Source organism: Scyliorhinus torazame, chromosome 7, assembly GCF_047496885.1.
Source record: "Scyliorhinus torazame isolate Kashiwa2021f chromosome 7, sScyTor2.1, whole genome shotgun sequence".
Taxonomy (NCBI): domain Eukaryota; kingdom Metazoa; phylum Chordata; class Chondrichthyes; order Carcharhiniformes; family Scyliorhinidae; genus Scyliorhinus; species Scyliorhinus torazame.
Genome location: NC_092713.1, coordinates 242,618,493 through 243,628,049, shown reverse-complemented (window position 1 = coordinate 243,628,049; position 1,009,557 = coordinate 242,618,493). Strand labels below are relative to the sequence as shown.

Sequence of the window (1,009,557 nt, the reverse complement as noted above, 5' to 3'; positions counted from 1 at the left end):
GTCTCACACTATTGTTTTATGTGTCCCCACCTCCCGGGAGGGCAACACACAACCGCTGGGGGCTTGAGAAGATGGGAGGGAGAACACCGGACCTGCGGCATAGCAGAGGGCCCTGGACGTGGTTGGCAGCCTGGAGGAAAGGGAGGTCGCCGAGGTGGAGTTCGACCGCGGGCACGGAAGTGAGACCCTGCTGAGTTGCGTTTCCCCATGGCACATGTGTCCATCCTCTCAACACCACCACACCACCCTCGCCCCCACACCACCCTCACCCCCACACCACCCTCACCCCCACACCATCCTCACCCCCGCACCACGCCCACCCCCACCCAATACCAGCCCCACACCACCGCCCCCACCCCCATGTCCACCACGTCTGGCCCGTGTCCTAATCATGCATCTTGTCCTGTGTCTTGTAGGACCTGCTGGAGATGGGGTGGGTCGATCTGGCATCCACCAACCCCAGCCAGTGCCACAGCCCACAGTTGAGACCCTCCCCCCCCCCCCCCCCCCCCCCCCCCCCACCCCCACACACAGTTCGGAGACCAGTCCTCCACCCGAGACTCAGGACAGCCCAGAGCACGGGTCGGTGGATGACACAGATTTTGCATCACAGCTATCACCAACATTATCCACCACCCCAGAGACACTCACCTAGGTTTGGCATGTTAGAGAAGAGGCTCATGGGACACTCTCTGATGCGCACCACACAGCTATTACGGTAAATCAGCTGCAGGTAGGAACACTTGGGGGGGGGGGGGGCGCGGGGGGGACAATCGGAGGCAGGCCGATTCCAGGGACTAGCTGCCGTCCAGATGGTCTCGGGCTTCTGGAACGGACAGTCCCATCTATAGTGGAGATGCAGCGCAGAGCCAGGGACTGCATGAGGGGTTGTCAGCGAGCATCCAGCACCTGCGGTGCAGTTGGAGGAGTCCAACCACGTGCAGGAGCAGGAGGTGGTGCCGACAATGCATGCCACCCAGGCCAACACTGCATGGGTGGCGTCAGCGGTGGAGGCATTGGAGTGACGATTTCGGCTATGGATCAGTATGTCCAAGGCCTGGGCATTCTGTGCAGGTGCTGGCTGACACCCAGGACAGGGTTGCCGTCTCACGGGCAACCATGTCCCAGAACCACCTGGAAATTGCAGCGGCGCTCCTAAGTGTGGCCCAGTCACAGCAGGCCATTGTAGGAATGTCGGCGGCATTGCCAGGCATTGGCCAACGTGGTGCAGACACAGAGGGAGGTGGCCCAGTCCCAGAGGGAAATAGCGCAGTCACTGGCTGATGTGACACCACCCCAGAAGGTGGTGGCACAGTCGCAGCATGATGTGACGCAGTCCCAGACATAGATGATCCACTCCCTGTGCTTCATGCCCGCGAGCGTGTGGACCCTGGTCAAGACCGGAGCGGGCCTTCAGGACTGGCAGCTGCAGGCGTGAGGGAACCTCAGGGGATAGGTCCACGTGCATGCCCATCCCATGGAGTAGCCCGGGGATGACCGGGCACCCCGAGGGAGGAGGAAGTGACGGGGCCCGTGCCGGCAACTCCCGCAGCGGAGGTGCCGAACACCTCATCACCTCGGACTCCCCACGCCCCTCCCTCCCTTGTCTCTGGCTCATCTGGTGGGAAGTGATGTGTTAGGCAGGTTGGTTCAATGTGGACTGCACTCGATGCAGGGAATCTAGAAACAGGTGTCTAACACTGGAGAAAACCCAATACTGTTTTATTCAACGATAGAATTGATATACATATTCAGCTGTGGGTCGACACTATACTGAACTGATTGGAGACCTTTAAGTAGCCTGACCAGACTTACTAGCTACCGCATGGTGTTTGCTCTTACTAGCACGTGGACTCTGACTGTCTCAGTGGCTGGGTCCCGAGAGAGCGGGAAACCTAGTGCCCTCTGGCTTTATAGTGGTAGTGTCCTGTCTGGTGATTGGCTGCACTGTGTTGTGTGCTTACTGGTCATCCTGTGTGTCAATCACTGCCTGTCTGCATCTCATTATATACATGAGTGGATATTATGACAGGAAGTGGGCAGAACAGGGCGGCACTGCGCCACCTGGGACACCTGAGCAGCAGTGGGCCCATCCAGGCCCGGTCGCCCCAGAAGGTGCCCGCCAATGGGTCCCATGTCACAGGGTGGGAATCACAGCAACCCGCCTCCACTCCTGCTGTACCATCTGGAGATCCACCGAGATGTAGCATTCGGGCCCATAAGGCCAGGAAGTTAGACACCAGTTAAGTTGGCACAGATACAGGTCACAGTTTAGTTATAGGGCTAGGGCACAACTGTATATATTTGTTCACAATAAACACATGTTACCGCTGTTACCACCTGCCTCAGTGCTCTGTCTGATGTGTGTGAGCAGTGGGCTGGTTTGGGCTGGCTGGGGAGGCGGGGGGGATGGGCGGATATTGGGGGGGGAGGAATGGGCAGACCCTATGGGTGGCCTGTGCTCCGCATGCTCCTCCCCCCTCCCGACCGTCCCCCCACCACCATCACCCCAGGGATCCGTTGGGACCGTGTGATGGAATGGCCAGTTCCCAGGCGGAAGGTGGAAAGTGCTACCCTGGGCAGGGGTCGGACTTTGTTGTATGATGCGGAACACCAGAGGTCATCACAGAGCGGGCTGTCATCATCCTCCATCCCTTGGACCAGACCTGGTGTTACTGCCAACCCAGGGCCCCCATCCCATGCTGCGACAGTTATGTATCACGGTGGGGGTTGCAGCCGGGGGGTTGGGGGGGGGGGGGGGAGAGGGGGGGGGGGGAAGTGAGTGGTTGGGACGCGGTGTACGTGCCCCTGGCCGTTCCCCCCCCCCCCCCACTCTACCCCTCCTCCTAGTCGGTGTATCTGGAAGCGATCAGAGCATCCCATGCACGTTGGCCCTGGCGCATACGTCGTGCGGCCTCCCGCGCATGCCTGGGCTCCATGTTCTGCCCACCCTCTCCCTCCTCTGCATCCTCCTCGTCGGACTAGGCCTGGCCTTCATCCTCCTCCTCCAGCACGTCACCCCTCTGTTCCGCAATGTTGTGGAGGACGCAGCAGGCCACCACAATGTAGGTGACCCTCTCAGCATCATACTAGAGGGCACCTCCAGAGCAGTCCAGGCACCCTGCCCCGCCTCTTCAGGAGGCCAACGCACTGCTCAATCACGCTCCTGGTTGCTGTATGGGTATCATTGTAGCGGTCTGTGGCCTCCTGAAAGGCGTCATCAACCACGACCGCAGTGGATAGCCCCTGTCACCCAGGAGCCAACCCCGCAGCTGGGGAGGTGTCTCGAACATGTCAGGAATCGTTGAGTGTGCCAGGATGAAGACGTTGTGCACACTGCCCGGATACCAGGCACAGACGTGTATGACGCGCAGCTGATCATAGAATTCACAGTGCAGTAGAATGCCATTCAACCCATCAAGTCTGCACCAGCCCTTGGAAAGAGCACCCCACTTAAGCCCATGCCTCCACCCTATCCCCGTAACCCCACCCAATCTTTTTGGATACTAAGGGCAATTTACCCTGGCCAATCCACCTAAACTGCACATTTTTGGACTGTGGGAGGAAACCGGAGCACCAGGAGGAAACCCACTCAGACACGGTGAGAACTGTGCAGACTCCACACAGACACTGATCCAAGCCAGGAATCAAACTGTTCCTGCAGAGTCATTCATTCCTGCAGGGTCCCTGCAGGTTAACAAATACAGTACACCTCACTTCTTATCAAGCTAGGCCTTCAACTCAACTTCCACATTCAGGCCTATATCTTTCTCACATCAGGCCTTTGCAATGTCAAGAGAAGGACACCCAGATTTGTTTGAGAGAGAAAGTCAGCCCTCACAGGGGCCTTATGAAGAGAATTAGTTAGATCTCTGTGGAGAGAGTTAGTTGGATTCCTCCATCCAGGCTGCAGAATCAAAAGTGAAACCAAAAGAGAACCTCGTGGCTCTGAAAACATTCCAGTAGGATAATACCCAATCACCACCCGTTACTAGTTAGAGCACAGCCTTTTGGGTCCATTCACTGGCCACCAGCCAAATCAATCAAACCAAATCATCTCTGACACTGGCCAGTTTGCAATCACCAGTCCAAAACAGCACAGCCCTCTGGAATTTGCCGGGGCAGCACGGTAGCATTGTGGATAGCACAATTGCTTCACAGCTCCAGGGTCCCAGGTTCGATTCTGGCTTGGGTCACTGTCTGTGCGGAGTCTGCACATCCTCCCCGTGTGTCCGTGGGTTTCCTCCGGGTGCTCCGGTTTCCTCCCACAGTCCAAAGATGTACAGGTTAGGTGGATTGGCCATGATAAATTGCCCTTCGTGTCCAAAATTGTCCTTAGTGTTGGGTGGGGTTACTGGGTTATGGGGATAGGGTGGAGGTGTTGACCTTGGGTCGGGTGCTCTTTCCAAGAGCCGGTGCAGACTCAATGGGCCGAATGGCCTCCTTCTGCACTGTAAATTCTATGATAATCTATGATAAAGACACAGGCCACTGCATCCTTCTGCTTGAATTAAAGATACAGACTGTCTTAAAGACACATGTCCATAAATCATTCCTGGATCAAAATTGTAATGACAAAAATAAAAGGGGAAATACGGGAATAAACAGGAACAAACAGGAAGTACACTTATAGTAGTATAACCTCACTAATTATCCTTATTCTGTCTTTCTGAACCTCTATTGTTGCACAGCATATATATTTTCCTTCAACAATATTATTATTGCAACTTTCCTACCTATTCTGTCTCTCCTAAAAACGTCAGTTTGTAGCAAATCTTCCATTAAATGTGACGTAATCTGTATCCTCCTGGTATATAATTAAATACCCCAGTTTATTTCACCCAACCAGAACATTTAAGTACATGCATTTGATTTTTTTCCCTCATATGTTTAAAGCTACCTTTCTGCCCTTGATTATTTTGACCAAGCTTACACCTTGGGCGGAATTCTCCGTTGCCCGATGCCAATATCGTAATCGGCGGAGAATCGACTCTGATGCCCAAATCGGGGCTGGCGGCGGTTTAATGCCAGTCAGCCATGCTCTGCCCCCTCCGAAAGGGCATCATCGCATCACGTGCCGTGCGCCATTGCAACAGCGTTGGCACGTCATCGGCCGGCCTTCCCATGATGCTCCGCCCAGGATGAGCCGAGTTCTCGAGGCGCGGGACTAGTGTGGTCTCAGCCATGCAGGAACCCAGCGTGGCGGCTGCGAACTTTATCCAGCGCCGCCACACTTGGCCGGGATCCGTGGGTGGCCATGGGGTGGCCAGGGGATGGGCTGTTAGGTCGCGGATGGCGGGTTAGGTCCACACACGGCCGGCATCATGTTGTACGACACGACAGCTGCAGGTCGTCAGCCGTGCGCATGCACGGCCAGAGACCCGGCAACTCTCCAGCCGTTTTCGATGCGGGAGCCAGGTGTTTCACCTGGCACCAGTGCTGGCCCTTCACAGGTCCCGGAATAGGTGAGGATTTCACGCAGAATATTTGGTCATAAAAGACCACACATGCTCTGTTGGCGTCAACACTTAGTTGCTGAAACGGAGAATCACGCCCTTATTTCTTTGTAGAAACATGATGCCGCTATTCAAGAAAAGACCATTCAACCTATCAAGTCGATGCCTGGTCTAATGTTGGATGTTCTTTCCCTTTATTTCATAGGTATGCAAAGCTTTCTGCTACGTTTTTATTTTGTGCAATTGTGTCATCTATTTCTCACTTCCGTTCTTACTCTTTCTGATTGCTTTTATGTTTCCTGACCACTTTCTTCTCCTGGCTTAGATGACATTCCCTCCCTTTTTATTTCCTCCCTTCATGCTTATCCTTGCAGAATACATAGGATATATGGCCTATTCAGCCTAATCAGTCCATGCTGGAGTTGTACTTGAGCCTCCTCCCATCTTTCCTTATATAAATTTATCATCATAAACCTCTCAATCCTTTACCTTCATAAGCTTGTCTAGATTCCCCTTAAATGCATATACTGGATGAGCATTCCTTATCCGAAATTCTGAAAATCAAAAAATTCTTAAATCCGCATTTTTCTTTTGAGTGCCGATGTGACGCCACGAGTGGGAAATCCCACAAGCCTCTGCGAAGGTTTGCGGGCAATGCACAGGTTCCAACATGCCACACATGCGCAGTTCCCAATGCGCTGCACATGCGCAAATCCCAATGTGCCGCACATGCACATTATATTCCGAAAAACTCCAAAATCCGGCACACACTCGGCCCCAAGCATTTCGGATAAGACATGCTGAACCTGTATCTTTCATTTTCTCCAGACCTGATGCTAATGACACAGCTCTGTGAATTTGTGGCTGATCAAAAGCAGGCTCCATATTGGCAGTGGAAAAGCATGTAAGAAGCACACTGATCGAAGATACGGAGTTACAATTTCAATGGAATTGGAGAAGTATACAGATGCCTTGCCTTCTAGAAATACCCGCAATCGGCGAAAAATGTTGGCCAGGAAGTAACACACAGTAAATAAATAGCATTTTTTATAATAAATAATTGTTCATTACAACCAAGTTTCTTAATGCTCCATTCCCACTCACCACCAAGTATGGACAAAATAATCCAAATGCATTCCAGTCAAGGACCTGTATGAAGGCGGATTGTGTCCTGTATTGAATGTCTCTGCTCTTTTCTGCTGAAAACAGCTGTTAATGATTTTCTACTGAATATCACATGCTACTGGAAATGGGTTGCCCTGTACTGCCTCTTCTTTCTCCTGGTCACCATCTTTATGATCAAGAAACTGATGGCATTTCCTTTTTTCTGCAGATGGAATATCCATTATCTTCCGAACTCCAACATTTTGTCACATGGCACTGCAATTTGTCACCAATTTTGGGCTGGTCTCAGGCCCGAATAATATTTCATATATGAACTATTGGCATCTGTCACACCTCCAAAGGAGGTTCGCGCATTGAAGATGATGAATATTGAGTCGCTTGCGTACCTGATGTTGGTAAGTCCCTGGAGGGGATTGGAGCAGGTAGTAGACAGGACCTGTTCCAACTGGTTGCACAGTCAGGTTTTATTTTTGTTGACTACAGAGAATTATTAGTTGGGCAGGCTCAGCACTTGCTCCACTCATTGGAAATAAAATTCCTGAATGTTCTTTAAACAGGCATGATGTCACAAAGTAACTTATGGTATTAAGCACCAAACCGAGATGCCTAAAATATGGGCCTAACATACTAAGCAGTAATTTGAAAATATATACAGTTTGACCACAGGCTGCTATACTTCTAAATGTTGTCAGCATTTCACCAATTTTATGCCCCAAAATTGGCACAACATCACGTCTTCTCTATTCTTCAACAAACATTGATATTTTCAACTTGCAGAACTTTTCATGAACCTTGTCACAACACCCTGGGATAGGGTGTGGTCAATCTCAGTCCTCCATGACCCAGAGTTGCAACACAATTGAATTAACCAATAATTCTCAGAAAAACACATTGAGGTGTATGGCCCTTGGCTGCCCAATAATTACAGTCACCAGGTTTGTAAGTTTAAACACAAATACTTCATATTTATAACAAGAACTACAATGAAATGTGCAGCAAATACAACTGGTTAATGGTTACCTAATTCCTGATACCCCACTTTAACTTGCCCCCACCCTCTATACATACACACATGACAGGCAGACACAGAGGAGAGGAGTAAAAGGAAAACAATGGTTGACGTCCCTCAAAGTAAGCTTTCAGATCCAGGTCTCTGTTTACAGCCTGTAATAGTTTCACTGTAGACTCATTAATTCAGGTCCTCTAGGTTCAGGAATACTTCAATTCACAACAGAGAGGAAGTAGGTCCTTGTCCCTTGTTGTTATTGCACTCCTGGTAGTATGCTATGTTATACTACTGAATGTAATATACATTACTCAATGCTGTTGTTGATGAGGTTTTCTGAATTTGATGAGAAAGACTCAAAGTCATCCAGTAAAAACAAAAGATTTATTGAGTAACTAAAACAATATTTTTTTGAGTTCTTTACTTTAGTATTAATACTAGCAATACGGTTAACAAGATCTCAATACAGTAACTATGTTTATCTACACTGACACTTTGAGCTAATCTACACTCCTGTTCACTCATCACAGTACACCCAAAAAAGAGAGAGGAACAGCATGAGCTTGCTTTTATACCCCTGTTGGTACTGCCCTCTAGTGATCATCTGATTCTACTGATTACAAATTAACCCCTTATGTACATGCACATAAAGCAAGCACTACATCCCCCTTCTTTTTCAGTGTTACATATTTTTTGTATGTTGTAAAGAAATTTGAACAAACATAATTGATGCAGTTTGCAAAAGCATTACATAAAATCAATGAGTTAATCAGTCCAATGGTCACAAGTTCAAATGATTGGGTTTGCGTCTTCTTCTAGTCTTCAAAGTGGACATGGAGTCACTCAAGTTTTTATGTCCTTCTGTTCACTGACAGATGGTTTAAAGCATTGTCGAGTGAGCGAATCATGTAAATGCAATGTTAGAAAGACAGGTTTAGGAAGTTGAACCTTTAGTAAGTCTCGCCGATTACGTCTAAACAGCACACCCTCATCAGACTTTACAATACAGGAGCGTGGAGCTGCTTGTTGTATTACTGTTGCAGTGTTCGTTGTCTGACCTGGTCTATTTCTTGTGTTTGTGGTATTGATTCTGTATGTCATCGGCCTTGAAAACTGTTTTGCATCTTTGTCTTGGAGCAAATACAAATTTGTGAATTTAATTGGCATGACATTTGGTTTGTCTGAACAATGTACATGTTATGTTTCAACTTTTGCCATTGTTTTGGACTGTGCTGTTACATTGTCCTTTATTTGCAGAGTTGTACCATGTTGTTGTTTTGTTGTTTCTGTTGTTGTCTTTGTTGTTGTTTTCATTGTCGTTCTTGTTGTTGTTTTTGTTATGCTGAATGACTGTTCCTGGCTGATAATTTGAGTCATTCTCAAATTTCTCGTGTCAGTGGCCTTTGTGGTATCTGATATTTAATTGAGCTTTTTGATTTGAGGTTTGTGTGAATGATCTGATGTTGCATTGATCTTGGTGACGTCAGTCATTTCTGGTTGATTTGATTCCTCTTTGATTCCTTGGTGCTCCCCTTCTGGAGTCGTTTCTGGTTGATCTGCTTCATCTTTGATCTCTTGGTGCTCCTCTTCTGGGGTCACGTCTTCAAGATTTCAGTTTCTTCTAGTTTGTCAAGAGTAGATGAGGTTTTAATTGATGGGGTCTCACTGGACTCATGAGTAGTTTTACTTTGATTGTTGAGTGTTTCTGTACAATCGAGCTGAGATCTGTCAGTCTCGCTGTGATCTTGACATCTTGTATGTTGATTGTGATCACATTGTCACTATTCTCACATACAGTGTGAAGACTTTCATTGTCTTCTTGTAGTTGTTTTAATGAGCTGGGTAGACTTTCGTAGTCTTCTTATTGTTACTCAAATAAGGTGGATAGACCTTCATAGTCTTCATCATGCATAGTTGTCGCTCTGGAGTCTTTAAGTGCTTCCATTCTGGAGTCTGTCAACAATCTCTCTGTGAAGGCTTCCATCGCTCTCTCTGTGGAGTCTTACATCGCTCTCTATGTGGAGTCATGCAGTGTTCTCTCAGTGGAGACGATCAGCGCTCGATCAACGGAGTAGGTCAGTACTTTCTGTGTGGCATCGTTTTCTTCTTGGATATTTGACAGGTTACTGTCACCCAATGTATCAACAATCTGCCATTGCATCATGGTATTGGATTCATCTACCATGAGTTGAGTCATGTTGAGCTTTTCAACCGTATTGCTGATGCTATGATCATTATATCTGAATAACTCAGCCATGTCTGATAATATTCTTCAATGTAAAAATCATCTTCTTTGGTTTCAGATTTGTTATTGTGCTCTTCATGTTGGATGTTGCAAACTGCTTGTTCCAGGGTGCTGCAAAAGTCATTTTCAACTGTTTGTTGAAATTCAGGCAATGTTCTGCCTTGCGAGGTAAAAAGTTTTGGTTTGTGGCTTTAAAACATTTATTTTTAATTTTCGGGTAGTTTCCCTTTAAGTGGGCGTGATCTGGATCTTCTGATGTCATGATACTGCATGTCATCTGCCTTGTATGTCTTATAAGGCAGATGACATACAGTAATCATCGATTGCACATGCACAAATCAATTTTCACCAGAGTGCACTTTTCATTCAACTGCGCATGCGCAGCCTCTCGCGCATGCGCAGAACGGAACTTTGACGGTTTGCGTCTTTCCTGAATGTACGCATGTGCGTACTGCTCTCGCTCAGGATGGAAGCCGTTCAAAATGTGCTGCGACACCATTTTAATAGACTCGACCTCGTGGTAGACTTTTGGTATCTTAAAACTCGTTAGACTGTTCTTTACTTTGTTCGTAAGCTAAACATTTTTAAATTGCGATTCCCAGCATTAAAGCTTTCTGTTTTACGAATGATTCTCTTAAACCTTCATCACTTAGTCCATCAACTAATTGATCCCTGATTATTGAGTCTTGTAAAGCAGCAAAATTGCAGGCTTGTGCAAGTAACTTGAGGTCTGTAACAAAATTAGTGATTGGCGCATCATTTCTCTGGAACCTACTACGAAATTTAAATCTTTCCAGGATCTCAATAGTCTGCATTTTGCAGAGGTCTTCAAATTTTGTGAGTATCACATTACATTTAGTTTTGTCTTCACATTCCAAGTAATTAAAGGAGTTATAGATTTCTATAGCTTGAAGTCCTGCTTTTGCTGGTAGCAGTGCTATTCTTCTTTCTTCAGAGGCTGTGTTTAAATCATTAGCTTCCATATAGAATCATAGAATCATAGAAGTTTACAGCATGGAAACAGGCCCTTCGGCCCAACCAGTCCATGCCGCCCAGCTTTTACCATTAAGCTAGTCCCAGTTGCCCGCACTTGGCCCATAACCCTCTATACCCATCTTGCCCATGTAACTATCTAAATGCTTTTTAATGCTTATATATTTGGAACTGCTGTTTAAATGTTCTCCAGTTACTACTTAAGTTTTACCGGTAGTTTTCAGCTGCTGTAGAGCTTGAACGTGGTCCATCAAAACAGTTGGTCATCGAGGATCTGAATGCTGCGAAGTCTTCCACAGTCAAACAGTCGGTACTTTCTTTTCTTTCTTTTTTCTAACCTAATCTAACCAGTACTGTTTTTCTATGGGCCAAATATCCTTGTACCATGTTTAATCACACTTCAGGTAGTATGCTATGTTATACCACTGAATGTAATATACATTACTCAATGCTGTTGTTGATGAGGTTTTCTGAATCTTGATGAGAAAGACTCAAAGTCATCCAGTAATAGCAAAAGATTTATTGAGTAACTAAAACAATAATTTTGTGAGTTCTTTACTTTAATATTAATACTAGCAATAAAGTTAACAAGATCTAAATACAGTAACTATGTTTATCTGCATGAACACTCTGAGCTAATCTACACTCCTGTTCTCGCGTCACAGTACACCCAAAAAAGAGAGAGAGGAACAGCATGAGCTTGCTTTTATACCCCTGTTGATACTGCCCTCTAGTGATCATCTGATTCTACTGATTACACATTAACCCCTTATGTACATGCACATAGAGAGATCATTACATCCCTGTCTATCCAGGTCTCAACTGTGGTTTCTTTGGGTGTCTGGAAATCATCCCACTCAGGTAGGATCGAATCACCACCTGTTGCCGGGCAGAATAGGCCGTTTTGTCCAATTTATTGGCTACCAGCCTACCAAGCGAACCGAGTCCCACCCCATCTCTCGAGTGCTGCAGAGTCACGGTTCCGCTGTCCAAAGCTCACATACTATGTTACAACTTCTTGAATTCCTTATATTCGCTACTGCTTGACTTAAATTTTCATGTCCATTAAGCATCCATGGATCAACAGTAATAGCGGTAAAAATAAAGAGAAGGGAAATAAGAGAATTATCAGGAAGGGCCCTTACAACCTTGTGCAAGTTCCATTTCGTGAGAAAAGAAAATAGTGTTTCTTAAATTATTCCAAAAAGCGTGTGCTGCTGGCTAGGCCTGTATTTGTTGTTGTTTCCTTATTATCCTTGAGAAAGTAGCAGTGAGACACTTTCTTGAACCTTTACAGTCCATGTGGTGTCAGTTCACCTACAGTGCTGTTAGCAAGGAAGGTCGAGGCTTTTTAAAATAAATATTTTTATTCGCCTCCTTTTGCACATTTTCTCCCAAATTTACACCCACCAACAATAAACAATAATCAGTAACAAATATGTCAATCCCCATATCAATAACAAGGATTCCATCCTCCCACCAAACATTAGCCCGCATGTTCACATGAGCAAATGACAAAAAGGAATCAGGAATCACCCATAGTCACCATTAACACATACAGCCCTCCCCCCCAACCCTCCTCCCCACCCCCCCAACTAATGTTCGATGTTATCCAGTTCTTGAAAGTGCATAATGAATAATGCCCATGAATTGTAGAACCCCTCCATCCTTCCCCTCAGTTCAAACTTAGCCTTCTCAAGAGTCAAGAATTCCAACAGGTCCCACCGCCACGCCAGGGCACAGGGTGGAGAGGTTGCTCTCCAACCCATCAGGATCCACATTTAGGCGATCAACGAGGCGAAGTCTACAACATCTGCCTCCGCACCCGTTTCCAACCCTGGCTGGTCCGACACCCCGAATATGGCCTCCCGGGGCCCCTGGTCCAGTTTCACGTGCACCACTTTAGAAATTACCCGAAATACCTCCTTCCAGTAATCCTCCAGCTTTGGACAGGACCAAAACATATGAACGTGATTAGTGGGCCCCCACCCGCAACGTTCACACACATCTTCTATTCCTTCAAAGAATCGGCTCATCCCCGCCCTCGTGAGGTGTGCTCTGTATACCACCTTCAGCTGTACCAGCCCCAACCTCGCGCACGAGGTGGAGGCGTTCACTCTTCGGAGCACCTCACACCAGAACTCCTCCTCCATATCCTCTCCCAACTCTTCCTCCCACTTTGCTTTGATCCCTTCCAGTGGTGCCTTCTCCTCTTCCAAAATAACTCCGTAAACCACCGACTCTACCCCCTTCTCCAGTCCCCCTGTCATCAACACCTCCTCCAGCAATGTGGAGGCCGGCTCCACCTGGAAGCTCCATAGCAAAATCTGGAACCTGCATGTATTAAACATTTCCCCCTGCTCCAGCCCATACTTTGCTTCCAGCTCCTTCAATCCTGCAAACCGACCCCTAAGAAACAAATCTTTTAGTGTCTTAACCCCCCTTCTCCTCCCATTTCTGAAAATTTCCATCCCACTTCCCTGGCTCAAATCTGTGGTTCCCCGGAATTGGCATTTCCCTTGACCCTGTCCCCAACCCGAAATGCTGGCGAAACTGCCTTCAAATTCTCAATGAAGCTATAATTACCGGACTCCCTGAGTATTTCCCCGGGGCCATCAGGAGCGGCGCTGTTGCTAGTGCTTTCAATCCTGACACCCTGCACAAACTCCCCTCCATTCTGACCCATTGGGAATCAACCCCTCTGACCCAGCTCCGCACCTTCTCCACATTTGCCGCCCAGTAGCAATACATCAGGTTCGGAAGACCTAAATCCCCTACCTGCCTTCCCCTCTGTAGCAGCACCTTTCTAACTCTGGGCACCTTCCCTCCCCATATGAACAAAGTAATAATTTCCTCAATCTCTCTGAAAAAAGCCTTTGGCAGGAAAATCGGCAGGTATTGGAAAATTAACAGAAATCGTGGCAACACGTTCATTTTAACCCGCCAGTACCTTCGCCAATACTTTTGCATCCACATTCAAAAGTGATATGGGCCTATTCAACCCACACTTTGTCAGGTCCTCATCTTTTTTTAGCAACAGGGAAATCAATGCCTGCATCAAAGTTTGTGGCAACACCCCCTTCCCGATCGCCTCTTCAAACATCAGGGGTGCCAGCTTATCCTTGTATTTTTTATAACATTCTACTGGAAACCCATCCGGCCCTGCCAGCTTCCCCGACTGCATCCTCCCAATCGCATCTTTTATCTCCTGCTCCACTATCGCTCCTTCTAATGTAGCCATGTCCCCCTCCCCTAACCTCGGGTACTCCAACCCATCTAGAAATTCCTGCATCTCCCGGTCTCCCCCAGATGGCTCTGACCTGTACAACCTCTCATAAAATTCCTCAAAGACCTTGTTAATCAGATCCGGAGTCTCCACCAACTTCCCTACTCTGTTCCTCACCTGAACAATTTCCCTTACCGCTGTCTCCCTCCAGAGCTGACCAGCCTTAACTCCATGCTCGTAAACTGCACCCCTTGCTCGCTTCAGTTGGCGCACGGCCTTCCTGGTAGATAGTCGGTCAAAGCTCGCCTGTAGTTCATTCCTCTATTCCAACTTCGCTGGGTCTCCATCTTCTGCATAACTCCTATCTACCTCCAACATCTCGTCTATTACTCTCTGCCGCTCCAACCTCTCCTATTTGTCCACCCTGGCCTTAAACGAGATCACCTCACCGCTCACCACCGCCTTTAGAGCGGTGAAGTGAAGTAAATGTGAAGTGAAGTAAATTACAATACACGTCAATGAAAAGAAAGTTATAGCATTTATACATTTTCCAGCTCCCCAATCACAGTCCACAGTCTCTCTTCCAGCTCCGCTCCTCACGTCTGTCCCAAGGGTTCTGCCCTCACGAACGCCTCAAAGAACAAAGAAATGTACAGCACAGGAACAGGCCCTTCGGCCCTCCAAGCCCGTGCCGACCATACTGCCCGACTAAACTACAATCTTCTACACTTCCTGGGTCCGTATCCTTCTATTCCCATCCTATTCATATATTTGTCAAGATGCCCCTTAAATGTCCCTATCGTCCCTGCCTCCACTACCTCCTCCGGTAGTGAGTTCCAGGCACCCACTACCCTCTGCGTAAAAAACTTGCCTCGTACATCTACTCTAAACTTTGCCCCTCTCACCTTAAACCTATGCCCCCTAGTAATTGACCCCTCTACCCTGGGGAAAAGCCTCTGACTATCCACTCTGTCTATGCCCCTCATAATTTTGTATACCTCTATCAGGTCGCCCCTCAACCTCCTTCGTTCCAGTGAGAACAAACCGAGTTTATTCAATCGCTCCTCATAGCTTATGCCCTCCATACCAGGCAACATTCTGGTAAATCTCTTCTGCACCCTCTCTAAAGCCTCCACATCCTTCTGGTAGTGTGGCGACCAGAATTGAACACTAAAGAGCCGCCGCCACTGTCTCGAAATAAAAATCTTTGCGTTATACGTCACCCTCAGCTTCGCCGGGTATACCATACCAAATCGCACCCCCTTGTTGTACACTGCCGCCTTCACTCACCCGAACGCCGCTCGGCTTTTTGCCAACCCCACCGTCAAGTCCTGGTAAATCCGAACTCCAGCACCATCCCACTGCACCTTGCGCTTCTGTTTCACCCAGCTTAACACCTTCTCCTTCATGCAATACTTACGGAAGCAGATAATTACTGCTCTTGGCAGCTCATTCACTTTGGGTTTCGGCCTTAATGACCGATGAGCTCGGTCCAGCTCGTACCGGGAGGGGTTCTCACCCTCCCCCATCAACTCCGCCAACCTCTGAGCGAAGTACTCTGTTGGCCTTGGGCCCTCTGTCCCTTCGGGCAAGCCCACAATTCTCAGATTGTGCCGCCTCGAGCGGTTCTCCAAGACCGCGAGCTTTGCTCGGAGTCCTCTGTTGACCTCCACCACCCTCCGCAGCTCGTCCCCCATCGAGGTGAGCTGGTTGCTGTGCTGCGACACGGCCTCCTCAACTTCCTTCATCTTCTCGCCCAGCTCTCTCACCTCGGTCGATGTCTTTGCCACAGCTACCCTCACCGGGGTGATTGCCTCCTCCACCAATGACTTCAATGCGATCGCCATCTCCTTCCTCAAAGCCTCCACGTGCCTCGCAAACTGCTTTTCCAACTCCACAGCCATCACCTCAGTCATCTTTTACACCGTAAGCAGTGCGGCCCCAGCATGCGGTCCGGCATCCGGCATCTTGTCAGTGCTTTTGCTGGTCCTCGTTTCCTCCCTTTTCGACGCTGCTTTTCGCATCCTTTAACGACTTATTATTTTTCCTTTTTTGTCCCCCTTCTTTCCTTCTTCTATCTTTTTTTTTTAAATTCTTCCTTCATGAAAATGAAGAAAATAAAAAAAAAAGTCTTTAAAACTTTCTTTTTTGTATTCCTCAAGAGTTCCCCTGGGACCGGACTTCAGTATTCTTAAAACATTCTAGGCAGGAGCCACCGATGTGGAACATCTCCACTACATTGCGCCCTGCCTTCAGGCCTGCCACCTCGTCCTCCGTTTGGCTTCGCACCCGCTGCTCCGACCAAAACGCGCGCTGTGCCCGACGCCTCAGCTCCAGCCGCCCGACACCCGCGCTCCAGCCGCCCGACACCCACGCAGAGTTCCTCAAACTGGCCCCACTTGATGCCTGGGATGGTCCCAAAGGCCGACAACAATCGGGAGGGAGAGCGAAGAATCGAGGAAACTCCCGAAAGCGCAGCAAATAGTGGCCATTGGCGGGAGCGCCTCTAGATGCCGCCGACTCGCTCGCAAACGCCACCGGAAGTCCCAAGATCTAGGCTTTTAATCAAATGTTGAAATAAACCTTTATGTCAAATTAACCTTTATATCCAAGTATATATTTTTTAACATTTTAAAACATTTGTGTTTTATGTATTATGTTCACTAAGCTAATTCTGGTTTCTATTTGATACCCATATTTTGGTGTTTGTAAACTATTGTCATGACTGCTGGATGAAATTTTTGTAATGGCTTAAACTCCATTCGCATTGTGCACTTGCTGGATAAGCGGTTGTCATAGAAACATTTGTGCACTTCTTTTAATTCATGAGGTGCATTTGAACTGAAATAGTGAAGTGAATTTCGAGCATAATTTATGTAGATAAAAAGCCGGAAATGTTAGTTATTGTGTTGGATAATATAACACATAGTACAGTACTTTAAAATGTTTTCAAAGATTATATGTTCCACCACCAGACAAGTATGGGAAGATAACACAATTTAGTTTTAAAACCATCACTGCACCTGTGCTGAAAACAAAGAGTTTTTGCCTTCTCCCATCTTTCCTCATCCATCATCCACCAAATAACCTACAGCAGTAAAAGCAAGGAAACTTAATATTCATTACAGTCAATCCTTTAGAGGTAGAGTCATTTTAAGCAGAATAAGTGAGAACAGAATTTGAATGGGTATAAAAGTGTAAATTGCAGATGAGAATGTGACATTTTTGAAGGTAAACGTGAGTTACTATAGATACGAAGAAAGCTGCTGAAGAAAAATGAACACAGAGCTCATGAGATAAGGAAGCAAGGGAAGGCGAGGGGATCAAGCAGAAAAACACATAGTTAGTGGCCTACTTAACGTTGACTGACTTGCCTGCAGTCATTCAAGAATGTTTAACTTTCATTTTAGTACTTTTATACTTCTTACCCATAGCTTATCTTTATTATACATGGCAAAAGTAACTTTTAACTCTACTAGAACAAAGAACAAAGAAAGGTACAGCACAGGAACAAGCCCTTCGGCTCTCCAAGCCTGCGTCGACCATACTATTCATCGAAACTATAATCTTCTACACTTCCGGGGTCCATATCCCTCTATTCCCATCCTATTCATGTATTTGTCAAGATGCCCCATAAACGTCACTATCGTCCCTGCTTCCACCACCTCCTCCGGTAGCGAGTTCCAGGCATCCACTGCCCTCTGTGTAAAAAACTTGCCTCGTACATCTCCTCTAAACCTTGCCCCTCGCACCTTAAACCTATGCCCCCTAGTAATTGACCCCTCTATCCTGGGAAAAAGTCTCTGGCTATCCACCCTGTCAATGCCCCTCATAATTTTGTAGACCTCTATCAGGTTGCCCCACAACCTCCGTCGTTCCAGTGAGAACAAACCAAGTTTATTCAACCTCTCCTCATAGCTAATGCCCTCCATACAGGGCAACATCCTGGTAAATCTCTTTTGCATCCTCTCGAAAGCCTCCACATCGTTCTGGTAGTGTGGTGACCAGAATTGAACACTATACTCCAAGTGTGGCCTAACTAAGGTTCGACACAGCTGCAACATGACTTGCCAATTTTTATACTAATTTGTATTACTTGAAATAAGATAGCAAAACTACATATTGGAGTTAAATTAAATAGCATTAATTTCCTTTAGCAAATGGTATAACCCCAGCAGAGGTCACTGGATAGGAACCATCAGGTTTCCCATACCCTCCAGGGAAAAATAACTTCCTCGGTGATGGGGTAGGCCTTCCCTTGAACATGAGTAGCTCCCCTGGTACAAAATGAGTGCAGGTCAGGGAAGGCGACCCTCCAGGGAATGGTGGTGTTTGGCTGTAACTAGTAATAAACCTCTTTGTGCTTTTCCAAACTACCGTTTATTACCTCGGATCTAACAAGAAAGGAAACCTGCTGTCTTTATCCAGACCAGCCACTATGAAGAGTGACTGGGCAGGAGTTTCCAAAAGGTGGGATCGGTAATAGTGCAGATTTAAATAGTTTCACAGATTTAAACAAATAACCAAACCTATGTTCACTTTTAAATAATCATCTTTAATCGTAAAAAATTAAAAATTACTATAAAAGAATCAACAACAGTAATGCCCATTTAAAAGAGCACACAAAACTGTTAAAAATACTTCTCCATACTTCAATTTGTTTGTTTATTGTCATGTGTACCGAGGTACAATGAAAAGTATTTTTCTGCGAGCAGCTCAACAGATCATTAAGTTAATGAAAAGAAAAGGAATTCTGAAACAGGAAACAGGACAGCAGATGGTGGCTGCTGATTGAGATCGATCATTATCAACAAAAGGTGCCAGAGGTGAAAGGTGGAAACAAGGGGCGGGATTCTCTCCTACCCGGTGGGGCGGGGGGATCCGGCACCGTGGGGTGGCATGAAACACTCCGGCGCCGGGCCGCCCCAAAGGTCCGGAATCCTCCGCACCTTCCGGGGCTAGGCCGGCCCCGGAGTGGTTTGCGCCACGCCGGCTGGCAGGGAAAGGGCTTGGCGCCATGCCAACCGGCGCCGAACGGCCTCCGCCGGCCGGCGCGAGTTGGCACATGCGCGGGAACGCCAGCATATGCTGGCGTCATCCCAGCAAATGCACCAAGGGCTTCATCTCCGCACCGGCCATGGCAGACTGGTACAGCCGCCGGTGCGGAAGAATAGAGTGCCCCCACGGCACAGGCCCACCCGCGGATCGGTGGACCCTGATCGTGGGCCAGGCCACCGTGGGGGGACCTCCCGGGGCCAGACCCCCCCTGCACCCCCCCCCCCCGAGGACCCCGGAGGCCGCCCGCGCAGCCAGGTCCCGCCGTCAAATACCTGGTGTAACATACGCCGGCGGGACCCACAGGTAACGGGCGGCCACTCGGCCCATCGTGAGCTGGAGAATCGCCGGGGGGGAGGGGGCACTGTCAGTGGCCGCCGACCGGCACGCCGCGATTCCCACCCCCGCCAAATCTCCGGCGCCGGAGAATTCAGCAGCCGGCGGGGGCGGGATTCACACCGCTCCCCGGCGATTCTCCGATCCGGCGGGGGTCAGAGAATCCCGCCCAAGGTCTGGGAAGGATCATCCAAGAAGAGGAAAGATGAGGGACAAGCGGCTGTGAACCACAGTGGGCCATAAACGTTAGCATTTGCTGTGGTCTGTCTGATGAAAGGATTGGATTGGATTTGTTTATTGTCGCGTGTACCGAGGTACAGTGAAAAGTATTTTTCTGCAAGCAGCTCAACAGAAAAGAAAAAAAAAGTATATAATAGGGCAACACAAGGTACACAATGTAACTACACAAACATCGGCATCAGGTGAAGCATACATGGATGTAGTGTTAATCAGGTCAGTCCATAAGAGGGTCGTTTGGAAGTCTGGTGACAGCGGGGAAGAAGCTGTTTTTGAGTCTGTTCGTGCGTGTTCTCAGACTTTTGTATTTCCTGCCCGATGGAAGAAGTTGGAAGAGTGAGTAAGCCGGGTGGGAGGGATCTTTGATTATACTGCCCGCATTCCCCAGGCAGCGGGAGGTGTAGATGGAGTCAATGGATGGGAGGCAGGTTCGTGTGATGGACTGGGCTGTGTTCACGACTCTCAGAAGTTTCATGCGGTCTTGGGCTGAGCAGTTGCCATCCCAGGCTGTGATGCAGCCAGATAGGATGCTTTCTATGGTGCATCTGTAAAAGTTGGTAAGAGTTAATGAGGATATGCCGAATTTCCTTAGTTTCCTGAGGAAGTATAGGCGCTGTTGTGCTTTCCTGGTGGTGGCATCGACGTGGACAGATTTTTGGTGATGTGTACTCCTAGGAATTTGAAGCTGCTAACCATCTCCACCTCAGCAACGTTGATGCTGACAGGGGTGTGTGTACAGTACTTTGCTTCCTGAAGTCAATGACCAGCTTTTTAGTTTTGCTGGCATTGAGGGATAGATTGTTGTCGCTGCACCACTGATGCACTATTACGACGAGACGAGAGTAGAATATAATCGAGGCTTTATTACACAGAGATATGTGACCTCCTACAGCAGCTTACGAAATGGCTGCTGTTCGGAGAGCACACAGATTTATACTCCGCCTCCTGGGCAGAGCCAGGAGGCAGGGATCTACCCCCGTACCTGTAGTACAGGGGCCATATATACAATGTCATACAACAGTGGTGACTACCACATTCACCCCCTGTTAAAAATGAGTCCAGCGGGGGTGGTGAAAAACTATATACATACAGATTGGTTTTAAAATTACAGAGAAGGTTACAAAATTTAGACGATCGGGTGCCTTGATCTGTCGTTGAGAGCGCCGCAGTGCTGGTGGCGACTCAAACATTGGCTTGGTCTTCGGTGTCTCCGGGAGCGTGTCAAAATCCTCTTCATCCCCAGGTGGGAGCAAGGGGAGGATGGATTGTCCTGGAGCGGGGTCTGCGGTGGGGTGTGCTGGAGGAGGGGAGGGTGGCGCCGGGGCAGGGGGGGTGGTGTGTGGGGACCCAGCTGGTGCCAGATCCCTGAGGGAGACTGTGTCTTGGCGGCCATCGGGGTACGCTACGTAAGCGTACTGCGAGTTCGCATGGAGTAGCTGTACACTCTCAACGAATGGGTCCGCACGTGCTTGCGGAGGAGAACGGGTCCTGGAGGAGAACTGGAGCTGCCAGCCATGTTGGGAGCGAAACCCCAGAGGTGGACTTCCTGGGGAAGGCAAAGAGACGTTCATGTCGGTTTCGTTGGTCGCGGTGCACAGGAGTGACCGAATGGAGTGAAGTGCGTCAGGAAGGACCTCCTGCCAGCGGGAGGCTGGGAGATTTCTGGACCGTAGGGCCAGCTGGACGGCCCTCCAGACCGTCCCATTCTCACACTCCACCTGCCCGTTTCCCCTGGGGTTGTGGCTGGTCGTCCTGCTCGAGGCAATGCCCCTGTTGAGCAGGTACTGGCGCAACTCCTCGCTCATAAATGAGGATCCCCAGTCGTTGTGGACGTAGGCGGGGAAACCGAACAGAGCGAAGATGGTGTTGAGGGCTTTGATGATGGTGGCAGACGTCATATCGGGGCATGGGACGGCGAAGGGGAATCGGGAATACGCGTTGACCACATTAAGAAAGTACGTGTTGCGGTCGGTGGAGGGGAGGGGCCCTTTGAAGTCCACGCTGAGGGCTTCAAAGGGGCGGGAGGCCTTCACCAGCCGTGCACGGTCTGGCCGGTAGAAGTGCGGTTTGCACTCCGCGCAGACCTGGCAGTCTCTGGTGATAGCCCTGACTTCCTCGATGGAGTAGGGCAGATTGCGGGCCTGAATGAAATGGTGAAAGCGGGTGACTCCCGGGTGACAGAGATCGTCGTTCAGGGTCCGGAGTCGGTCCACTTGTGCGCTGGCACGTGTACCTCGGGACAGGGCATCGGGGGGCTCGTTGAGCTTATCGGGGCGATACAAAATCTCGTAATTTTAGGTGGAGAGCTCGATCCTCCACCTCAAGATTTTATCATTTTTGATCTTACCCCGCTGTGTGTTGTTAAATATAAAGGTAACCGACCGTTGATCAGTGAGGAGAATGAATCTCCGGCCGGCCAGGCAATGCCTCCAATGTCGCACAGCTTCAACGATCGCTTGGGCCTCCTTTTCAACGGAGGAGTGCCGAATTTCGGAGGCATGGAGGGTGCGGGAAAAGAATGCCACGGGCCTGCCTGTCTGGTTGAGGGTGGCGGCCAGAACGACGTCTGATGCATCGCTCTCGACTTGGAAGGGAGCATCTCATCGACCGCGTGCATCGCGGCCTTGGCGATGTCGGCCTTGATACGGTTGAAGGCCTGGTGAGCGTCGGCCGTCAGTGGGAAAGCGGTGGATTGAATGAGTGGGCGAGCCTTGTCCGCATAGTTTGGGACCCACTGGGCGTAATACGAAAAGAACCCCAGGCATCGTTTGAGGGCCTCTGGTGAACCACTGTATGAAGGGATGTAAAGTAGGACCTGCACTACAGGTTCGCCGGTAGCTCCTGCTGGCTGACTCCGCCCACGGAGAACTGTACAAATATGCATGACCTCCAGTGCCCTGCCATTTCGCCAGCTGCACCAGGAGTTTCACGAGGGGGCGCATGCGATCAGGGTCGGGCCCTAGAACTCCGTTCTGAACCACATAGCCGAAGATGGCTAATCGGTTCGTGCTGAACACACACCTCTCCTTGTTGTAAGTTAGGTTGAGGAGTGTGGTGGTGTAGAGAAATTTGGAAAGGTTAGCGTTGTGGTCCTGCTGGCCGTGGCCGCAGACGGTGACGTTGTCCAGGTATGGGAAAGTGGCCCGCAGCCCATACCGGTCAACCATTCGGCCCATCTCCCGTTGGAAGACCGAGACCCCATTGGTGACGCCAAAGGGAACCCTAAGGAAATGGTATAGGCGGCCGTCTGCTTCAAACGCAGTTCATGGTCGGTCCGCCTTACGGATGGGGAGCTGGTGGTAGCCAGATTTCAGGTCCACTGTCGAGAAGACCTGGTACTGTGCAATCTGATTGACCATATCACATATGCGTGGGAGGGGGTACGCGTCGAGCTGTGTGTACCGATTGATGGTCTGACTGTAGTCAACGCCCATCCTGTTTTTCTCCCCGGTTTTCACCACTACCACTTGGGCTCTCCGGGGGCTGTTGCTGGCATCGATGACACCTTCCCACAGCAGCCGCTGGACCTCAGACCTGATGAAGGTCCTGTCCTGGACGCTGTACCGTCTGCTCCTGGTGGCGATGTGATTGCAATCCGGGGTGAGGTTTGCAAACAGGGGAGGCGGGTCGACCTTAAGGGTCGCAAGGCCGCAAACAGGTGGTAGGGGCCCGCCAAATTTCAGGGTTAGGCTCTGGAGGTTGCACTGGATGTCCAGGCCGTGTAGCAAGGCAGCGCAGAGGTTGGGAAGGATGTAGAGCCGGAAGCCACTGAACTCTATGCCCTGGACAGTGAGGGTGGCGATGCAGTACCCCCGGATCGCCACGTAGTTGGATCCTGAGGCCAGGGAGATCCTTTGGTTTGCGGGGTGTACCACTAGGGAGCAGCGCCTTACCAATTCAGGGTGGATGAAGCTCTCAGTGCTGCCGGAGTGCAGAAGGCAGGATATCTCATGCCCGTCGACCATCACCTTTGTCGAAGCGGTCGCGAGGTTGTGCGGTCGAGACTGGTCGATCGTGACAGTGGCAAGACGCGGCTGGTCGTCGGCGGTTGCAGGCGATGAGCGGCCCAATGAGGTGCCTGACGGGCAGGGGTCCTGAAGCGGTTAAGATGGCGGTGCCCACGAGCCGCAGGTGTCTTGGGGCAGGCGGGATGGCGGTGCCCTCGGGCCGCACGTATCCTGGGGCAGGCAAGATGGCGGTGCCCATTGGTTCTGAGACAAGCAAGATGGTGTCGCCCACGGGCCGCACGTGTTGTGAATGGAGCAAGATGGCGGCGCCCACGGGCCGCATGTGGTCTGAGGAGAGGAAGATGGCGGCACCCACTGGCCGCACATGCGGGGTGCAGGGACAATAGCGGCGATTGAGTGGGCCTGCCACACTGCAGCGAAATGTCCCTTCTTGCTACAGGCCTTGCACAGTGCGCTCCGCGCCGGTCTGCGATGCCGGGGGTGTTTTGTCTGTCCGCAGAAGTAGCACTTGGGTCCCCCGGGGTTGGTTGGCTGCCGTGCGGCGCAGACGTGGGGTTGGCTGAGGGCGGTCGCTGATGGGGTCCACGATGGGGTGGCCGCTGGCGGGATCCATGATGCACAGGGGGGGGGGGGGAGTCGTGCGGTCGGGGGCATAAGCCTGTACGCTGCGTGAGGCGACCGTGAGCGAGAGCACTAGTTTTTTGGTCGCCGCGAGGTCAAGCGTGGTCCCTTCTAAGAGGCGCTGGCGGATGTAGTCAGACCCTATGCCCGTAATGAACGCGTCTCTCATTAGCAGGTTCGAATGTTCAGTGGCCGAAACGGCCTGGCAGTCACAGTCTCTAACCAGGGCGAGCAGGGCACTCCAGAAATCTTCCACAGACTCACCGGGAAGTTGGTGCCGCATGGATAGGAGGTGCCTGGCATAGATCTTGTTGGTCTGCTGAGCGTAATTCTCCTTCAGTAGTGTCATGGCCTCTGTGTAGGTAGGTGCCATGATATTCAGATAAACATCATGGTGCAAACACACATACACACTGTTGGACAGATCAACGGACCAATCAACACACACGCAACATCACAGCCAATCACAAGCAAGGGCACACGCACTTTCAAACGGGGAACACCACAGTTCCCGCTCATTCCAGCAGGAGACAGCTCAGGGCACAGAGCTCACAGCAAGCCACTCAGACATTCACCATGTGCTGAGTGCTTCTCCAAGATAGTGTCAGGGCTAGGTCCACAGGTTAGAGGGTAATGAACGAACCACAGTAACCAGTTTACAGATGTTGTTATTGATAGTAATAAAACAAAGTTGTACCATCTGCAACTGTGTTGGTTCGTCTGTGTAGCAGAGCACCCAACACGGCAGTAGGCACGTCCTGGACGAGGGGAAAAACGTTGGAGCTCAGCCACGTGTACAGAATCTGGAGCTTCTGTGCTTCTGAGATTGGGTCTGGTGCAGATCCGATGTATGCTTCAAAGCAAGCTAGCCAATGTTGGAAGTCCTTTTGGCCATTATCTGCTTGAGGATGCAGCTGCAGGCGATCCGGCTTGATGCGGAGGTCCATCTCGGAAAAATCTCTGTGTAATAAATTGATACACTATCAATTACGACGAGACGAGAGTAGAATGTAATTGAGGCTTTATTACACAGTGATGTGTGGCCTCCGACAGCAGCTTACGAAATGGCGCTGTGCGGAGAGCACACACATTTATATTCCGCCCCCTGAGCGGAGCCAGCAGGCAGTGATCTACCCCCGTACCCGTAATACCCATATACACAATATCATACAACAGTGGTGACTACCACAACCACTCCACTAGGTTATCTATCTCTCTCCTGTATTCGGACTCGTCGTTATTCGAGATTTGGCCCCCTATGGTCGTATCATCAGCAAACTTGTAGATGGAGTTGGAACCAAATTTTACCACGCAGTCATGTGTGTACAGGGAGTATAGTAGGGGGCTAAGTACGCAGCCTTGCAAGCCCCGATATTGAAAACTATTGTGGAGTAAGTGTTGTTTATTCTTTCTGATTGTGGTCTGTGGGGCAGAAAGTCGAGGATCCAGTTGCAGAGTGAGGAGCCAAATCCTAGGTTTTGGAGCTTTGATATGAGCTTGGCTGGGATTATGGTGTTGAAGGCGGAGCTGTAGTCAATAAATAGGAGTCTGATGTAGGAATCCTTGTTATCGAGATGCTCTAGGGATGAGTGTAGGGTCAGGGAGATGGCATCTGCTGTGGACCGATTGCAGCGGTGTTCGAATTGCAGTGGCTCAGTGTGTTCTGGGAGTATGGAGGTGATGTGCTTCGTGATCAACCTCTCGAAGCACTTCATTCCCACTGAAACCAGGGCCACCGGATGGTAGTCATTGAGGCACGTTGTCTGGTTCTGTTTTGGCACCAGTACGATGGTGGTCTTCTTGAAGCAAGTGGGGAAACCGGAGTGGAGTAGGGACAGGTTAAAGATGTCCGGGAACACATCTGCCAGCTGGTTGGCACAGGCTCTTAGTGCACGACCGGGGATCCCGTCCGGAACCGTCGCCTTCCGAGGGTTCACTTTCATGAAAGCCAATCTGACTTCGGAAGTTGTGATGGTGGGGATGTGTGTGTTATGGGCTGCTGGGGCACTCGACAGGAAACTTTGGCTTCCTACTCGAACTGAGCATAGGATTCATTGAGTTCTTTAGGGAGGGATGCGCTGCTGTTGGAGATGCTGCTCGGTTTCTCTCTTGGCATCTCGGATGGCTTTGCGGAGGTCGTACCTGGATTTTTTGTATAGGTCAGGGTCGCCTGAATTGAATGCCTCAGACCTGTCCTTCAGTAGGGAGTCAATCTCCCGTTTGAGCCATGGTTTCCGGTTGGGGAATGTACGTACTACTTTCTTTGGCATGCAGTCGTCCACACATTTGCTGGTGAAGTCTGTGACGGTTGTTCGCTGAGTTCTTAAATATGGACCAGTCCACTGTCTCTGAGCAGTCACGTAGAAGTTCCTCCCCATATTTAGAACTTGAAGTCTCATTGATTCCCTGTCTCGCTGTTATATCATTGCAAACAACTCCAACTGCATAGAATAACGCAGTGGGCCTGATCCTTTTGTCCCTTCTTGAGCAAATAAGGAACAATTCTTTTTCTAGAAAAAATCTTTCCCAGTTGTCCCAGTGCTGAGCTTGTTATGAGCCTCAGTGCTTCAGAAAGGTTCTGGGAGTGGCATTGTAGGTTCCATGTTTGTACCAGGCTCTGGATTTGTTGCTGCTTCACTTGTATTGCTTGTTGATTCAGGTCTGTGCTCACTGCTGTTTGGACTCTGGGTTGTGTCTCAGCTTGCATCTGCAACATCTGCATTGTTCCATCTCTTTAGTTAAATCTTTCATTCATTCCTTGCATCCTTCTTCAAGGATCTGTCGGTTTGTTGCGTCTATAACGTTTTTCTCTCTGTCCGCTGTCACCATGTTTTGTCCTGTTTTTTGGGGTCAAGGTGTCAATCAGAACGAGGTTGTTTAGAAACATTGCAGTTAGGGTGGGAGGGTACATCAAATGAATTCAAGCTAGAAGGGAAAGATACATAATCAAATCTCCAACCTGCTGTGTTTAAACCATTAAGCTATCAATCAAAGGCAAGTCAAAGGTACTGCACTGTGAAATTGAATGAATGCTTAGCATTCCAAAATATCTCACTGGATTTCAAGGCTATTCGAGTGTGGTGGGCTTTCTAGGAAGGCTCAGACTCTTCAAAAAGGAGCAGTTTTAAAAGCGTAGCACTGAGGGAGAAGATGTGCGGAAAGGGAAAACCTTCCTGGTTTGCATTTTCAATGAACTGTCTGATCTGCTCGTCAGCTGTCAGGCAGGACAGTTCAAAGTGAGAAGGCAGTTCCAAGTTTAAACAGGTTAGACATTTATTTTGAACAGAGGGCTGCCTGAAATCACTTTGCCAAGAGTGCCCAGGGCTGGAAAGGGCACTTCAGACATGGGACCCCCATCCTGGGAGAGGGCCCTCGGCAGGGTCAACCCATTACCCATAGCTGGAGCCCACCCAACACCCAGTACCCTTACGGCACCCTCCCTCAGCAGCCTGGCAGTGGTAGAGGGGCACACGAACGATAGGCCAACCTCTTTGAACACCCCCCCCCTTCTTGGCATCCAGTGTGCCAGGCTAGAGTCTCAATGCCAGGGTTTCAGTGCCATGGTTCCAGATGACAGTGCATCATTGGCCTGAAGGGGGGAGCTGAGGGTCTACAAACTCTGAGAAAATTCATGAAATGTGTCTCAAACACAGGTACTTACACTTCCAGGTTCTCACCCTCACTCGTGCTCGGTGGCAAGAAAGTAGATATTCGATGTTAACAGGCCAAATTTGTAAATCATGCAAAAATTTGGATGGGGATTGAATGCTCGAGTCAGTCCAAAAACCTTAAAATGGCTCTTCTTCTTGGGCAGTCCCTCGTATTCACAGTTGGACAGATAGTGGTTGGAGGAGAGGGTGGGTCGGGTGCCCAGGCAGCCACATGCTCCTTTCTCTGTTTATTGCTTGGCTTCAGCTTGCTCTCGGCGATGAAAATCGAGGTGTTCAGCCCCTCCTCGATGCTTTTCCTCCACTTCAGGTGATCTTGGGCTGGAACATGTATCGGTGAAATCAGCAAGTGGGTGGTTCAGTTAAAATGGTGACCAGTGTTTTTCCAGCAGCTCTAACAACACTCAAGAAGCTCAACACTATCCAGGACAATGGAGCCCTCATGATTGGCATCCCACCCACAAACATGCACTCCCTCCACCACCACCACACAAACATACCAAGGCTCCTTCGACAGCACCTTCTGAACCCATGACTGCAACCATTTAGAAGGACAAGGGAAGCAGATGCACGGGAACACCACAACTTGGAAGTTCCCGTCCGAGCCACTCACCATTCGGACTTGGAAACATACCATCATTCCTTCTCTGTCCCTGGGTCAAAATCCTGGAATCCCTCCCGAACAGCGTTTCAAGAAGGCAGCTCAGCACCACCTGTTCAAGGTCAGTGAGGGATGGTCTATAAATGCTGGCCTCACCAGCGACGCCCACATCCACGAATGAATTTTTTAAAGTTTTGGTGATAAAGCTGAAATCTCAATTTTTATAGGGTGTGTCCCATTTCTCCTTTTCTAATTGCTTTCAATGGTTTAGAAATTAATAGTGAAATCTATTTCCTTAGTGGTCGGTGCTCCACCTTGTGCCTCAGTGGAGAAGTAACTTTAAGCAGGAGGCAATGTTTTCACCACCTTTAATTTAATTGTCTCAGAAATGTGAAGCTAATTGTAGTACTGCCACACAGTTAGAGATGATTTGGCTAATCACTGGCATTTAAAAGAAACAGACGTTTACTCATTTTGGATAAACTAGCCATGATTATGATGTTTTAAATATGAAAGTCTGAAGAGCTACCATTAACATTTCTGAGCCGTAACCAATGGTCAGGTGAATACTTAGCTTAACCACAGGAGTTAGCTGTTTAATATTAAGGAGGTCTATACTTTTACAAAAGATATAAATCCAAACTGAGCGTGTAAAGCATAGTTCAGGCCCGTGTAACCAATTCATGAAATATACCGGTAAAGGACAGAGACTAGTGCAAGCAAACAGTTGTGAATAGATTTATACCTCTGAGTTGTAAAATGTCTCAATTTTACGTTGTCTAAAGTCAACCAAAATTCTACCAAGAATGCAGTCCTGAAGAACTGCTGTCAGTTTCCCTAATTTGTTCCTCATTCATAATGCACAAGGTCAAAATTCCATTAGTCTTTAGATTGCTTTAGAACTTACAAGAGAAGGAAACCATCTTGTGTGAATTATATCTGAGGAAAATTCATAAATGTTAACGATTAACATTGACATTTCCCATGTTATTGTATTTGCTTTTGGGTCTTATTCGTGTAAATCAGTGATCTCTTCCTTTGCGAATGTAATTCTTGTATTGTTATCCTGTACAGATTTTATCATTTGAAATGTAATAAAAACTAGAATTATCTGTGAAGAATCACCATGCCAAATGCGTTGAATTTGGAAACAGATTTTATTAGCATATTAACCGTAGAGTGATTTAATCCATTTGAAGTTTTACTTGTGTTTGCATTGCACATAAGCAGTACTCCGGCAGCAGCCCAAACGTCCCCATGGAGGCTGCACACATTACCTTGCAATTACCATGCATAAACAAAATATTTTGAGGGGCTGTGCGCACAAACTAAAATCAGAGAGTATTGCATATTACACACACTCCTGTAAACCGTGGTTTCAGATTTATGCCTGAACAGGCAAACAAGTTTCGGAAAGGCACACTGCATTGCAGCTGTATCACCTATAGGTTATTATTTTAATATATGCATGTCAATGATCTTGTTATCTTAATATTTTTATTGAGTTGTAAGTAACATTGCACCAGTATATTCAAGTTGTGAATTCTGTACTTTTTTTAAAATGTGTTCAGGATGCGGGTATCATGAGCAAGGGCAGCATTTATTGCCTCTCCCTGGATATTCAGGATATTTCATGTCTGTAATTAATCGCTTTTATTTCTAACATCTTTTAAAGTGGTTGAAGCTCATGCATGAGGTTATACATTACTTCAAATTTAAAACAAATATACAAAAGGCTTTAATCTTAGGAATATCATTCCATTTAAAAACGGAAATATACATTTCATATTCAAATCCTAATGCAAGGTAGGCGTTATTATATGTGTGAAATCTAAAGCATGGAGCTGCTACTTTGATAGTTTCATGGATCCTGACCCTGTGCCATCTCTGCATCAACTCACAAAATGCAATCTTCTAATATTAATGCTCTAATTGCGCTGGAGGTGAACTTGGCACACAATTAATGGTGTTAAGCTCTGAAATGAGACACAAGATAGCAGGAGCATCAAAGGCAGACAACATCCTGATAGGGCCTGCCAATGCTTTGCACAAAAGAGGCAGGAATATGGAGAACCATTTCTTGCATATCTCTAAGTCTGGATTTGCCATTCAGGCCTCTGCTCCTCCTTCCGCTCCTCCACTAAAATAGCCCAATCTAAAGTCATGAACAACATCCTCATAACTGTGGCCATGTGCATTATCTGTCCTCACCCTCTTGGATCATTCTGTAACCTTTGAAACATACAATTCTCCTTCAAAATCATTGCTCTATTGTCAAGCTCAGTAGGGATCTCTCACTTGATTCCACAGTTTACCTAGTTAATTGTAACCAATGACAGCTCTCCAATGATTTTCCAATAATGGCTCCCTGTCCTGATACACCATGTAATAAGCTCTGTAAATTGTTTGCTTCTGTCCCTGCCTCAGTCTATCTGACCCTCATTCATGTATTTGTTACCTCCAGGCTGAACTATTTCAAATCTCACTTGGTCAAACTCCATCCCTGCACTCTCCATAAATGTAATTTCAAAAACTCAGCTACTCTTATCCTGTCCCACCCCGCCCAAGCTCTGTTAACCATCGCCCGATGGTTTCTGATCTTCTAATGTCACTCATTTAAAATTCTTGGTGACTCGTTTAACTTCTTTCAAGACCTTACCTTGTCTGTCCCTATCTTTGTAATATCTGGAAATCTTTTGAACTTTGGAATTATGTGCATCACTTCCTTTGTCCTCCACTGACAGCCAGAAAATCTTTGATCAGGAATTGGTGACTCTACTCATTTTTCCTTCTTTTGTTTGGTGTTCACTGTGCATCTGTAAATACTCAGATCATTTTTCTACAAATATTGTGCAAGTTGTCATTATTTTGGGAACAGCAGGCAACTTATTGTTGATTATAGTTGGAGTCCTCAAATCATTTACTTATCCTTCCTGAGTTGGATTGTCTGATATATAATTACAAAGATATGTAGGTTAGATTCACCCCCACTGTTCTCTCTTTCTCTCGCACAGTAAGAAAAAGATGCACACTATACTGACAGAGATCAAGCGTATCTAGCCAATATACTGCTTTATTAAGTAAATATATTAAAGAAAATCAAGAGGAAACCAAAGCAAACAAAAGTACGCTAGACCAACACTGGTGTCGCTCGGAAAATTATATCTGCTTTAGGAAACTACGAATTGGGACAGACTGATGTTCACTTGTAATCAATGGTTAGAAAATCTAGCTGGAAATGCCATGAGCTAACAATTTATTTTTAAAGTAGGCATTTGTCTTTGTAATCCTGACTTAAACTAATAGCTTCTCAACTACTAACCACCAGAAAATTATAACCAAATACTACTATGTAAAGGAGCGTTTCATGGCTTACTGGAGGATCATAAAAGATAGATCATTTTAAGACGACAATTGTCAGATTTAAGCAAATTGTTAATATATGGTAAAGAACATGAAGGGCCCATTCCATGTCACTTCATAATTGTAATTTTTTTGTGATCTTTTCCTGGTACATTTCAGAAAGAAGACTTTGTTATATTCTTTTTAAGTCCAGAAAATGGTTACATAGATTTGCTGGGGTTATGGCTATTACAAATGTATCTGTTACTTTGCTTTAGTGTGGAGGAGATGGTTATAAACAGGAATTTGTTCTTACTAGGAATTTGTTCTTACCAGTAAAGAAACGGCTCCACTGTTCAGCTTAATGACAACTTTTGCTTTTTATTCAAGGGCCTGTCAGTGAAAATTTCCATGAACCCACTGTCCGCTCCAGTTTGATGCCCTCTACAGGGGGTTCTGTGATGTTTATGAATGGAGCAAGCAACAGCGAGGCTCTTTGAGTAGTCAGATTGAAGTATCCTCTCTGAGGCACGTTGGACCTGAACTAGGAAGTATAAAGCAGGAAATATAAATTAGACTTAAATGTTATAGAGAAAGCAAAATAAAGATTTGGAACTACCAATGAGTTGGGGGAAGAAAGATACGAGAGACAAACAGAAAAAGCAAAACAAAGTTTTTTTAAAAATCTGCAGCCATTAATTTGCTTCTGAATGAAACTTGTAAATTGAATTTTCAGTGATAGATAGTCTGTTCATAAGCAATTATGATTTCTGAACTTTTAAAAACTAATTTATTCCAAAATGCACCACCCAATGTTTTCAGTTATCTTGAATGAGGATTATATTGGTAAGTATCCCAAGTTCAAGCCTTTACAGGGATTCCATTGTCGAGTCTGTTGTCAAGTCCTGCAACAGCGCACCTTGTGAAGAAACAGAATGTCTCTGACAGTAACCCCTATATTTCCGCATGGACCTGTGCAGCTGGAGACAGGTGAAATGGCCGCCAGTTTTACCATGCAACAACACAAAGTGTCGTAGACTCCATTACTAAGCAAAGTCTAGGGCATTTTAAGTTAAATAAGCATATAAAAATAAAACACTCTCTAATGTCACCAAAATAAATGTGAGACAGTTAAAGGAACCTCGCATTATAATGTTCAGGACAATCTTAATTTTAGGCACACACCATGGGAAATTAGTAGATTAATGTGACTGCCACCTGTCCACTGTTAGTGCCAGGTGGCCCAAGCTACTTTGAGGACCAGGACCTCACTTACATGCTGCTGCTAAGCTGCAGGCAGCAAGCTGGTACTCTTGAGGCAGTTTGTCAGTTAGGCAGGGAGGGAAATCGGGCATTTTTTTCAATCTGACCAACATTTGTTACTTCTGGGTGAGTTTAGAGATCCTGGGGAGAACACTCACTGGTTAGGCGATTCAATGCTAATACAAATCGAAAGACCATCATAGAACATAGATCATACAGTGCAGAAGGAGGCCATTCGGCCAATCGAGTCTGCACCAACCCACTTAAGCCCTCATTTCCACCCTATCCCCGTAACCCCTCCTAACCTTTTTGATCACTAAGGGCAATTTAGCATGGCCAATTCACCTAACCTGCATACCTTTGGACTGTGGGAGGAAACCGGCGCACCCGGAGGAAACCCACGCAGACACAGGGAGAACGTGCAGACTCCGCACAAACAGTGACCCAGCGGGGAATTGAACCTGGGACCCTGGTGCTGTGAAGCCACAGTGCTATCCACTTGTGCTACCGTGCTGCCCAGCGGGGCATATTCTGCCCAATTGTTCCTGGACATTACAATTGGACATTTGTCATAGCGTGTCACTTGGCATGTTACAAATGATCTCTTGCCTGAAACAGGCGGCACCTTCTCAGGATCGAGATGATGGAAGCTGGGCAGGAAGTTACACCTAAAGCCATTTTCAAACTGCTGCTTCCCATTTACACCAGTTATTGCATTTTGATACCAATATTGGATGAACATTGAATATTTGAGCAAGTTAGAATATTGCTTTTTCAAGTTTGTGATCTAGGTTCCAAACTTCTCTCCACGTTGCCTCTATTTTGGTATTTTACCAAGAAAACCCCCAATTATGGTCAGTGCTTCTCTAAAATGTCCCCTTTTCTTCATACTACATTACCCCCATGTTAGTAAATGTTCCTCCGCCTCCCTCTGTTGTTGGAGTTACTCTTCTATTCTAATTAATTATTTACATTGACCTAAGGATGGAATTTCTTACTTGGCCAGTTCCTCTTGCTGCCATTTTTAAGAAGCATGTCATCCCTTACTCTTTTCAACTGTGGCATTGCCCTAAATAGTGTATATATTGCTGTTCTCCTTAATTTCCTAATATGTTTCACATTGGTGCATTTCAGTGTGAAGTACAAGAGAGTGGTTGTTGTGTATTGGGTTATACATTTACACTTCTAAATCTGACTCTTAACTGGGCAGCAGAATCCAAGATTCCAATTCTGCTGTAACTTTCAGTTTGCGACCTATAGGAGAGTTGACGTGAGCAGTGTGAGTTCAGAAGCCAGCGTGTGGATGTGCGTTTCCTGTGACTGGAACTAAACAAGTGACAATATAAAAATGTTTCAACCATATATAAAAGAAATACACAGGCCCGGATAAATGACGAGGAGTCGTTCTCTCTGATCCCTCCCTCATTCCCAAAAGGTCCTCTGTGAAATAAATTCGGTCAGATTGAAAGCAGTTCCCAGATGAGTGGACATGAACAACTTGCTGGACATGATGCTCTGCCAGAGATGGAACCAGAGTTGGCTTTAACATTTTGGAGCTTTCGTGGGTGGGCTTCCTTGTGTGTTGCCTGCCCCTCCCCTCTCCGTTTGACCAAAATTAAGCATTGGTTGACCTGCCAAATTCGACATTCTTTGCTGAGTAACCGGGTCCATCTACCGTTGGAATGATGTCTGTTGAATGAATTAGCAGGGATTTCAAATGACGTCATGGGAAAGAAGCACTAACTGGCGGATTGCTCCTCTCCCCATGACTTTAATGCAACAGACAATATTCATTAGTTAGCAGGGTTGTTTACTTTAATAGACTGCGTTCTCTTGCCGACGGGATTACGATAGTTCTCTCTCTCACTGTCTTCCGCCACCCCCCCCTCTCCCCCTCTCCCCAGTTTGAACTGCAACTCCTCCAAGTACAAGGGATTAGCGCTCGCAAACGCAGTGGCCCTTTCAGATTTTCAGCGTGTCCGCTTTGAATGCTGCTAACAATCCGTGACGAGTTTTCGATGAACACGAGGATATTTCTGCATGTCTCTGTTCCCTCTGTTCGGGGGAGAATTGCTGCAGAACGTCGGTGTTGCTACTTACGCAAATTGAACGCGTTGCCAGTTGTTGCCGCTAGTGGCTGTGTGGACCCCGGTGTCTCTGGCGTCTCCTGCTTTGACCGCTTCCCGAGCTTTGTTCCAATCCAATTCTTACAGGAGACAGGCAGCGGAGGTGCGGACCACCTCCACCGGGGAAACATTGACTGAAACCAGAGGGCAACGCAAGAAAATCTTACAAGAAGGTCTCGGCAGCGGTTCTGCGGTTGAAGATTTGCACTATTCCACTGATTTGAATCCTCTTTTTTTCTGGGACCGGGGGTGGGGGTTATTCCAGTGGGTTTTCTGCTCCTGACCGACACGGAATCGGGAACGGCCACTTCTGGTGAAAACCTTTGCAACATCATGAACGGCGGCGGCTGGGGGAGTAGAACCTCGAGCTCTTCCTGTTGAATGCCGCATCTTCTCGCTCTAGTTTACCTTTGTAGTCACTTTGTATCTCCAACCAAATCTTTGGAAGAGTGGAATTGAGGGGCAGGTGGTGTTCGCTTTTCTTTTTAAAAAAAAAACATGTTCGTAAAGTTTAGAAGCGGATTTTCTACCACTAGCAGAAAATCAATAGTTTCAATAGAGATGGTTTAAATAGTCGTGGAGAAAAATTGGATCTCAAGGTTTTTGTGTTTTTTGTTAACGTTTAGTGCAGCGGATATTGAATGTGACTGCTATCACCAACTGACTGATTCAAGGAAATGGAAGTTTTCGCTGCTCTGATTGCGTCCATCTCTTGGATCTTATGTACCGACACTGTAGCCAGTGATTCCATCATTCACATAGGTAAGACAACACCCGTTTGTTCGCTTAAAAAAAAGATATATAGGGGCACTGAAATATTGGTGAGCGCGCCGGAGTAGGTGTCAAACCCAAACAGAATGAGGGTTTTTTCCACAAATGTCAATGATATCTGGTCACCCGGGATCTATATTCGCTGTTGCATTCTCAGAAAACACTGACGCTGCAACGATTGCCATTTGACTTTTCATTAAATACACTGTGTCGAATTTTTAATGCTTATCGCGTGGAGTTGTTTGAAGAATGTAGCAATTTTACCTCAAAAGTTACCTCTGACCCTTGTAAAATAACGCCACAGCGCTGATAGGATTACCATAATTAAGATTCGACTGTGCAAATGTTAAATCACACATTAACTGCATAAGTAATAACTAGATAAAAGAGTTACAAAGCAATGAGATTGTGTGCAAGAGTAATTGAACTGGAGATTCTGTAGATTTGCATAACTTACATTTAAAGGGGTATAATTGATGTATTGAAAGCCTGGACCAATTATATTACGAATTGTGTTAGCAAGTCCCCTATATTACTGTAATAACATGCATTAGATGTATGAATTGTTAACTTGCTCCTGAACATCTACAACAAAATACAATAAAGGTCCAATATAAACTTGTCCAAATAATTCTGGCCGCACAAGCAATGGGTGAACGGGCCCTGAAGCTGGTCGAAGTGGTGTTGATGGCAATTTGTTCATTGCCTGAAGAGTGAGAACGCGGGCCTCATCAGTTCCATCCTAACTGTCAATCTGGACAGCACGATGACTGCCCCGGCAGAGGAATGCCGGAGCGGGGAGATAGAGTGAGGAACGATTGGTGAGAAGTGCCGCAGTTCCATTCTGCAGAGGCCGTCAAACTGTATATGTACAAGGGGAAAGGTCGGTCGAGTTGAATCAAATGAAGACGAGTGGCTGAAACATTTGTGTTCGAGGTTTAATGTCTTCATACGTGCAGAGTGGACACGCGATGTTCAGTTCGTGCAACGCGGAGCGTCCTTGGGATGAGTGAATGATGCCTTCAACCCCAGTGCAACGCCAGACTTGTGCCAGTGTCTGGGAAGGAGCTGGGGAGGGGTAACACGTGTCTAGGGTTGAGGGAGGGGAAGTCAAGGGATTGGAGTGGGGCTGAGTGGGTAGGTAGAAGATGGGGGGGAGGAATCGGAGTGGACTGAGTAGGTAGGTAGAAGGGGGGGAGGGATTGGAGTGGTAGAGGAGTGGGTGACCACAGTGAGTATGTGTGTGTGTGGGGCACAGCCAACTCATTGGCGGGCAGCTCCAGCAGTCCGAGCAGCGCAGAACTCACTCCTGGGTGTTGCTGGGACTATGAGCAGGCCCCTGGGTGAATAAGACATGGACACTACCAGAGAAGGAGCTCTGGAGGGATTGGGGCAACCTAGGGGGTGGATTTGGAAGCCAGGTGGGTGGGGTGAGGGAGTGAGGTGGGTGCACTGTGTGGTTCAGGGACATCCCCCAAATTATCTTGCCCCCACCCTCATATCAAACTTTTAAAAACATTTGTTAAACAGAGTTATGACTCTCACCTGCCTGCCACTTCCCAGCACATTACGGCAGTGAAGGTGGGTCAAAAGCCTTAGCTGGGCAATAATTGGCCAATTAAAGGCTTTGACAGTTCAAAGGATTGGTGGGCTAGTGGGCACTTTACCCTGCTCCACATTTTGGGACCATGTGGTCGGGAAGGCAGTTGGCTAGCTATCTGTCATATTTTAGCTCCCCTTGCTGAAAACATGCCAGCTGGCGCTGTAACATCCAGTCTGGTGCATCTCTTGCTCCTTTTTGTTATCTGCTCTTTTCCTCTGTTTATCTCTCATACGTGGTTTTGCTGTCTCACTTTAATGTGTTACACTCAATCCTTTTCTTTCACCTTTTGCTTTCCTTGCAGATCTTTCATCATTTCCTATGAACTTAAGTTCTCACACCCGCACTAATTATTTTCCCCTGTGTATCTTTCCCCTCCATTTATGCTTTTACATCTTTCACATGTGCTTGCTCTCTCATTCGTTCTTTCCCCCTCCCCCTCCCATGCAATAAGAAATGCTGAACATATTTTGCAGCAACTATAGAGAGGAATAGAGCTACAATTTCAGATCAGTTCCTACTTTTTGGTTTATATCCTGTCTCGTGCATGCACTTTATGCCTTTGCTGTCTCATCATCTTGCTTTCTCATCTGCAATTAATCCTTTTTTTTTGTGGAGTCAAAGGATTTTTCAGAATATCCGTGCTGATGCAGATTTCCTCTGTATACTCTTCAAGGATGCTTGAGGGGCTCTCTGAAAGTGTTATTGTTAATGGACTTTTTATGCCTGCAACCCCTCCCCTTATCCTGCAAAGAATCCAGCCTTCAAGGGCCCTCAGCAAAATGGTATTATGGCATTTTCCAACACCTATTCCACATTTGAATGGCCGTTCATGTAGGAAGAGGGCTTCCATCCTGTATTACTGAAAATTCACACCATTTACATCTTACATCACTGAAGTAGCGTAGTTGCAGCCTAGCAATTAATCTTGATTGGGGTAAATTGCTCACTGATAAATCTATCGGGTGCCGGCTACATAGATTGGATAATAGAAAGCATCACACTGTCAGTTCACTTCACTAGCAACTATTGAAGATTTATTTACAAACAAATGATACACAGATACTACTTGGGCAGAATGCCAATAAAGCAAAATTAATATGAAAGAACTGGAATCCATCCACAAAAATAAACCTTTTCAAAACTCTGCTTTTTGGAACAAGATAAATGACACCTACAAAACCTAATGCATCCTTGACAGAACTAAAGATTGGCATCCAGAATTAAGATATTAGTCACATGGAACCTGTCTGTTTTGAGGCAATTCTCTTCAAAGGTCTGCCAAACAAATTTTAAGTTTCCACCTTTGTGTGGTATGGAATTGTGCCCCTTAACTGAAATTGTCTTTTGCTTTTCTTGCATCATACTGTAACTAAAATGTTAACAGGACCAAATTTCTGTTAGGGATCATCTTGTATTCCCTTCAAAGTGAGGATGACTAAGTTCTTCATCAGCAGTGTTTGCTAGGGTTCCGTTGGGTTTGTAGGTGAATGCTAAAGCTGATCTGTGCCTAGAAGGTTCTGCTGTGAACAGGACAGGATAATGCAGATGACTGAGCTTTGGATGAGTTTTCAGAGGATTTCGTCTACTTGCATTTTCTCTCTGCTTTTGATATGTGTTTGCTTTTCAAGGAAGCCACACTTTTTATTTGGTTGCATCAGGTACAGCAGTACTGGATCAGCATCTCCAAAACTCAAAGTTATTATCAAAACTCCTCAGTAAAACCTTCACAGTGTTGTTGTAGAACTTCCTCTGAGCACCATGTAAGTGCACCACAGACTTTAGCTCTCCACATGAAGGTTTTCTTTGGTAAGTGAATGCCAGGCATTCTGACCAGCCTAACCCAGTTGTGACTATCTGAATATGTTACGGATGCTTGGTATTCCACCTTGGGTGAGTACCTCGGTGCCTGGTATTTTATCCTACCATCTGACCTTCAGAAGCTGCCTAAAGCAGATTAAGTGCAGCAATGGCAGGCTCCTTCCACATTGTGGGCATGGGGAGAGGACCTCCTGGGGATTTCTGATATGTTATGCACTTACAGGTTTTAAGTCCAGCAAAGATTGCAACATGTGCTGTGAGAGTGAAGACAAAATGGCGGGACTGAGAAGGTTCCAGTGGAGCTCGTTTTGATAGGTATTTGGAGGACGTTTTGTTTTGTCAATGAGCCATCAGCCTCAAGTGCTCTTGAATGAGAGATGAGTGCTTCATTTTAGAGGTGGCATTGGAGGTAATGCTTTGGTGATGTGAAGGAAGATTGCAATTTTTAACTCCAAAGGAACCTCCTCTGTTGGAGCTTTGTAGGACGATTTACTGAAGCAGGAGAAAGCAATGTCAATAGTTAATTCTTGCTTACAAATGGTCTGTTGAGATCCTATGACATTATTGTATTTTTTCATTTTTTAAGTCTGCTCTGTTTTCATTATGGAACCAGATGGTATCCCATGTTGCTCAGAAACCATCAACCTTGTGTGGGACTACCTTGAAATAATGAAACCAAAGACTGGCACAATAAATAAATACTGGCAACATCTTGACGATCTATTATCTACCACATGGTTATGTAAAAATTGCACATTGATGGAGTAGAATCCCTTTGTGCTTGTAAATATTATTGCATTGTACAACAAATCCATATGGCCAAATGCGCAACAGTGAAATTTTGCATTTTTGGGTAGCTGGACATTCTGGTAAGGTAATAGTCTTTGACTATTGATTTTGGCCATCCATAGGAAAAATGATAAATCCTTGTCCCTGGCAAACAATGAATGATTTATTTGACGTATGCAGCACTGCACTCTGTATTGAATGCTCTGCATGTCACCTGACCTGAAAATACTCTGGCATAGAAATCAAGATAGATGCTATTGACCGACAGAGCTACAGTCATTCCAAGTTGTTTAAGAAGTTTGGAGATCTGGGGCGTCATTCTCCGACCCCCCGCCGGGTCGGAGAATGGCCGTTGGCCGCCGTGAATCCCGCCCCCTCACCCGCCGAAGTCTCCGCTCCCGGAGATTGGGCGGGGGCGGGAATCCGGCCGCGCCGGTTGGCGGGACCCCCCCCGCTGGATTCTCCGGCCCGGATGGGCCGGAGTCCCGCCCAGGAATTGCCTGTCCCGCCGACGTAAATCAAACCTGGTATTTACCGGCGGGACCAGGCGGCGTGGGTGGGCTCCGGGGTCCTGGGGGGGGGCGGGGGGCGATCTGACCCCGGGGGGTGCCCCCACGGTGGCCTGGCCCGCGATCGGGGCCCACCGATCCGCGGGCGGGCCTGTGCCGTGGGGGCACTCTTTCCCTTCCGCCTCCGCTACGGCCTCCACTATGGCGGAGGCGGAAGAGACTCTCCCCACTGCGCGTGCGCGGGAAACTGACAGCGGCCGCTGACGCTCCCGTGCATGCGCCGCATTTCCGCGCCAGCTGGCGGGGAAACAAACGCCATTTCCGCCAGCTGGCGGGGCGGAAATCCCTCCGGCGTCGGCCTAGCCCCTCAATGTTGGGGCTAGGCCGCCAAAGATGCGGAGCCTTCCGCACCTTTGGGCCGGCGCGATGCCCGTCTGATTGGCGCCGGCTTTGGCGCCAGTCGGCAGACATCCCGCCGTTGGGGGAGAATTTCGCCCCTGGTTACAGATGGTGATAACGTTTTGTAATTTCTTAGCTTCATAAACACAGAAAAACGATTAATACACTGCTCCACGTACAAGTCTAAATAACTGGCATAATCTATACACATCACTTTAGATATGCACAGGTCAGCTATGCTCTTCTCTATTGCACGTGCACCTGTCTCAGCTGATAGCTCTAGAAACCATCATCCTCCAGCTTCCTAAAGGATTTAAGGAATGCATTAAAGAGATCCTTTTAATGCTTGCTTAACAGTATATAACCACTTTGAATTGACAAAAAAAATAAAGAGCAAAAAAAGCCCTTGAAATTTAGGATACATGCTGGAAATGAAAAGCTGACACCAGTGAATATGACCAAGCTGTCATATCGTCATTGAAAAAAAAAACTGGTTCATTAATCCTGCCATTGTTGATCACCCCATAGGATTTACGGACAACAAGCTTCCCAGACCGGGGGGGGGGGGGGGGGGAAGGGTGCGGAGGCTACCCAGCTGGAGGTCATTACAATCAAACATAAAAGCCAGCCCAAAGCAGGGCCTGATGTGGTTAGTTCTCCCAAGTGGAAGTGAGTTGCTGCCTTGAGCAGAATATTGTAAATAGTTAAATAACCCTCTGTTTTCTTACCGCTGGCTTCCACAAGTTACTAAACTGGCGATGAGGAATAAAGGAAACTTTGGACTCATTCGTGGAATTGTCTAGCCACCTGGTAATTTACTATCATGAGACGCCAGTTCAAAATGAAACTATTTAGGAAATTGGAAGTCTTTGATTCAGGCATGGAAGACGAGAACCAGTTTGCGGAGCGCATGAGGTACTATTTCCAGGCGAACGGGACTTTGGGAGAAGATTGTCAAAATGTCCTGCTCCTGACTGCCTGCGGGGCCCAGACAAATTTTGATGATAAGAAGTCTGGCTTACCCAGGCTGCACAAGACTCCAAATTATTTGATGAGCTGGTCACTTTGGTTTCTGAACACTATGACCCCAAACCTTCTGTTATTATGCAGAGGTAATATTTTACTACGGTGATGCGATCTCCCAGTGAATCAGTCATTGACATCTTGACCCGCTTAAGACGTCTAGCTGAGCATTGCGAGTTCGGGCAGGCCCTCTCCGAAATGCTGAGGGACAGATTAGTGTGTGCCATAAATAACACAGCCAGTCAGAGGCAGCAATTGGCGGAGCCCACCTTGGATTTGAAATGGGCCGTCGAGCTTTCGCTGTCCTAAGAATAGGCGGAGAAATTAGTTCAGAAGCTGCAAGGGTCTATGGACTATGATGTTTATTGTTTGGTTAGCTCTTTGTTTCAAACTCTTTCTGCATCATGGGGCAATGCCAGTCTGATCAGACGTCCTGCAGGAGGGCCGCCCCAAAGGCAATTCCGCAAACGAGTCAGGAAATCCAGAGCTACCTCAGACCGGTGGGATACCTCCCCTGAGGGTGAAGGGGACAGCCATCCACATTTTCAAATGCATGGCCAGAAAATCCATGATGGTCAGGGCCACCAATTTTCGTGCAGAAAACGTCCACAACAGCCACTGAGAACCAAGGCCTGGCACGTGGGCCCCCTGGAGGAGGACTGTTTAATGCAGCTTAACTGAACCTTGGCCCAGAAGGTAATTCACATGACAGGTCAACGGTCATCCCATGATAATGGAAATGGACACGGGAGTGCTGTCTCCATCGTGGACCATCGCACATTTCGGTAACTCCACGTGGAGATCATGCCGCTAATATTATGTAGTGAACCATGGAACATCTTGGGAGCCACCATGAGTCCGATAATGCACGGTCTGTCGGTTCGTCTTCCCTTTGTTGTGGTGCAGGGAACGGGACCCAAGGGAACAAGACTGTTTGCGAGTCTTTGGTTTCAATCAGCAACAGTTTATTGAATGGGCACCAGAAATCTGTACGATGTGCTGGGCAAATACCCTAAAATGTTGCAAGAGATTCTGGGCAGGGTAAAGAGGGCCAAGGTCCATATCTACATGGATCTTGATGCTCAACCCTGGTATTTTAGGGCGAGGCCTGTCACGTGATGCTGGCCAAGTTTGATGGGGAACTTTGGCGCTTGCAGTATCTCGGAGTCATACGCATGGTGCAGTTTGTGGAATGGGCTGTACCTGTGATGCCGGCAATGAAGCCCGATTCTGTGGAGATTTCAAGCTCACTGTGAACAGAACTTCACGCCTGGACTGGTACCTGATGCCGAGGGTGGAGGATTTGTACGCAAGAGTGGCTGAAGGATGCTCCTTCATGAAGCTTGACATGAGCCACTCTTACTTACAGGTGGAGCTGGATCCGGAGTCCAGGAAATTTGCAACCATAAACATTCAGTGGGGATTGTTTGAATGCAGCTGCCTCCCATTTGGGGCTTTATCACCCCCGGCGATTTTCCAGCAGGTGATGGAGAATATCTTGCAGGACCTACCAAAGGTAGCCATCTATCTGGACGATGTGTTCATCACAGGCACCACGAAGAAAAAGCATATGGACAACTGGCAGCAAGTACTCTGGCGGTTTTCCCAAGTAGGCACCTGGCAAAAGAGGAGACTGTGTGTGTTCTGCACTAGACTGGTGACTTATCTATTTTACAGGGTGGACAGGGACGGTCTACACCCGGTAGAATCTAAGGTTCGGGCTATAAAAGGGACCCGACCCCAAAGAATGCCACTGACCTCCAGTTGTTCCTAAGCCTGGTTAACTGCTGTGGGAAATTCATTGTGAACCTGGCCACTTTGTTGGCTTCACTCCACCTTTTATTGAGGAAGGACGAGGAGTGGTTCTGGGGTGCTTCACAGGATAAAGCATTTGTAGAGTAAAGAGGCGTCTGTCATCCCTGCAACTCCTCACGCATTATGATCTGGCTTCGCCTCCAATCTTGACTTGCAATGCCTTATCCTATGGCCTTGGCCCATGGATGGGGCAACATCATGGAACCCCCATTGCGTTCGCTTCAAGGACACTGGCAGACGAAGGTCCGCTCAAATCGAGAAAGAGGGCTTGGCGATAATTTGTGGTGTCAAGAAGTTCCACCAGTACATTTATGGGTGGCATTTCTCCATAGTGACAGACCACAAGCCGCTGCTCGGCCTTTTCAGGGAGGATAAGGGACTCTCTCCCATTGGATCGGCTAGAATTCAGTGTTGGGAGCTTCTGCTCACCGCAAATGAATATTCGTTTGAACACCGCCCTGGTCCTCAGAATGCCCATGTCGACATCCTCAGCTGTCTCCCGTTGCCCATGAGTGCCCCATCCCCACCAGTGGCAGATGAGGTGGTTGCAACTCTCAATTTTATGGACACCTTGCCAGTAAAGGCTACTCGGGTGCGTGCATGAATGCAGTGAGATCCGGAATTAGCGAAGCTTTGCCTCATGCTGTTGAGCAGTGGAGAGATGGGGCCCTTCGTGTATCTCCATGGCCTTTTTCCCAGACGTTCTTGGAATTCAGTGTAGAAGACAGCACTTTGTGTTATCCCACCACAGGGTCAGGAATCCCTGCTGCAGGACCTTCACAATGGTCACCCAGGTGCCTTTAAGGTGTAGATGTTGGCCCGTAGTTACATCTGGTGGTCCGGCATCAATAAGGATATCAAGAGGGTGGTGCGCAGCTGCCCGGCATGCAAGGAGCATCAGAAGCTCCCACCGGCTGCCTCCCTTCATTCCTGGGAATGGCCAGGACATCTGTGGATACATCTACATGCAGATTCCGTGGGACCATTCATGGGGTCCGTGTTCCTCATTATCGTGGAAGCACACTCAAAGTGGCTAGAGGTGTACAGGATGGCCTCAACAACGTCCAGAGCCATGATAGAATAGCTCCGGGCTCATTTAGCACCCATGGTATCCCTGAGGTCCTTGTAACAGATAATGAGACGCAATTCACTAGCAAGGAATTTGTCACATTTACAAAGCAAAATGGCATTTGGCATATTCAAACCTCCCATATCACCCCCACCCCCCCCCCCCCCCAAGAATGACCTGGCAGAAAGGTTGAGAACTTCAAAAGAGGCAAAAAAACAATCCATGGGTTCTGTGGACATATAGCTGGCGCAGTTCCTTTTTAATTACCGCTCAATGCAACATGTGACAATAGGAATCGTTCCTGTGGAACTGTTGAGGGGCTACCGACTGAGAACGCAATACAGTCTCATGTTTCTGAGCCTTGGCAGGAATGTGGAGGTGCAACAGGAGATGCAGAAGAGGCACCCTGACTTCAGGATGCCAGGGTGGGCATTTTACTCCGGGGACGCTGTCTGTGCCCTCCATTTTGATGATGGGGCATTGTGATTTCCAGTTATAGAGCCGGAGAGAATGTGTCCTATCTCATATAAAGCCCAGGTTCAGGGGAGAATTCAGCAAGAGCACTTAGATGCCCTGTAGAAGCGAGAACTAGCACTTTACAACACCCAACCGGCAGTATTAATGTTGCCTTCATGCCAGGAACCGCCCCTCAGCCTGGGGACCCAGCCGTTTGGGCCACAGTGACAGGTCCAGCAGGAGGTGGATGACTCCATATCAGAGATGGATGCCGAAGCGTCTTTACCAGCGGACAAAGCCGCGTTCGGGACAGATGTCCAGGCAATAAGCCTTCGAAGGTCGGCCAGGAAACGGCAGTTGGCAAACCGGTACATTCCGTCTGACTCGGAGCCACCACAGGCAGAAGCACAGCCGCGGGCAAAGCAACGCAGAAGACCCCAACTGTTGGCGGCTGAAAGGGGACTTTCAGGCTTGGGAGGGAGGGGTGTTATAACCCCCACAAGGACCACGGGGAAATCATTGTTGATCTCCCTGGAGGATATGTGGTGCACAAACCTCCCAAATAGGGGTGGAGGTCACACAGCTGGAGCTTGTTACAAATGAACATAAAAGCTGACCCAAACCAGTGTCTGATGTGGCTAGTTCTCCCAACAAGGACTGTACTGGGAGTGAGTTGCTGCCTAGAGTAGAATATTGTAAATAGTTAAATAGTTCTCTCACAGCTGGCTTCCTCAAGTTACTAAAAACATCTTTCAGGGAGGGAAACTGTTCCTGAACAGTCTGGAATACTTGGGATTCCTGTAATTGACTGTCAAATGCCCTCTAACCTTGTCTAATCGGACATTCTAAGAAGGACAGTGAGGGACAGTAATAAATATCAGCCTTGTCTGTGACATCTCCATCCCAACCATGAATTTATAAACAATAATCCAGGGTGTAATAAAATTATAAAACGTAATGCAAGACGAGCGATACAAAAATAGCTGAAGAAAATTATATCTGACAGAAGTTTCAAAACTACCGTATGGTTCAACGTTAGCAATGCAAGGAAAAGTCTTCTGCCAGCTATGATTCATTCTTAAATTTGTCCAGATTGCACGACAGAATACGGAACTCGGCACAAATTTTATAGTGTTTATTTCCTTGCAACTTTGACATAACAGAAGTGATTCATAAATTGTCTTGGATTTTTTCTTGTGCCCAAAATCTGCAAACTGAAAAATCATAAGATCTCTAAATAGAAAGAGAAATTACTTGTTGGTCATTTTTGAAGGTTAAACTTCTATTGATTACAAATATGGTTTATGGTGATTTATAAATATTAGTTAGGCCTCCACTGGAGTTTTGTATTCTATTATGGGTATTGCGTTTTAGGAAGGAGGTTGAGGCTTGAGTGGTGGCGCTGAAGCGCTTTGCCAGGATGGTATCTGGATGAGGAACTTCAGTTGCATGAAGAGACTGGAGAGATTGTTCCCCATTAGAGCAAAAAAAGTTACTGAAAATTGATAGAGGTGTTGAACATTCGGGATGGTTTCATATATGAAAGAAGGAGGAAATATTTGTAATGACAGAAAAGCCAATAGCCAGAGAACAGATATAAGGTGATGGGCAACACAAGAAAATGTTTACCGTGATTCTCCATCTGCGGGATCCTCTGCCCCGCCAGTCACGCACCCACACTTGCGCGTTTCCCGACGGTATGGGGTGGCCCCCAATAGGAAACACGATTGGCAGACTGTGGGAATGGAGAATCTCGCTACCGGCAGGGGCACGCCACGCTGGAAAATGGGGCCGGCGGGACGGAGAATCCCGCTCATTGTTTTCTGCTGTTGATTGTTGTGATCTGAATGCCATTGCCTGAAACACTGGTGGATCCAGAGTCTAGAGTAACTTATAAAGGGAATTGGATACGCATTGTGATGTGAAGTGGAGGGGGAATACGAAACTATGGGGGACAGAAGCAGAGCATGCCACTTATTGGATAGCTCTTTCAAAGAGGCAATGCAGGCAGGGTGGGCTGAACAGCCATTTTTACTGTATCATTTGATGCTTATAGATTGCTGCAGTTTGTGTACTGGTATTTACAGCACTTTTAAAATTAATAGACCTGTATTTATGTATGCTGTTACTGAAAATTGTATGTCAGACAATAAACAATGACCCCTTATGTTACACTCGATGTTTGGTCCAATTTTCCACGAAGAAAATAGCATAAGATATAGGAGGAGGCTATTTGGCCCTTGAGCCTGCTCTATAATTCAATAAGATCATTCCACTTTCCAATTTGCCATCCATGATCCTTAACTCCCCTGTCAATCAAAAATCTATCTAACTTAGCTTCGAATACATTTAAGAGAATCCCAAACACTAACAACACTCTGAGAGACTAAATTCCTCTTCATCTCTGCATTAAATAAATGACTGCTCATTTCTAAACTGTGTCCTCTAGTTCCAGCTTCCCCCAGGAGAGGAAACATCCTCTCAGCATTTAACCTGTCAAGCCCTCTCAGAATTTTATTTGTCAGTATGATCTCCTCTTATTCTTCTAAACGCGAATGAATATAGACGCATCCTGCTCAATCTCACCTCATAATCTCCTGATCCCAGGAATGAGCCTAGTGAACCTTCTCTAAACTGCTTCCAATGCAAATATGTCCTTCGTTAAGTATGTGTTCTATTCTACTCTGATAGACGCAAGGCACTATCTTATCAAAAATGTACCTTATAAACTGTGTGGCCTTGCAGCAACCCAAAATTCCAGTGCAGGTTGAGCACAAGTTGGCTCCTTTAATGGAAATGCAAAAAGAAAATTGTGAGGCGGCACGGTGGCACAATGGTTAGCACTGCTGCCTCACTGCGCCGAGGATCCGAGTTCGATCCCGGCCCTGGGTCACTGTCCGTGCGGAGTTTAAACATTCTCTCCGTATCTGCATGGGTGTCACCCACACAACCCAAAAGGATGTGCAAGGTGGGTGGATTGGCCACGCTAAATTGCCCTTTAATTGGGAAAAAGAAAATTGGATACTCTAAATCTATGAGAAAACAAAGAAAATTGAGAGCTGCATACTTAAATGAATAGGCTGCCACAACAAAATAGGATGAACTGTAGTTGTAAGTCCAAGTGACTAATTCTAAAATTATAGAAGTTATTTATTCACAGCATTTATAATTCTATAGAAATCAAAAAAATGCTGATAGCGTAAAAGAGCTGTTGTAAATTCATTAAATTTATCCGTTCTTTGAATGCATTTCTTAAATCTGATAAGCAAGATTTATGTTGGATAGAATCCCTTTGTGAATGGGTGAGACAATGTTCCCTCTGACTGGGTGAAACCTGATTGCCAAGTCCAGAAACGGAAAGAGTTGAATGCTAAAATCTGAATCCGGGGAAACCTCACATCTATTCAATCATCCTTCTGGGTACCCAAGGTAATATACAACACACAAGATCAAAAGAAATATCACCACTAGGTAAGTAATTATGTTATTCAAGTATATTATTCAGTCTGAAGAATGTCAACAGAAGCCCCTTGGCTCTTGGCATTGTCTAATTTTGACACTTAACTTGCATAGTAAATAGTTTATTTTATATAAGAACACTATGGTGCCTGACATTTATCTGCAAATTCCATATGCATTTAAATCTGAATGAATTGCTGATGCAATTAACTTGGAAATATAGGCAAACAGCAGTGCAGTAGGAAATTACTGACTGTCCTAATATCTTTCCCCAAATGCATTTGAGTATTATTTTGCCTCCTAATAAAGCTGAAATAATATAACTTTTCAAAGCAATTTTGCATCTATACATGACCTATCACATGCTGGTGTAACTAAATTATTATAATACTGGTTTTATATCTGATAATTAGAGATAACTTATAATATCCTCATGATTATGATCCAAGAGCAGATATTGAGAGCTCAACCCAACTATGTTAAGTAGCAACTTGATTGTTTGATTGCTGCAGAAGATTCACCCCTACGATCTTGGGACAATGAAGAATTGCAATAAATACAGCCAGGTACCCATATCCCAAGAACAAATTTTAAAATGTCAGAAATATGTTGCATATTGCCTGGACTGTAAGCTGTTGGGAAATTAAAATGATCTTATGGATCATCCTTCAGAATGTGAGCCAGAGACAAATTAAGGAACTGCATTAGGGCAGTGGGCCAATGCATTGTCTTTTCATCTCTGGCACTGAAATTCAAATCCAACCCAAGCGAAGTGGTATAGGGGAGACAGTGACAGTGATATTGTCACTGAATTGGTAACCCAGAGGTCCAAGGTTGTTGTAAGCTTGCATGGGACTCATCCAGCTGGGGATGATTGTTCCCTAGTGCTGATTAGGTTATGAGTTAACCAGCATTAGTATAACAGGTCAGCTGCTGTAGCAGTTGACAGGAAAGAGTGAGAATCCTGACCTGTGTGACTGGGTCCTGTGTAACTACTGCTTTAATTCTGAATAAATGTCTTACTTAGGAACTCCTTGGACTCCCCTTTACCATTTACTTCAAAGGCAATTGTCTGGTTTTTAAAAAAAATTTAGTGTACCCAATTAATTAATTTTTTTCAATTAAGGAGCAATTTAGCATGTTCAATCCACTTACCTTGCACTTCTTTGGGTTGTGGGGGCGAAACCCACGCAAACACGGGGAGAATGTGCAAACTCCACACAGACAGTGACCCAGAGCCGGGATCGAACCTGGGACCTCGGCACCATGAGGCAACAGAGCTAACCCACTGCGCCACCATGCTGCCCCCAATTCTCTGGGTTTGATGGTAAAATTTAAACTCAATAAAAATCTGGAATTAAAAGTTTAATGATGACCATGGAACGATTGTCGATCGTCATTAAAAAAAAAAGACCCATCCTAGTGTATCAATATCCTTTTGGGACGGAAGTCTGCTGTTGTTACCTGGTCTGGCCTACATGTGATTCCAGATCCATAGCAATGTGGTTGACTCTTAAATGCTTTCTGAAAAATGCCACCATGTTCAAGGGTAATTAGGAATGGGCAATAAATGCTGGCCCAGCCTGCAACGCCCATATACCTACAGCTACATATATCTACAGTCCAGAAGGAGGCCATTCCACCCATTGAGTCTGCACCAAGCCTCTGAAAGAGCACCCTTCTAAGATACACACCCCACCCTATCTCTTTAACCCCACATAACTGTAGGACACTTGGGGGCAATTTAATATGGACAAGTCACCTAACCCACACATCTTTGGAATATGGGAGGAAATTGAGCACCCAGAGGAAACAAATGGACCACAGGTAAACGTGCAAACTCCACAGAGTCACCCTAGGTCAGAATCGAACCCGGGTCCTGGGTGCTGTTAGGCAGCAGTGCTAGCCACTATGCTGCCCCCAAAAATATACAAATATAATACAAAATATCATACAAAATAGGCTGATGGGTTGAAAACTTCTGTCTACAATCATGTAAAATTAATTTGTGCACTTTACCTTGGTTGCTAATGAGTGTGGACTGATGACACAAAATTCCTTTCAATGACACTAATTTCTTAAATTTCAGGTAACTTAGAATGTGGCTGAGTTGTGAAGTAAAATAGTTTTGAAAATGTGATGCACCATTGAGATAGTATGGAGAATTTTGCTTTGCATTTGTGAATGATTGTTGGTAATGACAAAAGTGTGAGGACTCTTCTATTTCGTAGCACTGATATCGTTCTCATTGTTGAACACACACATATGTTTAATGTCTGTAGATTTGCCTTTATATTTATTATTCTGGTGTTGATAGACGCCTGGCTTCTGTGTTCAAATTACATGATTTAAAAACCTGTAATAATGTGATGCATTTCAATGCATCTTGGAGAAGTACATGATAATAGATGCTAATGGATCTGTGGATTCAAATGAACTTTTATCATTGGAGTTAATGTTGGATGTCGAGTAGTTAAAGATGGGATGCGGGAGCAATAATCAAATTTCACAATATTTATGTGTGATAACGTGTCATATTACAATACTTTCATTACAGGGCAATTGGTTTAAAATGAGAAATTTCAACACACCGCAAACCTGGGAATAATTTTACGGTAACCAAAGAAAGGATCAATTTAAAAAGCCATTTTGGCCAAGCAGGATATCTCTCCCAGAAGGCCTCAAATGCTACCCTAATGAGGGTAATAGAAAGTGAATGAACATGACCGGGGGGGTTGAATTTTTTCCAACCAGTTTACTTTTATTATGTGCTACTTTTTCATTCCCGCTATTTAGTGCCTGCACACTCCACGATTCAGCATCTTGATCCTTTTCTATATCTTTTTTAAGAAGTAAAGTCATTTAAGAAAGAAAAATGCCTCCGATATGCCGGCTCAATTGTTCTGTTACAACAGGTAACACAGTTGAGCCAATTATGTTTTTTAAATTTCCAATGGTCTTCTGTCCATTTGGCAGTGATCATTAAAAAATAATTCAGCCAAGTTTGTCCTCAGTCATACCATTTATTGTGCATCAATCATGTTTGTGTTTCAAAATTAATGTGACTCTTATCTTTATGAATATTAGCTCATAAAGTGTTATCGTTACAGACAGGGGGGGGTTAATTAAAACACCCCTGATTTCTCCCCTCATCACTTGTCCAGAAACAGAAAGGTGTTCTTGTTTTGATTTCCCCCATTTATAATTTCCCAGTCCCTCAGTTTTGGTGTGATCCAAATTCTGTTTAAAAATCCCACAGCAATTTCAAGATAGGGTGAATTCCGAGCGTTGGTTAATTCACACATACCCAAAACGCAGGAGGGTGTGTCGCTGTGTAGCTCTCCTGTACACTCATATGAGAAAGAGAATCAAAGATTTACAGGGCTAAGCCTGCAGAGCAAAGAACTGGGGCGGGATTCTCCGACCCTCCGCCGGGTCGGAGAATCCCCAGGGGGCGGCGTGAATCCCGCCCCGCTGCTCCGATGCCGGCTGCCGTATTCTCTGGCGCCTGTTGGCAGTGCACCCCCCGGCAATTCTCCGGGCTCCGATGGGCTGAGTGGCCGCTCAATTTTGGCCAGTCCCGCCGGCGTGGATTGGACATGGTCCCACACAGCTCGACCTGGGCCTGCGATCGGGGCCCACCTGTGCCATGCGGGCGGGCCTGTGCCTTGGGGGCATTTCTTCCTTCTGCAACAGCCCCTGTAGGGCTCCGCCATGTCCGGCGCGGAGAAGACACCCCCTGCGCATGCGCCAAAATACACTGGCCGGTTTGTGCATGCGCTGAACCACGCCGGCAGTTCTGCACATGCGCTAACCCACGCAGTCCCTTAGGCACTGGCTGGCACGGCGCCAACCCCTCCGGCGTCGGCCTAGCCCCCGGAAGAGCGGAGAATTCCGCAACTTCCGGTCGGTCCAACGCCGAAGTGGTCCGTGCCATTTTTTACGCCGGCGTCGGGCCATCGCGCGGATTCGGGAGAATCCCGCCTCAGGTGTTTCACATGGATCCAGAGTTCCAGAAACACAGTCCAATGGTGTATTCTTTCACAGAGGAATTACTTCACTGATGCTGGATAATTGTCCTTTCCAGTAGAGATGACTTCTACAATGAGATAGGCACGCAGAGATGAATTAGTCTTGTAAGAAATTGTATAGAAGTTCCAGTAGAAACAGTGTGGATGGGGACCAGGCTTTCAAAACTGGACAGAGCTCCTGTTCTGTGCTGCAGCTTGGTAGGTGGAAGATGGCAGACTGATTTGCAGGACAGCAAGACCGTATAACTGGTTCTCCCAGCTAGGTGGGGTCATGTCACATGACTTTTAGCTCCATCTTTGGCAAAAGGTGTATATTCCTTTGTCTAGGTTCCTGAGATTGTTAATGTTCCAACAGTTAAGAATTTGAAAGGAAGGTGGCAGGGTCCTTTGTTCTAGCAGATAACTTTTTCCCGATTGGCCTGGCTTGCCGAGGTAATTCCCTTTGAATCTGCAGTCCACAGGGATCATTAGTGTATCTTCAGAGATAATGAGGCACAAGTTTCTGCATTGTTGTCATATGTTAATGTTTGTGGGTAACAGACAGACATGACTCACTGTCCAGTTAAAACATTTTAGGAATTAGCCATGATACATGTCATAAAACGTCTGTGTGACATCGGAGCCCTATTACAGCTGTTGGGTAGATGTCAACTCCTGCGTCAGTGAGATTTTGAGCCATATACCTTGGGTTGGATTCTCCACTGTCGGGATTCCCTGTTCTGCTGGCAGTGCACCCACACCCGGGGATTTCCCGATGGCGTGGAGCTGCCCACAATGGGAAACCCAATTGGCCGGTTGGCGAGACGAAGAATGATGCCCTTGACTTCAATTCAAAATCTAGGATGACTCACTGTTAGTGCTGATTTGTTAAAGGTGCTGTCCTTTAAATGAACTGTTAAACCAAGGTCTTTCCTGCCTCTCTCTGCATCAAATGGTGGTACAATCTTTTATTCCCCATTTTAAAATTCAGGGGCGTCATTCTCCGACCCCCCCGCTGGGTCGGAGAATGGCCGTTGGCCGCCATGAATCCTGCCCCCGCCCCCGCCGAAGTCTCCGGTACCGGAGATTGGGCGGGGGCGGGAATCGGGCTGCACCGGTTGGCGGGACCCCCCGCTCAATTCTCCGGCCCGGATGGGCCGAAGTCCCGCCCAGAAATTGCCTGTCCCGCCGGCAGAAATCAAACCTGGTATTTAACGGCGGGACCAGGCGGCGTGGGCGGGCTCCGGGGTCCTGGGGGGGGGGGGCGCGGGGTGATCTGACACCGGGGGGTGCCCCCACAGTGGCCTGGCCCGCGATCGGGGCCCACCGATCCGTAGGCGGGCCTGTGCCGTAAGGGCACTCTTTCCCTTCCGCCTCCGCTACGGCCTCCACCATGGCGGAGGCGGAAGAGACTCTCCCCACTGCGCATGCGCGGGAAACTGTCGGCGCCCGCTGACGCTCCCGCGCATGCGCCGCATTTCCGCGCCAGCTGGCGGGGCAACAAACGCCATTTCAGCCAGCTGGCGGGGCGGAAATCCCTCCGGCGTCGGCCTAGCCCCTCAATGTTGGGGCTAGGCCGCCAAAGATGCGGAGCATTCCGCACCTTTGGGCCGGTGCAATGCGCGTCTGATTGGCGCCGTTTTTGGCGCCAGTTGGCGGACATCGCGCCGTTGGTGGAGAATTTCGCCCCAGGTTTGTCCACCAACCACCCTTCCTACTTCACAGTTTTTTTTTTTTAGTTTAACCTTTACTTATCCAAATAATTTCCCAATATTTATTTCACAAGAGACAACATACAGTCACACAGTTTCAAGTTTGAAGTTGGGAAAAGTATTTCATTCAGAAAACTATTCTTTATTCAGTATAATGAACTTTCTAAGAAACATTTCCATTACTCAGACCATTTTCGTAATGTTTATCGTGTTTTTCACATTTTTCTTTTAGGAAGTGGTGGGGGTTGTGTGTGAGAGTGACACATATCTGGGCATAGGACAGACTACTGAGACTAGGGCCAGAATCGTATTGAGGCGAAGCAGGTCACAGCCACCGGCTGAAGAACTTGTGAGAATCCCACTTAGCCTTTCTTGGGGAAGGCCTGCCGCATTGTGAGTCACTCGGGCACTTGACAAGACAGTAGCGGATCTTCCCCCGGGATCCAGGATACCGTGAGCTGAAGTACCAATTGCTGGGAGCTTCTAGCCAATCAGGAACTGGTGAGTCTGTTTAATGGCAGTGCCACCAGGGAGACAGTGGCCTGGAGCACTGAGAAACCCAGGCGACATGAGTGATGCCCCGACCCCACTTTCTTGATGCCATGGCTCTTCATCTAACACTAAGTACATTCAAACGAGGGACCCCCTGGAAGCCTGCAAGCAAACCCAATAGTGTTTGCTTTGTATGCTCTCTGCATGGCAAGCCCCCCACTTGCCACTTAGTGAATGCCAGTGGCAGTGGAACAAAGCGTTCAAGGGGGCATTGATTGCCCACTTAAGGGCTTCAATTCGCAGAGGGACGGGAAGGCCATCCATGAGCTTAACCAGATTTAATCGGGGTGGATGCGGGAAGTTGGTGCAGTTCCCACCTGCCATTCTCCCTCCTGATTAATTATCACCATGATCTATCCCCTCACAATAACCAGGTTCAACAGAGTATGGCAGGAGATTCTAGTCCAGGGTTTATTTTGTGAAAGCAATGGACAATATATTGCAAGAAATTGCAGATATAAGATCAGCATTTTTCTGCTATTGAAAATTAAGCTTTCAATAGAGAGGCACTTCCCTACTGCAATTAGAGAATTAGCTTAATATGTATAACCTAAACGTCTACATGGAGGTCTTCAAAATCATGAGGAGTCTGGATGAAACAAATTGGGAAAATCTGTTCCTATTGTTTGGATGATCGAGAACTAGAGGACACAAATTTAAAGTGATTATTAAAAGAAGCAACAGCGACATGAAGAAAAACTGTTTTCAGAGTGACTGGTTGCATTGCATGAGAATGTAGTTGAGGTAAATTCAATTGTAGCTTTCAAAAGAGAATTGGATCATTTAACAGAAGAGAGAATTTTCAGTGTTGCAGGGGAGTAGAACTTGGTGAGTTGTTGTTGCGTGTGCTGGCAGAGACGCAATAGGCTGAATGTCTGTGCTGTAGTCTTTCTATGATTCTATCTGACTGTATTCCTGTCACTGTTGTGGTGATCCACTGTAATAGGAGATGTAAGGTAGGACCTGCACTACAGGTTCGCCGGTAGCTCCTGCTGGCTGGTTCCGCCCAGGGAGAACTGTATAAATATGCATGACCTCCAGTGCCCTGCCATTTCACCAGCTGCAGCAGGAGGCCACGCATCTGACTGTAATAAAGCCACAGTTGTACCCAACTTTAGTCTTTGTGCAATTGATTGTGCATCAATTTATTACAGTCAGATTTTCCACAGAATGGATATCAGAATTAAGCCCGATCGCCTGCAGCTGGATCCGTACTCGCCCGACACCAGAAGAGACTTTACTCACTGGCTAGCATGTTTTGAGGTCTACATCAAGGCTGCAAACCCGAGCCAACGGAGGCTCAGCAGATAAACGTCCTGTACTCCAGAATGAGCTCCAGTGTGTTCCCGTTGATCCAAGACGCCACGAATTACACAAAAGCAATGGAACTCCTTAAGGAACACTACGTGCAGAAGAACACGCTCTTCGCCAGGCATGTACTCGCCACCCGCTCGCAACTACCTGGTGAGTCCATCGAAGACTTCTGGCGGGCCCTATTTCCACTCGTCCGGGACTGTGACTGTCAGGCCGTTACGGCCGTCGAACACGCGAATCTCCTCAAGCGCGATGCCTTCGTGACGGGGATTGCGTCGGACCGCATCCGAGAACGATTACTGGAAGGGGCCACGCTCGAACTGGCGGAGACGAAAACCTTGGTGCTCTCCATGACGGTCGCATCCCGTAACGTACAATCGTACCCCTCCCACCGCACTGCCCACTCTTCTACTCCTTCCTACCCCTCCTGGACCCCGCCGCCGACCTCCTCAGCTGGGGCCCTGCCTTCCCAAAACGCCTGCACCGCACGCCGATCCCTGCACCCTGGGGGTCCCCGCTGCTACTTCTGCGGTCAGCAGAAGCATCCCCGCCAACACTGCCCAGCCCGCACTGCAGTTTGTAAAGCCTGCAGTAAAAAGGGTCACTTCGCGGCGGTGTGCCAGGCCCGCGCAGTCGCTGCGATCGTGCCCGCTATTGTCCCATCCCCCACGCCAGACGCACAATGGGAGCCGCCATCTTCTCCTGCCGGGTCCATGTGCGACCAATGGGCGCCGCCATCGAGTCCCCCTTCGGCCACGTGCGCCCCATGGGCGCTGCCATCTTGTCCTGACCCTACAATGTGCGCACCATGGGCGCCGCCATCTTGTCCCCCACAGGGTCTCCGGACATCCCGACATCGGAACCGCACACGCTCGCCACCCGAAGCATCCGATGGCTACCCGCAGCTCACTTCGATGACGCTGGACCAATCTCGCCCGCACAACCTGGCCACCGCGTCGACGATGATTAAAATCAACGGCCACGCGACCTCGTGCCTGCTCGACTCCGGGAGCACCGAAAGCTTCGTTCACCCAGATACGGTAAGGCGCTGCTGCCTCGCGGTCCACCCTGCCAAGAAAGGATCTCCCTAGTCTCCGGATCCCACTCCGCCCCGATCCGAGGCTTTTGTACAGTCACCCTCACGGTCCAGGGCTTTGAATTTAGTAACTTCCGCCTCTATGTCCTTCCTAATCTCTGCGCTGCACTCCTGTTGGGCCTGGACTTCCAGTGCAACCTCCAGAGCCTCACCCTCAAATTCCTTATCCTTACCCCAGACCTTACCCCCCTTTACCGTTTGCGGCCTCGCGACCCTCAAGGTCGATTCTCCCCTCCATTTTTGCCAATCTAACTGTGGATTGCAAGCCCGTTGCCACTAGGAGCAGATGGTACAGCACCCAGTGTCATGATATTCAAACACACACATCATGATAGACACACCAACAGACAAATCAGAACACACAACACCACAACCAATCACAGAAAGATATAAAAGCACAAACACGACACCTGGTGGTCAGTATTAGCTGGAGACACGGACAAGGACAGACCTGCTACACGACACACTCAGGGAGACAGCACGTGCAGAGTATCCAGAACGAACTGTATACAAGAGTTAAAATAAAATAGAGTTGTACCACATACAACTGTGTTGGCTCATCTGTGCACCAGAGCACCCAACACCACATGGTACAGGAGTGGATCGATACCTGCCGGCATACCTCAGTGTACACAGACAACCAGCAGTGCCCAGGCAAAATGATAGAGCCCCCGGTTCCGCAGCCGCTCCAGTGCTACGGCGATCTTCGCGAAAACTGGCGGCGATTCCGGCAAGTGTTCGAATTGTTCCTGGTGGCAGCTGAACTCCAAGACCTGGATGATAGCGAAAAAATTGAATTTCTCCTCACCATCGCCGGTGCAAGGGCAAGAGAAATATTCACAAGGTTCAGGTTCTTCAGGAGGCAGCAAAGGTACGATTACCAGGCAGTCCTGGACAAATTCTCCAAGTACTGTGAAGAAAACGCAATCCAATCGGCAAGTAAAGGTAAGAAAAGCGGCAGTACTCACCTCGTGGCTGGGATCCCGGAGCCCGAATTCCCAGAGGCCGAAATCCCGGGCCTGAGAGAGGGCTGGGTCGAGGTCGGTGGCCATCTTGCTAAAGGTATCACGCTAGCACAGTTGCGCAAGCAGTGCGCAGAACCGGAAGTTTCGTTCGCGCATGCGCAGTCGCTTCCTACGTGCTACATACCGAGCGTCAGGATGTCAGAGGCCCCAGACCGCACCAATTTAAAGGGGAAACGTCCCAAATCCAATTTAAAAGGGAAACGTCCCAAATCAAAAAAACAAAAATCTGTTAAAGCTGTAAAACAACCTTCCCTCACCTGGAATGACAGCACATTGCCGCAAATTGACCCAGGAGATGAATTTGACCTCCGAAGAACCCTCCGACAAGCAGTTACCTACGCACAAGCCGATGATTCCGACATCGAATACTTCGATGACGATCTTTACAGTGTTTCCGGACCTCGCGAGCCCAATGATAGCTCCGTGGTCCTATACGATATGACTCGGACGAACCTTTCGTGTTGCGCATTGGCGGCCCCCACATTGAATCCGACGCAGATGCGAATTCATTTTTCGGATTTGAAGATCTACAACCCAGCAGATATGACGTCCCAACTCACCAGTGCCGGATGATGCTGCAGCCTGACATTAACAGGCAGGGAGCGGTGCAAGCCCACAGAGAGCGGCCTGCTGCCACACAGAGCATGGTCCACGTCCCGCTCAGCGTTCCCGACTCTATGAAAGAAGACATGCAAGACTCGAGAGCGCAGTCCTTGCATGAACAAGAAGTGACTCCAGAGTCACAAGCCTCCACAGCGAGCTTGTGGACAGACTCCACGATAGAAGGAACGCAAGACTCCAGAGCGCAGTCCTTGCGCGAACAAGAAGTGACTCCAGAGTCACAAGCCTCCACAGCAAGCTCGTGGAAAGACTCCACAATTGCAGAAACGCAAGACTCCAGCACGCAGTCCTTGCATGAACAAGAAGTGACTCCACAGTCACAAGCCTCCACAGCAAGCTCGTGGACAGAATCCACAATTGCAGAAACGCAAGACTCCAGAGCGCAGTCCTTGCACGAACAAGAAGTGACTCCAGTGTCACAAGCCTCCACAGAGAGCTCGTGGACAGCCTCCACGATAGAAAAAACGCTTGACTCCGATGCGCAGTCCTTGCAGGAACAAGACCATGAGGGTCTAGCAACCTCTCCTGACCAACCAGCGGCAGACGATGCAAGTCTGCCATGCTCACGTGAACAGCGCGAAGGCTATGACAGCCTACCATGCTCCACTGCACAGCAGCATGACCATGACGGTCTCTCATGCTACAATGAAGGGCACAGCGCTGATGACTGTTCAAGCCCAACTGAAGACAAGCCAAAGGAATCTCCTCTTCCAAGCCCAAAGGAAAAAGGTTCATGCGCTGACCTTCAGAATCATTGTAGGCAGAGATTAATAATGCTGCACGGTCACAGAAGGATACTGAGGATTTGCTAAAGAAATTACCTGTATGTTTAACCACACTAACCCCAGTGATTAAGCAGTTATGTATGGGGAGTATAATGTGGGCAATTGAGAACAGTAAAAGAGAGACTGTGACCATGCCAGTCCCAGCAAAATCAGACCCAGAGACCATGAAGGCATGTACATTAGACAAAGATACATATGAGATACCTGAGAAGAAAAGTGAAACGGAATGTTCTTTGAAAAATAGTACAATGTCGATAGAAACATTGGATCCTATATTTGAGACCATACATAAGGGAGAATTTGGGGGTAATAAACAAGGTTCTGCAATGTCTGGGGGAAGATTTAAAATTCCAAAGAAGAAAAGCCCAAATGAAGGACAACGGCAAGACAATGACAGTCCACCGACATGGTGTGCACCACCAGATGAAAACTCTGACAATTTACCCAACCCTAGTGAACAGCAAGCTGCTAATGAGGATCTATCCACGGGATGTGAGACGAGTGACGACAGCATCCCACTTCCCATGCAAAAGGTGCAAGGTGACAGACCTCGCCTAGTGCGTACCGAGGCACTCGACGATCACGGTGGGACCACTGATGACTGCGGTGGCGGCGCACCGCTTCCACCCTCGATGGCTCGAGCCTCTCCACTGGTCGGTGCATTCCTGCATGTTCCGACTCCAGAAGTGCAGCTTCAGGGAATCTCGGCTGCCTCCAGTGAACCTGTTGGGACTCCGGACGGGGAAAATCGACGGAAGGCAGACCGGACTCCAGATGGGGAGCAGCCAAGCGCCGACTCTGATTCGCGCACGCCAGACCTTGCTCCGGACGGGCGGTGTCGCGGCCTCGGTGATGGCACGCTCAGGGTGACGGCGGATGCCACGGCGACAGAGAATGGATCGCGTGGCAGTCCCACTGGGTCGGCAGTGGCGACCAGCACCGGCGGTCCAAGACGGACACACCAATTTGCGCCATCGCCAGACGTTGATGCGAGCAACAATTCTCTCTCCAAGGCGATATGCTTCGACGTTTCTCTGCGGAGTCGCCCTTCCGGCACAGCAGGTGGCCGGAACCAGCGTGCATGGTCTCGGCCAACTTCCACATCTGGCACAGTCATCGCCTTGCATGATATTAGTGATGGTGCTTCTTCGATGGCAACGACCCATCGGCTACAAGATGCCGTCCACCACAAACATAAAAAGAAAAAAGACTCCACCTTGTTCCTGGCATGCAGAGCGGATGGATTGGGGCGTAGGCGCAATCAGCGAGCTTTGCGCCGCCTTCCACGCTCTCAACTGAACCGTACGCACACGCCGGATCCTCCACTGGTTCCCAAGGATGACTTCGTGGAGATGCCACGGATCATGCCCCTTCCGTCGCCACCCGTGACCAGGCCACAGCAGCTAAAATCCTCCCCATGCAGAAGCTAAGGCTGTTTCTGGGACCTTGCCACCTGTCAAATCCAGGGCAAACTTTATTGAAGCAGACAAGTATTTTCTCCCTTTTGAGTTGGCATGCCAGTCGAAATGTCCCCGCATAGTCAGCACATCATCTGACTGTTTACAGAAATTAATTGATAGAATTATAGAGACAATATGTGGTTGTTCTCAAGGACCACAAACCGACGAAGGTGTTCAGTTGCAGATAATTAAGGCCTTACTAACTACAGTAACATCTCAGCACATAGAAATACACGAAGGAACTGTGTTACAGGCTGTTACAGGCTGTTAGAACGCGCTACAATATACACCTGGCCAGCAAAAAAACTTAGTAAACCAAACCACAGCCAAGGCAACACTAACAAAGATGTTGAATGTTATATTTGCACGAATGAAAAACCAAGCACTGCACGAAGTACAACAAATGGAAAAGTAGAGACTTCGGCAACAGCATCACCTCCAACAGTCCAAGGTGAACCAGTGTGAACCCAAATCTCCACAGCTGAATCGGCTTGAGGACCAGCTTATTCTTGAGGCGGTCACCCATTAGACTGGACTTATAATGCTGTTCATACGTTCAAAAAAGTCAAACACTTCTGTATTATAACCTGTTGTTGTTTATCGTTCCAGATATCGTCTGACCGGACCACTGTTCAAGTTGTTTTTTTTCTCGCATTCATGTTTTGTTATGGTACAACCTTGTTAGTGTGACGCACCCGACATCGCCCCATGTAAATAGTTACGTCATATACACACGCTGTACACAACACACACACACACTCTTAGATGCACTCACGACACGATCATATTTATAACCATGTTGGCACATATCTTTGTAAAAAGGGGGGATGTCATGATATTCAAACACACACATCATGATAGACACACCAACAGACAAATCAGAACACACAACACCACAACCAATCACAGAAAGATATAAAAGCACAAACACGAAACCTGGTGGTCAGTATTAGCTGGAGACACGGACAAGGACAGACCTGCTACACGACACACTCAGGGAGACAGCACGTGCAGAGTAACCAGAACGAACTGTATACAAGAGTTAAAATAAAATAGAGTTGTACCACATACAACTGTGTTGGCTCATCTGTGCACCAGAGCACCCAACACCACACCCAGGACCAGACCTTCATCAGGTCCGAAGTCCAGCGGCTGCTTAAGGAGGGTATTATCGAGGCCAGTAACAGCCCCTGGAGAGCCCAAGTGGTAGTGGTTAAAACTGGGGAGAAACACAGAATGGTCGTGGACTACAGCCAGACCAGCCATACACTGCCTTTGAGGCGGACGGTCGCCTCTACCACGTCCTTAGGGTCCCTTTCGGTGTCACAAATGGGGTTTCGGTCTTCCAAAGGGAGATGCACCGAATGGTCAACCAGTACGGTTTGCGGGCCACCCTTCCGTACTTAGATAATGTCACCATCTGCGGCCATGACCAGCAGGACCATGATGCCAACCTCGATAAATTCCTCTGCACTGCCACTCTTCTCAACCTGACCTACACCAAAGAGAAGTGGGTGTTCAGCACGACCCGGTTAGCCATTCTCGGCAATGTAATCCAAAACCGACTTCTCGGGCCCGACCCCGACCTCATGGAACTTCCCCTCCCCCACTGCCCCAATGCCCTCAAACGCTGCCTGGGGTTCTTTTCCTACTACGCTCAGTGGGTCCCAAACTATGCGGACAAGGCCCGCCCACTCATTCAGTCCACCCAATTCCCCCTTGCGGCCGAGGCACAACATGCTTTCACCCGCATCAGAGCAGACATTGCCGAGGCCGGGTGCGCGCAATGGACGAGTCACTGCCTTTTCAAGTAGAAAGCTACGCTTTAGATGTCGCCCTTGCCGCCACTCTAAACCAGGCAGGCAGACCCGTGGCGTTCTTTTCCCACACCCTCCATGCCTCGGAAATTCGACACTCATCCATCGAAAAGGAGGCCCAACCTATCGTTGAAGCTGTGCGGCATTGGAGGCATGACCTGGCCGGTAAGAGATACACTCTCCTTATGGACCAACAGTCGGTAGCCTTCATGTTCGATAACACACAGCGGGGCAAGATGAAAAATGATAAAATCTTGCGGTGGAGAATCGAGCTCTCCACCTATAATTACGAGATCTTGTATTGCCCCGATAAACTCAATGAGCCCCCAGACACCCTCTCCCGAGGTACATGTGCCAGCGCACAAGTGGACCAACTCCGGGCCCTACACGACAGCCTTTGTCACCCGGTGGTCACTCGATTGTATCATCTGGTCAAAGCTCGCAATCTGCCCTACTCCGTCGAGGAAATACGGACAGTCACCAGGGACTGCCAGGTCTGTTCGGAGTGCAAGCCTCACTTCTACCGGCCAGTCTGTGCGCGCCTGGTGAAGGCTTCCCACCCCTTTGAACGCCTCCGCGTGGATTTCAAAGGGCCCCTCCCCTCCACCGACCGTAACGCGTATATTCTCAGTGTGGTCGATGAGTACTCCAGATTCCGCTTCGCCATCCCACGTGCCGATATGACGTCTGCCACCGTCATCAAGGCCCTCAGCACCATCTTCGCCCTGTTCGGTTTCCCCGCCTACATCCACAGTGACAGGGGATCCTCATTCATGAGCGATGAGCTGCGTCAGTTCCTGCTCAGCAGGGGTATAGCCTCCAGCAGGACGACCAGCTACAACCACCAGGGAAACAGACAAGTAGAATGGGAGAATGGGACGGTTTGGAGGGCCGTCCAGCTGGCCCTACGGTCCACGAACCTCCCAGCCTCTCGCTGGCAGGCAGTCCTCCCTGATGCTCTGCACTCCATCCGGTCACTATTGTGCACCGCCACTAACAACACACCCCATGAACGTGTTTTTACCTTCCCCAGGAAGTCCACATCCGAGGTGTCGCTCCCAACTTGGCTCGCTGCTCCAGGACTGGTCCTTCTCCATAGGCACGTCCGACTCCACAAGGCGGACCCCTTGGTGGACAGGGTTCACCTGCTCCACGCCAACCCTCAATATGCCTATGTTGAGTTCCCCGACGGCCGCCAAGATACTGTCTCACTCAGGGACCTGGCACCGTCAGGTTCCATCCCAACACACACCGCCACCAATGCGCCCCCCCCCCCACCTCCCATCGCGCCGCCAATATTGACCCCACCAGACCACCTCCCCTTTTCTGCACAAGAGGACGAAGAGGACTTCTGAACGCTCCCGGAGTTCCCCGATGACTGGCCAGCATCAGAACCGCCACTCACAGCCATTGGTGCCACCTCCACCACCGCCAGCACCGACTTCGCCGTCACTGTTACGCCGCTCCCAACGAAGCGCCAAAGCACTGGACCGGCTGAAACCTTGACGGACTCTGGACCGTCAACATGGACTTTTCTTTCCCCAACACTGTACATAATTGCACTAATTGTATATAGTTTCACGTCACCCCCGCCGGACTCATTTTTAACAGGGGGTGAATGTGGTGAACCACTGTAATAGGAGATGTGAGGTAGGACCTGCACTACAGGTTCGCCGGTAGCTCCTGCCGGCTGGCTCTGCCCACAGAGAACTGTATAAATATGCATGACCTCCAGTGCCCTGCCATTTTGTCACTGCAACAGAAGGCCACGCATCTGACTGTAATAAAGCCACAATTGTACCCAACTTTAGTCTTTGTGCAATTGATCGTGCATCAACTGTGCAAAACATTGACCGACATTCAGAAAAAATGTCCTACGTACCTTATATACAAATGCTCGTGTGGCTTGTCACGCTCAAAGTTAACTTTGACTACTCTTTTTCTCTATTAAATTGCTTGTTTGTGAAATTGGGCTTTCATAGCACTGCTGTGATGCCGAACTGCTAGCATGATCCACATGGCAACTCAAGCATGTGCATGTGCCAGAGGCTTCAGGAGAGGCCTGATGGTAACATGAATCAGCAGTTCTGGCTGATTTGATTCATGTTTTCACAACTTTGATTATACAGGTTCAGTGAACATCTGTGTGAATCACTGACTGCTTAACATGTGTTCAACTGCACAAGGAGACCCATTACTAATGCTGTTAAAAGAGCCAGCCATCTAACGAGCAGGCAAAGTGCTTTTGACTTACTTCTGCACTGACATAAATTGTACCAGTTGTACCATGACTTGATTTTGGAGGTTTGTTTAGGTTTAGGAGGTTTGTTGAGGGCAGCACGGTAGCACAAGTGGATAGAACAGTGGCTTCACAGCGCCAGGGTCCCAGGTTCGATTCCCCGCTGGGCCACTGTCTGTGCGGAGTCTGCACATTCTCCCCGTGTCTGCTTCGGTTTCCTCCGGGTGCTCCGGTTTCCTCCCACAGTCCAAAGACGTGCAGGTTAGGTGGATTGGCCATGATAAATTGGCCTTAGTGACCAAAAGGATTAGAAGGGGTTATTGGATTATGGGGATAGGGTGGAAGTGGTCTTAAGTCGGTCGGTGCAGACTCGATGGGCCAAATGGCTTCCTTCTGCACTGTATGTTCTATATTCTATGTTCTTTAATGAGTTGATGCATCCATTTATTAATGGAAGAGTATTTAGTCACCTTTTGACATCACGTCTGAGGCTGATATGAAGGCTATACTTTGTGTCTCTGCAACACGACTGAGAAATGGAGCAGGAGGGGGAAGCTCTGCAAAGAGGGAGAAGCTGGAGGGTTCTCCACCAAAACTTCTATGCATCATGGGTTTTTAGAGAGCAATATTCATACAGGCGCATCACCCAGGAGCAAGGCCTGGGCGGCATGGTGCCAGTGGTTAGCATTGCTGCCTCACAGCGCGAGGGATCTGAGTTCAATTCCAGCCTGGGTGACTGTCTGTGGAGTTTGCATGTTCTCCCTGTCTGTGTGGGTTTCCATCGGTGCTCTGGTTTCCTCCTACAGTCCATAGATGTGCAGGTCAGGTGGATTGGCCATGTTAAATTGCAGCTTAGTGTTCAATTATATGCAGGTTAGTTGAGTTTTGGAGATAGGGCAGGTGAGTGGGCTTAGGTAGGGTGTTCTTTAAAAGGGTCGGTGCAGACTTGATGGGCCGAAGGGCCACCTCCTGCACTGTAGGAATTGATGTTCAATTCAGATTCAACAAGAATGTGGGCATCTACTGTGCCACCTCCTTCAGCAGGACCTGCAGACTCTCACCAGGGTGAGGTCAGTGCTGCCAGTAAATGTAATAGTGGAAAGTATTTCCATCAAAATGTTAGCCTTCGTTCAATATAATGAAGGGAAGCTTTTTGGGAAACATTTCCATTACCCAAACCACTTTCCTATTGTTTCTGGTGTTTTTTTACACTTTTAAAGAAGGTGTGGGGAGAGTGTGTGAGAAGGGCAGACATCACAGCATGGAACAGCTCTGATGGTATGTGGTTGCTGCATTTGAAAGGTGAAAATGCCCAACATGCAAAGAGAGGCAAGTTCACATTGTCCTGTTGAAATGAGGAGAAAGAGGATGAGAGCATGTGCCTTTGTCAGAACCTAGATTCCTATGGTGCAGGGACTATCCCCTGGATGCACATGGTTCTCCAGGACCCCACATGTTAAAGGGGAGAGGTTTGGCAACTGCAGGGGCGGCCAGCCCATCAAATGTGCAGCTGGTGTGTGACCATGCACAAATCATAAAGGTGAGGAATGCCCACTATTCCGGTGACAGTCATGACACCCACATTCTGAGGCAGTCTGCCATTCCCAACTACAAGAAGAACTAAAAGATGGCTGAAGTACTCCAAATACACCTGGCTGATGACTACATGCCCCCACCACCTAATAATTCGAGGACAACAGAAGCCATCAGAAACTCTAGGGAGCAGGAAATTGCAAGAGCAACACCTCATGTCAATGGGAAACACCCCAGTACATACCGGAGCATGTCTATAGGTTCTTGGTGATCTGACTCATCATGCAAAACATCACCATAAGGACAAAGTCGTTGCCACCTGGTTGGGATTCCATTGCCCCAGATGAGCTGTCCAAAAATACTCAGACTCTGCTTTTGCTCAGGAAAATATCCATCCACCACGGAAGCCACACCATTCCCTAGCTTGCCATCCATATGGGACATCCCATCACTGTGGTTTCCATCGATTCCATAGAATTTACTAGTGCAGAAGGAGACCATTTGGCCCACCGAGTCTGCACCGGCCCTTGGAAAGAGCATCCCATTTAACCCCACACTTCCACTCTACCCCTGTAACCCAGTAACCCCATCTAACTTAAGGCAATTTATCATGGCCAATTCACCTAACCTGCACATCTTTGGACTGTGGGAGGAAACCGGAGCACCCGGAGGAAACCCACGCAGACACGGGGAGGATGTGCAGACTCCGCACAGTGGTTCCTCTGACATTTCTGGCTTCTTTACACAAACGCACACCAATCACAAAGGATTGGGGAACTATAAGTAAGTTTGAATGTATTTGAAGACTACAGCTAACATATACATGTTACAGGATAGCACAATAAATCATGGTTACTCAGAGCAACAGCTTCAACTCCAGCAACACTAACTGATTGACGACATGCTGCTTTACATCCTAGTTCCGTGATGACACACACATCATTTGCATATTTGTAAAAAATAATTTAGCAGCACACACTTTGCCACATTTCTGCAATAAATGCTAACACTAATAATCTTTCCCTAACATCTCCATCCAATAGTACACCACTTACACAAACAAAAATGAAGCATTCAATGGTGCATAATCTCTTAGTGCCTGCCTTGTGTGTGTCTTTACCTCTCTAGTACTCCTACTCAATGGCTGGTGAAGATTTCAGCTTCTTACTGCGAGAGATGGCTGTGGATGACATTTGAGAAGCTCTGGGCTCAGAAGGCTCGGCTTCAGACTGCACCACCTCAGCATTATGGCAGCAGTGTGAGCTGGTTGACTTGAGAAGCAACAGCAAGTGATGTGTTGGGTACTCTGCTACACAGACGAACCAACACGGTTACGAATGGTACAACTCAGTTTTAGTACTAACATTTATTTACAGTGGTAAACTGGTTACTGAGGTTCGATCATAACCCTAGAATCTGTGGACCTATTCCTAATACTATCTTGGAGTGGCTCTCAGCACATGGTGGATGTCTGAGTGGCTTGCTGTGAGCTCTGTGCCCAGAGCTGTCTCCTGCTGGAATGCCCGGGAAGAGTCGTGTTCCCTGTTTTGTAGTGTGTATGCTCTTGCCTGTGACTGACTGTGGTGTTGTGTGTGTGTTGATTGGTCCATTGATCTGTCCATCAGTATGTATGTATGTTTGTACCATGATGTTTACCTGAATATCATGACATCCCCCCTTTTTTACAAGAACATGTGCCTATGTGGTTATAAATAGAGATGTGTACTGAGTGCAGCTGGATGTGTGTGTGTGCAATATCTACAGCATGTACATGGGGCTAAACTATATACAAGGGGCGATGTCGGGTGCAACATAGCAACAAGGTTGTACCATAAACAAAGAACGGGGAAATGTTGAACGACAAAACAAACTCCTGTAACGACAAGGAAGAACAGAAACATATTAACACAGTGGTACTATGTGTTCAATGTACAAACAGGCTCATAAGTCCAGTCTAGTAGGTATGTGACGAATTTGGGTTGACCGCCTCAAGGGTGGGTCTGGATCCACCGGCTGAGGAATGGGCCTGGCCTCGGGCGACGACGGAAGGGGCATGGTGGCAGGAAGCTCCACAAAGTCGATATCAGGAACAACAGGAGGGCTGGTGCCGGTGTAAGTTCCCGTAGCGAGCGTGGAAGTAGGCGAAGAGCCCGGCGATTGCGCCTACGAATGGATCCATCAGGCATGTGAATCAGGAACGAGCGGGGAGCCACGTGTCGGAGAACTTCGGCAGGTGCTGACCAGCCACCTTCTGGTAGGTGGATGCGGACGTCGTCTCCAGGCGCCAGGACGGGAAGATCAGTTGCCCGTGTGTCATATGCCATCTTCTGGCGAACGCGCTGCTGTTGCATTCTGTGTAGTACCGGAGCATGGTGGTTGTGGGTACCAGAATGGATGGCACAGTTGTCCTGAGGGCACAACCCATCAACAGCTGGGCTGGTGAGAGGCCAGTGGCTAGTGGGGCCGAGCGATAGGCCAGCAGGGCTAGGCAGAAATCACATCCGGCAGCAGCAGCCTTGCAGAGGAGCCGCTTGACGATGTGAACGCCCTTCTCCGCCTTTCCATTGGACTGGGGATACAGAGGGCTGGACGTCACGTGTGTGAAGCCATACGAAGCAGCAAAGGCCGACCATTCCTGGCTGGCAAAACAGGGCCCATTGTCCGACATGACAGTAATCGGAATGCCGTGGCGAGCGAAGGTGTCTTTGCAGGCCCTTATGACAGTGGACGATGTCAAATCGTGCAGGCGTATGACCTCTGGATAGTTTGAAAAGTAATCAATGACAATTACATTTTCACATGCTCGGCAGGGACTAAGGTCAACACTCACCTTCGCCCAGGGGGACGTCACCAGCTCATGGGGCTGGAGCGTCTCAGGAGGTTGCGCCGGTTGAAACCTTTGGCAGGTGGGGCAGTTGAGCACCATATTGGCAATGTCATCACTAATGCCCGGCCAGTATACCGCCTCTCTGGCCCTCCGTCTGCACTTCTCGACCCCCAGATGGCCTTCGTGTAGTTGGTCGAGGACCAGCTTGTGCATGCTGTACGGAATCACAATCCAGTCCAGCTTTAGGAGGACACCATCAATGACGGCCAAGTAGTCTCGGACATTGTAGAACTGTGGGCACTGTCCTTTGAGCCACCCTCCCATCATGTGGCGCATCACCCGTTGTACAAGGGGGTCAGCCGCAGTCTCCCGGCGAATACGGGGCAGACTGGAGTCGTCAGCTGGCAGACTTGCCGATGGGAAGGCCACCTGCGCTTCGACCTGACAGAAGAACCCCTCCGAATCGGGCAGTGTGCTCACTGCTTTAGATAGGGCATCCGCAATGATAAGGTCCTTACCCAGGGTGTAGACCAGTTGGAAGTCATACCTCCTGAGTTTAAGTAGGATGCGCTGGAGGCGAGGGGTCATTTCGTTCAGGTCCTTATGTATGATGCTGACCAGGGGCCGATGGTCAGTCTCAACGGTAAACTGGGGGAGACTATACACATAGTCATGGAACTTGTCTATTCCGGTCAGCAAACCCAGGCACTCCTTTTTGATCTGCGCGTAGCGCTGTTCTTTTTCACATGCTCGGCAGGGACTATGTAATTGTCATTGATTACTTTTCTGTGACCTCGGGGTCATGGCCCGCGAGGCATAGGCGACCGGGGCCCATGACACAGTGTCATCCCGCTGTAGGAGTACCGCCCCAATGCCGGACTGGCTGGCATCAGTCGAAATGTTATTGTCACGAGATGTGTCGAAAAACGCCAATACCTGGGCTGTGGTGAGCTTAATTTTGAGCTCCTCACATTCCTTCTGGTGTGTGGGCAGCCACTGGAACTCCGTGGACTTCTTGACTAGGTGACGCAGAGCCGTCGTGTGGGAGGTAAGGTTGGGAATGAACTTCCCCAGGAAGTTGACCATGCCTAGGAAGCGTAGCACTGCTTTCTTGTCTGCCGGCTGCGGCATGGCTGTAATGGCGCTCACCTTGTCTGCATCCGGACGGACCCCTGACCGGGATATTGGTCCCCCAGAAACTTCAGCTCGGTTTGGCCGAAAGAACACCTGGCTCGGTTGAGGCGCAGGCCGTTTTCCCGTATGCGCGCAAAGACGCACTGGAGACGATTGATGTGCTCCTGTGGTGTGGTGGACCAGATGATGACGTCGTCCACGTAGACGCGCACCCCTTCGATGCCCTCCATCATCTGCTCCATGATCCTGTGAAAGACCTCGGATGCCGAGATGATGCCAAATGGCATTCGGTTGTAGCAGAACCTGCCGAAAGGGGTGTTGAAGGTGCACAACTTTCGGCTGGACTGATCCAGTTGGATCTGCCAAAAACCCTTTGAGGCATCCAGTTTTGTGAAGATTTTAGCACGGGCCATTTTGCTCGTGATCTCTTCCCGTTTGGGTATGGTGTAGTGTAGTGTTCCCTCATTATGTTGTTGTTGAGGTCTTTTGGATCAATGCAGATCCTGAGCTCGCCGGGGGGCTTCTTAACACACACCATGGAGCTGACCCATGGCGTGGGCTCCGTGACCCGGGACAGCACCCCTTGGTCCTGGAGATCCTGCAGCTGCTGCTTGAGGCGGTCTTTGAGTGAAGCTGGGACCCTGCGAGGTGCGTGAATGACTGGGGTGGAGTCCGGTTTGAGCCATATTCTGTAGGTGTAGGGCAGTGTTCCCATGCCCTCGAATGCCTCCTGGTTGTGGGTGAGGAGCGATTGGAGCAGTGCCCTGAATTCTGCATCCGGGAAGTCAGATGTACCTGCTGGAGACGGAGCTTGGACACGCTGCACGAGGTGGAGAACCTTGCACGCCTGTGCGCCTAGCAGGGAGTCCTTTGATGATCCGACTATTTCGAATGAGAGTGTGGCCATGTGTGTTGTGTGTTACCTGGAGCTGGCAGGTCCCATAGCCGGGATAACGTTCCCATTGTAGTCGACCATCTTGCAACGGGATGGCCGAATTGGTGGTCTGACCTTCATGGCGTAGAAAGCTGACCATGCTATGAGGTTGGCGGAGGCGCCAGTGTCCAGACGGAATGTTATCGGTGATCGGTTGACCGTTAGGGTGGCACACCATTCATCACCCGGATTGACAGTGTTCATTTGCAACGGCTGGTGGGTCCTGGCTTGAGACATCCGGTTCCCATCAATGACCGCAACACGGAAGGCGTACCGGTCGTCTGTGTCACTGGTCTGGCTATCGTCTGGGCACGACTCGTAGTAAGGAGGCTGAATGGTCCGCACGTCCCTGCGAGGTTGTCGGAATTGGGGAACATTGGCAGGTTGAGCTGCTCGACAGCAGGCAGCGTAGTGGCCCATCTTGCCACAGCGGAGGCATTGTCGGTTTCTTGCCGGACATTGCCGCTTTAAATGTGCGGCTCCGCAGTTGCCACACGTCGTGACGTCATGGCGTTCGTTGCGCCACCGCGCATGCGCAGTTCGGTCTTGCGTCGAGCACGCCTGCGCATCACGTCCCACTGTGTCGACGTCTTTTTTGGTGCGCACAAACGCGGGAGGCCCCAGAAAGCGCGCAAAATGGCCGCTCTCGTCCGGGCCGCGGGCCGGGAAGAACTCGATGGCCTGGACCTGTTCGGCCTCGTAGGACGCCTGCCTCACCGATCCGGCCGCGTAGGACCCCTGCCGCGCCGATTCGGCCGCTTGAAATTGGGAGTAGCGGCTTGTCGCGTTTTCATGCAGGACACAGGCTTCGATTGCGGAGGTTAGAGTGAGGCCTTTAATTTTTAGGAGCTGCTGGCGTAGGGTGCCCGAGGTGACCCCAAAAACAATCTGGTCCCGAATCATTGAATCGGAGGTGGTGTCGTAACCGCAGGACTGCGCGAGGATACGGAGGTTAGTAAGGAAGGATTGAACGGGCTCATCCTTACCCTGCAGGTGCTGTTGGAAGAGATACCTCTCGAAACTTTTGTTGACCTCGACGTTGAAGTGTTGGTCGAGTTTGAGCAGGACCGTCTTGTACTTGGTCTTGTCCTCACTTTCCGCGAACACCAGGGAGTTGTAGACATGGATGTCGTGTTGACCTACCGTGGAGAGGAGGATGGCGATCTTTTTGGTGTCCGAAGCGCTCTCCATTTTGTTGGCTTCCAGGAAGAGCTGGCTGCGCTGTTTGAACAGCTTCCAATTGACCCCAAGGTTTCCAGCGACTTGTAGCGGCTGCGGCGTGCTGACGGTGTCCATGGCGCAGGATGGCATATTCCGGAGGATTCGTAGGTAGGTCCCACAGTTACTCCTGGTACTATGATGTGTTGGGTACTGTGCTACACAGACGAACCAACACGGTTGCGAATGGTACAACTCAGTTTTATTACTAACATTTATTTACAGTGGTAAACTGGTTACTGAGGTTGGATCATAACCCTAGAATCTGTGGACCTATTCCTAACACTATCTTGGAGTGGCACTCAGCATATGGTGGATGTCTGAGTGGCTTGCTGTGAGCTCGGTGCCCTGACCTGTCTCCTGCTGGAATGCCCGGGAAGTGTCGTGTTCCCCGTTTTGTAGTGTGTATGCTCTTGCCTGTGATTGGCTGTGGAGTTGTGTGTGTGTTGATTGGTCCGTTGATCTGTCCATCAGTATGTATGTATGTTTGTACCATGATGTTTACCTGAATATCATGACAGCAAGGGCACTGGCAGACTCACAGTGCTCGGGGCATGAAGTCACTCTGAGAGAGCTTCAGCCTTATGCTTGGTGCCATAGGTCATTCCCACAAGGCAAAATTCTACCATCCTTAATAATCTGTTGGAGAATGGATTTTAGGAATGCTGTTATCCTGCATGACCATTTGAGCATTAAGTTCCAAAGCCATGAAGACAGCTGTCTGAGCCTGCATAGCAGCAAGCATTGATCTTATGATCTTCATTTTAATTTTCACTGCAGTACCATTTGTGTTAGTTCCATCTGTGCTATATAGGGAGTGGACTGAACTGCCTCTTCAAATCTTGGCTCCTTCCAGCAGAAATTGTCCAATACTTGTAAATTTGGGGTGTTGTCACACATGTTACCCTGTGCCCCAGCATTGCTGCAGCCCACTCTATGGTGTGATTCACTACCTGCTGATTTTAATAGTGCCAGTATCTGAGCTGGTGGTTGAGAGTCCCCACTCAAATAACCATGATTCTTCATCAGTGATGTGATGTTTCTCACTCTCTTTCTCCTGAGGCTGCATTGATGGGGCGGGAAGTAGTTCTTGGATATTTAAAATCAGATAGGGAATGCTGGGATGAGGGAAGATGGAGTGGGGTGGGATGGAAAACAAACAGTCCTTGGTCACACCTCTGCGGCTGGCATGACATGCCAGATAGTCGGATGAGGGTGAAATAGGAGTTTGGATGGGGCATAAAGCAGGAACATTCCATCATCTTTTTTGTTCTCAGTGATGCCAGTCACAGTTGGATGCGTGATTTGGGGCACCATCTTCTCCATAGGGCTCAGGTTTTGCAGGCATGCCAAGCCCTGGCTGCTTCTGCTCTGCTCCCTTCTATTTTGTGCCAGAGAGAAAAGAATGCCAATGTGTTTTGAAGGAAGTATGTCATATCAAGGCAGCCTGATATGGGAGTGAGGCGGGCATTAATGATGTGTGTGACATGGATTGACCAATGTAAGGAGTGAATCTTGAATGTTAGGGATGGATTCGTCTTGGAGGGTCATGCATTGAGCAGCGTGAGTGGTTGGTGATATGGTGTGGTGGGTAGAAGATGTCATACAAAGATGCACTCACTCACCTTCAACACCCATGACGGCTCTTTTTAACTTTTTCTGAGAGTGCTGTTTTCTGCGCCAGATTCTTTACATTGATCTTCCTGGCTCGTTGGTCCATTCAGTTTAGAGGTGTTCCTTTATGGCTCCTGCACCTCTCCCCCACAATATGGAAATATGGGTGAGCTGCTTCCATTATTAAGGCCTCCAGCGTTGCCTCTGTGAACCTCGGAGCATTCTCTCTCCCTTTTGTGAGGGCCACGAAGAATCCAGCACGATTCTCAAGGATACAAACAAATAACATTTATTTACAACAACATATATATACACAACAGCAGCAACCTCACTTACTGCTTACTCCTTCCTGCTGGTTCCAAACTGGCCAGCTTTATTTATACAGGGAGTCTGCTAATGATTTCTCCGCCCCCCTCATTGGGGAAGCTCATACTCCCACAGGATTGTGGGATTGTCATTAGTCCCCAGCCAATGGTAAGCAGGCAGGTTATAACGGCCCCTCTCCCCCCCCACCCCCCCTCCCCAAAAGTCCAAGGAATCCACCGAAGACCCTGGCGAAGGAGGGCGTCGGACTCGTTTTGCTGCAGGCCAGACATCATTTGCATGAGGCGCTGGATCGGGCGGCGTGTAACGAGACGGAGACCGGCGCTTCCGTGATGAACGGCGTAACGGTTGTACATCCACGGCCCGTGGGCCCGAGGATTCCCCCCCCCCTGATGCGTCCTGTGTCTCCATCTCGGAGTCAGAGTCTGCTGCCTCTGTCATCTCAGCGTCTCTATCTCCACGCGGTTCTGTAATGACCTGCGCAGGCTATGAGTGAGGCACCAGAGGAAGATTGTGAGGACTACTTTCCATTGTCTCTGGTCTCTGCGGCTGTAGAAATGAGCTCCGGGGGTGGGGAATCTTTGGAAGTGACAGTCTTCTGGACCGAACGTGGTCTACATGTTTGCGCTGGAGACGACCCTGGGCTTGCACCTGGTAAGATATAGGGCCCATTTGGCGAGAGATTACGCCAGGGACACACTGGGCACCACCAGTAAAATTGTGAACGAACACTGGGTCACCGGGCTCAAACTGCCAAATCCGCCTATGCCGAGAAAAACCATGTCCCTGCCGTTCTTGTGTGCGGCGTACTTTTGCGCCAATGTCCAGGAAAACCATACTAAGGCGGGTGCGAAGTCTCCGGCCATTAGGAGTTCTCCCAGTCACCGCATGGGGGGTGGTCCTATACGAAAACAAAAATCGAGGCAGTCTCGTGTCCATTGACCCGGAAGACTGCTTTTTTAGGCCTTGTTTGAATGCCTGCACTGCGCGCTCCGCCAACCCATTTGAAGCCAAGTGGTAAAGGGGCAGTGCGGATATGGCGTATGCCGTTCATCTTCATGAACCTCGCAAATTCCTCACTGGTGAATGGAGTGCCGTTATCCGTGACCAGCACCTCGGGGAGGCCATGTGTACCAAAAGACAAACGCATCTTCTCAATTGTTGCGCAATACGTAGTGCCTAGCATCTTATGCTGTTTAGCACAGGGCTAAATCGCTGGCTTTGAAAGCAGACCAAGGCAGGCCAGCAGCACGGTTCAATTCCCGTAACAGCCTCCCCGAACAGGCGCCGGAATGTGGCGACTAGGGGCTTTTCACAGTAACTTCATTGAAGCCTACTTGTGACAATAAGCGATTTTCATTTCATTTCATTTCATGCACCTCTAGCCATTTCGACTGGGCGTTGATTAATCAAAGGAACATGGATCCTTGAAAAGGGCCGGCAAAATCCGCATGCAAGCATGCCCAAGGCCGCCCTGGCCATTCCCAGTGATGTAGGGGCGCGGCCGGTGGAAGCTTTTGATGCTCCTGACAAATGGAGCAGTTTTGGGCCACCTTCTCAATGTCGGCGTCGAGGCCTGGCCACCAAACATAGCTCCGGTCCAACATTTTCATTTTGGTCACACCTGGATGCCCATTGTGCAAGTCTCTTAGTATCAGCTCCTGTCCTTTTTCCGGGATAATCACACGCGTCCCCCACAAGAGGATGCCGTCTTCCACGCTGAATTCTGACAGCTTGGAGGAAAATACCCGCAACACGCCTGGGAGCTGTCTATGCTGCCCACCATACAGGACTATGTGTCGAACCTTTGACAGGACTGGCTCCGTCTGGGTCCACTCACGGATCTGTGATGCCGTGACAGGCAAGGTGTCCATAAAATTTAGGGTTGCAACCACCTCACCGGTCGTGGGGATCGACATGGGGCCGGTCGATAAAGGCAATCGGCTCAGTGCGTCGGCATTCGCTATCTGCGTTCCTGGTTTGTGCTCCAGAGAATACTCATAGGCAGCGAGCAACAAATCCCAGCGCTGGATCCGTGCGGAAGCAATGGGCGGTTTTGGCTTATTCTCTCTGAAAAGTCCCAGCAGAGGCTTATGATCAGTCACGATAGTGAAGTGGCGGCCATACACGTACTGGTGGAAACGTTTCACTGCAAAGACCACTGCCAAGCCCCCTTCCTCGATCTGCGCGTACTTTTTTTCCGCTGCAGTCAATGTGCGGGAGGCGAAAGCTATCGGCCGCTCAGCCCCGTTCTCCATCTTGTGGGACAGGACGGCCCGAATACCATACGGGGATGCATCACATGTGATGAGCAAAGGCTTTCCAGGATCATAGTGGGTTAGTAACCCAGACGATGACAATTGTTTTACCGCCGGAAAGCGGTTTCTTGCGGCTGACCCCAAACCCAGGTGTGATTTTTTCTTTAGCAGAAGATGCAACGGGGCCAGCGTAGTTGCCAGATTGGGGAGGAACTTCCCGTAATAGTTTACGAGGCCGAGAAAAGAACAAAGATGCAAAGTGTCAGTCGGGGCGGGGGCCTGTTGAATCGCGCGCACCTTCTCTGCAACGGGGTGCAAACCTTCGCGGTCCACCCAATAACCCAGGTAGACTACTCCCTTCGCCTGAAAGACCCACTTTGTGCGACGTAAACGGACTCCAGCCTCCGAAAAGCATCTAAGGACATCCTCCAGATTTTCCAAATGTTCCTGCTCCGACGTCCCTGTGATCAAAACGTCATCTAAGTAGACAGCGACACGCGGTAAACCTCTCAATGCCCTCCATAACACGTTCAAAAATAGCACAGGCAGAGGATACGCCAAAGGGCAAACGTGTATATTCGTACAGGCCCCGGTGCATATTAATCGTTACATATGGTCGGGAGGCAGGGTCCAGCTCAAACTGTAGGTAGGCGTGACTCATATCTAATTTTGTGAACGAGAGTTCACCTGCAATTTTTGCGTAGAGATCCTCAATGCGAGGCATTGGATATCGGTCGAGTCGGGAAGCCATATTCACTATAAGTTTATAGTCGCCGCACAAGCGAACTGTGGCATCTGGCTTCATTACAGGTACAATTGGTGCTGCCCAGTCAGCGAAACGGACGGGCCTGATAATACCCAAAGTTTCCAAACGAGTGAGCTCCCCTTCTACCTTCTCGAGCAAGACATTAGGCACCGGGCGCGCTCGAAAATAGCGCGGCGTGGCTCCTGGTTCGACTTGGATACGGGCTACGGCCCCTTTTATTTTCCCGAAACCGGGCTGGAATATATCTGGGTATCGTCCTAGCACCTCAGTCAACCCTCCAGAAACTGTTTGGAGGATGTGCTGCCACTGCAAGCGCAAATGGCGCAACCAGTCCCGACCCAACAGGCTGGGCCCATGGCCGCGCACCACGATAAGTGGGAAACGCCCCTCCTGGCGTCCATAAACAACAGGGGTCATCGTAGTTCCTGCGATGTCCAATGGTTCTCCCGTGTAGGTGGCCAACCTGGCCTGTGTGTCGGCTAATGTAAGGGTCTGTATACCCTGCTTGATGCGGTCGAATGTCCTCTGGGCGATCACGGAGACCGCTGCGCCAGTGTCCAACTCCATCTCAAGCGGGTGACCATTGACCCATACTGTCACCTTAATGGGGGCCACACGGGGAGCTGCCACACAATGCAGCTGCAGGCAGTCGTCCTCCGTCTCCACGTCCTCAGGAGTAGTCGCCGCAGGTTCATCCACATGGAAGGTACGGCCCCTGGGCTGGTCCCAGTTCCGGTTGGAACGACGGCGCCTCTGGCGCCCCCAGGACCGGCGTCCGCGATGGGGTCGGCGCCTACAATTCTGACATGGACATGGCTCCTCATCCATTGGTTCTGGAGAAGGCTCCCTTCGGGGAGGAATGTCCGACAGCCACTGGCATCGATCCGAACGTCATCCCGCCCAAGGTACCGCAGGAGTGCGGGGGGATGTTTTCGGACGGAAGGGGTTGCGCCCCAAGGCATGCACTTCCATTCCCTGTATCTCCTGCACTCCTCGTTCTGCGCTCTCTCGGGACAATACTATTTGAATGGCCTGTTGAAAAGTCAATGTCGGCTCAGCTAACAACTTTCTCTGGGTGGCCGCATTGTTAATACCGAAAACCAAACCGTTGCGTTACATTTCTTTTTTTTTTTTATTAAATATTTTATTGAAAACTTTTGGTCAACCAACACAGTACACTGTGCATCCTTTACACAATACTATAACAACACAAATAACAATGACCCATTTTATAAACAAAAAATGAATAAATAATAAATAACAAAAATGAAAACTAGCCCTAATTGGCAACTGCCTTGTCACAAGTAACACTCTCCAAAAATATAATTTAACAGTCCAATATATAATTATCTGTAGCAACGACCTATACATACTATACAGTATATATTAACAACCCTGAGAGTCCTTCTGGTTCCTCCTCCTCCCCCCCCCCCCCCCCCCGATCCTGGGCTGCTGCTGCTGCCTTTTTCCCATTCCGTCTATCTTTCTGCGAGGTATTCGACGAACGGTTGCCACCGCCTGGTGAACCCTTGAGCCGACCCCCTTAGGACGAACTTAATCCGCTCTAGCTTTATAAACCCCGCCATGTCATTTATCCAGGTCTCCACCCCCGGGGGCTTGGCTTCTTTCCACATTAGCAATATCCTGCGCCGGGCTACTAGGGACGCAAAGGCCAAAACATCGGCCTCTCTCGCCTCTGGCACTCCCGGCTCTTGTGCAACCCCAAATATAGCTAACCCCCAGCTTGGTTCGACCCGGACTCCTACTACTTTTGAAAGCACCTTTGTCACCCCCATCCAAAACCCCTGTAGTGCCGGGCATGACCAAAACATATGGGTATGATTCGCTGGGCTTCTCGAGCACCTCGCACACCTATCCTCCACCCCAAAAAATTTACTGAGCCGTGCTCCAGTCATATGTGCCCTGTGTAATATCTTAAACTGAATCAGGCTTAGCCTGGCACATGAGGACGACGAGTTTACCCTGCTTAGGGCATCTGCCCACAGCCCCTCCTCGATCTCCTCCCCCAGCTCTTCTTCCCATTTCCCTTTTAGTTCATCTACCATAGTCTCCCCTTCGTCCCTCATTTCCCTATATATATCTGACACCTTACCATCCCCCACCCATGTCTTTGAGATCACTCTGTCCTGCACCTCTTGTGTCGGGAGCTGCGGGAATTCCCTCACCTGTTGCCTCGCAAAAGCCCTCAGTTGCATATACCTGAATGCATTCCCTTGGGGCAACCCATATTTCTCGGTCAGCGCTCCCAGACTCGCGAACTTCCCATCCACAAACAGATCTTTCAGTTGCGTTATTCCTGCTCTTTGCCACATTCCATATCCCCCATCCATTCCCCCCGGGGCAAACCTATGGTTGTTTCTTATCGGGGACCCCCCCAAGGCTCCAGTCTTTCCCCTATGCCGTCTCCACTGTCCCCAAATCTTCAGTGTAGCCACCACCACCGGGCTTGTGGTGTAGTTCCTCGGTGAGAACGGCAATGGGGCTGTCACCATAGCCTGTAGGCTAGTCCCCCTACAGGACGCCCTCTCTAATCTCTTCCACGCCGCTCCCTCCTCCTCTCCCATCCGCTTACTCACCACTGAAATATTAGCGGCCCAATAATACTCACTTAGGCTCGGTAGTGCCAGCCCCCCCCTATCCCTGCTACGCTGTAAGAATCCCTTCCTCACTCTCGGGGTCTTCCCGGCCCACACAAAACCCATGATGCTCTTTTCAATCCTTTTAAAAAAGCCTTCGTGATCACCACCGGGAGGCACTGAAACACAAAGAGGAATCTCGGGAGGACCACCATCTTAACCGCCTGCACCCTCCCTGCCATTGACAGGGATACCATATCCCATCTCTTGAAATCCTCCTCCATCTGTTCCACCAACCGCGTTAAATTTAACCTATGCAATGTGCCCCAATTCTTAGCTATCTGGATCCCCAGGTAACGAAAGTCCCTTGTTACCTTCCTCAACGGTAGGTCCTCTATTTCTCTACTCTGCTCCCCTGGATGCACCACAAACAACTCACTTTTCCCCATGTTCAATTTATACCCTGAAAAATCCCCAAACTCCCCAAGTATCCGCATTATTTCTGGCATTCCCTCCGCCGGGTCCGCCACGTATAGTAGCAAATCGTCCGCATACAAAGATACCCGGTGCTCTTCTCCTCCCCTAAGTACTCCCCTCCACTTCTTGGAACCCCTCAACGCTATCGCCAGGGGCTCAATTGCCAGTGCAAACAATAATGGGGACAGAGGGCATCCCTGCCTTGTCCCTCTATGGAGCCGAAAATATGCAGATCCCCGTCCATTCGTGACCACGCTCGCCACTGGGGCCCTATACAACAGCTGCACCCATCTAACATACCCCTCTCCGAAACCAAATCTCCTCAACACCTCCCACAAATAATCCCACTCCACTCTATCAAATGCTTTCTCGGCATCCATCGCCACTACTATCTCCGTTTCTCCCTCTGGTGGGGCCATCATCATTACCCCTAACAACCTCCGTATATTCGTGTTCAGCTGTCTCCCCTTCACAAACCCAGTTTGGTCCTCGTGGACCACCCCCGGGACACATTCCTCTATTCTCATTGCCATTACCTTGGCCAGGACCTTGGCATCTACATTTAGGAGGGAAATAGGTCTATAGGACCCGCATTGTAGTGGGTCCTTTTCCTTCTTTAAGAGAAGCGATATCGTTGCTTCAGACATAGTCGGGGGCAGTTGTCCCCTTTCCTTTGCCTCATTAAAGGTCCTCGTCAGTACCGGGGCGAGCAAGTCCACATATTTTCTATAGAATTCGACTGGGAATCCATCCGGTCCCGGGGCGTTTCCCGCCTGCATGCTCCTAATTCCTTTCACCACTTCTTCTACCTCGATCTGTGCTCCCAGTCCCACCCTTTCCTGCTCTTCCACCGTGGGAAATTCCAGCCGATCCAAGAAGCCCATCATTCTCTCCCTCCCATCCGGGGGTTGAGCTTCATATAATTTTTTATAAAATGTCTTGAACACTCCATTCACTCTCTCCGCTCCCCGCTCCATCTCTCCTTCCTCATCCCTCACTCCCCCTATTTCCCTCGCTGCTCCCCTTTTCCTCAATTGGTGTGCCAGCAACCTGCTCGCCTTCTCCCCATATTCGTACTGTACACCCTGTGCCTTCCTCCATTGTGCCTCTGCAGTGCCTGTAGTCAGCAAGTCATATTCTACATGTAGCCTTTGCCTTTCCCTGTACAGTCCCTCCTCCGGTGCTTCCGCATATTGTCTGTCCACCCTCAAAAGTTCTTGCAGCAACCGCTCCCGTTCCTTACTCTCCTGCTTCCCTTTATGTGCCCTTATTGATATCAGCTCCCCTCTAACCACCGCCTTCAACGCCTCCCAGACCACTCCCACCTGGACCTCCCCATTATCATTGAGTTCCAAGTACTTTTCAATGCACCCCCTCACCCTTAGACACACACCCTCATCTGCCATTAGTCCCATGTCCATTCTCCAGGGTGGGCGCCCTCCTGTTTCCTCCCCTATCTCCAAGTCCACCCAGTGTGGAGCGTGATCCGAAATGGCTATAGCCATATACTCCGTTCCCCTCACCTTCGGGATCAATGCCCTACCCAGCACAAAAAAGTCTATTCGCGAGTAGACTTTATGGACATAGGAGAAAAACGAGAACTCCTTACTCCTAGGTCTGCTAAATCTCCACGGGTCTACACCTCCCATCTGCTCCATAAAATCTTTAAGTACCTTGGCTGCTGCCGGCCTCCTTCCAGTCCTGGACTTCGACCTATCCAGCCCTGGTTCCAACACCGTATTAAAATCTCCCCCCATTATCAGCTTTCCCATCTCTAGGTCCGGAATGCGTCCTAGCATCCGCCTCATAAAATTGGCATCATCCCAGTTCGGGGCATATACGTTTACCAAAACCACCGTCTCCCCCTGTAGTTTGCCACTCACCATCACGTATCTGCCCCCGTTATCCGCCACTATGGTCTTTGCCTCGAACATTACCCGCTTCCCCACTAATATAGCCACCCCCCTGTTTTTCGCATCTAGCCCCGAATGGAACACCTGCCCCACCCATCCTTTGCGTAGCCTAACCTGGTCTATCAGTTTCAGGTGCGTTTCCTGTAACATAACCACATCTGCCTTAAGTTTCTTAAGGTGTGCGAGTACCCATGCCCTCTTTATCGGCCCGTTCAGCCCTCTCACGTTCCACGTGATCAGCCGAGTTGGGGGGCTTCCTACCCCCCCCCCCCTTGTCGATTAGCCATCACCTTTTTCCAGCTCCTCACCCGGTTCCCACGCAGCTGTATCTCCCCCAGGCGGTGCCCCCCCGCCCATCCTATCCCATACCAGCTCCCCCCTCTCCCCAGCAGCAGCAACCCAGTAATTCCCCCCTCCCACCCCCCCCCCCCCCCGCTAGATCCCCCGCTAGCGTAATTACTCCCCCCATGTTGCTCCCAGAAGTCAGCAAACTCTGGCTGACCTCGGCTTCCCCCCGTGACCTCGGCTCGCACCGTGCGACGCCCCCTCCTTCCTGCTTCTCTATTCCCGCCATGATTATCATAGCGCGGGAACCAAGCCCGCGCTTCTCCCTTGGCCCCGCCCCCAATGGCCAACGCCCCATCTCCTCCACCTCCCCTCCTCCCCCCATCACCACCTGTGGGAGAGAGAAAAGTTACCACATCGCAGGATTAGTACATAAAACCCCTCTTTGCCCCCCACATTCGCCCCACCACTTTGTTCGAACGTTCTTTTTAATAACCCGCTCATTCCAGTTTTTCTTCCACAATAAAAGTCCACGCTTCATCCGCCGTCTCAAAGTAGTGGTGCCTCCCTCGATATGTGACCCACAGTCTTGCCGGTTGCAGCATTCCAAATTTTATCTTCTTTTTATGAAGCACCGCCTTGGCCCGATTAAAGCTCGCCCTCCTTCTCGCCACCTCCGCACTCCAGTCTTGATAAACGCGGATCACCGCGTTCTCCCATTTACTGCTCCGAGTTTTCTTCGCCCATCTAAGGACCATTTCTCTATCCTTAAAACGGAGGAATCTCACCACTATGGCTCTGGGAATTTCTCCTGCTCTCGGTCCTCGCGCCATCACTCGGTATGCTCCCTCCACCTCCAACGGACCCGCCGGGGCCTCCGCTCCCATTAACGAGTGCAGCATCGTGCTCACATATGCCCCGACGTCCGCTCCCTCCACACCTTCAGGAAGACCAAGAATCCTCAGGTTGTTCCTCCTTGCGTTGTTTTCCAGTGCCTCCAACCTTTCCACACATCGTTTCTGATGTGCCTCCTGCGTCTCCGTCTTCACCACCAGGCCCTGTATATCGTCCTCATTCTCGGCTGCCTTTGCCTTCACGACCCGAAGCTCCCGCTCCTGGTCTTTTGTTCCTCCTTTAGCCCTTCGATCGCCTGTAGTATCGGGGCCAACAGCTCTTTCTTCATTTCCTTTTTGATCTCTTCCACACAGCATTTCAAGAACTCTTGTTGTTCAGGGCCCCATGTTAAACTGCCACCTTCCGACGCCATCTTGGTTTTTGCTTGCCTTCCTTGCCGCTGTTCTAAAGGATCCACTGCAATCTGGCCACTCTCTCCTCCTTTTTCCATCCGTATCCAGGGGGGATTCCCTTCTGGTTTACCGCACAGTGTTTTTAGCCGTCAAAATTGTCGTTGGGGCTCCTATCAAGAGCCCAAAAGTCCGTTTCACAGGGAGCTGCCGAAGCGTGCGACTCAGCTGGTCATCGCCGCACCCGGAAGTCGTTGCGTAACATTTCTGACAAGGTCTCACCATAGTCACAGTTCTCCGCAATCCTGCGTAGCCTGGACAGAAAGTCGGCAAGGGATTCTCCTGGGGTCCTCTCAGTGGTATTAAACCGGTAACGCTGGACTTTCGTGGACAGGGTTGGGTTAAAATGCTGCCCCACTAAATTCACAAGTTCGTCAAACGTTTTGGTGTCCGGCGCAGCTGGGTACGTAAGGCTCCTAACCACCCCAAACATATGCGGGCCGCAGGCGGTGAGCAATATGACCACCTGGCGCTCGTTTTCGGTGATATTGTTTGCCCGGAAATAGTAACGCATCCGTTGTGCATACTGGTTCCAGCTTTCCAGCGCAGCATCAAAAACACCCAAACGTCCGTACAGAGGCATGGTGTAATAGAAAACAACTTCCAACCTGTATCCAACAAAAATCCAGGGAGGTGGCTTCAGCAGTGTAGACAGCTATTCACTTTAACCCTCGTCGCCAGTTTTGTGAGGGCCACGAAGAATCCAGCACAAGTTTCAAGGATACAAAGAAATAACATTTATTTACAATAACATATATACACACACAAACAGCAGTTTACACTTGCTGCTTACTACTTCCTGCTGGTTCCAAACTGGCCAGCTTTATTTATACAGGGAGTCTGCTAATGATTTCTCCGCCCCCCCCCTCATTGGGGACGCTCATACTCCCACAGGATTGTGGGAGTGTCATTAGTCCCCAGCCAATGGCAAGCAGGCAGGTTATAACACTCCCCTTAAGCACCGTTCTCTTTGCCTATTGCAGTCGTGGAAGTCAGCAACAGCTTCCTTTCATTCAATGAATCCCCTCTTTAAAAGGGGCAGCCTGCCTTTTAGAGCTAAAGCTAATCTGGAAAACTCACTAGCCACAGACTTTGTTGAGCACTCACTGAGCATTCAGCCAGCCAATAGCTCGAGCCATGCTTGGCTGCGTGCTGCAATTAGTCAAATAAGGAGGCTGCACAGTTATTTAGCTGTCTGCCTGAATGGGACCAATCACTGGTGGATATTGAGATCTGTGTCCAGAAAAAGGTGTACAGCAATTCTTGGTCCTTTGGTTTTGAATTTTCTTTTCTTTTTACCCACCTTTAGATATTTTTTGTGGGAGTATTTTTACAGGCTCAAGTGTTTCCAATCACTGTTCTAAATATGTCTGCAATCCCAGTAGTTCCTCAGTGTCTCTGTTAGCCTTGCAACCTAGAAGAGGTGATGTACTCAAATGAAAACTCTGTTCTGTCAGTTATTTTTCAACCAATCGAATTATGTACCTGTTTCCACAACATCTCCCTCCTGTCTTCAATAGTTTAATTTACTAAACAAGAAAATGAACAAACATTGAGTAGAAATTGTGTCAATTCCATTAAAAGGAAATGTCTAAATGCTAACCCGTTACTATAAAACAACTATGATATAGATATCCTTTTTTCGAAATTGTGAAAGCTAATCAAAATCTTTTGAGTTAAAGCAATTGAGATTTTGTCTACACGCAAGACTTTTCTGGCACCCTACACAGAAAAGTTAATAACAGATTCTTTCGTGTCTCTCAGGTTTTTTTGTCTCTTATTGTAAAACAATTTTGAGGAAAATAATTGCCTTAAAATGTTATGTTGTAAAACATGTAGTTATGAGTTTAAGAAGAATGCATGGGTGACTAAGCTGCAAGGGAGTTTAGCTTTGATATTGCTTTTCCATGAGCTAAATAGTAAGCAATGGTGAAATCATGGAGTACTCCATAGCCACTGTGTTAGGAAGGCCCTAATCTAATTGAACTTTGGAACAATAAAATAAACATCACAAGTCACACAGGCAGGTCAAGCAAAAGTTTCAAGGTTTAAAGGAAGACTATAGCGGAATGCAAGGAATTATGGCCAGGATTCTCTGATCCTCCTCCGGGGGGGACGCGAGAATTGCGCCACGCCGCTCCGACCCCGGGCCACCGATTCTCCAATGACCGGAGAATCAGCGGCAATCGCGCCCGCGCGGTCGCTGCCGTGCCGGTCGGGGGCCGTTGAAAGCGCCCCCCCCCGTTCTCCGCTCTCGACGGCCGAGTGCCCGCCAAGTTCCATCGCAGAAAGAACTCCGAGGTCCCGCCGGGTGGGACCATATGTAACCCACGCCGGTGGGACTTCAGAGTTCTGGCTGCGGGGTTCATCCTGGTGGGGGGCCGGGCAGATCTGACTCCGGGTGGGCCTCCACGGTGGCCAGGCCCGTGATCGGGGCCTACCAATCAGTGGGCAGACTAATTCCGGGGAGGGGGGGGGGAGGGCGGAGAAGGCCTATGTTACTCCGGTCCGGGCCTCTGTAGGGCTCCGCCATATTGCCCCAAGGGCGGCACGGGGATGGAAACCCACGCGCAAGCGTGGACCCGCGCCGGCCATGGCTTGGGTGGGTGGACCCGTGCCGGCTGTGTCGTGTCGTCTTTCGAGCGCACAGCACTCAGCACCATACTAGCTCCTGAAGAAGGGGTGAATGCCTGGGTCTGGAGGCCCTTTGATGCCAGCGTCGCTGGCCAGGATTTCGGAGAATACCGGCCCATATTTATTCGGAGTACTGCAAGCCATTGATAAGGCAATGCAGCATGTTCATTATAATGCAGAGATGTTTCATTGATTGAACTAATTTAATCTGATCATAACCTTTTCCTTATGCTCACCCATTATTAAATAAAATAATTTGGCAATTCTTATTTGGCCTTGTTTCATTGGATATGATTCAACGGAACTGAAAGAGTCCCGTGCCGCATGTGTTTAGCTGAGTGGTGCTTGCAGTGCCGATAAAGACCACGGCTGGATTCTCCATCTGGGAGACTAAGTGCTGACACCATGTGTGGAGCATGTGTGGACATCCACAACCGAAAAATCGGCGTGAAACACTCATTGGTACCGCACTGAAAATGGCCAGAGAACGGCCAGGTCCCGGGTCGCACGTGAACCCAACCCGCGAAACGTGACCCCACAGCCCACCCTCTGGCAAACCCTCATCCGTACTCCCAGACCTAGTAGATGCCCCGCCGACCAGCAGGATGGAACCCGGCTGAGTGTGGCGGTGCTGGACACAGTCTGCAGCTGGCACGTCGGGTCTCCGCATGCTCGGGACCACACTTGGTCCGCGCCATCGGGAACTCGGCCCATCGAGGGCGGAGCAGCGTGGGTGGGCCGGCCGATGATGCCAGTTTGGAGAGGGCGGATCATGGCAGATATGCGTCAAACCGGCGCAAGCCCATTTCAGGCGTTGGAATCCATTCTCTGCCCGATTGCTGATCATGATTTCGGCATCGGGCTAGAGAATCCCGCTGCATGCTCTTAAATGGAACGCTGCTTCATTCTGGGGCATCGGTGTGGAATGCTCTGCCGAGGCTCCAAGCAGTCCAATTTCCTGCACTAATGAGCTCTGCCTGTCCGTGCAGGAGGAAGGCTGGCACCCTTACAGTGCCCCCACCAGCTTCGCAGTGCCAGATTGGCACTCTGGCAGTGCCATGGTGGCACACAGGTAGCCCTGCCAGGGTGCCTGGGTGGTATTGGGGTGCTAGGGTACCACCCTGCCCATAGCCCAAGCACCCAAGGGCTCGTGATCACCTGGGAGACTCCCCCCCCCCCGCTCCCCCCCCCCCCCTCCCAAGTGCCGGTACTCCTGGTCCCTGTTTGTGGAGGCCAGTGCTAACCGGCATTCGCTCGGGGCACAGGAGTCAGATCCCGCTCCTTGGTAACTCCGGTGAGTGCATATTAAAAGTGATACTTACTGCAATACTTTAGTATGCATATTTACCTGATCTGGATCCCACCCATTGTAGGCGGGATCCAGATTGCGACACCTCACAAGATCGCGGTAGATCTCGCGAGGTATGCCGAGCTGTGTAAACTTCGCAAAGTGCCTCTCACGAGATTTACTGACCACATCGCGCCCCAAGTTGGGCACGATGTGGCCGTTAAGTCACGCCCAACGTGTTTGGGTGGTCTGCCTTCAAAAGAGTTAAAGATGCACATACGAGCATTCAAGTATGAATATCAAATTTGTTGATTTAGATAAGGCTTATGACTGGGTGCATTGGAAGACAGTCTGGAGATATACTAGAATTCATGGAATTCTTGAGAACATATGTGACCGTATAGGATGTGTCCATGGAGTGCCAAATAGGAGGAAGAAGCAGGAAATAGGAGGTGAGAATTTCAAACTCAAAGTTGGATTGCACCAAGGATGGATTCCTGACTGTCATGGATGTTCCAACTGAGCAAGTGATACAGGAAGTGACATATTCAATTATGTTTGCAGATGATATTAAGCCACCAGCTGGTGATGATGAGAACAAAACTGATTATCTGGAGAAAAGCACTGGAAGGCAGGAAAGAAGATAAACAGACTAAAGACCAAATAGATGTACTATTAATTTCAGCCATGGTGAAGAGGATCAGAATGAAGCTGCAGAGCTTATGGATGAAAACCTGCAGAAAATGTGCAGGATCAAGGACCTGGGGTCATGATCCTTCTGACCATTTCAGTTTAAAGCAGGACATGTGGTGGCAGAAGATGGAAGTATGGGAATGGGTATTAATCAATGGTTTAGCTCTAGTTGGACCAATTGGAAGAAGTGATTTGGCATATTATATGGTGGAAATTCTTCCTTTCAGATCCAGGAAAACTTTTCTATGACAGTTATGAGACTGGCCTTATTAGATAGGGCAGAAACTAGAGCAACGTGAATACAAGAGAAACAAAAATTCAGCACTATTGAAATGCGGTTGCTGAGATGGATCTGGAGAGAGATGAGATAGAAGATCAGAAACCAATACATCAGGGGGTCAGTGAAGAATCAAAATCATCAAGGAGCAAGCCAAGAAGAGATTGAAATGGCGTGGAAAGGACCTGTGGTGGAACTGTCAGGAAAAAGGAGCAGAGGAGGGCCTAAGACCAGATGGAAGGATGTGGGGGTGAGAGATAAAAATGTAGTGAGACTGAAAGAATTAAATGACTGACAGGAAGAGGTGGAGAAGGGTAGGCTGGACAAATGTTTTTTTTTATCGTGACTTCTGGTCCTTTCTCTAACTAAAATGATTCTATAATTTCAAATTGCCATCAATATAGTTGTCGAAGGAAAAATCTGATTTTGTCTAATTCATCAGAAATACAAAAAAAAATGTTGTTTTTCACTGAATGAATTCTCTTGGTAAGACACTCAAATAACTGAAGTCTGACTTAAAGACCCTTCCCTTTTAAATTATGCACCCTTGAAAAACAAATTATGACAATTATTAACAAGATCTATTCCTCTTTGCACAATTACCTCAGTAAATTGAAGCCAAGGTTCACTTTTTTCTTTCCTTTTTGGTATGCTATCACTGAAAGGATGTATGTATTTACTCCTTTATATTATCCTGGAGCTATTTTTCACATGGTGAATTGTTTCCGCGTGTATGTCTGTTCAAGTTGTACGATATTAAAAGGGCCTCCTCGGTTTTTCTTTGTGACTGTATGTTATTATGATCCTGTTGGCGACCGTTAAGATTTAAAGAAGATATCCATACAACCAGCAATTAACTGACAGAACAATACCACAAGATTTCACCTTTTAACAAAGCCAAATGTATTGTTTACAAAGAGAAATTAAACAAAGCAAGTACCATTAACTTATAGAGATTTGCGCTATAAACTCCATTCAACTTTTTACTTCTCGCACCACCCCACTTCTCAAAAGTTCCCTTATTTTACAAAATCTTTATGGTTCATTCAGTTTTCCTGGGACCAGCCCAAAGGTATACTTGCGATTAATGGAGGAATTTCAGGCGGGTTTTTTCTGGGAGTTCCTCCCTCGCTCTTGTCGGCGAGTTCCTCACCGCTATCCAACCACACTCTAGTCATTTTTGGGGGCCCAGGGGAGTTTCTCCCCGGTCAAGCCCACACTTTGAATTAATGGCATCACTGGGGAGCTGAACTCGCTGGCCAGATTGGCTCCTCAGAGATTGGGGTGGAATTTACTGACCAAACCGGCAGTCATTTTCGGCAGCAGAGGCAGCCCACCAATGAGATTTACCAACCCCACCATTGTCAACGGTGAAGGGACCCCTCATCGCCGGGAAGACTGTGTGCCAGCGTGGGACCAGAAAATACCCCTGGGGCTGTGAGGCAGCAGTGCTAACCACCTTGTCACCCACGGAATGACGACAACAACTGCACGTACAACCACCGAATGACTCCGGTAGACATTTGGCATTCGCAGACTCCCGGGGGTCCTTTTGTCGGACAATGGCACGACATTCACTAGTTCGGAATTTGTGGATTTTATGAAGCAAAATGGAGTCCGCTCCACACCTTATTACCTATCCTCAAATGGGTTGGCAGTACGTGCTGTACAGACTTTCAAACTGCAGATGAGAAAACAGATCACCGGCTCACCAGAAACCCGCTTTCTAATCCACTTTAGGACCCCGCCACATGCTACCACCGGGGTGACGCCAGCAGAGCTCTTGATGGGTCGTCGCTTGCTAACACGGTTGAGCCTCGTTTCAGCGGACATCGGAGATAAGAGGCGAAATTCTCCCGAAACGGCGCGATGTCCGCCGACTGGCGCCCAAAACGGCGCCAATCAGACGGGCATCGCGCCGCCCCAAAGGTGCGGAATGCTCCGCATCTTTGGGGGCCGAGCCCCAACATTGAGGGGCTAGGCCGGCGCCGGAGGAATTTCCGCCCCGCCAGCTGGCGGGAACGGCCTTTGTTGCCCCGCAAGTTGGCGCGGAAATGACATCTCCGGGTGGCGCATGCGTGGGAACGTCTGCGGCCGCTGACAGTTTCCCACGCATGCGCAGTGGAGGGAGTCTCTTCCGCCTCCGCCATGGTGGAGACCGTGGCGGAGGCGGAAGGGAAAGAGTGCCCCCATGGCACAGGCCCGCTAGCGGATCGGTGGGCCCCGATTGCGGGCCAGGCCACCGTGGGGGCAACCCCTGGGGCCAGATCGCCCCGCACCCCCCCCCAGGACCCTGGAGCCTGCCCATGCCGCCTTGTCCCGCCGTTCAAAAGGTGGTTTAATCCACGCCAGCGGGACAGGCAATTTATCGGCGGGACTTCGGCCCATCCGGGCCGGAGAATCGCGCGGGGGGGGGTCCGCCAACCGGCGCGTCGCGATTCCCGCCCCCGCCGAATCTCCGGTGCCGGAGACTTCGGCAACCTGCGGGGGCGGGATTCACGCCAGCCCCCGGCGGGGGGTCGGAGAATCACGCCCCAGGTCTGTGACCAGGAGGAATGGACTGGAGTGCAGTGAGCCAGACCCATGAGAGAATTTGCCGCTGGTGACTCCATTTACATCCGGAATCTTACTGACGGGGAATTATAGATTCCGGGAACAGTTGTACAGCGCACCCGGCCAGTCTTGTCTATGGTGCGGGTGCAAGGGAAAGTCTCCGTGGTCGGTTCTTAAGTACCTGTTGCACCATCCCCGGAGCCGGGTTGAACAGGTTCTCAAGAACCGACCATGGATCCTGAGACCGGTGTTGTGCCTCCCTCCGGAGGTGTTGCCAGTGGTACCCAGTGAAGTGGCTGGGCCCGGTGAGTTGGAAATGCGGGAGATCAACCAGTCCAACCAGTAGTCTGACATGGAGTTTCTGCCAGCGAACATCAGCACAGCTCCAGGGTGACCACCGCGTGACAGGTATCAGAACTTCCCAGGCAATCAACCAAGAAGCAACGTTTCCGGGTCCGTTGTGTCTCTCCAGACCCGGAGCAGCGGGTACCGGATAATCAGCCTTTAGTGATGAGGGCAAATGATTTCTCATCATCATGGACGACGTTTCGAACTTGGAATGGAAGGGGAGGGCAGGGGCGGAGGGTGGTATCACCCCACAGTAGGCCAGGAATCTGCGACCTCACTTCAATATGATCTATCCAGATGAGGTGGGGGGGTGGGGGCAACCCCTCTGTTCAGTGGACTGCTGGGATATAAATACCCCGGCCCAAGTGAGGACCGGATGTGGGAGACCCTTCGGGGAGTTGGAGGAGTGTTTAGTAACCTGAATACATTGGAATTTTCGGAGTGGTCGCTTACCTGAGACATTTGTTACCCCACCAGTACAATTCCCCAGAGATCAGAAGTTATAGTTCATTAATTATACTGTGTAGCTATTCACAGCGCTATGCATCCAATTATTTGTGTGGAACTACAGTGTTTCAGTGAAGGTTGAAAGTTCACTTCAGTTGCGGTTTGATAACTATTTCCTAATTTCTGCGTCGGACAAAGTTATCATGACAGAATCTAAAATTGTGACTATTTTCTATTTATTTTCCATCCCCATTATCAAAATGGCTGAGCCTTTCTTCAACTGTGTAACGGTTTATCAGGTTTTACAGATCTCATTTCTTATGCTAATTTGTCCGACCCCCACTGTTTGAAGATTTGAATTGGATTTTAAAAGGTATTGTTCGACATTTATGACAAGTTAAGATATGAGTTTTGATCTTACACCAATGGTGTCCTGCAGTGCTGGTGAAGTCTGCTGTTGCACTTGTCTTCTAGGCTTTAGATCTCTTGTCATAGCAACTCCATGCAACTATCAGCTAGTAGTGTACAAAGTCATGACTCGATACACAGGTGTTTCCTGCAGAAGGAGACTTTTACTTTCCCTAAATCCCTCCAGTAAAACAAAATATAAGGTGTTCAGTGCCTTCTGCCTTGTCCAAACTTCTGGGTTCTATTAACTGCACTCATATTTGCCTGTGTGTCTGCTGAGAATACTTCAAATAAGAATTGTAACAAGACAGGTTTCTAATGCGCAAGAGACTTGAGTTGCTAAGTATATCACAAATGTCTGTGCTAATTGACTCGTTATTTTTTTTCAATCTTTGCAAGGTCTGGTCCAGGAAGAATTAATTGGTGGAGCATATCAGAATAAAACGCAACTTAATAGGGCCTTCTATCTGGCCCAACAACGGTGTTTATTTCGCATCTTTAAATGGGAAAAGAAATGTGCTAATGCTTTTCACAAAGGCATAATTTATGTATGATATCCCAAAGAAAAAGCTATCAGGAGGGGTAACCAAATTCTTCAACAAAGGGTGATTTTAAGCAGTATCCAAAAAGAGTTAGAGGGGAGTGGCAAGGCAGAAGAGCTAAAGGAGGGATTTTATTTTTATTTATTCATGCGATGTGAGCATGGCGAGCAAGGTCAGCATTTATTGACCATCATAATTGCCTTGAGAAAGTGATTGTTAAGCACCTTGTTGAGTGCTCTGGTCCATGAGGCGTTGGTACATCCACAGTGCTATTTGGGAAGGAGTTCCAGGATGTTAACCCAGCAACCGTGAAGGAACAGTAATGTATTTCTAGATAAGGATGGTTTGTGGCTTGGATGGTGTTGTGTTCTCTAATTTGTTTCACCTGGATGGCTTGGATACGGAGTGTTGAATAAAGCTTTGTTAATGAACAAAACTATAAATTTATTACACTACTAACTAAGATTCATTTACATTCCTAAAGTAGAAGGTTTTTATATTAAACTATGCTACCTTTAACTGCAGAACTCTCAAGTACACAACTCTCCCTCATGCCTCACTAATTTCTGTCTATCTGTTCTTCTTCATCATCATCTGTCTGACCCACAAGGCTTAGCCCCATCCCTTATATACTTATGGGACTAGCTCCCTCTAGTGGCTGTCTGCATACATTTCATTAACTTTTGCATTGCCTTCATTTATGATAATATCACAGTGGGGAAATTGCAGTTTGTGGTATTCATGTAAGTCTACTGCCCTTGTCCTTCTAGGTGGTAGAAGTTGTGGGTTTAGAAGGTTATGTTGAAGGAGGACCGAATTGAATTTCCACCAGCTGCTGTGGTGGGATTTGAACTTGTGTCTATGATATACTATTCTGGGCCTCTACATTACTAGTCCAGTAAAGTAAAAGTCACCACAGTCCCAGATGAACATAGGTTGCTTTCCCCATTTGAGGGGGAGGGCTGACCCAGTGGTGATTTAACCTCAGGCACACCGCACCCAAGTCTAAGGGCAAGGTTGAGAAGGTGGGGCCTTCATGAATAACCTCAGCTGGTATGGGAATTGAACCTGCATGGTTGACCTCGCTCTGCATCACAAATCAGCTGCCCAGCCAACTGAGATAGAAATATTGCAACAGTAGGACATGTTGCATGATAATATATATGAATTATTGATCAGCTGTAATTAATGAAAGACAGGAGACTAGGCAGGAGAGCATTGGAATTGTTGGGGCAGATGATTGCAAAGGCATTAATGAGAGTTTAAGTAGCAGATGGGACAGAGCAGGGCAATGTTAGTGATAGAAGCAAGCTGCTATATTTTTAAAATCGTTCATGGTACAATGTTGCGTTCAAGAGTGGCATTTATTGCCCATAGCTAATTGCCCTTGAGAAGTTAATAACTCACTTTCTTAAATTGCTGAATTCCATGAGTTGTAGGTACAGTCACCATGCTATTAGGAAAGGTGTTCCAGGATTTTGACCCACAGACAATGAAGGAATAGTGATAAAGGGCACGAATCAGCAGATTCAAGTTAAAGTCTGCTGAACGGTGCATTTAGCAGGGTGTTTCGCAGCTGCTGCAGCTTTGAGTATCACCCGTCTATCCAATGGCACTTTGCCTTTTTTTTGGCCTGAAGAAGTTTGAAGAAGTTTCTCTCCGCCGCAATTTGGCTGAAGCTGGCCAGCAGAAAGGCCCCTAGCTGATCAGGGTGCCATTTTGTCCAGCAACCCTGATCTCCCTCACCCACCTTTCAGGCACCCCACGCTCTTTTGATACCCCCTCATCCCCATAATCTTGGGAGACTCTCAGGAATGCTCCTTGTGGTGATCTTTCTGTTGCTAATTTTAGGATGGTTGGCGTGGTGATCACAAAGATGACAAATAACTTTAAATTGAACAAAGCTATAAATTTAGTATCACTACTTATTTGGAGGGCAGCATGGTGGCGCAATGGTTAGCACTGCTGTCTCACAGCACCGAGGTCCCAGGTTCGATCCCGGCTCTGGGTCACAGTCCATGTGGAGTTTGCACATTCTCCCCGTGTATGCATGGGTTTTGCCTCCACAACCCAATGATGTGCATGGTAGGTGGATTGGCCATGCTAAATTGTCCTTTAATTGGAAAAAATGAATTGGCACTCGAAATTTATAAAAGCAAACACTACTTATTTGGATTCGACACATACTCCTATATAATTCACAATTGATAATAAAAACATAATCTACATTCATCTACTAATCTCTACACTATTACATTAACTATAATCTGCTCTCACTCACACTATCTTTCCTTCAGTCTGTTCTCTAGTTTTTTCCTCAACCTCTCACCCACAAGGCTTAGCATCAATGTCATACATACTTGTACATCTAGTTCCCTCTGGTAGTTGATCTGGACATTTCAGTAACCCTTGCAGTTCTTACAATTATGATAATGTCACGTCCTCCTTTCTTTGGAAAAAAGGTTAGAAACTTTGTAACATTTTTTCTCTGAACATTACAGTACTGAGCATGAATCATTAACTTGTGTTTTTACATTCATTTGCAAAACAAACACCTGTTAAGTCACATTGGTGATGACAGATGAATAGTTATTACAGTCATTACAAATTTAATTTATTGGTGGTCTCCTGGTTCTAGTTGATCTCAGTGGTTTTGTCAAAGTCTGCAAGTGATCTTTCAATTGGTGATAATTATGGATTAGGAAAGTCAATGTCTTTGAAGATGTCATCCTAAGCAATAATGTTCTGAGTTTGAGATGGAACATGATTTTTTTATTTGCAGTAACGCTCTTTTATTTCTTCTGAACATTGAACCTTGTTCTGGCTGAACCAAGTAGGATCTGCATGCAACTTGTCTTAAAAGTTTAGCTACGTGTTGCCATCCACTATCAAAATTTTGTATACATACGTAGTCTCCTTGTTTTAATTTTGATAAAGGTTTTGTGTGCTTGTCGCAGTTTCTGTTTCCGTAACCTTAGGCGGTTATGTATGTCTAAATGATCCATATTTTGAACAGTGACCTCTGGTAACGTGGTGCGAATTTTTCTTTCCATTAACATCTGACCAGGCGATAAACCTGATGACAATGGGATAGCTCTGTATGTCAACAGTGCCAAAGATAATTCTTTGTTGTCATCGACAGCTTTATTGAATAGTTCTTTTGACTATTCCTACGCCTTTCTCTGCTTTGCCATTTGATTGAGGATAGAATGGGCTTGATGTGACACAAATCATTCCTTTCTTCAAATTGTGTTCCCTCCCAGCTGGTGAAGAAAGGACCATTGTGAGAGACTCGATATAATGGTATTCCATGGCAAGCAAAAATGGATTTTGCTGCCCATATTACAGATCTTATCATTGAATCATTCAGCGTGATGACCTTGGGATAGTTGGAATAATAGTCGATTATGTCTAGATAGTCAAGACCTTTGAAGTAGAACAGATCCATACCAACTTCGATCCATGAATTTGTGATGAGTTCATTTTCTTCCAAACTCTCTTTGCATTGCACAGATTGGTACATTTGACAAATGCTGCATTCCTGCACATGATTGTCCACATCCTTGTTGATCCCAGACCAGTGCACAGATTGTTTTGCTCCTCTACGACATTTTTCAATACCTTGGTGACCCTTGTGTATCTGTTCCAAGATACCCTTTTGGAGGCATGAAGGAATAACTATTGTGTCTCCTTTGCGTAGGAATCCCATAATTACAGCGAGGTCGTCTTTGATACTGCGAAAAGCTGAGCAATATCCATTGGGCTACCCTCCTTTGAGGTATTTGATTACCCTTTGGAGTGTCAGGTCTTTTACCATTTCTTCTTTGATGATTTGTAGCTTTCTGTCAGATACCAGTAGCATCTAAGCAACAAATGAAGCTTGTGCTTCCACAATATGTACTATATCTGAAACCGTGGTATCAGTATAATTTGTAGCTCTGGATGGGGTATCTGCAACACCTAAGTATTTTCCTGGTGTGTAGACTGGTGTGAAATCATAGCGCCTTAGCTTCATCATCATTCTCTGAAGACGTGAAGATATCTTGTTAAGGTCTTTTTTGATGATAACTAACGTTCTGTGATCATTCTCAACGATAAAATGTGGCCACCCATAAACATAGTTATGGAATTTGGTGATGCCTGTTAAGAGACCAACGCACTCTTTTTGAGTTTGCGCTTTTCTCTGCTCTGTAGGAGTCATCGATCGAGATGCATACGCAATAGTTTTCCACATATCCTGATCACCTTTCTGAAGGAGGACAGCGCCAATGCCCTGTTTGCTGGCATCAGTGGAGATTTTAATTTCTTTTGTCGAGTCATGGAACATTGACGCTGGAGCGGTGGTCAGAGCTGTTTTCATGTCCTGCCACTCAGCTGCATGTTCAGGTGTCCAATTAATGTCAACATTCTTTTTATGAGGTTACGTAGAGCCATTGTACGATTGGATAAGGTGGGAATGAACTTCCCGATGAGGTTTACCACACTTGAGCATTCACAGAATCACTTTCTTGTCCGTTGGGACCGGCATTTCCCCTATGTCATTGGTCTTGACTGGATCCGGTCGAATTCCTTCCTGTGATATGATATTGTCTAAAAATTTCAATTTGTGGATCCCAAACTGACATTTGTCATGATTCAATATCAACCCATAGTGATGAACTCTGTCAAGCACCTTCTTGAGCCTATCACGATGTTCTTCTGGAGTATTGGACCAGATGATGAAGTCATCAACATGGACTCTTACACCTGGAATCCCTTCGATTACAGTCTCCATAGCCCTATGAAAGATTTCAGATGCCGATGTTATTCCAAACGGTAGCGATTGAAGCAATATCTTCCAAAAGGCCTGTTGAATGTGCAGAGCTTTCGGCTTTGAATGTCGAGTTTGAGTTGCCAAAAGCCTTTAGAGGCATCCAACTTGGTGAATAGCTTGGCATTAGCCATTTTGGATGTGATTTCTTCCCTCATAGGTATTTGGTAGTGTTCCCTCATAACGTTGTTGTTCATGTCTTTTGGATCCATTAGGTTGCGTATGCTTACCATCGAACGATCCCAGTACGTCGGTTGGGTGACCTTGGAGATTACATTTTGTTGTTGCATGCAGTCAAGCTCGGTCTTGAGACAATCCCTCAATGGAGCTGGCACTCTCCTTGGCGCATGTATCACCAGTTTGGCATCCTTTTTTAGTTTGATTGAGTATGTAAAGGGTAGGGTGCCCATTCCTGAGAAAACATGTGCATATTTGTCCAAAAGATGCCCAATTTCATTCTGTAGCGTGTCTTTCACCTTTTTGCTTGTGTGTTTCCGCTTTACTAGTAGCAATGACTTGCCATCTTCCATCATCTCAAAGTCGATTGGTATTTTAATGTCACCATTTCTAACCATGAGACAACAAGAATCTCTCGTGACTATGGTACTCCCATTATAGTCGGTCAACCAGCAGGTAGATTTCTGTATTTGCGGTGTACTGTATGCTTGTCTTAAATTTTTCTCGGATATTAAATTTGCATGTGCTCCTGTATCTAAATTAAATGGAATTTCTGAGCCATTGATTTCAAGTAGTCCAATCCCCTCTTTGATAATCTTTGAGAGCTGTTGTACTGGTTTGTTATTACAATCCAGTGCATTAATCCTAGTAATTGTATCAACCATAAAAGTATCCTTTAGCGTGTTTCAGGAGGAATCTTCATCATCAGTTCAGATGTTTGTTTTATTTCTTCACCTTGGATCTTTCTGTCGTCATGGTGGATTTTAAAAATTGTTGCTGGAGAAGCTGTTGAGAAACGACACTGTGCTGCAAAGTGATTGAATTTGCAACAATTGGGACATTGTTTGCCTTTTGCCGGACAATTTTTTTGTACTGTGGGCATGGCCAAAGTGCGTGCAGGTCATCGCGCTCGTGACATCACTCTCAAAATGGCCACCAGCCGTTGTACACAGTTTTCTGTGCTGTGACACAGCATTAATGGCATCAGCCACGTTTCCCGACTTTGCACCTTTTTCGTTTACCCCTATTCCGAGGATGCTTATTCACTGGCTTTGCACATATTAATCGCTTCATCTAGCATCAAAATCAGTCACCTTAGCATTATTTGTCGCAAACGTTCATCATTAATCCCAAATACAACTCGGTAGCATTGAATCAGCAACGGAGGACAAGTTACGTGACTGCGCTCTTAACTTTAAAGCAGTGATGACAGAATCTAGCGATCCTCCTTTCAGCTGCAGCCTTTTTCTGAACATGTAACCCTCATAGGTCTCGTTCACCCGCTCTTTGCAGTGAGAATTGAATTTCTGTAGCACTATGTTATACTTTGTTTTATCCTCATCTGCAGCAAATTCAAAGCAGTTATACAGCTCTAATGCTTTTGTTCCAGCCAAATTAAGAAGACGCACTGTTTTTCTCTGATCAGAGGCATTTTCTAGCACGGTGGCAGATAGGAACACTTCAAACTGCTGTTTGAAGAAAGCCCAGTTTTGACACAGTTTACCATTCTGAAATAGTCAGGCTTCTTGAGACTCCATTCATCTGACAATTTTTCTTCTATGTAGATTTTTGGATCATTGTAGTGGCATGATTGTTTTCTTAAATCTTCTTAAAGCTAACCTGTCTAATCTAACTGGTCATTATTTGTAGAACCATTACACCTGGTACCATGTGGTGTTCTTTGTGTTGCTAATTATAGGATGATTGGAGTAGTGTTCACAAAGACCACAAATAGCTTTAAATTGAACAAAGATATAAATTTATTGACACTACTTATTTGGATTCAACACTTACTCCTATATAACACACAGTTGAGAATAAACATATAATCTACACTCATCTACTACTAATCTCTACAGTATTACATTAACTATAACCTGCTCTCACTCACGCTATATCTTTCCTTCAGTCTGTTCTCCAGCTTTCTCCTCAACCTTTCACCCACAAGGCTTAGCATCAATGTCTTATATACTTGTACATCTAGCGCTCTCTAATGATTGACATAGACATTTCATTAACCCTTGCAGTCCTTACAATTATGATAAAGTCACACCTCTCACTCCTCCTCGACCTGGCAAGGTGCACACCAATGCCAGGGTGACACCATCAGGTTGGTTTCTGGATATTTAAATGAGCTGTAAGGCTCAATTAAATATGCAGATATGGACCTTACCCAACAAGGGTGAGATGCAGATCTCGCCGGGCAAAGCGAGTCAAGTGACCCGTGATTGGCCCAGGGCAGAGACCAATTTGGAGCTTGCATGCGATTCACCCATTGCACCTTGATCTGCGCTAGGCGCAACTGGGTCACTGAATTGAGCCCATAGTTCCAAGTCAGAATGGTGTGAATGTTGGCCAAAAATTTGCAAATGGTAGTATTCTCATGAATTTCCTGCCCTTGTTCTTCTCTACCTGGTAGAGGTCATGGGGTAGAAGGTGCTGTCGTATGGACCTGGGAAAATTTGTACAATGAATGGGACCCCTGGTTGCCACTCTGCGGCAGTGGTTAAGGAAATTAATGCTTAAATTGGGGGGTCGGTCAAGTGGCCTGCTTTGTCCTGGATGGTGCTGAGTTTCTTGTGTTGTTGGAGCTGCACTCACTCTTCCAGTCAAGCGGAAAATATTCCATCACACTCCTGACTCATGTATTGTAAATTATGGTGGACTGGCTTTGGGGAGTCAGGAGGTGAGTTACTTGTTGCAGAATTCCAAGCTTCTGTAGTCACAGTATTTATATAGCTGGCCCAGTTAAATGAGTGTAGATGTCGGTCCAATACAACATAGTGTTCGCAAACAGTCCACTTCCGATTGACACAGAGGGTGATAGAGTAATTGGCAAGTATATAAAGTTTGTGGCGGAGAGTAAAGATAATCAGTCTCCTTTGAGAGTAGATATTACAGATGTGGTAAAGGTTGGTTTCTTAAAGACATGGCAAATAAAGGGATTTGGGAATTGGTGCGTTGTTTGCATGGATTGAATGTGGATTGTTTGGCAAGGGATTGATCACTGTAACAAACAGCTCATTTGATTTTAAGATTTAGGTAAGGCTGATTTGAGTGCAATGAGCCAGAGCCTATACATGGTAAACTGGGCAAATCTGTTATGGGGAAAACAACAGAAGGCAGGTGTTCCAAAGGAAACTTTTTAAGTTGATACACCAGTTTGTACATCAAAGGTAAAAGTTCTTCTTGCCATAAAAACATATCAATGACAAAGGGACAACATAAAACTAAAAGAAATAAACAGCAAAAAGTGCAACAAAAAAACCCAAACAAATCCTGGCAACAAAGTTCAGCAAAGTTGACAGGTGTAAGAACTCCAAAAAGGGAGCATGAAAGGAAACTTGAAAGGAATATCAAAGTCAAACACATTTTTATAAGAATATTAGGAAAAGTAGGGTGGTCAGGATAAGGTGGACACCTTGAAAGCTGATATTGTCAAAGAAAATAAGTGCCAGGTGGCACTTCCAGGATCCAGGATGGCAGTGTCAGGGTGCCCAGGTGATACCAGCAATGCCAGGATATCACCCTGCCCAAAGGGCATGCACTTGGGAGCCTCACATCCCCTGGGAGACCCCCACAAGTGGCTTTCCGTCTGGTCCCTATTTGTGGAGACCACTACAAAATGGCGCTTGCCCGAGATCTCTGAGGCGAAGGGGATAGATCCGAATGCCTCGGGTATCTTGGGAAACTGCACATTAATGTGAAACTAGCTGTCTTGCTTTAACATGCAGATTTGCCCAAAAGTGATTCCGCCCACAACAGGCTGGATTTACATTGCAATGTCTCCTAGCTTCTATCGGCCATGCTGCACTGCAGCAAGCTGCTTTTTGGGCATAGTGTGCCGTTCGATTGCCTCCTGGATTGGGGATGGGGATTTGCAAAAAATAGCAGTAACGGAGAAAATGTTAGCACTGGGGACTGACAAATCTTCAGGACCAGGTGGCTTCCATCCCTAGGTGCACTTGGTGAGGTCATTGCAGATGCCCCAAAGTTCTCTCATTTGGGAACCAATCTCTTAGGCTGTGCATGTCAGTTATGTCAGAAAGGTGAGAGAATCAATCCAAGAAATTATAGAACAATTGAGCGAACATCTATTTTTGATAAATTACTGAAGTGTACGCTTTTGGATACAGGGACTGAATATATTGAAAATATTAACCTGATTGGAGTCAACAGGTATGAATTTGCAAAGGTGTAGGTTATAAGGAAAAGATCCTGAAAAGAAATGTACGTGGTAACTTATGGCTTGATTCAGAAGATATGGGCGGAGTTCTCAATGATTACTTTGGTTCAGTCTTCACTAAGGAGAGGTATAATTCAGATATTCTAGTTACGGAGGAGTAGTGTGAAATATTAGTTATGAAAAGCATAATGAGAGAGGAAGTACTGGGGGGGGTCTGGAATCCTTAAAGGTGGATGTATCACCTGGGCCAGATGATTTGTATCCCAAGCTGTTGGAAGAAGCCAGGGAGGAAATAATGGATGCTTTGAGGACTATTTTCCAATATTCGTTGGATACAAGTAAAGTTCCAGCGGATTAGAGGTCTGCAAACATTGTACCATTATTCAAAAAGGGTGTGCGGAATGGGCCAGAAAACTGGTCTGGCTAATCTGACTTCAGTGGTGGGTTCATTATTGAAAACAATTATGAGATATAGGATAAACTGGCATTTAGAAAGGCATGGAATGATTAAGGATAGTCAGCAGCATTTTGTCAGGGGAAGATCATGTCTTCCCAACTCAATAGAGTTTTTTGAGGAATTAACAAGGAGGATTGATGAGGGTAGTGCAGTGGATGTTTTCTGCATGGATTTCAATCAGACATTTGAAAAGATCCCACATGGCAGATGGGTCAGAAAAGTGAGATCTCATGGGATACAGGGGAAGGTGGCAAATTGGATCCAAAATTGGCTCAGTGACAGGAAACAAAGGGTAATGGTCAATGAATGTTTTTGCGAATGGAAAGCGGTTTCCAGTGGTGTTCCACTGGTCTCAGTGTTGGGGCCTTGTTGTATATAATAATTATTTAGACTTAACTGCGGGTGGAATGATTGGGAAATTTGCAGATACACAAAAATTGGCCCTGTAGTTGGTAGTGAAGAGGATAGCTGTCAACTCCAGAATGATATCGATGGTTTAGTTGAATGGGTAGGGAAGTGACAAATGGAGTTCAATTCAGAAATGTGTGAAGAAATGCATATTGGGAGGGCAAACAACGCAAGGAAACACTATAAATGGGAAGATATTGAGAGGGGTTGAGAAAGTGAGAGACCTTGGAATTTTTGTCCACAGGTCATTGGAGGTAGCAGGACAGATGGGCAAGGTGGCCAAGAAAGCATATGGAATGCTTTCCTTTATTGGGCGAGGTACTGAATACAAAAGCAGAATGTAATGGTGGAACTGTAAAAAATGTTGGTTAGGCCACAATTAGCTTTGCGTAAAGTTCTGGGCACCTTATTACAGGAAGGATATAATTTTTCTGGACAGAGTGCAGAGGAGATTTAGAAGAATGTTGTAAGGGCTCGAATTGCAGTTTTGAGGACAGATTGGATAGACTGTTGTTTTCCTTAAAACAGATGAGGCTAAGGACTGACCTAATTGAGGTGTACAAAAATGTGAAGGGCCTAGACAGTGTCTACAGGAAAGGCTTGTTTCCTCTAGCTGAGGGGTCAATTACCAGGGGCCAAAGATTTAAGGTGATTGGTAGAAGGATTCGACAGGACACGAGGAAACACTTTTTCACCCAATGGGTTCTGGGCATTTGGAATTCATTGCCTATTTTGGTTGAGGCTGAAATGCTCAACTCATTTAAAAGGTATCTGCATCTGAAATGTTGTAAACTGCAAGGCTATGAACCAGGTGCTGGAAAATGGAATTGAAATTAACGGCTAGTTACTTTTTTTCTTTTTGTTGGCCAGCGCTGATATGATGGGCAGAATGGTCTGTTTCCACACCGTAACTTTTCTATAGTTCTAAGCCTTGTGATCTTTCAAGAGGTGACTAAAATGGCAGATAGGCATTATCTATGGATGTTATTCATATGGACTCCCAGAAGTCATTTAAAAACAATTCCTCATGAAGTTGAGGCAAATTACTGACCTCTTTAGGAAATTATAATTTGATCAACTTTTCTGAGTTATTAATGGAACTGAAGGGGTAGGCGCACCATCATTTTTAACGCGCATGACTTTGTGTCCTCATCATAGCTTGCTTTCCCACCTATTTTTGTCTCATCAGTAGGGATTGGCTATAATTCACTTGATACCTTTACCCAAGTCATGAATAGAGTGTTGATAACGAAAAATGAAATTAAAATCGCTTATTGTCACAAGTAGGCTTCAAATGAAGTTACTGTAAAAAGCCCCTAGTCGCCACATTCCAGCGCCTGTTCAGCGAGGCCTGTACGGGAATTGAACCGTGCTGCTGGCCTGCCTTGGCGTGCTTTCAAAGCCAGCGATTTAGCCCTGTGCTAAACCAGCCCAGCACTGATCCCTGTGGCACCCTCTACGTTTGTCAACCTGCAAACGATGCATTTATCCTCGTGCTCTGTTTCACGTATTAGCCAATCCTCTACCCATGTACCATGAGCTATTATCTTGTCCAGCGACCTTTAATGTGGCACCTGTGTTGAATGCCTTTTGGAAATCCAAATACATTGATTCCCCATTATCCCCCCTGCCTATTGCATCCTCAAAGAACATGATTTCCCTTTGTTAAACCATGTTGACTGCTTGTTTGTATTATTATTTTCTATATGTCTTGATAATACTTCCTTCGTAACAGATTCTGGCAATTTTTCCAATAATAGACGATAGGCTAGCTGGATGAGAGTTTTCTGTTCCTGTCTCCCTCCTCTCTTGAATAGGAGTGTTAACTTGCAGTTTTCAATCTGCTGGGACCTTTCCACAATCTAGGAAATTTTGGAGGATTACAATTAACACATCCACTTTCTGCAGCCATTTGTTTTACGATCCTTGAATGCAGGTCTTGCTTGTTAGCCTTTAGTCCCATTAGTTTTTCTAGTACTTTTTAATTACTGAAAGTGATTGTTTTAAGTTCCTCCCTCCCTTTTGTCCCTTGATTTTCTATTATTATATGTTGTTTGTGCCATCTATCATGATTCAAAATATTGGTTCGAAGTCACTGCCATTTTCTTATTTCCAATCCCTTAATGCTACATTGCGAACATTCCATAAACATACTATCTCCCCTGCTAGTGGGATGTGTAAATGCCTGTAGCTTCCATTATTTGTTTAATCCCCAGCCCTGATACTTAATTATGTCTCTCGTTTCTGTTATTTAATTTCTGACCTCCCATTCCATTTATTTAATTCCGGTCACCTTTATTTCTTTTTTGGCTCCACTATTTATTTAATTCATAAAATGCCAAGGGTACCTGATGGCTCACCTGCTCAACTCTAATATCACTATTTAATTACAGTATTCCCATGACTCACTTTAACAATGGCAAGGGAGATTTATATAACAATAAAACTCTTTCCTATAGCATGCAAATGCTGCAGTTCTCCCACTCACACTTCAGATTTCATAATTTCATAATTTAGCATATCTTATGACTCATATATGTAAAGTCCCAGAGGAATTAACTATGGAGAACAAAACTGATCATATTAATGATTTCTCAGGCCGCTTCCCAGGTACCACAGTCTGAGAAACATCTGTTTACTAGTTGATCTCACTGTCTGCCTTTCAGTCATCTCTATCCATATTGCTGTGTTCTCTTTTATGTTAGTTGTCCTCTTAATGCCTTCTGTGACACATTATAGATCCTTCTGTGACATGTTATAGGTCCTTCTGTGACACTTTATAGGTCCATGTAAACCCAACTTTATTGCCTATCAATTTTCCATTATTCTTTCTCAGAAAATTATGCTGATGAGTCAGAGATGGGGGTGCCTTTTAAGTAGTGGTGTCTTTAAAATGGTGCCCCAATGATCAAACACCCCAACACACTTGTTGAAGGGACCTCGAGCCCCCTACACCCCACCTCATGGGCAGGGCACCCCAGGGCCCAATGCCCAGCATGGGAAAAATAGCCTGGCTCCCTGGCAGTGCCCCTGCCAGATAGAGTGAATATTCTACTTCTCCTTATCCAAATCAAGGGACCAAGCATGTGGAGGGATCCTTGATTTTTTAAACATTCAGTAGAACTCTCTGATTTGGCTGCCAGCACACTAAGATGGTCACCATTATTGCACCTCTATAGGCATGGATCTCTTACCTCAAGCAGAGAAATAAACATATCTTCTCAAGTTGTACTGGGACCTTGTTGTTACAATAGGGGAGCCACTGTAGGCAGATAAGTAGGAGGTAAAATAAATTAATACTGAGGAGGATTTCAACATGATTGTGTGATGGCGAAGTCATAGAATCCCTGCAGTGCAGAAGGAGCCCATTTAACCCATCAAGTCTGCACCAACCCCTCGAAAGAGCACTCTACACAGGTCAACTCCCCCGCACTATCCCATAATTCAATGCATTGATCATGGCCAATCCACCTAACCTGTACATCTTTGGACTGTGGGAGGAAACCAGAGCACCCGGAGGAAACCCACACACACACTCGGAGACCGTGCAAACTCCACATAGTCACCTAAGGCCAGAATTGAACCCGATCCCTGGAGCTGTGAGGCAGCAGTACTAATCTCTGTGCCACCATGCTGCCCAACTGCGACTGAATGCCACCTCGGTGGGTCGTTCTCTGCTGAGGCCTAGTAAAAAAGAGTGCTGTTGGGTTGTGCCGCGAATGTCCTGCTAATCCCACCCAGAACGGACTCTGTTTTTTTTGGTTAGATCCTGCCCTACATGTTCCCAATCCTAGCTGAAATTTCAGGTCTATCCTCCTTATTACTATTTCTACTACTAATATAATATCTGTTGTTGATAATTGGTAGGCCTCACTTATTTCCTCTTTGAACAAAGGTATACAGTTTGTCATTCACCTGCTGTTTGGAATAGTTTCTATCACTTAACACATTTTTAAATAGCATGTTTAATCCCTTTGCTACTTTAATTCCTTTGCTACTTTATCACTTCTTGGGGTGTGCACTACTTTCTGCTGCTCTGGCAGCTGTGACTTAGTCAGTCAACCAAAGCGGTTGGTAATGGGCTAGAATGGGCATTGGAATGGGTCGAGGCGCAATAGTTGGCATGGAAGGTATGAGGGCCCATTGGGGGTAGGTAAGGGGCAAGAGTTGGCATGGATGGGGCATTGAGAATGGGTGAGTAAATGTAAGGGCTACAGGATCTAATGGAACTGGGTCAAATTCGAGAGCACTAAGGCAGGCCTTTTCACCAGATGGACCTGGAAGCTCCTTGGTAGCTGCCTCTGAACTCCCCTTTTCAGAGGGCGGTGGACCCAACTCCTACATGCAACTGCACCCACATCGCCATCACCACCACTCACCCACACTCTCCCCACCATCACCGGATTGAAAAGTGCACCTTTCATAAGGCACTTTCTCCTGATGTGGGAACGCTGAGTTGGGAAATGTTCTAATGCCTGTCACCCATCTCTGTGGTGAAAATCCAGCCAAGAGGGCATTTCAGAATTAATTAGGACCTGAAACACTGTTCGCAGGGTACTTCGAGGAGAAGAGGCAAACTTTAACTTTTCTTGATGGTTTTGTGTATGTAGATAGATATAGTACATAAAAGGGAAGTATACAGTAACCTCACACCATCCAGCTTTTTGAACAAGATGTTGTTTTCTGTAAGATTTGGAAGAAGCAAGGTATTTTGGACAGAAACTTCCAGATTCCCATATTTAACTGTGTGTGTGGTCACCAGATGTTACTGTCAAATTTCTGCATACTCAATGCAAATACTGTTACCCTCATTGCTGTTCCTGGAGCAAAATCTGCTCCATTAACCTGTTTGAAAAATGGTCTAAAAGTATGCTGTGATAAATACTTAAAACACATTTTTTCTGATGGGTAAACATGCATCCCAGGCTAACTTTGGGTCGAATATCCTACCAAGAAGAATTTGGCAGTGCTGATCTGGACTGGAAACAGAAACAGTGAGAAAGGACGAAGAAATGGTAAAAGGAAGGAATTTAAATAGCGTCAACTACAGCATGAAAATTCAAATTTCCATTTGAGTATCAAAAGATTGAACCTTTGCACACTTCTGATGTACCTACTGTGCTAATCAAGTAATGCAAGTGTATTGTTTGTACGTTATTAGTGTTGAATATCTTGCAAAAATATTGATCACTGAAATACTTCCTTCAAATTTAGTAATGCAACAGAAAGGAATAGAGTCTAGGTGACTTCAATGAAAATAATTTATAATTGTATAGTGCTGGAAATCACCCCTGTGCTGGATTTTACAGAGGGAGACTGTATTGTTTACCACCCTCCCCCCACACCCTCTGAATCAATTGACAGCCAACACATCTGCTAGAAACCTAACCCAAAGCCATAATGCTCCGAGTGTATCAAAAAAGCTCACAGTGGGACTTGCGCCCCTCAGTGTCCAGGACGTCCCACCTAGTCTCGGCAGTGCCAAAGCTCAGTAGTGGGCACTGCCAGAACTGCAAGGAGGAGCAGGAAGAAGAGCAATAGCTGCCGGAGACCCAGGTGTTTAGAGCACGGAGAGATCCAAGAGCCCAGGGAGACAGAAGAGAGTGATGAAGAGTTTGGTTTTGAAGGGTACGTGGTGAGGAACAGAGTGGGGGTGGGGCTTTCACATCTTGTTTGGGGAAAGGGGGGCACTCGTTGAATTATGTGACCTCTCCCCCAACCTCAAAAAATGAACTGCCCACACCAAATATGTTATGGTGGGGACAGCATAATATTCTGGTCAGTTGACTTGGTATCAAGCTAAATATCATTAAGGTATTTACTGATGAAGGAACTGCGCTCCGAAAGCTAGTGATACCAAATAAACGTGTTGGACATTAACCTGGTGTTGTAAGCCTTCTTACTGTGCCCCCCCCCCCCCCCCCGCCCCCCGCCAGTCCAACACCGGCATCTCCACAAACACCGGCATCTCCACATCATAGCTAAATATCAGTACCCTCCCATCTACAGGATGATCAGGGGCAGCTCGGGTGTGGGTGGAAAGATGTTGGGCAAGACAGTTCTTGTATTTTATATGCTACACCCCCTCCCCATTCAGAATGATGCCCACTGGGGGGCAGAAAACCCTGTCTTAGCAGAGTACAGCAAATAGCCTTATGCCAATATGTTTTCTTTCTCAGGTGCAATTTTTGAGGAGACTGCCAGAAAGGATGACAAAATGTTTCGATTAGCTGTGGCTGAAATGAACATGAATGAAGAAATATTGCAAAATGAAAAGATAACTTTCTCTGTCAGATTTGTTGATGCCAACAATCCATTTCAAGCTGTTCAAGAGGGTAAGGCATCAGTTTTTCAACTATTTATCTCATTTACCTTTAGCATGGGGAGATTGTCGCAGTTTTTGTCATCTCTCTTATTGTACATGTATTAAGATTTCCTATCTTGTGAGTTTCATTTTTGATTATGGAAATCTATTCTGCTAAGGCTAAAAGGTTAATTTTATGCTGAAAATGTATTCATTTTTATAATATCAATGGGGCTTTATATGCTGATTTTTATAGTCAGTTAGAACTGTTTAAAATTACTACAATTGTGGTTCAGTGATAGGTCCTTTCTAAATTGAATCAGTAAAGGTTTGAAAGTGAACAAATGAAGTGAGCAATTAATCACCAGTAATAACCTCAAAGTAATGTCTAGTCTTCAAAATCTTAAGTTAAAAGTAAGTTTTGTTCTTATTTCTGAATGCTACCTATTTATATTTATTCATTACTGTCATGAAGAGTAGAAATGGTTAATTGTATACAATGGTACTTCACATATAAGCTACAATGAAACTCTTTACAACATTTTGACATAGTTGACTACACCATCCACCTCTAATAACTTTCTTCCATTGCCTGGTATGTCCTTGCCTGTTTACACTCTTACTTGTTGAGACATAGCAAGAGAATTTTGTGCAATGACTCCCCATCCTGTCATTGTATTTTTACCTCTCCAGTTTCAAAGCAGACTTCAGTATGTCTATCCTTCGATCTCTCCTATTTCCCACCTGATTGCTCCCCCTTCCGATTTGAAGACGAGACATTGGGTTTGATTTACCTGTATGGGGGCAGAATTCCGTAGCGTGCAAGATTAGCTGGGTGTTTCCTGGTGCTCGGAGTGCCGAGAAACACCCCGCTATCTATCGTCCATCCGGGTAGACTGGGAGCCTCAGCGGGGAACACACGTCCAAGGCTGCACTTAGCTCCATTTTCTGCACTGAGGAGCTCCCCTCACCGGAACTCCTCCGTGCAGTGAGAGATCGGGGCACCATTTCAAAATGGTATCCTGATCTCTCAAATCCCTGAACCCCACCTCCCAAGGCCCAACCCCCTCTATGGGGAGTCCATGGCCCCCTGCACATCCACACACCTGCACAGAGCACCCCCTGGCCCAATCACCGCCTTGAAAAAAATGCCACATTGGCACCTTGGCAGTGCTCTCCTGGCAGTGTCACCTGTACACCTGGACAATGGCAGGCTGACACCCAGGTGGCACTGCTAGTGTACCAGGCTGGCACTGCAGTGCCAGGCTGCCACCCTGCCCAGAGGGCAACCATCTGGGGGCCTCAGGAGTCTCCCACAAGTGCCGTTCCAGCTGGATGCCACTCGGCCGACATCTCCAAGACGAAGGTGATAGATACGAATGCCTCCGTTACCTCAAGGAACTGTATATTAGAGTGAGACTAGCTGAATCAATTTAATATGCAGATTTGCCAAAAGGTGATCCCGCCCACAATGGACGAGATTCACATCACAACATTTTGTGAGATTGTGTTAGATCTCGCAAGACATAGAAAGCTGGGGAAATTCCGGGAGTGGGTCCTCCCGGCATTTACCAGCCATGATGTGCAACGGAACACTGACTTTCAGGTGCAACGTGTCCAGTAGATGGCGCCGATTAGATTTCATTTTCAGCGATGACCATTGCTCTACCTCACCACCACGTTTCTTGATCCCTCCATTGAATCTGATGTTGCCGTGCTTGTTCGACAGCTAGTCTTTGCCTCAATTTCCTCCGTTAGGAGGTTAGGAAGATGGAAACCATCATCTTTGCACTCCATAAGAAACTCTATATACCCTTACCATTAATTTCATTCCCCCTCCCTGGCCACTGTCTCAGACATAACAAGGTTGTATGCAGTAAAACAGAAAATGTTGGAAAAATCGGCAGGTCAGGCAGAAAAGAACTAACATTTCAGAATGTGAAAGAATACATTCCCATTGGCATGTGTGATGAATGTAAGAAATTGATATATATATTATATTTCATATCTGTGGCAGCAATGTTCTTAAAATCCTTGGTTTGAAATATATACAGGCAGTATGTCTGCTAAAGCTGTAATTAAAGAATCATAAAATATGAGATCATGATTCATTCTAAGCACTTACTTGATTACAGGTAAAGATCTAATGGGATATTGTTGATACTGCTTGTGATTTCCTGGAGAGTAGATAATTTATGAGGGGTTGCATTTCATCCAAGCTAAGTAGGTCATGTGGCATCTTAGTGAGATATTGATGATGTAATTAATGGGAGGAGCCAGGTCTGTCTGTAGATTTGCAGTTTGACATTGGATTTTGAGTTGAACAGCAGTTTTGGCAAATGCTGCTAGGTTGAGCTGAAATATACTGGTTCTGTGCCTGAAAGGTTTCTTCTCTCCAGTGGTCTACACAACTAAGCAAGTAATCTGTTTTTTAAACTTTATTTATAAGTTGCATTTGAACTGTATTGGGTTGATTAATTGGAGTTAGTCGCAGGTATAGATAGTAAGTTTAAGATTTTTCTTCTGTTTAAGAGATGTTTAACTGATAGTTGTAAAGTTATTTTCTCTGCTGTTAATGTTGCTAATTATGTGACTGAGTTAAAGTTTGTTTTAACATAAAAGATACATATTGGTCAGAGTTATCATTCCTGGGGTGGAATATCCTTTCCTCCTGGGGTGAAATATCTTTTCCTCATAGTTTTACAAATTTTTAAAAAATGTTTGCCGTTCTTTTCTTGCATCTTAACAAATCTTGGGGTCTGGACCGGTATCCTAACCCATTTACAACAATGCTGTCTGCCTCAATGTGAGCTTCTATTAGCAGGTTGTGAATAGCAACGGCTCAACCCAAAAATATTTACACACCAATTGTACCCCTCATGGTCTGTTTGCCAAAACAATAGGCCTCAAGCTTAAAAGGTGTGATGATTGTAATGTACCTCAACAATTTTATACATTGTAATTTGGAATATTTGTTTTAAGCAAAGCAAGAAAAGAGATTAAGTAATTGAGCCATAGAGAAAGAGGCCCTTCAGCCACTCATGTCTGTTCCGGCCATCAAATACCTATTTGTTTTAATCCCACTTCCCAGCACTTGCCGCATAGCCTAGTATGCAGTAGCATTCCAAATGCTCTTCCAAGGGAAAGGTTTCTTACTATCTACAAAATCCCTCATAATTTTGTACAACTCGATGCGGTTCCCCCTCAGCCATCACTGCTCTGATGAAAACAACCTCAGCCTATCCAGCCTTTCTCCATAGCTGAAACACTGCAGCCCAAGCAACATCCTGGTGAATCTACTCTCCACATCTTTTAGTGCAATCACACCCTATAGGCTGGAGACCAGAACTGCACACAGTAATCTAGTTATGGCCGAATGAGCATTTTATACAGCTCCATCATAGCCTCCTTGCTCTTATATTATATACCTCGGTTAATGAAGGCAGGCATCCTATATGCCTTCTTAATCACCTTATCTACCTGTCCTGCTGCCTTCAGGGATCTTCAGACATGCAATCCAAAGTCTCCCTGATGCTCTGTACTTCCTAGCATCCTACCATTCATTGTATACTCTCTTGCCTTGTTAGTACTCTTTGAATGTATCACCTCACATTTTTCAGCGTTAAATTCAATTTGCCACAGTTCTGTCCATCAGATCCACCCATCTATACCGCCCTGTAATCTAAGGCTTTCTTCCTCGCAATTTACCACACCACCAATTATTGTGTCATCTGAGAACCTGCTGATCATACTCTCCATATTCACATCTAGATGATTAATGTACACTACAAACAGCAAGAGATCCAGCACCGACCATTGGATACAGGCTTCCAGGCACAAAAACAACCTTCTAACGTTATCCTCTTCCTCCATCCAGTAAGCCAGTTTTGAATCAAATTTGCAAAAGTGCCTTGGATCCCATGGGCTCTTACTTTCTTGATCACTCCTCTGTTTGGACCTTGTTAAAAGCCTTACTGAAGTCCAGATAGACTACATCAACTGCATTGCCCTCATCTACACACGTGGTCACCTCCTCGAAAAATTATTTAAATTTGTTAGATCTGATCTCCCCCTGATAAAGCTACGTCAACTATTTTTGATTAATCCTCGCCTCTCCAAGTGGAGATTAATTCTGTCCCTCAGAATTCTTTTGAGTAATTTCCCTACCCCTGATATTATACTCACTGGCCGGTAATTACCTGGTTTTCCCTACTTCCCTTCTTGAATAATCTCATCTGGGCCTGGGGATTTATCCACTTTTAAGTTGGCGAGAACCGCTAACGCCTCCTCCCTCTCAAAACTAATCTCTTCAAGTAAATCACAGTCGTCCTCCCAGCGTTCTATACCTACATCAACCTTCTCCATAGTGAACACAGAGCCAAAATACTCATGTAATATCTCACCTACATCTTTAGGCTCTACACAGAGGTTGCAACTATGGCCCCTATTGGGCTCTACTCTTCCCCTGGTTACCCTCTTAGCCTTAAATGCTTAGAAAACACCTTTCAATTTTCCTTTATTTTGCCCACCAGTCTTTTGTCATCTACCACTTCACTCTCCTGATTTCTATTTTAAGTACACCGACCCCCCCCCCCCCGCCGGCACATTGTGTGGACCTCTATGGCATCCACTGTTTTGAGCCCCCTGAATCTGCCATTAGCTTCCATTTTATACATCTCCATTACTGTATATCCCTTGACACCAAGATTCTCCGGACTTGTTGGTCCCACCCTTTACTTTTACGGGTATATGTTGGCATTGTACTCCTCTCTTTTCCTTTTTGAATGACTCCCACTGCTCAGATGGGCATCTTCCTACAAGTAGCTGCACCAAGTCCACTTTAGCCAGATCCTGTTTTATTGTATTAAAATCAGCCTTCCCCCAGTTCAGAAGCCTTCTTTCTGGTCCGTCTTTGCCCTTTCCCACAATGTCATAATCCCCACGATGCCCATGGGGAAAACATCATTAGTGATCTCCCTATGGTGCTCGTACTCCCTATGGAGTATGAGCTTCCCAGGTAGGGAGGCTGGAGGTCCACTCAGCTGGGGCCCATTAAACCGAGCATAAAAGTCGACCCGAGCAGGGATCGGGATGTTGCTTGTCCCAACGGGAACTGGGGTTGCATATAGTTATTTCCGTGGGCAGACATGATGTTTAAAGTAAAACAAATCTTTATCCTTCCTCACACTGGTTTCTGTGGTCATGAAACTGGCTACAAGGAAAAAGAAAACCCCAAACTCAGTTTTCAAGATGCAAAGCCCCTCCAGTCGCCTAACGTGCAGCAAAAGAGGAGTTACGGTTGAAAAATGCCACTATTTGGTAAGATAGAGTCCTTCGACATGAGCCTGGAAGATTGGGCCAGTATACATGGATCATGTGCTTATCACGGGTACTACTGACAAGAAGCACATGGAAAATCTGAAGGAAGTGCTGAGATGGATTTCCCAAGTTGGTGCCCAGCTGAAGAGGAGGAAATGTGTGTTCAGAGCAAAGGCGATAATGTATTTGAGAGATAGAGTGCACAGAGATGGCCTGCACCCTATGGAGGACCCTGCACGCTACACCCTTACGTGAATCTGATTGATCTTCTAAATTTACTGCAGTAATTAACAGATTAAATTGTTGTTCAAGCACACGCCAGTTGCTGTCCACTTTACCATGAACTCTGAAACTGATCGGTGGCTTCAAGGACTCCATGTGGTGCATTCTTGCAGTCTGAAAAATCTTCAAATCTCTGTTCACCTCGTGACAGATTGATAGTTTTTTTCTCTGTTTAATACCATCCAGGCCTAGTACCATGTCATGTTCTTGTCGGATGGCCTGATTCATATTACAACAACACTTGTAGCTAAAGCTATAAATGATTTATTAACATTAATTGTGGGTAATCTATTCCTCCAGCCAATCTCAGTGGTCATCTGACTCTAACATTCATTTATATACTAGTAAGACTCCTAATGGTCAGTCGGTGATTTCCAACACGACCATGATATCACTACAACTAGTAAAGCCAGAATTTGTCGCCCATTCCGATTTGCTCTTGAATTGAATGTCTTGCGAGGCCATTTCAGAGGACAGTTAACAGTCAACTCCATTGCTGTGGTATGGAGTCACATATTGGCTAGATCAGGTAAGGATGGCAAATATCCTTCCCGAAAGGGCATTAGTGAACTAGATAGGTTTGTATACACCGTTACTGATGTCATAATATGCATCAGTACATTATGGTGCAATCACATACACACACTGATGGACATGCAGTAGGACCAACCAGCATACATAACACCGCAGCCAATCACCAGTGAGAGCACAAGCACTATAAAGACAGGGGACAGGAGAGTTCCCATTCATTCTAACAGCAGCCAGCTCAGAGCACAGAGCTCACAGCCTGCATCACAGACATTCACCATGTGCTGAGTGCCTCACCATAGCTAGTGATAGGAAAGGGTCCACAGTTAAGCTGGTATTGCTTATACCCACGTTTACAGTATCTAAACATAGTTGAACAGTTAATAAAATAGCGTTACACCACTTCCAGCATTGTTGGGTTGTTTGTAAACCAGAACACCCAACACGACAACTGAGACTACATTTAAATTTCAGATTTTATTAATTTAATTTAAATTCCACCAGCTGTCATGTTGGGATTTGAACCCAGTTCCAAAGAACATTAATCTGGCCTCCTTGATTACCATCCTCATGACATTACCACTATGCCACCATCTCATGTTCTAAGAAATCATACTGAACCCCTGACATGGGCAGCACGGTAGCACAGTGGTTATCATTGTTGTTTCACAGCGCCAGGGTCCCAGGTTTATTTCCCACTTGGGTTACTGTCTCTGTGGAGACTGCACATTCTCTCTGTATCTGCGTTGGTTTCCTCTGGGTGCTCCGGTTTCCTCCCACAGTAGAAAGGGTCGAGAGTTTCCAGTTTTTAGGTGTCCAGATCACCACAACCTGTCCTGGTTACCCCCCCCCCCCCCCCCCCCACCCATGCCGACACTATAGTTAAGAAAGCCCACCAATGACTACTTTCTCAGAAGACGAAGGAAATTTGGCATGTCAGCTACGACTCTTGCCAACTTTTACAGATGCACCATAGATAGCGTTCTTTCTGGTTGTATCACAGCTTGGTTTGGAGCCTGCTCTGCCCAAGACTGCAGGAAACTACAAAAAGTTGTCAATGTAGCGCAATCCATCATGCAAACCAGCCTACCATCCATTGACTCTGTCTACACTTCCCGCTGCCTCGGGAAGACAGCCAGCATAATTAAGGACCACCCGGGCAGCACGGTGGCGCAGTGGTTAGCACTGCCACCTCACGGCGCCGAGGTCCCAGCTTCGATCCCGGCTCTGGGTCACTGTCCATGTGGAGTTTCCACATTCTCCCAATGTTTGCGTGGGTTTCGCCCACACAACCCAAAAGGCAGGATAGGTGGATTGGCCACGCTAAATTGCCCGTCAATTGGAAAAAAAAATGAATTGGGTACTCTAAATTTATATTTAAAAGAAAAATAAAATAATTAAGCACCCCCTGCACCCTGGACATAGTCTCTTCCACCTTCTTCCGTCAGGAAAAAGGTACAAAAGTTTGAGGTCACGTACCAACCGACTCAAGAACAGCTTCTTCCCTTCTGCCATCAGACTTTTGAATGGACCTACCTCGTATAAAGTTGATCTTTTCTCTACACCCTGGCTATGACTGTAACATTACATTCTGAAGTCTCTCCTTCTATCCCTACGTACGGTATGCGTTGTCTGTATAGCATGCAAGAAACAATAATTTTCACTGTACACTAATACATGTGACAATAATAAAACAAATCAAACAAGTCCCAAAAGATGTGACGTTACATAATTTGGACATTCTGAAACTCTCCCTCCGTGTACCCAAACAGGCGTTGGAATGTGGCGACGAGGGGCTATTCACAGTAACTTCATTGCAGTATTAATGTAAGCCTACTTGTGACAATTGATATGGGCCAGGGTTTAGAGAACCCCAGAGTGTATCATGGAGTTCACCTTCCCACAACTTTTAATAGATTGTGGTATGGGGAGCACACGGCCCACTCTACAAGTGTGGTACAGCAGAAATGGAAAAGTATTTTTTTAAGCAAAACAATGTTTATTCTATGAACTCAAGTTAACCTTTTTAAAACATACAGTGAACATCTTAGCAACCATTAATTCAAATACAACCTCCAAAGAATACAACTCTAAGTAATCCTTACTTTCCTTTTAACATCCATAAGACTTTAAAAAAACACCTTTTAACAGAGAGATTGTGTTTAAATTCTCTAATGAGAGCAGTTGTCCCTTTGAAATCACCCAAATGAACACTCTTTAGCTTGTAGAGAGATCCATGCACATCTGCTAGCTGACTGCAGCTCCAACAATGAAACAAAACCAAAAAAACCCACAGACACACCCAAGCTTTTCTCAAAGTGAAACTAAAAGCTGACAGACAGCCCAGCTCCACCCACACTCTGACATCACTGCAATAATAAACACCCATTTCTTAAAGCTACACCCACTACAGTTATTCTAAAAAAAAACACACCCATTTCTTAAAGGTACTCTCACATGACACCTCCCCCCAAGAAAAAAAAAACCATCAACTTTAAGATGGTTTCACTTTTCATCTTTTCACTATCCTTTAAGAAATGCACACAGTAAATATACTTTTTCGTTTCAAAAAACAACACACGCAAACAGGTACAATAATATAGTCCATTTTTATTTTCTTCTTCCTCCAACTGGAATCCCTCTTGATTGACAGTCTCTTTGAACAACAAGGTCTCTGCACGATCCATCCATTTTTCTACGCCTCGGCATGTCTCTTTAATGTCAGATACTTTAGTTTAATCTGATCACAGAGTCCCTTGTAATTCTCCAGCACAGGAGCATTGGTTATCACCACTTTCAGGCAGTCAAATGTTGATCGAAACTCCGCTGTCCACTGACATTTTTGATGTTTCTTCAGCAAGTCTATCAGTGGAGCAACAACGCTACAACAATTTTTCACAAATGTTCGATCAAATCCACGCATGCCAAGAAATCACATTATTTCCCTTCGTCTTGAGGGTATCTGAAACACCTCAATAACTGTTGGCTTCACATCCCATGCGACCATTCGACCCTGTCCGATTGTATGGGCAAGGAAAATGACGTGGGCCTTTCCAAATTCACTTTTGGCTAGGATTATCACCAAACCCACCTCCTGAAATCGATCGAATAACTCCATCAGATGCTTTAAATGTTCTTTCCAAGTCTGGCTAACAATTACCAGATTGTTGATGTATATCGCACAATTGGGTGATCCTGAAACAACTTTGTTAGTTAACCATTGAAATGTGGCTGGGGCGTTTTTCATGCAAAATGGCATAACTTTGAATTGGTATATACCATCTGGAGTCACAGAAGCTGAAATCTCCAGTATGTAATATTATGCCATTTTTAAGCATAATCTCAATCTCTTTGTTCACCTGTGCCAATTTTAAAGGGTTAAGTCTATATGGATGTTGTTTAATTGGAACAGCATTTCCCATATCTACATCATGTATAGCCATTTTAGTACTTCCCAATTTATCTCTACAAACTTGTCCATGTGATATCAATAACTCTTTCAGGTCAGTCCATTACCAGAAGGTAACTCAACAATTTATCTCAATTTTTAAGGACATCCTCGTTTTCCAATTTAATTTGAGGTATGTCAAATTCAAAATCATCTGGATTTGGTTCATCACTTTGAGTTAGAATCATTAGAACCTCCTCCTTTTTCTCTCCTTCCCTTTCAAAGTACCTTTTAAGCATATTCACATGACACACTTGGTGAGTCTTCCTTCTATCTGGTGTTTTTACCACATAATTCACCTCACTTAATTTCCTTTCAATCTGATACGGTCCACATAATCTTGCTTTTAACGGTTCACCTACCACTGGTAACAACTCTAAAATTCTATCTCCACTGGCAAAACTACGAACTTTGGATTTCTTGTCCGCTACCTGTTTCATCACATTTTGTGCAACTTTTAAATGTTGTCCAGCCAATCACCTGCTCTATTTAATCGTTCCCTAAAATTTGACACGTAATCCAATAATGTACGTTCTGATTTCTCACTCACCAATTTTTCCTTAATCAGTTTAAGTGGTCCTCTTACCTCATGACCAAAAATTAGTTCAAAAGGACTAAATATGGTTGATCATTAGGTGCATCCCTAATTGCAAACAGTATGAATGGAATTCCTTTCTCCCAATCCTATGGATAATCGTGACAATAAGCCCTCAACATTGTCGTTAATGTCTGATGCCACCTTTCTAACGCTCCCTGCGATTCTGGATGGTACGTAGTTGATTTAAATTGTTTTATTCCTAAGCTATCCATAACTTCTTTGAATAACCTTGAGGTAAAATTCGATCCTTGATCCGATTGTATTTCTGTGGATAGTCCATATATAGTAAAGAATTTAAGTAACTCCTCCACAATCTTTTTAGCTGTAATATTACATACTGGAATGGCCTCTGGAAACCTAGTAGACACATCCATTATAGTCAAAAGATATTGATTCGCACTTTTCGTTTTAGGAAACGGTCCTATGCAATCAATTAGGAACCTGGTAAAAAGGTTCCTCAAATGCTGGAATGGGTATTAAGGGCTCTGGTTTCATCACTGCTTGAGGTTTCCCCATCACTTGACATGTGTGACATGATTGACAAAAGTTAACTACATCTTTATGTAGTCCAGGCCAATAAAAATGTTTTTGGATTTTAGCTTGAGTTTTCCTTATTCCCAAATGACCTCCCATTGGTACCTCATGTGCAATTCCCAACACCTCCTTTCTATACCCTACCGGCAATACTACTTGATGAACTTCTGCCCACTTTTCATCCGCCTGCACATGTAAAGGTCTCCAACTTCTCATCAAGACATCACTTTCTGGTATGCCCTCAGATTCCTCTTCCATATATGCTTTCTGATACATCAGTTTTATTTCTATATCTTTTTGTTGTAACTCTGCCAATTTTCCTGAACTAAAAATATCCGCCTCATCCTCCACCTGTTCTTGTTCTTTTTCAACCATCTGATCAAAAATCGTTTCTGATAATTGCACTTCAACTTCATCTTCACTCTTTGATTTCTCCTCTTGTCTTAACCTACGACTTTTCGACCTTGTTGCTACACTATCTGGAAAAATCCCAGGATACTCGACCGTCAACACTTCAGTTGTCTGAATTTCCACTGGCTTATCAATCACAGTAGGCATCGCTCCCACCTGTGATCCAGCTATATCATTACCCAAGATAAACTGTATTCCTGGACAACATAGTTTCTCTATTACTTCTGCTACCACTTCACACTCTTCACTGTCCAACCTTATATAATGGAACACTACTCCCCTCACCCTGAATTCCACATATTATCACCTTTTCTGGCAATATTCTTCCTAAACTACATAACTCCTCATCTCTTATCATTAAAGATTGACTAGCTCCCGTATCTCTTAAAATTGTGACTTCTTTACCTGCTCCTCCTGATACACATGAGTAAACTTTACCCACACAAGTAAATTCTTTAAAGACATCTGGCACCTTCTTATCAATCACCTCTTGATCAGGCTGCACAATATTTTGCACCTCTTTCACTTCACTTGGGCTTTCCTTTCCCACTTCAACAAACCCCGCTGTCTTATCCTGTTTTACCACATCAGCCTTCCCAGTGCTTTTCTTCAACCACCAACTGTGACTTTACATGGCCTAGTTTATTACAGTGAAAACATTTGAAACTTTTCATTTCTCTTCCACCCTCCTGGATTTCATTTTTAGTCTGAGGTACCCCTATAATCCACTTATAATCTCCCATCAAATCACCTTTACCTATACCACTTGAGTATTTCTCATGTGCCCAGCTTCTATCCTTCACAGGTTGAAACTGATGTCAGAAACCAAGCTTTGATTTATGAAGTAATTCATTAACATCTGCCATTTCTGCTGCTAATCTCGCAGTTTAACCCTCTGCTCTTCCACATGAGTTCTCACTACATCAGGAATTTAATTTTTAAACTCCTTCTAAAGCATTATTTCTCTGAGAGCTTCATACGTTTGGTCTATTTTCAAAGCCCTTATCCACCTATCAAAATTACTCTATTTGATCCTTTCAAACTCCATGTATGTTTGATCAAATTCTTTCCTTAAATTTCTAAACCTTTGTCTGTACGCTTCAGGCACTAGTTCATATGCACCTAAGATGGATTTTTTCACCTCCTCATACGTCCCAGATACCTCCTCCGGTAGTGATGCAAACACTTCACTCGCCCTACCTACCAGCTTTGTTTGAATCCGTAATACCCACATGTCCTGCGGCCACTTCATTTGTTTAGCCACCTTCTCAAATGAAATGAAAAAGGCTTCTACCTCCTTCTCATCAAATCTTGGCAATGCTTGGACATATTTAAATAGATCCCCACCAAGCCTTCGATTATGATGCTCTTTCTCAATATCCTCATCACTATCATCCAACTGTGCATTTCCCTTTATGTCTGCCAATTATAACTGACTGTCATGTTTCATGGCCATTTTCTGAAGTTCAAACTCTCTCTCTCTTTACCTTTTTCCCTGATCTGTATCTCCCTTTCTCTTTCTTTTTCTTCTGCGAGGGCTATTCTTTCCTTTCTCCATTTTTCTCTCTCATTTTCTTTGTCCTCTTGATCTCTTTCATATTCAAGCTGCTTTAATTCTTTCTCGTGTTCCATTTGTTTAATTTGTAACTGAACTTTTGCCATTTCCAATCAGTCAAACTGTATCTCAGGCAACTTTAAATGCTTAGCCACCGCCATAATTATCTCATCTTTTTGCATTTTGTCAGGTAATGTTAACTGCAATGTTTTTTCCAAATTTAACAGTCTGCTTTTAGTCTCTGTCCGTAAGGTGCTGCGTATGACCGTCTCCACCCCCAAAAACTTCAGAGCCTCTGAAAGAGCCATTGTCCACAACACACTCCCCACTTCAACTGGAATACCACACTTGAAAAGCAACCACAATGTGCTCACTACTCACTGTCTTTAAGTTCACTCAGCCAATCCAAGAGAAAGACTTTTATCCCCCTCGAGCCACCAATTTGTTATGGGCCAGGGTTTAGAGAACCCCAATGTGTATCATGGAGTTCACCTGACCCACAACCTTCAATAGATTGTGGTATGGGGAGCACACGGCCCACTCTACAGGTGTGGTACAGCAGAAATGGAAAAGTATTTTTTAAGCAAAACAACGTTTTTTTCTATGAACTCAAGTTAACCTTTTTGAAACATACAGTGTACATCTTAGCAACCATTAATTCAAATACAACCCCCAAAGAATACAACACTAAGTAACCCTTACTTTCCTTTTAACATCCATAAGACTTTAAAAAAAAACTTTTAACAGAGAGATCTGCTTTAAATTCTCTAATGAGAGCAGTTGTCCCTTTGAAATCACCCAAATGAACACTCTTTAGCTTGTAGAGAGATCCATGCACATCTGCTGGTTGACTGCAGCTCCAACACTGAAACAAAACCAAAAAAAACCCACAGACACACCCAAATTTTTCTCAAAGTGAAACTAAAAGCTGACAGACAGCCCAGCTCCACCCACACTCTGACATCACTGCAGTAATTGACACCCATTTCTTAAAGGTACACCCACTACAGTTAGTCCAAAAAAAACCAACCGTTTCTTAAAGATACTCTCACATGACATAATAAAGATTATTATTATTATTATCAACAACCTTCTGGGTGACCATTGACCAGAGACCTAACGTGACCAGTTACAGAAATACTTTGGCTACTGGAATAATGTCAGACTTTGGGTTTTCTGAAGTAAGTAACTGTCTTCTGACTCACCAAAGCTTCTCCACTATCTACAAGGCACCAAGTAAGAGTGTGATAAAATACTATCCGCTTCCCTAAATGGTGCAGCTTCAAATAAACAAGAAGTTCACCACCATCGAGGACAAAACATTCCATTTGATTGGAACCCTAATTACCACCTTTAATACTCACGCTAGCCATCATTGGTGCGCGATGGCTACGGTGTGCATCATCTAAAAGAGGCAATGCAGCAACTCGCCAAGGCTTCTTCACAGCATTTTCTAAACCTGCAACCTCTATCACCCAAAACAACATGGGGAATGTTTGTTGCGGCCTCGACTGACTTCAACTGATGAAACAGACAAATCCGTACTCCATACAAACTTGACTTAATACAACTTTATTTAACTCACTAAGACTTTAGGTGTGTGGTTATGTGAACAGTTACATAAGTTTCAAGACTCACAATCTGAACGCAAAATACTACCTGATAGAGAGAACTGGCCAGGCCCATCCTGGAGGGTGCGTGCTGCTCTGAGTTTCCAAACTCAGGGTCTTGCCTTGCGAAAGCTAATTCCAAGGTTATCACTGCTAAATTTCAGACATCCTGCTTTTTATAGGGTTTTAGTTCTTAGTTTATAGTTCAATACTTATAAAAATCCTTCAGCACATAGGCATCATTCGTCCTTGAGAAAGCTTGTCTTTGCTGTTATTAATGAAAAGTCCAGTTGCAAAATATTGTTCTTTGTCCCACAAAACTAACTTTTGCTGAGCTGCAGTCTTCATACACATCAGTCTCTTTTACCATCATGCCTCATGGCACAACGTTAGCCATTTTTCCTCTCATCACCTCCACGTTCTCCTCCAAGTTGCACATACTGAGAAGTATATTGCCATAAGTTCATTGTCGCTGGGCCAAAACCCCCAAAACCTCGACCTACACAGCACAGACTGCAGTGATTTAAGAAGGTAGCTTACTACATTCTCAATGGCAAATATGGATGGGCAATAAATGTTGGCACTGTCAGCGAAACCTACATCCCACGATAGAAGTCCCCAGCGCATGCGCAGGTTGGCGCGGCCCAACTGCGCATGCGCGGGTTGGCACGGCCCAACTGCGCATGCACGGGTTGGCACAGCGCCCATTTGGCGTTGGGAAAAGAGGCTGGAGTGGCGTGAACCGCTCCAGCGCCATTCTGGCCCCTGTGGTGGACACAGTATGTCGTACCCAGGCCCGGTTCGCGCCGTCGTGAAACGCGATGGCGTTCACGACTGCGCGAACACTTGAGCTCCATTTGGGAGAATTGCCCTCCATATCTTTTCTGCATTATGCTTCCGGCTACTGTATCACTACTGCTGGATGCAAGTTTCCCTGGAGCTCTGGCTTGCACCGAAACATTTCAATATTTGGAAGATCTGGATTATTATGCTTCCCTACAGTGCAGTTTTCTGACTCTAGTTTTTATTTGGAAAAATTCCAAAGGAAGTGAAAATGTTTGTTTCAGATTTTTGTTTCCTGCCTTCATTCCATTTGAGATAAATATGTTACAATATATATACTCTCTCTGTGATTTTGATGATGCAGACCTGGAAAATAAAATCATAGACCAGTATAGTTTGCAATGTTCTCAGAATTTGACAATAAGGTTTAGCTTGTCTGGTTTCCAAGCTGATCTTGCATTAACTGTATTTCAAATGGGTAAAGTGGCTGGCAAAGAAAACGCCTACTTAGAACTGATTCAATCTTCCTGGATTATAATTCCTGGCACCTAGAACTTCAGTCTGAAACAAGTAGGGACCTCATGAATATATTCACGCAGGCAGCATGGTGGTGCAGTGGATAGCACTGCTGCCTCACAGCACCGAGGTACCAGGTTCGATTCCGCCTCTGGGTCACGGTCTGTGTGGAGTTTGCACATTCTCCCCGTGTTTGCGTGGGCTTCGCACCCACAACCCAAAGATGAGCAGAGTAGGTGGATTGGCCACTCTAAATTCCCCAAATTGGAAAAAGTGAATTTTTTTTTAAATGAATATATTCAAACTATGCTCAAGTGACACAATTACCAGTTGCCAATGTTACCACTTGACTATCACCACTTCCAGCTCTTGCCTGTCAACCATGGGTGGTAAAAGCCCTGAAGCAACCATTTTGAACACTATTTAAAGAGATCCTTCCACAGGTAAAGCTATTGCAGACTTCTGTGTGCAGTCACTTGGGTATTGTGTTATTTTCTGACAGGCTGAACCAAACTGTTTGCAATTTTAGCATCTTATTCAACCTTGAGCTGAGCTTTTTTGCATCATGTGCTCATCATTTAATAATTGCCTCTGTACACCTCATCACACATCCCCACTCTATCTCAGCCCATCTGTGATAGATACCCTCATCAACGTCATGACTATTCCAGTGCTTTCTTGGCTAGGTTTCCATCTTCTACCCACCAGAAACTTCACTCATCCAACATTCTTGTTCATATCCTACTCCCTCACAAAGTATGAAAATTGTAGAAATCTATCCACGTCGTGCACTGCAATCATGCTTTTGTAGCTTGAGTTTCCCCATGTCCATTTTTGAGCATGTTGTAGCAACCTTCGGAACTCAACACTGTGTTCAAAACTTTCAGATCACAATCTCTGCCCCCATTTGTTTTTGTATTTCTTTGCTGGTTTATTTTCTCATTCTCGCTTATTACCTTCTCTTTACATTCGAAGGTTCCGGATCCGACCATTCACACCTTTCATTGGCACGTCTTTTGTTTCTTGTCCCATAATTGCTCCTGTTGACCTTGTACCATGAAACCTTTTGTTATTTAGCCTTTTCTGCTCTCTGCCCTATCACGGTTATTCCCTTTTGTTGTTCTTCGCACCTTCGCCTTTAACTACCTCAAAGCCCATTATGTTTCTAACTTTTCCTAGCCTTGATGAACGATCCCAGACCTGAAACATTAATTCTATGCCTTTCTCCATTGAAAAGGCCATCGCTGCTAACTTCCTTGTTTCACAGCTCTTCACACCTCCCTCCCCCTCCTAATCCCACGTCCTTCTTTGCCCACCTCTGTAGTGATATGTATAATAAGTATATATGCTGGTATATAAAGTGTTAACAACTACATCATAGTGCAAGACAACCACTAGCTGGCAGCACTAGATTCATGTATAAATATAGGGGGCGGGATTCTCTGACCCCCTCCCCCCACCCGGGCCGGGTCGGAGAATTGCCGGGAGGTGGCGTGAATCCCGCCCCCACCGGCTGCCGCATTCTCCGGCGCCGGGGATTTGGCAGTGGCCCCCCCCAGCGATTCTCCGGCCCGCGATGGGCTCAGTGGCCGCCCGTTTTTGGCCGGTCCCGCCAGCGTAAATTACAGTAGGTCCTTACCAGCATTAACTGGCAGCGCGGGCGGCCTCCGAGGTCCACAGGGAGGCGCGAGGGGATCTGGCCCCGGGAGGTGCCCCCACGGTGGCTTGGCCTGCGATCGGGGCCCACCGATCCGCGGGCAGGCCTGTGCCGTGGGGGCACTCTATTCCTCCGCGTTGGCTGCTGTGGTCCTCCGCCATGGCCGACGTGGAAAAGATCCCTCCCCCTGCGCATGCGCTGGGATGACGCCAGCACATGCTGGCGCTCCCGCGCATGCGCCAACTCACGCCGGCCGGCGGAGGCCATTTGACGGCGGGTGGTGTGGCGCCAAGCACCTTCCCCGCCGGCCGGGGCGGCGCAAACCACTCCGGGGCCGGCCTAGCCCCTGAAGGTGCGGAGGATTCTGCACCTTTGGGGCGGCCCGATGCCGGAGTGGTTCACGCCACTCCCCGGTGCCGGGACCCGCCGCCCCACCGGGTAGGGGAGAATCCCGCCCAGGATCTCAAAGGATCTTGGTCTCTTCGAACCAGGAGTGATTAGGCAGCAGGCAGAGAGAGAGAGCGTTATAGCATAGTTAATACTTCTTATCATCAGTGATAGTTGTGTAAGAGTGAAGAAACTAATTTCATCATTAATATTTGAATAGTTATTCATTACATCTATTTTGCTTTGAATTGAAGTTTGGTAGTTTCATTGAAATCTAACCATCAGACTATTCTGGAAGTTGGAAGTAAAGCAAAGAGTAACAACATATTACAAACAAGTAATATAACATGGTACCAGGTTTTGGCTTCAGTAAACTAGCTAGAGTGATATAGTTAGATCAGAAAAAGAAGAATACGTTATCAGCTATTCGACTCAACGAATCATCGCAGCAAACAAATCTTTGAAGCTAAGCGCCTCGATGGACAAAGCTCAAGCTCCTCCTCACCTAAGGATAACCGGTAATTTGAATGCAAACTGGAAGTTGTTTAAACAGCAATTTCAAATTTATCTGGAAACATCAGATTTAACTAACGCTACAGATGCTCGCAAAATTGCATTACTTTGAACGATGGCTGGTCAACACGCGATAGAAATTTACATCTCCTTTCAATATTTTGCTGGTCAGGACAAAGCTAAATTTGATGTTATTTTAAACAAATGCAATGACCACTGTAAGATTCAAACAAATGAGACATTTGAACGTTTCATCTTTCACAAAAGATTGCAAAATACAGGGGAATCGTTCAACAGCTTTGTCACAGACTTAAAACTTCGAGCACAATCCTGTAATTTTTCAGCACTGCATGATTCTTTAATTCAGGACCAAATCGTTTTTGGTATCAATGATGAGCACCTCAGGGATACAAAAGGACTTAACATTACAAATAGCGATTGAAAAGCCTTGCACATCAGCAATGTAAGAATCAGTACAAGATTATTATATCCAAGAAAAAGGTGCTAAAATCCACCACGAGGTTGAGAGTGTAAAAGCGGTGTCACAGTTGAAGAGTATGCACGTTTCGGACGACAGCCATCTTGTGCATGCGTACACAAACCCTGCACATGCGTACCTCATGAAAAAATGCGAGACTGATGATAGCCGATCTGCGCATGCACGAAGGAGTGTCATCCGTCACAACATCAACGTCATGACGTGTTCTAGGTGTGGAACCTCCCATTTAAGAAACAAATGCTCTGCAAATGGAAAACAATGCTCCAAATGTGGCAAATCAAACCATTTTGCTGCACAGTGCAGCTCTTCACTCGCATTTAAACCTGCTAAACAAGAATATAGACAGATTAATGTTCGCAGTGTCGAATCTAAAGAAAAAGAAGAAGAGGAGAATTTTTCATCCGGTACAGAACCATACTCACTGGAAGATACGTTTTGTGTTGGGATAATAGAAAAATGTGAAGAATCCAATGAAGTGACAAAAAAATCCTAAACAAATTAATTATGTAGATTCTAATAATGAATGGAATACAGTTGTCAAAGTTAACGATTGTCCAATTCTATTTAAGTTGGAGACCGGCGCTTCACTAACCTGCTATCGAAGCTGGACATGCACCTGAGATACTTCCAGCTGCCTGCAGAGTGAAGGACGACAACAGAAATTTAATTTCTTCAATAGGGTCCTGCTACTTAAAACTCACTAATAAGAAAATTGTCAAAAAGCTAAGATTTGAAATTGTCAAGACAGATAAATTCTCCCTCTCAGGTGCACACGTCTGTATGGAGTTACACCTAATACAGCGCATTTATACTGCAACTTTGTCTCAACCGATATTGAATGATGATATCCTGAGCATTTTGAATCCATATCCAGATGTTTTCAAAGGCATGGGTACATTGCCATTCCAATATAAAATCCTATTAAGGAAAGATGCCAAGCCAGTGGTACATCCACCTAGGAGAATTCCTGCTCCCTTACGAGAAACGTTGAAGCAAGAATTAAAGCGACTTCAGAACCAATGGATAATCACACAAGTCCCTAAACTGATTGACTGGGTCAGTTCGATGGTTTGCATGAAGAAGCCATCAGGTGATCTACGCATCTGTATTGATCCCAAGGATCTCAATAAAAAGGGAGGGAACACTATCCCATTCCGAAACGAGAGGAGATCACCAGCAAGATGGCAAATGCACACACATTCACAAAGTTAGATGCATCGCAAGGATTTTGGCAAATGTAACTTGATGACTCGAGTAGACAACTCTGCACATTTAATACACCTTTTGGAAGATTTTGTTTCAATCGTATGCCTTTCAGTATCCTATCTGCATCTGCGATATTCCGCAGGATCATGGACAAATGACAGAAGGAATAGAAGTTATTAGGGTATACGTTGATTACATCATTACAAGGGCAATTTATCATGGCCAATCCACCTAACCTGCATGCCTTTGGACTGTGGGGGGAAACCGGAGGAAACCCAAGCAGACTCCTCACAGACAGTGACCCAGCACTGTGAAGCTACAGTGCTAATCACTTGTGCTACCGTGCTGCCCACATATAATGGTGTTGGCTATTAATGGCCAGGTGCAAACAGCTCAGCCTCTTATCCTGCATTCTGACTTTTTTTGCGGTCAGTTTATATGAAAGCCTTGCAATTCCCCCTATCCATTATTATTTTTTTACTTCATTGCAGGCTGTGCCAGCATTTACTGCCCATCCCTTGGGGGCAGTTAAGAGTCAACCATATTGCTGTGGGTCTGGAGTCACATGTAGGCCAGACCAGGTAAGAATTTTCTTCCCTACAGATAGACGTTTTCATGGTCATCATGAGACGTTTAACTCCAGATATTTTATTAAATTCCATGGTGGGATTCGAACCCAGGTCCCCAGATCATTATCCTGGGTCTCGGGATTACTAGGCCAGTGACAATATCACTATGCCACCTTTACAAATATAATTTTTTCCTGATTTAAATTTGAATGAATCAATATTTCATGATACTTTGACTCATACCAGAAGTCATGATGACATGCTCAAAACAGTCAAGACATCATCATCACCTCCTCGCCAACTCAGAAGATTGATGAGACATAGGAAGAAATCAACAGACTGAACTTGTAAAATAGTCACTGTTATTTGTATGGCCATTACTCATTTTGTTTTGTATGGATATACATATCATGTTTATTGTATTATAGTTATACATTTTTGCTTTGCTACACCTCAGAAAAATGTAAAAAAAAAAGGGGGGGAATGTAGTGATTTGTTGGTACATAAAGTGTGAATAACTACATCATAGTGTAAGACAAACACTAGATGGAAGTGCTAGATTCATGTATAAATATAGGATCTCAAAGAATCTTGGTCTCTTTGAACCAGGAGTGACTAGACAGCAGTTAGAGAGAGAGATATATAGCATAGTTAACACTTATTCTGATTTACTTTATCATAATTTATAGTTCTGTGAGAGGGAACAAATGCATTTTGTCATTAATATTTAAATCGTTATTCATTAAATCTATTTTGCTTTGAATTGAAGATTGGTAGTTTCATTGAAATCTAACCATCAGGCCATTCTGGAAGTAAAGCAAAGAGTAACGACATATTACAAACAAGTAAAAAACAACCTCCAGAAAAAAACTCTCAACATTAATTTGCAACAGCACATTCAAATTGCCAATGAGCTACCCTTTGGCTCTCTCATTCACACTATTTTTTGTAATTGCTGATCTGCTCAAAAACACCCCCACTTCTATCATTGATAGCCATGTCCCTATTAAAACCATTCTGCTCTCTCACACTGGTTATTACCCCTTCGACATATTTGCTACCTTCTAAAGAAACAAATGACAGACTTGCATTACTTGTGTGCCTTGTGGAACTCAAAGTGTTTCATAGCCAGTGAAGTACTTTTCTTGCATTGCAGTGGCGACATTTAAAAGGTGAATGGATAGAGAATTCATAGTCTATGGACAGCAGCTTTAGCCAGTGATTGCCAGATCCTAACCAAATTCACAAAGTACAACCCGTGTGATTCTAGCCATGATAAATTCACTTTTCTTGATACATCTTCAGTCTTTAGTTAGTTGACCACATCCTCCTGGAAACTGCTCCTTGATTGGTCAACTGGGTGGGACTGCCCTCTTCTGGTTCCATTCTTATGAATCCCTTACCATTACATCTGGTGTCCCCCGAATATCTATGCTCAGCCTCGTATTTCCCATCCAGATGCTCCGGAACATCATCTCAAAATGCTTTCAACATGTGCTGATGATATTCAGCTCTATGTTGTCATCCCCTCTCAACCCATTCTACTTTAATTTGTCAAAACTGTGTGACCAAACTCGAATACCTGTCCTCCAATTATATACTGGGAAACCAAAGCTACTCTCTTCAGTCCCCAACACAAACTCTGTTCCCTAGCTACCCAGGATATCCCACCACCATTGGTTATAATTATATAGCTCTTTCCTCAAACCCACCCCTGCCATTTCCAAATCAGCCTTTTGTGCATCCCTTCTTTATTTTGCACCTGAATTGGCATTTATGCCTTTTTTTTAGGCTCTATGCTCTGTTCTCACCATACCCGCTCTTCAGTTAAGATGTTCCTTAATTAGCAAAGGCCACTTCTCCTGCTATCCCCATGTTAAAAGTGATGTTGGATTTGAATCTCTTTGCAGCTGCTATTATAGGTGTTGAACTGTAGAACCATAGAATTCCTACAGTGCTGGAGGAGGCCATTCGGTCCATCGAGTCCACCCGATCCTCTGAAACAGCACCTTACCCCTGCACAACCCCCGTAACTTCATAACCCCACCTAGCCTGTACATCCCTGGACACTAAGGGTAATTTTATCATGACCAATCTACCTAACCTGTACGTCTTTGGACCATTGAGGCATTCGATATTGCAGCTGCTTATGGGTTTCCTTCTATAAGAATTTCACTCAAGAAACAGAGGAGCAAACCAAGCTGCAAGTGAAACAAAAGGACATCAATGAAGGCTGCTTTCTCAAAAGAGATCCTTACGCTTCCACAGGGGTTCATAGGACCAGAAAAAAGGACCTGCAGTTATTTTGGGGGCAGCTGAGCAAAGGGAGGCCTTGTTTCACTCTGAGCTGTGTTGAATCCTGCAGCAAAACCTGTAACCACTTGCTAATTAATCAAAACTGCCTGTTTCGGTCAATTTCCCTGCAGCCCTGAATGACTGACTGTGCCTTTCGCTTCTTCCAGACAGGATACAAGAAATATCAGTCATTGTTCAGTTCATGTTTGTATTAAACCAGTGACTGCTGCCATGTATGTGAGAGGAAACACATTCATCACTTTCCCCCATGAATATCTGGGAAAAATCAGGTAGGGCTGTGGGAATTGCACAATTTGCAGGGTTCCTCCAAGTATTGGATGCCATTGACTACATTGACCTACCCTGTAGGTTTCTTCTCCACAATGTAACTGTCTTTTTGAATCAGTATGATTTTTGTTCCCTTAACATGCAACTGGAGTGTGATTACCAGCAACTAATCGCATAGTTTCCAGATTAATGGTTCAGACCGACCGTGATTTTAGATTGTATCAATTTCTTTTTTCTTCCGCCCCCCCACACAGCCCCCATCCTTCTCCACTATCACATTCTCACCCACCGAAGAGGCAATTAAAGGCCAGCTATGTGGAGATGAGGACACATGTCTGCAATTTTGCTTTCTGTCTCCAACTTGGGAGCTCACATTCTTTGGCTGAAGTTTTGTTATAATCAGATCCATGGGGAAGAGAACGGCCTTTCTATTGTGAACTTGTTTAAGTCACAGTCCAGGGCTGCCGCTAAAAACCTCTTTGTCACTGTTTTCTGTAGCCGCATGGTGTTGCTTTCAAGTTTTGGCAATAGGAAATAAAACCGTCCCTTTTAAGCTACTGCAAACACTTCAGAATCTGCAGCTGCATCTGCTTTCACATCTTCTAATCACCTGTGGGAAACACTTCACACTGACAGATAAATGAGAGATGAAAGAAATTACGATGGGTCTCCGACTACCTTCTTCAGGCAGTCATCCCTCTCGCCTTGCACATATTCTGCAGATTTCAAGATGGAAATTGACCCATAACTAAAATATTGAAGTGAAAGAAATAAATGGAATATTTTCTGAAACATTTTGAGTTGCTTTGTTTTTTTTTATTATGGAATTTTCAGAAGTGTCATAACAATTTGGAAAGGCCATTGTTTAAAATGTGTTTGCTCCATCAGACACACACCATCGGGCACACACACATACAGACACATGTGTGACTCATGTTATTTTGTGGGGTTGTTGAACCATGTTCAGTTTGAGATTTGATGGAAGAGATGTTCAATATTTTTCAATGGCTTTTGCAAATTCTGTTTTCCAGCATTTTGGAGATTTTGAGAATTGGCTATTTTAGAAACTGTAGATATTAGTACGACATGCTTCAAGTCAAGATAGAATCAGAAAGTGAAGCATTTATCTCCCTTTTTATACATCTAAACCGTTCTGGAGCTATGCATTTCCACATGTGCAGAGTCTTTGTTTGTATTTGCTATATAAATGTTTAATTTGAATTGTAAGATTGTAATGGCTGCATGGTGGCACAGCGCTGAGCACTGCTGCCTCACAGCACCAAGGACCCAAGTTCAATTCCGACCTGGGGTGACTGTGTGGAGCTTGCACGTTCTCCCTGTCTGCGTGTGTTTCCTCTAGATGCTCCGGTTTACTCCCACAGTCCAAAGGTTTGCAGGTTAGGTGAATTGGCCATGCTAAATTTCCCCTTAGTGTCCAAAGATATGTAGTTTAGGTTATGGGAATGGGATGGGGTTTGTGAAGGTCGAGTGCTCTTTCAGAGGGTTGGTGAAGACTCGATTTCAGATTTCTGGATAATTGGGGCTCATTCTGGGGTCGGTGGGATCTCTACAAATGGGATGGTCTACACCTGGACCAGAGCGGTACCAATATCCTGAGGGGGAAATTTGCTAATGCTCTTCGGGAGGGTTTAAACTAGTTCAGCAGGGGATTGGGTACCTGAATTGTAGCTACAGTATACAGGAGGTTGAGAGTTGTGAGGTCATGAGTAAGGTTTCAAAGTTGCAGGAGTGTACCGGCAGGCAGGAAGGTGGTTCAAGTTGTGTCTTCTTCAATGCCAGGAGCATCCGGAATAAGGTGGGTGAACTTGCGGCATGGGTTGGTACCTGGGACTTCGATGTTGTGGCCATTTCGGAGACACGGATAAAGCAGGGACAGGAATGGTTGTTGCAGGTGCCGGGGTTTAGATATTTCAGTAAGCTCAGGGAAGGTGGTAAAAGAGGAGGAGGGGTGGCATTGTTAGTCAAGGACAGTATTACGGTGGCAGAAAGGACATTTGATGAGGACTCGTCTATTGAGGCAGTATGGGCTGAGGTTAGAAACCGGAAAGGAGCGGTCACCCTGTTAGGGGTTTTCTATAGGCCTCCGAAAAGTTCCAGAGACATAGAGGAAAGGATTGCAAAGATGATTCTGGATAGGAGCGAAAGCAACTGGGTAGTTGTTATGGAGGACTTTAACTTTCCAAATATTGACTGGAAACGCTATAGTTCGAGTACTTTAGATGGTTCCGTCTTTGTCCAATGTGTGCAGGAGGGTTTCCTGACACAGTGCGTAGATAGGCCAACGAGAGGCGAGACAATATTGTATTTGGTACTGGTTAATGAACCAGGACAGGTGTTAGATTTGGAGGTAGGTGAGCACTTTGGTGATAGTGACCACAATTCGATTATGTTTACTTTAGTGATGGAAAGGGATAGGTATATACCGCAGGGCAAGAGTTATATCTGGGGGAAAGGCAATTATGATGCGATGAGGCAAGACTTAGGATGCATCAGATGGAGAGGAAAACTGCAGGGGATGGGCATAATGGAACTTGAACAAGTGGAGCCTGTTCAAGGAACAGCTACTGCGTGTCCTTGATGTACCTGTCAGGCAGGGAGGAAGTGGTCGAGCGAGGGAACCATGGTTTACTAAAACAGTCGAAACACTTGTCAAGAGGAAGAAGGAGGCTTATGTAAAGTTGAGACATGAAGGTTCAGTTAGGGCGCTCGAGAGTTACAAGTTAGGCAGGATGGACCTAAAGAGAGAGCTAAGAAGAGCCAGGAGGGGACATGAGAAGTCTTTGGCAGGTAGGATCAAGGATAACCCTAAAGCTGTCTGTAGATATGTCAGGAATAAAAGAATGACTAGGGTAAGAGTAGGGCCAGTCAAGGACAGTAGTGGGAAGTTGTGCGTGGAGTCCAAGGAGATAGGAGAGGTGCTAAATGAATATTTTTTGTCTGTATTCACACAGGAAAAAGACAATGTTGTCGAGGAGAATACTGAGATACAGGCGGCTAGACTAGAAGAACTTGAGGTTCATAGGGAGGAGGTGTTAGCAATTCTGGAAAGTGTAAAAATAGATAAGTCCCCTGGGCTGGATGGGATTTATCCTAGGATTCTCTGGGAAGCTTGGGAGGAGATTGCTGAGCCTTTGGCTTTGATCTTTAAGTCCTCTTTGTCTACAGGAATAGTGCCAGGAGACTGGAGGATAGCAAATGTTGTCCACTTGTTCAAGAAGGGGAGTAGAGACAAGCCCGGTAACTATAGACCAGTGAGCCTTACTTCTGTTGTGGGCAAAGTCTTGGAAAGGTTTATAAGAGATAGGATGTATAATCATCTGGAAAGGAATAATTTGATTAGAGATAGTCAACACGGTTTTGTGAAGGATAGGTCGTGCCTCACAAACCTTATTGAGTTCTTTGAGAAGGTGACCAAACAGGTGGATGAGGGTAAAGCAGTTGATGAGGTGTATATGGATTTCAGTAAAGCGGTTGACAAGGTTCCCCATGGTAGGCTACTGCAGAAAATACGGAGGCATGGGATTCAGGGTGATTTAGCAGTTTGGATCACAAATTGGCTAGCTGGAAGAAGACAAAGGGTGGTGGTTGATGGGAAATGTTCAGACTGGAGTCCAGTTACTAGTGGTGTACCACAAGGATCTGTTATGGGGCCACTGCTGTTTGTCATTTTTATAAATGACCTGGAGGAGGGCGTAGAAGGATGGGTGAGTAAATTTGCAGATGACACTAAAGTAGGTGGAGTTGTGGACAGTGCGGAAGGATGTTATAAGTTACAGAGGGACATAGATAAGCTGCAGCGCTGGGCTGAGTGGTGGCAAATGGAGTTTAATGCAGAAAAGTGTGAGGTGATTCATTTTGGAAGGAATAACAGGAAGACAGAGTACTGGGCAAATGGTAAGATTCTTGGTAGTGTGGATGAGCAGAGAGATCTCGGTGTCCATGTACATGGATTCCTGAAAGTTGCCACCCAGGTTGAGAGGGTTGTTAAGAAAGCGTACAGTGTGTTAGTTTTTATTGGTAGAGGGATTGAGTTTCGGAGCCATGAGGTCATGTTGCAGCTGTACAAAATTCTGGTGCGGCCGCATTTGGAGTATTGCGTTCAATTCAGGTCGCCGCATTATAGGAAGGATGTGGAAGCATTGGAAAGGGTGCAGAGGAGATTTACCAGAATGTTGCCTGGTATGGAGGGAAGATCTTATCAGGGAAGGCTGAGGGACTTGAGGCTGTTTTCGTTAGAGAGAAGAAGGTTAAGAGGTGACTTAATTGAGGCATACAAGATGATCAGAGGATTAGATAGGGTGGACAGTGAGAGCCTTTTTCCTCGGATGCTGATGTCTAGCACGAGGGGACATAGCTTTAAATTGAGGGGAGATAGATATAGGACAGATGTCAGAGGTAGGTTCTTTACTCAGAGAGTAGTAAGGGCGTGGAATGCCCTGCCTGCAACAGTAGTGGACTCGCCAACACTAAGGGCATTCAAATGGTCATTGGATAGACATATGGACGATAAGGGAATAGTGTAGATGGGCTTTAGAGTGGTTTCACAGGTCGGCGCAACATCGAGGGCTGAAGGTCCTGTACTGTGCTGTAATGTTCTATGTTCTTATGTTCTAATAAGCGATTTTCATTTCATTTCATTTTCAATTATTCGCTCATCCTAGATTCCCAATCTACTCTATTATTTTAAATATCTCAAATACTCATCTGAATTCCCAGTGGTACAACACAATAGCATTCAAGATCTCAACATAACTCATCATTCCTTCATTTTAATTAGCCTCACGGTGAATTATCAGTAGGTTTTCCCCAATACCAGTACATGTTGGTTAAGGTAGGATGTTTAAATCTACAAAATATCCCAGATTTTCTGGTGGTAAGAACAATGAAATTCTCCACATCATGAAATTGTTAGCATTTGCTGACATCAACCCAACACAATTCGGAGAACATGCTGAGTTACGCACACACGCTGAACTGGATTATTTCAGGGGTGGCAGATCATTGGCAGAAAGGGATGGCAGCTGTGCCCCAGCAGCACATCCATCCAGCCATTGGGATAGCAGGCCAGGGCTGAGCAATCAGGACAGGGGGCTGAAGGATACATGCATTTACTCGGTCCCCTCAGCCAGATGCACTGTCTGCTAGCCAGGTCCAAGCAAGAACAGCTGCCCCTGCAGAGATGCAGCTATTGCAGTCACAGGGATGGCCCCAAAGGGTCCCTGCACTATGGGGCTGATCACTGTAATCCTCCCAGCCACGTAGCCAGGGAAATGAGCAGCCTCCATCCACCTTCTCCGAGGCAATAAGGGGTGTACTGAATAGGAGTGACTGAGTGGAGGAAACTGTGTCAGCTGCAGCACGAAATGCATCACAGTCGTGTTGCATTGTGTAGTGCACAATAACATACATACGTAAAAGTTAACAGAAATCTGTGCAATATGTTAAATATTTACAATATATTTGATACGAATTGGCTGTAAACAGGACAAACATAGGCTGGCAGAGTGGTAGACAAGTGGCAGATGGAATTTAATCGACAAAAGCATAAGTTCATGCATTTTGGCAGTATTGACTTAATTATAGACAGTGTAGACAATTCTAAAGAGTTGCAGGAACAGCAGAACCTGGGATGCATGTGCATTGATCTTTGAATGTGGCGGGGCATACTGAGAGATTGGTCAGTGATGCAGACAGGTCTCAGGGCTTGAAAATTAGAGGCATTGAGTATAAAAGCAGGAAAGTTATACTGAACCTATCTAAATCTCTGGTTAGGTCTCAACGAGAGTATTGCGTCCTGTTCTGATCACCAGACGTTTGGAAGGAAGTGATGGTCCTTGAGAGGGTGCAGAAGAGATTTACCAGAGTGGTTCCAAGGATGAGTGTTTTTAACTTCAAGGTTAGGCAGGAGAAGCTGGGATTCTCCTTGAAGCAAATTGAGGGGTGATTAGATAGAGGTAGACAAGATTATTATGGGTTTAGACAAGGTAGACAAGAAAAACTTGATTGTACAGGGACTAGGAAGCACAGATTTAAGATTTTGGACATGAGATTGGAGAGGAATGTGAGGATAGGGTGAGTGAAAATGACTGCCCAAAAGGATGGTGGAAATCAATGATTTGAAAAATAATTTGTATGGGTACTTGACTTGAATAAACCCGCAGGGCTACAGGGATCACCAGGGGAGTGGGACTGCTGGATTGCTCCAAAGGGATCCGGCTTGGACTTGATGGGCCAAATAACTGATAGGATTTTGATTTGATTTGATTTATTATTGTCACATCTATTAATATACAGTGAAAATATTTTTTTTTTGCATGCTGTACGAACAATGCATACCGTACATAAGGAAGGCAGGAGAGACTGCAGAATATAATGTTACAGTTATAGCAAGGTGTAGAGAAAGGATCAACTTAATACGAGGTAGGTCCATTCAAAAGTCTGATGGCAGTCGGGAAGAAGCTGTTCTTGAGTCGGTTGGTACGTGACCTCAAACTTTGGTATCTTTTTCCTGACAGAAGGAGGTGGAAGAGAGTATGTCCGGGGTGAGTGGGATCCTTAATTATGCTGGCTGCCTTTCAGAGGCAGTAGGAATATAGATAGAGTCAATGGATGGGAGGCTGGTTTGAGTTATGGACTGGGCTACATTCACAACCTTTTGTAGTTTCCTGCGGTCTTGGGTAGAGCAGGCTCCATACCAAGCTGTGATACAACCAGAAAGAATGCTTTCTGGGGCTATTTAGCACAGGGCTAAATCGCTGGCTTTGAAAGCAGACCAAGGCAGGCCAGCAGCACGGTTCGATTCCCGTAACAGCCTCCCCGAACAGGCGCTGGAATGTGGCGACTGGGGGCTTTTCACAGTAACTTCATTTGAAGCCTACTTGTGACAATAAGCGATTTTCATTTCATTTCATTCATTTTCTATGGTGCATCTGTAGAAGTTGGTGAGGGTCGTAGCTGACATGCCAAATTTCCTCAGTCTTCTGCGAAAGTAGAGTCGTTGGTGGGCTTTCTTGACGATAGTGTCGGCATGGGGGGACCAGGACAGGCTGTTGGTGACCTGTACACCGAAAAACTTGAAGCTCTCGACCCTTTCTATTTCGTTCTCATTGATGTAGACAGGGGCATGTTCTCCACTACGCTTCTTTTAAAATTTAACCTCCTTTTATACCATAAATGACTCTATTTACAGTATATAGGAATTTTAATGCGGTCAAGAACATTTTAATTTCTCACCCGCCACCTGAGCACTACATCCATTTGGCTTTCATCAGTCTCAAATGCAGTGATGCTCTGAAGACTGATAGAGGTCTACAAGATTATGAGGGGCACGGATAGAGTGTATGGGCAGGCACTCTTTCCCAGGTGGAGGGGTCATCACCAGGGGGCATAGGTTTAAGGTCCGTGGGGCAAAGTTTAGAGGAGATGTGCAAGGCATTTTTTTACGCAGAGGGTGATGAGTGCCTGGAAAGCGTTGGCAGGGGTGTTTGTGGAAGCAGATACATTAATAGCATTCAAAAGGCATCTTGACAAACACATGGATAGGATAGGTATGGAGGGATACGGCACAAGGAAGTGCTGAGGGTTTTGGCAAAGGTTGAAATCATGATTGGTCCAGGCTTGGAGGACCGAGGGGTCTGTTCCTGGGTGTATTGTTCTATGTTCTTCTTTGTACTCTTCCCTTGGTGTCTTAGACATCTTCCTCTACCTTTCAAGTCGGCCTTTGCACTCATGGAGGGTTCCCATCATGTGAAGTGCCATGGTATCAGATGCCTCTGATAATGACGGCATCCTGGTTACACCTGCCCTTGGCTGGGTGCATGTTTCAGGTTGCTCCTGCTGCATCAAAATGAAGATTTATAAAGGAGGGACCTGACTGCTGAAGACTCTGAGGTGGCAGTGGAGCTCTGTTTATGGCAGGTATACAGTTGTGCTGGATGTGACCTGTATAGAGACTCTCTTCCGTGCAGTCCACCTACCCTTCTCTGTCTCTCCATGTCACCCCCCACACCCACCCCTGGCAGAGAACCTTCGGCTGGTAGGCAGTTTTATAAGTTGAGAAAAATGCGGTAAAGGATGGCTCCACTCCAATGCCTAGCAGAAGTGATCACACCTCGAATGAAGAGTTGTGTTTAAAGGTTGCAAAAAGAACCATATAAGTACCCAAAATGATGTGCAAAAGGAATTACAATTTACTTGTGCTTCTCGCAATGGGCACCCTAACCTCAGAAGAGGTATGACTGCATTTTACACCCAAAGTTTTCCAAACCCGCCAAAATGCCACACAAATGGTGTGGGCTCGGGAAGGGCGAGGAAAATGGTATTGGCAGCAAGACAAAACACAGTTCAATATTCTGTGACCTGAGTCACAGCTCCACTGGGAGACAAAGATCTGACCCCAGTTGTTTGTTACTGGGTGTATTCTGGTTTGCTTTCAGAAACTACATTGAAGTAATTCAATATTTTATTTTATCCATTTGTGTGATGTGGGCATTGCTGGCTAAGCCAGCATTTATTACCATCTCTAACTGACCTTGAGAAAGTGATGGTGAGTTGTCTTATTGAACTGGTGCTGTCTGTGTGGTGTAGGTGTGCCCACAGTGTTGTTGGAGAGGGAGATTTGGGACTTTGACCCAGCAACAGTGAAGGAATGGCAATATAGTTTTAAGTCAAGGTGGTGAGTGGTTTGGAGGTGAACTTCAATGTGGTGATGCTTCCGTGCACTTCTCATTATAGATGATAGTGGCCGTGGATTTGGAACTTGCTGTCTAAGGAGCTTTGGTAAATTCCTGCAGTGCATCTTATAGATGGTACACACTGTGCCAGTGTGCGTCGTTGCTGGAGGGAGTGAATGTTTGTGGAAGGGTGTCAATCAAGTGGGATGCTTTGCCTGAATGGTGCTGAGATTCTTGAATGTTGGTGCTGCACTCATCCAGGCAAGTAGGGAGAATTCAATCACACTGCCTTGTGAGAGGTTTTGGGAAGTCAGGAGGTGAGTTACTTGACATATGGTTTCTATCCTTTCACCTGCTCTTACAGCTACTATATTTATCTGACCAGGTCAGTTCAATGGTAACCCCCAGGATGTTGATATTGGGGGATTCAGGGATGGTAATGCCATTGTACATTAAGGGCGATTGGTAGATTATCTCCTGTTGGAGATGGTCATTGCCTGGCACTTGCGTGGTGTGAATGTTATTAGGCACTTGTCAACTCAAGCCCAGATATTGTCTTGGTCTTGCTGCATTTGGACATGGATTACTTCAGTATCTGAAGAGTTGCAAATACCTCCAACAACCACAACCATCTTCCTTTGTGACAGCTATGGCTCCAACCAGTAGAGAGTTTTACCCCTGATTCCTATTGACTCCAGTTTCTCTAGGAGTTCCTATTGCCACAGTAAGTCAAATGCTGCCTTGATGTCACTCTTCCTTCATTATAGCTAACTAATTGTTAGTTACTATGCTTTTTCTATGTCATTTTATCTTTTAATTGACGCACTGGAAAAATCTCTGTCATCAATTATGTTAACATACACTATTGCATCGGAGACTAAACAGATGTTGTGTTAACACTTGCAAAATTATTATTGGTAGCAGGAGACACTAATTAATTTTTACCACAATGCTAAATTTTCCAGAGTACAAGAACTAATTGACCGAATGCTTGTACCTATATCAGCAATAGTTCATGGTATACACAAAGAGGAAGGATTTCTGCTGAATAAATGTGACAAACCACCATCGAATATATGTGAATATAAGGTTTTGTTGATCACTCATGTTCTAGTGGAGTCAGACCTTTCACAATTGTTTTAACGGAATGAAAGATCAAATAGCTATTTCACAGGACTTCTGTATATCCCATATATCATTTGCTAATTACATCCCAGTGACAAGGACAGCAAAGCTGAGCATGGACAGTAATCAAGCAGATTTTTATCATCCTGAATAGATGCTTAGAATGGTTCAGCGTGAAAGAGTGGTGGTGGGAATAAAGCATGAAAGTGTTTTGATATGTCATACACAATGCCTTGGAAATAATTTGATGAGTTCCATGGTTCATGGATTGTCCATGCTAAATTGCCCTTAGTGTCCAAAAAGGTGGGGTTACTGGGTTACGGGGATAGGGTGGAGGTGTGGGCTTGGGTAGGGTGCTCTTTCCAAGGGCCGGTGCAGACTCGATGGGCCGAATGGCCTCCTTCTGCACTGTAAATTCTATAATGTTGCAGCAGTCATTGGGAAATGCTGGGGAGCTAGCCAAACACTGGTAGAAGAAGAAGAGGTGGAGATAGGTGTGCTTTGTGTGATAGCAGGAACAAAATCTGGAGTTCAGCAAACAAGATTAATGTATGAAACTTTACGTATCAGCAGCTATAGCGGTGAGGCATATATTTCACGTTTGTAGCCAACACTTTTGATGACAAGACTGCAGACAGTTAGTTAGTTCTCTTTGCTGATGAGACTAATTGGTGTATCATTGTCGTGTTCTTCATTGTGATCATGGGAAATATTAGCTTCCTGTCTTAAAGACAAAACTAAAATGAAGTTTTGGAGCTTGAACAGTTAAATTTTGAAATAGTTCATCAATATCTGGAGGAAAGAGGTACAGGAAAATTAGATAGTGGGCAGATGCCTTTATGCAAAATGCTAAGGGGAGACCTACAAAGGAAGTCTGTAAATATGTTAGTAGATTGTGTTATGGGCCAGGGTTTAGAAAACTCCAAAGTATAGCATGGAGTTCACCTGACCTAAAACTGTTTATCGATTTAGTTATGATGAACACAAGGGCCTGCCTTTCAAGTGTTATTCAACAGAGGCCTTAAGCACTATTAACCAAAAACAAGCTTTATTCTACAAATTTAGTTAACATTTTTATAAACACACACATGAAGCATTTTTATCCAACTACCAACATAAATACCCCACACAGCTACAGTAATCTATGTATCACCCTTAATAAATTCCCCCCTTTAATTGTTCCAATTTAATAACAAAATCCCATAAACCAGGAACCCCCTTTTCAAAAGGTGTGGCCCAGCACACAACTCAAGACCTGGTATGAATGCTCTTGTTTCCTTTCCAAAACAGCAGGTTTGAATACCTTCCAGAAAGGAATTATTTCTTTTCATGTTATCAAGCAGTCTAGAAACAGTTTTGAAGATGGAGAGGCGGGCTAAGATACTTCTCTTTCTGAGTCGAGCAGCCAAATATGAAAACGAAAGCAAAACTCAGAGCCACCAGAGCCACTGTTACCAGACTCCTAAATTACCCTCTTATGGACTGACCTCATTAACACTACACCATGTATGCTTCATCCGATGCCGGTGCTTATGTAGTTACATTGTATATCTTGCGTTGCCCTATTATGTATTTTCTTTTATTCCCTTTTCTTCTCATGTATTTAATGATCTGTTGAGCTACTCACAGAAAAATACTTTTCACTGTACCTTGGTACACGTGACAATGCACAAATCCTATCCAATCCAATCCACCAAAACAAGCCCCAATCCAAAGCAAAAGTAAACCCAACTCACAGAGCCACAGCCCAGCTCCATCCACACAATGATATCACTGAAGCCTTGTGATAAGGCAGAAACATTTCTTAAAGTGGCACTCCCATGACATTGACTCTTAGAGTTGAATTTCCTTCGGAATGGGAATGAATATGTTCAGCAAAGTCAGGGAGCTGCAACAAATCCTCCAGAAAGGAGTCCATGCTGGTAAAGCACCTAGAAAATCACTTGCATCAATTTTGAGGTCAGTGACAAAGGAACACTGCCCACAAGGATCTAGCGATCTCTGTGTTGCAGGTTTCCCCTTTCCCACCAGCAGTTTAAATCTCCAACTATCCAACAGCAGTAATGTCAGAAAGCAGGCAGGCTCACATTGAAGTATTTTCAAAGACAGCAAAGCAGATGTTAACAGCACTGAATGCTTTCATCTTTTAATTATAATGTTCAGGTGGTGAAACCAATGATTACCATTGGATTAAGGTAGGAGCCAAAATATCGAACAAACTTTTTAAAAAATGAAAGTATAAAATATTTTCATCATAAGTAAGAAATTTGATATTCTCTGATTATGGAATTAGCTTTTTGTGCTTGGTGAGTGTTTGGCAATATTTCTATAAAGTTAGTATGTCATTCAAAAGCAGTATTCAATGAGGCATAACTTTTTTGAGTTTGTAAAAAATCGCTGGACTAGCAGCAGAAAAGTGGTAGTTATTGTGAATTAGCTGGTTGCTTAGCGATTTCACTCAGACTCCTCAATAGCGCACCCTCTGAAGGAGCCCTGAATCACTGACAGTAACTTCTGGATTTCCACTTTATTCTACAGATGTGTAGACTCCTGACATTGCTGTCGGTTTCAGTGGAATAATGGTGTCAGTGAATGGTGACAGTTCCACCCTCATTAGTACCACAACATTTGGACCAGTGTGTTTGAATAAAATCACTTCACAGCAGAAATGTAATGCAATGTCCTCTCAACTGTGATAGGCATATTTCTGTTTCACTGGTATCTGTCAGTCATAAATATAGAATAAATTGATCTTGTAAATATTTGTGTGGTTACATCTGATTTGATATATTCACTTTGCATACTTTGATCCAACATCCATGATATCACTATTTTTAGTGTGTCTATCTATATTGATGTCTGCTTCAAGCAGCGATACTGATGACTTGCTACATGGATGTTTATAGTTTCCACTTGTATTCTGAAGTGAAAAGATGGAATGTCATGGGAACTATGTTCATGTCTCGACAGCTGCTTTTGAACTTAAAAATGAATATGAAGACCAAAATAGCACATGAAATGGAAGTGGAATCCATTCATGCAGATTTTCAACGAACCTCATTCTGATCATGTAGAGCTCCTGGCAAAACAGGTGGGAGTCTGAATTAATATATGGTAATTAAGATTAGATGATGCTTGGTTCTCCAACATCTGCCTTAATTCTACTTGTGTTGCTCCTGCCAGTTCCTCAACCTGCCCGCAAGCTGTGGGTAGTACAATTCAAGAGGTGGCCATTTCCAGCAATATTTAAAGGGATCTTCAATTGCTCTTCTGTAAAACCATAGAACGTTTTGGAAAATAATTTTCTTGTACAAAGTTGATTTCTTCAGAGCTCCTTATGGGCGGCATGATAGCACAGTGGCTAGCACTATTGCTTCACAGCACCAGGGTCCCAGGTTCGATTCCCGGCTTAGGTCAGTCTGTGCGGAGCCTGCACGGTTTTCCCTGTGTCTGGCTGCTCTGGTTTCCCCCCACATGTCCTGAAAGACGTGCTTATCAGGTAATTTGGACATTCTGAAATCTCCTTCCGTGTACCCGAACAGGTGCCGGAATGTGGCGGCTCGGGGCTTTTCACAGTAACTTCATTGCAGTGTGAATGTGAGCCTACCTGTGACAATAAAGGTTATTCGAAGACTTCTGAGAATTGTAGTTCCTGGTGATGGTACTGAGCTCTTAAATAGTTGCTGGCATCGCACTTATAACTTCACGTGGGCCCTTTTGAGGACTTCCATCCTGACAAGAGGAAGAGCATGAATACAACAGAAGAGAAGAGCAAGTAGAGCCTAAGCTGCAGTGCACCAGGAGATGTGCACACACAAATCCTTATCCCAACAGGGCTCATGACAAAATTGCTGTAGTGATCCAAGAGGGTACAACAAAACCTGCAGCCATTTGCAACATATGATATAGGAACAGAATTAGGCCATTCGGCTCATTGAGTCTGATCTGCCATTCTATCATGGCTCATATGTTCCTCATCTGCTACCGACAATGCTACAGACCAAGTGTTGGATTGTGAAATCAGTCAGTGCAGCTCCTCCGTGGAACACATGACCGAGAAGCAAGAGGCAATTTAGCCCCCCGAGCTTAAACACCTTCAATTGACAGTGAGAGCCTCCTCCCGCGGATGGAAATGGCTGGCACGAGGGGACATAACTTTAAACTGAGGAGTAATAGATATAGGACAGAGGTCAGAGGTAGGTTCTTTACGCAAAGAGTAGTGAGGCCGTGGAATGCCCTACCTGCTACAGTAGTGAACTCGCCAACATTGAGGGCATTTAAAAGTTTATTGGATAAACATATGGATGATAATGGCATAGTGTAGGTTAGATGGCTTTTGTTTCGGTGCAACATCTTGGGCCGAAGGGCCTGTACTGCGCTGTATTGTTCTATGTAATGTGATCCTGGCTAATCCCATCCTGGCATCAACCCCACCGTCCTGCCCGTGCTCCATGACCCTTCAACCCATTACCAACTAAAAATCTGTCTAACTTCTACTTAAATTTACTCACTGTCCCTGCATCCACCGCACTCTGGGGTAGCGAATTCTACAGATTCACAACCCTTTGGGGGAAGTAGTTTTTCCTCAAATCTGGTTTAAATTTGCTACCTCTTATCCTAAGATTATGACCTCTCGTTTTAGAATGCCCCACAAGAGGAAGCATCAACTCCACATCTACTTTATCTATACCTCTTAGCATCTTGTGTACCTCAATTTGATCTCCCCTCATTCTTCTAAACTCTAGAGAGTATAGGCCTAATCTGTTCAATCTCTCTTCATACAACAAACCCCTGGGGCGGATTTCTCCGATCCCCCGCCGGGTCAGAGAATCGCTGGGGGTCAGCATGAATCCCGCCCCCGCCGGCCTCCGAATTCTCCCATCCCCCAAAAACCGGCGTGGCTTGGTGCCGCCCACCTCGGAGAATGGTGGGGTCCGGCGCATCTCAATGGGCCCTGGGGCCGCCCAAATTCTCTGGCCCGCAATGGGCTGAAGTCCCACCCGCCTGTAGCCAGTCCCGCCGACATAAATTGGAGTTGGTCCCTTACCGGCGGGACCTGGCGGCGCGGGCGGCCTCTGGGGTTATTGGGGGGTCGTGGGGGGATCTGGCCCATGCCCCCACGGTGGCCTGGCCCGCGGTCGGGGCCCATCGATCTGCGGGCGGGCTTGTGCCGTGGGGGCACTCTATTCCTTCCGCACCAGAGGCCGTCGTCATCCACCATTCCCGGTGCGGAAGTGACTCCATGTGTGCAAACGCGGGGATGGGGTCAGCAGGCGCTGACACTCCCGTGCATGCGCGGACCCGCGCAGGCCCACGGAGTCCCTTCGGCCCCAGCTGGCGCGGCGCCAAAGGCCTTCCACATCGGCCGGCGGGGCGCAAACTGCTCCGGCGCCAGCCTAGCCCTTGAAGGTGCGAAGGATTCCGCAGCTTTGGGGCGGCCTGACGCCAGAGTGGTTCCTGCCTCTCCACTGCGCCATTCCTGCCCGCCCCGCCGATTCCCAGAAAATCCCGCCCCTCATCTCTGGAATTAACCTAGTAAACCTCCTTTGAACTGCCTCCAATGTTATCTCAGCTGGCAGTTAAGATCACTGAATTGCTTTATCTCTGGCTCCTTCCAGATGGCTCAGGGATATCAGTAATCCCAATCAGGGAGTTGATGACTTGTCCGCTGGAGTACTTTTTATCACTTTCCCCACAAAAGAAAAACCACGTTTGGCTAATCAGTTTGAGTCTTTTGAGGTTGTAACTAGCAGAATAGATAAATAAAGGGGAACAAAAATGTATATGGTATACTTGGAGTTTCCAAAAGCATACACTAAGGTGCCACATGTGTGGTGCGGTTTAGTGGCCTCATCACGCTTGACTTGGTGTCGGGGCAAGGCCGTTTAATCTCATGTGACGTTTCTCACAAGTTTTGCGACACTTGAAACGTCTCTCAAGATTCAATTAAATCTCACAAGGCACCACGATCTGGATCCTGCTCTCACTGGGCAAGGTCCAGGCGCACATATTTAAATGAGTCATTAGGTTCATTTAAATATGCATTTGCTCAATTCACCCAGTGCCCGGGATTCACCACCTCGGCAGCGGGGCCTCAACCTGTGCCGTTTGGTACTCGTTCACAAAGTAGTGAACCAGGCATGGTGGCACCTAGAGGGGGTCTCCTTGGGGAATTGAGCCCCTGGGTGGTCGGTCACAGGACAGGGTGGCACACTGGCACTCCCCATGGCACCTGCGCCCCTTGGCACTGCCAGCTGGCATGCTGCCACTGCACTGGTAGATTGGGTGAAGTAGGGGAGGGGGTCCGGAGTCTGCGGTGGAGGCACTGAGGGTGGTCGAAAGATCGGGGCTTCCTTTAAAAATGGCACCCCGATCTGTGAGTAGTCTTCCTGCACTGGTGAGCTGAGCTCATAAGTGCAGGAAATGGAATGACTTTGTGACCTCAATGGGGTAATTACTTGCCATTGAATAGCGGGGTCTTTCCCGGTGTTGCAGGCGATGAGAAATATCCGCTAAACGCACCATTCAGCGGACTTTAACTCGAGTCCGCTGAATCATGCCCAAGGTTATCACAGTTACACAAAAGTTGGGCTCGTATTTGGGGGTAATATACTAACATGCATTGAGGATGGGTGAGGCAGAATTTGGCATGAAGAAGAAAAAACAGATGGGTGGGATTCTTCGTCCCGCCGCACCAGATTTCTGATGCGGCGCACCCCCGGGATTCTCCGTCTCGCCAGCCGGCCAATGGGGTTTCCGATTGCTGGCAGTCCCATGCCATCGGGAAACCCCCGGGCTGCCGGCGCAATGGTGAACCCCAAGAGTGGAGAATCCAGCCCAATATTTTTTGAAAGATGAGAGGGTTAGCGAATGCTGGTAATCAGGGGTTCTGGGTATCTTTGTGTACAAATTACAGAAAGTTAATGAACAATTATTAAGGAAAATAGACTTCCATTGTTGCAAAGGAATTGGAGTATAGGAACATGGAAGTCTTGCTGAAATTATATAGTTCTGTAAGACCAGACCTGGAGTACTGTGCACAGTTTTGGTCTCCTTACCGAAGGAAATATATACTTGCCTTGGCGGAAGTACAATGAAAGTTCACTGGATTGATTCCTGGGATGAGGGAATTGTTTCTATGAGGGGCAATTGAGGAAACAAGGCCTGCATTTCTTAGAATTTCAAAGAATGAGAAGTGACTTCATTGAAACAGATAAAATTCTTAATGATCTTGACAGGGTAGATGCTGAGGTATTCAGAACACAGATCCTCAGGTTAAGGGTTAGCCAATTAGAATTGAGGTGAGGAGTTTCTTTGGTCAATGGATTGTGAACAATGTAAATTTTCTACCCTCGAGGTGATGGATACTCAGTGGTTAAGTTCATTCAAATGAGAGATTTTTGAGCACTATGGGATTCAAGGGATTTCGGGATATGGCAGGCAAGTGGATCTAAGGTGCAATATTAGCCAAGAATGGCAGAGCAGGCCTGAAGGATGAAATGGCCTACCCTTTTCCTATGTTTAATTCTGTTATCCACCGGAAATAACAGGACAGGTTGCAAGATTTCAATATTGAATGTCCTTTCTCTACCAGTGATGTTAACTTTTTATGAATGGCTGGAGAGTGGCAAGATGTTCTATTGCTCTCATGATTTCCCTTCTGTTGCAGCATCCCCTTCAAGAGAAGTTGAAGTGGATTAATGTTAAACCTGTTTGTGTTTCCAAGTTATTTAAGGTATCTGAACATAGTGTTAAAAACCTGTTGGGGACCGATAAAGCATAAAGAAGAAATTCAATCACCCAGCAATTAACCAACAGAATTACACCACAATAATTAATGCTTAAAAAAATACAAACTTTATTCCTTCTACAAAGAGAAATTAAACAAAACAAGCACCACTAACTTAATAGTGTAGCTTTTAAAGCCGCATGCTACAAACTCAGTTCTTTTTTCCACACCACACCCCCATTATCTTAGCAAAAATTCCCTTATCTTACAAAATCTTGAAGGTTCGTTCACTCTTCCTGGGAAAAATCCAAAATCCATAACTCACTTTAAATCTCCTCGGTTTTCTAGCTGCCCTCATGATTGTGGATGCCTTAGCTCCTTGTTAAGAATACTGGCAGATATCCCACAGTTTTGCAAGCTTACTCTGTTGATTGCATTCTGTCACAAAGCTCAATGAGCACAGTAGATTTCTTCCGCTAGCCGCAAGCTAGTGTAAATCTTCCAGCCGTTTTCACTCCTGAAACTAAACTGACAGTGCACCCACAAACTGAACTGCCTGAAAATCAAACAAAATAACTGTTTAAGCAAGGCTCCATATTGAACGACCATCTCTATGGCAGTGTGGCACTCTTTGGACTGATTCTGCCAAAATTACAAACAAATTATTTTCCCTTCAACATGACTCTTAGATTATGAATAATTTCTATCCCTAATAGAGTTTCACCTCCCTCTTTAAAATTGCTAGTTTTTAACTTTTCGTAATGGCGATAACAATAGACACCCTGGCTCTACTGAGAGCTCCATGAATGGGTCACCCATTGTTTTAAAGGTTTCACACTATGTTAAAGTTTAGAACCAATAACATTTTGTTGAATGTAGACAAAGATTGAGAAGTGAATAAAACCACCAGATTCACAGGCTTGGATCGAACAAAAATAAACTTTACTGTAATATTTCAGAATTATAAAACGATTTACAATATCTGTCGTGTACTCTAACATTCAGGGTAAGTATGACGTGCAAATGAATAAACAGACAAATTGTGGTTGTGCAGTATAAATTGCAGATGTGACCAAACCCAATTGCATGGATTTCTCAACAACCCACCCAGACATTTGTCACATTATAAGCCAACCAATCTCACTGAAACCTTCTCTTTCTTATGAGGTTTTTAAAAATTTGCTCATGGGATGTGGGCGTCCCTGGCTGTGCCAGCATTTATTGCCCATCCCTAATTACCCTTGAGGGGGCTGTTAAGAGTGAACCACATTGCTGTGGGTCTGGAGTCACATGTAGGCCAGACCAGGTAAGGGTGGCAGATTTCCTTCCCTGAGGGACATTAGTGAACAAGACTGGTTTTTCTGACAATCGACAAGGGTTTTATGGTCATCATTAGACATTTAATTCCAGATATTTTATTGAGTTTAAATTTCCATCGTCTGCCGTGGTGGTTTTCGAACCTGGGTCCCCAGATCATTATCCTGGGTGTCTGGAATACTAGTCCGGTGACAATATCACAATGCCACCACGTGCCCCTAATCTCTACCTGCGAAGATCTCGCTTTGGAATTTTCTCCAAAAGTTGCTCCCACCCAGCCAGCTTCAGCAAGAACCCACCTTGCAGGGTTTCAATTTTGTCTTCTGAGATTTCTTTCCCCCTGGATTTTGGAGTATCCTCTTTCAAGGCACAATTTAATTCCCAGTTATAATAATAAGAATCTTTGTTGTCACAAATAGGTTTACATTATTACATAGGCTCCCGTAACAGCCTCCCCGAACAGGCGCCGGAATGTGGCGACTAGGGGCTTTTCACAGTAACTTCATTGAAGCCTACTTGTGACAATAAGCGATTTTCATTTCATTTCATTTCATTTCATTCATTAACACTTCAATGAAGTTACTGTGAAAAGCCTCCAGTCGCCACATTCCGACGCCTGTTCGGATACACTGAGAGAGAATTCAGAACGTCCAATTCACCTAACAGCATGACTTTGGGGACTTGTGGGAGGAAACCAGAGCACCTGGAGGAAACCCACACAGACACAGGGAGAACGTGCAGATTCCGTATAGACCGTGACACAAGCCGGAAATCGATCTTGGGACCCTGGCGCTGTGAGGCAATAGTGCTAACCACTATGCTACCGTGAGCCCAATAGTTATTCCAAGCAGAGCACCTCTGCTCCTAAGAGGTACCCCTGCCCCATCGGTCCACAGCATGGAGTCACTAACCTTCAGCTGCCTTCTCAGATCTTCAGAGCTTCTCTTATGCCCACTTCACTAAACACCTGCGGCTTTTTATTTAATTTGGAGCCTTTTTTTTTCTCCTTTTAATTGAACTTCACAGGACCTATTTCTGTCCACTGTATTTATCCTTTCCCTGCACATCTCCCCATCCCCCTCCTTGGTTTCTGACCTCTTCATGTCCCCCCTCCCATATCCCACTTCCTGGGACACTCCTTCAATAATGGAACTCACGTAACAGGCCAATTGTCCTGCCTCTTCACGCCATTCTTCCATCTGCACAGGCAGTACATGCGCAAAAGATCCAATGTTCGTTGGGAATCTGATTTCCTGATCTCTGAACCCAGCACAGTAAGCACAGATTTCATCACAACTATCAACTCTGACATTATACAATAAATATATGTTAGCTTGTAACTGGAATTAACTCCAAGCTTGAATTAATTGAACATACTTCAGGGTTGCTTGTCACTTTCTCAATCACATACCTCAATTTTCTAGTTAAACGTTTAATTCCTGAAATTAAAAGTTAGATTCAAAAACATATGGGCCGGTTTTTTCCATACCGCGGCTAAGTTCTGACTCCAGCGTGAAAAGCGGGGCGGGGAACAGAGGGAAGTAGATCCTTGGAAAATAGGCGACAGGTTTAGATAAAGGATCTGGATCGGCGCAGGCTGGGAGGGCCGAAGGGCCTGTTCCTGTGCTGTAATTTTCTTTGTTCTTTGTAACCACTCCGGTGTCAACGGTCCCCGCTAATCAGCAATGCTCCCCTTCCTGGGGGGATGGTTCGACGCCGGAGTGGTCCCCGCAGTTGCAGCCGGCGCAGAACGGCCAGCGCGAATTCACGCATGCGAACTGCGGCCGGCGTGATTCCGCGCATGCGCGTGGGTTCCCGTCTCCGCGCCGGCCCCCGGGCAATATGGCGGAGCCCTACAGGTGCCCAGCGCGGAGGAACGTAGGCCCCCATGGTTTCAGCCCGCCCGCCAATCGGTAGGCCCCGATCGCGAGCCAGGCCACATTGGAGGCCCCCCCCAGCGTCGGATCCCCCCCGCCCCCCCTTCAGGACAGCCCCAGCAGACACACCTTGCAGGTCCCGCCGTGTGGGATCTGAGTAACCCACGCTGGCGGGACTCGACAGAACCCGGCGGTCGCTCGGCCCGTCGGGGCCCGGAGAATTGCCGGGGGCCCCCCTACCGGCGCGGCGGTGATCCCGCGGGCACCCGTGAATTGCCGCCGGAGAATCGGTAAGCCGGCTTCGGGGCAGCGGGCCGCGATTCTCGCGTCTACCCGGGGATTCTCCGACCCCGCGTGGGGTCGGAGAATCCCGGCCTAAATAAATTCCGAATGAGCTGTTACAATAGTGTGAATGATGACGGAAATAGGTCAATACAGCTGTACTTGGATTTGCGGGTGTGGATGCAGGCAGAAGGAATTGCAGTACAACTTGAGGAGTGGTGGGGGAAACAGGAAAGGAAGGCTTGTTGCTGTTCAAGTTAAAATATGGAGCTTTGAGACAATGCAGGGAATTAGTAGAAGAGGGTCTTGTCAATCTTGAATTGCAGCCAGGCTCGAGGTAGCAAACATTTTTAACCAATGGTTTCCATACACCTTGTCTGGCTTACCTGAGCACCAATCACTCTTCATGTTGCTCACTTGTTTAATTAGCACCGATGGTACTGCATCAGAAAATCTGAAGGCAGTGTTTAAAGTTTGCATCTTCAGTTCTGGCTGGTTGCGCTTCACCACTGAAGCACCTCCTTTAGGGCTCAATGGAATGCTTTAAGTCATGACCAAACAAGCGATACTTCCTTTCACTTGGCCTAAACATGGCATGTTTAATGCTGCAAGCTCACTGAATTATTATAAATGATACTCAGTCACAAAAATGGAATCGGTGCCATCCTGATTCCTTTCAGTATTTGGAAAATTCAGATGATATCAATATTATGGTACGTGACTTCAATCCTCACCGTTGCTATGGGCATGCTTCATGATGGAGGTAATGGTGTTTTCAGTGAATGTTGGGTGAGAATGTTGGAAAAATGATGTTGGGTCATGATCCTTATCTTGCCCTCATTCAGTTTTCCCCAGTTTATGTTGCAAGTCCAGTCGGGAACCTCAATGTGTCTTGTAGGAAAGCAATTGAGGTATGTAAAAAGGCAGTGCAGAGCCTCTTTGAAAACGGGTTCCTTCTTACCCAACAGTGCACAGGTTAAATGCTGTGTCTGCCACTTATCAAGGTGGAGAAGGTGAGTTCAACAGGAACTCATCGTAAAGGGAAGGCCCAGACTTTCATCCCTCGGTCGAGTTTGTTGAGTTGGGAGATTTCCCCAAATTGGTGATCTTTAAAAATGGCCGCCGTGGGTCAGATTTCTGGTCCGGGGGTGGGCTGAAACAGGAGGCAAGTGGCCCCAGAACAAATGCACCAGAAGTAGAAATAGGCTGGCTGCATGGCCTGCCTCTGTGTCCTGGCACTGTTTAAATAAAATAAAAGTAATAATCTTAAAAAACATTCCTCTGGCAGTCTCTCCTTTTAATGATCCCAAAGGATGCCTTAACTCTCCTAAAGGTATCCGAGGACCATACCCAAAGTGATGCCTTACCTCTTCAAAAGGGTACCTTGCTGATCCAAATGAATACCCCAGGTTCAGACCACCTCTGATCGCCTCTATTTTACACACTCCAGGTTCCACACTCCCGTACTTCCAAACCTTAGTTTAGTGGAGGCAGCTGGTGATTTAAATGGCCAACTGCCTCTACAAGTCACGTATGCGCAATCACCAATTTTAGTCCCTCCCTTCCAAAGGTGGGAAATGCTGGGTTGGGGTGCAGGATTTAGAATTTTCGGCCATTTCCAAGATTTTCACCATGATAGAGAGTCTCTCCATTGTGGCAAAAGCCCAGGCCTGAAACTAATCTGATATGAACAGTATTAAGGCAGAAACCCACACACCAGTTAAAGTCACTGATTTGTTGGGAACAACAACTTTGTGCAAATTCGGAACAAGAGATACCCATGGAAAAGTTGGATGATTATCCCATTCAGGACCCCAGCACAGAAGAGATACAACAGGAGCTATATTACCACCAGTGCACAATAGAGCAATTGACTTGCTCAAAATGAGATTTTGCTGCCTTAGCCAATCTGGAAGTGCCCTTCAGTATGCCCCAACAAATGTCTCCAGTATTGCTGTGGTTCGCAGCACCCTACAACATAGTACTGCTGGGTGAACTGGCGTTGGCAGCAGAGGAACTGCAGGTCAGCATGTGAGAACATAGAGGTTAATAGGATGAACACGCAGGTCCAGTCTGATAACTACGGAGGGGACGGGAAATGTAAAAAATCAAATTGTAAGGTGACAGTAGAAGTTTAAGTTGGGGAGGAGACTGAGTGTTATCAGAGATTAATAAAGGAGGTCAGAATGTGTGGAAGTCAGAGTGCACAAGAAAATCCTGCAAGGGAAAGACAAATCAGGAGGACATATTTTAAAACCTTGTACCTAAATGCACATAGTATTATGAATAAGGCCAATGAGCTGACGGCACAAATAGAGACAAATGGGTGTGTTTTGGTGGGGATTGCTGAGACATTTGCAGGAGTACAGTGACTGGGGGCTGAAAATCCAAGGGTACTCAGTATTCCGAAACGATAGGATGGAACAGGAGGTGGAGTTGTTTTATTGGTTAAAGGTGACATCAAGGCTGTATTAAGAAATGATATTGGCACTAAGTGCCAAAATGTTGAATCGATCTGGGTGGAAATAAAAAACAAAGGAAAAACTCCTTGGTAGGAGTAATTTATAGGCCCCCGAACAGTACTTCCAAAGTGGAGCATAGCATAATCCAAGAAATAATGAGTGCTTATGAGAAGGGCACAACAGTAATCATGGGTGATTTTAATATGCATATTGACTGGATGAATCAAATTTGCAAGGGTAGCCTCAAGGGAGCTTTCATAGAGTGTATGAGGGATTGTTTCTCAGAGCAATATGTTATGGAACCAACCAGGAAGCAGGGTATTTTAGATTTAATATTATGTAACAAAGGAGGATTGATAAATAGTCTTGTCATTAAGGATCCTCTTGGAAGGAGTGATCACAACATGTGGAATTTCAAATTCAGATTAAGCAAGAGAAGACAGAATGCCACACTAGAGTTTTAGCTTTGGGCAGAGATAATTTTACAGGCCTGAGGAAATAGTTGGCCCAAGTAGATTGGGCATAAATACTTGAGGTAAATACCTCTCAATTAAAGTATATTCCTGAGAGGAAGAGGAATTGTAAAAGGGAAAAACATATTCCATGGCTGAACAAGGAAGTCAAAGAAGACATAAGAACATAAGAACTAGGAGCAGGAGTAGGCCATCTGGCCCCTCGAGCCTGCTCCACCATTCAATGAGATCATGGCTGATCTTTTGTGGACTCAGCTCCACTTTCCGGCCCGAACACCATAACCCTTAATCCCTTTATTCTTCAAAAAACTATCTATCTTTATCTTAAAAACATTTAATGAAGGAGCCTCTACTGCTTCACTGGGCAAGGAATTCCATAGATTCACAACCCTTTGGGTGAAGAAGTTCCTTCTAAACTCAGTCCTAAATCTACTTTCCCTTATTTTGAGGCTATGCCCCCTAGTTCTGCTTTCACCCGCCAGTGGAAACAACCTGCCCGCATCTATCCTATCTATTCCCTTCATAATCAAGATCCCCCCTCATCCTTCTAAATTCCAACGAGTACAGTCCCAGTCTACTCAACCTCTCCTCGTAATCGAACCCCTTCAGCTGTGGGATTAACCTAGTGAATCTCCTCTGCACACCCTCCAGTGCCAGTACGTCCTTTCTCAAGTAAGGAGACCAAAACTGAACACAATACTCCAGGTGTGGCCTCACTAACACCTTATACAATTGCAGCAGTACCTCCATAGTCTTAAATTCCATCCCTCTAGCAATGAAGGACAAAATTCCATTTGCCTTCTTAATCACCTGTTGCACCTGTAAACCAACTTTTTGCGACTCATGCACTAGCACACCCAGGTCTCTCTGCACAACAGCATGTTTTAATAGTTTATCATTTAAATAATAATCCCTTTTGCTGTTATTCCTACCAAAATGGATAACCTCACATTTGTCAACATTGTATTCCATCTGCCAGACCCTAGCCCATTCACTTAGCCTATCCAAATCCCTCTGCAGACATCCAGTATCCTCTGCACTTTTTGCTTTACCACTTATCTTAATGTCGTCTGCAAACTTGGACACATTGCCCTTGGTCCCCAACTCCAAATCATCTATGTAAATTGTGAACAGTTGTGGGCCCAACACTGATCCCTGAGGGACACCACTAGCTACTGATTGCCAACCAGAGAAACACCCATTAATCCCCACTCTTTGCTTCCTATTAATTAACCAATCCTCTATCCATGCTACTACTTTCCCCTTAATGCCATGCATCTTTATCTTATGCAACAACCTTTTGTGTGGCACCTTGTCAAAGGCTTTCTGGAAATCCAAATATACCACATCCATTGGCTCCCCGTTATCTACCGCACTGTTAATGTCCTCAAACAATTCCACTAAATTAGTTAGGCACGACCTGCCCTTTATGAACCCATGCTGCGTCTGCCCAATGGGACAATTTCCATCCAGACGCCTCACTATTTCTTCCTTGATGATAGATTCCAGCATCTTCCCTACTACCGAGGTTAAGTTCACTGGCCTATAATTACCCGCTTTCTGCCTATCTCCTTTTATAAACAGTGGTGTCACGTTTGCTAATTTCCAATCCGCCGGGACCACCCCAGAGTCTAGTGAATTTTGGTAAATTATCACTAGTGCATTTGCAATTTCCCTAGCCATCTCTTTTAGCACTCTGGGATGCATTCCATCAGGTCCAGGAGACTTGTCTACCTTTAGCCCCATTAGCTTGCCCGTCACTATCTCCTTGGTGATAACAATCCTCTCAAGGTCCTCACCTGTCATAGCCTCATTTCTATCAGTCACTGGCATGTTATTTGTGTCTTCCACTGTGAAGACCGACCCAAAAAACCTGTTCAGTTCCTCAGCCATTTCCTCATCTCCCATTATTAAATCTCCCTTCTCATCCTCTAAAGGACCAATATTTACCTTAGCCACTCTTTTTTGTTTTATGTATTTGTAGAAAGTTTTACTATCTGTTTTTATATTCTGAACAAGTTTACTCTCATAATCTATCTTACTCTTCTTTATAGCTTTTTTAGTAGCTTTCTGTTGCCCCCTAAAGATTTCCCAGTCCTCTAGTCTCCCACTGATCTTTGCTACTTTGTATGTTTTTTCCTTCAATTTGATACTCTCCCTTATTTCCTTAGATATCCACGGTCAATTTTCCCTCTTTTTACCGTCCTTCCTTTTTGTTGGTCAAAAATAAAGGCAAAAACTAGGGATACCATACTACAAAAGCTAGTGGGAAACTGTAGGATTGTGGGAACTTTAAATTTAGTAAAAGTCTACTAAAAATAAAATCAAAAGAGCTAAGATGAATGACGAAAGGAAACCAGCAGTAAACATAAACACTGATACCAAAAGCTTCTATAAGTATATAAAGAGAAAGAGAATAGCTAAAGTAAATGTTGGCCCTTTAGAGCAGTGTCCTTTCCGGGGAACCATTTTTACCAACCAGCCAACCTTCGGGAACCAACCCAGCCGACCTTCGCGACCCACACCGGCCGACCTGCGCGACCCACCATTTTCTCTCACCTTGTTTGCTGCTGACAAAAATGGAGGAAATGGTTTTGGATCCCTTTGGCCCTCGTACACGCTCCTCCAATGGAACCTGTTTGGATGAAGGTGAAGTCTTCCGGTGTTGGAAACTATGGAGTCTCCATCTGGCCAAAGTTCTGCATTTTTTTCCTGGAAAGTTTTATCAAATACAACCTCCCCCCGAACTTGTAAAAAAAAAATAATAAAATGAATAAAATAAATGAAAAATATAAAAATTAAATGAATAAAATAAATGAATAAAACCACCCCGAACTTGTAAAACAAAAAGCTGGGACCGTTTTTAAAAAAAAGGCGGCCGCACTGAGCATGCGTGCCCGATCATCGGTGTACATGCGCATAGTTTTGCGCATGAGCCCTGATGATCAGGCACGCATGCGCAGTGCGGCCGCATTTTTTTACATGTACGTGGCCATTTTGAAGGCTGCTTTCAGCCGGCATTATTAACACCATAGGTCGCACCCCCGGGTTTGACAATGCCTGCTTTAGAGGACGATACTGGTGAGGTAATAATGGGGAACAAAGGTGGAGGAGGCACTGAACCAATATTTTGCCTCTGGCTTCACGGTAGAAGATAATAAAAAATTTCCAAAAACTACAGTTAATGCAGAGGAACTTGCTGCAGTAACCATTACTATGGAGGCAGTATTGAACAAACAAATGGGATTAAAGGCAGATAAGTCTCCGGGATCTGACAGCCCATACCCTCAGGTATTAAGGGAGATGGCAGCAAAGATAATGGATGCATTGGTTCTGATATTTCATAAGTCACTGGATTCTGGAAGGGTCCTGGTGGATTGGAAACGCGCTAATGTGATGTCCCTATTCGAAAAGCGAGAAAGGCAAAAAGTAGGAAACTATAGACTGGCGACCTCTGTGGTGGGGAAGTTGCTGAAATCAATCAATAAAGAGGAGATAACTGAAAATTTGGACGGACAAAGCTCAATCCGCCATTGTCAATATGGTTTTATGAAGGGTAAGTCATGCTTGACAAACTTGCTTGAGTTCTTTGAGGTCGTAACATACAAGATGGATAATGGGGAACCTGTGTATGTGGTATATCTAGCCTTTCAGAAAGCATTTGACAAGGTGCCGCATAAAAGACTGATCCAGAAGGTGAAATCGCAGGGGATTGAAGTTAGAGTATTAGATTGGATTGAGGATTGGTTGACTGACAGAAAGCAAGGGCTCTGGATAAATGGGTCTTTCTCTGGATAGTGAACTGTCACGGGGTGCCGCAGAGGTCAGTTCTCAGACCGCAATTGTTTATAAATGATCGGCAAGCAGTGACAGAATGTAACATAGCAAAATCTGCAGATGATACTAAAATGGGTGGGAAAGTAGGCAGTGAACAGGGGATAAAGACTTTACAGATGGATAGAGGTAGGCTAGGAGATTGGGCCAAAATTTGGCAGATGGAGTTTAATGTGGATAAGTGTGAGGTTATCCAATTTGGCCAAAAAAATAGAAAAGCAAATTATTATGTAAATAGAAAGCAGATTCAAAATGTGAGTGGACAGAAGGATCTGGGTTTCTTTGTTCATGAGTCGCGGAAAGTCGGTATGCAGGTACAGCATCTAATTAAAAAGGCAAATGGAATTTTAGCTTTATTGCAAAAGGACTGGAGAATAAAAGCGGAGAAGTGTTGGCAATTCTCAGGAGGCTCACCAGATTGATTCAAGAGATGAAAGTGTTGACATATTCGGAGAGATTTGAGAGTTTGAGTTTGAGCTCATACTTGCTGGAGTTTAGAAGGATGAGGGGGGATCTGATCGAGGTACAAACAATACTAAAAGGGATTGATAAAGTACATGTAGACCAAATGTTCCTCCTTGTAGAGCAATCTAGAATGAGAGGTAATGGATATCGGTTGAGAGGCGGTAGATTCAGAAATGAGATGAGGAGAAACTACTTCTCACAGCGGGTGGGGAATTTGTGGATCACACTGCCTCAGAGTGCAATGGAATCAGAGTTATTAAATGGTTTCAAGAAGGAGATAGATATATTTCTGCTGAAAGAAATGGGTTAAAAGGATATGGAAAACAGGTAGGGAGGTGGATTTGAGACCAAAGAATAAAGAAAATTACAGCACAGGAACAGGCCCTTCGGCCCTCCCAGCCTGCGCCGATCCAGATCCTTTATCTAAACCTGTCGCCAATTTTCCAAGGATCTACTTCCCTCTGTTCCCCAGCCATTCATATATCTGTCTAGAAGCATCTTGAATCATGCTGTTGTGCCCGCCTCTACCACCTCTGCTGGCAAAGCGTTCCTGGCACCCAGCACCCTCTGCATAAAAAAGCTTTCCACGCACGTCTCCCTAAACTTTCCCCCTCTCACCTTGAAATCGTGACCCCTTGTAATGACACCCCCACTCTTGGAAAAAGCTTGTTGCTATCCACCCTGTCCATACCTCTCATAATTTTGTAGACCTCAATCAGGTCCCCCCTCAACCTCCGTCTTTCCAACTAACACAATCCTAATCTACTCGACCTTTCTTCATAGCTAGCACCCTCCATACCAGGCAACATCCTGGTGAACCTCCTCTGCACCTTCTCTAAAGCATCCACATCCTTCTGGTACTGTGGCGACCAGAACTGCACGCAGTATTCCAAATGTGACCAAACCAAAGTCCTATACAACTGTAATATGACTTGCCGACTCTTGTACTCAATACCCTGTCTGATGAAGGCAAGCATGCTGTATGCCTTCTTGACCACTCTATCGACCTACGTTGCCACCTTCAGGGTACAATGGACCTGAACTCCCAGATCTCTCTGTACATCAATTTTCCCCAGGTCTCTTCCATTGACCGTATAGTCCACTCTTGAATTAGATCTTCCAAAATGCATCACCTCGCATTTGCCTGGATTGAACTCCATCTGCCATTTCTCTGCCCAACTCTCCAATCTATCTATATTTTGCTGTATTCTCTGACAGTCCTCCTCGCTATCTGCAACTCCACCAATCTTAGTATCATCTGCAAACTTGCTAATCAGACCACCTATACCTTCATCCAGATCATTTATGTATATCACAAACAACAGTGGTCCGAGCACGGAACCCTGTAGAACACATTAGTCACCTTTCTCCATTTTGAGACACTCCCTTCCACCACTACTCTCTGTCTCCTGTTGCCCAGCCAGTTCTTTATCCATCTAGTTAGTACACCCTGAACCCCATGCGACTTCACTTTTTCCATCAACCTGCCATGGGAAACTTTATCAAACGCCTTACTGAAGTCCATGTATATGACATCTACAGCCCTTCCCTCATCAATTCACTTTGTCACTTCCTCAATGAATTCTATTAGGTTTGTAAGACATGACCTTCCCTGCACAAAACGATGCTGCCTATCACTGATAAGTCTATTTTCTTCCAAATGTGAATAGATCCTATCCCTCAGTATCTTCTCCAACAGTTTGCCTACCACTGACATCAAGCTCACAGGTCTATAATTCCCTGGATTATCCCTGCTACGCTTCTTAAACAAAGGGACAACATTAGCAATTCTCCAGTCCTCCGGGACCTCACCCGTGCTCAAGGATGCTGCAAAGATATCTGTTGAAGGCCCCAGCTATTTCGGCCCTCAGTAACCTGGGATAGATCCCATCCGGACCTGGGGACTTGTCCACCTTAATGCCTTTTAGAATACCCAAAACTTCCCCCTTCCTTATGCCGACTTGACCTAGAGTATTTAAACATCCATCCCTAGCCTCAACATCCGTCATGTCCCTCTCCTTGGTGAATACCGATGCAAAGTACTCATTAAGAATCTCACCCATTTCCTCTGACTCCATGCATAAATTCCCTCATTTGTCTTTGAATGGGCCAATACTTTCTCTAGTTACCCTCTTGCTCCTTATATACACGAATAAAAGGCTTTGGGATTTTCCTTAACCCTGTTAGCCAAAGATATTTCATGACCCCTTTTAGCCCTCTTTATTGTGCGTTTGATATTTGTCCTACTTTCCTGATATTCCTCCAAAGCTTCATCAGTTTTCAGTCACCTTTTTCATCTTGCTGGTCTCACAATTCCACCCGTCATCCATGGTTCCCTAATCTTGCCATTTCTATCCCTCATTTTCACAGGGTCATGTCTGTCCTGTACTCTAATCAACCTTTCCATAAAAGACTCCCACATTTCAAATGTGGATTTACCCTTAAACAGATGCTCCCAATTCACATTCCCTAGCTCCTGCCGAATTTTGTTAATCTTGGCCTTTCCCCAATTTAGCACTCTTCCTTTAGGACCACTCTCGTCTGTGTCCATGAGTATTCTAAAACTTACGGAATTGTGATCGCTATTCCCAAAGTAATCACCAACTGAAACTTCAACCACCTGGCCGGGATCATTCCCCACTACCAGGTCCAGTGTGGCCCCTTCCCGAGTTGGACTATTTACATTCTGCTCTAAAAAACTCTCCTGGATGCTCCTTACAAATTCTGCTCCATCTACGCCTCCAACACTACATGAGTCCCATTCAATGTTGGGGAAGTTAAAATCTCCCATCACGACCACCCTATTGCTCCTACATTTTTCTATAATCTGTCTACATATTTGTACCTCTACTTCATGCTCGCTTTTGGGAGGCCTGTGGTAAAGTCCCAACAATGTTACTGCACCCTTCCTATTTCTTAGCTCTACCCATATTGCCTCAGTGCTCGAATCCTCCATTGTGCCCTCCTTAATCACAGCGGTGATATCATCTCTGACCAATGCAACTCTTCCACCCCTTTTACTTCCCTCTCTATCCCTCCTGAAGCATCTATACCCTGGGATATTTAGTTGCCAGTCTTGCCCTTCCCTCAACCAAGTCTCAGTAATACCAATAACATCATATTCCCAGGTACTAATCCAAGCCCTAAGTTCATCTGCCTTACCTGCTACACTTCTCGCATTAAAACAAATGCACCTCAGACTACCAACACCAGGAAGAGATCAGTCATGATATGATTGAATGGCGGAGCAGGCCCGAAGGGCTGAATTGCCTACTTCTGCTTTTAATTCCTATGTTCCTGAAGACTGTTTTGTGATTGTTTTTTCTGTCTTGGACTCCAGGCATGAGATTTGGTTCTTAGGCAGACTATAGACATACTCTGGTATCTGCTTTATAGTTGGTTTTTCGTACTAAATTTAAACAGGTTATAGAGTAGAGAGAGAGAGAGAGACACATGATTAACTACTGTCAGTGGTACATCATTATCTATGTCATACATTAGGATATTCCATCCATTAATCCTTGATACTACACTTCCAAAATATACCATCATATTTTTTTAACAAATGTTGTCTTTATCTATTCATATTACGTTTCTATAACTCCCTCTTTCAACAACTACCTATGCTAGCCAACTCCGGTTCCCACCCTTCCCCTTTTCAAGTCACAGTATTAGGGGTTTCAATCTCACTCAGTACTCCCCGCTCTTATGGAAGAGGTTTTGGAGAATTGCAAGCATTCTTCTCCATCTGGTAGGACATCATCAGCTGCAAATGGGGCAACACTTTATCATTATATCTGGGAGCTTGAGTGCAGGCTGCAGCATGACTGACAAGGACACCGAAGAGTTCGCAATGAAAGACTGATCCAGAAGTGAAGATTGAAGTGATTTGACCTTCGGGCCCTCTTGCACTGGAAGAAAATAACTTGGATACTCTGAAGAACAGGTTGCACCCTCAAATAACTGGGAGTAAGCTTCACAAGAGGAATGATCTTCAACTTCAAGGAAGACTGTCTCGGCTGTATCATCAGATGCTGTGTCAAAGACTGAAAAGACATGAAAGATCTAGGGCGTCATTCTCTGACCCCCCGCCGGGTCGGAGAATGGCCGTTGGCCGCCGTGAATCCCGCCCCCGCCCCCGCCGAAGTCTCCGAAGGGAGAAAAGTCGGCGGGGCGTTAATGGCGCCGCTGCCGCGGAGAATGTCACGGGTCTGCGCAAGGCAGCCGATTTTCGGCCTGCCGATATTCTCCCTTCCGGATGGGCCGAAGTCCCGTCGACGTGATGACCGTTCACGTCGACGTCAATCAAACCTCCTTTTCATCGGCGTGACCCGGTGCTCCAGGCTCACGCCGACCAGCGAGGAGGTGAGTGACGGCCTGGGGGGTTGGCTCTGGGCAGGAAATGGCGTGGCCGCAGACTGATTGCGTGAGGAGAGGTGTGTCTCGGCTTGTGTGTGTGTGTGTGCGGCGGGGGGGGGGGGGGGGGGTGGTTAGAGTAGGCTGGGCTCCGGGGGAGTGCCGGGAGGGGGTCCGTGCCGGGGTGGAGGTTGGGGGGGGGTCCGTGCCGGGGTGGAGGTTGGGGGGGGGGGGGGTCCGTGCCGGGGTGGAGGTTGGGGGTTGGGGAGGGGGTCCGTGCCGGGGTGGAGGTTGGGGAGGGGGTCCGTGCCGGGGTGGAGGTTGGGGAGGGGGTCCGTGCCGGGGTGGAGGTTGGGTGGGGGGTCCGTGCCGGGGTGGAGGTTGGGGGGGGGGGGTCCGTGCCGGGGTGGAGGTTGGGGGGGGGTCCGTGCCGGGGTGGAGGTTGGGGGGGGGGGGTCCGTGCCGGGGTGGGTGATGGGAGGGCAAATGAGTTGGTCCACCTGGCCAGGTACCAGCCTCCAACAGTTGGACCCATGCGGTCCATGCCACCTGGCTGGGGGGAGGAGGGGATATGGGCAATAATGACATGTCGTCGTTCCCCTCCCCCCCACCAGGCCGTCATGTTTTCAGACCATCCAGCGATGTTGGCCGCCGTGGTGGCAGCCGCTCATGTCTATGTTGCCCTGGATGAGGAGGAGGAGGAGGAGGAGGAGGAGGAGCGTGCCAGAGAGGCGGCGCAGGCTGCCGCAGAGGGGCAGGCGGCAGCCGCCCAGGCTGGAGGGACACCTGACCGACAGGACGAGGAGGGGGAGGAGGACGTCGCGGCCCCACGGCAACGGAGGCACCCGAGGGCGCCCCGTGTGTACCGGCCCCGGCAGTCATACCAGGACCTCACGGACCGGGAATGCAGGAGGAGACTCCGGATGAGCCGGGAAACCGTGGCACACATCTGCCACCTGCTGGCACACCTGTCACCGCGTGGCACTGGCGGGGGACACCCTCTCCCCGTGTCCGTCAAGGTTACGGTGGCCCTGAACTTTTATGCAACGGGGTCATTCCAGGCACCGAGTGGAGACCTGTCCGGCATATCACAGACATCGGTGCATCGGTGCATCCGGGCAGTGACAGATGCCCTTTATGCCATGGCGCACCGCTACATCCGCTTCCCCGTGGACCGGGCCAGCCAAGATGCCCGGGCCGTGGGCTTCTCTGCCGTTGCCGGGTTCCCCATGGTCCAGGGCGCGATCGATGGGATGCACGTCGCCGTGCGGCCACCTGCAGAGAACAGGGCCGTGTTCACTAATAGGAAGGGGACCTATTCAATGAACGTACAGGTGGTCTGCGACCACCGCATGATGATCCTGCACGTCTGCGCCCGTCACCCAGGCAGTGTACACGACTCATTCGTGTTGTCGCGGTCATCCATCCCCGGCATGTACGAGGGACGCCATCCCCGGCTGAGGGGCTGGTTGCTGGGCGACAGGGGCTACCCATTGCGATCGTGGCTGATGACGCCTATATGGAGGCCACGCAATGAGGCGGAGAACCGCTACAATGATGCCCATGTAGCGACAAGGAGAGTGATCGAGAGGTGCTTTGGCGTGCTGAAGATGCGTTTCAGGTGCCTGGACCTCTCTGGGGGCGCCCTCCAGTATCGGTCAGATAGGGTCGGCCGCATCATTGTGGTGTGCTGCGTCCTGCACAACATAGCCCAGCAGAGGGGCGATGTGCCGCAGGCAGAGGAGGGCGGAGTGGAGGAGCAGCAGGAAGAGGCCCAGTCCTCCCCAGATGAGGGGGATGGGGGCAATGGTCAGGGCAGACGGGGTAGACACAGGCGGGTGGCTGTCCACCGTTACCGGCTGGCCCAGCGGGCACGGGACAGACTGATAGACGCCCGCTTCACTGACTAGATGGGCGTGGGAATCGGGTAGTATGGCCACAGACCGCACACCATGACAACAGCCGACCACCCACACCCCCCACCCATCCACCCACCCAGCACCCTCACCCCCCTCCCCAACCCCACACACCCCACCCGCATGCACACCACCCCCCCCACCCCCAATTGCCGATCCACCGGCGGCACAACGGGCCGGGCTCACCCAGTTGCGGGTGGACGCGTGTCTATCGCAGGCCATGGAGAATGATGACAACCCGCCTCCGATGGGCTCCTGGCTCTACATCGTTGGACTATGTCTGACCCATGGCCACAGTACCACCATCCACCCGGACCATCCCTGCATGCGGCTGTGACACTGCAGCGCACGGTCCCGTCCTCTGCCCGGGGGATGTTGATGGCGGCCCAGGGGGAAGGGGGCAGACTCACCTGGGGCTGAGGTAAGACCACCCGTCACACACACACTTGCGCTCAACGTACATGACACGCCCGCACACTTTGGACAGAGCACAAAGGCAGCTTCGGTAGGTGTAACATTGACTTTAATAACCAAAGGAGTTCATGCACGTGCCCTAGCCCCTAAAACTCATCTGTGCCCTGCACCCGTGCCAACTTACTCAGTGTCTAATTGTTTGGCCTTACGGGCCCTTTGACTACGTCTACGTGGTTCCCCAGACGGTACAGCAGAACTGGAGGTGGACTCCTGTGATTCCTGCCCTCTGACACTGGATCCCTTTGGCGGCCGTTTCCTGGGGCGTCCTGGCCTAGATGGGCCAGGCTGCGGCCCGGGCGACTGGGATGGCGAGCTGCCAGCCTGTCCTGCCCGTTGCCCACCCGATGCACCTGGGACGGAAGGGGGGGAGTCCGAGGTGTTGCGGTGTACCGGGACCTCCCCTACAGAGGGAGCCGGGACGGACCACACCACCTCCTCCTCCCTCGGGGTGCCCGATGGCCCCCAGGCCTCTACATGGGTGGGGGATGCAAACGGACTGGCCATCCGACGCGCCCCCGACATCTGGCGCTGCCAGTCCTGGAGGCCCGTGCTGGTATCGACAGGGGTCTGCAGGTTTGCAGCCATGGAGCCCAGGGGGTTGTCGAACTCTGTCTGCGACAGTGCGACGCCAGCTCGCACATGGCCACTGGCGCCGATGCCCTCAGCGATGGCCTGCTGAGACTGGGCCATGGCCTGCTGAGACTGGGCCATGGCCTGCAGAGACTGGGCCATGGCCTGCAGAGACTGGGCCATGGCCTGCAGAGACTGGGCTATGGCCTGCTGAGACTGGGCCATGGCCTGCTGAGACTGGGCCATGGCCTGCTGAGACTGGGCCATGGCCTGCTGAGACTGGGCTATGGCCTGCTGAGACTGGGCTATGGCGTTGAGCGCCTCTGCCATCTGGCGCTGGCACTGGCTCATGGCCTCCTGTGAGAGGGCAGCCATTTCCTGGGCCACAGACGCCGCCTGCACGGAAGGCCCCAGGCCTCACAAACCGTTCCCCATGTCTGACACCGTCGCACCCATTGCCTCCACCGCGGACACCACCCGTGCGGTGTCAGCCTGGGTGGCACGCATGATCGGGACCACTCCCAGCTCCTGGACGCGGGTGGACTCCTCCACCTGCGACCGCAGCCGCCGCAAGCCACCCGTCACCCTATTCGCTCGTCTCCGTGTCGGTGGTTGCATCGGATCTATGTGTGGGTGTGGTAACTGCAGGAACCCGGGATCCATCTGGGCGGCAGATGTTCGCTTGGCCTGGGCTGCCCTCCGACCGCCCAGTCCCTCTGCTGCTCCTACCTCCACCTGCTGTACCGGGACGGCTGTGTTGTGCGCACCAGTGAGTGTACCAGACGCCTCATCACTAAAGTGCCCAACCGTGGTGAGTGTTTCTGCGATGGTGGAGGGTGTTGGTGACAGCAGTGGCGTTGTGTCGTGCTCTTCGTCCCACTCTGAGTCCATGGCACTTTGGGGTGGGGGTTCGTCTCCACCCATCCACTCTGAGTCACTGTCCGGTATTTCGTCTTCCCGGGTAGGGGTGTCCTGGGTAGTGCTGTCCCGGGTAGTGCTGTCCCGGGTAGTGCTGTCCCGGGTAGTGCTGTCCCGGGTAGTGGTGTCCCGGGTAGGGGTGTCCTGGGTAGTGGTGTCCCGGGTAGGGGTGTCCTGGATAGTGGTGTCCTGGGTAGTGGTGTCCTGGCTCGGATGTGACGGGGGCCTGTGGCTGCCCCCCTCATCGCTGGGTGGTCGCTCCCGCACGTGACGGGGGTGTCGTCTCCCTGTTGCTCCAGGTCTCTCCGTCTCCCGTGGTGTGCGAGGGGCATCCTGCGGGCGTCGCATGCTGGAGGGTGCGGGTCTCTCCGTCTCCTGTGGTCTCCGAGGGGCATCCTGCGGGCGGTCTGCATCTGCGGGGATGGGTGCCTGGACGTTTGGTCCTGCGATACACAATGAAGCATGCATGGTTAGACATCAGGCAGTGATCAGGTGATACGGGGGAGGGGGATATAGGGGAGGGGGGATATGGGGACGGGCTGTTGGTGGCTCACTTGCTCGTGGGGCCCCGACCTCTGCATCAGCAACCTCCCGGTCCTCAGGTCCGCCAGCCAGTTCCAGGGCCCTTTCCTCGTGTACGGTCAGTGGCCTCTCATCAGCGGGCCCTCCTCCAGTCCTCACATGCTCCCTATTGTTGTGTGCACGCTTCTCCTGGGGGGGGGGCGGGGTGGTGGCAGGGGTAAAAGGCAACAGTGTTAGGCAGGTATATGAATGCACGCCATCGGTTGCGCGTGCATTGCAGAGGTTAAGGTTAGGGCTGGATTCACTTGGGGATATGGGGGATATGGGGGAGGGGGGGATATGGGGGAGGGGGGATATGGGGGAGGGGGGAATATGGGGGATATGGGGAGGGGGGATATGGGGGAGGGGGGAATATGGGGGATATGGGGGAGGGGGGGATATGGGGGAGGGGGGATATGGGGGAGGGGGGATATGGGGGATATGGGGGAGGGGGGGATTTGGGGGAGGGGGGATATGGGGGATATGGGGGAGGCTCACCCTGCCTGCTCTGACGAGGTCGTTCACCTTCTTGTGGCACTGGGTGCCTGTCCGTGGTGTTAGGGCCACAGCGGTGACGGCCTCTGCCACCTCCCTCCACAGACGCCGGCTGTGGCGTGGGGCAACTCTGCGGCCGTGCCCGGGATACAGGGCGTCCCTCCTCTGCTGCACCGCGTCCAGGAGCGCCTCCACATCGCGTGACTCGAACCTCGGGGCTGAGCGACGGCCAGCCATCAAGTCGGGTGTTGCGGTCGGCTGTTCCGGTCGGGTGGGGGGGAGCTGTGCGGCCTTATGAGCCGTCACGCCGTGCAGCGCGTATGACGCTGCACGGCGTGAACCACTGCGCAAGCGCGGATCCCGTTACGTCGCTGCTAGCCCATTTCGGGCCGCAGACTATCGGCCCATTTTTATGACGTGACACAAGTGGGATTTACGCCGTTTTTTGCGCCGATCGGCGGACTTTCCGCCGATAATGGAGAATTTCGCCCCTAGGGTGGGATTCTCTGTCCCGCCAGCCCCATCTTCCGGGACGTCGCGCCCCCGCCGGCAGCGGGATTCTCCGCTCCTGCAGCCGGCCAATGGGTTTTCCCATTGTGGCCACCCCATGCCATCGGGAAACCCGCAAAGCAGAGGATCCCACTGACAGAGAATCCCGCTGCTAAGATTTAAATGAAATGAGATGACATTGAAAAAATGACCAAATTCCTGTAAGGCTGATTGGGAAATAGTCTCTTCTTTTCCCATGACATTTTGGGAAGACTGTCTACTTTCTGTAGGCAGTGACACGAGAGCCATACTTCTCTCCATAAAGGTTGCTCCACTATGAGAAATGGGAAGAATTACTGAGAATATGGAGACAAGACAGCCACATCTTCTGTAATGAAATGCATTTCCTGTAGCTAACTAACTCTGGGAGCAGATTGCAGGTCAGGATTCTGGAGCTTCAGAAGTGCTAAAGGTTCTGCTGCAGATTCTCAACTATGAAGATAAGACTTTCAACTGGAACTAAAGTATGGGTGTTAATTGATATTCACCCTGGAAAGGTACCAGATCTTTAACAAAGACAAGGACAAAGAACAGGCCCTTCAGCCCTCCAAGCCTGCTCTGATCACGTGTCCTATCTAAACCAACCGCCTGTATCCTTCTATACCCCGTCTATTTATGTGCCTATCCAGATAAGTTTTAAAAGTCGCTAACGTATCTGCTTCAATCACCTCACTTGGCAGTGCATTCCAGACCATCACCACCCTCTGCTTAAAAAGCTTTCCACGCACATCTCCTCTGAACTTGTCCCCCCTCACCTTGAACTTGTGCCCCCTTGTAATTTTAAATTCCGCCCTGGGAAAAAGCCTCCAGCTGTTCACCCTATCTATACCCCTAATAATTTTCTAAACCTCTTTCAGGTCGCCTCTCAGCCTCTGTCTCTCCAGGGAGAACAATCTCAGTTTGTTCAATCTCTCCTCATAACAAATACCCTCTTGAGCAGGCAACAGCCTGGTCAACTTTTTCTTTACTCTTTCCAAAGCCTCCACGTCATTCTGGCAGTGTGGTGACTAGAATTGGAACAGTGTTCCAAATGTGGCCTCACCAACGTTCTATATAACTGCAGCATAATTTTCGAGTTTTTATACTCGACACTCCATCCTATGAAGGCAAGCGTGCCATATGCTTTCTTTACCACCATTTCCACCTGTGCTGCCACTTTTAAGGATCTGTGGACTTGCACTTCCAGATGTCTCTGTGTCTCTATGCTCCTGATGGTTTTGCCATTTATTTTATAGCTCCCACCTGAATTGGATCTACCAAAATGCATCACCTCGCATTTGTCTGGGTTAAATTTCATCTGCCATTACTCTGCCCAATTTTGCAGCCTATCTATATCCTGTTGTATTCTCTGACAATCTTCATCACTAGCCACAAGTCCTGCAATCTTAGTATCATCCGCAAACTTGCTAATCAGACCAACTATGTTTTCTTCCAAGTCATTTATATATATTACAAAGAGCAGAGGTCCCGGTACTGATCCCTGTGGAACATCTCAAGTTACAGATCTCCTTTCAGAAAAACACCCTTCAACTGCTACCCTCTGTCTTCTATGGCCAAGCCAGTTCTGAATCCATCCAGCTAGTTCACCCCTGACCCCCATGTGATTTAATATTTTGCACCAGCCTGCCATGAGGGACCTTATCAAATGCTTCACTAAAGTCCATGTAGACAACATCCACAGCCTTTCTCTCGTCAACCATTTTTGTCATCTCCTCAAAAAACGCAATTAAATTAGTGAGACATGTCCTCCCTCACACAAAACCATGCCGTCTGTCGCTAATAAGACCATTCGCTTCCAAATGTGCACGGGGCTGGATTCTCCGCAGCCCCACGGCAAAATCGCGTTCGGCGCGGGGCGGAGAATCCACTTTCACGCCAAAAACAGGCACGACGCCAGTCCGGCGATTCTCTGTGTCCTGAGAATCGGCGTGATTGCGGAGTACGCCGCATGGCTGGGGGCCCATTGACAGAGGCCAGCCCAGTGATCCTCCGCTCCAGACTGGCCAAGTTACCGACGGCGTGGAACCAACCTGCTATTGTCGTTCGGGATGTTGGCCGCCCTGGTGGGGGCCGGGAGGATCGGACACTGGGGGCGAGGTGGGGGGGGGAGCTTCGGCTTCTAGGGGGCTGGGGGTTAGATCCGAGCGGTTAGATGCTCAGGCGCACGGCCGATCGGTGGGGGGGTCTAATTTTTGTGTGTGGCATGGAGCTCAGCGCGGCCGCTGGAGGCCGACGCCATGCGCGTGCACGGACTCAAACCCGGAAGTGCGGGGGCCCGTATCCGCAGCTAAAGCTGCATGAATTACTCCGGGTCCCTGCTAGCCCCCTGCAGGGAATAGAATTAGCTAATCTTTTTTCCAGTAATCTCTAGAGTAAAACTCCAGCGTTTTAAAAAAATATATATTTATTAAAGTTTTTTAACACAATTTTTCTCCCTTACAAACAATAACCCCCCCCCCCTCGTAACAAAAAAAAACGAGAAATCGCGCAGAGCAAGATATATACATGGCAAAATGATATATTTACACAGCTTTGTACACTGGCCCTCACCTGTACGTGCCAGTTTCCCCAACCCTTCATGTTATCTCTTGCTCATCCACCCTCCCAGGCAGTCCACCCTTCCCCCCCCACCACCAGGACGTCCCCTCTCCCCCCCCCCCCCTCCCCCCCCCAAGGTTGCTGCTGCTGCTGACCGACCTTCCTCTAACGCTCCGCGAGATAGTCTAGGAACGGTTGCCACCGCCTGTAGAACCCCTGCGCAGACCCTCTCAAGGCGAACTTAATCCTCTCCAACTTTATGAACCCAGCCATATCATTTATCCAGGCCTCCAGGCTGGGGGGCTTCGCCTCCTTCCACATTAGCAAGATCCTTCGCTGGGCTACTAGGGACGCAAAGGCCAGAATGCCGGCCTCTTTCACCTCCTGCACTCCCGGTTCGTCCACTACTCCAAATATTGCTAGCCCCCAGCCTGGCTTGACCCTGACTTTCACCACCTGAGATATTGCTCCCGCCACTCCTCTCCAGAACCCCTCCAGTGCCGGGCATGACCAAAACATATGGACATGGTTCGCCGGGCTCCCTGAGCACCTTCCACATCTGTCCTCTACCCCAAAGAACCTACTCAACCTCGCCCCCGTCAAGTGCGCTCTGTGGACCACCTTAAATTGTATCAGGCTGAGCCTGGCACATGAGAGGAGGAATTAACCCTACCTAGGGCATCAGCCCACAGACCTTCCTCGATCTCCTCCCCCAGCTCCTCCTCCCATTTACCCATCAACTCTTCTACCAGCGCTTCCCCCTCTTTCAATTCCTGGTGTATTTCCGACACCTTGCCCTCCCCGACCCATACACCCGAGATCACCCTATCTGGAACTTCTTGTGCCGGGAGCAACGGGAATTCCCTCACCTGTCGCCTCACAAAAGCCCTCACCTGCATATATCTAAAGGCATTTCCCGGGGGTAACTCGAACTTCTCCTCCAGTGCCCCTAGGCTCGCAAACGTCCCGTCGATGAACAGGTCCCCCATTCTTCCAATCCCCGCCCGATGCCAGCTCTGGAACCCCCCGTCCATCTCCCCGGGACAAACCGGTGGTTACCCCTGATCGGGGACCACACCGATGCTCCCATTGTACCCCGGTGCCGTCTCCACTGGCCCCAGATCCTTAGCGTTGCCGCCACCACCGGGCTCGTGGTATACTTTGTCGGCGAGAGTGGCAGCGGTGCCGTCACCAACGCCCCCAGGCTCGTTCCTTTACAGGACGCCATCTCCATCCTCTTCCATGCCGCCCCCTCTCCCTCCATAACCCACTTGCGGATCATTGCACATTTGCTGCCCAGTAGTAGCTCCCCAGGTTTGGCAGCGCCAACCCTCCTCGGTCCCTACTGCGTTCCAGGAACCCTCTCCTTACTCTCGGGGTCTTATTCGCCCACACAAATCCCATAATACTCCTGCCTACTCTCTTAAAAAAGGCCTTAGTGATCACGATGGGAAGGCACTGAAACACAAACAGAAACCTCGGAAGGACCACCATTTTGACCGACTGCACTCTACCCGCCAGCGAGAGCGGTAACATGTCCCATCTTTTGAAATCCTCCTCCATTTGCTCCACCAACCTCGTCAGATTCAGTTTATGTAGGGTCCCCCAACTCCTGGCTATCTGGATCCCCAGATACCGAAAGCTCCCCTCCGCCCTCCTCAGCAGTAGGTCCCCTATCCCTCTTTCTTGGTCCCCCGCCTGTAATACAAAGAGCTCACTCTCCCCTACATTGAGCTTATAGCCCGAAAACTCCCCAAACTCCCTTAGAGTCTGCATGACCTCCACCATCCCCTCCATTGGATCCGCCACGTACAGCAACAGGTCATCCGCATATAGCGACACCCGATGCTGTTCTCCCCCTCGGACCACCCCCCTCCATTTATTAGACTCCCTCAATGACATGGCCAATGGTTCGATCGCCAATGCACTCCAGCGTTTTTAAGCCGGTGTGTGGACATTGTCCTATTTTGGGAGAATCCAGCCCCCTATCTCTGAGAATCTTTTCCAACAATTTCACTATCACTGACGTCAAGCTCACTGGCCTATAATTACGCGGGTTATCCTTGCAACCCTTCTTAAATAATGGTACAACATTGGCTACCCTCTAATCCTCTGGGATCTCACTTGTGGCCAACGAGGACACAAAAATTTCTGTTAGAGGCCCAGTGATTTCATCTTTTGTCTCCCTCAATAAATCTGGGATAGATGCGATCTGGCCCTGGGATTTGTCTTTTTATGCTTTTTAGTACACTTAAAACTTCCTCCCTCATAATAATGACCTGTTCTAAAGTGTTTACACATCACTCTGAGATACCACCAATCAACGTGTCCTTCTCCTTTGTGAATACTGATGCAAAATACTCATTAAGGATCTCACCGACTTCCTTTGGTTCTATGCATAATTTCCCTCCTTTGTCCTTGAGTGGGCCAACTCTTTCTCGAGCTACCCTCTTGTCCCTAATGTACATATAAAATGCTTTGGAATTCTTCTTAATCCTGTCTGCCAAGGCCATTTCATGACTCATTTTTGCCCTCCTAACTCCCTGCTTGAGCTTTTTTCTACTTTCCTGTATGCCTCAAGTGTTTTATCTGTTTTAGTTGCCTGTACCTCATATATGCATATTTTTTCTTTTTGACAATATTCTCAATTTCCATGGTCATCCATGGTTCCATAATCCTGCCTTTGCTGTCCTTCATTTTTACCGGCACATGCCTGCCCTGCTCTCCCATCAACTGCTCCTTAAAAGACTCCCACATGCCAAATATGGATTTACGCTCAAACAGCCTCTCCCAAACAACAGCCCCCAAATCCTGCCAAATCTGGTGTAGTTAGCCTTCCCCCAATTTAGCACCTTAACCCTAGGACAACACTCGTCCTTTTCCATGAGTATCCAAAGCTTACAGAATTGTGGTCACTGTTCGCCACATGTTCTCCACTGCAATTTTGATGACCTGGCCAGGCTCGTTCCCTAGTACTAGGTCCAATATAACCCCCTCGCTAGTCGGAATATCGACTTTTTGTTCCAAAAAACCTTCTTGGAGACACTTAACAAATTCCTCACCATCCAGATGCCTAGCCCTGAGGGATTTCCAGTCAATATGAGGAAAATTAAAGTCTCTCACTACAACAACCCTATTATTTCTACATCTATCCAGAATCTGCTTACATATCTGTTCTTCAACTTCCCGTGGACTGTTGGGAGGCCTGTAGTACACAAAGTGATTCTCTCTGAATTCTGACCTAAACCCAGGCAAAGCATTCTCTCTGGAAGACTTTGTGGATGACAGGAGGTAAAGTAAGCAATACAATGGTAGATCAATGGAGCTAAAATCGAAATGCTGTTCAGCCACTAAAAGCACAGCTGATTCTTCCAAAAAGACAACAGAGACTTCATAATGTGCATCAAAATATGGGGAAAAATGAATCATTCTCTGGGACCTCAACCTCCCAAGATGTCACGCAGAACTGCAAGGCATTTATTGCTCAGCACTCTCAGGGAAGAACCAATTCAGGTCCAGCAGGTATTCATGGGGACAGTCACTGTCTGCTACAGTGCCTTCTATATCCGCCACCTCTGACATTACTACATGGGAGATTTATAACTTCCTTGCTTGCCCTGAGTCTCTGTGAAAGAAAGGAACTTACTGCCAAGTGTGGAAACTTCCTCAGCTTCTTGTGGCTGAATTTCCACTGCTTCTGAATAAAAAGATGAAGATTATTGCATGAAAGACAATGAGTCATTCAAACAATAAGCAACAACTAATTTTTTGAAGATTCCTAGAATTATGCCAACATCGCTTATAAATAGGGTCGATATGTTGACTGTCAAGAACATATGATCAACAATCTGTCACCTCTTGTATCTAAGAGGAGCAATAATCCTGCCTTTGATTGGAAGGTCTATGGCACCTGGACCTTGTAACTTGACGTCTAATGGAAGAAGTCTCATTGGCTGAAGCCAATCGAGGTTATCTGCTAATATATTAACAGAAGTTCCAGTATCGATTTTTTAAAGTGCAAAGGAACATAGGAAAATAGAAACAGGAGTAGGCCATTCAGTCCCTTAAAGCTTTCCTAGTATTCAATGAGATCAAAGCTGATCTGTGACCTAGCTCCATATTCCTGCCCTTGGCCCATATCCCGTAATATTTCTGCTTAACAAAAATCTATCCATCTCCGATTTAAAATTAACTACTGATCCAGCTTCAACTGCTGTTTGTGGGAGAGAAAAGGGGCTTTTGTATGATTGGGGCCATTGCCCGTGGGCCTACCCATTCTACTGAGACATGTGTAGCCTCAGAGCTGCCATGAATTATAGCCTGATAAAATGCTTTTAGCTTGGCTCCCTTACATACTTGATCCAATTTAAGATTCTCTTTGGTCTGAAAAAGGTTGGTGAGTTTTAAATCCCGAATATTCATGACTATGTGATTATCTCATCCTTCAGATCCCCATATCCACTAGATGATACAGGTCAGTTTGGACTAATTCAATCAATTCCCCAGGTCATTGTGAGTTCTGGTTAAAACATGCTAGTTCTATTAGTAAGTTTTGCCTTGGGCTAAAATTAAGTGTCAAAGGCCTTAATAATGGAGCCAAAGTCCACGCTGGAATCCTGCGCACCCTGTCTTAGGAGAATGCCATCTGCTACTAGATCTATTGCATAAAGAAAGGAACTAATTTGAAACTTTGGTTCTTTCTCGTGAAGATGTGATGCTGCTCGGTACCAGAGATGTTTCCATAACTCCCACTGCTAACATCTCTGTGGGGTATCAAGGTAAATCGAACAGGCAGAGGAAAAGCAGGGCCTGCTCACTAGGTACAGTCATTGTTACCTCTCTCCTGTGTGCCCCCTTCCCCTGCCAAATATTCTCAAGCTGTTTTTAAATGTTTCTTCACGCTGGTTCCTTCGATAATACTGATGTGTCATTTACATTGATGCCTCTGTCACTGTCACCATGTTCTGAGATTGGATCTTCGACCTTGGACTCCAGGCATAGGTCTTTGTTCTTTGACAGACTGTAGGCACCCTCTGGTATCTGCTTAACACTTGTTTATTAGTCCTACATCTAATCAGGTTATTCCATAGAAACATAGCTCCTGGGTATGATTCTAATCTTTCATTCTGTGTTGATAGTCTAACACATGAATGATTAATGTCAGTGGTGAAAGTCGCCATAGTCTCAGAGGACCAAAGGCTGCTCTCACCTTTTGAGAGAGAGAGATGACTGGTGGTGATTTAACCTGAGGGTCACCACACCTCAGGCAAGGAGCAAGGTTGAGAAAGAAAGGCCTTCATGAATAACCTCAGCCAATACGGCAATTCAACCCGCGCTGTTGGCGTCCTCCACATCATGAACTAGCTGTCCACCTAACTGAACTAACCGACCCTTCAATTGTAATCAACAGCAAAGGGCTTGCCTGGGATTACGTCATTATCTAGATCATACATTAGCATTTCCCATCTGTTAACACTTTATACTCATGCTGTTACAGCAAGTAATTAGGAAAGCTAACAGAACATTATCATTTATTACAAAGGGAATTGACTTCAGCGGTATTCAATTATATAGGGCATTGGTGGGATCACATCTGTGGTACTGTGTACAGTATTGGTCTCCTTATTTAAGTAAGGATGCAAATGCATTGGAAGCAGTTCAGAGAAGAATTCAAAAAGACTAATACCTGGAAAGGGCAGTGTTTCTTATGAGAAAAGGTTGGTTAGACTAGGCTTGCATCCGCTTGACTGAAACATATAAGATCCTGAAGGGTCTTGACAGGGTGGATATGGAAAGGATGTTTCTTCTTAAGGGGAATCTAGAAATAGGGGTCACTGTTTAAAAATAAGGGGCCACCCATTTAAGATGGAGATGAAGAGAAAATTTTCTCTCAGAGGATTGAGCGTCTTTGAAACTTTTTCTCAAAAGACAATGGAAGCAGCAGTCTTTTAATATTTTTATGATAGAGCTCAATAGATTCTTGATAAGAAAAGAGGTGAAAATTTATATTGGGTTGATGGGAATGTGGAGTTGAGATTAGAATCAGATCAGCTACGTTAAACAGTAGAGCAGAATCAAGTGGCCGAATGGCCTATTCTTGCTCCTAATTTGTATGTTTGCATTCTACAAAGAATGCCCAGGTCCCTTTGAAAAATACTTTCCTATTGTGCCATTGGTGCCCACAGCTGCACACCTGTCTGACAGAGGAACTCACAAAGGCCTTATGCAATCATGCTTCACATGAGATATGTGGCTGCAGCATGAAAGTCTTCCCATCAAGCCCTCTGTGAAAATCCACAACGCTGCCAATAAAAAAAACGGCAAAAATCTTCTACCTCCCCATCACATTCAAAGCCTTACTTCCTCATCAAGGTGGCTCATGCCATTTGCCAGAATGGGCAGAGTCCAAGCGGGAATCCAACAACCCAGAAGCCCTGACAATCTGAGTTCATGTAAAACTACTTTCATTCAAACACAGAGCATCGGTGGAAGACAAGCAATGGAATAAGTACTCCAGTGATTACCTTTGAGCAGCTTAGAGCTTTCCCTTGTGGGCATTCTATTATTTCCACATGAGATACCCCTGTGGCTTCAGCAGAACAAGAGATTGGCTGATTTGGGTTTTGGAGCCCGAGAAGGCCCTGCCAGAGATAGCCCCACCTGCAGCTATGCAGGGAGAGATCCAGTCATCGGAGCAGGTTGCAATGTGAACAGCTCTGTCAGAGGAGGGAAAGGCAAGTATCTTCATGTGGAGCCCCTTGAGAAGGGCCCACCGTGCCGTCAGCTTGAAAATAGTTATTCCATTCTCTCAGGGGCTAAGGTGAAAAGATTCCACCCAATGTCTTTCAAAGTTTCTTTGCAAGTAAACTAATTATTGTTTTCTGACATACTCTGTGCATCTGCCTATTCCATACCTTTAAACATAAGGCCAATTGTGGAATAGAAGAGACAGGTTGATTTAATTATTTCCTACAATACATTCTTTTACATGTTAGCAGGTATAGTACATCAACAAGCACATAAAAATATATATTTTAATCACATTTGCATTTACTGGTAAATTAATTAATAAAAACATCTAAAAGAAACCGGCGTCTTTGAAAGATAAGAAGAAATAACTCTGGAAATCTTTTACGCAACATAGAAACTATTTTAGAATGTGCAATTATCCAAAACACTGCATTGCTTACTCACCAGATTTCAACCCTCGCATTGCAATTCTACCTATATAAATCAAGACATTATTGACTCTTTCGCTCGATGCATTACACCAAAACTAAACCTATAAGCAAAGAGCTGTCTTGCTTAATATTCTTGCAATATAAGCAAGCAACAAGATATCAGATAGTTCTGAGCTGAATTTTGAAAAGTAATTTATTTTTCCTCTACAGGAATATTTTCATAACGTTTGCATTATCTATAATCCCAAGTTTGGTGATGGTAAATGTAATCAGATGGGGTAGTCTTTTTAACAAAAATCTTGAAATCATAAGAAATATTATTCAATTTTCCTTGCTCATATTCATGTACAAAAGTTTGAAAATACAATGCCAATCACAAATGCAGGAGTTACAGATATAGATGGGCTGCAAAATTGAGCAGAGAAATGGCATATGGAATTCAACTCAGACAAATGCGAGGTGATGCATTTTGGTAAATCCAATTCAGGTGGGAGCTTTAACATAAATGGCAGAACCATCAGGTAGCATGGAAACACACAGAGGCCTGTTCCTGTGCTGTATTGTTCTTTGTTCTTTAACTTTAAACTTCCAATTTTGGGTATTACTGCAGGATTATAAATACTACAACTTGTAGTAGAGTATGGTTCATAATTCAGCATGATAGCTTCAAGTGTCTTGGAAAGTTTTGTTTTTACTGTCTTGCCTAGTTACTTCTATGCTTTTGATTACTGTAAGAAACAAAGGTGTGATTATGAATCCTAAAATGGCTATGAATTGTAGTTCTGCATATGAACAATTTTGATATTATGAGCTGGCCTTGTGTTGGATATCATGGGCGTCATTCTCCGACCCCCCCGCCGGGTCGGAGAATGGCCGCTGGCCGCCGTGAATCCCGCCCCCGCCACCGCCGAAGTCTCCGGTACCGGAGATTGGGCAGGGGCGGGAATCGGGCTGCGCCGGTTGGCAGGACCCCCCCCCCGCTCAATTCTCCGGCCCGGATGTGCCGAAGTCCCGCCCAGAAATTGCCTGTCCCGCCGGCGTAAATCAAAGCTGGTATTTACCGGTGGGACCAGGCGGCGTGGGCGGGCTCCGGGGTCCTGGGGGGGGGCGCGGGACGGTCTGACCCCGGGGGGTGCCCCCACGGTGGCCTGGCCCGCGATCGGGGCCCACCGATCCGCTGGCGGGCCTGTGCCGTGGGGGCACTCTTTCCCTTCCACCTCCACCATGGCGGAGGCGGAAGAGACTCTCCCCACTGCGCATGCGCGGGAAATTGTCGGCGGCCGCTGACGCTCCCGCGCATGCGCCGCATTTCCGCGCCAGCTGGCGGGGCACCAAACGCCATTTCCGCCAGCTGGCGGGGCAACAAACGCCATTTCCGCCAGCTGGCGGGGCGGAAATCCCTCCGGCGCCGGCCTAGCCCCTCAATGTTGGGGCTCGGCCCCCAAAGATGCGGAGCATTCCGTACCTTTGGGCCAGCACGATGCCCGTCTGATTGGCGCCGTTTTTGGCTCCAGTCGGCGGACATCGCGCCGTTGGGGGAGAATTTCGCCCCATATTGTGTATTTTCATATGTAATTCCTCTGCCTATCAACTGTAATAATAGAAAGTGTACAGAATTCTGTACTAAAGGCCTTAGAGTGAACAGGAGCGGTACTTTTTCTGTTGGATAATTGTTTTAGTTCCATTTACAATTGACTATGTCACATGTTCTACAGAGTTAACAGAAATAAAGAAAGACTTGGCTTTCACTGGTGCTTTTCATGACCATTGGATGTCCAAAAGAGCTTTATAGTGAATCAAGTACTTTTAAAGTGTGTGCAGGCACTGTTGAAACATAGAAAACAGGTTGCACATCGCAAGCACTTACAAAGAATAATGTAGCAATGACCAGATAATCTGTTTTTGATGTTGATTAAGGAAGTGATATTGGCTAGGACACCAGCGATGATATCCTTGCTCTTTTTGAAATAGTGACATGGACTATTTTGAATCCACCTGAGAGAGCAAACGCGGTTATGAGTTAAGGTCTTATCCAAAAATGGTGTCTTCGACAGTGCAGCATTCCACAGCAAAGCACCATGTGTGGGCAGCACGGTAGCACAAGTGACTAGCACTATGGCTTCACAGCGCCAAAGTCCCAGGTTTGATTTCCCGCTGGGTCACTGTCTGAGCGGAGTCTGCACGTTCTCCCCGTGTCTGCGTGGGTTTCCTCCGGGTGCTCCGGTTTCCTCCCACTGTCCAAAGACGTGCAGGTTAGGTGGATTGGCCATGATCAATTGCCCTTAGTGTAAAAAAAAAGGTTAGGAGTGGTTATTGGGTTACGGGGATAGGGTGGAATTGAGGGCTTAAGTGGGTCAGTGCTGACTCGATGGGCCGAATGGCCTCCTTCTGCACTGTATGTTCTAAGTTCACTGGAGTGTCAGCCTTGATTTTTTTCTGCTCGAATCTTGACTAGGATTTGAGAATGCTACTTAGTGAGCCATGACAATGAGAGTTCTGACTGCAATGTAATTACACAAACAGTTTCAAATTGTCTATCACTTTGTAAATGCACTCATCTTGAGTTTATTATACTTTTTAAAAAATGAAAATGGGTTGTGACTCTGTAGATTCTGTACCCCTGGGAAGTGTTTTTATCTCTGATCTCATCCACAGCTCTATTATTTGTGCCTATTATTCTTTTCCTATCTTTAAAAAAAATGTTTTTTTTTTATTTAGAGTACCCAATTCATTTTTTCCAATTGAGGGGCAATTTACTGTGTCCAATTGACCTATCCTGCACATCTTTGGGTTGTGGGCGAAACCCACGCAAACACGGGGAGAATGTACAAACTCCACACAGACAGTGACCCAGAGCCAGGATCGAACCTGGGACCTTGGCGCCGTGAGGCAACAATGCTAACCATTGTGCCACCATGCTGCCCGCCTTTTCCTATCTTTTGAAAGCTAATTGTGCCAATCATAATGGCATAAAAATTCACTTACTACTTAAAACACTTTTTGTGGGAAAAACATCTTAAGTATTAATTATTTTGAGACTGAATGATATTTTGCACCTTTCTTTAAAATTACAGATTCCTTTCCTGACTGAGTTGTTCAAAAATGTATTTTCATATTGTTTCCCAAAATACTTAGTCGCAATTTTAGAGATATGTAGTCACTTTACCAAAATTATGAGGAAAAACATCCTGTTGCCTGCCAGGTTCATGTATCTCACTGTAAACTACAGTGTATTCTGCACAGGCACAGAACTATTATTGTGGAATATGTTTTTCACAGCTGAATTAAATTAATGTATAAAAAATTATAATAAGAAATATGAGCAGGTAGACAATTCAGCCCTGTTTAACAGTTATGAATTAAGATCAAGGCTGATTTCTGACTGTAATGATATGTATATAGGCACGCCAGTGAAGGGTTAATTATTACATCTCAGTGTAATTCAAACACTAGAGGGCACCACCAGTTCTCAGTATAAATGTCAGACCTCAGGGAATGCTGGTGTAGCCACCTAAATAGGCCGATTCCCGATTAATTTGGCCAAAACCCGATATAAAATGGCTAACCGAAAAGGCTGATGGGAAAAACAGCCAACAGGGCACAAACGGACAGCTGCAGACAGAATAGCGTATTCGGCTCTGGGGAAATCGGCCCAGATCGATACCTGCGACCATTAGCAGCATATCAACCCAGACATCTGCATTTTAATTGGCTATCCCTGGGAACAATTGCAATGTATTAGCAATTGAATGCCGGGCCAGACCTCTCGGCGCCAGCAGTGGCCGAGACAAAGACAGGTGAACGACCACCCCCCGATCAAGGAATCGCCCCATTATTGGAGCATATCGAACCCAGTGATTGGGAACAAGTCCAATCACTTGGGACTCAGGGTCAAGGTCCACCCCGAGGGCGGGAAGCCCCTGGGCCCTATAAAAATAAGGGCCAAGTTCAGATCGAGCCTTCTCTCCCTTCTCCTGCTCGCAACCTTCGCAAGAACCATCGACAAGAAACCGTAAGTTTGACTCCAGCGATCGTTACCCGATAGAGACTCCTAGCCATCGACCCGTATCAGCCTTTTGAATCCCGCAGGCCAGACCCAATTCGATAAACCATTCATTTCCCTGACCTGGTGGGCCATTCCCAAAAGTTAAGTATTGGCCAGTAGTGGTAGGTAGTGATATAGAAAGTAGGATTATTGTGTAAGTATTTATTGCTGTACATAATAAATGACCGTTGATTTTAATCTTACTAAGCGGTGTGCTGTCTTATTAATCATAACTTGAGCTTGAACCATGTGGCGGTATCAGAAAGATACCTGGCGACTCGTGAGCAAAGGTTGCATAATCAGAACTAATAAAACTAAGGCTAATAAGAGCAACACTGGGTCGTTAGCAAAGGAGAAAGACTGAGTACAGCACAAAGAGTAGAATAGATTAGAAAGATTTAACATGAGGATATCATTCGTGACTACTGGATTATTGAATACTGCTAGACAGATTCAATATTACTTTATTATTAGTTAAAGTTCAGTAGCGTGTGTGAACTTCATTTAATTCATCGTTATCCAATAAATTTGTTTTGATTCAATCTAATGATTGGTGGTTTCTTTGTCATCAACTCATCGGACCATGCTGGATCAAAAGGCAAAGAACAATGACATATTACCACCAAAGGTAACATAGCACCTACCTCAACTGCACCTTGCCATACTATTTCCATATTCCTGGATCCCTTCAGTATCCAAAAATCTATCCATCTCTCTATTGAGTATACTTAACATCTGAGCACTCACAGACCTCTGGATTGGAGGATTTAAAAGATTCACAACCCTTGATTAAAGACGTTTCTAATTTCAGTCACTATTGGGTGACCCATTAAAGTGAGGCTGTATCAGCACATTATAGACTTCCCAGCCAGGGGAAGCATCCTTACAGCATCTATCCTGCCAAGGCATTTATGAATGTTATACATTTCAATGAAGTCACTTCTTTCTTCTAAATTGTAGGGAATATAGACTTAGTCTACTCAATTTCTCCTCACAAGAAAAAACCCTCATCCCAAGGGTGGCACCGTGGCACAGTGGTTAGCACTGCTGCCTCACGGCGCCACGGACTCTGGTTCTGTTCCGGCCCTGGGTCACTGTCCGTGTGGAGTTTACACATTCTCCCCGTATCTGCGTGGGTCTCAACCCCACAACGCAAAAGATGTGCAGACTAGGTGGATTGGCCACTCTAAATTGCCCTTAATTGGAAAAAAATAATTGGGTACTCTAAATTTATATTAAAAAAAAGAGAAAACCCTCAATCCAGAACTCAGTCTAGTGAGACATTTCATTGTCTCTAAGGCATTTAGATAGCCCCTTAGGAGAGCAGATCAAAACCGTGCATGATACTTCAGGTGGAGTCTCATCAAGGCCTTATATAATTGTAATGTGAATTCTTCACTCTTGTACCCCAATCCCTTTGTAATAAAGACTAACATGCCATTTGTTTTCCTGATTGTTTGCTGTCCCTGTATATTGCTCTGATTTGTGTACAAGATTATCCAGGTTACTCTTAAGTTCTAGCATTCTCGAGTCTTTAACCACATAAAAAGAATTCTGCTTCAGTATTTTTCCTTCCATAGAGAACGACATCACACTTATCCACATTAATAATAATCGCTTATTGTCACAAGTAGGCTTCAATGAAGTTACTGTGAAAAGCCCCTAGTCACCACACTCCGGCGCCTGTTCGGGGAGGCCAGTAAGGGAATTGAACCCGCGCTGCTGCCTTGTTCTGCATTACAAGCCAGCTGTTTAGCTCTGCTAAACATTACATTGCATTTATAATACTCTTGCCTATTCACTTAACCTGTCTATATTGTTATGACCTGCTGAGGAGGGATGAACTGGTCCCCTTCTATTCAGCTTCCTTGGTTGATCGCAACAAAGGTTTTTCAATTTATTTTCCCCATGGACGCCGTTTCCGAATCTAAATGTATTTCCTTATCAATAAGAAACCAATCAAACCAGGTTCTCTTCAGTCAAAGAAGGAGCAACAATATTAACTACTAAACCCGAGGGGAAAAGAATATTAATATGCAACGTTATACACAGACAGCAGCAGTAAGGAAAGGTAGACGTCCTTTGTTTGTCTATGAGGTATAGATTGTTAAACGTTGTGAGCATTTTAAGCTTGCGTGTTCCTTTAAAATCCTGGAGTTGAATTGAAGTCCATGCAATTGCGCTTGCTCAGGACAATGTTCTTTTTAATCTGTAAGCTGTCTTTTACAGAAATTGAAGAGTTTCTCCTGAGGCTCTTTCACTATCTCTATGAATAATTTTTAGACTATTTGCTTGACTTAGGAGAGAGAGAGATTCTTTGCTGCTCTATTACCAGCTTCTCAAGAATCCGCTGATGACTTTTTCTCTCTAACTCTGGCTTGGCAAAACTAGTTCTTAAAACTGAACATTAGATATATACTCCAAAGGGATTTAATTTCCATGTTTGTGACAATCATTGCTGCAGAACAAGTAATCACATTTTGATATTTCATCCCAGGAATATTGGGACAGGACAAACCAACAGATTTAATCCTCCACAGGGGCTTTGAGTGTCTGTTGGGTGTATAGCCTGGCTAGCTAACAGATCCCCATTGAGAGAATTACATTGATGAAAGTCCAGACTTTGCATTTTTAATGCCTCCCTTTGAATGGTCCTTTTTTTGAAGTGGACCTTGACCACCACCAGGTATAAAATTACATGTAACATGCCAGGGCATGTCTAAGTGTAATCACATCTCCCTCACCTTCATTCCTTACCAGCTCCCTCCCTTAAACTTATCTCTACCCTACCCAAACGCTCCTAGCCCAAGACCTCAGATTTACCTGCTCTCGTGATCCATGGTCCTTGATGATCACCTTCTCCTGCAGTCCCAGACAGCTGCCACTATTATGATCCCAGACCAGACCCCAACAGTGGCTAGGATACTGGACCGAAACCCCAATATTTTGTTTATTTTGTAAGACTGTGCAGAAAGAATCATTAGTTCCAGGAGTACATGCATGAAAATATAGGGCTTTGGTATTTTAAAACAAAGCTTTATAATGAATACAATATTAAACCCGTTAACTTCACACCCGAAAAGAACAGCTCACAATTACTCCTTAACACTACTACTCAATTCCCCATTAAACATCAAGGAAAGAAACTTACAGCTCTCAATCCAGCTTAAAATCAGCAGGGAATAGAGTAATAGTTGCTTTGCAGGACAGATTTGTGTTTCAGTTAGAACCACTTCAGACTCTGGCTGAATATTTTCAAAACGCTGCTTCAACTGGGTTGTTTCAGCCTCTTCCTTGTCTTCAGACAAGACTGCTCTGCTTTAAAATATTATTACCCTTTTTTAAACTATCCTACTGGGAAAGAAATCTGCCTTTACGTGTGGCCTAAAAAATACAAGGGTTGCCAGATCAGACTTCAGCGCTTCTTTCCAAAAGCTTATATTTAAAAAAATGTCTCTGTGAATGTATTGGCTCCAACCAGCAATGACATCATCTCCCCCAGCTGAAAAACGATTACCTTTCCAGGGACTGAAAGCACATTAACTCCCCAGGGACTGTCCCCAGTCAAACCACAGTGCATTAGCCCAGACTAAAAAACACATTCCTCTGTCCATTTCACCTTCCGGCTGTCAAAAGCTCCCAGAACTGCAAAACAGAATCTTTTCTTTTAAAAAAAAAGGACAACTGCAGTCAATCACATTCTAACCCCAGGCTTATAACACATAAATTGCTCAGCACATTTATAATCCAATCTGCCTAAAATCCTCCATTCGTCACACCACTGGTGCCTTCCTAGTGCTGCCAGGACTGATGGAGCTACTGGTAGGGAGTTTCAGATGGTGGGACTGCCTCCCCAGTGTGGAAGTCGCATTTGGCACTCGTTAGTCCCCCCTGTAGCACATTATGCCTGAGGGATTGGTCAGTGTGGAGCATCTCAGTTCCACACCAACATGGTTTCCTAAGTGCCATCACCCACCCTAGCACGCACCATATTGTATGTCCCTAGATATGTCAGGTGACTAATGTCCTGAGCAATGTGGAAAGCCTTGTGATGAAACCTCCAGGAAGCCTCCACTTGGTGACAGTTGGCAACCTGTGAGTGGGCACGAAAGGTCCAGGAGCATTTTAGGTTGAAGAAGGGCAGAAGAGATCTCGATATCCTGGATAATATCATCCCTCAATTAACATCACCAAACAGATTATTTAAATCATTGCTGTTTGTAGAACTTTGTGTATTCAAATTGGCTGCCATGTTTGCCTTTGTAACAGTGGCTATGCTTCAAAAGTAAATTAATGGTTAGAAAGTGCTTTGTGATGTCCTGAAGTGACACAAGCTGATTTTAGATATGTGGGACCTCAAAATGCATGTTTCTGCTTTCCCTAGTATAACAATGTGAAATAAAAAGTATTTTTCACTTATAGTGAAGTTTTCAGCTAAAGAGGGATATTTTATATACACTATTTGTCATGTGTGGATTTCTAATTCACGTGCTGAAGATCTTCAATGGAGCGTTAGGTAGTGGGACAGTTCAATTTTACTTTGAGAGAATATAAATGTACAAAATGAGTTACAGTTGGATGAACTTTTCTTTTACTTTGTCATGTTTTTCAAATTGTTAAAATAACTCCTGAAACTTAACTATTAAATTCAATGCATATTTTCGAGTTCTTGATCCTTCAGCCTTCACAGCCTTCCTAAAATGTGTTGCAGAGAGCTGGACACAATGCCCCAGTTAAAGTCAAATCAGTGTTTTACATAGTCTTATTGTAAGTTCCTTGCCCTTTTTACCCTATCCTCGTTAGGGTTGAGGCAGGTTCAATAAGTCTCTATACTGTGACTTGTAGTACACTGGGCGGTGGCTGTGAGGTGAGAGGGGGTTTCAGTTTGACTGCTTTGGACTGCAGAAGGAGAAAGAAGCGTTTTCTCTGTTTTTCTCTATTTAATTTTAAAAGCTGTTCCAGTAAAAAGCCCATTGGTTGTGGCTAACTGCCTTGGTAACTTTAAAGATATAGTTGCTTTCCGGAAGGAGTTTGAATCTACTGGTTGGAACTGGATCAAATTTTCAGGAAAAGGACCAGTCCTATTCAAGTGAGAATACAGTATGCTGGGCCACGCCCTTAAACAGAGGTTTTGGTTTAATTGGATTTGGTTATTGAATTGGAACAGCTAAGGGGGAATTCATTACGTGTTATGTACATAGATTACTGTAGCTGTGTGGTGTCTTTATGTTTGTAATTGATAACAATTCTTGCTGTGTTTTTATATATATAAAATATATATATACATATATATATATATATATATATATATGTGTGTGTGTGTGTGTTAACTACATTCTTGGAATAAACCTTGAATTGATTAAAGTGTCTAGGAAGTCTGATGAATCACACCTGCAGTGAAGGCTTCTGTACTCATCCTAGCCAAATTCAACATAAAGGTTGTAGGTTAGATGAACTTCAAAATACACTTTGTAGTTTCTAAGCCCTTGACCATAACACAATGCATTCCAGACTTAACCAGTCATAGTATGTGTAAAAGGTCTCCCTCATATTCCTTTACTTCTTTCATCAATTACTTACATTTCTGCCCTCTCTTTCTCGATTCTTTCATGAGTTGGAACAGTTTCTCATGATCTATTTCGTCTGGACCCCTCATGATTTTGAATAACTCTTATCAAACCTCCTCTCAGCTTTCAATCTATCTTCCAATCTATCTTCAAAACTGAAGTTCCTCATCATCCCAGGAACCATTCCCATGAACTTTTTCTGCACTCTCTCCAATGCATTCACATCCTCCAGGCGCTCCGGTTTCCTCCCACAAGTCCTGAAAGACGTGCGTGTTAGGTGAATTGGACATTCCGAGTTCTCCCTCAGTCTACCCGACCAGGCACTGGAGTGTGGCAACTAGGGGATTTTCACAGTAACTCCATTGCAGTGTTAATGTAAGCCTACTTGTGACACTAATAAAGATTAGTATTATTTTAAAAGTTCAGTACCCAGAACTGGATGCAATACTACAGCTGAGGCCAAACTAGTTTCGTATACAAGTTCAATAAAACCTCCTTGCTTTTATACACTATTCCCTTATTCATAATGATGTGGAGATGCCGGTATTGGATTGGGGCGGGCATAGTAAGAAGTCTTACAACACCAGGTTAAAGTCCAACAGGTTTGTTTGGAATCACTAGCTTCCAGAGAGCAGCTCCTTCATCAGATGAGTTATTAATAATGCCTAGGATGCTGTAAGCTTTATTAACTGCTCCCTTGACATGTATTTCCATCTTTAATTACTTATGCACATATACACCCAGGTCTCTTAGCTCCTGCGCCTCCTTTGGAGTTGTACCCATGTTCTTCATAGCAAAAGTAATAAATTCACATTTTTTCCATATTGAACTTCATCTGCCACAAGTCTGCCCATTGCACCAACTTGACCATGTCATTTTGAAGTTCTAATCTATCATCCTCCAGTTCACAGGTCTCTGTTATCGCCACATCACCGTGTTTCCACGTGTCAATCTGTGCCTGTAACTCACCAATCTTATTTACCACACTCCATACATTCACACACATTCACTGTACTCTTAATTTTGACTTTGTTACTTTCTCCCTTATTCTTAACCTTCCTATTAACTTGTCATCTAGCTCTCCCAATATTCAGTGAACCTTGGTATTCCTCTCTGATAATTTCTCCTGGTTACCACACCACTATCAAGTTGGTTTAAACTCTTGCCAAGAGCACCAGCAAAACACGCTAAAAGGAACTTGGTCCTGGCTCTATTTGGGTTTTGTCATCAGGAAAGTACATGAGCCATTTCCCCGAGTCAGTCTGAAAGTCGCAAAACTCTAATGCCATCCCTATTGCACCATCTTGCCAACCACACATATATCTGCTTTATAAGACCACAAGACCATAAGACATAGGAGCGGAAGTAAGGCCATTCGGCCCATCGAGTCCACTCCACCATTCAATCATGGCTGATTTCAACTCCATTTACCCGCTCTCTCTCCATAGCCCTTAATTCCTCGAGAAATCAAGAATTTATCAACTTCTGTCTTAAAGACACAACGTCCCGGCCTCCACCGCCCTCTGTGGCAATGAATTCCACAGACCCACCACTCTCTGGCTGAAGAAATTTCTCCTCATCTCTGTTCTAAAGTGACTCCCTTTTATTCGAAGGCTGTGCCCCCGGGTCCTAGTCTCCCCTGCTAATGGAAACAACTTCCCTACATCCACCCTATCTAAGCCATTCATTATCTTGTAAGTTTCTATTAGATCTCCCCTCAATCTCCTAAACTCCAATGAATATAATCCCAGGATCCTCAGACGTTCATCGTATGTTAGGCCTACCATTCCTGGGATCATCCGTGTGAATCTCCGCTGGACCCGCTCCTCCTACTTCTGTACTCAATTGCACATTTTACGGGGAGTAACCCAAATATTACTACATTAGCGGTCCTGCATGCTAACTTCCTACTTAGCTTCTAAAGTTCTGACTGTAGGTCCACATTTTTCTTTCCACCACTGTTTTCTGAAACAATGTGGACAATTGGTGCTGCCCATAAGGTGTAAGATGCAGGGGCAGAAGTAGGCCATTCAGCCCATTGAGTCTGCTCTGACAGTCTGATCACCATCCCCACTCAGGATGCTCTGCAGCCACTCGGTTTGATTCTTGGCTGTGGTTTCTTTCCCTGACATTAATTTACCCATTACAGATAGTATTTTATATATGAAAATGGCAGACTTAAAGCCTATCTCGTATCGTCGTGTTGCAACTGAGAATCACGGTCCTCAAAACTGTCCAAATATCAGCAGCAATGTAATATCAAGAGTAAGGCCATTTTTAAAAAAAACAAATTCCAGAAGACTTCGCTCCAACCTTTAGACATTCAAAATGGATTCCAGGATTCAAAGAGACCAAATGCAGACCATTCAGTTATCTTTTAGCAAGCCAAAAGCTATCTTTCCCACACCATGATAATTGCCACAGCATTCAACTTCAACAAATCCACATACTGCATGAGTGAACAACTTTTTCCGAAGGTCAAATCAGGTCCTTCGTACCACATGAAGGGACGATTACTGTGTTCTAGATTGAGCTAACCAACGCGCTGTAAAAAGCTGTATTAGTGTTGTTTTTTTTAAATCTTATATTTTATCATTCAAGCAGTACAACCCAAAACCCAATTTACTCTTACTTTTGTCTCCTGGAACTTTCCATAAACTTTAAATTCGGCTTTTCCAAGGTACGACCCCCAGACCGGATGTGGTCCGCAAAGCTCCTCTATGTGGCCTCCAGAGGCAGTTTTGAGTTTCAATGGAAAATTCTGTTTGGAACTGCTCCTCCAATCAGCAGATGTTTCTCTCCCATGTTTGCTGCTGATAGGCTGACTTGTGAGTGTAGCAAAATGAGAGCATGCAACAGTCTCTGTCTGGTGGGGCGGTGAACAATGTGTGGGAGAGAAGCAAATGTATGTCACATCTGGAACCCTGGGAGCCAAACTATATTAGGGCTGGGGCAAATGGGACCTGGCATGGCAGGGCTGGAGCCTGGGGAGGTAGGCGCAGTAGGGTTGGAGCCCAGGGAGGGAGACAAAACTGAGCTGGAGCTCAGGAGGGGTGGGCAGCAGGCCTGGAGCCTGCAGAGTTAGGCACAGCAGGGCTGGAGCCCACGAGGCATTAGGCACGGCAGGGCTGGGGCCCATGGAGTTAGGCGCGCAGGTGTTGGTGCTAGAGGAGCCAGGTGCGGTGGAACCAGGTGCGGAGGTGTTGGTGCTAAAGGACCCAGATGCAGTGGGACCAGAGTCCAGGCATCCATACATAGCAGGGCTGGATCCCGGAAAGGTAGACATGGCAGGGTTGGAGCCAGTGGAGTCATGCTTGGCAGAGCCAGAGCCGGGAGGGGCTGGGCAAGGTAGGGCCCAAGCCCAGGAGGGGACGAAGGCAGAGAGTATAGGCCTAAACTGCTCAAGCTCTCTTCATAAGACAAACCTCTCAAATCTGGAATCAATCTATTAAACATCCTCTGAACTGCCTCCAATGCAACTACATCCCTGCTCAAGTAAAGGGGTGAAAACTGTCCAGTCGTCCGGGTGCGGTATCACCAATACCTTGTACAGTTGCAGCAACATGTCCTATTTATTGCTAAAGGAATAGAGTATAAATGCCAAAATTCCATTTGCCTTCCTTATTACCTGCTGTACCTGCACACTAGTTTTCTGCAATTCATGCACAAGAATACCCAGTTCCGTCTGCACCAAAACACTTTGAAGTTTTTCCCATTTACATAAGGGGCATCTTAACAAATGCATGAATAGGATGGGAATCGAGGGATACGGACCGCGGAAGTGTAGAAGGTTTTAATTTAGACAGGCAGCATGGTCGGCGCAGGTTTGGAGGGCCGAAGGGCCTGTTCCTGTGCTGTACTTTTCTTTGTTCTGTGTTCTATAATAAGTTGCCTTTCTATTTTTCTGACCCAAAAGGATAACTTGACACTTATCCACGCTACATTCCATCTGCCCATTTGGCCCACTCACCTAACCTATCCACATCCATTTGTAAATTTCTTATTTCTTCATTGCAACTTACTGCCCCACCTATTTTAGTGTAATCTGCAAATTACACATAGTACCTTCTATCCCTGCATCCAAGTCATTGATATAGATTATAAATAGGTGTGGTCCGAGGACTGAACTCTCTGGCCCTCCCACGAGTTGTATCTTGCCAACCAGAAAAAGACCCATTTGTCCCGACTGTCTGATTTCTGTTTGTTAGCCAGTCCTCTGTCCAAGCTAATAAATTACCCCTAATCCCATATAATCTTACCTTGAAGGTGGGGCACCTTATCAAATGCCTTCTGGAAATCCAGACATTCTACATCTTTAGAATCCCCATTATCTACTTTGATTGTTACATCTTCAAAAAACCCTAACAAATTAGTCAAACACGATTTACCCTTCATAAAATCATGCTGACTCTGATGGATTGCATTTTGACTTTCTAAATGTCCTGTTATTACTTCCTTAATAATGGATTCTAACAATTTCCGAATGACAGATGTTAAACTCATTGGTCTAGTTTCCTACTTTCTGCCTCCTTCCCTTTTTTGGATAAAATGTTGGAATTTTTCTAATCCACTGGAACCTTTCCTGCATCCAGGGAATTTTGGAATATTATAAACAATAGATCCACTATTTCTGCTATTGTTTCCTAATGTAGGCCATCAGGCACTGGGGACTTGTCTGCCTTCAATCCCAGTAGTTTGCTCAGTACTTTTTTCTATTGATGATGATTGTTCTAAATTCTCCCCTTTCTATAACCTCTGTATGATCTGTTACTATTGGGGTGGAGCTAGTGTCCTCCACCATAACACTGAGGCAAAATATTGATTTCTGTGTTCCCCACTATTAACTCTCTGGTTGCACCCTCCATGTGACCAACATTCACTTTCACTACTCTCTTCCCTTTTATATACTTAGAGAAGTTTTAGCCATCTTGTTGTTTGCGCTAGTTTCCTTCCAGAATTTACCTTTGCTCTTTTTAGTAACAATTTGTTGATCTTTAAAAATGTCCTAATCTTCCAGCCAGCCCTTTATTGCTATGGCATTGCTCTACATTCATTCAGCAATTGTTTCTTTCCTGGAAATCACATCTTTTTTTAGAAATTCAGTTTATTGTTATGCCAAATGTTCTTTTTCCAAAACTAACTTATCAGTCTCGTGAGTAAGAAAAATATGCAAACGCATCCCCAAACTGTTATGTCCTCCCTCACCCCAACCCCCAGCAAAACAGTTGGACAAGTCTTCTTTAAATATTTGATGTACTATAATGATTTCATCTTCTTTCCCACTCAATAGACTTCCGTTTGGAACTCTGCATGGTTTGCACATGCTTGTGCCCTGTAAACACATCTATCAACCTTAAATGTTATTTGTTAGATTTGGGCCCGTTCCCCTATCGCACCAGTTCTGATTTAAATATTTTTGCTCATTCAAACTCCTGACCCTCAATCACAACTTGTGGACAGTTTTCCCAATACCTGATCATCAATATAAATTGTGAAGAACAATGGCCCTAAATCAATGCTTGTAAAACTCCATGAGTAACCTATTTTCACATGCCATCGTTAATAAGAGCTCTAATAAGAGTCTGTGAGGATGAAATCAATTCCTCATCCACTTGGGAGCTGCTACCCAATCCCATTGTCTTATTAGGTAGCTTACTGTATGGGATTGTGTTGAAAATCCAAATACATGATATGTTTTGTGCATTTTCCTGAGTCTGGTTTGAGATAGGAATGGGTGATATATTCTTCATCTTTATCAGTATCACGCATCTTGTTCATGTGGGAGTCTGCAAAACCAAAGATTCCAGGCTCTTCATAGAAGTGCCCCAATTCATTATGCATATGTGAGATGCTTCAGCCACAAACACTTGCATTTCTGTAGTGCCTTTAACTTAGTAAAATGACCCAAGGCATCTACAAAATGACTGCAGTGAGCCTGAATCGACTGACATTCAGGCCCCAGCCGATCTGATCGTCAAAAGATATGTTTCTATAGGAAAATATTCAGCTATCGGGCACCAAGCTAGAAAGAAAAAAAAATGGACAGAATTGTAAATAATTAAAATTATAAAATATTAAAGTCAATAAAGTTGAGAACAGGATAAACAAACAATACAATTTGCATCACATCACAGATTTGTGACAGAAATGTGCTATTCTGTGTTTAGAATAAAGGTAAGAGCGCACTTGGAAAAAAAATACTAATTCATTTTGTACTAAATAAGTTCAAGGAATATGAATAAACTCATTTAAATAATGGAGTTGGGGGTGGTGGACATTGTTAATATACTAGCAGTGAAATAACTAATCTGTACAATGGGCCCTTGATATACCACAGCAAATTGCTCAGGATAGTTTTTTGTTCCCAAAAGTGCCCTGAAGTAGGCATTCACTTTTCACTCTGTTTCATATGTGATTATGCAATAATAGAAGCACAAGCCTTCAGTAGGTTGCAGCATCACTATGGCAAAGAGATTGCAGGCTGATTATGTCAATAACGCAGCTGCCCTTAGTACACATCCCATTTGTACAAATACATTACTGCACTGATTATACTTAATTAAACAAATGACAATGTTGTCAGACAAATTACTCCATACATCACTGGGCTCCAGTGGGGTCAAAGATTGCAGTGCAATACTGCGGGGCGTATTTTCTAACCACCCGGCAGATGTGCAGCTAAAATGATCCAAATTACTTAACTGCCTTGGAGAGGCTAAAAGTTGAGGATTTTGATTTCATCTTACTTAACCTCTCTCTATCAAATGCCAGAGAAGTTCTTCTTCATGATGCACATCAGATCTAAATCACAACACCCACTGACAGTTGTTTAACTCCACGGCTTATTAAACGAGAAGCTAACAGCCACCTAGTGGGAAAGGTACTAATTAAGAAGGTCAAAAGAGGTCAGACTTTAAAGATTTTTAAGGATTTTTTGACTTGTGAGGAGAAGAGGACATGCAACGATTCGGACGCATAAAGGAAGCCTCACATTCTCCTGCTGCAGACCTGGCCCCTTGCCCAATGTCACAGCTGCTTTCACTCATCTGTCATCTGGGTCGCTCACTGATCCAGGTGCGCTGGTGGGTGTATTGACGGACGCGATCACCTCTCCCCCAATGACGCTGATGACAATGCAGAGCTGTTGCCTGTATTTGGCCAGCAACTCTGGAGAGTGGGGGAGGAATATTTATCCCCAGGGTCCTTGTTCCTTGGATAGGCCAGCTGCTGGCTTCTTAAGTGCTTGACTAGAACTTAATATGGTGGGCCTTCCCCACACATTGTAATGTGGGGCACCTGCTGGCTTCCCAGCTGGTGGGCAAGACTCTTGCTGCCTGGATTAAATTCCACCCTGTGTTTTGAATAGGTTATGCAAAATTATTTAAGCATTTTACTAAACATGACTTTATTGAATATTTTGCCTCAGCTTTTGTATGTTGTATGTATTTGTCCCTTCGTCGAAGTAAATCAAGTCAAAAAGATTCAATTGGTCAGATGTTGTATTTTCTGTCCTTTGGAAGTGACACGGGAAAGTGATATCATTTGTTGTCTTCAGTTCTTCTACAATTAGGAATTAATTCTGAAAGCTAAGTACACTAGTGTTTACAACAGAATTTTTCAAAGTGCAGGTTCCGGCCCATGGGGGTGTCGAGGGGAAGGGGTTGGCAGGGTTGCAGAGCGATCGGTCATGGCATTCCCACAGAGATCCTGCTCAGGGAGGAAGTGCCCAATGGCCACTACCAGTACTTTTATTGAGAATGACGGCTGTCGTGTTGGGTGCTCTGCTACACAGACGAACCAACACGGTTGAAGAAGGTACAATTCAGTTTTATTACTGACAATATTAACATTTGTAAACTGGTTGCTGTGGTTCGTTCATTACCCTCTAACCTGTGGACCCAGTCCTAACACTATCTTGGAGAGGCACTCAGCACATGGTGAATGTCTGAGTGGCTTGCTGTGAGCTCTGTGCCCTGAGCTGTCTCCTGCTGGAATGAATCGGAAGTGTCGTGTTCCCCGTTTTATAGTGTGTCTGCTCTTTCTTGTGATTGGCTGTGATGTTGCGTGTGTATTGATTGGTCCATTGATCTGTCCATAAGTGTGTATGCACCATGATGTTTATCTCAATATCATGACATCCCCCCTTTTTTTTACAAGAATATGTGCCTATGTGGTAATAAATATCGATGTGTACTGAGTGCAGCTGAATGTGTGTGTGTGCAATATCTACAACATGTACATGAGGCTAAACTATATACATAGGAAGGTGTCAGGTGCAACATAGCAACAAGGTTGTACGATCAATAAAACAAGTGTAAACATCAAGCATCAAAACGAACTCCTGTAACGACAAAAGAGAAACTTATTAACATAGTGGCATAAAACTTTTAGTGAGTCCAATGTTCAAACAGGCTCATAAGTCCAGCCTAGTAGGTGGGCGATGAATTCGGGTTGACTGCCTCAAGGGTGGGACAGGAGCCACCGGCTGAGGAATGGGCCTGGCCACAGGCAGCAGAGGAATGGGCATGGTGGCAGGAAGCTCCACGAATTCGACATCAGGAACAACAGGAGGGCGTGGCACCGACGTATGATCATATAGCGAGCACAGAAGCAGGCGAAGAACCCGGCGATTGCGCCGGCGAATGGAGCCATCAGGCATGCGAACCAGGAACGAGCGGGGAGCCACGCGTCGGAGAACTTCGGCAGTTGCCGACCAGCCACCCTCTGGTAGGTGGATGTGGACGGCGTCTCCAGGCGCCAAGGCAAGAAGATCAGTTGCCCGAGTGTCGTGTGCCACCTTCTGCTGAGCACGCTGCTGTCGCATCCTTTGCAGTACTGGAATGTGGTCGAGAGTAGGGACAAGAATGGATGGCACAGTCGTCCTGAGGGCGCAACCCATCAACAGCTGGGCTGGTGAGAGGCCAGTGGCTAGTGGGGCCGAGCGATAGGCCAGCAGGGCTAAGCAGAAATCCGATCCGGCATCAGCAGCCTTGCAGAGGAGCCGCTTGACGATATGAACGCCCTTTTCCGCCTTGCCATTTGACTGGGGATGCAGAAGGCTGGACGTCACGTGTGTGAAGCCATACGAAGCAGCAAAAGACCATTCTTGGCTTGCAAAACAGGGCCCATTGTCCAACATGACAGTAATCGGAATGCCATGTCGAGCGAAGGTGTCTTTGCAGGCACTTATGACAGCGGACGATGTTAAATCGTGCAGGCGTATGACCTCTGGATAATTTGAAAAGTAATCTATGATGATTACGTAGTCCCTGCCAAGCGCATGAAAGAGGTCCACACCCACCTTCGCCCAGGGGGACGTCACCAACTCATGGGGCTGAAGCGTCTCGGGGGGTTGTGCTGGCTGAAACCTTTGGCAGGTGGGGCAGTTGAGCACCATGTTGGCAATGTCATCGCTGATGCCCGGCCAGTATACAGCTTCTCGGACCCTCCGTCTGCACTTCTCAACCCCGAGATGGCCTTCGTACAGTTGGTCGAGGACCAGCTTGTGCATGCTGTGTGGAATCACAATCCGGTCCAGCTTTAGGAGGACACCGTCAATGACAGCCAAGTTGTCCCGGACATTGTAGAATTGTGGGCACTGTCCTTTGAGCCACCCTCCCATCATGTGGCGCATCACACGTTGTAGAAGGGGGTCAGCCGCAGTCCTCCGGCGAATACGGGCCAGACTTGAATCGTCAGCTGGCAGATTGGCCGATGTGAAGGCCACATGTGCTTCGACTTGACAGATGAACCCCTCCGAATCGGGTGGTGTGCTTACTGCTCTGGATAGGGCATCTGCAATGATGAGGTCCTTACCCGGGGTGTAGACCAGTTGGAAGTCGTACCTCTGGAGCTTGAGCAGGATGCGCTGGAGGCGAGGGGTCATCTCGTTGAGGTCTTTATGTATGATGCTGACCAGGGGACGATGGTCGGTTTCCACGGTAAACTGGGGGAGACCATACACGTAATCGTGGAACTTATCTATTCCGTTCAACAAACCCAGGCACTCCTTGTCGATCTGCACATAGCGCTGTTCTGTGGGGGTCATGGCCCACGAGGCATAGGCGACCGGAGCCCATGATGCAGTGTCGTCCCGTTGCAGGAGTACCGCCCCAATGCCTGACTGGCTGGCATTAGTCGAGATCTTCGTATCCCGAGAGGTGTCGAAGAACGCCAATACCGGGGCTGTGGTGAGCTTAAGTTTGAGCTCCTCCCATTCCTTCTGGTGTGCGGGCAGCACACCAGAACTCCGTGGACTTCTTAATTAGGTGGCGAAGAGCCGTTGTGTGGGAGGCAAGGTTGGGAATGAACTTCCCCAGGAAGTTGACCATGCCGAGAAAGCGTAGCACTGCTTTCTTGTCTGGGGCTGCGGCATGGCTGTAATGGCGCTCACCTTATCTGCATCCGGACGCACTCCCGACCGGGATATATGGTCCCCCAGAAACTTTAGCTCAGTTTGGCCAAAGGAGCACTTTGCTCGGTTGAGGCGCAGGCCAACTTCCCGTATCCACGCGAAGACATGCTGGAGACGACTGATGTGCTCCTGTGGTGTGGTGGACCAGATGGTGACGTCGTCAACATAGACGCGCACCCCTTCGATGCCCTCCATCATCTGTTCCATGATTCTGTGAAATACCTCGGATGCCGAGATGATGCCAAATGGCATTCTGTTATAGCAAAACCTGTCGAAAGGAGTGTTGAAGGTGCACAGCTTCCTGCTGGACTGATCCATTTGGATCTGCCAAAAACCCTTCGTGGCATCAAGCTTTGAGAAAATTTTAGCCCGGGCCATTTCGCTCGTGATCTCCTCCCGTTTGGGTATGGGGTAGTGTTCCCTCATGATGTTGTTGTTCAGGTCATTCGGGGCGATGCAGATCCGGAGTTGGCCAGAGGGCTTTTTAACGCACACCATGGAGCAGACCCATGGCGTGGGCTCTGTGACCCGGGACAGCACCCCTTGGTCCTGGAGATCCTGCAGCTGCTGCTTGAGGTGGTCTTTGAGTGGTGCTGGGACTCTACAAGGGGCGTGAAAGACCGGGGTGGCATCCGGTTTGAGCCGTATAGGGCAGTGTGCCCATGCCTTCGAATGCCTCCTGGTTGTGGGCGAGGAGCGATTGGAGCTGTGCCCTAAATTCTGCATCCGGGAAGTCTGACATGCCTTCTGGAGACAGAGCGTGTACCCGCTGAACGAGGTGGAGAACCTTGCTCGCCTGTGCGCGTAGCAGGGAGTCCTTTGATGAACCAACAATCTCGAAGGACAGTGTGGCCTTATACACATTGTGCATCACCTGGAGTTGGCAGGATCCCATGGCTGGGATAACGTTTCCGTTATAGTCGACCATCTTACAACGGGATGTCTGAATTGGTGGTCTGACCTTCAAGGCGTAGAAGGCTGACCATGCTATCAGGTTGGCAGAGGCACCAGTGTCCAGACGGAATGTGATTGGTGATCGGTTGACTGTTAGGGTGGCACACCATTCATCACCCGGATTGACACTGTTCACTGGCATCGGCTGGTGGGTCCTGCTTGGAGACATCCGGTTCCTGTCGATGACCGGAACGCGGAAGTCTTCCCGATCATCTGTATAGCCGGTCTGTATATCGTCCGGGTATGATTCGGAGTATGGAGGCTGAATGGTCCGCACGTCCCTGCGAGGCTGTCGGAATTGGGGAGCGTTGGCAGGTTGAGCTGCTCGGCAGCAGGCAGCGTAGTGGCCCATCTTGCCACAGTGGAAGCATTGTCGGTTCTTTGCTGGACATTGCCTCTTTAAATGTGTGGATCCACGGTTGTCGCACGTCATGACGTCATGGCGTTCGTTGAACCATCGTGCATGCGCAGTTCGGTCCTGCGTAGAACGCGCCTGCGCATCACGTCCCTCTGCGTCAACGTCTCTTTTGGTGCGAAAAAGCACGGGAGGCCACGAAAAGCGCGCAAAATGGCCGCCCTCGTCCGGGCCTCGGGCCGGGAGGAACTCAATAGACTGGACCCGCTCGGCCTCGTAGGACCCCTGCCCTGCCGATTCGACCGCGTAGACCCCTGCCGTGCCGATTCGGCCGCTTGGAATTGGGAGTAGCGGCTGGTCGCGTTTTCATGGAGGATGCAGGCTTCGATGGCGGTGGCTAGGGTGAGACTTTTTTTCTTGAGGAGCTGCTGGCGTAGGGTGCCCGAGGTGACATCAAAAACTATCTGGTCCCGAATCATGGATTCGGAGGTGGCCTCGGAACCGCAGGACTGCGCAAGGATACGGAGGTGTGTAAGGAAAGATTGAAAAGGCTCATCCTTACCCTGCAGGCGCTGCTGGAAGAGGTACCTCTCGAAACTCTCATTTACCTCGACGCTGAAGTGTTGCTCGAGTTTGAGAAGGACCGTCTTGTACTTTGTCTTGTTGTCACCTTCCGCGAACACCAGGGAGTTGTAGATGTGGATGGCGTGTTGCCCTGCCGTGGAGAGGAGGAGGGCGATTTTCCTGGTGTCCGAAGCATTCTCCCTTTCTGTGGTTTCTAGGAAGAACTGGAAGCGCTGTTTGAACAACTTCCAGTTAATGCCGAGGTTTCCAGCGATTTGGAGCGGCTGCGGCGGGCTGATGGTGTCCATGGCGTAGGATGGCCGATTCCTGAGGATGCGTAGTTAGGTCTCACAGGTACTGGGTTCCAACCCTGGTACTGTGTCGTGTTGAGTGCTCTGCTACACAGACGAACCAACACGGTTGCGGAAGGTACAACTCAGTTTTATTACTAATATTTATTAACATCTGTAAACTGGTTGCTGTGGTTCGTTCATTACCCTCTAACCTGTGGACCCAGCCCTAACACTATCTTGGAGAGGCACTCAGCACATGGTGAATGTCTGGGTGGCTTGCTGTGAGCTCTGTGCCCTGAGCTGTCTCCTGCTGGAATGAATCGGAAGTGTCATGTTCCCCGTTTTATAGTGTGTCTGTTCTTGCTTGTGATTGGCTGTGATGTTGCGTGTGTTTGATTGGTCCGTTGATCTGTCCATCAGTGTGTATGTGTGTTTGCACCATGATGTTTATCTGAATATCATGACAACGGCCACTGCCATCTTTTAAATAAGAAGGGAATGTGGTTGTACGTAGTCTTTCACCCAGAAGATCACACGCCCTGCACGCACACTTGATGTTAAGTGCCGTTTAGGTGCGTGCTTTTGGCATAAAACCATGGAGGAGAGCTTGTTCCATTATTTAGTTTCTGGCAAGCAAGGCAATAAGACTGTGCATATTAATAATTTTCTTCAAAGTAAGAGATGGACAGAGACCCAAATAAGCAGTGTACCTGCTGGTAAGCATCTCACATTTGAATCTGCTAGAGAGAGAGCTGCACAGGAGAGTCCAGGGTTGGAAAGAGCAGTGCTAGAGTAAGTTCTGTACAGATCTCCAGAGCCTCTGGTTAACAGCCTTCAAAAAAGAAACTTATCTTGGGAACCAAACAGTATAAAGATAATTTCTTGAGGTATGGTTTTGTCAATTGTGCCAATGCAAATAAGGATGAAAAGCCCATGTATGTTACATGCAGCAAAGTACTTGCAAATGAGAGCAGAAGTTTCAGATTTTGTAAAAGAAGTGGTGGGTGAAAAATTCCTTTTGAGATTGAGACCCCAGAGTCCGTTGTTAACAGCTGACTCCAAATGAAAAGACTCTTCTGCTATCCTAAACTGTGATACCACATTAAAAACACACCAAAAGTCCATTAGGCTGTCGGCATTCTGAAGTGGCATCTCCCAGAAGTGTACAGTGCTGAGTAAAATAAGCACTGTGTTGTTATTGCCCTTCATGATGACCTACGAGTGCAAGTTTGGATTTTCTTCTCACAAAGATGAACACGGCACAAAAGAACTGGATGAAAACTGCACCTGATATGTGCATTGCCCACTCCTCCTTTGAACCTAATTGGCGATAGATAGTGAGGACCAAGCAGGCTACCCTTTTGCATTAAAGGTAAGCAAATGTGGCGTGGGTTGCAAAGGTCAGCCGGTGTGGGTCGCGAAGGTCGGCCAGCGTGGGTCACGAAGATCGACAGGCAAGGTCCCGAAGGCCAGCCGGCGTAGGTCCCAAAGGTTGGCAAGTGTAGTTCCTGAAGGTTAGCCTGTTGGCAAAAGTGCGTCCCACGTAGAAAAAGCTTGAAAAACACTGCTTTACACTCTAGTGAATAGAAGACTCTTTGGGGGTGATTGTCCGAGCCCCACGCCGGGCTCCCACGCCGGAGAATCGCTGCAACCGTGCCTCGACTCCCTGACGCCGACGCGCGATTTTCCGAGGTGCGGAGAATCGGCGTCATTTGCGCCGGCGCATTTGACGCAACGCCGGCTTCGGGTCGCTGGAATCGGAGGGGACCGCCGATTCTCCGGCCCAGATGGGCCGAGCGGCCGCACGGATACGACAGAGTCCCGCCGGCGCCGTTCACCCCTGGTCGCTACGCGAAGGGTTGGGGCGTCAGCCTGTGGGGCGGGGCAAAGTGCTCCTTCACTGGGGGAGGGGGCCTCCGATGGGGTCTGGCCTGCGATCGGTGCCCACCGATCGCAGGGCCGGCCTCTTCCCCCCCCCCCACCCCCCAGGGCCTACTTTGTTGCGCGGCCAGCCCTTAAACACCGATGCCATGTTGAGTCGGGGCCAGCACGCTGAAGAAGTCCCCCGCGCATGCGCAGGCTGGCGTGGCCCAACTGCGCTTGCGTGGGTTGGCGCGGCGCCCATTTGGCGCCAGGAAGGCATGAACCGCTCCAGCACCGTGGTGACCCCCTGTGGGGGACAGAATCGGTCATCCCCGTGCCCGTTTCGCGCCATCGTGAAACCCGACGGCATTCACGGCGGCGCGAACACTTGGTCTCCATTTTGGAGAATCGCCCCCACTAATTTATCAGACACTTGACATGCCACTTGAACAGGCAAAGTTTTACAGCCTGAGCTCCAGCAATGGCCTCCAAATTAGGTGTAAAATCATGGTGTAATATCCTGGTGCAGATTAGGTCCCGGGCCTTCTTCCAGAACTTTAAGATCCTTATCTGTTTCACTTGGATCATGACATAAAAATTCTCTTTTGATTTCTGATTTATCATGTTCAGTCATTAACGAAAAACTTTCACAACAAATACCATTTCCAACAAACCAAACTGACATGAGGGACGGGATTCTCCGATATCGGCGCGATGCCCTCCGAACGGCGCCAAAAACGGCGCGAATCAGTCCGGCATCGCGCTGCCCCAAAGGTGCGGAAGTCTCCGCATCTTGAGCGGCCGAGCCCTCACCTTGAGGGGCTGGGCCCGAGCCGGATGGATTTCCACCCTGCCAGCTGGCGTGAAACTGACCTTGCCGGGCGGCGCATGCGCGGGAGCGTCAGCGGCCTCTCACGGCATCCCCGCGCATGCGCAGTGGAGGGGGTCTCTTCCGCCTCCGCCATGGTGGAGACCATGGCGAAGGCGGAAGGAAAAGAGTGCCCCCATGGCACAGGCCCGCCCGCAGATCGGTGGGCCCCGATCGCGGGCCAGGCCACCGTGAGGGCACCCCTGGGGCCAGATTGCCCCGCCCACCCCCCAGGACCCCGGAGCCCCCCTGCGCCGCCGTACCCGCCGTCCCAAAGGTGGTTCAATCCACGCCGGCTGGCGTGGGTTGACAGTGGCGGGGCCTCGGCCCATCGCGGACCGGAGAATCGCTGGGGTATTCCCGCGGCAGCCCGATTCCCGCCCCCGGCGAATCTCCGGTGGCGGAGAATTCGGGACACGGCGGAGGCGGGATTCACGCCGGCCCCCGGCGATTCTCCGACCCGGTGGGGGGTCGGAGAATCGCGCCCAATATGTCTGAGAGATAATATGAATAGTAGTGGAACCAGGCGAATTTAAACCATATCGTTGACTTTGACAAACCTCCACATGCTTATGTGAATATGATTACCTAGAGTGCAAGAGCCTGCAAAATTTAAATGATACTCCTCTGTTGATAAATTCATAGTCTATCCCTTTGTCAGAGGCTTTTACAGCAGTGATCCGTTCTGCTCACACAGTAAGTGCCGTCAAGTTAGGACAATAGCTAATGGAGAAGGCAACAACATTCCTAGCATCACATCAAAATCAAAAATGGCACAGAACGTTGTCTGCTTGGGTGGAACTGAGTTATAATGTCTCCAATCCTATTCATGAACTTATCAGATTTCTCAGTGTAAAACATAGATTTTAATACTGAAAGCGTAGAAGAGAATTGGGTAATGAATGTGTTGTAACACGAGGTAATACGAGCACTGCTACTCTGCAACCAGTTTCTCCATGCTTGAGGCATCAGAGTCCACATCAGTGGTGGGCAAACTCCTTCTGCTGACACACATGATTTCCCTTTAGAAACCCTTGGTTTAGAAACCATTGCCAACTCTGTGACTGATAACTACTATTGGGTCCACACGCCTTGCTGTGGAGGATGGCAGCTTCTTACCTTCTCATATGATCCACATGCTTCCACACTTTGTGACCCTGTAGGTCAATGATATACGACACTGGGCCACAGTCCTTGCAATAACCTTCCTGGGTACCCAAGCTGGTCCCCCACTGAAATTCTGGACAAAAACAAAATGTTCCATGCTGTCACAGAATGCTATGAACATAGACAGCTAATTAAACATTTTATGTTTGAATCTGTTGATCTCTGAGATGGTAAAGTGCCTGGAGACTGTGTGAGGGGAATAAATCATGACATGGTCAATGGTATCCCAACTTTTCTATAATTTATATAGAGGTTACATCCTTAGAGGAAATTAACTTCTGCCCAATCTTACCAAGTAAATGTTTCATACATTTGCCACAAGAGATGTATGCTTTTTTTGTCAATGACGAAAATAACTGCTATTGTGGAATCCTCTGTATTTATTGAAAATAGAACGATCTTTCTTAATAACACAATATTTCACTTTTTCTATCCTATTCAATCTGTGATTTGTTGCAATATACCTTTAAGGGATAGCAGCATATCATCACTGGAAGGAAGCATGTCATGTGATCCATTCTCAGTTTCACTTTCACCTGTGAGCAAAACCCAGTATGCACAACTCTCTACTGCTGATCTCTTCAAGCTATATACTCATGTATATTTGTTTTCATGTGCCTCTTAATAAATGAACCCATAGCTTGTTTGCACAATCCCTTATGAGTGATTAGTGCCTTTATATCATAAAAACACAATATGGTGATCAGCGGTGGTTAAACAGCCAGGTAGCAAGATTGAGTATAGGTATGGAATAGATGAACAAACTTAGATCATGCAACATGGAATGAACAACCCTCAATGTTTTGGTCAGACTGCACTGAAATCGCAGTACTGGTGAGCGACTGCACAGAAAAGCTTTGAAGACACAGTGCAAAGATAGTGCTCAAATAAAGAATTGGTAAACAACCGATCTCTTGTGGTGAAATTGCTGTGCACGGACTGTCAGCTCCGTGAATGGGACAGAGTTGTGGCAGGGCCGGAACTAGGTTACTTCAGATGGAAACTACAAGTGGCTACGGTGTGGGCCAAATTGACTGAGTGAGGGAGAGTCCAGCCAAACAAAAAAAACAACAATAAGGGCAAAGAGAAAATCAGGTCAGAGAAGATTAATGGGCAAAGCTTCAGAAAAGTGAGCGTAAACGATGACCGTGAGAATCATCACAGGTATTGTAATTGATGTTGAGTTGATGATCGTATCCACTCCCATGGAAAGATCAGCTGGACAAAGCCAAATCGCATAGCATCGATGAAGGACTCGAGGATGGATGTAAATATGAAGTGATCCTTGCAGGTCAACAAAGTTTACAGATCCTAAACATAACCCCGATTGTTGATGCACCCACTCGCACACCTAAATCTAGCAAGACATGTGGAAGGTGAGACCACCTGCATACTCCAAGGAAATGCCCAACTTTCCATCAATTATGCAAAGCATGTGACAGCCATTGGCAGCAGCCATGCTCTCGGGCAAAGGCTGATGTAGCTATAAAGAGCCGTGTACTGATCTAAACAGACTATACACAACGGCTACCTTCAAGCAATAGGAATCACCTTCCGGTATCCCATCAGAAACATACACATGAGATGATTGACAAACCAGAAAATTACAATGAGGTGCACGATCAAAAGAGCTGGGAACATCACAAATCTCATGGAAATCTCAGATACCATCACCCTGTCCAAAATGTTTGCCCCAAGATTGGCACGGGGAAAATGCCAATGTTCACCCTTAGACCATAAGACCATAAGACATAGGAGCGGAAGTAAGGCCATTCGGCCCATCGAGTCCACTCCACCATTCAATCATGGCTGATTTCAACTCCATTTACCCGCTCTCTCTCCCTAACCCTTAATTCCTCGAGAAATCAAGAATTTATCAACTTCTGTCTTAAAGACACTCAACGTCCCGGCCTCCACCGCCCTCTATGGCAATGAATTCCACAGATCCACCATTCTCTGGCTGAAGAAATTTCTCCTCATCTCTGTTCTAAAGTGACTCCCTTTTATTCTAAGGCTGTGCCCCCGGGTCCTAGTCTCCCCTGCTAATGGAAACAACTTCCCTACGTCCACCCTATCTAAGCCATTCATTATCTTGTAAGTTTCTATTAGATCTCCCCTCAACCTCCTGAACTCCAATGAATATAATCCCAGGATCCTCAGACGTTCATCGTATGTTAGGCCTACCATTCCTGGGATCATCCGTGTGAATCACCGCTGGATCTGCTCCAGTGCCAGTATGTCCTTCTTGAGGTGTGGGGCCCAAAATTGCTCACAGTATCCTAAATGGAGCCTAACTAGTGCTTTATAAAGCTTCAAAAGTACATTCCTGCTTTTATATTCCAAGCCTCTTGAGATAAATGACAACATTGCATTTGCTTTCTTAATTACGGACTCAACCTGCAAGTTTACCTTCAGAGAATCCTGGAGTAGGACTCCCAAGTCCCTTTGCACATCAGCATTATGAATTTTGTCACCGTTTAGAAAATAGTCCATGCCTCTATTCTTTTTTCCAAAGTGCAAGACCTCGCACTTGCCCACGTTGAATTTCATCAGCCATTTCTTGGACCACTCTCCTAAACTGTCTAAAGCTTTCTGCAGCCTCCCCACCTCCTCAATACTACCTGCCCCTCCACCTATCTTTGTATCATCGGCAAACTTAGCCAGAATGCCCTCAGTCCCGTCATCTAGATCGTTAATATATAAAGAGAACAGCTGTGGCCCCAACACTGAACCCTGCGCGACACCACTCGTCACCGGTTGCCATTCCGAAAAAGAACCTTTTATCCCAACTCTCTGCCTTCTGCCTGACAGCCAATCGTCAATCCATGTTAGTACCTTGCCTCGAATACCATGGACCCTTATTTACTCAGCAGTCTCCCGTGAGGCACCTTATCAAAGGCCTTTTGGAAGTCAAGATAGATTACATCCATTGGCTCTGCTTGGTCTAACCTATTTGTTATCTCTTCAAAGAACTCTTGCAGATTCTGAGGGACGTGTAACCGCAGACATGGAAAGCCATGACGAGTGCATGTACAATCAATCCTCATGGCTTTAAAAAATGTTCTACTTGTGTACACTAGTGGCACTGTGATTGCAGGTCTACCGGCATGCCATGACAGTGCATGGAATAAGTCAGCCCTCACATGGCAGATAAACCTCATGACCTAATATTGAAATATCTAGAATGTTTCAATAAAATTGGCACTTTCAAGGAAGCTGTATCGTTACGCTTACAGGAGAATGAAAGTCCAACAATTGATTTGGTACCATTTGAGCAATGAAAACCAGCAGCTGGGTAGCACAGTGGTGCGGTGGTTAGCACTGCAGCCTCATGGCACCGAAGACTCGGGTTCGATCCCGACCCTCGCTAAATTGCACCTCAATTTTTAAAAAAGGAAAACGCCAGTAGCTACAGAAAAGATGATGAAACATTTTACTACAGAAACTGTAGAAAACAATCACTGAAGGATTTAATTTAGTGTATCCACGGTCATATGAGACCATTTTGACCTTATCAGGATGAGTTAGGCGTTTCCCAGATACTTATTTTTTAAGGGCAGACAGGTTATCACCCTGGAAACTTTGCAATCTGATATGCTTCAACAACTTTATCACTCGCACATGGGCATTGATTGGTGAGAAGACCCACAGGAGAGATTGTCTATTAGTCAGATATGAACAATGACATTGAAGTTATCTTTAATAAATGCAAGGCAGGTCAAGAACATATGCAAAGTCGACACAAATAACCATTTATTACCCATGAAGTTCCTACCCATCCTTTGTCCATCATTGCATGGCACTGACTTCATTGGCATCATTGATTATTTTACCAAGTACCCCATAATTCACATATTTGCACAATATGGTGGGTTCAACTGTTGCGCAAACTCTTAAGTGCTATTTTCAGTTTTTTTGATGTGCCGAGAGAGATGATTATGGATAATGGTCTGAAATTTATTGATAAGCCATTTCAGGATATGTGAGAAGTGAAAAATTGATCACACTACTCCTTCTCCTCCTTATCTTCGATCTAACAGCCGAGCTAAATGAGTGATTCGCACAGTGAAATCCTTAATTCTCAAATGTAGATGTACCAAGCAAGTTCTACGCATTGCAATGTTACACCTGAGAGCGACACCTTTTAAGTGCAATTATTTCACCACCAGCAGTGCTCAAATTGGCAGATTAGTGCATGCCAAATTACCTACTTTTACCCATTTTGCCCTCTCTGAAACTAGAGGAGAACTTTTAAAACTGCAAGAGAGGATAACCGACATGCACAATGAAAACGCAGTTACAGAATTACCAAGTTTACAGTTGGGACAACAAATTCACATCCAGAATCCCATAGAAGGTACGTTAAGATGACAAGGGTTTGGAACCAAGATCCTGTGAAGTCATTGTACGCGAAGGCACAATAGTCAGACTTAACCAAGGACAAATCAGATCCATTCCAGATTTTCAACCACCATTCAGTCCTACTGATCAAAGACCAGGTTGCAAATGCAACCAAGAAGAACTTCCAAGAATGACAATCCCACATATCACTGTGAAAAATTAAAGAACACTCCAGGCACTGTTACCATTCCAATATCTGATCATACCAGCAGATTACCCCCCGCGCCCCTTCAGAGACACATAGATTAATCAGTTCTATAAACATAGATCAATCAGTTCTATAAACATAGATCATGGTAACTAAATGTGAATATGTATTGTAAATGATCATACTTCTTTAGAAGGAGGAAAGTATCTTTAAAAAGAAAGGGGGTTGTTGTAATATACTTTTAAAGGACCACAGAATGCCACTGTTAGGGAAGTGTATCATATTCCTGGCCCGCGATCAGGGCCCACTGATTTGCGGGCGGGCCTGTGCCGTGGGGGCATTCCTTCCTTCCGTGCCGACCTCTGTTGGGCTCCGCCATGGCATGCGCGAGATCACGCCGGCCCTTTGGCACATGCGCAAACTCACGCAGTCCCTTCGGCGCCGGCTGGTGCGGCGCCAACCCCTCCAGCGTCCACCTAGCCCCCAAACGTGCGGAATTCTCTGCACTTTTGTTGACTCCGGAGTGGTGGACGCTGGTTTTCCCGCCGGCGTGGGGACCTAGTCCATGGAAAGGAGAATCCTGGCCTACATATGTGTTCTCATGTGCCTTGCCTTAATAAATGAACCCGCAATGTGTTACCCAATCCCGAATGGGTGACTGGTGTCTTTATACCATTAGAAAAACACAACATGATTGATGTGAACACTTGCTGAACATACAATGAGTGTTATTAAAATGAAACAATATTACTGAGGAAAGGAATTTTGTGCTTGTAGCATTTGACATTTTTCTCACAATTTTCTTGATTTCCTGAATACACTATGAAGCCTTATTTTTCACTTGCCATTTGCCTAGCAGCAGAGTTTTGAGTATTGTTGCTTTACTGCCCTTGCTCATTCAAGTCACTAATGGTGACAACTTTATTCTGAAACTGTTTTAAAACACTGCAGACCTCATGCAGGACAATTATAAATTCTATCTGAGCTGTGTTGCCACTTTCCCTGACCTTTTTACTTCTTCGTGATAACTCTACCTGCCCAGTTGAGACTGGGAGTCACATAGACACCACAGTACATACATATGAAATGCAAAGCCGCACTGGAGCTCTTGAAAAGTTGGAATAGAGATCGTTTCTGATGCTGATTTTCAATGGAATGCCCATTCTATAATACACAACATTTGTACTCTGTCGGAAACCACACACTCTCCTTATAATTAACAACATTGTAAATTACATACTCCAGATAATTTTGTTAATGAATAAATTACATTAAACAGCTCTAACAAGCAAATATCAAACTTGTTCAATTGAACACAGCGGGAGCACTTAAAATTAAATTACAAGGACAAGCTGGTCCTGGACTTAATACACTTTAACAAGGAGGGCAATTATGAGGACAGTCTTCAGCTATTATGGTATACAATCTGTTAATGAGACAATGATATACACTGTCAGGTAATGAAAAATCAATGCATGGCCGAGGTTAGCTGCATGTTGGTACCTGAAAGCATTGAAGCCACATTGAGTAGGAACAGTGTTCTGAATAGGAGCATCTGACAATTTCTCATCATTGTCCTTATTGCAAAGCTGGTACAAATATACAGGATTCTGGAGCTGCAGCCAGCTTGGTATTTATATTCATTGGGCACTTAGCTATAAATTTCAGGGCTCTGAATCTAAACTCTGAGACTTCTTATTTTACTCCCTTGTGGCTATTTTCATGTTACTGAACGTATCAGATGAAGCATGGGTCATTTTCTATTAAAGGCAAATTAAGTTTTTAATATTTTAGGCTTTGCTTGAGGATTGCTGTTTGATATGGAAATGTACCAAAAGTAACATGATTTGCAATAAATAAACTTGTTAGCAAAATGAACGATGAAGCAATCAATGGCAACACGCATGCAAAATGAGTTAAGGGACAGAAAGTAGAGAATAGTAGGGAACAGACGTTTTACGGAGCTGGGGAAGAATACAGTGGATTTATCCAGGGACCGATGTGAGGGCCACTGCACATTTTGATATATATTAGTGACCTGGACATGCCTGAGAGGGCATAATTCCAACGTTTGTAGATGACCTAAAACTTGGAAATGTGAAAAAGCAGTGAAGAGGGATGAAACCATGGACGGGCATGTACAACACTTCGCTTCCTGAGTCGATGACCAACTCGTTAGCTTTGGTGACATTGAGGGAGTGATTGTTGTCATTGCACCATGCCACTAAATTACTCTAGCTCCGTTCTGTACTCTGACTCATCATTGTTTGAGATCCGACCCACTACGGTCGTGTCATCAGCAAGCTTGTAGATGGAGTTGGAACTGAATTTTGCCACAGTTGTGTGTGCTCTGGGACATCAGCCATCTACAGCACAGGTTGAGCAGGTGGAATTTTTTTTCTATCTGGAGACATAAAATTGCAGGGGCCGGGTTGGGATGAGGGAAGGGGGTAATCGGAAAACAAGTTGGGCATGGTTAAACTATCTGTATCATAGAACATTGGGTCTTTGGCCCTCTGGTCTTTGTTGTGCCATTTTTCAAAGTTCTTCCTGTTCGTTCAACTCCTCTTTCACCACTTCCAGCCCTAGCTACAGGTTGAATGTACCTTGCCTTTAAGAGGTGGATGCTGGCTTTAAGCAGTGCAGCGTAGCCTAAAGTAACGCTGGCCTCACATGAACCTTGATGTCCTTTGGAGGCACAGTTTGAGTGCAGCTGTATTGCTCTGAACAGGCATTGTGATCCTCAGGCCCAATTTTGCGGTCTATTACATTTTGTCCCCAATATCTTTGCATTGCAATCTCTGAATCCTTTTTTTACTTTGTCGCCAGAAATGTTAAGTTCTCAATCCTCCCCTTATTTAAGCCAGGTCTGTGTCATTATCACTATATCATGATCTCATCTGTCAATTTGTGCTTGGAATTCATCTTCCTTATTTACGACATCCATGCCTTTACATGTCTTCCCATCCTACTTTGCCTTTCATTTCCTACCTGTCAGATTCCTCCTTTTCTGAACTAGTCTTTTTAAAATAAATTTAGAGTACCCAATTCATTTTTTTTCCAATTAAGGGGCAATTTAGTGTGTTCAATCCACAAACCTTGCACATCTTTGGGTTGTGGGGGTGAAACCCACGCAAACACGGGGAGAACGTGCAAACTCCACACGAACAGTGACCCAGAGCCGGGATCGAACCTGGGACCTCGGTGCCGTGAGACTGCAGTGCTACCACTGCGCCACTCTGCTGCCCTTTTCTGAACTCATCTTTATTCAAATGCGATGTGTCTCTCCAAACCCTCTGGGCACCTTGTTTCTCCTCTATAGTGATTTATCCTGGTTCCCCTCCGCCTGCCCACTAGGTTCATATCATCCGTACAGCACTAGTTAACTTCAACTCAGGGACATTGGTCCCAACTATCTGAGGTGAAAGGCAGCCTCCTTGTCCAGGCTCCTCCTGCTCCAGAACTAGTCCCAGTGCTGGAGGAACCTGGATCCTCCCTCCTGCCACCCATTAGCCCACCTTATATAGTCTTTCTTGCAAAGAGGAGCATATAGTATTGGGATTAATTCTGCGGTAACCATATTTGAGTCCTCTTGAGCTCCTAAAATTCTGACTGCAGCACCTGAACCCTTTTCCTTACTATACCATTGTACCAGTTGTTCCAATGTGGCCAATGGCTTCTGGCTATGCTCCCCTTCCCCCAGCTGAATGTTCGAGACCTGTTCGATGTTATTCTTGGCAATATGTGAGCACCTCATTCCTGGAGGACTCCAATACTACACGTTCTTCTACTTCCTACCTTGCTGATGGCCACGCAACGTATTAGTCTCCTTAACTGTCTTTCCTTGTGGGTGACCACCTTTTGCAATGTTAAATCTAGGAAATTCTTAGCCTCCCATATAGTCTGTAATGGCACCAGTTGCTGCCCCAAACTCAGAAACCCTTAGCTTGATCTCAAGCAGCCAGTGGCACTTCCTACGTATCTGGTTATCCAGGGCATCATTCCCAGGTGGCAGGCAACAGGTCTCAGCTCTTGTATCATTCACTTAAAAGCCTATGTATTTATGCTATATGGAAATTTTAGTTTAGTATCCCCTTAATTTCTATTTATTATTTATGTATGTCAGATTATTTTTTCATGCAGTTCAAATTCTTTTAATCTTGACATTCTTGTCTTGGCTAATCTTTCCCCCTTAGATTTGATTAAGTACTCTGAATATTTATTGATATCATTTATTTATTTATTGTTGTCCGTTGGCTTAAATTACTTTGTACTATGCCCCTCTCTGCATCTCATTTCCATTCTCACTGACTTCCCATTTTAAAACCCTCATGTTGTTTCCCAGGTCAATCCAGTTTTTAAACAGTTCACCCTTGGGCACAATTCAGCAACCCAGTTGTGCCTGGCACGGATTCGGGCACAACGGGTAAATCACACGAGAGCTCCAAATCAGCTTCTGCACTGGCCGCCGGGCCAATCGCAAGTCACCCAACTCACTTTGCTGGGCGAGATCCAGATCTGCATATTTAAAATAGTCTAATGGCTCATTTAAATACCCAGATACCAAATTCACCCAGGACACAACGGCCGCACCTGCGAGGCCTTGCCAAGGCATCTTTTAGTACTGGTCCACACAAACATGTACCAGACGTAATGGTACAGCGGGGGAAGGGGTGTGTCTTGTAGGCTATTGGAGATCCTGATTTTGGCAGTGCCACAGTGCCTGGGGGCCAGGCTGACACCTCCAGGGGTCAGGCCCGGGGGGCCTTATTCATTGGCGATGGGGGTGTGATGGATGTTCCCATGAGCTTCGGGAAGGTTGGTGTGAGGGGGGGACTGCAGAAAGCAGAAGTGGGCGGCCTGAAAGTGGGGGGTAGGGGGGTGGGGGGGGGAGATCAGGGCTGCCAATCAAAATGGCATCCCGACCGGAGAGCAGCCATTGTTGCTGGCGAGATCAGATGACCTGCAGGAAATCCCTCTAAGTGCAAACTCAGTGAGGAGAGACTCACCGTGACCAAAAATAGTGCAATGGGAAAGTGCCATTGAATACCAAATAATTCTCATGCTGCAGTCATCAAGAATCACTCCACCAAACAAACCCGAAAGTGGACTTAGTTTTAAGTCCACTGCATTGCGCCCTTGGTTTTTGTTTAGCTTTTCCCCGGCTGTGCGTCTGACCTCTTTCTCCCTCGCCATTACCACAGTGCTATGATGGCTGAACGTTCCCCATTACCATGCTGCACGTTGCTCCCAAGGGCTTGTTTTCCCTCTTAGATGTTAGTTTTGATGTCAACACATCCAGCTACCTGGCTGGATCCTTGAGCCATTTTCAGCCTCCCTGCGCCTTTCCTGCTCACCTGTTTATGCCAGGGGCAACATTTTCTGTTTGGAAGACAAAGTGTTGATGTCAGGACTGAATTGCATGCAGTTCATGTTCCCAGTGGGGGTGCTATTCGGGGAGCAATTCAGGACACGCTAAAGGGCCAGCACTCTGCTGGCATGAATTCTGAGCAATTCCCGGCCCAGCGGGTATTCTAACCACTGGGGCCAGAGTTAACGACAAGGAGCCTGGCAGCTGGAGCTCTTTTTAAGCATTCCACCCACCACACATTCACTGCCGCTACCAAGGTGGCTCACACAGAAGACCTGACCCCCGAGGTCGTAAATAAGGTCGACTCACAGCTCTAAGCCAGTGAGGAGAGGAGGAACAACCTCTTCCTCAAGCCTGCCTGACTGAACACTGCCTGGGAGGTGTGGCAGAGGCAGTCAGTGCTGCCAGTCTCACCAGGAGGAGATAGCGGGTGAGTCGGAGGGATGGGGGTCACTGGTGTCCAATACCCTGAGAGGGTAGAGTTCCAAAGGTTGTGCAGGTGTCCTCTGGTTGGGGTGAGCTTTGCTGATCCCCTGCTTCCTCTACAATGAACATAGAACATAGAACGATACAGCGCAGTACAGGCCCTTCGGCCCACGATGTTGCACCGAAACAAAAGCCATCTAACCGACACTATGCCATTATCATCCATATGTTTATCCAATAAACTTTTAAATGCCCTCAATGTTGGCGAGTTCACTACTGTAGCAGGTAGGGCATTCCACGGCCTCACTACTCTTTGCGTAAAGAACCTACCTCTGACCCCTGTCCTATATCTATTACCCCTCAGTTTAAAGCTATGTCCCCTCGTGCCAGCCATTTCCATCCATTTCCATGAGGCAGCGTTTCTGAGGAGTGCCAACACGTCGTCGACTCCTGATTGAATTTGGCCCTTGATGACACAGCTGTGCATGAGGGTGTCCAGAGGGATGGCCTGGGTGGAATCTGAGATCACCACATGCCTTCTGAGCATTTAAAGCACATAGGGAGCACTCAGTAATGTGAGCAGCCAAGAGCCTGGGAGTAGCACCAAAGCGGGGTGCATTTAAAAGACGGACTGCAGTAATGGCGGTCTCAGCCAAGCTGAGGGAAACACCCCAAGTCCACAGACCTGGCACCAAGTCACCACCCACTACCTCCCCCAGGCCCAGGCAGCCATCCCCCAGCAAACCCAACTGTTTTCAACGGTTTTTCAATCGTTTTTTAGCATCCCCCTCCTCCATGGCATCCAATCTAGATTTGTCAATAGTTGTAGTAATTCACATCAGTGAGACTTCTGTCTGAGTGGAGCAGGGTATCGCGGAAGTGTGGAGCATACTGGGCGGCTTTCTCCATCCCGCCGCGCCAGATTTCTGGTTCAGTACTCCATCGGGCTTCTCCGTTTCGCCGGCTGGTCAATGGGGTTTCCCATTTTGGGGAGCTGCATGCCGGCGGGAACCCCCCGGGCTGCCGGCAAAATGGAGCATCTCGGGGTGGAGAATTCAGCCCACTGTGTCCAACCCGCTAATCATATTTAAGTGAATGCAAATGCCGGTTTTGCATGCTGGCGCGGGGCGCAAACCTTACCATCGCCAGAAGTGAGGGACCAGAGCTTGCCACCTGAATCGTCTCCAGGCACAGACCACGTTTTTGTCCGGATGCACAATTCTCCACCCAAGTGCAGTTCGCACTTGTAGCATCAGGAGGTGGAGAGGTTTGACACAGAGCTGTAAAGTATAAAAGCAATAAAGTTATGATATACCTCATTTTGGGTGGAATTCGATACTCTCCCTCAAAGTGAATTCTGAGGGGGTTGGGTGGTTAATGGGTAGGTACAGTGTGGTGGGGTTGGGTGTAATCGGGACTGTAGGGTATAGTCGGGGAGGGATGCAGTCAAAGGACTGGGGAGAGTAGTTGAGTGGTTGGGGAAGTAGTCGGGTTGGGAGGTTCAGGAATGTAATGGGGGGAGTAGGGGGACAATCAGAGGTCAAGAGGGTAGTCGGGGATGAGGAAAGTAGACAGGGGGACCAGGCAGGTGGTGGGAGTTGTCAGAGGTCGGGAGGGCATCCCAGAGGCGGGATTCTCCCATTCTGGCACGGTGGCCTGACGCCGGTGTAAAAAACGGTCTGAACCACTCCGACGTCGGGCCGACCGGAAGTTGCGGAATTCTCCACACTTCCGGGGCTAGGCCGGCGCCGGAGGGGTTGGTCCGCGCCAGCCGGCGCCGAAGGGACTGCGTGAGTTAGCGCATGCGCAGAACCACCGGCGTGGATCAGCGCATGTGCAGACCGGCTGGCATATTCTGGCGCATGCGCAGGGGGGTGTCTTCTCCGCGCCGGCCATGGTAGAGCCCCACAGGGGCAGGCACGGAAGGAAGGAGTGCCCACAGGGCACATGCCCGCCCGCAGAACAGTGGGCCCTGGTCACGGGCCAGGCCACCGTGGGGGCCCCCACCCCGGGGTCGGATCTTCCCGCGACCCCCGAGGACCACATCAGCCAACTTACCTGCCAGGTCTCGCCGTGTGGGACCATATCCAATCCATGCCGGCGGGACTGGCCTGAAACCGACGGGCGCTCGGCCCATCGGGGCTCTGAGAATTGCCGGGGGGGAGCTGCCAACAGCCCCCGACCGGCATGGCATGATCCTCGCCCCTGCCCGAAAACCGGCGCCGGAAAATACGGCAGCTGGCGCCGAAGCGGCGGGGCGGGATTCGCGCCGGCCCCCAGGGATTTTCCGACCCGGCAGGGGGGGGGTCTGAGAATCCCACCCCAGCAGTTTGCAGGGTGCAACAGGGAGGTGATCAGAGGCTAGGAGCATATTTGGGGGTGGGTTGGTGGGAGTGTGTAGTCGGGGAAGGGGTCCCATGAGAATCCGTGAGGTTGGCACCATAGTTACCCTGAAGTTATAAGTGGGTTCAATTCTTCAAATGTTTCATTGGTAATTAAAGCTCTAGCATGGTCGGAACTATCCGAAGACTGTGATTTAAATCAGAGTCTTAGTTGTTTTCCAGTGCAGTGTAAATACCCACCAGACATTAAATTGCCTGAGCAGTTGCTGGGTAATCTTTACGTAGGGAATGATGGGGATCTCGCAGTGGATCTTGTGGGGTACGATGTCCTGGAAATCAGCAGTTATGGCCGAAATCATCTTCCCTGGATCCCAAGACGACAAGGAAATACCTCTGTGACCTATAAATTAATCTCTCTTGCTAATTTGAAAGAGTTTCTGCATTATTTTGCAAATTACACAGCTTAGTCACCTCAGGATATATTTATATAGTGGTTGTATTACTGGATGAGTAAACATTAATCCAGACCATGTGAATATAAATTCTAACATGGCTATTACAGTCCCAGGCCAGACCCCAACAGTGGCTAGGATCCTGGACCAAACTCCAATATTTAAGTTTATTTTAAGCTCGTGCAGAAGAACGATTCGCTCCAGGAGTGATTGCATGAAAACATAGGGCTTTGGTATTTCTAAAAGAAAACTTTTATTATAAATACAATATTAAACTTTAAACTTCACAACTGAAAAATGAACAGCTTACAATTATCACTCATCGCAACTTTTAAAAATTCTTTTACGGGATGTGGGCGTCGCTGATTAGGCCAGCATTTATTGCCCATCCCTAGTTGCCCTTCAGAAGGTGATGGTGAGTTGCCTTCTTGAACCGTTGCAATCCTTCAGGTGTAGGTACACCCACTGTGCTATTAGGGAGGGAGTTCCAGGATTTTGTCCCAGCGACCGTGAAGGAACGGCAATATATTTTCCAAGTCAGAGCGGTGAGTGACTTTAAGGGAAACTTCCAGGTGGTGGGGTTCCCAGGTATCTGCTGCTCTTGTCCTTCTAGATGGTAGTGGTCATGGGTTTGGAAGGTGCTGACTAAGGAACCTTGGTGAGTTACTGCAGTGCGTCTTGTAAATGGTACACCAGGCTGCTCGTTGGTGGTGGAGGATTTGAATGTTTGTGGAAGAAGGAGCAATCAAGCGGGTTGCTTTATCCTGGATGGTGTCAAGCTTCTTGAGTGTTTATGGAACTGCACTCATCTAGGCAAGTGGAAAGTATTCAATTATACTCCTGACTTGTGACTTATAGATGGTTGACAGACTTTGGGGGTTCAGGAGGTGAGTGACGCGATGTAGGATTCCTAGCCCACCTGCCCTGGTCGCCACAGTATTAATGTGGCTAGTCCAGTTCATTTTCCCAGGATGTTGATTGTCGGGGATTCAGTGACGGTAATGCTGTTGAAAGTCATGGGGCGATGGTTAGATTCTCTCTTGTAGGAGATGGTCATTGCCTGACACTTGTGTGGCACGAATGTAACTTGCTTGTCAGCCCAAGCCTGGATAATGTCCAGCTCTTGCTGTATCTGGATCTGGACTGCTTCATTATCTGAGGAGTCGCGAATAGTGCTGAACATTGTACAGTCATCCGCAAACATCCCCACCCCTGACCTTATTTTGGAAGGCAGGTCATTGATGAAGCAGCTGAAGATGGTTGAGCCCAGGACATTACCCTGAGGAACTCCTGCACCGATGACCTGGAGCTGAGAGGATTGACCTCCAACTCCCTCAGTTTTTCAGTTTTTCCCCTGATTCCCATTGACTCCAGTTTAGCTAGGGCTCCTTAATGCCATACTTGGTGAAATGCTGCCTTGATGTCAAGGGCAGTCACTCTCACCTCACCTCTGACATCCTGCGCTTTTGTCCATTTTTAAACCAAGACTGTAATGGAGTCAGGAACTGAGTCACCCTGGCGGAACCCAAAATGAGAGTCCATGATCAGGTTATTGCCGAGTAAGTGCCGCTTTATAGCACTGTTGATGGCACCTTCCATCACTTTGCTGATGATGGAGAATAGACTTATAGGGCAGTAATTGGGTGGGTTGGATTTGTCCTGTTTCTTGTGTACAGGACACATCTGAGCAATTTTCCACATTATCGGGTGCAAATTTACATTGAATAAAAAGAAAAGAAACATAATGCTCTTAATCCACCTTAAAATTAGCAGGGCATAGAGTAATACTTGTGTTACAGAACAGATTATGGCTCTTGTTAGAATCCCTTCAGACTCTGGCTGAATATCTTCAAAAAGCTGCTTCAAATCGGTTGTCTTCAGATAGGAAATACTTTTAAAATATTACTTTTTTCCCCTATCCTACTGGGAAAGAAAACTGACTGCCTTTATCTGTAGCAAAAAAAACACAACGGTTGCCAGATCAGACTTTACTTCCAAAAACCTTTCATCCAAAACCACGTCTCTCTAAAAAGCTTTCTCTGAAACTGCCTCTCTCTGCATCTTCTCAAAAAATGTCTCCCTCTGTGCTCCACCCAGCACTGACATCATTTCTCGAAGCTAAAAAATCAAATTATCTTTCTCAGGGACTGCAAGCACATTAAATCCCCAGGGACTTACCCAGGCAAACACTATGCATTAGCCAAGACTGAAAAACAGATCCTTGGTCAATTTCGCCCGCTCCATGCCAGCCCTCCGGGCAGTCCTAATAAGTGGGCTAAACAAGGGCCAAGTTGGATCTGTTCCTCATTGGGGAGGAAGTCCCACCTTCGAGAGTGGCGAGACAATCAGATTGGCCAGCAGCTTGATCAGTCTCAGCAGCACCAAGACTATGTTAGTGGACACTGCCGGGACTGCAAGAGAAGGAGGAAGAAGGCCCATGGATTGTGGGAAACAGGTAAGTCTGGGGTGTTGGGCAGGTCAGGGAGGGGGATGGGGTGGGTTTAAGGCTGCCGGTGGGTAGGAATAAAGGGGGAAGTTCTATCTTCACGGGATCATCCCCAGTCGGCAAAGGGCAGCCCCTGAAGATAGAAACCCCATTCCTTCTTGACTTTTGAAGGGATTATTTTCGAAATAGTGCTGTCCGCCCCCCCCCCCCCCCCGCGCTTACCTACGTCAAACGTTTTATAGCGTATGCAGCATATTATCAGCATAATTGGCTTGATCACACCAGTCACAGCACTCACATCTCACACCCGCCACAACATTCACATCTCACACCCGCCACAGCATTCACATCTCACACCAGTCACAGCACTCACATCTCACACCCACCACAGCACTCACATCTCTTACCCACAACAGCACTCGCATCTCACATCTACATCAGCACTCACATCTCACACCCTCCACAGCACTCACATCACACACCCACTTCAGCACTCGCATCTCACACACACCACAGCACTCACATCTCACACCCGCCACAGCACTCACATCTCACACCCACCACAGCACTCGCATCTCACACCCACCACAGCACTCACATCTCACACCCACCACAGCACTCGCATCTCACACCCTCCACAGCACTCACATCTCACACCAGCCACAGCACTCACATCTCACACCAGTCACAGCACTCACATCTCACAACCGCCACAGCATTCACATCTCACACCCGCCACAGCATTCACATCTCACACCCTCCACAGCACTCCATCTCACACCCACCACAGCACTCGCATTTCATGCACGCCACAGCACTCACATCTCACACCCGCCACAGCACTCACATCTCACACCCACCACAGCACTCGCATCTCACACCCGCCACAGCACTCACATCTCACACCCGCCACAGCATTCACATCTCACACCCACCACTGCTCTCACATCTCACACCCGCCACAGCACTCACATCTCAAACCCTCCACAGCACTCACATCTCACACCAGCCACAGCACTCACATCTCACACCCGTCACAGCACTCACATCTCACACCCGCCACCACACTCGCATCTCACACCCACCAAAGCACTCACATCTCACACCCACCACAGCACTCGCATCTCACACCCACCACAGCACTCGCATCTCACACCCTCCACAGCACTCGCATCTCACACCTTCCACAGCACTCACATCTCACACCCACCACAGCACTCGCATCTCACACCCTCCACAGCACTCACATCTCACACCCGCCACAGCACTCCCATCTCACACCCGCCACAGCACTCCCATCTCACACCCGCCACAGCACTCACATCTCACACCCGCCACAGCACTCGCATCTCACACACTTCACAGCACTCACATCTCACACCCACCACAGCACTCGCATTTCATGCCCGCCAGAGCACTCGCATTTCACACCCACCACAGCACTCACATCTCACACCCGCCACAGCACTCACATCTCACACCTTCCACAGTACTCGCATCTCACACCCACCACAGCACTCGCATCTCTCACCCTCCACAGCACTCACATCTCACACCCGCCACAGCATTCACATCTCACACCCGCCACAGCGCTCACATCTCACACCCGCCACAGCACTCGCATCTCACACCCGTCACAGCACTCACATCTCACACCCACCACAGCACTCGCATTTCATGCCCGCCACAGCATTCGCATTTCACACCCGCACAGCACTCGCATCTCACATCTACATCAGCACTCACATCTCACACCCATCACAGCACTCACATCTCACACCCACCACAGCACTCGCATTTCATGCCCGCCACAGCATTCGCATTTCACACCCGCACAGCACTCGCATCTCACATCTACATCAGCACTCACATCTCACACCCGCCACAGCACTCACATCTCATACCCGCCACAGCACTCACATCTCACACCCACCATAGCACTCACACCTCGCACCCGCCACAGCACTCACATCTCACACCCGCCACAGCACTCACATCTCACACCCGCCACAGCACTCGCATTTCACGCCCGCCACAGCACTCACATCTCACACCCGCCACAGCTCCCACATCTCACACCCGCCACAGCATTCACATCTCACACCCACCACAGCTCTCACATCTCACACCCACCACAGCACTCGCATCTCACACCTACATCAGCACTCACATCTCACACCCGTCACAGCACTCACACCTCGCACCCGCCACAGCACTCGCATTTCATGACCGCCACAGCATTCACATCTCACACCCGTCACAGCACTCACATCTCACACCCGTTACAGCACTCACATCTCACACCCACCACAGCACTCGCATCTCACACCCGCCACCACACTCGCATCTCACACCCACCACAGCACTCACATCTCACACCCACCACAGCACTCGCATCTCACACCCACCACAGCACTCGCATCTCACACCCTCCACAGCACTCGCATCTCACACCTTCCACAGCACTCACATCTCACACCCACCACAGCACTCGCATCTCACACCCTCCACAGCACTCACATCTCACACCCGCCACAGCACTCCCATCTCACACCCGCCACAGCACTCACATCTCACACCCGCCACAGCACTCGCATCTCACACCCTTCACAGCACTCACATCTCACACACACCACAGCACTCGCATTTCATGCCCGCCAGAGCACTCGCATTTCACACCCACCACAGCACTCACATCTCACACCCGCCACAGCACTCACATCTCACACCCTCCAGAGTACTCGCATCTCACACCCACCACAGCACTCGCATCTCTCACCCTCCACAGCACTCACATCTCACACCCGCCACAGCATTCACATCTCACACCCGCCACAGCACTCACATCTCACACCCGCCACAGCACTCGCATCTCACACCCGTCACAGCACTCACATCTCACACCCACCACAGCACTCGCATTTCAAGCCCGCCACAGCATTCGCATTTCACACCTGCACAGCACTCGCATCTCACACCCGCCACAGCACTCGCATCTCACAACCACCACAGCACTCACATCTCACACCCACCACAGCACTCGCATCTCACACCCACCACAGCACTCGCATCTCACACCCTCCACAGCACTCACATCTCACACCCGCCACAGCACTCGCATCTCACACCCGTCACAGCACTCACATCTCACACCCACCACAGCACTCGCATTTCATGCCCACCAGAGCACTCGCATTTCACACCCGCCACAGCACTCACATCTCACACCCGCCACAGCACTCACATCTCACACCCTCCACAGTACTCGCATCTCACACCCACCTCAGCACTCGCATCTCTCACCCTCCACAGCACTCACATCTCACACCCGCCACAGCACTCACATCTCACACCCGCCACAGCACTCGCTTCTCACACCCGTCACAGCACTCAATCTCACACCCACCACAGCATTCGCATTTCATGCCCGCCACAGCACGCGCATTTCACACCCGCACAGCACTCGCATCTCACATCTACATCAGCACTCACATCTCACACCCACCACAGCACTCACATCTCACACCCACCACAGCTCTCACATCTCACACCCACCACAGCACTCGCATCTCACACCCACAACAGCACTCACATCTCACATCTACATCAGCACTCACATCACACACCCACCACAGCACTCGCATCTCACACCCGCCACAGAACTCACATCTCACACCTGCCACAGCACTCGCATTTCACGCCCGCCACAGCACTCACATCTCACACCCGCCACAGCTCCCACATCTCACGCCCGCCACAGCATTCACATCTCACACCCACCACAGCTCTCACATCTCACACCCACCACAGCACTCGCTTCTCACACCTCCATCAGCACTCGCATATCACACCCGTCACAGCACTCACACCTCGCACCCGTCACAGCACTCGCATTTCATGACCGCCACAGCATTCACATCTCACACCCGTCACAGCACTCACATCTCACACCCGTCACAGCACTCACATCTCACACCCACCACAGCACTCGCATCTCACACCCGCCACCACACTCGCATCTCACACCCGCCACAGCACTCGCATCTCACACCCACCACAGCACTCACATCTCACACCCACCACAGCACTCGCATCTCACACCCATCACAGCACTCGCATCTCACACCCTCCACAGCACTCGCATCTCACACCCTCCACAGCACTCACATCTCACACCCACCACAGCACTCGCATCTCACACCCTCCACAGCACTCACATCTCACACCCGCCACAGCACTCCCATCTCACACCCGCCACAGCACTCACATCTCACACCCGCCACAGCACTCACATCTCACACCCACCACAGCACTCGCATCTCACACCCGCCACAGCACTCGCATCTCACACCCGCCACAGCACTCGCATCTCACACCCGTCACAGCACTCACATCTCACACCCACCACAGCACTCGCATTTCATGCCCGCCACAGCACTCGCATTTCACACCCGCACAGCACTCGCATCTCACATCTACATCAGCACTCACATCTCACACCCGCCACAGCACTCACATCTCATACCCGCCACAGCACTCACACCTCACACCCACCATAGCACTCACACCTCGCACCCGCCACAGCAGTCACATCTCACACCCGCCACAGCACTCACACATCACACCCGCCACAGCACTCGCATTTCACGCCCGCCACAGCACTCACATCTCACACACGCCACAGCTCCCACATCTCACACCCGCCACAGCATTCACATCTCACACCCACCACAGCTCTCACATCTCACACCCACCACAGCACTCGCATCTCACACCTACATCAGCACTCACATCTCACACCCGTCACAGCACTCACACCTCGCACCCGCCACAGCACTCGCATTTCATGACCGCCACAGCATTCGCATCTCACACCCGTCACAGCACTCACATCTCACACCCGTCACAGCACTCACATCTCACACCCACCACAGCACTCGCATCTCACACCCGCCACCACACTCGCATCTCACACCTGCCACAGCACTCGCATCTCACACCCACCACAGCACTCACATCTCACACCCACCACAGCACTCGCATCTCACACCCACCACAGCACTCGCATCTCACACCCTCCACAGCACTCACATCTCACACCCACCACAGCACTCGCATCTCACACCCTCCAGAGCACTCACATCTCACACCCGCCACAGCACTCCCATCTCACACCCGCCACAGCACTCACATCTCACACCCACCACAGCACTCGCATCTCACACCCGTCACGGCACTCGCATCTCACACCCACCACAGCACTTGCATTTCATGCCCGCCAGAGCACTCGCATTTCACACCCGCCACAGCACTCACATCTCACACCCGCCACAGCACTCACATCTCACACCCTCCACAGTACTCGCGTCTCACACCCACCTCAGCACTCGCATCTCTCACCCTCCACAGCACTCACATCTCACACCCGCCACAGCACTCACATCTCACACCCGCCACAGCACTCACATCTCACACCCGCCACAGCACTCGCTTCTCACACCCGTCACAGCACTCACATCTCACACCCACCACAGCACTCGCATTTCATGCCCGCCACAGCACTCGCATTTCACACCAGCACAGCACTCTCATCTCACATCCTCCACAGCACTCACATCTCACACCCACCACAGCACTCACATCTCACACCCACAACAGCACTCGCATCTCACATCTACATCAGCACTCACATCACACACCCACCACAGCACTCGCATCTCACACCCGCCACAGCACTCACATCTCACACCCGCCACAGCACTCGCATTTCACGCCCGCCACAGCACTCGCATCTCACACCCACCACAGCACTCGCATCTCACACCCGCCACAGCACTCACATCTCACACCCACAACAGCACTCGCATCTCACATCTACATCAGCACTCACATCACACACCCACCACAGCACTCACATCACACACCCACCACAGCACTCGCATCTCACACCCGGCACAGCACTCACATCTCACACCCGCCACAGCTCCCACATCTCACACCCACCACAGCACTCGCATCTCACACCCGCCACAGCACTCGCATCTCACACCCGCCACAGCACTCGCATCTCACACCCGTCACAGCACTCACATCTCACACACACCACAGCACTCGCATTTCATGCCCGCCACAGCACTCGCATTTCACACCCGCACAGCACTCGCATCTCACATCTACATCAGCACTCACATCTCACACCCGCCACAGCACTCACATCTCATACCCGCCACAGCACTCACACCTCACACCCACCATAGCACTCACACCTCGCACCCGCCACAGCAGTCACATCTCACACCCGCCACAGCACTCACACATCACACCCGCCACAGCACTCGCATTTCACGCCCGCCACAGCACTCACATCTCACACACGCCACAGCTCCCACATCTCACACCCGCCACAGCATTCACATCTCACACCCACCACAGCTCTCACATCTCACACCCACCACAGCACTCGCATCTCACACCTACATCAGCACTCACATCTCACACCCGTCACAGCACTCACACCTCGCACCCGCCACAGCACTCGCATTTCATGACCGCCACAGCATTCGCATCTCACACCCGTCACAGCACTCACATCTCACACCCGTCACAGCACTCACATCTCACACCCACCACAGCACTCGCATCTCACACCCGCCACCACACTCGCATCTCACACCCACCACAGCACTCGCATCTCACACCCTCCACAGCACTCACATCTCACACCCACCACAGCACTCACATCTCACACCCTCCAGAGCACTCACATCTCACACCCGCCACAACACTCCCATCTCACACCCGCCACAGCACTCACATCTCACACCCACCACAGCACTCGCATCTCACACCCGTCACGGCACTCGCATCTCACACCCACCACAGCACTTGCATTTCATGCCCGCCAGAGCACTCGCATTTCACACCCGCCACAGCACTCACATCTCACACCCGCCACAGCACTCACATCTCACACCCTCCACAGTACTCGCGTCTCACACCCACCTCAGCACTCGCATCTCTCACCCTCCACAGCACTCACATCTCACACCCGCCACAGCACTCACATCTCACACCCGCCACAGCACTCACATCTCACACCCGCCACAGCACTCGCTTCTCACACCCGTCACAGCACTCACATCTCACACCCACCACAGCACTCGCATTTCATGCCCGCCACAGCACTCGCATTTCACACCAGCACAGCACTCTCATCTCACATCCTCCACAGCACTCACATCTCACACCCACCACAGCACTCACATCTCACACCCACAACAGCACTCGCATCTCACATCTACATCAGCACTCACATCACACACCCACCACAGCACTCGCATCTCACACCCGCCACAGCACTCACATCTCACACCCGCCACAGCACTCGCATTTCACGCCCGCCACAGCACTCGCATCTCACACCCACCACAGCACTCGCATCTCACACCCGCCACAGCACTCACATCTCACACCCACAACAGCACTCGCATCTCACATCTACATCAGCACTCACATCACACACCCACCACAGCACTCACATCACACACCCACCACAGCACTCGCATCTCACACCCGCCACAGCACTCACATCTCACACCCGCCACAGCTCCCACATCTCACACACGCCACAGCATTCACACCTCACACCCACCACAGCTCTCACATCTCACACCCACCACAGCACTCGCTTCTTACACCTACATCAGCACTCACATATCACACCCGTCACAGCACTCACACCTCGCACCCGTCACAGCACTCGCATTTCATGACCGCCACAGCATTCACATCTCACACCCGTCACAGCACTCGCATCTCACACCCGTCACAGCACTCACATCTCACACCCACCACAGCACTCGCACCTCACACCCGCCACCACACTCGCATCTCACACCCGCCACAGCACTCGCATCTCACACCCACCACAGCACTCGCATCTCACACCCACCACAGCACTCACATCTCACACCCACCACAGCACTCGCATCTCACACCCACCACAGCACTCGCATCTCACACCCTCCACAGCACTCGCATCTCACATCCTCCACAGCACTCACATCTCACACCCACCACAGCACTCGCATCTCACACCCTCCACAGCACTCACATCTCAAACCCGCCACAGCACTCCCATCTCACACCCGCCACAGCACTCACATCTCACACCCGCCACAGCACTCACATCTCACACCCACAACAGCACTCGCATCTCACATCTACATCAGCACTCACATCACACACCCACCACAGCACTCGCATCTCACACCCGCCACAGCACTCACATCTCACACCCACCACAGCACTCGCTTCTCACACCCTCCACAGCACTCCCATCTCACACCCGCCACAGCACTCACATCTCACACCCGCCACAGCACTCACATCTCACACCCACAACAGCACTCGCATCTCACATCTACATCAGCACTCACATCACACACCCACCACAGCACTCGCATCTCACACCCGCCACAGCACTCACATCTCACACCCACCACAGCACTCGCTTCTCACAACCACCACAGCACTCGCATCTCACACCCACCACAGCACTCGCATCTCACACCCTCCACAGCACTCGCATCTCACATCCTCCACAGCACTCACATCTCACACCCACCACAGCACTCGCATCTCACACCCTCCACAGCACTCACATCTCAAACCCGCCACAGCACTCACATCTCACACCCGCCACAGCACTCACATCTCACACCCACAACAGCACTCGCATCTCACATCTACATCAGCACTCACATCACACACCCACAACAGCACTCACATCTCACAGCCGCCACAGCACTCGCATCTCACACCCCCCACAGCACTCGCATCTCACACCCGCCACAGCACTCACATCTCACACCCACCACAGCACTCGCTTCTCACACCCTCCACAGCACTCCCATCTCACACCCGCCACAGCACTCGCTTCTCACACCCTCCACAGCACTCCCATCTCACACCCGCCACAGCACTCACATCTCACACCCACCACAGCACTCGCATCTCACACCCACCACAGCACTCGCATCTCACACCCACCACAGCACTCACTTCTCACACCCTCCACAGCACTCACATCTCACACCAGCCACAGCACTCACATCTCACACCAGTCGCAGCACTCACATCTCACACCCGCCACAGCATTCACATCTCACACCCACCACAGCATTCACATCTCACACCCACCACAGCACTCACATCTCACACCCACCACTGAACTCGCATCTCACACCCGCCACATCACTCACATCTCACACCCGCCACAGCATTCACATCTCACACCCACCACTGCTCTCACATCTCACACCCGCCACAGCACTCACATCTCACACCCTCCACAGCACTCACATCTCACACCAGCCACAGCACTCACATCTCACACCCGTCACAGCACTCACATCTCACACCCGCCACAGCATTCACATCTCACACCCGTCACAGCACTCACATCTCACACCCACCACAGCACTCGCATTTCATGCCCGCCAGAGCACTCGCATTTCACACCCGCCACAGCACTCACATCTCACACCCGCCACAGCACTCGCATCTCACACCCACCACAGCACTCGCATCTCTCACCCTCCACAGCACTCACATCTCACACCCGCCACAGCATTCACATCTCACACCCGCCACAGCACTCACATCTCACACCCGCCACAGCACTCGCATCTCACACCCGTCACAGCACTCACATCTCACACCCACCACAGCACTCGCATTTCATGCCCGCCACAGCACTCGCATTTCACACCCGCACAGCACTCGCATCTCACATCTACATCAGCACTCACATCTCACACCCGCCACAGCACTCACATCTCATACCCGCCACAGCACTCACATCTGACACCCACCATAGCACTCACACCTCGCACCCGCCACAGCACTCACATCTCACACCCGCCACAGCACTCACATCTCACACCCGCCACAGCACTCACATCTCACACCCGCCACAGCACTCGCATTTCACGCCCGCCACAGCACTCACATCTCACACCCGCCACAGCTCCCACATCTCACACCCGCCACAGCATTCACATCTCACACCCACCACAGCTCTCACATCTCACACCCACCACAGCACTCGCATCTCACACCTACATCAGCACTCACATCTCACACCCGTCACAGCACTCACACCTCGCACCCGCCACAGCACTCGCATTTCATGACCGCCAGAGCATTCACATCTCACACCCGTCACAGCACTCACATCTCACACCCGTCACAGCACTCACATCTCACACCCACCACAGCACTCGCATCTCACACCCGCCACCACACTCGCATCTCACACCCGCCACAGCACTCGCATCTCACACCCACCACAGCACTCACATCTCACACCCACCACAGCACTCGCATCACACACCCACCACAGCACTCACATCTCACACCGACCACAGCACTCGCATCTCACACCCTCCACAGCACTCACATCTCACACCCGCCACAGCACTCCCATCTCACACCCGCCACAGCACTCACATCTCACACCCGCCGCAGCACTTCCATCTCACACCCGCCACAGCATTCACATCTCACACCCACCACTGCTCTCACATCTCACACCCGCCACAGCACTCACATCTCACACCCTCCACAGCACTCACATCTCACACCAGCCACAGCACTCACATCTCACACCCGTCACAGCACTCACATCTCACACCCGTCACAGCACTCACAACTCACACCCGTCACAGCACTCACATCTCACACCCACCACAGCACTCGCATCTCACACCCGCCACAGCACTCGCATCTCACACCCGCCACAGCACTCGCATCTCACACCCACCACAGCACTCACATCTCACACCCACCACAGCACTCGCATCTCACACCCACCACAGTACTCACATCTCACACCCGCCACAGCACTCGCATCTCACACCCACCACAGCACTCACATCTCACACCCACCACAGCACTCGCATCTCACACCCTCCACAGCAATCACATCTCACACCCGCCACAGCATTCACATCTCACACCCACCACAGCACTGGCATCTCACACCCGCCACAGCACTCACATCTCACACCCGCCACAGCATTTATATCTCACACCCATCACTGCTCTCACATCTCACACCCATCACTGCTCTCACATCTCACACCCACCACAGCACTCACATCTCACACCCACCACAGCACTCGCATCTCACACCTACATCAGCACTCACATCTCACACCCGTCACAGCACTCACACCTCGCACCCGCCACAGCACTCGCATTTCATGACCGCCACAGCATTCACATCTCACACCCGTCACAGGACTCACATCTCACACCCGTCACAGCACTCACATCTCACACCCACCACAGCACTCACATCTCACACCCGCCACCACACTCGCATCTCACACCCGCCACAGCACTCGCATCTCACACCCACCACAGCACTCACATCTCACACCCACCACAGCACTCGCATCTCACACCCACCACAGCACTCGCATCTCACACCCTCCACAGCACTCACACCTCACACCCACCACAGCACTCGCATCTCACACCCTCCACAGCACTCACATCTCACACCCGCCACAGCACTCCCATCTCACACCCGCCACAGCACTCACATCTCACACCCGCCACAGCACTCGCATCTCACACCCGTCACAGCACTCACATCTCACACCCGCCACAGCACTCACATCTCACACCCTCCACAGTACTCGCATCTCACACCCACCTCAGCACTCGCAACTCTCACCCTCCACAGCACTCACATCTCACACCCGCCACAGCACTCACATCTCACACCCGCCACAGCACTCACATCTCACACCCACCACAGCACTCGCATTTCATGCCCGCCACAGCACTCGCATTTCACACCCGCACAGCACTCGCATCTCACATCTACATCAGCACTCACATCACACACCCACCACGGCACTCGCATCTCACAACCACCACAGCACTCACATCTCACACCCGCCACAGCACTCACATCTCACACCCACCACAGCACTCGCATCTCACACCCACCACAGCACTCGCATCTCACACCCACCACAGCACTCACATCTCACAACCACCACAGCACTCACATCTCACACCCGCCACAGCACTCACATCTCACACCCGCCACAGCACTCACATCTCACACCCACCACAGCACTCGCATCTCACACCCACCACAGCACTCACATCTCACACCCACCACAGCACTCGCATCTCACACCCTCCACAGCACTCACATCTCACACCAGCCACAGCACTCACATCTCACACCAGTCACAGCACTCACATCTCACACTCGCCACAGCATTCACATCTCACACCCGCCACAGCATTCACATCTCACACCCTCCACAGCACTCACATCTCACACCCATCACAGCACTCGCATCTCACACCCACCACAGCATTCACATCTCACACCCTCCACAGCACTCACATCTCACACCCAACACTGAACTCGCATCTCACACCTGCCACAGCACTCACATCTCACACCCGCCACAGCATTCACATCTCACACCCACCACTGCTCTCACATCTCACACCCGCCACAGCACTCACATCTCACACCCTCCACAGCACTCACATCTCACACCAGCCACAGCACTCACATCTCACACCCGTCACAGCACTCATATCTCACACCCGTCACAGCACTCACATCTCACACCCACCACAGCACTCGCATCTCACACCCGCCACAGCACTCGCATCTCACACCCGCCACAGCACTCGCATCTCACACCCACCACAGCACTCACATCTCACACCCACCACAGCACTCGCATCTCACACCCACCACAGCACTCGCATCTCACACCCGCCACAGCACTCACATCTCACACGCACCACAGCACTCACATCTCACACCCACCACAGCACTCGCATCTCACACCCGCCACAGCACTCGCATCTCACACGCGCCACAGCACTCACATCTCACACCCGCCACAGCACTCACATCTCACACCCACCACTGCTCTCACATCTCACACCCGCCACAGCACTCACATCTCACACCCACCACAGCACTCACATCTCACACCCACCACTGCTCTCACATCTCACACCCACCACAGCACTCGCATCTCACACCTACATCAGCACTCACATCTCACACCCGCCACAGCATTCACATCTCACACCCACCACAGCTCTCACATCTCACACCCACCACAGCACTCGCATCTCACACCTACATCAGCACTCACATCTCACACCCGCCACAGCACTCACATCTCACACCCACCACTGCTCTCACATCTCACACCCGCCACAGCACTCACATCTCACACCCACCACAGCACTCACATCTCACACCCACCACTGCTCTCACATCTCACACCCACCACAGCACTCGCATCTCACACCTACATCAGCACTCACATCTCACACCCGCCACAGCATTCACATCTCACACCCACCACAGCTCTCACATCTCACACCCGCCACAGCACTCGCATCTCACACCCGTCACAGCATTCACATCTCACACCCACCACAGCACTCGCATTTCACACCCGCCACAGCACTCGCATCTCACATCTACATCAGCACTCACATCTCACATCTACATCAGCACTCACATCTCACACCCGCCACAGCACTCACATCTCACATCTACATCAGCACTCACATCTCACACCCTCCACAGCACCCACTTCTCACACCCGTCACAACAATCACACCTCGCACCCGCCACAGCACTCACATTTCATGCCCGCCACAGCACTCGCATCTCACAGTCGCCACAGCACTCACAGCTCACACCCACCACAGCACTCACATCTCACACCCGCCACAGCACTCGCATCTCACACCCACCACAGCACTCGCATCTCACACCCACCACAGCACTTACATCTCACACCCACCACAGCACTCGCATCTCACATCCTCCACAGCAATCACATCTCACACCCGCCACAGCACTCACAGCTCACACCCACCACAGCACTCACATCTCACACCCGCCACAGCACTCACATCTCACACCCACCACAGCACTCGCATCTCACACCCACCACAGCACTCGCATCTCACACCTACCACAGCACTTACATCTCACACCCACCACAGCACTCGCATCTCACATCCTCCACAGCACTCACATCTCACACCCACCACAGCACTCGCATCTCACACCCTCCACAGCACTCACATCTCAAACCCGCCACAGCACTCACATCTCACACCCGCCACAGCACTCACATCTCACACCCACAACAGCACTCGCATCTCACATCTACATCAGCACTCACATCACACACCCACCACAGCACTCACATCTCACAGCCGCCACAGCACTCGCATCTCACACCCCCCACAGCACTCGCATCTCACACCCGCCACAGCACTCACATCTCACACCCACCACAGCACTCGCTTCTCACACCCTCCACAGCACTCCCATCTCACACCCGCCACAGCACTCGCTTCTCACACCCTCCACAGCACTCCCATCTCACACCCGCCACAGCACTCACATCTCACACCCACCACAGCACTCGCATCTCACACCCACCACAGCACTCGCATCTCACACCCACCACAGCACTCACTTCTCACACCCTCCACAGCACTCACATCTCACACCAGCCACAGCACTCACATCTCACACCAGTCACAGCACTCACATCTCACACCCGCCACAGCATTCACATCTCACACCCACCACAGCATTCACATCTCACACCCACCACAGCACTCACATCTCACACCCACCACTGAACTCGCATCTCACACCCGCCACATCACTCACATCTCACACCCGCCACAGCATTCACATCTCACACCCACCACTGCTCTCACATCTCACACCCGCCACAGCACTCACATCTCACACCCTCCACAGCACTCACATCTCACACCAGCCACAGCACTCACATCTCACACCCGTCACAGCACTCACATCTCACACCAGCCACAGCATTCACATCTCACACCCGTCACAGCACTCACATCTCACACCCACCACAGCACTCGCATTTCATGCCCGCCAGAGCACTCGCATTTCACACCCGCCACAGCACTCACATCTCACACCCGCCACAGCACTCGCATCTCACACCCACCACAGCACTCGCATCTCTCACCCTCCACAGCACTCACATCTCACACCCGCCACAGCATTCACATCTCACACCCGCCACAGCACTCACATCTCACACCCGCCACAGCACTCGCATCTCACACCCGTCACAGCACTCACATCTCACACCCACCACAGCACTCGCATTTCATGCCCGCCACAGCACTCGCATTTCACACCCGCACAGCACTCGCATCTCACATCTACATCAGCACTCACATCTCACACCCGCCACAGCACTCACATCTCATACCCGCCACAGCACTCACATCTGACACCCACCATAGCACTCACACCTCGCACCCGCCACAGCACTCACATCTCACACCCGCCACAGCACTCACATCTCACACCCGCCACAGCACTCACATCTCACACCCGCCACAGCACTCGCATTTCACGCCCGCCACAGCACTCACATCTCACACCCGCCACAGCTCCCACATCTCACACCCGCCACAGCATTCACATCTCACACCCACCACAGCTCTCACATCTCACACCCACCACAGCACTCGCATCTCACACCTACATCAGCACTCACATCTCACACCCGTCACAGCACTCACACCTCGCACCCGCCACAGCACTCGCATTTCATGACCGCCAGAGCATTCACATCTCACACCCGTCACAGCACTCACATCTCACACCCGTCACAGCACTCACATCTCACACCCACCACAGCACTCGCATCTCACACCCGCCACCACACTCGCATCTCACACCCGCCACAGCACTCGCATCTCACACCCACCACAGCACTCACATCTCACACCCACCACAGCACTCGCATCACACACCCACCACAGCACTCACATCTCACACCGACCACAGCACTCGCATCTCACACCCTCCACAGCACTCACATCTCACACCCGCCACAGCACTCCCATCTCACACCCGCCACAGCACTCACATCTCACACCCGCCGCAGCACTTCCATCTCACACCCTCCACAGCATTCACATCTCACACCCACCACTGCTCTCACATCTCACACCCGCCACAGCACTCACATCTCACACCCTCCACAGCACTCACATCTCACACCAGCCACAGCACTCACATCTCACACCCGTCACAGCACTCACATCTCACACCAGTCACAGCACTCACAACTCACACCCGTCACAGCACTCACATCTCACACCCACCACAGCACTCGCATCTCACACCCGCCACAGCACTCGCATCTCACACCCGCCACAGCACTCGCATCTCACACCCACCACAGCACTCACATCTCACACCCACCACAGCACTCGCATCTCACACCCACCACAGTACTCACATCTCACACCCGCCACAGCACTCGCATCTCACACCCACCACAGCACTCACATCTCACACCCACCACAGCACTCGCATCTCACACCCTCCACAGCAATCACATCTCACACCCGCCACAGCATTCACATCTCACACCCACCACAGCACTGGCATCTCACACCCGCCACAGCACTCACATCTCACACCCGCCACAGCATTTATATCTCACACCCATCACTGCTCTCACATCTCACACCCATCACTGCTCTCACATCTCACACCCACCACAGCACTCACATCTCACACCCACCACAGCACTCGCATCTCACACCTACATCAGCACTCACATCTCACACCCGTCACAGCACTCACACCTCGCACCCGCCACAGCACTCGCATTTCATGACCGCCACAGCATTCACATCTCACACCCGTCACAGGACTCACATCTCACACCCGTCACAGCACTCACATCTCACACCCACCACAGCACTCACATCTCACACCCGCCACCACACTCGCATCTCACACCCGCCACAGCACTCGCATCTCACACCCACCACAGCACTCACATCTCACACCCACCACAGCACTCGCATCTCACACCCACCACAGCACTCGCATCTCACACCCTCCACAGCACTCACACCTCACACCCACCACAGCACTCGCATCTCACACCCTCCACAGCACTCACATCTCACACCCGCCAGAGCACTCCCATCTCACACCCGCCACAGCACTCACATCTCACACCCGCCACAGCACTCGCATCTCACACCCGTCACAGCACTCACATCTCACACCCGCCACAGCACTCACATCTCACACCCTCCACAGTACTCGCATCTCACACCCACCTCAGCACTCGCAACTCTCACCCTCCACAGCACTCACATCTCACACCCGCCACAGCACTCACATCTCACACCCGCCACAGCACTCACATCTCACACCCACCACAGCACTCGCATTTCATGCCCGCCACAGCACTCGCATTTCACACCCGCACAGCACTCGCATCTCACATCTACATCAGCACTCACATCACACACCCACCACGGCACTCGCATCTCACAACCACCACAGCACTCACATCTCACACCCGCCACAGCACTCACATCTCACACCCACCACAGCACTCGCATCTCACACCCACCACAGCACTCGCATCTCACACCCACCACAGCACTCACATCTCACAACCACCACAGCACTCACATCTCACACCCGCCACAGCACTCACATCTCACACCCGCCACAGCACTCACATCTCACACCCACCACAGCACTCGCATCTCACACCCACCACAGCACTCGCATCTCACACCCACCACAGCACTCACATCTCACACCCACCACAGCACTCGCATCTCACACCCTCCACAGCACTCACATCTCACACCAGCCACAGCACTCACATCTCACACCAGTCACAGCACTCACATCTCACACTCGCCACAGCATTCACATCTCACACCCGCCACAGCATTCACATCTCACACCCTCCACAGCACTCACATCTCACACCCATCACAGCACTCGCATCTCACACCCACCACAGCATTCACATCTCACACCCTCCACAGCACTCACATCTCACACCCAACACTGAACTCGCATCTCACACCTGCCACAGCACTCACATCTCACACCCGCCACAGCATTCACATCTCACACCCACCACTGCTCTCACATCTCACACCCGCCACAGCACTCACATCTCACACCCTCCACAGCACTCACATCTCACACCAGCCACAGCACTCACATCTCACACCCGTCACAGCACTCATATCTCACACCCGTCACAGCACTCACATCTCACACCCACCACAGCACTCGCATCTCACACCCGCCACAGCACTCGCATCTCACACCCGCCACAGCACTCGCATCTCACACCCACCACAGCACTCACATCTCACACCCACCACAGCACTCGCATCTCACACCCACCACAGCACTCGCATCTCACACCCGCCACAGCACTCACATCTCACACGCACCACAGCACTCACATCTCACACCCACCACAGCACTCGCATCTCACACCCGCCACAGCACTCGCATCTCACACGCGCCACAGCACTCACATCTCACACCCGCCACAGCACTCACATCTCACACCCACCACTGCTCTCACATCTCACACCCGCCACAGCACTCACATCTCACACCCACCACAGCACTCACATCTCACACCCACCACTGCTCTCACATCTCACACCCACCACAGCACTCGCATCTCACACCTACATCAGCACTCACATCTCACACCCGCCACAGCATTCACATCTCACACCCACCACAGCTCTCACATCTCACACCCACCACAGCACTCGCATCTCACACCTACATCAGCACTCACATCTCACACCCGCCACAGCACTCACATCTCACACCCACCACTGCTCTCACATCTCACACCCGCCACAGCACTCACATCTCACACCCACCACAGCACTCACATCTCACACCCACCACTGCTCTCACATCTCACACCCACCACAGCACTCGCATCTCACACCTACATCAGCACTCACATCTCACACCCGCCACAGCATTCACATCTCACACCCACCACAGCTCTCACATCTCACACCCGCCACAGCACTCGCATCTCACACCCGTCACAGCATTCACATCTCACACCCACCACAGCACTCGCATTTCACACCCGCCACAGCACTCGCATCTCACATCTACATCAGCACTCACATCTCACATCTACATCAGCACTCACATCTCACACCCGCCACAGCACTCACATCTCACATCTACATCAGCACTCACATCTCACACCCTCCACAGCACCCACTTCTCACACCCGTCACAACAATCACACCTCGCACCCGCCACAGCACTCACATTTCATGCCCGCCACAGCACTCGCATCTCACAGTCGCCACAGCACTCACAGCTCACACCCACCACAGCACTCACATCTCACACCCGCCACAGCACTCGCATCTCACACCCACCACAGCACTCGCATCTCACACCCACCACAGCACTTACATCTCACACCCACCACAGCACTCGCATCTCACATCCTCCACAGCAATCACATCTCACACCCGCCACAGCACTCACAGCTCACACCCACCACAGCACTCACATCTCACACCCGCCACAGCACTCACATCTCACACCCACCACAGCACTCGCATCTCACACCCACCACAGCACTCGCATCTCACACCTACCACAGCACTTACATCTCACACCCACCACAGCACTCGCATCTCACATCCTCCACAGCAATCACATCTCACACCCGCCACAGCACTCACATCTCACACCCGCCACAGCATTCATATCTCACACCCATCACTGCTCTCACATCTCACACCCGCCACAGCACTCACATCTCACACCCGCCACAGCACTCACATCTCACACCCACCACAGCACTCACATCTCACACCCGTCACAGCACTCACAGCTCACACCCGTCAGAGCACTCGCATATCATGCCCACCACCGCACTCTCATCACAAGCTGCACGACGCTCCTGTTGCATCCCCAGCATAACATCCTGACACCAAGGACTTAACTCTAACACCTTTTTTTAGTTTTCTATTTTTAATTTTACTTATTTTTTCTTTATAAATTTAGAATACCCAATTCATTTTTTCCAATTAAGGGGCAATTTAACATGGCCAATTGACCTACCCTGCACACATTTGTGTTGTGGGGGTGAAATCCACGCAGACACAGAGAGAATGTGCAAACTCCACACGGACAGTGACCCAGAGCTGGGATCGAACCTGGGACCTCGCCGCCGTGAGGCAGCAGGGCTAACCCACTGCGCCACCGTGCTGCCCTTACTCTAACATCTTTAACCCTTAACATCACCCAAACACTTTTGATGCATACCAGCCACACACACACACACCCGCCTCTCTCTCTACCAGATTCCAGCTTTTCAACTATGGTGCGCATCGTCCAAAAAACACTGACACACTGGGCGTCATTCTCCGACCCCCCGCCGGGTTGGAGAATCGCAGGGGGCTGCCGTGAATCCCGCCGGTTGCCGAAGTCTCCGGCACCGGATATTCGGCGGGGACGGGAATCGATACGCGCCGGTTGGCGGGGCCCCCCGCTGGATTCTCCGGCCCGGACGGGCCGAAGTCCCGCCGATAAATTGCCTGTCCCGCCGGCGTGGATTAAACCACCTTTTGAACGGCGGGACAAGGCGGCGTGGGCGGGCTACGGGGTCCTGGGGGGGGCGCGGGCCGATCTGGCCCCAGGGGGTGCCCCCACGGTGGCCTGGCCCGCGATCGGGGCCCACCAATCCGCGGGCGGGCCTGTGCCGTGGGGGCACGCTTTCCCTTCCGCCTCCGCCACGGTCTCCACCATGGCGGAGGCGGGAGAGACCCCCTCCACTGCGCATGCGTGGGAAACTGTCAGCGGCCGCTGACGCTCCCGCGCATGCGCCGCCCGGGGATGTAATTTCCACGCCAGCTGGCGGGGCAACAAAGGCCGTTTCCGCCAGCTGGCGGGGCGGAAATTCCTCCGGTGTCGGCCTAGCCCCTCAATGTTGGGGCTCGGCCCCCAAAGATGCGGAGCATTCCGCACCTTTGGGGCGGCGCGATGCCCGTCTGATTGGCGCCGTTTTGGGCGCCAGTCGGCAGACATCGCGCCGTTTCGGGAGAATTTCGCCCACTGTCACTGACATTCTGTCCTCTTTTTTGCATGAAATGGTTTCACATCTCAAATGCGGTAGTCAGTGGTGGAGATGGACAGTTACATCCCTTCAGTGACCCCGATGTCCAACACATCATAGGCAATGTGGAGCCAATGGCATCCACTCCACTGATGATCACAGCAAGGTTCTAAACACCTCATCTATTCATTCCTCACCTGGGGCAAAATTCTCCGGTATCGGCGCGATGTCCGCCGACTGGCACCCAAAACGGCGCAAATCAGTCAGGCATCGCGCCGCCCCAAAGGTGTGGAATGCTCCGCATCTTGGGTGGCCGAGCCCCAACCTTAAGGGGCTAGGCCCGCGCCGGACTAATTTCCGCCCCACCTGCTGGCGGAAAAGGCCTTTCGCCCCGCCAGCTGGCGCGGAACTGACATCTCCGGGCGGCGCTTGCGCGGGAGCGTTAGCGGCCGCTGATGGCATTCCCGCGCATCTCTTCCGCCTCCACCATGGTGGAGACCGTAGCGAAGGCGGAAGGAAAAGAGTGCCCCCACGGCACAGGCCCGCCCGCGGATCGGTGGGCCCCGATCGCGAGCCAGGCCACCGTGGGGGCAACCCCCGGGGCCAGATCGCCCGCGCCCCCCCCAGGACCCCGGAGCCCGCCCACGCCGCCTTGTCCCGCCGGTAAGGTAGGTGGTTTAATCTACGCCGGCGGGATAGGCATTTTAGCAGCGGGACTTCGGCCCATCCGGGCCGGAGAATCATGGGGGGGGGGGGCCCCGCCATCCGGCGCGGCCCGATTCCCGCCCCCACCGAATATCCGGTGCCGGAGAATTCGGCAACTGGCTGGGGCGGGATTCACGCCAGCCCCCGGTGATTCTCCGACCCGGCGGGGGTAGGAGAATCTCGGCCCGATCTCCACAGCTTGTAATTGTGCTCGGCAAGCCCTTAGCTGCGCGTTAGCATAAATGTTCTTCATTTGATAAGAGGATTATTGTGACATGCATTAGGCTGTGGAAAAATTCAGCTTTTCATATCAACTGCTGTATTTCCAACTCTTTCTGCATTCTCTCCAGTCACCAACATCAAATTCATGAGATTTCTATGTATTTCACTGTGGGTTGTAACTGGAACTTTCTGTCCAATTAAAGGACAGAAAGTGCCTGCAGCCTACATACATACCAAATATCAAGTTTTGAAGCTGACAGTGTTCTAACCCATGTGTCAGTTTGTTAGTTTTTTTCACTGGGATTAAAGGTTTGCCAATATAAGCAATCAAATCATTTGGAAGGCACAATTGGAGTCTGTCAGCACCATTTGGATCTGTTATTGGGTGTGGTTTAAAGGGTAACCAATGAATCAAAAGTTATATTCTCCCACGGTTGTTTCCACAGCAACTGGGAGAATGAGGTTATCTCATAGATGTTGGAAATTAAAATCGATCTCACAGCAGGTATTGGCAATCACTTTCTATTGTTTCTATCCGATGAAAATCGAATCAGTTTACGTTAAAATTTAACTTGAGCTCTTCTTGGAATATTTAAATAATATTAACAGACCGAACGAATATCTGTGAGCATATAAAGGAATGGTAGATACACTTGAGTTAAGGTGCAGAAATTGCCCTGGCAGTCCCCCACAAAAATTTGATGGTACATTGGCCATGGTTCCATGATTTTGGAAACCAGGTTTAAGAATCAAAGAATCACTCGGCACGGTGGTGCAGTGGTTAGCACTGCTGCCTCACAGCTCCGAGGACCCAGGTTCGATCCTGGCCCTGGGTCACTGTCCGTGTGGAGTTTGCACATTCTCTCCATGCCTGCGTGGGTCTCACCCCCACAACCCAAAAATGAGCAGAGTAGATGAATTGGCCACGCTAAATTGCCCCTTAATTGGAAGAAAATAATTGGGTACTCTAAATTTATAGAAACAAAAGAATCATTAAATCTCTACAGTGCAGAAGGAGTCCATTCGGCCCATCGCGTCTGCACCGACCCTCTGAAAGAGCACCCTATCCCCATAACCCCACCTAGCATGTACATCCTTGGACACTAAGGGGCAATTTTATCATGGCCAATCCACCCAACCTGCACATCTTTCGACTGTGGGAGGAAACTGGAGCACCTGGAGGGAACCTACGCAGACACGGGGAGACAGTGCAAACTCCACACAGACATGTACCCAAGGCTGGAATTGAACCTGGGTCCCTGGAGATGTGAGTTGGCAATGCTAACCACTGTGTCATCGTGCTGCTCCAAGGGGCAACCTGGCCTAGCCCCCATTCCAATGTTGCTGGATTGTGAGGGTGAAAGATGATTTAAGACTAAAATTCTGTGACAGCGTTTAATTCTCAGTATGTTAAACCTTTGACCATATATTTATGAAACCTGCTGAGAAATAAAAATGACTCCATCTTTTGAAATAATAGATTTTGCTCTGGTGACTTCTGTACCATGAGGACCAGGAGGAGGATGATAAGATCCATGGAGAAATGTCAAGGGAGGGAACAGGAAACCTATTTGCTGCCAGTTAATGGCGCACTAAGTGCCATAAGGAGCTTGTTAAGCGGCCTGTCTGGAATTTGAAAACTTTATTTTGGCCAACTGAAAACACTGGTACACGTTAGTGAACAGCTGCTGGGTACGCCACTGCAAACAGAAAACTTGTTGTTGTAAAGCAAAGATTTATTGGCCCATTGGGTAACTTGTGTCATAACGTGCACAATACCTCTCTCTGATCTGTTCACCGTCCTTCTCCAGTCTTTGTTCTCATGCCTGTCTGCTGAACTGTGTGCTCTAATCAACAAGGCAGCAACAACCTTCAAGATGTCTGCCACCTGGTTTTGCTGCTGGTGTCAGGCAGGCAGCCGCTGTCTCCTTGAGGTGATTGCCTCCTGCTCAATTAGGGCATTAACATTTGAACACAGCTTTGAAGAGTTACACAATTCAGGTGCAGGATCAGAACCAAAGTTCCAAAACCTAATTTGAAAATCTGGCCCTTTCTTACACTAATGCAACCCAGGATGCCTACACTAGTCAGCCATCGCAATGTGGTGTGGGGCTGATAGGAAAGAATTGATAACGGCTTCAGCTTTGGCAGTGTTATGATCCCGTTAATGTTATAACTGGGCAGGAAGATCACAGAATAGAACCCTGACTCAAAAGACCGTAACTTTATTAAAAAAAACAAAATGCGGAGAAACAGAGTAATAGGACTGCTAATTAGTTTTAGCAACAAGAAAAAACCCATTAATTAAAAATGAAAAATTTGAATTATGATACAATACACCTTTACTACCCCCTTAGCTGAACAATTACACACAGGTTTTAGGATTAGCATGGATTACAAGTACATCTTAATTTACAATGGTCTCATGAACACAAAGTCTCTTTTAAGCACACAAGATGACTTGAGCAAATACGATCTCCACTCAAGTGAATGGTTTTGGGTGGCTTCTCAGAATTTCCCCTGATGATTGTCACGTGAGTTTCCAAACTCTACTCTTAAAAAAACATGCTTTAAAATCTTCTCTCATAATTCTGCTTACCCTTAGCTATTTGCATTCCGAAATCCAGACCACGTTTTCCAAATGACACTTTTAAACAAAGCTTCTGCTCCACTTTTAACAGCAAATCCATTCCAGGATTTTACACCAACCTCCTTTCGGATTTATTTGCCTTGATTGCTGTGCAAACTGCTCACAATTGCTTTAACTTCTGATTCTTTGATAATATTAAAATGATAGCAAATGTTTCATTTACCTCTGAAGTCCCACTTTAAATCTAGGTACTGCAATTGTCTCTTTAACGCAGAACATTTTGTTTGATCTTCCTTGAATTTTTCTGAACAATACCTTGGTCTCTGTTCCCTTAACTCCAAGTGTCTTAAACACTCTTTCTGTCCCAATACCATGGTTATCTGGACTGGAACTTGTACTTTAGGAAGCCTACCTCTTTGCAGCTCCCAGGCAGTCCGGTCTTCCTTCTGGCAGAGATGTTTGCACCCCAAAGTCTTGTCTCCAACTGCCCTGGCTTCCAGTTAAAGAAAGAAGAAAGGTAAGACCTTACCTCTGGAAAGTGGCCTCCTGTTGTTGAGCAATGACTTACTTCTACTATTTATTCTTCATGCAATAGCCTTCTCTAAGCACAATAGAGACACAGTTGGAACTGAACCAACCCCCACACATAAACATACTTTTGTTCAGCATGAATCGAACTATAGGTTTTACCCTTCCGGACACAGAAACATTAAATTAAACCGATTTAAAACTATGCCTTATTTCTAATGTTTACCAATACAAATATAAATTCCTTAAAACTACCTTTATTTTTCTAACAGCAGATAAGATGTGCCAGAATGATAATGAAATAGATTATTGGAAATCTTGTCGAGCTTCCAGTGCCTGGATAACTGGGGGAGTTTAAAAGTATCATCCATTATGGATTTCCAGAATTGTCATGGCATGCTGCATCCTGCATGAGCGGCAGAGCAGCACAGTGGTTAGCACGGTTGCTTCACAGCACCAGGCACCCAGGTTCGATTCCCGGCTTGGGTCACTGTCTGTGCAGAGTCTTTATGTTCTCCACGTGTCTGCGTGGGTTTCCTCCAGTTGCTCCGGTTTCCACACACAAGTTCCAAAAGATGTGCTTGTTAGGTGAATTGGACATTCTGAATTCTCCCTCAGTGTACCCGAACAGGTGCTGTCATGTGACGACTAGGGGATTTTCACAGTAGCTTCATTGCAGTGTAAATGTCAGCCTACTTGGGACACGAATAAAGATTATTATTACCCTCATAGTTTGGATTTTGGGGGCTTTTGAGAAGCTGAAGTGAAAGAAAGAACTGGAGATCAACACTCATTACAGAGGTCAAAGTCTGGCTGGTTCCAGATAGCCTGGGTGGGGTTGCCCATCCCGGGGCCGGGCCGGAGAATCCACTCAACCGGGCCACGCCGCCCCGACGCCGGCACGCGATTCGCCGCGATTCTGGCGTGGCGCCGGTCGCGGGCCGCTGTAGGCGGCAGGTCCACCGATTCTCCGGCCTGAATGGGCCGAGCAGCCGATCTAAAAAGGCAGAGTCCCGCCGGCGCCGTCCACACCTGGTCACAGCCGGCGGGAACTCTGCGCGCAGGGTCGGGGGGTGGATGAGGGGGGAGGGGGGGTACCGACCCCAGGGGGGCCTCCGATGGGGCCTGGCCCGCAATCAGGGCCCACCGATCATCGGGCCGGCCACTCACTCTCCGGGCCTATTTACTTCCGCACCAGCCCCTGAACTCTCGCACCATGTTGCGTCAGGGCCGGCGCGCTGAGGGAGGCCACCGCACATGCGCGGGCTGGCACCACTGCGCATGCATGAATCCCGCGGCGCACAGGTTGCGCCAGGATGGGAGGCCGGAACGGCGTGAACCGCTCCAGCACCATGCTGGCCTCCTGTAGGGGGCAGAATCGGTACTCCCAGCGGCCCGTTCACGCTGTCGTGAAACGCGATGGCGTTTCCGACGGCGTGGACACTCTGCCGCCGAATTGGAGAATCCCACCCCCTGTATCAAGCAGGAGGCTATCACCAACTTCCAATAAAGAGGGACCCCTCCATCTGCATTATGAAATATTACTCATTCTTGTCCGAGCTCTTGGTTAACCATTGACTGATATTGTGTAAATAAATAACTTCTTTGGGGAGAGGACATTAAATCAGTATGCTAGAGGGATAATGATCCCTCCCTGGATAAATATACAGGTGCTACAAATTGACAGAAATATACATGTTTTACAACATTTTATCCCTTCATTGTGCCCTTCTTCTCCTGTGACCTGTTATCGTTGTGACCGTCAACTCTTATTGTCTTAATGTCTTATTCTGATATGGTTTTGCCTCAATAGTAGGAAGTTGTGAGGCTTGTGCCTGTGATTAAAATAATGTGGGTTTTTGAAAATTGAGGTGCTACTTATCTGTCTGAAGCCAATGCCCTTGAGAATCGCACTGCTGTTGTTATTTCACTCTCTGTTCAGTGCCTTCTGGGGCTCTCTTGCCATTGGAATCTTTGCAGTACGTTTTTTTTTGGAACATACGTCTGAATAGACTTGGGTTCAGAAAAGATTGGGCTCAGTTTTGAAATCCTAACTGTCAAAAAATCTGCGGCATTTATTGTCTCGTCTGTTTGGACAAGGCATTTCAAAGCTGCCAGCATGTCTGAGACTGTTAGATTTTTTGATTTTCATAAGAGTCGTTTCACTGTTTACAACAACTCCCAAAAGCAGGATGAGCCATTTACAAACCATATGCTGTACCTTTTTCATAACATGCTCATAGAACATATTATTGCACTTTGAAAATGATGAGTATTATGATCAGGAAGACTATCATAACAGACATGTTTGTAAGTTAAATAGAGTGATATGTTTAGAAGTTTTTGCTTTCATCTACTTAATTCCCTTCAGGTACAGTATCTGACAAAGGTTTATGCCAAAGTATTCTTGCCAACAGCTTCAGATTAAATGAAACAATCTTTCCAGCCCATTTCCTCCTCTGCAGCTTTTAGTCGAGATGTTATCCCCGAGCAGTGAGTGCTGGTAATATTCATAAACTAATGTGATGATGGGAGAAAAATAATAAATATCCAATTAACTAATGCCATTCTATTGTAAAATTCAGCCCTATATGTTTATATTGTGCGGAATCTTGTGCATCTCCCAGGAACAGGAAACGAGGAGAAGGCCACAAGTCAGCCTCCCAATGACAGAATGAAACTAAGGAATTAAGTTGGTGGTAGATTGAAGGTAGATCGAGTTTCCTGATGGCAAGTGTCGGGAACCGCTTTTTAATGCAGTTGCATGTCATGCATGCCCATTGAAAGCCTTGCTATATTTAAGTGTTCCTTTCCGATTAAGTGATTAAGTGACTGAGAACTACATGTCTTCAGATTCATGACAGCTTCAACACGACATGCAACAGGAGCTGCTTTTTCTTCTATGGTGAGCTTTGTTCAGTTATTGGAGAGCAGGCATTTATAGTTGAGATCGGGTGACAGCAGTCAAAGGGGAGGGAGAGAGGTGGCAGCCTTGTGGAGGACAGTGGGAGGAAGCTGTACTGTACAGGGAAGGTCAGTGTCCAAAGAAGGTTGGTCAGGCATAATTGTGGGGAGATCAAGAGTTATACAGCGAAGGTTAATGTTGAAGCACTGAGAGTCGAGGGCAACAGGGAAGGTTAAGGGTGATAGAGTTATGGTCAATAACGATGGATGCAGGTCAAGAGTAATGGGGGGGCTGTTGAATTATGCTGGGTGGGGGAATTTGAGGATCAGTGATAGCTGGTCAAAGGTCATGGGGTTGGGTTGAAAGTCAGCAAAGGCAAGGCATGAATGATGGAATAATGGTGTTGGAGAGAAGGTCACAGGTGATTGAGGGAGGTTGCCAGGTAATGGCTTGTCCAAGCTCACTGTGTAAGTTTCCATGGACATAGCTTCAGCAACAAGAAAAGTTATTTTCATTGAACCGTGAGAATAGAGTTGATCACAGTGGGGTGGATAGAGACCAGAGTGAAGCCGCTGCCAAGTATAGGTCCTTCCATCAGACAAACGTACTATGAACAGGAGAGAGGGCCTCCTACTGCCATCTCTGGGACACAGAACCTCCCACCATTCCAGATGTCCTGGAGGTGAATCTGAAGAGAGGCATCACTGAACCATGGAGATTATCCTCGCCTGCGCTCGGACATTTGCCACTTTGGGGTGACAGCAACTCCAGGGAAAAGGGGTGGCAGCAGCTATAGTCCCCAAAACCTCAATGCAGGCAGCAAGTATAATGGTCCTGGCTTTCAGGGAATTAATGCCTGTTTAGGTGGCGTTATATATGGCACTTGGACATTCGACACCATGAGGTAACAGCAGAGGCACTGATTTCCTCTCTGCTCCCACAGCATGATTCACCCTGCTTCTCCATGCATGAATACCTAATTGGCTAGCTGCCACATGATCACGCATTGCCAGCCATCCCACCTCCAAGCGACAATGTCATGCACTCCGGTTTCACCACTGATAACCTTTTTAAAGAATAAATTTAGAGCACCCAATTCATTTTTTTCAATTAAGGGGCAATTTAGCGTGGCCAACCCACCTCGCCTGCACATCTTTGGGTTGTGGGGGCAGAACCCACGCAAACACGGGGAGAATGTGCAAACTCCAGACAGACAGTGACCCGGGGCCGGGATCGAACCTGGGGCGTCCGTGCCGTGAGGCAGCAGGGCTAACCCACTGTGCCACCGTGCTGCCCCTACCACTGATAACCTGACTGCTACTGGAATATTCCGTTGACTGTTAAGTAAAGGCATTGCAGCTTTCCTCATGTATTTCCATAACATAACAACACATTTACCACACACAAAATTAACTCTCTTGAAATGCTGTAACTTTTGCTGTTTCCATTGGATGCAGCCAATATGATCTTAGCCACATGGTTCCTGCTAGAATTGAACAAGCCCACTACTATTCATTGCGAACGAATAACTCCTTTCCAAGCCATGAATGAAATTCATTTTAGCTCTCAAGGCTTAAGGGTCAGGATTTTATTCACTGTGGTAAACCACTGTTACACATGGATTAGGTGATGTAAGGTAGGGCCTGTACTACAGGTTCGCAGGTAGCCCCTGCCTGCTGGCTCCACCCAGTAGGAGGAGTATAAATATGTGTGTCCTCTATTCAGCAGCCATTTCGCCAGCTGCTGTGGGAGGCCAGACATCTTACTGCAATAAAGCCACAGTTGTATCCAACCTGAGTCTTTGTACAATTGATTGTGCATCAATTTATTGCAGTAAGATTTTCTATAAGATGGACCTCCGAATCAAACCAGATTGCTTGCAGCTAGATCCGCAATCGAGCGACACCATAAAGGACTTTAATCACTGGCTAGCCTGCTTTGAGGCCTATATCAACTCAGCGACCACCCCTCTGACAGAGGCTCAGAAGATACAGGTCCTGTACTCAAGATTGAGCTCCAGCGTGTTTCCTCTGATCCAGGACGCCCCGAACTATGCGGACGCCATGGCGCTCCTCAAAGAAAACTGCGCACAGAAAGCGAACACACTCTTCGCCAGGCACGTACTCGCCACTCGCTCTCAACTCCCTGGTGAGTCCATAGAAAACTTCTGACGGGCCCTAATCCCACTCGTCCGGGACTGTGACTGTCAGGCCGTTACGGCCACCGGATATTCTAACCTTCTTATGCGTGATGCTTTTGTAACGGGGATTGGGTCGGACCTCATTCGCCAAAGGCTGCTTGAAGGGGCCACGCTCGACCTAACGGGGACTAAGAAGCTAGCACTCTCCATGGCGGTCGCCTCACGTAATGCTCAGGCCTACCCCTCCGGCGTTGCGGCCCACCTCTCCTATCCCTCGTGGACCCCACAAACGGCTGCCCCAGCCGGGGCTTTACCCAGCCAATACGCCTGCGCCACACGCCAATCCGCGCACCCCGGGGGTCCCTGATGTTACTTCTGCGGCCAGCAGAAGCACCCTCACCAATGATGCCCGGCCCGCGCTGCCATTTGGAAGGCTTGCAGCAAAGAGGGCCACTTCGCCGCAGTGTGCTTGGCCCGCGCAGTCACCGCTATCGCCCTCTCCCCCCTGACCCACACACAATGGGCGCCGCCATCTTCGTCCCGGACCACGCGCGGCCAGTGGGCGCCGCCATCTTCACCTCCCGGGGCCGCGTGCGGTCAGTGGGCTCTGCCACCTCCCCCCCCCCCCGCAGTCCACGTGCAGCCCATGGGTGCCGCCATCTTATCCAGCCCCCGCAACGTGCGGCCCATGGGTGCCGCCATTTTGTTCCCCACAGGTTCTTCAGGTGCTGCCATCTTGTCTTCCCCACGGGGCATGGACGCCGACAACATTCCATGACCTGGGCCCCCCACGCTCTCCATCTTCGGACGTCAGCGACGGCCCACCGCAGCTCGCCTCAATGACGCTCGACCAGTCTCGTCCACACAATCTGGCCACCGCCTCGATGACGGTGAAAAACAACAGCCAGGTGACCTCTTGCCTGCTGGACTCCAGGAGCACCGAAAACTTCAACCCCGCCAATCAAAGAATCTCCCTGGCCTCCGGATCCCATTCCGTCATGATCCGGGGGTTCTGCACGGTCACTCCCACGGTCCAGGGTGTAGAATTCAGCGGGTTCCGCCTCTACGTCCTTCCTAATCTCTGCGCTGCACTACTATTAGGTCTGGACTTCCAGTGCAATCTCCAGAGCCTCACCCTCAAATTCGGCGGGCCCTGACCATCCCTCACTGTGTGCGGCCTCGCGACCCTAAAGGTCGACCCATCCTCCCTCTTTGCCAATCTAACTTCGGATTGCAAACCCATTGCCACCAGGAGCAGACGGTACAGCACCCAGGACAAGACCTTCAGCAGGTCCAAGGTCCAGCGGCTGCTTCGGGAGGGCATAATCGAGGCCAGCAACAGCCTCTGGAGAGCTCAAGTGGTAGTCGTTAAAACTGGGGAGAAGCACAGAATGGTCGTGGACTACAGCCAGACCATCAATCGGTGCACGCAGCTCGACGCGTACCCCCTCCCACGCATATCTGATATGGTCAATCAGATTGCGCAGTACCGGGTCTTCTCAACGATAGATCAAACATCTGCCTACCACCAGCTCCCCATTCGTAAATCGGACCATCCATACGCTGCTTTCGAGGCGGACGGTCGTCTCTATCCCTTCGGCGTCACTAATGGGGTCTCAGTCTTCCAAAGGGAAATGGACCGAATGGTCGACCGGTACGGTTTGCGGGCCACCTTTCTGTACCTAGGCAACGTTACCATCTGTGGCCATGATCAGTAGGACCACGATGCCAACCTTACTAAATTCCTCCGCACACCCACTCTCCTCAACCTCACCTACAACAAGGAGAAGTGCGTGTTCAGCACAACCCGCCACGCCATCCTCGGCTATGTGGTCCAGAACGGAGCTCTGGGCCTGATCCCGACCGCATGCGCCGTCTCATGGAGCTTCCCCTCCCCCACTGCCCTCAAACGCTGCCTGGGGTTCTTCTCCTACTATGCCCAGTGGGTCCCAAACTACGCGGACAAGACCCGCCCACTCATTCAGTCCACCCACTTTCCGCTTACGGCTGAGGCACAACAGGCCTTCGCCAGTATCAGAGCTGATATAGCCAAGGCCAGGATGCACGCAGTAGACAAGACACTGCCCTTCCAAGTAGAAAGCAACGTATCAGACGTTGCACTTCCCGCCACCCTCAACCAGGCAGACAGACCTGTGGCATTCTTTTCCCGCACCCTTCATGCCTCAGAAATTCGGCACTCGTCCGTCGAAAAAGAGGCCCAAGCTATCATTGAAGCTGTGCGGCATTGGAGTCATTACCTGGCCGGCAGGAGATTCACTCTCCTCACTGACCAACGGTCGGTAGCCTTCATGTTCAACAACACGCAGTGGGCCAAGATCAAAAATGATAAAATCTTGCGGTGGAGAATCGAGCTCTCCACCTATAATTACGAGATTCTGTATCGCCCCGGCAAACTCAACGAGCCCCCAGATGCCCTATCCCGAGGTACATGTGCCAGCGCACAAGTAGACCGACTCCGAGCCCTACACGACAGCCTTTGTCACCCGGGGGTCACACGGTTGTACCATCTTGTCAAGGCTCGCAATCTGCCCTACTCCGTCGAGGAAGTACGGACAGTCACCAGGGACTGCCAGGTCTGTGCGGAGTGCAAGCCGCACTTCTACCAGCCGGACTGTGCGCGCCTGGTGAAAGCCTCCTGCCCGTTTAAACGCCTCAGCGTGGATTTCATAGGGCCCCTCCCCTCCACCGACCATAACACATATATCCTCAGTGTGGTCGATGAGTACTCCAGGCTCCCCTTCGCCATCCCATGCCCCGACATGATGTCTGCCACCGTCATCAAAGCCCTAAACACTATCTTCGCTCTGTTCGGCTTCCCCGCCAACATCCACAGTGACAGGGGATCCTCATTCATGAGTGATGAGCTGCGTCAATTCCTGCTCAGCAGGGGTATCGCCTCCAGCAGGACGACCAGCTATAACCCCCGGGGAAACGGGCAGGTAGAGAGGGTGAACGGGACGGTTTAGAGGGCCGTCCAACTGGCCCTACGGTCCAGGAATCTCCCAGCCTCTCGCTGGCAGGAGGTCCTCCCTGAAGCACTGCACTCCATTCGGTCGCTACTGTGCACCTCTACGAATAACACACCCCATGAACTTCTTTTTGCCTTCCCCAGGAAGTCCACTTCCGGGGTGTCGCTCCCGACTTGGCTCACAGCTCCAGGACCGGTCCTGCTCCGTAGGCACGTCCAAATCCACAAGGCGGACCCGTTGGTGGATAGGGTGCACTTGCTACATGCCAACCCCCAGTATGCCTATGTGACGTACCCTGACGACCGCCAAGATACTGTCTCCCTCAGGTACCTGGCACCAGCAGGTTCCACACATACACACTTCCCCGGCCTGGTGCCACCCTCCCCTCCCCCAGCGCTCCCAACATTATGCCCACCAGGACCATCCCTCCTTCCCCTGCCCATACAAGAGGATGAAGAGGATTTTGGCACGCTCCCGGGGTCACCCAACATCAGGCCAGCACCGACGTCGCCAGTATCGACATCGCCACCACCGTTACGTCGCTCCCAGCGGAACGTTAAGGCACCAGATTGGTTGAATCTCTAACTGGCACCGGACTTTCAAAAGACATTTTTTTTCTCTCCTAATAAAACACTGTACATAAATTCACTACTGTATATAGTTCTCCACCACCCCCGCCGGACTCATTTTTAACAGGATGTGAATGTGGTAAACCACTGTTACACCTGTGTTAGGTGATGTAAGGTAGGACCTGTACTACAGGTTCGCCGGTAGCCCCTGCCTGCTGGCTCCGCCCAGTAGGAGGAGTATAAATATGCGTGTCCTCTATTCAGCAGCAATTTCGCCAGCTGCTGTGGGAGGCCACACAACTTACTGCAATAAAGCCACAGTTGTATCCAACCTGGGTCTTTGTACAATTGATTGTGCATCATTCACCACCTTCAAAAAGTAAGCCCACCATCAGATTGGTGGGGAATAGTGTACATTGTTCCCACTCAACTGCCAAAAATAAGGATGCTTAACTAACATCATGGTATAAATAAAAGTAAGCTAATCAGATATGAAGTACATTGAATGAATCATTTTTACAATCCTTTTTTAAATTGTCTTTCCTCGAAACAGACTAAGAACAGTGGGCGAGATTCTCCGATCCCGCACTGGGTCGGAGAATCGGCTGGGGTGTGCGCGAAACCCACAACGCCGCTTCGACGTCGGGCCGCCAATTCTCCGGCAACCGGAGAATCGGCAGCAATGGCGCCGGCCAAATGCCCACCGAGTACCGCTGCCGTTGTTCGCGTGTGGTCCTACCTGGCCGGACCTCGGCGTTCTGGCTGCGGGTCCGTCCTGGTGGGGGGAGGGGGGATCTGACTCTAGGGGGGAGGGGCCTCCACAGTGGTCAGGCCCGCGATCGGGGCCAACCGATCTGCGGGCGGGCTAATTGCGGGAGCGGGGGCCTATGTTCCTCCACTCCGGGCCGCTGTAGAGCTTCGCCATATTACCCGGGGGCCGGCGCAGAGACGGCAACCCACGCGCATGCGCGGACCCGCGCCGGCCGTGGCGCACATGCGCGGACCCACGCCACCCGTGCTGCCGCCCGTATCGGCAGCTGGAGTTGCGTGAGGCACTCCAGTGCCATGCTGGCCCCCTATGCGGCGCAAGATCGGTGCTCCTAGGGTCCAGATGACGCCTCGTAAAAAATCCGGCTTTTACGACGGCGTCAACACTTAGCCCCATTCTCGGAGAATCCCGCCCAGTGTTTTTGGATATATTTGGCTGGATTCTCCGGTTCCACAGCCGTGAGTCTCTCGACGCCCACCGTTCGCTGGTGATGAGATTCACCACTCCCGCTGCTTGTCAACAGAATTTGAAGTGTATCCGGCACCCTCCCATCTTCTCCCTCTCCAATTGTGCCTTAACTTCTCCGGCGCAAAGAGAGACAACGGAGTCGAGAGGAGTTGGGTTTTAGGTATCTTTCTCATGCATCAAATAATCCACTTTATTGTGAGGCATGTGATTGATGCACTGCAGGTTCTCCACAAGGATTCTGGGGCAGCATCCTCCAGAGCAGTGAGTGTATGCAGGTAAAAGAATAATGCTCACAGAGGCATGTCATTAGTGGTGCTTGCTGGTGCCCTCATCACCTAACACCACTGACCCCCACCCCGTCGTCCCCCAGCATGTGAGCTACCTGTGTGGAAGAATCAGGTGCCTACAGTAGCCACTGCACCTGCAGAGCAAATGGATTTCAATGGGGCTATGATGCATCACCTTATCACATTGGCACTGAGGCCCAATTCCCCTGTACCATTCAATGAGGTGAGTGTGAGCATTTGGCCCTGGCAGTACAGATGAGGCCATTAAGGGGTTCATGCACTGCAGGGTAGTCCTCCGGTGCTCACCTTTGTCATTGGCTGCCCTGGAGACTTGCTCCCATGCCAGGTTTCTCTCCCAATGGGCCTCATCCTCCTTCCAATCTTCTGTATAGAGGATGTCCCTCCTGGTCTTCACTTCCTCAAGCAGAACACAAGCAGGGAGGCATAGCTGAATTTGGGCACCAGTGCTCCCTGTCCTTTTTGGGCGACATCCTCCCTCATGACTTATTCCCAATGTCAAGAGCATCAATTATGAAAAGATACTCCCAACTCTTCAGTACCGAGAGCAGAATGTGAGGAGACCTTGTATTGACGTGTTATTAAAGGGAACAGTAAAATTTCATCTAGTGCACAATTTCAAGCTGTGCAGGCATGAGTGTACACTGGTAAAGGCAAGTTCACCTTCAATGTGAAAGACACTTATTCATACTGTAGCGATTGGAAGATGCTAGGTAAATTGTATTATAAATGTAATGGGCAACTTAAAGGTTAAAAGTCTGGGGTCCAAATGTGTTTGTGTAAAAAGTATTATGTTCTACAGGACCTGGGTGATTTTAGCAGCCAGCAGGTGAAATTGATGAAGGAATGTGTTTTTCAGTCTGGGCTAATGTATGGTGGTTTGCCTGGGGAAGTCCTTGGGGAGTTAATGTGCTTTTCAGCCTGCAGAGATAATTTGTTTTTTTAGTTTGGGGAGATGAGGACATTGCTGGGTGGAACTCATAAAGGCAGAGAGGCAGTGAGTTTGGAGAAACTTTGAGAGAGAGGACCTGAGTTACATAGATACATAGTTCTGATCTGCCTGACTCGAGTCCACAATTCTTTCCAAGTAGGATAGTTAAATGAAAAGAGTAATAATATTTTAAAGCAGAGCAGTCCTGTCTGAAGACAAGGAAGAGCTTGAAACATCCCAGTTGAAGCAACTATTTGAAGTTAGTCAGCCAGAGTCTGAAGGAGTTCCAACCAGAACCAAATCTGTTTTCTACAGCCAGTATTACTCTGTGCCTTGCTAATTTTAAGATAGATTAAGAGCTGTATGTTTATTTTCTTGTTTACTGGGAAATTGTATAGTGATGTTTTTTTTTTTTTTTAAATACATTTAGAGTATCTCATTATTTTTTTTCCAATTCAGGGGCAATTTAGCATGGCCAATTCATACACGCAGACACTGTGAGAATGAGCAAACTCCACACAGACAGTGATCTGGGGCAGGGATTAAACCCGCATCCTCGGTGCTGTGTGGCAACAGTGTTAACCACTGCACCACCATGTTGCCCACATATAGTTGTGATAACGGGTACTGTAAGGTGTTCTTTTCGGGTGTGAAATAACAATTTTAATATTGTATTCAGAATAATGTTTTGTTTTAGAAATACCAAAGCCCTATTTGTTCAGGCAATCACTCCTGAAACAAATCATTCATTCCAAACAGTCTTAAAATATGAAAATCATGGGGTTTCAGTCAAGTATCCTGGCCACTGCTGGGGTCTGGCCTGGGATCGTAATAATACCAACAGTGGTTAATCATTCAAAATAGTCTTTTGGGACAGGCAGCAAAGCACAATAATGTACAGGCAAATAGTAAGGCGATGGGAAGGGATGGGATCTATGTTTTGTGGAGGAATGATCTGCATAGGCCAAATGGTCTCCCTCATCTGTAGGGTTGACCTGTACCTGTCAGATGACCTGTGATCCTTGTGACATGACCTAGCCAGAGCCAGTTTTATAAGTTGACTTTGCGTACTGCCAATGGGAATCTGCCCGTATAATTTGGTACCCCACTCCCCTTTAATTATGATTGCATTCTGATTACATTTAACCCGGAAGTGAATTGGATTGGTTAAATTGTGCAAATGTTCACAATATTGTAACCTTGAAATTATCTGCATTTTAGTGGTGCCAAATCGTTTTACGAATGGCTGCAGGATAAAAATTACAACTGTGATTAATTTGTAGCATACAAATTGGCGGTAGTTAAACTGTTAGCTTATTACAATTCTGCATTCAGGCAATTGAATGCCACATTTGGCAAGTTAGCTCCTCACACTCTAAGTGGCTTTAATGCTTTTTTTAAAATGTAGAAGTTCTGATGTGGTGCTGCAATGTGTCAAGCTGTGAATTGAGTTTGAGCTGGTAATTAGTGAAACAATTTTGTTCTGGTCTTATTGATGCCATCAGAGAACCACTGACTATATTAAAAAGAAATCACTATGAAGAATAACAATTTGGGAGGGAATTCGATCTCCTAGTGTATACTGCAAACAGCTGCCTCAATAGCGGTGTCAGACAGAGCGCTTTGTACCATGGAGGATGCTTACAGGAGTGGGAAATAAATCAAAACAGAAAATGTTGGAAATAGTATGCAGGTCTGACAGCAGCTGTGGGGAGCGTTAATGACCAAGATTTTCTGGAGGCAGCAGGGCACCCAACCCCAGGCCAGGAAGCAGGGGATCCCAAGAGCTGCTGGTCCAGTCAGAGTGTGAACAGCTCAGCAGCAGCACTGGAAATGGTGGCCTTTACTGGAGCTGGTTCTGGAGGAAGACAACATAGGCCCTGATCACCAGGTAAGTGGGGTCTGAGTTGCCAGGTCCAGCCATACACGATCCAGGAGCTGGGGTGTTCGAGGGATGGGGGTGGGGGCAGGGGGTTGGGCACAGAACAGCCATTGGTGCCAGGGGACCCCTTTATGTGTCCAAGTGCCAAAATGGGGATTCCATAGAATCTCTGGAAGGTTGTCAGAGTTTACCTGACAACCTTTCCAGATGCTTGTAAAAGGCAGCATTTGTGGGAAGAGGTAATTAATTGGCCTTTTAAGTGGTTCAATTAGACTCCGGGAGAGTGGCCCATCTGCCACCCCTCCTGCCACTGGAAATTTGGCATGGTCAAAACGAAGCCGTCAGACACCCCTGTTTCCCGCCAAAGCTTTACAACATCATTTTGCCAGCCTTCCTACCTTCCAGCCGATCTGCACGGACCCCGTAAAATGCAACCATTGCTTTAGGTTCTTGACCTTTCAACAGCACAAATCTTTCTGATCAAAGATCATTGACCTGAAACGTTAACTCCATGTCTCTCCCTAAAGATGCTGTTAGACCTGCTGAGTACTTCCAGAATTTTCTTTTTTTATTTCAGATTTCCAGAATTCCACAGTATTTTGCTTTTGTGCAGTGAAAATCAGACAGGACAAACGCGCTCCGATGAAATGATTTGTAATCACACTTCAAATTTTCTCTCGAGTGACCACATCAACTTTGAATCACAGAGAATATGTAAAAGGACACCTGCAAAATCCTAATCACATATTAGTACTTTCAATGAGAGTTCAAATTGTATGTAAGTTATAACTTTGTCATCTCATTGAATCGAATGTTGATTCACTTATTGGGGTTAATTTTAAGTGTGGATTCATGCTCACTGCCTGTAATGTTCTTGCTGATGTTTTACTGCTCGAGTTTCATTGGAAAATACATGGTGAACTGTGAACACTGAACATTAATAATATTCTGGGGGAAATCTGCTTCACCAGCTAATGTGGTGAAAAATAAAGTTTACTCCATAAGGCTCTAAATTGTGTCATTTCTGGAGTCTTTATGGAATATTTATTGTGTGTGGTGCCATGGGCATGGCAGTGAGGATTCTGCTAATGTAAATGGGAAGAAATTCTCTGGACCACAACAATGTTTTGGGTTAAAAGTCAAGTCATTAGCTTTTGTTGGTTCAATCATTCGCGCAGGCACCCGCAAATTTATCCCAATTGGATCTGCAATGAGAGGCCATTTATGACAGCTTCAATAACATGCTCATCAAATGGGCATCTGATGCAGTGAACTGCATTGGACACACTGTCTCCACATCATCAGACATGGAGGTCCTAGATCCACACCACACCTGCAAGACCCACATGTCCCACTACTAGAAAACTGCCTGTTAGAACCAAAACATCACTTGAAACTGGGGTGGGTGAGAGGGAGGGAAGGGGGGGGGGTTTGATTGGCTGTCCCATTGCGCAGAATTATTTAAATGGGCATTGATAATGAAACAGATTTTTTTTTAAAGAAAGCTTTATGACAAAATGGCCAGAAATGTAGGGCGGGATTCTCTCAGCCCGGGGCCGAGCCAGAGAATCCCCGTGACCGGGCCACGCCACCCCGACGTCGGCACACAATTCTCCGCAGAGAAGTCGCGGGCCGCTCTGTGCGGCTGTCCCGCCTATTCTTGGCCCGGGATGGGCCGAGCGGCCGTAGGTAAAACGTTGAATCCCGCCGCCGACGTCCACACCTGCTCGCAGCCGGTGGGAACTCTGTGTGCAAGGATCGGGTAGCAGCCTGTTGGGGGGGGTCTGACCCCGGGGGGGGGCCTCCGATGCGGCCTGCCCCGCGATCGGGGCCCACCGATCGGCGGGCCGGCCTCCCTGTCCCCCGGCCTCTTTTCCTACGCACCAGCCCCTGTAACCCTGCGCCATATTGCGCCGGGGCTGGCATGTTGAAGGAGGCCACCGTGCATGCGCGCGTTGGCGTGGCACCACTGCGTATGTGCGCATTGGCGCCGGCGCCACTGCGCATGCACGGATATCGTGGCGCGCAGTTCACGCCGGGATTGGCCGCTGGAGCAGCATGAACCGCTCCAGCGCCATGCTGGCCCCCTGTAGGGGCCAGAATTAGTCCTGGCAGTGGCAGACAGCGTTTACGGCGGCGTGGACACTCTGCCGCGGGTAAGGAGAATCCCGCCCGTAAAATATTAATTACATTTAACATTCATAGTTACAGAAAAGCTTCAGCAGAAATAGGGCCATTTGTGCACCCCAAGGAACCTTGCAAGTTATGTTGTGTTATTTCTTCTCATACTTTTTTTCTGCAGCGAGTCTAACTTTGTTGATTTAGCATTCACCATAATAACATGCCATTAAGGAAGGGACAGGTTCTTTTAGTTGCAGGCAAGACAGCATTAGTACTGAGACAAAAAAGGGCTACATGTCATTTTTCATCATCCACTTTGGCAAGATTTTTTTAAAAAACCCTGCAAAAACAGAAGCTCGGTGTGACACCTAATAAGAATGCAGCTGCAACAACTGACAATTATTACCTTAATTATCAGGTGTAAGCCACTTGACCTATACAAATGAATTTTTCCAACTCCCTGGAGGAGCTGAGAAGTAGATAATGGCATTCACATCAGACACATGGCAGAAATTGAAATTCCGTACACTAGATTTATCCTTGCCTGTGAAACAAAGCACAGACTTGCACATTAAATTCCCGACAGGAAGAATTTCAAACAGTGCTTCGCTGGGCACTAAAACAAAAAGTACTGAAGACCATTAACACAAAATTGGTCACAAAGAAGATGCTAAAGCCACCTTTTATACCGTTTTGTTTTTTTTTCTTCCCCTGATTGGATTCCAGGAGAATTGCATTTTCGAAGCAGCTCCTGGGATTTACATGATTAAATTGATTTCTTATTCTTGGGGCTGGCTCTCAGACCCTGTTTTACAAATAAAACTGGCTGCCACGATTTTGCTTCCCCAATAAGGGAGCTGGATTTTAATAATGTAAATGCTAGAAATTGAATTTCTAGAATCGAGGCAAAATCACTAAAGGATGTTGAAAACACATCAATGATAGATGGCTCAGCAAAGAAAAAGTTTTCACCTCAAAGGGAACAAAGAACTCAGTCTTCTGTTTAAATTCATCTGAATGAATAAGAAATCTTTGTCATGCTCCTACAAAGATAATAGCGCCATGTTTTAACATTGTGTGCCACTATTCTATCACCGGGAAGAGCTTCAAAACCTCAGGCGCTATTCTCCCCCCCCCCTCCCCCACGCCAGGCCACCCCGACCCCCGCACACAATTCTCCCCCCCCCCCCCCCCGGAAACCAGCGGCGTGCGATTCGCACCAGGCCACTCCACTCAGAGAACCGGCGAGCGGCGATTCTCCAGCCGGATGGGCCGAGCAGCCGCTATGATACGCCAAGTTCCTGCCGGTGCCGTCCACCCCTGGTCGCTGCCGGCGGGAACTCTGCAGGAACGCTGGGGGGGGGGGGGCGGCCTGTTGGGGGTGGGAGGGGGGCTCCTTCACCGGGGTGGCCTCCGATGGGGTATGGCTCGCGATCGGGGCCCACCGATCGGCGGGCCAGCCTCTCCCACTCCGGGCCTACCACCTTCCGCGCGCAGCCCCAGAAAGCCGGCCCCATGATGCTGAGGGGCCGGCGTGTGTAAGACATTCCCTGCGCATGCGCAGGATGGTGCGGCCCAACTGCACATGCGCAGAATTGGGCTGCCCCCAACTGCGCATGCGCGGGTTGGCGCAATGCCCATTTGACACCGCATAAGGACCAGAATAGGTCGTGCCCGGGCCCTGTTCGCGCCGTCGTGTACGCGACGGCGTTCACGACGGCGCGAACACTTGGCCTCCATAACGAAGAATCGCCCCCCCCTCATTTCTCAGGTATTTTGAAAATATTCAACTGCTCTATGTCCTGTCTTGTTTTCTGCCGGTAACTTTCAGTTTATTGTTAACTCTGTAACAGTTTTTCTTTCACACTTCACTTCTAATTCTTTATCCATGTATTAAATCTTTTTCTCATTTCAACCTCTTGCCTTCCCCCTAAAATACGGAAGAAATAAAAGCATAAAGTGGTGGAAATACGATGGTCAGGCAACATCTGTGGAGAGAGAAAAATAATGCTAACCTTTTAGCCTGATGCCTTTCATCTGACTGAAAAAGTTAGAAATTTAATGGCCCAAATCCAGACAAAGAAAATATCCACTTACCTTGCTCTGATTTCTCTGGGCAATTGTCCTTCCAAATTCACTTGACACAGGTAAACCTTGAGCAAGCAGCATAGGGGTTAACGGTAGACGTTGGGGGGTGGGAGGGGAGGGGGGGGGGGAAATCGGGGAGACTCAAGTGGTGAGGGCTAGTCATATTGGATTGGGGGGGATAAGGGGTTCATTGGGGGGGGGGGGGGGGGAGTGTTATGAGGTGGAAACAGTTGTGTAGTTACCTGGGTGTTAAGACTGAATTTTTTGTGATTAACATTTCATAAAATCCATCCGCTGCCCCAGTTTTTATGGGATTAGCAGCCGTATCGGGTAACTAAAGAGTTTGTGGCCCAAAGCTCCTTTGCAAAGCTAGAGAGAGAAGGTAAGTGGGTCAGGGATTAGGACTGGTGAGGTAAGGTGGGAAGGGGATAGGGTAGGTGAGCTAAGGGGGTAAGGTGGCAGACGTATTTGACGAACATTTCCTCAGTAAAACTTCAAGTAAGGAAATCACACCCGTCAAAAGTCTCCGCCTCTAACTCAAAGGGTCTTGAAAAGCAGAGGAATTGTCCATCAAATATTCAAACTTTCCAAGCAATTTGTGTTGGGACTTGCAAGGGACCAAATAACGGGGGGGCGGGGGAGATTACGTCAGTCGGTGCAGTGACAGTCTGTGCCAGAGGTAGTGCCAGCATGTACCTCATCCCCCGGGGCTATACTTGCCCTTGTGCCTCTGGCGAGATCGCCCTGACTGGATCTCATTTTAAAAAAGATGTTGTCAACCTTGCTGCCGTGACATGAATAGTTAATGAGGGGGGATCATGTGGCAGGGGGAGCTGACTAATTATATTCAAGTTTATCCAAATCCATTCAAATGAGGTTGTCGCCCTTTGTGGATGTGGGCCTCATGACATTGAAGGCAAGGGGCGTTAAAAATCAAGAAACATGATCCTTCTGGAGACGATCGCGTTTGCCAATTATCTCCAGATTTTCCGGCGAATCACCGATCTCTGATGGCCGATGCGGACTTAAAATCACCCTTATGTCTTTGAAGGTTCGAAGAATGAGAAGTCATCTCATTGAAATGTACAAGATTCTGAAGGATATTAACTGTTCCCCTGGCTGCAGAATCTAGAATACTGGGGCAAGCTTAGGATAAGTAGTCGACCATTTAGGACTAATGTTACAACCAGGTGAGAAGGGGCGAACGGACTCTTGTCTAAACCTTCTCGCTTGATCACAACAAAGTTTTAACAACAATTGGTGGCCTGGCGGCATAGTGGTTAGCACTGCTGCTTCACAGCATCAGGGATCCAGCTTCAAATCTGACCTCGGGTGACTGTGTGGAGTTTGCGCGTTCTCCCCGTATCTGCATGAGTTTCCTCCGGGTGCTCCGGTTTCCTCCCACAGTCCAAGGGTGTGCAAGTATGATTCTCTGATTCTATGATTAAGTTTCTTTTTCACAAGGATATGCCTTTTCGAAGTCAGAATGTATTTAACTATTTAAGCTGTGAGCAATAAGGAGCCATTCAAACTAGGCTTTCTTGGGTTAAAGATAAAGCAAATTTATTAACTGCGAAACCCAAGAGTAACAGGAAAAACATGGTGGCAAGAATTGAGGCCTCAGGTCGGCAGGCACCACATCAGAAATAAGGGGAGTTGGAGTCCAATTTAAAAAAAAATGAAGTATCCTTTGATCATCGTTGAGGCATTTTGCTGCAGCCAATTTATGTTAGCTGGTTTCTTTGATGCGGACTCACATAGAAGATGTTGCAATTATTACAAGATCTGAGTTTACTGTAGGTTTCTGCGAGAGTTGGCTTCTCGAACTCGGCGACACTCTTATTCCAAAAGCAGGAGAGAGAACACCTTTCAGCCTGTTTCCTCTATTTTTTTACGCTGTCCGTGTGACTTGCAATCTCTCTCTCATGCCTGGGCAGCCTTGCCTTGAAATATGTCACTCATTGTGTATTTCCAAGAGTTTTGTGTGTGTCTGCCTGTGGGAGCCATTGTTTCAATATCCAATCCTTTGCATTTTAATGACTCTCAGACAGTTACAAGTTTCAATGGATCTCTGAATTAGAGGAAATGTCTCTCTTCACATACCTTTGAGGCGATTTGTTTGTCTCCTGCCTTCACTTTAGAATGTGGTCTTGTTTTGTTGTTAATGCAGTTTGCTCTGCCTCAGTCCAAATTGCAAAATTCCCAGTCAGTTGAAAGTTGAGGATTCATGTTTTCAAAATGAAAGGGGTATATAGCCTCATAACATGGAGATGGGGAGACATTTCTTCACTTAGAGGGTTGATCATTCTGCACATTTATGGCCGGGATAGATGGACTTTGGTCTTTTGGGCAATCAAGAGGTATGGGGAACTTCCGTTTCAGTCGAGGCAGATGATCAGCAATGATCATAGTGAATGGTGGCAAACGTCAGAGGGGCTGAAGGGGGAGGAAGATGAAAAAAAACACGAAGCCAATTCAATGAATGTTTAACAGTTTAAATGCTGTGGCTGTAAAAGAAACACAGACAGGTTTCCTTGTAACTTTTTTTAGGAAGGGAGAAGAGAATTTATTGTACTTAACTGATGTAAATAAAGTTAATAAAAAATGCTTTGATGCTCAGGGTACGATTCAGTGGACTTGAGTTAAAATCCGCTGAACAGCACGTTTAGCAGGTGTTTCTCAATGCCAGCAGTGTTGAGAAAGAGCTCACTATTCAATGGCACTGCTATGACTCCCTTGGGGGCGAAGGACTGTGCTCCATTCGATTTACCCTTACACAGCTGAGTGTGAACTCCCCTGGTAATTACGGGCAGGGCTTCCCCTCAGCAAGGGGCAACTACTCTGGATAAAAACCCTGACCTTTAAGTCAGGGAGGGTGGCCCTTCAGAGAGAGGAGTAGTAGTTTTTGTGATTCTATATAGGCCGGAATAAACCGGTTCATTTCTACCCTACCGTGTGTTCCTGTTGTCTTTCCCATTCGGGTTCTACATCAACATTGCCTTTTTTTTGGCCTCGGGGAGATTCTCTCCACCAAGGTCACAATTAAGAGTGATTTTCTGCTGCAAGCTGAAACTCGCCAGCAAGAATGCTCCTTGCAGATCGGGGCGCCCCTCCTCCCATTCAGGCTCCCCTCATTTTTGTAACCCCCCCTTCCACCCTCAAAAATGACCCCCTCTCTACTTGCAAGCCCCACCGGCCCAACCCTTGGCAGTGCTAAACTGGCAACTGGGCAGGCACCTTAGCACTGCCAACCAGGTGCCCTGGCAGTGATCCAGTAGCCTGGCAGTACCAGGGTGGCAGTGCCAGACTTCCCGGGTCACACTACCAAGGTGCCAGGCTGGCAGTGCCAGTGCTCCACCCTGCCCTGTCCCCAACCATCCAAGGGTCTCCAATGGCCTGGAACACCACTCCCCTCCCATGAGCTGTTACGACTGGTTCATGTTTGTCTGGACCAGTACTAAATGGCGCCTTGGCGAGGTTTCCCAGCTGTGGAAGGTGAATCCCGGTCCAGGATGAATCTGGTGAACTTATATTTCAATGTATCTAATGGAGAGAGCGAGACTGAGATCGCAACACATTGCAAGATTCGATGGAATCTTGCGAGAAGTTTTGAGCATCACAAAGTTTGCGAGAGGCCTCTTGCGTGATTCATAGGCCTTATCCTGATACCTGAATTGCACTCTCAGACACACATGCCTTCAAGAATTCACATAAATTACAAGGTGGAAGGATTGATTAAATATTTTAACAATCCAAAAACATCATTGTATATGGATTATGTAGATTGGATGGTTTCAATCTGGGCTCAATGGTCTTTCCGAATTTAGCGTTGATACGATTTAAAGATTTGACAGATTTGTTCTCCCTGAGTCAGCAGCTGCTGGGTTGGTTTTGAGGTGCTGTCTGTGGTGTATGGCTTGTCAAACAACAGGCAGGGATCAAGGTTACTCTATTTATTTGGAGAAAGAGAACGAGTGATTGCCCACTCAGTGTCCTTCACCTTCTGCATCTATTTTTATTCTCGACTCTACATCTGTTCTGACGAGCCTGGAGAAAACCAGTTTTGTCAAAACACAAAAGAGGGTTAATTAGTTCACCACAGAACCTCCTCTCATCAACTGACCAGTAACTCAAACATGGTCATAGCAAGTAGATTGCAGGTCCATAGTTTAAACATGATTAGATTATGTTTGGAGGAATGTCCTTCTCAGCCAGGGCCTATTGTCCAAAGCGAATCTGTCTCATGGATTGCTCCACATTCAGTTGAATATACAGGTGCTGTCTGAATGTTTTGTGAATGGTTCAGGAGATTGCTCATTTATACCCCTCTGAAATTTCTCCAGTTGGTTATTTATAGGTAATTTGATTCAATTCCAAAACGGTACAGTTATGCAAATATTCATCAATCTTAGAAGCTGGTGTTTCAGTCAATTTTTAGGAAGTGCTGCTATTCAGTCTTTTAAAACACAACCAATGAGGAGACCAATAAAATAAAGGTATTTTTGATATAAGGCATGGATTTATAACACCCATCGTAAACCTCTTATGCTTATCCACTATTCTCAAACTACAGGCTAACATTTTTTAATTATGACCTGGATAGAGTTTATGTGTTTTCTTACTGCCTGTGTATTTTGTATGTGAGGGTGTGATTTTTCTTTTACCCTCAAGAGTGTTTGTCCCAATTTAATTAATTCCAGCAGTAGGTTCTTGGTGAATTTAAAAATAAGGAAGGTTATTCATCTCACAGTTGCCCAGGAGGTTTAAAAATGTGGTGCAGGATTCTCCGACCCCCTGCCGGGTCAGAGAATCGCCGGGGGCGGCGTGAAGCCCTCCCCGCCACTGCGACGCCGGCTGCCGGATTCTCTGGCGCCAGTTTTTCGGCGGGGGCAGGAATCGCGTCGCGCCAGTCAGGGGCCGTTGGCAGCGGCCCCCCCTGGCAATTCTCTGCCCCGCGATGGGCCGAGTGGCCGCCCGTTTTTGGCCAATCCCGCCGGCGTATATTACACCAGGTCTGTACCGGCGGGACCTGGCTCTGCGGGCGGCCTGCGGAGTCCTCGGGGGGGGGGGGATCTGGCCTTGGGGTGGGCCCCCACGGTGGCCTGGCCCGCGATCGGGGCCCACCGATCCACGGGCGGGCCTGTGCCGTAGGGGCACTCTTTCTCTCCGCGCCAGCCGGTGTAACGGTCCGCCATGGTCGGTGGGGGGAAGAACCCCCTGCGCAAGTGCTGGGATGACGCCAGTACATGCTGGCGCCCCGCGCATGCGCCAACTCGTGCTGGCTGGGGAAGGCCGTTCGGCGCCGGTTGGCACGTGCCAAGCCCTTCAGCGCCGGCTGGCATGGCACCAACCCCGCCGGCGCCAGCCTAGCCCCTGACGTTGTGGAGGATTCCGCACCTTCCGAGCGGTCCGACGCCGGCGTGGTTCACACCACTCCTCGGCGCCGGTACGGCTCACCCTGCCGGATAGCGGAGAATTCCACTCATGATGTCTCACTCATTTGGCTCACCCACACTACCTATGCACAAAGATTATTTAGAGATGAGGGACTAAACATTGCAAGTACAATTCATGATTGCATTCAGTCTCTTTTATGGCAAGTCAATAGTTTCTTAGATGAGTTGGTTGAAGTAAAGATCTTATAAAGCGGAGGGTTTTCAATCAGCTGTAATGCCTCCAGTAGTTGAGGTGCCAGCAGGTTGATTCACAAGTGAACCTGAAGTTGGAACAGGTCGGGGGAACCCTTGTTCCGCTTTTAAGTCATTGCTGTTTATTTATTTGACTGCTTTGATCATTCTGCAGCTGGCTGATGGCTTATCGTGAAATCTGTCTGCAAAAGAGGTTCTTGATGTTTTAAAGGGGGCAAGAAAGATGGCGGTCTCACCTTGTGACTTTTTAGAAGTCCAAAGTCTTTTCCAAATAAGTGAATGGTCAAGCTGATTACACATCCCGTGTGAGTGATGCTTTTAACACTTGGGGAGTTTGAGACAGATCGTGTAATCTGAATGAACCATTCAATGTAAAATACCCTTTTGAATTATCTTCAGAAAAGACAGTGAGTGGAATTCGCCCACACCTTCGGCGCAAATCCGACTTGCGTCACGTCGGAAAAATGGGTCGAAGGTCTCCGGCTCGAAATGGGCTAGCAGCGACGTAACGGGATCCGCGCTTGCGCAGTGGTTCACGTCGTGCAGCGTCATACGCGCCGCACGGCGTGACGGCTCATGGCCGCGCTGCTCCACCCCACCCGACCGGAACACCCGACCGCAACACCCGACTGGATGGCTGGCCGCCGCTCAGCCCCGAGGTTCGAGTCACGGGATGTGGAGGCGCTCCTGGACGCGGTGGAGCAGAGGAGGGACGCCCTGTATCCCGGGCACGGCCGCAGAGTTGCCCCACGCCACAGCCGGCGTCTGTGGAGGGAAGTGGCAGAGGCCGTCACCGCTGCGGCCCTGACACCACGGACAGGCACCCAGTGCCACAAGAAGGAGAACGACCTCGTCAGAGCAGGCAGGGTGAGCCTCCCCCATATCCCCCCCTCCCCCACATCCCCCCCTCCCCCACATCCCCCCCTCCCCCACATCCCCCCCTCCCCCACATCCCCCCCTCCCCCACATCCCCCCCTCCCCCACATCCCCCCCTCCCCCCCTCGCCCACCTCCCCCCCTCGCCCACCTCCCCCCCTCGCCCACCTCCCCCCCTCGCCCACCTCCCCCCCTCGCCCACCTCCCCCCCTCGCCCACCTCCCCCTCTCGCCCACCTCCCCCCCTCGCCCACCTCCCCCCCTCGCCCACCTCCCCCCCTCGCCCACCTCCCCCCCTCGCCCACCTCCCCCCCTCGCCCACCTCCCCCCCTCGCCCACCTCCCCCCCTCGCCCACCTCCCCCCCTCGCCCACCTCCCCCCCTCGCCCACCTCCCCCCCTCGCCCACCTCCCCCCCTCGCCCACCTCCCCCCCTCGCCCACCTCCCCCCCTCGCCCACCTCCCCCCCTCGCCCACGTCCCCCCCTCGCCCACGTCCCCCCTCGCCCACGTCCCCCCCTCGCCCACATCCCCCCCTCGCCCACATCCCCCCCTCGCCCACATCTCCCCCTCGCCCACATCCCCCCCTCGCCCACATCCCCCCCCCTCGCCCACATCCCCCCCCTCGCCCACATCCCCCCCCTCGCCCACATCCCCCCCCTGGCCCACATCCCCCCCCTCGCCCACATCCCCCCCTCGCCCACATCCCCCCCTCGCCCACATCCCCCCCTCGCCCACATCCCCCCCTCGCCCACATCCCCCCCTCGCCCACATCCCCCCCTCGCCCACATCCCCCCCTCGCCCACATCCCCCCCTCGGCCACATCCCCCCCTCGCCCACATCCCCCCCTCGCCCACATCCCCCCCTCGCCCACATCCCCCCCTCGCCCACATCCCCCCCTCGCCCACATCCCCCCCTCGCCCACATCCCCCCCTCGCCCACATCCCCCCCTCGCCCACATCCCCCCCTCGCCCACATCCCCCCCTCGCCCACATCCCCCCCTCGCCCACATCCCCCCCTCGCCCACATCCCCCCCTCGCCCACATCCCCCCCTCGCCCACATCCCCCCCTCGCCCACATCCCCCCTCGCCCACATCCCCCCTCGCCCACATTCCCCCCTCGCCCACATTCCCCCCTCGCCCACATTCCCCCCTCGCCCACATTCCCCCCTCGCCCACATCCCCCCTCGCCCACAACCCCCCCTCGCCCACATCCCCCCCTCGCCCACATCCCCCCTCGCCCACATCCCCCCTCGCCCACATCCCCCCCTCCCCCATATCCCCCCCTCCCCCATATCCCCCACTCCCCCATATCCCCCCCTCCCCCATATCCCCCCCTCCCCCATATCCCCCCCTCCCCCATATCCCCCCCTCCCCCATATCCCCCCCTCCCCCATATCCCCCCCCTCCCCCATATCCCCCCCCTCCCCCATATCCCCCCTCCCCCATATCCCCCCTCCCCCATATCCCCCCCTCGCCCATTTCCCCCCCTGCCCCATATTCCCCCCTGCCCCATATTCCCCCCCTGCCCCATATTCCCCCCCTGCCCCATATTCCCCCCCTCCCCCATATCCCCAAGTGAATCCAGCCCTAACCTTAACCTCTGCAATGCACGCGCAACCGATGGCGTACATTCATATACCTGCCTAACAGTGTTGCCTTTTACCCCTGCCACCCCCCCCCTCCCCCACAGGATAAGTGCGCACACAACAGTAGGGAGCATGTGAGGACTGGAGGAGGCCCCGCTGATGAGAGGCCACTGACCGAACACGAGGAAAGGGCCCTGGAACTGGCTGGCGGACCTGACGACCGGGAGGTTGCTGATGCAGAGGTCGGGGGCGTAGTAGCAAGTGAGCCACCGACAGCCCGTCCCCATATCCCCCCTCCCCTATATCCCCCTCCCCCATATCACCTGATCACTGCCTGATGTCTAACCATGCATGCTTCATTGTGTATCGCAGGACCAACCGTCCAGGCACCCATCCCCGCAGATGCAGACCGCCCGCAGGATGCCCCTCGGAGGCCACCGGAGACAGAGAGACCCGGACCCTCCAGCATGCGACGCCCGCAGGATGCCCCTCGGAGGCCACGGGAGACGGAGAGACCCGGACCCTCCAGTATGCGACGCCTGCAGGATGCCCCTCGGAGGCCACGGGAGATGGAGAGACCCGGACCCTCCAGCATGCGACGCCCGCAGGATGCCCCTCGCACACCACGGGAAACGGAGAGACCCGCACCCTCCAGCGTGCGACGCCCGCAGGATGTCCCTCGCACACCACGGGAAGACCTGGAGCAACAGGGAGACGACACCCCCGTCACGTGCGGGAGCGACCACCCAGCGACGAGGGGGGCAGCCACAGGCCCCCATCACATCCGAGCCAGGACACCACTACCCAGGACACCACTACCCAGGACACCACTACCCGGGACACCACTACCCGGGACACCACTACCCGGGACACCCCTACCCGGGACACCCCTACCCGGGACAGCACTGCCCAGGACACCCCTACCCGGGACACCACTACCCGGGACAGCACTGCCCGGGACACCCCTACCCGGGACACCACTACCCAGGAAGACGAAATACCGGACAGTGACTCAGAGTGGATGGGTGGAGACGAACCCCCACCACAAAGTGCCATGGACTCAGAGTGGGACGAAGAGCATGACACAACGCCACTGCTGTCACCAACACCCTCCACCATCGCAGAAACACTCACCTCGGTTGGGCACTTTAGTGATGAGGCGTCTGGTACACTCACTGGTGCGCACAACACAGCCGTCCCGGTGCAGCAGGTGGAGGTAGGAGCAGCAGAGGGGCCGGGCGGTCGGAGGGCAGCCCAGCCCAAACGAACATCTGCCGCCCAGATGGATCCCGGGTTCCTGGAGTTACCACACCCACACATAGATCCGATGCAACCACCGACCCGGAGACGAGCGAAGAGGGTGACGGGCGGCTTGCGGCGGCTGCAGTCGCAGGTGGAGGAGTCCATCCGCGTCCAGGAGCTGGGAGTGGTGCCGGTCATGCGTGCCACCCAAGCTGACACCGCACAGGTGGCGTCCGCGGTGGAGGCAATGGTTGCGACGGTGTCAGACATGGGGAACGGTTTGCGAGGGCTGGGGCTTTCCGTGCAGGCGGCGTCTGTGGCCCAGGAAATGGCTTTCCTCTCACAGGAGGCCATGAGCCAGTGCCAGCGCCAGATGGCAGAGGCGCTCAACGCCATAGCCCAGTCTCTGCAGGCCATGGCCCAGTCTCAGCAGGCCATGGCCCAGTCTCTGCAGGCCATCGCTGAGGGCATCGGCGCCAGTGGCCATGTGCGAGCCGGCGTCGCACTGTCACAGGCAGGGTTTGCCAACCCCCTGGGCTCCATGGCTGCAAATCTGCAGACCCCTGTTGATACCAGCACGGGCCTCCAGGACTGGCAGCGCCAGATGTCGGGGGGGCGTCGGATGGCCAGTCCATTCGCATCCCCCACCCATGTAGAGGCCTGGGGGCCATCAGGCACCCCGAGGGAGGAGGAGGTGGTGTGGTCCGTCCCGGTTCCCCCTGTAGGGGAGGTCCCGGTACACCGCGACACCTCGGACTCTCCCCCTTCCGTCCCAGGTGCATCGGGTGGGCAACGGGCAGGACAGTCTGGCAGCTCGCTATCCCAGTCGCCCGGGCCGCAGCCTGGCCCATCTAGGCCAGGACGCCCCAGGAAACGGCCGCCAAAGGGATCCAGTGTCAGAGGGCAGGAATCACAGGAGTCCACCTCCAGTTCTGCTGTACCGTCTGGGGAACCACGTAGACGTAGTCAAAGGGCCCGTAAGGCCAAACAATTAGACACTGAGTGAGTTGGCACGGGTGAAGGGCACAGATGAGTTTTAGGGGCTAGGGCACGTGCATGAACTCGTTTGGTTATTAAAGTCAATGTTACACCTACAGAAGCTGCCTTTGTGCTCTGTCCAAAGTGTGCGGGGGTGACATGTACGTTGAGCGCATGTGTGTGTGTGAGGGCTGGTCTTACCTCAGCCCCAGGTGAGTCTGCCCCCTTCCCCCTGGGCCGCCATCAACATCCCCCGGGCAGAGGACGGGACCGTGCGCTGCAGTGTCACAGCCGCATGCAGGGATGATCCGGGTGGATGGTGGTACTGTGGCCATGGGTCAGACATAGTCCAACGATGTAGAGCCAGGAGCTCACCGCAGGGCGGGTTGTCATCATCCTCCATGGCCTGCAATAGACACGCGTCCACCCGCAACTTTGTGAGCCCGGCCCGTTGTGCCACAGGTGGATCGGCAATGGGGGGGGGGGTGGTGTGCATGCGGGTGGGGTGGGTGGGATTGGGGAGGGGGGTGAGGGTGCTGGGTGGGTGGATGGGTGGGGGGGTGTGGGTGGTCGGCTGTTGCCATGGTGTGCGGTCTGTGGCCATACTACCCGATTCCCACACGCATCTAGTCAGTGAAGCGGGCGGCTATCAGTCTGTCCCGTGCCCGCTGGGCCAGCCGGTAATGGTGGACAGCCACCCGCCTGTGTCTACCCCGTCTGCCCTGACCATTACCCCCATCCCCCTCATCTGGGGAGGACTGCGCCTCTTCCTGCTGCTCCTCCACTCCGCCCTCCTCTGCCTGCGGCACATCGCCCCTCTGCTGGGCTATGTTGTGCAGGACGCAGCACACCACAATGATGCGGCCGACCCTATCTGACCGATACTGGAGGGCGCCCCCAGAGAGATCCAGGCACCTGAAACGCATCTTCAGCACGCCAAAGCACCTCTCTATCACTCCCCTTGTCGCTACATGGGCATCATTGTAGCGGTTCTCCGCCTCATTGCGTGGCCTCCGCATAGGCGTCATCAGCCACGATCGCAATGGGTAGCCCCTGTCGCCCAGCAACCAGCCCCTCAGCCGGGGATGGCGTCCCTCGTACATGCCGGGGATGGATGACCGCGACAACACGTATGAGTCGTGTACACTGCCTGGGTAACGGGCGCAGACGTGCAGGATCATCATGCGGTGGTCGCAGACCACCTGAATGTTCATCGAATAGGTCCCCTTCCTATTAGTGAACACGGCCCTGTTATCTGCAGGTGGCCGCACGGCGACGTGCATCCCATCGATCGCGCCCTGGACCATGGGGAACCCGGCCATGGCAGAGAAGCCCACGGCCCGGGCATCTTGGCTGGCCCGGTCCACGGGGAAGCGGATGTAGCGGTGCGCCATGGCATATAGGGCATCTGTCACTGCCTGGATGCACCGATGTCTGCGATATGCCGGTCAGGTCCCCACTCGGTGCCTGGAATTACCCCGTTGCATAAAAGTTCAGGGCCACCGTAACCTTGACGGACATGGGGAGAGGGTGTCCCCCACCAGTGCCATGTGGTGACAGGTGTGCCAGCAGGTGGCAGATGTGTGCCACGGTTTCCCGCCTCATCCGGAGTCTCCTCCTGCATTCCCGGTCCGTGAGGTCCTGGTATGACTGCCGGGGCCGGTACACACGGGGCGCCCTCGGGTGCCTCCGATGCCGTGGGGCCGCGACGTCCTCTTCCCCCTCCTCGTCCTGTCGGTCAGGAGTCCCTCCAGCCTGGGCGGCTGCCACCTGTCCCTCTGCGGCAGCCTGCGCCGCCTCTCTGGCACGCTCCTCCTCCTCCTCCTCCTCCTCATCCAGGGCAACATAGACATGAGCGGCTGCCGCCACAGCGGCCAACATCGCTGGATGATCGGAAAACATGACGGCCTGGTGGGGGGGGGGGGGAGGGGAACGACGACATGTCATCATTGCCCATATCTCCTCCTCCCCCCCCAGCCAGGTGGCATGGACCGCATGGGTCCAACTGTTGGAGGCTGGCACCTGGCCAGGTGGACCAACACACTTGCCCTCGCATCCCCCTCCCCAGCACTGACGCCCCCCCCATCCCCCTCCCCGGCACGGACCCCCCCCCCAACCTCCACCCCGGCACGGACCCCCCCCCCCAACCTCCACCCCGGCACGGACCCCCCATCCCCCTCCCAGGCACGGACCCCCCCCCCCAACCTCCACCCTGGCACGGACCCCCCCCCCCCCAACCTCCACCCCGGCACGGACCCCCCATCCCCCTCCCCGGCACGGCACGGACCCCCCATCCCCCTCCCCGGCACGGACCCCCCCCCCAACCTCCACCCCGGCACGGACCCCCCCATCCCCCTCCCCGGTACGGACTCCCCCCCCCCAACCTCCACCCCGGCACGGACCCCCCCCCAACCTCCACCCCGGCACGGACCCCCCATCCCCCTCCCCGGCACGGACCCCCCCCCCCAACCTCCACCCCGGCACGGACCCCCCATTCCCCTCCCCGGCACGGACCCCCCCCATCCCCCTCCCCGGCATGGACCCCCCCATCCCCCTCCCCCTCCCTGGCACGGACCCCCCCCAACCTCCACCCCGGCACGGACCCCCCATCCCCCTCCCCGACACGGACCCCCCCCCCAACCTCCACCCCGGCATGGACCCCCCCCAACCTCCACCCCGGCACGGACCCCCCCCCCAACCTCCACCCCGGCACGGACCCCCCATCCCCCTCCCCGGCACGGACCCCCCCTCAACCTCCACCCCGGCACGGACCCCCTCCTGGCACTCCCCTGGAGCCCAGCCTACTCTAACCACCCCCCCCCCCCCCGCCGCACACACACACACACAACCCGAGACACACCTCTCCTCACGCATTCAGACTGCGGCCACGCCATCGCCTGCCCAGAACCAACTCCCCAGGCCGTCACTCACCTCCACACTGGTCGGCGTGAACCTGGAGCACCGGGTCACGCCGATGAAAAGGAGGTTTAATTTACATCGACGGGAACGGTCATCACGTCGACGGGACTTCGGCCCATCCGGAAGGGAGAATATCGGCAGGCCGAAAATCGGCTGCCTTGCGCAGACCCGTGACATTCTCCGACGGCAGCGGCGACATTAACGCTCCGCCGACTTTTCTCCCTTCGGAGACTTCGGCAACCGGCGGGGGTGGGATTCACGGCGGCCAACGGCCATTCTCCGACCCTCTGGGGGGTCGGAGAATGACGCCCCTTGTCTGGTGGGATCAATGGTGGTGGGGGAGAATTTAGTGTAATGTCCTAAAATTGATTTCATGATGGAGTGAATTTACAGCGGGATCTTCTGATGGTGCCTGGCATGGCATATTGGGAAATCAGCTAGATGCCGGAAAAAATCCGATTTGCATCCCACTGATGGGGTGTAGATGAAGGCCTGACAAGAATCATCCTCCCAAGCCTGTGACACCAGCAGCAAACCAGGTTGGTCCAGAACAAACCTGGACCAACGTAGAATGGAAAAGTCAGGGCTTAACTAAAGGAGGCCACTGGCTTCTATTATGACACCCTGGGGCTAAGGCGCGATAAATTCCAGCCCCCCTTGACCCGGTATCATAACACAATTGAATTAACCAATAAATCTTAGAACAGTACCCAAAGTCCTTGGCCCTTGGCTGCCCAATAATTACAGTTACGAGGTTTGTAAATTTAAACACAATTACTTATTATTTATAACAAGAACTACAATGAAATATGCAGCAAATACAATTGGTTAACTAATTCTTAATCCCCCCACTTTAACTTTCTCCCACCTTACACACATACGCACACAACAAACAAACACAGAGGGGAAGAGAGGGGTGAAAATAATCAGTAAAAGATAAGAGTCTTTGTTTCAGATGGTTGTTTCTAGCACGTTTTCCTTCAATCCAGATATTTAGGTCATGATTTCTGCTTGACAGTCTGTAATGGTTTTCACTGTGGACTCATTCAGGTCTCTACAGTATCAGAACTACAATTCTTTTTCTGGAGAAAACACAAGAGAGAGAGAGCAGGCCCTTTCCCCTGAGAGTCCAAGGACCCGACTCTACGTTCCTTGAGCCTCTGGAAATCATCCCACTCAGGCGGGATCCAATCATCACCGGTTACAGGGCAGAATACTGCCTTTTGGCCAATTCAGTGGCTACCAGCAAACCAATCGAACTCAGTCCCACCCCATATCTCGGGAGCCACAATGTCTGAGTTCTCCTGTAGAAAATCAGAACCATATACTATGTTGCAACATTTTGAATTCCTTATTCTCTCTGCTGCTTAACTTAAAGATACTTGTCCATTAAGCATCCATGGATCAAAATGATAATGGCAAAAAAAGAAAGAGGAAATAGGGATATCGTCAAGAAAGATCCTTACATTGTCTCTGGAGCTGAGATGGAGCTGAATGGTGCTGGACCATGGAATACCACAGTAGTGGATGTAGGGAACATCTATCAGGTGTATCTTCCAGCTTCAGTGTCTTCAAGAAGGTCCAGCCTCCAGCTTTAAAATGTTCCGAGAGGGCTATCTTCTTTCTTTAGGAGATCCACCTTCTTTCTTCAATATGGGATGTCAAGAAGCTTGGATAAGATAAAGATTAAAGGATAGATAAAAGGGAATTGATAAGGGTTCAGCTGTTCGGAGAGGCTTTTGATATGCAAATTAGCTCATCAGCAGGGTAAATAGAGATTTGCTTAACTGAAGTGGAGAACACTAGAGGAAAATTGTAAGATTTAAAACTACAGAAGGTGAAGTTCAAAGTGGAGACATAAGAATGCATGCTGTACTTACATGCTAAAAGCATGACTTTTGCAATGAATTGTTTGGGTATGGTGAGATCAAGAGTGATAAATGAAATATCAGTGGCAGGGTTAGTTCAGTACTGTGGAGAGAAGCACAGATGATGATCACCTAATGTCACAAGCATGCCCAGCTGGAAACTGAACCTGTCCCAAATTGGCCAGCAAGTGGTTAGCACTGCTGCCTCACAGTGCCAGCAACCCGGCTTCAATTTCAGCCTTGGTGACTGTCTGTATGGAGTTTGTACTTTCTCCCAGTGTCTGCTTGGATTTCCTCCGGGTGCTCCGGTTTCCTCACACAGTCCAATATGTTCAGGTTAAGTGGGTTGGTCTTGCCCCTTCATGTCTAAAAATATGCAGGTTAGGTGGGGTTACAGGAATAGAGTCTGAGAGTGGACCAAGGATTGGTGCAGACCTGATGGGCTTAATGACCTCCTTCTGCACTGTCAGAATTGTATGTTCTATGAAATTAAGCTTCTAGGCTGAGAAGTTGCTGTTCAAAAACCTCTTCTGGTTGAAAAGTAAGCTTTCTAAAATAAAGATTCAGATTTTGTGTGTAGTAACCATTGGCTGGATCTGGTTCATAAGGTTAAATCTTATGGGTGTTGCTTTGGGAAAAGAAACATGCTCAGAGTTTTAAAACATTGATAGATGTGGAGCGGGGTTAATTCAAGTGTACATTGTGCATGGAGCCATTACTGTACTTAATAGTGTTTTGTCTTGTAGCCTTTGTTGTGTGTTTTTCAGTTTAATAAACATTATTTTCTTTGAATGATGACAACAATACTTGGCCATTCCTCATCGATTTACATATCTTTACTTGCATTATTCCAATTTGCAAAATAAACAATTAAGAACTGGCGTTACAAGTTACCCTTCTGGGTTTTGGGATACCCTCTCATCTAACAGCAAAGGGATACTTAACAGGCATCAGTGATGTTGGACATGTTTTAAATATGACACCCAGAGATGATGACAGGACGTGTACCATCAAGCCCACTTCACCATGGAAGATGGCGCACGACCCCCGGGTACATAATTAATTGTGCTAGTCTGGAAGGTATGGCATGGTTTCCCATTCGCTTCCACAACAGAAAATGCTCGGCTTGGGACTTAATTGTCAGCACGGTAGCACAAGTGATTAGCACTGTGGCTTCACAGTGCCAGGGTCCCAGGTTCGATTCCCTGCTGGGTCACTGTGCGGAGTCTGCACATTCTCCCCGTGTCTGCGTGGGTTTCCTCCGGGTGCTCCGGTTTCCTCCCACAGTCCAAAGATGTGCAGATTAGGTGGATTGGCCATGATAAATTGCCCTTAGTGACCAAAAAAGGTTAGGAGGGGTAGTGGTTTACCGGGATAGGGTGGGTGAGGGCTTAAGTGGGTCGGTGCAGACTCGATGGGCCGAATTACCTCCTTCTGCACTGTATCTTCTATGTTCTAATCCCAGATGTATTCCAATAATTCCGCCCATCGAGTCAACGTCAGTCCGGAAAGGTCCTTTTTTGCCCTCTTGTAACACAGGAGTGTTTTAATCCAAAAGAGAAATCAGATGATCCTCATCAGTTATATCTTTGTAGTATTGTGTGGGTTTCAAAAATATAAGGCATTGACTGAAAGTTGTTAATATACTAAAGCACGACATCAGATTTTAAATATACTGCCAGGTTTTAGCTTGAGTTAAATGGAGAGTTAGAAATACTTTGTATTTAGTTTGTTGACAGGTCCAGATTCAGTTTTGGAAATGGTAATCAAATACACTTTATTCCTCATTAAGCTTTTTTAAAGGAGGCATTCCACAAGCCAACTTGAGCCTCAGACCAACGCAGTTTCCTTTATTTAGATTCAGGACCCGAATCTCAGAATCAACTATGTCACTCTCCATTTTGATGAAAAATTCTATCATATAATGGTCACTCATCCCAAAGGGGTTTGCACAACTAGATTACCAATTATTCCTTTCTCATTACACAATACCCAGTCACAGATGGCCTTTTCTCAAGTTGGTTCCTCAACATATTGCTCCAGAAAGCCATCTCGTATAGATTCTAGGTAGTCCTCCTCTACAGTATTGTGACTAATTGGATTTACCCAATCTATATGCAGATTAAAGTCACCCATAATTACATCTGCTCCTTTATCACATGCATCTCTAATTTCCTGTTTAATGCCATTCCCAACATCAGCACTATGGTTTGAGGGTCTACATACAATCCCACTAATGTTTTAGCCCTTTGGTGTTTCTCAGTTCTACCCATACAGATTTCAAGTGATACTCTGTATAAAATTAGATAGATGATAATGGAACCAGGAGAGTGCAGTCCCACCCAGCTGGACGACAGTGCAGAGGTTTTGGTGGCAGATGGCGTGGTCAGTCAATGTCAAAGGCTGCAGACAAGTAAAGAGGTACCAGCAGTGAATGTTTACATTTGTTGCAGGCTATATGATGTCATTTGTGACTGATTAGTGCTGGTTTCCATTCTGCAAGGAAAATTCGTGCCATTGTTTCACTGTAAATAGTAACTGACAGGATTTATCAAGGTTCAAAATCCCAAAGATGTTATTTTTTCAGTTCTTGTAAAAACAATTCCCCCGATGACCGTCAAAATCAGCACTACTTTAAGATCTGTCTTACTGATTATTTCAGGGGTCTTTCCACTAAGCCTGCCACTTGTGACCACTGTGCAATTTGATATTTCAGATCAGATAGTTTAGATTTTGTTCATGACCTGGCCAAAAATCATGCTCTATCATCACTGTTTAATACTGAGATGTCCACAGCTCAACAGAAGCAAGTTGGATTGGATTTGTTTGTTTATTGTCACATGTACCAAGGTACAGTGAAAAGTATTTTTCTGCGAGCAGCTCAACAGATCATTAAGTATATGAGAAGAAAAGGGAATAAAAGAAAATACATAATAGGGCAACACAACATATACAATGTAACTACATAAGCACTGGCATCGGATGAAGCATACAGGGTGTAGTGTTAATGAAGTCAGTCCATAAGAGGGTCATATAGGAGTCTGGTGACAGTGGGGAAGAAGCTGTTTTTGAGTCTGTTCGTGCGTGTTCTCAGACTTCTGTATCTCCTGCCCGATGGAAGAAGTTGGAAGAGAGAGTCAGCCGGGTGGGAGGGATCTTTGATTATACTGCCCGCTTTCCCCAGGCAGCGGGAGGTGTAGATGGAGTCAATGGATGGGAGGCAGGTTCGTGTGATGGACTGGGCGGTGTTCACGACTCTCTGAAGTTTCTTGCGGTTCTGGGCCGAGCAGTTGACATACCAGGCTGTGATGCAGTCAGATAGGATGATTTCTATGGTGCATCTGTAAAAGTTGGTCAGGGTTAATGTGGACATGCCGAATTTCCTTAGTTTCCTGAAGAAGTATAGGCGCTGTTGTGCTTTCTTGGTGGTAGCATCGACGTGGGTGGACCAGGACAGATTTATGGAGATGTGCACCCCTAGGAATTTGAAACTGCTAACCATCTCCACCTCGGCCCCGTTGATGCTGACAGGGGTGTGTACAGTACTTTGCTTCCTGAAGTCAATTACCAGCTCTTTAGTTTTGCTGGCATTGAGGGAGAGATTGTTGTTTTGTTACAGTGCGCACAACCATCTTCAAGATGGTCGTTTAAAAAAAAAGTACAAATCTTATGCAATACTATCTGTGCATTAACTAACATGAGCTATCTTCTGTTTAAATTGACTTCAATACCAACCATGCCTAACACAAAAATAGGGCCACTTTATTCCTAATAATTGGATTATTTAAGTCTCCAATGCTTCAGCAGGTACCAGTACTGCTCGAAGCAACAATGTTTTGAAAAAAAGTATTCACATTTAAAATATTTGCAGAGTTTATCTTTTTCATTAAGTCCAAATTATTATTATTTGATTGCTTAATCCGTTCCTTTCATTTTTAAAGATATTATGCAAGTTTCACAAAAACACATTTCAGAAGAGGAAAATCCTGGAAACACACAGGAAATACCTTAATATTCCTGCCAATGCATTTGTGAACCAATCAAAAAGGCGTGTGACGAACGGGGGATTTTTAGAATATTGGATTCTAAATATTGGGGCCATTTAAGGGTCAAAGGCCTGGGGTTATAATGTGTTTGACTGCAGTGGTCATGTTTTTAATGAGGATTTTGTTCTGCAGGGCCGGGGAGCTTTTAAGAGTCAGAGGGTGAAATTGACAAGAGGAATGCGGTTTAGTCTGGGCTAATGCACTGTGGTTTGACTGGGGACAGTTCCGAGGGAGTTGATATGCTTTCAGCCTGGAGAGTTAAATTGTCTTGCAGCTTGGGGAGATGATGTCATTGCTGGGTGAAGTCAAGGGAAGCAGAGACATCTTGGAAAAGGTTTGGAGAGGAGCTGAAGTCTGACCTGACACTGAGCCCACAATTCTCACACAGTAGGATAGTTAGAAAAAGAGTATTGAAATATTTAAAGCAGAGCAGTCTTGTCTGAAGACCAGGAAGAAGGTGAACCAGCGTTTTGAAGATATTCAGCCAGAGTCTGAAAGGGTTCTAACAGGGGCTAAATCTGTTCTGTAGATAATATATTTCTCTATGCCATGTGATTTTAAAATGGATTGTGAGCTGTATGTTTATTTTCTTGTTGTGTAATGGGGAATTGAGTAGCAGTGATTAAGAGGTAATTATAAGCTGTTCCTTTTGTGTGTGAAGTTAAAGAGTTTAATATTGTATTCCTTATAAAATAAATACCAAATCCCTATTTCTTCATGCAATCACTCCTGGAGTGAACTGTTCTTTCTGCACAGTCTTACAAATCAACGAACATATTGGGGTTTTGGTCCATTGTTGAGGTCTGATCTTGGATCTTAAGAAGTGTCAATGAGAGGCACACTGGATGATTCACCTTCCGATTTTTCCTACCTCTGGGAAAGCAATTGGCTTCAGCTTATCACTTGCAAAACCCCAACTCCACCCCACACCTCCCAGACAACAGCTGATAAAATAGACGTAGAATGAAACGATAGTGTATCATAGAAAAACAATCAAGTCAGAGAGAATGCAGCAGTAGTAAGTTTCAGGAGAGTTAGACATGGCTGAATGGCCTCTACTTTAATGCCCAGAGAATTACAGGTCTAGAACATAGAACATAGAAAAATACAGCACAGAACAGGCCCTTCGGCCCACGATGTTGTGCCGAACCTTTGTCCTAGATTAATCATAGATTATCATTGAATTTACAGTGCAGAAGGAGGCCATTCGGCCCATTGAGTCTGCACCGGCTCTTGGAAAGAGCACCCCACCCAAGGTCAACACCTCCACCCAACACTAAGGGCAATTTTGGACACTAAGGGAAATTTATCATGGTCAATCCACCTAACCTGCACATCTTTGGACTGTGGGAGGAAACCGGAGCACCCGGAGGAAACCCACGCACACACGGGGAGGATGTGCAGACTCCGCACAGACAGTGACCCAAGCCGGAATCGAATCTGGGACCCTGGAGCTGTGAAGCAATTGTGCTATCCACAATGCTGCCGTGCTGCCCTTAAGAACAAATTAATCTACACTATATCATTCTACCATAATCCATGTACCTATCCAATAGCTGCTTGAAGGTCCCTAATGTTTCCGACTCAACTACTTCCACAGGCAGTGCATTCCATGCCCCCACTACTCTCTGGGTAAAGAACCTACCTCTGACATCCCCCCTATATCTTCCACCATTCACCTTAAATTTATGTCCCCTTGTAATGGTTTGTTCCACCTGGGGAAAAAGTCCCTGACTGTCTACTCTATCTATTCCCCTGATCATTTTATAAACCTCTATCAAGTCACCCCTCATCCTTCTCCGTTCTAATGAGAAAAGGCCTAGCACCCTCAACCTTTCTTCGTAAGACCTACTCTCCATTCCAGGCAACATCCTGGTAAATCTCCTTTGCACCTTTTCCAAAGCTTCCACATCCTTTCTAAAATGAGGCGACCAAAACTGTACACAGTACTCCAAATGTGGCCTTACCAAAGTTTTGTACAGCTGCATCATCATCTCACGGCTCTTAAATTCAATCCCTCTGTTAATGAACACTAGCACACCACAGGGCTTCTTCATAGCTCTATCCACTTGAGTGGCAACTTTTAAAGATGTATGAACATAGATCCCAAAATCTCTCTGCTCCTCCACATTGCCAAGAACTCTACCGTTAACCCTGTATTCCGCATTTATATTTGTCCTTCCAAAATGGACAACCTCACACTTTTCAGGGTTAAACTCCACCTGCCACTTCTCAGCCCAGCTCTGCATCCTATCTATGTCTCTTTGCAGCCGACAACAGCCCTCCTCACGATCCACAACTCCACCAATCTTCGTATCGTCTGCAAATTTACTGACTCACCTGATATAGTAGCAATCACTTTACTGATATAGTAGCAATCATGGTGACGTGTTTGAGGGAGGGACAGGATTGGCGGCTTAACATCCCGGGATACTGAATCTTCAGGAGGGACAGGGGAGGGAGCATTGCACAATCAGTTAAGGAGTCAATTACTGCAATAAGGAGAGATGATATCTTGGTGGTGGTGTTAAATGAAGCCTTGTGGATAGAGCTTAGGAATAACAAAGGTTCAGCCACATTGCTAGGTGTTTATTATAGACCCGCCAGATAGTCAGCGGGAAATTGAGGTGCAAATATGTGCGCAATTTGCAGAAGTGTGTAAAAATAATATTAGGGTAATTATAGTGGGTGATTTCAACTTTCCTGACATTAACTGTGATAGTCATTGTATTAAGGACTTAGATGGAGCAGAGTTTATAAAATTTATACAAGAGAATCTTATAGCTCAACATGTGGAGGGTCCAATAAGAGATGGTGCAGTGCTGGACCTAATGCTGGGGAATGAAGCCAGACAGGTGGTTGATATGATGGTTGGGGAGCATTTTAGTGATAGTGACCACAACATGGTGCAATTTAAGTTTGTTATGGACAAGGAAAGAGACAAATTGCAGAAAAAGGTCTTGGATTGGGGGAGCGCTCTCGCGTAAAATAAGGTGAGATCTGGCCAAGAAAGATTGGAACAAGTTACTGGCAGGTGATCTACAGAAGAGCAGTGGAGATGTTCAAAGAGGAAATGGGAAGGGTACAGGCCCAACATGTTCCCTCTAGGGTAATACATTTTTAAAATAAATAATCTTTATTGTCATAAGCAGGCTTACATTAACACTGCAGTGACGTTACTGTGAAACGATTCAGATCGCCACATTCCGCGTGTTTGGGTACACGGAGAGAGAATTCAGAATGTCCAACTTACCTAACAGCACGTCTTTCGGGACTTGTGGGAGGAAACTGGAGCACCCGGAAGAAACCCACGCAGGCACAGGGAGAACGTGCAGACTCTGCGCAGACGGTGACCCAAGCCGGGAAACCAATCTGGGATCCTAGCACAGTGAAGCAACAGTGCTCACCATTGTGCTACCGTGCTGCCCAAGAAGGAGTAACAAGCCCAGAGAACCATGGGATATTCAGGATACAATGAGAAGGAAGAGTGAGGCTTTTAATAAATATAAGGGGAGCAAATCAACAGAGGCATTAGTGGAGTACAGAAAGTACAGGATGGAGCGTAGGAAAGCAATTAGGAGAGCAAAGAGGGGATATGAGAAATCTCTAGCTGGTAAAAGTAGGGAAAATCCCAAGATATTCTGTAAGTATATCAATGGGAAAAGGATAACTAGGGAAAAAGTGAGCCCATTAGGGGCCAAGGGGGGAATCTGTGGGTGGAGCCAGAGGACATTGGTAGGGTGTTAAATGAATATTTCACACCTGTCTTCACCCAAGAGAATGAGGAGGCAGATATGGAACTCACAAAGAGAGACTGTGAGGTTATTGAGCAAGTTGTCATAGGGAAGGACAAGGTATTGGAGGTGTTGGCAGGCTTAAAAGTGAAGAAATCACCACGTCCTGATGAATTGTGTCCCAGGTTGCTGTGGGAGGTGAGGGAGGAGATCGCAGGGGCCCTGATCCAAATTTTTTATTCTTCTCTGGCCACGAGAGTGGTTTCAGAGGACTGGAGAACCGCAAATGTGGTCCCGCTATGAAAGAAAGGTTGTAGGGATAAGCCTGGGAACTACAGGCAAGTGAGTCTCACGTCAGTTGTGGAGAATCTAATGGAGAAAATTCTGAAGAATAGAATCTATCTCCACTTGGAGAGGCAAAGTTTGACCAGGAATAGTCAGCATGGCTTTGTCAGAGAGAGGTCATGCCGAACAAATTTGACTGGATTTTTTGAGCACGTGACTAAATGTGCAGATGAGGGTAGTGCAGTTGATGTAGTTCACATGAATTTTAGCAAAGCATTTGACAAGGTCCCACACAGGAGACGTATAAAGAAGGCAAATGCACATGGTATTCAGGGGAACTTGATAAGGTGGATTCAAAGCTGGCTGAGCTGCAGAAACAGTGGGTGAAGACAGATGGTTGCTTTAGTGACTGGAAGCCAGTGCCCAGTGACGTACCACAGGGATCTATCCCCTATTATTCATCATTCATAGAAATGACTGAAATGACTATGTGGGGATAGGATTAGTAAGTTTGCGGACGATACAAAGACAGACCGGGTAGTTAACAGTGAGTCTGAGAGCCTTGGGTTGCAGGAAGATATCGACAAGATGGTCAAATGGGCAGAAAATGGCAGATGGAATTTAATCCTGGAAAGTGTGAGGTGTTACACTTTCGAAGGAGCAATTTGACAAAGAAATATTCAATGAATGGCACCACACTGGGAAGTCCTGAGGAACAAATAGACCGTGGCATATTTGTGAATAGATCTCTGAAAGCAGACGGTTAATAGGGTGGTGAAAAAAGCATATGGTACACTGGCCTTTATCAATCGTGGCATAAATTACAAAAGAAGGAAGTCATGTTGGAGTTAAAAAGAATATTGGTGAGGCTACAGCTGCAGAGGCGTTCACCAGGATGTTGCCTGGGATGGAACATTTTAGTTATGAAGCGAGGTTGGATAGACTTGGGTTGTTTTCACTGGAGCAGAGAAACAGAGGACGACCTGATCGTGATGTACAAGATTGAGGGGCATGGACAGGGTGGATAGGGACCATCTGTTCCCCTTAGCTGAAGGTTTGGTTATGAGGTGACACAAGTTCAAGGGGTGGGAGTCCCTGGGGGGATTTGAGGAAAATCATTTTTACCCAGAGGGTGGTGACGGTCTGGAATGTACTGCCTGGGATGGTAGGAGAGGTGGGTTGCCTCACATCATTTAAAAATACCTGGATAAGTACTTGGCACGTCTTAGCATTCGTGGCTTTGGGCCAAGTGCTGGCAAACAAAATTAGGATTGGCAGATCAGGTGCCTTTCATGCAGCGGTGCAGACCCGTTGGGCCGGAGGGCCTTTCTGCACTGTATTTTTCTGTGTTTCTGTGATATTGTCAGGGCCCATAGCCTTTGCAGTATCCAGTGCCTTCAGCCGTTTCTTGATATCACGTGGAGTGAATCGTATTAGCTGAAGACTGACATATGTGATACTGGGGACCTCCGGAGGAGACTGAGATAGATATCTGCATAGATAAACTAAATTGATTGTCTGCTCTGCCATTTAAAAAGTAAGTAAAATTGCTGCAATTGCTAATTAATCCTGTTATTTGTATGCTTTGTAGTTTATAATGGAAATACAAAACCCCTCAGATTTTGCAAACATTTTACTGGAGTTTGTTCCTACTGAGTGTGCTCGCACCTCTGTGGCAACTCCGAAGAAACCAATTATTCCACAATTAAATGAAAAGGTTCTGTGCGCAGTAAGATATAAACCAAGTGTTAATGTGTTCTTTCAGCATAACAGTTACGTTGATTAAAATAATTTCAATTTAAGACCATAAACGTTTGTCGGTATAAATCAAACATTCACAAATAATTCATATTCATAACCTTCCGGCGTAATAATGTTATTCATCACCCTTGAAACAACTCATAATCTAGGCATACTCTCTCAATTACGATACTGATAATTTTTATGGTCTCTTGGAGAAACATTAGGCAAATATCTGAGATAGTGACAGAAGATTGTTACCTTGAGCTAAGTGTTGTTTGATAGTATTTTATCTTTTTAGTCAGCAGTTATGTACTGAATGTGAATAGGAAAGTACAATAATTCACTGCAAACCACAAATTAGACTGATTGTTTTAGTATCACATTATTTGAAGGAGCCTCAGAGTTTTCTGCCTTTTGGTTTCCATCTGCAGACTGGGATATTATATATTACTTTTACTGGGCTGGTTTAGCACAGGGCTAAATAGCTGGCTTTTAAAGCAGACCATGGCAGGCCAGAAGCGCAGGTTCAATTCCCATACCAGCCTCCCCCAACAGGTGCCAGATTGTGGCAACTAGGGGCTTTTCACAGTAACTTCATTGAAGCCTACTTTTCATTTCAGATGCTGATGGACCTGCAATGTATTTTCAACCACTCTGCTTTTGCTTAGAAAAAAGAATAACGTTTTGAGACTCAATTTTTTTTTTTTGATACAGCAGTATACTTTTCATTTGCCTCGTATTCATATTAAACAATTTAGAATTTCTACAACAAAGGTCCCAAGCTCAGGAGATGGGTCAGGTTTGTGTTTTAGCATAGCAGCTATCGCTTCAAGGCCTATCAACATACGCAGCGGATATTCCATGCAAAAGTTGAAGCTGACATTCTGGAGGATATAGTAAATTGCGACAGAGAACTGAATTGTATATTACAGCTGAGGAAGCAATTTAAGCTGAAGAAATGCTAGCAGTTACAGTCCAGAGGTTGCAAAGTTGCTTTGTGCCCATTGGGTCTAGTTAGTAGTACGTTTGCGTCTCTATGTCAGAGAATTGTTCCAGAATCCACTCAAAATCTAGACTGGCACTTTATTACAGCACTGAAGGAGTGCTGCACTATTTGATAAGATATCGACTGAGGCCACGTCCGCGTCATAGAGATTTAACAGATGCCACCGTGCTACTTCAAAGAATAATGGCCGTGTTCTTGTCGGAGTCCTGCTCAAATAATTATCCCTAAATTAAAATCATGAAAAAAATAACCTGTTAATGATCACATTGCCCTTTATCGGTGCTATGTTTCTTACATTACACCCCAAAAATACTTCATTAGGTGTAAGCCACTTTGGGACAATGTGTGCTTGTGAAAGGTGCTATATAATTCCATATTCTGTTATTTCTCATCTGATTATACCTGACCATAGATGGAAAGCAGAAGCTTTCTCCAACAGGAGAAAAGAAGGAACAAGTAATTTCCCTCAATGCAGAGAAATAATCAACCTCCTAACTACTGCCAGACAGCAAGTATGCACGCGTCTTCATGTCGGCACTGGTCACTAAACAACTGCACTTGCAACTGCAGTGGATAGGACCAGGGAGTGTGTAACACAGTTTCAGAATTTCTCAGGAGTATTATGGTGCTGGAGTTTAGAATCTAGGATCTTGTAAAGATTTGAATTTGAACATCAATTGGAGCTAAGATAAGTGGGTGATAGTAGAACTCATGGTTTCTATTGACAGGGGGATTAAGTTACCCTCAGGATTCAGCCTCGAAGAACAGGGTGTACGTGATTGTCAGGAGCAGCCAGGGAGCTCTCAATACATCGTTTGTGTTTTGCCGCACCTGCCAGTAGGCAATTGACAATGTGAAACCTCTAGATCCTAGCAACATGAAGGAAATACTGTTCTTGTAGAGTTAAGTAGCTAATAAAATCACAAATCGGGTAATCCGGAGATCTCTGGTGAAGCCTCCATTCCTACTCTCATCAAATGTCTTCAATTTAAGGGAGCAAAATAATACTGTGACACTTGGGGTGGCGGGGGGGTGGGGGGGGGCGGGGCGGAAACATGATGGCATATCAAAGCAAACACACAAGTCTCACTACTTATCATAGTTGCTCCTAAATATATGAATAACATTAAAGTAGTCACCAAATTAAATTTGTCGTTGCTGTTAGTTTTTAAAGCAAAACACCTGTTTATGTTGCCATGCCCAGTACTAACATGTCATATTCTGAACATCAAACTAATTTTATGTATTTTTTAAAAACTGGACAAAATGGCTGGAAAAGATGGCCAAGGTCATCTAGTATTGGTTTAGAACCACTCCTCTGTCTTAAGAGGAAGCCAAAGAACATTCCAGATTGATGGGAGTTGGTGCTATTCGTTGAAACCAATCCAAAGGGTATTTTGAATGGTCTTTCTAAAACAAAGACACTATCAAATCCTCAGGAGCTGTAAACAACCCATAACACAGGATGTGAAACTAATGTGAACACCACACCCTAGTTGTAAAATACATTGAACTTGTGAAAAGCCACAAAAAGACAGATATGTCTCTTTGTCTGTTTAAATAATCAGCCAAGAGCTGTGTGCAGGCAGCTTCAGCAAAGCCATCAGAAGGTCGTTCAGCCAGTCTGAATCAGACTCGGAAACAGGCTATAAGGTATCAGGAAGCCAGAATACACAACCTGTTCCAGTTCAAAGTTTACCTGAGAGCCAACCTCCGAGCTATTTGAATTCAGAGAAACCTCACACCCTTCGCTTTTCAAGATCTTCACTTCAGAAGACCACAAGCCTGCTGTCAGGTATTGTGAAGCAGAACCTGAAGTAAGTTTAACCTTGAAAAGCATATGACCTTATCCAATCCTTGCGTATGTGGATGTATGAGTGGGACTGAGTGCAAGTGACATTGTGTTTAATTCAGAGTAAGCATGTGTTTTAAGCTCATAAAAAGCTTGCTGCTTAATTATCCAATTGAAATACACACTCCAATGGTGAGCCAAGACACCCCCCTTTCCATACAAAACATACCAATCATGAGTTGAAAGAGAACTCCTGCATTCTGTCCGTGACAATGTGAGGATGAAAGAAGAAATGCTAATTTGCTTACATAATTTGGAGCTAAATAAATAAGGGTTGCACAGTGGTTAGCTCTGTCGCCTCACAGCGTCAGGGGTCTGGGTTCGATTCCAGCCTTGGGTGACAGTCTGTGTGGAGTTTGTGCATTCTCTCATTTCTGCGTGGGTTTCCTCCGGGTGTGCGAGTTCCCACCCACAGTCCTAGGATGTGCAGGTTAGGTAGATTGGCCATGATCAATGTGTGGGGTTACAGGGATAGGGTGGTAGAATGGGCTCAGGTAGAGTCCTCTCCCAAGAGGTTTGGTGCAGACTCGACTGGCTGAATGGCCTCCTTCTGCACTGTGAGGTTCCATGGATTCTTCTGTGCATATTAATTCAAGTAAGTATTTAGGCCACCTTGTTGCCAGGAGTATCCTGTGCAATCTTTGGGAGAACCAGTATGCTAACTTACAGAAGCAAACTGCAGAGAGTAATCTAGTGGGTCAAAATACTGAAACTCCCTCCCTAACACCTACACCATAGAGACTGCAGTGGTTCAAGGAGGTAGCTCACCACCATCACCTTCTTGATGGAAATTAGAGATGGGCAATAAATGTTGGGCCAGCCTGCAGTGCCCACTGACAAAAATCAGTTTAAAAAAAAACACCATTAATTCCAGCTCACTAATGTTGTATCTGTCCAATTCAGATACTTCAACCATCTCCTTAATTAAAGTTTACCCAGGTGCCTTTATATATGAGTGGAACATTGTATGGACACAGATATAATGCAACACACTTTATTAAATATAATTAACCCATAAATTACCTTATACATACAAGAAACACCCAGGATTCGACTATACTACCCACAAAGGTGATTTGGTAAGCTGCAGATCCGATTCCTGAGTCCCTCTGGTTCCTCTTTGTAAAGATGATTCTCACTGGCTGTTCCTTGCTTGCTTGCTTGCTTCCTTCTGGTCTGGTCAGGGTCACCTCACACACCAAGTCTTTGCCTCCTCGATGTCCAGAATGCCTATTTTTATCCCCCTGTTGCCACACACCTCCTTTTCCACCTGCCCTTGGCCTTCGGCCAATGGAGTCTCAGGCGGCAGGGTCTCAGCGCCCAATGGTCTGGTTGATGACCTATTCACAGCGCACCTCAGCCTGCCCTGGGAGGAGCGATGATTACTTGATGGGTTATCAGGAACTGTGGACAATAAGCCAATGCATCTAAAGTAGGAGCGATAATCGCTTGATGGGTTAACAGGGGCTGCCCTCGACAACAAGAAGTCTGCAGAATCTGAATATGCAGACTTCTTGTTGGAGCAGACTGTGGTTTTAATTAAGTGTCCAATTCTTTAATTTAAGATATCCAATTTAATCGGCCTTAAAACTAGGTCCTGATTATATTACCACACTAATCTATTGCACAATAACACATGATTTTCAGCCATGTTAGCAGTTGCACTTGAAGATAATTAATTTCATGAGCGTGTAAAGCTCCATTAGATGATGCTCTGAAACAAATAGCTCAAAAATTCAAATAATGACAATATAGAAACATGTTAACCTAATCTAACTAATTGCACATGTGAGCAATGACAAGCTATTATGATTCAGATAAATTATACTTTTGATATTAGATATACCATATATATATATGATTCAGCAACCCTGTTACACCTGGTAGTGTTCAAATGAGCCATTAAATACCCGGATGCTGGTATCACCCAGCTTCCGGGACTCACCTGCCGTGCCTGGGAGACTTTGCCAGGGCGTCATTTAGTATTGGTCCACACCAATGTGGACCAGCCATGGTGGCACCTGGGAGGTCTTACAGGCCTTTAGAGACCCCGGGTGCTTGGGGTCAGGGAAGGCTGGCACCCTGCACCTTGGCACTTCCAGCCTGGCACTGCCAGGGACACTGCAAGAGTTCCAGGCTGGCAGGGGCCAGAGGTTGGGCCCGGGGGGGCTTTGCCAGGTAGGGGAAGGATGAGGGGAAGTTTCCAGGGGCCACCCCCAGGTTGGGGGAGGGGGGATCATGAAAACAAGATAAGCCTGAAAGGGTGGGAGAAGAATGGGGCAGCCTTGAGAAATGGCACCTTGATCTGCGAGGAGCCTTTGAAGCTCACCAGCAGGAAATTTCTCTAATTGCGGCCTCGACAGAGAGAATCTTCCCAAGGCCAAATCAAAACCGGCAAAGTGCCATTGGATAAAAGGGATGGTTCTCAGTGTTGCAGCTGCTGAGAAACACCCCGCTAAACGTGCAGTTCAGCAGACTTCAACATGAGTCCACTGAATTGCGCCAAAAATCTCTAATAATCTTCAAAGGACTATAAGGCCTGAATGTTTAAAATCAGTGAAAATATCAGACGTGAAAGAATGATTTGTGCTCTGAAGTTGAAAATACGAACATTTATAAAACAAACATAACGGATGAAAATGAAGGTAGTGAGGAGTGAAAAACACATTCCAAGACTCAAGTTGAAAAAGCAATTTTTCATTATATTTTTGTCCCTAGGAGTAAATAATCAATGATCATTTATATATATATATATTTATTCTTTGATACTGAACTGAAGAAAACATTTTTTTCAATAACTTAAAGGATTTTATTTTCTTTATAGAAGGCATTCAAATATACTACATAATCATGTATCAAAATATTACTCCAAATTATTGCATGAGGCTTTGTTTCGGCTTCCCAGGAATACTTTGCCCCAGATCTCTACGCCTGAAAAAACAGATAGAAACATCTTGCATGATGAAAGGCCAAAGCTCATTTATAATGCACAGATCCAATCAAGCAATTTTCAAACAATTATTCCCAGCTTCTTTATCTTGTGCTTTGCAAACTGCGAAAGCAAAGGATGATTTTGCAGTGTTAACTCCAGTTAATTCATTAATTTTCTTTCCAAAGCACGGGAATTTGATTAAGATTGAAAGAAAACAATCTAATTTATTAGTTTGATTAGCCTTACTCTACTTAAACTAATTAAGTGTGGTCAACTCAGATGAATTGATCATTAGCACAATGTAGTAACGAAAACAGTGAGTGACCACCAATGGATATAGGCAATAATTTATTTACAAGCAGAAAAACTATTTACAAGACACAGCAACAGCAAACTGTAACACCTCCAATCTCCCAGTCCAGGCTTTGACTGCAGATTTTGAAGCCCGCGCACTGCTTTGGTCCATGTACACTCCCATTCCATTGGAAGTGTGGCCTCCAAGATTTGCCGATACCTTGGATGAGAAAGTCACGTGGTCTCTGAGGTTCACGGTGACACACAAACTATTTTCTGCCTCTTAATAAGAATATCCAAAATGAAATTGGAGATTTTCATACCTGGTTGATACTCTTTCTTGCTGCAATATCTTTTATTATTACACCTTCAATAATTCCTTGGCTCTAACATGTTATGGCTCTCCATTTCCTGTGTGTGGAGGCTCACTCATCCATGTTATCTCCATCAGTGGTAACCAGTTTCAACATTAACAGCAATGGCAAAAAATATTAGTCTTCCCAATCAAGAATCAACCAAAAAATGTCATTTGTACAACAAATCAAATTCTCATTATAGGGGGACATTCAAATTTATCATATAATAATTTCTCAAGATATTCCCCATAATTGTTATGTTAGACTTTATCCGGGTTCCCCAGGAATACTCCCTTCCTGAGTTCTACCTCTGGAAAGTCAGATAGAAACATTTTGCAAGATGAAAGGCCAAAGCTAGTTTGTAATGCACACTTTTCACAAATCCAAATTTTCAGATAATCATCCCCAGTTCCTTCACTTTGTGTTAATGAAATTAGTACATGAACCAAACCGATCAGGAATGCCCCATTGGTAAATCCCAAAATTAAATGCTCTCAGTTGGTGTGGTGACAGTCTACAGTTGTCCTCAATCCCCTGGAACTCATTTCACTTATCTGATGCTCTTAATGCTGTATTAGAATACTGATACCCACTATCATTATCGCACAATCAATGACGAGTGAAGCTGCAGAGTGCTGGGCACCCATGTTATGGGTCCGGGTTTACAGAACCCCAAAGTGTTTCATGGAGTTCAACCGACCCACAACTTTTAATCGATTGTGGTGTGGGAAGCACACGGCGTACTCTTCAGGTGTGATACAGCAGAAATGGACAAGTGGTTTTTAAAACAAAACAATGTTTATTCTATGAACTCAAGTTAACCTTTTAAAAACAAACATTGAATATCTTAACACCCATTAATTCAAAGATAACCCCAAAAGACTACATAGAACATAGAATCGTACAGCACAGAACAGGCCCTCGATGTTGTGCCGAGCATTGTCCGAAACCAAGATCAAACTATCCCACTCCCTGTCATTCTGGTGTGCTCCATGTGCCTATCCAATAACCGCTTGAAAGTTCCTAAAGTGTCCGACTCCACTATCACAGCAGGCAGTCCATTCCACACCCTAACCACTTTCTGAGTACAGAACCTACCTCGGACATCCCTCCTATATCTCCCACCCTGAATCTTATAGTTATGCCCCCTTGTAACAGCTACATCCACCCGAGGAAATATCCACTGAATGTCCACTCTATCTATCCCCCTCATTATCATATAAATCTCTATTAAGCCGCCTATCATCCTCCTCTGCTCCAAAGAGAAAAGCCCTCGCTCCCTCAACCTTTCCTCATAAGACCTATCCTGCAAACCAGGCAGCATCCTGGTAAATCTCCTTTGCACCCTTTCCAATGCTTCCACATCCTTCCTTTAATGAGGTGGCCAGAACTGCACACAATACTCCAAATGTGGTCTCACCAGGGTCATGTATAGTTGCAGCATAACTCTGCGGCTCTTAAGCTCAAGCCCCCTGTTAACAAATACTAACACACTATAAGCCTTCTTCACGGCTCTATCCACTTGAGTGGCAACCTTCAGAGATCTGTGGACATGAACCCCAAGATCTCCCTGTTCCTCCACATTCCTCAGAACCCTGCCATTGACCCTGTAATCCGCATTCAAATTTTTTCTACCAAAATGAATCATCTCGCACTTATCAGGGTTAAACACCATCTGCCATTTTTCGGCCCAGCTCTGCATCCTATCAATATCTCTTTGCAGCCTACAACAGCCCTCCACCTCCTCCACTACTCCACCAATTTTGATGTCATCAGCAAATTTACTGACCCACCCTTCAGCCCCCTCCTCCAAGTCATTGATAAAAATCACAAATAGCAGAGGACCCAGCACTGATCCCTGTGGTACACCGCTGGTAACTGGTCTCCAGTCTGAAAAAATTCCATCCACCATCACCCTCTGTCTTCTATGTGATAGCCAGTTACTTATCCAATTGGCCAAATTTCCCTCGATCCCACACCTCCTTACTTTCTTCATGAGCCGACCATGGGGGACCTTATAAAATGCCTTACTAAAATCCATGTTTACGACATCAACTGCTCTACCTTCATCTACACACTTAGTTACCTCCTCAAAGAATTCAGTCAAATTTGTGAGGCAAGACCTACCCTTCACTAATCCGTGTTGACTACAATACTAAATAATCCTTCAAACTAAACATCCAATAGACTTCAAACCTTCAAAAATACGAGCACATTAGGTTACATTCAATATATTTATAATCTTTGGATTGCAGAAATCAACAGACCAGCTCTATGTTTCTTCCTGCAGCTCACAGCAAAACACACAGACTCTTCCAGCTGCATTCTCAAACTGAAACTCAAAAAGCAGAATGAGCACAGCTCCCCCCCACCCTCTGACATCACTTCAGTTATATGATCAGCTCCATTTCTTAAAGGTACATTGCTTAAACATCCATTTCTTAAAGGTACTCTCACATGACACCTCCCCCCAAGAGAAAAAACTAAATTATCAACTTCAAGATGGTTTCATTTTTCACCTTTGCACCATCAATTAAGAAATGCACACAATAAAAACACTTTACCGGTTCAAAATAAAACAACACACGCAAACAAGTATAATAATATAGTCCATTTTTTTTTCAATTCTTCTTCTTCCAACCAAAATCCTTCTCGATTGACAGTCTCTTTGAACAAGAAAGTCTCTGCACAATCCATCCATTCCTCTACGCCTCGGCATTTCTCTTTAAAGTTAGATACTTCAGTTCAATCTGATCACAGAGTCCCTTGCAATTCTCCAATACTGAAGCATCGGTTACCACAGCTTTCAGGCAGTCAAATGCCTGTTGAAACTCCGCTGTACATTGAAATGTTTTTACATTTCTTCAGCAAGTCCATCAGTGGAGCAATCCCGCTACAAAACTCTTGCACAAATTTTGATCCAATTCACTCATGCCAAGAAATCAAATTATTTCCCGTTGTGTCGAAGGTATTGGAAACTCCCCAATAACTTTCATTTTCACATCCCGTGGGACCAATCGACCCTGTCCGATTGTATGGCCAAGGAAAGTGACTTGGGCTTTTCCAAATTCACTTTTGGCTAGGTTTATCACCAAACCCGCCTCCTGAAGTCGATTGAATAACTCCATAAGATGTTTTAAATGTTCTTTCCATGTCTGGCTGAAAACTACCAGATCGTCGATATATACCGCACAATTGGGTAATCCTGAAATGACTGTATTAGTTAACCGTTGAAATGTGGCTGGGGCGTTTTTCATGCCAAATGGCATAACTTTGAATTGGTATCTACCATCTGGAGTCACAAAAGCTGAAATCTCCTTCGCCCTTTCGGATAAAGGTACCTGCCAGCAACCTTTAAGTAAATCCAATTTGGAAATAAAAGCGGATTGTCCCACTTTCTCAATGCAATCCTCCAAACATGGGATAGGATAAGAGTCCGTTCTTGTAACTGCATTCGCCTTTCTATAGTCCACACACAATCATTGGGTACCACCTGGTTTAGGTACCATCACTATGGGTGAGCTCCATTGGCTGCAACCCACTTCAATTATGCCATTTTTCAGCATATTCTCAATCTCTTTGTTAACCTGTGCCAATTTTAAAGGATTAAGTCGATATGGATGTTGTGTGATAGGAACAGCATTTCCCACATCAACATCATGTATAGCCATTTTAGTACTTCCCAACTTATCTCTACAAACTTGCCATGTCTGCAGAGGGATTTGGATAGGCTAAGTGAATGGGCTAGGGTCTGGCAGATGGAATACAATGTTGACAAATGTGAGGTTATCCATTTTGGTAGGAATAACAGCAAAAGGGATTATTATTTAAATGATAAAATTTTAAAACATGCTGCTGTGCAGAGAGACCTGGGTGTGCTAGTGCATGAGTCGCAAAAAGTTGGTTTACAGGTGCAACAGGTGATTAAGAAGGCAGATGGAATTTTGTCCTTCATTGCTAGAGGGTTGGAGTTTAAGACTAGGGAGGGTCTGCTGCAATTGTATAAGGTGTTAGTGAGGCCACACCTGGAGTATTGTGTTCAGTTTTGGTCTCCTTACTTGAGAAAGGACGTACTGGCACTGGAGGGTGTGCAGAGGAGATTCACTAGGTTAATCCCAGAACTGAAGGGGTTGGATTACAAGGAGAGGTTGAGTAGACTGGGACTGTACTCGTTGGAATTTAGAAGGATGAGGGGGGATCTTATAGAAACATATAAGATTATGAGGGGAATAGACAGGATAGAAGCGGGCAGGTTGTTTCCACTGGCGGGTGAAAGCAGAACTAGGGGGCATAGCCTCAAAATAAGGGGAAGTAGATTTAGGACTGAGTTTAGGAGGAACTTCTTCACCCAAAGGGTTGTAAATCTATGGAATTCCTTGCCCAGTGAAGCAGTAGAGGCTCCTTCATTAAATGTTTTTAAGATAAAGATAGATAGTTTTTTGAAGAATAAAGGGATTAAGGGTTATGGTGTTCGGGCTGGAAAGTGGAGCTGAGTCCACAAAAGATCAGCCATGATCTCATTGAATGATGGAGCAGGCTCGAGGGGCCAGATGGCCTACTCCTGCTCCTAGTTCTTATGTTCTTATGTGATATCAATAACTCTTTCAGGTCAGTTCGTTTTTCCTCTGGAACGTAACTTAACAATTCATCCCAATTTTTAAGAACATCCTCATTTTCCAATTTAATTTGAGGTATGTCAAATTCACAGTCATCTGGATTTGATTCGTCACTTTGAGTTAGAATCATTAAAACCTCCTTTTTCTCTCCTTCCCTTTCAAAGTACCTTTTAAGCATATTCACATGACACACTCGGTGAGTCTTCCCTCTATCTGGTGTTTTTACCACATACTTCACCTCACTTAATTTCCTTTCAATCTGATAGGGTCTTTTAAAGTCTCACCGACCACTGGTAACAACACTAGAACTTTATCTCCACTGGTAAAACTGCGAACTTTGGATTTCTTGTCCGCTATCCGTTTCATCACATTTTGTGCAACTTTCAAATGTTGTCTAGCCAATTCACCAGCTCTATTTAATCATTCCCTAAAATTTGACACGTAATCCAATAGTGTAATTTCCAATTTCTCACCCACCAATTTTTCTTTAATTAATTTAAGTGGTCCTCTTACCTCATGACCAAAAATTAGTTCAAAAGGACTAAATTTGGTTGACTCATTATGTGCATCCCTAATTGCAAACAGTACGAATGGAATTCCTTTAACCCAATCCTCTGGATAATCTTGACAATAAGCCCTCAACATTGTCTTTAATGTCTGATGCCACCTTTCTAACGCTCCCTGCGATTCTGGATGGTACGTAGTTGATTTAAATTGTTTTATTCCTAAGCTATCCATAACTTCTTTGAATAACCTTGAGGTAAAATTCGATCCTTGATCCAATTGAATTTCTGTGGGTGTCCAGAGTAATAAAATTTACATCCATATCTAGTAAAGAATTTAAGTAACTCCTCGACAATCTTTTTAGCTGTAATATTACGTACTGGAATGGCCTCTGGAAACCTAGTAGACACATCCATTATAGTCAAAAGATATTGATTCCCACTTTTTGTTTGAGGAAGCGGTTCTACACAATCAATTTGGACCCTTGTAAAAGGTTCCTCAAATGCTGGAATGGGTATTAAGGGCGCTGGTTTTATCACTGCTTGAGATTTCCCTATCACTTGACATATGTGACATGATTGACAAAATTTAACAACATCTTTATGTAGTCCAGACCAATAAAAATGTTTCTGGAGTAGCTTGAGTTTTCCTTATCCCCAAATGACCTCCCACTGGTATCTCATATGCCACTCGCAACACTTCCTTTCTATACCCTACCGGAAATACTACTTGATGAACTACTGCCCACTTTTCATCCGCCTGCATATGTACAGGTCTCCATTTTCTCATCAAGACATCACTTTTACGGTAATAACACTCTGGTATACTCTCAAATTCCTCTTCCGTATATGCTTTCTGTTATATCCATTTTATTTCTACATCTTTCTGTTGTAACTCCGCCAATTTTCCTGAACTAAAAATATCCGCCTCATCCTCCACCTGTTCTTGTTCTTTTTCAACTATTTGATCAAAAATCGTTTCTGATAATTACACTTCCACTTCATCTTCACTCTTTGACTTCTCCTCTTGTCTTAACCTGTGACTTTGCGACTTTGTTACTATACAATCTGGAAAAATCCCAGGATATTCATCCTTCAACACTTCAGTTGTCTGATTTTCCACTGGCTTATCAACCACAGTAGGCATCACTCCCACCTGAGATCCAACTATATCATTACCCAAGATACACTGTATTTCTGGACAAGATAGTTTCTCTATTACTCCGACTACCACTTCACCACTCTTCACTGGACTTTCCAACCTTATCTTATATAATGGAACACTACTCCTCTCACCCTGAATTCCACATATTACCACCTTTTCTGGCAACATTCTTCCCAAACTACATAATTCCTCATCTCTTGCCATTGAAGATTGACCAGCTCCTGTATCTCTTAAAATTGTAAAATTGTGACTTCTTTACCTGCTCCTCCTGATACACATGAGTAAATTGTACCCACACAAGTAAATTATTTAAAGACATCTGGCACCTTCTTATCAATTACTTCTTGAACAGGTTGAACAATCATTTGCACCTCCTTCACTTCCCTTGGGCTTTCCATTACCACTCTAACAAACCCCACTGTCTTATCCTGTTTTACCACATCAGCCTTCCCAGTGCTTTTCTTCAACCACCAACTGTGACTTTACATGGCCTAGTTTATTACAGTGAAAACATTTGAAACTTTTCATTCCTCTTCCACCCTCCTGGATTTCTTTTTCGATCTGAGGTACACTCTCCTTATTATCTCCCATCAGATCACCGTTACCTTTACCACTTGAGTATTTCTCATGTCCCCAGTTTCTATCCCTCACTGGCTGAAACTGATGTCGGAAACCAAGCCTTGATTTATGAACTAATTTATAATCATCTGCTATTTCTGCTGCTCTTCTCACAGTTTTAACCCTCTGCTCTTCCACATGAGTTCTCACTACATCAGGAATTGAATTTTTAAACTCCTCCAATCGTATAATTTCTCTGGGAGCTTCATACGGTTGGTCTATTTTCAAAACCCTTATCCACCGATCAAAATTACTCTGTTTGAGCCTTTCAAACTCCATTTATGTTTGACCAAATTCTTTCCTTAAATTTCTAAACCTTTGTCTGTAAGCTTCAGGCACTAGCTCATATGCACCTTAGATGGATTTTTTTCACCTCCTCCTACGTTCCAGATACCTCCTCCGGTAGTGATGCAAACACTTCACTAGCTCTACCTACCAGCTTTGTTTGAATCAGTAATCTCCACATGTCCTGTGGCCATTTCATTTGTTTAGCTACCTTCTCAAATGAAATGAAAAAAGCTTTTACCTCCTTCTCATCAAACCTTGGCAATGCTTGGACATATTTAAATAGATCCCCACCACGTCTTTGACTATGACGCTCTGTCTCACTATCCTCATCAATCTCATCCAACTGTATGTTTCCCTTTGCGTCTGCCAATTTTAACTGATTTTCATGTTTCATAACCATTCTATGAAGTTCAAACTTTCTCTCTTTGTCCCTTTCCTTTCTATCTCTTTCTTTGTTTCTTTCTTCTCTCTCCTTTTCTTTTTCCTCTCTATCTCTATCTCTTTATTTGTTTCTTTCTTCTCTCTCTTTTTCTTTTTCTCTCATTGCATATTCAAGCTGCTTTAATTCTTTTTCATGGTCAAATTGCTGAATCTGCAACTGGAGCTTTGCCATTTCTAATGCGTCAGAATGTATCTCAGGCAATTTTAAATGCTCTTCTACCGCGGTAAGTACCTCATCTTTTCTCATTTTGCCAGGCAATGTTCACTGCAATGCTTTTGCCAAATCTAACAGTCTGCTTTTAGTCTCTGCCCGTAATGTATTGCGTGTTACCGTGTCCACCCCCAAAAACTTCTGAGCCTCTGAAAGAGCCATTGTCCACAGCACACTCCCCACTTAAACTAAAATACCACACCTGAAAAGCAACCACAATATGCTCACCCCTCACTGTCTTTAAGTTCGTTAAGCAATCCAATCGATAGACTTTTATCCCACTCGAGTCCCCAATTGTTATGGGTCCGGGTTTACAGAACCCCAAAGTGTTTCATGGAGTTCAACCGACCCACAACTTTTAATAGATTGTGGTGTGGGAAGCAGAGGGCGTACTCTCTAGGTGTGATACAGCAGAAATGGACAAGTAGTTTAAAAAACAAAACAATGTTTATTCTATGAACTCAAGTTAACCTTTTAAAAAACAAACATTGGATATCTTAACACCATTACTTCAAAGATAACCCCAAAAGACTACAACACTAAATAATCCTTCAAACTGTTCCTTTAAACATCCAAAGGACTTCAAACCTTCAAAAATAGGAGCATATTAGGTTACATTCAATATATTTATAGTCTTTGGATTGCAGAAATCAACAGACCAGCTCTGTGTTTTTTCCTGCAGCTCACAGCAAAACACACAGACACTCCCAGCTGCGTTCTCAAACTGAAACTCAAAAAGCAGAAGTGAGCTCAGCTCCCCCCCCCCCCCCAACCCTCTGACATCACTTCAGTAATATGATCAGCTCCATTTCTTAAAAGTACATTGCTTAAACATTCATTTCTTAAAGGTACTCTCACATGACACCCATTAAATCTAATTGACGGCATTAATGTACAAATATCTTTAGAAGAAGCGAGGAAGGAAAAATCCCCGAATCTGTCGCCAGCCCTTCTCAGAAAAATGGTGAGATAAATGTCTGTTTGAGTTCGAGTCAAGTATACAAGTCCTATTGTGATTTATCCCCTGAGTTTAATGTTAATTGGCTATCAATTGGTTAGCCCTTGAAAACGGGCAGGGGTTTCACTGTGGTCAATTAATCCATGCCTGCTGAGTGGAATGTAGGCAACATGTTATTACTATGCTTCCTGCTAATTTTAATGATTTCTGCTCACAACTAACACTCCCCAACTTGTTTATTGGCTACATGCATCATCAGGAGACCAAGCAGAGTTAGTAACTTGCACTTCTTAAAGCAAGCCTACACCGCTTAATGGAGAGGTGTGTCTGTGGCCGGTACAGACGCTGAGAATCATTCTGAAACTGAATCTGAGATGAAAAAGAAAGACGAATTGCTGATAGAGGGCGAGAATGCACCCGCAGGTTTTCAGATGCTGCATTAGTGGTTTTGATGGAAGAGGTGGGTCGTAAGTAAGTACTCCTGTATCCTCCACATACACAATGAAAAGGTATCTACAGAGATCAGTGTCAGGCGTGTAGGTCCAAGGATTTGGATGCAGAGTCGGAAGAAGTTTAAGGATCATACTCAAGCGGCCAGGGACAGTGGATGCATCTTCAAATGTCCATATCCCTCTTTAACCCCAATCACTACTCAATTCACTCCATCATTCATCATCTCTCAGTTTCCAGGAATTTCTGTCACTCAGGGCTATTACCTAACATTGTGTGTTTTACCTCATTTTCACACCCTTAGCACTGCTGTATATCCTAGCTTGCACTCTCTGTTTACTGCCCCACTCAAACAGATTGCACCACGCTCACTGATTCATGTCCCACTCTCTCGCAGAAGAAACGGGCACACTACCAGAGGTGGCATGAGCTTCTTGGAAGGGGAGAGATGCAGCTGAATGTTCTTACCCCAATGGAGACATTGGAGATGACGTTAGATTCATCCTTAATCCCATTTACCACTTCTTTCTGAACCTTAACTATTCTATTTTTAAAGCTGCTGGTCACATGAGCACACACTTCATACCTTCTTCTGCCACCCTCCCCCCCCCCCCCCCCCCCCCACCCCATCCCCTCCCCGCCACCTCAGCAGAGCCTTACCCACATTCATTCTTTTCTCATTTCAAATATCCAAGAACTGCAGTGAAGGAAAAGTGAGAAGACAGTGAAGGTGTCACCGTTGCGAGCTCCAGCTCAAATACTCGTTCTGCGCTGCAGCCAATGCAGGGCTGAAGGGAAGCACAGATGCCAACTGAGGTAGAGTTCACACGCTAGTTCTGTGTCAGCATACTTGGAGGAGGACTTCAGGAGGCTAGACAGTGCAAAAGAAAAAAGATGATGGTGTACACACAGATTTGTGTGGTACACTTGGAAATCATACATGCAATATTGAGGAGCATGGGCGAATCCAGCATTAACTTAGCACAAAGATTTGCAGAAAGCTTGGAACTCATCCAGCATGGAGTGACTGGTGAAAAGCATCAGAATGCTTGATGCAGCATCTGATATTTATTTCACCAGCTTCCATTGTAGAACAAGCAGCAGTTCAATAAGGCAGAGTTCTCTCATCCCATCCATTGGAGCTGAGAATCCAGTGGAAGTCGAAAAGTCAGAAGCCAACCAGCATAAAAACTGTTTGAAATTCTCCCAATGGTGGGCGAATGACGGGTGAGTTTTCCCGCTCTCTGGTGGCGTGAGCGTCATTTGCATTCTGTATAGTCTCACAAATGCTCCTTAAAATAGCTGCTCACCGGAATCTCGTCAGGCCTTACAATCTCATGTCAAGCCAACGGGCAATCACATCGGCCTCAAAACCATTTGAAAAAGAATGTTGTTTAAAAGGCAGACCACAGTTCTCAAGGCACTTGGAGGTGGTGCAACATACGTTGCCTACCTGCCACAGCACTGCTCTGATCATGTTGCACTGAACACCTCAATGCTGGGACAGATCAGTTTGTGTCATCCAGTCCTATGCCAAGCTGGTCTTTATGGACAGCATTGTGTTGTCAGATTAATGGACCATAATACGATCCAAGACCAGACTCCAACAGTGGCTCTACTGGGAAAAAAAACACTCTTTTATTTTAGTTTTGTAAGACTGTGAGGAAAGGATACCTCGCTCCAGGAATGATTTCATGAAAAATAGGGATATGGTGGTTTATAACAAACTTCATTACTTATATATAATGAAAGTACTTTTAACATCACACAAGAAAAATAATTTATAATTACTCCTTTAACAATGCTAATTAATATAGTGGTACAGTAACCCTTAGCTGCTATCTTTATTCCCACTCAAACAACAAGAAAAACCATGTCAGCTATCAATCCATTTTAGACACCCATTAGCACTCAGGAAACCTGTTTTACAGAGATGTCTGAATGCTCTACTTTGAGAAAGAAAGATCTTTTGACACTGATTTAAAGAAAAGATCTGGAACCATGGCTGTATCTTTACAGAAGCTGCTGCAGCTAGTTTGTACTCCTTTCCAGCCACACTGCTAATCTGTCTGGTCATATCTTTTAACTGGACTGCAGTGAGAGCACAATCTTGACTTCTGCTCACAGCTCCATCTAACTTTCTACTGACCTGCTTTTTCTGAAAACTGCCTGACACCTTAGCTCCACCCAATAACTACATCATCTTACCAAACTGAAATCCAATTAACTCCACAGGGAACCTCCCTTAATCCAAACAAAACTGCATTAGCCTGAGTTTTTTTACAATGCCTTAATTGCACCATTAAATCCCTAAACCCTTTAAACCAGGATTCTTTTGAAACATGACTGCTGCAGTCACAGGCACACTAATCCAGGCTTTTAACCCTTACTGCACCAAATAATTATAATACAATATGTCTGAAATTCTTATGTTCATCACCACCATCTACTCCCAAAAGTTCGATATTTGAACAGGGATGGGATGTGAGGTGAGGGGTGGTGGCTGAGGAAGACAAGGAGGGGGGGGGGGGGGTGCAATGTGGTATAAAAGCTGTGTAAGTGTGGGAGGGGAGGTGGAAGGACCAGGGGCAGATGGCAGGCAGAGGGGAAAAGAAGTGAATGGGGATGATGAACAATGTAAGGTACAAGGGAGGGAAGCTGGACATGGCTGCATGAAATGCTCACAAACAAGAGGATGAAAGGGATACCTCATTGTTTACTGGAAGGGGTGCAGCCAGAATCCAGTTAGGGTGGGTAGGGGTCCACATGGAGTGTAGCCATCTGGGATGGCCACGTCCCGATTTCAAAATGGACACTTGCAAAGAATGCAGGGAAAATTGGACAATACTAAGAAACAAGCAAGTGCAAGCTCTGTCTGTTGATTAGAACCTTAAACTCTCAGACAGGACAGAAATTGCCAAGCAATCTACATACTAATGAGCCATCTCCAGGGACAAAAGGGAAACATTTAGATATACAATGTTAAGGCAGACACCCCGGTGCCAGAAGAGGCTAAAACAAAGCAGACCAACGGTCACTAGTACACGCCCAGGAATCAGGGAACCACCACTCTATTGGAGGAAGATCGATACGGATGATTGGGAAAGACCCAATTAGTTGAGGCCAAGTTCAAGGCCCGACCAAAAGCGCGCGAAGCCCTTTTTAGTATAAAAGGTATTCCCCAAGGGAGAATCTTTCTCCTTTGGCTTTGGCTATCAGAGAAGAGAGAGACCAGCCTAGCAGCTGCATTAAATCAAGTAAGTTCCAAGTCAACGCACGCTACGAGATAGGACACTCCTAGTTGCTACCCTGTAAACAGCTCAACCCAGCAGCCTCAGAACCGAGCAACGGCCATTGTTCCTCTGACTGAGTGGGCACCCGAAGCTACGTATAGGCTTCAGTAATAGTGGTAGTTTAGTTTGTAGAGTTTATGCATGAGTAGATTTAACTGTGTGTAAATAAATGAGCATTGCTTTTGAACTTACGAACTGGTGTATTGAGTCATTGATCAGTATTCGGTTCTGAACCTTGTGACTGTGTCGAAAGATACCTGACGACTCTTGAGCAAACGTAATTAAACAGAGCCAAATTAAGAGCCATCCAAAGAGAGCAACAGGAGCATGGGAACCACACAGATGATGAGCTCTATGGGAAGGTGGGAATGTTCACCATGTAATGGCCAGGGTTTAGAGAACCCCAAAGTGTATCATGGAGCTCACTTGACCCACAACTTTTAATAGATTGTGGTATGGGGAGCACACGGCCCACTCTACAGGTGTGGTACAGCAGAAATGGAAAAGTATTTTTGAAAGCAAAACAATGTTTATTCTATGAACTCAAGTTAACCTTTTTAAAACATACAGTGAACATCTTAGCAACCATTAATTCAAATACAACCCCCAAAGACCACAACACTAAGTAATCCTTTAAGCTTTCCTTTTAACATCCACACGATTTAAAACACCTTTAACCAGAAGCACTACTTTTATTAGTTTTAAATCACCAGGATCGATTTATAGTCTTTAGATTACAGAGACACCTTCTGGCTGTGACTGCAGCTATCCAGCTCTGAAAATGAAACAAAAACACACCCTGCAGCAAACAGCCTAAAACAAAAGTAAAAAGCTGACAGACAGCCCAGCTCCACCCACTCTCTGACATCACTGCAGTCATAAACACCCATTTTTTAAAGGTACTCTCACATGATAACCACAACAAAAACTGGATCCAGACAGTACGCAGGGATGTGTTCTGGGGAATACAGGCTACCCATTTAAACAGTGGTTGATGTCTCCTCAGACCTGTATAGTGGAGAGTCACAACTCACAACTCCACATGCTTCCTCACAGAGCAGACCATAGGGCTTCTGAATATGCGATTCAGCTGCCTGGACCACTCAGGTGGGTCTATGTAATAGGCACCAGAGAGGGTTTCCCACATGATAACAGTTTGCTGTGTCTTTCACAATCTGGTGAGCCCGCCTCAGAAGGACCAGAGGATGGAATGAGAGCAACATCACTGATGGGATGGTGCTGATGTAAAAATGAGGTGCCCGTGAGAGAATGAGGATTGATATGTGTTCCCCAATAACGGATGCCTGTGAAGAGAGTCACCATTTAAGTCCATGGTGCCATGATAAATGTTTTATAGTGCAGGGAGCTGAGAGAGGACTTAACCTGGTGGAGTGGATGAGATCAGGGGAGTGGATGAGATCATTCATCTGCTTCCTGCAGCCCGTGTTGCTTCGGGCGTAGGTGTCAGCCTTGGCTGACCTCCTGGGCAAAGGCCTCCTACGCCGGAGAGGTGAGGTTGGTGTTCTTCCTGGAGCCATCCCTTGACCCTTCCTGCCCCTGTCTTAATTGAGGAAAGTCAGGAAGGTGATGGGTTCTCCATCCCATACCTTTCTAAAAGTCTAATAGAATACAGGGAATGGTTTGGATTGTGGTGAAGTTCTTCTTTGGTAACTTAAAGGCTTGTGAACAAATTAGTTGCTCCCATAACTGGCCTAGTAGACTTTCCTCTTGGAATTGTGTATTACAGGGAGAATGAACTGAGGTCACACAGAGCAGGATGAACTGTTAGAAGAGGGAGGAGGAGCAAAGTACTTTCAGCAAATGGCCATATCAAAAGACGGTCAGGGTGCAACTCTAGATGAACTTAAGTGATAACCAATGTTTGAGACCTTTGTGCTTCACTAAAGGAGGTCATTACTATAATCTGTGAATCACTGTATGCACAACTTCAATGTCAAAGTAGGTAAAGGGCTGTACTATCTGTGACTATAAACTTTTAAGCATCTGGCTTCCAGGATGCTATTGGAGAACATTAACAACATCCCACAGTTTAAAGTGTGTTGCTGTGCAGGGGAAATCACTTAGACTTTCTGTGCAAAGAAAGATCATTTTATTTCATCCCTCTTGCCAGAGAGAAGCAGGTGGAGTGAACAACAGGGGTGGCAAGGACAACAGGCTTCCCTATGGTGCAAGATACCATTGAGACTACATACACATTAATTTGTATGGAGCTCATGCCTAATCTGCCACATCTCTGAACAGAACCAGCTTTCACAACCTCATTGTGCAGCTGCTGTGCTAGCACTGGCAGCAAACTATGCAGATCAAAGATCAGTATTCTGCCAGTCATCATGATGCGTTCATTCTGAAGCAGTCTATTCTGCAGCAGTCCATCCTGCCAACTGTATTTCAGCCACCATAGCAAACTAAACCCAGGCAACAAATGAAAGTTTTACTCTGATTTGCAACCTGTACTGCAGGCAGACAACACAAACCAGGGGCATCATTCTCCGACCCCCCAGCGGGTCAGAGAATGGCCGTTGGCCGCCGTGAATCCCGCCCCCGCCGGTTGCCGAAGTCTCCGGTACCGGAGATTGGGCGGGGGCGGGAATCGGGCCGCGCCGGTTGGCCGGCCCACCCCGCTCAATTCTCCGGCCCGGATGGGCCGAAGTCCCGCCGAGAAATTGCCTGTCCCGCCGGCGTAAATTAAAGTAGGTATTTACCGACGGGACAAGGCGGCGTGGGCGGGCTCCGGGGTCCTGGGGGGGGGGGCGCGGGGCGATCTGACCCCGGGGGGTGCCCCCAAGGTGGCCTGGCCCGCGATCGGGGCCCACCGATCCGCGGGCGGGCCTGTGCCATGGGGGCACTCTTTCCCTTCCGCCTCCGCCACGGTCTCCACCATGGCGGAGGTGGAAGAGACTCCCTCCACTGCGCATGCGCGGGAAACTGTCAGCGGCCGCTGACAATCCCGCGCATGCGCCGCCCGGGGATGTCATTTCCGCGCCAGCTGGCGGGGCAACAAAGGCCGTTTCCGCCAGCTGGCGGGGCGGAAATCCCTCCGGCGCCGGCCTAGCCCCTCAATGTTGGGGCTCGGTCCCCAAAGATGTGGAGCATTCTGCACCTTTGGGGCGGCGCGATGCCCATCTGATTGGCGCCGTTTTGGGCGCCAGTCGGCGGACATCGCGCCGTTGGGGGAGAATTTTGCCCCGTATCACAAGAAATCCAATAGAATAGAGGACTAGTATCTTGAAGCAATGCTCCTCTGTCTGGAGCACTCTGGTGGAACTCTGCAGTACTCGTCAAAGTGTGTTTCAGGATTTGCTAAGGATGCTGCACGTTGCACAACCTCGCCATCATGGCGATCAGCCTCTGCCACCACCAATCAGGCAAGAAGCAAAGCAACAGATACCAGGAGAAGAAAGAGGAAGAGGCATAAGAGGAATAGTAATGAAGTCTTCAATCTAGACACCGTTTTTCTGCCTGAGTTGTAGACAAACAATTGATTCAACAGCTATACCAGTTTCCGCAACCCCATTTCCCCATTGACTAACAATTCCATATTCCTGACAATCTGTCACTGACCATCATAGTGTCCTCTTGACAACAATAAAAGCAAACAAAAATACATATTCCAATGCAAATTAATAAATTAAACCACATCATATGGCAAACCTAGTCATGCCGACCAGCCTTTGTCTGTTCTCGGTGCTACCCCAGGGTCTGCAACATAAATTGGGGAAAGCAACTGATTTTCGGAGGTGGAGACTACAGATTGCCTTGGAAGATTACCTTCACCAATGCTGGGTGCAAAATACTCGGCTTTGGACTGCACTATTTCTGCAGTGGCAGCAGCAGTCTAGTCTAACTGGTGTTTGTGATGCATTATCACTCCTCGCAATAAGCGGGTTGTAACTATAAAATTCAGGTCAATAGGGCAAAAGGCAACACACTATTAGACAATAGGCTAACTGTCCCACACTACAATAAGGACTTAGAACTATCTGCTCTTGTTAAGTTCTTTGTTGTAGCCACAAAGAGAAAGAATCAGAGTTGCCGCATGCCGGGTTTGTATAACATAGTGCAAGGGGTTTATTTACAAGATGCTGCTCAAATGGGGTACAGTGGTGAACTCCACAAAAATCCCCCAGAAATGTACCAGCCAATGGTGCTACTCTGATACATAACACCTCTCCCTTTTTACTCCTTTAGTGTCCCCAGTATTTTTACTTTGTGAAATGCTTTAACGCAGCTCCAAATACATTATACCAAACTAACATTGTTATGTTACAGATACATATTTACATTAGCAAGATGGACATCTGTCTAATTTTGGCAGGGCACGATGTTCAGGAACTCATCTCTTAGGCGTACTAGGAGTGTCTTCCTATATACTGGTTGGTGTTACATCTGGCGACACGAACTCATGAACTGTCCCCGGTTGTGTGGATGATTCTGTCATAACAGATTCCATAATTTCAGCAGTTATAATCCTCAAGCCGGGCATGTCACTGTCAATACTCTGTGTGGTGAAAATATCTGGTACAGATTCTGGGGTGAAATTCTCCCCCAACGGCGCGATATCCGCCGACTGGTGCCAAACACGGCGCCAATCAGACGGGCATCGCGCCGGCCCAAAGGTGCGGAATGCTCCGCATCTTTGGCGGCCTAGCCCCAACATTGAGGGGCTAGGCCGATGCCGGAGGGATTTCCGCCCCGCCAGCTGGCGGAAATGGCGTTTGTTGCCCCGCCAGCTGGCACGGAAATGCGGCGCATGCGCGGGAGCGTCAGCGGCCGCTGTCAGTTTCCCGCGCATGCGCAGTGGGGAGAGTCTCTTCCGCCTCCGCCATGGTGGAGGCCGTAGCGGAGGCGGAAGGGAAAGAGTGCCCCCACGGCACAAGCCCGCCCGCGGATCGGTGGGCCCCGATCGCGGGCCAGGCCACCGTGGGGGCACCCCCCGGGGTCAGATCGCCCCGCGCCCCCCCCCAGGACCCCGGAGCCCGCCCACGCCGCCTGGTCCCGCCGGTAAATACCAGGTTTGATTTACGCCGGCGGGACAGGCAATTTCTGGGCGGGACTTCGGCCCATCCGGGCCGGAGAATCCAGCGGGGGGTCCCGCCAACCGGCGCGGCCCGATTCCCGCCCCCGCCCAATCTCCAGTACCGGAGACTTCGGCGGGGGCGGGGGCGGGATTCACGGCGGCCTACGGCCATTCTCCGACCCGGCGGGGGGTCGGAGAATGACGCCCCTGTTCTCTCACTACGTGCGGACAAGAATTGGTCAGCGTGCCGACGCCAAATTCGTTCATCGTCAGATTGTACAGTTTATGAAATCAGACCCATTTTGGCTAATACAATTACTGGAGTGCAGTTTTCACCTGAGATGTGATTTCTCACAAGAACGCATTCTCCTTGGTCAAAGACTCTGCTTTTGGAATGTTGATCCCTTTCTAACCACTTGTGTCTGATGCTGTTGCCTGACTATCTCTGAAGTTGAAGGTGGAGTCAAAAGGTTGAACTGTGTGCATAGTTTCCTTTTGAGTATCAGTATGGCGGGTGAGCCTTGTGTTGTTGAAGGTGCTGCGTTTCTGCATTTCATTTAGAAAGCTATTGACGTGTTTAGGTCAAGAGCCTTCATCCCTCAAAACATTCACTGCATGCTTGGTCATTGTACAAACTGTTCAGTGAAGCTGCTGGGAGCTGGATGGTAGGGGGCAAATTTGACATGGTGGATGCCACATCCCTTCAGGTCGTCCTCGAATTGGGTTGATATTGGACTGAGCACCATTATCACTCACGAGCTGTTCAGGTTGCTCGTATCTTGCAAACACCCCTTCAAGCCGTTATATGGTCTGTTCCATAGTTGTCAATTTATGATGGCAACCTCCAGCCAATTCGAATGCGTGTCAACCATGACCAAAAACAAGTGTCGTTCGACTGGTGCCGTGTAATCGACATGGATTCTTTTCCATAGCCTGATAGGCTATTCCCATGGATGCAAAGAGGGTAGTGGAGGTACATTTCTCAATGCAGTGCAGGATTGGCATAACCCCACCTTCTCTTTTATTTGGGCATCTAAAGCAAGCCACCAGTATTAGCTTCTCGCCAACTCCTTCATTCTAACTACACTGGATGACCCTCTTACAGCTGTTCCAGGATCCTACTTCATAGTCCTGCCACATCCAGCCGTGAATGGTGGTGGACTATTGGACAACTCACTGGAGGAGGAGGATCCACAAATATCCCCATCCTCAATGATGGAGGAGCCCAACACATATGTGCAAAAAACGAGGTTGAGGCACTCACAACAATCTTCAGCCAGACGTGCCCAGTGGATGATCCACCTTGGTCTCTTCTGGATTATCCCCAGCATCACAGATGTCAGTCTTCAGTCAATACAATTCACTCCACGTGATATCAAGAAACGGCTGAAGGCACTGGATATTGCAAAGGCTATGGGTCCTGATAATATTATTGGCAATAGTATTGAAGACTTATGCTCCAGAACTTGCTGCACCCCTAGCCAAGCTGTTCCATAACTTCTACAACACTGGCATCTACCTGGCAATATGGAAAATTGCCCAGGTGTATCCTGCACACAAGAAACAGAACAAATCCAACCCAGCCAATTACCACCCTATCAGTCTACTCTCCATCATCAGCAAAGTGATGGAAGGAGTCATCAACAGTGTTGTCAAGTGGCACTTACTCGGCAATAACCTACCCACAGACGCTCAGTTTGGGCTCCGCCAGGGTCACTCAGTTCCTGACCTCCTTACAGCCTTGGTTCACACTTGGACAAAAGAGCTGAATGCCAGAGGTGAGGTGAGAGTGACTGCTCTTGACACCAAGGTAGCATTTGACCGAGTATGGCAGCAAGGAGCCCTAGCTAAACTGGACTAAATGGGAATCGGGGGAAAACGTTCTGCTGGTTGGAGTCATACCTGGCACAAAGGAAGATGGTTGTGGTAGTTGGGGGTCAATCATCTAAGCTCCTGGACATCACTGCAGAGTTCCTCAAGGTAGTGCCCTAGGTCCAACCATCTTCAACTGCTTCATCAATGACCTGCCTTCCATTATAAGGTCAGAAGTGGGGATGTTTGCGGATGACTGCACAATGTTCAGCACCATTCACGACTCCTCAGATAATGAAGCAGTCCATTTCCAAATGCAGCAAAAGGTGGACAATATCCAGGCTGGGCTGATAAGTGCCAAGTGACATTCGTGGCACACAAGTGTCAGGCAATGACTATCTCTTGCAAGAGAAGATCTAACCAACCCCCTATTGACATTCAATGGCATTTTCATTGCTGAATCCCCCACAATCAAAATCCTGGGGGTTACCATTGATCAGAAACTGAACTGGACTAGCCACATTAATACTGTGGCTACCAGGGCAGGTCAAAGCCTTGGAATCCTACGGCAAGTAACTCACCTCCTGACTCCCCAATCTACAAGACCATCTACAAGACACAAGTCAGGAGAGCAATGGGATACTTTCCACTTGCCTGGATGAGTGTAGCTCCAACACTCAAGAAGCTCAACACCATCCAGGACAAAGCAGACCGCTTGATTTGCCCACCTTTCACAAACATTCAAACCCTCCACCACCGATGAACAGCCTTGTGTACCACCTGCAAGATGCACTGCAGTAACTCACCAAGCACCTTCCAAAACCATGTCCACTACCATCTAGAAGGACAAGAGCAGCAGATACCTAGGAACCCCACCACCTGAAGGTTCCCCTCCACGTCACCCACCACATGAATTGGAAATATATCACCGTTCCTTCGCTGTCGCTGGGACAAATTCCTGGAACTCCCTCCCTAACAGCACAATGGGTGCTACACCTGAAGGACCGCAGCGGTTCAAGAAGGCAACTCACCACCACCTTCTGAGGGGCAACTAGGAATGGGCAATAAAAGCTGGCCTGACCAGCGACACGCACATCCCATAAACGAATAAAAGAAACATAGCAGAATAATTATTCTAATACCACACAACAATATTCTATTTTGTACTGTCAACCCAAGATACCTGATATGATAGGATTTAAGATCTGGATTATTTTTGTGCTCTTGCGTTAGACTGCCTTTTTGAATCATGTCCAACACCTTCCCCATCACTGCATCTGTTCAGGTAAATTTTGACACCTGAGAAAACGTTACCGGAACATTTTCCACATGAGACAGATAGAGGCCGAAATTCTACCCCTCGTTACGCTCCAAACATGAACCGCAATCAGGTGGAGAATCGGGTGTCTGGCCAAAATCAAGCCCCGTGCCTGGCGATCAGGAGTTTTTCGCCCTGAGCTGGCAGCGGCATGCAATACATGCATCTAGATGTATTTAAGTGTGATTGGCTACAGTATGCTCCTCTCTTCCGGAATTCTCTGCTCCTCTCAGGTGGAGGAATCACGGGTGTGCGTTACTCCAAGTATTGGTAAACATTGACTGGGCGCCATATGACTGCAGAGGGAGAGCGTGAGACTAAAAACGCACTTAAAAACCATTCAAAACTGTCAGGCTTGCTGGGGGATGGCTGCCTGGGCCAGGAGTTGTAGCGGGTAGTACCTTGTTGCCATGTCTATGGATTTAAAGTGTCCCCCTTAGGATCGGGGTGGCCTGGCTCAGACAGCCATGACTGCAGTCTGTCGTTTAAATGCACCTGTTTGCTGCTATTTCCAGGCTCCTGGCTGCTCACACGGTTGAGTTCTGCCTGCGTCCTTTAAATTCTCAGAAGGCCTTGGGTCATCTGGAAGCCCACCCAGGCCCCTCGGGACACCCTCATACCCCGGTGTATCATCAGGAGCCAAGCTCAACCAGGAGTCCACCCGGTTTTGGCATTCCTCAGAAGCGCTGCCCCATTGCAGACGAAGCAGGGGATCAGCAGAGCTCACCCTAACCACAGGGCACCTACACTGCTGTCTTCGGAACCCTCCCTAGTTCTCTTCCCCTCTCAGGGCAGTGGACTCACCAGTGTCCCCCACCCCTCCGCAATACCAGCTGTTAACTGCTGGTGAGACTGGCAGTTCTGACTTGCCTCTGCATCCACCTCTCAGGCAATGTTCAGGAGGAGAGGCTTGAGTCCGCAGGCCTACTCATGGCAAGAGGGCATTCCTCCGCTCCTCACTGACATTGAGCTGTGTGGGTCCACCTCGGACTCCTGACCTCGGGGGGGGGGGGGGGGGGATAGGTCGTCTGTGAGTCATCTTGGTGGCTGCGTGTGTGGCAAATGGAGCGCTTAAAAACAGCTCCAACTGTCAGCCTCTTTGACATTAACTCCAGCCCCAGCGGTTAGAATGCACGCTGGGCAGGGAGTTGCTCGGAATTCGCGCCAGCAGACTGCTAGCCCAATAGCATGTCCTGAATTGCTCCCTGATTAACGCTCCCAATGAACCGCATGCAATTCAGTCCCGGCATCAACTCTCAGTCTCCAGAACAGAGAATTTCACCCAGAATATGTGGTCGAAGTGTTCATCAAATTTGTGCTTATCTTTTTGGTCTTGTTAATCTTGCAGCGGCAGTGAAGACAAAGCGCCCGCTTTCATGTGCTGCTCAGACCTACGATATTCGATGGCAAAGTCATGTGGCAACAATATTAAGGTGCAACATTGTAATTGGCCAGCAGCGAGTGAATGTATGCGGCCCAAAAATTGTTAAGGGCCGGTAGTCGGCCAATAGAGTAAATTGATGGCTAAATAAATAATGGTGGAACCTTTGAATACCAAAAATAATGCTGACAGCTTCTTTCTCAAGTTGAGCATATTTGGACTCAGTGCTATCAATAACCTGGAAGCAAATATTGTTGGTTGCTCTTCGCCTGAAGATATTATATGTGAGACAATTGCTCTAACCCGATAGTGCGATGCATCGCAAGCACGATGCAACCTCTGCTTTGGGTTGTTTTGAACCAATAGCTTAGATTTCTGTAATTTATTTTGACATTTTGTAAGCATCCTCACAATCTTTCGTCCAGATCCAAGCTTGTTTGTTATAAAGCAACCTGTAAAGGCTTCAGTCTTGTTGGTAAGTGCGGCACTAACTTTCCATAGTCATTTAATAATCCTAGAAACACTTAACTTGAGACAATATCGGTTTCCAAGATGATATCATTGTCATAGCAAGAAAAAGTAACTCTCAGGTACATCCTTTTCTTCCTGTCATTTTTGGATTGCAGCTTCCTGATCTGTGCTACTCAGCCTTCAGCCTGTCTTCCCTGCCATTTATTTTTTCTCTGTCTAAAGCAGACAAACTTCCAGCGCACAAGCAGACTAGGTGTTTCTGTGCCTCACTATCAATTTCCGGGCAGTAGGCTGCGGAGTCGGCAACCCTGTAGATTTGCATTCCCACAGCTCGTTTCAGTGCCTTGCGTGTGGCCTCCGCAGATCTATCCACTGCAATGGTAAGCGTACTGAAAGCTTCATTTGAAGTAAACCCTCAGTAATTCGCAGTTGTCCGATAGCTTTTGTTTAAAAAAACTTTTACTTGCACTAGCAGCTGTCGCGATGGACCAGGTGATTTGGCGACACCCCGCTACGAAGATGTACTTAAGAGTGTTTTTTTGCTATGACAATTATATAATCTTGGAAACCGATGCTATTTCTCCCAACCTCACACATTTGATGGCGTATGGGCCTGGATTGCCATCGATGATTCCATCCTCTGGCTCACAAAATCGTTGTCAAAAGCTGATTTTCTCCCTTTTTATTTATGGCCCAGATCCCGTCGCCAGTTTCTTTTTTGTTATGTTCATTGCTGTAGCCGTAAAGAGAAGGAATCAGAGGTGGCACACATCAAGTTCGTATAGCATAGTGCAAGATGTTTATTTACAAGATGCTGCTCAAACAGGATACAATTGTGAACTCCACAATGCTCCAATGATGTAATTGCATACCACATGACACTACACTGACCAATGGTGTTACACTGATACATAGCAGCTATAATTTGTAACATAAATCCATAAGAACACGAGAACATCTTATTCTGAAATGTTAAGACTGCAGATTTTATTTAATATGCCTCTCACTGTGCTCATGGAAATGGTTGGAGGATATCTCTTAGTGCTTCTGTCTCATCTACAATTTCCGTGCAAGATGCGATTGGTGACCAATGATACCTTCAGACTTGATATTTCAAATATCAATCCAAATGCTTACCCTCAACCACATAACATCACCAGCACCAGCAATGCACCTCATGACTACAATGGAATCTTTATTCCCTTTGAAATTTGAATACAATTCCTTCATGATTTTGTGTGTATGTTTGTAATCATTTCTGAGCCATGGGTATGTTGATGTATTCTTTCATAAATTTATTAAGCTTTCTTAATGTAGCTAATACATAGCAATTGTTATGCTCGGATAACACATGAAAGCCATATTTCCCTAATGATTGCTTATGGCTTTTGTAAATTAGGGATCATGGACGAAATTCTCCGGTATCGGCGCGATGTCCGCCGACCGGCGCCAAAAACCGCGCAAATCAGTCGGGCATCGCGCCGCCCCAAAGGTACGGAATCCTCCGCATCTTGGGGGGGCCGAGCCCCAACCTTGAGGGGCTAGGCCCGCGCCGGACTGATTTCTGCCCCGCCGGCTGGCGGGAAAAGCCTTTGGTGCCCTGCCAGCTGGCGCGGAAATGACATCTCCGGGCGGCGCATGCGCGGGAGCGTTAGCGGCTGCTCACGGCATCCCCGCACATGCGCTGTGGAGGGAGTCTCTTCCGCCTCTGCCATGGTGGGGACCGCGGCAAAGGCAGAAGGAAAAGAGTGCCCCCACGGCACAGGCCCGCCCGTGGTTCGGTGGGCTCCGATCGTGGGCCAAGCCACCGTGGGGGCACCCCCCGGGGCCAGATCACCCCGCGTCGCCCCCAGGTTCCCGGAGCCCGCCTGCGCCGCCTTGTCCCACCGGTAAGGTAGGTGGTTCAATCCACGTCGGCGGGACAGGTATTCTAGCAGCGGGACTTCGGGCCGGAGAATCACGCGGGGTGGGGGGGGGGGTCCTGCCAACCGGCGCAGCGCGATTCCCGCCCCCGCCGAATCTCCGGTGCTGGAGAATTAGGCAACCGGCGGGGGCGGGATTCACGCCAGCCCCCGCCGATTCTCCGACCCGGCGGGGGGGGGTCGGAGAACTGGGGCGAAATTCTCCCCCAACGGCGCGATGTCCGCCGACTGGCGCCAAAAACGGCGCCAATCAGACGGGCATCGCGCCGGCCCAAAGGTGCGGAACGCTCCGCATCTTTGGGGGCCGAGCCCCAACATTGAGGGGCTAGGCCGGCGCCGGCGGGATTTCCGCCCCGCCAGCTGGCGGAAATGGCGTTTGTTGCCCCGCCAGCTGGCGTGGAAATGCGGCGCATGCGCGGGAGCGTCAGCGGCCGCCAACAGTTTCCCGCGCATGCGCAGTGGGGAGAGTCTCTTCCGCCTCCGCCATGGTGGAGGCCGTGGGGGAGGCGGAAGGGAAAGAGTGCCCCCACGGCACAGGCCCGCCCGCGGATCGGTGGACCCCGATCGCGGGCCAGGCCACCGTGGGGGCACCCCCTGAGGTGTGATCGCCCCGCGCCCCCCCCAGGACCCCGGAGCCCACCCACGCCGCCTGGTCCCACCGGTAAATACCAGCTTTGATTTACGCCGGCGGGACAGGCAATTTCTGGGCGGGACTTCGGCCCATCCGGGCCGGAGAATTGAGCGGGGGGGCCCGCCAACCGGCGCCGCCCAATCCCCGGTACCGGAGACTTCAGCGGGTGCGGGATACACGGCGGCTAACGGCCATTCTCCGTCCCGGCGGGGGGGTCGGAGAATGACGCCCCTGATTACTAATATTTTTGTTGGTCACTGGTCATACAAATAATCATACGGAAGAAAATAAATCTCCGGGATGGTTAATGAATGGTTACTATTTGGAGCAAAAACATACAATGATACTTCTCTCAATCTTATTTTTTGTTTTTACTTTGAGATACATTCCCAGCAGTTAAGATTTCCATTGTTAATTTTTAATTAAGCAACCGTAATTCTTCGCAATTCTGATCTTAAAAAAAGGATATGTGCAAAAATAACATTGAAAGACTATAAAACAAGGGTCAAAGAGCTGCATTATTAGAAAAAAATCCTGTCAATTTAATTTGGTCTAATCCTGGTGAGCCACTTTGTTATATTTTTAGTTGTGTATATTCAAATAATTTGACAATTCGTTCTGGTACTGTTTCCATCTAGATAAACTGGAAGTTCAGACACAATTTTGTACCAATTTTAAACTGCAATTCCTTTCTTCTTAGGATTTGTGGGTGACTGTAAACTGCTCAACATAACTACCGAAAGAATAATGGTTGTGACAGGGAGGCAAGAGTACGATTGTGCTTCTGTTTTAAATTTATAAAGAAAATATTGATTTAATAGTTTTCTGAGCTGTACATCAATGACAGAATAATAAAATTATTTTAAACAGATTAGGTCTTGTTGGAAATATAGTACTCCTGTATGATGTGAAATTGATATTGCTGTAAATCGTATCCTGAATGTCTCTGGTCATCCATGGTTCTCTGGGTTTGTTACTCGTTCCTATTACCCTGGAGGGAACATGTTGGGCCTATACCCTCCCCATTTCATTTTTGAATGTCCCCCAACTACTTTTCTGTACGTTTCCCAAAAGTAACTCTTTCCAGTCTACATTGGGCAGATTGAGTCTTATTTTACTAAAATCCGCTCCCCCCACAATCCAAAACGTTTTTTTGCAACGCGTCTATTTCTTTGACCACAACAAACTTAAATTGTACCTTCTGGTGGTCGCTATTACCAAAGTGCTTCCTCACCAACCAACTGTCTGCCTTCAGAATTAGGTCCAGCACTGCACCGTCCCTTGTTTGACCCTCTACATATTGAGCTAAAAACTTCTCGTGCATTCATTTGGAGAGCTCCACTCCATTAACACGATGACTATCCCAATTAATGTTGGTAAAGTTTAAATCACCTAATGTAATTACCCTATTATTATTTCTACACTCCTCTGCAAATTCCGCATATATTTGCTCCTCAATTTCCCACTGACTATCTGAGGGTCTATAATAAACACCTAGCAATGTGGCTGTCCACTTGTTATTCCTAAATTCTATTATGAAGGGAGGCAGTGGTGTAGTTGTATTGTCGCTGGATTAGCAATCCGGAGACCCAGAGTCAAATTCTGGGGACCAAGGTTCGAATCCTGCCATGGCAGATGGTGAAAGCTGAATTCAATAAAAGAAATCTGGAATTAAAAATCTAAAGATGACCATGAAACCATTGTTGATTGTCGTAAAAACCCGCATGGTTCACTAATATCGTTTAAAGGTCTGCCCGGTAGCATAGTGGTTAGCACAATTGCTTCACAGCTCCAGGGTCCTAGGTTCGATTCCTGGCTTGGGTCACTGTCTGTGCGGAGTCTGCACGTTCTCCCCGTGTATGCGTGGGTTTCCTCTGGGTGCTCCAGTTTCCTCCCACAGTCCAAAGATGTGTAGGTTATGTGGATTGGCCATGCTAAATTGCCCTTGGTGTCCAAAATTTCCCTCAGTGTTGGGTGGGGTTACTGGGATAGGGTGGAGGTGTGGGCTTGGGTAGGGTGCTCTTTCCAAGAGCCGGTGCAGACTCGATGGGCCGAATGGCTTCCTTCTGCACTGTAAATTCTATGATTCTATGATCCACAAAGTTTCATTTGATGCCTCCTTCAAGATATCATCTCTCCTCATTGCAATTAATGACTCCTTAACTAATAATGCAATGCCTCTTCCTCTCTTACCTCCTCCTCTGTCTCGCCTGAAGATTTTATATCCTGGGATGTTGAGATGCCAATCCTGTCCCTCTCTCAACCATGCCTCTGTGACGGCTACTATATTACAATTCCACATGTCAATTCTCTCCCTTAACTCATCCGTTTTACCTGCAATACTCATGGCATTAAAGTAGAGGCCATCCAGCCTTGTCTTACTCCCTTGACACTTACTACTGCTCTTTCCCTCTGACTTGATTGTTTTTCTGTGTTATGCTTTGTTTCTATTCTGCTAACATTCTGCGTCCCCTCCCCCTGCTGAATTTAAACTTCTCACAACTGCACTAGCAAACCCACCGGCGAGGATGTTAGTCCTGCTCTGCTTCAGATGTAGTCCATCCCGTTTGTACAGGTCCCATTTTCCCCAGAGACGGTCCCAGTGGTCCAGGAATCTAAAATCCTCCCTCCTGCACCAACTCTTAAGCCACGCATTCATCGACACTATTCTCCTATTTCTGTACTCACTAGCAAATGGCACTGGGAACAATCCAGAGATTACAACCCGAGAGATCCTGCTTTTTAGTCTACTGCCTACCTTCTGAATTCCTGATGCAAGGTCTCATCCCCCTTTCTACCTATGTATTGGTAGCAACATGTACCATGACCTCTGCCTTATCACTCTCCCCCTTCAGGATGCCCTGCAGCCACTTGGTGGCATTACGGGCCCTACCACCAGGGAGGCAACAGACCACCCTGGAGTCACGTTGACAGCCACAGTAGTGCCTATCTGTTCCCCTGACTAGAATCCACAATTACTATTGCTCATCCTCTCTTTCCCCCCTCCTGCACTGACAGGCTGCTTGTGGTGACAGAAGCTTGGCTCAGTCTGCACACCCTGCAGGAACCAGCCTGATCAGCCTGCAAAATGGAATACTGATTTGCGAGCAAGATCCCAGGGGACGGCCTGCCTGCTTTTCTTGGACTGCCTGGTGGACACCCAAGCAGTGAAGAGGTCAGCTAGCAGCCCTTCCAGTGTAGGTGTGAAAAGGAAAGTAGAAGCTGGGATAGAGATACAGAGGAAGTCTTTGCCAGCTGATTTTCACATTTTCTGATAGTATCTCATATGATTTGGGCAGGGATAGTGAAGGAAAATGCCAGTACTATCTCTGGCATTACATGGTTACAGCTGAATGGTGTATTAGTGCTTAATGCTTTGGTTGCATTCATCCAGGAGCTCTGGGAGAATGAGTCAATTTTCTGTGCAGAAAGGTCCATATTGTCAGCCTTAGAGCAATGGATTTGCTGTGCAAATAAAATCAACTGTTTATAAAAATAAACACATAATATAGTTGTTGCAATGAAGATCATTCAAGGATGTTAATATGAATTTTGCGGATGGTTCAGGAGCAATGAATTTGATCAGTTGACTGCTCTATGTTACAAATGCATCACTTAACTATAGACCTAACCACGTCTGGAATGAATAATAAATCTACACCGCAATCTAATGGAAATGTTTCTAAGTGTGGTAGTGAGCGAGATACGCCGGGGGCGGGATTCTCTTTGGGCCAACGCCGAATCAGGATCGGCGATCGGGCGGAGAATGGACTCCGACGCCGGACCCACGACAGACGCCGGTTTGATGCCGGTGTAATGCTCCGCAATCTCCACACCTGAATCATCGGGACACGTGCCACGCGCAGTTGAAAGGCCGTTGCCGCGTCATCGGCCAGCCCACCCGCGATGCTCTGCTTCTGATGGGCCGAGTTCCCGATGGCGCGGGCCATGTGTGGTCTCAACGGTTGCGTGCCCGGCATGCTGGCTGCAGACGGTGTCCTGCGCTGCACACACGTCCAGGATCCGTGCCGCTGGGCAGGGGGCTTCTGCTAGGGTTGGGGAACTGGTGGGGGGTGGCCAAGGGGTGGGCTGTGGGGTCAGGGTGGACGGGTTAGGGTTTGGGCATGGCCAGCGCCATGTATTTTGGTGCGACCAGTGCAGGCCGTCAGCCCTACGCATGCGCGGCCTGGGACCTGGCCATTCTCCGGCCGTTTTCCGTGCGATCGTGGATGGTTCACGTGGCGCTGGCGCTAGCCCTTCGCCGTAATTGGCGGGTGGTTCACGCCGATTGTTCTGTCATGAACCACCCGTGGATGCTCTGTTGGCGCCGGCACATGTCCGCTGGAACGGAGAATTCTGCCCAGGGTATTTCCCGAGAGCTGACTCGAGAACGAGTATCGTCCTCCTCCACGTGGTGCCAAGTCCACAAGGACATGGTACAGGTACCGTACTGTCTTCTTGTTGAGGCGGAGCCTCCTGCAGCATCTGTCATCTGTTCTATGGACCAACAACACCTGGATCTCTTGGGCCATCTGGGGCCCCTTGGGCCCCCTCTGGTACCCTCCCTGGCTTGATGGGCAGCTGGGTCCTCAGAGTGTGGGGCAGGGCACTGCACATGGACTGGCACCGCAAGCCTGGTTTGCCGCTGCTGCCACCACCTTCTCAGCCATCCAGTCGCCTGGCCTGCCAACAGCACCACAAGGGCAGCTTCCGCGGGATCCGAGATACAGGGCTGGATTCTCCGCTGTCGGGATTCTCCTTTGCACCAGTAGCCTGGAATTTCCTGACGGCATGGGGCTGCCCACAATGGGAAACCGCATTGGCCGGCTGGCGAGATGGAGAATCCCCGGGGGAACGCCGCATCAGAAATCAGGTGCGACAAGACGGAGAATCCCGCCCATCATCTATAATGTAATATTTGGAAGGAATCGCAGAGGGGGTGAGACCGATGAACACCTATGGCTTCCACCCCGGTACCCTTGAATCCCCCAAGCGTCCCACACCCTCACATTCCCTTCCATCCCTCAGGGTGCCATCGAACACGACCTGCACACGCACCCCTGATCGCAGCAGTGTCCCCCGGGCACCAAACCTTAGACCCTGTACCCCAGACACCCACTGGAAATGTGACCTGGACCTGGTGCTATTTCTCTCCCTGGTCCACACACTCACCTTCTGGCACCACTGCTGGGGCCCAGCTCTTGGATATTCAAATGTTGGCTGCTGCCTCTATGGTGTTGATGCATCTGGTATTCAGGACAAATGTCCAGGCATCATGGCCTGATTGGAATGCTGGGCAGAAACAACTGCCTGAGTCATGGCATGTATACCCATGGGAATCCACTTGGAGGCTGAGAGGTGCTCACATCACTTGAATTGCCAATTCAAACATTAGCAATAGTCTTCAGCTGTGCAGCCAGAGGCCATCATGGTCAGCGGGGGTTAAAATCACCTTCACCATATTACCTTGGATGGGCCTCTGTCATGGGGGTGTTTGGGGGCACGGACTGGCAGCGGCAGGAGCTGCCCTGTTATGGCTATACACAATCCGAGGGATGGCATGGTGGACCAGTGGGCTCTGACCCCTCTTGGCCTCCCAGCCCCAAGGTGATCCCTCCCATGATGGTGGCCCAACCCCCCTGACTGAGCCCATTTCTCTCCCTCCCTCTGCCGGGGCTTCCCCGCCTACCCTCCCAACTGGGACAGTAGCCCCGGTGTCCCTGGACTGACTTTCCGATTTCAAAGATGGCCACGCACCTCCTCGGATCGCCACAGCAGCCATTGCGTTAGCTTCACATTTTTAAGTAAATGTGGTGAACAGCACCACGCGACCTCTCACTGGGGAGTTGGATCATGGGAGGCCGTTAGATAGGGGGTCCTATCCAGGATCGAGCGAGTTGAGCAGAAGCTGGTGTCTCAGGGCTGGGAGATTCAGAAAGTGGAGGGGATGGTGGGAGAGCATGAGGAGCAATTGGCCCCGCCTTCTTAACCTTGCCCCTCGCCTGGGTTGTGGTGATCCTCTGATTAAATCGCCACCAGTCAGCTCTCTCCTTCAAAGGGGAAAGCAGCCTACAGTCATCTGGGACTATGTTGACTTTATCTTACCTTACCGGTTGAACAAAAACGATGTGGGTGGAAACCAGTGTAATGTGGCAACCCTGCATGTGGGCAATGGTCAACAAAATGGCTTGTGTGTTGAACCCAGATGTGCCGCATGCGGCTCCCAGGCCACATGCTGCCCACCATTACTCTAAGGGACAGTTTTCATGTTTTGGGGCCAGAGGGATCAAGGGATATAGGGGAAAGACGGGATCAGGGTACTGAACTTGATGATCAGCCTTGATCAGAAGGAATGGTGTAACAGGCTTAAAGGGCCGAATGGCCTCCTCCTGCTTCTGTTTTCTATGTTTCCCATTAATGGGGTGGAGTTTTGTCTTAATTGGTGATTATTGTTTTTGCCACATCGCAGCGGGATCCGGATCTCACCAGGAGCGGGCCGGTTAGCTTGGAAACCGTTTAGCGCCTGGCGTCGTTCCCAATTTTGGCCTCTCCCGCTATCTAACCAGCCCACTCGTTTTCGCGCCCAACGCGATGTGGCCAGTGGATCCTGCCCCTAGTCCATGTGTTTGATTAGCAATACAATCTTGTTACTAATATGGATTCAGGATCATTTCGTAAATTCCCCTTTCAAATTTTGAATGACTTTGACCCATTCAAGATAGGAAAAATGCGTTAAAGAATTAGCATGCTCTCTGATGGATTTTGACATTAAATGAAAGGTCTTTGCATCACATGGAAAACATTTGAAGATATACCTGATGTTGCCTGAGACTGGAAATGATGCTGCTAAGGTAATCTTAACTGATCATTTAATTCCCAAGTGATATAAAACATACAAGTCAATTATTTTAAGAGAGACTGCACAACTCAAATTATTCTGGACATCTATTTTGAACATCTCATTTTGGCAAGCTGCGAACTGTAATTTTACCAATGCAGGTTAGGAAAGGCAAACACTTCGCAAGAGGATGTCTGCAGAATTTGGAAAGCTTTAAATGCATTGTTGGAACTGGTTATGGTACTTGATCCAGCTGAACATTATGAGTAGTTGGTGAAATAAAGAACAACTAGGATGGCGTCAAGCACACATCAAGCCTTGGCAAGTCCAGTCAAGCAAGAGCAACTCTAATGGCATGTGTTTTTACTGGAGTGGGAATTACCCTACTCGGAGTGTAAATGACCCTACTCTGAGTGGTACAACAAAGAGCAAAGCATATCCTGCTTATGGGAAACAAAATCACCTCAACTGGTGCTGTCAGTCATCTAATAGACTGATAAAAATATCGACTAATACAAGTGGGTAAAAATATTGCTGGTCAGAACCATATGATGTGTGACAAATCACTGAAAAAAACATACAGGATGCAACTTTGGAGTTTATAATCTGCAATTAGTCAAAAGAAAACAAAATAGCAACTGTTAGCCAACCTAATTAAAAATGGAATAGGAATCTAGGGTCTCCTAACATCTGAAATTAAGGTCTGTAGTATCAGATTAAAAGGCAATGTTTATAAAGCAAATTTTCTATTTCTCATTTATTAGGCTATCAATTTTAGGTAGATTACATATCATAGTAAAAGCTACAATTAATGACAAGGATGTCAAAATTGGGTTCAAAACAGAACAAAGTTGCAGTTTAATTTTAAATTTTAAATTTAAAAATAATAATTATTGTCACAAGTAGGCAACAGTGCTATCCACTGTGCTACCGTGCCACCCAATTGTGTTAGGTTAGGGTATGGATTTGATGTCCTGCTTATTTATGGAAATATGGGAGTAATTTCATATTAGCCAGTTTCAGACCAACCTGTATAATTTTATATCGATCCAGTATTGGAGGGATAAAACAGTATCAGGAAGAGAATATAACTTTACCTTGGTACTTTTCTTATGTTTATTGTAAAAATGCACTATATACAGGTATGATAGCAACAGAAGTGCGGCTAAGTCATGGTCCTCCCATAGAAGATAACACAAAATATTATCTATGTTGAGTGGCTGCGAACTGAGATTCCATACATGATAAATCGAGGTACAGCTGTGAAAATCTATGAATTTGCACATTGATATGACTATTTATATCCTCTATACTAACTGAAACCCTGGGCCATAGCCAAACAAATAAATGCAGACATATTCTTTCCAAGTTAACGATGAACTTATGAAAAATGCTGCATGAAGATAGTTAGAAATTAGGAAGTCATAGAACAGAGAACATAGGACATACAGTGCAGAAGGAGGCCATTTGGCCCATCAAGTCTGCACCGACCCATTAAGCCCTTACATCCACCCTATCCCCATAACCCAATAACCCCTCCTAACCTTTTTTCTTTTGGTCACAAAGGGCAATTTATCATGGCCAATCCACCTAACCTGCACGTCTTTGGACTGTGGGAGGAAACCGGAGCACCCGGAGGAAACCCATGCAGACATGGGGAGAATGTGCAGACTCCGCACAGACAGTGACCCAGCGGGGAATTGAACCTGGGACTCTGGCGCTATGAAGCCACAGTGCTAGTTCATGTGGTACGTTATACTATGTTATGGGGTGACAATATTCCAGCAATAGAACAAAGACTTGTGCTCCAGAACTAGCCATATTCCTAGCCAATCTGTTCCCGTACAGCTTGTGACAGTTGAGGAGTATTCTATCTAAGATCTTCCCGATTAGCCAAGGTTGTAAGCTACCAGACAAGGTCTTGTGAATATTTAAAGTTAGGCTCGCTATTTGGGAGTTCTAATTATAGTATCCACAATGTGCCTTGCTTTCACTACCTTCAGTGTACAGGATAGACTGTGACTTAGATTGCTATCTTTTTCTTAACTTCAACTAAATATTTCTAATTCTTGAGAGCCAGGCATGGGCAAGTGACCCTTCAGATAGCCTCAAAGGGTGAGAATCTGATGAGTCTTTTAGTTAAATGTCACTCTTATTTATTAAAATAGACACGGATCTGTATGGTAAAATATATACGCAATTTATTTAAAGAAAAAAGGTAACACAAGTATTTTTGATAAATGATACAGTTTGACAAATACAGGATATGTGATGAGTTAGCCTGTGACCTCCCTAACTACATAACTGCTTAAGCTTTAAACATCTCATACTTACATCGACTAGTAGTCTCGGAGCTCGATACTCAATCAAGAGCAGAACTCTACGAGTCGAGATAGCAGCTTGGTCAAATAAACACCAGTAATCTCCTAAACAGCTCTCCAAGCAAAATTCCAATATTCGCAGCTTGTTCTTAAACATTTATTTCTTTTTTGTAGTTCGGGAGTTCTAGCGAGTTTTTGCAGAGCATTTGCTTCTGAAAAATAGATTGACTCCCCAGTTATTTCGAGACAAAGAACAGTCTCTCTCTTGGTCGGCAAGACTTTGGTTTCTAGGGAGGTCCAGCGGGGCACTTATTCCTAAAGATACAAGGTTGATACCTCCGGTAACTATCTCCAGAAAAACACCAGCCTCCCTTCTTGGCAAGGTCTCTTGCCAAGCAGTAGCCCCCATAGTGGCAAGGCCACTATACAAGTGATATCCTCCCTTAGTTGGCAGAGCTTATTTCCAGACAAGGTCACAATACTTAATGAATACACTGCATCTGGGCTCTTACAAAGATAATGTCTGTAATACATATTAAAAAACATTATTGCGATAAGTAGTGGTTTACAAGAGATAATCACCTTCATCAGTCATCAGTTTTTAATATAAGGTTAAATACATGAGTTAATATAAAATCAGCACTGATCAGCTTTTAATATAGAGTGAATATATGATTTACTATAAAATCAACTCTGATCAGCCTTTAATATAAGTGGATACCACCACAAGCTGCAACACTAGCATCCACACAGAAATATGGAAAATTGCCAAAGTATGTCCTGTACACACAAAGCATGGCAACTACAACCCAGACAATTACTACCCCATCCGTCTCCTCTCAAACATCAGTAAGGTGATGGAAGGGGTCGTCAACCATGCTATCATGTGGCACTTGCTTAGCGACAACCTTTTCACTGGCATTTAGTTTGGGTTCTGCAAGGGCCACTCAGAACCTGACCTCAATACAGCCTTTGTTTAAATATGGAAAAACAGCTGAACTCCAGAGGTGAAATGGGAGTGACAGCCCTTGATATCAAGGCAGCACTTCACCAAGTGTGGATATTCACTCAATTAGTATATTTGAGTCTGAAATCAGTAGATTTTTCTGCGGGGAAGGGGCGTAAGGGAATCGAGAAATATGGGGCTAGGGCAGGGAAGTGGAGTTGATTGAAGTATTTGTCCTGATTTAATTGAATGGTAGAGATGTGGTGGCTATATGGCTTACTTCTACTATTTCCTATGCTATTGCAAATGCAGAAACTCTTCTGTTCAGTTTTTAATTGTTGTAGATTTTAACAATATTATTTCAAATACAAAACATTAGTTTTCAGTCTGCTCATACCAAATTCACTCTAATTCTCTTTGGAACCAAAGGTAATATTGAATTCATCCACTCTATTTCATACACTCTTTTCAATCCTTCTGCTTCTCATGCCTTCAATCTTATTACTGCAGGAAATAGACGTGCCCTGTTCCCAGATTCCCCCTTTGCCTGGCTTTGATTCTGTGGTCACCAGAAAAGGAGGACCCTTGCCAGTGACCTCAAGGGAAGTTGAGCTGAGAAATTGTAATCATGTACTTTCAGAGACGTCATTAGTGAGCAACAAAAGATTTATTTACAAGGACCTACAAGAGCAGCAGCATGTTGTAGATCTGGAATGCCTCTTGTCCAAGAGAACTCCACCCCCTGAGGTGATTCCCCTCTCTGATTCCCAATTGGTCATCCAGGCCAGGTGACCCTTACTCTGCTGTGTTACCCTTAAAGGGATAATCATCACAGAAATCTAGAAATCTCCGTGGTGAGAACTTTCAACTATGCTACAATTAGCTGCATGTTCAGAGAGTTAATGAATATCCCACTGCCATTGATGTCATAAAACTGTCCATACAGCCAATCACATTAAAGAATTCAAACGAGTAACCAACACCAGACCCATTCACGTATTGCCCTCTGTAATTGTTTCTCCGTCACCTAAATGTATATCTACCTCCACAGTTCTCCCCCCCCCCCCATAACCAGATGCCTATTTATGTGTTATAAATAATATTGCCAATTGTACAGAGTTGCTGCTGTTGAACTGGTGCATAATACCCTACCAATTATTTTATTTTATTTTTTATTTCTTTTTTATTATTTTTTTATGGTATGTTGTGTGTGCCCTTCTCTTCTATATATATCATTCTGTGTACATAACAGTAAATATACTTTGTTCAAAAACCCAATAAAAAACATTTATAAAAGAAAAAGAATTCAAACGAGTAAATGAAAGGCACAGAAAATCCATTAAAAAACCCATTTACATAGTGCAATTTAATGATTGAGAAATACACATGGGACTGAAAGTAGAAACTGAAATATCATAAACAAACCTAAAAATAATCTTCGAGATTTTCTGTCTGCGGGATCCTCCACTTCGTCCGCGGGTTTCCCGATGGCTGGGGTGGCCACAATGGGAAACCCTTTTGGCTGGCTGCAGAGCTGAGAATCTCGCTGCCGGCGGCGGCGTGCCGTGTCAGAAAACAGAGCTGGCAGGATGGAGAATCCTGCCCAATATTTTTTTTTAATCTCGTAATCATAATAGTGGCATTTGACAACGATGCAAACATATAAAATTATCCTTTTCAGAGCCAGCTCAGTTGTTTAACAGCAATTACTACTCAGATCACTCTGTAAAAAAAAAAAACAGTTACGCCTCACTGAAAAAGATTTAATTCCATTTGGGGTTTTGAACAGCGGTGTAAGAGTGGAAAATACGTTTTCTCAGCGTAGCGCACAAAGGCTCACGAGAGACGAATAGAGATGAAGTCGATGAGGCTTTATTAAGCGTGACTTGTTCCCTGCAGTTCAGTAGCAGACTGGCCTGCGGGGGAGAACTCCTGGTTCTTATACTCCGCCTTCAGGGCGGAGCTAGAGGTCAACAGCCAACCAGGACCCGGGATCTGTCAGCCAATGACATCACGGCTTCACAGTCCCACATGACCCCTAATGCATACTACCACATTCACCCCTTGTTAAAAATGAACCCGGCGGGGTGATGCTTCGCATGGTGGTAAGGGTTTACAAGGCTGGTCCTGGGAGGAAAACTTTTGCATGTCATCACAGTATGTACAGAGGTTTTTTTTTGTTTTGAACTATTTACAGTAAAAAGGGGGAAAAAGAAAGAGTTCTCGTTAAAGTCCACAACATTGTAGTGTTACATCGATGCCACGAGTCGGTCGGGCGGTCTGGTCGTCCTCGTCGATCGCCTCGGCCCCGGTGGTGGTGCTTGTTCCAGTGTTGTCGTCTCCGGGAGCCTTACGGTTTCTGCTTCAGCTTCACTTCTGCTCGGACCTGGGAGGAGGACCGATCCTCCCGGGAAGGGGGCGCTCGCGGGGTGCGCCGGTGGCAGTGAGGGGGTGATTGGTGTCAGGGGGGTGTGCGTGTTGCCGGCGGGCGCAAGATCTCGCAGGGAAACCGTGTCCTGTCGGCCGTCGGGGTACTCCACGTAAGCGTACTGCGGGTTCGCGTGGAGGAGGCGAACCCTCTCGACCAACGGGTCCGACTTGTGCGCCCGCACATGTTTTCGGAGCAAGATGGGTTCTGGGACCGCTAGCCAGGTCTGCAGCGACGTTCCAGAGGAGGACTTCCTGGGGAAGACAAGGAGGCGCTCATGAGGCGTTTGGTTAGTGCTAGTACACAGTAGCGACCGGATGGAGTGGAGAGCGTCCGGGAGGACCTCCTGCCACCGTGAAACTGGGAGGTCCCTGGACCGTAGGGCCAGTAGGACGGTCTTCCAGACCGTGCCGTTCTCCCTCTCTACTTGCCCGTTCCCCCGGGGGTTGTAGCTGGTCGTCCTGCTCGAGGCTATACCGTTGCTGAGCAGGAACTGGCGCAGCTCGTCACTCATGAAGGAGGACCCCCTGTCGCTGTGGACGTATGCGGGGCAACCGAACAGTGTGAATATGGTGTTAAGGGCTTTAATTACTGTGGCCGCTGTCATGTCAGGGCAGGGGATGGCGAAGGGGAAACGGGAGTACTCATCCACCACATTCAGGAAGTATGTGTTGCGGTCGGTGGAGGGGAGGGGCCCTTTGAAATCCAGACTAAGGCGTTCAAAGGGACGGGAAGTCTTGATCAGGTGCGCACCATCCGGCCTGAAAAAGTGCGGTTTGCACTCTGCGCAGATGTGGCAGTTCCTTGTGACTGTACGGACCTCCTCCACAGAGTAGGGGAGGTTGCGGGACTTTATAAAGTGGTAGAACCGAGTGACCCCCGGGTGGCAGAGGTCCTCGTGGAGGGTTTGGAGGCGGTTAATTTGTGCATTGGCACATGTGCCGCGGGATAGGGCATCGGACGGCTCGTTCAGCTTTCCGGGACGGTACAGGATCTCATAGTTGAAGGTGGAGAGCTCGATCCTCCACCTTAAGATCTTGTCGTTTTTAATTTTGCCCCGCTGTGCATTATCGAACATGAAGGCTACCGACCGTTGGTCCGTGAGGAGAGTGAATCTCCTGCCGGCCAGGTAATGCCTCTAATGTCGCACAGCTTCCACTATGGCTTGGGCTTCCTTTTCCACTGAGGAGTGGCGGATTTCTGAAGCGTGGAGGGTTCGGGAGAAAAAGGCCACGGGCCTGCCCGCTTGGTTAAGGGTGGCCGCTAGAGCTACATCGGAGGCGTCGCTCTCGACCTGGAAGGGGAGGGACTCGTCGATGGCGCGCATCGTGGCCTTTGCGATATCCGCTTTGATGCGGCTGTAGGCCTGGCAAGCCTCTGTCGACAGAGGGAAGGTCGTGGTCTGTATTAGGGGGCGGGCCTTGTCTGCGTACTGGGGGACCCACTGGGCGTAATATGAAAAGAACCCCAGGCAGCGTTTTAGGGCTTTTGAGCAGTGCGGGAGGGGAAATTCCATGAGGGGGCGCATGCGTTCGGGGTCGGGGCCTATTATCCCATTGCGCACTACGTATCCCAAGATGGCTAGCCGGTTTGTGCTAAAAACGCACTTGTCCTCGTTGTATGTGAGGTTCAAGGCTTTAGCGGTCTGGAGGAATTTTTGGAGGTTGGCGTCGTGGTCCTGCTGATCGTGGCCGCAGATGGTTACGTTGTCGAGGTACAGGAACGTGGCCTGCAACCCGTGTTGATCAACCATTCGGTCCATCTCTCGTTGGAAGACCGAGACCCCGTTTGTGACGCCAAATGGGACCCTTAGGAAGTGGTATAATCGCCCATCTGCCTCGAAGGCTGTGTACTTGCGGTCACTTGGGCGGATGGGGAGCTGATGGTAGGCGGACTTGAGGTCCACGGTGGAGAAGACCTTATATTGGGCAATCCGATTGACCATGTCGGATATGCGGGACAGAGGGTACGCATCTAGTTGTGTGTACCTGTTGATGGTCTGGCTATAGTCTATGACCATCCTTTGCTTCTCCCCTGTCTTTACTACTACCACCTGTACTCTCCAGGGACTGTTGCTGGCCTGGATTATGCCTTCCTTGAGTAGCCGCTGGACTTCGGACCGAATGAATGTCCGGTCCTGGGCGCTGTACCGTCTGCTCCTAGTGGCGACGGGTTTGCAATCTGGGGTGAGGTTTGCAAACAAGGATGGGGGCTCAACCTTGAGGGTTGCGAGGCCGCAGATAGTGAGTGGGGGTATTGGGTCACCGAATTGGAAGGTCAGGCTCTGCAGATTGCACTGGAAGTCTAATCCCAGTAATGTGGGCGCGCAGAGTTGGGGAAGGACGTAGAGCCTGTAGTTTTTAAACTCCCTCCCTTGCACCGTTAGGGTCACTATGCAGAAGCCTTTAATCTGTACGGAGTGGGAACCTGCAGCTAGGGAAATCTTTTGCGCACTGGGACGGATGGTCAAAAAACAGCGTCTCACCGTGTCGGGGTGGATGAAGCTTTCCGTGCTCCCGGAGTCGACCAGGCATGGTGTCTCATGCCCGTTTATCAGCACCGTTGTTGTCGTCGTCTGGAGCGTCCGGGGCCGTGCTTGGTCCAGCGTCATTGAGGCCAGACGTGATCGTAGTGCTTGAGCGTCTTCCTCGAACCCCGTGGAGCCGTCGACACTGGGGTCCGTTGTTGCCGTCCAAGATGGCGGCGGGGGTGAACAAGATGGCGGCGGGGGTGAACAAAATGGCCGCCCCATGCATCGCCCCTCCTCCCCTCGTGGTGAACAAGATGGCGGCGGGGGTGAACAAAATGGCAGCCCCATGCATCGCCCCTCCTCCCCTCGTGGTGGCCGGGACCCAAAATGGCGGCGCCTGCGGGTCGCACATGGGGCGCTGGGGGGGTTGGGGAGCGTTAGAAACGCGCAGGTCACCTTGTTCTCCGGGGACAGCGGTGGCCGGGACCCAAACTGGTTGCGCCTGCGGGTCGTACATGGGGCGCTGGACAGCGGTGGCCGGGACCCAAACGGGTTGCGCCTGCGGGTCGTACATGGGGCGCTGGGGGGGTTGGGGAGCGTTAGAAGCGCGCAGGACTCCTTGTTCTCCGGGGACAGCGGCGACCTCCCGGGACCGGCACACAGCCGTGAAATGGCCCTTTTTCCCGCAGCTCTTACAAATCGCTGCGCGGGCCGGGCAGCGCTGCCGGGGGTGTTTCGCCTGGCCGCAGAAATAGCAGCGGGCTCCCCCGGGACGACTTGGCGTCTGAACCGCGCAAGCCTGTGGGGTGGGGGGGATGGGGGGGGTTGTCGCGACGGGGGTCCACGGAGCCCAAGGGGCTGCCGCCCGGTCGGGGCCGTAGGCGCGAGCGTTTCACGCGGCCACATCCAGGGAGGCTGCAAGGGCCCGTGCCTCTGAGAGTCCCAGCGACTCTTTTTCTAAAAGTCGTTGGCGGATTTGGGAAGAGTTCATACCAGGCACAAAAGCATCACGCATTAACATGTCCGTGTGTTCCATCGCGTTTACCGGCGGGCAGCTGCAGGCCCTTCCCAAAATTAGTAGCGCGGCGTAGAATTCATCTATCGATTCTCCGGGACTTTGCCGTCTCGTTGGGAGTTGGTAGCGTGCGTAGATCTGGTTCACTGGGCGAACATAGATGCTCTTTAGTGCTGCGAACGCCGTCTGGAAATCCTCTGCGTCTTCGATGAGAGGGAAAATTTCCGGGCTTACCCTCGAGTGCAGGACCTGTAGTTTCTGGTCTTCTGTGACCCGGCCGGGGGCCGTTCTGAGGTAGGCCTCGAGACAAGTCTGCCAGTGTTTGAAAACTGCTGCTGAGTTCACTGCGTGGGGGCTGATCCTCAGGCATTCCGGGATGATCCTGAGCTCCATAGTCCTTTAAGCACGCTTAATAAATTGTAACGCACAAAGACTCACGAGAGACGAATAGAGATGAAGTCGATGCGGCTTTATTAAGCGTGACTTGTTCCCCGCAGTTCAGTAGCAGACTGGCCTGCGGGGGAGAACTCCTGGTTCTTATACTCCGCCTTCAGGGCGGAGCTAGAGGTCAACAGCCAACCAGGACCCGGGACCTGTCAGCCAATGACATCACGGCTTCACAGTCCCACATGACCCCTAATGCATACTACCACACTCAGGTCAACTGATGTAATTGTTTGCTGGTTCCGGGGGCCATGGGGAACAGGAACTACAGCACAGCCTGTACTGGAGCAGTGAATGACAGACTGAAACTTCAGGATTTCCACATCAATCTATGCTTGCGCTAAAAGGTACCTTCAGTTTCAGAGGGGTAATGAATGTAGTGTTGGTGCTTTACCTCAGAAACCTTGCTAATTTCAGGCCATTAGCTCACACATTCAGCAACTTGATGTGCAAAATATTGGAAAACCCGTACGTGCAAGGATAAGTCTAAACGGCAGTTGGGACTGGATTCATTCCTACAGCAAATCAAGGCTCATTGTACCTTAGTATTATCTTGTTTCAGATCTGGGCCAGTCTGAAGAGTAGTCTCAAATACACTTTGTTAGTTGAGAAGGAAGGAAAATACTGGCAAATTGCATCTTGCTACATTTAACAGGCAGTCTTGACCAAGTGTTAGCAATTCAGACAGACTGTTATTTGATCAAATCTACTTGCATGTAATTGAAATGTACGGAAATCTTACTTTAACACAAGCTTGCCTTTGAGAGTTGGCAATTCAAACTAGATAACCTGAACCATATAAATAAATTGCATAATGAATCATTAACTATATTGCTGACAATAATAATGGTAAAATCATAGCAGTTGTTTCACTGTTGCCAGTAAATTAGAGGTTATGAGAAAAAAAGAATTGTTTATTAAATGATTTGTCAAAGTGGAATGCAACTTAGAAACCTTGAAGGAATGAGCGGATAATGGAGTCAAATTATGGCATTTTCTCCTAATTTGAAACAATGTTGATGTTTCAATGAGGATTTTGCATCGTCAGTGACTAGGCTTGTAATGCTTCGGAGGAAGAGTGTGCAGGTAGAAAAGCAACTGATCAGAAAATCAATAGTTCATCGGATCCAACGGAAAGTGGCAAGTTGCATCCAAAATTGGTTCAACGGCTTCTGGTTAATGATCGATGGGTGTTTTTATAACTGGAAAACTGTTCCAAAGGGGCTTCTGCAGGGCCCAATATTGGGTCCCTTTCTGTTTGTGGTGTTTATCAATGTTTTAATTTACAGGCTGTGATTAAGAAATTTGCAGATGATATGAAAATTGTATGTGGAAAATATCAATGACTGGGGAGCAGAAAAGAGGCAACTGAAATTCAATCCAAAGAGGTGTGAGGTAGTTTATTTGGAGAGGGTGCACAGGCTAAGTTAATACACAAAAATGGTATGATACTGAGAATTATAGAGGAACAGAAGTACTTGGGATGCAGGAGTATAAATCCCTGCAGGTAGCAGGACATGCAGTCAAGGTATGCTGTAGACCTAAGCAGGTCTACAGCATACTCCCCATTATAAGTCAAGCTATACAGTATAAAAGCAGTGAGGCTATGCTAGAATTGTATAAAACACTAATTAGACAACAGCTACTGTAGTGTCTACAGTTCTGATCACCGCATTACTGGAAGCATGTGATTGTGCTGGAGATATTTCAGAGGATATTTTAAAGACTGTTGCCAGGAAAATAGAATTTTAGCTTTGAGGAAAGATATGATGGGCTGAGGGAATTTTGTTTGGAATAGAGGAAACTGAAGGGAGATTCAGTTGATTATATGTGTAGGCCAACGTGAACTGGATAGGAAGGGAAGATGATTGTTGGCAAACAGGTTGATAACCAGAGGGTAAATTTAAACTATTTAGTAGAGGATTGGAGGGTGCTGAAGGGTAATATTTCACTAGAGGGTGATGGATGCCTAGAACACACTGTCTGAAAAGGTGGAAAGCATTACTACATTTAAAAAAAACTTGGATATGCACTTGAAATGCCATAACCTTCAGAGCTACAGCCAAACAACTGTAAGTAATTTGGATTAGACTGGACAGCTCTTTTTCAGCTTGTGCAGACAAGGTGGGCCAGATGGCCTGCTCCTGTGCTGTAAGCATGTCTATGTTTCTGCTCTTTCTTCAGACTTAGGTTAATAATTCTGTCTCATAATTTTGTCGATGGTCACACATCAGGTGGCTCTCCTCCTACGAACCCAAAAATAGGCCATGAAAATAGGGGAAAAAGTGAAAATAGGGAAAAAAGTATCCCCGCACCCTAACAACAATACGAATGATGATGCCGAGCAGCAGCACTCCGGGAAAAGCCAGGAGAAGCAAGTGACTGGACAGTGGAGGCATGAACCAACAAAGCGCTGGCCACGTCAGAACGGGAAGGACCGGCTCTCCGCACACGGAGCCCCCTGTTATGGGCCAGGGTTTTGAAAACTCCAAAGTGTATCATGGAGTTCACCTGACCCACAACTTTTAATAGATTGTGGTATGGGGAGCACACGGCCCACTCTACAGGTGTGGTACAACAGAAATGGAAAAGTATTTTTTAAAGCAAATGTTTATTTTTAAAGCAATGTTTATTCTATGAGCTCAAATTAACCTTTTAAAACATACAGTGAACATCTTAGCAACCATTAATTCAAATACAACCCCCAAAGACTACAACACGAAGTAATTCTTTAAGCTTTCCTTTTAACATCCATACGACTTAAAAACAAAACTTTTAACAGAAGCACATCAGGTTAAAGTCACTACTGAAAACATTTATAATTCTGAATTCACCAAATGATCAAGAGATAGTCTTTTGATGGCAGAGAACAGCAGTACACCTGCTTGGTCTGGCTTCAGCTCTAACACTGAAAATGAAACTAAAATACACCCTGCAGCAAACAGCCTAAAACAAAAGTAAAAAGCTGACAGAAAGCCCAGCTCCACCCACTCTCTGACATCACTGCAGTAATAAACACCCATTTCTTAAAGGTACTCTCACTACAGATATTTATATACACACCCATTTATAAACACCCATTTCTTAAAGGTACTCTCACATGACCCCCCCCCCCCCCGCCAGAGGGCGGATGGAGGATGTTCCTCTCCAGGCAACTGAGAGAACGTAAAGAGGAGATGCAGACTGATATCCAGGCTGCAGTCAGGGTGGTGGTCACAGAGGCTCTGGTGACCATGCAGGTGGCCCTGTACAAGGCAGAGATTTGATTTGAGGCCTAGGGGAACACCATCAAAGAATTGGAAAAGGCCTCAACAGACCAGAGTGACCAGATTGCCACCCTGGAGAAGGAAATAACGAGGATGCTCATCGCGCAGGGGAGCCTGAACAGGAAGATAGAGGATCAGGAGAACTGGTCATGGCACCAGAACTTAAGTATAGTGGGCCTGCTGGAAGGGATCGAAGGCAGAGACCCCATGCATTATGTGGCCCAGATGCTGGGCAATCTGATGGGAAGGGATAGCTTCCCCAACCCACCAAAAATAGACAGAGCACATCAGTCGCTCCGCTGGAGAGTAGCCAAAGGTGATAATCATTAAAATGCATTGGTACCAAGACCGGGGAAGAATCCTGCGTTGGGCAAGACAGACTAGAAACTGTACCTGGGAAGGTCACTGGATCAGGAGGTTAGCACTGTTGCTTCTCAGCACCAGGGCCCCAGGTTCGATTCCCGGCTTGGGTCACTGTCTGAGCCGAGTTTGCACATTCTCCCCGTGTCTGCGTGGGTTTCCTCTGGGTGCTCCGGTTTCCTCCCACATTTCTCGAAAGACGTGCTCTTAGGTAATTTGAACATTCTGATTTCTCCCTCCGTGTACCCCAACAGGTGCCGGAATGCGGCATCTCAGGGCTTTTCACAGTAACTTCATTGCAGTGTTAATATCAGCCTACTTGTGACAATAAAGATTATTATTATTATCTACCATGCCATTAGGGCTGACCTGGCCAAGCGCTGGGCAGAGTTCAACAGGGCAAAGGCAGACCTGTACAAAAACAATGTAAAATTTGGGATGCTGTACCCGGCCCAAATCAGGGTCACATTTCAGGGCAAGGAGCACTTCTTCACGGCCCCTCCAGACCGGACAAATCTGTTCCAGAGGACGGGCTGGAAAAACAGCAGCAGGAACAGCGACGAAAAGAGCACCCAAAGATACTTCATTTACTTAGCCAACCACTTTGTGCGGGACTGCATTGCCTTGCTTTGAGGAAAGGGTGAGGGCAGCAGAGCACAGGAAAGGATCTGGAGAACGGCAGGAGGAGAAACAGATAGCAGGCGAATGGTAGATCTATAGCTGACCCTGGGATGGAGGCCACCATACTCGAGGGAAAGCTAGCACCAGGAAGCATGTGTGAAAGGGGGGCCACGCCGCATCGCCCACAAAAAAGAAAGTGCCTGGCAAAGTGGGGAGGAGGGGTACGCATCACTAGCGGGGGACAACTAGGGGAAGAAACAGGGGGAAGGGAATACAGGGGGAGACAGCAACAGGAAGGGGGGGGGGGGGGTAAAGAGGGTGGGGGGGGGAGAAAGAGCCTTAGGGGAAACATAGGAACAAGAGTAGCAAGGGCATTAGGCTGGCTACAACAGGTCCTTGAACAAAGGGAAACCCCGGAGTGCAGGGGCTCATCCACATGGCGTATACACAGTTGCCAGACATGTTGGGTGTCCCCTGGACAACGGGAAACCCTGGAATGCAGGGGCCCAGCCTCATGGTGAGAGTAGTGCGATCTTCCAAGGAAAGGTGGGAGGAAGACCTAGGGTTTGAAATAGAATGGGGACTCTGCAGCACGGTACCATAGTGGTTAGCACAATTGCTTCACAGCTCCAGGGTCCCAGGTTCGATTCCCGGCTTGGGTCACTGTCTGTGCGGAGTCTGTACATCCTCCCCGTGTGTGCGTGTGTTTCCTCCGGGTGCTCCGGTTTTCTCCCACAATCCAAAGATGTGCAGGTTAGGTGGATTGGCCATGCTAAATTGCCTTTAGTGTCCAAAATTGCCCTTGGGGTTGGGTGGGGTTACTGGGTTATGGGGATAGGGTGGAGGTGTGGCTTGGGTAGGGTGCTCTTTCCAAGAGCCGATGCAGACTCGATGGGCCGAATGGCCTCCTTCTTCACTGTAAATTCTATGATTCTATGAAACACTGCATAAGACCAACTCCACCTCCACTTGTGCAAGGGTAAGCCTAATGCAGCTGTAAATGGCACACAGAGCTCACTTAACCAGAACCCGAAAGAGGTTCTTCCCAGAGGTGGAAGACAAATGTTAACGGTACTAAGGAGGCCCGGCCAATGACACCCACATGTTCTGGTCTTGACCCAGTCTAGTCGGGTTCTCGACAGTCTTCTTTGAGGCAAAGTCTAAGGTGGTGGGGATGACGGTAGAGCCATGCCCGAGAGTGGCAGTCTTCGGGGTATCAGAACAGCCCAACCTCTTCATGGGGAGGAGGGCCGATGCCCTTACCTTAGTCTCCCTTATCACCCGCCGGAGAATCCTGCTCAGCTGGCAATCAGCAACAGCACCCAAAGCTGCACACTGGCTGTCCGACCTGTCAGAATTTCTCCAGATGGAGAAAATTAAATTCCCCATCCTGGGGTCGGAAGAGGGCTTTCCCAAAATGTGGGAGCCAGTCACCCAGTTGTTCCAAGACCTGTTTGTAGACAATAGCTAATACGCCAGAGAGAAGGAGGGGGAAGCCACAGTAACACTATGGACACAAACGAAAAGAGCGGGGGGAGGGAGAAAGAGAGGGGGGAGGGGAGGTTAAAGAGGCCCAACCATGTCCCACACATAACAAGATAAACGTCGCCAGGCCACCCCGACAGACCCGAACAGGGCAAGAGGGCACGCCAGATGACTAGATGCGGAGGAGGGGTCAGGAAGAAAGAGGGGAGAGGGAAACAGCGATGCAACTAAAATTTACTGCCTATTGAAAAGCAAAAAATGATAACCAATTTAAATAATGAAAGACAACCGCTGTATACATTTTTTCTGTATATGTTCATGCTCATCTTTGCTTTGTATAATATGAAAAACCCTGAATAAAAACATTTTTTTTTAAATCATAATTTTGTCTACTTTTCATAGTTTTCCTTATCTTGGTTTTATTTGGGTCATAATTTGCTTTCAGAGTGTATTGAACACTGCTGTTAAAGTAGACTTGCTCTTGCAGTTTCTTTGCATGGCAAGTTGCTGAAAGTGTAAGCTGCTAATATTGCAGTGGGCGAAACTGGACATCTAGCATTTGTGTGTCCAGTGTAGCCAACTGTCTATCTCCTTTAGCAAATCTGATTTGAAGGAATATGAAAGTAAGAGCGCAAGAATTGAGAAGGTAATTATACATTAGTGGCTAAATCAATGTCAAATCAGGTACTGAAAGAGAAATAAAGAGTGAGATATAGATTGTAACTATTGTATGATTCAATTGCTTTTTAAAAGCCTCAATTTACCCTGCCTCCACCACACGCTCAGGCAGTGTATTCCACGTGCTGCTGAGGAAAGATTTTCCTCATGACATTACTGCTATTTAGCTTAAATCTGTATGTACCCTTTGGTAATGGATCCTTCCACCAGCGAAAACAATTTCTCCCTTTCTTCTCTGGCCAGATCCCTTGTGATTGTGAATAGCTCGATCAAATCTCCTCCCAATCTACTTTTCCCAAGAACAGTCCAAAGTTAACGAATCTTCCTTTCCAAATGAAGTTCCTCATCCCCAGAACCATTCAAATGAATCTTTTCTTCACCCGCTCTAATGCCTTCCAATCTTTCCTAAAGTGTAATGCCCTAAACTGGGTGTGGTACCTCAGTTGTGGCCTAAACAATGTTTCCGACGGTCATAGAAACCCTACAGTGCAGAAGGAGGCTATGTAGCCCATCAGGCCTGCAGTGGCCCTGCGAAAGACCACTCTATCGAAGCCCAATCCCTGCCCTTTCCCCATAACTCCACCTAACCTGCATATATTTAGACACTTAGGGGCAACATAGCTTGGCCAATCCACTAAACCTGCACATCTTTGAACTGTATGAGGAAACCGGAGCACCCAGAGGAAACCCACGCAGACACAAGGAGAATGTGCAAACTTTACACAGACAGTCACCAGAGGTCGGAATCAAAGCTGGGTCCCTGGTGCCGTGAGGTAGCAGTGCTAATCATTGTGGCACCGTGCTGCCCAGGTTTAACATAATGTCCTTGCTTTTGTACTCTATGCCATTATTTTTTAAATAAATTTAGAGTACCCAATTGTTTTTTCTCCAATTAATGGACAATTTAGCGTGGCCAATCCACCTAACCTGCAATCTTTGGGTTGAGGGGGTGAAATCCATGCAGACATGGGGAGAATGTGCAAACTCCACACGGTCAGTGACTCAGGACCGGGATTCGAACCCGGGTCTTCAGCGCCACAGTCCCAGTGCTATTCACTGTGCCACATGCCGCCCTACTCTATGCCATATTGATAAAGCCCAAGATGCCATATGCTTTATTTTCGACTTTCTCAATTTGTTCTGCCACCTTCATTGATTTATCCACATATACAGTCAGGTTCCTTTGCTCCTGCACCCTGAAATTGTATCGTTTACTTGATACTGTCTCTTTGCGTTCTTCCTATCAAAATGAATCACTTCATACTTCTCTGCATTAAATTTCATTACCGACTTGTCCACCCATCCCAGCAACCTGTGTAAGTTCTTTTGAAGCTCAACATTATCCTCCTCGTGACACAATATTTCCATGTTATTTTTATCATCCACAAACTTTGAAATTGTGCCCTGTACACAAAGGGTTTGATCATGAATATGTTTGAGGGGAAGCACGGTCTGAACACCAATCTCTCGGGAACTCCATTAACCTTCGACCAGAATGAGAAATGGCTGTTCACCAATACTCTTTGTTTTCTGTCACTCTGCCAATTTTGTATTCATGTTGCTTCTGCCCTTTTTATTTCATGAGCTCTAACTTTGCTCACAAAGTATGTCTTTTGGAAATCCATGTACATCACTTCAAAAACATTACCCTCATCAACCAGTACTCCAATTGGGGCCCAAACAATGTTTCCTCCAGATCATAGAATCCTTACAGTGCAGTAGGAGGTCATTCGGCCCATCGAGTCTGCACTGACCCTGTGAAAGACCACCCTATCTAAGACCAATCCCTGCCCTTTCCTCGCAACCCCACCTAGCCTGCATATATTTAGACACTTAGGGGCAATTTAGCGTGGCCAATCCACCTAACCGCCCGGTTTCCTCATACAGTCCAAAGATGTGCAGATTAGCCAAGCTAAATTGTCCCTAAGTGTCTAAATATATGCAGGTTAGGTGGGGTTACGATGAAAGGGCAGGGATTAGGCTTAGATAGGGTGGTCTTTCACAGGATCGATGCAGACTCAATGGGCCGAATGGCCTAATCCTGCTACTGTATCTTATAAACCCTATTTGTTACCTCAAAGAAATCCAGCAAATTAGTTTGCTCTTAAATTAATTCTGGCTTTCCTCAATTAACCTACATTTGTCCATGTGACTATTAATTTTGTCCCAAATTATTGTTTTTAGAAGTTTCTACTTCTCCGAGGTTAAACTAATGGGTTTGAAGTTGCTAAACATATCTTTAAACCTTTTTTTGAACACAGGTGTGACATTTGCATTGATCCAGTCCACAGCACCACCCCGAGTCCAAGGAAGTTTGGAAAATTATGGCCAGTGGCAACTTTCACTCTCATTTCCCTCAGTATCTTTGAATTCATCTCATCTGGTCCTGGTGTCTATCAACAACTTTAAATACTTTAACTTAACCAATACCTCCTTGTCAATTTTCCATCTTTCAAGGATATTAATGACCTTCTATTTCACTATGACCTGGGCAGCTTCTTCTTGCTTGATAAAGACAGCTACAAGGTTTTTATTTGGTACCTCAACCATACTCACATGGCTAAATCCCTTCTGGCCACAAATCGGACCCATTTCTTCTCACATTTTTACTATTGTATTAAGAAAAAGAGGAAAAGGGACTCCAGGGAAAGTGAAAAAAAAGGCAATTTTAAACGTGACGGGCTGAAATCTCCATTTGGGAGGTAATGGGCGGGATTCACTCAGCCCAGGCCAGGCCAGAGGGTCGCTTTGCCGGGCGCAAATCGTGCGACACCACCCCGACGCTCGTCCGCCGATTCTCCGGAGAGCGGAGAATCGGCGCCATTGGCGCTGACGCGGTCGGTGTGGCGCGGTCAGGGCCCCCGCCCACCGGCGATTCTCCGCCCGGGATGGACCAAGCGGCCGCACAAAAATTCCGAGCCCCGCCGCCGCCGTCCACGTGTGGTCTTACCCAGTGGGACCTCGGCATGGATGCATCCGGGGCGGCCTGTCGGGGGGAGGGGGGTCCGACCCCGGGGGGAGCCTCCGCTGTGGCCTGGCCCGCGATTGGGGCCTAGCGATCGGTGGGCTGGCCTCTCGGGCTGGGGGCCTATTTTGCTCCGCGCTGGCCCCTGTAGCCCAACGCCATGTTGCGTCGGGGCCGGCGCGGAGAAGGGAGCCACTGCACATGCGCAAGTGCCGCCGGTCGCACTGCGCATGCATGCATTGGTGCTCCTGGCACCCTGTCTGGGTCAGAATTGCTGCTCCTGAGGGCATGTTGATGCTGTCGTGAAACGCGATGGCATTTACGACGGCGTCGACACTTAGCCTCAGGATCAGAGAATCCCGCCCCATGTTCTCCCGCCCGAGTAGAATTGCACTAATTTTAGGATCCCTTTGAGCTCATAAAGCAACAATTCAGTGGTCCACACCATGCAAATTTATGCTTGGCATGGAATACCATAAGACCATAAGACATAGGAGCAGAATTAGGCCACTTGGCCCATCGAGTCTGCTCCGCCATTCAATCATGGCTGATATTGTTTCATCCCCATTCTCCTGCCTTCTCCACATAACCCCTGATCCCCTTAGTAATCAAGAACCTATCTATCTCTGTCTGAAAGACACTCAGTGAATTGGCGTCCACAGCCTTCTGTGGCAAAGAGTTCCACAGATTCACCACCCTCTGGCTGAAGTAATTCCTCCTCACCTCTGTTTTAAAGGATCGTCCCTTTAATCTGAGATGGTGGCCTCTGGTTCTAGTTTTTCCTACAAGTGGAAAAATCCTCTCCACGTCCACTCTATCCAGGCCTCGCAGTATCTTGTAAGTTTCAATAAGATCCCCTCTCATCCTTCCAAACTCCAATGAGTACAGACCCACAGTCCTCAAACGTTCCTCATACGACAAGTTCTTCATTCCAGGGATCATTCTTGTGAACCTTCTCTGGACCCTTTCCAAGGCCAGCACATCCTTCTTAGATACGGGTCCCAAAACTGCTCACAATACTCCAAATGGAGTCTGACCAGAGCCTTATATAGCCTCAGAAGTACATCCCTGGTCTTGTATTGTAGCCATCTTGACATGAATGTTAACATTGCACTTGCCTTCTTAACTGCCGACTGAACCTGCACATTAACCTTAAGAGAACAAGGACTCCCAAGTCGCTTTGTGCTTTTGCTTTCCGAAGCATTTCCCCATTTAGAAAATAGTTTATGCCTAAATTCCTCCTTCCAAAGTGTATAACCTCACACTTTTCCACATTGTATTTCATTTGCCACTTCATTGCCCACTCTCCTAGCTTGTCCAAGTCCGTTTGCAGCCCCCTTGCTTCCTCAATATTACCTGTCCCTCTCCAGATCTTTGTATCATCTGCAAACTTAGCAACAGTGCCTTCAGTATCTTCTTCCAGATCATTAATGTATATTGTAATACGAGGGATTCTCGGGGGAATACCGATATCGGGCTGCCATCTTGCCTGCGTGCCCCCACCCCCAGAGACGGGGTGAACCTAACCACCCCCCAGGGACCCCTGCAATAAGGTGACCCCCCAGGGACCCCTGTAATAGGGGGCATCTACAGGGACTCCTGTAATAGGGAGACCCCCACAGTGATTCCCTGCCTAAACAACCCCCCCCCCTATACACAGGCACCCCCCCCCCCCATACACACACAGACATTTCCCCTCAGAAAAGGAACCCCTGTCTGGCAGCTAGACAGCAGTCCAGACAGGAGTTGTGGAAAACATTGTAACTGTAATTTTACCATGCTGCTCCATGTGCCCATTCCTCAAAGGAGAGCATCTGTGTTAGAGTCTGGTTCAAACAGATACACTGTCAGCAATCCATTCATGGCTTTCCATTGACAGCTCGTTAAAGCCATCTGCAGCTTGGATCCATTCATATCCCTTCACGCTTCAGTGGCCGAAGTGGTGAAATATCAATGTTTGCAAACATTGCCCAGATCAAAGAGATGAAAGTGCACTAAGTGCATTCCAATCACTTAAGCATGTGATTTAATTGCACTGACCTCTCTTTGATGTGGCCAATGTTTACAAATGTATTAAAAATTATATTAATTTAATTTTAATATGTTTTAATCGACATGTCAGGGGCACTGCAGAGTGTGGCCCAGTCATTGAGGAGCATTGCAGAGGGCATTGGCACCATGGGCAGACACTGGGAAGGCACCAGAACTGGCAGAGCCAGTTGACTCAGAGGCCTTTGGTTCTCATTCCATCCCATGGAGAACCCCAGGGCTCGACAGGCATTGTCAGGAAGGAGGAAGCACTGGATGCCAACCTGGGGCTTCCCAACAAGGAAACAATGGTGATCTCCAGTTCTTCCGAACCCCCCCTATTCCTGACACCAGCGCAACTCAGGGGCAGCAGGCAAAGCAGGGTGCCACGGCGAAACCCAGTAACACTGGTAAGTTGGGTGGGGCCCTCCAACTCCTTGCCCTTCAGAAGATGTCCACCGAGGGCATCTAAGGTCACAGGGCGAGGAAAGCAACAGGCTGCCTCCACCTCTGATGTGCATCCTGGGGACACACCTAGACATAGCACGAGACTGGGGGGCACTGTGGGGCAGTCGGGGGTGGGGGGTCATGATGTATAACTAGGGGAAATGAAAATGTCCAATGTTCACTATTAAACCTGATACATGTGCAGCCTTTCTCACGTTAATCTTCATAGCAGGTCTGCATGCACCTCACCCCCTGTCACCCTCCGTTCCTGTGCCCCCACCCCCTGTTGTCCTCTGCTCCCCCCAGTCCCCGCACCCCCAGCACAGTGGTCCAAGATAAAATGTCCCTGTCAGCCTCAGGTGGTCCTCGAAGATGCCAGTGATCTCCAAGCATCCCAGGATGTAACTGTCATGCACCCTCCCTGGGAAGCATGCACACACGTGCATGATCGGGAGGCGGTGGTCGCACATGAGTTGAACATTCAGGGAGTGGAACTTCTTCCTGTTAAAGAAGGGCACTCCCTGATGTCCCGGTGAGCGCAAGGCGGCAGACGTGTCATTAATTTCCCCTGGACCTCAAGCATCCTGGAGATGGTGGCGAATCCTGTTGCCGGGCATCTTGGTGGGTTTGGTCCAGCTCAATGTTGAGATATGTTGTGTTATGCTTCTTCGTGTAGCATAAGCTGCTTCCTTGATGTATGCTTTGACAAAGGAAGGTCCAGACTTTGTAATGAGTTCAATATGTTTATTGAACTATTAACACAGTTCTTAAATGAGTTCGACTCTCCTGCTAATCCAACTGTAGTAACTCAGTCTAACTAAACCAGTCTGCTCTAAGCCACGTGCTGGGTGTGATGCTTTGGATCAACCCTGATGTACTCTCTAGTTGTGGGTCTGCGGAAAGAGGCAGAGCATGTGAGCCCTGTCCTTTTATATGGGTTGTGTAATGCCCCCTTGTGGTAATGCCACCTCTGGGTGTCTTGACTGCTCATTGGTTGTGTCCTATTCTAAGTGTTCATTGCTGCATGTTTGCACATCATGACATCTCCAGTGCTCCCTCTAGAGTTTACTTAGTTGTAGTGTATTTACATTAACCCCTTGTCTATATACGGTGATGCATATCACCACAGATACTCTGCTGCCCGGGCATACAGGGTATCCATGACCTCACAGGTGCACTTGTGGGCTGTTGCTACCACAAAAGACCCTGCTTGAGCCCGGAAATGAACTGATGGCATAAAGTTCAAGGCTGCGGAGACCTTCACAGCCACCGGGAGCAGGTGTCCTCCTTCTCCACGGGGTGCCAAGTCTGCGAGGACTCTTCGTTGAGACAGAGGGTGAGATTCTCCATTTGGGAGACTATGTCCTCCCACCAGAGGTGGAGCGTAGAGCAGGAAGCAATTCATTATCCTTCGCCATGCAAATTTATGCATGCCAAGGATTATGAGTGATTCCCGAGGGAATCCTGATATCGGGCCGCCATTTTGCATGGAGATTCCGAGAGGGCCAGCGGATGGACACCACCCCCCCCCCATCGCAAATCAGCCCCCTACCCTGCTCCCCCCCCACATCGTAATTCAGCACCCCCCCCATCCCTGGATTTTCCAGGCCCCTTCTTACCCCATGTACAGGTGGGGTGACCCGACACAACCCTCCCCTCAAGGCCTCCTAAATAAAGGGACCCCCCAGAGACTCCCTAAATAATGGGACCCCCCCCCCCCCCCACAGACCCCCAAAATAAAGTCCCCCCCCACAGAGACCCTCGAAATAAGGAGACCACCCACAGAGATCCACTAAATAAAGGGACGCCCACAGAGATGCCCTAAATAAGGATATCCCCCCCCCACCCCCCCACAGAGACCCCCAAAATAAGGAGACCTCCCCAAGACCCCCAGAAAAGATAAACTTGTCAGGAAACCGCGCTGAAAAGAGATCCCTGTCAGGAAGCCCACCAGAAAAGTGACCACTGTCTAGAAGTAGAGAGCAGTCCAGACAGGGGCAGCGAAAAATATCACGGGTTACCTTCTTGTCGCACCCCGAGGTCCACCACGACAAGGCCACACTGGTAAATACCAGTAGTAATTCTCACCCACGTGATTCCCGGCCCAGAGGACCGGAAAATATGGTGCCCCGTCTTCTAAGAGGATGTAAATGGGCCATTAACACTCATTTGCATCCTCCCGCTGGTGGGCAGGCATGAACCCTGATTCTGCCTCGCAGAAGGGGGCCAGAGCGCCAACCCCATTTTTACCCCAGACTCCCGATTCTCCGCCACATCGGGTACCCAGCTACCAGCAGCAGGCAGCAGAGAATTTTGCCCTTGATTCAGGAAAGTCAGCAAAAATGGGAGTGTATACCCCTTTCAAAAGAAAGGTATTTGCAAAGCTATTTTCTGTCAACACATTTAGACATCTCGGTTAAACAAAGCACATGGTATATAAGGAATTCTGTTTTCCGAAAGAAAGGTGGATAGAAATATGCAAAATAGATGAATGCAAGAGTGACTCTTTCAAACAGTTAAGGGTACGGATATATATTGTGTGTGATCTTTACATAGAATTTTACAATTCAGAAACAAGCCCTTCAGCCCAACATGTCTATGTCAATGTCTGTGCTCCACAGGAGGCTGTTCCCACTTTACTTTATATCTCACTATCAACATTTCTTGAATTAACTCCCCTGCATGTTGTTGAATGTGACAGTATTGACGTTTTGTCTCGATATATCCATATTCCGCCTTCATTTGTTTCAACCAGACTCCATTCAGACTTCCTTTGTTGTGTTTTGCCATGGAGAGGAACTTGAGGCGTAAGTTATGTGGCTGCTGGAATCTGTCAGAAAGTGGAGGACGAATCACATGAGGGTTGGCTCTTTCTGGAATCTGAGGTAGTGCTGGATTTTGCACGTAGTGTCTTACCTTGAAGCGGTAGTTTTTTTGTGCTGGATGATATCTAATTCATGGTGAATGAGCAGAAGCGCACAAAACTGATTTTATAAAGAAATTAACTTAATATGACTGTTTCTCTCTTGTGCCTGCCTATGATCAAGTGCACTTGGATTTCTCCATGCATTGTATTGGAGAGAGAGTTGGTAAATCAGCGGTGATCTTCTGCAGGATGAGAAACTTAGTGTGACAAAAGGGCTCCTGGATCACAGTTGTTGAATTCTGGGCCAAAGGGGATGGTAGAAATCTCAATTCCCAGACATAGGCTTTTCTGGTTAATAAATCATAGTCCTTGATCTTCATAACGATATTACTTCCTGTTTAGGTGGCATGTATTCTCTTATTTTGTGAGATAAAAGGGCTTCCAGCATATTCTTATCCTTTAATCCTAGATGCTGAACTCTGATATGCCATTTTCAGACCTGGGATGTATTTAGCCAGGGAATTATTCACCTGCAAATTTGCTATTGTATCTGGAATGTGTAGATCAGTCTTGAAGGGGTATTCAATGTTATCTACTTAACCGATCTATATGAGTATGATTTCATTTAATTAGGCTGGTACATTAGGTTAGTATCATGAGTTAGGTCATTCCGCAGCAGCCGTGGAAAAAAGTATAAAGTTATTTGCTTGCTAGTTTGTATTTAGCAGTCCTAAAATGAAGGGATAATCTCCATCAGTGAAATCACCAGAGAGGCCTACTGGGATGGACGAGTAGATTCAGGCTTTCCTATGGCTATTATAAATTTTGAATTTTCATTAGTATGGCAAATAATTTTTTACAAAGGATATTTTTATATAATAAAGGATAATTTTAGATAATATACATATCAAAGGAAGGAACAAAAGTGTCCCCCCTTCACTTCCCAGCATTTAATTGTCAATGGGTGTTGGTGTACAAAATGTAAATGTCATTGTCAGCTCCAGTGTTATTAATCCCACTCGTCAAAAATTGCTTTAGAAGCTGAATTAGTTTCTTTTTCAACAGACTGTAAACCTGCTGAACACACTTAATTAAAAATATGTAATATTCTTGATCAATTGACTCATCCTTTCCCACAAACCAGAATGGAGTTCACCAGCTGCTACTTTGACCACTCCAGTTTAGCTCTAAAGTACACATAACATTTGAGTCATTTTGAGATAACTATAAACAATCTGTGCACTTGATGTTAACAGAGTAGATAAAAAGTGTGCTGGAGTACTCAAACTTTGCAAGTGTGAATTACCGTAAGAGTTTTCATGCTCACCCACTCCAGAAAAGTAAGGCAAAAGGAGTCTTCTGCAGGAGGTATAGCAGGAATCGTTGCGGACGGGACGGAAAATTTGATGCACCATTTAAAGGCCTGTTGACCTCGGGCGGGAATTTCCAGTCTCTGGGCAGGTGACTGGAAAATCCTGTCCTCAATTTGTTATTCATGTACCCGTACACCCAGGCATCTCTGTACCACTGACTACTACAATCTTTCTCCATGTAAATAATTTGCTGCTTTTCTATTCTTGGACAAGTTCACATTTTCCCACATCATACATCATCTGCCAAATTTTTGCCCACTCAGATTATCTATATCCCTTTGCAGACTGCCCATGCCCTGGTCACAACCTACTCTCCTACCTATCTTGGCGTCATCAGCAAATTTAGTCACCATACATTCAGTCCCTGCCTCTAAGTCATTGATATAATTTGTAAATATTTGTGGCCCTGGCACTGATCCCTGTGGAGTTCCACTTGTTGCATCCTCTCAAGCCAAAAATTATTGATTTATCCCTACTTTATATCCTGTTAGCTAACCAATCCTGAATCCATGCTGATGTGTTATCCTCCCTAAAACATGAGCTCCTTTTTGTATAGCAACCTTTGATGTAGCACCTTATCAAATGCCTTCTGGAAATTCAAGTGCAAGATTCGACTTTATGTTGCTTGTTACCTTCCCAAAGAACTCGAATAAATTGGCCAAACACCATTTTCCTTTCATGAACGATGTTGATTCTGCCTGATTGCATTCATATTTTCTAAGTGCTTTGCTCTGATCTCCTTATCAATAGATTCTAGCATTTCCCTATGACAGATGTTAAGCTAGTCTGTAGTTTTCTGCTTTTTCTCCTTTCTTGGATAAAGGAGTTGCATTCACTATTTTCCAATCTGATGGAACCTTTCCAGAACCTAGGAAATTTAGAAAATTTAAAACCAATGCATCTACTATCTCAGCAGCCACTTCTTTTAAGACCCTAGGATAAAGTTCATCAAGCCCTGGGGACTTCATAGAATTATAGAATACTACAGTGCAGAAGGAGGTAATTTGACTCATCGTGACTGCACCGACCCTCTGAAAGAGCACCATACCCAGGCCCACTCCCCTGCCACATCCCTGTAACCCCACCAAACCTTTGGACACTAAAGGGTAATTTAGAATGGTCAACCCACCTAACCTATACATTTTTGGATTGTAGAAGGAAACCAAAGCAGCCACGGGGAGAAAGTGCAGATTCCACACAGACAGTTACCCAAGACCGGAATTGAATCCAAGTCCCTGGAGCTGTGAGGCAGCAGTGCTCACCACTTATCGGCTGGCTTGTCAGCCTTTAGTTCTAATAATTGTCTCAATACCCTTTACCAGGTGGTTGCATTTGTTTTACGTTCTCCCTCCCTTTCACCATTTGATTTACAATTATTTTTGGGATGTTATTTGGATCTACTAAAGACAGACAAAAAATATCTGTTCACTGCATTGGCCACTTACTTATTTCCTATTATTAATTCCCCAGACTGATTCTCTGAAGGACTAATGCTCACTTTAGTTACTCTTTTCCTTTTTGAATACCTGTAAAAACTTTTAATCTGTTTTTATATTTCTAGCTGGCTTTCTCTCATACTCTAATTTTCCCTCCTTATTACTTTTCTCGTCATTCTTTTCTTTTTTAAATATTGCATAAATGCCATCCTGCATTAACAAAGCTACTTTACCACCTTTCCCAGCTTCCTTTACTTTTGAGATTTCACATACTCTTAAATATTCAGGTCCCAAACTTTGTCATCTTACAGCCATGTCCCTGTGGATGGCTATCAGATCATACATATTTATTTCTATTTGAGCTGGCATTTCATCCGTTTTGTTATGAATGCTATGGGCATTCGGATGCCTTTACGTCAGTCTTTCTGTAACCTCTAGTCTTATCTGCTGTGCACTCTTAGGTTTGTATACTCTGTCCCTTCCTGCCATGTTTTGATTATCATTGCACTTGTTGCTATCTTGCTCTCTTGTCGGTCCTCTCCCTTTATCACATCTTCCCTTGCTTGATCCATTTCCCACAATATTTAGTTCAAAACCCCCCTCCACTGCCCTGGTTTCATGGCTCACCAAAACACTGGTCTCCACATGGTTCAGTTGAAGACTTTCCCAATGAGACAGCTTCCGCTTTTCCAAGTACCAGTGCCCATGAATCAAATTCCATTTCTCCCACGTTGTCCTGAATATAATTACAAGATAATTGAAAGTATGTAAGCTTGTGTGACTTAATTTTAAGATGTATATCTAGATTAATATGAAGTGTCTTTATTAATGTTCACATGACACAATGCATTGAAACAGCCAAAAAATAATTCAACAAGAATTGTTTATGAAAAGGTAACACACCAAATATTTAAAATAATTACTCCTTCAGATGATTACAATTTAGGAAATCGTTCATAGTTTAATTTAATGAAATGCAATCTTAAATAAATAAGATATGTTGTTATTTAATTCATTCTGGATACCTTGCAGACAAAATACAGCAATAATACGTTCAAATCTAAAATCAGGTTTTAATTCTTACTGAATTAAAGTTTTGATGAGGAAATTCAAAATGTGATTGTGAAGGAAATAACAATGAATCCAAATTATAAAAAACATAATTAACACCAAAAGAGAGACAAAATTTTCTCAATTAAAATAAATTATAATTATAATGTCAAGTTTAGCATATAGTAATTGGCCTCTTGCAGCATTATGTGTGGCATGATGGTTTTATCAACAGAACATAAGCACTGGAAGTGTATGATCGTGGAACAATAAGTTATGAAATCGCTTTTCAAGATATTAATAGTTCATTAGATTAAACACATACGCTATGGTACCATAGGTACCTTAACATATGGATAATAAAGTTGTGGGGCTGGATTCTGTGCACCCCAATGGCAAAATTGCCTTCGGCGATGGGGTGGAGAATCCATTTTCCCGCACAAAATCGTGACCCCTGCCAGTTCCGCGATACTCCCCCCTGCCACCCACCCCCCCTCCCCCCGACGAGTACGCCGCGCTGAGTATCCACTGCCTCAGGCCATTGCCTGAGGCCCGCCCCGCTATTCTCCATCCCGATCGGCTGAATTCCCGACGGTGTGTTTCTAATGTGGTCCTGTCATTTGGGAAATTCGCGAGGCAGCTGAGGTCTCAGTCCGCAGCCGCCACAGTCGGGGGCGGGCAATCGGATGGCAGGGCGGGCCTTATTCGGGACTGGGGGCTATGTGTGCGGGCAATCCGGGTCAGACGAGCGGCCGATGCGGGGCACTATTTCAGCGATCCAGTTCCGCAGGCTGAGTCTGCCATGGAGCACGGCCCGGCCGCTGGAGACTGCCTCCCTGCACATGCGTGTCCTCTGACCCGGGAGTGTGGGGGGGCATATCGGCAGCTGGAGCTGCGAGCTCCATGACAGCTACCTGCGAGCCTCCTGCAAGACGGTGAATCTGTGGCCTGTGGTATCTTTTGGAGCAGAAGCCCAAATCGAAATTCCAAGCAACAACCTTCGTAATGCAACATTGAAGAAAGTGAGAGCAGGCAAATGAACTCAATGTACTGATGAAAGGGATGTATTAACAGTTATGGGATTAATTGAGTAATAAGGAGATTTTCAACTGCTGGCCATCCTTTTTTCAACTGAAAACAGGTGACTGGTAGCTGAAAGTCTGAGCGGAATCATGAGCACCCATTGGCTGGCTTGAATCAACTTTGTGTTCAGTACTCTCATCTAAAACAGGCTAATTGCTTTTTATTGTAGGATTTTAATTTACATTGAAAAATTGGAAGTGTATCATGGCATCTATCAATTCCATTTCTCTGTCTGTTGCGGCCTCCCAATATCTAATCTTTGGGGGCTGATGGATCCTTCATAAAAATACTTAAGTCTTTGATAAAAAGTTTTTTGAGGCAGGAGGAGGTGCAGCAGTGCTCATCGTGGCCTTGCACAAAATGTTCTTCCCTAGCTCTCACTTGTTATCCCCACCACCCCCTCAGCCTCCTTCACCACAAACATTTCTTAACCTCCCAATGTGGAATAACCAACTGAGTTTATGCTGCATAAATAGGTGCGCTTTTAGATCGAGAAGAGAATATGAATATAGGACACGATCTACCAGCGGCACCCCCAGTTGGGGGCCCAACACAGCCTGTTGATGCCGGGAGATCCCTCTTCCAATGGGATCTCATGAGATGTCACATTCTGAATCCCACCCATTGTGGGCGGGATCGGTGCTTGCCACATTTGCGTATTAGAGTGATTAGCTAGTCTCACTCTAATATGCACTCAACTGATCTACCGAGATCTTGGGATCTAAATTCTTCGCCTCGGAAACTTTAGGTGAGTGCAGTTTAGTACTGCTCCCCACAAATGGGCACCAAATGGTACGGCACTTGGAGTGGACTCCCAGGAGAGCCAGAGAGAAGACAGCCAGAGTGAGGCAGCAAAGAGTGAGTTTGGGAATTTGAATCTAGGTAGGAATTCGAAGCTTGAGGGGGAGGAGGTGCTTTTTATCCCTGATAAGTGACTGGTAAGTAGTGTTTCTGTTTTTCTGTTTCTTTTCATTGGTATATTTATTTATTTTTTCTTTGTTTTTTTTTTGTTGAAATTGTAGTTGTTGAAGTTAACCGAAGGTTTAAGACATGGCAGGAGATATCAGACCCGTGTCATGCTCCTCGTGTGCGATGTGGGAGCTCAGGGACACGTCCACTGTCCCTGGCTCCTTCACGTGCAAGAAGTGTGTCCAGTTGCAGCTCCTGTTAGACCACTGGACGGCTCTGGCGCTGCGGATGGACTCACTTTGGAGCATCCGCGATGCTGAGGAAGTCGTGGATAGCATGTTTAGTGAGTTGGTCACACCGCTGGTGAAAGGTACTGAGGGAGATAGAAAATAGGTGACCAAAAGACAGAGCAAGATTAGGAAGGCAGTGCAGGTGTCCTCTGCGGTCATCTCCCTGCAAAACAGATATACCGCTTTGGATACTGTTGAGGGAGATGGCTCACCAGGGGAAGGCATCAGCAGCCAGGTTCATGGCACCGTGGCTGGCTCTGCTGCGCAGCTGGGCAGGAAGAAGAATGGCAGGGCTATAGTGATAGGGGACGCAATTGTAAGGGGAATAGACAGGCGGTTCTGCGGACGCAATCGAGACTCCAGGATGGTATGTTGCCTCCCTGGTGCAAGGGTAAAGGATGTCTCGGAGCGGCTGCAGGACATTCTGGGGGGGGGGGGGGGGGGGAGGGTGAACAGCCAGCTGTCGTGGTGCACATAGGCACCAACGATATAGGTAAAAAACGGGACGAGGTCCTACAAGCTGAATTTAGGGAGCTAGGAGTTAAACTAAAAAGTAGGACCTCAAAGGTAGTAATCTCAGGATTGCTACCAGTGCCATGAGCTAGTCAGAGTAGGAATGTCAGGATAGAGAGGATGAATATGTGGCTCGAGAGATGGTGCAAGAGGGAGGGATTCAAATTCCTGGGACATTGGAACTGGTTCTGGGGGAGGTGGGACCAGTACAAACCGGACGGTCTGCACGTGGGCAGGACTGGAACCGATGACCTAGGGGGGGTGTTTGCTAGAGCTGTTGGAGAGAGTTTAAACTAATGTGGCAGGGGGATGGGAACCGATGCAGGAAGTTGGAAGGTAGTAAAAAAGGGATAGAAATAAAAGGCAGTAAGGGGGAAAGTGTAAGGCAGAGAAGCCATTGTCAAAAATCAAAAAGGGCGACAGTACAAGGCACAGTGACTGAGGGGAGCTCAGTGAATAGGACCAGGAATACTAAAAGAAATAAAATGGGAAGTGAAAACATTAATGGTAAGCGACGCGGCAGGTTGTTACATGAAGATATGGGTTCGACGACAAGGAAAATTAGGAGAAAGGCTAAGAGGAAATATAACTTAGGAGAGGTTACTGATCGAGGTGTTAAGATTCAGAACAGAGGTAAAAAAGCCAACATAAGTGTACTTTACCTGAATGCTCGTAGTATTCGGAATAAGGTAAATGGGTTGATGGCGCAAATCATCGTGAATTACTATGATTTAGTGGCCATTACTGAAACATGGTTAAAGGATGGTCACGATTGGGAGTTAAATATCCGAGGGTATCAAACTATTCGGAAGGACAGAGTGGATGGTAAGGGAGGTGGTGTAGCTCTGTTATTTAAGGATGACATCCAGGCAACAGTAAGGGATGACATCGGTGCTATGGAGGATAAGGTTGAATCCATTTGGGTGGAAATCAGGAATAGTAAGGCGAAAAAGTAACTGATAGGAGTAATCTATAGGCCACCAAATAGTAACATTATGGTTGGGCAGGCAATAAACAAAGAAATAACAGATGCATGTAGAAATGGTACAGCAGTTATCATGGGGGATTTGAATCTACATGTTGATTGGTTTAACCAGGTCGGTCAAGGCAGCCTTGAGGAGGAGTTTATAGAATGTATCCGCGATAGTTTCCTAGAACAGTATGTAATGGAACCTACGAGGGAACAAGCGGTCCTAGATCTGGTCCTGTGTAATGAGACAGGATTGATTTAGGATCTCATAGTTAGGGATCCTGTCGGAAGGAGCGATCACAATATGGTGGAATTTAAAATACAGATAGAGGGTGAGAAGGTAAAGTCAAGCCCTAGTGTTTTGTGCTTAAACAAAGGAGATTACAATGGGATGAGAGAAGAACTAGCTAAGGTAGACTGGGAGCAAAGACTTTATAGTGAAACAGTTGAGGAACAGTAGAGAACCTTCCAAGTGATTTTCCACAGTGCTCAGCAAAAGGTTTATATGAACAAAAAGGAAGGACGGTAAAAAGAGGGAAAATCGACCGTGGATATCTAAGGAAATAAGGGAGAGTATCAAATTGAAGGAAAAAACATACAAAGTAGCAAAGATCAGTGGGAGACTAGAGGACTGGGAAATCTTTAGGGAAGAACAGAAAGCTACTATAAAAGCTATAAAGAAGAGTAAGATAGATTATGAGAGTAAATTTGCTCAGAATATAAAAACAGATAGTAAAAGTTTCTACAAATACATAAAACAAAAAAGAGTGGCTAAGGTAAATATTGGTCCTTTAGAGGATGAGAAGGGAGATTTAATAATGGGAGATGAGGAAATGGCTGAGGAACTGAACAGGTTTTTTGGGTCGGTCTTCACAGTGGAAGACACAAATAACATGCCAGTGACTGATGGAAATGAGGCTATGACAGGTGAGGACCTGGAGAGGATTGTTATCACCAAGGAGGTAGTGATGGGCAAGCTAATGGGGCTAAAGGTAGACAAGTCTCCTGGACCTGATGGAATACATCCCAGAGTGCTAAAAGAGATGGCTAGGGAAATTGCAAATGCACTAGTGATAATTTACCAAAATTCACTAGACTCTGGGGTGGTCCCGGCGGAGTGGAAATTAGCAAATGTGACACCAATGTTTAAAAAAGGAGGAGGTAGGCAGAAAGCGGGTAATTATAGGCCAGTGAGCTTAACTTCGGTAGTAGGGAAGATGCTGGAATCTATCATCAAGGAAGAAATAGCGAGGCATCTGGATGGAAATTGTCCCATTGGGCAGACGCAGCATGGATTCATAAAGGGCAGGTCGTGCCTAACTAATTTAGTGGAATTTTTTGAGGACATTAAGAGTGCGGTAGATAACGGGGAGCCAATGGATGTGGTATATCTGGATTTCCAGAAAGCCTTTGACAAGGTGCCACACAAAAGGGTGTTGCATAAGTTAACGATGCATTGCATTAAGGGGAAAGTAGTAGCATGGATAGAGGATTGGTTAATTAATAGAAAGCAAAGAGTGGGGATTAATGGGTGTTTATCAGGTTGGCAATCAGTAGCTAGTGGGGTCCCTCAGGGATCAGTGTTGGGCCCACAACTGTTCACAATTTACATAGATGATTTGGAGTTGGGGACCAAGGGCAATGTGTCCAAGTTTGCAGACGACACTGAGATAAGTGGTAAAGCAAAAAGTGCAGTGGATACTGGAAGTCTGCAGAGGGATTTGGATAGGCTAAGTGAATGGGCTATGGTCTGGCAGATGGAATACAATGTTGACAAATGTGAGGTTATCCATTTTGGTAGGAATAACAGCAAAAGGGATTATTATTTCAATGATAAAATATTAAAACATGCTGCTGTGCAGAGAGACCTGGGTGTGCTAGTGCATGAGTCGCAAAAAGTTGGTTTTCAGGTGCAACAGGTAATTAAGAAGGCAGATGGAATTTTGTCCTTCATTGCTAGAGGGATGGAGTTTAAGACTAGGGAGGTTCTGCTGCAATTGTATAAGGTATTAGTGAGGCCACAACTGGAGTATTGTGTTCAGTTTTGGTCTCCTTACTTGAGAAAGGACGTACTGGCACTGGAGGGTGTGCAGAGGAGATTCACTAGGTTAATCCCAGAGCTGAAGGGGTTGGATTACGAGGAGAGGTTGAGTAGACTGGGACTGTACTCGTTGGAATTTAGAAGGTTGAGGGGGGATCTTATAGAAACATATAAGATTATGAAGGGAATAGATAGGATAGATGCGGGCAGGTTGTTTCCACTGGCGGGTGAAAGCAGAATTAGGGGGCATAGCCTCAAAATAAGGGGAAGTAGATTTAGGACTGAGTTTAGGAGGAACTTCTTCACCCAAGGGTTGTGGATCTATGGAATTCCTTGCCCAGTGAAGCAGTAGAGGCTCCTTCATTAAATGTTTTTAAGATAAAGATAGATAGTTTTTTGAAGAATAAAGGGATTAAGGGTTATGGTGTTCGGGCCGGAAAGTGGAGCTGAGTCCACAAAAGATCAGCCATGATCTCATTGAATGGCGGAGCAGGCTCGAGGGGCCAGATGGCCTACTCCTGCTCCTAGTTCTTATGTTCTTCTGGCAGGATCCCAGGTGTTTGTCCTCTGGACAGGGTGCACACTGGCACTGCTGATGCCATCTGGGCACCTTGGCATTGCCAGCCTGGCACACTGGTCGTGCCACCTGGGCACCATCCTGGCACTGCCAGGTTGGCAGTGGTGGTGCCAGACTGGCAGTGTTAAGATGCTGGGCTGGCATTTTTCCTGTGCCGGGGATCGGGCCTGGGGGAGCCCTGCCCGTTTGATGTGTCATGGGAGTGCGGGGGGGGGGTGGAGGCTCAAGGACCTCCTTATAGGTGAGTGCGGCCTCGGTGGGACGTTCCATGCTGAGGCCCCAGATTGCCACAAAGTGTGGTGTTTCTCATTGTTGCGAGCACTGGGCAACACCTGGCTAAATATGCTCGACAAGGGACTCCATTGCAATTCGGTTAGATCTGGTCGACAGATTCTTGTATCTGAACATGATCTGGGTCGTCTGTCTGTCATTTGGGAAAGCACTGCAGGAAAATTGCTAACATTGTGCATGTTTGGTTCCTAACCACAAAATTCACATTTTTGTCATGTTCAAAACAATAGGAAATAAAAACAGTGAGTAAGCATCAGGAATAAGATTATTGCAAAAAAATGTATTATTGAAGTTTTCAAGTTTTTTTTTACGGTGGTCGCATCAAAACAAAAGAGAAAGAGAAAAATCCATTCTATCAAAGCAAAACAGGTGCAGCACAGAACAAGAGTTATTGCCAACATAGGAACAAATAAGATTGGATGAGTGGGGGCAACGTGTATCCCCCACGAATACAAGATCTGCCTGCACCAAAGCAGAATATAGGCAACAGCACGGAATTAGATCATACCTACAGCTTCAAAACAAAAATATCAGAGATATTTAAAAAAAATCTGAGAACCCTAAAGTTAAGGGGGAATTACATTGACACTCACAATGCAATCAAAGTCCCTTCCTGGCCAAGGACAGAGCAGACAACCATCATATGACTGCAAGACTAAATGCAGAGGACCGGATACTACAAACCCAAGAAAATCGCAGGCCTCAGACTACAAACCACAAACTCAGGGCCTCTCCCGGAAAATTATTAAAGGAATAAAGAATAAGAAACAGGCAGCAGGCAAGATCCTAAATACCAAACCCCACCCACCATATATCAGGTCCAAGGGAGGAATAGGCTGCTGGACCATCAGACTGCGACACATCCCCTGGGGCGGGGGGCGCACCAAAATAACCAACATGCTCGAGGCCAACAGACCCAGGCCGGAAAGGTGGAACCCCGCTCCAGCGAGGAGAGGGCTGTGAGGGGGAAGAGAGGGCCAGTCCCAACCCCCCCCCCCCAGTACCAGGGAACCCACCTCGACAACCAGGACCACTCAGGAAAAAGGGGCAGGGCTACCACAAGACCACTTATCAAAAAGATCCGCTCATTTAACCATACCACTGTGTCTCGCTATCTTAACAACCCCATAAGGATGTCACGTGGCACAGTGGCTAGCACTATTACCTCACAGCACGAGGTGCCCAGATTCGATTGCGGCTTTGCATGACTGTGTAGAGTTTGTACCTTCTCCCCATGTCGCATGAGTTTCCTCCAGGTGCTCTGGTTTCCTCCCACAGTCCTACGTGCAGGCTAGGTGGATTAGCAGTGCTAATGTGCCCCTTCGTGTCGAAAGATGTACGGGGGTGGCGTGGGCGGGGGAGTGGACCTGGGTAGATAGCTCTTTCAGAGGGTCGGTGCAGGATCGATGGGCTGAATGGCCTCCATCTGCACTGTCGTGATTCTATGGATTCTGTGGACAAGTGCTCAGGAGAAAACCATGAACAAACTGAGGGACTCAGCAGAAGCCACGCCTCCAGGATCTCTCAGAAGGAATAAAAAGACAAAGAGCAAAGAGCTACTGCCCAAGGCATTCAAAAATGGATGAGAGCCAACCAACTGAACCATAGGGACTTTCACTTCCACTCTGGGGAGAAAGAAAAAATAGGATAACTCTTAAGTACAATACTTGGTCTGTCCCAAAGTCATCGTCATCCAGGTGCCAGACCCAGCCACAACGGGCCCCCAGTGTGAGCGCCCTGAAACAGGATGCCCCTGCTCCTTGGGGACAACAGGATATTGACCACAATGTCGGGCCAAGTGTAGCCCAGAGCTGTCACGATGGACTCAGGAGAACCTGACTCCCAGGAACATCCACCTAACTCTAACCGTTATACACCATTGAGATTGCCCAACCCGTCCTGATCAGGGCAAGACACTTCTCCCCTCCCAACAAGAAGGGACATACAAATTGGCCCTAACTAATGGGGTACGCCAGCACCGAGGAAGAATTGTCAAGACACCCACATCACAGGCACCCTTGGAAGGGAGTCTGGTTCCCTCCCTCCCAACACCCTGGGGCCCCCACCAAGCCAAACCAACACCAGAACCAACACCACCCTCCCAACCCCCATAGGGGGACAAGAAAAGAAAACCCGGGGTGGGACACCTAGGCGGACCATAACGCATACGAGCAGAATTAGGCCATTCGGTCCATCGAGTCTGCTCCTCCATTCAATCATGGCTAATATGTTTCCCATCCCCATTCTCCTGCCTTTTCCCCATAACCCCTGATCCCGTTATTGATCAAGAACCTATCTATCTCTGTCTTAAAGACACTCAGTCTTTAGCCTCCACGGCCTTCTGCGGCAAAGAATTCCACAGATTTACCACCCATTGGCTGAAGAAATTCTTCCTCACCTCCGTTTTAAAGGATCACCGCTTCTGTTTGAGGCTATGTCCTCAGGTTCTAGTTTTTCCGCCTCATGGAAACATCCTCTCCACGTCTACTCCATCTCGGCCTCTCAGTATCCTGTAACTGCCATCCCATAAAGGATACTCAGGCCACTCTCATCCTCAGTAAAGTTCCAACAGCAACAAAAACATTCAGAGAGGGAGATCCATCTCAGGAGTTCAAACTGACTCACTCCGAAGGAAGAGACAAATATAGTCCAGTCCTCATCAGGATAACAAGCATTCTGCCTGGGCCTAAAAAGATAAAAGCATGGGTGCTCTGAATTGGAATTAAAACAATAGGATTATTAATCAGGACATTATGCTTAAAATTTGATATTAACATTTTCTATTCCCCTCAACTGAAGAGTGTTGACATCCTCAGAGTAATTTAACAGATTAGATCAGTAATGTTAATGTTATTTCATTAATGGAGCACTAAATATAATGTATCTTGGGTCACAGTTAAGCAACATCTTGGAGATGAAGGATGGCAGAGAAAGAAAGAGATGGAATACAGGCCAGAGGTCGGTTCTATGTCAGGGTTCCTTCAAAAGGAGTTATAGGGTTGATGTGACAGATATTGAACTTTGATTTGTGTTACCAATGGATATTAATGTTAAGACATGTGATAATAGATATTTTACCATTCAAATCATGGTCAGAAACTAATTGGCAATTATTTATGAAAATATAATTTCAAAACATAGGAAGGAGAAGGGAACACAGGTCAACTATCCTTTTACCATACATCCGAAAACAAAACACATCCAAACTTTTTGAAGAGCTACACATATAATTTGTATGTAAATAAAACAATGTAATGTTATATTACAAGTATCAGGTATGAAGTAAGTTACGTGAGAGTTGACAAATGAGAATCAACCTAGGGTAGGATTTAGACGGCCCCTTAGCCATGGGCACAAATCCCATAATGGCTGCTAAATATCACGAGTGAGATTTGCCAGATTTGCGCTGGAGAGATTTCACGATCTTCCCATGGCCACCCAATGACACCTAAAAATCTGGAGTGGCTATCCAAGATTCTTTTTTTTTCAATTAAGGAGCAATTTAGCATAGCCAATCGACCTACTCTGCACATCTTTGGGTTGTGGGGTTGAGACCCATGCAGACATGAGGGTTGAGTGACCATATAAACCTCCTGTCAGAACCCCCAGTGATAGTGAGGAAAAGGGAGAGAAGAACCATACAGGCCCCTCCAAAACAGCGTACACACACCATCCGGGTGGCCTCAGGATGTTATCCGAGGCCCTCCGCCACCCCGATGATCCACCCCCGATGGACTGAATTCCCGATGATGTTGATCGCGTGCGGTATTGTTTTTTGGGAACTCGGCGTGGCGACTGCTACAGTCGGGGGGGGGGGTGCAATCCACGGGCATGGGGGGCCTTTGGCGGAGTCTGGGGGCATTGGTGCGGGGTCGTCTGGGGTGGCGAGCCTGGCCAAAGGGGGTCACTATTTGGCAAGCCGGGTCCACGCGTGGCTGGCGCCATGTTGCACGGTGCAGCCGCTGCTGGCCGCCGCCATGTGCAAGCGCGGCCATGGACCCGGCAATTCTCTGGCCATTTCCGCAGTTAAAGCCGGGGACTCTCCGCTGCGCGCCTGCTAGCCCCCCACCAGACGGAGGATCAGTTTTGCGCTGTTTTGTCGGTCATAAAATTCCATCGTTTCCACGCTGGCGTCAGCACTTAGTCTCAAAACCGTAGTATCCAGCCCCCTAACTCTCACTGTGAAGGTCACCACAGCCCTCAACTTTATATGTAACAGAGTATTTCCATGGCTTAACGGGTGATCTATGTGGCATTTCGCAGGCATCCATCGTATGTTCATTCGTGAGGTGGTGAGTGCTCTCTATGCAAGGGCCTCGGACTTCATTCATTTTGACCTGCACTAGGCCCAGCAGGATGAGAGGACAATGGGGTTTGGCACCATAACTGGTCTGTCACAGGTGCAGGGGGTGATCGCTTTCACTCATTTCACTGTACGCGGCCCATGGCATCACGAGTCCCGTTCATCAACAGGAAGGGGTCCCACTCCCTCAATGTCCAGCTGGTGTGACCACCAGATGAGGTTCATGCACATGTGTGCCTGTTTTCCAGTGAGCGTGCTGGGGAATCCTTGGGTGCCTGCTGCCCAGTTAATGTTGGAGGGTGATCATGACTCACAGTGAGGTATGGTCTGTGATTCTCCTGAGCTATTGCGTATGGCTGACTCTTGTCTGCCTGCTGCCAGCACGCTGACTCCCCGGCTCATGAGCAAGTGAGGTTTGGCCCTAGATCCCTTTGTCCCTTAGCACCAGAGGAGTATTAAGAGCGAGGGTCAAGGGTTCACTCATTCATTCTTGAGTTCTTTCACAATTAATGAAACATTCATTAGGAGAGTCCCTCACCATCTGCCTGACATTGAGGGCTTGTGAGAAGATCTTTTTCCCGATGGGGACAAGGGCTATGCCACTGGGAAGAGGGTTAACAACAGTGAGGCCTTAAAGTTGTGAAGACCAATAGAATTTAGTACAGTGACATGTGCAAATGTTACAACTATCTGTGCGTAACTTCACTGACACCACACTGTTTTTCTACAATTCATTACACTTGCCTACCCTCCCACTATGTCTATTCCCAGGATGCACATCAGGGGCGTCATTCTCCGACCCAGCGGGTCGGAGAATGGCCGTTGGCCGCCGTGAATCCCGCCCCCTCCGGTTGCCGAAGTCTCCGGTACCGGAGATTGGGCGGGGGCGGGAATCGGGCCGCGCCGGTTGGCGGGCCCCCCCGTTCAATTCTCCGGCCCGGATGGGCCGAAGTCCCGCCGAGAAATTGCCTGTCCCGCCGGCGTAAATTAAAGTAGGTATTTACCGGCGGGACAAGGCGGCATGGGCGGGCTCCGGGGTCCTGGGGGGGGCGGGGGATCTGGCCCTGGGGGGTGCCCCCACGGTGGCCTGGCCCGCGATCGGGGCCCACTGATCCGCGGGCGGGCCTGTGCCGTGGGGGCACTCTTTCCCTTCCGCCTCCGCCACGGTCTCCACCATGGCGGAGGCGGAAGAGACTCTCCCCACTGCGCATGCGTGGGAAACTGTCAGCGGCCGCTGACATTCCCGCGCATGCGCCGCCCGGGGATGTAATTTCCGCGCCAGCTGGCGGGGCAACAAACGCCGTTTCCGCCAGCTGGCGGGGCGGAAATCCCTCCGGCGCTGGCCTAGCCCCTCAATGTTGGGGCTCGGCCCCCAAAGATGCGGAGCATTCCGCACCTTTGGGGCGGCGCGATGCCCGTCTGATTGGCGCCGTTTTGGGCGCCAGTCGGCGGACATCGCGCCGTTGGGGGAGAATTTCGCCCCAGAAGTGGAGACGGCCTGCTGCCTTCCATGACCTGTAGCCTCTGATGCTCTTGGCTGGCAACCTCTGGAGGGCTGGTACCTGTAGGGCACCAGCCTACTTTCGGGTGACACTGCTGTTGCCGCATCAACCTGCTCTTCACAGTGCGCCTGAGCTGCGCTGGTATCAGGAAAGGGGTTTCAGGGCAGCACAGTGGTGCACTGGTTAGCATTGCTGCCTCATGGCGCAAAGGTCCCAGGTTCGATCCCGGCTTTGGGCCACTGTGTGGAGTTTGCACATTTTCCCCGTGTTTGCATGGGTTTCGTCCTCACAACCCAAAAGATGTGCAGGGTGGGTGGATTGACCACGCTAAATTGCCCCTTAATTGGAAAAAATGAATTGTGTCTACTAAATTTTTTTTAAAAGGAAGGGGGGGAGTCAGATAGGCTGGTCATTCCCAGGGTCTCCTGGGTGGAAGGTCCTGGATGTGCTCCAGTGGAACCTTCTCCCTCCGAGTGCTCTTAGGCCCCTGGGCTACTCCATAGGATGGAAGAGCAGCTTGAGTGAGTTCCAAAAGTCTCAATGCCATCTGGCACTGCCAGTCCTGGAGACCCACCATTGTCAACACCATAGCATTTAACCCGTCAGCCACGGTCCTCAGGGACTGAACCATGCTTCAGAGTTCTCCTGTCATGGATCTGATGCCTTGCCCCAGGATTTCAACTGCAGACATAACCCTTGCAGTTTTGTCCTGAGTGCCACGCACCACTGACAACAGAAAGCTTTGTGTCTTCTCCATTTGGCCTTGTAGTCGCAGGAATGTCGCTGGCACTCCCTCCTGGTCTTCCCAACTCTGCCATTGCATCTCCTTGAGCTGGGGAACGAACATGTCCCGAGACATGGTGCATGCCTGGAGTCCTGGGATCCAGCAGACTACTGACTGTCCAATCCCTGGGACATTTTTGCCTCCACCTGATGTTCATCAGAAGCTGTGCAGTGCTCACCAGAAAGTGACCCATATGTCTGCCTGCTATGTACGCTAATCAAGTTGTGTGTGTCTCTGCGATGGTGCGGGTGAAAGCTGTGGCTCTTCATCCATGTCCTCCTCCGATGTCACCTCTTGAGGTGGTGCCAAGGGTGGGTGTTGCGACATTGCTGGCAGCCGGACATAGCTCTTCATAGATTTCATAGAATTTCATAGAATTTACAGTGCAGAAGGAGGCCATTCGGCCCATCGGGTCTGCACCGGCTCTTGGAAAGAGCACCCTACCCAAGGTCCACACCTCCACCCTATCCCCACAACCCAGTAACCCCACCCAACACTAAGGGCACTTTTGGACACTAACGGCAATTTATCATGGCCAATCCACCTAACCTGCACATCTTTGGACTGTGGGAGGAAACCGGAGCACCTGGAGGAAACCCACGCAGACACGGGGAGGACGTGCAGACTCCTCACAGACAGTGACCCAAGCCGGAATCGAACCTGGGACCCTGGAGCTGTGAAGCAATTGTGCTATCCACAATGCTATCGTGCTGCCCACTTCGGTTGATGTTGATGCAAGGCAAGGGTTTGGACTACAAAGAACTCACTTGAGACTAGTCATCTTGATGAAGGTGCCGTGGCTCCTCACTTTCTGTCACAGGCGAACCTCGCTCTCAGTGCAAGCCCACCTCTTCTCCCCTGCAAGCTCAATTGCTCTGCTCGTACAGAGTCATGATCCTCAGCTCGGGCATCCCTCCCCCCGATTTTCACTCGCTCATGGCGGTTATGGGCAGGTTTATCCTGCAGGAACACAAATGGTGATTATATGAGCCGAATGCCTGGTGAGTCATAGGTCAATAACACATGACATGTGTGGGCACTGTGCCTAAGCAGGGAGTGCTCTGATGAGGAGTGCCGGGGAGGTTTGAGCATGCTGGTGGGAGGTCGGTCGCTTCGGGCCCTGCGAAGTACCGCCATGTGGGACCCTGGTGACTCTCTAGGAAGTGACAGAAGGGTGGAATGCAGAGAAGAGACTGGGAAAACATACCTTGCTGATCGTAGTAAGTCATTCTTTTCCTACATTGCACACCTCTTCTCTTGGTCAGGCTGCTGGCACTGACCAGTGCTGTGACTGTCTCCCAAGCGGGATTCTTTACCTTGCTGGAGGGCTTCCTGCCAGCCTACGGGTATATTGTAGCCCGCCTCTCCTCCACGGCATCCAGAAGCAGCTGAGGCCCCCAACCACAAATCCAGGAGCTGGTTTCCTAGCTGCCATCTTGAATGAGAGCAGGTGCTGTGGAGCCATTCCCCCCCACCCCCAGTGGGGAAATTCTTCTTCAAAATGCCTGAAAATTGCTGTCCTGATTGCGGCGGGAATAACTTTGCCACTTTTTGGAAAAATTCCACCCCTAATATTTATAGATGAAAGTTACTCTTGGCTTAGGCTAAAGTAATGTAAATAGACCTACCGTATCTATGGTCGATCTGAAAATATCTGAATACTAAATTGCAAACAGCCCAAGGGTTTTGGATGATGGACACTTGGCGGCCTGATAAGTATGAGCTGATGAGAGGAGAATCATGTGGAGCATAAAAACTGATATGGAACTCTTAGGACAAATGGCCGATTTCTTGTGTTCTAATTTTTGAAATACTTCCTGACACAATAAGTTTTAGTGTAAATCATTAATGACAGCAGTGACATTGCTGTGTTAAAAAGAGTAAATTATTCCAATTCCATTTGATCAACATTGATACTCTGAAAAAGGCAGCTATCAGTGGGCATTATTAGAAATGTGCATTTAGAATATGAAGTTACTGCTATCAGCAAGAAATATGTCTCAGCAGCGTAACAGATTAAAACAGTCTTTGTAAAGATCCTCTCTGCTCTTTGATGAGTATTCCAGCCACATACAGTTTAGCTAACGCAATGCATACACCAATAATTAAAACATAATTCTCACTATTTTGTATGTATAATACAGTTTATAAAAGCAGCAAAGTGACGTTCACTAAATATGAGAGAAGGCCAGCAGAATTATATGAAAGATGGGATGGAATGACTGAGAATATTAACAAAAAGTAACAGATTTGTTAATATGCTGTATAGTTGATATTTGACAGGTATTTGACTAGGTTATCCAAATACTTCTTCACAGAATATTGCTGAAAATATTTGGGAAAAACAAATGATCCAATATTTGTGGATTTTTGTTTGTAAATTAAACAAATGGCCTTACAATATCATCAATACTAATGACCACTAAGTACTCTTTAGACATAGTTTCAGGCCACACTGGGCTTTACTTTGTCTCAACGCCAAACCTTCGTAACTTGGGACAGGGATTGCCTGCAACAACTTAGTGCAGTCCAGAGAAAGATTTGGAACTGACCTTCAAGCCAGTTACCACTGTCAGATTTATGTACACCTAAAGGTGCTATGTATCGAAGCTGAATTGACAGTATAACTGCAGGCTAAGGTTGCATTGTAAGTGGTTAAGATGTCTGGTGTATTGAAGGGCATTTGAAAATAGAAAGCCATTTTAAATGGTTGTTTAAATACTTTGTGTCAGTCTTCACTTTAGAGGAAGATAATAATATAACTGACACTCTTGAGAAACTAACAATGAATCAAGACCTGAAACTCTCTCCTTATATTGGGAAGAAATGGCCAGTGGACCTGAATATTAACAGGGACAAGTTACTTGTGCAGGTCACCGACATCTGGGTTTCCTCACATGTTCACAACATTCCTCTTTTGGTTAACTGGCTGCCCACTGCTTACCCCATCTCCATTACATCCAGAAATGGTAGGTTGGAACTAGGCCACAACTTCGAAAGAAATTAACCTCTGACCTATCACCAACCAGCCTGTTGTGGGCTGGAATTCAGCATGCAAAAAATAACGTTTGCTTGGCCTCCACTGTTTAATAATTTTATTAATGACACAGGTAACAGACTATTAAAAGATAGGAGGGGCATTTTGTCTGAATGGGAACAGAGTCCAGGTACACATGTGAATCATCAGGTGTTTCCCGCCCCCAGAGTGCCGAGAAACACTATGCTATTTTTTTGTTTGAAATATTTTTATTGGTATTTTCCAGAGTAACAGTTCAAGTGTGTCTGTATTTACAAACAAATTTGTTTCTTATTTACAATGATTTTTACGTGAGGTCACCCCCTCCCTTTCCCTCGTTGGTAGTTTAGTTTCCCTTTTAGTGTTGCCATCTGCCCTGGGCGCCACGTACTGTGAAACACCGCACTATTGAACGGCCATTCGGGTCGATTGAGGATCTCAGAGGGGAACAGTCCCATTTCCTGCACTGTGGAGCTCGACTTGCCGAAACTCCTCAGTGCAGGATGAGATCGGGAAGCCATTTATAAATGACATCCCGATCTCACCACGGCCCCAACATTATTCCTGAATCCCACCCAGGTACCCGCAGGGTCGATCCCCGTTGTTGAAAAAATGTCAGCCTGGCACTTAGGCACTGCCAGTCTGGCAGTGCCCCTGCTAACTGGCAGTGCCACCTGGGCACCTTGGCAGTGCAGGACTGGCAGTGCCAGGTTGGCAGTACCAGCGTGTCAGGCTGGCAGAGCCTCAGTGCCTAGGTGGCACCAGCAGTGCTAGGGTGCCACACTTTCCAGAGGGCAAGCACCTTGGGGCACTCTGATTCCCTGGGATACTCCCACAAAAGTGACCCATCTGGTCCCCGTTTGTTGACACCAGCACTGAATGGCGCTCTGAGACTATCTGTCTCATTCTAATATGCAGATTTCCTAAAACGCGATCCTGCCCACAATGGGCAGGATTCACATCGCGACATCTCACGAGATCGCATTAGATCTCGCGAGGTATGGCGAACTGGGTTAATCCCAGAAGAGGGATCACCCGGAAAGTACCTGTCATCCTGCATTGCCTTTCAGGCATAACATAGCCGGTAGATCTCACCCATAGAATTGAGGAACAACTATGGTCTTGATTTATGATGGAACAGGGTTGTGGGGCTGAATAGTCTATTTCTGCACCCAAGTCCTGAATAGAAATGGCAACATGTATTGTAGATGATAATTAGAACTCAGTTGGCAGCTCTCTTGCCACTGATTCAGAGGGTTGTGTGTTCAGATTCCTCTCTAGGGCCTGAAAGTGTCGGTGGGGAACACATGCCCACTGACTCCAGCAGTCCCAATGCCATATTACACTCCAATGAGCATTGATTGACATAAGACAGGATTGCCACCCCTCTGACTGGCCTGCAGCTCTCCAGTCCCTCTAGCAATAGTGCTGCAGTGACTAGAAGAGGCACTATGGAAAACTGCCTGGCACTGAGTTCAGAAACCGGAGGACAGTAAACTGTAGGGGTCACATGGCTGAGAGGGTAGAGAACACCTGAAGCGTCATGAGTACACCAATCGAGGGTTACCAGGCCTTAAGGGGTGGACTTCCTCAGTCAGAAGGAGGCTTCTGATACAGGTGCCCTTGAACTCCCCACCTCATTTCCCATCCATGATCCAGCTATGTTAATTTATTTACTGCCCCCACAAGCTGTCATCTGCCTACCAGCCTAACAATTGAGTTATCGGAGTTGGGGGTAGGTAGGTAGTGTGGTTGTGAGGAAGCTAAAATTCTGACCTCACACGTGATCACAAAATTCCAAGGGGTGGCACAGTGGCCCAGTGGCTAGCACTGCTGCCTCATGGCACTGAGGACTCGGGTTCGATCCCAGGCCCGAATCACTGTCAGAGTGGACTTTGCACATTCTCCCCGTGTCTGCGTGGGTCTCACCCCACAACCCTAAAAATGTGCAGGGTAAGTGGATTGGCCACGCAAAATTGGCCCTTAATTGGGAAAAAAATTGGGTGCTCTAAATTTATAAAACAAAATTGCAGTGTAGTACTGAGGTGCTACACTAGTCAGAGAAGTTGGATGGTTATCTCCATTCTGGCTGTTATCTCTGTTCCCATAGTGCATTCCCCGGTGGGACAGAGAATTGGGCATCGCGGAAGATTGGGATCTGCGCCCGAACGCAATGCTCCAACCCCCTGCTGGCATGGTGAACGAGGTCCATGATGTTCGCCAGCAGGGGGATACAAATGGGTCTAAATGACCCATTTGTATCTATTTAATGGGACCGGCGCCCCATGGTCTTGCCTACCGTGTTTCTCCGGTTCCCGTGCCCAGGAATCACATGAGCGTGGATCACTTGAGGTGTCAGCAATCGTGAAACTGGCATGGTGGACATTGTAGTGGGTCAAGTGGACAACGTTGGCCCACTGCAAAGTCCACTAGGCCAGGCCACACTGGTAGAGACCATCCCCCCCACCATGCACTGCCTGCCCACGCCACCTCTAGCAGATCCCCCTATGACTCCCCCCCCCCCCCCCTACAGATACCTCTAAATAGGGAGACCTCCTGGACCCTTGTAATAGGAGGACACCCTAAGGACCCCTGTAATAAGAGGACCCCCAAGAACCCCTGTAATAGGGGGACCACAGACAGTGTCACCTGTAATATGGGGCCCATCCACAGGGATCCGTGTAATCAAGAAACATTCCACAGGGATCGCCTGCCTAAAAGAACCACATCACTGACACTGAAATGGTGACACCCCAATGTGTGTCAACATTGACCACATCAAAGGGATATGAATACATTCCAAGAACTAAGTGCATTCCAATCACTCAAGCGTGTGATTTGCTGCACTTACTCTCTTTGATGGGGTCGATGTTTACAAACATTGAGGTTTCATCTCTTAGGCCACTGAAATGTGAAAGGATAAGGATGGATCAAAGCTGCAGATGGTTTTTACAAGCTGTCAGTCACAGACTGGCTTGTAGATAGTGAATCTGTGTGAACCAGAACCAGGCACAGGGGGCGGGATTCTCCGATAATGGGGCTTCGTGTTCACACCGTCGTAAACGCCGGAGCATTTTACGATGGCATCATCTGGCCCCTAGGAGCAGCGATCCTGCGCCACACAGGGGGCCAGCATAGCACTGGAGCGCTTCACTCAGCTCCAGCTGCCGATTCGGGCGCCAGCACGGGAGGCGTGGGTCCACGCAAGCGCGCCACGGCCGGCGCAGGTCCGCGCAAGCGCGCCACGGCTTGCGCGGGTCCGCGCCGGCCCCCGGACAACATGGCGGAGCCCCACAGGGGCCCGGCGCGGAGGAACATAGACCCTCTCCTGGATTAGCCCGCCGGCCGATCGGTAGGCCCCGATCGCGTGCCTGGCCACTGTGGAGGCCCCCCCCGGAGTCTGATCCCCCTCTCCCCCACACCAGGACGGCCCCCACAGCATGAGAATCCCAGTTTATGCCAGAATCTGGGGCGGCACCATTTTTGCGATGCTCCATCCCCTCAAAAACGGCATCCTCACAAGTATGCCATATGGACATCCTCAGGACGTCACCTGAGGCCCACCCCCGATGCTCCAATCCCAATGGGCCGAGTCCCCGATAGCGTGGGACACTTGTGAAGGCTACGGACTGAGGCCAGCACTGCCACAGTCGGTGGGGGGCGGGGGGGGGGGGGGGGTGGAGTCGTTCCGCTGGCAGGGGGGCCTTCATCAGGGACTGGGGGGACTGGTGGAGGGTGACAAGGCTGGTCACAGGGCAATTTTTGGCAGGCCGGGTCCGTGTGTGGACACCGCATTTTGCACGGTGCGGCTGCCGCAGGCCACCGCCGTGCACATGCGCGGCTGAGAATGTGGCCATTCTCCGGCCATATCCGCAGGTAAAGCTGGGGGCTTTACTCTGCGTGGCTGCTAGCCCCCCACCGGATGGAGAATCGGTGCGGGAGCGGCGCCAACTTTCTGGTCATAAGACCAGAAGGATCCTGCGGGCATAGCCGCAGGATCAGGGAATCCAGCCCATAGTCTGCCAAACAGAAAATCCCGTCTTTCGGTTGAGATGTTAAACCAAGTTTTGCGGATGGACAGAGGATGATCCGACAATATTATTTTGAAAAAGTGCAGGAGAGTTATCCCCAGTGTCCTATCATTGTCATTCAATCATCACAAATAGCTTTCTCTTGTCTTCTCCGCATGATTGTTTGTGGGAGCTTTGTGTGCTCAGATTAGCTGTCTCATTTCTGACATCGCAACAGTGATTAGACTTCAAAAGGAGCTAATTGGCTGCACTGCATCTTGGGATGTTCTGACATCATGAAAGGCACTACGTAAATGAAAGTTTTTTTCTATGGTACAGTTGTAATGCATTAGCAACAATAGTGAAAAGTTAGCTTTCAAGTAAATACAGGTCTCACAAATGATTAGCCACCCAGCTACTACCCCCCTTTTTATGTTCACTCCTGGGTTGTAAGCGCCTCTGGTAAGGCCCATCCCTAATTACCCCATGAAGTTGGTGGAGAGCTGCCTTCTTGAACTATTGCAATCCATCTGATGTAGGTACACCCAAGAGCGTTCCAGGATTTTTATGCAAAGTCAGTGGAGGAACAGGAATATAGTTCTAAGTCAAGATGGTGTGTGACTTGAAAGGGAAATTGCAGGCGGAGGTATTCCAGTCATCCCCTGCCCTTAACCTTCTTGACATTAGGGGTCATTGGTTTTGAAGGTTCGGTTGAAGGAAGCTTTTTGTTGCAGTGCATATTGTACATGGTACACACCGCTGCCAGTATGCACTGATGGTAGAGGGATAGATGGGGTGCTGATCGAACAAGCTGCTTTGTCCTAGATATTGTCGAGTTTCTTGGGTATTGTTGGAGATGCACACATCCTGGAGAGGTATTCCATTACACTTCTTACTTGTGCCTTGTAGATGATGAAGGGGAATTACTCTTCATAGATTCCCAGCCCCTGACTTGCTCTTGCACTCAGTATTTATATGGCTCCTCCATTTTGCATCCTGGTGTCCAGCAAAAAGCCATCAGGATGTTGATAACAGGAGGTACAGCTGTTGACTGTCAAGGGGAGATGGTGAGATTGCCTCCTGGTGGTCATGATCATTGTGTGGCAGGTGTGGCATGAATGGTAATTTGCCAATTTGCAGCCCAAGGGTGAATGTTGTCCAGATCTTGCTGCATGCAGGCATGGACTGCCTTAATAACGGAGGAGTTGCAGATGGTACTGAATACTGAATCTCCGCTTCTGACCTTATCATAGATTGATGAAGCATTGATGAAGCAGCTGAAGGTGGCTTGGCCTAAGATTACATCTTGAGAAACTCCTGCAATGGTGTCCTAGAGCTGAGATGACTGGCTTTCAACAAGTTCAACTACCTTCCTTTATGCTAGATATGTCTCCCAAGTAGTGGAGAATCCGCCCCCCCCTCCTCAAACCCTGTCCCCCTCTATGCCCTCACCCAATTCTCATTGTCTTCAATTGTGCTCGGGCTCCTTGATTCCACACTCAGTCAAATGCTGCCTTAATGTCAAGGGCTTGTCGTGTTGGGTGCTCTGCTACACAGACGAACCAACACGGTTGCGGATGGTACAACTCAGTTTTATTACTAACAATATTTACAATGGTAAACTGGTTACTGTAGTTCGTTCATTACCCTTGAATCTGTGGACCTATCCCTAACACTATCTTGTAGTGGCACTCAGCACATGGTGGATGTCTGAGTGGCTTGCTGTGAGCTCTGTGCTCTGAGCTGTCTCCTGCTGGAATGAGCGGGAAGTGTCGTGTTCCCCGTTTTATAGTGTGTATGCTCTTGCCTGTGATTGGCTGTGGTGTTGTGTGTGTATTGATTGGTCCGTTGATCTGTCCATCAGTATGTATGTATGTTTGCACCATGATGTTTACCTGAATATCATGACAGGGCTGTCACTCGATTTTGCCTCGGGTGTCCAGTTCTTTGGATCAAGGCATTAATAAGGCCAGGGACTGAGTGGCAGTCCGAACTGAGTATTGGTGAGCAGGTTTGTTGCTAAGCAAATGCCTTTGAATAGCACTGAGAGTGACACGTTCCATTACTTTCTTGATAAATTAAATGAGCTATCCACCCCAAATGGCATCGAGACTCAGCTCATCATGGTCAGCAATGTATTATAGGGTGTCCCAGAGGACATCCAGCTCATACAAAGGTGCATCTCCAGGATAAGACAATGGTGTTGGTGGTGGTGATCGGTGCAAAGTTGTGGGAAATCTCACCAATGCCTTGTACAGTTGTATAAACACTTCCCTACTTTAAAACTCTATTCCTTTAGCTATGAAGAACAAAATTGCATTTGACTTCCCTGTTACCTACTGTACCTGCATGCTAGTTTTCTGTGATTCATGCTTGGGACACCCAAATCCCTCTGCACCAAAGCACTCAGATGTTTCTCTCCATTTAAATACTAAATTGCCTTTCCATTTTTCTGACCAAAATGGATAACTTCACACTTATCCATGTTAAACTCCACCTTTTGGTCCACTCACCTAATCTATATGTATGCCCATTTGTAAATTTCTTATTTCCTCATTGCAAGTCACACCTTGGTGTATTCCCCTATTTCTCCAGCAGCTTTGCCTTATTCAAGGATCTTACACTGTACCAATTCTCTCTGATCTTCAGAGTCCATCCTCTTCTGTCCCCTCCTTCCCTTCTTTCCACCATTGGCAGTTGTGCTCTCAACAGTTGCGATCCCATCGTCTGGAATTCAGTTTGTAAGCCCCCATGTTCTCCCACTTCCCTTCCCTGATACAAGATTCTCCCCCCCACCCCGCCCCCCCCTCCCAATTGCTCCTTCTCCTATGTCCCATCATCCTTTTTTTTCAACCTTTGTGAAATACATTGATATGTCAGCTGTTGTTAACGCCAGTAAATAAGTGATTGCTGCTGTTTGTTATTGATTAATATAAAATGTCTTTATTTTTCAGCCTGTGACCTTGTGGCACAAGGGATTTTGGCTCTTGTTAGCTCCACTAGCTGTGCACCATCAGCTTCACTGCAGTCCTTTGCAGATGGAATGAATATTCCTCACCTCTACATTCAGCGCACACCAGCTGGAACTCCACGTTCTCAGTGTTCTATAGCAAGGAATGCTCGAAACAGTGATTACACGCTTTCTCTCCGTCCTCCTGATTACTTCAATGAAGTCATTCTTAAAGTAATCACAGAATTTTCCTGGCAGAAGTTCATGATCTTCTACGATGATGCATATGGTAATAACAAAGCCTGGTTTTCCTTTTAATTGTCAAGTACAAATAACTGTCCCAGATTGTATGGCTTCAATACTATGTAAAACAAATAGTTTTTTACTGAAAAATATATGACCAATATGAACAAAATCAAAATGGCCATGTTTTGCATGGGATGAAAACAGTATTCATGTGTTTTTACCATTCTACCCAAAGAGAAGCTAAACACATCAGTTCACATAATTGGTGCAAAAGGATATTTAGAACATGGCTGTGCCTAAGACAAAGGGGAAAATAAATGAAACGTACAGCCTGTCAGATTGAAAGATTTCACATTGTTTTTATGGTAAGAACTTGCATTGATCTGTGAATTTGAAGGGACATGGTCTTATTCATTTCCAGCATCTGCGGCACAGAAATTTTGATTTGTCTAAGCAATCAAGGAAATCATTAGATCGAGAGTCGTATGATGGATAGAGGTGGGAGTAGCAATAACTGGTAATACAACACTAAAGGTGCATAACATGCCAATACAGGCTTTATCATGCTTAAACTTCCCACAGCTTCATTTATATCAGATTGTACCATTGCATTCAGCATCTGTCGTAATCATTTGCTGCATTCAGTATGGGCAGATTAAACACAGGGTGAAGAGTATTATTCTACAATAATGTGAGGTAGCCAACATTTTATAAAAGTCAAGAGATGAAGGAAGCTTACCTGATTTACTGTGATGATCCTTTGCCTATCCTTAAAGTAGCTTTCTCTCCTGGTAGCTGAAAATAAGATTTTAGCAAGTGGTCATTTTGCGATGACAATTACCCAGCTGATTATCTCTTCCCAAGTTTATTTCTGTGACTTTTATTTCTTTTGGGTGCTCCCTTAAGCATCTGGCTGATACGTTGACATAAAATTTTTGTCTGTGCTATTTTAATGCACTTGCTAGCTAATTTGTTTTAAATGCGTTAACAACTGCAATTACATGACAGAGGCTGCAATTTAGCACAAACATGTTAAGCAATGCACTAAGTGGCTTACAGAGAAAACAAAATCCCCCATTGTGCAGATTCTTGAGTGGAGAATGCAATTGTGAGTTGATATTTGCTGCCAGTAACTGCTGCATGTGATGTTTACCATCATTTTGTTTGTAGTCATAGCTTTCAAATTCCCAGTCAACACATCTGGATATCCAATTGGTTTCTTACTGGGGGCATTGCTGTTTGTTAAAGCACCAAGTTGTGATTATCACCGCTGAGCTCTGATTTGTTGGCTTACATTTCTGGTATCATAATATTGCAAAGCTTTGACAAAGAGTCATCCAGACTCGAAATGTCAGCTTCCTTCTCTCTCCTCAGATGCTGTCCGACCTGCTGAAATTGTCCAGTATTTTCTGTTTTTGTCTTTTATTTTGAGATTTGAACAATGGATATTTGAAATCATTATGTGCATCATGGACTTAAAGCAGTTAATAGGGCAACTGTATATTTCTTTCCTCTGGTATACAATAATCAAAGTGCTAAATTCTCATACTTAATGTTTTGAACATTTGAACAGATATTCGTGGGATTCAAGAATTTTTGAGCCAAGCTGGTCAACAGGGAATAGAGGTTTCACTCCAAAAGGTTGAGGCCAGCATAAGCAGCATGTTCACGGGCCTTTTCTCCACTCTTGGGTTCGATGAGCTGAGCCGTTTCCGAGACATGCTTCGAAGAGCCTTACTTTTCCTTAATCCACGTACAGCAAAGACCTTCATTAGTGAGGTAATGAATTTCATATATTTGATGATTATACACACTAAAATCTGAAACAGAAGTAGCAAAGTCTGGTTTAAAAAAAACACACACACAAACAAGCAGGCCCATGAGCATCAGTATACCCAGAGTGGAAAATAAAACCCAGGAAAACTTTGGAAGTGACGGGTACTGGTCCAAACTGATCCTTTGCACGTGGAATTCCAATTTGGACAAGTGCTGGTAATTTTCCAAGTTTTACTGTTTTTCTTCCTGCAACTTATAATTACTTGCCACCTTTAATGTAATGAGCATTCCAACGGGCATCACTGGAGTATTAGAAGACAAAGTGTGACACCGAGCCACATGAGGAGTTATTCTGTCAGATGGCCAAACTTGGTCCAAGAGGTAGATTTTAAGGAGTGTCTTAAAGGTGGAAAGCAAGTTAGAGAGTCAGAATGGTACAGGGAGGACATTCCAGTGATTTAAGGCCTAGACAAGTGAAAGCACGTCCCCTCGCCCCCAGAGGTGGAACAACTAAAATCAGGGAAGTGCAAGAAATTAAAGGAGCGTCGATGTCTTGGAAGGTTGGAGGGCTGGTGGAGGTTACGGCGATAGGGAGGGATGAGGCCACAGAGATGTATGAAAACAAGGATGAACATTTGAAAATCAAGATGTTGTTTGACCAGGGGCCAGTGTATGTCAGCAAGCACTGGGATGACATTGGAAAGAGACTTACTGTGAGTTAAGGCACTGACCAATGGCCTCCGAAAAGTTCCAGAGATGAAGAGGAGAGGATTGCAAAGATGATTCTGGATAGGAGCGAAAGCAACAGGGTAGTTGTTATGGGGGACTTTAACTTTCCAAATATTGAGTGGAAACGCTATAGTTCGAGTACATTAGATGGGTCCCTTTTTGTCCAATGTGTGCAGGAGGGTTTCCTGACACAGTATGTAGATAGGCCAATGAGAGGCGAGGCCATATTGGATTTGGTACTGGGTAATGAACCAGGACAGGTGTTAGATTTGGAGGTAGGAGAGCCCTTTGGTGATAGTGACCACAATTCGATTACGTTTACTTTAGTGATGGAAAGGGATAGGTATATACCGCAGGGCATGAATTATATCTGGGGGAAAGGCAATTATAATGCGATGAGGCAAGACTTAGGATACATCGGATGGAGAGGAAAACTGCAGGGGATGGGCACAATGGAAATGCGGAGCTTGTTCAAGAAACAGCTACTGCGTGTCCTCGATAAGTATGTACCTGTCAGGCAGGGAGGAAGTGGTCGAGTGAGGGAACGGTGGTTTACTAAAGCATTCGAAACACTTGTCAAGAGGAAGAAGGAGACTTATGTAAAGATGAGACATGAAGGTTCAGTTCGGGCGCTCGAGAGTTACAAGTTAGCTAGGAAGGACCTAAAGAGAGAGCTAAGAAGAGCCAGGAGGGGACATGAGAAGTCTTTGGCAGGTAGGATCAAGGATAATCCTAAAGCTTTCTATAGATATGTCAGGAATAAAAGAATGACTAGGGTAAGAGTAGGGCCAGTCAAGGACAGTAGTGGGAAGTTGTGCTTGGAGTCCGAGGAGATAGGAGAGGTGCTAAATGAATATTTTTTGTCAGTATTCACACAGGAAAAAGACAATGTTGTCGAGGAGAATACTGAGATTCAGGCTACTAGACTAGAAGGGCTTGAGGTTCATAAGGAGGAGGTGTTAGCAATTCTGGAAAGTGTGAAAATAGATAAGTCCCCTGGGCCGGATGGAATTTATCCTAGGATTCTCTGGGAAGCTAGGGAGGAGATTGCTGAGCCTTTGGCCTTGATCTTTAAGTCATCTTTGTCTACAGGAATAGTGCCAGAAGACTGGAGGATAGCAAATGTTGTCCCCTTGTTCAAGAAGGGGAGTAGAGATAACCCCGGTAACTATAGACCACTGAGCCTTACTTCTGTTGTGGGAAAAATCGTGGAAAGGTTTAGAAGAGATAGGATGTATAATCACCTGGAAAGGAATAATTTGATTAGAGATAGTCAACAAGGTTTTGTGAAGGGTAGGTCGTGCCTCCCAAACCTTATAGAGTTCTTTGAGAAGGTGACCAAACAGGTGGATGAGGGTAAAGCAGTTGATGTGGTGTATATGGATTTCAGTAAAGCGTTTGATAAGGTTCCCCATGGTAGGCTACTGCAGAAAATACGGAGGCATGGGATTCAGGGTGATTTTGCAGTTTGGATCAGAAATTGGCTAGCTGGAAGAAGACAAAGGGTGGTGGTTGATGGGAAATGTTCAGACTGGAGTCCAGTTACTAGTGGTGTACCACAAGGATCTGTTTTGGGGCCACTGCTGTTTGTCATTTTTATAAATGACCTGGAGGAGGGCGTAGAAGGATGGGTGAGTAAATTTGCAGCGACACTAAAGTCGGTGGAGTTGTGGACAGTGCGGAAGGCTGTTACAAGTTCCAGAGGGAGATAGATAAGCTGCAGCGCTGGGCTGAGAGGTGGCAAATGGAGTTTAATGCAGAAAAGTGTGAGGTGATTCATTTTGGAAGGAATAACAGGAAGACAGAGTACTGGGCTAATGGTAAGATTCTTGGCAGTGTGGATGAGCAGAGAGATCTCGGTGTCCATGTACATAGATCCCTGAAAGTTGCCACCCAGGTTGAGAGGGTTGTTAAGAAGGCGTACGGTGTGTTAGCTTTTATTGGTAGAGGGATTGAGTTTAGGAGCCATGAGGTCATGTTGCAGCTATACAACACTCTGGTGCGGCTGCATTTGGAGTATTGCGTGCAATTCTGGTCGCCGCATTATAGGAAGGATGTGGAAGCATTGGAAAGGGTGCAAAGGAGATTTACCAGAATGTTGCCTGGTATGGAGGGAAAATCTTATGAGGAAAGGCTGAGGGACTTGAGGCTGTTTTCGTTAGAGAGAAGAAGGTTAAGAGGTGACTTAATTGAGGCATACAAGATGATCAGAGGATTGGATAGGGTGGACAGTGAGAGCCTTTTTCCTTGGATGGTGATGTCTAGCACGAGGGGACATACCTTTAAATTGAGGGGAGATAGATATAAGACAGATGTCAGAGGTAGGTTCTTTACTCAGAGAGTAGTAAGGGCGTGGTATGCCCAACACTAAGGATATTCAAATGGTCATTGGATAGACATATGGACAATAAGGGAATAGTGTAGATGGGCTTTAGAGTGGTTTCACAGGTCGGCACAACATCGAGGGCCGAAGAGCCTGTACTGCGCTGTAATGTTCTATGTTCTATGCTCTATGTTCTATGACCATGGAGTTTTGGAAAGCCTCAAGTTTAGGGAGGGTGGAATGTGGATGATCAGTTAGAAGTGCATTTGACTTGTCAAATCTAGAGGTATCAAAGGCATGAATGGGGATTTGAGCAGCAGGTGAGCTGAAACAGGCTAAGTCAGGAACTGTTTCGCAAATAGGTGGTTTTAGTGATGACACAGATATGAGGACAGAAGCTCATTGTAAAATTATATTTAGCCTGATCAAGTGGAAACACACTGGTAAGCCCCACTCTCCGTTTTAACTGCCCTCTACCCAAGGCAAGCCAACTGCAAAATGTTAACACATTAAATTTACTGACGTTGAAGTTCATGTTGACCATTTAAATAAGGATGTATGCAGAAAGAGTTATGTAAGGTGCTGAGGACAGCAGGAAATGATAGATTGTGAATGCAGCATTCTTGTGGTTATCAGGACAAAATATGACAAGCATAGTTTTGTAATAAGATTCGCCATTCCCTATACTCAGCAGGTCAGAAAATAAGACTCATCATTTTGTCAGGATAATTAAATTAGCCATAATAAATATTTTCAGTGATTACAGCCTCACCAGAAACATAATGGTCAGGCACTGACTGAAACATGAAAGAATGATATCATTCCTGTCCTTAATGTTTCAGTAACTGGCCTAATTTTTCCAGGTGGTCAATAATAATAATTTTATTTACATATGATACAAGAGAAACCTGCACTTGTATTAACAGATCTGGTTTGCATTAGTTCCACAAATAGTGACATATTTGCAGTGCTTGCAAGTAAGCAGTGGAAATATTACAATAATGTATGTTAAGGTAATGGCAACTGTAAATTCAGATTTGTTTGTTTACTGCACAAAGTTTTCCCACAATGTGAAGGTAAATTATAATTGACATTTGCTTCAAATTTTATGTCAAGCTTATCTGCTGCATGTGGCTGTTTTTCATGCCATACATATGCCATTAATGGCTACAGTGAATCAACTCATCATTGCAGTGCATTCTATCTTCAAGCATGTGAACAGAATGAGAAACACATTTTATGATGTCTCCAAAGGAACCCATGTCAATCGCAGCCAACTTCATGAGATTGCTTAGTGTGTCTTTTAAAAAAGTGATCAGTCAATCCACATGAGATATGGACACCCTTTGATTGCTCAGAGTTTAGCAGCAAAAACATCCCAGCCTTTGAATATGTTAGCCAATACTCAAGAATTCAGACAAATTCTATGAACATTATTCAGACAGTTGCTTGGGGCTATGAAAAATTTGATGTATTCTTGTCAATATTTTATTTTGTTGTCTATCCCTTCAAAATTCAGTCATTGTATGTAATCGGTTAGAGTTTCTGCTTTGGGTGCCATGACAAATTGCAACTGAAATTGCACCCAGCTTGAAAAGTGTATTTTTTTCCCTCTGCATTTCGCTCAATCTCAGCTGCATATCTTCAGATATAAAATCTGCCAGGAACCAGCGCAATTGAACATGATATTAAAACTTACTTTGTTAAATATTGCTTTAAAAAAAATCATTCATACATCTAAGAGTTGGTTTAAGGAAGTTGGATTAAAAGGTAATAATAATAATAATCTTTATTATTGTCACAGGTAGGCTTACATTAAAACTGCAATGAAGTTACTGTGAAAATCCCCTAGTCACCACACTCCGGCGCCTGTTCAGGTACACTGAGGGAGAATTCAGAATGTTCAATTCACCTAACAAGCATGTCTTTCGGGACTTTTGGGAGGAAACCGGAGCACCCAGAGGAAACCCATGCAGACATAGGGAGAACGTGCAGACTCCGCACAGACAGTGACCCAAGCCCGGAATTGAACCTGGGTCCCTGGCGCTGTGAAGCGACAGTGCTAACCACAGTGCTACTCTGCCACCCTTCCCTATCCTTTCCTCTCCAAAATAAGTAGTTTGATCTGTATCTCTCTGTCATCTGAGTAACCTAAAATTAAATTCATTTATAAGAAAACATATCAATCTATTTTCTAATTATGTTAGAATGCATTAGTTACTTTCTTACGAAATGAAAATTAACCTCAGATTTAAAAGCTTTTACAACATGTGTCCTTGAACTCCTGCAAATGAACTCAATTAGCAGAAATTTCAAGTGATGTTCAATTAACCTTATGGATGAGGCCAACTTTGTGGGCAGAATCTGCTTCCGATGCAATGTTTTTAAAACAAATGCAAAAGATCAACGGGATGCGAGTTGCACCAAATGCATATTGTACTTAAAATACCATGATCTCTTGAGCAGGTTCTTCCAATTTTGCCCAAATTGTGTCGAAGAGACCATCACAATTGAATGGAAAGTCCAGGTGATTGAGCTTAAAAGCTAGCTTTTGCCAAAGTCTTGATACAAGCCGATTCTGATAATAGAGCTGCAGAATTACCTTCCTTCAGCTTAAGACAGAATCAAACACACATAGACCTTGCGATGGATACAGGTTGTACGTAGTCAAAATGGCTTACTCCTGCACCTAATTTGTATGTCCATATGAAATTTCAGATCAACAAAGAGGCTCTTTGAAGACCTTAAAGTAAAAGGTTGATTTTCCTGAAAGAGATGGAAAAGAATGGGGGTGGAATTTTCCCCAAATTGCACAGTGTTGGAGCAGGCGAGAAAAGCTGTGTGAAACACGTCGGCATCGCAGATGTCTTATTTCGCCTGATTAAACAGCAATCTGTTAGTGGTCTGTTTGAAGTTAGATAAAAGATTTCAATTCTAAGTATAATACTATTCTATCACAACTTGATTATTTTCCTGTTAATTTTTTTAATAAGTCATATTTTAAACTTTGGATTTGGGTTTATTGTCACGTGTATCGAGGTAACACAGATACAGACATCGGGTAAAGCATATGAGTGTAGTACTACTCAGCAGAGTAGGTGTGTGGAGAGATCAGTTCATTCCATAAGAGGGTCATTCAGGAGAATGGTAACAGCGGGGAAGAAGCTGTTTTTGAATCTGTTAGCGTGTGTTCGCAGACTTTTGTATCTCCTGCCCGATGGAAGAGGTTGGAAAAGAGAATAACTCGGGTGAGAGGGGTCTTTGATTATGCTGCCCGCTTTCCCAAGATAGCTGGAGGTGTAGACAGAGTCAATGGATGGGAGGCGAGTTCATGTAATGGACTGGGCTATGTTCACAACCCTCTGTAGTTCCTTACGGTCTTGGGCCACACAGTTGCCATACCAGGCTGTGATGCAGCCAGATAGGATGCTTTCTATGGTGCATCTGTAAAAATTGATGAGTCAATGTGGACATGCTGGAATTAAGAACATAAGAACTAGGAGCAGGAGTAGGCCATCTGGCCCTTCGAGCCTGCTCCGCCATTCAATGAGACGATGGCTGATCTTTTGTGGACTCAGCTCTATATTCCTACCCGAACACCATAACCCTTTATTCCTTTATTCGTCAAAAAACTATCTATCTTTCTTCCTTAGTTTCCCGAGGAAGTATAGGCGCTGTTGTGCTTTCTTGTTCGAAGCAGTGACATGGGTGGACCAGGACAGATTTTGATAATGTGCACACCTAGGAATTTGAAACTCTCAACCATTTCCACCTTGATGCCATTGATGCAGACAGGGGTGTGTAAGACACTTTGCTTCCTGAAATCAATGACCAGCTTATTTGTTTTGCTGACATTGAGGGAGAGATTTATTCTCATAGAATTTACAATGCAGAAGGAGGCCATTCGGCCCATCGAGTCTGCACCAGCTCTTGGAAAGAGCACCCTCCCCAAGGTCAATGCCTCCACCCCATCCCCATAACCCAGTAACCCCACCCAACACTAAGGGCAATTTTGGACACTAAGGGCAATTTATCATGGCCAATCCACCTAACCTGCACATCTTTGGACTGTGGGAGGGAACCGGAGCACCCGGAGGAAACCCACGCCACACAGGGAGGATGTGCAGACTCCACACAGACAGTGACCCAAGCCGGAATCGAACCTGGGACCCTGGAGCTGTGAAGCAGTTGTGCTATCCACAATGCTACCGTGCTGCCCCGTTTCTGTCATTACACCATTCCACTAGGTTCTCTATCTACCTCCTGTACTCTGAATCATCGTTGTTCGAGATCCGACCCACTACGTTCGTGTCATCAGAAAACTCGTCGATGGATTTGGAGCCAGATTATGCCACACAGTCGTGTGTGTATAGGGAATAAAGCAGGGGGCTAGGTATGCAATCTTGCGGAGACCCGTATTGAGGACTATCGTGAAGGAGATGTTTTTGTTTATCCTTATTGATAGTGGTCTATGGGTCAGGAAGCTGAGGATCCAATTGCAGAGGGAGGAGCTAAGTCCGATGTTTTGGAGTTTTGACATGAGCTTGACTGGGATTATGATGTTGAAGGCGGAACTGTAGTCCATGATTAGGGCTCTGACATAGGAGACCTTGATGTCGAGATGCTCCAGGGAGAAGTGTAGGGCCAGGGAGATAGCGTCAGCTGTGAACTGGGATGTAGTGGTATGCGAATTGCAGTGGATCAAGGCATTCTGGGAGAATGGAGTTGATGTGTCTCAAGATCAACCTCTTGAAGCACTTCGGAATGATAGACGTCAAGGCCATCGGACGGTGGTCATTGAGGCATGTTGCCTGGTTCTTCTTTGGTACCAGTATGATGGTGGTCTTCTTGAAGCCGTGGGAACCTCGGAACGGAGAAGGGAGCAGTTGAAGAGATCCGAGAATCCATCCTCCAGTTCGTCCACGCAGGATCTGAGTGCACAACCAGGGACTCCGTCAGAACCCGTTACTTTCCGAGGATTCACTTTCAAGAAGGCCGATCTGACTTCGGAGGATGTGACAGTAGGTAGTGTGTGTCCGAGGCTGTTGGGGCAGTTGAAAATGGTTTGTTAATTTCCTGCTTGAAATGAACATAGAATGCAGTGAGTTCATTGACGAAGGATGCGCTGTTGCCAGAGATTCTACTCGGCTTTGATTGTAGCCCGTTATATTGTTTAAGTCTTGCTGCAACCAAAGAGAGCTCATGTTGTTAGCCTGTGGCTCTAGCTTAGTCTGGTATTTTCTCTTGGAATCCCTGATGGGTTTGCAGAGGTTGTACCTAGGTTTCCTGTATAGGTCAGGGTCGCTTGTCTTGAACCCCTCAGACCTGACCTTCAGTAGGGAGTGAATCTCCTGGTTAAACCCATGATTTCTGGTTGGAGAATGTACGTACTACCTTCTTTGGCATGCAATCTTCTACATACTTGCTGATGAAGTCTGTGACGAAGGTGGCATACTCAGTTACATTGGCCACTGAGTTCTTGAATATGGACTAATCCACTGACTCCAAACATTCGTGTAGGAGTGACGATGGGTCACTAATTTCAAAAACTGAATGTATGATCTTGAGGAGGAACACAATTTTCCAGTGTCTACAATTAAATACTAAATAGGGTTTGTTATTCATTCTCCTGAGCAGGTTATCGAGAGTTGTCTAGTGAATCATGCTTTGAGCATGATGTCCTGATTTGGTCATTGCGACATTAAAATGCTGGAGCCAGTTGTTACAATCCCAATTGATGTTTTAACTGGACAGGATGATTCCAGAATGCAACACTGGCTCAAAAGGCGATAACTTTTACTTTTTAAAAATAAAACATGGAGGAACAGAGTCACAGGCTGCAAATTAGTTGGAACAACAAGCTAAAAAATGATTAAACATGAAAAGTTGGACTATTGTACAATACTCCTTTATTCCCCCATTAGCTTAACAAATACACACATATTTTAAGATGAACACAGATTATGATGTATATCTTGAGCTACAATGGTCTCATTAACACACAAAGTCCCTTTTAAGCACACAAGGTGACTGTGGTAAGAGACACTCCTCTCTGAATCAAAGTGAATGTCTGTGGATTTCTTCTCAAAATCCCACCAAACGATTCTTATACTATGAACCACCTTGTCTCACTGAACTCCAGCTTCCACATGAGTGATTTCAAATCCTGCTTTCAAAAGTCACTTTCAAATCTTCTTTTAAATTATGCTTTCCCTCTTCTGATTCCATTAAGGTTTCACTTTCAGCTTTTACACTTCTCCCTTCAGGTTTCCTTTGTCTTAGCCTTTCACACAAACTTTAAGGTCCAGTTACCGATTTTCACAATTATTTCAAACAATGTCTCCCAAACTGTAGTAATTTCTCACAAACCTGAGCACTACTGGAGATATCTTTCAGGCCTCTCACGATGCAATGCCTTTTCAACTCTCTGTGACTTTATTGGAGAGTAATCAGTTCTGGTTCCTAGTTTCCTCTGTTCCATTAACTCCAGACTTCTTGGAAACTTCTCTTCATTTCTCTCGATTCCTTAACTAGCTGGACTTTAGATTTCCAGCATTTGTTTTCTTAACCATTACTCCATATGGGTTTTCTTCTAGCAAGGCTGAGAGATGTTCTCTCTTCAGCTTTCCAAAACCAACTGCTTCTAACAGAGCTGTGAGAGCCACCTTATCTCTCACTACCTATCTCCAACTGCAATTAAATTAGCCAAACAAAAACTTCAAAGCTTCTCTACCTTACAAGGCCCTAGTTGCTAAGCAACACTCACATGCTTATGCCTTTTATTTATTTTTCATGCTAACCCCTTTTTAAGCATAATAGAAACACAGTTGGAACTGAACCAACCCCCACACATTCATCAGCTATAGGATTTGCCCTTCCAGGTACAGAAGCATTAAATTAAACCCACTTAAAACTTTACATTATTTCTAATGTTTACCAATACATATATAAAGCCCTTAAAATGACCTTTACTTTCCTAACACAGTTCAGAAAAAATCTACAATGTAGATTCCTAATTTCAGCGATCTAAGTTGAGGAAACATGCAAGAAACATTTAATCGTGGAAAGGCGTGCTGACAGCATGATTGTATAAAAGATAGTTAAGTTCCTGAAAAAGGTAAAACTCAAATATTAATAATAATCGCTTATTGGCACAAGTAGGCTTTAATGAAGTTACTGTGAAAAGCCCCTAGTCGCCACACTCCAGCGCCTGTTCGGGGAGGCCGGTACGAGAATTGAACCCGCGCTGCTGGCCTTGTTGTGCATGCCAGCTGTTTAGCCCACTGTGCTAAACCAACCCCTGACTTTAATTAAGAGTACTTTCAGTGAGAGTAGCAAAATGGACATAATTTACATTTTCCTAATGTGAATCTGAGGATGATATCATAGAATTCTTTACACAATCTGGGCTTGAGATATTGATTAGGCTTCCAGAAAGACAAGTGGATGTGAAAACCTGAAATTTTAAAGAAAGAATTGGATCCAGAAATGGAGTGTGGAACGATAGGATCTTTCTGGATTGGTGAATTATAAGGGACAAATGGTCTTTGTCATCAGTGACTACTTTGGTTTCAAGGAAGTTTAGTAAGTTTGCAGACGACACAAAGGTTGGTGGAATTGCGGATAGCGATGAGGACTGTCAGAGGATACAGCAGGATTTAGATTGTCTGGAGACTTGGGCGGAGAGATGGCAGATGGAGTTTAATCCGGACAAATGTGAGGTAATGCATTTTGGAAGGGCTAATGCAGGTAGGGAATATACAGTGAATGGTAGAACCCTCAAGAGTATTGAAAGTCAAAGAGATCTAGGAGTACAGGTCCACAGGTCATTGAAAGGGGCAACACAGGTGGAGAAGGTAGTCAAGAAGGCATACGGCATGCTTGCCTTCATTGGCTGGGGCATTGAGTATAAGAATTGGCAAGTCATGTTGCAGCTGTATAGAACCTTAGTTAGGCCACACTTGGAGTATAGTGTTCAATTCTGGTCGCCACACTACCAGAAGGATGTGGAGGCTTTAGAGAGGGTGCAGAAGAGATTTACCAGAATGTTGCCTGGTATGGAGGGCATAAGCTATGAGGAGCGATTGAATAAACTCGGTTTGTTCTCACTGGAACGAAGGAGGTTGAGGGGCGACCTGATAGAGGTATACAAAATTATGAGGGGCAAGAGACAGAGTGGATAGTCAGAGGCTTTTCCCCAGGGTAGAGGGGTCAATTACTAGGGGGCATAGGTTTAAGGTGAGAGGGGCAAAGTTTAGAGTAGATGTACGAGGCAAGTTTTTTACGCAGAGGGTAGTGGGTGCCTGGAACTCACTACCGGAGGAGGTAGTGGAAGCAGGGACGATAGGGACATTTAAGGGGCATCTTGACAAATATATGAATAGGATGGGAATAGAAGGATACGGACCCAGGAAGTGTAGAAGATTGTAGTTTAGTCGGGCAGTATGGTCGGCACGGGCTTGGAGGGAAGAAGGGCCTGTTCCTGTGCTGTACATTTCTTTGTTCTTTGTTCTTTGAAGAAGTTGACAATCATGTGAAAGTTGGGATTCAATCATGAGTGTCATCAAAAAACATGAGAGCCACAATGATCCAAGATAATAGAGAGGGGCCATCTTCGATGAGAGTGTAAAATTGGCATTAGTGAATTGGTAACCAGTTTATTTGCAAACCAAAGCAAAATACTGTGGATACTAGAAATCTGGGCCGGGATTCTCCCCTACCCTGCGGGGCGGGGGGTCCCGGCGGGATGGAGTGGCGGGAACCACTGCGGCGTTGGGCCGTCCCAAAGGTGCGGATTTCTCCGCAGCTTTAGGGGCCAAGCCCTCACCTTGAGGGGCTAGCCCCGCGCCGGAGTGGTTAGCGTGTCGCCGGCCGGCGGGAAACGCCTTTGGTGCCACACCAGCCGGGACTCCGCCAGCCAACGGAAGTCCGCGCGTGTGCGGGAGTGTCAGCGACTGCTGACGTCATCCCTGGGCGGAGGGGGGGGGTCACTTCCGCATCGGCCATGGCCGAAGCTATGGCCGAGGCGGACGGAAAAGAGTGCCCCCACGGCACAGGCCCGCCCGCAGATCGGTGGGCCCCGATCGCGGGCCAGGCCACCGTGGGGGCACCCCCCCGGGGCCAGATAGCCCCACGCCCCCTCCAGGACCCCGGAGCCCGCCCGCGCCGTCTGTTCCGCCGGTAAGAAAGGTGATTTAATTCCTGGCGGCGGGACTGGCATGACAGCAGCGGGACTTCGGCCCATTGCGTGCCGGGGAATCGCCGGGGGGGGGGGGGGCGCCAACCGGCGCGGGACGACTCCCGCCCCCGCTGAATCTCTGGCGCCGGAGAATTCGGCGGCCGCTGGGGACGGGATTCACGCCGCCCCCCCCGCGATTCTCCGACCCGGCAGGTGGTCGGAGAATCCCCCCCCCTGAAATCTGGGGCGTCATTCTCCGCCGGCGGGAGTCTCCGTTTTGCCGTGCCCGGGGGTTTCCCGACGGCGTGGGGCTGCCCCACAATGGGAAACCCCATTGACTGGCCGGTGTTACGGAGACTCCCGCCAGCCGGTCGGGGCAGAAATGTGGCGGGGCGGGTCGGAGAATTTCGCCCCTGAAAAGAAAACATTGGACAAACTCAGCTAGTCTGGCAGCATGTGTGGGGAGAAATAGATTTAATGTTTCAAGTCCCTTTGACCCTTCTACAGAACTGAAGAGGGGCAGAAATATGACAAATGATAAACTTGGAGAGGAGGGTCAGGCAGAATGAAAAGTCAGTGATAGGTTGGAGATAAAGAGAGATTGACAAACATAATATTGCAGAATGTGTGAATAGGAGAACAGAGGGTAATGCTCAGTAGGAGCAAAACTGAACAACAAGGGGCAGTGGCTATGTGGGGTTGTGTTGGGACAAGTCAAGGAACTGTACAGGAAACAAAAGAGGGGGGGTGTCAAGATGGTGGGGCAAATTCATAGTCTATAGTTGTTGTCCTGAAGGCTGTAGCGTACCTAATTGGAAGATGAGGTGCTGTTCCTCTAGTTTGCTTTGGGCTTCACTGGAGCACTGGGCAGCACGGTAGCACAGGGTCGCAGGTTTGATTCCCCGCTGGGCCACTGTCTGTGTGGAGTCTGTACGATCTCCCCTTGTCTGCGTGGGTTTCCTCCGGGTGCTCTGCTTTCCTGCCAGCGTCCAAAGACGTGCAAAGTTAGGTGGATTGGCTGTGCTAAATTGCCCTTAGGGGCCAAAAAGGTTAGGAGGGGTTCGTGGGTTATGGGGATAGGGTGGAAGTGAGGGCTTAAGTGGGTCGGTGCGGACTTGATGGGCCGAGTGGCCTCCTTCTGCACTGTAGGCTCTATGTATCTATGTATGTATTACAGCAGGCCGAGGATGGACATGTGAGCATGAGAGCAAGATGCTGAGTTCAAATGGCAAGCGACCAGGCAGTTGGGGCCATCCTTGTGAACAGAGCAAAGGTGTTCCGCAAAGCAGTCACCCAATCTGCGTTTAGTCTCCCCAATGTAGTGGAGACTGCATTGGAAGCAGCAAATACAGCGGACCAAATTGTAGAAGGTGCAAATGAAATGTTGCTCCATCTGAAAGGAGTGTTTGGACCCTTGGACAGTGAGGAGGGAGGAGGTCAGGGGGCAGGTGAGGAGGGAGGAGGTAATGGGGCAGGTGTTATACCTTCTGCAATTGTATGGGAAGATGCCGTGGGAAAGAATGATTGAGGAGTGGACCATGGTGTCACAGAGGGAGTGGCCCCTGTGGAATGTTGAGGGGGGAAGGGGGAGTGAGAAGATTATGTGTTTAGTGGTGACATCATGCTGGAGTTGGCAGAAATGGGGGAGGATGATCCTCTGAATGCCCTCAACCCTCCCTCTCAGGACCAACCGGGACCTGGGATTCATGTTGCATTACATTCATCCCCCACCATCTGGCCTGCGAAATCCTACCAACTGTCCTGGCTTGATACAATTCACACCTCTTTAACCTGGGGTTACCCCATCTCTGGATCTGTAAAGATTTAATCACCTGCTAATGCTCGCATTCCTAGCATTGTTTGGCATCTTTGAATTTGTCTATATATGTGTTTCTGGAACAGACCTCTTCATTCACCTGAGGAAGGAGCAGCGCTCCGAAAGCTAGTGACATCGAAACAAACCTGTTGGACTTTAACCTGGTGTTGTAAGACTTCGTACTGTGCTCACCCCAGTCCAACGCCAGCATCTCCACATCTCAGGACCATGACATGGTCCCTCTTGTTCTCACTTTTCACCGCACCAGCCTCCGCAATCAAAGGATCAATGCAGTATCCTCTGCAATGGGGAGCTTTGTGGAACACCTTCACTCAGTCCACAAGCATGACCCGAACCTCCAAGTTGCTTGCCATTTCAACTCAGCATCTTGCTTTCATGTCCACATGTCCAGTCTCGACCAGCTGCAATGTCCCAGTGATGCCCAACACAAACTGGAAGAGCTGCGCCTCATCTTCTGATTAGGCCCATTACAGTCTCCTACATTCAACATTGAGTTCAACAACTTTAGACTTTCCCCTCCATCTTGACTCACTCCCCACCCCTCCCCCTTTTGTTTTCTGTTGTTCGGTTTCCCTGCCTTGTCCCAACACAACCCCACCCCTCCCCCACATGACCACTGTCCCTTGTTGTTCAGATTTGCTCCCACTGAACACTGACCTCTGTTCTCCTGTTAACACATCCTGTCAACAGTGACACTCTTCAGTCTCTAATGGCACCACTTGTTTTATGCCCAAAGAAATATTTGTCAATCTCTCCTTAGCTCGAGCTATGACTGACTTTCCATTCTGCCCTACCCCTCTCTCCAAGTATATAATTCATCACAGAAGGATCATATGGACTCAAAATGTTAATTATAGTTCTCTCTCCACAGATGCTGCCAGATCTGCTGAGGTTAGCCAGCATTTTCTGATTTTACACCAGTTTATATATCATCTCATTTTCTTTTCCATTAAAGTCAGTTAATCTCAGCACTCCTGGATCAGCAGAGAAAGAACTGTTGTAGTGCTCCTTGCTGGAAAGTGCATGTGTATTGAGGTTGGATGAGGACAGAGTGGGGACTTTGGTGTGAATCCTCTTTGTTAGCTTTCACAGTCTTGGCTTATCATGTGAAAAATATTCAGTGGAGTGAGGTACAAGAGGTTGGAACTATGCCTCAGCAATAGGCAATGTCTTCAGGGAGAAGGAAAAACAATTAAGGCGAGAAACAGCTCATGTTGAGAAACATCCATCTAATTTTGTGTGAAATATCAACAAACGAAATCTAAGCCACCTTTTGAAATATAACAGACAAAAGAGAAATAAAGTTCAGCATGTTTTCATTTTCTTCCCCTGATCTCGAGATCTGTTCGCCTTTATGAAGAGAGGAATCAAACAGATGCCTATCTGGGAAAATTTCCAATCGTAACAATAATTATCCTCAATTGACCATCAGGAACACTTGGCCAAAGGGAATCCCTGATAAAGGATAATTAGGATTTCAATTGAGGTAATCCAGTCAGAATTTCTGAACAGAATTTAGGATCAGTCACACTATTACATAAAAAGCTGAGTGATGAAAATGAAATTGTAAAACAAATTTGAGATGTATATTGATGGTAGTTATGATTGCAACAGATCACAATTATCTTTAACAGATTAAGGGGCGTCATTCTCCGACCCCCCGCCGGGTCGGAGAATGGCCGTAGGCCGCCGTGAATGCCGCCCCCGCCGAAGTCTCCGCTCCCGGAGATTGGGCGGGGGCGGGAATTGGGCCGCGCCGGTTGGCGGGACCCCCCGCTGGATTCTCCGGCCCGGATGGGCCAAAGTCCCGCCCAGAAATTGCCTGTCCCGCCGGCGTAAATCAAACCTGGTATTTACCGGCAGGACCAGGCGGCGTGGGCGGGCTCCGGGGTCCTGGGGGGGGGGGGGGGGCGCGGGGCGATCTGACCCCGGGGGGTGCCCCCACGGTGGCCTGGCCCGCGATCGGGGCCCACCGATCCGCGGGCAGGCCTGTGCCCTGGGGGCACTCTTTCCCTTCCGCCTCCGCTACGGCCTCCACCATGGCGGAGGCGGAAGAGACTCTCCCCACTGCGCATGCGCGGGAAACTGTCAGCGGCCGCTGACGCTCCCGCGCATGCGCCACATTTCCGCGCCAGCTGGCGGGGCAACAAACGCCATTTCCGCCAGCTGGTGGGGCGGAAATCCCTCCGGCGTCGGCCTAGCCCCTCAATGTTGGGGCTAGGCCGCCAAAGATGCGGAGCATTCAGCACCTTTGGGCCGGCGCGATGCCCGTCTGATTGGCGCCGTGTTTGACGCCAGTCGGCGGACATCGCGCCGTTGGGGGAGAATTTCGCCCCAGGTTTATAAAATGTTTGCAGGAAAAACAGTTGGTTTTTTTTGGGCCGTGTTCAGTCAGAATTTTGCTACTTCACCAATGGCAGAAGTATTTCTTGAGCTTGTTCTGGACAAAGAAGAAATGTGTGTAAGTAAATTAATCTAACCTATGGAGATGTTTAGAAAGGACAGTTGGTGTAAGAATAGAAAAGGAATAAGAAAATCCAAAAGCAAAAATATTTCTCCGAGTTAAAAAAGCAGATTGCAGTAAGGTAAAAAAAAAGAATAGAGGCAGAATTCTCCATCGGTCAACGTCGGAATCGAGAAACGCGATTGGGCGGAGAATATGCCAAAATCGTGGCGGATGCCGGTTTCATGCCAAATCGCAATTCTCCGGTGCCTCGATAGCAGCTTCAATGCGTTCCAGAACACATGTACAGTAAACACCGTTGGCATATCATTAATGGGCCTGACCTGGTATTTTTCGGAACATCCGCATTACTCCGCCTCCACTGGGGCAAATTCCTGATGGCGAGGTTCACTTGTGCTTTTAAAAATTGTGAAACAGGCAACGTGGCTGAGGGGGAGAGAGGGGGTACGGAAAGTTTCCAACATCCCCATAGTTTTCTGAAAGCCGTGCCGCTGGTTGGGGGGCATTACCAGGGGGTGGGCTGTGGCGTTGGGGTGGACTGGCATGGAGCACATTGCCGCAGCCTACAAGGCAGTCATGCAGTTGAGATTGCCACAGGCAACAAGGCTGACTGTCCACTGTGAACCTAAGGCCACAGGTCATTAGGGTATTCCCCCCAAGGCATCCACCTAGATGCCCTCTGGCCCAAGCCGACCCATAAGCTGGATGCATGACTGCCTTGTAGGCTGCGGCAATGTGCTCCAGTGTAACCAGTGCCATCTTGTTGGCTGGGACAAGTGTGTGAGGAGATTGTAATTTGTATATGTGGCTGCAGCTTGTCAATCTCTCAAATGTTAATCATGGACCCGATGAATCTCGCACCGTTTCTCATTGGAATCAATTATGATCCACGTGGCAGCAGTGCCAGGGCACCACCCAACCCAAAGGTCACGAGGCTAGCCCCTCCACGGTCGCGGAATCGGACCAGGTGCGGCGCCAGTCTTGCTGTCGTGGAGATCCACGAATCCTGGCCTGGCGTCAACACTTGGGGCGCGATCCTCCAGCCAAATTCGCCATGGTGCAGCGTGGCCAGTGAAAGCCGGGAGACCCTGCTCCCGGGATCTACCTGGCTCGCAACCCCTCATGAGATTTAACACAATCTCGCGAGCCGTTGCAAGGGGTATCCCGCCCACAATGGGCGGGATCAGTTTTTAGCAAATCTGCATATTAGAGCAAGGCAATGAGCCTTACTCTCATGTGCAGATTCCTGATGTGCCTGAGGCTTCGGGATTCAATTCCTTTGCCTCGGGGACATTGGGCAAGTGCCGTTTGGTACTGGTCCCCACAAACAGGGACCAGATGGAATGGCACTCGTTTGGGTTTCCAAGGGGATCGAATACCCCCCCAGCCTCATGATCTTTGGGTAGGGTGGTGCCCTGGCACTGCTGGTGCCAGCCTGGCACTATGGCAGTGCCACCTGGGTGCCAGCCTGGCACTGCCAAGGTGCCCAGGTGGCACTGCCAGCTTGTAGGGGCACTACCAAGGTATTAGGTGCCCAGCTGGGTTTTTTTGCGCGCTCGCAATCGGGCTGGGGTTGCCCAGTGTGGGTGAAGGGGGATGCCGGGGGACTCTCCCATGTTGAGTTTGGGCTGGTGGGGATGTCGGGGATTCTTTTTGGGGACTCGGAGCTCTGCGAACGGAGCTCCCCATTGAAAAAAAACAGGGCTCTGTGTGTTTTCCGTTCAGGCCCCTTATTCAAAGCGAGTCGCATGTGTTTCTTGACACTGCGAGTGCTGGGAAACACGTGGCTAAATGCACTCACTTGGGGACTTTGTTCCCTTTTGCGAAGATCGTGCCTTTATTCTCAGGAACAGAGAATCCTGCCAGAGACCTTTTGCCTGGTTTAATTGGCAGACAAACCATCAAACAAAGCCATTGATTAGTGTAAGGAGTCAGAATTTTACAGCGTAGAAAGAGGCCCTTCAGCCTGCCATGTCTGCGTCGCCATCAAGCATCTATCTATTCTAATTCCATTTTCCACCACATGGCCCGTAGCCGATGTGAAATGAGTGACCAGAATTTGAAAAGTGTGCTAAAAGTGTGGTCTGGCAAGGGAAATAAAAGTGCAATTAAGATTGTGTTTCATTGACGAGACTTCACCAAACTCAAAACCTGAAAGAAATCTTGGGCGCGATCTAACAAAAAATGCCCGTTCTGTGTGGGATTTGAGGGGTCATTCCCAGTGCTTGTAGCATCAGCAACAATTCCGCTATCTAACGCCACCTTTTCTTCTGGTTTCAGCAGGGAACGTCCCGCCGAGGCTGCACTCAATCGCATTTCCTGCACTGAGGAGTCCCGCTCGTCAGTGCAGGAAGAGATCGGGGTGCCATTTTTAAATGTCCTCCCGATCACTCGATGCCACCTACTCGACGAAACCCCCTGACCTCCCAACACCCAACTCGCCTGTTAAGAGGTCCTCAACCACCCCCCTGCACCTCACTTCATATGGGCAGGGCACTCCTGCCTGGAGCCCCCCCCCCCCCCCCAACCAAGGTGATATTCCGCCTGGACCCCGTTTGTGGCAACCAGTGCTAAACGACGCCCGGCTGGGGTCTCCTTGGCGAGGCCGGTAGATACCGAGTGGCGGTTAGATCTGCTTCTGGCTGACATAACTCTGCAGATCATGACGTTTTGTGTGGCGTAATGACCACCAGGAACCCAGAAGAAGCCTCTTGCAGGATCTATCGGCCATGTCCCGTCCCGATTCCGGTGGGACATGGCCAGTAAATTGCTCCCCTTGTTTTTCCAACAGGTCAGATATTTTAAGAAATGTATGCTGGAACAAATGGCAAAGAATAGAGAAAGCTATTAAATGGAAATGAGAGACAAAGAACTTGAGATAAAATTAGCAAAATATATAAAGGGCAAGAAAAATTTGAGAGAGTAATCGAGATTTGAGTAATGTTTATGTTGCAAATTCGGGTTGCTGTGGATTTAATCTTCGTTTCATTGATGTCAGTCAAGCTCCTAGTCTATCCTATTTAATTTGCATGTCAGAGTTGGCTCATTCACTTCACCTAATATCTGCTTACACAATAGTGTAACCTAAGGATGTAACAATAGTACCCCCTTGTGGAACAGTGGTAAATCTGGAGAGAAATCGTGTGACAATAAGAAGCAACAGTCCAGAGAAAAATCAAAGTTAGATCTGGGAAGACAGGAAGACATATGGAGAAATGGAAAAATTAACTAGAGAATAATATAATAAAACTGCATATTGAAACATATATCATTTCTGGTAATACTCTTATGCGCTCATTGGTGCTGATAAAAATATTGATGGGCGGCCCGGTAGCACAGTGGTTAGCGCTGTTGCTTCACAGTGCCAGGGTCCCAGGTTCGATTCCTGGCTTGGGTCAGTGCGGAATCTGCACGTTCTCCCCGTGTCTACGTGGGTTTCCTTCGGGTGCTCTGGTTACCTCTCACAAGTCCCAAAAGACGTGCTGTTAGGTCAATTGGACATTCTGAATTCTTCCTCAGTGTACCCGAACAAGTGTCAGAATGTGGAGACTAGGGGCTTTTCACAATATCTTCATTGCAGTGTTAATGTAAGCCTACTTGTGAGAATAATAAAGATTATATTAGGGGGTTTACGAACAAGCAAATCAGCTGTAAATGCCACAACAAAACCGTCCCTCGCATTGACCATGATTATGGGTGCAATTTAATGAAAACGTTTTTTCGTGTGGGAGCGAGCGGAGACTGCAGTGAACATCGCAACACTCGACCCAGCGAGACCGTCACTGGTATCAAACATTAATTGGTCCACTTAACGAGTACCCAAGGGCTTAGAACATGGAACATTACAGCGCAGTACAGGCCCTTTGGCCCTCGATGTTGCGCCGACATGTGAAACCACTCTAAAGCCCATCGATACTATTCCCTTATCGTCCATATGTCTATCCAATGGCCATTTGAATGCCCTTAGTGTTGGCAAGTCCACTACCGTTGCAGGCAGGGCATTCCACGGCCTTACTACTCTCTGAGTAAAGAACCTACCTCTGACATCTGTCCTATATCTAATTCCCCTCAATTTAAAGCTATGTCCCCTCGTGCTAGACATCCCCATCCGAGGAAAAAGGCTCTCACTGTCTACCCTATCCAATCCTCTGATCATCTTGTATGCCTCAATTAAGTCACCTCTTAACCTTCTTCTCTCTAACGATAGCAGCCTCAAGTCCCTCAGCCTTTCATCATAAGATCTTCCCTCCATACCAGGCAACATTCTGGTAAGTCTCCTCTGCACCCTTTCCAATGCTTCCACATCCTTCCTATAATGCGGCGACCAGAATTGCACGCAATACTCCAAATGCGGCCGCACCAGAGTTTTGTACAGCTGCAACATGACTTCATGGCTCCGAAACTCAATCGCTCTACCAATAAAAGCTAACACACCGTACGCCTTCTTAACAACTCTCTCAAACTGAGTGGCAACTTTCAGGGATCTATGTACATGGACACCGAGATCTCTCTGCTCATCCACACTGCCAAGAATCTTACCATTATCCCAATACTCTGTCTCCCTGATATTCCTTCCAAAATGAATCACCTCACACTTTTCTGCATTTAACTCCATTTGCCACCTCTCAGCCCAGCGCTGCAGCTTATCTATGTCCCTCTGTAACTTGTAACATCCTTCCGCATTGACCACAACTCCACCGACTTTAGTGTCGCTGCAAATTTACTCACCCATCCTTCTACGCCCTCCTCCAGATCATTTATAAACATGACAAACAGCAGTGGCCCCAAAACAGATCCTTGTGGTACACCACTAGTAACTGGACTCCAGTCTGAACATTTCCCATCAACCACCACCCTTTGTCTTCTTCCAGCTAGCCAATTTCTGATCCAAACTGCTAAATCACCCTGAATCCCATGCCTCCGTATTTTCTGCAGTAGCCTACCGTGGGGAACCTTATCAAATGCTTTACTCCACTTCCTCCCTGCCTGACAGATACATACTTATCAAGGACACGCAGTAGCTGTTCCTTGAACAAGCTCCACATTTCCACTGTGCGCTGCAAATGATGGTCCCATCGGCTGATTCGCATTTCCATTCCAGATCTTAGATTAATTGTTACAGTAGCTGTGTTCTCAAAATTGTCCTCTTAATAATCTCCTTTTAAAGCTGAAGTTAACGCCAAAATGGTATATTACTGTTGTCAGGCTGGAGCAGGCACTTGGCAGCATGAGGAAGTGATCATGGATGGAATTAAGCATTTGTAACATGGAGAAAAGTTGAGCATTGGTTTTGATAAATCTATGAGGATACTGTAATCTGGGAAACAAAAAAAAAATCATTATTTTGCACCACGAGGATATATGCCCTTCCTTTTGCAGTGAAAAGTCTAATGACACATGGGAAATCGCACACATTGCAAATTCGTCAGATACTTTCAGTGCACAGAATGAGTAGTCTTCATAAGAAACATAAACTTCAAAGCTTTTGACAGAACTTGCAAATTTCAAGCAAAGCATTCTTGAGGGTACTCTGAGACAAAAAGGTAGGTTATTGTTCAGAGTATGGGTGTTGTTGTGAAATGTCATTTTTACTATTTCTTACGTTGTACTTTTTATTTCAAACCTCTTTCTGAAGAAAACATTCAAGCAAGTTTTTTTTTTAATGAGTTCTTTGAAATATGTGACTCACTTGTAATATTCTAATTGCAGTTGCTGAATTTAAGCCCTCGTTCAGCTGGAACTAATTGAATTGGGAAAGATTTGGTCATTTGTGACATGGAAATCTGCATGTGTTGAAGTGTGTTTTTGGTGCAAAGATTATTAACCCAGAAGTTCTTAGCTCAAGATATATATGACAATTATACAACTGAATTAAACAAATCTGGTTGTTATGTGCAAACACTTAGAAATTGACCATTAAGGTTGCTGGATCAGCAAAGCCTTTGCTGGTTCACTAATGCCCTTGGGGAAGAGAACCCACTACCCTTATTTAGTCTGAATGACATATGTCAGAGCATATTAAGAGTCACAGCCTAACAAGCCACTCCGTTGTAAAAGGTTGACTCCAAACTCATAATATCTGATTGCTTCAGGTCATAGGAGCTAAAGAACCTCCTCTTGATCACTATCTACTGCTCCCTCAGCTGAATCAGGACTCCACGGTGTTGAACAGAAAGGAAGCAAGGCTATGAAAGTTACTGCAGGTGGAACTGTCTGGAGTTTACCACCAGGAGCTGCATGCATATTAACCACTGTGGTCCAATGCCCTCATCAACCACATGTCACAGCACATTTGTTCCAATAACTTAGAATGAGGTGTTAACCTAATTCAACTACAGCACAGGTAGTTTGTCAAAGCTTTGACAAAGAGTCATCGGACTCGAAACGTTAGCTCTTTTCTCTCCCTACAGATGCTGCCAAACTTGCTGAGATTTTTCAGCATTTTCTCTTTCGTTACAGCACAGGAATGTCTGTGTAAGGTTGAGGGTTATGAGGGAGAAAACCCTTCTAATTTAAAAAACTTCTTATTTCCTTAATTTTTAACACTAGGGCCCTCCGTTGTGTTTAGCCTGCAAGGTACGATTAGCTAGTATTAATGAACCCAGTCCAATTTATTCAGTAAGATTTTACATACATTTAAGAAGCAGTGAAGGCAACATCGAAGATTCTCATTTCTCAAGATCCTAGGAGTTCATGGTTTTGCCAGCGCAGCTGATGTCTTTCTCTCCTCTGTCTTTGAAGTGATGTTGAATGTGCCCAGAAGAGTCATATCCCGGGAGCTATGCTGTCACTTTGCCAACAAAGACTACGATTTCCCAACTTTTATCCCTTGGTCTCTCATACCTCCTTTTTTTGGCGATGGTCCTAATTCACATCTAAATCCCAGTCTTCCATTGGCTATCAGGTGCCAATCAGCTTGTCACCCCACCCCTGTAACTGGAGCTATATAGACGAATGACAAGTATTCATCCCTTTCCCCTGGGCCTCTCAAGAGTTTACATGCCATGAGAACAAATAATCCACGTTTCCAGATTTTAACCCAAGCCCCACAGATATCAAAAAATAAAAGTTTCCCTGTAGTACCGATTAATTAAAGCAATAAATGTTTTTTTTTAAAACATGTAGCGTCTTCCTAAGTTCACTTCACACTATAGAACTCAATGCTGTTAATTTCCCCTAAAAACTGAACAATTGCCGAATTCAGACTTGGTGGCACCATTGATGCCATAAATTCATCAAGTATACTTTCTGACAAGCGACTTGCATTGCTGTAAATCATTCCAACTAACAGAAATTCAAACGGAACCATTTAGTTTTAACTGTGCTAACAAACTCCCTAAAATTTAGATGCTAAAATTTAGAATTGTAAAAATCTCTCACTGCACACTAAACAGCAACAGTAGAAAACTTACAGCCAGTGCGACAGAATATAAAATTGATGGATCATGGGAAATCCCTCTACCTCTACTTCATCCAGAGTTAAATGATGATGAGCAGCCGAGCCAAAACACAAAATGCAATGGATAAGGCTGACCTGTTCACAATAACGTCACCAAGAAGTCCTGAGTGGATGATTCTACCCAGCTTCCTTTCACAGCCTCCACTATTATAATTGCTAGTGTCCATCCAATTTAGTTTGCTGCAGATGGAGTTAAAGAGCAGCTGAGTACACTGGTCATAGGTTTTTAGGGTTCACTGTTTTTCCTATCTGCTGTAGTCCTGAAAACCGAAATGTTAGAATGAGCTGCCTCCCTAATTGTCTGTGATACTGCCATCATCCAGCAATGTGGAATGTTTTCCATCTGAGTCCTATCCATTAAAATAGACAAATGTCACTTGGCCAATTACTGCCCCATCGGTTTTCTCCAAATTTATTTAACTAGTAGTGAAAGGAGTCATTTGTGCCGCCATCGAGTGACAGTAACTCTGCTCATTTATAATTCAGTTTGGGTTCCACCAGTACCACATCACATCAGTAATGGATGTAAGAGCTGAATGCCAGAGTTGTGAGAGTAGCTGTATTCAACATCAAGCTAGCAGAGAATGGTAACAAGGAGCCCGAGCAAAACTAAAATCTAATGGGTGTCAAGAGAGTGCCTGGGATCATACTTGATGGCAATTATCTCTACCAGATTCCTCAAAGCAGCATCTTTGGCTCAGCCATCTTGCCAATGATCTTCACTCTCATAATTTTTTTCTTTATTTGTTCATGGGACGTGGGCATTTATTGCCCATCCCTAATTGCCTTTGAGGGGGAAGTTAAGAGTCAACCCATATTGCTCTGTAGGCCAGACCAGGTAAGGATGGCATATTTCTTTCCCTAAAGGACATTAGTGAACCAGATGGGTTTTTATGACAATCAGCAATGGTTTCATGGTCATCATTAGACTTTGAACTCCAGAGTTTTTGTTGAATTCAAGTTTCACCATATGCAGTGGCGGGATTCGAACCTGGGTCCCCAGAGAATTAGCCTGGGTTTCTGGTTTATTAGTCCAGTGACAATACCACTATGTCACCGCCTCCCTCCATAATTTCATAACAAATTATACTGTATTAAACTCACTCACAACTCTTCCAATAATAAGGCAGATAATACGAGTGGAGGTATGTCCTTGAACAAACAAGTGATTGTTGAGGTTTCCACAATATAAACCATTGTCAGTAAAAATCTCCGGCAAGAGAAAGCTTAACCACTGCTGACCTTTAACTGCACTATTCAATCAAGTGCCCTCATGTTCACATTCCATTTCACCCTTTAAGTTTAACTAGCTTTCTCAACACAAAGACTATAGGATTGGATTAGAGGCTACATCCTCTGTAAAATGAGAGCTGTGACTTTTCAAAATATTCCACTGTCTTTGTCAGAAGTGTGATGAAGTACTCCACAAGGGCTTGATTCCAGAATTGATCAGCACCCATTTCCATTGTGCTCAGTATTAATACACTCTGTCACCGTTGTATTGTGACTGCAGAAAATACTATCCATAGAATGTTCAGCAACTCCACAGAGGCTACTTCTGTAGTATCTTGTGACCTCGTGACTTCTGTGTCTGAAAATGACCAGCAGAAATGTCATTGAGGTATGATCAAAGTGCAACAACAATTTATTCATCATACTGACTTGATTGTAATTGACCCTTTAAAAACCTTGGAATTTCTTATCAGAAAAACTGCAGCAATTCAAGAAACTTCATTACCACCTTTTCATGGTATTAGCGATGAGCAATGCACTTCAGCATTGTCAGCGTGGCTCATATCCCGAAAGATGTGCTGTTAGGTGAATTGGACATTCTAAATTCTCCCTCCGTATACCTGAACAGGCGGCGTAGTAACTTCATTGTGGTGTTAATGTGAGCCTACTTGTGACACTGATAAAGATTATTATTATCCTGAGGATGCAGAAAATTTGTACAGTTTACCATTATTGTCAAGTTGGTGCTTACATCAAATCAGACAGCATTGCAAAAACCTTGGTCAATGTAAACATGTCACTTTTGTGGGTACTAACTTGGGTTGCCAACCCTCCAGGATTGGTCTGGAGTCCCCAGGAATTGAAGATCAATGTCAAGGGCACTGCTCTGTGCAGTGAATGGAGAAAGTTGGAGAAAATTGCTGGGACATGACAGAAATATATTTATTTTGTCACTTTCTTTGAACATTTCTCTTTATCAGGCAGAAAAATATTAAAAATGGGAGGGGAGGTGGGGGGATGTTGTGAGGATGCTGTTCGGCTGACAGTAAAACATCATCCAATTGGGTAATTAGTCTTTTTGCGTTCCAATTGATTTAAGAAGGCAGTGCACCGTAAGGATGGATGCAACTAATGACAAGTCACGTAATGAAACCTCCATGAATACATTTAATTACAATTGGCAATCCCACTACTCACTTGAACTGTTGTTATAATAGGGCTTATATTGGATAATTAAGTGGCTGCTGTTGTAATGTCAGAAGGAAAAAAATATTCCAGTTAGGATCTCTGCACTTTCCAGTAGGGAGAATTGACATTTGGGTTGAGGACCTGAACCTCAGTTGGGAGATTGCAGGGCAGGCAGTGGGCCAAGGTGGGTGAGGGCAGCTGATCACAGGCAAGCTTCAGTTCAGCTCTGCATGGGAAATAGGTCACCAATCATGATGGGGAGAGAGTGAGGCCACAATTGTCAAGGGGGAAACCAAAAGCTTATTTGAGGGGACGGGGAGTATTCCGATTTATCCTGGCAACGTGTGTTATTAAAAAAACACTTGCCGTCTGAAGCCAGCTTCCATTTTTACTGCCAAATTTCCAGAGACTGGAGAAGCCCGTTAGGTTACAGTTCCAATGAAATGAAGTTCCTGATTGCAGCACTCCAAGATACGGCTACCTCACACCTCACAGGCCATTGCTGTTAAAATAGCAACAGGTGTGCACATGACAGGTTGGGGCTTATTTCTGCAAACCTCCATTGCCCCACACCCTCCAACATCCCCCATTGAGGGCTGGTTAAGATCAAGGCCTCTTTTCTTTTGAGGTGTGATGTGTAATCCGCAAAATTGAAGTTGACGCTTAGTAGTGTGCTGATGTTGGATAGGGGGGGAAAAAGGACAATCTTTTTTACAATTTGAGGCAGAATCACCTGGAATGTGTTACGGATAAGAGGGGGGGGGTAAATTTAAACTACCCTGATTTGTCCTCTGGCTATCTCCCATGTGTGTTTTTTCATTTTTATCTTCACCTTTATATAGGGCAGCACGGTAGCATTGTGGATAGCACAATTGCTTCACAGCTCCAGGGTCCCAGGTTCGATTCCGGCTTGGGTCACTGTCTGTGCGGAGTCTGCACATCCTCCCCATGTGTGCGTGGGTTTCCTCCGGGTGCTCCGGTTTCCTCCCACAGTCCAAAGATGTGCGGGTTAGGTGGATTGGCCATGATAAATTGCTCTTAGTGTCCAAAATTGCCCTTAGTGTTGGGTGGGGTTACTGGGTTATGGGGATAGGGTGGAGGTATGGACCTTGGGTAGGGTGCTCTTTCCAAGAGCCGGGCAGACTCTTTTTCATAGAATTTACAGTGCAGAAGGAGGCCATTCGGCCCATCAAGTCTGCACCGACTCGATGGGCCGAATGGCCTCCTTCTGCACTGTAAATTCTATGATAATCTATGATATGGTGGCGTGTTTATCCCAACCCTTAGGTTCGGAGTGTTCCAATTCTGTATGAATAACTTGCACAGAAAACTCGGTTAGATAAAATTAAGGGTTGGTTTATTTATGCATACGCGTGAGAGCGATTTCGTAACTCTGCCCAATTTGCACTCGCGCAATAAATAGGGGATGCATGCCAGGGGCATCGAAGGCCACAGAATGCAACAGGCAGTAGATTGCCTCCACCTCTGATGTGCATCCGGGGGACACACCTAAACGCAGCAATAGAGCATGGAAAGCTAAGCAGGTCAAGGATCACTGATAGGGCATGGGGGGGGGGAGGAGTTTGGGGGTAAATGGGGGAGGGTGCGATGAGCGAGGTGTGGGGAGGAGTTGGGAGGGGTGGGGAAGGTGGGGCAGCACCATCGTGGGATTGGGCAGTTGGGGACACACATATACAACATTTTAAAAAGTTGCACTCAAGAAATATGACACCTCTGGTACTTTCTTCCACAATACAGGCCGAGCGCAAAACCCCTGCCCCAGCTCCCTGGGCATGGAGGTCCTGGATGCCTCTTTCCCTCCCCCGTTCAGGCATAAATGTGAGCGAGCACTCAGTGGACAGGCAGGGGTTGACAGGAAGGGGTAAGACTATGGCGTAGATTGAGGAGCACCAGTGCCCAGCTCTGTCCGGGTTATCATCACCTCCCCCCTGCCCTCCACAGTGACCCGCGGACAGCGCCGACACAGTCCCATCACCCTGGAGTGTTGTAACACAGACCCTGGAAGTGTGAATCAGGTTGTGGGTGAAGGAAGGTTGGTGGTGGAATTGGGGAAAGGAGGGAGGGAGGAAGGCGGGGAAAGGGAGGAGGAAGGCTAAAGGATGAGGAGGGGGGGAATGACGGACGAGGTCATGTTCTATGTGAAGCGGGAAAGGATGAAGGCCTCCCTGGTCCTCCTGGCCTTCCGGACCCTTGCCACAGCTGCCTATCCTCCATCCTCCAGCTGGTCCTGCAGGTACTCCCTTGGCTCATCCTCCAGCCCTTCCTGGTCCGGCGCCTCCTCTTCCTCCTCCTCAGTGGCCACATGTTTCTCCCCCTCCAGCTCCAGCACATTGCCCCACCCCTGTATCACGTTGTGGAGGACACAGCAGACCACCACACAGCCTCCCATTCTGTTGAACAGCACCCCTTAGGACTGAAACCCCGGAAGCCCTCCCTGGCCTGAAAATCGTCGGGACAAGGCCCATTGGCCAAGGGCCGCTACAGCCAGGCAGGGCACTCCTCAGAATCGATGGAGGATGATCCAAGTCAGTATGACACTTGGAGCCATCAAAACCACAGGGATAGGATACCACAGGTCAGCCAGCAAACACGCCGGCCTACCTGAGAGAAACGCAAGCCCAGAGTCAGGCTTAGAACAATCTGCTGACGAGGAGTGTATGCAATTGCATTTCATTGACACACCATAAGTTGCCTCCATCAGGATTACTGTCCAGGTGAATATCTACCTGTTAGAAATGGAATTAGACACAGGAGCCACAGTTTCTGCAATAGGGAGACAGACCTTTGAGAGAATCAGGACTGGAGTTGGGCTTGCGGGAGACCGAGGCGAGAATAGCGCTGTATGGGTGAACCTCTAGCCATAGCGGGCACGTTGACGACCCTGGTTACTTAGGGGTAGCGGTCCATTAGGCTGATGTTCATAGTAGTGCGGGGTCTCACACCGCATCTGCTGGACCGTGACTGGCTATAAAACCTCCAGCTGGACTGGCAACAGATCTCCCGGATGGACAACTGAGGACATTTTCAAAGTCTTGGAAGTACATAGAGGTTTACCAGGGGGCCATGGCCAAGATATATGTGGATCCTGAGGCCCAACCAAATTACATCTGGACCTGCCTTGGCCCCTATGCACTGCCGGGGAAAGTCAACGACAAATTCAACCGATTGCAAGACTTCAGTATTATTCAACTGATGTAGTTTTCTGATTGAGCAGCGCCGGTAGACCCGGTACTAAAACCTGAGAAAAACCATAAACCTGTGCGGAGATTATAAATTCACCATAAACAAGGCCTCCCATCTGGGCAGATACCCAATGCTGTGGATAGAAGACCTATACATGAAGTTAGCTGGGGGTCATTCCTTTTCCACGCTTGACGTGAGCCATGCCTATCTCCAGCTGGAGCTGGATGCTGATTCCAGGTGTGACATAATCATTAATACCTACAGGGGCCTACGCTGTCGTTTGGAGTATCATTGGCTTGCGCAATTTTTCAGCACGATATGGAAAACATCCTGATTGAAAATGAAAATCGCTTATTGTCACAAATAGGCTTCAAATGAAGGTACTGTGAAAAGCCCCTAGTCGCCACATTCCGGCGCCTGTTCGGGGAGGCTGTTACGGGAATTGAACCGTGCTGCTGGCCTGCCTTGGTCTGCTTTCAAAGCCAGCGATTTAGCCCTGTGCTAAACAGCCCCTGCAAGGGCCCTCCTGAGAGGGCTAACGTGTGTGGTGATCTATCTGGTCGATGTTCAGATCACCAAAGCCATGGAAAGAGAGCACCTGAACAGCCTGGAAGAAGTGCTCTGCCGGTTTTCTGAGATGGGTGTTCACCTCAAGAGGGCAAAGTGCGTTTTTTAATGGCAAGAATGTTACATATTTGGGTATCACGTTGATCGGGATGGACTACACCCAATTGAGGAGAAGGTGCGGGCATTAAAGCAATCCCCCACTCCGGAAAACAAGGGCTATGGTCATTCTTGGGTCTCGTATGCTACAACATGAAATTTATTCCTGGTCTAGGGACTGTGGTGATCTCTGTATGTGCATGTACACAAGGGGTTAATGTGTAATCAGTAGTACCACATGATCACTAGAGGGTCGGACCAACAGGGGTATAAAAAGCAACCTCATTGTGTCCCTCAGTCTCTATCTCTCTCAGGTGCATTGTGACCAGGACAATATCAGAATAGTTCAGATGGCTATTGGAGTTACAAATACTTATTGTAGTTAGATCTTGTTAACCTTATCACTAGTATCAAAGTTAAAGTAAAGAACACATGCACTTGGTGTTATAGTTACTCAATAAACCTTTATTGTTGCTGGACGAGTTTGAGTCTTCATCGAGATTCAGAAGACCTCACCATCAACCAAGGATTGAGTAGCACGAGTTACCTACCAGGTAACAAAACAGGGACTACCCTCACCCACCTACACGCATTGCTGAAGAAGCACTAAGAATGGGCGTGGAGGCTGTTTCCAGAGTGACACAGTAGCTGACGTCGTCGGGGTTATTGAAACATTACGACCCCTCCAAGTTCCTTTTGGTGACATGCGATGCCTCTTTTTAGTGAATCGGAGCAGAGTTGTCCCATCGCATAGCTGATGCTAAGGACAGGCCTATTGCATACGCATCAAGGTCTTTGGCCACTGCGGAGAGCGATTATGCCCTCATCGAATAAAAGGTTTGCCCATCATATTTGCGGTGAAGAAATTTCACCAATATGTACATGGGCGTCGATTCACCATTGTGACAAACCATGAGTCATTGCTAGGGCTTTTTAAAGAGGACAAGGCGATCCTGCCAATGATGTCCGCCTGGATTCGGCAATGGGCCCTGTTGCTAGCAGCATACAAGTGCGCTTTTAAGCATCACCCAGGTTTACAGATTACAAATGTGGACGCGCTGAGCAGGCTCCTGTTGCCAGCATGCACCACCAGCCCCATCCCCACCGAGGGCGGACCAAATCGTTTTGACGCTAACTTAATGGACATCTTGTCAGTCACCGCAGCACAGATATGCAACTGAACGCAAAAGGACTCGGTCCTGGCGAAAGTACGCCACATCTTTTTCACGGGAGCCAGCAAGGGAAGCCGCCAGAGGACCTGTCAAGATGCTGGAGCTCAGTGTGGAAGACGACATTCTCCTGTGGGGGGCTTGCGTCATGATCCCAAGCCAGTGCAGAAAGGCGATTTTCCAGGATCTACACAATGGATACCCAGAGGTATCAAAAAATGAAGATGCTGGCCAGAGGTTATGTGCTATGCCCAGGCTTGGATGGCCTAATCAAACGACTGGCCCAACAATGCACCATATGCTAGGAACAGCAGAAACTCCCCCAGCTGCTCCCCTACATCCATGGGAATGGTCAGGCCGACCTTGTGTGCATTTGCATGCCGATTTTGCCAGATCTTTCCAAGGGTCAATGGTTTTACTCATGGTAGGCACCCAGTGCAAGTGGCTGAAAGTCCATCGGATATCGTCCACCATGTCGAAGGCCACGGCTGGGAATCTAGGGCTCTCCTTCAGCACGCATGGCATCCCGGAGGTGCTAGTCACAGACAACAGCACCCCGTTCACCAGTGACTTGGTTGAATGTTTTATGAAGGCAGACTGGGTGCGGCATGTCCGCACGGCCCTGTATCACCATTTCTTGAATTGGCTGACCGAGCGAGCATTGCAGACCTTCAAGAGAGGAAACAGACCACTGGGTCCGTGGATATGCATTAGCACAGTTTTTCATTAGCTACCGGAGCATGTCGCATGCTATAACCAGCTTAGCACCGGCGAAAATGTTGATGGACCAGAGGCTCAGGACCTCCCTCAGTCTCACGTACACGAATATTGGTGGGAGAGTACAATGTGGTCAGGATCTGCAGAGGCCAAGCCAAGGCAGGCAGACATGGACCAGTAGTTTCAAACCACAGGATGGGGTGTCCGTCCGTAATTTTGGGAACGGTGCCCTTTGGATTCCAGGGACAGTGGTACAACAAACCGGATCGGCTTCATACCAGGTGATGACAGGCGAACAGACAGTGCAGAAGCGCCTTGACCAGCTGAGGAGCAGGGGGCCAGAGCGAGACCATACCCTACCAGAAGAACCGTCTTCCAACCACACCGCCCCAGCACATCGCCCCCTGGGGCCCCATGAAATGAAATGAAATGAAAATCGCTTATTGTCACAAGTAGGCTTCAAATGAAGTTACTGTGAAAAGCTGTGAAAAGCCCCTAGTCGCCACATTCCGGCGCCTGTCGGGGAGGCTGGTACGGGAATTGAACTGTGCTGCTGGCCTGCCTTGGTCTGCTTTCAAAGCCAGCGATTTAGCCCTGTGCTAAACCCCCATCATCGAGATGCGAGAGGCACTGGAGTCCAACTCTGAGATGGAGATCCAAGACTTCCGGCAACTTTGCCATGCTGCCCCCCCCCACCCCCCACGCTATATCCCCCACAGGTGATGTAGCCATGGGTAAGGAGGAGAAGATGTCCTCCTGCACTGCCTTCTTCAGAGGGACGTACGGATTTTGTGGGGAGGGATGTTATAACCCCCATGACACCTACGGGAATGACCCGATTAATCTCCCCATCAGCCTTGTGGAGTAGGAGCTTCCACACTGAGGGGCGGAGGTCCATCAGTGGGATAGTTAACTCAGTACCGTAAAAATCGGCCCAGGTAGGAGCCGAACTGCAGAGTGATCCGACTGGGACTGTTATTTGTAAGTACTTTCCTTTTGGAAACAAACCATCTTTTTGACTCTCCTTTCCAGACTCCTCCAAGACTACTAAACCTATTTAGTGTGAAAGTTCTGACTTCACGTCCCTCTTTTGCCTTTCGGACTTTCTACCCTCCAGATTAAGTAACTTCGAACAGGTGTGGGCGTTTTACACTCTGGTGTCGAGGGTTCGTTAAGCTGTTCTGCGTGATGCATGGGGAATGGTGGACATCTCACTCTGAGAATGCAAGGCCCTGGGATCATGGCACTGAGCTGATTCCAGAAGGGAACAAGTGACCAGATGGAGCTACCTTTGCCAGCTCAGCAATTGTCCATTTTGAAAAGCATTAAAAAAGCACTTTGTAAAATAGTCCAACTGTCGTGACATATGATATATATATATTCCTTCACGTCTCGACTGTGTCAATTGGTACAATTGAAAGTAACTTAATTTACATTGATTTCTCCATTGATCTTGTCAACATGTACAATATCTTGCCACTCTTATCAGCATACCCAAAAGAGCTGATAAAAACATTTTCTACATTAAAACAGTGATTACACTTCAAAATTGCTTCACTCACTGTAAAACACTTTAAAATGTCCTAAAGTTGTGAAAGATACTATATAAGTGCAATTGTTTCTTTTTTTTAAAAGACTTCTAAATTCACCATAAAACATTGACACCCAAAGTGCCGACTCAATGTAACGTTCCTCTGGATAAAAAAAAAAAAAAAAAAAATCTGTCAGTTACATCAGGAAATCAGACAGAGCATGTTCAAGGAAATGGAACCAAGGAATATTTTTGCTTTTTAATGTCATGTTTGGGTTCCATAAGAGGCATTCGAAGGAATATAAATTGCATGCAGTCTTCAGAGGAATTCATTTTATTTAACTTGCCAATGCAAGTCACTATTAAAGTTTTGAAGTGCAGATTTTGATCATTGTTGTGCCTATAATTTTTAGTTTGATTCTCAAATGCAGGAAATTTGTGTTAGCTGCTCTTTTATTTGAGCACAGAGATATGAGTAAAATAAATTGAAATCAAATATGGTTGTAACAACATCCTTTTATTGTATCTGACCAAGTCTTCCACACACACTTGGGTTTGAGCAGCGGAGACAAATCAGCAAAATTTCCACCTTCCACAATTGCACCTTCCAAACCCTCAATCTCTACTCTCGAAGAGCAAGGGCTGCACATACATGGGAATGCTACCACCTGACAGTTACTCTCCGAGCCCCATGCCACCCTGACTTGGAACTATATCGCTGCTCCTTCACTGTCGCTGGGTTAAAATGCTAGACAACACCCTCCCTAACACACCCGTGGGTGTACCTACACCACTTGGGCTACAATGGTTCATCACCACCTTCTCACGGGCAATTAGGGATCAGCAATAAATGTTGGTCAAGCCAGCAGTGTCCACAACTTGTGAAAGAATTTTTGAAAACATTATTTTTCCTGGGATAAAACACACTCTTCATTTGTCCTTTCAATATTTGCTAAGAAAGCTCAACATCTTTATAGACCCTGCAATTGTGCACACTGTCCTGGATGACTCATTAAGCATGTTGAGTGTTATTGTAAACAAGGCTCCTAAGACATGGGACAGTTCCTGGAAATTACCAGATGCCAATTTGTTTACAATTTTGAATGAAATAACTCAATCTGAATTCCAATGTTCCACTTCCATCCTCGGGATAGCCCTGGTTATATTTTATAGTGTATCCACAAGAATAAGTTAATTGGCACAACTGAAACATCTTGCAAACCTACTTGCTATTTCTCAGCAAAGCTTAACCAGCACAGTCCTCTAAATGATATCTTGACATGTTAAACCTCAAAGCACCCTGCTAATGAGCAACTTTAATCATTTCATTATTTCTGGTACTGTAGAAATACTATTTGAATAAAACAAAAATGTTTATATTATGAGATTAAACTAAATCCTAATCATTTGTATGTAGCTATACTGTCAACCTCTGCTTCTATAGCCCCTTTAATGTAATAAAAGGGAGGCAGTGGCACAGTGGTACTTTCACCTAGACTTGTAATCCACAGACCCAAGGTAATGCTCTGGGGATCACGGTTTGATTTCTGGCATGGCAGATGGTGAAATTTGAATTCAATAAAAAAATCTGGAAATGTCCAATGATGACTATGAAGGCATTGTCGTTAAAAACCCATTTGGTTTGCTAATGTCTTTTTAGGAAAGAAAAACTGTCGTCCTTACCTGGCCTAGCCTACACCCAGCAATATGGTTGACTCTTAACTGCCCTCTGAAATTGCCTAATAAACCACTCAGCTCAAGGGCAATAAATGTTGGCCCAGTCAGCAACCCTCATATCTAATAATTTAAAAAACGGTGCATGTAAAACAACATTTGACAGCAGATCCTATTTTAAAAAAAATTAAGGCACATAATCAAAAGGTTGGTCAAGGATCCATCTTAAAGAAGAAAAAGAGTCTAAAAGGTGGCATCATTTGGGGAGGGAATCCTAGAGCTTTGGGCAGCTTTAGGGCGCAATCACCATTGGTGAAGCAATTACAATTTGGGATGCTCAAGAGGCCGCAATATCTCGGAGGTTATGGGTTTGTGGAGATTGCAGAGTTGAGAAGGAGAGAAGTGATGGAGGGACTTCAAAACAATACAGGTAAACAGACATTAGTGGCTGGTGGGCAGGACTTGATGTAAGTAAGGACACAAGCAGCAGAGCTTTGAATGGGTGGCACGGTGGCAGTGTTTAGCATTGCTGCCTCACAGTGCCAGAGAACCGGGTTCAATTCTGACCTTGAGTGACTGTCTGCATGGACACTTTTGCGTGGGTTTCCTCCAGGTGCTCTGGTTTCCTCCTACAGACCAAACATATGCAGGTTAGGTGGATTGGCCATGCTAAATTGCCCCTTAGTGTCTAAAACTGTACAGTTTGGGTGGAGTTACAGGGATAGGCGAGGGAGAGGGCCTGGGTCGGGTGATCTTTCAGAGGGTCAGTGCAGACTCAATGGGCTGAATGGCCTCCTTCTGCACTTTTGGAATTCTATGATTTTATGAATTCCAGGGATGAAAATAAGTTTTAAGGAGGGTGGAATTTAGGATTAGAACTAAGGAGGCTTGCCACATTGGAATAAGCAAATCTGAAGGTAGGAATGGATGAAGATTCCAGCAACATATGAGCAGAGGCAGGGATGGAGTTGGATGATGTCATGGAAATAGACTGTCCTGGTGATGGTATGGATATGTGGTCAGAAGCTCGTATCTGGATCAAAATATGATGCCAAGGCTACAAACAATCTGATTTGACCTCAGATATTTGAGGAAAGGGATGGAGTTGGTGGTGAGAGAGCAACACTTTACAAATGTTAAACAGTGGCCGTGACTGAGCTTTTGTGGCATCAATGCAAGTGACGAGGAAACAGAGGACATTCTATAAAAAACTAGTGAAAACCATTGTATCTGAATTTCTTCAGTCTTTGCACTGGAAATTGGCATTACTCTGCATTTTCACTGTGGATTTGGCACAAGTTTCTTCGAAACTCCAAGGCATTATTTCTGGCAAAGGACGCAGAGCCAAACATGCTAGCATCTTATTTCTTTATTCATTCACATGATATGGGTGTCACTCAAGCCAACATTTGTTGTACATCCAAAATTGCCCTTCAGAAAATGTTAGTGAATCGTTGTCTTAAGTCGCTTCAATCTATATAGTAAAAGTAGTCCCATAGTGCAAATGGGAAGGAATTCCAGAATTTTGACCCGACAATGATGAAGGAATAGTGATATAGCTCCAAGTCAGGATGAGGGCAGTTTTCAGGTGATGTGATTCCCATGAGTTTGCTGTCCTTGTTCTTCTCAATGGTAGAGGTTATGGATTTGGCAGGCACTGCCAAAACACTTTGCAATGCAACTAGTGGTGACGGAGGGAATGAAAGCTCAAGATGGTAGGTGAGATGTTGTTTGTGTGGGGTGCTTTACCCTGGATGATGTCAAGCTTGAGTGTTATTGGAGCTGCATTTATCCAGGCAAATGGTGTTGTATTCCACGACACCCCTGGCTGCCTTGCAGATGGTGAAAAAGCTTTACGAAGCAGGTGGCAGATAGTATTTGTATGGCTAGTCCAGTTACGTTTCTGGATAATGTTAGCCCCCAAGGATGTTGGTGGTGGTGCCACTTTAACGATGATAATGACATTGAATGTTAAGGGGAGTTGGTTAAACTATCTGGGCTACAAATTGGTACACATCATTCACAACTTACCCATGACCATTGAGATGAAGGTGGGAGTACCCAATTTTAGTTTTGCTGTCTCATTTTATAATTGTAGTATTGATTCAAATGGGGCCAATGTGGCTGGCTGCTTGACCACTCACCAGGGACCAAGTAGCATGTACTAATAGCAAGTGATGAAGTCATCCTCCTTAAAGGCAGTCTATTCCTCTTAAAGCGAAGGTACACTGAATGAAAATAGGTATGTAGCTGAATACCATGGCTGTAATTGCAAAGAAGAAAAATGGAACGGGGCAGAGAGAAGCGAGCTCCATGTTCACAGATGCTACCTTGTCCTCCGCCGGCACCTAATCACAATATTAATCTTGCCCCTTTCTCAATTCAGATACCCAAGATTTGCCATTTGGCATGTATGTGGGGAATTCACAAGAGGTGGAAGAGCAGGAAGAGAATAATGAATAGAACCTCTAGCTCACTTTCACACTCGCAATCAGCAGCTCAGAAACTGAAACTAAAGGATAGCTTGAAGGCATTGTCTGCACTTGGTTTGATACTGGACGCCAGTGTCCTATAACTAGGGCAGTAGACAAAGATATAACAGGGGAAAGAGCGAAATACTGTGCACGCTGGATATTTGAAATCAAAACAATAAAATCGAAAAAATCTTGGGTCTGGCAGCAGCTACGGAAGGTGAAACAGAGGTCAATAACCTGTCATCAAGATAACATGGGTGCCAGCGCCCTGGTGAATATGGTTGCAGATGGGCTTATTTTGATGAGGCAGTCTACAGATAAAGGTTGATGGGTATGCACACTGAAAGCCTTAGTGCACCGAACACAGGTTTCATGGCAAACCTGTCAATGTTGAGGATCATGGAGGAGTTCAGCGCAAACTTGACACAGGACTTAACACAGAACTTGGAGCCCATGCATTTCAGTATGGAAATGATGACCAAGTCAACATTTGTTGACCAAACTATAATGCAGTACCCAACTACAATGCAGTAATCTGATGGTTGATGTCTTGGCTTCAGGTGCAGCAGAAATAGCCAAATGACTGGTGCTGCAGTGGAAGCTCTGTCTGAAGTCATACAGGTTCAACGAGCTACCATGTAAACTGGCTGTTGCTGTTATAGTTGCGGAAATTGTTCAAAAATGTTTTCAGGATGTCATAGTGGTTTAACAGCTTATCCCTCAACACATCTGCCGGAAATCTCCTCTCCCATTCACATTGGACGAATTCAGCGACGAGAGCGGAATATATTACGTTTCACGATGACGTCAAATCAAGAAGCGATTGTTCCCTTCCCCCATGAATGACAAGCCTCATTTAGCCTCACTATAATAAATTAACATACAATTGTCAGGTCCTGCGCCAGAATCATTCCCCACTGTCAAAAAATCTATCCACAGCAGCAAGTCCGACTGGTCTCATAAGGCGTGTACCTGGTGAGCGAGGAGGTGAATGCAGTGCTCAGGGCGGGGCGAAGAGGGGTGTGTCTTGGTTGGGTGCTAGGGTGCCGGCTTGATGCTAGAGTAGTGTCAGATTGATGACAGGGTAGTGCCAGGCATTGGCAGCTTGATGTCAGGGGGGCTCCAGAGGTGTACCTGGGGGAAGATTGTTTTCTGGTTTGCTAGCTGTGTGCTGGGGCACCTTCTAAAAATGGTGCCCAGATAGAATCATAGAAATTACAGTGCAGAAGGATGCCATTCGGCCCATCGAGTCTTGGAAAGACCACACTACTTAAGCCCACAACTCTACCCTGTCCCCATAACCTATTAACCCCAGCTAACCTTTTTGGAACACTAAGGGTAATTTATCATGGCCAATCCACCTAACCAGCACATCTTTGGACTGTCGGAGGAAACCGGAGCACCCAGACGAAACCCATGCAGGCAAGGGGAGAACGTGCAGACTCTGCACAGACAGTGACCCAAGCCAGGAATCAAACCTGGAACCCTGGAGCTGTGAAGCAACTGTGCTAACCACTGTGCTACAGTACTGCCCCATCGAGTATCTGACATTTGGGCAGCACTGTAGCACAAGTGGATAGCACTGTGGCTTCACAGCGCCAGGGTCCCAGGTTCGATACCCCGCTGGGTCACTGTCTGTGTGGAGTCTGCACGTTCTCCCCATGTCTGCGTGAGTTTCCTCCGAATGCTCTGGTTTCCTCCCACAGTCCAAAGACGTGCAGGTTAGGTGAATAGCCCATGCTAAATTGCCCTTAGTGTACAAAAAAAATGGTTGGGAGGGGTTATTGGGTTATGGGGATAGGGTGGAAGTGAGGGTGTCAGTGGCCCATGTCAGTAGTTCTATGATGGCAGGTGGTAAATAGGGTGTCAACCACCAGTGATACATCATGGAACCTGTGACTTCAAGTTTATTTTTCTCTATGTGTCGCACTAACTGGTGCAGAAAGCCACCATTGCTGTCAGCGGGTTCAATACTGCTTTTCCCGTCCGACATGGGCCTTTACCGATTTCAGAGAAAATCCCAGCCATCATTAGGATTGCTGAGACATTTGACACCATGGTGCACAAATCTTCTGCCTTCACTCAGGATGACAGCATTTGGCCTTCCACCACTTTGATTGCCACTCCACCAGCACCCTTGGTTTTTCTGTCAGCCAATGTGCCTCAACAGTTGTTTCCCATATGTTGTCTGAAGTCAGATTTTCTAGTGCCAGAACTGTTTAAGGTCATCCTGCTCAGTGATCTCAGCCTCCCTCGATGAAATTCCAGAGCCATCCACTAGCCAGCAACCATTAGGGTAACACTGTGTAGGGCCACTAGACCAAAGTCTCATGAAAGACAGGCAGTAAAGGAATGCAGCAGACAATTTGTTGACCTATAAATGCACAATAGCCGGACTTGGTTCATGAATTTACTTTGGAATGCTTATTTTCTGATGACTTTTATTTTTGCATTGTGGCCCATCAGATGGTCAGTGACAGAGGGAGAGAGGGTGAGGTGTGGATTTTTGGGAGAATTGGGGTTTTCTTTGCTGGAATTGTGGTCAGATGAAGCGGTCACAAATACCCACTTTCTGTTTTGGCTTTGCTGGTTGCTGCCTGCTCCCTTCTTCGTTCAGCTGGCCACCATTTTAATCAGTGGCTGGTAGAATCCTCATGAAAATGAGGTTGTGGCAGCATGCAGGAAACCATGACAGATTTGCTGAGAACCGCAGAGTTCTTTCAGATTGGTCCAAGCAGCAACATAGTGGTTAGCACTGTTGCTTCAGAGCGCCAGGGACCCGGGTTCGACTCCCAGTTAGAGCACTCTCTGTGCGGAGTCTGCACGTTCTCCCCGTGTCTGTGTGGGTTTCCTCCGGGTGCTCCGGTTTCCTCCCACAAATCCCAAAGATGTGCTTGTTAGGTGAATTGGATATTCTGAATTCTCTCTGTGTACCCGAGTGTGGCGATTAGGGGATTTTCACAGTAACATCATTGCAATGTTAATGTAAGCCTAATTGTGACACTGATAAAGATTATTAATAGAAGAATTTTTTAAGCAGCTCAATGTTCTAATCTATCACATTTTGTGTGCCAACATGCCTTTCGTTTTATGTATGCTGTCCATGTGCATGGCTGTACACTGGAGTCATGAGCTGTGATGTCAAAAATGATCTCTCATCACCCAGTGCCTACCATCTGGTTTCTCTTGGTGGCTTAAATACAGATGGCACAGTGAACTGCCATACGCTAAAGGCATCATGATTACTGTTGGGGTATCAAGAATTGACCTGCACGATGCACTGTGCTTGGTTGCACACAATTTGGACTTTGAGTGAATGGGTGTGATACATCTCTGAATTGACATGTAGCTTTCACAAAGCAAAAATGTCACCCCGAACCATGCTGAAGCCCACAATCCTGGCGAAGCTGCACGTTTTCTATTCTTCTGTCTGACAAGGAAAGACAAAATACATTCAGCTCTCTGCATGCAGAGTGCCAATGAGCTTTCCTTGTTCAATACCAGATGGGAAACTGAATGATATTGCAAATATCACCTACTCAACTTGGAAGTAGCTAGACAGTTAAAAGTTATTGGTCAGAGTCAGTGGCCATGATGTCTTCGTCCTCCTCTGAGGCTGCTATTGTGGTTACACAAATGACAGATTTTTGTGAGGTCTGACACCCTCTTCCTCACCCAGAGGAAAATTACTTCCATGACACCTTGGGTGAATATGGCCTCTTGCCGAGAGCCCTCTTCCTTCCTTTTCCAGTAGTTTTGCCTATTGTGTGCCACCTCTGTTTATTCTCCCTATTTATTTGTAGTGTAGATGGGGAAACAAGTGTTTTTTTGCAGAGTCCTTTAAATCAAGTTAAAATCCCATAGCAAGAAATCAGTCAGCAGCTAACCTGAAAATAGTTGATGATTCTTGTAAGTAGCACTGGTGGAGAGGTCCTTTTAAAAACTTCCTCTTCCTTGATGAATGTTCAACTATGTGTGTTAAAGGTGCAGCATTAGCCGGAGTGTTGAGCTCCAAATTACACTGTTGACATCAAACCAGTGTAATGCCAAGCTCATTAGAGTCATGATCTGCATACTTTCTGGCGGAGGTTCCCTGTGTATGTGCTAACACCCTCAGAAAAAATGAGTTCTGCATCATGGCTGGTGCAAGAAGTGTGTGGTTGTGTGGCTGACGCCATTTTGGTGCCAAAAGTGGCTTGTGCTGCCAGCATTTTTATATCACGTGTATAGGCACTGAACTTTGAGTTAGAATACAGTGCTACAGAGGCAGCTTTAGTTTACCAAAATTGTGAATATTAGCCTTTTATGTGGCAATTTAAAATATATTGACATTCGACTGATGTAAAAATAAATTCTCTGCACCAAACTGCAAATGTGAAAGTAGTAACTGTAGCTCACAGCTAAAAACACCATCTAGAAAATCTGATAATGCACCTAGTGGGAGGTGGGTGGTTTGTTAATGTGGTTTGTGAAGTTTGTAACAGTTTGTATCAAAGGACTTTGCAAATAACTTGATAGATTATTTTCACTCCGCATTATCACACACACTGTTGCTGTTCCTGATAAGAAAATAGAAATCAATTTGACTACCAGGTACGTCGTAGAGCTGGAAAACTATTTCAACAGCCCTGGAGTGTTTACAGAAGCGACACTAAATTGCTTTGTTGCATGTCAAAATTGAATCACACAACCTAGAGAGCAGAGACTTTGCTCCCTGTCACTTCTGAAGCAGCCAATTTATGGGCATGACCATCTGTCAGTGAAAAACAAATTAGCATCTGTTGTGGTAATGAGGTGCCATCTCCACTCTAAAAACATAACCCACTTAATGATTGGAAAGATATATATATATAGTAATATACATATTATCTAATGGAGCTGAAATTTCTCTCGCTAATTGATCCATGTTCTTCATTATGCTTTATTTTGGCGTTAACTCTAATTAATGAAATATATTTTTGAGCAACAAATTTAGTACTCTGTATGATGTGGTTTGCATTCAATTAACTTGTTCAGTAATTGGAAAGTGAATTAATTAAAAAAGTTATGCTTAAGTGAACACTCACTTGTGTACAGTTACAGGTTCTTTGCTTTGCCATTTGATGTGAAATAAGATTTTCCAGTGATAAATTGAATGAAGCATAGAAAATATAGTCAGTGACTATCTAACAAAGGGAACACTTGATCTTAAGCAAAGCACACTAACATCTTTTAGTGTAATTCACATTTGTGGGCAGAGGGAAATCTAAAATTTTTGGTTCCGATTAATGTTGATATGCAGGTAAACCATTCAACAGGGACCAACTGAGGCCCTGAACTCAACAAACACCAAGCATTAAACCTGAAACACTTTGGACTGGATTATTCCACAGGTTTCAGGACCTCCAGGATGAAATGACTATCATGTACCTACACTTGCCAGCAGAGAAAGCGGCAGCACATTTTTCTGGGAGATGACATCCCAATTGATGGCCCAGCTCCTTGCCATCTATCCTGGCACTACAGGCCAGGGGCATGAGCTCTGGTGCCTCAGCATTCTCACCAGGAGAGGTGAGAGCTGCTAAGGTAGGACAGGGACTGTGAGAGCACCAAAACATGGAGTTGTCCTTAGTGGTCAATGTAGAAGGACTGCACTGAAGAGTCCTGAGGCTAGTGGAGCCATTGGGTTGAAGGAGAAGCCCCTTCACAGGCATATTCATGGACAGCCCCATAGTATATGGTTATGGAGCCTATGACTCTGTTGGCCTCAGCCTGGAGTCCACCTCTACTTGACTGGTGGCTTCTGCACATAGCTTGGGGGAGGCACTCTATAATATTGACAATGATAGAAAATGGGGACTTGATTGGGTCCAATTCCACAGGTAGTGGACAGCCAATCGGTGTTCCAGTCTGTCCTTGGGAAAGTAGGCATTGTGAAATTGCTTCAACATGGCCGCCACTCATTTTCTCAGTCGCACCTACCACAGCCACCAAGTCTGTCTCCAAAGGGTCACAAAAATCCAGCCCTATTAGTGAAGAAAATTTACCACCTCACTGCCTTAGCTATCTGAGTAATCAGGGGAGTTTAACATAGACATAGAATTTGCAGTGCAGAAGGAGGCCATTCGGCCCATCGAGTCTGCACCGGCCCTTGGAAAGAGCACCCTACCCAATGTCAACACCTCCACCCTATCCCCATAACCCCACCCAACACTAAGGGCAATATTGGACACTAAGGGCAATTTATCATGGCCAATCCACCTAACCAGCACATCTTTGGACTGTGGGAGGAAACCGGAGCACCCGGAGGAAACCCACGCACACACGGGGAGGATGTGCAGACTCCGCACAGACAGTGACCCAAGCCGGAATCAAACCTGGGACCCTGGAGCTGTGAAGCAATTGTGCTATCCACAATGCTACCGTGCTGCCCTTCTACATTTCTGAGATCTTCCTCCAAAGAAGAACAATATTTATGCTAGCAATCAAAATGGTGCAGTTGGCACTGTAATAAAGATGATGCTGAAAGTAATTAAACTATATATTGAGTGATGTAATTGGTTCACCACTTCCTTGCAAATTATGTCTTGGGCATTATCTGATGATTCTTCATTAAGGAACATCCTGACAGTAAAGTCATTAAACATGTGAGAATTCACTTTGCTTTAAAAGCTCATCTCTCTCAGGATTTCCCGTGGAAAAATCGTGAAAAGATTCCAAAATGTTACAAGAGTAAAGGGCCAATGAGCTAATTAAAAATAGACTGCAACGAACAGTAGAACACCCATTTTGTTCTATGAAGAAGCCCACTGGAATTATTTTAACATAATATGCCAGATGGGGAAACATTAATTTCCTAATTCATAGAATCCCAACAGTGCAGAAGGAGGCCATTCAGCCCATCAAGTCTGCACCGATCCTCTGAAAAAGCACCCTACCTAAGCCCATGCCCTTCCCTTTCCCCATGATGCCAACTAACCTTTTGAACACTAAGCAGCAATTTAGCACAGCCAATCCACCTAACCGGCATATCTTTGTGACTGTGGGGTGATACCGGAGCACCCATAGGAAACCCACGCAGACACAGGGAAAGTGTGCAAACTCCAGACAGATAGTCACCCAAGGTCAGAATCGAACCCGGGTCTCTGATGCAATTGTTTCATAATTTTTGATACAATCAGCATTGTTCAGTTAAACTGAAAGTTGTTGCTTTTTCAGGAATTATGGGGAGGATTCTCTCAGCCCGGGGCTGGGCCGGAGAATCCCCGCGACCGGCGCGAATCGTGACACGCCGCCCCAACGCCGGCACACGATTCTTTGCAGAGCAGAGAATCGGCGCCATTGGAGCCGGCGTGGTTGGCAGGGCCCCGGTCGGGGGCTGCTCGATGCGACCGGCCGGCCAATTCTCGGCCCAAGATGGGCCGAGCGGCCGCAGTTAAAACGCTGAGTCCCGCCGGCACCGTCCACACCTGCTCTCAGCCGACAGGACCGCGGCGTTGAAGGGTCCGGGGGCGGCCTGCGGGGGGGGCGGTCCGACCCCGGGGGGGCCCTCCAATGTGGCCTGGCCCGTGATCGGGGCCCGCCGATCGGCGGGCCAGCCTCTCTGGCTGGCGGCCTCCTTTTTACCATGCCGGCCCCTGTAGTCCTGCGCTATGTTGCGTCGGGGCCGGCGCATTGAAGGAAGCCACTGCGCATGCGCACGTTGGTGCCGGTGCCACTGCGCATGCGCGGATCCCGCGGCGACCAGTTGATGCCGGGATCAGCAGCTGGAACGGCGTGAACCGCTCCAGTGCCGTGCTGGCCCCCTGTAGGGGCCAGAATTCCTGATCCTGAGGCCGTGTTGACACCGTCGAGAAATGCGACGGCGTTTCCGACGGCGCCAACACCTAGCCTCAGGATCACAGAATCCCGCCCTATATTTTAGCCAACCAAGTAAGTAAGTAAACGCTTTTTGTAAATATGATTGGATATTTGACATATTGCTGATAACAACAGATCTTCAATAACCATATGACTATTTGTTAATAGAGGTGCACCTTAACACAACACTAAATTAAGTTTTTAAATAGTATATCCTGTCTTGGTATTTTTAAGCAATGTATGCTTAATATGTGTGTTGTAAGGTATTAATTTGCTCTTGAAATATATAAGCTGTACAATAAATGAAGCTGATACTTAAGCTTTTGAAATAGTGAAAGCCTTTTCTTTCCTAAATGCAGTGATTTTATATTTAATTGCAAGTTAGCAATGTTATAGAAAAAAGTTGAAATAAGATAAAAATGCATTAAAACAGGTTCAGTTTTGCTTAAATTGATGCCATTAATTCCATTACATTTGGGGAGGCAGTGGCATTACTGTGATTGAGAGGTCCAGGCGAATACTCTGGGGACACTAGTTCAAATCCCACCAAAGAAGCTGTTGAAACTGAATTTCAATAAAAATCTGGAATTAAAAGCTAGTAGAGTGGATGATCCATCTCTGCTTCCTCCTCAGGTCCCCAGTATGACAGATTCCAGTCTTCAGCCAGATCAATTCACTCCATGGGATATCAAGAATTGGCTGAAAGCACTGAATACTGCAAAAGCGATGAGCCCTGAGAATATTCCATCAATAGTATTCAGGCAACAGATTGCCTTGCCCCTGGCCACGCTGTTCCAGTACAAATGCAACACTGCAATCTACCCAGCAATATTGAAAATTGCCCAGGTGTGTTCTGTTCAGGATAAATGCAACCTGGCTAATTCCACCACCCACCACCCCCAAACACCGCGGGCACGATTGTCTCAGCCCGGGGCCGGGCCTGAGAATCACCACGACTGGTTTGAATTGCGTCACGCCGTCCCGACGCCGGGACGCGATTCTCCGCCATTGGCGCCGGCATGGTCGGCGCGACCCCAGTGCAGCCCCCCCCGGCGATTCTCGGCCCGGGATGGGTTGAGCGGCAGTAACAGAAAACCGGAGTCCCGCTGGCGCTGTTCTAATCTGCTCTCAGCCGGTGGGACCTTGGCGTGGAAGGGTCTGGGGGCGGCCTGTGGGGGGGGGGGGGGGGGGGCGGATAGGGGGGGATCGACACCGGGGAGGGACCTCCGTTGTGGCCTGACCTCCTTTCTTCCACGCCGGCCCCTTTAGCCCTACGCCATGTTGCGTCAGGGCCGGCGCGGAGAAGGGAGCCACTGTGCATGCGCGCGTTGGTGCCGGTGCCACTGCGCATGAGCAGACCCCGCGACACCCAGTTGACGCTGGGTTCAGCAGCTGGAGCGGCATGGGCCGCTCCAGTGCCGTGCTGGCCCCCTGTAGGGGCCAGAATCTCTGATCCTGAGACCGTGTTGACGCCGTCGAGAAATCCAACGGCGTTTCCGACGGCGTCAACACTTTGCCTCAGGATCATAGAATTCCGCCCCACAAGTCTATTGTTTATCAGTAAAATGTTGGAAGGGGTCATCAACAGTGCTATCAAATAGTATTTACTCAGCAATAACTAGTTCATTGATGCTTTGTTTGGGTTCTATCAGGGTGACTCAGCTCCTGACCTCAAGACAGCCTTGGTTGAAACATGGACAAAAGAGCTGAACTCAAGCGGTGATGTGAGAGTGACTGCCCTTCACATTATGGTAGCAATTGTCCAAGTGTGGCAGCAATAGGAATCAGGAGTCCTGCCCAGCACAAAGGAAGATGGTTGTGGTTTTTGGAGGTTAATAAGTTCAGTCCCAGGGCACCATTGCAAAGGTTCTTCAAGGCAGTCGGTCCCAGGCCCAACCAACTTCAGTTGCTTCATCAGTAATCTTCCTGCCATCATAAGGTCAGAATTAAGGATATTTGCTGATGTTCAGCACATTTCACAACTCCTCAGATTCTGAAACAGTCTGTGTCCAATTGTAGCAAGACTTGGACAGCATGAAGGCTTGAGCTAATAAGTGGCACTCGTGTCCATCAATTAGCATCTCTTAGCATCTCTAACAAGAGAGAATTTGAACATACCTCCTTGACATTCAATGGTATTACCATTACTAAGTCCTCCATTATCAATATCTGACCCTATATTTGATATCTGCTGGAATATCTACTTAGTTTCCCTGCCCCTTCCAATATTGTTCCCATTTTTGCTTTCTTTTTCCAATATTTATCCAGTTTACCTTTAATATTGCTTCCACCACGATGCTCTGGTGGGGAATTCAATGTTTGAACAATAATTTTTATGAAATGAACTTCTTGACTTCACTCTTTTTTTTTCTTTTGATAAATTTACGATCTTTAGTTACCAGCTCATTATGCAGTAGAAATGGTTCCGTCAATTTTGTGCATCATTACAACATTATGCAGATGATCATATTGAGTGATTGTGCCAATATGGTGGTGCCAAAATGATGGTGCCAGTGGGGCAATGTCATTTCCAAAAGGGAAACGAAGATTTGAAAGTGACTGATTTTCAGTTATTACAGAGAAAACAGGCTGTACAAGTGGCAGTATGCTTGGGTATATTGTATGGAAGGACATTATCCACCAAATATTGTCCACTGAATAAATTTCTTAATCCTCTGTGGTAGTTTCTTTGTGTTTGGGCAGAAAAGAAAATTGAGCATCCGTGGCAGTCCAGTGGCTCTGGGCCAGCTTTGTGATGGCTGAAGGTAGATCAGGGGTTTTGTCTTGAAGGTTGGGGGACACATATAGCGGTAGCAATTCTGCTTGGTTCTGTGGAGCCTGGGGGAGCATGCTTGATCCCCTCAGCCCCACAAATATGTACACAGACTTATCTGTCAGATCCTTGTCAACCAGTCTTAATGGGCAGCCGATCTGGAATTCGTGAGCATTGGGCCCAGTGCTCACTTGAGATGGCAATGGGGGTCCTTTGATGCTGGTGGAGGGGGAGTGGATTCCATGTAGATCATAGTACTCCCAAGTTGCTTTTTAAATGCACCTACTTAATGACTCGACAGAGCTCCAGTTACCCAACGATAGGCACAGGGATAGCTTGCTGCAGCCACAGTGACTGACTTGTGGGGGTGCAGCATTAAGTTATTCCCCATCATTTTTTGGGCGCTATTGACCCATTTGTTTTGCAGGAGAGGGACTTCAAAATCTTCCCCAGTAATTTCTGCACCTATTGATTTATACAATCTCAATTACCAAATTTTCCCCAGTATAAACATTAGTGATTGTCATCCTAGTCATTTGGCCTTGCAGTCCCGATTTCTTTGTTCCCTGAAATCTTAAAGACACAAGTGATATGACCACATAAGCTTACTCTCCCCATTCAAAACTGTACACTATGAAAATGACTTATTTTCACAACTGTCCACTACTTTCTTAAATCCGTCTTTCCTGCCGCTTCCCCACTCTCACCTCCAACTAAATGAGGAGCTTGTGCTTTGATTTCGCACCCACATCTAATCAGCTGCTATTGCTGTCTCCCCATTTTTGTTTTGCATTGCTCAGTAACTAACCCCTGTCCCAGCTGTGTCTCCGGTTTCTGTCCCATCATCTGTATCCCCTTCCAAACTTATTTCATCCAGCAACCCCATCTTCTACTTTCTTGACCCCATTCCTACAAAATTATTGAGAATCTAACCTCCTTTCTTGGCCTCCATGCTAGCTTCACTATGGGCAGTGTTCTCCATTCCAAATGTCGTTACCCAGCTCCAATTTTGCTTCAACCTATGTTTTTTTTAAGAGAAAGCTGCTCCCCTATTTTTATACTTTCAGAGCAGCCCAAAGTCTCTGAATGTGTTGATGCCTCTCATCATAGAATTATAGAATTTACAGTGCAGAAGGAGGCCATTCGGCCCATCGTGTCTGCACCAGGTCTTGGAAAGAGCACCCCATTTAAGCCCACACTTCCAACCTATCCCTGTAACGCAGTAACCCCACCTAAACTTATTGGGCTCTAAGGGCAATTTAGAATGGCCAATCCATCTAACCTGCACATCTTTGGACTGTGGGAGGAAACCGGAGCACCCGGAGGAAACCCACGCAGACACGAGGAGAACGTGCAGACTCTGCACAGTCACCCAAGCCGGGAATCGAACCTGGGATCCTGGAGCTGTGAAGCAATTGTGCTAACCACTGTGCTACCGTGCTGCCCCTCATATTTCTAATCATTTCTCTTCTAACCCATTCTGCTATTTGAATTCCTTCAATCGGGTTCCTTCCTTTCCTGCAACATTGAAATGACTCTTACCAAAGTCATTGAACAACATTTTCTGTGACTGTCATTCTTCATGACACCTCTACAGCTTTTTTACATGAATGACCACAGAATACCCTTCCATGCTGCAATTTGGCAGTGTTATACTGACTTTTACCAAGAACATTTAGGGTGGCACAGTGGTTAGCACTGCTGCCTCACAGCACCAGGGACCTAGGTTCGATTCCAACCTTGGGTGACTGTCTGTGTGGAGTTCTCTCGTGTCTATCTGGGTTTCCTCTGCGTACTCTGGTTTCTTCCCACAGTCCAAAGATATGCAGGTTAGATGGATTGGCCATGCTAAATTGCCCCTTAATGTCCAAATGTGGTTAGCACAGTGGTTAGCACTGTTGCTTCACAGCACCAGGGTCCCAGGTTTGATTCCCGGCTTGAGTCACTGTCTGTGCGCAGTCTGCATGTTCTCCCTATGTCTGTGTGGGTGTCCTCCGGGTGCTGTGGTTTCCTCGCACAAGTCCCGAAAGACGTGCTGTTAGGTATTTGGACATTCTGAATTGTCCCCCCCTGTTACCGAACTGGTGCCAGAATGTGGCTACCAGGGGCTTTTCACAGTAACTTCATTGCAGTGTTAATGAAAGCCTACTTGTGACAGTAAAGATTATTATTATTAAAAGATTAGGTGGGGGGGCAGCACGGTGGCTCAATGGTTAGCTCTGCTGCCTCACGGCGCCAAGGTCCCAGGTTCGATCCTGGCTCTGGGTCACCGTCCGTGTGGAGTTTGTACATTCTCCCTGTGTTTGCGTGGGTTTCGCCCCCACAACCTAAAGATGTACAGGGTAGCTGGATTGGCCACGCTAAATTGCCCCTTAATTGGAAAAAATGAATTGGGTACTCTAAATGTAAAAAAAAAATTTTAATTAAAAAGGTTAGGTAGGGTTATGGGGATAGGGTGGGGGCGTGGGCCTAGGTAGGGTGCTCTTTCAGAGCGTCGGTACACACTTGATGGGCTTAATGACCTCCTGCCCTGTAGGGATTCTATGATTTCTATGATAACACTACCCCTTGTATTGCATTATTATAATGATATAATATCTTGGAGTTATTTACTGTACAAGACAAAAGGCACCAATCGCTCACAAGGGATTGAGTAAACACATTATGGGTTCATTTATTAAGGCTAGGCACATGAGAACAGTGCTTACATTGTTGTAAAACTTGGAGCATGAGGGGCTGTTCTTTGCTCTGCTGCTCAATGCAAAAGAGAAACTAAGATTGGATCACATGATACATTTCCCCTTCTAGTGATGTGATGGTGCTATTCTTTAAAGTCATTTTACAACATTTCCTTTCAGATACTTGCCTCCCTTCCAAAGAAGTATAACTGTTTACAATACATGCTTTTGTTTAGTTAAGTGCAAAGATAAATCTATATGAGTCTTAAAGCATGAAGGTGAACTACTGGAATGCCCACATCTTATTATGGTAATCTTGTATGCAGGTTTCGTTATTTGCATGCTGTTCTTGAATGTTGTTGCTCGTTGCATTTGGGTTCTTTTCCTAGACTCAATAGGACTGTATAATGGTTGAGGAGCTGGAGTCGATCTGATTTCTCCCGGTTATGCCTCACACAATGGCTTCATCGGACCTTGGTTCCAAAAAAGTGATGACCTGCCTGCCTGTAAAAATGACTCTCTGGGAGATACCTAGCCCTTCAGGATGAAAGCAAAATGGACACTTGTGTTCATGGAGATGCTGATTTGAATCAGACAAGCCTTCAATATTGATTTTCCACAGTTTCTGTCGTGTGGAATCTTTTCGCTGTTTCTCCTTGTAGCTGATGGCATTTGCTATGTGCAAATTGTACCAGATCAATTGAGGGACTTGCATTTCGCTCCCTTGAAACTGTCAGTTTTGTTGTAATATTCTGGATGTTTTGATGTTAGGTCATGAACTGAGTGATAGTTTCTGAAGTTTGTTTGTCTTGAGCCATCTGAATGATTCCATAGAGCGTTACTAGTGTGAGGACTCAACATGATGTAGAGCATCTGCGTCACCCTGGAGGATTAATTGTACTTGCATCCCCAGAACTATGGATCCTACACATGGAATACGTGAACCATTGTACATTGAAATTAGTTTTTTCCATGTCCTTCCACATCAGTGGATTCATATATTTTAGAATTTGCAGCGATAATATTTTGCCACTTGCCCCTAAATCTTCGTCAGTAACGAATAGTTGCCAACTTTCTCAGGACTGATCATTTGAATCTTCACAGGCACTTTGTATGGTTTTCTACGAGATTGATTGCATGAAACATGTGAGGTGGGGTTTCTGTTTGGGAGACTATGGGCGGGATTCTCCGATCCTGGGGCTAGTGTTGATGCTGTCGTAAATGCCGGGACGTCTTACAACGGCATCATCTGGCCCCGAGGATCAGTGGTCCTGCACCGCACAGCAGCCACAGCGGGCGTGCGTTTCCGCATGCACGTGGGTTGCCTTCTCCGCACCGGCCCCCGGGCAACATGGCGGAGCACTACAGGGGCCTGGCACGGAGGAACACAGGCCCCCCTCGGGATAGGCCCGCCCGCCGATCGGTAGGCCCCGATCCCAGGCCAGGCCACCGTGGAGCCCCCCCCCCGCCCCCGAGTTGGATCCCCCCTCCCCCACACCAGGATGGCCCCCGCAGCATGAACGCCGAGGACCCGCCAGGTAGGACCACACGCGAATGGCGCCGGCGGGACTCGGCTGAACTCAGCGGGCATTCGGCCCGTCAAGCGCGGAGAATTGCCGGGGGGACCGGCGTCGCGTGATTCGCGCCCCCCCGGCGATTCTCCGACCACGCGCGGGGTCGGAGAATCCCGCCCTATTTTCTCCCGCCGGAAGTGAATTGCAATCAGTTTACAATCCCCGTGGGTGTTTAAAGTGGCAAGCAATTCAGTATTACTTTGCGTACCATGCAAATGTATGCATGGCGTGGAATATGGGGGATTCCCTGGGGAATCCTGCTATCAGGTTGCAATTTTGAGCGGGCGGCTGGATAGCGTGGTCCCCCCGGCAATTCTCCGCGCTTGACGACACCACCGGACCTCAAATCAGCCCCGAACCCACCCCTCCACACTGCACAGTAGCTTCCCACCCCCAGATTACCTGGATGCCTTCCCGCCTACCCCCAAGTACAGTGGTCACCCGACCCTTATAATAGGGAACTCCCCCCCCCCATCCCCACCCCCCGGGACCCCTGTAATATGGAGACCCCCACAAGGACCCCTGTAAGAGGAAGACCCTACCAAAGGGAGCCCCTGCCTGGAATGACTCTCCTCCACCCCCCCCCCCCCGCCCCCCCACCCCCCCACCTACACACACAGACACCCCCCCTTCCCAGAAAATAGATCCCTGTCTGGAAGCTAGAAGGCAGTCCAGACAGGGGCACTAAGAAGCGTTACAGCCGTAACACTTACTTGAAACTCCACATGTCCATTCCTCGAAGGAGAACAACTGTAACATGGATCTGGTTCATACAGATCCATTATCTGCATGCCAGTCATAGCTTTCTAGTAGTGGTCTGTGAGTGACAGCTTCTACAAACCATTTGTAGCTTGATTCTTTCACCTCCCTTCATGGTTCAGTGGCCTAAGTGGTGAAACCCCAATGTTTACAAACATTGACCACATTAAAGAGCGGTAAGTGCATTTCAATCCCTCAAGCTAGCGACTGCTCCCCCCCTCCTCCCCGAAGCCAAGAGCCCCAAACAAGGCCAAGCCCAAGCCAGTACGAAAACCGTACCCTCCCAGATGGGAGAAGAGAAGAAAAGTAGTTCCTCAGGGAGGGAACACCCATCCAGATTGTGAAAACTGCATTATATAAAGGATACTTAGGCCGCCCTTGTCTTGAATGAAGTACCAGAGAGGGAGACCCATATCAGGAGAAAAGATTGACTCGGCCGAAGGGAGGAGTCACGTATAATCCAGTCCTCATCAGGATAATATACGGTCTGCCTGGGCCTAAAAAGAAGTAAGCATGGATGCTGTGAAGTCGGTTTAAAAGAAAAGCAGGAAAAAGCTCTAACTGGGGGAACGTTTCTCGATTACAGCAAGGACAAACTAGCATTACCAACTCCTACCCTCCGCCCCTCACCCGCTCTTGCTCCGCTCATCTTCCTTTGAAGCGAGACAAGGGAGAGACAGCAAAAAGCACCCCCTCCCTCCACCACAAGGATTGTCAGACAATATAAGTCCCAAATATATTTAGGATAAAGACTGTGCACAAATCCCATTCAACTAGTTTAAACCCGCCCGAAGAGCTCTAACTCTTAAGGGGGGGCAACCAGAATTCGTGGTGCACACAGGCACCAACGACATAGCTAAGAAAAGGGATGAGGATCTAAAACGTGATTTTAGGGAGTTAGGTTGGAAGCTAAAGAGCAGGACAAGCAGAGTAGTAATCTTAGGATTGCTACCGGTGCCACATGCAAGTGAGGCAAGGAACAGAGAGCGAGTGCAGCTGAACACGTGACTACAGGGCTGGTGCAGGAGGGAAGGCTTCAGATATATGGATCATTGGGATGTCTTCTGGGGAAGGTGGGACCTGTACATGAAGGACAGATTGCACCTAAACTGGAGGGGCACCAATATCCTGGGTGGGAGGTTTGCTAGAGCTCTTCGGGAGGGTTTAAACTAGTTTAGCAGGGGGATGGGAAGCAGAGCTATGGATCCGGGGATAGGGGAACTTTTGTACAGGCAGAAATAGTATGCAGCGAATCTGAGAGGAAGGATAGACAGTTGATAGGGCCCAGTTGCACTCAGTGGACTGGGTTAAAGTGTGTCTGTTTCATTGCAAGGAGTGTCAAGAATTAGGGAGATGAACTTCGAGCATGGATCAGTACTTGGAACTACGATTTTATGGCCATTACGGAGACATGGATTTCACAGGAATGGTCATTAGATGTTCTGGGGTTGATATGTTTTAAGATGAATAGGGAGGGAGGTAAAAGAGGAGAGGGAGTGGCACTGTTAATTAGGGAGTGCATCACAGCTGCAGAAAAGGAGGAGTCAAGGACGATTTGGCTACTGAGTCAGTATGGGTGGAAGTCAGAATCAAGAAAGGAGCAGTCACTTTATTGGGAGTTTTCTATAGACCCCCCAATAGCAGCAGAGAGATGGAGGAACAGATTGGGCGGCAGATCTTGGAAAGATGCGGAAGTAACAGAGCTGTTGTCATGGGTGACTTCAATTTCCCTAATATTGACTGGAACCTCCTTACTGCAAATGGTTTGGATGGAGCAGATTTTGTCAGGATTCCTGACTCAATATGCAGATAGATCGACTGGGGGGAGGCCATATTGGATTTGGTGCTCGGCAACGAACCAGGCCAGGTGTCAGATGTCTCGGTGGGAGAGCATTTTGGTGACAGTGACCACAACTCCTTGACCTTTACCATAGTCATGGAGAGGGATAGGAACAGACAGTATGTGAAGCTATTTAATTGGGGGAGGGAACTGCTATTAGACAGGAGCTGAGGAGCATAAAGTGGTAACAGTTGTTCTTGGGGAAATGCACAACAGTAATGTGGGGGTTGTTTAAGGAGCACTTGCTGCGAGTGCTGGATTGTTTTGTCCCACTGAGACGAGGAAGGAATGGTAAGGTGAAGCAGCCTTGGATGACAAGATAAGTGGAGTTTCTAGCCAAGAGGAAGAAGGAAGCTTACATAAGGTTGAGGAAGCAAGGATCTGGCATGGCTCTAGAGTATTACAAGGTAGCCAGGAAGGAACTCAAAAATGGACTTAGGAGAGCTAGAAGGGGGCATGAAAAAGCCCTGGTGGGAAGGATTAGGAAAAACACCAAGGTGTTCTACACTTATGTAAGAAATAAGAGGATGATCAGAGTGAGAGTAGGGCCGATCAGGGATAGTGGAGGGAACTTGTGCATGGAGTCCGAGGAGATAGGGGACGCCCTAAATGAATATTTTGCTGCAGTATTCACGAGAAAGAGGGGGCGAAATTCTCCGAAAACGGCGCGATGTCCGCCGACTGGCACCCAAAACGGCGCAAATCAGACGGGCATCGCGCCGCCCCAAAGGTGCGGAATTCTCCGCATCCTTGGGGGCCGAGCCCCAACATTGAGGGGCTAGGCCGACGCCGGACAAATTTACGCCCTGTCAGCTGGCGGAAAAGGCCTTTGGTGCCCCACCAGCTGGCGCGGAAATGACATCTCCGGGCGGCGCATGCGCGGGAGCGTCAGCGGCTGCTGACAGCTTCCCACGCATGCGCAGTGGAGGGAGTCTCTTCTGCCTCCGTTCACGACGGCAGCGACCAGGTGTGGATGGCGCCGGGGGGAACCCGCCGTTTTGGCCTGGCCGCTCGGCCCATCCGGGCCTGAGAATAGCGGGGGTGCCGGAGAATCGGCATTTTGGGTGTCTCCGGCGATTCTCCGGCCTGCGGCCCGCGGAACTCGAATGGGCCGTTCCTGCCGCTTGGGAGAATCACGGGAGGGCGTCGGACCAGCGTCCCGGGAAATTTTGGCAGCCCAGGCGATTCTCCCAACCGGCACGGGAGTGGAGAATCTCGCCCAGGATTTATGATTACTTAGAAAAACATAGTTTGATCAAAAATAGTCAGCATGGCTTTGTGAGGGGAAGGTCATGCCTCACAAGCCTCATTGAATTCTTTGAGGATGTGACGAGACACATTGATGAAGGTCGGGCAGTGGATGTGGTGTATATGGGTTTCAGTAAGGCATTTGATAAGGTTCCCCATGGTAGGCTCATTCCGAAAGTTAGGGGTCTTGGGATACAGGAAAATTTGGCTGTCTGGATACAGAATTGGCTGGCCGAATGAAGACAGCGAGTGGTAGTGGATGGAATGTATTCCGCCTGGAGGTCGGTGACCAGTGGTGTCCCACAGAGATCTGGGGCGTCATTCTCTGCCGGCGGGAGTCTCCGTTCTGCCGGCACCGGGGGGTTTCCCGACGGCGTGGGGCTGCCCCACAATGGGAAACCCCATTGACCGGCCGGTGTTACGGAGACTCCCGCTGGCCGGTCGACGCAGAAATGTGGCGGGGCGGGTAGGAGAATTTCGCCCCTGTTCTGGGACCTCTGCCATTTGTGGATTTTGTAAATGGCTTGGATGAGGAAGTGGAAGGGTGGGTTAGTAAGTATGCCGATGACACGAAGATTGGTGGAGTTGTAGATAGTGTCGAGGGCTGTTGCAGGTTACAACAGGACATTGTCAGGATGCAGAGCTTGGCTGAGAAGTGGCAGGTGGAGTTCAACCTAGGTAAATGTGAAGTGATTCATTTTGGAAGGTCGAATTTGAATGCTAAATACAGGGTTAAAGGTAGGATTCTTGGAAGTGTGGAGGAACAGAGGGATCTTGGGATCCACGTACATAGATCCCTCAAGGTTGCCACCCAGGTCGATAGGGTTGTTAAGAAGGCGTATGGTGTGTTGGCTTTCATTAACAGAGGGATTGAGTTTAAGAGCTGTGGAGCTTTGCTGCAGCTTTATAAAACCCTGGTTCAGTTCTGGTCCAGTTCTGGTCGCCTCATTATAGGAAGGATGTGGATGCTTTGGAGAGGGTGCAGAGGAGATTTACCAGGATGCTGCCTGGACTTGAGGGCATGTCTTATGAAGAAAGGTTGAGAGAGCTAGGGCTTTTCTCACTAGAGTGAAGTAGGAAGAGAGGTGACTTGATAGAGGTGTACATGGTGATGAGAGGCATGGATAGAGTGGATAGCCAGAGACTTTCCCCCAGGGCGGAAATGGCTGTCACGACGGGACATAATTTTATGATGATTGGTGGAAGGTAAAGGGCAGATGTTAGTGTTAGGTTCTTTACACAGAGAGTGGTGGGTGTGTGGAATGCACTGCCAGCAAAGGCGGAGGAGTCAGAGCCATTAGGGATATTTAAGCGACTCTTGGACAGGCACATGGACAGCAGTAAATTGAACGGGTGTAGGTTAGGTTGATCTTAGATTAGGATAAATAGTCAGCACAACATCATGGGCCGAAGGGCCTGTACTGTGCTGTACTGTTCTATGTTCTAACATTCAGTTTAACATGATATGAATTTGTTAAATCAGGATAATCATAATCAACGGTACAGGATATCACATCCACATTCTTCATTTCCCTGTAAATGAAAAGAATTGACAACATCAAGCAGACAACAACATGATAAACAGGGAGATTAGTCCAGGTTAATAACTTAAATGCAGAAATGCAAGGCAGTCCTCAGGATAAAGACTTCTTCACTGGAGCACAAAGAAAGCCAATGACAGGATGAGGCAGGATGAAGATCAATGAGCACGCTTCAGGATCTCTCAACGATTCCATTGATCGAAGCATGAGGCACCATTACTTCAAGCATGCCATCTCACCAGAACCCAAACGGTCAACAACCTAGGCTCAGGCCGGGATGGGGGATGAATCAACCAATTCAGGCATCTCCAATCCCTCACGGCCGCTATCTGGAACACGATTACATGGGACCAGTGGCTGGAAGGCCACATCAACCCCAGGCCTTGAAGACAGGATTAGATGTGCTCCATCGGTAGCATAGTGGTTACCACTATGGCTTCGCAGCGCCAGGGTCCCAAGTTCAATTCCCGCTTGGGTCACTGTCTGTGCGGAGTCTGCACGTTCTCCCCGTATCTGCGTGGGTTTCCTCCGGGTGCTCCGGTTTCCTCCCACAGTGCTGGTTAGGTGGATTGGCCATGATAAATTTCCCTTAGGTTAGATGGGGTTGCTGGGTTATGGGGATAGGATGGAGGAGTGGGCTTAAGTAGGGTGCTCTTTCCAAGAGCCAGTGTAAACTCGATGGGCTGAATGGCCTCCTTCTGCGCTGTACATTCTATGATCTAATTTGATTTGCCTAGCCTTCAGATCGAGGGGCGAGATTCTCCAACCCCCCCGCCGGGTTGGAGAATCGCCGGGGGCTGGCGAGAATCCCGCCCACGCCGGTTGCCGAATTCTCCGGCACCGGATATTCGGCGGGGGCGGGAATCGCGCCGTGCCAGTTGGTGGGCCCCCCCCCGGTGATTTTCCGGCCCGCATGGGCCGAAGTCCAGCTGCTAGAATGCTTGTCCCGCCGGCGTTGATTAAACCACCTCTCTTACCGGCGGGACAAGGCGGCGCGTGCGGGCTCCGGGGTCCTGGGGGGGGCGCGGGCGATCTGGCCCCGGGGGGGGGCCCCCACAGTGGCCTGGCCCGCGATCAGGGCCCACCAATCCGCGGGCGGGCCTGTGCCGTGGGGGCACTCTTTTCCTTCCACCATGGCGGAGGCGGAAGAAACTCCCTCCACTGCGCATGAGTGGGGATGCCGTGAGCGGCCGCTGATGCTCCCGCGCATGCGCTGCCCGGCAATGTCATTTCCGCGCCAGCTGGCGGGGCACCAAAGGCCTTTCCCGCCAACTGGCGGAGCGGAAATCAGTCCGGCGCGTTCCTAGCCCCTCAAGGTGAGGGCTCGGCCGCTCAAGATGCGGAGACTTCCGCAACTTTGGGGCGGCGCGATGCCGGTCTGATTCGCGCCGTTTTTGGCGCCGGTCGGCGGACATCGCGCTGATTGCGGAGAATTCCGCCCGAGATTCCCGAAACATGCACTCAATTCTTGAGCTCAACAGTCAAATTATCCACCGCCTTACCTCAGGAGCCAGGCTCAGTAGCACTCCTCTCCTGTTCCCTCTCTTTCAGTCCCGACTCCTTCAGCATGGACGACAGGCTAAGCAGTACGAACTCGGCCTTACGGAAGTGGACCCCCAGCGAGGACAGTGCTCTCTCTGTTGCAAGAATCTCCTCATGCGTCTCCATTGCTCCATATAAAAAACATCCTGCAACTCTTGGTATGGTGCTATGGTGACTTACACCTTAAGAGTCATAATTTCCAGTCAGGACAGCATCTTCATTCGCAGCCATTGTCCGTCAAAGCTCACCGCACCGTCGAGGGGCAAGAGCCCACTCAAAAGTAACTGCGCCACTGAAAGCAGGACCCCAGCCCAACAACTAGCCGCCACGAACATGCGAGGATTCAAACATTCTAACTCCACTTTATCATGCAGAAACACCGATCAACAATTCTGGGGACATAGTTTACTATGTAAACCACGAAAAAACACAGAAAAGTGCACAAGGGTGAAAAGACGGATTGAAAGATGAACAGAGCTAAAGCTCGCGAAAAGGCAACTGCTCCCGCCCTCATGTTGAGGAGTTGGTGGGGATTTTAATTATATTTCTTCTTCCCCCCCCCCCCCCCACCTGTGCCTTCATCCTGTTACAACCTCAATTATCCTTCTCAGCTGCAGTCTGTTACCATGCCGACAGCTATGCCTGAACCTTGCCCTCCACCTCGGACATAGCCTCAAGGTGTAATTAATTATTTTTTCACCTCCAAACATTTGCCTTCGGCCCCAATTTCCTCACTGTCACTTTCCCCATTTCATTATCATCGAGCAACAGCTTCTTTTAACCCTGCATTATCAGAACAAAGTGTAACCAAAAGCAGCATAAAGGAGAGGAAAAACATCAAACATATATTAACGGTTGAAGGCAATTAGTCAAATGGTTCCTCAAGCACAGTAAAAGCATGTAAACAGTTGACAGAAGCTTAAAATTGTCAACGAAATGTTTTTTTTAAAAGAAGCTGAATAATTTTAAAATATAAATGCAAATATGCAGCAATTAATTGTTTCGCTGCAACAGATTGTAAATCTTCCACAATGTATTATTTAACTGTGAAGAACCTGTGTGTGTGAGGTAATTAATTATTGGAAAGTGAAGTGTAAATATTATTACTACGCTGTAAACGTGGAAGGAATAATTAGAAGACTGCAAAAGGTACAGAATGGAAAACACATGAAGAAAGAGAAAGGTGTGCACGCTTAATTCAAGATGTGCAAGCTTAATTCAGCAAGAGTCAATGTAAAGATAGAGAAGAGGAAAGCAGACGTTTATAGAGAGAGGAAACACAACGTCAGATATGCTGAATGGAAATGTGGGTGTTGAAATTGGATCTCACTTCACCCATTTAACATACTCTCCCAATAAACTTTTGTACTGCAGGCTGCTGCAATCAAAACACATTGGAGATGTACTCGTTAGCCGATCACTGTTGATGCCCAGCAAACTGAGTATGAAGCTGGTTAAAATATTAGAATAAGGGTAATTGTACATATTTTAGGGCCTGTTTGGGAAGGTATTATGTGCCAGCACCTGAGTCATTTCTTATGCTTTTAAATAAATCATTGGGAAGCAGCCTTCTGAAATGTGGAGTAAAGGGCACCTTAATTTCTATCAAAATCTTAATTTTCTTAAGTGGCGTTTTGAAATGCCTTAGTCTTTTGAATGTGCAGCAGCACCATTACTTTCACAGCTCTGCACAATTGCTTTGTCCTGGGCATCCTGCTGGGTCTGCTTTGGGAATTGCTAGATGAGGAGCACCAGAACCAAAAAAAAACATTCCACAGACCTACAGATGCTACAGGGAGAAGGAGGGAATTTGCAAAATGCCTACGGCACATAAGTCTTCAGGGCCGCACGGTGGTACAGTGGTTAGCACTGCTGCCTCACAGCGCCAGGGACCCAGGTTCGATTCCGGCCTCGGGTGACTGTGTGGAGATGGACGTTCTCCCGCGCCTGCGTGGGTTTCGTTGGGTGTTCAAGGATGTGCAGGTTAGATGGATTGGCCATTCTAAATTGCCCCTTGGTCTCCAAAGGTGTGCAGCTTAGATGGAAAGGCCATGATCAATGATCCGGATTACGGGGATAGGGCAGGGGAGTAGACCTAGTTTGGGTACTCTTTTGGAGGGTCGGTGCAGACTCGATGGGTGAATGGCCTGTAGGGATTCTATGGTTATGGATACTATGGAAATGGATTCTGGGAATTGGTACAAGAGGCACTCGTTGCAGTATGAGCTTAGCTTGTGCCCTATTGTATTTCAAAGGCATAGACAGAATTTCTTGCACCTGTCAATGTCATTTTTTGGCTCTGAATTTCTATGCCACAGGATCATTCCGGGTTGCAACACGTGACATTGATGGCATCTGTATGATGTGCAGTGCTGCATCAGTGCTGCCATTGGGCTCATTTAAATATGTCGGTGCCTGATTCTCCCAAGGGCCTGGGAACGAACTCCTGCACCTGGGAGACCTCACCATTGGCGCCGGTTAGCACTGCTGCACAGAATCGTGGAACGAGCATAATGGCACCTGGGGGGGGGGCCTTCCAAACTATTGGAGGCCCCCGGGTGGTCACATTCTGGGAAGTTTGGTACCCTGGCACTCTCACATGCATCGAGCACCTTGACACTGCCAGCGTGACACCTTAGCACGGCCATCATGGCACCCATAGCAGTGCCACCCTGACTGCCAAGGTGCCTAGGCTGGCAGGGACACTGCCAGGCTGGCAGTACTAAGGTCTGGATTGCCCATACCAGGGATTAGGCCCGGGGTGAGGTGGGGTGAGGAGGGCTCGAGGACCCCCTAAGAGGTAAGTTGGGGCAGTGGGGGGAACCTGGGGCGTCATTCTCCGACCCCCCGCCGGGTCGGAGAATGGCCGTTGGCCGCCGTGAATCCCGCCCCCGCCGAAGTCTCCGCTCCCGGAGATTGGGCGGGGGCGGGAATCCGGCCGCGCCTGTTGGCGGGACCCCCTGCTGGATTCTCCGGCCCGGATGGGCCGAAGTCCCGCCCAGGAATTGCCTGTCCCGCCGACGTAAATCAAACCTGGTATTTACTGGCGGGACCAGGCAGCGTGGGCGGGCTCCGGGGTCCTGGGGGGGGGCGCGGGGCGATCTGACCCCGGGGGGTGCCCCCACGGTGGCCTGGCCCTAGATCGGGGCCCACCGATCCGCGGGCGGGCCTGTGCCGTGGGGGCACTCTTTCCCTTCCGCCTCCGCCACGGTCTCCACCATGGCGGAGGCGGAAGAGACTCTCCCCACTGCGCATGCGCGGGAAACTGACAGCGGCCGCTGACGCTCCCGCGCATGCGCTGGGAAACTGACAGCGGCCGCTGACGCTCCCGCGCATGCGCCGCATTTCCGCGCCAGCTGGCGGGGCAACAAACGCCATTTCCGCCAGCTGGCGGGGCGGAAATCCCTCCGGCGTCGGCCTAGCCCCTCAATGTTGGGGCTAGGCCGCCAAAGATGCGGAGACTTCCGCACCTTTGGGCCGGCGCGATGCCCGTCTGATTGGCGCCGGCTTTGGCGCCAGTCGGCGGGCATCCCGCCGTTGGGGGAGAATTTCGCCCCAGATCTGATCAGTGCCAGAAGTGAGATAAGCACAGCCTTGGCGGTGCATTCCCAACTGAGGCCAGATAAAACTGTGAAAGACCCTGCTAAATCCATGTCTACAATTTCATATGTATTTGCTGCATGCTCCACAATTTTGAAGTCACCTCAGCTGGAAGAAGTACAGGAGCCTGTAAATGATGGGAACAATGGAGCCAAGAAGCGAGAGAGGCTGCCGGAACTATCAGCAGCACTTAATCATAAGAGGTAAACTTGAACAGCCCTTGTTCTGAAGAAAAGTCATATTCCACTCAATGTTAACACCATGCTTCTCTCTCCACAGATTCTGCCAGGCCTACTAAGTATTGCCAATACTTTCTACTTTTATTTCAGATTTCCAGTAGCCCCAATGCATCAACATCCCCTGCTCCCATCTCACCAAGGTTCTGACACACTCAATGTTAATGCCTTCCAGTTGAATGATTTTTCACCTCACTCTGAAAGTGAAAGTTAAACCAGGCAGGCCAATTAACAGACAAAAAACAGAAAAAAGAGTAATTATTTCATTCTGCAACAAAATGAGCAATAAATCACCCTTATTGGTCCTGAAATTGATGAGAAGGGCAGCTTATGCCAAGCATAAACAGAGAGAGAATAATCGCTGCTGATAAAGATTCACTTGGTTATGTAGAGTTAGCAGGGTGAAATTGGATGGAAGGGACAAGACTATTACATAGGATTGAATAAGATATATGACACAGGAGCAGGCCATTCAGCCCAACCAGTCCATGCTCCACTCCAACCTCTTCCCATCTTTCCTCATCTAAATCCATCCTCAAAATTTCTATTCTTTTCCCCCCTCAATAAGTGATAAATAGTGCATGCATATTGCAGAATTGACACGAAAAATGGACACAAACCAGTCCGTACCACATTCTGCCTCAAGTCATGCGGAGAGAAACAGAGGGAGAGTAAAAAGTCAAAAAGGCAAGAAAAGTCTGCAGTACGTTGTAAAAGTTCCTGGTATGCATCCACCACCACTTTCTACAGACTGAGCATTTAAGGTCACCATCTATGTCCTCCAGAGCAAGGCTCAGATACAAACTTTCCATATATATATCTATATATATATGTTATATCTTTTTCAGCTAGTTTATCTTACTGTGTAACACACGGTCATTACATCGTTTTCTTGCATTTTGCAGCATATAGACAGTTGGGATGAAATCATGATGTAATGTACAAGCGTCCAAATGTTTAACGTTTTTCTATGAAATTTCCCCTTCCACAATTTCAGCAGAGGAGATAATCAATTTAAAATCGATACACAATTGCCACGCATGATAACTGTCCTATTTGTGTTTCCAAGGTGATGTGTGTGTTAACCTGAGTTAGACAGATCTTCCCCGCACCCCCTCCCATTTAATTCCCTTTATAGTTGCCGATTGCAGGTAGCAAAGATTTGGAAGTATGACAAAAGATCAACTATTGATTAAAAATGTAATTTTAATTTTTCAAAAGACTACCTTCTCCACCATCATCAATCCCATTATTCTCCGTTCTTGGTTCTCTTAATGTAAATGTACTGTGTTTAATAATTAGCTTCCAGAAATGGGAGTGGGTGTAAATCAGTTCTTATTGGTTAATCATGCCAAAACAGTTATGTGCTAAAACTTCCTTGGTCGGGCTATTTACATAATTATTCACAGATGCAAATTTGTCAGATACAATAATAGGAGTACGAGAAAAATTCAGTGGCGTAGAAATAATGAAAGGGAGACAAACATTCTGAAGCCCTTGGACAGAAGCCTATTAGCCACCTTTGCTGAAGAAGCAGTTGATTAAGAAATGACAGATGAACATGAACAGAAAAGAACCAATGAGGGGTGAAAATGAATAGCCCCCGATAATAGAGCTTTTGGGAAATGCGGTATGAAATTTTCCGACGCCATTCATCAAAATTGCAGGCAGCATTTCAAATGTGTGCTGCCCGCTGCTTTATAAGATTCTAGAATACAGCTAGAACTACCTGTGCTATTTATTGGCTGCATCATGAGTGGCCAGTGCTACCTACAGATGGCTTACACCTCTTACCATTATAGTTGCACAAATTGGTGGGAATCATTTGAAAGCTGAATCTATACTGTGATATTTTGAGGAATGGCAGAACATGAGAGTGAGTGTGCACCAATGTTTACAGATACTTCCCTGGAAAATTTGCTGGAAGATGTGGAAGGGAGATACTTCCACTGTTTACAAAGGGTGCAAGAGGCCCTGTAGACAGATGCTCAAGAGGCAGCTGAAACAAGTAGTGGTGGAAGTTAATATCAGGAATGTTGCTCCAAGAAAATGGATGCAGTTCAGGAAGGAAGTTTAACAATTTCACAAGAGTTGCCAAGTTACCAAGGTGAGTCCATCTTCATATAGCATACCCGACCATCTGCACTTGTAAGATTTTGATAATTCTATTAAATTAGAAGGGTTTTGTACCTCAAAACCCTAAACCTGACAGCACACTAGCCTCATCCATTGCTCATTTTACTACACCATCATCACTGATCAACAAATAATCTCTTATCAATTGGTCTCAACCTTAAAATTCAATTGTTTTACTTCACGTTTGCAGGGCTGACCATCATGGAAGGGGCGTCACTGAGGCCATGGCCAGTGGGGTGATGTGCGCTGGAGTGATTGATCATAAAGGTATCCTCCAAATGTACTCCCACTTCTCCATGTCCCTTGTCCCACAGTCTCGTCTGAAGTAGATTCTGTAAGCTGGCAATTACCTTCTCCTCTCCCTTTACCACCGCCCTACCCCTGTCCCTTTTTTGTTTCAGATACCAAAAACTGCAGCCTTCTCAGTAAATGGCGGAAGAAGGAGGTGAAGATGATGAGAATTTATTACTCGATTTTGCAAACTTAGAGAAAGTCATCATGGGTATTTTAGAGTCCAAGATAGAGGAAGATTCTGCACATGGTGAGACACTGGGCACACATGTGGAGGAACCAGGATGTGAGAAAGGGTGGAGTAGTTGCCAGTTTGACAGAGTGCAAGGTTGCACATTAGATCTGCTACAGAGGAGTCGGATGAAACTTTGGGCCAGGCTGCAGCAGAACTCTAATGCAGCAGTACATGTACTGGAAAACCTGTGCTTTATAACATGGAGCATGGAGGGATACAGCACCCATTTGACACAGGGCTTTGCACAGACATTGGAATCCATCCTCTAATGTATATCAGCAAACTTGTGGAACCCAGCATGAAGACAGTCACAACATCCATTACAACACCAACAGTTTCTGTCGAAGGGCTGAAGGCTGCAATGGAATTTCAGGCTGCTACCCTGCAAGCTCAGTCTCTGGACACCAGTGTTCAAAGAGGCTTCCAGAGCATCACAACAGTTCCAAAATCTGTCCAATAGATCAGCAGGATTGCTGAGGGGCCACCTCAGGAGAATAACAGTGGCTCCTGGGAGCACAAGTCTGCTTACCTCTCTCAGGGTGATAGCATTCCTACTCCCACCACTGCTCCTTTGCCGTTGCCTGTCGGTTGACCAGCCCTGATAGCACCTCAAGCCAAAGTAGGTGCAGTCTGAAGGCAAGATTCCTTGGTCCTGAGGAATTTGAATTTTCCCTCCGAGGCCATCTGCCTAGCACCTCTGTCTGAGATCAGCAATCTTCCACCATGCACACTGCAGACACTCTAGGGGCATCGCATAGCAGCACATGGAGCTGCAAAGGCAAACGGAAAACAGAAAATAAATTAATGTGAGGACGATTTATTTATTTTATATTTGTACTATGTAATTGAATTTATAAATTTGAATTGGAATGTGCATTTTTTGTGGGCTTTCGTTAATTTGTAAGTGGATAGCATGGTGATCAGTGATCGCGAAAAAGTAAGAAGTATAAAACTTCTGAAGCGGGATTCTCCATTCCTGAGTCTAAGTGTTGACGCCCAGGCAGGATTCATGGACTTCTACGACAGCAAAACTGGCACCGCACCTGGACCGATTCAGGAACCATTGAGGGGGAAGCACCAGCGCAACGTGGAACACAGTCAATTCCAATGGAAAACGGTATCAGATTCATCGGGATTGATTGCAGTTGTATATTGCAGTTGTATAGTTGTCGGGCAGTATGGTCGGCACGGGCTTGGAGGGCCGAAGGGCCTGTTCCTGTGCTGTACATTTCTTTGTTCTTTGTTCTTTGTATTAGCACTCCACTCCACGCACACATACATCCCAGTCAACAAGATGGCACTGATTGCGCTGCAGCATGGCCATCCCGCTGATGGGTTGGCTGGGGCCAGAGGACACTGAGGGGGTGGCCTGGAGGACACCCATATGACCTGTGATCCTAAGTTCACAGTGGGCAATCAGTGATGTGCGTAGCTGCTTGGTTGCCTTGCAGGCTGCGGCAATGGTATTCATGCCCACCTCCTGGCCACCCGCATGACTCCCCCACCTCCCAGCCCTGGCAGAAGTCTCCCGGCCAGCATCATAACTTTCAACAAACTATGGCAATGTTGGACACTTTCCGTAGCCCCCCTCTCTCCCTCATCAGCCATGGCGCCTGTTTCACGATTTTTTAAAAACACAAGCGAATTTCACCACCGGGAATTCCCCCCCAGTGGAGGTGGAGAATCGCGGAGGTCCCGGAGAATACCGGGTCAGGCCCAGTAATTATATGCCAAGGGCGGTTACTATAATGTGTGGAGTGGAACGCGTTGACGCTGCTGTCGAGGAACCGGAGAATTGTGATTTGGATTGAAACTGGCGCCCGGCACATTTTCAGCGTCAAAACCAATTCTCTGCCCAATTGTGTTTCCCGATTTCGGCATCGGCCAATGGAGAATCCTGCGTCTGATATATGTGAAGACATGTTTAAGGTTATTGGGACCAAAGAGAAAGTGCTGGAAAATCTCAGCATGTCTGGCAGCATCTCTAGGGAGAGAAAAGAGACAGGAGGAGGGATTCTCCGACACCCCGTCGGTTCGGAGAATCGCCGGGGGGGCGGCGTGAATCCCGGCCCGCTGCTCGGACGCCAGCTGGCGAATTCTCCGGCGTTGGTTTTCGGGTGGGGACGGGGACCGCAACGCGCCGGTCGGGGCCGTTGGCAGCGCCCCCCCCCCCGGCAATTCTCCGGTCCCCGATGGGCCGAGCGGCCACCCCTTTTCGGCCAGTCCCACCGGCGTGAAATGGACATGGTCCAACCCCGCGGGACCTGGCTTGGAGGGCAGATAGCGGGGTCCTCAGGGGGGGGGTATAGCCCCGGGGGGGGGGGGGGCACGGTGGCCTGGCCTGGGGAGGGGGCCCCCACAGTGGCCTGGCCCGAAATCGAGGCCTAATGATCTGCGGGCGGGCCTGTGCCGTGGGGGCACTCTTTCCCTCCGCGCCGGCCTCTGTAAGGCTCCGCCATGGCCGGCGCAGAGAAGAAACCCCCTGTGCATGCGCAGGAAACACACCGGAGGTCCTGCGCATGCGCTAGAACACGCTGGCAGTCCTGCGCATGCGCCAACTCGTGCCGGCCGGCGGCGGCCCCTCGGCACCAGTTGGCACGGCGCCAACCCCTCCAGCGCCGGCCTAGTCCCTGGAAGTGCGGAGGATTCTACAACTTCCGGGCGGTCCGACGCCGGAGTGGTTCACGCCGTTCTTGCCGCTGGTACGGGCTGCCCCGCCAATTCCAGGAGAATCCCAGCCCTAAAGTTTTGAGTCCTGATGACCCATTGTCAAAGCTAAAAGACATAGAAAGTGGGAAATATTTATACTGCGGGGTGAGAGGATGAAAGATGAGTCTTAGCCACAGAAACCAAGGGAACAGAGTGCTAATAGCCACAGAAGCTAAGGGAACAGAGTGCTCTAATAATCACAGAATCTAAGGATATTGGAAGCCTTGTTCTAGTACATCATGTTCTTGTTGTTTCCGTACTGATATCTTGATTGTGCAGTAAGCATTAAACACTTTGGAGTCAATTTGTAGTTGTACAAATATTATTAACATCAAATAATTAATCTTCAATTTGAAAAGTGTTTATTGTAAATTAATGTTCATATTATTTCTCACCAGCGAACTTTCAAAATGTTGTCCTTCATTGTACAATATGCAGCTTTTAATAATTTCAAGCAAAGTAAAGATCATAAAACTTATTGACATATTGATAAACAAATAAGTGAAGATCGACAAATGATGTGGATATAATTTTCATATTTTTATTTTACTTTTTATTAAGTTATATTTGCAAGTTTGTATGTACATTTTCAATTCCACTGTAGCTACGTAACTACAGTTTGATTCAAATGTAGATGTAAATTCCCATGCACAATGAGGAATGGCCACAATATAATTATTTTTATTGTGTAAAAATACGAGGGCTGAGGCCTCAGCACCTTAGTCGTATGGCTTACAGCTATCAAAGTAACAACTTTTAGCTTCCCTGTTTGGGGGCATTCTGGGAATCTTGCAGAAGGACAAAATCACAGTCCTCCCAAAGGCAAAATTCTCAAGTATGTTGGCACTCATCAAGCAGAGGCAACTTTGCTAGCTTGGGCATGTTCACAAGGTGGGAGATGGATGTATACCCAAGACTTTCTGAATGGCAAGGTAATTCGAGCCAGAGGACCAGTAGGATGTCTAACACTCCGCTTCCAGGATCCCTGCAAGCATGACATGAAGAACCTAAACACCATTTTTTTTTGTTTGGATCTGGAAGACATTAATCAACACAGAGTATATTGGTGATAACACCTGTGGGCCAGCATGTGCCACCATGACAATTGGTGACTACAGCCATTTGGCAAAGGGCGCCAACTTCAAAATCAACAATCTATGATGACCCCTAATAACCATTTCATGTGCGACTCTTGCAGAAGAACCTGCCTATCATGTGCCCTCTTCAGCCATCAGCAAAATTGCACGATATGAAGCTATCTCATCCCCAACACATTTGATTTGCTGCATGTCCATCATCTCACAATGTCATTGGTGTCCTTTTATCTATGGAAGATGTATTGGCTAGTTTGGCCTGTCATTATCAGGTGACTCTTATGCTAACTTGTAAGTTCAAAATTAATATACTGCAATTTGTGGTCGATTACTCGAAATATATATTAGCTTTTTTTTCAAACGCCTTCCCACTAAAATTATTGTGCAAGCATCTTTCATTTCTTATATGCATGCTGAGACAAAGCTGAATTACTTAGCTACAAAGTTACAACTGATATTACATGATGTACTTATAACTTCCCCATGTTTATATATAAATGCCAATGGTTGGGTACTTTAGAGCTTATAGTGGGAAATAAAAGTAGAAATTGTCTCCTGCTGGTATTAAATAACAGTTTTCCACAGACCAATGTTTGTGAATATATTTGATGTTCAAAAAGAGTTCCTTGTTGATTAATTTGGATATGTAAGTTTCTTTGATGGAAAAAGTAAACCAGATAATATATAGCAAAACTACTGTGGAAAAATTAAATTACTTATGAATTATTGCTTTCCCTTCACAGGCAGTTGACACCAATCTGGCAGCTGTTGATAGTCACTGGATCTTCATAAATGAGGTAATTGAAATTCAGTGGAACAAGATGTACTCTACCACAGAGATTTGCCAAACATTAGTGGTTTTACATTTGTTCTTCACACTGTATGCAGATAACTCGTCGTATTTAGAAGCCAATATCATATATCCAGGATTGAAGTGAATTTGGTGTGTCATGTAGACTTATCTTCTTGAATCCATTGTGTTCAGCATTACATGAAATTGTGTCAGTAGCACAGCGGTTAGGACTGTTGCTTCAGAGCTCCAGGGACCCAGGTTCAATACCCAGCTTGGGTCTCTATCTGTGCGGAGTCTGCACATTCTCCCAATGTCTGCGTGGGTTTCGTTTGTGGGTGCTCCGGTTTCCTCCCACAAGTCCCGAACGACACACTGTTAGGTGAATTGGACATTCTGAATTCTCCCTCCGTGTACCCAAACAGGCACCGGAGTGTGTGGCAACTGGGGTATTTTCACATAACTTCATTGCAGTGTTAATGCTTGCCTACTTGTGACACTAATAAAGATTTATTTATTTATTACTGAATACAAAGGGCAGGATTTTCCACGGAACGCCTCGCGTGTTTCGCAAAGGTGGGGCATTGGCTGGCGGCGGGACTTCTGGTCCCACCGTTGACAACGGAGTTTCCCATTGAATGCACCCATCGCTGCCTGGAACCCAGTGGGGATGTGCCCTCAGCAGGACCAGAAGATCTCACCGGTGTGAATGGCCAGAAAGTTCTGGCTAAAGACCTTTTTTAAAATAAAAAACTGTTAACTGCAGGCATTGATTAATTCACAGAAAAACATTGAAAAAAAACAGTTGTTAACTACACAGAAAATGTGTGATTATTACCTTGTATGCTATCCTGCAGACAGGCTTTCATACTTGTATATGGGAAAATCAGAGCATGAGTAGGCCTTAGGCACTCATGTATGTCCTGCAGTTCACTTAGATCATGGCTGACCACCATGGGTAAAGGTATCCAGGGAAACAAACCAACAGAAATATATCAACCTCAGTCTTGAAAGTTTCAAATTACCCAACTATCATGGGCCAGAGTTTAGAGAACCTCAAAGTATACCATGGAGTTCACCTGACCCACAACCTTTAATAGATTTTGGTTGTGGGGAGCACAAGGGCCCACTTTACAGGTGTGATGCAACAGAGATCTACAAGTATTTTTAAAACAAAAACAATGTTTATTCTATGAATCCAGTTAATATTTTATAAACACACAGTAAACAGTTTATCAACTACCAACCCTGACAACGCCCCCAAAAGATACAGTACTCTATAGATAATCCTTAATAACTTCCCAAACAACATCCATAAGTTAAAACATTTTTAAACAAAGACAGCAGGTTTCAATTCTCTACAGAAACAGGTATTACTTTGAAATCATCAATGAGCAGAAGACATTCTTTCGCTTGTAGAGAGAGAGAGATCATTACACAGCTGCTTGGGGCAGCAAGGTGGTGCAGTGGGTTAGCCCTGTTGCCTCACGGCACCGAGGTCCCAGGTTCGATCCCGGCTCTGGGTCACTGTCCGTGTGGAGTTTGCACATTCTCCCCGTGTTTGCGTGGGTTTTGTCCCCACAACCCAAAATGATGTGCAGGCTAGGTGGATTGGCCATGCTAAATTGCCCCTTAATTGGAAAAAATGAATTGGGCACTCTAAATTTATTCCCCCCAAAAATTACACAGCTGCTTGCTTTGAATGCAGCTCTCCAACTCTTAAAAGAAAACCAAAAACACACTGCAGCTCCCAGCTCAAAACGAAAGTGAAAGACAGATGCCCAGCTCCACCCCACACAGACATCACTGCAGCTATTTGATAAACACCCAGTTCTTAAAGATACACTCCCATGACACAACATTCACAGCTTTCTGGGAAGGAAAATTCCAAATTTCTATTGCTCTCTGGGCTGAAATATTGCTCCTTGATTTCACTTTTTATGGCCTGCTAATTTTAAGATTGTGGCTCCTGCTCTGGATTTCCCCAGCAGAAGAAATAGTTTCACTTTAATGATGCTGTTGCCAAATTAAATAAATGCTCAATATTTTTGCCAAAAAGGGAATGCATACTACATACCATTGCAATTGCGAAAGAGTTAAAGAAATTTGCATGTTGTATAAAAATTTATTACACTGAAGAGTTAAAATGTACTATATAACAAAGTCAAAGCATTAATAGCCAATGTAGATAATGTAGCCATCTGGGATGGCCACTTCCAACAAGGTACAGAAAAACTCGCAAAGCCTGGCGGGTAAAATGGACAAGCCAAGACTCAGGCAGGCTCAGAGCCTGAAATGCATATTCATAAGCAAGAAGTCCAGACGGCATTGAAACTCCATACAATTAGCAATGTGATCGGGCCGATTAGAATTTGATGGCCCATCTTCACCAAAACAAAAGACTGGTACTCCAGCAACCGGGACAGTCCCAGACATTTTGGCTCCACTCCCTGTTCAAGGGAAACGCAAACAACAGGGTCAGTGACCGCTTGGGACACACACGGCCATCCAGATCCCCGCCCACTTATTGGCTAAGGAATCGAACAGAGTGATCAGGGATCACCCAATTAGTAAGGCCCAAATCGAAGGACCGCCCAAAAGAGCGCAAAAAAACCCCGAGTATAAGAAGAAGAGTTCGCCATATGTTCGCTCTCTCTTGGCCTTGATACCCCGGTCACGGCCATCGCCAAGTGCAGCAACACCAGAAGTAAGTCCAAGTTCAACGCTCGCTACCAGACGGATGAGCCTAGCTGAGCAGCAGTTACTCCTTCGAACCCGATAGGTCCAGAAGCGAACAGCAGCCACTGTTTTCTGACCTAAGCCGGGTGCCCGAAGTTAAGTACAGGTTGTCTTAGTTGATAGGTGTAGTTAACTGGTAGTGTTTATGTTGCATGACTAATTGTGTATAAATAAAGTACCCTTGACCTTGAACTAACTAACTGGTGTTTGGCTCTTTGATCGATAGCCAGCTGAAACCTGTGGTGGTATCACTTGATACCTGGCAACTCTAAGCATTAAGACATAGATAACACAGAAAGAAGGGCAAACTCACTGATTGCCATAATTGGATCAGAGCCACAGAAAAGACAAAGTAAAAGAAACGCGCAACAGTCATTGGCGACATAGACGGGACTCGACCCAGAAGTGAACTGTCACTCCGAGAGAACCCACAAAAGCATTTGAATTAGAATCCAAATTGGCAAAGTAAAAGAAACCACAAGCGAAACCAGTATCGATCAAACCTCCAGAATTCGGAAGTGTGTAATTTGCATGCGTACTAACAAAGTATATAAGGTAAACTCGATAGATTTTGTTGCGTGAGACTTTCGGGAGTTGCATAAACCGGAAAATAGTTTGAGCCGTACCCGTGTTTGCACCACCACTTTATATTCCGGGAGCCAGAAGTAATTGTACGGATGGCCAAAATGACAATGGAATGCCTTATGCATCCACAAGAGCCCGAGGTCGCAGTGACCAATAGATCAGAACAGTGTCCCGTATGGGAAGAAGAGATTAGGAGATACCTAAAGGGGAAAGGATGGCCTCTATGGTCTGCATTTTGCGCAAATGAAGAGACAGGTTCTGGCAGCATCGGACAGACTTGGTGGGACAGCCTGACCGAGATCCATATAAAGAGTTTGACTAAGGTTCGTAAGCCGATGGCATTCGTGTCCTGTCTGGCACAATTGCGAGGCACAGAGGAGATCGTGAGGACGCTCCGCAAGCAGCTTGAGGAGAAAGAGAGAAGTAGAGAGGGAGATATCAGTGAAAGCGAGAGATTAAATGTGCAGCTCTGGGAGCAGTTAGCGGCTAAGGACAAGGAAATGGATGATGTCAAGAGGGCACATCAATCCTGTCTCGCCCACCTTAGCAACGTCCAAATCCAGTACGATAAGGCCTACCAGGACACACAATGTGCTGTAATGGTAAGAGAAGAGACAGAGAATCAGGTACAGCAGCCAAAGAAACAGTGCGATGATCTAAAGGCAGCCCTCCGAGCACTCCACAGTTCCACCACGGAACAGAGACAGAGTTCGGTGGACCATGCCAAATACAGGCAGCAAATTGCAAGATTGCAATCCCTGCTATCAGTTCAAAATGGGTTTAGAGACACCTTTGGCCCACAGCTAGACCAGTAAGACAGCCCCGATTGGCAGGAACTCAGTGAAACGGCCCAACAGTACGTAAGCAAGACCGAGAATCAAGATAGAGCCCCCCAGGCCCCGGAAAGAAAAGCACCCGTACCACCGACTGCACCCAACCCAATGAACCCCATTATCACACAGCGCAGGGTTACCATGGAAGGCCAACCCGATTTTGTGTACACCACGCCATTAACGATCACCCAGTTACGAGATGCTCGCGAGAAGATAGATACTTTCCATCCCACATCGGATCCACATCACTTTTTCGAGTTAGTGAAACAACAAGCATGGTTTAAATGAACCAGAGCAAGTAAAGCTCATACTTATGTGCTTAGAATCGTTTTAAAAGATAGAATTTATGTATTCCCAACCCAGGACAGGAATGAGATAATTTGCAAGTTCCATGACGGACATGTACACAAAGGGATTGAATCCACCTTTGTCCACCTCAGACCCCTCTGCTGGTGGCCTGATTTGAAAACCGACGTGTCCCATTACGTCGTAAACTGTTTAATTTGTGCTCAAAACAACCCCGATAGGTATGCGACAAAAGCCCAGCTACGACACACCCATGGACAAACCTTAAATTGGATTATATTGGTCCCCTCCCCCACTGCAGAAATGGATACAAGTATGTGTTAGAGGTGACAGACACATTTCCGAAATGTGTCAAAGCGTTCCCCTCGAGAACAAATACAGCTAAGTCTACGGCGAAGATCTTAACAGAGCAAATTTTTACGAGATGGGAACTCCCCCAAATATCGGAATCATATTTTTCATGATCCTTCCCGTAAAGTATTGACCAAGGTTCCCACTTTACGGGAAGGGTCATGAAAAATGTGATGACGATATTTGGTATCAGGCAAAAGTTCCACATTGCCTATCACCAGCAGTCCAGCGGCATTGTGGAGCGCATGAATCGGACACTAAAGGCCACACTTAGAAAAATGGTGCAGCAGCACAACACAACATGGGACACAGTGCTCCCATTCGCACTGATGTTTATTAGGAACACAGTGTCGAGCTCAACAGGATACACCCCCCATACCCTCATGACCGGACGACCCATGAAGGGTACCGAATACTTATTCGGACTTGATTTGGCCAGCCCCGCAGTCACCGCCCTGACCCATGAGAAAGCAATCCAGCACATACTGGAGAATATTAAAGCAGCACAGCTCGCTGCAGCTGTTCGACTAGGCGCTAAACAAAAGCAGAGTAAGGCCTGCCTTGATAAGACATTACACCCGACAGAGTATACAGTCGGACAGCAAGTAATGATCACCTTAACAATCCCAGCTCATTTCTCTCCCCTAAATTTGAAGGACCCTATTCAATCTCGGACAAAGTAAGCCCCTCAGTTGAAAAAATCACGTATCCAAACAGAAAATCAGGATGGTTCCATGTTAATCAGCTTAAGGTTTATGGAACGCAGTGCAGCCACTCGCCCAACCTCTGATTGGTGATGGCAGACAATGAAGACCCACCCAGTGACAACCCGAGTTCCCCCTCCCCGAGCAGCAGCAGCACCTCCACAGATACGACCTTGACCACGCCCCAGAATCAAATTTCACCCTGACGCTTGATTCGGCTGCTAGCGACAGCGACAGCACAACTGAAGCCCCTGAGAGACCCGAACAAAGCTCCCACGAACCAGGCCCCAGTCACCACAGGCCTAGAATGCTTTTTGCCACAACTTTTGCCCTTTCCGGCAACCCATCGGTTGCTATCCCCCACATACTGTTTACATGTCAGAAACACTTGGTTGGAAAAACAAGTTTGCAGAAGACGGAGAAATTGTCCGCCCACTCAGCCCATCGACCACAGGCTGCGAAAGTGCTCGCACTGTGACACAGAATTTTTTCGGATGTCTTGTCTCCTCAAATGGTTGGTTTAAAAAAAAAATGAGGGAGTCACATATGGTGACGATTATAATGGGACATTGACGTTAAGGAGAGACAGACAGACATACGAGATGTTAAACAACACGATTATAACAGAGACTATGCTTGTTCTCTTAGAAAGATACGAAGATACTCGAAGGCGAAGGAAAACCTGAACAAAATGAAGACGACCCTGATGATCGGCATCATGATCGTCGCTGGAACAGTACAGTTGCATGCGTTACCCACCTCTACCCCGAACATGACCACCCAACACAACACCCCCAGCCCGGACACTACACCACATACACACCCAGCCATCGATACCCCCACATGGTGTGAGAATTTCGTTAAGTGGTATTCACTGTCCTACACAGTGGAAGCCTTACTTGTGATAGCCATATTGTACAGTATCGTCCAGACAGTCAGATTGCGAAAATGGAGGAGGAGAGCCTCCCGCCCTCCAGTATACACATTGAGAGCCCCTTTCCTCGGACTCCAGCAAACCCCACACTCTTTCTGAACCTTCCTCTTTAATGAATTCCGCGGTTGTTGGTTTGTTAATAAAGTTTATTTTTCTGTCTGTGAATATTAGTGATAGGAAGAAATGTGATGCTGCTATCGGATATTTTTTGTATTGTAAGATAAGTTCTTTGATTGATAAATAGCAGCATGAGTGTAGTCTAGTTAGAGACAATTAGAGGCTCCCCTTTTACTGAACGTTAAATAGCCCCTCAGAAATTCTTAGACATGTGTTGTTTAGGGACAATTAGGTAAATGTTTTTGACCCATAGGACAGAGTAGAGTAGAACCTGTCCTTGGTTAAGGGTACCCGGTATTTAAGAGAACAAAGAAGACCCAGTATTGTGATCGTTCACGCTTCGCGTTGAAGATCAAGAGGACGGAGTGCAGCCATCTGGGATGGCCACTTCCAACAAGGTAGAGAGAAACTCGCAAAGCCTGGCGGGTAAAATGGACAAGCCAAGACTCAGGCAGGCTCAGAGCCTGAAATGCATATTCGTAAGCAAGAAGTCCAGACGGTATTGGAACTCCATCCAATTAGCATTGCAATGGGGCCGATTAGCATTTGATGGCCCATCTTCACCAAAACAATGGACTGGTACTCAAGCAACCGGGACAGTCCCAGACATTTTGGCGCCACTCCCTGTTCAAGGGAAACACAAACAACAGGGTCAGTGACCGCTTGGGACATGCCCGGCCATCCAGATCCCCGCCCACTTATTGGCTAAGGAATCAAACGGAGTGATCAGGTATCACCCAATTAGTAAGGCCCAAATCGAAGGACCGCCCAAAAGAGCGCAAAAACCCCCTGAGTATAAGAAGAAGAGTTTGCCATATGTTCGCTCTCTCTTGATCTTGGTACCCCAGTCACGGCCATCGCCAAGTGCAGTAACATCAGAAGCAAGTCCAAGTTCAACGCTCGCTACCAGGTGGATGAGCCTAGATGAGCAGCAGTTACTCCTTCAAACCCGATAGATCCAGTAGCAAACAGCAGCCACTGTTTTCTGACCTAAACCGGGTGCCCGAAGTTAAGTACAGGTTGTCTTAGTCGATAGGTGTAGTTAGCTGGTAGTGTTTATGTTGCATGACTAATTGTGTGTAAATAAAGTACCCTTGACCTTGAACTAACTAACTGGTGTTTGGCTCTTTGATCGATAGCCGGTTGAAACTTATGGTGGTATCACTTGATACCTGGCGACTCTAAGCATTAAGACACAGATAACACAGAAAGAAGGGCAAACTCACTGATTGCCATAATTGGAACAGAGCCACAGAAAAGACAAAGTAAAAGAAACGCGCAACAATAAGTATGTAGGGGCTGATTTAGCACAAGGCGAAATCGCTGGCTTTGAAAGCAGACCAAGGCGGGCCAGCAGCACGGTTCAATTCCTGTACCAGCCTCCCCGAACAGGCGCTGGAATGTGGCGACTAGGGGCTTTTCACAGTAACTTCATTTGAAGCCTACTTGTGACAATAAGCGATTTTCATTCATTTTCATGTATTAGATGCCGAGAGAATATAGAACAGATTTTCAGCTGAAATATGGCTATTAATAGACCTGAAGCTATCAACCAATGCAAAGAGCTGTTAGACGTCCTTATCATTAAAATTGCCAATAGTTGTCACAAGCTTCTTTCCTCTTGCCCGCCAATAAAAACCTTCCCCAAGGATCCCAGCATCCCGAGACCTGGACATGTTATTTTCTTAATCCTATGGTACACAGTATAAGGACTTGATTGGAGCAGGGATGGGGAGTCTGGCAATCAGAAGCAAGTGTGGGTGAGATTGGAATTGAGCATGGGAGTGGGTGTGTGCAACAGATCACGAGGCAAGCTAGAGAATGAGGGTTGGAGGAGACAAGTTAATTGATGGAATGCTGCCATTACCAAATGGTTTGTTTGAGAGGGTGGTGCGGGTGGCACTTCTGCTCCTAACTCACAAAACAAGGAGTTCTTTAAAAAGAACATTTAGCTTCAGCAACAGACTGCTCCCAAACTAGTTTAGTTACTCGGTTTTCTGGGAAACCAGGGTCCCAACTATATTGTCATTACCTATTATGGTATCTTGTCTCTCCAAGCTGGAGGCACAAACATCTCACAATGTGTCAGCATAAAAGCACTCATGTACACTGTAATGATCTCTGTATATGTATATACATAAATGGATAATGTGTAGTCAGTACAGTCAGATGATCACTAGAGGGCAACACTAACGGGGTATACATACAAGCTCAATCTGTTTTCCCGCTCTCTTCGGGTGTGTTGTGATGAGAGAACAGGGGCGGGATTCTCCGCGAACCGGCGGGGCGGGCCACTCTGGCGCCGAGGAGTGGCGTGAACCACTCCGGCGTCGGGCCACCCCGAAGGTGCGGAATCCTCCGCACCTTCAGAGGCTAGGCTGGCGCCGGAGTGTTTGGTGCTGCGCCAACTAGCGCGGAATGGTTTGGCGCCACGCCAACTGGCGCCGAAGGGCCTCCGTCGGCCGGCGCGAGTTGGCGCATGCGTGGGAGCGCCAGCGTGTGCCAGCCGGTGCGGAGGGAAAGAGTGCCCCCACGGCACAGGCCCGCCCGCGGATCGGTCGGCCCCGATCGCGGGCCAGGCCACTTTGGGGGCACCCCCTGGGGCCAGATCCCCCCGTGCCCCCCCGAGGACTCTGCAGCCCGCATGTGGAGCCAGGTACCGCCGGTAAGGACCTGTTGTGATTTACGCCAGCGGACCTGCCGAAAAAGGGCGGCCACTCGGCCCATCGCGGGCCGGAGAATCGCTGGGGGGGCCGCTGCCAGCATCCGCCGACCCGCGTGCCGCGATTCCCGCCCCCGCCAAAACCCCGGCGCCGGAGAATTCGGCAGCTGGCAGGGGCGGGATTCACGCCGCCCCCTGCCGATTCTCCGACCCGGCGGGCGGTCGGAGAATCCCGCCCCAGAAGTGTGGAGTTAGCTCAGAGTGCAAGTATAATATTCATAGTTTAATCTAATTCCATCTTGTTTCATTTAATAGCTAGTAAAAGTATTAAAGAATTGAACTCGCAAGTTTCTTGATTAGTTACTCAATAAATTATTTGTTATCACTGGACGACTTTGAGTATTCATCATCATCAGAGTTAAGAACTTCTCGGCATAAGCAAATGAGTAACACATATTACTTCAAGTAATATAACATACACTATTGTTTTTTTTCCTTATTTGTTCATGTGCAGTTAGCATCATTGAAAGTCAAGCATTTGATGGCCAAATGTTTGTGCTGAGGAAGGTGTTGGTGAGTTGTGTCCGTGAACTGCTGCAGTCCACTTGATGGAGTTACACCAGCAGTGCTGTACAGGAATGAGTTTCAGGATTTTGACCCATCTACAGTGAAGGAACATCAATATTATTCCCAGTCTAGATGGTGTGAGGCTGGGAGGGGAACCTGCAGATTGTGATGTTTCCATGTGGCTGCTCTCCTTGTTTTTCTAGGTGGTAGGGATGGCACATTTGTTCCACGAACTTCGGTGAGTAGCTGCGGTGAATCTTATAGATGGTACACACTGCTACCGCTTTTTACAAATGATGGAAGGAATGAATGTTTAAGATGGTGGATCCGGCCGTAAAAATCCTGGATTTTGTTGAGCTTCTTGAGTGTTGTTAGTGTCGCATTCATCCAGCAAGTGGAGAGCACTTGATGGCACTCCTCACTTGTACCTTCTACACAGTGTACATACGTGTCAGGGGTGGAAGGAATGAATGTCTGAAGGTGGTATCACACTTCTGACTTGTTCCTTGTAGATCCTGGACAGCCTTTGGGAAGTCAGAAGGTGATTTACACAGTGCAAATTTCGCAACCTCTTGGTTTGCAAATACTTGTAGCCACAGTATTTATTTGGCTGGTCCAGGTCCATCTCTAGCCAATGGTAACCCTCAGAGATGTTGATGGTCAGGCTATTAAGTGATGGTAATGCCTTTGAATATCAAAGGGAGATGGTTAGATTCTCTCTTGTTGCAGATGGTCATCACCTGGCACTTGAGTAGCCTGAATGTTACTGACCACTTAGCAGCCCAAGCGTGAATGTTGCCCAGGTCTTCCTGCATATGGGCAAAGACTGCTTCAGTATTTGGGGGTTCGGGACTGACTCTTGACACATGCAATCATCAACAAATATCCCTTTTGGAATGGTGTTGGTTACAGCAGATATCTGTTAAAGAAGGCTTTGCAGTCTTCTGTATGTTAACAGCAGGTTATTATTAATGGTATGTAACTATATACAACTATATAATAAAGGGTACAGGTATGGAGCAGTCTCCTTCTTGGTTTTTTTTCACACCAATGGCCAATACCACATTGACCCTAAGTCTACATCATGTGCTTTCTTACATCACTGTGGGTGGTGCCTTACTCAATCCCACATTACCCCTGTATGTACCAGATTCTTCATTTACAATCCCCTCTTGACCTTATAATGAGAAAGTCATTGAATAAACAGATGAAGGCGTTTAGGCCGAGGATTGCACTAAAGAACACCTCTGCCGATCTCCTGGGACTAAAATGGTTGACTTTCAACAACCTTTGTACTAGGAGTGACTCCAGATAGTGGAGAGAGTTCCCTCTGATTATCTTTGACTTCAATTTTGCTATCGTTCCTTGATGTAATAGTCAGTCAAATGATGTCAAGTTTACTTGTTGCATTGGGACATAAATGGGCCTGCAAGAAATTTCCAGATAGCAGCAGGGCATTGATTGTTTTGGCTTCAACAGCCTGTTCTCCATGCATATGGCATTATTTAACCCAGGCAATGGGGATATCTCACTTGTCAACCAGCGAGAGTCACACTGCCTTTTGTTTTGTGGAAGGCCTGCTATCTTAAGTGCCTCTTGGGCAATTGAATGGTTAGCTGCAGGCTTTTAAGTTTGAGGACCCTCTCCCCCTGAGAACTTCCTGCCAATCAGAGTCAATTGCAGGCAGCGACAATGAGATTGGTCATAGCTACTGGCATTGCACGCATCAGAAACCCAGGATTAGCTAGGCATCCCAGGCCACAGGTGAGTGAGGGAGGAGTTTTGGCAATGATGGCAGGTGCTTGTTTTCAGTGCCTCAACCACCACTTCCCAATGTCAAATCTCTTGATCATGCACTGAGTGCCTGACACTGTTGGGCACCCTTCAGGTTCTCTGTGTGGCACTCCCTCTATCCAGGAGTGGCAGGATGATTCACTGAAGTAGGCATCAATTCCTTCATTCTTTAGTTGGCAGCTGGAAGGGATGGCCATCCATGAGCCTTCCTACCCCAGACTTGAGCAAGGAAGAGATGGGAAGATGGCATGGTCCCTGCCAGGCACCTTTCCGCCTAGTGGCCAGCCACCTCCAAACTTGCCTGGCAGAAAGGCATTAAATTCTGCCCAAAGTGCCCTTCTGGTAGTCCTGTCCTGCTATGTCACTGATGTCAAAAAGCCCCAAAAATGACTAGGAGCTACACTTTTTATGGAAATGATGCAAAAGATTTTGGATGGGCTCATCCCCAGTGTGGTGAGCGCAACACCTGGCCTGGAGTGTGGGGAATCAGCCCAGTGGGAGGAGTTCGCTGAGGCAAGAGGAATTGCAAAACCAGCAGAGATAGATCCTTGCAATTAAGTCCTTTGCTGTTGACTAATGACATCTCCGAAAATGCATCATCACATCCAGTTTAAACTGGTGCTCACCATTCCTGCACAGTAACCCATCAGAAATTTTCGGGTTCTGATATATTAAAATATTATTTGAATTTTAGTCGAATTCAACAATTGAACTTGCATTGCCAGGAAGAGGGGAGTGGGTGGAAATGGGCTTATTTACAAATGTAAAGAGCATTTATGCATTTTACAGAATTTAGGATTGATTTGCATTGACTGAGGGACATGGTTCCTTGAGCGCTATACGTACCTGCATCATTGAAAGCCTCAACCTCACTAGAGCCAGCAAGTTTGAGTGTTATTGCAGTGCTTCGTCAACAATGGATAATGCATTGGGAGGGCAGCAGGCTCAGTGTCCAGGATATTCCATCTATAGGTCTTAAGGGGCAACTAATCAGTTTTAAAGTTGCCCTGCTACTGAGGAGGGAGAATTGTCACCCCAACCTCAATGAAGCTGAGCTGCTGCTTCTGTAAGTGAAGCCTTACAGACTGCTGCAGAAGGTCGCCTGCAGATAAAGAATCCTTTTTGGAGCAGGTGGATATGCTCGTTTAAAGAAGTCCAGGTGGAATTATTGTGCAAAAAGGCATGGGAGCACAAACGGGAGTAATTAGCCGATAGTCTGAATGTTGCCATAGTAACTGTGTTCCCATGCACAGTTAACTGATTATTATGATGTTGTTGTAGAATACATATTTTACAGCATTTAACTGTCAGCGTGCTGCAGCATCGCAGAGGAAGCATGCACACTCCATTCCAAATGTGACGGCACATTTATGTTTCTCTAGCTTGCTGGTATTGCTGCAATAAATATGTGCTTACATTTATGTCTTGCAAGCTCAGAAAAATAAGCAGACCGCCATCACAAGTGACAAGTATGCAGTATATTTATAGACTCAAGACGGTGGCTAGCTGGCTGTGTACTAGGATGAAATTAAGCTTCTTTTATCTTTGTCTTTCTGACGTATGCCCCTTTCTATCTCACGAGTCACATTTTTATTGATGGCAGTGGATTACAGTTAAGAGCTCTGATACTTTGGACCGTAACCAGCCTCCAAGGTCTTTGAATTAATGCAATAAAGAGAGTATTGGAGGTTGGAGTGCCTCTCCCTATCTTTTTTTTCATAATAACCTTTATTGATGTCACAAATAGGCTTACATTAACACTGCAATGAAGTTACTGTGAAAATCCCCTAGTCGCCACGCTGCGGTGCCTGCCCGCACTTGTATGATATTTAAATCTCCTCCATGCTCACTCTTGCACCCTCATTTTAACCTAGCCCTCCTGGTAGGAATGGGGTCGGCTTAGGTTAACCACGTGTTTTCCAGTCCACCCAACTTTGTGCAACATCAAACAAAATTGCATTGAATTTACAGCATAGAAGTAGGCCGTTGAGTCTTTGGTGGTCCTCCACACACATCTCCTCACATCCTCCACAAGCCTCCTCACATCCTCATTCATACAATCTTATCAGCATATCCTTTGAACTTACCCCATTGCTGCCAGAGACGTAACTTTAAAATCGGAGCTAATAAGTTCATAAGATCATAAGAAAGAGGAGCAGGAATAGACCTTTTGGCCAATGAAAGTCCTCCGTAATTCAACAAGATCATGGCTGATTTGATAGTAGCCTTAACTTCACTTTCCTGCTTATCCCCCGCAACTCTCGATTCCCTGACAGATCAAAAATCTGTCTTACTCAGCTTTGAATTTGATGATCCAGGGCACGAACTAATGATCTCGTCCCACCCAACTCGGTGAGGCGACAAGGCGTTAAATCTTGCGAGAGGCCTCTCGCGAGATTTGTGATGCTCTGAATGCCTGGCACGATCTATTGAGGTTTCATGAGACATTGCAATCTATATCTCGCCCTCGCTGAGCTATTAGGCTCATTTAAATATGTCAACGGCAGATACTCCCGAGGCCCGGAAACTAATGGTCTCACCTGGGAGACCTCGCCAGGGCTCCAGTTAGCACCCAAACGTGGACCAGGCGTAATGGCACCTGGGGGGGGGGGTCTCCTAGGCTATTAGAGGCCCCCAGATGGTCAGGCTCTTGGCAGGGTGGTACCTTGACTCTCCCACTGGCATCCACGCACCTTGGCACTGCCAGCCTGGCAGCTAAGCACTGGCACCTGGATACCCTGGCAGTGCCACCTCTGAAAATGATCCATTTCATAGAATTTACAGTGCAGAAGGAGGCCATTCAGCCCATCGAGGCTGCACCGGCTCTTGGAAAGAGCACCCTACCCAAGGTCAACACCTCCACCCTATCCCCATAACCCAGTAACCCCACCCAACACTAAGGGCAATTTTGGACATTAAGGGCAATTTATCATGGCCAATCCACCTAACCTGCATATCTTTGGACTGTGGGAGGAAACCGGAGCACCCGGAGGAAACCCACGCACACACGGGTAGGATGTGCAGACTCCGCACAGACAGTGACCCAAGCCGGGAATCGAACCTGGGACCCTGGAGCTGTGAAGCAGTTGTGCTATCCACAATGCTACCGTGTTGCCCTACACGGAGATTTGACCCAACTTTGTTTCCTGTACAGCCACTCCTCTATCATTGTCAACACAATTAACTCTTTTATGTGCAACTTATTGAATGCCATCTTAGTAATGGCACAGATATGGTGTGCACACTATTTCCAGCAAAATACGGCATGAGTAACTCCATGACAAGTAATTATTTATTAAGCCACACCAAAATTCCCTGAGACTGCTGCCTCCTCTCCTATTCCCACAGCAGTTGACAGCTAATTATAATAGTTCCTAGGCCAGTAACTCAATAGCAAGATCAAGTTTAACTCAATATCAAGGGCTAATATATTAGGATGATTTAAAGCCCCTGACATTACCACTGTGACTTGGGTTATTGCAGATTTGTGCTGGTGGGACATGTATACAGGAATCAAAGCAGGTCACTTTCAAATGGAACATCATTGCTCTGGGCTCTACAATATAATTGCTATCTCAATTCTATTTTTTTGTTTGATTAGATTGATATTGATCAAAGTGGAGCATACATTTTTGAAAGTTTAATGTACTACAATTGTGAATGATTACAGTATTTAGCACTGAGAACTAAACATAATCGTAAAAAGTAGAGTAATGCTGTTAAATTGTCTTTTGGAGTGATTGTTTTCTATATTGCTTCTGAAATTTCATTGTGATATCAAGATTGTAACCCAGGAGACTTTTAAAATCCACAGCCTGCAACCATAACCCTACGAGACAGTGTGAGATTTACAGAAGAGCGATTAGTTCTTTTCCATTGTTTATTCAATATGTGTCTCTGTTTATATATTTTATTAATTGGCTATTGGACATAAATAAATGTTGACCAAAGCAATAAATTAAATTGAAGTAGGCACTGCTGTATTTCATAAATTATTTTAATGAGTAAAAAAATTAGATTCAATGAATGTAGAAGTGCCTGCCAGGAGTAGTAACAGTCATACCTAAAATTAAATGTCAATCTGGTGAAGTTGCAACACAGGTCTATCTGCATGTTAAAAGTGACAGCAGCATGTTATAGGCAGAACTAAATTATCCCACAACCAACAAATCAGATCAAAGCTCTGCAGTCAGACAACATCCAGTCATGAATGGTGGTGGGCAATTAAACAACTAACACTCTGTGAACAGAAGGAGCAGGCTCCATAAACATCTTCATCATCAATAATAGCAGAACTGAGCACATCACTGCAAAAGACAAGGCTGAAGCATTGCTAACCATCTTCAGCCAGAAGTGCCGTGTGGGTGATTCATCTTGGCCTCCTCCTGAACTCCCCATCGTCACAAATGTTAGTCTTAAACCAATGAAACTCATTCCACAAGCCATCAAGAAATGGTTTACTGCATCGTGTTGTAGACGGAGGCAAAGACTCCATGAGAGGCCAGGCTGACAGGGTACAACTCACTTTATTCCACACTAGTCACAATAATTACTCCTCTCCACACTCCACTCCCTGCAGCGTCTCCTTCCCCAAACTGCTTCAAGGTCGGGTTTATATTCTGTGGACAGCTCCTCCAATTAGGAAGAAGCTCTGCCCCCTAGTCTCCTGAGGGCTCATACCCGGAAGCATGTGAAGGCTGTGTTTCTCTGAGCTCCAGCTGCTTCTAGCTGTAACCCTGCTTCCAGGTCTGGTCTGTTATTCTGTATGCTGGCTGCCTTTTCCAGATTTTGAAACCTGGACTATGGCAAGGGAGAACGGTGCTACGACCAGTTGGATGGAGGTGCCTGTTGCTGCTGCCAGTTGCTTGCAAGGAGAGAGAAAGAGGAGAGAACATCTCTCCCTGCATTTGCCGTGCCTGGGATTCATGCGCTGTTCACCAAATGTCCAGGAGTTCTCACCAGCACTGCTGGCAACTACAAAGTGGAGCAATCTCTCTTGCGCCCAGAACACGTGACGTCAGAGCACGGGGCGCATGACCTGCTCTCTGCTGCTGCTCTCAATGGGAGGATTCCTCATTTACTGAAATAAAACTGGCCCTGGACAGCTCGCTGACATCAGGTGGAGGCAGTCCACCTTGCTGGGCTCCAGGCATGCACATTGCTTGATCCACACACATACGCCGGATGCCCAGCAATCTGAAAAGTCCATCCCGGCATTTTTAAAGACCAGTTGCGGCGGTTGAGCATTCCTCCTGTTATTGGGAATGCCGAGACCGAGCTCCGTGACTCTCCCGAAACCTGCGTCGCGACCCTGAGTTTGAAAACCCCTGGCAGAGGGTAAGGAGGTATTATTGAGAGTGCTGTCAGAGCCCAGTATGATGGGCTTTGGTTCTGTTCAGGACACTGAACACCCGAGCCTTGTTACAGCCTTGATCCAAGCAATGACAAAATAGCTCACTTCCAGGGTTGAGGTGAAACTGAATTCTTTTGACATCAAGAGAGTATTTGATCAAATTTAGCATCTGGAAGCTGAAATTAAATTGAAGTCACTGTGAATAAGGGAAACATCTTGCCCCCTGGTTGGAGTCATAGCTTGCACAAGGCAAAATGGTCGTGGCTGTTGGAGAGCAATCATTTCAGCCTCGGCATCACAGCAGGAGTTCCTCAGGATAGTGTTCTCGGCCCGACCATCTCCTGCTGCTTCATCAATGACCTGTCCAACATAAGGTCAGACAGGGAAATGTTTGCTGATGATTGTGCCAGTCACGACTCCTCATATGCTGAATAAGCCCGGTCCATATGCAGTAAGACCTTGGCAACATTCAGGCCTGGGCTGATAAGTGGCAAGTAACTTTCCCACCGCAAAAGTATAGGGAATGATGATCTCCAGTGACCAACCCTCTCCCCTGGACATTTAATAGCACTGTTAATGCTGAATCTCCCATCATCAGTATCTAATGGTCACCATGGACCCAAAACTGGACTGGACTAGCCATTATAAATACTGTTGCTACAAAAACAGGTTAGAAGCTGGGAATTTTGTGGAGAGTAACTCACCCTCCTGACCCCCAAAGTCTGCTAACTCTCTGCAAAGCGCAAGTCAGTTGTTTGATGGAATACTCTCCGCCTGCCTGGATGAGTGTAGCACCAACAACACTGAAGACGCTCGACACCTTTCAGTATAAAGCAGGACACTTGACTGCACCCTAATTGCATCGTGGCCATGCATTCACACCTTCCACCATGATTGCAACATATAACATCAACAAGATGCACTGCAGCAACTGACCAAGGCTTCTTTGGCAGCACCTTCTAAACTCACAATCACAAATTTCCTCAGAAAAACAAGGGTGTCAGATTAAAATTCCCTTTCAAGCCACACATCACTCTGACTTGGAATTATATCATGGTTCCTTCACTGTCATTGCTTATAAGTAAGAAAGCATGAGTGTCAGTGCTATTGGTGATCCCACAACATGCTGTGTCTGAGGACTGAGCAGGGCTCATTTAGCTGCTGATTTTATAAGTTCAAACCACACTGGGTTTTCCTGTGAACACAGTTAATTGTGCTGAATAAGGGCAGCACGGTGGCACAGTGGTAGCACTGCACTCTCATGGCGCCGAGGTCCCAGGTTCGATCCCAGCTCTGGGTCACTGTCCGTGTGGTTTGCACATTCTCCCCGTGTTTGCGTGGGTTTCACACCCACAGCCCAAAGATGTGTAAGGTAGCTGGATTGAACACGCTAAATTGCCCCATAATTGGAAAAAATGAGTGGGTACTCAAAAATAAAAAATAAAAACATTTAAAAATTGTGCTGAATAATATTTAAATTATGTTAACCGAGGCTGCGTTAACCTGCCTGCAAAACATGGAAGTCGCTATGGAAGATTGCACAGTCTACATTTGCCAGATGATCACATGGAAATTGTGGTCTGATTCCAGTGGAGTACATTCTGTCCTAATATACACCAGTATATCATGGTGCAGACACACACACACTGATGGACATGCAGTGGGACCAATCAGCATACACAACACCACAGCCAATCACCAGTGAGAGCACACGAACTATAAAGACAGGGGACAGGAGAGTTCCCGCTCATTCTAGCAGCAGCCAGCTCAGAGGACAGAGCTCACAGCCTGCATCACAGACATTCACCATGTGCTGAGTGCCTCACCTGGTTAGGACTAGGCAAGGGTCAACAGTTAAAGCTGATATTGCATTTACCCACAGTTCAAGTATGTTAATATAGTTAACCTTATAATAAAATAGAGTTGCACCACTTCCAGTGTTGGTGACCTGTTTGTGATCCAGAACACCCAACACATCACATTCTATAGCCAATATCCTAAATTCAGGCAGAGGTACCCAAATAAATGCTCTAACTGGCATTCTGGTAATGATGTATGCCATAATGTCCCGTTGAAACAGCTGCAACATGGTAGTTTCAGCAGTTTTATTATTGCTTAATGTGTGCATTTCTGGCTTGCTGTGAGTGTGCACAGCAGCACGATACACCTCAGGACAATGCACCATCCTACCACTCAGCTGTTTGGTTTAGATGGCTACAGATGCACTATTAATATACAGGCCCAGACAGCTACTGCAGCTGTATACTATATCTTGTTCTTGCAGTTGATAGGCCATCTGTTGACAAAGCACAAGCTGTACTGTCTATCTCTCGAGGCAAGTGCTCAAAGCAAAGCAGATTCCTACCATGCCTTGTGCTACACTGAGAACAGTTGAAAGTTGGACGTGGTTTTGAGGTGGGTGACACACATCATACTGGATCACAAAGGAAAACCATCAGTGTTTCAGGCAGTAAATATGTATTTCACCGAACACACTTTAAAAAGAAAAAAAAAAATTTTATTAAACTTTTCACAAAATATCAACAACAAAATGTAAAAAGGAACCCAATAGAATTAAATACAAAACAAAACAAAACAACCCAGTGCCCCCCTCTCCCCTATACATAAATAATATATTAACACCCGTCGAAACACAGCTAACATAGCAAATATATACACCCCTCAGATCCTCCAGTACAGACAAACAAAAATAAAATAGAACCCCCCCCCCCACCTCCCCCCCGGGTTGCTGCTGTTGCTGACCATTGTCTACCGTTCTGCCAGAAAGCCCAAGAACGGTTGCCACCGCCTGAAGAACCCTTGCACCGATCCCCTTAAGACAAATTTCACCCTCTGCAATATAATAAACCCCGCCATATCGTTGACCCAGGATTCCACGCTTGGGGGCCTCGCATCCTTCCACTGAAGAAGAATCCTTCGCCGGGCTACCAGGGACGCAAAGGCCAGAATACCGGCCTCTTTCGCCTCCTGCACTCCCGGCTCCCCTGCAACCCCAAATATTGCGAGCCCCCAGCCCGGTTTGATCCTGGATCCTACCACCCTCGACACCGTCCTCGCTACGCCCTTCCAAAATTCCTCCAGTGCTGGGCATGCCCAGAACATATGGGTGTGGTTTGCTGGGCTCCCTGAGCACCTAACACACCTGTCCTCACCCCCCAAAAAAGCGGTTCATCCTTGTGCCGGTCATGTGTGCCCTGTGCAGCACCTTAAACTGTATGAGGCTGAACCTCGCGCACGAAGAGGAAGAGTTCACCCTAGGACATTTGCCCACGTCCCCTCCTCGATCTCCTCCCCCAACTCCTCCTCCCATTTACCTTTCAGCACCTCCAGCGAGGCCTCCTCCTCCTCCTGCATCACCTGGTATGTTGCCGAGATGTTCCCCTCTCCAACCCACGCCCCGGACAGCACTCTGTCCTGTACTGTGCGTGGCGGCAGCAGCGGGAATTCCACCACTTGCGCCTGGCAAACGCCTTTACCTGTAGATACTTAAAGGCATTTCCTGGGGGGAACCCATACTTCTCCTCCAGACAGTCAGGCTCGCGAACTTCCCATCCACAAACAGGACCCCCAACCTTCTTATTCCTGCCCTGTGCCACACCGAAAACCCTCCATCTATTATCCTTGGGACAAACCGGTGGTTCCCCTGTATCGGGGTCCACACCGAGGCCCCCACTTCCCCCCTGTGCTGCCTCCATTGCCCCCAAATTTTGAGGGCAGCTGCCACCACCGGGCTCGTGGTATACCTCATAGGAGGGAGCGGCAGCGGCCCTGTTGCCAGTGCCTCCAGTCTCGTACCCTCACAAGACACCGTCTCCAGCCTCTTCCATGCCGCCCCCTCCCCTCCATCATCCACTTGCGCACCATCGCCGCATTGGCGGCCCAGTAGTACCCACAGAGGTTGGGCAGCGCCAGTCACCCCCATCCCTACTCCACTCCAGGAACACCCTTGTCACCCTCGGAGTCCCTCGCGCCCACACAACCCCCGTTATACTCCTGTTGACCCGCCTAAAGAAGGCCTTCGGGATAAGGATGGGAAGGTACTGGAACAGGAATAAAAACTTTCGGAGTACCCTCATCTTGACTGACTGCTCCCTACCCGCCAGGGACAGCGGCAACGCGTCCCATCTCTTAAACTCCTCCTCCATTTGCTCCACCAGCCTCGTGAAATTAAGTCTATGCAGGGCCCCCCAGCTCCTGGCCACCTGGACTCCCAAGTACCTAAAGATCCTCTCCGCCCTTTTTAGTTAGAGCTTGCCAATCCCCCTCTCCTGGTCCCCTGGGTGAACCACAAACAACTCGCTCTTCCCCATGTTGAGCTTGTACCCTGAGAAATCCCCGAACTCCTTGAGGATCCTCATTATCTCCGGCATTCCCCCCACCGGGTCTGCCACATATAGCAGCAAGTCGTCCGCATAGAGCGACACCCTATGCTCCTCCCCACCCAGCACCAGCCCCCTCCTTTGCCTCATTGAAGGTCCTAACCAGCAACGGGCCCAACAGGTCCGCATATTTTTTGTAAAATTCGACCGGGAAACCGTCCGGCTCCGGTGCCTTTCCCGCCTGCATGCTCCCTATCCCTTTGGCCAGCTCCTCCAACCCAACCAGGGCCCCTAATCCCGCCACCAGTCCCTCCGCCACCTTCGGGAACTTCAGTTAGTCCAGAAAGCGGCCCATCCCTCCCTCCTCCAGTGGGGGCTCGGACCAATACAGTTCCTCATAAAAGTCCCTGAAGACCCCATTGATGCCAACCCCACTCCGCACCACACTCCCCCCCCCCCCCCCCCCCCCCACCTATCCTTAACTCTCCTAATCTCCCTAGCTGCGTCCCGCTTCCGAAGCTGATGCGGCAGCATCCGACTTGCCTTTTCCCCGTATTCATAAATCGCCCCCTGGGCCTTCCTTCACTGCGCGTCCGCCTTCCTGGTGGTCAACAGGTCGAATTTGGCCTGGGGGCTACGCCTCTCCCTCAAAAGTCCCTCCTCCAGCACCTCCGCATACCTCCTGTCTACCCTCACCATCTCCCCCACCAGCCTCTCCCTCTCCCTCTTCTCTCTCCTCTCCCTCTCCCTCTGCTCTCTCCTCTCCTTGTGGGCCCTAATGGAGATCAGCTCTCCCCGAACCAGATCATCGCCACTCAGACCTCCCGTTATCGTTGGCCTCCAGGTATCTCGCTATGCTTCTTCGGACCCACTCGCTCACCTCCTCGTCCGCTAACAGCCCACCTCCAAACGCCACAACGGGCGCTGGTCCCTCTCCTCCCCCAGCTCTAGGTCTACCCAATGCGGGGCGTGATCTGAAATGGCTATCGCCGAGTACTCGGTATCCTCTACTCTCGCAATCAGCGTCCTGCTCATAACAAAAAAGTCAATCCGGGAGTAGGCCTTATGAACGTGCGAGGAGAATGAAAATTCCCTAGCCCCGGCCTTGCAAATCTCCAAGGGTCCACCCCTCCATCTGGTCCATAAACCCCCTCAGCACTTTAGCCGCCGCCGGCCTCCAACCCGTCCTAGACCTGGAGCGATCCAGTGCCGGATCCAACACCGTGTTAAAGTCCCCCCCCCCCCATTATCAGGCCCCCCACTTCCAAGTCCGGGATCCGACCTAACATGCGCCGCATAAAACCCGCATCATCCCAGTTCGGGGCGTACACGTTGACCAGTACCACCCTTTCCCCTTGCAGCTTATTGCTCACCATTACGTAACTGCCGCCATTGTCTGTCACAATGCTCGATGCCTCGAACGACACCCTCTTTCCCTCCAAGATCTCCACCCCCTGATTTTTGGCATCCAGCCCCGAATGAAACACCTGGCCTACCCACACCTTCCTCAATCTTACCTGGTCTGCCACCTTCAGGTGTGTCTCCTGGAGCATGACCACATCCGCCTTCAGCCCCTTCAAGTGTGCGAACACCCGGGCCCGCTTAACCGGCACGTTCAGCCCCCTTACGTTCCAGGTTATCAGCCGGATCAGGGGGTTAACCTCCCCCTCCCCCGCTGACGAGCCATAACCCCTCCTCGGCCAGCCACGCGCCCACGCCCCACGCCCGGCCCGTTCTCCACGGCGGCGGACCACCCGTCTCAACCCCCTCTGTGTTATGGGGATACGGTGGAGGTGTGGACTTTGGGTTTGGTGCTCTTTCCAAGAGCCGGTGCAGACTCGATGGGCCGAATGGCCTCCTTCTGCACGGTAAATTTTATGATCTATGATCTACTCGCTCCAGCTCCCCCTTGGCCATACCAACAGCAACCCGGTCCCCCCCCACCAACCCCCCAGCTAGGACCCCTCCCAGCTGCATTCCTCCCCCCATTGCACTCCCGCAAATCAGCTGACTCCTGCTGACCCCGGCCGCTCCAGCCTCTCCTTCGACTCCTCCCATTGTGGGACTCCTCCGCCCCCTCCATTACCCACTAGCAGGCTCTTCGTCCCCCCCTTCCATCCTAAGCGTGGGAAAAAGCCGCTTCCCCACCCCGGCCCCGCCCCCTCCAGTCTTCAGCGCTGGAAAAAGCCCACGCTTTCCACCTGCCCGGCCCCGCCTCCTCTGTCGCATCTCCTTTTACAGGCCCAGTCCCCTCACAACCGACTCGGGCCTCCCCGTCCCCCGCGGGGCCCCATCCCCCCTACCGGCCATCCACCCCCTACTCCGGTTACTTGCCCCCCTCCAAGAGCCCACCCGACAGACCCAACCAAAACAGTGCCCAACCCACCCTAACCACCCACGCCGAACCAAAACTAAACAAGAACAAAGAACCCCCCCTCAAAATGTAACACAACAACAATCCCCGACCATCCCCACGTCCGACCCCCCATTCTGACCCTCAGTTTGTGTCCAGTTTCTCGGCCTGAACAAAGGCCCATGCCTCCTCCGGGGACTCACAATAATGGTGCCAGTCCTTGTAGGTGACCCACAGACGCACCGGCTGCAGCATGCCAAGCTTCACCCCTTCCTGTGCAACACTGCCTTCGCCCGATTGTACCCGGCCCTCTTCTTCGCCACCTCCACGCACCAATCCTGCTATACTCGAACCTCCGCATTCTCCCACCTGCTGCTCCTCTCTTTTGTGGCCCACTTGAGTAAGGACTCCTGATCAGTGAACCGATAAAATCGCACCAACACCGCCCGCGGCGGCTCGTTAGCCTTGGGCCTCCTCGCCAGCACTCTATGGGCCCCTTCCATTTCCGGGGGCCCCTGGAAGGATCCCGCTCCCATCGGCGACTTTAACATGGTGACCATATAGGCCCCCACGTCCAACCCCTCTAGCCCCTCCGGGAGGCCCAGGATCTGCAGATTCTTCCGCCTCGACCGATTCTCCATCTCCTTGAACCGTTCCTGCCATTTCTTGTGGAGCGCCTTGTGCGCCTCCACCTTTACCACTAGGCCCAAGATCTCGTCCTCGTTATCTGAGATCTTTTGCCGGACCTCGCGGATCGCCACCCCCTGGGCTGTCTGGGTCTCCAGCAGCTTAGCAATAGAAGCCTTCATCAGCTCCAGCAGGTCCGCTTTGAGCTCCCTGAAGCAGCACTGGATAACCTCCTGCTACTCCTGCGCCCACTGCATCCATGCTGCCATCTTGCTCTTCTTCCCTCGCACTTTCTTTGGCTTCACCACCACTTTTTTAGTCGCCCCGCTCCTGGCCCAAGCCATACACTGTCGGGGGAAATGTTGCAGTCTTCTTCCCACACCGGGAAATGTCGAAAAAATGCCTTTGGGGGCCCTGAAAAGAGCCCAAAAGTCCGTTCCAAGCGGGAGCTGCCGAATGTGCGACTTAGCTCTGCATAGCCGCAACCGGAAGTCCCACCGAACACACTATTAAGGTTAATAAATGTGTCTAAACTAATATTCTCATGTCATAAGATCAGTTAGGATGAGATAGAATAAGGTGATTCTGCAGTGATATTTATACTGTGAAGAGATGACTTGAGGTGATCTTATTTATGTATTCAGGATTATAAAAATATAGGAGAACATCAATATTTTAATTGTTTTTAATTCAACAGGGCATAACTTCAAATTTAACAAGGAGCATTAAAAACTGTTTGGATTTAATTAAATTTCACTGGGTGTGTTGAATATTTGTAATAAACTGCAAAGGGAGATTATTGAAGGTTGCAAATGCGGGAGCTACTTCAACGATGTAAAGCTGGAGTATACAAGCCTGAGACTGTCCTCCCTCAGGATACAGCATTCTTCCATACCACCTCTCCCTTCTATAGCATTGATCTGTAATGCACTGCCTAGAATGGTGGATGAAGGAGATTTGATGATTGTTTCAAGAATGTTGTTAAGATGCTCTTATGTTCACCCAGAATAGTATCGCACTCTTGCTTTGTTTGTTCTTTGACCTTTTTGTGATCCTGTTGTTTTTCCCAATCCCATTTCAAACGAGTTCTATTCAATTCTGTTTGAACCATGTCCATCACTTCCTCTCTCTGAAGTTTCATTGTGTGTTCTAATCTTTCAAGTTCTGAACTATCTCAATCCAGTTCTCAGTAGAATTTGAATGTTCTTTGGCAAGCTGTTCACTGGCCTTTCTTCCAATTGCTACAATCTGTGTAGTATCACTGACCAGCATTTTTAAAGCAGAATCTCTGGTCATTGACTCAGAAAGACCACTTTGCAATGCCAGCACATCCGGTGCCAATTCGTGCTTTCCAATTTTGCAAGTCCTTTAGTTGTTTTCTTATTGTCCATCACTGACTCTGATATTGTTTGGATCAGTTCTTTGCTCAACTGTATCAATATTCAACAATGAGTTTTTATTCACAGGAACAACTTTTGAATTGCGACACTCCATACCATCCATCTTCTCCTCAGTTCCTCTATTTTACTTTGAAGTTCAGTGTCATAATATGCACCAGTATATCATGGCGCTGACACACACTGATGGACACACAGCGGAACCAATCAACATACACAACACCGCAGCCAATCGCCAGTGAGAGCACACGCACTATAAAGACAGGGGACATCAGAGTTCCCGCTCATTCGAGTAGCAGCTAGCTAGGAGCACAGAGCTCACAACCTGCAACACAGACATTCACCATGTGCTGAGTGCATCAACTGGTTCGGACAAGGCAAAGGTCTTTAGTTAAAGCTGGTATCGTATTTACCCACAGTTCACGTATGTTTAAATAGTTAACCTTTTAATAAAATAGTGTTGCACTACTTCAAGTGTTGGTGACCTGTATGTGATCCAGAACACCCAACACATCATTCAGAATCCTCATTGTTCTTTTCACACCAAAGTTCCAACAGTTTGTTAGTTTAGCTCTATAATTCTGCATTCAACTAATTATTCAGATTTACCAGAATCTCCTTTTCTTGCTCAATGCATTTCCCGCAATGCTTCATAAATACTGCTGATGCTTGACGTTCACCAATTTTAACTGAAGATCAACCTTTACCAAGTTTTCTTTTTCAAATTTATCTTTAAGACAGTTCAAATCCTCAATAAAATGTTTCACTTTTCCTGACTGATTCTCAATTGTTTCATCAGTTCTCTTTTCTTATTCGTAAAATATTTTCTGTTAATCAGGTTTTATTTCAATTGCTTGTTATCTGCAATAAGTGTCTCATTTTTCTCCACAGTAGTTTATAAAAGTTTGTTAAGATCACCCTGATCAACTGCCTATTGCAATGTGGTTGTCATCACATTACTGTCTCCACAAGTCAATTCACGACCTAGGATAAAATCTATTCCTCTAATAGGTAATTTAGGAATTATTCCCACTGTAACAAAGTTACTTCTTAAATTAATTCATACAAAGAAACAGGTTCATCCCTTTCTTTAATATCCCATATTAATACTTTATCCTTCATAAAACTTCCTGGAATACAAATTAGATCATCAGCTGCTATCGATGATTGATCTGCTCCTGTATCTCTCAAAATTTTAATTTGTTTACTTACTTTGGTAGATGAATAAGGGCAAAGGTCTCCCTTTAAAACAAATCATCTAGAACCTCCAATTGCCTAAACTCCTTCACCAGTACCCAAATAATCTTCTGAACTAATTTGAGACCTGTTACCCTTTCTCATTCACCTGCCTCACTGCTTCAGTTCTAACGGCCATTTCTTTTTCAGATGCTTCATTTCTTATTATTACAACAGGTGTTTCATTTCATTTCCAACAATCCCCCCTAATGTCTCCTACTTTGTTACAATGAAAATACTTAGGTCTCCAAATGTCACTTCCACCCTCCGCAGCTTCTCTTTTGATCTGAGGTGAAATTTTCTGACCATTCCCAGTGGTTCCATTCCTTTGACTATTTGTTTTCTTTTCTCCTTCCCACTTTCTATTCTTCTCATGTTTAAAAGGATGATGGAGAAAGGTTTGGTTCTGTGGGCCAATTTATTTATTTATTTTATAAACTTAGAGTACCCAGTTCTTTTTTTCCCAATTAAGGGACAATTTAGAGTGACCAATCTAGCTACCATTCACATGTTTGGGTTTTGTGCGGATGAGACACACACAGATACGGTGAGAATGTGCTAAATTCCACACAGACAGTGGCCGGGGGGCTGGGATCGAACCCAGGTCCTTGCCACCATGAGGCAGCAGTGCTAACCACTGGGTCACCATTCAACCCTCCTGTGGGCCAACTTATAATCATCAGCTGACTCTGCTGCCTATATAGCAGTTTTTAACTTTGTTTCCTCAACAAGCATCCTAATAAACAAAGGAAGTGAATCTTTAAATTCTTCTAAAATAATCACCCCTCTAAGAGCTTCATATATTTTCTCTATGTTTAGCACCTGTATCCAACAGTCAGAATTATGTTGCTTCACCTTCTCAAATTCAGTAAGAGTTTGTCCAGGCTTTTTTCTTACATTTCAGAATTTTTTTATGCACATCGGGAATCAACTCATATGCATTAATGACAGATTTCTTTGCTACATCATAATCTGCAAATAACTCTTCCGACAATGAAGCATACACACTGCTTGCTCTATCTACCAGTCGACTTTGTAAAAGTAATGTTCAAATTAATTTTGGCCATTTCATCTGGTTAACTATCCTTTCAAAAGAAAGAAAGAAAGCTCCCACATCCCTTTCCTCAAACTTGGAAGCGCTTGTATAAATTTAAACATTTCCCCCTTGGTTCATGTCTAGGACTACTCCCTTCCTCAACTTGCTCTTGTGTCTCTACTTCAATACTTTAAATTGAAATTCTCTCTGTCGCCTTTTCTCTTTCAGTCAATGCTAAATTCTCCATTTCCAATTCCCTTTGAAAAGCTCTCTTGTTCCTGCATTTCAAATTTATTCAGTTCAATTTCTTTCTCTTTTTTCTTTTTCTCGAACGACTTGGTTCCCCCAGACAAACTTTCCCATTTTAAATGTTTCGCTATGCTTTCAATAATGTCAACATTCCTTGCCCCTGCAGGTAATTCTAACTCAACTGTCAATTCTTCGTTACCTTCTATATACCAGTCAAAGTTTCCATTTTTCAGAAAGTCTTAGCAATTTCCAATGCCATTTGGATTCTAACCTGTACAATATACCTCACAGGAACTCCAATTCTTTGTCCTGTACCTCAATACCACACTTAGTACTTTTAAGGACTCACAGATCCCATCACTTAACACACTTAACAACTATCTCAGGACATGCTTTACTATTCAGCATCCAGTAACTTTCTTTCCATATTTCAAAATATCTCAACAAAGTACTACTGGTCAGCATCCAATACCCCTTTCTCCATGTTTTGAAATCCCGCAAAAGCTCCACACTTTGTTATGATCCCAGTTAATGTTATAACAGGCCAGAAAGATCCCAGAATGGAAACCTGGCTCAAAAGACCTCGGGCTGGATTCTCCGTTCCCCGATGCCAAAATCGCGTTCGGCAACGGGGCGGAGATGCGGGGCACTATTTTGCCGGTCCAGGTCCGCGGGCTGAGTCCGCCATGGAGCATGCCGCGAGCACTCCAAGCCGCCGCCATTCGCATGCACAGCCTCTGACTCGGAAGTGGTGAGGGCCGTGTCGGCAGCTGGAGCTGCGAGCTCTATGGCAGCTCCCTGCTACCCCCCAGCAAAACGGGGAATCTGTGGCTTTTTGACGCCACAAAGCCTTTGCCAACGGCGTGGGGACTTAGTCCCAAAAGCGGGGAATCCAGCCCCACAACTATTACTTTCTTCTATAAAATGTGGAGGAACAGAGTCACAGGACCATTCATTAGTTTTAACAACAAGAAAACATTTATTAAACATGAAAATTGGATTCTAATACAGTATTCCTTTGCTCCCCTTAGCCTAATAGATACACACAGATTTTAATATTCGCATGGATTACAAAGCACAATTTAAGATACAATGATCTCATTAGCACAAACATTCCCTTTTAAGCACACAAGATGACAGTGGTCAAATACACATTCTGCTTTGAATCCTTTGGGTGTCTGTAGCTTTCTCCATAGAATCCCTACATATGATTGTCACATGAGAGTTTACACTCCTCCGAAAAACATGCTTTAAAATCTTCTTTCATAATAATGCTTTCTATTGGCGGTTTGCATTCCAAAATTTAATCCAGATTTTACAAATGACACTGTCAAACAAAGCTTTTGCCCCACTTTTAACAGCAAATCCAGTCCAGGATTTCCTAGTCTTGAAGGTTGTGCCAACTGGGGAACAGTTGCTTCAACTCATAATTCCCAGAATGTATTAAAATGACATCAAATGTTTCATCTACCTCTGAAGTCTGCTGTTTCATCTAGTTTCTGCGATTGTCTCTTTAACTCCAAACACTTTGTTTACTCTTCCTTGAATTCTTCGGAAGAATATCTTGGTCTCTGTTCACTTAATTCCAGACTTAGACTTTCTGTCCCAATTCCCTGGTTATCTGGACTGTAACTTGTACTTTAGACAGCCTGTCTCTTTGCAGCTCCTGTCCTGTCCAGTCTTTCTTCTGGTCGAGTTGAGAGTTGTTCACTTCCAGAGATCCTGGGCGAAATTCTCCCCCAACGGCGGGATGTCCGCCGACTGGCGCCAAAGACGGCGCCAATCAGACGGGCATCGTGCCGGCCCAAAGGTGCGGAATGCTCCGCATCTTTGGCGGCCTAGCCCCAACATTGAGGGGCTAGGCCGACGCCGGAGGGATTTCCGCCCCGCCAGCTGGCGGAAATAGCGTTTGTTGCCCCGCCAGCTGGCGCGGAAATACGGCGCATGCGCGGGAGCGTCAGCGGCCACTGTCAGTTTCCCGGCGCATGCGCGGGAGCGTCAGCGGCCGCTGTCAGTTTCCCGCACATGCGCAGTGGCGAGAGTCTCTTCCGCCTCCGCCATGGTGGAGGCCGTAGCGGAGGCGGAAGGGAAAGAGTGCCCCCACGGCACAGGCCCGCCCGCGGATCGGTGGGCCCCGATCGCGGGCAAGGCCACCGTGGGGGCACCCCCCGGGGTCAGATCGCCCCGTGCCCCCCCCCAGGACCCCGGAGCCCGCCCACGCCGCCTGGTCCCGCCGGTAAATGCCAGGTTTGATTTACGTCGGCGGGACAGGCAATTCCTGGGCGGGACTTCGGCCCATCCGGGCCGGAGAATCCAGCGGGGGGTCCCACCAACCGGCGCGGCCCGATTCCCGCCCCCGCCCAATCTCCGGTACCGGAGACTTCAGCGGGGGCGGGGGCGGGATTCACGGCGGCCAACGGCCATTCTCCGACCCGGCGGGGGGTCGGAGAATGACGCCCCTTGTCTCCAACTGCTCTCAAATTACCTAAACTAAAACTTAAAAGCTTTAAAAAAAAATGTTTAAATACCCAATTCATTTTTTTCCAATTCAGGGGCAATTTAGCATGGCCAATCCACCTACTCTGCACATCTTTGGGTTGTGAGGGCGAAACCCTCGCAAACACGGGAAGAATGTGCAAACTCCACAGGGACAACTTAAAAGCTTTTAACCTTACAAGGACCTCAGTTCCCTAGCAACGCCCAAATGCTTCTGTCTTTTATTTATTTTTCACGCCGTAGCCCTTTCTAAGCACAGTAGAAAGCCAGTTGGAACTTAACCAACTCCCACACATACAAACTTCTTTGTCCAGCATGAAACTAATTGTAAGTTTTACTCTTTCAGACACAGAACATGAAACTCATTTAAAACTATACCTTATTTCTAACATGGTGGACAATTAAACAACTCACTGGAGGAGGTGGCCTCACAAATATCCCATCACCAATGATGGAGGAACCCAGCATACATGTGCAAAAGACAAGGCTGAGGGATTCACAACAATTTTTAGCCAGAAATGCCGAGTGGATGATCCATCTCGGTCTCTTCTGGAGGTCAACAGCATCACAGATGTCAGTCCCTCCTGGCTGGGATTCACGCCAGCCCCCGGCGATTCTCCGACCCGGTGGGGGGTCGGAGAATCGAGCCCATTATCCTTGCCGTTCTTGAGTGTGGCGTACTTTTGCGCCAATTGCCGGGAAACCACGCTAAGGCTCCATCTCAAGCGGATGACCATTGACCCGTACTGTCACCTTAATGGGGGCCACACGGGGATCTGCCACACAATGCTGCTGCAGGCAGTTGTCCTCCGTCTCCACGTCCTTAGGAGTAGTCGCCGCAAGTTCATCCACATGGAAGGAACGGCCCCTGGCCTGGCCCCAGTTTCGGTCGGAACGACAGCGCTTCTGGCGCCCCCAGGACCGTCGTCCGCAGTGGGGTCGGCACCTACAAGTCTGACACGGACATGGCTCCTCATCCATTGGTTCTGGAGAAGGCTCCCTTCGGGGAGGAATGTCCGACGGCCACTGGCGTCGATCCGGACATCGTCTCGCCCAAGGTTCCGTAGGAGTGCGGGGGAACGTTTTCGGATGGAAGGGGTTGCTCCCAAGGCATGCACCTCCATTCTCTGTAGCTCCTGCACTCCTCGTTCTGCGCTCTCTCGGGACAATACTATTTGAATGGCCTGTTGAAAAGTCAATGTTGGCTCAGCTAACAACTTTCTCTGGGTGGCTGCATTGTTAATACCGCAACCCAAACGGTCACGTAACTTTTCTGACAAGGTCTCACCATAGTCACAGTACTCCGCAATCCTGCGTAGCCTGGATAGAAAGTCGGCAAGGGATACTCCTGGGGTCCTCTCAACGGTATTAAACCGGTAATGTTGGACTATCGTGGACGGGGTTGGATTAAAATGTTGCCCCACTAAGTTCACAAGTTCATCAAACATATTTTGGTGTCTGGCGCAGCTGGGTACGTAAGGCTCCTAATCACCCCAAACGTATGCGAACCGCAGGCGGTGAGCAATATGACCACCTGGAGCTTGGTTTCGGTGATGTTGTTTGCCCGGAAATAGGAATGCATCCATTGTGCGTCCTGGTTTCAGCTTTCCAGCGCAGCATCAAAAACATCCAAACGTCCATACAGAGGCATGGTGTAATGGAAAACAACTTCCAACCTTTATCCAACAAAAATCCAGGGAGGTGGCTTCAGCAGTGTAGACAGCTATTCACTTTAACCCTCGTCGCCAGTTTTGTGAGGGCCACGAAGAATCCAGCACGAGTTTTAAGGATACAAGAAATAACATTTATTTACAATAACGTATATATACAACAGCAGCAGCAACTTTGCTTGCTGCTCACCCCTTCCTCGCTGGTTCCAAACTGGCCAGCTTTATTGAACAGGGAGTCTGCTAATGATTTCTCCACCCCCCCTTATTGGGGAAGCTCATACTCCCACAGGATTGTGGGATTATCATTGGTCCCCAGCCAGTGGTAAGCAGGCAGGTTATAACACCGCCTATCAGCCTACTCTCGATTATCAGCAAAATGATGGAAGGAGTAATCAACAGTGTTGTCAAGCGGCACTTACTCGGCAATAACCTGCTCACGGACATTAAGTTTGGGTTCCATCTGGGTCACTCAGCTCCTGACCTCATTACAGCCTTGGTTCAAACATGAACAAATGAGCTGAATGTCAGACGTGAGGTGAGAGTGACTGCCCGTGAATTCAAGGCAGCATTTGACTGAGTATGGCATCAAGGAGCCCTAGCTAAAATTGAGTCAATGGGACTCAAAGGGAAAACTCTCCGCTGCTTGGAGTCATACCTGGCACAAAGAAATATAATTGTGGTTACACGCAAATTACTGCGGATGTTGGAATCTGAAACCAAAAGAGAAAATGCTGGAAAATCTCAGCAGGTCTGGCAGCATCTGTACCGAGAGAAAAGAGCAAACGTTTCGAGTCCAGATGACTCTTTGTCAAAGATGGTTGTGGTGGTTGGAGGTCAATCATCTCGGCTCCAGGACATCACTGCAGGAGTTCCTCGGGGTAGTGTCCTAGGTCAACCATCGTCAGCTGCTTCGTTAATGACCTCCCTTCCATCATAAGGTCAGAAGTGGGGGTGTTCGTAGATGACGACACAATGTTCACCATTTGCCACTCCTCGTCGGATAATGAAACAGTTTATCTCCAAATGCATCAAGACCTCAAGACTTGGACAATAACCAGGCTTGGGCTGACAAATGGCAAGTTATAATCACGCCACACAAATGCCAGGCAATGACGATCTCCTACAAGAGAGGACCTAACCATCATCCCTTGATATTCAATGATATTACAATTGCTGAATCCCCCACAATCAACATCCTGAGGATTACTATTGATAAGAAACTGAACTGGACTAGCTGTATTAATGCTGTGGCTACCAGGGCAGGCCAAAGGCTAGGAATTTTATGGAGAGTAACTCACCTCCTAACCCATAATACCATAAGACATAGGAGCAGAATTAGGACATTCGGCCCATTGTGTCTGCTCCACCATTCAATCATGGTTGATATGTTTCTCACCCCCATTCTCCTGCCTTCTCCCCATAACCCTGATCCGCTTATTTTTAATCAAGAACCTATCTATCTCTGTCTTAAAGGCACTCGGCGACTTGGCTTCCACTGCCTTCTGCGGCAAAGAGTTCCACAGCTTCACCCCCAAAGTCTGTCCACCATCTACAAGGCTCAAGTCAGGAATGTAATGGAATACTCTCCAATTGCTTGGATGAGTGCAGCTCCAATAACACTCAAGAAGCTCGGCACCATCCAGGACAAAGCAGCCCGCTTGATTGCTCCCCTTCCACAAACATTCAAAACCTCCACCACTGACGAACAGTGGCAACCGTGTGTACAATCTACAAGATGCACTGCAGCACTTTCCAAACCCATGATTGCTACCATTGAGGAGGACAAGAGCAGCAGATACCAGGGAACCCCACCCAACTAGAGGTTTCCCTCCAAGTCACTCACCAACCTGACTTGGAAATATATCGCTGTTGCCATGTGAACAAAACCTTTCTTAAAGGGACACTCACTTGACACTGTTCCTTCACTGTCTCTGGGGCAAAACCCTGGAACTTCATCCTGAACAGCATTCTGGGTGTACCTACACTTCGATTCAAGCAGGCACCTCACCACCACCTTCTGAAGGGCAACTAGGGATGGGCAATAAATGATGGCCTAACCAGTGACACCCAGATCTGTAAAGTAATTTGTTTTAATTTAAAAATTACAAAAAGCCAACATTAGAAAGATGAATGCATTGTGATCATTTTCAGCACATGAATTTTAATATGCAGGATCCTTTGTATATAATCTTTCTACTGACAAAGTTGAGCCAATTGTCTGCAGATGCTGTCAAAGCAATGTGTATCCCATCTATTGATTTGCTAACCTTGGTAATATCAGGAACCCTGTTAAATTGAATGACCCTATCGCATTTCTGCCCTGGGATGATGCCAAAGTCAGCAAATTCCTTATCTTGCAATGAAATACATCAGTAACCTGAGAAAATGTATGCCTGCAGTGTATCCTGGCTGATCAGACAGAAATCCCATGAGGCTGCCTAAAATTATCCTGTTGCATATAAATAGAATGCATCCTTCACCTTCTTTGTTAAAGACAGTGCAGATTGGGGAGATCAGAGTGGCTTCAGGTAGTCAGCAAGCTTCTTTGATGGAATGAATTCTTACTGAGGATTAAAGTTTCATGAAGCCTGTGTTACCCATATATTCCTTGAGGGATTTAATGATTGGTCCAATACAACCTCTGTAAACACTATCTCATTCTCCTTCTCTACATTCTCTGCTGCTATTTCTCCTGCTAATCTTCTTTCTTCATAATAATGCAATTAAAAAAACTATTTTTAACTGAATGGAATTGCAGCGGAGTGCTGTATTTTATCTCGAAGATTCTGCAGGGGGAGAGTGGGACAGTGGGGATGGGTGGGCAGGGAGGGGGCGGGGGGGGGGGGGGGTGCGTGCAGACTTCCAGAAGCGGTTCCTAGGTTATGTCTCTAGAATGTCAATTATAATTGCTTCAAAATAACATTCTTAGTTGGAGGAAATGAAGGGTTTGACAGACACAATCTTCAGGCTCCGAAGTTCCGCAGTTCTGCTTGTTTCACCTGATCCCACAAACAAGTGTGCCTCACTTCCCAATATAATTGATCCAAATGCATTGGAATTATAAAACAGAAAATGCGGGGTCATAGCTGGCTGTGGGACTCTATGGGCAGATTACAGGAAATGTTGAAAATGGAACTTTGAGCGGGCGTAATTGTGAGATGAAAAAATTGTGGCGAATGGCACACGGCTCAATTTGGTTCAAGTACAAAAAGATGTCTGACTTTACACTAAAAAAAATACCAAAAATGGAATGGAATGTTCGAGCCTGTAGTTTCAAGGATTTTTATACTCTGACAATCAAGTTTAATAAATTTAATGCTGTGGCTGGATAAAGTAGTTGGAATATAGTACGTACTTTTGTTCCTGAATAATTAGCAGAGATTCTAAGACACTATTTTGTTGGTGTTTCAAGATGGTGTACAGAGAAGAACGAAAACTCTTTCTCCCCAGCATGCCTGAACCTCAAAGGGTCTGCCCCCCGTTTCCTCCATAAATGCAAATAATGCCTCGCCATCCCCCCACCCCGGCACCAACGACCTTGGCTTAAAGCGGTCCACCCTCGGATCGAGCATACATTTCATATCCCCGCCCATAATAAGTTGGTGGGTATCTTTATCTGGTATTGTTGCCAACAACCGCTTCATGAGAATTGTATTGTCCCAATTCAGGGCGTATACATTCACTAACACTACCTGTTTCCCTTCTAATACCCCCATTATTGAAATATACTCTGGCCAGCATCTGCTATTCCCATCTCCGAACAAAACTGGACCCTTTTATTAATGACAATTGTCACCCCTCGGGCTCTGATATCGAACCCTGAGTGGAAGACGTGGCTCACCCAAGCCTTCCAAAGACGCACCTGATCCCACTCGCGCATGTGGGTCTCCAGGAGAAACAACATGTCAACCCCCAGATTCTTTAAATGAGCAGAACCCCGTGCTCTTTTGTCTGGGCTCCTCAGGTCCCGCATATTCCAGTTGACCACCCTCATCAGGGGTTTGTCACCCCTACTCCCCCTCAACCTCGAGTCAGCCATTACACCGCAATAGGCCATAGCATCACTGATGATTCACAGGCCCACCTAAGATGGTGATCTGCCTCACCCGAATGATGGAAGAAAAATTCCCGGTCACCGTCAGTTCCACCCCCCAAGTTAGCAGACATCCTGCCACCTCCACTAACTCCACCCCCACCCTCAACCTTCAAGACTCATCGAGCCTAACCTAACTGGCCCAACAAGTCGCAGCTCTACCCCCCACTTGACTTCCATTAAGTAGCCTAATTCCTAGTGCTAGCAAGGTGTCCATCACCCCCAGGCCCCACCTATTCCTTAACCAATGCCTTTGCTCTTGCCCCAGGCTCGCTCCTCCCCATGGTCCTCATTCCCAACCACATTGCATAAAAAAACGACACCAGGGGAAGAAAAAACCCCATCCCGAAACTACTGAGCCCGAAAAAGAGAATTAACATGAAAACAGAACAGAGGAAATACCCCCTATCTAACCATCTCTACCATTACCTCAACCCAACTCGAATCAACATGAACACAAACAGTAAAACACCAACCACCACACAGCCCATCCATACTTCTCAAACTGCGCCCAGTCCATGATCTCTGATGAAGATCTCCACCGGCTCCGGAGTTTCGAAATAAAAGTCCTTTGAGTCAAACGGGACTCTCAGCTTTGCTGGGTACACCACTCCAAACTGCACTCCTTGATTGTACAGGAAAACTTCACAGAGAAACATTCAGTTAGCCTTGCACCTTGACTCCCTCTGGCAGACCCATCAGCCGCAGGTTCATGCATCTGGACCGGTTTTCCATGTCATCTAGTTTTGCTTTGAGGCCCTTATTTCTGTTGTTGACAAGCACCATTTCAGCTTCCAACGATGCTTGTCAGTCAGCATGCTGAGTCAAGATCCCCTCCATGCCTTTCAATTTCTCAGCCTGCTCACCATCACCTTAGCTGTCTTGCCAAGCTAATCGGACCCAAATTCTCCTCCATCATAGCTTTAAAAGACACCCTCATTCCTTAGCCATGCCTCTTAAATCGTTTGTCCATCTCGCCACCAAACATCTCCAGTCCGTTAACCATCATCCCCTCATTATTTTCAGGGGGATGCGCATGGCCCAATCCCCTGCATTTTGCCGACTCTTTAGTTGGGCTTGGTGCCTGTGATTTTGTCTCCTCCACCTCCCTTTGACATTGGCCTTGACATCCCGCAGTTAAACTTCACTTGCTCTGCCAGGCCGTCGGGTTATAGCCCGGAGATTCTTCGAGAAAAAGGGCAAAAAAGCCGGAAGTACCGGGACCTGCACGGGAGCTACCTAAAGTGTGACTGTCTGTTACATGCACGTGCCACCACCCCGGAAGTCCCAAGTTCATTCATCTTCTGAGGACATTGCAGTTGTGTCCATTTTTGGAGTGAGTTGCTGCTGACAATCACAGCCACAGCCAGGTGGTGGCTGGTCACTTTGCTGAATGTCTGCCTGATTGTGGGGAGAGGACTTCTTGCCTCTGCTTGACCACATCAAGAAGTTTGCTGAGGGCTCCCTCTGTAAAACATGGTGCAGTCTTTATGACAGTCATTGCCCCCTATTGGACTTGGGCTGGGGACTGCTGAGCAGGCATTTGAAAGGAGAGCCACACTGATTACAGAAATAAAGTTTTCCCAGGGTGATCGTATCAGAGGCAAGCTGCCACGAGCATGGTGTGAATCACGTGGAAAATAATTTAGTCAAAGAGGCTGAATATATGGTGTGTTTTCCCACTGATAGTGCCGATGGGATTCTCCACGGTTTTCTCACTGGAACCGATTCTGAAAAGTATGGTCAGATTCCACCCCAATTTCATTTTGGGTTCAAACTAAGTAGTACAGCGTGCACTTTGTTTCCTCCTGCCTGTCAGAACTGAAGTAGTTTTGGCCACCAGAAAATTGGTCAGCTGCCTGGGTCCAGTTATAGGCAAGACTCTCCAGCAGCTAGAAATGTAAATTTGTAGAAGGTCTGGAGGAGGGGTGGGTGGGTGTAGAATGTCAACTTGGAAACAATTAGGAATATACAAAAACAAATGTTGGTTCACTTAGTCTACCACTGAGGTTTAGTGAAGTTCCTCAAGGATTTAAATGCCTTAAAACACTTTATGGACAGAATTCTCCGGCTGTTGGGATTCTCTGTTCCCATTGGCAGCACACCTCCACCCTTGGGTATGCCGGCGGAGTGGGGCGACTTCAATGGGAAATCCCGTTGACAAGTGGCTGGAGTATAGAATCCCACTGCCAGCGAACAGTGCACCACCAAGAAACACACAGCTAGGTGGCGCAGTGATTAGTGCTGCTGCCTCATGGCGCCGAGGTCCCAGGTTCGATCCCGGCTCTGGGTCACTGTCCATATGGAGTTTGCACATTCGCCCCGTGTTTGCGTGGGTTTCTGCCCCACAACCCAAAGACGTGCAGGGTAGGTGAATTGGCTACGCTAAATTGCCCCTTAATTGGGAAAAAATAATGAATTGGGTACTCGAAAATTAAAAAAGAAAGAAACACACAGCTGGGGGACCGGAGAATCCAGCCCTATATGTCTCGGGTTAAACATTCAGTGACAAACCAAAATTATATGAGACGACCCACTCCACGGTGTCTCACTCCAAAGTATGTTTCGATCTCAAGAATACATTGTCACTTCATTGTTGGTGCAAGTCAAAAGTGCATTACACCTATCCAAAGCTTGCAGTACAAATGCACTGTAAATATTGAATGATTAAGCAACAGTTGTGCAGATCGAAAGATCAGGATTAGTTTGTAGTTGGTAATAGATCAGAAATTGTATTTAGTGGCTATAATTGTGCTGCCTGAATTTACAAAAGGAAAACATTTTTGTATTTAATAACATAAACCAATAAAAATGTTTGTCTTTGATTATGATTCCTACAGATGCAGATTAACATTCCTAACTTATTTTGAGTCTGACTTATGTTTGCCTTTGCGTGAACAATCTAGGAAGTGAACTTAGAAGGCTATTCCTTTAACTAATCAATAATCTATTTTATTTTATCTCTTATTAAACTAAGGAAATAAATGACGCAGATATTCGGGAGCTCGCAAAGAGATTGACTGGCAGGCTGACTGTCATTCGGCAAATTTTCCCAATGTCAGAAAGCAAGAGCCAGTACTGTTTGAGAAACACTCACCGGTTTTCTTCTGTGATGTGCAATCCGAAAGATCCCTTCACACAGCATATGGAGGTAGGGAATGTGACAATAATCGCTTGCTAATGATTTTGCTCTTCATGTACAAATAATATTATTTCTCTGTGATGTTTCGATTAAAAGATAAGTATGCATCTGAGTAGAGCTGTGATAATTAATGTTGTATAAAAGCAATCCAATATTGTGAGCAATTTTAAAGCTATCCTGGGTGTTTTTTGCATACGCACACACAAAATATGTTCAGATTTTGACATTTTTAGGAGCCATGTCTCACTGATAAATAATTGGCCTTTGAAAATATGTGCAAAGATTTTGTATTCATACATTGCTTTTTAAAAAAAATATTTTTATTCTCCTTTTTCACATTTTCTCCCAAATTTACACCCACCAACAATAAACAATAAGCAGTAACAAATATAATGTCAATCCCCATATCAACAACAACAATCCCACCCTCCCACCAACCCCCAAACAACTGCCCGCATGTTAACATAAACAAATAACAAAAAAGAATCAGGAAGCACCCACAGTCGCCATTAACACATACAGTCCCCTCCCCCCAACCCTCCCATCCACTAATGTTCGATGTAATCCAATCCTTGAAAGTGCATAATGAATAACACCCATGAATTGTTGAACCCCTCCATCCTACCCCTCAGTTCTTTTAAAGGTGAAGGTTAGAGCAGTATCACACTACCTAAGCGTAGAATTGTTAAAGTTGCGAAGGCGCAAAGGGGTCCGAAATTGTACAGTTCATCATTCGCCAATGATTTTCCAGCCATTTACATTTTGCATTAGGAATGCTTGGGCATGTGTTATATATTAATTAAAGCCTCAGATGTTCGCAAAAATATTTAGATGAATATGTTGCACTATTTTGTTTTAAATGGATGTCAGTGAAATTCCTCAGAATTTACAATCACATTGGTTGAGTGGATCAGAAAATTGCATATCATGCATATCATCTAGCCCATAATTTTCTAGCTGGTGCATTTTATACCCTCTACTAGTGTACATAAGGCTATGGTACAAAATTCATATAAAAGTATTTAGTTGAATGTATGGCACAATATTGCGACGTTTAAATTCAGCTTCTCGTCTTTAAAGCTGATCTAGAAATGACACAAAGAAGATTCCATGCATTATGGCGCTTCAAGAAACACCAGTCGGAATTCGGTCAAACCGACAGGGATCTCACCCACTGGGTGGAGAATCAGCGGGTAAATCCTGCCAGGTCCTTGGAAGAGGCCCGACAGAAACAAGGGGCAAAATTCTCCGTTATCGGCGGAAAGTCCTCCGATCGGCGCAAAAAACGGCGCAAATCCGACTTGCGTCACGTCGGAAAAATGGGTCGATAGTCTCCGGCCCGAAATGGGCTAGCAGCGACGTAACGGGATTCGCGCTTGCGCAGTGGTTCACGCCGTGCAGCGTCATACGCGCTGCACGGCGTGACGGCTCATAAGGCCGCGCTGCTCCCCCCCACCCGACCGGAACACCAGACAGCAACACCCGACTGCATGGCTGGCCATCGCTCAGCCCCGAGGTTCGAGTCACGCGATGTGGAGGCGCTCCTGGACGCGGTGGAGCAGAGGAGGGACGCCCTGTATCCCGGGCACGGCCGCAGAGTTGCCCCACGCCACAGCCGGCGTCTGTGGAGGGAAGTGGCAGAGGCCGTCACCGCTGTGGCCCTGACACCACGGACAGGCACCCAGTGCCACAAGAAGGTGAACGACCTCGTCAGAGCAGGCAGGGTGAGCCTCCCCCATATCCCCCCTCCCCCATATCCCCCATATCCCCCCCTCCCCCATATCCCCCCTCCCCCATATCCCCCATATCCCCCCTCCCCCATATCCCCCCTCCCCCATATCCCCAAGTGAATCCAGCCCTAACCTTAACCTCTGCAATGCACGCGCAACCGATGGCGTGCATTCGTATACCTGCCTAACACTGTTGCCTTTTATCCCTGCCCCCCCCCCCCACAGGAGAAGCGCGCACACAACAATAGGGAGCATGTGAGGACTGCAGGAGGGCCCGCTGATGAGAGGCCACTGACCGTACACGAGGAAAGGGCCCTGGAACTGGCTGGCGGACCTGAGGACCGGGAGGTTGCTGATGCAGAGGTCGGGGGCGTACTAGCGAGTGAGCCACCGACAGCCCGTCCCCATATCCCCCCTCCCCTATATCCCCCTCCCCCGTATCACCTGATCACTGCCTGATGTCTAACCATGCATGCTTCATTGTGTATCGCAGGACCAAACGTCCAGGCACCCATCCCCGCAGATGCAGACCGCCTGCAGGATGCCCCTCGGAGACCACGGGAGACTGAGAGACCCGGACCCTCCAGCATGCGACGCCCGCAGGATGCCCCTCGGAGACCACGGGAGACGGAGAGACCCGGACCCTCCAGCATGCGACGCCCGCAGGATGCCCCTCGCACACCACGGGAGACGGAGAGACCCGGACCCTCCAGCATGCGACGCCCGCAGGATGCCCCTCGCACATCACGGGAGACGGAGAGACCTGGAGCAACAGGGAGACGACACCCTCGTCACGTGCGGGAGCGACCACCCAGCGACGAGGGGGGCAGCCACAGGCCCCCGTCACATCCGAGCCAGGACACCCCTACCCGGGACAGCACTACCCAGGACACCCCTACCCGGGACAGCACTACCCAGGACACCCCTACCCGGGATAGCACTACCCAGGAAGACGAAATACCGGACAGTGACTCAGAGTGGATGGGTGGAGACGAACCCCCACCCCAAAGTGCCATGGACTCAGAGTGGGACGAAGAGCACGACACAACGCCACTGCTGTCACCAACACCCTCCACCATCGCAGAAACACTCACCACGGTTGGGCACTTTAGTGATGAGGCGTCTGGTACACTCACTGGTGGAGGTAGGAGCAGCAGAGGGACCGGGCGGTCGGAGGGCAGCCCAGCCCAAGCGAACATCTGCCGCCCAGATGGATCCCGGGTTCCTGCAGTTACCACACCCACACATAGATCCGATGCAACCACCGACCCGGAGACGAGCGAAGAGGGTGACGGGCGGCTTGCGGCGGCTGCGGTCGCAGGCGGAGGAGTCCACCCGCGTCCAGGAGCTGGGAGTGGTGCCGGTCATGCGTGCCACCCAGGCTGACACCGCACGGGTGGCGTCCGCGGTGGAGGCAATGGGTGCAACGGTGTCAGACATGGGGAACGGTTTGCGAGGCCTGGGGCCTTCCGTGCAGGCGGCGTCTGTGGCCCAGGAAATGGCTGCCCTCTCACAGGAGGCCATGAGCCAGTGCCAGCGCCAGATGGCAGAGGCGCTCAACGCCATAGCCCAGTCTCAGCAGGCCATGGCCCAGTCTCAGCAGGCCATGGCCCAGTCTCTGCAGGCCATCGCTGAGGGCAACGGCACCAGTGGCCATGTGCGAGCCGACGTCGCACTGTCACAGACAGGGTTTGCCAACCCCTTGAGCTCCATGGCTGCAAACCTGCAGACCCCTGTCGATACCAGCACGGGCCTCCAGGACTGGCAGCGCCAGATGTCGGGGGGGCGTCGGATGGCCAGTCCGTTCGCATCCCCCACCCATGTATAGGCCTGGGGGCCATCGGGCACCCCGAGGGAGGAGGAGGTGGTGTGGTCCGTCCCGGCTCCCTCTGTAGGGGAGGTCCCGGTACACCGCGACACCGCGGACTCCCCCCCTTCCGTCCCAGGTGCATCGGGTGGGCAACGGGCAGGACAGGCTGGCAGCTCGCCATCCCAGTCGCCCGGGCCGCAGCTTGGCCCATCTAGGCCAGGACGCCCAGGAAACGGCCGCCGAAGGGATCCAGTGTCAGAGGGCAGGAATCACAGGAGTCCACCTCCAGTTCTGCTGTACCGTCTGGGGAACCACGTAGACGTAGTCAAAGGGCCCGTAAGGCCAAACAATTAGACACTGAGTAAGTTGGCACGGGTGCAGGGCACAGATGAGTTTTAGACGCTCGGGCACGTGCATGAACTCCTTTGGTTATTAAAGTCAATGTTACACCTACCGAAGCTGCCTTTGTGCTCTGTCCAAAGTGTGCGGGGGTGTCATGTACGTTGAGCGCAAGTGTGTGTGTGAGGGGTGGTCTTACCTCAGCCCCAGGTGAGTCTGCCCCCTTCCCCCTGGGCCGCCATCAACATCCCCCGGGCAGAGGACGGGACCGTGCGCTGCAGTGTCACAGCCGCATGCAGGGATGGTCCGGGTGGATGGTGGTACTGTGGCCATGGGTCAGACATAGTCCAACGATGTAGAGCCAGGAGCTCACCGCAGGGCGGGTTGTCATCATCCTCCATGGCCTGCGATAGACACGCGTCCACCCGCAACTGTGTGAGCCCGGCCCGTTGTGCCGCAGGTGGATCGGCAATGGGGGGGGGGGGGGGGTGGTGTGCATGCGGGTGTGGTGGGTGGGGTTGGGAGGGGGGTGAGGGTGCTGGGTGGGTGGATGGGTGGGGGGTGTGGGTGGTTGGCTGTTGCCATGGTGTGCGGTCTGTGGCCATACTACCCGATTCCCACGCCCATCTAGTCAGTGAAGCGGGCGTCTATCAGTCTGTCCCGTGCCCGCTGGGCCAGCCGGTAACGGTGGACAGCCACCCGCCTGTGTCTACCCCGTCTGCCCTGACCATTGCCCCCATCCCCCTCATCTGGGAGGACTGGGCCTCTTCCTGCTGCTCCTCCACTTCGCCCTCCTCTGCCTGCGGCACATCGCCCCTCTGCTGGGCTATGTTGTGCAGGACGCAGCACACCACAATGATGCGGCCAACCCTATCTGACCGATACTGGAGGGTGCCCCCAGAGAGGTCCAGGCACCTGAAACGCATCTTCAGCACACCAAAGCACCTCTCGATCACTCCCCTTGTCGTTACATGGGCATCATTGTAGCGGTTCTCCGCCTCATTGCGTGGCCTCCGTATAGGCGTCATCAGCCACGATCGCAATGGGTAGCCCCTGTCGCCCAGCAACCAGCCCCTCAGCCGGGGATGGCGTTCCTCGTACATGCCGGGGATGGATGACCGCGACAACACGAATGACTCGTGTACACTGCCTGGGTGACGGGCGCAGACGTGCAGGATCATCATGCGGTGGTCGCAGACCACCTGTACGTTCATGGAATAGGTCCCCTTCCTATTAGTGAACACGGCCCTGTTATCTGCAGGTGGCCGCACGGCGACATGCATCCCATCGATCGCGCCCTGGACCATGGGGAACCCGGCCACGGCAGAGAAGCCCACGGCCCGGGCATCTTGGCTGGCCCGGTCCACGGGGAAGCGGATGTAGCGGTGCGCCATGGCATATAGGGCATCTGTCACTGCCCAGATGCACCGGTGCACCGATGTCTGCGATATGCCGGACAGGTCCCCACTCGGTGCCTGGAATGACCCCGTTGCATAAAAGTTCAGGGCCACCGTAACCTTGACGGACACGGGGAGAGGGTGTCCCCCGCCAGTGCCGCGCGGTGACAGGTGTGCCAGCAGGTGGCAGATGTGTGCCACGGTTTCCCGGCTCATCCAGAGTCTCCTCCTGCATTCCCGGTCCGTGAGGTCCTGGTATGACTGCCGGGGCCGGTACACACGGGGCGCCCTCGGGTGCCTCCGTTGCCGTGGGGCCGCGATGTCCTCCTCCCCCTCCTCGTCCTGTCGGTCAGGTGTCCCTCCAGCCTGGGCGGCTGCCGCCTGCCCCTCTGCGGCAGCCTGCGCCGCCTCTCTGGCACGCTCCTCCTCCTCCTCCTCCTCCTCATCCAGGGCAACATAGACATGAGCGGCTGCCACCACGGCGGCCAACATCGCTGGATGATCTGAAAACATGACGGCCTGGTGGGGGGGGATGGAAACGACGACATGTCATCATTGCCCATATCCCCTCTTCCCCCCAGCCAGGTGGCATGGACCGCATGGGTCCAACTGTTGGACGCAGGCACCTGGCCAGGTGGACCAACTCATTTGCCCTCCCATCCCCCTCCTCGGCACAGACCCCCCCCCCAACCTCCACCCCGGTACGGACCCCCCCCAAGCTCCACCTCGGCACGGCACGGACCCCCCCCCAACCTCCACCCCAGCACGGACCCCCCCCAACCTCCACCCCGGCACGGACCCCCCCCCAACCTGCACCCCAGCACGGACCCCCCCCCCCAACCTCCACCCCGGCACGGCACGGACCCCCCCCCCCCCAACCTCCACCCCAGCACGGACCCCCCCCAACCTCCACCCCAGCACGGACCCCCCCCCCCAACCTCCACCCCGGCACGGCATGGACCCCCCCCCCAACCTCCACCCCGCACGGACCCCCCCCAACCTCCACCCCGGCACGGCACGGACCCCCCCCAACCTCCACCCCAGCACGGACCCTCCCCCCCAACCTCCACCCCGGCACTGCACGGACTCCCCCCCAACGTCCACCCCAACACGGACCCCCCCCCAACCTCCACCCCGGCACGGACCCCCCCCCAACCTCCACCCCAGCACGGACCCCCCCCAACCTCCACCCCGGCACGGCACGGACCCCCCCCAACCTCCACCCCAGCACGGACCCCCCCCAACTCCACCCCAGCGCGGCACGGACCCCCCCCCCAACCTCCACCCCAGCACGGACACCCCCCCAACCTCCACCCCGGCACGGATCCCCCCCCCCAACCTCCACCCCAGCACGGACACCCCCCCCAACCTCCACCCCAGCACGGACCCCCCCCCCAACCTCCACCCCAGCACGGACCCCCCCAACCTCCACCCCAGCACGGACCCCCCCCCATCCTCAACCCCGGCACGGCACGGACCCCCCCCAACCTCCACCCCGCACGGACCCCCCCTCCAACCTCCACCCCGGCACGGCACGGACCCCCCCCCAATCTCCACCCCAGCACGGACCCCCCCCCAACCTCCACCCCGGCACGGCACGGACCCCCCCCCCAACCTCCACCCCAGCACGGACCCCCCCCCAACCTCCACCCCGGCACGGACGCCCACCCGGCACTCCCCCGGAGCCCAGCCTACTCTAACCACACCCCCCCCCCACCCCCCACCCCCCCCGCCGCACACACACACACACAACCCGAGACACACCTCTCCTCACGCATTCAGACGGTGGCCACGCCATTGCCTGCCCAGAGCCAACCTCCCAGGCCGTCACTCACCTCCACGCTGGTCGGCGTGAGCCTGGAGCACCGGGTCACGCCGATGAAAAGGAGGTTTGATTCACGTCGACGTGAACGGTCATCACGTCGACGGGACTTCGGCCCATCCGGAAGGGAGAATATCGGCAGGCCGAAAATCGGCTGCCTTGCGCAGACCCGTGACATTCTCCGCGGCAGCGGCGCCATTAACGCCCCGCCGACTTTTCTCCCTTCGGAGACTTCGGCGGGGGCGGGGGCGGGATTCACGGCGGCCAACGGCCATTCTCCGACCCTCTGGGGGGGTCGGAGAATGACGCCTAAGTTTCCCCAGGCAATTGAGTGATCACCATCGGGCCTTCCTTACATTGGGGTCCCCAATGATGAAAGTCTTACCTGCTGAGTGCTACCACTCAATGAGAGACTAGCAGTTGCGCAGCTGTACTATCACACAGAACCTGCTGCTGTTGTCCTTTTGTTTTAAATGAATGAATGAATAAAATGAATGAAAATCGCTTATTGTCACAAGTAGGCTTCAAATGAAGTTACTGTGAAAAGCCCCTAGTCACCACATTCCGGCGCCTGTTCGGGGAGGCTGGTACGGGAATTGAACCGTGCTGCTGGCCTGCCTTGGTCTGCTTTAAAAGCCAGCGATTTAGCCCAGTGTGCTAAACCAGCAGAAAGAAACTATTTCAGAGATTGAAGTCCCCCCTTTGCTTCCAATTTATGTTTTTAATGTCACGTTTGTCTTGATTTAGTCCAGTTGGTTCAAATCCTAGATACCGCACCCAATTCTGTTAAGAATAGGATCAACAGAAAGCTGAATCTCTTGCCATTGGTTTGAATAAATGTATCCGCATATCCGGGATTATTGTAAGGTTCCCTCAAAGAGATGGATGTCTCCACTTCTAGTGGCGGGGATGTGCTGACTGGACACACGGAAGGTGGCTCTCCTGCTAGGAAATCGAATTTAGACACTTCTAACTGAAAGTAACCCACCAGGACTGAGGAAAAAAGCATCACCCACTTCAACCTACAAATGAAATATAGACCAAAATGTCAAGCAACAGCTGCACCAGAGGCCACAAGAAAACGGGATGCAACAGGAGCCCGGAGAAACTGGCGAGTGAGACGGCGGACCCTGGCCGCACCTGAAAGAGAGGGGCCAACAAGCTGTGCATGGAGCTCCCCCTCACCGGTGGGTGGCTGGAGGAAGTTCCTCACCAGAGCATTAAAGGAGCTCAAGGAGGACATAAGACTTGGAATCCAGGCAGCGGTCAAGGTGACGGGTCACAGACATGTTGGCTGCCACGCAGATGGCCCTCGACAAAGCAGAGAGATGACTCGAGGCCCAGGGGAGCACAAGGAGCTAGAAAAGGCCTTCATGGACCAGAGCAACTGGATTGCCGCCATAGAGACAGAGATAGCAAGGTTGGCGGCGGCCCAGGGGAACTTTAAAGGGAAGGTAGAAGATCAAGGGAACCGGTCGAGGCACCAAAACCTAAGGATAGTGGGACTGCCGGAGGGAACTAAAGGCAGGAATCCCATGGACTATGTGGCCCAGATGCTGAAAAGCCTGATGGCAAGGGACAGCTTCCCCAGCCTACTAGAGATAGACAGGGCTCACAGGTCGCTCTGGCCGAAACCCAGGGCCGAGGAACAGCTGAAGGCAATAATTGCAAAAATGCACCAGTACCAAGACGGGAAAGAAGGGCCAGGCAGATGAGAACCTGCAAGTGGGAGGGATACCAGATACGAATCTATCAGGATATTGGGGCAGAACTGGCCAAGCGCTAGTCCAAATTCAACAGAGCAAAGGCGGCCCTGTTCAAACATGGGGTGAGATTTGTGATGCTCTACACAGCCAAACTATTGTAATATTCCAGGGCAAGGAGCACTATTTTATGGCCCCTGCAGACGCAGACGGGTCCGTCCAAAAGACCGGACTGGGAATGCAGCATCAGAAACAGAGGTGAAGTTACCATCCTGAAAGACTGAGAGGCTAAAAGACAACTTGCTCGGGACTGTACCGCCTCGTTCTAAAACTGAAAATTAAGACACAGAAAGAAGGGGACGAGGGCAGCAGAGCGCAGGAAAAAGGGTGAAACAGGAAGAGGGAAAAGGAAAGAAAAACAATGGGTGAAGGAGGGACTCAAACCACCCCCGGGAGGAGGGCCAGCACACTAGCGGGAAATATAGTGCCAGGAAGCACTGGTGGGGTGGGTGGGGCCGCGGAGCATCTTCCACGGGAGAGAGAACGCCTGACAACGTGGTGGTAAACATCTCAAGAGGGGGTACAGGCAAAGGGATAGAGGGGGGGGGGAATGGTGGGGGCAATGGTGGCAGTTGGGGGAGGGAAGGGGGGGGAAGGTGCAGAACCATTGGCAGAACTAAGGGATGGGGGGGTGCAGGATTCTACTCTGGCTATAGCAGGCCACACATAGCAACAGGGAACATGATGGTACCACAAACAGCCACTTTGGAGGGTCTCTAAACAAAGGGAAGCCCCAGAGATCAAGGGCTCACCTCCATGGCATACACACAGTTGGTGGCCATGTTTGCTGACCCTTGGAAACCTCTCAGCACAGGGGCCCGATCTCATGGTGAGTACAATGATTGGGGCCATTTTGGATGGCCCTCTAACAAAGGGAAACCCCAGAGTCCAGGGACACATCCTCAAGGTAAGTATGGTTGATCCCGCAGGAGGGGGGCGGGGTGGCAGCGCAATAACCCCCCATCAGAATATTCACCTGGAACATCAGGGGTCTTAACGGCCCAGTGAAAAGACCAAGAGTCTTCACCCACCTGAAAAGTATGAAAGGCGACACTGTTTCCCTCCAAGAAACACACCTGTGGGAGAAGGACCAACTGCGGTAAGAAAGGGCTGGGTGGTACAATTCTTGCCACGGGACGAGAGCTGGGAGGGTCGTATTGCTTAGTAAGGGGATGGTGTTTATGGTGACGAGGATGGTTATGGACCCAGGGGACAGTATGTTATGGTCAGCAGGGTCCTGGAAGGGGCAACAATGATCCTGGGTAACATGTACACGCCCAACTGGGATGACATGGAGTTTATAAAGAAGACCATGGCGGAAATTCCCAACTTAGACACACACCGACTCATCATGGGGCAGACAAGTTGAACACCAAAATGGTGAGACCTCTAACATGGCGAAAGAACTCAGCATATTTATGGAGCAGATAGGGGCAGTGGACCCATGGAGGTTCACACACTCCGGGGAGAAGGAGTTCTCATGCAAACGATGCTTCCAGGGAAGTAAGAGTGGAATACTCCCACGATCCTGGGGCGAAATTCTCCCCCAACGGCGCGATGTCCGCCGACTGGCGCCAAAATTGAGGGGCTAGGCCGGCGCCGGAGGGATTTGCGCCCCGCCAGCTGGCGGAAATGGCGTTTGTTGCCCCGCCAGCTGCGGAAATGGCGTTTGGTGCCCCGCCAGCTGGCGCAGAAATGCGGCGCATGCGCGGGAGCGTCAGCAGCCGCTGACAGTTTCCCGCGCATGCGCAGTGGGGAGAGTCTCTTCCGCCTCTGCCATGGTGGAGGCCATGGCGGAGGCGGAAGGGAAAGAGTGCCCCCACGGCACAGGCCCACCCGCGGATCGGTGGGCCCCGATCGCGGGCCAGGCCACCGTGGGGGCACCCCCTGGGGTCAGATCGCCCCGCGCCCCCCCCAGGACCCCGGAGCCCGCCCACGCAGCCTGGTCCCGCCGGTAAATACCAGCTTTGATTTACGCCGGCGGGACGGGCAATTTCTGGGCGGGACTTCGGCCCATCCGGGCCAGAGAATTGAGCGGGGGGTCCCGCCAACCGGCGCGGCCCGATTCCCGCCCCGCCCAATCTCCGGTACCGGAGACTTGGGCGGGGGCGGGATTCACAGCGGCCAACGGCCATTCTCCGACCCGGCGGGGGGTCGGAGAATGACGCCCATGATCTCCGACCACGCTGCACACTGCATGGATATGAGGTTGGAGATGGGCCATGCCCCTAAACCCCCATGGAGATTGAGCATGACCTTCCTTGCTGACGAGGTTTTTTGCAAGACAATATCACAAGCCATAGAACATAAGAACATAAGAACTAGGAGCAGGAGTAGGCCATCTGACCCCTCGAGCCTGCTCCACCATTCAATGAGATAATGGCTGATCTTTTGTGGACTCAGCTCCACTTTCCAGCCCGAACACCATAACCCTTAATCCCTTTATTCTTTAAAAAACTATCTATCTTTATCTTAAAAACATTTAATGAAGGAGCCTCTGCTGCTTCACTGGGCAAGGAATTCCATAGATTCACAACCCTTTGGGTGAAGAAGTTCCTCCTAAACTCAGTCCTAAATCTACTTCCCCTTATTTTGAGGCTATGCCCCCTAGTTCTGCTTTCACCTGCCAGTGGAAACAACCTGCCCACATCTATCCTATCTATTCCCTTCATAATTTTATGTGTTTCTATGAGATCCCCCCTCATCCTTCTAAATTCCAATGAGTACAGTCCCAGTCTACTCAACCTCTCCTCGTAATCCAACCCCTTCAACTCTGGGTTAACCTAGTCAATCTCCTCTGCACACCCTCCAGTGCCAGTACGTCCTTTCTCAAGTAAGGAGACCAAAACTGAATGCAATACTCCAGGTGTGGCCTCACTAACACCTTATACAATTGCAGCATAGCCTCCATAGTCTTAAACTCCATCCCTCTAGCAATGAAGGACAAAATTCCATTTGTCTTCTTAATCACCTGTTGCACCTGTAAACCAACTTTTTGCGACTCATGCACTAGCACACCCAGGTATATTACCGGGTATATTACCAATAACCAGAAAGGGGAGATCTCACTCTCCACATTCTGGGAGGCACTGAAGACTGTGATCAAGGGTGAGATTATCACCTATAAAGGAAAGAGAGGGCGGCTAGGCAACAGCCAGTCAACTCCATACTGGAGAAAGACCCATATTCCGCAGCCCCGACCATAGAGCTTCAGGTGGAGAAGAAAAAGCTACAAATGGACTTTGACTTGCTCTCCAGGAGGAAAGCAGTGCATCAACTCCGCCAGACACAGGAGACCTTCTACGAACAGGGAGACAAAGCCAGTCGCCTGCTGGCTCACCAGCTGAGGAAGCAGGCAGCCGAGGAAAATAGCACAGATCAGGGTCAACAACGGCAGACAGGTAGCAGGTTCGAAAAAGGTCAAAGCCTTCTACCAAGGGCTGTACATGTCCCCCGCCACCCCCCCCCCCCCCCCCCCCCCCCGAAGGGGACCTGAGGATGAGGCGGTTGCTCAATGGACTTGACATGCCAGTCGTGGGGGAGGATAGGAAACGGGGACTGGAAGCACCATTAGAACTCTGAGAAGTCATGGAGAGTGTAGTGATCTCTGTATATGTATATACATAAAGGGTTAATGTGTAGTCAGTACCGTAAGATGATTACTAGGGGGCAACACTAACAGGGGGTATAAATGCGAGCTCAGTTTGTGTTCCCGCTCTCTTCGGGTGTGTTGTGACTAAAGAACAGAAGTGTGTAGTTAGCTCAGAGCGCAAGTATAATATTCATAGTTTAATCTAATTCTATCTTGTTTAATTTAACTGCTAGCAAAAGTATTAAATCAAGTTAATTGATTAGTTACTCAATAAATTATTTGTTATCACTGGACGACTTTGAGTATTCATCATCATAAAAGTTAAGAACTTCTCGGCATAAACAATTAAATAACACATATTATTTCAAGTAATATAACAGAGAGCAGGCAGGAAAGGCGCCGGGACCGGATGGATTTCTGACAGACATCTATAAAAGATTTGCGATGGTACTGGCCCCACACCTGCGATGTTCACAGACTCGCTGGCGAGTGACACGCTGCCACCAACGCTAGCAGTTTGCTAAGTCCATCACTTGCAGTTTCTCCTTTCCTAGAAGTCAACATTCTTCACAAGTCGGATTGGATACAAATTCAGCTGGGAGACCTTGGTGGTGATAGTCTCCCGGTTTAAAAAGGCGTGGGTCCACTTTCCTTTCTGCAGCTGATGCTTTGCAGCTGGCGATCAGTGCAATACACTTTGTCTTCAGATAGGCGGCACAGTGGAACAGTGGTTACACAGCGCCAGGGACCCGGGTTCGATCCCGGTCTGGATGATTGTGGGAGTTTGCACCTTCTCTGCCGTGTCTGTGTGGATTTCATGCAGATGCTCCCGTTTCCTCCTACAGTCTAAATATGTGAAGGATAGGTGGATCGAGATGATTAGCAATAGGGTGAGGGAGTGAGCTCAGGTAGAGTGCTCTTTCGGAGGGTCAGTGCAAACTTGATGGGCCGAATAGCCTCCTTCTGCACTTAAGGGGTTCTATAAGTACAATGTGTTATCTGAAGACAATTCCAGACATATGATCAGCTTCTATTGTCCATCAAGAATGATCTAGAAGTCCAAAACCATGGGGTAATAGCTGAGCTCTTCACAATTACCCAGGATTAAATGGTTTCTGGACAGCTCAGCACTCATTGTTAATGTTCAAATTAAGATACCAGAAAACTGGACTTACATTTTTGGGTAAAGCAACAAACAAGTGTAAATCCCACAGATAGTATTCACCTGTGTATGTTCATTTACAGGGGAGAACCCCACTCATCACACATTGCACTCTCCACATAATTATAGTCCAGAGTTGCTCTCAGCTTCCCATGGATTCTTATTTCCTCATTTCACTGAGTAATCATAGAATTTACAGTGCAGAAGGAGACCATTCGGCCCATCGTGTCTGCACCGGCCCTTGGAAATAGCACCCCACTTAAGCCCACATCCGTAACCCAGTAACCCCACCTCACCTTTTTGGACACTAAGAGCAATTTAGCATGGCCAATCCACCTAACCTGCACATCTTTGGACTATGGGAGGAAACCGGAGCACCCGGAGAAAACCCACGCAGACACGGGGAGAACGTGCAGACTCCGCACAGACAGTGACTCAAGCCGGGAATCGAACCTGGGACTCTGGAACTGTGAAGCAACTGTGCTACCCACTGTGCTACCGTGCTGCCGTAATGCTTTCACTCACCCAGCACCCAAAACAGATTAAATCCACGCCCCCCGGCAGACCAAATCAGTGAGCATAACATTCAGGCTACTCGCACCACCGAAAGCCGGGAAACCGACAGCGTGTGAAGGCACCAGGGTCATATTGCACAAACTGCTACCAGTCACGATTCAACAGCGAGCCAAAGTGCAGGGGCCAGCTGGACACCAATGAATTGTCAATTATCAACAGCAACACTGGTGGGAAGGGAGATTGTTCCCGATTGCAGATTCCTTGCGAACTGGATACAAAGTCAATATGAACCGGCTTGCGAATTTAAATTCCTGTTGAATTGGGATATGAATTGAATGTGAACTGAAGTTCATTTACAAACTGGCCGCGAACTCAAATGGGAATGGGATGTGTAAATTCATCAAGAATTGTGGTGTTCCATGCCAACTGGGTGCGAATCCATCAGTACTCACTGGTGGCGTGTGCACACACGGAATTTCCAAGGTGCCTCATCTCCTGGCATGCTACAAGAGGGTTGTGTTTGAGCTACCTGGCCTGACAATGGGGCACCTGGCACCTTATAATTTGGAGTGACCATCTCCAACCACTTACCTCAGTTTTCAGGGAGTTTCTTAAATTCACCGAAGTGGGTTTGATGATTATTGTTCCCCCTGGTAATTCCAGAACAATCTCCCAGAGTCCGTAGAAGGCTGCAGATGACTCTTCAGATACAGGTTATGGCACCCCACATCTGGCTGTAGTAGCTTGTAAAGCCAAGTGTCCTATACTCGCTGCTGCCCACTCAGAATCTCTGTTATCTATCTGTCTATTCATTTATTTGTAGGGAAGCCTGTAACATGATCTCAAAAATGGTTTCTTCTTCCCTCTTCTCCACGGCAACATGAATCATATTGATGTTATAATCAGGTGGAACTTCAAATTAGCTATCCTTTCATCTGGGAAGCAAATGGACGGTTTACAACACAACTATTTAAAACCAATACCTCCAATACCTCTCTGGGATTTTGGAGACTCTCAGTCTCCACTGTTAGCCTCTAGTCTCCAAGCATAAAGAATTAGCACCTTTTCCCCAGTAAAACAATTCAAGCTCTCCTTTGACCTCTAACAATCAAGCCATTCTTGCTTACTGTTTGGAAGGCTTTGGAACAGGTTACGTGACCACTTTCATTTGCCAACATTTAAGGCTACAGACACAGTAATCTTATCAACGTTTTAATTGTGGGGCGCAGTGGATAGCACTGCGACTAAGGCGCTGAGGATCCGGGTTCGAATCCCGGCCCTGGGTCACTGTCCGTGTGGAGTTTGCACATTCTCCCCTTATCTGCGTGGGTTTCACCCCCACAACCCAAAGATGTGCACATTAGGTGGATTGGCCATGCTAAGTTGCCCCTTAATTGGAAAAAAATACCAATAATAATTGGGTACTCTAAATTTTTAAAAATAAATAACTAAACGTCTTAATTGTAACACAGACATTTACATGGCAAATCTGACAGCACTTTACATGTGCAGTGTGTCGCAACCCAGCAGTTTACTACCCCAGGCAATAAGGTGTCCATTGGAATGGCTTGGTAAATTTAAAATTGCATGCCCTGCATGCCTCCAGTTTTGCCCTCTGATGGGAGCTTGCTCAGCTTCAGGAAGGTAAATTCCAACCCCTTATACCTGTTTAATGTTATTTCCATGGCTTCACGTGCTGCATTTGCAATCCCAAAAAACTTCTGAAATTTCTACAGAACCATTGGAAATACCACTGGAAGTCTGCCATGCAAAGCCAGGAAATTGAGCTTGTGGCAAACCAAAGCCCTGCTTTGGCATATTTGTTGGAGACTGTGGAAAATCCATTTGACTTAGCTTGTGGCATTTTCATTTTTTAAAGAATAATATCCTGACGTCTCTGGGTGTGTCTGGCCAATCCTCGTGATGCCATCCTTGATGTAGGGGTACCAGAAGACATTTTGACACGAGGGGATTCTCATTGAGATTAAGTCCATGTGGTGTCTTTTTGGGAGAGAAACAATCTCAATGTGCCTCCATCCTCTGATATAGAACTAACCTGTTTTTAGAAAGATTTATATATGCTCTCTTTGAATTGCAGAATAAAGATGTCTCTTCAGTAATGCTGTGTTTTAAGTTTATTTATATTTCCACAAGTTGGCTGTAATTCAAATGCTACCTTGATCAAAAAGCAGATCTGGTTATACTTTTACCATTAAATTGCATAAAATACTGATTAATAAGTTAACTAATTGCAAAATGTATTTAACGGAGTTCAGTTGTTTTAATTAGGACATTCAATTGAGTCCTCTGGTGAAATTATAAGATATTATCCATGCACATGGTGTGGACTCCTCAGAAACCTTTTATCCTCCCATCAAAGTGCTATCTCAGGGGACTGGTAAATCCTCATATTCCAATGTTATAGAATGTGGGTGGAAGAATTAATTACAGAAATGACATGCTTGTCTTCGGCTGAAGCATTGCATTAATCTATCGTTCGCTTTGCCAGGGAATAATCATTTCAGTATTCAACTTTTGCTGAATGCTGCTTTTGTGCCTAATCATTACAGATCTCCAATCTCTATGTATATGACAGTGTGTTGCTGCTGGCTGATGCGTTCCATAAAAAACTGGAAGATCGAAAATGGCACAGCATGGCTAGTCTGACATGTATAAGAAAAAATTCCAAACCGTGGCAAGGTGGGAAGTCTACATTTGATGCAATCAAAAAGGTACTGTATATTTCACTGTACAATTCAAATGGTATTGCACCTGCATAAGTACAAGAAGCTTATAATAGTAGAACTTAAGTAAAATAATTCTTCAAATTTCCCGAGAGAAGATGACCTGGTGAAATGTTTGTAGAAAAGGAACTGCATATTTCTGTCCAAACATTTTGTTGGGTAACTGAAGAATCACATTTGGTGCGCTAACGTCCTTTTGGGAAGGAAACCTGCCACTCTTGACTGGTCTGGCCGACCTGTGACGCCAGATTCGCAGCATTGTGGTTGACTCTTGAATGCTCTCTGAAATGCCTAGCAGGTAACTCAGGTGTATCAAAGCATTACAGAGAAGCCAAAAAGGAATGGAGCAGGATGGACCACTCGGCATTAGCCTAGACATCGGAAATGTCAATGATACACTGAGCCTTGTCGAATATGGAGAGTTCTTCTTACTAACATCTGGGAAATTGTGCCTAAATTTGGAAATCTCCTGACCTCACAGCGCCAGTGACCTATGTTGAATTCCGTCCCTGGGTGACTGTGTAGAGTTTGCATGTTCCCCCTCTGTCTGCGTGGGTTTCCTCCAGGTGATCCGGTTTCCTCCCACAGACCAAAGATGTGCAAGTTAAGTGAATTGGCCACACTAAAATTTCCCCTTATTATGTTCAAAGAACTGTAGGTTAGTCGGGGTTATGCGGTTGAGGGGATAGGGTGGAGGAGTGGGCCTAGGCAGGGTGCAGTTTCAGACGGTCGGTGCAGACTTGATGGGCCAAATGGCCTCCTTCTGCACTATTCTTCTATGAGTGTTTGAAAATGATTTGACTGTGAAGCCTTTGGGAAAGCAGAGATAAGAGCTTCACCTATTTTCAAGAAGAATTTGTGGAAAAACCAATTAACACTTAATGGACAATGAAACTTCAGTAGTATAATGCCTGGTCTATTTAACAATGCAGGCTTCCAGAGAACTAACAAATAAAACTACAAAAAAATACAAGGAAACAGTCATTAAAATTCACCAAGGAGTGCAATATTTTATGAAGTGATGACAAAGTATGCAACCAATATATTTTTAAAAAGTAGAATAAATCCTCTTTTTGGTATTCTTATGGAGATTGTTTGATACCCTGTTAATCTAACAACAGACGAACATTTACCTTCTCAAGGCAGTAAGGCAGTTAGGTATGAGCAATACATATTGGTCTTGCCAGTGATGTTCACATCCACGCACAAATCGTAAAACAGAAGCAGCGAATTATTTATTTTTCTCTGTCTGCATTCCCATTTGAGCTATTCAGTTTAGGGTTGTTTATGCCTGATTCTTGGTATCGTATTGAATATATCTGATTCTGTTGCTCTCGAGGTTCATCTGCCACCACATTACGAAATATAAGTAATGTAGGGCCGGATTTTCAGCCCTGTTTCGGGGCGAGTCTGGAGGTAGGAGGACATAAAGATTGAAAGGATAGCTGGCATCCCAATGCCATCTCACCCCGAGCTGTTTTTCCAGAGGTGGGATTAGCAATGGAAGGGCTAATTAATATAGGTTAGTGGTGCTCCTTAAGGCCAATCAACAAAGGCAGATTGGTTTCCCCACCGAACCCCCATCCCCACACCCCAAAATGGTGGTCTGGATGATGCTGTAATCATTTTTTTCTCATATTTTAGAAGTTGTCAAGATGAAAGCTTTCTTTCTCTCTCTTTCCTTCAATGCAGGTTGTATTTCCTTTGCAGCTAGCTGGTCACTTATTGGAAAGTGAACCAGCCCTCTGGCAACTAACTGGCAAACTCGGGGAAAATCGATGGACAAGTGACTCTTTCACACACAGTGCAGAATTGTGACCCTCATTTGACCAGTGATTTTATTAATTTTAGTTTGATGTGGGCTCAATAATGACAGCTTTTCTACGACTGTTATGGCAAACTCCTCTGGAAATATAATAAGTTCATAAAAGGCTTGCAAACATTTCTATAAGTACCTCTTATTTCAAGGATAATGACATACTTATAAAAACCTCATTTTATTCAGTGTGGAATGGTCAGCTTCTCTCAGGATGCAATTTTTGTGCAATTCAATTATATACTTGTTGAAACCTTGAAAGATACCCAGAGGGCTTAAGAAGCTGCTTGAGTGTCAAGACAGATTTGTCGCAGAAAATCCAAGATTCCACAAACTGTGTACAAGCAGCAAAAAGGCTTATCCTACTAGCTGAGGGTGAGTCAGAAAGTGGTCCCTTATGCTGGAGTGGTACACTGCTTTTTATATTACTTTCTCCCTTAAACAGTTTATGGTGTTAACTGAAAAAATAAAATCCTCTTATCTCGGAAATGGTAATATATACTGGACTTGCAACCCAGATGTCTTAAATTCAAACCCACCGTGACACCTTGGTGAATTAAATTTAATAGATCTGATAATTTGTGGAACAACACTGTTTAGTTCCTTAGAATCCTATCTGGCTGACCTACATGTATTTAGAGTTCGCCTGCAGAGTTGTCTCTTAATGATGGTTTAACATTGCATCCAAATTGTATGTAAGAACCACCAAATTCAGCAGATGAGTTCAGAAATTTTGACAAAAAGCCCAGATGAGTCATTCTCAATCCAATCAACTCTGTAAAGTCCCTCACACTGGCATCAGAAAGTTAGGGCTCAAGTTGTTTCACAGGTCAGTTAGGCAATGGCCTGACATAATTGTACTCCCAGAATTATATCAATCACCCTACAATCCAGATTGCTCTATAATTATTATAATATACAACATGTTCTCAATATTGAGTCTAAATTCCATGCTATGAAGGAAGGGGAGGGGAATGCCTTGCTGATCACCTATTGTCAACTTCCCCACCCCCACTATTATATCCCTTTTCACCTCTCCACATAAATGAAACATTACTTGGAGGAGGTACTGTGTAAATCACAATGAGTTCGGGATTTCAGCGTCTGCATTTGGAGTTTCCCCATTCACAGCCCTGCCAAATCCTGGGCGAGATTCTCCACTCCCGCGCTGGTTGGGAGAATCGTCTGGGCCGCCAAAATTTCCCGCGACACCGGTCCGGTGCCCTCCCGCGATTCTCCCAAGCGGCGGGAACGGCCCCGTCGGGTTCCGCGGGCCGCAGGCCGGAGAATCGCCGGAATCACCCAAAATGGCGATTCTCCGGCACCCCTGCTATGCTCAGGCCCGGATGGGCCGAGCGGCCAGGCCAAAAGTGCGGGTTCCCCCGGTGCCATCCACACCTGGTCGCTGCTGTCGGGAACAGCGCGGGAAGGCTGGGGGGGCGGTCTGCGGGGCGGGATGGGGGATCCTGCACCGGGGGGTACCTCAAATGTGGGGTGGCCCCCGATCGGTGCCCACCGATCGCCGGGCCGTCCTCTCTGAAGGAGGACCTCCTTCCTTCCACAGCTCCGCAAGATCCATCCGCCATCTTCTTGCAGGGTTGACTCGGGGAGGACGGCAACCGCGCATGCGTGGGTGATGCCACTTATGCAACGCCGGCCGCATCATGTATGCGGCGCCGCCTTTACGCGGCGACAAGGCCTGGCGCGTGTAGATGACGCGGCCCCGCTCCTAGCCATTATCGGGCCCTGAATCGGTCGGGATGGGGGCCGTTTCACGACGGCGTTCACGACGGCGTGGGCACTTTGGCGCGGGAGTGGAGAATCGCACCCCCTGTTTCACATTTGTTGCTAACTCCACAATTCTGAACCCCAATTGTCTTGAAGTCCAGATTATCCAAGAATTACCACATTCCTTTTGCAATCACCATCCTGAACTGTTAAATATGAGATCAGCCAAATCAATGTGTTTTGCTACATATCCTCAATTTCCAAAAAAGGGAGAGGACAAAAAAATAAACTAATTGTTAAAGAAGTCCTGCATTTATAGTTTAACGAATAATTGGCAGAATTTCAGAATTCGATTCCTAAAAGTGCCAATAAAATTCACAGAATATACGACAGAAACTGAAATTGAGTTATCCAGAAAGCATAAATCAGTGGACCTGAAATTATGTTCAAAATAAAAAAGCATTATATTTACTGACTTGCCATTTTAATGATTTGCCATTCATTTCAAAATTGCAAATCATATGAGCAATGCAATGGGATATCTGTTAGTTGCTCGATAAATTGAATTCTATGGAAAAATATATGAAAAGATCTGTTAACTTTTTGCTGTATCTGCCTCATTTTTCAGATTTGCTGTATATGGGGACTTTTAAGTGTAAAATCCATAAGCGTATTTTTGCTTTTATTTATAGGGAAAAGTGAGTGGATTAACGGGAATGCTCAATTTTAGGAATGATGGTACAAATGCCAATGTTCTGTTTGAAATTCTTGGTACCAGTTACAGTGAGGAAAAGGATAGAGGGATTCAACGTGTAAGTAATATTTTGTGTTCCCGAATTGATATGAGATGTTAAACTGTGCTTGTTTTATTCATGCATTTTCTCCATGTGTTTTGATTGTTAGGGTTCTGTTTTGTTTTTGATTAAGTTTGATTACATTTTGTTAGGCCCATTCCATCAGCTGCACCTTCACGTTGTGGTTATCACAAAATTCAAAGACAATGCAGCAATAGTTTCTAATATGTATTTGCTAAATTTTGATTGTGTCCTGAGCAAAACGAGAGTGGGTCATCCCATCAGGAATAAAAATATTGGGATGGAACTCACCTCTACTGGGATCATGCTCATGTTGCCCATTCTGCTGTTTTCAAATGGTGAAAACATGATTGTTGATTTTCCGCCTGCCCTTTCCAAATGTCAAGGGGCATGCCTGGAGTATCTGCTGAGATAGGTCAGCAATTCCACCCTGATAGTTCTTAGCCAAATTCTGGTCAGCCGAGTGCTGACATGAATGATTCTGATGCAGCAGACAAGGTCAGAACATGAGTCAGTATCAACAATGCCCAAGCTATCCCCATATCTCAAATTGCTTCAAAGAACAAATCACCTTGAGCACCGTTGGATCTTCTCTGGAACTCTTCACCACCATGAAAAGGATGTCATTCTATTCCAATATTCATGGCAGCTCATTGCAGCTGATGTGTCTGCTTCAGGTGTGGTAATGATAGTCGCTCTGTAATTTGAAGACAGTTTTGGGCCCGTCCGCTCAGTAATTTTCTGCTTGCAGAGTGGCCCTGTCAACGGTTCGCAAGCCTCAATGTCCAATGATATCGAATGGTAGAAGTGAAACACTTCAATGTCTAATTCAAATTCAGTAGCAAGTACAAAGGTACATGGCAGAAATGTATAAACATTATCTTAAGTTCCAACAATAAATTTGATTTTGCTACATTAAACTAGAAAATTCTGCAAATCCTCTTCACCTCTGTCAGCATCTGTACAGAGTGCTAATGTTTCAGGTCAGACCTTGGGCGCAATGTAACGGAAATGAAACAGATTGCTGTGTTTTAAGCCAGTGTTTCCCGGCACTGGCAGCACCGAGAAAGACCCTGCTATCAAATGGGACTCTGCTTCATTCAGGGCCTTGGCGAGGAAAGCCCTGCTGAGGCCGCACTCAGTTTATTTTCCTGCTCCGCTTACCACTGCAGGAAGAGATTGTGTCTCCATTTTCAAATGGCGCCCCAAACTGTAGACCCCGCAACCCCCACAACTCACTTCATGAGGGCACCCCCAGGCTCAATCCTGGCATGAGCAAACGTTCACCGAGGCACCATGAGCCAGGTGCCAAGCCAGCAGTGCCATTGTGACTGGGTGGCATCAGAGCTGCCAGACTAGCAGTACCAGGGTGCCTGGATTTCATCAGGATGCCAGGGTCCCACCCTGCCCACAGCTCAACCACCCGATGATCTCCGATCGCCTGGGAGATCCCCCAAGTGCCAGTACACCTGGTTCACGTTTGTGGAGACCAATGCTAACTGGTGCTCTCTCGGGGTCTCCGAGGCATGGGGCAATGTGAGGGGGGCTGGTTAGATCTTGTGCCTTGGGTAACCTGGTCAGTGCATATTCAAATGTGCCTTACTGCACACTTGCACACTTTAATATGCAAATTTAGGTCCCGCCATTGTGGGCAGGATCCATATTACGTCGTTTCGTGCGACACCGTTAGATCTCGTGAGGTATATCGAGCCAGGTAAATCTCATGAGAGGCCTCTCGCGAGATTGACCACCCTTGCCGTGTCCCAGTTGAGTGCAGCTCAGCCATTAGATTGTATCCCTTGTGTCAGAAATGGGAAGAGCTATAATTGTGATGGGGCGCCTCTGTTAGCTCAGTTGGCTGGACTGCTGGTTCATGATGCGGAGCGATGCCGAGAGTGTACTGGCTGACGTTACTCTTGAAGGCCCCATCTTCTTAACCCCACCTCTTGCCTGAGGTATGGTGACCCTCAGGTTAAATCTCCACTCATCGGGACTCAAAGAGGAGAACAGCCTATAGTCCTCTGGGACTGTGGCGACATTTACATTTACATTTTATAGGCTTTCAGCAAGTGAAAGGGGAGAAGGTGGGAAGAGGAACACTCCCACGCTTGTCAGCTGGGTTTGGATCAATGGACCCAACTGGTACTGCTTCCACACACATCCGAACATATGAAATAGAAGCAGGAGTAGGGCACTGAGCCCCTGGAAACTGCTCCACCATTCAGCAAGATCATAGCTGATCTGATTGTGGCCACAAATTCACGTCCCCCCATATCCTTTGGCTCCCTTGTTAATCAAGAATCTATCTCCTTTGCCTTAAAAATATTCAATTATCCTGCCTCCACTGCTTTCTGTGGAAGAGATTTAAAATACACTCACCCCTCTGAGAGAAGAAAATTCTCCTATTCTCTATCTTAAATAGGAGCCATGATGTGGAGATGCCGGCGTTGGACTGGGGTGAGCACAGTAAGAAGTCTTACAACACCAGGTTAAAGTCCAACAGGTTTGTTTCAAACACTAGCTTTTGGAGCACTGCTCCGAAGGCTAGTGTTTGAAACAAACCTGTTGGACTTTAACCTGGTGTTAAATAAGAGCAACGTTGGTAAACTGTGTCCCTGAGTTGTAGTGTCTCCCACAAGGGGAAACATCTTTTCAGCATCCACCTTACCAAGTCTCCCACCAACCCCGACATTAAATGTTTCAATAAGGTTGCCATTTTCTAAACTTCAATGGATACAGGCCCGGTCTTCCAAACCCCAGGTATCAGTCGAGAAAATCTTCTCTGAACTGGTCCGAATGCATATATATCCTTTCTTAAATCAGGAAACTAAAACTTAACACGTACTCCAGATGTGGTCTCACCAATGCCATGTCAAGACAACATTCCTCCTTTTATATTTGTTATGCTCTTTTTTGGAGCCACAAAGAGAAAGAATCAGAGGTGCCACATATCGAGTTCATATAGCATAGTGCAAGGGGATTATTTAAAGATGCTGCTCAGACAGGGTATAATGGTGTTATGGGCCAGGGTTTAGAGAACCCCAAAGTGTATCATGGAGTTCACCTGACCCACAACTTTTACTAGATTGTGGTATGAGGAGCATACAACCCACTCTACAGATGTGGTACAGCAGACATGGAAAAAGTATTTTTTAAGGCAAAACAATGTTTATTCTATGAACTCAAGTTAACCTTTTTAAAACAAACAGTGAACATCTTAGCAACCATTAATTCAAGGACAACCCGCAAAGAATACAACACGAAGTATTCCGTAAGCTGTCCTTTTAACATCCAGAAGACTTTAAAAAAAACTTTTAAGCAAAAGCACATCAGGTTAAAGTCACTACTGAGAACAGTTATTAGTTTTAAATCACCAAAGGATCGATTTACAGTTTTTAGATTACAGAGAGAGAGACTCATACACCTTCTGGCTGTGACTGCAGCTATCCAGCTCTGAAAACAAAACTAAAACACGCCCTGCAGCAAACAGCCTAAAACGAAAGCAAAAAGCTGACTGACAGCCCAGCTCCACCCACTCTCTGACATCACTGCAGTAAAAAACACCCATTTCTTAAAGGTACTCTCACTGCAGATATTTATATGCACACCCATTTATAAACACCCATTTCTTAAAGGTACTCTCACATGACAATGGTGATCTCCATAAAAGCCTACTAGACGCTCTGATGATGTCATTGCATAACACATGACATTACATCAGCCAGTAGTGTTACTCTGATACATAACATCTCTCCCTCTTTACTTTATTTGTGTCCGCAGCATTTTTACTGAATTAATACTTTGAAATGAAAATGAAAATCGCTTATTGTCACAAGTAGGCTTCAAATGAAGTTACTGTGAAACGCCCCTAGTCGCCACATTCCGGCGCCTGTTCGGGGAGGCTGATACAGGAATTGAACCGTGCTGCTGGCCTGCTTGGTCTGCTTTAAAAGCCAGCGGTTTAGCCCAATGTGCTAAACCAGCCCCTTTAGCACAGATCCAACACATTATGTCATAACTAACATTGTTATATTACGGATAGATATGTACATTAGTCAGACAGTCTCTTGGATAGATGCCTGACTCGTTTTGAAAGAACACGAGGTTCAGGAACTCGGCGCTTAGCCGGTACTAAGAGTGTGTTCCTATACTCTGGCCAGTGTCACATCTGGTGAAACTAACTCAGGAACTGTCTCTGGCTGTGTGGATGATTCTGTTGCAATAGATTCCGGAATGTTGGCAGTTGTTGTAGGCAAGTCGGGCATGTTGTGAAAGTCAATATTTTTGCTTCTGTGAGAGAAAAATTCAACACACTCGTTAAGACAGAATAACAAGCTTTCTTTTCGAAAACAACTGCTTGCAGTAATGGCTGAAACTTGAAGTAAGAGGGCAGTCAACAAAACTGCTCAGTCTTTCACAAGTTCCGCGCTTTTCGTGGAGAATTAGCTTAATATTTATACGTTAACTTTATCAAGATTATGTGACAACAGTATGGTCAGGAGTTTAATCGGAAATACAAACGGAAGCAAAGACCAGACCATGTTTGGTCATATCACTCATACCATTATTTAGTCCTCGGAGGGAACATTGAAAGGTCAGAATAGATTTGTTTCTTCCTGAACCTATCTTTGTTTTAAATTCCTACGGCCCTGGGTTATGACGAGTTAGTTTTATCAGGAGTTGCCGAGGTCCGGTGTTTTGGAATGGCTAGACCTTCTCTGATCTTTTCAGACTTCAAGTTATGCAGAGTTGGCCTATGGCTATGCAGCTCTGAAAATGGTTAGGGCAGCATTCTTTACCTGGGCCTGGGGAGCTGGAATGAGTGGTTTCAGTCTATTTGCTATTGTCTCAAACTTTTTGACCAGTCTTCCCAGAGACCAGTTTTCCCATCATTCCATTACTTAATTCGTACCATATCACAATGTCACTGTCCATACTCTCTCTGGTGAAAACATCTGGTACAGATTCTGTACTCTCACTACGTGTAGACAATAATTGGTCAGCATGCCGACACCAAGTTTGTTCATTGTCAGATTGTACAGTATATGAAATCAGATCCGTTTTGAAACCATTTTTTGTCTGAGGTGTAATTTCTCGCAAGAACACATTCCCCATGGTCAATGACTCGTGCATTTGGAATGTTATTCCGTTCTTGACACTTATGCCTGATGTTGTTGCCTGACTATCTCTGAATTTTGAAGAGAGACTCAAAAGGTCGAACTGTGTGCATAATTTCCTTTTCGACATCAGTATAGCTGGTGACATTGTGCTGTTGAATGCTCAGTGTTTCTGTGTGTCATTAGAAAACTTGATAAGTTTAGGTAGTGAGCCTTTATCCCTTCAATGTGGCGACTCAGGGCTTTTCACAGCAACTTCATTTCCCTGTTAATGTAAGCCTACTTGTTACAATAAAGATTATTATTATTGTACAAAACGTTCAGCTAATCCGTTGATAGCTGGGTGGTAGGAGGCAGATTTGATGTGGCAGATGCCACTGCCCTTCAGGTAGTCCTCAAATGTGAACTGAGTACCATTATCGCTCGCAAAATGCTCAGGTCTTGAAAATACCTTGTCAAGCCTTTCTATGGTCTGTTCCGTAGTTGTTGATTTCATGATGGCAACCTCTGGTCACAGTGAATGCACATCAGACATGACCAAAAGCATGTGTTATTTGACTGATCCCACATAATCGACATGGATTCTTTGCCATGGCCTAGTAGGCTATTCCCATGGATGCAGAGGTGGTGGTGGAGGTACATTTCTCGCTATAGTGCAGGATTGACGTCGCCCCACCTTGTCCTCTATTTGGGCATCCAACCCGGACCAGCAAAATTAGCCTCTTACCAACTCCTTCATTCTAACTACACCGGGGTGGCCCTCGTACAGCTGATCAAGGATTCAAATTCTTTTTTAAAAATAAATTTAGAGTACCCATTCATTTTTTTCCTATTAAGGGGCAATTTAGCGTGACCAATCCACCTACCCTGCTCATCTTTGGATTGTGGGGGCGAAGCCCACGCAGACACGGGGAGAATGCAAACTCCACATGGACAGTGGCCCAGAGCTGGGGTCGAACCTGGGACCTCGATGCTGTGAGGCAGCAGTGCTAACCACTGCACTGCCGTGCTGCCCTCAGGATTCTAATTCATTGACACGGGGAATGACTGCACTAATACTCCACAACAATACTCCATTTTGTGCTGTCAACTAAAGATGCATGATAAAATAGAGTTTAAGGTATGGATTATTTTTGTGCTCTTGAGGTAGAATGCCTTTGTGAACCCTGGACAACACCTGTTAAATCCACAAAATGTGAGCCCTGAAACAGTTAATTCCACACACACTGAGCTCTGAGACAGTGAATTCCACTCACACTCAGCCCTGAGACAGTTAATTCTACAGAATCTGTACCCTGAGACTGTGAAGTCCACACGCACTCAGCCCTGAAACAGTTAATTCCACACTCACTCAGAGCTCTGAGACTGTTAATTCTACAGAATCTGAACCCTGAGACGGTGAATTCCACACACACTCAGCCCTGAGACTGTTAATTCCACACACACTGTGCCCTGAGACTGTTAATTCCAGACACACTCAGCCCTGAGACTGTTAATTCCACACACACTGAAATCTGAGACTGTTAATTCCACACACTCAGGCCTGAGACGATTAATTCCGCACACACTGAAACCTGAGACTGTTAATTCCAGACACTCTCAGCCCTGAGACTATTAATTCCACACACACACTGAAACCTGAGACTGTTAATTCTACACATTGAAACCTGAGACTGTTAATTCCACACACTCTGAGCCCTGAGACTGTTAATTCTACATACTCTCAACCCTGAGACTGTTAATTCCACACACACTGTGCCCTGAGACTGTTAATTCCACACACTGAAACCTGAGACTGATAATTCCACACACACTGAAACCTGAGACTGTTAATTCCACACACTGAAACCTGAGACTGTTAATTCCACACACTCTGAGCCCTGAGACTGTTAATTGCAGACACCGAAACCTGAGACTGTTAATTCCACGCACTGAAACCTGAGACTGTTAATTCCACACTCACTGAAACCTGAGACTGTTAATTCCACACACTGAAACCTGAGACTGTTAATTCCACACACACTGAGCCCCGAGACTATTAATTCCGCACACACTGACACCTGAGACTGTAAATTTCACACACTCTGAGCCCTGAGACTGTTAATTGCAGACACACTGAGCCCTGAGACTGTTAATTCAACACACATTGAAAACTGAACTGTTAATTCCACACACTCAGCCCTGAGACTGTTAATTCCAGAAACACAGAAACCTGAGACTGTTAATTCCAGACACACAGAACCCTGAGACTGTTAATTCCAGACACGCAGAACCCTGACACTGTTAATTCCACACACTCTGAGCCCTGAGACTGTTAATGGCACACACACTGAAACCTGAGACTGTAAATTCCACACACACTGAAACCTGAGACTGTTAATTCCACACACACTGAAAGATGAGACTGTTAATTCCATACACACTGATAACTGAGACTGCTAATTCCACACACACTGAAACCTGAGACTGTTAATTCCACACACACTGAAACCTGAGACTGTTAATTCCAGACACACTGAAACCTGAGACTGTTAATCCCACACACACTCAACTCTGAGACTGTTAATCCACACACACTGAAACCTGATACTGTTAATTACACACACACTGAAAACTGAGACTGTTAATTCCACACACACTGAAGCCTGAGACTGTTAATTCCACACATATTGAAACCTGAGACTGTTAATCCCAGACACACTCAGCCCTGAGACTGTTAATGTCACACACACTGAAACCTGAGACTGTTAATCCCACACACACTCAGCCCTGAGACTGTTAATTCCACACACACTGAAACCTGAGACTGTTTAAACCCACACACACTGAAACCTGTGACTGTTAAACCCACACACACTCAGCCCTGAGACTGTTAATGCCATACACATTGAAACCTGAGTCTGTTAATTCCACACATACTCAGCCCTGAGACTGTTAATTCCACACACACTGAAACCTGAGACCGTTAATCCCACACACACTGAAACCTGAGACTGTTAATCCCGCACACAGAGAAACCTGAGACTGTTAATTCCAGACACACTGAAACCTGAGACTGTTAATTCCACTCACACTGAGGCCCGGGACTGTTAGTCCCTCACACTGAAACCTGAGACTGTTAATTCCACACACTCTGAGCCCTGAGAATGTTAATTGCAGAGACACTCAGCCCCGATACTGTTAATTCAACACACATTGAAAACTGAACTGTTAATTCCACACACTCAGCCCTGAGACTGTTAATCCCAGACACACAGAACCCTGACACTGTTAATTCCACACTCTCTGAGCCCTGGGACTGTTAATTCCCGACACACAGAACGCTGAGACAGTTAATTCCAGACACACAGAACCCTGAGACTGTTAATTCACACACTCTCAGCCCTGAGACTGTTAATTCCACACACACTGAAAGATGAGACTGTTAATTCCACACACACTGAAACCTGAGACTGATAATCCCACACACGCTGAACACCTGAGACTGTTACTTCCACACATATTGAAACCTGAGACTGTTAGTTCCACACACACTGAACACCTGAGACTGTGAATTCCAGACACACTGAAACCTGAGACTGTTAATCCCACACACACTGAAACCTGAGACTGTTAATTCCACACACACTGAAACGTGAGACTGTTAATTCCCGACACACTGAACCCTGAGACTGTTAATCCCACACACACTCAACCCTCAGACTGTTAATCCACACACACTCAGCCCTGAGACTGTTAATCCCACACACACTGAAACCTGAGACTGTTAATTCCACACACACTGAAAGATGAGACTGTTAATTCCACACACACTGAAACCTGAGACTGATAATCCCACACACACTGAACACCTGAGACTGTTAATTCCACACATACTGAAGCGTGAGACTGTAATTCCACACATATTGAAATCTGAGACTGATAATCCCACACACACTGAACACCTGAGACTGTTAATTCCACACATACTGAAGCGTGAGACTGTAATTCCACACATATTGAAATCTGAGACTGTTAATTCTACACACACTGAACACCTGAGACTGTGAATTCCAGACACACTGAAACCTGAGACTGTTAATCCCACACACACTGAAAGCTGAGACTGTTAATTCCACACACACTGAAACGTGAGACTGTTAATTCCAGACACACTGAACCCTGAGACTGTTAATCCCACACACACTCAACCCTGAGACTGTTAATCCACACACACTCAACCCTGAGACTGTTAATCCCACACACACTGAAACCTGATACTGTTAATACACACACTGAAAACTGAGACTGTTAATTCCACACACACTGAAGCCTGAGACTGTTAATTCCACACATATTGACACCTGAGACTGTTAATTCCACACACACTGAACCCTGAGACTGTTAATTTCTTATACACTGAAACCTGCAACTGTTAATTCCATATATACTGAAATCTGAGACTGTGAATTCAACACACACACTGAAACGTGAGACTGTTAATCCCACACACACTGAAACCTGAGACTGTTAATTCCACACACACTGAAACCTGTGACTGTTAATTCCACACACACTGAACCCAAGACTGTTAATTCCACACACACTGAAACCCAAGACTGTTAATTCCATATTCACTAAACCTTGAGACTGTTAATTCCATATACACTGAAACCCGAGACTGTTAATTCCACACACACTGAAACCTGAGACTGTTAATTCCACACACACTGAAGCCTGCAACTGTTAATTCCACACACACTGAAGCCTGAAACTGTTAATTCCACACAAACTGAAACCTGAGACCCGTACCAGCCTCCCCGAACAGGCGCCGGAATGTGCCGACTAGGGGCTTTTCACAGTAACGTCATTTGAAGCCTACTTGTGACAAGCGATTTTTATTTTATTTTATTCCACACACACTGAAACCTCAGACTGTTAATCCCACACACATTGAGCCCTGAGACAGTTAATTCCACACACACTGAAACCTGAGACTGTTAATTCCACACACTGAAACTTCAGACTGTTAATCCCACACACATTGAGCCCTGAGACTGTTAATTCCATACACACTGAAACCTGAGACTGTTAATCCCACACACTGAAACCTGAGATTGTTAATTCCACACACTGAAACCTGAGACTGTTAATTCCACACACACTGAAACCTGAGACTGTTAATCCCTCATACATTGAAACCTGAGACTGTTAATTCCACACACACTGAAACCTGAGACTGTTAATCCCACACACACTGAAACCTTTGACTGTTAATCCCACACACACTGAGCCCTGTGACAGTTAATGCCACACTCACTGAAACCTGAGACTGTTAATCCCACACACACTCAGCCCTGAGCCTGTTAGTTTCACACACACTGAAACCTGAGACTGTTAATCCCACACACACTGACACCTGAGACTGTTAATCCCACACACACTCAGCCCTGAGACTGTTAATGCCATACACATTGAAACCTGAGACTGTAAATTCCACATGCACTCAGCCGTGAGACTGTTAATGCCATGCACACTGAAACCTGAGACTGTTAATCCCACACACACTGAAACCTGAGACTGTTAATCCTGCACACAGAAACCTGAGACTGTTAATTCCACACACACTGAAACCTGAGACTGTTAATTCCACACACACTGAAACCTGAGACTGTTAATCCCACACACACTCAGCCCTGAGACTGTTAATGCCATACACATTGAAACCTGAGACTGTAAATTCCACAGGCACTCAGCCGTGAGACTGCTAATGCCATACACACTGAAACCTGAGACTGTTAATCCCACACACACTGAAACCTGAGACTGCTAATTCCAGGCACACTGAAACCTGAGACTGTTAATCCCACACACACTGAAACCTGAGACTGTTAATCCCTCATACACTGAAACCTGAGACTGTTAATTCCACACACACTGAAACCTGAGACTGTTAATCCCACACACACTGAAACCTATGACTGTTAATCCCACACACACTCAGCCCTGTGACAGTTAATGCCACACTCACTGAAACCTGAGACTGTTAATCCCACACACACTCAGCCCTGAGCCTGTTAGTTTCACACACACTGAAACCTGAGACTGTTAATCCCACACACACTGACACCTGAGACTGTTAATCCCACACACACTCAGCCCTGAGACTGTTAATGCCATACACATTGAAACCTGAGACTGTAAATTCCACACGCACTCAGCCGTGAGAGTGTTAATGCCATGCACACTGAAACCTGAGACTGTTAATCCCACACACACTGAAACCTGAGACTGTTAATCCTGCACACAGAAACCTGAGACTGTTAATTCCACACACACTGAAACCTGAGACTGTTAATTCCACACACACTGAAACCTGAGACTGTTAATCCCACACACACTCAGCCCTGAGACTGTTAATGCCATACACATTGAAACCTGAGACTGTAAATTCCACACGCACTCAGCCGTGAGACTGTTAATGCCATGCACACTGAAACCTGAGACTGTTAATCCCACACACTGAAACCTGAGATTGTTAATTCCACACACTGAAACCTGAGACTGTTAATTCCACACACACTGAAACCTGAGACTGTTAATCCCTCATACACTGAAACCTGAGACTGTTAATTCCACACACACTGAAACCTGAGACTGTTAATTCCACACACACTGAAACCTTTGACTGTTAATCCCACACACACTGAGCCCTGTGACACTTAATGCCACACTCACTGAAACCTGAGACTGTTAATCCCACACACACTCAGCCCTGAGCCTGTTAGTTTCACACACACTGAAACCTGAGACTGTTAATCCCACACACACTGACACCTGAGACTGTTAATCCCACACACACTCAGCCCTGAGACTGTTAATGCCATACACATTGAAACCTGAGACTGTAAATTCCACACGCACTCAGCCGTGAGACTGTTAATGCCATGCACACTGAAACCTGAGACTGTTAATCCCACACACACTGAAACCTGAGACTGTTAATCCTGCACACAGAAACCTGAGACTGTTAATTCCACACACACTGAAACCTGAGACTGTTAATTCCACACACACTGAAACCTGAGACTGTTAATCCCACACACACTCAGCCCTGAGACTGTTAATGCCATACACATTGAAACCTGAGACTGTAAATTCCACAGGCACTCAGCCGTGAGACTGCTAATGCCATACACACTGAAACCTGAGACTGTTAAACCCACACACACTGAAACCTGAGACTGTTATTTCCAGGCACGCTGAAACCTGAGACTGTTAATCCCACACACACTGAAACCCGAGACTGTTAATTCCACACACACTGAAACCTGAGACTGTTAATGCCACACACTGAAACCTGAGACTGTTAATCCCACACACACTCAGCCCTGAGACTGTTAATTCCACACACACTGAAACCTGAGACTGTTAATCCCACACACACTCAGCCCTGAGACTGTTAATTCCACACACACTCAGCCCTGAGACTGTTAATTCCACACACACTGAGCTCTGAGACTGTTAATTCCACACACTGAACCCTGAGGCTGTTAATTCCATACATTCTGAACCCTGAAGCTGTTAATTCCATACATCCACTGAAACCTGAGACAGTTAATTCCATACACACTGAAACCTGACACTGTTAATTCCACACACACTGTAACCTGAGACTGTTAATTCCACACACTGAAACCTGAGACTGTTAATCCCACATACACTCAGCCCTGAGACTGTTAATCCACACACACTCAACCCTGAGACTGTTAATCCCACACACACTGAAACCTGATACTATTAATACACACACTGAAAACTGAGACTGTTAATTCCACACACACTGAAGCCTGAGACTGTTAATTCCACACATATTGACACCTGAGACTGTTAATTCCACACACACTGAACCCTGAGACTGTTAATTTCTTATACACTGAAACCTGCAACTGTTAATTCCATATATACTGAAATCTGAGACTGTGAATTCAACACACACACTGAAACGTGAGACTGTTAATCCCACACACACTGAAACCTGAGACTGTTAATTCCACACACACTGAAACCTGTGACTGTTAATTCCACACACTAAACCTTGAGAAAGTTAATTCCACACACACTGAAACCTGAGACTGTTAATTCCACACACACTGAAGCCTGCAACTGTTAATTCCACACACACTGAACCTAAGACTGTTAATTCCACACACGCTGAAACCCAAGACTGTTAATTCCATATTCACTAAACCTTGAGACTGTTAATTCCATATACACTGAAACCCGAGACTGTTAATTCTACACACACTGAAACCTGAGACTGTTAATTCCACACACACTGAAACCTGAGACTGTTAATTCCACACACACTGAAGCCTGCAACTGTTAATTCCACACACACTGAAGCCTGAAACTGTTAATTCCACACACACTGAAACCTGAGACCCGTACCAGCCTCCCCGAACAGGCGCCGGAATGTGCCGACTAGGGGCTTTTCACAGTAACGTCATTTGAAGCCTACTTGTGACAAGTGATTTTTATTTTATTTTATCCCACACACACTGAAACCTTAGACTGTTAATCCCACACACATTGAGCCCTGAGACAGTTAATTCCACACACACTGAAACCTGAGACTGTTAGTTCCACACACACTGAAACCTGAGACTGTTTATTCCACACACTGAAACCTGAGACTGTTAATCCCACACACATTGAGCCCTGAGACTGTTAATTCCATACACACTGAAACCTGAGACTGTTAATCCCACACACTGAAACCTGAGATTGTTAATTCCACACACTGAAACCTGAGACTGTTAATTCCACACACACTGAAACCTGAGACTGTTAATCCCTCATACACTGAAACCTGAGACTGTTAATTCCACACACACTGAAACCTGAGACTGTTAATCCCACACACACTGAAACCTGTGACTGTTAATCCCACACACACTCAGCCCTGTGACAGTTAATGCCACACTCACTGAAACCTTAGACTGTTAATCCCACACACACTCAGCCCTGTGACAGTTAATGCCACACTCACTGAAACCTGAGACTGTTAATCCCACACACACTCAGCCCTGAGCCTGTTAATTTCACACACACTGAAACCTGAGACTGTTAATCCCACACACACTGACACCTGAGACTGTTAATCCCACACACACTCAGCCCTGAGACTGTTAATGCCATACACATTGAAACCTGAGACTGTAAATTCCACACGCACTCAGCTGTGAGACTGTTAATGCCATGCACACTGAAACCTGAGACTGTTAATCCCACACACACTGAAACCTGAGACTGTTAATCCTGCACACAGAAACCTGAGACTGTTAATTCCACACACACTGAAACCTGAGACTGTTAATTCCACACACACTGAAACCTGAGACTGTTAATCCCACACACACTCAGCCCTGAGACTGTTAATGCCATACACATTGAAACCTGAGACTGTAAATTCCACAGGCACTCAGCCGTGAGACTGTTAATGCCATACACACTGAAACCTGAGACTGTTAATCCCACACACACTGAAACCTGAGACTGTTAATTCCAGGCACACTGAAACCTGAAACTGTTAATCCCACACACACTGAAACCCGAGACTGTTCATTCCACACACACTGAAACCTGAGACTGTTAATGCCACACACTGAAACCTGAGACTGTTAATCCCACACACACTCAGCCCTGAGACTGTTAATTCCACACACACTGAAACCTGAGACTGTTAATCCCACACACACTCAGACCTGAGACTGTTAATTCCACACACACTCAGCCCTGAGACTGTTAATTCCACACACACTGAGCTCTGAGACTGTTAATTCCACACACTGAACCCTGAGACTGTAAATTCCATACATTCTGAACCCTGAGGCTGTTAATTCCATACATCCACTGAAACCTGAGACAGTTAATTCCATACACACTGAAACCTGAGACTGTTAATTCCACACACACTGAAACCTGAGACTGTTTATTCCAGACACACTGAAATCTGAGACTGTTAATTCCACACACACTGAAACCTGAGACTGTTAATTCCACACACATTGAGCCCTGAGACTGTTAATTCCACACACTATAACCCCTCCACAGTTCCTGGCTGCGTCTTCTACTCTCACGGCCCTAAAGCTCTGATTTCCCCAAAAACCCCTCTGGCTATCTAACTCTTCTTTCTTCAAGAGGCTCCTTATAACTTACCTTCCACTTTGGACATGCTTTTGCTTATGCATTCTACAGTCACCACATTCCGGCGCCTGTTCGAGTACACTGAGGGAGAAATCAGACTGTCCAATTCACCGAAAAATACGTCTTTCGGGACTTGTGGGAAGAAACTGGGCCACCTGGGGCAAACGCATGCAGACACAGGAAGAACGTGCAGACTCTGCACAGACAGTGACCCAGTGACCCAAGCCGGGATACAAACCTGGGACCCTGGCACTATGAAGCAACATTGCTATCATGCTGCCCAATTAAAACATGTTATACCTGATACATGCCTTTGTCACGTTACTCTTCATGGCCTGACTGTACAGTAACCCCCGATTACCCTCCACTCCCACCAGTTCACGGGCACAGTGGTCCGAAATCAGGAGCTCCTTGGGAAGCATACACACATGTGCATGATCCAGAGGTGATCATACAATCCATGGTGCTGAAGGAGGCCATTCAGCCCGTCGTGTCTGCACCGATCCTCTGAAAGAGCACTCTATCTGGGCCCACTCCCCCATCCTATCCCCGTAACACAGTAACCCCAGCTAACCTTTTTGGACGCAAAGGGGCAATTTAGCATGGCCCATCCATCTAACTAGCACATCTTTGGACTGTGGGAGGAAACCGGAGCAACTGAAGGAAACCCATGCAGCCACAGGGAGAACATGCAAACTCCACACAGATAGTCACCTGAGGCTGGAATTGAGTCCGGGTCCCGAGAGCTGTGAGGCAGCAGTGTTAACCACTGTGCCTCCGTGTTACCCCTTCTCCTGGGGGGGTGGGGATAGGGTGGGGGGGGGGGCAGAAAGTGTATAACATTAGGCAGCCAGATGCGTGCAACACAGGGGATTGGATAGTCGGTGGCATTTGTGGCCAGGGCACCCGGCCATGATGGGCGGTATGTGGTGCATGGTGGGGTGCGAGCAGACTGCCAGTGGGTGAGGTTTGGTCACCCTCCACGTGGAGGGTTATGGGTGTGAGTGGGATGGGGTTTGGTGCCAGGGGCATGGTGCTGCCTACTCACCCTGGCCATCCTGAGGAGGTTGTGCAGCCTCTTCTTGCACTGCTGTCCGGTCCTAGCAGTGAGGCCCATGACGCTCATGGCCTCTTCCACCGGCGCCCAGGCCTGGTGTACGGTGGAGGGTGGAAGTCTCCTTCCCACCCCGGGGAACAGAGTGGCCCACCTCCCCTCCGCAGTGTTCAGCAGGGTCTTGAGCTCTGCATCCACAAACCGGGGTGTCGCTCTCTGTGCTGCTATCTTGTTGGCTGGGATGAGTGTGTGTGGGGAGTGAGTGCTAATATGTGGCTGCTAATATGTCAGCCTCTCGAGTGGCATTCCCAACTCCGTCTAACCGGACACCGTTTTTCATTGGAATCGATCGAGTTCCACATGGCACTGGTGCTAGCCCATTACCGGATCATGAATTGCTCTGGATCCGGTGCCAATTTAGTTGTCGTAGAAGTCCATCAATTCAGTCCCGACGTTAACACTTAGTTTCTGAAACGCAGAATCGCTCCCCATGACTTCAATCTATGATCATTATTTTTGAATCCAAGTGACAATGATGACAACCTAAAGAATGGCAGCTGGAAAATATTAATAACTGCTTGGATCTGAGCTGAATACTAATACAGTGTGAGCTATGCACCCATTTCCGTTTACCATTTGTGTGTTGAATTTCTGAGGATCAATCTGGCAGTACCCTGCAATTATAGTTGGGCTTTTAACTCAGGATTGGAATTGTTTCTCGCCTTCTGCAATTTTGCTTTCCAAAGAAGCCTAGTGCCAAAGAATTTAGAGGAGGGAGGCATCAAGGACACCAGGGCAAACGCTCAGAAGATACAGAAGAGAACCCATTACCAGCGAGGAGACATTCTTGCCATTTTTAAGCTTTCTCCTGACTTCCACCACTTGCCATTCAGCATTAACAATTCCATCTTTATCATCTTTCTTCTCTCCACAAAGATATCATCATGTGCAGATCCTTAACTGTGCAAATAGCTCACTATCATTCATTTCATCTATCCCCAAACAACTTCCAGCAAAGTTATTGAGACATAACTCATTGAGTATACGTGTCTTGTACTTCTTGCCAGCTTTGGTGTGAGTATGTGAACTCTTAACTTAGTGTTTTTCTTAACTGATACCTGAATGGCAGGGATGCATGAGATAGATGGCTGACGTCTTTATATGAGCCTCTTCAGAGCAGATATGCCTGCTTGCTACACCTCTTATGATACTGCATGGACAACCTGGCTGCATCTGCTTGTTGTTACATGTGCAGGTATAGGATGTGGCTGGTTGGGAAGCACAAATCTGCTTACGGTGTCTGGCCTTTTAGCCTTAAGTCTTGCATCAGAATGCTATTCAACCACAACCTGCACACTGCTTGCAATCAGAGGCATTTGCATCTCCTGGGATCTCATATAAATCATTCAAGTAAGATTGACTGCAGAAATTACATCATATCATGCCTAGTGAAGACATAACATGTCCATAACTATTAAGATAAGAACTAATGTGAACTTCAGACATTTTTAAAAGGAAAAGGAAGAAACATGGAATCTTGCAGGCATTGTCCAACACAGGGGCGTGACCCGCGGGTGGGTCACGGGCGGGTGTCGGGAGGGTCAGCGCGCAACAGCCGTAGCAGCCGGCTTTTAATAATGGCAGCTGAAAGCAGCCTTCAAAATGGCCAGGAACAGATGAAAAAAATTCAGCCGCACTGCGCATGCGGGCATGCACAGTGCGGACACATTTTTTAAAATGTGGTCGCAGCCTTTTTTTTTCAAGTTCGGGGGGCCAAAGGGACCCAAAACCATTTTCTCCATGTTTGTCAGCAACAAACAAGGTCAGAGAAAATGGTGAGTCGCGCAGGTCGGCCAGCGTGGGTCACGAAGGTCACCCAGAGTGGGTCGCGAAGGTCAGCCGGTTGGTAAAAATGGGTCCCCAGAAAAAAAGTTTGAAAAACACTGGAATAATGGACACTGCTTCTCCCAAAATGGCTACCAGAAAGTCAGGTGACTACTATTTGCAGTTTCTAGAGAGGCAATGATTACCTCATGCCTGAACATGCTTCTGGACAGTCATGAAAACATAAATGTCTGCAGGTGGAGTCCCCTTCTTTAAAAGAGCATTATGGAAGCAAAATCACTTGTGGAATGTCCAACTTCCATTTTCTGAAGGATCACTGAAACTCAAATCTACTCGCTCTCCAGATTCGGTGGTCGGGTTTCTGCATTCCAGAGGTGTAAGTGCTTCCGCCAGCTAGGGATTGGGATTGGTCTCTGCTGGTGCTTTGACCGGCACCCAGGTGCGAGTCTGACTCCTTAACCATGCAAATCTATTCATGGTGGAGAACTCGCTGCATTCCATCTGAATGCCAGTATCTGTCGAACACAAAGTCCGCCAGCAGGTCCCCATCTCTTCCCACCCCCCACCCCCCCCCCACCCCCACCCCCCCCCCACCCCCCCCACCCACCACAATGTAAATTCTTCCCCATCACTCCCCCCTCCCCCCCAGCTGACAAGGAAGGATGTCTTTCAGCTGTCCGGGCAGTCTAGTCAAGAATTAATACAGGACCACTTTCCCTTTCCGAACAGCGGTTCCCTCACACAAAAACCTTTAAAACAACAACTGCTACAAATGTCAGAGGCTTCTTTGAAATCCCACAATACATGAAAAAGCTTCATATTTCCTGACACCCTTTGAAATGCAAAACGTCGATTCAATATCACCGAGCAACACCTTTCACTATCCTGTAATTGACAGTTTAATGCTTCAGACAAGGCTGCTTGGTGGATTGTTTATTTATCTTTCCTTTCATGCATGAATGCATCTCAAGTATCCTGCTATGATGCTAATCACAATGTTTATAAACACTCTTGCTATGATTGACAGCTCCACACCACATCAAAGGAGCTGGTGTCACTTCCTCTTTTCTCATAGCAGAAAGCCCAGAGCTGGAAAGGGCAGACCAGACACGGGACCCCCAACCCTGGGTGGACGGGGCTTCTGGAGGAGCCTTCCTGTGGTGAACCCTTCACTTACAACCCAAGCCCAACCCAACCCCCAGGGCCCTTTGCCCCCCTGTTGCTAACGTTTGGTTGGCTCTTAGTAAATGTTGCTCATTGTGTCTTTACTTAATTTGCTCTGTTTTATCATCTTTGCTCTAGAGTCGCCAGGTACCTTTATGATACCACCACGAGGTTCAAGTTCAAGTGCTGATCAATAACTTAGGATCAATAATGTACCAGTTAGTACGTTTCAAATCAAAACACATTTATTATACACAGTCAATCACTACTCATGCATAAAACTCTACTTACTAGACTATCTCTAACACTAAAAGGCCTATACTTAGCTTTGGAACTGGCCCACCAGGTCAGGGGAACAAATGGCCTTCCGTTCGATTCTAAGTCTGCAGGCTTCAAAGCTGGTGTAGACTGGTAGCTAGGAGCGCCTATCTCGTAGCGTGCGTTGACTGGAGACTTACTTGGTTGGTGCAGCTACTAGGCGGGTCACGGTCAAGGGTTGTTTTGAGCTGCTGAGAGACACTGCCAAGAAGGATGAATTGAACTTGGGGACTCTATTTTATAGTCCCCAGGGGCTTTGCGCCATTCGGGGCGGACCCCGTACCTGGTTCCAAGTGATTGGACTAAGTTCTGAACACTTGGATCGATTTCTCCAATACTGGTGCTGTTCCCTGATCGCTGGGCGGTTCCTAAGTGTCCGTTGGCCTTCCTTTGTCTTGGCTCCTGCTGGCGCCGAGAAGTCTGGCTTGGCCTTGTTTACCTCAATTGTTTCCAATTGTTCCCGGGGATCGCTCATTAATATGTAGATGGTTGTTAGTTTCAGTGCTGTCTGGGTTCTTGCAAGTTCTGATTACAGGAAACTTTGCACCTGCTTGTTTTTCCTGCGTTGGCTGAATTTCTCTGCATTCTTAGCGGATCTCCATTTTAAAGTCGGGAAGTGGCCAACCCAGGGGGCTACACCCCCCCCCCCCCGTCCAGGGGGCTACACCCCCCCCCCCCCCCCGTGCAGACAGTAGGCCCTTGGCACTGCCACCTTTGCAGTGCCACCCTGCCAATTTCAGGTTGGCAATGATAGGGGCAGTGCCAGGGTTCATGTGGCAGTGCCAAGGCACTGCCCGGTCATGACACACCCCACCCAGGGATTATACCTAACTGTGCGTCCCAGCATGGTCAGCATAACTGGTTTTCACTGGGTGGGTGAAAACATAGGATGGGGCTATGCCCATCAGACTCGCACCCATCATCGCGCTTGGGGTTCTCGCTGGCACAAATCTCGTTTTCGGTCTCATGAGATTTAGTGATTTTTATGCGATTTGCGCCCACGGCTAGCACTGCCGCTAAATTTGGGCCTCTACCTCTTTTTCCACAGGAGCCTCCAACCTCATTTCACCTTCAAAAACTATGCGAGATAGAAAGCCATCCAGGCCTGCAACAAGTTCACCTTGAAGGAATAATTTAAACATACGGGACCGGAAATCTCCAGCTGTTCGCTGGTAGCGGGATTCTCTGGTTCTGCTGGCAATGCAACATCCGGTGTTCCTCCTCATACCGGGAAACATGTGGCTGGGACGTCGGAAAATCCCACCAATGATTTTTTTTCCTTGAAAATACATTAATAAGTGCATGCATTATCTGTAAAACTCATCTCTTGTGTGTATGTGACTGTGTGTTTGAAGGAGAGGGTGTTTCATTGTGTTCACATTGCCGGTGTTGTGTGAATAAACCTTAGTTAAGGAACACGTTGTTACCCCACCACCTCTTCCCCCTGCCATTACAGTGAGCCATGTGCAAAATCTTGGCTTTCATGTTTAGAATGACAAATGAGGAAAGGTGATTTTTATGAGGTATAGTTGATCTGTTGCGCTTGAGAATCCACACTGCAAAGTCGCACACCAACTACTTTAAGCACTTGGACATCTTTACTCTTTGAAATATTTTGGTCATTCTTGGATTTGAAAGTTCACACTTGTACTGATCAGCTCAAATATCATTTTCATAAATCTGCAGTAGATCTAATTGGACAACCAAAGGTCCTGACAATTAACGAGTGGTTTTCCAAAATTACTTTGAAAAGGGGAAGAAAGCAATTAACCTCTCACAATGTGTCAGGTTACAGCAACAATAATTAAAAGCATAGGCCTGGAAGTAAACATAACATTATTTTAGCAGCAGAATAATTGTGTGCTGCATGGCATTGTGCTTCTGTCTTTATAAAATCCAGTGTGCTCTCCAATTTATTGTGAGCAACACCGCTAAGATTGGCTCCAATTTTATATTTTTAATGTATAATTATATTAATCACATTTTAATTTCACTATCTTCACTATCTTCATGCTGGTATAATGAGCTGTGACAAACATAAATCTTTAGGAAAGTAAAACAGTATAATTATGTGATAATTAAAGTTAATGACATTGCTTTAATAATTCTTGTTTGTGTTCTCCATATAGCTAGGACTTTGGAATCCAACCACTGGATTGAATGGTTCCCTAATAGATCAAAAACTGGAAAATAGTATGGAAGGAGTGACGCTGCGAGTTGTGACAGTCCTGGTAAAACCACATTCTTTGCTGTTTTACATAGTGGAATGTTTTGCAATCTACAATCATACTTCGATACTTGCACCAATAAAAATAACAAGTTGAACTATTATAACTAGATATATCAATAATATTGTACCCTAACAACGGCTGTCAGATTTAAATGCACAAATGTAATATGTAACTTCCTCACATCGGATATTTTCTTTAAAACTGACTAAGAACAACATGACAAAAACTGCATACTTTCTTTCAGACTAATGTGTCAGTAAAGCGAATTAATGTTCTTTACCGTATTTAGGAGTTTGTCTTCGACTGCTTCAACACCTCTTCTGGTATGCTTCTCAAGCAGTAATATAACAGTAACCATGATGATGTTTGCAGCCCGAAACATTTCATGTTCAAGAATGAAGCAGATAGTAGATACAGTAAGAAAGTAGAGAATATGAAAAGGCACGTTGGTGCATCAAGCCTATTCCTTCCACAAACCTTGTAAAATCCAATCTATTATGAACTCTACTCCCAACAATTTTATATCCAGATGCAGTTTCTGTATTAACAATTTTTTAAAGGCAGGACATTGAACGCCAATCCTGTTTATCTCCTCTGCAGTTTGATGGATCACTGGCCCAGACCCAGCGGCCCATCATGTTCCATGGAATATTTGACCATTTCAGCCCATACTGATTCCTGTAACCTTCATTTCTGTTCCCAGCTAGATACTTATCAAGATTTTTTTGATTTTTTTTTGAAGGAGTTAATCAACACAGCATCAGGTGATTATGCTCTAAGTTCTGGAATCATCCTTGTTGCTCTTCTCTGAATCCTCTCAATGCAGCTCTTTTTTTGAAGGTAGGGTGTCCAGGATTGCACAGTATTTGACTATGGCATCACCAATGATCTGTACAAGGTTAGGCAACTTGTTTCACTTTCTAGTCAAATGCCCTTGAGGTCCATCCGGTATAGTATCAGCTTTGCTAAATACAGCTGCATATTTGGAAATGTTGTGATTGATCAGTAGTAATAGTAAAACAAAATTCTGTGGACCATCTTTGTATATATATAAAATGCTTCATATTTTACACATTTCATGCATCCTATTCAAATGTGCATTGCATTAACTTACAATGAAATCAATCCTCAATTTTCTGAACCAATCTGCTCAATTTCTCTAGATACCTCTGACTTCTGTTTATCTTCCTCTTTTTACCAGTTCAAATAGTTTGGTGTCATCAGTAAATGAATACGGTAAAATACAGTTATATGTGATCAGTTTAGGCAGTGTTTGTTCAGGACTAAATTAATGTATCTTTTTAAAACCCTGTTCTGTTCAAGTCAGTGAAAAATGGAAGTGCTGATATTAAAATGAGAAGCCATCAGGAAATGCTCTTTAATCTGCCCATTAGTGCTGAGCAACCCCACAGCCTCATATATGTTCAATACAAAATGATTCGTATTGATCAGAACAGTCAATAAAAATCCAAAATTATCTGATTTGAACTAACTAGGAGTGAGCTTTGTATCCACCATTGCAAATACTGCAGTTTGAAAGGCATCAGAAGAACAGAGCTTTGTGGACACTTGGCTTTACTTCCCAGGTCGTGCTTTCTTAAAAAAGGTTATCATCACATTTTACTACATATCGTTAAGTTGATTATCAATATCACTGCCTAATTTGGCTTTAATTATTTGAACATTAACTTTTTCAAAGTTTAATGTTGAACTTTATTCAGTAAGAAGTCTCACAACGCCAGGTTAAAGTCCAACAGGTTTATTTGAAATCACAAGCTTTCGACCTTGCAATTGTGTCTCTCTTATATATGCTGTGATTGTGAACCTGCCTCCACTTCACCTGACGAAGCAGCAGCGCTTCAAAAGCTTGTGATTTCAAATAAACCTGTTGTACTTTAACCCGGTGTTGTGAGACTTCTTACTGTGCCCACCCCAGTCCAGCGCCGACATCTCCACATCACAAACTTTATTCAGTGCTTTTTCAAACACTGATTGAATATATTTAATTCATGGCTCTCAAACTCTTTTCTCTCTCACTACCTGTGGTCAGTTTGCTTTGTACATAAAGAAGTGTATAATCTATTGCCCTTAGAATGTGTATTCCAATTAAATAATTCAGCAACAAGCTTTTGTGAGTTTAAAGTAAATAAAAACAATAATATATGAAATAAAGAAATAAAATAATAACTCTTACCCCAAATTAATGCAACAGCATCCATTCAGTCTCATGTATGCACACACACACTCAAAGATAGGCTCACCCAGGGTCGCATAAGCTGAGTCACCTTATGGAAATGTCCTTCATGCCATTTATCATGGCACAGAGGAGTTTCCTGTGTGGGATGCTGCTGCACACCTTTCACCTCCTTGCCTTCACCTGCTATGCAGACAAGTCCCGATATGCCTTGTTGACGTTCGGCAGTATGGGTCACCTATGGAGAAATCTCTACAAGGGAGCCCTCACATTTAATATCGGGAACTTGAGGTTGAGGGTGTTGCGCGGTTTGGATCATGGACTTCCAACATGCTGCAGTTTTGCAGCTTTGTGGAATCCGTGGACCGTGTATATGTAAGTTGTCTGAGGCTTCATCCCCTTTTTAGTTTTCTGAGAAATCTGTTAATTTATTTGTGGTTGCCTGCCAGCCCCCATTCCTGATCATCAGGCATCCAGTGTGGAGGGGGGATGGGAGAGTGGTGGGCCTCATCTTGGGCCTGCTCCTGGGATTAGCCAAGCTGGCCTTTAATAGGTCCAGGTAGCGGGCAGTCAAAGGGGGGCGTCTGTCCAATTGTCTGACCCTTTTTCCTGGAAATGGAACAGCTGGCATCTGTCAGCATCAACAAGGCCTTCCGTGTTCGGTGGGCACCACAGGGACTGGGGAACATTATCGACCCCTTTACTTACATTTTGTTTTGATGTTTTTATTATGTTAAAATTATGTTTACTTTGATTCGGTATCCCTTTGAAGAACAATCTTTTTAATTTTTCCCATAGTTTGTTGATCTAATTTATTTGGTTAACGTAAAGAAGCACACTCAAAGGTTGGATACAAATCTGGGGCGTCATTCTCCGCCGGCGGGAGTCTCCGTTTTGCCGGCGCCCGGGGGTTTCCCGACGGCGTGGGGCTGCCCCACAATGGGAAACCCCATTGACCGGCCGGTGTTACGGAGACTCCCGCCGGCCGGTCGGGGCAGAAATGTGGCGGGGCGGGTAGGAGAATTTCGCCCAAAGATAGTGGCTGGATTCTCCCAAAATGATGCTAAGTGTTGACGCCGGCGTAAAAAGGGTGGAGTTTTACTCCCGAAGTTCCAATAAAAAAGTTGACCTAATTCAATGCCCTGCAGGGACTTGGAGTAAATCACGTAGCTTTAGCTGCAGATACTGGCCCCCGCACGTCCGGTTCAGAGTCCGCGCATGCGCACGGCGGCGGCCTCCAGCGGCTGCGCAGAGCTCCATGGTGGACTCGGACCACGGACCCACACCGAGAAATGAGATCCCCCCCCCGATCGACCGCGCGCCCAATCATCTAATCCTGCACAAGCACTCACCGGCCGCCTATAAGTTCCCCCTGGCCTCCGATCCCCCCGCCCCTGACCAGGGCGGCCGCGGACTGAGTCGGAAGCCACCATGCCAGCATCCCGACCGGCAATAGGTGGTTAGTTCCATGGCGTCGGGAACTCCGCTTGTCGGGAGCGGAGGTTTGCTGGGCGGGCCTCTGGCAATGGGCCCCTAGCCGCGCGGCGTACTCCGCGGTCATGCCCATTTTTGGGGCCCGTAGAATCGTCGAGCTGGCACCGTGCCCAATTTCGGCGTGAAACTGGATTCTCCGCCCTGGCACCAGCTGCGATTTCACCGCGGGGCTGCGGAGAATCCAGCCCAGTATACCTTTTCAGGTTACAGTTAATCATTCTCTGATTTATGATTTTTGGTCTCCCTGGTGGCAGCCCTATGCTTTCTTGAACGGGATTGATGATTTAAATTGAAGTGACAACCCTGTAAAGCAAAAGATTCACAATAGGTTACAAGGTTTCTTGTCGGCATTTATCTAAAAGGTTGGTTCTCAGGTGAACTTTGAAACTGGAACAATTTAAGCACTTTGGCTGTTTAATGGCTCACAGCTACTTTCAGAGTCTGGTTCTCAGACTGACTGACATTTGATGCCTTTTAAAAGGAAAGTCTTTCCCTGCAGCTGTTATAGTGTTGGTGTTCTTCTGTCAGCTAGGTCTCCTCTGAGTTTTGGGATGATCGAGAATCTCAGTATCAGAAGCCAATTTCAGTCATAATCTATCCAGAATGGCTAAAAGGCCATTGATATATGTTAGGAGATAGATGGTGGTCTTTCACACTCTTGCAGCTTCCCTTTGTTGAATTGCAAACCTGAAGACAGTGGAATTCTCCCATCTCGGACTAATTCCTGCGGGGAAGACACATGGGGTGGGACTCTCCGGGAATTGGTGGGACGGGCAGAAACGGTGCAGTGGAGTGGCGGGAACCACTCCGGCGTCGGGCCGCCCCAAAGGTGTGGAATCCTCCACACCTTCAGGGGCTAGACCGGCACCGGAGTGGTTTGTGCCCCGCCGGCTGGCGTGGAAGGCCTTTGGCACCGCGCCATCCGGGGCCGAAGGGTCTCCACCGGCCAGCGCAGGTCCGCACATGCGCGGGAGCATCAGCGTTTCCTGACGTCATCCCCACGCATGCGCACATGGAGTTACTTCCGCACGGGAATGGCAGATGACCACGGCCTCCGGTGCGGAAGGAATAGAGTGCCCCCACGGCACAGGCCCGCCTGCAGATCGGTAGGCCCCGACCGCGGGCCATGCCACCGTGGGGGCACATCCTGGGTCCAGATCCCCCCGCAAACCCCCAATAACCCCAGAGGCTGCCAGCGCCGCCAGATCCCGCAGGTAAGGGACCAACTCCAATTTACGCCTGCGGGACTGGCTACAGGCGGGCAGGACTTCGACCCATCGCGGGCCGGAGAATTCGGGTGGCCCCGGGGCCCATTGAGTCGCGCTGGACCCCGCCATTCTTGAGGCGGGCGGCGCGACTCACGCCTCGCCGGTTTTTTGGGGGGTGGGAGAATTCGGAGGCCGGCGGGGGCGGATTTACGCCGACCCCCAGCGATTCTCCAATCCGGTGGGGGGGTCGGAGAATCGCCGGTGGCTGGTGTGAATCCCGCCCCCGCCGGTTGCCGAATTCTCCGGCACCGGAGATTCGGCGGGGGCGGGAATCGCGCCGCGCCGGTTGGCGGGCCCCACCCGGCGATTCTCTGGCCCGGATGGGCCGAAGTCCCGCTGCTGGAATGCCTGTCCCGCCGGCATGGATTAAACCACCTCTCTTACCGGCGGGACAAGGCGGCGCGGGCAGGCTCCAGGGTCCTGGGGGGGCGCGGGGCGATCTGGCCCCAGGGGGTTCCCCCACGGAGGCCTGGCCCGCGATCAGGGCCCACCGATCCGCGGGCAGGCCTGTGCCATGGGGGCACTCTTTTCCTTCCGCCTTCGCCATGGTCTCTACCATGGCGGAGGCGGAAGAGAGTCCCTCCACTGCGCATGCGGGGGGATGCCGTGAGCGGCCGCTAACGCTCCCGCGCATGCGCCGCCCGGCAATGTCATTTCCGCGCCAGCTGGCGGGGCACCAAAGTCCTTTCCCGCCAGCTGGCGGGGCAGAAATCAGTCAGGCGCGGGCCTAGCCCCTCAAGGTTAGGGCTCGGCCGCTCAAGATGCGGAGGATTCTGCACCTTTGGGGCGGCGCGATGCCGGACTGATTTGCGCCGTTTTTTGCGCCAGTCAGCGGACATCACGCCGAGTACGGAGAATTTCGCCCCTGGGGTGGGATTATCCGACCCCCCGCCGGGTCGGAGAATCGCCGGGGTCTGGCGTGAATCCCGCCCCCGCTGGTTGCCAAATTCTCTGGCACCAGATATTCGGCGGGGGCGGGAATCGCGCCGTGCCGGTCGGCAGGCCCCACCCGGCGATTCTCCGGCCCGCGATGGGCCGAAGTCCCGCTGCTGGAATGCCTGTCCCACCAGCGAGAATCAAACCATCTCTCTTCCCGGAGGGACTAGGCGGCGCGGTCGGGCTCCGGAGTCCTGGGGGGGCGTGGGGCGATCTGGCTTCGGGGGGTGCCCCCACGGTGGCCTGGCCCGCGATCAAGGCCCCCCAATCCGCGGGCGGGCCTGTGCCATGGGGGCACTCTTTTCCTTCCACCTCGGCCACAGTCTTCACCATGGCCGACGCTTAAGTGACACCCCCCCTGCGCATGCGCGGGGTTGACGTCAGCAGCCGCTGACGCTCCCGCGCATGCACAGACTTCCGCCGCCCGGCGAAGTCCTTTCGCCCCTGTCTGGCATGGCGCCAAAGGCCTTTCCTGCCAGTCGGTGGCGCGCACCTTTGGGGCAGCCCCACGCCGGAGTGGTTCACGCCACTCCATCCCGCCATGACCCCCCCCGCCCCACTGGGTAGGGGAGAATCCTGCCCATGTACTGGACCGGCATCATGGAGAATCTGGCACGGTGGAAGATTCCAGTTTGGTCTTCATCTGTATCCCATTAGTGGGATGCAAATCAGTTTCGCGTGGCCTCCAGCATATTTCCCGATCTGCCATGACAGGCACCAATGGAAGATCCCGTGGGAAATTCATGCCAGCGTGAAACTGATTTTTGGACTCCAGCCAAATTCTTACCCCACCCCCAACCACCACCACCACCACCCGTCATTGAACCTGCCAGCAGGGGCATTGGAGAATTTCATCTATAGCGTCCAGGGGTGAGATTATCCTGGAAATTGGCAATGGCCGTTTGCGGGCAGGAAAATCAGCGTCAAGCCCCCCCAATGGCAATGGTGGCTTTTCCTTTGAATACTGTCAGTACTTAATGCCAAAAATGCTAATTCACAGGTTCCACACCATATCGCTGGCAGGGCGATCTCTGATACACCCGCTCCACCATCACCACAATGTTGCAATGATTGGGGCACCACATTGAAAAGCTGCCCCAGTGCCTAGGAGCCACACTTTGTCGGTCACCAGGAAGTGATGGCCTCCCCAAAAAACACCCCCAGCTTTCGGACGACTCCCTGGAGAATCTCCTGGATGCAGTGGAAGCCCGATGTGATGTCCTCTATGGGAAGAGAAGCAGCCAGCAAAGTCACCAACCTAGCATGGTAGTTGGTGGCAGCGGTGATCAGCACTAATGCCCTGCCGAACACGACAGCAGGAAAAGGATGAATGATCTCTTCCGTTCTGCCAGGCTAAGTCACGCTTCTTTTCTGTATCAACTCTCACACTCACTCCCATCATTCATCCACAGGGATCTGACTCACTGGCAGCTCAATGGACACTACTCTCGCTCTCCCACCCACATACTCATTTTCCCTGAGGGTCATGTCCTTAACATCTCACTGGTCCCACTCACCATCAGCACATGCCAGACATCCTTACGATCTGCTTTGGCAACCATCCTGCCTACACTCTCTCCATCTGTTTTCATGCCTGAAAAGTTGGCAATCAACAAAAAGGAGAGGTCCCAGATGGGTGGAGTGATGCCAGCACTGAAGGTCCTCATAGACTTTGAGGAGAGAGCAACTCAGCTGACATGGGAGTATGTTGACCGCTCCTGTGCTGTGGGAGGATGTTGACCGCTCCTGTGCTGTGGGAGTATGTTGACCTCTCCTGTGCTGTGGGAGGATGTTGACCGCTCCTGTGCTGTGGGAGGATGTTGACCGCTCCTGTGCTGTGGGAGGATGTTGACCTTTCCTGTGCTGTGGGAGGATGTTGACCGCTCCTGTGCTGTGGGAGGATGTTGACCGCTCCTGTGCTGTGGGAGGAAGTTGACCGCTCCTGTGCTGTGGGAGGATGTTGACCGCTCCTGTGCTGTGGGAGGATGTTGACCGCTCCTGTGCTGTGGGAGGATGTTGACCGCTCCTGTGCTGTGGGAGGATGTTGACCTCTCCTGTGCTGTGGGAGGATGTTGACTGCTCCTGTGCTGTGGGAGGATGTTGACCGCTCCTGTGCTGTGGGAGGATGTTGACCACTCCTGTGCTGTGGAAGGATGTTGACCGCTCCTGTGCTGTGGGAGGATGTTGACCGCTCCTGTGCTGTGGGAGGATGTTGACCGCTCCTGTGCTGTGGAAGGATGTTGACCGCTCCTGTGCTGTGGGAGGATGTTGACCGCTCCTCTGCTGTGGGAGGATGTTGACCGCTCCTCTGCTGTGGGAGGATGTTGACCGCTCCTGTGCTGTGGAAGGATGTTGACCGCTCCTGTGCTGTGGGAGGATGTTGACCGCTCCTGTGCTGTGGGAGGATGTTGACCGCTCCTGTGCTGTGGGAGGATGTTGACCGCTCCTGTGCTGTGGGAGGATGTTGACCGCTCCTCTGCTGTGGGAGGATGTTGACCGCTCCTCTGCTGTGGGAGGATGTTGACCGCTCCTCTGCTGTGGGATGATGTTGACCGCTCCTCTGCTGTGGGAGGATGTTGACCGCTCCTGTGCTGTGGGAGGATGTTGACCGCTCCTGTGCTGTGGGAGGATGTTGACCGCTCCTGTGCTGTGGGAGGATGTTGACCGCTCCTGTGCTGTGGGAGGATGTTGACCGCTCCTCTGCTGTGGGAGGATGTTGACCGCTCCTGTGCTGTGGGAGGATGTTGGCCGCTCCTGTGCTGTGGGAGGATGTTGACCGCTCCTGTGCTGTGGGAGGATGTTGACCGCTCCTGTGCTGTGGGAGGATGTTGCCCTCTCCTGTGCTGTGGGAGGATGTTGACCGCTCCTGTGCTGTGGGAGGATGTTGACCGCTCCTCTGCTGTGGGAGGATGTTGACCGCTCCTGTGCTGTGGGAGGATGTTAACCGCTCCTGTGCTGTGGGAGGATGTTGACCACTCATCTGCTGTGGGAGGATGTTGACCGCTCCTGTGCTGTGGGAGGATGTTGACCACTCCTCTGCTGTGGGAGGATGTTGACCTCTCCTGTGCTGTGGGAGGATGTTGACCGCTCCTGTGCTGTGGGAGGATGTTGACCGCTCCTGTGCTGTGGGAGGATGTTGACCGCTCCTGTGCTGTGGGAGGATGTTAACCGCACCTGTGCTGTGGGAGGATGTTGACCACTCATCCGCTGTGGGAGGATGTTGACCGCTCCTGTGCTGTGGGAGGATGTTGACCACTCCTGTGCTGTGGGAGGATGTTGACCGCTCCTGTGCTGTGGGATGATGTTGACCGCTCCTGTGCTGTGGGAGGATGTTGACCTCTCCTGTGCTGTGGGAGGATGTTGACCGCTCCTGTGCTGTGGGAGGATGTTGACCGCTCCTGTGCTGTGGGAGGATGTTGACCGCTCCTGTGCTGTGGGAGGATGTTGACCATTCCTGTGCTGTGGGAGGATGTTGACCGCTCCTGTGCTGTGGGAGGATGTTGACCGCTCCTGTGCTGTGGGAGGATGTTCACCGCTCCTGTGCTGTGGGAGGATGTTGACCGCTCCTGTGCTGTGGGAGGATGTTGACCGCTCCTGTGCTGTGGGAGGATGTTGACCGCTCCTGTGCTGTGGGAGGATGTTGACCGTTCCTGTGCTGTGGGAGGATGTTGACCGCTCCTGTGCTGTGGGAGGATGTTGACCACTCCTGTGCTGTGGGAGGATGTTGACCTCTCCTGTGCTGTGGGAGGATGTTGACCACTCCTGTGCTGTGGGAGGATGTTGACCTCTCCTGTGCTGTGGGAGGATGTTGACCGCTCCTGTGCTGTGGGAGGATGTTGACCGCTCCTCTGCTGATGGTGGGATTGGCGGCAATAAAACAAGTGAAAGTCCAGCACTGCAACATCTAGTGGACAACAATGCTGTGAGTCATATCTCCTGTTTCTCAGGCCCCTGCCATGCACTAATGACCACTCCTTTCTGTCACAGGCACATCTGGGGATCAGCTCAGGGAATCCACCCAGCATGTCCTTGACTCCAGCCTCAAGAGCAGTGCAGAAGCGGAATTCCCGGCACGGGTATTGAAGACCCATCACAGCGCTCACTCACACCCTCCACTAGCGCAGAGACACACACCTCATTGGGGCCTAATTTTAGAGCAGCTTCAACGTCACAATCTGGTGAGCACATCACACTTCCAGATCCACAGCAGGCAAATGCTGGGGCATCCCAGGTGTCGGCACTCAGGGGGGCCAGGAATCTGCTGAGTCCCAGCCAGATGACGTGCCTCTGGACTCGGTCATGCCACTGTTGCAGGATTTAAAGACTGCATGGAGGAGTCCATCCACCTTCTGTCTCAGATAATTGTGTTGATACTCCAACTCAACGTGGTCAACACACCCACCATGTGCAGGATATGCACTCCATGGTGCAGACACTCATAAATACCAATGGCAGAAGATGGTGGTGCTTCTCAAGCTCACTCCAGCTGCCCCTCTATCCCAAGGAGGTAGCCAGGGGCCCTCGGGCCCCCAGAGGGAGGTGCATCAGCTGTGTGAAAACCCCAGGGCCATCCACCCTGGGACTCCGGGCATGTCCCGTCCATCCTAAACCCCTCTTTCTGTGACTGCCCCAGACCCGCAGACCGAGGAGAGTGGCACTGCTACAGAGAAGGACCCCAAAAGCGGGCAGGGGTCCTGCAGGTCTCGACCCGCCAGAGGACGCCCACCAAACTAATCACAGATAAGAGGGCGTGACAGACAGCAGGCTGCATCCACCTTCGCTGTGAATATTGGGGCTGCACCAAGACGTAGCGGGAAAGTGAGAAAGGTCAAGATGTTATAGTTGCACAGTACAGGCACGGGTGTTAAGTATTTGTACAGAACGCTCACCTCTGAAAATTAACTCTAACCAATTGAACCCTTTCTTTGCTTCCTTGTTCTGAGGAGCTGTGTTCTTTTAGTCCGGATCTAAAAAATGGACTCATGAACCGGATAAAGGCAGTGTGCTCAATTCAGGGCTTCCTCCATGTGCTTTGTGCAGGGTTTCCAGCACACTTCTGGCGTTTCTTCACATTTCCTGAACATATCAGTCATGCCTGTTTCTCGGAGGGAATGATGATTTTGTAAAGGACTGGCATCACTCATTCCAGTCATTGTTAATGTCTGCTCTCCCACCTTTGAGCTGTGGCTGACCCCACTATCTCATCTGCCTTAGCCTCCGGTGACATTGAACCTCAGGGGTACAGCTCATGAAGGATGATGTTAGAATAGGAGAGGTGAAACTTTCCCAGCTGCATCACCATAATATGACCAGAATCAATGAGTGCAAGCGAATTGCCATCAACCAGGCAGGAGTCGGACATTCACAGAAGCTCTGTGAGAATCTATACACACTCCTTACTGCAAGTCGTCATCATCCTCTTGCAATGCAGGATCTATAGACAACCGCTGCATCCTCTTGACTGGAGCCTTTTCACAGAATGTGTGCGCTGCCATCAGTCAGAAGGGAAAACAATACTCACAGTAGACATGTGGAGATAATGGGATGCCCTCACTGGATTGCTGAGGCAGTGAAATGGCTAGCATTGTGCTGTGAGGCATGATGGTAAAAGAGGCTAACAGACTTGTGTGTGAAAAGCTACAGCTCAGAAAAGACAGTTTTGTGGGAAAAGGAGGAACAACAACTTGCACATCCAGACTCTTCACTGGTAACACTTTGTGTTGAAACAGCAAAAACACGATTCTCCAAGGGCACCTGATGCCTGCATGGTAAAGGATTGGTCACAAGAAAGATTAAACCTTATAAAAGAAGGAAATTCCGAGATTTCAACAGTGATAACCCTGGGGATCAACAACCCTGCGGAGAAGAGACCCTGAGTTTGGAGCTCCGAGAAGAATAACAAATCCTCCAGAGCAGACCTGGCCAGCTCTCTCCATCGTGTCGTATTTTGAAACTGTTCAAATATGTGCACCGACTGAAATATTATTGAGTTAGACAAAGTTGTATAAAATAAAGTTTGTATTGAGTCTAATCCAAATTACAACTGATTTGTCTGTGTCATCTGTTGAAGGAGTAGAGGTGACAACAGGATTTCCCCATCTTCCTCCATGAATCTAGCAGTAATGAGCTTGTCCTGAGCTCAGCTTCCTCATCTGGACATCACCATTGTCTGAAGGTCGACATGCTCTCCCTCGAGGGCCTCCTCAGCTTCATCCTCTTCGAGGTCTTCCTCATCAGAGGAGGCATGCCGCTGCTCCATCTCCTCCACCTGCAGTTCCTTCCCTCATTGCAACACCTGGTTGTGTAGGGTGCAGCAAGCAACCATGATGCGTGACACCCCTGAAGATTGTATTTCAGGGCTCCACCAGATCGGTCCAGGCGCCAGAACCTCATCTTCAGCATCCCTATGGTCTGCTCCTCCAGAGTATGAGCTGCAGTTTGAGCCTCCTTGTACCATGTCTCAGTTGCACTCTGTGGCTGCCGCACAGACGTCATGAGATCAGCCACATCCTCAGTGGGTGGCCCTTGTCCATGAGGAGCCAACTCTGCAGCTGCTGTGAACCCTGAAACATGTCAGGGATCTGTCAGTGGCTGAGAATGTAGGAGTCATGCACATTCCCTGGGAATTGAGCACACGCCTATAGGATGCATTTTGTATGGTCACAGACCGGGTGAACATTCAATGAGTGAAAGTCCTTGAGGTTCATATAGTTCACTGTTTGATGCACCGGAGATCTGAGAGTCACGTGAATGCTGTTGATGGCACACTGCATCTGTGGAAAGCCAGTGATTAGCGCAAAGTCCATTGCTCTTGCATCCTGGCTTGCCTAATCCCGGCTGAAATGGATGAACATGTGTGCCCTCACGAAGATTGCATCTGTAACCTCCTGAATGCACTTATGTGTGGAGGTTTGCGAGATCGCACAGAGGTCACCTCTGGAACCCTGGAAGGAGCCACTGGCATAAAGTTGAGAACCACTGTAACTTTCAGCGACACTGGCTCAACCTGGTCTATGGGGGGCACTTGTCAATACGCACAATAGCACGCAGCCAAGAGTTGTTAGGAGCACTCTCCTCAGGCAACCACACCTGTCTAAGGGAGGTATTTGCTTTCACAGTCAGCCTATAGTGCAGTCACATCATGACAGTTAGGAATTTTGAAAGTTAGTGCACCAAAGCTAAACTGCTGAGCAGCAATCAGTGGCACTCAAACATGAATGGTGCTTGAGAGGGCATGATTGCATAACTAGTTAGATTCCAGGCATGTCAATTGAGTTACAGCTGAATGGTCCCAGCTGTGACGGGGTAATGATCACTGATATATCTTTCCATTAGCCTTGCCCTTGTCACCAGCCCACCTACAACCCCCTACACAACATCCCCCACCTCCCCAGATTTGAAGATTTGAGTAGAGCCATCAGTCCATGATGACTGCCACCCACCCATCGCACAACTCCAGGCTTCCCTTCCCTGTGAGAGGTCCTTCCAAGAAGCCTGAGGTCCAGCAGCAGAAAACAAATGCATGAACAGTGCTTTTCACACTTGACATTCTTCTGCCCACCCCATTCGGATCCCCCGTCCCCGTCCCCCCCAACCCACCAGTATCCTGGAGTCTTCCCCTCGGCCTCCCTGACTAGGCACCCCGTACCCTTCTGGTGTTAGCCACATGCTCCCCAGTACTCTCTGACTAGGCCCCCGGTACCCATTCAGTGTTACTCCAGTCTTGCTGGAGTCAAAGGCTGGTCACCCCCAGTTAAAGCCAGTAGCCCCTGAGTCAACCCTCTTAATACGCAAAGTCACTCCGCGATCCTTCGTAGGGGTGCTCGCCAAGCGCACACCTTTTAAAGCCAGTCATATTTTGCATTGTTATGGCATCATGCCGCTGTGGATGGATTATTTGGCATGAAGGTATGATTCCAATGTATGGGCTCGATAATGAAATGCAAATGTTGATAATGAAGTTCCCAACGTTGAATGGTGGGAAACAGCCTACTGACGAGGGAAGGGGTCAATTGCAATAACCTTTCACATCAAATTAATACACGACTTTAGACTTCTCGTGATACTTTCCGCTCCCATTACCGAACCTGTTCAACACTAATGGGAGTAGAAAATCTCCGTCTAGGAGTCTATTAACTCCGGGATTTGAGTAAACTTCGAACAATGCCAGGTGTGAATTCATCATTTTATGTCCATGACAGCCATTCGCTCCTTCATTCCTCAGGGCAATGCCTTGGCCAAACAGATTCAGGCTGTCGGGTTTAAATTTCAAACGGCATGGTGACACAATGGTTAGCACTGCTGCCTCACAGCTCCAGGGACACGGGTTCAATTCCGGCCTTGGGTGACTGTATGTTTGGCGTTTGCACTTTCCCCCTGTGTCTGCGTGGGTTTCCTCCCACAGTCCAAAGATGTGCAGGTTAGGTGGATTGGCCATGCTAAATTGCCCATAGTGTCCAAAAGGTTAGGTTGGGTTACTGGGTTATGGGGATAGGGTGGGGTGGGCAGGTTAGTGGGCATGGGTAGAGTGCTCATTCAATGGATTGCCGCAGACTCGATGGATCGAATGGCCCCTTCTACACTGTAGAAATTCTACTCTATTCTAATGTTTGGCAGTTAACAGCTGGTTCATTCTCCATGGCAATGCCTTGAACAATCAGAGTCCATTTTCCAACCAATTAGCCTTCTTTTCTCATATCTTATAAATTTGGTGATTTCCCATTCATTGTATTCTTGCGAACGTCCTGATGGGTGCAAGACAAAAGCTTGTCCAGAAATGTCTCTCTCTTTCAGCAACCATTAATGTTATTAATAAAAGACTCAAGGGGAGGAAGTGTCTGCTCTCGTTTTGGCAGGCAGCATATCACGCGAGTGTCCCAAAACGCGTTTTACGGCAGTGGGATTTCCTCTTGTGATTTTCCTCACAGGTGACATAACAGGTATTTCGACATTCAATGTTAGGATCTCCATTTGCATATATTTAAATATAATTATCCGGCCTTTACCAGATAGTGTGTGCCCCCCCCCGCTCCCCCGTTAAATTGTCCATCCACATCGGCAGAAGGACACACTGACGCAAATCATGACAGGTCCCCCAAAATGCATCCTGGCAAGCAGAACCCACCGGATGCACACAGGTGAACACAGCCCTCGGGGGAGAGGGTCATGCTTGGGCAGTGCCAGGGTCAGTACCGGGGTGATATGATTTCTTGGGGGGGGGGGGGTGCGGAGGGGTGAGGTGTGATATTAGGTTGGGGGGTCGGGTTTATATGGGTGGGTGTTGTTGGGGAGGGAGATCTGGGGGGTGCGTTCCTGGGTGCGGGGGATTGGGGGGGGGGGCGCGTGTGCGGTTATTTTTATTACTTTAAATCAGGGCACCCTTTAAAACCGATGCCCCAATCTTTCAAAAACCTGTTTCTCAATTAGAGCCTGTCTCACCAGTATGATGATGTGGGGCCCGCCCCATAACATTTTTGCTAAGAGCTTAAAGATACAGCGGAGGAACCAACCCTTGGGGCCAGTCGGTTACACCCCGTTTTTCACACCCACTGCAGCACTCTGCAAAAATATCAGAAGATTCCACCCTACGTGTACACTCACAGTAACACAGTGGTTAGCACTGTTGTGTTATGCTGCTTCGGATAACACAGGCTGCTACTTGATGCAGTCTTAACTAAAGGATGCTCCAGACTCTGAAATGAGTTCAACATGTTTATTGAACTATTAACACAGTTCTCAAATGAGTTCGACTCTCTGCTAATCTAACTGTAGTAACTCAGTCTAACTGTACCAGCTTGGTCAAAACCACGTGCTGGGGTGTGATGTTGCTGATCAACCCTGTCTAACTCCCTAGATGTCTGTCTGTGGAAAGGGGCAGGGTGTGAGTGCCACATTCCTTTTATAGTGTTTATGTCATGCCCCCCTTGTGGTGATGACACCTCTGAGTGACCTGACTGCCCATTGGTTGTGTCCTATTCTGAGTGTTCATTGGTTGCATGTTTGCATATCATGACATCTACCCCTTTTTAAAAAGTTTTTTTTTAGATGTATATACATGTGAATGTGTCCGTCGAATGTGACTGACTGAGGAATACAGAACAGAACACACAAAACAAATGCTCATAAGTCCAGTCTCTGAGGCTTGCCTCTGATCCTCGTCGTCCGCCGGAGAGGTGGTGGAGGGGATGACGGTGTCTTGACAGGCGAGTGGGAGGCACGACTGGTGGCCTCGTGGTTCGAGGTGTCTGGAGGTGGCAATTCGACATGTGGAAATGGAGGGGAAAGTGGTTGTGGGCAAGCAACCTTTTGCAGTGCCCTTCGATTCCTTCGCACAATGGAACCATCAGCCATATGTATGACATAGGCTCTGTGCGCGGCCTGTCGAACAACCACAGCCGGAGCAGACCACCCACCATCCAGTATCTTGATCCTGACCGTGTCTGCCGGGGATAGCATGTCCAGATCGGTGGCATGTGCGTCATAGCCCTGCTTCTGGCTGTCGCTAAGCTGCTGCTTCTTCTGCAGCACCGGGAGGTGATCAAGGTTGGGCAGGTGTATGGCTGGATGCGTCGTCCGCAGGTCCCTGTTCATCAGGAGTTGAGCTGGCGACATGCCAGTGGACAAGGGAGTCGCCCGGTACGCAAGTAGTGCAAGGTGTATGTCGGAAGCGGAGTCCGAGGCCTTGCGGATGAGCTGCTTAACGATGTGCACCCCTTTTTCGACTTTGCCATTGGACTGTGGATAGTGCGGAATGGAGGTGACATGCCTAAAATTGTAGCTCTTGGCAAACGTGGACCATTCTCGACTGTGGAAGCACGGGCCATTGTCGCTCATGACGGTGTTCGAGATGCCATGCCGTGAGAATGTCTCTTTACACGCTTTGATGACCGTCCATGAGGTGAGGTCTGGCAGCTTCAGCACCTCAGGATAGTTCGAAAAGTAATCGATGATTAAGATATAGTCGCGACCATTCGCGTGGAATAGGTCAATGCCAACCTTGGACCATGGAGAGGTCTCTAGGTCATGTGGTTGGAGTGTCTCCTTGCTCTGCGCTGATTGGAAGCTCTGACAGGTTTCGCAGTTCCGGACCATGTCCGTGATGTCCTGGTTGATGCCGGGCCAGTAGACAGCTTGCGGGCCCTGCGTCATCACTTTTCTATGCCCAGGTGGCCCTCATGAATCTGCCGCAGCACAATGCTCTGGAGATGTAGCGGGATGACTGTCCTGTCCAACTTGAGCAGGATGCCGTTGATCAGCGTCAGGCCATCCTTGATGTAGAATTGAGAGCATTGCCCTTTTTGCCAGCCATTGCTGAGGTTGTGGATGACTCGCTGCAACAGGGGGTCTTTGGTCGTCTCTTCTCGGATGAGAACGATCTTCTCATCTGTTGCCGGGAGAGTGCTTGCACACAGTTGTACCTGCAATTCAATGTGCTGGATGATCTCCAGTGGTTCACTGGGTGAGTTGACGGACCGGGACAATGCATCGCTGATGATGAGTTCCTTGCCAGGTGTGTACACCAAATTGAAATCATACCTCCGGAGTTTGAGCTCCAGAATTCTCTGCAAACGAGGCGTCATATCGTTCAGGTCCTTTTGGATGATGTGGACCAGAGGCCTATGAACCGTCTCCACAGTAAATGGTGGCAAGCAGCAGACATTATCATGAAATTTGAGGATGCCGGTGAGAAGACCGAAATACTTCTTCTCAATCTGCGCATATCTGGTCTCAGTGGGTGTCATTGCCCGTGACGTGTATGCTACTGGTACCCAGGATGACGTGTCATCTCTTTGAAGCAATACCACCCCAATGCCTTCCTGACTCACATCTGTGGATATCTTAGTCTCTCGGTCTGGGTCAAAGAATGCAAGGATGGGTGCAGTGGTGAGCTTGGCTTTCAGCGCCAGCTCGGTGCTCCACCTTCCACTCAAAGGCGGTTGAATTTTTCACCAGGTTGCGTAGGGCAGTTGTGTGTTTGGCCAAATTCGGGATGAACTTGTCAAGGAAAATGACCATTCCCAGGAAGCGCAGTACTGCCTTCTTGTCCTCGGGGACTTTCATTGCCTCGATGGCTTTAATTTTGTCTGTGTCCGGGCGCACACCGTGTCACAAAATCTGATCACCCAAGAACTTCAGCGTGGATGCCCCAAAACAGCACTTGGACCTGTTTAGCTTGAGGCCATGTTCATGTATGCGTCGGAATACTTTCTTGAGTCGCGACACATGTTCCTCTGGGGCTGTGGACCAGATTATAATCTCGTCAACGTAGACATGAACCCCTTCTATTCCCTCCATCATCTGTTCCATGATGCGTTGGAAAATCTCTGATGCCGAGATGATGCCAAATGGCATTCGGTTGTAGCAGAACCTGCCAAAAGGCATGTTGAAGGTCCAGAGCCTTCTGCTGGATTCTTCATGTTAGATTTGCCAAAATCCTTGGGTTGCGTCCAATTTTGTGAAGAAGTGTGCCATCTCAGTCGTGATTTTTTCCCTCTTCGGGAAGGGGGTAATGTTCCCGCATAATGTTTTTGTTTAGGTCCTTGGGGTCAATGCAGATGCGTAGGTCCCCCGAAGGCTTCTTTACGCACACCATCGAGCTGACCCAGTCAGCCGGTTCAATGATCTTGGAATGATGCCTTTTTGTTGTAGACTCGTGAGCTCTGCCTTCAGGCGCTCTCTCAGTGGAGCAGGGACTCATCGTGGTGCGTGGACCACTGGCTTGGCATCAGGCTGCAATAGAATCTTGTACTCGGACGGCAGCGTATCCATCCCGCTAAATACTTCTGAGTACTGGGTTAGGATGTCGTCAATGATGGCCTGAAGATCCGAATGAGACGGCGTCGTGGTGTAGCCCCTTTGAATGAGGTTCAGTTGCTTGCAGGCGTGCACACCTAGCAGGGACGCCCTGTCTGGTTTAACAATCTCAAAGCGTAAGCTTGCTTGTGTGTGTCGGCTGGACACCTGCAGATGGCAGGACCCCAGTGCCTTGATTGCGTTTCCATTGTAGTCCAGGAGTTTGCAGGCAGCTGGAAGGATTGTGGGGGGCTTCTTGATTCTCTTGAAGGCCACCTACGAAATCAGGTTGGCGGAGGGGGCAGTGGTTGACTGCATGCCATTCGCCCTCGGAATCCACGGCCAGGATTGACTGGACTTGCAATGTGTCCGGTGTGGTGTATTCGCACTTCGTAATAATGCCTACTCGGTAAGTGTTGTCCAGGTATTCATTATCTAGAACCATCTCACTGCCTGGATCAGAGTCATGCATTCGGTGTTGCACACTTCTGATGCGCCGCTGTTGGAATTGGGAGCGCTGGCTCCTGACTGGTGGTGCAGATCTGCACAGGGCTGCATAGTGGTTTGGTTTCCCACAGTTTAAACAGCGTTTGCCTCTTGCAAGGGAGTTTTTTAAAAAATGGGTGGTGCCGCAGTTCTCACACGTCATCGGCGTCATGACGCTCAGTGTGTCGTTGCGCATTCGCGGTGCGGTTCTCGGACGTCTGCACCTGCGCAGTGCGGTTTCCGTCTGTTTCGTGTTCCCGATCGCATTGCGCATGCGTCGGGCCCTGGGGAGAGCGCGCAAAATGGCCGCTTTCATCAATGTAGTGGCGCTGCATCCGGGAGATGGCCTGAACACTCTCCACCTCGTGGGAGGCTTGTTTTTCACTTTCGGCCGTTTTGTACTGTGAATAACAATTTTTAGAGTGTTCATGCACAGTCCACGTTTCAATCGTGACTGGCAGGGTCATGTGCTTGATTTTCAACAATTGCTCCCGCAGAGGATCAGAGTGGACTCCAAAAATGATTTGGTCTCTGATCATGGAGTCAGTGATATCACCGAAGTTGCAGTATTGCGATAGCAGTCTAAGGTTAGTTAGATAGGAGGTGAAGGATTTGTCTTTACCTTACATCCTCTGCTTGAAGATGTAGCGCTTAAAGATTTTGTTGGTGTCCACCTCGCAGTGGCTGTCGAATTTGTCCAGGATGGTTTGGTAATTCTTTTTGCCCTGCCCTTCGGAAAAGTGAATGGAGTTGAAGATCTCTATTGCATGGTCACCCGCAGTGGTGAGTAGAAGAGCTATATTCCGCGCATCGGTCGCGCCATTGAGGTTGGATGCTTCCACGTATAGTTGAAATTTCTGCTTGAATGATCGCCAGTTGGCACTAAAATTGCCGGTGGTCCTGAGCTGATGAGGAGCCTGAATCTTGTTCATTGTGCCTGTATGCAGTAGCTGGTTGTCACGGATCTTGCTGAGTTGAACTAAATAGATTGAACAGTCACTCCTGGTATCATGTTGTGTTATGCTGTTTCGGATAACACAGGCTGCTACTTGATGCAGTCTTAACTAAAGGATGCTCCAGACTCTTAAATGAGTCAAATGTGTTTATTGAACTATTAACACAGTTCTCAAATGAGTTTGACTCTGCTAATCTAATTGTAGTAACTCAGTCTAACTGTACCAGCTTGCTCTAAGCCATGTGCTGGGGTGTGATGCTGCTGATCAACCCTGTCTAACTCTCTAGATGTCTGTCTGTGGAAAGAGGCAGGGTGTGAGTGCCTCATCCCTTTTATAGTGTATGTGTCATGCCCCCTTGTGGTGATGCCACCTCTGAATGTCCTGACTGCCCATTGATTGTGTCCTATTCTGAGTGTTCATTGGCTGCCTGTTTGCATATCATGACAAGCACTATTGCTTCACAGTGACAGGGACCTGGATTTGATACCCAGCTTGGGTAGCTGTCTGTGTGGAGTCTGTATGTTCTCCCTGTGTCTGTGTGAATTTTCACCAGGTGCCCTGGTTTCCTCCCACAAGTCCCGAAAGAAGTGCCTGTTCGGTGAATTGGACATTCTGAATTCTCCATCTATAAACCTGGACAGGCTCCATAGTGTGGCAACTGGGGTTTTTCCACAGTAACTTCATTGCAGTGCTAATGATAAACTTACTTGTGACACTTCTAAAGATATAGGAGGGATATCAGAGGTAGGTTCTTTACCCAGAGAGTAGTGGGGGCATGGAATGCACTGCCTGTGGAAGTAGTTGAGTCGGAAACATTAGGGACCTTCAAGCAGCTATTGGATAGGTACATGGATTACGGTAAAATGATATAGTGTAGATTTATTTGTTCTTAAGGGCAGCACGGTAGCATTGTGCATAGCACAATTGCTTCACAGCTCCATGGTCCCAGGTTCGATTCCGGATTGGGTCATTGTCTGTGCGGAGTCTGCACGTCCTCCCCGTGTCTGCGTGGGTTTCCTCCGGGTGCTCCGGTTTCCTCCCACAGTCCAAAGATGTGCGGGTTAGGTGAATTGGCCAATGATAAATTGCCCTTAATGTCCAAATTGCCCTTGGTGTTGGGTGGAGGTGTTGAGTTTGGGTAGGGTGCTCTTTCCAAGAGCCGGTGCAGACTCAAAGGGCCGAATGGCCTCCTTCTGCACTGTAAATTCAATGATAATCTATGATTAATCTAGGACAAAGGTTCGGCACAACATCGTGAGCCGAAGGGCCTGTTCTGTGCTGTATTTTCTATGTTCTATGTTCTAAAGATTATTATTAGATTATTAATCCCAGTGACCCATTCAGTGTTCCGCCTGACATAATGACCTCCATTCTACAATGTTGCCCACCCCCCGACTTTATCCTTCTGGATGAGGTGAAAACACTTGTCTCTGCTTGCAGCTGAGATGGCTAAGATGGTCATCCTTGTGGTGGAGGTGCCAGTGATGTAAAACATTCAAAGAATCACTCAGGAAATCTTGCGACCTGCCTATGTGTGCCGAATATCCTCCCAATGTCAGGGAATCCAACCAATTGGTAAAATGAAGGCAATGTTCCTCGTAGTCGTGCCTCAGACTCTGGTTCATAAGGGATATTGAGGCTGAGATTTGCTATCTGATTCGCAGAACATTCAATCATCAACCATGCACAGTCACTGGTGCTTTCAATATTTATACTGCAGGGAGCTATTATAGACTGCAACCTGCTGTAACTGCAAGCTGCTGGTTAGCATTGTACTGCTTCATTAAGGATGTAAACTGAAGTATGGTACTGCCATGCATTGGTGACCGCGAAAAAGAAGTTGGTGTAAGTGGGAAAATGGGTGTTTAAGGGGATCATTATGATACCAATATTTGGAAAGTATCATTCTCTTTTGACATGATTCTGGCGCAGGATGTTTTTGTTTGTAATTGTCCAATCGATGGCAATTTTGGCACGTTAAAATTGACCTCTTAAAGTTTAGTTTGCATCTGGTACCTATTGCTAATTGTAATAACAAAGAATTCAACAAAAAACATGAAATGAAATGAAATGAAAATCGCTTATTGTCAAATGAAGTTACTGTGAAAAGCCCCTAGTCGCCACATTCCGGCGCCTGTTCGGGGAGGCTGTTACGGGAGGCATTACATCACGGGAGGACATTACAGCACAGGAACAGTCCCTTCGGCCAATCCAGATTCCTTATTTAGACCTGGCACTTATTGCCAAACGATCTGTCATCCTCCATTCCCTGCCTGTTCAGGTGTCTATCAGGATACATCTTAAACTTTGCTATTGTGCTTGCCTCCACCACCTCCACTGGTAATGAATTCCAGGCAGCCACCACCCTCTGTATGAAAAACATTCCCCGCACATCTCCCCTAAACTTTCCCCCGCTCACTTTGAGCCTGTGCCCTCGTGTAATTGAATCTTACACCCTGATTATATATGATTTGATTTTGCAAAGTGAAAACCAAAATCTGTAATGTAGTGACACAGTGCTTTGAGAAAGTATGGGCGCGATTCTCCAATCCCACGCTGGTTGGGAGAATCGCCTGGGCCGCCAGAATTTCCGGGAACGCCGGTCCGACGCCCTCCCGCGATTCTCCCAAGCGGCGGGAACGGCCCGGTCGAGTTTCACGGGCCGCAGGCCGGAGAATCGCCGGAGATACCAAAAAATGGCGATTCTCCGGCACCCCCGCTATTCTGAGGCCCAGATGGGCCAAGCGGCCAGGCCAAAACGGTGGGTTCCCCCCCGGCGCCGTCCACACCTGGTCGCTGCAGTCGTGGGCGGTGCGTGAACGCTGGGGGGGGCAGCCTGTGGGGGGGGCGAGGGGGAATCCTGCACCGGGTTCCACCTGGAATGTGGGGTGGCCCGCGATCGGTGCCCACCGATCGTCGGGCCGTCCTCTCTGAAGGAGGACCTCCTTCCTTCCGCGGTCCCGCAAGATCCGTCCCCCATCTTCTTGCGGGGCGGACTTAGAGAGGACGGCAACCACGCATGCGCGGATGACGTCCGTTATGCGGCGCCGGCCGCGTCAACTATGCGCCGCCGTTTTACGCGGGCGTCAAGGCCTGGCGCGTGTAGATGACGCGGCCCCGATACTGGCCCATTGTCAGGGCCTGAATCGGTCAGGACCGGGGCCGTTCCGCGCCGTCGTGAACCTCAACGGCGTTCACGACGGCGCGGCCACTTCGGCGTGGGAGTGGAGAATCCCGCCCTATATTTCTGAGCTATGAGTGATGCCTTAGGTCATATTAATTGTTGAAAGTCATAATTATAAATGAAACAAAAACATTGATGGAGCACTAAAAAAGCATAGTGTTATGGGCCAGGGTTTAAAAACTGCAAAGTTTATTATGGAGTTCACCTGACCTCTAACCTTTTGTTGAATTTGGCTAGGATAAGCACAAGAGCCTTCCCTTGATGTGTGATTCAACAGTCTTCCTCGACATTTTAATCAAAATAAGCTTAGTTAACATTAATATATAAACAAACAGCAAGAGTTTTTTAATCAATTACAAACATAAAGATACCTCACAGCTACAGTAATTTATGGATAACACTTAATGAATTCCCCCTTTTACTGTTCCAATTCAAAATCAAAATCCACTGCACCAAAAACCCCTTTTTCACTGACACACTGTATTCTCACTTGTCCACAACCAAGGTACTTCTACTGGAACAGCTTTTAAAACTAAAAACAAAGGAAATCAGAGAAAATACTGAAACACTTCTTTCTTCTGTCCCCAAGCAGTCAGAACTGAAGGCGAAACTAAGAAAAACTCACAGCCACAACTCAGCTCCATCCACAAAATAACATCACTGAAGCCATGTGATAAGGCAAAAACCTTTCTTAAGGGACACTCCCATGACAATAGCAAGATTCAAATGACAGCTGTTGAATAAGTTTAGAAAATATGCAAAAAATAAACTTGAAACGTGCAAGGATGCAAATATAGCAAGCATGGAATCTGGCAAAGGATAACTTAGAAAAAGAAAATGGCGAAAAAGAGAAGGAAGTAGAGTTAAATTGGAGAAAACAACAAATGGCATTTAAAAAGATGATGGGCATGAATTATAATAATAATAATCTTTATTATTGTCAGAAGTAGACTTACATTAATACTGCTCTGAAGTTACTGTGAAAATTCCCTAGTCGCCACACTCTGACGCCTTCTCACAGGACGAGGCTTTCTCCGTCAGCTCACCCCCTTCCCCCCCACTCTCCTCCTTCCCCCATTCCCCTCCTTCCCCCATTCCCCCCTCCCCCCATTCCCCTCCTTCCCCCATTTCCCTCCTTCCCCATTCACGTCCTTCCCCCATTCTCCTCCCATCCCTGTTCACTATTCTCCCACTTCCTCTATTCCATCTGGTGTCCATCTGCGTCTGGGACACTTGCTTCATCGACTGGGACTCTGATCTCTGGTACTCTTCTGCCTTTTCTTGGCCCTGTCACGCCTATTATGGGCCAACGTATCCTGCGCGGACAAAGAGAGAGGGCATTGTGAGCCGCACACTTGAATGATCAGGGGGTATACGGCTGGTGCTATGTGTGGGCACAACAACTGGACATGGAGGGGTTGTGCTTATGGGTGCTAGGGGCTGGTGAGGAACAAGCATGAAGACCGGATGTGGGAAAGTGCGATGTTTCAGCCAGTGAATTGTGGGGTTGGTGGGGAGTTGGGAATTTGAGGGGAGCAGGTGGAACTGATGCCAGGAGAGAGGTAATAACTTACTTTTGCAGCTTAGTATGGCGGTCCTCCTGGTCCTGCTGCCGCCCTGATGGCCGCTGCCTCCCAGGCATATTGGTAGGACTGCTGCTGGCCCTATGACCCCCTTGGAGGAACAGGATGTCCCGACTCGCATCCACTGTGTCCATAAGCCTGGCCAGGTCAGCATCACCAAAGCAAGGAGCAGGTCTGCACTGACATGCTTATATGTTGATTGGGAGTGAGTGGTGAGGGAGCGCTTAAAAGCAGCTCTGCCTTGTTAGCGGCAAAATACTGAGGCGTGGGTCTGGCCAATCAGACAGTGAGACAGCCAGTAATGGTGAGAGGCTCATGGGACTCATTTCCGGCACTGAGTGCCGTTAAATAGGGGACGCGATCTCACCAACGCGGCCGCCAGGAAACAACCGCCAATCACACCCGAAATGCCACTTCGAGCTTTTTCCGTTAAATCGCGGCCCATGTTAATACAAGAAGGAAAGTCAAAGAGAAGGTGAATTTGCTCAAACATAAATTGAGTAAAACCACTGCAGGTGTTTGTGCAGATAAAGAAACAGAATACATTCCTCATGTTGGTTTTCAAAAAGGAAAACTATGAACAAATTCCAGTCTAGATAAAAGACAGGAAAATTAGAAGATAGTGTTCCGCAGCAAATGGGAAAGTTTAACTATCCACAAGTTCTTATAGATATAGCCTCAAAACATAATGGAACTAAAAGAGGAAAATAGTAGAAGCTCCAGAAATTAGAAACCAAAGGATTGAAGGATATCAAGTACAGTCCTCCTATTCAAGAATGGAATAAGTCATGCCCGGTAATTATTGGCAAATAAATCTTTACCATTCTGGCCAAAAAGGACATACTTCCTGATGCTATGAGTGAGCATCTGAAGAGCACAGTTGTGAATTAAAAAAAAGAGGTATCTGAGTGGGTAAACGTGCCCATAGGCAAGATATAACCAGTAGATAAAACTTAGATAAACTGGGTTTAATGAAGTTCCTCATGAGATGAGTAAGTCGGGTTGAAGGCTCATGGAACAGAACAATGGAATAGGGTATAGATAGCTAGCTTCTTTAGAGATTGGACATGGGAATGATAAGAAAAATGCTCCTCTCTGTGTTATACAATTATGCAAATCTGTGAGTCGATCAATTGTCTAGTTAGACTGCCAAATTCTAGTTGCCATGTAGAACAGTGGCTGGTGATAAATGGCTGGTAAGAAAGGTAAAATCCAGTGTAGCACAACAATGATCTGTTCTGAAATTGTTGTAATTTATGTTATTTGTGAATGCTGTGGAACATGTCTGCATGAGGGGAAGAGATAGGGTGGACAGGATAAAATTGTTTCCCTTGGTGGAAATTCTAGAACCAGGGGTCATAGATTCAAGATAAGTGGTAGAAGGTGTCAGGGGGACATGAGGAAGAACTTTTTTATGCAGAAGGTAGTGGGAGTCTGGAATTCGCTGCCTGAGTTGGTGGTGGAGGCAGAGACCCTGAACTCTTTTAAAAGGCACCTGGATCTGCAACTTAAATGCTTGAAGCTATAGGGCTATGGACTGGGTGCAGGAAGGTGGGATTGGAAAGGGCACCTGGGTGTCCTTGGGCTGGCATAGACAAGGTGAGGTGAATGGCCTCCTTCTGTGCTGTAGCCTTTCTATGATTCTATGATTATGCTGCAACCTTTCTATGATTCTATGATTATTAAAGTTACTTATTACCATGATATGTAGACAAGTATGAGGGGATAATGATTCACTGTCTTTAGCGAGACGTGGATCAGTTGTGCAATTAGGCTGTGACATGCCAGATGCGCAAAAATATGAAGTAAAATGAAGTAATATCAATAGGAGCAGGTAACATTTGGCGTGAAACAGACTTATTTTTAAGAAAACGTGTAAGGGTTCTTTGAGAAGGAAACTTTTGGGAGTGGTCACTGATCATATTTTGAAATCTTTTGGTCAAGATGAACGTTCTGAACCATTAATCGGGTAAATTGCATTCTTGGGCGTCTCTACAGGGCATCAAATTATAATTCAGGACAAATTATATTATTGTACAGATTAGCGGTGATGCCAATTCTAAAGTATGGTGTGCAATTTTGGTGACAATGCTTGAGGTGGCTTGAAAACAAATTAACCTGAGCGAACGATAAAAATGGCCCACAAAATGTTTTGAAATATCCAAAATAATGGAAACAAAATATAAGAAAAACACTGCACTTGAAAAAACGTTTCCTGCATGATTACAAAGAAATGCAAAAAAGAGTGTCTTCACAAATAATGCTACCTTTGCTTCCATTCCAATTAAACCTGGAGTAAAAAAGAGAAAAGCTAGTGAATTTATTGATTGAAATATTTTGACATCAATTCGGAGGTTTTCAAAAATAGCGTACTGGAAATGGACTCGAGGATTTCAGTTCACTAAACACAGAACATTGAACTGCAAGCCTGAAAGGATTGCCACGGAGGCTGCGTTCCCAATTCCATGTCAGTGTGTGTGTCTGCTGAATTGGTGCACAGGACAGGAAGAGACAGAAAGATTGACATTGTTGGCCCTCGTTTAAAAGGTGAAGAATAAGCAACCCTCGCTTGAGGGACTGGAAAGGCAGAAATAGACCCGAAAGAGAGAGTTGAATGGAGAGCACATTAGTTGTTCGTAAAGAAGGAATGAAATGTCTGCATGGCAACACAGTTGGAAAGAACACAAAACAGATGATTACCCGAGAGTTCAACTATTGCTTTTCACTGTTTAGTATTCCTGATCACTAATGCGGACTATTATACTGTATCCACATTGCCTTGTGTGAACCCTGGATTTGGGGGAGTTAGACAGTGTGGCGAAATTAGTTAACCGTATTCTGTTTATGTTGCTATTCAGTAAGGGTTTAAAAAAACTGTCAAATGTTTTCCCTCCTGAGAAACGTTAGTTGTTCAGTTTTATACACATGTCTCTGGGCAGTAAACTGTCTGCAATTTCAGATAAGAAAAGCACACACAAACAATCATTTATGTGGCATTTTAACATGTCCCCAAAATGTGTTCCCAAGGAGTTCAGATGCAATGTATTGCTTTAAAGTACAGACAATTATTATAAAAGCAAACACAGCAGGGATTTTCACACTGGCCCCACAAAAGCAATGAATTGAAAAAAAACTATTACTCTTGTCAGTCGAGGACATGTTTGTTGGTTAGGATAACATTGTGGTCACCTGTGACAGTTTCCATAAAATCCACGAGAACAGATAGACAAATCCTCAGTTTAATCTCTTGCTGCAATTATACAGGGCCTTGGTGAGACCACAGCTGGAATATTGTGTGCAGTTTTGGTCTCCTTTTCTGAGGAAGAATGCCCCTGCTATAGAGGGTGTGCAGCAAAGGTTTAACCAGACTGATTCCATGGCCAGCAGGACTGATGTATGCGGACAGATTAGGATTATATTCGCTCGAGTTTAGAAGAATGAGGGGAGATACTCATAGAAACCTATAAAATTCTAACAAGACTAGACAGGACCAGAAAGGATGTTCCCGATGGCAGGGGAGTCCAGAACCAGGGGTCACAGCCTAAGAATATGGGGTAAACCATTTATGGGAGATGGGGAGCGATTTCTTCACCCAGGAACTGCAGAGCCACTGGAACTTGTTACCACAGAAAGCAGTTGAGGTTGAAACATTGTCTGTTTTCAAGAAGGAGTTATAGCTCTTGGACCTAAAGGGATCAAGCGATATAGAGGGAAAGCAGGAACAGGTTACCGAGTTGGATGATCAGCCATGATCACAATGAAAGGCAGAGCAGGCTCGAAGGGCTGAATGGCCTTCTCCTGCTCCTATTTTCTACCTTTCTAGTCCTCAGTTGAAAGATGAATCTCTGAAAATGTAGCTTTCATTGAAGTGTAACCCTAAATGATATATTCAATTGTTGGAGTTGGGCTTAAAGACACAACCTGGACCCAGAGGTTACCACTTGAATTCTCCGTCTTGGTAATTAACACTGGAAAAAGGCAGAGGCATTTCATTTGAGGACACTGGCAAAGCCCCTCCCACAGTTGCCATTTTCTACAGGTGTCTAATCAGCAGGTTCTCAACCCACCTGCCTGCTGATTTTATTTCATTTAATTCATAGGCCCACTTGAACTGTGTAATACTTGTCATCCTTATCATGCAAATAAATGATTAGCTGATAGGATTATTTAAAAACAACTCATTAGAAAGAAAAAAACACATATTCTAATACAAATGCGAACTCCTTTTATTATGAGCCATTATCTGAGTTTGAATTGTACCATTTTGAAAATGATTTGGTTTCATTTGAATTTGTTCTCTTTGGACCAATCCACCAGTAATGAATGTTGCAACACAACCTATAATTTTAATTACTTTGTTGGGAAGTCTGCACCTGAATGCAGAATGTAATTACTGAAATGTGGAGATACAAGAATCGGTATTCAAAACTGACTTTAACTGATTTGTAATGCTATGAACATTCTCATTACTTTAATTCTTTTCAATAATAATGCCAAAAGCAGTTGAAAAGATAGTAGAAATTATTACCTTGGAATTTTGATTATAACTGGCTACTACTTCGCCATATACTCATGTAAGCTCTTATGAAATGACCAATCAAATAGTACAACGTGTATTTTTAAGCGTGAAGCTCCAATTTTTTAGTTGTCAATTTTCTTCCGTGGTTTCTTCTCACAAAGAATGTTGATTCCTAGCTAGAGTACAGTCCCAGTGGTTGCTGGCTGCCGTCCAGCATATTGCACAAGTAGCCAGAAATCATCTATAAAGTTTGGCAGTGACAACAGTTTATTCACCCATTGAGGCATCATAGTCAAGCTCAATTCTTTATTTACTTGACACGGCACTAGGGAGCTACCAGGAGCCAGAAATTTGCAATTGACTGACACCATTTTCTCCCTAAGTCCAGGAACACCAAAGCCAAGAATAGTTCAACCCAACCTCTTTGATTTAGATCAGCCTAACTCGGTACAGATTCGAGATTAATTTATTAAGTCTGTACTGCCCAGCCACCAGGATAGCCAGTGTTAAACTATTAAAATTATATTATTTATGTACAACATTAAGAATCAACATTTGAATTTTTGTGTTGCCCATTGTGGAGATGCTAACTTTCTTTTCTTCCAGGAAACTTTCCTAAGTAGTGAAAGAATTATCCTAAAGTGAAAGTAAATTAAGTCCTGTTTAGTCTATGATCCAAACGAACGTGTAGAATCCGATACAGAAACTATATCACCCAACTCCATTGCAGATCTGCCGCCTGTGTGTTAGAATAAACAAGATGCATTTAGGACAATTATTCCGTTTTCAAGTTTAAAATTTAATCTGGCATTTTGAAGATAGTCTCCTTCGAAAATCTGTAATGTATATTTATTTTGTGCAGATTTTATAGATGTACATTAGAAAAGCAAAATTCATATACTTTAAATATTGCTGAGCGAATTGCGATTCACTTTGGAAAATTATTTATTTATATTGATGGTTTTGCTGCAAAACTATTGTTAAACTTTCATGTCCCAAAAAGCTACGATTTACAGGCTCATGATATGATCTGATGTTTTTTCTTAATCTTTCCAGGTTCCTCCATTTGTTATGGTGTCAGAGAACATATTTGGCCAACCCAAAGAATTTTGTGGTTTTTCTATAGATGTTCTGAATGCCTTATCAGAGCATCTTGGCTTCAAGTACCAAATTTATCAAACTTCTGATAATCAATATGGTAAATTACAAAATAATGGAAAATGGAATGGAATGATAGGAGAACTTGTGAACAAAGTAAGTAGTTCATGATGGAAATAGTCAATTGGTACATTTGTTCTTCTACTTCCGCTCTTTTAAAATTATGTTTCATTCGTGCTCATGGCTCAGTGACCCGGAGTTGATTTCTCAACATGCACTTTTCTAATTTTCAACTTTACTCAAAACATTTGCAGATGGAATTCAACATACTTTGGATTTCCTTTAAAAATATCTCTTTAATTGCAAAGATATGGGACTGGATTCTCCGGTCCCCCAGCCCTGCGTGACGTTTGTTGGTTGCGGAATTCTATCTTCTTGCCATTTATCAATGGGATTTCCCATTGAAGTCACCCCATGCCACCGGGAAACCCACGGACGGGGATGTGCTGCTGCGGGAATGGTGAATCCCAATGGCCGGAGAATTCGGACCATGGTTACCAACATAAAGCATTAAAGATTATTTAGCAGTTTAGTTTTCTGCTTTTATGAAGTTTCAATTAGAAATCATCTCAGTGAGTGTTCAGTTGGCACTTAATATTATACCCGGCCCCTTGCATGCATTTAGTCATAGAAATTTGGCCGAGATTCTCCACCCGTTCGATGACAGTGGGAATCCATGATCCCGCCAGCAGCGCAACTCCATCTGCGAGTTGCCCAGAGCCGTGGAGTGACTTCAATAGGAATTCTCATTGACAGCGATGGGAACAGAGAATCTCACCACCGGTGAATGGTGTGCCATCTCCTGCCGCCAAGGACTACGTGGCTAGGAGGCTGGACAATTCCGCCCGTTATATTTACTGCACCATCTATAAGTACAGCACTATTGGAATGTCAAACTCCTCACTATTTTTAATACATGGTAAATTAACAATATGCCATCAAAATTCATTATAATCATGCAGTCAAATACATTTATTTTTATCTGTACATTTTCTTTAATATGTTGTGAAATGAAAAGCAGTAATTTATACAACTTAGCTACAGAAAATGAGTACTCGGAATATCACCTTTTTTCATCAATAGAATTTCAAAGGTTCTAAGATGCAAACCAGATATTTTTTAAAATCCAAACTTTATGGGTTTAAAATCAACTTATCCATGAGGAAAATCATTCTGAATAAAATTGAATAAAATCAAATTTTGCTTGAGGAAACAGTTTTGAAACATTCTCTTCAGCCACCCAAATGTACAATAATTGTGAAAAGTATCTACATGGATTAGGATATCAGAATGGAAGTAGGCCATTTAGCACCTTGAGCCTGAACGAATAACAAAATCAAAGCTGATTTACAAATCCATATCCTCTCCTTTGCCCCCTATCTCTCAATATGTCCAGTTAACAAAAATCTATCAACCTCAGATTTAATATGAACAAATGATCCAGCACCAGCTGCTGTTCACGGAAGAGATATCGAAACGTCTTTACACAAAGAGTGGTAAGATTGTGGAACTCGCTACCGCAGGGAGTGTTGAAGCAAATAATATAGATGCATTTAAGAGGTGGTGTGTAGAAGTGTTTCCTAATTTCACTTCTGAAGGACCTGCTTCTATTTGTTAGGTTATGTCCCCTAGTCCTAGATGCCCTGACGAGCAAAATAGTGGATCTCAATTTGCTGTATTGGTTGCTCCTCATAATTGTGAGATACCACTCGTCACATCCCACCAAGAGATTATCCCTACTTCCTGTCTTCTACAACTCAAACAATTTCCTGACCAGTTCTATTATCAGCCATCAATTCCATGAGTTTCAACTTTGATGAACAGACTCTCCTGAGGGAGTTTATTAAGTGTCTCCTGGAAGTACAATAAGTGACATCTATAGATATTTACTTGACCACGACTTTAATTATTTCAAATAATTGAATTAGGTTCTTCAGACATGATAAATCCTTCCAGAAATCCACCCTGATCAGCAGAAAATGTAAGGTCTTCAGTCACTCTCTCACCTTGATTATAGGCTGATAATTTCCAGATAATAGATATTAGACAAACTGATCTATCATTCTCTGATATTATCAACTGTTTCTTTGGAAATTTAGCATTTTTGCAACTTTCCTGAGGAGTGTGTTGCCAATTCGCACCGGAGACGCCAATAATGTTGCTCTTTTTAACTGGATACTGATATGACAGTTATTAATGATGATATTGCTTTTCAGAGTCGCCAGGTATCAAATGATACCACCACAAGGTTTTACCGGATATCGATCAAAGACCAAACAACCAGTTAGTTAGTTCAAGTTCAATGATAGTTTATTTACACACAAGAATTACTTTGACATGCAACATAAAACACTACAAGCTAAATTACACATAACACTACAACAACCTGTATTTAACTTCAGGCACCCGGCTTTATGCAGAGGAACAAGGCCTTTGTTCGGATCTTGCGTGGCTGGGTCTGGAGAAGTGACTTCGCTTCTGTTGGGCTCATCCGTCTGGCAGCTATCGTTGGTCTTGAACTTGTCTTCTGGTCAGGATGCTGCACTTGGTTTTAGGCGTAGGTCGGGGCCAAGAGAGACTGAGCGCAGGGGCCAAGAGAGACTGAACACATGGCAGTGTCTCTCTTTATCCTTCTGGGGTTTTGCACTCTTTTGGGCGGTCCTTAGCTTTGGACCCAATAATTCGGCAGGCTTCGATTACTGCCTTCGATTTTGGCCAATAAAGGGGCGGGTGCCTTGATGATGGGGCGTGTCCTGAGCGGCCATTGACCTTGGCTTTTTGGGCTCCCTGAGCAAGGGAGTATGTTTCTGCATCTGTTACCTGAGTGCAAGTCTTTTGTTCTGGGGAAATGGGCCATTAGAATGCAAAGTAGCTGGGGGTTTCGATAGCGTCTAGTTATCTGAGTTACCAATATACATAAGCTCTGAGCGTCTGAGTCCTGGGTTGGCCATATTTCCCATGGTTCTTTGAGGTGGCCATATTTCCCAGGATCCTTTGTAAGTGGCCATCCCAGATGGCTACATCCCGTCCTTTTGATCCTGAACGCGAAGCGTGGCGGATCATACTGTTGATCCTCATCCGTCCTTGGTGTGCCGGTTACCCTTGGTCAAGGACAGGTTCTACACTACTCTGTCCTGTGTTTTTGGAGCGTTTACCTAATTTTATCAACACATCATAAAGTCATAAACTCTAAGGGGCTACTATAAAACATTTAATCATGACACATTTAACTTATTTACACAAGGGAACCTCTAACTATCATTACCTAAGCTACTCTCATTCTGTTGGCAAATATCAAAAAGGAACTTATGTACAATACAAAAATTTTAAAGAAATAAACAACAGCATCACATCTCTACTTAATCTATTACAGTCATAGAAGAAGTACAATCTTTTTATTTTGTCAGTGAAAAAGGTTTAAAAGGTTTGTGGGGTTTGTTGGATTCCAAGGAAAGGGGCTTGGAGTGTGTATATCGGGGAGCAGGAGGCTCTCCTTCGCCATTTGCGGAGTCTAAGTGTCTGAACGACACTGCCAAGTATTGCTCTTACCAAAAGGGCTTCTACTGTACAGGAAAGGGAATACAATTTTACAATGTTTCCGCACCATGTGGGGGTATCAGTGTTTATTTTCATGTGAGGTGTGGTGTCCGGGCTAGGGTTCTCATATTGTATGGTCATGTCCGGGGCCGGTGTGGTGTGGGGTACAAAGGCTGTCAATGCGTGCAGTAGTAGGAGTCCAGCGATGATCACAATGGAGGTCGTCAGTCCTGTCTTCATCTTGTCTTTTTGTTCTTCGTTCTTCATATATTCCTGAGGGTGCAAGCATAATATGTTATTATTGTTGGTTAACATCTCGTCTTGTTTGTCTTTCTCTCTTCAACTTCAGTTACCCTTTAGAATGGTCACCATGTGTGACTCCCTCATTTCTTTTTGTTGTAATAACCATTTTAGAGACAAGACATCCAGGAAAACAAATTCTGTTTAAGTGCAAGGAATCCCGCAGCTTGTGGTCGATGCGCTGAGTAGGCGGACAATTTCTCCGTCCAGGGTCCAGAGGTAGTTCACGTGTGGCAGCAAATGTGTAACAACCAAGTGTGTCAAACATGTAAATAGCAGTTGGGGTAGCAACCAAAGAGTCGCGGAACATAAAGAGTCGAGTGTACAGGCTGTGGCAAAAGGCATTTTTTAAACCACACTAAAGCGAAGATAAGGGGAAACAAAGACCTGCCAAGGACAGTAAGGAGTGTAAAAAACCATTCCAGATTACTTGAAGTGATCGAAGCATGTGGGCCGCGGCAGGCAAGAATGGGTGGGATTCCCCGTGTAGGGCGGTGATCAGTGCCGTTGCTCCACTACCCGAGCTTGGCTGACCGGATGCATTGGGGGTCCTTAGGCGGGGCGGGGATTAGTGCCATTACTTCCTACCTGTGTGACCGAATGATCGGAAAGAATTTTTAACATTTGTGATCCAACAATTTATTCCTTTAACGGTCATTGGGCAGCAAATGGCGTCAGAAGAGTAACCATGACTGTATCAAGAAATTTTGGAACTGGCCGACATTAATTAAAACCATGTAGCAATAAGAAAGAAAAAAAGAAAGCGGGCAGGTTCCATCAGGAAATAGGACACCGTAATTCACATGCAGTTCCTTTTTCTCATTATCTGGACACCTCAGGGTTCCGTATCAAAAAATGTCGCGAAAGGGTTACCGTAACGAGAGTCAGACTCTGAGTCATCAACATCTCCCGGTTGCCAAACTTGTGTCTGTCGTTTCTGTGCCGTGGCCGCATGGGCCGTCGTGGGATCCGAATCGTGATTCCTTACTAATCGACAAGAGTTGTCGCGGTGCCAATGGGGGGTTCGTTTGTCATGAGCGCAGTAGCTGCAAAGGGCAAATTTCCATTGTCGGGTGGTGGCAGTGAAAGGGGGTACAGGGGGCCAAACATGTCCTGGTCATGGTTCCAGGGGCTGTCGCTGTCATCCGAATCAAGTTCAAGGTGGAAAGGCGTACCTGTGGGTGGAGACAAAGTTGGGTCTGTGGGCATGGACGTGCTATCCTGGCTAGGAGGGTGGGGGCTGGCCTAAGTTGTCGATAGCGGGGTGGAATCGTCTGCCATTGCTAGGGAGACATGGTGGCAGTGGCTACATTGGGTTCCATAAACTTTAAGCTGTTTGATCTGGAACCAACCTGTTTTTCCATTGGGGTAAGTTATTTTGTACACAGAGGGGCTCACTTTATCCGAAATGAAGCAGGGTCCTGCAAATTTAGGGGTGAGGAACGAACTGGGATTATACAGGGAAATCATCACTTGCTGACCGACTGTTATTCTACTGGGTGGACTGTTTTATCAAAGCAGGCTTTACTCTGCTTTTTCCGAGCGCCTAGTCGGACAGCTGCAGCGAGCTGGGCTGCTTTAATATTTTCCATGAGTTGTTGGACTGCTTTTTGTGGGTGAGGGCGGTGACTGTGGGACTGGCCAAATCAAGTCCTAATAAATATTCAGTTCCTTTCATGGGTTGCCCGGTCATGAGGGTGTGGGGGCTGAATCCTGTGGAACTTGATACTGTGTTCCTAATAAACATCAGGGCGAATGGGAGAACTGTGTCCCATGTGGTGTTATGCTGTTGCACCATTTTCCTAATAGTCGCTTTCAGGGTCCGGTTCATACCGCTGGATTGGGGGTGATAAGCAATGTGGAATTTTTGTTTTATTCCAAAAATCATTAGGATATTCTGCACCACTCTGCCGGTGAAATGGGAACCTTGGTCTGATTCAATGCTGCGGGGGAATCCCCAGCATGGAAATATCTGCTGTGTTAAGATCTTGGCTGTTGCCTTAGCCATGTTTGTCCTGGAGGGAAATGCTTCCATCCATTTTGTGAAGGTGTTGATTACTACCAACACATATTTAAAACCATTTCTGCAGGGGGGGAGGGGACCAATGTAATCGAGCTGTAAATTCGTCCATGGGCCATTACCAGGTCGGGTGTGTCTTAATTGTCCTTGCCTGGAGTACCTTTCAAGATTATTCTGTGCGCAGATTATACAATTCTCAAGATAATGCGTGACGTCTGCTTTTAAATCGGGCCACCAGCACAAAGGTCTTAAGTGGACAATGGAGGTTTCTATCCCCTGATGTCTGTGTCCGTCATGAAACTGGCAAATTATCTGGTTTCTGTCCTGGGTGGGGACCACATATATTCGATTCTTTAAAATTATATTGTCCTGTACCATCAGTGAGTCCTTGAATTTGTCGTAGGGGGCTGGGTAGTTTCAGTCTAAAATTTGCTTCACAGTGTCGTCTGCCTTTTGGGCCTGGGCCAAATCTTCGATATTGGTCTGTGTAACCTGGACTGCGTGTATCAGTTCACTCTCGGGGGATTGCCAAAAGTGACCGTGTCGTGTTCCTGACTTGGCCTTTACGTTACCAGGTGGGGAGGAATGATGATGGCTTCTGACTTTGATTATGCAATATGTGCGGTCTTTTGCTGTCTCAAGAATAGGCTTCAATAATGGGGCTGAGGGTAGGGGTTTACCATCAGCGGATATGAATCCTCTAGATTCCCACAGGGGCAGGAATTCTGTCAAACTATTACAGACATATAAACTGTCCGAATATATATCTGCGGGGGTCGGGAAAGAATCTGGGTGCTGCACTACATATGCTATTGCTGCCAATTCGGCTGCTTGTGATCAGAAGTGGCCTGGCAATTTAAAAAATATTTCCTCTCATGCGCGTCCCTGCGCGTCTTCCACATAAATACCGCATCCTGTTATTCTTTATCCATTGTCAATGGTGGAGGAACTCTCCGTGGTCGGGGGATTCTGTGTTCTGATGCCTGCTCGTGTGGGTAGTGATTTTGGAATAAGGGGTCCTGTGTGGTGTTTGGCTGCAATGATCTGGCACTCATGTGGGGTTCCTTCATACTGTATGTTGTCCGCTAAAAATGTATGGGTCTTTGTCCGTTTAACTGTGATGTCCCTTCCTTGTAATAACAGTGTCCAGCGAGCTGCTCTTATCTGGCGAATTGAAGCGTCCTTGAACCTACCATCTAACAGTAGCTGCTTTGGGGTGTGCTCGGTTAAAATCATTACAGGGTTGAGGCCTGTGATATATGCAAAATATTGAACTGCCCAAAAGACTGTGAGCAAGTGCCGTTCGCAGGCTGAAAATCCTTGCTCTCCGGGATCCAAAACTCGTGAGGCATAGGCTACGGGTCCTAAACGGTCATGTCTTTCCTGTAGTAGTACTGCAGAGAGGGTTCGGTCGGCGGTCGCTACTTCTATGGCATAGGGAGAGTGTGGGTCTGGTACCTGCAAAGCAGGGGCTGTGCCTAGGGCACGTTTTAATTCATCGATGGCGTCCGTGTGCTGATGAAGCCATTCCCATGGGGTGATCTTTTTAAGGAGGTCTGAAAGTGGGGCTGCTTTTGTGGCAAAATCATCTATATGGTTCCTACAATACCCAACCAATCCTAAGAATAATTGGAGTGCAGTGATATTGTGGGGCAGGGGCAATTTAACTATCGATTCAATCAGTTTCTGTTCGGTCTCTCTTTTCCCGTATGTGATAATGGTACCTAAGTAAAGGACCTTTTCTTTCAGGACCTGGGCTTTTGTTGGGTTGACTTTGCATCCAATTGATTGTAAGAGATCTAGCAATTTGGAAAGAAGCTTAACATGCTCTTCCTTTGTGGCCGTCTGTAGGAGTAAGTCGTCCACATGCTGAATAAGGCATTCGGATCGGGAAAATTTAGAAAGTCCGTTGGCCAATTGTCGGTGAAAGATGGAGGGGGAGTTGTGGAAACCTTGCGGGAGGCATGTCCACGTATACTGCTGTCCTTGAAATGTGAACGCAAACTTGTATTGACAGGCCTTATCTCAGGGAATGGACCAAAAGCCATTGCTGATGTCCAGCACAGTAAAGTACTTAGCATGTACTCCCTGCTTCAGCATGGTTTCGGGACTCATGGCAACGGTGGGGGCTGCTAATGGGGTGACCTTGTTGAGCTCTCGGTAGTCAATGGTCAATGTCCATGAGCCATCGGGCTTCTTTACGTGCCAAATTGGGGCATTGTTTGTTGAGGCTACGGGCCGAATTACTCCTTGATCTAGTAAGCTATTGATTACTTTTGCAATCTCACCCTCGGCTTGCTGTGGGAAACCGTATTGCTTCTGGGGCTTGGGATCGGGACCTGTATTTGTGACTGTTCCCAGAAGTTTTCCACAATCGTGCTTGTGCTTGGTGAAGGATGCTTTATGGTTTCTTCGGACCTCTCTAATCATCTTATCTGTACTAATGGATTGCGTTCAAACCAATAGTCGCCTACTGAGCAGATTCTATGTTCGTAGTCTCCTACTGTGAGCATGGCGGGGGCTCTTGCTGTACTGGCCATTTTCCATACACACTTATTCACGGGGTCAAAGGAAAGGTTCTGTGCGCTCATGAAGTCGATTCCTAAAATTGTGCTCTGCTGTTTGGGCCAAGTCCACTAAAACAACGGGGTGCTTGGTGTTCATGGTGCCGATTTGAATATCTACAGGGGCCGTAATGTATCCCTGCTGTACATGTCCACTAAGAGTGATGGTGTCTGTGGTGGGCCATTTGTCGTGCTGCAACATTGTGGAGGAATTTAAAGAGGTGCGGGACCCTCCTGTGTCCCAAAGGAACTCTACTGGGTGTCCCCGGACTGTGCCTGTGACTACTGGTCTGCCTGATTTGTCCCAGAGTGTGTCGCAGACTCAGGTTGGGGAGTCCGAACACCGTCAATCTGTGTTATTAATCACTGCATTATCTAATCGGGCGCTAATGTTATGTATGGGCCTAACATTGTTCCTAGGTGGGGCGTTCGATTGCTGGTTACGTTGCTGGTTTGGGGGTGGGTGTTGCATTCGCGTGCATAATGTCCCTTTTGTCCACAATTATAGCAACCTCGTGGTGCCGTTGCTCTGAGGTGATGACCTCTTTTCTGCCCTCATTTACCCATGCAGGATCCTCAGTAGTCCTGACTGGGTTCATATTCGCTTCTGCCTTCTCCTGATCTGCCTTTCTATGTTGGGATTGTTCCCAAGCTCTGGAGAGTCTCTTTAAAACCCAAACTTCATTATGTTTGGCATCTACGGGGTTGTAATTTACACAGGCTTTTTGACCTGCTTCTGTGGCGTGGGAGACTAAAGTACAAGCCCATTTAGTTGTGTTGTCGTTATCTAAGTTTGTGCGGTTCAATTCCCCAAATACCGCTTTTAAATTGATCCAAAGGCGACCTGCGTATGCAGTTGGATGCTCTCCCTTCTTTTGTCTACATCGGTTCAAACCTTCTACGGGATCTCCTCTGTTGTATCCAATCGCGTCTAAAATAGCTGCCTTCATCTCCTGGAGGCTTCCTCATCCTGCATTCTGGGGTTCTGGTAAAGCTGAGCTAACGGAGGGTCAAGGCTCATGACATGAGCTTAACTTCCTCCGGTTCGTCCAGACCGTACATAACTGTTTGCTGTCATACTCTCTCAAAGAAATTATGCGGGTCTGCTGTGGGTTTGAATGGTTCAATTTTGGCGCAGGCATCTCTCAATTGGGTGATGGTTAGTGGGGTGGTGTGAACGAAATTGAGCTTCTCACGATCCTGTGATGTGTGGTGACTGGGTTCATGGGGGTGTGTGCTGCCTGTGCAGTCGGTGGTGCGGGTGCTTTCCTTTTCGGGGCCTGGGGGGCTCTATTCTGATTTTCTGTATCCTCCACATATCTATGGGCGGTTTCATTTAGTTCTTGCCGACTGGGGCCATTCTCCTGATCGAAATTCGGTCCAAAGGTAACTCTGAATCCGTTGTGCACTGAAAGCAGTGACTGTAACTTTGCTATTTGTTGCCTACATTTGGCGTGATCTACTGTGCTCTGTCTTTGTTCTGTTGTGGAACTATGGAGCGCTCGTAAAGCTGCCTTTAAATCTGCGCATTGATTGTTAACTATGCTACCTGCTGTTCTGTCTCTTCTTGTACCAAAATTGCACGCTGTGTATCTTGGTAGGCTTTATCGTACTGGGTCTGAAAGCTGCTAAGGTGAACTAAACAAGATTGGTGTGCCCGTTTGACATCAGCCATCTCTTTATCTTTAGCTGCCAACTGTTCCCGGAGTTGCCCATCAATCTTCTCACATTCACTAAAGTTTCCCTCATTCTTGTCCTCTTTCTCAATTAGCTGTCTGCGGAGCGTCCTCACGACCTCCTCTGTGCCTCGCAATTGTGCCAAGCAGGACACGATTGCCATCGGCTTATGAACTTTCACTGCGTTCTTTTTATGTACCTCAGTTAGGTTGTCCCACCAGGTTTGTTCTATGCTTCCTGGACCTGACTCTTCATTTGAACAAAACTTGGACCAAAGGGGCCATCCTTCCCCTTCAAATACTTTCTCAATTCCTCTTCCCATATGGGGCATTGCTCTGCTCTACTGGTCGCTGCGACGTCGGGATCCTTCGGGTTCATTGCCTTTGCTGCCATTGCTTCTATTATCTCTTTTCTTACCGTTAACTTGGGACAAGGGGAATAAGGCGGTGATTCGAACAGCGGGTATGGCCTAGGCTATTTTCCGGTTCACAACACTCCCAATAGTTTCACGCAACAAAATCTAACGGGTTTACCTTATATCCCTGTTAGTACGCATGCAAGTTAATACACACTTCCGAATCTTGGAGATTTGATCGATACGGGCCTTACACTTGTGATTTCTTTCACTTTTCTCAATTGGGTTTCTAATGCAAGGTTTTGTGGGTTCTCTTGGAGTGACAAAATCATTTCTAGATCGAGACCCATCAGATGTCGCCAATAATGTTGCCAATTCGCACCGGAGACGCCAATAATGTTGCTCTTTTCAACTGGATACTGATATGACAGTTATTAATGATGATATTGCTTTTCAGAGTCGCCAGGTATCAAATGACACCACCACAAGGTTTTACCGGATATCGATCAAAGACCAAACAATCAGTTAGTTAGTTCAATGGTAGTTTATTTACACACAAAAATTACTTCGACATGCAACATAAAACACTACAAGCTAAATTACACCTAACACTGCAACAACCTGTACTTAAGTTCAGGCACCCGGCTTTATGCAGAGGAACAAGGCCTTTGTTCGGATCTTAAGTGGCTGGGTCTGGAGAAGTGACTTCGTTTCTGCTGGGCTCATCTGTCTGGTAGCGATTGTTGGTCTTGAACTTGTCTTCTGGTCGTGATGCTGCACTTGGTTTTAGGCGTAGCTCAAGGCCAAGAGAGACCGAGCGCCAGGGCCAAGAGAGACTGAACACATGGCAGTGTCTCTCGTTATTCTTCTGGGGTTTTGCATTCTTTTAGGCGGTCCTTAGCTTTGGACCCAATAATTCAGCAGGTTTCGATTACTGCCTTCGATTTTAGCCAATAAAGGGGCGGGTGCCTTGATGGTGAGGCGTGTCCTGAGCGGTCATTGACCTTGGCCTTTTGGGCTCCCTGAGCAAGGGAGTGGCGCCGATGAGTCTGTTTCTGCATCTGTTACCTGAGTACAGGTCTTTTGTTCTGGGGAAATGGGCCATTAGAATGCAAAGTAGCTGGGGGTTTCGATAGCGTCTAGCTATCTGAGTTGCCAACGTACATAAGCTCTGAGTGTCTGAGTCCTGGGTTGACCATATTTCCCATGGTCCTTTGCAGGGGCCATATTTCCCTGGATCCTTTGTAAGTGGCCATCCCAGATGGCTACAAGTGTAGGATGAAAAGCTTTGAAAGCAAGTCTCTTTTATCAACCATTGTCTCATTAATGTTTAATTTTATCTTTCCTTTCAGTTGAATACATTTTTCTGCACTCTGAACACAACTTAATTTTTTCCAACTATGGTTCTATATTGTTATTGCTGATATTGTTGACGATTTTACTTTTTCAAGTTCTATTCTTAGCCCTTCAACATCAACTTTTCTCCAATCTATTGACCTAGTTTTCCCCATCCTTATGTCCTTCTCTGTTATTAACTAGAAGTGTATTAAATTATGGTCACTGCTGCCTAGGTGCTCCCTAATCTTTTCTTCTCTTATTTGATCTGGTACGTTCTGCAGTACCGGTACCAACAGCAGATCTTCACTTGTCTCGCTCTTTAAATGCTCCAGCTGCAGAGAAGACAAATAAAGTTACATTCTCTTGTCAGCATGTTTCAACCCAAGCCCACACTAAAGCTATTAAAATTAACATTTAAGAACACCTCTTTATATCATAATATCCGCTCTGGTACTGATCAATTAAAGCAACGCATGGTTTCTTTAACATAAGGTGTCATCCTAAGTTCACACTGTTTTAGCCATTCCTTCAAACTAATTTAGAAACATGATGTGGAGATGCCGGCATTGGACTGGGGTGAGCACAGTAAGAAGTCTTACAACACCAGGTTAAAGTCCAACAGGTTTGTTTGAAATCACTAGCTTTCGAAGCACTGCTTCTTTCCTCAGGTAATTTAAAAACAGACAACTAAGCATATTTTGGCCATCAAGACAGCTTCAGTTTCACTCAAATGAACTCCGTCATAAAACAATATAACATGTTTGTTTCTTCACAAACACTTGTTTTTCAAAACTGAACTATAATTTTAAACTGTGGTTACAGAATAAATGTATAGTTATTATAGGTAAATTGATAGAATTGTCATAATCTTACAGCCCACACTAATGGCCTGCACACAATGGCTGCCAGTTTATAAATTAGATCTGATTCCATTGTTACTGTTCCATTGATGATTTTATTGGATGAGTTTTTGTGAACTATTTGTTGTCATTGCCTTTACATTGCATCCTCCCATTGACCCAGTTCCATTCTGCTAAATGACATGATCATCCTTGACAAGAAGGAAATGCTGTGAATATGATGTGTGCCTGGTGTCTGTAGGGAGGAGGTTTCCTGGTGTTTTGGAGGGGTTGGATGAGATGGAGCTTGGGGGTGGGGGGCGTGGTTTTCACAGGGGAATGATGGGAAGCAACAATGCTGCTGCAAGCAAACGTCTCAAGTGAGCTATGTGTGGATGAGGCTGTTACAGGCTTTTCTGCCAGACAGATCTATGTTTGCAACTACCAACACACAGTCAGCATGCTCCTCCTCTGAAGAAACTGGGTACTCTCTTCAGCTTCCACTGGCAACAGATCCAAACCTCTCCTCAGCAGATCATTGCAATCCTGGAGATCCCTGCTCGGTCACATTGATGGAGATCTTCCAGATGGGCCAAACCAGCAGTACCTCATTTGGAAAAAGGCAGTGGCGTACTCTATTGTGGCCCAGGTGTTGTGATGGCTCCTGTTCTTCCATGGTGGAGTTCCACACTGAAATCATGAGCTAGGTCTTTAATGTCATCCCTTGTCCCCTTGGAGTCAACCTCTTCAGCTGTCAAACAGGGTCAAAACCTGTGGATAAAAGCAAATTAATGCGGATGCTGGAATCTGAAACAAAAACAGAAAATACTGGACAATTTCAGCAGGCCTGACAGCAACTGTGGGGAGAGAAGGGAGCTCACATTTTGAGTCTGGATGACTCCTTGACAAAGAGTCATCCAGACTCGAAACAAAACCTGTGGAACTTGATAAAGCGAAAGAATGAAGGAATCATTGCAGCTTCCTGGATACTTAGCAGACACTTGCATAATCTGCTCACATACCAGCTACACATTAAGGAAGCAGAATCCATTCCAAATAACAAAAGTGCCTGAATGTTCTGATGATGCCTTAATTGACATATGGGTGGAGTTAATGAACCCCTGTGGAAATCCTGCAATGGAAACAAAGCTAAAAGCTCTCTGGATTTGACAGACTTCATTCGTCTCAAAGTCAATATAGTTGGAAGACCTAGCAAACAAAACATTGGTAACCTGGCTGACACAGCTGCAAAATCCTACACGTGTCTTCAGCGGATTCCAGAAAACTACAAAAATGGATGTGATCACTTTCACAGCCACGGACAATCAGCTGCCACCGAAAGGTTCCAGATGTCTGCGACTACGGGGGAGTCTGAGCTTTCAGAGGCATTGCTGTTCAGAGGGGTGAAAGAAGCTGACCCCTGGGAGAGGACGTTTTGGATGGCAGTGTTCCCCATCCCAGGGCCCAAAGACACGGCAATCCCACACCATTTAACCTTCTGAGAAATAGTTATTAGCTGGGGACGGGACTTTCTGCTGCCCAGTCGAATTGGCCAATAGCTCTGTAGTCCCAGTGCCAATAGTGACTGGGATTACAAACAAACAATAAAATCTCCAGATTTTAATCCCGGTATGTGCGGATGTCTCACAGTGGGAGGTGAGGCCCAAGGGGTTAGGATGAAGGGGGTTAGGGGAGGATTTGATAGAGAGGCTGGCGGGTGAGGGAACACCAGCAGAATTAGAACTTAGTGAGTGCAGTAAGGTCCTTGAAGCGGCAAGGGAGCCACCTGTGGTATTATAGGTATTATGGTACCTGATAGGCTGGAGCACCATTGGTGGAAACTGTATGCTTTCTATTGGTTAGGATGTATGGTAGCTCTGCCCTGCTAGGCGGGGTATAAGAACCCGTGCCGCCCCAGCAGCCTTCATTCTGTACCTGAGCTGCTGGAGGAAACATCTAGCTTATTAAAGCCTTCAGTTGGACTACAACTTTGGTTTAGTGGTCATTGATCATGCATCAATTTAATAAGCTAGTTTTTTTAAGAAGAAAGGATGGAGCTCCGAATCAAGCCGGAGCCCCCATGCAGCGAACTCAGCGGCAATCTTCAAGCACTGGCTGGCGTGCTTTAAAGGGCATCTCGGGACGGCCGAAATCACACCCACGGGAGAGCAGAAACTGCAAGTCCTGCCCGGAGATTTACACCCTCATCGAGGAAGCGGAAGACTTCGATGCAGCAATAGAGCTGCTGAGAGGACACTATATTCGCCCGGTAAACCAGGTCTACACCCGGCACCTGCTTGCAACAAGGCGACAAACCCCTGGGGAATCGCTGGAAGAATTCTACCATGCACTCCTGGTGTTGGGGAGAAGCTGCAGCTGCACGCAGGTTTCGGCGAGCGAACACACTGAACTCTTAGTCCGGGACGCTTTCGTGGCAGGTATACTATCCTCACAAATCCGCCAGCGACAGTTAGAAAAAGACACTCTGGGTCTCAGGGAGGCACGGGCCCTTGCAGGCTCCCTGGACGTGGCCTCCAGGAACGCCTGCGCTTTCGTTCCCGACCAAGCGGCAGCCCCCAGGGCAGCGTGTAACCCCTCCGCGGCCGGCCCCGAGACTTCCCCCATCCCCCTGCACTGCTAGGCGGCATGGCAACCCCGGGGGGGCCCACTGCTACTTTTGCGGGCAGGCCAAGCACCCCGCCAGCGCTGCTCAGCCCGCGCTTCCACCTGCAAGGGATGCGGCAAAAGGGCCATTTCGTGGGGGTATGACAGGCCCGTGCAGTTGCCGCGGTCTCTGGCGGCGAATACGGACCGCAACCACAAACTTCTCCATGGTCCCCGTGCAGCCAGCGGTCGCCGCCATCTTCTTATTCCAGGGCCATGTGCGGACCCCGCCATCTTGTTCCGCGGATGCCACATTGGAGGGATGGGCGCCGCCATTTTGTGCACCCCGGCCATGTGCGACCAATGGGAGCCGCCATCTTGGATGAACCCCCAGGACCGCAGCTTGGCTGACCACGCACTGTCCGAAGGGAACTCTCAACTGCTGCGATTAGCCTCGGTGACCCTAGATGAGTCCGGGCCTCGAACACTCTCAACTGCTACTACGACCGTATTCATCAACGGGCACGAGACGTCCTGCCTAATCGACTCTGGGAGCATGGAGAGCTTCATACACACCGACACAGTAAGGCGCTGTTCCCTCCTCATCCATCCCGTCAATCAAAAAATCTCCCTGGCCTCCGGTTCACACTCAGTGGAGATAAAGGGTTTCTGTGTAGCAAACCTCACAGTCCAGGGAAGGGAGTTCAAAAATTTCCGTCTCTACGTCCTTCCCCACCTCTGCGCGGCCACACTCCTCGGTTTAGACTTCCAGTGTAACCTCCAAAGCCTAACTTTCAAATTTGGCGGCCCAATACCCCCCCTTACTGTCTACGGCCTCGCGACCCTTAAGGACGACCTGCCTTCCCTGTTTGCGAACCTCACCCCGGATTGCAGACCCGTCGCCACCAGGAGCAGACGGTACAGTGCCCAGGACCGGATCTTTATTAGGTCAGAGATCCAAAGGCTACTGAGGGAAGGGGTCATTGAAGCCAGTAACAGCCCCTGGAGAGCTCAAGTAGTGGTGGTAAAGACCGGGGAGAAGCATAGGATGGTCATCGACTACAGTCAGACCATCAACAGGTTTACTCAGCTGGACGCGTATCCTCTCCCCCGCATATCCGACCTGGTAATCAGGATTGCGCATTATAAGATCTTCTCCACAGTGGATCTCAGGTCCGCCTACCACCAGCTCCCCATCCGCACTAGTGACCACAAATACACTGCCTTCGAGGCAGATGGGCGGCTCTATCACTTCTTAAGGGTTTCCTTCGGTGTCACCAACGGGGTCTCGGTCTTCCAGTGTGAGATGGACCGAATGGTTGACCGGTTTACGGGCAACATTCCCGTATCTCGATAATGTCACCATCTGCGGCCACAACCAGCAGGATCACGACACCAACCTCCGAAAACTCCTCCAGACCGCAAAAGTCCTTAACCTTACATACAACAAGGATAAATGCGTGTTTAGCACCGACCGCCTAGCCATCCTCGGCTACGTAGTGCGAAATGGAGTTATACGCCCTGACCCTGAACGCATGCACCCCCTTATGGAGTTCCCCCTCCCTCACTGCTCCAAGGCCCTGAAGCGCTGCCTAGGGTTCTTCAGTTACTACGCCCAGTGGGTCCCCAACTATGCGGACAAGGCACGTCCCCGGATCCAATCCACAGCTTTTCCACTGTCGATAGAGGCCTGCCAGGCCTTCAGCCACATCAAAGCAGACATTGCAAAGGCCACGATGCACGCCATCGACGAGTCCCCCCCCCTTCCAGGTCGAGAGCGATGCGTCCGACTTAGCTCTGGCGGCCACCCTCAACCAAGCGGGCAGATCTCTCGTACCCTCCATGCTTCCGAAACCCGCCACTCCTCAGTCGAAAAGGAGGCTCAGGCCATAGTAGAAGCTGTGCGACATTGGAGGCAATACCTGGCCGGCAGGAGATTCATTCTCCTCACGGACCAACAGTCGATTTCTTTCATGTTTGATAATGCACAGCGGGGCAAGATAAAAAACGACAAGATCTTGCGGTGGAGGATCGAACTCTCCACCTACAACTATGAGATCTTGTATCGTCCCGGGAAACTAAATGAGCCTCCTGATGCCCTGTCCCGCAGCACATGTGCCACCGCACAAGTGGACCGCCTCCGAGCCCTCCACGACGACCTCTGCCACCCGGGGGTCACCCGCTTTTTCCATTTTGTCAAGACCCGCAACCTGCCCTACTCCATCAAGGAGGTCAGGACAGTCACCAGGGACTGCCAAATCTGCGCGGAGAGCAAACCGCACTTCTACCGACCAGAAAAAGCGCATCTGATAAAGGCTTCCCGTCCCTTTGAACGCCTCAGCATGGACTTCAAAGGCCCCCTCCCCTCCACCGACCGCAACACGTACTTCCTGAACGTGATTGACGAGTACTCCCGGTTCCCATTCGCTATCCCCTGCCCCGACATGACCGCAGCCACCGTCACCAAGGCCCTCCATAGCATCTTTGCACTATTCGGGTTCCCCGCTTACATACACAGTGATAGGGGGTCCTCATTTATGAGCGATGAACTACGTCAATTCCTGCTCAGCAAGGACATCGTCTCGAGCAGGACGACCAGTTACAACCCCCGGGGTAACGGATAGGTAGAGAGGGAGAACGGGATGGTCTGGAAGACCGTTCTACTGGCCCTACGTTCCAGGAACCTCCCAGTCTCCCGCTGGCAGGAAGTCCTCCTGGATGCCCTCCACTCCATCTGGTCACTTCTTTGGACGACCACCACCCAGACACCTCTCAAAAGTCTCCTTGACTTCCCCAGGAAGTTCTCCTCTGGGACTTCGCTCCCAACCTGGCTGGCAGTACCCGGACCCATCCTGCTCCGAAAACACATGCGAGCGCACAAGTCGGATCCGTTGGTCGAGAGGGTCCATCTGCTCCATGCTAACCCCCAGTACATCTACGTGGCGTACCCCGACGGCCGACAAGATATGGTCTCCCTATGAGACCTGGCGCCCGCAAGAACCCCACGCACATCCCAGCCACCAGTCCCCCCCTCCCCACCACCGGGGTATCTTAAAGGAGGATCGGTCCTTCTGACGGCCCCATCTAGGCCCCCCCACCCACCGGCGCTCCCCGCAGGCGCTCCCTTCCCAGGTCAACCGTTTTCCCCACCTGCACAGTCTAGGGGTGCCGAAGCTGCCATGGAGATCGAAGCCACGCTCCCGGAGTCACAGACGCCCGCGCCGCCAGCGGAGTCACCACCGAAGCTCCGACGATCACAGAGGACAACCAGGGCCCCCGATCGACTGATTGCTTCATTTTAAATTGTAAACTGTAAATGTAAACCATCAAATGTACATAGCTATCAGAATTGTAAATAGTTACTAAACACTGTACGGAGGTATTATGGTACCTCCATAACTAATTATACCATGTTGCCATGTTTGTAGTATCAGGCCACCACCTCCGCCGGACTCCTTTTTAACAGGGGGTGAATGTGGTATCATAGGTATTACGGTACCTGATAGGCTGGAGCACCATTGGTGGAAACTGTATGCTTTCTATTGGTTCATATGTATGGTAGCCCGCCCTGCTAGGCGGGGTATAAGAACCCGTGCCGCCCCAGCAGCCTTCATTCTGAGCTGCAGGGGGAAACATCTAGCTTATCAAAGCCTTCAGTTGGACTACAACCTCGCTTTAGTGGTCTTTGATCGTGCATCACCACCCACCTGAGGCATGAGCAGAGTGAAATTTCGGCCATCCCCACCTGACCCCACCCCTGAATTCCTCCTTGTGATGCCAAAATTGAGGCCAGGGAGGAAACAGCCCTTAAAGCCTTTAATTGAGGTCAGGATCGGCACCTAGGCACTGGCACCTTCCCCCCCCCCCCCCCCCCTCACCTCACCATAAAACTGCAGAGAAATGTGCAAATCAGGAGCCTACAAACCTGCCAGAAGGGACACATAAAATTCCACCCTTTGGCCTCTCGAACCTCAGCTGAAGGTATTACTTCTTCAAGTTTCACCCTGTGTGGTCCTTTGTTCCGTGAAGCTGTATGTGTGTGTTGAGTAAGCAATAGCTGCTGCTGGAGTTGCTGATCCTGCTGCTGTGACTGCAGAGCTGGAGGAGTATATAGACCCCAAAGTTACAGGCAATAATGTGATTTAACCTCAGTATCCAAGCAAATTAATATAACGGGCACAAAATTGCTAATCCCAGTCAAATCAGTGAGCTTAGTTTGAAAGAACTGCTTCTGTCAGTGTAAGTCTTTCACTGTCGGTTTACACTGACAGATCAACCTTTATGTTGTTTGTGTCACATTGGTTCACAGTAAGTTCCAACTTGGCACCCACCTTATCCAACCTGTCGAGGTGCAGACACAACATGCAACCCGTAAACTATTGGGAATGAAGGAATCCATGGTTTAAAAAAAAAGGCTTTTAATTGCCTTTTTAATTGGTTCAGTTGGAGTCCTGCCAAATCCATGGCTGTTCCAGTTGGCCTTGAAACCCATCCAGGGGAAAGCAAGAAGACAGATGATGCCAGGATGCAAACTCAACATTAATTTCAGGGATTTACTTACATTGTATGTATTGGAAGCTACCTCTGTTTGGCTGGGAAAATTCTCCTCTAATAGTCAGCTGTGTCCAGTTAGAAGCACTCCTAGCTTTGCACCAGAAGGTTCTAAGTTCATTTTTCACTCCTGGACTGGTGCACAAGAATCAAGTTTAACACTCCAGTGCAGTTCTGAGAGAATGTTGCACCATCAGAGGTACTGTCATTTGATAAGCTGTCAAACTGAGGTCCTGTATGCCCGATCAAGAGGATGTGAGAAATACCATGGCACTATTACAAAGAAGAGCAACAGAGTTCATAGAATTTTATCATAGAATTTACAGTGCAGAAGGAGGCCATTTGGCCCATCAAGTCTGCACTGGCTCTTGGAAAGAGCACCCTACCCAAGGTCAACACCTCCACCCTATCCCCATAACCCAGTAACCCCACCCAACACTAAGGGAAATTTTGGACACTAAGGGCAATTTATCATGGCCAATCCACCTAACCTGCACAACTTTGGACTGTGGGAGGAAACCGGAGCACCCGAAGGAAACCCACGCACACATGGGGAGGATGTGCAGACTCCGCACAGACAGTGACCCAAGCCGGAATCGAACCTGGGACCCTGGAGCTGTGAAGCAATTGTGCTATTCACAATGCTACCGTGCTGCCGTATTCCCCAGTGTCCTGGCCAATATTAATTCCTCAATCAACATCACAAAAGCAGATTCATTGGTCATTATCACATTGCTATTTGAGGGAGTTTGCTGTGCGCTAGCTGGTCATCATGTTCCCTACATTAATACAATGACTACATTACAGAAGTACTTAATTGGCATTTTGGGACGTCAGGTAGTTGTGAAAAGCACCACATGAAATAAAGTATTTTTCTTTTAGATGTAAGTTAGCCTGCATAGCCCAACCTATACGAAGGTAAAAATCCCCATAAAAGTGAACCAGCCATGTTATATGTTTGCCTAATCTCTGCATTTATACATTTTGTCACTTCCTAGCTGCTACCAGGGTGAATGTGGTGCCTAGAGACAACTCCCACTATTACCTTAAATGCTTTTCTTTACTTTCTGAAAATGTTTTATGAGGGTTTATTAGGGTTTTGCAGATACACAGGTCTCCTGAAGGCTTTCTAACACATACCATCGAGCTGACCCAGTCAGTCGGTTCGGTTACCTTGGAAATGATGCCCTGTTGCTGAAGATCCTTGAGCTGTGCCTTCAGGCGATCCCTCAGCGGAGCCGGGACCCGGCATGGTGCATGGACCCCTGGCTTGGCATCAGGTCGTAGCAGAATCTTGTATCGATATGGCAGCGTGCCCATCCCGTCGAACACATCCGGATACTGAGCGAGGATGTCGTCAATGCCGGTCTGAAGATCCACATTGGAGGATGTCGTTGTGTAAACCCGCTGCGCGAGGTTCAGCTGCTTGCAGGCATGCGCGCCAAGTAGGGATGCCCTGTCTGGCTTGACAATTTCAAAACGTAACCGTGCATGGGTGCTCCGGTTGGAGACGAGTAGATGGCAGGATCCCAGTGCCGTGATGGCATTTCCGTTGCAGTCCAGGAGCCTGCAGGCTGCTGGAAGGACCTTGGGGGGCTTCTTGATGCGTTTGAAATCTGCCTGTGAGAGGAGGTTGGCAGAAGCACCTGTGTCCAGCTTAAACTGGATGGAGCAGTGGTTGGCCTGCATCACCACATGCCATTCGTCTGCAGAATCCACAGCGAGGATGGATTGAATTTGTGATGAGTTGGATGTGGCATATTCACATATGGTAATGATGCCCACACAGTAGGCGGAGTCAGGCATTCTTCCTCGGGATCTATTGTGCTGCCAGGATCAGAATCCTGTAATCGTTGTTGCACACTCTGAATGTGCCAACGTCGGAATTGGGAGCGCTGGCCCCTGACTGGTGGTGCAGACCTGCACAAGGCTGCATAGTGTCCCGGCTTCCCACAGTTTAAACATCGCCTGCCTCTTGCAGGGCAGTGTTTCTTTAAGTGGGCGTTGCCGCAGTTCGAGCACGTCATGATGTTTGCGTTCTGACGCTCCGCACGTCGTCGCACATGCGCAGTGCGAGTGTCGACCGCTTTGTTATCCCATTCGCATCGCGCATGCGTGGGGCCCCGGGGAAAGCACGCAAAATGGCCGCTTCATCAATGCTGAGGCGCTGCATCCGGGAGATAGCCTGCACACTCTCTGCCTCGTGGGAGACAAGTTTCTCATTTTCAGCCGATTTGTACTGGGCATAGCGATTTTTGGCATGCTCATGCACTGTGCATGTTTCAATCGCGACTGGCAGGATCATATGCTTGATTTTCAGTAGCTGCTCGCTCAGAGGATCAGAGTGAACTCCAAAAAGAATTTGGTCTCTGATCATGGAGTCAGCATGGAGGCTAGATAAGAAGGAGTTGAAAGATGCATCTTTACCTTGTAGACGCTGTTTGAATATGTAGCGCTCAAAGATTTCATTGGTGCCCACTTCACAGTGACTGTCAAACTTGTCCAGGATGGTCTGAAACTTTGTCTTGTCCTGGCCTTCGGTGAAGTGAAAAGAGTTGAAGAGTTTGATGGCTTGATCACCCGCTGTTGAGAGGAGAAGCGCGATCTTCCTTGCATCTGACGCACCCACGAGGTCTGAAGCTTCGACGTAGATGTACAGCAGAAACCTTTGCTTGAATGTCCGCCAGTTGGCACTGAGATTGCTGGAGGTCCTGAGCTGGTGAGGAGCCTGAATCTTCTCCATGGTGCCGGGATACATTCTGTGGTCGTCACGGAACGGACTTAGGTAAACCACCTAGATTAAGCAGTCTCCTGGTAGCATGTTGTGTTATGTACTCTGGGATAACACAGGTTGCAACTGGATGCAGCTTTAAGCAAAAGATACTCCAGACCTTGAAGTTAGTTCAATCTGATTTATTGAACCAGTAGCACAGTTAGCACAGTTCTCTATGAGTTCAACTCTCTGCTAACCTAAGTGTGGTTACTCTGTCTGACTGAACCAGACTAGCTCTTAGCCACGTGCTGGAGGTGTGATACTGTACATACACCCTGACTCACTCTGTAGATGTTCATCAGTGGAAAGAGGTGGTGTATGAGTGCCTCGTGCCTTTTATAGTGAGAAACCACCCCTGAGTGTCCTGCCTGCTCATTGGTCATGTCCTATTCTCTGTGTTCATTAGCTGCCTGTCTGTGCCTGTCTGTATATCATTATCTGTATGTCTGCATATCATGACAGGTGAGACCTTCCTGTTCTGGTTGTTAGTAATATACTGGTCTATGTGGGAAAATGTATGGACAGCTACTGGACAGAGCCTGAAAGCCACTGGACAAGACCATATGGAACTAGGAGGATGAACTAGCGACAGAAGTAGAGTGGGGATTCTGGAGCGAAGCACTGAGCAGGGCCAACTCCACCTCCTCCTGTGCAAGGCTTACCCTCATGCAGTTCAAAGTGGTGCACAGAGCACACCTGACCAGAACCCAAATGAGCAGGTTCTTCCTGGAGGTGGAGGACAAATGTGAACAGTGTCAGAGGGGCCCGGCCAACCATACCCACATGTTCTGGGCTTGTCCCAAACTTGCTGGGTTCTGGGCAGCCTTCTCCGAGGCAGCCTTCTCCAAGGCAATGTCCAAGGTTGTGGTGGTGAGGATGAAGCCATGCGCAAATTCAATGCAAAAAACCCCAAACGATATGAAAGACATAGGCCCAAATTTTCACTCCTGGATCAGATGCGCAGAGGCGTGAGAATTTCCCAGCTCTGTAAACCCAAAGTGTGAAAAATGGAAACCAGCTGTTCTAATTTTCCTTCTGAGGTGGCAGGCTAGATTAGAGGTCAGGAACATTGACCCCTGAATGAGTACACAGGTTTCCAGGTATGAAGGTGAGCTATGTGGAATGCCTGCCTCTGTGCTTCAGCACTTTGTTGAATTCAATTTAAAAAATGATTAAAACAAAAAGATTCCTTCCAGCACTCACTCGTGACGCTCCCACACATTCCCCATTCCCCATCCATGTCAATCTATACTACTGCATGCCCCCACCTAGCCTCATGGCTTTCATACCCCCTGTGTTACCCATACCCCTCTATCTCTTATGCCTACCTATTCCCCATCCACCACCCTTTTCTCTTACCCCCTCCATGTCAACTTACCTGGTATCCTCTAGTTCCAATGAGTTTGACAGTTCTTTGACAGCTTTGACAGTTCCAGTGCATTTACCCACATTTTACACACAATTATGTTTACTTTTAAAGGTCCCAAAGGGCACTTTATCTCTCAAAAAGGGAATACCCTAACTATCCAAATGAATCCACCAAGTTGAAACCAGCTCTTATCTAGTCTAATGCTCATATGCTGAGTGTGACATTCCTAGCCTACCAAATTTCCACTTTAGTGGAGGAAGGTGATAATTTAACTACCAGCTGTGTTTGTTATGTTTTCCGTTCTTATTACTATGCTTGCTGTTTTTATTTTTGCTGAATTAATTTTTTGCTGGGGTGGTAAAGATGAATTTGTCCTTTATTTGGGCGGGTGAGGTTGCTGGGATTCATCAAACGGTCCTGCAAAGGGACCAGCAGTCAGAGGGCTTGGTGTTGCCAAGCTTGATCTACTACTATTGGGCGGCGATCGTGGAGAAGATGTTGGGTTGGTGTGGGGATCAGGAGGCAATGTGGGTGCAGTTGGAGTCGGTCTCATGGAAGGGGATGGGGCTGTGGGTGCTGGTGATGGCCTCACTGCCATTCTCCCTGGGGAAGTACTTCGACAGTCTGGTAGTGGTGATATTGAAATTCTGGCGTCAATTTTGGAAGCATTTTAAATTAGGTAGGATGTTGAAGTGAGCGCCAATTTGTAGTAATCATATGTTTGAGCTGGCAAGACTGGATGTCAGATTTCAGGGCTGGGTGAATAAGATGGTGGATGGCATGGGGAGCTTGATTTTGGAGGGGTGGTTCATGAGCCTGGAGGAGCATCAGCGAAGTTTGAGTTTTTGCAGAAGGAAAGCTTTACATATCTGCAGGTGAGGAACTTTGGGAGGACGATTTTCCCATTGTTACAGCCATCCTCATTGTTGGAAAGGGTTTTGACGCTCAAGAATTTATGGGAGGATAATGGCAGAGGATACTGGGTCCTTGGTGGGGATTAAGACCAAGTGGGAGGAGGAGTTGGGGGTGGCATTAGAGGAGGGGGTGTGGTGTCAATGCCTTGCATAGAGTGAATGCCAATTTGTCGTGCACGAGACTGGGGTTGATACAGTTGGAGGTGGTGCACCGGCACACTTAACTAGGGCTAGGTTGAGTTGGTTGGGAGAAAAGTGTGAGCACTGTGGCGGGTCCAGTAAGCCATGTGCATATGTTCTGGGCTTGTCCTGAGCTGGTGACATTTTGGGTCTCCTTCGTCATCACCATGTCAGAGATTTTACAGATGGTGTGGAGCCCAATCCCCTAGTGGCCATATTTGGGGTGCCAGAGTTGCAGGCAGGTGCGGGGGCGAATGATTTGGTCTCCGCCTCATTGATCGCTTGAAGGTGGGTTCTGTTGGAGTGGAGGTCAACTTCTCCACCCAGTACCTCGGTGTAGCTGGGGAATCTCATGGGGTTTTTGCATCTTGAGAAAGTCAAATACAGGTTAAGTGGCGCAATTGAGGGGTTCTACAAAAGATGGCAACCTTTTATTGAGTCCTTTAAGAAGCTCGTCACCGTCAGCTGCTAAAGGGGGGGCGATTGATGTAGCTGTGTTTGGTTGTCTGGTTTGTTTTATGGTTTTGTATTTATGTAAAAATGTTTAATAAAAATGTTTTTTTTAAAATACAATCTGCTTCTGTAAACAGCAGATGCATGAACCATGGCCCAACCCCAGTTCAGCCCCCATGGAAATATGAAGTGCTGTGTTTGGGGGCAGTAATGAGGATTTCTGGGTTCATCCACCATTTTTTATCATGGTGAAAACTTGGACCACAATCTGTTATTGTAGCTTCTTGAAACTGTCATCCATTTTCAGTTGAATGGAACATCTACTGTTCTGAAACCCATCTGCACTTAAATCTCAGTCAAGCATTGAAAATGGCCACAACGTAAGAGCTAAGATGATCTGAGAGGATCTAAATATCTAAGATGATTAGATATTTATCAAGTGTTAAAATATTTTTTGCAAATCAGCCAGAGCTATATAAATCACAGCAGAAAAGATGACAGGACATTTTGGTACATTTTTCACCACATTAGGGTGCTTTTTCACCATTGGGCAATAACTGTGACGCCTGGGAACAAATTCACAAGGCTGGTCAACGTAAGGTTCAACTTATCTTTGAAGGACAGACCCCAAATGATGTATCACTGGATTCAAAAATGCATCTACATTGCAATGCAGCACCTATTGGTGACATTTGAAGATGCGTTAACATTTTAAAGTTACCTTTCAGAATGCTCCAGAATCCTCAGCAGGCATTTCATTTCTTCATGAATTATCCAGCCTGGCATGCTTTTAATTGGTTATTAAAATTCTGTAGTTGGACATAAAAAATGGGGTGCAGGAGGGAATCCTGTTGTGGGCCCTCTTTTTAAAATGGACAACACAACCTCAGTGAGTGTGGCAGTGCATTTTGCATACTTGCATCCCTTGCCGCACAAAAACACCAGAGGAAAATGATGTAAGGTCGGGAATTTGAAGGAAAATCAGATTTCCTCCAAATAAAAAAGCTAAACGTGGTCATTTGTGTACTCAATCCCCCCCTCCGCATCCTGAATGAAATTTGTCCCACCGTGCCAAGTCTTTACTATATTCTATTTTGGATTCTATTTGCCCAGAACAAATTATCACATACACATGACAATCGGAAAATCAGTTGTAAAGGCAGGAAGCATGTGCGATTGTATAATTTTTCATAAAACATAGACAAATTGTTTTGTAGGCTATATGAATGAGGAATTAGGTCCATGTTTAGAATGTTGGATTCAAGCATTGATGCAGCATAAAATTCTTGGTAATAAGCTGGAAATGATAATTAAATTAGAATTCTAACAGTGCAAGCTGCATGTCTTTTAAATTACCTTTGTAATGATTCTTCATATTTTAAAATGTCATATATTATGGATGCTGATGGAATATCTCATTTCAGAGGAACTACAGCATAAATATGTTCTGTCGTTGAAGTACTTTGATAGAGATTCATCTGGCACTTTTCTAACTGTCATTAAACACAAAATATCACACAGGATATGACTGATGACTCTCAAACTTTTACTCCATAAACCCTGTGTTTTCTTTTTAAAAATATTCATGCTGTGATTATCTGATTTTTGTAATTTAGAAGGATAATTATTTTTGGTTCCAGTACATGTGCAATCAACAATTGTATAAATGGCACGTGAACAAGCTAGTCACAGTGTATTAAAATGGTAGAATATTCAAGCAAACAAGACAGATTTCTGTTCGGTTAAAGAAATATAACTGACATTAGTGGCAACATGAACATGGTAATTTATAACATTTTTGCTACTACTTGGCTCAAAGTGTTTTTTTATAGTTATTTTCACTATAACTGTAATGATGCACTGAGAATTTTCTTTACCGAACAAAATCTCCTAAAAGTGATTATTTGTGCTCTCTGAATATAATGCTGAAATCTACATCAATATTTGAGTGCCATTGCTGCATTTATTCTTGGCAACTCTTGTTCGGAGCAGCAGCGTTCTTTAATTTACGTTGGAGCGAAATAAATAAATGGTAAGAATTTTATGGTCTCCCGCTGGCATGTTTGAAAGTCGAGGACTCATAAAATGCAGTATGTCGCCTGCCTGCGAACCACTGCCTGCTGTAAACCTGTGTCCCATTTTATGGGCAGTGGTGGACGCATCAGGCAACCTGCCTGCCCTTGGGCCTATTGGGGCTTTTAGTGGCAAATTAATGGCCACTTAACTGGATCACCTCCACCACTATTTTACCCATGGCAAGGGGAGGTCCACATCAAGTGGGCAGGCTGGCAGCTTTAGCTGCAAAGGCCAGTATCAAGCAAAGGGAGTTACTTCTGTTGGGGGTCCCTGTGTCTATCAGAGGCACCTCCCCCCACCCCCCCCCCCCCCCTTGGTCATATCCTTTTTAACCTTTCCCTCTGGTCACTCAAATCTGACGTTTGTCCCCCTAACCCTCACTCCAATTTTAGGCCCTGCCAAGTGGTCCTCGCCAATACCCTCGAATTACTTTCAGTCTGGCCTCTTTTAGTTATTCTTTTTCGGGGACTGACTGTAGTCCGAGTAGTGGGCACTGCTCAAACCTGGCATTGTTGGGACTACAGAACTGTTGACCTTCCAATTGGCTGTTAGCTTTCCATGGCAATACATCACCCCAGAGGCGGTAAAAGACTTGCAGCTAAATGTTAAATAGCTGTGGGGCAACTGGTATCGGTGGGGGCTGCTTTCTCTGCTGGATCTTCGGGTGGATAGTCAGGAAATCCTGTCATCTGACATCCTGCCCAATGTTGTGACTCAAATATTATATTGAGAAACTTCTAGCTGAGTAAGCGTTCCTGTTATTCCGTCTTTTAAATTGCGTGTGGGTTTAACAAACCACAACTACATACTTTGCTGACCTGAAGTGCCTATTTAGGATATTCTGCATTTTTGGAGGTGGTGAAGTTATTATTGTCCGTCAGTGAAATAGGAATAGGACGAATTCTGCAATTCAATTTAAAAATTCTGAGAAAACATTTAATAATCATACATTGGCCGGGATTTACTCTTCTATGCACAGAGTTCTGGCTGAGGCGAGAAAAGTATTGTGCGGCTCACTGGCTGCGCAGCTGGCCTTTCTCACCACATTGTGCAGCACACTGCAAACAATGAACTGAGCCATTGCCCTCTCCACCAGGCGAGCGGAGCAGAGCTGGAAAATGTCAGAAACACGAGGAATCCTGAGACCAACCTCCGAATTTAAAATAAAGGAAACCCCCTCACATGCAGATGAGCAACCCCTCCCCACGCACACAGAGACCACTGCCAATGAATAAGGGACTCAGAGTGGACTCCCTCGGCACTGCTCCCCGGCACTGTTAGAGGGCCGTGTCCTTGCATCCCCCCGGGAACTGTACAACGGCTTCCCTCTGCCCAGTTCACATTTTTCTAAACAAGGTGTAAACCTCACCGATGTGCTGTCACACCAGCGGGGAGCGGAGGGAAGAGTTCCTCATATGAGGGGATGATCTGACGGACAAGCCCACTAACTATATTTAAAGTTATGAAAATGATGGTCCCGAGCTTCTGGGGTGGGAAGCTCGTTAGGTCACTGGCAGGGGCGGGGTGGGGGGTTGGTGGACTTGCAGGTCGGATGGGGCAGGGAAACGAGGTCTCGCTGGCAAGAGTCTCGTTTTACAGCTCTTGCGGGATTTTGCACCACGTTACCATTTGCGCTCGGGGCAAACTCAAGGGCAAAATCCCCTCCCCCATTGTCTTTAGGAAATATATCTATCTTTGCAGTAAACGCAACTCTTTGTCTTGTACAAACTGCAATGTTGAGATATAGAATGCGATTTAATGACCGCATTGCACTTAAGCGAGAGCGCGACAAGGCCGTTAAATCGCAGAAGAGGCCAGAATGGAGAACCGCGCCGGGCGCCGATCTGGTTGCAATCTAACCAGCCTGCTCTCATTGGTGTAATCAGGATCTCACCTTAGACTGGCGAGAAACTAGTAATCACAATTTCAGCCGAATTTCCATACACTTAGCAGGAGCGACCCCCTATCTAACGTCCTCCAGTGATCTAACGACCTCCCCAGCAATTGGTAACATGGGCACCGATTAGTACTCCTTTTTAAAAATGTGAAGTTGGCAGAGGGCAGCAGTGGGGACACAAAGAGGTGAGTAACCATCTTTGCTCACAGGCATAGAAGCTGGGGGCAATGGGGCTGCCGCTCCGGTGCTCGATGGGGGGTGGCGGAGCCAGCGGGGGCGCCTTGATTAGGGGGCCACCATTGGCGGCGTGGGTTGTGGAGCAGGTGGGAAGAGGGGGTGGCCTTTCATGGTTGGAGCTATGCTTGACTGGGCTAGGGGGTGCGGGTGGGGGGAGATGATTGTCGCAGCACTCGCGGGTCAACCATGCCAACCCCTAGGCCATGTGGTCCGTTCCGGGGGCAACACGAGTCCCTGCCCACCTGCCTCACCGACCACCCATGGCTCCCACTGATCATGGAGGTGTGTGGCTGCGCGGCTGAAGGCTATAACTAATTGGGAATTGGTAATCATAGTTAAGGGAGCACTTCACACATCCCAAATGGATCCCTGTGCATAGGCGTGCCATGTAGCATGTGGGCGTTATTGCCCAGCATCCCAATCAGACCATGAGGCCTGGACACTTTGCCTGAGCCCTGTGGGAGGCAACACCACGGACGCAGCAGCCAACATCCGAACACCCAGGGGCTGGGCCCCAGCACCACGGACATTCCGGCAACCAGAGGGTGGGTGTGTGCACTGAGGAGGGGACCAGTGCCAGTCCAAGTAATGTTACATGTGGGTGTCTGGGGTACAGGGTCTCGAGTCCAATGAGCAGGGCCCCCCGCTGGAGCGTGTCAGATGGTAGTGGGTGTGGGGGGGGGGGGGGAGAGGGGGGGAAGAGCAATGGGGAAATGGAGGGTACTGGGGTGGAAGACACTCTCCAATTCCTTACAGATCTTACACAAAATGGATGATATCTTGGACCCCGTGGAAGATGCCCTCACCGTGCTGCTGGCAGGTGAGGCAGCCAAATTCCGGAGAAGGCAGCGGCGACAGCCGCATCGACAGAGGCTCGAGATGGCCCACATGCAGGACCTACACCGTGACAACCCGGCTGCCCATCAGGCCAGGGGGGCATCCAGAGAGGAGTATGCAGGGAATGGGGAGTATGGGGGGAGGGAGTGGATGGGGTGTATTGAGGGGGAGCTGGCATGGGCGGTACTGCTGGACCTGGGTGGGCCAGGACACGGAATGGTGCTGGGCAGTGCCAGGCACATGCTCATTGGAGGCGGGGCACTGGGGGCGGCGCCAGGGGGCCGATGCCAACCAACCCTTGCGGCCCAGTGGAGATCTTGTGGCACTGGGTTCTAGTCCTCCTGATGACGCTCCCTGAGCTAACGGCCACTGCCACTTCCTCTCAGATGGCACTGGCTGCTCTGTGCTGACCTCTGAGACACACTGGGGAACAGGGCATCCCGTCTGATTTTGATTGCGCCAAACAGTCTTGCCTGGTCGGCATGCCCAAATCGTGGGCCTGGCCTCCTCAGTGGCATCGCTGCGAGCTGTGTGTGGTTGGCTGTGCAAGATCAGAGCGTACTGTATTATAATTTTAATTGTTAATTTAATCTAAGCTTACTTGTTTTACTAGTTTAGTATTGAAGTAAAAAAAACTCACTAGTTTATTATATATTACTCAATAAACATTTTGTCATCATCTGGAATACTTTGACTATTTCTCATCAGAATTCAATACAACTCGCAAGACTAAAGAGTAATATTTATATTACAATTTAGTAATATGACAACGGTCTCATCGGCCGAGCGTCGGGAAGTTCGCGGCAGTTCCCGCTTGCAACCACACTGAGAACCTTTTCATTAAATCGCGCCGTTTATTCATTTCTTGACCTAATCTAATCCTCTGACTCTCCCCTGCAAAATACATAACTTAAAGAAAAAACACCCCTCTTTATATTTTTGTCCTGACTCCCACCACCCACTTTAAAGCAAATTCTGAAAAAAATAGATTTCAGGAGTTTCTCGTTCATTCACAAGATGTTATGTGCAAAATGACATAGCAAGACAGAGAGTACTGCAATCCGATGATAGAATTCACAAAGTCAATTCCATCCATAATGAATAAATTCATCTGCAATGCAGTTAAAGATTGAAATTATACATCAGACTTAATTTGAAAGAAGCAATGGAGGGAAGGTTATGAATTTTATTTTCACATGTGAGTCCAGGTCTGCCTGATTAATGGTGGTGGACTATTTTACAGGTCTACATATTCTATTTAAATGTTTGAGATGCATATGACCTTATTAAAGATAAATTCACATAGCAACATTTTCTTGCAGTCAAACAATTTCATTATTTTATTTTTTTATGTTGCGTTTGTCACCTTTAAGAAAAGATAAAATGGGAATTATGTTTTCTGATATATCAGTGTGAATCCAGTGAAATTCCCTTCTGCTCAGGTTACTGCAGCCTGCACCCTGCTTACTTATCAATCTTTTCTCCCATTTGTTTCATTATTTTTACCTCTTTATTCTCCAGTTATATTCAGGCAAATAATTACAGCAAGCAATGCATAAGTGAAAAAATATATAAATAATTATTCAAGTTAATTGGATATATTTTTAATGTGAGCATGAGCATGTGATCTAAATACAGATAAATTAACGAGGTATGTATGGGAATTATTTTCTAAAGTATGCATTTTCTGAAAGATCTGCGCACAAGAAAGATAAATGCAGTTTCACACCGATGAAAAACAACTCTTAAAAGGACAAGTTCAAAAATGCCATCTTGCAAATCTTGCATTCAAAGCCAAACAGAATGGGGGCATTCATCTAGATGCTGTCAAATTAGGGGAGGTTATCTACTGTTGAGGGAATTTAATAAAGGAAATAATCAGTGCTCTATGTCTATGTCATTCAGCTTCATAAGACAGCTGTGACTTATGAGTAATGTACCATGTGACCAGGTACAGAACCAAGCAGAGCAAACAGTTCCAGGTTTGATTCCTATTCTATGATGAGTGAGCTAATCTCAGCTGGATAATTGTCAAAGTTTTACTGTTTCCCACCTCTGATACCATGTTATATGTCAGGTGCGATTGGCTAAGAAATAATAGCATGAACGATGATAGGTTTATTGGATGATCATAATTATATACTGTTATATAAGATTAGGGGCAAAATTCACAGGCGCCTCCCTCGAGCGCCTGCTAGACACCACGGAGGCCCGTCATGATGTGCCCCAGCTCTGGGTGAAAAGCCTCATCGAAGATGAGCAATTCAGTAGCAGTGGTCAGTGCCAACGCCTTCCAAAAGAGGTCAGCCATTCAGTGCCGCAAGAGGATGAATAATCTCCGTTCTGCCAGGGTAAGTCACTCTTCTCATCACTTACAACTCACACACTCTCAGGCCCATCACACACCTACAGGGATCTCACTCAATGCCAGCTCAAGGGACACCACCACACACTCTCCCACACGCACCTTCAGCTCTTGTGGGTCGTGACCTCATCACATCCAATACCCCACTCACCATTCCACATGCCAGGCATTCTTGTTATCTGCCCTGGCATTAGTCCTGCTTACACGCTATCTGTCTTCATGCAAGACAAACTGGCACACAGCAAATGGGAAGATCCTAAACTGGTAGAGGGATTCCCGAACTGAAGGTCCCACAAGCTTTGAGAAGCAAGCCATTCAGCTGACTGGTGAGGATGTGGACCTTTCGTGTGCTGAGACTGAGATCAGTGGCGCTGATCCTAGTGAGGATCGAGCAGTACAACATCCATCAGACAACTATGCTGTGAGTGATGTCTCCTGTTTCTCAGGCCCCAGCCATGCACTAATGGCCTTTCTTTCACCGGCACATCTGGAAAGCAGCTGAGGGGGTCCACAACTCCAACCCCGAGAACAGCACTGATGAGCAATCTACAGCCACCAAAATTGTTGGCCTGTCACAGTGCTCATCTGCAGCATGTACCAGAGCAAAGACACACACCTCGGTGGGACCTAGTTGTAGGGTGGCCTCAGGGGTCACAAATTGGTGAACACATCACTCTGTCTGATCAGGTGGAGTTAAGGACATCACAGCAAAGATAAGTTTGGGAAAATCAGTGAGGGATGTTTGCTGCACTCCTCAGATTGCAAAGCACAATAGAGGAGTCCATCCACATTTAGACTGAGGTGATTGCGCCAACACACCAATGTCAACACTGGCAGGTTGGCAGCCACCGTAGAGACCATGGTCCAAACCTGTGTCCTGCACTGTTGCAGGAGCTGCACTCCATGGCAAAGGTACTTGCTGACATCAGCAGTGACGACGTCAGAGGGGGGCGGAGATTCTAAAATTCACTCCTGATGCCGCTCCCTCTCAAAGAGACAGCTAGGAACCGTCGCGCGCACGCAAGGAGGAGGATCAGCTGGTGCACGCCCAGAACCATCCTCCCAGGTATCTAGGGAAATGTCCCGCTCCTCCATAGCCCCTCTTACTGTGATGGCTCTGCTCCAACCCCTCAGGACGTGGAAGGTCACATAATAGGACCCCAGAAGCAGGCAGGGTTTCCCCATGATTTGAACCCTCCAAAGGGCACACACCAAGACCAGCACAGATAACAGGGCATAGCAGCCTGTAGGCTGCCTCCACCTCGGCTGTGGTTATTGGGGATGCAACAAGTCATCGTGGCAGGGTTAGAAATGTCAAGAACTGTAATTGCCCATTGTGGGCATGGGTATTAATCACTTGTACATTAATGTTCATTAGTGTAAATAAATTCCCACTAATTTTACCTTTTCTGGGCAGCACGGTGGCACAGTGGCTAACACTGCTACCTCACAGAGCCGAGTTCCCAGGTTCGATCCCGGCTCTGGGTCACTGTCCGCGTGGTGTTTGCACATTGTCCCCGTGTTTGCGTGGATTTCGCCCCCACAACCCAAAGATGGGCAGGGTAGGTGGATTGGCCACTAATTAGGCCATTAATTGGAAAAAATGAATTGGGTACTCTAAATTTATAAAAATTTTTAAAAATAAAAACTTTTACCCTTTACATGGCTCATAGTTATGATGAACAATGTTCCTGTCAGACTGACACAAAAATCTGATTCTTGCACAAAATTAAAGCAGGGTTCTCAATCTAGGACCCCATCCCTGTGCTGTGTGAAACCTTCCCAGCACATTAGTGATGTGCCTTCATAGCCACTGGACACATCAGTCATCCACCACCTCCTTGTCTGTGGAGGCTTGCGATATCCTGCAGAGATCACCTATGGTGCTCTGGAAGCAGCAACTGCTGTAACAATTGAGCACTGTAGTAAGTTTCAGCAACACTGGCAGTGGATGCCCTCCAAGCCCCTTGGGCACCAAATCCAGCAGCAGGTAGCAGGTGCCAATGACCAGGTCCCTGGGACATGCCTAGTACTCTGCTAAACTGGTTCTCGGTCATTTGTAGGAATGACAAATGCTGTTTGGTGACCTTTGGTCCAGCGAGGCACCTACTCGCGACGGTTCTCTCGGGTTCATCCTCTCGTGTGGAAGAGGCCCTGTCGCCCCTTGCTCTTAAGGGTTCAGCTCCTGCTTTCGGTGAGCCAAGTGCCATTGCATTTCTCTTTGTTTCCCTCCTGCCTATAAGCAATGAGGCAGCCAGCTAGACAGAGTGGTTAGCACTGCTGCCTCAAAACACCAGGGACCTGGGTTCAATTCCAGCCTTGGGTCACTGTGTGTGTAGAGTTCGCCCTTCCTCCCCGTGTGTGCGTGGGTTTCCTCCGGGTGCTTCGGTTTCCTCCCACAGTCCAAAGATGTGCAGGTTAGCTGGATTGACCATGATCAATTACCCCTTGGTTTCAAAAAGGTTAGCTGGGTGACTTGGTTACGAGGCTAGGGTGGGGCATGGACCTGGGTAGGGTGCTTCTTCAGAAGGTCGGTGCAGACTCAGTGGGCTGAATGGCCTCCTTCTGTACTGTAGGGATTCTATGGTCACCAGCTCCAATATCCTGAAAGCCCCCTCACTGCAGTATTAAAGAGAATGATTTGACGATCAGCATTTGGCTGCTCTTTGTCCATTCATCATCTGCAACTGCCTCTCGAACCTTATGGGCTCATGTTCTGGCCACAACTTTGAAGCCCAGTGTTCTGTGTGCAGGTTAGTTCAGCAAAGCCGTGACTGAATGGTGACTACTTCAGCCACTCGACTGCATCCCGAACTCTCATCTTATGTGCAGCATTATCCTCACATGAATTCCAAGACCTTGTGCTCTGCTTGGACCATGAGGGGCACTTGTCAATAGGCAGTTCTGCATAGAGCAAAGGATTAGGAGCGCTATCATTTGGCAGTGTACCATGTCCACCTTTCTAAGGGGATATTTTAGCTTGGGCCAGTTTCCCAATGATACAGCTAAACCATAGCACTCATTGTATTTGGAAGTCTGAGCATTATAAGAGCCATTTCTGTTGATTCCCTTAGTTCCTATTTTCTTTATTTTGTCTCTTTCATTCTTGGCCCATGGCTTGTGAATGGAAACATACCTTTAAGTCGAGCAGAGGAAATAAGGATTTCAAAGTGTCAAGATAGTACACTGTGTTGTAGTTTGGGGAGAAGAACCCAGACTTTATGGCACTCAAGAAATTGGAGAGGTCTGTTTTGATTGGTTAGCTGGTGGCCAATGGATTGGCCAGGGACAATATTCTTCCTGGCAACTGACAGTGATTGGTTCCTGTCAGGTAGGGTTTTTTGAGAGAACCCAGGAGATGCCACTGGACCTTTAAGGTTGACGCAGCTCTCTCTCTCTCTCTCTGCTGTCTGAAGGCAGAAGCTTCTAGACACTGAAAGAAGAAGCTGTTTTTCACACTCTCTCCCTCTCGAATGATGACTGCCTGCTATTTCTGTGAATCTACAGTAAAAATCAGTACACGCTGAAAGAAAAGATAACATCCACCTGAAAGCCTAGACTAAAGAAGAAACTAATTGGAGGATGTCCTTCTGAAACAAATACATTTATCCTTTAAATTTTGTTTTGTCGTTGTTTTTTACCCCATTTTCACCTCTGTGTTTGTTTATCTGTGTCTGTGTGTGTAGAGGGTGTGACGAGTTAAAATGTGTGTTGGGGGGGTGGGGGGGGGGGTGGGGGGAGTTGAGACTAGATAGTAGTTATCCGGTTGTATTTGTTGCCTATTTGATTATATTTAATGTTAATAATGAAAAGTTAATCGTCTTTACATTTACAAACCTGGTGACTGTAGTTATTGGGCAGCCGGAGACCTCGGGTATTTTAAAATAACATCTAATTTCACTTGTGTTATGACTCGGGGTCAATTGAGACTGGGATTAACTGCCCAGTGACCCAGGATGTCGGAACAGTGCCAAGGGTTAAATATTGAACAGCAATCATTGGCACTCTCACACATTAGTGCTGCCTGAGTGGGCACAATTGCGTAAATAGCCTGAATCCAAACATGTCAATTTAGCTCAAGCTAAATATTAATAATAATAATCTTTTTATTGTCACAAGTAGGCTTACATTAACATTGCAATGAAATTACTGTGAAAAGCCCCTAGCTGCCACATTCCGACGCCTGTTTGGTTCGCAGAGGAAGAATTCAGAATGTCCAAATTATCTAACAGCACGTCTTTCAGGACTTGTGGGAGGAAACCGGAGCACCCGGAGGAAACCCACGCAGACACAGGGAGAACGCGCAGACTCCACGCAGGCAGTGACCCAGCGGGGAATCGAACCTCAGACCCTGGAGCTGTGAAGTAATAGTGCTACCCACTTTGCTACCGTGCCGCCCTAAATACTGTGGCTACAAGGACAGGTCAGAGGCTGAGAATTTTGTGGCAAATAACTCACCTCCTGGCTCCCCAAAGTCTGTCCACCACAGTCCAAAGATGTACAGGTTAGGTGGATTGGCCATATTAAATTGCCCCCTAGTGTCCAGGTCTCAACTGTGAGAGTTCTAAACTTTCACACAGTTATCCATTTGCCTAAGACCATAAGAAATACGAAGAGGAGTAGGACATCCAGCCCCTCGAGACTGCACCACCATTCAATAGGATCATGGGTGATCCGACATTCTCATGTCCACTTTCCTGCCCTTTCCCCATACCCTTGATTCCCTTACTGGTCAAGAATCTATCTGTTTCAGCCTCAAACATGCATTAACATTCTGCCTCCATAGCTCTCTGTGGCAGGGAGTTCCAAAATCTCACAACCCTCTGAGAGAAGAAATTCCTCCTCATCTCAATCTTAAATTGGCACCCCTTTATTCTGAAACTATACCCTCTGGTCCTCTCAGTATCTACACACCTCCCTCTCCACACACACACCATCCCAACCAACAAGATGGCACTGGCTGTGCTGGAGCACACCCATAAGGCTGATTGGTCAGCTAGGGCCAGAGGGCACCTAGGGGGGATGGCCTGGAGAGACAACAATATGACCCTTGGCCCTAGGTTCACAGTGGGCAGTCAGTGGTGTGCGCAGCTGCATGGCTATCTTGCAGGCAGCGGCAATGGTGGTCCTTGCCCATCCACCCTGACCCGACAGCCCACCTCCTGGCAACCACCGCTACTCCCCCCAGTCCTGGCAGAAGCCCCCCAGCCAGCGGCTCCACTGTCAGCAAGTTATGGCGATAACTTTCCATGCCCCCTCTCGCTCCCTCAGCAGCCTGTTTCATGATTTCTAAACGCACAAGTGAACCTCACCACCAGAGAATCACGGAGGCTCCGGAGAAAACCAGATCAGGCCCCCTATTGATGTGCCAATTGCGTTTACTGTACGTGCATTCTGGAAAGCATTGATGGTGTGGAGAATTGCGATTTGGCGTGAAATCGGCACCTGCCACGATTTCGGCATTGGAATCGATTCTCCGCCCAATCGCGTTTCCCGATTCCAGCATTGGCCTACTGAGAATCCCGCCCCAAACATTTCTCTCATTCTTCTAAAAACCCTTGTCTTCATCTCACCTCCCTACCACTCCCCCTCTTTTGTAAGTGTGTCTTTTGTAAGACATTCAGTCCATGCTGACCAAACCTTCACCCACCCACACAGCTCTGAAGCCTGTGCCCTTGGCTTTCCTTCCTTTTCCTTTGCTCCCTTCAGCCCTGAGCTGAAACCCATTCCCCAGCACCACGAGGCAGCGAAGAAGAAGCTGCTGTGCAAACCTGCACCTGATGCCCCCGTGAACACACAGAGCTGCTCCATGAGCGCTGTGCCAGATTGAGTACACTCACCTTCTAGTTCCCCTCGGAGTTTTGTTGGCCAGGGCCACACCTTTTGAATCCAGTTGTACATTGTGCCATTCTGATTTAAATTTGATGTGGGGAAATGATTTTGGTGTGTGGGGACCATAATGATATTTAAATGAATTATATTGACATTCCTGACATTGGACGACGGGAAAGTAGACCCCCACTGATGGGGCAGGGGCAATTGTGTCCTGCATTTACACTGTCAAGAAACACGGCTGGGGCCTTCTCGCATTATTTTACAATCATGCCTCCAAATGCACCCACCGTAAAGGGGAGTGGAAAATCCCGGCCTGGGTGTTATTCAAGGCATCAACATTCACTTTTACAACTAGTGGTCATGTATCTCTTATATCATCCTGTTCTCGGTACTGTCTTTCCACCCCTTCACATTAACCTTTAAATCTGGACACTAATTTTCTACAGTTTATTTTAAGTGTTCTACGGTATCATTTCTCCGTGATAGAGAACAAATGAGCCACAGTTCCTAATCTTCATTGCTTTCAGTTGAAAATGTTACTGTGTAGACATCACATAAAGATAGCATTGGGCTCAAATGTGTTCAGTTCATTGTCAAATAAACCAACGACATTTATTGTATCTTCTCAGTCATTAGGTCAAGCTGCCAGATGTGTCTGTAGACCAGTTTCCCACCAAAAGCCAACCTTAACTTTTGTGACTATTTGCTTCTTTGGGAGATAGCATTGCAATGATGTTGCAAAAAACAGCAGCTGATATTATGCTTTTTAATAGAATTTCCTTTCTGAGACACGTTTGTGTTATACTTCTGGAATATGGACCCTAATTTGTATTTTTGATTTAACTTGGTGCTTTTGCATTATTGGTTACTCTACTTGGTCCATTTAATCTGCAGTAGCATTTGTGTGCTTAATTTTCTTAACATGAGTCGAAATAGTTTGGTGCAGAACTTGAATATATCTGAAATGAAACATGTTGCCAAAGCTTTTCATCTTGCACTCATCAGGACAAATAAAAGAATGCCAAATTTCAAATGATCAACAACAATTTATGCTACAAGAGCTTTATAGACAATGAGCCAGTTGAAAGTGGAATTACTTCTGTCGTTTAGACAAATAGGTATAACGAATTCCCACATCGCATGGCCTGACAATCAGATGTAGACCAGGTAATTTATTTTGCATAGTTGGTTGAGTGATATGTGTTGGCCAAACACAAGGAAAACTCCCCTGATAAAGAACACGTTATAATATTTAAATTTACAAATATTTGAAAATATTTATAAAATGCATGGCAGTCAGAAATCCAGTATTAGTGTTTTTAATTAATTTATGGGTGTCGGCATTCCTGGCTAGGCCAGTCCTCATTGCCCATTCTGAATTGCACTTGAGAAGATAGTGATGAGCTGCCTTCTTGAATCGCTGTTGGCCCTGAGGAGCAGATACACCCACAGTCCTGTTTGGGAGGAGGTTCTAGGGAGGGAGTACCAGAATTTTCACCCAGTGACATTGAAGAAACAACAATATATTTCCAAGTCAGGATGGTGAGGAACTTCCAGGTTGTGGTGTTCCCATGAATCTGATACCCTTGCCCTTCTAGATCAGGCATTGTCAAACTCGGGGGCATGACCCGCGGGTGGGTCGCGGGCGGGTGTCGGGAGGGTTGCGGAGCCATCCATCGCGGCACTCCTGATCGCGCAAATCCCCGCGCAACAGCCGGAGCAGCCGGCTTTTAATAATGCCGGCTGCGAGCGGCCTTCAAAGTGGCCAGGAACAAATAAAAACAAATGCGGCCGCACTGCGCATGTGTACCCGATCATCGGTGGGCATGTGCAAAACATGCGATGATCGGTCACACATGCGCAGTGCGGCCGCATTTGTTTTTATATGGTCGCAGCCTTTTTTTTTCAAGTTCGGGGGGCCAAAGGGACCAAAGGGATCCAACAGAGGGCAGTTGAGCGGAGCTGCTAATTGGCTGTTGCCGAGGAAATTTGCATCCGTCCGTGTGCTCACCCTAACTTGAAGGTGGTTTGTGGAGGAGCTGTTGTCAAGTGACACTTAAACCCGAAACACTTCTTCAGTGTTTCCCTCCAGACCACCTCCTCTAACCAAAAAAAAAACAACTGCTGTAAGGATCCCAGCCGAGAGGAAGGCTCGAGGGCAGGTAGAAGTCGAAAGAAGTTGAACCGTGATGTCACAGCCTGCAGGTAAGGGACTGGCTGGTGACTGGTAAGTAGTTTTTCTTTTATTTTCCCTCAGGTGTTATTGTGCGGGGTGCAGAGGTTGCTGAGTAAGTGCTTGCTGAGAAGGGGAGTGAATAACAGGTAAGCTCTTTTTCTTTTTTTATCTAGAGGGGATGGCAGGGAAGGTAGTGCAATGTTCCTCCTGCAGAATGTTTGAGGCGAGGGATGCCATCAGTGTCCCTGCTGATTTCATCTGTGGGAAGTGCACCCATCTCCAGCTCCTCAGAAACCGCGTTAGGGAACTGGAGCTGGAGCTGGATGAACTTCGGATCATTCGGGAGGTAGAGGTGGTCATAGATAGAAGCTTCAGGGATGTAGTTACTCCGAAGAATCAAGATAGATGGGTGACGGTGAGAGGGGCTGGGAGGAAGCAGTCAGTACAGGGATCTCCCGTGGTCGTTCCCCTTAGTAACAAGCATACCGCTTTGGATACTGTTGGGGGGGAGGGGAGTTACAGGGGATAAGCCATGGGGTACAGGTCTCTGGCACAGAGTCTGTCCCTGTTGCTCAGAAGGGAAGGGGGGAGAGGAGTAGAGCATTAGTCATTGGAGACTCCATAGTTAGGGGGATAGATAGGAGATTCTGTGGGAACGAGAGAGACTCGCGGTTGGTGTGTTGCCTCGCAGGTGCCAGGGTGCGCGATGTCTCGGATCATATTTTCGGGATCCTTAAGGGGACGGGGAGCAGCCCCAAGTCGTGGTCCACATAGGTACCAACGACATAGGTAGGGTTAGGGATGTAAGGCAGGAATTCAGGGAGCAAGGGTGGAAACTTAGATCTAGGACAAACAGAGTTATTATCTCTGGGTTGTTACCCGTGCCACGTGATAGCGAGACGAGGAATAGGGAGAGAGAGGAGTTGAACATGTGGCTACAGGGATGGTGCAGGAGGGATGGTTTCAGATATCTGGATAATTGGGGCTCGTTCTGGGGTCGGTGGGACCTCTACAAACGGGATGGTCTACACCTGGACCAGAGGGGTACCAATATCCTGGGGGGGGAAATTTGCTAATGCTCTTCGGGAGGGTTTAAACTAGTTCAGCAGGGGCTTGGGAACCTGAATTGTAGCTCCAGTATACAGGAGGTTGAGAGTAGTGAGGTTATGAGTAAGGCTTCAAAGTTACAGGAGTGTACCGGCAGGCAGGAAGCTGGTTTAAAGTGTGTCTTCAATGCCAGGAGCATCCGGAATAAGGTGGGTGAACTTGCGACATGGGTAGGTACCTGGGCCTTTGATGTTGTGGCCATTTCGGAGATATGGATAGAGCAGGGACAGGAATGGTTGTTGCAGGTGCCGGGGTTTAGATATTTCAGTAAGCTCAGGGAAGGTGGTAAAAGAGAGGGAGGGGTGGCATTGTTAGTCAAGGACAGTATTAGGGTGGCAGAAAGGACATTTGATGAGGACTCGTCTACTGAGGTAGTATGGGCTGAGGTTAGAAACAGGAAAGGAGAGGTCACCCTGTTAGGGGTTTTCTATAGGCCTCCGAAAAGTTCCAGAGATGTAGAGGAAAGGATTGCAAAGATGATTCAGGATAGGAGCGAAAGCAACAGGGTAGTTGTTATGGGGGACTTTAACTTTCAAAATATTGACTGGAAACGCTATAGTTCGAGTACTTTAGATGGGTCTGTTTTTGTCCAATGTGTGCAGGAGGGTTTCCTGACACAGTATGTAGATAGGCCACCGAGAGGCGAGACCATATTGGATTTGGTACTGGGTAATGAACCAGGACAGGTGTTAGATTTGGAAGTAGGTGAGCACTTTGGTGATAGTGACCACAATTCGATTAGGTTTGCTTTAGTGATGGAAAAGGATAGGTATATATCGCAGGGCAAGAGTTATATCTGGGGGAAAGGCAATTATGATGCGATGAGGCAAGACTTAGGATGCATTGGATGGAGAGGAAAACTGCAGAGGATGGGCACAATGGAAATGTGGAGCTTGTTCAAGTAACAGCTACTGCGTGTCCCTGATAAGTATGTACCTGTCAGGCAGGGAGGAAGTGGTCGAGCAAGGGAACCGTGGTTTACTAAAGCAGTCGAAACACTTGTCAAGAGGAAGAAGGAGGCTTATGTAAAGATGAGACATGAAGGTTCAGTTAGGGCGCTCGAGCGTTACAAGTTAGCTAGGTAGGACCTAAAGAGAGAGCTAAGAAGAGCCAAGAGGGGACATGAGATGTCTTTGGCAGGGAGGATCAAGGATAACCCTAAAGCTTTCTATAGATATGTCAGGAATAAACGAATGACTAGGGTAAGAGTAGGGCCAGTCAAGGACAGTAGTGGGAAGTTGTGCGTGGAGTCCGAGGAGATTGGAGGGGTGCTAAATGAATATTTTTTGTCAGTATTCACACAGGAAAAAGACAATGTTGTCGAGGAGAATACTGAGATTCAGGCTACTAGACTAGAAGGGCTTGAGGTTCATAAGGAGGAGGTGTTAGCAATTCTGGAAAGTGTGAAAATAGATAAGTCCCCTGGGCCGGATGGGATTTATCCTAGGATTCTCTGGGAAGCTAGGGAGGAGATTGCTGCGCCTTTGGCTTTGATCTTTAAGTCATCTTTGTCTACAGGAATAGCGCCAGAAGACTGGAGGATAGCAAATGTTGTCCCCTTGTTCAAGAAGGGGAGTAGAGACAACCTCGGTAACTATAGACCAGTGAGCCTTACTTCTGTTGTGGGCAAAATCTTGGAAAGGTTTATAAGAGATAGGATGTACAATCATCTGGAAAGGAATAATTTGATTAGAGATAGTCAACACGGTTTTGTGAAGGGTAGGTCGTGCCTCACAAACCTTATTGAGTTCTTTGGGAAGGTGACCAAACAGGTGGATGAGGGTAAAACAGTTGGTGTGGTGTATATGGATTTCAGTAAAGCGTTTGATAAGGTTCCCCACGGTAGGCTACTGAAGAAAATACGGAGGCATGGGATTCAGGGTGATTTTGCAGTTTGTATCAGAAATTGGCTAGCTGGAAGAAGACAAAGGGTGGTACCGCAAGGATCTGTTTTGGGGCCACTGCTGTTTGTCATTTTTATAAATGACCTGGAGGAGGGCGTAGAAGGATGGGTGAGTAAATTTGCAGATGACACTAAAGTCGGTGGAGTTGTGGACAGTGCGGAAGGATGTTACAAGTTACAGAGGGACATAGATAAGCTGCAGCGCTGGGCTGAGAGATGGCATGTGGAGTTTAAGGCAGAAAAGTGTGAGGTGTTTCATTTTGGAAGGAATAACAGGAAGACAGAGTACTGGGCTAATGGTAAGATTCTTGGCAGTGTGGATGAGCAGAGAGATCTCGGTGTCCATGTACATAGATCCCTGAAAGTTGCCACCCAGGTTGAGAGGGTTGTTAAGAAGGCGTACGGTGTGTTAGCTTTTATTGGTAGAGGGATTGAGTTTCAGAGCCATGAGGTCATGTTGCAGCTGCACAAAACTCTGGAGCGGCCACAGTTGGAGTATTGCATGCAATTCCGGTCGCCGCATTATAGGAAGGATGTGGAAGCATTGGAAAGAGTGCAGAGGAGATTTACCAGAATGTTGCCTGGTATGGAGGGAAGATCTTATGAGGAACAGCTGAGGGACTTGAGGCTGTTTTTGTTAGAGCGAAGAAGGTTAAGAGGTGACTTAATTGAGGCATACAAGATGATCAGAGGATTGGATAGGGTGGACAGTGAGAGCCTTTTTCCTCGGATGGTGATGTCTAGTACGAGGGGACAAAGCTTTAAATTGAGGGGAGATAGATATAGGACAGATGTCAGAGGTAGGTTCTTTACTCAGAGAGTAGTAAGGGCGTGGAATGCCCTGCCTGCAACAGTAGTGGACTCGCCAACACTCAGGGAATTCAAATGGTCATTGGATAGACATATGGACGATAAGGGAAGAGTGTAGATGGGCTTTAGAGTGGTTTCACAGGTCGGCGCAACATCGAGGGCCGAAGGGCCTGCACTGCGCTGTAATGTTCTATGTTCTAAAGGGACAAAGGGACCATTGGGGCCAAAGGGACCCAAAACCATTGACTCCATTTTTGTCAGCAACAAACAAGGTAAGAGAAAATGGTGGGTCGCGCAGGTCAGCCGGCATGGGTCGCGCAGGTCGGCCGACGTGGGTCGAGAAGGTCGGCCGGGTTGGGTCCCGAAGGTTGGCTGGTTGGTAAAAATGGGTCCCCGGAAAAAAAGTTTGAAAAACACTGTTCTAGATGATAGTGATCATGGTTTCTTTTTTTTTAGAAAATATTTATTGAACATTTGTAATTTTCACAGTTTAACAAATTAACATTCTAAACAGCCTATCAGCCCGACACACGCAACAATATTATAATACCATAACCAACTACCCCCCCCGCCCTAGCTCCTAACTACCCGTATATTAGATTCCGTCTATTATTTCACACTGCCATGCCTCTCATTTTCCTCCCCCCCCCCCCCCACTTCCCCCCCCCTCCCCTCTTTCTGCTGGCGTTCAGTTTTCCTGAAAGAAGTCGATGAACGGCTGCCACCTCTGAGCAAACCCCTGAATTGAACCTCTCACGGCAATCTTAATCTTTTCCAGCCTGAGAAACCCTGCCATGTCACTAACCCACACTCCTGACTTTGGAGGCTCCGAGTCCCTCCATCCCAGCAAAATCCATCTCCAGGCCACCGGGGAGGCAAAGGCCAAAACATTGGCTTCTCTCCCCCCGCCCTGGGCCCCCAGATCCTCCGATACCCCAAATATTGCCATTTCTGGACTCAGAGTCACCCTCCCTTCCAGGACCGCTGACATGACGTCCGCAATTCCCTGCCAGAATCCCCTCAACTTCGGACATGCCCAGAACATGTGTACGTGGTTCGTCGGGGTACCCCCACACCGCCCGCATCTATCGTCCACTTCCTCAAAAAACCTACTCATTCGGGCCACAGTCAAATGAACCCTATGAACCACCTTGAACTGGATCAGGCTAAGACTGACACACGATGAGGATGAATTGACCCTCTTCAAGTCCTTTTCCCAGTCTGACTTCCAACTCCCCTCCCAACTCCTCCTCCCACTTCCTCTTCACCTTCCCGATAAGGAACCCTTCACACTCCATCAGCTCCTTGTATATCTCCAAAACCCTCCCCTCCCCAACCCCATTTTTGACATCACCTTATCCTGTAGTTCCCTTAGGGGGAGGTGAGGAAAGCTTGGAACCTGCCTCTGGACAAAATCGCCACCGGTGCCTAGTCTAGCAACCAAAACCTGTTCCCACCCGGTAACTCAAACTCCTCCTCTAATGCCTCCAGGCTCGGGAAGCCCTCCTCAATGAAGAGATCCCCAAATCTCTCAATCCCAGGTCGCTGCCACCTCCACAAGCCCCTCTCCAGTCACCCAGAACAAACCGGTGATTATCACAGATCGGTGACCACACTGACGCCCCCTCCAATCTAATGTGCTGTCTCCATTGTCCCCACACCCTCATGGCTGTCACCACCACCGGGCTTGTGGAGTACAGAGCCGGTGTGAATGGCAGCGGCACCGTTAGTAAAGCCTCCAAACCCATACCCTTGCAAGATGCCGCCTCCACTTGCTCCCACACTGATCCCTCCCCCACTACCCACTTCCTTCCCATCGATATGTTGGTGGCCCAGTAATAGTTAATAATATTCAGAAGGGCCAAGCCCCCCTCCCTGCGCCCTCGTCCCAAAAGTACCTTCTTCACCCTCGGGGCTCATACAGCCCATACAAAACCTGAGATCGCCGCGTTCATCTTCCTGAAAAAAGTCTTAGGGATAAAAATTGGAAGACATTGATAAACAAACAGCAACCTCGGGAGGACTGTCATCTCCACAGTCTGTACCCTCCCTGCCAATGACAGCGGGAGCATGCCCCATCTACGGAAGTCTCTTTTCATTTGCTCGACCACCTGCCCAGATTTAACTTATGGAGCTGACCCCAGTCCCTAGCCACCTGGATCCCCAGGTACCTAAAACTCTTCCCCACCACTTTAAACAGTAACTCCCTCAGTCTCCTCTCCTGCCCCTTGTCTGGATCGCAAACACCTCGCTCTTACCCATATTTAACTTGTAGCCTGAGAACCGACTAAATTCTTCCAATATCTCCATAATTCCAGGCATCCCCCAACGGGTCTATTATGTAAAGGAGAAAAATGTCCATGTAGAGCGAGACCCTATGCTCCACCACCCCTCTCACTATCCCCTGCCAGACATTCGATGACCTAAGGGCCATTGTCAAAGGCTCTGTGGCCAGGGCAAACTGTAGTGGGGAGAGCAGACATCCCTGTCTTGTCCCCCTACACAAACTAAAGTATTCTGACTGGACCCGGTTGTCCTTACATTCACCACCGGTGCCTGGTATAGCAACCGGACCCAATCCACAAAACCCTGCCCGAACCCAAACCGTCCTAGGATATCCCACAAGTACTTCCACTCCACCCGATCAAAGGCCTTTACTGCATCCATGGCTACTACCACCTCGACCTCACACCCCTCCACTGGCATCATTATAACATTTAGGAGCCGTCTAATGTTGGTTGTCAAGTGCCATCCCTTCACAAATCCCGTCTGGTCCTCCCCTATTACCCCCGGGACACAGTCCTCTATACGTGCGGCCAAGATCTTTGCCAGCAACTTCGCATCGACATTCAAAAGAGAGATCGGCCTATACGATCCACAGCTCTCTGGATCCTTATTCCGTTTTAAAATAAGGGAAATCGAAGCCTGCGATCCTGTTGGGGGGAGCACCCCCAGCTCCTTGGACTCATTAAAAACCTTTACCAGGAGCGGCCTCAGCAATCCAGAGAACATTTTGTAAAACTTGACCGGGTATTCATCAGGTCCAGGGGCCTTACCCGATTGCATCGCTCCCTGACCGTCTATCACCTCCCCAAGCCCGATTGGGCCTCCCAGGCCTTCCACCAGCTCCTCGTCTACCCTCGGGAACTCCAGCCCCCCCACAAATCACTTCATACCCTCCTCCTCGGCTGGGGGTTCTGATTTATAAAGTCAGTTATAAAATTACCAAAACACATAATTCACCCCCTCCGGGTCCACAACCACCATCTCCCTTATATCCTTTAATTTCCCAATTTCTCTTGCCGCCTCCTATTTCCCCACCTGATGCGCCAACATCCTGCTGGCTTTTTCCCCATATTCCTACACCGCCCCCTTTATCCTCCTCAGCTGTCCCTCTGCCTTACCTGTGGACAGGAGCCCAAATTCCATTTGCAGTCTCTGCCGCTCCTTCAGGAGCCACTCGTCCGGAGGCTCCGCATATCTCCTGTCCACCTGTAAAATTTCACCTACCAGCCTGTCCAATTCCGCCCGTTTCGTCATCTCCCTATGGGCCCGAATCAAGATGAATTCCTCCCTAATAACCGCCTTCAGTGCCTCCCATACCACCCCTGCCGAGATCTCACCCATATCATTAATCTTTATCTATCTCCGAGTGGCCTCCCTCACCCGCTAACACACCTCATCCTCCGCTAGCAGCCCTACATCTAATGTTCCTTGCGGCCGCTGGGCCTTTTCTTTGCTCACTTGCAGGTCTACCCAATGTGGGCCGTGGTCTGACACCACAATTGCTGAGTATTCAGTGTCCACCACCTCCGCCAATAGCGTTTTGTCCAGCACGAAGAAGTCTATCCTGGAATACACCTTGTGCACATGGGAGTAGAATGAAAACTTCTTACTTCTTGGCCTCCCAAATCGCCACAGATCCACCCCTCCCAAGCGCTCCATAACCCCCCCGCAGCTCTTTTGTCATTACTGACACCTGCAGGACCATGTTGAAATCCCCCCCCCTCCCCCCCCATAATCAGTCGGTGCATGTCCAGGTCCAGAAATTTCCCTAGCACCCTCCTAACGAACTCGACATCATCCCAGTTTGGGCCATATGTTCACCAGCACCTCAACCATTCCCTCCAGCTTCCCGCTAACCATAATAAATCTACCCCCATGTCTGCCTCTATCATCCCCACCTCGAATGCCACCTTGTTGTTGACCAGAATTGCCACCCCCCTCGTTTAAAGTCCAATCCCGAATGGAACACCTGTCCGACCCATCCATTCCTCAGTCGAACCTGGTCTCCCAACTTCAAGTGCATCTCCTGCAACATGGCCACATCCGCCTTCAGTTGCCTCAAGTGTTCGAACACACGGGCTCTTTTGACCGGCCCATTCAGTCCATGAACGTTCCACGTGACCAACCTGGTCTGGGGGCACCCTACCCACCTCCCCTGTCGATCAGCCACAGCCTCTCCTTTGCCCGCCCTCCGGCAGCTACCGTCATTAACTCTTCTCCTCCACCACCTTAAAAGTCCTCTCCCCATCAGCAGTCTAACGCCCCCCCCCACCCGAACATCCCCCTCCTACCCCCCACCCCCTTACATTGGTCTTCAGCCCACCCCCCACTTTGCTTCCATGAACTAGCCCTCCCAGCTAGCCTGGCAGCCCCCTCCCTTGGCACCTAGCATCCTACCCCCCACTGGCACCCCTCCCCCTTCTCTTAACGCAAACTCTCAAAACAATGGCAAGAAGCAAGAACAAACAAACAACCTGCCGAGGTCCGAGCACAAAGGCCCAGCTCTCCTGCCTTAACAAAGTATTATCTATTCAGCTAACCCCACACAGAACCGAATGAAAACGTAAAAAGAAAATATATATACAAATCCTCAAACGTCATTCCGAACATCGCAAATTGAACGTTGAAAGTTTAAAGTTTTGCAAAACATAGCTCATAGCTCAGTTCCCCACAGTCAAAGCTCAAGGTCTTCATTCTCCCATCAGCTTATTGTCTTTCATAAAGTCCACCACGTCCTCCGGCGAGCCAAAGTACAATTCCCGACCCTCATCGGTCACCCATAGACGGGCCGGGTAAAACAGTCCAAACTTTATTCCTTTTGCATACAGGGCCGACGTGACCTTGTTGAAACTCGCCCTCCTCTTTGCGAGTTCTGCTCCCAAGTCCTGGTACACCCAGATCTCAGCATCTTCCCACATCCACCACCTCGTCTGCCTGGCCCATCTCATTATACGTTCCTTGAATAGGAACCGATGCAGTCGTACCACCATCGCCCTTTGGGGCTCATGCCCCTGGGGCTTACGCATAAGTGCCCTCTGGGCCCGGTCCACCTCCAACGGCTTGCTGAACGAACCTTCCCCCATCAGCTTCTCAAGCATCTTCCCCACATGCGCACCAGCATCCGATCCTTCTATCCCCTCCGGCAGACCCACAATCTGGATGTTCTGCCTCCAAGAATGGTTCGGCAGGTCCTCCACCTTCTCCAACAATCGCTTCTGCTGGTCCTGCAGCATCCCGATCTCCGCTGCCATCGAGGTGGACTGCTCCTCATGCTCCTCCGCCTGCTCCTCCAACCTCTGGAACGCCTGTCCCTGGGTCGTCAGTCTCGGCTCCATGCAGTCAACCACTGGCAGAATCGAGCCCACAGCGCGGACCAGGTCCTCCGCACACTCCTTACGATGTTGGGAGAACTTCTCATTCAAGAATCTCACCAACTGGTCCGTCGACCACTGAGCTGGCGGGGCCAAACCCTGCGCATCCGCCATTGCCACACTCGAAATCTGGTCCTCACTCGCCACCAACTTCTGGGGCGAAATTCGGCAACACCCGACTGGATGGCTGGCCGTCGCTCAGCCCCGAGGTTCGAGTCACGCGATGTGGAGGCGCTCCTGGACGCGGTGGAGCAGAGGAGGGACGCCCTGTATCCCGGGCACGGCTGCAGAGTTGCCCCACGCCACAGCCGGCGTCTGTGGAGGGAAGTGGCAGAGGCCGTCACCGCTGTGGCCCTGACACCACGGACAGGCACCCAGTGCCACAAGAAAGTGAACGACCTCGTCAGAGCAGGCAGGGTGAGCCTCCCCATATCCCCCCTCCCCATATCCCCCCCTCCCCCATATCCCCCTCCTCCATATCCCCCCTCCCCATATCCACACCTCCCCCATATCCCCCATATCCCCCATTTCCCCCCCTCCCCCATATCCCCCCTCCCCCATATCCCCCATATCCCCCATACCCCCCTCCCCATATGCCCCCTCCCCCATATCCCCCCCTCCCCCATATCCCCCCTCCCCCATATCCCCCATATCCCCCCTCCCCCATATCCTCCCTCCCCCATATCCCCCTCCCCATATCCCCCCTCCCCCATATGCCCCCTCCCCCATATCCCCCCTCCCCATATCCCCCCTCCCCATATCCCCATATCCCCCCTCCCCCATATCCCCCCTCCCCCATATCCCCCTCCCCCATATCCCCCTCCCCCATATCCCCCATATCCCCCCTCCCCATATCCCCCTCCCCATATCCCCCCTCCTCATATCCCACATATCCCCCCTCCCCATATCCCCCCTCCCCCTTATCCCCCCTCCCCCATATCCCCCCCACCCCCATATCCCCCCTCCCCCATATCCCCCCTCCCCAATATCCCCCATATCCCCCCTCCCCCATATCCCCCCTCCCACATATCCCGCCCTCCCCCATATCCCCCCTCCCCCATATCCCCCTCCCCATATCCCCCCTCCCCCATATCCCCCCTCCCCCATATCCCCCCTCCCCCATATCCCCCCTCCCCCATATCCCCCCTCCCCCATATCCCCCCTCCCCATATCCCCCCTCCCCCATATCCCCCCTCCCCCATATCCCCCATATCCCCCCTCCCCCATATCCCCCCTCCCCCATATCCCCCTCCCCCATATCCCCCCTCCCCATACCCCCCTCCCCCATATCCCCCTTCCCCCATATCCCCCATATCCCCCTCCCCCATATCCCCCCTCCCCCATATCCCCCATATCCCCAAGTGAATCCAGATCTAACCTTAACCTCTGCAATGCACGCGCAACCGATGGCGTGCATTCATATACCTGCCTAACACTGTTGCCTTTTACCCCTGCCCCCCCCCCACAGGAGAAGCGCGCACACAACAATAGGGAGCATGTGAGGACTGGAGGAGGGCCCGCTGATGAGAGGCCACTGACCGTACACGAGGAAAGGGCCCTGGAACTGGCTGGCGGACCTGAGGACCGGGAGGTTGCTGATGCAGAGGTCGGGGGCGTACTAGCGAGTGAGCCACCGACAGCCCGTCCCCTTATCCCCCCTCCCCTATATCCCCGTCCCCCGTATCACCTGATCACTGCCTGATGTCTAACCATGCATGCTTCATTGTGTATCGCAGGACCAAACGTCCAGGCACCCATCCCCGCAGATGCAGACCGCCCGCAGGATGCCCCTCGGAGACCACAGGAGACGGAGAGACCCGCACCCTCCAGCATGCGACGCCCGCAGGATGCCCCTCGGAGACCACGGGAGACGGAGAGACCCGCACCCTCCAGCATGCGACGCCCGCAGGATGCCCCTCGGAGACCACAGGAGACGGAGAGACCCGCACCCTCCAGCATGCAACGCCCGCAGGATGCCCCTCGGAGACCACAGGAGACGGAGAGACCCGCACCCTCCAGCATGCGACGCCCGCAGGATGCCCCTCGGAGACCACGGGAGACGGAGAGACCCGGACCCTCCAGCATGCGACACCCGCAGGATGCCCCTCGCACACCACGGGAGACGGCGAGACCTGGAGCAACAGGGAGACGACACCCCCGTCACGTGCGGGAGCGACCACCCAGCGATGAGGGGGGCAGCCACAGGCCCCCGTCACATCCGAGCCAGGACACCACTACCCAGGACACCACTACCCAGGACACCACTACCCAGGACACCACTACCCAGGACACCCCTACCCGGGACAGCACTACCCAGGACACCCCTACCCGGGACAGCACTACCCAGGAAGACGAAATACCGGACAGTGACTCAGAGTGGATGGGTGGAGCCGAACCCCCACCCCAAAGTGCCATGGACTCAGAGTGGGACGAAGAGCACGACACAACGCCACTGCTGTCACCAACACCCTCCACCATCGCAGAAACACTCACCACGGTTGGGCACTTTAGTGATGAGGCGTCTGGTACACTCACTGGTGCGCACAACACAGCCGTCCCGGTACAGCAGGTGGAGGTAGGAGCAGCAGAGGGACCGGGCGGTCGGAGGGCAGCCCAGCCCAAGCGAACATCTGCCGCCCAGATGGATCCCGGGTTCCTGCAGTTACCACACCCACACATAGATCCGATGCAACCACCGACCCGGAGACGAGCGAAGAGGGTGACGGGCGGCTTGCGGCGGCTGCAGTCACAGGTGGAGGAGTCCACCCGTGTCCAGGAGCTGGGAGTGGTGCCGGTCATGCGTGCCACCCAGGCTGACACCGCACGGGTGGCGTCCGCGGTGGAGGCAATGGGTGCGACGGTGTCAGACATGGGGAACGGTTTGCGAGGCCTGGGGCCTTCCGTGCAGGCGGCGTCTGTGGCCCAGGAAATGGCTGCCCTCTCACAGGAGGCCATGAGCCAGTGCCAGCACCAGATGGCAGAGGCGCTCAACGCCATAGCCCAGTCTCTGCAGGCCATGGCCCAGTCTCAGCAGGCCATGGCCCAGTCTCTGCAGGCCATCGCTGAGGGCATCGGCGCCAGTGGCCATGTGCGAGCCGGCGTCGCACTGTCACAGACAGGGTTTGCCAACACCCTGGGCTCCATGGCTGCAAACCTGCAGACCCCTGTCGATACCAGCACGGGCCTCCAGGACTGGCAGCGCCAGATGTCGGGGGGGGCGTAGGATGGCCAGTCCGTTCGCATCCCCCACCCATGTAGAGGCCTGGGGGCCATCGGGCACCCCGAGGGAGGAGGAGGTGGTGTGGTCCGTCCCGGCTCCCTCTGTAGGGGAGGTCCCGGTACAACCGCGACACCTCGGACTCCCCCCCTTCCGTCCCAGGTGCATCGGGTGGGCAACGGGTAGGACAAGCTGGCAGCTCGCCAACCCAGTCGCCCGGGCCGCAGCCTGGCCCATCTAGGCCAGGACGCCCCAGTAAACGGCCGCCAAAGGGATCCAGTGTCAGAGGGCAGGAATCACAGGAGTCCACCTCCAGTTCTGCTGTACCGTCTGGGGAACCACGTAGACGTAGTCAAAGCGCCCGTAAGGCCAAACAATTAGACACTGAGTAAGTTGGCACGGGTGCAGGGCACAGATGAGTTTTAGGGGCTAGGGCACGTGCATTAACTCCTTTGGTTATTAAAGTCAATGTTACACCTACAGAAGCTGCCTTTGTGCTCTGTCCAAAGTGTGCGGGGGTGTCATGTACGTTGAGCGCAAGTGTGTGTGTGAGGGGTGGTCTTACCTCAGCCCCAGGTGAGTCTGCCCCCTTCCCCCTGGGCCGCCATCATCATCCCCCGGGCAGAGGACAGGACCGTGCGCTGCAGTGTCACAGCCGCATGCAGGGATGGTCCGGGTGGATGGTGGTACTGTGGCCATGGGTCAGACATAGTCCAATGATGTAGAGCCAGGAGCTCATCGCAGGGCGGGTTGTCATCATCCTCCATGGCCTGCGATAGACACGCGTCCACCCGCAACTGTGTGAGCCCGGCCCGTTGTGCCGCAGGTGGATCGGCAATGGGGGGGGGGGGGGGGGTGGGGGGTGTGCATGCGGGTGGGGTGGGTGGGGTTGGGGAGGGGGGTGAGGGTGCTGGGTGGGTGGATGGGTGGGGTGTGGGGGTGGTCGGCTGTTGCCATGGGTGTGCGGTCTGTGGCCATACTACCCGATTCCCACGCCCATCTAGTCAGTGAAGCGGGCGTCTATCAGTCTGTCCCGTGCCCGCTGGGCCAGCCGGTAACGGTGGACAGCCACCCGCCTGTGTCTACCCCGTCTGCCCTGAATATTGCCCCCATCCCCCTCATCTGGGGAGGACTGGGCCTCTTCCTGCTGCTCCTCCACTCCGCCCTCCTCTGCCTGCGGCACATCGCCCCTCTGCTGGGCTATGTTGTGCAGGACGCAGCACACCACAATGATGCGGCCGACCCTATCTGAACGATACTGGAGGGCGCCCCCAGAGAGGTCCAGGCACCTGAAACGCATCTTCAGCACGCCAAAGCACCTCTCGATCACTCCCCTTGTCGCTACATGGGCAGCATTGTAGCGGTTCTCCGCCTCATTGCGTGGCCTCCGTATAGGCGTCATCAGCCACGATCACAATGGGTAGCCCCTGTCGCCCAGCAACTAGCCCCTCAGCCGGGGATGGCGTCCCTCGTACATGCCGGGGATGGATGACCGCAACAACACGAATGAGTCGTGTACACTGCCTGGGTGACGGGCGCAGACGTGCAGGATCATCATGCGGTGGTCGCAGACCACATGTACGTTCATCGAATAGGTCCCCTTCCTATTAGTGAACACGGCCCTGTTATCTGCAGGTGGCCGCACGGCGACGTGCATCCCATCGATCGCGCCCTGGACCATGGGGAACCCGGCAACGGCAGAGAAGCCCACGGCCCGGGCATCTTGGCTGTCCCGGTCCACGGGGAAGCGGATGTAGCGGTGCGCCATGGCATATAGGGCATCTGTCACTGCCCGGATGCACCGATGCACCGATGTCTGCGATATGCCGGACAGGTCCCCACTCGGTGCCTGGAATGACCCCGTTGCATAAAAGTTCAGGGCCACCGTAACCTTGACGGACACGGGGAGAGGGTGTCCCCCGCCAGTGCCACGCGGTGACAGGTGTGCCAGCAGGTGGCAGATGTGTGCCACGGTTTCCCGGCTCATCCGGAGTCTCCTCCTGCATTCCCGGTCCGTGAGGTCCTGGTATGACTGCCGGGGCCGGTACACACGGGACGCCCTCGGGAGCCTCCGTTGCCGTGGGGCCGTGATGTCCTCCTCCCCCTCCTCGTCCTGTCGGTCAGGTGTCCCTCCAGCCTGGGCGGCTGCCGCCTGCCCCTCTGCGGCAGCCTGCGCCGCCTCTCTGGCACGCTCCTCCTCCTCCTCCTCATCCAGGGCAACATAGACATGAGCGGCTGCCACCACGGCGGCCAACATCGCTGGATGATCTGAAAACATGACGGCCTGGTGGGGTGGAGGGGAACGACGACATGTCATCATTGTCCATATCCCCTCCTCCCCCCAGCCAGGTGGCATGGACCGCATGGGTCCAACTGTTGGAGGCTGGCACCTGGCCAGGTGGACCAACTGACTTGCCCTCCCATCCCCCTCCTCGGCACGGACCCCCCCCCCCCAACCCCCAACCTCCACCCCAGCACGGACCCCCCCCCAAACCTCCACCCCGGCACGGACCCCCCCCAACCTCCTCCCCAGCACGAACCCCCTCCCCCAACCTCCACCCCGGCACGGCACGGACCCCCCCAACCCCCACCCCAGCACGGACATCCCCCCCAACCTCCACCCCAGCACGGACCCCCCCCCAACCTCCACCCCGGCACGGACCCCCCCCAACCTCCACCCCAGCACGAACCCCCCCCAAACCTACACCCCGGCACGGCATGGACCCCCCCTCCACCCCAGCACGGACCCCCCCCCCAACCTCCACCCCAGCACGGACCCCCCCCCCCAACCTCCACCCCGGCACGGACCCCCCCAACCTCCACCCCAGCACGAACCCCCCCCCCCAACCTCCACCCCGGCACGGCACGGACCCCCCCCAACCTCCACCCCAGCACGAACCCCCCCCGCCAACCTCCACCCCGGCACGGCACGGACCCACCCCAGCCTCCACCCCAGCACGGACCCCCCCCAACCTCCACCCCAGCACGGACCCCCCCCCCAACCCCCACCCCAGCACGGACCCCCCCCCCCACCTCCACCCCAACACGGACCCCCCCCAACCTCCACCCCGGCACGGCACGGACCCCCCCCCAACCTCCACCCCAGCACGGACCCCCCCCAACCTCCACCCCGGCACGGCATGGAACCCCCCCAAACTCCACACCAGCACGGACCCCCCCCCCCAACCTCCACCTCTGCACGGACCCCCCCCCGCAACCTCCACCCCGGCACGGTCCCCCCCAACCTCCACCCCAGCACGAACCCCCCCCCCCCAACCTCCACCCCGGCACGGCACGGACCCCCCCCCCCCAACCTCCACCCCAGCACGGACCCCCCCCCAACCTCCACCCCGGCACGGACCCCCCCCAACCTCCACCCCAGCACGAACCCCCCCCAACCTCCACCCCAGCACGAACCCCCCCCCCCAACCTCCACCCCGGCACGGCACGGACCCCCCCCAACCTCCACCCCAGCACGGACCCCCCCAACCTCCATCCCAGCATGGACCCCCCCCCCCAACCTCCACCCCAGCACGAACCCCCCCCCAACCTCCACCCCAGCACGGACATCCCCCCCAACCTCCACCCCAGCACGGACCCCCCCCCAACCTCCACCCCGGCACGGACCCCCCCCAACCGCCACCCCAGCACGAACCCCCCCCAAACCTCCACCCCGGCACGGCATGGACCCCCCTCCACCCCAGCACGGACCCCCCCCCCCAACCTCCACCCCAGCACGGACCCCCCCCCCAACCTCCACCCCGGCACGGACCCCCCCAACCTCCACCCCAGCACGAACCCCCCCCCCAACCTCCACCCCGGCACGGCACGGACCCCCCCCAACCTCCACCCCAGCACGAAACCCCCCGCCAACCTCCACCCCGGCACGGCACGGACCCACCCCAGCCTCCACCCCAGCACGGACCCCCCCCAACCTCCACCCCAGCACGGACCCCCCCCACAACCTCCACCCCAGCACGAACCCCCCCCCAACCTCCACCCCGGCATGTACCCCCCCCAACCTCCACCCCAGCATGAACCCCCCCCCCCAACCTCCACCCCGGCACGGCATGGACCCCCCCCCCAACCTCCACCCCAGCACGGACCCCCCCCCAACCTCCATCCCAGCACGGAACCCCCCCCAACCTCCACCCCGGCACGGACCCCCCCCAACCTCCACCCCAGCACGAACCCCCCCCCAACCTCCACCCCAGCACGGACCCCCCCCAACCTCCACCCCAGCACGGACCCCCCCCCAACCTCCACCCCAGCACGGACCCCCCCCCAACCTCCACCCCGGCACGGACTCCCCCCAACCACCACCCCAGCACGAACCCCCCCCCAACCTCCACCCCTACACGGCACGGACCCCCCCCAACCTCCACCCCAGCACGACCCCCCCCCCAACCTCCACCCCAGCACGGACCCTCCCCCAACCTCCACCCCGGCACGGACCCCCCCCAACCTCCACCCCAGCACGAACCCCCCCCCCCAACCTCCACCCCGGCACGGCACGGACCCCCCCCCAACCTCCACCCCAGCACGGACCCCCCCCCAACCTCCACCCCAGCACAGCACGGACCCACCCCCAACCTCCACCCCGGCACGGACCCCCCCCCCAACCCCCACCCCAGCACGGACCCCCCCCCCACCTCCACCCCAACACGGACCCCCCCCAACCTCCACCCCGGCACGGCACGGACCCCCCCCCAACCTCCACCCCAGCACGGACCCCCCCCAACCTCCACCCCGGCACGGCATGGAACCCCCCCAAACTCCACACCAGCACGGACCCCCCCCCCCAACCTCCACCTCTGCACGGACCCCCCCCCGCAACCTCCACCCCGGCACGGTCCCCCCCAACCTCCACCCCAGCACGAACCCCCCCCCCCCAACCTCCACCCCGGCACGGCACGGACCCCCCCCCCAACCTCCACCCCAGCACGGACCCCCCCCCAACCTCCACCCCGGCACGGACCCCCCCCAACCTCCACCCCAGCACGAACCCCCCCCCCCAACCCCCAACCTCCACCCCGGCACGGCACGGACCCACCCCAACCTCCACCCCAGCACGGACCCCCCCCAACCTCCACCCCAGCACGGACCCCCCCCCAACCTCCACCCCAGCACGAACCCCCCCCCCAACCTCCAACCCGGCACGGCACGGACCCCCCCCAACCTCCACCCCAGCACGGACCCCCCCAACCTCCATCCCAGCATGGACCCCCCCCCCCAACCTCCACCCCAGCACGAACCCCCCCCCAACCTCCACCCCGGCACGGACCCCCCCCAACATCCACCCCAGCATGAACCCCCCCCCAACCTCCACCCCGGCACGGACCCCCCCAACCTCCACCCCAGCACGGACCCCCCCCCCAACCTCCACCCCGGCACGGACCCCCCCAACCTCCACCCCAGCACGAACCCCCCCCCCCCAACCTCCACCCCGGCACGGCACGGACCCCCCCCAACCTCCACCCCAGCACGAAACCCCCCGCCAACCTCCACCCCGGCACGGCACGGACCCACCCCAGCCTCCACCCCAGCACGGACCCCCCCCAACCTCCACCCCAGCACGGACCCCCCCCACAACCTCCACCCCAGCACGAACGCCCCCCCAACCTCCACCCCGGCATGTACCCCCCCCAACCTCCACCCCAGCATGAACCCCCCCCCCAACCTCCACCCCGGCACGGCATGGACCCCCCCCCCAACCTCCACCCCAGCACGGACTCCCCCCAACCACCACCCCAGCACGAACCCCCCCCCAACCTCCACCCCTACACGGCACGGACCCCCCCCAACCTCCACCCCAGCACGACCCCCCCCCCAACCTCCACCCCAGCACGGACCCTCCCCCAACCTCCACCCCGGCACGGACCCCCCCCAACCTCCACCCCAGCACGAACCCCCCCCCCCAACCTCCACCCCGGCACGGCACGGACCCCCCCCCAACCTCCACCCCAGCACGGACCCCCCCCCAACCTCCACCCCAGCACAGCACGGACCCACCCCCAACCTCCACCCCGGCACGGACCCCCCCCCCCAACCCCCACCCCAGCACGGACCCCCCCCCCACCTCCACCCCAACACGGACCCCCCCCAACCTCCACCCCGGCACGGCACGGACCCCCCCCCAACCTCCACCCCAGCACGGACCCCCCCCAACCTCCACCCCGGCACGGCATGGAACCCCCCCAAACTCCACACCAGCACGGACCCCCCCCCCCCAACCTCCACCTCTGCACGGACCCCCCCCCGCAACCTCCACCCCGGCACGGTCCCCCCCAACCTCCACCCCAGCACGAACCCCCCCCCCCCAACCTCCACCCCGGCACGGCACGGACCCCCCCCCCAACCTCCACCCCAGCACGGACCCCCCCCCAACCTCCACCCCGGCACGGACCCCCCCCAACCTCCACCCCAGCACGAACCCCCCCCCAACCTCCACCCCGGCACGGCACGGACCCACCCCAACCTCCACCCCAGCACGGACCCCCCCCAACCTCCACCCCAGCACGGACCCCCCCCCAACCTCCACCCCAGCACGAACCCCCCCCCCAACCTCCACCCCGGCACGGCACGGACCCCCCCCAACCTCCACCCCAGCACGGACCCCCCCAACCTCCATCCCAGCATGGACCCCCCCCCCCAACCTCCACCCCAGCACGAACCCCCCCCCAACCTCCACCCCGGCACGGACCCCCCCCAACATCCACCCCAGCATGAACCCCCCCCCAACCTCCACCCCGGCACGGCATGGACCCCCCCCCCCCAACCTCCACCCCAGCACGGACCCTCCCCCAACCTCCACCCCAGCACGGACCCCCCCCCCAACCTCCACCCCGGCACGGACTCCCCCCAACCTCCACCCCAGCACGAACCCCCCCCCCAACCTCCACCCCGGCACGGCACGGACCCCCCCCAACCTCCACCCCGGCACGGACCCCCCCCCCAACCTCCACCCCAGCACGGACCCCCCCCAACCTCCACGTCGGCACGGACTCCCCCCAAGCACCACCCCAGCACGAACCCCCCCACAACCTCCACCCCGGCACGGCACGGACCCCCCCCAACCTCCACCCCAGCACGAACCCCCCCCCAACCTCCACCCCGGCACAGCACGGACCCCCCCCAACCTCCACCCCAGCACGGACCCCCCCCCAACCTCCACCCCGGCACGGCACGGACCGCCCCCCTACCTCCACCCCAGCACGGACCCCCCCCCAACCTCCACCCCGGCACGGACCCCCCCCCCAACCTCCACCCCAACACGGACCCCCCCCAACCTCCACCCCGGCACGGCACGGACCCCCCCCCCAACCTCCACCCCAGCACGGACCCCCCCCCCCAACCTCCACCCCAGCACGGACCCCCCCAACCTCCACCCCAACACGGACCCCCCCAACCTCCACCCCGGCACGGTACGGACCCCCCCCCCAACCTCCACCCCAGCACGAACCCCCCCCCCAACCTCCACCCCAGCATGGACCCCCCCCCAACCCCCAACCTCCACCCCGGCACGGACCCCCCCCAACCTCCAACCTCCACCCCAGCACGGACCCCCCCCCCAACCTCCACCCCAGCACGGACCCCCCCCCCCCAACCTCCACCCCAGCACGGACTCCCCCCCAACCCCCAACCTCCACCCCGGCACAGACCCCCCCCCAACCCCCAACCATCACCCCAGCACGGACCCCCCCCCAACCTCCACCCCAGCACGGATCCCCCCCAACCTCCACCCCAGCACGGACCCCCCACAACCCACAACCTCCACCCCGGCACGGATCCCCTCCCGGCACTCCCCCGGAGCCCAGCCTACTCTAACCACCCCCCCCCCCCCGCCGCACACACACACACACAACCCGAGACACACCTCCCGGTCCGTGAGGTCCTGGTATGACTGCCGGGGCCGGTACACACGGGACGCCCTCGGGAGCCTCCGTTGCCGTGGGGCCGTGATGTCCTCCTCCCCCTCCTCGTCCTGTCGGTCAGGTGTCCCTCCAGCCTGGGCGGCTGCCGCCTGCCCCTCTGCGGCAGCCTGCGCCGCCTCTCTGGCACGCTCCTCCTCCTCCTCCTCATCCAGGGCAACATAGACATGAGCGGCTGCCACCACGGCGGCCAACATCGCTGGATGATCTGAAAACATGACGGCCTGGTGGGGTGGAGGGGAACGACGACATGTCATCATTGTCCATATCCCCTCCTCCCCCCAGCCAGGTGGCATGGACCGCATGGGTCCAACTGTTGGAGGCTGGCACCTGGCCAGGTGGACCAACTGACTTGCCCTCCCATCCCCCTCCTCGGCACGGACCCCCCCCCCAACCCCCAACCTCCACCCCAGCACGGACCCCCCCCCAAACCTCCACCCCGGCACGGACCCCCCCCAACCTCCTCCCCAGCACGAACCCCCTCCCCCAACCTCCACCCCGGCACGGCACGGACCCCCCCAACCTCCACCCCAGCACGGACATCCCCCCCAACCTCCACCCCAGCACGGACCCCCCCCCAACCTCCACCCCGGCACGGACCCCCCCCAACCTCCACCCCAGCACGAACCCCCCCCAAACCTCCACCCCGGCACGGCATGGAACCCCCTCCACCCCAGCACGGACCCCCCCCCCAACCTCCACCCCAGCACGGACCCCCCCCCCAACCTCCACCCCGGCACGGACCCCCCCAACCTCCACCCCAGCACGAACCCCCCCCCCAACCTCCACCCCGGCACGGCACGGACCCCCCCCAACCTCCACCCCAGCACGAACCCCCCCCGCCAACCTCCACCCCGGCACGGCACGGACCCACCCCAGCCTCCACCCCAGCACGGACGCCCCCCAACCTCCACCCCAGCACGGACCCCCCCCACAACCTCCACCCCAGCACGAACCCCCCCCCAACCTCCACCCCGGCATGTACCCCCCCCAACCTCCACCCCAGCATGAACCCCCCCCCCCAACCTCCACCCCGGCACGGACCCCCCCCCAACCTCCACCCCAGCACGGAACCCCCCCCAACCTCCACCCCAGCATGAACCCCCCCCCCCAACCTCCACCCCAGCATGAACCCCCCCCCCAACCTCCACCCCAGCATGGACCCCCCCCCCAACCTCCACCCCAGCACGGACCCCCCCCCAACCTCCACCCCAGCACGGAACCCCCCCCAACCTCCACCCCGGCACGGACCCCCCCCAACCTCCACCCCAGCACGAACCCCCCCCCAACCTCCACCCCAGCACGGACCCCCCCCCAACCTCCACCCCAGCACGGACCCCCCCCCAACCTCCACCCCGGCACGGACTCCCCCCAACCACCACCCCAGCACGAACCCCCCCCCAACCTCCACCCCTACACGGCACGGACCCCCCCCAACCTCCACCCCAGCACGACCCCCCCCCCAACCTCCACCCCAGCACGGACCCTCCCCCAACCTCCACCCCGGCACGGACCCCCCCCAACCTCCACCCCAGCACGAACCCCCCCCCCCAACCTCCACCCCGGCACAGCACGGACCCCCCCCCAACCTCCACCCCAGCACGGACCCCCCCCCCAACCTCCACCCCGGCACAGCACGGACCCCCCCCCCAACCTCCACCCCGGCACGGACCCCCCCCCCCAACCCCCACCCCAGCACGGACCCCCCCCCCACCTCCACCCCAACACGGACCCCCCCCCAACCTCCACCCCGGCACGGCACGGACCCCCCCCCAACCTCCACCCCAGCACGGACCCCCCCCAACCTCCACCCCGGCACGGCATGGAACCCCCCCAAACTCCACACCAGCACGGACCCCCCCCCCCAACCTCCACCTCTGCACGGAACCCCCCCGCAACCTCCACCCCGGCACGGACCCCCCCAACCTCCACCCCAGGACGAACCCCCCCCCCCAACCTCCACCCCGGCACGGCACGGACCCCCCCCCCAACCTCCACCCCAGCACGGACCCCCCCCCAACCTCCACCCCGGCACGGAACCCCCCCAACCTCCACCCCAGCACGAACCCCCCCCCAACCTCCACCCCGGCACGGCACGGACCCACCCCAACCTCCACCCCAGCACGGACCCCCCCCAACCTCCACCCCAGCACGGACCCCCCCCCAACCTCCACCCCAGCACGAACCCCCCCCCCAACCTCCACCCCGGCACGGCACGGACCCCCCCCAACCTCCACCCCAGCACGGACCCCCCCAACCTCCATCCCAGCATGGACCCCCCCCCCCAACCTCCACCCCAGCACGAACCCCCCCCCAACCTCCACCCCGGCACGGACCCCCCCCAACATCCACCCCAGCATGAACCCCCCCCTAACCTCCACCCCGGCACGGACCCCCCCCCCCAACCTCCACCCCAGCACGGACCCCCCCCCCCAACCTCCACCCCGGCACGGCACGGACCCCCCCCCTACCTCCACCCCAGCACGGACCCCCCCCCAACCTCCACCCCGGCACGGACCCCCCCCCCAACCTCCACCCCAACACGGACCCCCCCCAACCTCCACCCCGGCACGGCACGGACCCCCCCCCCAACCTCCACCCCAGCACGGACCCCCCCCCCAACCTCCACCCCAGCACGGACCCCCCCAACCTCCACCCCAACACGGACCCCCCCAACCTCCACCCCGGCACGGTACGGACCCCCCCCCCAACCTCCACCCCAGCACGAACCCCCCCCCCAACCTCCACCCCAGCATGGACCCCCCCCCAACCCCCAACCTCCACCCCGGCACGGACCCCCCCCAACCTCCAACCTCCACCCCAGCACGGACCCCCCCCCCAACCTCCACCCCAGCACGGACCCCCCCCCCCCAACCTCCACCCCAGCACGGACTCCCCCCCAACCCCCAACCTCCACCCCGGCACGGACCCCCCCCCAACCCCCAACCTCCACCCCAGCACGGACCCCCCCCCCAACCTCCACCCCAGCACGGATCCCCCCCAACCTCCACCCCAGCACGGACCCCCCCCAACCCCCAACCTCCACCCCGGCACGGATCCCCTCCCGGCACTCCCCCGGAGCCCAGCCTACTCTAACCACCCCCCCCCCCCCCGCCGCACACACACACACACAACCCGAGACACACCTCTCCTCACGCAATCAGACTGCGGCCATGCCATTGCCTGCCCAGAGCCAACCCCCCAGGCCATCACTCACCTCCACGCTGGTCGGCGTGAGCCTGGAGCACCGGGTCACGCCGATGAAAAGGAGGTTTGATTCACGTCGACGTGAACGGTCATCACGTCGATGGGACTTCGGCCCATCCGGAAGGGAGAATATCGGCAGGCCGAAAATCGGCTGCCTTGCGCAGGCCCGTGACATTCTCCGCGGCAGCGGCGCCATTAACGCCCCGCCGACTTTTCTCCCTTTGTAGACTTCGGCGGGGGCGGGGGTGGGATTCACGGCGGCCAACGGCCATTCTCCGACCCTCTGGGGGGGCGGAGAATGACGCCCCTGATACCTCTTTTTCCGATTTTTCCTGGGGCACAGCTCCATAAACTAGGGTCCCCGCCTTCTGTTCCTGCTTTTACACTCTTACTTCACAAAATTCTGACAATCCGGTGTAAAAGCTACAAAAAGAACACCTTGAGCGGGAGCTGCCAAATGTGCGACCTTTCACTCCATGGCTGGTACCGGAAGTCAGTGGTTGTGGTTTTGAAGGTGCTGCCTCAGGAGCATTGATGAGTTCCTGCATGCATCTTGTAAAATGGATGGTACACACTACTGCCTCTGTTCATTGTGGAGTGTCTTTGTGGAAGGGTTGCCAATAAAGCGGGCTCTTCTGTCCTTTATGGCGTCCTTGGTGTTGTTGGAGCTGCACTTACCCGGGCACATGGAGAATATTACATCACATATGTCTTGAGGGGGCGGAAAATATTTGGGGAGTCAGGAGGTGAGTTGCTTTTCACAGGATTCCCAGCCTCTGACCTGCTCTTATCGCCACAATATTTATATCATAGAATCATTGCATCCCTACAGTGCAGAAAGAATCTCATTCGGCACATCGGGTCCGCACCAAACCTTTGAAAGGGCACTTTACCAAGGGTCAGGCCCCACCCTGTCCCCATAACCCCACCTAACCTTTTGGACACTAAGGGCAATTTAGCATGGCCAAACCACCTAACCTGCACAGCTTGGACTGTGGGAGGAAATCAGAGCGCCCGAAGGAAACCCACGCAGACACGGGGAGAAACTTCACACGGGTAGTCACCCAAGGCTGGAATTGAACCTGAGTCCCTGGTGCAGGTAGGCAGCAGTGCTAACCACTGTGCCACCGTGCTGCCCTGATGGCTAGTCCAGTTCAGTTTCTGGTCAATGGTGACACCATGGATATTGAAAGTGGGGTACTAAGTGATGGTACTGCCATTAAATATTGAGGTGTGATGGTTAGATTCTCTCTTGTTGGAGATGGCCATTACCTGGCACCTGTGTGAACCGAATGTTATGTGCCACTTGTCAGCCCAAGCCTGGATATTGTCCAGGTCTTGCTGCATTTGGACATGGACCACTGCAGTGTCTGAGAAGTCGTGAATGGGACTGAACATTGTGCAGTTGTCATAATTATCACTTCTGACCTTATGATGGAAGGAAGGTCATTGATGAAACAGCAAAATATGGTTGGGCCAATTGAGGAACTCCTACCCTGAAATTGAGATGATTGACCTTCAGGAACCACAGCCATCTTCCTTTGTGCTGGATATGACTTCAACTGGCAGAGTTGACTCCCATTTACTTCAGTTTTGCTCAGACTCCTGACGCTGCCTCAAACTGAGCGTCAGTGCACAGGTTATTGCAAAGCAAGTACTGCTTCATAGCACTGTTGGTGACCTGTTCCGTCACTTTACAGATGATGGGGAGCAGATTGATGGGGTGGTAATTGTCCAGGTTGGATTTCTCCTGCTTTTTGTGTACAGGACAGACTTGGGAAACTTTCCACATTGCAGGTAAATGTCAGTGTTGTAACTGTACTGGAACAGCTTCGTTGGGGGTAGAGCAAGTTCTGGAGCAATGTACAACTGCTCTGAAAAATATTAGCTTGGCATACATATAGTTATTTGAATGCACAATAAATTTAAGTGCCCACCTATTTAAGTTCTTTCACTATTTTCTTTTGTTCTTGCTTTAATGTCCAATTTAAGGTAGCAGACAACAAACCTTTCTAGGAATGGTTTAATGTGCAAAATTTATGTTCTTTGTTTTATGCAGTGCATATGTTGCATTTTTACGTCATGAGAAAATTTCAGTTTAGCGGTGCTGGGGAAGAGTTTCCTTCAACTGCGTGGTGAGTTCTGCAGGCGTAGGCCGACTCGCCAATGGCTGGCAGCGGGTGGTGGGGTTTCCCGTTGAACACAACCCTCACCGCTGCGAAACCCGCAGTGGGAGTGCGCGGTCAGTGGGACCATAGAATCCTGCCAGTGTGAAAGGCCAGAAAATCCTGCCCAGCGTCTTTTGGATGGGGCATTAAACCAAAGCCCCTCCTGCCCTCACAGGTAGACATAAAAGATCCCATGGCAGTATTTTGAAGAAGATCAGGGGAGTTATCTCCAGTGGCTTGGTCAACATTCCTCCTTCAATCAGCATCACAAAAACAGATTATCTGGTCATTATCACATTACTGATTCTGGAAATTGCGATTCACAAATTAATAATAATCTTTATTAGTGTCACAGTAAGCTTACATTAACAGTGCAATGAAGTTACTGTGAAAATCCCCTAGTCGCTACACTCCGGCTCCTGTTTGGGTACACAGAGGGAGAATTCAGAATGTCCAATTCACCTAACAAGCACGTCTTAGGGCAGCACGGTAGCACAAGTGGATAGCACTGTGGCTTCACAGCGCCAGGGTCCCAGGTTCGATTCCCCGCTGGGTCACTGTCTGTGCGGCGACTGCACATTCTCCCTGTGTCTGCGTGGGTTTCCTCCGGGTGCTCCGGTTTCCTCCCACATTCCAAAGATGTGCAGGTTAGGTGGATTGACCATGCTAAATTGCCTTTAGTGACCAAAAGGGTTGGGAGGGGTTATTGGGTTGCGGGGATAGGGTGGAAGTGAGGGCTTAAGTGGGTCGGTGCAGACTCGATGGGCCGAATGGCCTCCTTCTGTACTGTATGTTCCATGTCTTTCAGGACATGGCAGCTAAACGTTCCAGGATTTAGATGTTTCAGGCGGGATAGAGGGGGATGTAAAAGGGGTGGCGGAGTTGCGCTACTGGTTAGGGAGGATATCACAGCTGTACTATGGGAGGACACCTCAGAGGGCAGTGAGGCTATATGGGTAGAGATCAGGAATAAGAAGGGTGCAGTCACAATGTTGGGGGTTTACTACAGACCTCCCAACAGCCAGCGGGAGATAGAGGAGCAGATAGGTAGACAGATTTTGGAAAAGAGTAAAAACAACAAGGTTGTGGTGATGGGAGACTTCAACTTCTCCAATATTGACTGGGATTCACTTAGGTCCAGGGGCTTAGTCGGGGCAGAGTTTGTAAGGAGCATCCAGGAGGGCTTCTTTAAACAATATGTTGACAGTCCAACTAGGGAAGGGGCGGTACTGGACCTGGTATTGGGGAATGAGCCCGGCCAGGTGGTAGAAGTTTCAGTAGGGGAGCATTTCGGGAACAGTGACCACAATTCAGTAAGTTTTAAAGTGCTGGTGGAGAAGGATAAGATTGGTCCTAGGGTGAATGTGCTAAATTGGGGGAAGGCTAATTATAACAATATTAGGCAGGAACTGAAGAACCTAGATTGGGGGCGGATGTTTGAGGGCAAATCAACATCTGACATGTGGGAGGCTTTCAAGTGTCAGCTGAAAGGAATTCAGGACCGGCATGTTCCTGTGAGGAAGAAGGATAAATACGGCAATTTTCGGGAACCTTGGATAAAGAGGGATATTGTAGGCCTCGTCAAAAAGAAAAAGGAGGCATTTGTCAGGGCTAAAAGGCTGGGAACAGACAAAGCCTGTGTGGAGTATAAGGAAAGTAGGAAGGAACTTAAGCAAGGAGTCAGGAGGGCTAGAAGGGGTCACAAAAAGTCATTGGCAAATAGGGTTAAGGAAAATCCCAAGGATTTTTACACGTACATAAAAAGCAAGAGGGTAGCCAGGGAAAGGGTTGGCCCGCTGAAGGATAGGCAAGGGAATCTATGCGTGGAGCCAGAGGAAATGGGTGAGGTACTAAATGAATACTTTGCATCAGTATTCACCAAAGAGAAGGAGTTGGTCGATGTTGAGTCTGGAGAAGGGTGTGTAGATAGCCTGGGTCACATTGAGATCCAAAAAGACGAGGTGTTGGGCGTCTTAAAAAATATTAAGATAGATAAGTCCCCAGGGCCTGATGGGATCTACCCCAGAATACTGAAGGAGGCTGGAGAGGAAATTGCTGAGGCCTTGACAGAAATCTTTGGATCCTCACTGTCTTCAGGTGATGTCCCAGAGGACTGGAGAATAGCCAATGTTGTTCCTCTGTTTAAGAAGGGTAGCAAGGATAATCCAGGGAACTACAGGCCGGTGAGCCTTACTTCAGTGGTAGGGAAATTACTGGAGAGAATTCTTCAAGACAGGATCTACTCGCATTTGGAAGCAAATGGACGTATTAGTGAGAGGCAGCATGGTTTTGTGAAGGGGAGGTCGTGTCTCACTAACTTGATAGAGTTTTTCGAGAAGGTCACAAAGATGATTGATGCAGGTAGGGCAGTGGATGTTGTCTATTTGGACTTCAGTAAGGCTTTTGACAAGGTCCCTCATGGTAGACTAGTACAAAAGGTGAAGTCACATGGGATCAGGGGTGAGCTGGCAAGGTGGATACAGAACTGGCTAGGTTATAGAAGGCAGAGAGTAGCAATGGAAGGATGCTTTTCTAATTGGAGGGCTGTGACCAGTGGTGTTCCGCAGGGATCAGTGCTGGGACCTTTGCTGTTTGTAGTATATATAAATGATTTGGAGGAAAATGTAACTGGACTGATTAGTACGTTTGCAGACGACACAAAGGTTAGTGGAATTGTGGATAGCGATGAGGACTGTCAGAGGATACAGCAGGATTTAGATTGTTTGGAGACTTGGGGGGAGAGATGGCAGATGGAGTTTAATCCGGACAAATGTGAGGTAATGCATTTTGGAAGGTCTAATGCAGGTAGGGAATATACAGTGAATGGTAGAACCCTCAAGAGTATTGAAAGTCAGAGAGATCTAGGTGTACAGGTCCACCTGTGTAAAGGGGCAACACAGGTGGAGAAGGTAGTCAAGAAGGCATACGGCATGCTTGCCTTCATTGGCCGTGCATTGAGTATAAGAATTGGCAAGTCATGTTGCAGCTGTATAGAACCTTAGTTAGGCCACACTTGGAGTATAGTGTTCAATTCTGGTTGCCACACTACCAGGAGGATGTGGAGGCTTTAGAGAGGGTGCAGAAGAGATTTACCAGAATGTTGCCTGGTATGGAGGGCATTTGCTATGAGGAGCAGTTGAATAAACTCGGGTTGGTCTCACTGAAACGACGGAGGTTGAGGGGTGACCTGATAGAGGTCTACAAAATTATGAGCGGCATAGACAGAGTGGATAGTCAGAGGCTTTTCCCCAGGGTAGAGGGGTCAATTACTAGGGGGCATAGGTTTAAGGTGAGAGGGGCAAAGTTTAGAGTAGATGTACGAGGCAAGTTTTTTACACAGAGGGTAGTGGGTGCCTGGAACTCGCTACCGGAGGAGGTGGTGGAAGCAGGGACGATAGTGACATTTAAGGGGCATCTTGACAATTACATGAATTGGATGGGAATAGAGGGATACGGACCCAGGAAGTGTAGAAGATTGTAGTTTAGTCGGGCAGCATGGTTGGCACGGGCTTGGAGGGCCGAAGGGCCTGTTCCTGTGCTGTACATTTCTTTGTTCTTTGTTCTTTGACTTGTGGGAGGAAACTGGAGCACCTGGAGGAAACCTGCGCAGACATGGGGAGAATGTGCAGACTCCGCACAGTCACCCAAGCCGGGAATCGAACCAGGGTCCGTGACAAATAGTGCTAACCACTGTGCTACCATGCCGCCCATAGCTGCTATGCTTCCCACAATAGATCAGTGACTACACTTAAAAAATCCTCATTAGCTGTAAGGCACTTTGAGACATTCAGTCTTCATGAAAGCGTTATATACATATGGGCAGCATGTCTCTTTTTGATTATTTTAGATAAATGTATGCTTCTCAACCAGACTTTTTAAAAAATAATCTATTGTTAAGGTACAGAGAGTGAATGTGTTTTTATTTTAAATTCCAAGTCGGTGCTTGTGAGTCATTAACCAATTTTGAAATCCTTCAGCTTACATTGTGGTTCTTGTGAAATATTTGAATTGCATTCAATACAAAGTAGAATACCTGTTATATGGTGTCAAATATTTTAATTTAAAACTTTTCTCAGAGTAACAAAGTGTAATTCTTACATTAAACTATTTTACAGCACTGCTAAAAGCACAAATACATTTTTAAATGAAGAGCGGAGGTTTAACATGTTTGAACTTTGCTTTTCATTTCCAGTCTGTGTGCATTTTAGTGCATCAAGATGCATTTTGAAATCTTAGGCTCACTATCAATATTAATATTGCACTTTAATATATTATGCATTATGAGATCTATATTGCCTAGCTGGGAAAATTGGTACATCATTAAAATTAGATGATTATCAGTTGTCATTATTGCAACATACAAAGCTTTTACATAATTTGTGTATGCTTTTTGTTTTAATTTTACTCAATAGAGAGCTGATATAGCGGTTTCAGCCTTGACAATTACTCCAGAGAGAGAGAATGTTGTGGACTTCACTGGTCGGATCATGGACTACACCTTAGGATTTCTACTTAAGAAGCCAGAACACAGAGTGGACATGTTTACCTGCCTAGAACCATTTGATTTGACAGTATGGGCATGTATTATTGGTACTCTGTTTATAATAGGCCTGCTTGTCTGTATGTTTAGCTGGGTAAAGCCATCACCACTTCAAATAGGATCTGTGACATCAACAACTTTGTACAATGCTGCGTGGCTGGTTTATGGATCATTTGTACAACAAGGTAGGGATACCATAAGCAAATGTATTCTAATATGCTCTCCCACAGCATTTTTACCTCAAAATTATTTATTCTAGAAACTAATGACCTGTTAACAGGTTTAGTTCATATCTTTCTTCCAAAGAATTGACATTAATCAATTTATGTACGAAAAACACTTTTCAAATTTAAAATGCATTTGCTGTAAATATATGATGTAAAATATTAAGCAATAGCATTAATACATTCTAAAGAACAAAAATAGTAACGTACATTAATTTTAATAATTTAAAACTGTTGTACAGTTTTATATTTTTGCAGACATATTACCAATTTTTTAAGCATAAAAGGGTATTTTTAAAATAATTTCATTTAACATGTGTAATGTGCAATATATAAAATCAGCAGGGGTGTGCTGAAATGTTTAATTCAACAAAATTGTATTTTTGAATAGATATATTTGTTCTATAACTTTCCAACCTCAGAACAATCCAAAATGGTCGTGTGTGCAAGTTTCTCTTTCCGCATCCCCTCAGCTAACTAATTCCTCATCTTATCTGTTTTCAGTCCCTTTTCAATCTGCTGCCTTTAGTTTTATACAAAACCTTTATATGTGGCTCTTAAAACTTATGTTATGATCATTACTCTGGTTTAGCACAGTGGGCCAAACAGCTGGCTTGTAATGCAGAACATGGTCAGCAGTGCGGGTTCAATTCCCATACCAGCCTCCCCGAACAAGCGCCGGAATGTGGCGACTAGGGGCTTTTCACAGTAACTTAAATTGCCCTTCGTGACCATAAAGTTTAGGAGGGGTCATTGGGTTACGGGGATAGGGTGGAAGTGAGGGCTTAATGGGTCGGTGCAAACTCGATGGGCCGAATAGCCTCCTTCTGCACTGTATGTTCTATGTTCATTGAAGTCTACATGTGACAATAAGTGATTATTACTCATGAGGTGCTGATGCATATTCAACTGTACATCCGATTATACGTCATGATTTGTCGCGATGTTTCTCTCTACATATGTAGGTATTCAAACATATTGCCTAAATTTGCAGGCGAAAATCATGACCTCAAAACTTCAAAGAGGCCAAAAATGGGATTTGCATCGGTGAAATTTCAGATTGAAAGTGGGGGGTGGGGGTGCAGTGGCTGTCCAAGAGTCTTAAGTGTTGAGGCACGTTAGCAATGAGTCTCGGTATGATGCAGCCAAGAACGGTGCTTATTAATTCTGCCTATCCCTGAAATTTCTTATGACTGCACTGGAGGTGCACAGAAAGCAATTGTGCACTCACATTCCATAGACTCATGCTCGTCAAACTAATTGGCCCTGAAGACTTAACAATGTCAGCTGCCCACAGGTTCAAATTCGCTTCTCGGCCTTTTGGCGTATCAAGTGTCGTATCTGTTCTTATCAGTTTAATATCTGATGCATCCCAGGGGTGGCCCCTTTCAATTTGTCCCTCAGTTAGTTTCTGTTATTCTGTTTAGTTGATTGGACCCCAAAATAAATCAAACTGAAATAATGGATGAATACTCAGGTTGCAAGGCTCAATGCTTGGGGACACGGGATCGAGAGGCACTGGGATTGCTAATGTGCCAGACCCCACGTCTACCAGTGAGGATTCATTTGCTCCCAAGGTGGACATCACCTTCCAGTTGACCCTACCAGTTGGGAATATGCGAGCATATAAACCTCCTGTCAGAACCCCCAGTGAGGTAGAGAAAAAGGGACGGGACGGAGGGCATGCTCGGGCCGAAGGCTGCACCAGCCATACAAGGGACACAAAGGCACAGAAGGAGGCCGAGGGTGTACAGGACCCAACTGGTCCTTCATGGAGTTGTTAGACAACATGTGCTGTAGCAGATTGCGCCTCACCAGGAGATTGCGCGATACCTGTGCCCCATCCTTCCTGACTTGGTGCCATGTGGTGGCAGAGGATGCCCACTCCTCATGGCCATGAAGATCACGGCACCTTTTAGGTGCCTTGATCGTTCCAGAACTCCACGGCTAACCTGTGTGGCATCTCAGAGGCATCCTTCCTTAAGTGCATCCGTGAAGTAGCACTCCATGCAAGGGCTTTGGACTTCATTAATTTTGACCTGGACTAGGCCCAGCAAGATGTGAGGGCTATGGGATTCGGCACAATTGCTGGTATGCAACAGATGCAGGAGACAATTGACTGCACCCATGTCGCTCTACATGCTCAGTGGCATCAGGGCATCCCCTTCACGAACAGGAAGAGGTTCAACTTCCCAAATGTGTAGTTCAAGTTTCACCACCAAATATAATTCTTGCACGTGTGTGCACCTTTTCCAGGGAGCATGATTGATACTTACATTTTCGGGCAATCACAGATCCATGGCATTTTTGAGGATCACCCCAGGCTGCAAGTATGGCTTATAGGGGACAAAGGATATCCCCTGAGGTCTTGTCTGATGACGCCAGTGCGGAGGCCAGAGACTGCAGCAGAGGGCCGGTACAAAGAGGCTCACAGTGCCACCCAGCTAGTGATAGAGCGGTACACCGGCCTCCTGGAGATGCGCTTCTGCTGCCTCGACAAGTTCAGTGCGACCCTCCAGTACAGCCCCCAGAGGGTCTCGGACCTTGTGGTGGTTTGCTGTGCTCCATAATCTGGCTCTGCAACGGGGTGACAACTTATTGTGGAGGAACTGGAGAAGCGTCATGTGCCCTTGGATGAGAAGGACATTAAGGAGGGAGTTGAGGATGAGACCGCTAAGGATCTGTAAGATGGAGGCCAGGCAGAGCCAAGGGTGCGCATGGGCAAGAGGGTTAGGGATGCCCTCATCACCGCCCCCTTCATGGATTTGCACCAGCAATTTGTCCAGCAGCACAAACATCACACCCACATCGCCCCACCCAGGATGTCTGACCCCTCTGCGACCAAGGGTTAAATGTTGCAGACACCTAACTCATCAGGGTGCTGGGGTTAGCGAGTCCTTGGCTGCCTGCTGACGAATCAATGCAGGGGGGTGATGACGACTTGCAGTGAGGAATGGTCTGTGATGCTCCTCAGCTATTATTTAGATTTATTGTCACATGTACCAAGGTACAGTGAAAAGTATTGTTCTGCGCAGAGTCCAGGCAGATTGTTCCATACATTAAAAATCTAGGACAAATGCACAATGTAAATACACACCCTGTCTCTCTGAAACCAGGTGCTGACTCCCCGGATCACGTGTGACTGAGATACAGTGCTACATTCCTTTGTCCCTCGGCTCTGGAGGGGGATTAAGGGTGAGGGTCTAGGGTTCACTGAACATTGCCTGAGTCTTATCACTGGGAAGGATAGATTCACAATGAATGGGTCAGACCATCTGTCTGACATTGAGAGCCGGTGAGAAGAACTTTGTCCTGTTCGGGAGAAGCATTTTGCCACTGGGAAGAGGGCTAAAGAATGTGAGGTATTAAGGTGTCCATCAACAATAACATTTAATTAAGTGACAAGTGCAAATATAACAAGTGATAATGACCTTTGTCTAACGCTGTGCTCCTACAACTCCTTACTTGCGAACCCTCCCACTATGCCTGGGTGTATTCTCAGAGGTGGAGGCGATCAACTGCCTTCCACAGCCTGTTGATTGAGATGTCCTTGGGCCTACTTTTGGGAGGCACTGGTGTTGTCGCGTCACCCTATTCTGCCTGCTGCACTTGAGTTGCATTGGTCTGAAGAAGGAGGATTCAGATTGGCTGTGTTCTCCCAGGGTCTCCTCGGTTGAAGGCACCAGGATGTGCTCCAGCAGATCCTCCTCCCTCCAGGTGCTCATGGGCCCCTGGGTTGCTCGATGGGATGGAATGGCAGGTGAAGTGAGCTCCAGAAGGCTCAATGCCATCTGCCAATCCTGGAGACCTGCCATGGTCTCCACCATGCAGTTGAACCATTCAGCCATCGTCCTCAGGGACTGAGGCAAGCTTCAGAATTCTCCCATCATGGACCTGATGTCTTGCCCCAGGCTCTCCATTGTGGATACCACCCTTACAGCGTTGGCCTGGGTGCCATGCATTGCCGGCAACATCTCCTGCGACAAAAGGTTTTGGGACTCTTCCATTCTCCTGCAGGAACACAAATGGGGATAATGTGTGGGCACCACGCCTGAGCAGGGAGGGCTTATGATGAGGAGTGATTTGATTTGATTTATTGTCACATGTACCGAAGTACAGTGAAAAGTATTTTTCTGCGGCCGAGGGAATGTACACAGTACGCACATAGTAGACAAAAGGATAATCAATAGAGAACATTGACAAATGGTACATCGACAAACAGTGATTGGTTACAATGTGGAAAAAGAGGCCAAACAAAGCAAATACTGAGCAAGAGCAGCATAGGGTGTCGTGAATAGTGTTCTTACAGGGAACAGATCAGTCCAAGGGGGAGTCGTTGAGGGGTCTTGTAGCTGTGGGGAAGAAGCTGTTCCTATGTCTGGATGTGCGAGTCTTCAGACTTCTGTACTTTCTGCCTGATGAAAGGGTCTGGAAGAAGGCAATGCCTGGGTGGGAGGGGTCTCTGATAATGCTCTCTGCCTTCCTGAGGCAGCGGGAGGTGTAGACAGAATCAATGAGGTGGCAAGTTTGTGTGATGCGTTGGGCTGAGTTCACCACAATCTGCAGTTTCTTGCGATCTTGTACAGAGCAGTCGCCATACCAGACTGTGTTGCAGCTGGATAGGATGCTCTCTATCGCACATCTTTAGAAGTTTGTGAGAGTCGGTGCAGACATGCAAAATTTCTTTAGCTTCCGTTGGGCTTTCTTGACTCTTGCATCAACGTGAGTGGATCAGGACAGACTGTTGGTGATGGTGACCGCCAGGACCTTAAAGCTATCGACCATCTCCACTTCGGAGCCATTGATGCATACAGTGTGTGTGTCATGCTACGCTTCCTGAAGTCAATGATCAGTTCCTTGGTCTTTCCAGCATTTAGAGAGAGATTGTTTTTGGTACACCATGCAACCAAATGACTTATCTCCCTCCTGTAGTCTGATTCTTCATTGTTTAAGATACGGCCCACCACAGTCGTATCATCCGCAAACGTATAGATTGAGTTGCCACACAGTCATGTGTGTATAGGGAGTACAGTAGAGGACTGAGCACACATCCTTGCGGGGCTCCGGTGTTGAGGGCTATTATGGAGGAGACACTCCTTAGACGTGGCATTTTTCATATGTAGGGAAAAAAATGTTTTCAAAGTGCCTGCAAGTTGCGATGTGGATCGCACTGCCGGGCCCAGCAGGAATCGCACTGATTTTCTCACCGACTATGGCATTTTGCCATTTTTTCTGAAAATTCTGCCTAATGTTTTCTATCCCTGTCCAGTTTTTAACCAGATTTCTGTTAATGCGAACAAGTACCTTCCTGTAAATAATTACAGCTAATTTCCTTCCTTTATTTTCTGGGCTCAGCATTGAATTAAATGTTCTTTATCACTTTTCTTTCTTGTCTTCAATATTATTTTTGTTTGTTTTTTTGATAATCCAAGACCTTTACTTTATCCTGTCTTTTTTTTCCTTCTTATAGCTCGTTAATTTTATTTTAAACCTTCTTGTGGCACGATTCTTTTTTTGGAATGTTTATATTATATAATTGTTAAACCTTATATTTCTACCTTCTCCACTCATTCTCTGATGTGTTGTTTTCCTCCACACTACTTTCCAGTTTAAATACCCTTCATGCCACTATTTATTCATCTTACAAGCTCCATTCCTGTTCAGATGTCACTTGTCCCTACAGAATAGGACACAACATTTAAGTTATGAAGAGAGGTTGGATAGGCTTGGGTTGTTTTTGCTGACGCAGAGAAGACTGAGGGGCAACCTGATCAAGGTGTACAAGATTATGAGGGGCATGGACAGGGTGAATAGGGAGCTGCTGTTCCCCTTAGTTGAAGGGTCAGTTACGAGGGGCCACAAGTTCAAGGTGAGGGGCAGGAGGTTCAGAGGGATTTGAGGAAAAGCTTTTTTACCCAAAGGGTGGTGACGGTCTGGATTGCACTGCCTGGGAAGGTTGTGGAGGTGCGTTGTCTCACATCCTTTAAAAAGTACCTGGATGAGCACTTGGCACATCATAGCATTCAAGCCCATGGGCCAAATGCTAGCAAATGGGTTTAGGTTGGCAGGTCAAGTGATTTTCATGCATCGGTGCAGACTTGATGGGCAAAGGACCTCCTCTGCAATGTATTGTTCTGTGATTCTGATTCATTGTCCCCAGTACCCATGACTTAGGAAATCCCTTAGCTTTTCATGGAGATCCGAATTTTCGAATTCTTCTTTCAATTAGCACATATGTTGAGGAGTAGTCTGTAAATGATCACCCTTATGTTACTTTCCATCATGCTTTGTAATCTACTAAAGTCTGCCGTGCAGGTCTTCAGGGCTTTTTTTCTTATCATTGAATCCCAATGACGAACTGATCTCCATCCTATTCCCCAGCCATTTTGTCTCTTTCAAATATTCCTTGCCCCAACACCTAGGAGACAGCAACGCACCCAGGACTTTTAACTGCAAAGTATTGAGTCTTGGTTCAGTACTGCATTCCTAAATGAATTGTTAACCTCCCACCTTTAAGCCATCTCATGTTTTTTTAATGCCAGTGTAATCAATTTGATGGACTAGGCCAGGTTCTCTCATCTCACATGCAGCACTGCAGAACTTTAAACTTGCAAGAGAGTATTTTACTCTGGAAATTCCTGTCACATCTGTCACTCATCGCCTATTGATAATCACTAACACCACCCCCCCAACACCCTCCCTGTTTTATTCCAGAAACCTGGCCCCGCATCCCCCCTCTCCCCCACCGATGTGTCTCAACCCTCAACCTCAAGTATTTAATGAGTAAAATTCTATATCTCAACCCAGTACAAATATCTCAGAATGTAAATAATTTATGCTTCAGATTTATTTTAAAGAATAGACATACTGGGAACATTATTACAGCAGTTTCTTCTCGAGTATGAAAGTTGCACGACTGTCAGGCATGACAAATGTGGGGGTAATGATAGCTCTTCACCCAAGAGAAAGAATGCCTGCAACAATCTGTCAGTTATCAAGTTTCTTATTAATGATTTATTTTGTTGGCTGCTGGCAAAACCTTGAATGAGACATCACATTTATTCTGGAGTACCACAGGCTAAATTTTATTCTCACCGTTTGTGTTAGCACTAATGCCAGTGCCAAAGGCATTTCTTTTTGTTTTGTAGCATTGAAAGCACTTTTTCTTCGAAATCAATACATTTTATTGCTACAATGCGAATGCACAAATAATAATTTGAATATATCCCGAGGAATGGCACATACTGTTAAAATGACCAGTGCCTTCCTTTCCACTTTAAAATCTAACCCTGTTGCAGTTCATGTTAAACGTTTTCCGGTGTCAAACCCCGATACTATTTCAGAACTATATTCCCAGTAGCACTGAGCTTAATTTCACCCATAGGCTAAAGCCATGATAGTCTGCTGACACTGCATTAACAGGGGTTTGTCTATGTAGTTATGTTACACAACATTGTCATAATATACACCAGTATATCATGGTGCAGACACACACTGATGGACACACAGTGGGACCAATCAACACACACAACACCGCAGCCAATCACCAGTTAGAGCACATGCACTATGAAGTCAGGGGGCATCAGAGTTCCCGCTCATTCGAGCTGCAGCTAGCTAGTAGGACAGAGCTCACAGCCTGCAGCACAGACATTCACCATGTGCTGAGTGCATCGACTGGTTAGGACAAGGCAAAGGTCTTTAGTTAAAGCTAGTATCGTGTTAACCCACAGTGAGAGAATGTTAAACAGTTAATGATTCAATAAAATAGTGTTGCACTTTTTCAAGTGATGGTGACCTGTATGTGTTCCACGGATCCAGAGCGCCCAACACAACATGATACCAGGTGTTGAGGGATATTAGCACTTCTTAGACCTATCTGCAAGTGATCTGCCTTCCGACAGCATTCTGTCATCCTGCAACATGGACAACATCTGCCCGCCGCCGTCGCTCCGCATCGCCGGCAACCTAAGGGCCAACTGGAAGATATTCAAACAGCGCTTCCAGCTCTTCCTTGAGGCCACAGTCAGGGAGGACGCCTCGGATACCAGGAAGATTGCTCTCCTCCTAGCTCTTCTCCTGTCCACGGCTGGGGACCATGCCATCCACATTTTCAATTCTCTCACCTTTGCGGATGATGAAGATAAAACAACGTTCAAGACAGTCCTCCTCAAGTTTGACACTCACTGCAGCGTAGAGGTGAATGAAAGTTTTGAGCGCTACATGCTCCAACAGCGTTTACAGGGTAAGGATGAACCTTTCCAATCTTTTCTCACGCACCTCCGCATCCTTGCGCAGTCTTGCAGCTACGGGCCCACCTCCGACTCCATGATACGCGACCAGATAATTTTCAGTGTTCAGTCGGACCCTCTACGACAGCAGCTCCTCAAAGTAAAGAAGATCACCCTAGCAACCTCCATTGAGACCTGTGTCCTACACGAAAAGGTCACGAGTCGGTATTCCCAATTCTAAGGAGCTGAAACGGCGCGGCAAGGTTCCCACAAGGCGGAACGGGTCCAAGCAATTCAGCAATTCCAGGGCCTCAGCCTGGATGAGGGTGGCCATTTTGCGCACTTTTCGCAGACTCCCGCACTTGTGCGCGCCAAACGGGACGGCGACGTCGAAGAACGTAATGCGCAGGCGCGCACCAGGCACGACCGCACCGCACATGTGCGGTGGCGCAGCGAACGTGCTGACGCTACGACGTGCGGCAACTGTGGCTCCGTCCATTTAAAACGGCAATGCTCTGCCAAATTTCGACAATGCCTAAGATGTGGCAGACTTGGCCACGATGCTGCCTTCTGCCGAGCAGCTCAGCCTGCCAATTCATATCGCTTCAGCCAGCCTCGCAGGAATGTCCGGGCAATTCAACCCACGGTCACCGAGTCCGATACGGACCTCCCACACAGCAGAGACACCGAGGACCCGAAGGCGCCTTCTCGAGTCGGTATCGTGACAAAAAACAGGGTGTCCCCGAAGCAAAGACACCAGCCGCTGTTGGGATACAGCATCGATCCAGACGATGAGTGGTGTGCCACCCTGATGGTCAACCGGTCCCAAATACGATTCTGCCTGGACACTGGTGCCTCCGCCAATCTCATTGCGCGGTCTGACTTACAAAAGCCTTTGTGTCAAACCAGCCATCCTTCCATCAACCTGCCAGCTATTGGATTACAATGGCAATGCCATTGCTGCCAGCGGCTCGTGCCAACTTGAAGTGACGCACAGGTCACGCAAAGCCATCCTTCCTTTTGAAATCGTGGGCTCCTCGAAAGCCTCCCTGCTTGGCGTGCAGGCATGCAAGCTGTTGAACCTAGTTCAGAGAGTTCACTCTCTCTCTCCTGATGACACATCTGCCTTTCAGGACACTGACTTCAGGGCGCAACTCAACGCCATCATCAACCAGCACCACGACGTCTTCGAAGGCATGGGCACGCTCCCATACACCTACAAGATCTTATTGAAACAGAATGCCACGCCTGTGGTGCACGCACCTCGCACGGACCCAGCACCCCTTAAGGACTGCCTCAAGCAGCAGCTGCAGGACCTCCAGGACCAAGGAGTGATTTCTAGAGTCACGGAACCAACCGACTGGGTCAGTTCCATGGTATGTGTAAAAAAGCCTTCCGGCGAATTGAGAATTTGCATTGATCCCAAGGATCTAAATCGCAATATCATGAGGGAGCATTATTCAATTCCCAAGCGCGAAGTGATCACATTTCAGATGGCTCGCACCAAGCTCTTCACCAAACTGGACGCCTCAAAAGGATTCTGGCAAATCCAGCTCGACAAATCCATCAGGAAACTGTGTACATTCAATACCCCCTTTGGCAGATATTGTTACAGAAGTGTTCCATAGGATTATGGAACAAATGATGGAAAGCATTGAAGGTGTTCGCGTCTATGTTGACGACATAATCATTTGGTCCACCACCCCGCAGGAGCATGTCAGTCGCCTCCAGCGCGTATTCAAACACATACGTGAGCAGATGCTCATTTGGTCAGATGGAACTCAAGTTCCTCGGGGACCACATCTCCCAGTTGGGTGTGCGGCCGGATGCAGACAAGGTGGCTGCTATCACAGCCATGAAAACACCAGAGGACAAGAAGGCGGTCCCCCGATTTCTGAGCATGGTCAACTTTTTAGGGAAGTTCATCCCTAACCTCGCCTCTCATACCACGGCTGTCAGGAACCTGGTCAGGAAGATAACAGACTTCCAATGGCTCCCTTCCCACGAGCGCGAATGGCGAAACCTCAAAATCAAACTCACCACGGCCCCGGTCTTGGCTTTCTTTGATCCAGCAAAAGAGACCAAAATTTCGACCGATGCCAGCCAATCCGGCATTGGGGCAGTGCTCCTGCAACGCGATGAGGCCTCATCATGGGCCCCCGTTGCATATACGTCACGCGCCATGACCCCTATGGAACAGCGCTACGCGCAGATAGAAAAGGCGTGCCTGGGCCTTCTGACCGGTGTGGTTAAGTTTCACGATTATGTCTACGGACTTCCTCAATTCACCGTCGAGACCGACCATCGCCCGCTGGTCAATATAATACAGAAAGACTTGAACGAAATGACGCCTCGCCTCCAGCGTATTCTTCTCAAGCTCCGGCGATATGACTTCCAACCTGTATACTCCCCAGGCAAAGACCTAATCATTGCTGACGCTCTCTCCAGGGCAGTCAACACTCCATGTGACCCAGCGGGATTCGTCTGCCAAGTTGACGCCCATGTGGCCTTCGTGGCCTCCAATCTACCTGCCACGGATGAACGCCTCGTCCAAATTCGCCGCGAGACGGCGGCTGACCCTTTGCTACAGCGTGTCATGCGCCACCTAACAGACGGGTGGCTCAAGGGCCAATGCCCTTAGTTCTATAATGTCAGAGATGATCTGGCGGTAGTAGACGGGGTTCTTCTGAAACTGGACCACATTGTCATCCCGCATAGCATGCGCCAGCTCGTCCTGGAACAGCTACACGAGGGCCATCTTGGTGTGGAAATGTGCCGCCGACAGGCCTGAGAGGCAGTGTACTGGCCCGGCATTAATGAAGACATAGCCAATACAGTGCTCAACTGCCCCACTTGTCAGTGCTTCCAGCCGGCCCAACCACGTGAGACCCTGCAGCCCCATGAGTTGGTCACGTCACCTTGGACCAAGGTGGGCATCGACCTGTTCCACGCGCTGGGTAGAGACTATGCCCTGATCGTGGACTACTTTTCAAAATACCCGGAGGTGATAAGGTTGCACGATATCACATCGCCTGCAGTCATCCGTGCCTGTAAGGACACCTTTGCTCGACACGGCATCCCACTCACGGTTATGTCGGACAATGGCGCCTGCTTCGCAAGCCAGGAATGGTCCAACTTTGCCAGGCGGTACAATTTTGCACATGTGACATCCAGTCCCCTGTACCCCCAATCCAACGGCAAAGCGGAGAAGGGCGTCCACATAGTCAAACGGCTCCTCTGCAAGGCTGCCGATGCTGGGTCCGATTTCAACCTCGCCTTGCTGGCCTATCGCGCCGCCCCACTGTCCACTGGCCTGTCGCCAGCCCAATTGCTCATGGGTCGTACCTTGAGGATGACGGTGCCGTCCATTCATGTCCCAGACCTCGACCACGTTCCGGTCCTTCGACTGATGCAGCTGTCTCATACACAGCACAAGGCGGCTCATGACTCCCATGCAGCTGATCTCCCTGCTCTGGCTCCAGATGACAACGTCCGCATCCATCTTCCACATGGTGATGGTCTGCAACCACTGTTGTCTTTCGGCAGGTGGTGCCCCCCCGCTCGTTCCTGGTTCGTCTACCGGATGGCTCCATTCTGCGCCACAATCGACGCACCCTTCGTCTCGTTCCACGCTCGCTACGTGATCCTCTACTGTCGCATCGTCCTCCTGCTGACCCTGCCATGGACTATGCAGAGATCCCGGTCACTCTGCATCCTCCTCACTCTGACGCAGTCCAGCCCGCTCCACAGCTGACGCAGTCCATCCCGCTCCTCAGTCGGCGGCTCCCGACCCACCCTTGAGGCGGTCAACCAGAATTCATCGCCCACCTCAGAGACTTAATTTGTGAACTTTGTGGACTTATAGACTTTCTGAATTGTTCTGTTCTTCCATTTGATCGTTTACATGGTTTGTATATAGTGTTCATCTCGTTATTCTTGTTGCATACTGTTTTTCTGCACCAGGCACCTTCCCATGTAAATAGCTTAGTTCTCATGTACATAGCCCTGTAAATATGTCTTTCGCACACACGTAGTCAGGGACATTCTCACCATACACTATTTATTGCCACACATGTACATTATTTTATAAAAGGTGGGATGTCATAATATACACCAGTATATCATGGTGCAGACACACACTTATGGACACACAGTGGGACCAATCAACACACACAACACCGCAGCCAATCACCAGTTAGAGCAGACGCACTATAAAGACAGGGGGCATCAGAGTTCTTGCTCATTCGAGCTGCAGCTAACTAGTAGGACAGAGCTCACAGCCTGCAGCACAGACATTCACCATGTGCTGAGTGCATCGACTGGTTAGGACAAGGCAAAGGTCTTTAGTTAAAGCTAGTATCATGTTAACCCACAGTGAGAGTATGTTAAACAGTTAATGATTCAATAAAATAGTGTTGCACTTTTTCAAGTGTTGGTGACCTGCATGTGTTCCACGGATCCAGAGCGCCCAACACAACAAACATGCTATGGGAGGAATTCTCCCATGGGCCCATCGGGGGCTTCAGTAGCGGGCAAGGGTGAAGAATTCGGCGGGAGTCCAAAAATCGGCTATGCCAGCATGAATATCCCACGGGACCGTACACGGGTTCCCGCCATGGCAGGTTGCGAAACCCACTAGAGCCCACTGTGAAACTGATTTGCTTCCTGATAATTAGATGAAGTTGAAGATGCGACTGGAATCTTCCACCCACGCCCAATTCTCCACGACACCAGGAGCGAAACACATTAGTACAAAACACATCTGTAACAACGTGGTATGGAGATGTCAGGACTCACCTGAACAGCGCCTGGGACTGCCTCCAAAGTTCGGGTTGCAGCTCGCCATAAAACCTGTACCCAGAAACACCAGAGCAGTGGGTGGGGGGTGCACCTACAGGTGGACTTTTGAGATTCAGCGCACTGGAGGGGTTCCATCCTGCAGCCTCAAAATGTTCCTGGAGGCCCATCTTCTTTCCCAAATGGTGGGTCAGTGATACGGCACCTGGATATCACGGCACACTACATACCATCAGGCCTGCATGCCATAGAATATGGTGCAAAACATGGGATTGCATAATTAATTAGGTCAGGTTGGGAAGATTTGGCGTGTTTTCTCGCCTCCTCCACAGCAGGACACCTAGTCTCAGATCGAAGAATTCTGCTCTATACTACTTCAAAATAGGATGTTGAGAGCATTTTGTTTTTTTTATTTGTTTATAGATTATTGCCCATCCCTAGTTTCTCTTGAGAAGATGGTGGTGACCTGTCTTCTTGAGCCACTGCAGTCCCTGAGGTGCAGGTATATTCACACTGCTGTTGGAGAGGGAGTTCCAGGATTTTGACCCAGCGACGGTCAAGGAATGGTGGTATATTTCCAAGTCAGGATGGTGAGTGGCTTGGAGGGGAACTTGGGGTTGGTGGTGTTCCCCTGTTTTTGCTGCTCTTGTTCTTCTAGATGGTAGTGGTCATGGGTTTGGAAGGTGCTGCCGAAGGAACCTTGGTGAGTTTGTGCAGTAGATGGTACACATGGCGACCACTGTTTGTCTGTCGTAGAGCGATTTAATGTTTGTGGAAGGGGTAGCAATAAAGCGGGCTGCTTTTTCCTGGATGGTGTCCAGCTTCTTGAGTGTTGTTGGAGCTGCACTCATCCCAGGCAAGTGGAGCATACACTCCTACCTTGTAGATGATGGACAGGTTTTGGGGAGTCAGGAGGTGAGTTAGTCACCGCAAGATTCCTAGCCTCTGACCTGTTCTTGTAGTCACAGAGTTTATATGGGTAGTCCAGTTCAGTTTCTCGTCAATGTTAGCCCCCAGGATGTTGATTGTGAAGGATTCAACGATGGTAATGCCATTGAATGACAATGGTTAGATCCTCTCTTGTTGGAGATGGTCATTGCTTGAAACTTGTGCGGTGTGAATGTAATTTGCCACTTGTCAGCCCAAGCCTTGATATTCTCCAGGTCTTACTGCACTTGGACAAGGGCTGCTTCAGTATTTGAGGAGTTGCAAATGATACTGAACATCATGCAGTCATCTGCAAACATCTCTACTTCTGACCTTGTGATGGAAGGGAGATCATTGATGAAGCAGCTGAAGATGGTTGGGCCTCGGACACTACCCTGAGGAACTCCTGCAGTGATGTCCTAGAGCTGAGATGATTGACCTCCAATCACCACAACCATCTTCCTTGTGCCAGGTATGATTCTAACTAGCAGAGAGCTTTCCCCCTGATTGCTAATGACTCGTTTTGTTTTGATCTCTTGATGCCATACTCGGACATAATTTTCCGGCCATTGGGTTTCTCTTTTCCCTCTGGCAATACATCCCCGCCCATGGATTTCCTAGCGACATGGGATGGCTTCAATGGGAAATCCCATTGACAAGTAGCGGTAGTAGAGAATCCCACCCCCAGCAAAGAGCACGCCACCGAGAAACACATGGCTGGTGTAATGGGGAATCCAGTCCTCGGTCAAATTCTGCCTTGATGTCAAAGGCAGTCACTCTCACCTCACCTCTGGCATTCAGCTCTTTTGTCTATGTTTGAACCAAGGCTGTAATGAGGTCAGGAGTTGAGTGACCCTGCAGAACCCAAATTGTGCACCCGTGAGCAGGTCATTCCTGAATAAGTGCCACTTGATAGCGCTGCTGATGACTCCTTATTTCAGTTTACTGATGATCAAGACTTAACTGATGGGGCGGTAATTGGCTGGGTTGGATTTGTTTCTTATGTACAGGACATACCTGGGCAATTTTCCACATTGCCGGTTAGATTCCAGTGTGGTAGCTGTACTGGAACAGCTTGGCTGGGGCACGCGGCAGGTTCTGGAGCACAAGTCTCCCGGAGTACTGCTGGAATATTGTTAGGATCCATAGCCTTTGTAGTAGCCAGTGCCTTCAGCCATTTCTTGATATCACCGGTAGTGAATCAAATTGGTTGAAGACTAACTGGGGACCTCTGGAGGAGGCCAAGATGAATCATCCAGTTGGCACTTCTGGTTGAAAATTGTTGCGAATGCTTCAGCCTTATCATTTGCATGGATGTGCTGGGCTCCTCCATAATTGAGGATGGCGGTATTTGTGGAGCCTCCTCCCTCAATTGAGTTGTTTAATTGTCCACCACCATACATGGCTGGATGCGGAGGGACTGTAGAGCCTAGATCTGATCAGTTGGCTGTGAGATTGCTTCGCTCTCGCTATTGCTTGCTGCTTACGCTGTTTGGCACACAAATAGTCCTGTTTTGTAGCTTCACCTGGTTGACAACTCATTTTTAGATATGCCTGGTTTTGCTCCTGGCATGCCCTGTTGAACACTTCATTGAACCTGGCTTGGGGTAATGGTAGAGTGGGAGATATGCTGGGCCATGAGGTTGCATATTGTGGTTGGATACAATTCTTCTGCTGTTGGTGGTCCATAGCATCTCATGGATGCCCAATTTTGAGCTACTAGATCTGTTCAAAGTCTATACAATTTAGCAGGATGGTAGTGCCACACAACACGATGAAAGGTGTTCTCAATGTGACAGTCTTCACAAGGACTGTGCATTGGCGACTCCTACCGATACTGTTATGGACAGATGCATCTGCGTCAGGCAATTTGGTTATGATGAGGTCAAGTTTTTCCCTCTTGATGGTTCCCTCACCACCTGCCGTAGTGCCAGTCTTGCAGTTATGTCCTTTGGGACTGGCCACCTCAGACTGTGGTGGTACTGCTAAGCTACTCTTGGTGTCGGAGATTGAAGTTCCCCCACCCATGTTCTGCCCGTGCCACCTTCAGTGCTTCCCCCAAGTGGTATTCAACAAAGGGGAGTACTGATTCATGAGTGGGGATGGTACATGGCAATGATTAGTAGGTTTCCTTGTCCATATTTGATCTGGTGCCATCAGACTTCACGGGGTCCAGAGTCCATGTTGAGGACTCCCAGGAAACCCCCTGCTGACCATGCCGCCACTTCTGCTGTGCCTGCACTGCTGGTGGCACAGGACATACCCCGGAATGGTGCTGTTGCCTCAATATTATCTGTGAAGGAATGATTCTGTGAGTATGACTCTGTCATGCTGTTGCTTGACTAGTCTGTGAGACAGCTCTCCCAGTTTTGGCACAAGCCCCCAGATGCTTGCATGGAGGACTTTAAATGGTCGACAGGGTTGGGTTTGCTGTTGTCATTTCTGGTGCCTAGTTTAATGCCGGGTGGTCCGTCTGGTTTCATTCCTTTCTGCTCCATTTGTAGTGGCCGATTACAACTGAGTGAATTGTTAGGCAATTTCAAAGGACATTTAAGAATCAACCATATTCTGTAGTCAGACCAGACCAGGTAAAGTTAGCAGCTTTCCCTCCCTACAGGACACTCATGAATCAGATTTTTTTTTACGACAATCTACATGGTTTCATGGCCATCGTTAGATTTATTGAGTTTTTAAATTCCACCATCTGCTGTGGTGGGATTCGAACTCGGGTCCCCAGAGCATTATCCTCAGTCTATGAATTACTGGTCAAGCGACAATACCTGCCAGGTTGCTGCATATCATTGTTGTTGTGGTATGGAAATGCTAATGTGCTGCAGAACAATGGTATATACTTGTGTGTTGATTGGTTTTAATTTTTAACTATATTAGGAGCAGACATATTTCAAAGAACTAGCTCAGGGGTGATGGATTGAGAAGTTGCCATCTTGCTGTATGACTCTATACTCAGTGGCAAACGGGCGTGTTGATGAGCAGTATTGCTTCAAGCAGGAATATGGCAATGCATATTCATGTGTGGGACTCATTCAGGCTTTCCATACCATGGTCCAAGATGCAAGGATGCACGTGGCTCCTCAGCAGGATTCTTGTACTGTACAAGCCCCCATTACTGTGCACTCTCAGCTGGTTGCATTTCTAATTAGTACCAGCTGCCAACCACCACCCTTCTTCCAATAACCACCATTATTCTATCTTTCAATGTTCAGTGATTCACCCTGTGCTTTCACTCAGCACCACAGAGTGTGCATCTGTGCCGATTCCGACTTCGTTTGCGCGTCATTATGATTGGCTTTCTTGTGAATGATATTTTTATCAGGATTTGCTGTTGCGGCTGCTTTTTCATCCACAAGAACAGCATATGTTGCTCAATGAGAGAATAAGAGCGTATATCTATTTGAATGTTTCATTGTCTGTGCATTATTATTATTTGGTAATCTCCTTCAGTCTCTGAGGATTCTATGATATCCCTCCCAAATTAGTTTGCAATAGCTAGCTCAGAATAAGTGAGATGCTTTCTGTGTGGATCCAACTGCATTAGCTGCATTTGCCACCTCCAATTATGTGCAGGTATATCGTAAATATAAGAGGAGTTGAGATTCAACTGAGGTGATTTGACATACGTTTTGTGAGGGCCATGAAGAATCCAGCACGAGTTGAAGGATAGAAAGAAATAACATTTATTTACAATAACATATATATACAACAGCAGCAGCAACTTCCTTTGCTGCTCACTCTCCTCTAGCCGGTTCCAAACTGGCCAGCTTTATTTATGCAGGGAATCTGCTAATGATTTCTCCGCCCCCCTCATTGGGGAAGCTCATACTCCCAAAGGATTGTGGGATTGTCATTAGTCCCCAGTCAGTGGTTGTACTTTTCCTCATTGTTACATTTATGTTTCAATTTGCATAATGCTTCAATTTTCAATGATACATTACTGTTTTTTATTTTAGTCCAGATTTTTTTGATTGCACACATTTTCATAATTGACATTATTTTTGTAGTATTCCTCTATGGTTTGTTCAGTTACTTTATAGCAATACCTGTGCTTTAGTTTTATGGCCATTTTGGCAGAGAATAATACAATACAATTTTATTGCACAGAAGAAATCCCCCTTTCCCATCATACCTATGCCAGTTTTCTGAAAAAACTGCCCCATTAGAGTCTTGCCCCAACCTCTTGCAGTACTTTATTAAATTTATCCTCTGAAAATATTTGTCCATTTTTTAAGACTAGTGTGGATATTCCTTCCTGTTTCTGATATGCCAACTTTTCTTTTATAAATTTAGAGTACCCAATTCATTTGTTTTCCAATTAAGGGGCAATTTAGCATGGCCAATACACCTAGCCTGCACATCTTTGGGTTGTGGGGGCGGCAATGGTGTTCCGCTCCACCCACCTCCCCTCAGGCCCTGACAGAAGCCCTCTTGCCAGCGGCACATCTGTCAGCATGCTATGATGATGTTGGACACTTTCCGTGCCCCCTCTCCTTCCCTCAGCAGCCACAATGCCGGTTTCACGATTTTTAAAGCACAAGTGAACCGCAGCGTTGGGAACTCAGCCCATTGGAGGAGGAGGATCGCAGAGGCCCCGGAGGAGGATCGCAGAGGCCCATTAATGCTACGCAAACAATGTTTACTGTACGTCCTGATGCACGATCAATTGCACAAAGACTAAAGTTGGGTACAACTGTGGCTTTATTACAGTTAGATGAGTGGCCTCCTGCTGCAGCTGGCGAAATGGCAGGGCACTGGAGGTCATGCATATTTATACAGTTCTCCCTGGGCGGAGCCAGCCGGCAGGAGCTACCGGCGAACCTCTAGTGCAGGTCCTACCTTACATCACCTATTACAGTGGATCACCACATTCACCCCCTGTTAAAATGAGTCCGGCGGGGGTGACGTGAAACTATATACAGTTAGTGCAATTATGTACAGTGGTAGGGAAAGAAAAGTCCATGTTGACGGTCCGGAGTCCGTCAAAGCCAGTCCGGTGCTTTGGTGCTTCGTTGGGAGCAGCATAACGGTGGCGGCGAAGTCAGTGCTGGCGGTGGCAACGATGGCGGTGCTGGTACTGGCCAGTCATCGGGGAACTCCGGGAGCGTGCAGAAGTCCTCTTCGTTCTCTTGTGCGGAAAAAGGGGAGGGGGGGGTGGTCTGGTGGGGTCAATATTCGCGGCGCGGTGGGAGGTGGGGGGCGCATCGGTGGGGGGGTGGGTGTTGGGGTGGAACCTGACGGTGCTAGGTCACTTGGCGAACGTCGGGGAACTCAACGTAGGCATATTGAGGGTTGGCGTGGAGCAGGTGAACCCTGTCCACCAAGGGGTCCGCCTTGTGGAGTCGGACGTGCCTACGGACAAGGACCGGTCCTGGAGCAGCGAGCCAAGTCGGGAGCGACACCCCGGATGTGGACTTCCTGGGGAAGGTAAAAACACGTTCATGGGGTGTATTATTAATGGCGGTGCACAATAGTGACCGGATGGAGTGTAGAGCGTCAGGGAGGACCTCCTGCCAGCGTGACGCTGGGAGGTTCCTGGACCGTAGGGCCAGCTGGACGGCCCTCCAAACCGCCCCATTCTCCCGTTCTACTTGCACGTTTCCCCGGGGGTTGTAGCTGGTCGTCCTGCTGGAGGCTATACCCCTGCTGAGCAGGAACTGGCGCAGCTCATCGCTCATGAATGAGGATCCCCTGTCACTGTGGATGTAGGCGGGGAAACCAAACAGGGCGAAGATGGTGCTGAGGGCCTTGATGACCGTGGCAGACGTCATATCGGGGCATGGGATGGCGAAGGGGAATCTGGAGTACTCATCGATCTCACTGAGAATGTACGTGTTACGGTCGGTGGAGGGGAGGGGCCCTTTGATATCCACGCTGAGGCGTTCAAAGGTGTGGGAAGCCTTCACCAGGCGCGCACAGTCCGGCCGGTAGAAGTGCGGCTTACACTCCGCACAGACCTGGCAGTTCCTGGTGACTGTCCTTACTTCCTCGATGGAGTTGGGCAGATTGCGAGCTTTGACCAGATGGTAGAATCGAGTGACCTCTGGGTGACAAAGGCTGTCGTGTAGGGCCCGGAGTTGGTCCACTTGTGCGCTGGCACATGTACCTCGGGAGAGGGCATCTGGGGGCTCGTTGAGTTTACCGGGGCAATACAAGATCTCGTAATTATAGGTGGAGAGCTCGATTCTCCACCGCAAGATTTTATCATTTTTGATCTTGCCCCGCTGTGTGTTATTGAACATGAAGGCTACCGACCGTTGGTCTGTAAGGAGAGTGAATCTCTTATCGGCCAGGTAATGCCTCCAATGCCGCACAGCTTCAACGATAGCTTGGACCTCCTTTTCGACGGATGAGTGTCGAATTTCAGAGGCATGAAGGGTGCGGGAAAATAATTCCATGGGTCTGCCTGCCTGGTTTAGAGTGGTGGCAAGGGTGACGTCTGAAGCGTCGCTTTCTACTTGCAAAGGCAGTGACTCGTCCACCGTGCGCATCCCGGCCTTGGCGATGTCTGTTCTGATGCGGGCGAAAGCATGTTGTGCCTCAGCCGCAAGGGGGAATTGGGTGGATTGTATGAGTGGGCGGGCCTTGTCCGCATAGTTTGGAACCCACTGAGCGTAGTAGGAAAAGAGCCCCAGGCAGCGTTTGAGGGCATTGGGGAAGTGGGGGAGGGAAAGTTCCATGAGGGGGCGCATGCGGTCGGGGTCGGGCCCGAGAAGTCCGTTTTGGACTATATAGCCGAGAATGGCTAACCGGGTCGTGCTGAACACACACTTCTCTTTGTTGTAGGTCAGGTTGTTTGTGAAGAGTGGCAGTGTAGAGGAATTTATCGAGGTTGGCATCGTGGTCCTGCTGGTCATGGCCGCAGATGGTGACATTATCTAAGTACGGAAAGGTGGCCCTCAAATCGTACTGGTCGACCATTCGGTCCATCTCTCTTTGGAAGACCGAGACCCCATTTGTGACACCGAAAGGGACCCTAAGAAAGTGGTAGAGGCGACCGTCTGCCTCGAAGGCAGCATATGGCCGGTCCGACTTCCGGATGGGGAGCTGGTGGTAGGCGGATTTCAGGTCAATTGTTGAGAAGACCCGGTACTGCGCAATCTGAGTGACCATATCAGATATGCATGGGAGGGGGTACGCGTCGAGCTGCGTGTAGCGATTGATGGTCTGGCTGAAGTCCACGACCATCCTGTGTTTCTCCCCAGTTTTAACCACTACCACTTGGGCTCTCCAGGGACTGTTGCTGGCCTCGATAATACCCTCCTTAAGCAGCCGCTGGACTTCAGACCTGATAAAGGTCTTGTCCTGGGTGCTGTACCGTCTGCTCCTAGTGGCAACCGGCTTGCAATCCGCAGTTAGATTGGCAAAAAGGGAGGGGGGATCGACCTTGAGGGTCGCGAGGCCGCAAACGGTAAGGGGGGGTAAGCGCCCGCCGAATTTGAGGGTGAGGCTCTGGAGGTTGCACTGGAAGTCCAGGCCCAACAGGAGTGCAGCGCAGAGATTAAGAAGGACATAGAGGCGGAAGTTACTAAATTCTACGCCCTGACCGGGAGGGTGACTGTACAAAAGCCTCGAATCGGGACGGAGTGGGATCCGGAGGCTAGGGAGATCCTTTGATTGGCAGGGTGGACCGCGAGGGAGGAGCACCTTACCGTATCTGGGTGAACGAAGCTTTCAGTGCTCCCGGAATCCAGCGTGTACGCCTTCTGCGCGTAGTGTTCTTTGAGGAGTTCGATCCTTTTGTGTAAGTCGTGGCATCTTGGATCAACGGGAACACGCTGGAGCTCAGTCTGGAGTACAGGATGTTTATCTTCTGAGCCTCCGTTGGCGCGGGGTCCGCCGCATTGATGTAAGCCTCGAAACATGCTAGCCAGTGAGTAAAGTTTTTCCTGGCATCGGGCGAGTGAGGATCCAGCTGCAGGCGATCGGGCTTAATTCGGATATCCATTCTGTGGAAAATCTGACTGTAATAAATTGATGCACGATCAATTGCACAAAGACTAAAGTTGGGTACAATTGTGGCTTTATTACAGTCAGATGCATGGCCTCCTGCTGCAGCTGGCGAAATGGCAGGGCACTGGAGGTCATACATATTTATACAGTTCTCCCTGGGCGGAGCCAGCCGGCAGGAGCTACCGGCGAACCTGTAGTGCAGGTCCTACCTTACATCTCCTATTGCAGTGGATCACCACACGTCCGTTCCAGACTGCATTGATTCCGCTGTCGAGATGACAGAACCTATTCTCCGCCCAATCGTGTTTCTCAATTTCGCCGTCAGCCCAATGGAGAACCTCTCGCCCAGTGCCTTTGCCTTGAGCTCGGAAGGATGTGGCAAAGGGGAGGCAGGGAGGAAAGCTATGTGTGATTGGGTGAGAAAGTCCTTAGGGAGGCGGAGGGCTGATACTGGGAGGGGGGTGAAGTTGTCGGGGAGGGGTGAATCTGGGAGGGACGGATTAAGATGTCGGGGGGATGAATCTGGGAGGGGTGGATGAAGGTGTCGGGTGAGTGAATCTGGGAGTTGGGTAAAGTATTCGGAGGGGTGAATGTGCCCAGGGAGGTAGGTGTTACGGGGGAGGGTGGAGTAATTGAGGGTGTTTGGAGGGGGTCAAGGAGTCAGAGGAGAGATAGGAACCGAGGAAGCATGTGGCAGGAAGAAGGTGCCGGGGGTGGGGGCGGGGGGGGGGGGGGGGGAGGGGGGCTGGTTGGTGCTTGGAAAGAGTCTGTGGAGGGATGGAACAGATGGGAGGACGGAGAAGAAGTAGGAGGAAGGGACCCATGGGGAAAAAGGAGCCTGCGGGGTGGAAGGAGCCCAGTCGGGGAGGATGGAGCCTGGGGGGGAGGAAGGATTCTGGAGGGAAGGAAGGTTCCTTCGGGGGGGGGGGGGGGGGGGGGAGGGGGGGGGATCCTTTGAGTGTGGGGAGGTAAGGAGCCTGGTGAGAAGGATGTGCTGAGTAAGGAGCCCGGCTGAGAGGACAGAGCCTGGGGGGATGGGGGGGGGGAAAGAAGTCTACATGGGGAGGAAGGAACCTGAGGGAAAGAAGAAGCAATTTCTCATTTTACTGATGGCGTATGGAGACATGCAGATCTCGCGGCTTCGGAGACCTACCTGGGTAAATGAGGCAGCAGAGAAGGACGGACCATCTCAGCAATCCACTGAGAGAAGCATCATGGCAGCAAGAGTGTTGCCAGATATCAGTAGAAATGGGGAGGAAATGCATGGACTGTGTAGGCATCGTGCCAGAGATGTCTTGGCATAGTAGCACTTGTTCCATGGAAAGGATTCTGGAAAGTGGTTGGGGTGGTGGGGCCATCTGTATAGAAGGCCGAAGAATAAGAAAGAGGCCCCTGCCGTGGAAGCATCCACTCAGGCCTCATGGTCCCCTTGAGGCGGAGGGCCGGCTGAGAGGGAGGGAGATTCAAGCAACAGCAGGAATACCGCAACTTTACCAGCAGAAATAGGGCCAGCGTCTGTGAGGGCATGACAGAGAAGGGTGTAGAGGGGCAAAACAAACATGCACAGAAGTGCCTTTCCCCATGAAAAAGTTTGCCCCTCAATGCTGAACTTTCTTCAAATGACCAGGTGACAGTGTTAGTAAAGAATCTGACTCTCCTGCTGTCACTGACCTCTGCGCCATGCTGCAGGACAAGCTGAGAGAAATGTGTGGGTGCCAAATACAGTGAAATTGAAGATCAGTCTGGCCCTCGACTTCTGTGTCTTTGATTCTTTCCAGGGATCCATTGTGAACATGTGTCGATCTCCCAGTCTGCAGCCCACAAGAAGGTGAGCAATATTCAAGAGGGCCAGCGACTATGTGTGATGCTGAACCGATCCAGAAAGTCAGGTGGAGATGTTCATTGGCTTCAGGGTCTTCACTGGGTTCCCCCAAGTGCAAAGTATCATTGACTGCATATGGTCCTGAAGGCTCCCATGGATCAGCCTTCAATCAGCCTTCAATCAGCCTTCCATCAGCAGAAAATGTGTCCATTTCATTAATTTTCCATTGGTCATTGAAAACACATCCTTTTGTGTAGCCGCTCCCTGGAAAGCAGTCATGTTGTCTATATATTTCAACAGACCCAGGTGCATTGCTTTTCCAGCTCCTCAGCACACATTCTGGAACAGATATCAGGAGACATGGACCACCCACTGAGGACATGGCTGCTCCGGCTTGTGAGGAATCTATGCATAGGTCCAAATAAGTGGTACATCTTCCACAGGTCAACATAGGTGACCAACGAGCAGGCCACTGGGCTTCTGAAGATGTGATTCTAGTGGCTGGATAGATCCAGTGAAACCCTTCAGCATGCTGCAGCAAGTTTCTTATGTATCGTAATAGATTATCATAGATTATCATAGAATTTACAGTGCGGCAGAAGGAGGACTTTCGGCCCATTGAGTCTGCACCGGCTCTTGGAAAGAGCACCCTACCCAAGGTCAACACCTCCTCCCTAGCCCCATAACCCAGTAACTCCACCCAACACTAAGGGCAATTTTGGACACTAAGTGCAATTTTTTATCATGGCCAATCCACCTAACCTGCACATCTTTGGACTGTGGGAGGAAACGGGAGCACCCGGAGGAAACCCACGCACACACGGGGAGGATGTGCAGACTCCGCACAGACAGTGACCCAAGCCGGCATTGAACCTGGGACCCTGGAGCTGTGAAGCAATTGTGCTATCCACAATGCTACCGTGCTGCCCACAATGGTCTGCAATGCACTGGATGACCTTGCACTGCAGAGGAGGAAGCATTGAGGAATGAGAACATTGCTGATCATGGTGCCTCCTCCAATGATGAGCATGTAGAGGAACCAGCTGATAATGCGATGCAAGTTGGGGGAACCATTGGTCTGCAAGGAAGGAAGGCTTGGAACGTGCTAATGCAGAACCGTTTCCTGTGATCCTTTTCCCTTATCGAAAGATTCCAATAAAGCATTACTCTTAATTACTTATACGCAAGGTTGGCACTAACACAATTGAAAGTAGTTCACAGAACACATTTGATGAGGTCGGGAATGAGTCACCTGTTCGAAGTGGTTGAGGACATTTGTCAAAGGTCCAGGAGGGGGCCGGCTAATCATATGCACATGTTTTGGTCGTGCCTAATCCTGAGAAAGTTCTAGAACACCTTCTTTAGCACCATCTCAAAAATGTTACAGTTGGATCTAGAACCCAGTTCCCTGGGGGCCATATTCAGGGTGCCAGACTTGCCAGAGATCCAGACAAGGGCGGGGCCAGATGTCTTAGCCTTTGCCTTGCTGGTGGCGAGGAGGTGGATCCTATTGGGTTGGAGGTCAGTTGCTCCCCCCATGCATCAGTATGGCTGGGAGGTTTAATGGCGTTTCTGAGCCTAGAGAAGGTTAAATTTAGCTTGAGGGGTAATGAGAGGTTTCACAAGAGATGGCGTCCGTTCATATCTCACTTTAAGGAATTAGTCTCAGTCAGCAGCTTAGAAAGGATAGCTAGTTAGCTGATTAATTTTTTTTCAGGTTGCGGGAGGAATTGTTAAATGTTAGTTAGATATGTGTAATGTAAATTATGTTAAAAAACATTTTGAAAAAGCTAATTAAAATATATATATTTTTAATGAATCCTGCTTTCACCTCCTTCATTTAACACTTCATTATCCAGCACCCACGTGCACAGCACACAGTGGCAAGACTGAGGAGCTGAACAAATTTGCTTCCATCTCCTCTCATTCCTTCCAAAATATAGATGCAGAAAAGTTAATCCGAGATTGATCTGGTCAAACTACTTATCTATCTAACCTCTCAAGAAACATTAAAGCATTAATATTTCAAGTAATTTGTAACTGGCTATTGAATTTATTTCATGAACAAAGTCATGTTCTCAGGAATTTTATATTTTAATACTGCATGTTTGAGCAATTTCCCTTGTGTATCGTCACTTGCAAAAAAAATGGTCTCTCATTTTGCTGGAACAGAGAAAACTATGGCTCAATTGCACATCCTTATAATTTTTGCATTCCTCAAAGCCACAGATTTAATCAGCTGTTTGACATATCCATCATGCACTTGTTAGAACATGTATGTTAACTCCAGCTGGGAAGCATTTAATTTAATTGATATACAGATGGAATATTCTGCCATAAAAATCAGCACAGATGTGTATTTTCTCAGCAACTATAAATTATTTATCCACACATAGAGCAGATATTTTTGCAAGGAGAGAAACATGTTGGATGTTGATCATTAAAAGCTTTTAAGCTTCAGGTTTTGTTCCCTTTATATTTTTCTTTAGTGTGCTTCTCGTTTGTCTACTTAGTCTCTTAAGGGCCAGTATTCCAGTTCTGCCCATGCCTGGAGTTAAGATATGGCCTTAATGGCCCAAGCTCATCCCTAGTTCAAGAATCAGGTTTTTCTATAGGTTAGGCATTCAGCAGCATGGGACTATCTCCTGACATATAGACTTGTGTTTAGAAACAGAGGCCTTCAGCATCTGTAATGAGAAGTTTTGAGTGCTGCATAGGGCCATTAATTTAGATTTTGCATGCATCTAGTCTTCGGTTGGTTTCAATCCGATGATTGGATATCATCACTGTTTTGATGTTCTTTTGGCCTTCTTTCTGAAAAACAACGGTGTAGAAATTCAATGAGGCTGCACTCGTTTCAAATGTACAAAAATATGTATTATGTCCAGCAACATGCACATTCTGATCAGGAAGTGCATCTCCTGCCATATTGGTATTGGCATCAGTTGACCCAGGCATCAGTGCCTATTGCTTGTTTGATGCCCTGTTTCCCAAATTGTTTTGCTGTGAATGTAAGCTGCGCTGGGTTGGCTACATTCAGGAAGATCAGGTTTGCATGTCGCCTCAAGAGTCCTTGAAAGGACCATTGTAGGAGTAAATAGAATATTTTAATTTTCGCCCCACTCTGAGGCACCACTGCCACTGGGTGGGGGGAAAATAAAATCAGGGCCATTAAATTCTCAAGCTATGCTGTAGAGATGTGAGCACTAAACATTAAAATATCAGATTATTACTTAGAACCGCTTTTTAAAAAGTATTAATAACTTTCCATCTGGTGCCATTTATAATTGCAATTACTCTCAGATTCAAAAATGTAAAAACAAGGGGATGATGACACATATTTTCCCTGAGGGTCATGAGTCTTCAGAACTCTTTTCTCCAGAGAGAGGGGCGGAAACAGGATCATTGCATATTTTAAAGGCATAAATAGATAGATTCTTGACCAGCAAATAAGTCAAAGGTTATCAGACAGGAATGAGAATAAATCACTATCAGATCAGCCATGATCTTATTGAATGGCAGGGCAGGCTCGAGGAACCAAATGGCTTACTTCTGCTCCTGACTTGTTTGTTCTTATGCATTTTAATATATACCAATTTGAATTACCCTTTTCTTTCTAGGAACAGGAGGAGAAGTTCCCATTAACACTTTGGCAGTTCGCTTGTTGATGGGGTTTTGGTGGCTTTTTGTGTTTATAATCATCTCAACATACACTGCAAACCTAACTGCTATCTTGACCAACAATCGAATTGAAAACCCTATTCGGTAAAACATTGTTTTTTTTCTTATAGAAGTGTATAAATAAGTTTGAGTTACTGTTTTTCATTAAGTACAAATGAATGGTGAATGTTTAATTCAAATATTTTTTATAAAAGGGCATACTACACCTTGGAGGACATTTTAAACATTATCTACTGTGTGAGCTGCCCCAAGCCTGTTAAGTAATGGGTTAAGAGACATTCCAATTAGTTGCCTCATTTATGTTAAGTATCCAATAATTGACACTGATATGTAAAAGAGGCTTCAGGTGGCCTTTGTGTCAGGTGATGTGAAGATAGAGTTTTGTGCAGAGTCTGTTAAAGTGGAATAAAGGTGTTTGTAAAAAGGAGCAGTACCTTTGACTCTTTATACAACAGCAGCTAAATGTCTAACACATGGTAGCAGAGGATGGTTGCTGTGCAAATGTGAAGGGTTGAAAGATACAACTTTTCCAGACCTAACCAAGGAGTGAGTGAGAAGAAAAAAAAAGAAGATATATGGCTGAACCTAGGATAAAGATGGCCGGATATGACTACCCCCCCCCCCCTCCCCCCCGGCTTATTTTCTGAAAGGGGATTGTATGACCAATGGAGAAGTGCAGTAGTTATGTGTACTATGGTAACTGCCTTGGGAAAGAGAAAACAAGGAATGGCATTGGCTCTTTCCCTGCCTTATGACAGTAAAATCCAAAGCAAAGTGTTTTCAGAGCTGGAATTGGAAGAGTTAGACTCAGAAGAAGGTCTGGGGACTCTATTACATTATAGGGATAAGATTTATAAAAAGGATGACTTGTTAAGTGCATATGAAGCATGATCGGATTTGATAGGTTCCAGAAAATAGAGGATTTCTCCATGAAGACTAAATAATGGAATTTGGCAGACTGTATAAAAGGCTGCAGATACACAACCTGGAATTTCCACAGTATGTGTTGGCCTTTGAATTACTTGACTGTGCTAGAGGGAGCAACATGGATAGGCTCCTGGTTTTGACAGGAGCTCAGTTTGCGGATAAGGATACCTTATTCGATCAGATGACAGAAGCTTTCAAAATGTTTCTGGGGAAACATTTGATTCCGATGGCTCTGATGACCCAAATAGGTCAGTCTGCAATAAAGCAGAATATGGAAAATACACTACTAAAATGATGGCGAAGTCGCACATCTACAAACAGGTTCCAAGACTATAGAAGGAGATCGGGACAGAAACCCAGTTAGAACCTACAGTACGAAGATGAACCCCAGAAATGCCCGGGGTATGATAAATCGATGTGACTCTCAATACCATTATGCTTTCAACTGTCTAACACGTTACAATAGAGTGCTTGAAGCGACACATGACACGGAAGAGTCAGAAGAGAAAAAAGATAGTCATCAGAAAGAAGGCATTGTCCTATTAACAAGCAGTTTTACACCGGTAATGAGGGCATTGGTTGCAGAATCCTTCAATTGTGCTGTATTGGACAGTGGCAGCACATCTACTGTGTGTGGAATTGACTGGTTAAAATGTTACCTGGACTCCTTGACTGCTGAAAATCGTAACGAGGTTAGGAATTTGAAAGTTCCACAAGTTTCAGGTTTGGGGATGATAATACTCTGAAGTCGCTGAAAAGAGCGGTGATCTGTTGCAATATTGCCGGAGTGAATCATTTCATTAGCACGGATGTTGTATCAAGTGAGATACCTTTGCTTCGGAACAGACCATCGATGAAGAAAACACACATGAAACTGGATATGGAACAGGATAAGGCAACAGTTTTTGGAAAGACGGTGGACTTACAATTTACACAGTCGGGACACAATTGTATTCCATTACTGACAAATAATATTTCATGTACAGTTGTTAAGGATGTGTTAATGGCAGTTGAAAATGGGACTTTAGCTGAAAAAAGGCTTGTTGTTTTAAAACTGCGTAGCAATTTGCACATCCATCTCCTCAGACGCTGAAAAAATTATCAAAGGATGCAGGGGTAAGAGATGAAGACTATACTAAACTGATAGAACAGGTTAGTGATCGCTGTGAAGTTTGTAGGGAGTACAGAAGGACATCAGCACGACCGATAGTAACCCTACCTTTGGCCAGAGATTTTAACAACATTGTGGCCATGGACCTTAATGCCTGGGATAAAGCCAATAATATATATTTTTTGCATTTTGTAAATTTAGCTACCAGATTTAGTCAATCAAAGATTGTACGAAGTAAAGAAAAGAGAGTAATTCTGGATCAAATCGTGGAAAAATGGATAGGGACAGGAATAGGCCCATTGGCAAAATTCCTTATGGACAATGGGGGAGAATTTGCTGATGATGAGTTTAGGGATATGTGTGAAAACATGACTATCACAGTTATGAATACAGCTGCGGAAAGCCCATTTAGTAATGGTGTGTGTGAAAGAAACCATGCGGTAATAGATGACATGCTCCGGAAAATTTTGGCAGATAGACCAAACTGCAATCTAAATTCAGCTTTAGCATGGGCGGTTCATGCAAAGATTTTATTGCAGATGGTTGGGGGCTATAGTCCTTATCAATTAGTGTTTGGAAGAAATCCTAAAATTACGTCCATTTTAGATGACCAGCCTCCAGCTTGGGAAGGGACTACAATTAGCTCTGCCTTTGCTGAGCATTTAAATGCATTACATAGCAGTAGAAAAGCTTTTTTGGAAGCAGAAGTCTCTGAAAGAATTCGCAGAGCTTTAAGACATAATGTACGGCCATCAAATCCCGTTTTTCAGCAAGGAGACATAGTATACTATACGAGAGACTATTTTAATGATTGGAAAGGCCCAGGGAAGATCATAGGCATAGATGGCAAAACAACTATTTTGCAACATGGCAATCAAACTGTTAGGGTACATTCATCAAGGATAATGGGTACAGATAACAAATTTTCAAATTTAGACAGAGCAGACAGACATGACGAGGAACCAGAGTCATCTGGTACTCACGTGTTACAGAACTATGAGGACCAGTTAACTGATATAGACAGGGTTTCTGTAGAGGAACACAACACTTCTGATGAATTAGAACAGGCCATTTTTCCGATAGGACAACTGTCAAAAGTTGGTACAAAACTGACATACTTGCCTGAAAGGTCTAGTCAATGGAAGGATGCAACTATTATTAGTAGAGCAGGGAAGGCCACTGGAAAGTATAAACATTGGCTGAATGTACAGCATTCAGGGGAAGGAGTCAAGACAATGGATTGGGAACACAAAGTTCAAAAATGGAGGGCACAGAAACGCAGTACCAGTTATGATAGTACATCGGATAGTGAACAGGTCTGCAGGAAAAGGTTGAGAACTATTGAAAGGACATCCCACAGCAGAAGGGAAAGATCAAGCAGTAGCAGTACGGAACAAGATACCAGGCGGGAGAGGGGACGTAGTTTATCAAGATCTTGGAACATGAGTAAGACTATGAATACTATTAGGAGTAGAAGCCCATATGCATGTGAGATTTTGGTGGCTTCCAATAAATTAGATGAAAAAGTTATCAAAGATTCCAAACGCAAGAACTGCATAGTTGGAGTGAATTTGGGGTATACATGGATAGGGGACAAAGAGCTCTGTCCCAGAGACGGATTTGTATGGAAAAGGTTCATCCGGATGGAACTTATAAGGCAAAGGCCAGGCTGGTGGCAAGGGGATTTGAAGAAAACGTAGAATATCAGGATTTAAGGGTAGATTCACCTACGGCAGGAAAGGTTATTTGAAAGATCTTCTTGGCTCTATTAGCCACAAAGGCATGGGAATGCAAATCTATCGATATAGAAGCTGCCTTTTTGCAGGGGCATCAGCTCCAGAGAGACATTTTTCTCCATCCTCCTAAAGAGGCAGCTAACACAGAAGAGTACTCTGGAAGTTGAACAAATGTGTAAATGGATTAAATGATGTGTCTAGAGTGTGGTATTTTTCGGTAAGGTCAGTTTTGTTAAAGTTAGGCTGTTGCCAGTTGAAAGCAGATCCAGCAATGTTTTACTGGCACTATAATGGAAATCTTTCTGGCATCTTTATGATGCATGTCGATGATTTTTTTGTGGGGTGATTTCGAAGCTATTGTAATCTCTGGTTTGAGGGAAGAATTCAAGTTTGGAAGTGAGACTTCCGGTGCTTTTAAATATATTGGACTGGAAATCGGATGGACTAAGTTAGGGACAACTTTACGTCAGCAATCTTATTTGGAAAGCATCAGCCCAATAGCAATTAGTCGTGGCCGGGTTTCGCAAAAAGACACAATGGTTTCAAAGATGGAAAAAGAGCAACTGCGAAGTTTAATTGAGCAACTGAATTGGTTAGGTAGACAGACTAGACCGGACGTGAGTTTTGATGTCTTAGAGTTGAGTACAAAAATGAATGATCCCAAAGTGGAAGACATAATAAGAGCAAATAAAGCGTTGGTCAAACTAAAAATGCAGGGGCGTGTTTTGAGGTTCCTGGTTTTAGGTGACCTTAGGCACTTGAAACTTATAGTTTATAGTGATGTGTCCTATGCAAATTTATGTGATGGGGTTTCAAGTGCAGGAGGGTTTATAAGTTTCCTTTTGGGGAACAATGGTAAATGTTGCCCTCTTGTGTGGGAAACAAAGAAAATAAGGAGACTGGCCAAAAGCACTTTGGCTGCTGAGACGTTAAGCCTTGTCGAGGCGGTGGATATGACCTATTATATATCTCAGATATTGAAAGAAACTTTGGGATTAGGGGATTTGGGTAATATACCTGTTGAATGTCGCATTGACAATAAATCCCTGTGGGAAAATGTGCACTCTACAAAAAGTGTCAATGAGAAAAGGTTAAGGATAGACATCGCAAGTTTGGAGCAAATGTTGGACAGAGGGCAGATAGCAAAAATTAAATGGGTCGACAGTAGCTATAAATTATCAGACTGTTTTACAAAAAGAGGGGCTAGTTCACAGAAACTTTTGGATATTGTTAATGAAGGGCGCCTGTTTCTGTGATTGCTTTTTTTTAATGAAAAAAAGAGAATGGGGGAAATTGCGTGTGTGTTTTTGAGTTTCTTGTAATTTTGTTTTCACCTAAATTAATTTTTTTCTCCAAGGAAGAAGAGACTGTTAAGTAATGGGTTAAGAGACATTCCAATTAGTTGTCTCATTTATGTTCAGTATCCAATAATTGACATTGATATGTAAAGAGGCTTCAGGTGGCCTTTGTGGCAGGCGATGTGAAGATAGAGTTTTGTACAGAGTCTGTTAAAGTGAAATAAAGGTGTTTGTAAAAAGGAGCAGTACCTTTGACTCTCTATCCAACAGCAGTTAAATGGCTAACAAGCCTCCCTGTTACCCCCTAGATGGTTTTGGTTCAAATTACCTTCTGGATTTTGGAAGGTATAGTCAGTGTAGCATCATTCTTCTAATATACTCCTATAGAGTATACATTACTTTTGTCAATGTTGTTAAATAAATGCATTCTTTCCTGCATTACCAAAATTGAAGTGTTGAGCCATTTATTGTGCATGCATTAAAATGGCAGAAAGCCAACTACCTACTTAAGGTAGGGTTAATGTCAAAAAGATACATCTTTAGCTACTTAATCTGATTCCTATAATTTCAAAGGATAGATAGCCATACAGTCAGCACAACTGGACCTGCAATTTATTCAATGATTTACCCTTGCACATCATGATCAGTTTTTTTTGGAAAGTACAATTCAATTTTCCGGATTCCTCCAGATGCCCTTAAAATACCATAGACCAAATTTCTTCCTACTTTTTTTCTCAATTATTTCATGTTACCTACCATGTTGACAATGGCATTACAAATTCCAGGATTATGTATCTTCCCCATTAAAGGTAACACTGAACCATCACAACTCCAACGCCTCTTGTCTCTATTTTTCCAGCATGTAACTCATTCATAGAATCATAAAATTTACAGTACAGAAGTAGGCCATTCAGCCCATCAATTCTGATTTGGCCCTTGGAAAGAGCGTCCCACTTAAGTCCCACACCTCCACCCTATCCCCATAACCCAACCTAGCCTTTATGGGCACTGAGGGTAATTTAGAATGGCCAATCCACCTAACCTGCACATCCTTGGACTGTGGGAGGAAACCAGAGCACCCGGAGGAAACCCACACACACACGAGGAGAAGGTGCAGACTCCACACAGAGAGTGACCCAAGCCGGGAATCGAATCTGGGACCCTGGAGCTGTGAAGCAACTGTGCTAACTACTACGTTACCGTGCTGCCCTTCACTTGTCATATGTCTTTAAAGATCTTGGACGAGCTGAACTGTAGTTAATAGCAGAGCAAAATATCATGAAAGCTGGAAATCTGAAATAAAAACAGAAAATACTGGAAATCCTCAGCAGTCCTGACAGAAAAGTCACCAGCTTGAAACATCATCTTTGTTTCCCCTCCACAAATGTCGCCAGACCTGTGGACTATAGTTAACTTGCCCCATCTTAACTGGCTCTATCTTAACTGTTCCTAACCTGTACCTAGTTGCCTATGAACAGCAAGTATTCGGTTTGTACTGGTTAAATCAAAAGCATTGCCTGTATGGGTGCTCCAGCTTGTTTGGGAAATGTTGTGCATGGTAATTGGAAGTACGCATGTCAGATACCCCAGATCATCAAAACAAACCCTTGTGTTAGAAAGCAAAATATGAGTTACTAGACTTTCCTTCTTAATATATTGAATGCATTAATGCATTAATGACTGGTAGAAGCTTGCTACCAATTGTTCAAAATGGCAATAACTTGCCTATCAGGCTGCATCATGCTTTGAGTCCAAATGCCTTAATGATGAGGTAAACTGGCAGCAGTGATGGAAAGAAAAGGAAGCAAATCCTTCACTCACACTGTTTCATGGGACATCCTGCCGCATGTGCCCAAGGTTTTGTGGGTCAGGTATAAGCCGGTTCAGTCACATGAAGACCCACGGCAGAAACTCGTGACCCTCAGTGGACAAAAACATAAAAAATAGAAGCAGGAATAGGCCATTCTGCCCATCAAGTATGCACAATTTAATGTGATCATGGTTGATCCTTTATCTCAACACTATACTCTCTCCCATACCCCTTGACACCTTTAGCGTCTAGAAATCTATTTATTTCTTAAATGCATTCAGTGACTTGGCCTCCACAGACTTATCACAAAATCATGGAATCCCTACAGTGAAAAAGGAGGCCATTTTGCCCATTGAGTCTGCACCGACCCTCCAAAAGAGCACCCCATCTAGGCCCACTCTCCTACCCTATCTCCACAACCCCACCTAACCTACACATGTAGTAGAGAATTCTAGCGATTCACCACCCGTTGAGTGAAGAAATTGCTCCTCATCACGGTCCTAAATGGCCTACCCTGTATCTTGAGATTGTGACCCCTTGTTCCAGATCACACGCAGATATCATTCTCGAATCGAGGAACAGCTAATAATGGCAACAAATAAATTGTGTGCTCCAGTTCATGAATGGACATTCTTTGTAGCAGTATGGAAGTTCAGTCACTCACTCATCATCTGCATTGCCAGCACAGTTTACAGGGGTGGATTGTCCTTTTTGGAAATTTTCTGAATAGTCCCATGACTGGTTCCCAAATGTTGTAATATTCGCTCTGGTAATACAATAAACTGGCACCTTCATTGTACACAGAAATCCTATGCTCTTTTGGGAAGCCATTCTGCTAAAGGATTACTTCCATCATCAAAAGCTCGAGGGTGTGATCTTCCAGCCTCGTTACGCTCTCACTCAAGCAAAACGAGGCCAATGAATAGCGAGAGAAGCCAAAAACAAGATCCCCGCCAGGCGCCAGTTTGTGATGCAACAGGCCCGCTCCCATAGGCAAAATAGGGATCTCACCGTAGCGTGGCGAGAAACCAATTATCACCAGTTAAGCCCCATTTCCATAAAATTAACGAGAGCCTCCCTTTATGCAACGGCCTCCTATCATTCAGCGAACTCCCCAGCAAGTGCTCACGCTGGTGCTGATTAGTGCTCCTTTATTAAAACGTGCACCTGGCGGAAGGACTTCTGTGGGGAGCTGAGGATGTGAGTAGCCATCTTTGCTCACAGGTAAAGAGCATGGAGGCGCTGGGCTTGCTGCCCCTGTGCTCGACAGGGGGTGGGGGACCCTCAGCTGAGGGTGGGTGACCTTCCGCAAGGGTGGGCCAGCCTGGGGGGAAACCATTTGCAGCACCACCATGCCAACCCCTGGATCGTGTGTACCAGTTGCGGGGGCAACCCTTGGTCCTGCCCGTCTGCTCTAACATCCACCCATAATGTCTACCTACTGCCGAGGCCTCTGGCCGTGCAGCTGAAGGCTTACCCTCTAGAGAATTGGGTTTTTTTAAATTTAGAGTAGCCAATTAATTTTTTCCAATTAAGGGGCAATTTAGCATGGCCAACTCACCTAACCAGCACACCTTTGGGTTGTGGGGGTGAAACCCACGTAAATACGGGGAGAATGTGAAAAGTCGACACGGACACTGACCCAGAGCTGGGATCGAACATGGGACCTCGGCGCCATGAGGCAGAAGTGCTAACCACTGTGCCACTGTGCTGCCCCCGCCTCTAGTGAATTGGCAGTTGTGGTTAAGCGCGAACTTCATGGATGCCAAGTGAATCACCGTTGGTGCGCGGGCCAGGTAGCATTTGGGAGTCATTGCCTAGCATCCCAATCAGACCACGATGCCTGGACAGTGTACCTGAACACTGCGGGATGCAACACCACACACGCAGCAGCCAGCATCCAAACACGCAGGGGATAGGACACAGCTCCAGGGAATGCCCATGGCCGGAGGGTGGATGAGTGTACGGGGACGGGACTAGCGCCCGGTCTGGTTGTCGTTGTGAGCAGGTGTCTGGGGTGCAGGGTCCGGCGCCCAGTGAGAGGGGCCCGCTGTGGCTTTATGTGGGTGGGCAAAGCGTTCCGTGTAGGGGGTGGGGGGGGGATCAGTGGAGGAATGGAAGGTCTCGGGGTGGGATCCACCGATATTTGTCAGTCTAACACCCTCTCCCAATGCCTTAAAGATATTGAACGCTATGGCAGGATTCTGGACGCATAGGTTGCCCTAGTGATGCTGGTACTCCGCGATGCAGCCAGACAGCGGAGACACCAGCAGCAGCTGTGTCTGCAGATGTTCAAGGCATATTCCGGTCCCTGCCCCACAACCTGAGGACCCGGCTGCCCATGAGGCAAGGGAGGGACCCCAAGGGGGAGTCCCGCAATGGCCCAGGGTCTACAGGCTTCGCTGATCCTTTGAACAAATGACAGACAGCACTTGCCGCAGAAAGATCTGCCTCAACAAGGAGATGGTACAACACTGTACCATATCCTCGCCGACTTGGTACCACGTGGAGGAGATGGACACCTGCTCCTGGTGGCCGTCAAGGTAACTACAGCCCTGAACTTTTATGCCACAAGATTATTCCAGTGCTCGAGCGGGGACATGCGTGGTATCTCACAGGTCACAGCCCACACGTGCACCCGGCAGGTCACGGATGTCCTGTATGTCCGGGAGGAAAACTGCATTATCTTTGACATAAACCATGCTCAACAAGGTGACCGGGTGCAGGATTCTCTGCCTTCGCCAGGATGCCCCAGATCCAGAGGGTCATAGATGCCACGCATGTTGCCCTGCGCTCACCCCGCCATCTGGGGTGCCCTATGTTAGCAGAAAGGGGTTCCACTCCCTCAGCATACAGCTCGTGTGCGACAACCAGATGATGATCATGCACATGTGTACGCACTTCCTGGGGAGTGTCCACGACAGCTACGTCCTGGGACAGTCAGTCATCCCTGCCCTCTTCGAGGAGCACCCCAGGATGTGCGGCTAGCTCTTGTGGGACAAGGGATATCTGCTGAAGATCTGACTAAGGCACCAGTACGGGGGCTGGAGACCAAAGCAGAGACCCGGTACAACAAGCCCATGCAGCCACACGTGCTGTCATTGAGCGGTGCATCAGACTCCTTAAGATGCGGCTCTGATGCCTTGAACCGCTCTGGAGGTTCCCTGTAGTACACCGCACAGAGGGTTGACCGCTTTGTTGTGGTCTGCTGTGTCCTTCACAACCTGGCACAGCAGTGGGGCGACGAGCTGGAGGTTGATGACGAAGAACATGTGGCCTTCTCAGAGGAGGAGGAGGAGGGACGGGGAGGAGAATGATGAGGAGGCACCAGACCAGCAGGGGCTGGAGGATGAACTGGAGGCTATAGGACAGGCGGCAGCGGTGAGGGTGCGTCAAGCCCGGAGGCCCAGAAAGGCCACTATACCCACCACTTCACCTAGGACCTGGCCTTGTCCATCAGCGTAACCTTACCCACCCACCACCCCATTTGCCACCCTCACAGAGTATGTCACATCACTCCAGGGTGCTGGGACTGTGTCGGCAATGTCAGCGGGTCACTGTCGAGGGCAGCGGGGTGATGACAACCCACAGAGACCTGAGCACTCGAGCTCCTCAATCTATGCCATAGTCTGACCCCTGCATGTCTGACCCCATGGCCTTCGATGCCCCTGGTGGGCGACCTCTTGGGGTTCTGGGGCCGGAGGGTTGCAGTGTTGGCCTCGGTGCCACTCATTGCCAGCACCATCTCCTGCGCCCACAGCCTCTGGGACTCCTCCAATCGGCTCTGGATCTACTGGAGTGATGCTGAATGTCCCGGCCGCTCTATATCATCTCTATCAGCTCCTTGTAACCCTGTTCCAGAGGTTCAGCATCAGGCTGGGACCCAACTGGGTCCTGAAATCCAGCAGCCCTCCAGCTGTTGTGTCGCCTGGGGGTTCCTGCCTCCACCAGATGTGCATCAGCAGCGGTGTGGTGCTCAACAGATTGTGCCCCAGAAGCCTGTCCACTAACATGTCCCACCAAGGTATGTGCATCTTCGCTGGTGGAGGGTGGGGATGACAGCTGTGATGCAACTATAACCATTGCAACCTCGGAACTCTCCTCCAAAGTGTTCACCTCGGAGTCAGGGGAGGGTGCCACCCGGGATGGGCCGGTACCGTCGGCTGGAGGACCTGCAGGAGAATGGACATGTGGTCAATGGGAGGGATGGATTAGTCAGTGAGGGAATCACTACTCACATTTGACAGGTCTTCTGGGTGGAGCCCAGTGATTCCTCACCTGTGCAGCATCAGCCAGCCTCTGCATGGGTGACCGCCCTGCCCTCGGCCACCCTGGTCATCTCCAGGGCCCGATCCTCAAAGGAGGTGAGGATTCTCAAGTCCGGCACCCCACTGCCAGTCTGGGCCCTATCCCGCTGAATAGGGGAAAGCTTTTCCTGAGGAGATACAGAGAGGGCATCGTTAGTCACACACATGGTTCCCAGTTGTATGGGGGTGGGCTGTGTGAAGGGAGGGTTGGGATGGAGAGAGGGTTGAAGGGGTGGGTGGGGGGACGGTTAAAGGGGGAGGGAGTGGAGGGAGGTTTGGACTCGCCTGGGGTTTGGGGACGGGGAGAGGTGTTGGTGTCCACTCATTTGTGCTGCCTGGTGTAGGTCATTGACCTTCTTCCGGCACTGGAGATCAGTTCCCCTGGTCGCACTCCCCTAGCTGACTGCTGCTGCCACCTCGTACCAGGCAGCATTGGCTGCCTTGAGGCTTACCTTCTGGGACCCCATGGGGAACAGGACATACCTCCTGGCCTCCATCGCATCTAGGGACTTCCCCAAATCAGCATCCCCGATTCTTGAGGCAGGCTTCCTCAGCGCCGTTGTTGTGAGCTGGCTGCGGTTGGCCGAGCAAGTGCAGCTTTTGTGCTACCCTACCTTGTTAGCGGGGGGGGGGCTGGCGAGCGCGGTCCCGGCGAATCAGCTGACGAGCCGGTATTTGGTGCAGGAAGCCCGTGAGGCATTGTCGAGTGAACCAATTAACGTTGAATTGCGTTGCCGGCCTCGCTCGGACTGAGGGCGCTGAAGCTCACTGCAATTCCCGCTCGTTAATACACTTCAAAATCCTTCTGTTGAATCGCACCCCTAGTCTCAGTATAATTTATCATTGAAAATTATTTTCTACATAATACATTCATGTTCTCATCCATGCAAATCCATTTTTGTTATTATGCAGGTTCACACAAACCTGCCTCCCATCCATTGACTCCATCTACACCTCCCGCTGCCTGGGGAAAGCGGGCAGCATAATCAAAGATCCCTCCCACCCGGCTTACACACTTTTCCAACTTCTTCCATCGGGCAGGAGATACAAAAGTCTGAGAACATGCACAAACAGACTCAAAAACAGCTTCTTCCCCGTTGTTACCAGACTATTAAATGACCCTCTTATGGACTGACCTCATTAACACTACACCCCTGTATGCTTCACCCGATGCTGGTGTTATGTAGTTACATTGTGTACCTTGCGTTGCCCCATTATGTATTTTCTTTCATTTTCTTTTCATGTAGTTAATAATCTGTTGAGTTGCTTGCAGAAAAATACTTTTCACTGTACCTCAGTACACATGACAATAAACAAAATCCAATCCAAATTATGGTGTGCTGGGATCGAGAATGTGTTTGAATAAAGATTCCCTACATAATATGCATTGAGAGTAACTATCTGTCAAATCATTGTACCATGCCAAAAGAAACAGTTCAGTTGCCTCATTTTTTTAATCAAACATAGAGCTCACCAGCAAAATGGCATGGATGCAGATCTTTTGAAGAGGGGTTTAGGAAACGTGATCTCATTAATGGATTGACAAACCTAGCAAATCACAAGCTGCCAGGGGTAATGATGCCTTAATGCATCTCAAGATGCTATTGAGTCATTGGATTAGTGTAATCTTGGGACATGTGTTACACCAGCTGTCCAATGCACAAAATGGGAGTGAAAAAGCTACATTAAAATTGAGAAAATCTCAACTGAGCTAGGAGGACTATCTTTCCAGCTAAATTGCTGTGAAAGGTGTCAGATGTTTACAGCCACTTGTAAGGAATAGTGGAATCTATTTAATCCCCATGCGTTAATGTAAAAAACTATTTCTGAATTATATTTAATATTTTTACATTATCTTCAGTTTGCCTTGCAAGCTCCTTGGCCTAATATTTTTTTAACTTGTGTGGTATTGAACACACCTTTCCATAGTGGTGGCATAATATATATTCATGATTCCCTCAAATTCCTGTCAGCTTCACTGCAGAGTAAATTGATGTTTTGTTAGTCAGCTGGTTACATAATGGAGAAAGAAGTTTCTCTTGAATTACCGATTGGATTACTTAGTCAGCATCTTATATTTATGCATCTTTATTTTGAAGGATTAAGGAATACTTATTCAAGGATCATTTAAGAATTAAGGAAGTAGGCTGTTCAGTCTATTGTACTTCTGCCAGTGCTATTTCCACATTGCAGCTATCTACTCTAATTCATTTCCTTCAGGTTTGTCTATACCCAATGCTAAGAAATGATAAGTGAATTGTTGATAATGTTGCATTTTAATTGTAATATTATAAACCAACAACCACTTGTATCAAGATAATAGTGCCATAATGAAATGTCAAAAGACACTTCTCCGAAGCATTGTAAAACAAAATATGACAACGAGACATAAGGGGATACTGGGTGTAACTTACTTCCAACTTCTGATGGGCAATTGCCCTGCCTTACAAAAATGTGTCACAGCAATTGTTACCGCAGAAAGTTGGAAGAATTAAAACCGCTTCTAGATTCTGGGTAACTGTGAGAGCGGATGGTTTTTTTTCAAGGTTTTGGGGGATTATTGTGCTATTCTATAAGGAAGGCCGAGTGTATGTGTGTGTGCGCTTGTATGTGTGCATAAATTATTTAATTAAGCTGGAGAACGTTTAATGAAGACCATTTGTCTGGGAGAGTTGAATGATGAAGGGAGTGATGGTGCTAAACAAATTCATGCCTTTGTAATGAAGCTACGGTGAAGTTTGTTTCTTTTGTAAATAAATAAAAATTAGAAATTTACATTAGGAGATAGAGAGGGACATAATGTTTCAGCTGGTAAATTTCAAAAGGCAGGAAAAACATTTTACAGCATGTAAAGGTTTCATAAGTGAATAAGGGAAGGTTATTAAGTTTTATTTGGTCCCAATTGGCAATATTTGGCAATAGAAATGACATTAAAGATTTTTATATCTTGGAACAGTTAAGTTGAAAGAAATGCTGAGAACAAACAAAGATGAAAAAGAAAAAATGATGTTGAGCTGATTTGGTGTTGACTGTATAGAGAAGGCCTTCTAGAAGCACCTTGGCTAAGAGAAGGTGACGTTGAAATAAACCAAGCCAGAAAAACTTTGGGCTGCGAAAAGCAATCTTGTTTCTGAAAGTTTTTGGATTTGCTCAGCAGAGTGGAAGAATTTGAGAAGTCATGTGGTATACTTTTTTAAAGTGACAGTAGTTATATCCTTGGGTAATATTACAGGATTTTTGTAGTTAAACATCTGTAAGGGATCTTTCCTGGATGGTGTTTACTTGTGGGTCTGAAAGTAGGGTGTTTTCAGGGAGAATATTTTGAAAGATACCTTTTAATTCTGTGACTGTTATTTTGTGTGCTTGTGTTTTCTTTTCTTCTTGGTAATAAATCTTTTACTTTTTGTTTTAAAATCTCAAAAATGTTATTGGACTTTTCCTTCTGAGATCAGAACATTTCCTTCTCATTTTCATAATTGTAATAACCGCACGAGGTCCACGGTGAAACCGTAATTGATCTCCCCAGAATCCTCTCGCACGATTTACTGGCCTTGTCATGTCACCGGGATGTGTGCGACGAGATCATTCAATTGCGCCAAAAGAATCTGCAAAGGAATACAGACAAAAACGTGGCAGATGAAATACAGAGTATGATAATGTGAAGCTTTGCGCTTTGGTCGGAAGAATGCAGGAGCTGAATATTATTTAAGTGGAGAAATACTGCAGAAAGGGCAGTACGGTGGCGCAGTGGTTAGATCCCGGCTCTGGGTCACTGTCCGTGTGGAGTTTGCACATTTTCCCCGTGCTTGCGTGAGTTTCGCCCCCACAATCCCAAAAAATGTGCAGGATAGGTGGATTGGCCACGTTAAATTGCCCCTGAATTGGAAAAAATGAATTGGGTACTCTAAATTTATTTTTTTTAATTGGCGTGAAACCCTCACCTATTCCGGGACCGGTGAGGGGCTTGCACCGACGCCGAGTGAAACCCCCGCCTCCCGTACCGAAAAAGGCTGTGATTGGCTAGGTCCCGGGCGGCACATCCGCACGGCTGACGACCTCGTGCGGTCGCGTCATACACATGGCGCCAGCCGGTTCGGACCCAAACCGCCATTTGCGACCCCACAGACCACCCCCGGCCACTCCCACCAGTCCTCGCAGAAGCCCCCTTGGCCAGCGGCACGGACCCCGACTGAGTGTGGCGGCTCTGGACACAGTCTGCAGCCGCCACGCCGGGTTCCCGCACGGCTGATACTACACGTGTCCCGCGCCGTCGGGAACTCGGCCCATCGGTGGCAGAGGATCACAGGTGGGCCAGTCGGTGATGCGTCAACACCGTTGAAATTGTGCATGTCGCGATGATGCTAGTTTGGAGGGGGCGGAGCATGGCTGACCAGAGTCAAACCGGCGCCGGCCCCAAATTCAGTGTCGGAACCCATTCTCCACCCGATCGCTGAACACGATTTCGGTGTCGGTCGGTCAACAGAGAATTCCGCCCATGGGCTTCGATCTTCCAAATATTTAATTGGAGGTCATTTCTGCTCATCCTGTATTGCAAATTGGACAATCAATCAGTCTGACAATTTAAATATGGTGGGAAAAGACGAAAGAGGTGGTGGTGAGGTAGAGCTGAGTGTCATCAATACATGTCATGGGATGGCAGATACTGTTGTCATGTGGCAACGTAGAACATAGAACATACAGTGCAGAAGTAGGACATTCGGCCCATTGAGTCTGCACTGACCCACTTAAGCCCTCACTTCCACCCTATCCCTGTAACCCAATAACCCCTCCTAACCTTTTTGGTCACTAAGGGCAATTTATCATGGCCAATCCACCTAACCTGCATGTCTTTGGACTGTGGGAGGAAACCGGAGCACCCGGAGGAAACTGACACGGACACGGAGAGAACGTACAGACTCCGCACAGACAGTGACCCAGCGTGGATCGAACATGAGACCCTGACACTGTGAAGCCACAGTGCTATCCACTTGTGCTACCATGCTGCCCAACATGTAGATAAGAAGCAGCTCGAGGTCAAGGATAGATTCCTAGAGGACAACAGAGATAATGGTGCTGGGCGAGAAGCAAAGCCATTGATTCAATGCCAAGTCTAGATAGGTAAGAATGAAACATGCAAGTCCACCTAACTGGGTGACAGTGGAGAGATGTTGGAGGAGGATGGAGATCCTTTTTAGAGGCTGCAGACAGGATCAGAAGGGATCATTTACCTTTGTCACGGTCATGTGGGATATAATTTACCATCTGTTTTAATACAGTACAAGTGGTGGAAACATGATTGCAAAGATTTAAACATAAGATTGGCATGGATCCGAAAGGCTGCAATACATTCAAAGACTTTGGGGGGGGGGGGGGGGGGGGAATGGGGCATTCATTTGCAAGGATAGTCAAATTACTTTTTGGGAAGCAGGCTAATGACAGTAGATTTCAAGTAGAGGGGGACAGGATATGGAGATAGAACTCTGAACAAGATCAACTGATGTGGGAACCAAAAAAGGAAGTTAATGATCAGCAGTTTAGTGAATAGTGTCAAGAGAGCAGGAGGTGGGTCTCATGGACAGAATGAATTAGGAGAGGGCATGAAAGAAGCTAGGAGATAAACTTGAGAAAGTACAATTTCAGGGTTTGTGCTGAGCAGATTAGAGGACATTAATCCAGCACGTTCGGGAAACGGAGGGAAGTGGAAAAAGGCAGCTGATTCCATGGTCTTAATTGTAGTTCAGTGGCAAATAAGGCCATGAACCCCTCACAAGGAGTGGGTGGAAGAAACCAGGGAAAGGGGTTTGCAAAGATTGTTTACCATTGTGAAAAGAAGTTGGGGGTTAGCAGAGAAATCTGCCTTTATCACACAACTTCCAAAACCATACTGAAGTTATACATTTGTGAACAGTAATTTGCTGCTGATACTTATGCAGGAAGCAGGAAATGCTATCACTTAATTGTTGGAGTTATATTACATGTGACGATACAGATATATTGCATCTGACTCTAAATACATTTCATCAGGAAACTTAAAAAGTTCGCATTCAGCACATAGGGTTTTTGATGTGGTAATACTAATTTTCAAAATGAGAAGCTAATTTACTGGAACTATTATGAGGATTAGCAATTAAAGCAATTGTAATATTTTGCTCAATAAATTACAAAAGCAATTGTAGGCTATAGTTGCTGACAGAATTGTGTCCTCCATGATGCAGATCTTTTCAGGACCTGGCGAAGCAAACAGATGTTCCATATGGGACGGTCCTTGATTCAGAAGTATTGCAAATAATCAAAACCAAGGGTCGAAATCCATTTGAGATTGAACAAACATATGCTCATTTGTGGAACATGATAAACAAAACAAATGGTTTGGAGAACTGTGTGAAGAGAATTCATGATGGAATCCAAAGGGTGAGTGAGCAACTGCATGCAAGATTTTATTTACGACAATTTAAATGTCATTTGACTTTGAATGCTCTTGACCAATATTATTGTTCATAAATATATAATTGTAGCTAATGAAACTGCATTGGATGTATTTTGTAATTAAAGAATTACATACGCGTTTACTGGATAGAAAGGTGGGCACATGAGCAGAATCCAGCTGCACAGACCAACTTTCTCTCCAGATATGAGTCTCTTCAAAGAAAATAAAAGTGAGTGGCCGTGGTTTATGCCATCAATCTGGTGGAGTGTGAATTGATAGAGCCTGCATCTGGCTCTACAGAGTTCGAAGCACCATCTTTAAAGGGCGCTCCGTTCAGAACTGAAACTGAATAGCCCCCAGCCACCATTATAGAGGAATCGGGGGCTCACCCCTCTCCACACCGGACGATCATCGGAGCCTCCCCCTCACCGCTGCAGAAGTATCGTCGGTGATTCCCCCCTGTGCCCGCTCCCACCGTGCCTGCAACTTCCCCCTCACTGTCCACGCTCTCCACCCAACTGCCCATCACACATAACTGGACTCTCCCCCCTTAATGGGGCTCCCACAAGGACTCACCCCGGTACAGGTTGGCACTGCCAGGTTGGTACAGTGCCACCCTGTGCTAGGGGGCCGTACCAGGGCATTGCCTGGGCATATCCCTCAACCCCCAGAGGCCATACTTACCTTTGTGCCCATCGAGGTATCCCCTCAACTGAATCTCGTTTGGCAAACCTGTTGTAAACCTCGCCGATGTGATGTCATATCGGTGAGGTATGAATGTTCAGTGAGGAAGGGTTCTTGTGGCGGGGGTCCACATTATTAATTTTATTATTAATATTAATTTTTATTATTAATAAATAATAAGAAAATGTATTCAAATGTATTACAAAAGGGAGAGAACCTTGTTACGTCACCAGTGAGGGGCAGGGAAAATCGAGAAATGGGATCTCTCTGGAGAGAATTGAGTCTTCCGATACTCCCTAAATTTTGCACCTGCATCGTTGTTCTCTCTGATGGCAAACGCAGGCTTAAAAATCACCTGAAACTCTCTCATAATTGGGAATGTTTCTTTTCGACAACATGAATTGAAATACAAGTCAAATTCTTTCACCAATGATGGTTCCAGGACTTCCACTAAAATCCTTCTTGAACAAGAGCTATATATACCCCACTTGTTGCTGCTAAAGAGGTGGAGAGAAATTACTTTGAGCAATCAATCTGTAGTTCTAATAAGAAGGAAAGTGGAGTATCTCTGCATTTCTTTGTAATGTTATGACCAGTCACCCAATAGCACAGGAATGTAAAATTCAGCAAGATAACACAGGCAGTCACAATGATCCTTAATGCGTCTCAAACAACTTAAAAGCTTATAATAATTTTAAATGGCAAAATGCCTCAGAAGGCTCAGGCGTTTATGAAAGGTCATTGCTAACATCTGCAGCCCACTAGAGCAGCATCCTTGCAGTGGGCCAGGTGAACGTACATTGTTGGTGGCCACCAAAGTCACCTCATCACCGAATATCTTCACCATAAGATCTTTCCAGAGATTTGCTGATGACTTCTGCAGAATTTCATAATCTACTGCCCACAAGAGCATTTCCCAGGTGACTGATGCCATGTTTTCCAGAGCCACCACTTATGTCCATTTTGTTACTGATTGTGCCAGTCAGACCAGTGGGTTGCTGCATTGGCTGGAATCCCAAGGTACAGGAAGTTTGAGACGACACACATGTGGCAATGAAAGTGTCATCAGACCAACTAGCAGTCATTGTCAATCAAGGGAAATTCCACTCCTGTCACTGTTCAGCTAGTATGTGATCACCGGAAGACTTTCATGCATGCCTGTCCAAGATATCGCAAAATCTGTCATGCAGTCTACAATCTGCACCAGTCACATCTTCCACAGGTCAAATAGAATCAGCTGAGGGGTCCTTGGAAACAAGGACTATGCTCTAAGAATGTGTGATGACACCAGTAAGAAGCACTACTACTGCCGCAAAGGACATTTTCAGCTGTAGCCACATGAGAACAAAGGTACGCATCAATTGAGCAAACCATTTGTTGCAAGGAAGTGATTTGAGTAACTGGTCGGATCTGGTGATGTCATTCAATATGCAACAACAAGGGAGTCCAGAATGGTAGTGGTCTGCTTTGCCTTGCACAGTATTAGCACAGCAGAGAGGACTGGAACTGCAGGAGGAGGAAGCTGAAGGCCTCTGTGAAGAGTAGGCTGACCCGAATGTAGCTAGGATGCCTGTAGCCACACACCTGGATATCAGAAATGCCCATGATGGACTCCTAAAGGCACTGTTCAGACACCAATGCTGAATCCATTGCCACATCCAAGGTCAAAAATCCCTCGATCTCTTTCACTACTTTCTGGTCATCCCATTCTTCTCAAAGCTAATGTCCCTTTGGAATTCAGAAAGCAACAATGAAAAGAACAATGGAGACTTAATTAAAATGAAGAATTAATTTAAATTTTCATTGGCATTAAAACAATGACATTGTTATAAACCCTAAAATGAATCCCCTTGTGCAACTAAGACGTATTTTCCTTTCCCTATTATTTCTGCATGTATTTAGCCCTGTAGCTCAACAGTGATCAAGGCTGGCTGGTCATTGCTCACATAGCTGACGTACTCATGGTGGATGTCCATAGGCCTGTGAGTGCGCGGTCATAGACTAGACCAGCTGCACTTTTGCAGGATGTGATGATCCATATGGTTTTGGGGAAATGCCTGTTTTTTGTTTGTTGGAGTGGTAGTCTCTTTAAGAACTAGATTTCTCTGAAAAATGTCTTGCTTCTAGTGAATGATCATATGACCATGCTGCCTGAGAGTTAACCGATAAAGGGGGGGAAAGTCAAACAGGAAAGAATTGTAGGGGTGAAGGAGTCCTATACAAGCCAGTTTTTAGTTTTAGCACAAACTGAGGGCAGGAAAGGTTTCAAGCAGAATTCTGTTAACAGTGGGCGAAATTCTCCCCGAACGGCACGATGTCCACCGACTGGCGCCAAAAACGGCACCAATCAGACGGGCATCGCGCCGGCCCAAAGGTGTGGAATGCTCCGCATCTTTGGGGGCCGAGCCCCAACATTGAGGGGCTAGGCCGGCGCCGGAGGGATTTCCGCCCTGCCAGCTGGCGGAAATGGCGTTGGTTGCCCCGCCAGCTGGCGGAAATGGCGTTTGGTGCCCCGCCAGATGGCGCGGAAATGCGGCGCATGCGCGGGAGCATCAGCAGCCGCCGACAGTTTCCCGCGCATGCGCAGTGGGGAGAGTCTCTTCCGCCTCCGCCATGGTGGAGGCCGTGGCGGAGGCGGAAGGGAAAGAGTGCCCTCACGGCACAGGCCCGCCCGCGGATCAGTGGGCCTCGATCGCGGGCCAGGCCACCGTGGGGGCACCCCCGGGGTCAGATCGCCCCGCGCCCCCCCCCCCCCCCCAGGATCCCGGAGCCCGCCCACGCCGCCTGGTCCCGCCGGTAAATACCAGCTTTGATTTACGCCGGCGGGACAGGCAATTTCTGGACGGGACTTCAGCCCATCCGGGCCGGAGAATTGAGCGGGGGGGGGTCCCGTCAACCGGCGCGGCCCGATTCCCGCCCCCGCCCAATCTCCGGTACTGGAGACTTCGGCGGGGGTGGGATTCACGGCGGCCAACGGCCATTCTCCGACCCGGCGGGGGGTCGGAGAATGACGCCCAGTAAGTTGAGCTTCTGGGATAGCCAAGCTGAGAGAGTGACAGAGTTCATCGATACAAGATCCAGAGTTAATGAACATCAGAACCAGAAAGCTCTGACCCGAGGTGACAATATTAGCAACACTTGTGAACCGAGAGCCTACAGCCACAGGGACAATTGGAGGAGATTTGAAAGAAATACCTTGCCAAAAGTAAATGCAAGACCAAAGAAATCTTTGAAACAGTACTCAGACAAACCTTCCAACTTTTGATAAGTACCCTATTGAGCTTATTGGGCGAGTAATTGAATGAGTGTAGAAGAAACACTGAATTAAGAAATTCAGTTGAAGTATAAGCATCTGTGTCATGGCACTTTTGTTATATTTTAACATAACGATTTAACATGAATTGTGATTATGGTAGCACAGTGGGTAGCACTGTTGCTTCACAGCTCCAGGGTCCCAGGTTCGATTCCCGGCTTGGATCACCACTGTCTGTGCGGAGTCTACACGTTCTCCCCGTGTCTGCGTGGGTTTCCTCCAGGTTCTCCGATTTCCTCCCACAAATCCCAAAAGACGTGCTGTTCGGTGAAATGGACATTCTGAATTCTCCCTCTGTGTACCCGAACAGGCGCCGGAGTGTGGCGACTTCAGGGATTTTCACAGTAACTTCATTGCAGTGTTAATGTAAGCCTACTTGTGACAATAAAGATTATTTTATTTTTAATTATTCGTATACATGTTCTTTGATTTTGTGCAGCAAAATTCTTTTGTTTTGAAAGCCTTGTGGCTTCATTATTTTAGTTTAGATTCTTAAAAAAAATAAACCAACACATTCATAGTCTCAACCAAGGTTATAACAAGGGGCAGACATGGTCATTGGGGCAGGAGGCAACATGTAGATCTTGGAGACAGAGATGTGCAGAGTGTGGGATGAAAAGTGGAAGCCTATGAGTAAAGTCCACATTTCCTTGTGCCCTTTCTTCATCTTTCCTCTTATGGTCCACCTGTACTTCTCTGTTAACTAAAAGCTGGAGAGTCTGTTGCAGCATTTCACTGAGGCACTGAATAGCCTAAGTGAGACTTGCCACTATCCTATTTAACGTGACAGAATCAGTGTACAGATCGTTGGTCCAGGTCAACATGTATTGGTTGCGTGCCGTGTCTGATGGTCCATTCATGTGGCCACTCTTTCCATGGAAAGGCCAGAGACATCATGGCACTCATGTTTGAGGTGGACTCCTTCAATATCTCCAAGAGTGCACAGTGCCTCTGGAAATAATGACGGAACCTTTTGCATTTCTGTTGCTTGACCCAGATTGTCCGTTTTATGTGGATGAACAATCTGGCTCAGCACCTATGTCCAGCTGAGCAGAGTTTAGAGCTTTGGATGAGGACTATTCACTTATATTCCTGTTTCCAAATTGCCGTGTGCCTAACATGTGAAAACATAGCCAACTCTTTTGGCTGCTCTATTCACCTGTGTGTATTTACACTGGTGGAGGACATGCAGAAATGGTGTGATGGCGTTTCTGTAGAGAGCACGATTTCCTCTGAGGACTGCTTGATCACTCCTCCATCAAACTTGAAGAACTTATGTGAGATAAAAGATATATATTAGAACTAGCATGGGGAAAAAAATCCAAAATCATCATTTTGCAGATTTTTCAGTTAATGATGGTAGCAAAACATCATTAGTGATTGTTACCTGCCAAATGGCAGTGTATTATATAATTCTGTCATTATGTTTCTGGGAAACCACATCAGTCCATCACCAAGGGGCAGTCATTCTTCCACACTGATGATCTCTTTCACCGTGGTCAGGGTGGCAATGATTCTATGCTCATTCCTAGTTCTTTGTCTTTTGGGGCTCACCATCCAGAGAATTGGCACGTACCCACCGACTCTGACAAGCCCATTGATATTTCACATTCAATTTAGGTCTGATTGGCAGTAAGCGGAACTTCCATCTGCTCTTGGAAGGAAGTCCCGTCTTGGAGAGCTTCCAGTCAATCTAATTGGCCAACTGTTCTCCAGCCCATCCAGGCACAGTGCTGTAGCTGCTAGAAGAGGTACGTACAGCAATGCTCTGTCTGGAATTAAGTTTTGGGATGACACTTGAGGTAAGACCCAAGGGCCTTGAGTACAGGGGATGTCCTGAGGGTCAGAAGGTGAGGTGCGATCTCGGTGTCGGTCCGTAAGCTAGAGGGCAGGGAGGGCTGGTGGCAGCTTTGGGAGGGGAGAGCACCCCAAACTGAAGGGGTCTTCAGGAGGTCCCCCGTCTCCCCATTTTACTGCCCGAGATAGAGATTCATACATTTCTCAGTTTCCCATTTTGCTCTGACCCACGCCCGCCAGCCTAAAATTTGAGGCTGGGCGGGAAATGGCCTTTATGTGGCCATAAAGTGGTTACTTAAGGGCCTTACCCGGGCAAAGGGTAGATTTCCCAACCAAGGTTCATGCCCGAAATGTAAAATTCCACTTTTGGAGTTCTGAGCTTTCTTCTCCTGCAAAGAGAGAAAGTAGGACACGATGCAACAGCCATACTGCACCCACAAAGCTGTTCGCTGCGGCGCAGCATGGCCGATAAATGCCAGGAGACCCCGCTCACAATGCGTTGTGAGGTCACGATAGATCTCGCGAGACGTTGTAATGTAAATCCTGCCATTGTGGGAGGGATTACTTTTTAGTAAATCTGCATATTAGAGTGAGACAGCTAGTCTCATTTTAATGTGCAGATTCCTGAGTTACCCATTAGGATCTCCCCTTTGCCTCGGAGATCTTGGGCGAGTGTCTTTCAGCACTGGTCCCCAGAAACGGAGATCAGATGGAGTGGCACTCAGAGTCTCCCAAGCGATCGGAGGCCCCCAGGTGCATGCCCTTTGGGCAGGTTGGTACCCTGGCATGGCTGGTGCCACCTGGGCACCCTGGCACTGTCCAGGTGGCACTGCCAGCTGGAATGGCCAAAGTGATGATGATGATCGGGCTGGGTGTGCCCTGCGTGGGTGTTGGGGTGTGAGGGAGGGCTGGAGACCCTCCAATAGTGTGGTGGGGCCTGGGCTGGGTGAGGGTCGCATCCGGGGCCTCAAGAGGCCGGGAAGCTATATAAAGATGACGTCCCGGCTTTTGCTATACTGAGGAGTTCCGGCAAGCAGAGCTCCTCGGTTTAGAAAACAGGACTATGTGCGGCCTTGACCACGCCTTCCCCGCTGAGGCCCCTTATTTAATGCGATTGGCGTTGTTTGGCCATGTGTTTCTTGCCGTTGCAAGTGCCAGGAAACACGCAGCTGAACACGCTCACTATGGGGCTTTATCCCCACCCTATGTGTGTGAGAAATGGATTGCATAGAGAGGGTGAAATGTCAACATTTGTGGAAGGTGACTGAGGAATTGGTGTGGCACGTCAGTAAGATGAGGCTGAGTTGGTCAGATGGGGATGTGAGAGAGAGTATTGAATTCAGCTTCAATGTATATTGGTCTGAGCACAGTAAGAAGTCTTACAACACCAGGTTAAAGTCCAACAGGTTTGTTTCAAATCACTAGCTTTCGGAGCACAGCTCCTTCCTCAGGCGAATGAAGAGGTAGGTTCCAGAAACGTATATATAGACAAAGTCAAAGATGCAAGACGATACTTTGAATGCGAGCATTTGCAGCTAATTAAGTCTTTACACTGCCAGAGAGAGGGGTAATCCCATGTTAAAGAGGTGTAAATTGTCTCAAGCCAGGACAGTTGGTAGGATTTCGCAAGCCCAGGCTAGATGGTGGTTGTGGGGGGGGGGGGGGGGGGGGGTGAATGTAATGCGACATGAATCCAAGGTCCTGGTTGAGGCCGTACTCATGTGTGCGGAGCGTGGCTATAAGTTTCTGCTCGGCGATTCTGTGTTGTCGCGTGTCCTGAAGGCCGCCTTGGAGAACGCTTACCCGAAGATCAGAGGCTGAATGTCCTTGACTACTGAAGTATTCCCCAACTGGAAGAGAACATTCCTGCCTGGCGATTGTTGCGCGATATCCATTCATCCATTGTCGCAGCGTCTGCATGGTCTCGCCAATGTACCACGCTTCGGGACATCCTTTCCTGCAGCATATGAGGTCAACGTTGGCCGAGTCGCACGAATATGTATCACATACCTGGTGGGTAGTGTTCTCATGTGTAATGGTGGTGCCCATGTCAATGATCTGGCACGTCTTGCAGAGATTGCCATGGCAGGGTTGTGTGGTGTCGTGGTCGCTGTTCTGAAGGTTCGGTAGTTTGCTGCAAACAATGGTTTGTTTGAGGTTGTGCGGTTGTTTGAAGGCAAGTAATGGGGGTGTGGGGATGACCTTGGCAAGATGTTCGCTTTCATCGATGACGTGTTGAAGGCTGCAAAGAAGATTCTCCACTCCAGGGAAGTACTGGACATGAAGGGTACTCTGTCGGTTGTGTCCTGTGTTTGTCTTCTGAGGAGGTCGGTGCGGTTTTTTTGCTGTGGCGCTTTGGAACTGTCGATCGATGAGTTGAGTGCCATATCCCGTTCGTACGGGACTTTGTCTGTATATATGTTTCTGGAACCTACCTCTTCATTCACCTGACGAAGGAGCAGTGCTCCGAAAGTTAGTGATTTGAAACAAACCTGTTGAACTTTAACCTCGTGTTGTCAGACTTCTTACTGTGCTCAACCCAGTCCAACGCCGGCATCTCCACATATTGGTTTGAAGAGAAAGATCCGGATTCGCTTGCAGCACTGCAGCCAGGTTTTCCAGATGACCCCACAGTTGCTGATCTCCTCTGTGACCATGTTCATGCTCGCTTGGCAGGTTGGAAGGTCCAATCCTTCTGTCTCTGGCAAAGAGGATCTCCTGCCTTGTCCAAGAATTCTGGAGGAGATGATGCAGCGAATCATTACTGAACTGTCGGGACATCCGGGATACTCCTTCTGCCTTGTTGATAAGCACACCCTTAGGCCTTCACTATACTGCTTGTGACTTTATGACCTTCTCTCAATGACATCTACACTGATGGCTGCTGGGCAGGACAGTCAGTGTTCTGGTGATGATGCAGCTTTAAAAATGGTGCTGCCACCTCAGTTTCTTCTCCAGCTGGTGAATGGTCAACTGCCCCATCTCCGGGTATAAAACACCCCTTCCCCAATCACCCAGAGGTCAACCTGGAAATTCTGTTAAATGGCAATAGGGATTATTGAATATCATTGAATAAATGCATCCAGCAGCTTTCAATTATTATTACATTAACCTACATGTATTAATTTGATGGCCACCCGCAATCTAAATGTTCATAGAATAGACTTCCTTCCTGTTCATAAATGTCATAGCAGTAATGAAAAGAGTTATGTGTCATGAGAGGAAGTCACCAAGGCCATGCAGCTGCTTTCTATCTGGGCTAAGTCACCGGGAGCTGATGGTATCTCACACGACAGGTGGCGAGGAGGCACAGTGGTTAACACTGCTGCCTCACAGTGCCAAAGAACCGGGTTCAATTCCAGCCTTGGGTAATTGTCTGTGTGGAGTTTGCCCTTTCCCCCTATGTCTGCGTGGGTTTCGTCTGCATGCTCTGATTTACTCCCACAGTCCAAAGATGTAGAGGGTAGGTGGATTGGCCATGCTAAATTGGCCCTTAGTGTTCAAACATGTGCAAATTAGGTGGGGTTATGGGGATAGGGTGGGGGAGTGGGCCTAGTTAGTGTGTTCTTTCAGAGGGTCGATGCAGACTTGATGGGCCAAATGGCCTCCTTCTGCACTGTATGAATTCTATTGTTTTTAATTCTGTGGAAGTATTCAAGGATAGCGGGTCTCTCATGGTTCAGAAATTCATGAGTCTCTTTTGCAATCTAGAACCAAGTATGCCCCATAGATGCCTCCATAACTTATCCCTACAAATTGAGAGGGAGTAAGTCGATCTGTGACAATCAGTGTGAAATATCACACATCACTTCTTTCAACAGCAGGAAAAGTTCTTGTAAGGATTCTTTTTAATCAAATTATCACTCAGCTATTGGCTCTGTGTACCCAGAATCTGTGGGCGTGATTTAATGGCCTTGTCGTGCCCAACTTGGTGACGCAAAGAGGCTGTTCAATAACGCGAGAGGCTTCTCGCGAGATTTGCGATGTAAGAAAAGTCTTGCAAGAGTTTTAATGGAATCTCCAGATTATAATATTTAAGTGAGCTATTAGGCACATTTAAATAGGTCTGTGGCGGATGCTCCCGGCGCCCGGGAACTAACAGCCGTGCCTGGGAGACCTCGTAGGGTGCTGGTTGGCGCTGGTTTCAATAAAACAACACTTTAGGGGGTCTCCTAGGCAATTTGAGACACCTGGATGGTTGAGCTCTGGGCAGAGTGGTACCCTGGGTCTCCCTCTGGCACCTGGAATCTTGCCAGTGCCACCTGGGCATCCTGGCAGTAGGAGGCTGTGGCACTGCCAGGCTGGCAGTGCCAAGGTGCCTGGGTGACAGGTTGAATGGGCCCGGGGTGCCTTGTGTCATGTGAGAGTCCCTTTAAGAAAAGTGTGTTTTATCAAATGGCTGCAGTGATGTCATTGTGTGGGTGGAGCTGGAATGTGATTCTGCTTTTTATTTTCATTTTGAGCTGGAAGCTTTTTTTGACTTTTTGTTTTAGTTTGCTTTCAGTTGAAGAGCCGCATTCAAACCATACAGATGTACACTGGTGTTCTCCATGTTAAACAAGGTGCTTAGATAACTTGATAATTTAAAAGTGACAACTGTTCTCTGTAGAGAATTCAAACCTACTATCTTTGTTAAAAAGTGTTTGGGCTTATGGATGTTGTTCGGAAACTTACTAAGTGTTACCTATGTTATCAGTGTTGGTAGTTGATAAGATGTTTACTGTGTGTTTATATAATCTATTAAAAGTTGTGGGTCAGGTGAACTTCATGTTATACTTTGGTGTTCTCTAAACCCTAGCCCTTAAGACTTGCGCTCAAGAGGTGGGGTGAGGGAGGGGTTGAGGTACCTGTAAGAGGTAAGTTAGGTGATGGGGGGGGGGGGGGGGGGGACGGTCCGGAGACCTTGGTGAGCTGGCTAAGGATGTCGAAAAATCAGGGTGGTATTTGAAAATGGTAACCTGATCTGCAAATACTCTTCCTGCACTGAGCTTGTTAGTAAAGGAAATGATGCAAGTGTGGCCTCGGCTGGGCATTCCTCACCAAGGCCCCCAAAAAAGCAAAGTGGCAGTAAATAGCAGTGTCATTCCTGCTGTTGCAGGCGCCAAGAATCACCCTGCGGGGCAGCACAGTGGCACAGTGGTTAGCACTGCTGCCTCACGGCATTGAGGTTCCAGGTTCGATCCAGGCTCTGGGTCACTGTCCGTGTGGAGTTTGCACATTCTCCCTGTGTTGCGTGGGTTTCACCCGCAAAAAAGATGTGCAGATTAGGTGGATTGGCCATGCTAAATTGCCCCTTAATTAGAAAAAATTAATTGGGTACTCTAAATTTATAAAAGAAAAAAGAGAAACGCCCTGCTAAACGTGCCCAAAACGGGACTCTGTTTCCAACCCATTAAATCACGCCCTGTATATTGTATGCAACACAGGGAATAGTTGCTATAGGTCCAACCATCTACAGCTGCTTCATCAATGACCTTCCTTCCATCAAAAGGTCAGAAGTGGGGATGTTCGCTGATAACTACACAGTTTTCAGCACCATTCGTGATACTCAAGATACTGAAGCAATTCATGTCCAAATGCAGCAAGACCTGAATAATATTCAGACTTGGGCTGACAAGTTGCAAGTCACATCTGTGCCATGCAATTATCATCTCCAACAAGAGATAATCCAACAGTCGCATCTTGGCATTCAATAGCATTGCCATCGTTGAATCCCCCACTATCAATATCCTGAGGTTACCATTGACCAGAAACTGAACTGGACTAGCCATATTAATACTCTGGCTACAAGAACAGGTCAGACGCTAGGAATCCTGGAGCGACTAACTCACCTCCTGATTCCCCAAAGCATATGCATCACCAACTCTCCACTTGCCTAGATGAGTGCAGCTCCAACAACACTCAAGAAGGTCAACACCATCCAGGTCAAAGCAACCCGCTTGCTACCTCTTCCACAAATATTTAATCCCTCCATCACTGACGAACAGTGGCAGCCATGTGTGCCATCTACAAGATGCACTGCAGGAACTCATCAAGGTTCCTTAGGGAGCACTATCCAAACCCACGACCACTACCATCAAGAAGGACAAGGGCAGAAGATACCTGGCAAAACCACAGCTTGAAAGTTCCCCTCCAAGTCACTCACCATCCTGACTTGGAAATATAGTGCCGTTCCTTCATTGTCATTAGGTCAAAATCTTGGAACTCCCTCCCCAACACCTCAGCGACCACAGCGGTTTAAGAAGACATTTTCTCAAGGGCAACTAGGAATTGGCAATAAATGGTCTAGCCACCAAAGTCCACATCCTGTAAAAATGAATTATAAAAACTCCCTACACCTGACAAACAGTGGCAGCATCGTGTACCACCTGCAAGATGCAATGCAGGAACTCACCAAGTCTCCTTAGACAGCACCTTCCAAACACAAGACTGCTGCCATCTAGGACAAGGGCAGCAGATACTTGGGAACACCACCACCAGAAAACTCCCCTCCAAGATGCACATCATCTTGACTTGGAAATATATCACCGTTCCTACACTGTTTTGGGGTCAAAATCCTAAAACTTCTCCCTAATAGGACTTTATGTGCAGCTCATTACCACCTTCTCAATGTCACTAAGGAAGGGCAATAAATGCTGGCTTAGCCATTGATGCCCACATCCCATTGACAAATTTTTAAAAAAGCCATGCTCTTTACAGCATGCCAAATTTAAGAGAAGTTCTCTGGACACAACAAGGGCCTTCACTGACTTGAAAAAGGCTTTTTACGCAGTAAACAAGGAAGACAAATGGAAGCAAAAACAGAGAATGCTGGAAAATCTCAATGGGTCTGACAGCATCAGTGGAGAGAAAGCAGAGCAAATGTTTTGAATCTGCTCTGACGAAGAATCATCAAGCATCTGGAAGGTTCAGTACACAGAGCTGCTCTTCAGTGTCATTCACTCATTTCACAATGGCATGATGCAGAGCGTATGCCATCGGCTGCCTTTCCTGTCACCAACGGCACCGGGCAAGACTGCGCATTGGCTCCAGTCTGTTTGCCATATGCTTCTCAATTAATGCTCCATAATGCACTCAAAGATTTTGACACAGGAATACGCAATCAATTCAGGGTAGGCGGCAACCTCTTCAACTTGCAAATGCTCAAGGTTTTCCCAAAGGTTACTGAATAGCCACTGAGTGAATTTTCACTATTAACAACATACTAGTTCAGTACATAATTGTTACTGTCTTGGAAGTATTCACTCCAATAACACTACAGTGGATGATGAAGTCAACCATCACCCGACAAAAGCAAGCTCAACATTTGGAAGGCTCACTGAGCTTTCAGACAGAAAGAGCATGGAATTTCTCAAAACAAAGATCAGAGAGAGGTTCTTACATCACTTCTTCGTTGGTGTGAGTCTTGAACAACCCATCAGTATTTCATTGAACAACTAGAAGCATTCCATCTTCGCTGTCTGAGATCTTTCTTGAAAAATATTTGTCATTAAGCGCAGCTTCAACAGAGCTCAGTTTCACTGGGTCAGTCACGTGGTTCGCAATCAGTTTCCCCACATACCAAAGGCAGCACAGGAACCCAGACTTAGGACATCCCAAACATTGATCTGAAGACAATCTGAAAGCCAACCACAGAGATTGCAAGCTGGATCATAATACATGGGGGAAAAAAACAACCTGGACAGACCCAAATGGAGAATTCTCCATTATGAAGTGATTTATGACATTTGAGTTAAGTGCCTTCTGGACAAGCGAGCATGGCACAAAGCCAATGCCTTCATCTATCCCTCCAAAATGGACATCAAATGCAGCATTTGCAATCAGTTATTCAGATCAAGATTTGATGTCACATATGAGACAACATCAAATTGGACTGTAAACGTTATTTTCTGAACACTTGCCCATCGAAGCGACAGGAGAATCCACCATCAATGAAAGGAGCCATATGGTCACATCCAGGAAGATTTTTCCAGCCATGTTCAGACTATACTGGGCAATTATGATGAGATGATGGATTTACTAAGTGACAGGTGTCATCTGATCCTCATTACTCAAGTGAGCCCCATTGATGTCACAAGAAAGGAACTTGGTCTAAAAAATAATATTCCCTGATAATCCAATGTTTTTTTGCTGTAACATGTAAATCCCATTGTTCATTCCGTTGAAAAAAAGGACTTTCCTTAAAACCGGTATTGTGTTGTTCATCCTGAAAATTATAGTAAAATAGCCCGAGATGGTCAAATAAAAAGGTGGATTTACTCTGCCCGCCCGCCCCAAATAACAATCACTCCAACCAGGCAAGCCTCTTACAATTATTTCCAACCCAATCACTTTCATTCTGTAAAACCAACATTTCTGGTAAATTGCTATTATGTAAATTTGAGATTTACCTGCAGTTGCTTCCCTGTGGCAAGATGATGCAGCCTCATCTTGGCAATGAGTAGTGACCAAATGTTTGAGTGATTTACTGCAGAGTGGCTAATCTGACAAGTATCACTTGAGGAACTTAAAGTAGCTAATTATATTTAAATTGATAGACAGCCATAACATTTATTGCCACTTTTTACTGCACCTAGCTGGTTTGGAGTGTGACGGTAGAGGATGGCAAAGTTTCAAGACTTTTTCTTTGGTGAAGCATAAACAAAGAAGACAGAGCTCCTTGGCCATACACAAGTATCTGTAGCATTGTCAGTACACACACACCTCCTTGATTGGACCCGATGTATTCAGCCTGCTTTGAATACAGGTGCACCTGTCTACACTCACCCCTCAAGCTTTTCCTCATACTGAATTACCCTGAGGACTTACGGCAGGTGTGAAAAGAAATGATAATCCTTTGCAGTGTGGGTTATTGTCAGTCAGAAGGTCTAAAGGAAAAAAAACAGCAGTAACCTATAAATTGGCCTCCAGATACACCTAAAGAAGTGAAATAAAAACAAAGTATCAAGGACAAAAAGTAAAACTGCACTGTCACTTTCAAAAATAGGTTATATAGGCCCTCTGGGCGGGATTCTCTCAGCTCACGCCGGGCCAGAGATTCGCCGGGCTGGGCGCAAATCGCACGACGCCGCCCCGATGCCGGTCCGCCGATTCTCTGCTCACCGGAGAATCGGCGCCATTGGCGCCTGCGTGGTCGGCGCAGCGCCAGTCGGGGCCGCTCTACACAGCCCCCCCGGCGATTCTCCGCCCAGGATTGACCGAGTGGCCACAAACAAAACACCAAGTCCCGCCGGCGCTGTCCACGTGTGGTCTTACCCGGTGGGACATCGGCGTGCATTCTTTCAAGGGCGGCCTGGTGGGGGGGGGGGGTCCGACCCCGGGGAGGGGCCTCCGCGATAGGGGCCTACCGATCAGTGGGCCGGCCTCTCGGGCTGGGGGCCTTTTTTGATCCGCTGACAAGGAAGTCACCATGCATGCGCGCATTCGCGCCGATCGCAGCGCGCATGCGCATACCCGCGGCACCCATTTGACGCCGGTATCGGCAGCTGGAGCAGCATGGGTTGCTCCAGTGCCGTGCTGGCCCCCTGTAGGGCTCGGAATAGCTGCAGGAGGCCTGTTGACTCCATCGTAAAACACAACGGCGTTTACGACGCTGTCAACACAGCCTCAGGATCAGAGAATCCCGCCCTCTGTTCTGAAGATGCCATGTAGAAAATCTCATTTTATACATGTGCACAACAATGACAGGCATTCAACGATAATGAAGAAACCCATACGGACAGCGCAGTTAACAGCTCGAGGAACCTGTCTGCTCTTGGGGAAATCAACATGAATCTGAATAGCACCACCAAAAATAGTGCTGTGCAAATACATTTTCTCCTCCATATTGAGCTCCATTTTAAATGTCTTACCGAGCATGTTTTGAGCAAGGAAATGGCATGTGAAATAGGCAGGGTTCCCACCCTCTTCCCACCTCAAGCCCATCCCGATAATGTGGGGGAGAAGGGGTGTGGACAGGCACTGCAATTGACAACCTGCCTGCCATATTTAAATAGATAATCAAGGGTCAATTAGGCTTGTTTCCAAGCCAGTTGACCAGGATAATACGTTGTCCCTGTATCTAACTTGAGAGTGATGGGCGGCACGGTAGCACAGTGGTTAGCATTGTTGCTTCACAGCGCCAGGGTCCTAGGTTCAATTCCTGCTTGAGTCACTGTCTATGCGGAGTCTGCATGTTTTCCCCATGTCTGCGGGGGTTTCCTCTGGGTTCTCCGGTTTCCTCCCATAAGTCCCGAAAGACGTGCTTGTTCAGCGAATTGAACATTCTGTGTACCTGAACAGGCGCCGGAGTGTGGCGACTGGGGGATTTTCACAGTAACTTCATTGCAGTGTTAATGTAAGCCTACTGTGACAATAAGAAAGATTATAACATGGGAGTGGACAGCCCGATTTGGTTTTTAAATTATGTCTTCAAAGGGCAGGAAGGAAAGGAGAGTTTCTATTTTTGGGGGTCATGAAGGGAGGCCGCTTAAGGTAAACCCCCCACCCTCTCTTCCTACCCACAGGCAGCATTTAACCCATTCCCCTTCCAGCCTCCTTTCCTAACCTGCCCAAACCTTCCCCCACCAAGACCCAGACTTACCTGTTTGCGGGTATTCATTGTTCCCCTACATGCTGCTCGCTGTTGGTGCTGCCAAGTCTGATGGATCTGCTGCCAATTAGATTGGTTGGCAGATCCTGAGGTTGGAACTTCCTCCCCAGTCAGTCCCACCGGCAACATAGAGATATAATTGTGGGCTGGGCCAGCATGGAGTGGTTCAGCTCCACACCAACTTTGTTTCGGGATGGCATGGGGAGGAGGTGCGAGGTTCAGGGTCCAGCCAACCCTGTAGTGATATCATGGTTGTGTTGTAATTCACCAACTGACCACTAGGTGTCTCATTAGTAAAAAAGTGAATGTTAGAGTCAGATGACCTCAGACTGACGAGGGAGCTGGGAGAGAGATAGTGGCTTGTGTATGTTCATACTCTTATTTTGTATATGTTTGAACCACGGTCAATGTTAATAAATCGTTTATAGCTTTAGCTACAAGTGTTCTTGCAATATAAATCAGGCCATCCAACAAGAACATTACAACCCCCTCTCCCACCATATGCAGCTCAATGTTATAGGTGCAACCATCAGGTATTTGAGATAAAAACCTCAAGGTATTGAACATATTTTCTGATCTTTAATGAGGTATGCTCATCCCAATTTTTATGATTCCTTGGGAATGGACAAGGAAGTGGGATTAGTTTTGTGTTCCACTCGCAAAGAGGCAGATATGGATGAATTACTGCAGTGCCTTGTAAATGACACTGTTTATGTGTTTCTGTGTTTCCATTTTTGGAGAGGTAAGAATCTTCAGATGAAGATCGGCATGCGATATCTACCTATCGGCCATCCTTGAGTTCCTGGATTAACGAGAGGGTAGCACCTCTATTGTCATGATGTTGATGTCCTCCTCATAACCTGCCTGGTCAGTGGGGGGTAGGAAAGCTCTGGAAAGGACACTAGCCAGGTACAAATCCATACTGCATTTGTAGACAACACTGAGGTTATAGAGTTGCAGCTTTAGCATCATGCACTGTAGCTGTGCAGATGATGTGTGAAGAGACTTTTTTAGAATAGTTATGAGTGGTCGATGATCAATTTCAAAGCTTACAGGACGATCATATATCAAGGCATGGAATTTCTGACAGACAAAACCAGGGCGAGAGTTCTTTCACAATCTGAACGCAATGGGCTGGATTATCCGCCGGTGGGATGCTTCGTTTTGCCGGCAGCCCGGGGGTTTCCCGATGGCGTGGGGCTGCTCCACAGTGGGAAACCCCATTGACTGGCCGGCGTAATGGAGCATCCCATCGGCGGGGTGAAACAGAAATGTGGCGGGGCGGAGAATCCAGTGTCAGTGAGGACCCTTGATGCAAAGGCTATTGGTCTGCCATTCTGAACGCAGACTATCTCACAAAAAAGCTGTATGTGGTTAAGATCACTATGGACTCCCCACACAATGCAATCCCTGATGAGCTTGTTGGTAAGGGTGCCAAATGCACATTATTTTCGAGGATTTTTAGAGTCGCGGTGTCGGGCTGAATCATAGAAACATAGAAAATCGAAGCAGGATGAGGGCATTCGGCCCTTCAAGCCTGCTCCACCTTTAATTATGATCATGGCTGATACTAAAGTTTAATACCCTGATCTCGCCTTCCCCCAAAATCCCTTAATCCCTTTAGCCCAAGAGCTATATCTAATTCCTTCTTGAAATTACACAATGTTTTGGCCTCAACTGATTTCTGTGGTAGCGAATTCCACAGATTCACTATCCTCTGGGTAAAGAAATTTCTCCTCACCTCAGACCTAAAAGGTTTACCCCTTATCCTCAAAATATGACCCCTGGTTCTGGACTCTCCCACCGTCGGGAACATATTTTCTGAATTGTCTAATTCTGTTAGAATTTTATAAGTTTTAGAAATCCATTCATCAAATTTTTTTGTTTTAGTATTAAACACATGGCTATTGAGTATGATGTTCTTTACTAACAAGCAAATACTCTCAAACGTTTTTAAAAATTTCTTGGAGTTCTCTTTCTCCTCCTCCATTTGCAAAACAAAACATTTAAATTTCTCAACGGCCTTGGTGCCGACAAAGTTGAGTAACGTGTATGCAGGTACCTTCTTAGATTTGTTTGATAGACCGGCACCACTGTAGATTCACCTCTTTTTCAAAACTTATCCAATTGTCCACAATGCTTTGGTCGAGCATGAGCGGGTCAATGTGGGCTGGTTTAGCTGAGTGGGCTGGACAGCTGATTTGTGATGCAGGACAAGGCCAGCAGCGTGGGGTCAATTCTCATACCAGCTGAGAATTCTGAATTCTCCCTCTGTGTAACAGGCGCCGGAATGTGGCAACTAGGGACCTTTCACAGTAACTTCATTGCAGTGTAATGTCAGCCTACTTATGACAATAAAGATTATTTATTTTATTTATTTTATTCATTTATGTGGTGAACACCCTGTGCCATTCTGCCAACTCCTAACACCATGTTGAAATGCTTGGATTCCAATGACTGGCAGCCAAGGACTTAGAACAATAACAATTAATTTAATACTCTGGACAGCTCCTACATGCTGTATGTGACGATCCCAGTTGATGTTATAACTGGAAGGGAAGATTCCGGAATGGAACCTTAGCTCAAACACCCATGGGCAGGATTCAGTATCGACCGATGCTGAAATAGGAAAAGGCGATTGGTCAGAGAATCTGTTTTGACGCCGAAATCATGGTGGGCGCCGGTTTCACGCCAAGTCGCAGTTCTCCAGTACTACCACAGCAGTGTCAATGCATTCTACTTCGCATGTACAGTAAACGCCATTTGTATATCATTAGCGGGCCTGACCGGTGTTCTCCGGAGTCTCTGCGATCTTCCGCCTCTACTTGGGAGAATTCCTGACAGAGATGTTCATTTGTGCTTTTAAAAATTAGGAATCAGGGGCAAAATTCTCCCGAAACGGCGTGATGTCCGCCGACTGGCGCCCAAAACGGCGCCAATCAGACGGGCATCGCGCCGCCCCAATGGTGCGGAATGCTCCGCATCTTTGGGGGCCGAGCCCCAACATTGAGGGGCTAGGCCGACGCCGGAGGAATTTCCGCCCCGCCAGCTGGTGGAAACGGCCTTTTTTGCCCCGCCAGCTGGCGCGGAAATGACATGTCGGGGCGGCGCATGCGCGGGAGCGTCAGCGGCCGCTGAAAGTTTCCCGCGCATGCGCAGTGGAGGGAGTCTCTTCCGCCTCCGCCATGGTGGAGACCGTGGTGGAGGCGTAAGGGAAAAAGTGCCCCCACGGCACAGGCCCGCCCGCAGATCGGTGGGCCCCGATCGCGGGCTAGGCCACCGTGGGGGCACCCCCCCGGGGTCAGATCGCCCCGTGCCCCCCCCCCCCAGGACACCGTAGCCCGCCCACGCCGCCTTGTCCCGCCGTTTAAAAGGTGGTTTAATCCACGCCGGCGGGACAGGCAATTTATCAGCGGGACTTTGGCCCATCCGGGCCGGAGAATCCAGCGGGGGGGTCCGCCAACCGGCGCGGCCCGATTCCCGCCCCCGCCGAATATCCGGTACCGGAGACTTCGGCAACCGGCGGGGGCGGGATTCACGGCAGCCCCTGGCGATTCTCCAACCCGGCGGGGGATCGGAGAATGACGCCCCAGGTGCCGTGGCTGCTGAGGGACAGAGAGGAGGTAGGACACTGAGAAGCGCGACGTGGGCTGCTGGGCCGGACATTGGTTGGGTGGGGTGGGTCCTGTCAGGCCCGGGGTGAGGGGGAGGGGGGGGTTTGGGGTGTGATGGGGAGAGGACCGTGGGGCTAGGGTGACCCCCCACAGGACTGGAACAGTGTCCAGGCACGGACCGCCATTGCCACGACCTGAAAAGTAGCCATCTTGCTGTGCAACCCACTGACCACCCACCTTGGCCTCTGGTTCTGCAGAGCGCCACCGGCCATATGGGTGCCCCCACCCCACCACCCTCTGCCATACCACCCCATCCACAGGCCGCCAGCCACCGGTGGGGCATCATATAACCCGCAAAGGGCAACGCCTGCAGCAACCCCTACAGATGTCGTCATAGGGGGGCCACGGAGCATACTGCTGGCAAGGGCCTCACCAACCAATGGTACCCTTGGCAGCAGGACATGCGCCAGGGCCAGAGGCCCATACGGTGCCAGGCACCGACGTGGCTAGTGATTCGGGAATTGGGAGAGGGAGGGGAGACATGTCGGGGCAGGGTCCGCAGTGCCAACCGGGGCCACCGTGTAGCCATTGGACCTGGTTGGACACGGGAGTAAGCACCATGCTAACAGGTCAGCCTTTCATACCCTGCAGACCTTGGATATTGGAATTTAACCAGCAATGGTGAACTTCCTCCTAGTCGCCGCAGGCCTAGGGGACGCACTGAGGCTGAATGAGTTGGAGCTGCTCGAGGAGGAAGCGCAGCACCGGAGCCTACCCCGGAGGAACAGGAGGCAGCTAGTAGGATGGAGAGCTGGCCGCCTAACAGGTTGAGGAAGTGCAAAGGAGGCGCCGCATGAGGCCTCACGTGTACTGGCACTGCCTGTCTTTCGAGAACCTGCGGGACCGGGCATGCCATTGAAGACTCTGGCTGAGCAGGAGGTCTGTGCAACATATCTGGCAGATCATGGCGCACCTGGCAAGGCAAGGAATTGGGGGAGGTCACCCTTTCCCAGTGGCCGTCAAGTTGACGGTCGCCCTGAACCTTTCCGCCACGGAGTCCTTCCAGGTGCCGAGTGGGGACCTGTCCGGGATCTCAAGACCTCAGTGCACATGTGCATCCGCGCCGTCATGGAGGCCCTTTGTGCCCAGTCGACACAGTACATCCATTTTAAAGTGGACCGAGCCCACAAGGATGTCCAAACAGTGGGGTTCTCCGCCATCACCGAGATGCCCGAGTCCAGGGAGTGATTGATGGGATGCATGCCGCCCTACGAGTACCTGCAGATGATAGGCTGATCTTCACAGACCAAAAAGGGTTCCACTCAATGAACGTGCAGTTGGTGTGTGACCATCAGATGCGCATCGTGCACATCAGCGCACCGGAGCAGTGAGCGTTGGCTGAACTGCGGTCCCTGGGCCAAGCCCACCCGCAACATCCGCCAATTGCCCACTACCACCCCCTCTGCAGCCAGCCCAGCCCAGACCAGCCCACCCCACACAGCCTTCTGACAGAGCACCGAGGCAGGTTGTAATATTGTGTACGGGTGTTCAATGTGAAAACGTTATATACAGATTTGTACCCTATCCCGTATCACTAAACATGCCAACCTAACTGGTGTCTACTTTCCTTGCCTTACAAACACTAATGCTACGCCTAGTGAATCCCCAGATGGGTACATCAGGAGTGGAGGCGGACATCCACAGGGCGCACATGACTGTGGCCCAGATGAGCAGGTTCTTTGAAGGGGTGGAGGGTAGGTGTGGGCGGTGTAGGAGTGGACAGCGAATCATGTCCATATGTTTTGGGCATGTCCGAAGCTTAGGGGATTCTGGCAGGGATTTCCTGACATCATGTCAGAGGTACTGAGGTAAGTGTGATTCCGAATCCAGAGGTGCCGATCTTTGGTGTATCAGAAGACCGAGAGTCCAGGTGGTGAGAGAGGCTGATGTCTTGGCCTCTCTGGTACCCTGGAGAGACAGATTTTATTGGCATGGAGTGACTCGGAGCCCACGAAGTCGGGGGTGTGGATTAGTGACATAGCTAGGTTTCTCTGGATCGAGAAGATTAAGTTTGCCCTGAGGGGTCGATGCTAGAGCTTGCCCGGAGGTGGCAACATTTATTGACTTCTTCAGGAAAAATTAAGCTGGCAGCAGGGGGAGGGGGGGGGGGGGGGGGGGGGGGTTAAAAAAAAGGGAGGCATGGGGGTTGGGTAAAGTGGGGGAAGGTTAGTGGGAAATTGGGATTGGGGAGTTGTCTATGTAAGCCATGTTGGCTGGGTCTTGTTGGTGGGTGTGTGTTGCTCATTTTGTTCTTTTGATATCTTGATGTTAAAATTGTTAAAATTATAAATGCCTGAATAAAATTTTTTTATTTTATTTAAAGTAGTGGAGGCAGCCTGCTGTGGTACCCGCCCTATGACTTGGGTCCCCTTTGGCGGTTGTCTTCTGGGGCAACTGGGCTACAGTGAGCCCGGCTACTGCTCTGGTCTCCCAGGTGGCGTGGTGCCATCCTGTTGTGCACACTGCCCATGTGATGCGCTACGAAGTGTGTGTGGGGGGGGGGGGTGTCCAAGGTGCTGCTGTGTTCCGGCACCTCCCCTGCGGGAGTCACCGGCACGGGCCCCATCACCAACACCTCCCTTATGGTGCCCGATGGCACCCTGGGCTACCTCCTTGGGCCAGGAGTGCGAACGGAGCTGATCCCTGAGGCTCACCTGCCACTGCCAATCCTGGAGGTACACCACCATCTCGACCAGTATCTGCATACTCGCGGCCATGGAACATAGGGAATGAACCATCTCCGTCTGGGATTGCGCCACATTATCCGCTGACTGTGCCACCACCTTCTGGATGTGTGCTACATCAGCCAGTGAATGCGCCATCTCCTTCTGGGACTGGGCCACCTCCTTCTTTGTGCCACATCGGTCAGCGCCTGGGCAATGCCGCCAATGCTGTCTGCCATGGCCCGCTGTAACTGGGATATGCTCAGGAGTGCCGCTGCTTTGCCCAGGTGGCTCTGGGACATGGCTGCTTGTGAAAGGGCAGCCCTATCCTGGGCCTCGGCTGCTGCCTATACAGATTGCCACAGGCCTTGAACAAGTTGATCCATGGCCGAAATCTTCGCCCCCCAAGGCCTCCATCACGGACAACACCCTTGCAGTGTTAGCCTGGGTGGCACGCATAGTCGCACCACCTCCTGCTCCTGCACGCGGTTCAACTCCTCCAATTGCACCTGGTCCTGGATGCTCGACAAAAAACCCTCATGTAGTCCCTGGCTCTGTGACTGCATCTCCATTATAGATGGGACTGTCCATCCAGAAGCCCGAAACCCATCTGGACAGTAGCTGGACCCTGGGGTCGGCCCGCCCTCTGACCAACTGCCCCACTTGGGAGTTCCTACCTCTACCTGCTGTACGGGAGTATGTGTGTGGTGTTCGACAGACAGTGCCCAGGTGCCTCTCCAATAAGGTGCCCAACCGAGGTGATTGTCTCTGGGATGGTGGAGGGTGTTGGAGACAACTGTGAAGGGTCGTGTCACTTCCTCACCCATTGCCGAAGTAATTGTGGATTGAGCTTTGTCTTTCCAAATGTTCACTTATCTCCTCCTTAATGATTGATTCTAGCAACATCCCCACCACAGAGGTCAAACTAACTGGACAATAGTTTCCTCCTTTTTGTCTCACTGCCTTTTTGAATAGGGGGCGTCATATTAGTGTGTTTCCAATCCACCAGGAGCCTTCCAGAATCCAGGGAATTCTGAAATATAACCAATACATCCACTATCTCCACTGCCAACTCCCTTAATACCCTATGGTGCAGGCCATCAGGTCCTGGTCACTTATCTGCACTTAATCCCATCAGTTTATTTAATACCATTGCCATAGTGATGTTTATTGTACCAAGTTCCTCTGCATTAACTGTAGTTTTTGGAAACATTTTATAATATTCTACCATGAGGACAAAGGGAAAATATTAGTTCAGTGCCTCCCCCATGTCTGTGTTCCCCATTATCACCTCACCAGCATCGTCCTCTCAAGAGCCAACATTGACTTTAGCGGTTCTCTTTCTCTTTATATACTTATAGAAACCTTTGGTATCAGTGTTTATGTTTTCTGCTAGTTAACTTTCATAATTCATCTTAGCTCTTTTGATTTTATTTTCAGTATCTTTTTGCTGAACCTTAAAGTTCTCCCAATCCTCCAGCTTACCACTAGCTTTTATATATGGTATGCCCTAGTTTTTTGCCTTTATGCCTTCCTTGACTGCCTTGTTTAGCTATGGAATGTTTTTCTCCCTTTTCCAATTCCTCTTCCTCTCAGGAATGTACTTTAATTGAGTGGTATTTAATATCTCACTGAACATCCGTCATTGTTCCTCAACTGTCCTACCTTCAATTGTCTGTACCCTGTCTACTTGGGCCAACTCTTTCCTCAGGCCTGTATAATTACCTTTGCCCAATGCTAAAACTCGAGTATGGCACTCTGGCTTCTCTCGCTCAATCTGAATTTGAAATTTTATCATGCAGTGATCATTCCTTCCAAGAGGATCCTTAACAGCAAGACGATTTATCAAACTTTCTTCATTACATAATACTAAACCTAAAATAGCCTGCTTCCTCATTGGTTCCATAATATATTGCTCTAAACAACAGTCCCTCATGCACTATGAAATCTCCCTCGATGCTGCCAATTTGATTAATCCAGTCAATACGCATATTAAAGTCACCCATGATTACTATTGTGTCCTTCTCCAAAGCACATATTATTTCTTGGTTTATACTATGCCCCACTTTGGAAGAAAATTACTCCTACCAAGGAGTTTTTCCCTTATGTTTTATATCCACCCAGATTGATTCAACATTTTGGCCTTTAGTGCCAATATAATTTCTTAATATAATTCTGGGGCGAAATTCTCCGGAAACGGTGCGATGTCCGCCGACTAGCGCCCAAAACGGCGCAAATCAGTCGGGCATCGCGCCGCCCCAAAGGTGCGGAATGCTCCGCATCATTGGGGGCCGAGCCCCAACCTTGAGGGGCTAGGCCCGCGCCGGACGAATTTCCGCCCCGCCAGCTGGCGGAAAAGGTCTTTGGTGCCCCGCCAGCTGGCGCGGAAATGACATCTCCGGGCGGCGCATGCGCGGGAGCGTCAGCGGCCGCTGACGGCATTCCCGCGCATGCGCAGTGGAGGGAGTCTCTTCCGCCTCCGCCATGGTGGAGGCCGTGGCGGAGGCGGAAGGGAAAGAGTGCCCCCACGGCACAGGCCCGCCCACGGATCGGTGGGCCCCGATCGAGGGCCAGATCGCCCCGCGCCCCCCCCCAGGACCCCGGAGCCACGCCGCCTTGTCCCACCGGTAAGGTAGGTGGTTTAATCTACGTCGGCGGGACAGGCATTTTAGCAGCGGGACTTCGGCCCATTCGAGCCGGAGAATCGCGGGGGTGGGCCCGCCAACCAGCGGGGGGTTGGAGAATCTCGCCCCTGATGTCTAACCAATAAAGCAACTCCATCTCCTGTTCCATCCTGTCTATCCTTGTATTTGGTTAAGGGCTATTGTTTGTGTTTTTTACAATATTGTATAAAATGCTGAAACTTTAATAAAAGCATTTTCAAAATAAAAACTCTGGGAGGGAGTGCAAGAGTCAGAGGTTGGTCTAACACATCAAACAGGTGTAAACTCTAAAATTCCATTACCTTCCAATTGTCTTTGGATCAAATAAAAATGATCAACCTTTGTCCCTACATGCGCAAATTGTACAACAAACAAATATTTATCTGGAATTAGTTTAGTGATAGACCCCTAGCTGATAGGGAGTTAACAGTATCTGTATTATATGGTTGATTGATGTTGAATTAACTGGCTGACACATGTTGTAATAGGCAGAGATGATATCACATCGCAAGTATGTATTGTACATTTCACAACAAATTACTTGTTCATCCAAGTAAGCGTTCCTGCTGTGTATAGAATTTAAGCAAAGATGTATCATACCTACAATTAGGAACACCAGTTGAAAATAGAAATGCAGGGGAATTTTTTTAATTGAAAGCGCAGTTGGAACAGACTGTCAACATGGTAATAGAATGGGTGATATTACTGGTTTTAGAAGAAGCAAATGGGATACAGTGTAATTAGAAATGCATCAAGGGAACATTATGAGTAGGTGACTGAATGGACTAAAAGTATTTTCCGGCAGAGAACTGTTACTATCCATTCCTAATTCTAATGATCCTCCTCATCTATCTCAAGAGAAGAATAATGAGGACCTGGCTCACCAAATGCCCATGAAAATCCACCAATGTGGGATCCCATGAATGTAAAGCTGTGCATCTGGATCTATGCCGATGAACAGACTCAAAATGGGAAACAGTGTAGCTAAATTAGCAAGACCAGAATTTTAGCCAGGAAGAATATCCTTGGAGAAATTGAGAACAGTGACAGTCAGTCATAATAGGTTTTATTGGATTTTGTGTTCCTCAACTTCCTGGAGATTAACTTGGATTAATAGAAACATGAGGTCTCAATTTACTCCAGGCTAAATTAAATTCAGCACACCAACAATATATATGACTCTTTAGCAGGAATTGAATCTTCGTGAGTGTAGTCTGATGTAGGTTAACCTTAAGAATATGCACTTTTTCCAATAAACTTACAGTATTCTATGCAGGTCGCCTGGAGCAACTGAACTGAAATATATTGTTTCACTGGTCAACCTGAGCTATTTTCTGCTGCTTAGATGGCCTCTTTCATATTCCTTCTGAATATTATAACATTTGCCTCAGACTCTGACTAGTTCTTCACTGCAAAACACACACATTTTGCCTCTCTACTGTAGAGTTCAACTAACCTTAACTGTAGTGTCTGAACTGTAGTGTCTGAACGTAATTAGGCGGATTTTTACAAATAACCAGCTCTGCTGCTCTGTCTATTATGGATAATACTCAAATCTTCCTCTAAAGAGAAGCATGGATAGAGTGGATAGACAGGCACTCTTTCCCAGGGTGGAAGGGTCAGTCACAAGGGGCCATAGGTTGAAGGTCCATGGGGCAAAGTTTAGAGGAGATGTGCGAGGCAGGTTTTTTACACAGAGGGTGGTGAGTGCCTGGAACGCGCTGCCAGGGTAGGTTATGGAAGCAGATACATTACCGTTCAAAGGACATCTCGACCAATACATGGATAGGATGGGTATAGAGGGATACGGCACTAGGAAGTGCTGAGCGTTTTGGCCAAGGGTAGTATCATGCGGGTACAGGCTTGGAGAGCCGAAGGGCCTATTCCTGTGCTATATTGTTATTCGTTCTTTGTAATTCAAAAGGTGCAAACAGTGAAGTATACTGGCAGAGACAGAATTATATTGAAATAATTGGTTCATATTGGTGATTTTTCATTCTCTGTGATATAACAAACGGAGAGGTGAGGGCAATTAATTCACCAACTTTTCTAGTGATAAGAGACTTTGTTTCCTAGTCCATGTGACAAGACCATATCAGGTACTACATATATGCTACCATCTATTGTGAGAGCGCACTGTTGTTTTGGCTTTGAGGCACCAATCTTGCACGTTTTTAATGGTGTTCAGGACCATGTGGAATCTAGCATCATAAAATTAATGCTGTTTGCTGATGAGGTTTAGCTAAACAAATGGATCATCCTTTCTGTCAGTGTATAAGCAGCTGTATGCAACCACAGAGTTAGCCAGTGTCTTCAGCACTGCTTATTTCCTTGATCAATCTAGGAAGCAAGTTAGACCGTGGACAATTATTATTACTTGCATCAGATAAGATGTCAATCTAATTGCGAGTTTATCTGGAGCCAAGCTAGTTGACTGCATATTGAAGGAGCTGGAAAAATCTATTAATCATAGATTTAATATTGCAAATGGCAAGCAATCAGTGATTGTGAAATTATCCATGAGAATGGATGATACTTTCAAAGTAGAAGACTGAAATAAAAATTATCTGGGCCACGAAATGCTGACTGGATAATTGGTTTCCAATGCTTTTTGGGATGATAGGAGAATTTTATTTCATGATCAGATAAGTTTAGCTTAACAGTTAAATATTATGAACAAATGAATCCCAATTAGATTAATTGGGTTTGGAATTTTGGTCCAGAATGTGGGTGGGATTTACCAAGCGACCCACCATATATCTCTTGGCAGCGGGAGATGGCCCGCCATTAGGCTAGAGAGGGGTCTTCTGGTCCTGTCGTTGTCAACATGATTTTGGGTTGAATGCACCCCTGCCCACCAGAAAACCTGTGGCAGAGGGTGGGGGAGGGGGGGGTCTATCGCTGTTGTATATGATGAGGGATAAGAACACTACATCATTATTCAGTGTCATTTGTGATAATCTCGGTCAAATCAAATAATGCAAAACTCACTGTTGTACCATATAAAGTATTTTTGATTTGTTCAATAATCAAAACTATTATTTTGGCTCAAAGATCATTTCCATAAAATATGGCAAAGTAAATCAGCCACATACATATCTACTTCATTTATGTAAAGTGATAGGGTCTAGATTTTCCTATAAAGCAGTACATTATTAGAGAAGCATAGAGCCTGGCAGGTGTGTCGTCCTTAGCCTGTGCTCCTTCAACTTGTTCAGTGTCATATTCAGGATGGATTTCTAACAGCATTTACCATTGTTCTATTTGGTGTTAATGCATGTAATCAATGGCATTCAAAATCTCGTGGAATCATTATTATAAAACTACTTGTAATTGCTTGAGCTCCTGCTGGGTTTTGGAAAGCAGATGAAAAGCTCTTCATTAGTGAAAATAAGACTGCTATTTATATCTACAGAGCTGTCAGAAGTAGCAATATTGCCTTTGCTTTAATAAGGCAGTGAGTTAGAGTCTGATTTCTTGTCACTTGTATCAAAGCCGACATTAATCAGTCTGGAGTTAGTAAGCAGCTTAAGTGTCATTATTAGCAAAAATAAATTACTCCTGAACATTCATGCCGTCCACAAAAATTATCTAATCAAAATGTTCATTCTTGGACAAATCAAAATGGCAGATATTCAGGTTTGGAGGACCCAGGCAGCTGCAGGCATTGTGGCCAATGGTGAAGTAGTTAAAATCACAAATGCTCAAAAAGTTAGAATTAGGTCAGCACAGAGATATCAAAGGTTTCTGAGGCTAAAGAGATAAGGGGCCCGGTATGCCTGTCCTGACAAGGAACAAACCTGCATTGGGTGGGCAGAAGAGACAGGCAAATCCCACATGTGCAAGTCTGACTCCCATTCTCATCACTCGCAATTTGTAATGGCGGGGAAGGGGGCAGGGTCACAGCGCCGCACACAGCTATCCTGGGGCTGGATTCGCTGAGAGAAATCGTGACTGGCGCAGGGGCGGAGAATGGGCGTTTACGCCAAAACCTGGTCCGACGCTGCTCCCGCGATTCTCCGGACCCCGGAAAATCATCGTGCGCGGTCTACGTTGCGCGGGTAGAGGGCCATTGACAGAGGCCCCCCCACCCCCCCGTGATTCTCCGAGGAAAACTGGCCGAGTTCCTGACGCATGGTTCTAACCACGATTTGCCTGTCGGGAAAGGCAAGTCCGCGGCCACCCTGGTGGGGAGGATCCTTCACTGGGGGGTCCTTATGGACGGCCAGGTAAGCGATCGGGCGGCACCAATCCACGGGCGCGTGCGATCTCATGGGGACCTACTTCTTGGATCAGGGTCCGCCGTGCGAGTCCGCCATGTCGCACGGAGCGGCCGCCACCCTGCGCATGCGCGGACTCCCGACCGGAAGTGCAGGTCCCCATATCCACAGCCAGATCTGCGAGAAAGGAAAGTCCAGAGTAAAACGCCCGTGTTTTGACACTGGCATGGGGACATAGCCCCATTGTTGGAGAATTCCACCCCTGATCTTTCTGGCTCCATTGCAGGAGTGGGCATTTTAGACCCTCCACAATTTTTGAGTTGGCCCAGCTTCTGAAGGTGACATGATTCATGCCAGCTCAAAGGTGTTGTGAACCATGATGGATTCCTACTCTGGTTTCTGGAACTTTTGATAGGTAAGTTCACTTCACATGTCATCATGTAATGCTGTATGATAAGTTAACTATATTTTAATGCAGTTAAAATGTTCTGTACAGAGCAGATATTGGGTGAGTGGGCATGGAGGTGAGGGGGAATGGGGGATATGGGCGACCTGGGGGATGTGGGTGAGGGGCCTCATTCTCATCTACCAAATTGGTCTGCTGACTCAATGAATGGAAGTGAGTCTTTTCGCCTGCTCAGCTCTGTTTTTGCCTCTGCCCTGCTTTGGAAGGCCCTGGACTGAATTCCACACTGCCCCCAACTCTGTGGAGTGACAATCCAGTGGGCGGACACTCAGAAGGTAGGATTGTGTTGTTGGGAAATGGCCCACTTCCCACCTCAGAGGGGAACATTGAGCCTAAGGAGTAGTGAGGCCATGTAGTGATTTGAAAACATTAACAAGAATGTTAAAATCAAGTCATTGCTGAACCAAGTGCCAATGAGGATCAGCAAGAAGAGGGCGATCGGTAAATGCAAATTTATGAAGAGTAAAACATGGAAGACCAGCCGGCAATGCATTAGAATGGTCAAGTCTAGAAATAACAAAGGGATGGATGAGGGTCTCAGCAGTAGATCAACTGAGGTAGGGGCTGAGTCAGGTCATATTACAAAGGTTGTAATAGACAGCCTTAGTGATGCCGTAGAAATGTGGTTGAAAATATTTCACAGATTCAAATATGACTCGAAGGTTGCGACGAGCCTGGTTGAAACCTCTGGTAGTATGAGGAGTTGGGGGCAATGGTGGTGAGCTAGAACTCAGCCTTTCCGATATACATGTGGAAACTGACTTGTTTTCAAATGATGTCACTGCGGGGAGGAGATGATAAACAGAAGCCGGCCAAGGATGTTATAGGTAACTCGTTCGGATAAGGATGAGAATTCATTGCAGATGATCCTCTGGGTATGATTAGATAGATAAGAAGGAACCAGACGAATGCAGTCCCAGCCAGCTACATGACGGTGAGAAAGCTTTGGAAGATGATGGCATGATCAACAGTGACAAAGGAATTCAACAAGTAGAGAAGGATAAAGTCGGATGGTTTACCTTTGAAGTAGTAGGTTGGTATTTGTGACTTTGATAAGAGCGGTATCAATACTGTGGCATGGGCAGAACCCTGATTGGAGAGATTCAAACATGGAGTTGTGGGAAAGGTTGGATCGATTTAAGAGACAACAGCACATTCAAAGGATTTGGAGAGTATGTAAGGAAATGAAATTACATTACCTTCCAAACCTCCACCACCTAGAAGAACAAGGGTAGCAAATGCAAAGGAATACCACCACCTGTGAATTCCCCACCAAGTCCCTCACCATTCTGACTTGGAAATATATCGGCGTTCCTTCACTGTCACTGAGTGATAAGTCCTGGAACTCCCTTCCTAACAGCACTTAGTTGTACCTACCCAACATGGATTGCAACAGTTCAAGAAGGCGGACACCACCATTACGGATGGGCAATAAATGCTGGCATTGCCAGTGATCCCCATATCCAGTGAATGAATAAATAAAAATCATCGCACTCCTGCTGCACTAGTGTAATTAGTCTTTGCAAAATATGTACATGACATTCCCATTGTATCAGCTCATGCACGTTTTCATTGGCCTAAATTCAAAATTAATGATGAACGATAAATTTTAAGCAAGGACTTAAGAATACCAGAACCATTTTTTAAAAATGTATTTACATGTGATTAAAAAGATATTGATTAATATAGTGAGTTCTTCTGTGTTGCATATGTTTTTGAAAACTAAATGTAGAGTTAGTGGCTGAATAAACCATGCAGTAACACACTTTCATATTTTAAGGTAAAGTCTGGAAACTATGCATTCATCTGGGATGTTGCAGCATTGGAATATATTGTAGAGAATGAACCTGACTGCACCCTTGTCACAGCAAGGAATTCTAAAGTCGATCGAGGGTATGGTATTGCTCTTCAAGATGGCAGTCCGTACAGGGATATTTTTTCACACAGGTATGCCATTTATGTTTCAAACGCAATAGTTTTGAATATCCTTCTGTGCACCTTGGTGTCTAAAATATAATTATATTCTTCATCATTAACATTATAATGTAGTTTGATTTAAATTGCAATTGAAATGAAAACATTATAGTTTTAATTATTTAAAGTAGCTGTGGTGCTACTCAACTTATGTTGTGGAACACACAACATCGTCAGGATTTTCCAACCCCCCCCACCCCACTCATGGTGTGTGAGGGAGCTCAAAATTGGCAGCCAGCTGGATCTTCCAGTCCGCTGAAGTCAATGGGCATTTGTAATTTGTATTGCTCACCGGTCGCACTGCTGGGGAACCTGTCCTGGGGGGGGATCACCTTTGGTGGGACGGGAAGATCCCTCTGGTGGGAAGGGCTGGAAAATCCCACCCTATGTTTTTTTATCTTGGAGTAATCATGGAAATGAATATGCAGCAGTTAGAATACCAGGTTGCTTAAATTCATAATGGGGAGACTCAATTGATTTCTCAATTTCAATTGGCTTTCAGAATGAATCTACCAAAAGCCACTATATATTGTTTTAATTCGAAGCAAATAAGCGACATGAACAATCATTAAGAAAGGGGTTGTCAGTTAAACATTTGATTCAAGTTGACCTCATAAAAAAGCCAAAAATATTGGCACCAATAATGCTTGTGGAAATTTCTACTGGATGAATCATCAGGTTTTATCATTCAAGGAAGATTGAGTCTCCATGACAAGACATCTTGAAGAAACTTGTGTTTACCTAATTGGTTGAATTAAATAGAAAACTAAGCTATTTTCTTTGTCTGCATCCAAGTTGTTTTTGCTGAAACTTACCAAAGCAAATATATAACAAAAGACATCCCATAAAGATTTACAGGATTCCCCAGAAAAACTTGTTAAAAAAAGTACTGGAGAAATGGACGAGGTAACAAATTTGTTTTATTTAAATTTCATCCTTTGTTTTATCCTGTGGTTACCATGATGTAGATTATTCTGGATAGCTGCATACGTAGCCCTCCCTGCAAATCAGTAACTTTAAATAAATATACCAACACTAATACTGGTTGGGGAATAAATAATAACTGCCTTTCCCATTTTAAGGGAGATACAGATAGAAGGATTCGAGATTTTTCACATGAGCTATTGAATATGGAAGAAAGAGAGTGATGTTAAATTTCTGTAAACCATTCACCAGACGGAACTTGGAGTTCACCATGCAGTTCTTGGCACCTCACTGTAAAAAGAATGTGAAGCCAATGGTTTCAAAGTGGTAACAGTGAATGATTGTGCCTAAAAGAAACACAGGACAGGTTTTTCCTCTCCTCCAGACTGTGGCATATTTTGCGGCAGCGGAGGTGGCCCGCAATTTTCCAGCGGCAGGATCCTCCGCCCTCCTCACTATCAACAGGTTTTCCTGTTGTTCGCACTCTCTGCTAACAGGGAGCCCTCAGCAGGGGACCGAAAGATCCTGCCAGCGGGAACGGATGGAAAATTTCAGTCATTGGGTCTCCAAATCTATAGCCAGAAACAGATGGAGGATTATCACTAGAAGAACAAAAACTTAGAAGAGGAAAAATGTAATCGTCCAGAGGGTTGTCAATCTTTGGTATTTTCTGCTCAAAACGTGCAGATATTGAAGACTGAAATTGATCAACAATTGAGCACGAAGAGAATCAAGGAATATGGTGATAGAGTAGGAAAACTGATGGAGAATTGATCAGCAATGACTTTTGAAATGGCAGAACCATTAATAATAATGATAACAATATATTTTTACTTCGTGTAAGAGGGTCAGTAAAAATTATTCATTGGCATTTATATATTCTATAAGAAAATGGACAACTATTTTTTGCAAGAGTTGGATATAACATTTATTTTTCATCCATTGTGTATTTTCCACTGATTTACTACCTTCCAGAAAATAGAACTGCGCGCACAAGGTCCCCTTTGAATGCTAATTTGCATTTTCCAATGTAGCTTTAGCCTAGCAATGAAGCATCTTCGGTAGTATTTCACACTGAGCAGCAATTGTAGGGAGGGTAATCGATATAATGGGCTGGATTCTCCGCTGTCGAGATTCTCCGTTACGCCGGCAGCACACCCACGCCCAGGGATTCGCCCGACAGCGTGGGACTGCCCACAGTGGGAAACCCCATTGGCCGACTGGTGGGATGGAGAATCCCGCAGCCAGCGGTGGCACGCCGCATCGGACGGAGAATCCCGACCAATAAATGTTAACCTAACCTTTGCCTCTGGATCAAGGAGTTATGAATTCAAATACCACTCCAGCCTCTTGGGCAGTCCCTCAGAAGCAAGAATGACTTGCATCCACTCCAGGGAGATGGGTTCTGCGGTGGCTGAATAGTCCAATCCTGGATCCACAGATTCGCCCACAGGTTTGGCAGGTGGTGTTTGATGAGGTGGGGTGCTCTGGATTCTGTGCTCTCCTTCCGCTGTTTATGCTTGGCTGCTGTGCGCTCTACCCTACGATGCTCAAGGTGACTGGCACCTTCATAGATACTTCTTCTCCAGTTTGTATGTTCTGAGGCAAGCGATTCCCACGTGTCGATGAGGATGTTGCATTTATTTAGGGAGGCTTTCAAAGTCTCCTTGTAGCATTTCCTCTGCCCTCCTAGTAATCACTTGCTATTGTGGAGCTTGGAATGGAGCACTTCTTTCAGGAGTCTTGTGTCCAGCATGCGGGCAATGTGGTCCACCCATCGCAGCTTGTTGAGCGTGACCAGTGCCTCGATACTGGCGATATTTGGAGAGGACGCTCACGTTGGTATGCCTATCCTGCCAGTGTACTTGCAGGATTTTGCAGAGGCAATGTTGGTGATATCTCTCCAGGATTTGAGGTGTCTGCTGTACATTGTCCATGTTTCTGATACATACAAGAGGGTGGGGACCACGGCCACTCTGTCAACCTTGGGCTTGGTGTTGGATTTGAAATCTCGGTCTTCGAACACTGTGTACCTCAAGTACTTCAGCTTGACCATTAGTTGACAATCCAGCTAAATACTGAAGAATTGATGCACAGCTAGAGATGCAGTTTTTCAGGTGAAATGTTAACCTGGGGCTAAGATGGTCCTATTAATTGGACACAAATGATCTCCTGGCACTATTCTAAAGAAGGGTAGGAGAATTGTCTTTGGTAATCTGGCCAATATTTATCCCTTAGCCAACATCACTAAAACTGATTGCCTAATGATTTTCATGTTGCTGTTTGTTGGACCTTGCTCTGCGAAAATTGATCACTTTGTCTCCCGTATTACGGCAGTGACATCACTGAGTAAGAACTTACGTTGTTGTAAAGAGATTTGAAGTGTCCTGAGTTCTTCCCTCAAGACTATTCCCTTATGAGAATTCCCATGATCCTTCCTCTTTTTCACCCAGCTATCTACACTTCAAGAATAGCACCCAGGATTATTGCAGACCGCACAGTGGGGACTACTGGGTTCATGGCCTAAAATTGCATGGTTCCAATTTTATTAGACTGATCCTTTTACAAGAGTGACTGATACAATGCAGAACCTCACCACCACTTCATCCAAGATTCACCCTTGCTGACGCGAACATGCTCTTTTAAGTAGAGGACCCATTCTGACCCTAGACACTCTATTGGGCTCAAGGGGCCATGTTAAAAGAGGCAGAAAGGATTATCTGAAAAAGATGCTTGCGAGGCCAGCAGGTAATTTTTTTTTACCTCATAATTTCCAATACTCTTGTTATAGTTCAAAAATAAATTAAAACAAGTCTAATGACTTCACTAGAGAATTGATTAACATCAACTAGATGTGAACTTTACAAAACATTAACTAACAAAACCATCACCTGGCGCACACCCATTTTATTTTTCTTTCTACTGGGGTCAGTAGAGAGTGAAATAATACAAGAATGTGTGGCTAGCCACTGCTGCCTATTTCGTGTCTCAATGAAGTTGAATTTTACCCGCATTATTTCTGACTGTGGGTATGTATTCCTGCTGAAGAACAAATTACAAACACATCAGGGGAAAACTTCCATTTACTATTTATTTCAAAGTTGTATATATATTCTTCATACATACATCTCTACGGGTGGCACGGTAGCACAGTGGTTAGCAGTGTTGCTTTACAGCACCAGGGTCCCAGGTTCGATTACTGGCTTGGGTCACTGTCTGTGCAGAGTCTGCACATTCTCCCCGTTTCCTCCTGGTGCTCCGGTTTCCTTTCACAAATCCCGAAAGACGTGCTTGTTAGGTGAATGGGACATTCTGAATTCTCCCTCTGTGTACCCGTACAGGTGCCGGAGTGTGGTGACTAGCGGATTTTCACAGTAACTTCATTGTAGTGCTAATGTAAACCTACTTGTGACAATAATAAAGATTAGTCTTACTATAATTACAATTTTGGAATAATTAAAAATCAGGACATCTTCTCCATCATTACAAATGCATTCTTAGTTTTGTATATTTCTAAAAGGCTTAAATTCATCAACTTTGCATTCCAATTTCCTCCCTCTCTTACTTTCCCACTGTCCGTCTCTGATACTTCCCTTCCATTCCTTGACTTCTCTGTCTATATTTCTTGGTTAGACTGTCCACTAATATTCATTACAAGTCCTCTGAGTCCCACAGCTACTCCAACTACTGTCTTCATCGCAAAACCAGTGATGTTTTCCCTTTCGAGATCTTGATTAAGTAAGGGATGGATCAAGACCGTCAACCAATTAGGCTGCCAATCAGGATGTAGGAATAGAGACCTCTGGCATGGGCAGATGAAAAGAAATCCGTAAAAGGGTTCTGCAAATGTTCCTATATTTAAGACAGTTGAATTGCTGCTTTCAAACCATGGGTATTTTTCTTGGTAAACTCTTCCTGTCTTTTTCAAACCTTGTTCTCTGGGGAACACCCAGGTGCATCCTCTACAATGGAAGCTTATAACAATCATTGTGTGTGGAACATCACTATCGTCTCTGTCTATGTATTTACTTGACTTGGGTTACTACCCATATACCTCTTCCTGCTACCTTCAGTAGCTCTTCTAGACTTTCCTCATCCAATACTACTTTGATTAAGTTAGCAACTCACCATTATTTACAAGGCCACTAATCTTCATAAAGTTTTCTTGACTCATTGTCATTTTCTGACTTGCTCTCGCTGTTTCCGAAGGCTGTGTACTCCTCTGGGCTGCCGACCTTCAACAAAGTTACAAAACTTCTGAAAGTCAGGATTTTAATTCGTCAGTAAATATTTTAATTGGCCTGTTAAAAGGTGCAGGCAAAGCTTATGTCAGTGGTGTTTGACGGCCATTTTCTTACCATCCTTCCTTTGTTCTATCAAGCTTTGGAAAATCTGGCCCAAAAAAGCTTGTTTTACTGGGTGATGCTCACAGTGAAATGTTCTTGGTGGGAAATCATGTTAAACTGCATAAAGCAATTTGCTTTCACTTAATACAACAGTTTTATTTTAGTGTATAAACTAAACTGTTCCAATATTTGCAAATATCTACATAATTGTATTCCAGTTGTAAAGGAAATTAGCTAAGTGAGGTCGTGGCTGGCAAATAAAACTTTCAGAGAAAACATTAAGTCCATTTTACATAGGAAGCAAGGGACATCTCTATTGTTCTATTATTCTATTAAATGACTTCAGCCTAATCACATCCCATTTGTTAGGTTTTCAGTTTTCCTCTACTCTAAGCTGATTTATAAGCCTTTTTCGAAATCAACAACATAGGAACAGGAGTAGAATATTTAGCCTTCGGTCCTGTTCCACTATTCAGTGTGATCATGTCTGATCTGAGATCTAACGCTGATGTTATTGCTGAGCAAGCCAGACCTCAGAGTGAAGTCTGTTTCACTGATCATAAACCTTTTTTTATTGTGAAAACGAGGAAGAGCTACTGACCTCAAAAGTGTAGCACTCCAGTAACCCCAATAGAATTTTAAAAGAGATTTATTAAAAAGAAAAACAAAATTTTGGCACACAAGATAAAAGTTGCACAGTTGAAACAGTCTTACAGAACAACCATTCAAATAATGTGCTCAGTCAAAAGTACACAATTAAAGTAGATTTTTGGCAATAGCCCCCTTCAGATTTTTAAACATAGAAATCCAGTAGATATTACCCAAATCAAAGAACTGTTGCCACTTTATTAAAGGTACACTTCACAACATCTCAGAAACTTCCCCTCTGGTTTGGAATTCTAAAAGGAGGTTCATTAACAAGCATTTCTCAAAAACAAAGATGCTCCTGACTTAAAACTGAGTGGCTGCCTCCAAATCCAAACTTTTGCAGCTTCTCTGCATCCCACACAAAGGGTGGAATTTTTCCATTTTGAGCCTAAGTGCAGTGGCAGGTTGACCTGATGGCATCTATCACACTGACCAGAATGGTGGGATCCCGCTTAACCTAATTAATTATGCACAAGCAAGTTCCCCTCTGACTCTCCTGGTGCGTCCAGCTGATTCATCCACCTGCCCTCAGCTGACAGGTTTGAACGTACCATCTCCTTTTTAAATGCCAGTCATTTCACTTCCTCCAGCCCACCTGACTTCAACAGACCATGCAAGATGTCAGCAACCCAGAGGTAAAAGGCTAGCAGCCGCAAGAAGAAGTCAGTTCCTTGATTCAACCACCTTCCAGCCCGAGTCCATTGCCTGTGAGGTACCCATGCCTCATTTGGACCTCGGCACACCACTTCTGGAGTCTTCATCCGTCATTACGATAAACAAGTGGTATCCCTTTGACCCCATTGTTTTTGAGCTTTTAATGCAGTTTTGTTGGGTTCCAGTTTCCCTCCTTCAGTCAGCATTCCATTGTTCATCTTTTTCATCCATCAGCTTCCCTTCTGCCTGGCATTGTGAGCCATCACCCTACCCCCTACCCCCTCCTCAACCCTCCTACCGCATTGGCTCTCTTGTCTTCATCAGACCACCACATCCCTCACCTCACACTCCGCCCCAGGTTGAACTTCACACCTTTGTTGTAGTGGCTGCATGAGCCCCACAGCACAGTGGGGCTCATGCAGACACTACAAATAGACACCGGTGTGTAGCACCAGGTGGAAAGGAGACCCCTGTGCTCCTAACCCCATACTCAGTACTGAACTGAGACAGTGACCCAGGAGGGTCCATGGGTCCAGCAGCATGGTGCTGTCCAAGAAGACCAGTTCAACATGGAGGGCGTGAACTGGTCTGCCCCGAAAGAGTGGTGTATAGCCCATGAGAAGCAGTGCAGCACTATGGAGGAAATCGTGGCACGCACCTCTAAGTCACTTGCCAGCTGAGGATGGTCTTGTGTATGCCACACTTTAGCAGTCGGGTTTGGCGCAGATGTGATCGTCCACTCGCATGCTGTAAGATTGGAAGGCCTGATGAGAGATCGACAGGCAGCTGTTTTAATAAGTATTTATGGGTTGCAAATTAATACAAATGGAGTTTTCACAAATTGCCAGTGGGAAGAGCAACCTGCCATTAACCTGCCATTGGGAGAATTGGAACGTAACTTTATGTCGGCTGGTTTCTGACTTTTTGGTTCTCGCTAGATTTTCAGTGCCTACCCGCCACCAAACCTGCCATGGATGGGTTAGGAGAATTTCAACCAAAGGAACTAGTCTTCAGGGCTTTCACCACAACAGCCACTCAACTCAGTTATATATCTCTTTCCTTAAATATCTTTTTCCCTTTTATGTCAGATTTTGTAGTCCTTAAACACCTATTTACTGATGTAAGATTCAGATGTTCCTTATCACTTCCTAACTCCCTTTTGAAATTCAATAGCTGAAAAAACAATTTTCCCACTTATCTCACAATGCAAATTTCAGATCCAACCTATTTACTTGTAATTCAAATACACCATAACCTCTCATCACAAATGTACAGAAATAACACCTTTAAGCTTTCATCTCTTTAACTTCACAGATAACCTGCTCTAGTTATTTACCTCTATTTAATTAACCCAATGTCTCCTGCACATGCGCGCAACAGAGTTTTCTTTAACTGCACAGAAAACATATTCTCAAAAATAGAAAAATATACATCTTTCATCACCATACCTGCTTTTTCTCTATATCCCTTAAAATCTTTGGTGAATTAAAAAATCTATCAATCTTAATTTTAAATACTGTTTCAGGAAGAGAGTTTTAGCACCCATTGTGTGCATATGTGTTTCTTAATTTCACTACTAAATATTTTACTTCTTTGGCCGGGATTCTCCCCTACCCGGCGGGGCGGGGGAATCCGGTGTAATGGAGTGGCGGGACCCACTCCGGCGTCGGGCCGCCCAAATGGTGCAGAAGTCTCCGCACCTTTAGGGGCCAAGCCCTCACCTTGAGGGGCTAGGCCCGTGCCGGAGTGATTTCCACCCCGTCGGCTGGCGGCAAAGGCGTTTGGCGCCACGCCAGCCGGCGCCGAAAGGACTTCGCTGGGCGACGCATGCGCGGGAGCATCAGCAGACGCTCATGGCATCCCCACGCATGCGCAGTGGAGGGGGTCTCTTCCGCCTCCGCCATTGTGGAGACCTTGGCGAAGGCGGAAGAAAAAGAGTGCCCCCACGGCACAGGCCCGCCCGCCAATCGGTGGGCCCCGATCGCGGGCCATGCCACCGTGGGGGCACCCCCCCGGGGCCAGATCGCCCCGCGCCCCCCCCAGGACCCCGGAGCTTGCCTGCGCCCCCTTGTCCCGCCGGTAAGGTAGGTGGTTTAATCCACGCCGGCTGGCGAGGGTTGACAGCGGTGGGACTTCGGCCCACCGCGGGCCGGAGAATCGCCGGGGGTGGGCACGCCGACCGGCGCGATTCCCGCCGACTGGCGCGGCGCGGTTCCTGCCCCTGCCGAATCTCTGGTGGCAGAGAATTCGGGACACGGCGGGGGCAGGATTCACGCCATCCCCCGGCGATTCTCCGACCCGGTGGGGGGGGTCGGAGAATCGCGCCCCTAATCTTTATATGATCCCTCTAGTTTTGTACTGTACCACTAGAAAATAAATCTCCCTATCTACCATATCTCTTCCCCTTAGTGTCCTGAAATTCTGATGAAATCATCGCTTAAGCTGAAAGTCAGGGAACACTTTGGTTTGCGTAATCTTTCCTTGTAATTTAACCCTTCGAGTCTATTTGTCATTTTGGTAATTTATGCCGCACTGACTCCAAGGCCAAAATTTCCTTCCTAATGCGTCTCTTTTACAAATATGAGGTTTATAGTGTTTGGGTTTTGAAATGTAATCAGTCTAATAAAGGCCTCTCACTGTGAAGACACTGATTAAACTCTGCTGTCTTTTAACATAAGACATGGTGTCAGGGTGAACAGATGTGTGTGTGAATGTTGCAGAGAAGGCACAACTGAGAAAGGCACACAGAAATGTATGAATCTTCAAAAAAGCTGCTAAAAAAAGGACTAAGAAAAGAGAGGCTCAGTGGCACGGTTGTTAGCACTGCTGCCTCACAGAGCCCGGAACCCAGGTTCGATTCTGACCTTGGGTGACTGTCTGTGTAGAGTTTGCACATTCTCCCGTGTCTGCATGGGTTTCCTGTGGGTGCTCCGGTTTCTTCCCACAGTCCAAATATGTGTAGGTTAGGTGGATTGGCCACTCTAAATTGCCCCTTAGGCTAGGCGGGATTACAGAGATAGGATAGGTGATTGGCCGAGTTGGGGTGCTCTTTCAGACAGCTGATACAGATTCAATGGGCTGAATGGTCTGCTTCTGCACTGTTGTGATTCTGTGAAAAGTGAATACATACTGAAAGACTGCAAGTAAATTTTGGGTAATGAACAGGGCAAATGTTTTAAACCTTCAAACCAAGATCCAGTATAAATGAAAGGCAATACATAGCAGGATTGGCACTTTTTCTACTTGCTGTGAAAAAAATATGAGCTATCAAGAGAGTTACATAATAAAGCAGAACCAATGAGAGGAGCCACACTTCTAACACTGCTGGGGAATAACCGCGAGGAAGTGTATTCTGCTTTAAATCTAACTGATAAACAAAGAAAACTGACGGCAGAGAATGTGAAAGCCTTGAATGAACAAGTTGAACACTGAGTGAACGTTACATATGAATGCTATGTATACAACATTAAAGTTCAAGGTGAAGATGAGACCATTGGATAGTATGTGACTGCTGTATTACAGCTTGCAGTCTTTCAGTATGTATTCGGACAGCTAAGAGATGATCTGATTAAATATCAAATAGTCTTAGGTGTATGAGACATCACAGTGAAAGAAAGTTGACTGAAGGAGAAATGTGCACTCTGGAAAGTGATAAATGTGTATAGAAATGCAGAGCGTGTGAAACATAAGTTAGAGCACGTGCATGGCAGAGCAGACTAGGGGATATATTCTGCTGAGAGACTTTCCAGGCTGAAAGAGCAGAGAAATTGTGGACAAAGGGCAGGATTCAAATCCTGTGGAGGATATTGCACAAAGAAAAACAAGGATTTCCAAGCATGGGGAAGCAGTGCTTTAACTTAAAGCAGCCAAGTTATTTCGCATACCAGTGCTTGGCGAGTAGAAAATCAAAGCAAGCCAATACAGATGGCCACTGGTGTGATATCAACATAAGAGTCTGATGAAGAGCTACACACAATTCAACAGGTTGCCTCCGGCAAGTCAATTGGGCAATAAATGGTTTGTTACTTTACCCTCCTTCTACAGTCATCATTGTATCAAGCGAACAAGAAGTGTTCGGCAGACAACGGTGCTTCATGGAACATCATGACCTTCACAGAGCTGTGCAAAGTGGCACAACATGGCGATCTGCAAATGAAACCCCCGAGTTAGGTTAAAGCTATATGATGGCACTATACATCGACAAATTTGTCTGACAGCCCAATGCAATGGCAAGAAACAAACCTCAGAATTCCAGATCATAGATGGGACACAATGGTCACTCAGCTCTGATGCAATTCTAAAGTTTGGACAGGTAACCCTGAATGTGCCAAGTGAGGTTTACAACATGTAAACGTATCTTTAGGCAGCATGGTGGCGCAGTGGGTTAGCCCTGCTGCCTCACGGCGCCGAGGTCCCAGATTCAACCCCGGCTCTGGGTCACTGTCAGTGTAGAGTTTGCACATTCTCCCCGTGTTTGCATGGGTTTCGCCCCCACAAGCCAAAGATGTGCAAGATAGGTGGATTGGTCACACTAAATTGCCCCTTAATTGGAAAAAATGAATTGGGTACTCAAAATTATTATTTTTTAAATGTAAATGTATCTTTGCACTTACTCATCTGGAACCTTTTTGATGGTCAGTGGTTTGCGGCTGCGAAATGTTTGTTAACCTCAAAGATTGGGATGTCATCTCAAAGTAGATGGCTCCAGAAGACTATCAACAAAGACAACATGAGATAGTCAGTGATCATCCTGGAGTGGAAGCCCAAGTGTTAGCCGATAGATGTGGAGATGCAATGGTGGACGCCATAGCTGGCCATGATCAGAATTTAACATAACTGCTAAGAGAGATCTCACCAGATTTATCTGAAACTGACCAAGAAAAACTTGCAATAAAGACTCCTGAGGTCAAGGACACGGGTCATATACTGACGGCAAAAGATCTTCATCCAGATCGTGACAAGGTGAGAGCTGTAGTAGCATGTAGTTACCAACAGATGCGAAAGCAGTGCAACAAGTTGTTGGATTTGTGAACTATTCAGCAAACTCTGCCGAATTTGTTGTTGGACTATGAACCATTATGCAAGCTCGCTGTCAAAGGGATGCAGTGTTATTGCGGAACAGAATAAGAAGCAGGGTTCAGTAAAATCAAACAACTAGTACCAACAATGTCAGTATTGGAGTACCATGATGTCAATGATGAAGTCTCCTTGTAGTGTGGTGCCAGCAAGATAGGCCTTCGAGCAACCCTAATGCAGCAAGGACAAACAGTTGCATTTGCATCCAGGGCATTAACGCAAACAGAATGCCATGCATAGATTGAGAAAGAATGCCCAGCTATTGTTTTTCCTTAAAGCATTTTCATCAATACCTCCTGGGGAGAGACAATGTAACAGTGGAGTCTGACCACAAACCTCTTCAAATCAGCTTTCTCAAACTGTTGCTATCTGCTCCAAGACATCTGCAAAGAAGGTTACTTCATTGACAAAGATATCATCTGGACGTGACATATAAGCAAGGAAAACAAATATACATCACAGGCATGCTGTCAAAAGCAGCGCCCCCCCCATGAAGAAAGTTGTGGATGCTGCAACAAAATGTGAAATCTTCCAGATTAAATGTGAAGCAGTAACTCAACATGATCTGGAAGTCATAAGCATAGCTTTCGACCAGCGGCGAGAAGCCACTGGCCGTCGATTCTAAAAGGATAAAATGCACATTACCTGCGCTCAGATATCATGTCCAACCTTCATCTCGGTGCAGAAGCCTCAGGCCTCCAGGACCCTTGGCTGCACAGTCATGTACAGGTCATATTCCGGGGACAGGGCGGGGGAGTGGGCCTAGGTAGGGTGCTCTTTCAGAGGGTCAATACAGACTTGATGGGCTGAATGGCCTCCTTCTGCACAATAGGAATTCTGTGGTTCTATTCCATGGTTCTAGGAAACTCATGCAGATACGGGGAGAATGTGCAAACACCACACAGTCACCTAAGATCTGAATTGAACACCAGTTCCTGGTATTGTGAGGCAGCAGTGCTAACCACTATGCCACCATGTTACCGGTATTATTATGTTTCTGCCTTGTTTATTTCAATTATCTTATTCATTTCTAATTATTTCATAATTAAATATTGTGTTTTGATATTTAACTGAGACATTTGTAGAAGCTTGAAAAGTTCAATGTAAACATTTATTCACAAAAGTAATTTTATAAGTTTTATACAAAACTTTGAAACCAGTTAACATTTAACTTAGCGTTTAACTTTATCAGCTGAACAATGACATTAAACTACCTCAACTTTTACAAATTTCTTGCAATAAAATATATTTTCTCCCTTAAACACAACAGTTCTGCCTATTTGTAAAGAGGAGGTGGGAAAGTGAGGGTGGGGGGAAGGAGGGGGAAAGGGAAGAGGGGAGGGAGGAGAGGATTTTGACATATCAGTTGTTAATGTAACAAGCTCAAAGTCCTCAAGCTCAAAGCAGCAGCCGCTGAAGTGGACTATCCTGGCACACTTCTCCTCTGACATAATTTGGGGATGTCCTTCATCAGGACACTCTTCGGAGTGGGTAATTGATTCACTGCCATACCTGTCCAGATAGATACTTCACATTAGCTGACAGGAGGTTTGTATATGTCTACTAAGGCATTAAACTTTGATAAAGCATTTGAAGTAATCACTGAGGCTTGCAATGATGAACAGTACATCAGGGAGACTCTTAACAAAACAGCTGGAAATACATTGCAAAATCCAAATGTACTTTAGTTCTGAATCGGCTGGGAGGACAGGCGTGCTAACTTTAGTGTCCTTGAAGGAGTCAATAGCACCAGTATTGAGGCTACGATCATCTGAAACCAATTCCGCTGGGCCACCCATATGCTTAGGTGTCAGAGTCCCGACTACCAAATCAAATCTTCTTCACCAGCTCAAGGAAGGATCCCAAACAAAACGGTGACACAGGAAGCTCTTCAAAGAAACCTTGAAGACTTACCTCAAGAAATGGAACATAGACGTCAATGCCTGGGAGACCTTTGCTCAGAAGAGACCTACTTGGAAGAACCTCCTGATGAAGGGTCACAATTCTTCAAGAACGCCCGATGGCAAGAGGAGGCCCAGAAAAGGAGACTGAGAAAGCAATACCCACAACGTAAATCACCTTCTGTAAACTCCGGTCAAGTGAGTGATTGAAGATGCGTCTAGGTTTGGAAGCAACAGCCACGCAAGAACCCACAGAACCCGTGACCAGTAACACAGAGTATCTTAGGCGGACAATCATACTTGGTAGCGAGTGATCACCGCATTATATCTATTAAAGTTCCTTTAATGGAATTAACACCCTCATGACAAACCAAAGTTTAAAAAAAAAAAAAAATTTCACCTCCTCTGACTCCAAACTCAGTTTAGTAAAGTAAAGTACCTATTTAATGGGATTAACAGCCTCATGACAAATCAAAGTTTTAAAAAGATAAATATATATCTTCCTTTTATTTTGTTTGCATTTTAAACATATTTATAAATGCTAAACACTAATAATATCAACCATTAACCTACCAAAAAAAGTCTGCTGCCTCTGCTAGACCGAAAAATAAAAGTTCAAATAAAAAGGTGTAAAAACTCACCTAACATTGGAGCAAGTGACCCAAATTAGCGCTGTCCTGCATTTTTCATTCAGCAACTCCAGCGCAGATCAGGGCTTCAAGCAGAGAAAACAAAATGGCCGGGTGTTTAAACGGCGTGCACTTCTGGCACACATGCTCATACGGCTGCACTTCCGGGTCACCACGTCGTGCATGTGCGGTGGACCAGCGACTTAAGTCGCAAACTAGGAAAGAAGTTACGGGCCATTGAATCTGACAGACAGGTGCCTTGCTCAAATCAAGCGAACAACTTAATGCAACGTAACTCTACAAGCACTACAGGAAGTAGTGAGAAAGAATGTCCTGAGAGCATTAAAGGCACACCTATGCTCACAAGAGCATGTTGAGAATGCCGAGATGAATTGACAACCCAAGATGGCATCTTATCCCGAAGGAGATGAGAGGAGAGATGCTGAAGTGTATCCATACAAGCATTCAAGGAATTAAATTAACTGTGAAAGGCAAGAGTAGTGAAGTTATCTACTGACCAAATATAAGCATTGGCCAGTGCAGTGCTTATACCAACATTAGGCTAAACAAGCTAGAGAGCCATTGATGTTGCGTGCCATCCCGAAATACCATGGATGAAGACCCCTTACCTGCAACAGGAACTGATTATCTTGTCATTGTAGACTGTTATTCTGGCTACTGCGAGTTTGGACAGCTGACTTCAATGGCAAGAAGAGAAATATTAGAATGCCTGAAAACACATTTCAGTTGACAGTGCTGAGTGACTATTGCCCTCAGTTCAAAAGTGAAGAATTCAACTACTACACATCACCTCTGCACTATCCCTGGTCGAATGGAAAGACTGAGATGTCAGTGAAGATCGACACAGGAATTGTCATGAAATCAAGCAAATCTAGCACAGGCACATACAAGGTAACCTCAAGTGGATAGACACACCAATGAAGGCATAAAAAGTAGTCCTGTCTAAAGACTAATGTCACAACACACTTAAACTACTCCTCCAATAGCAAAAAAAGCAACTGAAACCAGAAGTAGTAACAAGCATGGATGAAAAGATCAAGATGAAACAGCAGAAAACCAAATTGCATTTTGACAGGGTTGCCAAACCGTTACTAGAGCTGGCAATTGGAGAGTCAGACAGGATACAAACCCTTCAAAGCTCTCTCTAGGAATCAGCCCTGATGGAAACTTGGGACATATGTACAGAAAATCCCACCTCGATTATATACATTGGAAGTAGACAACCAAACATAATGGCGCAACCGCAGGCGTATATGCGCAACTAACCAAGTTGCTCCTTCACAAAATGATGCTGTTCCTGTCGTGTTGGGTGTTCCGATACACAAACGAACCAACACGGTTGTAGATGGTACATCTCTGTTTTATTATTCTGTACAATAATAACTATTAACTTCTGGCTGTGGTTCGTACTTCACCAGCTAACCTGTGGACCCAGTCCTAGCACTATCTTAGTGAGGCACTCAGCACATGGTGTATGTCTGAGTGGCACGCTGTGAGCTCTGTGCTCTGAGCTATCTCCTGGTAGAATGAGCGGGAACTGTGGTGTTCCCTGTTTAATAGTGCGTGTGCTCTCACTGGTGATTGGCTGTGATGTTTTGTGTGTGTTGGTTGGTCCATCTACCTGTCCATCAGTGTGTGTGTGTGATTGCACCATGATATGTTAATATGGATATGATGACATCCCCCCCTTTTCACAAGGATATGTGCCTACATGGTAATAAATATTGGTGTGTACTGAGTGCATCTGAGTATGTGTGTGCAATATTTACAACATGTACATGAGGCTAAACTATATACATAGGAAGGTGCCAGGTGCAACAGAGCAACGAGGTTGTACCACAAACAAAACATGTGCAATCATCAAATATCGAAAGAGAACTCCTGGAACGACAAGAAAGAAACACGTTAACATTATTACACAACAAATCAGTGAGTCCAATGTGCAAACAGGCTCATAAGTCCAGTCTATTAGGTGGGCGACGAATTCGGGTTGACCGTTAGGGTGGCACACCATTCATCGCCCGGATTAATGCTGTGCACTGGCATCGGCTGGTGGGTCCTACTTGGGGACATCCGGTTCCTGTCTATTACCGCAACGCGCAAGGGTACCTGGTCGTCGGTAGGGCACGTCGTCAGGGTAAGACTCGGCGTAGGAGGCTGAATGGCCCGCACGTCCCTGCGAGGCTGGCGGAATTGCGGAGAGTTGGCAGGTTGAGCTGCTCGACAGCAGGCAGCGTAGTGGCCCATCCTGCCACAGCGGAGGCATTGTCCCGTTTTGGCTGGACATCGCCGCTTTAAGTGTGCGGATCCACAGTTGCCGCACGTCGTGACGTCATGGCGTTCATTGCGCCACCGCGTAGCGCGGTGCGGTCCTGCAAAGAGCGCGCCTGCGCAACACGTCCCTCTGCGTCAACGTCCCCTCTTTTGGCGTGTACAAACACAGGAGGCCTCAGTAAGCGCACGAAATGGCCGCCCTCGTCCGGGCCACGGGCCGGGAGGATCTCGATCGACTGGACCCGCTTGGCCTCGTAGGACCTCTGCCGTGCCGATTCGGCTGCCTGGAATTGGGAGTACCGGCTGGTCGCGCTTTCGTGGAGGACGCTGGTTTCGACGGAGGTGGCTAGGGTGAGGCGCTTTATTTTGAGGAGCTGCTGGCGTACAGTGCCCGAGGTGACCCCAAAAACTCTCTGATCCCGAATCATGGAGTCGGAGGTGGCCTCATAGCCGCAGGACTGCGCGAGGATATGGAGGTGTGTCAAATACGATTGAAAAGGCTCATCCTTACCCTGCAGGCGCTGCTGGAAGAGGTACCTCTCAAAGCTCTCATTAACTTCCACGCTGAAGTGTTCCTCAAATTTTAGAAGGACCGCCTTGTACTTCGTCTTGTCCTCACCTTCCCCGAATGCCAGGGAGTTGTAGATGTGGATGGCGTGTTGCCCCGCCGTGGAGAGGAGGAGGGCGATCTTCCTGGTGTCCGATGCATTCTCCCTGTCTGTGGCTTCTAGGAAGAGCTGGAAGTGCTGTTTAAACAGGTTCCAGTTAATGCCGAGATTTCCAGTTGATTTGGAGCGGCTGCGGCGGGCTGATGGTGTCCATGGCGCAGGATGGCGGATTTCTGAAGAGGTGCAGGTAGGTCAGGTCTCACAGTCGCTGGCGAGTTTCCAGGCCTGGTATCATGTCGTGTTGGGTGTTCCGATATACAAACGAACCAACACGGTTGTAGATGGGACAACTCTGTTTTATTATTCTGTACAATAATAACTATTAACTTCTGGCTGTGGTTCGTACTTTACCAGCTAACCTGTGGACCCAGCCCTAGCACTATCTTAGTAAGGCACTCAGCACATGGTGTATGTCTGAGTGGCACGCTGTGAGCTCTGAGCTATCTCCTGATAGAAAGAGCGGGAACTGTGGTGTCCCCTGTTGGAAAGTGCGTGTGCTCTCAATGGTGATTGGCTGTGATGTTGTGTGTGTGTTGGTTGGTCCATCTACCTGTCCATCAGTGTGTGTGTGTGATTGCACCATGATATGTTAATATGGATATCATGAAAGTTCCTTCACAGCAATTCAGGAAGAAGGGATCTCACCAGCTATACTAAGTATGAAATTACCATCAACCCCAGATATCCATATGTCCTCAGCAACTGCAATGGAACAAAAACAGTTACCATGACAACAGGTGTCATGGGAACGGCAGTCCCCAGACAAAGATCACCACCCAGACGAACAATCAATGTCAACGCAAAAGACCTGTACAATTTAAAAACTATTTTATGTAATCAATACAGGTGCAGTGACTGACTAGTAGAACTAAAGGTTGTCAATGCATGAGAATAGCTGGAGTGGACTGCGAAAAGATAATTTTAGGTAAATCTGTGACAAAACAGTGGGTTGCATTCAAGAAGGAAATAGGGAGAGTACAGGGCCAACATGTTCCAATAAAGAAAAAGGGTGGGACCAATAAATCCAGTAAACCTTAGATATCAAGGGATATACAGCATTGGATAAAGAGCAAAAGGGAGGCGTATGACAGATATTGAGGGCTCAAAATAGCAGAAACCCTAGAGGCGTATAGATTGTGCATGAGGAAACTTATAAAGGAAATTAGGAGAGCAAAACAGAGACATAACAGGATACTGGCAGGTGAAATAAAGTAAAACTCTAAGTTGTTTTTCAAATACGTTAAGAGTAAAAGGATAAGTAGGGAAAGAGTCAGGCCTATTAAGGGTCACAGTGGTAATTTGCGTGTGGAGCCAGAGGACGTAGGTAGGGTTCTAAATGAATACTTTTTGTCAGTGTTCACTAGTGAGAGGGACAGTGTGGGTATAGAAATCTGAGAGAAGGACGTGATAAAATGAAATACATTTTCATAGAGAGTAGGTTCTGAATGGTCTGGCACGTTTAAAAATAAATAAAACTCCAGGGCCAGATGAAATGATTGAAGCAAAGGAGGAAATACCAGGGGCTCTGGCAAGTAGGCAATAGCAGGGGCACTGGCAATTATTTTCAATTCCTCTCTGACCACAGGAGAGGTGCCAATGAGGTGATGCACAATCAATTACTCGTGAGACAAGGAGAGTCATACTAATCGGCTTTAATCAGCTAGAACTGTACCCAGCAGCTTCGATACAGAAAGTGAAGGCTGCTGGGATGGCATTGGTTCTTATACCCCGCCTCTCAGGGCGGAGCTACGTACATTGGCCAATGGTAGACTCCTAAGTCTAGCCAATGGGCATCCACCTCTCAGGTACTGCAATACCTGGTATTACCACATTCACCCCCTGTTAAAAAAGAACCCAGTGGGGTGATGGTTAGCGTTACTGTCGCCTTTTGCATGGTAGGACCAGGTATTGAGGTACCGTGACGTCGAGGGTAACAGAGATAGTTTTTAGTGTTTTAAGGTGCAGCAATCAGACGGTCGGGTGGCCGGGTCGTCCTTCTGGAGCGTCTGGGCTTCGGCGATGATCCTGGTGGGGGCCCCGGCGATTGCGGCTCCGGGAACGTGGTGTCTTCCTCCCTGGCAGCTTCATCACCCCTAGGCGGCGCTGTTGGGGCGAAAAGTGGGCAGGGGGAGGGGCGCCAGTAGGGGGCGTCGGTGCTCGTTCGGCGCCGGGTAGGGGCGGCGGAAGTACTGACCCTCCGGTCAGGTGCTGCGGGGGGGGTGGGGGCAATGGTGCGGGTGCGCGGGCTCCGGCGGGCGCCAATTCCTGAAGGGAGACTGTGTCTTGGCGGCCGTCGGGGAACGCCACGTAAGCGTACTGGGGGTTGGCATGCAGCAGGTGGACCCTCTCAACCAACGGGTCCGACTTGTGCGCCCTCACATGTTTTCGCATCAGGACGGGTCCGGGTGCTGCTAGCCAGGTTGGGAGCGAGGTCCCGGAGGAGGACGTCCTGGGGAAAAGAAGGAGACATTCGTGAGGTGTCTGGTTTGTGGTAGTACAGAGCAGCGACCAAATGGAGTGAAGGGCCACTGGGAGGACTTCTTGCCAGCGGGAGACTGGGAGATTCCTGGACCGAAGGGCCAGCAGGACGGTCTTCCAGACCGTTCCGTTCTCCCTCTCTACCTGCCCATTTCCCCGGGGGTTGTAACTGGTCGTCCTGCTGGAGGCGATGCCTTTGCTGAGCAGGAATTGACGCAGTTCGTCGCTCATGAAGGAGGACCCCCTCTCACTGTGAATGTATGCGGGGAAACCGAACAGTGTAAAAATACCCTGGAGGGCCTTGATGATGGTGGTCGTGGTCATGTCCGGGCAGGGGATGGCGAATGGGAACCGGGAGTGTTCGTCAATCACGTTCAGGAAATACGTGTTGCGGTCTGTGGAGGGGAGGGGGCCCTTGAAATCCATGCTGAGACGTTCAAAGGGGCGGGAAGCCTTTAACAGATGCGCTCTCTCTGGCCGGTAGAAGTGCGGTTTGCACTCCGCGCAGATTCGGCAGTCCCTGGTGACTGTCCTGACCTCCTCGATGGAGTAGGGCAGGTTGCGGGTCTTAACGAAATGAAAGAAACAAGTGACCCCCGGGTGGCAGAGTCCTCGTGGAGGGCTCGGAGGCGGTCTACTTATGCAGAGGCACAAGTGCCGCAGGACAGGGCATCAGGAGGCTTGTTCAGCTTCCCGGGACGTTACAAGATCTCGTAATTGTAGGTGGAGAGTTCTATCCTCCACCGCAAGATCTTGTCGTTCTTAATCTTGCCCCGCTGCGCATTATCGAACATGAAGGCCACCGACCGTTGGTCAGTGAGGAGAGTGAATCTCCTGCCGGCCAGGTAATGCCTCCAGTGTCGCACAGCTTCTACTATGGCCTGGGCCTCCTTTTCAACCGAGGAGTGGCAAATTTCGGAAGCATGGAGAGTGCGGGAGAATAAAGCCACGGGCCCGCCCGCCTGGTTGAGGGTGGCCGCCAGAGCTACGTCGGACGCATCACTCTCGACCTAGAAGGGGAGGGACTCGTCGATGGCGCGTACCGTGTCTTTTGCGATGTCCACTTTGATGCGGCAGAAGGCCTGGCGGGCCTCCGTCGACAGGCGGAAGGTTGTGGACTGGATCAGGGGTCGAGTCTTGTCTGCGTAATTAGAGACCCATTGTGCGTAATAGCTAAAGAAGCCGAGGCAGCGCTTTAGGGCCTTGAGGCAGTGAGGGAGGGGGAACTGCATGAGGGGGCGCATGCATTCAGAGTCAGGGCCTACGACCCCATTTCGCACTACGTAGCCTAGGATGGCTAGACGGTCGGTGCTAAACACACATTTCTCCTTATTGTAGGTCAGATTAAGGAGATTCGCGGTCTGGAGAAATTTTCGGAGGTTGGTGTCGTGGTCCTGCTGGTCATGGCCGCAGATGGTGACGTTGTCAAGATACGGCAACGTTGCACGTAAGCCGTACCGGTCAACCATTCGGTCCACCTCACGCTAGAAGACCGAGACCCCGTTCGTGACACCGAAGGGAACCCTTAAAAAGTGATAGAGCCGCCCATCTGCTTCGAAGGCAGTGTACTGGCGGTCCCCATGATGGAGGGGCAGCTGGTGATAGGCAGACTTGAGATCCACCATGGAGAAGACCTTGTATTGCGCGGTCCTGTTTACCATGTCAGCTATACGGGGGAGAGGGTTCGCGTCCAGCTGCGTAAACCGGTTGATGGTCTGGCTATAGTCAATGACCATCCTATGTTTCTCCCCGGCCTTTACCACCACTACTTGAGCCCTCCAGGGGCTGTTGCTTGCTTCAATGACCCCTTCCTTCAGCAGCCTTTGGATCTCGGACCTGATGAAGGTCCGGTCCTGGGCACTGTACCGTCTGCTCCTGGTGGCGACGGGTTTGCAATCCGGGGTGAGGTTCGCAAACAGGGAAAGCGGGTCGACCTTAAGGGTCGCGAGGCCGCAGACAGTAAGTTGGGGAATAGCGCCGCCGAATTTAAAGGGCAGACTTTTCAGATGGCACTGGAAATCCAGCTCAAGGAGGGTGGCTGTACAGAGGTGCGGCAGAACGTACAGGCGGAAATTGTGGAATTCCCTGCCTTGGACAGTGAGGTTCGCTGGGCAGAACCCCTTTATCTCCACTGCGTGTGACCCGGAGGCCAGGGAAATCCGTTGGTTTACGGGATGGGTGACAAGGGAACAGCGCCTTACCGGGTTGGGGAGGACAAAACTTTCCGTGCTCCCGGAGTCGATCAGGCACGACGTCACGTGGCCGTTGATGGCGATCGTTGTGGTGGCTTTCGCTAGCGTCCGGGGCCGACTCTGGTCCAGGGTCACGGAGGCTAGCTGCAGCAAGGGGAAGGTCTGGTCAGGCAGCGAGGAGTCGGCGGTGCTGGGGTCTTGAGGCCGGTCCAGAGTAACGGAGGCCAGCTGCAGCAAGGGGGATTTCTGGTCAGGCAGCGTGGAGTCGGCAGTGCTGGGGGCTTGAGGCCCCATCCAAGATGGTGCCAGCCACGGGTCGCACATGGAGTCCTGGGATACAGAAGATGGCGTCGGCGAGGGACAAAATGGCGGCGCCCACCTATCCAGCATGGTGGCCGGGGGGCAAAATGGCCGCGCCCGTGGGTCGCACGTTGCCTGGGGATAGGAGGGCGGCGATGGGCCTTGGACGGCCGGGACTTGGAACAAAGGCTGCTGATAGTCGTTAGCGACCGCTGCCACAGCGTGGGCCTGGCAGACCGCGACATAGTGGCCTTTCTTGCCGCACCCTTTGCAGGTGGCGGTGCGGGCCGGGCAGCACGCGCGTGGATGATTCGCTTGGCCACAGAAGAAGCAGCGTTGGCCAACGGTGAAAACGGGCCGTCTAGCGGCGCAGGCCTGCGGGGTTAGCGGGAACATCTGGGGGGCTGCCGCGACCGGGTGCCACGCAGCCCAGGGGGGGCGCCTGCGCCTGGGAGCAAAAGCCAGTTCGTTTTTGTATGCAACGTCCATAGACCCTGCCAGGGCCCGTGCCTCAGTGAGGCCCAGCGTGTCCATTTCAAGGAGCCTTCTGCGGATGTCGGGGAAGACATACCTGCCACGAAAGCGTCCCGAATTAAAAGTTCCGTGTGCTCGTTCCCTGTGACTGGTGGACAGCCGCAGTTCCGGCCCAGCACTAGTAGAGCCCGATAGAAGTCTTCCAGTGTTTCTTCAGAGCTCTGCCTTCTAGTTGCCAACAGGTGACTGGCGTAGACCTGGTTCAGAGGACGGATGTAATGTCCTTCTAGCAGCTCGATAGCTGCAGCATAATTCTCTGCCTCCTTGATCAGAGGGTAGATTGCAGGGCTGACTCGGGAGCGTTGAAGGTGCATTTTCTGCCTTTCCGTGGGGGTGTCGACGCCCGTGTCGACGAAGCTCTTCAAACATGCCAGCCAGTGCTTGAAGATAGCAGCGGAGTTGTCTGTGTGGGGACTGAGCTGAAGGCACTCCGGCTTGATGCGGAGGTCCATCCTTTCAGAAGTAATAGCTGATTAAATTGATGCACAATCAATTACTCGTGAGACAAGGAGAGTCATACTAATCGGCTTTAATCAGCTAGAACTGTACCCAGCAGATTCGATACAGAAAGTGAAGGCTGCTGGGATGGCATTGGTTCTTATACCCCGCCTCTCAGGGCGGAGCTACGTACGTTGGCCAATGGTAGACTCCTAGGTCTAGCCAATGGGCATCCACCTCTCAGGTACTGCAATACCTGGTATTACCACGTGAGGTACTATATTTAAGAAGGGAGGAAGAGATAAGCCAGGAAACTATAGGCCAGTCAGTCTAACCTCAGTGGTGGGGGAACTATTGGAAGCAATTCTGAGAGACAGAATTAACCTTCATTTGCAGAGGTGGTGATTAATCAAGAACAGTTAGCATGTTTTTTTAAGGGGAGGTCATGTCTAACCAACTTGATTGAATTTTTCAAAGAGGTGGACAGGTATGTAGAGAGGTTAATGCATTTGACATAGTCTACTTGGACTTCAGCAAGGCTTTTGATAATGTTCCACATCGGAGACTGATAGCCAAGGTAAGAGCCCATGGAATCAAAGGAAATATAGTAAATTGGTTCCAGAATTAGCTGAGTGGCAGGAAGGGGGTGATGGTTGAGGGGTGTTTTTCTGACTGAACGCCTGTGTCCAGTGGTGTCCTGCAGGGATCAGTGTTGGGGCCCTTGATGTTTGTGGTTTATATAAATAATTTAGACATGAATGTAGCGGGATTGATCAGTAAGTTTGTGGATAATACAAAAATTGGTGGGATGGTAAATAGTGATGCGGTATCCTTAGATGACAGGAGGATATAGATGGGCTGATCAGTCGCAAATGGAATTCAATCCGGATAAGTGTGAGGTGATGCACTTAGGCAGAACAAACAAGGCAAGGGAAAGCAAAGGGGAAAGCAGCCTCTAGTCATCTGGGACTATTGTGACTTTACCTAATCTGCTGTTACATGCAGCCATGTTCCTGATGACAGGCCTTTCCTTCCACGCTTGAGCTGCTTGCAAAACTGTCATAAAGCACTCCCAAACTTTCTTCATCTGAAAAAAAACATCAGGCAATGAAAAATTCCATAAAATTGGTTTTTCCACAAACTCAATAGCTTGTTAATTGATAATTTAATTCTGATAAATATGTTTGCTCGCTCTGCATAATATTTGAGACTGTCATGTTGAAGTCATATACCTGACCCAATGTCATATTACCACATTTTACATTCAGGCGGGGGGGGGGGGGGGCTGATGGGGGAGAGGGGGTGTGGTCATCCCGCCTTGCCTTGCCTGAATTGTGTATGTAAATTCCAGACCCTGGTTCCCAACGCAGTGCTCAGTGCACAAGTGGTGGTCTGTCCAGGACTTTGTACAACTGACACAAGACTTTGACCCACTTTGTATTCCACACCATCACCAAAGATCCGAAGGTCAGAATTCCATTTTGATAGCCTCTTGAACCCCAAGTCTCTTTCAACATCCATTGGTTCACTTTGCATCATGTAGAAACAATTCTTTCTGAACAGAGGTGAAGTCACACGGGATCAGAGGTGAGGTGGTAAGATGGATACAGAACAGGCTCGGTCACGGAAGGCAAAGGGTAGCAGTAGAAGGGTGTTTTTCTGAATGGAAGATTGTGACTAGTGGTGTTCCAAATGGATCTGTGTTTGGTCCTCTGTTGTTTGTGGTGTGATGCGACCATCAATTCACTCGAGAAGAGTAGACGTAAACCGTGGCCTTAATCAACTTAGAACAGTGCCTGCCTGCGACTGATCCAATACTGAGAACCGCCTACAGGTCGACAGCTCTTTATACCTCCCTTCAAGGGGAGGAGCCATGGGCGGAGCCCATACAGGCTCCAACATGTTCCCCTATGGATAATGCCATACAATGGCCCATAGGAGGAGCCCACAAGGGCAACAACACAGATACAAATACAATGGTGGATTATTGGCATAATACATTCACCACATTTAACCTCTGTTAAAAGATGAAGTCCGGTGGGGGTGACGGGTTCATAAGTTCAGCCGGTCCGGCGCACGGATTGTGCGCTGTGATCGCCGAAGCTCTGGCGTTGTTGCTGGCCCGGGTGTCGAGCTCGTCCGTGCTGGCATCGGTAGTGAGGGCGCCGGGGCGGGTACAGACGTGGACTCCGGGAGCGTCCCTTCTGGAGCTTCATTCCAGTGGATCGGTGAAGGGGGGATGGCGGGCGGGAGAGAGCGCGGGAGCCATATAGGGGCGGGGGCGCTGGTCATGGTAGGTTGGGTGGGATAGAGTGGAGTGGCGGTGGTGATGGTGGAACCGGCGGGCAGCAGGTCCCGGAGAGAGACCGTATCCTGTCGGCCATCGGGGTGTTCGATAGAAGCGTACTGGGGGTTTGAGTGTAGGAGCTGGACCCTCTCTATGGCTCCTGACGTGTTTTCTGAGTAGGACTGGCCCCGGTGTCTTCAGCCAGGACGGAAGCGAGGCCCCTGAGGTGGATCTCCTAGGGAAAACAAATAGACGGTCATGAGGGGTCTCGTTTGTGGCCGTGCAATGTAGGTACCTAATAGAGTGGAGCGCATCGGGGAGGACCTCCTGCCAGTGGGGAACTGGGAGATTCCTTGACTGCAGTGTCAGTAGGACGGTGTTCCAGACGGTCGCGTTCTCCCTCTCCACCTGCCCATTTCCCCTGGGGTTATAACTGGTAGTCCTGCCCCGAGGCGATGCCCTTACTGAGCAGGTACTGACGCAGTTCGTCGCTCATGAACGACGAGCCCCGGTCACTGTGGACATAATTGGGGAAACCAAACAGGGTGAAGACACTATGTAGGGCTTTAATGACGGTGGACGTGGTCATGTCGGGGCAAGGGATTGCAAAGGGGAAGCAGGAGAACTCATCAATAATCTTGAGGAAATATGTATTGCAGTTATTGGAGGGGAGGGGCCCTTTGAATTTGATACTGAGGCGCTCAAAGGGCCGGGTTGCCTTTACCAGGTGGGCCGTATCTGGTCGACAGAAGTGCGGTTTACACTCCGCACAGATTTGGAAGTCCCTGGTCGTGGCTCTGACCTCCTCGGTGGAGTAGGGTAGGTTGCGGGCCTTGATATAGTGGATAGGCCGGGTGACCCCCGGGTGGCAGAGGTCATCGTGGATAGCCCGTAGTCGGTCACCTTGCGCGCTGGCGCATGTGCCGCCGGACAGGGCATCTGGGGGCTCGTTGAGCGTCCCAGGACGATATACTATCTCGTAATTATAGGTGGAGAGTTCGATCCTCCACCTCAAGATCTTATCGTTCTTGATTTTGCCCCGCTGCGTATTGTCGAACATGAAGGCTACCGATCGTTGGTCGGTGACGAGGGTAAACCTCCTACCAGCGAGGTAGTGCCTCCAGTGCCGTACGGCTTCCACGATGGCTTGGGCCTCCTTCTCGACTGAGGAGTGCCGAATTTCGGAGGTGGTGAGGGTGAGTGAAAAAAACGCTACTGGTCTGTCTGCTTGATTGAGGGTAGCGGCGAGAGCGACTTCTGATGCGTCGCTCTCCAACTGTAAGGGGACGGACTCGTCCACCTTGCGCATCGCGGCTTTGCTGATGTCCGTCTTGATGCAGCTGAAGGCCTGGCGGGCCTCAGTTGCCAGTGGAAAGATGGTGGCCTTGATTAGTGGGCGGGCTTTGTCCACATAGTTGGGGACCCACATGGCATAATATGAAAAGAATCCGAGGCACCTCTTCAGGGCCTAGGGGAAGTGGGGGAGGGGAAGTTGCAGGAGGGGGCGCATACAGTCAGGGTCGGGTCCTAGAACCCCGTTTTCCATGACGTAGCCGAGGATGGCTAGTCTGGTTGTGCGGAAAACGCATTTCTCCTTGTTGTACGTGAGGTTTAGGGTTTGGGCGGTTTGGAGAAATCTGTGGAGGTTGGCGTCGTGGTCCTGCTGATCATAGCCGCAGATGGTGACATTGTCCAAGTGCGGAAATGTGACCCGCAGCCCGTACTGGTCCACCATTCGGCCCATTGTTCTTTGGAATTCCAAAACCCCGTTCGTGACGCCAAAGGGGACCCGGAGGAAGTGGAAAAGGCGGCCGTCTGCCTGAAAAGCCGTGTAGTGGCGGTCCTCCAGGCGGATTGGAAGCTGGTGGTATGCAGACTTAGATCCACCGTGGAGAACACCTGGTAGTGTGCGATCTGGTTTACCATGTCTGCAATCCGGGGAAGGGGATACGTATCGAGTTGCGTGTACCAGTTTATAGTTTGGCTGTAATCTACAACCATCCGGTTCTTCTCCCCGGTCTTGATGACCACCACCTGAGCTCTCCAGGGGCTACTGCTGGCCTCGATGACTCCCTCCCGCAAGAGTCACTGGACCTCGGACCTGATAAAAGTCCTGTCCTGTATGCTATACCGCCTGCTTCTGGTGGCGATTGGTTTGCAGTCGGCGGTGAGGTTTGCGAAGAGTGGGGGAGGGTCGACTTTTAGGGTCGCGAGGCTGCATATGGTGAGTGGGGGTAGGGGCCCCCTGAACTTCAGAGTTAGGCTCCTGAGGTTGCATTGGAAATCTAGTCCCAATTGGAGAGGAGCACAGAGGTCTGGGAGCACATATAATTTAAAATTGGTGTACTCGGCACCCTGTATTGCTACGGTTGCGGGAGTGCACCCTCGGATTTGCACCGAGTGCGACCCAGAGGCGAGGGAGATGGTTTGGTGTGCCGGGAAAATTGGGAGCGAGCAGCGTCTTACCATGTCCGGGTGAATGAAGCTCTCTCTGCTCCCGGAGTCGAAAAGGCAAGGCGTCTCATGCCCATTTACCCGGATCGTCATCATGGAGCTCCGGAGGTGCTTGGGTCGCGACTGGTCCAAGGTGACTGCGCTGAGTTGCGGGTAGCCGGCGTGGTCGGAGGTGCTGGGGCGGCTCCGCGATGGCTGCCTTTGTTGATCGCATGCGTCGAGCGGCGTAGCAGATGCCAGCCAAGATAGCGGCCCCCGTTGGTCGAGCGTGGTGGGCGGTTAGGAAGATGGCATCCAAGATGGCGGCTATCATGGATCGCACGTGGCTGGCCACGTGGGGGAGGATGGCCAAGATGGCGGCCCACGTGAGTCGCACGTGCTGTGAGGGCTGGATGTTGGCTGCCCCCACGGATAGCACGAGTCTGATGACGCGTCTACGGGGGCGGAGTCGGCAGACACGCTGCCACACTGCGGGGTCTGCGGGCCTGTGAGTCTGAGGATCAGGCCTGTGAGTTAGAGTTCTTGGACCTGGCCAGGCAAACTTTGGCGAAATGTCCTTTTCTCCCACAGCTGCTGCAGTTCGCGTTATGGGCCGGGCAGTGCTGCCGGGGGTTTTGGGACTGGCTGCAGAAATAGCAGGGTAGCCCCCCATGATGGGCGGGGGACCACGCGGCACAGGCCTGGAGTAGTCTTTGGTCGTGGGTCCACGAGGGGGTTGCGTGGTCAGCCGGGAACGCGTTGAGGCTCTGGAACGCGTCATCCAGAGAGGAGGCTAACTTTACTGTCTGATCCAGGTCCAGGGCCCCCTTTTTGAGAAGGGGCTGTCGCACGTAGTTGGACCGGACTCCCGCCATGTAGACGTCTCGGACGGTGAGTTCCATATGTTGAGTGGACGTAACGGCTGGGTAGTTGCAGCTGCGTGCGAGGACTTTGAGGTCGCGTAGGTAGTCATCTAGCGATTCCCCGGGACGCTGGCGGCGAGTGGTGAAGATGTGTCGCACGTAGACCTCGTTCACAGGCCGTACATAGAGGCGTTCGAGCATCGCGAGGGCATCTGCGTAGGAGGAGGCCTCGTCGAGTTGAACAGAGATTCGATGGCTCACCCGTGGGTAGAGGAGGCTCAGCTTCTGTTCGTCGGTGACGGAAGGTGTGGAGGAGGCTGCGAGATAGGCCTTGAAGCAGCGGAGCCAGTGCGAAAAAATTTATTTTGCCTCCGTGGCCTGCGGATCGAGTTCCAGTGGGTCAGGTTCGAGGGCCGATTCCATAGTTGCGTTTAAGTTGATGAAATTGATGCGACCATCAATTCACTTGAGACAAGAGTAGAAGTAAACCGTGGCTTTAATCAACTTAGAACAGTGCCTGCCTGCGACTGATCTAATACTGAGAACTGCCTACAGGTCGACTGCTCTTTATACCTCCCTTCAAGGGGAGGAGCCATGGGCGGAGCCCATACAGGCCCCAACATGTTCCCCTATGGATAATGTCATACAATGGCCCATAGGATGAGCCCACAAGGGGAACAACACAGTACAGATAAAATTACAAGGGCAACAGCACAGATACAAATACAATGGTAGATTATTGGCATAATACATTCACCACATGGTGAACATAAACGATTTGGAGGAAAATGTAGCCGGTCTGATTAGTAAGTTGGCGGATGACACCAAGGTTGGTGGAGTGGCAGATAGTGGTGAGGATTGTCAGAAGATACAGTAAGACATAGATAGGTTGGAGACTTGGGCAGAGAAATGGCAAATGGAGTTTAATCCGGACAAATGTGGGTATAGAAATCTGAGATCCGGTCCTTACCAGCAAAATAGCTTCATAGTAGGTCTAATATAGAGGGGAAGTATACTGTAAATTGTAAAACTCTGAGGCATATAGAAAGTCCGAGAGATCTGGGTGTGCAGGTCCACAGATCTTTGAAGGTGGCAACATAAGTGGACAAGGTAATCAAGAAAGCATACGGAATGCTTGCCTTCATTGGACAGGGCATCGAGTATAACAACTGGCAAGTCATGCTACAGTTGTATAGAACCTTGGTAATGCCACACTTGGAATATTGCGTACAATTCTAGTCACCACACTATCAGAAGGATGTGGAGGCTTTGGAGAGGGTGCAGAGGAGGTTTACCAGGATGTTGCCTGGTCTGGAGGGTGTTAGCTATGTGGAGAGGCTGAATAGACTTGGACTGTTTTCATTACAAAGACAGAGGTGCAGGGGTGACCTGATAGAGGTCTACAAGATTATGAGGAGCATGGATAGAGTGGATGGGCAGGCACTCTTTCCCAGGGTGGAGGGGTCAGTCACCAGGTCATAAGTTTAAAGTCAGTGGGGCAAAGTTTAGAGGAGATATGCAAGGCAGATTTTTTACGCAGAGGGTGGTGAGTGCCTGGAACGCGTTGCCAGGGGAGGATATGGAAGCAGATACATTAACGGCATTCAAAAGGCATCTTGACAAACACATGGATAGGATGGGTATAGAGGAATACGGCACAAGGAAGTGCTGAGTGTTTTGGCAAAGGTTGGTATCATGACCGGTACAGGCTTGGAGGGCCGAAGGGCCTGTTCCTGTGCTGTATAATTCTTTGTTCTTCGATCGTTTTCAATCTAAAGTGGATGTTTTCACATTTAGCTACACTGAAATCCAGTTGCCACAGATTATCTGTTTATTCAATCTCTTAATATCTCTGTATTTGATGTGCCTATCTCTCATGTTTACAATGCTGCCGATCTTTGCGTTAACAGGAAATTTAGTTACGTAGATGTCTATTCCATCATCTAAGTCATTAATAAATATGGTGAATAGTTGAGGTCCCAACACTGATCCTTATGGAACACCTTTCTAATAAATAGAATACCTGCCCATCATCCCTGCTCGCTGTCTTCTGCCACTAAGCTAATTTTTGAACCAGGTCAATAATTTGTTTTTGATTCCATGAGTTTCAACTTTAGCTAATGATTAGAATCATAAATAAGCCAACATTCTATTTACGCAATACATTCTTTGCCTTTAATCCATTCACACTTTCTTTCAAGCTTCTTCTTGCTCATCTTCAGAAACACCATAGCAACTGTTGCTCAGATACCTCAGGAACGTCTTTTGCCTGTTGTAACTGCTGGGTTATTTGTAGAACCTATTTAATACCATCAGAAATAAGACGCAGGTAGATTGCTTGGAATTGTAATCATCCAATAATGATAGATTTGTGAATTTTTCCTCCCAAGTTCAAACATTGGATAAAAATGGATAGATGACTCATTTTTAAGTAATAAAAGATATTCCCCACACATTATGGGTAATAAAACTGTAAAACTAAGAGCAGGTCCTATGTAATTAATTAATTGTAATATCCAGGACAGGACAGCTAATTGCCACCTCTTTTGCTCTTTTCAACACAAGGCATAAGGGTCACTGATGATTCCACCTTCTTAGTTTAATAGATTTAAAGGGAAGGAGGACATCCTGTCTATTGAACTATTACACAATTTACAACACCGCTGATGACAGGAAAGGAAAGTTGCTTTCCTGACCCAGTCGGCCGACATGAGATCCAGATCCACAGAAATGTGGTTGAGTTTCAACAATCTCTGAGATAGCCTTGCAATCCACGCAGTTGTAGCAAACTGATACATGTGACGTAAGAAGAGCATTGTTCAGATAATCATTATTGAGGATGGGGATATTTGTGGAACCTGCACCTCCAGTTAATGCTGAATGGTCGACCACCATTTACCACTGTATATGGCAGGGCTGCAGAGCTTAGATCTTATTCATTGGTTGTGGAGATCACTTTGCTCTGTCTATTACTTTCTGCTTCTGATGTTTGGCATGCAAGTAGTCCTGTGTTGTAGCTTCACTGCGTTAGCACCTCACTTTTAGGTACGCCTGTGCAGCTCCCACAGTCCAAATATGTGCTGGTTAGGTAGAGTGGCCATGCTAAATTGCCCCTTAGTGTCCAAAGATGTGCAGGTTAAGTGGATTGGCCATGATCAATGCAGACGGTAAAAGGGACAGGGCTGGGGAGTGGGCCTACGTAGAGTGCTCTTTCGGAGGGTCAGTGTAGACTCAATGGGCTGAATGGCCTCCACCTGAATTCGATGCAATTCAATGTTCTACGCCATGCATACATTTGACAATACGAGCAATTCCCGGGGAATGCCGCTATCGGTTCACCATCTTTTCTTTTTTTAAAAAAATATTTTATTTAAAACAAATTTGTAACATTTCCAGAGAGAAAAAAGGCCCTATGCAAAGAGCCTTAACAGAGTGAAAACAAACAGTGGGAAAGTATAAACATGTTAATAAAGCACTTCCCCTGTCAGCTCTGTTTGTCCTGCTCCACGTGTTCAACTAAACTAACGTGGCTAACCGCACCCCCCCCCCCCCCCGCCCCTCCCTCGGGTGCTGCTGCTGTCGGTTTCCTGCGCTGTTCCCTGAGAGTCTGCAAGCGACCTTCTCCCCCGGGGGATCCCTAGACACCCCCCCTTGCCCACTTAAGTCTTCTCTGCTCTCCTTCCCGGCTGCCCCCGCCCCCCCAAACCTCCCCTACCCCTGAGGCCTGACCTGCCAGGCCAGCCCTGCATTTGGCCCTAGCCTGCCCCTCCTCCTACTCACCCTGGGGCCCGCTGACCTACACTAGCTACGCTGACCCCTGCCCTTGGTGCCTGACTATCTCCCACCCGAGCGCTCGGGCCCTCCCCCCACACACCAAGGATCCATTAACCTGATTGTATCTCACCGTGCACTTTCAAGTCCCTTAACCAGCCCCTACCCATCCCCTTCTTCGAGGCCCCGATCTCCCGCCAAAAGGTACCAAGCGCAGGGCCCCCTTTGCAGGGCCCCTCAATCTACACCCCCCCCCTCAATGCTATCCCCCAAAAACATCACACACAATGAACCCTCCAGCCCCCGCTCTCTGTCCCAGCTGAAAACAATCTTGGATAGAACATTACAGTACAGGATAATTTAACAAACTGCCGCCACACAAAAGTTCTGAGAGCCCAGAGTCTTTTAATTCAAGACCAGCTTCCTCTTTTAATAAAAGTCCACACCTAGTCAGACTGTGGTAATACCAGGTATTGCAGTACCTGAGAGGTGGATGACCATTGGCTAGACCTAGGAGCCTACCATTGGCTAACGTACATAGCTCCGCCCTGAGAGGCAGGGTATAAGAACCAATGCCATCCCAGCATCCTTCACTTTCTGTATTGAAGTTGCTGGGTACAGTTCTAGCTGATTAAAGCCTATTAGTTATGACTCACCTTGTCTCGAGAGTAATTGATTGTGCATCAATTTAATCAGCTATTACTTCTGAAAGGATGGATCTCCGCATCAAGCCGGAGTGCCTTCAGCTCAGCCCCCACGCAGACAACTCCGCTGCTATTTTCAAGCATTGGCTGGCGTGTTTTAAGGGCTACCTTGACACGGCCGCCGACACCCCCACAGAAATGCAGAAAATGCACCTTCTACGCTCGCGGGTCAGCCCTGGGATCTACCCTCTGATCGAAGAGGCGGCGAACTATGCTGCAGCTATCGAGCTGCTAGAAGGACATTACATCCGTCCTGTGAACCAGATCTACGCCCGTCACTTGCTGGCAACTAGAAGGCAAAGCCCTGAAGAAACACTAGAAGACTTCTATCGGGCACTACTGGTGCTGGGCAGAAACTGTGGCTGCCCACCAGTTACGGGGAACGAGTACACAGAACTTTTAATTTGGGATGCTTTCGTGGCAGGAATGACTTCCCCCGACATCCGCCGAAGGCTCCTTGAAATGGACACACTGGGCCTCACTGAGGCACGGGCCCTGGCGGGGTCCATGGACGTTGCGTATAAAAACGCACTGGCTTTTGCTCCCGGACGCACGGCGCCCCCCTGGGCTGCGTGGCACCCCGTCGCTGCAGCCCCCCAGAGTTTCCCGCTAACGCCGCAGGCCTGCACGGCGAGACGGCCCGCCATCACCGCCGGCCAAGCTGCTTCCTCTGCGGGCAGGCAAATCATCCGCACGCGCGCTGCCCGGCCCGCGCTGCCACCTGCAAAGGGTGCGGCAAGAAAGGCCACTATGTCGCGGTCTGCCAGGCCCGCGCCATGGTCTCCAGCGACTATCAGCAGCCTTTCTTCCAGACCCCGGCCATCCAAGGCCCACCACCGCCCTCCTATCCCAGGCCGCGTGCGACCCACGGCCGTGGCCATTTTGCCCACCGGCCACGATGCTGGATGGGTGGACGCCGCCATTTTGTCCCTCGCCGACGCCATCTTCAACATCCCCGGACTCCATGTGCGACCCGTGGCTGACGCCATCTTGGATGGGGTCTCAGGCCCCCAGCTCAGTCGACTACTCGCTGCCCGACCAGAACTCCACTTACTCCAGCTGGCCTCCGTTACCCTGGACCAGAGATGGCCCCGGACACTAGCGAATGCCACTACAACGATCGGCATCAATGGCCACGTGACGTCGTGCCTGATCGACTCCGGTGGACGTAAAGCTTTGTCCACCCCAACACGGTAAGGCACTGTTCTCTTGTCACCCATCCCGTAAACCAACGGATCTCCCTGGCCTCCGGGTCACACGCAGTGGAGATAAAGGTGTTCTGCCTAGCGAACCTCACTGGCCAAGGCAGGCAATTCCACAATTTCCGCCTGTACGTTCTGCCGCACCTCTGCGCAGCCACCATTCTCGGGCTGGATTTCCAGTGCCACCTGCACAGCCTGACCTTTAAATTTGGCGGCCCTATTCCCCCCCTTACTGTCTGCGGCCTCGCGATCCTTAAGGCCGACCCGCCTTCCCTGTTTGCCAACCTCACTCCGGATTGCAAACCCGTCGCCACCAGGAGCAGACGGTACAATGCCCAGGACCGGACCTTCATCAGGTCCGAAGGAAGGGGTCATCGAAGCAAGCAACAGCCCCTGGAGGGCTCAAGTAGTGGTGGTAAAGACCGGGGAGAAACATAGGATGGTCATCGATTATAGCCAGACCATCAACAGGTTTACGCAACTGGACGCGTAAACGCCAAAGCTCCCTGTATAGCCGACCTGGTAAACAGGATTGCGCAATACAAGGTTTTCTCCACGGTGGATCTCAAGTCTGCCTACCATCAGCTACCCCTCCGTAATGGTGACCGCCAGTACACTGCCTTCGAAGCAGATGGGCGGCTCTATCACTTTTTAAGGGTTCCCTTCGGTGTCACGAACGGGGTCTCGGTCTTCCAACGTGTGATGGACCGAACGGTTGACCGGTATGGCTTACGCGCAACGTTCCGGTATCTTGATAACGTCACCATCTGCGACCATGACCAGCAGGACCACGACACCAACCTCCGCAAATTTCTCCAGACAGCAAATATCCTTAATCTGACTTACAATAAGGATAAATGCATGTTCAGCACCGACCGTCTAGCCATCCTAGGCTACGTGGTGCGAAGTGGAGTCATAGGCCCCGACCCTGAACGCATGAGCCCCCTCATGGAGTTCCCCCTCCCTCACTGCCCCAAGGCCCTTAAGCGCTGCCTCGGCTTCTTCAGCTATTATGCACAATGGGTCCCTAATTACGCCAACAAGACCCGACCCCTGATCCAGTCCACAACCTTCCCCCTGTCGACGGAGGCCCGCCAGGCCTTCTGCCGCATCAAAGTGGACATCGCAAAAGCCACGGTGCGCGCCATCGACGAGTCCCTCCCCTTCCAGGTCAAGAGCGATGCGTCCGACGTAGCTCTGGCGGCCACCCTCAACCAGGTGGGCAGGCCCGTGGCTTTCTTCTCCCGCACTCTCCATGCTTCCAAAATTTGCCACTCCTCAGTCGAAAAGGAGGCCCAGGCCATAGTAGAAGCTGTGCGACACTGGAGGCATTACCTGGCCGGCAGGAGATTCACTCTCCTCACGGACCAATGGTCGGTGGCCTTCATGTTCGATAATGCGCAGCGAGGCAAGATTAAGAACGACAAGAACTTGCGGTGGAGGATAGAAGTCTCCACCTACAATTACGAGATCTTGTACCGACCCGGGAAGCTGAACGAGCCTCCTGATGCCCTGTCCCGCGGGACTTGTGCCACCGCACAAGTGGACCGCCTCCGAGCCCTCCACGGGGACCTCTGCCACCCGGCGGTCACTCGTTTCTTTCATTTCATCAAGACCCGCAACCTGCCCTACTCCATCGAGGAGGTCAGGACAGTCTCTAGGGACTGCCAAATCTGCGCGGAGTGCAATCCGCACTTCTACCAGCCAGAGAGAGCGCATCTGATAAAGGCTTCCCATCCCTTTGAATGCCTCAGCATGGATTTCAAAGGCCCCCTCCCCTACACCGACCGCAACACCTACTTCCTAAACGTGATTGACGAGTACTCCCGGTTCCCATTTGCCATCCCCTGCCCAGACATGACCACAACCACCATCATCAAGGCCCTCCAGGGTATTTTTACACTGTTCGGTTTCCCCGCATACATTCACAGTGATAGGGGGTCCTCCTTTATGAACGATGAACTGCGTCAATTCCTGCTCAGCAAAGGCATCACCTCCAGCAGGACGACCAGTTACAATCCCCAGGGAAATGGTCAGGTCGAAAGGGAGAACGGAACGGTCTGGAAGACCGTCCTGCTGGCCCTATGGTCCAGGAATCTCCCAGTGTCCCGATGGCAAGAAGTCCTCCCAGTGGCCCTTCACTCCATCCGGTCGCTGCTCTGTACTACAACAAACCAGACACCTCACGAACGTCTCCTTGTTTTCCCCAGGAAGTCCTCCTCCGGGACCTTGCTCCCAACCTGGCTAGCGACACCCGGACCCGTTCTGCTGCGGAAACATGTGAGGGCGCACAAGTCGGACCCGTTGGTCGAGTGGGTCCACCTGCTGCATGCTAACCCCCAGTATGCCTAAGTAGCGTTCCCCAACGGCCGCCAAGACACGGTCTCCCTTCGGGACCTGGCGCCCGCCGGAGCCCCACGCGCACCCGCACCATTGCCCCCACCCCCACTCCCCCCCGCAGCACCTGACCGGAGGGTCAGTACTGCCGCCGCCCCTACCCAGCGCCGAACAGGCACCGACGCCCCCTACTGGTGCCCCTCCCCCTGCCCATTTTTCGCACCAACAGCGCCGCCTGGGGGTGACGAAGCTGCCTGGGAGGAAGACACCACGTTCCCAGAGCCGCAATCGCCGGGACTCCCACCAGGATCATCGCCGAAGCCCAGATGCTCCAGGACGACCAGGCCACCCGATCGTCTGATTGCTGCACCATAAACACTTTTTCTGTTACCCTTAACATCACGGTACCTCCATACCTGGTCCTACCATGCAAAAGGCGACAGTAACGCTGGCCATCACCCCGCTGGGTTCTTTTTAACAGGGGGTGAATGTGGTAATACCAGGTATTGCAGTACCCGAGAGGTGGATGACCATTGGCTAGACCTAGGAGCCTACCATTGGCTAACGTACATAGCTCCGCCCTGAGAGGAGGGGTATAAGAACCAATGCCGTCCCAGCAGCCTTCCCCCGGGCCTCACTGTGGGACGGAGATGCGATCGGAGACATGCCCTGTCGCACCACCGACACCTGGCGCTGCCAGTCCTGAAGGCCTGCAGTGGGATCGACCACGGTCCGAACGTTCGCCGAGACGGAGCCCAGGGAGTGCGACATTCCTGCCAAGGTCTGTGCGATCTCAACCTGTGAGTGCGCCGCGCCATCCATCACGTGCGCCAGGCGGTCAATGCTCTCCGCGACTGACGGCTGGGACTGTGCCATCGCTTGCTGGGACCGGGCCATGGCATGGTGAGACTCGGCCAGTGCCCGGAGAGCGGCGGCAATGTCGTGTTGGCTCTGGCGCATGGCTACCTGTGAGAGGGCAGCCCTCTCCTGGGCCATGGATGACGCGTGCACGTTAAGCCCAACGCCTTGCAGAACCTGATCCATGGCCGAAACTCTTTCACCCATTGCCTCCACCGCGGATGCCGCCCGTGCGGTGTCGGCCTGGGTGACTGCGATGAGCGGCACCACTCCCTGCTCCAGAACGCGGATGGACCCCTCCAACTGCGTGTGCAGGTCCTGGAAGATGGCCCTCATACCGTTATTCAGTCCCTGGGTGTCCACATGCATCGGTTGTCCGGGTGGATCAAGTACATCCAGGAACCCGGGAACCGTCTGGGTGGCAGCTGTTTGCTGGGCCTGGGCTGCCCTCCGACTGTCAAGCCCCTCGGCTGCTCCAAACTCCACCTGCTGTACCAGCTCGGCTGTGGGGTGCGCACCAGACCGTGACCCGGGAGCCTCATCACTTATATGCCCAACCTAGGTGAGTGTCTCTGCGATGGTGTATGGTGTGGGAGACAGCAGTGCCGCAAGCTCGAGGTCATCGTCCGTTAGGAATTCTGGTCTGTTCTCCTCCCAATCATGGCCCGGCGCAAGCTCCATGCTGGCCAGGTCGTGCTGACCTCCAGGTGATTCCATCGAGTGTGTGGCCGTGATGTGCGATTCTTCATGAATGTCTGCCCTGTGCTCCTCACTATTTCTCTCTCGGTGCTGTGAGCGTCCCGGTCCTGCGTCCCATACGGAGAGGTTTGCCCTCCTGTCCGACCGTCTGCCAAGCTCTGGCGTGCGTCCCTGGGTGCATTTGTGGTTGGTGATGTTCCGCTGTCTCTTGGCCGAGACGTCCCTCGACGTTCGACGGCTGGCCCTGGGGAACATAAAGATTCGGGGTTCGTTAGACACGGTGGCCCGGGTGTAAGATGGTGGTGGGTGCACAGTGTGAGGGGGGGGAGGGGAGCGAGGGTGCAGTGGCATAAGTGTGAGGGGGGAGGGGATCGAGGCTGCAGTGGGCAATGTGTGAGTAAGACGATGACGGGTTGGGGGGGGTGGGGGGGGTGAGGACATGCAGGGTTGTCTGACTTGCTTCTGCGCCTCCGAGCTGGCATGTCGCGACCTCCCGGGTAGCGGATCCCCCAGCGAGGTCCAGGGCCCTCTGCCCGTGAATGTTTAGGGGGTGCAGCACAGGAGAACCCCCTCCGGTTCTCATACGCTCACGCTGGTTGTGAGCTGTCTTGTACTGGGGGGGGGGTTGGATAAAGCATCACAATTAGGCGGGTATCATCAGGGCATGCAGATATAAACTACATTTTTGCTGGTTCAGGAGACACCACGCCATGGCATCGCTCCGGGGGGGGGGGGGGGGGGGGGGGGGGGAGGGGGGGGGGGTGTCCCGGGGCTCATGTGGGTCGAGTAAATCGTTGGGCACCCTGACACCCCCAAACCCCCCCTGATGCCCCAACCTCCCCTGATCCCCCCAAACCCCCCCTGATGCCCCAACCCCCCTGATGCCCCAATCAACCCGATGCCCCAACCCCCCCGATGCCCCAACACCCCCCTGACCCCCCCCCAAACCCCCCTGATGCCCCAACCCCCCCCGATGCCCCAATCAACCCAATGCCCCAACCCCCCCCTGATGCCGCAACCCCCCCTAACCTCCTCTGATGCCCCAACGCCCCCCAGGCCCCCCCAAATCCCCCCTGATGCCCCAACGTCCCCTGACCCTCCTGATGCCCCAAACCCCCGTTGACACCCCCAACCCCCCTGACTCCCCACCACTCCACTTCTTCCCCTCATGCCGGGGGGGGGGGGGGGCGGCGCTGGGGACACCCTCATGGCACTTACCCTCGCAGCCCGAGTGAGGTTGTGCAGCTTCTTCCGATGCTGCTCCCCCGTCCGGTGGGTCTGCCCCACAGCACTCACAGCGGTGCCAACCTCACGCCAACTGCGCCTCACCGCACTGGATGGCTGGTGATGCCCACGTCTTGGGCAGAGGGTGTCCCTTCTCTGCTTAACCTCATCCAGCAGGGTGTCCAGGTCCTTTTCCCGGAACCTCGGTGCGGCTCGTCGGGGCTCAGCCATCTCTTCCTCTCTCTTCTCCTCCGGGTCCTCTGTGCGCGGATCGTGCCATTTATGACGCACCGCCGCGTCATTCGGCCGTCGCGTGGCGGCGACGTGGCTTTCGCAAACCCCCCCCCCCCGAGTTTCTCACGGCCCCTTTCCTAGCCCATTTTCGGGCCCTGAATCGGTCCGGATCGGGGCCGTTTCGCGCCGTTGTGAACCTCGACGGCATTCACGACGGCATGGGCACTTCGTCGCGGGAGCGGAGAATCACGCCCATGGAGTCTCCTTTTAGGACTGAAATGGAAAGAATTTTCTTTCTCTCTCTGAGTGTTGCGAATCTTTGGAATTCTCTTGTGCAATGAATGGTGGAGGTGGGGTCAATTAACTATTTTAAGGCAGAGGTGGATAGAATTATGTTAATTAGGGAGTCAAAGGGTATTGGGGATCAGCCGAATGTGAAGTTGAGGCCACAATCAGTTCAGCCATGATCTTATCGAATTGCAGAGCAGACTCTAGGGACTGTTCTCCTGCTCCTAATTTGTATGTCCGTGTGCAAGACTTCAACGTGCAGATCAGACAATGATTTATCCTTTGGTGCACATTATTTTCTTTTGTGTAAACTAAATTTGCCTTGTACATTGATGCCAAATGAGAATTGATACTCGTGACATGAACATATTAACCTTTTCTTCTTCAGTGATTCCTCCTTCACACTCAGATAATGCCAGGTAGCCTGTGAAATGACACTAAAGAAACAAATCTTTGTACACCATAAGTGCAATGGGCAAGTTTGTCTCTGTTTTGCCCTTTTATTTATGTGGATCTTTAAAAAGGCACAGATTAACAGCAGCCGATCATGCTGGCAAATATGCGCAAGAAAATTGTTTTTACACGTCTATCACATAGGTCAAATGTTCAAAATGGAGGTGTTGAATTTCTGCCAGGGTTCTTTTGATCTCCCGCCATAACTTTGATGGGACATCCGTAGAACCTCTGGCAAAAGAGTATAAACATTCATGTACACCCTTTCTCCGCAGGTTTCATTGAAATGTATCATTGATACCAGTGAATCAGAAGGGCAGTCATGAAAATTCAGAGCTGGGGTTCCTACTTCATTGACATGGAGGCCACATGTTTATTTGGAGAAATGTGTTCTTTTTCTTTTTTTCTAATATAAATTTAGAGTACCCAATACATCTTTTCCGATTAAGGTGCAATTTAGTGTGGTCAATCCACCGACCCTGCACATCTTTGGGTTGTGGGGGTGAAACCCACGCAAACACAGGGAGAATGTGCAAACTCCGCACGGACAGTGACCCAGAGCTGGGATCCAACCTGGGACCTCAGCGCCATGAGACAGCAGTGCTACCCACTGCGCTATCCTGTTGCCCACTATTCTTTTTCGTTTAAAGTGCACAGTAAGATATGTCATTTATCGCATATTGGCTCCAAATCATCTTCTCTTCCGTGGGAATTAGAAAATAGCAGCCATTAATTGCAATGTCTGTCAACACCCTGTCCTTTTTTTTCTCCTCGACGCTGAGGTAATTTTACAGTCATTTTACAGCCCTATTCATTCATCGCAGTTCAAAATCTGTCAGTCCCACAACTCATAGAGAACAATTATAATTAGTCAGGCCTTTTGCTTGATATGCTATAACACAAGGGTTTCACGCAAGGGGACACATTTCAATTTTATTCCCCTCTGTCACAGGGATGTCAGCAAATTTAGGAAATATCGCACCATCAGAAATTTGGCAATAGAAGCACGAATTGTCCATTCAACCCCTCAAACCTGTTCTATCATTCTATTAGATCTCAGCTGATCTGTACCACAACTTCCTTTCGCAGCCGTTAATCCATATCCCATGATGCCCTTCCCTAATAACAAAAATCACAATCTCAGTCTTGAAGGCTCCAATGGTCTCTCAGCGCCCACAGACTTATGGGGGAGTGAGTTCCAGATTTCCACAACCCTTCGTATGGAAAAAGTGCTTCCTGAACAGCCCAGCTCTAACTTTAATATAATTCCTTTCTGTTGCCGGATTCCCCTGCCAGAGAAGTCCGCTTCCCTACCCCGTCAAACTTTTCTATTTTGAAATCCCTGCAGTTATATATTTGTGTGCAACAGTATCCAATCAATTTCTTCCATTCTTATTCAACATGCAGTGTTCTACAAATCAGAACAAACCGTTTCCACTGAAGGATTTTAAACTGCAATTCATCAGGGCAGCTGCATAACCCAAGATGTTATACATGGAAGATTTTTATGGTAGAAATTACTGAATTCAATGCTTGATGTGCACTTGAAGTAGATTGTTTAACTGGCAGATTCAGAAGTAAGGTGCATAGTACTGCCAGTTAAACAATCTCCTTCAAGTGCACATCAAGCATTGAATTCAGTAATTTCTACACAAATTTTTTTTGTGTTTGCTTGTTTTCCCTGCCTGTGATCTCTTCGTGGTATTTACTTTCCAATTCCCTGACATCAGTTAATTTCTCATGCTCCATGGCAACTCTCACAATTTTCTCTATACCCACCAGGTTACTTCCGGTCCCATCATCACCCCTCTATTTGGTGTTCTCCTCCATCCAGCTCAGCAGCTCACAGCCTTCACAGTGAGGCTGCTGGTTGCCCATCACTGTGAGTGCTCAAATTGCCCTCGCGCCTCCCAACAGTGCACACCATCCCCAATTAGCCACCTTCTGTAAAATCAAGCCAATGGGTGCATTCTGACGGTAAGCAGGGATGGGTTCAGGAAATGGTCCCCAGCTCGAAAGTTTTCAAAGAGCAAAATTCTCCGGCCTCAGGTCCGAAAACTTAAATTTGAAAAGCATACAATGCAAGACCAGTTATTATCCAAATATGTTTCCACTGTCAAGTGCTAATATTATTTCTGCCAGCACTTATCATTTGCCAAACAGGCAATGGATAACATCCAACGTTGTAATTTAATGTAATGAAATTTGGTTCCTACAGCATGTACGCCATACTAAGAATATGCAGATGGCCATGAAGGTGATTGTATAGATAGGCTGAATAGATATATTTTTAATTGTAATCAGTACACCGTGTACCAAATGCATGCCATCAAAGATGTGTATTTAGGCTGAGTGAAATGAGTGAAAGAAAGCCGAAGCAATTATCAGTACAGTCTGCCCTCTGCAGGAAATTCCGAAACATACCTCATATACACTTTATCATCAGAGAAGAAGGTTGTATTTGGAAGTACACTTGGCAACAGACTACATCATTCCAAATAACATGCCAAGTACAGGATGCCAATTATGGCCATTATGCATTCATAATAGATCTTTGCCATGGTGCCTAGAATTGATAGTGATGTAGAAATGTTTTAATGTACTGTCACATTTCAATATGCCAAATTAAATGTTAAAAGTTTATTCTATAATTTTGTTTAAATCTGAAATTTTGAAAGTGGAGAAGTACAAGGTAAATTTATCGCAAAATACATAATTTTTGTTGTGCATTTATATTATTCAGAAGTCGTGAAAGCTACAGCACTTTATCATAATGTCAGTGGAATGCATTTACAGCATAAATAAAAGTGACACATTAAATACTAATGCATTATGCCAGCTGCGTTCTGGGCATATGGATTGAATTCCCCAAACTACTGAGTTTGCTTCAAACTGAAAAGAATAAATAGAGGTTTTTCTTGCTTCTTAACAGTCACAGTATTAGATACTTCTCTAAGTGTATTCAATGCATTGTCCCTTAACCCTTGTCATGATATTCAGATAAACATCATGGTGCAAACACACATACACACTGATGGACAGATCAACGGACCAATCAACACACATGCAACATCACAGCCAATCACAAGCAAGAGCACACGCACTATGAAACGGGGAACACCACAGTTCCCGCTCATTCCAGCAGGAGACAGCTCAGGGCACAGAGCTCACAGCAAGCCACTCAGACATACACCATGTGCTGAGTGCCTCTCTAAGATAGTGTTAGGGCTGGGTCCACAGGTTAAAGGGTAAAGAACGAACCACAGTCATATGTTTACAGATGTTGTTATTGATAGTAATAAAACTGAGTTGTACCATCTGCAACCGTGTTGGATCGTCTGTATAGCGGAACACCCACCACGACATAGTACCAGGATTGGAACACAGCAACTGTGAGACCTACCTACACATCTTCAGGAATCCGCCATCCTGCGCCATAGACACCATCAGTCCGCCGCAGCCGCTCCAAATCGCTGGAAACCTCGGCGTCAACTGGAAGCTGTTCAAACAGCGCTTCCAGTTCTTCCTAGAAGCCACAGAAAGGGAGAATGCTTCGGACACCAAAAAAATCACCCTCCTCCTCTCCACGGCAGGGCAACACGCCATCCACATCTACAACTCCCTGGTGTTCGCGGACGGTGAGGACAAGACGAAGTACAAGACAGTCCTTCTTAAACTCGAGCAGCACTTCAGCGTCGAGGTGAACAAGAGCTTCGAGAGGTACCTCTTCCAGCAGCGCCTGCAGGGTAAGGATGAGCCTTTTCTATCTTTCCTGACGCACCTCCCTATCCTCGCGCAGTCCTGCGGTTATGAGGCCACCTCCGATTCCATGATTCGGGACCAGATAGTTTTTGGGGTCACCTCGCGCACCCTACGCCAGCAGCTCCTCAAAATTCAGAGCTCCACCTTAGCCACCGCCATCGAAGCCTGCGTCCTCAATGAAAATACTCCCAATTCCAGGCGGCTGAATCGGCACGGCAGGGGTCCTAAGAGGCCGAGCGGGTCCGTTCGATTGCGTTCCTCCCGGCCCGCGGCCCAGACGAGGGCGGCCATTTTGCGCACTTTCCGCGGAGTCCCGCGCTTGTACGCGACAAAAGAGACGTCGACGCAGTGGGACGTGACGTGCAGGTGCGCTCTACACAGGACCGAACTGCGCATGCGCGATGGCACAACGAATGCCGTGACGTCACGACTTGCAGCAACTGTGGATCCGCACACTTAAAGCGGCAATGTCCAGCAAAGAATCGACAATGCCTCCACTGTGGCAAGATGGGCCACTACGCTACCTGCTGTCGAGCAGCTCAACCTGCCAATGCTCCCCAATTCCGCCAGCCTCGCAGGGGACATGCGGGCCATTCAGCCTCCATACACCGAGTCATACCCTGACGATGTACAGACCGGTGACACCGATGACCGGGAAGCCTGCCGCGTCACGGTCATTGACAGGAACCGGATGTCCCCAAGCAGGACCCACCAGCCGATGCCAGTGAACAGCGTTAATCCGGGTGATGAATGTGCCACCCTAACGGTCAACCGATCACCAATCACATTCCATTTAGACACTGGTGCCTCCGCCAACCTTATAGCATGGTCAGCCTTCTACGCCTTGAAGGTCAGACCACCGATTTGGCCATCCCGCTGTCAGATGATCGATTACAGCGGAAATGTTATCCCAGCCATGGGATCCTGCCAGCTCGAGGTCACACACAATGCATACACAGCCACACTGTCCTTTGAGATAGTTGGATCATCGAAGGACTCCCTGCTAGGCGCACAGGAGTGCAAGGTTCTCCACCTCGTTCAGCGGGTACACACTCTGTCTCCAGAAGGCACGTCTGACTTCCCGGATGCAGAATTTAGGGCACAGCTCCACTCGCTCCTCGTCCACAACCAGGAGGCTTTCGAGGGCATAGGCACACTGCCCTACACTTACAGAATACGACTCAAACCGGACGCCACCCCGGTCATTCACGCACCTCGTAGAGTCCCAGCACCACTCAAAGACCGCCTCAAGCAGCAGCTGCAGGATCTCCAGGACCAAGGAGTGCTTTCCCGGGTCACGGAGCTCACGCCATGGGTCAGCTCCATGGTGTGCGTTAAAAAGCCCTCTGGCGACCTCAGGATCTGCATCGTCCCGAAAGACCTGAACAACAACATCATGAGGGAACACTACCCCATACCCAAACGGGAAGAGATCACGAGCGAAATGGCCCGGGCTAAAATCTTTACAAAGCTTGATGCCTCAAAGGGTTTTTGGCAGATTCAACTGGATCAGTCCAGCAGGAAGCTGTGCACCTTCAACACTCCCTTTGGCAGGTACTGCTACAACAGAATGCCGTTTGGCATCATCTCGGCAGAGGTATTTAATAGAATCATGGAACAGATGATGGAAGGCATCGAAGGTGTGCGCGTCTATGTTGACGACGTCATCATCTGGTCCACCACACCACAGGAGCACATCAGTCGTCTCCAGCGTGTCTTTGCTCAGATACGAGAACACGGCCTGCGCCTCAAACGAGCCAAGTGTTCTTTTGGCCAAACTGAGCTAACGTTTCTGGGAGACCACATATCCCGGTCAGGAGTGCGTCTGGATGCAGACAAAGTGAGCGCCATTACAGCCATGCCGCAGTGGCAGACAAGAAGGCAGTGCTACGCTTTCTCGCGATGGTCAACTTCCTGGGGAAGTTCATTCCCAACCTTGCCTCCCACACAACGGCTCTTCGCCACCTAGTGAAGAAGACCACGGAGTTCCAGTGGCTGCCTGCACACCAGAAGGAATGGGAGGAGCTCAAGATTAAGCTCACCACAGCCCCGGTATTGGCGTTCTTCGACACCTCTCGAGATACAAAGATCTCGACTGATGCCAGCCAGTCCGGCATTGGGGCGGTACTCCTGCAACAGGACGACACTGCATCATGGGCCCCGGTCGCCTATGCCTCGCGGGCCATGGCACCCACAGAACAGCGCTATGCGCAGATCGAGAAGGAGTGCCTGGGTTTGTTAACCGGCATAGATAAGTTCCACGACTACGTGTATGGTCTCCCTCAGTTCACCGTGGAAACCGACCATCGACCCCTGGTCAGCATCATACAAAAGGACCTGAATGAGATGACCCCTCGCCTCCAGCGCATTCTGCTCAAGCTCCGGAGGTACGACTTCCAACTGGTTTACACCCCGGGAAAGGACCTCATCATCGCGGATGCCCTGTCCAGAGCAGTGAGCACACCACCCAATTCGGAGGGGTTCGTATGTCAGGTCGAAGCGCATGTGGCCTTCACATCGGTCAATCTGGCAGCTAATGATTCAAGTCTGGCCCGTATTCGCCGGGAGACTGCGGCTGACCCCTTTCTACAAAGTGTGATGCGCCACATGATGGGAGGGTGGCTCAAAGGACAGTGCCCACAATTCTACAATGTCCGGGACGACTTGGCCGTCATTGACGGTATCCTCCTAAAGTTGGACTGGATTGTGATTCCACACAGCATGCACAGGCTGGTCCTCGAACAATTACAGGAAGGCCATCTCGGGGTTGAGAAGTGCAGGCGGAGGGCCCGAGAAGCTGTATACTGGCCGAGCATCAGCGACGACATTGCCAACATGGTGCTCAACTGCCCCACCTGCCAAAGGTTTCAGCCGGCGCAACCCCCTGAGACGCTTCAGCCCCATGAGTTGGTAACGTCCCCCTGGGCGAAGGTGGGTGTGGACCTTTTTCATGCGTTCGGCGGGGACTACGTCATCATTATAGATTATTTTTCGAATTATCCAGAGGTCATACGCCTGCATGATTTGACATCGTCCGCTGTCATCAGGGCATGCAAAGAAACCTTCGCTCGCCATGGCATTCCGCTTACTGTCATATCGGACAATGGGCCCTGTTTTGCAAGCCAAGAATGGTCTTCTTTTGCTGCTTCATATGGCTTCACACACATGACGTCCAGCCCTCTGCATCCCCAGTCAAATGGCAAGGTGGATAAAGGCTGCTGATGCCGGATCGGATTTCTGCTTAGCCCTGCTGGCCTATCGCTCGGCCCCACTGTCCACTGGCCTCTCACCAGCCCAGCTGTTGATGGGTCATGCCCTCAGGACCACTGTGCCATCCATTCTTGTTCCTACACCCGACCATGCTCCAGTACTGCAAAGGATGCAACAGCAGCGTGCTCAGCAGAAGGTGGCACATGACACTCGGGCAACTGATCTTCCTGCCTTGGCGCCTGGAGACAACGTCCGCATCCACCTACCAGAGGGTGGCTGGTCGGCAACTGCCGAAGTTCTCCGACGCGTGGCTCCCCGCTCGTTCCTGGTTCGCATGCCTGATGGCTTCATTTGCTGGCGTAATCGCCGGGCTCTTCGCCTGCTTCCGCGCTCGCTACGTGATCATACACCGGTGCCACGCCCTCCTGTTGTTCCTGATGTCGACTTCGTGGAGCTTCCTGCCACCATGCCCATTCCTCTGTCGCCTGTGGCCAGGCCCATTCCTCAGCCGGTGGATCCTGACCCACCCTTGAGGCGGTCAACCCGAATTCGTCGCCCACCTTCGAGGCTGGACATATGAGCCTGTTTGAACATTGGACTCACTAAAGTGTTATGCCCCAATGTTAATATGTTTCTTTTTTTGTCATTACAGGAGTTCTTTTTTGATGTTTGATGATTACACTTGTTTTGTTTATGGTACAACCTCGTTGCTATGTTGTGCCTGACACCTTCCTATGTATATAGTTTAGCCTCATGTACATGTTGTAGATGTTGCACACACACATTCAGCTGCACTCAGTACACATCTTTATTTATTATCACACAGGCACATATTCTTGTAAAAAAGGGGGGATGTCATGATATTCAGATAAACATCATGGTGCAAACACACATACACACTGATGGACAGATCAATGGACCAATCAACACACATGCAACATCACAGCCAATCACAAGCAAGAGCACACGCACTATAAAAAGGGGAACACCACAGTTCCCGCTCATTCCAGCAGGAGACAGCTCAGGGCACAGAGCTCACAGCAAGCCACTCAGACATACACCATGTTCTGAGTGCCTCTTTAAGATAGTGTTAGGGCTGGATCTGCAGGTTAAAGGGTAAAGAACGAACCACAGTCATAAGTTTACAGATGTTGTTATTGATAGTAATAAAACAGAGTTGTACCATCTGCAACCGTGTTGGTTCGTCTGTATAGCGGAACACCCAACACAACATCCCTCTTCTCTGTTGACAGGGAAAGTAGAAGGCTTTACCCTGTGCAAGAAAAATAAAACGTTGATCCTGTCACAAAATATATCAACAATAATTTCAATCCAGTAAAAGCAACCATGGTATATCTGGATTTCCAGAAAGCCTTTGACAAGGTGCCACACAAAAGGTTGTTGCATAAGATAAAGATGCATGGCATTAAGGGGAAAGTAGTAGCATGGATAGAGGATTGGTTAATTACTAGAAAGCAAAGAGTGGGGATTAATGGGTGTTTCTCTGGTTGGCAATCAGTAGCTAGTGGTGTCCCTTAGAGATCAGTGTTGGGCCCACAACTGTTCATAATTTACATAGATGATTTGGAGTTGGGGACCAAGGGCAATGTGTCCTAGTTTGCAGACGACACTAAGATAAGTGGTAAAGCAAAAAGTGCAGAGGATACTGGAAGTCTGCAGAGGGATTTGGATAGGCTAAGTGAATGGGCTAGGGTCTGGCAGATGGAATACAATGCTGACAAATGTGAGGTTATCCATTTTGGTAGGAATAACAGCAAAAGGGATTATTATTTAAAATGATAAAATATTAAAACATGCTGCTGTGCAGAGAGACCTGGGTGTGCTAGTGCATGAGTCGCAAAAAGTTGGTTTACAGGTGCAACAGATGATTAAGAAGGCAAATGGAATTTTGTCCTTCATTGCTAGAGGGATGGAGTTTAAGACTAGGGAGGTTCTGCTGCAATTGTATAAGGTGTTAGTGAGGCCACACCTGGAGTATTGTGTTCAGTTTTGGTCTCCTTACTTGAGAAAGGACGTACTGGTGCTGGAGGGTGTTAATCTAGGTTAATCCCAGAGCTGAAGGGGTTGGATTACGAGGAGAGATTGAGTAGACTGGGACTGTACTCGTTGGAATTTAGAAGGATGAGGGGGGATCTGATAGAAACATATAAGATTATGAAGGGAATAGATAGGATAGATGCGGGCAGGTTGTTTCCACTGGCGGGTGAAAGCAGAACTAGGGGGCATTGCCTCAAAATAAGGGGAAGTAGATTTAGGACTGAGTTTAGGAGGAACTTCTTCACCCAAAGGGTTGTGAATCTATGGAATTCCTTGCACAGTGAAGCAGTAGAGGCTCCTTCATTAAATGTTTTTAAGATAAAGATAGCTTTTTTGAAGAAGAAAGGGATTAAGGGTTATGGTGTTCGGGCCGGAAAGTGGAGCTGAGTCCACAAAAGATCAGCCATGATCTCATTGAATGGCGGAGCAGGCTCGAGGGGCCAGATGGCCTACTCCTGCTCCTAGTTCTTATGTTCTTATCACTTGCGTTTTTTTAAATGTTGAAAATGCTTTAAGCATTGTTGTTTTCTTTTGAAATCTGGTCACTGCGGATCAGGAGATTCCAATGAGAGAAATCAAAGCAGAACAAATAAATGAGACTCTTTCCCATTGCGCAGAGGTCACCCACAATTGGTCTCACTATTTGTTCGATACAAATAAAAGCCAACATTTGAATCTGAATTGGAAAGAGCTGGAAGCACACAGTCAGTGTGGTGTATGCAGTCAATCGGTCTTGGACTCTTCCTCAGTTTTGAAAAAAATAAGAGATAAACAAAAACATTTGGAAAAGGAGAAAAAAAGGAGAGAAAAGAAATAAACCATAAAGGGGATATATCAATGGGATAATTGTTGAAGTATTTAACAAATCATTCCAGTCAAGCAATACGAAGAAACATAATGTTTCGGAGAATCGCCGGGGGCTGGCGTGAATCCCACCCCTGACGGCCGCCGAATTCTCTGGCAACGGATATTCGGCGGGGGCGGGAATCGCACTGCACCTGACGGCGGGCCCCCCCCCCGCCCCCCCCCGTGATTCTCCGGCCTGCGATGGGCCGAAGTCCCGCTGCTGTCATGCCAGTCCCGCTGGCAAGAATCAAACCACCCACCTTACCGGCTGGACTGCGGCGCCGGTGGGGCTCCGGGGTCCGGGGGGGGGGGGGGCGCGGGGCGATCTGGCTCCGGGGGGTGCCCCCATGGTGGCCTGGCCCGCGATCAGGGCCCACCGATCCACGGGCGGGCCTGTACCGTGGGGCACTCTTTTCCCTCCGCCTCGGCCATAGCCTTCACCATGGCCGGCGCGGAAGAGACCCCCCTCCCCCCAAGCATGCACGGGGATGATATCAGCAGACGCTGACGCTCTCGCGCATGCGCGGACGTCCGCCGGCTGGTGAAGTCCTTTCACGCCAGCCGGTGGAGCGGAAACCACTCCAACGCGCGCCTAGCCCCTCGCGGTGAGGGCTTGGCCCCTAAAGGTGCGGAGAAATCCGCACATTTGGGGCGGCCCGATGCCGGAGTGGTTCACGCCACTCCATCCTGCCGGGACCCTCCGCCCCGCCGGGTAGGGGAGAATCCCGGCCACTTTCTCTCGTGAAGTTAGGCGAATTGGCCATTCTAAAATGCTCCTTAGTGTCCAAAGATATGCAGGTCAGGTGGATTGGCCATGATCAGTGCGCGGGGTTACGGGGATAGGGTGGGGGAGTGGGCCTCGATAGAGTGATCTTTCGGAGGGTCGTTGAAGACTCAATGGGCAAATGGCCTCCTTCTGTGCTGGAGGGATTCTATGGAGGATTCCCCTTACTGCTTTTCCATTATTATGCTTATCTCTTATTTTTCAACTCGGCAGAAAGATGAGGAGCTCGAACCTTCAACTATCTGACAGCTTCTCCCACAGACCCACGGCCACTAGCATCTAGGACAAGAGCAGCAGGTACCTGGGAACCTCACCACCAAGAGGTTACCCTCCAAGTCACTCACCACCCTGACTTGGAAATAAATTGCCTTTCCTTCACTGTTGATGGGGGGGAAATCTTGGAACTCCCTCCCTAACAGCACATTAGGTGTACTTTCACCTCAGGGAATGCAGTGGTCCAAGAAGGCAACTCACCACCATCTTCTGAAGGGCAACTAGGAATGGGCAATAAATGCTGGCCTAACCATTGTCGCGCACATCCCATAGATGAATTTTTAATATACACTGACGTCCTGTGTGATTCCAGCACTTAAAGCTTTTGTTTGACTATTTGCTCAACCCACTCCAGAATCCACGGCCATTCCACAACTCACTCAGTACAGGAGAAGGCAGTCAGTTAGTTCAACTATTTATTACGTGACTGAGATCAATCAAGACAGGCCTACCACTTAATCATTAGATTTGTTTTATTTCTTTCTTTAACTGCTCATGATAATGTCTGCAGCCAAAGCTGCTGATCAGACATGTGGGGCTGGATGCTCCGTTTGGGAGACTGAGTCCCCACACCATCCTGAAAACGGTGGTGTTTTACGGCAGAAAAACTGGCCCAAAACGGCCACCGATTCGCCACTTTGCTGGGGGCTAGCAGGGAGTCAGCGTAGCGCTCCCAGCTCTCGCTACAGATATGGCCAGGAGCATTGCCGGGTCTGTGGCCACCCATGTGCACAGCGGCGGCCTGCAGCGGCCACGCCGTGCTTCATGGCGGACTCAGCCCGCGGACCAAGACCGCAATAATAGTCCCCCCCTTCAGCCGCTTGCGTGCCCTTGACCACCCGCCCACAGTGCCCCCAGCCCCGAATGAAGCTCTGCCCTACCCGCGGATTGGTCCTCCCCTGACTGTGACGGCGCCGGACAAGTCCACAGACGCCACGTTAAGTTCACGATGGGTGAGACCACACGTATCCCACGCCGACGGAGCATTGCGGGGTGGGCCTCGGGCAATGGCCTGAGGCCGTGGATATGTGGCGCAGCGTACTCCTAGAGTATGCCGCTTTTCCGGGGACCGACCATCGTGAAAGCGGCGCCACCCCCGATTTTGGCGTCATCGAGGATTCTCCGCCCCCTCGCTGAACGCGATTTTGGCGTCGAGGAGCGGAGAATATAGTCCTTGATGGCTGAATATATTCTGAATATATATGCAGAACAAAAATAAAAAGAGGATATTCTGGAAATATACAGCAGGTCCATCAGTGTAGGAGAAGACAAAGGATAAGGAATGTTAAAAAAAAAGTTACTGTTGCGAATCCTTTGATGGAATGCATACATTTTTGGATTGTCAGTCACTGTACTCTTCGTATAGCATTCCTGATTCTGGCCGAAAGTAAAAATATACCCAAGAGCCTGCAAAGTCTGATTGAGCATTTGATGGATTGAAACTGATTTGTAATTGATTTACTTCCACTTGCAGAAATGCGCTGGGGAATTCATTAGTGCAGTGTTTTAAGTATTTGACCCCTTGACAAATATATCGAAGCTGAATAAAATTACTAGAATGTATTCTTTAAACAAGGGAGAAAATTCACTCAGATTAACTGCTGACTGCATCATTAATCAAAACTAAATGCATAGAACTTGTTGTAATTGCACAGCTCATCGTATCAATACTTCTAGCTCCCATCAGTTAAACTGCAGATTTTATACAGAGGTAGTTAGACCTCCATATTACATATAAAAATAATTTCTGCTCCTTCTACAACACACAGGAAAAAACCTTCAAACTGGGAAATCAATGCTACTGCTCACAAAAGCAATGGTTACCAAAGGTCTGGTAAATACCCAGAAATAGATTTTTGCTTTGAGTTTTTTTTTAACACTTAGTTCCGCAAGAAGCCTTCAACTTCGGTTACCCATTGAGACAGCACAGCCATTACATATTGTGGCCTAATTAAATATATGGGTGGGATACCCCGCTCCTCGATGCCAAAATCGTGTTGGGCGAGGGGTCGGAGAAGACCCCCGAAGATGCCAAAATCGGGGGCGGTGCCGCTTTCGCGATGCTCCGCCCCCTGAAAAGCAGGTACGCCACACCACGTATCCACGACCTCAGGCTTTTGCCTGAGGCCCACCCCGAGATGCTCCGTCCTCGACCTGCCGAGTTCCCGACGGCGGGGGTTACGTGAGCTCACACCGTTCGTGAACTCGGTGTGGTAGCTGCGGCCTCAGAGCGGCGCCGTCACAGTCGGGGTCGGGGTCGGGCCGATCCGCGGGCAGGGCGGGCTTCATTTGGGGCTGGGGGCACTGCGGGAGGGTGGTCCGGGGAGCGCGAACGGCCGAAGAGGGGGACTATATTTGCGGTCCGGGTCCGCGGGCAGAGTCCGCCATGGAGCATGGGCCACTCCAGGTCGCCGCCATACGTATGCGTGGCCACGGACCCGGCCATGCTCCGGGCCATATTGGCAGCTCAAGCTGTGAGCTCTACACTGCCTTCCTGCTGGCCCCCAGCAAACCGCCGAATCGGTGCCCGTTTTGCACAAGTTTTCCTGGTGTAAAACGCCACCGTTTTCACGCCGGCATTGGGACTTAGTCTCCCAAACGGAGAATCCAGCCCATGGTCTCATGCACAAGCTGGACACGAAAAAAGTATGAGGGGATTTGGGAGGGAAACGAGACATTGGTGCACGTTCAGGGCTCGGTCTGAGGAGAACATCAGACGAGGTTTGGCCCAGTGGATTAGTGGAGCGGGGGAAGCAGCAGAGTCACCTTATTGGATAGTCTTAATCCAGTGACAAAGATGTCCATGAGTTCTTCATTGTTGGTGTGGCATGAGGGTGAAGGGGGAGAACGGCATAAGAAAATGGTTGTTGTAGAGAAAAGAGGCTGGTGTTTAACTTTTCATTTCAGGATGATCCCAGAATAGAGAACATGGATGGCTGGTTTAGCACAGGGCTAAATAGCTGGCTTTTAAAACAGACCAAAGCAGGCTAGCAGCACGGGTTCAATTCCCGTACCAGCCTCCCCGAACAGGCGCTGGAATGTGGCAACTAGGGGCTTTTCACAGTAACTTCATTTGAAGCCTACTTGTGACAATAAGCAATTTTCATTTCATTTCATTTCAAGGGCCGAACCCAGTAGTGCTTTGTGGTCCAACCAGATCTGAGGTGAATGGCTAAATCAGAAGACTGCCGTATCCGCTCAAATCTGCAACCCCTGGATTTAAGGGAGTGGAGATGAGAGTCACGGGAATGGTGTGTGTGTGTGAGAGTAATGGTTTTAATGGAGGCATGAAATTGCTACTCAAAAATTCTTGTTTAATTCATTACGTACATTTAATATCTGTGTTTACAGCACCTGCAAAGAAAATCAGCAATTAAAATCACTGAATTCACAATCAAATTATGTTCAAGCTCAAAGTATTAATCATGGCACTTTATTCAAATCTACATGGAGAAATTAAGTGAGATTTTCCCATTTATACTATATTTGTTGCAGGAGCATAATTTTGGTTTTGAACTTAGCAGCTGAACTAATTTGGAAATATATGTACATCTGTTTTATGAAATGGAGAAGGTGGGTGGAATAAGAAATGCTGTAGCCAGAGTAATATCAATGGGTGGGGGGAAATCTGAACATTCTTTTTCAAAGTGTTGGTTCCAGTGAGAAAAGCGGTGGGAATCCCATTGATGCCGACTGTAGTGATCTGCATCACTGTATATACACAAGGGGTTAATGTAAATACACTGCAACTAAGTAACCACTAGAGGGAGCACCAGAGATGTCATCACATGCAGACACGCAGCCAATGGGTCATTAGAACAGGACACAACCAATGGGTAATCAGGACACCCAGAGGTGGCATTACCACAAGGGGGCACTACACGACCCATATAAAAAGGACAAGGCACACAGGCTCTGCCTCTTCCACCGGCAGAAACCAAGACAGCCGGACAGGGTTGATTATCAGCAACATCACACCCTAGCACATGGTCGAGAGCAAGCTTGTATAGTTAGCAGAATAGACTGAGTTACTAGAGGCAGATTAGTAGAGTGTCGAACTCATTTAAGAGCATTGTTAATCGTTCAATAAATACATTAAACTTATCTCCGAGTCTGGAGCATATTTCAGCAGAGCCGGCATCAAGTGGCAGCTTACATAACACAACATGGTACAGGAGTGACTGCTCAATCTCCCTAATTCAATTCAGCAAGGTTAGAGACAACCAGCAACCAAATCCAGGCACGATGAAGAGGATTCAAGCTCCTCATCAACTCAGGACCACTGGTAATCTTAGGGCTAGCTGGCGTTCGTTCAAACAAAAATTCCAACTATACATGGCAGCATCCTACCTGAATGGCGCAACCGATGCTCGGAAGATAGCTCTTCTACTCACCATTGCGGGTGAACATGTGATAAAGATCTTCAACTCATTTCAATACTCAGAAGGGCAGGACAAAACAAAATACCAGACCATCCTGGACAAATTCGACAGCCACTGCGAGGTGGACACGAACAAAATCGGTAAAAATGGCGCGAATACTCACCACGAGGCAGAGGTAGTGTTGAAACAGAAGAAGACGGCAGTTCTGAATGGCAACCATCTTGCGCGTGTGCAGTCTGACCAGTCCGCACATGCGCACTTCCCTAAAAGACGCAAACTGGTGTTTTGTGCATGCCACTCTGGAAGGGCAATCCCTCAACGTTTATATCATAAGCCCAACAAGGAGGACACCGGAAACGCTGCCTACACACTAGTCTCCAGGCAGCTTTAAACCGAGAGGCATACAGCCATGAAGGGTCGCTAAGGCCTACAAGCGACTCACCCCCCGAGAGGCTGAGACTGAACTACCGCCTCCCCCCAACCGCCCCCCCCCCCCCCCCCCCAACCCAGCCCTAAGCTGAACCTATCTGGATCCTCTGCGGCCTCTCCACTGTCCCCTCTGCGACTGGCACCCTGGACAATAATGGCTGAGGGTCACCTCCGATATTCCCTTCACTGGTGAGGTTGTCAGGTTCTTGGTTTTATTGTACATCGTTGTAAATCATGCCGGCATGACCGATGACTATTCAGTGAGTGGGGAAGTACAAGAGAGAGGGCTCGCTAATTATATTATAATATATTAAAATTAGGTTCCCAGCCTTCTGCAGTGGATTTCTCATCCCGCCGCCGGGGAGTGGCCAGGAAAATCGGAATACCTGATCTCGCTGGAGAGAATCGTGATTACTGATTCTCGGCGAATTTTTATGCCCATGTTGCCGATCTCCTTGACAGCTAACAGGGGCTCAAAATCACCCACAATGTGGTTTCAAATACACCAACCATTCAGAATATTTTGTCTCTGGATTGATCTTGGAATTGAACCTAAACCAGATTAGAATTTCCTTGAAGCAAAATTTCACCATCAGTCCACCTAAATCTGCAAGAACAGAGGATGCTGCAAAAACTCAGCAGGACCAGCATCATCTGTAACGAGAGAAAACAGAGTTATTATTTTGAGTCCTTTTGGCCCTTTGTCAGAACTGAAAAGAGGGAGAATGTGTTTGATATTCAAATGCACCTAGAAGAGCGTAAAATTGCATGTGATAACATCAGGCACACATCCCAACGTCATCTTGCACTCATGCAATATTTCAGTCAGCCGACGCAGGCGCGGATTAGCAGCACACCAGCCAACAATTATAGCGCCAATTGAAGGGATAATGCCAAGAATATTATTTTGCCCGTGCAATATTTAGGTCGTTGCACTGGCAAAACGGTCAGTGTTTTTCAATTTTTCGCAATCATGGTGGATCTGCGCCTCAATGTGAAGACCCTTTTCAGATTTGGGAAGTCCTCCTCTCCGCGATCTGGGAGCTCCAGCCCTCCCTACTTCCCTGGCTGTGGTAAACCATTGTATTGTATTGTATTGTTGTACTGTTACATGCCTGGGCTTGTCCCTGCGGGGTCCGAACCACTGTAGTATATAATATGTGTATTGTGGTAAACTGCCACTGTATTATATGTAAGGTGATAAACTACTGCCTGCTGGCTCCGCCTCCCTCGGGCTCGGTATAAAGGTGGCTAGTCTCCGCCGCTGTCTCAGTTCGGGATCCGAGGCCAGGAGGCTTTCCGTTTAGTTTATTAAAGCCTCAGTTACGTTCACCACTCATCATGTGTTCATTGATGGCATATCAATTTAATAAACTAAACATCTAAGATGAATTCATCACTCAAGCCTGATCGCCTGGAGCTGGAACCACAGGCAACATTCGAGCACTGGCTAAGCTGCTTCGAAGCGAACCTCGGATCTTTCACCGAAGACTTCACAGACCTCCAAAAGAAGCAGATCCTCCATGCACGGGTGAGCCCGCAAGTCTTTCTTCTCATCAGGGACACCCCCTCGTATACGGAGGCGATAAAGCTGCTGAAGGGACACTATGTAAAGTCGATAAACGAAGTGGATGCACGAGACAACAACGCCCTGGGGAATCAGTAGCAGAATTCTTGCGTGCCTTGCGGGTACTCTGCAGGAACTGTGACTGCCAGGCGGTATCGGCTACCCAACACGCGGAGCTGTTGGTCAGGGACGCTTATGTCGCAGGCATGAAATCAATCTACATCCGCCAGCGATTGCTAGAAGGGGGTACACTCGGCCTCCCAGAGACAGTGCAGCTCTCAAACTCACTGGAGGTGGCCTCCCAGAACATGGAGGCCTACACCTCCAACCGCACAGCACCCTCGTGGACCTCGTGGGCACCGCCATCACCCGACTCGAGTGTGGCGCAAGCCTGTGCCGCGCAGCAGCCCACCAGCACCGGACGCCCAAGGTGCTACTTTTGCGGCAAGGGTAAGCATCCCAGACAACGCTGCCCTGCACGGAACGCGACTTGCAACGGGTGTGGGAGGAAGGGCCACTTTGCGAAAGCCTGCCAGGCCCGATCTCTCCCGAAAACTCCTAGGCCCAGCAGCGCTGCCTGCTGCCTGTCAGGGCCACCCCCAGCTGCCGCGCCACCAGCCCATGTGTGACCCGTGAGCGCCGCTATCTTTGCCGCCATCTTCGATTTTGGCAACCACTTGCGACACATGGGGGCCGCCATCTTGTACTCCACCCGCCATGCGCCACCCATGGGGGCCGCCATCTTTGACGCCATCTCCAATGCCACCTGCCACGCGTGACCCATGGGTTCCGCCATCTTGGGACCACTCAGCAGCCTCCCAGGAGCCCTGCTCACACGATCTTACGCTGGCCGCTGCTACCTCCGACCGGCCTACCCATCACCTTCCGAAGCTCGCCTCCATCTCTCTCGACCAGTCCCGGCCTCATCACCTCACAAAATCTACGATGACCGTCTGGATCAACGGGCACGAGATGGCCTGCCTTTTCGACTCCGGGAGCACAGACAGCTTCATTCACCCAGATACGGTAAGGCGCTGCTCCCTCCCAATTTTACCCGCGACCCAGAAAATCTCCCTGGCTTCCGGATCACATTCAGTAGCAATCCGAGGGTACTGTGTTGCGACCCTTACCGGACAAGGCATAGAGTACGCTAACTTTAAACTCTACGTCCTTCCCCATCTCTGCGCCACCCTATTACTGGGGCTCCACTTCCAGTGCCACCTCCAAAGCCTTACTTTAAAGTTCGGTGGACCCCAGCCCCCCCTCACCGTCTGTAGCCTCGCGAACCTTAAGGTCGCCCCAACCTCGCTCTTCGCTAACGTCACCCCCGACTGTAAGCCCGTCGCTACTAGGAGCAGATGATACAGTGCCCGGGACAGGGCCTTTATCAGGTCAGAGGTCCAGCAACTCCTATGAGAGGGGATCATTGAGGCTAGTATCAGCCTCTGGAGAGCCAGGTGGTGGTCATCAAGACTGGTGAGAAGCACCGGATGGTCATCGACTACAGTCAGTCCATCAACCGGTACACGCAGCTCGATGCGTACCCCCTCCCCCACATATCTGACATGGTCAATCAGATTGCACAGTATCGAGTCTTCTCCACAGTTGACTTGAAGTCCGCATACCACCAGCTCCCTATCCGCCCGGAGGACCGCCAATACACTGCCTTCGAGGCAGATGGCCGCCTCTACCACTTCCTCAGGGTTCCCTTCGGCATAACCTTGGTCTTCCAACGAGAAATGGATCGAATGGTTGACCAGTACGGGCTGCGGGCCACGTTCTCTGTACTGAGATAATGTCACCATCTGCGGCCATGAACAGCAGGTCCATGACGAAAACCTCCGGCACTTCCTCCACACCGCTAAACTCCTGAACTTCACCTATAATAAGGAAAAATGCATTTCCCGCACAACCCGCCTAGCCATCCTTGGCTACGTTGTGGAAAATGGAGTCCTAGGTCCCTGCCCCGACCGCATGCGCCCCCTCCTAGAACTCCCCCTCCCCCACTGCCCCAAGGCCCTGAAGAAATGCCTGGGGTTCTTCTCTTACTATGCCCAGTGGGTCCCCAATTATGCAGACAAGGCCCGTCCAGTTATTAAATCCACCGTTTTTCCTTTGACGGCTGAGGCCCACCTGGCCTTCAACCGCATCAAGGCAGATATTGCCAAAGCCGCGATGCACGCTGTGGACGAGTCCATTCCGTTCCTGGTGGAGAGCGATGCGTCAGACTTTGCTCTGGCCGCTACCCTCAACCAGGCGGGCAGGCCGTGGCTTTCTTCTCCCGTACCCTCCATGCCTCCGAAATTCGACACTCCTCCGTCGAAAAGTAAGCCCGAGCCATTGTAGAAGCTGTGTGACATTGGAGGCATTACCTAGCTGGCAGGCGATTCACTCTCCTCACTGACCAACGGTCGGTTGCCTTCATGTTTAACAATACACAGCGGGGCAAAATCAAAAACGACAAGGTTCTGAGGTGGAGGATCGAGCTCTCCACCTACAATTACGATATCTTGTATCGACCTGGGAAGCTCAATGAGTCCCCAGATGCCCTATTCCGCGGTACATGTGCCAGCGCACAAGTAGACCGACTCCGGGCCCTCCACAATGAGCTCTGTCACCCAGGGGTCACCCGTTTTTTTCACTTTATCAAGGCTCGCAACCTGCCTTACTCCATCGAGGAGGACAGGACCGTGACCAAGGACTGCCAGGTCTGCGCGGAGTGCATACCGCACTTCTATTGGCCAGACAGAGCGCACCTGGTAAAGGCCTCTCGCCCCTTTGAGCGCCTCAGCATCAATTTCAAAGGGCCCCTCCCCTCCACTGACCGTAAAGTGTACTTCCTCAACATTGTTGACGAATACTGAAGATTACCCTTTGCCATCCCATGCCCTGACATGACCTCTGCCACCGTCATCAAGGCACTGCACAGTCTTTTCACCTTGTTCGGGTTCCCTACCTAAATCCATAGCGATCCTTCATGAGCGACGGGTTGCGTCAGTTCCTGCTCAGCATGGGCATTGCCTCCAGCAGGGCGACCAGCTACAACCCCCGGGGCAACAGACAGGTGGAAAGGGAAAACGCGACGGTCTGGAAGGCCGTCCTCCTGGCCCTACGGTCTAGAAGTCTCCCAGTCTCCCGCTGGCAGGAGGTGCTCTCCGATGCGCTCCACTCTATCCGGTCGCTCCAGTGTACTGCCACCAACGAGACCCCTCACGAGCGTATGTTTGCCATCCCCAGGACGTCCACCTCCGGGGTCTCGCTCCCGTCCTGGCTGACAGTCCCAGGGTCTGTCCTCCTCCGGATGCATGCGAGGAGCCATAAATCAGACCCCCTTGTCGAGAAGGTCATGCTCCTCCATGCCAATCCACAATATGCTTACGTGGCACATCATGACGGGCGACAGGACACAGTCTCCCTCCGGGAATTGGCGCTTGCAGGTTCCCTAACTACCATCACCACCACCCCCGATCTTACACCGTCTCCCTCCACCACTACCCAGCTACTTCAAGGTCTGGCACCAGCAGGCCCACGGCAGCCATCACCACCACCGCCGCACACACACCGCCACCCCCCCCCCCCCTCCACCGATTCAACTACTGGGTGAAGAAGAGGACGACCGCTCCCGGACGCGCAGGTCTCGACACCGGTGCCCACACCATAGCCGGGACTGAGGCGATCACGGCGGAAGGTCAAGTCCCCCGACAGACTTGATCTTTAAGTCCACTTCACCCCTGCTGGACTCTTTTTTTTAACAGGGGGTGAATGTGGTAAACCACTGTATTGTATTGTATTGTTGTACTGTTACATGCCTGGGCTTGTCCCTGCGGGGTCCGAACCACTGTAGTATATAATATGTATATTGTGGTAAACTGCCACTGTATTATATGTAATGTGGTAAACTACTGCCTGCTGGTTCATCCTCCCTCGGGCTCAGTATAAAGGTGGCTAGTCTCCGCCGCTGCCTCAGTTCGGGATCCGAGGCCAGGAGGCTTTCCGTTTAGTTTATTAAAGCCTCAGTTACGTTCACCACTCGTCGTGTGTTCATTGATGGCATATCACTGGCCTACCCTCAGATACCCAATGACCCCCCTCCTGACCTCCCAGGACACCCCAGCAACCCACCCCCCGTGAATTACCTTGGGAACAATCCCCAGTCTTAGTTCCAGGTAGAGTGCTGCAGTACCTCCTCTGGCCATCCAGCACTGTGCCTGGAAACAGCTCTCCAAGACACAACGTCCCACCAAGGACAGACAGAAGTCCCACCCACTGCCAATCAACGTTCAATTGAGCATTAAATGGCAATGGGCTTCTGAGAGTTGGTGGCAGTGCGGCGCACAATTTCCTAAAAATTGTACCTTTTGATTTTTTTTCTCCTCAATTCCAGCATTTTTTCTCCGATTCCAGCATCCTCAGTATTTTGCTTATTTTCGTATCTGAAATCCTCATGTCTTTGGACTAAATCAAGTTTTTATGCAACAATCTAATCTTCAAGTTCAGATTTTCTCATTGCCTTACCTTTCTCATGTTTAGAATTATTAAAATAGTTACATGTTTAGAATTATTAAAATAGTAGTTAAGTTTATGCTTGGAATTTTCTTTAACTAACTCTGATAACCAAAACTAATCTGGGCTCTGAAGCCTTTAAAATATTTTGGAAATGAGAAATAAATCTGAAGTCACACGGGATCAGGGGTGAACTGGCATGGTGGATACAGAACTGGCTAGGTCATAGAAGGCAGAGGGTAGCAATGGAGGGATGCTTTTCTAATTGGAGGGCTGTGACCAGTGGTGTTCCACAGGGATCAGTGCTGGGACCTTTGCTCTTTGTAGTATATATAAATGATTTGGAGGAAAATGTAACTGGTCTGATTAGTAAGTTTGCAGACGACACAAAGGTTGGTGGAATTGCGGATAGCGATGAGGACTGTCTGAGGATACAGCAGGATTTAGATTGTCTGGAGACTTGGGCGGAGAGATGGCAGATGGAGTTTAATCCGGACAAATTTGAGGTAATGCATTTTGGAAGGGCTAATGCAGGTAGGGAATATACAGTGAATGGTAGAACCCTCAAGAGTATTGAAAGTCAAAGAGATCTAGGAGTACAGGTCCACAGGTCATTGAAAGGGGCAACACAGGTGGAGAAGGTAGTCAAGAAGGCATACGACATGCTTGCCTTCATTGGCCGGGGCATTGAGTATAAGAATTGGCAAGTCATGTTGCAGCTGTATAGAACCTTAGTTAGGCCACACTTGGAGTATAGTGTTCAATTCTGGTCGCCACACTACCAGAAGGTGTGGAGGCTTTAGAGAGGGTGCAGAAGAGATTTACCAGAATGTTGCCTGGTATGGAGGGCATAAGCTATGAGGAGCGATTGAATAAACTCGGTTTGTTCTCACTGGAACGAAGGAGGTTGAGGGGCGACCTGATAGAGGTCTACAAAATTATGAGGGGCATAGACAGAGTGGATAGTCAGAGACTTTTCCCCAGGGTAAAGGGGTCAATTACTAGGGGGCATAGGTTTAAGGTGAGAGGGGCAAGGTTTAGAGTAGATGTACGAGGCAAGTTTTTTACACAGAGGGTAGTGGGTGCCTGGAACTCACTACCGGAGGAGGTAGTGGAAGCAGGAACGATAGGGACATTTAAGGGGCATCTTGACAAATATATGAATAGGATGGAAATAGAAGGATACGGACCCAGGAAGTGTAGAAGATTGTAGTTTAGTCGGGCAGTATGGTCGGCACAGGCTTGGAGGGCCGAAGGGCCTGTTCCTGTGCTGTACATTTCTTTGTTCTTTGTTCTTTGTTAAATGAGATGTTATCATTAAGCGATTATTTTAATTACTTTCATTAAACTAATTACTGGATTGTTGCAGGGCCGTTGCAATAATGAATTAGTGCATGGAACATGACACTTTCAGCAACCAAGAAGGCACTGGAAAATACAAAAGGATTAGACATATCAAGGAAATTATTGTAATGGGAAGCTGCTGTCACGCAGCTCTACTTCTCCATTGTTTCTAAAGACCTTCACTGCCACTGTATTGTCATTCACAATTTCCTCCCATTAAACATTGGAATGATTGAAACTATTTCCACCCCATCTCTCCATTCTCTCACTACTAATTACAGCTCCTTAATTCGAGGTTGCAATTGAATCAGCATTTTATTGGACCTCACACATTATTCCGACTATCTTGCCTACTTCCACCTCTAAAGTCACCCATCCCAACCCCGTCCTCAACACATCTTCACATCTGAAATGAGAGAAAGCAGAGTTTTGAACATCTTCTGAAAAAGAGCCAAAAGTACTCAAAAGATTAACTTTGATTTCTCCCCTTGACAGATTCTACCAGACCAGCTGAGTTTTTCTAGAATCCTCCAGTCTTGTTTCCGATTCCAGCATCCTCAGTATTTTGCTTATTTTCATATCTGAAATCCTCATGTCTTTGGACTAAATCAAGTTTTTATGCAACAATCTAATCTTCAAGTTCAAATTTTCTCATTGCCTTACCTTTCTCATCTATATAACCTTCTCCAAGAACTCCACCACTTGTGCATCCCCAACTCCACTTCAGCATTCACGGCTGCATGTGCCTTCTGCTGTCTATATTCTGATATCAGGATTTTTTGCAATGTGGTAAACTGCTGCCACACTCCAGGAATCATGAGTTCAAGGTTCCCCTCCTCACCCTCCATACCTTCTCTATAAAGCCCTACTTAAAATTACCTCTGTGACTCAGATTTCAGTCACCCCTTCTAAATAGCTGTTTCTCTCAGGTGATGTCCCTTCTTGTCTGAGGTTTATTTTGTGGAGTACCTTGGGATGGGTTTTATAATATTAGATGCAGTATGAATGCAAGTTGTTATTTATAAATGATTGAATTATTATCACTCATTGAATGGGTCTCATAAACAATTGGCCTCGAATAACACACTATCTGCATTTTTATACAGGCTTCTTGAACTTGAACAAAGTGGTGATCTGGATGCGCTGAAGCAGAAGTGGTGGCCCAAGGTTGGGAAATGCGATTTGCAAAGTCATGTTAAAACACATGGAAAAGGAGGCCCTATGGATCTACAAAACTTCGCTGGAGCATTTGGTTTTCTTGCTTTGGGTGTAATTTTGGCTTTTATTGCTGCCATGGTAGAAACTTGGTGGAAAGGCGAAAAGAAAACCGACTCTCATCAAGAGGTAATATTGAATTTCAGGTTTCTCAAAAGTCTAGCTTGTTAGCTGCAGTAGATTTCAAATATTAAGCAATTGTTGGCATGGTGCAATTTAATCTGATTTTAATTTTTTTCTTACTTAAATAGGGAACACTTATTAAGTATATCTTAATTTCAGTATATCTGAGGAGGCAGTTGTGGCGCCTTGATCTCTGTACTCTTACAAGAGGTCAAACAGTTACGTATTAAGCAAACACTCTATACATTGAATTTATGATTCATCACGATTTTATTCACTAAACTTGCATCAAATACACAATGTATTCAAATCCTATGCTGTATAAATGATCACAATTTGCCTCAAGATTTACAGCTTCAACATCAGTAGATATTAGCCCTTTGAATTGAATTGGTCAAATTCTTCCTGGAGGTCTGTTCTGATCGCTGAGCCTTCACTCAAGGTGCTTCGCGTGCGAGGTTGGTCCCATGGTTGTCGCTAAAGACATTTCTCCGGTCTCTGATTCTTATACCTTTCTCACCTGTATCATAGACAGGTCAAACTCATGTTCTGCTCCGAGATGCCGAATTACGTCTTTCTTCTAACCATAGGCCCATACTTCAGACATTGTGGTCAGACAGGTGTCAGCTCAAGTTCCTGTTTTGCACACTTTCGATCTGTGCATTGCAAACTTTCCTTAAATAGGTCTGATCAAAAGGTCCTTTAATATGTCTCATCTCAAGTTGACCAAAAATATCCCATTATGCCTGTAATCGGTCATTTTAGCACAAACAGGGCCTTATCGCTATACAGTAAAATATTGACAATGTCACCATACTCGTAATCCAGTGGCTGTGCCTTGGCAGCTGGTGGAATTTAAATTTGATTAATAAAACTGGAATTAAAATCTAAGTCTATATTTTCCAAGCCACAGTCATCCAAAGAATCGACGGGGAACACATCCCCACTGAGTCCAGCAGCCCCAATATCATATTACTCTCTAATGAGCTTTGATTGGCATTAGGCGGGATGTCCACCCCTCTCTCCAGGCACAGCACTGCAGTAACTGGAAGCGGCATTACAGGCAGCTATTTGGCACCATGCCATGGCAGTTGTCCCAGGGCAGGCAGGGTGGAAATGCCTCCGGCGATCTTCGATTCAGGGTAGGCACAGAAGGAGAGGAAGATAGGTCTGGTGGTCACTGGGCCTTGAGGGGAGGGCTTTTCCAATCAGAAGGAGCTTCTAATTGAGGCAAGCCCCGCCCTTCACCCCGAGATCCAACTCTCTTTATTTACACATTTCACCTCTTGAGCTGTCATCCACCCACCAACCTAAAAATTACATTGGGTAGGAAATGGCCCTTATGTGGCCATTAATGACTCAGCTCCTGCCACATTACAACTTTGATCCAATCAAGGGAAAAAGAGGTAAACTTGAGGTGAGGTTAGAGTGACCACCCCTTGCTATTAAGGCAAAATTTGACCAAGTGTGGCATCAAGGAGCCCTAACAAAACTAAAGTCAATGGGAATCAGGGGGAACTCTTCACTGGTTTGAGTCATACCTAGCACAAAGTAAGATGATTATGGTTGTTGGAGGTCAGTCATCTCAGTCCCAAGACATAACTGCAGGAGTTCCTCCAGGTCCTGCCCAAGTATCTTTTGCTGCTTCATCAATGGCCTTCCTGCCATCATTAGGTCAGAAGTGGAGATGTTTGCAGATGATTGAACAATACTCAGTACCATTTGCAACTCTTCAGGTACTGAAGCTGTCTGTGACCAAATGCAGAAAAACCTGGACAAAATTCAGGTTTCCTGATAAGTAGCAAATAACATTTGCACCACACAAGTGCCAGACTCCATCTCCAACTGGAGAAAATCCAACCATTTCCCCTTGGAATTCAGTGTCATTACCATCTCTGAATTCCCACACTATCAACATCCTGGGTGTTACCATTGACCAGAAAGTGAATTGGACCAGCCATATAAATGTTGTGGCCACAAGATTAGGTCAGAGCCTGGGAGCCCTGCAGAAAATAACTCACCTCCTGACACCTCAAAATGTTCACCACCTATGAGGCATGAGTGTGATCCATCCACCTGCCTGTTGATAGCAGCTCCAACACTCAAGATGCTCAACACTATCCAGGAAAAAGCAGCCCACTTGGTTGTCATCCCATCCACCACCTTAAACGCTCACCTCCTACATCGCCTACGCACAGTGCGGCAAGTGTGTGTACCATCTACAAGATACGCTGCAGCATCTCACCCAGGCTCCTTCGACAGCACCTTCCAAAGCCATGACGTCTACCACCTAAATTCGACACGGGCAGCAGATGCATGGGAACACCACCTTCTGGAAGTTCCCTTCTGAGCCACACACCTTCCTGACTTGGAAATATATCATTATTCCTTTACTGTCGCTGGATCAAAATCTTGGAACTCCCTCCCGAACAGTGTTGTAGGTTTATCTGCACCACATGGACTGCAGCGGTTGAAGAAGGCAGCTCATCACCACCTCTCAATGACAATTAGGGATGGACAATAAAAATGCTGGTTTAGCCAGCGACACCATATCCCATAAAAGAATTTTTAAAAATGTTGAAAAACAAAACCATTGAAGATTGGAAGAATCTTATCATTCTTGTTTTAAATCTATTTCTGTGTTTTTTGGAGTGTTTCTGTTCAAACAATAATTCCACTGAAATTATTTGAGAAGTTAATGCATCTCATATTGTGGGAGAGCAAAATTAAATACAAGACTGAAATTCTGAATGTATTGACTTCTTTATCAGTAATGTTAATGCATTTTGAATCTTATACTGATGATGAGTTGAAAGATTTGAAGATGCAATAGGACTCTTTGCCTTTGTTTGCAGCACACCGAGGCAAAACTTCTCGAAAACAATAAATAAAACTATGTAGAAATCAAAGGAAAACTACCTCAACTACTTTCACTATTAAGTGACTCAAGACTTTAATTTAACACCCCTCCCCTTTTAATTCTTCAATGCCAACAACTTTTTAAACACTTAAGCAACAGATCCAACACAATAATCATTACATTATATCATCATGTTATTTACACATATATAGAACAGTAAGACAGTACCTTTGGAGGACGTTTGCCTTGTTTAGGTAGCACCTGATTTTCAGGAGTTTGGCTCTTTGGAGATCATGGAAGTATCTTCCTGTTCACTTGTTGGCGGTACTTCTTGTGAAACTAGCTCAGAAGGGAAGGGGGGAGAATAGAAAAGCAATAGTTGTAGGAGATTCAATGGTTAGGGGAATAGATAGGAGATTCTGTGGTCGCGAGCGAGACTCCCGGAAGGTATGTTGCCTCCCGGGTGCCAGGGCCAGGGATGTCTCGGATCGTGTCTTCAGGATCCTTAAGGGGGAGGGGGAGCAGCCAGAAGTCGTGGTGCACATTGGTACCAATGGCATAGGTAGGAAAAGGGGTGTGGAGGTAATGAACAAGTTTAGGGAGTTAGGCTGGAAGTTAAAAGCCAGGACAGAGTTGTCATCTCTGGTTTGTTGCCGGTGCCACGTGATAGCGAGGCTAGGAATAGGGAGAGAGTGCAGCTGAACACGTGGCTGCAGGAATGGTGTAGGAGGGAGGGCTTCAGGTATTTGGATAATTGGAGCACATTCTGGGGAAGGTGGGACCTGTACAAGCAGGACGGGTTGCATCTGAACTAGAGGGGCACCAATATCCTGGGAGGGAGGTTTTCTAGTCCTCTTCGGGAGGGTTTAAACTAATTTGGCAGGGGAATGGGAACCGGATTTGTAGTCCAGCAACTAAGGTAGCCGATATTCAGGAAGCCAAAGCATGTAATGAGGCAGTGGGGAAGGGAACACTGACAAAGGAGAGTACTTGCAGGCACGGAGATGGGTTGAAGTGTATATACTTCAACGCAAGAAGCATCAGGAATAAGGTGGGTGAACTTAAGGCATGGATCGGTACTTGGGACTACGATGTGGTGGCCATCACGGAAACATGGATAGAAGAGGGGCAGAAATGGTTGTTGGAGGTCCCTGGTTATAGATGTTTCAATAAGATTAGGGCGGGTGGTAAAAGAGGTGGGGGGGGGTGGCATTGTTAATTAGAGATAGTATAACAGCTGCAGAAAGGTAGTTCGAGGAGTATCACCCTACTGAGGTAGTATGGGTTGAAGTCAGAAATAGGAAAGGAGCAGTCACCTTGTTAGGAGTTTTCTATAGGCCCCCCAATAGTAGCAGAGATGTGGAGGAACAGATTGGGAAACAGATTTTGAAAAGGTGCAGAGGTCACAGGGTAGTAGTCATGGGTGACTTTAACTTCCTAAATATTGAGTGGAAACTCTTTAGATCAAATAGCTTGGATGGGGTGGCGTTTGTGCAGTGTGTCCAGGAAGCTTTTCTAACACAGTATGTAGATTGTCCGACCAGAGGAGGGGCAATATTGGATTTAGTACTTGGTAATGAACCAGGGCAAGTGATAGGTTTGTTAGTGGGGGAGCATTTCGGAGATAGTGACCACAATTCTGTGACTTTCACTTTAGTAATGGAGAGGGATAGGTGCGTGCAACAGGGCAAGGTTTACAATTGGGGGAAGGGTAAATACGATGTTGTCAGACAAGAATTGAAGTGCATAAGTTGGGAACATAGGCTGTCAGGGAAGGACACAAGTGAAATGCGGAACTTGTTCAAGGAACAGGTACTACGTGTCCTTGATTATGTATGTCCCTGTCAGGCAGGGAAGAGATGGTCGAGTGAGGGAACCATGGTTGACAAGAGAGGTTGAATGTCTTGTTAAGAGGAAAAAGGAGACTTATGTAAGGCTGAGGAAACAAGGTTCAGACATGGCATTGGAGGGATACAAGATAGCCAGGAGGGAACTGAAGAAAGGGATTAGGAGAGCTAAGAGAGGGCATGAACAATCTTTGGCGGGTAGGATCAAGGAAAACCCCAAGGCCTTTTACACATATGTGAGAAATATGAGAATGACTAGAGCGAGGGTAGGTCTGATCAAGGACAGTAGCGGGAGATTGTGTATTGAGTCTGAAGAGATAGGAGAGGTCTTGAACGAGTACTTTTCTTCTGTATTTACAAATGAGAGGGGCGATATTGTTGGAGAGGACAGTGTGAAACAGATTGGTAAGCTCGAGGAAATACTTGTTAGGAAGGAAGATGTGTTGGGCATTTTGAAAAACTTGAGGATAGACAAGTCCCCCGGGCCTGACGGGATATATCCAAGGATTCTATGGGAAGCAAGAGATGAAATTGCAGAGCCGTTGGCAATGATCTTTTCGTCCTCACTGTCAACAGGGGTGGTACCAGGGGATTGGAGAGTGGCAAATGTCGTGCCCCTGTTCAAAAAAGGGACTAGGAATAACCCTGGGAATTACAGGCCAGTTAGTCTTACTTCAGTGGTAGGCAAAGTAATGGAAAGGGTACTGAAGGATAGGATTTCTGAGCATCTGGAAAGACACTGCTTGATTAGGGATAGTCAGCACGGATTTGTGAGGGGTAGGTCTTGCCTTACAAGTCTCATTGAATTCTTTGAGGAGGTGAGCAAGCATGTGGATGAAGGTAAAGCAGTGGATGTAGTGTACATGGATTTTAGTAAGGCATTTGATAAGGTTCCCCATGGAAGGCTTCTGCAGAAAGTAAGGAGGCATGGGATAGTGGGAAATTTGGCCAGTTGGATAACGAACTGGCTAACCGATAGAAGTCAGAGAGTGGTGGTGGATGGCAAATATTCAGCCTGGATCCCAGTTACCAGTGGCGTACCACAGGGATCAGTTCTGGGTCCTCTGCTGTTTGTGATTTTCATTAATGACTTGGATGAGGGAGTTGAAGGGTGGGTCAGTAAATTTGCAGACGATACGAAGATTGGTGGAGTTGTGGATAGTAAGGAGGGCTGTTGTCGGCTGAAAAGTGACATAGATAGGATGCAGAGCTGGGCTGAGAAGTGGCAGATGGAGTTTAACCCTGAAAAGTGTGAGGTTGTCCATTTTGGAAGGACAAATATGAATGCGGAATACAGGGTTAACGGTAGAGTCCTTGGCAATGTGGAGGAGCAGAGAGATCTTGGGGTCTATGTTCATACATCTTTGAAAGTTGCCACTCAAGTGGATAGAGCTGTGAAGAAGGCCTATGCTGTCCTCGTGTTCATTAACAGAGGGATTGAATTTAAGAGCCGTGAGGTGATGATGCAGCTGTACAAAACTTTGGTAAGGCCACATTTGGAGTACTGTGTACAGTTCTGGTCGCCTCATTTTAGGAAGGATGTGGAAGCTTTGGAAAAGGTGCAAAGGAGATTAACCAGGATGTTGCCTGGAATGGAGAGTAGGTCTTACGAGGAAAGGTTGAGGGTGCAAGGCCTTTTCTCATTAGAACGGAGAAGAATGAGGGGCGACTTGATAGAAGTTTATAAGATGATCAGGGGAATAGATAGAGTAGACAGTCAGAGACTTTTTCCCCGGGTGGAACAAACCATTACAAGGGGACATAAATTTAAGGTGAAAGGTGGAAGATATAGGAGGGATATCAGAGGTAGGTTCTTTACCCAGAGAGTAGTGGGGGCATGGAATGCACTGCCTGTGGAAATAGTTGAGTCGGAAAGATTAGGGACCTTCAAGCAGCTATTGGATAGGTACATGGATTACGGTAAAATGATATAGTGTCGATTTATTTGTTCTTAAGGGCAGCACGGTAGCATTGTGGATAGCACAATTGCTTCACAGCTCCAGGGTCCCAGGTTCAATTCCGGCTTGGGTCACTGTCTGTGCGGAGTCTGCACATCCTCCCCATGTCTGCGTGGGTTTCCTCCGGGTGCTCCGGTTTCCTCCCACAGTCCAAAGATGTGCAGGTTAGGTGGATTGGCCATGATAAATTGCCCATAGTGTCCAAAATTGCCCTTGGTGTTGGGTGGAGGTGTTGAGTTTGGGTGGAGTGCTCTTTCCGGGGGCCGGTGCAGGCTCGGGGGGCCGGGTGGCCTCCTTCTGCACTGTAAATTCAATGATAATCTATGATTAATCTAGGACAAAGGTTCGGCACAACATCGTGGGCCGAAGGGCCTGTTCTGTGCTGTATTTTCTATGTTCTATGTTCTATCTGTCTCTGATGGCACTGACGGTTCTGCAGTGACAGATTCACTTATTTCTGCAGTCGTAAATATCAGTTCTAATGTATCACTGTCCATACACTCTGATATGAATATTTCTGGTGGAGACTCTGTACATTCACTTTGTGAAGTTCATAACTGGTCAGCGTGTCGACGCCAAATTCATTGAGCGTCGATTTGAACTGTGTAAGGTGTCGGAACTGTCTTGGCTAGAGTGATGGCTGGTGCCCATTGTTGACTTGTGGTATAGTTTCTAACTGAACCATGTTCTCCACAGTTAAAGACTCTTCTCTTTGGGTTTTGCTCTCCTTCGCTGCTTGTGTTTGATGCTATCACCCTGACAATTTCCGAAGTAGTGCTCTCAATATCCTCTTGAATAGTAGCATCATTTGTGAGCTCTGCATTGTTGAATGTGTGTAAGTGCGATATAACATTGGAAGTTGTTAACACTTCTGGGTAAAGAACCTTGATCTCTCAATGCCTTTACTGCGTGTTTGAGCATTGCAAAAAGCGTTCGGCCAACCCGCTGGTTGCTGGGTGATACAGAGCAGATTTAATGTGGCGGTTTCCAATTCCCTTCAAGTAATCTTTGAGTCCTGTTGATGGAAATTGAGTCCCATCATCACTCACAAGCCATTCCAACCTTACAAAGCTTGCAAATGCCTCAACTAGTCTCTCAATTGTCTGTTCAATTGTAGTGGACTTCATGATTATGACTTCCAACCATTTTGAGTGTGCATCAACCATCACTAGGAACATATGCCCCTTAAATTGGACAAGCATAGTCAACATGAATTCCTGCTACGGCTATGGAGGCCAGTCCCATGGATGCAAAGGTTCAGGGATGGAATATTCCATAATTTAGTGCAGGATTGGCATAGCCCTACCTTCTCTTCAATTTGGGCATTTATTCCCAGCCATCTGAATTAGATGTATGTCAAATCCTTCATCCTAACCACAGCAGGATGTCCTTCATGTAGCTGTTCAAGGATTCTGTTTCGTAGACGGAATGGCCGAACACCCCACAGCAGAGCTTAATTCTGCACTGTCAGCTTAAGACGCCTAGTAATGTAGGGCTTGAGGTCTGGATTCTTTCAGTACACATTTGTTAAAGTGCCTTTTTGGATCATACCCATAACGTTCCCCATCACTGGATTGGTCCTTGTGTATCTTTGTACTTGAGATGAAGTTTCCAATATGTTTATCAAAATGAGAGAGATATAAGATATTTACAAAATGTTCATCAGATTCTTGTTTGGCTTCCTGATCTTGTTTGACTTGTAGCAGCAGTTTAGATAAAGTATCCGCATTTGTGTGCTGCTCTGACTTACAATACTGGATGACATAATTGTGTGTCGATAAGATCAAAAACTATCTTTGCAATTGACTCACTGCTGAAGAAGGTATACCCTTATATTGCCCAAAGATTATAGTTAAGGATTGATGGTCAGTCAAAAGTGTAAAATGAAATCCATAAAGGTAATGATGGAACTTCCTTATGTCGAAAATGATGCTCAAAACCTCTTTTTCTTATTCAGCATAGTTCAACTCAGTGCCGTTCATGTTCTAGAAGCAAATACTATTAGTCATTCCTCACCTGAGGGAGTTATGTGTGAGACAACCGCGCCAATCCTGTAGGGTCATGCAAGCAAGCTGTGGCGTCAGCTTTGGATTGTGATGGACCAATAACTCCAATTTCTTTAAAACGTCTTTGACATTTTGATAAGCTTTCTCACATTCTTTGGTCCAGTGCCAAGCTTGTTTGACATAAAGCAAAGTGTGTCATGGCTTCAGCCTCGTTGCTAAGTTAGGAACAAATTTGCCATAATAATTGGGCAATCCTAACAATGACCTCGACTGCGTCACATTTTGTGGACATGGAGCTTCCACATTCTCAGCCAATTTCATTGGTTCTTTATGTAAATATGATCTAGATAGTTGATAGAAGACTTAAAGATTCAACTTTTCTTTCTTGACTCCAAGATTGTGATTTTGCAATTGTGCAAGAGTAGCTTCCAAATTCCTCACATGTTCTCCATCATTCAAACCTGTAATAAGAATGTCATCCAAGTAACATTGCACATCAGATAACCCACTTAGAATTTGATCCATGGATCTCTGAAAAAAGCAGGTGCCAACGTTATCCCAAGTCTCCAATAACAAAAAAACCTTTATGTGTCACTATGCTAAGTAATGGTTGTGACTGCAGCTGCATTCATCTGTTTATATATATATGCTTGAGTAAGATCTATTTTTGGTCTCCTGAGAGTCCAGCGAATAAATCTTCGATAAGCAGTCGAGGATAATGGTCAGCACACAATACTGGGTGGATTGTGGTTTTGAAATCCCCACATATTCTTACTGAACCATTACTCTTTAGCACAGGAACAATTGGTGTTGCCCAATCACTGGTGGTAACAGGCTCAATGACTCCTGAATCAAGTAACCTCTCAAGTTCTTCTTCCACTTTTGGCCAGATGGCATAGGCTATGGTATGCACATTAAGACACTTAGGCATATTGTCTGCCTTGATCTTAAGTTTTATCTTCATGCCAGTCATGGATCCAAGTGACTCACCTTAGCATACTTATTCAGAGGTGGTAGTAGATTGTTTGTAGAATCAAGAAGTTGGTTCAAGGTGGCCCAGTTCTTCTTCTACTCATCAGCCTACACAATATGTATGCACACCACGAAATGAGAGGAATTGTAGCAGTCCTTCTTTCCTCTGATCCTAATTCTTCTTCCTCAACCATGATCTATCAAACAATACTAGAAAGTTTCCTTGGACAATGTGGAGAGGCAACTTCACTTTTAGACCATTAACCTCCACATTTATCTTGGTGCATCTCTTCAGTGGCACAACCTCTTCGGTGAATGTCCTTCAGACAACACCTGCGGTTTGTAAATGTAGGTGTTTTAGCTTCTGACTGTGTATTGTTTCAGGTATGAGTGATACCGCAACACCCGTGTCCATTTCCATCTTAATAATCTTTCCGTCAGGTTTTGGATAAATTCAAAAGCATTGCTGATCACCTTTGTCTTATAAGACACCAAGCTTGAATTCATTAAGCAAACTTGACACATTGTCTCCCAGTGAGTCTTTAGGCCTGATATTTAACTGATAAACGTGACCAGCAGACTTCACTGTGTTTTTCTTGCTACACTTCTTTTGTGCTGATGAAGGTTGGCATGACCAACATGTGGCCCACTTTACCATAATTCTTGCATTTATTTTCCTTACTCCAACATTCTCCTGCTGAATGTCACACTTCAATACAATGACGCCATGGCAGATTTTTTGCAGACTGGTTTTTAGCCGTCCCCATCTTATGAACATTTACTCAGACTCCTATCGACTAAGCCTCTTTCACTGCAAGATCCATGGAAGTAGCGATTTCCACACCAGTTTTCGGGGTTAGTACACCTTCAGTCAACAATTTATTTTGGATGACTTAATTTCTGAAAACACGAACCAGTCTGTCTCGAAGTGTATCTTCAAGTGTTTGACCAAGTGTTTCACAGTACTTAGCTAATTTACATTGGGTTGCTACAAATTGCAAAACGCTTTCCCCTTTCTCCTGTGTACGACGATAGAAGCAGAATCTTTCAGCTAGCAGCAGCGGACAGGGAGAGAAATGTCCTTCCAAGATTGTCATTAACTTTTTGTAGGTCTTTTCTCAGTTTGGTTGGATGAAAAGCAATCATGTTGTTTCAGCATACAGATTTTCTCATGTCTGATTTACTACAAGGTGCAATTGGAATCTTTCCTCATAAGAACTCTGTGTCTCATAATCCTCGTCAAACACGTGCATGGTGCCACTTTTTCCTGCCATTTTTCAAATCCCTGATCAGTGCTTCCTCAGCCTTCAGCTTTTCTCCCTTCCATTTATTCCCTGAAACTAAGCCATCTTCAAGCCCACAAGCAAATTAGTTCTTCCCTTGCCTGGACTATTGATTCCCGAGCAATAGGTTGCAGAGTTGGCAGCCTTCTAGGTTCCCATTCCTGCAGCCCGTTTACAGTGCCACATGCGCGGTCTCTGGAGCGTCTACCCACTACAAACAGTAAGTATGCTTGAAACTTCAAATCTTTTATTTAAAAGATGTGCTCCAGCAGCTCACAGTTGTGTCCTGATTAATTATCAAAACCCTTATGTTGCACTAGCAGCTGTCAGGATTGATTGATTGACTTGCCAATGCATCTCTACGATCTGAATAGTTTTTTTCACTTCCACAAACTCATCGATGGTTTTCAGCACGAACGTCAATTATAGTTTTCTTCAGACCTCCAACACCGTTGATGTTTATGACCCGAATCGCCGATGATTATTTTTTTCTCAGGCACCAAATCTTCGTCAATGGTTGATTATGTTCTGAATCCTTGTCAATGGTCTTTTATGCTCGAATCCTCATCAATGTTTTTTTAGTGCCTGAATCCTCGTCGCCAGTTTTCTCTTGTTATACATTTGATTTTGCCGCAAAGAAAAAAAGAAGTAGAGGTGCCACACTTTACGTTCGTGAAAACATAGTGCAAGATTTATGAGGAGATTTTGCTTCTACAGGGTAAGATGGTGAGCTCCCCAAAAGCCTGCAAAACGTTCCACTGATGTCTCTTGATATCATGTGGCATTTCACCAGCCAATAGCGTTACTTGAATACATAACACTATGTTACCTCAAATTTCCAGCATGCACACACGGTATCTATTTGTTGTTAAAACAGTTTATTTGTTCCCTTATTATTGCCTCAATCAGTGTTACTTTGCTGAAATTTCTCCATCTAAAGTTGTATATTAGGGTTTGGTAAAGTACGCAAATTGTGGGAGTTAGCTCCCTCCCATAGTCTCTCTTTCAAATAGAATCAGAAAGCAGTCACACCCCATAGTGACAAAGTAAGAACCACTGTCCTTTTCCATTACTAGTTGATATTGAGTTCCAGATATTTTAAATTTTTCATTGATTATTCCAAATAACTTATGTTTATTAACTCTTTATTTTTCCTTTTCTAAATGCAGGAAGACAATGAAATTGAAATTGATCAGATCCAGAAACAGACAGATGACCTCTCTAAAGTCGACGAAAGTTCTCTTAAATTTTCACCATCGTTTGTAGACTTAAATTCTTTTGAACTATCTATGATGCCAGCTGGTGACAATCAGGATCAATATAGTGATTTCAGGAACACTCATTTGACCATGTCAACCTTCATACCTGACCAGATACGGAGGACAAGCACATGTAGTTCATCAGCTAAGACTTCGTCAGGATTGCCACTGAGTGGCACAGCTACTCATCAGCCTACACAATATGTATGCACACCACGAAATGAGAGAGATTGTAGCAGTCCTTCTTCTTTCCTCTGATCCTAATTAAACTACAACCCTAAGAAATGTGAGTTTTTGAACATTGTAAGTTAACTTCTTTTTAGAAGGATTTGTCACATGTAGTTATAAGTTTTATTGGATCAATCTGATCACATTGTTCACGATAGTATTATGAAAATTAACAATCACACGCATATTCTATTTACGCAATCTCATACAATTCCTAAAAAAGTGGAACTTTAATATTGTTATACTCATTTAAATTTCCAATGTACGAATGTATAGCCCTCTATCTCCAGGTTAGTTATTTCCTCCCCCCCTTTATAGTCCAGTCCCTCCTACCTTGCCCTATAAGCCATTCACAACTCCAAAAGAGTGGACAGATGGCCTTCCTATACCTCCAGCAATACCGCTGTAATCCTGACCATCAGGATACATGCAAGAGCAGGGGGAATAATGCCTATTGGGGAAGTGCCTCATCTCCATCTCCAACTCATCTTTAGATATCAAGTAGACAATGAGAGTAAGCAGTGTCCACCAAACAAATTGAAATGCTGGAATTAAACTATTGGAAATTATTGAAGCATAAGTAAAATCAAAGAAAATATGAACTGAAACAAATAAGGAGTTAAGAGAAGTTAGAAAGATGGCTGCCTTAATATCAGAACTAATTATTGCCCAATAGATTGGAGGTTATTAAGATAGTCACAGGGTTCTCTTTGTGGTATAGTGGGAAAGGTTTTGTGCAGATTTACATGTGCTGCTTAGTTACTTATGTCTAAATGAAATGCTTCAAACTAGAAAATGTACATTACATTGGCTCCATAACAGTACAAATGATGCACTTTAGAGAAGATCATAGAAACAGTGTTAGATTTGTCAATTTTACAACAACAAATGAGTTATAATATAAATGGTATGACAATAAATTAGTTTCACTGTATTATGAGTAAAATAAAATTACAAAATTTACTGTTCATTATCAACTGGCAGTAACTGATGAGGTGGTCATTTTTCAGTCCATGTACGTTTTTGAGAATTTCTAGAAATATTTTCTAAGAAGCACAATTTAAAGTAATTGATTGATCTGGTTGCATAATTTGCAGGTTGAAATTCTGCATCTGTTTTTTAAAAAAACTTTCCAATATTGTTTTCAACCCATTTTGACAGACATGTAAGCAGCTCAATGTTGTGTGTCTGATGATAAAATTGTATGAGTTAGCTAGGGGGCAGCATGCTTCTATGTAAGAGATGGAACAAATTGGTGTTTTGCAGAATCTGTCAGTTTATTCAGAAACTTGAGATATGATGTTACTTAAAATAATTTACTATCAGTGTCCTTGTAAGTTTCAAATCATTTCTAACTATTTAATATTGATTTATTTGAAATGAACCAGCCCCCCCCCCCCCCCCCCCGCTGTGTTGATCTATATCATGACCAATACAAAGATGATCACTGCAGCTATAATTTACATGATATGTAAAATTCCAAGACTTGAATTATAGAGGTGATTCTATCTTTGTAAAAATGGAATAACAGTATTTGAAATTCTTGGTTATTGTTGTTTTTAATTGTTTTAGTGGTAACTAAAAGTATTTATAACTTTCAAAGAAAAGAATTTGTATGAGGTAACAATTGGCTACATCCTGTGCATAAACTTTCATGACCAGTTGGAAATTCTAAACAAGCAACATGTATTCTTCACTATAAGAAGGCAAAGTAGAACTACCCAATGTTCAAGACCAGTAGTTGTTTATTATTAGAAGTATAAATTTGATTTTTAAATAATTTGCACCGTCTGACACAGTCACAATTTGGCCTGTTTGCAAAATGTGGCAGGAGGAGGATGGCATGTTAGACATCCCAAGGAAGCTAAATTTAATCAGAGATGGAAACTCTTCAAAAATAATGCAAGCAAAATAACAATAGTAAAGAAAATAATGGCACTGAAGCACGACAAATTCCAAGGATCAAACGTTTTCCATCCCAGGGTTTTAAAAGTAACTGGTGAAAACATTTCAGATGTCCTAACCATAATTTTTCAAAGTTCTCTCAATTCAGAAGTCATATCTTTAGATTGGAAAATTGCACATGTCACTCCACTATTTAAGAAAGATGAGAGAGGAAAACAGGCAAATTAAAAACCAGTTAGCCTCACGTTATTTCTTGAGAAATTAGGGGGAGAAATATGTTTGTGTAGCACCATCCCTGGACTTCTCTGGATGCCTTGGGGCAGGTAATGCTTTGGGTACCTACCTGCCTGGCCCAATGTCGCTCATCTTTAGCTCACAGTGCTGTTCATATCCAGGGAATTGAGGTTTAAGTTTGCATAGTACAGCTAGAAGCATCATTACAGAGTCAAATGAATCTGTTCCCGAGTGGATAATTAAGATTACAGTAATCAACGCTAAAGACTTTGAAAAATTCCTGGGGATCAGAGAGAGCCAGCATAGATTCATAAAAGGTCATCTTTCCGATGATTGGAGTTTTGAAGTAGTGGACTAGGGAAGGCCCATGGGTGTTGTTCATTTGACTTCCAAAAGCATTTAATAAAGTCTCTCATAAGAGACATTTGACTAAAGTTGAAGGAAAATTAGGACATTTGCTAAGCAGCAGGAGACAGAGAGTAGGGTTGATGGTTATGTACTTTTTGGCAGGACCTGACAAGTGGTATCTTACAGGGATCTGTGCTGGGGCTTCAACCATTCACCCATATTTATTATTGACTTTGATTGGTTAGAGAGCTATATTTCCAAGTTTGCCAATGACATAATGATGGTAGCATTGTAAGCAGTATAGATGGAAGCATAATTTTTTTTTTCTTTATTCGTTCATGAGCTGTGGGGCATCAATGGCTGGGCCAGCATTTATTGCCCATCCCTGAGGGCATTTAAGAGTCAAACGCATTGCTGTGGGTCTGGAGTCAAATGTAGGCCAGGCAAGGATGACAGATTCCCTTCCCTAAAGGACATTAGTGAACAAGATGGGTTTTTACGACAATCGACAATGGTTTCATGGTCGTCATTGGGCTTTTAATTCCTGATTTTTATTGAATTCAAATTCTACCGTCTGCTCTGGTGGGATTCAAACCCAGGTCCCCAGAGCATTACCCTTGGTCTCTGGATTACTAGTCCAGTGACAATACCACTATGCCACTGTCTCCCCTATTACAAAGATATATTAAAAGTGAATGACTAAAAGTATGACAAATGAATTTCAATGTTGGCATGTATGAGGTCATTCTTTTAATTTTATCCCTGGAGTCCAAATATAATTTTAATAACTCTGCACTGCATTCAAGCCAAGCTTAATATGTCCTTCTTAAGAATCAGTTCCCAGTACAGAATACAGTACTCCAGGTGTGTATTAACCAGATATTTGCAGAGCTTTAATCTTCCTTCTAACCCCGTATATAAAGCCCAGAATTACATTACCCATTTTAATTATATTCTGTACCCGTCCATCACATTTAATGATCTGTGCACTTGGCCTCTTTGGACCGGCCCTGTTTCTAGCTTTTCACCATTTCATATTTAATCTGTTCTATCAATTTTTAGATCCAAAAATGGACCTTGCACTGTTGACATTGAAATCCATTTGTCATGGTTTTACTTAATAACTTAAACTATTAATATCTCTTTGTAATGTTACACTTCCATCTATACTGCTTACAATGACACTTTTTATCATCAGCAACTTGGATATGTAGTTCTCTATCCCATTACCAATGTCATTAATAAGCGCAGTGAATGACTGAGGCCTCAACACACAAACCTGCAATTTAGACCTTTAAGGGCTATCATGCTCAAAATATTAAAGATATTTTAGGGAACTGATAGGCTAGGTGTAGAGAAACTATTTTTACTGGTTATTGAGTCGAGGACAAGGGGACATCGGGGAATTAGAGCCAGTTATTTAATCAATGAAGTCAACAAATATGTCTGCACACAGGGTTGGTAGAGATTTGGAACTCTCACAAATGGCAGCTGATACTTGATCAGTTGTTCATTTTCCTAACCAAAGGTATTAAGGGATATGGATATGGATTATGTTACAGATAATCAAATTCATGAATGGCAGAAACAGACTCTCCTCCCTTTTCGATGTATAACTGATATATTTTCAGACCTGGATATCCATGAAGCTCTAGGCTGTGTGACAAAAATGCACTATTTTCACATGTCTGGGGCACATTCTTTCAAAACTTGATATGTTCAGAAAACCCACGTGTGGCGGCATGTGGCGCAGTGGCTAGCCCTGGGACTGCGGTGTTGAGGACCCGGGTTCGAATCCTGGCCGTGGGTCACTATCAGTGTGGAGTTTTCACATTCTCCCCATGTCTACATGGGTTTCACGCTCACAACCCAAAGATGTGCGGGGTAGGTGGATTGGCCACACTAAATTGCCTCCTTAATTGGAAAATAAATAATTGGGTACTCTAAATTTATTTTTTAAAAAGAAAACCCATGTGTTAATTTGCAAACTAATTGTCTTATCAAATCCCTTGGAAGTGACTTGAGGAAAACGTGTTACTTTTCAGCATAATAATAATAATCTTTATTAGTGTCTCAAGTAGGCTTACACTGCAATGAAGTTACTGTGAAAACCCCCTAGTTGCCACACTACGGCGCCTGTTCGGGTACACTGAGGGAGAATTCAGAATGTCCAATTCACTTCACTGACACATCTTTCGGGACTTGTGGGAGGAAACTCATGCATACATGGGGAGAACGTGCAGACAGTGACCCAAGCCGGGAATTGAACCCTCGTCTCTGGCTCTGTGAAGCAACAGTGCTAACCACTGTGCTATCGTGACACCCTACTAAAATAGTTGGACGTGTAAATGAAGAATTGAGCTTTATTGATTTGTAACATTTTCAGATCATAATGGCGCTTGTTGGTGATAAATGTTGACAGCACACTTGAACTGTAATACTATTTCTGTCTGAAATAGTTAATTTCACTCGGTTTCTCCAAAGAGTGAAGTCTGTGGGAAGTAATTGCAGTGATGTTAGGAATATGTAATGTTAACATTCTCAGTCTGTGGTGTTTTTGTTCTTTGGAGAGGCCTACAAAATCGATGTGTGGAATATAGCATCACTTAAAATGTTGTGCTACCATTTGAATGTAAGATTGCATTTGATAAAATGCCTGGTCTGACATTGCTGTCACATGTGAAACCAATGGTGTATGAGCTAGGGGAGAGTGCAACAGTGCCCTGACAGCTTAATTATGTTATAGAATACCTTGCCATAATGCTGAAAAACAGTTTTGTTCTCTTATCATGATTGTGTTACTGTATGCCCAGTTAGTGAACTGTTCTTATTATTGCCTCTTCCTCGTTGTATAGTTTATTAGCATCTTTTATTACCCTTCCCTGGCATGTGTGTGCCTCTAATTATCACAAAATCTTTCATAAATGCTTTTTAAATGAATAATTTGTGTCTTTAACGTATATCTATTGGATGTTTACTTGCCACTATTTTCATTCATCATTTCAATATATTTGTGTCACATTTCAGCGAAAGTCAGTGATATAAATCTGCACTTTTTCATGACTCATTCGAAGATTAATTGTGAAAAATATGCATGAGAAACAATTTTTTTGGGGGGGTGGGGGAAATCTGCCTCTGTTTTTTAAAATTAAGATTAAATTATTGCCATCACTTATGAACAGCATAAATCTAAGACTATAAAATAATTAATTATAACTACACCCACTATTCAGTTTGCACACATGGATGTTATTTTTGAACAATATCCAAGTCTTTTTTCATATCACACATCAGGTTACTTTTCTTGAAGAGTTTTTGTTCTCTCCATTTGGGTTATAGAGTATTGATTTGAAATCAAAATGATAACATTAAAAATTATTTCTCCAAAAGGTAACGAAGGATATTACATGAATACTGAATTATTGAATGTGATCCAAATTATGGAGCTGATTTACCAAAATGGCCAAGCGAATTATGGATTAGCTTGGTTGTGTTTATCATTTCAGATGCATTCTGATATTATAAAGTACATGTACTGTTAGCCATATCAATACCACGTATCACGTACTGTTTGAATCAGTTTAACAACATGCATGTGTGCGATCTTTGTATGTTTTTTTTGTTCAATGATACATTGCATAAGTGACCCAGATTGGTTAGACTGATTGGTGTAAGAAAAATGGCTCTATGAAATGACGTCTAACCAGAGTACAAATCAATGTTATCCATCAGAACTGAAAAAGATATAGAAGTAAAAATGTATATCCCTTTAGTTTGTGAGATATTAAACAACAAAGTTTGCTGAGTTTATTATAATGTACATACTTTCTAAATCTGTGGTATTCACATTGGGCGAGATTTGCCGATCACCCCGCCGCGTATTTTTCGCCGGGGATGGTAGCCTGCCAGTGGAATGTACTGGTCCCGCCGTTGTCAATGGGATTTCCTGTCATCGGGAAGCCCGTGCGCTGGCGTGGAACCAGAATTTCCTGCCGGCGTGAACAGCCAGTAAATCCTGCCCATCATATCAGAATTACATAATGAAACTAAACTTCACTGCAGCAATATTCTATGTTTAAAAGAACCAAACATGGATAATATGCTCCACAGTATATTGTTATGTATCTGAGAGATACTCAGTGAGTCAACTCATTTATTTTTCTTTAGCGGGAATATATTGAAAATTTGCTCAGTACATTTCAATTTTGATTAATAGCAGTTTTTATTTTCAATCTTCAGTAGATTTTAGAGACCAATTCATGGGCAATGCAGCCCATAATAATATTATGGAAATAAATTATTAATAATAGGTATTACATGGACAACTTTATGAAATATGACACAGTAAATGTAGTACTTTAATATAGTAAATGTAGTATTTAAAAAGTGTCTGCACATTACTTGTATAGAAATTGTTTACAGGACGCAGCTAGGAGCAAAGCTAAAGTAGATTTGTACAACGAAAGTGAGCTCCTAACTAAAATTCAGATATTGGAGGAAGAGGGGAGCTGACATGTGGGGTTTGGGCCCCAGAGGGCAATATTTGAAAGATGGTGACCAGTTAAGTGGCTGACTCGAGGAACCCCATCCAGTTAACGACAGTTGGCAGGTTCCTGAGAATGAAGGACTGATAGGAGTGGCCCTATGGCTGTGGCACATGTTGGAAGTTGTTTCCTTGTCACTGGATGGAGCACTGCCCCCCCCCCATACCACTTTGCTGCTGGAAGGTCACCTCCATCCATTGGCTGTTCTTCAACATGTGCAAAGGGATTTTAGTAGGTCATTTAGTAGATGTCCTAACCTCACACCCTACGCCCAATATCCTACCTCAAAGAAAATTGCCAGTAGGAGAGACCATGACAAGTGAATGGCATGCCAGTTGATAGTGAGAAAGTACAGGCTCGCCTGCCTTCAGTTCTACTATTGCAGTGGAATAAAAATTCAGCTCGAAGGATCAACCATATATGTAATGGTGAAGTGCATGTATAAAAGGTAGTAAGGAAAGCATGAATGTGAATCAACAATGTTATTCTTGGCTACAAAGAAAGATTTCAAGTCATAGCAAAGGTTCTAAGAGTATCAACTGTCAATTTTCAGTGGAAAGGGAATGAAACCTAAAGATAGGAATTTTAAAAAACATCGCTGCAGGAGTTCCTCTGCCCTCTACTTCAACTGCTTCATCAATGACCTCCCTCCATCATATTCAGAAATGGAAATGTTTGCTGTTGATTGCACAGTGTTCAGCATCAGCACAACTCCTCAGCAGTCCATGTCCATATGCAGTATGGCCTCTCCAACCATGGATAATCTAACATTTCCCCTTGATATTCAAAAACATTATCATTGCTGAATCCTCCAACATCAACATTCTGGGTGTTATCAATGACCAAAAACATAACTGGTCCAGTCTTTTAAATACTGTGGCTACAAGAGCAGGGCAGGGGCTGGAAATTCTGTGACAATTAACTAATTGCCTGACTCCCCAAAGTTTGTCCAGAATCTACAAGGCACAAGTCCAGAATGGAATATTCTCCACTTTCCTGGATAAGTGCTACTCCAACAAAACTCAAGAAGCTCAACACCATCCAGGACTAAACAACCCACCTCATCGGCACACCATCCACCACATTAAACATTCATACCCTTCACCGGTGCATGTGCATTGCAGCAACTTACCAACTTGTCTTTTGACACCTACTTCCATACATGCATTCTCTACCACTAGGTTCCCAAACAGGAAATACCCCTCCCTCCCTCCCTCCCACACCAAACAGCAACATGGCCTGCGCTTCCCTCTTTGCAGGTAAAATACCAGCTGTGGTGGGTGGAAGCCCTTAAGTAGCCATTAATTGGTGATTTAAGGGTTTAAATTTTTCCAAGTATCGGGAGGCCACTTGATGCCTTCCCTGTTGCTGGTAAAATTCCGGCAGAGGCATGTAAATGATGGGTATGGCACCACCCTCTTCATATGCCAGCCTGTGCTTGGCCATGAGAGGGGATAGGGGGTGGTGGGCTGTAAAACTACACCTGTTATTACAGAGCTGCACTCAATTTAGCATTAAAATGCCTGATGTAGGGTGTACTGTTTGAACAGTGCACAAAGTAATGGATGTGGAGAATTATCCTGATTGATGGCTATATACAATAATGACTACACTTCAGAAGTACTGTAAAACATCTCAAAATGTCCAGTGATTGTAAAAGGACTGTGTTAATGCAAATTTTTGTTTTTCATACCGTGGATCTGATGTGGCTAATTTGTACATTGAAGAAAATGAGAGAGTGTATATAAAAGAGTAGTGTGTTGTCATGTGAGAGTACCTTTAAGAAATGGGAGTTTATAACTGGGTATGTAAACCAGCACCCATAATACCCATTCCAGCATTTGAGGAACCTTTTACAAGGGTCCTAATTGATTGTGTAGGACCGCTTCCTAAAATGAAAAGTGGGAATCAATATCTTTTGACTATAATGGATGTGTCTACAAGGTTTCCAGGGGCCATTCCAGTACGTAATATTACAGCTAAAAAGACTTTGGAGGAATTACTTAAATTCTTTACTAGATATGCACTACCCACGGAAATACAATCGGATCAAGGATCAAATTTTACCTCAAGGTTATTCAAAGACGTTATGGATAGCTTAGGAATAAAACAATTTAAATCAACTGTGTACCATCCAGAATCGCAGGGAGCGTTAGAAAGATGGCATTAGACATGAAAGACAATGTTGACGGCTTATTGTCAAGATTATCCAGAGGATTGGGATAAAGGAATTCCATTCGTACTGTTTGCAATTAGGGATGCACTTAATGAGTCAACCAAATTCAGTCCTTTTGAGCTAATTTTTGGTCATGTGGTAAGAGGACCACTTAAATTGATTAAGGAAAAATTGGTGAGTGAGAAATCGGAAATTACATTATTGGATTACGTGTCAAATTTTAGGGAACGATGAAATAGAGCTCATGAATTGGCTAGATAACATTTACAAATTGCATAGAATGTGATGAAACGGGTAGCGGACGAGAAATCTAAAGTTCGTAGTTTTACCAGTGGAGATAAAGTTTTAGTATTGTTACCAGTGGTAGGTGAACCTTTAAAAGCTAGGTTTTGTGGACCTTATCAGATTGAAAGGAAATTAGGTGAGGTGAATTACATGGGAAAAACACCAGATAGAAGGAAGACTCACTGAGTGTGTCCTGTCAAAATGCTTAAAAGGTACTTTGAAAGGGAAGGAGGGGAAAAGGAGGAGGTTTTAATGATTCTAACTCAAAGTGACGAACCAAATCCAGATGACTGTGAATTTGACATATCTCAAATTAAATTGGAAAACGAGGACGTTCTTAAAAATTGGGATAGTTTGTTGAGTTACCTTCCAGAGGAAAAACGGACTGACCTGAAAGAGATCTTCATATCACATGGGCAAGTTTGTAGAGATAAATTTGGAAGCACAAAAATGGCTATACATGATGTAGATGTGGGAAATGCTGTTCTAATCAAACAATATCCATACAGACTTAACCCTTTAAAATTGGCACAGGTTAACAAAGAGATTGAAAGTATGCTTAAAAATGGCATACTTGAAGTGGGTTGCAGCCAATGGAGCTCACCCATAGTGATGGTACCAAAACAAGACGGTACCCAATGATTGTGTGTGAACTATAGAAAGGTTAATGCAGTTACAAGAACGGATTCTTATCCTATCCCACATTTGGAGGATTGCATTGAGAAAGTGGGACAATCAGCTTTTATTTCCAATTTGGATTTACTTAAAGATTACTGGCAGGTACCTTTATCCAAAAGGGCTAAGGAGATATCAGCTTTTGTGACTCCAGATGGTATATACCAATTCAAAGGTATGCCATTTGGCATGAAAAACACCCCGGCCACATTTCAACGGTTAACTAACAAAGTTGTTTCAGGATTACCCACTTGTGCAGTACACATCGACGATCTGGTCATTTTCAACCAGCCATGGAAAGAACATTTAAAACATCTGATGGAGTTATTAGATCGACGTCAGGAGGCGGGTTTGGTGATAAACCTAGTCGAAAGTGAATTTGGAAAAGCGCAAGTCACTTTCCTTGGCCATACAATCGGACAGGGTCGAATGGTCACATGGGATGTGAAACCAACAGTTATTGAGGAGTTTCCGATACCCTCAAGACAAAGGGAAATAATGCAATTTCACGGCATGAGTGGATTTGATCGAACATTCGTGCAAATGTTTTGTAGCGTGATTGCTCCACTGATGGACTTGCTGAAGAAACATCGAAAATTTCAATGGACAGCGGAGTTTCAACAGGCATTTGATTGCCAGAAAGCTGTGATAACCAATGCTCCTGTGTTGGAGAATTACAAGGGACTCTGTGATCAGATTGAACTAAAGTATCTGACTTTAAAGAGACATGCCGAGACGTAGAGGAATGGATGGATTGTGCAGAGACCTTCTTGTTCAAAGAGGCTGCCAATTGAGAAGGATTTCAGCTGGAGGAATGAACAAAAATGGGTTATATTATTATACCTGTTTGTGTGTGTTGTTTTTTGAAACGTAAATGTATATTTACTGTGTGCATTTCTTAAGAATGGTGAAAAGGTGAAAAATGAAACCATCTTGAAATTGATGAGGGTTTTTCTCTTGGGGGGAGGTGTCATGTGAGAGTACCTTTAAGAAATGGGTGTTTATAAATGGGTGTGTATATAAATATCTGTCATGAGAATGTCACTTTAAGAAATGTTTGGCTGCTCATATTACTGCAGTGATGTCAGAGTGTGGGTGGAGCTGGGCTGTCTGTCAGCTTTTTACTTTTGTTTTAGGCTGTTTGCTGCAGGGTGTGTTTTAGTTTCATTTTCAGTGAAGGAGCTGAAGTCAGACAGAGCAGGTGTACTGTTGATCTCTCTGCCATGAAAAGACTATCTCTTGATCATTTGGTGAATTCAGAATTATAAATGTTTTCAGGAGTGACTTTAACCTGATGTGCTTCTGTTAAAGGTTTTGTTTTTAAGTTGTATGAATGTTAAAAGGAAAACTTAAAGGATTACTTAGTGTTGTATTCTTTGGGGGTTGTATTTGAATTAATGGTTGCTAAGATGTTCACTATGTTGCAAAAAGGTTAACTTGAGTTCATAGAATAAACATTGTTTTGCTTTAAAAATTATTTTTCCATTTCTGCTGTACCACACCTGTAGAGTGGGCCGTGTGCTCCCCATACCACAATCTATTAAAATTTGTGGGTCAGGTGAACTCCATGATACACTTTGGGGCTCTCTAAACCCTGGCCATAACAGTGTATTTACATTTCTGATATATGTTTAAGGCATAATATTAACTCTATATTAGATATTTCAGTCAGAGCAGTATTGAGGATATTACAACTGGCGTTGTTTCTGCAGAGGAGAAAAGTCAGCCAATCTGTATTTCTTTTGAATAGCTACTGTGCGAGAGCAAACTCATGCCGCCCTGTTGAGGGGCTCATGCCTACAGTGGCTCCATGACTGAAAGAAACATTTTAAAAATTAAAGTCTTACAAAATCTTCATGTTGAAGCACCCTCTCTGTTCCTCACCTGTCATTGTGGCCTGCTTTCAAGCTGGTTGGTCTCTGATTGGACAAAGAACCTGTTTCCATGCCAATTAAGGGCGTGCCTCCTTGAAAATATCACTGAATGACTGTCTCCTGAAGAGCCTTTCATGACTTGGAAAAGGTCCCGACTTCTGTTTCATGCTGCTGTGAGGAATATCCAATCCCAGATGCCTAGATATAATCAGGCTCGGTTGGGAAAATCCTTATGGTTAAAAAGACCATCTTATGGCGCTGCTTCGCTTCATTTTGAAAGAATAACCAGCAGGGTGTAGCATCAAGGGACAGCAGGAAGTACACCATAACATGAATCACAGTTGTCAGGCTAAAAGGAGAAAACAATGATTGAGAAAGAAACAATTGTTAATTTCATAGTCAATGAATTGGGAAAATGGCCCTCTATGTTTGTCAAACAGACGGGGAACATGTGGAAAGGGTGAAAACAGTAAACCAAAGAGGAAATTCATTTGAAATACTACACTTGTCAGGAAGAAAATCATGCAATTGATTACCAATAATTGTACACACAGCTTCGCACAGATTAGCCAATGTGCATTGTCCTGATCCCTCACATGGTAAATTCCTGATCTTGGCCAAGCTAAGATGAAGGAAGCACAATTCAAGGTTCAACATTTTCCTTTGAGGAGACAGAACATTCTCTAATGTTTTGAAGGTGTTCAAGTAATTGGTCCAAGGTCTTATTAAGAAGAGGCCTCTTAAGAAACTTAAGTATCAACTCTCTTGCTTAGAGAATGGTGTATGTTGGGTGTGCACTTCTCTGCTTAAAATGGTTACCGAATTGTGAACCCTAATTATACATAAACAATGGATTACTGCTTTTGTCGCATAATTTTTCCCATCTAAATTAAAAATTGAAGTGAAAAAATTTTCAAATCTGCAAATAGGATAAACTTAGTGGAGGTCTAATGCACTAATAATGGGCGGATGTCTTCATGCGCCGCCCTTACACAATGCTCCGCTCCTCTCAGGCGGACGTTTCACAGCCATGAATTACTACAAGTGTTGACAAACAATAACTGGGCGCCATGGTTACGGAGGCGGAACAGAAGGCTAAACAACAGTGAAAAACCGTTGAAAACTTTTGGGTTTGCTGGGGACTGGCTTCTCAGGCTGGGGCAGTAGCGTATGGTGACTTGGTGCCAGATCTGTGGACTTGAGGTGTCCCCCTCGGGATCAAGGTGGTCTGGCTCAGACCACCATTGCTGCAATCTGTCTTTTAAACGTACCCCTTTGGTGCTACTTAGGCTCCTGGCTTTTCAGACTGCTGAGTGCTTCCTGTGTCCTTAAATGCTCAAAAGGCCTCTGTTCATCTGGGAGCCCATCCAGGCCACCCCTTTGGACACCCTCATATCCCAGCTGTATCATCAAGCTTAATCAGAAGCCCACCAGGTGTTGGCACTGCTCAGAAGTGTTGCCCCATTGCAGAGGAAGCTGGGGATCAGCAGAGCTCACCCCAACCAGAGGACACCTGCACCAGAGCCTTTGGAACCCTTCCTGGTTCTCTTCCCCTCTCAGGGCTGATGACTTACCAGTGACCCCCCACCTCTCCGGATCACCAGCTGTCTTCTCCTGGTGAGACTGGCATTGCAGACTGCCTGTGCCACCACAGCTTTCAGAACGGCAGGCTTGAGTCTGCAGCCCAGGCTGGATCCAGTTCAGACTCCCAATCTCGGGGGTCAGGTCTTCTCTGAATCATCTTGGTGGCTGCAGTGAGTGTGTGGTAACTGGAGCGCATAAAAACAGCTCCAGCTGCCAGGCACTTTGGTGCTAACTCAGGCCCCAGCAGTTAGAATTCCCACTGGGCTGGTGTTATGGGCCAGGGTTTAGAGAACCCCAATGTGTGTCATGGAGTTCACCTGACCCACAACTTTTAATTGATTGTGGTATGGGGAGCACACGGCCCACTCTACGGGTGTGGTACAGCAGAAATGGAAAAGTGATTTTTAAAGCAAAACAATGTTTATTCTATGAACTCAAGTTAGATTAGATTGTATTTCTGTGGGTAGCCCAGATCTAGTAATGAATTGAAGTAACTCCTCCACAATCTTTTTAGCTGTAATATTACATACTGGAATGGCCTCTGGAAACCTTGTAGACACATCCATTATAGTCAAAAGATATTGATTCCCACTTATTGTTTTAGGAAGCGGTCCTACACAATCAATTAGGACCCTTGTAAAAGGTTCCACAAATGCTGGAATGGGTATTAAGCGCGCTGGTTGTATCACTGCTTGAGGTTTCCCTGTCACTTGACATGGGTGACATGATTGACAAAATTTAATGACATCTTTATGTAATCCAGGCCAATAAAAATGTTTTTGGATTTTAGCTTGAGTTTTCCTTATTCCCAAATGACCTCTCACTGATACCTCATGTGCAGCTCGCAACACCTCCTTTCTATACCCTACCAGCAATACTACTTGATGAACTTCTGCCCACTTTTCATCCGCCTGCATATGTTAAGGTCTCCATTTTCTCATCAAGACATTACTTTTACGGGAATAACACTCTGGTATACACGCAGATTCCTCTTCCGTGTTTCTTTCTGATGCATCCGTTTTATTTCTATATCTTTCTGTTGTAACTCCGCCAATTTTACTGAACTAAAAATATCCGCCTCATCCTCCACCTGTTCTTGTTCTTTTTCAACCATCTGATCAAAAATCGTTTCCGATAATTGCACTTCAACTTCATCTTCACTCTTTGATTTCTCCTCTTGTCTTAACCTGTGACTTTGCGACCTTGTTAGTACACAATCCGGAATAATCCCAGGATATTCGTCCTTCAACACTTCGGTTGTCTGATTTTCCACTGGCTTATGTAGCACAGTAGGCATCACTCCTACCTGCGAGCCAACTATATCATTACCCAAGATAAACTGTATTCCTGGATACTCCTACTACCACTTCACCACTCTTCACTTGACTTTCCAACCTTACCTTATATAATGGAACACTACTGCTCTCACCCTGAATTCCACATATTACCACCTTTTCATCCCAAACTACATAAGCCCTCATCTCTCATCATTAAAGATTGACTAGCTCCCATATCTCTTCAAATTGTGACTTCTTTACCTGCTCCTCCTGATACACATGAGTAAACTTTACACACACAAGTAAATACTTTAAAGAGATCTGGCACCTTCTTATCAATCACCTCTTGATCAGGCTGTACAATCTTTTGCACCTCCTTCGCTTCACTTGGGCTTTCCTTTACCACTTTCACAAACCCCACTGTCTTATCCTGTTTTACCACATCAGCCTTCCCAGTGCTTTTCTTCAACTTTACATGGCCTAGTTTATTACAGTGAAAACATTTGAAACTTTTCATGTCTCTTCCACCCTCCTGGATTTCTTTTTTTAATCTGAGGTACACTTTCCTTATTATCTCCCATCAGATCACCTTTACTTTTACCACTTGAGTATTTCTCATGTCCCCAGTTTCTATCCCTCACAGGCTGAAACTGATGTCGGAAACCAAGCTTTGATTTGTGAACTAATTCATAATCATCTGCCATTCCTGCTGCTAATCTCACAGTTTTAATCCTCTGCTCTTCCACATGAGTTCTCACTACATCAGGAATTGAATTTTTAAACTCTTCCAAAAGCATAATTTCTTTGAGAGCTTCAGACCGTTGCTCTATTTTCAAAGCCCTTATCCACCTATCAAAATTACTCTGTTTGATCCTTTCAAACTCCATGTATGTTTGACCAAATACTTTCCTTAAATTTCTAAATCTTTGTCTGTAGGCTTCAGGCACTAGTTCATATTCACCTAAGATGGATTTTTTTTTTACCTCCTCATATGTCCCAGATACCTCCAGTAGTGATGCAAACACTTCACTAGCCCTACCTATCAGCTTTGTTTGAATCAGAAATACCCACATGTCCTGTAGCCATTTCATTTGTTTAGCTACATTCTCAAATGAAATGAAAAAGGCTTCCACCTCCTTGTCGTCAAACCTTGGCAATGCTTTGACATATTTAAGTAGATCCCCACCAAGCCTTCGACTTTGACGCTCTTTCTCACTATCCTCATCGCTATCATCCATCTGTACGTTTCCCTTTACGTCTGCCAATTTTAACTGACTGTCATGTTTCATGGCCATTTTCTGAAGTGCAAACTCTGTTTCTTTATCTTTTTCCCTGATCTGTATCACCCTTTCTCTTTCTTTTTGTTCTGCTAATGCTATTTTTTATTTTCTTCTTTCTTGTCTCTCTCTTTCTTTTTCCTCTCTCTCTCTTTCATATTCAAGCTGCTTTAATTATTTCTCATGTTCGATTTGTTTAAGTTATAACTGAATTTTTGCCATTTCCAATTAGTCAAACTGTATCTCAGGCAACCTCAAATGCTTAGCCACCGCCATAATTACCTCATCTTTTCGCATTTTGTCAGGTAATGTTAACTGCAATGTTTTTGCCAAATCTAACAGTCTGCTTTTAGTCTCTGTCCGTAAGGTACTGCATGTGACCGTCTCCACCCCCAAAAACGTCTGAGCCTCTGAAAGAGCCATTGTCCACAACACACTCCATACTTAAACTGAAATACCACACCTGATAAGCAACCACAATATGCTCACCCCTCACGGTCTTTACATTCACTAAGCCAATCCAATAGATAGACTTTTATCCCCCTCGAGGCCCCAATTTGTTATGGGCCAGGGTTTAGAGAACCCCAACGTGTATCATGGATTTCACCTGACCCACAACTTTTAATACATTGTGGTATGGGGAGCACACGGCCCACTCTACAGGTGTGGTACCGCAGAAATAGAAAAGTATTTTTTAAAGCAAAACAATGTTTATTCTATGAACTCAATTTAACCTTTTTAAAACATACATTGAACATCTTAGCAACCATCAATTCGAATACAACACCCAAAGAATACAACACTGAGTAATCCTTAATAACTTCACAAACAACATCCAGAAGAAACACCTTTTAACAGAAGCACATAAGGTTTGCATTCACTGCTGAAAACATTTATAATCTGAATTCACCAAATGATCAAAAGATAGTCTTTTCATGGCAGAGAGAGCAGCAGTACACCTGCTCTGTCTGGCTTCAGCTCCAATACTGAAAACAAAACTAAAACATACCCTGCAGCAAACAGCCTAAAACGAAAGTAAAAAGCTGACAGACAGCCCAGCTCCACCCACTCTCTGACATCACTGCAGTAGTAAACGCCCTTTCTTAAATGTACTCTCACTACAGATATTTATATACACACCCATTGAACAACAATTTCTTAAAGGTACATTTCTTAAACGCCCATTTCTTAAAGGTACCATCATATGACACTGGCAATTGCTCGGATTTCGAGCCAGCAAAGTACTGGCCCATTAGCGTGTCCTGAGATTTCTTCTATGTCTTGAGATTCGGGTGCCATTTAAAATTAGCATCCTGACCTCTTTCTGCACTGAGCGAAGCTCCTCAGTGCGGAAAATGAGGCTAAGTGTGGACTCGGCTGGACATTCCCGCTGGGACACGTAAATAAGCCAAAGTGCTGAAAGATAGCGGGGTCATTCCTGGTGCTACAAGCACTGGAAACGTGCCCCCAGACCCCTTCCAATACCCCAACTCACCTGTCGGAGGGTCCTCGGGTGGGGGGGAGGGGGCCCTCACCTCACCACGTACGGGCAGGGCACCCCCGAGCCCAATCCCTGGCAGGGGCACAATGCCAGCCTGACACCTTGTATATGCTAGCCTGCCAACCTGGCAGTACCCCTACCAGCCTGGCAACTGGGTAGCACTGCCAGGGTACAAGGCTGGCAATGCAAAGGTGCCTGGGAGGCACCAGCAGTGCCATAGTGATACCCTGTCAGAGGCCAACCACCCAGGGGCCTCCATTCCACCTAATCAATGTTTATGGGGACCAGTACTGAACGGCGCCTGGTTGGGGCATCCCATACGTGGCCGGTAGATACCGGGTAGCCGTTCGATCTGGCAAAGGCAGAGGTAAGTCAGGCTTTTAAACCAACTTCACTCTGAGAGACTGAATCGTGCCTATCGTAAGCGGGGCCCAGATCATTGAGCCTCACAAGGGGGAGGACTCTCCCGGGATCTACCGGCCTCGCGTAACCCCGTTGGGGTGCAACGTGGCCAGTAGATCGTGCCCTTAGTCTCTCAAATGGAGAATCTCATCCATTATGTTTTTAACAAAGCTACTATGGATTTTACTGTTTACTTGCTTTTACACATTAAATGGAAGTCCTCCATGGCAAATAGATATAAAATAATGATTGCTGTTGTCGGTGCTGCATTGGATATCACAAAGCACTTTACAATCCCGCATATACGTATTACACCCCCCACCTTTGGGGGGTCAGCGGCATGTGCAGCTGCATGGCTGCCTTGCGGGCCACAGCAATGGTGCTCCATGACCTTCCTCCACAACCCCACAGCCCATCTCCTGGCCACCCTCGGCTACTCCCCCCAGCCCTGGCAGATATCCCCTGGCCAGCAGCACAACTGTCAGCAAACTATGGCGATGTTGGACACTTTCCGTGCCCCATCTCGCTCTCTCTCAGCAGCTATGGCACCTGTTCCACGATTTTTAAATGCACAAGTGAACCTTGCCATCAGAAATTAATCCCAGTGGAGGTGAAGCATCGTGGAGGCCCATTGAAAATATCGGTTCAGGCTCGCTAATAATATGCCAACATGCATTCTGGAATGCATTGACGCTGCTGTTGAGGCACCGGAGAATTGCAATTTGGCGTGAAATCTGCCACGATTTCAGCGTCAAAACCGATTATCCGCCCAATCGCGTTTCCCGATTCCAGCATCAGCCGATGGAGAACCCCGTCCAAGGATCTTTGACTTCAGATGGATATCATCCAATTAGTTCCTTTTGCCAGTTTAGAGTTGGATGTTATCTCCCTTCAGCTTTTAGTGGTCTTCTCTATAGACTCGGAGAGACAGAAGGCAGCCAACAGCTGAGAGAGAGGGAGAAAAACACAGCTTGTTACTTCGAGGGCCTCATGTACTCTGTTTGGTTCTCTCCGAAAAGCCCCACCTGGCAGGAACCAATCACTGTCTGTTGCCAGGCAGAACACTGTCCCTGGCCAACACACCGGCCGCCAGCCAACCAATCGAACCAAATCCCTCCAATCTGCTGGTTGCCAGAAAGTTTGGGATTTCCTTTCCCAAATAGAAACCTTGAGGAGATAGTGTTCAGTTGTCAAGCTATTTGAAACTTTGAATTCTGTACTTCCTCTGCTTAACTTAAAGGTATATCTCAATGAATGATCCCTGGACCAGAAAAACAATACCGATAAAATAAAAGAAATGTGAACATAGCAAAATCAAAAGGAAGGACTCTCACAATGTGCACAGCATATATACAATGAAAGCCATGCTGCCACACAAAATGTGATAAAGCAGACCACTTGCATGCAGAAACAACACTTCCAGGGCCTGGAGCGCTCTAAAGGACTGCAGTACTTTTCAAAGTGGATTCGAAGATGCTACACAACTTCATCATGAGGACTCAGTATTTTCCACCAGATATGTGGAGCAGCAGCATGTGGATGTGGAAGAAGAGGGAGATAGGAGGCAACTGAGACAACCCTTTTCAATCGGACTCTTTGTCAAGAACTCAGCCAAGGGTGATATTAATAAAGCAACCCTCCCCAATTCCCCATTCACCAACAGTCCCCAACCTTACTTTGGCTCTGTTATTGAACACATGGCATCGACTTAGTCACAATGCAAAATAAACTTTACATGCTAAATCTATAAATAAGGTAATTCCATAATGCATACAGAAGTCAACTAATCACTACTGTGCATTCCTTTAGTGCCTGTATTGACTCGATGAAATTGCAGAAGAATGACTTTGAGCAGCTCGTTACCTAGAAGGCCCAGCTCCTGACTGGCTGACAGAAACCAGCAAGGCCACTGGTTGGAGTGGCAGTGGTGGTAAGACTAATGCTGTCTTCTTCAGAAAATATATCAGTTTATGTTCCATGGTACCACTACCACTCCCCCGAACAGTGCCACTGCAACCCTTATAATCGTTGGAGGACAGATGGTTGCATTTCGGTCACACCATACATTGCAATCCAAAGTCACCATGGAATGGCATGAGCTTGCAAGCTGGGTTTGCATAGCAGCAGTCGGAGTTTCAGACGTTGGATTGCTGCTGTTTGTGCAGCAATAGAGGCCATGACATTGGCCAACACAGTTAGATCCACAAGTATGTGTATGGAGTTGACCACCGTTTCCACGCTGCAAAAGATGGGTCCAAACTCTGTGTAAAACCATAGGTGACTCGGTGGCACAGTGGTTACACTACTACCTCACAGTGCCAGAGACCCGGGTTTATTTCCAACTTGGGTGACTGTAGAGCTTGCAGTTCTCCCCGTGTCTGCGTGGGCTTCCTCTGGGTGCTCCTGTGTCCTCCCACTGCCCAAAGATGTACAGGTGAGGTGGATTGGCCCCTTAGTGTCCAGGGATGTACAGGTTAGGTTACGGGGATAGGGCAGGGGAGTGGGCTTAGGTAGGGTACTCTTTCAGAAGGTCGGTGCGGACTCTGGGCATAATAGCTCCTTCTGCACTGTAGCAGTTCAATGGTTCTAAAGCCCTGTGCCAAGGTGGTGCTGGATCCCTCCTTGATCTCTGGCATGCTTGCCAATGCACCAAGCATTTTGTTGTACATACCTGGCAGCCTTCTACAGTAGACTACCCCATTGAAGAGTTCATCTGAATCTTCTGTTTTCGTTGCCACACTATAAAATGGATGTGAATTTCGCTAAAATGTTTGCAGAGGAGCTTCACTAGGATGTTCAGCTATGAAGAGAGGCTGGTTAGTGTGGGGTTGTTTTTCTTGGAACAGAGAAGGCTCAGTGGTGACCTGAGTTAGGTGAAAACAATTATGAAGGATATAGATAGGGTCGATAGGAAGGAGCTTCTCCCCTTAGTCGAGAGGTCAATGACCAAGGGACATAGATTTAAGGTAAAGGACAGGAGATTTAGTGGGGATTTTCAAAGCAGGTATCACTTTACATATTAAGTGAGCCATTAGGCTCAATCCCCGTTCCAGAGCAAATGAGGCCCACTGGTGTTGTTGACACCAATGTGAATGTTGCTGAGCAGAGGGAGCTGAGAGCTCCTTAGTCAACCCAGCTGGCTGTACCATTGGAAGCCGGTGAGGTCAGTTCCCCTACCGAGGAGATGGTGCCTCCTGAATTGTCACCGGTTGCTGACAACATAACTAATTTGAAGGATGTTGAGCCTGTGGGAGGACTACAGAGGTCTGGGAGGATTCGAAGGTCCCCAGACAAGCAGATTCTTTGATGAACTCTCTCTCCCCTTATGTCTTTTGCCATGTATATAGAACATGTACATAGTTATTGTGTAAAATTTAATGAGGGACTTGGGGATGGGGGGGGGGGGGGGGAATGTGATAGCGCGGTTCCTTTAAGGGTTGCCTATGTGACCGGCTTGGGGCCAACCGTGCAGAGTGCATGAACCCTGACCAATAGCAAATTAGCATGGGGCCATTGGAGCAGGAACCTGGCAATGCACCAAGTGGACCCCGGAACAAAAGAGATAAGACCCATCCTATTGTGTTCTGTGCCTGAATATTTATAAGCCTTTGCCTTTCGTTAATAAATCCCCTTGTTACTACTGGAAACCTCCATAGCATTTCCCAAACACCACAGTAAAGATTAGTTTCCTTATTTAAAACTGTTACATTTTGTGGCTTCATTCTCATAGGGGTAACCGGGATTTAAACCTTTGTCTACTTAAGACAAAGTTACTGGTCCTGAACCAGAGGCATTGGGCAGAATATTATTGTAAATTAACATGGGCAGCAATTTATGGGGCACCATGTTCCCTGCACTTGATTTTGACTGTGACTGTGCATTAATTTAATGTTGGAAGTAGCATTAATTTCGCTAAGGCAAGATTTCCACCCCAATCTCAGGAGGAAGCCCTGCCTTAGAGAATTGCTGGCTGATTAGATGGCCCAGTCCCCGCAGAGCCAATGGGAGCACTGAACAATGCTGGAACTACAGGCAGTTCCACCATGCCGAGGGGCTCAGGTAAGACCAGAGTCCGGGGTCTCAGCGAGGGTCTGGGATACCAGACTCAGGAGGTTAAATGGATGTCGCCCTTGTTACCCAACAGCAGCCCATGGAGCTAAAGCTGTTGGACATCTTGCATGGCATGGGTTTCCTGTCCCATGGATAAAATGCCAGTGAGAGAGCTATGAGCCCTTAAGTGACCATTAAATGGGCCAAGAGAGAGCACGTTAGCTGACACCTCTCATGCACCCCCACCCCCTGTAAAAGTTCAGACAGATTGGGGCAGGCAGGTACGTGGGCAGGACGCTACAAACTGGATTCTACCTGAACACCCCCCAATTTAAAACTACCAGCAAGCTTACTTACTCACCATTATTGATATGCAAATCATACAGCTACTTCTGGCAACCACACATAGGCAGTTAAATAAGGAAGATCCATATGTTGCTGCCCAATGTGCTATGCTGTTCTAAAAGCTGACTGAAAAGAGCATCTCGCCATCTAATGCACCATTCAGGTATCACAGAATTATTACAGTGCAGAAGGTGGCCATTCAGCCATTGTGACTGCATCGGCTCTCTGCATGATCATTTCACCTAGTGCCGTTCTCCTGCCTTCTCTCCGGTTACCCCGATGAGAAAGAAGCCACAAAATGTAGCAGTTTTAAATCAAACTAATCTTTACTGTGGTGTTCGGGAAATGCCATGGAGGTTTCCAGTAGTAACAAGGGGATTTCTTTTCAAATAATTACTGATGAGCACGCCCGCATTTTTAAAGCCGCTCGCAGCCGGCATTTTTAAAAGCCGGCTGCTGCGGCTGTTGCGCCTGAATTCCCGTGATCAGGAATGCTGAAATGGATGGCTGCACGACCCTCCCGACACCCGCCCGCGACCCACAAGCGGGTCGTGACCCCACTTTGAAAATGCCTGCTCCAGTTGAGCCTGAAAGTGTTTCATTACAAAGGTCATCATAACATACATGGTTTTGTACTCTGTGCCTCTATTTATAAAATCTAGGATTTGGTATGCCATTTTAACCATTTTTACAACCTGCTGCTCCACCTGTACTGATTTGAGCACATTATCCCTGGTGTCTCGGTTCCTGAAATTCCTTTAGAATAGTACCCATTATTTTATATTGCCTCTCCTCATTATTCCTCTGAAAAAATCACTTCGCACTTTTCTGCAATGAATTTTATCTGCCATATGTCTAACCATTCAACCAGTCTGTCCATGCCCCCTTGAAGTTTATCACTATTCTCCTCACAGTCATAATACTTCTGAGTTTTTAAATTATGCCTCATCTCCCTTCAACTCCATAAAGCTATGGGCACATAAGAGATTGCAGGCTCCAATTTCAGAGAGTGTTCAGATAATGCTTATAAATTGATATGCTTTATAATACCTTTCAAATTTCTCCCAAAAAATTATTTACCGCCATCTTTCTATATTGTTATTCATTGATTACTGTGCATCGGCTATATTATGCAATATTCATATGTTGGTCACTCAATACATTTGCTACTCCTGTATTATAATCATTATCATTTATTGGGTTGCATCACATATTGCAATGTGATGACTGTCTAGTTCATGCTTCGTGTTAATATTTTAGACGCAATGTTTAGTCCAGGAAGATTGTTGTTGCGAAGGCAAGGTCACTAAAATGCTGGGTTTAGAGATTGTCAGAACACTGAAAAGAAAATGGCAGTTCAGAAAGTTACCCATATTTGTTTGTCATTATAGAAAAGATGCAGCCATGAAGCAGCAGATGGGCTTACTTAGCCAGAGAATTAAAGAAATGAAAATTGCTTATTGTCACAAGTAGGCTTCAAGTGAAGTTACTGTGAAAAGCCCCTAGTCGCCACATTCCGGCGCCTGTTCGGGGAGGCTGTTACGGGAATTGAACCATGCTGCTAGCCTGCCTTGGTCTGCTTTCAAAGCCAGCGATTTAGCCCTGTGCTAAACAGCCCCTGAAGACTGCAGTGCTAACAAAGAAATGAAGTCCAAAATGATGTTTTGTTGTGAACATTCGAGCTAAATTAGTTTAAAAGCATTTAATGAACACTGAAATGCTATGTTATCATGGAGATTGGTCTAGCTTAGGAAGGTTCTCTGGTTCCAATTTATCTGTATGTTTGCTGGGAGAGGGAGTTAGTTACAGTTTGGACCACATGTGGTTTGCAGTTCACAGAGAAGCACTGGGAGATGTTAGCAATCTTCATGCAGCATGACTCGGAGAAGTCCTGGAAAGCTACTTAAAGCTCAGGGTAGCTGGGAAACTGGATTTCTGAGAAATCAAGGGGCACAGCCAGCTTTGTGAAGTTAGTGGTCTGTGAATGAGTTGGAATCATGCCAGTAATTAGAAGCGGGAGTAGAGCTTTGTGAATCCTGTGGAATGCAGTTTCAGGAGCAATGATTGAACCAAAGGAAGGTGATCAGTTATTGAGGCAGTCTGAGTCAGACTGACCTTTGAGGGAATTTGAAACTAGATCTTCAAAAGTGAAGAGTTGAAATCCCTCCTGAAGGAGAAAGTGTGACTGAGATATTGTGATTCATAGTGGTCACTAATATATGAATGAGTTGTTGAGAAACTTGTGGGATCACATCTGCCATTTAATGTGCAATATGGTGTGTTCAACCACAGTTTGCCTGTTAATTCAAATTTACCTCATGTTAATTCTAAGATAGATATTGTAGATTGTTTTACTTTTCTCACTTGGTAAATGTGATAGTGTGGTCCCTTTAAGAGGGTGAGCCTGGGGTCCATGTGACCCAGGCTCGGGGCCAATCATGTGGGAGCATGCAAGTTAGATCACAGGGGAAGACAAGCAGAAGGTAATACCTCTGACAGTTTGTGGGCTCCAAACTTATTACCTGCTAAGGAACCTCACGTTCCCGGAGCACCTGATGCAAAGACCTTTGATCAGATAGTCAAGTTGGTCAGGGAACATTTTAACCCAAGATCCTCAATGATCCTCCAATGTTACAAATTAAACTCCACTGTAAGGGACACTGAAGAGTCCATTTCAGCCTTCATTGACAAACTTTGTCAGCTCGCTAAGCACTGCAAGTTCGGGGTCGAGTTTAGCAATATGCTGCAAGACCGGTTGGTTTGTGGAGTCCATAATCTGAACATTCAAACAAAACTCCTGGCTGAAGCTACTGCAACTTCAGTAAAAACAATTGAGACAGTTCAGATGATGGAGTGTGCTTAAAAAGACGCCACTGAGCTCCAAAGTGTGGCTGAAGGGGAAGCCAATGAAGTATGAGGCAGTATGGCCATGAGGCGTGCAGCAGAGTCAACAGACAAAGTCATCAGTCCTCAGATTGGGCTGGAGTTAAAGAACTGGACGTCAACCTAAGACAGAGGTGGACTGCTTTCAATGGTGGGGGGTGGGGGGAGGCAGGGGGAGGCAGGAACCATCCTCAAGAGACTTGCCATTGTCAAGAGTTTGTGTGTTTCTATTGTAATCATTGAGGCCATATTCAAGCACATTGCCGCGCAAGGCAGAGGGTGCCAATACAAAAAAATCAACAGCAGCCCACAATGCCACTGAACAAAGTGGAGGGGAGCTTTGATGAGGAGCATGCAATGTACCTTTTGAACACAGTCCAGTTGAACAAGAGGTCCCCAAGTGAAACCATCCTATGTATGAATGGTAAACCTTTGAAAATGGAAGTGGACACCAGGGCATCGGTGACAGTTGTGGGGGAGGAGACTTTCAAATATATTTGTGAAGGAGCTCAAACTTTAAATTTGAGCAACATCTCTAGCCCATTGGGGAAACATTGAAAATCCTTGGCACCACAAACACACCGGTGACTTAAAAAGAGCATGAGGCCCATCTGCCCTGGTTGTCATGGAAGTGCACAGAACCATCCTAATGGGAACAGACTGGTTACAGCAAATCAAACTCAATTTGCTGGAAAAACTTTTAATTGTCAACGGTGTCCTTCAAGATGTTCTGAGAAGATACGAGGATGTTTTCCGCAGCGAGTTAGACCAGATAAGAGGTGTCAAAGTCAAAATATATGTCAATCCAGATTCAGCACCCAAGTTTTTTAGAGCCAGAATAGTTCTCTCGGCCCTGCATCAGAATGTTGAAGCTAAGGTTAAGAGATTCAAAGAACTGGGCATATTCAGCCGGTTCAATTCTCCAAGTGGGTAGCTGCCATCTTGCCCGTCCTCAAGTCAGATCAATCCATAAGAATCTGTGGGGACTACAAATTAACAATAAATCAGGTTGCCCAGGTGGACAGGTATCAAATCTCCAAGATCGAAGACCTCTACACCAAGCTGGCAAGAGGCCTCACCCACTCTAAATTAGATCTCAGCCATGCAAACCTACAATTGGAATTTGATGAAGAATCCAAGAGGTTCACCACGATATATACATATAAGGGCCTATTTCAGCACATGTTGCCATTAGCAGAGCGTCAGATTGTGCTATTTTCCAGCGTACAATGGAAAACCTCCTTCAAGGGATTCCCAAAGTGATAGTCTACCTTGACGACATTTTAGTCACTGGCACCATTCCTGAAGAGCACATGTCTAGCCTGAGATATTAAAAAGGTTTTGGGACGTGGGTATCCACCTCAAACATGAAAAATGTACATTCCAGGCCTCAGAATTGAAATATATAGGAATCCATGCAGATGTAGCAGGGTTACATCACCTCGAGGAGAAAGTCAAGACTATCCGTGAGGTCCCAGCACCCAGGAATGTAAAATCCTTCAACGGCATGGTAAATTATTATGATAGGTTAATTCCGTATTTAGCCACAACATTGCTACCTTTACACCAGCTACTAGCAAAGCGTTAGCGGTAGCAATAGAGGGAGCCTCAAGAAGAAATCTTTCGCTTGGTGAAGCATGTTTTGCCATCCTCAAACCTTTTAGTTCACTTTAACCCTGGGAAACCGATATGTTGTGTCCCTTTATGGTATAGGGGCAGGATTATACCACAAGATGGGGGATGGTTACTGCGGCCCATCACCTTTGCCTCGAGAACTTTTTCAGAAACGGAGCGAAACAATGCTCAAATCGAGAAAGAGGGTTTAGCAATCATATACGGTGTGAAGAAATTCCACCAGTATGTGTATAGATGGCGATACGTTACAATCACTAATCATAATACACTACTGGTCTTCTTGAGAGAGGACAAACCAATACCACCAAAGTCTCTGCAAGGATACAGCATTGAGGTTTGGTGCTAGCGGCCTACAACTATGGCTTCCAGCACAGACCGGGCACGCAGATTGCCAATACAGATGCATTAAGCCAACTCCCTCTTCCAAACAACGTGCCACCTTCACCTGTACCCCAGGAGATCATATTGGCCTTGAATTTCCTAGATACCTTTCCAGTGCCAGCTGGCCTCATTCAAAATTGGAACCATCGAGATTCGATATTGTCGAAAGTAAAACGGATGGTACAGATTGACTGAAACCATGAGAAATCCGAGCACTTGAGGTCCTATTTAACCCTCCAAGATAAACTGACCTGTGAAGATGGTGTGATCCTGTGGGGCTCACGAGTCATCGTTCCACCACCAGCCAGGGGACCTCTCTTACAGCAGCTGCATAGTGCCAACCCAGGGCAAACAAGGATGAAGATGATGGCATGCAACTATATATGGTGGCCAGGCATTGATAAGCCATCGAACAAATGGCACAGCAATGTTCCCCCTGTCAATGTTCCCCCGTGTTCCCTGCACTTGATTTTGTCTACGACAACGCAGTAATTTAATGTTGGAAATAGCATTAATTTCTCAAAGGCGAGATTTCCAACCCAATCTCAGGAGGAAGACCTGCCTTAGTGAATTGCTGGCTGATTAGATGGCCGAGTCCCCGCAAAGCCAATGGGAGCACTGAATAATGCTGGAACTACAGGCAGTTCCACAATGCCGAGGAGTTCAGATAAGACCAGAGTCCGGGGTCTCAGCGAGGGCATGGGACACCAGATTCAGGAGGCCAGAGAGAGGGGGTTAAATGGAGGAATTATCTTTGCGGGATGTGCCTACAATAGGCCAAAGGTGCCTGAGGTCCCCCTTGTTCCCCAACAGCAGCCCGTGGAGCTGTTGGACTTCCTGCATGGTATGTGTCTCCCTGTCCCATGGATAAAATGCCAATGAGAGGGCTAAGAGGCCATTAAGTGGCCATTAAATGGCCTAAGAGAGGGCATGTTACCTGATGCCTCTCATGCACCTCCCCCCCCCCCCCCCCCCCGTAAAAGTTCAGACAGATTGGGGCAGACAGGTAGGTGGGCAGGACGCTACCAACTGGATTATACCTGCCCACCCCCCAATTTAAAACTACCAGCAAGCCTACTAGTGATGCTAACAATGCTCACTATTATTGATATGTAAATCAGACAGCAACGTCTGGCAACCACACATAGACAGTTAAATAAGGAAGATCCATAAGTTGCTGCCCAAGATTCTATGCTGTTCTAAAAGCTTATTGAAAAGAGAATCTCACCATCTAACTCACCGTGCAGGTATCACAGAATTGGTACAATGCAAAAGGTGGCCATTCAGCCATTATGTCTGCATCGGCTCTCTCCATGATCATTTCACCTAGTGCCATTCTCCTGCCTTCTCCCCATAACCCTGCAAATTGTTTATTTTCAAATCATTATCTAATTCTGTCTTGAATATCTTGATTGAACCTGCCTCCACCATACTCTCAGGCAGTGCATTCCAGATCCGAACCATTCACTATGTGAAAGAGTTTTTTCTCATATCACTTTTGCTTCTTTTGCCAATTACTTTAAATTAGTGCCCTCTCGTTGGTGGTCATTTTACAAGCGGGAACAGTTTCTCCCTATCAACTCTGTCCAGCTCCTTCATGGTTTTGAACACCTCTATCAAATCTGCTCTCAGCCTCTTTTCTCCAAGGAAGAGTCCCAACGCCTCCAATCTTACTTCATACTGAAGTTCCTCATCCCTGGAACCATTCTCGTAAACCTCTTCTGTACTTTCTCCAATGCCTCCACATCCTTTCTAAGATGTGGTATCCAGAACTGTGAGGTCTGTACCAGCTGAGGAATAACTAGTGTCTTATACATGCTCAACATAACCTCCTCGCTCTTGAGGAGGAGTTTATAGAATGTGTCCGGGATAATTTCCTGGAACAGTATGTGATGGAACCTACAAGGGAACAAGCGGTCCTAGATCTGGTCCTGTGTAATGAAGCAGGATAGATTAATGATCTCATAGTTCGGGATCCTCTTGGAAGGAGCGACCACAATATGGTGGAATTTAAAATACAGTTGGAGGATGACAAGGTAAAATCAAACACTCGTGTTTTGTGCTTAAACAAAGGTGATTACAATGGGATGAGAGAAGAACTAGCTAAGGTAGACTGGGAGCAAAGACTTCATGGTGAAGCAGTTGAGGAACAGTGGAGAACCTTCCGAGCGATCTTTCACAGTGTTCAGGAAAGGTTCATACCGACAAAAAAGAAAGACGGTAGAAAGGGGAAAAATCGACCGTGGATATCTAAGGAGGTGAGGAAGAGTATCAAATTGAAGGAAAAAACATACAAAGTGGCAAACATTAGTGGGAGACTAGAGGACTGGGGAGTCTTTGGGGGACAACAGAAAGCTACTAAAAAAGCTATAAAGAAGAGTAAGGTAGACTATGAAAGTAAACTTGCTCAGAACATAAAAGCAGATAGTAAAAGCTTCTACAAATATATAAGACAAAAAAGAGTGGCTAAGGTAAATATTGGTCCTTTGGAAGATGAGAAGGGAGATTTAATTATAAGGGACGGGGAAATGGCTGAGGAGCTGAACAGGTTTTTTGGGTCAGTCTTCACAGTGGAAGACACAAATAACATGCCAGTGGCTGATAGAAATAAAGATATGATAGGTGAGGGCCTTGAGATGATTGTAATCACTAAGGAGGCAGTATTGGGCAAGCTAATGAGGCTAAAGGTAGACAAGTCTCCTGGCCCTGATGGGATGCATCCCAGAGTGTTAAAAGAGATGGCTAGGGAAATTGTAAACGCACTGGTGATAATTTATCAAAATTCACTAGACTCTGGGGTGGTCCCAGAGGATTGGAAAGTAGCAAACGTGACACCACTGTTTAAAAAAGGTCGGCTGAAAGTGGGTAATTATAGGCCGGTAAGCTTAACTTCGGTTGTAGGGAAAATGCTGGAATCTATCATTAAGGAGGAAATAGCGGGGCACCTGGAGGGAAATTGTCCCATTGGGCAGACGCAGCATGGGTTCACAAAGGGTAGGTCGTGTCTGACTAATTTGGTAGAATTTTTTGAGGACGTTACCAGTGCAGTAGATAACGGGAAGCCAATGGATGTGGTATATCTGGATTTCCAGAAAGCTTTTGACAAGGTGCCACACAAAAGGTTGCGGCATAAACTAAAGATGCATGACATTGAGGGTAAAGTGGTAGCATGGGTAGAGGATTGGTTAACTAACAGAAAGCAGAGAGTGGGGATAAATGGGTGTTTCTCTGGTTGGCAACCTGTAACTAGTGGGGTCCCTCAAGGATCAGTGTTGGGCCCGCAGTTGTTCACAATTTACATAGATGATTTGGAGTTGGGGACCAAGTGCAATGTGGCAAAGTTTGCAGATGATACTAAGATGAATGGTAAAGCAAAAAGTGCAGAGGATACCGGAGGTCTGCAGAAAGATTTGGATAGGTTAGGTGAATGGTCTACGGTCTGGCAGATGGAATTCAATGTTGCCAAGTGTGAGGCTATCCATTTTGGGAGGAATAACAGCAGAATGGATTATTATTTAAACGGTAAGATGTTAAAACATGTTGCTGTGCAGAGGGACCTGGGTGTGCTGGTGCACGAGTCGCAAAAAGTTGGTGTGCAGGTGCAACAGGTGATTAAGAAGGCTAATCGAGTTTTGTCTTTCATTGCTAGAGGGATGGAGTTCAAGACTAGGGAGGTTATGCTGCAATTGTATAGGGTGTTGGTGAGGCCGCATCTGGAGTATTGTGTTCAGTTTTGGTCTCCTTACCTGAGAAAGGACATATTGGCACTGGAGGGAGTGCAGAGGAGATTCACTAGGTTGATCCCAGAGTTGAGGGGATTAGATTATGACGAGAGGTTGAGTAGACTGGGACTGTACTCATTGGAGTTTAGAAGGATGCGGGGGGATCTTATTGAAACATATAAAATTATGAAGGGAATAGATAGGGTAGATGCGGGCAGGTTGTTTCCACTGGTCGGGGAAAGCAGAACTAGGGGGCATAGCCTCAAAATAAGGGGAAGTAGATTTAGGACCGAGTTTAGGAGGAACTTCTTCACCTAAAGGGTTGTGAATCTCTGGAATTCCTTGCCCAGTGAAGCAGTTGAGGCTCCTTCTTTAAACGTTTTTAAGAAAAAGATAGATACCTTTCTAAAGAATAAAGGGATTCGGGGATATGGTGTATGGGCCGGAGAGTGGAGCTGAGTCCACAAAGATCAGCCATGATCTCATTGAATGGCGGAGCAGGCTCGAGGGGCCAGATGGGGTACTCCTGTTCCTAGTTCTTATGTTCTTATGTTCTTATGTTATGGTACATCTGTAGAAGTTTGTGAGAGTCGATGCAGACATACCAAATTTCTTTCGCTTCTGTAGGAAGTAGAGACATTGTTGGTCTTTCTTGACTGTTGCTTCAATGTGAGTGGGCTAGGACAGGTTGTTGGTGATGGTGTCCCTTTTATTCCATGAGTTATAACATTTCTCACACGTCTATTGTGCAGGATAGTATCAGATGACTTTTGAAAGTCTATGCACACCACACCAACAACATTTCCCTCATCAATCCTCCCTGCTACCTCTTTGAAGATCCCCAGCAAGTTAGTTAAGCATGATTTTCCCTAATGAAATTCATGCATGCTCTCTTTAATTAACCCACATTTGTCCATTTGACTATTAATTCTGTCACAAATCATAATATTAAATAGAAATGTCCCCACTACCAAAATTAAACTGACTGGTCTGTAATTGTTGGGCATATCCTTACACCTTTTTTTGAACAAGGGTATGCAATTTGCAATTTTCCAGCCCTCTGCACCATCCCTCAATCTGAGGCAGACTAAAGAACTATGGCTAGTACCTCTGCAATTTTCACTCTCACTTCCATCGGTGTCATTGGATGCATCACATCCGGTCCCAATGCCTTGTCCACTTAATGTACAACCAGTCTATCAAGTAACTCCCCATTATCAATGTTAAATTCCTTTAGCAACTGAATTTCCACCTCTTGTACCATTGTCTGGGTAGTATTTTCTTCCTTCATAAAGGCAGATGCAAAATATTCAATTAATACCTCAGTCGCTCCATTGCCTTCATGTGTAAATCCTCTTGTTTTGTTCCGAATTGGCCCCACTCCTTTTACCATCTTTTTACTGTTTATATGCCTGTAGAAGACTTTGGGATTCCCTTCGCTGTCATTCTCTTTTCATACACCCTCTTGCTTCCCATATTTGCTATTTTACCTCTCCGCTGAACTTACATATTCAGCCTGGTTCTCAATTGTATTTTTTATCTGAAACCTGTCAGAAGCAAACTTTATCTAAATTTCTATCTCCTTTATCATCAAGAGAGTTCTGGATTTGTTGACCCTATCTTTCTCTTTTGGGAAATTATACCTCAACTGTGCTCAAACCATGCCTTTTTTGAAGGTGCCCCATTGTTCAGCTCGTTTTTCCTGCCAATCTTTGGCTCCAATTTATTTGGCCCATTAAAGTTGGCTTTCATCCAGCTAATTATTCTTACTCTGGATTAATCGAGTGAGACTTTCCACCCCCCCCCCCACCCCCCCTCCACGGCATGTTTTGCCGCGCCGGAGGCAGCCCACTACTGCTCGACAGCAGGATCTTCCGGTCCCTCTGTTTCCTGTTGTTTACACCCTCCGTCACTGGGGAAACTGTGGTGAGGGCTCTTCATTGGCAGGACTGGATGGAAGATCCTGCCCATTGTCTTTTTCCAAAGTCATCCTAAACCTTATAATACAACCACTGCTTCTTAAAAGTCATCTCACTGACACTGGTCTATTAAACAATGTGAAGTTGCTGCACTTACTTAATTGTTACAGAATAACTCCTCAAAAAAAAAATAGAGCTTGTCTATTCCAGGACACGTATCTTTCTAATGTGTGATACGTTTTAACTACTGACCAAAAAAGTACATTTTTATTTCTGCCTCTTTTTTTTCACTTAATTCAATCTTTCTTTTCCTCTCTTTATTTAACTTTCTGTGATTAGAATCATTCATTGAGATTATTGTCTTGTAATCACTGCAGGAGATGTTTTATTGTCTTAAATTTTATTCTGTTAAGCGCAAAAAAAACAAAAAATATGTTGCAATATTTTATTCTTAGATCAGTATTTTGTATTGAAGTTTTTTGGATCAAGAACGATATATAACAAGATATTACAAAATGATTTGGTACAAGAGTAATTACGGTTTGTTTAGATATGTTAGAATTAAATAGAGTTTAATGTACTTATGTTAACTTTTGTGGGAGTGTTTACTTCATTTGGTGTATATATATATGTATATAAATATATTTGCAGATTAAGTTCTTCATAATCCATGTTAATATGTTGACAACATTTTAAATGATATCAGAAACTAATAGAGCATCTAATGCAATTGTCTGCAATTATATTTCACACAACCTTGTAAAACAGTGAAAAAGAGGTTCCAATGTGGATTTTGCAATAAAAAGATATTTCATACTAATATTATTGTTGCTTCCTTTTTACATTAATTGGCTATCATTTTCTGAACAAATACAAAACTGTTTGCACAAATTTCTTCCTATGAAAGAAATATATAGTTCAGCCTATGACCAGGTCAGTAACACTTCTAAAGTTTTGTATGTCAATATCCCAGAATGTGGAGATGCCGGCGTTGGACTGGGGTGAGCACAGTACGAAGTCTTACAACACCAGGTTAAAGTCCAACAGGTTTGTTTCGATGTCACAAAGTCCAACAGGTTTGTTTCAATGTCACTAGCTTTCGGAGCGCTGCTCCTTCCTCAGGTGAATGAAAAGGTATGTTCCAGAAACAAATATATAGACAAATTCAAAACTGCCAGACAATGCTTGGAATGCGAGCATTAGCAAGTGATTAAATCTTTACAGATCCAGAGATGGGGTAACCTCAGGTTAAAGAGGTGTGAATTGTGTCAAGCCAGGACAGTTGGTAGGATTTCGCAGGCCAGATGGTGGGGGATGAATGTAATGCAACATGAATCCCAGGTCCCGGTTGAGGCCGCACTAATGCGTGCGGAACTTGGCTATAAGTTTCTGCTCGGCGATTCTGCGTTGTCGCGCGTCCTGAAGGTCGCCTTGGAGAACGCTTACACGGAGATCAGAGGCTGAATGCGCTTGATTGCTGAAGTGTTCCCCGACTGGAAGGGAACATTCCTGCCTGGTGATTGTTGCGCGATGTCCGTTCATTCGTTGTCGCAGCGTCTGCATGGTCTCGCCAATGTACCACGCTTCGGGACATCCTTTCCTGCAGCGTATGAGGTGGACAACGTTGGCCGAGTTGCACGAGTATGTACTGCGTACCTGGTGGGTGGTGTTCTCACATGTAATGGTGGTATCCATGTTGATGATCTGGCACATCTTGCAGAGATTGCCATGGCAGGGTTGTGTGATGTCGTGGTCACTGTTCTGAAGACTGGGTAGTTTGCTGCAAACAATGGTTTGTTTGAGGTTGCGCGGTTGTTTGAAGGCAAGTAGTGGGGGTGTGGGGATGACCTTGGCAAGATGTTCATCTTCATCAATGACGTGTTGAAGGCTGTGAAGAAGATGTCATAGTTTCTCCGCTCCGGGGAAGTACTGGACGACGAAGGGTATTCTGTCGGTTGTGTCCCGTGTTTGTCTTCTGAGGAGGTCGGTGCGGTTTTTCGCTGTGGCGCATTGGAACTGTTGATCGATGAGTCGAGTGCCATATCCCGTTCGTACGAGGGCATCTTTCAACGTCTGTAGATGTCTGTTACGCTCCTCCTCGTCTGAGCAGATCCTGTGTATACGGAGAGCTTGTCCATAGGGGATGGCTTCTTTAATGTGCTTAGGGTGGAAGCTGGAGAAGTGGAGCATGGTGACGTTATCCGTGGGTTTGCGGTAAAGCGAAGTGCTGAGGTGACTGTCCTTGAGGGAGACGAGTGTGTCCAAGAATGCAACTGATTTTGGAGAGTAGTCCCAGAAAGTAGAGCAGGGTAGATTAAATGTAATTGCACCACAGGTACAGCATTTTGTGACATTATGAGTTAGGTAAATGATTAACCAACCCTTTCTTATGAGTGTCTGGTCAACTGCAGATTGGAGAAACCAAAATATATAAAACTGACAACCGTTTAATTTGTCAGTTTGTGTGCAGATAGCATTGGATTTTGAATTATTCACTTTTGGAAATGGAAAAAGTGTCTTGCCTTAAGAATATAAAGTTTGTCAGGAGTATTTATCCACAATTAGCACTACAGAGTACAAATAGGAAAACAAATGTGATTTGTGTATATTCCAAGTTACAATATTTTCATTCAAATTAATCGCCTATTGATTCAAATTTGTCTCACTGCTTTTGTTCACAGAACAATGTGAATTAGAGTTTCAAGTAGGGAATTAATTCAATAAAATGTTGAATTTGAGTTTTAACTAAATTACCAAATTGACAGATGTAAATACAATCGGACTTTGATTTTCAAATTGTTATATCAAAAATTACTTTATGGAATTATTAGGCTGAAACCCACTGGTTGTTTTTTTAAAGACTAAAACAGCATTTCAGTAATTCTAAACAGCTTCTAAAACAGCTGGACATTTGCACTACTGTCAAGTCCATATGACTATTGTTATGGGAGAGGTGTTTTCAGAACCCCAAAATGTATTATGAAGTTCAACCAACCTCACCCTTTAATGGATTGTTGCTTTTGAAGCACACGGCTTGTTCACCAGGTATGATATTACAATTATGGACACGTGATTTTTAACACAAAACAATGTTTATTCCATGAACTCAACTTAACCTTTTAGATAAACATTGGATCCCTTAACACTCCTTACTTCAAAGATAACCCCGAAAATAATACAACACTAAATAATCCCTCAAAATGTTCCTTCAAACATCCAAAAGACTTCCCCTTTAACAACAGACATGAGGTTACATTCAATATACTTATAGGGCGCGGTTCTCTGAAATGGAGACAGAGTGTTTGCGCCATCGTGAACGCCGTCGAGGTTCACGACGGCGCAAAATGGCCCCTATCCTGACCGATTCAGGGCCCGAAAATGGGCTAGGAGCGGCGCCGCGTCATTTACGCGCGCCAGGCCTTGGCGGCGCGTAAAGCTGGCACTGCATACATGACGTGGCTGGCGCCGCATAACTGGCATCACCCACGCATGCGCGGGTTGGCCGGCGCCAACCCGTGCATGGGTGGTTGCCGTCCTCCCTGAGTCCGCCCCGCAAGAAGATGTCCGACGGATCATGCGGGGCTGCGGAAGAAAGGAGGTCCTCCTCAGAGAGGCCGGCCCGACGATCTGTGGGCACCGATCGCGGGCCAGACCCCATTTGAGGCCTGCTCCGGTGCATGATCCCCCCTCCCCAGCCCCCCCCCCCCCCGCCCGCAGCCCCCCCCCCCCCCAGCGTTCCCGCGCTGTTCCCGCCGGCAGCAACAAGGTGTGGATGGTGCCGGGGGGAACCCGCCGTTTTGAGCAGGCCGCTCGGCCCATCTGGCACTGAGAATCGCGAGGGTACCGGTGAATTGCCATTTTGGCTGTCTCGGGCGATTCACTGGACCGCACCGTGCAAAATGCGATTGTGCCGATCTGCCTGCTTCTGTGAATCGCGGGAGGGCGTCTGACCGGCGTGGCCGGAAAATTTAGCAACCCAGGCGATTCTCTGAAACGGAGCGGGAGCAGAGAATCGAGCCCACTGTCTTTGGATTGGCAGACATCCACAAACCAGCTCTGTGTTTTTCGTCCTGCAACTCTTTTCAGAACACACAGACACCCCCAGCTTTCTCCTCAAACTGGCTTTCTCCTTTCAAGCAGATCTCAGCAAACCAGCCAGGCACTTTTCAGCTGCTCTCAGAAAAAACAGCCAGGCACTTTTCAGCTGCTCTCAGCAAAACCAGCCAGACACACCCAAGCTGCTCTCTCAAACTGAAACCAAAAGCAGAAGTGAGCTCAGCTCCCCCCAACCTCTGACATCACTTCAGTAATATGATCAGCTCCATTCCTTAACGGTACATTGCTTAAACATCCATTTCTTAAAGGTACTCTCACATGACACTTCTTCAGAGCTGTCACCTGAAGAAGAGTCCCACCGACTCAACATATTAACTCTGTTTCTCTCTCCAAAGATGCTGCCGGACCTGCTGAGTTTTCCCTGCATTTTCAGTTTTCATTTCAGATTTTCAGCAGTCACAATACTTTGCTTTTATCGGCACCATTGCACCTTACAAATTCCAAAGCCATTAAAATGGAGTCAGCCTGTCGAGAATCCCCCATCAGAGACAGCTGCCTTGAAGGGGTGTAAATGGACCATCTCTTGACCCATTCATAAAACATCCAGGTAACTACCTGTGTCTTCAACTGGTTGGGGAACAAGCTATTTGATTCCATTGCGTTGGACAATGACCGATAGCTGAGAAAGGAACTCGCCCAGCCATTATTTAATCATGCAAACCATGGACCTGGAGTCAACTTGCTCCGTTGACTATTTTAAAAATCCAACCCAGCAGCTGCTGCCTCAGGAAGAACAGGTATAAATTATCCACCAATCTCTTTGAACATCTCAGTGCTGAAACCTGAGAGACGATTGAGCCCAGCCTGAAAACTACCATTTTCTTCCACCTATTGGATCCGTACACGTTTGCGTGAAAGTCTGAGCACTTCTCTTATGTTTCGTTACACTGGTGTTAATTACAATAAGCACTGTTCTATTATCTTTTTTTTAAAACTGTATTTTATATCACAGTCTGAGACAGTGAAACAATTACTGGATTGCAGCCTTTTAATGAAAAATCTGTTGCAGTCAAACGAGGATTGAAAAAGGGAGGATCCATTCTACCGGCCTCGCCTGATCATAATATTTTACACTAAATTGAAAGACGTTTCCTGATGAAAACTTCGATCATAAATGCTTAATAATTTTGTGGAGAGATTTGACCACTCAAAACCAAAACTTTGATTTTGCTGTGGTAACAACAACATTGTCCGCGTTGGCTATTTTAGCTGAAATTGACAGAAACTTCAAGAGTCTGCACATGTACAGAATAACACAGAAATCCAGAATTAACTGTCAGTGAATCCATCCCAGAGAATGTGTGGCGATGTTACCACAGACTGCAATCCAAAATCAACCAGTCAACTGATTAAAACTTATATCACTTTGCTAGTCTCACTGTAATTTCCATTGAAATGGTCTCACATTATTAAATGAGATATAATTGGGTGTTTAAGAATGTATAATATTCATAACTATTGCTAAATGCCCTCAATGGCCCTGAAAGACAAATTTCTGAATGCCAATTTTATCCAATATAATTCCACATTTAAATAAAACTAAAATGTTTGTTTAGATTATTTTAGCTTCTATCCTAATCCAATTTTAATAATTTATTTTATCTATCTGAAAATGTAAACAGTGGACGCTGAGTGTATTTAATATTTAAGTAGTTTGTTGACTTTGAGAATAGTTGACTGCCTATCCTGCTTGCTGACATCGCTGTACTGGACGCCCGGAGATCCCCTTGACTTGACGCCACATTTAAAGCTGCCATTGGGTCAAAAGAACGCGAGCGATACAGAGGTTGCTAAATCGTTGTTTATAAGTTTCCTTCAAGATCACCATTAGGCTGTTGTCGCGCCGCTGACTGCAAAATTCATCCTATTTTTTGAGCCATAGACTTGCAGGAGGCTGCACAAATTGCTGAACAGCCATGATGCAACTCGCTTGCGCCCACACTATACTCAGTACTTATCAAAACATAATTATGTAAGTTCTGAATCAGAATAATGACATTATATCAAAGGAAATAACCGCCGAACAAGTTTGATGCGCTGCTTGAAGGACTAAGAGGTGCTTCGTACAGCACTTGGAAGATCATCGCTCGTGCTGAGTAAGATTATATCTCAGCCTTAAATATGAGGGATGATTTGTGATTCACAGCTTTGGATTTCATCAAAACATTGGAATTGAGCAAGAAAATAAATAACGAGGACCCTCCAGTAGTTAAGACACGCTGCAGTAAATCTACAATGGAGTGGGAAGGCTAACGAAGCAGATTTTCATGAAGCAATCTCATCTCAGGTCATTCAATCTATCCCAAAGAGAGAATTTTAATCTCCGCAACATCAGCAATTGTCAAAGGTGTGCTCGCCAATATATTACACAATATTAACGCAGGGCACATTAAAAAAAACAACAGAATAATCACTGCCCTGTGCTTTAAGTGAATCTGGACAGGCAAGCTATTTAATTGCAAGTCGCAAATTCAGAACTGATTCTGATGTAGGCTCATTTACGAACGTTGCAGTCTCCGCCCCTGACACTGCTCCCTCTCTCACGCACACCAGTACATCGCTGCGTGTATTTTAACGGATATTTTAAGATAATTCCACCCTTTCACATGTTATGCCATTATCTTTCCAATGTCGGGGATGTTATCAAACCAACTATTTCAACGCGCGCTGGTCGAAATCCACTATGGCTTTGGAATTGCAAATGGAAAGAAGGGTCAGGGGCCCGGCCCAGGTTTTATGCAGAAAGAGGATGAGTCGGAGTTGAGTGGACCGATGTTTCAGAGGACTTTCCGGCCCAGTGGGAGAGGTGACAGAACTGAGCGGTGCTCCGCGCCAGACTCCTGCTGCCGCCGCTGCCAACAGCGCGCGTGCCAGCTCCCGAGGTGAGGGTGGGGGGGGCGGGGATGGGGGGGCGGGGTCCCTCCTGCATTATTCATGGCACTTGCCCCACCCCCCAAAAGCAGCGCGCGCCTTCCCGATTGGCCGGCCGCATGCGATCCGCGCGCGCCTGTCGCCCGCAGCACGTGAGGAGGCCGACGGGCCGCTCCAATTGGCTCGGCGCACGCGCGCGGGCAACGATTGGTTCGCCCCTCCCCGCCCGGGCTGCCTTTAAAGCTTGCGGGCAGTGTCGCCGCCGCCCAAACGCCAAGCGTGCTCCGTGACTCCAGTTTGACGGCGCTGCCCCTCGGCGACGGGTCCACCCCCTCCATCCCACCCCCCATAAACACACAATATGAAACTTGCCGAGTGGCCGTCAGAAGAGGAGTCGAGTGAAGTGAATCCCAGCCGTCCAGCGCACCTCCCAAAGCCCGAGCCACGCGTCTGGCTCCCGCCTGCTTTCCAAGCCACCTGCCTGCCCTATCACACCTACTTCGCGGTGCCCGCTGGGAACGCCGCAGCTCTGCGCGACCAGGAGGTCGTCCTCGGAGGACGGGCCGACGCCGTCCCCCACGCGGCGAAGTTGCTCGCACAGACCGCCCTGCCAGGCAGCGGTCTCTGCGGCGTTAAGGGTCAGGCAACACCCGCAAGCCGACAGCCGACGGAACCACCCAAATACCGACGACTTGCTGCAAACGCGCGCGAAAGGAGGAGGATGCATGGGCTAAATCATGCGTTTGATGAGCTACGAAGTGTGATTCCAGCTTTTGACAATGAAAAGAAATTGTCCAAGTACGAAACACTGCAGATGGCACAGATCTATATCGCAGAATTGACTGAACTTCTGCAGAATGTAGGCAAGCAGACCCGAGATTCGGTATCTGATTGCCCAAATGTAAAAGCAGCTCCCAATGTACTCTCCCCTACGAATCACTGCAGTTTACAGCACCCTATCAGTGCAAGTTTTAACATTCCCGAGAGGTCTCCATATGTTCTGTCCGACAGTGTTGGGGATGCAGGGACTGCAGCTCATCGCCTGGCGTTACTTTCTCCACCCAAATCTGTCAGAAATGAAAGTAAAGTAACTTCTAATCGCAGTGATGGTGAATATTCTCCTCACTCTCATTCCAGCGACTTGGAGGAGGGACAGGCAGATACTCTGCTCTACCAACGCTCAGAACATTTGTCAGATTTCTCACATGCCCCATGACGCGGAGAGCCAATTAGGCTGAAAATATTTTTTTGTTGCTTTCAATGAACTTTTAAACCAACTGTATTTTCTAACGTATGTTAAAAACTATTGTCAATTCCAAACGGTGATTTAAAAATAATGTTTGCTGTAGATTTTTGGGGGTGGTTTATCGCACTTTAAAAATACTGCATCTGAAAGTTTTAACATGAACAAGAAAACTGGCAAGGGCTACTCGATATTGAGAAGCTGAACAATCCACAGCGCTGTTGAGATATTTTTTACCAAATGTTTTCTCCAAACCTTTTATTAGAATAAACTAAATGTTGCCTCACAGCGTTTTCATATGACATCCTAAATATTGTTTTAACATGCTCCAGGATATAGTAAGCACAATTGCAGGCAGCCAAACAGCGATGGAGGGTGAAATGGATTTGATACACTCACTTTGAAGACGTTTGTTTTATGTAAAATGAAAATGTACTTTATTTTTGAATAAAATGTACATTTGTAAATTACAATTACTCTCCTTGATTTACATATACACACATTCAACGGTTAAGAATTCCGCATTTTAGAAGCATTTTTTTGAAAGTTGAAAACAGATCTCAGCACCGAGATTGTGACAGTAAATGCAACAACTCCGCGTCGACGAATAAACTCAAAGTAAATCCTGTTGACGCTTTATTTTTGCCGAAAATAATCCGGCTGCGGTGCTCACTGAAAGGAAATTTTGAAGGAAGGTACTGCTGAGCAGGATGGGTTAATGTTGGAAATAAATGGGATAAAACATTGGAACCATTCCTTAAATAAGACACGACCGAGAATTTATTGTTTTACGGATCTGTTGAGGTAGGAAGGAGGAGCTGTGCGCTTCAGTTGAACTTGATAATAATAGGAGGGGACAATATACTCAATAATTTAAACTAAGTAAATGAGGTTTACGCTATAAAAGAGCAGGTGTCCTGCTTGCAAAGCAACTGCACCTGTCACTGGGAGACGAACTTTGTCCTGACCTGTGGTTGTACCTGCATTAATCAAGTTGAAATGAAGTATTTCACTGGTATCAGACACCAGTAGCAACGATTAAATATATATGGGTAGTGTTTGGTCAACAGTGCTTCAAACTACATACTGTAATATTATTTCACAACATCACACAAACCGTTTAAAAAATATGTATTTAGTTCACGCGAGTAGACATAATTGACATTTATTTTGATCAACGCCCACTATGGGCGGCAAGATAGCACAGTGGGTAGCACTGTTGCTTCACAGCTCCAGGGTCTCAGGTTCGATTCCTGGCTTGGGTCTCTGTGTGGAGTTGGCATGTTCTCCACGTGTCTGCGTGAGCTCCCTCCGGGAGTTCCGGTTTCCTCCCACAGTCCAAAAACGTACAGGTTAGGTGGATTGGCCATGCTAAATTGCCCTTAGTGTCCAAAGAGGTTGGGTAGGGTTGCTGGGTTCCAGGTTTGGGCTTAAGTTGGGTGCTCTTTCCAAGGGCCTGTGCAGACTCGATTGGCCGAATGGCCTCCTTCTATATTGTAAATTCTATTCTATGTCTATGATATTTGAAGGAACAATTTAGTTCCTGCATGAAATTTGAAGCAAGCAAGATATGTTTGGATGTATCTTGACTGGTACATTACTTGAACTGTCCTCATTACAAAGTTGGCATTTTAATTCAGGGCGGAACTGTTTGAATGGTGTGAGCTTAAAAAAATAATTATTTGAACTTTGTTTTTTAAATATCCACGTTAATGGCAAGAAAAATATACTGAAACAAAAATAAAAGAAAAATATAAAAATGTAAAACGTCCACATCATCAATATAAGAGCAACGAGAATGTTGTTCGATCAGCAATTCCGGCACAATCACTGAACCACAAGCATCCAACAGTCAAACAGCTGAGTTCAGAATAATGCCAATGAAAACAACGTTGATAGGTAATGGAAACAAGATAGACCATCTAACGAGAAAGTTTCCACAAAGTATAAATATCCGACCATCAAAAGAGGTCTGTTCAGACTTAATATTGAGAGAAGTGTTTGGGACCGGGGCTAATCGTTTTTCATGTTGTACAATGAATTGGCAAAGAACTCAGGCCTCAGTAACGGGAGCGAAACAGTTCTGTTTTTGAGGGAGGCACTTGGACATCGTACCGGCAGTGGGATAAGCAGCGGAGGGAAATGGTCAATCAATATAACATTGGCATTCACTGCTCTTCTGAACTTCGTGCGTTTCGTTTACTACATTAAGACATCCGTTGGCGACATTGGAGTTTGTGAATTGGCCATTTGAGAAAAAGACAACAGTTCTAAAATAAAATGGAATTAACCTTCCCTGGTAAAATTACTTCCAAACGACAACTTTAGAAATGTTTGCATTTATCCAACACCCTTCCAATCAAATTAAAGCATTATTTAAGCAATATAACATGGTGCACTTCAATATAACAATAAGGGGTGTGAAGCATGTTGCGATTGTGTTGTAGAACATGTATTAACAAAAGCAGCTCGTTTGGGATCTATCTACCATATGCCGCCCAGTAGGCGAGTCTTGGTCTGTCGCTAACTGCAACTAACTGTAACTAAGATACTGACTTCGGCATCAGGGATTTGAGACCGCTGTTCTTGCATAGCAGCAAGAATATCATTTTCCACTGAAAGAAGTCTCATTTGGACACGTTTTTGAAAGAGCGGTTGCGTATAAATAATTCAAAAGGTCGATGAATCCACCCGAGGTGTTTACGGTTCGCGACAGCAGCAGATTGTTCATCGGCAGTTTAAGGTCAAGAAGTTTGTACACTAAAAATGTTTGGGTTGGAATAAAGTTCAAAGTATCTGGACTGTTCCACCTATCTTCATCATCATTTTAATATTACTAATTTTAAATATATATATTTCTAGCTATTTTGTTCTTTCAATCTCTTTCTTCACTCAGACTTGAAGTTTTTAAAAACTTTATAAAGAAATGTATTCTTCCTTTTGCAGAAATAAACTTTTGTTTGTACAGATAACTCCATGTGTAAGAAATTAAGAGCGTATTTCTAATATAAGTTCAGCTTGTTGATTCCTGCTCTGCACTAACGTTAACATTGCAGTACAATTCCAGAGCCCTTTTTAAAGCCGGTATTTCAACGTTTTGATGTGACATTTTTGGAAATGTTGCTACAATAAAATGTACACGTGGTACTCTCCTGAAACCAACACCTCACCTGAAAACCTCTTGTTTCAAATTCGTTTTCAACCAATAAGACCAAGCTGCCTCCCCTCCCCAGCACCATCCTGCAACTGATCTGATTGTTACAAGCTGCCATCCTTCAATACCGTTGAGAAAGGTGAATGTTTCTAATAACAGGAAGTTGACTGGTGGGTTTAAAACTTTAAACGGTGATGGTTACTGATTGGCGCTCCTGCTACATTGACGTTCACAGATATGCTGTTAAGGGAGGAAATTGAAGTCTGTATTAAGAAGATCCTGCCTGACTGAAATATGTTAAGACAGGACACATTATTTCATTCATTCATACCAAACTCACATTGTGGATATGAATGTGAAGGTAACACTTGAGATGAATCAAAACAAAAATAAATTAACCAGGAAATCAAAATATCACTTATTCACCCAGTGGCCTCTGAGTGAATTAATTATTTGACATAACAGAACCATGTTTTCTGAGTTTAACGTCAACCAGCTGATCTTTTATCTTTGGAATTAAACAAGGTAAGGCTCATTTTAATTTGAGACACGTACAGGACAGTTGGCAGGTAGAATGCACCCACTTGGGGTCTCATTTACATGCAGCTGGTGAGTTGCCAGCACCAAACTGGAGGAAAGTTGGGCAGCTCGTGTGGGAGCCAGCTGACAGTCAGAGCTTTGGGGGAGGGATTGGTCTTGCAACGTCCGGCAGTGGGTGGGAAGAGCCTTTCTGTTTCTCCAGGTTGCTAAAACATAAATTGGGAAAAACAGACCTTTGTTGATAATTCTAAGTGCCATCCAGTAATCCCTGTAATGTCCACTGAATTTTTAAATTCTTTCACAGGATATGCATGTTGCTAGCTAGGCCAGATTTATTGCCCATCCCTAATTGTCCTTGAGAAGGTGGTGGTGAACCACTCCAGTCCATGTGTTGCAAGAGCACTCACGGTGCTATTAGGAAGGGAATTCCAGGATTTTGACCCATCAACAGTGAAGGAAAGAGTCAGCCGGCTGTGTGACTCGGAAGGGTGCTTGACTATGGTGATATTCCTATTGTTACGACACCCTGGGATAGGGCTAAGTCAATTCCAGCCCCCCTCGACCCGAAGTTGTAATTCTTAGAAAAATACCTAAAGTCTTTGGCTCTTGGCTGCCCTATAATTATAGTCACCAGGTTTGTAAATTTAAGCACAAATACATTTTATTTATAACAAGAACTATAATGAAATATGCAGCAAACGCAGCTGGTTAACGATTATCTAATTCCTAATCCCCCACTTTAACTTGCCGCACCCTCTACACACACACACAAAAGACACACAAACACGGAGGGAAGGAGAGGGGTGAAAATAATAAGTAAAAAGAAAAATAGTCTTTGTTTCAGATGTTTGTCTTTAAGCAAACCTTCCTTCAAAGTAAGCTTTCAGGTCCAGCTCTCTGTTTGCTGCCTGTAATGGTTTCATGTAGACTCATTCAGGCTTCTGCAGTTTCAGAAATACAGCACTCGCAGCCTTTCTGCAGGGAGAGAAAGAGAGAGATAAGAGGGAGAAGATCCTTGCCTCTATATGTCCAGGTTTCAACTCTGCTTTCCTTAGGTCTCTGGAAAGCATCCCACTCAGGCAGGATCCAAACACCACCTGTTAGCGGGCAGAATATGGCCTTTTGGCCAATATGTGGCTCCCGGCCAACCAATCAAACAGTCCCACTCCATCTGTCGGGAGCCACAAAATCTGGGCCCTGCAGTCCAAAGCTAGCAGCACCATATACAATGTTGCAGCTTTTTGAATTCTTCATTCTCTCTACTGCGTGACTTAAAGATACATGTCCATTAAGCATCCATGGATCAAGAGACTTCCGGTGGCATTATGTAGGGGGAAGTTGTGCCCAAGATGGCTCGCGCCAGGATAGTGTTATTTTCATCTATTTCGCTTAGTTGCAGGTTTTTTTTCTTTTAATAACTCGCTTGTTTAATGGAATTTTGTACCTACATAGGTGAAATGCCTAGAAGTCCTGGTGGGGAAAGCCTAAAAGTAGAAGTTCATCAACTGAATCAGAGGTTTCTCGGGCTCGTTGGTGGAGAAAATGGCAGAGACAGTCTTTGAGACTCCGGCCACTCCACCAACAGCCGAGATGCTTCCAAGAACCTTGGTGGCCGAATCTGACTAACATTGGCAGGTTATGGTTGGGGACCTCTGCAAATTGATGGAAGAAGCCTTTGCTCCTATTCTTTTAGTATTAGAAAAGACCAACAAAATGGTAAAAGTGTACGGTGACACAATACAAGGCATGGAGGTGGTACGTTTGCGGTATAGCAACCAGATTACCCCTTTGGAAGTGGAAATATCTCTGATAGCCTTTGCGAATAAAACATTGAAGACCAAAGTGAATGATTTGGACAATTGTTCCAGGAAGCAAAATGTCTGAATTGTGGGGTTGTCAGAGGAGTTGGAAATCCCAACTCCCACAGAGTATTTTGCGAAGATGTTTGGGAAATTGGTGGGAAGGGTGGACTCACGTCCCCTCCTGAGCGGCCCACCATAAACTCTGACAGAAGCCATGCCCCAATGAACGACCGCAATCGTGAAGTTTTCATAGCTTCCAAGAAAAAGAGCGGGTCCTGAGATGGGCAAAGGAGCATTGTGACCACAAATGGGAAGGCCATGCCATCAAGTTTTATCAGGATGTGGGAGGGGAACTGGCAAAGAAGCAAGCGGCATTCAACAAGGCCAAAGCAGCCCCGTTTAAAAGCACAGTTCGGTTTGGTGTTGTGCATCCAGAGTAGTTGAGTGACATTTGAGGGAAAAGTCTATGGGCGGGATTCTCCGAAAATGGGGCTATGTCCCCATGCCAGCGGGAAAACCAGCTCCAAGCACTCTGGCGTCAACAGCCCCGAAAGTGAGGAATTCTCCAATTTTCCGGGGGCTAGTTTGCCGGCGTAGTGGTTGGCGCAGCTCCAGCCGGAAGCGAAAGGCCAGCGTGAGTTTGCACATGCGCGGAATGGCCAGTGTGATCTCAAGCATGCATGGACTGGCCTCCATATTTCCGCGCATGCGCAGACCGACTGGCGTATTTCCACGCATGCGTGGGGGTTCCCTTCTCCGCACCAGCCCCCGGGCAATGTGATGGAGTCCTACAGGGGCCCAGCGCGGAGGAAAGAATGCCCCCCATGGAACCAGCCCACCCACAAGTTCGTAGGCCTCGATCGCGGGTCAGGCCAGGATCCCCCCGCTCCCCCCCCCAGGACCGCCCCCGCACACTTACCTGCCAGGTCCCGCCGTGCGTGAGGTGAGTAATTCACGCCGACGGGACTGGCCAAAACTTTACCGCCATTCGGCACATCGGGGCCCGGAGAATCACCGTGGTGCCCGCTGTCAACGGCCCCAGACAGGCGTGGCAGGAATCCCTCCAGCTCCCAAAAAATGGTGCCGGAGAATAGGGCAGCCGGCGTCGGGGCGGCGGGATGGGATTCGAGCCTCCCCCCCGGGGATTCTCCGACCCGGCGCAGTGCCAGAGAATCCCGGCCTATTTCTTTTGATACACCGGAGTTGGTGGGTTCCTTTGTAAAGAAGCATGGACTGGGTGCAGACTGATTGAGGTTCTTGAGATTTTTGGATATTGGGGGTGGGCATGTTGATCTGCAGAATTGTTGGGTTAACTTGCTCATTTTTGTATTTTTCTATTCTTGTTTGGATTGAATGTTGGACTTGGGTCGGGGCTTTGCTTTTATGTTCTTACTCTATTTGTTCTAACTGTTGTGGAAATATATAGCTCCCTGTTGGAGTGCTATGTTTTAATGGGTGTTTATACTTTGGGTCTTTTTTCTTCACTTTGGGCAGGAGCCATCCTGCTAGCTGAAGAGTAAGCCAATGGAAGTGATGCTGAGGGGCTGACTGCAGCTCCTTATATTAGTTCTTGTATTAGATAATGAGCTTAGTGGTTTTGTTCTGTTTGGGGTTAGGTTCATTCGAAGTAGGCTTTAGTAGTTTATGTTCACCGTACGGTTTTCTGTATGCATAAAATAAAGAAGAAAGAACATTACAACACAGGAACAGGCCCTTTGGCTCACCAAGCCTGTGACAATCCAGATTCCTTATTTAGACCTACTACTTATTGCCTAAATGATCTGTATCCCTCCATTCCCCGCCTATTGATGTGACTATCAAGCTACATCTTAAACGTTGCTACCATGCTTGCCCCTACCACCTCTACTGGCAACGCGATCCAGGCACCCACCACCCTCTGCGTGAAAAACCTCTGACTATTCATCCCGTCTATGCCTCTCGTAATTTTGTAGGCCTCAATGAGGTCTCCCATCAGCCTCCGCCTTTCCAACGCAAACTATCCAAGTTTACTAAACCTCTCCTCATAGCTAACACCCTGCAGACCAGGCAACATCCTGGTAAACCTTCTTTGCACTCTCTTCAAAGCACCCACATCCGTCTGGTAGTGTGGCGACCAGAACTGCATGCAATATTTCAAATTTGGCATTAACTAAAGTTTTATACAACTGTAATATGATCTGCCAACTCTTGTACTCAATGCCTCAGCCGATATACATGCCATATGCCTTCTTGACCACTTTATCCACCTGCATTGCGATTTTCATGGAACTATGGACCTGAATACCCAGAACCCTCTGTATGTCAATGCTCTTAAGGGGTACTGCCATTTACTTATAATTCACACCTGAATTTGATCTTCCAAAATGCATCACCTCGCATATGTCAGCATCTGCTACGTCCCTACCCAATTCATAGATCATAGAATTTACAGTGCAGAAGGAGGCCATTCGGCCCATCAATTCTCCACTCTATCTATATTCTGCTGCATTCTCAGTCCCCTTCTGCAACTCCACCTATCTTAGTGTCATTTTCAAACTTGCTAATCCACTATGGATGAGATAATGAAGCTGCTTGAGAGCTTTGGCTCCTTCTTCGGGTACAAGTTGAATCTGGATTCGAGCGAATATTTCCCAGTTAATCCCTCAGGGAGGGGAGCCCAGCTGGGGATGTTGCCTTTTTGTCTTGCCAGATCTAGCTTTTGTTATCTGGGAATTTGGGTGACCCATGATTGGGCCTCGCTTCATAAATTCAATTATACGAGTCTGGTTAATGAGGTCAAACCTGACTTACAGAAGTTGGATAACCGCCCCTGTCCATGGCGGGCAGAGTCCAGACTATTAAGATGAATGTATTCCGGAGGTATTTCTTTCGTTTTCAATGTCTGCGCACTTTTCTCGCCAAGTCCTTCTTTGTCAAAATTAATAAGTTAGTGTCTGTAGCGCACAAAGACTCCGAGAGACGAATAGAGTGAAGTCGATGAGGCTTTATTAAGCGTGACTGTTCCCCCGCAGTTCAGTAGTAGACTGCCTGCGGGGGAGGACTCCTGGTACTTATGCTCCGCCTTCAGGGCGGAGCTAGAGGTCAACGTCCAACCAGGACCCGGGATCTGTCAGCCAATGACATCACGGCTTCACAGTCCCACATGACCCCTAATGCATACTACCACATTCACCCCTTGTTAAAAATGAACCCGGCGGGGTGATGCTTCGCATGGTGGTAAGGGTTTACAAGGCTGGTCCTGGGAGGAAAACTTTCGCATGTTATTACAGTATGTACAAGGTTTTTTTTTGTTTCGAACTATTTACAGTAATCGTCAGGAAAAACAAAATGTTCTCGTTAAAAGTCCACATATTGTACTGTTAGATCGACGCCACGAGTCGGTCGGGCGGTCTGGTCGTCCGTGTCGATCGCCTCGGCCCCGGTGGTGGTGGTGGTGCTTGTTCCGGTGTTGCCGTCTCCGGGAGCCTTACGGTTTCAGCTTGGGCTTCATTCCTGGTCGGGCCGGGGAGGAGGACCAATCCTCCTGGGAAGGGGGCGGTCGCGGGGTGCGGCGGTGGCAGGAAGGGGGGGGGGGTTGGGTGATTGGTGTTGGGGGGGTGTGTGTGTTGCCGGCGGGCGCCAGATCTCGCAGGGAGACCGTGTCCTGTCGGCCGTCGGGGTACTCCACGTAAGCGTACTGTGGGTTTGCGTGAAGGAGGTGAACCCTTTCGACCAACGGGTCCAACTTGTGCGCCCGCGCATGTTTTCGGAGCAAGATGGGTCCTGGGGCCGCCAGCCAGGTCGGCAGCGACGTTCCAGAGGAGGACTTCCTGGGGAAGACAAGGAGGCGCTCATGAGGCATTTGGTTAGTGCTAGTACACAGTAGTGACCGGATGGAGTGGAGGGCGTCCGGGAGGACCTCCTGCCACCGTGAAACTGGGAGGTCCCTGGACCGTAGGGCCAGTAGGACGGTCTTCCAGACCGTGCCGTTCTCCCTCTCCACTTGCCCGTTCCCCCGGGGGTTGTAGCTGGTCGTCCTGCTCGAGGCTATACCGTTGCTGAGCAGGAACTGGCGCAGCTCGTCACTCATGAAGGAGGACCCCCTGTCGCTGTGGACGTATGCGGGGCAACCGAACAGTGTGAATATGGTGTTCAGGGCTTTAATGACTGTGGCCGCGGTCATGTCAGAGCAGGGGATGGCGAATGGGAAGCGGGAGTACTCGTCCACCACATTAAGGAAGTATATGTTGCGGTCGGTGGAGGGGAGGGGTCCTTTGAAATCCAGACTAAGGCGTTCAAAGGGGCGGGAAGCCTTAATCAGGTGCGCACCATCCGGCCTGAAAAAATGCGGTTTGCACTCTGCGCAGATGTGGCAGTTCCTTGTGACTGTACGGACCTCCTCTAAAGAGTATGGGAGGTTGCGGGACTTAATAAAGTGGTAGAACCGAGTGACCCCCGGGTGGCAGAGGTCCTCGTGGAGGGTTTGGAGGCGGTTAATTTGTGCGTTGGCACATGTGCCGCGGGATAGGGCATTGGACGGCTAGTTCAGCTTTCCGGGACGATACAAGATCTCGTAGTTGAAGGTGGAGAGCTCGATCCTCCAACTTAAGATCTTGTCGTTTTTGATTTTGCCCCGCTGTGCATTATCGAACATGAAGGCTACCGACCGTTGGTCCGTGAGGAGAGTGAATCTCCTGCCGGCCAGGTAATGCCTCCAATGTCGCACAGCTTCCACTATGGCTTGGGCTTCCTTTTCCACTGAGGAGTGGCGGATTTCTGAAGCGTGGAGGGTTCGGGAGAAAAAGGCCACGGGTCTGCCCGCTTGGTTAAGGGTGGCCGCTAGAGCTACGTCGGAGGCGTCGCTCTCGACCTGGAAGGGGAGGGACTCGTCGATGGCGCGCATCGTGGCCTTTGCGATATCCGCTTTGATGCGGCTGAAGGCCTGGCAAGCCTCTGTCGACAGAGGGAAGGCCGTGGTCTGTATTAGGGGGCGGGCCTTGTCTGCGTACTGGGGGACCCACTGGGTGTAGTATGAAAAGAACCCCAGGCAGCGTTTTAGGGCTTTTGAGCAGTGCGGGAGGGGAAATTCCATGAGGGCGCGCATACGTTCGGGGTCGGGGCCTATTATCCCATTGCGCACTACGTAGCCCAGGATGGCTAGCCGGTTTGTGCTAAAGACGCACTTGTCCTCGTTGTACGTGAGGTTCAAGGCTTTAGCGGTCTGGAGGAATTTTTGGAGGTTGGCGTCGTGGTCCTGCTGATCGTGGCCGCAGATGGTTACATTGTCGAGATACGGGAACGTGGCCCGTAACCCGTGTTGATCAACCATTCGGTCCATCTCTCGTTGGAAGACCGAGACCCCGTTTGTGACGCCAAATGGGACCCTTAGGAAATGGTATAATCGCCCGTCTGCCTCGAAGGCTGCGTACTTGCGGTCACTTGGGCGGATGGGGAGCTGATGGTAGGCGGACTTGAGGTCCACGGTGGAGAAGACCTTATATTGGGCAATCCGATTGACCATGTCGGATATGCGGGGGAGAGGGTACGCGTCTAGTTGTGTGTACCTGTTGATGGTCTGGCTATAGTCTATGACCATCCTTTGCTTCTCCCCTGTCTTTACTACTACCACCTGTGCTCTCCAGGGACTATTGCTGGCCTGGATTATGCCTTCCTTTAGTAGCCGCTGGACTTCGGACCGAATGAAGGTCCGGTCCTGGGCGCTGTACCGTCTGCTCCTAGTGGCGACGGGTTTGCAATCCGGGGTGAGGTTTGCAAACAAGGATGGGGGTTGCACCTTGAGGGTTGCGAGGCCGCAGATAGTGAGTGGGGGTATTGGGCCGCCGAATTTGAAGGTTAGGCTCTGTAGATTGCACTGGAAGTCTAATCCCAGTAATGTGGGGGCGCAGAGTTGGGGAAGGACGTAGAGCCTGTAGTTTTTGAACTCCCTCCCTTGCACCGTTAGGGTAACTATGCAGAAGCCTTTGATCTGTACGGAGTGGGATCCTGCAGCTAGGGAAATCTTTTGTGCGCTGGGATGGGTGGTCAAAGAACAGCATCTTACCGTGTCGGGGTGGATAAAGCTCTCCGTGCTCCCGGAGTCAACTAGGCATGGTGTCTCGTGCCCGTTTATCAGCACCATTGTCGTCGTCGTCTGGAGCGTCCGGGGCCGAGCTTGGTCCAGCGTCATTGAAGCCAGACGTGGTTGAGCCTCTTCTTCGAACCCCGTGGAGCCGTCGACACTGGGGTCCGTTGTTGCCGTCCAAGATGGCGTCGGGGGTGAACAAGATGGCTGCCCCATGCATCGCACATGGCTGGGGGGTCACAAGATGGCGGCGGGGGTGGACAAAATGGCCGCCCCCATGCGTCGCACAGGTCTGGGGTGGTCCAAGATGGCGGCGCCCTTCATCCCCTCGTGGTGGCCGGGACCCAAAATGGCGGCGCCTGCGGGTCGCACATGGGGCGCTGTGGGGGTTGGGGAGCGTTGGTAATACGCAGGACTCCCTCTTCTCTGGGGACAGCGGTGGCCGGGATCCAAAGTGGTAGCGCCGGCGGGTCATACATGGGGCGCGGGGGGGGGGGTTGGGGAGCGTAAGCGGCGTGCAGGGCTCCCTGTTCTCCGGGGAGAGCGGTGGTCGGGACCCAGAGTGGTTGCGCCTGCGGGTCGTACATGGGGCGCTGGGGGGGTTGGGGAGTGTAAACGGCGTGCAGGGCTCCCTGTTCTCCCGGGACAGCGGCAACCTCGCGGGACCGGCACACAGCCGCGAAATGGCCCTTTTTCCCGCAGCTCTTACAGATCGCTGCGCAGGCCGGGCAGCGCTGCCGGGGGTGTTTCGCCTGGCCGCAGAAATAGCAGCGGGCTCCCCCGGTGCGACTTGGCGTTTGGACCGCGCAAGCCTGTGGGGTGTCCGGGGGGGGGGGGTTTGTCGCGACGGGTGCGTACGGAGCCCAATGGGCTGCCGCGCAGTCGGGGCCATAGGCGCGGGTATTTCACGCGGCCACGTCTAGGGAGGCTGCTAGGGCCCGTGCCTCTGAGAGTCCTAGCGACTCTTTTTCTAGAAGTCTTTGGCGGATTTGGGAGGAGTTCATACCTGCCACAAAAGCATCGCGCATTAACATGTCCGTGTGTTCATTTGCGTTCACCGGCGGGCAGCTGCAGGCTCGTCCCAAAATTAGTAGCGCGGCGTAGAATTCATCTATCGATTCTCCGGGACTTTGCCGTCTCGTTGCGAGTTGATAGCGAGCGTAGATCTGGTTTACTGGGCGGACATAGAGACTTTTTAGTGCTGCGAACGCCATCTGGAAATCCTCTGCATCTTCGATGAGAGAGAAAATCTCCGTGCTTAACCTCGAGTGCAGGACCTGTAGTTTTTGGTCTTCTGTGACCCGGCCGGTGGCCGTTCTGAGGTAGGCCTCGAAACAAGTCTGCCAGTGCTTGAAAGCTGCTGCTGCGTTCACTGCGTGGAGGCTGATCCTCAGGCATTCCGGGATGATCCTGAGCTCCATAGTCCTTTAGTCACGCTTAATAAATTGTTGCGCACAAAGACTCCGAGAGATGAATAGAGTGAAGTCGATGAGGCTTTATTAAGCGTGACTGTTCCCCCGCAGTTCAGTAGTAGACTGCCTGCGGGGGAGGACTCCTGATACTTATACTCCGCCTTCAGGGCGGAGCTAGAGGTCAACGTCCAACCAGGACCCGGGATCTGTCAGCCAATGACATCACGGCTTCACAGTCCCACATGACCCCTAATGCATACTACCACAGTGTCCTCATTTGTTTGGGTGGATAAGACACTGAGGTCCCTAGGGCATTCCTCCAGAGAGACTGGCAACAGGAGGTTTGGCTTTACCCAATCTATTATTTTACTATTGGGCAGCCAATATTGAGAAAGTACTGGGGTGGTTTAGTGATGCGGGTCCTTTATAAGGGCAAATGGAGGTGAGTTCCTGTAAAAGCTCCAGCCTTTGTACATTAGTAACCACATTGCTGCCGTTCTCTCCGGCAAGACATTCCTCAAATCCGCTAGTGGTGCCCACACTGAGAATTTGGAAGCAGTTCAGACAGCATTTTAAACTCAATCCCATGTCTTTGCTGGCCTCTGTCTGCACAAAGCGCCTCTTTTAGCCAGTGAGTCTAGACCCAACGTTCCAGGTCATGGGACAGAAAGTGTTCAAAGAGGTTTGGGGACTTATTAGCGGAGGGAAGGTTTGCCAGCTTTAAGAAGCTGTCAGAGAAATTTCAACTCCCTGGTTCCAATCTGTTCAGATACTTTCAAATTCATGATTTTGCACGCAAGGCTTTTCTCATTGACCCCACCCTCCTCCCCGGTGAAGAGAATTTTGTCTCTGGCCGGGCCTGGTGGGGGGATTATTTTGTGCACGTACAGCATCGGCTCCGTTCAAAGAGGTATGGGTGAATCAGGAGGGTTAGGTCCTATTCAGAATGATGAGGTATGGAGTGAGGCTCTTCACAGGGTCAACTTCACGTCCTCATGTGCTCGGCTTAGTCTGATCCAGTTCAAGGTAGTGCACAGGGCTCATCTGACCAAGATGAGGATGAGCGGAGTTTTCTCTGTGATGGAAGACATGTGTGAGTGCTGTAATGATATATATAATGCCAGTCAAGTAAAGGGTTAATATCTGAATCTATGTGTAAATCAAACACTAGATGGTATCACTAATTCACTGTATATAAGACAGCATCTCTAGGAATTCTGGGAGAAGCTGGAGAAAACATGAAGAGAGCAGAGTGAAAGTTGAATAGAGAAATATAGCACAAGGTCAAGTCACAGTATAATTTAATAGTTGGATAGAATATTGAATACTGTACTACAGATTCAATATCATTATTTTATTATCTGTAACTCAGTCGAGTGTGCGAACTTCATTTAGTTTAGTAGTGTAAAATAAATTAGTTTTGATTCAATCTTCTTATTTGTATATTCTTTCTCCACACTACATATCTGGCTATCTTGGAGGAAAAGACAAGGAATGTAACAAGCGCTATTCATGGGGGCCAGCTAATCACACTCATATGTTCTGGTCTCATCCCAAGTTCATAAGCTTTTGGGTCTATTTCTTAAACACCATGTCAGAGATGCTTAATGTTGATCTGGAGCCATGTCTACTGGTGGCCACTTTCAGGGTGTCAGATTCACCGGTGCTGCAGCCGGGGATGAAGGCAGATGTCCTCGCTTTTGCCTCATTAATAGCCCAGAGATGAGTTCTGCTTGGGTGGGGGTCTCCTACTCCAGCCAGGGCCTCGGCTAGGTTGGGTGACCTCATGTCGTTCTTTCATTTGGAGAAGGTCAAGATCATCATTGGGGGTTGGTAGAAGGGTTCTACCTCAGATGGCAGCCATTCATTTCCTTTTTTAAAGAGCTCGCCACTGTCAGTTGTTAAGACATTGGCACTGCCAACCATTTTCAGGGGGTTGTGCCTGGGCACTGCCTGGGCATGTCCCTCTACCCATCACATCCCCCCCCCCCACTCCCTCGTGGGTTATACCTACCTCTGTGCCCCTGAGGGATCCCGGTGACTGCCTTACACCCGGCCAAACCTGTTGTAAATGACACTGGCGTGATGTCATGCCGGCACCCGGTGAATTTTCTGCAAGTGTGAATGGCCTGAGAGACTGCTCTCTACTGGCATGCTAACGCATTAAAATAAAGTTTCTGGGCTCCCGTGGTGTGACTCGCAGTACTCCACTGGAGAGGGAGGGGTGGTTAAAAATTCCCAAACCCAATCACAGCGAAGAGAATCGCATTTTCCGGCTCTGGATTTTTCCATGTTTCTCACAGGCATAGAGTGTGGGCTTAAAATCGCACCATGGTTAGATTCAGGTTGAACAAAGATGTTTGTATGTGTGGGGATCATTTTCAATTCTTACTGTGATTTCATTATGTTTAGATAAGGTTATACCATGAAGAGTAAATAAGCCAGCATTGTTTGCTCAGTAACTTGAGCCGAGAAAGGAAGAGAAGCTTTTAAGTTTTAGTTCGGATAATTTGATTACAGTTGGAGATAGGTAGTGGGGGAGAAGGCACCTCTCACAGGTGTTTTAGAAGCAGTTGGCTTAGAAGGCTAAAGAGGGAACATCTCTCTCACCTTTGCTGGTGTTGTGGGAGTGTCCCTTTAAGAAATGTTTTGGTCTTATCACATGGCTTCAGTGATGTCATTGTGTGGGTGGAGCTGGGATGTGGCTCTGAGAGTTTGTTTTACTTTTGCTTTGAGTTTGAACTGCACAGGTTGAAAGAAGGTTTTCTTCTCTATCAGCATTTTAAAAGCTGTCCAGGCTGCTTGATAACTTGAAAATAAATAACTGTTTTCTGGAAGAAATTCAAACCTGCTGTTTTGGTAAGGAAACAGGAGCATCCATTCCAGGTTTTGAGTGCTATGTGCTGGGCCACAACTTTGAAAAGGTTTACAGGATCTTGTTATTAAATTGAAACAGCTAAAGGGAGAACTTATTAAGGGTTATACTTAGAGTACTGTAGCTGTGTGGGGTATTTATGTTGGTAGTTGATAAAAATGCTTATTGTGTGTGTTTATAAAAATGTTAACTAAATTCGTAGAATCAACTTTGTTTTTGAGTAAAAGTGCTTACGGTCTCTGTTGAATAATACCTGAAAGGCAGGTCATTGTGCTCATCATAACCAAAATCAATAAACAGTTGTAGGTCAGGTGAACTCCATGCTATACTTTGGATATTTCTAAACCCTGGCCTATGACACTAGAAGAAAAGCTATACCATGGAGCGATCGTCAAGAAAAGAAGTACGGAAATCTGAAGAGCAACTAGGTAAGGAAGCTAGAGAAATGAAGAAGCCTGAGGTTGAAGGTACTAGAACAGAGAACTGTTCAGTAAAGTTATAGAGAGTTAAAGAGACATTGGATAGTGAGAGGCCAGGAAGATACCTGAAGTGATTTTTCAGATTTGTGAGATATTACTACAGCCTGTGGAATGCAAGTTGAAATAACTATGGAAATCAGTAGCGGGATCTTGGAACTTTTGTAAACACAGTTAAGACAAAGAAAACCTAAAAGTGGTGATGTAAAATCCTGGACTAGATTCACTGTTAAAAGTGGAGCAGAAGCTTTGTTTAAAGTGTCATTTGGAGGGCAGCATGGTGGCACAGTGGTTAGCACTGGGATTACAGCACTGAGGACCCGGGTTCAAATCCCGGCCCTGGGTCACTGTTCGTGTGGAGTTTGCACATTCTCCCTGTGTCTGCGTGGGTTTCACCCCCACAACCCAAAGATGTGCAGGTTAGGTGGATTGGCCACGATAAATTGCCCCTTAATTGAAAAACAAAATCATAGGGTACTCTAAATTTTTTTTAAAAAGTGTAATTTGGAAAACCTGGTTTGGATTTCGGAATGCAAACCGCTATGGAAAAGCAAAGATTTTAAAGCGGGTTTTTGGGAGTGGAGTTTGGACACTCTCATGTGTCAAACATCTGGAGGGATTTTGAGGAGACTTACACAAACATTCACTGAGGGTACAGAATGAAGAATGTATTTTCTCGCAGTCATTTTGTGTGTTTAATATGGTCTTTGTGTTAATGAGACTTGTAGATTAAGATGTACTTTGTATTCCACGTTACTCCTAAAACCTATGTGTAACTGTTAAGCTAAGGGGGAGCAAATATATATTGTATTATAACCCAATTTTTTACATTTAATAAATGTGTTTTCTTTGTTGTTAATACTAATTAGTCCTTGTGGCCCTGTTTCTTCACATTTTATTTTTTAAAAAGCTACGGGACGGGAATCTCTGTTCCTGAGACTAAGTGTTGACGCCTGGGCAGGATTCTTGGACTTCCATGACAGCAAAACCGGCGCCACACCTGGACAGATTCAGCGACTGTGGAAGGGCTGGCACCAGCGCCACATGGAACACAATTGATTCCAATGGGAAATGTACGGGATTCGCCAGGTCCATTATTGACACTCCGGAGGCTGACAAGCTGCAGCCGCATATACACACTTTACTCCCCACGCACTCTCATCCAAGCCAACAAGATGGCATTGGTTGCGCTGGAGCACGCCCATCCTGCTAATGGGTCGGCTAGGGCCAGAGGGCATCTAGGGAGGTGGCCAAGGAGTATGTCCATACAACCCGTGGCCTTAAGTTCACAATGGACTGTCAGCGGCGTGTGCAGCTACATGGTTGCCTTACAGGCAGCGGCAATGGTGTTCTGTGCCCATTCACCCCAACCCCACAGCCCACCTCCTGGCCACCTCCTGCTACTCCCCCCAGCCCTGGCAAAAGACCCCCCCTCCACACCGGCCAGAAAACTATGGCGATATTAGGCACTTTCCGAATCCTTTCTCTCTCCCTCAGCAGCCATGGCGGCTGTTTAACAATTTTTAAAAGCACAAGTGACCCTCACCGTCGGAAATTTGCCCCAGTGGAGACGGGGAATCACGGAGGCCCCGAAGAATAGCGGGACAGGCCCGGTAATGATGTGCCAATGGCGTTTACTGTACGTGGCGTTCTGGAATGCATTGGCGCTCCTATTGTGGCACTGGAGAATTGCGATTTGGTATGAAACTGGTGCTGGCCATGATTTTGGCGTGAAAACCAATTCTCCACCCAATTGCGTCGATTCCAGCATTGACCGACAGGAATTCTGCCCATGGTCATTTGAGTCAGGGTTCCATTCTGCAATCTTCCCATCCAGTTATAACATCAACTGAGATAGCATTTATGTCAGACAAGGCACATAAAGCCAGCCCCAGACCATCAAGAGAAATTGTAGCATTCATATGAAATTGGATTAAAGGGTGGAGAACAGGACAAAGACATGTACATTTTTCTTAATCAAATTGTAGAATTCTTAATTACCGACGGTGAACTCGCAAAACACGATTGGGGGAGTGAATAGCTTCTGACACCGAAATCGGGGGAGGTGCTGATTTCACGAAATGGTGTGGAGTGACTGCGGGTTGCTGGCCCGGACACCGGCTGTGCTAACTGCGGCGGGGGAATGGGGGGGCCTGCCAGAGCCGAGGGAGCCGAGGGAGGGGAAAGGGAGGGGGAGGGGAGGGGATGGTGAATGGGGGAGAGGGGGAGGGCAGGCCAAGCAGCTGGAGTGCTCCCCCACGGGAATCTGTGTCCAGGCACTGACTGCCATCTTGCTGAACACTCACTGACCACCCACCCCGGCCCCATACAGTGGTACCGGCTGTATTGGTGTGCCCACACCCCGCCACAGCGCCCCCTTCTCTGAAAACTACGCGCAACAGGCAGCCACCTACCAGGGGATACCCAGTGCCAAACCCAAGACAGCCCCCAGTGAGGGCAGTGCCAGCCAACGATACCCCTGGCAGCAGGGAGGGTGCCAGGACTGGGGGCACTGACGGGGCTGGATACCGATGGGGCAGGGGTGTGGGGGTGGGGGTGGGGGGGCGAACATGCGTGGGCAGGGCCCGCTGTGCCAACCGGGACCACCAAGTAGCCCATGGTACCTGGATCGGCCCAGGAGTATGCGCCATGCTATCATGTTGGTCTTCCACCCCCTGCAGAGAATGTCATTCAGACACCAACCCGCGATGCTGGCCGCTGGAGTGTTGGCCGCAGCCCTGCGAGATACCCTGCGGCCGCGTGAGCAGGTGCGGCTCAGAGAGGAGGGGAAAGTTGCCGCAGAGGAACGGGCTGCAGAGGAACAGGCTGCAGAGGGGCAGGTGGTGGCCGTACAGGCTGGAGGACTGGCCCTCAACAGGCCGAGGAGGAGGGGGAGGTGCTAAGGAGGTGCCGCATGTGGCCCCGCATGTAGCGGCACCGCATGTCGTTCGAGGACCTGCCGGACCGGGCATGCCGTTGGAGCCTGCGGATGAGCAGAGAGACAGTGCGACACATCTGCCATATGATGGCACACCTGGCATTGCAGAGGTCTGGGGGAGGACACCCGCTCCCGGTGACCATCAAGGAGACGGTCTGAAGCTTTATGCGACGGGGTCCTTCCAGTCGCTGAGTGGGGACCTGTCTGAGATCTCACAGACCTCGGTGCACAGGTGCACCCGTGCCATCATGGATGCCCTATATGCCAAGGCAGATCAGCACATCCAGTGCAAAGTGGATCGAGCCCACCAGGATGCTCAGGCAGCGGGGTTCACTGCCATCGCCTGGATGCCCCGGGTCCAGGGGCCAATAGATGGGATGCATATCGCCCAAGTGCACTGGCGGATAACTGGCCACGGGAGAAGGGTCTCAGATCAGCAGTGTGGAGCGTGTTATATTACTCTTTGGTAATATATCATTACTCTTTGTTTTACATATCCAGAATGGTCTGATGGTGTGACTTTCAAGAAACCACGAATCTTCAACTTAAAGCAAAATAGATTTAATGAATAACAAATTGATTAATCTTGAGTTCGCACACTCTACAGAACAAAAACTAATAATCAAGTAATTCAGAACAAAGTATCAACTAGTTTAAAATAGACGGGCTAACTGTATTGTGATCTATCTCTGCTGTCTCGTCACTCCTGGTTCGAAGAGACCCAAGATCCTTTAGGTTCTCATATTTATACAGGAATCTAGTGTTGCCATCTCGTGGTTGTGTTACACTAGGATGCAGTCATTAACCCTTTATATGTCTTCATATATGCATGAAATGAAATGAAAATCGCTTATTGTCACAAGTAGGCTTCAAATGAAGTTACTGTGAAAAGCCCCTACTCGCCACATTCCGGCACCTGTTTGGGGAGACTGGTACAGGAATTGAACTGTGCTGCTGGCCTGCCTTGTTCTGCTTTACATAGACATAGAATTTACAGTGCAGAAGGAGGCGATTCGGCCCATCGAGTCTGCACCGGCTCTTGGAAAGAGCACCCTACCCAAGGTCCACACCGCCACCCTATCCCCATAACCCAGTAACCCCACCCAACACTAAGGGCAATTTTGGACACTAAGGGCAATTTATCATGGCCAATCCACCTAACCTTCACATCTTTGGACTGTGGGAGGAAACCGGAGCACCCGGAGGAAACCCACGCGCACACGGGGAGGATGTGCAGACTCCGCCGTCCCAGCGGTCCCTCTCCTGTCTTCTCCCGCTCCCGTCAGTTGTGCTCACCCTTCTCCTGGGGGGGCAATGGACAGTAAACGACAGTGTTAGACAGTTGAACGCATTCACCACAGGGTGTGGGTAGCTGGAGGTCTCATTGGCTAGGGCACCTGGCCATGGCGGTTGGTATGGGTGCTGGCATGTAGGGTGGGGATTCGCCCACTCTCTGGGTGTGGGGCAGGCCAGTTACGGGTGTGTGGGACGGGGGTTGGTGCCAGGGGCACAGTGCTGTCAACTCACCCTGGTTGCCCTGAGGAGTCGTGCAGTTTTTACGGCACTGATTGTTGGTCCAGACGGCGTTGGCCATGACGCTGACCACCGCTGCTACCTGCGCCCTGGTACAGCAAACGATGGCGGCTGGCAGCCTTCTTCCCAGACCTGGCACACGATCATCCTCCTGTCCTCCAATGCTTTCAGGAGGGTCTTGAGCTCTGCGCACCTTGGAGCCTCTCTCCTTACTGCCGTCTTGTTGCTGGGATGATGTGTGGGGGGAGTGAAGAGTGTATATGTGGCTGCAGCTGGTCAGCCTCCTGAGTATCATTCACGAAACCGCGTATCCGGCACCATTTCTCATTACAATTGATTGTGTTCCACATGGTGCCAGTGCTAGCCCCTTAACAGTCGCGGAATCGATCCAGGTGCAGCGCCAGTTTTGCCGCCGCGAGAGTCTACGAATTGTGCATCAGCATCAACACTTAGTCTCAGTAAAGGAGAATCCTGCCCTCAGAGCTGGATTCTCCATTATTCGGATAATGTTCCCACGGCGGCGTCAAATCTGTGGAGTTTCACACCAGAAAAACTGGCGTGAAAGGGCCACTAATTCCTAGCCCTGCAGGGGGCGAGCAGGGACGAGGCGTAAATCCAGCAGCTGTTGCTGCAGAAACGGGCCCACACACGTCCGGGTCGGAGGCCGTACATGCGGATGGTGGCGGCCTCCAGCTGCCACGCCATGCTCCATGGCGGACTCAGATCGCGGAGCTGGACCCTGAAAATAGACCCCCCGATCGGCCGTGCGCCCGAGCCTGTTCGCCCGCACAAACATTTCTTGGCCGCACGTAAGGCCCCCCCCTGCCCTCCGATCGGCCCGCCTCTGACCAGGGCGGCCGTGGACTCAATCCGCAGCCGCCACGCTAGTTTCCCGACCGGCTGGACCACATTAGACCCATGCCGTCGGGACATCGACCGGTCGGGGACAGAGATTGGCAGAGCGGGCCTCCAGCTGTGGCCCCAGGTAGGTCCTAGGCGGCGCAGCACACTCTATGAGTACGCCGCTTTTCAGGGCCCACAGAATCAGGGAACCGGCAGCTGGATTCTCCGCCCCGCGCTGGCCGCGATTTCGGTGTCGGGGTGCGGAGAATCGAGCCCGGTCGGTGTCTTTCAAATCAAAGTGATAGATCAAAACTTTCCTTCAACACAGTTGGTACCATTGCAAGTACTTACTCCGAATCAGGGGCGAAATTCTCTGGAAACGGCGCGATGTCCGCCGACTTGCGCCCAAAACGGCGCCAGACGGGCATCGCGCCGCCCCAAAGGTGCGGAATGCTCCACATCTTTGGGGGCCGAGCCCCAACATTGAGGGGCTAGGCCGACGCCGGAGCAATTTCCGCCCCGCCAGCTGGCGGAAACGGCCTTTGTTGCCCCGCCAGCTGGCGCGGAAATGACATTTCCGGGCGGCGCATGCGCGGGAGCGTCAGCGGCCACTGACAGTTTCCCACGCATGCGCAGTGAGGTGGAGGTGTAGGTGGAAGGGGTGATTGTGGGGTCAGGAAGGGGGTGTAGGTGGAAGGGGTGACTGTGGTGTCGGGGGAGGGGGGTGCAAGTGGAAGGGGTAGCTGTGGAGTCGGGAGAGGGGGGTGTAGGTGGAAAGGGTGACTATGGAGTCGGGGTAGGGGGGGTGCAGGTGGAAGGGGTGACTGTGGAGTCGGGGAGGGGAGTGTAGGTGGAAGGGGTGACTGTGGAGTAGGGGGAGGGGAGTGTAGGTGGAAGGGGTCACTGTGGAGTCGGTGGAGGGGGACTGTTGGTGGAAGGGGTGACTGTGGAGTCGGTGGAGGGGGACTGTTGGTGGAAGGGGTGACTGTGGAGTCGGGGTGGGGGGTGTAGGTGGAAGGGGTGACTGTGGCGTCGGGGGAGTGTAGGTGGAAGGGGTGATTTTGGAGTCGGGGAAGAGGGGTGTAGGTGGAAGGGGTGACTGTTGAGTCGGGGGAGTGCAGGTGGAAGTGGACTGTTGAGTCGGGGGAGTGCAGGTGACTGTGGTGTCGGGGTAGGGGGTGATGCAGGTGGAAGGGGTGACTGTGGAGTCGGGGGGTGGGGGCTGTAGGTGGAAGGGGTGACTGTGGAGTCGCGGGAGGGGAGTGTAGGTGGAAGGGGTGACTGTGGAGTCGGGGGTGGGGGCTATAGCTGGGAGGGGAGTGTAGGTGGAAGGGGTGACTGTGGAGTCGGGGGTGGGGGCTATAGCTGGAAGGGGTGACTGTGGAGTCGGGGGGAGGGGAGTGTAGGTGGAAGGGGTGACTTTGGAGTCGGGGAGGGGGACTGTTGGTGGAAGCGGTGACTGTGGAGTCGGGGGAGGGGGACTGTAGGTGGAAAGGCTGACTGTGGAGTCGGGGGGAGGGGAGTGTAGGTGGAAGGGGTGACTGTGGAGTCGGGGGGAGGGGAGTGTAGGTGGAAGGGGTGACTGTGGAGTCGGGGGAGGTGGGCTGTAGGTGGAAGGGGTGACTGTGGAGTCGGGGGAGGGGGACTGTAGGTGGAAGGGGTGACTGTGGAGTCGGGGAGATGGGCTGTAGGTGGAAGCAGTGACTGTGGAGTCGGGGAGGGGGACTGTAGGTGGAAGGGGTGACTGTGGAGTCGGGGGGAGGGGAGTGTAGGTGGAAGGGGTGACTGTGGAGTCGGCGGGAGGGGACTGTAGGTGGAAGGGGTGACTGTGGAGTCGGCGGGAGGGGACTGTAGGTGGAAGGGGTGACTGGAGTTGGGGAGGGGGGTGTAGGTGGAAGGGGTGACTGTGGAGTTGGGTGGAGGGGGGCTGTAGGTGGAAGGGGTGACTGTGGAGTCGGGGGGGAGGGGACTGTAGGTGGAAGGGGTGACTGTGGAGTCGGCGGGAGGGGACTGTAGGTGGAAGGGGTGACTGGAGTTGGGGAGGGGGGTGTAGGTGGAAGGGGTGACTGTGGAGTTGGGTGGAGGGGGGCTGTAGGTAGAAGGGGTGACTGTGGAGTTGGGTGGAGGGGGGCTGTAGGTGGAAGGGGTGACTGTGGAGTTGGGGGAAGGGGAGTGTAGGTGGAAGGGGTGACTGTGGAGCGGGGAGGGGGGCTGTATGTGGAAGAGGTGACTGTGGAGTCAGGGAGGGGGACTGTTGGTGGAAGGGATGACTGGAGTCGGGGGAGGGGGGCTGTAGGTGGAAGGGGTGACTGTGGAGTCGGGGAGGGGGACTGTAGGTGGAAGGGGTGACTGTGGAGTCGGGGAGGGGGACTGTAGGTGGAAGGGGTGACTGTGGAGTCGGGTGGAGGGGGGTGTATGTGGAAGGCATGACTGTGGTGTCGGGGGAGTGTAGGTGGAAGGTGTGACTGTGGAGTCGGGGGAGGGGAGTGTAGGTGGAAGGGGTGACTGTGGAGTCGGAGAGGGGGACTGTTGGTGGAAGGGGTGACTGTGGAGTTGGGGGGAGGGGAGTGTAGGTGGAAAGGGTGACTGTTGAGCGGGGAGGGGGGCTGTAGGTGGAAGGGCTGACTGTGGAGTCGGGGGGAGGGGGGCTGTAGGTGGAAGGGGTGACTTTGGAGTCAGGGGGAGGGAGCCTGTAGGTGGAAGGGGTGACTGTGGAGTCGGTGGGGGGAGGGGGCAGCAGGTGGAAGGGGTGACTGTTGAGTCGGGGAGGGGAATGTAGGTGGAAGGGGTGACTGTGGAATCGGTGGAGGGGGGCTGTAGGTGGAAGGAGTGGCTGGAGTCAGGGGGCTGTAGGTGGAAGGGGTGACAGTGGAGTCGGGGGAGGGGGGCTGTATGTGGAAGGGGTGACTGTGGAATCGGGGGAGGGGGGCTGTAGGTGGAAGGAGTGGCTGGAGTCTGGGGTGGGGGGTGTAGGTGGAAGGCGTGACTGTGGAGTCGGGGGAGTGTAGGTGGAAGCGGTGATTTTGGAGTCGGGGTAGAGGGGTGTAGGTGGAAGGGGTGTCTGTTGAGTCGGGGGAGTGCAGGTGGAAGGGGTGACTGTGGAGGCGGGGGAGAGGCGGGGTGTAAGTGGAAGGGGTGACTATGGAGTCGGGGGGAGGGGGACTGTTGGTGGAAAGGGTGACTGTGGAGTCGTGGGGAGGGTGTCTGTAGTTGGAAGGGGTGACAGTGGAGTCGAAGGGAAGGGGAGTGTAGGTGGAAGGTGTGACTGTGGAGTCGGGGGAGGGGAGTGTAGGTGGAAGTGGTGACTGTGGAGTCGGGGGGAGGGGAGTGTAGGTGGAAGGGGTGACTGTGGAGTCGGGGGGTGGGGTCTGTCGGTGGAAGGGGCGACTGTGGAGTCGGGGGGAAGGGGGCTGGAGGTGGAAGGGGTGACAGTTGAGTCGGGGGAGGGGGGTGTAGGTGGAAGGGGTGACAGTTGAGTCGGGGGAGGGGGTGTAGGTGGAAGGGTTGGCTGGAGTCGGGGGAGGGGGGTGTAGTTGAAAGGCGTGACTGTTGAGTCGGGGGGAGGGGGCTGTAGTTGGAAGGGGTGACTGTGGAGTCGGGGGGGTGGGGGACTGTTGGTGGAAGGGGTGACTGGAGTCGGGGGCAGGGGGGCTGTAGGTGGAATGGGTGACTGTGGAGTCGGGGAGGTAGGCTGTAGGTGGAAGGGGTAACTGGAGTCGGGGGAGGGGGGTGTAGGTGGAAGGCGTGACTGTTGAGTCGGGGGGAGGGGGCTGCAGTTGGAAGGGGTTACTGTGGACTGGGGGGGTGGGGGACTGTTGGTGGAAGGGGTGACTGGAGTCGGGGGGAGGGGGGCTGTAGTTGGAAGGGGTGACTGTAGAGTCGGGGGAGGGGGGCTGTAGGTGGAAGGGGTGACTGGAGTCGGGGGGAGGGCGGTGTAGGTTGAAGGGGTGTCTGTGGACTCGGGGAGGGGGACTGTTGGTGGAAGTGGTGACTGGAGTCGGGGGGCTGTAGGTGGAAGGGGGACGAGTCGGGGGGAGGGAGGTGTAGGTGGAAAGGGTGACTGTGGAGTCGGGGGTGGGGAGTGTAGGTGGAAGGGGTGACTGTGGAGTCGGGGAGGGGGACTGTTGGTGGAAGGGGTGACTGTGGAGTCGGGGAGGGGGACTGTTGGTGGAATAGGTGCCTGGAGTCGGAGGAAGGGGTACTGTAGGTCGAAGGGGTGACTGTGGAGTCGGGGGAGGGGAGTGTAGGTGGAAGGGGTGACTGTGGAGTCGGGGAGGGGGACTGTTGGTGGAAGGGGTGCCTGGAGTCGGAGGGAGGGGGACTGTAGGTGGAAGGGGTGACTGTGGAGTCGCGGGAGGGGAGTGTAGGTGGAAGGGGTGACTGTGGAATCGGGGAGGGGGCAGTAGGTGGAAGGGGTGACTGGAGTCGGGGGGAGGGAGGCTGTAGATGGAAGGGGTGACTGTGGAGTCGGGGGGTGGGGGTCTGTCGGTGGAAGGGGCGACTGTGGAGTCGGGGGGGAAGGGAGCTGGAGGTGGAAGGGGTGACAGTTGAGTCGGGGGAGGGGGGTGTAGGTGGAACGGGTGACAGTTGAGTCGGGGGAGGGGGGTGTAGGTGGAAGGGGTGGCTGGAGTCGGGGGAGGGGGGTGTAGGTGGAAGGCGTGACTGTTGAGTCGGGGGGAGGGGGCTGTAGTTGGAAGGGGTGACTGTGGAGTCGGGGGGGGTGGGGGACTGTTGGTGGAAGGGGTGACTGGAGTCGGGGGCAGGGGGGTTGTAGGTGGAATGGGTGACTGTGGAGTCGGGGAGGTAGGCTATAGGTGGAAGGGGTGACTGGAGTCGGGGGAGGGGGGGTGTCGGTGGAAGGCGTGACTGTTGAGTCGGGGGGGGGGGGCTGTAGTTGGAACGGGTTACTGTGGAGTCAGGGGGTGGGGGACTGTTGATGGAAGGGGTGACTGGAGTCGAGGTGAGGGGGGCTGTAGTTGGAAGGGGTGACTGTAGAGTCGGGGAGGGGGGCTGTAGGTGGAAGGGGTGACTGGAGTCGGGGGGCTGTAGGTGGAAGGGGGACGAGTCGGGGGGAGGGAGGTGTAGGTGGAAAGGGTGACTGTGGAGTCGGGGGTGGGGAGTGTAGGTGGAAGGGGTGACTGGAGTCGGGGAGGGGGACTGTTGGTGGAAGCGGTGACTGTGGAGTCGGGGAGGGGGACTGTTGGTGGAAGAGGTGCCTGGAGTCGGAGGGAGGGGGACTGTAGGTCGAAGGGGTGACTGTGGAGTCGGGGGTAGGGGGGCTGTAGGTGAAAGCGGTGACTGTGGAGTGGGGGAGGGGGACTTTTGGTGGAAGTGGTGCCTGGAGTCGGAGGGAGGGGGACTGTAGGTGGAAGGGGTGACTGTGGAGTCGGGGGAGGGGGGCTGTAGGTGGAAGGTGTGACTGTGGAGTCGGGGAGGGGGTTGTAGGCGGAAGGGGTGACTCTGGAGTCGGGGATGGGGGCTGTAGGTGGAAGGGGTGACTGTGGAGTCGGGAGGAGGTGGGTGTAGGTGGAAGGGGTGTCTGTGGAGTCGGGGGGAGGGGGGTGTAGGTGGAAGGGGTGACTGTGGAGCGGGGTAGGGGGGCTGTAGTTGGAAGGGGTGACTGTGGAGTCGGGGAGGGGGTTGTAGGAGGAAGGGGTGACTGTGTAGTCGGGGGAGGGGGCTGTAGTTGGAAGGGGTGACTCTGGAGTCGGGGGAGGGAGTCTGTAGGTGGAAGGGGTGACTGTGGAGTCAGGGGGTGGGGAGCTGGAGGTGGAAGGGGTGACTGTTGAGTCGGGGAAGGGGAATGTAGGTGGAAGGGGTGACTGTTGAGTCGGGGGGAGGGGACTGTAGGTGGAAGGAGTAACTGGAGTCGGGGGGAGGGGGGTGTAGGTGGAAGGGGTGACTGTGGAGTCGGGGGAGGGGGGTGTAGGTGGAAGGGGTGACTGTGGAGTCGGGGGGGAGGGTACTGTAGGTGGAAGGTGTGACTGGAGTCGGGGGAGGGGGGGTGAAGGTGGAAGGGGTAACTGTGGAGTCGGGGGGGGGAGGGGGCAGCAGGTGGAAGGGGTGACTGTTGAGTCGGGGGAGGGGGGTGTAGGTGGAAGGGGTGACTGTGGAGTCGTGGAGGGGAATGTAGGTGGAAGGGGTGACTGTGGAGTCGGGGAGGGGGTTGTAGGCGGAAGGGGTGACTGTGTAGTCGGGGGAGGGGGCTGTAGGTGGAAGGGGTAACTGGAGTCGGGGGGAGGGGGGTGTAGGTGGAAGGGTTGACTGTGGAGTCGGGGGGAGGGGGGTGCAGGTTGAAGGGGTGACTGTGGAGTCGGGGGGAGGGGGGTGCAGGTTGAAGGGGTGACTGTGGAGTCAGGGGGAGGGGACTGTAGGTGGAAGGGGTGACTGGAGTCGGGGGAGGGGGGTGTAGGTGGAAGGGGTGATTGTGGAGTCGGGGGAAGGGGGGTGTAGGTGGAAGAGGTGCCTGGATTCGGAGGGAGGGGGACTGTAGGTCGAAGGGGTGACTGTGGAGTCGGGGGTAGGGGGGCTGTAGGTGAAAGCGGTGACTGTGGAGTCGGGGAGGGGGACTGTTGGTGGAAGGGGTGCCTGGAGTCGGAGGGAGGGGGACTGTAGGTGGAAGGGGTGACTGTGGAGTCGGGGGAGGGGAGTGTAGGTGGAAGGGGTGACTGTGGAGTCGGGGAGGGAGACTGTTGGTGCAAGGGGTGCCTGGAGTCAGAGGGAGGGGGACTGTAGGTGGAAGGGGTGACTGTGGAGTCGGGGGAGGGGAGTGTAGGTGGAAGGGGTGACTGTGGAATCGGGGAGGTGGGCTGTAGGTGGAAGGGGTGACTGTGGAGTCGGGGGAGGGGGGTGTAGGTGGAAGGGGCGTCTGTGGAGTCGGGGGAGGGGGGTGTAGGTGGAAGGGTTGACTGTGGAGCGGGATAGGGGGGCTGTAGGTGGAAGGGGTGACTGTGGAGTCGGGGGAGGGGGTTGTAGGCGGAAGGGGTGACTCTGGAGTCGGGGATGGGGGCTGTAGGTGGAAGGGGTGACTGTGGAGTCGGGAGGAGGTGGGTGTAGGTGGAAGGGGTGTCTGTGGAGTCGGGGGGAGGGGGGGTGTAGGTGGAAGGGGTGACTGTGGAGCGGGGTAGGGGGGCTGTAGTTGGAAGGGGTGACTGTGGAGTCGGGGAGGGGGTTGTAGGCGGAAGGGGTGACTGTGTAGTCGGGGGAGGGGTCTGTAGTTGGAAGGGGTGACTCTGGAGTCGGGGGAGGGAGTCTGTAGGTGGAAGGGGTGACTGTGGAGTCAGGGGGTGGGGAGCTGGAGGTGGAAGGGGTGACTGTGGAGTCGGGGAAGGGGAATGTAGGTGGAAGGGGTGACTGTTGAGTCGGGGGGAGGGGACTGTAGGTGGAAGGAGTAACTGGAGTCGGGGGGAGGGGGGTGTAGGTGGAAGGGGTGACTGTGGAGTCGGGGGAGGGGGGTGTAGGTGGAAGGGGTGACTGTGGAGTCGGGGGGGAGGGTACTGTAGGTGGAAGGTGTGACTGGAGTCGGGGGAGGGGGGGTGAAGGTGGAAGGGGTAACTGTGGAGTCGGGGGGGGAGGGGGCAGCAGGTGGAAGGGGTGACTGTTGAGTCGGGGGAGGGGGGTGTAGGTGGAAGGGGTGACTGTGGAGTCGTGGAGGGGAAAGTAGGTGGAAGGGGTGACTGTGGAGTCGGGGAGGGGGTTGTAGGCGGAAGGGGTGACTGTGTAGTCGGGGGAGGGGGCTGTAGGTGGAAGGGGTAACTGGAGTCGGGGGGAGGTGGGTGTAGGTGGAAGGGGTGACTGTGGAGTCGGGGGGAGGGGGGTGCAGGTTGAAGGGGTGACTGTGGAGTCGGGGGGAGGGGGGTGCAGGTTGAAGGGGTGACTGTGGAGTCAGGGGGAGGGGACTGTAGGTGGAAGGGGTGACTGGAGTCGGGGGAGGGGGGTGTAGGTGGAAGGGGTGATTGTGGAGTCGGGGGAAGGGGGGTGTAGGTGGAAGAGGTGCCTGGAGTCGGAGGGAGGGGGACTGTAGGTCGAAGGGGTGACTGTGGAGTCGGGGGTAGGGGGGCTGTAGGTGAAAGCGGTGACTGTGGAGTCGGGGAGGGGGACTGTTGGTGGAAGGGGTGCCTGGAGTCGGAGGGAGGGGGACTGTAGGTGGAAGGGGTGACTGTGGAGTCGGGGGAGGGGAGTGTAGGTGGAAGGGGTGACTGTGGAGTCGGGGAGGGAGACTGTTGGTGCAAGGGGTGCCTGGAGTCGGAGGGAGGGGGACTGTAGGTGGAAGGGGTGACTGTGGAGTCGGGGGAGGGGAGTGTAGGTGGAAGGGGTGACTGTGGAATCGGGGAGGTGGGCTGTAGGTGGAAGGGGTGACTGTGGAGTCGGGGGAGGGGGGTGTAGGTGGAAGGGGCGTCTGTGGAGTCGGGGGAGGGGGGTGTAGGTGGAAGGGTTGACTGTGGAGCGGGATAGGGGGGCTGTAGGTGGAAGGGGTGACTGTGGAGTCGGGGGAGGGGAATGTGGGTGGAAGGGGTGACTGTGGAATCGGGGGAGGGGACTGTAGGTGGAAGGGGTAACTGGAGTCGGGGGGAGGGGGGTGTAGGTGGAAGGGGTGACTGTGGAGTCGGGGGGAGGGGGGTGCAGGTTGAAGGGGTGACTGTGGAGTCGGCGGGAGGGGACTGTAGGTGGAAGGGGTGACTGGAGTCGGGGGAGGGGGGTGTAGGTGGAAGGGGTGATTGTGGAGTCGGGGGAAGGGGGGTGTAGGTGGAAGGGGTGACTGGAGTCGGGGGGAGAGGAGTGTAGGTGGAACGGGTGACTGTGAAGTCGGGGGAGGGGGGCGGTAGGTGGAAGGGGTGACTGTGGAGTCGGGGGAGGGGGACTGTTGGTGGAAGTGGTGACTCTGGAGTCGGGGGGAGAGGACTGTTGGTGGAAGGGGTGACTGTGGAGTCGGGGGGAGGGGACTGTTGGCGGAAGGGGTGACTGTGGAGTCGGGGGAGAGGAGTGTAGGTGGAACGAATGACTGAAGTCGGGGGAGGGGGGCTGTAGGTGGAAGGGGTGACTGTGGAGTCGGGGGAGGGGGCTGTTGGTAGAAGGGGTGCCTGGAGTCGGAGGGAGGGGGACTGTAGGTGGAAGGGGTGACTGTGGAGTCGGGGGAGGGGAGTGTAGGTGGAAGGGGTGACTGTGGAATCTGGGAGGGGGGCTGTAGGTGGAAGGGGTGACTGTGGAGTCGGAGGGAGGGGGACTGTAGGTCGAAGGGGTGACTGTGGAGTCGGGGGTAGGGGGGCTGTAGGTCGAAGGGGTGACTGTGGAGTCGGGGGAGAGGAGTGTAGGTGGAACGAATGACTGAAGTCGGGGGAGGGGGGCTGTAGGTGAAAGCGGTGACTGTGGAGTCGGGGAGGGGGACTGTTGGTGGAAGGGGTGCCTGGAGTCAGAGGGAGGGGGACTGTAGGTGGAAGGGGTGACTGTGGAGTCGGGGGAGGGGAGTGTAGGTGGAAGGGGTGACTGTGGAATCTGGGAGGGGGGCTGTAGGTGGAAGGGGTGACTGTGGAGTCGGAGGGAGGGGGACTGTAGGTCGAAGGGGTGACTGTGGAGTCGGGGGTAGGGGGGCTGTAGGTGAAAGCGGTGACTGTGGAGTCGGGGAGGGGGACTGTTGGTGGAAGGGGTGCCTGGAGTCGGAGGGAGGGGGACTGTAGGTGGAAGGGGTGACTGTGGAGTCGGGGGAGCGGAGTGTAGGTGGAAGGGGTGACTGTGGAATCGGGGAGGGGGACTGTTGGTGGAAGGGGTGCCTGGAGTCGGAGGGAGGGGGACTGTAGGTGGAAGGGGTGACTGTGGAGTCGGTGGAGGGGAGTGTAGGTGGAAGGGGTGACTGTGGAATCGGGGAGGGGGGCTGTAGGTGGAAGGGGTGACTGTCGAGTCGGGGGAGGGGGGTGTAGGTGGAAGGGGCGTCTGTGGAGTCGGGGCGAGGGGGGTGTAGGTGGAAGGGGTGACTGTGGAGCGGGATAGGGGGGCTGTAGGTGGAAGGGGTGACTGTGGAGTCGGGGTAGGGGAATGTAGGTGGAAGGGGTGACTGTTGAGTCGGGGGGAGGGGACTGTAGGTGGAAGGGGTAACTGGAGTCGGGGGGAGGGGGGTGTAGGTGGAAGGGGTGACTGTGGAGTCGGGGGGAGGGGTGTGTAGGTTGAAGGGGTGACTGTGGAGTCGGGGGGGAGGGGACTGTAGGTGGAAGGGGTGACTTGAATCGGGGGAGGGGGGTGTAGGTGGAAGGGGTGATTGTGGAGTCGGGGGAAGGGGGGTGTAGGTGGAAGGGGTGACTGGAGTTGGGGGGAGAGGAGTGTAGGTGGAACGGGTGACTGTGAAGTCGGGGGAGGGGGGCTGTAGGTGGAAGGCGTGACTGTGGAGTCGGGGGGAGGGGACTGTTGGTGGAAGGGGTGACTGTGGAGTCGGGGGAGAGGAGTGTAGGTGGAACGAATGACTGAAGTCGGGGGATGGGGGCTGTAGGTGGAAGGGGTGACTGTGGAGTCGGGGGAGGGGGACTGTTGGTGGAAGTGGTGACTGGAGTCGGGGGGGGGTGTAGGTGGAAGGGGTGACTGGAGTCGGGGGAGGGGGGATGTTTGTGCAAGCGGTGACTTGAGTCGGGGGGAGGGGGGTGCAGGTGGAAGGGGTGACTGGAGTCGAGGGGAGGGGGGTGTAGGTGGAAGGGGTGACTGGAGTCCGGGGTGGGGGGTGTAGATGGAAGGGGTGACTGTGGAGTTGGGGGAGGGGGGTGTAAGTGGAAGGGGTGATTTTGGAGTCGTGGTAGTGGGTGGTGTAAGTGGAAATGGTGATTTGGGAGTCAGGGTAGGGGGTGGTGTAGGTGGAATGTGTCGTTGGGCTCCTGTACTTTCAGGCTGCATGAAATATTCTTCCATTGAAAAATGAAACCTTATAGCTGATGGCTGCAGGACGCACTGAAGAATCCTGAGCAGGATAGGCCTGCCACCTGCCTGGCTTGTCTATAACTAATCTTCCTGAGGCATCCTATCATATTATAGGGCTCTAATATTCGTTTCATGCATCCATGTAGGGTGCTTAAAAATGGACCGTGTGAATTTAGAATCATGGAAATTTACGGTACAGAAGGAGGTCATTCTGTGCACCATGTCTGTGCCGGCTGAAAATGAACCATCTGGCTTAATTCCACTTTCCAGCTCTTTGTCATGGCCTTGAATATTGTGGCACTTCAAGTGCATATCCAACAACTTTCAAATGTGATGAGGGCTTTTGCCTTGAACACCATTCTCGACCTTTGCCACTTTCTGTGTGAAAAAATAATCTAATCCTTTTAGTTTAAGGCTATGAACTGGACTTTACATTACCCGGGCAGGTTGGGAGAGAGTTGTAAAATTGGACGCCATTACATGGTCACAATTTCTGACATCAGCCTGCTGCTCCTGCAATTTTGCCAGTGGTAGAGGAGCTATCAGAGGACTACTCACCCATGGATCAATTGAGTATCTCGAGTGGCTAATTAACAGCCACTCAAGGGCCTTGTCCCACCACCACTGGGATTCATCCAGTGGCAGGACAGGTCCATGCCAGGTTTGCAGTCAGCAACTTGCACAGCTCGGGCTGGTGCCCAGGAAATTGGGTTAAGGGCTGGCGGTGCCACTTGAGGTGATTGGTGCTCCCTCTTACCAAAGTCTTCCCACCCACACGTTTTCCCTCACCCATGCCCTGTTCACACTTGGCATCCTCCTCACCCCTCTCGCCAAGGCCTGTCAGGCAGACAGCAGAGAGAACTTCCAACCACCCACTTCCCCCAACTGACTTTGCATCTATCTCCATCAACGATTATCATTTGGGCTTCTGCAGTCCCAGCAGTGGCCACCACTCTTTGTGGCGCTGCTGGGACCAGAAAGCTGCTGGTCATTTGATTGGCTGGCTGATCTCAGAGGTGGGACTTAACAGCCCAACAGCCGTTAAATGATTGTGGGGCGAACCGGCAAAGCGGGGAGGGGGGGATGCTCACCCTTGACTTTTATTGCACACCCCTGAAAACCCAGCCCTCTGCTCCCTGGTATTGACCTCACTGCTATTTGAAATAGGTTCTTCCTGTCTACTCTTTGCTGACCTTCATAGTTCTTGAAATTAAACCTACCCATGTAGCAACAGGACTGATGTCAGCAGTGAAGGGGACAGGTTAATCCAATGTGCCCATTTTGCATCAAAAAATGTCTGCAATGCTACCTTAAAACAAATTTCAAAATAAACAAACTACTCTAAAGAACATAGAAATATCAAGCAATGGCAGTAGTTTTTGTCCACTTACCTTTTTGAAGATAGCTTGTACGTTAGATTCATACTTTAGTGTGTACATTTGGAATCATACTTTGTCTAAAACTTTGCCCGACCTGATCGGCTGGGAAGAAAATCCCCTTTTACATGTGGCGTCTGAATATTTTCAAAGCTTTATGGACTGGAATTTGAAATAGTAAAAATTCCTCGGCTAAGTTTGACATTAGGAGGATAAGAGTTATTTTAGGTTCACCATCATGCTGTGTCATTTACAAAAATAAAATGGCCATTTTATTAGTTCCAATTAAGGCATAAAAATGCAATTTAACGGAGCGACATTGTGGCACAGTGGTTAGCACTGCTGCCTACGGCACCTAGGACCTGGGTTCAATCCCGGCCCGAGGTCATTGGTTATGCGGAGTTTGCACATATTCCCTGTGTCTGTGTGGGCTTCACCCCCACAGCCCAAAGATGTGCAGGTAAGGTGGATTGGCCACGCTAAATTGCCCCTTAATTAGAAAAAAATAATTGCGTACTCTAAATTTTTTTTTTAAATGTTTAAATGAGATTTAACACTCATCGGTTTCAGTAATCTTTGTTTGACATTTTTTCCTAATGCACTGTTTAAGCATTACTTCATGTGCTATATTATTTGCAGTTTGTCAAATTTATTGCAGTAATTTCACAAAAAGCTTTACAGATAGTTTTCATTTAACCACCAAAGTATATGCGAAAACTAGTTTTCAAAATAAGTTTGCGGCTGCCAATAGGGTTACTTGATTAATTTTGTTTTTCAGTGTGAATACTTAATAATTTTTTTATTTACATTCTGAATTAACTAAATGTTGATAAATCACGAAAAGATGTTAAATGGATTGATGCGGCATTGGGTAATATATGAGACACATGCATAAAATCGGTAAAGTGTATTGTTCAATGTTAGGCAAAGTCTATTTAATTTTGTCTTCATCAACTAGGGCAGACAAGAAAACTCAGGGTCCCATTAACTTTGGTGCATTTTATCATGCCTGACTGAGTCCCTTTAGTTTGGAGACGGCCTGGATCATTTGTCTTTTGGTCTTATAATCTGTCGCATTGTTAATCTTGATTAGCTCAGGGTTATCATTCATTTGCCTGTTGAGATTCATTACCCCTACAAAGTTAGCATCCTCCAATCCTTTCTTTGGCAGTGGAACCAAAGGTTTCACTCAAGGATTTAACTGTATGTAGTAAAAAAAAGGAGTTTGTAAATCGCTACAATACATTAATAAACACTATGGTGCACTGAAGGCACATTCCGCATATGACAATCTTACCACTAAAGAACTTAAGCGATTTGGGCATGTGATGACTGGGAAAATGTTGTGTTTGGCCTGATATTGTTGCATTTATCATTAAAGATCCTTCCGTGTGGCAACCTCAGTGATAAAAGTCTTGTTTCACTTCAAAATAAAGTCTTATTCCTATTTAATATACCAGAAATACATTCACCATCTGTGCTGAACATTTATATTCATAAGCCTAATACTTAATTTGTAATATTGGTTTATGAAGAAAGTTAGCGATGATTGGGGTAGCATTCCCTTGGAAAGAATACCCTACCAAGGTCCACTCTCCTGCCCTATTCCCATAACTCCAATTAACCTGAACAACTGTGGCTACTAAGGGCAATTTAGCATGGCCAATCCACCGCATCTGCACATATTTGGACTGTTGGAGAAACGCAACCTGGAGAAAACCCACACAGACATCGGGAGAAAGTGCAAACTCCACACAGTCACCCAAGGCCAGGATTGAATCTGGGTCCCTGGTGTTGTGAGGCAGCAGTGATAACCGCTGTGTCACCGTGCCGCCCCATACATAATGAGTGAAAATTTCGAGGGGCAGCAGGGATGATCTCCTTACAACAGCTTCATGCACCAATAGATCCAACTTTATGTATTATTAAATGGGGGTTTGATGTTGCAGTGCTAAATTGTTTCTCCAGCGATTCCATTACTGGGGTTACCTTCATGTATATTGTTTTGACACATGCAGACTTTGTGAAGGCTTTTGAAAAATTATAATCTCATATAGGTGATGACTTATGCCTAAATAGCTTCACCCAGTTACATTTTTCTCAGCATCCTTTGGCAACTTGGGATCACCACTTGCCATTGAATTTTCCCACCCACATCTCAACACACACACATTTTGGTGACGTTCTACTGTTAATTATGAAATGAAAACTCCCCATATATAAATGCTTTTTCTAAGATGACTAACTTTACCATATGAGGACAACTATTATGATATATTTTCTGGTACTGGTGCCAAAGCCTGTTTCTACCATAGTTGAGAGGCTGCAACCTACAGCCAGCTCCTCTCAGGAACAAACTTCTCAAGGTTGCCCACGATGACCATCTCAGTTATCAACATTCCATGCACAGCAGACTTCCACATCCCATGTTGTAGGCACCGACATGGCCAGCTGGCAGGGTCGAAGCAGTAGGGCACCCAAAACATTCAGGCATTGGAGGCTGGCACTCAAGTTTTTGCATTTTTTTTATTGGCAACTTAAAACCTTGTCCCAAGTTCTTGTTGTGCACTGTTTCTTTGGATTAGCTTCTGTTAACCATGCCATGTGATGTGGTAGAAATTCTCATGCTCATTTTTAACTTGTGGGGTTTGATTTGAAGGGTGGGAGAACTGAATTTGATTGTCAGGGGGACTCTTGGGAGATCAGCTGGGGGTTATTGCCTTCCAGGGATGACTGTAAGGTTTCTCCTGTTTAATCCCTGTCTGTTCCCCTTTCCGTCTTTTAATTTCCATTAACCTGTTCGTTATTGCCATTTTCTGTCCATGGATGGTTAATGTCTTTAAGACCCAGCAGCTTACCTTTAATTTAAAAACAGGAAACTCCCGCAGGAAGTGCTGTTTGGTCTGACATCAGTGATGATCCGGACTGACTGACCTGGCTGGTGGCCAATGAGCTATTTCCAAGAGTTGGGTTCTTCTCAAGGACGAGGCAGTGATTGGTTCTGCTATCTCTGGAATATTCCTTAGGGACACTGGGTTTTACATTTGTTTTGGTCTGAAGCTGCAAGGTCACATCTCTGATTTCTCTCTCATGTAATGGATTCTTTCTGAAGATCCAAAGTAAGGACCATTCTCTCTCCACAGCCAGATTTCAAAGAACAAAGAAATCAAATCCAGCCATTGGCTGAAGGCTGGGCCTGTTGTTTAAAACCGCTTTAAAAATCTCATGTGGGAACTCTGTTCGTATTCCGGTAAGGCTGTCAGTCATTCTGGTGAAGTTGGAAACAAGTAAGAATTAAACAGACCTGAGGTGGATCCTCTGAGTGAAGGCCCATGTTAATAGAAGTTAAAGTGACTCCCCGGAGGGACTCATACAGCTTGGGAATTCTGACTGAATGCTACTGCCTGAAGATCTTCATTAGCAATCCACCGGTGGCTTTGATTCCTTAGCATGCTGGGAAGACAGCCTGCTAAAATGACCTTGACATCGAAAGCAAGGACACTCATCATTCATTTCATATTTTAATTCCTAGTATTTTTATCTCTCCGCCTCCTAGTATGTGTCTGACATGTGTTTGGGCAGAGGGTGGGATGGTAAAAGGGAGGACTTGCAGATTAGCTGCTGGCTGTTATTATGTTATAATTATGGCATATTTCAACTTTGTTGCTGTTATGAATAAAGTTATTGTGTTCAACTTTCAAACCTGGTGGCTATAACTTATTGAGAGGTCAAGGGGCCAAAGATTCTGCAAACTTTATATGAATTATTGGTTAATTCACTTGTGTTGGGACTCCAAGGTCTGTGAGGCTGGAATCGACCGCACACTAGCCAGGGTGTCATAACATGCCTCAAACAGTGAATCTTTTCAATAAATTGCTGCTATATAGCTCTGGCAGCTGTCCGGATTGGTGATCTTTCCTCCCATGATGCCTTGCTGTATTTTTAGCTCCAGCACCGACATGTCTTCTTTATTTTGTAGACTATTGAAAATCTAGAGGCATTCTCAGGGCTATATTTAGGAAATGTGCATGTTGTTACTGTGATTGTTTCACTCATCTGGATCAATGCAAATGTTCCTCACAGGTGCCATGAACCACGCTTTCAAGATATCACTTGTTCCATAAGCAGCCTGCCTGTCAGCCAAAGACCTGGGCAGGAAAGAGGGAGGATTTGAGGACTGTTATAGTACAAAGATATCAGATTATCTGCCAGGAAACCATGTATATCATCTGCTTGCTCAACATTTGGAGGCCCTTCCTGTTCTTGCATTCCCAGGGACACTGATATATGCAAGGCAATGTGGGTGCAGTCAATTGTGTCTTGTACCTGGGTGAAGCCAGCAAACAGGTGAAGTTCCGAACCTCTTATCCTACATTTCTGTTTCTATGGAGTTTTTGTTACGCTTAAGATTTCAAAGTAAGTGACTTGATGTAGGAACGCACTGCAAATTGATTAATGTGCTTATGCTATCTGCTGCAGCCTTGAACGGCTCTGAAATGAAATGGTCACAGTAATCTTCAGAGCTACAACCAATGAGGCATGTGGAGTAGGATTCTCCATTTGGAAGATATGTTCTCCCACCGGAAATGAATTGCCACTGATTTGCTCTCGCGCTGGGAGTGAAAATCCAGAAGCAATTCACATTTCCTTGCCATGCAAATGTATGCATGGTGGTGATTCCATTGCGAATTTTGAGCGGGCAGCCTGATAGCGCGATCTGGCAGCTGGGCCGCCTCCTCCCATTAATGCAATTCCACCCTTCCCCCGCCAACCATGGGGTTTTCTGGTCAACCCCCCCCCCACCCCCCCGGACGAGGGTGATCTGACCCCCCCCAAAAATAAAAATCCCCCCACCAGAGATCCTCATAAAAGAGACCCCCACCAGAGACCCCCCAATTACAGAGAACCAACTAGAGACCCCCAATTAACTTAACAGCCTTTTATGTGACCCAGGAGCTGTCAATCATAGCTAGATGATTATAAACATTGCGGTTAGTTTCGCAGCTGACTGCTTGAGATCCACTCAAGCATGAAGGGAGATAAATTAAACAACCCAGGCAGCTGTGTGTGTGTGAGCTGTCAATCACAGCCTAGCGAAAGCAATTTCACATTGATATGAATGAAAGGGTTACAGATCAAAGATCTGAGGGGGTTTAAAATTAGCTGACTAGTTTTCTCTTTCCAGGAATTTACAGGTGGTGCTTCCTCTGAATGAGCCATGGAACATAGAACATACAGTGCAGAAGGAGGCTATTCGGCCCATCGAGTCTGCCAACACACTTAAGCCCTCACTTCCATCTTAACCCCGTAACCCAAATAACCCCTTCTAACCTTTTTGGTCACTAAGGGCAATTTATCATGGACAATCCACCTAACCTGCACGTCTTTGGACTGTGGGAGAAAACCGGAGCACCCGGAGGAAACCCACGCAGTAATGGGGAAAACGTGCGGACTCCGCACAGACAGTGACCCAGCGGGGAATCGAACCTTGGACCCTGGCGCTGTCAAGCCACAGTGCTATCCTCTTGTGCTACCGTGCTGCCCAAAAGCCAGCACGTGTATTGCACAGGTGAGTTTTAAGCAATTACATTTTTCACTGTCTCTGTCTGGACTGTTCTTTAGCTTCCAGAGAGGTGTCTCTCTTATGAGGGAGCTTCCAGGCAGTGGTCTCACTTATGGTTGGATCCCTGGTGGGAGTCTTTGTAATTGGGAGATCTCTGGTGCGGGTCTCTCTTATGGAAGGTCTCTGTAATTGGGGAGTCTCTGACGAGGGTTTTTCTTATGGGGGTGTCTGGTGGCAGAGGGAGGGCTGGGAGGGGCTGGTTGGGATAGGGTGGGCTGGATTTGCATTGTGGGGGGAAGGTGTCCCTCTGATGGACTTTGGGGCAACTTCCTTAAAGAGTTACCCCTTTGGCCCCCTGCGAGGTCCACCGCATCAGGGCCATGCTTGTTAATACCTGCCCCAATTCACGCCCACGTTAATCTTGGCCCAGAGGTCCAGAGAATCAGACAGGCTTGGAGTTTAGTGCCCAGCCTTTTAATAGGATGGAAATGGGTCAAATTGATCCATTTACATCCTCCTGCCAGTACAGGGAGTGAAGCTCGATGCAGCCGTCAGCGGGGAACCGGAGCATTGGAATGGGCACCAAACCCGTTTTTTGCCCAGCGCTGGATTCTCCGCCACATCAGGAACTCGACTACTGGCAGCGGGCAGACGAGAATACAGCCCATGCTCCCTATGCTGGGTTGCAGTTGCTTCTCCAACTAGTGATATAGCTGTGTAACAATTTGCCTGATGAAGCAGAGCCATCAGATACACTGCACTTCACTGAACTGAATGTACGGTATTCATTCTTGTCCTGGAAAGTCATGTGAGAGAAAGCTCCTGCAAGCACCTTCCTTCATGATCTCTCTTCTGTGAATGCAGCTACTTGTTTCAAGCAGGCATCCCGAATGAATAAAATGTGCCTGACTCAAATTGACTGGACATTGGGACAGTGGAATTGTTAATCAAAATCCAGTGCCCATTTTTTCCAGTGTTATTTTCCAGCAAATCATTAGTGAATGAAATGCAAAGGTAGTTCACACTATTGGTTTCACTCACCTGTTATCTTGGAAATTTATTTTCTTGGTAAAAATGAATTGAGTATGTTCAGTCAGTGCAGTATTGATGCTTGACATGCTATGCACGAATCATCCTCTGAGACATGGGGCGGGATTCTCCCCTACCCGGCGGGACGGGGGTCCCGGCGGGATGGAGTGGCGTGAACCACTTCGGCGTCGGCCCATCCCAAAGGTGCAGATTTCTCCGCACCGTTAGGGGCCAAGCCCTCATCTTTAGGGGCTAGGCCCGCGCCGGAGTGGTTGCCGTCCTGCCAGCTGGTGTGGAAAGCCCTTGGCACCACGCCAGCTGGAGCCGAAGGGACTCCGCCGGTCGATGGAAGTCCGCGCATGCGCGGGAGCGTCAGCGGCTGCTGACATCATCCCGGCGCATGCATGGGGGGGTCACCTCCACGTCGGCCATCGCGGAGGCTATGGCCGACGCGGAGGGGAAAGAGTGCCCCCATGGCACAAGCCCGCCCGCGGATCGGTGGGCCCCGATCGCGGGCCAGGCCACTGTGGGGTCACCCCGCAGGGCCAGATCGCCCCGCCGGGACTCCGGAGCCCAATCGCACCACCTGGTCCCGCCAGTAAGGGAGGTGGTTTAATTTATGCCTTTGGGACCGGCAATACAGCAGCGGGACTTCAGCCCATCGCGGGTCGGAGAATCGCCGGGGGGGGGGGGGCGCCGACTGGCGCGGCGTGATTCCCACCCCCGCCGAATCTCCGGTGCCGAAGAATTTGGCGGCCGACGGGGGCGAGATTCACACCGCCCCCCCGGAAATTCTCCGACCCGGCGGGGGTTCGGAGAATCCCGCCCATGGTATGTGTGTCCTTGAGTAGGCACATGAGAGTTGAGGTGTGTGAGGTGCTTTAACAAGGCTAATTTCTCATTTGAAAAAGCTGTGAAGCTGGAGGCTGCTCACAGTCAAATGGGGGGAAATTGAATTTTAGGATAGAAGCCAAAGCAGGGCTCTGTCTTGGAAGTGTTTGGTAGGACAGACAGGCTGCAGCTGTGGTTGCCCCTGTTATAGGTCTCCACAATATTTAAAGATGCTTGAAGGCATCACAAATGGAAAACCCCTCCCCCCCCCCCCCCCCAGCCCAGGGTGACTCCTGATCTAGAACGCTTCAGCCTCCTGACAAAGCTCAACCCCTCCTTAGAGGTCTCCCATTTTCCCGCCTAAGCATTGGGGCAGCAGCTCCGGTGTCCTTGAGTTGCATGCCGGAAAATGGAAGTAGCTACTCACCTCCTCATTTCCCCTCCAAAGTCATTGCGCCAGCCTCACGTTTTAAAAAGGAGTACTAAACTATGAGCACATGATTTCTCGCTGGGGAGTCGGGTAATTCCTGCTGCATTCAACTTCAATCTCGTTAATGAGATCGAAACAAATGCAAATAAAGGTTAATGAGATTCTCAACATCTTTGGGCGAGATCTGGAACTCACCATCGGGAGAGGGCCGGATGAATTGCAAACTGGTTCGCACCCGGCACGAATCTCGATTTTGGCCATTCCCTCTACTCACTGAAGCGCCATGATCCATGCTGCGTGCAACGCAATGGTTAAATCACGCCCGTGGTGTCTTAATCTTTCATGTATGAATTTTATTTTTTTCTTTATGGGCTCTCTCAATCCAATCTTTCTTTTCCTAGCTATATTGAATTTTCTGCACCTGACATGACATTCAGCAAAATATACTCCCTTTTCATCCCAAGCACCGGTAATTTTGCAATCCTTCAATCTGATTCGTAAAGGAGATACATAGTTGCTTGCCCTGTTCACTCAGCTTCTATATGCTCGGTTTTCCCTCGATGTGGCATTATGGTCCTCACTTTCAGAAAGTTGGCACGCAAATAAAAAAACAAATATAATACATGTGAAAGTGGAAGATACTACTACATGTCCTGAGTCAGCAAAATCTGGTTCAACATGTCCACGCAATCAGATTGTTATTGAATTTTATCAGGCAGAAATGACCATTTCATGTCGGCCATAGTGAAATATAGGATTACTATTTGACTTCTAAAATGAATAGAACACTTACACGGAAGAAAGGTAACATGTCTAGTGTGGAGGGATGACAAATGTTACCGTAACTTGAACATTGAACTTTATCTTGGATTAACAGATTTACAAGATAAATAATTTTTGAAAATGGTCTCTCTTGGTTTACAGCAGTCAATATTTGCTCGTGTTTAACAGTGACGTATTGTCCACTCACACACACTGGTGCATGTGAAAGCTGTAATCACCTTTTTAATCATACCTGACTTTTTACGAAGTTACATTGACCCCAAGTCAGTAGAATAAAGGAACAGCCTACATTTATTTTCAAAATAAATGCAAGCTTTTCTTTCTTCTTCAAAAATATAAAACTCAGCAGAATGCCAAATTACCTTCATGACATTTGTTTTGCAATGATATTTTGGTTATGCCAAATTCAATTACAAACTCAAATGTTTATGATCTTATATGGCAAATAAGACATCATCATATTCTGAGAAATTCCAATGACATCATAAACATACTGGGCAGAATTGTTTTGGATGGTGGTGTTTCCCACCCTGCAACCGATAAAGTCAGCGGGGAATACTTAGTAATATAATAATAATCTTTATTAATGTCACAAGTAGGCTTACATTAACACTGCAATGAAGCTACTGTGAAAATCCCCGAGTCATCCTACTCCAACGCCTGTTCGGGTACACTGAGGGGGAATTCAGAATGTCCAATTCACCTAACAAGCACGTCTTTCGGGACTTGTGGGAGGAAATCGGAGCACCCGGAGGAAGCCCACCCAGACACGGGGAGAATGTACAGACTCCGCACAGGCAGTGACCCAAGCCAGGAATCGAACCCTGGTCCCTGGCGCTGTGAAGCTACAGTGCTGACGACTGTGCTACCGTTCCTCACTGCTAGGCTGCACTGCAGTCATTTAACATGATGTGAAGCATTACTTAGCTGGAAGTAGGCTTTCTCCTCTCTCTCGGGAGTCCCTCTTCTGACAGCTGCCTGACAAGCTGATTGGCGAGCAGCTCTCTATCCCAGCAGCGCCACCAGCAGAAGTGACCACTGCTGAACCGACACCGGTTCCGATAGATCACAGTGCCGAGAGCCCTGGATGCAGGTAAGTCTGGTGTCTCGAGGAAGGGCCAGGAAAGGACTCCATTTCTGGTGGAAAGAGGGTCTATTTTGCGCTGGGGCTGGTTGAGGAAGGTATCCTCCTTCGTGTTCAAGGCCTGAGCAGGTTAACCTGCCAGGCTTCCCCACATCCCTGACCTCCTCCCACCAGCCCAAAAGTTGTGGTTGGGTGGGAAACAACACTTCCATGCCACTAATCAGTCACAAAAGGGTCTCAATTGGGGTGAGGGTTGGCAGGCCATTTCTATGTCTCATCTGCAACTGATATAATCTCTGCAATGTCAAATGCAGGCAGGTAGACCTTTTTCAATTCATTTACGCGATATGGGCCTTGCTGCCTTGGCCAGCATTTATTGCCCATCCCTAGTTGCCCTTGAGAAGGTGATGGTGAGCTGCCTTCTTGAATCTCTGAAGTCCATGTGGTGTAGATACACCCAAAGTGCTGTTAGGGAGAGTTTTGCAGGATTTTGACTCAGCGACAGTAAAGGAATGGTGATATATTTCCAAGTCAGAATGGTGAGTGACTTGCAGGGGAAACTCCAGGTGGTGGTGTTCCCAGATATCTGCGGCTTTTGTCCTTCTAGATGGCAGTGGTCGTGGGTGACAGCTCACTGTCACCTTCTGAAGGGCAATTAGGGATGGGCAATAACTGCTGGCCTAGCCAGTGACAACCACACCCCTTTAATTTAAAAAAAGCTCATTGGATGTTTTTACACAGGCTTCTTTTTAACAATAGCAGTTGTCAAAACTGTTAAATATTTAAAGGGGCTTTTTGGTTACCAAATCAGGCAAACATATATTTGCACATGAAAGGCTCATTGGGAGTAAAGTGGTAATTCCATAGTTATTAATGTACCAAAATCAAAATTGTAGGAGAATGTTGGATTCAGCAATTATAGAGGGAGGTCCTTTAAAATATTAGCTATAAAATATTCCTGAAAATGATTGAAGTTGTAGAAATAATATGAAATAATATGAATAAATTAGAATTATGATTATAATTATAAACACTGTCCATGGCTGTATCAAATGTTTCAAATAATGAACTACAAGTTCTGACATTATCCAACATTATGTGATATGAAGGTACATTCAACAAGGTCGAAACAGTATCCTAGCTGAGACCAGACGTGACATCGGGAGTTTTGAAAGTGGCTCAGAAGACACTTCGAGAGACACGGAGAAAGTATTTTCCAGTTAATTTTGTGTGAATGTACCAAAATGTGTTTTTAAGAAATAAAAACATTGCTTCCATTCATCCAACCAGACTGACTTATCTATGAATGAGAGATAAGAAGAATCTTACTGTTCACATCTTGCACATGGTGGCACCATAATGATTCACAAAGTTCCAAAATCCCCAAAAAACAGTCTTTCTGATCAGCAAGTCCCAGGTGAAGTAAACGTTTTTCTCTCCCAGACTCCAGTTAGCAGAACATGCTCCATCTGAATGTCATCAAAAAGCCAAATAAGTCCTTCACGTTATCATTGTTTATAATTTTGAACCTAAAACTGTGTATGGAATGAGATTTTTATCACAAGATTAATTGCATTGAGATTCTTGGACTGATAAAGAAGGGAATGCGGCTGGAAGATAGATTACAGCAATAAGATTAAATATTGTAAGGTGGCCAGAAACTTGATTTCAATTTCAATTTAAATCACTCTTAAGATTACACAGTTCATGAACCTATAAGAAAATTAAATAGCATTTTACTTTACTTAAGTACATCATATTTAATTGTTATTGCCATTGTGGAAGGAAAACTGTACAAGTGGCAGATACATATACCCTACTTGTATACCTTTCTTGTTACTCTAGTTTATCCTAAAATTTGATTTAACTTAATGCTGGGAAACACACATTTAAGAAACTGAACTGCTGCCAATTCATTGTTCGGCAGCAATATGTTCTTTAGTATTTGACAAAGCATTATACTCCTCAGCTCAGAAATATGTATGAGGGAAACAATAATACTTGTTTTAATTAAAAATGTTTGAATTATGAGAATAAAATCCTTAAAATTTTAAATAGAATGTAAACTGAAGTTGTGGTACTCCTGCAAGCAATTCCAATATTTGTTAAGAATTTTTTTATAAGTTTTGGTCTTGTTTTGCTTCAGTTGTCTTAACTGATTATCATTAATTTAATGTATCTCGTACAATGTATGAATGCAACAATTAGGATGAGAAACGTGCTTCAAAGGTTTTATCCTCCCATTCAAGAGAAAATAGTTTTAATTAAAGGAACATATATCTTGATTTGTCTTTGCACAATAGTTCCTGATGGTATACAGAGAAGAAGGTTTAATTGTTGCAAAAGTAACCTATGTGAGGCTAGCACGAGAGTTGTGGCCTCAATGAACAAGGCATTAAGGGAGGAACAAGTTGATTTTGGGCCCTTTGCAAAACAAAACTGGGCTGCATGATCTTGGGGCAAAGTTCAATTGTTGCAGGGGTGGAGTAGACCAGTAGCAATTTCTGCCATGCCACTTCCAGGAACCCTGACGGAATTGACTAACAATCAGGCAGCATGTTGGCTGTCGTCAGGGTTTCTGGATCCAACAGAGTGGAATGTCCTCCTCGGAGAGCAACCGACCAGAGACCCATCGGAGAATGATTGGCACTGGATCCCCAAAACACAGGTTAATGGGGTAGGCTCACTTCTGTAGGTCAGGCAGTCCCTTTTTGGTGGGGAAAGCATACAATGGGCAGGAGGATGTTGTCCTGTGGAGCACTGGCAGGTCCCTCAGCTGGTCATGATGCCCAAACAGGAGGGACTTCCACCAGGCTACAGACAACCCGCCTGGGTATGCCTTGCGTCTTGTCCACATGGCGTGCCATACCCCACTGATGGTTTTATGCCAACAACAACAGGAAGAGGCCACTATGTGGCCACTCAATAGGTCCCTGGGTTTGGGTCTCAATCCTTCCTGCTCTAGACTTAATTGGGGAGTCAGTAATATGATGCGCAATTCCCCCAAGACTTGTTGTACCGTTAACTGGCTCCTACCCTCCCAGCTCGCTCTCATAGGCAAGTCATACAAATTGCCACTGACTTCAGTGGGACCGGAAGAGCCCACAGGAAAACCTGCTGCAGCGGGATGCTGGAAAATTCCAGCCAATGTCGCTGAATATTGCTTTTAGTTTGTTACAGTAAAAGTCTTAAGACTTGAAACCTTGCTGTGTGATCTTTTCAGTCAGTCACTGAAATTCAAATATCTTTTTACAATTTATCGGTCTCCATGGAGTGTTTTGAGGGGGTATTCCTTGTCTCCAAATAATTATCCCTTAAATCTGCTTCCTGGAATTAAAATCGTAAGAAGTCTTACAACACCAGGTTAAAGTCCAACAGGATTGTTTCAAATCATTACCTTTTGGAGCACTGCTTCTTCCTCAGATGAATGAAGAGGTAGGTTCCAGAAACATATATATAGAAAAAGTCAAAGATGCAAGACGATATTTTGAATGTGAGCATTTGCAGGTAATTAAGTCTTTATCATTCCAGAGAGAGGGGTAATCCCAGGTTAAAGAGGTGTGAATTGTCTCAAACCAGGACAGTTAGTAGGATTTTGCAAGCCCAGGCCAGATGGTGGGGGGTGAATGTAATGCAACATGAATCCAAGGTCCCGTATTCATGTGTGCGGAGCACGGCGATTCTGCGTTGTCGGGCGTCCTGAAGACCGCCTTGGAGAACGTTTACCCGAAGATCAGAGGCTAAATGCCCTTGGCTGCTGAAGTGTTCCCCGAGTGGAAGGGAACATTCCTGCCTGGCGATTGTCGTACGATGTCCGTTTATCAGTTGTCGCAGCATCTCCACATCATAGAATGAAAATGTTTGAGATGTTGACTTGTCTCCGTGTGACTGCATTATGATAGCGCCCAGAGAATCTGGTTCAGAGCTGCAGGAATCTCTTCCTGTGACTTTACACAAACTGTGCATTGATGAATGAAAATCTCTTGGAGTTTATTAAACTCCTGGTTGTTGTGGAAGCGCTTGCATAATCAAGTTTGTGCACTCTGTGTCGTCCTTTACTTGTGGGAATCCAGTTAGAGATCTGGATCCAAGTACCCACTCCTTCTGCCTATTGTCCTCACAGTGAAAGTTTACTTAACTTCCAGCCCTGGCAAACCTGCCTTATGATGGATTTTTGTGCAGCTTGTGCAACTTGAGATGCACAGGAAGGAGGTGCACAGATGAGAGGAAGGGATGAGAGGCAAAGTAATTTGGCAATGGTGGCTTTCACAGACATAGTTAATGCATGTTAACCAAAACCAGCAAAGAAAAAAATAATCTTCTTGGAAGCTTCAGATCTCTGCCACCACCCGACATGACCACCTTAACCTGAGAAAATATTGTTGCTGTAGGTCCTGATTTTGTAAACCTTATGATTTGGGCAGTGGCTTTGATTTCTCAGCCCGACTCTTCTAGAATCCCTACAGTGCAGAAGGAGGCCATTCGGTCCTTCGAGTCTGCACTAATCATCCGAAAGAGAGCACTCTATCCAGATCCAGTCTATTGCACATCCCGCCCCTATCCCTATAACCTAACTTGCACATTCCTGGACACTAATGGGCAACTTTTTGCATGGTCAATCCACCTAAGCTGTACCTCTTTGGACTGTGGAAAGAAACCGGAGCACCCGGAGGACACCCACGCAGACACGGGAAAATGTGCAAACTCCGCACAGTCACCAAGTTTGGAATTGAACCTGGGTCCCTGGCACTGTGAGGAAGCAGCGCTAACCACTGTGCCACCATGCCGTCTTGTACATATTACTCCTCTAAACATGCTGATCTGACCACACTAATTTGTTACTGCTGACGAATGTGATATAAAATAGTTACTTTAGAGATATTAGTTAATGTAATGTAGAAATAAGCCACTTTGATTCTGGCAAGTAGAGACAAAGGATTTTAGACCGCATGGAAAAAGCAGGAAGAGGTGTGTCTATGAGAGTGATGCTGAATTGATAGGGGCCGGAGAAAGGGATTGGAAGTGAGCCAATCAGAATAGATCAAACAAGTCAGAAGGGACATAGGATGACCTATGGGTGTCGAGTATGTGAAACTTGATGCCATTTGAATGTATCAGTACTGATCGCTTTGTCTGGGACATTCACTGAGTTCCCGGGGCTGCAGAGAGCAACATGTTATCTGTATCACTGTGGACTAGGTAGCTTGCAAGCTGAATAAAATAACTAATGTTATACCTGCAAATCCATCTCGACTTTTATTGAGGCCAGACTGACGGATAAAGAAATTTGGGATTCAACACTGCCATGGATAGTGATCTGCTGATCTGTAGTAAAACACATCCAACATCAGTGAGATGATCGTTTCAGTTTCAAAACCTTCAAAACTGGAAAAAAAGGTACTTAATCGAAACAAACGCTCTGCCAAGTGTTAGCCAAAGGCAGCTGAGAAAAAAGCGAAAAGTTATATACAGAAGGGACTATGATGAATTAAAAAACCTACATGAGGTACTGTGCAAACCTACCTCTCTTGCCCTTGTCAGTTTGAGCCCTGTAAACACAAGTACTGCTCAAGTATAATTTGGAGCCAGGTTTGTGAGGCAATCTATGTTTGTGGATCTGTTTTTGTATTTTTGGGGTAGAGGCTGTGGATTCCAACTCACAGGATACCTGGGATTCCACTGCGAGTCCAGGGCGTGGGGACGGGAAGGACGATGCACCTTCATTCCGGTTCCCTTTGACAGCTGGGGAGGTGGCACGAGAAAAGAAGTCTGTGGGAAGCTGGGCCTCAAAGAAACCCTGGAGCAATCGTCAGCTCTGTGAATCCAAAGTGAAGCTGTCTGGTCTGTGAAACTGGCAGTTAGGGCAAAGGAAAGCCCATGATGAGCAGTGCTTCTCTGCTCAGTAAAGCTAAGTAGCTGGAATCATGCAAGTGGTTAGATGCTAGGATGTAACCTGGCCAACCCAGTCCAAAACAATCTTAGATGAAGTGTTTGAGTGGCATGGAAGTTAACAGTTGTTGGGGCAGTGTGAGTTACAGTCCAGTTGCCAAAAAACTCAATTCACACAGAAGAAGCACGAGGGCCTCCAAACTGAGCTTGCACTTCTAGCGAGATAAATTTGAGGCTTTATTCTTGAAGGAGATGTGCTATTGGAAGCTGAATATTAAATCAGTGGCTTTAATAGGGAAACCGAAGTGTCTTTTGAAAAGACTTTTAAAGGAAATGGGTGTTAAAATAGTCGCAGTGGTACATAAGAACATAAGAACTAGGAACACGAGTAGGCCATCTGGCATCTCAAACCTGATCTGTCATTCAATAAGATCATCATTGATCATTTTGTGGACTCAGCTCCACTTACCTGCCTGCTCACCACAACCCTCAATTCCTTTACTGTTCAAAAATCTATCTACCTTTGCCTTAAAAACATTCTATGAGGTTTAGAGTACCCAATTCATTTTTTTCCAATTAAGGGGCGATTTAGCATGGCCAATCCACCTAGCCTGCACAAAATCCACGCAAACATGGGGAGAATCTGCAAACTCCACATGGACAATGACCGAGAGCCAGGATCGAACCTGGGACCTCGGAGTCGTGAGGCAGCAGTGCTAACTACTGTGCCTCCATGCTGCCCCACAAAAGATGAGTTAACCAAAGAAAACCATTGGTGAAAAATCTTGAACATCATTCACAGGAAGTAGAACACTTGAATAAGGAATTGAAATGTCTAATTGATAAACTTGGAGAAGCAAAGATAAATCTTCTATTAAAAATTGATGAACTTCTAGTATTAGAAATCTGTATTATATATTGTGAAAAACACCTTGACGAGGAAAAAGAATTATGAATGGATCAGAACAGTTGGCTGAATGCAGAATTAACAAAACAAGACTGACGAACTACTGGAACTTTGTTGTCAAAAGAGCAATCGAATTTTTGAACTCAAATACAATCTTGAGAACAGACAGGATGAGATATATGCATTCAAGTGAAGGTTCAGGCTTTAGAAGCAGCTAAGTGTTATTTTGAGAAACAGATTGAGGACCTGAATGAGAAGTGTTTATTGAACCATTTAAGATCTTGAGGCGACTTCACAAGGTGGAGATTCAACCTCCATTGTGTCTCACCCGCACAACCCATGGGTTGGTGCATTGGCCATGCTAAATTCACCTTAATTGGAATTTTTTTTTAAAATGGAAGATCCCTTATCTTTAAACAATGTCCCCTGGGTCTAGTAGACCCAGGGGACATTGTTTAAAGATAAGGGATCTTCCATTTTAAAACAAAATTCCAATTAAGGTGAATTTAGCATGGCCAATGCACCAACCCATGGGTTGTGCGGGTGAGACACACGCAGACACAGGGAGAATGTGCAAACTCCACATCGACCATGACCAGGGGCTGGGATTGAACCCATGATCTCGGCGCCGTGAGGCAGCAGCGCTAGCCACTGTGCCACCCCAGAGGTCTCCCATTTAAAACAGAGATGAGGAGGAATGTTTTCTCTCAAAGAGCCATGAGCCTTTGAAACTCTATTTTATGAAATCACAGAGAGTCCACACCGAGTTGTATCAAAGGAATGTAGATTTATCTACAAAGCCATAATACACTGCCCCTGGTAGATCCCAACCGGGTTTTAACAGCCGGTGCCGAACTGGCTGACCTTATGTACAATATGGATAGAGCTTATCCCGCCCCCTTAACGAGGGATCTTGTACTCCGCAAAGGACATGGGGAAGTCAATCATTCCCACCCCGTAAGTCCTGTGCGGTGGGTTATGACACTTTTTTCCCCAGCAAGGGCGGAGGCAGCATCATTGACTATTTTTAAGGACAGATAGTTAGATTCTTGATGAACAGGGGAATCAAAGGATATTGCGGGTAGGCAGGAATGTGGAGTTGAAGCTATAACCTGATCAGCCATGATCTTATTGAATGGCGGAGCAGACTCGAATGGCTTACATCTGTTCTTACTTCATGTGTGCATATGTTCACATCTAATGAGTAAATTAAAAGAGTCTAAGGTTCAATCAGTAACCCTGAAGGAAAGATGCTGAGATGAACGGAATTTCCTTGTGTAGCTGCCAAACTTGTATAAGGGTTCTGCAGATGACACTGAAACAAAAGATTCACAAACTTGAAAGTGAATTCAAAAATAAGAGGGTAAACAAATATTTGGATGAAATTGTGAAAGGAGTAGAGATGACCGTTTCTCTTTTGAAGTGTCAGCAGGAAGAATATGAATGTCTGCAGAAATCTAAACTAGAAATTTGTTTCTGTTAAGGGAGCAAAACTCTTTTGTTGCAGGCTCATTCATCTGGTGTTGATCAAAACAATGAAATGGCAAAATATATTCTGAATTTATGATTGGGGAAGATAATTTTGAAACTGGTTGTCAATCGGAAATATATGGCGCTGGATTCTTCAATTTGGAGACTATGTCCCCACGCCGGCGTGGGAACGGTGGCGGAGAACAGGCGCAAAACGGCCACAGATTCTCCGTTTTGCTGCGGGCTAGCAGGGAGGCAGCGGAGAGCACCCGGCCCTAGCTGTCGATACGGCTTGGAGAATTGCCGGTTCTGTGGCCGCCCGTGCGCAGGGCGGCGGCCTGCCGCAGCCACACTGGTGGCCACTTCAGGGGCTGGTTTAGCACAGGGCTAAATCGCTGGCTTTTAAAGCAGACCAAGGCAGGCCAGCAGCATGGTTCAATTTCCGTACCAGCCTCCCCGAACAGGCGCCGGAATGTGGCGACTAGGGGCTTTTCACAGTAACTTCATTTGAAACCTACTTGTGACAATAAGCGATTTTCATTTCATTTCACTGTCCTTCACGGCGGGTGGCGCTTGCGGACCCGGCCCGCAAAATATTCCCCCCTTCGGCCAGATCACGCGCCCCGGACCAACCCACCACAGTGCCCCCAGCCCCGAATAATGTTTCCCCTACCCGTGGATCAACCCTCCCCTGACTGTGGCGGAACTGGATTGAGTCCGCAGCCAACACGCTGAGTTCCCGATGGGTGAGACCATGAGAGACCCACGCCGTTGGGAACTCGGCCGGTCGGGGGTGGAGCATCGGGCAGTGGGCCTCAGGAAATGGCCTGAGGCCATAGATACATGGCACGGCGTACTCTGTGAGCACTCCGCTTTGGAGGGGGATCGTCCCTTCCTTGACTGTGACGCCGAGCCCGATTCTGTTGGGAATTTGGATTCTCCGGCCCATTGCCGAACGCGATTTCGGCATTGGCGACTGGAGAATCCAGCCCATGTTTTCTTTAACAATCTTAAAGAGGCAATTGAAAGAATACTTCCTGTCATACTATGCACACATGCAGATAATGATATACGGACAGGCACAGACAGGCAGCTAATGAACACAGAGAACAAGACATGACCAATGAGCAGGCAGGAAACTCAGGGGTGCTTTCTCACTATAAAAGGCACGAGGCACTCATACTCCGCCTCTTTCCACTGATGAACATCTACAGAGTGAGTCAGGGTGTATGTACAGTATCACACCTCCAGCACGTGTCTAAGAGCTAGTCTGGTTCAGTCAGACAGAGTGACCACACTTAGGTTAGCAGAGAGTCAAACGCATAGAGAACTGTGCTAACTGTGCTACTGGTTCAATAAATCAGATTGAATTAACTTCAAGGTCTGGAGTATCTTTTGCTTAAAGCTGCATCCAGTTGCAGCCTGTGTTATAACACGACATGCTACCAGTAGACTGCTTAATCTAGGTGGTTTACCTCAGTCCTTTCCGTGACAACCAGTGAATGTATCCCTGCACCATGGAGAAGATTCAGGCTCCTCACCAGCTCAGGACCTCCGGCAATCTCAGTGCCAATTGACGAACATTCAAGTAAAACTTTCTGCTGTACATCGAAGCTTCAGACCTCCCGGGTGCCTCTGATGCAAGGAAGATTGTGCTTCTTCTCTCAACAGTGGGTGATCAAGCCATCAAACTCTTCAACTCTTTTCACTTCACCGAAGGCCAGGACAAGACACAGTTTCAGACTATCCTGGACAAGTTTGACAGTCACTGTGAAGTGGACACCAATGAAATCTTCGAGCGCTACACATTCAAACAGCGTCTACAAGGTAAAGATGAATCTTTAAACTCCTTCTTAACTAACCTCCACCTGCTAGCGCTGTCGTGTAATTTTGGTGATGTTGCTGACTCCATGATCAGAGACCAAATCGGTTTTGGAGTTCACTCTGATCCTCTGAGAGAGCAGCTACTGAAAGTCAAGCATATGATCCTGCCAGTCGCGATTGAAACATGCACAGTGCATGAGCACACCAAAAATCTCGATGCCCAGTACAAAACGGCTGAAAATGAGAAACTTGCTTCCCACGAGGCAAGTGCAGGCCATCCCGAGAGTGTGCAGGCCATCTCCTGGATGCAGTGCTTCAGCATTGATAAAAGCGGCCATTTTGCACGCTTTTCCTGGGTTCCCCATGCATGCGCGATGCGAACAGGATAATGAAGTGGAGCGTCAGGACGCCGACGTCATGACGTGCTCGAACTGCTGCAGCGCTCACTTAAAGAAACACTGCCCTGCAAGAGGCAAGCGATGCTTAAACTGCGGGAAGCCTAGACACTATGCAGCCTTGTGCAGGTCTGCACCACCAGTCAGGGCCAGCGATCCCAATTCCGACGACGGCGCGTTCAGAGTGTGCAACAACGATTACAGGATTCTGATCCTGGCAGCACAACGAATCCACAGGAAGAATGCCTGGACTCCGCCTACTGTGTTAGCATCATTACCAAATGTGAATATGCCACATCCAACTCATCACAAATTCAATCCATCCTCATTGTGGATTCTGCGGACGAATGGCGTGTGGTGATGCAGATCAACCACTGCTCCATCCAGTTTAAGCTGGACACAGGTGCTTCTGCCAACCTCCTCTCACAGGCAGATTTCAAACGCATCAAGAAGCCCCCCAAGGTCCTTCCAGCAGCCTGCAGGCTCCTGGACGACAACGGAAATGCCATCACGGCACTGGGATCCTGCCATCTACCCGTCTCCAACCAGGGCACCCATGCACGGTTATGTTTTGAAATTGTCAAGCCGGACAGGACATCCCTACTTGCCGCTCATGCCTGCAAGCAGCTGAACCTCGTGCAGCGGGTTTACACAACAACATCCTCCAATGTGGATCTTCAGGCCAGCATTGACGACATCCTCGCTCAGTATCCGGATGTGTTCGACAGGTTGGGCATGCTGCCATATCGATACAAGATTCTGCTATGACCTGATACCAAGCCAGCGGTCCACGCACCACGCCGGGTCCCAGCTCCGCTGAGGGAACGCTTGAAGGCACAGCTCAAGGATCTTCAGCAATAGGGCATCATTTCCAAGGTAATCGAACCGACTGACTGGGTCAGCTCAATGGTATGTGTTAGAAAGCCTTCGGGAACCTGCGCATCTGCATTGATCCCCAGGATCTCAATTAGAATATAATGCGTGAACACTACCCCATCCCGAAGCTGGAGGAACTCACCATTGAGATGGCACATGCACGTTTTTTCACCAAGTTAGATGCATCACATGGATTTTGGCAAATCCAGCTGGATGAGTCCAGCAGAAGGCTTTGCACCTTCAACACACCGTTTGGCAGATACTGCTATAATCGCATGCCGTTTGGCATTGCCTCGGCATCGGAGGTCTTCCACCGCATCATGGAGCAGATGATGGAGGGCATTGAAGGGCTTGGTGTTGTAGCCACCTAAAATGGCTGATTCCCGATTAATTTGGCCAAAACCCGATGTAAAATGGCTAACCGAAAAGGCTGATGGGAAAAGCAGCCAACAGGGCACAAACGGACAGCTGCAGACAGAATAGATTATTCGGCTGTGAGGATGTCGGCCCAGATCGATACCTGCGACCATTAGCAGCACATCAACACAGACATCTGCAGTTTAATCAGCTATCCCCGGGAACAATTGCAACATATTAGCAATTGAATGCCGATCCAGACCTCTCGGCGCCAGCAGTAGCCGAGACAAAGAAAGGTGAACGACCACCCCCCGATCAAGGAATCACCCCATTATTGGAGCATATCAACCCAGTGATTGGGAACAAGTCCAATCACTTTGGACCAGGGTCAAGGTCTGCCCCGAGAGGCGGGAGGCCCCTGGGACCTATAAAGATAGGGGCCAAGTTCAGATCGACCCTTCTCTCCCTTCTTCTCCTGCTCGCAACCTTCGCAAGAACCATCGACCAGCAACCGTAAGTTTGACTCCAGCGATCGCTACTCGATAGAGACTCCTAGCCATCGACCCATATCAGCCTTTTGAATCCCGCAGGCCAGACCCAATTCGATAAACCATTCGTTTCCCTGACCTGGTGGGCCATTCCCAAAAGTTAAGTATTGGCCAGTAGTGGTAGGTAGTGATATAGAAAGTAGGATTATTGTGTAAGTATTTATTGCTGTACATAATAAATGACCGTTGATTTTAATCTTACTAAGCGGTGTGCTGTCTTATTAACATAACTAGAGCTTGAACCACGTGGCGGTATCAGAAAGATACCTGGCGACTCGTGAGCAAAGGTGACATAATTAGAGCTAATAAAACTAAGGCTAATAAGAGCAACAGTGTGTACGTGGACAACATCATCATATGGTCCGCGACCTCTGAAGAGCATGTTTCCCGTCTCCAGCAGGTATTACGCCATGTCCATGCCAATGGCCTGAAGCTGAACTGGTCCAAATGTTGCTTTGGCATGTCGACACTCAAGTTCCTAGGTGACCAGATCTCTCAGCAGAGCGTGCACCCGGACACAGACAAGGTCAAGGCCCACGAAGCCATGAAGGTCCCTGAAGACAAGAAGGCGGTGTTGCGCTTCCTGGGCATGATCAATTTTCTGGGCAAGTTCATCCCAAACCTGGCCTCACACACCACGGCCCTACGAAACCTGGTGAAAAAGTCCACTGCCTTTGAGTGGAAGGCAGCACATCAGGCAGCGTGGTTGGAGCTGAAAGCCAAGCTCACCACTGCGCCCATCTTGGCATTTTTCAACCCAGACAGGGAGACGAAGATCTCAACAGATGTGAATCAGGATGGCATCGGTGCGATGCTGCTTCAAAGCGATGACACTTCATCCTGGGCACCGGTAGCCTATGCATCGAGGGCCATGATGCCCACCAAAACAAGGTATGCGCAAATAGAGAAGGAATGCTGGGTCTTCTCACTGCATTCTCAAGTTTTACGACGTTGTCTACGGCCTGCCGACATTCACTGTCGAGGTGTATTATAGGCCTCTAGTCCACATTATCCACAAGGACCTGAACGACATGACACCTCGGTTGCAGCGCATCCTCCTCAAACTCAGAATGTACGACTTTGACTTTGTGTACACGCCTGGCAAGGAGCTCATCATCGCTGATGCATTGTCCCGCTCCATCACATTGCCTAGTGAACCACTGGAAATCATCCGGCAGATTGAATCACAGGTGCAGCAGTGTGCGATCACACTCCCGGCGTCTGATGAGAAGGTGGTTTGTATCCGTGAGGAGACAGCCAAAGACCCCCCTCTTGCAGCGTGTCATGCACCACCTCACCAATGGCTGGCAGAAAGGGCAGTGCCCTCAATTTTATAATGTAAAGTACGACCTGATGGTGATTGATGGTATCCTCCTCAAGCTGGACCGGATTGTCATTCCACTCAGTCTCCAGAGCTTGGTGCTCCTCCAAATCCATGAGGGACACCTGGGCGTCAAGAAGTGCAGACGCAGAGCAGGCAGGCTGTCTACTGGCCCGATATTAGCCAGGACATCTCGAACATGGTCCTCAACTGTACGACCTGTCAAAGCTTCCAGCCAGCGCAGAGCAAGGAGACGCTCCAGCAGCATGAAATCGAGACCTCCTCGTGGTCCAAGGTTGGCATCGACCTCTTTCATGCGAATAGTCGTGACTACGTGTTGATTATTGACTATTTCTCCAATTACCCTGAAGTCGTGAAGCTCTCAGACCTCACATCTCGGACCGTCATCAAGGCCTGTAAGGAGACGTTCTCCAGGCATGGTATCCCACTCACTTTCATGAGTGACAATGGCCAGTGCTTCATCAGCCACGAGTGGTCTATGTTTGCCAAGTCATACCATTTCAAACATGTCACTTCCAGCCCACACTGTCCGCAGTCCAATGGGAAGGTTGAAAAAAGGGTGCACATTGTGAAACAGCTCATCTGCAAGGCCGCAGATTCTGCTTCTGACATCTACCTCACGCTGCTTGCGTACAGGGCGACCCCACTGTCCACTAGCATGTCGCCGGCTTAACTCCTGATGAACAGGGACCTGCGGACGATACTTCGAGCCATACACTTGCCCAACCTGGATCACCTCCCCGTGCTGCAGAAGGTGCAGCAGCTCCGAAACCAGCAAAAGCAGGGCTATGATGCTCATGCCACCGATTTGCCCGTGTTATCCCCGGCAGACACTGTCTGGATCAAGATACCGGATGGTGGCTGGTCTGCTCCAGCTATTGTTGTTCGACAGGCTGCACCCCGCTCGTATGTTGTACGCATGGCTGATTGTTCTGTTGTGCGACGAAACAGACGGGCACTGCGTAAAGTTGCCTGCCCGCAACCGCTTCCTTCTACGTTTCCGTCCGTTGTTTTGCCACCTCCTGAAACCTCGAACTACGAGGCCACCAGTCAGGCTTCCACAACGCCTGTCAGGGTGCCGGCGTCCCCACCACCATCTCTCCGGCGCTCGACAAGGAACATTTATTTATGAACATTTGTTTTGTTTGCTCTGTTCTGTTTTCTCACATTAGACAGCTGTCTTCACATGAAAATATGTTCACATGTGCCACCGCTTGTCAATATGTCAATAAATGCCACCACATGTAAGTACGTTCCCACATGCCAACAAAACATAAAGAAAAAAAGGAGAGATGTCATGATATATAGACATGCAGATAATGATATACAGACAGGCACAGACAGGCAGCTAATGAACACAGAGAACAGGACATGACCAATGAGCAGGCAGGACACTCAGGGGTGGTATCTCAGTATAAAAGGCACGAGGCACTCACACTTCGCCTCTTTCCACTAATGAACATCTACAGAATGAGTCAGGGTGTATTTACAGTACCACACCTCCAGCACGTGGCTAAGAGCTAGTCTGGTTCAGTCAGACAGAGTAACCACACTTAGGTTAGCAGAGAGTCGAACTCATAGAGAACTGTGCTAACTGTGCTACTGGTTCAATAAATCAGATTGAACTAACTTCAAGGTCTGGAGTATCTTTTGGTTAAAGCTGCATCCAGTTGCAGCCTGTGTTATCCCAGAGTACATAACACGATACTTCCATCAACAGAGGAATAAGAAAAACTCCATGTTCTCCTGCATTAAAGTTGGGAAACAATGTGAACATCAGCTGTATCATTTGGCGACCACTAAGCCCCATTTGTGAAGAAGGTCACCAGAATATTGGTTTGCAGTTCCATCAGACAGGCTGAAAACTATTGCACAAAATAAAAATATAAGCCAGGCACAAATTTCAATTTAACTTGACAACATTTGATTGTCCATAAAAAGATTACGAAAAGTAACCTGGGGTGCGATTCAGCAGACCCAGGTTAAAGTCTGCTGAATGGCTCCTTTAACGGGATGTTTCTCAGCGGTTGCAGTGCTCTCAAATGGCACTTTGCCTTTTCTTTTGGCCTCGGACCACTGAGGCTGCACTTAGAGGTATTTCCTTGGTGAGGTGAAGCCAGCCTGTCAGTGTCAAAGTGCCCAGATGCCAGGGGCTTGCCAGGGTACCACCCTGTCCTGCCCGACCACCTGGGGGTCTCCAAAGCCCTATGAGACCCCTGGGGGTGCTTTCTTGACTGGTCTACGTTTTTGTGGACCAGGACCAAACGGCACCTGGCAATGCCTCCCAATCTCGATCGGTGAGTCCCGGGTGCCAGGGGAATCCGGCATCTGGATACGACTCATTTAAATATTCAGATCTAAATCTTGCCCAGTGAGAACAAGGTCCAGATAGTGGTGGGCAGAGCGAGGCACGGAGCCTGATTTGGAGCTCGCACCCGATTCACCCATTGTGCCCGGATCTGCCCTGGGTCGCTGAATTGTGCCCCTGATTGCTGATGTTCTGTCCAGAGTTTAAGGAAATGGTGTGAAAAAAATGCAGGCTCCAAGTTATGATAATTCTCAAGACTCAAAAACAGCTTTTTCTCTACTGTTACCAGACTCCTAAACAACCCTCTTATGGACTTACCTCATTAACGCTACAACCTGTATGCTTCATCTGATGCCGATGTTTATGTCATTATATTGTGTACCTTGTGTTGCCCTATTATGTATTTTCTTTTATTTCCTTTTCTTCTCATGTACTTAATGATCTGTTTTAAAAAAAAAAAATTTTAGAGTACCCAATTCATTTTTTCCAATTAAGGACCGATTTAGCATGTTCAATCCACCTACCGTGCATATATTTGGGTTGTGGGGTGGAAACCCACGCAAACAAGGGGAGAATGTGCAAACTCCACACGGACAGTGTCCCAGAGCCGGGATCGAATCTGGGACCTCGGCGCCGTGAGACTGCAGTGCTACCACTGCACCACCGTGCTGCCCCCTACTTAATGATCTGTTGAGCCGCTCGCAGAAAAATACTTTTCACTGTACCTCGGTACACGTGACAATAAACAAAAATCCAATCCAATTCTGTGATGTTTAAATCCTGATACATCTACTTGTTACATGTACTTGTTTTTGTTTTGGTTAAGCCTTTCTAACTTTGTAAGTATAATAGTAATTGTGAAATATGAAAATATTTCATGTACAGTATGTAACTAGCTATGTGTCAGAAGTTTGTAGTGATAAAAATTTGTTGGAAAGAATTGGTATTGTGAAGAAACCTTCACTGCGGTGAAGCTATCTTTTAACAAAGGTAAAAGAATGAGGGAATCTATGTTTGTCCATTTTATTTCAGTGTGAAGACCAAGGACTGCAACTCCCAGTATATTAAATAAATGCTGGCCCAGTCGGCAATGCCCACAGCTAGTAAAACGTATTTTACAAAAGAATGACCAGGTTCCACCGTAAGCATATTTGCTTGGTTATAGATTCCCTTTGATGGCTGGTGAGGTGACATTGAGAAAGAATCTTATGGGAAGTTGGGACTCAGAGAAGCTCTGGAGCATTGTCAGTCCCATGCTGCTGGGGAGTTGAGGCTCAGAGAAGTCCTAGAGCAGTGGCAGATCCACGCTGCTTGGGAAAAGCCCTGGAGCAGTGGCAGATCAGTGCTGCTGGGGTCTTGGGATTCAATGAAGCCCTGGAGCCATGGTAGCCCCAAGCTGCTTGGGAGTTGAGGCTCAGAGAAGCCCCAGAAACGTTTTCATTTCTGTAAAACTGAAGTGAAGCTGTCTGCTCTGTGAAGCTTCAGCTAGGGCAAAGAAAAGCCCCTGGTGAATGTTGGTCGCCTGCTCAGTACAGCTATTTATCTAGGAATGTGCTGATGGAGAAACCAGTGGATGAAATGATTGAGCGCTGGGAGATGAGCAGTTGTTGGGCAGTCCGAGCCGGAGATTGGTTGACTGACTCATTGCAGGCAAAAGAAACAAGAGAGCTTCCAAGCTTGGTTGGAAATACTGTTGAGGGTAATCAGCATGAATCTCTCTGAAGTACAGGAGCTGAAAACCCTCATGAGGAACACAGAGGGTGGGATTTTCTGGCTGTTCATGCTGGCGGGATCTTATGGTGCCACCAACGCCGGCACCCTGCAGGACATGCCGCGGAGGGGAGGAAACTCAGTTTGAAAGGGTTTTTCTGCCAAGGAGTGATCAATAAGATCTAGGTGGGTTGTTGAGGACGTTTGTGGGATCTGTCTTGGTTGTAGAGGTGGATTTACACTTTTAGCGGCCCCGTACTCTTCCTCTTTGCGGGGCCTCTACATCATGCCCACTCTCTGGTGATGTGGCAGCCCGTCCCAAATTACATCAATTGTCTCCTGGCCTCTCCCATCCTTAGCTCACACAATGCAAGCCACAAAAACCCAAAATCATTACTTAACTGCTTTAGTGTTCTCTAACATATGAGAAGGAGCCTGTAATTGATCAATTGAAATCCACAAAGCAAGCCTCAAAAACCCACATCACTGCTTAACTGCTTTAATGCTCTTTAACCTAGGAGAACAAGCCTGTAATCGATTCATTGCAATTCAAGCCTACCTGATGTCAGCATGATGGTAGAGAAGGTCAATATTGAGATCTGTGTGTCTTGAGGTGAGCAAACATGAACTGGCTGACGAGCAACGAGATGGAGAAATCAACCGATGATAGCACAGATTGAATCAGAAACAAATCCAGTGCAGGAGCAGCTACTCCAATAAAGTGGAGTGTCCAATCCGAGTCTAATATCAGTGGTGTTGCTAGCAACTGTCCAGAAGATTGCATTCTTTGTCCAGAAAAGAAGAGGCTTTCTGAAGTCTAGTATTGACAGCAATGGGGGATAGCGGTTACTCACTGGTTATAACTGTCCACCAGCATGTGACCACCTGCCATTGTATCAGACCCGCATATGTTCTCTTTTGAAGAATATAAATTAGACAGGAGAACATGGTAGAGGGACAGATTTTTTTTAGAATTTCTAATTTCATCAGTTGTGTGAAATCCATGGCAACATAGGTAACTTTTCTTCTGCACCTTTTCTTCACAAAGTCGCCAATCATATCATAGGTAAAACCTTATAAGGATGCATTTTCAATTGGCAATATTGCTGAACTTGTCAAATGTTCTGAATCATTGTATATTTTCACTCTTTTCAACACAGATGTAGAGAGTTCACCGGAAGCATTTGTGACAGTATTGTTCAAAATATTTTTAGAATGGTTTCCACATTTGGAAAGGTGGCCTGAAAATCATCATGTACAGGTCTGTACAAATCAACTGGTGACGTTGAAGCTCTCAGAGCTCATCATTATTGATGAAATTAATGAATTGTTTCACTTCATCTTCAATAAGATTTGTGTTTATGTCCTCTCGGGAGAATTCAAAGGATCTCTTACTGCAGTAGCTCTTATCATTCACATTTATATTTTTGTTGAAAAGCATGCAAAATAATTCAACAGTTTTCTTCAGAGATTCACTTCTACTCTGCAATTACACCATTACTGTGACATAAATATCATTGACAGTCTCAACAATGATCACCTCTTTAGCACAGTGGTTCGCACTGTTGCTTCACAGCACCAGGGTCCCAGGTTTGACTCCGGGCTTGGATCACTGTCTGTGTGGAGTCTGCACATTCTCCCCATGTCTGCGTGGGTTTCATCCGGGTGCTCTGGTTTCCTCCCACAAGTCCCAAAAGATGTGCTGTTAGTTGAATTGGACAGTCTCAATTCTCCCTTAGTGTACCCGAACAGGTGCCCAGTTTGGCGACTAGGGGATTTTCGCAGTAACTTCATTGCAGTGTAATGTAAACCTACTTGTGGCAATAATAAAGATTATATTTATAAAGTGATTTAATTGTCTCTACTTTAATCAAAAAATAACTTCCTGCATCTTGTACGCTTCTCATCATCAGAGGGACCGGTATTCTTAGTTAATGTTAGTGTCTCTGCTTCCATTGAGGGATTACCATGTCAAAACGTTAAGACAGCATTAATTCTTTGAAGTAAACGGTTCCACAAAACAGTAAAGCCTGCAATTTTGCACTTTTCAAACTTCTCTGCTAAGGATTTTGCTGCAGTTTTCACACGTGGTTTCTCTGATTTTGATGTGGCTATTACTGATAAGCATTCCTTGGTTTCGACACAGTTCAGTCTCAAAGCCAAAATAGCATCTGCACGAGCGGACCACCTGGTGTCACAAATTCTTTAGACCGTCTAATGTTTTCCATGTGCCTGTTCCAAACGTTGTTGCAGCATATTCCACCAATGATTGGAAACTAAAAGAAATGGCATGCAAGTTTTGAACAAACTCCAAAAATGTACGGCTGCCTCACATGATTCAGTTGCTGCGTGGCAAATTAAATTAAAGGAGTGACTGGAACATGCGATGAATAATGCCCAACGCCTTGCATTGTCGACTTGACTATTTTCCTGCCATATTTGCGGCTTCATCGAAGCTCTACCCACGACAATTTTGATGTTCAAACCAAAATTTGCAATGATTTCCAAAACAGTTGTCTCCAGGCACTCAGAACAGTTGGATTGTATCTGGACAAAAGAGAAAAATCGATCTACAACTTCATCTTGTTGGTCAAATATCTTAAAATTAATCTTAATTGGTCCACATGACTTAAACCTGGTGTTGAATCAATTCTTCCAGATAATTTATATCTTTGAATGGATTCACACATCGCCTTTATATGACGTTTGGAAATTTCATGATCAGTAGTATTGCTTCAAACATTTTTCCAGATAGAGTACCCATCGATAAATGATTGTTTCCCTTTACTAGGGTCAGGGAATACTTTGCAAACTTAACAGTAGACTGCCTTAGAGTTTGTTGAAAAAAATCACCAAATTTCTCCTTTCCATCATGCCATCCCGCTTCACCCTCAGAAAATGAAGACTGCTTTCGGCCTCAAACCTCAAACTCTTTTCTCAAAGTTTCTTTTGTCTATTTTTAAAGAAATATTCAATCATACCCAGTGGAACAGATTTTGACCACAAGGCAATGTCTTCAGGGTAGGTTTCTTCCCTCACTTCAGCAGCAGAACAATGAGTTTGAGCAGTGTCTTATAATTCCAATCCCAACATCTTGTTTAAGCTTTTCAGGCAATGTGTTGACTCCAGAAATCAGCAGGTCAAAGTCATCAGACAAGTCACCAAGACCTTTGGTGGATGTTGTTGAGGATAAATGTACAGTTTGGACACTGCTCAATACTTCAAACCTTTTAAAGTGTCAAACTGTCTTTTTGCCTAGTTTTGTCCTTTTGTCTCGCCTTCAACTTTCTGCATTTCTGACTGTCAGAGTCATAGTGCTGGATTTTCCATTTGAGAGACTAAGGGCGGAATTCTCCCGTCATGCCTGCCCGGCAACTGGAAATTCCTGCCCGATGTCAAAGCACCTTCACATGGTCCGCATCCCAACCGTGGCGATCTTGCGGCGGGCGGCGTGAAAGAATCCAGCCCTCAGTGCTGACGTCAGGACTGAATCTGTGGTATTCTGCTGCCACGGAAGCAGTGCCGGTCCCAGAGCAATTCAGGATCTCACTGGTGCCACGTGGAATTAGAGCAATAAAAAAAAGTTTCCGATTTGCTGGGGTCGGAATTGGCACTCGAGAGGCTGACAAGCTGCAGCCACATATAAGCACTCCACTCCCCACACACACACTCCTTCTAGCCAACAGGATGGCAGCCCGAAGAGCGGCATACTGGTTCACAGATGCAGAGCTCGAGACTCTGCTGGATGCTGTGGAGAACAGGCTGGGCACCCTGTTCCCCAGTGGGAAGGAGGCTGTCGCCCAACACCATACACCAGGCGTTAGCACAGGTGACAGAGGCTGTGAGCGCCGTGGGCCCCACTGCCAGGACCAGCCAGCAGTGACAGAAAAGCTGCACGACATCCTCAGGGCGGTCAGGGTGAGTAGCCAACACCATGCCCCTGGCACCGACCCCGTCCCACACACCTGGATGCCCCCGTCACCCGGAGGGTGACCGATCCTCACCCGACGGCAGTTTGTTCGCACCCCACCCTCCACCACAAGCCAGCAACTATATTGTCTGCCATGGCCAGGTGTCCTGTTCAAAAAGGCGACCAGCTGCCCACCCCCAGTACTACCCATGTTCATCTTTCTAACACTGTGCATTTTCTGTCACTTCCCCCCTCTTCTCTCTCCCCCCCCCCCCCCAGTAGAAAGCGGCGCACAACCGCAGGAAGAAAGAGAAGACTGGAGGGGCCCGCCCGACCTGCTGCCTCTCACTGACATGGTTGGTGAGCCCTGGGAGAGGGCTGTCACCGAGGTCGGCATTGGGGAAACAAGTGAGCCCCCGCTGAGTTGCGGTGTCCCTCTGGCACGTGTGGCACACCCCCCACAACACACCACTGCCCCAACACCAGAACCCCACCACCCCAACCCCCTACCTCCCCCACACCCCCCAACCTCACTACCACACCTCCCCCGCATCATCTCAACCCAAGCATTCCACCACCTCCACACAACCCCACCTCCCCCTCACCACCACCCCAAGCTGCGATCCAACCATGCATCAAGTCTTGTGTCTTGCAGGATCACCTGGCAATGAGACGGCCCTTCTGGTGTCCCCCACCCCCTTCCTTTAACTGACTGTTTCTCCAGAAACTACTAATCTGCTAACAGACAGATCTAACTGAATTGTATTGAGAGCACAGCTTCTTATTTGTTTACATCCAAATCTAAAACTAAACTTGTTAAACTGCAACTTCAACACTTGACTGTTTCAGCCCCTGGCTCTTCCCATTACTGACATCATCGTATTAAAACTAAACACAATGGGGTGAATTCTCCGTCTCCCCAGCCATGTGTTCCTCAGCGGCACGCCATCGCTGGCAGTGGAATTCTTCGTTCCCGCCATTGGCCAATGGGATTTCCAACTATAGGCAATCCAGGCCGCCGGGAAACCCACAGGCAGGGTGCGCTGCCAGTGGTACAGAGAATCCAACCGGCGGGGAATTCACCCCAAAGTTTCAAATTATTTACTCGCCAGGGAACCCTCTTAATATAAGCAAAGTCCATCATTTCAACTTCAGCAAACAATATCCATGGCTAGAATGAATTATGATCTTACTTTTATGATGCTTTAATTGCACCTCTGTCTCCAAACTCTACCTGCCTTTCAAACCAGGATTTTTAAAAACGTGACTGCATCAATCACACTAACCCAGTCTTTTAACCTTTACTGCACCAAATGTATGAAATTCCTACATTCATCACATCCCTTACAGCCTATACCCCGGGGACCTTGATAAACACCGGGCCTTCCCTACCCTTCCCGCCCTAGGAGTCCTGACACTTGTTCTTTGGCTCCTGGAACTTAGTTCCAGGCAACTCCCTGCAGTACACCTTCCAGCCAGTGCAATGCTGTACCAGGAGGGACAGAAGAGCTGCCAGCAATCTGATTGACCGACAGCGCTCCAAAACACGACTGCCTCCTGGTGACAGGTGGAAATCTCGCCTTATGCTAATAAATGCTCACTAGTGTGTGCAATGATATTGAGTCTACTGCAGTCAGTGGGGATGCGTTCCCCGTTGACTTTTCGGATGATATGTGCCAAGTCATTGGCACCCTGAAAACTCAAGTCTCTGTTTTTACTACTGAATCTGCACTATTCTGCTTTTGTAGGAGGATGACCGGATTTTTCGACTTGTGCACAGGAGGTTGACTGGTTGGAGATTAAAAATGGTAAGCGTGTCGCAATATATCATTTCAAAATATATTTCATGGAATCATAGAATTTACAGTGCAGAAGGAGGTCATTCGGCCCATCGAGTCTGCACTGGCCCTTGGAAAGATCACCCTATCCAAGCCCACACCTCCACCCTATCCCCGTAACCCAGTAACTCCACCTAAACTTTTTGGACACTAAGGGCAATTTTTTTTTAGCATGGCCAATCCACCTAACCTGCACATCTTTGGCCCATGGGAGGAAACCGGAGCACCCAGAGTAAATCCACGCAGACACAGGGAGGACGAGGAAATCCGCACAGACAGTGACCCAAGCTGGGAATCGAATCTGGGACCCTGGAGCTGTGAAGGAACTGTGCTAACCACTGTGCTACTGTGGCTCCCCCTATTTGAACTTCCTATGTTAAACTAGTCCAATGGCAATCCCATTATAAAAGTCCATATTTGTCTGCAACATTTGTTATGCCTGTAGGTGGCTCTATGATAAAGATTTGTTATGTATGATTTTTGCTTATGTCAGTCATACCATAATGCCTTTGAATCTTGGAGAAATCTTATTAGTATAGGTGAACAATTCCCTGCCATATTTGAAAACCAAGATTTCTTCAAACCTGAGTTAGCAGAATGTCTTCACTGCCTCACTGCCAATGAAATCAGCAGTTTTAAAAAGAATATATCAGAACTTCTTCAATATTAGAGAACTTGTGTTCTTATCTATCAAAATACCTCCACAACTCTTTCCTCATTAAATTAGTTTATGCTAACTCAAATTGATTAACTTTTCCAACTTCCGGCTGTATGGCATTAACAACTCATGCTTGTCAGGTCATCTGGGTGGAGAGCGGTGGAGATCTCCGAGGGTATCACCATAATAGTTGCGGCACAGCTGTCACCCCCACCCTCGACCAATGCAGAGACACACACCTAGGTGGGCAAAAGCAGTGGACAGGCTCCTGGGGCCGAATGAGCACCAGTCAGTTGCAGATGCACATCAGGTGGAGGCTGGAACCTCCAGGTGAGACAGCAGTCGGGGGTCTGCTGGATCCCAGGTTCCAGCTGGGCCACAGTCAGATGCTGAGCCTCTGGAACAGGTTACCCAGAGCTGATGCAGACGATCGGGTGCGTTTGTGAGATTCAGAGGGGAATGTCAGTGACTCGCAGGTCCATAGCCGATTGGAGGAATCCCAGAAGCTACAGGTGCAGGAGATGACGCTGCCAATGTGTGGCACCGAGGCCAATGCTGCTATGGTGGTGACCTGAAGACCCTGGTGCATGACGTCGGCAGCATGAGTGGAGGTGTCCAAGGTGTGGCTCAGTCGGTGATGGCCATGGCTGAGGGCATTGGCATAATGCCCGACTCACTGTGGGACATGACCCAGTACCAAGTGGACCTTGATGAGGCACTGCGGAGCATGTGCCAGAATTTCCCAGTAGCCAGGTGGATATTGCTGAGGTGCTACGGAGCATGACCTAGTCTCAGATGGGCATAGCCGAGGTGCTGCAGAGCATATCCCGGTCGCTGGAGGATGTGTCCCTTTACAGATGGGCATTGCCAGGGCACTCCAGAGCATGTCCCATCACTGAGGATCATCACCGAGGGCGTAGACACCTGCTGCAGACATTGTGGCGCCTCCAGGGCAGATGACGCAGGGGCTCAATACAGCTGACCCTCCCGAGGTGAACTCCAGGGCCCTATGGGCACCGATCGGGAGGAGGAGACACTGCTGTCAACACGGAGCCATCCCATGGAGTGGCGACGTAGGCCCCCGGCTCACCCAATTCCACCCCGCCAACAACTGTGCATCTCGCAGTCAGCTCCCGGTGCAGTGCAGCACAGCAGGGCATGTGCCGCCGGCAAGCCCATCAAGGATCTCCGGCCCCAGAGGCAGTCCACCAGAGGCTTGGAAGGTCATGGGACGAGGTAAGCAGCAGGATGCCCCCACCTCTGATGTGCATCTGGGGTCACACCTAGGTGCAGCGGTACAGCACAGAAGGCTAAGCAGGTAGAGGATCACTGAACGAGCACTGGGGGGGTAAGGGGAGCTAGGGGGTAAATTGAGGGTGGGGGGGTAATGGGTGATACAGGGGGAAGGGTGAGTGGGGCGGCACCATCGGGAGAACAGGCCAGTTGGGGATACTTTTGAAAACCATTAAAATCTGTTGGCCTTGATCAGTTTGATGCCTCTGGCACCTTGTTCTGCAATGTAGGCTGAGCACCCATTCCCTGCCCCATCTCCCCGTCATGGGGGTCCAGGATCCCCCCCCCCCCCCCCCCCCCCCCCCGCAGCACACCTCCTCAGGTCACCGTAGCAGCCCTTCCACCAGCTTTAGATTTTTAATCAGGAGTACTAATCGATGCGCACGTGACACTTGCTAGGGAGGCCGTTAAATCATGGGGGGCCATTAGATAGGGGGTCGCTCCTATTAATTGCATGGAGATTGGGCTTAAGTGGTGATTATTGGTTTCTCGCCATGCTAAGGTGGGATCCTGATTTCATTAACCAGAGTGGGCCAGTTTGATGGCAACCAGATTCTTCGTCTCTCCCGTGATTTAACTGCTTGCTCGAGCTGTTGCTTAAGAGTAACGTCGCCATTAAATCGCGCCCCTTGTATCTTTATTATTTTCAAAATTAATGTTAAATGAGGGTATCACAAGGGTAATTAATCTTTTAGTTCAAATGTAATTACATATTTTCCTACCTTAATTTACCTTAAGTGTATTTAATATTGACGACCTTTACTGAAAATGGAACATACTTTGACTGAGATTTTACAGCCGTCGCCCCATGGCATGTTTTCCCGCAGTGGCTTGCAATTGGCCACTGGAGGGATCTTCCAGTTCCGCTGAAGCCAATGGCAATTTGCATTACTTTCCCGCTGCGTCACGGGGGAACACACCACAGGTGGTCATGGAATCATAGAATTTACAGTGCAGAAGGGGGCCATTCAGCCCATCGAGTCTGCACTGGCCCTTGGATAGAGCACCTTACTTCAGTGGAACCGGAAGATCATACTGGTGGGAAGGGCTGGAAAATCCCAGCCTTTGTCTTTCACTCCATGTGGAGCTGCAACATTGGTGCTGAGCCAAACCACTTCAATATAATATTTAAAGTGCACCACGGGCAGCACGGTGGCGCAGTGGTTAGCACTGCAGCCTCACGGCGCCGGGTTCCCAGGATCGATCCTGGCTCTGGGTCATTGACAGTGTGGAGTTTGCACATTCTTCCCGTGTTTGCGTGGGTTTCAGCCCCACAACCCAAAGATATGCAGGCTAGGTGAATTGGCCACGCTAAATTGCCCCTTAATTGGAAAAATGAATTGGGAACTAAAATTGAGAAAATAAATAAAGTGCACCATGATGCTTCTATTTGGAATTTTTACTGCTCAGTAACTTCAGAGAGACAATGGATTCTTCTCTTCTGTTTACACGAAATAGAAGGCAAAGAATTACATCTCACCATTTAAGGTTTTTTTGTAAAATGTTACGTAGGTTTAACACGTTTTCAATGGATTAATCTCTGGACTGTACGCACAACAATACTTTTCACTGTACCTCGGTACACGTGACAATAAATCAAATCAAATCCAATCTTGTATGTCTTTTAAATATTTTGAAGTATTTGACACAATGATCCAGAGTATATTTCTGCCTCAGGGCTGACTAGAGATAACACAAATTGTGCAATAACTTAAACTTGACTTGTCAGCTATAAGTAGACGATACAGCGTAGCATGGATGGTTAAGCAGGCATAGTTATTTGAGAGCTATTTAATTCCACTATGAATATTTCATAAGGTTACGAGCCCGCAGACTGTACAGGCTAAGACAGAAGTGTCAGCTTCCACTCTCCATCTGGCAGCGCAGGAAGGTAGAGCTGTGGGAGACGCAAAAGACAAGATTCCTGACAGAGTTAGGGTCACTGAACTTGAAATATCCTTTTATTTTTCATACAAAGCATAAAACAATTAATAATAGCAACATTTTCATTGTAGAAATAAGCCTGTATAAGATCATTCATTTTGGTCCTATTGCTGCATTCTTCCAGGAATATCCCATGGATTCGTACGTCACACCGTTTTAATTATTGGTAATTTTGGAATATTACCACAATCGTAAGTATTGTCTAATACAATTTACGAATTTAAAACATCTAATTCTATCTGGAATATATTTTTCTGAAGAAAATGCTTACACGGTTGAGACTTATGATGATGGGCCTGAAAGGGAATCAGCAAAGTGATGCTAAACTTAATTCATCTTTTGGATGTGAAAATCCACAGAAAATGCAAAAAAATAGTATAAAATGCAAGCCGACTCCATCAACTTGGGAAAATACTGTTTGTTACCACCCCCTCGGGGGCTAAGGACTATGTTCTATAGGATTCCCCACCTTTACCATCGAGTATGAACTCCCCGATAATTGGGGCAGGGTTTCCCCTTAACAAGGGGGAACCTCTCAATATAAAAACCCTGACCTGTGTGCAGGTCGAGGCGGATGGATCTTCTGGGAGAGGAGCTGTTGCGTGTATTTATTGTGCATACCATATTAAACCTTTGTTCATTTCTATGCTATCGTTCTTGCGTCCCTTCTGTTGGATTCTACACTTTAACAATATAAATCAGTCCTAAAAGTAAACATAATGACCTGGCAATTCATCCACCAGTGAACTGAATGCATTGGTCAAATTCACACATAATATTGGGCCACATGCCTCTATCAACAAACCAGTGAGCCAAAGGTACATAATCATTGGGCAGGTCACTGGAGAATTGCTGAGTGCAATTGGAGTGAGAGATGGAGGGGTGATCTGGAGATGGGAGAGTTGTGAGTGGAAGGGACTGTGTTTGGGAGGGAGGGTATCAGTGATCAAGAGGAACAGTAATGGTGCTGATGATGCTGGGGGTTGGTCGAGGTAATGATCCAATGTGGGGGTGGGAATGCGAGCAAGTAGTGGTCAGCAGCAGAAGAAGCAGGATATGCCCCATCCAGCTTCGCATTTAGGCTAAAAACTGCTTCTGCCGCAGTCCTTTAAGGAATGCCGATTAGGTCGCATGTGGGGATCTTCTTTTCCAGAAGATATCTCTGATACCTCACACAAATTAATATTGCAGAGTGGAATTCAAACAGGTATTGGGGCACATGCAAGTATGATTGCAGGCCAAGAATGAGCAATTCATTTATAAATATATTTTGATATCATAGAATCATAAACTGTTACATGACTCAGTAGACCATTTGATCTGTCAAGTCCATGTCAGCTCTCTCTGCAGAGTAATTTAGTTAGTCTCTTTTCCAGCTCTTTCCCTGTAGCCCTGCAAAAAAATCTCTCTAGCTGCTTATCGAATTCCCTTTTGAAAGCCACAATTGAATCACTCTCCCCCACCTTTTCAGGCAGAGCATTCCAGATTGTAACCTCTCGCTGTCACGTATAATTCCTTTGCCAATCACCTTAAGTCGGTGTCCTCTTGTTCTCAACCCTTTCACCAATGGGAACAATTTCTCTCTATCTATTCTGTTGATCCTCATGATTTGCAATACCTCTGTCAAGTCTCCTCTCAACCATCTCCAAGGAGAGCAACATTTATCCTGGATTTACATTGCGATTGTATTATAGAGATGAATCCACCTGGATCAAATGAGTGGTTTTAAATCCTTATGCTGGGAATTTTCCTAATGAGTTCTCCCAATCAGCAACTTCAAAGGAGGAACAATATGACATCCTGGCGAGGTATTGCGTTTCGACCCAACGTCCACTGAAATCACAGTCGCCAGTCAGGAGGACCATTGAGGACATTTTCACGCTTGTTTCTGAATCAAGAAGTATGTCCAGTGTCCCGATTCAAAGTGATTCTGTCTGCGACTGCACCAAACAATTTGAAACCTTACACTCTCTTCATCCAGTTATTTTCCCAATCTCGCATCCCCCTCCATTTCAAAGCCCACCTGCTTCTCTCTCTGTAACATTCATTATCTTCCCTTCTCTGCGCTTCAGGCCCAAATACTCCAATTCTTTTCTGATTGGCCTCCCGGCTTCCACCTTCCAAAACTTTCGGCTCATCCAAAATTCTGTTACCCTGATCCTATCTTGCACCAACTCGCACTCACTCATAAACTCCATCCTTGTTGAACTACATCTTCCTTCAGTATTAGTTTGAACAGTCTGAAGTTAAAAGATTACTGAAATTCTCAGAATTCTGCATTAGTAATTTTGCACAAATGTATCTAACATATGGCGCAGCTGCAAAACTGTCAGAAGTTGATGTTAATTTCTGTGTTCAGCAGTTTTGAGAAGGTTGAATTGAAGTAAAACGACCCTTCGTCAATCTAAATCATTGAACTAATTTCAAATTTACTTTGCAAGAGGATGCTCTCATTGATTTGTTTTCCTTTTTTCATTCTGTGATTGACATACTGACATCATTTTTATGGAAACAGGTCAGCATTATCCACAGATGGCATATATGTCAAATATATGAGAGAGGGACTTTAAACCATTGAGGATTAATTTCATGACCATTGTGTAGTCTTACCTATCAATTAATAATGGTATTATTTACTCTTGTCACAATTTAGATAGAAATCTTGGAACTAATAGGCATGGTGGTTAATAAGACACTGCTGAAACAGCCAGTCATTCACTCTGATGATAGTTCCACAGGTTAATTAACTGGGGACAAATTTCCTCTGCAGTTTCATCAACTATATGACAACTCAAAAGGAATCCACTTCCCAAAGGAACAGTAGGAAAATGCTACAATGTAAAGATGCTGAAAGAACATCCTTGCTTAAATTGATTCCATCTCAAAAATGGCTTCAGTGTGTAGTAGGAAACACTAATTTAAAATGTATTCTTGTGGCTTTTTGAGTGATCATTCTTGTGGTGATATGCATCACTGTACATACACAAGGGGTTAATGTAAATACACTACAACTAAGTAACCATTAGAGGGAGCACCAGAGATGTCATGACATGCAGACATACAGCCAATGGGTCATTACAATATGACACAACCAATTGGTAATCAGGACACCTAGAGGTGGTATTACCACAAGGGGGCACTTCACAACCCATATAAAAGGACAGGGCACACATGCTCTGCCTCTTTCCACAGACAGATATCTAGAGAGTACATCAGGGTTGATCAACAGCATCACACCCAGCACGTGGCTTAGAGCAGGCTGGTAAAGATAGACTGAGTTACTACAGCTAGATTAGCAGAGAGTCAAACTCATTTAAGAACTGTGTTAATAGTTCAATAAACAAGTTGAACTAATTTCATAGTCTGGAGCTTCCTTTGTCAAAGCATACATCAAGGAAGCAGCTTATGCTACATGAAGCAGCATAACACAACATGATACCAGGAGTGCCTGTTCAATCTATTTAGTTCAACTCAGCAAGATCCGTGACAACCAGCTACTGAATACAGGCACAATGATCGAGATTCTGGTTCCTAATCCACTCAGGTACCACGGCAAACTCTGTGCCAACTGGCGTGCATTCAAGCAACGATTTCAGCTTTACATGGAAGCATCCGACCGAACTGGCATGGACGATGCTGAGAAGATTGCCCTTCTACTCACCATTGCGGGTGAACATGCAACAGAGATCTTCCGCTGTTTTAAATACTCCAAAGGGCAGGAAAGAACACGATTCCAGACAGTCCTGGACAAATTTGAAAGCTACTGCGAGGTAAACACAAAAGAAGTCGGTAAAACTGGCGCCAATACTCACCACGAGGCAGAGGTAGGGTTGCAACAGAAGCAAACGGGAATTTTGATTAGCAGCCATCTTGCGCATATCCAGCCGGCCCAGTCCGCTCATGCGTAGTTCCCGGGAAGACGCGAACAGGCAAAACCGTGTTTTGCGGATGCGCGAGAAGCCGTGCATGCGCAGTTGCGAAAAGAGCGCAGAGTAAAGGAATAGCAATTTGCGCATGCACAATCCATTCCTACGCTTTACGTCTCGAGCGTCATGATGTCAGAGGCCCCGGACCACGCCCACTGAAAGGGGAAATGTCCGAAAATTAAAAGAAGAGTTTTAAAGCCGCAAAACACCATTCTTTCACCTCGAAAGACAGAACACTGCCTGAACTTCTACTAATAGTTGAAATCAGCCTCCGCAGAACCCTGCAACAAACAGTTAGCACCGCCCAAAGAGATGATTTGGTCCTTGAAGACGACTACTCAGATGATGATTTCTTCCTTGGACCCAGAGAGCGCAATGACAGTACCGAAACAAAAGAAGGTAATTGGTTTATAGAAGAATACTCCTCAGAATGGCTGAGTTATTCGGATATGCTGATCGCAGCATCAACAACATGGTTGCAAAGCTCAACATGACTCTACTCATGGTAGATGAATCCAATACCATGATGCCATGGCAGATTGTCGATACATTGGATGACAGCAACCTGTCAAATACCCACGAAGAAGACGAAGCCCACAGAGAGCAGCCTGATGCCACATGAAAAGTGGCCCACGAACCACAAAGAGTCCCCAACTCCACACGAAAAGTGGTCCACACACCACGAAGAGTCCCCGACTCCACACAGAGGGTGGTCCATGCACTACAGAGAGTCCCCGACTCCACACAGAGAGCGATGAAAGACTCCACAGCGAGACCACTGCACGACTCCGTTGAGAGTGCACAGATCGACTCCACAGTGAGACCAATGCACGACTCCACACAGGGAATGATGCCAGACTCCACAGAGAGAGCGATACAAGCCTCCACAGCAAGCTCATTGACAGACTCCACAATGGGAGCAAATCAAGACTCCAAAGTGCAGTCCATGCATGAACAAGACGATGAAGGTCTATCCACCTTATCTGAGCAACCAACAGTAGACGATGCAAGTCTGCCACGCTCACGTGAACAACAGAAAGACTATGACACTTTACCCAGGTTACTTGAGCCACCAGAAGAAGACTCTGACAGTCTACCCAGCTCATCTAACCAACAAGAAGACACTGAAGGTCTACCCACTGTATGTGAGACAAGTGACTAAGGCATCACAATTCCCGTACAAGATGTGCAACATCACAGCGAGACTGACAGATCTCAGCTCGTATGCACAGAGGCACTCGACAATCTAAGTGAAACTACTCGTGCGTCCAGTGCGACCACGTCAATTGAAACCTCAACCACTCGAGCCTCTCCACAAGAAAATGAACTCTTGAACATTTTGACTCCAGACGAGGAGCATCAAGAAACCAAAGATGATTCAAGTGAACCTGAAATGACTCCGACAGAGGAGCATCAAGAAACCAAAGATGATTCAGGTGAACCAGAACGGACTCCAGACAGGGAGCATCAACAAGCCAAAGATGATTCAAGTGAACCGGACATGACTCCAGACGGGGAGCACCGAGGAATCAAAGACGAAATGCTCAATGAAACAGCAGATGCCACAAAGGACACTGACACAAATAACTTTGTGAAGGACTCGAATTCTCCACTCGGAACGGTCATTGAGCGCAACAAACACAACTACAAAACCTACAAAACCAACAACACAGACAACAACAAGAAGCGTACCAAAGGCGTACCAACAATAAGCACGACAAAACCAACAACATTGGAACAACGACTGGTACGACATGGTACCACTCTGCAAATGCAGGACACTGTGACAGCACAGCTCAAGACAATGGCAAGTGTGCAGACATACCATGGCATGATAACGCATCTTACAAATTTGTTTGCTACACTACAAACAAGTAGACCAGCTTTCAAGGCAGCTGACATATGGCATCAATACTGCAAACACAGACACCATTCCAGGTCAGACAGGAAAGATGACATCAAGAATCGCTACCACAAGCATCGAAAAAAAAAAAGAGTCCAAATCAGACAACAAAGTGATTTGACTATTTGAACGCCTCCTGGTGACTTCTTGATTCCTTACGCACAGGGACACTGGCGGTGTTCACAAGGAAATGACAACATCAACATCGACACTTCAATAACAAATCAAGAAAGCCACTCGACTATGTAGATTCATGAACTTTGGGCTCATAAATATTATTTGGCATTGTGTAATCATCACTGTCATCATGACTTGTCTACCTATTTTGTTCAATTTTCTTTAACCAAGTACAGAAAATATGTAACACTATATATACAAAAGGGGTTAATGTAAACACAGTACAACTAAGTAACCACTAGAGGGAGCACCAGAGATGTCATGACATGCAGACATACAGCCAATGGGTCATTACAACAGGACACAACCGATGGTTAATCAGGACACCTAGAGGTGGCATTACATCAAGGGGGCACTTCACAACCCATATAAAAGGACAGGGCACACATGCTCTGCCTCTTTCCACAGACAGACATTGAGAGAGTACATCAGGGTTGATCAACAGCATCACACCCAGGACGTGGCTTAGAGCAGGCTGATAAAGATAGAATTAGTTACTACAGCTAGATTAGCAGAGAGTCAAACTCATTTAAGAACTGTGTTAAGAGTTCAATAAACAAGTTGAACTCATTACAAAGTCTGGACCTTCCTTTGTCAAAGAATACATCAAGGAAGCAGCTTATGCTACACGAAGCAGCATAACACATCAATTTGAACAATGTCACAGCTCAGAATACTGATATACACAACATGCTGTGGAAACAAGGAAATAAATGTTCTGTGTACTGCCACCAACTCAGAAACATTGGCCACAAATCTCCCAAGATTTCTTAGTGTGGTCTCCGGCGGGAAATGCGGTGCGATTACCGTTGGGTACGTTAGTGCAATCCAGAGGCAATCCACCCACATTTGGACATTTGTTTGGAGGTTGGGGTGATTTGCACAGAGTGTGGTGTGCGGGGCCTAAAGACCGGCTCCTCAGATATTGGTGTGCCATTTTTAAGATAACCCTACATAATCCTCCCACCCACAATCGCTGTCATCAGGCACCCCACTCCCCAACAAGTGAGCGACACCTTGATATTGAGCCCCCACTGAGAGCCCATCTCCAGACCCCACCCCCTGGCAGTGGCAAGCCGGCTGTGCCCCTGCACACTGACAGTGCTAACCTGCTGGTGCAGCACTGCCAGGTTGGCACTACCAGGGTGCCAGGTGGAAGTGCCAGGGCACTTTCCAGCAATGTCCCTGACCACCTGGGTGGCTTCAATGGCCTCCGAGCCTCCCAGCATGGTCAGCACAACTGGCACGTCTCTGTTTTTAAAAACCAATGGTGATTCCCACCAGCTTCATGTTCCACCAACAGGTGGGTGAATTGAAGAGGCGTGAACCAGATTACATTGCCTGCCAGGGGCAGGGAGAATCTCAAAATGTGTTCACCCCAGTGCCAATCACATTATAGCCCTCGAGCGAGTGTCTCCGGCCATAACGTGATTTGTGCCTGCGCAAGTGGGGCCAGATATTCGCCCCCTTTGTTTGCTGCATCATCACAGTTCTAAATTATTAGAATGCATTATCACTATACTAATTTACTTCTGAGGTTTGTATAATTCAAAGATAATGAATGACTTTATAATCTTGTTGGCTAACTAAGGTGTGGCACTTGGACTCATTTGGCATTTGATTGTAACACTAACAACATCCTGACTCCACAATAGTTGTTTGTTTAGTTGTGTTGAACAAGCAAATATCAAGTATTACATGGTCCAACATATTATATTTAATACACACAATTTTTGTTGGTAAGGTCTGTGGTATCATCATATGAGCGGCACGGTAGCACAGTGGTTAGCACTGTTGCTTCACAGCTCCAGGGTACCAGGTTCGATTCCCAGCTTGGGTCACTGTCTGTGTGCTGTGTGGAGTCTACACGTTCTCCCTGTGTCTGCGTGGGTTTCCTCCGGGTGCTCCGCTTTCCTCCCACATGTCCCGAAAGTTCATTTTCTCTCAGTTAATTTTCCAATTAAGGGGGCAATTTAGCATGGCCAATCCACCTACCCTGCTCATCTTTGGGTTGTGCGAGTGAGACCCATGTAGACATGGGGAGAATGTGCAAACTCCACACAGACAGTGACCCGGGGCCGGGAGTGAACCCGGGTCCTCGGCGCTGTGAGGCAGCAGTGCTGAGCACTGCGCCACCACACCACCTTGTGTGGGATCAATAATGACGCAATACACAAATAATTGTTGGCAGAACCCACCCTAGGCCTCAAAAGGGCAATAGGATTAGCATAATTCTTGGAGGACACTGAGACAGGAGCCCAAAAATACCATGGGATGATGGACAGTCGTATTCTCAGGCTGAGGGGGAGAGGGCCCTCATACAGAAAAGCGAGCTTTCCCGGTGAAGGCTTCCACGTGCCTCACCCACCACCAAAACAACATTCAGCCAGGACATTCTGACATAAGGGTTCTGGATAACCCTAGAGATACCAAGGAAGCCTCCCCGGAGGCGCCAAGCTGCTGTAACTGTGGCCAAACGACACGACCCAGGCAAGGCTGCCAGAATCAGCAGTGTGTCTGTCGCCCATAAGCCAAAGCCACCTCAGGACTTGCAAGTCGATCAGCCCGTAAAGGACAAAACGATGCATCTAAACTGCATCATTGCACCTAAGGTTGCCCAGATAAAAGTCAATGACCATTCCCTAGAAATGGAGATGGATTCGGGACATGCTGTTTCCATAATCGGGGAACAGACCTTCCGGCATTTCTGAATGGACATCTTGCGCCTAGGCCTGCGAGACACCAGGGCTAGGTTAGCCACATATACAGGGGAACCTTTGATGAATATGGGGACCACTATGACTCCGATTACCTATGGCTGCAGGCAGTGTGATTCCCACTCATGATTGTACAAGTACCAAGACCCAGCCTCTTGGGCAGAGACTGGTTCTAGAGGATCCATCTGGACTAGCTCGATGGGAAAGGACTGCCCTTACTCCATATGGAGAGGCATCACATGTTAATGCAAGCTGTCTCTTGGGGTTATAATGTGCGAGGATGTTTGATAATCATAACTGCTCCTTCACCTTCCCAAAGGTTTCATCCTGCAGCGCCGGCCATGACAATTTCTGGTGTTTCTTTTAAACATGTGTGCAGGGGTGACAATAATGTTTATGAGGCTTCAGAAAGATTTTAATTCTGTCATACTTCGAGGGCTCAGTGCCTCTTTGATGGTCTTAACTTTATCCTCCACGGGGTGTAGGCCTTTTCTATGGACTTGATACCCGAGGCCTGCCTGGAATACACATTTTTCTCATTTGAGACGGCCACTGGCATCAGAAAATCGTGACAAAACCTCATCCAGGTTTGCTAGGTGCTCTTTTTCCATGGCTCCTGTGATTAGTACGTCGTCTAAGTATACTGCCACCTTGGGTAGACCCTGGAGAATGTTCCCCATCACACAATGTAAAATGCGCATGCGATGGTGAGACTCTGAAGGGCAGGCGCGTATATTCATATATACCCTTATAGGTGTTAACCGTCATGTACTTGCTGGATTACTCATCGAGTTCTAGCTGGAGGTAGGCATGGTTCATATCTAATTTGGTGAAGGTTTGACCTCCTGCCAGTTTGGCATATAGATCCTTTATGCATGATATTGTGTACCAATCTGGACGTGAGGCTTTATTAGCCGTAAGTTTATTTCTGGATGACCTCTATTAATGGAAGGTACAAAACCAGCTGTCCATTGGAATATTCAAGACGAGAGGTAACAACAGCATTGTCGAGAGATTCAACAACAGATCATATGAGGCAGATTCAGAGTTGGGTAATGTTATGTACTTGGAAAAAAATGGCCTTATTGATGGTATAGTTATGTGGTCAACAGCTCATCTCAAGCTCAAATATGGCAAATATATATTGCGAAAAATCTGGTCAGGCCTTCATGATTTGTCAGGGAAAGGCATGGAGTCAATAGCTAGGGACTGGAGTTTGAATTGGGGACCAAAGACAATGGGAGCAATTCTCCGGCCTCGCTGCCCTCTCACTCAAGCAAAACGAGGCCGGTGAACAGCGGGAGAGGTCAAAAACAAGATCCACGCCAGTTCCAAGCAGTTTGCCATGCAACCGGCCCGCTCCCGTAGGCAAATTTGGGATCTCGCTGTAGCGTGGCGAGAAACGAATTAGCACCACTTAAGCCAATTTTACATACAATTAATGAGAGCCGAGCCACCCCATATCCAACGGCCTCCCATCATTCAGCGGCCTCCCCAGCAAGTGGTCACGCTGAAAAACGTGAACCTAGCGGAAAGGCTTCTGTGGAGAGCCGAGGAGGTGAGTAGCCACCTTTGTTCATCAGCAAAGAGCCAGGGGCTGTGGGCTTGCCACCCCAGTGCTCAGTGGAGGGGGGGGTGGATCCTCAGCTGGGGGTGGGGGACCCTCCACAGGAGTGGGCCTCTTGGGAGGGTTGGCAGGAGGCACTGAGGGGGGGCAACTGGGGCAACCACGTGAAAAACCAGCGTGCCAACCCCTGGATCATGTGTACCCTTTCCGGGGGCATCCCTTGACCCTGCCCACTGACCACCCATAACTCCCATCGACTGCCGAGACCATGCAACTGAAGGCTATTGCTAATAGGGAATTGGTAATTGTGGTTAAGTGAGCACTTCACTTAGCTCACTGGGCTAAATCGCTGGCTTTTAAAGCAGACCAAGGCAGGCCAGCGGCACGGTTCGATTCCCGTACCAGCCTCCCCGAGCAGGCGCCGGAATGTGGCGACTAGGGGCTTTTCACAGTAACTTCATTGAAGCCTACTCGTGACAATAAGCGATTTTCATTTCATTTCATCCATCCAAGTGAATTCCTGTGGGTGGGTAGGCCATGTAGCATGTGGGAGCCATTGCCTAGATCCCAATCACATTTGATGCCTGAACACTGTGTGGGAGGCAACACCATACATGCAGCAGCCAACATCTGAACACCCAGGGGATGGGACACAGCTCCAGGAACATGTCCACAGCTGGAGAGCGGGTGAGTGCCATAGGGAAGGGGGATGCTTGGAGAGATGGGCCAAAGTCTTGGAGGTTGGCCGGCATTGCGGAAGAAAGTGACAGTGGCATCATACTGTCACTCAGATCTCCCTCTGAATGTCATGGCTGCACCCTAACGCCTCCATCAGCTCCAGGAAAGCCACTTCCACAGGCTCGGCATCAAGCTGGAATCCATCTGGGTCCTGGGATCCAGCAGACATCCAACTGCTGTCTCGCCTGGGGGTTCCTGACTCCACCTGATGTGCATCAGCAGCTGTGTGGTGCTCACCAGATTGTGCCCCCGAAAGTCTGACCACTAACGTTTCCCACTGAGATGCGTGTATCTGCGCTGGTGGAAGGTTGGGATGACAGCTGTGACGCCTCGATTGTGTCTTCTTCGGAGCTCTCCTCCGAGGTGTTCTCCTGGGAGGCTGGAGAGGGGGCCACCCGGGATGTTCCGGCATCGTCGGCTGGAGGACCTGCGGGAGAATGAACCTGTGGTCAGTGGTAGGGATGGGTCAATCAGTAAGGCAATAACAACTCACGTTTGACAGGTCCTTTGGCTGGGGCTCGGTGGTTCCTCACCTCTATGATATCTGCCAGCCTCCGCGTTGGTGAACACTCTGAATTCAGCCACCCCAGTCATCTCCAGGGCCTGCTCCTCAAAAGAGGTGAGGATTCATATGGCTGACATTCCTCTGCCAGTCTGAGCCCTCTCCCAACGATTGTTGGAGAGCTTTTCCAGAGGAAACACAGAGAGCATCATTAGTCACACGAGTGATTCACAGTGGTGGGAGGAGAGTTTGAAGGAAGGGTTGGGTTGGAGGGATTGAAGGGAGAGGGGGGTAGAGGGAGGGTTGGGGGTAATTTGGAGATTTGGGGGGTGGATGCCCCCATGTGGGTGGAAAGGTCTCGTGTTGGGGGGGTGCGCATTGGTGCCTCCCGTGCTGCTCGGTGTAGTTAGTTGAACTTTTTCAGGCATTGAAGGCCAGTCCTCCTGGTCACAGTCCCGACGCTCACAGCCACCACCACCTCGTCCCAGGCAGCAATGACTGCCCTGTGACTGACCGGTTGGGACCCTCGGGGGAAAAGGACATCCCTCCTGTCCTCCACTGCATCTATGAATCTGGCCAGGTCTGCATCTCCCAATCTTACAGCCGGTCTACTTGGCGCATTGTTGTGAGCTGGCTGGGGTTGGCTGAGCAAGAGCTGTACAAATGCTGCTTAACCTTGTTAGCGGGGGGCTGATTGTGCCGGCGAATTGGCTGGCAAGCCTATATTTGCGCTGAGAAGCCCATGAGGCCTCGTTAAGTGGACCAATTAACGTTGAATAGCATTGCGGCCTCACTGGGCTGAGCGTCAGACAGCTTGCAGCAGTTCCCGCTCGCTACCGCAATTCTTTCCAGAGAATAGCACCCAATGGCTTGAGACTTCTCAAGACTTGGTTGGTAGAAATTCCTGGTCATCCTGGTTCTAGATGTGAGACAAACTGTCTGTCAATCCGAGAGGGGGTGAGAGAATTGGTGGAGGGAAAGTTAGGCGTCATTGGCGTACGTGTGGAAAGTGAAGGATTATGTAATCAATAAGTAGAAAGTAGATTTTTTAAATTTTTTCATGGGATGTGGGCATCATGGGCAAGGCCAGAATTTGTTATCTATCTCTTAATGACCCACTTGCATCCTTCCACTAGCGTGGGGCGCGTAACCCGATCCCGATACCAGCATGGTCTGGACCATCGGAAATGGCACGCCAACCTGTTTTTCGTTCCCGATGGTGGATTCTCTGCCGCATCGGGAACTCCATTACCGGCGGTGGTCAATGGAGAATCCAACCAATTGTCTCCTGTTCTCATCGCAAACTCTGTTCCCTAGTCAACAATCCAATCCCTCTCTCATGAGACTCCCAGAGAACTTTGGCAACAGATTGAATGCAGAGGTCAATATAAATTTTAAATGAGAAATGGAGGCGGCATGTGGAGCAGTGGTTAGCACTGGGACTGTGGCGCTGAGGACCCGGTTCGAATGCCGGCTCGGGGCCACTGTCCGTGTGGAGTTTGCACATTCTCCCAATGTCTGTGTGGGTCTCACCCCCATAACCCAAAGATGTGCAGGATAAGTGGATTGGCCATGCTAAATTGCCCCTTAATTGGAAAAAAAAAAGAGAAATGGCGATAGTGCTGGCCATGGAAAGCACTGAAAAAAGTGCACAAGAGCTGCAGAGCACACAAAATGATACCATCCACCAGTTAGGCAGGAACCTATAGCCAGCCGTGGAGCCAAAACTGCCAAAGCAGCCGCAAAGCAGGAAACAATTTTAGACACCAACAAGACAAAAGATACAGAATAAAACAATGCAGAGCTAAGGTCAATATCGCTGAGTAATCAATTAACCAAGATGTTATAAGTATACAATATGGAGGAGCCTAGCACCAAAGATTCTGGTATTCACTCTCTGTTTAATCTAAAAACAGGCAAGATATACCTTATTTCTAGGATAATGTGGGGTTTGTTGTCTGTCTCTATCTGGAAGGGCAAGGCCATCAGGTACTCCCAGAATCTCTCAACCGCTCATATGCCAGCCAGTTTTTCCTTCTCGACGGTGGGGTGGCGTCATTCTGTTTCTGTTAATGTTCTGGAGGCTAAGTGTACTGACACCATGTCGCATTCTTCTGGAGTTGGATAGCAACAGTGCCAAGGCAAGTGGAGGAATTGTTAGCAGCCACTGTGATGGGAAATATTAGATCGTAATGTGCCAGCACAACAGGAGAGATTAACCTGCTTTTAATATAATAAAAGGCTTGCGTAATTCAATTTCCCAGCACCATTGATGGCCTTTCCTTGGAAATCGCATAGGATTTCTGTGATGGTGGCTAAGTGTGGGATAAACCTGCTTTGCTATTAGAGCAAATCTCTGGATGACTGCGACACACTAAGGTTGCAGAATTCTGGCAATGTCTTTGGGACTAAATGATGACTGCTCCTTAATGACACCTCAGTATGTCAGAGGGAGATGGACCAAATTCACATACGTGAGCCGATCTAATGATGCCATGAAATGGTCAAACGAGAGCGTGATTGTCACAGACTCGTGTTCACATTAATTAGCTACAATGCACAAAGTGGTCAAAGCAATTCAACCGATTCTCTTGGTTTGTGGTTCTTGTGATTGGAACACGTTCACCCAGCAGCAGTATCCAAAGGTGAAGTAATAAATGCGTCAAAGGCTTTTAAAGCAGAGGTAAAATCTGCAGAGATCTCGCTAAGCCCCTGGTTTAAAAGGATGTGGCCAACAACAGGCCTGCAGAAAGTCAAGGAACAAACTGACCTGGAGTTGCTGCACTTTGGTAAGGAGACCTGAGGCTTACTTGGTACCTCAAGAAGTTGTTGAACCCCGTCTTCCAACAGCAGCCTCTGTACAGGCCCTCAAGATTTTCAAACGGGTGGGGCAAGGACAGTGACTTCTTGTCTAGTGCCACAGTCACAACGCTTCTCAGTTGGTCTCCTACTTGGCTACATTTGTGGAACGTTGGTTCAACCAGTGTCCATTGCCATTGTGGGCTGTGACTGATCCGTCAATGGCACTAACCCCTGCTCAGATTGGTGTCACACTGCTACAATGTTTGGCGGATGTGCTAGGTTGTGTACCTCGTAAAGAGGGACTGTAGCCTGGCTCAGAATGGGTGCAATATACACAAAATGGATTATCAAGTGAGCCTGGCTGCCTGTTGTACCAAGTCTGTAGCACATGACTGCTGATGTCACAGATACATCATCGTCTACATCACTCATTAACATTCCTGTTTTATTGACTCATTACATGACCATGGAAATATGGAGGCATGGGATTCAGGGTGATTTAGCAGTTTGGATCAGAAATTGGCTACCTGGAAGAAGACAAAGGGTGGTGGTTGATGGGAAATGTTCAGACTGGAGTCCAGTTACTAGTGGTGTACCACAATGATCTGTTTTGGGGCCACTGCTGTTTGTCATTTTTATAAATGACCTGGAGGAGGGTGTAGAAGGATGGGTGAGTAAATTTGCAGATGACAAAAGTCGGTGGAGTTGTGGACAGTGCGGAAGGATGTTACAAGTTACAGAGGGACATAGATAAGCTGCAGCGCTGGGCTGAGAGGTGGCAAATGGACTTTAATGCAGAAAAGAGTGAGGTGAATCATTTTGGAAGGAATAACAGGAAGACAGAGTACTGGGCTAATGGTAAGATTCTTGGTAGTGTGGATGAGCAGAGAGATCTCGGTGTCCATGTACATAGATCCCTGAAAGTTGCCACTGTTGCTAACTTTTGGTTGGTTCAATTTGCTCTGTTTTATAACCTTTGCTCTAGAGTCACCAGGTATCTTTATGATACTGCCACGAGGTTCAAGTTCAAGTACTGATCAATAGCTCATCACACCAATTAGTAAGATTCAAATCAAAACACATTTATTATACACAGTCAATCGCTACTCATGCATAAATTCTACTTGATAAACTATCTCTGTAACTAACAGGCCTATACTTAGCTTTGGACTGGCCCACCAGGTCAGGGGAACAAATGGCCTTTAGTTCAGGTTCTGAAACTGCAGGATTCAAAAGCAGGTATGGACTTGTAGCTAGGAGCACCTATCTCGTAGCGTGAGTTGACTGGAAACTTAATTGGTTGGTGCGGCAGCTTGGGCAGTTCACTCTCAAGGGTTGATTCCCTACTGAGTGACCCTGCCAAGAAGACCGATTTGAACTTGGGGGCTCTACTTTATAGTCCCCAGGGGCTTCCCGCCCTTCGGGGCCGACCCCGTACCTAGTTCCAAGTGATTGGACTGCGTTCCGATCACTTGGATCGATTTCTCCAATACTGAAGTTGTTCCCTGATCGCTGGGCGGTCCCTGAGTGTCCGTTGGCCTTCCTTTGTCTTGGCTCCTGCTGGCGCCGAGGAGTCTGGCTTGGCCTTATTCACCTGAAGTGTATCAATTGTGCCTGGGAATCGCTCATTACTATGCAGATGGCTGCTGGTTTCAGTGCTGTCTGGTTTTTGCAAGTTCCAATACACAGGATTTCTGCACTTGCTCGTTTTTGCCTGTGTTGGCTGAATTTCCCTTTAGTCTTTGCGGTTCTCCATTTTAAGTCGGGAAGTGGCCAACCCAGGTGGCTACACCACCCAGGTTGAGAGGGTTGTTAAGAAGGTGTACGGTGTGTTAGCTTTTATTGGTAGAGGGATTGAGTTTCGGAGCCATGAGGTCATGTTGCAGCTGTACAAAACTCTGGTGCGTCCGCATTTGGAGTATTGCATGCAATTCTGGTCGCCGCATTATAGGAAGGATGTGGAAGCATTGGAAAGGGTGGAGAGGAGATTTATCAGAATGTTGCCTGGTATGGAAGGAAGATCTTATGACGGAAGGCTGAGGGACTTGAGGCTGTTATCCTTAGAGAGAAGAAGGTTAAGAGGTGACTTAATTGAGGCATACAAGATGATCAGAGGATTAGATAGGGTGGACAGTGAGAGCCTTTTTCCTCGGATGGTGACGTCTAGCACGAGGGGAAATTGAGGGGAGATAGATATAGGACAGATGTCAGAGGTAGGTTCTTTACTCAGAGAGTAGTAAGGGCGTAGAATGCCCTGCCTGCAACAGTAGTGGACTCGCCAACGCTAAGGGCATTCAAATGGGCATTGGATAGACATATGGACGATAAGGGAATAGTGTAGATGGGCTTTAGAGTGGTTTCACAGTTCGGCGCAACATCGAGGGCCGAAGGGCCTGTACTGTGCTGCAATGTTCTATGTTCTATGTTCTATGACCAGGACTTCTGGTTGCCATGTGGGGACTGAAGAATTGCCAGTCATTCAATTGGGAATTAAGGGTACCCTCCCCACCTTAAAGATACAAAAGCCCCGACACCAGGCAGTTAACTTCTTGGTGTTCATGCAATCGCATTGTGGTTTCTAAAAATGGTCATCGCGGCTTTATCCTCCCCTCTCCCGGCTTTCTGACTGGTGAGCAGGATCGCCACTGCAGCCATTAAATTCACCCCAAGGCATGCACCAAAAGCTAGATGGCCAATGACCTCAGGCCTCATTTTAATAATAAAGGTGAGCTGCCAGCAGCTGTCACATCACCTTATCGGCTTATCTGGCATAATGAATGAATTTGGACAAGCTAGCACCTTTAGTTAAGTCCTGAGAAAGTGAAGGAAAACATGGGGTAAGTGGTGAGGTCCAGGGTGGAGGAAGGGAGGTTGGCTGAATGCAGGCCAGCAGACATCTACAGCAGTGCTCGGGGGAGGAGTACTTCTGTTCCACCTGCCTGCGCAGCAAAGGAACAAAATGGTTCTCCCTATCCCCACACCATTTTTGGTGGCTGAGGTAAGAGACAACCTCATGGGAATCCCACATTGGAAAGCTGTTGGAAAGTACACTGAATATATTTTCAACTAGTTTCTATCATGCAAATATTCCATTTACAAATCTCTCTCCACACATAACTACATTGTAAATTCAGCAAAATGCCAGAACAAGCATGTTTTAAGTAGACACCCTTCACCTTTCCCTGGTGTGGTGCACTGTTCATACCCTGTCTCCCACTGGAAGAGATCATGTCAGACAGAAGCCTTTGACATGCTTCATTATCTAACTGTAAGCTTTAGAGCACTGTCACCACCCCCTAGTAAGGCTGATCGGTGCTAACATGCACCTTCTCACCTCCAGCTGCAGGGGTGCCTTCATAACTTTCTGGAGAACTATTGACTTCTTGTTACAAGAACCGTGGCATGAATAATCTATGAATAGCATGGAAAATACCATCAGCGGGGTTACAATCACAGATAACTTGGAGTTTTCTTTCTCCTTTATGTCTTCTTATCATCTGTTGATTTAATTTACGTGATAGAAATATCTGAATGATCTAGAAATATATTGTGAAGCAGCTGTTTTGGAGAGTATAATACATCCAAAAATAAAGGCCCCCAGACATTTTTTGTTTTCTGGAACAAATTTATTAAAAGTGATCATTTGGATCACAATTTCATCACTGTGTTAGCAAATTTTTAATTTTAGTCACAACTCTGTGTCGTTTTATTAATTCTGTTTGGTCTTTAAATTTTCTCTTCAGTTTTCTCACCACAGTCCTCCAGATATGATTAATGCTGGGTGCCCTCCTGCATTTGACAGGATGAGGGGATCTATCGAAACTTGAACGTGAATTTAGGCTGTGTATCCCCGTTCTTACAAGCGTTATTGAAGCCGAGAGATTATAAATGGTGCCGCCAGTGCTTTTGGACACATCCGTCATGACCAGGGTAGGGCCCCATACTGAAAAGGGCAGCACAGGTGTACCATGTGTGTGCCGTAGGTGGCAGAACTAGCACTATCATGAGGTCAAACAGCTGTAAGTTTCAGAAACATCACCCGCACGTATCTAAACACTCCCAGCTGATCAGACAGTCAGCATTCCAAGTCCCCTCACCCAAAGGACCTGACCAACCTGCAGCTGAGGTCTTTTTGATTTACTGTTGCTTCGTCTGAGTTTTGGAAATGTCTTTGCTGTATCCCATTGGTCATGAATCTGTCTGCGGACACCATTAGACAATATTCAAAGAGCCTCGAATGGTATGTATCTCTCCCGGTAACGAGTTTAGAACAGCAGTTTAGGTAATAATCAAGTGTGAATAGCTTATGGAGGAGAAACAGATTATAGATGATTGGGAAGGTGCCTGAGATGTACATATGTTAATTATAGTCAAGGAAGTTGAATGGGGTTGGGCAGCCAAATACACAAAGCATAATCAAAGAACAACAAAGGGATCACAAAGAGTCATCCAGATTTGAAACGTTAGCTTCCTTCTCGCTCCACAGCTGCTGCCAGACCTGCTGAGGTTGCCCAGTATTTTCTGGTTTTGGAACAACAATGATATAAGTGACCAGTCCCTGAGAAGGAAGGGAGGCAGTTACCATCTAGCAGTCTCAGAGAGTGGACAGGCCTGTTTCCAGCCACCAAGACTGAAGGTCAAGTTTACAGCAAACACACTTCTAAGTCTTACAGCCAAGGCAGTGCAGAAAACCTTTGTAACATCAGTTTTAAAATATCTTTGCTGGACCAGGAAAAAGACAGTAGCCAGATTTGAGTATCATCCCTGTATTGTGTGGTAACTATAACTGGCTATTCAATTTGGATGTTGTTTAGAGAGTATTTAGTAATTCAGACATCTTAATTGAGTGAGGGTAGAGCCATTCATATGTATACAGATGATAAGCAGTTCCATCTCTCCAAAACTGCTCACAACTCCATCATCATATCTGTCCCATTATGATAGTGCAGATATGGAAATCCGAAATAAAAACTGAAATTGCAAAAGAAAACTCAAGCAGGGCTGGCAACATCTGTGAAGAAAAGACAGAGTGAACAGGTGGATTTCTCCCATCTGGGAATAAAGTCTCATGGTAGGGATAGGAACATTGTGTGGGAGTGTTTCACACTGTGGAGGCTGGCGGGAACGCGTGCCAAATTTTCCAGCCCCGAAATCATTAAGTATGCAGGTATTTTGTGCCATATTCCATGGCGGGCAGGCCTGGATGGCATGTAGTCTGCCATCCTAACCAGACACCATATTGAAAAGGCGTCGAACATCACTGATTCACTATTGAGGAAAGATGATGGACCTCCTGAAAATGAAAATGGATCTTCAGGAACAATTTGAGGCTGGAAGATTGACCCCCACCAGGACACTAAATCTGGAAGATCCATCTGTAGTTGTTCCAAGCCATCCAGGCCTCCATCCTGAACTCCCGAAGCAGCCCCAGGCATTGTTCAGTTGAGTCCTGACATTTGATGTCCATTGTTCCAAACATGTTTTGCACCAGAGTGTTTTCCTGCTGCCACCATGGAGAATCGGACATGTGTGGTCAGGCCTTCATCTGCATTTTATTTTTAGTTATTTATTATAAATTTAGAGTACCCAATTATTTTTTTCCAATTAAGGGGCAATTTAGCATGGCCAATCCACCTAACTTGCACATCTTTGGGTTGTGGGGGTGAGACCCACGCAGACACAGGTGCTGTTACCCCGGTTCACGTTTGTGTGGACCAGTACTAAATGACAGCCTGGCGGGGTTTCCCAGGTGTGGCCTGTGAGTCCCGGGCCCCGGGTGAATCTGGTGTCTGGGTATTTAAATGAGTCACTCGGCTCATTTAAATATTTATATCTGGAGCTCTCCCAGCAAGGGCGAGATCCAGATTGTGTCAGGCAGAGCATGTCAGGTGAATCGAAATCGGCCCAGCGCCTGGAGGGAAGTCAGATTTGGGGCTCACACGTGATTCACCTGTTGCGCTTGGATCCTCGCCAGGCGCAACGGGGTCTCTGAATCGCACATTGTGTCCAATTCTGGGTACTACATTTTGTGAAAGATGTGAAGGCTTTAGAGTGGATGCAGAACAGGCTCACATGAATGGTTCCAGGGATAAGAGACTTCAGTTATGAGGACAGATTGGAAAATTTAGAACTGTCCTTCCTAGAAAATAAAAAATTGAGAGGAGATTTGATGGAAATGTTCAAGAGGGGCCTGGAAAGAACAAACAGAGAGCAGAGGGGTAGAGTGATTTAAGACGATTGGCCAAAGAACCAAAAGGTGACACTCATGATGTATGGCCTTCTTGACCATACCAAAAAACAAATAAACTAACCTTGATTGAGTAACATGCACAGTCCCTTTAGAACAGTTGGTTTATATGCTCATTGCCTGGTACCATTGTACCTTAAAATTGCACTGAGTCGTAAGTACATCATAATAGGACCCGAGTTAGTATATTTGAATAAAGTTACCATGTAAAACAGCCAAACACCAGGAAGATGCATACAGAGGACCTAAAAAATGGAATTGGAAATTGGAAATGGAATTGTGCCTGGCAGCTCCATGGTTCAGTGTGAATTACTGTTGTTCTGCTGTTGCCGTGTTACATTTACCCCAATCCTAGAAGAGCTGATTGGATCAGACTTTGCTAAATTATTCTAGTCAGCAGATTTGAAACAACTAATTTAAAATAGCCTCACCAAAGACATTGCTGTCTAAACGTTTTGCTGACTTCTGATTAATGTGGTATTTTGAATGGGTTGAAAGTGAATACTACTTTAAAATAAACCCAAAAGAATGATTTAAAGCAGTCGAACCAATCTAGATTGAGGGAAGGATTTTCCACCCTCCCCCCACAGCGTAATTCTCGGGATTTCCCATTGAATCCACCCCTCGCTGCTGGGAAACCTGCGGCAGGATTTTGCCATCGACGGGACCGGTAGATCCCGCTGGTGAGAACAGCCAGAAAATCCTCCGCATATCGGGCGTGATTCTCCACTCCCGCGCCGGTTGGGAGAATCGCCTGGGTCGCCACATTTTCCCACGACGCCGGTCCGACGCCCTCCCGCGATTCACCCAAGCGGCAAGAACGGCCCCGTCGAGTTCCGCGCGGCGCAGGCCGGAGAATCGCCCGAGATACCCAAAATGGCGATTCTCCGCCACCCCCGCTATTCTCAGGCCCGGATGGGCCGAAGTTCACGCCGTCGCCGTTCACACCTGCTATTTAAAGTCGTCAGCCGGTCGTGCTGGCTGACGCTGAGCAGGGAGGAGGTGAGCGGACTGTTCCGCAGCTCCTGGAGACCGGGTCGGCTTCCCCGAGAAGGCTGCGGCCAACGGGGGGATGAGTGAGAGTGTGCAGGTGGGAGGGGGGATGAGGGAGAGTGTGTAGGTGGGAGGGGGATGAGGGAGAGTGTGCAGGTGGGAGGGGGGTTGCGGGAGAGTGCGCAGGTGGGAGGGGGGATGAGGGAGAGTGTGCAGGTGGGAGGGTGAATGAGGGAGTGTGTGCAGGTGGGATGAGGGAGAGTGTGCAGGTGGGAGGGGGATGAGGGAGAGTGTGCAGGTGGGAGGGGGGATGAGGGAGAGTGTGCAGGTAGGAGGGGGGATGAGGGAGCGGAGTGCAGGTGGGAGAGGATGAGGGAGCGGAGTGCAGGTGGGAGGGGGGATGAGGGAGAGTGTGCAGGTGGGAGGGGGGATGAGGGAGAGTGTGAAGGTGGGAGGGGGGGTGAGGGAGAGTGTGGATGGTATCGTCCATCCGCGGATGCCACCTGTCAGCCGCCCTGATATGGCAGGACAGTGACGAGGACACGGCCGCAGGTTGCTGTGTGGCTGATGGGCACAGGCGAGTGGCACACTGGTGAGCAGTACGGTGTGAACTGACCGTTGGACGCAGACAGTGACCAGATGTTAGGCTGGGTGCGTATCTGCAGCGCGACCATCCCACCGGGGCACACAGGTATCCCATGCAACCCGGCTGGCGAGGTGTGGAAGAACCTCCGTGTAACATGTCGTTTCTCTGCCCCCCACCACCCTCCTGCAGGTCACCATGTATGCCAACCAGACAGCGATGTTCACTGCCGTGGCTGGAGCCACAGCTCTGGAGTTTGCCATCCGGCAGCGTAGAGTCGGACGGCCCACAGTGGCTGCAGATGCAGCGGTTGCCGGTGCAGCAGAGGGGATGGCCGTGGAGTGGCCCGTCGCCGCCGCGCAGGCCGCAGGCGCTCAGGACCCGAATGTACAGGGGGATGCCGAGGGGAACATTGACCCCCCCGACGACGAGGAATGCAGAGGAAGTGCTTGGGGGGGAGCAGGAGGAAGAGGAGGAGGAGCAGGAGGATCCATTGATGGTGGTGCCAGGGCGCCACAGGCGTCCAGCAAGGCCGAGGGTGTACCGTGACAGAATGTCGTTCGAGGCCCTACCGGACATCACATGCAGGAGGAGACTACGGTTCAGCAGGGAGACGGTCGCACATATATACCACCTCGTGGCTCACCTTGCACTACTTGGAACTGGTGGAGGACACGCGATACCAGTCTCCGTCAAGGTGATGGTGGCCCTAATCTTTTATGCGACCGGTTCCTTCCAGGCGCCGAGCGGGGACCTCTCCGGGATATCACAGGCATCGGTCCACAGGCGCATCAGGGCCGTCACCGCGCCTTGTACGCCATCACGGACAGGTACATAAAATTCCCCGAGGACCGAGCACAGCAGGAAGCACGGGCATGTGGAGTCGCCAAGGTGGCCGGGATACCGATGGTCCAGGGTGTCATCGATGGTGTGCACGTCCCCATGCGCCCACCTGCAGGCAGCAGGGACGTGTTCATGAACAGGAAGGGCGCGTACTCCATGAACATTCAGGTGGTGTGCGACCCCCACATGAAGATCATGCACGTGTGTGCAAAGTACCCCGGGGAGTGTGCATGACGCCTACATTCTGGCACAGTCATTCATCCCCGCAATGTTCGATGGATGCCGCCCCCGTCTGAGGGGCTGGTTGCTGGGCGACAGGGGCTATCCATTGAGGTCATGGCTGCTGACGCCAATACGGAGGCCTCACACCAACGCGGAGAGCCTATACAACGAGGCACATGCAGCAACCAGGGGTGTGGTGGAGCGGTGCTTCGGCCTGCTGAAGATGCGATTCAGATGCCTGGACCGCTCCGGAGGGACCCTGCAGTACCGGCCCGACAGGGTCGGTCGCATGGTTGTGGTCTGCTGTGCGATGCACAACATTGCCATGCAGAGGGGAGATGACCTGGTGGAGGAGTCGGAGGGAGGACCCGACGGCACCGGAGCAACGCAAACGAGGGGGATGGGGAAGAGGAGGATGCGGAGAAGGAGGATGATGGCGCGCATCAGGGTGGGGGAAGGGGCGCAGGACACAGACACTGCCCGGCAGCTTGTTACGCCCAGGAGGCTGCACGACGGCACCGCCGCGGACAGCGCGCACGCGACGCGTTGGTGGCCACACGGTTCACGCACTGTGGAGGTGGGATTCGCTGAACACTGCCACTTGCACCGTCACTCCTACACACGGGCACCACACAGCACCTGCCCGTGTGGGGTGGCTGGCGTCGGTGTGCCGAGGACAACGGTGTCCGATTATGGGAGGCAGGGGGGAAAGGGTCAGCACATCTGGAACAGACCTTGAACCGCTCGTATACCACTACGCCAATCGGACACCCTCACGAGCCCCCTGGCACCGGACATAGCACAGAGTCTTACAAGTCAAATTCAACAGTGGGTTTATTTGTGTGATTAACATAAGTGCCCTACCCCCTACAGCTAAACTGTGCCCTGCACCCGTGCCAACTTCTTACGTGCCTAACTTCTTTGCCTTACGGGCCCTACCACTACGTCTAGGTGTGTTCCCAGGTGGTACAGCAGGAGTGGAGGCGGACTGCTGAGAATCACGACCTTCGACATGGCTCCCCGTTGGCACGCGTTTCCTGGGGCGGCCCGGCTTCGATGGGCCAGGCTGCTCGGCAGGCGTGCTGGATAGCATTGTGCCACTCTGACCTGCCCGCTGCCTACCAGATGCGCCAGGGACGGAACGGGGGGAAGCCGACTGTTCGGGGACATCCCTTGATGGAGCTACCGGGACGGGACCCAGAACCTCCTCCTCCCTCGGGGAGCCCGGTGGCCCCGGGCCTCACTGTGGGACGGAGATGCGATCGGAGACATGCCCTGTTGCACCACCATCACCTGGCGCTGCCAGTCCTGGAGGCCTGCAGCGGTATTGACCACGGTCCGAATGTTCGCCGAGACGGAGCCCAGGGAGTGCAACATTCCTACCAAGGACTGTGCGATCTCAACCTGTGAGTGCGCCACGCCATCCATCACGTGCGCCAGGCGGTCAATGCTCTCCGCGACTGACTGCTGGGACTGTGCCATCACTTGCTGGGACCAGGCCATGGCATCGTGAGACTCGGCCAGGGCCCGGAGAGCGGCGGCAATGTCGTGTTGGCTCTGGCACATGGCTACCTGTGAGAGGGCAGCCCTCTCCTGGGCCATGGATGACGCGTGCACGTTAAGCCCAACACCTTGCAGAACCTGACCAATGGCCGATACCGTTTCACCATTGCCTCCACCGCGGACGCCACCCATGCGGTGTCGGCCTGAGTGGCTGCGATGAGTGGCACCACTACCTGCTCCTGAATGCGGATGGACTCCTCCAACTGCATGTGCAGGTCCCGGAAGATGGCCCTCATCCCGTTATTCTGTCCCACGTGCATCGGTTGTCCGGGTGGGTCAAGTATATCCAGGAACCCGGGAACCGTCTGGGTGGCAGCTGTTTGCTGGGCCTGGGCTGCCCTCCAACCATCCAGCCCCTCGGCTACTCCAAACTCCACCTGCTGTACCAGCTCGGCTGTGGGGTGCGCACCAGACCGTGACCCGGGAACCTCATCACTTATATGCCCAACCGAGGTGAGTGTCTCTGCGATGGTGTATGGTGTGGGAGACAGCATTGCCGCTAGCTCGAGGTCATCGTCCGTTAGGAATTCTGGTCTGTTCTCCTCCCACTCATGGCCCGGCGCAAGCTCCATGCCGGCCAGGTCGTGCTGACCTCCAGGTGATTCCACCGAGTGTGTGGCCATGATGTGCGATTCTTCATAAATGTCTACCCTGTGCCCCTCACTATTGTCTCTCTCGGTGGTGTGAGCGTCCCGGTCCTGCGTCCCATACTGAGAGGTTTGCCCTCCTGTCCGACAGACTGCCAAGCTCTGGCGCGCTTCCCTGGGTGCACTTGTGGTTGGTGATGTTCCGCTGTCTCTTGGCCGAGACGTCCTTGGTCATTCGGCGGCTGGCCCCGTAGGGAACATAAAGATTCGGGGCTCGTTAGACACGGTGGCCCGGGTGTATGGTGGTGGTGGGTGCACAGTGTAAGGGGGGGGAGGGGAGTGAGGCTGCAGTGGCATGAGTGTGAGGGGGAGGGGATCGAGGGTGCATTGGGCAATGTGTGAGGGAGACGATGATGGGTTGTGGCGGGGGGGGTGGGGTGAGGACATGCAGGGTTGTCTCACTTGCTTCTGCGCCTCCGAGCTGGCATGTCGCGACCTCCCGGGTGGCGGATCCCCCAGCGAGGTCCAGGGCCCTCTGCTCGTGAACGTTTAGGGGGTGCAGCACAGGAGAACCCTCTCCGGTTCTCATACGCTCACGCTGGCTGTGAGCTGTCTTGTCCTGGGGGCGGGGGGGTTTGGATAAAGCATCACAATTAGGCAGGTATCATCAGGGTATGCAGATATAAACTATATTTTTGCTGGTTCAAGAGACAGCACGCCATGGCATCGCTCCAGGGGGGAGGGGGGGGGGTCCCGGGGCTCATGTGGGTCGAGTAAATCGTTGGGCACCCTGACCCCCCCCAAACACCCCCTGATGCCCCAACCCCCCCTGACCCCCCCCAACCCCCCCTGACCCCCCACCATCCCACTTCCCCCCCTCGTGCCTGGGGGGGGGGGGGGGGCTGGGGGCACCCTCATGGCACTTACCCTGGCAGCCCGAGCGAGGTCGTGCAGCTTCTTCCGACACTGCCCGGGGGGTCTGCCCCACAGCACTCACAGCACTGCCAACCTCACGCCAACCACGCCTCACCATGCTGGATGGCTGGCGATGTCCACGTCTTGGGCAGAGGGTGTCCCTTCTGTGCTCGACCTCATCCAGCAGGGTGTCCAGGTCCATGTCCCGGAACCTCGGTGCGGCTCGTCGGGGCTCAGCCATTTCTTCCTCTCTCTTCTCCTCCGGGTCCTCTGTGCATGGATCACGCCATTTATGACGCAGCGCCGCGTCATTCGGGCATCGCGCGGTGATGACGTGGCTTTTGTGACACGCCGCCCCCGAGTTTCTCGCGGCCCCGATCCTAGTCCATTTTCTGGCCTTGAATCGGTCAGGATCGGGGCCGTTTCACGCCGTCGTGAACCTCGACGGCGTTCACGGCGCCATGGGCACTTAGTCACGGGAGCGGAGAATCGCGCCCATCTGCTTTGTATTGATCAGTTCAGTTACTGCACAATCTCGTCAATATTGTAATTTTAAAATCACAATACTGAGATATTGGTACACCTTTAGAAACTTTTACTATGTTTTTTTAAAAATACAGGAAAATATTGATCCTAACTTTAGAAAATCCACCAGAAGGATTTCCCTTTTATAATAGAAATTGAATCTTATGCTGTAACTTGCATTAAATTAATGCATTTTCACTTTGATCCATTCTACAGGGAATTCTGAAGGTAATAACCATGAAGGGCAGCATTGCTACCACCAGTAATTGAGAAGTTGTTCTTCGCAGGTATCTTTAATAAAGAGCCAGGATCAAAATTAAAGCGATAAACAGATAAGATTTTCATTCTTCCCTGAATTGGTTTGCTTTCAGTTCATGCAATAGAGTACACAGTCCAATGTTGTACTGTCTAGCCTTGGACAACACTCAATTACATGCTTGAGACCAGCAGTTGTGAGCATTTCAATTCCTGCTGGAACGTCACCATACCACTGTTAGCATTCTCAATATATTTCAAGCAAGTAACAGAATTAGAATTGACAGTTCAATTTACTGCTCCATTTACTGTACTGTGGATGAAACTAAATGAGTTCAGCTGTACTTAAGGACAGAAAGGCCACAGTCATACTGTTGCTCAGATGATAGTGTGTATGCCATGGTTCCCATCAATGCAGTTCTAAAATCAACTGCAAGCATGTGCATTATGTGGTTGACAATAATTCTTGCACCCTATCAGACATCAGCTGAGCTCGACAACAAATTACCTGAGATTGGAACCTCATCAAATGAAAAATGGTGTGCACTAAACTAGAATCTTATCCTATTGCAATGCGTCAGTGCTCCACAATGTTGTCATTTCCTTTTGTTAGCATTTTAAATATATTTGTAAACTCATACATTTATTTAAAATATTTATAATATTAGCTCATCAGGTGTGGAAGACATTAAATTAATCTGTACACATCGGTGGAGCTAAAACTCACAAACAGTATAATCAATTATATGTCCAGTATGAGCTAACCAAATGCACTAAATGGAAATGTCTGAAGGTTTTAAACCTCTTGTTTAAATTCAACTGGCATTTCAATCATTTTATTATTGGCCTTTTTTCCTACTTTATGACAACACAAGTACAGAGTGGGCTCCAGTGTTGTAAAGCCTATTGATGCTGCCTTGTAGACAGTCATTTCATACCTTATATACTTGTTACAGAAGGCTAGATCAAAATTATACATTAAATGCTGAACTTAAAAATTTATCTTTAGCCATGTTGCATGGAACAACATTAATGTCTTGAAAACAATTAGACCTGCAGGATGAGGGCTTAGTGCTAGAATCCAATTGCTTTATATCTGGGACCATATATATGTTGCAAAAAATCTTGAATGATGCCACTGAACTGTTGCAGACCTCGGACAACATGCTAAAAGGAGATTTTGAAACTGCCGTGTAACTTTCACTGTTAAAAGTTACATTTCAAGACTCGAAAAACGAACTCCAGTTTCGAAAAGTTAAATCATGCCTAAAAAATGACGACACCAAAATCACTTTTGTCTAATTTCAAATGCTAGTTTGTCAATAAAGATCATTGGGCTTTTCTCCTCATGTTTTACGACAGCACAAGTACAGAGTGGATTTCAGTATTGCAAAACGTACTGATGCTATCTTGTAGCCAGTCACTCATTACCTTACACATTTGTTACAGACAGAGAATGAGAGAGAACTGAAATTCTTGTTCCCTTCCCTCACTGTCCGAAATCAGTAAGTGTGGTTTTTGAAAGGAGATGTGCGTGTTTCTTAACCCCTGAGTGTGACGACAACTTGAAGAACTAGCATTAAACATTTTATGGGTTCAAATAAAGAGGATTATTTATTCACGCATTTACCCCAAAAATCTATCACGACACACACAGTTAAAGAGTGCACTTTTACAAATTGTAAACAAAAGAGTAGTTCATAATGATGCACGATCAATTAAACTCAAAGACGAGGTTGTCAGATAACTGAAGGATTTAGACTAGATCTGTTCCCCAGCAGCTTCGGTACAGATTGAGGGCTGCTGGGACGGCACCGATTCTTATACCCCACCTGTCAGAGCGGAGCTACATACCAAACAGCCAATGGTAAACTCCTAGGTTTACCGAATGGTCTACAGCCTCTCGGGTACTGCAATACCTGATGATACCACATTCACTCCCTGTTAAAAAAAGAGTCCGGCGGGGGTGGTGGCCAGTGGTTACAATTGCATTTAACATGGTAGGATCAGATATGGAGATACCGTGATACCTCCTTACAGGGTTGTCGAGAATAATTACAAGTGTGGAAGATATATACAGTCAGTGTTCATTTACAGTTGCAGTTACAGTGAAGCAATCAGTTGGTCGGGTGGCCTGGTCGTCCTCCTGGATCGTCTGAACCTCGGTGGTGATTCCGGTGGGGGTCCGGGCGTCTGCGACTCCGGGAGCGTGGCCTCGGCCTCCATGGCAGCTTCGTCACCCCTAGACGGCGCTGGTGGGGCAAATGGTTGACACGAGGTGGGGGCCTGGCGTCGGTGGGTGGGGGGGCCTAGGCAGGAGCGGCGGGAGGACTGACCCCCCTGTGAGGTGCTGTGGAGGGGGGGGGAGGTAATGGTTCGGGTGCACGTGGGGTTCCGGCGGGTGCCAGGACCCGGAGGGAGACTGTATTTTGCCGGCCATCAGGGAACGCCACGTAGGCGTACTGGGGGTTAGCGTGCAGCAGGTGGACCCTCTCGACCAACGGGTCCGACTTGTGCGTCCGCACGTGCTTCCGAAGCAGGATGGGTCCGTGTGTCGCTAGCCAGGTTGGGAGCGAGGTCCCGGAGGAGGACTTCCCGGGGAAGACAAGGAGACGTTCATGAGGTGTCTGATTGGTAGTGGAGGGCCTCCGGGAGGACTTCTTGCCAGCGGGAGACTGGGAGATTCCTGGATCGTAGGGCCAGTAGAACGGTCTTCCAGACCATTACGTTGTCCCTCTCTACCTGCCCGTTTCCCCGGGGTTTTAACTGGTCGTCCTGCTTGAGGCAATGTCCTTGCTGAGCAGGAATTGACGCAGTCCGTCGCTCATAAAGGAGGACCCCCTATCACTGTGTATGTACGCGGGGAACCCGAACAGTTTAAAGATACCCTGGAGGGCCTTGATGACGGTGTTTGCGGTCATGTCGGGGCAGGGGATGGCGAATGGGAAGCGGGAGTACTCGTCAATCATGTTCAGGAAATACGTGTTGCGGTCGGTGGAGGGGAGGGGGCCTTTGAAGTCCATGCTGAGGCGTTCAAAGGGACGGGAAGCCTTTATCAGGTGCGCCCTCTCTGGCCGGTAGAAGTGCGGTTTGCACTCCGCGCAGATTTGGCAGTCCCTGGTGACTGTCTTGACCTCCTCGATGGAGTAGGGCAGGTTGCGGGTCTTAATGAAGTGAAAAAAACGAGTGACCCCCGGGTGGCAGAGGTCCTCGTGGAGGGCTCGGAGGCTGTCCACTTGTGCGGTGGCACACGTGCCGCGGGACAGGGCATCGGGGGGCTCGTTTAGCTTCCCAGGACGGTACAAGATCTCGTAGTTGTAGGTGGAAAGTTCTATCCTCCACAGTAAGATCTTGTCGTTTTTTATCTTGACCCGCTGTGCATTATCAAACATGAACGCCACCGACCGTTGGTCAGTGAGGAGAGTGAATCTCCTGCGGGCCAGGTAATGCCGCCAATGTCGCACAACTTCTACTATGGCTTGCGCCTCTTTTCCGACCGAGGAATGGCGAATTTCTGAAGCATGGCGGGTACGGGAGAAGAAGGCCACGGGTCTGCCCGCTTGGTTGAGGGTGGCGGCCAGAGCTACGTCGGACGCATCGCTCTCGACCTGGAAGGGGAGGGACTCGTCGATGTCTCGCATTGTGGCCTTTGCAATGTCTGCTTTGATGCGGCAGAAGGCCTGGCAGGCCTCCGTCGACAGGGGGAAGGTTGTGGACTGGATTAGGGGTCGGGCTTTGTCTGCGTAGTTAGGGACCCACTGTGCGTAATAACTGAAAAACCCGAGGCAGCGCTTCAGGGCCTTGGGGCAGTGAGGGAGGGGGAATTCCATAAGGGGGCGCATGCGTTCAGGCTCGGGGCCTATAACTCCATTTTGTACTACATAGCCGAGGATGGCTAGGCGGTCGGTGCTAAATACGCATTTATCCTTATTATACGTTAAGTTAAGGATTTTCGCCGTCTGGAGAAATTTCCGAAGGTTGGTGTCGTGGTCCTGCTGGTCATGGCCGCAGATGGTGATGTTATCCAGATACGGGAATGTTGCGCGTAAGCCGTATCGGTCAACCATTCGGCCCATCTCGCGTTGGAAGACCGAGACCCCATTAGTGACACAAAAGGGAACCCTTAAAAATTGGTAGAGCCGCCCATCTGCTTCGAAGGCAGTGTACTTGCGGTCACTAGTGCGGAGGGGTAACTGATGGTAAGCGGACTTGAGATCCACCGTGGAGAAGACCTTGTATTGCACGATCCTGTTCACCAGGTTGGATATGCGGGGGAGTGGGTACGCGTCCAGCTGCGTAAACCTGTTGATGGTCTGACTGTAGTCAGAGACCATCCTATGTTTCTCCCCTGTCTTCACCACCACTACTTGAGCTCTCCAGGGGCTGTTACTGGCTTCAATGACCCTCTTCCCTCAGTAGCCTTTGGACCTCTGACCTGATGAAGGTCGGGTCCTGGGCACTGTACCGTCTGCTCCTGGTGGCAACGGGTTTGCAATCCGGGGCGAGGTTCGCAAACAGGTAAGGCGGGTCAACCTTAAGGGCTGCGAGGCCGCAGACAGGGGAGGTATAGGGCCACCGAATTTGAAGGTCAGGCTTTGCAAGTTACATTGGAAGTCCAACCCCAGGAGTGTAGCCGCGCAGAGGTGCGGCAGGACATAAAGGCGGAAATTGTTGAATCTCCCGCCTTGGACAGTGAGGTCTGCTAGGCAGAACCACTTTATCTCCACCAGGAGAGTGTGACCAGGAGGCCAGGGAGATTCTTTGGTTTACAGGGTGGGTAACAAGTAAACAGTGCCTTACCTTGTCGAGGTGTATAAAGCTCTCCGTGCTCCCAGAGTCAATCAGGCAAAACGTCTCGTGGCCGTTGATGAACACCGTCGTCGTTGCAGTTGCGAGTGTCCAAGCTCAATTTTGATCCAGCGTCACCGAGGCCAGATGGAGCAGTTGCGGGTTGTGATCGGGCAGCGTGTCGTCGGCCGTGCTGGTGGCCTGGGGCCCCATCCAAGATGGCGTCTTCCATGGATCGCACATGATGGTCGGGGATGGACAAAATGGCGGCGGAGATGGACAAAATGACAGCGCCCATCCGTCCAGCGTGGTGTCCGAGGAGCAAGATGGCCGCGCCCGTGAGTCGGACGTGGCCCTAGGATAGGGGAGTGGCGGTGATTGCTGACTGCCTGGGGCCCAAGGGGAAGATTGCCGCGGCGGTCCGGAGTTGCTGGAGACCGCGGCCACGGCTCGTGCTTGGCAAACCCCCACAAAATGGCCCTTCTTGCCGCACCCTTTGCAGGTGGAGGTGCAGGCCGGGCAGCGCGTGCGGGGGTGTTTTGCCTGCCCGCAGTAGAAACAGCGGGGCCCGACGGAGTTAGCGGGCCGTCTTACAGCGCAGGCCTGCGGGGACACGGGGAAGGTCAGTGGGGCTGCCGCTGCGGGATGCCACGCAGCCCAGGGGGCCGCCGTGTGGTCGGCGCATAGGACTGCGTGTTTCTGGAGGAAACATCCATGGACCCTGCCAGGGCCCGTGCCGCTCTCAGTCCCAGGGTGTCCTTTTCTAAGAATCTTTGGCGGATCTCTGAGGAGCTCATACCTGCTACGAAGGCATCCCGGATTAGAAGTTCCATGTGCTCGCTGCCCGAAACTTGCAGGCAGCCACAGTTTCTGCCCAGCACCAGTAGCGCACGGTAGAAGTCCTCCAGCGATTTCCTGGGGCTTTACCGTCTAGTTGCGAGCAGGTGACGTGCGTAGACCTGGTTTACAGGGCGGATATAATGTCCTTTTAACAGTTCGATCGCAGCATCGTAGTCCTCCGCCTCCTCGATGAGCGTGAAGATTCCAGGGCTTACTCTCGAGTGCAGGAGATGCAGTTTCTGTTCTCCTGAGGGGGTGCCTCTGGCCGTCTCGAAGTAGCCTTTAAAACACGCCAGCCAGTGCTTAAATATCGCCGCCGAGTTCTCCGCGTGGGGGCTGAGTTGTAGACACTCCGGCTTGATTCGGAGATCCATTCTTTCAGCTTAAGAGTAGTCTATTAAATTGATGCACGATCAATTAAACTCAAAGACGAGGTTGTAACATAACTGAAGGCTTTAATAGACTAGCTCTGTTCCCCAGCAGCTTCGGTACAGAATGAGGACTGCTGGGACAGCACCAGTTCTTATACCCCGCCTGTCAGGACGGAGCTACATACCAAACAGCCAATAGTAAACTCCTAGGTTTACCCAATGGTCTATAGCCTCTCGGGTACTGCAATACCTGATAATACCACACATAATTCCCAAATTTGGCTTGTCTCAGAAAGAATATGCGTTGCAGGCCCAGTGAAGAAGGCATTTTCACTCCTGAAGGACATCTAGGTAGATTCAATCGCCTGAGTCATATATCTGGATTATTTATGGATTCCCTGGAAGAGATGGATTTTCAGCAGGTCATGAAATGATTTACTTGTAGACCCGGCGGTTGGTTTTCTGGTTTAGTGGACTTGAATAGAAACAGACTTGCAGAATTTATGATGTTCCTGTCTCCAGGTCACAATGCATAGATGTTGTTGTCTTTTTCGCTGCTAATTCTTTTCTTTTATAAATTTAGAGGACCCAATTATTTTATTTTCAATTAAGGGGCAATTCAGTGTGGCCAATTCACCTCCACTGCACATCTTTTTGGGTTGTGGGAGTGAGACCCATGCAGACATGGGGAGTGCAAACACCACATGGACAGTGACCCAGGGCCGGGATCGAAACTGGGTCCTCAGCGCCGTGAGGCAGCAGTGTTAACCACTGTGCCACCGTGCAGCCCCCGTTCACTGCTAATTCTTGCTGTGTGGCTTGCAGTCTGACTGGTTTCTCCTTGGTTCTTGGGGTGATTTGATTGGTTTCTCTAAAGCTCTCATTATTAAGTTTCCAGTTCAGAGGCAGGAAGTGGGATTCTCTGCTGGCAGGATTCTCCGTTGCACTGGCAATGCACCCACACCCATAGGTTTCCCGGCAGCGCGAAGTGGCGACAATGGGAAATCCCATTGGCAGGTAATGGGATCGGAGAATCCCACTGCTGGCGAGGGCACACCACCCAGGAAAACGGGGCGGCCGGATTGGAGAATCCCGTCCAGGGAATCTGGAAGTCCATTGATTTGGAGTTTTGGATAAGTCCACAAACAATATTATGATAACGCATATTGTCCTGATGGCGGTTTTAACAAATGTAAAATGTGAATTCCACAGATGGTTTAATCCATTTATGGGGCACTCCATTCATGGTCATTCAATTAGGAACTTTCTGGAGATTTGAGAAAGTCTGTGCAGAAATTGCAAAAGTCACCTGACCTTTGGAAGCCATCTTAGCCACTTATCAAAGTAGTTTTTCTTATTTAAAAGACAGTTCCATAACATTTTATATTGAGTACAATCCATGTTTGAAGTTATGAATATAACATGCCTTTACTGGGCATGACATACTTCATGAAGGAAGCTTATTTTTGTTAGCAAAACTTTGGATCAACTACTGTGTAATATTTTGTGAATATCCCTGCATAGTAGTAGAGGCTGAGGATGATAATGCCATGTTGGCATTGTTAAGATTATAGTCTCACTACTGCAGTCATCAGGAATGTTGGAGTTTATGAGATAGGAAATTTAATAATTTGAACAGCAACTGAAACAAGCAAAGAAAGCCCTTATATTTTGCACCCAAAAGGGAGTCATTTAAGAAAATTAATAAAACTGAATCTACCAACTCTATAATATTAAAATCCAGTTCTAAAAAGGTGGCTGTGGTGTTGGGTGCTCTGGTGCACAGATGAGCCAACACAGTTGTATGTGGTACAACTCTATTTTATTTTAACTCTTTTATACAGTTCGTTCTGGATACTCTGCACGTGCTGTCTTCCTGAGTGTGTCGTGTAGCAGGTCTGTCCTTGTCCTTGTCTCCAGCTAATACTGACCACCAGGTGTCGTGTTTGTGCTTTTATATCTTTCTGTGATTGGTTGTGGTGTTGTGTGTTCTGATTTGTCTGTTGGTGTGTTGATCATGATGTGTGTGTTTGAATATCATGACATCCCCCCTTTTTACAAAGATATGTGCCTACATGGTTATAAATATGATCGTGTCGTGAGTGCATCTAAGAGTGTGTGTGTGTGTTGTGTACAGCGTGTGTATATGACGTAACTATTTACATGGGGCGATGTCGGGTGCGTCACACTAACAAGGTTGTACCATAACAAAACATGAATGCGAGAAAAAAAAACAACTTGAACAGTGGTCCGGTCAGACGATATCTAGAACGATAAACAACAACAGGTTATAATACAGAAGTGTTTGACTTTTTGAACGTATGAACAGCGTTATAAGTCCAGTCTAATGGGTGACCGCCGCAAGAATAGGCTGGTCCTCAAGCCGGTTTAGCTGTGGAGATTTGGGTTCACACTGGTTCACCTTGGACTGTTGGAGGTGATGCTGTTGCCGAAGTCTCTACTTTTCCATTTGTTGTACTTCGTGCAGTGCTTGGTTTTTCATTCGTGCAAATATAACATTCAACATCTTTGTTAGTGTTGCCTTGGCTGTGGTTTGGTTTACTAAGTTTTTTTGCTGGCCAGGTGTATATTGTAGCGCATTCTAACAGCCTGTAACACAGTTCCTTCGTGTATTTCTATGTGCTGAGATGTTACTGTAGTTAGTAAGGCCTTAATTATCTGCAACTGAACACCTTCGTCGGTTTGTGGTCCTTGGGAACAACCACATATTGTCTCTATAATTCTATCAATTAATTTCTGTAAACAGTCAGATGATGTGCTGACTATGCGGGGACATTTCGACTGGCATGCCAACTCAAAAGGGAGAAAATACTTGTCTGCTTCAATAAAGTTTGCCCTGGATTTGACAGGTGGCAAGGTCCCAGAAACAGCCTTAGCTTCTGCATGGGGAGGATTTTTGCTGCTGTGGCCTGGTCACGGGTGGCGATGGAAGGGGCATGATCCGTGGCATCTCCACGAAGTCATCCTTGGGAACCGGTGGAGGATCCGGCGTGTGCGTACGGTTCAGTTGCGAGCGTGGAAGGCGGCGCAAAGCTCGCTGATTGCGCCTACGCCCCAATCCATCCGCCCTGCATGCCAGGAACAAGGTGGAGTCTTTTTTCTTTTTATGTTTGTGGTGGACGGCATCTTGTAGCCGATGGGTCGTTGCCATTGAAGAAGCACCATCACTAATATCATGCAAGGCGATGACTGTGCCAGATGTGGAAGTTGGCCGAGACCGTGCACGCTGGTTCCGGCCACCTGCTGTGCCGGAAGGGCGACTCCGCAAAGAAACGTCGAAGCATGTCGCCTTGGAGAGAGAATTGTTGCTCGCATCAACGTCTGGCGATGGCGCAAATTGGTGTGTCCGTCTTGGACCGCCGGTGCTGGTCGCCACTGCCGACCCAGTGGGACTGCCACGCGATCCATTCCCTGTCGCCGTGGCATCCGCCGTCACCCTGAGTGTGCCATCACCGAGGCCGCGACACCGCCCGTCCGGAGCAAGGTCTGGCGTGCGCGAATCAGAGTCGGCGCTTGGCTGCTCCCCATCTGGAGTCCGGTCTGCCTTCCGTCGATGCTCCCCGTCCGGAGTCCCAACAGGTTCACTGAAGGCAGCCGAGATTCCCTGAAGCTGCACTTCTGGAGTCGGAACATGCAGGAATGCACCGACCAGTGGAGAGGCTCGAGCCATCGAGGGTGGAAGCGGTGCGCCGCCACCGCAGTCGTCAGTGGTCCCACCGTGATCGTCCAGTGCCTCGGTACGCACTAGGCGAGGTCTGTCACCTTGCACCTTTTGCATGGGAAGTGGGATGCTGTCGTCATTCGTCTCACATCCCGTGGATAGATCCTCATTAGCAGCTTGCTGTTCACTAGGGTTGGGTAAATTGTCAGAGTTTTCATTTGGTGGTGCACACCATGTCGGTGGACTGTCATTGTCTTGCCGTTGTCCTTCATTTGGGCTTTTCTTCTTTGGAATTTTAAATCTTCCCCCAGACATTGCAGAACCTTGTTTATTACCCCCAAATTCTCCCTTATGTATGGTCTCAAATATAGGATCCAATGTTTCTATCGACATTGTACTATTTTCCAAAGAACATTCCGTTTCACTTTTCTTCTCAGGTACCTCATATGTATCTTTGTCTAATGTACATGCCTTCATGGTCTCTGGGCCTGATTTTGCTGGAACTGGCATGGTCACAGTCTCTCTTTTACTGTTCTCAATTGCCCACATTATACTCCCCATACATAACTGCTTAATCACTGGGGTTAGTGTGGTTAAACATACAGGTAATTTCTTTAGCAAATCCTCAGTATCCTTCTGTGACCGTGCAGCATTATTAATCTCTGTTCGGCTACAATGATTCTGAAGGTCAGCGCATGAACCTTTTTCCTTTGGGCTTGGAAGAGGAGATTCCTTTGGCTTGTCTTCAGTTGGGCTTGAACAGTCATCAGCGCTGTGCCCTTCATTGTAGCATGAGAGACCGTCATGGTCATGCTGCTGTGCAGTGGAGCATGGTAGGCTGTCATAGCCTTCGCGCTGTTCACGTGAGCATGGCAGACTTGCATCGTCTGCCGCTGGTTGGTCAGGAGAGGTTGCTAGACCCTCATGGTCTTGTTCCTGCAAGGACTGCGCATCGGAGTCAAGCGTTTTTTCTATCGTGGAGGCTGTCCACGAGCTCTCTGTGGAGGCTTGTGACACTGGAGTCACTTCTTGTTCGTGCAAGGACTGCGCTCTGGAGTCTTGCGTTTCTGCAATTGTGGATTCTGTCCACGAGCTTGCTGTGGAGGCTTGTGACTGTGGAGTCACTTCTTGTTCATGCAAGGACTGCGTGCTGGAGTCTTGCGTTTCTGCAATTGTGGAGTCTTTCCACGAGCTTGCTGTGGAGGCTTGTGACTCTGGAGTCACTTCTTGTTCGCGCAAGGACTGCGCTCTGGAGTCTTGCGTTCCTTCTATCGTGGAGTCTGTCCACAAGCTCGCTGTGGAGGCTTGTGACTCTGGAGTCACTTCTTGTTCATGCAAGGACTGCGCTCTCGTGTCTTGCGTGTCTTCTTTCATAGAGTCGGGAACGCTGAGCGGGACGTGGACCATGCTCTGTGTGGCAGCAGGCCGCTCTCTGTGGGCTTGCACCGCTCCCTGTCTGTTAATGTCAGGCTGCAGCATCATCCGGTACTGATGAGTTGGGACGTCATATCTGCTGGGTTGAAGATCTTCAAATCCGAAAAATGAATTCGCATCTGCGTCGGATTCAATGTGGGAGCCGCCAATGTGCAACACGAAAGGTTCGTCCGAGTCATAGTCGTATAGGACCACGGAGCTATCATTGGGCTCGCGAGGTCCGGAAACACTGTGAAGATCGTCATCGAAGTATTCGAGGTCGGAATCATCGGCTTGTGCGTAGGTAACTGCTTGTTGGAGGGTTCTTCAGAGGTCAAATTCATCTCCTGGGTCAATTTGCGGCAATGTGCTGTCATTCCAGGTGAGGGAAGGTTGTTTTACAGCTTTAACAGATTTTTGTTTTTTTGATTTGGGACGTTTCCCTTTTAAATTGGATTTGGGACGTTTCCCCTTTAAATTGGTGCGGTCTGGGGCCTCTGACATCCTGACGCTCGGTATGTAGGACGTAGGAAGCGACTGCGCATGCGCAGATCGCTGTTCCTTTACCGATGGCCGTTTTCTGGACTGCGCATGCGCAGCATCTCGCGCATGCGCAAACGAAACTTCCGGTTCTGCGCACTGCTCGCGCAACTGTGCTAGCGTGATACCTTTAGCAAGATGGCCGCCGACCTCGACCCAGCCCTCTCTCAGGCCCGGGATTTCGGCCACGAGGTGAGTACTGCCGCTTTTCTTACCTTTACTTGCCGATTGGATTGCGTTTTCTTCGCAGTACTTGGAGAATTTGTCCAGGACTGCCTGGTAATCGTACCTTTGCTGCCTCCTGAAGAACCTGAACCTTGTGAATATTTCTCTTGCCCTTGCACCGGCGATGGTGAGGAGAAATTCAATTTTTTCGCTATCATCCAGGACTTGGAGTTCAGCTGCCACCAGGAACAATTCGAACACTTGCCGGAATCGCCGCCAGTTTTCGCGGCGATCGCCGTGGCACTGGAACGGCTGCGGAACCGGGAGCTCTATCATTTTTCCTGGGCACTGCTGGTTGTCTGTGTACACTGAGGTATGCCGGCAGGTATCGATCCACTCCTGTACCATGTGGTGTTGGGTGCTCTGGTGCACAGATGAGCCAACACAGTTGTATGTGGTACAACTCTATTTTATTTTAACTCTTTTATACAGTTCGTTCTGGATACTCTGCACGTGCTGTCTTCCTGAGTGTGTCGTGTAGCAGGTCTGTCCTTGTCCTTGTCTCCAGCTAATACTGACCACCAGGTGTCGTGTTTGTGCTTTTATATCTTTCTGTGATTGGTTGTGGTGTTGTGTGTTCTGATTTGTCTGTTGGTGTGTCTATCATGATGTGTGTGTTTGAATATCATGACAGTGGCTATGGGCTCTTGTAGAAAAATACCACTCCCCACGCCCATTGCTGAAAGTGATGTTACCTTGCAACCTGAGAATATGTTAGCATATTATAATAACATCTTACAGACTGACGGATTGAACAAGCCTTTCTCAAAACTAGATCAACATAGATTAAAATACTTATACTAAAACAGAGTCAAGAATTAATTCATTTTCATAAAAATACATTTGGTTTAAAAGTCAACTGGAACATTTTCTCAACTATCATTTTAGGATGCATTGCTTATCAAACTTGTTCTACGTGATTTTTGGGGTATAATGATTTCTCACAGGAAAATAATATTTTGTTAGTGGAATTGTTTAAAATGCCTTGAATTTCTATACATATAATGTACAGTGTTCAAAAATAAGCCATAGTGCTCTCTTCAACAATAGATCAACAAGAATGCATGCATTTTTATTAGCTTACTAACCGACTCACCTGAGTCTTAATTTGTTTTGCTGCTCACACAACAAACCAAATATGAGGAACTACCCACAAACCAAACAGATCAAGATGGCTTCGTCAAGGAGGATATTTATAACAAGATAAAAATTGGTGAATTGGTGTCCTCTGCATGTTGTGGATTGTTGAGCACACGGGTTAATATATTTGGTTTAGTCTTTGGCTCAAGAAGCACAGACTAAGTTCTTACACTGAAACTGTCATAACAATAGATTGACAGTCCGTTCTGGCACTTTTAACAGCCAGAGGTTTTGAAAAGTTTCCATGGAGAGAATCTTAACTAATGACAATAAATGAATGTGGCACCCAAGATTTGACTCACAGAAATACAGTTTGCAATTACATTTTCTAAAAGAAAAATAAGATTTAAATTGTAGAACCAGAAAATCTGAATTCAAATTGGAATTTTTGTTTTGATGCAAAACTGTCTGTTTTATTCGGTTCATTAGAGGAGAGATGCTAGTTAAAGGCGGATTGGAAAATGTGCACAGTTTTAGAATTATGCCTGCAGGGATCACACTGAAACTTGCCACAGTACGTGTTCTTAGCCAATTTTGTAATATTTTCAGAACCTTATGGAAAATAGAGAAACATTATCCCATATTTTGGAATTATTGATAAAAAGCATACATATTTACATTTATAGAAGAGCTAAAATGCAAATGCTTTTGGTTATTAGAGTGCACAGTTTTAATGGAAGTCCTTTATTGCAACAGGGTTTTATTTCTTTTAAGCTTCCTGCAGAGAAGCTGAATACCAAACCTGAAACTATAGTAACTGTGAGACCAAGCTGTTGTGATATGGATATATCCTACATTCATTTGGGGATATCAGGATGGCACCTCATTATATTCTAAAACATGCATTGCTTTTAACCACTGATATTTGACCTCTTCATTGTAAATGCATTGTCAGTTCTTTTTATTAAAGACAGATCTCTGTAGGCACTAGGGGCCAGTTGTTTTGAGCTATCAGAACTCCCTGCAGAGGGACTTTAATCGCATCACAGCAAAGTACAGCCACCAGGAAGATGCAAGTGAGACTGATGAATCATTATTATGGCACTAATGCATACTAATTAACACTCTGATGTTTTTCCAATTAAGTACTTTTGCCATGGAAATGTCTGCCTTGCATTATAATTGTATAAACTTAATTTTATAGCCTGCTTCCCTTTCAATTGGCACAAAGGCCAGTTTAAATATGACACAACCTTGCCTTTAGGTAAAATGTACTTGTGAGTCTTTTAATTTCTGTTAAGGAATGAAACATTTATAGAAGGAATCTAAAATCTCTTGTGTAATATGCTGTAAATTCCAGGTAACGTAATATATAACTGGCTGTGTTCAATCACTTGATTTCATTTTGTAACTTCTATTGTGACTTATTAAGACACAGTCTACTTGCCTCCAACTATCTAGTATCAATAAACTCTTATTAACTCGTAATTTTATAACAATGCAAATTAACTCATCAAATTCTTACTTGCAAAATTGATCAAAGAATTCATGTGGGCTTTAAAAGCCTCTGGTGGAATGACTGAGATAATAGAGTATCTATGGTTACCATAAAGATTACCCAACAAGTCATGTTGCTATGTACTGTGGTGGTATGTAATTTCTTGTGACAATCTGGCCCAAAGTAGACTAGATCTAAAATATTACAACAGCCTGCATGTTTCAGTATTTGATAGATTATCAAAATAAAACATGTATTTGATCAAACAGTAGCATTGCTTGCCAGGCAAGAACACCTGATTGTAGTTTACTTCATAAACACCAATATATGTCAATACAAATTATTTTTTTGAATAAATTTAGAGTACCTTTTTTTTCTAACTATGGGGCAATTTAGTGTAGCCAATCCACCTCACCTGCACATCTTTGGGTTGCAGACATAGGGAGAATGTGCAAACTCCACATGGACAGTGACCAAGACCGGGATTCGAACCCAGGTCCTCAGCACCGCAGTCGCAGTGCTAACCACTGCATCACATGCCGCCCTGTCAATACAAATTCTAATGCAACTTTACAGTAGATAAGTATTTTGGAGAAAAATTGCAGTGAAATCACTTTAATATTTTTAAACATGCTTGATTTTTAAAAATAAATTTAGAGTATCCATTTTCTTTCTCCCAATTAAGGGCCAATTTAGCGTGGCCAAGCCACCTAACCTGCACATCTTTGGGCTGTGGGGGTGAAGCCCACGCAGATACAGGGTGAATGTGCAAACTCCACACAGACAGTGACCCGGGGCCAAGATCGAACCGGAGTCCTCAGTGTCGTAGGCTGCAGTGCTAACTACTACACCACCATGCCACCCCAAATATTCTTGATTTGACTCTAAACCAATCTTGGCTAAAAAATTAAAATCACTGTTAAGATTTTAATCTTTTTAAGAATAGATAGATGGAGGCAGGGTAATTGCCACTCTTTGGACTCCACCATACCATAATATGCAACCTAAGATTTGAATTTCTTATCAGACAAGGATTCCTGCTCCTTGCTTTCCAGCAGGCATTAAATCTCCCATGACAGAATTTGAAGAAGAGCAAGGATTTCGGTTTTCTCAGCTGCAATTGCCCCCTTAACTAACACCACCAAAAAGAGCTTGACTGGGGACAAATTGGCTTACATGGCCGGGATTCTCTTCTCCTGCTGGCAGTGTACCCCCACACATGGGTTTCCCAGTGGTGTGGGGTGGCTTTAATGGGAAATCCCATTGACAAGAGACGAGAAGATAGAATGCCGCCGCCAGCGAACGGAGCGTCGCTGAGAAACAAGCGGCTGGCTGGCCAGAGAATCCCACCACATGGGCGGAATTCTCCGTAATCGGCGCGATGTCTGCCGACCGGCGCCAAACAGTCCGGCATCGCGCCGCCCCAAAGGTGCGGAATCCTCCGCATCTTGAGTGGCCGAGCCCTAACCTTGAGGGGCTAGGCCCGCCCTGATTTCTGCCCTGCCAGCTGGCGGGAAAGGCCTTTGGTGCCCCGCCAGCTGGCGCAGAAATGACATTGCCGGGCGGCGCATGTGCGGGAGCGTCAGTGGCCGCTCACGGCACCCCCGCGCATGCGCAGTGGAGGGGGTCTCTTCCGCCTCTGCCATGGTGGAGACCATGGCGAAGGCGGAAGGAAAAGAGTGCCCCCACAGCACAGGCCCGCCCGCGGATCGGTGGGCCCCAATCGCGGGCCAGGCCACCGTGGGGGCACCCCCCGGGGCCAGATCACCCCGCACCCCCCCCAGGACCCCGGAGCCCGCCCGCGCCGCCTTGTCCCGCCGGTAAGAGAGGTGGTTTAATCCACACCGGCGGGACAGGCATTCTAGCAGTGGGACTTCGGCCCATTCGGGCCAGAGAATCGCCGGGGGGGGGGGGGGCCGCCAACCGGCGCGGCGCGATTCCCGCCCCCACCGAATCTCCGGTGCCGGAGAATTCGGCAACTGGCGGGGGCGGGATTCACGCCAGCCCCCGGCGATTCTCCGACCCGGCGGGGGCTCGGAGAATCTCGCCCAAGGTGTCTATATAATTCATATTTGTGAAGCATTTGGAGATATTTCTGAAATGTGATAAGGTGCAATATGAATGCAAATCTTTCTTCAAGTCTTGTAAGTGTTGCAATTGAAAGGCAGCATTAACACACATGGAGTGTACTGTAAAGGCAAACCTGTACATTAGAGTTAGCTCGGCTTGCAGATAAGAGAGTCAGTACTTAATGTAAATGAGTCAAGAGACAGGAATGACTTACTCACCTCTAAGGCTCATACAAAGAATTACACAGAACTATTATTAAAAGTAGTTTAGTTTGCTGATCAACTGATAAATTTACAAATGATTGTCATAAAGCTAGCTTTTCATGCACAGTTTTAAAATGGTGCATGCAGAAAAATATTTTTATTTTGCAGGTTAATATATTAAGCTTTGCAATATAGTAGTGTTTGCTCCAAAATACAAGATAATTAAGCACAAATATAAATTCTAACAATGAAATCTTTCACAAGAATGATCAGTCATTAAGTGATGAAAAATCTCTTCCTCATAAGGCATCTGGTAAGTACAGATGGGCAAGATGCAACGTGGCCTTGGCATGTCTCTATGAGACTATAATCTGAAATAAATACGCACACCCTTATTTAAATGGTTAGTCATAACAGGTAATGACATGAATACTTCACTGTCTGACAAAGGACAACACTTTTGTTAGCTATTCCTAAGGAAACAATATATATCGGAATTATTATTGTTTTATGATCATTTGGCTATCTTTTGGAGCAGCTGCTTTGTCTATTATATCTCAGTTTGGCAAGTGGTGTATTTGTTTGCATTTTGATCCTGTTGAGAAACATTAGATTATCCATTACATGGGGAATATAAAATAGGGAACAGTAGAATTTTATGAATTCACAAGTGTCTGAGGAAAGGCTGTACGAGAAGTAATCAGATAGAAATGGGATAGTTGCCATTATTGGTGTGGGTACCTTTTAAAAATTAATTTACGGGGTGTGGGGATCACTGGTTAGGCCAGCATTTATTGCCCATCCCTTGTTGCTCTTCAGAAGGTAGTAGTGAGTTGCCTTCTTGAACCGCTGCAGTCCTTGAGGTGTAGGTATATCCACTGTGCTGTTAGGGAGAGAGTTCCAGGATGTTGCCTCAGTGACAGTGAAAGAACGGCGATATATTTCCAAGTCAGGATAGTGAATGACTTGGAGTGGAACCTCCAGGTGGTGGGGTTCCCAGGTATCTGCTGCTCTTGACTTTCTAGATGGTAGTGGTCGTGGGTTTGGAAGATGTTGCCTAAGGAGTCTTGGTGAGTTCCTGGAGTGCATCTTGTAGATGGTACACACAGCTGCCACTTGCTGAGCAAAGTCCCTGGAGTAACAAACTTCTGCTTGGAGGAGATGAAAAAGCAGGCTTTATTGCTCCTCTGCCAATCGGTTTGAAGGCAGGAGGTCTGTCTGCCACCCATACACCTGGTCTTGCTCACACGGTGTCAGACAACCTGCTACCAGTTGGCCAATTGAGGCCCTTAAGTGCGAAATTAATGAAAGCTTTAGGACTCATCCCACCAGTGTCGCAGGAGAGGCTCACACCAAGTGGGGGCGGGACTGTGGCACAGTGATCAGCATGGCTGCCTCACAGCCTAGGTGGGGTGCTCTTTCAAAGGTCAGCGTAGACTTTATGGGCCAAATTCTGCACTGGAGGAATTCTATAGCTGGCCGACAGGCACCTGCATCAGCTGCTGCCAGGTGGGGGGGAGGTTCCTCCCCAATGGGCCGCCTGACTCCATTGGGGGGCCCCCAAAACCTTTTACCCCCCCACACAGGATGCCTTCTCCGCATGGTCTCCCAAACCTAGCCCCCACGTCACCTCATCAGCGCCAGTAATTTAGTTGCCTGCATAGAATTGGTGATCAATTGATAGATTTACAAGTAATTGACATAGAACTAACTTTTATTTCACAGTTTTCAAACAGTGCATGGAACCCCCCAAACACTTACTCAAATCCTAACCTAGCATCGCACATCGCCATACTGAAGCACTGGAGAGCTCCGGTCTCTGCTAGGCCGCCAGCTCTGTGAGGTGGGACTTGCTGATCTAGAAGCACAGCAATCCTTCCTCCAGTTTTTGAAAGGCCAATTGGCTGCAGTTAAATGGTTGCGAGGAAGCCCATGTTTCCCTTGGCAGGTTCCGTCCTCCACCATCCCGGTTCTTTAGACTGGGGTGGGGGGGGGGGGGGGGGGCGCGGTGGCGGTGGGATTGGGCAGGAGATCCAGCTCCTTGTACAGTTCAGCCCCAGGCATCTGAGGGTGTGACTTGAACCCATCCTGCCCAGTCAGAACAAGAAAGTCATGCTTTAAACTCTTTGTTGTATCATTAAGCTTCAATAAGTTCTTAACTTAAAAAATTGGAAGTCCATCCCACTACCCAACATGCTAAGTAAAACCAAGCAACATTGACCATATGGACCATCTGTAGCATTATGTAAAGGGGCATTCAGTTGCAAGCACACAGATAATAAGATTCTTTGGGTGGGATTTCTAGGCCCGTTTGCGGCAGCTTCCTCCATATGGCAACGAGCCATACAAAAGTCAATTGACTTTGGTGGGACTGGAAGATTCCATCGGTGGGTAGGGTTGGAAATTCCTGGCCTTTGTGTGCATTCAGCTCTTTGGGTTTCTGAAGAATTTTTGAGCTTAGTTCAGTTGTTATCAATGTTACTTGCCAAGACTTGGCAGCACGTTTACCTCTGAGCCACTGGGCAGTCAGGTCCAACTCTGGATTTGACTACAAAAATCAAAGCTGCTATTCAGTACTGTGTTGAAGGAATGCTGCATTGTCAGAGGTGATGGGCGGGATCCTGTGATCCTGAGGCTAAGTGTTGACGATGTTGGAAACGCCGTCGCATTTCTCGACGGCGTCAACAAGGCCTCAGGATCAGCAATTCTGGCCCCTACAGTGGGCCAGCACGGCACTGGAGCGACCCAAGTCGCTCCAGCTGCTGATCCTGGCGTGAACTGGGCGCTGCGGGGTCCGCACACACACAGTGGGGGCCGGCGCCAACCCGCGCAGTGTCACCGGCGCCAATGCGCGCAGTGGCTCCCTTCTCCGCACCGGCCCCGACGCAACATGGCGCAGGGCTACAGGGGACGGCGCGGAGGAAAGGAGGCCCCCAGCCAGAGAGGCCGGCCCGCCGATTGGTGGGACCCGATCGCCGGCCAGGCCACATCGGAGGCCCCCCCTCCAGCCCGGCCCCGAGCTGAGAGAATCCCGCCCCAGATCTTTCAGATGAGATGTTAAACAGAAACAATGTCTACCCTCTCAGGTGGTTGTAAAAAAGAAGAGCAGGAGAGTTATCCGAGCCAATATTTATCCCTCAAATCGACATTAAAAAAACATGGTAACTGGGATTTTCCATCCCAGGCCTAAGTCCGGTGGTGAGAGAACTCAAAGAGATTTCCACTGGAAGGCAGAGAGGGTAAGCCGAATCGTGTGCTGCTCACCAAATTAGCTATACAACCGGGGGTGGTATATCAATGGTTTGGTGGGCACAGACAGAAAATCACACGCACTGCCATCATGTCTAGGCACCACATTTAAAAGGCATTCAAAGAACCATTCAAAAATCATGCCAAGGATCCTAGACATGGCTGCTCGGAAACAGCAGTGTTGTTCATTTCTTGCTTCCCTGGAGATTCTCCTCTAGGCCATGGAGGACAGGAGAGACATCCTCTTCCCCAGAGATGTGAGCAGGAGGCCCACCCGACTTACCACAGTGGCCTGGGAAGAGGTCACCAGGGTGGTCAGTACCACAGCTCTTCAGAGGAGGACCGCAGGAAACAAATGAATGACTTAATCCAAGTCGTCAAGGTAAGTAAACCTTCTACTTTCCTTACTCACCTCACCATTCTCTGAATCAGCCCTGGAACGTGTGCAAGGCTAGCATCTGCGCTCTTCATCTCTAAACCCCTTCATAAGGTTTTGGGGTGTTGTCTCATTTCCCCACTGCGATTCATGTGGTCTGCTGGCGGGGAGGTAACTGAATTGCTGACCCAGCCACACTGAAAGCACATCCATTGGGTTAAAGGAGGGAGTGCTTGGAGTGGAAGGCAGCATGCAAATTCTTCTGATGCTATGCCTCTGTTTCCCTTGTTCTTCTAGCTGCTAGAGCTCAGAATCTGAAGGGTGCTGCCAAAGTACCCTTGGGGACTAGCAGCAGTAAATTTGTCATAGGACACACATTGCTGCCAATGGGTCAGTGGTGGAGGGACTGACTGTTGAGGGTGCTGGACGGGGTGTCAATCAAGCGGCGTGCATAGTTCTGTATTGTGTCCAGCTTCCTGAGTACTGTTGGAGGTACACTTATCCAGCCAAGTAGATAGCATTCCTTCAAACCCCTCACTTGTATCTTACACATGGTGGATAGGCTTTGCGGATTCACAGGATCACGTATTAGACACACAATTAGCAACATGCAACTTGCTCCTGCATCGGAAGTGCTCACAAACCTCTTCTATCTTGACACAAAGGAAGTCAGTGCACACAGGCATCAGAGAGAGAAGACGGCGGGGGGCGGTGGGGGGGGGGGGGCATGCCTGACATCCAGCCTCGGCATCTGCTACCGCCTCCCCTTCCACCTTCCCACCCCCTGACAACTTGATCCACCACCACCCCCATCGCGACCACCCAAAACTTAATCACCTTCCCCAACTGCACCCCACCCTGGACCACCATTACATCAGGTGATGCTACAACAACTCACCCTGATCAACCAAATATTTTATGCTGTGGACACTACAGCTTCAGTGATCGTAGGCCTACTGGTGGCAGGGACCTGTCCTGGGTTACCATCAATGGTATCGCCAAAGCAGTGATGAAGACCGCAGACACAGACCACATGAAGCACCATGGAAGCCCATGCTTACACTTGGGAAAGACCAACTAACTCTGCAACCCAGCCAACAGACTACACAACAAAGTCAGGACCAAATACGTATGCTCATTGTGAACGTACAACTTCATCATATCGCAGGACCAATGTGGAATTACTATTCAATGGACAAGTGCGGACAGCCCTCCTCAGTCATCCTTCATCGATAACCCCAGGAATATAAGATGCATTCATTAAAAAACGGGATGATGAAAGATGCCCATGAATGACCCAGCTCAACATGGGACAAATGTTTGAGTACAAAACTCAACTGATGGCTCATGCAATCCAGAAGAAATTGTCAACATATAATAAATGAACACCAAATAGCATGACAGGAAAATGAAAATTAGCACAGTACCACAAACATAAACGCTAAATAATCTATTGAGCATAGAACACAGTCTAAGATGCAACACAAACACAGAAACCAGTACCAGTATTCTGAAACCATGCAGCAGCCTCCAGCAAAGATCACCATAACTAAGTCTGGATGGGACTACCGATGGCGACCATGGTGTGAATGGTCGCACATTTGGTGGCTCCCGCTTACGGTGGACATTTTGGACCTTTTCCCCGATTAACGGCAGAGCTGAGTGATGGTATGAAGTGCTGGTGAGGTGGAAGAAGAGAGTATCCCACCGGTTTATGGATTTGTGCACCAGAGGTGGCCTAAAAAAGGAGGGGACGTTTGCTGCAAGCTGGTTTGGAGCCTGCGACACAGGGGAAGATGGCGGAGGGTCAAGGTCTGAGTTTGTAGGCTCAGTGGTCGATGGAACAACTTGTGGCCTTTCTGCCGCATGAGGAGTTTGCCCAGCAGATGAAGGAGTGTTTGGAGGCCCTGGCCAGGGTGGTGGATCCTATAAAGGAGGGGATCTACCGCATGGAATTGAGGTTAGGGGCCCAGGGCCAGGTGACCCAGAAGGTGGAGGAGGCAGTGGACGAGCATGATGAGCAGCTCGCCACGATGGCTGCAGAGATGGGGCTGATGAGTGATCATCTAGAGAGGCTGCAGGACAAAGTGGATTACCTAGAGAACAGATCACGCAAGCAGAATTTAAGGAGCGTCGGCCTGTCGGAGGGCAGCGAGGGAGTGGATGCCGATGCATATGTGGCACGAATGTTTGAGAAGTTGCTGGGTGAAGGAGCGTTTGCTCGGCCCTTGGAGGTGGACTGTGCGCATCGGGCACTTATGAGGAAGCTGCAAGAAAACGAGCCGCCGAGGGCGATGGTGGCATGAATGCATCAGTTCCTGGATAAGGAACAGATTCTGAGGTGGGACAGGCAGACTGCACATGGGAAGGCAAGCAAGCTGCATGTCGACCAGGAGCTTGGTGCAGACCTGGACAAAAGAAGGGCAAGCTTCAATAAGGTGAAGTCGTCCCTCTTTAAGAAGGGGGTGAAGTTTGGTATGTTGTACCCTGCGCATCTGTGGGTTACATATGAGGACCAGGAACTCTACTTTGGATTGCCAGAGGAGGTGATGAACTTTATCAGGGACAAAGGAATGGCAGTTGAAGGAGGTCATTGAACTTTGGAGCGAGTGTTTATGTTTTGAAAGTTTTTTGAGCTTCTTTTCTTCAGGTTTGTATGAACCACTTTTGCACTTTGTTTGGGGCCATGGCTCTGTTCTGTCTATTGGAGTTGTTTTGTTCTTAATGGGAAATGATGGGTTTGTTGGGGATTGTAATGCCTGAATAGAGAAGATGGTTGAGTGGGGGGGGGGGGGGGGGAAGGAGAATCAGTGGGGGTAGAAATCTGCTGACAGGGGATGTATTGAAGAATGGCGACAGGGCGGGGGTCAATGATGATGGGCGCCCGAGGGCAGGCCCGAGGGGGCGCGGGATGTGGGGTCAGTGGCAGAAGCACATGGGAGTGTCGGGCGTGTCGGTATGGAGCCAATTTGTAGGAACCATCGGTTTGTGGTGGGGGGGGGGGCTAGATGGGGGGTTTCCGAGGTGGCAGCAAGCTGGGATTGAGCAGTTAGGGGACCTGTTTATTGACGGCAGCTTTCCGTGCTTGGAGGGCCTGGAGGAGGAGTTTGAGCTGCCAGGTGGGAATGGGTGCCGTTATCTGCAGGTGAGGGACTTTGTACGGGCCAGCTTTCAACCTTTCCGCTTGTAACACCCCAGGGGATACAGGACAAGATAGTTTTGAAATCGGGAGTGGGGGAGGGGAAGATCTCGGAAATTTATTAAGAGCTAATGGAGTGGGAGGGAACCCAGATGGGGGAGGTAAAATGTAAATGGGAGGATGAGTTGTGCGAGGAACTAGAGGCGGGTCTGTGGGAAGATGCCCTGAGTAGAGTCAACATGTCTTCGTCATGTGCCAGGCTTGGCCTGTTATAATTCAAGGTGGTCCACGGGGCGCAAATGTCTGTCCCCGTATGAGCAGGTTCTTTAAAGGGATGGAGGATAGGTGTGGGCAGTGTGCGGGAGAGCCCGCAAATCATGTCCACATGTTCTGGGCATGTCCGAAGCTTTGGGGATCCTGTCAAGGATTTACCGATGTCATGTCCATGATTTTAAAGACAAGGGTGGCACCGAGTCCAGAGGTGCCGATTTTTGGAGTGTCGGAAGACCCAGAGTCCAGGGGGCAAGAGAGGCTGACGTTTTGGCCTTTGCCCCCTTGGTAGCCCGGAGATGGATCTTATTGGTGTGGAGGGACTCAGAGCCTCCGAGTCCCTCCTTGGGCAGCACGGTAGCACCGTAGTTAGCACAGTTGCTTCACAGCTCCAGGATCCCAGCTTCGATTTTTGGCTTGGGTCACTGTCTATGTGGAGTCTGCACATTCTCCCAGTGTCTGCGTGGGTTTCCTCCAGGTGCTCGGGTTTCCTCACACAGTCCAAAGATGTGCAGGTTAGGTGGATTGGCCATGCTAAATTGCCCTTACTGTCCCAAATAAAAGTTAGGTGGGGTTACTGGGTTATGGATAAGTTGGAAGTGTGGACTTAAATGGGGTGCTTTTTCCAAGGGGCAGTGCAGACGCGATGGGCCGTATGGTCTCCTTCTGCACTGTAAATTCTATGAAATCAGGGGTTTGGGTTAGCGACATGGCCAGGTTTCTCAGGTTTGTGAATATTAAGTTCGCCCTGAGAGGTTCGACATTAGGGTTCACCCGGAGGTGGCAGCCGTTTATCGACTTCTTTGGAGAAAATTAAACTGTCAGCAGATATGATAATGGGGGGGGTGGTTTGATGGCCATAGTTGAGGTGGGATTCGTGAGTGGAGGAGGGGGACTGGGGAACTGGGTGAGTAAGGCATGTTGGTTGGGTGTGGTTGTTGGTTGGAGGGGGGTGTTACTTACTGTGTTATGTTTGGTCTGGACGAATAAGCAAGCCACTGATAAGAATCAGAGACTCGTAGATTTATTGCTTTGTTTATGGGGATATTCAGACTGTTGCTGCAATGTAAATAGTTTGAATTTTTAAGAGTAAACCTCTAGTTTAGAAAAAGTGGATCATGTGATGTGAGTTACATGTACCTTAAAGCGATGTATCCTAAACTGCTGTAAATCACAACGACTGAGGTAGGATGCAGCAGTAGAAGATGTGCTCCCAGTCACTGTACGTACATAGTCTTAACTTCTAATAAATATTCCACATTATTATTTTCCCAATCCTTATTTTACTTATGTTGAATAAAAGATGAATAGAAGAATGTAATGGGCCAAGTGGTCATGCTTTGCTAGTAACTGTCAAACCTACCCCTGGTTTTGCCTCTGGCTCTTATGAGATGCATCAGGTGACACTACCTCCATCTCCCAGTCAGGTTCATCAAGTAAATCACTGTGTATGACATGGCCAACTGATGCATCATGATTCTTGTGGGCAGTGTCAATCAAAATAAGAAAGTTCCAGAGTTTGCAGCTGTCCCAGGCCTCCTCCATGGTTAGGTGCTAATTGCAGTGTAAAGGGTTAATGTTAAACATGTAAGTTGACAGCTTACATGACAACAGGGCCTACTAAATGATGGTTCTGTGTGAAGCCACATGTTCAGCCTTTGTTGTAAATAGTTAGAAGAATGTTTAATAAAAGGTCAAGTTTACTAACAGCCTTGCCTCCAACAGTCTCTAACAATCCTAACCAAGGACAACCTAAACTAAGATCCACAAGATGGTAACAGATGGTGCCAGCAATTAAGACAATGGAAAAAGCAAGAGTAAAAATCCCAATTAGACTAACAACAAAGGTAAAAAATCCCAGTGAATGAAAAGCAGCAATCAAAACAAATACAAGGAAAGGACCGTGTGGGGAAAATGCCAACAGAACTCAAAGAAAGTCTAGTGTGAAGAAAAGCCATGGAGAAAATCTGGATCAAGCCAAGAAGTGGCAAAACTGGCATTGTAGGTTTACCAGGTACACAACTGCTTTGGGCCAAGCAGAGAAACCTAGGAGGGAGCAGGTCAGCACCCTTCCTTATGCCAAGGCGGAAACATAAACAAACTAATGATCAGACATGAAGAAATGGCAACATTCAAAGATGTTATATAAAAGCTTTTGATACATCTTTCAACGGTTGAAGGAACACAATCATGGAAAGAACCAAGTTTAATTGACGAACCCAAAGACCAGGGGAGAGCATAGATTCCGTCATTATCGATTTATATTGACCGGCTGAGAATTGGAAATATGGAGCCCTGAAAGACAAATTAATTCAAGATTGCATTGTTCTAGGTGTCTGAGATGAACCTTTATCAGATTTTCTGCAGTCGAGGGAGGATTTAACACTAACAAAACCTGCAGTCAGCAAGGCAGAAAAAGCGAGAAAGCAAAATCATGTATTTATTCGAAGTAACGGGGAGGTTTTGTGGAGAAAACCAACTGACAAATTGCAGTTTGTGAGACAGAGAAGTAACAGTGCATTCATGCAAAACCAGGAAAGAGCGAAGAGGGCACACTAGCCAGCATTCTTCAGTGTTCTTGATATGGTGGGAAAAGACTGCAACGGTGCACCAAAATGTGGACTGCCATTCCTTTCAGAGGAGAGGACATTTTAAGGCTGTATGCTACAGCAAAAAGCTCCTAACTCAATAATTTAAACCAAAACCAATTAAAGCAAGAATCATCCAAGAAATTTAAGGCGCAAAAAAAACAAGTGCCATTCCATTAAAAGTGCAAATGTTATGTTCAACAGACATGAAACAAATTTCAAATTAGACACTGGAACAGGAGTTTCAGTTCTCTCCAGATAGAACAATGGCTGAAGCAAGTCCTCCTCCAGGCATATATAACTCCATGGTCCAGGAGGCATTGAACTGTAGGTAAAGAGACAGTTGACTTGTACACTTCAGTACAAAGGAAGAGAATTTACAGAATCTTGGCACCAAACTTCAACCCAAAATCCAAAAAGTGTTCACTATTAAGCTGAGAAGCTTGCATATGTCTACAGCTCTCGTAAAAAGCAAAGGAATTGGGGAGCGAAGACAAACTGAAAGAATTCAAGACAGACTTTCCAAACCTATTTAAGAAGTGGTGGGAAACTGAAAATAGCTGATCACATCACATTAAGTTGGGATGCTAAACCTGTATACTTGTTCACACCAAGGAAAGTTCCACGCCCACAAGAAAGAAATCGAGTTAGCGCTGCATCAGGAGTAATATCACCTGTAACAAAACATGCAAGTTGGTGTTCGGGTATGATTCCAGTACCGAAACCAAGCGGCCCACTCTTACTCTGTGTTGACTTCACACAATTATCCAAAGCTGTGGAAAGGGAGATCAACCCATTGCCACTTATAGATGAGATACTGGCAAAGCTAGTAAAAAGCATTTTTTTAAAAATCAAACTAGGTGAAAGCAGCAGCATTTAGCAACTACTGACAACATTTGTCACATTGTTTGGGAGATTGTTTCAATGGGCTCCAATTTGGTATTACATCAGCATCAAAGATTTTTCAGCAGACAATGATAAGTATTCTTGAAGGTTTAGAAAGGGTCATCTGTCACATGGATGATATCCTGATCCATAGGTCATCGACATCAGAGCATAATTCCAGAGTGAGAGCAATGTTGCAACACTTGCAAGAAACAGGATTAATAACAATAGATCTGACTTCTCGCAACCAACCATTACATTTCAGTGACATGTCATTCGTGCATCAAGTATCAGGGCTGATCCACAAAAAACCAAGGCAATCAAAGAATTTCCACCGTCTCACAATGTCACAGAGCTTCATGAGAATGGTGAATCAGGTAGGAAAGTTCTTACATCATCTGGCACATATAAATGAACCACTGTGACAATTGGCCTCGGCAAGACCAAGCATGGTGTTGGAAATAAGATCAACAAATTTCATTCAAAAGGATAAAAGAGGTGCTCATTTCATCAGACATATTGGCTTATTATAACCCAAAACTACCAATGATAGTTGCTGCAGATGCATCATCAACTGGACTAGGAGCAGCTACTCTTTCAGACTTAGGGAGATGTCAAACACAGGAGAAAATGCTATGTATCTCAATCATTAGCTGAAACAGAGCTAAGATACATTGTAGTTGGAAAAGGAGCATTAGCAGCTACAAATATGGGTATGAGAGAATTTTGCCAATTATGTCTTCGGCCTAAAGCTTACAATAGTGGTTACGTTATTAAATGCAATTGAATGAACAGAAGATGCCACCAGAGTGTATGGATTTTGTTTGAGATTAATGAGATTTCATGAGAATATGTCTAAAGAAAACGATCAACTATAGCAGACACATTCCTGTTGAAAAGCCTGAACAAGAGACGTAAATGTTGTCAAAGATCTGCGGTCCTATACTTCATTGACCACAAAATTTCTACCAGTAGCAACATTTGATGATGGACATTGAAGTCCCCCACCCAGAGCATATTCTGTGCTCTTGCCACCCTCAGTGCATCCTCCAAATGGTGTTCAACATGGAGGAGTACTGATAAATGAAATTTAAAAGGCACAAAAAGCAGATGAAGAATATGCTCAAATTCGAGAATACTACAAGGGGAGGCCCAGGATAATGATCTGGGACCCGTGTTCGAATCCCACCATGGCAGGTGGTGGAATTTAAACTCAATAAAAAATATCTGGAATTAAAAGTCTGGTTCACTAATTGAAATCTGCCGTCCTTACCTGGTCTGGCCGACATGTGACTCCAGGCCCACAGCAATGTGGTTGATTCTTAAATGCCCTGTGAAATGGCCTAGCAAGCCACTCAGTTGTATTCAACCACGACAAAAACACAAAAAAGAAATGAAACCGGATGGACCACTTGGCATCGAACCAGGCACCGGAAACGACAATGGCAAACTCAGCCCTGTCGACCCAGCAAAGTCCTCCTTACTAACATCTGGGGGCTTGCCCCAAATATAAGAGAACTATCTCACAGACTAGTTAAGCAACAGCTTGACATAGTCATACTCACAGAATCATACCTTACAGACAATATCCCAGACAGCAGTATTACCATTCCTGGGTCTGTCCTATTTCACCGGCAGGACAGACCAAGCAGAGACGAAAGCACAGTGGTATACAGTCGGGAGGGAGTTGCCCTGGGAGTCCTCACATCGACTCTGGACACCATGAAGTCTCATGAACGGTGTGTGTGTGTGTGTGTGTGTGTGTGTGGGGGGGGGGGGGGGGGGGGGAGGAGAAGAGTGAGGGGGTGGTGAAGAGAGTGTAGCGGCACCATCAGGAGTGTATGACACCTGTGACACATTAAAAACACTTGAGCACAAACAGCATGGCGCCTCTGTCCCTTTCTTCCACTATGCGGGCCAACCTCCAAACCCTTGGCCCATCTCTCCAGGCATCTCCCCCTTCCCATAGCACTCACCCGCCCTCCAGCCATGGACATGTCACCGGAGCTGTGTTCCATCCCCTGGGTGTTTGGATGTTGGCTACTGCATGTGGGGTGTTGCCTCCCGCAGTGTTCAAGCGCAATGTCCAGGCATCAAGATGTTACTGGTACAAAAGGTGAAGTCACCCGGGACCAGAGGTGAGCTGGCAAGATGGATACAGAACCGGCAAGGTCATAGAAGGCAGAGAGTAGCAATGGAAGGGTGCTTTTCTGATTGGAGGGCTGTGACTAGTGGTGTTCCGCAGGGATCAGTGCTGGGACCTTTGCTGTTCGTAGTGTATATAAATGATTTGGAGGAAAATGTAACTGGTTTGCTTAGTAAGTTTGCGGATGACACAAAAGTTGGTGGAATTGCGGAGAGCGATGAGGACTGTCAGAGGATACAGCAGGATTTAGATCGTTTGGAGACTTGGGCGGAGAGATGGCAGATGGAGTTTAATCCGGACAAATGTGAGGTCATGCATTTTGGAAGGTCTGATACAGGTAGGGAATATACAGTGAATGGTAGAACCCTCAAGATTATTGACAGTCAGAGAGATCTAGGAGTACAGGTCCACAGGTCACTGAAAGGGGCAACACAGGTGGAGAAGGTAGTCAAGAAGGCATACGGCATGCTTGTCTTCATTGGCCGGGGCATTGAGTATAAAAATTGGCAAGGCATGGTGCAGCTGTATAGAACCTTAGTTAGGCCACACTTGGGAATATAGTGTTCAATTCTGGTCGCCACACTACCAGAAGGATGTGGAGGCTTTAGAGAGGGTGCAGAAGAGATTTACCAGGATGTTGCCTGGTATGGAGGTAATTAACTATGAGGAGAGGTTGAATAAACTTGTTTGTTCTCACTGGAACAAAGGAGGCTGAGGGGCGGCCTGATAGAGGTCTACAAAATTATGAGGGGCATACACAGAGTGGATAGTCAGAGGCTTTTTCCCAGGGTACAGAGATCAATTACTAGAGAGCATAGGTTTAAGGTGCGAGGGGCAAGATTTAGAGGAGATATACGAGGCAAGTCTTTTACACAGAGGGTAGTGGGGGCCTGGAACTCGCTGCTGGAGGAGGTGGTGGAAACAGGGATGATTGTGATGTTTAAGGGGCATTTTGACAAATACATGAATAGGAAGCGAATAGAGGGATACGGACCCCGGAAGTGCAGAAGATTTTAGTTTAGACGGGCAGCATGGGCGGCGCAGGCTTGAAGGGCTGAAGGTCCTGTTCCTGTGCTGTACTTTTCTTTGTTCTTTGTTCTTGTGATTGGGATGCTAGGCAATGACTTGGAATGCTACATGGCCCGGCTACCCACGGGAATCCACTTGGGTTGTGTGAAGTGCTCACTTAACCACGATTGCCAATTCCCTATGAGCAATAGCCTTCAGCCGCACAGCCAAAGACCTCAGCAGTCTGCGAGGGTTATGGGTTGTCAGTGGGACGGACGGGCAGGGGCTAGGGTTGCCCTTGGAATGGGTATACATGATCCATGGGTTGGCATGCTGGTTGCCCCACCAGTGACATCCCCCCTCACCCCCCACTTCCATGACAGCCCATCGTCTGGAGGGTGCCCTCCCCCCCACCAAACCAAAGGTTCCCCACACCCCGCCAAGCACTGGTGCAGCAAGCTCACCACCCCCGGGTTCTTTGCCTGTGAGCAAAAATGACTACTCACCTCCTCCCCTCTCCACGGAATCCCTTACGCCAGGTTCACGTTTTTCAAAAGGAGTATTGATCAACGCCAGCATGACCACTTGCTGGGGAGACTGATGAATAACGGGGGGTCATTGGATATGGGGTTGCTCCCGTTCATTGTATGGAAATAGGGCTTAAGTTGGGATGATTGGTTTCTCACCACATTATGGTGAGATCCCAATTTCGCCTATGGGAGCGGTCCAGTTGTATCACAAACTGTTTGGCGTCTGGCAGTTCGCATTTTTGGCCTCTGCCGCTATTCACCGGCCTTGTTCCACTCGAGTGAAAGCGTAGCGAGGCCTGACAATCGCGCCCTAAATGTCTGCGCGATTCCACTTTGGAAAGTATCATTGCATTACTAAATGAGTACTAAATGAAATTTTTTCCATACATGGTATTGTTCAGTCATTTCAAGCGTATAGTTTGACAATGAATGTTTTAAGCTGTTTACAGAAGCCTCTGGGTTTGTCCACATTGAGTTATAAATTCATAGAGTTACTAAGGAAGTCATTCAGCCCATTGAGTCTGCACCGACCCTCTGAAAGAGCACCCTAGCTAGGCCCATGCCCCCACTCTATTTCCATAACCAAATAACCCCACCTAACCTTTTGGACACTAAGGGGCAATTTATCATGGCCAATCCAGGTAACCTGCACATCTTTGGACTGGGAGAGCAAACTGGAGCACCCGGAGGAAACCCACAAAGAGAACTCCACTCAGACAGACACCCAAGGCTGAAATTCAACCTGGGTCTCTGGTGCTGTGAAGCAGCAGTGTAGCCACTGTGCCACTGTGTCGCCCATGACTATAGCTTACCCAGATACCAACAAGCCGAAAGAGGAGTAAGGATGGTGAAGGATTTATTTAAGAAAAATTGTTATATCAATTTGGCACTGTTGAACTACCGTTGCACATCACTCCAGAATGGTCTGGCTCTGTCCTAATTATGACAGGGAAGATGACTGTGGACTCAACTTCCTGTTCTTCCACACATCTTTATGCCATGCCTCAAGGCAGCATATACAGTTAGAGTAAGGGAGAAGTCTGGGGAATATTGTGAATATCAAACCAGAAACTATAATCAACACCACAGAATGCATAACGTACCAGACAAAAGGCAGAGGAGTCAGAATGAATTCAGTACAAAAACTGCAAAGGCCAGATTTTGGAACACACACTACACCCTTGGTCTTATCTTGTGGAGACTGAAACTGGAATGGTGAGAAGAAACAGAAACACACTCATATCTCCAAGAAGAAGGCTTTCTGAGGAATGAACCAGAGGATCGGGAAGATGACCTGAACAGTGAGCTGGTAGTCTCTGATGATTCACATAATACTCTGTCAAGTTTGAGAGAGCACATGGAGAACGTAACTCCAATACATCCTCTGAGGGAGCTGAGAACAAGGCCAGGGAAATTGGTGAAATCACCAGTTATCTTTGTGAATCAGGTGTGATTCTATGTAAAACCTCAAGCTAAGCCTCGACCAGTATATAGTCAGAAGATGTTTAACAAAAGGTAAAGTTTACCAATAGACCTGCCTCCAGCAGACTCTATCAATCCTAACCAAGGAAAAGCTAAGCCAAGACCCACAAATTTGAGAGCAGAGTTATAGCCATAAAAGAATTAGAAGGTTATTCACCAGGTTTATATACAACAAGAACATTCATGATCATCACATGCAAGTCTGTGCCATTTGCACAGGCAGCTGTCAGTATACCTTCATCATGAAACAACCAACTATCAGCACCTTCTCCTCAATATTCTATATTTCCAGGATTGGGAGGATGGCTGGTTCGAGAAAGGGCTACCCCTGCACACCCGGTTGATAAAATCCCTCCACAACTCCACCATGCCTGAATAGGTCCAGTAGAATCACAGCCATGGGACCACCAGACACATAATTGAGCACCTTGTTGAACTCTTGACTCCGGGTCCCTCGATCAGTCACTGAATGCCTTTGGACAATGTATCCCCACCCCACCCTGGGAGCCTGCAAGCAAATTGAACAGGGTTTGACATTTGAACTTCTCACATGGCTACTGCCCATATGTCGCTGGTTGAATAGCAGCAGAATGCCGTCATTAATTGTCCACTTAAGGCCTGATAGAAACATACAAAATAGGAGCAGGAATAGGCCAATTGCCTATTTGAGCCTCCTCCACCATTCATTATGATCATGGCTGATCATCAGTAACCTGTTCTTGTTTTACCTCCATAGCCTTTGATCCCTTTAGCCCCAAGGGCTATATCTAACTTCTTTCTTGAAAATATACAATGCTTTGGCCTCAACTGCTTTCTGTGGTAATGAATTCCACAGGCTCACCACTCTCTGGGTCAATAAACCACTCTCTGGTTTCCTCATCTCAGTCCTAAATGGTTTACCCCATACCCTTAGGCTGTGACTCGGTTCTGCACCCACATGTCATGGGAATATCCTTTCTGCATCTACCCTGTCCAGTCCTGCTAAAATTTTATAAGCTTCTATGAGATTTCCCCTCAACTCCAGAAAATATAATCCTAACTGACTCAATCTCGCCTCATAAATCAGTCCTGCCACCCCACTGGGAAACAGTCTGCTAAACCTTCACTGCACTCCCTCTATAGCAAGAACATCCTTTCTCAGATGAGGACACAAAAACTGTGCACATTCCAGGTGTGGTCTCATCAAGGCCCAGTATAATTGCAGAAAGTCATCCTTGCACCTGTACCCAAATCCTCTCGCTATGAAGGCCAACAAATCATTTGCTTTCTTTACCGCCTGCTGCACCTGCATGCTTACCTTCAGCGGCTGGTGTACAAGGACACCCAGGTCTCGTTGCTCATTGCCCTCTCTCGCTCTATAGCCATTCAGATAATAATCTGCCTTCCTGTTTTTGCTACCAAAGTGGATAACCTTGCATTTATCCAAATTATACTGCACCTGTCATTCATTTGCCCACTCACTCAACTTGCCCAAATCACACTGAAGCATCCTGCATTCTCCTCACAGCTCAACCACCCACTCAGCTTTGTATCATCTGCAAATTTGGAGATATTACATTTAGTTCCCTCATCTAAATCATCAATATATACTGCAAATAGCTGGACTCCTGGTACTGATCCCTGTGGTAACCCAATGGTCACTTCCTGCCATTTAGATGTTTATTCCTACTCTTTGTTTCCTGTCTGCCAACCAGTTTCTTTCCATCCCAATACACTACCCCCAGTCCCATGCGCTTTAATTTTACACGCCCATCTCTTATGTGGGATTTTGTTGAAAGACTTCTGAAAGTCCAAATAAGCCACATTCATTGGCTCCCCCTTGTTAACTCCACTTGTCACATTCTCAAGGAATTCCAGTAGTTTTGTCAAACATGATTTCCCTTTCCTAAATCCATGCTGACCCTGTCTGAGAATTCCACTGTTTTCCAAGCACTCTGCTATTAAACCTTCTACAAGGATTCTAGCATTTTCCCCACTACAGATGTCAGGCTGACTGATCTATAAATCCCTGTTTTCTCTTGACCCCGCTTTTAAATAGTGGGGTTACATCAGCTAACCTCTAATCTGTAGGAACTGTTCCAGAATCTTGGAAGATGACCACCAATGCATCCATTATTTCTAGGGCCACTTCCTTAAGTGCTCTGGGATGTAGATTATCAGGTTCTGGGGATGTATCGGCCTTCAATCCCAACAATTTCCCCAACATTATTTCCCTCTTAATATTGATTTCCTTCAGTTCCTCCCGGTCACTGAAGCACTGTTGCTTCACAGCGCCAGGGTCCTGGGTTTGATTCCCGGCTTGGGTCACTGTCTGTGGGGAGTCTGCACATTTTTCCCCTGTCTGCGTGGGTTTTCTCCAGGTGCTCCAGTTTCCCCCCACAAGTCCCAAAAGGCGTGCTTGTTCGTTGAATTGGACATTCTGAATTCTCCCTCAGTGTGCCTGAAAAAGCTGTTGAGTGTGGCGACTAGGGGATTGGCACAGTAACTTCATTGCAGTGTAATGTAAGTCTACTTGTAACATTAATAAAGATTATTATAAACCGTGTGTTGCCTAACATTTCTGCCGCGTTATTTGTGTCTTCCTTTGAAGACAGAACCAAAGTATGTATTTAGTTGATCAGCCATTTCTTTTTTCCCTATTATAAATTCTCCTGTTTCTGACTATCAGCAACCTTTTTACCTTCACATACCTTAACTGGCATCAGGGCAAGAAGACTATCCATCAGCCTTCCCGCCGGTCTTAATTGGGTCACAAGCAGGATGACAGTTGTGTTCCTCACTCTGCTCCCTATACCTGATGAAATGACACCACCCCTCCCCTCCAAACTTACCCTGAGGGAGAGCATTTAATTCCACACAAAGTAGCCAATTTACACACCGCAAGCTCTCACAATTGCAATGAAATAAATGTCTAGATCAGCTGTTTTAGGTATTAGTTGATGGATAAATGTTGACTAGGCCACTTATATTCCATCCTTGCACTTTGCTGAAATAGTGCCTGTGTACATCTACCTGAGAAGACAGAAGCAGAGGCTTCACTTCAAAGCATTTCATTGGTCATAAGCATTGTAATAAGCCTGGAGTATAAAATCTTATGTCTAAGAGAGATTTTCACATATTTCTGGTTTTCTTTGTGTTTATAATGAAGTGACAATAATAGAGGGGGACTGGTTATCTCAGTTGGCTAGACGACCAGTGTGTGAATCAGATTAATGCCAACAATCCATGTTCTGGTTGGAGTCTGCCTCCACACTTTACACAGTCAAGAAAAATACGACACTTTACTGTGGTTTGGCGAATAATCGCCAAGGATCTGTCTTCAGGCAGAACACTCAATAATAAGAATAGAGAAGCGTTGCATGGTGAAAGGCAAATCTAATAGTAAAAGCATTTAGAGCTGCATTGAAGCAATTGTACAAACGGAAAGCCCCCAAAAGGACACGTGCATAAAATAGATACTTATTGCCAGTCCCAAATAGCTATATTATAATAGAATACAAGTTGCAACTTTAAATCACAGACACTTACAAATTTCAGCCCATGGACAGCTTTCAGTGTGCCAAGTCTTTTTGCATCTTAAAACCACCAGGTAAGCATGTAGTGGCAATGAGTGAAAGAAGCATTTAGCCTGGAATGGAACTCTCTTTACCTGGCATCCATAATGACACACAAACTACTCTATCTTTGGGACTGAATGCTTGCACAACTCTCTTCCCGGGATAGAGCAGTTTCTCTGCCACTGTGGAAGCTGGGTAAAGAATTCCCCATTCCATGAAACCGGAAACTGCATTGATCAGTCCTTCAAAATTCAGTCTGTCGAGCAGCATGTTCATTTTTTTGTCAAATTTCTATCAGATATTGTCAGGTGTTTCCAATGTAAGTACAGAGCAGGGGAACATGCAGAATGCCGATCTGGCTGTGCAGAACAAAAGGTTTCTCTCAGACTGTGAGTAACAGGCACAATTTGCAAACCAAGCATTTTAACCCCGGTGGAAAGATTAGTGAAAGAACAAATTAAAATGAAGCTCCAGGGAGGGCCACACCCGGCTCCACAGGTACCTCCAGTACAGATGAGCTGCTGACAGCTTCCTCCTCACAACCCCAGCATTTCAAATCGTAGCAGCTACAGTAACAGGAGGGGCTCGGAGGAAAACTAATCCCCCCAAACTGACTGGGATCCCTCTGGTCCCACAGTAGTCACTTCACCCTGTGCAGGCTGTCAACTTAGCAGATCCAAGGACCTCTCTCCCACAGAGGAAACCGACCCTGGGATGGCAATGAACAGGGAAGTGATCGGCACAAACTATTTAATGTTTCTGTATTATAATAGCTTCCAGTATTAGAAAGCAGCAAGTATGTTGTGTAACGGCGAAGGACATACAGTAACGAGCAAAAAGCACTTTTTACAATAATTCATTGAAAAGAAGGAAAGTGTTAAGTCGCAAGTGAATTCAACACACTTTGAAGCAATGAAATTAATAAATAATTTTGAGTCATGCACGTTGGTTGTCTCCCCCCCCCCCCCCCCCCCCCCCACCACCACTGCATCTTCAGGTTGGAATCCAAGTCGGAGCATGGAAACAATGACCCAGAGGTAAATTCTCCAGGGTTTCCTGATACAAGGGGCAGATAGTTTACCAGTTCCTTTGGTCCCGTCACTCGCCTCGCCCGGAGTTAAAATCGGCCCGGACGGTTCTATAACCTACCAAGGCAAATCAGGAGTCCTGTCGATAAAAATGTAATAAAAGAGAATACTGCAAATTAGTCAATAAAATGCTAAACAGAAACAAAATATGGTGATTAATTGCAGTTTTCATTAAAGAGATGCGACCATCAAAGTATCCCAAGGATCATTCTCTGGAGAACAGTTACTCACAGTCCTTGGTGCACTTTTGATGAAGGTGTGTAAATGTTTAGCTAAAGACACTTGTGCCCTCTTGTGCTCTACATATGAAACTACAATGCAATAATAAAAGATACCCGTAACAGAAAGAACCATTCTCCTCATACATACTTGATGACACATGAGTACTCCAGACAATAATCAGAAAATTACTTCAAAATCTCAACTATCTCAGGTTAATTGAAGTATCTCTTGTGGCAATAACATTTATTCAACTGGTAATTTTAAACCATCTTGCAGGTCTGGAAAAGAAACAAAAACAGTAAAAGAAAATGGAAGAATTCTGATACATAAAACAAAAGCACTTTTTAAAATCAATTTTATTTGTGAATGGTTATCTAAATTTGAATATATAAGGTCTCCAATTGTGAAGTGCCTGAACTCAAGGAAATCAAATAACTGATCTGAAAGGGTTCATGAAATCATCAATTAGGCCCCATAAATCATTTGAGTTCAGTACTCCTCTACATTTGCTAATTTAATAGCAAATAGTGGTGTAGTGGTTTTTAAAAGTTGTTCTGTTATAATAGTGATTTTTTTTTGTCGGCCAGATTGCTTTTCAACAGTTCGGCCATGGGTTATGTCAGAACTTTGTCATTATGCATGAAAGATTATTCATTACACAAAGAAATACTGGGCTAGATTTTATTGTCCCGTCGCTGCACATGCCAGTGGGCCCGGAAGTTGTCGGGATCTATTTTGAGAAGGATGCACCTGCCTGAACCTCATGTGGTAAACTCAGGAATATGTGTGACCTGGACTGGCTGCCAGATCATGTGACAGGGAGGCTCTGATGGCGAATACCTGTGTCAACTGATCCCCAACAGGTAGGCACCTTGTTAAAAGGGCAGAAAGCCCATCAAAGCTCATCATGGTGCATGCAGCCTTTTTGAGGGAGGGTAGGAATTGAATTGGCCAGCATTTTCATGTGTGAATATCACAACAGAAAACTTTTGTTTGTTATCTGTTGTTGTGTTATTCCTGCAAAAATCTTGTGATAACGTCAGGGGAGCCCAACGAGCTTCTGAAAAGTCCTTTATTTCAGCAACAGCATCATACATACACAGGGCCCGGTTTCCCTTTCACCGGGTCCTCATTCCTTTTTAGCTGGCTCTACAGCTGCCTGCCTTTTATGCTAGTGCTCGGTTAACTCAGTCCAATTGAACACGGGGATCAATCATCCCCAGGTGGATGAGTCCTGTGCAGGTTATTACACCCCTCCGCCCCCAAAGCCCAAAACCCCTCACAAGGACGGCCATTTAGGAGCGGATAGGAGAGGACAAAACGGGTGCAAACCCCACAGTGGCCAGACAACAAACCTAAAAAAAAATTGGTTTGGATAAGGCTCCACCGAACGGGGAAGCAGGACGGGCAGGCGTGTATTCCACCAAGCATTACATCCGGTCCAACACCCTCACCAGTCACACAAGGGGCGAAGCTGCCAACAGCCGAACCCGGGGACGGCGCGCGCAACAGCATCGGACCCATCAACCCAAGGCCCAATCGGCGTGGCATGCTTTCCAGCCACAGAGGGAACATCAGACAACGTCCATGTCCCGCAACTCCCCTTAATTTTTTATATTGGGCACTCTAAATTCTACCCCCAAAAAATAAAACACCTACCAAAATGCCCAGGGAGCTGTCGCCCCGACATTCTTACAGTACACAGGCAAATAAACACACAGCACAAATAAAAAAAACAGCAGGGTTCTGTGCAAGCTTCACAGGACCAGAAGCCACATATGGAATGTCCAGTCAACTCCACACCAGAGTCTTCAGGCACAAAACCTGCAGTCGTACAATGACTGTCAGGTCACAGGCAAAACATCACTGTTGCAAATCCCACAGTCCAAGCTGCCGCAGAACAGTCTTCCAAACACAACGCTGCACTCACGACCAGAATGACGTTCCAAAACGGCGGCGGCAACTCGAGAACAGACTCCCCTGTGGACTGCTCTGCCAGCATCAGGAAACAACAGCAGACAGAGATGGACGAAACGCTACGCGACCCACACCAGAATGATACCGCATCTGGTACTGCCGGACACATCAGACTCCAGATCACTCCCAGCGGGCACACTTCACAAGCCGGCAGAAAAAAAAACTCGACCCGGCTCTCGCCTTCCATAACATTAGAGGCTCTAAAAATAAAACACAGAAACAAATTCGGTACTGTAGTCCACTCTTTTTTTAAAAAAAATCCCAGGAGGTAGCTCAGCCGAACAAGCAGCACGCCAACAGCTCCAATTCATCATCGTCACCAATGTGATAAAGCCAGGGGAGTCCAACAAGCTTCTGAAAAGTCCTTTATTTCAGCAATAGCATCATACATACACAGGGCCCGGTTCCCTTTCACCGGGTCCTCATTCCTTTTTAGCTGGCTCTACAGCTGCCTGCCTTTTATGCTAGTGCTGGGTTAACTCAGTCCAATTGAACACGGGGAACAATCAGCCCCAGGTGGATGAGTCCTGTGCAGGTTATTACATATCTGTAAATGTTTTTTGGGGCGGTGGTGGGGGGGGGGCTAAATTTCACATCAGCACCAGAGACGCATGCAAAGTGTAACAGAACCATTTCAATCCAGTTATTCTATTGAACCAGTCAGCACAGCAAAAATAAACATGAGGGGCGAGATTCTCTGGCCTTCCCGCGTGTGTTTCTCGGTGACGGGAGGCGGCCGCCCAGCATTGGCTGGCAGTGGGATCTTCTGGTTCCACAGCTGTCAATGGGATTTCCCATTGAATCCACCCCACACCGCCGCCAAACTTGCGACAGGTTGTGCCACCGGCAGGGCTGGAATATGCCACAGGCATGAACAGCTGGTAGATCTCGCCCAAGGTCCAGAAAAGGAACCTGAGAAAGGAATACCAGAGATCTCAAGTCCAAGGGCTAATCCCATCTCCCGGAAACACCTTCCAAGTGTGTGATAAAATTACCAATGATCAAAGTTATCAATGTGAACACTGAGAAAAATCTTCAAGGACAATGCAGCTCCCTGTGACACACTCTCCTGCAACTCCCACAGCAAGTCAGATGAGCTACATTTAAATCACCAGCGTTTAATAGATAGGTTATTGGAGGCACGGGAGACTTGTGTTTAGTCTCGTTTAATCAGGGAGGTTGCATTAAATCCCAGAAAATTACATTTAAATTTCATCCATGTGGTCGATTTTGAATATTTATAAGCTTCCCAAGGCTAATGGGTGAGTTTCCTGCTTGTTTACCCTCCTACCATAGAAGTAATTGAGAGTTATTTTCCTGCCGCTGGTGAGACCTCACATGATTTTCTGAGCCTGCCTGCAATGTTGCCTGTTCCAGCAGGGTCCACATATTCCAGTCTGCTCGGTTTCCCAGTAAGGTCAAAGTTAGCTTAAGAGAAATAAATGATTGATATCTGAACCTTTTTGTTCTCGCTCCTCCTCCTTTGAAGGTTCTGATATGGCTCTCCCTTTTCATCATTTAAAGATGCTGGTATAGTCCCTCCTGAATCAATTGATATATTACCCTCACCAGTGGGTAATACTCATGTTTGACCCTTGATGATGAGTGTTGGATAGAACCTCATCTTCCACCATGACTGAGATTTTCTAATTTAAGGGAAATCATCATCCATATAGTATGTTTGCCCAAATTTGATGATGAAATAGTTCACATAATAATATAATAATCGCTTATTGTCACAAGTAGGCTTCAATGAAGCTACTGTGAAAAGCCCCTGGTCCTACTTGAAGAAGCACAGAAGAGATTTTCCAGTCAATGTTTACCCTGCAATGAACATTGATTAAACAAGCTGTTAATTTATCATACTTCCATTTGTAAAACCTTGCTGTGTGAAATTGATGTCACATTTTTACATTACAAATTAAGAAGTATTTCACTGGCTGTGAAGCACTTGGGAGTTTTTTGAAGTCATGAACAGCTCTATATAAGGCTCTAATTTTAATTTCTTTACAGAGCATATTACATTCATATGATACATGTTAATTGTTCACTTTTGTCTTCTCTACCCTACTTTTATATAGTGTTACAACCAGGTCAGCAGGGGTGAACTAACTACTCTCTTTGTCCACTCCTGAATTGGTTGTAACGGATTTTGAATTTAGAAGGGAGATGATATTGCCAATTCAAAATAAATATTTAACTGTGCATAGCTTGGTGCATGAAATTAGCATCCAGTTTCCTTAAAGTAACAAGTACATAGAACATAGAACATAGAAAATACAGCAAAGAACAGGCCCTTCGGCCCACGATGTTGTGCCGAACCTTTGTCCTAGATTAATCATAGATTTTCATAGAATTTACAGTGCAGAAGGAGGCCATTCGGCCCATCGAGTCTGCACCGGCTCTTGGAAAGAGCACCCTACCCAAGGTCAACACCTCCACCCTATCCCCATAACCTAGTAACCCCACTCAACACGAAGGGCAATTTTGGACACTAAGGGCAATTTATCATGGCCAATCCACCTAACCTGCACATCTTTGGACTGTGGGAGGAAACCGGAGCACCCGGAGGAAACCCACGCACACACGGGGAGGATGTGCAGACTCCGCACAGACAGTGACCCAAGCCGGAATCGAACCTGGGACCCTGGAGCTGTGAAGCAATTGTGCTATCCACAATGCTACCGTGCTGCCCTTAAGAACAAATAAATCATTTTACCGTAATCCATGTACCTATCCAATAGCTGCTTGAAGGTCCCTAATGTTTCCGACTCAACTACTTCCACAGGCAGTGCATTCCATGCCCCCACTACTCGCTGGGTAAAGAACCTACCTCTGACATCCCCCCTATATCTTCCACCATTCACCTTAAATTTATGTCCCCTTGTAATGGTTTGTTCCACCCGGGGAAAAAGTCTCTGACTGTCTACTCTATCTATTCCCCTGATCATCTTATAAACCTCTATCAAGTCGCCCGTCATCCTTCTCCGTTCTAATGAGAAAAGGCAATTTCACCCTCAACCTTTCCTCGTAAGACCTACTCTCCATTCCAGGCAACATCCTGGTAAATCTCCTTTTCCAAAGCTTCCACATCCTTCCTAAAATGAGGCGACCAGAACTGTACACAGTACTCCAAATGTGGCCTTACCAAAGTTTTGTACAGCTGCATCATCACCTCACGGCTCTTAAATTCAATCCCTCTGTTAATGAACGCTAGCACACCATAGGCCTTCTTCACAGCTCCACTTAAGTGGCAACTTTCAAAGATGTATGAACATAGACCCCAAGACTTCTCTGCTCCTCCACATTGCCAAGAACTCTACCGTTAACTCGGTATTCCGCATTCATATTTGTCCTTCCAAAATGGACAACCTCACACTTTTCAGGGTTAAACTCCATCTGCCACTTCTCAGCTCAGCTCTGCATTCTATCTATGTCTCTTTGCAGCCGACAACAGCCCTCCTCACTATCCACAACTCCACCAATCTTCGTATCATCTGCAAATTTACTGACCCACCCTTCAACTCCCTCATCCAAGTCAATAATGAAAATCACAAACAGCAGAGGCCCCAGAACTGAACCCTGCGGTACACCACTGGTAACTGGGATCCAGGCTGAATATATGCCATCCACCACCACTCTCTGACTTCTATCGGTTAGCCAGTTCGTTATCCAACTGGCCAAGTAGTTAGTTAGTTTTATTGATAAAACTCATTGAGGTATTGGTGCAGAAATTAAGAAAAGGTTTATAATGTACAAATAACCCACTCAAACAAAAGCAAACACAAACCCCGCAAGTATGAAAAAAGAAGTAAATCGCTGCAGAGTATCCTATATGAGAAAGTTGGCCAAGTAACAAGCCAGAAAAATAAATTCAGAGTGTCCAGATGCCTGTTTACAGCTGAGGGTCCTGCAGGTTTGTGGGGTTTCTTACTAGAGATTCAGAATTCTCCCTTAGGAAGTCACAGTTTATAGCATTGAGGTGCTCTGATAGGTTTTTAAATCACAAACAGCTCAGGTTCAATGAAAAAGGCTTCAGATGAAAGAGAGTTGGGGTAAGGCCCTGTGGCAGTCTCTCTCACTATTCAAAAAATCCAGTATCAATTTTTACACTCACCGAACTGGATCATGTGACCTCTCTCTGAGAATTCTGAGAGTCAGAAGGAAAAGAAGCACTTCTACCTTAAGAGTAATTATTTTAAACACCCAAACCGAGCCTCACAAGAGACTCCCACTACCCAGCCAGGGGACACCCTCACATTCCCGTACAATTACACATCCCGCACCTCATAATTTTCTCCAACCGCCCACCTGCACAAGATCCCCCACCCACCCTACCCATCCCTGCTAGACCCAACCACATACCTCGATTGGTACCCCCCTCGACCCAACCACCCCCATCCCCACACTGACCTGACACCCCACCCAACCCGGCCATATCCCCCGTGATGTTCGAACCTCCTATCACCCCCCCCCCCGATGTTTGAACCCCCCACGACCCCAATGTCTGCACCCTCCATCCTTCTTTCCGATGTCTGAACTCCCCCGATGTCCGGACCCCCACATCCCATTAACATACCTTAGAAACTCACCTTCTCTCTTTCAATAGGACCTTTAAGCTTACCTGCTTGACGGCTACTGGTGTTATAAGAGGGGGATGTGTACTCCTTCGCTCCACTCCTTTTATACTTTGCCACTAGAACTGGGGACAGATTTTGTTTCTTCAGTCTCCCCCAGCCTGAGTCAGGAAGGTCGGTCCAGGTCTGTAACTCCCGTTGGCAGGGAGTTTTCAGTTTCAGGCGCTGTTAAGTCGCTATGGAATGGCAATCCGCTGCTGATTGCCTCTCTGAGGGAGTTACCAGCCTGTACCTCCATAAAACAGCCTGGGCGGGGTTTACTGATTTACTGTGTTTTCCGGCGGCCTGCCAGCGGGAGTTACCGAACCCACCGTTGTCAACGGGATTTCCTGGTGACTACACCCTTGTAACGAAAAGGGTTTCCTTTACTCCACAACAGGCTGGTATTGGGTGTCACAGATAACTGTGGATATCTCTCTCCTGCAGGTGTTGAAACCACGACCCGGAAGTGTCGCACTGGGACAGCTTCGCAAGAGAGAGGGGACAAGTCTCACTGTTTATACCGAACCTGTGAGGTTGTCCTTATGCCGCGCCAGTTACCTTGACTGCCACCTACGCCTGTGTGAGTCTCTCTCCTGTGATGGTGAAATGTCACCCGGAAGTGCACCACTAGTGCAACTTCACAAGAGAGAGAAATAGGGACCACTGTTTATTACTGACCAGTAGCCTCTCTTGAGTGAGCGTGTTCGAAGCACTCAGATTCCCTTTTCCGGTCCTTGACTACTGGATTATGTCCTGGCAATTATTGTGACTTGACCAGAGCAGACAGTGAAAGGAAGTGAGACCACAATAATGGTAGTTTTAAAATAATTGATTTATTCAAGAGAAATTAAGTCTTCTGCAACTCAGATTAACCCACACACACAAACACGATTATGAAATACTATGTGTAAAACAAGGGACTAAACGGCACATCGAAAATTCTTACAGCTTACACAGATTTACTTTAGCACCCGCAAACACAGATACACAGATATATTCACTCACCCACCCCAAACCTCAATAAACTATACTAATTGGGAGTTTTCTCTGAGCTAGAGGAATTTACTCACCGCTCCAGGGACAGGTTAGTTAAAAAAAACGTTGGCACAGATTTCTTTAGATCTTCTTCCAAGCTAGCTGGTCCTTGTGGCTGTTGTTCCTCCGGTTCTCGTGGTCTGTTTTCAGCAAGGTGAAGCATGTGTCAGGCAGGAGAGTAGAGTTTCCAAAAACAGTTCCTCAGACTTGTCATTTTAAGGGAAAAACCCTGAATGGGTCAAATACTGACCCCTCCCACAGGTGAGTTCCAGGACAAAGGAAGCCTTTCTGATTGTTGACAGGATGGAAGTGATTAACTTCCACAACCAAAAGGTGTCATAATGTAATTTGATTTTAATCAGTGCCCTTACAAAAGCTTGCAATGTCTCTGGTTTCTGCTGGTCTCTTGACAATGGTCGCTGGAGACAACTTTAATTGTTATCCCATTAAGGTAGTGTGGTTCCGTCTGGCCAGGGCAGCAAGTGATTTGCATTTAAACTGCCCCTCTTTGAATAAGATCGGGCCGTTTCATGACTCATGGCCTGTTTGTCTTGATTCAGTTGTCTGTCTGGAGACATGGTCTGTACAGCAATCTGTCCACTTAAAATGGAATGTCCTTTTCCAACATGTCCAGTTCATTTTTTGGTCCTTTGATGAGTTTGCTACAACTTACACCCCTGGTCGTAGGGAAACCTATGTGACTGGAATATCCCACACCGCGGTGTGAATAGCCGATAGATTGGCCCCTTATGTCCTTTGCAAATCCAACATCATAGCTGTTGTAGTCCAGTGTCCTTTGCTTAGGAAAAGTGTTCTTTTCAAAAAAGTTCTAATGTATATGTATGTCCAGCTGATGACATTATAAATTATTATTTTATAGAACACATCTTCATAACAATAGAAATATATAATTCAGTAGGGAGCACACAGATCATCCAAATTCTCCTCAGATGAAACAAAGTACAAAGTCAAATGTCTGTACATGATTAATTCGCATCCCAATTCAATGCTCAGAATAATTGCCATTAGGCTGTCTAAAGAAGAAAGAATACACATGAATAGTGTGCATTATTAAACTAAATTGTTAGGCTAGTTTTTATTTAATTACTTCTCTAGAATTTTAGGCTGACATGTTATGGTTTTCTGAGTGGCAATGTCTGAACAGGGCAGTGTGAAAATAACTTACTTTGTCAGTTTGATGGGGAAATGCTCCTGCTATTGACAGAGTCATGAAAAACATAAAAAATGCATAAAACAAAGGAAGATAACCCAGCCCATCAAGTTTATTCTTTTACAGGTCAGGCATAACTTTTTTTCTAATATACTTTCCTGGCTTATTCAATTTCCTGAAAAAAACTCTGAAAATTGGAGAAATAACATTTTTTAAATTCCTTTTATTTCTGCAGCTTCATTATCAAAGGTGGTGGGTTCTGTTTCATAGATGATATTTCCATGGTTACAAAGCACAGAATTTTTATTTTTTTTAATATAATTTTTTTAATTCTTCTCCTTTTTCACATTTTCTCCCACATTTACACCATCAACAATAAACAATAATCAGCAAGATATGTCAGTCCCCATAATAACAATGATCCCATCTACCCACCAACCCCCAAACCTCAACCCGCATGTTTACATAAACAAATGGCAAAAAGGAATCAGGGATTACCCGTAGTCACCCTTAATCTTACACAGCTCTCTCTCTCTCTTTCCTCCCCCTCCTCCCCCCCCCCCAACCGCAGGTCTCCAGCTCCTCCTGTCCACTGCCTCTTGTAAAACTCCTGCTCCCAACCTCGGTTCCTTCCCCCCAACTTTCCACCCTGGCTAGACCACTCGGACCCTGTTCTGCCAGGCTCCGATGGCCGCAGCCCCTCCCCCCACCTCACTCCTGTTCACTGGCCGGCTTAAACCGGCCAGCGTGGAGGCCCCCGCCCGGGTCCCTTTCCCACTTGCCCGGCCCTAGGAAAGCCCAAAGATCCCCTTTTAGCACACAAACCCCGCATATCCACCTGCACCCCAAAGAACTCTCATTTCGAATGAAAGTCCCGTCCCTTCCCTTTTCCAAATATATACCACATTGGCTCCTTTAATCTCTACACCCGCGCGCAGTGATACAAAAAAGAAGAAAATACAGTCATGAGGTTACATCGGCACATGGCCAATCCTCAATTTGTCAGTTCTGCCACAGTCCTTCTGCTTTCGCAAACTCCTCCGCTGCTTCCGCCGTTCCAAAATAAAAGTCCCTGAGCTTGTAAGTCACCCTCAGCTTCGCTGGATATACAATGCCGCACTGCACCTTGCTAATGTACAGTGCCCTCTTCACCCGGTTGAAGGCAGCCCGCCTCCTTGCCAGCTCCACCGTAAAGTCCTGGTATACACGTATACCAGCTCCAGCCCACTGCACCACCCGCTTCTGCTTAGCCCAGCTCAGGACCTTCTCCTTCACACTGTACCTACGGAAGCACAGAGTCACTGCCCTTGGCGGCTCACTCACCTTTGGTATAGGCCTCCACGACCGATGAGCCCGATCCAGTTCATATCGGGAGGGATCCTCCCCCTCCCCCAATAATTTTGCCAGCATCGTGGCAAAGTACTCAGTCGGCTTCGGTCCTTCAACTCCTTCGGGCAGCCCCACAATCCTCAAATTCTGTCGCCTGGATCTGTTTTCCAGGTCTTCCATTTTTCCTCGCAGATCCTTGTTAGTATCCATCACCTTCCGAATCTCTTTCCCCATCGAGGCAAGTTGATCACCGTGCTGCAATAACGTCTCCTCCACTTCCTTCAGCGCCTCCCCTTGCTCTCGCACCTCCGCCACTGCGCTCGCCACCTCCGTCCTCACTGGGGAAACCGCCTCCTCCACCAGCACACTCAAAACCTCCCTCATCTCCTTCCTCACTGTCTCCATGCATTTCGCAATCTGCACCAACTGCTTTTCAAATTCCGCAGCCATCACCTTAGTAATTTCTTCAGCCGTAAGCAGTGCGGCCTTCCCTGGTGCTCCAGCCTCCATTTTTCTTGGTGACCCGGCGGTGACCTTTCCACTCCCCGACGGACCTCCAGCTGGGTTTTTTCGGCCGTTTTCTTGCTCACCCTCGACATTTTTCTTTGTTCCTTTTTTCCTCCTGTGTCTCCACTGTGCCTCCTCCGTGCCTTCTCCCTTCTTCTGCCGCCTCCGCGGACCCTGGGACCGGGCTTAAAGCCCCGAAAATGCCGTTGCCGACCGGGAGCTCTCCATTGTGCGGCCGCCTCTCGCCCGCCGTCACCGGAAGTCACAAAGCACAGAAATAATCACAGCATATGAATTTTTAACCATTGTTTACAACAATGGCAACTTATAATTACATAACATCTTTAACATTTTGGAATGTCCCAAAAGGCAATTCATTAAAGCATGTAAAAACAAGGGGCTAAATTCTCCGCCGCTGGTAGCAGGCTCTCCGACGCGGCGGAGAGTCGGGTGTCAGGGAAAAATTGGGATCAGCGCCTGATCGCGATACTCCGGCCCCCTGCTGGTGGCGAGATCGGGGTTTGCACAAGCAAAGAATGTAAATGGGCCCTAATGACAAGTTTATGCCTTACAAATTCAAACTCGGTATCAGCTAATCATTATTTCCTTAATAGCCTATTTTAAAATTTCTTCAATCTTGATAGTATTCTTTATGGAGCTTCTCTTTCACTTTACTTCCTTATTAAAATTATTTTCTTAGCCGGGAGTACAGGAGGCGAAAGAGGCCGACGTTGTGGCCTTTGTGTCCCTAGTAGCCCGGCGTAGGATCCTACTCATGTGGAAGGAGGCGAAACCCCCCGGACTGGAGGCCTGGGTAAACGATATGGCATGGTTCATTAAACTGGAGCAGATAAAGTTTGCCCTGAGAGGATCGGCTCAAGGGTTCACCAGGCGGTGGCAGCCATTTCTCGACTACCTAGGGGAACGTTAGAGGGAAGACAGATGACCAGCAGCAGCAACCCAGGGGGGAGGGGGGGGGAGGGGGGGAGGGGGGGGGGGGTTAGTTTAGTTTATGTCAAAAGATTATGTGGTTTAGTTATTTGTGTATTGTTAAAAATTTCTTTACTGTTACGTTTGCTTTGTAAGAGGGAAAAAATTGTTGTTTGGAAAAGATTTTCAATAAAATATATTTTTTTTAAAAAAAATTATTTTCTTATAATTGAGTTCGTTGCAGGGTAAAAACTCCCACTTCAAAGTTTTGGTTTCGTTTCCAGAATTCAGACTCTGCTTTCTTTGATCATAATTACAGAAGATAGTATAAATTATTAAATTAAAATAGATGATTACAACTCACACAGAACCTCTCACAATAATGAATAGTTATTTACAAGTGCAAAAGTTCACGCTTGTTAATCTGTAATAAAATATGTAATGTTTTATTGTATTCATTTCCTAAATCAAAAATCACCAATCCTTAAAAAAACAACTTATTTCATTTTTTCTATTCAATATAGCAATGTTGTATATGTAGGTTGCTCTCACTGTAATTTCCTGACTAATCTGCTCAGCCTCTCCATCGCCCTTTCCTTCCTTTACATCCAGCCTTAAAAAAACACTTCTTTGACCAAGCTTTTCGTCACTATTCGTAATGTTTTCTTCATTGACAAAACAACCATTTTGCTTTATTCCAAAATGAAGTACTGTGTGTGTTGGAAATGCTGGAAATACTCCACAGGTCTGGCAGCATCTGGTGAGAGAAACCAAGTTAACGTGTAGGCTGATGTTGTTTTGGTCAGGATTTTCCTTTTTGATAGTGGCTCACGTTATCGACAGACTCATCAGCACTGTAACCTCCTGTGAGCTCACTCCCCCTAGTTGCTATGTGCATGAATTGGCTCTGGAGGAAGTCACACGAATGGCCCCATTGTTCATATTCTTAAAGCAGCAGGAACCATTAGTGCGAAAAATTGGCTTAATTACCCACAACTTACACAGATTTGTATGTGCAAAATTTAGAGATGATAAGTACAAGGGTGGGTCAGCAGATGGGCAGAATAGACAAAGGCTTTGTTCTTGACACTGACATAATTATCAATGATGTGGAGATGCCGGCGTTGGACTGGGGTGAGCACAGTAAGAAGTCTTACAACACCAGGTTAAAGTCCAACAGGTTTGTTTCAAACACTAGCTTTCGGAGCGCTGCTCCTTCCTCAGGTGATTCATGCCTTTTTACATGCCTTTACCTTCTCCTGATTTTTTTCTGTCCCACATCCTGACTACTGCTCGGGGGCCTGTATATAACTACCATCAGGGTCTTTTTACCATTGCGATTCCTCAACTCTACCCACAGAGATTCTATGCCTTCTGATCCTATTTTGCTGCTTGATTTAATTTCATTCCTTACTTCACCTGAGGAAGGAGCAGCGCTCCGAAAGCTAGTGTTTGAAACAAACCTGTTGGACTTTAACCTGGTGTTGTAAGACTTCTTACTATAATTATCAATAAAATTGTGATAAGACTAGAAGAACATAAGTCATAGGAGCAGAATTAGGCCACTCGGCCCATCGAGTCTGCTCTGCCATTCAATCATGGCTGATACTTTCTCATCCCCATTCTCCTGCCTTCTCCCCATAACTCCTGATCCCTTTATTAATCAAGAACCTATCTATCTCTGTCTTAAAGACACTCAGTGAATTGGGCTCCACAGCCTTCTGCGGCAAAGAGTTCCACAGATTCACCACCCTCTGGCTCAAGAAATTCCTCCTCATCTCTGTTTTAAATGATCGTCCCTTTAGTCTGAGATGGTGTCCTCTGGTTTTAGTTTTTCCTACAAGTGGAAACATCCTCTCCATGTCCACTCTATCCAGGCCTCGCAGTATCTTGTAAGTTTCAATAAGATCCCCTCTCATCCTTCTGAACTCCAATGAGTACAGACACAGAGTCCTCAAATGTTTCTCATATGACAAGTTCTTCATTCCAGGGATCATTCTTGTGAACCTCCTCTGGACCCTTTCCAAGGCCAGCACATCCTTCATTAGATACGGGGCCCAAAACTGCTCACAATACTCCAAATGGGGTCTGACCAGAGCCTTATACGGTCTCAGAAGTACATCCCTGGTCTTGTATTCTAGCCCTCTTGACATGAATGCTAACATTGCATTTGCCTTCTTAACTGCCGACTGAACCTGCACATTAACCTTAAGAGAATTGTGAACAAGGTCTCCCAAGTCCTTTTGTGCTTCTGCTTTCTGAAGCATTTCCCCATTTAGAAAATAGTCTATGTCTAAATTCCTCCTTCCAAAGTGCATAACCTCACACTTTTCCACATTGTATTTCATTTGCCACTTCATTGCCCACTCTCCTAGCTTGTCCAAGTCCATCTGCAGCCCCCTTGCTTCCTCAATACTACTTGTCCCTCTACAGATCTTTGTGTCATCTGCAAACTTATCAACAGTGCCTTCAGTACCTTCTTCCAGATCATCAATGTATATTGTAAAAAGTTGTGGTCCAGAACAGACCCCTGAGGCACATCACTAGTCACTGGCTGCCATCCTGAAAAAGACCCCTTTATCCCGACTCTCTGCCTTCTGCCAGTCAGCCAAACTTCTATGCATGCCAGGATATTCCACTGAACACCATGAGCTCTTAACTTATTTAACAGTCTCCAATGCGGCACCTTGTCAAAGGCTTTCTGGAAATCTAAATAAATCACGTCCACTGGTTCTCCTTTGTCTAACTTCCTTGTCACCTCCTCAAAGAACTCTAACAGATTTGTCAGACACAACCTCCCTTTGACAATCCCTTGCTGACTCAGTCCTATTTTACCATGCACTTCCAAGTACTCGCGATCTCATCTTTAATAACCAACTCTAAAATCTTACCAATGCCCGAAGTCAGGCTAATTTCCCTTCTTCTGCCTCCCTCCCTTCTTAAACAGTGGTGTTACATTAGCCACCTTCCAGTCCTCTGGGACCCTTCCTCCCTCCAGTGATTCCTGAAAGATCATCACTAATGCCTCCACAATTTCCTCAGCTATCTCTTTTAGGACCCTGGGTGTAGTCCATCTGGTCCAGGTGAATTATCAACCTTCAGACCTTTCAGTTTCCCCAGAACCTTATCTTTAGTAATGGTCACTGCACTCACCTCTGCCCCCCGGTTCTCCTGGAGCTCTGGCATCCCACTGGTGTCTTCCACTGTGAAGACTGATGCAAAGTAACTATTCAGTTCATCTGCCATTTCTTTGTTTCCTATTATTACTTCTCCAGCCACATTTTCTTGTGGTCCAATGTCTAATTTTGCCTATCTCTTCCCTTTTATATATTGAAAAAATCTCTTCCTATCTTCCTTTTTATTACTAGCTAGCTTGCACTCACAATTCATCTTCTCCCCCCTTATTGCTTTTTTAGTTGTCCTCTGCTCACTTTTAAAGGCTTCCCAATCCTCTGGTTTCCCACTTATTCTCGCCACTTTGTATGCTTTTTCTTTAGCCTTTATGCTGTCCTTAACATCCCTTGTCAGCCATGGATGCCTTGGCCTCCCCTTAGCAGGTTTCCTCCTCCTTGGGATGAATTTCTGTTGTGCCTCCCTAATAAACGCACAAAACCCCTGCCATTGCTGTTCCACTGTCTTCCCTGCTAGGCTCCTTTTCCAATCAACTCTGGCCAGCTCCTCCCTCATATCTTTGTAGTTACCCATATTTAATTGTAATGCCATTAAATCTGATTGCAGCTTCTCCCACTCAAACTGCAGGGTAAATTCTATCATATTGTGGTCACTGCTCCCTCATGGTTCCTTCACCTTAAGTTCCCTAATCAAGTCTGCCTCATTACACATTACCAAATCCAGAATTGCCTGTTCCCTAGTAGGCTCTGTCACAAGCTGCTCCAAAAAAACATCTTAGACATTCCATAAATTCAATTTCTTGGGATCCACTACCAACCTGAATTTCCCAGTCCACCTGCATATTGAAGTCCCCCATGATGATGTAATATTGCCTTTTTTACATGCCTTTACCTTCTCCTGATTTTTTTCTGTCCCACATCCTGACTACTGCTCGGGGGCCTGTATATAACTCCCATCAGGGTCTTTTTACCATTGCGATTCCTCAACTCTACCCACAGAGATTCTATGCCTTCTGATCCTATTTTGCTGCTTGATTTAATTTCATTCCTTACTAACAATGCAACCCCGCCCCCTTTGCCCATCTGCCTGTCCTTTCGATAGGACATATATCCTTGGATATTTATATCCCAGCCCTGATCCCCTCGCAGCCACGTCTCTGTGATGCCCACAACATCGTACCGGCCAATTTCAATGTGCGCAACAAGCTCATTTACCTTGTTCCGTATACTGCCGCATTTAGGTACAACAGCCTCAATTCTGAATTGACCACCTCCCTTTTTACGCTCTCCTCAGTCACTGTACCCGTATTGTGGCCCTTTTTGATTTTTGTCTATGGCTTCTCTGCCTAACACTTTCCCCCTTACTGCTTTTTGTTTCTGGCCCCGTTTTTCTTCCCTCCGACTTCCTGCATCGGTTCCCATCCGCCGGCTACATTAGTTTAAACCCTCCCCAACAGTACTAGCAACCCCCCCCCCCCCCCCCCACCCCCCCCCCCCCCCCACCCCCACACACACTCCCCCTAGGACATTGGTTCCAGTCCTGCCCAGGTGCAAACCATTCGGTTTGCACTGGTCCCACACCTCCCAGAACTGGTTCCAATGCCCCAGGAATTTGAATCCCTCCCTCTTGCACCATCTCTCGAGCCACGCATTCATCTTATCTATCCTGACATTCCTACTCTGACTAGCTCGTGGCACGGGTAGCAATCCTGAGATTGCTACCTTTGAGGTCCTACTTTTTACTTTAACTCCTAACTCCCTGAATTCAGCTTGTAAGACCTCATCCGTTTTTTACCTATATCATTGGTGCCTATGTGCACCACAACAGCTGGCTGTTTACGCCCCCCCACCCCCCCACCCCCCCTGCAGAATGGCCTGCAGCCGCTCCGAGACATCCTTTACCCTTGCACAAGGGAGGCAATATACCATCCTGGAGTCTCGATTGTGTCCGCAGAACCGCCTGTCTGTTCCCCTTATGATTGAGTCCCTTATCACTATAGCCCTGCCATTCGTCTTCCTGCCCTCCTGTGCAGCAGGGCCAGCCTCGGTGCCATGAACCTGGCTGCTGCTGCCTTCCCCTGGTGAGCCAACTCCCTCAACAGTATCCAAAGCGGTATACCTGTTTTGCAGGGAGATGACTGCAGGGGACACCTGCACTGCCTCTCTACTCTTGCTCTGTCTTTTGGTCACCAATTTTCCTATCTCCCTCAGTAATTTTCACCTGTGGTATGACCAACTCGCTAAACGTGCTATCCACGATGTCCTCAGCATCGTGGATGCTCCTAAGTGAGTCCATCCGCAGCTGCAGAGCCATCAAGCGGTCTAACAGGAGCTGCAGGTGGACATACCTCTTGCACGTGAAGGAGCCAGGGTCAGCGGACGTGTCCCTGAGCTCCCACATCGCACACGAGGAGCATGGCACGGGTCTGGGATCTCCTGCCATGTCTTAAACCTAAAGTTAACTTATACAACTACAATTCCATACAACAAAAGAAAAAAAAAAGAAAAAAGAAAAATAGATAAATGAAAAGAAAAACTACTTACCAGTCACTTACCAGGGATTAAAAAGCACCGCCTCCCCAACCAGCTTCGAATTCCCACCTAGCTTCAAATTCCCAAACTCACTCTTCGCTGTGCCTCACTCGCGGCTGTGTCTTCTCTGGCTCACTGGGAGAACTCACCATGAGTGAGTTACAAATTGCTCTTTTTAAATTGGCCTGAGTTGACTCCCCTCCCCATCTTCTTCACCCACCCTCTCCCCATTCCACTTTCCACCCTCTCCAGGCTCCTTTCCCCACCCTCCCTTGTTTCCTCTTTCCAAACCTCCCTGGCTCCTTTTCACATGCTCCACTGGCTCCTTTTCCCACCCTCCGCCATCTTACCCTAGCTCCACTTCCCACCTACCCCTGGCTCACTGGGTTCTCAGTCCCACCAGTATCAGGTCTTTTTTTTAATCCTGTCTCCAATATATGTTCTATTGGGAACAACAATCACAAATGCTTACTTCTTATATATGATGAAACATGGATATTTGAATTTTGAATTTGATTTATTGCCACGTGTACTGAGGTACAAAAGTATTGTTCCACATAGTCAAAACAGATCGTTCCATACATGAAGACACATGGGACAGGCATAAATACACAATGCAAATACATAGACCCAGACATAAGAGAACAATACTACTCAGTAGAGAAGATGTGTGAAAGGATCAGTTCAGTCCATAAGAGGGTCATTCATGTGTCTGGTAACAGCGGGGAAGAAGCTGTTTTTGAACCAGTTAGTGCGTGTTGTTAGACTTTTGTATCTCCTGCCTGATGGAAGAAGATATTAATATTATATACATGTATGAACTACGTTAATCAGGTTCATTCACTTATTAGTTTAATTAAATACAGTATAGAGGTAACATATGACATTTCCTTACAATTATTCAGTTCTTACAGATATAACAAGATTTAAGATACAATGGCAAAATATAATTGGAATTATTCATCTGAAATTTAATTTCACCCCTCAGTATGACCAGAAGAAACAACTATTTATATGAAGATACATTGAGCTGAATTTCTCAATCTGCATTGAGCAGAGGCATCCTGTGAATAGCAAGTAGGGGTGCTGAATAAAGAGTGACCATCTCCACTGCCTGGTAATTATTTAACCTGATTGCCGATGAATAAATATCCCCTTAAACACAGCTTTCCACTGGAGAAAACACTAAACTTACAGTATTACCAGACTCACAGCATAAGTGGCAAGAATGAAATGAAAATCGCTTATTGTCACAAGTAGGCTTCAAATGAAATTACTGTGAAAAGCCCCTAGTCGCCACATTCCGGCGCCTGTTCGGGGAGGCTGCTACGGGAATTGAACCCGCGCTGCTGGCCTGCCTTGGTCTGCTTTAAAAGTCAGCTAGTTAGCCCTATGCTAAACCAGCCTCTTGCTGCAGCCTGGAGGATATAGTGAAAATGTGAAGAGATTCCAAGTGAGAGGAAAGGTTTCTGTCATGTATCAAATGTAGTTAAATTATCAAGTTATTCATAGACATGGTCAAGATTTTGCTACAAATGTTCTCAGCCGATTGCTTCACCAAAATGCTGTAGAGCTATCACAGCTGCTAAATACCATTGTTATGAAGCATTGACATGTTTGCAAAATCCCTTAGATCGTGTTGTATTAAAATTTTGAAAGAACTTCCGCACTGAATAACTCACACAAATGATGATTTAACTTTGTCGTTTTATATAAAGGACGCGATGTAACCACCATGTTGACAATGGCCCAGATGTGGGCATGCCGGTTAAATAGCGGGAAAGGCCAAAATCGATAATCGTGCCGGGCACAAATCAGGTTGTTATCTAATCAGGCCACCCCGGTGGCGAGTTCAAGATCACGCCCAAATATGGCGAGCATATCATTAACCCTCATTTGCTTTCATTTCCTTCTCATTAACGAGATTGATGTTGAATGCAACGGCCTCCCCAGGAATTAACTGGGGAGTCATTTAGTACTCTGTTTAAAACATGAAGCTGGTGCAATGCCTGCTGAGAGGAAGTGAGGAGGAAAGTAGCCATTTCCATTTTCTGGCATGCAGCTCAAGGGCACTGGAGCTTTTGCCGGCTGCTTGGTGGAGGGAGGTGAGGTGGGGGATCATTCAAGGGGCTTGGGCTTGAGCTTGGTATAATTTTGCAGACATATTGATGCTTCATAACAATGGTATTCAGCAGCTGTGATAGCTCTACAGCATTTTGGTGAAGCAATCGGCTGAGCACATTTGTAGCAAAATCTTGACCATGTCTATGAAAAACTTGATAATTTCACTACATTTAATACATGACAGAAACCTTTCCTCTCACTTAGAATCTCTTAACGTTTTCACTATATCCTCCAGGTTGCATTTATTCTCACCACTTGTGCCAGATCAGGGGTCGCCTCTGGGTTGGGGCGGGGGTGTGGGGTGGGGAGTGGGGGGGGGGGCAGTTTGTCTGTGGGACCTTCAAGCCATCTATAAATATTGTTGATACCCATAATAGGGAGAATTACAGCTGCTTCCTGTCTGTCCAACCAAATACCTCCTGGAGAGAGCCCTGCTCTTGGTTCTGTGCTGAAGGTCACTTGAACTTCATTTGACTGTGAGCAGCCTCTAGCTTCACAGCTGAAGGCTATTACTAATAAGGAATTGGCCTTGTTAGTTGTGAAAGCACTTCACAGCTGCAGGTTGCGTTTGCTGCTTGCTCCTGCTGGTGGCTGCAGGTGCCTGGAGGCTGGCTGTTGCTGTTTCCTCCCTTTACTGTGGCCGGAAAGAGGGACAATTTTTTCTAGGATACCTGGGTCCTGGAACAGTGGGCTTGGGGTGACGTGTAAGTCCAGAAAGCAATCTGGCTGCAAGACCTGGTGCACGACATGGACCACCTAATAATGCCGTTGAAGAAATGCTTTCGTAGATTGCTGATGTTTTTGTTGCTGGTGTGGTGAGTGCTGCATGTACCTGGCACGTCAGCATGGTTAAACATGCTGGAAATCAAGGATGTTCAAGTGTAACTTGGTGCCAGTGGAATATATGGATGGCAGATTTGGTTCCGGTGAGATTGGGCTGTGTGGGAGGGTCTGCACAGCTGCGGCTCCTGGACGGAGAATGGCACAGATATATGGAAAAAGTAACACATTGATGGACAGATCATTTCTACAACAAAGCTTTTGATCTTGCACTAATCAGGACAAATGCAAGAATGCCAAATTTCAAAAGATCATAATTTATACTACAGGAGAAAATGGTGCTGATTAGTTGGCAAGCCGAGGCGTTGCCATAGAGAAAGCAATGGCGAATTGTAGATTTCCCCAACCTCCCAATTGCTGATCTTTTGATATCAATGGGTATGGCTTCTTCAAGTGACACTGATGAGGATGTGGCTTCGCTGAGAATTCACCTCGCCGCCAGGCTTCAAACATGAATTCTCCGCCATTCAAGCTCTGCTGCAGCCGATGGAGAAGGTAACTTCATTTTCTTTTGGGTCATCAGTCGCAAACGCCATAGCTTCATCACTCAGAGGAAGCTCCAGGTCAATGTTTCTTATTATTATACTTGAACACTTTAGGACATCTTTCCATTTAGCTGTGCTTTGTTGTTATAACTGGATAGCTGTGTGCCAAAGGATCAAATTTTGGGATCTTTCTATTCCCGGCATATTTGGGGTATAGGACAGAGAGAGTTATGTCCAAGTTTGCTGACAATATGAAGATAGGAGGCATTGTGAAATCTGAGGACTAAAGGAAAGAGGGTGTCCATGAGATGAACAAGATAGTGGATGGACAAAAAAATGGCTTAGTTGGAAAACAAGGATGAGCACTTTTATTCTTGTAGATTGCTGAACTGGGAGCCAATATAGGTCAGCAGACACAGGTGATGAGTGAATGGAACTCAGTGAGATTCACCTGTGTCTGCGCCGGCCCATCCCGGGCGGCACCCTCTCCTGACTCCAAGAAGAACACCTCGGAAGAGAGCTCCGAGGATGCAAGGATGCACCCGTAGTTGCGGCACAGCGGTCATCCCCACCCTTCACCACGGTGGGAAATGTTAGTGGACTGGAGCACAATCTGGTGAGAACCACACCATTGATGATGCACATCAGGTAGAGGCGGGAATCCCCAGGCCAGACAGCAGCCGAAGATCTGCTGGATCCCAGGACCCAGCTGAGCATCTGGCACAGGTGTACCCGACGCTGATGGAGATGACAGGGCCCAACCTGAACATTCAGAGGGTGATGTTAGTGTCACTCCGGCAGATCCATAGCCACTTGGAGGAGTCCTAGAGTTTGGGGACGCAGGAGATGGCGCCGGCAATGAGTGGCACCGAGGCCAACACTGTCAGGTGGCAACTGCAGTGGAGAGCCTGGTGCACAATGTCGGCACCATGAGTGAAGGTGTCCAAAGCTTTGCATAGTCGGTGACGGCCATGGCTGAGGGTCTCGGCTCAATTGCTGGGAGATGTCACCCAGTACCAAGCTGACATTGATGGTGTTCTGCGGGACATGTCCCCCTCTCAGATAGGAATGGCCGTGGTGCTGCGTAGCTTGTCCCAGTCATCGGTGGGCATTGCCGATGCTCTGCAGAGCATGGCCCAATCACTGAGATGCATCACTGAGGGCTTTGACACGATGATGCAGACAATGGGGAACCACCATGGCTGGCAGAGCCAGATTATGCAGGGGCAGTAGGAGCTCGAACCAGCTGTCCTTCCACCCCGAGGCGGACCCCGGCCCCTAAGGGCACCAATCGGAAGGAGGGGGTACCAGGTGCCAAGCCGGACCAGTCCCATGGACTGGTGATGTTGGCCACCAGCTCCCCCTAGTTCCACCCATCTGACGAGGTCCCATCTTGCAGTCAGCACACAGGACAGGGTGGCATGGCTGTGCATGTGCCGCAGATAAGTGAGCCGGGCCCTCGAGCCCCAAAATCCCCAGTGAACGTCCGCCAGGGGCTTTGAAGGCCATGGGACAAGATAAGCAGCTGGCTGCCTCCACATCAAATGTGCATCCTGGGGAAACACCAAGATGTAGAGGTAGAGCTAGGAGGGCAAAGGACCTCGAGGATCACTGAGGGCACCGGGGCAGGAGGGAGAGAGTGGGGGGGGGGGGGGACCATTGGGAGTGGGGTTTGTACAACACATTAAACATCTTTTCGCAAAACCATTATGATGCCTCTGTCACATTCTTCCGAAATGCGGGCCGACCCCAGGACACTTTGCCTATCTCTCCAGGCATTCCCCCCACCACCTCCCCATGGCACCCCACCCCTGAGGAGAGTCACCACCCCCCCCCCCCCCCCCACCCCACTGAGCACTGGGGGGTGGCCAGCCCAGCAGGCCCGGGCTCTTTGCCAGTGAGAAAAGATGGCTACCCCCCTCCTTGGCTCCCCACTGAAGCCCTTCCTTCAGGTTCACGTTTTTCAAAAGGAGTACTAATTGGCACCTGCGTGAGCACTTGCTCGGGAAGCCGCTGAATCACGGGAGGCCGTTGGATATGGGGTGGCTCTCATTAATTGTATGGAAATGGGGCTTAAGTGGTGATAATTGGTTTCTCGCCACGCTACGGCGCGATCCCGATTTTGCCTATGGGAATGGGTCGGTTGCATCGCAAACTGTTTGGCGCCTGGCGAGGATCTCGTTTTTGGCCTCTCCCGCTATTCACCGGCCTTGTTATGCTTGAGCGAGAGCGTAACGAGGCCTGCGAATCGCACCCTTAATCTCAGGAACGGAGGAGGATCCAGCCGTTTAAGTTTCAACTCTAATTCACAAGATGTAAAGTAAAATCTGAGATTATTAAGTAGTTTGCAATTGCATGTATGTTTCTGCTTTGATAACCTGTAATGATAAAAAAATGCAAACCTTGTTGATGATGTAAATGTAATTTTGTATATGAGTAAAGCATTTCTTCTTTAGTTTTCCATGTTTGAGCGTTTGTGAAGCATTCCGATGCTACCTAGTGGATCAAATTGAGTACTGCAAAAATTAAATCTGCTGAAGCACAATTTTCATCTGTTTCTGGTATCAATTAATTACCTGCAGTTTTGTTCCAAGACATGAGGCAGATGGTGGACCTGTTTCCAGACAAATGTCAAATGCCATTGCAGTCAGCTTCCAAAATGTCAGATATCAGGCCCTGTCAAATGTGACATTCTCCCCAGATGTTCTGTTGCACATAGTATTACAGCAGGACCTGCTTGGTGCACCATCGATCAGAAGTCGGGCAGATCAAACTTCTTTTCATTCTACGGTCTTGACTTTGAACTGATCGTGTGTTGATCAAAATGTCTGGCAGTGGCATTCACTCTGTAAACCCCAGGGTGCCTGTTCCCCCTTTGTACTTCAGAATAGTAAATCACATTTAAAGCAAACCAAATCAACATAGATTTCTGTAAAGGAGAAGCCTACATGTTTAGAATGTATAATGGAGCGTGTGAAAACTTAAATGTCATAATGGATGATATGACATTAAAATCTTTTACTGGGGCTTTGGAAATCCTTTACATTGTTTTATAATTGATCGGTTGGACTTGTTAGTGATGGCCAACATGGTTTTGTGCGGGGAAGGTCAAAATGTAGATAGTGTCAACTGCAAACTTGTTAATCAGACTAAGATAGGTGGATTTGCAGATAGTGATGGGGACTGTCAGAGAATACGGCAGATTATAGAAATGTTGGGCTGAGAAATAGGGGGCAGGATTCTCTGATCCTGAGGCTAAGTGTTGACGCTGTTGTAAATGATGTCGCGCAACATGGCAGAGCGCTACAGGGGCCCGGCGCGGAGGAACATAGGCCCCCACCAGGACAAGCCGGCCCGTCAATCAGTAGGCCCCGATCATGGGCCAGGCCATCATTGAGGAACCCCCCCCCACCAGGCCGCCCCCTGCAGGATGAACGCCAAGGTCCCACCGGGTAGGACCACACGTGAACGGCGCCGGCGGGTCTCGGCCTATCTTGGTAGCCACTCAGCCCATCGCGCGCGGAAAATCACCGGGGGGCTGCGTAGAGACAATGGCACCGATTCTCCAGTCACCGGAGAATCGGCGGACCGGCGTCGGAGTGCCGTCGCGTGAATCCCGCCCCAAGGAGTTTAATCCAGACAAATACGAGTTGATGCATTTTGGAAGATAAAATTCAGGTGTGAGTTATACAGTAAATGGCAGAGCACTTAGGAGCACTGACATACAGAGGGACTTGTCATTCAGTTCCATGAAAGTAGCAATGCTGGCAGATAAGGTGATCAAACACACATATAGCATGCTTGCCTTCATCGGCCAGGGCATTGAGTACAGGAGTTGGCAGGTCATGTGAGAGTTGCATAAAACTTTGGTTAAGCGACTGTTATGGGCGAGGCGTTTTCAGAACCCCAAAATGTATCATGGAGTTCAACCAACCTCCCCCTTTAATGTATTTGTTGCTTTTCCTAGCACATGGCTTGTTCCCAAGTGTGGGATTACAATAATGGACACGTGGGTTTTTAAACACAAAACACTTTTTATTCCATGAACTCAACTTAACATCTTAAATAAACATAGGATCTCTTAACACCCCTTACTTCAAAGATAACTCAGAAAATATTGCAACAGTAAATAATTCCTCAAAATGTTCCTTCAAACTTCCAAGAGACTTAGCACCTTTAAACAGGATCACATCAGGTTAAAGGCTTTACTATTATGAGTTTAAATCACACAAATGATCCAGAGATAGTCTTTCATGGCAGAGATCCAGCTCACTGCAAACACAGACACTCTCCAAGCTCTTTTTCTCCAAACTGCAGCTCTCTGGAAACACACAGACACACACAAGCTGCTTTTTAAAACTGCAGCTCTCTGGAAACACAGACACACAAGCTGCTTTTTAAAACTGAAAAACTAAACTGCAAAATGGCTGACCCGACCTCAGCTCCACCCACTCTCTGACATCACTGTTTCCTTAAAGGTACATTGCTTAAACATCCATGTCTTAAAAGATACTCTCACATGACACCACATTTAGAATATTGAGGGCAGTTCTGGTCACCCACACTACCAGAAGAATATGCATGTGTTGGAGAGAATGCAAAGAAGGTGTACCAGGATGTTGCCTGGTCTGGAGGCTGTTAGCTATGAGGAGAGTTTGAATAATAAACTTGGAATGTTTTCATTGGAAAGACAGAGGCTGAGGGGAGAACTGATTGATGTCTACAAAATTATGAGAGGTTTCACAGGGTGAATAGTCAGAAACTTTTCCAGAGTGGAAGACTAAATTAGAAGGCGGCACAGGTTCAAGGTGAGAGGTGGAAAGTTTAGGGAAGATGTGCGTGGAAAGTTTTTCATGCAGAGGGTGGTGCCTGGAATGCGTTGCTAGTGAAGATGGTGGAGGCAGGCACAATAGCAACATTTCAGATGTATCTTGATAGACACATAAATGGGGGGGGGGGGGGGGGGAGGGAATGGAGGGATACAGATCATTTGGGCAATAAGTAGGAGGTCTAAATAAAGAATCTGGATCTGTGCAGGCTTGGTGGGCCGAAGGGCCGGTCCCAGTGCTGTAATGTTCTTTGTTCTTCTCTTGCATTTCAACATTTCTTACCTCTGTTCATAGTCACTTTGCTTGTAATGATGTTTTCTGATCACAGGATTTTGCCTGTAAAATTGTATAGACTAATCTTAGTTTAGTCTTTCACATTAAATATAAATATGACAAGACTATCAAGTAATGGGTAAAATAGAAAGTGTCTGCAGCAATTTACTGTTATGTTCATTCCATGTACAAACCACATTCTCAAGTTTTCAAGTACATCAAGTGCATTAAATACATTAAATTTCATAGATGTAGGCAGTTTATTTTGTTCAGAATATTGGAGTGGTCAGAATTGGAAATGCTGAATTGCTTTATTACTCAAATGAACGGTTTGCAATTCAAGGGGCAAAAACTTTAACTTCTAGACCCGTTTGCAGTAGGGTGGGGACTGGCACTGGGTGAAAAAAACTCAAAAGATCATGGAGTGGACTTTGCTGTAGCTTTTGAATTCAGCCAGACCTGGCAGCTGAAGGATCGTTATTTAAAGAGATCCCAGCAGGGATCAGAATAGCTGCATCGCAGATCAATGAAAGAAGATAGATAAAGCATGAATGTTGGAGGCGTAACATGGGAAGGTAGTCCATGCTTCCCCGAGGCATCCCTGGAGATCATACTGCAGGCTGTGAGGGCCAGAAGAGAAATATTGTTCACAGCAGAATGGAGAAAAACACCAGTCTCGCAAACAAAATGGACTTGACTCAAAATAGATGAGAAGGTCAGCAGCAGATGTATGATGGCCATGCAGTTGGATACAGCACTGAAAGAGCTTCAATGGCCTCATCAGCGCAGTAAAAATGAATGACATCTCACTTTCAGGTGCCAATCCCCAAACTCCAACTTCCCCAGCCTTTACCTGCGTGCAGCAATCCTCAGACCACACAAATTGCTGCTACACTCATTCCTCTCTCTCCAGGCAACAACTCACATCCCCATCTGAACAGCCAACAGTGTCACTCGTCCACATTTTATTGCTATCTCAGAACCACACCTCACAGTTTTGGATCCAAATCCTGGAACTCCCTCTCTGACAGCACAGTAGATGTATCTATACCACACGACTGCAGCGGTTCAAGAAGGCAGCTTACCACCACCTTCTCAAGGGCAATTGGGGATGGTCAATAAGTGCTGACCAGCCAGTGATGGTCACATCCCGGAAACGAATTTTAAAACGCCACCCTCCACAAATGTTATCATTGTATTACCTTCATCTTCACACAATCCATTTCTCACACTCGTAACTCTGCTTGTTCTCTTCTCACAGAAGTGAGCGCAGAACTCCAAAGATACATAAAGGTACAGGGGATGGCCTTCCAGTCATTTTTTTACCTGACTATCATGAAGGAGGAGGCTGGACTACCAGTTGCGGCTATGTTTAGGTAGGTCGCACGTTCGGCAGCACCCGCCAGGAACGGACTTTTGGGCTCCCTAGAGGGGCCACAATGGCAATTGTTCGACGGCGTCCAGTGTGGGAAGGTGACAGCAAGGTCCCCCCGACATTATATGGATTGGACCAGGAGTGGAACGGTGAAAAAAGTGATCTTGGAGCAGCGAAAAGTGAGAGGGAGAAAAAACAAGATGGCGGCGGGTGGAGACCAAGCAGCATGGGCGCAGTGGTCGCAGGAGCAGCAGGGGTTTCTTAAACACTGCTTTGAGGAGCTGAAAACCGAAATGCTGGCACCAATGAAGGCGGCGATTGAGAAGCTAGTGGAGACCCAGAAGGCCCAAGGGGCGGCGATCCGGGAGGTGCGGCAAAAAGCCTCGGAGAACGAGTACGAGATCTTGGGCCTGGCGGTGAAGGTGGAGGAGCACGAGGCGCTGCACAAGAGGTGGGCGGAAAGATTTGAGGACCTGGAGAATAGGTCGAGGAGGAAGAATCTTCGGATTCTGGGTCTCCCCGAAGGAGTGGAGGGGCCCGATGCTGGGGCATATGTGAGCACGATGCTCAATTCGCTGATGGGCGCGGGAGCCTTCCCGAGGCCTCTGGAGCTAGATGGGGCTCACCGGGTCCTAGCAAGGAGACCCAAGGCCAACGAGCCGCCAAGGGCCGTAGTGGTGAGGTTTCACCGCTTTATGGACAGAGAGTGTGTCCTGAGATGGGCCAAGAAAGAGCAGGTGGGAGAATACGGAGATCCGAATCTACCAGGACTGGAGTGCAGAGGTGGCTAAGAAGAGAGCTGGTTTCAATCGGGCTAAGGCGGTGCTCCATCGAAAGGGGGTGAAGTTCAGTATGCTGCAGCCAACGCGATTGTGGGTCACGTTCCAGGATCGGCACCACTATTTCGAAACGCCTGATGAGGCATGGAGCTTTACACAGACTGAAAAGTTGGACTCAAATTGAGGGTTTGTTGTGGGGGGGGGGATGTTTACTGTGTATATGGTGTTTATATCGTTTAGGGAATGTTCCTTTGGTTTGGGTGCTGGATGGGGATGGGTGAAGGGATTTGATGGGGAGACTGTGGGAGAGTGTGGGCGTCGGTGTTGGAGGGGCAGACCCCCCATGAAGGAAGAGGGAGAGTGGAGGCCCGGGGATGGGGAATTTGGGGAAGGCCGCAAAAGGAGCTGCGCCAGAGGGGGCGGGGCCGGCTCAGGAAAGCGCGGGCTTTTTCCCGCGCTAGGGAAGGACGGGGGTGGGGGCATGGGCGGTGCTGGAGAGGAGCGCACACTGACTGCCAGGGAGAGGGAGGGGGGATTCTCATACTGGGGGGGGTCGATGGAATGGCGGGAGAGGCCGGGGTCAGCAGGAGTCAGCTGACTTACGGGAGTGTTATGGGGGGAGCAAAAAGGGCTAGATGTGGATCTAGCGGGGGGGGGGGGGGGGGAAGAGGGGGGGTATAGGGTTGCTGCTGCATTGGCCAAAGGGGAGCTGGAAGTAGGAGAGGTGGTCGGGACGGGGGTCCGCCGTCTGGGGGATTGGAGGGTGTGGGAGGCGCGGGCACGTGGCTGGCCTAGAAAAGGAGATGGCTAGTCGGCGGGGGGGGGGGGGGGGGGGGGGGGGGGGGAAGCCCCCCAATCCGGCTGATAACTTGGAATGTGAGGGGCCTGAATGGGCCGGTCAAGAGGGCGCGAGTGTTCGCGCACTTAAAGGGACTGAAGGCAGACGTGGTTATGCTCCAGGAGACACATTTGAAGGTGGCAGATCAGGTTAGGCTGAGAAAGGGATGGGTAGGACAGGTATTCCATTCAGGGCTGGATGCGAAGAACAGAGTGTTTGCAATACTGGTGGGGAAGCGGGTGTCGTTTGAGGCAATGAATATTGCAGTGGATAATGGAGGTCGATATGTGATGGTGAGCGGTAGGTTGCAGGGGGTGCGGGTGGTACTGGTAAATGTATATGCACCGAAGTGGGATGATGCCAGATTTATGAAATGCTTGCTGGGTCGGATTCCAGACCTGGAGGTAGGAAGCTTGATAATGGGGGGGGGGGGATTTCAACACGGTGCCGAACCCAGCACTGGATCGGTCTAGGGCCAGGGCGGGTAAGAGGCCGGCTGCGGCCAAGGTGCTTAGGGGGTCTATGGACCAGATGGGGGAGTGGATCCATGGAGGTTTGTCAGGCCGCTGGCCAGGGAATTTTCCTTCTTTTCCCACGTCCATAGAGCCTATTCCCGGATAGATTTTTTTATTTTGAGTAGGGCGCTAATCCCGAAAGTGGAGGGAATGGAGTATTCGGCCATAGCCATCTCAGACCACGCCCCGCACTGCGTGGAGCTGGAGTTAGGAGAGGAAAGGGACCAGCGCCCGCTGTGGTGTCTAGATGTGGGATTATTGGCGGATGAGGAGGTGTGCGGGCGGGTGCGCGGGTGTATTGAAAGATATTTGGAGGCCAATGACAACGGGGATGTGCAGGCGGGGGTAGTCTGGGAGGCGCTGAAGGTGGTGGTCAGGGGAGAGTTAATCTCCATCAGGGCCCACAGGAAAAAGAGATAGGGCAGGGAGAGGGAGAGGTTGGTGGGGGAGATCTTAAGGGTGGACAGCAGATATGTAGAGGCCCCCGAGGAGGGACTACTCAGGGAGCGGCGGAACCTCCAGACAGAGTTCGACCTGTTGACCACAGGGAAAGCTGAGGCACATTGGAGGAAAGCGCAGGGGGCGACGTATGAGTATGGGGAGAAGGCGAATCGGATGCTGGCACACCAGCTTCGTAAGAGGGAGGCAGCGAGGGAGATAGGTGGAGTTAAGGATACCGGGGGGAATACGGTGCGGAGTGCGGTGAGAATAAACAAGGTACTTAGGGACTTCTATGGGGATCTGTACAGATCTGAGCCCCCAGCGGGGGAAGAGGGGATGTGACGATTTTTGGATCAGCTGAAGTTCCCGAGGGTGGAGGAACAGGAGGTGGCTGTTTTAAGGGCGCCAATTGGGCTGGAGGAGCTGGTTAAAGGATTGGGGAGTGTCATGATATTCAAACACACACATCATGATAGACACACCAACAGACAAATCAGAACACACAACACCACAACCAATCACAGACAAAGACAGGGACAGTATAAAAGGACAAACACGACACCTGGTGGACAGTAGATCTGGGGACAAGGACAATGACAAGACCTGTTTTAACATCACAGACAGGGAGTCCCCACGTGCAAAGTATCAAGACAAAACTGTAGATAGTAAGTTTGAATAAAACAGCGTTGTACCAAATACAACTGTGTTGGCTCATCTGTGTGTCAGAACGCCCAACACCACATGGTACAGGAGTGGATCGATACCTGCCGACTAACCTGCCATTCTGGACATGGACCTCACCAATAAACCGCAGCCGTTGCAAGTCGTGGGGAACCTTGGTACCAATTGGAAGCTCTTCAAGCAGCGATTCGACCTGTACATCCGAGCCAACGAGAAACAGAGTGCCTCGGATGAAACAAAGATTGCAATGCTCCTCTCCTACGCAGGTCAGCACGCCATCGATGTCTTCGACTCACTGGTGTTCGAAGAAGGTGAAAACCAATCCAAGTATGACACAGTCATCCTCAAGCTAGACCAGCACTTTAATGTTGAAGTGAATGAAAGTTTTGAAAGATATCTCTTTCAGCAACGCCTGCAAGGTAAGGAGGAGCTTTTTCAACCCTGTTTGACGCACCTCTGAATTCTGGCACAGTCCTGCGGTTACGGCAACACCTCAGAGTCCATGATCAGGGACCAGATTGTTTTTGGCATTGCCTCCAGTGGCCTACGCCAGCAGCTTCTTAAAATCAAAAGCCTCACCTTAGCGTCTGCAGTGGAAGCCTGTGTCCTCCACGAGAATGCAACCAGCCGTTTTGCCCGATTTCAGGCGTCCGAATTGGCACGGAGGGGGTCCCCAGCCGTCGAATCGGCAAGCCAAGCCGCCCACGATGCCGAACGCATCCAGGCCATCGATTATCTCCCGACCCGCGGCCCCGACGAGAGCGGCCGCTTCCCGCGCTTTTCGCGGTCTCCCGCGCTTGTGCGCGCCAAAACCAACGGCAACATCGAGGGACGCACCGCGCAGGCGCGCCCAATGCAAGATCGCACTGCGCATGCGCAGTGGGGCAACGAACGCCGTGATGTCATGACGTGCGGCAACTGTGGAGCTGTACACTTAAAAGGGCAATGTCCTGCTAAAAACCGACAGTGCCTCCGATGTGGCAAGATGGGCCACTATGCTGCCTACTGTCGTGCGGCTCAACCCATGGATCCTACACATCTCCGACAACCTCGCAGACACGTCAGGACCGTCCAACCCACGCATCAAGACTTCCAGCTAAATGATGCAGATGACCAGGATGCCTTCCGGGTTTCCGTCATCGATGTAAACAGGGTCAACGCCATCAATCCGGCTGATGAGTGGAGTGCCACCCTAATGGTCAACCCGAATTCGTCGCACACCCATTAGACTGGACTTATAACACTGTTCATACGTTTAAAAAGTTAAAAACTACTGTATTATAACCTGTTGTTGTTTATCGTTCCAGATATCTTTTGACCGGACCACTATTCAAAGTTTTTTTTCGCATTCATGTTTTGTTATGGTACAACCTCGTTAGCGTGACGCACCCGACATCGCCCCATGTAAATAGTAACGTCATATGCACATGCTGTACACAACACATACACACACTCTTAGATGCACTCACGACACGATTATATTTATAACCACGTAGGCACATATCTTTGTAAAAAGGGGGGATGTCATGATATTCAAACACACACACCATGATAGACACACCAACAGACAAATCAGAACACGCAACACCACAACCAATCACAGACAAAGACAGGGACAGTATAAAAGGACAAACCCGACACCTGGTGGACAGTAGATCTGGGGACAAGGACAACGACAAGACCTGTTTTAACATCACAGACAGGGAGTCCCCACGTGCAGAGTATCAAAGCAAAACTGTAGATAATAAGTTTGAATAAAACAGCGTTGTACCAAATACAACTGTGTTGGCTCATCTGTGTGTCAGAACGCCCAACACCACAGGGAGCATGCAGGCGGGGAAGGCCCCGGGGCCAGATGGGTTCCTGGTCGAGTTTTACAGGAAATACGTGGACCTGCTAGGCCCGTTGCTAGTGAGGACTTTTAATAAGGCAAGGGAGGGGGGGACCTTGCCCCCGACAATGTCCGGGGTGCTGATCTCCCTGATCCTGAAGCGGGACATGGACCCACTGCTGTGTGGGTCATATAGACCGATCTCGCTCCTCAATGTGGATGCTATGTTGCTGGCAAAAGTGCTGGCTACGAGAATTGAGGACCGTGTCCTGGGGGTGATTCATGAGGACCAGATGGGATTTGTAAAGGGCAGGCAGCTAAACACTAATGTGCGGAGGTTCCTTAATGTGATTATGATGCCCTCGGTGGAGGGAGAAGCGGAGGTAGTGGCAGCTATGGACGCGGAGAAGGCCTTCGACCGGGTGGAGTGGGAGTATCTTTGGGAAGTGCTGCGGAGGTTTGGGTTCGGGGAGGGGTTCATCAGCTGGGTCAGGTTGCTATATAGAGCCCCGGTGGAGAGTGTGGCTACGAATCGGCGGAGGTCAGAGTACTTTCGGCTGTACTGAGGGACGAGGCAGGGGTGCCCCCTGTCCCCCTTGCTGTTTGCATTGACAATTGAGCCTCTGGCCATGGCACTAAGGAGACCAGGAAATGGAGGGGACTGGTGTGAGGGGGAGAGGAGCATCGGGTGTCGCTGTATGCGGACGACCTGTTGCTGTATGTGGCAGATCCAGTGGAGGGGATGGCGGAGGTCATGCAGATCCTAAGGGAGTTTGGGGACTTCTCGGGGTATAAGCTCAATGTAGGGAAAAGTGAGCCCTTTGTGGTACATCCAGGGGACCAGGGAAAGGGGATAGACGACCTGCCGTTGAAGAGGGCGGAAAGGAGCTTTCAGTGCGTAGGGATCCAGGTGGCTGGGAGTTGGGGGGCCCTGCACAAACTCAATTTGACGCGGTTGGTGGAGCAGACGGAGGAGGATTTCAAAAGTTGGGATGTGCTGCCACTCTCGCGAGTGGGCAGGGTGCAGTCGGTTAAAATGATGGTCCTCCCGAGGTTTCTCTTTGTGTTCCAGTGCCTTCCCATTATGATTCCCAAGGCCTTTTTCAAACGGGTACGTAGGAGTATCATGGGTTTCGTGTGGGCAAATAAGACCCCGAGGGTAAAGAAAGTGTTTCTGGAGCGTAGTAGGGACAGGGAGGGCTGGCTCTGCCGAATTTGTGCGACTATTATTGGGCTGCCAATGTGGCGATGATCCGTAAGTGGGTAATGGAGGGAGAGGGGGCGGCGCGGAAGAGGTTGGAGATGGCGTCCTGTGTGGGCACGAGCCTGAGGGGCTGGCGACGGCAACACTGCCGCTCTCGTCGACAAGGTGGTGGCAGCGACGTTGAAGATCTGGTGGCAGTGGAGAAGACACACGGGCGAGGTGGGAGCCTCGGTTTGGTCCCCGATTCAGGAGAACCATCGGTTCGTCCCGGGAAGGATGGATGGGGGGTTTCGGAGCTGGCATCGGGCAGGGATTAGAAGAATGGGGGACCTGTTTATAGATGGGACATTTGCGAGCCTAGGGGCGCTGGAGGAGAAGTTTGGGTTACCCCCCGGAAATGCTTTCAGGTATATGCAAGTGAGGGCGTTTGTGAGGCGGCAGATGAGGGAATTCCCGCTGCTCCCAGCACAGGGGGACTCAGGACAGGGTGATTTTGAGTGTATGGGTTGGAGAAGGCACGGTTTCGGCGATCTACCAGGAGCTGAAAGAAGAGGAGGATGCCTCGGTAGAGGCGTTAAAGGGCAAGTGGGAGGAGGAACTTGGGGAGGAGATAGATGAGGGTCTGTGGGCTGATGCCCTGAGTAGGGTTAATTCTTACTCCTCTTGCGCCAGGCTCAGCCTAATACAATTCAAGGTTACTCACCGAGTGCATATGACAGGGGCGAGGTAGAGTAGGTTCTTTGGGGTGGAGGAGAGATGTGGGAGGTGCTCGGGAAGCCCGGCGAATCACGTCCACATGTTCTGGTCATGCCCGGCACTGGATGGGTTTTGGAGGGGTTTCGCGAGGACTATGTCCATGGTGGTGAAAGTCCAGGTCAAGCCGAGTTGGGGGTTGGCATTTTTTGGGGTAACGGACGAGCCGGGCGTGCAGGAGGCGAAAGAGGCCGGTATCCTGGCCTTTGTGTCCCTGGTAGCCCGGTGGAGGATCTTGCTATTATGGAAGGACGCGAAGCCCCCCAGTGTGGAAGCCTGGATAAATGACATGGCAGGGTTCATTAAGCTGGAGAGGATAAGGTTTGCCTATGAGGGTCTGTGCAGAGGTTCTTCAGGCGGTGGAAACCGTTCCTAGACTATCTCGCGGAGCGTTAGGAGGTCAGTAGCAGCAACCCAAGGGTGGGGGAGGAGAGGGGGGCTCTCTTTCGGGGGGGGGGGGGGGGAAAGGGGGCTTCCCTACGGGTACCTTTGAATGTCATATGGGGGGGGGGGATCACTGTATATGGGGAAACCCAATGTATAAGTTTTGTATAATTTTTGACTTGTGTTTGTGTTTCTTTCTTTTTGTTATGGGGGGAGGGGGGGTTTGTTAAAAATGTTGTTGGAAAATTTGAATAAACATTTTTTTTTTTTAAATGAAGGAGGAGGCTGTTGAAATCAGTAGAGCACCTGGTCGTTTGTGATGTGTCTGTCCTCGATATGTAGTGGCAGAATTACAGATCACACTTGTTACTGAAAATATGGAACGATGTGTCATTTGAAACATGGAAGTCTGGCAATATCTGGTCTGAGAGAAACATGAGAGAATGTAGGGAAAGATCCCACAAAGGGTTAACAGCAGCTGCCAGACCAGGATTGTAAAATGCAGATAGCCTTGGTCAAGCAGGCTTAGCAAACAAGACAAACAGGATTTTGAATGAAGCCAAAATCAATGGCTCACACCTTCATTGAAAGTAACTATATTAGTAAGGATCTGGAAAAGAATGGATGAGGTTCAGTTGAATTTGGTGAGAACTCGAGGTGTGAAAATTTGCTAATACCAGGTAAATTAAAGAAAACTGGAGACTATCAGTCTACGAGAAACATAATTCAAAGCCAAAATCAAAGTCAAAATTGAGCTGAGGACACAATTGGAAAATAAGACTATATCATTGACAGGAATTAAAAGTAACATCTCTTGAAGTCAAAGCATTTTGAACAATGTAATCAGGGGCGGGATACTCCGCAATTGGCGCAATGTCTGCCGACGGGCGCCAAAAACGGCGCAAATCAGTCCGGCATCGCGCCGTCCCAAAGGTGCGGGATTCTCCGCATCTTGAGGGGCCGAGCCCTCACCTTGAGGGGCTAGGCCCGCGCCGGATGATTTCCACCCCGCCAGCTGGCGGGAAAGGCCTTTGGTGCCCCGCCAGCTGGCGCGGAAATGACTTTGCCGTGTGGCGCATGCGCGGGACGCCAGGAGCCCACCTGCGCCGCCAATAAGATAGGTGGTTTGATTCTTGCCGGCGGGACAGGCATTCCAGCAGCGGGACTTCGGCCTATTGCGGGCCGGAGAATCGCCGGGAGGGGGCCCGCCAACCGGCGCGGCGCGATTCCCACCCCCACCGAATATCCGGTGCCGGAGAATTCGGCAACCAGTGGGGGCGGGATTCACGCCAGCCCCCGGCAATTCTCCGACCCGGCGGCGGGTCGGAGAATCCCACCCCTGATCTATGAGATGAAGTCATGAGAAAATGAATACTTAGTTGGATTAGAAGGTTTAGATCAAAGATACTTTTGACAATCAAAGAAAAAAAGAGTTACTTTACAATAACGTTATAAAAACTTAATTGTTAGAAAGAGAATATAAACCGAGAGACCAAAGCAGGAACTACCCAGAACCAGAGCTCAGAGGGAGAGAGGGAGAAGCAGAGAAGGAACAAGCTAAGCAGCTAGAGTCAGATTACAGTCAGCTCGGTCATGGGAAAGAGACAGGGCAGAGCAGCCGAGCTAAAATAGCTAAGTACATCTAAGGAAGACTAGAATTTAAAAAGTAGGCAGAGTCAGCTCAGAGATAGCTCTCACAGCTCGGTACATGGGAAAGATAGGACACAGCAACTGAGCTAACCAGCGAATACATCTAAAGAAGACCAGACTGTAAAGAAGATTGATTGTCAAGTTGGGCCTGAAGGTCACTTCAACCAACCAGAAGGATCCAGAAGCAAGATCTTTTTACTTTTCTGTAAAGACAGTGATTGCATCTTTTAAAAAGAGAAAAAATATATAATAATAAAATAACTTAAAAGTTTTAACCTGAAACAGTGGTTATTAATCTACTTTACTTACTTAGCAATGCGGGACCCAGGATCGATGCTACTAAGTGGTAAGAAGATGAAATCTTCGGTGAAGGGATGGGTTATACCGGGGGATAACTTGAAAATATAGTTTGACCTGAATAGCACCCACTGAAGCTTGCATCGGAGTCGGGGAGTGAGAATCCCTGATCACCATTTAGAATGTCGGCCCTTTTTGGTACAGGGGACTTCTAAGAATACTGGTGAGTTTTCAAAAACACACTGCTATTGAAACCCGCAAAGGCATCCCGGGGCGCAATTTCCAAACCCACAGCCTCTACAATCTAGAACTACAAGGGCAGCAGATCCATGGGAACTTTGTTTCTACCATCTGCAAGTTCCCCTCCAGGCCACACATCATCGTAACTTGGAACGAGATCGCCATACCTTCATTGGGTTGCTGGGTCAAATTCCTGGAACTCCCCTCCTAACAACACTGTCGATGTTCCTACATCACGTGGACTGCAGCAGTTCAAGAAGGTCAATACCCACCACATTCTCAAGGGAAATTAGAAATAGACAACAAATGCTCACCTAGCTTGCCAGCAATGCTATAATGTCATAAAAGAATAAAGAAAAATACATGACATAGAACAATTAGTCATATTGATTAGCTGTTACTATTATTTTAAAAATTCATTTTACGGGATGTGGGTGCCGCTGGCTAGACCAGCATTTTTATTCCACATCCTGAGTTGCCCTTGAGAAGATGGTGATGAGCTGCCTTCTTGAACTGCTGCATTCCCTGAGGTACAGGTACACCCAGAGTGCTGTTAGACAGGGAGTTCCAGGATTTTGACCTGGCGATTGGGAAGGAACAGCATTTCCAAGTCAGGATGGTGAGTGACATGGAGGGGAACTTCAAGGTGGTGGTTTTCCCAGGTATCTGCTGCTCTAATAACTGAAATTTAAAAATCCAATAACGGAGATTTAAAAAGAGCGGGAGCTGCGAGTCGGAGCGGAGATTTTAAAAGATCGCGGCCTAGTTTCGGGAGCCGTTCGGGGGAGGAGGAGCAGTCTCTGTCAGGGAGAGAACCTGAGAACATCTAAGACCCTCAGAAGGTAAGTAAGTGATTTTTACTCATTTTTACTTTTATTACCTTTTCAAATTGTGTGTGTGTGGGGAGGGGGGGCGGGTGCGCGAAACTGAAGTCACATCACAGAAAAGCTGTGACCTGAGTGGCTGGTTGGGAATCTACACTAAATTAAAAAATTAAGCATTGGTAACTAATTAAACATAATTACTTAATTATAATTTAGAGGGGTATCTAAGCCAGAGATCAGAGAGTACTATATTGAGCTTTCACATTTATAGTAGAAATCTAGTGCTAGGAAACAGATAGTTAACAGTAACTTTATAAAAAAAAATGTTTTAACTTTTAATTTTAATTTACTAATTAATTGACGCAATGTCAGTTAGAGGGGTGCAGTGCTCTGACTGTGAGATATGGCAGGTCAGGGAGGCTTTCAGCGTCCCGGATGGCTTCATCTGCAGAAAGTGCACCCAACTGGAGCTCCTCACAGACCGCATGGTTAGGTTGGAGCAGCAATTGGATGAACTTAGGAGCATGCAGGTGGCGGAAAGTGTCATAGATCACAGTTATATAAATGTGGTCACACCCAAGATGCAGGCAGAGAAATGGGTGACCACCAGAAAGGGCAGGCAGTCAGTGCAGGAATGCCCTGTGGTTGTCCCCCTCTCGAACAGGTATACCCCTTTGGATACTGTCGGGGGGGATAGCCTATCAGGGGAAAACAGCAGCAGCCAGAGCAGTGGCACCACGGCTGGCTCTGATGTTCAGAAGGGAGGGTCAAAGCGCAGAAGAGCAATAGTAATAGGAGACTCTATAGTCAGGGGCACAGATAGGTGCTTCTGTGGACGTGAAAGAGACTCCAGGATGGTATGTTGCCTCCCTGGTGCCAGGGTCCAGGATGTCTCCAAACGGGTAGAGGGCATCCTGAAGGGGGAGGGCAAACAGGCAGAGGTTGTTGTACATATTGGTACTAACAACATAGGCAGGAAGGGACAGGAAGGGACATGAGCTCCTGCAGCAGGAGTTCAGGGAGCTCGGCAGAAAGTTAAAAGACAGGACCTCTAGGGTTATAATCTCGGGATTACTCCCTGTGCCACGTGCCAGTGAGGCTAGAAATAGGAAGGTAGAGCAGCTAAACACGTGGCTAAACAGCTGGTGTAGGAGGGAGGGTTTCCATTATCTGGACCACTGGGAGCTCTTCCGGGGCAAGTGTGATCTATATAAGAAGGACGGGTTGCATCTAAATATCCTGGCCACGAGGTTTGCTAGTGTCACACGGGAGGGTTTAAACTAGTATGGCAGGGGGGTGGGCACAGGAGCAATAGGTCAGAAGGTGAGAGCATTGAGGGAGAACTAGGGAATAGGGACAGTGTGGCTCTGAGGCAGAGCAGACAGGGAGAAGTTGCTGAACACAGCGGGTCACGTGGCCTGAAGTGCTTATGGTTTAATGCAAGAAGTATTACGGGTAAGGCAGGTGAACTTAGAGCTTGGATTAGTACTTGGAACTATGATGTTGTTGCCATTACAGAGACCTGGTTGAGGGAAGGGCAGGATTGGCAGCTAAACGTTCCAGGATTTAGATGTTTCAGGCGGGATAGAGGAGGTGTAAAAGGGGTGGCGGAGTTGCGCTACTGGTTAGGGAGAATATCACAGCTGTACTACGGGAGGACACCTCAGAGGGCAGTGAGGCTATATGGGTAGAGGTCAGGAATAAGAAGGGTGCAGTCACAATGTTGGGGGTTTACTACAGGCCTCCCAACAGCCAGCGGGAGATAGAGGAGCAGATAGGTAGACAGATTTTGGAAAAGAGTAAAAACAACAGGGTTGTGATGATGGGAGACTTTAACTTCCCCAATATTGACTGGGACTCACTTAGTGCCAGGGGCTTTAACGGGGCAGAGTTTGTAAGGAGCATCCAGGAGGGCTTCTTAAAACAATATGTATCCAGTCCAACTAGGGAAGGGGCGGTACTGGACCTGGTATTGGGGAATGAGTCCGGCCAGGTGGTAGATGTTTCAGTAGGGGAGCATTTCGGGAACTATACTATATGTTGTCTATATGGACTTCAGTAAGGCCTTTGACAAGGTCCCTCATGATAGACTAGTACAAAAGGTGAAGTCACACGGGATCAGGGGTGAGCTGGCAAGGTGGATACAGAACTGGCTAGGTCATAGAAGGCAGAGAGTAGCAATGGAAGGATGCTTTTCTAATTGGAGGGCTGTGACCAGTGGTGTTCCACAGGGATCAGTGCTGTGACCTTTGCTGTTTGTAGTATATATATATAAATGATTTGGAGGAAAATGTAACTGGTCTGATTAGTAAGTTTGCAGACGCCACAAAGGTTGGTGGAATTGCGGATAGCGATGAGGACTGTCAGAGGATACAGCAGGATTTAGATTGTTTGGAGACTTGGGCGGAGAGATGGCAGATGGAGGTTAATCCGGACAAATGTGAGGTAATGCATTTTGGAAGGTCTAATGCAGGTAGGGAATATACAGTGAATGGTAAAACCCTCAAGAATATTGAAAGTCAAAGAGATCTAGGAGTACAGGTCCACAGGTCACTGAAAGGGGCGACACAGGTGGAGAAGGTGGTCAAGAAGGCATATGGCATGCTTGCCTTCATTGGCCGGGGCATTGAGTATAAGAATTGGCAAGTCATGTTGCAGCTGTATAGAACCTTAGTTAGGCCACACTTGGAGTATAGTGTTCAATTCTGGTCGCCACACTATCAGAAGGATGTGGAGGCTTTAGAGAGGGTGCAGAAGAGATTTACCAGAATGTTGCCTGCTTTGGAGGGCATTAGCTATGAGGAGCGGTTGAATAAACTCGGTTTGTTCTCACTGGAACGACGGAGGTTGAGGGGCGACCTGATAGAGGTCTGCAAAATTATGAGGGGCATAGACAGAGTGGATAGTCAGAGGCTTTTCCCCAGGGTAGAGGGGTCAATTACTAGGGGGCATAGGTTTAAGGTGAGAGAGGCAAGGTTTAGAGTAGATGTACGAGGCAAGTTTTTTTTTTTTTTTTTTTTTTAACACAGAGGGTAGTGGGTGCCTGGAAGTCGCTACCGGAGGAGGTGGTGGAAGCAGGGACGATAGTGACATTTAAGGGGCATCTTGACAAATACATGAATAGGATGGGAATAGAGGGATATGGACCCAGGAAGTGTAGAAGATTGTAGTTTAGTCGGGCAGCATGGTCGGCACGGGCTTGGAGGGCCGAAGGGCCTGTTCCTGTGCTGTACATCTTTGTTCTTTGAAATGTGACCCTCTGCACAATGATGACGTTGACCCCTTTCCTTATGTTCTAATTAATTTCTTCCATCACTCACAAGCCCTTCAAATGTGATGTAGGTGTTAGAGCTCGAGGAGTTCTCAAAGTATTTCACGCATTCTGAAGAAACACGGTCACATGACTTACAGATAATTTACATCTCAGATACACACGCAAAGCCTCCATGGTGAGCCATGCGTTACAAGTGTGTCGGAGCATGTGTTGGAAACAGGGACAGAAGTGGAGAGTCCCTGTCAGAGGTGCAGAACAGTCCAAGTCCTGCTC

The 1,009,557-nt window shown here is 48.0% G+C and overlaps 2 protein-coding genes, 1 long non-coding RNA gene and 1 pseudogene across 3 annotated transcripts; 3 read left to right on the top strand and 1 right to left on the bottom strand.

Moving 5' to 3' along the window:
* Positions 1-35,073: 35,073 nt before the first annotated feature.
* On the top strand, positions 35,074-793,360 carry LOC140426923 (glutamate receptor ionotropic, delta-2-like). The gene is made up of 17 exons (XM_072512211.1): positions 35,074-35,734; positions 35,895-36,030; positions 110,202-110,357; positions 379,822-380,106; positions 381,637-381,842; positions 452,521-452,574; positions 491,987-492,160; positions 508,853-509,014; positions 513,263-513,382; positions 535,201-535,302; positions 565,771-565,968; positions 637,182-637,494; positions 664,893-665,037; positions 682,358-682,553; positions 714,421-714,587; positions 779,315-779,552; positions 791,642-793,360. Exons 2-17 carry the CDS (start codon positions 35,946-35,948, stop codon positions 791,987-791,989), a joined length of 2,949 nt encoding a protein of 982 aa, XP_072368312.1. The 5' UTR covers positions 35,074-35,734; positions 35,895-35,945; the 3' UTR covers positions 791,990-793,360.
* On the bottom strand, positions 426,096-441,959 carry LOC140427463 (uncharacterized). The gene is made up of 3 exons (XR_011948503.1): positions 441,437-441,959; positions 435,673-435,802; positions 426,096-426,259 (listed from the first exon to the last, which is right to left on the bottom strand). It is a non-coding gene; the product is annotated as an uncharacterized lncRNA (long non-coding RNA).
* LOC140427551 (U2 spliceosomal RNA) lies at positions 638,838-638,946 on the top strand (annotated as a pseudogene).
* A 38,918-nt stretch (positions 793,361-832,278) lies between the features above and the next one.
* Positions 832,279-833,632, top strand: atoh1a (atonal bHLH transcription factor 1a). Its single transcript, XM_072512981.1, has one exon. The coding sequence runs from the start codon at positions 832,325-832,327 to the stop codon at positions 833,177-833,179; it is 855 nt and encodes a 284-aa protein (XP_072369082.1). The 5' UTR covers positions 832,279-832,324; the 3' UTR covers positions 833,180-833,632.
* Positions 833,633-1,009,557: the final 175,925 nt, after the last annotated feature.

Excerpts from the sequence above, each read along its gene's own strand:
- atoh1a (XM_072512981.1), top strand. The coding sequence starts at position 832,325 with ATGAAACTTGCCGAGTGGCCGTCAGAAGAGGAGTCGAGTGAAGTGAAT.
- LOC140426923 (XM_072512211.1), top strand. The coding sequence starts at position 35,946 with ATGGAAGTTTTCGCTGCTCTGATTGCGTCCATCTCTTGGATCTTATGT. Across the intron at positions 380,107-381,636 it reads CTTCTACGATGATGCATATG|ATATTCGTGGGATTCAAGAA; the intron begins GTAATAACAAAG and ends ACATTTGAACAG. Across the intron at positions 513,383-535,200 it reads AGGATAGAGGGATTCAACGT|CTAGGACTTTGGAATCCAAC; the intron begins GTAAGTAATATT and ends TTCTCCATATAG.